This window comes from Lemur catta, chromosome 3, assembly GCF_020740605.2.
Source record: "Lemur catta isolate mLemCat1 chromosome 3, mLemCat1.pri, whole genome shotgun sequence".
NCBI classification, from domain to species: Eukaryota; Metazoa; Chordata; class Mammalia; order Primates; family Lemuridae; genus Lemur; species Lemur catta.
Window position 1 is genome coordinate 121,588,918 of NC_059130.1, and position 1,125,779 is coordinate 122,714,696.

A 1,125,779-nucleotide genomic window follows, 5' to 3' on the forward strand; every position below is an offset into this window, starting at 1 on the left:
TTTGTGTGCTGCTTCCCTCCCTCACCTTCTGCCCATCCCCAGGCAATCTGTCTCAAGAATTTTGGGTCTCTCTTTCCCTTGATTTAAAAAAATCATTTATCACATAATTATGTACCCTAAAACTATGTTATTGAGTTTTGATTGTTTTGGGGCTTTAGGCAAATGGTATTGTGCTGTACGTGAGACTTCTGTGACTTGCTTGAATCACTCAAAATTATATTTATAAGACTCATTTATGTTGTGTCATTATTTTGTGTGTAGCTTGAGTGCATTTATTTTGACTGCTATCTAATTTTGCAAATATACCATTATTTATCAATCTATTTTCTACCAAGGGACATCGGGGTTGTTTTTAGGTGTTTTGCAATCCCGTGCAAGAGTGTCTCTGGGGAAAGTTTCCAGAAGTAGAATTGCTGGGTCTTAAGGCATGTGGATGCTCAACTTTACAAGCTGGTGCCAATATCAGGACATGCTAAGTTATGCAGAAATAATAAATGACTCCCCAACTCTTAATGGATTATAACAAAACAACAAAAATGCATTTCTTACTGTCGTGACATGCCAGTTGCAGGCTGGCTGTGACTCTGCCTCCTGTTATTTCACTCTGGGATTTAGGTGGAGGGGGTGCTTCTACTTGGAACATTGGCTGTCTTGTGGCAAAGAGATATCTGTCGCTTCTGTTCACATTTAGGTGGTTTGACTCTAACCTTTAGAGCAAGTCATGCAGCCAACGCAGGTATTAATAGGACAGAAAAGTATAATCTTGACACAGGGAGGGGCAGAAAATATTTCTGAACAGGAGTCTACCTCAGTGCCAAATTGCTTTTCAAAGTGGTTGTCCTAATGTAGGCTCCTGTCAGTCCTACAAGTGTCCTAAGTGCCTTATAAGGTATCCCATTGACCCACATACCTGCTGCCCTCTGGTATTCTCAGACTCCCTTAATTCTGCCAGTCTGGTGGGTGTAAAATGGCATCTCACTGTGGTCTTATTTTGCATTTCCTTGTTTACTAATAAGTATCTTGTCACATCTTTATATATCATTTGTGTTTCTCTTTTTATAAAATGCTGGCTTGTGCTTTTTTTGCCCATTTAAAAAGATTTAGTTGTCTCTTAGACAACTAAATTTAGAAGCTCTTTATATATTCTGGATCATAATCTTTGGTCAGTTACGCGTTATAAATATCTCCTTTGTAATTTGATTTTCTCTTTTTAATGGTGTCTGTCTTTCCGGTAATAAGCAAAAAGTTCTTCATTTAATTTGGTTACATTTAGAACTCCTTTCTCATATGGTTAACATTTTGAGAGGGGGGCTGGTTAAAGAAATCTTTTTCTGCCCCAATATCACAAAGATATTGGCTCACGTTTTATTCCAAAAGTTTTCAGTTTTGTCTTTCATATTTAAGTCTAGCCTATCAGGAATTGATTTTTGTGTGTGGTGGAAGGTCAAGGTCTGATTCCGTGTTTTGTGTGTGGATAGACACCGGCCCCAGCACCATTTGTTTAATGCTTCGTGTTTTCCCCGTGGATCTGCAACCCCGCTCTGCCATCCACCAAGCTTCCGTACAGCCCTGGGTCTGCGTCACGCTCTCTCTCCCGTTCCCCTGTCCGTTTGTCCATCCTGTGCCAATACCACACTGTCCTTTCTTGCAATGGCTGTGTAACAGCCCCTGACAACCTGGAGGACACCCTCCTCCACCTTCTTTCTCTACATCAGGAATGTCTTGGCTATTGTTGGTCCTTCGTTCTTTGATATAAATGTTAGAATCTAAATTCCCAAAGATTTTGATTAGAATTTCATTAAACCTATAGTTCAATCTAGAGAGAGCTGACATGTTTACAAAATTGAGTTAATGTACATAAGGGCCTAGAACAGTGCCTGCCACACAGCACGCCCTGTATGTGCGAGTGCACATGGTGTGCCGGCTCCTCCCATCCATGCCAATGGCGCTGCATTCCTCCCCTTAGTCAAAACTCCTTTAATGCCTTTCTATAAAGTTTATAAAGCTTCTCCAGAAATTATTTGTACATCTTTTTTTGATTTATGTCTACATACGTTGCTTTATTGTTGCTTTTTAAATGGTTTAGTTTATTGCTGGAGTATAGAGATATAGTTTATTTGTTATATTGGATTATAGTTAGTTTCTCGGCTAAACTTTCCTATTATTTCTAATTACATGTATGTAGCTTTTTTGGATTTTCTATATAGACAGTCACATTATTTGCAATAATAATACTTTCTTCCTTTTCTAGTGCTTTATTTTTTGCGTTTGACTTACTACTTGGCTTATTACTGATAGGACCTCCAATCCAATGGGATAGTCTGTTTTTTCCTTTTTCTTTTTTTCTTTCTTTCTTTTTTAATTTTTTATTTGGAGATAGGGTCTCTCTTTGTCACCCAGGCTGGAGTCCAGTGACCTGACCACAGCTCACAGCAGCCTCGAACTCCTGGGCTTGAGTGATCCTCCCACCTCTCCTCCCAAGTAGCTGGGACTACAGGTGTGTATCACCATGCTCAGCTAATTTTTTTATTTTTTGTAGAGACAGAGGCTCACTATGTTGCGCAGACTGGTCTCGAACTTCTAGCCTTGAGCCATCCTCCCACTTCGACCTCTCAAAGTGCTGAGATTACAGGTGTGAGCCACCACACCTGGCCTGCTGCCCTGTTTGTTTCTTTTATGGGAATCCTTTTAGTTTTTTTATACATATTTTTATACATATGTTTGATCATGTCAAGGAAGTTCTCTTTTATTCCTAGTTATGAAGAAGGGTTGTTTTTATTTTTTAATCATGAATTGGTATTGAACTTTATCAAATACTTTTCTGGAAAAAAAAAACAGCATTTGATTGCAGATGACTCAGCTGCTGGTTTTATTGTCTTTGATTTAAAAGTTGGGTCCAAACTTGAGCAATATTTCAAGAAAATTTTGCCTGAAAGAAATTTAATGCATTAATAGGTATTCATTTTTCTCTCCTCTTTACAGGATATATTTTCTTATGCTTTGGTATGTGATACATGTTCAGAAAATATTTGGAGTTTTAATTTGAATAGATGAAGTGCCTTCATTTGGCTTTTTCTTTACTATGTTGATAGGAGTTTGTTGTTATAGCAAAAGGTGAAGGTAATACTTATGGAGGATCTTTTTAACTTTCCAAGAAATAAATTAAAACACTCCTCCTGAGAGTAAGAAAGGGCAACATCACTTCTACAGAACAAGGACATTTCAGATTTGATTTGAGCACATGACCTACTGTGAATGGCTCATGCGAGGTCTCTGGGTGGAACTGTCTGATAATTTGGGAGCCTGAGCAGGAAGCTTCAGGCAAGAGTCCTTGCAACTGCGTATTCCGGCAAGAACAAGAGAGCAGTCACTGATGGTCCAAGCCTCCTAAAATAGGAGGCAAAGCAAAGTCAGGGAGATTACCTGGGCCATTTCAGGAGCAGGGCTAGGTTGGTCTTTCCAAACCATGATGCCACAAATTCTAAAGTGATTTCACTCTTGGCTGTGGGCACATCGTGTTTAATTATCAGTCCCACATACAGAAAGGGACTGGTCATGCCCCACCAGCTTAGGGCATCGGGGATAACTCAACTGGCTTCTCATTTGTCCCGGATTATAAACACAGAAAATCATAGTTTATCCTGGTTATCTGATGGAGGCCGTGTTCATTACACAGACTATGATATTTTATCATGGTATATTTTGGTATAATATGCAAAAGTTATAAATGAAAAACACAGGAACTTGGAGTATGAGTCATTTTCCCCCCTTAATGATGACTAATAAAGAAAGAAACTTGAGACAGAATAAAATGATCATCCCCTTCTAAATTTAATTTAGGAAGTCCAACAATCAGGTTTAATGGAAATAAATGCAAGTTTTTATGATCCAAATAAAGTAACATATTTAGGGATATACAAATTGGAAATAGTGTTTTTGTTTCATTTTCTGAGACAGAGTCTTGCTGTGTCTCCCAGGCTGGAGTGCAGCGGCATCATCATAGCTCACCACATCCTCCGACTCCTGGGCTCAGGTGAACCTCCTGCCTCAGCCTCCCAAGTAGCTGAGACTACAGGTGCACACCACCACACACCACACCAGGCTAATTTTTCTATGTTTTGCAGAGATGGGGTCTCACTCTTGCTCAGGCTGGTCTGGAACTCCTGGTCTCAATGAGTCCTTTCGCCTCAACCTCCCAAAGTGCTAGGATTACAGGCGTGAGCCACTGCACCTGGCCTGGAAATAGTTTTCTAGATGCTTAAAAACAAGCTTAGGTTATTTCTGAAACAAATTTTGATTTTCTTCTTAGTGGAAGATATCTCTCTGATGGAAACTTTTGATATGAGGGGCGTATTGCTACAGAAGTGGGCGTCTTCCTCCTCTGCAGACAGATGTTTCCACCGTGGGTGGGAGGTGCCCATGAGCCACAGCCGGGCAGTGCATGTACGGTCTGTGTGTGGAGGGGCTCGGAGAGTGATCATTGCCCATGTGTTTTGAAAAGGATTCAATCATAAAACACAGATCTAGCATGTTCACAGAAAAAAAACATAGGAAAAAAGATAGCTTATTTTTAAAAACTTTGCATAACTCTTGCAACATCAAATCATAAAGGCTAATCATAAAATAAGGTGACATTCTTTGTAAACAATGGAAACTTAGACTTTAATGCCAAAGGATGTGAAAGATTTAGAGTTTGGATTTCTTTTGCTCCCAACAATTGACTTATCAGTCACATAAACCCAAATGCTATTTTTATATCCATATGGGTTCAGATAGCTGTATTTCAAATTAATTAAACCATCAAAGCCTTTGAAACAATATGTGTTTTCCAAACTCGTTGGAAAGGCTGGTTCTGACAAATTCACTGAAGGAGCAGACTATGAAATGTAAATGACCCTTCATTGAACTAGCGTCTGTCGAGGTGTCTGCGTCACACCAGGGACACGTAAGGACACAGGCACAACGATGAAAACCCAGTTCCCACCCGAGGACTTTCAGTCGAGGGGCCTGACGAGTCCGACTTGATAAGAGCCACATCAGGACACAAACGGAGCTCAGAGGACTCTGCATTCAGCACGGCGCCACCAAGGACCTACTGTGCGCCGGGAACAGCCGGCCCTCCTGGAGCTCACCGGCTGGAAGGAGGCAGCTGGGCCCGGGGAGCCCCTGTGCTTGGCCAGAGACCCAGGCTAGAGGGGGCGGGGGGGGGGGGAGCGCCCAGCCCAGGCAGTGTGTTTCCCAGAAGGAGCCCAGGGCCCAGCAAAGGGGGCGAGGGTTGGGACTGGGGTCGAGGAGAAAGGAAGGGAGGGCAGGCTGCGCAGGGACGGAGAGCCAGAGTTTATAAGTTAACTTAAGAAACTTGGATTTTGACCTGTGGGCGCTGGGGAGCCAGCGAAGGGATTGATGGGATTTGCATTTAAGAACCGTCTCCCTAGGCGGGGCGCGGTGGCTCACACCTGTAATCCTAGCCCTCTGGGAGGCCGATGCGGGTGGATCGCTCGAGGTCAGGAGTTCGAGACCAGCCTGAGCAAGAGCGAGACCCCGTCTCTACTAAAAATAGAAAGAAATTATCTGGCCAACTGAAATATATATATAGAAAAAATTAGCCGGGCATGGTGGCGCATGCCTGTAGTCCCAGCTACTCGGGAGGCTGAGGCAGTAGGATCGCTTAAGCCCAGGAGTTTGAGGTTGCTGTGAGCTAGGCTGACGCCACTGCACTCTAGCCCGGGCAACAAAGCGAGACTCTGTCTCAAAAAAAAAAAAAAAAAAAAAAAAAAAAAGAACCATCTCCCTGGCTGCATGGGGACACAGAGAGGGGAGAGCTGGTCCAGGGACAGCTCTGGACTCTGTGATGCCCCGGCGGAGGGCACATGAGGTCACAGGAAGAGCCAGAGGGACACCTGAGCAGCTGGTTCCACAAGAGGAGGGGGCAGAGGAAAGTGGCATCGCAGGGGCCCAGGACAGGGTCACTGGAACCCAGCAGATGAGAAGAGAGGTGGGACAAAGGCCACCAAAGGCCAGAGAGGGGACAAGAAAACGTCCACTGGTTCAGCAATAAGGTTGTCTTGTCACCTTGTCGCCATTTCAGACGGGTGTTGACCATGAAAGTCAGACTGCTGTGGGCCCAGGAGCACATGGCGGGTGACAGAATGGTGACAGCAAGCAGACTAGATACTGAGAGAAAGGTAGAATGAGGATTGGGGCCACAGGGGTCTTGGGGCAGGATAAAGGAGAGTCGCCTAGTTAAATCTGAACTATGAACGAACGAAGAATAATTTTTCTGTATAAATATGCTCCATGCAATATTTGGGACATGCTTTTATTAAAACTTTTCTGTGTTTATCTGAAATTCAAATTTAACCGGGCATCCTGTACTATTATTTGCTAAATTTGACAAAGCCAATTAAAGGGAATCTTTGGTTCTCTTAAGTGGAGAGACCTGAGCGAGGCTGAATGCAGACGTTAAAGAGAGAGAGTCCCGCTCTGGGGCCACGGGCCTCAGCGCAGGGCAGGGCCAGCACCAAAGTCTCCAGGTTAATAGGAGGCCGGGGCCAGACGAAAGCAGGTGCTGATGGGCTCCTGGCTTGATGAGGGAAGGAGAAGCTGCCAGAAGGTTCTCTGGGATCCTGTGCGGTGTGGGGGGATGGGGGGAGCAGGAGGATCGGAGGATAAAGGACCGGCTGAGCGGAGGCCGGGAGAAGCTCGCTCATTCCAGGTGAGGCCCTCACCCCCCAGGTGCGGCTGCACAGCTCTGCATGTTCCCAGAGGGCTCAGAAGAGGCAGCGCAGGCCGGGGCTGGGGTTTTCCAGGAGGGTGTGACAGAAGGTCATGGGACAGGGAAGTTGGAGCTATCAGTGAGAACGTGGCAAAAGGATTCCAAGCACAGACGTTCACACATTAACTACGTACTCATTATAAGGGCCATTTTAATACACCATTCAGTCTTTCTGAAGACAAGGCTCATGGGTTCACAAAAACACTTCACAAACCGCAGGGTGACAGCTGGCACCAGCAGAGGCACCTAGCAACAGCCTTCTTTGGGGGATGAGTATTCCAAGGAGGAAACAGTGGCAAAATTGCCAGCTTCTGTTGCAGACATCCTGTAGGGGCAGGTTTCAGCTGAAATGCGCTTCCTCCCTCCCGTGCCCCCAGCCACCCTCCCCTGGGCCCCATCTACAGAACAAGAGCCATAGGCAGCCTTTGATCCCAGAAAATGGCCTTGACCCTGACAAAGACTGGGTTACACAGACTGTTGTATACGTTATATCCTGGAGAGAATTCAAGTAACCAGACACTCTCGTCTTGACTGACATGATGTCGTGAATTAATTTATCGGTTTATTGTCTGCCTCCCAGACTAGGATGTCGGCTTCTGAGCAGGAGTTTTCTCTGACTCTCTGCTGCACCCCCAATCCCTGGAAAATGCCAGTAGCTGTGGATTGAATGAGTGAACGAATGGGATCAAGAAGGCATACTGGTAGCCACCCAATTACAGCATGTGTGGCAAGAAAATATTTCTGCAACATGAACTCTATTCAGTTATTATAAGATTTTACCAAGTTCTCTTCTACGTTACCCAGTGAGGGAAGACAAGGTTGGATGAGCTGTCACTCGTTACGCAGAGCTTTAAGATTTATAGTGTTTTATTTTCTTCCGGCTTTGGTAATGACTGCTGGTTACACCAGAGAGAGGGACTGGCAAGAAGGGTGAACATGCCATAAGTGTTATTTTCCACTGTGGGGTTAGGAGGGGGCTAGGCAAAGATTTTATCTGCCATCTGGGGAGCACACTATTACTGTTGTTCCTACCTTGCTTCTGTTTAGAACATCTGAGACCAGGATGGAATTTTTTTTTGTTTTTTTAGACAGGATCTCACTCTGTCACCCGGCTAGGGTGCAGTGGCATCATCATAGCTCACTGCAACCTCCAGCTCCTGGGTTCAAGCAATTCTCCTGCCTCAGCCTCCCAAGTAGCTGGGACTACAGGTGCACACCATCATGCTTGGCTAATTTTTCCATTTTTTGTAGAGACGGGGTGTCAATCTTGCTCAGGCTGGTCTTGAACTGCTGACCTCAAGCAATCCTCCCACCTTGGTCTCCCAAAGTGCTAGGATTACAGGTGTGAGTCTGGCCTGGGATGGAATTTCAGTCTCTGCTCTTGGTGTTGGCAATCTCCTTTAGAATATGAACAAAAGTTTTCTGAAAAGGAATTAGGAGGAAAGAGACTTTATTCCAGTGAGCAGTTAGCAAACCGAGGAGACCCAGCATCTGATGTAAAATGAAGGTGCAAGGTGCATTCCAGAGAACAAAGGGAGGGTTTGGGTTTTATGGAGGGAGTTCCCACCCAGGTTGAATCAGGTCTGTTTATGCAAATGAAGAATTGGACCTTGCTTGGTTTCAAGTGGTTGACACAGCTGCGCCCTGACTGGCTGAGGCACTGAGCTCTGGTTTGTTCGTTCAGGTGAGCTCAGAAAGTCCCGAGGTTAAAAAGGCGCAGGGGGCCGGGCGCGGTGGCTCACGCCTGTAATCCTAGCACTCTGGGAGGCCGAGGCGGGCGGATCGTTCGAGCTCAGGGGTTCGAGACCAGCCTGAGCAAGAGCGAGACCCCTGTCTCTACTAAAAAAAACAGAAAGAAATTAGCTGAACAACTAAAAATATGTAGAAAAAATTAGCCGGGCACATGCCTGTAGTCCCAGCTACTCGGGAGGCTGAGTCAGGAGGATCACTTGAGCCCAGGAGTTTGAGGTTGCTGTGAGCTAGGCTGACGCCACGGCACTCTAGCCCGGGTGACAGAGAGAGACTCTATTTCAAATAAATAAATAAAAAGGTGCAGGTTTTCTGGGAACTCAGAGTACATGTGTGACCCCTGGTCAGCAAGTGGCTGCTTGACTTTATTTTAAATTTAGGCCTAGTTAGCCACTTGGGATCCACCTTGAAGGAATGGCTCTTTCGGGTCCACACTTGATCATGGAAATAGACGATTTGACCGCAGTGAGGAAGAGATGGCTTAACCTGTCAAACACAGGCAAAAGGAGATGGCATTCGCCCAGCACATGCCAGCACACTGCAGAAACCCCGGATTACACTTTTTCGAGATTTCTTTTCACTACTGTTACTTATCAAAGGTCTACGACAAGCCAGAATCCTTCGAAAATGCTTTCATCTGATACACTTAAATAAACAGTTTTGAGTCAGGGGTAAGTTCCTGGGTCTTGGACCCAGTTTGAGGTTGGATTACCACCGCCCCTCAATAGACACGGGTCTGCCGGTGCCTTGATTTTGTACTTCCCAGGCCCCAGAACCGTGAGAAATAAATTTCTGCTGCTTACGAGCCACGTGGTTGACAGCATTTTGTTACAGCAGCCTGAGGAAACCATGACAACATCCTCATCTGCTTGACAAAATCTTGCTCCTCCTTAAACATCTGCTGACGCAGCCTCCTGTGTGAGTCTGGCCTCGAGCCACAGCACCGACTTCCCTCCAGAGTCCTCCCCTGGCGGCACCTCCTGTGGTCTGCATGTCCCCAAGTCCCCCTGCCTTATCTGGCCGGAGAGCCCTGAGACCAGGACCGTGGTCCACTCAGGTCTGATTCTTCAATGCCTAGACTAGTACCTGGTACACAGTAGGCACTTCATAACTGCTTCTTAAATATTCTGAATGTCTCCTTTAAAACAGAGGGAAAAACCTTACATTTTATCTTAAGGAACACTACAGGGGAAGAAAAATATTTCCCTGATAAACTTTGGTTATTTGTTTAAATTACCAGAAGTTTTCTGCTATGGAATTAGTAAATTCTCAACTATGTGCAACACAGAAAGGGGTAGCATGGTAAGAACCCGAGTAACTTATATGTGGTTTATAAATTTGACCTAGGAAGGCATTTGATCAAGCAGATTACTTTTCTAATGAAATTCCTTTGCCCTATACCATTCTCTGCATACTCCAGTGCAGTTACAGAAGAAAAGAACAAGTCCAGGTCAGCCTGGGATTTACAGTGTGCCCCATCCAATCCATGTACTGAGTATTTAGAGTCACAGGCACTGAAAAGGTTTAACTTCCAGATTTTTAAATATCTCAGTCACAACATCGTTTAGCATAATTGGTAGAAGTTGCTTTCAAACTGTTGCCCCCCTGCCAGAGACTGACTTGAGTGATGCCCCTGTTTGGGCAAGGCTGATCCAGCTCCAAACTCTGTCCAGGTAACTTAACTTCTCTCTCTCTCCCCTCCCCCCCATCTCTCTTTCCTTTTTTTCTTTTCTTTTTCTTTTTTTGAGACGGAGTCTCTCTCTGTTGCCCGGGCTAGAGTGAGTGCCATGGCCTCAGCTTAGCGCACAGCAACCTCAAACTCCTGGGCTCAAGCAATCCTCCTGCCTCAGCCTCCCAAGTAGCTGGGACTACAGGCATGTACCACCATGCCCGGCTAATTTTTCTATATATATTTTTAGCTGTCCATATAATTTCTTTCCATTTTTAGTAGAGAGGGGGTCTCGCTCTTGCTCAGGCTGGTCTCAAACTCCTGAGCTCAAACAATCTGCCCGCCTCGGCCTCCCAGAGTGCTAGGATTACAGGCGTGAGCCACCGTGCCTGGCCTCTTTTTTCTTTTCTTTTTGAGACAAGGTCTTGCTCTGTTGCCTGGGCTTGAGCTCAGTGGCAAGATCATAGCTCACAGCAACCTCAAACTCCTGGGCTCAAGGGATCTGCCTGCCTCAGCCTTCCAAGTAGCTGGGACTACAGGTGTGTACAACCATACACAGCTAATTCTTCTATTTTTTTTAGAGATGGGGTCTCACTATGCTGCCCAGGCTGGTCTCAAACTCCTGACTTCAATTGATCCTCCCACCTCGGCCTCCCAAAGTGCTAGGATTACAGTGTGGGCCACCATACCCGGCCCAGGACACTACTCTCTGCTTACCTTGGGCACTCCTGGCTTTCTATAATTGTGCTCTATGTGTACTTTTCTTTCTGTGTAGCCTAATTTCTTGAAACCCAGAAGATAAAGCCCTGCCGCCTTCATAAACTTGCAATAATTATCTTACCTGTATCCACAAAGGCTAATCATGATCTTATATGTCTCTCTGATTGTAATCAAGGCATGTTTATAGATATTGGGTAGATATTTTCCTCTATCAGGGCTTCATTAGGAGCTCCATGGCCCCTAAGCTAACTGGTGTTACATGTTGTAACATCCACCCTGGACGTTCCTCCTGTCGCACATGTTCATGGTGTTGGTGTTGGCGTGGTATTGGGATTGATGTTGGTGTTGGGTTCACAGTGTTGGTATCGCTCTACAGTTTTCCGCCAGCCTGTGCTCAGGACAGGTAAGTTTGAAGCATTTCTGTGTGCAAGTAATAAAGGGGGTGGTAGAAAGAAGAGTCAAGGGGAAAAATCTAGAATGATCTTATAAGTGTCTTTGTTTTTTCCAGCTGTGTCATGAAGTGACGTAAACAGTGAAGAGAGTCGCCAGTTCCTGCTTTGGAGGCCTCTGGCTGTATCGGCACAGGAGGGGTGTGTGCTTCAGATTCGGATCCAGGTAAAACCAGCACTTTGCAGGGACATGGGAAGGAACGTTTAGAAAAACTGACTATTCCTATGTCAGTACTTTGTCTAACTTACTCCACTTACCGGGCAACACTGCTTTACACATTTTATGAGAATAGAAAGTGCCCCTACTGCATAAATACCCTGCATAATGCACTTCTCTGAATTGCATGGTGGTTAGAAGGTACTCACTGGCTAAACAGAAGCCTGAAGACGGAAAGCCAAAACTATATTTTTGCAGCAGTTGGTTACTCAAAACAGGAGCAGAGTTTTGTGTGCTCTTGATAAGATCCCACCCTCTGAGTGTGCAGCCTGCAGGGCTCCCTGTGCAGCCACCAGACACCCGCACCCCACCAGACACGGGCCACTCATCAGCACAACATGCCTGAAGAAAGGGGCTACGTGTGAAACCCATCACCCGCCTTCCACCAGGAAACCCTCCGCCCCGACCTCCACAGGCCCTGCCTCCCTGCTGACCTCGGAACCACCAGAAAATAAGACACAGCTCGCCAAGGAAGAGATATGACTTAAACACGTGGGAAAGATGCTCATTCCACCCCGGGAAGAGTGCTGCAGTCTCTGGGCGAAGGCCATGGCCGTGTACTTGTAGAATTCCCGTCTCCCTCAGGAGGCCGCGGTCTTTTTCTCTTATGGCTTCAACTGATTGGATGAGGCCCACCCACATTATGGAGGACAATCTGCTTTACTCAAAGTCTACTGATTTACTTATTTTTTTCTTTTTGAGACAGAGTCTCACTCTGTTGCCTGGGCTAGAGTGCCGTGGTGTCAGCCCAGCTCACAGCAACCTCAGACTCCTGGGCTCAAGTGATCCTCCTGCCTCAGCCTCCCAGGTAGCTGGGACTGCAGGCATGCGCCACCATGCCCGGCTAGTTTCTTTTTTCTATATATTTTTAGTTTTCCAGCTAATTTCTTTCTATTTTTAGTAGAGATGGGGTCTCGCTCTTGCTCTAACTCCTGACCTTGAGAGATCCTCCTGCCTGGGCCTCCCAGAGTGCTAAGATTGCAGGCGTGAACCACCATGCCTGGCCCAAAGTCTACTGATTTAAAAATTTTTTTTATTGCTACATAATAGATAAACCTATTTTCAGGGTGCATGTGATAATTTAATACATTCATATAACTTGTAGAGATCAAATCAGTGTAATTGGAATATTCACCACAAAGTCTACTGATTTAAATGTTAATCATGTATAAAAAAATACTTTCGTAGCAACATCAAGACTAGTATTTGATAAAAACTGGGTACCATAGCCTAGCGAAGGTGGGACGTAAAATTAACCAACACAAAGGTATTTAATTGTGTTAGCAATGTTTATTTTGTAAGCTGGGTGGTGGATATGCAGGTATTCATCAAATTGCCCTTTAAACCCTTTTTGTATGTCTCATTAATACATTAACACTGCATAATACATAAATATTTAAAAGTAATAAATAGCAATAATCAGAATGTATTCTGAAATCAAAGTACCGCAGTAAAAACAAATCAACTATACATGTCTTTGCTTTATACATTAGACATATTAGATGCCAGGTATAAAATAAAAATGTGTATTTGAATCATAAAAAATTAAATTATAATGAAATCAGTGAAAAAGTTTGTAATATGAATTTAGAAATAAATCCATTCTAAGATCTAAATTTTAAAAATCACAAAACTCTAAAATTCTAACTTTAGCAGTTGGGGGCAACAAATTTCTTTCACCTAACCCTCGTGTGAAAGGTACATCAGATGAGTAATGAAACATATCAAGTTCTTTTTGCAATCCAGATCTGGAGTACTAGCCAAGTAGAAGCAAGGTATCAGTTTGTTTGGAGCCCTTTTGGTTCTTGGATATCAGGAAAGATTAAACCTGCCCCTTCCTTCCCCCATCCCTCCCTCCCTCTCTCCTTTTCTTTCTCTTGCTATCACTGAGCATGACACCTAAGTGTAAATATCTGACAGGCACATGTGGGCATTTACTCTTGCAACATTTGATGCGCTGGCAGGAACGAAACCCTCCGCCACGAGAGGGCAGTGAACACCACCAGTGTGCAGGCCTCTCTCGGGGGACCACAGGGACCGCGCTGGCAGGAAAGGAGCCCAGAGATCATCTAACTCACACCTCTCCTTCTGGGCATGGGCAGGGGCTGGCTAACCCGCGCCTACCTGAGATCCTGGTGCTCACAGCCAGAGTCTGTTGTCCTCAAAGGTTATCTTGCCCCCAAATTAAACAAACAGGAGCTACCTTATTAGGGATGCCCTTGTCCCACACCTCAGTAGTCTAATAATGATGTGCAACTCGCCAAAAGAAAGAAAATGCTCATGGATGGGAAATGAAATTATAGAAAAGGCAACACCAACAACCGAGGCTGTTTTTAGGCACATAGGACATGATGTTCATGGAAATGATTTTCAGCGTCATTACCAGAATGGTACAATTGTCAGGACTTCCCTTGACCTCCACCTTGCCCTGGAGAACCACCCGTTCCCTGTTAGAGCCAGTTGGCTGCAGCCCTTGAAAGAGACGGCAGTCCTGCCCAGAACCAGAGAGACCAGAGACGGTTTCTAGCTTTCATAGGAAAAAACAGCGCAGAGGTAAATATTGGTTCCATCAGGACAAAACTCTCCATAAAGGAGTCAGGTGTGCCTATGCCCACAGGGAGGCAATAGAGACAGCCCTGGGCTCAAAGGCTCTGCCCCGTCCCAGACGCTGGGTCGGACCAGGGGGGAGCTGCTGCCTCCACAGCCCTCTCTGCCTTCCACCCTGGTGCCACCAGTGCCCAGTCCAGGCCGGCTCCCCGCTGCGACCGGCCACTCTCCCTTCCTCGTTTGTCACCCTCTCTCTCTCACCCACTCTCTCTGGTATCACAGGATTTATTCCTGTTCCTTGAACCCACTAAACTCCTTCCTGCCTTAGGACATTTCAGTCTGCTGTTCCTTCTGCCTAGAATGCTTTTCCCCACAGACCTAACGCCCAAGCTCGGACTCACAGCTTCAGTGATCTCCTGGCCCCGTCCGCAGGGATCCTCACAGACATCTCAAACCCAGGGTGTTCCAAACCGGTTGAGGTTTTTGCTTTGGGTTTGATGGTGCTGGATTGAACCTGGCTTCTCCATTACGATGGCTGAATAGTTCCTTAATCGCTCTGCTTCCTCATTTGTAAAATGAAGGCAATAGCACCTACATCAGAGGCTTTTTGTGAGGATTAAATGAGTGTGTGTGTGTGTGTGTGTGTGTGTGTCTGTGTGTGTGTATGTGTGTAAGGCAAGCAGCACAGTGCATCCAAGTTATTGATTCTAAAACAAGCCTGCACTTGTCTTCCCTTCGCTGGGACTGTCCTGTGAATTTTCTCCAAGAGTTAAAGGCAATGGATGAAGAAGAGCACTTTAGACATGTTCAGTTTAGGCCTAATTTTATTAATAACAGATGCAGTTATCTATTTCATTAATAACTACTAACAGGTGCAGTTATTTATTAATAACTGGTGTATTTTCCTTATGCACAAAGCAGATGAAGAACATACAAGTTAAGCACCTGGCCAGTTATAAAGAAACAAAAAGGAATAGAGGCAAAAATAGAAAAAAACCCCAAAAAACCAAATATCAGATTAAAACCAGCTTCCAGGCCCGGCGCGTGCTCTGGAGCCGGAGTGCCGGAGCTTAACCCTGCTCAGATCCCCTCTTGCTCGGAGACTTGGGCCTGTTCCTCCACCTCTCTGTGCCTGGTGTCCCCAGCTATGGGAGGAGATGAGAATGGTACTGACCAACGTCATGGGGCTGTCGCAAGGATGACACAAGTTGACGCTTGTATAGAGCTCGGTAAGTAATGAGAGCTGGATGCGACTTTATCAAACATAGAATTTTAACATTCTCAGAATGTAAAAACAAAGGGATAGGAACTACCAAATTCAAGTCAATTCATCTGGCCTTGAGCAGGCTTCCGTGTCTTTCTTGTGTTAATGACTCCAGACCAACATTTGCCTCCAAGCTGCATGTGACTTGTTCTGAGCACACTGGCAGAAGGGCCTTTGAGTCGCCACAGCCCCTGAGCTAAGAAATAAGAGAAGTGCAAGCCCAGAGAGACCAGTCCGTGGCAAGAGTTCAAACATCTGAATCTATTTTGGCTAGCCATAGAGTGACTAAGCAAGAGTTTAGGGGGCAGGGAGCCCCCCTGTTGGCTGGAGAGAGCCCAGCATGGCAGCCAGACCTAAATTTTATCTCTGGCTCTGCCTCTGACTCACTCTACAGTTTTTAGACAGAGAAGAATCTATCATTTCCCAGCTGCAGCAGAGGAGTGAATAATTCTGTGGGTTTTTTCCCTTCCATTCAAGGTGAAGGATGACAGGACAGTCATATTTCAGTGGGTTGTAAGTTAATATAAAAACCTGCCACAAAATAGACTTCTATCCTAAGTAACTGTGGGTGAGTGTGTGCCCAACGGGGACAGGCTTGAGCACAGTGTTGGGTTGGGGACACCCACTTCCCTCCCTGCCACTGTGCCTTCCAGGACCAGCATCAAACCAGGCACAGAGGTGGCTGAGCCAGTCACTATTCAGCTCGTGGTCACAGACCTCTCCCGAGATGTTTGTCCTCCCATGTGGCACTGCTGTTGGGGTCCGTGCAGTGTCACCACCTGTATTTGCAAAAATGGTATTTCTGGAAGTATTTAACTCCCTAGGACTTATATTTCTGTTCCTGCTATGAGCCAGTGCACTGTCTTCAGGGACTGCAGTCTTGACAAACTATCCAAAAGAGTGAAAAAGTGATTAAACAGCCATAGTATAAGCATTCACTATCATGCACTTATCAATTTATTCAGCCTACAAAAATTACTAAGCTCATCCTGCAGGGAGCTAGGAGCACGAAGATAAACAAGCCTCTGCTCCGAGATTTCACAAGGACTAAATCAAATATGGAAGGTGGAATAATGGCCCCCAAAGGTGTCCACGTCTTAAGCCGCAGAACCTGTGCATGGTTTACATGGCAAAAGGGACTTCACAGCTGGGATTAAGTTAAGGCTCTTGAGGCGAGAGATTTGCCTGGATCATCCAGGTGGGCCCAGTGTAGTCACAAGGGTGCTTTTAGGTGAAAGAAGGACGCAGGAGAGCCAGCATCAGAGTCAGGGACAGACTTGAAGATGCTGCACTGCCGGCTTTGAAGATGGAAGCCTCTAGAAGCCAGAAAAGGGAAGGAAATGGGTTCTCCCCTGGGGCCTCCAGAAGGCATGAAGCCCTGCCGGCCTCCTCGATTTTAGCCCGTAGACCCATTTCAGACTTCTGACTCCAGGACGGTCAGAGAGTAAGTTCGTGTTGTTTCAAGCCACCAGGCCTGTGGCAATTTGTTACAGCAGCAGCAGGGAACTCATATGCCGCCAGTGACAACAGCGTGACGAGAGGTGTGCTCGGGACATTGACGAGAGCCCGCTGCAGAGTGAGGCCAGGCTCACAGAGGCCACGGCCCCTGCAGAGCGCTGGCATGCGTGTACATGTGGATACTGTCACCACAATCCAGACTGCGACATATCCACCCGCTGCAAGGCTTCCCGGGCAGCTTTGAAGTTCACCCCTCTACCCCCCATCCCCAAGCAACCACTGACCTGCTTGCTGTCACTGCAGATGAGCCTGAATTTTCTAGAATTTTACGTAAATGGAACAATATAGTATGAACTCTTTTTTTAAAATCTGGCTTCTTTCTTTTTAAACTTTTAATTATTATTTTTAATTGACAAAAATTGTACATCTTTATGGTATACCATGTGAAGTTTTGAAACGTATATATATATTGTGGAATGGCTGAATCAAGCTAATTAAAACATGAATAACCTATACCTTTTTTTTTTTTGTGGAGAGAACACTTAAAATCTACTCTCTGGGCAATCTTCAAGTATATAATACGTTGTTTTTAATTATAGTCACCATGCTGTAGAATAGATATCTAGAACTTATTTCTCCTCTCTGACACTTTGTATCCTCTCACTAACATCTTCCCGAGCCCCAGCCCCAGCCCCAGGTGCTGGTGACCACCACGCTCCTCTCTGCTTCTGTGATTGCTCTTCCTGGTGCCTTTTGCCACTGTAATGATTCAGAGATTCGTCCATGTTGTGTGTATCAATAGTTCACTCCTTTTTACGGCTGGATGACATTCCGTTGTATCACCGTGTGTTTGCCCATTCACTTGTTAATAGGCATTTGGGTTGTTTCCAGTTTTTGGCTATTACAAATAAAGCTGGTATGTGGCCAAGCACGGTGGCTCACACCTGTAATCCTAGCACTCTGGGAGGCCGAGGCGGGAGGATCGCTCGAGCTCAGGAGTTCGAGACTAGCCTGAGCAAGAGCGAGACCCCGTCTCTACTAAAAATAGAAAAGTTAGCCAGGCAACTTGGCGAGAGCCTGTAGGAGGCCAAGGCAAGAGGGTCAGTTGCTTGAGCTCAGGAGTTTGAGGTTGCAGTGAGCTACAGTGATGCCACTGCACTCTAGCCAGGGGACAAACAAGACTCTGTCTTGAAAAAAAAAAAAAAGGCCAGTATGAACAAGTGTACGCAAGTCTTTGTGTGAATGTAGGTTTTCTTTTGTCTTGAGTAAATAACTAAGAGTAGAATGGTTAGGTCAATGATAGGCAAAAGTATAACTTTTAAAGAAATATATACTATGATTTTTTCCTTATATAATCCATCGTTTACTCTTAACAATATATCGTGAGCATCTTTCTATGTCAATATCTAATTTACCTCATCATTTTAATGCTGCTAGAAACATCTTTGAAAATGCGTTTTTGCACACCTCCCGACTGTTTCCTTAGGAGTGTATTCCTTGAACTGGAACTGCCACACTAAAGATGATCTACATCTCTGGAGTGGAGACAGCACTGCGAAGGGAGAAGGAGTGAGGAGAAGGGTACAGACGTTTTCCGGGAAAGGCTACACTACTGACCTTATTACTGAATGAATCCTGGCTTTAAAAGAGAGCAGTGACTCACAGCTGACGCATCCGAGGTTGAGCCTGGACCCCGGGGGAACAGCAGGTCCTGATGGGGTAGGATGGGGGTGGAGGCAGAGCCAGTCTGAGGGAGGAGGACAAGGAAGGCAAAGTGCTCTTTTGGAATTGCTGCATTTCAAAGGAAAGTGCCATTTACATGAACATGAACATGTGGCTGGAACCACAGTCTGGGTGGATGGGGGATTAGAGAGACAGATGTGGAATTCAACTTAAAGGTAAAAGTTAAAGGGAAACTTTAAATGTGGCCCAACAAAGAAATGGAAGACTCCAAGAGTTGGTTTGTTTTGGTTCACTTGGTGGCAAGAAGTGTTTAACATTTGGAGCACTTTTCCTAGTCTGATCCTCTAAAATCTTAGACCACTTAGGCAAGAGCCAGGGCAAGACTTCTTAACAGCTTGGACAAGCGCACTTTAGTCTTTGGAAAGAGTGGGCTGCCGCTCCTGAGGTAGGTCATTTTTGCCTTTGAGCCTAACAGAAATTTAATCCTATAAAACATTGATCTAAGTGGCTTCATTAAAAAAAAGTCACTGAAGAACATCCCAAGTTCACTTCTAATCTGCTTTAAATTCCAGGTGTTTTTTTAAATAATGCATTTATTGCTGCAAATAAAGATTTTAACCACAAATCTTGATGTTATGTGTGATTACGCTAATTATTAGGAAGTAGAACTTCGTCCTTCTGCTGCTGTGATCTCTGCTTTAGCCTCCAGATGGTAAACAAGTGCCTGAGTCCGGATGTGAGGCTGGGGTTCCTGTGGGTACCCGTACCCTGCTGCAGAGAGAGACGCTATAGGGTGTTCCCTGCAGGGAGGACCACTGCAGGCTCTCCAAATGCAAAAGGTAACTCCAGCAGCTTAATTCCATAATGGACCCTCTTAAGAACAGTACAAAACAGCCTGATAATTTTCATGATACTGTCATAATCACGACAAAATCCCACCACCTGCCAACTGGCAGTAAAGAACAGGAAAAACACATAAAGAAAGAAATACATCCTGGCTACAGGAATGGCCAGATTTGAGCCTCCCCCCACCCGCCCCCACTAATTATTTTCTGGCCAAAAGCAAAACAAAACAAAATCCGTGGAAGAGCAACTGTGTAATGTAATGCTGACCAGAGAATTGAAGCAGAAAGCGAGCGCAGGATTGAGGGCAGGAAAAATTATGCTCTGCGGTAATGCCAAGGTCTTGGAGAGTGAATTCATTATTTGGCAACTGCTACTAGCTCTTTTGTGGGCGATGGGTTTCTCTTCCACCTGGCAGAACCTGCTCCCCTAAGCTCATCCGGAAGCTGCCTTTTAATGAAAAAATGTCACTACAACGGCTACTGATTCCGCTCCATCTTTAAGAAAGCAAGTACTATCCATTAAAAATAATTTGTCATAGTTGCAGATGTGGATTATTTAAAATCAACGCTAGTTTGACCGATACAATATTTTAAGGATCCCCAACCGTGTTGAATAGGGCTATATAGAAATGGTAAAATCTTTTCTTTGACCCGATTTGATAAATATTAATACTTTGTGCCACCTGGGGCAAAACTGCCACCTGTTCCCTCAGTCCGGCCCGACAGGGGTGTGGAGCCAGCAATGCCGAAGGCAGGAAAGGGCTCTAAGGTCTCTTGCGGAGACTCGAGTGGGCGGGAAGCTCTTTGTGTCAGACCCTCCGACTCAAAGTCCCCGCACGGGGGTAGAGCGCAGGTCTGCAGGGGGACTTACACGTGCGTATTTGGGGTACCTTATACTTCGGAACAGGTGCGCTGTAGGTCACCTGCGATGGGCCAGAGAGACAAGTCCCTTGATCCCAGGGAGGAGCAAGAAACAGGGCCCCGCCCAGGCCCCACCCACCCTGGGCTCCGGACACCCCCCCCCCCACCACCCCCGCCCCGACGTCCTGGCCCAGGAAGCCCCTCCTTGCCCCGCCTGGCCGCGCCCCTCTCGGCTTCCCCACCCCGCTCCTCCTGGCCCCGCCCCCACGCTCCCTGGGGCCCCGCCCCTCGCCACGCCCCACTCCCCCGCCCAGCCTGGGCCCGCCCCTCTTACCTGCGCCCGCCCCTCTTACCTGCGCCACGCCCTCTCGCCGAATCAAGCCGCGCTCACCTTGCCAGGCCCCGCGCGGCTGTGGTCTCAGCTCGCCCGGCCGCGTCCCGCGCCCGGTCCAGGCCTGTAGAAGCCGCGGCAGGGCGTCCGCGGAGGACGCTGCCGGAGGCGGCCTCGCAAATCCCGAGTCGCCCTTGCTTCCCCTGCCCCTGAGGTCACCCTGCGCCGGGGCCATCTCCTGTCCTTCCATGTTCTCGGCGAGGCTGGAGCGAATCCTGCACTTGGGCTGCCGGTGTCCGTCCACCTCCCAGACCCAGGGGCCCAACCCAGGTGCTAGTTAGCAAAGCGCTTGACAAAGTGGACTGTGGACACGTGGTTACTACCGAGGACGTGGACATCCCGACAAGGAAGAAACAAGAAAGGAAAATTTACCTTTGGGCAACTTTCTAAGATGTTCCCTTTCTAAATGAGGATAATGTGCAACCTAATAAAAGTTGTAGATGGATGGTTGATGGGTAGATGAGTAGGTGGATGGATGGATGGATGAGTGCATGAATGGATGGATGGATGGGTGGGTGGATGAATGGTGGAAAACTGGGTGGATGGATTGTGGATGATGTGTGAGTGGGTGGGAGGATGGATGGAACTACTCTTAATTGTCTTTTGGAAGAATGGCCTCGGAAATGAACCCACTGAAATCTTCTACTAGAAAAGACCATTCTTCCAAAAGACAATTTTGACATACTGATTTCTTTTCCTTTGAATAAATACTCAATAGTGACATTGCAAGATCAATGTAGTTCTAATTTTAGTTTTTTGAGAAACGACCATACTGTTTTCCATAATGGCTGTACTACTTTACATTCCTACCAACAGTGTATAAGAATTACGTTTTCTCTTGATTCTCACCGGCATTTGTTATTTTTTTGTCTTTTTGGTAATTTTAACTGGGGGAAAGTATTTCACTGTTATTTTGATTTGCATTTCCCTGATGATTAGTGAGGTTGGGCATTTTTTCATATACCTATTGACCATTTGTACATCTTCTTCAAGAAATGTCTATTCATATCATTTGCCCATTTTTAAATGGGATTACTTGGTGTTTTACTGTTGAGTTGTTTGGGTTCCTTGTATACTCTGGATATTAGTCCTTTCTCGGATGAATAGTTTGCAAATATTTTCTCCAGTTCTACAGGTTTTCTCTTCATTCTGTTTATTGTTTCCTTTGCTGTACAGAAACGTTTAAGTTTAGTATAGTCCCATTTGTCTATTTTTGTTTTTGTTGCCTATACTTTTGAGGTCTTAGCCATAAAGTCTTTGCCTAGACCAATATCCTGAAATGTTTCCCCTATGTTTTCTTCTAGTATTTTTTTAGTTTGAGGATTTACATTTAAGTCTTTAATCCATTTTGAATTGATCTTATATATGGTGAGAGATAGGGATCTAGTTCTTCTACATATAGATATACACTTTTCCCAGCACCATTTATTGAAGAGGATGTTCTCTACCCAATGTATGTTCTTAGTGCCTTTGTGAAAAATCAGTTGGCTATAAATATGTGATTTATTTCTGGGCTCTCTATTCTGTTCCATTGGTCTATATGTCTGTTTTTACCCAATACTATATAGTTTTAGTTACTAGCTTTGTAGGATATTTTAAAGCCCAGTAATAAGATGCTCCAGCTTTGTTCTTTTTGCTCAGTATTTCTTTGGCTATTTGGGGTCTTTTGTGGTTAGGGTTAGGGTTAAAACCTAGCCAGTCTATAGCTTTTTTTTTTTTTTTTAAGAGATGAGGGCTCACTATGTTGCCCAGTCTGGACTCAAACTCCTGGGCTCAAGTGATCCTTCTGCCTCAGCCTCCCACGTAGCTAAGATTACAGGCAGATGCCACCATGCCCAACTCTATCTTTTAAGTTGTGAATTTAATCCATTTACACTCTAGGGTATTATTAATAGGTGAGAACTTATTTCTTTCATTCTGTTAATTGTTTTCTGGTTGATTTGCATGTTCTTTGTTCCTTTCTCTCTCTCTCTCTTATTGTTTATCATTGTACCTTGGTGATTTTCTGTAGTGCTAATTTTTGAATCCTTTCTCTTTCTCATTTGTTTGTCTACTCCACCAGTGAGTTCTATACTTTTGTGTGTTTTCATAATGGTAGATATAATCCTTTCATTTCCAGATGTAGGATTCCCTTGTACATTTCTGGTCTAATGGTGATAAATTTCCTCAATGTTTGCTTGTCTAGGAAAGACTTTATTTCTCCTTCAATTTTTAAGGATAGCTGTGCTGGGTGTAGTAATCTTGGCTTGTAGGTTTTTTCTCCAGCATTTTGAACGTATCATCTCATTCTCTCCTGGCCTGTAAGGTTTCTGCTGAGAAATCTGTTGCTAGTCTAATGGGAATTCTCTTATTTGTGACTTAACACTTTTGCTCTTTCTAGAATTTTTTCTTCATCTTTGACTTTTGCAAGTTTGATTGTAATGTGTTTTGGAGAACACCTTTTGGGTTGTGTCTATTTGAGGATTTCTGAGATTCCTGTATCTGGATGTCTGTATCTCTTGCAAGACTTGGGAATTTTTCAGCTATTATTAGGTTTTCTATGCTTTTGGTCATCTATTCTCCTCTGCAACACCCAAAATTTGAATATTTGGTCACTCTATGGTGTCCCATAGGATTTTCTTTTTAATGCTTTTTTCTTTTTCTTTTCTTTCTTTTTTTTTTTTTTTTTGGTCTGTCTGGGTTATTTCAAAAGACCCGTGTTAAAGTTCAGAATTTTTTTCTTCTGCTTGATCTAGTCTATTGTGGAAGCTCTCAATTGTATTTTTTATTTCATTCATTGAATTCTTTAGTTCTAGAATTTCTATTTGGTTATTTTTGAAATCTATTTCTTTGTTGAATTTCTTATTCAGGTCATGAATTGTTTCTCTGATTTCTTTATATTGTTTATCTGTGTTTTCTTGTATCTCAGTGAGCTTCTTTAATATCATAATTTTGAATTATTTTTCAGGCATTTCATAGATTTCTTTTTCATTGGAATCTGTTGCTGGAGAATTATGGTGTTCCTTTGGAGATGTCATGTTTCCTCGCTTTTTCATGTTTTTTGTGTCCTTACATTGATATGCACACATTTGGTATAACAGTCACTTCTTCCAATATTATGGATTGGCTTTTATAGGGAAAGACTTTTTCCTATAGATGCATCTATAGTATTGGTTAGGTATGGCACTTTGGCTTTGATTCTGAGTGGGTGCAGTAGTGTAGTCGCCATATGATTTCTTCAGCTGTAATCAGTTTTTGTGTGGCTTAGGCTGTGATTGTTAGTGGAGGCTTTGGTGAGGCTTTGCTGGGGACAGAGATGCCAGGCAAGCTGGTCCTCAGGCACCAGTGGTGGTGGCAGGCTGGGTGTGCCAGTCCTTAGGCCCCTGGGCAGTGGTAGCAGGCTTGTGCAGGCCAGTCTTTGGGCCTCCAGATGGCTTGGTCAGGTGCCACCTTCAGTAGCAGTTGGTTAGCCAACCCTTAGGCCCTTAGGCAGCCCATATGGGTGCCAGTCTTAGTGGTGGAAGGCTGGGCAGGCTCATCCTCAGGCCCCCAGAAAGTGTGTGCAAGTGCTGGTGGCAGGTTGAGCAAATCAGTCCCCAGGCTCTGGATGACATGCATGGGTGCTGGTGGCAGCACACAGGGCAGGCTGACCCCCAGGCCTCTGGACAATGCACATGGGCACTGATGGGGGTGGTGCCAGGTGGCGGGGCAATGGTGCACATAGGTACAGGCTAGGGTGGGTGGGGTGGGTTGGTCCCCAGGCCCCTGGACTGTATGCTCAGGTGTCAGCAGTGGTAGAAGTGAGAGGGCAGGCCTGTCCTCAGGCCCCCAGATGGTGTACCTGGGCACCAGTGATGGGCATGGTGGAACAAGCCTGTTTTCAGGTCCCCCTCACGGTACACATGTGGACCAGCAGCTGTGGGCATGGAGAGTTCATCTCCAGGCCCCTGAATGGTGTGCTCATGTCCCAGCAGCAGTGGTGGGTAGGGTGGGCCTGTCCTCAGGTCCCCGATGGTATGTGTGAGTGCCAGCTGGGGGAAGGGGGCTGGGTCAATCCTCCAGCCCCTGGACAATGTGCCCAGGTGTTTGTGGTGATGGTGGGTGGGGAGGACTTATAAAGGACCACGCCCAGGCAGGGTGGTCCCAGGTGCGTGTGCAGGTGCGTATGCAGGTGCGTGGCGGCCCTGGTTCTTGCCACAGTCCTTTCAGTGCAGCATCTGCACACTGAGACCACCTGCATGGATCACTGTCACCCGTGGTTTTATGGAATGAGTCAAAAAACCCAACTTTGTTTGGCTACAGGTGTGTTCCTGGTGGGTTTTGGCTAGAGGACAATGGAGAAGTAATGAAAATTAAATGATTTGAGCAGAAACTTCAATGTTCTGTGTTCTAGAAATTTGAGGAGAGAATCTCTGCCTCTGTCTTCACACCGGAGGACTCGAGTAAACCAAATTCTGATCCTGGCAAAGGCCTGTAAGAATCATAAAGAGAACTTTGGAAATCAAAGCTCAGTTACTGTTCCAGGGCACAGGAGGTTTTCTCCTCTGAAAAGCCAAATTCCCATGTGGATCAGGTGCCCTGATGCACTGTGCAGAATTTACCTATTTTGGTGGTTACACTGGAAACAGAATCACCACATCAAGGGCAGAGCCTGCTGCACCAGTCTGCTCGGGCTGCCGTAACAGAGGACCACAGACTGGGAGGCTTCAGGGACAGAAATTTAGTTTGCACAGTCCTAGAGGCTGGAAGTCCAAGATCAAGGTGTTCACAGGGTTGGGTCCTTCCAAGGCCTCTCTTGGGCATGGAGATGCCATCTTCTCCTTGTGTCTTGATGTAGTCTTCCCTCCATGCATGTCTGTGTCCTAATCTCCTCCTCTATGAGGATGCCAGTCATAGTGGATCAGGGCCCACCCTAGTGACCTCATTTTAATTTAATTGCTCTTTAAAGACCCTGTCTCCAAATACAGTCACATTGTGCGGTATTGGGGGTTGGGGTTTGAGAATATGAATTTGGGGGAGGCACAGCTCAGCCCCTAATGCCCACTTTCCATTACAGATGAGTTAAGGAGGGGAAATAAAAATAAAAACCAGTAAGTAAAATCACCCGGCTGGGTCGGTTCAGCTCAGTGTCTATTCTCCTCCCAGAACCGTCGTTTGCAGCACAACTCTGCTGGAGTTTTTCATTTCCTCTTAACGTCACACCCAGCTCCCAGCAGCAATTAATATTCTCTGTAACTAAAAGTGTCCTCTAATACCAGCGACGTGACGGAAACACTGGCTGCAGCCTTGCAGGCCTCATCCGGGTGACATGTGAGTCATTCCCTTGAACCTCTCCTAAATGCGCCTCCTGGGTAATTGGATGAATCCAATCAATAAATGGAGCGGATATTTATTTATGCGTCACCCTTCCTCTCCCGCGGGCTGTCCTCGGGCCGTGTGACGCATTCCCTGCTGGATCAGATCCAGACCCGGAATGTCGTTCCTTTGGCAGCTCGTTCTTTTTTTGGGAAGTGGCCTTCGAGGTCACAGGGACAGCGATGGACATTTCTGCTAGAAAAATGATGCCCGAAAGTTCAGCACCAGCCTGTGTGTGGCTGCCCCAAGGTCCCACAAGAACACGACATTTTCAAGACTGTTTTTCAAAGTGCTTTGCAAAAGCTAGGCCGGTGGAATAGCACTCTTGGCACCAGGAATGTGCTCACCCTGTTTAGGGCAGAGGGTGGGCAGAGCCGCGTGGTTCAGCTCCACAAAGTTGCTCCTCTCAGGCACCCCTGTTGTGGAGGGATCCCAAGCACCCAGGGACCACCCTAGAAAGGCATCGGTCACACACCTTCCACTTCCAGTGTGGTCAGAGTCATCGAGGGGTGTCAAATGCAGGAAACAAGCCAGCAGTACTCCCATCCCAGGCCCATCAAGGGCAGCCGCAGGACCTCGGGGAGCCGCAGTCATCTGAAAAGTGGGGACGTTGCTGCAGCTCTGCACCTGTCTCCTAGAGACACCGGGCATGTGCTGCCTCACTTAGCCTGTTCGGGCTTCTGTGACAGAATACCACAGAATAGGGGGCTTAAACAACAGACATTTACTTCTCACGGTTTTGGAGGCTGAGAAGTACAAGATCGAGGTGCCAGCAGGTTCGGTGTCTGGGGAGGGCTCTCTTCCTGGTTTGCAGACAGTGGCCTTCTTACTGCATCCTCACAGGGTTGGGATAGAGACTCCTGTGTCTCTTTCTCTTTTTTTAAGGGCCCTAATCCCATCAAGAGGGCCCCAACCTCATGACCTCGTCTACCTCTAGTCACCTCCCAAGGCCCCCTTCCAAATACCATCACACTGGGGATTAGGGCTTCAACATATGCATTGCTGGGGACACACTAGTCCATGGCACTGCCCTCAGTGCAGGGAGCCCTGGCACACCTTCGTAAGCATCGACACTATTGTTATTTTTCGCTTACAGAGAAAGTGCCAAGGCTACCTAGGTTGTCTGCTCCAAGCCACACCAGGAGGCAGGGCCGTGAGCCTTCTGACTCTCCCTGGGGAAGTCAGGCTTGTGGACTAGGGTGGGCCGTGTCTGCTGGGCTGGCTGGGCCCTTGCTGCCCCCAGAGTTCCCGGGGGGGGGTGTCCCCTCATCAGCTCATTTCCCTGATGTCCTTACTCTCCCTCCCTCCACGGGGCTGAGCACTTGCACGGGCCTCGAGAGACGTTGGTGGAAGGACTGTAAAATTGCCTCCTTGAGCCTGACGTGAACATCAGAACTCTGAGATTCAAGCACATCCTCCCGCGACGGGATGGGGCTTTCTCCACGGGCTTGGCTGAACACGTGCCCATGCGAGCCATTGCCCCATTTCCAATAAATCAGCAGAGGACATTGTCCTACGGACTCTGCTGTTAATGTGGAGACAATCCACTTCAGGGGAATGCTAACCCTGGAAGACACCTTCATTAGCAAAACTGTCACAGCATGGAACAGCACAGACAGGCTTTTTTGGGAGATGTACTGGCAGAATTTTGAATTTGTTTTCAGTTTGTGGGAGCCGTTGTGCAGGGAGAGGCAAAATTTTGAACATGTGAGTTACTTTGTGCTAATCCTCTTCTAAATAGTTATTTAGCCCCGCCAGGTCTGCTTCAACACAGCTGTGCTGTTAAGCAGCCGTGTCAGTTTGCTGCGGCTGCCATGACCAGGTGCTAAGCCTGGGTGGCTTAAACAGCAGAGATTTATTCTTTCACAGTTCTGGAGGCTGAAAGTCCAAGATCAAGGTGTCAGTTTCTCCCAAGGCCTCTCTCCTTGGCTTGAAGATGTTGGTTTCTCCCTCCTGTGGTCTTTCTTCTGCACGCACGTGTGTCCAAGGTCGCTCTGTGCGTCCAGATTCCCTTTTCTCATAAGGACACCGGGCACATTGGGTTAGGGCGCCCCCTGTTGGCCCCATTTCAACCTAATTACCTCTTCAGGACCCTACCTCCAAACGTCACATTCTGAGATCCCAGGGGTTAAAACTTCAACATATGAATTTGGGGGGAACACAATTAAGTCCAGGACACCAGCCAACACCTAATCGTGTTGAGTTCTCCCTGTTTGGGGGATCGCCCACCTTTTTGTGCAACTGGCATCAATGATGTGTTTTAAACTCATTTAATTGGATGGTCGGTGGCAGAGCCCTGGCCCCAGGTCGGTGCCATGGTCTGCCCTGGGGATGGGATGACATGTCAAATCCCCGGCAGGCACCAGGCACCGGCATCTCGCCCCGGGCAGAGGGGACAGGCGGGCACACAGCTTAGTAAGGGCTGTTCTTCCTTCGGGCTCCCCGAGGAGGGAGAAGGGAGAAGCCCAGAGGTGCCCTGGGCCGGGTCTTGGAAGCAGCCTGAGCCCCTCCCCGGCAGCAGGTGCTGACAGTGCTTCTTGTATGGCCTGCAGCACCGTGAGCCAAATAAAGCAGCCTCAGGATTCTTTCATCAACACTGAGCAGGGGGGTGATCCAGGCAGAGAGCTGCAGGGGACAGGTGCGGCCCCAGGCCACTGTAAGGGCTTTTCTCAGAGTGAAGAGGCCTTTTACTGTGAACCAACATTCTGACAATTGGCACCTGGGGGAATCCTTAAGTACCAAACCTACTTAAGCCAAAAAGAAGACAGCAAACAAAAAGCTCCCAGGGGCCTGTGCTTCCTACTCGCAAACCTGCCAGCTGATTAGCTGTTTCTGCCTTTTGCCCCCCGGGAACAGGGGCCCCTTCCTGCCGGACGGGGCAGGGTCAGGCACACAGGCACCAAGCCCGGCTGCTCGGGGCCAACTAGGCTCTGCCACCCACCAGCGCTGACTTGGGGCCTGCTGCGGGGGTTACTGTGAGGACGCCGCGTGCACAAGGTAACTCTGGTTATGCCGCCACTGGGACAACCCGGTGCTATTGCCCGTTCTGAGCCGTCCCTCTCCCGACCTGCGGCAGCCTCCAAGCTGCCCCACCTCCAGAAAGACTCGGCAGAAGAGTTGACTGCTCGTGGTCGCTGCCTCTTTCCCCCGTTTTCTTTCTTGAGCCCAGTCCAACCAGCCTTTCAACCCTCCATGCCACCAGCACTGCTCGTGCCAGGGCTGCTAGCACCCTCCGTGTCGCCAAGCGAAGTCCACAGGCACGCCCCGGCCTGCCGCCTGTGACAGGGTCCACCCTCCTCCTGGGAGCACCGCGCTCCTCTCACTGCTCCTTGGTTCTCCTCTGCCTCCCGCCCTCCTCAGTCCCTTAGCTGGACCCTCCACGGCTCCTCCTCGCGGGTCTCCTGGGCCCTCACCCTCCTCCCTTCTCTCCACACTCGGTCCTTTGGTGACTCGTGTGGCCTTGTGGTGTTAGAGCCGGTTCCCCTCGGCCCCGGGAACAGAAAGACAGTCACTGAGGCCGCAAAGGCAAAGGAGTTTTATTTACTAGCTCGAGCTAGGGTCCAGGTCCCAGAGCACCAACGCAGTGGTCTCTTTACGAACCAGGACCCCGCCCTGGGGTAAAAACAAAGCTTTTATACTTTTTTTTTTGCTGGAGTCTGTTGCTAGTTATTTCTGATAAGAGACTCTTTCCCAAGAGATTCCCTCCCAGGAGATTCTCTCCCCAAGGACACTCGCCCTGCACAGCCGGCCTCCCTATCAGGAAGCCACCTGCGGTGCGTTTGTTTTTTTTTCTTTTTTTTTTAACTGCATTTGAGCATGGTTTTAGCTCTTTATTGTAATCAAGCAATAAGCAAGCAAGCTTTGTGTACAGAAGCGGAATTTGGCTGTTAGCTAAGAGCAAAAAAACAAGTCACCATCAAACAAACTAAAATATTGTTTTAGTCCTACTCTACATTCCCCCCTTTTTCTTGTTCCTACGAGCATTCTTGCTCGTGCATGGGGTCTCCTATTTTATGAGCCTTTTATGTCCCTCATTTCTAAGCCCTGGTACTGCTGTCGTAAGACCAGTAATTGCAGGGCGCTGACTCGGTCTCTGACAAAGTTAACCAGCTTATTTAAAACACACGGTCTAAATGTGAGAATGCATAAGAGCACAAGCAAAGGCCCTGACAAGGTGGAGAGCAAAGTAGTCAGCCAAGGGGAGCTATTGAACCATGACTCAAACCATCCTTCTCTTTGTTCACGCTTCCGTTTTTGCTTTGTCAGTCCTTTCCTGACTTTAGCCATAGATTCCCTAACCACCCCAGTATGGTCTGCATAGAAGCAGCATTCTTCTCTCAGGGCTGCACATAGCCCCCCCCCCCCCCCCCCCCCCCGCCGTTGTATTATAGACTTTATGAGTTTCTAAGTTAGTGATCTCCCACGTGAGGTTACAAGGCACGTGGGGGTTAGAATTAGGATTAGTCACTGTTTTTTTATAAGGGTTATGAGTATAACAGTCACCACAGGCAATTTTAGTCTGTGTGTCGTTTTTATTGGTCCTGCTGCTGTCTGGTTGTTACGCGAGACAGTCTGGTCCTTGGTGGGTTTTCTGGATCCGCCGAGGCTCTCCACTGAACTTACTGCTGCTCCTGTTCGTCCTTGTCTGCAGGTCTCGCGTGGGAGTGGTGTATCCAGGCCGCCAGTCCGTCAACCTTTAGGGCAGTGGGGGTAACAAGGATGATCTGAAAAGGTCCCTTTCACCTGGGCTCCAGGGTTTTGCTATTATGTCACTTTACCCATATCCAATCTCCCAGCTGGTAGGGATGTCCGTCAGCCTTCTCTCCCTCCTGTCGGGTGGCCTGATAAATGGCTCGGAGGGCAGGCCAGATCTGGCTCTGAAGCCGTTGTAGGGCCTGTACAGCCTGCAGCACTTTCTTAGGGTTTTCAGGCAAAGCCTCAGATTTCATCTTTGGTATTACAGGTGGAGGAGCACTATATATAATCTCAAAGGGGGTTAGGCCTAGATGATAGGGGGTGTTCCGAGCTCGGAACAGGGTGAAGGGAAGGAGGGTCACCCAGTCTCCGCCAGTCTCTAGGACCAATTTAGTCAAAGTCTCCTTCAGGGTTTTGTTCATTCTTTCTACCTGCCCTGAGAAGGTATCTACCATGACCAGTAAGTATTTGTACCCATATTTTCCTGGTCTTACCTCTGTAAAATCTATTTCTTAAAACAACCCTGGTTGCCTCCCCCGTTCCCTGGTACCTGTATGGGTCCCTCTGACCTTTCCTGGCTGCATAACCTGGCAGACACGGCAGTTTTTGACAATGTCCTCCGCCGCCTTCTCTCGTGATTTAAATCTGAGTCGTGCCGTGGCCAGAAGCTGTAACATCTTTTTTTTTGCCAAGATGCGTTGTCTGGTGCAAGTGTCTTAGTAGGTGATTCCCTAAGGCCTCAGGGACTACCAGGCGATGTTCTCCGTCTTGGAACCAGCTGTCCTTGTTCGGCGTCGCCTATAGCTTTTCTGTGGCCCACCTTATGTCTGTGCTGGAATAGTCCGGTTCGGGGGGCATCTCTCCCATCCCAGGGGGCAGCAAGTTCAGATGCAAAACATCGGTTAGTACTGGCCCTTCCGCAGCCCTTTTTGCCTCAATGTCCGTGGCCCGGTTGCCCCTGGCCTCAAGGGAGTCCCCCCTCTGATGTCCCGGAGTATGGACTACAGCCACTGCCTTGGGTAGCAGGACGGCTTCTAGTAGCTGGAGTATCTCTGATTTGTGCTTAATCTCTCTGCCTTCAGCTGTAATGAAGCCCCTTTCTCTGTAGAGGGCTCCGTGTATATGCACTGTCCCGAAGGCATAGCGGCTGTCAGTATACACCGTCAGCCTCTTCCCCTGGGCCCGGCGAAGGGCTTCTGTCAATGCAACCAGTTCAGCCTTCTGGGCTGAAGTCCCCTGTGGAAGCCGCGTGGCCCAGATGAGCTTGCCTTTTTCATCAACTATGGCTGCCCCTGCGTACCTGTGTCCGTCCCGGACAAAACTGCTCCCATCCGTGAACCAGGTCAGGTCGCTGTTTGCGAGGGGGCGGTCTCGCAGATCACTCCGGGCCATCTGGGTCTCGGCCAGGATCTCAAGGCAGCTGTGTTCAGGCATTGTTGGCACCGGATCTGGCAGAAGCGTGGCTGGGTTCAGGATGGCAGGAGTCCGGAACTTGATGCGAGGGGTGTCCAATAGAAGTCCCTGACAGTGAGTCAGCCTCGCGTTTGTGATCCATCCTCCCAGCGGCTGTTTCAGGATCCCCTCTATGGCGTGAGGGGTGGTGATGTGCAGACGCTGGCCCAGGGTGAGCTTGTCGGCGTCTTTGACCAGCAAAGCAGTAGCTGCAATGATGCGCAGGCACGCCGGCCACCCTGCTGTTACCGGGTCCAACTTTTTGGACAGGTACGCTACCGGCCGCCTCCAAAGTCCTAGTGTCTGCGTAAGCACCCCCTTGGCTATTCCCTTTTTCTCATCTATAAACAGGTGGAACTCCTTTGTGAGGTCAGGGAGCGCCAAGGCTGGGGCCTCTAACATAGCTTTTTTTAGGGCCCGGAAGGCGTCTTCCATTTGCATAGTCCATTCCCATGTCTGGCCCACTTTACAGCCTTCATATAAGGGCCGAGCTTTTTCTGCAAAACCTGGGATCCAGAGACGGCAGTACCCTACTGACCCCAGGAATTCTCGCACTTCTTGACATGAAGTTGGGGTGGGAATCCCTAACACAGTCTGTTTCATTGCCTCAGTCAGCCATCGCTGGCCTCCTTTTATTTTATATCCTAGATAAGTGACTTCTTCTTTGCAGATCTGGGCCTTTTTAGCACTGGCCCGATATCCCCGTTCACTTAGCACCCTAAGCAGGTCCTTAGTGCCCTCCAAGCAGGTCTGTGGGGTTGGAGCAGCTAGTAGCAGATCATCTACATACTGCAGCAAAGTCACTTTTGGGTGGTTGGCACGGTATTCACCCAAATCATCATGAAGGGCCTCATTGAACAAGGTGGGTGAGTTCTTAAACCCTTGAGGCAGCCTTGTCCAGGTCAGTTGCCCCTGAATTCCCCTTTCCTCATCTTGCCATTCAAAGGCAAATATTTCCTGGCTGTGTGGGGCTATCGCCAAACTGAAGAAAGCATCCTTTAAATCCAGGACAGTGTACCAGGTTTGTGTCGGGGGAAGGGAGCTTAGCAGGGTATAAGGGCTGGGAACCGTAGGGTGGATGTCTAGGACCCGCGCGTTGACCTCCCTGAGGTCCTGCACAGGCCGATAATCCTTTCCACCCGGTTTCCTCACTGGCAACAACGGAGTGTTCCAAGCTGACTGGCACTTTTGGAGGATTCCAGCATCTAGAAGCCTTTGAATGTGGGGCGTTATGCCCGTCTTGGGCTCTTGGGGCATAGGATATTGCCTGACCCGGGCTGGTTCAGCTCCTGGTTTCAGTTCAATATAGAGAGGCGGCCGATGCTTTGCCCATCCTGCTCCCCCTGTCTCAGCCCAGGCTTCAGGAAACTCATGAAGCCAGTAGCTCATTTCCCCTTCCTGATTGATCTTCATGGGCTGATACAGTCTGTACTCGTCTGCCTGAGCCAAGGTCAGGATTTGAGTAACCCGGGGGCCACTGATAAGATTGCCCTTATTATCAGTTATTATTATTCCTTTTTCTTCAAAGTAGATACTGGCCCCTAATTTTGTGAGTATGTCTCTTCCTAATAATGGGGTGGGGCATTCTGGAATGACCATGAAAGCATGACTCACTTGCTCCGAGCTCAAATCTAACTTTCGTTGAGTGGTCCATTGGTAGGGCTTAGTTCCAGTCGCCCCCTGTACCCAGCTAGTCTTATTGGATAGTTCTCCAGTAGTTTTGGTAATCACCGAGTATTCTGCCCCTGTGTCCACCAGGAAGCTAACTGGGTTCCCCTCCACTTGCAAGGTTACCCTGGGCTCAGGGAGGGGCTCCGAACCCCATCTCCCCTATTCACTATCTTCTCCTTGCCCCGCTAGTAAGACTCTCTTAGGTGATGCTCTCCTCCCTGGGCCCCCCTTTTTCTTGGGACATTCTCTAGCCCAATGTCTATGCTCCTTGCAGTGGGCACACTGATCCTTGCCTAGTCTTTCCCTCCGGGGTTGTTCTTTGCCATCTGCCCCTGACTGTCCCCTTCCCATGGCTGCAAGTAGGATCTTAGCCATCTCCCTATTTGCCTTTCGTGCCTCACCCGCCTGGAACTTCCTATCTTCCAGTCTCATTTTTTCTAGCTTCTCTTCCGGCGTCTCCATATTGTTATAGACTTTTTTCCACTACTTCCAGCAGATCCCTCAAAGTTTTCTCTCCTAACCTCTCTATTTTCTGCTCCTTATGCCTAATGTCTGGGGCTGCCTGGTTAACAAAAGCTATCATTACTGTCGCCTTGCTCTCTTCTGCAGTAGGATCTATGGGAGTGTACTGTCTGAAAGCCTCCATAATCCTCTCTATATAAGCCGCTGGGCTCTCCTCGGGCCCCTGCCGAACATCCCCTACCTTAGCCAAATTGATCGGCTTTTGTGCCGCTGCCCGGAGACCAGCCATTAGAGTCTGGCCGTAGACCCGGAGACGCTCCCTACCTTCAGCCTCATTGTAGTCCCATGGCGGCCTTTCAAGGGGAAAGGTCTGATCGACGACTCGAGGGTTGATGGTAGGCCTGCCGTCCTCTCCAGGAACTAACTTTTGAGCCTCCCCCTGGATTCGCTCCCTCTCCTCCGTGGTAAAGAGAACCTTAAGTAACTGTTGGCAGTCGTCCCATGTGGGCTGATGAGTGAAAAGGACAGAATCTAAAAGGTTAATTAGATCTCTTGGATTATCAGGGAAATTCGCATTTTGAGATTTCCAATTATAAAGATCACTGGTGGAGAAGGGCCAGTACTGATGCGCCTGCTCCCCATCCACTCTCGGGGGTCCCACGGCCCTCAAGGGAAGCGCCCTCACTGGTTCAGGATCTGGAGTTCGTCCAGTCCGTTGTCTAGTGCCATACGCCGGACCCTCTGTCGGAGGTCCTGTTCCCTTTTGGGCTGCGGGAGCCGCAGGAGCCACCTGAGCCACTCTGGGATTATAGGGTGGGGGTGTATGCCACTCTAAATCTATTAAATCTGGATACAGGTTAGAGTCTGGCAGTACAGGCCCTGTGGGCTGAGGATCCTGTTCCCCACTCTTCCCCACCTCCTTGGTAACTAAGGCTTGTGTCTTCTCCCTTGATGCTGGCAGGAGGGCCCTTAGCCAAGGTGGCGGATCCTGGACCAAATCCTGCCAGACTGTACTATAGGGGACTTGGTCTGGATGGCCGTGATGGCCATAGACTATCCCTTTTACCTTTTCAATAATCTCAGCATCAAATGTTCCTTCCTGTGGCCATCCTACCCCGAAGGCCGGCCACTCTGTCTCACACAAGGTGATAAATTTCTTTTTCTTTACATCCAAGGAAAGGCTGTGTGCCCTTTCCTTAGCATCTTTGAAATGATCAATGAGGATAGACAGAGGTGTTGTCTGAGTCTGACCCATGCTCACAAGGGTATTGGGGAAGGGAGTCCACTCAGGTGTCCGCCTGGCTGCGTCCCGCGCGGGAACTTAGGCGCGTCTTGGCTAAGGTGTACCCGTATAGAGCCCGGGCCCGGTCACTCCTTTTTAGGGGAGTGAATCACTGTTATGCCGCACGACGTTGCCACAGAACCGCAGGTTAGGACCCACTCAGATTCCGTAGCCGTAGCCGTGGAACCTCATACAGTCACACTTCATTCACTCAGTCAGACAGACAGACTTTACCTCTTAGAAGGGAGGGTCGATCCAGAGCCACGCTAGGACCCCCACTACGACCCAGTAGAAGAATGTAAATGCACACTTCTGTGGAGTACTCCAAGACTGGGGTGTTACAGTGTATAGACCGACACCAAACACCAGGGCTAGTGAACAGAGGAGGAAGAGCTGCACCCAGAATACTGCACCTTCCAAGACCAGGCGCGTCATAGAAGCGAAAAAAACACACAGACGAGATGACAAAGTAACGACAACGGGGAACAAACAAAAGACAGAATGACAGACAGCGGCCCCGGACTTATCCCCGCTCGGGGGGGGGGGGGGGGGGGGAGGGGACCTCCCGCAACAGACAACTTAGCCGGCTACCGTTTGGATTCCTCATCAAACGGATCCACCTGGTTTCGCCTTTCCAAACACCGTTTCCACCGAGTGGCCCCGGACTTATCTCCCCTCTCGGGAGTGCCTCCCACTGACTGCCGAGTGGCCCCGGACTTATCTCCCCTCTCGGGAGTGCCTCCCACTGACTGCCGAGTGGCCCCGGACTTATCTCCCCTCTCGGGAGTGCCTCCCACTGACTGGAAACAAAAAGAAGCGAAACCAACCGTGGGGGTGTCGGACGTCTCCTGTCACTCCCGACCGGTGACCCACCAGCTCGTCCGCCTAAGTCTTCTGCCGGTCTCTTCCCAGGGCCCAATCACCTACACCGTATGGATTTCAAGAGTTCCAACTCCTCCTCGGCTCCGGATTCTGTTCCAAGGGCTTTGCGGATCCCGGACAAGCCCCCAAAATGTTAGAGCCGGTTCCCCTCGGCCCCGGGAACAGAAAGACAGTCACTGAGGCCGCAAAGGCAAAGGAGTTTTATTTACTAGCTCGAGCTAGGGTCCAGGTCCCAGAGCACCAACGCAGTGGTCTCTTTACGAACCAGGACCCCGCCCTGGGGTAAAAACAAAGCTTTTATACTTTTTTTTTTGCTGGAGTCTGTTGCTAGTTATTTCTGATAAGAGACTCTTTCCCAAGAGATTCCCTCCCAGGAGATTCTCTCCCCAAGGACACTCGCCCTGCACAGCCGGCCTCCCTATCAGGAAGCCACCTGCGGTGCGTTTGTTTTTTTTTCTTTTTTTTTTAACTGCATTTGAGCATGGTTTTAGCTCTTTATTGTAATCAAGCAATAAGCAAGCAAGCTTTGTGTACAGAAGCGGAATTTGGCTGTTAGCTAAGAGCAAAAAAACAAGTCACCATCAAACAAACTAAAACATTGTTTTAGTCCTACTCTACAGTGGCATTAAATGCCATCTGAGGATCCCAGATTTCTCCCGGACCTGCATCCACTCAGCTGCCTTCCTGACCTCTCCTCCAGGGCTCTAATGGCACCCCAAACCCCACACATCCAGACCAAATTCTCGGCCATCCCCTGCAAACCTGTTCCACCCACAACCTTCCACCATGTGGTTACGGGTAACGCCGCCCTCCCAGGTTCTCAGGCCAAGAACTGCAGAGTCGTCCTCGACGTTTCTCCCGTGTCCAGACACCAGCCACCCCTGCTGGCTCTTGCTTCAGAACAGATGCACAGTCTGGCCACTTTCACCACCCATCCCCACTGGCCTCTTGCCAGTCTCCAGACGGTGGTCTCTGCTTTCGCCCTGTCCCCTGTGCAGCCTCTTCGCCACACAGGGGCTGGAGTGAGCCTTTTGCAATGTAATTCAGATTGTGCCGCAATGTTGTTCAAAATGGGGCCATATTCTCTCGCCTCAAATCTAGAAGTCCTTTCAGTAGCCTTCAAGAGCTTATATGGCCATCCTTCTGCCGTCTTTCTTTCCTCCACTCCCACTGTTCTCCCCCTTAGTCACTCTGAACCATGTGGCCTCCCAGGTGTTCCTCCAGCTGGCATAGCACCATCCTACCCCAGGGCCTTTGCACTTGCTGTCCCTCCTGCCTGGAATGCTCTTTAGGATAGCCTCGTGGCTCTGTCCTCATTTCCTGCCAGTCTATGCTAAGTCCTTCCCTCCCATCACCCCCCGAGCATACTTAGTTTTCCATGGCATTTGTCACCACCTGACATGGTAAATGCTAACTCTATGAGGTTTTGTTCATTGTTCATTTGTTCCAGTGCCTCAGATACTACCTGGCACATGGCAGGTGCTCAGTAATGTTTGGACGGAGACTGAACAACACAACTCTACAGTTTAAAACTCTTTATGGTCTGCTTCTTGCTATCAAATGACAAGAATCCAAGTTCTGTAATGTGGCCCTGTGGTCGAGCGCCACCTATCTCTTTGTCTTATCTGGCCGTGTGCTGTGCAGACATGTGGGGCATGTGACTTCCACGGTTTACTGCCGTAGTGCAGTTGAAAAGTTAGGCATTCACTAAAACCACTTAAATTAAATGATTATCTGATATATAGATGCATAGAAAACTAAATCTAGAATTAATATAGATTGGATTAAAACTTTCGTGTAAATTGTCTGAGAGCCTATAACCTATGATTTTATGTTAACAAAAGTAAGAGTGAACCCTGACGACATCCGAAACAGTTCAGTGTCAGCTGAATATGAGCGTCCTGGTTCAGATATCCTAAACTCACGTGGACTCAAGTCTGCATTAAAACACGGCACGAGCTTTGCAGCATTCGAAGGACACGAGCATGTTCCTTATTGACCACCCAACATCGTGATAGGTATAGAAGCATCACTAAGCATTGAGTAGGCTTTAAACACTTAGCAAAGTCACTTGCTATCAATTTCTCTTCATGGAGTCCCCACCACCGAGGAGAGTCGATATAAACAGTATGTTCAAAAGATGCGGCCACTGTTACAAAAGCGTAAAGACAGCTGTGGGGGGCGGGAGCTTAGATCAGTTTCAAAGCAAAAACTGAAAAGTAGTTTGTGATTTTCGTGCTTATCCAACAGACACTGGTGCCCCAGGAGCAAAAGTCACTCAAAGATGAATGGTTTGCTTCTTCATGACATAGAAAAACACCCCTCTGTTTTAAAAAAGTGCTTTGCAGCTCCAGGAAACCCACCTTTCCAGGTGGTCGCTGTTCGTACATGCCCAGACACAAATGTGAAGCCATTAGAGGGGGCTGACACGCTCGGTACGTTTCTGGGACAAGGTGACACAGTCATTGATGGTCTGTTGAAGGGAAGAAGCTAATTTTCTTTTAAGCTTAAGCCTTTAGAAGTAACTTAATTAGGCCACGCTGTAAAACCATCACTAATAACTGTCAGAAGTAGCCCTGAGTCACCAGGGAATGACAGAGCTTGGCAAACAGCCTCTTGCACGGAGGAGAGTAGTCACCTCCTACCTCCCTCTGAGACTGTCCTCTGCCGTCAGAGACCCCACATCTCCCAGCCTGCGTCCTGCCCCCATCCTGGCAAGACCTCACCTCACGAGCGCTTTACATACACATACACACACGTAATGCACACAGACAGGCATACATATGTAAAAGAACATTTTAAGAAAAGGAAAAAAAAAACCCTGTACCCAAGCACAACTATTTTCAATTTTGTACAATAATATTACAGGCCAATGCCTGCCCACATTCCTTTTAGCAAACACCTGATACTCTGATTCTTTAATGTTATTCTATTTTCCAAGTTCCTATGTTCCTGTTGTTACTATTTCAGTGATTACTAAAATGCCATGCTGATACTAACTTACACACTTATTTTGGGGGCTTAGGCCCAAACTGGGTGCCTGTAGGTTGAATTATGGCTTCTGGTGTGTTTCGTTTGAAATACACCATAGTATCATAGTACTTTGTCTTCGTTTTTTTTTTTTTTTTTGAGACAGAGTCTCGCTGTGTTGCCCGGGCTAGAGTGAGTGCCATGGCGTCAGCCCAGCTCACAGCAACCTCAAACTCCTGGGCTCAAGCGATCCTACTGCCTCAGCCTCCCGAGTAGCTGGGACTACAGGCATGCGCCACCATGCCCGGCTAATATTTTCTATATATTTTTAGTTGTCCAGATAATTTCTTTCTATTTTTAGTAGAGATGGGTTCTCACTCAGGCTGGTCTCGAACTCCTGGGCTCGAGCGATCCACCTGCCTCGGCCTCCCAGAGGGCTAGGATTATAGGCGTGAGCCACCGCGCCCGGCCTGTCTTCATTTTTTAAAAATTTGAATTAGTTGCCAAAGGGTAACTCAGATTTCTAATATTGTAGCTTAACAATGAGTGGCTGCAGCCACCTCCAGCGAGGACACGGGTCTCCACCGTGCTGTGGTCCCACCACCGCTATTGTCACTCACCGAGCCTGCCTCGCTCACCCGCTTGTGTGATCGCCTCTGTGTTCCTAGGTGTGTTTGAGTTGCAGCCTTTGATTTTTGGTCTTCCCACTATAGATGAGGCTGCAGACGATTCCTTCAGGTGCATTTCTGAAGGCAGCTCACGGGCTGGGAATGCATTTGGCCCTTGCCATTTTGTTCTCCGCTGGGCTGTCCTGTGGGGCCACGAACTCTGTTTTGCAAACGGCTGCCCTCCGCCCCTCCCTGATGGCCCACACGCAGCCCTGTGGAGAGTTTTCCCTCCGGAGACGCAAGTGCCCGCAGTGTCCCATGAGGCCAAGTGTGGTATGGAACAGGTCGCCAGCCTCGAGCAGGGTCTGCCGTGCATTTGAACCTACCTTCACTATTTTAAGGGAAATAACTGGTTTCAAGTTTTAATCCACACATTGTCATTCTTCAGGGATGGCAGCCCCAAACACAACATGACAATCAATCAATCCATCTATCCACTCACAAGATTAAAAAAAGGAAACCAACATATTTCATGTCATGCTCTGCGTCACTTTCCGTGAGGACTCTTGAATCCACGACTCTCTGCCTTGGCTACTCAGCTCATATCTGACCCTTTTCTTAACTCATGATTTATTGCTGTAAGTTACTCTTTTTGCCAGATTTATAAATTTAACTCTTCTTTCTTTACATAATACCTACTTTGTACAACAGGCAACAAGACAGTAAATTTATTGTCTATGAATTACCTTGAAAAATTACATCAATGCAAAGTGATTGCCTTTTAGCTTCCATAGCCAATAAATTTATTTTATTTTTTCTGGAGAGGATGATGTGAGGTCATAGGATGGCATATATAATCGGTGATCACAGAATGAGAAGGAGCAAGTCGAAAGCTCCCTACAACAGAAGCCAGGAGGGAAGGCTTCTCTCTTACCAATCATGTATAAGCTGGCCTCCTGCTGTTTGCTTTTCATAGGATTCTTAACCCCTCTCTTATCTCTTCCCATCTCTGACTCCAGGGAAGTGCCCCTTCAGCTCTCAGGTAAGATGGATTTTTTTCCCCTTTTGTTAGTCTTAGAAGAGTCTTCACTGGTCTTAAATACAATGTTACAGATAAGAATGAAATTCTTGCTCAAGGGAGTCCTGTTACATCCATAGTCCCAGGTTTGAAAAGAATATTAAAGGATCCTTACTGTACATTTTAGATTTAGTAATGGATGCAGTTTTTTTCTCTAAAATGTGAAAGTAGAAGAGCAGAATTGCTTGTTTCATGTTGCCTCTGTAATTCAAACTTTGGTTTTGGTCAACACTTTTTTCCAGTTTAAAAAACTGCACTAAATTTAAAACATCATCACTTTTAGTTTTTATTTTAAATGAACTGGTGAATGTAGAATTGATTGTTCTAACTGTAGATTAATAATGTATTTATTTTATCTTATATTCAGTTAAAAAGTAATCATCTGATATGTGTTATATGAAACAAAAAAATGTTTGTTAAAAAATAAAAAAGCAACAAGCTGGAGCTAGGATGTCACAGATTTCCAAGCATATCTATTTTTTCCTTTGGTTAACGTCCACTCCGTGTAAGTCTAAGTTGGATGTAAAAAAATGTCAGCCAAGTAGGTAATTTTTTCCATGCTTGAGTATTAGCATCAAACTTAACTGGATTTAATTTTGTCTTTAATTTTGGGTACTTTTAGAATTTTTTTAAATTAAAACTTTTCTAAGCCATTGATTTTATAATATCTAGGCTCTAAAAGTTTATCCCAAGCAGCTCTGTGATGATTTTCAAGCACTTAGTCATTCACGCAGCACCAATCACTTCTATCGGCAGTCACCTTCGTGGTCAAAAACAGGCATCAACCTTACTGGGTCTCTGCTATTTATAAAGGAACAATGACAAATCACAAAACAAAATCAAGAATGAATACTCAGATATTACTGTCATCTTCAAAAACTCACATATAATAATTATAATGAAAAAGATGAAATGAGTGTAGCCCCTCACTCAAATTGTGAACAGGTGGCAGCTTACCTTATAATGTTTGCCAGATTTTTCATTCATTTGAAAATGAGCCTTTATGACATAAGCATTTATGTATGATTGAATTTCATAGATTTTCATCAATATTTTTTAGAAACACTGGGAATGTGGCCAGATGCCTTTATGGTTTTTTTATTGTCCTCCAATCAAGGTTGTAGCTTTTCGTAAGCCTGCAGCATGCAGTGTTGAGTGTGGCCTCCCGTCCTGACACCCACAGCGTCCAATTCCAACATAGCGGCACCTGGCCAACACCTATCCTGACACCCAGTCTCCACATACCACACCCACACGCATCTGGCACACACCATGCACCTACCATGCATCCTTTATGCCATTTAGCCGATCAAATTTTACATCGGAAATGCCACAGTCAAGTTCCTTAAAGATTATTTTGAAGCTGACTCTTTTCTAAGTATGATAATTGTATCTAAATTGCAAAGTCCTGCAAGTTAACCACCCTATTTGCTTTATAGGAGGAACATAAACAATCTTTCCCTTTCTTTTTCCTCGGACTCCAATTTCACCACCTAAATATCTGAAAGCACAAGACAGTAGGCAGCAGTAGGTTTTAGGGATCTGTGGCTCTGCTCAAAGGCAGTCGAGTGTCCTGGCAAGTCACGTGGGCAGTAGAGTTGGCACAAGGTCTTCGTCTCCTGCCGTCCTATCCTGCTGGCTTGCAGATTGGACTGTGGCATCTCCTCTTGTCTTTCAAAATACCCCTAGAGACAAATGATGAACTTGGCACTGGAAGTGTTTCTAGTATTCATCTCCCTGCCTCTGGTGCTCACCAAACACAACAGGAGCAGAAATGGCTAGTCGAGGACGGAGTAAACTACAGATCTATTTCTACCTGCAGCACCCCATGAAGACCCACGGCTAACGCTACAGGACCTGGAAAGAGCTTCCCTTCTGCAGGGGCTGCCAGGGACCCTGGGTGCTGGAAGAGGCGATGCTCCCAGGGAAGCAGGTAGAATTATTCTTGTGTTCATAGGTTGTCTGATTTTATTGCTACTGAATTTGCTCTCTAGCCTCAGCCACTAGATGAGGTGAAACCGTATTGTGGAACATAAAGACGAGCCACAGAAAGTAAATCAGTTACCAGCATGCTCCCTCCTGACCTTCCCTCTTCATTTTCTGTCCCCAGCAACCCCCTGAAACTGTCGTGCTCTGCTTGGGACCTCAGCGTTTTCTCTTTCACAGTGGATTTTATTGGGGCGGGGGGTTGGTTGGTGGTAATTATCCTAGTTTCTAACAAGTGCAATTTAAAATCCTGGTTTCTCACTTACTAAAATCTTAAATTACTCGATCTTTCTGTATTCCAATTTCTTAATCTGTGAATAGGAAAGATAAAACTGTCCACTTCATAGGGTTATTGTGATGAGCCAACAAGGACATGCAAGTAAGATGCTGAGCAAGTCACACAGAAAATAATCAGTGCAGTGTCGGCTTATTTTCTCCAAGAATGTGTTCCTCCAAGTGTCGACACAAATGCCCAGGACGTTCTGGAAACAAAATGGAGCCTTTTACTAGGCGTTGCATAATAGATAGGAGCTCATCTGCTGTATTTTTGATAAGCCCCTGAGCTGCTAAGTTACCCAGAATAACGCAGTGCCTTTTGTGAATTCCAGAGCTATGAACAAGAGCCTGCCTGTCTGCAGTGTGGAAAAAGATCAGAAATTAGATATAATTTGGCAATATTCTATTTTGTATGTTTTAAAACAAGCATGAAATACAAACAATAGATCTGGTGAATTGGTTTCAAAATTGTTTTCCAGGTTCTAGTACCAATGTTTTTAACCCAAGAGGAAATCTGAGAAAGGTAAGTGACTCTATTTATGAGAATTGGGTTTAAAAGGGTGAACATTCTACACTTGATTTTACAGGATCTTAAATTCACGAGGGGTGTTCTTGCTGGAAACCACACCTTAAAATAATTGGCCGGTGTTATTTCACAGCATTCATGTTTCCAAATTTGATGGATATAAAATCTGAGTGCAAGCAGAACTTACCCAGGGCCTGTTTTGGGTAAAAGTTGTCAAGAGTAGAAAAAAATAGATAAAGCCCATGCTCTCAAGTTTGTCATTCACTTGTGCATTTTTTTTTTTTTTGAGACAAAGTCTCACTCTGTCACCCCAGGTAGAGGGCAGTGGCATCATCATAGCTTGCCGCAACCTCACACTCTTGGGCTCAAGGGATCCTCCTGCCTCAGCCTCCAGAGTAGCTGGGACTACAGACATGTGCCACCACGCCTGGCTAATTTTCCTATTTTTAGTAGAGATGGGGTCTTACTCTTGCTTCGTGTGGTCTTTGACTCCTGAGCTCAAGGGATCCCGCTGGCTCAGCCTCCCAGAGTGCCAGGATTACAGAAAGGCTTGAGTGACCACGCTCAGCCTCACTTGATCATCTGAACATGAGGCCCACAGACGGGCTTTGCTCTCACTGGGGAGCTTGTGAGAAATGCAGAATCTCAGACCCCACCTAGGACCTATGGAATCAAAATCTGCAACTTAGGCTGGGTGCGGTGGCTCATGCCTGTAATCCCAGCACCCTGGGAGGCTGAGGTGGGTGGACTGTTTGAGCTCAGGAGTTTGAGACCAGCCTGAGCAAGAACGACACCCCATCTCTACTAAAAATAATAGAAAGAAATTATCTGGCCAACTAAAATATATATAGAAAAAATTAGCCGGGCATGGTGGCACATGTCTGTAGTCCCAGCTACTCGGGAGGCTGAGGCAGTAGGTTCGTTTAAGCCCAGGAGTTTGAGGTTGCTGTGAGCTAGGCTGATGCCACGGCACTCACTCTAGCCTGGGCAACAAAGCGAAACTCTGTCGTCACAAAAAAAAAAAAAAAAAAAAAATCTGCAACTTAGTAAGACCCCCCAAGTGACTCATATGCACATTAAAGACTGAAAAGCACTGCAATGTAACATCTGAATGGAAGAATGACATGCTCAAAATATGTGCAGTAGAGAGCAGAATTAGCAGGAAGACCGTACTAGGGAATGATGAATGATGAAATCAAATGGTTAGAAATGGTATGCAATTAATGTAAGACCTTCAATGCTAAAAGAATTCTTTGATCATTATCAACCCCCAGAAAACTCTACATTAGTGTTTCCTGAAGGGTCTCCTGCATGTGGCCGCCCTGTGAGCCAGTCCACAGGGCTGTGCGGGGGCAGCAGCCCTTCCCTGTCCCGGTGATTCTGTGTACCAGGAGCACCTTAAGGTCTCCCACGAAATCACGAGATAAAGAAAACTATTTAAATTTAAGTGAGTATTTCCTAACCATTTTGATCAGGGACATCTTTTTCGGTGCAATGCCCATGAATATTCTAGCAAAAACACACTTTGGAACACTAAATCTGGAGACGGCAAACACCACTGGAGGTCCCAGGTGGGATAAACTGCCAAGAAGGGGACCATGTGGCTTCTTCGTGGGGCTACTTAAAAGTTATCATTCAAATGTTTATGTTCTTCTCAATAGAAGGCTTGTGATTAAAGACTAAAATCTTAAGGGTGATTAGTGGGATGTACGCTTACTCTTTCATTCTAGAATAAAAAGAAAACAAAGGGTCAACTTTTAAAGAAGGTAGTTTCAAGACAAACAGAAATCTATTTTACACAGAGGGTAACAAATGCACAGCTCGTGTAACTGACAGATGATGTAAATAAAAGGCCAGTGAGTGCAACTCACGGCAATCCTGGGGCTCACCAGAGTGGACAGGCTCCAGCAGCCCCACCGAGCCGGGGACACGCTCCTGGCAATCACAGTCCAGAGAACAACAGAGCAAATGCTTTTTAACAGATTAGCTGCCATGGGAGTTGTATTTAACTCACAGCAGTTTTGAACCCTGGGCCTTGTGAAGCACATGTAACTCACGTCTCCTCACCTTGGGAGCTGCGACAACTATTTTCCAGTTGCATATAACTCATGCACAGAAAACAATAAAAAAATAACAAATTTTTCATTAAATTAGAAAGGATCCTTTTGTTTTCTAAGTTTTTATTCTCTTTTCATAATAAAACACCACGGCCCACGGAAAAATTTTTTTCTAGTGTGGCAGTCAATGTGTTAAAAGTCCAATGTCTTGACCAAAGATTCCTTTTTCTTATAGGACTCTTAATTGGTAACTTATCTGTTTTTTTTTTTTTTTTGATTGTTTTAGTTTCAGGCTTTCTCTGGACAAGACCCATTTAATATTTTCCTGAGTCATCTTTTGGCCAGAACCAGGAAAGAATACGAGAAACGTGGGACTCCTTCTGAATGCTTCTGGAAATACTGCGTCTGACGTGGAATGAATGTCTATTAGTTAACTCAGAAACACCTACCTTAGAAAATTAAAAATAAAAATGCTTGGTTTGAAAACAGTATGAAGAGAAACTAGGCAAACTATACCCTGTTCCTTATTATCTGGAAAATAAATCCTCTATGTTTTGCAATTATCATGAGTTATTATTTTCCCTATAAATTATCCTGAAAAACCTATAATTTTTCTTTCCTTCAATTTACCCTTAGAGAAATCTTTGAAAATTTAGAAGTAAAATAAATGAACAGAAATATACTAAGAAAAAGTTGTAATAGTTAAAATTATTAAACTATATATCATTTAAATAAACTACATTTTAGCTGTGATATCCTCCCAACCCTGAAAAAAAAAATGACATTATTTTTTAATAACAGATAGATACTACTAATATTTTAAAAAATTAGCATCTTAGCTTGCAAATCTCTTTAAATGAAGGGTGTCTAATGATGGAGAGTTGGGAACGGCCTGAATTCTCTTTAGTTTCTGACAGGGACGTTCATGTGCTCAGACTCTTTCTTAGCTGACCAAAGTACTGAACACTTGAAAACTTTAATCCTTTAATACTGAAATTTGTTTGATCTTGGTTTCTGTGAGATCACTTATACTAGGGAAAGGAGTGCAGTTCACTTATACTAGGGAAAAAGATCTTTATGTTTCTCATAGAAAGCTGAAGTGAGATTTAAAATAATTATGGAAAAATTAGCCTGCTTTATTAATTTTTAAAAACCACATGTGTGTGTAAATACTAATTTATAGTCCATGAATGCATCTATGTAAATGTAGCTTACACTATATATGTGTAGAATATACGGTGTGAACTCCCAAGAGCTGTGTGCGGCTGCTCACACAGAACCACGCACACAGAGAGCTAAAGTTTTACCGAGGAATGAGTGTCAGATCTACACCAGCCAAACAGCACTGTGCAACTTACCAACAAACGTCACACATCTCTCACAGAGCACAGGTTTGGTAAAGCTCCCTTTAAGCTTTCCAGAACAAACCTATAGGGAAAGACATTTTAAACTTGAAAAACGGATGCATAATCTCAGAAACGTGGACATTGAGTATAGCTATGATAAAGCTGTGTGGTATGTCTCCCAGGGTTGAAATTAAATTAATACCCACTCTCTAAAACAGAACTTGGGCACCACAAAACTATTTTACATTTTTAATACCAGACATACCTTAAAAGTGGACTTCCATTGTAGTGTAATTCTAGAATCTCTACTTTTTTAGTGATATTAGGCAATTATTCTTATAGATGGGGACTCTGGTGTCAGATTACTAGGTCCAAATCCCTACTGCCAACACAAAGTAGCTGTGAGTCTTTGACCAAGATATTTGACTCCCTGTGCCTCAGTTTCCATCTCTGTAAAATGAAGACAGTAACAATATTTCACGGCACAGTGAAATGATTAAATGAGATTATTCATGTAAGGCTCTTAGACTAATACCTGCCAGAACAGTATACACTCAATAGATACTTAGCTACTTTTCTTCTTGTTATTGTTATTACTGTTTTTGTTACAGAAAGGTGCAAACATTCAAAACTCTGTTGGCTTCAGGATCTTTTTCCTATTTTACTTTCTAGATTTTACTGCCACCAGTTATAGACTCTGTGAAACACAGGTCCACCCTACAAAATCTGTAAGAGTAATTTAGATAATGGAATTTTATAAAGTTGGGATTAAAATTAGTAAGTATTAAATACATGTACATATATTCAGGACTCAATAAATTCTTCACAGTACTAAAGTTAGGATTAAATAAGCCCATGAATTTGAAAATGAATGTATCTTTATCTTTCCCACAGGAGGAGCTCAGACACACTTGACAACGCAAACACAAGTGCAGATGGGAAAGGCAAAGTTAACTGAATGTAAGCACCCTTCAACAGATCATAAGAAATAGTTTTAAATGATATAAAATACATATTCAGGGCAAAGGCTTGTTGACACAGTGCAAGAAAATTTTTCAAGTTTTACATGTACACAGATTTATTGTTTTTACTTAAAAAGATACCCAATTAAAATATTAGTAATGATTAAAAAAAAGTAAATCCAGAGTTAATTATAAATTCAGATGAAACAAAATTTCAATTTGGATTAAATTTACCTTGTGAATTACCATGAAGTTTCACTTAATTGCAAAACTATTCATACAGCATCTTGTTTTTCATAAATCTTGACTTTTGACCCCCCAAAATACAGCTTTTTGGGTAACATTTATGTAAACACCGAAGCCTATAATATACATTTTTATTACCATTTTTTATAGTCATTAATACAAAAAGTTAATAAACTTGAACAAGAAAGTTTAAATCGGGCAAAGCCCCCCTGGGGGGCGGCAGTCATCACTGCTCATCCCCACCACTGCCCTCAGCAGCAGGAACCATCTCAAAGCTCACTAACTCATCTACTTACCAAAAGATGAGAATTTACAAACAGTTTTACAGATCTGTCTATGACAAGCACCAGTTTCAAATCAAGCCTAAATAATATGCACTCCATAAAATGTGTACTAAGGCAAAGAAATAAGCAAATTTAGAAAAAACAAATATCCAGGAACAATGGAAAAGAAGGGCTTGTGTTACTAGAAGATACAGCTTAAGATACACACACATGAATGCAGAGTGCTTGATAGCTACATATGTCATTTTTGATTTATGCAAATAAAAACTTTATTACTATAGAAGGTGATTGGTGGACAATGTACTAGATGGTTACTTTTTTTATCCAAATTTGATTTTCCACCAATACCAAAATTAAACTTGACCAACACACACAAAGGTTTCAGAAATCTTTTAACTATCAAGATGGAGTAGACAGAGTATGAGAATTCTCTATTTATAAAACAGGAATATTTGCATGGAACTGCTTAATGTTAGAAAATTCCAAGAAATGTCAAATGCAGCATTTGAGAATGGTTTTGACACCTTAAGACAGAATCACCATCCAGAAAGCCACTACCTTCTGAGCAGAGATCTGAGCTACAGGGAGAACTGGGGCCCAGCAGTCACCAAGGATAAGAAGTCCATTCTCCTCATTGTTATCAGGGTGCATTTATAAAAAGCTATAAAACTCAAAGGAGAAAGAAGTGCTTTCCTAGAAATAAACCAAAACAAAAAAAGAAAGAAAAATGTTAGTTTTGCAAAGTATATGAAGAAAAAAGGTTATGCTGTAACATTTTCTTGTATTTCCTTTCTGATCTGAATGAGCATGCATTTCGTATGTTATTTCAAGTCTGAGAAAGAATCACTGACTTCTCTAAAGAGCACCAGAGAGTGAAATGACTTACCAAGTGAACAACCACACACATCTTAGAGGACACAACTACAAATGGCTCAGAAAGCATTTATGGAGACTCTACAGTCCCCTGCAGGCTAGGATTACTGAGCTCCGCAACCATTTTCTCAGTGTGGAGTCCCAACACCACTTACCCCTAATTCAAGGGCAAACGAAAGGCAGTGGCAATCACACCTCTGGGTAGGGATGGAGAGACCTCTTTTGTGTAAACTGATTGGAAATAAAGAGTTAACTGCTAGTTTTGGTAAGACTGAACATTTAAACACATAAGTATATAAGAACAATATTAATTTTTACATAACTTCTAAAACATTTCACAATCATTATTTCAAAACCATTAAAAAGGGAAACACCATTAAGGAGCTCTTTTGTTTTAACATGGCACATGCATATGCTAATTTAAACTCTCCAAAGAATAAACTCATTGTAAACTGATCAACTAAGATAAGACTTTCAGAATTCAGTGAAAGGTGGAAAATCAAAAGGCAAGGCATCTATGTGAATAAAGACCAAAATTCAACGCCCAAAACCAGATGTTTCCAGATATACTAGTGAACAATATATTTTAATACGTGGTGAGAAAACTGGAATGTTTTATCTTAACTACAGAGGGGAAGCACCAACCTGTACACAGCCTGTATGAATGTATTAAATTGATAGAAATCACCATGGAAAGTACATGACCTATGCATAGGTGGGATTTCTTCAAGTTCTCTAACAGGAGAAAATGATTTATGTAACAGAATAAAATGAGGCTAAGGTTTGGGGGTCATTCTAGCTATACTTCTAATTTATTTTGGGTGACACCTGAAATAAAGTTTTGCCACACACATACCTCTTCAGAGGCCATCCAATCTCTTTAGAAGACAGCTAAACTAGAAAAAGAATCTAATTGACAGTTTTATACATCAAGAACAAAGAGAAATAAGATTCTATATACAATGTCTGCTTCAGAAAAATGATGTCTATTAAAAAATCAATAAGGAAAAACCTTAACATTCAATTATAACTTCATAGTCATTTAACAGTACAGGGTTTAAAGAGATAAACAAAAGGGCTATTTGTCCAACACGTCTCGGAAAGGGTGTGAAGGTACAGCTTCACAGCCACTCAGCCGCTGTCCTCTGCTGGATCCTGACCACAGGGCTCTGCGGCATCATCAACCGAACCTTTGTTTTCACAAGTGACACAGCCCTCCAAAAAAGAATGAGAGCAGGCAGGTTATTTGATGTTAGTGTCATCTGAAGAGTTTTTAAATCAGTAAAAGGTTAGCCAAGCAACATATGTCTAACTCTCCAACTTATCCGCGTCTGAAAATATCCATTATAGGTCATCCTTTATTATTAGAAGGTAAATGACAGTAATTGTTTAAATAGAGTCATGCGCCACATAACAATGTTTCCCTTAGCGATGGACTGCATATACAACAGGGGTCCCATGAGACTATCATACCGTATTTTTGTTGTGCCTTTTCTATGTTCAGATATGTTTAGACATACAAATACTTACCATTGTGTTAAAACTGACTACAGTATTCACAATCCCATGCTGTACGGGTTTGTAGACTTGCAGCAAAAGGCTGTACCATACAACCTAGGTGTAGAGTAGGCCATACCATCTAGGTTTGTATAAGTATACTTTATGATGCTCAATGACAAAACTGCCTAATGATGTATTTCTCAGAACCTATCTTCATTCTTAAGCAATGTATGACTATACTTTTGTTTATTTATTTATTTTACACAGGGTCTTGCTCTGTCGCTGGGCTTGCATGCAGTGGTGTCATCATAGTTCACTGCAGCCTCCAACTCCTGGGCTCAAGTGATACTTCTGCCTCAGCCTCCTGAGCAGCTGGGACTACAGGCGTGCACCACCATGCCTGGCTAATTTTTTTATTTTTTGTAGAGACAGTGTCTCGCTCTTGTCCAGGCTGGTCTCAAAGTCCTGGGCTGAAGCAATCGTCTTGCCTAGGACTCCCAAAGTGCTAGGATTACAGGCATGAGCCACTGTGCCCAGCCTGTACTTTTGTTTAAATTGCTTTGGGGCTCATTCTTCACAGACCCTTTTATTTAAAGACCAGAAAAACAACATTTAAAAAATTAAAGACATTTATAATAACCAGCCCAGCTCCTGCTTTTTGGTGAGATCTTATCTAACCATTCTTAAATGGCAGACACTCATTCTTTTCTTTGAAAATGGGGACAGGGGAGATATATTCTGAGAAGGTGGCAGAGCAGGAAGACCAGGAATCTGTCTCTGCACCTAGACAACAACTGCATTGACACAATCAGTCTGACGTAACTCTTTGGAACTCTGGAGCCTGTCTGAAGGCCTGCAACTTCCAGGAGAATGCTTAAATGGTAAACTGTGGTTGTTTGATTTGGGCCAATTTCAGCTTGTAGCACAGCAGCAACTACCCATTCCCTAGCTCTGGGGCAGGCACGTGTTCCGGGAGCAGTTTGCACACAGCTTATGGGAGTCAGCGTGGGCAATAAGGATCACGTCTTCCAAGAACGGGGGATCTGTGTTTTGACTGCTGACTGCTTGACTGCTTCTCATCTTGGAGGCACGGACACACAGGTGGCAGCCATTGTTGAAACCCCTCCCCCTACTGTTACAAGCTCCTTTCCCTCTAGCTGAAGCAACTTCTAGTGGATTTAAAGAGCCAGCAGCCTCCCTCCCCTCCATCATTTTTCTCTTTTTCTCCTTTGGAGAGTCAGATGTCTAAAGTCTAGGACATTCAAAAGCAACTACATCCATGGGGGAATTTAGAGAGTCACCATGCATGCCCAGGGAAAGGAGTAGACTTCAAAAGACCTGAGAAGACTTTTAAGTTTACACCTGCTAATCTCCAGCAAAGATACAGCCTATAATAGTAATAAAAAGGGAAAAACAGAAACAAAAATCAGCAAATCTGGGGGAAGAGGGAGAATATTATTTCTAAACTTATTAAATTATTAGATTCAAATGTCTAGTTTTCAACAACAAAAAAATCACAAGGCATACAAAGAAACAGAGAAGTGTAGCCTATTCAAAGGAAAAAGATAAACCAACACAAACACTCCCCAAGAAAGACCAGATAATAGACTTCCTAGACAAAGACTTTCAAACAACTGTCTTAAAGATGCTCTGAGAACTAAAGAAAGACATGGAGAAAAGTCAAAAAACCGTGTATGAACAAAATGGAAACATCAATAAAGAGAAAACTTAAAAAGAAACCAGAAAGAAATTTTGTAACTAAAAGTACAAAACTGAAATGAAAAATTCACTAGAGGCAGATTTGAGCATGCAGAAGAAAGAATCCATGAATGAAGATAAATCAACTGAAACTGTGAAGTCTGAGAAACAGAAAGAAAAAAGACTGAAGAAGTGAACAGAGCCTAGGGCACATGGGAGATACCATCAAGTGGACCAATGTAAGCTTGTGGGAGACCCAGAAGGAAAAGAAAAAGAGAAAGAGGCAGAGAGATTATTTGAAGAAATAATGGCCAAAAACTTTCCAAATTTGATAAAAGACAGAAATATAAACATCAAAGAAACTCAATCAACCCCAAGAAGGATGACTCAGACCCACACTGAGACACATTGTAATGAAATAGTCCAGGGCCAAAGACAGACAGAATCTTAAAAGCAGCAAGAAAGAAGCAAGTTGTCACATTCAAGGGATTTTTAATAACTGTGGTCCCCAACCCCTGGTCCCTGGCCAGTTACCAGTCCATGGCCTCTTAGGAAAAGGGCTGTGCATCACCGCCTGAGCTCTGTACCACACCCCATCACCCATGACACCCCACCCTCCCATCCCCAGTCCGTGGAAAAACTGTCTTCCATGAAACTGGTCCCTGGTGCCAAAGGTTGGGGATGGCTATTCAATAAGATTATCAGCAGATGTCTTAACAGAAACTTTAAAGGCCAGAAGATTGTGGGCCGATATATTCAAAGTGCTTAAAGAAAACAACTGTCAACCAAGAAGTCCTATATCTGGCAAAACTGTCCTTCAAAAGTGAAGGAGAAATTAAGACATTTGCAGATAAACAAGAGCTGAGAGAGTCTGACACCACTAGACCTGCCATGCAGGAAATGCTAAAGGTAGTCCTGTAGGTTCAAATGAAAGGACACTAGACAGCAATTTAACGCTGCAGGAAGAAATAAAGATCTTAGTAAAGGCAAACGCATGGCCATTATAAAAGCTGGTATTATCGTAATAATGATATGTAACTCCGCTTTCTGTTTTCTACATGATTTAAGAAACTAATGTATTCAAAGGAAACTACTAGTCTAAAAGTTAGTATTATTTTAACTTTGGTTTGTAATCCCACATTTTGCTTTCTATATAATTTAACAGATTAATGCATAAAATGATTAGTTTATGTTTTAGGACACACAATGTATAAAGATCTAATTTGGCAACATCAATAACTGAAAGGAGACGGGGATGGAGCTCTACAGAAGCGGGGTTTTTGTGTGTTATTGAGGTCAAGCTGGTATAAATTCAAATTGGTATGATATAATGTTAGAATGTTAAATGAAATCGCCATGGTTGTCATAAAGAAAATAGCTATGGAATATGTACACAAGGAAATGAGAAGGGAATTAAAGCATTTCACTTCAAAAAACCAACTAAACACAAAAGATGACAGTAGTGCAGGAAATGGGGGACAAAAACCCCATAAGGCACATAGAAAACACGTACAAAATGACACAAGCCCTCCTAATTACTTTAAATGTAAATGGTTACAATCTCCAATTAAAAGACAGATTAGCTGCATGGATTTTAGAAAGTACTATCTGCATCTATGCTGTTGACAAGAGTCTCACTTTAGATCTAGACACAAATAAGCTAAAAGGGGAAAGGACAGAAAAAGATATTAAGTGTAAAACGTAAGCAAAAGAGAGCAGGGGTGTTTACAAATAAGCCAGTAACAAAAAAACAAATCGTATGTGATTCTACTCATATGAGGTACCTAGAGTAGTCAAATTCATAAAGACAGAAAGTCGAATGGTGGTTGCAAGGGGCTGGGGAGAGGAACTGGGTATAGAGTTTCAGTCTTGCAAGATGAAGAGTTCGGGAGATGTATGGTGGTGACAGATGCACGATGTGAATGTACTTAATGCCACTGAAATGTATATTTAAAAACAGTTAAGAAGGTAAATTTTGTTACGTGTATTATACAATAAAAATGTGTTATTAAATCTTAACAAAGGGAAGGATTTCAATGACTTGCTTACTTCACAAGACTTACTATCATACTTTTTTGAACATCTACGTTTATTCTCTTGTTATAATTTTTAACCTGAATCTTCGCCTTCACATGTCTTGATACTTGTGGGAATAAAGGTCTCATGACTAGTACAACCATCACTGCCATCGCTACAGCTGCCACCACTGCTGGTTGGGACAACTGGTAAATCAAACTTTACTGTTCAGGTTATTTGCAAATGATCTCACTGGGGGAGACCTTGTAACAGCAAAAAAACCACTTGGGTCCCACGCAAATTACTGCTTGGTATGAATACCACCTCTGGTGTAAACCTTACATTTTGAATTTTAATTCTTTTCAAACACACACGCATATGTGAGATGCGTATCTCTTATGCCTCTCCTTCCTAGTCAATCATACATCAAAGCAAATGTCTTTACTCTTTTCTTTTTTTCTTTACATCCACTAGGACAGTTTCATGTCTTCATTGTCTCCAAACATTCCAACTGGTTAAAGAAACAAACCATTTGGAGGCAAAAAGACTTGTATTCAAAATCCAATGAACTGATAACCTTATACTAATTATTTAACATCTATATACCTTACTTTGTTGCTTATTGATAAAGCAGAAATAATAACATCTACCACAGAAGTAACTGTGAAGATTAAAATTTTCAGTGGGACCATGCGAAAACATTACCTGTATTAAGACCACCACCTGGCACAAAATACGTCACTATATGATGCTGTTATTACTGTGCTTACTTGGATGTCTATTTCTTGAGGGATACTCTGCCTTTGAAGCCAAGAATACACCTTGGCCAGTTCCTCCTTTTGCCCTTGAGAAAAGTGGGGCTGGTGCTGCCTCATGCTTTCTAGCTTTTCTAGGTCTTCTTTTAGTACAACTTCTTTAACCCTGAAAACAAACAAACAAAACCTTAATAGTCCTGAATAAGGCACAGGGGTCTTACCGTGTCATCTATGAAGAGCATTTCTTTTTGGTTAGTAATTACTATATAGCTCTTCTTAATATATAAGTTACACATTAAAAAACTAAATCATTTATCTGTCAAGTTGGTAAAGTAGACCTTTTTTGCTTGGTGGAAAATATCTGTATGTTTTAATGAGGTATGTAGAAGAAAGAGATTTCCCTTAGTTCTCCTTTCCCTTTAGTATGGGGAAAGAAAAAATCCACATCTAAAAAAGAAGTCCTCGTGCTCGTGCGCCGCCCTGGAAAGCACAGTCTCCTGTTTTCCTGTCTCATGATGGATGACCTTCGTTTAGTCTGGGTTGGAATGTCTGTGGCACTATCACCATAATCCTTGTTTTAAGAAACCATTTGTCATTTGACTTCAAATGAATGGATTTGGAAATACATTTCTCTAAGGGTATGTATAAAACATTTAAGAGTAATTTTTTATTCAAAAACACAAAAAATATAAAAAGTGGGTCTTCTAAAGTGCTTTCTTACCTCTCAGGTACCTGATAGGTCATTAGGATGCTCGCAGGTGTTTGCTGTATCATCCTCCAGACGGACTCTTCAGCTAAATTGGGAAATGTTTCTTTTTTCTGTACATCCTGAGATTGCTGCCCGTTTTGGGATATTTCAGAAGAATAATGGCTAGTAGCAAAGTACATGCTGCTGTCACTGCTTCCTATCAAAAATCAACAACAAATAATCAGAAAATACCTATCAGAGAGTGATTTGCCAAACTGGCTCTCATTCTTCAAAGACTCTGGCAACTAGTTGATAGTCTTCCTCACCACCCAGCCCAGCCATTATCCCAGGTAACTTCATCCTCCCTGGGGACAGCCTTCTAGGTCCTTGGTCTTCCCAAGATCTCTTTCCACTCTTCATGAGCCATCTACTCCCTACGCCACACATTGTTCCTTTATCATCACCCATAACTGTTCCACCTCCAAAACCACTCAACATCTCAGCGTCACTTTCTCATTTGCTTGTTCAAATTGTTTCCACTACAAATTTGTGACGGTGCCTTAGCACTTCTTCAGTTCCCTCATTATTCAGCTTGGAGCCCACAGTACATCAGTAACACACATTGCAATACCTTAGACTTCTTTTTCCCTCTGACTCTTCACAACTATCACAATGTCAACTCCAATAAAGCCAATTATTGATTTTGTTCTTACCTAAACCCAAATATTCAAACACATGGAGAAAGTCACACATAACAGAGCACATTGTTTCTACAAGATTCGTCATCATCAGCCTCAAAAGGATCATCAGAATGCCAGTAATGCTGCTACGGTTGGTTCTCTGGTCAGTGCACTAACCGACCCCCAGCAATGAGTACTTTCAACTTTTCCACTTCCTCCCCCAGTCTCATCTATTCTGTAGGGAAAAAAAAGCCACTGAAAGCAAGTTCACCACCTTCCTGACAGGAACATAGAAGATTAATCATACACGCACTTCCTCCTCACCTTTCTCCTGTCACAACAGAGAAGCCGCTCATGGCAAGGCCCACCCCTCGCTGGCTTCTGTGGAGGCTTACAGATCATTCCTTCTCTATCTTGCATTTGACCCTTCCAGGGCCTTCTCATTGACTTTCAAAGAATTAAAAACACAAAAAAAAAAGTGTCTAATTAAAAAAAAACTAAGTATATGGGTATATACTAAAAAAAAATTTCCTCATCAAAAAAACTCTTTAAAATAACAACAATGTTATTGTGGGGTTTATTACACGTGTTAAAATGTAGGACAAAAATACCACAAAACATAAGGGGGGAATGGAAGTACTCTGTTTTAAGGTTCTAATACATAAAGTGATATATTAGATATAATATTTGAAGGCAAATTGTGATAAGTAAAAGATACAAACTGTAAATCCTAGAGCAACAACTTTAAAAACAAGGCAAAATAAAAAAAAAAAAGAAGAGTTATGTCTAAGAAGCTGATACTAGAGAGAAACTGAACTCATAAAAAATATACAATTAACCCAAAAGGGAGAGGAGAGGAGGAACAAAAGGAAGGGGAGATGAGATAAACAGAAAATAAACAGCAAGACAGAAGATTTAATTTAAACCTAACCATATCAATAATCACATTAAATGGTCTAAACAAGCAGCCAACGAAAAGGCAGAGAGTGTTATATTTAAAAACAACACCCAACTATATGCTGGTTACAAGAAACTTACTTTAAATATAAAGACACAGATAAGTAAAATAAAAGGATGGAAAAAATATACCATGTAAACACTAACCGAAATAAAGCTGGACCGGATACACTGATATCAGACAAAGTAGATTTCAAAGGAAGGTATATTTCATGATAAAGGGATCAACTCATCAAGAGGATATGATAGTCTTAATTGTATATGCATCTAATAAAAGAGCTTCAAAATATGTGAAGCAAAAACTCATTGAACTGAGATAAAAATCCACATTTTGTCTATAAATAAGCCAGTCAACACATGATTGTACTATTTATAGACATTTTCCACCTTTTAGGGCTGAATATTTAAGAGCCCTATCATAATAAATAAAACAGATAGAAAATCAGTTAGCACGTAGAAGGCTGGATTGACATTATCAATCTTGATCTATTTTTTACATTTATAGAACAAATGACTCAATGACAGTAACATATATTTTTTTCAAGTGTACATAAAACACTTACCAAGACAGACTAAATTCCAGGCCATTATACGAATCTCAGTAAATTAAAAATAAAAAACAAAAAAATGTCCTCTGACTGTATTTAAATATCAATAAAATAAAAACATCTGGAAAATCTCCAAATATTAGGGAACACCTTTCCAAATAATCCATGGATCAAAGAAAAAAACACAAAGGAAATTAGAAATATTTTGGACTTAAAAACAAAATGAAGCATAACCTATCAAAATTTGAGAGATATAGCTAAAACAGTGCTTAGAACATTACATTTTTATACTGGGGGGGGGGAAGGTCTCAAATCAATGATCTAAGCTTCTGCCATAAGAAATGAGAACAAGTGTAATAAAATCCAAAGTAAACAGAAAAGAGGAACTAATAATAATTAGAGCATAAAATAATAAAATACAAAATCAAAAACAATAGGAAAAAACCCAGTGGAACCAAAAGTTGCTCCTTTGAGAAGTTATTAAAACTGATAAACATACAGTCAGACTGATCAGGAAAATATTACTAATATCAGCAATGACAGGAGACATTACTATAGATCTTACAGACATTAAAAGTATAAGGGAATATTATAAAAAACTTCATGCCAATAAATTCAACAAATTAGATGAAATAGACAAATTCCTGAAAAGATACAAACTATCAAAGATCACTCAATAAGAAACGGATAACCTGAATAAACCTATATCTATTAAAGAATTAAAATTTGTTGTTAAAATTCTTCCCACTGAGAAAACTCCAGGCCCATACAGATTCACTGGTGAATGCCACCAAATACATAAAGAAGAAATATCAACGCAATACAAACTCTTCCAGAAAACAGAAGAAGGAACAGTTCTCAACACATTTTTGGAGGCCAGCCTTACCCTGATACCAAAACCAAAGACATTATAGGAAAAGAAAGCAATGGACCAATATTCTGCACAACAGGTATAATAATCCAGAACAAAATATTGGGAAGGGAATCAGCAATATATAAAAAGGATGAAATAGCATGACCAAAGGCAAAGTTAATTTATGTAAAAATTAGTGTATAATAATTCATCATATTAATAGAATAAGGGAGAAAAATCAAATGGATTATCTCAATATATGCAGACAAAGCATCTCAGTAAACTAGCAATAGAAAGGAACTTCCTCAATCTGATAAAGGACACTCAAGGAAAACTTACATTTAACATCATATTTAATGGTGAAGCCCTGACTGCTCTCCCCTTAAGACTGTGAACAAGGCAAATATGTCTGTTTCGCTATTTCTATTCAATACTGCACTGGGGTTCTAGCCAATTCAATAAAGCAAGACAAATAAAGAAAGACACACAGGTGGAAAAGGAAGAAGTAAAACTATATTTGTGGACAATAAGACTATGTAGAAAAGTCCTACAGAATCTGTAAAGAGCAACTAAAATAATAAATGAGTTTAGCAAGACTGAGAAAAATTACAGACCTACAGGAATAGACAAATATACCATGTTTATGCATCGGAGGAGTCAGTATCACTAGGATGATAATTCTTCCCAAACTGATCTATAGATTCAATACAATTTCTACCAAACTTTTTTGTAGCAATTGAGAAACTCATTCCATAATTTATGTGGACAAAAGAACTAGAATATTCAAAATCATTTTGAAAAGAAGAATACAGCTGGAAGACTCACTTCATCAGATTTTAAGTCCTATCTGAAAGCTACATTACTCAAAAGAGTGTGGTATTAGCCTAAAGCTAGCCACACAGATCAATGGAACAGAAAAGAGAGTGCGGAAACAGACTCACACATATATATGGCTAATTTATTTTCAACAAGGTACCAAGGTTATTCAATGGGAGAAAGATTAATCCTTTGAACAAATGGGGCAAGAACAACTGCATATCTATATGCAAAGAGACCACATCAACCCTTACCTCACACCACCTACAAAAAGTAATTCAAAATGGATCACGGACCTAAACTATAAAAGCTAAACCTATAAAACTTCCAAGAAAAAACATAATCTTAGTGATTTTTGGTTAGGCAAAGATTTCTTAAAAATAACACAAAAAGCATGACCTATAAAAGAAAAATCAATAAGTTGAACTTCATCAAAATAAAAAAAAACATTTTCTCTTCAAAAGACACTTAATAAAATGAAAAGGCAAGCCACACACAGGGAGGAAATTTTTGTAAAACAAGTATTTGCCACAGGACTTGTATTCAGAATATATACAGAACACTTACTACTCAATTAGAAAACCAAAAACCAAATTTAAAAAAATGTGCAAGAGATTTTAACAGATACCACCAAAGACAACACATGGATGGCAAGTAAGTACATGAAAAGATACCCAACATCATTAGTCAATAAACAAATGTAAATTAAAACCACAATGAGGTATTATTACATACCCACTGGAATGGCTAAAATTAACATGATGGACAAGAGCCAGCACTGGCTAGGATATGTTTCAAATTGGAACTCATACATAGCTGATAGAAATGTAAAATGGTACCAGCACTTTGGAAAACAGTTTGGCAGCTTCTATAATAATAAAGTTAACTACACACTCACCACATGACCTAGCAATTTCATTTCTAAGTATTTACCCAAGGGAAATGAAACCATATATCCACAAAAAGCCTCATACTCAAATGTTCTTAATAGCATTATTCCTAATGGCCCCAAACGGACACCCAATAACCAACAACTGGTGAATGGCTGTCCGTACAATGTGATTCTGCTCAGCAACAAAAAGGGACAACCTGCTGCTACACACAACAGGGGTGGATCTCAACAGTACTATGCTAACAGAGAGTCCTAAGACAAAAGACTGCATATCGTTTGATTCAATTTATAAGAAATTATAGAAAAAGCAAAACTAAAGAATATCAGTGGCTGCCAGGAGCCAGAGGATCAGGGCAGGAACAGACTGCGAAAGGTCAAATAACTTTTTGGGGTGATGCTGGATGTTCTACGTGGTGACTGCAGTGGTGGTTACACTAAAGTATGTATCTATTGGAATTCTTGTTTTGTATATCTAAAATTGGTGAATTTTACTGTATGTAAATAAATAACCCCAGTACAGCTTACAAAGAGGAAAAAAAACTTATGGCATACACAGTGACAGAGCATCAACACAGTGATCGCCAAGCAACAGAGTTTGACAACTGGTAATCCTAACCCCCTACCTGATGCTGCAGAACCAGCTCCAGGTGGAGTCTCCTCGTGCAGTAACACCGTGGACAGCTCACTGGCAGCAGGACAACCGTTCTTATTCCCACTCTTGCCTGTAACACATTGCTAGAAAGTAAGGACATAAGAAAAGACACTTTAATTTTAGCGTATCTCAAACATCAAATTACAAAATACAATCATCCCCTTTTATCTGTCATTTTGCCTTCTGCAGTTTCAGTTACCCACCGTCAACTGTGGTCCAAAAATATTAAATAAAAATGTTGGAAATAAACAATTTGTAAGTTTTAAATTGTGCTCCGTGCTGAGTAGTGTGATGAAATCTCAAGCCATCCCATTCCATCCAGCCTGGCGTGGGCATCACCCCTTGTCCAGCGTCTCCACGCTGTGTATGCTCCCGTTAGTCCCTCAGCAGATCTGCCGTCCCAGTATCACAGTGCTTGTGTTCAAGCAATCGGATTTTACTTGACAGTGGCCCCAAAGCACAACAGTAGTGATGCTGGCAATTGGGATAAGCCAAAGAGAAGCCGTAAAGTGCTTCATTTAAGTGAAAGATGAGAGTTCTTGACATAATAAGGAAACGAAAAAAAAAATGTATGTTCAGGTTGTTAAGATCTTTCGTAAGAACAAATCCTCTATCCGTGAAACTGTGAACAATTAGCACACTAAATGTTCTATTTTGTTACTATTGTTAATTTCTTACTGTGCTTAATTTATAAATTAAACTTATCACAGGTATGCATGTATAGGAAAAAACATTCTGTACATATGGCTCTATGACATCCACCACATTGTCCACAGTTTCAGGCATCCACTGGGGGTCTTGGAAAGCATCTTCCACGGATACGAGGAGACGACTGTAACTGGCAGATCTTCAACTTCACATGTTAAACAGAATAAAATTTACATACATAACCGAGAAGTGAAAACTTTTCAGCCTGTCCCCATGAATGTGATCCAAGTTCTTTTCTACATAATATTAGATGTACTACTGTTTTCTGAGCACCTACTACAGTCCAGGCATCATACAAGTGTGAGCTTTAATTTTATTTGTCATTCAGCAAATATGTAGTTAACATTTTATACGTTCTAAGCCCTGTTCCAAACACTAGGAATGTAACAATGAATAAAACAAAGTTCCAGCTCTCCCAGAGCTTTTACAGCAGGGGGAGAATTACTATAAAAATACTACATCATTTAGTACTCAGGGAAAGCTATGCAGTAGTAATCTTTCCATGTTTCTAATGAGAAAAAACAAACAAACAAAAAAAGGTTAAATAACTTGTTTGAACTAATCCACCTAACTAGCAGGAGAGCTGGGATTTGGACCCGTGTGTTACTCCACAGCGCCCCCTTTGCTCACTGTGACATGCTGCCCTGCCTTGGATTTTAACCAGTGCACTAATACCAGGCTTTCACAAGTGAACATATTTTCTTGATTTGGATTATTAGACTTTGAACACCTGTTAAAGGGTATTATACCTTGAAGGGAAGACCAAAGAAAAACTTATGTAAATGTTCACACTCATCTTGGATTTTATACTTAAATACAATAATGTCAGTGTCCAAAGTTTAACCTGATAAATAAATCTGAGAATGCCATTTTAGATAAAGGGATGAAAAGTTAAAGGAAACTGACCAAAAAGTGTTTGTTTTTGAAAATGACATGTTTCAGTGTGAAACTATAAACTGCTTACTCTACTGATAACATAAGTGGCTTCATACACACCTGTTATCCTACAACCATGCACGAAAAAACACAATCCCTACGTTCATATTTTGTCAATCTGGCTTATTTCCGTCTTACCAGACCATAACCCCAGTTATAAGTAAGAAAATCCATTTTATAGGCAATGAACATACTTAAATTTAATACCTAGATATCAAACTTTAAATGGTGGAGGGAACCCAGTTCATATCGAAAGCCTTAAAGACAGCACTTTGGGAAAAACCTTACAAAGTATCTAAGAAACCAGAGCATAGGCCGGGCACGGTGGCTCACGCTTGTAATCCTAGCCCTCTGGGAGGCCGAGGCGGGTGGATCGCTCGAGGTCAGGAGTTCGAGACCAGCCTGAGCGAGACCCCGTCTCTACTGAAAATAGAAATAAATTATCTGGCCAACTAAAAATATATATAGAAAAAATTAGCTGGGCATGGTGGCGCATGCCTGTAGTCCCAGCTACTCGGGAGCCTGAGGCAGTAGGATCGCTTAAGCCCAGGAGTTTGAGGTTGCTGTGAGCTAGGCTGATGCCACGGCACTCACTCTAGCCTGGGCAACAAAGTGAGACTCTGTCTCAAAAAAAAAAAAAAAAAAAAAAGAAACCAGAGCATAGAAGATTCTTTCATTCCTGTTTTTCAAATGGAGTCAGGTAGGTATGCTTTGTGTTTACGCAGAATAAGGCTTACAGTCTCGACCACGGCAGCAGCGCACATCACTCACTCAGGCTGTCAACGCTGAGCTCCAGTGCAACCGCCTTAATTTTAACAAGATATTATATTTACTTTCTCACTTGTATGTTGAAAATTAGCATCACTTACATACTCAGCTTCTGGGCAGACATCTCTTTTCACGTGATCTGAAACTTCAGAAGATCTGGGCATCTCCTCCTGAAGTAAGTCCAGCTGCAACGGTGAGCTGCTCCTTGAGTTAATGAACGGGTACTCGCCACTGCGAGTCTCCCACTCTTCCTCAGCTCCCCTGGGGTTGGTGACTGAAGGTGGCGACTCCAAGTCTGGAGCCATTGCTGATGCTGAGGGTGCTATTTCAGAAGAGCCTGCTGCTCCCAAGAATGGATATGGAAATAGTGATGATGACAAGAGAGGACAGACAGCGGGTTCATGCAGGAAAATGGTCATAAAAGTGTCCAAGTAAGGAGAAGGGAATGCTGGAAGAGGCTGCAAGCCACCGGAGGGTGGCTCAGGCAGACACTCCAGGGCAGTTCCTGACGCTGCACATTCTCTTTCCAGAGAGGCCATGGCTGGGAGGGGAAAAGCTGGGATGAGATAAGGGGCCTGGCTGGGAATCATCACAGCAGACGGGAGTGCCAGGCCCGCGGCGTGAGGACATGAGGCAGTGGAAGGGCACCATGGCTGTGTGTGCCCAAGCGTGCCCCAGGCATGGGCACCGGAGCCAGCTTCAGAGCCGCTGCCGCCCAACGGCGCAGGCAGCTTCTTGCGCTTGTGCTTCCCTTTCTTGCAACCAGCTGACCTTGTCTGCCTGGAAGTAGAATCTCCTGAAAGGATAAACATGGAGGCATATTATGGAAAATTAAACCCAAAAAAGAGAACAATGTCATTCATAGGTAGTTATAAGAAGATTACAAGGGAATACACATTTGGCAATACTACCAGAATAGCAAAAAGTAGCTCCAAAAAGATGAACAAAATTCTGGACAAGAATAGTTGCTATAAAATAAACTTATTTCAGTATCTCTCAATCAGTTTCTTAGGAAAACCAGTTTCTCAGATCTAGGATCTAAAGAAAGATCCTAGATAAACTGTTGATATAAATAGCTTTATTTCAACATTTCTCAGTTTCTTACAAGTAGAACTCCTGTTGTCCACTGCTTATCTCCCAGTACTTACACGTGATTTGTAACAGCTACAGACGTGTTAATGGTACATACTTGAAAAAAACTTATCTACCTTGAACATAGGAATATTCAGCTTTGTTTCTGCTTTCTTGCTGAAGATAGGAGCTGTAGGGTGATGACAGGATCTTTTCCCGGAATTTGTCAACATAATTCTGTTCTTCCTTCTGGGTGTGGGCCGACAGAACGGCCTTCGTGAGCCCTACACTTCTGAACTCTTCCAAGGTCAAAGGAACCGGCTGCGTGTTTAGGGTCCAGGGCTCACATGCTAGGGTAGCATCCTCTGCTGAGGTGGAAGAAGATATATTTAATTTTAATTCTTATCAGTAATTTGTATTTATTTTTACTTTTAAAATTACCTTTCAATAAATTTTTACAAACATTATTATAACTACTGGAATATAAAAAATTTCATCAGTCTAGAACAGAAATTCTTATTTTTCTGTCTTTATATTCTTTGTACAAATGTATATACATTTTATGGAGTTGTAATAATCAGTATACACACATGTATTTATTTAAGTTTTGTTTTTATTGTAAACATTTTCTCTCTCCCTAAATTCTTCAAAATTGTTATTTTTGAATTTATTTTTAAATAGGTAACGTACTCCTGTGGTTCAAAAATCAAGTACTAAAAAGGTATTTAGTAAATGCTCCCCATCCCTGTCCACCATCTGCCTAGTTCTTATTCATTCTCCCCACAAGAAACTGTTTCTTCCATATATCCTTCCAGTTTCTTCACATATATATGAACAAATCAGACAGATTCTTATCTTCCTCCCTCAACCCTCTTGTGACCCAAAAGGCACAGGTGCAACTTAGCCTGCAATTTACTTTTTCAGTTAACAATATCCCTTGGAGAACTTTGTCAGTACACAGTTGTCTCATACTTTTGTACACTGCATGGGGTCCCATTTTATGTGTGTAACACAGTTTACTGAAGTAATCATCTGTGGATGGACTTTGGGTTGCTTCTTTTATACTTGTTTAGTTACATATTTATTTATTATTGATATATAATAGTTGTACATTTTATTTATTGTTGATATATAATGGTTATACGTATTTATGTATTGCTTCTAAAAATTACTTCCTCCAAGAGCAAGAGGCTGTGAAGAGCACTGTGGTGGGTTCCCGCACCCTCTGTTCCACCTCTGCCCTGCGGTGCAGCCGCCAGGTGGTATGGGTGGGTCTGTCCCCACCCCACTTCCAGAAGTGGGCTCTGCCTGGTCTAAATCAACACGGCACACAGAGGGCTTCCGTTTCTGGCCAAGACGGAGTAACAGGGATTGACTGAATTTACCTCCTGCCTGAAATGGCTAAAATAAAAACAGACAAAATACATGAAACGATAGGTTTCCAGGCACTGAACATCAAGTAATGAGGAGAGTGACCCCTGAGGACATGAAACAAATGAGGTGAGCCCTACGACTGCCCCAGCTTACTGCCTGGAGTTTCCAAGGCACAGGCTGGGGGACCCGGGTGGAGTCTGGTGACCTCCCTGAGTTGAAGAGACAGAGCTGCGAGTCTGCTGAAGCCACGGTGGCTGGAGTTTCCAGGAAAGAGTACTGGAAAGGAAAGAGCAGCACAGACAGAGAACTGAGAGCCAGCAACCCCCTGAGCATGTAGAAGAGCGCAAAAACCACCTGAAGGATCAGAGGGAAAAACAACGGAAGCTCACACAAGGTGGAGAAAAGTGCTTGTTCTCATCAGCTGGACTAGAAAATCTCGTAACTTATGTGGCGCTGGACACAGTACTCAGAAGAATCCTGCTTCAGTAGCAGAGAAAAATCAGCCCTAGACTATACCCTGCAGTGGTCCTGCCCAACAAATTTGAAAAGCAAGGCCTAAAAGTGTCAGTCTGTCTCCAGGTAACTTAACTGGGTCCCAGAATAAAGCTCAAGAACATTTACAGGTGCACAAAAATATGTAGCGCCATTCACAATGTCTGGCAGCCAGTCGAAACTCACCAGGCATGCCAAGAAGCGGGAAAATACAACCCCACAATGAGGAAAGAAGACACCGAGAAACTTATTAATACAATTCATATGGACAAAAGACCTCAAATATTCAAAACAATCTTGAAAAAGAACAAAGTTGGAGGATTTACACTACCTGATTTCAAAACCTACTATAAAGCTACATGAATCAAGAGCACAGTGGCATAGTCAAAAAAAGAGCTTTCCATACTGGGTGAGACCAAATTTGCACGGGCTGTGTCATGGACAGCTACATGCAGGCACAGGACTCTGAAGTGTTAGGAAAAGGTATACTAAAATATGTGCACGTGCTCCTGTCCTGAGGTGCTGGCTCAGCTCCAATAAACCGCTGGCTACTTCGAAACATCATCTAATCTCACAGCAGTTGTGTTGCCGGTCTTTCCCCACCAACCCACAGCCCCCCTCGTCAGCACCACGCTGTCCATCACTGGCTGCTGGGAGGACTTAGCGAGTTAACAGCTATGAAGAACTAAGAACAGGGAGCAGGACACACAAACAGCTCCATGCATAGTGGCTAGCAGGCCACTGAAGACTAGCAAAGATAAATTAGAGATAATCTGAAAACCCAATTTAACACATTTTCACCATTTCTTCATCTACCATAATTGTTATGAGCAATGAGAAAGAATAGGAGGCAGTAAAAAGGAATTTTTAAAAAAGGCATTAGATTAGAATAATTCACCAAGTAATTATGTTGTTAAATGGAGAGAGAGTTTTAAACATACTCTACTCATTGTTATCAGACCAATACAAAAATGTAAATGTATGTGTGATTGATTTAGTCACAACTGCAGTCAACACAGTTGAAATGCAGGTGAGTGAACACCTTCTCCAAAGTCAGTAACAAAGTGGCCTCACACAGTCCTGTCAGTAGCTGCATTAACAGTGGCCGACACTAACTGAGGGCTTACAACTGTGTACCTGTCAGGTACTGTTCTAAGTGCTTTATATGTGTCAAGTGATGTCGCTGACGAATAACATAAGAGAAATATAGTTCAAAATATGTAATAATACATAGCAACATTTCCTAAAATACTTGAACTGAATTAAAGAAAGGAGAAGACATTTATAATTTATTAGTTATAATGTTTCTCCTCACAGTGCAGGAGCTGGGTGCACTGTCACAGTGACAGGCAGGCGTGGTACCTGGCTCTGTGGGTGCGACATGGACGGCGGTGCTGCTGTAACTGCACTGGCTGACGCCCGAGCCCAGGCTCAGCGCCGCGGTGGACAAGGTCCGGGGCGCTCCTCCTTCAGCGCCTGTGGACCATTCATTTGCTGGCATTTCCGACTTAGGTATGGCTGGGATCTGAGAAACAGCTGGTGATGTAAGAGAAACTGACAGTCAAAAGAGAAATTCCCAACAGGAAATTCATATAAAAGATCCAAACAGTTCACAGAAGTTTATAAGTGACAAATTAAAGCTTGTTGGTCATAAAGAAGTAATATGAAAACAGGATTTTGTGATTACAGTAAAATAATTAAAGAGAAAAAAATTAAAGAGAAACAGAGAAAAGATGGATTCATAATTCTTTGCATCTCACACTGAAGGACACTCTTGTACCTTGCAATGCTTGGACATCGTCTGGCTTGAGGTTCTGTTTGTCGTCTTCTGAGGATGAAGAAGTTGTATTTGCACAGGATATACACTTTCTTTTAAAAGCTGGAATGTTGTAGCTCTTCAGGTACCTGCAACAACATAATTAGGCCATCTATTCTCACCCGTCCCTTAGCTGGGCCACCTCCTACCTCTCTGCTTTTCTCACACCATGTGGGTACTTTGTACTTTCTGCCCCGACCTTCCCTGCCTCAGTCACTGGACTGCAACATCTCTTTTACCATGGTCTTGAATAGATCTTTAAATCTCACACCATTTAACTCTGACAAGATTAGGTTTTGTCTTCTCAACTATACCACAGCTCCTTCAACAAAAGGGTGCATCTTCTAATTTTCTGCACCCTCCATAATGTTCGGTATATTATGAATTGTAGGTAGTCGGCACTCCATAAATATCTACTAATTTATAGTGAAAAATCAAGATAGAATAGCTATTAAAAATTCTACGAAGGCTCCATAGTGACAATGTATGCTTTTGGAAAAAACGAACATGTTATCAAGACTTGTGTCTCATACCTGATAACACTATCAATACAGTTTATCTGTTGATAGGATGGGCTGTGCTCATCTTTCTTCAAATCCTCACAAGACTCAGTACGTAGACTATTATTTTTCATTGTCTGGAAGGAAGAAAAGGCCTTCTGCTCATCTGAAAGAAAATGAAAGGTTGTGCAATTAAAAATATTTAGCAAGTAGTTAAGAACACATATTCAATAAACTTAAATCATGGTACTTTATGATATATACATTAATAGACTATTATACAGCTATTAAAATGAGCTTAGATCTAAGTGTACTGGTATAAAGATATCCACAACACTTAACAATATGAGTAAAATAAGGTGCAGAGCACGATACACATAGAATGGTTACATTTGTATTTTAAAAAATAAGGAGTGAAACAAATGCTTCAGGCAAAGATTATCAAACTGTAGGTGAAGGGTTGACAGGAACTTTCTAATGTTGAGCTGACACTACCCGTACAACTGGTCAATCCTGGCATTACTAGGAGTGGGATGAACACCACTGTGCACGTCTTACGTGGTGTAATGCAAGTACATAGCATTACCTGTGTCCAACAGAATTTTCTGTGATGACTGACAGAATTGTTCTTTATTTGTGCTGTCCACTATGGTAGTCACTAACACCATGTGTGCCTCATTAAGCACCGGAATATGGCTCCAGCAACTGAGGAACTAAAGGTTTAACTGAATTTGAGTTTAAATTGCCAAATTTGAATTTAAATTGCCAAACGTGGCAAATGGCCACCATAGTGGACAGCACAGGTTCAGAGACGAGAACAAAACCTCCAGGCCTGAGCACTGAATATCTTAACACATTAACTGCCATGTGAGTTGTATTTAACTCACACTAGTTTTGAGCCCAGGGCCTCGTGAAGTGTATGTAACTCACACGTCTCTTCACCTTGGGAGCCCTGTGAACTATTTTTCAAGTTGCATATAACTCACGCACAGAAAACCATAAAAAAAACACATTTTTCATTAAATTAGAAAGAATTGTTTTTTTCCCAAGTTTTTATTCTATTTTTGTAACACAATACCATGGCCCCAAGGAAAAAATTTTTTTCCTAGTGTGGTAGTCAATGTGTCCAAACTTCTGTAGAGGACACTGAGTCTGTAAAGAAGGCTGAAAAACAACAGCCAGAAAAGTAAGAGGGAATCCTGCAGGGTACAGTTTTATCTCAAAAAAGGAGCAACTGATTATGTCAAGTACAGTTGGCACGTTTTGCAAGAAGCATTAGACGCTGCTTTTGTTGATAAAGGTGACTTTTAGCTGGCTTGGAAGAGACTTCTCTATTTTTACAGGGTTATATGGAAAAATGACTGCATGAACTTTTACTCATTAACTTTTAGTTTTTGAAATAATTTTAGACTTGAAGAGTTGCAAAACTAGTCCAGAGAGTTCCCATATGCACCTCACCCAGCTTCCACTGAGGCTGACACCTTTATACCCATAATAAAATGACCAAAACTAAGAAATCAAGTATAATGCTATTAAATGAAATACAGACTTTATTTGGATTCTGTCACTTTACCATTAAAATGTCATTTTTCCATTCCAGGATCTCACATTGCATTTATTGCTCACGTCTCCTTTGTCTACTGCCACTTGTGGCAGTTCCTTAGTCTTTGCTTACCTTTCATGGTCTTGACATTTTTGAGGAGCACAGTGAGGACTTTAGTAGAATGTCTTCATTTGAGTTTCTCTGGTGTGTTTCTCATGGTTAGACTGAGGCTATGCATTTGGGGAAAGAAACCACAGAGGCGCAGGCCTGCTTAGTGCTTCATCCCAGCACATGTGAGGTTAACGTTTTGTTACCTTACCATTGGCTAAGGTGGTGTCTGTCAGGTTTCTCCTGTGTGAGGTCACTGTTTTACAATGTAATAAATAACGTAAACAATACATGCTTTGGAGGAATATTTTGAGATCATGCAAATATCCTGTTTCCCTTAAACTTTCACCTACTGGTTGCACAACAATGTAAATGTATTTAATGCCACTGAACTGTGTACACTTCAGTGGTTAAAATTGTAAATTTTATGTTATGTATATTTTATCACAATTAAAACAAAACCCTTTCATGTAATAATTTTAGCATTCATTGGAGGATATTCCCTGCAGCAATTATTACTGTGGAATTTTAATAGAAATTTTCTATTTTTCTCATTCTTCTACATTAATTAAACTTCTTCTTTAAAGAAGAGTTTCCCTTCTACCTCTTCCCCTTTTATTTATTTATTAATTTTTTCAGTATGGACTCATGAATATTTATTTCATTTGTTGGGTTATAATCCAATATTATCATTATTTATTTTTTTGCTCAAATTGCTCCAGTTTGGGCTGTTGGGAACTCTTTCAAGTTGTCTCCTGCTGACATGCCACCCTCACTTTTTTTTTTTTTTTTAGCACTTCTTTACTTTCTGGCCCTGATTCCTTTACTGAAAAAACATATTTGGAAACCAAGATTTGGGTGGTAGGTGTGCTCATTGCTAAATGTGTTCCAAGTTGTAGGTCCTCTCAATGGACAGGACAAGTAAACATGTGCCTGTATAGGAACCTTGTCTACCCATCCGTCCATCCACATATTAAACAAAAAGGCCAGAACTCGTACTGATACCTTCAAACGCCAATCTAGCACCACAAAGTTCATTCTGACGTTCCCCTTTTGGTGATCTATGACTTCTTTCTCTGACAGTGAGGAATCTGTTATCATTATCTATAATGTACTCACCAATTTGTTCAACCCTAGTATAAAGTAGCTCCCATATTCTGGTGGGAAACAATATACAGTGTTTGTTAATATTTTGTATTTAGCCCTAGGGTATACAATTAAAACACTGTTTTCCAAAGCTACTTGGCTCCTTTCTTCCCCATTCCCTTTTGTTTGTTTATACTATTCATTTGTAAATAGGTAAGATTAATTTGTAACGGGCTGCATATCATCTTGGGTTCTCTCTGCATTTTGGGGTAGGATGATGGGTTTTGGCAAATGCATAAAAGTTGTATATTCATCACCAAAAGAACATTTCCATCCTTTAAAAATTTCCCTACGGCTGCTCCTTTGTAGTCAATTCCTCTCCCACTGGTAAACACTGATCTGTTTTCTAGAAACAATGCTTTTCCAGAATGGAATTAGACAGTATGTAATCTTCTAGTTCTGCCTTTTTTCACTTAGAGCAAAATGTATTTAAGATTTATCTACACTGTTGCATGAATCAAGTTCATTCCTCTTCAAAGCTGAGTAGATTCCATTGTATTGATGTATCAAGTTTTATCTATTTACCTGCTGAATGACATCTAGGTTGTTTGCAGTGTTTGGTGAGTAAAAGTACAATAAATATTCACACTTTTATATTTTGAACATAAGTTATTGTGTGAACTTTTTATTTCACTTGGGTAAATAACTAAGAATGGAACTGCCAAGACGTGGTAAGACTATGTTTAACTTTATAGGAAACTGTCAAACCTTCCCACAGTGATTGTACAATTCCACATTACCAGCAATATGTGAGAGTTCCAGTTACTCTGCATCCTTGCCAACACTTGGTACTATCAGTTTTTTGAAAATTTATCCATTCTAATAGGTGTGTGGTGGTATCTCATGTGGTTTTAATTTCTTTTTGTCTAATGGCCAATGAGATTCAGCATCTTTTCATATGCTATTTGCTGTCTTTACAGCTTCTTTGGAAATGTTCAGATCTCGGCCATTTTTAATTGGGTTGTTTGTCTTATTATTTTTTGAGTGTTCTTTAATGTGTACTAGATTCAATTTCTTTATTGTGTATATAATTTTCAAATATTTTGTTTTTTCATTGTCTTATCAGTAACTTTCTTTCTTTTTTTTTTTTCTTTTTTTTTTTTTTTAAAAGACAGAGTCTCGCTCTGTTGCCTGGGCTAGAGTGCCATAGCATCCTCCTAGTTCACAGCAACCTCAAACTCCTGGGCTCAAGCAATCGTCCTGCCTCAGCCTCTCCCGAGTAGCTGGGACTACAGCATGTGCCACCATGCCCAGCTAATTTTTTCTATATATTTTTAGTTGGCCAGATAATTTCTTTTTATTTTTAGTAGAGACGGGGTCTTGTTCTTGCTCAGGCTGGTCCTGAACTCCTGACCTTGAGCGATCCTCCCGCCTTGGCCTCCCAGAGTGCTAGGATTACAGGTATGAGTCTACTCTGGCCTGTATTGTTTTTTTAGTGTGCATGGTTTCTGAAGAAATGTTTGTAATTCTTATCTTTGTTTCTCAGTATGTAGTCTTTTTCCCTTTGGCTGCCTGCAAGATTTTCTCTTTGGTTTTGTTTTCATCAGTTTGAATATAATATGCTCCCAGGTTTGGTTTTTGTATTGTATTTAACTTACTTGAATGTTCTTTGGATATGTAAAAATTCTTGGCCATCATTTCTTCAAATATTTCTTCTGAGATTCCAATTACACTTATGTTAGATTCTGTTTGTTTCAGTCTTCTTTCTCTGTTTCAGTCTGAGTAATTTTTGAAGCAGTCTATCTTCGAGTGCACCAATTCTTCCCTTGGTTGTATTCAGAGCCATCGAAGACATTTTTCATCTCTGGCATTTGTAACATTTCCATCTGATCTTTATCTGATGCTCCATTTCTACACTGCAATTACCCACCTGGTCTTGCATGCTGCCTACCTTGTCCATTAGCCTTTAATGTATTATTCATAATTATTTTAAGTTCCCTGTCAGACACTTCTAACTTCTGTGTCATATCTGAATCTTGTTCTGAGGACTGCTTCTGTCTCTTAAGAATTTTTTCTTTTTCTTGCCTTTTTTTATGCTTCATAATTTCTTGTTGAAAACTGAATAAATTGTGTAAGATGGTAGAGATCGGGCATGCCTTTCCTTCTCTTAGGCCAGTGTTTGAATTAATCTAATTAAGCTTTAGGCCAGGTTTGTGATTTGTTGTTGCTATGGTTTTATAGAATGTAATAGAGCTATCAATTTCCTCTAGCTATACTTGGTGCTTCAGGTAGTAGCTAGAATTTTTTGTTTTTTCTCTATATCTGCTCCACTGTTGGCTTTTGGTCTTCCTCTTGCACTGTGCCTTGGAGAGGGTCTATCTTTTGCAAATTCCGCAATTCAGTTAGCCAGTGCACGGTGATCCAGTGCCTGCATCTCGCTCCTCTCTTCAAGTGTGTCTTTCTCCTTAGATTTTGGGCCTGTTGGCTGCCCTGTAACCTCCGCACTCTGAAGCAATCTTATCCTGAACCAGTTCGTTTCATGGGTCATATCCTCTCACGTGTTCTATCACTCTTGACATGGAACATTCAATTTATCCTGATTTCCCCACTTATTTCTCTTGCAGTTGGCATCTGTTCATGTAGCCGAAGGGGCTTTACATATATCTTTTTCCTTGCCTTCCCATGTTAACTTTTAAAATCTCGCTTCTTATTCTATTTTAAAAGCATTACCTGCCCTTGTAAGACAGGTAAACATATGAACTTAAAATCTGACCTTGTTAGCTCTAGTACCCTATTTATAAAATGTGTATAAAATGACCAGTTAGCATTTTTCTTTCTCTTGGTATTTATCTCTACTCAATTTCTAACATTTAAATTGTAATATTTTTAAGTTCCATTTTCATTTCTCTTGAGTAAGGAGTACTAAAGACTTTCTAAAGTACTAAAGACTTTCAACTTGTAGGTCTCAAAATGTTAATAAAATCAAGACACCCAAGAAACATTAGTCCTCCAAAGTTATGCCAAAGGGCAACAGATCTTCCTTCTTCACCAAAGTCACATCCTATGTGTGCTACCAGAGCCAAATATAAGCATCTATCTAAGTAGTGGGAACGTTTCAGTTTCTAAAGTAGCTATGTAAGCAGAGTTACCTGTAGCTTAAATTTTACAAAACTGTGAATGATGGAATATTGCTGTCGACTTGAATAGCCTTCAAGAAACAGTACCAATGGTATTAGCAGATAAACTGTAGATGATGGGAATAATGCAGGAAGTGAGAAAGGAAGCTATTCTGAGATGAAATAGAGGTCAGAATGACAAACTGTGATACCAGCATGAGATCCCAGCTTAGGACAGCTGTGAGTAGGACTGACTGTACCAGACAATGAAGAAAACATTTAGAAATTTTAGCTTTAAGACCTCCCCAAAACTGTTCTCTGTCAGGACACAGAATAACGATATATAGCAAAAATGGTATTTAAGATAAATTCTTCTGCAGAGAGGAAATCTGGTGGTGTCAAGGGACAAAAAAAAAAAAAAAGCCATTATTCCTCCCTTGTGCCCTTACATGTAATAGCAGAAGAAACAAATGGAATGCTTAGCTTCCTATCAAGGCAAAAAGAAAAAACTAAAGGAAAGTATTTGCTACATGTGGACAGAGTCCTATGGGCTCTGCTGCAGTTTGAACATATGTGTTCCTCCAAAATTCATGTCAGAACTTAAACACCAATGAGACAGCATTAACAGGGCCTTTAGGAAGTGATTATGTCATGAGCTCATGATTGTCGACCTTATAAAAGGGCTGGAAGGAACTAGCTAAGTCCCATTTTTGCCTTTCCATCCCTTCTGTCACGTGAGGACACAGAGTTCACTCCCCCACCCCACTGAGGATGCGACGTTCAAGGCACCATCTTGGAAGCAAGAGACCTGGCCCTCACCAGACATCAGCACCCTGATCTTAGACTTCCCAGCCTCGAGAACTGTGAGAAATAAGTTTCTGTTGTTTATAAATTATCCAGTCTCAGGTGTTTTGTTATAGCAGCACAAACTAAGACAGGGTCCCAGTGACATCACCTACGGGAACAGCAGTTTGATTTTTTGTGGTGTAAATCATGTCAAGTACTGAAAAATATAGCTATTATTGACCTTAGACAGGAAATTTCACCCCTACTATATAAAATGCCTACATTTCAAAATGACAGACATAATTAATAACATTTAGGTATCCAAAATCCATCACAACTTTGAAAACCATCTTAACATTGAGGGAGAAAAATGAAGAGGAAGTTAGAACAGGAAATTAAAATGTCAATCTAATTTGATCTCTATATTACAGAACTTTCCTATGCTATATAACGTAGTTAGGTTAACTTTTCAAAATGATGCCAATTAATAGGACTGATCCAATTCTTCTGGAGTGCTCTTTACCTAGTATTTGAGAAAAGTAAACATCTATCAAGAAAAAGGCCAAAGTTTTTCATTCAATTTAGGTCATAAAATATTCTCCTCCATCCATTTGAAATGACAGAAAAGGATTATAATATGCTTTATTATTTGAAATGCATTCTAAAATTAACTCTTTTGGTTTATAGATAGCTCATATAAGGGGGGAAATCTATGAATTTGCTGATATTTTCAGAAAGGTTAAGTCTCCAGTGAAAGCATACTGGAACTACATTCTAACAGCATATGGCTTTCAGAACAGCACTTGCTGTGGCCGTTATTATCATCATTACTACTGTTATCTGGGCAAATAAAGGAACATGGAGAGCAGCAACACAAGCTCATGACTTCATGCTCATGGCTCATATATATGACGTCTAGGCAGAAGATGACAGCCCGTGGGAGACGACAGCCCGTGGGAGGAGATCCTTGGGGCTGCCCTGCTGACTCACCACCACCAAGCAGTTCTGTGTGTGTCCTCGTCACTGGCTTGACTGATGATCCGGTCATGGACTCAATGTACAGCTGCTGACCCAGATTCTTAATTTTGTTTACACTGGCATAGACCTGCTGCAAGGTCATCTTAGGAAAAGGAATGATAAAAATGTTTCAAAAATCATAAAAATGTGCATTGAAAGATACATAAGCAAAATAAACTTAATTTCTGGTTCTCCGGAGACATAATGACTAAAAGCACAGTAATCACTTTAATTCAGTTTCCCACTGTGCCAAGGTACACAGATACCAACAAACTTTCTTTTTACAGCCAGCTCTCCACCCAGAATGGATTACAATGTCCCTTATCAGATGAGGGCTTTAAGTCACGAACATACACTAAGACGTCGCCACATGCAGAACGCACACGCTGCAGAGAACGTGACGCCTGCACAAGAGCACAGCGCACAGCACACGCCACTCACCGGCTCCTTCCGCGTCTCCCCCGCGCAGTGCCCGCTGGCCTCACTGGAGGACGCCGCGCTGACCAGCTGCTCCTGCGAGCCGCTGCTCCCCAGGCTGCCGTAGCCGCTGGAAGCGCTCACGTGAACCGGCTGAGAGGACAGACAGGACCAAGTCCATGGTTACTGGCTATCTAAATGACGGCACTACCTACCTCAGAGCTGATCTAGAATCATCTGAAAATTAAGAGCAAAATTTCTGAAATCCTAAATTAAATGTGTATAGGTTAATGCTTTTAACCCTCATGCTGTCGTGAAGGGCATTCCTCTGTCATTTCAGTAATTCCCAAGGGCAAACACTTGTTTTCTAGTCTGGGTAGGTATTTCTGAGACAAATTTTTAAAAAGCCATAGTATAGTTAAACTCTAGCTCTTTACACCAAGTTTAGAAGAGAACAAATTACATATATACCACACTTTTTTCCAAGAACTTGATAGATGCTTCATGCACCCTAGAGATTTTATAGGAGACCTTTTGAAAACCACAGAGAACAGTTATTCTATGTGAGTTTTATTTACTACAAACTCATTGACTAAATCTCTAGTAGAAACCATCTTTGGTATTTCTTTTCAACAGGTAATTTTTCCTACTCCTACCTTATAATAGCTAGAGAAACTGAGACCTACCATCCCTCTCCTCCCACCTTCAAAATTGAAATTGTTTTAAAAAATATAGATGCCAAAACCCACAGGCTGAGCACACTGGTGGCATCTGGAATGCAAAAAGAACCCTCTCACATAGCAGCAACTTTTCTGTCCTATTGCTTACTGTGACTCGGTTTGCTCTCTTCAAATGAGTTCTCACAAAAATGTTCTGAGTATTTAACACAGAATAATGGACAAAAAATTAACAAAACTTAATTTAAAAACAAAAAGAGAAAGACAAAAATTTCAGAAATGTAGATGGTAAGGATTTCCATCTCCTTACAGTTTATTTTTGTGAAGTGACTTTACTAAGATTGAATGTCCAAACACGATTATGGGAATTTTGTATTTGCTTTTTTAAAATCTCACTTTACCTGTAAGAGAAGTTTGTGAATTTGTTGTTGTAATTCTGTTATGTCTTTGTCATTACTGTTCATCTTTTTTATTCTGGTAGCAAAAACATCTTCATTTAGTGGACTCCTACAAAATGCCAAGTGAAAGATTGAGTCAAACAACTTAAAATTCATTTGCAATGAAGTCTAAAGTGATTTTTAATATTCAAAGAATAAATCTATGCTTTTACAAAGCATCTGTGACTATAAATACAGAAAATATTAAGTTAAAATTCTATTCCTGCAAGTATAGAAAAATGCTAAGAAATAAATGAGATTAACAGGCTTCTTAAGTTTCTCTATAGCACTGATTTCCTGCAATTACTTCAGTAATACATATGTATAAATCTAAAATTAGTGACAGGTAACCTACCTAGTTACTAAAATATCTATGACAATCACTGGCTTCAAAATTTGACATTAACTGAGTAACCTACTGTGAGAATTTTAAGACCTAAAATTTGCCAAATAACATTTAATGTTTCATGGATCTGATCACCTTAAGCTATCTAAAAAAGATGATTCTGTGACCCACCCTAGTGGTGAAATTGTGGCTGTTACAATACCTTTAATCTTATTTATACTCAAATTCTAGAGCACTTTAAATCTATTCCCTGAAGACAGTAAATGACAGGCTAACAAAGAGGATCACAGAGAAGAAGCTGACATTTATTTAGGACCTTCTATGTGACAGGTCCTGCACTAGTTTTCACAATGTACAATGAGAAAAACTAACATTTTCAAAACGCTTACAATTCCAAGTGCTTTACAAGCATTATGGCCCTCATCGATTAAAATCCTTGCCCCGGTCGCCTAGCTGGAAAGGGTAAGTGAGTCCTCACAACAGCCCTCGCAAGTACGAATGAGCCCTGACATGGACAGTCAGAGGATTAGAGTCTGAGGAACATGCCCAAGTTCACGTAAGCAAGAAGTAGCAGAGTCAGGATCTGAACCCACATGTCTGACAGCAAAGCTGTGCTTTCCTTTTTCCATTATGCCAGCCAGCCAACTCTCACAGTTTGTCACGCAACTCAGCTGCATAAAAACAGAAACATTTTTCCAAAGGCAGAAATTATTATATATACACAAAAACCATAGGATGTTGGGAGTGCCATAAAAGTAGTGAGGAACAAGTCCACGTGGAGCCTACACACTCATCATGATGTTCCCCGTCACAGAGGAACAGCTGTCCCGTTCACCTTTACCTCATGGTAGGGGCCAGCATCAGTGGCAAACTACCTGAATACACTGCCTTATGCTACAATCTGACACACTTGCCTTTTATGGAATTGTTTTGTGGGGTGTCTGTCCCTCCCTGTTTCCCACCACCCTGTAAGCTCCACAGGTCAGGTTTTTTGTTTATTTTGTTCACTTCTGTAACTCTAGTACCTAGAACAGTGTCTGTCTGGTCCACAGTGAGCACCCACTAAATATCTGTTAAAAGAACAAATGAACAATCAGTGTGGGACTAAAAGTACATCTGGTTCCTAATATAAATACATCCTGCATGTTATGAGCTTGAAAATCTTTCAGAGATATTTGGATTTTGTTTTTTGAATGAAATTCTGAAACGGAAATAGAATAGATTGCTTTATACTGTGATACTTAGACATACTTAGTTGTGAAAATTTTTACAAAACTAAATTGTATATTTAATCACTAATTACATAAATTCAAAACTGATTAATCCACAGGTGACAGACAGTCTTCATCAAACAAGTGTCAAAAAAGCTCTGATGTATGATGCTGCTTCCTACGCGAGGGAACTGGGAGTGAGAAAGAAAACCTGGCTTCAGTCTTCACTTTCAACTTCTCCCCTAAGCGATCCCTGGGAACGTCACTCTACTTCACCGAGTATGGATTTTACCTGTAAAATGGGAGGTAACATTACCTGCAGGTCCTGACCTGTCTGCCCACAGTGGTGGGAAGAACCCAAAGAGACAGGGTGAGGGTTCCCTGCTACGCTCTCCCAGCCCCTTCATACTTCCACCGTCACGCTTCCCAAAGCTCTCGGCATACACCACAGCGCTGGTCTGACTGTGTCTCCCATTACAATGTCGGTTCCACGACGGTAAAGAGAGCATTCGTTTATTACCTCATCCTAAGGGTTTAGCACAATGCTTCACACAGAGTAGGCAACTTATAAACACTTATTGAGGGCATAAATGGATTCAAATTAACTTCATAAATATAATGGATAATTATTGTTTTATGAGAGATAGTAACACCTACTGAACCTTAAGTTCTTTCCCTGACTTAATCTTTGTTCTTGAGATGTAAATATTGTTGTAATTTTTAAAAATACTAAAAACACTCTGGTATGTCAGGTAACTTCATCTATATTTAATCAGGGAACTGCACAGACGACTTGGGAAACCTAGGACGCATCTCCAGCACTGACAGAGGCGGGGAGAGCAAACCAGTCCATCAGCCCCACATGGATGTCTCACGAGAGGAAATTCCTTGCTCTGGGGCTTCCCACATTCACACTAAGCAACCATCTGATTTTATCTTCACTTCCCAATAGGCTTCCCACTGGAGGAAAAAAGTCCTTTCTGATCACCACAAATAGCAATTACTTAGCAGTAATATTTCTCATTTTAACTATTAAATTAGTTTTCTAGCACAGATCAAGCCCATGAGTTAGGGTGGCAAGGAGGCCATTTCTTCCATTAAGGTTCTAGACCTGCTCTGTACAGAGGCCAAACCCTGGAGCACAAAGAGGTGAGAGCAAACTTGAGACTTTTTCTCACTGTGGATATGCATTATCTCTACTATAATATTATTAGTAACAGGTGATTAAGCAAGTCTTATTGGTATGGTAGAGCTACTGTTCTCAGTTTTATGCTTACGTATACAAAGCTGTACAAAAAGTTAGTATCAGTCTCAGCATCATACTAAAGAGTTAAGGGAAACCTCAAGGCCAGGTCGAAAGACCTATAGGTCAATTAAAAATGGACCCAAAAGTCAAGGGAGTAGGAGTAGGAGCATTTTAGGCTACTAGCAGTAGTGGGCCAAGTTGTTCTGTTTCACATGACTCTGTTAGGTGGCAGGTTAACAGCAAGCAAATGAGCTGGAGTTAGGCACACTAGACAAGAAGGATTAAAGAATCTAGTTTTTAAAAATAAAGATTTAATAAAATAGACACAATACATGGAATCTGAAGCAAAAGGCTGATATAAAAAGTTTTACATGCTCAATAAAGGGATCTTTAAAATAAAGAGAAAGCAAAAAAAGAAAAAACCCTCATCCATAGTTCCACTACACTAACACACACAAATCCAAAATTCACATTTTATTTCCTTTCAGTTTTCTCTTCCCTATTTCACAGTTTGTGTTTGTGTGTTTTAAAAATAATTATAATCATAGGTATAAATAATTTTATAGGCTGCTTTTTACATCTAATATGTCAAACACTTTCCCATGTTATCTCTGCAAAAATTTTTATTGACCAATTAAATAATATATCAAACAAATATTCTAGAGTTTACTTAATGATGGACATTTAAGTTAATTTAAGTCTGACATTATGATTTCTTTTAAGGCTCTTGGTGCACATTGCCAAACCATCCACCAAAAGCACTGGGGAAAAAAAAAAAAAAAATCCGTGCTTCATTTAGTTCATGTGTCAATTGATTCATGGGGGAGTCAATGAGCTAAGGAGTATTACTTGATAGAAGAGATTTTTTAAAAAATACAAAAACTGATTGACTTACGTTCGAACTTTATGCCGACCAATGATGAAAGAAACCTTCCGGCTCCAAGGGTTCACAAAGCTGGACCAACTGGAATCCAATATGATGTAATCTCCATTTTGAGTACGAAATCTAATGGGAGAATGTTCAAAGGGAGGATGGCCTGCATACTTCAAGACTATATAAAATAATAAGACCAAAACAGAATTTATTCAACACAGATATTGATTAGAAATGTCCTGTTTTAGTTATTTATTTGGAAACTTATGTTTAAATAGAAAACAATTGTACTAACAGTTTCAATACATGGTCTATCTGGTTAAAGGATAGGCTCTAATGAGAAATGAAAAGAAAAATTAGAACAAATCAATGGAAAAAAATTTCCCCTTATAAAGAAGTAGGTCCTTACCTTTTTGGTGTATGGCAACCATCAGAGAACGATCTTCTGGGTGCAAGTATGTTAAGATCGATGTTCCGATCAGGTCCTGAGGTAGATAACCCAGCAAAGGCACCGCTCTGGGATACAGAAGCACAACACAGCATGTTACGCTCATCAAGTAATTTTTATACTTTATATGCTTTTAAAAATACTTCTTTACTTAATTCTGAATATGAAAAAACTTTATGCAAAAGATGTTCATAATAGCATTTATTAGTATACATGCAACAAACAACCTAAGTGCTTATTCTGTGGGGAAATGGCTACGTAACCTAACAAATGCAGTCATCTGACATATTGCACCAAAATCATCTAGGGAGCTTGCTAAAAATCAGATTTGCAGGCTCATGGTAAATATACTAAAACAGAATCTCGGAGGTAAGAGCAGGGATATGTATTTCTAGCAAGTTCCTCAGAGGATTCTGATGCCCTCCATTATGCTGCCATTTAAAAAGTCTACAAAAATCACATCATAACACAGAAAGATGCTGATGATATTAAATGAATAAAGCAGGTTACAGATTCATACAGCATAATTAAAAGTACATAAAAACAATGTCCCCTAAAAGGGTGTCACAAATATACAACTAGTACACAGAAACATTTTCGGGATAAAAGTTCACAAGAAGCTTGTAATAAGACAAGGATGACTTAGAAAAAACTGACTTCATACACATTTTTTATGTGTAGAAATCCACAAATATTTTCTAATGCAATAGACTGAAGCTATTTTCAGCATTATCTTCAGGTAAATTTTCTCACTTTATACAGATTATATTATACAAAGTATATCACCAATTACTGTTTGGTTTCCAGGTAAATATTATTAAATAAACTCATTTTCAGATGTTAAAATTTTTTAAAAATCAAAATTAATACTTATTATAACTGTGCCCAAGTTTTTGATATTTTTGCTTTATACTTATGTGTCATATGGTGCATTGGTTCTGAGATTTTCAAATTTCATGAATAAGTACAATCTTAAAATAAACTTGGGGAAAAAATGGGAGATATAGATGTAGTGATATTGGTATTTACTTTTTCCAAATAAAGATTTTAAAAACAGCAACAAGCAATAACTACTACCACTATCCTGTAAGTAACAAAGACTACTTTAACATCAAAAAAAGTAGGAAAGATAAATTCTGAATAAAGAACAATCCTTTAAATTAAAAAAATTATCTCTACACCAAAAAAAGCCTATCCATTTTCTCCCCCATTTCAGATTAACCAAAATTTCATCATAAACTGATTTCAGAAGGACTTGTCAAGTGGAAATAACACTGGAATAAATGCTAGATGACTGGAATCTTGGTCTCACTTGGAGCACACCCAAATACTAATATACATTCCTGGCAAACTGGGTTCATTGTCCTCCTCTGCTAGAGTGCTGTGGCATCAGCCTAGCTCGCAGCAACCTCAAACTCCTAGGCACAAGCAATCCTTCTGCCTCAGCCTCCTGAGTAGCTGGGACTACAGGTGAGTACCATCATGCCTGGCTAATTTTTTCTATTTTTAGTAGTTCCCGGGTAATTTTTCTATTTTTTTTAAGTACAGATGGGGTCTTGCTCATGCTCAGGCTGGTTTCAAACTCCTGACCTCAAGCGATCCACCTGCCTTGGCCTCCCCGAGTGCTAAGAAAATGGAATAATTCTTGACCTACCTAAAGCATGCTGTTGTGAAATCAAAATGTTTACTCATAATTACTTTACAACACGTAATATATTTACACAACACAAATTCCGATGTAACTAACAAAAAACAAATAGGCAAATGGGTAGATTTCAGTTATATAATGTCTAAGTATGCAAATATAATGTAAGCTTTTTCATATTTTATTTTAAGAAACAAATTTCTTTTAGGCTTAAAGAAGTACTTACCTTTCATCTACTTCAAGAAAAACACACCCTGGGGTGTGTGTTGTGGTAAAAATTCTTTTATCCACTGGGATTCTAGGAGCTATGAAAAAACAGACATATCTAAAGGCAAATATCTAATTAATCATCCACTTAACTAACCACTTAACATATTAAAAAGGGAACAAAATCTCTACATAAAAATGGCAGAAATCTCCCTTAGGGGCCTAGCCCTCAAGCAGCCAAATCTACAGTTAAATGATAATTCTCACTACTAACTACATTTTAATTAGGTCAAAATGTGATGCCTACTAAAGTTAATTTTAAGCAGAGAAAGTCCGTACACACCGCAAAGCTAGTTTTCCCATCACAAGTGATCTAATCGTTAAAACTGGAGTAACTAAAAGGTTCAGTCCTATTTAGTGGTTGTATATAACTAAACGAACAAAAGAATGCAATGTTACTTAGTACTATATGGATGTTCTTTGTGTAATAAAATTGGTAGTCAGTTCTGTTCTAACACTTGCTTTGAAAATGCAGTGACGGATATATTAGGGAACAATTTGCACATAATGCCAATACCCATTTGCTTATGCACCATTTCATTGGCAAGAAACCCTAAGTGAACACACAGAACAGCATCCAGCTGAATGGAATCACTCAGGAATACAGAACAACACACACCTCAAACATGTGCCTGCCCAGTTCACCCCATGCTACGAGCTATGTTATAGTGTTTGTGTTTTTAATTATTTAATGTGTAAAACTGTGTTATCATTTTTGTTAGATTCTTGTCTTATTTTTAATGTGATATTAAGTTTTTGAGTATTATGCTCCTGAACCCATTTTCCCCATAAGCCCTGTGGTTTTTATTGTGCGATTTTTGCATAGGACGGTAATCTGTAGGAAACCACGTCACCTCACATCAGAACTGACGGTAATTTCAAGTAATACATGGAAGCTCCCTGCGTATTGATATATGAGCTTAGAAATGTAGTCCTGCTCATAGGACACATAAAATATACTTTTTACTCAGATAATTTTAAAATACTTCAAAAACATAAACTCATTCTTGTGGCCTGTGAAACAACTTCAGTGCTCTTATTTCACAGAAGGCTACACAGCGGGTCACCAACAGAGAAAGGACTAGAAGACTGTGTACTTGTCAACAAGACCTATGCTGAGACCATCAGGCCATGCTGTCCGTGAAGGAGATGATGGCACAAGAAGTCAAGGTCAGCAAACAGAGGCTTCAGAAAAAACCAGCTGAAAGTGCCGAAAGAGTTTAGGGGCTGAGCTGGAGACTCAGGCAGTCTTCTGTGTTCACGACTGCAGGAAACAGGCTTTCCCACGTTCCCTCCTGGCTGCTGACGTTGCTACGTGTCTGAAAGCAGACTGCCTGGCTTACCTTCGTAACCAGAGTGAATCTTTTCAGCCAGCGTGAGACAGCAAGGTTCCGGCTCTGGGTGGGCAGAGCTATGTACGTGAATCAAGTAGGGAATAATCCGGAATGGGGAGTAATATTTCTCTTGCTGTCTTCCGCCTGCCCCTCCACTGAAGAGATTAAAGACGATTAGTGCTGGTCCTGATGCATTCTATTAGCCCACTGCGAAATAAGCCTGGGAGAAATGTTTTTTTGGTAATTTCCGAGAGAAACATATCCAAATCTAAAATGTTTAAACCTGTTTGTTTTCAAAAAAAGGAAAATGTTAGCTTAAATTTCCAATACCCAAGGCAATTATACTCATTCATTATTCAACTAATAAGAGGTTTTCTAAAGAACCAGCTTAGATTCTGTGAGTATAAAAACAAATCTAGTCATTCCATGACTTCCCACCTCCATAACCCGAACACCCAGTCTGATTTTCCAATTCTGCTGTGAAGGGGGACAGGCCCAACTGTCTCATCTCACATGTCTAGATCAAGTGCTACAAAACAGAGAACTGGATCCCCTATGATCACATTGCCCACATGCGGCCAAGCACTCTGTCCGTGCTGGTGCCTGGCTGAGGAGGAAAGAAGAGGTGCGGACTGAAATCCAGCTCAGCAAGCCCTGGCCCTGGCACAGGATGGTGGGTTTCCAACCCTCATGAAGGGTCTCTTGGGAGGGGCGGTTCTGACTGATGCCTACAAAGACTTCCACCCTATGTGTCACTTCAGCTACCCAGGGGACATTTCTACCTGGAGACACCACTATCCCCTGGAAGTTAAAATGTCCTGAATTCATACTTTCCCACTTCTACCAATCATGCCTCTACTCTCCCACCAGCATTTAAAATCATGACCACTAATGCCAAGTGGGTCTTCAGTGCTGCCCAGAGATTCTTCTTCCCTTTTCTCTTCTCTTGTCAAACTCCAGTATCTCCTTCTACTTTTCCACCCTCAACTGCTGACTGCGCTTCCTATCTCACTGAGACAAGAGAATCATCTGGAAGTGAGCCTTCTCTCAGTACTGCCTACAAGCATCTGTACTTATCTTTTGGCTCCCTCTACCTCTATGAATGAATTTTCCAGGCTCATCCAGTCCATGGCTTCTAAATGCCACTGATATGATGACCGAAGTATCCGTCTCTAGCCTGGATGTCTCCCCTGAACTCCGGACTCTATACAGAGACTCAACTTAGATTTCTAATAGGTATCTCAAAGTTAATGCGTCTAAAACTAAGCACCACATTCTTCCCCTCCTCTCTAGGAAGGAGCATTTCCTACAGTTTCCTCCACCTCTATAAATGATAACTCCAGCCAAAGCCCTGGTGCCACCCTTGACTTCTCTTTTTATTTCACACCCCAAATCGAATCCATTAATAAATTCTGATAACTCTCTCTAAAAAAAAATCCAAACTATCCAGATATTTCTACCCCCACCACTGCCACCCGGGCCTGGGCCCTCCACCCTCACCTGCTCACCGTACAGCCTCCAGCTGCTCTCTGCTTCCCCTCCTGCCCGCCACAACACCTTCAACACAGCAGCCAACACAATCCTTTTATAACAGAAACTGTTTCCTTTCTGAAAAATGAACATTGCTTACCTCCCTCCACTGAAAATTCCTAGAAGCAATGGCAACACTGCAGCAATAACCATCCCTGCTATCCAGACTCAGTCTCCAAATAGTAATGCCATTTCCCACCACAAGGAACCAGGGATCCTTAGAGAAATGACTGACTCCAAGTCTGGGGTAAGAAACGTCTAAACTGAGCCTGGGATGTCCCATGCCTGAAACAAAGGAAGCTATCAAAGACCACGGAACAGTCTCAAAAGGGCACAGGAGCCGACCTAAAGGGATTCCTACTGGCCACAGGTGGGACAATTTGAGCATCACAAAGATTAATGAGAACTTTATGTTTTAGAATTACATTCTGAAATACTGACGGAGAAAATGATGTGAGATCTGAGATTTGCTTCAAAATAATTTGGGCAGGCGGAGTTGAGGAATTGGTGGTGGCTCAGATGACACCAGACTGGCCACGGGTTAAAGATATTAAAGCTGGATGATAAGAACATGTTGGTTCATTACAGTATTTTCTATACTTTTAAAAGTTTTGAAAATAAATAAGCAATTAACTTGAATAAAACATTTCATTCAGAAGTCAAAGCTCCCTGTGATTTGGTCCCTGCTTCCTCATCTTCTCCCATCCGCTCCTTCCTCTGCTCCGGCTCCTCCCACAGGCCAGGCACACTCCACCCCAGGACCTTTGCACTTGCTGTTCCCTCTGGCTGGAACACACTTTCTCAGATCCTTCCTAGCCCTCAGATCCTAGTGTGGCTCACTCCGTCACCTCCAGCTGTCTGGCTCCAATTAGGCTTCTTCAGAGGAGAGTTCACTGATCACCCTAAATACAAGACCAAGCTCTCCACTGCCCAGAAGTCTCTTCCTCTGCTTTATTGTCTATGCAGAATTTATTGCCAGCTGACTAATATATATTTGGGTATTTGTTTATTACTAGTCTCCTCCAGAATTTCAAGTACGTCAGACAAGAACTTTGTTTTGAATCTAGCACTGTAACAGTGCCTGCCTCAGAGAAAGCACTCTAAAACATTTACTGACATAAGAACACACACAGCACTTACTACAGGTATTGTTCTTAGATCTTCATAACTCATCTGGGAATGACCCAGTCAGTACTTCCTTGGGTTATCTCTCCCCAAGTATCCAGATACTGTTAGCTCAAGTCCCCCAATTCCATGGAGTATCAGAACAATCCATTACAAGAATGTTTCTCTTCTCTAAGTATCTAGAGCATTTCGTAACTTCAATACTAATATTGGCAATCATAATGTCATTCAAAAATACATTTTTATTATGAAAATAACATTAACATTATAGTAAATTTAGAAGAGAAAAAAAAAATCACTTATAAATCCTACCGGAAATCAACTACTGTTAAAATTTTGGTCTATTTTCTTCTAGTTCACAGTCTCTGGATCTTTTAAACCCTTCTAATAAATAGAAATATCTTGCTTTCCTTAAAGCTATTAAAAATTTCAAAAATTAATTTTAAATGTGACTGAAAAACAAAAAGAGCCCTAAACAATGGTCATTTTAAAGTATATTTCACATCTAGTGATTCTCATATGCCAGGGTTAAGAATTATCTTTCTGGTCTTTTTTTTTTTATTGCATTATTATTTAGTTTTCTTCTGAGTGAGTTTCTTCTCCTCAATCGAAATATAAACTCCTTGTGGCAAGAGCCAAGTCTTAGTTTTTGCACCTGCAACAGAACCTAGCTGAATACAAAAGAAAAAGCACTAAATAAAACCAGAGCACGATCCCCATTTCTGGCCTGCATCAGTGAGTGCAGGGCGTACTCACCGGATCCTGCAGAAGAAGGATTTCACAGGAGCATAGTCGTACTGTGACGGTGCTGGAAACAAAGGCAGACGTCAGTCGCTCTCACCGTGGCACTTCCTCAACAAAACAGCATTATGCTATTACTGAACAATGCCCCAGCTTTTTTTAAGAGAGAGGTCCTCGTAATCAAAATAGTACTCTCTTCCCTCATTGTGAGATCCAGACACATGCCAGTATTTTCCGAGGGCTTTGGATTGGAATAACCACCCTGAGGTAAAACAGTGAGACGGGTCTTTCCCCTACCACCTCCTGCAGAGCTTCTCCCTATTTCTGTAACTGCCCGTCCGTATTCATGGTCTCCAATGTCAATATAACGATCCTCTGGCACAAATGTTTTGGTGGTAATAGTCTATTTCACTGTAATAGTCTGGATATTTCTCAAAAATTGGGAATTTAGACTATTTTCACCTTTTAGCTATGTAAGTTTGTTCATTTATTTATTTTTTGAGACAGAGTCTGGTTCTGCTACTCTGGCTAGAGTGCCGTGGCCTCAGCATAGCTCACTGCAACCTCAAACTCCTGGGCTCAAGTGATCCTCTTGCCTCAGCCTCCAGAGTATGGGACTACAGCACCACCACCACTACCACCACTACTGCACACCACCACGCCAGGATGATTTTTTTTTATTTTTAGTAGAGATAGGGTCTCACTCTTGCTCAGGTTGGTCTCAAACTCCTGGCCTTAAGCTATCCTCGTGCCTCTGCCTCCCAAAGTTCTAGGATTACCATGTAAGCTACTGTGCCCAGGCAATATATAAGTTTAATTTTTTTCTCTTTAAATTCTTTCCTTGGATAAATTTCAAAAAGTGGGCCAAGTGTGGTGTGTCACACCTGTAATCCTAGCACTCTGGGAGGCCTGGTGTTTGAGACTAGCCTGAGTGACGCAGCAAGACCCTGTCTCTACAAAAAAATAAAAAACCAAAAATTAGCCAGCCTGTAGTCCCAACTACTTGGGAGACTGAGGCAGGAGGATTGCTTGAGCCCAGGAGTTTGAGGCTGCAGTGAGCTTTGATGATCCCACTGCACTCAAGACTGGGCAACAGGGCAAGATCCTGTCTCAAAAAAAAAAAAAAAAACTGCAAAAAGTTGTGCTCCTAAGTTAAATGATATGATTGTTTCTTGACTCTCAGCACGTACTGGTAAACTAATCTCCAGAAGATTGTGCCAATTTACAGTGTCATTAACCTTTTCTCATAACCCTCATGTCAATGGCTTGCATTTTATTGATTTTTGCATTATTTTTTGATTTTGGATCAATTTTATTGATTTATGAGGTAGTAATTCAGAAATGTTTAAATCTGCCTATCTTAGGGGCAAATGAGGGGGCCGAACCTTCTCCCACGTGTTTGCTGACTGTATGTGCTTCCTCTGCTTAGAGCTCCATGAATAGCATTTGGGCATTTGTTCACTGGAATGAAAAGTCCTCAGTTATAGGAAACATGAAAAGCTGTGAGATATTTAAAAATAATACACTGGCGGTAGCCTAAACAATGAGAGTCTTAAAGAACCACAATATTGAGTAAGTCCAGGTCTTTGTACATCTAAGGAAAGGATCATAGAAAAATCAGAAAATGCATCTACTGTAAATATGCTTACACCATTTATATATCACACCAGGCACCCAAACACCAACTGCACCCACTAGAAGTCCTGTCCTACCGGAAGCCAGAGCACGTGATCTAAGATCTAGACCTGAGCCCATGATGCATTTCAACAACTAGGCTGTAAACATGTAAATTCTTCTTGTTTCTGGAAATGTGCTCTTAAGAAGGTCAGATCCTTCTGAGAGGTTTGTATGGCACCGTTAAGTAGAAATATGTTCTAATGCAGGACCAAACGCTGAGGACAGCTGAGTACACAGCTTTCTAGGTCTTCTTAACGTTTTATGAGCTTAAAGGAGGGGACGGAAGGAGGGAACACGGACGCAGCCTAGAAAGGGGGTGGAGCTAGCCAACTGCTCTCAATTAGTTTGAATCCTTGAGCATTTATAAAGCAAAAGTATAATATGAAGATTCCACTACATACACATCATATCTTTATGGCATAAATTTTGAGGTCCAAATGAACAATTTCAGGGCATATTAAATTTTACACGGAAGGGAAGTATCATAGCAATCAGCAGAGACAAAAAGGCTGAAAAGACTCGGGCGATGTTGAGGGAAAGAGACCTAGGGAAATGTGAAAGACGTGGCAAACGGCATTCTGTGTCCTGTTCACAGCTGTACCCCAGCATCTGGAGTAGCTCTTGGCTCATGGTGATTGCTGAGTAAATGTTAATGGAACGAACAGATGATTAATGAAAGCAAAGGAAAAAAATGGACAATTAAAGGTTGAAACATGTACTTACGGAAGAGAACGACAAATGAAATATTTCTGAAAGACGGGAAAAGGAGATGAGGGAGCTAGAAGCAAGCAAGGACAACAGGCATGTTTTCTGGAGCTTAAGTAAAAGCATTCAAAAAGGATAGAAAAACAAGCATGCAAGACTATTCTTCATCAGACCAAGTACTGGACTGAAAAGTCAAAAAAGGTATATATAGAGTTACTACTGAAGTGTACACTTAAAAATGATTAAGATGGTAAATTTTATGTGTTTTACTTTGCCACAACAAAAAAAATCATAAAATTTTTAAGAATTAGAGAAAAGGGCTTGAAATCAAAAAGGTGGCTGATACATACAAAGTTCTTTAGGGGACACTTCACAAAGAGTATGAAATAATAAAACGTGACTTTAAAAAGAAATAATAAAGATCACACAATGGTTGAGCACAGTGGCTCACGCCTGTAATCCTATCACTCTGGGAGGCCAAGGCGGGAGGATTGCTTAAGCTCAGGAGTTCAAGATCAGCCTGAGCAAGAGTGAGACCCCGTCTCTACTAAAAAGAGAAAAAATTAGCCGGGTGTGGCGGTGCACACCTGTAGTCCCAGCTACTAGGGAGGCTGAGGCAAGAGGATTTCTTGAGCCCAGGAGTTTGAGGTTGCAATGAGCTGTGATGATGCTACTGCACTCTACCCAGGGTGACAGAGTGAGACTCTGTCTCAAAAAAAAAAAAAAAAATTAAGATCACACACAAATGAAAGTCATAAAGAAAACTGTGAATAGATATCCCTGGTTCAAGAAAACAAGCATTCCAGAAGAAAAACAAAGTAATGAGATTCATAAACTTTTAGGGGCAAGAAAAACTGGAAAAGGGAGCTAACCATCAGAACTTTATCTCTAAGTAAAATCCATTATACAAAGAAATCATCAAGTCAATGTGGGAAGGAAAACATTTAATTCTATTAACTTAAAGGAAACAGAGCCTTCATAGCAATTAAACTGCTATACAGCATTAACTGCTAACCAAATCATTTTATGATGTACTATCTATGAAACTAACTTGACTAAAGGAAAACAAATGTATTCTGACTTCTTAAAAAAAGAAATGAGAAAAACTATATAGTTTGCATGGTCTAAATAATACGTTAATTTCTGTACTATCTCTGAAAGAACGAAACTGATCCTGAGGAAGCAGCATAAAGATCTGAACACTGGTCCTGTTACCTCTTTGGGTCCAGCTGTTCCAAAAGGGGAGCTGAGCTCGGGCAGTGTGCATGTAGAACACCCGCACGTCTTGAGGGGCAAGCAGGTCAACAAAGTGAGAGGACTCCAGCCAATCTTTCTTATAATTCAGGATCAAAGTAGCCTGTTCAGAAATGTGCACTAACCTTCCAGACAGAAATGAAAACACTGCCACAAAGGTATCCTATGGAAACATTTAAAATAAATGCAAACATTGAGATACTTACTATCAATATTTCCTGAAAGGTAAATTTCTTCTAGATTTCTACCACGATCAATAGCTTAACACACACATGCACATCCTACCAAGGCAATAGAATTCCTCCAACATGCTTCTTAAATATTATCAAACCTGCATTTTACCCTCTGAAGGTTTGATTTCTATGTCAAATATATACCAGCTCGTTCTATGCAGACTAAACATACATGAAGTACATAAATTTCTGATTCCTTTTGGTTTGCAAACTGTGCCTCACACCGATAGGGACTGCCTTCTCTTCACCAACACAGATTCTATCTATGCTTTAAGACCAAGCTCAAGATTCACCTACCTCCTTTACGAAGCTGTCCTTGACAAACCTCATTACATAAGAATCACTGCTCTAATTTCTTCCATTAGACATAAGTATAACTTATTTAGTGTAATCAGCATTGTTTGTGTTTGTCAGCAATGAATGGCATATTTTCCACTTTAGCTTTATCTTAAAGATCTTAAAGGACAAATGTTCTCTTAAACTTAAAAAAAAAAAAATCTCTGTAGCACTTACTATAGTACTATGCACACACCAATCTGTTAAATAAGCACTATTATAATACTACGGATAGCTCATGTTCCGATATTATAAAATCTTTATGTTGAGTTCTAAACATAAGTAATCTCCACCACATCAACAAAACATGAGGCTTAATTATTCTGTCAACAAGAAGAGATTCAAAAAAGATATACTAAAAGTCTCTTCCAAAATTTTACAAAAAATGACAGCATCTCAACTCACCTGTTCTATAAAATCCAGTTGTTACAACTTGAAGTAGTAGATATTGGAACTAAGAATGATATAAATAGAAATTAACAATTCGGAGATTAGAATAAAATGCAGAAATTACTCTGCGGTGTTATTTTTTTCTCTCAGTTCAAGAGAACTCAGGAATGCTAAGGAGCGAGAAACACCTCATAACCAAAGTTAAGTGAACACACACAGCACACACAATGCGCTGCTTTCCGTCTTTAGGCGTTTTCTCTGGCAAGGGCAGGTGAAACTACACAGTGCCTCTTTACTAAAGTTTCTCTGTTCTTGACCTCAAATTGTGATTTTTAAAATTTTTAGTTATTATTTTTAAAAACCTACATCTAGAGAAGGTCCTTAGGAAAAATCACCCAGGTTGATATGGCAAAATTCATGAACTCTTACTGTGTTTTTGGAAGTGTGTTCTGAAGCAATAGTGGCCAGCTCCTCAAGACTGTACATGGTCACATCTGCCTGAGGTGCTCCGTTTTGACTGAGAATCTGGAAAAACTCACTGTTTGCTAAGAAACACAGGGAAACAAACAGGTATTCCAGTGACAACAATATCTTTAGGAAATAATTTTATCACTCTCAAGCTGGATTTTTTAGGAGGAGAATACCTCAGTGTGTCTACCTAAAAACCAGATCATTTTCTGCATTTACCTAAAATACTAACAGTTGTGCAAACTTAAGATTCTGAATTGTATGAATTCTGCATGTTCTACATCACAAGGACCAACATATATTTAAGGTACTAAAACAAATTACTGAAACAAAAAATTGCAAATACACACATACAATTTTTTTGGCAGAAGCATTACTCCAGCATTCAGGAGCTACATATCATATACGAAGCATAGAGGTTTGTGCTAAAGAGGATATGACTTTATGAAATCCTTTGAAAAGAAAACTCAAAGAGAAAAAATGTTTAAAACTGTTCATTTTTAATTTGGTAAATTCCTGATGTATCACATGACTACATTTTAAAAGTATGTGTATGACGGAGAAAGGTAACTGTATTTTGTCAAATGTATTTATGTATTTTTTCCCCTAACATCCACAGAAAACAATGTTCCTTTAAAAAGCTAGCCTTCAAAATGTGCTTACGCCAAATTCTATTCTCTTGCAGCAAATCAGCAAAATATTGCATAGTTATTAAGCTGTTCCACAAATAAGGTTTTCCTGGTCTTTCAAATGTGAAAAATTAAGACACTAATGGAATCAGCGTAGATCTACTCATCTTACATAAAGCACCATGAAAAACTACAAGTATTTCTGTGACTAAAACCCCACTGACCATTCCTCTGTCGCATGTGACTACCACTGCACTTGTAGGATGGGATTTTTCTCCAGCTCATTTACCTTGCACACTGTGTACACAGCGAAGGGCATAGTTGAGGGCATCTAGAGTGCTTGGCTTACTGTGTCTCTCTGATGGGAAATATTTCTTCATTTCTTGGACAACCATTATAAGTTCTTCAGAAACTCTATTTCGATCTTGCTGTTCACTGGAACGTAAACAATTCTAAAATCACAACAGCAATGACAATCACAGCCAACATTGATGGTATGTAAACTGCACCTGCGTGCCAGGCAACTTTCTAAGCGCTCTATGTGCATCCATGCATTTAGTTCGCAAGTTATACCTCTTTTCTTACAAGTAGGGAACCCAAGGCAAAGAAATTGGCACATTTCCCACTTTCTTTCTCTTCTTCCCACTGGAACCCCAACTCAGCTAACTTTAACCACTTTTCATCTCGTTCTGGTACTCTTTGGTGATTTTCTTCAGTGTCCCAGATCATCTCATCCTAAGTTGCCCAAGTTTCCCCCTACACTTTTCCCTGGCCCTGAAAGCAAAAGAATAAGAAGACTTAAAGCCTCCTTTTCCTTCTCCTGCCCCAGTGAAGGACAACAAACACCCTGGGTTGTGGAAATGAAGCCGGAGTGTCACCTGTTGCTGCTCTCCACGTATTTCCTCTGCAGCTGGAACTTGGGGCTCCACATCTCAGATTCTCCACCCAGAGCCTCTTCATGGGCCACCAGTCGCCTGGGGTCAGGAGACTTCCCGCCGAGCATCTCCAAATCTTCACAGGGGTCCATGTTCCGCTGGGCAGCCCTCAGTCCGTGGCTGGCTTCTCCCTCACTTTGCAATCAGCGACAGACCCGGATTTCTCATTTCGGTCCATGCCATCGCGTAAGAGAACGGGCAGTCAACACAAGCCAGCAATTACTGGCCCACGTTCACCTTAGAGGGGCTCTTCTCCCCAGCATTTCCATAAAGCCTCCTGAGATTTCTCCGTTCCTGGGAGTCCAGCCTGGGGAGAGGAGACAAAGGGACAAGAAACAAATGAAACGGCCAACTCGACGCCCGAAACCGGGCTGGCTGCGGCTCCCCGGCGCGCGGCCCTGGGCCGGGTCCTCACGCGGGACACAACTTTGCCCCCGCCGGCTCAGGAAAGTCGGCGTGCGCCGGCAAACCCGGCCCGGGCACGGGGGCAGCTCGGGAGAGCAACGTTCCGGCGGATTCCGGGCGGAGGGCAGGACTCGAGGCGCCCCGGGCCACGCGCGGGTCCCCAAGCCTCCCGCCCTCGCCCCGCACCCACCGGCCCCCGCCACCCGCGGCCCCGCGCGCAGCCGCCCGCCCCGCCGGGCCGCGCCGCGCGCAGTCCCGAGGCCCGCCGCGTGCCCCCACGCGCCGCGTGCCCCCGCCCCGCCCCGGGCCGCGCGATTGGCCACCCGGCGGGCTCGGCGGGCCCCCATTGGCCCCGGGGCGGGGCCCACGCCGGGGCGCCCCGGGTTACATAACCCAAGGCGACGGGGCGGCGGCGAGGGCCCCCGGAGCGCGTTACATAACGCGCGGGTCGGGCCGAGGACGGCGCCGGGCCAATCCCGGCAGGCGGAGTGAGGGCAGGGGGCGGAGCGGCCCTGAGGAGGCGCCGGGCTGGGCCGCGCGAGTCGAGTGCCCGGTCTCGTGCGCGGCGCCGGGGACGGGGCCGCTGGAGCCAGAGCCGCAGAGACAGGGCGCCGGAGCTGCCAGTCACGAGGGGGCGGGACCTTGGAGGCGGGGCGGGTGCGGCTCCACGTGAGAGGCGAGGCGAGGCGAGGCGAGGCGAGGCGGGGCGGGGCGAGGCGAGGCGGGGCGGGGCGAGGCGGGGCGAGGCGGGGCGAGGCGGGGCGAGGCGGGGCGGGGCGGGGCGGGGCGGGGCGGGGCGGGGGCGCGCGGGGGGACGAGGGGCCCGGGGCAGCTGCTGGCTCTGGCTGCCGGGAGGAGACCGGGGAAGAGCCCTGGGCGGGAGCGGGCAGGCGGAACAAGGCGCTGGCCCTCGAAGTGCTCTGGGCGTGTACTTGGGCTCTGTCGTTTTCGTCTTTCCTAACCTCGCGCTCTCTCCAAGGAATGGGCTTGAGGAACCGGGCTGTATGAAATCCAACTCGATTTTCAGACAGCGGTATTTAAACACTTCTCTATTCCTAAAATTACAGATTCATTTGGCAACGGGAGGAAGATAAGTGTATGTAAAAGATACTCCGTTTCGGAAAAGGAAAAACCACCAGTCTGAAAGCTCATTTGAGATTGTGTCTCACCTCATAGGAAATGAAAGATACAGTGCAGAGCTCCGCCCCTCTGTGCTGCCCCGTACGTCAAAAATATTCGGTATTTGTTGAGTAAATGAAAAAGGAACCGTATGTAACGGAACCGCGGAAAAGTGAAAGTGGGCGATTGTTTATATTCTGTCCTGGATAAACCACCTTATCCATAGTCCAGATTGCATCTCTTGCCTCCAAAGCTGTTTTGTCAAATTGTACTCATTCAGCGAATATTTGAGTGCATATCTCAGCAGGGATGATAGTAATACCTGGGGATAGAATGGTGGATAAAAGTCCCTGCCACCTAGGGAGTCTAAATTTTATTAAAGACATACAAACGACCCCACATAAAGTAAGTTCAGAAAGCCTAATGTGCGGTGTAGAATATGAAACAAGCTAATGAAATGAAGTGTGACTGGGACAGAGGTGTCTAGGGTGAAGGAGGCAAAAGCGGCATTAGCCAGGTGACCAGGGAAGGCCCTTGAGAAGGCAAAGTTAAACCGAGTGATGAGGGGCCTGCCACAGGGGTGGGGAAGTGTATCCAACAGAGTAGAACAGCACTTGCAGTGGCCCTGAAGAGAAGAAAGTTTGTTGTTGAGAAAAGGAAACAAACAGTTCTGGTCTGTTTCTCCCTGTGCTTCCTTGCCTGTTTTAATTCATACCTGCACACTGCTCTTTAAGCAGCATACCCTGATGTTGTGTCTTGTACACAAGTCTCTGAGAGGACAACAGCTGTCCTTTGGCAGTACACTCTGCCTGGAGATAGAGAGGGTGGGAGAGTGGGCTGAGATGAAGTCAAAGTTAGGAAGGGCAGTATCACCATGGAGCTTGAAATTAGGGAAAGGGGTTTTGGATTTTTCTGTTATAAACATAGATGTCTACTTCCTCCCATATTGTTTCCTAGGGGGTCACAGTGTAAGAGTGGAAGTGTATTTATGGGGAAAAAAGATAATACAGAATCAAAACGAGAGCCATGTATTTAGAGATGTTCCTCACCCATCCAAACTTAACCTGTCCCATGTAGGCAGCTATCTAGTCTACCATGTGCAGGGCCAGCTCTGCACATCACTTTCAAAAGACTATACATTTAAGAAAGTCAAAAGCCAAATCCTGAACATTTTGGTGATCATGTGAAAGCCAGTTTCCTGTTCATCTCCTATATGGTAAAGCACTTTTCACAAAGGGAGTGTTTTGCCTCTATTCACTTGGGTATGGGGAAGTGCTGGGTACTAGAAAATGGAATACCTGGGGAGGGGACTAGAGAGAAAGGAGAAGAGAAAGTGTAGTTTGGGGGCTTATAAGGGAGAGGAAGGGGAAGCAGCAAGGAATGACATTTTTAGGACTTGGACCAGGCACAACTATTCCTCTACAAGAAACACAGGGGCCAGAATCATGTTTATAAACACTTTATTCAGGTCATTATAGTGGGCAAGTTCCCAGCTAAATGCACAGATATAAGCGAGGTATTCCTGGGTTAATGCAGGAGCCAGTGGGTTACATGGGACTGAGCATTGAGGCCAAGGAGAGAGCACCAAGGTTTCAGAGTCAGACTTGGCCAGAGACCCTGTGCTGAGGGTGGGCTAATGTCCCGACACTGACAGCTGCTTTCTCCTCACAGCTGGGCATACTGCAAGGCATGTCTTCAACATTACATCATTTCAGTGATGTCAGGGGAACAGATACCAGAGAAATAGAACCTGTGTCCTGGTGCATCTAAGCTGTTGTTGCTTTGTAATAGCATGTGAACAAGAATTTTAGAATTTTCTACTAACTGGGCCACAGAGCAGTAAAATCTGTGTTTCTCCCTCAGTGCCTCCTTGCCTGTTTTCATTCATACCTGAGCTCCCATCTTTAAGCCACATGCCCTGATGCTGAAAGTCTCATGCAGACAAACTCTCAGATGACCACACCTATTCCAAAGCAGCATCCTGTGCAGACAGTTTATGACAATGAAGAAAATGTCTCTGGTTAGCTATTCTCTGTGAAAAGAGTCATCCTCCCCTGACCAATCCCTAACTGCAAGCATAATTTATAAGACTGATTTAGGAAGTAGAATATGAGTAAAAATAGGCAACAAACTCCAAAAAGCTATAGTCTATGAAGACTGGGCAGACAATGATCAAGTTCACAGACGATCTTACTTGAAGGCTACAAAATTGTTGCTCACATAATTACGAGAAACACATTGGAGTCTACAGCTGATAATCTGCAAACTGCTGGGTAAAACTCTTTGTCTGTAGCTATGAGGCAGTCAGAGTCTAGCTCAAACCTTCTCTATCCTGTCATGAAAAATGACAAATCAGAAGGGAAGTTGCATCATCTACAACATTTCAAAGGCAAGAAAGATCTGTCAAGATGTATAAAGTTCACACACAATATTACAATTTTAATTCCAAAAGGCACCTTGAGTTCGATTTGGCACTTTTCTGAATTTATCTGTTGGGCACAGACTTAACAATATTTTATCAGTATTTAACTTTTTGGCAAAATTGAAACTTTGGTCATAGCCATAGCTCTAAAAAACTTTTTTTTTTTTTTTTTTGAGACAGAGTCTCGCTTTGTTGCCCGGGCTAGAGTGAGTGCCGTGGCGTCAGCCTAGTTCACAGCAACCTCAAACTCCTGGGCTTAAACGATCCTACTGCCTCAGCCTCCCGAGTAGCTGGGACTACAGGCATGCGCCACCATACCCGGCTAATTTTTTATATATATATATATATATATATACATATATATATTAGTTGGCCAGATAATTTTTCTATTTTTTTTTTTTTTAGTAGAGACGGGGTCTCGCTCTTGCTCAGGCTGGTCTCGAACTCCTGAGCTCAAGCAATCCACCCGCCTCGGCCTCCCAGAGTGTTAGGATTACAGGCGTGAGCCACCGCGCCTGGCCTAAAAAACTTTTTAAAAGGGTTATTGTTTCTGATTACAACAGTATTTTTAGCAAGTGATACAAAACAACAAGAAAGTAAACATCTTCATATTTAATGTAAGAGCAAAAACTCTTTACCAGCATCTTGTTTTAAGTATAGCGAAAAAGTCAGTAGTGCTTACAAAAACATAGAGGATTCTCTTAAAGGGAATCAGAAAAATATCAAAATAAGGCACAGCCTGTTACTGTCACAGATTTGCGTTAGGCAGTAGTGCAGTAGTGTTCTTTCTGTTAGGCAGTAGTGTTCTTTCTGGAAGGCACAAGTTGGAAATCTAATTACCCAGGGGTTTAAAATGTGGTTCCGAAGACAATGCCGTATGACAAGGATAACTAACTTGGCACAAATTCTCTTAACTGGGATCAATGGCATTTAATTAGTGACAATATTACATCTAGATTATAGTACTCTGGAACTTAAGAAGTCCTCTTCTTCAGCCCATATGTAAATCTGTAAAGGCACTGTGCAAAACGTGGATGGGGCTGGCCATTACTTCTAATGTGGAGTGTGTATTAAAAAACAAAGGCACATCTCCTAGAAATTGAACTTTACATTAACTAACAAAAAAATAAACACTTTAGATAAAACAGTAGGTAAGCTTGATAATATAGCAGGTTCTAAGTCAAAAGTCTTGAAGAGGTTTCTTGAACAGCAGGCTTGAGTTTCACTGGTTCTTCATGAAGAGACACTCCACACTAACAAGCAGGCGAGATGCAAAAAACAGGGAAAACAGCTGTTTAGTCTCTCAGTGCAAATCCAGAATGAACACTGAATGCTACAGTCTAAATGTGAACAGTAATTTGATTTGGCTGATTTCCTATTAGCGGCTTCTCTATATTTTATAGAGGGCAACAGGAGAGCAGAGTCAGAAGAAAGGATCCAACTAGCTGTACATTCTTGTTAAATAGGAAACATCTATTACTAACATCAGCCTATCAACGAAAGGAAGTCATGTTTCTCTAAATAGTTCCCATACACTGCATTACTTTGCTCTAATATTATATATAATAATAGTTGTATTTGTGTGTGTATATATATGTGCATATATACACTTTATTTATATAATTATTATTTTTATTATTATATGCCAGGTACCATCCTAAGCACTTTTTATATATTAACCAGATTTGTCCTTACAACAAACCAACATGGTGGGTCCTTTTATTGTCCCCATTTTACAAATGAAGAAACTGAGGTCCAGAAATATTAATTGCTTGTCCAAGGCCACAGCTGGATGGTGGTGGAACCAGCATGGATCATGGGTAGTCCATGCTTTTAACTACTATACTACATAAAAGGAAATATATGATAAAAATATAATCAGAGAAAGGAACTGTTGGTCAGTGGAAATGACTAAATTTCCTCTAACCCCAAAGGATTAAAGTTTATGTCAGAAATTTTAGACCTTTGGTTCCTGTACCCATGTAACAACAACAAAAAAAAATGAAAGACATTTTAGACTTATACAAAACTCAAGTATTTAAAACATTTACTAAAGAAAAGTAAAACCCTTGGAACAAACTGACATTTCTGAGAGAACCTTTAGTCTGAGCTCCTGTACATGCAATATTCTGTGAACACAGAGAAGCCTTTTCCAATGAGTTTAGAACAGGTTAACTCACCGATGATGATGATGATGATAGTAATCAGAACACTAATCCCTATTGCCCACATCTGTAACAAAACATATGTCCGTTTCACATTTCAAAAATAGAGATAATGTGCTTATGAAGAGTATCATATAATGTTATTCTAGTCACTGAAAGAAAAATTAAGGTGCATTACAATCTGGAATAATTGATAATTTCTAAAGCCTAAATTTAATGATCTCAGTTAAGGCCTGACGGTTACTTATCTGCTTTTTAAAAGACGTTAAAATGATTTGTGATCTCTAGGTAGGCATTTGTGTGTGTATCCAAGTTTTCCACATAAGGAAGGGCTAGTAAGTTTGCCCTGTGTCTGCAAGTGTCACTTCTAAACAAGGCAGAGAGCAGGGTACATTCGAGATTCAATCATAGCACATTTAATTGCTAACTGTATAAAATCTGCTTAGGGCCGTGCTCCTTGTGTGGGTGCTTTCTACTCTTCTATTGAGCACACTGTGACTTTCTAGCATTTCTTTCCCCTGATCTTGAAGCCATTCATAGAACTACATGGAAAGTGACCAGCAATTCCAGCCCTCTCCTGTCAATCTGTGTTCAGGACCCTGCTGGGATGGACGATGGGGAGGGGGCTAATGCCTGTGATCAGTTTTGGACATTCCTGCTCTACGTGCTTCTTAAATCAGCCACAGAACATGGAGGATTCCTAGGAAAGGGTACGTAGTCAGTGTTTCAGATTCACAGGCAACCGGAACTTCCATGTGTGGGAAGTCAAACCCACCTCCCAGATTCATGGAAGTCCAATATTTGTAGACTCTGTTGAAACTCTAAGAATGGAGATGGGGACTTAATATACAGGCCAGTAAAACAGAATTACCTTGCAATTCTTCCACCAATATTTTCTCTTCAACTTGGCAGCACTTGTTTCAAATTGAGAAGCTCCTGCCTGCAGTGCATCTGCACGGTCATCTAACTCGGAGAGCTTCTGGTCTCTCTCTAACACCTTATCCACGTTGACTCTCATTATGTCCACCACCTGAACGAATGTGAGCACAGCAAGTTACCCATAACAGAACAGAAGAACAAAGATTCCAAATAAAATCTACTGGCACGTTTTTTCAGGTCCACACTTTATTGATTTGAGCCAAATTTTCATTAAAAAAATTAAAAGTCCACCCTTTTGTGACAAAAACACTCAGCAAACTAAGGATAGAAGGGAACTTCCTTAATATGATAAAGGGCATTTGTGGGAAAACCCACGACTAATATCATGATGGGGGAAGACTGAAAGCTTTACCCCTAAGATCAGGAACAAAACAAGGATGCCCTCTTTTACTACTGCTCCTCAACATTGTACGGGAAGTTCTGGCCAGAGCAATTAGTCAAGAAAAAGAAAAGGCATCTAAATTGGAAAAGAATAAACCAATCTCTACGTGCAGATGGTTCTATATAGAAAAATCTCAAAGAAGCCACAAAAAACTTCTAGAGCTAATAAATTCAGCAAAATTATAGGGTACAAGATCAACATACATAAATCAGTTGTTTCTGTATACTAGCAATGAACAATCTGAAAAGGAAATTAAGGAAACAATTGTATTTACAAAGGCATCTAGAAGAATAAAATACCTAGAAATAAATTTACCTAAGAAGGTGAAAAACTTGCACATACAAAACATTGCTGAAAGAAATGAAAGACCTAAATGGGAAGACATCTCATGTTCATACACTGGAAGACCTAACATCGCTGAAGTGGCAGTACTCCCCAAAGCAACGCACAGATTCAAAGCAATCTCTATCAAACTTCCAATGGCTTTTTTTTCCAGAAAGGTAAAGGCCAATCGTCAAATTCATGTGGGATTGCAAGGGGTCCCAAATAGCCAAAACAATATTCAAAATGAAAAACAAAGTTAGAGGGCTCAGATGTCCCCATTTCAAAACTACTACAATAATCAAGACTCTGTGGCACTGGCATATGGACATACAGACTAATGGAATAGAATTGAGAGTCCAGAAATCAACCCAAACATCTATGGCCAATTGATTTTTTGACAAGGGTGCTGTTTCCAATGAGGGAAAGAAGTCTTTTTAAAAAATTGTGCTGGGACAACTGAATAGCCACATGCAAAAGAATGAAGTTGGACCCTTATCTTACCATCTATACAAAAATTAACTCAAAATGGATCAATAACCTAAATGTAAGAGCTAAAACTATTAAAACTCTTAGAAGAAAACATAAGGATAAATCTTTGGATTTAGCCACCACAGATTCTTAGATTTGATACCAAAAGTAAGAGCAACAAAAGAAAAAAACAGATAAACGAAACTTCATAAAAATTAAAAACTTTTCTGCATCAAAGGATATTATCAAGAATGTAAAAGATAACCCACAGAATGGGAGAAAATATCTGTAAATCACATATGTGGTAAAGAAAGGTTTACTATCCAGAATACATTAAAAAAACCCAACTCTTACAAGTCAACAAAACGACAACCCAATTAAAAAATGGGCAAAGGACTTGAACAGACATTTCTTCAAAGAAGATATACAAATGGCCAATAAGCACATGAAAATATGCTTAAAAATCACTAATCATTACAGAAATGCAAATCAAAAGCACAATGAGATACCACTTCATGCTTGCTGGATGACTATAACAAAAAAAAGGAAAACAATTGCTGGCAAGGATGTGGAGAAACAGAAACCCTTGGATACTGCTGGTGGGAATATGAAATAGTACAGCCACTATGGAAAACAATTTGACACTTCCTCAAAAAGCTAAACATAGAATTACCACAATCAAGCAATGCTACTCCTAGGTATAAACTCAAAAGAAATAAAAACCCATGTCTAAACAAAATCTTGTAAGTGAATGTTTATAGCAGCATTATTCCTAATAGCTGAAAGGTGAAACAACTCAAATATCATTAACAGATGAGTGAATCAACAAACTGTCATATACACATAAAATGGAATAATACTCAGTCATAAAAGAAACAAGGTACTGATACATGCTACAACTTGGATGAATGTCAAAAACATCATTCTAAGTGAAAGAAGCCAGACACAAAAGGTCACATGTTGTATGATTCCTTTTATATGATATACCCAGAATAGGCAAATCCATAGACACAGAAAGCTGAGCAGAGTTACTGGAAATGGGAGAATGAGGGAAGAGGAAGTGATCAACCAATGGGATCAGGGTGTTATTCTGGGATGATAAAATTTTGAAACTAGAAAGAGGTAATGGTTGTACAACATTGTGAATATACTAAATACCACCAAATTGTACACTTTAAAATGGTTAATTGTATGTTATGTGACTTTCACCTCAATTAAAAAACTCCTGAGAATTACTTCGATTATTAATAAAAAATATCCAATTCGATTTTGTAAGTAAACAAAAGTTTCAGGCAGGACAGAATTAGAATGAGTTTCTAACTATGAAAATCTGAAATTTTCAGGACTAAGTTCATGAACAAAACCATCAGATCAAAACATTCTTATGTGATTTAACAACAGTGTATAACCTTTTTTTGAGACAAGGTCTTGCTCTGTTGCCCAGGCTGCAGTGCAATGGCCTGATCACAGCTCACTGCAGTCTCAAACTCCTAGGCTCAAGCCATCCTCCTGCCTCAGCCTCCTGAGTAGCTGGAACCATAGGTGTGCACCGTTGCCCCTGGCTAATTTTTTTAAGTTTTTGTAGAGATGGGGTCTTGTCACGTCTCAAACTCCTGGCCTCAATGATCCTCCCACCTCAGCATGAGCCACCATGCCTGGTCCTAACATAACTTTAAACTCTGTTTTTTAAGGCAGCTAAATGCAGAAAGACCAAGATTATTTTTGTTGGACAGAGACAACTTTTAGGGATATGGAAATACTAGTCTGAATTTCTCAATATTCAGTTATAGTTCTGCATGTACAGAGCAGAATAAAAGATGCTGTGAAGATCCTCTAGCTCAAGGATTCTACAAACATAGATTTGCTGGGCTAGCACAGTTTGCCAGTATCTGCCTTCTGTGTGTCAATGGGCAACTGTCAGTGATGAATTCCACAGAGGCTTGTTCAGGCCCAGTAACTAGTAAGTAAGGCTGCAGGACAAAGCATTTTGATAAAAAGTCTGATCATAAGAATTGGTTCTGGCTTGAGCAATCTAGAGACCTAATACTTAAAAAATTTTTATTACTCTATTCTATAAAGTGGTTCTTGGGGAATGTTCTCAGAGAGGGGTGTTTGTGTTTTAGGTATGTGATTCCATCACAGGAAAATAAGCATGAAGCCTGGAGAGTCTGACTTCTGCTTTTAGGTCAGGGCTTCCAGAACAACAGGGAGCAAATTTCTGTTACAATTAAGATACAGTCAAAATTTACTTCACATCCACACTTTTATGATACTTTTTCTAAACAGAAGTATTTCCATAGTGCTCTCACATTTGTTTCAAATTCACATTTTCAACATTTCAGAACAATACCTCATCTACTTGATTTTGAGTCTGTTGAAGTCTTCGACTGCTGCCAGCGGCAGCACTTGAACCTGCAGGTGCACCTGTAGACCTGAAACATGTAAAGGCAGGAGCATGAGTAAATTATGACCCCAAATACATTTTTGTAAATATAATGATGTTATTCCAGGACTCTCAGTGTTAATAATCTCTTACATCAGAACTAAAGCAAAAAACCCAAACAATCAAAAAACAACAAAAAAAGCTATCCTTCCTAAAGTAATGAACAAAGGATCTAAAGGCATTTCTTCTAATTACTCTACAATTTCCAAGATTGTCCCAGTGTTAAAGTGACCAGGGTCTAAAGTGAAGGTATAATAGGATCTACTTTGTATCACTGAAGTACGTGATATTAAGATAAGTGACCTCTACTTTCCATTTTTTTTTTTACTTGTTTTAAGGCACACACCTGCTTTAACACACTCAGTACACTCTCCTGATCTTTTCACTGTGGCAAGAACTGTTTTCACAATTATGAACAATTACAGAATGTCCTTTTTCCAATATGGAGAAATAGATTTATTTATAGAAACAGAGTCAGGAAAACTGGGATGCAGGGACAGGGATGGTGTGAGTGGGAAAGATGAGTTGAAGCAATAATCCCTCTTTCAGAAAGGTACTCGTCTTTTAAAATCTTCATCGAAGGCTTTATTTCTCCCCATGCAGATCTATCTTAACCACTCTGGCCTGAGGTCTTTATTGCCCCCATTGCTTGGTTGGTATCACTTTGTTTTTTCAGTTGTACATAAAGTCTTGCCTCCCTAACAGATCCCAGGCTCTTGGGCCTTAGAATTGTCTTCTCTGTATCCAAGGCAGCACGTAGCATGTGCCTGGCTGCACAACAGACACTGATTCTTTGATTGCAAAGTGAGTCCTTTCACAACTACCATGTGTCAACGACCAGGGATACAGCAGATCAGATTGCTGCCCTCACAGAGTTTAGTGTCTCATAGATTAGTAAGGACCACCGCCCTGATGCTAGGCCCTTTCCATGTATTTTTCTCATTTAATCCTCATAACTCTTTGAGGGCGATACTATAATAATGTTAGCCCCCATTTTACAGATGACCAAAGTAAGGTTTAAAAGTCAACACAGTTGGCTGTAGTGGAGCCTGTGTTTAGATCAGGTCCTGTTTAATCTCAGGGATCTAGATCTTAACCACTGTGATCTACTGGCACAACAGCCTTAGCGGGAACATTCGCTGCTAGGAGAAACCCGTAGTTTCCCTGTGGATGAGCAATAAGCAGGCTGGAGGAGAAAGAGGGTCCTGTGACAACAACAATTAGCATTCTCTGAGTGTTACCACCGGAAACACCGGTTTCAAGGGCCACAACAAGTGTGCTTTCGCTTAGAAGAGAGCGAAGGCCCATGGCTAAGTTATCTCCCCAGGTGCAGCCGCTCCTAGTTGGTCAAGGAGCACTTCAGCCCTCAGCGGCCTTGCTACAGGGCCGAGGTCCTTCCTCTTGCAACTTCTGGAGCCCAGCGCAGCACCGGGCCGAGAGTGGGCGCCCCGGGACAAGCGCAGTCGTCATCGCTCCTCTTAGGGACCTCGGGGACCCAGGGGAGAAACAGCGAGGCGCCGGGGGCGCGAAGGGAGGCAGCTTGCTTCCTCCGGGAAGGCCCTCGCCGCCGCGCCCTTCGCCCGTTCAGCGTGTGCCCGACGGCTGGGGAGCGTTCCGGAACGCACGGCGGCGCCGCGGCCCGTCCGCAGCCCGCACCCTGGGGCCGCCGCCCACCCCCAGGCCTCGGGATCCCAGCGCGGCCTCGGCCGGCGACGACCGGGCCGTGGTTGTGCCGGCGCCTCCGGGGCCTAAAGCCGCCCCATGTCGTATCGCCTCACTCACATTTTGGCGGCGACAGCTGCGAGGGTCCGCAGAGCTGCGCAGCAGGGACCGAGGCCGGGAACTGGGCGGGACGGCGCAGGGCTAGTGACGTCACCGGCTGGGGCCGGGCGGAAGTGGGTGGGGCCCCGGGCGAGGCCTCCAGGAAGTTGTGTTGCATTAGGCACGGGAAAGGACTGTTAGGGTAAGTGAGGGTGGGGACCGTTTCTCTGGCCGTGACAATATTAGAGACAGTTTATTTGCGTCTTTTTAATGTCCCAGATTAGCCTAATGGTCCCCGGGGGCACCACGTTTTTCCAAGAATGTTAAAATGAAGGAAGCCCATTTGAGGTATTTGTCACAGGCTTGGGGTGGCGGAGGTTCCCCCGCCTCACGTTTTCATTGGTGACACAAATATTTGTTGTTGCACAGACGATATTATAATATGCTTATGGGAACCTTGACATTAGGAACTATACTTTCTTCATTTCTGTATTTTCAGGCCCTAGCACAGAGTAAGGTCCTCAACTTTTGGTCGAATGAAGGGAAGCACAAGTCTGAATACAGTGAGTTACTTTGTAATGCATTTGTTACTGAAATATTTCCACTAACAAAGACAGTCTCCTACATTAAAAAAACAAAACTCTAATAGAATAATTGGCAGATTAGGTGAGAAGTGAAAAATGAAATATGGTACTTAAATACTGAGCTGCCTTTTCCAATTCTAAGTAGAATAATTTGAAAAGGGAAATGTTGCTGTATATTAGGATAAAGAGTGTCACAGAAGCGGTGGGATTTGAGTAATAGTTAGAGATGAACAAACACCATGAACAGAGATAGCAGTGGAAACGGAAACGGAGGTGTGTGCACAGGCCAACCTTAGTGAAAACAAGACTGAATAATGAGTGAGGATAAACAAGCAAAAAAAAAAAAAAAGTCATTTAAAGGCAGTGGGTTCTAGAAACCACTGAGGACTCACGGAGTTGGGAGATCCATGATGCAAACTTTAACAGTAGCACTGAGATGGATTAAAAGAGGGACATAAGGAGAGGCTATGCAGTGAAAAGGAATGGAACAATGACGACAGAATGCCCGGAAAGGAGGATGATGGTGGTAGTCTGCTGGAAAATGCCTTTTAGAAAACTTCAGAGGGTTTTAACTGAAAAGGTGAATCTAGGTTAGTATCTTTATCTTTCCCATAACTCCAGTGCCTTATACAAATAATTGACGTGTTCAGAGGTGCCTGAGAGACAGGTGAAAAACAAGTGCGGTAGGAACAGTGGCTCTAAGAAATTTTTTTTTTCAAGGACTTATTTTAAACAATGTAATAACTCAATGTCAAAATACTGTATCTGGATCAGAAAGAAATACTTGCAATTGTTTTATATAGCTTGAAACGTGCTCATCACCTTGGATTTCAATATCAGGTCAAGTTAAAGCAAAACACATACATAGTATGGGGAAATTTTCTTCATTTTTAATTTACAGCAGAAAGAATATAAAGCATTCAGAAAACATTTTCCATATTTTAAGGGCAATTCAAAACATTTTGCATGGTTTCCAGCAGCTGAGTTCTTCAACAGATCCATTGATTCAATGATGCTTTACATGCACAATTACAAAAATAAAACTTACAAAAAAGAAGACATCTAGACTAGTTTTACATGCAAGTCTCAGGGACCCCCCATTGGGCGCCAACTACTGTGTGGAACTGCCATAAGCGACCGTGCAGCCAGAGAGGGGTTCGTGTTATTGTCTTTATTTCGTTCACACAGTACAGCTGATTTTGAATGGGTAACAAGAATAGCAATTAAATCTTCAGGAGATAGAATAAGATTAGCTATTAATTTTATAATGAAATCCTACTCCTGGCACTTGGGAATTCAGATTATCCAAGAAAGCTGCGCTTACCTATCATCTTTTATTCAAAATTAAGATTCACAACCAAGAAAAAGCGGTCAGAAATGCTTTGTTTCAGTGGAAGTGCATTTTTACCTCACCTAGGATTCACAATTGTACTGGTAGGTTACACTGGTGGCAGGTTTTGAACCTACTTCCTATCCCTTCCATAAGAACCCTCCTAATTCTATGTAAGTCTCTATCTTCTGGAGTTTCCTAACTTATTCAGCTAATGTAGCATGTGAAACATTTAAAAAAATAAATGTGAGGGTTAAAGCAAATCCACTGAGGTCATTACTCTGGTCAAAAGGTCATTATTTGTACCATAATAAATGGAATAAACATATCTAAAATTCAGTATTAATATAGGATGTTCTGAAAGAGCTGGCTTTCACATTCTGTTCCCATTTATGAATGCAATTGTGTGTTCATAAATTACTCAGTGTCCTCCTATAGGTCAAATTGTGTAAAATAATAGGTATTTGGGGGACTGCAACAGCTGCAACATAACCCACACATTTAAAAACAAAATTGAGTCAGGTCAGTTTACAAATGTACAGGTGGCTACTAGCTGTGGGGCTGTCACTGTTGTCAAAGCTGATCACAAGCAGAAAGACATATACTGTACAGTAATTCGAGGTTGGCAGTGAAAGGAAGTAATTAAAAAACAAGTACAATTATAGAAAAGGCACCAAGAGCACTGACCCCAGTTTTTACCACAATCTTTTTGTATCTACCTTCCTTCCAAAGACACCAGTTTAAAAGCTTATTTGTGAATATTTTTAGGCTTCACAACAAGCCTTGAGTTTTAACTCACAGTTGGCAGCCAGAACCAAGAAAAAAAAAATCTCAGCTTCACACCAACTGATCCTCAAACTTAACCTGGGAGTTTTAAACTGGCATCAGCAAATGCAAACTTTATTCTCTCAATTTAACATTAGTAGTTTAATTTTTAAAAACATCAGATTTCTTTGGCTCCTCATTATGTGGAAATAGTAATACACCATGACATCCCTACAAGACCAGTCTGACTCGTTTTCATTTTTAGTTATTTTTTGTGCAATTTTTATTACGTTTTCTGATTTCCAGCAGGAGATATGGAAACGTGACATTTTTCTACTTTTCATACTATTTCTTTTGTCAGGTTTTGATCATTCTAAGTGTTCTTTGTTGGAGTGAGTGGATGGTGTTAAGCTACATACTGATTCATCTTATGATTACCTGTTTTGCAAAAGTAACTTAATTTTCTTAAGCAATATTAGCATTCACATTACTTGGCACCATTGGCAAAAAAATTTTAAATAAAATAAACTAAACTCCTGGTAGCCAAAATTAAATGTAAACATATCCTTTTTTTTTTTAAGTAATGTTACTCTGCCTTTTTTCCTAAGTCTAAATACAGTAGCTCTTTTTTTTGCAGTTTAGTCATGCTTTAGCAAAATGTTCTTCTAAAGAACATTTAAAATAAAGTACTCTTATAGTGAAATAAAGTTTTTTTTGTTTCATTTTACAGACCATAGCCACTAATGCTTTGCTTTTGTTCATTTCTTCTTGAGTTCATGCACATATCTCTTTGTTTTAATATATACAATATATACAAACAGTACATCCACATTTTTCTCGCTCATTCAGACAAAACTATACAAATAATTTTATCTTGCCATGTTATTGACCTTTGTGAATAAAATATTTAGCAATTAATATAATCCCTTTCAAATATTTTCTCACTTTTCATTTCTACCTTCTATATATACACAAAAACTGCTCCGTTTGGATGAGATATAGCCAAAAACATGGAATTTACTGGCCAGAACGCAGCACCACACTGATCATTTAGGTGGCAAATGTCCAGGCAAGGTTTATGATTCCTTAGAATTACTACAATTTCCAAGGTTACTAAAAAAAGGCTACATGCTTTACCAATTCTTAAGTAATTTCTCATTGCACATGAAAGTAAGGCAAAAAAATTAAAGTGCTGAACATGAAAAAGGGGACAAGATGATTACTATCCTCGCAGGTTCTTGGGAGGTGGTGGGGACAAGAAAATAAATTTAAACTCTGTAAGCTGTTTCTCATTATTTCCCATGCATTACCCGTTTACCACACACCCGCCCCTCTGCAAATTTCCACAAGACATTAAAAACCTGCAGATTTTAAAAGTTGCATTAAGTGTGCTGTAGAGATTAAAACAAACAAACAAACAAACAAACAAACAAAAATAAACAGTGAAGGAAATGAGAACACACGGACCCAATATAGATTTGTATGATCTAAGCCCTCCACTGAGAATCAATCCCAAAGATTCAGCTTCTTGGAAATAACCGACAGGTGCAGACACAGCATTCTTTTTTGTTGCTAGTATATCCCCACCTTTTCTTATCTATATTTTTGGTATAAATATTTGTACAGTTCCACACGATGTTTGAATACAGCCCTATATGAGAAGGAAATGACTTCTTCCTAAGAAGAAGCCTCTTTCAATTCCTCCTGGTGTCTTGTTTTCCCATGATCCAACAGAAGATTGAGTTCCAAGATGTCTTGCTGATCAAATTAAAAGTTGTCCATGAAAGTGCAAATGCAATGACCAAAACATTCCTGTTAAAATCCTGCAGCTGATCTCCCCAAAACTGCAGAGGGATTGTGTGTGTGTGTGTGTGTGTGTGTGTATGTGTGTGTGCGCGTGTGTGTTGTTGTTGCATGTCTCTGCTAAAAACAGAAATGAAAACAGTCTGAAAAGCAATGTCACATTGCTAAGGGATGCTGCTGTATGTCTTCAAGTTCCTTGGCCTTTTTCAATTCTTTCACTCTGGAAGAGAAACAAAACAAAACACCAGGCGATAACTATATAGTGAAACTGTCACAAAATAAAGGAAAAGGGTATTACCATTCCCTCTGAAATGAAAAGCCAAAACAAAAACTCTTTTGAGGATTGATGTCAAAAGAAACTCCTGTGAAATTGCTGGGGAAAATATTCAAAGAGAGGACATGATCCTTCTTAAGGTGATTAAAAAAATTCTAAACTTTGCTCTACATCAAGTGCTCTAAGAACAAAACAAAACTGAAGTCTAATGTATTAAATCAAGTGTGACAATAACATGTTCATCTTAGAAAAATTTAACGCTTCAAATGAACTTCTTTTTAGGCTGGTGGACAAACACTAATGCCTTATAATCCTATGTGATGTAAATTACACAGCTTTTAATATATTTAGGATCAAACTATTGCTTTGCTCCTAGACTCAAGATTCTTAGGTATCTTGAATCTGATCATACATCTGCAAAACTCTACTATTTCACTCATGTATTGTGTGGTCTGATTTTCATAATCCCTTACTTTCCTCCCATTCCACACTGTAACTTTAAAAGACATCCAGGCTCCTCCCCCAGTGCTCCCAGATGGACAGCAGCAGGGTACAATACCAATAAGGTACTTTGCTGTATTTATCAAACATATTGTAGTAAGCAAATTTAAATGAAATTGTTATAGACTGAGTCATGGAAAGTTCACATCAGTAAATTATTTATTATCACTGCCAATCTATATTTTTTAACATAAAAATTTGCCTCTTTTTTGAAGATGACTTTTTTGAATATGATGTAGATGGGGTGCCAGGCTGTCAGCTACAAGAATTTTTCTCTGTATTGACAAATAATTATGAGCTTGCCTTAATAGCAAAATGATCAAATGCAAGTTAGTGAACACCATATAAGTCATAGTTTGTAGTACTTTATACCACATCATAACATTTGGTATAACAAAATGGGTGTGAGAGGCTGCTTTTAGCCACAGAGAAGCAGTGGTTTCCCAGGACACCTATACTCTACCTCAACAGCGTGACAAGGAAAAGTCTGATTTGTTATGGGCCTATACAAAGGTCAATAATTTCAAATATAGTTTTCTGGATCTCTAAGAGTAAGGTGTCTCCTTTTATCTTAAGTTATACCAGTAAATTAAAACTTTAAAACAAATGCTAGTTTACTTTCTAAACAGATTCTTGGTAACACTAAAGAAGGAAGAAAACATTTTGAAGAAAACAGTAGTAAGTTATTGCTACATTATATAGGCTGGGAGTCAATGGAATGGCACATATACTACAATAGTGATTTAAGAGAGCAATTATATTTACCACCGCCAAGCAGAATCATGTCTGAGTATTCTGCAAAGTTGACATAATCTCTTCAAAGAGAAGATGCTCTTTTTCAGAAAAAAAGCTTTATCATTTTATCATCATTAACACTAAAAAGAATTATAATATTTGAAAACTTTCATAATTTTCTTATTTACTTACTATAACGCCAAGCCCAGCTTGGTCCTAGTGTGACTTTCTACAAATGACAGTGATAAACAGTGTATTTCCAAAACTGTTGACTCCTTTCTTAATAGGTGCATTTAGAATACACTGCTGTGTTCATAGGTAGATCCAGATATTAGTTTTAAATTTTATAATCAAGTATACCATGGATTATTAAATTTCAGGGCAATTTGGGTCATATTACAGTATAGAATTGTGCATGATTATAGGTCCCTAATTTTGGACATGCATACTTGATAAATAAATGGCTTTTTAAAAATTGAAACATGCCATAGTCTGTGTTCAATTTTTAAACATGCAATGTCTAAACTAACATCCCTTTGGCTGGAAAATGCAAGGCATGCACTGATGCCAACTTTACTTCCAGACATGCAATATCTGTACTTGTGCAGACCTATTTGCTGAGTTACTGCAAAATGTGCATGCCACTTCAAATATTACATTTCATTTCTGCACTAGCACAGAACTCATTCACAAATATGCAACAGTGACTCCATCACTGATGAGATTTCTAGAATTTGAGGAATTCTGAACTCAAAATCTGATAGCATAAACACAAAGATATCCATTCACAATTTTTCTGGAGTAAACAGGAATGCCTTAACAATATTAAGTTCATCATTGAGATGAAATAAAAGGGAGATTGAATTATAAGCCAGAAATGTTTAATGTAGTTTCATACCAAAGAGTCTGTAATCAGCTGGCCAGGGTAGGTATAACTTAAAACATTTTTAGTTAAAATGGTCACATTTGTTTTTGCAGGTTTTTTCAGTTTCTTTCAGAACTCATTAAAAAGTTAACTAAGTTTTCATAAGGTTTTAAAGTTACCATGTAAATACTCTGTTATGAAATTAGTGATGGCCTCGCAGACCGCTAAGGAGAGATGCATGTCCACACATAATGCTACATAGGAAAAATGAGAACATTTATAATTTTCAGATATATTTTTTTAGGCTTTCATAACTCCTGAGTTAAAGTGGAGAATTTAGTTCTTAGTTTCATGATGAAGTTACCAAAGTATAGTAGCATTATAAACGACATCAAAATGACTTAGATGGCACAGACTTTTTTTTTTTTAATAGAAAGTCATTAAAGAAGGAATTAGGAAAAAAGGAAGAAAAAGGAAAAAAGTAAGAGAACACGTTACATTCCAATAGCTATACAGGTTACTAATATTTGTTACCTTATATAGTCCTCACAACACTGCCATTACCTCCAGTTTGTAAGAGCCTGAGATTTACAGGAATTAACTGACCTGCCGCAAATCATATAGTTAATAAATGACAGCAGGGATTTGAACTCAGGTTTGTCTGACTTCAAAGCCTATAATTTCAACACTTCACTCCCCTGCCTCTAATAATATCTCTTAGAATAACAGAAATTTTTAAACAAGCCAATTCTTATTTTATTGGTTTTTCTAAAAGACCTCATTAAAAAACATGCATTTGGAAAATTTCCATGGTATGAAAAAAATTGACAATTATATTTTCTCAATTCTAAGATGTCATCTTTTATAAGATAAATTTTATTACAGTGTTTTGGGGGGGAAACACCTCCACATAAAATATACTTATCAATTTTACAACACGATTAGATTTAGAATCCTAAAATGTGAAAAGAATGTAAGGATCAAAGAGCATTCTTAGCCTCGTTCTCCAAGTGTGTGATTTATAGACCATGTTGACGTTAACTTACCTCTGAAAGTGTACATGAAATTGAGAGGCTTTTACGATCTGCCCTACTGAAATCATTCATGGAGCTTTACCTTGAGGGTAGATGATTAGGATGTGATATGGTACCTAATTTTTATATTGTTTTAAATCAAATGTCAATTGGATAAAGTAATGTTTGAATGTTATATTATCTCCAAAGAAACAGGAAACAATTTATAGCACTGAAGTGGTTTAGAATAACATGTGATTTACTAGAATTTCTAACATATTTTAAAAAATAGGTGTTTCAAACTAGAGTGTTTCCAATAGTTAAAAAGAAATTGAAGTTGCCTTGTTATCAGTCAAGGACATGAATAATCACTAAAATGCAGATATTAACTAAAAATTAATCTTTACCAATAAGAAGACTACTCAGTAAAAGTTTAACCGTTATTATCTCTGGGTGATTCTCCTTGCCTATTTGTATTTCCAAAATTTGCTATGAGCGTGTGTTTCTTTTGTAACAATAATTATTCCCGCTTGTTAGTCTTTAAAAGAAAAAAACTTGCTAGATGTTTTTCTATGCATCTGTTCCTACTCATCTCACAAATGCTGCATTCACATGACATGAAAACAACTGCACTTACTTCCAAATTCCATTACACAGAAGACAGGCAAAGCAGTCTTCCTCGAGATCATAAAGACAATATAGGATAGAAACTATAGCTTCTATAGGTGCAAGGCTATTGCTACCCTAAGGAGAGCTGCATGACCACATTTCTGAATCTCCTCCTATCAGTAACCTGGAAAGTACCCACATTCCTAGCTTGGAGTTACAGTAATTAGGATAGCAAGACTTTGACCTGTGACCATTCAACTATTAAAATTAAAAGATAATCCAAGGATTTCCCCAAGCATTCTAGGCTGAAAATAATCACCACTTTGGGATACTGTTGCAGTCTCAACCTCCTCCCCCACCCCCTCCAAAAAAGTTGCATCATAATGTACCGAAGTGATGTAGTAAGCAACAGCACTGAAAGCCAGCAAAAGCCCACAGGGTTTATTTCCGTCAGACGTCCAATGATAACTTATGGATAAATGAGGTAGCCCTGCTTCAGAAACTCATAGCAAACAATGGCTCCATGGGTAAAGCGTACGGCGAAGCTGCTTCATTACATCTACTCAGTAACGCTCAGCCAGAGAAATGTTTCATGAGTCAGTGGATTCCGGCAGGTATATTCTCGCAATGCTGGACGTCAAAACATACAGGGCAGCCAGACATGGCTTTCTGATTAGTTACCTGTTGCTCTGAGAGCTGCAATAGCTTGTGGGGAATTTAGGAAAAGAGAGCTCTTGCCATTTTCCAGAAATCTCATTTGGGTTGCAAAACAAAAAAGACAGAGAGGCCCAATAAGAATGACACAGAGCATGTTGTCTGCAATTTAACACACACCACTGTGTTCCAAAAATATTCATTTCCTAAAAGAGGCAAGTGAGACAAAATTACTTTGGAGATTTAAAATACATCCATGATGACACATCCCACATTCATTTTTTACTCAATAAATAGATTGGGCCACTTGGAACTATACACCTCAAGTCAAATTTAACTAAAGAAGTTGAATAGAGACAACTGTTTACTCTTCTCAAACAGTATACTTCCAGGCATTGTTAGAGAACTGTCCCTTGGATAAAAGTGTAAATAACAAAGCAGAAAGTGTAACATAACCTCCAGAACCTGCTAATGCCCCACTGAGGGTATTTCACAGGGCTGCACCCACAAGCACACGGCAGAGCTGCTTTGCTGAAATCACTACTTACCTAAATGACTGGCAGCTTCTGGCAAAGTGTTTAGAAATACTCAAATACAGAGAAAAATCTATTGTTTAAAATTTTGTGACCAAAAAGTGTATTTCTTCTTCCTTCAATTATGGTTCTTTTATTCCAGTATAATAGCTGCACCCACCTTTATTGAACATAGGTGACTAGGCCAGCAATTTATAAGAAATAGGTTATTTAAATACCAGAATTCCTACTGCTTATAACAATACCTGCAGTTACTGTTATAGTTTATAAAGCACTCTCACAGAAATATTATCTCATATAGAGAAAGGAGGAATTTGTCTAGGAATTGCTTTTCAGAGAGTGGTCTCTCTCATCTATGGGAACACATTCTACTACCCACAAAAAATAATCTTAAAGAGAGACATGAAAACCATTTTTTATTTTAAAAAATGGGGAGGGGAAGGCATTTTTTAGGCCAAGTCTCAATACCTTGAGTTAATCTGTTAAGTAATAAATTGTATTTGCTCTTTCCTTTACATATGAGGTATCTTGGTTTTTCTGCTATGAAACTGAATAGCATCCTGTTAGATATACTCAAAATCCAACTGGAAAGTAGTATTTTCAGCATGTAAACTTTAAAAGTTTCTTAAACCTTATAAACCCTTCAGTCATTTGCTGAAATTAGTATATAACACCTAAATTAACTGAGAAATAATTAAAACCGTTTATTTAAATATCTCTCTGCGTATAACAAAAGTTCTTTCCTAAATACAGTTATTGTGTCCAAGACGAAAAAAATCCCTGATGGTATCAAGAATTTGGCAACTCCATTTTAAGTTATTGGACAAATTAGAAGCTAAGCCTGAAGGAAAGACTGAAAAAAATGAGCTGGATTCAGTGAAGAATATTTGGTGCTTTCTATTAGCCTTCTGCAAGCAAAGACTACAAATTCAGCACACCAGTGATACTTTCTGATTGCTGTGCTACTGGAATTAGCCTACTGTGTTTTAATTCTGATGAGTGACATAGCCTAGCTTTTTAGATATCCTTCTGCTCCGCTAACCTAGGAGTCTGGGTTAATAATAATGTTTTACAAACACCATTCCATAAAGTTTAATTCTTTAAGTTTTCAAATATTTTTCAATATGTAAACCTTCAATGTCTTAAATATGGTATACTTTATAAATTAACAAAATAAATATATTATCTTCTTTGACATAAATTCCAGGAACATAAATCCTCCTCAGAGAATGCTCTGCCCCCCCCCCCCAGTAATTTCAACTTGGGGACTGTTAGAGGGAGTGCCACTGTGACTTCTTTGATAGAAGAAAGAGGGAGAGAAGATCGTACTGGTAATTACAAAAAGATATATATGCACATATACATATATATGCTATTTCTCAATTCACAGAGTTAGGTAAGTATTACCATGATAGAAGGAAACTGAAAGCTTCTCAGCTCCTATCTCTCAAACTCCCTTAAGACTGTGTGAGGCATAAGGGGTGTTATGAAATTCCAACTTTCCATGCATGAGTAGGAGTTTTAGGAGTTCACAATAGAATGCAGCAGGCACTAAAGAAATTAAGGTAGGGATTCTGGCTGGCATTAGAAAGCACCTTTAGAAAATGTACTCTTAAAAATGATCATTAACATACCAGAAACTAACAAGCTTCAAAAGTGCATAAGCAACCACTTCTAATAACATGTTGGTTTCTCGCAGCAGGCTGTATTAATTGCATATAACATGCAAGATACAACAACTTTTAGTTAAATTGAATACCAGGGCATGCATCTGTTCTCTCAGAGGTTTTTTTTTTTTTTTTTTAATGGAAAGAAATATCTATATATGTAGAGGGCGAGAAAGAATAGAAAGAGAAATGGCAACTTTAGTCCTTTTTCTCTTACATTTCAAACAGACATCCCTGAGCCAGCTCAACCATATGAGACCTGAAATATTTTAATTGTGAATAAATGCCTAAATCTAAAGAGGATTAACTAGTTAAGTTTACAAATGAATGTAACTTCTTTTTAAAAAAAAAAAAAGCCAACAAATTTCTCTTTCAGTGACTGCTCATAGTTTTAAATAGGAAAGATTTAAATCTTCTATAGGGATAAGGTCACTATTTAGGAAGAACTTATAAAAACTCAATTCTCCTATCATCAAGCTGGCAAACGACAGCCTGTGGGCCAAATCCAGTCCATTGCCTACTTGTGTAAATAAAGTTTTATTAAAACATAGCCAAAACCATTCCTTTCTGTGTTGTCCATGGCTGCTTTCACACTGCAATGGAAGCACTGAGTAGCTGGGACAGACTGCATGGCCCACAAGGCCTAACGCAGTTGTTATCATCTGGCCTTTCAAGGAAACGTTTGGCAACCTCTGGCTTAAAATATAACGAATAAACATTAGCATCAACATAAGTCTAGTTAAATGGGAAATGATATCTCCAGAAACTTTAAAGTTTTAAGAGTTTTTGAATTATGACCTTTTCTCAGAAATCTAAATAATCAGTGTAAGGTTAAGAGGGGGTGTTGAATACAGCTGACAGCCATAACTCCCATGTTATATTTTAAATTCATCTTAAGACTATATATAAGAAAAATATTGTCAAATCAATCTAAATTCAAGTCTGAGTTTGGTGAATTCTATTCCTGGCTTTTTAAAAACAGTTTTCTGACACTAAATCTCTTATGATAACTTGAAGTGTGTTACAGTTGCATCTGGCAGAGACTTTTGCCTCTTGCACATGCTTACAAATTGGTATCATATTCTAGAATCTCAGGGACACCTGGTTCAGTATAGTTTCTTTAAAATAGAAATTTTATTGGAATATCCACTCTTAACTACAATATAGAACATAGAGATTTAAGATACTTTATACCACATTTTCTTTATTCAGTATTACCATTAAATGCTAGAAGTCTGGTGCACTCATTATTTTATAATGAATGTCCTGGGTGGGTTCTGAAAGGGCAGCTTGGTGTACTGACTTACCTCACAGCACTAAGGAAGGAGAGATTTAGGAAATGAAACTACGGGAGCATAATAGGGAAACAGTAATTCTAAACAAGAAATAGATTAGTTTATTTTTTAAAAGCCTAGTACCACCACCTAGCGAGTTCGTCTTGCTTTAGAAATTTTGACAAAGCAGTTGAGAAAATTTCATGTGGCAAATAATTTTAATCACAAAAAACACTTGATTAATATTTTCTTATAATGCAGCCTTATTTAGATTTTTTTTAATACTGAAGCCTTCCTCCACCACATTCTCAGCATGCCCTGCAGTGGTTGCAGAAGGTCCCTCCCTTTTACTTACTCATGCATTTGTACATCTACTGTATGTGACTGCTCTCCTGTTGTATAAAACAGCAGTGTTAGTAATTAGGGTTAGTTTTTATTTTATTTTATTTCATTCAAAATGGATGTGAAACTTACTGGCATACCTAGGCTGCAGCCCCATGCAAGCAAGCAAAAAGCAAAATATTGAAAATGGAAGATAAAGATAAACTGGCTAGCAGGCAGCTAAACTCACCCTTTTGTACAGCCTATGGTCCACCAGGGGGCTTTAGACAGTAAAACAATACCAAAGAGCTATTAGCATACGAGGGTCACAACAGAAATCTTATAAATAGCTTTATTTCAACAAAAAAGAGTATAAAGTGGTTTCTTTTTTGGAAAGAAAGAAAAGGAGAGTGATGGTGGGGTATGTGAAATGAGCAGGTAGAAAATTCACCAATTTATTTTTAAGTCTTAAAAAGCTGGGGTCTTATGACTTAGCAATGGGACACTTCTTACTGATTCCTGCAGCCTCTACCTACCTACTTTTTTGAGAAGGTGTCATATGAGGTTTTCTATTTTAGTATAGATATTAATGTTTCTAAGGAACAATAAACATGACAGTTTCTCTTAAGATAACATTAAATAACCTAGAATGAAAACAGGATTACACATATCCTAGGGAAAATATGAGTTTAAAACAAACTTCCACAATAGATTTGAAGGATTTCCTCAAGTTCCTAATTGAATATATTAATTGAATATATAGGAATGGGAAGTGAATACTGATCCTATACAGTCAGTATACCAAGGTTATTAAAATTTGCCCACATATTTTCCTAATATCAGAACTATTAATATAAATGGCCAAGAAAAGGGCCAATAAAGGTCTTTATTTCATTCCAAAGAATGCACAGAAATTTAGAGCATATAATCTGATGTATCCTTCATAATGAACCTTTGTTAGCCTTATGAGGTCACTACTAGTTAAAATATAAACCTAACAAACGTAAAATTCTTCATGAAATTTTTCTCTACCAGTTTACAAAAAGAGAACTCTAAAAACAAGAATGAAAGGATTCCTTTGTTCAGCCTACTCTGAGGCAGCCTTTAATGAATTTATGTTTGATTTATATCTCATTCTCTCAACTCACCCAATGTAAACATAGGGTACAGTTTTGGCAAAAATAAACGGGAAATGAATGTAGGATTTCTTACTGTTTTGCTCATAATCACCAAGGTTGTATTACCTGTACATTTACTCAAAGTTTGAGGATAAGACTAGAAGAAATAAGGGAAAAAGTATAGCACAATTGAACTTGTGGACATTCTGCTTTGTTTCAAATGACCCAAAGAAGAGCAATGTTAAGGTAATTTTCTTGAAAATAAAATCTGTCTAGAAAGTACTAACCACAGTGTCATGAAAGCGGAGGTGCCCATGTGATTCAGCTCTAAATGGCCCAAGTCTATTGCTTCCAGGGCTACATGGAGTCTTCCTGGGTTTTTCATTTTGCAGGTAGAAGAGGAAAGGGGAAGAAGGGACTGGGAACAGATGTGAGAGTGTAAGGAAAAGGGCCTAGGTGAGTCCTTGGTATTTTCACCGAATGAAGGAAATCGGCTGCTCTAATTTGTTCCTGAGTGCCCTGATGCTAAGTAAAAGGTTTGCCTGAGTAATAAAGAAAAGAGACTGAGTTTGGTAAGGCTTACAGAATTAATTTCATTATGTTATAGCCATACCCATTATTTTGATGCATTTCCTAATCGGAGGACTTCCTATTTCCATTCTGATATTGGTGTCACATGTGTTAGCTCTCACAGGGGACAGCTGCATCGCTGCACGGTGGTGGGCACGCGCTGCTGAGCCGTATGTGGTGAGTGTGTGTTAGCTTCTTTCACAGCACTGCAGCTAGAGAAAACCCTCCAGCCTGGCGCATGCTCTTTTTAACATGTTTATTATTGTTAGTATAGTGGCTGTGCATGTTTCCTTCTATGGGCATGGAAATGAATTCTTTTATAAATTTAAGTAAAAGTCCAAGTTCAACCCTATTGAGTCTCAAAGGCAAAATATTTTCAAAGCTAACAATCAGATGGTTATAGGAGTAAGAAAAACTAAAGTGAAACCTCTGAAGAATAAAATTAAAGATGAATACTAGGGCTTTTGGTACTATTAAACAGGAGGAGGAAATAAGATATTAAAGAGACTTTCAAAGTTTGGTACTATAAACTGCACAGCTCCCGATACACAGAGAAACAACAAAACCACATGGAAGGTCATCTAAACACAGCCCAGAGGCCCCTGTTACAGATGTCAGATTGGAATATTAACCTAAATAAAGAAAACAAAACACTTTTCATCAGTCCCCCAAAATCTAAGTAAAGAACCTAGTCTTCATAAACAAAGCTCAAATTAAGTAAACAAAGAGAAATTCCTCTAGCTTAGCTCCCTGAGAAGATGCTCCGTCCAGAGAATTGCTGGGGTCACAGGACCCCATATCCTTCTAACTGAAAATGCACCTGTGATCTCAGATCTTTCTTTTCCTGCACAGGTTCATTCCAGTAATTTCTCCTGTTCCTCTTCACAGACTCGGTTTAGTTGGTAATTTAATAGAGCATGTTAGCTATTACATATCCAGCAGAGGGCACCAGCTATTTAGTGGAAATTCTACATCAGCAAACTTAGATGGAATTAATGGTTTCCTTTCCTTTCCCTGAGAACAGAAACTCTTTATTTTCTCTTTGGATATAAGTTAGCATAGTAAGGGATTACAGCGAAGAACATTTGGCAATGTGGCATATAAATAACAGGTGAAAGAGAAATTTAGAATTAAAAGCTACTCCAACTAAGTTGTCCTCACACCCAAATTAAAACAGAAAAACACTGGCATGAATCTCCATTGTTCAACATACACAGCCTAGTCTGAAAGGGTTACCAAAGTTCCAACAGTCACAATTTATCCCTAGTTAATGAGCTCTATTATCTTATTGTAATTTAGGACATTTGCCCTGATTATTTTCTGGGGGGATTAGCTTTACCTGGGAGTTAGTGAGTGGTAAGGTTGTTTTATTATTCCTGATAGTAAAATGTATAGATGAGGATTAATGTACCTGTGGCGACAGCGGCGTAGAAACCTCATTATTTTTCGAGCAGCTTGGTCCTGCTTTTTGGTTAGCAAACTGCTCCTGAAAAAGCCAGAATAGTATTGTCACAAGAAGGGTACTGTAAAGCCTACTGTGCAGAAGTTGAAAGCTGGACAGTGATGACAGAGGACTTCGAATTAAGCAGCTCCTGTAGCAAATCCAGTGGCATAAGAGTCTGTTGCCTTCAGAAGGTGAAAGATTCATAGTATTAAGTCTGGACATTGTTGGAAGAGAATGGATGGGGTGTATGAAATGTAAGCACTTCTCCCTAGCTTTACGGGAGACATTATAAAGATTGGAAATAAGATGTCCCATAAATATTCTTTCATAACTCTGCATAAGCTCATTATGTGGAAAAAGTCACTCTGGCATCCGACAGGCATCCTTGGTCCAGAAGATGATTCACCTGAGTTTGATACTTTCCTTGGGCTATTGTCTTCTAAATTTTGTCATCAATGTATTTTACTTTGCTAAATGTTTTCATTACACTCTTTAAAATAGAATAGCTTGACCCTAATTACTCTTCCAAGGTCTCACATGTAGTAACTCTACCACGTTAACTACTATAATAGAGTGACATCTTTTTGAGTAGAAACTTTGGTCATTCCAGTAATTTCCAAATTTTAATTTTAAGCTGAAATGGGGTGCTGTCATTAAAATAAGTGAGTGGGAGGTACAAAGAAGGAGCTAAATAGTAGAAATTAGACTTATAGCACAGGCATGACTATAAAGTCACCACACCTAGGAAGTTCTGAAAAAAAGTAACTGCAAATGCATTAGCGTCTACACAGACCCTAAAGGTCAGCATACGGCAATTCTTTCAACTGAGTCAGAGTTCTCTTCCTTAAATAGCTTTACCTCCGTGAATCTTCTCAACCCACCTGAGTTTCTGTTGTACAATTACAGCTGTTCGGCGAGCCTGCCGTCTTTTGCCACATTTCTTATAACTCCGATAATACTTCTGGATCAGCACAGCAGCCCGTCGGCTCTGCTGAAATTTTTTTTGTTCATAATAACTTCGGAATTTGCTCTGGATAAGGATGGCAGCCTGTGTCATCTTTTTATAAAGTGCATACTGCAGGGGAAACAAGAATAAGCAAAACAGTAACAACAGGAGCCAACAAGTTCATGTGTCCTTCGAGCTTACGGGGGAAGGGAAGAAGAGAGACCACTTCCCCCTTTAGTATTACATTCTCTGTTTTAGGTTTAATCACAAAAGAGGCAAATTAGGAATCTTTGCACCTACCTTTAAAAAATGTAAAATATTACTTTAAGGGTTGCCTTCAGATAATACATTGCTTTATATGTGCTTTTCCCCCAAAATAACAAAATATTTTGCCCTTCTTGAAAAAAAATTTTAATAGCAATAAACTTAGACATTTGAGTTTAAAAACACTTAGGAAGTAAAATTCTAAGTGTTTAAGATTAATATTTACTATCCAATTTTAAAACATTTTAAATCTTTTTTATGGTTCCCAATTCTTATCATAAACAAAACTACTTAACAGTCAGCACCTAATTCCTAACTATCATTCCACATGACAAGTTTCTGACTGAGTTGCAAGGTCCCAAATACAAGGCTTATCATGAAACGCTGACACCTTTAAGCCACTTTAACCTGTAAAAGATTAACACTCGTAAGACCCACACAGTGGTGAAGCAATGAAACCGGAAGGTTGTCACAGAGTTGGGGACTGCTCAGGAGGACCCAATGCCAGCAGCCCCCTACCCAGCCTGCTGCAGAGCTATGAAAGTAAGGAATGAAGTCACAGGAGAACAGATTCTCTTCCACATCAGTTTCTCGGCACTAAAACTACAGCACTCCCCATGGTTTAAAAATGCTATGTCCAAATTTCTAATGAAGTGGAATATGACTCTTGGGACAAGAAGTCACAATGAAGCCCTTTGCTTGCAAAAAGGCAACTTACCATTGCAAGGAAAAAAGATTCCTCAGAAAATCCCTGTATATGCCTAACTCTATCTCTGGATGTATGAGGTGGAATGAGGGAGGGAAACTGACTTCTCACAGTGTCCAAGAAACAGGACTGTTCTGCAAGAACCTTCTCTAGTCTTATCTGACCTGCTTTCTATTCTCACTGGTCTGAAAGTCTCTCAAGACAAGAACACTGTATCCTACAGAGCTTCTGTGGTTTTCATCATCTCGACCTGTACGCACTGCATATTCAGACCCACTGGGCCACAGTGAAGCACATCGTGAAAAAGGGATATTTACTTGGTGGCCACTGGGCTCACAGTAATTGGCTTGGGTGCATGACACTAGCCAAGAAAATGTCCAATTATTATTAATGTCAAAACCCACTCCAACTGCATAACCACGTGGTCCCCAGAGGATGGATGCACTGTGGTTAGGTGGCCTGGCAAGGGGAGCATGTTTGTTTCATGACCGTGCCATCTGAATGGCCCCTCCCTGTGGTTGGTGATGGGTGTGAAGTTTGTGACTCTGGTGGAATGGTTTGTGAGAGGACTTGGGTGTATCATTACCTTCAAGGCTATCCATGTCAGCTTGGGGGAGAAACAGAGAATACAAGATTAATGTTAGATTGCTGAATATAATGAAATTAAAAACCAGAATCAATAAAACTCCCAACCAAAAAAAAAAAAAAGCAACCTGGCTATCTTAATGCCTTCCGTTTTCCAAGGTATTCGCTTTATAATTGTCAATAATTCAAAAAATAATGACTTCCGTCTTCCTAGCTGTAGACAACATATCTTTGGGAGGGGATTTTTTAAAAAAACAAACTCATATTTTGGAATAAATACCTGTTGTAACCACAGACTTGAGACCTGGGTTCTGTGTATCACTGTGCTCATATGAAGCCTGCTCTCCCAGCAGAAGCCAGTATGGTTCCCTGCTGCAGAGCTACAGGTACTGTGGTGTCAGCGTTTGCACAATAAACCTTCATTTTCTGGGATCGTGAACTCAACTGGCTATAAACTGATCTCTTCATCCCCATCCCCACCAATAACAGGGCTTAATCCTAGAGAAACTTGAGAAAATGGCAACCCATATCAGAAATCGAAGCAAGCCCTAGATCATGACAAGGGAACATAATCCCAAATTTCTATGTAACTATTATACATCTTAGCATTTATTATTCTGTAAATTAAAATTTGAAACTGCTTAAAGCACAACCTAACAAAAAGTTGAAGAGTCTGCTGACAAGACTGAATGTTATCATACAAACCAGTCAAGACTCAATTAGGCAATTTTAAATATTTTAAAACCACCGTGATGATTAGAAAGATCTAGTATTTACTTAATTTCTCTGAGCCTCAGCTTCTTCATCTGTGAAACGGAAATAAAACTGTTTACTTCAAATAATTGTAAGGCGTAAATGAGATGCCGTGCCTAAAAGATCTAGTACATACGAGCTGCTCAACAAACAGTAGGTCCCTTTCCCATCTGACTAGTTATTTAACACTATGAGTTGTTTTGGAAACAATAACACTGCATGAAAGAATACTTAGGTATTCTTCTCGCACTTCTTAACTAAGGAATGAAAAAGTAGTTAAAATACCCTGAGCTTAAGATTTTCAAAGATTTTTACAATTCTTCATTTTAAAATGGGTAAGAAGAAGCTGAAAGGTAAATGACCAATGATTACATAACTTATATAATTCAATGTCAAAGGTAATGGGTAGCATTTTCTTTCTCCAATTTCTTTATATCAGACCCATATCTCTAATAGGTGATAATACTAAAAGGTCAAAAATTTGAACCACAAAGATTCTTTTGTGGCACAAGTTTAACTGCAGATGGTTTTGTTTGTTTTCCTCTTTTGTTTGTTTTGTTTTTTGTTTTTTGAGAGACAGAGTCTCAATTATGTGGCCCAGGCTGGACTTGAACTTCTGGGCTCAAGCAATCCTCCTGCCTCAGCCTCTTGAATAGCTTCCTCTGGTTTTTAATCAAGGCAATTTGAATTCTTTGTGATGAGGTACTGAATATGGTGCTCTGTAGCCAAACTGCACATCGGAATCCTCAGTGGCCTGGTGTGGCTTGGGCGAAGCCCATTTTCCTTCTGTGGCACAGAACTGTGGTTTACCTGCTTATATTTTCTGTAACAACGCTGAATGACAGCAGCAGCTACTTCTTGCTGTTCCCGCAAGGGTCGTCCCTTAAGAATAAAGTGAAGGAAAGAAAAATAAGTAATGATTTTATATAAGAAATGTCAGCTTTCTTAAAACTGAAATGGAATTACTACTCATTTAATGCAACTTTTTCAGAACTGAGACTCTAGGGTTACCAAAATACATGGCTAATTAACTAAAATATAAATTAGGAAAAAATGAATTTATAGAATAAATCTCCAATTATTCTTATTTCTAAATAAACCATGATATTTGAATGTTAGGCTTAAGAAATATCCACTTTAAAAGTATTTAACAAATTAGGTATTGTACTATTTGTCTTGCCAGATTTCAACTGTCTTAAGATTAACACCAAGCACTTTACTTTTATATCAATGATTAATGGCTTTTAACACCTTTTTTGGGGGTAGGGAGGTCGAAAACTTCTCTGAGAATCTCCATTAAGGCTATGGATCCTCTCTCCACCAAAAACCTACGTGGGAAGGCTTTTCCGTGTAATTTCAGGAGTTCAGGGGCTGCCCACAGTCAGTGACCAGGCCTCTAGGTGGAAATTCCTGCTCTAGGTCATCAATTCCTTGTGGCAGAGGTGTCGACTTGCTTTACGTTAACTAAATAATAGACATCCACTATCATTACCTACAATGAGTTGAGATGGTGCCATCGCACTACTGATAGTTTTATTTTGCTAAAGCTTCTGAAAATTATTAATAATTTAATGTGATATAACTAATAATTTTAAATAAAAATTTTATAAACTCATGAAACTGCCTTTTAAGAGACTAGAATCATAAAAAGATGCTGCTACTCAGGACAGCAAGGTGGAATAGAAGAATCAGCACTGTTCATGCCAGGACAGCCTCATTCCTGCCCTGGTCTAACCACGGACAGAGGCACTTGTCCCAGACAGTTGATTCTCTGTGCCTCAGATAACTGAAGAGACCACACTTTCTAAATTGTTCTATGAAGGTGCTTTAGGAACTCTGCAAACATTTGATTCTAATTTCATTTTTAACTGTTTAAAAAATGGTCTGGGATAATGGAAAAGTTCTGGAAATGTAGAGTAGTGATAGTTGCACATTGTGAATGTACTTAATGCCCCTGAATTATATGCTTAAAATGGCTAAAACGGCAAATTTTATGTTATGAATATTTTACAATAAAAAAACTTTCACAAAGCAAATATACACACAGATGTCTTATATACTGAATGTTAATAAACTGGAGACTTCCAAAAAAATTCTGTAAATTCAGAGGAAAAAAAGAAATAGTGTATGTTTTAGTTTGAATGATTCTTTCATCTGTGCTCCCTGATCTTAAGAACGTCACACCAAGATTCTGTTCTATGGTACCTTGTATTTCCGGAAAGCTGTCTGGACAAGCCTGGCAGCTTCGTAGAGCTCTCTCTGCTCATGGTCAGACAGAGTCAGCTGAGCAAACTCATTCTCGACCTTCTCACTGCTAGAGGCGCTCAGGAATTCTGACCAATCTGCTGCTGAGGGCAGGTTAGGTTTCTCGAAAGCTATTTCACTGACGGGAGAGCCTACAGGGCTCAAGCTGGTATTAGAAGAAGGGGTGAGAGGCTCATTATATGCACTTCTGAAACAGGAGAACAGGGAGAGAGAGAGATGAATGACTGATTTGCACAATCCATCACATTAATTAATGAGACGAGATGGTATCTACCAGAGGCTGCTGTGGGTGATTAAGAATACGCCTTCATTCAGTTAGGTAAGTTGCTAAACATACTCAGTACTTTAATTGTCCTTCAATTAAATAAATTCATACTCAGCATCTATTATGAGTTTGGTACTGTGCTAAATACTAAACCCACTAAGTATGCTAACCTGCCCTTGTGAAACTTCAATCGAATTGGGGCAAAACATGATGATACATTATCTTACAGGCTCTGATATCGGGAAGAAAATAACATGAGAGGTAAGGACACGAGCTGGGGCTTGTAAGCAGAATGGGACCCATCGCGGTGCTTTCTTCCTTCCTTGGCAGCATTCACCAAATACAATCAGCCTCCCCTGCCTCCAGTTACATCCAGGAATTTGTCCTGGGTAGTGACCCCCAGAATTTCACTGACCTGATCTGGGCAGCATTTGGCAAACGATCCGCATCAGCTAGATAACTGGCCAGCCAGCTCATTGTACTGCTAATGGTGGTAGGCCCTGTCCTTTCCAATCCTGAGGCCTCCATGGGCACAAAATTCTCCTGCTTGATTCGCTCAGGTGTGGCTTCAATAATGTGCTCTGCCAAGGTCATCATGTTCACCTGGAATCAAAAGTTCACAGAACACTCAGGTTAGAAAGGAAACTTAGAAGTTGTCCATGTCTTCTTCCCCTCCCCGACACTGGAAAGAAACAAATGGTGTGGGGGCAGGCTTACACCACAATCCAATGCACTCGAATATCACTTTAAGGTTGTAACACAATTCATCCAAATATGCTGAGAGCCTGAGACCTTATTATCTCCAAATCGTGGTTTGGCCAAAAACCTTTAGTCAAGCCTTAGAGAATTCTGGCTTGTGCCTAATCTCTACTCTCAGTTAGGACCAACCAATTCATGATATCATGACTGGGCAGTTCTAGAGTAAGTTGTAACAAAATGTGGTGACATTATTAGTTGCCCAACCAGTATCCACCTGCCCCCTTTTGCCTTGCCTAGAGAACCTGTCTTATAAGGCAGCAATGAGACAACCCCCAGAGGACAGATCATGCCTGATCTAAGCCAATGGTGACAACCCTTTTCTCGATTTCTTACCTTCTGTGCACTCAAAGGAAGGTAAGTGACCCACTTCCAGACAATAAAACTGAGCAGAAGTCTGCCAGGAGGCTTTTGGGCCAAGCTTTTACTTTTTTGACAAAAAGGTATCAATGCACCTGGCACATCCCCTTCCTCTCTTATTCCTGCCTCAACTACAGACAAGATTGCACAGCCATACATAAAGCAACAAGCATGAAGAGGAAAGCCAAAAAGAACAGAAAACTAGAAAAGAAACCCTCGGTCCCTGATGGGATCACTGAGCAAATGAACCTCTGAACTGCCTGTCATGTGAAAACAATAAATCATTCTGCATTAACCCAGTGCAGTTAGGTTGCTGGTACTTGCACTGAAAACACATTCCTAACAGATACAATTAAGAATCCTCAAAACTGATCTGAATTAAGATATTTTTAATCAGAATCAGAGATATGACCTCATTTCAAAAAATTTCCTTGCATATCTCTTAAAAACAGTAATTGAAAGACAGCAGTTTAGGTCTTTCAGTGAATCAAAAATGTTCTGAAAGGAGCTATACAAAGGCGACCAAATGCAACATGAATGAACCTCGAAAACATTACGCTAAGTGAAAGAAGCCAGGCACAGAAGACTATGTATTATATGATTCCATTTGTATGAAATGTCTAAAAAAAGCAAAACTCGGGATAGAAATCAGATCAGTGGTTGGCTAGAGCAGGGGAAGGAGTGGAGACGGACCACAGATGAGCACAGGGGACTCCTGGGTGATGGAAGTGTTCTAAAAGGGACTGTGGCAACGGTTCCACAGTGTATAAATTTACCAAAGCTCATCACATGGAGCACTTAAAATTGGTGAACTTTATAGTATGTAAATTATACCTCAATAAAGCTGTTAACAATGCTTATCTTGGATAACTTTCTAAATCTTCATCAAAGAATAATTATTTTTTATAATAGGAATAAAAAGAAAAAAATTTAAGGATAAAATATTGCAGTTTTTCTTCTCCTTCTATGTTGGCTCTCTTGATTTGTGACTCAAACCACAGGAAATCCTGCCTTTATTCTTTTTCCATGAAGGTACTCAAATATTTTATTAAAAGCAAAGTGGAATTTCTGAAGCCTGAGGGTTATCATTCCATAGTCACTCCCCCAAATCCTTCTCTATTTTATAAACATGTATTGATGTGAGGACAATTTAATAAGTGCAATACTCTAGAATACCAAGTAGCTCATTTTTTTATTGCGATGGCTGCAAAAGGCAATGAAATTTAAATGACTTTAAAGCAAGTAACATTCTCAGCACCTGGACCTAAAAAATCACATCATTCACTTCTGAATTTCTTGGATTGTGGTCAGAAAAGATAGCCTTTAAATGTGTAGCTTTGGGTTTTTACTGAAATTCTCTTTGTGTCCTAGTATATGAGCAATTTTCATAAATTTGTCTTAGGTATCTGGAAAGAACAATTATGTATGTTGTTGCTGTGTGTATTAATTACATATATCTATATAATTACATATAATATCACATGTTAAATATATCATATATATTAAATACATATTAAATCAAGCTTTCTAATTGTATTATTCATATTTTTTATATCCTTTTCACATCTACTTGATCTGACAAATTCTGAGACAGGTGTGTGAGTGTCACACTATGATTATAGTTCCACATTTCTTTGTATTTACTGGTTTTTGCTTTAATATTTAGAGGTGATGTTGCTAGGTACACAACAGTTTGTAACTGTCATATCTTCTTGATAAATTAGATATAATTTGCCTATCTTTTTTCTTTTTATATTCATTTGTCCCTTCTAGCTTTACTCATCACTTTGTTTTTCATTCTTTCTGATTCATTTTACTCTAAGAGTTGTGTCTGTTACAAGCAGCATATCATATATTTTGCTTCCTTTTTTACTGAATTCAAGAATCTGATTTTTAATAGAATTATTACTTATGACTTGAGACACGTTTGAAAATATTCCTACAATATTATGTTCTCTGTTTATTATTTTTATTGTTGTTTTTTCCTTTGTCATCCTTGAACTTTTTCCAAATGGGCCAAATTTTTTTTCTCCCCATTCAATGACTTATAAATTCTGTTTTCACTCTATTATACTAATTTGACATTTTTAACTAGTATATTTCATCCTACACAGTACTTATCTATCTATATCATGAGTGGAACAAAATCTATTATCCCCCTGAACAAGAGAGCTGCTTTAATACACTTTTACTGTCTTCATTTTACTACCTCCCTGGTTTTGTTAAAATAATTTAGAATTTTAGTACTAGGTTACTGTTAAACATTATTCTTCTTCTCTTTAAAAAAAATCCCTTCCTAAAACTTGCCTTTTACATACAACCACACTATCAATGATTATTCAGACATCAGTTTTAATGATCAGATTGTTCACTTCTCCAAGAACTCTGTCTTGCCATTTCTTAAATTATTTCATTATTTTTAATTGCTATTGTTTCATTTGGCTAAAATACTTCTTTAGACTGATACTTTTTTCATAGATATGTGCTCTTAATTTGTTTTGGGTTATATCAATGGGAAGCTGGAAAGAGAGGAAGTCAAACGTAGGTTTTTAGGTTGCTCTTTTGGTTCTTGCCTATATATTTTAATTAACAGCATTTGCTTAATAGCCTAATGTTGAGTTTGCTTCAGTATGTATTCTCTTAGTCTATGATAAGTTGAGTGCCCTAAAAGGATTTTGGATTTTCTAGATTTATTATAAGGGCAGTCAATTATCAGACTTAGGGATATTTCATTGCATCTCATGGAGCCTCATGCCATATATGCCCTTTCCAGTGGCTAGATGATGGCTATGTTGATCAATGTCACACAGATGATTCAAAATCTATCCACAGGCTTTCTGTTCCAGCTATTTTTAGGGCCTTGACTCTAACTAGTACTTAAAACAATGATGTCAGTCAACATGAATGCCAAGAGGAAGCAGACAACTTCATGTATGGTGGTGGGTGAGTTCTGAGGACCTGGTGCAAAGGGGGGAGGCCCTGTTCACGGTGCCTGACTCACTGAGTGACAATGTGGGCCCAAGGAAAAAAGATGCTCCAACACCTCATGCACAAAACCAGACTTCTAATCCTTCCCTGGGGAGAAAATGACATGACCTTCAGAAATGGGCCATGAGGATCGAGGCAACTCTGATGCGCCGGCAGCCTCTTCGGGCTTACCTTGCCACCGCTCACCTGGATGTCATCCATGGGCTGTGAGCACTCTTCGTTTTCTGCACTATCACGGTAGGCCCCCATCTCTGTGTTCACCACCTCTCTGTTAGCCATCATCAGGACACTCATTGGTTCCCGTGGACGCACCTGTGAAGGTGCTGCATCCTTTCCTACACTGGTCCCCTTCGGATTTCCAGTCACCTGTACTGTAGACACACCAATGTAAAGATCTTTGGCATTCCACTTTCCTACAGGCTGAGATCCAGAGGCTTGGAATCCTGCAGTCTCTGGAGTGGGAGGGGAGAGTTCCCGGCTGTAGTCCCTCACTCCTTCACTGGGGCTGACTGTCTCAGGGACAGGCTGCTTAGAACTAGGGCTTTGCTTCCTGATATTTGGCTGTTCCAGACTCAGTGCAGTGGAAAGCAGCTTCTCCTGCCTTGCCTGGAAGTACTCAGGGTTCAATTTATGCTTTTTGGGAGCCGGATAATCTTTGTGGCTCTCACTGCTGTAGTAATTAGAGGGTTCAGACCGAGGTCTTCTCAGCTCTGAAAAGTACAGTAGAAAGGATAGTCAGGACAGGTGATAAAATTAGGAATCCTAAAATATTAATACTTTCTCTATGCCTGAGAGACACAAAGTGCAAAGCCGGAACTCAAGACATGTCCCTAATATTTAAATATTCCCCAGCAGCATATATTGTGTTCAGATAGTCCTTCAGAAATTTGTATTTCTTGCATGAACATAGAAATTTTGCTGCTTTTTATATTTTTGGGGGGTGGGGCACTAGGCATTCTTAAAGGAAAATCGGAAACATTAAAAAATATATCTTAAATGTTTGTGAATATCTTCTGGACTTTTCTGAGGGCAGCCGCAGAAAGCAAATGGGAGCTCTGTCAAGTTCTGAGATGTAATAATTTTGGATTTTTACCTGGATTGGTGCTTGCAATGACAGTGACTCCTTTGGGTATTTCTGGAGAGTTAATGGCTTCGCTGTGCCACTGCGCCATCCAGCTGTCTGTAGCAGGCTCCTCACTTGGAGGACAGTGGATTCTGGGGTTCTGTCCCAGCTGAGCCTGCTCATCTCTCTGCAGGTGCTCCAGACATTCTGCTAATTTCACATGACCCCTTGACCTGGCAATTCCCAAAGGCAGTCTTCCCAGAGAGTCGGGAATGGAGATGGCCCGGCGGTCCCACTTGTACAGCACGACAGCAGCTTCCAAGTGCCCTAGGGCACACGCCCACATCTAAAAGGCAGGAAGACAAAGCAAGCTTTCTCAACAAGAGATTAAAACCATATTTTACACTTGCCATTGCTGCCAGCTGATGACCTCAACCTCGATGGCAAGCTCAGTGGGGCCACAAAACATTACCATTGCAAAGTATCTCTGACAACTGCAGAAGCCAGACGGGAAAAACGGTTAGGGGACTAAGTGAACCTATTCCTTACCAGAGGAGTACAGGAGAAGTGGTCCACATTCAAGGGGTCAACTTCCAGTTCCAAGTCGATGCTATCTGCATGCTTTGTGCTGCAAGAGAAAGCACCGGAAATTACCACACTATTAATCAACGTTAAAAGGAAAGATCAGAATATCATAAAACCCCATAAGGAGGAAACCCAACTGGGCATCTAACATCCCTGATGTAAAGAAATAGAGTCTCAGATTTCTAGGGTAGTCTGGACTCTCTGTTTGGCTAAGAGTTCAAAAGAAATAAAAGTCCAACATTAAGTTAGTACCACGCTCAGTATTTCTTGGGCAGAAGCACATAAGAATCCCTTGGCAACTGTCCTTGGAGAAGGCCCTTTGCTCACAGGCTATACTGCTTACTGAATGGCCAGATTTCTCTCCACTGGTGGAAATGCTCAAGAAGAATGTGCACGGTGATGAACGAGGACGACCCCAAGTCATCTGTGCCGCAGCCTTACCGCCACTTGATGAGGGTCTGGATCAGGGTGGCGTAACCCTGGGCGGCAGCCAGGTGTAAGAGGGTCATTCCACGGAACGTCTTTGAGTGGATCAAGTGCTTGGACTTTGCCCAGCAGGCTCGGCTCATCATCTTCTCACACACAACCACCACGCGACTCTCGAAGCAGCTCCCCAAGGTCCCGGTCCCAGAAGCACACTACCACGGAAAAGTACATTTAGACCTCAGGACTCAAGGCCCCCTACCAAGTTGGCATTTTGACGTTGGGGACACAAATGCTTTAGGATTAGCAACTCAAAATGGAAAATCACTGAAAATCAAGAACCATCATGAAACAGAGAAGAGCATGTGCTTAGTTTCGGCTCAGCAGCGATGCTCCAAAGTCGTGGTGCAACGTCATTTCCCCCAACTCCAAGAACACAGAGATTATCTGTTATGGCTGACACTCTGATTATGACCTTCATGCTGACTCGTGTCAGGGAAAGTGTCTAATGCTTAAAAAAAAAAAAAGTGGCTCTAGCTTCCCAGTTGAAATAAACATTGCAGGCGGAAAACTGTTGTGACCAAGCAAAGCAGAGTGGCTCTCCTAGTGTCTCCGGCTGGGGATCTGTGGATCTTTGCCTTGTTTGCTGCTTCTGGAGAATTAAGTCACTGAGATGTGGATTTTTTTTCCCCTAAAGAAACGCTTAAAAGTATCTGGTTAATAATCCAGTCCTTCGCATAAAGTAAAAAGGATGCTGGGGAAAGCATCAGAGATCTTGAGCGTTATTAATAACAATAAAGGGTATAGGAAAGAGAAATTCATGAATTTTAACCACATGGCTTTCTTCCTGTTAATTGGTTGTAATGGAAGAAAAATAAATCAAAGTTAGTAACCTCAACAATTTATGAGTCTCTGTGATAGCTGTTTTATGTTTAACACTCCCCCAAATAAATGGCACTTCTAGCCTAATTCACATTTCTGGTGTTATTTTAAAAGATAATAATTTTTTGGCAATAAACTCCATAAATTTCAACTACTATACAAATACTGTTGCTCCCCATGGCTTTGAATCTTTAAATCTGGGCAAAAATGCCTCCAGTAATAAAAGGCAGATGATGGACGTAATGTCATCCTCATCAGAGCTATGAAAAGGCCTCCATGGAGCACAGCTGGGTGACGCCAACGTGCCAACCGGGCCTTGACTCACAGGGCCCCACAGAGCCATTCTGCACGCACCAAACAGGCACGGAACTCACCGGAGAGTGAACGAAGAAGGAATTTTCTTGTATTAAACAAAAATAGTCACGTCTCTATCATACATGGCAGACACAGACTTTTATTGAAGCCAATTTAAATTGATGAAAGAAAATGCAACAGCAGTTAATATGGGACAAGATTTTAACAGGCAAGGTGCCGAATGGTTGAGCTTTAAAATGACATTACATACCATTCCCTTCATGCAACCTTTGTTGGTGAAAGAAAAGGCATTTTATGGGGATCTCTTATTTTACCCATAAGGTGTATTAAACAGTGATTACTTCTTTTATAAAACTTAGTAGTGTTGGGTGGAAAAGAGGCCTGTCTTAGCCTTAGTGACATTTTACTGTGTGCCAAGTCTTTTCCATTGATTTCTGAAGACAGGGGAGAAATAAGAAGAAAATTCGAGGAGAAAGGAGGTTATTTTTTTGGGTGTGGTATACTATGCTTTGTTTCCATCTATCGTTATTATTAAAAATATTACTAACTCTTGATATTTGAGGTTTTTAGGCAACAACTCAGTAGTGGAGGTGAGAAATACTACCAACTTGTTTAAATTTATCTCTGGGGTCTCTGGTAAAATAGTTTCTGCCTGGGAGACTTTGCCAAAATGAACTTCTCTAAGGCCTCAAGGCCAATGGGACGCTGAGACAGTATCTGGTAATTTCCCTGTACTTGGGAATATGATACATTCTTCATAGAATTCATGAAAAAGCATGTGAAAGATGCTATAATGTATAAAGTCGTTCTACACTGCATAATTACATGAACTGTTTCTCTGGGCCCTTTTCATATTGACCTTATGAGTTTATAAAAGGCTTATGAATTACTGAATTCAATTATGTTTTATACCTATACTTAAGATAGGGATAAAATACAAAGTAGGGAGATTCTAATTTAATTCTGAGCCCTAGCAGATCTGAGTCACCATCTGGCCTCTATTTTTCTAATCGGATGCCCTCAACTGCCACTGCCAGGTAACAGCGGTGAATTCTGAGATAAGTAAAAATGATTTAAAGATTAGGGCGGCACACAAGTGAGAAGCTCCACATTCCAGGGCTTCTTTCATATTGCACAGGTTGTAACACCGAGAAGCACAGGTACTCTGAAGTACTCCCTGGGCGTTCTGCCCAAACCCAGGGGGCAGTTTGGCAGCAGAGAAGGGACTGTGACCCACTGCCTCACCGATCTGTGAGACGCTGGACAAAACGGCATGATCACCAGCACAGACTCCCACCTGGGCTTGACTGCCGCCGTTCCCGCCGCCACTGCCACCGCCACTGCTGCCTCCTCCGCTCGCCTGTCTGTGCTGCTGGGACCCGGTCATCTCAGCCATCCTCCTTTCCATCTGCTCCAGTCGCTCCAGGATGGACATCCTGAACTGGTTATCTAGGGCAGAGCGGGAGTAAGAGTGAGGTTGTGTTCTGGAAGAAACGCAGCTAACATGTGGCCCATCCAAGCTTGCAGAAGGGGCATCCAAAGACTCTCAGTAACGTCACCAAATCAGAGAGGTCTGTCAAGCCAGACTTCTCCAGCACAGCAGCGAGTCACATCTCACACAAGACGGTAGCATCTACAGCAGCCCAAAGTTCTCAGATAAAGGAATAGTAAACCCTTTTTATCAAAGATCCAGGTTTCAGGTTCCTGCCACCCCATTTCTTTGTCAAATTCCCCAATGGACCTTGACACGAGATCTGGTGGAGGGGCCCCTAGAGCAAACACATGAAATGAATACAATTTAATTTAAGTTAGTAGAAGAAAGCAATCACTGCAGGAAAGGAGGATATATTACACAAACCGAAAAACGTAGTACCTGTTTTACCCAAACCCTGTTTTTACAAAAACAAAATAAAACAAAACAAAAAACATAAATTTTACTTCCTAACCCAGGGTTTAGCTTTTATAATTCATTTTAGGATTAGTATCATTCACTGCCTGAGACCCTTACACATTTCTTTTAACACGTCTCAACCAGAGACAAACACAAAGAAGTGCTTTGAAACAACAGGACATTACTGCTGGAGCTAGGACTAACTGAAAGGAAGAGATCTGTGATTCCGCACCACGTCACTAAGGTAAGAACCTACGTGTCCCACACTCACACGTTGCACACACATTAGAGTTAGGTGACCTGTGTGTAAATAAGAGGAGCTAAAACCATTATTAAAATCATTAGCACCTATACCCATTTAACAAATTTTAATGAATACTATGCCAGATAGAATTATGCCAGATAATTAATAGCAAATAGGAGAGAAAAGGCATCTTCCTGCTCTAGTACAGTCAGGTCAGGATGAGAGGGCAGGATAATGTGATGAGGGGTGGAATTTAATAAGTCAGAGAAGGTGACACTTGGGTTTATCCAAAATGACAGACATGCCAACAACCGGGGCAAGGTAACAGCAAATGCAAAGGCCCTGAGGCAGGACATTTAAGGAGAAGGGAAGGAATAGCGGGAGGAGCCGGTGCTGGAGAGGTGGGCGGGCACCAGACAGTGAACAGTTGTTAAGAACCCTGACTCTGCCATATAATAGTTACATAACTCTAACTTTGAGCGAAGCCTTTGGGGCCTCAGTTTCCCCACCTCTTAAATGGGGATGGTAATTATACTTACCTCAGAGAGCTGTTAAAAATATAGTAAGTTCTAGGTAAACATGCTAGCCATCTTCATCATCATCTTCAGATGAATTAAATGTCTGTAGAAACTGACTGAATAGCTGTGACAACATATTTCTCCTCGAACTGTGAAGGGCATAACTATTTTCAAGTACAGTCATCCAAATCACAAAAAGGAGTAACCCAGGAAGGAAATGCATCATCAGCATTCCTTGCCACCCTGACTGCAAATCTCGGGACCAGGGAGCCAGGCTGCCGGATTCCACACCAGAGAAACAAGGGGCGGAGCCAACACAGAGCACTTCCTACACGCCAGGCACCTCTGCGTCACTTTACAGGCATTGGCTCATTTACTCTTCACAACAGTCACGTGAGGCCGGGGCTGTTATCATTCTCCTTTTACAGATGAGAAAACTGAGGCATCCGGAGATAATGCATCTGTTTGGCTCTGGGACTGGGAGTTTAGCCACACATGATAAGAGGAAGGAAAGGTTCTGGAAACAGCAGATACACAAGCGTCAGAAATCTCAGCTCTCGTAAAAGGACAGTAAATACCCACTCAAAAGGAGAATTTTCAGTACTGACTTAATATCAAATTGATTTTACTCTACTAAACCACAGAAGAGCAAGACTGCTTTTCAGGAATCCTGATATTATTTTCTAAAAAGCTCTTTCCAGGAACGGCATTAAAAGAAAAATCCTTCCTCTCTCAAAGTGAAAAATGACGCCTTTGTTCCAATTTCACACATACAGATGGGTAGATATGGACAAGCTGGGAGATCCCACCCCCAAGTGTCTTCCTCAGTGGCAGTCCCCAGCACGGAGATAACTGAATAAATGCTGTACGAGGCTTCTCCTGTGACCACTCATGGAAGATACAAGATGACTACAGAGGTGGCACAAGCGTCCTTACTCCAGACTCCACGCCTCTCCAATGGAAACCTGGACCCTTGCAGAGCGCAGGACTCCTGCATTGGAAGCCAGCGGCAGAACAAGAATTTTACTCTTCAGTTAGAGTTCAATTCAAAGTAGCACGGTAGTCACCCTTTGGGAAATATTTATAAACTCTCCCTGCTTATTCCCGGTGGTGCTAAGCCAGGCGGGCACTGGTCTCTGAACCTACTCAGAGACACTCATGAGTTCCATTGAAACACCTTGGCTTAGCTGTGAACCTCCACTGCTACCGGACGAATATGTTTTCTGTAATCCTACAAATCTCATGTCTGTTAAATGAGTTTTCAGTATCCATCCATTTCACGTGTGTCAGAGCACTCTGGAGCCAGTGGCCAAGATGAACATCCCATGGCGGGCGAAGGGGCAGGAGAGCACAGAGGCAGCCGCCTGCCGCCCGCCTCGCCCCGCCCGGTGGAGGCGGCTTTGTTGTGACAGTGCTGCAGTGCGGTCTGTGAGCCAGCTGTCCCCACCCATCCCCCACCAGGTACAGCCACTGCAGAAACAGACTCCCTGACATCACTGAGCCAGGCCCCAGCCGTGGTATCACCAGGTCAAAACACTCCAAGCCCCACACCAACTCTGTGCTTGCCACAGAGATTTTTGGCTTTTGTTCCCTGACTGCATTCCCTGCTGCTACACAGTGAGCTCTGGCATGATATTAAGCTACTCCGAGAAGCACTTCACAAAAATACCCAGAAGCAATTATTTGCCTCTTGACAAAATCATATCATGCGCAACAGCATGTCTGAGCCTCTCAATCCCAAAAGGGGAAAGGAGTGATTGTTAAAATAAGAAACCATCTCAAATGGAAATGGCTGAGCCGGCATCCCAGGGAGTGCAGGTCTGTTGCACTGTGCTGACCAAGAATCAGAGACTTTCTGATCACATTTCCTTGCCTGGGCGCAGGGCCAGGGCATAGCTCCTGGGTTTAGTGAGACTTACTCGGTTGTATGGATAAAATGATGGTCTTCACATCTCCATTACTAGAAAGTCAAAAGCAATACCTTTATTCTTGTTTTGGTTTTATAGCTATATTATGATCATTAAAACACTGTAAAATACTTGGCAAATTCAGAGCTATGTATTGCTTTAATTGTATACTGTGTGACTATGTCATAAAGGGAATATAATTACTTAGACACAAAAAAAAATTCTGATTACGTTTGAGTAAAAAAGTACATTTTAAAGATTCACTTATTCATGCACAAATATTTACTGAGCACCTACTATGTACCAAGGATTTGGGAGTGCCTACAACAATAGTGAAAATATCCTTGCCCTCTTTTGTTGACCAACAAATAATTTCTGCAGTCTGAATGACCTTGAAGTTTTAAGTTAACACAGAGGGGAGTGGGAGAGAGAAAATAATGTGTAGATTTAGAGGACTGATGACTCTGGTCTTGGTTGTCACTCGTGATGTTTCACACAAAGCCAACAGTGACTCGGCTTCCAAGTCAGATGTCCTCAAGATAGTTTAAGTGAAGCAACTGAACTACTACATCACGAGAACTGCTCTACACAGAGAGTAAGTCAAGAACCCATGAGGCCCAGAGTTGGTTATAGGCCCGACTGAGGCGGCTCAAAAGGTCCCAGCAGAGAAAGCTGGCTGCTCTAGCTCTGCCTCCTGCCTGGCCGTTCTTAGATTTTCGTTCTTATCCAGAAGTCTTAGGCTATATCCGTCTCACCAAAAGAACAAGCTACCGCCTCATCACAAAAAGACACTCCATGTTCACCGCAGTGAGTGAACTCTGGGCAAGGGTACAGACGAGAGATGCACGGGGGGGTCTGTTCCTGGTGACACGTGCTGGCCTCCCATTGAATACGTGAGGGTGACAAATGTGCAGGCCAGACACCGACACCAACCATCCTAAGCATTTTTCCTGAGAAAACAAAAACTTAAGTATTTTTACACATACATATTAATGCTTTGGTAAAAAATAATATAATGAGCCATCTAGTAAGAGCTCTCTAGGTGTCAATGTAAAGTTCACAAAACGTAGTTGCCATGACAACCCTAGCTTCACATGTTAAAATGATAGAACTAAAAGGCGGTAAACACACACACAGTTTATCTACTGGGGAGGCTTGTATATACAAACATTAGACTCAGAACTGCACTGAGCTGTCAGTCATAACCTCCCCACGGAAGCTATCAACTTTCTGAAGGATGAGCAGAGCAGAACAGGCAAAGGCAAAACCAAAAAAAATATTTGATTGGCAAGAAAGTATCCCATTCTTATTTTGGGGTGAGATTCTCAGCCCAAAGGCACACCCCCACCCCATAAGGCACATGGTAACCCCTAGATCTAAAGACTAAGCCAAGGTGAGGTCTGAATGACGTGTCACTCCCTGCTGTGGGCTGCACGCTGCCCTGGTCAGAGGCTTCTGCTCATCCCAGTAACTATTCCTCCAGGTCAGTCGTCCTCCAACTTTAGGAGGGCTTCTTAAAACAGACTGCTGGGCCCTATTCCAATGGTTTTTGATCCAGTAGGTCTGGGTAAGGCCCAGGAAGTTGCATTTTTTTTTTTTTTTGAGACAGGGTCTTATTCCAGCACCCCAGCTAGAGTGCAGTGGCATCATCACAGCTCACTGCAACGTCACACTCCTGGGCGCAAGCGATCCTCCTGCCTCAGCCTCCCGGCAGCTGGGACTACAGGTGTGCTCTATAACACTCAGCCAATTTTTCTATTTTTTGTAGAGATGGGTTCTCGCTATGTTGCTCAACCTGGTCTTGACAGCTGGCCTCAAGTGATCCTCCTGCCTCGGCCTCCCAGAGTGCTGGGATTACAGACATGAGCTACCACGCCTGGCCCAGAAGTTGCATTTCTAACAAGTTCTCAGGTGATGCTGACGCTTCTGATGCGAGGCCACATCTCAGAAGCACTGCTCTAAGATCCCGGCCTGCTCCCATGGTGAAAGAATGACTCTTCTCTCCTCTACCCAAGTGCTTGTCGAAGAATGATCCAAGAACCACCTGCTCCAATAAAAGCACAGAGTCCCACTCAACCTGGACACACGAGACATTACCTTGTGTAAATCACACCAGGGCCGTCCACACAAGCTCTGTCAACACGACCTGGGATGCACATTTCCTCTCAAGCACACAGCCAATTCAGATCTGTAATGCTTTAAAACCCACCCACCTGCACTGCTCTCTGCACCTACTCAAGCACTACTCTGCTGTTCCCACCTCTTTATTGTCTTTCTCTTTACTCAGCTAAGTGGGATATCATCCCCGGTAACTGTCATTGCCCCTTGTGGTTCTCCAAAGCAGTCTATTTTCCTGCATGGTCCCAGAGAATGAGTCGGGTTACTTTCAACTACTATGCAGTAGTTCCTTCCCACCACCTTCAAGACATGCACATACATGTACCTATACCCCAGACAAAAAGCAAACAATTCTGATGGCTTTTGCAGCAACAGTCTGGCTCATGACTCATTCAAAGCTTCTCTTCGTGACCCTCTTCTACCTGTTCCCCCCTTCTGTGGAAGTGGCATTTTTAGACGGGGCAGCTATGACATAGTGAGAAGAACACTGGAGCAGAGATAAGAGCTCTAGATTTAATGCTGTTACTGTGTGACTCACATCTCAATTTTCTCATCTGTAAAATGGGGATATGAGTATCTATCTTATTGTACCTATAGGGGCATTTTTTTCTTAATTTTTTAAAAGTTTTTGGATAATTTTAGATTTACAAATAAGTTGCAAAGATGGCAGAGTTCCTATATACCCTTCACCCAGTTTCCCTTAATATTAGCATCTTACATATCCATGGCACGTGTGTCAAAACTAAGACTCCAACATTGGCATATTATGGTTATTAACTAAATTAAAGGCTTGAATCAGATTGTACCACTTTTTCCATTAACATACTTTTTCTGTCCCAGGATCCAACCCAGGATCCCATACTGCATTTAGTTTTTAAGTTTCCTTAGTCCGCTCTGATCTGTGACAGTTTTTCAGTCTTCCCTCAATTTTATGACTTTTGAAAGACACAGTAAGGTATTCTGCAGATGTCCCTCAGTTTAGGTTTGCCTGTGTTTTCTAATGGTTAGACTGGGTTATGGGGTTTTAGGAAGAACATCACAGAGTTAGAGAGTCCTGCTCATCACATAACACCACAGGGTACACGGTGATGTACTGGTCACTTTAACCTTGATCACTTGGTTAAGGCAGTGTCTCCTAGATTTCTCTACTGTGAAGTTACTATTTTCCTTTCTCCATTCTTTTTTTCTTCCATTCTTTGGAAGAAGTCACCATGTCCAGCCCCTCAAGAAGAGGGGAAGCTCCATCTCATAGATGAGGGAATATCTACATATATTACCTGGAGTTCTCCTGTAAGGAAGATCTATCTTCCTCTATTTATTATTTAGTCAATCACTTATATCAGTATGGAATCATGTATATATATGTTAAACTCTGGGTCATAATCTAATACTACGTCATTTAGTTTGTTGCTCCAACTGTTCCAGCTTTGGCCATCAGGAGCTCTTTCAGGCTGGCTCTTGTATCCCTCTGACATGCCCTCATCCTTTGTTCTTTTTTGAGCACTTCCTAACTTTCTGACATTACAAGATGCTCCAGGTTCATCTCTTATTTGCCCTGTTCCAGCACTAGCATTGACAATTTCTCTAAGAAATAAAGCCCCAGTTCCTTTTATTAGAGAATGGTATTTAGAAACCCAGATCTGGGTGCAGAGTGTACTCACTGGGGTTGGGCATCACAGTTGCTGGGCCCTGTCAATGGACAGAGCCGGGAAATAACATGTACAACCACCCACGTATGCACATGTATCTGTAGTTCTTTCTGTACCCAGCTGTATGTATATGAAAATAACCATGAGTTCACACTGATGTCTCTGACTCTAGTACAGCACTGCAGTGTTCATTCTAGCCTTCTATGGGCATTTTAAACATAGATATAATGATGATGATGAAATGAAAAGTACTGTGTACTACCTAGATATAATAAACCAATATATGAAATGCTGAAACGAAACCCTATTGATGCATTAAACTATGAAAAAAGAAACCTATAGGTTTAACTTCTGTATCTCAAAAGTATAAGTATAGGGTATAGTATAGTATTAAATAGTATATTCAACTACCTTGTTATACTCCAGTTCTTGTTATTAGAAAACATATTATCATAGAATATATAAGTATTTATGTATTAGAAAATATAAGTATAAAGAAAAAAATACTCATAATCCTAGAATAGCTTTGAGTATTACAAAGATCAAGAAGAAGACAGAAAAACATTTCCAACCAATAGCTGACACAAGAGTCAAGGAATGTTTAGCTGGGGCTTCGCATTTCCTTTTCTTTTGCTGGGTCTGCCCCATTCCAGCCTCTCTGTTAGGGCTGTTATGCAAAGTGTCACACAGCACAGTCCTGGGGCATCTTTTCATCTCTCTTTGACAGGGATTCCTAACCTTCAAAGGGACTCACTTAAAAATGTCCCAAATTAATATTCAGTTAAATGTTCAAAATTCCTAAACAATATCAAAGTTTTGAAGACAGAGAAAATTTCATGAAACCAGACACCCACAGTATGTTCTAAGTTTAGGAAGGCTGGGATCTGCTGCTGTAAAAGTGGAGAATCCCGAGCGTCTGGGCATCTGCTGTGAGTAAGAAAGTGTCTGTGCCAGGAAATCAACGACTAGCCAGACTTCTCCGGCTCTCAGCACCCAGCTGCACCTACTGCTTCCTGTAGATTTCATACAACTCACTTGCAGTCTTGGAACCTAATTCATTTTCATTGAGCAATGCAACATGAGGCAGTTTGTGGCATTATATAATTTATTTTAAAAGCAAATTAAATCCCTCCCCTTGGAACTACAAAATAAAATTTAACTCTTTGCTGTGACACAGAATCTCTACCAACCATCCCAGGCTACATTTGTAGGGTTCTCCAAACCCACAAGGAATTTCATAATACTTACCGCTCAGCCTTTGCTAATGCTAACCTCTCCCCATGTCCACCTGGTGAACTTATTCCTCAGAGTGTGGCTGACACATTACTTAACATTGTTAATAATAATAGCAGGCACTCAACATCTACAGTCAGCCAGACACTCTGCATATATTATTTCTAACCCTCAAATTAACTCTGAAAAAGATTTTCCTTTTCATTTTACAGATGAGGAAGCTGAGGCTCGGACAATATGTTAGCTACCCAAGGGCATGCCACTTGCGAGTCTCAGGGCAGAGATGTGAGCACAGGTTCCACTCCAGATCTATGTTCTTTCCACTATACCCGGTAAGCCTTCCACGTCTCGCCCTGTGTCCTAACAGTACCTGGCAAATGAACGTGTAGCTATTTTCCTCGGTGTCATTCCTACTAGAGGCTAGACCGTGCAATTTTTGAAAGCAAGGACCTTGTCTTGTATCCCTGGCATCATCAGCGCTCATAGAAAGGAATATTATTCTCTCTTTTAAGCTTCCGGAAGCCAATTTATTGATGCGGCTATCCAGACGCTGGGGCAAGACCTCTGAGCAACCTGTGCCAACCACAGTGGAGTCCAGTGGCTAATATGTAACTCGCAGTTTTATCACCTGGTCTAGTCATGAGAGTGGTCAAAATGATCAGAACCCAATGGCGCTGACGCGGAAAGCAGGGGAGAAGCTCTGAGTTTACCTGGCTGGCTGCAGTCTCCTTCCGGCTCAGGTGAGGGGATCGTGCAGCTACAGTGTGCTGGTGTGAGACTCTGGCAGCAAAGCTGAGGAACCGTCTGACCTCTGCACAGACACAAACTGGAATTTCCCAGCAATGTCACTGTTCTTGAGCCACTGAGCTCCACATGAAAAATACTGCTCCCTTCACTGAATGTCTTGAGGTTAGGTATAAAAAATATATAAAAAAAATACTGCTCCCTATCGTTTTTTAGAGAGTCCTCTTTCCACCAGGGAAATGGAATATTTGGGATACAAATGACTGGCAGCACACCTTAATGACAGGAGTGTCTCTAATTAGTTACAAGGTGTAACAAGTCAGTCAGGTTACGTTGTTGCATAAACATGAAATTTAATATGCTAAACAAAAGAAATATTTTCTAGAAAAGCCTAGGAAAGTGTGCATGGGTTTGAATGCCTACAAATCAGCTAACGAATATCTGCCAACATGAGAACTTGTCATTACAATTGCTTGAGCTGATCCACTTCAGGTCTTGTTGCCAGAGTAGAATAAAAAGTTTTGCCTTGGCAGGTAAATGAATGAAGAAGCAATCATCAAATACCATCTGCTATTTTAAAACGCGTTATTTGTAGCTCAAGTGCACATGTGCCCTCCTGTTGCTATTTGGACTGGGAATGAGAGGCCATCTCTCATTCCATTTACAGCCCTTGGCTCCACTGGCAGGAAGAGCTGATGAGGCAAAAGGAGGCATGACGTGAACTATTTCTGTAGGGAACTGTAATTGCTGCTTAGGAAGTCTCCTAAATTTTTTAGGAAGCTTAGAAAATGAAGTCACTTAATTCCCTCCCAGAATAAATGGGGCCACTAGAGTATATGAAGCTTCTCCTCCCCAGCAAGCCATTTAAGATGTCCAAGTGCAGAGGAAAGGGTAAGGGCCGGACGAAGATAAGGCACAAGCTGTACCACTCTGATTTTCCAAAGCAACGGCTAAATTTAGCCTTAGAAAAAACTGCCATACTCCACTTTTTAAAAACTCTCCAACTCCATGTACCAAAACACTAGAAATGGAAATCAGTAATTCTTCTTAGGCTTTCTTCATTTGCAGTGATTTTGAATTGATATTTCTTCTTCTTGGTCTTTGTTTCGCATATTCAAAAAGTCAGGGTCTTAGACATGTCTAGAAAAACCATGTAGGATTTTCATTTTCATTAAAAAATGGCGGCATCACGTTTGCTGCTAAAATAACTAACAACACTCAGGAGACAAAATGTTACAAGGTCAAAAAAGCAAATTTACAATAATTTCTCACTTGAAATCTTTCAATACCGGAGCTAGAAATGCACTGGAACAAAATCTCAAGTCCATTCTCCAAGAACACTAAGGCTCGGTGGACACGTGAGGGGCTCGGCCACGTCACAGTGCAGCACCAGGCAGACAGGAGCACCCACGTCATGCAGGAGCCAGCTCTGCTGTCCATAAAATCACAAATCCAACTGGAGCTAAAGGCGGGAAAACTGCAGCTAATTAGCGCGAGTACAAAAGAGACTAGGAGCTCCGACACAGATCCTGTACCTACCTTTACACAGTTTACAAAAGAGTAGAACACCTTAAGTTTGCTAACTTTTCAAAAAGCAACAGATTGGGGGGACACTGCCTCAATAGTTTCAGTGCACAGTGACAGTTAAGAAATATTTTGAACATGAATCGAGACATTCTGAAGTAGTAACAGTGAAATGAATGCAGAAGAATAGAGAAAGCATATTACCACTGAGACTAACGAACTCTTCAAATGAAAAAGTGCCGTACTGAGACCCAGAGACAACAATCCAATCGGGACATGAAGATGCGGTTTGAATGGCTTGTACAAAGGAACATGGAAAATGAAAATCCTGACACCTACGATCTGCAAAGACTGAAACTACGAAATGCACAGGAATTGTCAGGAGGCACGAATACATTAATTAAGCACCGGCTGGTTGTTCTGTGGTGCCCAGCATTGTCAAAAAACGACTTAAAATCCTTTGGGAGTTACTAGGAAGCATCGGGGCCAGAATAGATCCATTCCACACCTGTCTACTGGACGCCCACTGCTAGCTGGGACCGTGCTAAGGCGATGAACTAGAAAAATCAAGTTGTTGGCTACCAGGCATACAAAGCCCAAATAAGATATGAGCCTTTGTTTCAAGAAACTCAGTCTAACATAAAAGAGGAATCGTGTTAGTTGTGTGAGGCCGGTGACGATGTTCACCCTGGTCACTGGTACATTCCTGAGGCCGGGCAGAAGGCCTGGCACATACAGCCCCTCAATAAATATTTGCTGAATAAATGATTTCATGTATTTGAAATATTAAATGTGACAGGGTGCAGGATGCTGTATAGAATGAAATATTTGTTTCCATTGGTCATTTCTGTGATATGCTTTTTTTTTTTCCAGCCAAGTTATTAAAAGCAGTTTCTTCATGGCCACTTTTTACCTAATCCTCTCCAATACATCAGGGCCTGGACAGCTGAAAACAAACAACAAACAAAACACCTCACTGAGACAAGCACATAATGATGCTTTCACCTGGTAGTTTTCACCTTAGAAGCAGTGCCCCACCACAAGTGAGGGCAGAGACGAGGGAAAAAGTCAAAAACTCAATTAAAAAGAAACAACCTGCTACTAAGATGTGTTAGCTGGTACCTGGGGAAAAGCTGTATTACAGAACAATCCTAGCTGCTTCGAGCTTCTACGCTTCCAGTCATAACAGATGGCATTTGCCCTGAGACGCTGGCGGTTTTCAATGACTGAGAAACCGTGAGCTAGGGTTCTAGTTGGAAGAGTCCTTCTCTAGTTATTTTTTTTAATTTTCCAATTTATTTCTTTAAACTTGGCATATAAAATTTATGTATTTATTGTATGCGTGATGTTCTGAAGTATATATACACCATAGAATGGTCAAATCTAGCTAATGAACAAACGCATTACCTCACATAGTTATCATGTTCATTGTGAGAACACTTACACACTCTTAGCATTTTTCAAGAATACACTATATTGTGACTTACCATAGCTTATGACAGTCTGCTGTACAACAGACCTCTTGAACAGACCTCCTGTCTAACTGTAAATAGATATTCTTTGACCAATATCTCCCCAACCTCCCCTCCCCCCTCCCCCACGCCTCCAGTAACAAATTCTTTGAGATCAACTTTTTTAGATTCCACATGAGTGAGATCATGTGGTATCTGTCGTTCCGTGCCTGGCTTATTTCACTTAACATAATGTCCTCCAGATTGATCTATGTTGTCACCAATGGCAGGATTTCATTCTTTTTTTACGGCTGAATAGTACTCCATTGTGTATCTGCACCACATCTTCCTCACCCATTCATCTGTCGATGGGACACTTAACTGCTCCCCCATCTTGGCTACTGTGAACCGTGCTGCAGTACACATGCGAGTGTAGGTATCTCTTTGCCATCCTAAGTTCATTTCCTCTGGACACACGCCGAGTGGTGGGACTGCTAGGTCTCCTCTGGCTGTTTCAGACTCATCCCACACACACTATGCAGAGGCCTGCTGTCGGCAAGGCTTTGCTCCCAGAGCTCACTGGAGGGCTGCCATCCGCACGGGCGGTCCCAACTGTCTCGCCAAGTTGTGAGAGAGTTAAAGCCTAAGATGTTTCAAAAGTAAGTATTTTTTAAAACAATGGATTCTACATAGAAAGACTTCCACTCCAGATTTCAAAAATACATTATTTTTCCGTAATGCTATAAAGTATTTTAAACATCTGGAATAAATATACGTGAAGAACTCCTTTCCAAGTTAGAAAATGGAAATGTATGTATTTTAAAAGAAACAGTCGCATTCTTTAAAATACTGGACATAGGATAGATAAAATAGGTCCTAACAGAATTGCTTGACAATACTATTTTATAACTCATCATAAGCCTTTCCGACAAATAGTAGAGAATAAATATTTTTTTAAAAAATTCAATATGCCACTTTAAACATTTTATTCAGAAATGAAATATTTCTTTAAGGGAACCACCAGAGGTTTAGAAAATTTGCAGTCATTAAGCTCCTTTCTAGTAGTGTCAGGACCCCTGAGAGGATGACTTTGTTTCCTGGCTCCACGTGCCACATCAGAGCACACCAAGGACTGCCTTCCCTTGTCTGTGAGACACTCACTTCCACACTTGGAGTTTGGGAGGAGGTAACTCAAGTGCTACATCGCCCTCAGCACCCTACCCCTATACCAGAGTAATCTTCCAATTTTGCAAATTCCAAATCAGTGAAGCCTGAACGAATATACACATTACTGAGGGCAGCATTAAAACAGCCCATGGATTAGGCAGAAAAGCTAAAAACTTCTAGTGTTTTTCATTAAAGGGGATGCAGCTTGGCTTCACACAGCCGCAGGGGTTGGCCTGTCCTGCTATCCTCACGGAAGCCCCCAGATGGGCTTCTTCAATCATCCCATTCAGAGTGTGGTTCCTCTAAGGGGTTAGAACAGTTAATAACAGAACAAAAGGTTAATACCCAACTCAAAGGGCAGCAGGCGCTATCCCTGGGAAGCCTCTCTCACAGATCCCAACACATCAAAACTCCTGTCTCCTTTTCTCCCTTCTTCCTCCCTTTTCCCAACCTTCCTTCCCGGTCCCAATCCATTCCCCCTCAGCCTCTATTTCCCTCCCTGCCCTCGTGTAACTGGTAACAACCCTGGACCCAGGTATGTCTGTTTTAGGTGGCTGCTGCAAATACTCGTGACCTTATGATTAGGTAAAATCAAGACTCGTGAAACAAAAGAAAGCTCAAATAAAACTATCATAAAGAAAACACATACTAAACCCTCCAAAACAGTGAAATGTGAGTCCCAAATTTGGCTGAACTTAGTAAAGCAAAAAGGAGAGGCTGTCAGTTTCAAGATCACAACATGTCAGTTGCTTTGGATAGCATGACTTTTCCTGGTATAAGATCTGAAAGAAATTTCTCCCATATGTCCTAATAAGGAGGATGCTGCGATTTAACGGACTTCAACATCTTTGCAGTAAAAACAATACTGGGTTTCAAATGGCCGCTTATTGCTGTTTAGTATTAAGGAAAAACAAAGCAGCACTTCATGAAAGCAACTCAGCAAAGGTCCAGGGTGGTCCAGCTTCACAGCTCTCTGATGATTTAAGTCAGTGGTAAATTAGACTATTCAGAGGAATACATGTCTGTTATTTACCGCCTACTCTTTACTGAACAGTATTTTAGGATCCTGATTTTTAAATCTAAAGGTAGATGAGTTTAATGTTTTAAATTTCTTGCAGGTAAAGCTTTCTATAGTTATTTGGTTTTAAGTTGTTTATCACTAAGTCACTCTCAACTGATTTCTCTTCTGCAAGTCAGTGGCCCTTCCCTTTTGAAAAGTCTCTTTACTGGAATGAAACAGCGTGGTGGTTTTTTTTTTCTTCTGTATTTAGGAAGGAATGTAAAAGTTTGGCAAAAAGGCAGTGTTCTGCATAAGTAATTTCTTTCCAAAATTCTTGGTGCAAACAGAGTAGCTGCCAATTTTTTAATCTATTCAACAATAAACACAAACATCCAGTGAGCAGTCAGTCCTGTTTACGACTTGGCGTCTTCCGTGTGCTGAACCCCAGAGAGGCTGCTTGAGCACTGAGCAACATCCCTGTGCTGATAATAAAATGTACGAGAGAAGAGAGATTTAAGAGAAACTGGACTTCCCTTCTTAGAAAATAACCCATAATAATGATTCTTACCCTTTGAGCTCACAGGCTGACAACGATAAAAGCTCTGAATCCTCTAGAAAAACACCTACCTAAAAAAATCTTGCATTCAATTTCTGGGGACTCACAGAATCGTGGGAAGTCCCCCGAGTCCGGGCTGGGAACTATTTCGTGAGGATGGTTGACTGAAGCACTTCCAAATGTTTCTACGGAACATTTTCCATGAGATGTTGATCAGTGGGCCATAAAAACAAAATGTTGTATCAAAGATGTTTTGGAAATCCTAGGTGAAACACACTAACTCATTAACATGAGGCTTTTCTGAACCTTAATATGCTAACTACGCTGTCAACTGCTGACAGACAGCTCACAGTAGGTGTATTTCCTAAATGTCTCTGAACCTTCTTTTCATGTGGGGAATTCTTATAAGCATTTCCTGTAACTAACGCTCCCGCAGAAGAGTCTGGGAACTAAAACTACTCCTAAAGGTATCTTTTTGATATAGACAGTCTCTGAGTCAGGAAATTCTCAGTCCACACTCTTCCTCTGCCTCTTCTCATGAGGTCAGGTGCTACTGCAGCCTAACACAGACCCCAGCAGAGCTTCGTGCATTAATGAATGGTGTTTGTCACCCAGGAACTAGCATGGGAAACCGTCTGCCCCAATACCTGTTCCGACCGCCTGCTTTCTTCCACCGCAGGGAGACGCCATCCTGGCTCTCACTGCTCAGCGCCAGTCAATTCCACTTCAGACAACCCCAGACAGACACGATCACCTCTGTCACCTACGTTCTCTTTTCCCTTTCATTGTTCTAACTCTTCAACACACCGCAGAAAGATCTCTCTCACGCTGTCTTTTCTTTGTTCTATTTGGGAATAAAAATAAAATTGTAATCATAATGGACAATAATATTAGGGTTATGTTATCAACAAACTTAAATTACTCTCTCTGGCTTTATTCTAAAACATCAGAGAGCTAGACTTTGTATTTTTAGAGAACTATTTTCTTATTGATACATGGTATTTGTACATATTTATGGGGTATGTAGGGTATTTTGTTACGTGCATAGAGTGTGTAATGATCAAGTCAGAGTATTTAGGGTATCCATCATCACCTTGAGTATTCATCATTTCTATGTGTCGGGAACATTTCAAGTCCAGAAAACCATTTTGAGTTCTACCTTATGAATTAAGAATCTTTACTAAAAACATTTCCATTTACTGATGTTATTTCATATTTTTTTATTCAACCAACATCACTTAATATTTAAATGTGAGGTTCACTATTTCATTTGTTTTGCAACATTTAAGTGTATGTTACTATTGACATATTGTGCAGATTATATAGTTCAATTTTTTATAGTATGAACGTGATATATGTCTGCACACATTATTTTCATTGTTTTTCTCCTGCAAAAGCAGAGTATCTACTATGGGTTCAAAAAGGTTTTTGTTCTCAGGCTATCCTGGGAAACTGCCTAACATTTATTGCAATGTTTATTTGGGAAACATTATTCGATTGATTTATAAGCTTTTAGAATCATCAGTTTTAGGGCAGGCATTTCCTATCTTTTACATTATTAGATAAAACATCTTTCACATACACACAAAAAATGTCAGGGGTATTGATTCTGGCCAGAGTGGAATGAATGGTTTCTTTCACTAGAAAAGACAAAAAGATCTTTAAATAAATTCTTTGTTGATTAATCCAAACCACAGGGCGTAACAGTAGGTAACTGAATCACATTTCCTGAAAACAATTCTAGGGACTGTTAGTTAGCACCCACTTAAAGATTCACTAAAAGGGGAAGTGTTCTGGTTTTTCCTTCTCATTTAAAATAAGACCCTGAGAATAAAAACATGGATAAAGGCCTTATCATGAGTTTCTGTGGTTTCAGAATGGTGTTTTCTTTAGGAATATGACAGTCAAGTGTGAAGTACCAGTTCCTCCACAGGACGTCCCCAGCATGCCTCTCCCTTCCCTGAGATGGGGCACTTTGCTTCTCCTTCAGGGAGTGCAATGGACTGAATGCCTGTGTCTCCCCAGTTCATATGCGGAAATCCTAACCCCCATGGTAATGGTAATAGGAGCTGGGGCCTCTGGGAAGTGACTGGGTCATGAGGGTGAAGCCCTCATGAATGGGATTAGTGCCCTTATAAAAGAGAGCCCAGAGAGCAGTCTTGTCCTCTTCCCACCTTGTGAGGCTACAACGAGAAGCTGGAAGTCTGCAACCCAGAAGAGGGCCCTCACCATGCTGGCACCCTGATCTTGGACTTCCAGCCTCTTCTGTTGTTTACAGGCCACCTGTCTATGGCACTTTGCCACAGCAGCCCACACTAAGACAGGGATTATACCCAGTTTAGGAGGTGCTGACCCCGATTCTTGAGTCCAGGAGTGGGTATACGACAGTACTACCTTCCCTTACTCAAGTGATTGAACACATGACTCAAGTCAGGCCAATAACAGAACATTCCTGGAACTACCGGGAAAGAAGAGCTGTCTTCCCATAGACATTTGTTACTCTGGCAAAACCTGGTGCTTTGTGGGTCATCTTACTGCCACATCGGGAACCCCTGCATGAGAATAAAATCAACATAGAAGAGAGGAGAGCCAATAGAGGGATAGATTCCTAATGATATCACTTGAACATCTAGAACCAGCTATACCTGAAGATGACACTAAATCTGGACTCCCTAAGAGTCAATAAATTCCCTTTTACAGGTAAGCCAGTCTAAGTTAGAGTTCTGACTCTTGTACCTGAAAGAGAAGTCTAAAGTCAATCTATTAACTGGAATGTGGGCCCTTTTGCTAAATAAGTATTGGAAAAATTCTGCTTCTACTTACAAATAAAAAATGTTACTTAATATCATTAAATATACCTTATAGCTTACAAATGTCATTAGAATTTCTAATACATGGGATAAAGTACGACAGAAATAAACTGTCACGTTTATTTGAAACACTGATTCAGTGTTCATCATTCAAAGAAATCAGACGAGAAAACGTACACTGAACTCCAGCCTAGCGGGAGACCATCTGTTGTTGAATCATATACATACAGAAGTATCTTATCTCTTCCAGGCCTTAAGAGACTGCCAAATGCAGTGTCACAGTAACAGACACATCCCATAGAGGACAATCACTATAGAACACCGGAATTGAAAGACAACGTAGGAATTATCCAGTCCAGTGGTTTTCAACTTTTTTTGACTGTGGCCCACAGAAAGGAATAGGACCCAGTACCCACAATCACACATATATTTGAAATAAAAACTTCCCAAATTAATACTTACCCTTACTATGTGCAATGCAGTCTGATTTTTAAATCTGATGTTGACATCCCACATTGACTCCTGAACCATTAATAGGTTTGGAAAACAGGTAAGGGACTGAGATACAGAGATATAAAGGAAAGTTTCTCATTATTGAGTAGGAGAGATGACATAAATGCCCAGCACCCACCCTGCTGTATTATATGGAAGAAAACAGCTTCTACCTACACACATCCCTAGAATAGTAAGCTTCTGGCTAATCTTAAGAAATCTGGGAAGATAATTCAGGTGTCAGGCCTAGCTATTTTATACCAGTACAGTGTCCGAGATTTGCAGGGCTACCTCAAGATCACGTCATTGAAAACTCAAATCCACCAGCGACCTTGAACTGACCTGAACAGGAGAGCATATGGAGTTTGTGCCTAAATTACCAACAGAAAAGAATGAACTGAACACGCGAAGCAGGATCAGATTTGTTTTAGGATTGAAGAAACACACAGTCATTACATTCTTCTCACTCCATCCAACGAGTAGCATCTTGCTGTATAATCTCTTTCCAACTAACAGTATTTATGAAAAGCTCCAACTCCTAGATTTCATTATGCTAGACATAGTAGGGGAAGATATAATTTAGGTGCCACCCCCAAGCCCCAAAGAGCTGCTAATCTAATCTGGGAAATGAGAGGAAAGGCTTCATTAATGAGCGAAAACTTGAGTTAGGCTCGGAGAACAAAGAGGAAGGATTTACTACGGAGCGGAGCGAAGCGAGGGGCAAGGGTGAGCGCACCAGGCTGGCTGTGGTCTGAGTGGCTGGGGGCAGGTAGGCCGAAAGAGTGGGATTGGTTTTGGATGATGGTCAAAGTCAGGCAGAAGAAGAAAGGTGAAAAAAAATGAGAGAGAGAGAGACTGGTTAATTTTAGTAGCTGATAAATATTAGTTCAACATAATGGAGAAATTTATTGACATTATTTACCATACTTTCCATACTGCAGTTTATCATCAGCAGTTTAACTCCTATAAACATTTGCCCCTGGAGCAACTCCTGTGCTGTACCTTCTTCCAATTAATATTTAATTATTAGTTATCATTTGCTTAACAATGAATATACAGTTGGTGCTTTAAAAATGAGCTGACTGATCTCCCCATGTCCTATGTCTAAAGCTATGCCCTATTTTCAACGCTTGAAAGACAATATAAAATTAAGCAAATTATAGGTAGTACCATGACACTTTCAAAACTAAAATTCCAGTTAGTACAGGGAAGGAACTTTATTGAGATGAAGCATCAAACAAGATCATACTGGTACCACTCCCCCATTTTTTTAACCCACTATTTACAAAATATCATACCATGGTTTTTTTTTTTTTTTTTGAGACAGGGTGTCTCACTTTGTCACCCAGGCTGGGGTGCAGTGGCATGATCATAGCTCACTGCAGCCTCCAACTTCTGAGCTTCAAGTGATCTCTCACCTCAGCCTTCTGAGTAGCTGGGACTATAGGCACACGCCACCACACCTGGCTGATTTTTCAATTTTTTTTGTAGAGACTGAGTCTCACTATGTTGCCCAGGCTGGTCTTGAACTCCAGGCCTCAAGTGATCTTCTTTCCTCAGCCTCCCAGAGCGCTGGGTTTACAGGCCTGAGTCACCGCCCCCAGCTCCATACTGTAGTTTTAATGAGTCACTTGTTACACTTCTTTGGTGGGGGGGAGGAGAATAACATAATGATTTCCTGATGACAAAGGCATTTCCTTGTCTGCTGCATTATGCCAAATGTAGGTGTATCAGAGACTAGCAAAGAAAAGGTGAACACAGCACTTTGGAGCAATTCATTCAAGAGGAGAAGACTATAACTTAAGAGCGTCGTGATTTTGAGTGCCAATATCCTGAGATGAGGTGACAATATCCATTTGTGTCACCTAGTGGGCTACTAAGCTGATAAATGTTATATATGACTAATATTAACATGGTCTTATTAATATAATTCAGTACATCTCATCTGGACTTCTCCCATCCTCTCTCAACATTAACTGATGGCTGCTAGACCTTACATGGAATATAACAACATTCATTTTGTGTAGGGGATAAAACAAAATTAACCACACACTGTTTATTCTACAGTTGCCAGAAAACCTAGAATGCAGCGCATGGCCTACACCTAGAAAGTATATAAGCTTTTATAAAACGAATGTTCTTTACTAACTTCATTAGTATCCCCATTTCTCTTTCTTGTACCTTCACTTTCCTTTTGCCTAATCATTTCATCTATTTTTATTTTATCTTGCTGCATCATATAATCTGTACCTCGGTAAACTCCCTTAAATCACTTTTTGGAAAAAGGTGAGGTGTACACAAATAAACTATCTCACGCATGGCTGCCAAAAGATCTGGCAAAGGAATCCATAACTGAAATTAGCTCCCAAATATCAGGTTTATACACTGTGACAGGATGCACAGTTGTTATTTAATAACTAGGACTTGGCACCACTCTGAGAATCTCCTCCTTTTGAAAAGATCAATGGGAGACAAATATTAAACCACTTTAAATCAGAGAAAGCACAATGAATAGTTGGAAGAAGGGGTGTGAAGAAGGGGCAGGGTGGGAGAGAAAGAATAAAGGACTTCCAGGAAACCTCTGTACCAGCTAAAGGACTGTGCCAAGTTTAACGAAATGGTCTTTACTGAACTTTCGGTGTGATACCTAAAGATGTGTTTTACATAAGAGTATTAATAACTTTTCCTTAAACATTTTAAAAAGGTAGCCTACAAGCACAGTTCTGCAACTTCAGACGTTTCCGATAGCAATGATCAAAACATCAGAAAAATTATGATGGATCTCCAACGAAACTCCAGACATTTCCTGCACTGCTAGAAGACAGTGATCTTGAGCTGAGCAAGTGAATCTTAGCCTTTAATAAGAGCTTCAGACCTTTCACTCCGGGAAACTTTCAATGTCAACCAATTCTTTAACTTTACTATCTTTATCACATGAAGTAAAGAATTCTCAGTTCCACCTGTTAGCCATGCTCTGTACTCTAGAACAGTCCAACATGAGTATATTGCAGCAGTGACAGCTATTTTAGACAGAAGTCCCCGCTGAGTCCTAAAGAGAAGACTCAAGAAAAGCCTGAAATTACATGTCTGTGAGTATATCACAAAAGCAGAAGAGTTGATGAAAATCCTTAAATAATACAATGTTATTAATCACTGCATTAAATACTGTATTTCCACTTGGATTGTTCAGATTATAATCAGGATGACCTAGTCAAGATCCCTTAGGGATTCACAGCAGTCCCTTGCTTGTTTTCATTACTATGCTAAATTTACTTGGGAAATGCATATCCTGTAAGTAAATGAATGCTGTTTTCTAGAGCATTAACTATTAATACCCTCTAAATCTAATACAAAGAAAATGAGAAATACAAATTTATTTATTACTATCTAATTCTGGCCTTAATAACTATTTTCCTCTAAACACACCACAAAAAGTGCTACTACTGATTAATGTATTCCTGGTTGTCGGGTTCCTGGGCACTAGTTTCTATGATGCATCTTCTGCAGGGAAACTGTCTGAACAATTCCTTTAGGCAGTAAGAGAAAAAGACGGAGGTATAGCCAGGCATTTTACCCACACGTGACAAAACTTGGTGGGGGCACAATTTAGGAATGTCAGGGTTTGCCTCACTGGGGGAGAGGTGGAATGCATTCCACTAAACAAATGCACGAGGCGCCTCTGTAGTTATCCGAGGGCCCTTCTCCCGTTTTCTGAGTCTGCTTTCGTGATTAGATACTTCAAGTTGGCCAACAGAAATCAGAGCAAATAATAGTGGGCAAAATAGGAAATGAACTTTAACACCGTCGTCATTCCCTGGTGAGGCAGGCAACTGATTAAGAAGATAGTTTGCAAGAATATTATCATTTCAGAAATTTGTTCTGATATCTAATTTGTAAAGAAATCGGTTTTGATGTCTGCAGTGATCTATGGTGACTGAAGAAGTCTCAAACCCAAACACCATCAGTGCCACCCCTAAGGTTGTGCAACACCTAGACACCCAACCCTGAGCGATCCTAAAAAGCAAGAGGGCCACCCTGAGCATCTGCTCCCGCCCACCTGCGCGCGGCTGGAGGAAGCGAGGGCTACTGGCCTCTCCCGACACTGGTGTGCAGGTGAGCAAAGGTCTCAGGAAGTTCCTCCAAACCCCTGTCTTCACTTTCGGGATTGCACCCTACTCACGGAAGAATAAAGCGTCCACTTGCACCACTGGCCTGCAGGCAAAAGCAGTTGCGGCCGCCCGGTCCCAAGAGGCGCCCGCAGCGTAGCGCGGGGCTGTCCCCGCACCCCTCTGCGGTGAGGAGGGGCCACGGCAGGAATACACCCGCCAGTGGACCCGGCCCCCTGCGCGCACCCCGAGTCCCCGCAAGGCCCGCGCGTGCCCCGACGCCGCCCTGGCCCCGCCCGCGCGCCCCCGACATGCGCGCCCACACACCGTCGCTCCTACACATAAACACGCGCGCGCCCTCAGCCCGCTCCAGAAACACACCCCCGACACTCGAGCCCCGCACGCTCGCGCACGCACCTAGGACACTCCCTCCCCCGCGTGCTCCGCGGACACGCGTGTCGCACGCCCTCTCCACACACACGCCCCTGCCCCCACGCACCGCCCAACACACCTGTCCCGCACGCCCCCGCACACCCTTGGGCGCTCCAGAAACACGGCCCCGGTCCCCACCCACACTCCCCACTCGCTCGACCGACACGCGTGGCTCACACCCACTCCCACACGCACCCCTTCCCGCACGCCTCGCACCCGCGCTGCTCACACTCAACCCCGCTCACTCGCTCCAGAAACACGCCCCCCAAGCCCGGTCCCGCGCACCTAAACTCTCGCCCCCACGCGCGCCAGAAACGCGCGCGCTCCGCGGCCGCCCCGCACACGCGGTCGCCGCACACTCGTTCTGTAAACACGCCCGGCCCGCGCACGCCCTCCTGGCCCCGCGCCCCCACGCGCGCCCGGGACACGCGTGTCCGCACACCCACGCGCACTTGCCCTCGCGCCCCCGCCCCCCGGCACGCGTGCTCCCCACGCCCCCGCGCCGCCGGCCCCGCCCCCGCCCGCGCGCGCCCCCGCCGGCCGCCGCCCTCGTCCCGCACGCGCCCGGCCGCCTCGCCCCTCCGCCGCCGCACACTCACTGGGACTCGGTGAGCACGGCTGCCGCCCGGTCTGGCTCGCGCCGAGCCGCCTCTCCCTGCTCCTCCGCCCCGCCCGGCCCGGCCCCGAGCCCGCTCAGCTCCGCACGCCGCAGCTGGAACGACTCGCGGGGCTCCGGGTACCGCTGTCTCCCCGCCACTGCCCGAGTGTGCCGCCCGGGCCAATGGCGGGGCGCGGCGGTGAGCTCACCGGGCCCGGCCCCGCCCCCCAGGCCGCGCGCACCAATCGAGAGGTGCTACGTCACCCGGAGCCGGGCAGAAGCAGGTGTGGGGCGCCGAGCCGCTGGGCGCGGGGACTGCGCCGGAACTGCGCCCGAGCCGCGCGGCGCCGCGCTGGACGGCGGGGGCCCGGCAGGAGGGCGCGGGTGGAGCGCGGCCCCAGGGGCCCCACGCGCCAAGTCCGGGGGGCCGGGGCCCGTCCAGCCGCCGCCCCTGCGCCCCGCTCGCTCGCCCTCCCGCCGGGATAGGGGAGGCCGGCCAGGGTTCGCCGCGGTGCTCGAGGGCAGGTACAGCTCCGAGCCCGACGGCCGCGCCCGCTGCCCCGGCCGACGGCCCCAGGAGCCCTGCCCGAAGGCCCGCTCAGGCCGCGCGCTCCCTGCCCCGCTGAGCCGCCCGTCTCCTGGCGCCGTCGGGTCCGCCCGGGGCCCCACGTACCCTGGCTCGGCTGCCTGCGCGGCCCTGGCGCGCCCTGCGGCGGCGACGTCTGCAATGCAGCCGCGGGAGGAGCCGGCGCTGCGCAGCGAGCGGGGGAGAGCGGAAGGCTGGGCGGGAAGGAGGGGCGCGGGGTGCCGGGCGCGACGGCCCGAGGAGCCGGGGTAGCGCCCAGGAGCCGCGCGGGCACAGGACAGGGCAGGGCCGGGAGTGCGGAGAGGCCCGGGGCGTCGGCCAGGGTGGGGCAGAGGATGGCGCGGCAGGGACGGTGACAGGCGGCTCAGCTGGGAGTTCCAGGGCGCCCAAGGCTCCCCATTTGGGCGATGCAGCGCTCGACCTCCTTAGCCGGAGTTCAGGGGCCTGTGCTCACTCCTCGGGTCTAACCTCAGTGTCCAAAAGTTCTAGCTCCAGCTTTGCTCACTTGGATAGTTCTGCATAATATCCTGTCACCTCCTGCCACAATCCCAAATCACACCGCCATGAAGCCTCGCAGCTTCGGCTCTGAGCAGCCAGGCCATTTGGACACCACTACCTTTCTCCTTTCCCTGTATCATTCATAGCCCTACCGTTATGCAGTTGACACCCACCCACGGCCTTGCACATAGAAAGTGCCTGACCCACGCAGACTTGTAATGAGGCCACCTCTTTTTCCTTCATATTTTCAATAATTTTAAAATCGACTATGTCTTCTTTCTACTATCTGGGTTAAAAAGAGTCTGAAAGATGGAGATGGAGTCTCTTTTTTGACCCTACCCAAACACACATGAAAACCACCACAAAATTTTGCACAGCTCTTAAACCTGTACAACCAATAATGAATGGTTGGTTAGAGGCCAAGCAAAGGGCATCCCGGGAGGCTGGGCCCTATCCTGTGCCCACACCGCTGAGCCAGGGAAGCAAGCACGTGGTGTATGGCCTCACCTAGGGGCTGGTCACCAACTCTAAACCTGAGCAAGTCCATCTCCTGTTCCTAAGCCCACCCTGGCAAAGTCTGAACACCCAAACATATTTACAGGCCTGCTGAATCCTTGATATCCCCACCCCCATGTGCCTCTACCCCACGTCACCACACAGGACCCAGGCGGCTTCGCAACTCTGCTTATGCACCTCCTCCCCTTTACCCCCTAGGGGAACTCCTACCCATTCAGTAAGGTTCAGCCCAGACCTCACCACCCTCTATGGCTTTTCCTGATACTCTCAGAACTGAACGGTGAGCATCACTATGTATTGGTGCTGCAGCGTACTGTGAGTGGGTTCTGTTCATTCCCAGGGGAGGCAATGAAAGGGGAGTAGTCAAGGACACATGGGTTCTGGAAACAAACTGCCTGGGTTCAAAGTCAGATTCTGCCACTTGCTAGCTCTGTGCCCAGCTCTTCGTGTCTTCACATCTAAGGGGTAAGAATTAAATGAATGCATAGATGTGAAGTGCTTATACCAGTGCCTGGCACACTGTACATTCAAGGTAGCTGTTGTTGCCAACTTTGCTAAGTCAAGGTACCTTGGGGTGGTGAGCAGTGATTTGTGGCTTGGAGGGTGGGGCAGCTTTTGGGTTCTGGGTAATGTTGTGTTCTTGACCTGGGCACCAGTTTTAGTTTGTGAAAACCTTATGATATGTGGACTGGGCTGCATCCTTATGATATGTGGACTCTCCCATATGTATATCACACACTGATACCAAGTGTTTCTAAAAGTTAGTTGTTACTAGCTAAGAGAAAGAAAGCCCTACTCTCCTTGAGAACAGGGAAAAAGTCTAACGCACCCTGGCGGGGCTCATCGTAGTGCGCAGCTAATAGTTGCTGAGTTGCTTTGAATGGATTGTGAGCAACAGAGACCAGCCAGGGCGAACGTAAGGGCCAGCAGCTGCTTTTATGCTCTAAAGTGCCAGGCCTCTCCTGATGGTTGGGATCCAGGGTCAAGGTCAGGGACCTGGACCCCAGCTAAACAGAAGGAATCTCCAGTCCTCTCTCTCAGGTGGGGAAGTTCTTTTTCCTGTTTTTTTGTTTTTATTTTTAAGGGGCAGAGGCAGGATTCATCCCTTAGGATCCCAGTTGTCTGAGAAGGGGCCTCAAGGGAAGCCCCACGTCCACGGTGCAGGTGACACAGGTGAGGTCGTGGCCACTGGGGCACGAGAGGCACTGGTTTAGCCCTGCTGATTGGGTTGGGGCCTGCAGGTTGAACTTTCTTTTCAGACACCCTGAGGTGCCATTTCTACAGTGAGAATGTCCTCTTACTATTCTCATTCTCTCCTGGAAGGCCTGCCACTCAGTCTCCACTGCACCACAGGAGCAAGAGCCCTCCTTGAGCCTCGTGTGTGGCAAGACAGACAGATCTGGGGTGGGGTGATCTGGATGCTTCTGAAAAAAGCTCAGAGCTCTGACAGCATGCTAGAAGCGAGTGCCCACAGGTGGCTGGTCCTTGTGTTTGTGTTCTTTTATTCCAAGTTAGAAGATGAAAGGGTAAGGCATGCACGTGATACAAGGAAATTATTACATTAGGTTTTTATGAGCTTTGAGTGTACCTTGGTCGTTTTTAAAAGTAGAGAAAAATAAAACTTTACTCAGTTTTGAGTCCATTTGGCAGCACCCAGACCAAGTGCAATTTTTGTCCCTTAAAGCAGATACAGGGAGTTGTTATGTCAGCCCTAACCTTTGCTGACAGTCTCATGATGAACCATGGGGAAGACCCTGCTGCTGATGAGAAAGGAGGGAACTAGTTTGTTGGATGCCCATTTTCTGCTTGTCGTTGTTCAAGACACTCACATACACTGCTGCTAATACTCCTGCATGTAGGATATTGAATAGAGCTGCAGTCCATAGCGTTTTAGGAACTGGGCAGCACAGCAGGAGGTGAGCGGTGGGCAATGAGTGAAGCTTCATCTGTATTTACAGCTGCTCCCCATTGCTCCCATCACCACCTGAACTCCGTCCTCCTGTCAGAACAGAGGCGGCATTAGATGCTCATGGGAGCATGAACCCTACTGTAAACTGTGCATGCAGCGATCTAGGTTGTGGCTCCTTATGAGAATCCAATGCCTGATGATCTGAGGTGGAGCTGAGGTGGTGATGCTAGCACCGGGGAGCAGCTACAAATATAGATTATCATTAGCAGAGAGGTTTGACTGCACAGAGACCATCATAAATCAATTGCTCGCAGATTCATATCAAAACCCTATAAGTGAGTGGCAAGTGACCGCAGACTCATATCAAAACCCTATAAGTGAGTGGCAAGTGACAATGTAATAATAATAGAAATAAAGTGCACAATAAATGTAATGTGCTTGAATCATCCCCAAACTACCGCCTTCCTGATTCGTGGAAAAATTGTCTTCCATGAAACCTGTCCCTGGTGCCAAAAAAGTTGGGGACTGCTGGCATAGAGGATAAGACAAAGTCTTCAAGAAGTCATATAAATTGTCCAAAGCCACACAGCTAGTAAGCAGCAGATCTGGGTTTCAAGTTCCAAGCCTGTGCTCATTCTGCCCTACTCCAAGCACCTAAAAACTCTTACCATCAAGTAGGTACCATTTGTTTAAGGAAACTTCTACAAAGGAATTTTCTTACAATAATTAAAGTTTGTGATGCACAACAGAACGTCCAAATCAGCTGATTTCATTATATTTCAGTATACTCCAGGGAAATAATGTCATAATATTATACACTGAATATTTCTGGTTGTGATTTTTGGGTGTTTTTTTGCACGGCCCAAACCTTTTGAAGTTAGATGTGACCATGTGACCTTCTTTGACCAATGAAACATGAGTAAAAGTGACATGCATCATTACAGGTAGATGCTTTGAGAGCCAGTGACTTGCCCACCACATTCTTTCCTGAGTCCTGGCAACTGTGACAGCTTGTTTATGTGAAGAGGTAGCCTGTACTAGCCTAGGTCCCTAAGTGACCATGATGAACAGAGCCCTCCCTACCTACTGGCATTACACTTGTAGCGTAAGTGAGGAACTACTGAGATTGAATTGTTTGTTACTACAGCATAATCTGACCTCTCCTATCTGATAAGAAATCAGATATGTTTCTGCATATATCAACTTTCAAGAAAAAATAATTAAATAGGATTTTTCTCAAACTAAGGGACAACGTAAAAGTAACAGCAAGATGCATATGCAGTGTATCTTTAAAGCATAAAGAGGTAAAAACATATACTTAAAAACCACAGGTAAGGTGACAAGGCAATTCAATGGAGAAAGAATAGTCTTTTTAACAAATGGAACTGAGACAACTGGATATCCCCATCCAAAAGAATGAAGTTGGATCCTTACCTCACATTATATATAAAATTAACTCAAAGTGGATCAAAGACCTAAATATAAGAGCTAAAACTACAGAACTCTTAGAAAAAGAACATAGCAGTAAATCTTCAGGACCTTGAATTTGGAAATGGTTTCTTAAATCTGATATCAAAAGTACAAGCAACCAAAGAAAAAAATAGATACATTGGACTTTATCAAAATTTAAAACCTTTGTGGTTGTCAAAGGGCAACACCAAGAAGTGAAAAGATAATTCACTGAAAGGAAGAAAATATTTGCAAATCACATTTCTGATAAGGAACTTCTAGCTAGAATCCATAAAAAGAATTCTTACAACTCAAAAATAAAAAGCAAATAACCCAATTTAAAAAAATGGGCAAAGGATCTGAATAGACAATTCTCCAAAGAAGATATACAATGAGGACATGAAAAAATGCTCAACATCTAAGGAAAGCAAAGGAAATACAAATCAAAACCACAATGAGATACCCAGTGAGTGACTATAATCAAAAAGACCGACAATAGCAAGTGTTGGCAAAGATGTGGAACCAGTAGAGCCCTGATACGCTGCTGGTGGATACAAAATGTTGCAGCCACTTTGGAAAACAGTCTGGCAATTCCTCAAAAGGTTAATCATAGCATTAACATGTGACCCAGCAATTCTCCTAGGTATATATCCATGACAAATGGAAACAGATGTCCACACATATGGACACTTATTTGGTGATAAAAATGAATGAAGTACTGATACACGCTACAACCTGGATGAACCTTGACAACATCACGCTAAGGGACAGATGCCAGCTACGGTACCACATGCTGTGTGGTATCATTTATAGGAAATGTCCAGAACAGGCAAGTTTATAGAGACAGAAAGGAGATTAATAGTTGCCTGGGAGGTGGGGTGTGGTGCAGGAAGAGCTGGGGAGGAATGCAGAGTGGCTGTTACATACGGGGTTACAGGGATTTCTTTTTCGGGGGATGAAAATGTTCTAAAATTAGTTTGTGACAATAACTGCACAACCCTGTGAATATATTTAAAAACTTTGAATTGTACACTTTAAATAGGCAGATTGTACAGTCTGTTAATTATATTGCAATAAAGCTGTAAAACACACACGCACAAAGAAGAAGAGAAAGAGAATGAAGAAGTATAGAAAAGAAATCAACAGATTGAACTTGAGCAAAGACGACTGACCCACAGGTAAAGCTGGGCCCAGGTTCCTCCCTGCTCACCGAGCCTGTGTCCAGCCCTGTGTGGGGTACGGTGGCAGGTGGACAATCTGGATAGACAGGGCCCTGTCCTGTGGCCACTCAGTGAAGAGACCAGGCTGATGGGGGGATTGGGGCGGCCCTGAGTCACGTGACAGTGACTCGAGGGCAGGAGGAAGTCAGCAAGCAGGCTGTTTCTAACGGTGAGGTTTGTGAAAAAGCCAAGGGTGAGTCCCTCAGATCCTGCTGGCCATGACCACCTCCTTGCCAGCTGGGGATCCTGGAGAGAACAGCACCCTGAACTTGGGGTTCACCTTCCAGATCACAATGGTTGGCTGACTCAGGGGCACAGGGGAGCTTTGCTGAGAGCCTCCAACATCTCCAGCTGAGCTGCTAATGTCCTTGGGCAGGGCCCCAGGGCTGTCCAGGATGAGGGAGGTGCTGAGAGTGGGGCACAGGGTCCTGGCCTGGGGTGAGCAGCCTTGGCTCTGACTTCAGTTCCACCACAAACTAGCTGTGTGGCAGGCTCCTTTCCCTCCCTCTGCCTCAGTTTCCTCCTCTGTAAAATCAGGTTGGACCATAGCCTCAACATAATCCTTTTGAAATTCTCATTTAATCCAAATCCATTTTTACCACTGAAGGGACAGGTCTAAGGCCATGTAGAGGTGGTCACGGTGCATGTCCGGCATGACCTGACACGGCAGGCGCCCCTGTGCCTGGGCTGCAGGGGTCTGGATTTGAAATGATCCATCCCATGAATGCAGTTGCATGAGTGAACCCGGCCAACCCAAGACATCAAGAGAACTTATACATAAATTCCTGTCATTTCAAGCCACTGAGCTCTGGGTGGGTTGTCATGCAGCAATAGAAAACTGGCACAGTCAGTGACAGAGGGAACGGTGGGGAGGAAAGGCGTGTGCTACCAGGACACACCGAGATTCGTATCAGCATGGGAAAGGCTGTGAGCTCTAATCTGGAGGGAGGGAGAAATGCATTGGCCGTCAGCCTGAGAACCTGCAGGTTTCTCTTAATGGATGTGATGCAGAGAATCCGAAGCAGCTGGGTGAAGCCACCTGCAGCTCCTTCTCCCTGGTGGCTTATCTAGTCACATCCCCAACAACCGCCCCAGCCCCCAGTATGACATACATGTTGGATGATAAAATACATATCTATTATTTGTAGTAAAGTGGGGGGAAATGCAGGGACACCTCTGCTGTCGAGGAGCGGCCTAGTGCCAAGAGGCAGATCCTCCGAAATCGATTCAGCAGGTGGCAATGGGTGGTAACAAGGCACACAGTGGGCTTTAGTGTCTGAAGCCCGGAGTTTGAATCCCCAGCTGTGTGGCACAGGTCAAGTCACTGGACCCCTCTGAGATTCAGGTTCCTCCTCAGTACAATGGGGACAGAAACATCTCCTGGAAACAGGGGCAGGATGAAACTGGAAAGTGAATGTAAGTGGGTAGCCCAGGGCCTGCTGGGTGCTCGGTGAGGGCTAAGGGAATAGAATCAGGAATGTCATGATCACTTTGGGTCCTACTGTCTTTGTGATATGCTCCGGGGTCTTCTAGAGTGGCAAATCCTTTCCCACCACGGTTTACTTCCTATGCTGTTAAAGTAAGCTTGCCTTCCCGAGCACATGGTGGCTGTGTGAGGGAGCTGGCCGGGATGCCTTAGGCAGGGTCAGAAACCTCATACAGGTGGAGAAGAGGTGCCTAACTGAATCCTACTCTGTAGCCATTCAAGAGCAGCTGTGGCAAGAGTACCTAGACCCTGTGGCACCTGCCAGTTTAACTCATGAGTCCCACCCAGCCCAGCCTGTGCCTGCAGAATAACGTGAGCTCTTTCTTCTAAGCATGAATCCCCCACACTTCCTGCATCTCCTTACCTGGCCAGGGGCTCACAGATGCTCCTGTGCAGAGCTCGTAGGCTGCCACAGCCTCCTCTATGGCTCCCTGGCCAAGGCCACTCTTGTCAAATCAGGGCCCAACCTCCTCAATCTCCTGGAGAGGAGCTCAGGACACCCCAGTCCCGAGGTCCGACAAAGCAGCACAGGTGCCACGGGGCTACAGTTCTTTCCAGGGGGCAGGGAGACCCAGCTGAGCCTGCAGACAGGAAGCCGTGTGCGCTACAGCCCAGTGGAGCCACACTTGTGAATGGGCGTTTTAATCGGAAAGGTATACTCAAAAAATGCACTTAGTAAAGCTGCCATGGTGTGCTTTCTAACAAAGTACAGACCTTTTAAAAAATTTTTTAACATGGGGATCTGATGAAAGAGAAACGGGTGTGTTCTCCTGTGGGTGACAGTGGAGTCGACACTTATGGGGAAAACCACTTTGAAATCACCATCGTCACAGCTGCTGTCAGGCACCCTGAAAACGAGAGCTGGAAAGTTGCTCTTTTAGGGAAGCAACTAGCTACGACCTACGACCTACGTCTAATAAGTGCCAAGGTCACAGAGAGGAGTTACGCTGTGTTACCAAGAGGAAAAAGAACAATCAAAAAGGAAAGCCCAATTATGTGCAAGTGCATTTTGAATGACAACTGTCCCCTGTGCCTGGGGAGGCAGAGGTGACATATTTAGTTCAGGGAGAGTCGCACATACCTCAGGTGCTAAGTGACATTACTGAGAAAATAAAGTAGCTAAGGAAAAGCACAGCAGTGTTAGGCACACGAGTGCCCCCCACCCCCTGCTGGTCTCCCTTTGACTCCCTGGGTCACTCTTCCCCTGTGGCCCCACACGGGCGGCAGCGCACTGGCTCCAGGACCAATGATGTCCAGTCTGCCCCGCCCACCCGTGGCTGTGCTAGAGCAGCACTGCCCGTTTCCAAAGTGAGGTCCCCGCATTGCACTCTGTCTGCAGAGTGGAACAAGAAATGCAGCCCGACCCAACCATCCTCCTGGTTTGAACTCACTTTCAAGTGACTCTGAATAATGCAAGGGCCTCTCGACAAATATAAGATGAACACCCACTCCCTTTCTTACTGGGAATAAAAAAACGACAATGCCAGGGGAGGAATGATGTCTTTGGGTGCAACTGGGGGTCTCAGAGCTTCAGACTTCCTGCTGCACCCTCTGCTCTCTGCTCAGAGCTTGCTCTTTCCTGCTGCTTTCCAAAGGAGGGGTGCAAAGACTCATGAGAAATGCATCGGTCATTTCGAAGTCCCAGGCAGGGCACGAGGGGCTTCAGATGCATCAGGCCCACCCTCATGGGGCTGTGTCTGCAGCCTTCCTCAGCTGGCTCCATAGCACCTCGGTGTAGGACCTGTTCAGAGCTACACGCCCGCTTCTACTGGCTTCAGCTGTTCCCAGGTGACCCAGACCAGGCCTTCCGATGTCATAATAAACATCATCAAGCTTATAAAATTAGAGCATTGATGCATTTTTTATGTCTGAAGAATCACACTGAATTGTTAAGAAGATGGCTGCATGCCGCATCTCTTTTTCTTTTCCCTTAAAGGTGAATTATTGAGCAGGAATGCTCTCTCCCCAGGCCCCACCCCGGCCCAGAGAGCCCTGTCTGTGCACCATTTGCAAGGTCAGATCCATTCCCATCAGTGCTGGGGGAAGGAAGAGGAGCCCTGAGGGAGGAGGGCAGCCACAGAGCACACTGCTTCTAGGGCTTCCTTCAGGCTCCCAGCCCCCAGCGTAGGAGGGGGAGAGGAGAGAAGGGTAGGAGGGGGAAGAGGAGAGAGGGTGGGAGGGAGAGAGGGAGGGAGGGGGAGGCTCAAAATGGAGCTGTTCACAACCCTGCAGCAGAAATGGAGCCATCAGAACACTTGACTGAGAAAGAACATTGCTCCAGCCAGGGGTGCTGTCCGCGGGATGCAGACGGGAGGCAGGTTTGTTTCCAAAGCAGCATGGTCCATGGCACAGGTGAGTAATTTAAAGAGGTGATTGAAATAATACGTTAGAATAATGACCTTTAGCAGGCCCAGGCTCCTGGAATTTCTCATTTAATTTCACATTTAGGTGGACTGATCTGTAATTTAGTTAATTTCACATCTCCACCCAGGGGAACTTGAGCATTGCACAATATTCTCTGCAGAAGGCAAAGTATTCACCCAAACCATTTTTCATAATAAAATGTGTTCTTTGGCCCTAAAGAATTGCTGAATACCGCATAAGATCTGTGTAGGGGCAATGCTTTACAACCCTCCCCCGCCCCCACCTTGGATGCACACACCATTTCCTCCCTCAGTAAGGTACCAAAAAGAATCTGGTCTCTGGGGTGAGGAGCAAGGGGAGGCAGGGGAGGGGAGGTGGGGGCAGAGGAAGGCAAGATGCCATTCTGTGCAGGGAAGCATTTAACTTTGCCCAGAGTGGTCTGGCCTTTGTCCTCACCTTCTGGGAGGTAATCACGAATGCCACACCTGATCAGTGTCTTTCTTTGCCTGGGGGCTTTGGGTCACAGAATAGTCTAACATTATGATTTAGGGTAGGGGCTGGCCGTGCCATTGCCAGAAAGACCAACAACGTGATTCAGGGTGGGAGCTTTGGGCCACCTGGTATCAGCTGACGCCAAGGGCTGGAGACAGAGACCAGCCACTTGAGCAGGCAGTCACCCCTACATGATGGAGCCCAGGAAAAAGTTTGGACACTGAGGCTCCAGTGAGCTTCCCTGGTTGGCAATACTCTGTGAGCACTGTCACATAGCAGTGCCAGGAAAGTGACGCTATTCATGACTCCACGGGCAGAGGACAGTGGAAGTTCCATGTTTGGTAACTTCCTGGACCCTGCCCATGGCACTTCTTACCTTGGCTGATTTTAATCTGTACCCTTTTGATGTAATAAACAGTAACTGTGAATATGACAGCTTTCAGTGAGTTCTATGAGTCCTTCTAGCAAATTGTCAAATCTCTGGGTGGTCTTGGGGACCCCTGAACTTGCAGTTGGTGTCATAGTGAGGGTGGTTTTGCTTCCTCCTCCTAACTTTGCAGCTGGCTGCTTCTTGCCCATTCTTCCTGCACGTGAAGAGCAGCCCTAGGAACACATGTTGTAGTTGTCACACAGGCTCAGCCCCTGCCAAGTGCATTCCCCTCCTGATGGGGGAACACCTGGGCTCGGTCCAGCAGAGTGCCTCTCAGGTGACTGAGGCTCAGCAGGTGCCACCGGATGGCGGGTGGGTGCATGGGCTGCCTTCTACCAAGGCTGTTTATTCCGTAATAGCTATGACCCATTTGCGGGATGAGGTGCCTGCCCAAGAATGACCACCTGAGGCCACAGGTGCCAAAGGGGGTGAGTGCTGTGAGGGTCATGATCTGAAGCACCAGGCCTGGGGCCTGGCTGACCATTACTGCCACTGTCACAGCAGTATCTTTTGGTGCAGCAGGGTTCCATGGGGGTGTGTTGGGAAGGGAGGTTTCCATGGCCCCTGACCCTGCTGCCCACCCACTCATTCATTCATTCAGCAGGTTGAGATGGGACGGGGTTAGTTGATGGGGCAGTCAGAGAGGGTCAGAGGGGGCCCTCCGCCAGGGCCCACCCACCATGTGGGGACTTGCCAAGGACCTAGCTGGGAAGTCCCCTTCTTCTCTGAGGCCCAGAGATAGGTCTGAGCAGCTCAGGGAAGAGAACTGCCTTCCCTTTTCTAACTGCAGTGAGCCAAAGGGAGACTCTCTGTCCTCACGGGGTGGCCCCTTAAAAGTTCTGAAGGCAGCTTCACGGCAGGTTCCATGAAGCAGCTTGGAGTCAGGCTACGACATTCTTGTCTTGGGTCACTGAAGCTCGCCAGCGACAGGGAGACCACAGAGGGGGCAGTGGTGCCTGGCCAGTTCTGGACTCCCTCCCCGGCCGGGTTCTGATGCTGGGGAGGTCACAGGGCTGCTGCAGCCCTCAGGCAGTCAGCAGTGAGGACGATGCCACTGGGGCATGCGCCTGACCGTCCAGCCTTTGAAGAAACATTTAACGAGAACCTGCTGTGTCCCTGGCCCCCTGCATTGCAGTGTGAAGATAACGACGACAAAAGCTCTGGCCTCAGGACTCAGCAATGTTCCCACTCTTGTCAGTCTGACCCACACCCACTGACCGACTCCATCCGATGCCACCTCCGCGAGCACACTTCAGGCTTCTCCCTCCTGCCCATCTGCCCTCTGAGCTCCGGAGCCTACGTCCACTTGCTCTTCACATGGAAAAGCCCTGACACTCAGCCCCACTCATGGCTGGGCCTCCTTCCAGGTGAATGACGTGGAGCCCCGTGGAGAATCCATCCACAAGACCTATCGATGCCACCTCCTCAATGTCTCTGACTCTGTCCTCTCCTCAGAACCACCAAGTCCACCCTCGCCCCTAGCCTGGACGCTTCACTGTTCTACCACCACGTGGCCTGGCCCTCCCGCCATCCGTTCCCACGGCAGCTGAGCACTCTTCTTGAAAAGCAAACCTGGTCACGCCACTGCCTCTCAAACCCTCAACGCCTTCCCTCTCCTTGGGGACAGAGCCACACTCCTCAGCCTGGCGCACACAGCCCTGCCCGAGGGGCTCCGCTAGATGGTCAACTGGGAGAGCGCGAGGCCTCACGTGTCCTCCTTAATTTGTTCTGATTCTCAGCACTTGGCACAGTGCTGGCCCCTGGTGGGGACGCCGTTACCAGTTACTGTCAACAACCGGAGGGCAGGGCGCTCCGAGGCAGCACACCTAACCCAGGAGAAGCGGCTCAGAGGGAGACTCTGCTGTGGAGGTTGGGTGTGGACGACAGGGTGGGACCACCGTGGGCCACCTGCTCACTGTTGTGTTCGAGTGCCCTCATCTGCAGACCCCGTGGGTCGCTGGCAAGTCTGAGCGGGTCCGTGCAGGTAAAAACTTCATGGACAGGTCCTGGCAGGTGGGGAGCTTGGGTGTCAGCTGCTGCTACTCCTGGGAGGCAGCTCCGTGCCAGGAGGTGTTTTGCTAAAAGAGACAATCGCGGTGGCTCAGAGGTCGGCCAGCTCTTACATGTGACTTAAGACTAATCCATGCAGCTTGGTGCCACTGAAGTGATGCAGGGTGTCACCCAGTTCTTCTCAACACCCCAAATTGGGTGGGGTTGGGGCAGGGTTCCCTGCTCACACACGGGCACATCTCAGGATCTGGGAGGAGAAAAGACACTCGGGGGCTTCCACTGAGGGCTTCTGTGTCTGCCGATGCCAGAACTTGTCCTTCTGCATGCGGGGCTTGCAGCTGGGTCATTGCTCCCTCTTTCTTGTCGTGTGTATTCGGGGAAAGAGCATCAGCTCATTCAGCCAGGACACCAGAGGCAAAGAAGCCACAACCCACCATGTGGCCCAGGGCTTCCCCGCTCATTTCTCACCAGCCTTTGCGTCCAGGCTTCTGCGGGATGGAGCAGGCAGAGGAAGGGGGCGTACTGAGGTCTGGAGGGCTAGGGGTCTGGAGGTGGCTGCTGTCCTGATGCAGCAACAGCTTGGGTCAAGGAGCTGCTCTTCTTGGGTTCCTTCCAGAAGGACGAGGAGGTTGGACTCTGTGACAACCGAGTGTCCTGCAAGTTCTAACATCCTGTTTGTTTCTGTTGTATCCACTATTTCCACTCTGCCACTGACTTTTACAAATTCTCCCGTGACTCTTTATGCACCAAGGATGGGACATAGTACACATGCACATACCCAACCCTCAAACCAAGGACTTTGAGTTCACAACAAGTGGAAAGTGTCAGCAGATTACGACAGGGGTCTTCAGCCTGTCAAAGACTATTTTCAATGTCCTGGTGTCACAGAGGCAGGGGACAAGGTCACTGGGTTGCTGGAAGGGATCGGAAATGTATGTATTTTTAGGAGCTTTTAAAATGATGGGGCCTTGCTCTTGGCCCTAGTCAGAGGCTGAGTCCCGTGTGGAGCGGAGTTGGGTGGAGGGGTCTCCTCTCACCTCGAGTAGGAACTCGCTTCCTCCCAGAGGCCACACCAGCCGCCCCCCCCCCCCACCACCCTCTTCTCTTCCCTGCGGCAGACGTGCTGTGTTTCAGGGCCACTTCTCCCCACTGCAAGTAACAGACCGGCATCTCCATTCTTTTCCAGGGAGATGGATTCTGGAAGCCCGATCCCAAGAGGCCAGGGATGCCAGCCAAACACTGGCCTGGACCAGCCACATCCCCTGACTGGGCCGGTCTCTCTGGGCTCCCAGCTTGGCCAACAGGTCTTTCTTCCAGGTTGTGCTTTCTGGGGAACAGCTGACCCACGTCCAAACGATGTGGCAGAATGATGGGAGTCGATGTGGCTGATTTAGGGGCTGGGGTGTGATTGCCCACGCAGGCCCGCCAGGCCCATCCGCACGATTCCTGCCTCTCAGCGACAACCAGCCATTGGGACCTAGAGCCGACTCCACTGGGTCTGATATTTGCACACTGTTTGGGGATGAATCACAGTTTATTCCTGCTTTGGGGCTCACTGCCAGCCCCTGTCCCCGAAGAGGGAGTCTGTCTCTGGGAGAGCAGATGTCATGAGCCCAGGGGAGAGAGGTCACCTTCCTGAGCCCACAGACCTGTCATACGGTCAGTGAGACCAGTGTCAGGGGTGCAAGGCAGGAAAGGCAGTGGCGGGGCTTTTCCTCCTGCTGCACCGGGAGGGGATGGGGCAGAGGGAGGCACGAGGTCTCCCAGGCCAGCTCAGAGTTTGGGAGGCCCCTGCCCTCTCCTGTCCTGCCCCAGATCATGGACGGCTGTCGCTCTGAGCACACAGACAGGCTTAGCACTATCTTATCTGGATTTTTCAGCCACCCCTCTGAGTTCTTCAGACCCACGGAGCGCCCTCCTGCCTCCCACTGTCCTACTCCGATCCCCCCGCGTGGGACGCTCTTCCCCACTCTCTGCTTGGTGCTTTACGTGGCTGACGCGCCCTTTTTCTTGAAATGCCCTCTTCCCTCGGCCTCCTCGGAGCCACGTCCTCCTGCTCTTCCTTCTGTCTCGCAGCTGCCCCTCCTGAGCTTCTCTTGCAGCTCCTCTTCTGCGGGACCCCGACACCTGTGGCCCCCACTCTCCCTTGTCTACCTGCTTCCACGGAGCGATTGTGTTTGGACCTGTGACTTTAAATCCATCTATGAGCTTATGACTCCTTCCTGTCTTTCATTCTGGTCTCTCCTTGGCCTCCAGACCTTCAAACCTGACAGTGAACCTGGTGTCTCTAACAAGGCTATCAACCATAAGGCACCTAAAACCTAACTCTAGATCCTTCTCTCTCCCCAGACTTGCCGCTTCAAACTTCTCCATCTCGGGAGATGGCCACTGTCCCTCCAGTTGTGCCAGCCCCACATCCAGGCGTTACCAGTCATTTGTCCTCTCCTCATTCCCCATGTTCCAAGCATCAGCGGGACCCTTGACTTTAACCCCCCGTGTCCACCATGTCCCGCAGGATTCATTGCCGGCAGCCTCGTCACAGCCACTATCATCTCCTGCCTTAACTGATGCAAGAGCCTCTGCAGTAGTCTCCGTGCAAGTGGAGACACAACCATTTTCCACACAGCAGCTGGGTGTTCTTGAAAACACACACCTGAGCATGTTGACTCACCTGCCTACACATATACCTGGGCATATCAGCTCACCTGCTTAAACACACACCTGGCATGTCAACTCACCTGCTTAAACACACACCTGGGCATGTCAGCTCACCTGCTTAAACACACACCTGGACATGTCAACTCACTTGCTAAAACACATATATGGACATGTCAACTCATCTTAAACACACATCTGGGCATGTCAACTTACCTGTTTAAATACACACCTGGGCATGTCAACTCACTTGCTTAAACACACACCTGGATCTGTCAACTCACCTACTTAAACACATACCTGGGAATGTCAACTCACCTGCTGAAACACATATATGGACATGTCAACTCATCTTAAAAACACACCTGGGCATATCAACTCACCTGCTTAAACACACACCCGAGCATGGCAACTCATCTCCCATGGCTGCCACTGACCTAAGGATGAAATCCCCCTGCTCCTTCCCCTCCACCTCCCCTTACTCTCTTCTGGCCACGGTGGACTCTTCAGCGCCCCCAACAGGCCGGGCTCGTTCTCTCCCTGGGGACATTGTTCTTGCTATTCCTTCTGCCTGGAATGTTCTTCCCCTGATCATAGTTAGCACGGCTGGCTCCTTCTTGTCATTCATACCCCAGATTCAATATCACCTTTCCATAGAGGCCTCCTCTGACCCCTCGACCTAAAGTAGCCACCTGGTACCATCTCTCAGACCACTTGGCTTATGGTCCCTGCCTGGTACTTGTCACCATCTGATATTTTCCTTTGCAACTTGTCATCTTTCTCCCCCAGTAGAATATAAACTCTGAAGAATAAAGTCTCCCCAGACGCTAGACCAGTGCCTGGCACCCAGCAGATGCTTAGTACGTCTTAGTGTTGGACGATGGAAGAATGGACGCCCGGTGGAGAGAGGCCAGACAACTGGTTAGGACATGTGGGATTATCTGGGACTGAGAGGATGGAGAGATGTAGAGAATGTGAGAGAAATCCAGGAAAGAAAACACCAGGCTGTGCTAGGACGTGGGCAGGAGCGAGCAGGGGTCTCAGGGACGACTCCCGGGTTTCTGGGTGGGATTATCCACAGAGGTGGGGAATGCTGCAGGAGGGGCAGTGTTGGCAGAGGGTGGGTGGCCACAGAAGAACAGCTGGGAGTCCCGTTTGGGCTATGTTGGCTTGCCCAAGAGAAATCCGAGTCGAGCTGTCCTGTGGGCCGTGAGACGGCTGATCTGGATCTCAGTGGCCACAAAAGAGTGGCCACCACTGGACCTGCTAGTGAGGAAAGAGCCCTGGGTGGGCACAAGCCCTCAGGGAGAGTGGGCAGAGGGAGGGGAGAGTGGTGGCCATATGGACATTTACAGAACCTTCTGGAAGGAGGAGCTGGTGACAGAGACTGAGAAGGAGCAGTCCTGAGTTGGGGGAGACTGTGGAGTCACAGAGCCAGAGGGCTTCACCGCGGCAGGAGGCGGTAACAGGGTCAGAGGTGCTGGGAGTCCTCCAGTCAAGTGAGGACCAGACAAGGACATGCCGTGGCCCTGGCAAGAGCCAGGCGGGTCATGATGTGCGTGGCATGTGGATGGGGGAGGCCACTCTGTCCTGCTGCCCCCCAGCCATCCCTCGGCACCCACAGGAGGGCGTCCTCTGGGCAGCTCCTCCAGGGCGGGAGCTTGCCTGTCCCAAGTCGGTACTTTCCCAAGTCGGCGCCACTGTTCACACAGTAGAAGCTCAATAAACGTTGACTAGGCTGCACTTCCTGCTACACTCCTTGAAACATGCCACCTTGGATTACAGGGTTGTTAACTCCCTAAGGGACTGAAGAGCAGCCCCCAGAGACAGGGCTGTATCCCTTCTTACTGAATGTCCCAGATCTGGGGCAGAGGCCCGGGCAGGACCGCCCCTCAGGAGGCTTCTGGTGTTCCGCGGGGTCAGCCTTGTCTTCAGCAGGGCCTGAGGGCTGGGATCATGCCTGCTTATCTCCTAGACTCCCCCGGGGACAAGCCCAAAAGAGATGGCGTGTGCTGAGTTGAATAGTGTCCCTCGAATGTTCAGGTCTACCCAGAACCTCAGAATGTGACCTTATTTGGAAATAGGGCCTTTGTGATTAGTTAATTACAGGTGTACAGCGACTGACTGGTGTCTTTGTAAGAAGAGAAAACAGAGACACAGAGACACATGCTGAAGGAAGACGGTGGAGTGACAGCAGAGGCAGAGATTGGAGTTGACTGCCAGCAGCCACCAGAAGCGGCAAGAAAGAATGCTTCCCCAGGGCCTTGAGCGGGAGAATGGCTCTGTCGGGACCCTGATTTCAGACTTCCAGCCCCCACAGCTGAGAGAGGACACATTCCCGTTGTAAGGCCCCCAGGCAGTGGCAATCTGTACAACAGCCACAGGAGACGAAGGAAACGATCAGGGACAAGCTATTGACGATGACCACCAGAGGGTCTGAGCCTCCCACCTTCAAGCTGCAGAACGAGCCACCTGATCCCCAAGTGGCTGGGAAGCCAGGGCCCCCGGCGTTGCCCGAGCTCGAGCTCGGGGCCTCCTCCACAGCATCTGCTTTGCTTCCCGCCCTCACAGCCAGGACCAGGTGCAGAGGCTGCTTCCTTCGCCTCTGCAGAGGGGCCAAGCTTCCTCCTAGGTGTCATTCCTCCGCAGGACACCATCTGTGACTGCTGCAAGAAGGCTGGGTGAGGCCCACCCCCAGGGTGACCCACGCCTGGCCACACAAAGCAGCTCCACGCAGATCCATGTGGTGTGGCCCCAGCAGCAAACAGCAGGAAGCCACTTCCCCAGGAAGTATCTGAGCCAGGGCCCTCGGGACCTTGGGAATCCCAATAGCTAAGATGCTCCTGCCATTCTCACCCACCACGGAGCTAAGGAAAGCATGCCGACAGAGCACACGGACACCGCCCCCAATCTGTGACGACGTGGACCCCACACAGAACAAGGGAGACTGATTACAAGGAAGGACCCCGTGCTTTGGAGCAAGGCACCTACGTCAGTGCTTCGACTCCCCCAAAGTGCTCCCGGAGGAAGGTGAGGGGGAGCGGGGGCCCTCAGGCTTTGACTATGGGTGTAATTCCCCACAGCTCTCCGAAGTCAAAACAATTCACCACACTGTTTCACCTTAAAAATTTTTGTGCATTTTGTATTCTACTCCTAAAACAAACTGTATTTGTTTTAGCAAAATAATGATGTTTTAACAATGAAATTACTTAATGTTTGCCCCTCCCTCCTCCATCATCTGGGACAAGTGATGCCTTTAGAATTTGTCCTCAGTTTCTGCTTGGATCTGTGTCACATGTCATGCTGAGGGTGACAGGGAGGTGGGCTGGGTGGGTCTGGGGAGGGAGCCAGCCCAGGAGGGGCCGGCACAGGTGCACTCACCAGAATGCCCTGGAGTGTCACTAAGGGAGGAAGAAGCATCCAGAAGCCTCCTGGGGCCAGTGTCCCAGCTGGAATGGCCTCTCCTGCTGTCCCTGGACTGTACCACTGGTCACTAGGTCAGTGTGTGGTCTCCCAGCTCTGCAGGGTGGAGGCTGGTGCTAAAAACCAGCCTGCAAGGGAGAGGCCAGCAGGACCACAGCCACGTGCCAGGGACAGGCCCTCTTGCAGCTTAGGTGGCAGCTCAGAGGCGCTGACAGAGCTGGGGACCACCCCAGCTACACATCTCACACCTGTTATCCCACCTGATGGCCCGAAGGCCAAATCTTGCCTTTCTTTCTCTCTACTTTCTTATGCGGGAGTGAGACTCAGTCTTCCCAGACACCTAACCCAGAGCCAGGCTGCGCCATAAGTCAGAGGATAACCTCTCCTGGCCCTGGTGAGCTGGAGGGGCAGGCTGCCTGGGCACGTCCATCCTGCCCCAAGGCTTACACAGGAGCCAGGCCCGTGGATAATGAGGTCTGAGCTCCTAGTCCCTGCTCCTCCTTCTGCCTGAGATGGCAGGGTCCCTGCCCCACCCCTGAGGCCAGCAGGGGGCCTGGGCAGGAGACCAGCCCAGCCCAGGAAAGCCAAGCTGCAACCATGCCTCACTCCAATCCTTTCACCTGGGCAGGAGGCTCAGTGCCTGAGAAGCAATTGAAAATAGAGCCTAAGTATAAGCGGCTTAGTGGGGTTCTGAGAAGGGGGCCAGTGGGGTGGGGGTGGGGACAGGGGGATCCTCAATCTTCTCAACTTGGCCTTGGGGAGAATCAGATGCTGCAAGAAGAGAAAGAACAAGGCACACAGACACTCCACTCACCTTTTCTTCTAGGGACAGGGGTCACTTAAGGGTGTCTCAGTGCCCTTGACCAGGCGAGGGCCTGCCCCACCCCCTCAGCTGGCTCCAGGGCTGCAGTGCTGAACTGCCTGGGTTTATTCTCTTTGTGGTCCAGTGCCTGGAGTCCAATGGCCTGGAGTCAGGGCCCAGGAAATTTGCTCTGAATCTGTACCCTTGGGGAGTGGGTGAAAATGGCCTTCCCAGAGAGCCCTGGCCAAAGGCAGTGGCCTCTTCCCTACCCTCAGGCCCTGATGCCCCTCTTCCTAAGACACTCCTTCCACCCCTCTGAGCCTGGCTGACCAGGCTTCAGGTCTCACCAGAAGGGTCACTTCCTCTGTGAAGCCCTCCTGACTACTAGGCTGGATTAAGTTCATGTGTCCAGTCTGCACTCACTTAGGCATGCATTCTTACGTACTGCCGCCCACCGTGAGCCAGCCCCGTGCTAGGCAACCGGGTCTGGGCTAACAGGGCCTCTCCCCCTGCCCCCAGCTCACAGCAGGGGGCGGGGAGGAGGGCAGGCCCCCTAAGCGCTGCGGCTCCGGATTCCTGGCTCCCAAAGGCTCCGTCCCCTGCGGTGGCTGCGTCTCCTCCTCTCGCCTCCCCCCATCACTATGCTTGGTTTCCGCCGGGATAGCTGTGCCCCCGCTGAGATTTTGGGGACGTGGCGCCCCTGCGCCGCGGAACCCTCGGCGGGGACAATCGCCCTCCGCTGGGCGGGGCTGCGCAAACAAAAGCCGCGCCGCGGGGACAAAGACTGCGCCGGTTTTGCTGCCGCGCGCTGATTCGCAGCGCTACGGGTCCGTGCCCCTCACCCCTCGCCCGGCCTTTACAATGGCAAACAAATCCAGTTTTTAAGTCACATGAAAGCAAAAATTCTCTTCCCTAAACACGTGCCCCTTCCCGGGACGGCGGAGGGGACAAGGAGCGCACCCCGATGCAGCGGAGGGCCACGATGGGAGGGAAACACAGGCGCACACCCGGAATCAGCGGGGGACCGAGCCCGCGGTGCTCGTGGCCACGCGGCTCACTGGAGGGGGCGCTGTCCGGGCTTGGGCGCCGCGGATCCCCGCGCCCCCCGGCTCCCCGCAGTCCTGCTGCAGTGCGCGCCGCCCGCAGTTCCGCGAAGGGCACCCGCATTGCGGCTGCGCGCCAGGCGGGCGCGCGCGCGTGTGCTCACTCGTGTGTGCACGCGCCGCCCGGACGCCGCGCCCCAGTTTGCCGGGCGCCACACTCCCCTCGTCCCCGCCCCTCCCCCACTCCTCCCGCGCCACGGCGCGCACCTCTCCGCCCGCGAGCCCTGGGGAGCGGAGGGCTGGCCGGGGAGCCGCAGAGACGGGAGGGGACAGGAGAGGAGGGCTTACCACGGCTCGCTGCTGCGGCATCTGCCCCGACACATGATGCACTACCAGGCCACGGGGTTGGCTAGAGGCCCGGGGACCCCCGCTCTCCCAGCGCTGTGGCTGGGGTGCTGCCCTCCTCCCCCGTTAGTATTTCTCAGGCTGGTGAGAGGCTGGGAAAATGGTCCTTGGGTGCATAAGTCACTTGTGTTCATTTAGGGGAAAAGAAGAACCTGGGAAGCTCCACGCTTCTCCCTGGCCAGGTGGGGCCTGGCAGTTCCTCCGCCCCACCTCCCTTCCCCTTCGTTACTTGAAAGGACACCTGGCCAAGACCAAAGGGAAAAGGTCTTTCAGGAACTTGATCTGTTCTCTGCAGGGCACGTGAGCCGTGGTGGGTGGCAGGCTGGCCCGGTCCAATTCAGTAGGGCGCTCTGTGCTCCCAGCCCAAGCCACTGTGGAGCTAATGTTCCCCTAGTGTGCCCTGGCTGGGGCTGACACAAAACCAACATGGCTCAGACTCCCAGGTCTTGACAGGGGGTGGAGGGCGGCACTGCCACATCCCCAACTTCTGTCATCTCTCCTATGTATCCTGCAGGGGCAGGGGGGGCTTATTTCAACTTGGAGGCTGCAGAGGTCAGAGCTCAAAGTCCCAGGGGAGAGGACTGCGGGGAGCAGGTGCCCAGCTCGGTGGCAGGCCTGTCCCCGAGGGCCTGTGGGCCTGTGTTTGTCAAGAAGTAGTTATGGCTCTGCTTCCCCCTGGTCTCTATCACGGCATCCTCCCCTGCAGGTACCCTTTGGGGTACAGCTGACTCTCTGGGCTTCCAGGGGGGCCTGCAGGTGTTTCCTGTGCTCTGGGGCACTGCCTGGCTGTGACTTTGCTCTCTGAAAAGACTCCATCTTCCAGACGGGGTCCTATTTAGGCCCAGCATCCTTCGGTCCACCCTAGTGAGGCCGACAGGGGCACTCAGGGAGAGTCAGGGCTCTGCAGAGCTCTCTACTTCAGTCCCCATTTGTTCTGCAAAACTGAAACCGGATTTCCTAAACAGGAGCCCCTGGTCACACTGCCCTTCTCTGTTACATCCTGCTGGTCATCGTCACAGCTCCACCTGGCTCCAGCCTCGCCAGGGATGCTGCCAAGGACAGCACAGTGCTCCCAGGCAGCCACTGCCAGGGTGCAGAGCCTGCTGACCTAAAGCCATCTCTGGGAATATCTCCTGAGGGTTTACTGGCCAGGGCAGCTGCCGGCCACCCTCTCACCGCTGGGACAGGGGCTGGATAAGGCCAAGGTTTGCACACTGGGTGGTTCAGGACAGCTGTCCGGGGCATGTCCCTAGGCCAGACAACCTTCAGCAGCCGGCAGCAAGGGGCAGTCTGCGAAGTGAGATGGCGGCAGGGCTGCTGTGGGCGGGGGAGGGGTGCTTAGGGAACTGACCCCTGCAGGGGGCCCAGGCCCAGCTAAGCCAAGACCCCAACATCCAGGGCTGGTGAGGTCTCCGGCAGGGTGCTGCACAGACCGTCACCTCCGTGGCTGCCCTGATACTGGAGTCATGTACAACCGTCCCTCCCACCGCGTCTCCAGTGTAGATGGCAGCCTGGTTCAGCCCCTCAGGCCTTGGCCAGCGCAGGGGCCTCCCGAGGCATGCCCGGGTGTGCAAGGGCAGCCTCTGACCCTGGTGTCCCTGCCTGCCTTTGGCAGCTCTTCTCTGCAGAGCCCCTGGTGCCTGGGAGGGGTGGGGGCAGGGGAGCCGACACTCACAATCCCACGGACAAGGCCAGTGGCTCTCGGAGCCCCTTCCCCTCCGAGGCCAGCAGGTCTTGCCTGCTCCCTTGAACCCACTGGACTCCCTTGTCCTCCTCCCTCTGCCACAACCATGATCCTGGGCTTGTCTCAGGGGCTGTACAGGGCAGAGGTATAAGTACAAACGGCCAAGAAGCAGGCGTTTGAGGGCTTCCAGAAGCTTTGGCTAGTTAGCCCTAAAAGGCAGAAGCAGTCAACATGAAGTTCTGGTCGTCCAGGCCTCCAGATCCAAAAGTAGTAGCCCAGGCCTGAGCTGCCTCCCCAGCTTCTTCCAAAAGAGGCCTGGGGCGTGGCAATGGCCCCCAGGAAGTTTCTATGCTTCCAGGAAGCCCTGGAAACAGCCCTGGGGGGTGCACAGCAGGTAGTTGGACCTTGCTGCCTGGGATCTGCCACAGAGGGACCTCTTAAGCTCCCTGAGGGCTTGTTTGGCCAATCAGACCACCCAGCAGCAGGGACAGCCACAGGCTCAAGCTCACACACTTCATTCTGTCGCAGGGAGATGGAGACGAGGGTGGGGCCAGCCAATGGCCAGACACACGGCATGGTGGAGACCCAGCTGGCCCTCCTTCAGCAGACACCGCACCCCTCCCCGCCCCTTTCTTGGTGCTTACTCTTTTCTCACACCCTGTGCACAGGGTCCCCACGTGTCGCTTTCCCTCAGTGCCTACCAAGGTGACCCAAGCACTGTTCTTACCGTCCAGTGACAGCCAGTCGTGCTGGGAGGAAGGGAGCGTGGGCAGGGCCCGAGCTTTGTACTCAAACACCACTGAGTTGGAGATGATCTGGTTGTTGAAGGCAACTTGTAGGGTCACTAGACCAGTGTCATGGGCTGAAAGCAAGAGAAACAGAAGTCAGGCTGAGGGGTGGGAGGGTGGTGATCCTACAGCCTAGTGAACCACCACAAGGACCTCGAATGCCGCCTCCCCACTAACCTTGATCGGTTAATGTCCAACCCTCCCCAATCCCAGCCTGTGCCTGCTCATTGCTCAAGACCCAGATGCAATGCTGCTGCTTCTGGGAACCTTTTCCAGTCCCCCCACCCCCGGCTCAGCCAGGCACCCTGTCATTAATCCCATGCCTCTGTACTGTAACTGCCGTGTGCCCCTCTGCTCCCTGGTGAGGGCCGGGATGGGGCGTTCAGTGCAGACTGACTGAGCGAATGAATGAACACTCCTCCACCCCAGCCCATGGCTGGTTAACTTCTCCCCTCTTCTCATCCATCCTAGGTGGGTTCAGGTACGACATTTGCTTTGGACTTCTTTGTGCTTATATCTGTTTCACCTTTTTCTACGAGCTTGTCCTGACTCGGTGAAGGCGACATCCCGTGGATTTTTAGAAGTTCTTCCGATTCCTGGATGAAAGTAAGAGCTCCACCTCCCAGATGAAAGTAAGAGCTTTGGTTGTGCCTCTCTTTGTCTGGTCCCAGCCAGGGCGGGATGCTTTGGACCCAGTGGGTGCCGAGCCAGGGGTGCTGGGGCCAAGGTTGAACCTCCCTCCAGTGGCAGAGAGGAAGCTCTGGGAAGGCAGGGCTCTGTGGGTCTCAGCGGCTGCCGTGGCCCCTATGCAGGGCTCAGCCAATACCGTGCGTGCTGAATACCGAGAGCCGGTCTCACCATGAGCAAGAGGGAGCCAGCCACTGGGGGAAGCCTGCTTCAGTTCAGGCATTGAGGCTGCCACTCCCTGGTTCCCGTCGATATCCTGGGGGCTGTCCTTAGGCCCACAGAGGTGGCCCAGGGGGACGGTGGCTGTGCAGACTGCCCTGCCTCGCCAGGCCACATACCCTGGTAGACGTCAGGGTTATGTGCCCTCTGCCCTGCTTTTCCGGAACAGCAGATCCGGACACCCAGGGCCTTCCCAGTACAGATTTACAGGGAGGACACACACGGGGATCGCATTACTGTTTGGGCTCTTGGTTTTCAGAAGCTTACAGACTCGAGGACACTGTCCAAGTCAGCCGCTGCCTAGGACAGAGGAAAGCTGCAGCTTCCCTCTGCGGCCATCTGCTGCAGACCCCACCTCCGGTGGAAAACCAACTCATCTCCCAGCAGCCCCCGTCCATGCAGGTGTACGTAGTAACACAGCAGCCATCCTGCCATTGTCCCCAGAGCAGGCCTTTGGGGGTCACTGCCCAAGGGTGCGCAGGGCTTTTTCCCTTGTGCTTTCCACCCTGGCTCACCGCCTCAGCTCCACGTCACAGCCTGAACCAGCGGGCTCCATGGTGAAGTCACCTAGGACCTCGGAGGAGCCTGGGCAGGGCTCTCCAGCCAAGTTCAGAACCTCCCACAGCTCTGACAGCGTCCCCGGGCAGTTCTCCAAGCTTGTGGTCGCAGGCCTCCCTGGGGGATTCGCCTGGTTTACCAACAGGAAGGAAGGGCGGCCAGCGAGCGCACACCTCTCTGCACCCGTCAGCACTGGGCCTCTTCGCAGCGGGAGGCCAGCCCGGGGACGCTCACGGCTTCTCTGGGACTAGACGTCCCAGCTGCAGGGCCCTTCTCAGCTGCTGCTCCTCTTCCACTGCCTCCTGGCACTTGCACAGCCTGCTGGAATGGCGGCAGACTCCAGGCCATTCCTCCCTTCTCCAGAGAGACGGGGCAGAGGGGACCTATCGTGGTCTCCTGGGTCCCAGTCTAGCAGCCCAGCTCACCCAGGCCCATCACGCAGGAGGCTTCCTTGACTTATTCGCTCCAGCAGCGAGTCCTGCGTCCACAGTCTCTCTCCATCCCCACCGCTGCAACCCACGCTGCTGTCATCTATCCATTTATCGCCTAGACTCCCGCGCTAGCTTCCTGCTGAAGGCAGCGTCAGCACACCTGGGACCTGTTCCTGCTGGGACGGTGTCAGCGGCCATAGTCCCACACCCCTAAGGAAACCAGTGGGAGTGTGGTGCCCAAGGGAGCTCTCCTTAAGCCCAGAAAGATCATCCCTCTGTCCTCTCCCGGTGGCTTCTCTGCTTCTGTTCCTCCTCCCTGTGACCCGTTCTCCCACACGCCCAGAATCATCTTTTAAAGACATGATTTAGATGGAGCCACTCCCACAATGGCTTCCCATTGCAAGTAAGAGCAAACTGAACTCCTTTGATTTGGTTTTGGTCCTTGCCATCGCCTCCAACCTGACCATGTTCAACTCCCCTGACCCCGCTAACTGTCCTGCTGCCTGCGTGCGGCCTCCCCTTGCCGAACCTCTTCCTACCTCAGGGCCTTTGCACTTCTTTGCCCTCTACCTGGCCTGCGTGCTTTTCCTGCCTCTTCCCATGACTGGCTTTATCCCGTCACCCAGGACCCAGCCTGTGAGAGGCCTTCCCTCGTCAGTGTATGGAAGGAAGCTCCCTCTTCCCAAGCTGCTCCGTCTCATTGCCATGTTCTACCGTCGTGATCCAGCTCCACAGTTATCTTGCTTGTTTCCTCATTGTCTTCTGGCTCCCTGCAGCAGAATCTTTGCTCAAGTGCTGGGACAGGGTCTGTCTTGATCTTTCTGCCCAGTGCCAAGGTTACTGCCTGGCATGTTATCGCCACTCAATAACTATTTGTTGAATACACCGCTTCAAAACGCACACCTTCACCTCATTCTGCATTTCATCTTTTGCCTTTGGTGACCTGCTAGGCATCCAGGGTGGGGCTGTCTGGCCGGCAGAATCTCCTTGGTAGGTTCCTGTAGCTTCTTTGGAGCCCAGCTGCCTCCCTCTGTAGCGCTCCGCCTTAGCTCAGTGCCCTGACATGGTGGACTCCTTCCTGCACCTGCAGCGCCCCTGGAGTCTTGTAGAAGACAGATGCCATGCTTGTGTGTCTCATGCTGGCAGCCATGGTGTGGGAGCTGCCCAGGCAGGACCCTGCTCCCAGTCAGGGCCGAGACACCCCATCTGTTTTGCTTGGGCAGGTCAGCTGGGCCGGTGGGCAGCAGCTGTTCGTGCCGCCTGTGCTCCCTCCTCTGAGGCATTCCCAGCCCCGATGCAGCCGGCTGGTGCTCACAAGCCTCTGAGCTCTTCATTTTGGTGAGGCCAGTTTGGTTCTGGCTTCCAGTGCTCTTCCTTTCAGCTCAGCCCCAGATTCCCCTGGGGAGACCGAGAGCTGATGTCCCCAAGCAGCCTGCATTGTCTCCTGAGGCAGTGGTTGGTTTGTGTGACCTGCTCCTCCCTGGGCTGGGAGCTCCCCGGGACTAGGGCCCCAGCTAGGGGCTGGGTCTTATTCTTAGCTCCATTCCAGGCACCTACTCAGTGCAGAGCAAGCAGGGGCTGCTCTAGAACTATTTGGCAAATGAGGAAATGAATGAATGAATGAGTGAATACATAGAGTGCTGTGTTACAAAGCGACATGTTTCAATTTGGGCCTTAAAACAGAGACGTCCAAAGGAAACCCCTTTGCAGGGTTAGCTGTGAAACACTGGCACTCTAGCGGAGGGACCCCAGCTCTCAGTCTGCCTCGAGCCTGTGGCTTCTGGTTCCTGGGTCTGAGACTCACTGTGTCTAACACAATGAGCCCCAATGACTGGGCAGAGGCTCTGCCTGCCAGCTCTGGGACCAGAACTGCCTGCTGAGACCCCAACAGCTCTGGTACCTGCTCCACATCCCCCTTGGGAACCAAAGCTAAGGCCTCACTAATGGGACACTTTCACAAGCTGAGCATCTGAGCCAGGTGCTTCAGGAACCTTCTTTCACTTAATGCTGTCAACGTCTGGTAGGCAGTTTTCAAGATGTAGAAACTGAGGCCCAGAGAGGTCAACCACCGAGCTAAAGTCATATGGGTGGATTCTGGCTGATCCGGGATGCACCCAGGTGTGACTGACTCCAGCCCCAAGATTCTGTAGGTTCTGACCTGGGACATGGTCCAGAGTCACACACCGGCCAGTGCTCTTTTTTCGGAGGGGTCAGATAACTGAGGACAGGCCTGAACAGCCCTGCCCTGGGGCTTCAGCCAGGCAAGAACCAGGAACAGGAAATGGCATCTATTTTTAGGCCAGGCGAGCCCCATTCCAGCAGCAGGTGATGAGTGGTCTGTTTAATGCCATGCAGCCCTCTCCCCTAGCCCTGCGGGGCAGGGACTGCATTAGCCCTGCATAGCCCTGCACTGTGACAGGCTGACAGTGCCTGGCTTCTCGCTGGTTGTGCCCCAGGCCCAGCAGGGCTGCTGGGAGCCAAGGGGGCTGGGTTGGTCCTTTGGAGCCAGCCAGGCAGGGAGCGGGCAGGGCCAGCAGGGGTGGGGGCTCCCCTGGATGTTTGTGGTGAAGGAGGTGCTGGGGTCAAGAAGAGGCCTAGCACACGAGGCCAGCCCCTGGAGTTGGGATTCCTGCTCTGGGGGCTGCAAGGGGCGACTGACAGGGAGAAGGAAGAATGCTCTGTGTGAGCTCAGGAGCCCCAGGCTGGGCCCAGTTCAAGGGGCACAGATGGCTGGGCTAGCCAAGGTTCAGGTTGGCTAGGAGAACCCTGGGGCCTCTCAGCACTGGCCGGCTCTGCTCCTGCCTGGGGACCTCAGCTCCCACTTCTCTCCCCTGTGCCTGGCCTTCTCCATGGAGCATTCTCCTCTCCTTTGCATGCTCCCTGGCTTTGCATGACAGGGGTGGGTCCCTCTGCCCTCCACTGCCCCAGCCTCGTCTGTTTCTTCTGCTCATTGCTGGGGCCAGCTGGACAGGCTGTCCCCATGCTCTTGATGGGTGGCTAGCTCAGCCCAGGGGTCCTCCCGACACCAGCCCAGGGAGCAGAAAGCATGCACTTTAGAAACTCATTCATTCCTCTGCAAATATGCATCCTCCTCTGTGACATGCTGACATTTTGGTAGCCCTAGGGGTACAATGGTGACCAAAAAAGACACAGTCCCTGTCCTTATGAAGCGGACAGGCCAGAGGGGAGGTAGTGATGGCCAGAGGTCAAGGAGGAGTTGACTGGAGAGGGACACCAGGCCATGCTAAGTAGATAACAAGGAAGTGCTAGGGGAGGGGAGGGGGTTAGAGCCACAAGGGACAGCACAGAGGGACTGCTGGCTAGGTTTCTTGGGAAGGGGTCATTGAGCCTCCAAATTAGAAGCAAATTGTGTGCATGTGCCTTTTTCTGGGCACAGGGTAGGTGGCTTAATTAAAATTCTCAAAAGACTTTGTGCTTATTATTTTTAGTTTGACACCCCCTGACCCCCACTCCTCTGTTCACCCCTGTAAAGCTTTCTCCATCCCTCTACAACCTGCTGTGTGTCCCAAGGGGATGGAGCCTGCGGACTGCATCACCTGGGCTCTCCTGGCACTGGTTGGCTTGGGCCATGCAGGCACGGGCAGGAGGAGGAGGAGGCCTGCCTTGCTGCAGGGGTGGCTCTGGCTGCCGGAGCTCCTGTCCCAGCTCTTGCCAGCTCTAGTAATCCTTCAGGCTGAGGACAGCAACAGCTTCCTGCTGTGGCCATTCCTGAGTATATCACCTGGTTACCCTGCCCTAAATAGTGTCCTCGTCACACACTCTTCAAAATGCCAGTTGAATGTGCCTGTGCCCCTGTCTGATGGGGGCCCATGGGCCAGAAGAGATGACATTCTAATAACACTGTCTGGGACCTACTTCTTCACAGCTGAGGAAACTGAAGCCTAGAGCAATGACACAACTAGCTCAAGGTCACCCCAAGGCCGACTCTGAGTCCAGAGCTCCTCAGCCCCCACACCCGGCGGGGAGCAGCCGTCTCACCTGGGCAGTAGCAGCGCAGCACCCCGGGCTGAATCAAGGATGCAGGCACTGAGATCTGGTCGAACAGGCAGCTGTAGTTATTGCTGGCTTCTTGCCACGGGCCTGTGATGAGGACCTTCACTCCTCCCTGGAGGGCACAGAGAGAGGGACAGAGGTGGTGTGTGAGCCACTGAGGGAGGCAGCACAGGGAGGGCCCCTGTGGCCACACTGCTCAGATGGGGGTCTGCTCCCCTCCCCCACATGCTGGTCAAACACGCAGATTCCCAGGCCCTTGCCCCAGGGATTCTAGTAAGCCCAGACTTTGGAGAACCGCTGCTCCAGGGCTGAGCCAGGGCTGCTTCAGAACTAGCCGGGAAAAGAGGGGCTCACAGCTCCCCTCCCCCACCCGCGGGAAGCCCCAGCTGCCTTCCTCAGTTGGCAGACAGCATGGGGGCGGCAGCTCCGCCCTGACCCCCTCCTGCACAACTTGCACAGTTTTCAAACTGTTTCAGCCCACGATGCCCCTGGGAACCGGCCAGGTGGGAGCCCTGGAAGGAAGGGGAGGAAGGATACGAGACCTGCTGTCACTTGCTCTGGGACAGACTGAAGGAACTTTTGAAAACAGGTCTGGGCATCTGAGCGTCAGCCCAGGGAACAGAAGTTCTTGTGGGGACTTGAGGGGAGCCCCAGGAGCCCCAGGGTGTGGCAATGGCAAGGGAGGGGGTCAGAAAGGGGAGGCATGAGGAATTCTATTAGAACCCGAACCGCAGGGGAGAAGGGCCGGGCTGGAGAGGCTGAGACTGCCGGGAGTGTGGGGTCAGGGCTGGGGGTTGGGATGGAGTGGGGACTGGGCCTTGGGGCCACCTCTGTGCTGAGCCATCGAGGGCACGTGCTGTGTGCCACCGCGGGCCAGCAAGTCCGGCCCGCGTCCCACACGCGGACAAAGATTGTGCATCCTGGCTGGGCTCGAGGACCTTCCTAAGCTCCAGGGGGAAAGGACCCGGCCCCCAGGGACCCCCGAGGCGCCCGGGGGCAGGAGAGCATCAGGAGGCCCCGGCACTCCCCGACCTCCAGCTCAGCAGAGCACAGGGCGACCCACGCCCCGTGCCCGGGCTTCCTGTCCCGGCCGTGGTTCCCGCTTGGTGACTACTGAAAGGGCGCCTCCTCTCCCTCCGGCGGGTCGGAGGTGGACGATGCGTTCCAGGTCCCCTACTTACGGCGTGGCCGGGAACAGGGGCTGGTCCCTCAGAGTGCAGAGGGTGGGGGCGCTGGCCTCTCTGGCTGTCCTGGCTGACCTTGGGCGGACCCACCCCCGAGGCGCCATCCACCCCACCCCCAAGCCGGTAAACACCTTTGCCTGCGGGGGGGCGGCAGCGGCGCAGGTCGGCGGGAGGCCGCCACCTAGTGGCCAGGCTGGAGAAGGCGGGAGGCGCGCCTGGAGACCGGCGGCGGGGAGCGCGGACCCCCGGAGCCCCCTCCCCCCGAGCCCTCCCGCGGCTGCCGAGGCCGCTCATTCCCGCTCGGCCTCTCCGAGCCCCGGCCCAGCCCTGCCCCGGAGGGAAAGAGCTTGCCCCTGATTCTCCCCACGCTGTTCCTGGAACCCAGACCAGGCCGGGGGGGGGGTGGCCCGGGGCATCCTGGGGGGTAGGGGGGTGCGAGGAGATGTTTCCAGCGATGAGGTGGAAGTGGCTCCTACTTCCACCACTGACGGGCCTCTGCCAGGCTGGGCGCCGGTCCACCTGGGCTGGGATGGCTTTGGAGGGGTCACCTCACTGCTAGGCAACCAAAGCTTGGGGGCAGTGGAGACAGCTCAGGACCAGGAGCCAAAAGCAGGAGGTCTGCCCCTGCCCTCCAGTAGCTGTGGTGTCCTAAGGCAAGCGGCCCGACCTCTCTGGGTGGCATTTGATCTAGGGGCCCTTGTGGCCCTAGCATTCCTGGTTCTGGTACACTGCTCCATGGTGAGGTTTGGAGCTCCATGCTTGTGGGGGGGAGCAGTGCCAGGTGGACAGGTGGAGCTCAACTTTGGGATGTCTGGAAGCACCAGAAAGCCAGCTCAGGGCATCCTCCTCCCTGGATCCTGGGAAGTGGAAGAGCAGTGGCTTCAAAAGGCCACAGACAGTTACCATGTGAGGAAAAAGGGGAAAAAAAATAACCCCAATCAACAGCGGCTAGCGTGAAGCTGGGGCTGCTGTGGGGAACAAAGAACCGCAGAAATTACTGGAGAACATCAGGACCTTCTCCATGGAAACCGCTGCAGGACGGCTCAGCATCCATCAGTTCAGGGGATGGTTCCCATGGCAACGGCTCGCCTGACTGCACTGAATCGCTTGTGACGTGCTTGCCTGATGGCTTTAATTGCAGCCTCCTCTGCCTGCTGCGGCAGGAGTGTCAGTGCCCAGAGATGACGCAGGAGAGTGTGGGGGCGGGGAGGGAGCTCTAAATGCCATCTGAGGTCTCTATGCCCTGAGAGTCCAGATTTCTGATGCAGCCAGGACAGATGCTGCAGCATAGGCGCCTCTGGGGTGTGTGTGTGTGTGTGTGTGTGTGTGTGTGTGTGTGTGTGTGTTGGCAACCAGCTGCAGCAGCAGGTGAAGGGTGGACAGAGCACAGGAGAAATGCGAGCAGCCCACGGGAGGGAGGGACACTCAGAAGAGACAGCAAGATGGCCTGGCCACAGCATTCCTGTAGAACCATCCAGGTTTAGACCTGGGTGGGGGCGACCATTTAGCCTCACCCCATATTTGCAGACTGGGAAACAATGCCTGGGCCTTCATACCTGGCTGCAGAGTGCTCTCCAAGCTTGGCCAAGCCTGGCTAGAACAGGCTCCCTACGCAGGAGGCAGGCAGGCCGGACGAGGGGCAAACGGGGGGCTGGGAGGGGAGAGGAGCATCAGGGGAGAAGGTGCTCTTTCCTGCAGAACCAAGGCAGAGTGGCACCTGCTGTGGCCTGGGGACAGTGGCCTGGGCGGGAGAAGAGAGCAAGGGGGAAAGGGCAGGTCACTCTAAGGCCTCACTGTGCGATCACGTTGGGCCCCAAAAGGCCCAGCAGGCTGGCATCTGTGAATTTTGTAAATCAAATTGAATTAGAGCCGCTTTTGTTTCTGGGTAACTGGAAGGATCCAGAGCTTCTGGAAAACCAGAGTGGGACGCTCCCTCCACCAGGCCGCCAGGCTGCCATTGCTTTTCCTGTTCCTGGGCCGCCCTCTCGTGGTGAGCTGCTGAACTGAACTGACTTTCTCCAAGACAGTTCCAGGATCCACAGGCCGGTAAAGAGCGGAGAGAGCCAGGCCTGCCAAGGTCCCGCTGTGCCTGCCAGGCCCAAGGGGGCTGGAGTGCTGCCTGGGAGCCGGCCCAGGGACCTGCGCTCACGGGCCAGGGCCCCAGGGAGAGAGGGGGTCCTCCACCCACCTCCTAGCTCCTGCAAGACTTGGGCTCCAGGGAACCTCTAAGCACCCCAAGGACCAAATCTCGCAGGTCCTAGGATTTGGAGTGCTTCAAGGCCACCTCCTGTCAGCCATTTACGGATAGGGAAACTGAGGCCCAGACAATCAGGCCTCGAGGAGTCAGGACCAGAGGACAGCTCCGACTCCTGCTCCGACCTTCCGACGGCACACCAGTCCGGGCACGCCAGTCTGAGCCCACCGCCATCCCTTTGTTTGCTTTCTTAAGCCCTGTGGGCTTGATAGAGAGAAGACACCCAGCTGGCCTTTGTGGGGCTTGGGGAACTGTGGTGGACACTGTGACGATGCCACTGAGCTCAGTGCCACTGACAGGAGCAGGGGTCAGAAACAGGGTCATGCCGGGCCACACCGGGAGTAAGCCGGGCCTAGTCCCGCCAGCTCTAACTAAGGGGGGTGGGACCAAGCGGACTGAAGAGGCAGGCGCTGCGCTGAGCACTTTCCTCACTTAGTCCTCACCGCATGCCAAGGAGGGATTGTTGCTCCGATTCTAGAGACAGGAAAGGAAAGGCGACCTTGCCCGAGGTCACTGGGTAGTAAGTGTGGAGCCAGGATTTGAATCCAGACCTGCCAGGCCAACCCTCTGCTGCTAACCATGTACATCTGCAGCTTCCTCTTGGTTTTCCTAAACAGGCTGTGCACAGACAGTGCTCGGGCAGCAGCTGGTCTGTCTAGACACCTGCCTTAGTTCAGGCTCCTCCTGTCCCAAGGCTGGGCCACTACCTGGGCTGACGTAGAATCTGAGAACTGGCAGGCGGCCGGGGGTGGGGTGGGGCAGGGGGGGCATTTGTGCACAGATTTTCTTAACTCTGGCAGAAGGGGAGGAGGAAGCCCTCCCTGGGTGCTCTGCAGCAGCCCTCACCCTGGCTTCCAGGGATCGTGGCACTGGAACTGCGGCAGCCACGGGCAGCCACCTCCCAGGGTGCAAGTGTCCAATCAGGCCCCGAGGTAGACATGTTGCTTCCCGAGCACCTGGTGGACAGACTGGGGGGAGCGTCAGAGGGCACGTGTCCGTGAGCAGCAGTGGGACATTGAGGGCAAGTCCAGACCACTCTGTCCCCTTTCTGTGCTATTCTGCTCTAGACAAAAAGCAAAGATTCCTCCTTAAAAAACTTGTGCCCCTGCGGCAAGACATCCTGTTCTTTGGAGCAATGGTTCTCAAAGGAGGGGTCACAGGTTGGGCTGCCGCGTCATATGACACGCTCTGATTTTGCAGAGGGTCAGACTGACTTAAAAAGAATCTTAAGGGTGGCTTCAGACACTGCGCCCTATTCAGCGTTGATGAGAGGTTTTTGTTTGTTCCTGTTTGGCTTAGTGAAGCAGAACAAGAGCAGAGGATACGCATGATCTATGATTTTCAAATGTTTTTAGCAGGCCTAGGACCCATCTTTAAAAAAAAAACCAAAGCAAAGCAAAACACAGGTAGATTCTTAACACATAAGCCAAGAAATAGCAGACTGCTCTGGCTGGAGCTGCACTGGCAGGGGGACATTTGCCTCCAAGGACACCCTGACCTCAAAGCTCCTTGCTCCAGTGAAGTCTGAGAACCACCGCGTGAGAGCCGGAGGTATTCCAAGTGCCCTGGGGATGGAGGGACAGGAAAGCTTTGTCTTTATGGTCCAGAGCTTCACCCCAAGGGCAGCCGCATGCAGTGAGCTTCCCTGAGCTGCCTGACTGCACAGGGGCAGGTGACAGGAGTGGCAGCTGCTTACCTCTGGGTAAGACCACTCTGGGGAGTAGTCGGTCACCATGAACACCCGTCCACTCTGCTGCAGCATCCCCAGGGTGCCCTGGGCCGAGGCGGCCGAGACCACCTCCGCGACGTGCATGTAGGCCATGGTGCTGGCCCCGGCCTCCGCGCTGCTCAGCTGCAGGCTCCCCTGCTGGGGGCTGCAGCAGGGGATGCACATCTCCGCCTGGGTGAAGGGGGCGCGCGCCCCGTCTTCCGACTGCGAGAGCGCCGTGCTGTCCCCCGACACCAGCTGGTGCCCGTAGATGGTGCCGCTGCCCCCCTCCACAGAGATGAAGTCATTGATCAGGTCGGAGAACTGGTTGCTGAAGGAGATATCAAAGTGGTCCAGGCTGAGCTCCATGTTGGAGGCGTTGCCGAGGCTGGGCTGGGCCACCGGGTAGAGTCCCTGGACCACGTTGCTCGGGAGGATGGGGACACCAGCAGCACTGCGGATCACCCCGTTGGTCTCGGGCTGCAGGTAGTGCTCAGAGCTACAGGCCTGCAGCTCCCCAGACTTGAGGAGGACCTCGCCCCCTTCGGCTGCCTGCGAGGTCTCCATGGTGACCTCCCCCTCCGCCGTCATGGCCTGGAAGTTGGCCTGGAACTGCATGAGGTGGAGGGAGGAGGTGGACTCTATCCGCGTCTCCACGTGGCCACTGCAAGAGCTGGTCTGGGACGAGGCCTCCGTTTTCACCGTGGGCATCACAAAGGTGCCCCCAGAGTCACTCAGGCTGCTATGGGCGTTCTGCTCGAGGGGGAGGGGTTTGCTGGCGTCCTGCAGGAAGAAGCTCGGAGAAGGGGTCTGGTGGATGTGGGGGCTGTGGCCTGTCTGGCTGAAGCTGGACGTGTAGTCCTTGTTGGAGTCTATGGCACTGAAGTCCATCTGCTCCAGGGTGGTGCTGGGACTCAGGCCGCCACCCGATGGCAGGAGGCTGGAGCCGGCGGTCAGGGTGAGGGAGCTGGCCGCCGTGGCCGCCGCGGAGGAAGAGTACGCTTCTTTGGCCATCTGCTGCTCGAAAGAGGTGTCCTCAGTCTTAATCTCCTTGGTGAGGACGGTGGCGAAGCTGAAGCTCCTCTCCACCGGCGGCGAGTGCCGGATGTTGGTGTTGGCCATCTCGGCTTTCAGGCCTCCGCCCCCGTACGTCTGGCCCTGCTTTGGGTTATTGAGGAAACAGTCGGGGTCAAAGTTCATGGTGGTTTCGGGAATCTTCCGGCCACCGTCGAGGGTGGTGGAGAGGACCAACTCCTCAGACACGTTGGTGGGCAGCATCGACAGGCTTTCCGAGCTGCCCGTGGTGGGGAAGGCGAACTTGTGGCCGTCGGAGCTCACGGCCAGGACCAGGCCCTGAGAGGCGTCGGGGGAGAGGAGGTGGTGGTTGGGGCCGGCGGTGGGGGACATGGTGTACACAGCCTCGTTGGTGACCTCCGACATGAACACCGTGGCACTTTGGGACAAGCTCCCCATCACGGAGGCCACTGCCATGCTGGACACGCCAGTGACCACGGGGCTGTCCACCATGTCCGGGTCGCTGTTGAGCCCGCTGCTGATGGACACGGGGGAGCTCTGGGTGGTGTCGGGGACCTCCACCTGGTTGGTGGAGGAGACCTCGGTGCTGTTCTGGTGCAGCAGCACGGGCTTGGCCACCTTGCCATTCCTCTTCTCGCGGCCCGAGCCCTTGCTGTGGCTGTGCTCGTGCTTGCCCTCGGACACATCGTTGTGCTGCACCTCGGAGTGGCTCCCATACCCCCCTGTCCGTGGCTCAACCTTTGGCGAGATGATGCGGTGTTTGGCACTGTTACACTTGTGATGCACGCTGCTGCCCGCTCCTGCGGAGATCAGAGCACAGCACACACGCACCCACACGCCCACACGTGCACACGCACATGCACACGCAAACAGACAGTCAGAGCTGGGACTTCGGCGGCCCCTGCCTCTGAGCAGCTGGGGCCCCTAGCAAAGTCCAGCCCCCACCCTGTAGACACTCAGGGTCTCAGGCCTTCTTACTCCAAGCCCTGGGGCTCTTCTGTCCCCTATGTGACAATCCTTTAAAGATGAGGGGGGCTTTATCTTTGGTGCTCTTTTCCTGTAGGCATAGTAGTGTCCCAGCACGGGGGAGGTCAGGATGGAGAAGGTGGGGAGAATGCCACCATCCAGGAAAGTCCCCTCCACTGCCAGAGACAGACACCACTCACCTGGAAGGGCTCTTGCTGGCCAGAGGGGCTCAGCCCAGGGATGGTGGCCATGTCCCCCCATCCCCAACTTCCCACACCTATTCAGTGTTTCAGGAAGCCCCGTCCTTTAGATGCTCCGGTCGGGAGCCACCGTGGGGATGGAAGCCAGCGGTGGGTGGGGGTGGGGGTGGGGGTGGGGAGGACGCACTCTCTGGATCAGCTCTCAGGCCCCAGGGCCAAAGAGGGCTCCAAATCCCGCCCCAGAAGCAGAAAGATGTATGAGGCCAGGCCTGTTCTCAGCTCTCTGGGGGACAAGAGCCCTTGTAAGTCCTAAGCAAGAGCAAAGCCCCAATCCTCTCTGTTCAGAGGCAGGGAAGAGAAACCCTCAGCCGCTGAGCGTTTCTGAGCTCTGGAGAGTCCCTCCTGCAGCTGCGCTGGACCAGCAGGCCAGGACGGCTTTTCTCTCCCACTCCAGCTAATATTTTCATTCCATCTGATAAGGGTCACTTTGCTTTTGATAAAAGGGTGAATTCTCCCCGATCCTGTTACAGCCTCACCACCAAGATTCCTAAATGCATGAAGACTTCACAGAGAAGTGACACGACCCTCTAATGGAAATATCTAATTAAGGCAGCCAGGGGAGTGGAGAACGCACATTTCAAAGAGCAAACACCGTTATCAGAGAAATAGACACATTAGGACGGGGAGTGGGACGCTTTATGCTCTTGGAGGAGACAGAGGTGGAGAAAGAGTTGTGGTCCCATTGACTCAGGGCAGATCTCCCCGAACCCCCTGGGCCCAGGACCGGGGCTCCTGCTGCAGATGCCAAGGATGTAGGCCCCGGCGGGCCCCTGCGGTGGGCAGACAGAGGCCCCGGAGCCCCAAACCTCCTCACTCTCAACTCTGTCCCCCAGTTCTTGCCCCACTTCCTGGATGGAGCTGCCTCTCTGGAACTGCTCCCTCTGGCCCAGCCAGCTCTGCAGGGCAGGGCTCTGGGGAGGCCTACCTGTGTCTGTCCTGGTAGCTGCAGTGTTGCCCAGTTCCCTGATGACCCCCTCTTCCCTCTCTGGACATCATGGCCCCACCCGTGGAGAGAGCCACCCCCGCTGCCTGGCAGGGTCCCTTGTGCCCCGCGTGCCCCCAGGAGCCCCGCTCACCCAAGCTGCCGGTGCACAGGCAGTTGTGGGTCCGCGGCTGGGGCTTGGTCTGGTGGCTGTCGAGGATCTGCTGCACCAGCTGCTCCACCGAGAAGCCCGAGCTGCTGTTGCCGTTGCTGCAGGTCCACTTGATGCCGTGGACTGCGGAGAGAGCGGCGGAAGGGCCATTAGAGGCACAGGGCCGGGGTGGGACTCGGGCCCCCTCCCAGGGCAGCCCCTTCTCTGCTGGGAGGCCAACTCCAGGGGCAAACTGATGAGCACGAGGGCGGCCAGCCTGTCCCCCACCACCCCCGCCGAACCCTTCTTCCCATTAAGAGTTCCGGGCTCTTCCCCTGCCTCCTCCCTTTCCTTCCCCACCACTGTGCGGCCCCTGATGGCCTGCCTAGAGTTTTGCTTTTGTTTTCCCAAAGTCTGAATGCACAAGTGGCTCTTCCAAGGGTCCCAGAGTGGAGGAGAAGGGGCGCGAGGATGGAGTAGGAGAGTTGGGGGAGGCCGAGGGACCTCCCCAGGCTGCAAGCACCTCTTGGCTGCTCAGGGGATGGAGGTTGGTGGGTTCAGTGAGCAGGAAGGACCAGGCCCCCTCCCAGGAGTGTGTGTCGGGGAGGCCCCGCCCTGGGGGAGAAGGAGATGGGACTGAAGGGCCCCCATGTCCCCGATGGCAGGTGCCTCAGTGCCCAGTGCGGCTTGATGACCGGCCATCCAAAGGCCACCCTGGGGCTTCGGCTGCACCCCACATTGCCACAGTCCCTGGAGTTGGGGCGGGGGCCCAGAATGGGTGAGCTCCCCAGCTGCCAGGCAGGGTGGGGGCTGGAAGTCTAAGCCGCCTTGCCCCCCGCGTGTGTGGGCTGAGTTTCAAGCCCACTCTCTGCTGCCCTCCTTCCTCGGCTGGAGCAGACCTGGCTACCAGGTGGCTGAGCCCTGAGTCCAGCATGTGGCACAGTCCGGCCCTCCCTGGAGGCTCTGGCAGGCCGGCTCCAGAGGTGGTGAATCTGCAGCCCTGGGGAGGGATGTGCCCCTTGCAGGGGAGAGGAGCAGGGCACAGGGTCACAGGAGGGAGAGGCCGGCAGCTTTGCCAAGACAAGAAGAATTTTCTTCCTCCTTTGGCCAACGCGCCTCTCGCATGGACCCCAGGGGGAGAATGTTGACACTCGCAGCCCCTGTCCTGCTCCGTGAAGGTCACAGGGAGATAGTCTACATGGTGGGTAGGAGCTGGGTCGGATTCAGACCTGGATTTGGGTCCAGGTTTTGATCTTGCTGTGTAGATTTGGGCAAGTCACCTAGCCTGTCTGAGCCTCAGTTTCCTCGCCGGTAAAATGGGGATATAATAGTTCCCACCTCACTGGGTTGTCCAGGAGGAAACACGATCTACATGCCTGGTACTCTGCGTCCCCAACAAGCGGTGGCTGCTGTCATAAATGCTACTAGTGAGGATGCCATGATGGTGATGACTGCGACACCACACAGGCCATGCTGGCCCTGCCCTGGGGCTTGGCTGACATTATGGGGGCCGAACTTGGAAAAGGAAGCAGGAAGCCTCTTGCCGTGAAACCCCCAGATGGCTCAGCCCTGAAGTGCTGGGGACAGATCTCCATGGCAGCTGCGAGTCTCATGCCCCTGTTCCCCATCAGCACCTTTACTTACAACTCCAGTGGTTTGTCAACGGCAAGGACCCGTGTGTATGGGTCAGGATCCAGCGGGGACCCCCCAGGGTGCAGCTTCCCTCCTTGGCACATGCTGCCCACCTGGCCCTCCACTCCCCTCTGGAGTCTGCGGCGCCCAGCCCCCTGCACCTTCACCTGTCCCCAGGGAGGCCCAGATTCTGATGGGTCATCTAGAGGGGACGGGCAGAGCACAGTGGCGTCCCCCCGGAGCTTGCCAAGCTGCCTGTCCCGGGCTCCCTGGAGGATTCTCTGGCAGCCCAGGAGGCTCCCGCTGACTTGGGTTTACTCTTCTCCCTGGGCACCTTGTCCCCGGCAGTTGGAAGGGAAGCCCTAGGCCAGGGGTTTGTAAGCCTCATCATAGCTATAGGGCTCTTTTCTCAAATAAACCTCTACCTAGAAATCCAATATAAAAGACAGAACAGTAGACTTGGCCTGGTGGGGGCAGGGACACGGGTCACAGTCTCACTGGCCTGTCCCATGCCCAGACCCCTCCTTGACTAAGGACCTTTCCAAAAGCATTCTGCAGATGAGGAAACAGAGGCTAAGGGAGGAAGGTGACAGCCCATAGCCCACTCCAGGGGCCGCAGGGCAGGATTTGGGACTGTCGTCGGCACTGCTGCACATGCAGAGGCCCATCCCAGCTGTCTGTCCCCTACCCTGGCTGTGCCCGGGCTCCAGCTTGGAGATGCTGATGTCATTGGTCTGGAGTGGTGCCAGGTTTTTTTTTAATGCCATTAGGATGGGGAACACTCAGCTTTGTCCTAAGCCTAAACTCAGCAGGGACTGCAAGTCCAAGAGCGGAAACGCCTGCAGAGCTCAACATCAGAGCTGCTACCTCTGGGAACTCTCATCCAATGTCCACTGCAAAGCCAGGCCAGATGTTCCACAGGAAATCCCCCACCGAGTTTGAACTTGGCTCTCTGGGGAGATGAGCTGTTCTCAGGGCAGCCCCACCTCCGGCTTCTGGCCTTCTGGTCACATCCCGCTCAAGGGTCTTGGGTTTGGGGGCTGGTGGGCTTGCTAATCCCTTGACTGGCATTTACGATCAGGCCCCCTCTGCTCTGACAACTGTGGCTCAGGCCAGCTTTCTCCTCCAGCCCCTGGTGGGGGGAGGCAGCCGCATTCGCTCTGCCTCCTGCTCTCTTCCTTATGTTGTGAAGGTTATAAAATGAAGACCCAGTGAAGGGTGACAGATTGCGAGCAGAGAGTTTCTGGATGCTTAATGCAAATCACCTACTGTCTTGGCACATCCAATATGCAGATCGTCCCCTCCTGCTCTGGCGTGTGGGGTGGGGACAAGCCCCCTCCTCTGAGGTGGCGAGTTGTTAGTACCGAATATCAAATGCCATCAAGACGGCTTTTACCATGTCATGCTCTGCTTCCCGACACGTAATGAATCAGTGGGAAAGGAGCGCGCTTTATGAAAGGAAGGTTAATAAACACGTGCGGCGGCCCCTCCCCTCTGTGAAACAGTACAAGGGAAGCAGGGTGAACAGTACGCCGGAGCAGGTGACCTTCCGTGATGTGTAAGGTCATGGCATGTAAGGGAGGGGGTGCGGAACGAGGAAGAGGGATTCCCAGAAAGGTAACCTGGTAGCTCTGGGTCACATCTGTCCCCCAGTGGAGGGCACTGGACTCCTTGCTCCCAGGCTTGGGCGGTGGTCCCTGGCCTCAGGGGATGGAGAGGGACCCGTGTCCCCAGGAAGGCTGGGACAGAGGAAGTACTGGAGAGAGACAAGAGCAGGTGTGGTGGGGGAGAAGCTCGTCCCCAGCGTGGGCCTCCACAGGACGGGGCACCAGGATGGCCACCCTAGCCACTGGGCTCCTTCAAGGGCACCCTCTTGCAGCTGCCCTGAGGTCCACGGGCCTGGAGACAGGGCTGCCTGCAGTGCGGCCCGCCTGAAGACTGGTTTGCTGAACTGAGGCTGGGGGTGGCTGCTGCAGGAGCCCGGGGCCCACTCCAGCTCGGCCATGGCCGGTCGTACGAGATGTTTACCCTAATCACAACCCGCGGCAAGGCAGCAGCGCTTCCACTAATATGAATAATCAAAATGAAATCAATGACAACAGCATGTGGCCCAGGCTTTGGAGAGCATCTTCTGATGAACAATTTACCCAAGAGGCGGCCAACCGCGGGGAAGAGAGTAATTGAGATCTGGAGGAGAGGGCTGGGGAGGTGTGAGGGCCTCAGCCCCATGTGGGGCAGGCTGCCAGCCAAGGGCCTCTTGGGTTGTGGCTGTTCCATTCCAGGCCCCTGGGAAGAGCTGGTGGGGTTCGGCTAATCAGGCTAAGCCTGAGTCCAGGTAGAGGCCCCCTATTTTCTTCCATTATGAACTGAATTGTGTCCCGCTAAATTCATAGGTTGAAGCCTGATCCCCAATGTGACCGTATTGAAGGTAGGTCTTTAAGGAGGTAATTAAGGTTAAATGAGGTCATATGTGTGGGGCCCTAATCCAATAGGGCTGGTGTCCTTAAAAGGACAGGAGGAGACACCAGGGGTGCTTGTGCACAGAGAAAAGGCCACGTGAGGACACGGCGAGAAGGTGGCCACCAACAAGCCGGGAAGGGAGGCCTCCCCAGAAACCAACCTCAGAGTCACCTTGACCTTGGACTTCCAGCCTCTGGAACAGAACTTTCTGTTGTTTAAGCCACCCAGTCTGTAGTGTTGTAACGGCAATGTCTTCATCTGTTTTGTGCTATTACAGAGTACCGCAGACTGGGTAATTTATAATGAGCAGAGATCGACTGGCTCACGGTTCTAGAGACTGGGAAGTCCAAGATCAAGGTGCTGGCATCTGGCAAGGGCCTTCCTGCTGTGTCATCACCTGGTGGAAGGTCAAAGGAAAAGAACTCATTTTCGGGAACCCTTTTTATAGTGGCACTAATCTGTTCACAAGGGCAGAGCCCTCATGACCTAAACACCTCCTTTAGGCCCCAGATCCCAGCACAGCTGCACTGGGGAATAAATGTCAACATGAATTTTGGAAGCGACAGACATTTGAACCACAGCGGGAGGCCTGAGCAGACTACTGCACCCTGTGTGGGGGCTCCGGCCTCCCCCATGCCCAGGCTCCTTGGCTGGAGCCCTACAAACCCCTGAGAGAGATCCGCCCTCCCTGTGCACAGCACACGTGTGTGTGTGTGTGTGTGTGTGTGTGTGTGTACGTGCGTACAGTTCAAGAGGCTCTGACCCGAGGGGCTTGCCGGAACCCCTCCCTCCTCTAGAACTTTGGATCCCACCCTTCTTCCCAGCACAGCCCAGCTCCAGCCCTCACCTGGACCTACTGAGTCAGAAACCCTGGGGATGGGGCCCAGCATCCGCGTCCTAACAGGCCCTCCAGAGGGTTCAAATGCATGCTGAGATTTGAGAACCGCTGACGTAGCGACTACGGTAGGCTTCCTGCTACCCATTCCTGTCCCCACGGGAGGCGGCGTCTGAATCACCAGGGCAGGACTCGCCGGGCTGTGCACTGCTCGACCCCGTGCTTAGAACAATGTCTGGCACGCGGTAGGTGCTTAATAAAGGTCAGTCAAGTGAATAAATGAATGGACAATTTCTCAATCAATCATGCGCTCTCTAGCACCGTTTTCTTTGGTTGTATTGGTTAATTATTTCTCCCAGTCAGCTGGTAGCAGAGCTCCTGTGTCAGTAACAACAAAAGTAATGGTATTTGTTGGACACACACTATGTGCCAAGCACTGTGCAACCTTCTTTATATGTTGACTCCATTATAAAAAGAAATAGATGACATTAACACGCACCCCTGACTGAGCACTTGCTGTGGGCGGGGCTCTGGCTTCGTGCTCTTAGGGAGCCGTGGTCCCCACAGTGCGATCCCAGCGGCTATAGTCACCTGTGCAGTTAGAAATGCACCTCCCAGGCCCCACCCAGACCCTCTGAACCAGAAACCCTGGGGATGGGGCCGGCATCCAAGTCCTAACAGGTCCTCCAGGGGCTTCGAATATACGCTCGAGTTTGAGAACCGCTGGTATAAAGACCCCATCTTTAACCTTTCGGTGATCCTCTAGGGCAGAATGATGATCCCATTTTATTACTGGAAAGACTAAGACTCAGAAAAGTCTTGTAATTGCCCGAGGTCACACAGCTGGTAAGTCGGAGGTGGGGAGGGCTTGTAGATTCCAGCTCTTTCCACTGTGACCTGCCTGCCTGCGTCCCTCCCAGGTCCATCTTCCAGAGGTCAGGGAAGTCTGGATGGCTGATTCGATCAGCGGGCAGAGGAGAAAAGCTGCCCCGCCAGGAGGTGCAGGTTCACCGCCACGTGCAGCAAGAGGAGTCTGGTCTCCTGCAGCAGAACCCAGGCTGGGCCAAGTGCTGCCATCCAAGCTGGATGCCCACCCTCTGTCTCCTGCCCTCTCTGCCTACAGAGGGTGCTGGGCTGTCGCAGCAGGGCCAGGAGGTAGAGGCTCCGAAGTCCCTGGCTCTTCTCTTGTAATTTACCTCACTTAGGGGCCAGACCAGGTGGGCAGCCAGGCCCGAGTGAGCAGCTGCTCAGCGGGCCAAGCACCCCGGACCAGGGCAGAAGGAACTCTCCCCTCAGCCTCCAAGGGGAGGGCCTGACAAGGACCTGCTCTGGGGGAGCCCAGCGCAAGCAAGAGAGGGAGGGGAGGGGGCAGGAAATCCGGGGGGCAGGCCGCAAGGAGACCATGGCAGTGAGGCTTGAGGGGGCCCGTGGCAGCTCAGTGTCTGAACCCGGGCACTGCAGGTTCCTGCAGGTATGTCCTGGCCTCAGCCACGTGCAGCCCGGAGTGCCTGGGTAGGGGTGCATTTACGGGAAATTTCTATGAGAGACAAAGGAGCAGAAGAAAGGCTTCATCCTGCACAGCAAGGGGCTTCTGGGGGCAGCATTTTGCTCCAATACAGGGCCTCTTGGCTTGCATTTCCTGCCATTGGGGGTGAGGCAGGGGCAGGAAGGGGACCCACTGAGTGATAGACTTGGGGGTCAGGGGCAGCCTCCTCTTGGTTGTCTGTGGAAGCTGCAAACTTTCATTCCTGACGTGGTTCCCCGTGCACTGGTGGAGCTTTCCTGAAGGGCAGGGCAGACCTCTAAGCTCAATGCCCCCCAGCTGGCTACGTGTCATTCATGTCATTGTTCCCCGTAAAAGATAAATGGACGCCACACCCAAGAGTCTGAGTTGGTGGCATCCATGGGAGATCTGAGCAGGCCGGGGTGCAAAGCCCGAGATGATGCTTTTTGCTCTGAAAAGTCACGTCTGGAAGAGTTTGCAGAGGAATCGGACAAGGAGTCAGAAAGGAGAAGTCTGGAAGCTCCCTTGGCCCGCTGCGGCCCCAGGAGCGGGTGAGAGCCAGCCACCTGCCCCCTTTGCTCTGTGGGGCAGAAATTTCTGGAAGGATGACAGGGTAAGTCCGGCTGGAGCGTTGGTCACCACGGTAACAGCACAGGCAGCACCTGTTGGAATCGACATTTGGCCTTTCTTTGCGGGGGAAGAGATTTCTTAGTGCTGTGGTGAGCAAGTGACAAGTACAAGTGGCAGTGTCCTTGTCCAGAGGGCTGTGGGGGCCCTTTCCTCCCCCTCAGCCTGGTTCATCCTTTCCTCCCACCCAGGTATCCACCACCCAAGAGAGACCCATAACGAGGGTGACCATTTAACTTGTCAAACCGGGTCACCGTGGGAACGGAAAAGGGGTGGCGTGTCATCTGCCCAGGCAGTGGGAGGAGCAAGGATGTGCGGTCACCTTACTTATGAACCACGTGCGGGCCACAGGAGCAGCCACGCGCCCCCGGGGACAGCCTGGGCAGCCCTTTGGGTCCTTCCCAGTTGTTGACTCTAGGAGGCTGTCTCCATGGCGACAAGGTCAATGGGAAATGGCAGCTGGGTTGGTTTAATTTTCACTGTATTCTTGTTGACAGGAGTAAAGGCCCTGCTTCTGATTTCTTGGTTCAACTGGATGAAATTTTCATTAGATTTAACTTCTCATATCCAGACACCCACATACTATTCAATTTCCCGATCTCACCACTCAACTCTCATTCTCCTATTGGTCCTGAGGACAAAATCTGCAGAGATCTCATTTCGAGGAGCGCACAGGCTGAGCAGGGACGGACGGAGTGTGTGCTCACAGTGCGCGAGCTGCGGGGCGCATCCGTGTCCCTGAGGAGCTGGGATTGCTGGTTCTCCCTGTCGGGACATGGGGCAGCAAGGTTCCCCCTTCCACCAGGAGGCACAGGCTTCCTTCCAGCGTCACACATCCTCTGGGAGAAGGTGGAGGCCGAGGGCCGGGCAGACAGCCCAGGGGCTGAGAGCTTAACCTGGCGGTCTTCCTGCAGGTGGGGTGGGCCTCAGAGGTGAGGAGCCAGGAGAGGGCCGATTGCAGCCACCAGTGGCTCCAAGGCCAGGAGACACGGAGCACATGGGATGGGACACCACTCCCTTTGCCTCTGCACTTGGCCTCACCGGACATCCCTAAGGTGCTCAGTGACATAAAAAGTGGCGAGGATGTGGCATTTCAGAGCTGCCCTGAGGTTCTCAGAATACCCTCCTGATTGGCTAAGTGGCATTGTCACCAGGCTGGGAATTCTTCCCACCCTAGGAGCATGAACGTGCTAGGAGCTCTGATTGTCTAGCACTGTGAGAAAAGCGTTTGGCAGGGAGGGAAGAAGCTTCGATGGTTACTTCCACATCCAGGGGCCATGTGGCCCCTGGAATCCTGTTCTTTCGGGCCCTGCTCGGGGGCAGAGACAGCAGGGACTTGGGAGTGACCAGCAGTCTGTCCAGCCCCTCCAGGTCCCTTGGAAGGAGTGGCAGGGGACCAGTAGGATTCCGGACGCCTTCCGTCTTGTTTCTGGTGAGACTGCTCTGTGACCCTGGACTCAGGAGCCCCTTCGGGCTTCCAGAGGGCGGCAGCTCCATCTAGCTACTTCTCAGCCCCTAACTGCATGGCCCAGAGCCTTCAACTTTTAAAGAGAGGATGAAAATCTGGAGATCTAAATGTTGGCAACACATTCTAAATTTAACAAAACCTCTCCCTGGAGCTGAGCAGGGCTCAGAATCACCCTGGCTGGCAGTTGGGCCTGGGACGCAGGCTGGCCGCTGTGTCCCTAACACCAGCACAGAGGCAGCTCCACAAAAGTGGGGACTCCTGTAATAGCAGGGGGTGTGCAGCGCCGAAGCAGCCCTGAGCAGACAGGAGCAGGGAGAGATAGGAAATCAAAAGTCCTATTTCTCTTTCAGTCCTACTTGCGGGCCACATCAGCTCAATAAGACGTAGCCCAAGGGAGAAATGAACATTGTCGGCACAAACCTGGATCCCTGAGCAGGAAAAGGAGTCGCACCCAGCCCCCCCTCCTGGGATGCCCACTTGCTGCACCTGGAGATTCCAGGAACCCACCCTGCCTGCTCCTGTGCCGGCAGCTCCTACTGGAAAGGAAGAGCAAAATGCACGGGTAAATCTTCCCCGGTCCCCTCTGTGCTGTCCCCGCCTCCTCCTTGACTCCAGGTCTTCGGGGATGGGTGGGAGCAGGGCCTCTGCTCTTCAGGACAGAGCTGCCGTCTGGCCCTGGGCCCTCCATGGGGACATAGACGTGCTTCCTTCTGTGGGACTCCAGGATTTCTCATGAGTTAAAGTCAACAAGTGTTTGGCAAGATCCCACTGTTTGCTGGCACCAACAGCTCACCTGCAAACCAAGGAAACTTCTAGGCCAGTATTTCTTAACCCAGAGTCTATGGAAGGACCTCGTAGGGTCCTGGAATACCCAGAAATTACAAACCCAATTCTCTGTATGTGCTGGGGACAGTGTCCAGACTAGACTCAGCACCGCGTCCGATGCCTGCCTCCTGCCCACCCATGTGACTCCCAGAGAGGCCCCTGGGCCCTGGAAGCGGTTGGTCCTGCTCCCCAGCACCGGGCTGCTTGGATGGCCTCTCATTGGAGGTTGCTTTAGGCTGGGGTTCCTCAAGAAATATAGTCCTGGGGAGTCCAGCATGAGAACCTTGCTTGTTAAAAATCTCAGGTTCTTCCGCCCGTTCCAGACCTGTGGATCAGAATGTGTGGGGGGGTGCTCGGAGCCTGCCGCTGACATCCTCCCGGAGCTTCCTGGGGGAATCGCTGCTCCCGGCCAACGCTGAGCCAGCTGTCTCCGCCCAGGCGCTGCTGGGACTTGCAGATGCCGGGCACAACTGCAGTGGGCTCTGCCTGAGCCCTGGGACAGGGCAGTCCCAGGGGGAGGGGGTCCAGAGCCCCTCCTGACTTTCTGTCCTCACTTCTATCCTGAGAGTCTCACCTCAGAGGTAGGGAGTGTGGAAAATGCTTCTGAGCAAACACTGCAGGCCAGAAAGAAACCCTCAAACCCTTTCTCATGACAGAGCCCCTGGGCATGACACCCAGAGCTCCACGGGGGAAACGCCTTTGGAACTTTCTAGCCAGCTGTCCCTCCTTCCCGCACAGGCTCTGGCTGAGATCTAGACATACATCCTCCCAGTTAGGGGCGAAGCTCCCAGCCCCTCCATCTCGCCGCGAGCCAGGTGATGTCTGGGCAGGATAGACAGAGCTGGAGAGCAAAGGTGGGAACAGGTGCCTCTCCCCAGCGCCCTCTCCTGCTTGCTCCAGCCCGCATCAAGCCTCATACCTCCAGAATCATAAAGCAGGTCCCCGTCAGCCTCCCTTCACAGCTCAGACACCAGGTGCAGAGACAGGGGTGGGACAGTGACCCTCAGCCCCAGGCTCTCCACTGTGGGTGGGGAAGTCAGGTCCCCTGCAGCGCCCATCTCTGAGCCGGTCTGCTGCCACTGGCCACCAGGTGGCGCTAGTGGACCAGGAACGGTTCAGTGAGGCCGGGGAAGAAGAGAGCCTTTGTTGATTTTACTTCTTGATATTCTATAATCACCAGGATTACAATCTAAGCAAAAAAGCAAAACAAATAAACACAGCCCCCCTTACTGGATGTTTGGTCTTTGTCTGAAAAATTACGAGAAAACAAAAGATGCACTGAACATACAACCCTAGGCTCGGGTGTCAGCGTCGGGGAGTGTGTCCTGGCCGGGTGCAGGAAGGGGTGGAGGCTCTGTGGGCCTCAGACGAGGGCCAGCAGCTCCTGGGAGGCAGGTGCCTGCTAATTAGCCTGTTGGATTTCTCTGCCACTGCAGCCACTGCACAGCAATACGGGGTCCCCGTCTACAGCCACCCTGGCCTCTGCTAGGTCCTGGAACTTGTGGCATCTTGCAATACTGGCCTTCCAGGAACTCGGAGGATAGGGTGAGGCTCCTTCTCAGAGCCATGGGGGCCTGAGACCCTGGCTCCCAGCCACACCAACGGGCTGCAGATGAGTAATGATAGCCCCTCAAACCCCACACTCACCCTGGCCTCCACTCCACACTCACCGTGGCCTCTATCCCCACTCACCAGGGCCTCCACCCCCACTCACCATGGCCTCTCCCCCAACTTGCCAGGGCCTCCATCTCAACTCACTAGGCCCTCTATTTCAACTTGCCATGGCCTCCACCTCCAGCTCACTATTGCCTCCATCCCCACTCACCATGGCCTCCACTCCAACTCACTATGGCCTCCACCCTAACTCGTCATTGCCTCCATCCCCACTCACCATGGCCTCCATCCCCACTCACCATAGTCTCCACCCCCAACTCACCAGGGCCTCCACCCCCAACTCACCAGGGCCTCCACCCCAACTCACCATGGCCTCCACCTCAACTTGCCAGGGCCTCCATCCCAACTTTCCAGGGCCTCCACCTCCAAGTCACCATTGCCTCCGTCTGGACTCACCATGGCCTCCACCTCAGCTCACTATGGCCTCCACCTCAGCTCACCATGGCCTCCACCCCAACTCACTATGGCCTCCACCTCAACTCGCCATTGCCTCCATCTGCACTCACCATGGCTTCCATGCCACACTCACCATAGTCTCCACCCCCAACTCACCATGGCCTCCACCTCAGCTCAACTCGCCATTGCCTCCATCTCAAATCGCCAGGGCCTCCCCCACCCACAGTCAACCCCACCATAGAGGCGAGTTTGCCTTTGGAGAAAACGTGGGTAGGGGTGCTGGAAAAGTAAACATCCGCCTGTTGGGCTCACGTGTGTCCCCACACCCACGTGCCTCTATGTGGTGGGGGCTGCTGCGTGTGCATGCGTGTGCAAGCACAGGCTGGTGCGGGCGCAGGCGTGGGTGAGGCCTGGCCTGTGCTGGCTCCACAGGCAGGCCACCTGCTCTGCCCACCCAGTGCCGCTGAGGACACCTGACACAGATGCCTCAGGACTCTGAAGGGATGACGTGGGAGCTCTGGGGAAGGCAGTCAGAGTGGAGCCACACCCAGAGGCGGCTGGTGGAGGTGACACGTGATCTCTGGGGCCATCAGGGGCTGCAGGAAGGCCCAGGACTCGGTCAGAGGTGCAGGGCCTTCTGGCAGGCAGGGCACTCCTAGAGCAGCCTGCAGGTGGGGACAGTGGGCAAGATCGCCACTTGGGGAAGGGCTCTGAACACAGCCTAGAGGTCTTGCTCTCATCCCTCACTCCAGATGGTACGACCTCACTGACTGCTAGCTGTGAAATGGCTGGCGTGTTTGTCCCCTCCCGGGCTGCCAGGAGACGGGGCAGAGCAGAAAGCCACAGCACTCAGAGGGAGGGGGTCTGCTCCGTTCCAGGGGAACGGGCTCCCTCTGGCTCCCTGTAGGCTCGGCTGAGCCGAGGGTGGGAGGTCCAGGGCAGGGCAGTTTAGAACCACTGTGGTTCTGAGCAGCCAACGATCACCGGGCAAGTTTCCAGCCAGGCTGGCAGGACTGAGGCACAGAATGCTTCCTGGCAGGTCAGTCTTCTCCACTCAGAGTCTTCTCTGGGCGGCTGACCCGGGAAGAGGACCCCGCCGCCCAGCCCCTCGCTCACACTGCGGGAGCTTGCTGGGTGCCAAGCTGGTGTTCTCTCAGACCAGTTGCATTGGGCAGACTCCGGAATTTCCAGAGTGAGAAATACTGAACTTCGGATCATGTTCACTTGAGCTCTATGAACTACAGCCCTCAGACAGAGCCCCAGACAGTCATCCTCAGGCCTTGAACGCACAAGAGCAATTCTGCGCACTATCTGCCAGACAGCTGAAGCCTGCAGGGGCAGCCCAGGCTGAACCCGGCTCTACTCACATGTAGAACCTTATGCTCCAAAGTATGTTAGGTTGCAAATGCTTAGCAAAAAACTATGCTTTCCAGACCCCCTTGCGACTATGGGTGACCATATGACATGATTCTGGCTAATGACATATGAGTAGAAATTATGTGTGCAATTTCTGGGCCCTGTCTTTAAAGGGTAGAAGCTTGCCCTCAACTTTATTTTCTCCTCTTGCCACTGGTTGGGATGCAGTTGTGATGGCAGGAGCTGGAGCAGCCACCTTGGACTGCATAAAAGAGGACAACAAGCTAGGAAGGGCAGGGCAACCAGCTGGAGGGAGGCTGATCCCTGACACTGTGGGGTGGCCACATCAACCCTGAACTGCTATGTGAATAAGAAATAAGCCTCCATTTCATTTAAGCCACTGTTATTTTGCTCCTTGTCACAGCAGCAGAACCTATATTCTAACTACTACAGAAGGGATTACAAGAGACAGGGAGGATCTTTGGAAATACACTGGGAATTCCTATCAGACATCGTCATTTCTTTCTGTGTTTCTTATCTGCGGGGAGCATCCTGAGATTGCAGGTTGAAGGGAAGCCCCCTTCTGACCAGAGGGCACCGTTGCAAGAATCAGGATGGGATTCTCAGAATTGCTGTAGCTCGTGAGATTCCCGAGGCGTGAGAACAAGGCCCCCCTTGTCTCACGACAGGTGAGGTGAAGGCTGCGGATCAGAGTCCCCTTCACCACCGATAAGCACAACATTTTGATTAAACCACTGACAACTCTGCTGTAGGGCAGAGAAATTTGGAGACATCAGGAGATCAAACTGTGAAGTCTTTGAAGGAATGTGATTTATGTGAAAATGTGATGAAGCTAATGTGTTTGGCTGCAGTGCTGGGTGGCACACCTGATCTGGAACCAAATCGGATGCCTTCTTGGCACTCAGCACCTCTGCTTCCCCGAGCACGGTCAGCCGGTGCCCTGTGTGTGTCCCAGCCCGGTCGGCACTGAGAGCTTCTGTCGGAGCCGTGTTTCCAGGGCCGTGTCCGCAGCCGCGCCTCTGTGAGCACAGCCACGTGCACGCATGCACACGCCGGGTGATTGTGTGCTGCTCGGCTCCCCCATCCCCCTCCCCCCCGGGACACCGGAGAGCCAAGTGTTATTAGATTTATGGGGAGTTTGTTGTAGTTTTACATAATTTTCTTGAAGCACTGCAGATTTTTGAACAGGCGTTCGCAGTTCCCTCTGGTTACACGTCAGAGCCCGACTCAGGCCTGGTTTCCACTCCCTGGAGTTCAGGAGCCTGGTCGCCCGCCCCAGCCGGGAGGTGGCATTCCCGTGTGACAGACGGGCAGCTCCTGCACGGGGAAGGTGCCACGGAGAGTGGCAAAGATAGAAGGGCTGTCTGTGTGCGTTGAGAGGAATTTGAGGCCCGTCTCGAAAGGCTTCTCTTTCCCTGGGTGCCTCCTCTGGCTACCCCTGGCTAGCACGATCCCTGCAACTTTGTCACCCCCCCCCCCCCAGGCTGTGCGCTTAGGGCCTTTCACCTGCGAAGGGGCCTAATTTGCCAGGAATCTGACAGCACGAACTACTTCTAGTAACCTAAGAAGAAACAGATGACAGACCCAGAAAGGCCAGAAGGGCTGACCCTGAAGACGTGCTTTGGGCATGGACCCCCCTCTCTAACGGGGAACCCCGAGGAGTTGACGAGCTGCACAAGCACTTGGACTCTGGCTGCCCTTTCAAGGCAAACACCCCGTTTCGAACCCTCATCTGGAAGCACCAACTAAGCCCCAGAAGGAAGGCCCCGATCGCACCTCCCCTGGGAGGCTTCTCCAGGACGCCCCCGAACCACCTGGAGTGACTCTGCGGAAATGAGAGGGGGCAGCAGCCTGAGGCCCTGAGTCACCGCTGGGCGCAGCCCCCTGGAGCTGGCTGGAAGTGGTTGGCCTTGGTGCACAGACTGTTGGATTCCTTCTCTCACTTACAGCGGGGAGCTGGCCACACGGAGAGGTGGCCACAGAGCCAGGACGAATGCCCACCTCCTGACTCTCTAGCTCCGACTCTTTCTCCTGCCCTGGCCAGGTGGCATCAGGACCCACTGCTAGCAGAGCCATCGTGCCAGCCCAGCCCAGGCTCCGCTGCAGAGAAAGCGTGAGCGGGCCCAGCGTGGGCTGGGCTACCCCCGATGTCCAGTGCAAACCTGCACGGTTGATGCCTCCTACACACTGAGTCAGAAGGGGTGGGCAGGCGGTCTGACAGCAGGGCCCCTGGTGCCATTGCCCCAGGCCCCTGGCCCTCTGGCCTGGCCTGGGAAGAGGCTGCTGGGAGCCTCTGTCCGGTGCTCAGGCCCCCGGGGGGAGTGGGCTAAAGCTGGGCCCGTTCCTTTCCCACTCAGCCCGTCTGCATGCCCACCGCCGTGCAGCAAATGGAGAGACTCTTGGGGAGCTGGCGTCCTGTTTCCCACCTTGCTGGATGCTCTGCAGAGCCCTGGAGAGGCTCAGCGGCCCCTTCTGGGAGGCTGAGTTCGGTCTGAGGCCTCCCTGTGGGGACTCAGGAGGCCTGGGCGCCAGGGCTGTGAGAGCCCTGCTAGGGCCGTGTGCGCTGAGAGCTGAAGGCCGAGGGGGGTGGGCAGAGAAGTCGGGGGAGGTGGGGGAGAGCCAGGCAGAGGGCAGAGCGGTGCAGGCTCTGGTGGGGGAACCGCGAAAAGTGGAATACGCGTGAGTCCGTGCAGGGCGGAGGCTGGGGTGGGGGCCCAAGGTGAAGGGCTGCGTGCCAGGCTGAGTGGGGCACTCAGGTTCTAAGCAAGGAGGGTGTGCAGTCAGAGCTGCCCACTGCAGGTTTCCACTGCAGGTAGCCTTGTTCTGGGTGGTCCCTGGGCCACTGGGTTTGAGGTTCCGGGCAAGAGTGCCAAGGCCAGGCTGGCCTGAGCCTCCCCACGGGGCACTTGGCTCGGGAGGACGGCACGTGACGACACACAGTCTTGGGTCCAGCCTCTGAGCAGGCTGGGCTGTCGCCTACTGGGGGCTTCCCCCTTCCACACAGACCCCTTCATCCCTCCTGACCTCCCAACCTTGAGGCTGGGGCAAAGCCGTGAGCCTCAGTACCCAGGGGACTCTCAGGATTAGCTGGTCACTGCAGGTGCCCCGGCTTCAGCTTGCACCCTCCCAGGGACAGGACCTTCCCCCTGGCTGCCAAAAGGACATTTTAGTTCCTTCCCTGTATGTGGTGACAAACGGCTGCTTCTCCCCTCCAGCCCAGCCCCAAGGGGAGTACTGGGTGCAGTGACCCATTGTCCCACCCTCTCTGCAGGACAGGTCTTTGCCCTGAGCCTTAGTGATCAAGATTCCTGAGCCCCGTGGGCCCTGTGGCCGGCACTCGGCAGCCCCCAGGCTCTTCCCGGGTCCGGCAGCCCCGTGTTTGTTCTCCCCGAGCCCAGCTGTCCGGGGGCAGGAGAGGCCCGTGGAAACTAGGTACCGGCTGAGCCCCAGCTTCCTGACTCGCTTGGTGTTTTGCATTCAGAGATTTGCACCTGACAGATGCTCCAGAAAGCACCACTTTGCTGACAAAATGAAATCCAGCTCAATTACCATCATCCATTTGCCACCCAGCCTGGGAGCTGAGGCAGGTCCTGTGTCCAGCGGGCGGCGGCTGAGCCCAGAGCCAGCACAGACAGGCTGAGGCAGGGGAGGGCAGGTCTGGCCTGCCCCCCGCCCGTGTGTGGTGCCCCACTCTTGCCTCTGCCCCTTGCTTATGTTGCTCTGTGTCTCTGAACCTCACTTGCTGCATTGCCCGAGTGGGCCCGACATTTTGCACCCTGCTTGCTGTGTGGGGAGCTCCTGAGGCCCAAGCGGAGGCGGGAAGGGTGTGAACATTACAGAGTCAAGTTCACAGTGACACCATCATCTGAGCGAGGTGGGGCTCCACAGCCAGGTCCCCGAGGCCACGGAGCACCCTCCTGGCCCCACCTGGACGGCACCAGCCTGGTCCCCAGTGTGGGCGCCGGGCCGGCTGAGGCTACTCACACATGGGCTTCAGCTGCCCGATGAGCTCTTCCTTCGTCCATTTTGCCCACTCCTTCTTGTCGGTGTTGATGGAGCAGAGGATGGGCCCGCAGGGCTTGCCGCAGTCCTCGATGGCCGGCACGTTCAGGTAGTGCACCAGGACGATGTCGGGGTTCTGTGGGGAGAGCACAGGGACTGGCAGCATGAGGGTGGCACAGAGCCTGCCTTGGTCGGGCCCCCCCGGCTCCCCGGCAGGCGCAGGCACAGACGAGTCCCCTCGGCGCTGCTGACCCGGCGCCAAGGACTCTCTGCTGCGGGGGCTGCACTGCAGGATGTGAGCGGCTTTCCGGCCTCCACCCGCCGTTACAGCCCTGTCCCCTCCAGCTGTGACAACTGGAAAAGTCTTCCGACATGGCCCAATGTCCCCTGGGGCGCAAAATCACCTCCACTTGAGAACCGCTGTCCTACTCAGCAGCTGAAAGGTAACTGAGGGCCACAGACGTGAGGTCAAACTGTATCTCCAGCCCAGCGTCCCCACCTCGCACCAACAGCCACCCCTGGGGTCACTGGCCCCCTGCTTCATGCCGTACATGCATTTCCTCGTCACAGCTTGCCGGGTGTCCCTCACCCAGCCACCTCGTCTTTCCAAAGGGAAAAGAAGTTCCCGGAGCCGAAGGTGCCCTGCTTCTAAGGGCTGAGCCCCTCTACCCTTAAGCCTACGGGCTTCTCCCTGCGCAAGCAGCCCGCCATCCAGCACTTTCCGTCTACGCATCACCCAGGTGGCCTTCAGAATCCCTGGAACTCCCCCCGGAAGCCCGTTTGGAGCTTACCCTGGGAAGAACTCCCGGTCTGAGGACCTCCAGGGCCCAGTTTGTCTCAAAATGGTTTTATTTAAAAGAGTCGGCCTCTTGCCATCAGATTCCATTCAGAATATCCTCTGTCCCTTTCTGCCACCTGAGCTCTGACACTGACATGTCAAGGGGACTTCATGGGGCAATAGCTATGCTGTGATGCGCATGGGGTTTTCGGGAGCTTTCCTGTGGCTCCCAGAAAGCAGGACTGTTTATTTGGCCACGTCAGGCCTGATGACTCTGTTACAAAACAATCCTGTCACTTTATAGATGCATCTGGATCCACCCAGAAGAACCTGGCTTAACCCTTCAGAAGGTGTTTCTGGAAGCATTCTCTCCTTGCATCGTCCTAAGGAAACATGACGCCGTATTAAGAGGCTGCAGGGACCAGTGAGAAAAGGGGTGGGGGAGCCCCGTCCTGCGCTGCTCCCGGCGTGGGCAGGACCCCAGGCAGGAGGAAGCGTATCCAAAGCTGTTTTTTTGGATGTGTCAGAGCAAGAGTTGTAAATGAATATATGAATCAATCACACCGTTAATGGACAAAGACTCACGACACACCATGCCCAGTGCAAGAAAGTAGACTGGCATAATTTAAAAAGATTTTCAATAAGGGTGGAAACACGGTTTTTTTCCTGCCAACGCTCAGTTAACCAGGAAATTAAATCACCACGAGCAGGAGCCTCCTTGTTTGGCGGCTTTTCTGGATTGCGGTAATCACGCTCCTTAATAATAATGATAATCCCTGACATCGGCGCAGCACTTTATTCTCTTCCAAGCACTTTCCAGCCATTATCTCATTTGGTGCCCGTGCTGGCCGGGGAGGCCGGCGGGCAGGGCCGGGCGCGGCGCCCTCCGCACAATGAGGTCACGGCCGCACGCTGAGGTTGTGACTCGCCCCAAGCTATGTGCCTGGCGAGGGGCAGAGCCGAGCGCTACGGGGCTTCTGGCTCCAGACTCAGGTCCTGCCAGGACATCTGGTGGCCTCTTTGTGCTTGGCTCAAGTTCTTCGCCACCTCCCACTTCACTTTGTCCTGGCAATGTGCCCGACAAGTCCGTGGGTTGGGTAGCTCTGCTCTGCCCACGGCACAGACGGGCTAACAGAGGAGAGGTGGGGCAGTGCACCGAGTCCCAGCCCGGTGCCTCCCCACGCTGTGGCTCCCACGGGAGCCTGGGCCAGGCCGCCACCGTGCAGCTGCTGAGCAAGATGATCAAAGGGCTGTGGGGCTGCCTCTGATCTGGCCCCCAGAGCAGAGCCCTGCCGGCCGCAGGAGGGAGCCGGGATGTCAGAGGCCTGGGGGATGAAAGGGCTGCAGCTTCCTGCCCCACAGCCCTGCTGAGCGCAGCCTGGGCACCTGGGACTGGCTGCAGGAGGCCAGGGGAGCAAAGGCTGTCGCTCACCTCACCCCGCGAGGCTCCTAGCCCAGGAAGCCCCACTGTCTCCTGCAGGGCCCAGCCTCCATCTGCATCACCAGCTTCCACCTATTCTCTGAACACAGGCACCAGGATCTTTCCTCCTCCAGGAAGCCTTCCCTGATACCTCACCCTCTCCCTCTGCCATAGCAGGATGGTGGCTGGTTTCGTGTCTTAACTGTCCGTACATCTACTTTATTTCCTCAACCCCAGGAATAGTGCCCTGGAGATGCCACAGTGTCCAGCAATAACCGGTGCTCATTTCAGGTTTGTAGAATCGAATGAGGCTGAATTATGACCTCCTGTCCTCACCCCTCCCACACTTGTGTTCTGCTGACATCTGGCTTCAGTTTTCTGGGTCTACCAAGGGCAGGGAAGCCTTTCTGAACACGGAGCTGTTGCTAGGAGGCTAAGATACAAGGCTGGTTTTTAACCCTTTCTGGGTCTGAAGTCTCTGAGGCTCTGACAGAGGCTGTGGACACCCTACACTTATCCCCCTAAAACGCCCCAAGGCACATCAGCACTCCCTTCAGGGGTTCACAGATCAGTGGTCAGCAGACCCCACATCAGTAACTACTGACTTGGGGATGATAGATCCTCTCAACTCAGGCACGTGCCTGGCACAGAGGTCCCCTCCTGGGAGCCTCCACCCTAGGCCTTGCACTTCTTCGGTTGCTTTGGCACAGTGAGCAGGAAGTCCCAGGCCCTGGAGGGACTTGGGGATGGGTTTGGGATTAGGAGGCGCAGGAGTGGGCAGCCGCATGGCTTCCATCCCAGGGCTGGAGTTCCTGTCGCTGGAACTCTCGACTGGAATGTTAAGTAATGACTTCCTGGCTTGGGGCTGGTGTTAAGACACAGACTGATGGAGGTATTTTTGGAAATTTGGGGCACACATCACTTCCCGGCAACGTTGCGATTTTATTAATTAGCTGTACATTTTATTGGGTGTTTTTGGCAGAAAAATATATTTGCCTTAGAGTCCTAATGTATCAGTTTCATGGAGTGCTCATAACAATGTCAGAGGCCCCCCCCCCCCGCCCCCCCGGGCTCCCGATCCTTGATTCTGGACCACTGGGGCGCCAGGCTGCCTGCGACTTGCAGGGGCCACTCTCCTGTTTCTCTGGGTTCAGGGCCCAGGTCGGGCCTCCCGGGTTGGGAGAGGGTTTGAGAGCTTGTCGCGAGGCTCTCCCTGGGCTGCGGAATTGAGCCCCCGAATGTCCCAGAGGCCTGGTTAGTGTCAAAAGCCATGGGGAGGGAGCCTTCTGGGGTGGTCTGTGGCAGTGCTGGTGCTGGGGGAAGCCAAAGATAAGTAAAAGTCTCAGAGAAGTTCCGGAACCTTCTAGAAAGAGCTGTGGACTAGGAGATCCCACCCTCCCTCTCAGTGCCTCCAGCTTCTCACCCATAAACGGAGGCAGTGCCCCTGCCTCTCTCGCCGGCTGCTGTCGGGCCGGGCAGGGCCTCGGAAAGGGGCCACCTGGGCGGACGCAAGCCCTGCTGTTCTCAGTATCAGTTGCCGCCGAAACCGCACCAGACCAAAGCCTGATGTCATTCCCGAGGGAATGACCAGAGTGGAACTTCCAGTGGATGGTCACCCGCCTAAAACTCACGTTACCGCTGCCAGCCCAGTTTGCCCTGGTTCTCCTCTTGCTGTGCAGACGCCGTTCCTCTAGGGCCCTTCTCGCTCCACCCTTCCCCCACCTGCTCTCTGGCCCACTCGTCTCCCTCTGTCTCCTTGGGGACCTCACCCAGCACACCCCAGGGACTCCGGATTTCTCTCTCCAGCCCCACCTCTCTCTCTGCTCTGGCTCACCTGCCCGACTGGTCCCCCTGGAGGCCTCAAAATACCCACAGCTTCCGGGCAGGGCACGAGACCTCCGACGTCAGCTCCGCACACCTGGCCCATCTGGGGCTGCACGCAAGGGCGAAAGGCACGCGGGTCCCCCAGCAGCCCAGGCTGGAACTGGGCGTCCTCTGTCTTATTCCGTCCCTGCCCTCCACCCAGCCCACCACCACGTCCTGCCAGTTCTCTCCCCCGTGAGGCGGACCCGCCCATTCGGCCCCCACACCTGCCACCGCGGAGTCCAAGCCTCCACCTGCTCTCCCGCAGACGTCGGATTGCAGCCCCCCTCCCGGTCTCCCCTCTTGCACCCCCCCTCCCCCAGTTCATCCTTCAGACACCAGCGGCCGTGATCGGGCCATGCTGGCGAGGGCTCCTGGCACCAAGACAGCCCCCCTCATGGCAGCATCAAGGCCTGCAGGATAGACCTCAGGCCAGGAGTTGGGGCAGGAGGGACATGCAGAGTGGCGGAGGGAAGGAGGAAGGAGGGAGAGAGAGAAACAGACAAGAAAGGTGCAGCAGAGAGATGTGGGACATCCAAGCTAACAGCAGCCATGGGTGGGGGGCGGCGCAGACTTGGGGGGGTGCCAAGCTCTCCCCAGCCCTCAGTGAGCTCCCCACAGCTCCCGTGACCCCTGGTTTCTGAGGGAGGCACAGGGGGCAAGGCCCAGGGCAGAGCTGGAAACAAGTGCTCCCCCTTGGCCAGCACCTGATCTCACCGAGCCCAGGGTCCACTCTTCAGAGCTAGGGACACGGGGGCAACTGGCCTTAACCTCACGGGGAAGGAGGCGGGAGCAGGTGAAGTGCTCGGGTCGGGCCTGACCCCTGGCCAGCACTCTCCTTCAACACTGCCTGCTAAATGGTGTCCGGGAATGTGCTACCAGCATAGGATGGAGGTGGGGGAGGCCTTGCAGTCTGCAGAGGGAAGCCGGGCTGGGTGCCCCTGCGTGCTGAGCCCACCCCGGGGTTTACATAGCAGGCCCTGGAGTCGGCTGACGCTGCAGTGTGGGCTCTTCGCCAGAGACCTGCCGAGGGGGCCCAAGTCACCCAGAGCGGGAGCCTCGTGGAGCTCACGTTTTCCTCGTGGCCATTCCCGGGGCTGATTTGCTGGGCAGCAGGATGCAAGGTGGCGTCCCACAGCCTGGCCCTGACTCCTCTCCCTCCGCTGGGAAGGAGGAAGCCCAGAGCCAGCACCCCTTTCTGTGGAGTAAGCAGGCCGGCAATGCAAGAAGTGGTTAAAAATGCAAAAAGCTGTTGGTTTTGATAAAGAAAAATGCAGCTGCAACATCTGTTTGACTCTTGTTTGCAGCTTCATCAACGCTAAGTGGTCAATAAATCAGAGTGGCATGGCGTTCCGTTTCTTCTGGGGCTCAGTCATTAATCTCGTGCCAGTTCTCATGAAAAATGGAGGAGAGAGGCCGTGTGATAGTGAAAATGTATATATTACCCAGAAAGTCCTAATAGCATGTAATAGTGGCACACACCCCCCCACTTGCGCGGGGGCACGGGAAACGGGCTTGTGCGTGCCGGGGGGGAGGAGGGGCGCGAGCGAGAAATCAGCATGGTTTGCACCACGAGCCCATTCTATCATTGCATTTGTCATATTAGCGCCATTTATGCAGATTCTGAACGCCCCATAGCCCTATCTTCAGAGGCACAGCCTTCCCTGTACCTGGGTGCTTAATAAACAATGAGGGTAGGAGCCCATGAAACAGGAGTGCGGAGCAGGCAGGAGGAAGGGCAGGATTTATTGGGGAGTGAATAAATGATGACGGCAGGTGGCTCAGCGCTGTGGTGCCACTAGGCTGCAAGGCAGAGAAAAATCCTCTTGCCCGTGTCCCAGCTACCCTGGGCAGCTGGGCACCTGTCCTCTCTGCTCTGGATAAAGGCATGAGGTGGGGGTCGATGGTCCCACCAGAAAGGGGGCTGGTGTGGGGAGGGCTGAGCAGGCCTGAGGGCCTGGAGCTGAGGCCTGGGCAGGGTGGAGGGAGCTCTGCTCCCCGACAAGGGCCAGGGCGGGTTGGCACCTGCAGCCCAGGTCTCCTGGGATCTGCCGTCCCCTGGAGGCTGCTGCCTCCCTCTTAGTTCTCTCTTCCCTGCCACAGAGTGAAAAAGGCCCTCATGGCGCCAATGCATTGAGCTGCCGCACTGTGCTGCCGTGCCTGGCGTGTGCTGGGGGCTGCTCTGGGGCAGAAGCAGGCCCGCGCGCACAGCATGCAGCCCGCCCAGTGGGCACTTCTGCTTGCAAAGATGGCTTTCCGAGTGTCAGCTGCATGCTGTGCGCCACATCCAAGCCACATGTGTGTTTCCTCCTTTAGTCTCTTCAACACTGATGGACGCAGGTGCTATTGTTATCCCCATTCACAGAAAGGAGCGTGCGTTTGAGGGTGCTGAGATTCAAATCCAGCCCTGAGCTCAGAGCCTCTATCCCCACCCCACCCCTTTGCCACCCTGGGGCTCTGCAGGGCTCCTGGACACCCCGGGGGGGGGAGCTGCACACTCTGCCTCAGTGCCCTGGCGGCGGCAGCCCAGTGTCGGTGCCAGAGCTAGAACGGGCCCAGGCTGCCTGGCCGGGTCACCTGGGTGCAGGGAGCTGGTGGGAACAAGGATGGGGCTGGAAGACTCCTGTGCTGGTCTGGAAGCTCCTTGGGGTGGGACCAAGGATGCAGATGTCCCTGTCTCCACGTCGAGGGCACGCAGTAGTCAGGACACCCTCTGTGGTCAGGCAGGGGTGTGCGGGGGAACAGCCACGAGGAACGAGACCTGGAGCTGAGCACCCGGCAACTGGAGGCAGATCCAGGTCCTCAGAGTTGGGAGGTTAAAGGAGAAGCAAAAAGAGAAGGGAGGGAGTAGGAGCCAGGAGAGGGGCCCCGGTGCCCCCAGGAATAGGCAGGGCCAGTGGTCAGCAGGGCTCCTCCCGGGAGCAGGCCCTACATCAGTGCTGAGTGCCGGGATTCCCCCTCGCGGTCGGCGTGGCAAGACACACAGGAAACCTCCCTGTGTCCTCGCCAGCACTCAGCAGGGCCGGGGACTCCGAGCGATGACCAGCAGGAGGCCTGGAGGGCCCTGCGAGCGGAGCCCCCGCAGCCCCTTCTGACGGGCTGCCCTCATTAAGCGCGTGCACCGGCGGGAGGCTGGGCCGGCAGCCCTTCCCTGCTTTGGAGGGAGGCCGGGAGACTTAATTAGTTAATGTGGGTAAAGTGGTCTGAAGATGAAAAACCCTGGGTAATCGCTGAGTGCTGCTGCTGTTGTTATTACACAATTACCAGAATTTTCCAGTCATGGGAATATAGTTAAACAATTTCCACCTGGTGCGGGGTTGTGGGAACGACGCCGGCTCAGGCACTGTCTTGCTCTGCCTCCTCCAGCCTGGAGCCATGTGGGAAGGAGGCGCTAACAGTGGGGGACCGAGCCCAGCAGGGTGCTGGCACGTCCTCGACTCCCAGAGGACACTGAGGTTTCACCACCTCCCTGGGCAGATAAAGGTGCGTGGGCTTTGACAGGAGCCAGAGGATCCCAGCTGTCTGGACTTTCCAGAAGCCTCTGATACAGTTCTACTGAAAGGCCCCGAGAAGGTCCAGCCACTCTGGACGGACGTTGCTGGGAAGGACCTTCTATGGCGCAGCAAGACCTGGCTGCCCAACAGCACACGCTGGGTGGGGGCCAGGCCTCGCCTTATTTAAAATCGTTACAAATGAGCTGGGGGAAGAAATGTCCAATAAAATCTCCATGTTCGCAGAGGACACTAAACTTTTATGGGTAACGAAGGCTCTCAGAGGTCGTCCTGGTAGATAGAAGAGCGACAGATGGATCCCAGCGCAAGGCTCGGGAGAAGCGAGCCAGCTGCCCACGGAGGCCGGTGGGCCAAACCGCCATGGGCAGACCCGGGAGCCACGGGCCCAGAGCCGTGGGCAGAAAGGGCCCAGCCTGGAGACGGGGCCCAGCCTGCGGGCTGGGAAGGCAGCGGCAGCGGCTGTCTGGGTTGCAGACCTTGACCTGGAAGAGCGAGTGCTGGGGAAGGGAACATCGGCAGAGGAGATGCAGGCAGCCCTGGGAAACCGGAGACAAGGGCTTCTCTGTCCAGAGAGACAAGAGCAGAGAATGACTCAAGTCTCCTGGGTCAGAAAGGGGAGAAGCAGAAAGTGCTTTATCTCTGGATCCCCGAATGCTGAGAATAAGGGTTCCCCTCCCCCAGAGCCCAGGGAGGTAATTTTAGCACAATCACACTACACAGCAGGCAGCAAACGTATGAGATTCATTATTCCAAGGGAGACATGGGCTGAAAAATGTAGAGAGATTTTTCTAAAATGGGTGACATTAGTTCGCAGATGGCTGGTCCTGAGGCGTTACGGAAGGAGACCGGGATGTTGGGGTCATGTCTCTCTGGGACCCAAATCCAGGCAGTGCCATAACGTTTGGTGCCTCCCCAGGGTGGAACCCAGGGCTGGCAGTGTCAGCCGGGGTGCTCGGTGCCCACCCATCCATTTGTTACCTGCCAGGGACTTGTCAGGGACACAGGCTGCCTGTGCCCTGCAGTTGGCACAGCCCGAGCTTGGATGAGATTGTTGGTTTGTGTCCTGTTTGTCTCTCCTGCTCTCACCTTGAACTAATTTTTGATTTATTAGAGATCACTGTGAGAGTTGCTTCAAGCAGCCCTAAGATAAGAGGACAAGGGCCTGTTGCTGGGACACAGAGAACTCCTATAGGGAAAAGGTCCTGCCCAGGTGTGCCGCCCTGGCCCGGCAGACACCGAGGATGCTCGTGAGCAGTTCTTGGCGGGCAGCAGTCCCTCCTCCTCTGCCCTCCTCTCCCTGCCCAGGGAGATCCACAGCCCACATGGCCTCCTTCTCCCCAGCCTCAGAGAGGCCCTGCCTGTGGCTAGACTTGGCAATGTCCTCCCGGAAGGCTGGAAGCCAAGTCCACAGCACCCCCCATCTCTCCCACCCTCTACAAGGACGTGCACCCCAGTCCTGCTCCCATGGCCGCTGTGCCCGAGCAGAGCCCATTAGGCAGTGAGTCAACCCCATCAGATGACAATGGCACCACACAGTCATCGCAGCATCTCTAGAGTGACTGATGTGCTCCGGAGCTTTTCCTGTCCATCTGCTCCCTCCACAGCTCTGGAGGAAGTTGGGCTTGTGCCACCATCCCCCCTGGACTGAGAGGTGCCACATGATGTGCTCACGGCCACATGGCTAATGGGAAGGAGGGCTGGACCCAACTCCAGCACAAATGGTGTTCTTTTGATAAAAGTATCCAAATTTTCTTTAGCAAACCAGCCACCTGCCTCCCACTCAGTCCAGGGTGGAGCATGGGACTCAGGCTGGCCAGTCGGAGCCCTGCCTTCTCTGGGCCATGCTGATTGGCTCAGGGGTAGACTCGTGGCCCCTCCAGAGCCGATCAGAGCTAATCCTGGGACTTTGGCTGGAGCCACCAGGAGGCGGGGATACGCTTTCCTGCTGGACTTGAACCTGGGAGGATGAAACCTAGTGATCCTAGAAGCCATCTCTGGCCAGCACGTGGAGTCCAAGAAGGGAGCTGCCTGGAGGAGGCCGAGCTGAGGGAAGGAGACACTATGCCTCCATGCCATTCATTGAACCCCTGGATCCAGTCATGCCTGAAGCCAGAGCACCTCAAGACTTTTCAGGAACTTGAATCTCTAAATTTCCTTTTACCCTGAAGTCAGTTCAAGCTGAATTTTCTTTTGCATCAGCCAAGAACCCTAACTCCTAAAAAAATCACGTATTTTCTTTTTGCTAAGCCAGTAACTCTCTCCACTATATAATTCAGACTATCCTCTGGTTACAACTACCGCCACCCCTATGATTACTGAGAACTATCATTTCTTTAGTCTGGTGTATTCCAGGTGCCAGGTGCTAAGTACCTCACAAGACAGCTCGTTTAATCCTCACAACAACCCCATAAGGCAGGACAGATTCTGATCATCTCTACCTTACACACAAGAAATCTAAAGCATAAAGAATTAAGTAACCAGCCAAAGCCCACCCTGGAGCCCACATGGTTCCCATGCTGAAGAAGCAAAGTGGTTGACAGTGTGTGCTCTGGAGACCACTGTCTGGGTTCAATTCTGGGTTCCGCTCCTTCCTAACTGTGAGCTTTGGCAATCACATCGCTATGCCTCAGTTTCCTCACCTATAAAATAGAGAGAATAATAGCACATTTCCTGAGGTGGTGTGAAGATTAAGTGAGATAAAGCATTTGGAGAGCGCTTTACTCCTAAACAGTAAAGCTTCAAAACTGCCAGGCATCACTTGACTGACCTCTCGAACCAGTGTTACTTCATCTTGTGCTATTGCTACAGACAAAGTTTCCCTATGATCTTATAGAACTTATATGTGGAGCAAAACCAAGGGGACTCAGACATTGCTTATTTTGGAGGTATAATTCTTTAAGACAGGAGCCCATCTAGGCAAAGTGAAGAAATTCTTTTCAAACGTTGAGGAAGCGTCATTATGTCCAAGGGATGCTCAAGCCGTTGGAGGGATTTTGATGAGCGAAACACCAGCCATTCATGTCTAAGCATAAAAACAGGATCTCAGAGACAATTCTTGACTATCTTCCAAATGCTGGAAGAAAATAAAGCTATATTTCCTTGAGAAGTATTCTATAAGTCTCTATGAATTAAAGAGCTCACCACCCAACCCTGTCCTGCCCCATGGCCTGAATGTGTGGGAGTCCCCTGGGACCCTGGGACCATTTCTGGCCCTTGTCTGGATGGGACAGGCAGCAAGCACCTTGCCGGTCCTTCAGGAACTCCAGGCCATTCAAGCCCTTCTCTAGTGATTATTATTCACCTCCTGGATGCTTCATGTATTTTAATTTATGCATGAAAGATCTTCAAGGATCCTACAAATGATGAACCTCTTGGAACAGAAGATGATAAAGGTGGGGGAAACTTAGGGACCATCCAGGCCAACTTATCCGTCCCCTTCTATTTCCAGTTGGGACAACTGAGCCAGGAAGACTGTGACTTGCCCAGTGTCTCCCAGCAGACAGGGAAAGAGGACAGGGACCCCCTGCTGGCTTCCTACCTGTGCTCCCTTCCTGATGTTTCTGTCCATTCTGAAACTCATGATTGCACCCCCCTTGCTTCGCAGAAAGAATATGCAGAGGGGCAGAGCGGGCTGTCACACACCCCAAGTGACATTCAGAACAAGGCTGGCTTCCTGGCCAACGTGTTCCTGCACAGCTTTGAGGGTGAATCGGGTCCTGAGATCCCTGGTGGCTGGAAAGGGACCCTGAGCTCAGCTCAGAGCGTACCTTTCTGTTTAGCATCGTCCTGGCGGTGAGGCTGGCGGGGCAGGTTCTCTCAGCGGTGAAGTCTGAGAGGCTGGGACTGGGGTCCCCCTCCCCGTGCTCTGGGGGAGCACCCGGGAGCCCCTCCACTGAGTCCTGCCAAAGACCTAAGTCCCAAAGCTCTCTCCCTACTGACACACGGGCGGGCCGTGAAGGCAGACAGGGATGAGCCGTGCCCGGCCCATCAAGCATCTACAGGATTTTTATGCTCTGGCAACTGTAACGGTGAGATTCCAGCAATTGTTTTAGAGGAATCATGATTAAATTGGGCTGTATGTTTTTTTAATGTGTTCCGGGTTCCTCTTTAGTACCTTGGTAGGACGAGATAACGAGTAATCACGGAAGCAATTGTGGCCCTCAACAGTTTGTGTCTTGAAAGAGTAACTGGGGGTTAACAAAGCCACTGCAGGGCAAGGTTTGGATTAGAACGTACAGTTTTTCTTTTTGTTATTTTCTTTTTAAATCCCTCTTTATCTTCTTCCTTTCTCCAGTGGCTCCTGGAGCTCACTGATAACCTGTAAGCCTCCCTGGGTAACAGCGGCCGCTGTACTAATGACACAGGCAAATCCGGGCCGCCCCTCTGCAGAGCTGCCACGGCAGGCCTGCCCCCCCGCCCCCGCCCAGAGCCTGCGCCCTTGCAGGAAACACCAGTGTGTCCCCCCAAACCAGCGTTGCTCGACATCCTCAGCACCAACACTGACCCACATGCCGTCCTCGCCACCGCATCCTGAAACCACGCGCTGGAGCCAAGTCGCGAGGCTGCCCTGGGCCAGCCCACCGCAAACCCGACACCGCCTCCAGCTGTTCCCTCGCTGGGCAGATGCTGAAGACACCAGTGGGGTGGGCGTCTGTGGCCGGCAGGGGGCTGAGATCCCCACTCATCCCTCTTCAGAGGGTGACAGAAAGGCCTGGCTTCCTCCAGCTTCCTCCGGGCATCTCTAAGCTTCGTGCTTAGAGACCAAGACCCCTGTCAGCTGGCAGGGGCAGAACTGAGCCACGGAGTGGTCACGCGGCCTTCATGCTCAGGGCTCTCAAGTCTGAGGCGCTGCTGATGCCAGCAGAGAGACGCCTGAAGGGGTGAGGCTTCTCTCTCAGGCCCTGAGAGCCCCACCCCTGTCGGGCCCTCACTGCCTCACCCACACACCCTGGCGCCAGCATCCCGACTGGCCTCTAGTCTCTGAGCCGGGCGCTCCCATCTGACTTGCAGAGCTGTCTTCCCAAGCCCCGGCTCTGATGCCGTCTGCTGCTGACCTGCCATGGCTCCTCGTTTCCTGGGAATGCACCCCCACTCCTGATCCCGAAGGCCCCCGCGACCGCCCCAATCCACCTTCCATCGGCACCTCCCCTGCCCCGTGTCACGCAGCCTGCTCTGCCACCCGCTCTGCCTGCTCTGCCCCCACGGCCTGGGTTCCGCCCTCAGTCCACCTGCTTGTCAAGACCCAGCTCCAACACCACATTGTCCTTGGCGCTTCCCCTCGTCCTTCCCACCGAGAATGGCATTCTCCTTGGGACTTCCCAGCAGCCCTCTGTGCCACCCTCAGACAGTCCCGCCCCTCCCTGCTGGCCTCTGGAGCCCAGGAGCCCCGAGCTCAGAGTGTGTGTCAGAAGGAGAGTCATTCCCCCAGACGGTGACACGTGTTGGTTGAATCCATGGCTGGCTCAGTGGAGGGGCGCCCCAGGTGCTCCCCCAGAGCACAGGGAGGGGGACCCCAGTCTCAGCCTCTCAGACTTCCGGGCATCTGCCCCGCCAGCCCCACCCATCTGTCCTTGGGGGCAGTGAAGGGGAACACTCAGCCTGGACAGGCCACTAGGGGGTGCCCCTGTGCTGGGGGCTGGGTAGCAGCTGTGGATGAGAGTGAGTACATCTGCCACCATCCACCTGTCACCCTCTCCCTTCATCATTTCCGCCTTTGCTAGGGCAGAGTGAAGGACGCTACAAAGCCTTCCAGGGAACTTCTGCGTGGGAGCCTATTTGAGCCTTCATTTTAACTATTTTTCCTCTGCTTTCACCTGTGGGCACAGTGGTATACCGGGATGGTTTGTCCCAACTTCTCACACCAAGCCCCACTCCCCAGGGATCTTGCACTGAAACCACAGAAGACAGCAGACGGTCCCAGAAATCTCACAGCAGAGCTCTGGGTCGGCATTACCAACTGATCAGCGCCAGTATGAGGGACAAAACGCAGTCATCGTCTCTGCATGTGCACACACACGCACACACACGCACACACACACACACACGCACACACCCCTTAGCTGGGAGACCCACTGCTCTCTCTCCGTGTTTGTTTTTAGGTCTCACCACGGCTGCCTTAAAGCTGAGAAAACAGATGCCGGGCCGAGGGCCTTGGCACCAGCCCAGGGTAACTGGGACACCCATGTTTGCAAAGGAAGCATTTGTGAAGTGTGAAGAAATCAGAACAGCGCTGTTCAAAAACTGTGTTTAAATTTCACTCAAAATGTTCTATTTTGTGTTGGGGATAGAGTCCCTTTGGAAAAAACACTTGCTGGCATTTGCAAAGCGCCGTTGCTATGGAGCTGTTAAGAGACGTTAGCTACCCGGGGACGGCAATTAATTGTGGTGGTTGTAGGTAAATCAAACCAGCAGCTCCTTTGGAGAAAGCTGTTGGGAAAGGAGAAGGTAAAAGGCAAAGTTGAAAAAGTACTTCTGATTGAGGATTTCGGATGCCTTTCTGAGCGATTTCTTTGTGCCTCTCTTGCTATGCAGGGGAAGAGCACAGTGCGTGGAGCACATGAGAACACAGGCTGTCCCTGCAGGTAACTGAGAGCTCGGGGGCTCCCAGCTCGCCCACTCTCCAGCCGGGTCTTTTGGGGGGAGTCTCAGCCTCTCAGCGGAACAGTTTCCTCCTCTATAAAGCAGGAATAACCATGGTACTCACTTCATAGGGTATTAATTCATTCATTCATTCAGCAGATCTCTCTCAAGAACCATGACATGCCGGGGACTGGCCTAGGTCTGGGGTCTACTGTGAGCAAGAGTAAGTGGAGCACGGAAGAAACAAGCTACGAATATGTGAAGGAAAAAGAAGGTGACTCTGGATGGTGCAAGGTGCAATGAGCACAAATCATCGGCCGATGGGGGTGAGAGGTGAGGGTGGGGCGGAGTCGCCAGGAGCCTGGGGAAGGGCTCTGTGGACATGGCTGCATCTGCCAGGATAAGAAGCTGCTGTGGGGAGCTCTGGGGGAGAAGAGGGTACAGGCACAGGAACAGTGACGAAGCTCTTAGGACAGACTGGGGCCCACAGTGAACATTTAGGAAAAGGGCCACCCAAAGAGGGGGCACAGAGGTTGGCCTGGAGAGCCGAGAACGGGCTGGTCAGGGCCCGGTTCCACGGTGGCGCTCCGTCCACCAGCTCGCCCAGCATCGAGCCTGGCACCTGGCCCAGAGCCGGGCTAGGCAAACATTTGTTGACTACGTGGACCAGTCCAGGAACACTTGCATGTTGAATGAATCTCTATGTGGAACTGAAGACTCACTCTCCCCGTGGAAGGAAAACCTCCGCATTTTGAGATGGATCACCAGGAAAAGCCCATCCCAGCTGTCAGGATGAAACACAAGACTTTACGCATTAGGGAGAAAGTTACCAAAGTTTTAAGTTGTTTAAGGCTTATTCTGAAAGAACAATCTGTTTTGTTAGTTATTTGTTGAATGAAGGAATAAATGATGGAGTATAATTAAGTCAGCTGTTTTCAGTAGCAGATACTAATTTTGCAATTGAATAAAGATAGAAGGAGTATACCAATCTGTTATCTTGCTTGCAGCCAAATGATGGAAAGAACTTGGATCTGGAAGCAGCTCAAATCTCACCTGGGCCACTTGCAACACTGTGTGATCTTGGGCCAGTGACTTAACCTCTCTGGGCCTCACATCCCTCACTGGTAAAATGGGGATCCTCATGTCTGTCTACCTGACAGAGGACAAAGAGAGGGATAATGGAGGGCGCCCAACACAGTTCCCAGCAGGCAGTAGCCCCTCAGCCATTGATTAATGAATTAAGGAACAAACCAACCTCTGTCCCCCTCCCCACCGCCCTACAGCCCCCGTAGCTCCAAGGTCATGGACTGAAAGAGCAAGGTCAGATTTACTGTGCCTTTCTGTGTTTTGTTTTAGAGGTGGCTAACTCTCCATTGATAGCTGTTTCTGTAAAACTAAATGTTTGACATGACTACAATGTCACACGAGGTCACCCAGAGGAGACGCCTTGCTTTGTCCTTAGCATATTCTCTCTAGAGGCTTGGGGGAGCCAAGATGTGGCAGAGCTGAGTTGGTGCCTGGAATTGTGCAACCAACCCCGGCCAAGTGAGAATCAAAGTGACCTTCTCGGAAGCGATGGTCCGGGGTCAGGCCAGGAGCTGGCACCCCTGACCTGCTCAGGGTGGTACAGACCATTCCTCTTCCAGGATCTTCTGGAAGGGCTGGCACAGCACTCAGCATCCCCAGCCCCACTTTCTTTGTCATTGGCACATTCGCCCGACGGTGGAGAGGGTAGAGCTGTCACTGCCAGGCAGAGCACCTGACAGGGAATTAATTTCTGAGTTTCTTATTAACTTTGAGGAGGGTATCTCTCTCGAGCTGTGCTGCCAGGACAGGGTTCACCAGGGCTTCCAGCAATTTTAATATTGGAGGTTGGCACCAGTCTTGCCTCCGTCTCAAGCCGGCACTTGGCTTAGCAAATGTCTCAGGAGCAAATGGAAAATTCTTGGCATCTGAGACTGCAGCCCCATGTGAAAATTCTGCTGATGCTGACAGGTGACAGTGACAAGATATTCCGGCTGTGGACTGTCACCATGAAGTGGAAGGGCTTTGGAGCTCTTGGTGCCCACCACGGGCTGCGCTTGGACCAGCGGCCCCTCTCCTTGTGGCAGCTCCCTCTGGCCGCCACTCGCCCCGCTTGGCCCCTGCCCTGCTCTCTCCTGTTCGCCGGCCCAGTCAGGGCTCATTGCCTCTCAGGGACCTTTGCCTTTCTCCACCCCCTGCCCCGGCGCTTCCAGCATCGGACAGAACTTTGACGGATTCCATCCGCGCCTCTGACCTTCCCTGATTGTCCCTCTCTCTCCTGGCTCCACCTTCTCTGGCCCCATTCCCCCTCACCTGTCCTCCGGCTGCCTCTGACACCTCTTCTACCCTTCTCTTGTCAGAGGACGCCTTGGCTTGGTCTGAACTGGCAGGTTCAATTTCTCAAGCCAAACCTTTGAATCTCTCTGACCCACTATTGAATTGTCTTTGTTCCCGAGCTAAGAAGCAGCTCATCTCAGCCTGGCCAAGGTTCGCCTGAGGGCCTTGCCCTCTAAATCGTACCTTCTCTACTCGGTCCCAGACATTCCGTCCACCCTCTTCTCTCCTCCCTCCTTCCAGCCCACATTTATGGGATGCCACTCTGTGAGTGCTGGCGTGGATGCAGGGACGGCTAGACAAACGCTGACAGCCTCCCAGGGAGATACTCATGTCCAACAAGGCGGAGTGGAAAATACTCTTCTTTCTTTTTTTGCCAGAGGTAATGGAAAGTTCAGTGGGAGCAGGGAAGGAGGTGATGACTGGGCCTGTGTTCTCCACCTTCTAGTAACATCTGGTGGGTAAGCCATCCTCCTCTCTCCCCTCCCCCAGGGAGCAAGGCATCATGGGAATATCCTGGATGAACCTCAGGCTCAAACAAGGCTTCTCAACCTTGCAACGAGAGACACTGGGGCTGGATAGTTCTTTGCTGTGGGGCTGTGCTGCGCATTACAGGATGTTCAGCAGCATCACTTGCTAAACTAAAGACCAGCTGCATCCTCAAACGGTGACAACAAAACTGTCTCCAGACATTGCCACATGTCCCCTGGGGAGTAAAATCACCCTCATTTGAGAACCACTGGCTCAACAATGGCCCCAGGTCCTGTCCACTCTCTTGGTATCATATTGTTCAATGTTCAAGACTCCAAAAGGGATGGGGAAGAGTTACACTGTCCTTAGAGGGAAATTAAAAGGTCTGAAACTAGTTCTGGTCTGTTCTGGGTTCATTTTCTTGTTACTTTCGATTTTGTGCATATATATTTCTTTGAAAGTGTTCAGCATTTATTAGGAGCATTACTGGCTGGGTGCAGTGGCTCACACCTGTAATCCTAGCACTCTGGGAGGCCAAGGTGGGAGGATCGCTTGAATTCAGGAGTTCGAGATCAGCTTGAGCAAGAGCGAGACCCCATCTCTACTAAAAATAGAAAAAATTAGCTGGGTACTATGGTGAGCACCTGTAGTTCCAGCTACTGGGGAGGCTGAGGCAGGAAGATCATTTGAGCCCAGGAGTTGGAGGTTGCAGTGGGCTACAATGATGCCACTGCACTCTAGCTGGGGTGACAGAGACTTTATCTCAAAAAAAAGGGGTGTTACACATATTATGGTGGATGCTGCTACCTCATCTACACAGCATTTACTCCCCATCAGAGTCTATTCCTCCTCAGTGTCCTCTGAGGCTCAGGGGGAGGGGCAGGTAAGCCTGATTAGCCAAGTGCTCTCCCATCCCTCCTCTGGGATTATTCGGGAATGGGTGTATGATCCAGTTCTGATCAGGAGGTGAGAGAAGTGTGAGGGTTTTTTCACCGCTAGGAGCTGTAGGATATCCCTCTCTTCTTCCTTGCGGCACTGATCTGTGTCGTATGAATTGGGCTTGCTACAGTCATCTCGCTCCCAGCAGGACCACGAAGCCACCACTTACAATAGCAAAGAGTTGGTGACAGCGCCGAGCCCCTGAACTGACTAACCCTGCAGCCGGCGCTCCCTCCAGCTCTCCGTGCCGGGGATACAGGAACTTCTGCATTGCTCAAGCAATGGGGTGGGGTTTCTCTCCTTAGGGGCAGGAATATCTTGCCACGGCATCATTCTGCAGCAATAGTAAATGGCAGGGGAGAAGCCGGACTGTAGTTTTCCTCCTAGGACCCGGATCTCCACGTCCCTCTTCATGCTTTCTGTCTCATGCTGGGCACACTCTGAAGCCCCACAACCTCAGCTGCCTCTTTGGCTCTGGCCTCACTAGGATTTGTTGGAGATGCCAAATTTCTTGATCAAATTTGAACAAATCTATTATTTCTCTTCCCTATTTCTAATCTGGAATCAGGATAAGAAGAAAAAAAAAAAAACCATTTCCAGAAAGAACGGATGGCTCTACATTGAAACCCAAATAACATAACAGCTTTCAAACGGGCATTTGCAATTGGGCTGAGTTAACCTAATTCAATATCAAAGGAACAGGGAAGTTTTTAATTATCTCATTCTCATAATGGGAGAAGAAACTGGTTCCATGGGATGTAAACACCCTAAGCCACAAGGTTTTCATGTAAATTACAATGCTCAACTTGAGCTGACAAGGAGAGGGGACGTTTCTTCCTGTTTGATGGCGTTCCCTGATGTGTGGCCTTTTCCTAGAGTCATAAAAAAGCAGTAAATTAAGAAGGCACTGTAAAATATCATCAGAACCGGCTGGGATCAACCACAAGGAGCCAAATTCCCAGCCAAAGCCTTGACAAGGAGGGAGACATAAACAGCATAAAGCCAGGTTTGGGGGCAGAGGCTCCTGGCCAGGGGAAAGCAGACATCTTTTCTGAAGGTGCAGAGTTGCAGATCTGCACCTGCACACAAAGCAAGGTGCGAGGGGGCCACAGGATTGGGAAAAGAGGGCTGCCCACTCCTAGAAAAGGGTCCTCTCTGGTGGGGACCTGCTGTGGTACCAGAGTGGAATCTGCTCTGGCTTGGAAGGCAACCTAGGCTGCGATGTCCTCTTTCTATTGGCCACCCAGCTGACACTCTCTTGAGTCACAGGCCCGGAGGTGTGGAGATGGGAGAAGAGACAGTCCCTGTCCTCAAGCTCTGCAGGGGAAGAGAGATGACGTGCCAACCGCACAGTCTGATGTGATCAAAGTCAGCTGAGATGACAACAAGAGATGATACTAAGAACGATGGCCCCGTGGAGAAACGCCCAGGCTGCGTGGGAGCACCGCACCTCAGAAGCAGACGCAAGTCCATCTGGACAATCGGGGGCACCTACTGTGTGCACGGAGGGCTGAGTTCTTGCCCAACAATGCTGAGAAGAGCTATGTCCATCTGTGCGGGGCCTGGGCTGCAGGCTTTAAGTCGTGTCCTGGGTTGAATTCTCCTAAGAACCTTATTGTGATCAGCCCCACCTCAGAGCTGGGGAGACGGGCTTGGAGAAGTTAGGGAACCTGGTCTGGTCACCGTTTCATGTTAGAGGAGCCGGCACATGAGCCCAGAGCAAGCCTCTTTTGCCCTGCCCGGCCCAGCTCCGATGCTGGACATATGAATGGCTAAGACTCTTGACTCCATTCACTGGACTCTTTCACAATCAAAAAGATTTGGAACCCAAGAGCAAACTCCTCTGAGGAACACAAACCCTGGTCCTCTAGAAATAGTGCCATAGACCTTACGTGTATGTGTGTGGGGGGCTGGGATCAAAGTCCTCAAGGGGACCCTACCAGTGAGACATCTACCACCCCTGCTGTGTCCTCTCCTGAGGGTCCAAGTGTCTGATTAGCAGGGAAAGGTGCCACTCCAAGATGTGAGCACACCTGAGCCCTGAGGCTTTGGTTGCTTTGCTGAGACACTGGCCTGAGACACTGGGGCTAGACGACTGGGATCCTCCCGGGAATGTCCTCAAGCTCCCGAAGCTGTCCGATCCTTCCCTTGGCACCAGGAAGAATTGCCTCAAGCCATTGCAGGCAGAGGAGTGTCTACACTTTCAAAGTTTGCAAAGAAGGGGTTGATAAGCCCCTGAAGTTTTCCTCCCGATTCTCTGATGTGACACTTTTGTGCTCTGACATCTCGTCCCCTGTTGGAGTTGGAGAGGGGACCTGGCAGAAGAGTCCTCCTGACACTTAAACACAGATTTGAGAGACTCCTCAGCCACAACTGTGTCTGTCAGTCACCGTGATTCTGGGACGCAGCCCCAGCAGCTGCCTGGCTGGAGATGAAGGTCAGAGCTACCAAAGCAGCCTGTGGCCAGACCTGGCTCCTCCGTGGGCTCCTGGCAGTCACACTTTCCCTGTGGGAAGGGCTATTTATAGAACAGAAGGAGCATTCACAGCCATGCTCTACCCCACAAGCTCAACCCTCCATGTCTTAGAGGGAACACTTCACTGCAGGTGACACCTGTGCGATGGCAAGACTCACTTGGGAGACAGATTTATAATAAACAGCCTTATTTTATAGAGTCCCAAATATTTGCACAAAAATGAGCCCTTCGTATAACTTGCTCCATTTATCTCCCTGCTGTCACCAGGTGTATCCCTCTACTTTATTACTTTATCTTCCAGTTCCTCCAGCTTCCTCTCTACCTCTGTCTTCTCATTTCTACTGCAGTTGTTGCTCTGGGGGACCCTGTCTCCCCTCCCCTTCTGCCTGCTAGCACTCCACCCCCACCAACTCACACTGGGGACCCCTCCATTCCCTCCAGGATTCTAGGGAGCAAGAGGAATGTGTCACTGGAGAAGGGCCCCGTCCAAAAGCCCTTCCGTCACCTCCCCGCCCTTGGCTTCCATTTCAGCACTCTGGATAGCGCTCCCGGCGCTGTGGCTTTAACAGACTTGGCCTTGGCCTTGCAGGCCTGGGCTGACCCATTTGGAGCCTTTTCCAACACCTTCCCGTCCCATCTCTTAGTGTTTCTAACATTAGGACGTAAACCCTGAGTGGTTTCTAACCTCCACAACTACCCAAGACACAGACTTAACACCAGAGTGAATAGTGTATAAAAAAAGAAGCAATTTTAATTTCAAAGTTCTGCTGACATTCATCCAGCGCTCTCAAGGTTTATACAAACAGAATGTCTGCTTGAAATATCACTTTGAATTCCGTTTGTGCAATAGCACCTCTAACAGGCTGCTGTTTTGGTTTCTCTCAGCAATGTGAGCCTTTGTGTTTTAATATTCACAGGCACAAGGAACAAGGGAAATTATAGCTGGGGAAGCCCAGGCTCAGTTCTTCATCATCCAAGTTAAATTTGGCTGCATGGAGGAAAAACATCCTTTTAAAAGGGCGGTAAATGGGAATAATAATCTGTCACGTTTACAAAACACTGAGTATTTTCAAAGCCCTCTCACATTCATTATCTTGTTAGGTTTTCACAGCAATCCTGTTCAAAACATTCCACAAATAGCTGCTGCAGGGCTGGGTGTTACTGGCAGACTCGAGGAGGCTTCTTGGCAAATGGAGAAACTAAGGCCGAGGGAGGGTAAGTGACTGGCTCGAGGTCACTGCATGGTGGCCAAGTTGGGTGGGGCTGGCCACGGCCAGGAGGTGGCAATTCCAGCCACCCTGTTTAGCAGGCTGCCTCCACCCCTGTACCTCCCCCATGTCCCCAAAGTGACCTTTCATCTCTTCTTCCATGGCACACTTCCTTCTCTAGGGCAAGTGGCCTCAAGAACCCCTCACCGGGGCTTCTGCCCTTTTAGGAGAATTAAAGCCTGAAGCAAAAGGAGAGAATCCTTACAAGCAGCAATCATCTTTATCTGCCTAGCCTTGACTTTCTGCCAAGAAGCGAGCTGTACCCTCGACATGCCTTATTTCATTTGACCCCCTGAACAATTCCGAGAATGTTTTTAGTCCCATTTTACAGTTAAGAAAACTGGTGTTCAGAAGAGCGTAGCTAATCAGCGTTACAGCCATAGCCACACTCGAGCAGCCTGCTCCGGAGCCTGAGCTGCCTGTCACTATGCCATATATATCTTCCTGTTTGTGGCCAAGGACAGTTTGTAGCATCAGCCAGTGGGAGGACTGGGAGGGGCACGAGGCTGCTTTGCCTGTCTTGTCAGCGGGCAGGTTCTTTGCCTTCTGTGCGCTGCTCCTGGGATGGGGAACAGAGCGTTGTAGGTTCTGACATCTGGGGTCCTGGGGCTGCCCCTCTGCCTGGCATTGCTTTTGCCCCTTGGCATGGAAATCACTGGGCTGCATCCTGCGCATGGCCCAGGCATTCATACAAACTTGCAATCACTTCAGCGAACATGTTTTTGTATGGATGAATGAATGAGTGAGTGAGTGCGTGAATGAGGAAAAAGGTCTGACTCTGCAGGTGTGCAGAGTGGGGCTCCAGAGCAGAAAGACAGGAGCAGTCAGGAAATGTGTCACCTGCCCTGGCTCGAAGCCCTGGCTCTGGAGGGAGACCCCTGTAGCACCCCCAGCACGTCCTAGCTCCTGGTGGGCGAGGTTGAGCGGGTGCAGGCGGAGCCAGGGCTTTCAGGGGTCAAGGTGATGAGGAGGATGGGGGACTCGGGGTGGGGGCCGGGGGCGGCCGGGGCCCATCAGATAAGCCCAATTTGACGTTCATGGTCCAGCCTGGGCCGGGCAGGCTGCTGGCGGATTGTGCGGGCTCTGTCTCTGGGCGTGGTGTCATTTATAGGTTCTTGAAATTTGTTGCCTTTGATAACAGTGACGAGCCATAAACATCCCCAAGCGAGGAGTGTTAATAACACGGGAGGCATTTTTTAAGTGGTGGCTTTGGGGAGCCTTCAGTGTGTCAGCGCCAATGGGATGGCTGTTGTCACTGTCATATATCTGGGAAGTTATTCCGGGAAGGTCGCACAGTGACTCCGTTGTCATTACACACAAAATATTTCAATTTTCCAGAATAAAGTCGGTTCTGGCGTCAGTGAATCTTCATCTCTTCTCCTTTTATGTCCCCCTGTTTGTCTCTGGAGTCTGGTGTTGTGTGAGCAGGAGACGGACACAAACAGGGCTTAGGCTAGAACGGGAAGCTCCATGCCACAGTGGTGACAGGGAGGGACCCGGGGGTCCAGGGATGAGCCCCTGGGGCCCTTTAAGGGGACGGGGTGGATGGGCCAGTGCAGGGCTCTGAAAGGAGCCCCCAACCGCCCCTGATCCCCACCCACCCAGTCAAACCCTTCGCTGGACGTAGCCTGCACTTTCCTTTGCTCGGCCTTTGCTCACATCATCGTCTGTCCTGCCCAAATCCAGCCCCTCTCTGTCCACCCACCCCTCATGGGCCAGCCTGCCCCCGCCACCCATTGAGCTTCTCCGACTGAGAGCCCGTGCGGCCGGTGTGATTCATCTGGCACTTAATCACGAGCTTTCCCGGGCCACGGCTCCCACTCCTGGCTTCGCAGTGGGGCTTAAATCTTGTTCTATTTAACTTGTCCCCAATTTGTCACCACCTCCTCGTGGGCAAGGACCATGTCATAAACGCTCACGCAGGTCCTGAAGGGGCCGGCTGCGGCCCGGCGCCTCCACGCATCCTTTTCCTCGAGGCCTGGCCACCCCCCAACTGTTCCTCTCCGAACCTTCACTGCCCACGGACTGCCTGGCTGGGCCGGGCCTGCGTGTGCTTCTGATCATCCACCCGGCCCACACCCACCACTCAGGACCCTCCCCACTACTTGTCTGTCTGTCCCAGCACGGCGCCAGACACACAGCTAGTCTTGAATAAATGGCTGGATGAAGCGGCGGGGCTCAGTGGGGACCCTGTGCCTTCACTCTGCGTTTGGGTTCCACGGCAAACTGCCGACCACGTGGCCACGCATCAGTCTCTACGCACAGGCCCTGCTACGTTCGGATTCCACAGAGTCTCTGTCCTTGGGAAACACACAGCTTGCAGGGGGACAAGACTGGCCACATGGAGTGGCCCTTGGGGTGGAGAGGACCAGAGCACAGGGGCAGTGGGCATTCCTAGGGAGCGGGCACTTGCAGACGAGGGGGCTTGAGGCCCAGAATCTTTGCTTCCATGGGTCCCATGTATCAGGTCCACTGCCTTCTGCCCACCTGACCTTTTCTTTGAACCTGCAAAGGGCAGTCACGTCCCCTAGGGGCCCGGCGGACGGCCCCTGCTGTCTGATCCTGGCCTGGCTTGGAGTCCAGCCCCTGCCAGGTCCCCAGTCTCCCAAAACCCCAGCATGGCTGTGCCTGGCAGGCATCCCTCCACATAGCCTATGTGCCCTGCCTTTCTGGCCCAGTGGGCTCTGAGTGGGTTGGGCCAGCACCTTGCAGGCCAATGCAGGGAGATGGGCAAGGCACAAGGCAATGAGGAGCCCCAGGTGGCCCTGCTGGCTCAGCAATGGCACCCATGCGAGTGTCCAGTGTCTTTCTCCTCTAACCTGGCCTCTCCTGGACTCAGATGCTTTGGTCCAGACCCCTTGGCCAGGCACAGACCCAGGCTGTGCAGGTGAGGCAAGGAGGTACTTGCCTGGGCACCGGATTTAAGGGGGTGCCAAAAAACTGAGTAATGAAGATACTATTTTTTGCAATATTCTAACCAGGCCAGAGCAGCAGAGGTATTGGGGATTAACCCTCTAGTCCACTGCTCTAACTCTACAGAGAAGCCGAGCTGGTGGAAGTCACACGGCTACTTGCACGGAATTGGTGTTATTCCCGTTGTAGCCCCGTGTGCAATAACATCTGGAGATTCCTTTCATTTGAGCAATACTTGCTAAACACAAATTGGGTGCCAAGCCCTGTGAGCAGGAGCTGGGCAGGTCGCAGTGACGGAGTAGACCCTGCCGTTGCCTCAGGGAGCTGACGGTCGGGGGACAAGGGCAAGAACAGAAGCCACATACCCCAGCTCTTCCCCTGGAGCCCGTCTTTGAGGTCTTCCATTGCTGACCTGGCTGTGTGCACTTGCGAGGGCCTAGTGCTTGTCCACTGCTGCCGTGTGAGTGTGTAGATACACATGTGCGCACGTGTGCAAGGGTGTGTGTTTGTTCACGACCCCTCGCCGGACTGTGCACCCCAGGAAGGCGGGGCTGGTCTGTCCCCCTAAGCTTCTCCATCTCGGAATCTGGTTAAGAAACGTCCCCGAGAACCTGCTCACCAGGTGGAGGCTGAGGCTCCTTCCCGGGGCTGCACTTGCGGTCGGTTGAGCCGCGCACTGTGAGGAGACCTGGGGACCACCGGGCTCAGCTCTCATTTTACGGATGGGAACATGAAGGCCAGGAGAGGCGAGGTAATCACAGGAAATAATAATAATAGTATTGCGTTTGGACGCTTCCCACACGCCAGGAACCTCGGACCCTGGAGCACACTCGTGTTCACAGGCGTCCTGCGGCACAGCAGTCCCCACCTGGCTTTACAGACAGGAAGGGGCTCAGGAATGCAAAGCAACCCACTCAAGGTCACCCCGCCTGGCAGTGGCGGGGAAGGTTGGGATCTAGGGGATCTGACCAGGGGCTTGAGCTCCAACATCCTCAGCAAGGTCACCAGGACACGTGGTGACAGCGGGGACCCAGGAACACTGCTCCCCTCCCCAGTCAGTGCCGTGGCCTGGCTGGGGACCCGAGGGAGGGCCGGTGGGCCCTGGGCATCCCTGGAGTCTCTGGGGGCTTGGAGGCCAGGGCCCGGGCTCCCTTCCCGCAGCCGCTCTGCCGCCCGCTCTGAGGGGCTTTGATTTGCTGTTAACACCCAAAGTTGAGCAGAGGCTTATGAATCATTCATGAAGGTGCTCCAACGAGATCATTATTTTGAGTGTTGAGTGTCAGGAAAACAGCGTCTGACGGGTAAACATGATGTCTGATGACAGAACAGCCGATGGGATGACCCGGCAGCCAGGCACCTGCCACGCTGCTGGGAATTTTTAAACACTAAAAAAAAAAAAAAATCCAACCCCGGCTCAGGGAAGAGCCGGCCAACTCATCACATACCCCTGTCCGTGGCTGCCAGGGCAGGAGGCAAGGTGCAGGCAGTGGGGCTGTGGCAGGGGTGCAGGGGGGCAGAATGTCCTGGGAGCCCAGCGGCCCATTCGCTGCCAGGAAGTGACTCAGCACAGCCCCCAGCACAGCCCCAGCACAGTGGGGGCCCAGGCTGCACCAGGAGACTCCTCTCCAATCCCCAGCGCAGGCCTCTCAGTCCAGCAGCTTCTGCCCTAGCTTCCTCTTAGAATTTCCCAATAGAATGACCTTCTAGAAAAGGCCAGGGAGGGCCCAAGCTCCCATCATCCACCTTGGCCCATGCCAAGGGCCTGGCCTCCTTTTGGAGAGCTCCTGTTCCAGCCACAGAACGGATCCGTGGCTGGCCGAGGCCCCGGGGGCCTTCCGATGCCTCTGGCTGTGTCGAAGCCACTTTCTAATGGATGACAGTTCGTCGATAGCCTCACTACCTGCATTACTTAGGCAGAACAAGGTGAGCCCTGGCTGTACCCTTGAGCTCAGATCAAATTGCTGGCCAGCAGGGAAGCTACAAGCAGTCAGATTTTCTAAGGAGAAAGAGACAGCAAGGGGACTGACAGGCCAAAGGCGGTCCTGCCGGCAGGGTGGACATAGCTCCTTCCCTGCCACCAGCCTCTCATGGAGCCCCACTTCCCTTTCCAGGGGAGGAGGGACAGGCCCTTGTGTCATCCAGTCTTGGGCCCCAGCTTCTCTCTCAGGCCTTCTCTTGCTCCTTTGGGCCCTGGCTCTTAGTAGGGGAAGTGCCACAGACACATACCTGTCCCCAGAGGAGGGCCCTCTGGCCCTGGGCATGCTCCGGGAACCAGGTCCAGGAGGCTCCACCCTGGTTCTGCTCAGCCCACCCTGCAGGGATTTTCTGGAAACACTTCTGTGCCTCCCCCATCTACCATGTGCCTCAGCTCCGTCAGGTTCAGGCCTGTCGGGTTGTCACATGCTTTCTGGTTTTTTGCACATCAGCTTCCTCCAGTCCTGCTGAGAGGAGTGCCAGGGCCACATCGGAGAGCTCAGAGCAGAGGGCAGGAGTGCCTGGGTCTGCAGCCAGGAGACAGTCCCCACCCCACTGTGCATCAGCAGCACAGGCCAAGCATGGGTCCCCTGTAGGGCCACAGCCTGACCCAGCTGGGAAAGGGGCCCAACCACGGCAGCCCAGAGGTGGAAAGGCCCTCCAAGGTCCCCTCCAGCCAGCATAAGGACACCTTCTACCACACCCAGACGGTTCTTCTTCCTAAACACTTGCAGGGACAGGGGGCTTGCTCCCTCCCTCTCCAACATCCATTCCAACAATTTGGGTCATTACAAAGTTCTTTCTTAACCTGAGTCCAAATCTACTTCTTTAGAGAATCCGCCATGATTTTATTTTCTAGATTCACAGAGGATAGGATTCCCCTCTTTAGGATGTGATAGTCCTTCAAAGATTTGAAGAAAGATTCATGACACTCATCCATTCACACATTCATTGACCCATCTGTCTGTCCATCAACCCAACCCTCCATCCTCTCATTCATTCACTCACCCACTCACCCATCCACTGCTCATCCATTCATCCACTCATCAATCTAACCCCTCATCCACCCACTCACCCATCCATCTACTCATCCATTCATCAACTCATCCATCTACTCACCCAGTCATCTATCTACTGATCCACTCATCCACCCATGCACCCATCTGTCTGTCCATCCATCTGTCCACTCATCAACCCAGCCAACCGTCCATCCATCCATCTGTCTGTCCACCCATCCATTCATCCATCCATCCTTCTGTCTGTCCATCCATCCATCCATCCTCCCATCCATCTATCCATCCACCTATATCCATCCAAACATTTACCTATTATTTTCCCATCTATCTACACATCCATCATCCTATCCTACCCACTCAACCTCCTATCCCTCCACAGTTTCACTACCATCTACCTATCATCCTTCCATCCATCAACCCATCCACTTACTTATCTGATGGCTATCCATCCACCCACCCACATATCCTTCCATCCATTCACCCATCCACCCGTCCACATGCCCATCCTTCCTTCCATTTAGCTGTACCGAGGACCTGTTAAATGACAATACCACTCTGGGTAATGAAAGTTCCTGGCCTCAAGGCACTTACTCTCCCAGTGCTGAGGTAGCAGGTGACCAGAATCACATGGTACCCAGAGTGCTCACCTAGAGGAATGCAGACACTGTCGGAGGCTTCTGCAGCTCCACATGCCCACTCTCTTCCCCCAGTCATCCCAAGGACTCCAGACCCCTCCTCATCCTCATGACACATTTTCACCGATGGCTCCTGGTCTGGACACTGCCCTCTTCAAACTCAATGCCTACGGTTATGCTGGGCACTGTCTGGTGTGCACACAGTCCTCTCCCACCGGCAGTGGGCAGGCCAGGACTGAGGCCAGGAGGTTCTTATTCAGCTCGGAGGCCGGGCAGGGCAGTCTCTGCCAGGGTTTGAGGCTGGGGGTGGGAGCCATCCTCCCACGTCCCCATCCCCTGGAGAGGAGGACGTGCTCACGCTGTGAACATGAAACGCTTTCCTCCCAGCTCCTTCATAGATCATGTTGGTGCTTTTAGATGTACCAAAGAACATTTCAAATGAGTTGCTAGCAGGCTCAGTTGAGAAGTTCTTTTGGCCACTTAAAATCTCAGCCTCTCAACGTAAGGCACGCTGGCGGGGATTGTTCAGGAAAATCAAACGAAAGCAGATGCAGCAAGTTTCTGGTTATTTATCAGCCAAAAACACAGGCCACTTTTCATTACGCTGAGCCTCGAGAGAAGATGAAAGCAAGAGAATTGATCTGGACCTCCCGTGGGAGCATCGCACGTGGCTGGCAAACAAGTGCCATGTTATGGGAGCCATTTCCCAGCCTGTGTCATACCTGGATGGCAGCTGTGGGGTCTTGGGTCCTTCTCCAGCCACTCTTTTGACCTCTGGCATCCCTTTTGCTGCTTCCTGAGCGCCCACAGAGGCACCTGGCAGCCTCTGCCTGGCTGGAAGGGGCTGGGGGGCTGGGCCTTGGGGGGGGTCTTGCTTCAGGACCAGGGCCTGCCCAGTGTCCCCAGTGACTGCACTAGCCACTGTCCTCCCAGACCAACCAGGGTGACCTCCTTATTCTCTTCCCAGGGGCCTTGCTTGTGTCACATGACTCAGAGGGCACCAGGCTCCAAGGGGGGCTGACCCTTTGCTGACTCCTTCCCCCAAACGCCCGAGGGCAGGAGGTCGGGGTTGAGAGCAGACCCAGCAGGGCAGAGCCACAGGTCTGGGAGACCATGGTGCCGGCAGAGGGTGGCCAAGGGCACTTGGCCATCCCTCCCTGTGATGGTGAATTTTCTGTGTCAACTTGACTAGGCCAGGGAACCCACGTATTTGGTGAAATATCAGTCCAGCTGTTGCTGTGAAGGTCTTTTTCAGATGAGATGAATCAGTAGGTTTTGGGTAAGCAGATGCCCCCTGTATGTAATGTGAATGGGCCTCAATCAGTCAGTAGAAGGTCTTAAGAGAAAATGACTGAGGCTCCCCAGGGAAGGAGGAATTCTGCCAGCGAATGGCTGTCAGACCCGAGCTGCAGCATCGCCTCTTCCCTGGGTGCCCAGTCCGTCCTCCTGCTCTGCAGTTCAGACACGCCAGACCCACAGTCACGCGAGCCGATTCCTTAGAGTAAAGCTCCCTCTCTGTGCATATATCTGCACGTCCTGGTGGCTCTGCTTCTCCGGAGAACCTGACTGATACAGCCCCACCCAAGAAAGCCTCGCTCTCTTCCACCGACCCCATGGGATGTTCGGGGACTGCCCAGCTCCGGGCCAGGTTCTCTTTTCTTTCTGGTGCAGGTCTTGGGGCCAGAGTCAACAACCAACCAACCAGTCGATAATGAGAAAAAAATCACGGTGGTCCCTGCCACTTATTGAGCAAGTGTCTTATGCAGGACATCGTGCTAACACCTCACATGCATCATCTCACCCCGTCCTCATGCCCACCCCAGGAGGCAGGTGCCATCATCGCTCCCATTGGCAAGCAGGAGAAAAGGAAGCACCAAGAGGTCAAGCAACTTGCCCAAGGTCAAGTGCAGCTAGCAGCTGGTGGGGCCAAGACTTGAATCCAGCTTTGTCCGAGGCCCTTGTCCGCATACTGGGCTCTTGTCCTGGTGTTTACGGCGGAGCCTGGCAGAGCAGGTCGGTGGTGTCACCAGCAAGGAGCCAGTATCTGGGGGTGGCAGAGAGGATGCAGATGCCAACAGAGACCAATGCCTGGGGCTGAAGGAGGTGAAAAGTGGAGAGACGAGACCAAACCAGGCTGGGCTCTGTGTCCTCAGGCTCCTGGGGTCGCCAGGGGACACAGCTTGCCCCAGGAGCATCAGCTCTGCTCCTATGGGCAGTTACTGAATGCCTGTCACCTTGTCACTCTCTCCCACAGATAGAGACATGGGTGGGGGTAGGGGGACAAAATCTAAAATGCTGTGTCAACTTGAGTGATCCTCCCGCAGCTGGCTGCCCCTCATTGCTCCGAGAAAGGCAATGAAGCCAGGAGAACTAATAAAAGCAGGTGCCGTGGGCTTGATGGATCCGCAGTCCCGGCGGGTGAAGGCCATTCTGCCACAGAGGAAAATGGAAGACGGAGCGAAGCAGCCCAGGGAGCGAGTGACCCTGGGAAACCTGGCACCCACCGTTTGTCTGAGGAGTGGGTACTCGTCACAGCCCCGGGTGGTGTGGGGAGTGAGTCGTGGCCCCATGGATGGGGAGGTGGGCGTGTGAGCAGCGTGGGGGCTGGGGCAAGGCCGGGCAAATTTGGGGTCAAGGAGCCTCCAGCCCTGATAAGACTTGTCCCAAGTCCACCTGTATCTTCTGAGCTGATCCCTTGTCCCCGAGCTCCAGCTGCACCTAGCGTGGCACCCCCTTCCCTCCCATCCATGTGTATCCAGGCCCGTCACACACCCACCCCTGGGTGAGGACAGGTGAGCTGCTCCACCCCACGGTGCACTGAGCCTGTCACTCCCCAGGCCTCCTGCTCCCCGGCAGCGGCTCCCAGGCGCGGTCAGCTGTCCCCAGCACCCACCGCTGGGCTCTGCTTCTCCCACCCTCGCCTGCAGACAGCCTGGCCTTGTCACTATGGCAGTGGCCTCTCAGTGGCTTCCCTCCCATCTCCAGGGACAGAGGGGCAGGGAGGCTGTGACGCTGTGGGCTAACCTGCCGGGCGCCCCCAGAATCGGGGAGGAGGCTGAGGCTGCCACCCCAGGGCAGCCGGGCCTTCAGCCAGGGCTCACCTGAACACGACCTGTCTCTCCTCTGAAACAACACCTCTTTTGGCAGACATCTTGCCTCCCTGGAGTCTGACTGGAGGAAAGGGCTGGGGGTGGGGTGTCTGTGAGGAGAAGACCCTGCCAGGGCCCTGGATGCTGTGTGACTCTGAGCAGGGACTTGGCCTCTCTGAGCTCCCACTTCCTTAGCTGTGGAGGGTGATTGCTAAGGCCCCTCTGGCATAGACACTCCCTGACCTTGGAATCTCAGACCACACGATGGCCGCGCTGTGGAGGCAGGCTGGCCTCGCCAACTTCGCTGAGCCTCAGGATCACCTTGGAGCACCGCGGGGCCTGCGCCCCCAAACTCCAGGTAGCCCAGGGAACCTGCACACTTCGTAGGCACTGCAGGGGTGACGTGGGGCGAGGGCCCTCACTCCTCTGAGAATCGCCACAGCAAGGCCTGCACACCAGGCCCCCCACCCCACCTTGGGAACTGGGGACGCCACAGGCTCCTGGAGACGCCGTCCTGCGGCTGGGCTGGGAGGTGTGGCTGTGCAAAGCCACCAGGTACCTGAGATGCCCAGGTAGGGCGGGAAGCTCCCTTAAGACTGTGACACCCAGTTCCCTCCGAGCTCTGAGGCCTTGGGCAAGCTTCCTTCATTTCCCCAGCTCTGGGACGAGGCCAACCCTACTTAGCTTCTTACTAACCAGCCTGGGCCTCAGCCTCCCCGTCTCTAAAATGGGGAAGTCACATCACTGGTTTCACCTCCTAGGGTTGTTGTGAAGACAAAAATGACTTAATAACATCGAGTGTCTGGAGCCCTGCCTGGCCGCACGGGGATCCCGGGAAACGTCTGGGCTCCGTGACGCCGGAGGAGAACCAGCCTCCAGATCCAGCAGAGCCACGGGAGGAAACCGCTTCCCACCTTCTTCATTTAAAGAAGAACCAAATTAAGGCACCAAGTTTACACATTAATTTTGCTATAGATGGGAGAATTTAAACAGCTTTCTAAAAGGTATTTTTAAAAACTGCTTTTCAATGCTCCATTAAAAGGCTCTCTGCCTTGCCTTGGCGTCTCTGCAGCTGCCAAAAATACTATGAAAACTACTAAAATGCAGTCTACGTTGGCTCTGAAAGAGTTTGTCAACTTGCTTTACATGATCTGAAAACTGACGCCACGAGGTCTGGGACATAAGCATTCGTTTTGATCAACAGGACGCCCAGGGGCCTCCGGGAAGAGCACCGCTGGGATCAGGGATCCGCCCCGGATGCCGTGGACCCCCTTCCTGAAAGACTCGCTCCTCTGGGCTTACAGAGCCCTGAAATGTTGGGGTGTCCCAGGCTCAGTCCTGGGTCCCTCTCTTCTCTTCCTGCGTGATGCCACTCAGCCTTAACTCCTGCCTCAGGTCCTGACTTCACCCAATTCCAAACCTGAAGCGTCCACTGCCTGCTTGAGACATCGCCCCAGATGTCCACCAAGAACCTTGATGGCAATGTGGCCCGAGGGGAGCTTCTGATCCCCCCACCTGTTCCCTGCTGGGTCTCCTCTTCTGAGGACAAGGCGTCACCACCCACCCTGTTGTTCAAGCCCTGAATGCGTGGGTCACCCTGGAGTTCTCTCTGCCTTAACTTCATGTCCAAACTGTCTGTACATCTGTCAGCCTCCTTCTCTCCTCCCCCTGCTCTGCCCTGGTCGGCGAGGCCACCCTCTCTCGCCTGGACCTCGAGGGCCTTCCCCAGGCGGCCTCTTTACAAACATCCGTTTTGCCCATAGCGAGGGAGGGAGCTTTTAAAACATCAATCAGATCATGTCACTGACCTTCTTAAAATGCCCCCAAGGCCTCCCATGCACCTTGAATAAAGTCCCTGCTCTCTGCCAGTTCCCAGGCCTGCGAGGCCCCCTTGGCTCAGCAGCCCCGGCCCTCGATGGCTTTCTTTTCCCTTCCTCCCACCTCGGTGCCTTTGCATGGGCTAATCCCTCAGTCTGGAATGCTCTCCTTACAAGGTTCAGGCTGCTTCTGTGTCGTCTGTCACAGCTCAAATGCCTCCTCCTTGGAGAACCCTTTTCTGACTCTTGATCAGGAAAGACCACAGGCCTTACACGTATCTAGAATTTTCTTGTTTATTTGCTCATCTGCTTCTTCCTGTTGGGTCGCCAGCTCCATGAGAACAGGGACTCTGGGATCCCTAATCCCTGGAACTAGAACCATGCCCAGCACTCACTTTTCAACAAATGTGTCTTGATGAACGAGTCGATGGACCTGTCTGGGCGATCTGCCCGCCCACCTCCTGTGTATGAGACGCTCACAGCTGGTCTTGACTAGGGGAGCCCAGGCCTCCGCCGAGCCGCCTCTGCACGGCCTGGGGGAGACGCCATGGCCCAGTGTGGAGCAGATGCAGCAGCATCCAAAGGATCAGATGGCAGCTTGGCATGATGGCTTTTAGGACGTGGGCATCTGAAGCCCAGCCCTGTCACTTATGCGCTGTGAGACTTGGATAAGTTCCTTAGTTAACCTCTGAGCATCAGTTTGTCCCTCTGAACAGCGCTCCCTGCCCAGGGCCTTGTCAAGGTTTACACCTGTTATTGCATTTCCTGAGGTCACGGTGCCTGGCCCTGCCCTGAAGTTTAACAAAAGGCGGCAGCTCTTGTTCTTATTGCGATTATCCCGAGAGACGGCGGGTGGGAGGGGTGCGAACTCTTGGAGAATCCTCATTTCCAAGGAAAAGGCCCCAGGAGAGCCTGGTTGGCTTCAGTGCCACACTCTGTGCCCCACATTGAGGGCGCAGCCAAGCACGCTTCTGACCTGATCCCACACGGCATCCTCTGGACACCCAGCGCCTCCTCCTGCCCTGGTGGGCGGCTTGCGGGACAGCCAGGCCTTTCTCATGGCCCTGTGTCCTTAAGAGTCCCCTTTCTGGTCACCCAGAGGGTGTTGGCCCATTCCAACAGGACACTACTCATGTCTCATGCCAGGAGCTGTCACCAGTCGGTCGCTCACTGAACATTCGTCCTGTTCCTATCCGGAAGTGCGAGCTCACTCTGCTGCAGGTGGTGGGACCCAACGGGTCCCCAGCCCAGCGCAGGTGCTGCACGAGAGGCGCACGGGCAGGAGGGATGTGAACGGATGAAGACCCTGTCTGCGGCTCATCCTGCGAGCTAGGCGACAGAGGGTGGCGGCCAGGACAGCAGGGAAGGACGCTCCAAGCAGGGCTGCTGCGCTGAGACCAACCTTACAATAAAAGGGCATCCTCAGAAGACTGGGGAGGGGGTTATAGGCAGAGGGAGCTGCCGGGGCAGAAGCCTTGAGCTCGGCTTGCTTGCGGGAAGGCAAGTGAAGCCAGCGTGGCGGAGTGCGGCGGAGCAGGGGCAGAGAGATCCACAGTGCCACATGCGGGTAGGGGGACGCCGCGCTGTGCAGGGGTGTTCTGGCCAGAGCGGTGATCCAGAGTTTACCCTGAGAGCAGGGGTCAAGGGAGGGATTCTGGTGGCCTTTTGGACGCGAGGTCTCCCCTGTTACCAGGACCCCTTTCTTGCTATTTGATTTGCTTAACAATGAAGAACTGATTAGAAGTTTTAATTGTTTCTAGAAACTTTGAGGCCTTGGAGCAGTGTGCAAAGGCCTACTTTAAATGTTTTACAATAACGGTCTGTTAACACATTCCAGATTTAATTTATCCAAGAACTTGTTAAAATTCCCTATGTGCAGCCACAAAGGAATGCGTTTTTGAAGTCATTTACTTACCAATAAATTACAATGGTCTGAAATCATTAGCAGCAAAGTAAATTGTTTTAATTGATCTGAACTTCGTTCCGACCCGGGGACTCCGTTTCTGTGCAACTGCACTTTCTAAAGGCCTAAAATGACAAATTAATCTCTTTTGAATCCTGTCATCTTTGGATGGCGCTTTCTCCTAGAGACCAGGAAGGGGAAAGAATCTACGGTGGGAACAGTTTGCAGGCGGCCCGGGACCTGCACGGGAAGGTTTCGGTTTTAGGGGGTGTGGGGGGTGTCTTGTTCCAGGTTACTCTCTCCATTACAGGGAAGAGGCAAACCTCAGAGAACCAACCTGCGTTAATGTCTCTTTCTTGTCCTGGGTTGTGGTCACATGAGTTATAAGTACTTATTTGCTGGTTTCTATTAATGTATATTTCCTGCGTAAGAGCAATTGCAAAAGTAAAAATATATTTTAAAAGTCTTAGAGAGGCCTCACCTGGTGACCTTGATTCCCAGACTGCAGCTTGGGAAAGACCTGGAAGGTGTGCTCAGCAGTCAGCACCCTGAAAACTCCTCTCTCTGTACTGCTCCCCGCGAGGCCTGACACCCAGTGGCTGGTGGCTCTGGGGTGTGCAAAGGTGCTAGTCCCTGCGTAAGCAGGCCCACGACATGACTAGAGCTGTACTCTGGGACTCCTCCGGGTCCTCTCCCAAGTTAATGCTGCCTGGTTGAGGGGAGGGAGGAGGAGGAGAGCTGGGTTGGCTGGCAGCCAGCTGCCCACCCTGAGTGCGGCTAGTGGGCAGGAGCACCTCCGGCTGTAGCCCTCGTGAGCCACCCCCACAAGGTGCAGGCAGCAAGACCAGACTGTCCCAAATCATGGTTCTGCGTGCGGAGACGCCAGCCCAAGGGCCACTGCAAGGTCCCTGGGGCTCCCTCACCCTAGTTCTCCAGAGCTAGGATAACCTGGTTATATTGGGGGGGGGGTCAGCATCTGTCCAAACCACCCCAGCCCGTGTCCAAGGCTCTGCCCTCTCTGTCCTCATGCTCTGGAGTATGCTGCTCCTCCTGCCTGGAATCTTCCTTCTTCCTATCTCACTGCTTCCACATAAGAGGCTCAGGACCGGCCCTGGCCAGGGATGGTGTGGAGCAGCAGGGCCTTGGTGACTTGGGGCCGTATATTAAACCTCCCAGAGGTGGCTTGGTTTTCAGGCCAGTGGTGGTGGCTTACGCTCCACAGCCCCCCTCACCACTACCCCAGGGAGATGGGAACCCTGGGAACTCTGCACAGGCAAATGAGGATGTTGGGGTACAGGGTGGAGCCTTCCAGGACAAGGGTCCAAACTCAAGTTCTCATTTCCTGCCGAGCCGGGGTGTGTAAAGGGCTGGAAACTCCCATCCACACACAGCCCGGCCTTGTGCCGGCGGCAAGCAGGGAGCTGATCAAACAAGAGGGGGCCAGGGCCGGAGCCACGTGGCCAGGAGGGCGGCCGGGGTTGAGACTATCACAACAGTTTCTCTTCGCAGCATTGATGGAGGGGCCTCGGGAGGTAACTGTTAAATTTACAAGAGGAGGACAATTTACATCTCAGCAAACCCACCTCTTATTATCCCTGGAATAAAAGGAAAATCGCGGCAAGGGCTTTGGGGGTCTGTCCGGAGGTCTTGCCCAGCCTCCCGACTGTCAATACCACCTGAGCAGAGAATTTCCTTCCTGGAGTGCGAGCAAACCGTGCAGGATTTGCCTGCAGGCGCTGAGCAGGGAAGGAAGGGAGGACACCTGGGAGCTGGTGGAGAGCCGCTGTGGCCAGAACCGCTGGCCTGGACGAGGGACAGGCCCACGCCGCAAGCTGACAGGCCGAGCGCTGACTGCTCTCACCAAGGGTACCTGCCTCCCCCAGCTCCCCAAGCATCCCAAAGTCAACCTCTGCTCCTCAACTTGGAAATGAGATGCAAATGTTATAGGAGAATTGGCATGAGGACATCTGCCCCTACAGACTGAACAAATCTGGGGGCATGTGGGCAGCCCTGCCCGGGCAGGGTAGGGGCTGCAGAGCCACCAGGAAGAGGACACCACACACCCCTGCTTGGGGCCCCTCTCCCTGCGGGACATGGGGACAGGCGTGGGTCCCACCGGCTTCCACAGGCACGACGCCCGGCCCAGCGCCTGGCCGACTGCCCAGCTCTGCCAGGAGGAAGGGAAGGGACTGCAGCAGCCTGACCCCAGGGGCCCTCAAGAAACGGGAGCCTGGACCACAAGGCTCCTTCCCCAGGAGCGGGGAGCAAGATGCCACTGCAATGCCCCTCCCCAGCCAAGCCCTAATCTCCTGGAGGAAACAAATGTTAATGGGAAGCACTTAAAATGGAAAGGGAGTCTATTTCTCCTTAACTGTCTCTGGCTGCACAAAATTCTGAGAAGCGATTGAAGGTAAATTGCTTGGTTTTCAATTTTAAGCTGCACTTATCCAAGCACAATCAGTCTTCCCTGATCGTGGCAGAAAATAATAAGCGCCTGATGTGGGGTTGCCCTGGTGCCCAATAACACGGTGGGATCGCATCCCCATTTCATTACGGAAGACAGAGTGTGCCTTAAGCAAGTTTATTGATATGATAAATTGCCCTGTCACTTCCCTTCGGGTGAATCTCCTGCCCCGAGGCTGTTGGCTGGCTCCAGGTGCTGGCACCCAATGGCAGGGGGCAGCGGTCCATCTGGCCACACCTGCCAGGGGCCTGGTGGTGACCCTGGGGTTACCCTGCAGGGCAGGGACTGCATGGGTCACTGTGCTGTCATCGCCCTGGCCTGGAGCTGGGGGTGGCTGTGTTGCATGGGGCTGGAGAGTCCAAGGCCTGGGGTCTACCAGGCCTGGTTCCAACTCAGGCTCTGCTCCGTGACCTTGGGCATACCAACCGCTCAACATCCTCAACTGTACAGTGGAGGGGGGATGGCGGTGGCGAGGGTTAGACAAACTGGTGCATGCAAAGCTGCGAGTGCAGTGTGATTACGAAGCCTGCAGCCTCCTGGGCTCCCAGGGACTACCCCCACGCTTCGCAGCATCCTGGCCACTGGTGGGCTGGCCCAGTGATCACCCAGCACCGCAGAGGCTGCCACACGTATCCGAACAAGTGAATGAACACCCGAGCCAGGCACCAATGGGGAATTGAGACTGTTTCCCCAGAAGCTATGTGCTGTCTGGGCCGGGCAGGAGGGTTTTGGGGAGGTACCGGGTGTTTTCTGTTCCCTTCTAGGAAAAACCATTTTTCACCTCTAAGTCTGACCTTCCAGCTCTGCTCTTTCAGAGGCTTCTCTGCTCCCAGAGGCCCTTCCCTGGGGAGGGGGTGCTGCCCCCAGGTCCCTGCCAGCCTGGGAACGTGACCCGCAGACCCTGGGCCAGAGCAGCTGCAGGAGGACAGGTTCCCGCAGAAGCCGAGTGCTTGGGGGAGCCCAGGTGTCTCGAACCCATCTGAGGTTCTCATCTCTAAACACTTAATATGAAGATAAATGGATCTGAAAGGAGCATTTCCCCCTCAACCATGTAAACACGAAGCAGCAGACGGGCAAGTAACATTAGGCCTGACACGGGGAAGCTGCGAGGTATTACTCACCCTGATAAGTTTAATGTATAATTTAGAAACATATCATCAAAATGGGAAAAAAGGGAAGAACCTCTTAAATAACTCTGAAAGATATTCAGCTCTGAAATCACGGGCAGTTAGAGCCGAGGGTGCGCTGCAAACTGCAGAGTCGCCGCAGAGGCGCACCCCGCACTCCGAGTAATTGGATTTAGATGGATCTACGAGCTGCATGTTAGGGAGGAGAGATTCGCCCTCGCCAGAGGTGGGGAGCTGGGCGAGGGTGGGGGCTCTGCTGGTACAGCTGCCCGCAGGAGCCCTCTGGGTGGGGGACCCGCTCGCCCCGCAGGCCCTGAACTCTCCCTGCAGCTGGGTGGGTGCGGCTCCCCGGAGCCCTTTCAGCTGCCCTCCCCGACTCCTGCCACGGAGGCTCTTCCCTCTCACCTGGCCTGAGGTGGCAGTGGTGGGACGTGTGCAGACAGATTGACAGAGTGGCCTGGGGACAGGAGCAATTCCAGGGATTTATGCCCCTTGCCTCGTGGAGGAGCGGTGTTGGGTGCGGGTGGTATACAAGGTGGGCTGTGGTGGGGTCTGGGGACATCATAAAGCCCTTCCCTGGCATATCTGGGTGACTTTGGGTCCACAGCCCCTGTTGGGTGGTGCAACCTCTCCCCCAACAACAGGGTGGGGAACCCCAATCCACGCCGCCGTTGTGCTTCTCTGCCCCACCAGGCAGCACAGGTGTCGGGAGACCCAGGTCCCAGCTCAGCCACCACATGAGCCACATGACCCCCGCTCAGCTCTGGGCCCCTGAGCCCATGTTGCCTTCTCTGCCATGTCTCTGGGATGCGGATACCTCCCCCAGGTCCCAACCTCCGATGGCGTGAGGATCCAGAGGGACGCCTGGGGAGACGGTGCTGGCCTGGTGCGCCGAGCAGGGGCATCCTTCCTTCCTTTCCAGGGATTTCTGTCTTGCTGGGGAGCTGAGGCAGAGGAGTGCTGGGACGGGAGGGAGGCTGCAGGGCCACGGGCACTGGGGGGGCACCTTGGGGCAGGAGTTCACAGCCTGGCCACTGCTGCCATGCCTGGGCTTGTCCCTGGCTCTCGAGTAGTCAGCCACAGACAGGCCAAGGTGTTGCTGTGCTTTGAAAGCTCCAGGCGGTTTTAACGAGGCTCCAGGGTTCAGCACTGCTCAGCGGCCTTGCCCTTGCCCTGGCCCTTGCCCTGCAGGATGTGTGGGCTTTATCTCAGGTCCCTGGGGAGAGTCCAGATAAGGTACCTTTTCTGATAAGGGGGAGGACTGAGGAATTTGAACCAAGAACATTTCCCTAATTTCTGGGGTTTTATCTCCAGAGCATGTCCATAGCCACCTCTTGTCTGCTTAACTCAATCTGCCGACACCCCAGCTCACCCCGAGATGCAGCTGCAGGAAGGACCTGCCCATGTTTGTGGGCGCCCAGGTCCCCAAGGATGGACACAGCCGGCTGCCTGGCTGGAAGTGGGTGCCCCCATCCCCACTTCTCCAGATACCCTGTCCCCTCTGGTCCTGGGGGCCTTGTCTCCCTGGGAACTGCCCTTCCCAGATGTCCTGAGAATTTCTGGCACAGACTCCGCCTTGCCTGTGAGCTCTCCTGCCGAGCTGTCCCTGCAGCACTGGGAACAGCCCAGCTGGGGACTAGACACGCTTACACAACCGAACCCTGCACACAAGGGAGGAGTGGCCGGGAGGGGAGGTGTGGGCTGGCGCGGGCACAGGCCCCGAAGCAGGAAGCTGCAGGTGCTGCAGGGGTGGATAAGCCGTGTCCCCGGCTTGCCAGCCTCTGCCGCTGTCCTCTCGCATGAGCTCCCACCCAGGATGCACAAACTGGGGACCTCAAGTCCTGGCCATACCCCCGTCCCTTGAGGCCCTCTGCTGTCATCCTCCTGAACCCCATTCTGCGCCTGAAGCCAGCGTGATTCCACGTTCCTATTCCTCTGTGCTCACAGCGAAACCTCAAGCCCTGACAATGTCCGCAGGCTGGGCCCATCTGCTCCTGGTCACCTCTCCCGCTTCATTGCCTCCTTGTCCCCTCCTTGGGCACCTGCTTGGGGTGCTGGCCTCCTGGCTATTCCTCAAACATGCCACACTCACTTCTACCTCAGGGCCTTTGCACACGCTCTCCCCTTTGGCAGGATCGCTTGTCCCTGGGTATATTCACAGCCTGTTTCCTCACCTCACTCAGATCTTGCTCAGATGTCACCTCTGCAGGGGGCTCTTCCGGGCCACTCTATCTAAAACCCCCCAGTACTCCTTCCTTTACTCTGCTATGTTGTTGTTACGGCATTTATCACTATCTGAAATTATATTACAGACCCACAATCCAATTCCAAAATCCATAAAGCTCTGAAAACCAAAAGCTTGTTCATAACTCATTTGGTGGCAAAACGTGACGTGAACTGATGTGAGGCTATTTATAGTCTTGGTTCATCCCTGTTCGTGTGAATATTCATACCTTTTGCCATAGAAATATTAATGCATTTGATTATGGGGTGCTACTCCACACCCCGCTGGGGACGTTACATAATATATGGTCTGTGCACCACACTGCGTTTCTGAGATGCAAAGTCTGAATGCTCCAACCAGCTTCTAAGCCTCGGCACTAGTCTTGGCATTGCAGGGCAGAGATCTCCCTGCTGGGAGCTGCCGGGCACTGCACGACGTTTACACCGTACCGGCCTGCATCCACCAGATGCCAATAGCACCTTCCCCTGAGCTGTGACAGCCAGTAGTGTCTCCAGACGCTGCCAAATCACCTCCCGCTGAGGACCGCTGGCCTCACTACACCTGGCCTTAGGTGTTTCAAATAAGGGATTGTGGACGTCTCTCTGGTTATCTGTTCACTTACATGGACTGTACTCCATGGGGCAGAAATCCTGTCTGTTCCTTTCTCTGTGGTACCCTCCACATCTGGCGGTGGCTGCGGCGGAGTCGATACTTAATTCTGACGGTGTCTCCTTTGGCCAAAACTCTAGTCAGGCTCTCCTGAGGCCCCTGCATGGCTACATCCAAACACAGGCTTCCCTCTCTGTCCTTGTAGAATCCAGTTAGAGCACGAATCCTGTTGTCAGCTTAGCAGAAACCCCCACTCTTGGCGTCTGACCACTATGATATCTTATCACCCCAGCCTGCAAGTTAGTTTTGCCAGAAACCCTCATCCTTGGCCAGACTCTCAATTTCCATCTGCCGCCCCCCACCCTGCTCCTTGGTTATAAATCCCCACTTGTCCTCATAGGCACTGGGGCGGAGTCCAATCTCCCTCCACTGCAAGACCCTGTTGCAGCAGTCCTGGAACCTGTCGCCATGCGCCCCTGCAATCAAGAGTGCCTTACTGTATCTAACAAGCATCATGAAAAATTTTTTCTTTACCAATACATAATTGTTGCATAAAGAAATAAAGAATTACATGGTTCCTCTAGCAGGCACCTGGGGGTCCCTATCCCAAGGGCTGAGCATTCTTTGAACACCTTCCTCCCCTGAGCAGAGTTGTAGACACCCTGTCCCATCCTGGCTCATCTCCAGGATTGTGATAGCATCCCTAAGAGTTTGGGGCCCCAGGAAGCCACATGGCTGACCTCAGACTGCTGATCCCCAGAGCACGGACAACGGTCTGTGTCTACCTTTTGGGAGATGGTGCCTTATAAACGCTAGACTCTCATCACTGTACGGAGTCGAATTTCCCTTGATCTTCTTGTGCACATGGGAGGGACTCCTGGGTCAGGGTGGACTTGGAGAGGGACAGAGGTTCAGGTGACTGGGGTCCTTGAGAAACTCCAGGCTCTGGCGTTTGTCCTGGTAGAAGGTGCTCAGGGCAGATTACACGGTGGGAAGGTTACGGGTCCCACCCACATCTCCGACCAGTGACAGCCCAGCCTCTGCTGGCTCACTTCCAGTGGGGGGAGCTCACTCTCCCCTGGGGCAGCCTCGCCCCCAGAGGACAGCTCAAACAGTTAAGGAGCCCCTTCCCTCATTGAGCTAGAATCCTGTGGCCCCCACCCGCTGGCCCCAGCCTGCTCTCCAGAGCTCAGGGCATCCTTGGGCTCTGCCATTTCACACCCATGAAGGGTGGCCAATGTCCTTGGCTTTCCCAGGACAGTCCTGCTTTCAGTCTCAGCACCCCTTCCCCTCCCCAAGCACCTTCATCAGGGGCTTCTAGTTTGCTGTCTCCTCCCACGCATTCCCACACAATTTGGGACACTGGGGCACAGGGAGGGGATCCACTCCAGAAGAGGCCAGACCTCCTGCTCAAGGCAAGCCACGCCCCACCCGGGATGTGCCCAGTCCCCAGCCTGGACCCGTCCTAGCTGACTACCACTGGAAGGTTCTGGAGAGTGTGCACCCCAGGCCAAGGGGACCACCTAGAATCTGGGGGCAGACACGCAGGATATACTGAGCATGGAGAGGGTGGGAGCGGGTGAGGCCTGGGATGTAGCCATGGAGCTCACGGCAGAGGCTGCTGTTGTCCCCAGTGTCTGTTCCCTTCTGTTTCTCAGTGTCCAGTCTCCTGGGTACGCAGCAACCTGGACGGCTGTGTGACATTTCCCAGGTCCCATTGCAGCCAGGTGTGGCCATGTGGCTGAGCTCTGGCCAATGGGATGTAAGCAAAAGTGGTGTGTGCAAGTTCCAGGACATGTTCTTAAAGGCAGGACCTGTGCCTCTCTCCTTCCTGGTGGCTGGGATGCAGACACAATGGCTGGAGTTAGAGCAGCTACTTTGGATCGGCAGCTGTTGGAGTGGATGTTAGAGCAACAAGATAGAAGGAACCTGGGTCCCTGGAAACTGTGGAACCACCACACTAGCCCTTGACTGCCTCAGTTTACAGAGAGAGGTGAACCTTTATTTGTTGAGCCTCTGTTAGTTTCGGTTTTCTGCCACGTGCAAGTGAATGCAACCCCAACAAAAACTCCAGATCCCAGGCAGATCTCCTTGCTGGAGATAGTCACAAAGACTCATCCACGGCCACAGCCCAGGGTGCAGGGCAGGGGGTGGGTGAAGGTCAGGGCAGTGAGGTCCTTGAGTGGGGGTGGGAGGGGATTGAGGAGGTCCGGAGGCCACGTAAAGCCCTGAGCCCTTGCAAGGACAGAGAGCGCCCATCACATTGACAGGAGCCAACTCCTCTCTCTGAGCAGCTGCTGCCCGGGGCGATCGTTTATGGGAGCTGCTGGCTCCTAGCAGAGGAGGGCCCTGCTGTCCCTGGAGACAGGCTCCTAGGGCAGAGACCCCAACTTGCTGTTCCTGCTGCTGGCCTGCCGTGATGCGGAAGTTACAGAAGCTACAAATGCTGCCTTCGGTGCTCCAGGAGAGAGCATCCCCAGGAAGCTAACGGGCAGAGAGAGAGGAAGAGGGAGAGGGACCCTGCTGGCATGCCAGACTTGTCAACCCACCCTCACGGGCTGTGCGTCTTTGTTAACCCTACAACAACCATGCGAGAAACAGGGGAAGCATTCCTGCCCTCTTGTGACAGATGAGGAAACTGAGGCATGGCTTAACGGTGGTGCTCAAAGCCCCTCAGTACAGAGGTGGAAGCCAGAACTGAGCTGTTTGAACTCCAGAAACTGCTCCCTCCATTCCAGAAATCCCAGCGAGAGGATGCCTGCTCTCCCTATGGCCAGAGCTGCAAAGGCCTGGCCGAGGGGCCGCACAGGGCTGGCGCGGAGGCTTGTCCCTCAGGGCCTCGAGGCCCTCTCAGCCTGGCCCATCTCTGAGGGTTCGCTCACAGAGGGAAGGAGGGTGGCCCCGTGGGCAGCTCGCAGGCCTCGGGTCGGCCTCACCTCCTGATTTCTGACACCCAGCCGGGCCATTGTTTCTGTACTTTCTCCAAATTAAAAACTCATTGCTGCCCCTTCCTAGGTAAAAAGAGTTAATTTTCAATTCGAGTGCGTGGGAGGGTGTCCCCAGGGAACAGAGTAATGAAGCCGCTAGTGCTAGTTGCAAAACAAATAGATAAATCAATGTTTCAATTTTCTCCATGTGCGAGAGAACGGCCACTGTTGCTTAGCAATTCAGAGAACATTACCGTGGGCTCTTTCGAGGCAGCCATAAACGCCGTAAAAGTTGCTGGGGTTTGAGCCATATTAGGGCAAAAAGCAAACTTATGTTCTCAGGGTGCAGCTGGCTGGAGCCAGGGAAAGGGCCATTCCCAGGAGGTGCCCTTCAAACCCGTCCTCTCGCACACAGCACCCAGCGGGCAGAGGGTGAGACCCCCATGGACGGGCTGGCACTGGGGCGCCCGCAATGGCTTGGGGTTGGTTCTCACCATGCAGGTGCGGCTGCTCTGACCGACCTGGGCTGTCAGGGCACCCTGGAGGAAAAGGGGGTGCCTGCCTTGCATGGACTCAGAGACCCCAGCCCAGCCCAGCCCTGCCAGGGTGTCTCTAGCTTCAGTCCCGCGTACAGTGAACCTGCCAACCGCGCCATCAGGCCCTGCTCTCCCCATCCCACCCTTCCCGTAGCTCCCCAGCACCCTGGCACGGAATTATCAAAAGCCACACACTCTATGGCTGCACTTTATTAAGCTCTGCATTCGTCTCATTTTCTCAGCAACCTTGTGGGGGAATTTCTATTATCATCCCCATTTACAGATGAGAAAACAGAGGCCCGGTGAGGTTATGTGACTTTCCCAAGGTCACATGGTCAGCACAGGGTGTTTTGCACTGTATTTCACTGAGCACCCCATATATGGGGCTTATGATGGGCACAGGCTTGGGGAGATCTTGGCTGAGGAGAGGATACCCCGACCTCCAAAGCCAAAGAGTCAAATCTCAAGTTCACCTTCAACCAGCAGGAGGTGAAGCATGTGAGGGGTTTTGCACAGAGCTTGGCACAGTCAGGCCTCAGGGCCAGGTGCCCAGGGACATTTGGCCTGTGGGCCATGGTAGCCTTTGACGTCACCAAGAATAGTGGTATTGTCAGTCCCTGACACAACTGTCCCCAAAAAGTGGGAGGGTCTGCCACTCGTTAGTGGCTGCTGTATGTGTGGGTGTCCTACCTGCCACCTGCCCTCAGGAAAAGGACCATGTGTCTCTGAGGTCCCTGTAGTGTCTGCTATGCCCAAGGAGGGGCACGCTGCTTGTGTGATCTTGTCATGGCTCTCATCGGCCCCCTCACCTGTCTTCCCTTCCCTGTCCCGGGTGCCCCATACTCATAGGGCTCCCTTCTGGAAGGTTCCTCCCACCTCTCCACATGCCCCCACCCCCAGCAGCTCCCAAGGTCTGGGCCAGATGCTGGCCCTCCCCCAGGTAACCCCGCCAGCACCTTCGGGTTGGGGCCCCAACAGACAGAGCTCGGTGGAAGCTTCTCTGCTGCTGCCTCAGTTCACATGTCTGTCTGCTCTCGGTCTCTCCGGTCCAGGAATTCCCAGCCCCCAGCCCTGTGCCCGACCCGGATCGGAGGCCACACACCGATGTGCCAGCTGGTCAGGCAGGGCTTGGGTTCTGCTGAGCAGGTCCACCGCGCCGCCACTTCTCCCAGCAAATGCCACTCGGGTGCCATGGCCCAGACTCGAGAACTGCACCAGCCATGAAGCCAGTGGCCAGGGAGAAGGCCATATTTCTCCAGAGTGTAAGAAAGTGAACTTTGGAGGAAAATCAACTACAACTAAGATCTTGGCTCTGCCATCCTTGGAAACTGGCCTCCCTGGCCTCACTTTCCCCACCTACACAGTGGCAGGTGACACTGGTGCTTCAAGGTTCCCTGAGGTCATGCTGGGATGACCAGGGCTCTCCACTGATGCCACCACCGTGGTGCCTGTTGTTGCCGTGGTGTGGCTATGCTTTCTTTCCGGAAGCCTATCCTAGGCTGGCACGACTGCCCCAGGCCGGGCTAGGGATACTGACCATGCACTGGTCTGAGTGTCCAAAGACTTGGGCCAGATGTCCTGTTCCTGATGTGAGGAGTATGAGGCCGAAGGGCAGCCCAGGTACTACTAGAAAGTGCCCAATTCCCCCAGACACATCCCTCTCTGTTCTCAAGTCAGCCACCGCCCCTCCTCAGCCCCAGGTCTCCATCTGGCCTCTCGATGCAGGATATACCTTTCTGCCTGTCGCTCCTTCCATACACCTGCAGCTTCTGAAGGGCCAAGGGGGTCCTGGAGCAGGGGTGGTGGTGGGAGAGGCCCCCATGGGGACGGTCTGAAAGCCTTTGCCCCTGCTGCGGGTTGCATGTGTCCCCCAAAGTTCAGGTGTGGGAAACTTAACCCCCATGCCACAGTGGTGGGAGGTGTGTCCTAATGAGAGGTGATTAGGTCACGAGGGCTCTGCCCACAGGAATGGACTAATGTCATTGTGAGGAGAGTGGGTCTCTTGCTCTCTCTTGCCGTGTGATGCCTTCTGCCATGGGATGACGCAGCAGGAAGGCGTCACAGGATGTGGCCCCTCAATCTTGGACTTCCCAGAGCCGTAGACTACTTAGTCTGTGGCATTCTGTTAGCACACCGCAAAGCAGACTGAGACAGTCCTGCTCAGGGGGCTCGGCCAGCCCTCGCTGGGGGAATGGGAGCAACACGGGTGCACGTCAGTGAGGGCTGAGGGTAAGTGAACCGGCCTGTCCCCAGCGGTGTCCGTGGGACCCAGGTTCCACACCATCTGACCCCCGCCCTGTGGACAAGGAGCCTTCCTGAGACAGGTCCCTGCAGAGCTGCGGGATGGGAGGCACCTGGCTCTGTTCTTGCTGCTCCCGACAGCCTGGAGCACCCAGGACCCTGGTTTTCTCTTTGTGAAATGGGATGTCACAGAATTGTTGACACACATGACTCTGGAGCAGGCCACACCCCTATGTCTGACCCTCCAACAGGACCCAGAGCTGGGGGCATCTGGGCGTGACCACCTAGCTTCCCTTAGTGAACTTTCCTAGGCTGTGTTTCAAGAGAGATGTTAACAGGCGTGTGTAGGAAAAGAAAGAGTCACCAGGTCCTCTTGGAAACAAAGGTCCGCAGTCAAATGTGTTTGGGAAATAAACACGTTGTCTCCCTGAGTGGGGATTCACAGTGTGATGTTAGCATGTTAAAGGGTCTGGGGAAACCCGTCCAGCTTTGTTTTTTCCAGTGTTCCCCAGATTCGCCTGACTGCAGAACCCTGTTTTTGTGGGACAGCAAATAACAGCGACCTTGAAATATAGTTTTGGAAATGATGCTCTAGGCCAGGGATTGGCAAACTATGGCCCTGGGCCAAATCTGGCCCACCACCTGCTTTTGTAAATAAAGTTTTATTGGAACACAGCAGCCCATTCATTTATGCATCGTCTATGGTGGCTTTCATGCTACAGTGGCAGAGCTGAGGAGTTGATACAGAGACCACAAGGCAGAAAATTCATACTATCTAGCTCTTTAAGAAACAGTTTGCTGACACTTGCTTTAAACCAAGGCCTTATGGAACCATATTGAGGCAATGCAGGCTGGCGTGGGTGTAAAGAGTACCGACCCATTTTACCACCAGGAGCATCTGTGGTTAGGAAGGAAATCCGATGCTAAGGACAGGGCACCCCGTATTCCAAACAAAACCCTATTTCTGTGTCTGGATGGGACTCTCCTCCAGGAGGGCCCGTGAGTGAGAATGGTCAGAGCAGTAAAATCTCTGATGTGTCACAGCAGCCATTAGAGGGAACCGTGGTCTAGGTAGGGGACAAGGAGTAGGTGGCCCAGCCTCCCATGATGGGGGTTTCTCATCAAGGGTCGTCAATCTTAAAATAAATAAATAAACACAGCTGGGGGCAGTTTTCAGTGATGGTGCACCTTGCTCTACACCCCAGATGTGCTTCTGGAGACCACAGTCCTCGACAGGCACAGGTGACAGGGATCTGGGGACCATCCCCTCCAGGCCTCTGATCTGGGCAGTCAGCACCAGGGTTCAGGGAGAGGACCACGCTGGCCTGTTGATCCACAGTCCTGGGGCTGCTGTGCTCTCAGGACCCCATTAACTCACCCCCTTCTTCCCCTTCAGAGCCATAAGACAGATCCTTCTCAGCAACTGCCCAATATTTGCAACTGCTAATTCCCCGTCCTCTTACCTCCCTGCTCTGGTGGGTCCTACACACCTGCCAGGCAGTCCTCTCTACAATATGACTTTCCTGGCGTCACCCCCCGCCCCCAGGGATCATCGCTGGCTCTCTAGTTAGTGCTGCTTCTCTAAACTGCAGTGTCTGCTTCCAGCACTCTCCGTAACGCGGCACCTCAGTCCGTTCACACCTCAAGTGTGTTAGTCCACTCAGGCTGCTATAACAGAATATCATAGTCTGGGTGGTTTATGAACAATGGAAATTTATTTCTCACAGTTCTGAAGGCTGGAAAGTCCAAGATCAAGGCGCTGGCAGATTTGGTGTCTCATGAGAGCCCATTTCCTTCTCACTGTGTGCTCCCATGGTGGAAGGGGCGGGGGTCTCTCCGGGGCCTCCTTTACAAGGGCACTAATCTCATTCCTGCAGCTTCGCTCTCATGGCCTAACACCTCCCGAAGGCCCCGCCTCCTGACGCCATCCCACTCGGGGATGAGGATTTCAACACAGGAGTTTGGGGAGGGCACAAGCATTCAGTCCACACCACCAAGGCACTTAATATCCTCCCACCCGGTGCTGAGCTCCCTGCAGTGAGGCCCATCTGCCTGCTCTCACCCTGACCACCCCTCTGCCACCTCCCTCCCCACAGTCTCCAGGAGGCAGGAACTGGGCGGGCCCTTAGCAGTCACCGAGGACAGGTAGCCTTGTAGCCAATTTCCCTCTCCAAGATTCCCTTTAGCTTTCCTCTTCCCCAGGGGGCTTATCCAACAGGGATGCAGGTGCTGCTACTTAGCTGGTATGACAGGTAAGTGACAGGTGTGCCTCACCTTCCCCTGCCTATACCTGTGCAGACACTGCTAATCAGTGACAGCACTCTTTCCCCCGAGCCAGAACTCAGACCACCCCTTGATAAATGTTATTAAAAGGGGTGAACCCTGTTTCATGGTTTAGCTGGGGTGGAAACTGAGGCCTTGGGAGGGGAGGTGACTGACCCGAAGTCACATGGCCATGTGAGGCAGAGCCAGGCCTAGATGTCCTGTTCTCGTCCTGGCCCAGGGCTCTACACACGACAGGCCATCTGCAAGCTCCAGACCCATGTCTGTGAGTCGGGTCCTGCCTCAAACAAGCAGGAGACACTTTGCTCCACAGTAGCCCTGCTTCTGGGACGAGGTCTGACCCCTCCCTGCCTGTCTGTCTGGTGGCTGTGATTGTGGTACGCTAAAAACAGGGAGGCGCCCAGCCAGAAAGCCAGAGTCGGGGCAGTGCTGGGGAGAGGAGTTGGAGGCAGGGGCACAGCCCAGGCTACTGACTCAGGGCACCTTGGCCTTGACTCTCAGCTCATAGGCGCAGGAGGCTCAGCAAATAACAACCAGAAAGACGTCCACTGGCACTTACTGAGCACTTATCATTGGCCAGAAACAGCCCAGCACTCAACACAAGTTACTTCCTGTGCTCCTCACCACTGTCGAGGCAGCAATATTAGGCCATTTTACAGATGAGACCGCAAAGGCACAGAGAAGCAGGATCTTGCTGAGACAGAGGCAGGGAATGGGCAGGAAGCAGCAGCTCAGAGCTCAACATGCTGGGATTGGCGCTGTTATTGGTCTACACTGCACTCCTTGCCTGGCGAGGCCCTCGGGTGGGTCTGGGGCCTGTTTAATGAAACTGGCAGCCACACACCAAGTTGGCTGGCGTCGGGGGGAGCCTGGAGTGCTGGCCTCATCTCAGCCGACCTGACCCCTGGCCTCTCTCTGCCTGACCCCTGAGGCTCTAATGGCCTTCCCCAGGAAGGCAGAGGGCCGAGGGTGGGCTGGTCAGCCTGGCAGTGGACAGCGCTGCCCAGGGAGACCTGCCCGCATGGCATCAAGAGGGAGCTGAGTAAACAGCCCTCTCTCTGCGGAAAACGCCGCTGCTGATCCCGGAGTTAAAAATAGAGGCATATCGATCGGGAGCCTGTGCCCAGTGCAAGTTATCAGGGCTTCATTGGCAAAATGACTAGCCTGAGTCAGCCCCGCAGGTAATTTATTTTTCCACTCAGCTGGCCAGGGAGCGTCCCCCGCACATCCTGGGCTGTGCAAATGAGGCGCCACACGTTCCCCAGCACCACGGTGCTCCTGCCAGGGTGCCCCAGCCTGGGAGTGGGCAGTGGGGGGCAGCCTGTCCTTCCTGGCTTGGTCCAGACACTGCCCAGTTTCCCCAGTAACTAGTAACACCTGGCAATATCTGTGCGGAAGCACCAGCTTGCAGCCCCAGCCCACGGCTCAGGGCTCAGCATGGGGCTCCTGTCACTACCTGCACGGCCCCGCTGTTGGGGGGAGCCCCGAACCCTCTCTCCGCCCTGATATAATAGAAGTCAGACCTGGCGCCTGCCCTGGGTGGGCTTCAGGCTTCCTGGAGAGGATCCCAGGCCATGGGGATGAGTGAGGGGACCAGGCACTTGCTTATCTGCCAAAGACCTGGAACCATGTGGTTCCATGCCTTGCCGGGGGGTGCAGGTTCCCCCTCCATGTGGACCCCCTTTCAGGCTTCCTCTTCCCCAGGGCATCTCATCCATCCGCATGCAGGCGTCACCACTGAGCTGCCATATTGGGCTGAATAGTATCCTCACAAAATTCATGGCTACCTGGAAGCTCAGAATGTCACCTTATTTGGAAATAGGGCCTTTAAGATGTGGTCACGCTGCATTAGGGTGGTCCTAGATGCAACAGCTGGGAGATACCCAGACACACACAGCGGGAGAAGGCCTTGTGGAGACGCAGGCAGAGATTAAAGTGATCTAGCTGCAAGCCAAGTGGTGCCGGGGTCGGCCAGGAGCCACCAGAGGCTGAGAGAGGCTTGGCACACGCTCTCCCTCAGAGCCCCCGGAAGGACCCAACCCTGCCCAGACTTTGATCTTGGACTTCTGGCCTCCTGAACTGAGAGAATAAGTGACTGCTGTTTTTAAGCCACCCAGTCTGTTATGGCATTCCGGGGTCAATATACCCTTTGTAGAAATGCCACCAAGCCCACACCAGGATGGCAGGGAAGCCAAGGCAACCCTCCTCCCTCCTGGCTTGGAGTCGGAAGCACTGCAGCTGACAAGCAGATCACTTTCCAAAGCCTCCATTTCCTCCACCTAAAATGGGAACAATAATCCAACCCGCGGGTGGGCTATGTCCACCTGGGTGGAAGAGCTTTGTAAACTCCACGGTGCACCCAGCTGCGAGGGTGATGGGGGTTCTGGGGTGCAGGGCCCTGGTGCTCTGAGGGTTAAGCAGGTGCCTTGGCAGATGTTTCTCTCCAGTCTTCCAGATCCCCAGCGTGCTAACCCCACTCCTGTGTGCTGCTCCATTAGGTTTGCCCGGTGCAAGGACTTGAGCTCTGTCCAGGGGGCTAAGGCGCAGAACCAGAAACACGAATACAGCCTAAAATGAAGACATTGCTTCCTGGCAGAACATGGCCAGGAGGGAGGCAGTTGGCGAGTTCCCCTCCCCGTGTTTCCTCCCTCCACCCTCCCAGCCCCCAAGCGCTAGGTGCTCCAACCTCTCTAAAAGGGCCCTAACTCCTGTTACAATGTAAATGATCTACAGTGGAATGTGGGGACCCTCTCAGGGAGGCTGCATCTCACCAGGGATCTAAGCAGAAGCTGGGGAAAGAACCCCTGGTGAACTTCAGGATTGGGTCACAGGAAAGAGGTGGAGTGAGGGGCACCTGGCCCTGCAGGGAGCTTTGGGATTCACACAGTGCCCAGGGGAGTCCTGGTCCCCCATCTGAGGACTCAGTAGGATTAAGCAAGTTGGCCCCAAGTCCTCCCAGGATCCCTAATTACCAGAGCAAAAGCCATTTTACGTGGAAATACTGTCTTCAATAAGGCAGTGAAATGGACACATTATTTTAGAAACTTTTCCATTAAGAGTTTAAAAGGTTAGGCAGGGTAGTTTGCTGAGCGGGAAAACTCACTTCCTGAGTATTTCCTGACTGACAGGACCTGACCATGGCAGCTGGGATTGGGGCTGCAGGGACTGGGATCCAGGGTGGTATAATGGTGGTGATGATGGTGATGGTGATGATGGTGGTGACAATGATGATGGTGGTGGTGGTGGTGATGATGATGGAGATGATGGTGGTGATGACGGTGATGATGGTGGTGACGATGATGATGGTGGTGGTGGTGGTGATGATGATGGAGATGACAGTGGTGATGGTGGTGATGACGATGATGATGGTGGTGACGATGATGGTGGTGGTGGTGATGATGGTGATGACGATGATGGTGACAGTGATGGTGGTGATGATGGAATGACAATGGTGATGATGGTGGTGATGTGGTGCTGATGGTGGTGATGGTGGTGGTGGTGGTGATGATGATGATGGTGGTGGTGATGACAAACATTTGTTGATCACCTTTTATCCGTCAGGAAATACTCTAAGAGTTTGCCAACTCTCTTAATCCCTGCAATAACCCTGTTAGGTAGGTAGCAGTATTATCCCCATTTTACTGCTGTGGAAACAGACACTGAGAGTTTAGGGGATGTACCTGAGGCCACAGAGTTAGTGGTGGCAGAGCTCGGCTGTAATCCTGGCTTGTTTAGGACCAGAGTCCTCCCTCTTCACCTGCCAGTGGGTGGTGAGTGAGCCCAGGATAAAATACACAGCACAGGTGTGGACTCCATAGACTGCCCATCCAAGTCACCCAAGCGGCTTATGAAAATACAGATTCCAGAGCCACTGCCAGACTCTGAGGCCACGACGTGGGGATGCTCATTTTTCATAAGGTCCTGGGCTGACTCCAGTGCAGACAACCCAGGACCCTGGTGGGGAACTGCCGGGCAAATACCTCACCAGGAAGTCGGGCTGGCACAGGGATCGGGGGCCTACTAGCCTGTCTCCAAAGCACATGTCCCGTCCATCCACTGCTTTCCCTGTCATCAGCCACCACCTGTGCAAACGTCATCCCTGTCCTGCTGCAGCTGAGAGCTCGTGAATACTCCAACCTGTTCCCCATCACCGCTTCTGCCTGCCGTTCAGGCGTACATGTGTAACTGCGCATCTAGCATGGTGGCCCTCCTCTAGGTGGCCTTCCCTTGTCCTCTGGGCTCCCCGTGTGCGTGTCCTGCCTGCCCTGGTCCTCCTCACTACCACATCCCCTGTGGGTGTGACCGCCCTGCTCCTGGGAGGCGCGCGGCTCTCCTGACCCCAGGGTCTTCCCCGCTGTCCTTGGCTGCCTCCTTCTATTTTGTTAGGTCACTGGAAATGTCACCTCCACAGAGGGCCTTCTAGAGCCACACTCCTGGCAGTGGAGCCCATCTCCAAGTTATTGTGCACACTCACGGTCCCCCTCTGCGGGGTGCTTGCCCACTGGCCTCGTTTATGTACGTCGCAGCTGTGTGCTCAGTGCCCCCTGCTCCAGACTTTGCCCCAGGCTGGGCCACACGGGGGACCATGTGGAGTCCCTGCTTTCATGGATCTGCCACGCTCGCTGGTTTTCAGTACCCCCAGCGGCAGGTGAGGTCCATGAAGACTGGCCCATGTTTACACCCATGTGGGTGCAGAGGAGCACTTGGGGGTCCGTCAGGTGAACGACGGTGTGTGAAGTGCTCCCTGTACCAACTGTGAGGATTTGGGCCGTGGACTGGTCTTCTCGCCTCATGTGCCCCCAGGATCGAGCCCACCAGACACAGAAGAGCAGGTCTGGGCATCTCGTCCCTTGCACCTCGGGACATGAGGGGCCTGAAGCTGAGAGACTTACTAAGTGTGATGTAGCCCGAGAGGGACCCAGGGCCTTGGGCACACAAGGAGGCTGCTTGGCCCAGCTGGGTTGAGGTCTGGGCTTCACATTGGCTTTGACCAGGCCTGGGAAGCTGTGATGGTGAGATTTCCTTGCAGCTGTGGCCTCCTGTTTGTTATTTAGGCCCAGTTCTCTCTGCTTGTTGACAACCACAGGAGGGAGGGAGGCAAGATGGGGGCTGGTGGGAAGTTAGGCAGGGGCTGGGCCGGGGTCTCTTTGGTATTCTGCACAGTGCCTGGAACTCAGTGGGTGCTTAATAAATGTTTATTATGAGCAATAAAACGAATCTTATTTACACCAAGCATGTCTCCAAAGGCTGCTTTACATACTTAAAAATAACCATCATCTTTTCCAATATCCTCCAGAGATAGGGTCGACTCTTTGCAGTTTATACAAGGAGGGAAAGGCCCAGAGAGGGTCAGTGAGTTACTTAGAGTCACACAGGGACCCAGCCCAGTGTGCCCAGGCCCCTTGTCTCCAGGTTCTTAGGGAGCACAGGACACAGGAAGATCTCCCCTTCTTTCTAAAGTAGTTTCAAGGTGCTATGGACTGAATCATGTGCCCCCCACAAGATCCATACGTTGAAGCCCAGACACCCAATGTGACTGTATTTGAAGACAGAGCTTTTAGGAGGTAATTAAGGTTAAATGAAGTTCTCGGGCAGGGGCCCTAGTCCAATAGGGCTGGTGGACTTATAAGAAGAGGAAGGTCCTCTCTCTCTCTCTCTGCCGCATAAGGATGTGATGAGAAGGTGGCTGTCTGCAAGCCAGGAAGAGAGCCCTCACCAGACCCAGCCACGCCGCCATCCTGATCTCAGTCTGCTAGCCTCTAGAACTGTGAGAAAATAAATGTCTGTTTTCTTAGCCACCCAGTCTGCGGTGTTTTGTTATGGCAGCCTGTGCAGACTAAGACATAAGGGCAAGACAAACACGGTAAAACAGCCTCCAGATATACCCAGGAATTCCTTTCCCTGAGGAGCGCCATGGAGTGGCTGAGGCCTCCGGGCAGCCTCTCCCCAGCAGCAGGACATGGCTTTCCTGGGGTGTCACCCAGGTGGGGCCAGGAGAGTTCAAGGGAGATGTCGGGTCCCAACCAGGCTCTGCCAACCTGTCCCGCCCAGCCACCATTTGGTGTCCTTGCAGAGCTGGGACCCCCGGGGAAAGCCCAGCCCCTGATGTGGATGCACAACCCTGTCCTCTGCTCACAGCCTCATCCCTCTACCAGGTGGGCTGGAAGCCAGGTCATCCCGGGGGCCCAGCAGCCTGGGTCTGCTGCCCAAGCCTGGCTCCCCTGGGCCCTGACCGGCCCCCCGACCCTGGCTTAGGGTCTCCCCTCACTGCACCACAGTCTGCCTTGCCCCCTCCCCAGAGGCCCACAGGCCCTGAGGCAGCACTATCTCTCTGGGCCTCCCTGGGTGGATACGTGGGAAGGAGGAGGGACAGGAGATTCTGCCTCAGCCCCAGGGATCTTCTGGCAAACAGAGGGTGGGGGGTGGGGGCACACGCAGGCAGCACAGGGTGACCCACAGGCCTTCCCAGGGACCTCCTCTGGCTCCACAGCCTCTCTGCTCCCGACCATGTGTACCCCGTCTTCCTGATTGTCACCCTGTCCTCACTGACCTCTCAGACTCTCCCATCTGTGTCCCTTCCATTTTCTCTCCTCTATTTTCTCTCTCCCCCATTTCCTCCTTCTCCTGCCCTCATTTTTTCCACATCCCTCTTTTGTCCATTGTCTCTCGTTGCCACCTCCTTCAAGTTTCCTCCTGCCTCGGTCTCCATCTCCTTCCTGTCTTGCTCCCCCTCCTCCACCCCACGGGCCTCCCAGGGTCCCTCTGTCCCTCCCTCCCAAGCCCTCTCTCCACGCAGACTGGAGGGCAGAAGGGCTGGAGAGCTTCTCGACAACGGCTGTGTCTGGAGACCACAGGCATGCACACACCCATGCACGCACACACACGTGAACACACGTACCTGTGCACATGCACACACCACACAAGCACACACAAGTGAACACACATATGTGTGCACATGTACACACTCACACATGTACATGTGCACATGCACTCACACAAGCACACACACATGAACACACGTACATGTGCGCACACACAAGCACACACGTGAACACACGTACCTGTGCACATGCACACACCACACAAGCACACACAAGTGAACACACATACGTGTGCACATGTACACACTCACACAAGCGAACACATGTACATGTGCACATGCACTCACACAAGCACACAAACATGAACACACGTACATGCGCACACGCACACACACAAGCACACACATGAACATACGTACACGCGTGCACGCACACACAAGCACACACGTGAACACATGTACATGTGCACATGCACACAAGCACACACGAGTGAACACACGTACATGCCCACACTCACACATAAGTACACAAAATGAACACACGTACATGCACACACACACACAAGCACACACGTGAACACACGTACATGCGCACATGCACACAAGCACACACGGGTGAACACACGTACATGCCCCCCCACACACAAGCACACACGTGAACACATGTACATGCGCACACTCCTACAGCATGCACACACACGCACATACCCACACATGAACACACACTCTCAACTCCTGTTTGTTCCCTCTCACTTTTGGTTCCTGGAGCCATCCCAGGACACGGGGCGAAGGAGGCTGCTTTCCAACAGGGGTGGGGAGTTTAAAGAGCTTCTGAATAAACAAGCTCTCAACCACTTGCACGGTGAAGGCACCACCCTCAATAATTAATTTTCAGAGTTCACTGCAAACCGCAGAACGTAAAATCCCAAGCAGCTGTCCCTCCCACGGCCCCTTACAAATCACATCAGCAGCCATAATCCCGACAGGGCGCCATCTCCGGGAAGGGGAAGATTAGGGCTGAGTTAGCGTCTCCTCCCTTGGGGGCTGCCTGGCAGAAGAAGTGACGGGGGCCCTGCCCAGCAGCAGGAAGTGGAGGGTCTGGGAGGACCAGAGACCAGGAGGGGGACGCAGAGGGGAGGACATGGGACCGGCCATGGGGCTGGCTGTCCTGAGAACCCCTACAGGCCCATCGGCCAGAATACATTTCTGGAGAACAGGACTCAGCCTCTATTTGATTCTCATTTGAATTCTAAAGACCCCAAACCAAAAAGGCCCTCACAGATCACTCTTGTGACTCAACGCCTGGGTCTGAAAGTCCAACCTCACCCCACCCCCGCACGCTGCCCACCCCTTCCCTGCTTCCCCCTCTCCGCGGTGGGCACCACTGTGTCCACACGCTTCGCTCAGTTCTCTCTGGGTCTCCTTTCTGAAGTGCAGGACCGTGGGCAGGTTTTGGGTCTGCTTTGTTTGCAGCGCCGTACACAGTAGGCACACAATAAATATTTGCTGAGTGAGTTATGAGTCCCCACCTTACATAGTCACATAGCATTCAGCAAGTCCCCAATCTCTAGGACTCAGTTTCCCCAATGGGCATAACAAGATGTGCGGTCCCAGAATGCCGTGGCCGCCCCATGTGTCCGAGCGCTGTCACCATCCCGTAGGACTCAGACCGCATGGCCACGAGCAAATGCACTGGCTGCCGTCCAGTCTCAAGCTGAGCTCCCGGGTCCCGCTGTGCTGCAGGCCTCGGTCCTGTTTCCCCACACCAGGCTTCTCGAGGTGCAGCCGGGCTCCCCCAAGCAACCCCCACCCTGCCCCCCAGTTGGGCCAGGCTGAATGCAGGTGCATTTCCCACAGCTCCACAGATGACCCTGTGACAGCCTGGCAGGTACTTAGCATCCTGACTCAGAGGCCATCGCTCACTTGTCCCCACGTGGGAGAAAAAGCCCAGGGCAGAAAGGAGCTGGGGCTCCGGGATGGGAGGGGAGGACCTTGTCCTGATGCCTGGGGCTGCTCCAGGTGACAAGGACACTGCAGCTTGGGGCTGAGGTTGGTCACACTAGGGTGTCGGGGTGATGGGAATGTCCCAAAGGCCTCACAGGCTGTGGCAGGGGGCACCCAGAAAGCATTTCTGTGATGGGCCTCACATTCCCCGAATGAATCCGGATTCCAGGACCAGCTGGGTGGGTGGACGCCGCACTCCGGCTAAACAGAGCCCAGGAGGCCCTGGGGCACTCTGGAGCCGGAGCCGCCATTCCTGGGCTGCAGGTGAGAGGGTGGCAGGGTCAGAGGGCCAGCAGCCTGTCTCACTCATAGGTGGGCTCCAGGCGGTCCGGGAGGGTTAACGGCAGATGCGGAGAACACCAGACCCTTCTCCAAGCTTCTCTGTGCCAGCAGAGTCAGATAAGCCATCCGAGCCGAGTCGTACAACTCGGGTATCTCTTCAGACGGCCATGGTGACATTTCCGAAGAGGAGGAGATAACATTTCTGGGACGTGCAGGCATCGTGACAGTAGGTAGGACAGCCTGTCGGGGCTCAGGTGGCTGTCAAGGACAGCAGGGGAGCCACCCGCCAACCTGTGGGTGGATGCGGAGGGCCAGCACAAGTTTCAGCATCGGCGCAAACAAAGCTTAAATTACCTGAACTGCTGCGGCCTTCCCGGTCTGCAGCGACAAGCCGCTGATATCAAACTGAGTTATGCCTCTCAACTATGCAGGAAAGCTGAATTAAAGAGCTTAGTGCCTTTACATATTCAAACCAAGGCAAGGCACCATAAAACAGGCTGAGTAACAGTTGTCTAATGCGTATTCCTTAAACTTCCTGTCTTTGCTGCTACGATAGCAGATTTGGGAGGGGCGGGAGCTCTGGGTGCGGGGGCCTCGGGACAGAGCAGCTGGGACCTGCTTGTCTTGGCAGGGAGAGGCTGGCAGGGGGCAGGCATGTGTGGGCAGGGTGGCCTCTGGCCTGGCTTTTCCTGGGGCACAAAAGCTTCCTCTGAACACCATCTTCAAATCACCATCTTGGCCTCAACCTTTGATGGGGAGAAAGTGCAAAGAAAACCCCCTGTGCTCTCCCCAGAGCCTCTGCACCTGCTGCTCTGACCCAGAACACAGGACCAGGCAGATGAGGGAAGCAACGGAGCTGAGGACATTGGGTGGCTGGTGACAAATGCAGTGGAGGCGGCCCGAGGGTGCAGGCAGGCGTGAGGGCTTATTCTCTCCCCCATAAGCCATTTCCCCCTCCGGGAAGTAGCCTGGAGAGTCGTTCTAATGCTGTGGCCTGGGGGGGTGGAGAAGGAGGTGGGCTCTGACAGGCAGTGGCCCTGCATGCTGAGCCCAGGCCACCGTCCTATGGAGCCAGCACTGCCTGCGAGAGGGCCTATGCAAGCTGCCCCGCTGTCCCCCCCTTCCCCGTGAGCCAGCCTGCCCCTCGAGTTGTCAGGTGCAGTGTGCTGGTGCCCCTGTGTGTGCCCAGAAGGAGCTGGGAACCCCGTGCCCTCTGGGGCCACGTGACTCACAAGACGGGGCTCCTGCTCCCGCCCGCCTGGCCCATCCTGCTGCCCATGGCCTCTCTGCCTGTCCTTCTGTCCCTCCATCACCACAACTGGGCCTCTGGGGGCTCCTCTGAGAGTGCTGGCCTCAGCCTTGGTGGCTGAGCAGATGGCAGAGGGGCCGAGGTGACCACTAATCAGGTCCAGACGTGCTGGGAAAGCCAGGTGGGCCCCTCCCACCTCGGCTGGCCGGGAGCCGGGGAGCCCTTCGTTCACCACCCACCCAGCACCCCCTCAGCCGGCGCCTGGCTGTGCCTGGGATGCTGGCGCTGTTTGCGAGGCTCAGTGATGAGGATCCTGTAACAGAGGAAGTGCCATGCCAGGGTCACCCCTGAGCATGCAGGGCCAGGACTCCCAACACCCAGTCTGTCCTCTCAGCCTTCGTGAGTCACCTGCATTGAGAGTGACCTGCCCCCAGGCCTCCTGGATAAATCTTGGCTACAGTGAGGCTGACACCCCAGCTGTCCCACTGCCCCCAGGGCCCGGCTCCCAGCCTGCCCGCGCTCTCTCTCCCCCACCCAGCGGCCCACCTGAGTCCATTCTCTCCTGACACTCTTCGCCGACGGCGCCAAAGCAATCCTAGGTAGTCTCATCGGCCAGCTCACAGGTGACACTGGGTCTTAGGCCGGTTGAAATTCTATCAGCCCTGCGATCTTCAGACGTGGCCGCTGCCTGGTCCAGCCAGCCCTGCTGGTCCCGCACATCTGAAGGCCCTCAGGGCTGGTTTGGGAGGCCCGGACCTCACTCCTACCCTAGATGTGTCCTCTGGGCCTGATAGGGACATAGACTGTCCCGTCTTGTCCCTGGCTCATTTCACAGAGGAGGGAACTGAGGGTCAGGGACATCTTGTGCCTCAGGCCCCAGCTCTCTGGCCATGCTGCCAAGGTGACCTGCAGGCCACCGCTAGACTCTGCTTGGCCTCCTGCCCTGGGGCTCAGCACCTGTCTCAGGGGACCTGAGGGAACCCCAGGAGTGGTGGGGCCTGCAGAAGGGAGAGTGGGCAGGGGCCTTAGGGGACACAGGGAGTCGTGGCAAGACCCCACGCAGGTGCCACCGGGGCTCTCCCCCTCGTTCTCCCTTGGGAATGAGGGACGGGGGTGGGAACAACAGCCCCACGGAGGGCGGAGGGCGGAGGGAAGACCTGCCCTGCTGCCGCCGGACCTCAGATCCCCATTTAGATCCACCTTCAGCCTCCGCCTCGCCCCGGAGTCACGGATGGTTTTGGAGGGAGCGCGCATTTATTTTATTAATACAAAGAATCCCCCAGACAACAGAAAAATCATGTTTTCCCAAGAAGAGCAGAGAAGCAAGCTCTCATCCAAGGAACCAGACATATTCCAGAGACTTGCTGGGAAACTGACTTGTGCTTCTTTCTGGAATTCTCTTCCAGCCCAGGTCTAGGGTGGGGGGTGCTGACAGAGGGTCGGGGTACAGCGGGTCGGCCTCAACCGGGACGCTGACTCCTGGGGCTCAGCTCTGGACCCGGGGGCTGTCAGTGCTCCTGGGCCCCCAGTGACAGGGGCAGGCTCAGCGCCTGCGGACGTCGCAGACATCCTCCAGCGCAGACCCCCCACCCCGAAACTGGTCTGTGGCTTTAACAGGCCTTCTGCAGAGCAAGAGGCTTTGCTCCATGGGAAAATACGAAGCTGGCAGGCAGGCTCCCTGCCTCCCTCTGCTCCCTGATCCTTTAATCTGAGACTATTAAAACTTCATTCCACTCCTATTGGTAAACCATCAATCACCGTCACCAAGCAGCCCCTGGCTGTGAGAGCCTGGCGGGGGAGGGCAGCGGGAGGGCAGGGGTGGCTGCGGCCATCTGGGGCCTGGAGGTAGAAGGGATGGCCCGAGAGCCTCCCCTCCCTGGGCACAGCCACGGCTCCGGAGGGCTGTGTGCCCTTGAGAAGGACAGGGCTACAGGGCGGAGGGACAGGAGTCTGGCGGCCAGTGTCTCGGGTGCGTGGGAGGTTCCAGGGTGGGGAATGGCCCACGGCCCTGGGGGCACAGGGAGGGCTGCCACTCCAGGCCCTCTTGGTGGTGGCAGCAGTGCCCACGCCCGGCCTCCTGAGCCTGACAGCGCCATCAGCGCCAGCTGCCACCTCTGTCCTGGGCTGCCGACACTGTGGGTGACTTGGCCTTTCTCTCTGGGTGGCTCCTGCTTCCTTCCAGCTCAGACGCCGGCCCCGCTGCCCCTCCTCCCCTCCCCAGGTAACCCTGGCCAGCAGGCAGGAGGGACACTGTCCGAGACCTGGCCCTTTAAGGTTAACTTACGCAAAGGCGGCACCAGCTCAGTGCTTGCAGGATTATGGGTCTTTTTCTTAATTAAAAAAAATCCAATTAAATTAAGATATCAGAACCAAATAACGCTTGAGTCATTAGTGCGACTTTTATCTTAATGACTACAGCTGCCGAAATCCTTCTTTAATTCTGACGGCCTCCTGCCACGGCAGCGGGCGCAGGGGTTTTCGCGGAGAGGCTGGGTGCTGCAGACAGGGGCGGGGGCGACCTGGGAGCCCCTGCTTCTCCTCTGCACCCCAGGCCTGACAGAGATGGGGGCTCGCATGTGCCGGGGCGGGGGTGCAGGCACGTGGCTGGGTGTCCTCTCCCATCTCAGGGACTGTGCTCGCTGCCCATCAGCCCCGGCAGACTTAATCCACGCGGGCAACTTTGGAAGAAACAACAGTGGGTCCCTGAATATGTTTAAGAATTTTCTCCAGAGGAGGGGAGAGAGGCCCTCCCTCTTCACTCTGGACCCAGAGGAGCCGCTGTCTAAACCCTGCTGAGTGCCCTGGTTTAGACGGGTCGGGGGCTCCTGGGCCCACACTGAGGGGCTCCTGCCTTCCCTCCAGCCCCCCCTCCCTGTAACCCTGGTGACCCAATCCCCTCCTCCTTCCCTGTCCAGAGGGAAGCACCAGCCATCTCAGCATCAAATCTAGTCCCACCAGGAACAGAGGCAGCGGGCACAGCACATGCCCACGCAGCTGGAGGCGGAGCCGACTGGGGCGGGCAGAGCTCTGGGAAGCAGGAGATAAGAGTTTTCTGGGGCCCCTCGGGCTGAAGGGGATTTGGGTCACAGGGGTTGGCTGGGGGCAGACACAGAGCCAAGCGTGGAGGAATCCCAGCTATCACTTCACCCCAGGACGCTTCTGACAGACAGGCAGAGAGACCTGAGAACCCCCAGACTTGCAGGGCTGTGGGTGGGAACCGCTCAGAGCTGATCCAGTGCCCCCGCCCCACCTGCCCCGCTGCAGCCCAGTGGAGGCTCTCCCTGCCTTCCGCTCCGCTCCTCTCAGATGCCCTGAGACACAGAAGGCCCTGGCCGCACCCCGGACCCCGAATGCCTCCTGTTGGCCCCCCTGCCAGAACACCGTGAGGACCTGTAGCTGCAGACCCTGAGGCCTGAGACCCTGCTGCCCTGCATCTAGGCCAGAGTCTGGCATGCAGTAGGTGCTCAGTAAAGACATGGCAATTGGCTGATGGACTGGAGGAAGCCAGGGGAGAGATGGACCGAATCCTCCCGCTGAGCTCTACCGTCTTGCCATGAATGTGCATAATAATTTTTAAAGCAATGAAAATTGCATTTTTCACTACTTTTCTATTAAAAAATAAAGGCCTATAAAGAAAGAGGCTATGGAACATTCTGGGCCCTAGAATGTCACAGCTGGGGAACAGCTGGGAAAGCATCCAGCCCAGATCCTCACTGTTCAGCCGAGGAAGTGAAGGCTTGGGGAGGAGAGTGAGCTGGTCTGTGTGCCCGGTGGGGCTCTGGACCCCCCAATCTGGGCCCTTTTATGCCCGATTACATTACTGCTTTCAAACACGCAGAACCTGGCGGGGTCTAGGTCAAGGCTGCTTAGCGCCCAGGTCCTGGGGAACATCAGTGCTCGGACAGGTGCAGAGAGGAGAGGGCAGGCCCTGGTCCTGAATCAGGGGTATGGCTGGAAGGGAAAGGACAGGAGGAAGAGGAAACCCCTCTGTACTGGGATGAATAATGTCTGCCCCAAGTTCACGTCTACCCAGGACCTCAGCATGTGACCTTATTTGGAGATAGAATCTGTGCAGATCTCATTAATTAAATTAAGAAGAGGTCATACTGGATTAGGGTGGGCCCTAAATTCAACTTGATTGATGTCCTCATGAGAAGAAAAAAATGTGGAGACAGACTCAGAGATACACACGGAAGATATCATGTGACGATGAAGACAGAGATTAGAGTGATGCATCTGCAAGCCGAGGAGTGCCGAGGATGACAGGTTGTGGCCAGAAGCCAGGAGAGAGGCAAGGGGGGACCCTTCCCCAGAGAGTTCAGAGACAGTGTAGCCCCACCAACACCTGGCCTCAGACTTTCAGCCTCCAAGACTGTGGGACGATAAATGTCTTTGGTTTTGGGCCACCCAGTTTGTGGTCCTTTGTTACAGCAGCTTGAAGACACTAATACACCCCCCAGCCAGCATTCAGCAGTGGAGAAAGCCCCCTGCCCCCTCATCACCAGGGGGCCCTCGCACCCCACCCCTCAACCTGCCAGTGCTGGTTCTGTTGCCTGAAATCAAATGCTGGAGCCCAGGAGGTGGGTTTGGGCACAGCCGAGGCTCCTTGGGGCTGGGCCTGGATTGTGTTTCTAAGCGATCACAGCTGAGCGTGAGGGCAGTGAGGGAAGCACAGAGACACACTGGGGCTTTCCGGAAACACCAGCCTAGCCTGAAATCCTGGCCCCGTCCTCTCTAACTGTGAGAACTTGACGCCATTGAGGCTCCCAAGACCCTGTGCTGTGGTTTGAGTGTGTTCCCTGAAGTCCACGTGTTGAGAATGTGGATCCCAACGTGGTGGTGTGTGTGGGTGCGCTGATGGAAGCTGTTTGTGTCCTGGGTCCCATGCACTCAGGAATGGACCAATGTGGTCACTGTGGAAGTGGGTTTGTCATCTCAGGAGTGAGCTCCCCACCCTGCCCTGCATGTAGTCCATGTGATGCCTTCTGTCACATTATGACACAGCACAAAGGCCCTCACCAGGTGCCGGTGCCTTGATCTTGGACTTCCCAGCCTCCAGAACTGTGAGGAAATAAATTTCTGTTCTTTATAAATTGCCAGTCTCAGGTGCTCTGTTATAGCAGCACAAATGGCCGAAGATGCTCCACCTCTGCTTCTGAAGAATAGATGAACAAGAATATCTACCTCCCAGGGTCACCATGGGGGTTTTGCTAACCCTTCTGTGATATTCATGGAGTGCTGCCCAGAACCGTGCCCTGTGATCGATGCTCGGGAGGCCCTGCTGAGTGCTCGCTCTGGGGAGGCCCCTCTGGGTCTAAAACTCACCCCAGTGAGGCCCATGCAGTGAAGGCGGGCAGTCGGGGTCTCAGGGCTGCACGGGTGTGAGGAGGGGAGGGTGGCCCAGGCAGACGGATCAAGCACATTCTAGAATGTGCACGGGGCCAGTGTGTCTGGAGCATGGGGTGGGGACACATGGTTTGAGCTGGGTCCTGACAGCAGGAATGGCCACAGTGGTCTTCAATCTTAGAGCGGAGGTGAGGATTTTAACTGGCGAGTGTGTGTGTGCATGTGTGAGTGCACGCATGCATGTGTGTGTGTGTGAGTGCACACATGCATGTGTGTGTGTGCATGTGTGCACAGAAGAAATGATCAGATTGACATTTTTTTCCATTGTTGTCTGCTGTGCAAAGAAGAGTCTGGAAGGGCCACAGCATACTCAGGACAACCTTGGCAAGGTCTGGGGGAAGGTGTATGAGTCATGCTGTTTTATTTTCTGTATTTCTGATCCTTTGACATCCGTGGCCTTGCTGACCCTGGAGGCCCTCCCAGGGCTAGCCAATTCCTAGAGATAGTGGAGGACCTGCCTGGGAGCCCCTCTTTCATACCAACCCACCCAGAGTCCACACCCAGCACCTCCTCCAGCAGGGTCTCACCCCAGGGTCACCGTCACCCTCCCTGATCACCCCAGGGCCAGGTACCAGACAACTGGGGCAGCCCCTCTGCCCAGAGTTCGCAGGAATTACTCCCACTAGCCACCCAAGCCTGCTCAGCCTGCCTCGCTGCCCCTTCCTGCAGAAACCGCAATAAATGCTCTGCTCACATGTCCCCCTCGCACCCTCTGCTTCCCCGTGGGGCCCTGCGTGGCGAGGCCTGCCCTCCTCATGGCTCTGTGAGCACCACGCTTCCTTCCCCAAGGTGTCATCTGCTGACCTGTTGGCCTCACCACAGCTGAACAATAATAAAACCTACATTTGAAACAGAGGGACCCTGGCAGCTCAGACGGGGGTGGCAAGAGAGGGAGAAAGTGGCTTGTTTGGATTATTTAGGAGACACGGTGGACAGGCCTGGTGGTGAGTAGGAGGCGGAAAGTGGCAGAGGCGGGTGTGAAATGAATGACTCCTGGGCTTGAGGCCTAGTTTGGGGGACCACATGCTGGGTGCATGTCTGGGGTGCTGGCACAGATGAGGACACCGGGCTGCATGTGTGACTGAGCCCCCCAGGGAGGGAGTCAGATCTCAGAGACAGAAGGAGAAAGGGCCTTTCCAGACCCTCCGTGGGAGACAGGCCCTTCCTGCCTGCTGCCAGGAGCAGATGCCACCAGGCTCCTTGGGTTGGAGCTCCGAGTTTGTGGTTCTTAGGAGACCCAGGCCCTGGCCCGTCTGCCTGGGGAATGAGGGCAGAGTGGCCTCTGGAGAGTACAGAAGGAAAGAGAAGGAAGAGGAGAAGGGCCTGGTGGCCGCAGGCAGGGGAAGGCAGAGGAACCCTGGGCCCAGTGAGGGGAGGGAATGAGGGGCCATTTGCTTGGGCTCCAAGAAGATCTCATCCCAGCTGCCCCTGGTCCTACCCACATGCACCCCAAAATAAGCACTTTAAAAATGGAAACACGTGCTCCCTTCTGTTCTATAGAGGCTTCTGTCACTCAAAGCTGTCAGTTTTCTATGGTTCTAAATAAAGGAGCGTCTAGGGGCCCATAAATAGATTTCCAAAGCCACAGGGCAATCTGGCTCCCAGAATGGAATAGTCCCCATCCTGCCACGCCTCCCAGGGGCTGCCGAGGCACAGCCCTCTTGGCTGGAGGGCAACCCCGGCTGCTCTGGCTTCTTGGTATTTGGGAATATCTGGGAATATCCTAGAGGTTCACAGTTTACTGTGAGGTGCCAGCTTTCGCACATCATTACCCAGTGTTGACAGAGGCAGCTGATAACTCTGTGAGCCTTGTTCTCACCTCCATTAGCAGATTGCTTGGAAAAAAATCAGAAAAATTCAGCTCTCAGAGTTGGGCCCCCACCTTACCGCTCGGAAGTCAGCTGGGGTTTGTTTCTGCCCTAAAGAAATCTGGCTCCTGTTTTCGGGGTATGGAGCAAACCAAAGCAAGAGGTCCCAGGAGTTGGGGCAACCTCAGAAGGTCACTGAAGCACAAGTCCTGGGGGAGGAGGAAGACCCCAACCTGTGGTCAAAGGCAGATGCGGCAGAGAGGGTGGCAGGAACATGCTCGGTGTTGGCGTGAGGCTGCAAATGGCAGAAGCGGCAAAGGTCAGAGACAGCCAGGCTGAAGACAGTGACAGGAGGTGGTGAGAGCAGGGACAGCAAATTGCTTCCATCCTATTCACCAGCTTCTACTGACAGCTGACAGCTGTAGGGCCAGGCTGAGAAGGATTCTGAGCTGCCTGCAGGTTCAGCAGGAAAATGTGCTGCAATCCATTAGCAATGTCTGCCCTGGGCACTGTCGGGGAGGGTGGCAGCTGGTGGAGTTGTTATCCCTGAGTTTAAGGCAAGGGGCTCAGAGCTAAGATGAGGAAGAACAATGTCACCTTCCAGAGCATCCCTTTCATGTGACACCTGGGACGTGTGGCTGACGTGAAGGAGGTGACCTGAAGGAACTGCCCAGCTCTGTGTTTCGTTTGTTGTCTCTCATGACTTCCCGACCACGGAGGCCAGCGTGTCTGTCTGACTCACAGCTGTGCCGCCAGCACCGGGAACAGTGTCTGGCACATAACAGGCCCCTTGCACATCTGCCAAGTGACCGGCTGGTGGAGGGAGGGAGGGCGGGAGAGATGAAGGAGGAGGGACCACTTCTGGGGAAATGCCAAGCCAGGCCAGCAAGGGAGCGGAAGGGAGACTCCTACCCTTTCTTTATGCTGAGGTCACTTTCAGCTGCCACCACCCAGGGCGCCCTCAACATTCATTTCCCTCCTCCCCCTCCCTGCAGCGTGTGCTATCGTAGAGCCCAGACCCAGAATTCGAGAGTACAGAACCCAATACCGTATGCCACACCGGGAGAACCCGAGTACAAACTCCCCAGAGAAGGGGCAGGGGGCAGTCGAGTTGGCCTCGCAGTTTAGCACAGGGTGACAATCATTTCTGATTTTAACCCCCTGCATCATGATGCTAGGTCAGGCCTGTCTCACTCACGCCCGAGACAGCCCTGCAGAAAGTGACCTCCCTTCTTTCTCTGAGTCCCATGCCACGCTCTTGACTATACATGAGAATTTCTCATTGGAGCTACGAGACCCAGGGCTCCTGGCACTTTGCCCAGAGATGTCTGGGAAGCTGCCTTTCTCTTCCCTCGGGCTTAAACCAGGGAAGAAGTTTCTCTCAGCTTCTTTCAGCGCCTTCATCCAGGCCTTCAGGAAATATGTGCAGAGCCAGCTCTGAGCCACGCTCTGCTCACAGATTGGGGGCACCAGAGAGGGTCAGAGACCGAGCCCCGAGCTTCGCTTCTCTCTTGTGCTTTCAATCTTTTTGTCGACTACGCCATGAGCCCCTGCAGGGGAGACCCCTAGGGTCGCTGCTGCACTCCAGCCCCAGCACGCGGCAGCACCGGGCAAATTGCTGGGCCGGATGTGTGCGGTTTCTCTAAAGGGCTGATTCCTGCATGTCTCCTGCTCCCCTTCTGCCACAGGGCCCTGATTCACTCACTCACTCATTCATTCATTCATTCGAGACACTTCCTGCATTCCAGGCCCTGTTCTCACTACCAATGTTAGTGCAGCCCTTGGCCCTCTCTGGAAGCCGGTTAGACTGTGGCTGTTCCCAGTCCAGCAACCAGAGGCTCCTCTGTCCTCCCAAGCTGGAAGGGGAGGGTTTGCCACAAAGACTTCCCCACTCAGCTGTTTAGCATTAGCAGGGCAAGAGGGCCTCCATGCTGGCTCTGTGTTCATGGGACTGTCACCTCCTGGCTCACCTATGACTCTGTGGATGTCACTCTGTGCACACAGTTCTCACAGGGGCTGCGGCAGAGTCGTTGCCGGCTCTTGTCCATAACTCAACTCCCTGCCTTGCTGCATTGCATCACCGGAGAGCTGCGTGGGCTGTTCCAGAGCCCAGAGCCTTTGACTGGGAGGCAGGAGAGCCAGACCTCACCTGCTCTCTGTTAAACGATCAACCTCCTGGACACACGGGGGCAGTGGCACAGGGCCGATGGGGCTCAGAGCAGCTGGGCCTGGAAGGCCGGTGGGCCAGTTTCTGAACTTCCTCCCCCTTCCCTCCTGTCGGCCACTGCCCGGCTGCTGCCCTGCCCTGGGTACCAGGTGCATACACAGGAGTGTCCACCCAACACTGTTGCACAACCAGGGTCTGGCCAAGGCAGGCACAGCCACTGTTCCAAGTGCCCTTGGGAGAAAGGAGAAATGGAGCCATTGTTGCCTGACCTTTTGGTGGCTGCTCTGCATCACACTCTGCTGCACTTTGCGGAGGCTGAGCAGGGTCAGGGGTCAGGGGCCCTGTCCTGGGACTCAGGGATTCAGGGATGCTGCCGCATGAGATGTGGCAAGGACATTATTCTCTTGGCTCCAGAGTCAGGCTGGGGGTACAGAGGGACTGTGGCAGCCTTGGGAAGGCCACCTCCTCGGAGCTGGGTTAGTCCCTCTGGCCACCACCCCTGCTCTGTCAAAGGAGGCTGGGGTCTCTTGGGTTCAGACTGGGGTTGGAACCCCAGCTCCACCATCACCTGGCTGTGGGACCTGCGGCAAGTCACGGATCCTCTAGGAGCTGCTCTTTCCTTGCGGACATGCCTATTTCTAGGATTTTGGTGGGGACTAAATGAGAGGATGTTTTAAAGCACATAGCCTGGCGCCTAGCCTGGTCTCCATAGGGGTCCCGTCCTACATAACTGCGACAATCCCTGCATCTGTTCCAGCCAGTAATTTTGCAAGAATCCATTAAAATGAACTGGAGGTGAATCACGTCCCTCTGAAGGGAGATTCCCCATGGGGAGGGGGCGGAGAATTTGGGATCTATATGTGCTGCTGCTGGGCCTGGCAGAGAGCCCAGGTGGGAGAGGGCCGAGGTGGAAGGGCCCAGGTGGGAGGGCCCAGGTGGAAGGACCCAGGTGGGAGAGGGGCCAGGTGGGAGAGGGGCCCAGGTGGGAGAGGGCCAGGTGGGAGAGGGCCCAGGTGGGAGAGGGGCCCAGGTGGGAGAGGGCCAGATGGGAGAGAGCCAGGTGGGAGAGGGGCCAGATGGGAGAGGGCCAGGTGGGAGAGGGCCCAGGTGGGAGAGGGCCAGATGGGAGAGAGCCAAGTGGGAGAGGGCCCAGGTGGGAGAGGGGCCAGATGGGAGAGGGCCAGGTGGGAGAGGGCCCAGGTGGGAGAGGGCCCAGGTGGGAGAGGGGCCCAGGTGGGAGAGGGGCCAGGTGGGAGAGGGGCCAGGTGGGAGAGGGCCAGGTGGGAGAGGGCCCAGGTGGGAGAGGGCCAGGTGGGAGAGGGCCCAGGTGGGAGAGGGGCCAGGTGGGAGAGGGCCCAGGTGGGAGAGGGCCCAGGTGGGAGAGGGGCCAGGTGGGAGAGGGCCCAGGTGGGAGAGGGGCCAGGTGGGAGAGGGCCAGGTGGGAGAGGGGCCCAGGTGGGAGAGAGGCCAGGTGGGAGAGGGCCAGGTGGGAGAGGGCCCAGGTGGGAGAGGGGCCCAGGTGGGAGAGGGCCAGATGGGAGGGCCCAGGTGGGAGAGGGCCCAGGTGGGAGAGGGCCGAGGTGGGAGAGGGCCCAGGTGGGAGAGGGGCCCAGGTGGGAGAGAGGCCCAGGTGGGAGAGGGGCCCAGGTGGGAGAGGGCCCAGGTGGGAGAGGGGCCCAGGTGGGAGAGGGCCAGATGGGAGGGCCCAGGTGGGAGAGGGCCCAGGTGGGAGAGGGGCCAGGTGGGAGAGGGGCCCAGGTGGGAGAGGGCCAGGTGGGAGAGGGCCCAGGTGGGAGAGGGCCCAGGTGGGAGAGAGGCCAGGTGGGAGAGGGCCAGGTGGGAGAGGGCCCAGGTGGGAGAGGGGCCCAGGTGGGAGAGGGCCCAGGTGGGAGAGGGCCCAGGTGGGAGAGGCCCAGGTGGGAGAGGGTCCGGGTGGGACAGGGTCCGGGTGGGAGAGAGGCCCAGGTGGGGGAGGGGCCAAGTGGGAGAGGCCCAGGTGCCACAGGCCAGGGGTAGGTGCTGGGCACCCCCACTGAGAGCTCTCGAGCAGGGACACACTCCCTAGGTAGAAAGGAACAGAGGGGCCCCAGGCTAAACTCCCTCTCCAGGACCCCTAGGACCATCATTCGGTCCTTTCTCTCCCAGACCAGGGTCTCCAAAGAAGGGTCTGCACTTAATACCCATCCCCCATTAACCCTTTGCTTCTGGCTTCAGTTTCTCTTCCTAGCACTCTTTGGAAGCTGTAGATTCAAAGGTTTTTGAATCCAGAGTCACTGGGTTGGCTCAGTTCTCCCCTCCTGCCTCTGGGCACCCTCAGCCTCACCCCAGCCCCACCTAGAAAGTCACCCCTGCAATGTCTCCTCCAGATTCTCCTCCCTCCCCAAGCCTCCTTCCTTCCCTCTGTCAGATTCCTCCGTGTTCTCCTTTGGGGTCGGAGCCACTAACCTCTGTCTCTCCTGTTCTGCTCTCCATAGACACGGTGGCCCCTGAGACAGGGCCAGCCTCTTCCCACAACTCCTAGGACCCCCAGAGCACACCAGGTGCTCCCCCTGTCCTCTAGGAATGAAACTTGCTGACTCTGACTCTCACGTTCTTACTCTGAGCTTTTTCTTCTTCCCACAACCCGAACCACTTTCTGACATGCTAGAGTTATTTTTTGTTTTCTGTTTGTCCCTCCGGCCCAAAGGGGCCTTTGATTTATTCATTTATGAACCTCATGCATCACTCGAGAACACTGGCTAATTGATAGTAGGTCCTCAACAAATATTTGTGGGGTGGAAAGATTTAAGCCAAAGCTAGGCACACCCACAACTGGGTTTTATCCAAAGCACTTTTTCTACAACTGGACACTCTGAAAGCACCCCAGGGCACCTGGGAGGAAGTGAGTCATGCCTTTCTGACGCATTTGCTGACAGCCATCTGTGAAGCTCAGGCACCAATCTGGGGAATTAGGATGAGGGACGTGGGCAAGGGGCTGTTCGGTGGCAGGAAAAGGTCAAATACTGTCAGCTTCCTGCTGCCACCAGTGCCAATGCAGAAGAATATAAAATAGGACCCTGTGAGCCCTGAGTAGAAGTCATCTTCATTCTAATGGGCCTTGTTAGGGACTGTCCCAGTCTACAGAAGAGGGCAGGGGACCAGAAGGGAAGTGGCAAAGGATCTATTAGAAGCTGTAACTGTGTCCTTGACAAAGATGGTCGAGAACCACAGAGCAGACCCAGAACTGTGCTTTATTGGTACCTGATACATAGCATGACCACATGACCTGGTTGCCACCTGTTGCTCAGTGTAATTTTCAACTTTTGTTAATTATAACGGTTAATTATTATTTCTTTCTCAAATTTATATGGTCACTTGATTAGTATGAATGCTCACATTGACTATCCTTAAGTCATGAGTAGCATATGCCTGGCAGGGTGTTCCACACTGCCCATTCCTCTGTCCGTGGCAGACATTGCTGACGAGTCCCAGCACTCTTTCCCCTGAGCCTGAAGATGCCTTTGAAATCTTTCTTACAACACCATTAAGGGCATATTGCTGGGTGAGGAAGAGGTCCACATGGGAGGGTGCCCTTGCAAGCGGTGTCAGAGCCCAGGCAGGGTGAGGAGGGTGCCCACTTGGGGTAGTAGAGATGTGAGATTGATTGTGTATGGGAGCTTGATTAAACATGTAAGCATTTTTAAGGATAATAGGAGACGGTGTTCTTACTATATTGGAGAAGATAGTTAAACAACTAGGGAAAGAGAAAAAATGAGAATGAACTCTCTAGTGGTGTATTAGTTCACCATATCAGAGTGAACTGATGGTTTCAATATATCTACTTCTCTATGTAGAAATAAATACAGATGTAAATGTGTGTTGACACATATACATGTACACACACACACACACACACACACACACACACACACACACACAGTTTTTCCTTAGTATTCATGGGGGATTGGTTCTAGGACCTCCTGCGATACCAAAATCCATGGAGGATAAAGTCCCTGATATAAAATGGCATATCAGTTACCAACTCCAGTGTAACCCATGCACATCCTCCCGTATACTTTAAATCATCTCTAGATTACTTATAATACCTAATACCATGTAAATTCTATGTAAATAGTTGTTATACTATATTGTTTAGGGAATAATGACAAGGAAAAAAGTCTGTACATGTTCAGTACAGATACGATTTGTTTCCTTGAATATTTTTGATTCATAGTTGGTTGAATCCATGGATGCAAAACCCATGAACCATGAATATGGAGGGCTAACTGCATATTCATTTATACACACACACACACATACACACACACACACACACACACACACAATACATATATTCCCCAGCTCTAGCCACTGAGAGGGGCTTGGGAGCGGCAATATCCCAACAACAATGAGCACACCGGTGCCCAGATCTTGGCTTCTAAATACCACTTTCCAGTAAAAGAAATCAGGGTTCTCTGGATAAATGGTTGATACCAGGAAAGCATAAGATGTGCCTGGAACACCTTGTTCAGAAAGCAAAGAAATGCTCAGAGAATGATGGGCTTATATGAAATGACCCACAAGCCAGCTTGAATAGGTATCTGCCAACCAAATCTGAGACAATTTGAACATTGAAATAAATAACAATAGTAATGAATTATAATCCATTGAATAAAATAGGAAACTATGAGTCCATAAAGTTATAAATAAATAAATGAATAAACTAAAAGTTTGATGAACAATAGTATATTTACATAAAATGTCTTCCCACAAAATACTTACTATGAATAGAAAAAGAGTAACTTTACAGTGGAGAATCCTTGCAGATACCACTTTATTCAAGCGATCAAAGTGAATGCCACCAGCAACAAGTAAAATGGAAATCGTGGACCACCTGGTGGAGTTCAGCACCCTTTCTGTGAGATTCCTGCTAGAGACACACTGCCTGACTCTAATCCCAAGAGACATCAGACAAACCCAAACTGAGTGGCACTCAACAAAATTACTGATCTGTGATCTTCAAAAACATCAAGGTCACAAAAGTCAAGGACAGAATGAAGAACTGCAGACTGACGAACATGACTACTAAATGTAATAGTGATGCTGATGTTATTTATTTGGACAACGGGTGAAACTTAAGTGAAGACTGAGGATTAGGTGGTAATGAAGCTTCAGTGTTCGCTTCCTGACTGGAGAGTTTGGACATGGTTCTCTAGGAGAAAGTTCTTGTTAGTAAGAAAGAGGGTGATGGGGCATCAGGTTGGCTACTTTCAAACGGTTCAGAAAACAGTTTCTTTGAACTGTACTCTCAACTGTTTAGTAAGTTTGTGATTGTTTCAAAATTTAAGAAAAAAATGAAAGGGACAAGTAGAAATTCAAAGACAAAGTAAACAAATATAACTGTATAAGCAAGTCATGGTTCAAATAGAAAGCAATGTAAATGAGACACAATGACAACAATAATATATACATTTTGGTGTTTGCCATGGTCTGGATATGATTTATCTCCCACAAAAAACTCATGTTGAAATTTGATCCCCAATGTGTTGGTGTTGTGAGATGGGCCTAGTGAGTGGGAGGTGTCTGGACATGGGAGCAGAGCCCTATGACTAGATTAACACCCTCTGAGGAAGTAAGTTTTCACTCTTGTGGGAATGAATTAGTTCCTGAGGGAATGGGTTGTTAAAAAGGCTCTGGCTTCCTCGGTTTCTCTCTCTTGTTTCCTCTCTTTTTGCACACAGAGGATGCCTTTCCACTTCTCCCTGGGAGCTGAAGCAGCATGACACTCTCAACAGGTGCAGCTGCCCAGTCTTGAACCTTCCAGCCCCCAGAATCATAAGCCTTTTCTTTATAAATTACTCAGCCTTGAGTATTCTGTTATAGCAACACTAAATGGATCAAGACAGTGTTTAAAGGGTAAACTTTAGCTGTATGGAATATTCTATTTTTGTGGCAATTCTCAGGCTCAGCACAGCTGGGCACAAAGGAGACCACACACTGAAATCTTAATTTTCATGGGGATGAAAGGTGAGACCTGGTACAAAGTCCCTTGATTGTCAGAGATGTCCTGACTCCTCAACCCCGTGGGAAAGAATCTTCCACAACCAGGATTGGCTATATAATTTGTGGGGCTCAGGGCAAAATGAAAAAATGGATCTCTTGTTCAAAAATTATTAAGAATTTCGAGAATAAGGCAGCAGAGCATGAAACCAGGCTTGCTTCAATGTGACTGCACAGGCTGCACACCCAGAATCCAGCCCATTCCATGACATTTGCCACTGGCTATTGTTTTGAGAACTTGTCCTTCCGTAATACTCAGAGATGAGATGAACATTTATAGGGATGTTCATCAGAGTATTATGTATAATGCTGAACCCTGAAGCATCGCAAATGTCCAATAGCAGGGAGTAACTAAATAAATTATGGTATATCTATAATATGGAATATTATGTAGCCATTAAAAACCATGTTTTGAGGAACATTGAATGTCAGGGAAAATGCTGTTATGTAACAGTAAGTGAAAAAAATGCAAAACGGTAAACTGCACATCACATTACCAACTTTGTAAAAAAGAAAAATATCCATACACATGAGTATAGCAAAAAGCCTGGCAGGAAATATACCAAAATGAAAACAGGAGTTATTCCTGGGTGATAGGATTATGGGTGATTTTTATTATCCTTTTAATACTTTCCTGTATCTTATAAATGTTCTGCTATGAGCATATCTAATTTTTCTAATGAGAAAAATATTTTTATATATTTAAAAATAATGTATTCATTTGTTATAATGGGCCTGTTTGCCTTTGTAATTAAAAATTTTTAATTAAGAAAAAAGCAAAGTGAAAAAAAAGGCCACCCGTGACACCAATATTTATGGAAGGCATATCCTGCGTCTGGGTGTGACCCTCGGTTCTGAGGAACCAAGCAGTGAGAAGCAGATGGGGGCGTCTGATCCACGGGCTTCGCACCCTGTCGGTGGTCAGTGAGCAAAAGCGCAAGGCCGTGTGGTCATCGCCAAAGGCCTTTCAGGGATCTCTCCTGGGATCTGGCAAGATCCAGCACCTGCCAGTCGAGCCTGGAGGGTGGTCAGTCAGGTGAACACAGAAGGAACGACAGAACGCTGGGGTGGGGGCTGGGGTAACGTGCCTGTATAACTTCTGTGTGTTTCAGCAGTGCACGCTGGGGAAAATGTTTGTTAAACATATTACCCTTTAATAAACTATAACTTAAAAAGCAGAGGCAGGTTCTAAGTAATCAATACCACATTGTAATAATTTCAAGCAAACAGAGATTTATATTCCGTGCACCTTGGATGGCAATTACTTTATTCTTCTAATATACTTGTGAATGCTGCTTTATTTCCACTTAAACCAATTTGCTTTATTGACCAAATCAAACCCTGTGGCCATAATATCAACCCTCTCCCATCTTCTAACTTAGCAAATCCAGTTCCCATCGATAATTAGGACAACGGAGGTGATTTTTTTTCCTCAAAGCCAAGACAGCATTGACGAGATGTGTCGAGAGCCGTCATGTTCCTGTTATCCCTTCTCTGGGCTCAGGAAGGAATAGTCAGGGGCCCTGCCCATGTGGTGATGCTGGAGGTCACAAAGCAAATTCCAAAGACTCCAAATATGAGGTCGTGGTGGGAAGGAACGAGAAAGGGAGAGACGGAGGGAGCAGAGTGAGAGAAAGAAAGGAAGTGGGCTGGGAGAAGGGTGCACAATCTGGGCTACATCCAGCAGGGGCAGGGAGGAAGGTCACTCTGTCCTGCTCGGCACAGCCTCCAGGTCCTTTTCTGGCAAGAGCCAGTCTGCAGAGGGACCACGAACCCTCTGGTTCTTCAGGTCGATGCACCCAGGGCAGGTTGGAAGCAACTCACTGGGATGTGCTATTAGCTAAAGACCAATGATCTACTCCCCCCGCGTGGCGGGCAGGAACTTTATGCAACTAATCAACTAATTCATTCAACTTCAGAGAGGTAGGTCAAAGCCTCTATGTTTTAGTCAATTAATCAAGGACCAGAGTTTCACTTGGCTTTGGATCTCTGCGATAGTTTTCTTGACCTTTTTTTGACTATATAACTATCCCTCGGAAGCCTTTAACTTACTGCATTTTTCATCCTCAACCGGCCTGTGCGTTCCTGCCTGCACTCGGGAAGGGCCGGCAATTAGGCTTGTGCGTCCAGGTTGGTGTCCCTGAGAGGCAGCGGCAGGAGAGAGGCGCTAACCCAGCCGCGGTGCGGAGAGGAAGCTGCACAATGTCTCCGGCACCAATTCCCCACGCCCTGCACAGTGGGCCTCTCCTGAACTCACGGCCAGCCAGCTGACAGGTGCCTGCGAGCAGGACCGCTGCCCTCCCAGCTGTGTTCTTCCCAGCGGGGCCACTGTTCCGGGTGGCGGGGCGGTGGGATACCTGAGACGCTCAGCTAGGAGCTCAGGAATTTTATGGCATGACTTCGGGTTAGGGTGCTCTTCTGGTAACATCTGAGTCCCAGAATGAGGTCATTCTTACTAACCTCTGCCTGTACTCAAGTTCTAATGCTGGGCCCCAGCCTGGGCCCCCGAGACTGGAATTCCTCTGAGTCTTCCATCCCTCCATCTATTTCTCCATTCACTCATTCACTTAATTATTCATTGAATCCCAACTATATTCCAACACTGTCCCAGGTACCGGGCACATAATCGTGAACCAAACGCTGCTCTCGCAGTGGGGCCAGATCACATCCACAGACTCACAACATGCAGCAATAAGTACAATGTCAGGCACGTACAGAGCTCAGAGGGAGCCCAGGGGAGGGCATGGCTAACTTTCTGGAGGGTGAGGCTTCCTGGAGGAGGCAGCATCCCAGCTGGGCTCTGAAGGAGGAACATAAGTTTGCTGCGGGGCCCCTGCCATAGCAGAGGTGAGCCCAGCAGAGGGGGCTGCTTGCTCCCCTGCAGTGAATCTCAGCGCAAGGTCAACCTTCCACTGGGCCATCTAGTACTCCCCTGACATGTGACCTTGCCTATCAGGCACTTCTCACGTCTGCTCAGGGACCTTCCACGGTGGGGCTGCTAGTCTCTGGGCCCTGCCTCCCTGTGTCTGCCCTCATCATTCCTTGCCAGGATTTCTGTGAAACTGCAGAGGTGAGCAGACCCAGCTGTGCAGACACATGCATGTGTGAAGTAGGCCAATTACATGCAAGGACAACGGCATCTTAAGTGGAACTATTTTGACACTGCTCCACTTTGCACATTAAACATGGAGGAATCAGGCAGCTTATGCCATGCAGTGCACAACTCCAGGGGGCGCCATTCCCACAAACTGCGGTGTGGTATGCCCCCTGGAACGGTTCAGTGCAACGGCCCTGAGAAGACTATTCTTCACTCCCACAAAGAAATATGCTGTGTGCTTTCTCTTGAAACACATGGCCCACTTGCTCTATCTTTCATTTCCTACTTTTGAAAGAAACCTGGGTAGAGGGAAATATTTCTCTAAGAAAAACCACAGTGCAGGCACCATGAGAAATGGTAACAGCTCCTTGGCCTGAGCACTGGGGACACAGTACAGGCCCGTGTGGCCTGGGAAGCCAGATGGTCTCTGTCCTGTCTCGAGAGGCAAGTGGCTGTTCTTCAACTCCTGCCTGCTGCAGCCATGTGGGGATTTAGGCTAAGGAGGCTAGGACTTCTGACATTTTAAGAAATAAATTATAAGTCTGGGTTTTTGTGTGAAATTTCCAGATTTTCATATATATGTTGGTTCAAATTTGTATAAAACACCATGGAAGCCTTGAGGGCCCCATGTTTGCAGCCCCACCCTGGAGGGTGCAGGCTCTGTGCACTCGGAGGCTGTAATCTCCTGGAGGAGCTCTGAGCAAGGGCGAAGACCTCAGGGGGGACAAGGTGGGCTGGGACGCAGGATTCAGGTCCCTCCAATGGGGCTTGCCAGGAGGTGGCAGCAGTTCAGAGCTTGGGTACACTTTCTAGATGTTCAAAAGACTGGAGGCCAGGGAATCCCATCAATGTCAGAGCAGGAAGTCAGCTCACCCGCACTGACAGCTCCACACCGCCTGGTCTGAGCACAGCCTGGTGCAGCAACACTGGGGGAGGCCAGGAGCTCCACCCCTGTACCATAATCAGAGGCAGACTCAGTTTGTTGGGGTGTAAGGTTTATATAATTTAGGGGGCCTTGGTAAATAAAAAAAATACATAGAATACAAAATCAAGTGCAGGGTCCTAGGGAGAGCCTGTGTCAGTGGCATGCTGACATTGGCTTGCACGGACTCATGAGAGCCAATTATACATATTTCCTCCCAACTTTGCATCTGGTGACATCATGCTGGTACCTTGAAATTGGCCATGGTGGGATATTTACACCATGGAAGTTGGCAGATGCTACAAATTAGGCTATTTCCTCTAGAGAGCTGGTTGTTAGGCATTTACCAGTACATCGCTGTGTGTCCAAATGCAGGCCCCGAAGCTTCAGCTTCATTAGCTTTGCGGCAATTCTGCATCTGATTATAACACGTTTATTAGGCAGCGATCGTGAAGGACAGAGTGGGGGGAAAACCAACCTAGAGCAGTGACATCAGAGAAGGAGGAAGGGTTGTTTTCTGGAATAGAAGGAAACAGGAAAAGATCCTTCTGAGAGGAAGAGGTTTTCCCCTCTCAGTTTGAGCTGGGAATGAAAAAGAGAAAAAAGTCTTTCTTCTATCCCCAAAAGGCTAGACTGAACCTGGAGTTTCCTTTTGAAAAGTGCATGGTTTTGGGGCATTTGCTGAATAAAATCATCCCAAATTAAAATCTCATTTCTTTCAAGGGGCTGGAGAGTGTGTCTATTTGTCTGAGGCTAAAGGATTTAAATTCATTTTAAGGGAAGAGATTCATCAATGCAGACAGGCCGAGCAGCTTCCGGGGAGAACACTGCTCCAGCTCCTGCATCCCGACGGCCTTCAGCAGAGAGGCTCATCCTGGGGAAACTGGCCTTGCAGCTAGTGTGCCTGGGCCGTGTCCCCAGGGCTTGGCTCTTGGAAGGCAGCCTCGTGGGCTCAGCCTGGTCCCATTCCAGCTGGTGGAACCCGAGTGTGGGCTGGAGCATAGAAGCACAGCCCTGGTGTGCACGGAAGTCTGTGTAGAAGGGCTGCTAGGATTCCTGCCGCCGGGGCTGCGTGCCTGTTGCTACGGGAGGGGCCTCTCTGACCAAGTCGGCCCCCTCTGAGCCTGAAGGCGCTGCACGTGGCTGCTGGCCCCTCTCTGGAGGTGGCCGGTGGGTGGTTAGGGTTCAAAGCATGTTTCACGGTGGGGGGGGACCCATTTTGCTGACTGCCTGGGGCAGGAGCTCTGCTTGCTTGGACCTGCTGCCGACTGGCAAAGGGTCACAGCAAAAGTGTCCTTTTCAAAGATAGCCCTGACGCCCTGTCTGCTTAATCACGCTTCGCCCCATAAACCGTGGGGCAATGTGTCCCTCCTGGTTAGGCCATATGCCTGCCGCTGGCTGAGGGCGCGCGTGTCAGTGGTGGGGGAGGAGCCCGCCTGCTGCAGCTGCAGCTGCTGATGAATGTCACCCCCTGCCAGCCGGGCAACTGCGGCTGCTGCCCGTGTCTGGCTGGGTACTTGGGGAGGAGGGCCGGGGCCAGGGGGCTGCCAACCACACAGCTCCCTGGAGGAGGTAATGTCTGAGATGACAGAAGGACTGGGCCTGGGGTCGAGAGGGGGCGGGCAAGAGAGTTTTGGGGAGTGGGAAACACCAGAGCTGAGGCCTGGTGGCAATGAGACCCTGCCAGCAGGGGCCACTGGAAGTAGCCCAGGGGCTTTTGGGAGTGAGGGCTTCCTGCTGCAAGCAAAGCGGCAGCACCGTGGGATGGAGCAGAGAGGAGGCCTTGGTTGCTGCTGCTGTTTGGAAAGAGCACTGCAGAGGATGCCTGGAACCCCTGCCTGGTGTGAGCACCTGCCTGGGGCAAAGTGAGACCTGAAAGCTCTCCTGGAAAGAGCAGGGTGGGGAAGGACCCAGGCCAGCCCTGGCACCCCCCGACCCCCAACAGCCCTGCTTTCTTTCCAGAACGGGGGACCTTGGGCTAGAGCCCCTCTCAAGCCCTGCCCAGCTCCAGTAAAACTAGATCCTAATTCTGGGATCTCCAGTTGCTTTTGTAAGGACAGTTGCTTTTGTCTGATGGCCTCCGACAGAGTGAACCAGAGAGCAGAGAAACCAGAGCCCACAGCAAAGGCGGTGCCAGTGGCAGGGGTGCGGAGTGAACTCAGGGGCCGGAGCCTCCTTCCTCGCTGTCCTCTGATTTTGCCACAAAGCCCCTCCCCACTGCTTATCCCCAAAGTGCTGAGTCAGATGCAGTTACTTTTTAATGAAAGTGCAGTGCAATTTATTTTGCATGAGAATCTCCAACTATCTGCCCCCTTGGGAGGCAGACTGGGTGGGGAGGGTGGGTAGGCAGCTATGGGGTTTTATGAGCCCTGGAATTTCATACACAGAGCACCTGGTGGGGGGGTCTCCTCTGGGGGCCGGCAGGCATGCTTGGCCCACCTCTGCCTTCGTCAGCATTTAGTTTAATGCCACGAGGAGGCTGTTACAGCCTAAGTCTATAAATAAAGGATTTACAATTAAGGTTATTAGCATCAGGTGGAACCTAAACTCTGTAACCTCAAATTTCATGCACAGAAATAATCGTGTAGTGCATTTTGTTCTTATTTAAAAAAAAGAAAAGACCAGCACTCACCCACCCTGAGCTACCCTCGCTGAGACATGCGGCTTCCACACCTCGTGGCAGCGCCCAGGCTTCCTCTGGGGTGGAGCCTCTTTGAAAGATGCCCGTGGGTCTCAAAGAACCAGGGCCTGGCGGGGCTGCTGCCGCCTGGGGTCACGGGCTGTGGTCCAGGGCAGTGGCCATGGGAAGGGGTGACACTTGGCTGACTAACCTCCCAAGGATTTCACCAACTTGCAAGTGGCTACTCCCTCCTGGTGCTGCACCCAAGACAGTGAGACTGGGCCATCCCGGAGCCTGGATGTCCCAGAGAGCCTCAGGTTGTAACTTCAGAATAACGTCACAGAGCAGGTCCTGAGCCACCCATGTGAGGGCCAGCCTGCCCCTGCAAACCAGCGAGCTTTCTCGAAGAGAAGCCTGGCTGGGAGAACGAGGGGCTCGATCCTTGGGAACCACAGCTTCCCCAGCCCTGGAGGGGCTCTGGGCTTTCAGCAGACATCACCCTGGAGGGTGCAGGGGCCCTGCCAGGGGTGCTGACTTCAGAGGACACGTGCCGTCCATCAGAGCCCTGGTCACCACAGCCATCCAGCCACCCACTCACTGGAGTTCACTGCGTTCTTCCTGTGGACTCAGCCCCACCCTGGCGCGGCCTGGCAGCCTTGTGGTCTTAGTGGCCTGCGGGTGGTTGCCCGGGGGTGGCCTGTGGTCCCCACAGCCCAGCCACCTCCCGCCACTTGACTCCCCTTTCTTGGGTGGAATTCCCACCCCTCTCCTGCCCAGACCTCTCCTGCCCCAACCCCCGGCTTCTATTTCTTTTTGAAAATTGAGACAGAGTAGTTTGAAAAGGAGCAAGGCAAGCCTGCTTTACGCGTCCCCGAGGCAACCTCAAGGACGAGCCATACTCAGCGCTTTGGGCTGGCCTCTCTCTAAAGCAGAGGACTGCTAGTGGGACCCCAAACCAGCACAGCAGAAGCCCCCCAGACCCCAGCTCTGCCACCTGTGGGGTTGTGGGGTCACAGGTAGGAGGAGGAGTCCCCGCTGGGGACTCAGCTCCTCTCTGCCGTGACTGTCGACGGTCGCAACCCTGGGCAGCTGCTGGCAGTTTGCAGAGGAGGAAGGTGAAGGTGCAGGGCACTGGTTTAGGGGGGCAGGAGCAGGCCGTCCCACCCCATGGGGCCGTACCTCAGCTGGGCTCAGCTGCTTAGGAGGGTGGTGACTGCAACCTGTTTAAGGGGAAGTGGGTTTTGTATGAAATGTGACGCAAATGCGTCTGGACAATTACTACACCATCATAAGCGGCTTTTCCTCCTCGGGTCTGCGGCAAGCTCTCCCCATGTGGCAGAGAAGGCGCTGGGGTGTCAGGAAGATTTAATTCCTCCCTTTCTAAAATGAAAGCTTGCAGAGGGATGTTGATGCAAACTAAAAATAGCCCCACCGCCCCAGCCTCGGCCCCCAGCCAGCCTGGCTTTGCTGAACATTATGATGACTCTCACGTAAGGGAAAGACTAATGGATTTCTTCCTTGCGGCAATTAAAAAGTGATTTGTCACACCCCAAGATGTATGGCTTTGTATTGGCAGCTATGAGGCTGCGGGAGGGCGGGGAGAGGGACGGTGGGAGGGGCCTTAGGGGTGGAGCTTGGGGGGGGCCAAGGGGTCCCCTGGGGCTCCCTTGGAGCAGAGCAGTGCAAGGGCAGGGTTTGGGGTCAGGGGAAGGCTCCAGGCCCAGCGGGTTGGGCTTGGCCGTGTGGCCTCTGGAAGGCATGTTCCTGGCGTCAGGTCTGAACATTTCCTAATGCCTTGTCCAGTTGGAAAAGTCCAGGGGACCTGGGCCCAGTGCCCCCGGCCATCCACAGGGAGCAGAGTTTGGCTCAGATGCTTCCTCTGGGCGGGACTCCCCACCTCTGCCTTCCTTTTGGGGTTAACTTTGCTCCCCTCTCGGTGTCTCCTTTGGGGAGAGACCTGTTAGACTTCGAACCCTCTGCAGCCCCGGGCTCACTCACGCCCTGCAGGGTCTCCCCCTACTGCTGAGTTTGAGGGCAACACAGGCACAGGCAGGGGACCAACCCACCTCCCTCTCTGGGGTCAGCTGCCTGCAGGGCGGGTCTGCTGCCCACCTGGGTGGGACCCGGGGGAAGGGCCTGCCCTAAGGGAGGTCGGATGGAGCCAGGCACCAGGCAGGGCAGGTAAGTCCCTGAGTGATTCTGGGGCCTGGTAGGAAGACACCTGGGCATGTCCCCACTGCTGCCCCACACCTGGGCACAACAGCGCTGGCCGGAATAAAGCCAGGAGTTCATCCCAACCCCCTTACTCTTTTGTTTCTCTTAATAGGTCTGAAACTCAGGTGGGGAAAACAAGGGGCTAATTATTGAGCCCCTCCCCTCTGGGGTTCCGGATGAAAGCCCACCTTTCCCAAAGAGCCGCCCACCCGTCGTGCTGGCCCAAGGGGAGTCTCGTGTCCCCAGCTCCAGGGACTTTCGAGTCGGCTTCACCCTTTCCACACTCAGCATGTGCGGCCCTGCCGGCCTCTTTCCCCTTCTGTCCTGTCTCCAACACGGATGGATCATCCATCCGTTCACTCATTCCTCCTCCTAGGAGCAACTCGGCTCCCATCCTGCCACTTGCCTCGGGTGACTGGAGGCCAGCGCTCTGGTGACGAGACAAGGCCAGCCAAGCCCCGCGCTCTTGCAGGTTTCAGTACTCGATGGGGAAACACTTGTTGCCTGAGCGATGGGGTGTGAGTGGCAGTCTTGACTGCTCGGCCAGTGGGCACGAAGTTTCCCTCCACTGAGAGTGTGACGGCCACAGGGGAGGAGGGGCCTCCCGGAGACGCCCAGGGAGGCAGCTTCGTGCACAGGTGGCCCACGGCCCCTGGTGCTGCTGGAGCCACCTACTTACTGCCTTTTCCTTCCCTCATTTTGTCCCCTCAACCCCCGCTTCCTCCCACTGCTTTCATTTCTTCTATGGCATCAAACATCCAAAAGACGAGCTTTACTTGAAGCTTCAAGAATGCCAGCAGTTTGGGGCATTTTGTACAAGGATTTAAAAAAATTTCTCATCTGCTCAAAAGCCAACGTCCAGCCCAAGGGTTCTGGGGCTGCCCCAGATGGGCACAAAGAGAGGCGGGAGCAGGACGGCGTGACAGGCACACAGGTGACCCGCCCCATCAGGGTCCTGTGAGTCTCCGCTGCTCTAGGGACCACAGACCTGGCACGGAAGGGCTGCGTTTATCCTGCATCGCTGCTCTGAGAAGCCCTTTGCTTTTGGGCTGGCGTCCGCCGGCATTAGCTCATTTAACTGCCCTCGCGACCCTGTGGGGTGGGTGCTATGACTACTCAGCCCACTACAGGTGAAGGGTGTGAGTCCAGGGGGGCTGGAAAGCACACAGACTTTGGGACCTTGGTGGATTTGGAGTGACATCAGGCAGAAAAAGATGACTCATATCACCCTCTCACCCACTCTCCCTCCCTCCCTCCCTCCATTCCTTCCTGCCTTCCATCCTTCCTTCCTTCCATTCACCCACCCACACTGCCATCCTTCCATCTTTATGTTTATTGAACATATTAAGAGGTCACTGTGCTGGAGATAGTTTGGTGAATAAAAACCCAAATCCATGTTCTGGTCTATGGATACAGAGCTTATGTTTGGGAGGGGGTAACAGTGCACGTTTAATGAGTCCCTGCTGTGTGTCTGGCCAAGTGGCAGAGACTTGACTCAGACAGACCCGAGTTTGAATCCTGGTTTTGCCACTCATCAGCCGTGCAGCCCAGGGCAGCTCCCTTAACTCCTCAGACCCCCGGATCCTCCTCTATAACCCACCTCTGAGGGCTGCTGGGAGGATACCTGGGCTACAGTGGATGGTAGCATTTGTGAGGCTCCCTAGAGCGGCTTGATTTCCATAAATCACGGAAACAAATGCATGTCCCCAGCTGCTGGGGACCGACCAGAGTGCCACTCTGCCTTGAATCAATAGACTTAATATTTAATAATAATCTGCTGAAAGGCACTTTGGTCAGCTCAACGCACCAGTGCCACACTAATAACAAATTACTTCTTAAATTATTAGCCTCAGTTCCTTTCATGAAGCTCTGGCTAAGTTTGTAACGGGGAGGGAGAGGACAAGCTGGGGCCAGCAGCAGCCCCAGGCCAAGGTGGCTGTGCACAGGCTGTGGCCATGCATGCCTGTGTCCTCCCGTGGTGGCAGCCACAGACAGGCACAGGGGCCAGGCGTGGCTGCCGGGGCCCTGGAGAAGGGAGGGTGGCCAGGGCAGTGGGCTGAGCCACTGAGCCCACCTGGTGCAGGGGCGTCCACCTCTGCTGGGCCCGACAGACCCAATTCAGCTCCTGGCGGGCAGGAGGGGCGCACGTTGGGGGTGGGCATGGTCAGTAGACACACCTCCTGGGATGCCCACCTGTGCTTGGAACTTTATGTCTAGCCTGTGGTCATCATGTGACCATCCAGGACAACTTCCCTTCTGGGGTCATGCTTCATCCTGATCACAGTTGCAATTTATCAAATACCTACTAAGTGCTGGGCTTTATGTTATGCCATTTCCATTAAAAAAATCCAACAACATCTTTATGAGGGAGAGCTAATTTCCCCCATTTTCCAGATACAGATGTTAAGTTTCCTTGTCCAGGGTCAATAGCTTGGACCTAGCAGATCTGGGATTTACATCCAAGCCAATGGGGCCCACAGTGAACACCTTTAACCTTTAGATGGAGGAAGTATCACAGAGCAGCAGGGAGCATGAACACTGCACCTGACTACAATGCAAATCCTAGATCTATCACTCACTTGCTGTGTGACCTCAGGTAAGCTACTTAAGCTCTCTGTGCCCCGAGTTCCTCATCTGTGACAACAATGGTCCCTACCTCGAAGGGTTCTGTGTGGACTAAGTGAATGGACGGTGTCGGCACAGGGTGGGGGGGCAGGCCAGGAGGAGCTGTGACTGCCCTCTCTAGACGCCCAGGCACCAAGCACTCTGTCCACATCACTGCTGCACAGCTCATGAAGGGCAGAGAGGACAGAGGGCCCTGGCTCATGCAGAAGGAGGAGCAATGCAGACCACGCCCACCCCACACAGGGAAGAAAGTGGAGGCACGTCCAAGGTCACGGTGACCTTGAGCCCATCTCTGTCCCACTCCTCCCTGCCACGAAGCCGCACGAGTTGGCTCACTGGCCCACGCTACCCTGCTCCTCTCGACCCCGGGAGCCACCCTGGACTTCTGTGAGGTAGCTCAATCATTCCGTGGCTCTTGGAGGCTCCACATGCCCACAGGAGGGCTGTGGGATGGGCAGGACCTGGTGAAAACGCCCTGTTACCGGGTGGGAAGCTGAGGCTTCACGCAGTGGGCCAACTTCCCTGGGGCGTAGCAGCTAGTTACTGGCATGGGGGATGAGCCCTGTGCTGGGATTTCCACCCTGCCTTGGGGACTGGAAATTATGGAACATATTCTCACAGACATTGTCAGGTGCTGCAGGGCAGAAGGTGGCCCGTTCGTTCTGCATTCATTCATCCATCCATCCACCCCTCCACCCACCCAGCTCAGAGCTGTTTAGTTTCCTAAATGCAATTCTGGCTTCCTCACTGTCTGGGTGCAAGTTGCTTGGCCTCAGGATCCCCAGCTGTGGGTTGGGTGTGCCGCCGCCCTTCCCCGGACCACCCACTGTGAGGGCGCGAGGCCCAGCAGACGCTCACAGCAGAGTCGACACTAATCTACTCCGAGCTGAGTAACTCGGGCTCTTGGGAAAGAGGCCAGGTCTCTGGGGCCCTAGAAGAAACCCCTAGTTGTACTTTTCTTTAGAAAGAAAATTCTTTTTACCAAAACATTAGCTGTGGTTATCTGTAACAGGCCTTGACGCTATTTGAATTTAAAATGATTCCTGTCTACTCTATCTGTAGTTTCTAAGTTTTCATCAGTAAACGTGGATTACCAGCGTCATGACACAGATGACAACGGGGTGAGACGGTGACTCCCCCAGGCCGTTTTCCTTGAGGGCTGAGCCCTGAGTCTTTACTTTTGTGTTTTTTAATTGCCAAAAAGGAAATGCAAAAGCGTGGAAATGCTTGGGAACTAGGTCAGCTGCTATCCTACACCTACAGCGAGTGAGGCTCCACTTTCCCACCAGGCAGTGACAGTGAAAGGAGAGGGTGGGCTGTGCAGCTGCTAGTCTGGGGGGTGCTGCAGTGGGCATGGGCTTCCTGGCCCCAGGGCCCTCTCCCCCTCCCCACCTGCCGGAGCCGTCCTTGCTGTTCACCCCAAGCTCTGGCTGTTTTCAGGAGAAAGGGCTTGGGGCTGGGGGCGGGACAGCGCAGAGAAGCACAGGTGATCATGGGGGCTCTCAGGTACAGAGCCCTTTCCCCTTAGCCACCTGGGGGCACGAAGTCAGACCTGCTTCCTGGCTCTGGATCTTGGCAGCTTCTTCTAGTGGCTTCCAGGAGGAGGAAGTGCCTGGGCTGTACCCGATACCATGACGTTCTGGCCTCTTTTAAAGCCAAGTCAGCTGTGTTATGTTCCCTGCTACCCTCCATGTCCGGGCACCTCTCCACGGCCAGGCCACAGGCCCTTGACTCTGGTCCTCACTCCCTTAAGCTCTCCTGTCCTAGGAGCGGGTTTGGGCATCTCCAAGTCCCAGCAGGCTGACTGGGATGGCTTCTCTGTGCTTTGAGGCCAGAGGTTGGCCTGGGGCTGCCCATCTTCTAGGGCTGTCCTCCAGCTGAGGAAGACTCTCCAAGGGGGGATGGATCAACTAGGGGATGACAGCTGAGGGCCGAGACCAATACCATGTCACGGCTCACAGCATGGCTTGATTCAGATCCTGACCTGTCACTAACCGGCAGGTTAGGTCAATCTTTTGAGCCTCAGTTTTCTCCTCTGAAAATAGTGATGCCTCCCTCATGGGGTTGTGAGATTAAACAAGATAATCATACATAAAGCAGGCCACAGTGGCGGGAATCACTGGTGGCTTTGAGCTTCTCAAGATGCACAGATTCGGGCGGTCCTGGGGACCTTGCCCCTGGCATGGGTCCCAAACCTTCAGGTTTTCTGGATAGCAAAGTAGAGCAAATGGGGGACTCCTCTTGGCAAGTTAGGAATAGGGGAAAATTATCTCAACTTGATAAAAAGCATCCACAAAAACCCTACAGCTAACATGCATTGAAGGGCAAAAGACTGAACACTTTTCCCCTAGTTGAGAAATGGGCAGAGATGTCTGCCTGCACCACCCTTGCCCAACACAGCACAGGAAGTTCTCTGGCAACAAGGCAGGAGAAAGCAGTAAAAGGCATGCCGATCGGGCAGGAAGAAACACAACTGTCTCTGCAGATGACATTATTGCTTACATAGAAAATCCCAAGAAATCTACAAGAAAACAAAAATCTCCTAGAACCAATAAGTGAGTTCAGTAAAGTTACAGGATATAAGATCAACATGAAAAAATCCAATGCATTTCTGTATACTCATAATGAACGTGTGGGAACTGAAATTAAAAACACAATACCATTTACAGTAGCTCCAAGGAAAATGACATTTTTAAGTATAAACTTCACAAAACATGATGTACAGGATTTGTACGCGGAAAATTACAAAATGTTGATGCATGCAAATCAAGAGTCCTCATAAATGAAGAGACATACCTTGTTCATGGATTGGAAGGTGCAACACAGTGCAGACGTCAATGCTCTCCAAATTTATCTATGGGCTTAATGCAATTCCTATGAGAACTGCAGCAATATTTCTGATAGACATAGAAAATGTATCCCATAATTTATATGGAAAGACATAGGCCTTAGAATAGCTAAAGTAAGCTTGGCAAAGAAGAATAAAGTAGGAAGACTCCCTCCTCCTGACACTGAGGCTTTCTGTGAGCTACAGCAGTCAAGACAGTGTGATGATGTTGGAGGAGGAATAGACACATAGCTCAGTGGAACAGAACACCAAGCTCAGAAATAGCCCCACACCAACACACCCAGCTTATTTTGGACAAAGGTACAAAATCAATGAAATGGAAGAAGGCTGATCTTTTCAACAAAGGATGCTGGAGCAATTGGACATCCAGGGGTGCGGGGAGAGAAGGAACCTTGATTTAAACCTCATGCCTTATAAAAAAATGAACTAAGAATGGATTATGGGCTTAAATGTAAAATTATCAAACTTTTCAAAAAAAATGAAAGAGAAAACATTTGGGATCTAGAGCTAGGCAACTTGATGCTAAAAGCATGATCCATAAAGGGGAAGGTTGGAAAATTGAGCCTAATCAAAATTAAACACTTTTGTTTTGCCAAAGCTCACAGGGAGAGGATGAAAAGACAAGCCGCGTGCAGACTGGGATGGAATATCTGCAGACCACAACGGGTCTCGTACTGAACATATAATAAAGAACTCTCAAACTCAACAGTAAAAGCCATACAATTCAGTTACAAAATGGGAAAAGACACATACAGATATTTCACCAACGAGGATATAAGATAGCAAATCAACTCCTAAAAAGATGTTTAACATCATTAGCTTTAAAGAAATGTAAATGAAAACCATAATGAGACGTTACTACATACCTATCAGAATGCTCAAATAAAAAACAGTGACAACATCAAATGCTGGTGAGGATATGGAGAAACTGGGTCCCTCACACACTGAGAGTGGAAACGTGAGATGGTGCAGTCACTCTGGAAAACAGGTTGGCACTTTCTTGTAAAACTAAACATCCAATTACCACATGACCCAGAAATTGCACTCTCGGGTGTTTATCCCAGAAAAATAAAGACTATATTCACGTGAAAACCTGCATGTGATGTTCACAGCAGCTTCATTTGTTATAGCCCCAAAGTGGAAACACCCAGGTGTCCTCAGCGGGTGAATGGTTAAACAAACGGTGACACATCGATACCACGGAATACTCTCGGCGATACAAAGGCATGAACCAAGGACACACTCAATAGCTTGGAAGAATTTCCAACCAATATCTTGACTGTGGTGGTGGATACACAAACCTACATATGTGATAAAGTTGTATAGAACTAACACACACATGCACACACGTGCAAATAAATACAAGTAAAACTGGGAAAACTGAGTAAGGCTGGTGGATTCTGTCAACATTCTGGCTGAGATATTATTCTGGCGTTTTACAAAATGTCACCATTGGGGGACTGGGTGAAGGGTATATGGGGTCTCTGTATAATTTCTTACAAACTGCATATGAATCTACAGTTATCTCAATAACAATTTCAATTAAAAATGGGGGAACCGACAGGGATGTTGCCTTTTAATTTTGCCAAGTAAGTCATTAAAAAAACGATCACCCCATCGACCGTCATCATGCTTTCATAAAGGAAAGGACATTTTAAGTATAATAAAAGAAGGAAGGTCACAGTCTCAGAATAAAGGACGGCCCTTTTAAAATGAACATTTAGCTTATGAAAAGCTCACCACATTTTTCTTATTTTTCTCATTTCCCCAAGGACTGATAAGAGCTTCATCACAAGCTATGGAGGATTGAAGACCAGCGTTTGGGAGGCACTAACATTAAGTAGTGGTGAGTTAAATGTTACTTTTGGGAAGCTGGTGCGTGTGTGTGTCTGTCTGGAGGGGGTTTTGCAGTGTCTGGCGGTGCTCAGGAAGGCTGGTCTGGGGAGAGGCCGTGATGCTCTGGAAGGTACTATGGATACCCGGGGAGTGAGGGGTGGGAAGGTGCCAGGGCCACTCCTGGACTGGAGGGATGTGACACCGACATCCCATCCCCCATTCTGCAGCAAGACACAGGAGGCCGAGTGGCCCTCTGTGTCCTCAGCGTGGGAGCATGGGACAGCTGGGACTGTGAGCAGAGGGGCCACCCTCAGCAGCGAGTGCTCCCAGCAGGGTGACTAGTGGGGTGTCCCTGCTCCCCTGAAGTGGCTGTCCCAGCAATGCAGGCGGATCACGGGGGCCTGTGTGCTTCCCCTCGCTGCGGGAGAGACACTTCCTTTCAGCCAGACCCTTCCCGTGGCGGATCCACGTCTGCCCTGTGACACTCGTGACAGATGGAACTGATGCTGTGCCTTGCTGGCCCCACCTCCCTGCCAAGAAGCTGGCACTGAGGACTTCCGAGAGTGGCCTCACCCCAGGGCCTGGCCACGAACCCAATCACTCTCAGCCCCAAGTTGCTCCCTGGGGCCAGGAACTGGATTTTGCCCAGCCAGCTCCAGGACGGTGGTAGCAGAACTTTACAGAGGAGAGTCCCCGGCGGCAGAGGCCATTCGCTGTCAGCCTGCACCTGCTCGAGGTGTGCCGACAGACACCAGCCCTGCCAGATGCCATTTGGACACAGGGCAAGGCTTTGCTGGGACTTCCCTCGAGTGGACTGTCATTCGGCTGAGGGTCTGCACCAGCACCTCACTGTCCTCAGGTGGAATGAGGAGCACACAGAACGAGGGTGGCGGGGACCGAGGGGTCCGCAGTCGGCGTGGGGCCTGCTTCCTGCCTTCCTGTGTGAAACTGCCACAGTGCTTCTTCCTTGTCTTTGGAGCTGTGGCCCAGAGCCCCTGACCCCGACGGTGGAGCTGAGCGTGTCTCCTAAACAACAGTGTGTGTTGTTCGCCCGGCATTCACCCACTCACGCAGCACCTACCACGGCCCAGGCACGGGAGGGAACCCGCAGCACAGCGGCTACGAGCTCAGAGTCCGCAGCTAGCTGGTGGGTTCCAACCCAGCTCCACACCGACTAGCTGTTAGGCATAACCTCTCAGTGCCTCGGTTCCCTGATCTGTAAAGGAGAGATAACGGCCTGCCTCCCGGGCTTTTGAAAATCACATGCTTCGATGCAGGTACAGAGTTTAACACACGGCCCGAGAGAGCTAACTCTCAAATAAGGTCAGAAACAACCAAACACACGGCCTGCGCTAGACCCTCGGATACAGAGATGACAAGACATCATCCCAGCCCCAAAGAGCTGTACAGCCCGTTGGCATCCAATCGCGGCACAGGGTACAGTTCCTGCCCGGCAGAGTGGGAGATATCTGAAAGGCTCGTTCCTGGTTCAGCTGTGGAAGTTCTGATCCCATAGGAAGGTGGAGGGGCCCAGGACTCTGCATTTTTAATAAACCCTCAAGTGTTTCTGAAGCGGTGGTCCCCAGACCCCACAGGAGTCCCAGAGGGGCGGGCCCCGAGCGGGCCCAGAGCAGCCTCTTTTTTGGTTTTGAAGCATTTCTTGAAGAAGGAGGAGGAGGATGGCGTGGGGAGGAGGAAGAAATGGGCAGGGCAGGCAGGGGGTTGAGGCTGGGCCGTAATTCAAGAGCAAAGGCTGGAGATAAGTTGGGGGCTGGCAGGTGGAGGGGACAGGGAGCTCTGCTGGGGAGCTGCTTTTTCCTCTCACAGGACAAGGAACCTCTGAAGACTCTTGGGTAGGGGAGTGACATGAAGTGACGTGTTTCAGAAAGATCTCCATTCTGATGGCTGTGCACCGGGGACCAGCGCAGGATGGCCGACGTCCCGGAGACCAGCAGGGAGACGAAGACAACAGCCAAGGGCAGAGGTGAGAAAGATGGGGAGGGCAGTGGCCATGCAGAGAGAGGGGGAGGGACAAACTGCGGAATATGGAGGAGGAGAATGACAGGCTTTGAGACGTCCAGATGTGGGGGCACCTGTCAGGGAGAGAGGGGGCCCTGGAGCAGCAGGCAGGACAGCGGGTGGGACAGAGGTGAGCCCAGCATCACTCTCTGCCGCGTGAGGGCGTGTTCGGTAGGCCGCTGGACATGCAGGCCCGCAGCTGGTGGTGGGGGAGTGTCGAGACTGGATTTCGAGATTTGGGCATCACTGGCCCAGGCAGTGGGATGGCAGAGGTGGCTCAGGGAGGATGGGGACGAGGAGGGTCCCTGGCTAAGGAACATTCAAGAAAGATTCACAAAACCTGGTAGAAGCCCTGCCTCCAGCTCCAAGGATCCCTCCCGGGACTCCTGGGAGGGGCTTCCAGGCTTCCTCTTCCTGTGAGGGCTCCAGGTGAGTGGAGCTCGCTCTGCAAGAGGGCCCGGGCAGGTGGCCATGCTGGAGAGCCACCTGCAGAGGTGCCATGAGCAGGAGCTGCCCTTCGCCAGGCCTGGTGGAAGACCTCCCCCGCCCCCCACCTCTACTGGCCCCTGCCCACCGGCCAAGGCCCCAAGGAGCCAGGTGAGGGTCCTCCTCGCCAGCAAGGGGCTCCGCACCAGCATGAGGGCACCTCTGGCATGTCACCTGGTAAATGAGCTTCTGACGACTTGAGAAGACTTCTAATTAGAGCATCTGTTTATTATCTCAACTTTAATTGCATATTAACACTTTCTCTTCCTTTTCCCTTTCGTCTGGAGCAGGCTGTCTGTGGCGGCGGAGGGGGCAGGAAGGCGAGGAGATCTCCCTGGGGACTCCCTTCCTCTGCTCAGGAGGGCTCTGCTCCTGGCCAGGGCCTGGGCTCCCCCCTGGGCACTGGGGCTGGCAGGCTGCAGCCATCGCAAGCCATTTCTTCTGGGGCGAGTCACAGGGGCATTGCCAGGTTTGACCGAGAAGGGAGACTAGTCCTGGCCAGGCTCCTCCGCCCACAGGCTGGCGTCAAGCTCCTCACAGTTTTAGTTATGACATTTGTCTTCTAGAGAGGGAGGCAGTGAGTGACGGACACTTTCCTTTTCAGGAAGAGTGAACTGAATGGAGCTGTAGGACATGCGCTCCTCCCTGCTCCGGGTCAGCCTGGCCCTTCTGGAGCCGGTGCTGGGTGGGCCTAGGTCCCCCTCTCCTGAGTGCAGCGTGATGGTGACGGCCCAGGCTCCTGCCTGCCAGGCTGCTGGCCTCACGCTCTGTTCCTCGGCTGCCTCCTACGGTGGGGGGCATGTGTGACTCTCCCCCGGGCAGCTGCCCTGCAGGGGACTTTCAGGGCTCTGCAATCAGCCTTCACCTAAACAGACCCCCTACTCCTGCACCTCATCAGAGCTGAGACCCCAGCATTAGGGCTGTCACTCGGGCACCCAGTGAAGTTGGTGTGGGTGAGGGTTGGGCCCAGGCAGGAGGGGCCCATGGAGAGGGCAAAGGGCCACATCAGGAACGCGGGTCCAGCCACACCTCTGGAAGGGGCTTCCAGAAGTCCGGGAATCCAACTGCCAGCTTCATTTTACCAGGTTTTTACTTCAACTTGTGTCAGAAGGACAGTCACAACCAGCCCTGGGAATTGCTGCTAGGACCCTGCACCCCTGAGCTGTTCTTGCTAAACAGAACCTGGTTCTCCGGGACCACGGCCACATCCATTTCTCACGTCAGCCCTTGCCAGACACCACTTAGCTACGCAAATGCCCTCCCATCCCTGCTGGGAGAAGCTTCTCCACGCCTTTGGCTCTCAAGTCTCTGATGGCTCTGGCGGCTGCCTGAGCTTAGTAGCAATGGACTCAACCTCAGAGATGGCCCCGGGGCAGACCAGAGTCCAGGGCTCTCGAGCTGGGTGCGAGAGCAGCCTTCCGGGCCACCTTGGGTGACTGTCACCTCCCATGGCAGGAATTCTCTTTACAAGACCTTGGCTCAAACCTCTGCGTGGGCTCCCCTGTCTGAAAGCACACCTCCAGGACTGTGCTGATACCCTACTCTCTCTCTAGTGGGGGATGCCAAGACATGGTGCACGGAGCATGCGGTGGTTGCTCAAGGCACCCCTGACCTTGAAGGTTTAAGGACCAGCCCCAGAGAGTACCCCCTCTGCCAACCAGCTCAGCTGGAATCACCCACTGGGAATTTACCTAAGCCCTTCTTGAGCCGTCATATGCGTTTTACTTATTCCTCCCTTTGGAACACTAAGATTAAAAGAGATGATACACACTAAAGTGCTTTGTAAACTGGGAATTAGCACACAATGACTGTGCAGAAGAGGAGCTAACATTTAGCAGAACCTGCTAGATGCCAGGGTCTGTGCTGGGTCCTGTAGTCCCCACCATGACTCAGAACGGGGTTACTATACCCATTGCACAGGTGGGGGACAGCTTCAAGAAAATGAAAACATCTGGCCAAGGTCGCAGGTAGAAGTGGACTCAAGCTTTTTCTCCCATGAGGAAGAATTCCCCCAGTGACCCAGCAATCCCATCTCTAGGAGTTATTCCTAGGGCATAACCAGACCAACACAGAAGGGGTGATTAGAAGGATCCTGGTTATTAATGATGAAAAATTAGGACTAATCCAAACATGCAATGATCAGAGACTGGTTGGATAAATTATGGCATATTTGCAGAATGGGATATAAAGTAGCCACTAAAAAGGATCATGCAGATCTGCATTATTTAGCCCGAAAGATGCTCATGAGATGTTATTTGGTGAAAAAAGCAGATTACAAGATAGCTATGTGCCTAAAGAGAGCTTAGAAGTTCATACGCTAAAATGTTAAGAGTTATGATCTCTGGATGGTAGGATTTCATGTAATTTCTATTACCTCTTTTTTGTATGGTTAGATTTTTAAACACGGATTATAATTAGAAAATAACAGTAGAGCCATGGCCGCTTCACAAAGAGACCCCACAGAGGCCCCCACACGGTCTCTTCACTGGCAGACATGACTTCCTTCCACTTGTCTAAGAATACGCAACCTCTCCTTCAAGTGGGGAGCAGCTCTGGGACACTTGTGTGGCCCCTTGGGGTGGCAGAGCCTTGGTCCCTTCTCCTTTTCCATGTGGCATTTTCTGGATGGTTCCCTGGTATTCCTCCTTTCCTGGGTGAGGGAATGAGGAACATGGACCCTGAAGGGGCTGGGCAGGAAGGACCCTTGGGGACCCATCTGTCCACCTCTGCCGCTTCCTCAGCTGCTCTCCTGTCAGCCTGGCTCTCCGAAGGGTTGGCTCTGCGAGGCCGCACCAGCCTGGACCCTGGCCAGCGAGCTGCCTGGCTGCCACTGGCCGCCCCCACGGCCCCTGCCTCCTGCCAGCCCCCAATTCCACAGTGTGACGCCAACAGGAGGCTTCAGGACAGCAGAACAATTTAATTCCTATTACAGTATAAAAATTAATAACATTAAAATGTCATGATCATCCCACACTAATTAAGCATCTAATGAATAATTAGCTGTGGACACATCTGACATTTTTGGTCATTAATTTGAGCAAGTGTTTTAAGTTCCAAACAAAACCCCTCTGTGGTGGAGCCTGCGTCTCCGTGTTAAGCGGCAGAGACTCACAAAGCCAGCGCGTGTTCCTGCCCGTCCGGAGCTTTGCTGCTGGAGGCGGGAAGGGCCCGGGAAGGCTGACACGGAGCAGACCCTCTCTGGCTTGGGGAGCCCCACTGGGGAGGGCGTGAGGCACGGTAAAGGCTGATGCAAAGACTCAGGGCCACATGCACCGGAGCCCTGGGGTCCGAGCCACCAGGCTCCACAAAACGTCTGCATCGGCTGTTCCCACTCAGGCTGAAATCAGGCAAACTGCCCTTGTCTGGGACCCATGTCCCTCTGCCCAGTTGCCCTCTGGGCCTGTCTAGCATCTCAAGGAAGGGGACGAGCCCTGGGGTCCCAGCAGACCCTCAGATCCTGGAAGAGGTGAAACCAGGTCTGCCTGAGGCTTGGGCGCCCCTCAGTGGGAGGTGACGGGGTGGGGGGGGCAGTGCCTGGGAGCCACTGGAGCCTGGACTCTTCATTCGCTCCCTGGTGGCTCCCACGGGGCACGCGGGAGAAGTCACCCTGGCCAAGGGGCAGCCGCATCCTGGCAGGAGCCCCAGCCCAGGTTTAACCTCACCTGTGCCACCACCGCCACGTGACCACCGTGGACCGAGCCCTTGGGCAGGCGTTGTGCTCTGTGCTCCGTACTCACATATTTAAGCCCATGAGGACACAGGGCACAGGGAGGTTAAGTGACTCACCCGAAGTCGCATAGCTGGAAAGTGGCAGTGCCCAAATGAGAACCAGGCAATTTGGCACCACAGTCCGAGACCTGGACGCTGCTCCTGTGGCCTCTTTCTTCCTGACCTCTTCCAGGAACCCTCCCAAGGTCCCAAAGCAATGAACTGCCAGGGCCAGACAGAATCTGCCCGGGAGTGGTGCCAACAGGGGCCCCTGGGGATCATCCCAGGTGGAGGGAGGCCGCACGGCCAGTCTGGGCCCCCACAGCGGAGCAGGCGGCAACAAACATTGTGTTATTCTGGTTGTCCCTCCGGGACTGTCTGAATCTCAGCCATATCTCTCGGCCAGCCTGCTCTGCGGCTGATAGAGAGGGTGCCCCGGGCTGCAGCTCTGAGTGGACACTTGCACCAGGTCCCTGGCTGGCTGACCAGAAGAACCGGTCTCTGTTTGCAGCTCTGCCCACTTGGGCTACCTTGTAGCCTGGCACAGAGCTCTGTCTGTCTGTGTTTTCCAAATAAGCTGTTTCCGTGCAAAGGGTCTCCTCTTTCTTCCTGGGCAGATCTCACCCATCCTCCAAGGGTCTTCCCAGGAGGCCACGCTCCCCAGCCCCGAGTGTGCCCTCTGACACGTTCCCAGCGCTCCAGGCTGCCACAGCATACAGTAGGTGCTCAAGGGATGCTGACGCGATGTGGAGTCAGGACCCTCCCTCACTCACACACTTCCCTTCCCAGATGCCTGGTCCTGCGGGAGACCCTGGCTGGGGCATTGCTGTTTTGCCCGCGTTTGGGAAAGTGCTTTTGATTAGCTCCCTCTGGGGGCAGGAGACCCGGGCTGCCTGGGGTAGGGGGTCTAAGGGAATCCCCACCTCCCTCCCTCGCCTGGGGGGCTGGAAGCGGCTCCTAGGCAAGGGATCCCACCCAGGTGTGGGGGCCCCTCCTCTCTCCAGCGAGGAGCTCTCTTCACCCGGATGTTGTTACAGGTTGAGCTGTGTCCCCCCCACGCCCCTGCTGATTCATATGTTGAAGTCCCCACTACCTCAGAATGTCGCCTTATGTGGAAATAGGCCCACTGTGGATACAGTTAGTTAAGATGGGGTCGTACTGGAATAGGATGGGCCCTGATCAAGTACGACTGGTATCCTTATGGGAAGGGGACTCAGAGACATGGACACAGGAAGAATGTCACATGAACAAGAAGACGGAGGTCAGAGTGATCCTTCCATAAGACAAGGACTCACAAAGGATGCAGCGAACACCAGCAGCTAGGGGTGAGGCATGGAACCAACCCTGCAGCACCCTGAACTTGGACTTTTGGCCCCCAGAGTGGCAAGACAGTAAATTCTGTTGTTTGGCCTCCCCGTTCACATTGCTTTGCATGGCCCCAGGAAATGCACACAGGTGTCTGCAGGCTTCTTCAGCTTGAGAGTCCAGGTAGCTCTCCTGACCCTGCAGAGACACCATCACTGGCTGCAAGACCCCGCGAGTCAACCTGGAAGCTTCTTTCTCTCCTACATCCAAGGTGCCAGCAGACCCAGCGGCTCTGCCTCAGAATCCATCTAGGTCCCCGTCCATTCTCACCACCTCAGGGCCCCACTCTGGATGTCACCATCACCTCGCGTTTGGGATCACTGACAGCCACTCCCTGGCCGCCCCCTTCCACCTTCACACTACGGTCTCCCTCCAGTGCAGAGCGGGTGGGGTGGTGGGCAGAGCCACTGCAGTGCCTACGACCAGCGGGGGAAACAAGCATGTGTTCCTGCCAGCCACCGAGACTCTGAGGCTGTTTGTCATGCAGCAGTGTTGCAGCAAACCTGACTAAGTCACCGCCCCCCCCCCATTTGAAATTGCATCTTGTCCTCCCTCCTGGACACCCTCAACCTGCTCCTTCTCTTCCTTATCGGGCTCTGCTCTTTCTTTCCCAGAGCACTCATCCCCCCTACACAGCATGTAACTGATTATTATGTCTGTTGTTCAGGGACATGTCCTTGCTTGAGGGCAAGGCCTTGTCCGCTTTGTTCTCCGGCATATTCCAAACACCCAGAATGGTGACCGGCACAGAGCAGGTGCTCCATAAACATTTTTGAATGAATGAATGAATGAAAAGCACTCTCATGGGTTGATGGCTTGTGCTCATTTCCTCCTGGGCGGGGAGTCCCTGAGCAGCAGCTGGGGCAGAGTCAGGCAGCCCTAGGACGTGGCTCCGTTCATCCAGATAAGTCTGCCCTTCCCAAGTCTGGACCAGAAACTCCGGGAAGCTCAGAAGACACAGACACAACAAAGTGAGCTCCCTGCAGACCACGATGTCCTGTGGCTTGTGTTCTTGTCCCTGTGGTTCCCAGGGGAAGGTGTACAAGGTACTTCCTGTGCGAAGCAGAGTTTGGGGACCAGGAGGGCCGCTGGTCCAGTCTCTGCACGGGAAGTACCTGGCCAGGTTCCAGGGAAAGAGAAGGTCCAGGAAACCTCACCGACCTTTTGGGGTCTGGCAGCCAGAGCCGAGGTCAGGACACCCGGATCAGAACTGCAGAACTGTAGGTGGCTGACTTCCCTTCTGCCTGACCCCAGGATGCGGGACACCTGCAGTGGCTGGAAAAGTTCCCGGATGTTTCTTGTGATGGAGAAACAGCCACAGGTGCCTCTCAGGGACACTGGGCTCCCCAGAATCAGTTCCTTAGGGCTTAGTCCCTGGCTAGAGCTTTTGCCACAATGGTAAGGATAATTATCAATCCACAAACACTTATGTTCCTTAAAGACACCAAATGGTTTACATTCATTATTTCTTTTTCTCATAACACTTAATATATGGATATCTCTCTCCACGGCACCAGTGAGAAAATGGATACTCAAGGTCACAGAGCTACTCAGTCATCCCTCCAGGATTTGAACTCAGGGCTTCCTGATTTCAAGGTCTGAAGGTTCCCCCAGTGCCACCCTGTGTTATCCTGGGTTAACTGAAAGTTGATAAACCGACTAGGGAAGACGTCCTACGAAGCGGGAAAGGGTGTAGGTGTAGTCCCTGCCTGCAGGATGTTCAGCTGCCCGGGGAACAAGGGCCACGCACAGTAGCTGATCTGCCCAGCCCATCGCGGTGCCGAGCACCTGGCCATGGCATGGGTGTCTTGGGCACCCGCAGAGAATGTAAAGAGGGGAGACACTGAGCTCCCGAAGCCTTCTCGGGAGAAGCAGTGCTGAGTGGGATGAGGATTAGGACGGGCAGGGGGGCAAAGAGAAGCTGGCAAAGGCACAGCCACGGGGACCCCGAGCACAGCCCTTGAATAAAGGGAGGAATTACAGTGCCTGACTGTGACCCAGGACGCTTGGGAGGCAGAGAGGTGTCATGCCACAGGAGGACAAAGGTCCTGCTGTCCCCTGTCGGGTAAGCATAAGGGGGAATCTCGTTTTATGTGGCTTCTGGGAAGCCGGGCAAAAAGGCCACTTGTGTAAACCATACATTCTTGTCCCAAGAACTTAAAGGATCACTGAGAAGATTCTTGACCTCATTTCTGATACGTCACTGACGGATTCTGAAGCCCTCAGTGTTAAGTCCTCCCCCTTCTGGGCTCCCACCCAGGCTGGGCTCTGTTCGGCAGTTGGCCAGAGCTGCGGCTGTGTCCCCACGTCACCGTGGGAGGGCTGCACCGGGTCCTCCTGACCAGCGAGAAGGTGGCACTACCATTCTTCCCATGGGACAGGTGAGTTCCCAGGGCCCAGCAAGGTGCATCAGCACCAGCGGGTCTGGGAGGTGGCTGGGCCGCCAGGGGATCTCTGAGCAAACAGCCATCTGGGCTCTACCCCAGGCCAGTGCGACTGGAACTCCCAGGGGCAGCACCCAGGCACTGGCATTTTTTAAACAAACTCCTCAGGCCTAAGAACTGCTGCACTGTAAAGCTTCTACTTCCCCAAACTTTAATGAAAATGGGGCGTTATGTCAAGTCCTACGGTACCAAGTTTGGAGTCTCTTCCTAATGTGAAAATCAGTCTGTCATGTAACTGTCTGGTCGCCGGGTCGAGGCTTGCAGCAAGCGCCCCGCACGGCCTGGGAGGAGGTGTTTTTTGCAGGATGACTTAGGAATGACAGTCAGAGTTTGTGGCCCAGGAGACTCATTAAGAGGCGGGAGCTTTTCCCCTCCGTCACTGGCCTGTGAAAAAGTGACCTGGCCTCCCTGACTCATGAAAATCCTTAATGGGCAGCTGCGTGGACCGAGCGGCTCCCCTGGCTGGCAGGAGTGAGGCCCGATGTCCACATCCCCTCGTTCCAGGACGCGGAGCTGTCCTGCCCCAGCCTCTCGCTCTGCTGGACATCAGACCTGGAAGGAACCCAGCGCCGCGCACGGCACGGTCCAAACGTCAGGCCTCGGCGCATTTTTACGGCCGAGTTATAAACCTCTGAGAAATGGGGTTTATAATGGAAACTCTGACACCACCTAAAATATTGCAGCACTACGGGGTGCTCCCAGAGTACGGCTCTAATTTATAAACCACTCAGGGATGCTGGGCCATTTTGAAACTTATAGACAATAATCCAGAAATAGAGTAAACCAGGAAGGAAAAAATGGCACAAGTGTCCGTGGACTATAAAGTCTGCTGAGGCCGACAGTTCAGAAATCAAACCGGTGTCACAATGTTTGGTCTCTGTCCTGAATCCTGGTCCCCCCCTGCCCCGCCCCCAAGTGTTGCCCGGTCCTGGCGGAGGCGGGTGGCTCTGTCATCCGGCCCGAGCTGCTCTGTTCATCTTCCAGAGGTATTTTTAGCACGAGGTCTTGACAGAGGGGGAGAGGGGAAAAGCGCCGGGCGCTCGGTTTGATGTAACGGCTGCGTTTGTAAGAAGGTTCCAGTGCACTCTCGCTGAAATTGAGGAAGGTGGTGACGGAAGTGACTGTTCACGCACAGAGATGCCAGCTTCTCGCTAAGTGGCGATGGGAGGCGCCCGCCCTGCTCAGCCTCCCGGGGAAAGGCCTCACTCGCAGGGACCGGTCTCCCGCCCGGGGGACCCGCAGCAGCTGGGGGAGCTCCCGACAGACCAGGGAGGGACGCTCAGGCTTGCCCTGGCCACAGCCTTTAGCTCCAGGGCTCAGGCCATGGGCACTTTGCACATGTTTCCAGCCCTCCCCAGACCTTCTCATCAGCTGAGTGTGTCGCAGAGATCGGGAGGGGAAAGGCCCTGGAGGGTCTGTTGTGTTGATTTGGGCGGCAGGAGGAGGTGCTGGCACCTCCCTCCTCGAGGGCCAGGGCTGGGTGCCCGTCTTTCCGGCTTTCGCCCCTGTTCTGGGGCTCCTGCTCTCCCTCTGTCCCTTCCCTCTGTCCTGTCTGTCCCTCTGTCCATCCTGCTGACCTTCCCAACCTCCCTCCACTCTTCCCTCCAATCCTGCCCCACATTCGTCTCTCCCTCCTCCTTTCCTTCCCCCTCTCATTTATTCATCCCAATCAACAAACATTTTCTGAGCATTTGCCAGGAGCCAGGCTCAGTGCTGGGTGTGGGGACATGGAGGTGATCAGGGACCTCTGGCAGAGCAGGGGAGTCACACTGGCACATGCACACGTACGATAAAGTAGCATTTCCCACCCGTTTTAATCCAGGCCCCCTTGTGCCAAACTTTAACACCTCACAAGATTTTAAAATAACCATCATGACTAGCAGTTAGTCAAAGTAACAGGACTTTTGAGGAGACTTTATCACAGCGCACCAGCCCACACCCCAGCTTCCAGAGCCTCCTAAATACCTCTTCTGGTGGGGGTAGGGTGGAGGGGTCCCTCCCCACCACTGGCACTTACCGGCCGTGACAGGGGCTGCAGAGGGTCTGGGGGGCAGAGATCCTGGCCCTGCCATGCCTGGAGCATGAGCTCAGAGTCAGCCCCAGTCAAAGCCCAGCTCCACTTCGGGAGGGCTCTGGGCTCCAGCGTCCCCATCTGTAACTCGGCAACTACACTCATTCCTACCTCCTAAGGGTGCTGAGGAGACTGTGAGATAACAAGTAAAGGCTCAGCTCCTTGTCCAGAACACAGCTGAGCGCTCCACAAGCCTCTCTGCTATTATAGTGACGTGTTGAAGGAACAAGCGGGCATCGCAGAGAGAGGGTGCAGGGTGCTCAAAGGCCCTGGGGCAAGAACCAGCATTCAGTCAACAAACACATGTTGGACAGCTGCTGTGTGCCAGGCAGAGATGCTACTGTGTGACCAGCCGGGAAGACAACAAAAGCCCTTCCAGGGGTGAGGGCAGAGTCTTAGGAGGCTGGTGCAGGTGACAGGTGCTGCCCACTCAGAGCTTGGATTCCCTTAGTGAGGTGAGATCAAGGTTCTACTTCTCTCTGGATGTGGCCTGTGGGCCCCAAAGTTGCCAGCAGCCCCGGGGAGACCTCTGCGGACTGGGCCTCTGCCTCTTGGCTGCTTGGGGGCTGGTGTTTGCAGCTTCCCTCCACCCCCGCCTCCCTCCTCCCTGCACTCCCATCTTGCACGGCTCCTCGGAAAATGCAATTTGAGTCAAGCCACTTTCAATTACTGCGATGCACTGTTCTGAGCCCACGAGGTAATAACGGGCCTGTTTGCTCTCCTGGGAATGTTTGGGGTTTTCCAGGCGCCAGAGGAGAGAGGAAAAGGAAGTGAAGCTAAGTGCTGCTTGGAGCAGCGAGTGACTTCGATAGACCCCAGGGCCAGGCGTGGGCCCTTCCCTGTCCTGCAGGCTGCAGGCACCGTGCAGAGACCGCTCCCCAAAAGCAGAGCAACCAGGGTGGGGAGCACTGGCCTCAGCCCAGAGCCTGGAGAGCTTGAGAGCTGGGAGTGTGTAAGTGTATTCGAGAGGCAGTGAGTGAGTGTGAGTGTGTGAGCGTGTGAGTATGGGTTTGTGAGCGTGTGTGCACCTGTTGCATGGTGGTGTGGGCTCACCTGCCCTCCTCTGGGAACCTGGGACTCCGTCCCTGCCCCTCTCTCCCTTGCAGCATCTTGAAATATTTTCTTTGGTTTCTGGCATGTTTATTGCATTCCTGGTTCCTGCTCCAAACCCTGATGCTGAAGCCCAGTGTGACCAGCAAGGCCATGAGGGTGGGGGCCTCAGCTTGGCTTCCCTGTCTGTGATGCCCCCTCTGCCTTCCCCCCGGCCTGGGCTGTCTCTTCTCACCAGCACCACGTGTCCTGCTCCTCCGCTACAGGCCTGGAACTGTCTCCCGAGGCCAGCCCACTCGAGGCAGACCCTCCATAAACCCCCAGTCTGAGAATCGGGTGAGAAGGGCCTTCTTGGGGGGGGGGCAGGCAAGGCTGCGCAGGTGGAGTGGCCACATGCCAGGTGTGCCTGCCGGGCCCTCAGCCAGCGCTCGCTCCTACATCCCAGGGGCCCCTGAGCAGTGGGGCAGGATGCCTGGGTCCAGCCATGTGCCCCACCCCAAGAATGGTGTGAGGGCCTGGTGGGTGGGTCTGTCCCAGATTGAGTTGACCAGGAACAGCCGGGCTCTGCCTAGCAGGCTGCAGGGTCCCCCCTGTTACCCAAGGATGTCCCGAGGTTATCTGTCACTGCCTCTGTGCTGCCTCATTTGGGCTCCAGGTGGGCTATCTCCTAGCCCAGACCCCACTATGGGAGGGATACCTCCTCCTGTCCCCAGGGCACTGCCTGGCCCACAGAAGTGCAAGGACAGGTGGCCACAATGGGCTTGTCTGCACAGCCCGATTCCACGCCCCACAGTGTCTGGGCAAGTGTGTTTTCCTCTTATCACTTTCTTCAGTGGGCAGCTCTGGGGACCCGGAAAAGGGTGAGCTGGAGCTGGGGTGACATGCTCTGCCTGTCCTAGTGTCCCAGGACTGTTCCAGTTTTGCACTGTGTCTGCATCCTGGGAGACCCCTTGGTCAGGCCCCGAGAGGAACCCAGTGATCACAGTGTTCGCAGCAGCCCTTAGCAAGCGGGAGGCCCTGCCTGGCTGCCAGGGTGGGCGGGTGGTGCAGCTGCAGCCCGTCCTCCTGTGACCATGAGCCAAAGGACCCTGGAGCCCACGCAGGGCTTTCTCTCCTGCCTCTGGCCAGCTGGTGTGCGCGCACATGTGTGCATTTGGTTTCCAGGTGAGTATTATCACGCACGTGCCTATGAGGCACCTGTGTCCTTGTGCTGTGCGCCCCAGAGTCTTTATCTTGGAGTCAGCTGGCAGAGAGACCCGGATTTCTGAGGGAAACTGGAAGCTGCTGGACTGAGGGGCTCACACTCCCTGGGCTGGGAAGCATGTGTAGGTCCCCTCCCTCCCCGACATGAGCCTGTCTAGCTGGGTCCCTGGTGCCAAACGGAGGCAAAGCCCTGTGCCCAGGCCAAGCTGGATGCAGTCCCCACACCTGGGTGCCCAGGAGCTGCACCTGGGAGTTCCTCTGGGCCAAGAGAAACTGTAGACGGTGAGCTGTGGCCGCATGGCAGCAGAGCCAGGGAGGCCCCTCAGTCAGCCCGTGCCTGTCTCCCTGCAGTGAGGGTGCCCAGCAGCAGTTCTGAGCAGGGCACGGAGCCAGCCTGCCAGCCACAGCGCCCTAAGAACATGCCACCCGCACACAGAGGCCTTGGGACGGCAGTCATGGCCCTCTCCTGCCCAGAAGGCCCCTCTGGCTGCCCTCCGTGGTCAGGCAGCTTGCCTTGGCCCCCAGCTGCCTGGCCCCCAGCTCATCCTCCCTCCCAACCTTCACCCTCTGTGGTTTTGTCCCCTCAGATGCGAGTGAGGGACAGTGGAGGCCTCTCAAGGTTGAGGGGACGATCACACCTGCAGGGAACTCTGACGGGAGGTGTGGCCAGCAAGACCGAGTGTCACTGCGGGTTAGTGGGGGAGCTGCTCACCTGAGAGACGAGAGCTGCACTGCACCCAGATAGAAACAGGAGACTGCCGGGACAGAGCCAGGCAGTTTCCCCAGCTCCTGGGAAGGCCTCCAGGTGGCCTAGACTTGAGGGTTAGCTCACCGCCCAGCAGCTGACGACCCAGCCTGGCCATGCCCCAGGCCCTGGCTAAGTGCTCCCCCAGCGCGGCCCCGGGAGGGAGGCGTGCACACCACAGGTGCGTCAGTAGGCAAAGGACGGTTGAGTTCCTTGCTGGGGACACGTCTAGCTGGTAAACACTGGAGCTGATTGGGTCCAGGTCTGGGCCTCACCACAAACTGATCTTCCCCCTGGAAGCCAAGGGTGAGGGCAGTGACCTTTCCCTCCCCTTGGAGTGAAGGCGGCCGGCTGGGGACCAGGCCAAAGAGAGATCCGGGCCAACTCCACGGGCCTCTTCCTGGGCCAGCTGTATTTCTCCGTGACACAGGCTGCTCACTGCAAGGACAGCACTCTCTGCGTTGTGACCTGAAAGCCCTTTCGTAAGCACACCTTTGGCCGAACATTCTCCCAGCTCCATCTGCACCTTTTGTAAGCACAGGCCCGAGCAGGCAGGCCTGCCACGCCAGGGACCTTTGCTCTTGGTCCCCAGCCCTGCCCGTCCAGGTGCAGCAGAGCCCGCAGCACTTTTCTGATAACCTGGCGCTGTTCCACCAGGATGAAGGCCGGGGCTACTAGGGGATGGGCCTGGGTTTTCCTGGTGAGCCAGAGGGGCAACCAGCAGGCTCCTCCACCCCATGGGCCTCGCCATCCCTCCCACTTCAGCCTGCCACCCCTGACCTCACTGCCTGTGCCAGGCCCCAGCTAAGAGGCGAGAACAGAAAGGGGAATGGACATGGCACGTGCTCAGAGGGAGCTTAGCTTCTAGCATGCCTTCCCCTCCACGCCCGTCTGAGCCCAGCTGACCCAGGGGGTGCAGGGCAGGGGCTGCGGGGCAAGGGCCACGCCTCTCTTCAGCCCTCAGAGGGAAGCTCGTATCTGTGTGCTGAGCCAAGAGAAGTGTCAGAGGATAATCACTGAAAATTTATTACACTTCCCCCCACTAACCACAGTAAATTCATTTCTATTCCTTCACTGACTTCATGTCTTCATAGGCAGCGGGTTCCCGTCCAGGGCCCTCAGCTCATTACCAGGCCTGGATTCCCTGAGCTCCAGGGCCCTGGGGCTTAGCTTCTTCTTGAGGTCAAAGGCCAGAAGCTCCCACTCCCTGCCCTGGAGAAGCACTCTTGCCCCTCCCTGGGGAAGCAGAGAGCTGACTGCGATTTCCTGGGTTGGGGGAGGGTCCCTCCTCCCAGGGCTCCCTCACTAAAGAGGCCATTTGCAGACTGGAGCTGAGCTCCAGCCCAAGCCAGGGACCAAACAAACACTTGGAATGCGTAAGGAGATTCTGCTGAGCTGCCGGAGCCCATCAAATTTTTATTGAATGCATTTCCTCTGGAGAACTTGTGTACTAAATCCTGCCTAGGCTGTATTAGAGGAATAAAAATTCCACGCACAGACTTGACTGCAAATGTTCCTTCCTAGAGCAAAGGACACACATTCTCAAAAGCCACTTCTCTGCACAGAGGCTGGGCTTAGGCTGTCCTTGGCCAGGGACTGGAGGGATGTGCAGAATGAGGCCCCCAGAGGGTAGGGTGGGGGGAGACCACCCTGTGAATTCTAACCAGCCCCTTCCCAAGGCTTCTGTTGACCTTGGACCTGTCCTGGCAACCTGCAGTCGGCTCATTGCTGTGCCGTGTGTCCTATCTGAGAGCAGAAAACTGCCAGCCACCTTGCCGCAGCCTCCTCCCCGGGGAAGAGCTGAGACACTGGACCCTTTTGCTTCCCCCAGGCCCTCTGCAGACTCGGAGTCATGGGCTTGCTGCAAATGCCGGGGGCCCAGATGCCCTCGGCTGGAGGCCCTGAGGGCTCAGGGAAGACCTGCAGCCCCTGTGGAGCCCTGTGGAGCTGCAGGCAGCTGAGGCATTTGGGTCCAGCAGGGTCCACCCATCATATAATCCCCAAACTGACTCGTTCAGTACAAGCACCTGAAATGGACGAGAAAGCAGGAAGAGGCACAAAGAGAAAAACCCAGAGCAGAGGGGTTGCCAATTACATTTGAATCCCAGAGAGACAATAAATCAGCTATACAAGTATGTCCCAAATATAAAAAATTGTTGTTTATCCAAAACTCAAATGTAACTGGGCACCCAAAACTTCTATGTGCTAAATTTGGCAAGCCCGTACACTAGGCTCCAGGGTTTATTGCACAAACCATCCCTGTCCCCTTGTCCCACCGAGACCCATACCCCACCAGGCACAAGGCCAACGAGAGGCGTCTCTGGCGAGCCCTCTCTCTGCGGCGGGCTCTAGGAGATGGAAACCTGACACGCAGCCTGAGCAGGCTGGCAGCTGGGCGGCGCATCTGGCCCGGGGATCCTGGGACCCGGCGGTTGTTCCCCGGCCTGCCTTCACCCTGCCAGCCAGGACCCGGCCCACACGTCTAATTCATCTCAACAACAATCTGCCTCCTGCCCTTCCGGTAACTTTTCTCAGAGTGATGCCTGGCTCTGAAATTACTGCTGACTGGAAGGGCAGGGACGGGGGCGGCTTTCCAGGGAGATCCTCCCCGGAAGGTCTCGGAAGAATGCTCTGGAATCTGCTTACTCGGTGGCATCCTGTCTCTCAGGCCCTTTCCTGGCCCCCAGCAGTGGCCCATAAACACACAGGCATCAGGGACAAGCTGAGACACTTGTCACAGGTGGTAATAACCGGCTTTCCCGAAAGGCCTGTGGGAGGCAGCCCTGGGCCTGATGATCCCACCCCGATCCCCCGGGGACAGCTCTCGGTCTGGGCTGTCCTTCCCAGAGTCTCCCCCTAGGATCTCTCCTTCCAGTTAGGTCTGACCAGCGAGTATGAAGCCCTGGTGTTTACTGGGCCTGCAGAGGAGTCACCTAGACCTGCTGCTTTAACAGGTCAGTGGTAACATATCTGTTCCCTCCTCTCTGAAGCTAACTGCAGACCCCAAGGGAAAGGTAAGCAAACGCCAGCCCTGTCCTGGCTGGAGCCAGTGCACGCCCCTGACGTGGAGCCTGGGCTTTTGAAACTGGGCTACTAGGAGCAGGAAGGTGGCTGACAAGGGAGGGCCCTTGAGCAGAGGCTGCTGTAGGGAGAGGGCAGAGCCCCACACTCCTGCCCAGAGGAGCAGGGCCACATCCTCAGGACCAGTGTGCGTAGTGTGGGCACAGGAGCCTCCGCTTTGCACAGAAAGGTCTCCACATGGCACATGGGCTGGGCAGGAATCAGCCCTGTAGGGAGAATTAAATGCTAAACTACCACACATGCTCACACACAGCCTCAAACACACACCCACATACACATACATGCACACACTCATATACAAATGCACACACAGTCAATGCACACAGTCACGCACACACGCACCTACATTCACATATATGCATATACTCATATACATATGCATACATGCTCAATGCACACTGTTATGCACATGCATGCACACACTCATATACATATGCTCACAGGCTCAATGTACACTGTCATGCACACCCACATTCCCATATATGCACTCATATACATATGCACACATGCTCAATGCACAGTCATGCACACATGCACCCACATTCACATATATTCACACACTCATATACGTATGTACACACATTCAATGCATACACTCATGCACACATGCACACACATTCACATATATGCACACATATATATATGCACACACACTCAATGCACACTGTCATGCACACTAATGCACATAGTCATATACATATGCACACATGCTCAATGCACATTGTCATGCACACACATGCACACACTCATATACATATGCACACATGCTCAATGCAGTCATGCACACATACACACACTCCATACACACACATTCACATTCATATACATGCACACACATACATATGCACACACTCAGTGCACACACATTCACATACATGCAGACTCACACACACATGGCACACACATGTTCACACTCACATGTACACATACACACTCATATACATATATGTATGCACACGATCCCACATACACACATATACACATCCATGTACTCACAAATCCCCACTATCCTGCTGGTCATCACTGGGAAGAAAGAAGACATGTGCTTCCTCCCCCACTCCCACCCCAGCCTTCCACGAAGATGCCCCAGGAAGGACGGGACCATCCCAACATGTTCAGAAGAGGCCCCCACCCAAAGCACTGAGGGTCTTGAAGGGGACCCAGCTGACAAGGCCAGCCTTCCTGGTAACCGGGTCTCCTCTGTCTGCCTGGGCTGTGGGTAGGATTAGAATCGACTCACTTGGTAGAATTCTCTAGAGTGAAATGACCTCCCTCCCATTTGTGCCATGTTCCCCCCCTCCCCATTAAGGTGCATTCTTCTGCTCTCACAGGTGGGCACCACCATACTTCTCTCCTGTGCTCTGAGTGTGTGTGGTCGTCTCTCCAACCAGGTAAGTCCCTTAAGATGCAGTGCAATGGAAAAGGAAAGTGATAATGTTCATGAAAGTATTACAGGTAAGAATGGAAGGTGGACACATGTGATGTGAGAGATCACTGCTCTAGAATCACACCAAAAACATGCCGGATGAACCAACAAAAGGTGGTTTGTGGATACTGCACCTCATGCCAATAGCAAAGGACAGTACCGAGGGCTGTCATCCCTGTTCCCTAAACAGCTGTGACTTGTCCAGTGTTGCCTAATGAGCGAGGGGCTGGGCACATCCTTTCCTCCTGCTCAGATGGCAAGAGGTTCAGAGGATGGAGGGGGCTTGGCCCTTGGGTGGGCTGTTGACATGCGGGAGGTGGCCGGTTTCTAGCTTTAGGCCTCCTCAGGGACAGGCAGTGTCTCTGTTGGGCCACTATGGCGAAGGTGTGGGGAGTAGGGCCTCACGGGGCTCCATCTCCCCGTGTGTGGGGGGCCACTGGTAGCTTCTTCAGCCCGACAGGAGCCACTCAGCAAGTGGCCTCGGGAGAAGCTGCAGCCACTTTTCTTTCTGCTTATCTTGGGTGATAAATTTAATGTTCAGTGGAAACTGAGAGGACAGTGGCCATGGTGACCTTGGCTATTTGTCCCAGCCCTAGGTCCCCTGGGGGTAGAGCCTGGTTTGGCTTCTACACCTCTCTCCCCAGCCTGTGCCACCCGTGCATGGCCAAGGAAGGGCATGTGTTTCTGTGGACGCTCAGGATGGAGGCTGAGCTTCCTGACCGTGCAGTGACCGCAGCCCTAGGAGGTGGTGCTGAGCCGCAGGGGCCTCTCCCCGGCTGAGCTCGGGGCCAGCGAGCTCTCAGGAAACGCTGGAGGAGGCAGAGGGACGAATGACAGGACCTCCCAAGCACCTTCCTCTCAAGGGGACAACAGGACAGGGGCAAGGGATGCTCTTCTCTGTCCCTGCCTTTATTTCTGAAGCACCCACTTTTTAATTATAGCCAACACCAGCCAGGCAAGGCCAGTCTTAGACACTGTTGATTAATTCCCAGGGAGACGTTGCTGTGGCTGTGGCGGCTCAGCACGGTGGCTCACCCCGCGACCAGGGCTTCCAGCCGAAGCTGCAGCCAGTGGAGCCCACGTCTGCCCTGTCTGCTGCACGAGGATGTGGACACACACGTGCACACGCTGGCTGTGACAGGTTCGGGGATGCAGAGAGTACACATGGGTCTTGGCCCTGCCTGCATTCTCATCCTCTTGGGGGCTTATCCTGAACTGAATCCCTGCCTGCAGCCCAAGCGACCCCGGGAGAGTCATGAGCTTGTGTGTCCTGCACGCAGCCCCATCTCAGGGGGAGCTCACTACCGGCTCACACATCTCTCTCTCGCTCCTGCACTGCCTCCCACGTGTGGACACTTTTCAAGTACAAAGAAGCCCCCAGCCTATTCAGGCTGCCTGCGTGAGGCCGACCTCAGGCAAAGGCAGCCGGGGAGAGGACAGCCGTGCTCGGAGCCGTCCCTCCAGGCCCAGGTGGCCAGGTCTGCACAGCCTGCTCCCCACTGGCTCCTGGGGAAGCTCAGAGCTCTGGCCCAGGGCCAGGGGGGGAAGAGGAAGTGGTTCTCCAGTTCTGGGGGGAAAAAAGGAGCTTTCATCTACCTGAAATGAAATTATAGCCAAGAGCACTCTGAACAAGACCAAAATAGATAACTGGGACCAAGCAGCCCTGCTATAAATTCCCAGGATTTGCAGGCTTTCCTGGACTGGTTTATCCTTGAGAAGCCCTGGGAGTACTTCTGTTGGAACAAGATCTAGGGAACTCCAAGTTAAAGGGCACAGTCTTCCTGGTTAACAAAACCCTTGTTAGCAGAAATCGCCCTCCCAAATATGGGGAAAGGAATTGTCACTCCACGCCTGGCCTGGGCCCCATAGACACTTCAGAGAGGCTCCTTCTTTGCCTGGAGGGAGCTGAAGTGTTTAGGGTGTTGCTCCTGCCCCTGGAACACTAACAGGCTTTGCACCCCAGGAATGAGAGGACAGATGTCCAGCACCCTAACAACCCAACTCGGGCTCTGCGTGACGGGGCCAGGAGGCCTCAGGCCTGCCACGACCTGCAGGGTGGACACAGCCTGGATGTGGGCTGGTGGTAAGGGTGAATGGCTTCTGGGAATGGCCTTATCAGGCTCTCATATCATAAGGAATTTGTCACTTCCTGTCACCATCCTCACATATGTCCCCAGCTTGCTCCTCCCCATGAAGAATCCTGACACTGCTGCAGGAGCCAGATGACTCTCATCACGACAATTGATGAACAACAAGGCCCAAAGAGAAAAATTGCTAAGCAGTGGTTTGTACCTCGCTCCCTGGAATGCCCCAGATCTCCCGTCTCTCACGAACATGTGGGCTTGCCGTCTGGGTGGAAATAATTATCAGGCTGCTTAATTATTGATAAGCTTGCATCTCTTACTCCTTGGCAGCAACCGAACACAAGTCTGACGAGTTGGAGAGAGGATGTTCAAAGATTGGGGCTGTCATCTAGGGGTGACAGCATGGAGGTCAACGGAGGCTTGGGATCCTTTGCTCTGGCCAGGAAGCAGGAGTGGGGTTGGCCCGAGTCACCCACTGTCCTCAGCCCCCACGCCCAGGGCACAAGGAAGCAGGGCATGGCCACGTCCTCAGCCCTGGGGCAAAGTCAGCCTGCCCTCCTGGCCCCGGGCTTCTGTCTCCTCCTGACCTGTTGACCTATACATCCCCTGACCCCGACAGCCTCCCTGGAGTGCCCCCGCCATGGCCCAACTCCCCGGGCACTTTCAGAGCCCCTCCATCCCCTTCTGGCGGACGCCTGCAGCTAGGGAGATTGAATTCATTCATATTTCCAGGTGCTGTACATTCAGATGAGGTTCTTCTTCCGATCTCCTGCCCAGGAAAGGATAAATATTTCTGATCTATAGCAAATGTGTTTTCCTTTAGCTAACATCTTGGCAGGCAAGTATACTAATCTCTCAGGAAAATCTAGGGCCTGAATAGCAAGCAGATTTTTTTCCCCCTGAACAAATAAGAAATTCTGAGTTGCTTTTTTAATGTAGCCTTTTTTTTTTTTTTTTTTAAACAGCAGATCTGGAGAAAAATCACAGTCCATTAAATCTGCATCTCTTGAAAGAAAAACCCAGAAGGCCACCTCCCCATCAAAGGCAAAATGAACAGAGTTTGGAAGTGTGTTTAAAATGCATCAGGGGAGCAGCAGCCATCCCAAATTACCCCCGCTCAGCCCGAGGACGGCAGGGGCTCCCTCAGCCCTCCTGGGACGGGCAAGAGAGGCCAGCGGGTGGCCTGCACAGCCCGGGAGGTGGCAACGAGGAGCAAAGCCACACGACCCCACTGGCCCGTCCATTGCCACCAAGGCCTCAGCAGCATCCCACCCCCATAGGTGCCATGTGACCCCCAGGCTGAGCACACAGCACACTCACCAAGACCACGGAAGCCCCCAAACGTCCTCATTTCATAGCCCTTCACTTTATGACATCTATGGCCAGACTTGGGTCAGGAAGTGGTCCAGAGACATGTGTGGCCAGGGGACACACACACTGCTTTGAGGGAACCCCAAAGAAGGTGCCCTGGGTTCACAGAGAAGCCAATGTCCCTGCAAGGACAAACTCCTCTCCCCTCCCCTCCCCCAGCAGCACCCTGGGGGACAGAGGCTTTGCCTTTGAGGAATAAGAGAAAGGCCTGAGAAGGACCTAACGTGTGTGGATCAGCTGTTGCGTGCCAGGCACTGTGCTTGGCACTTTCCTGTGAGTGTGTATGTGTGTGTGTCTGTGTTTTCAGGTCCTCACAGCGATGCACAGAAGCTGATGTATCTCCCTTTTACTGCTGTGGAAAGTTCTGTCCACCCCACAGTGCTGCCTGCTGAGCGCCTGGGCTGGAGGCAGGAGGTGGGCCACGCTTGCTCATCGCACACACCTGAGCTGAGGGTCCAGGCCTGCAGAGTCAAGGCCAGCTCTTCTGAGCTTCTACAGAGCTCCCGCTAGGCCCTGCCCAGCCCCACCGCGGGCCCCACGCTGCCTTGCCTTCATCCCGTGCACGGGGAAGCTGTGCTTTCTGCCTCTTTCACTCTAAAAGGTGAGTCTGTGCCCCCTGCCCTACTCACACGGCACGGTGGGAAATACCCCTACCCAAGGGGACTTGCTCAGGACTTTCCGGCTGGGGTGGCCACAGTGTTCTCTTCGGGGAAGGCGCCCAGAGCCAAGTGGGTGCAAATCCCATCCCAGGCAGAGTCCCTACTCCAGGCGGAGCCAGGTGGTTGCCATGAGCCTCCCGTTCAGAAGCTCTGATCAGCGAGGCGACATTCCGACACGCACGATGTGGCTACCAAAACTTCCGGGTGAGCCGGCCTAAGCCGAGAACACAGATTCAACAACAGCATGGGTCTTTGTTTTGCCAGAACACCAAAGGCTCTGCAGAAGGGAGCCCATTAAGTCTGCATTTTCCATCATGGAACAAGTAAACAAACCCAGAGGAAGAGCTGCCCATCACTGAGCTGGCTTCCCGACAGGAAATGCTATGAGTGACTTAGTTTTTAAACATTATTATCCTCTTGAAAGCAAAAGATAAAGGACGCCTTGGAGCAGCCAAATTGCTTTGGCTCAAAAATCATTTTAAATACCATTTCCTTTAACAAGCCTACTGCCTGGGCAACGGATCAACACTATTCATTTTAACCTTAGTCAGTAGAAAAAAAATCACCCAAGTGCTTGTAATTATTTAGCTCTCTCCCTTCCTCCCCACCCAGGCTCGTTAGCTAATGACCAAAACAATGCACACCCACGGCCTATTTTAAACAATGGAACATTCGGTGGGACACGCAGAACACATCCGGAAGCATTTTCCCTCAGTCAACTCTAAACCCAAACCGGGGATTCAGGGTTATTTTCGGCCTTTTGCAGAAAGTGATGAAAACAGCATCCCTCCCACCCATTGTTTGTGTTTGTGGAAACACCAGGTTAGTGTGGGAGCTCACCTGGGCCACCGAGAAAGTCCCTGAGGAGCCTCATGAATGGGACAGATGGCAGAGGAGCAGGTCCACCTCCGCCCGGCTGCCAAGTGTGGGCCAGCTCAGGCTGAGGCGGGAGGGGACCCGGGATCTCTCAGGGCGCCATGCAGGCCAAAACGCCATAATGAAGCTTGAGGAGTTCAGATGTGCAGGTGGAACGTGTGCTACAGCCTCCCTTTTTGTTTCGGAAGGGGGAAAAGAGGAGTTTTCATTAGGTTATTTGCAAACAAACAAAGAAAATACAAATGTTCAAAGTAGATGACACAGAACAGAGACTGAGTGGGTGGAATAGAGCTGGAGTTGACCGGCTCTGCTTTGGTCGGGTTGAGAGACACAGCACGGAGGGAAATGCCTGCACCTCCCAAACCAGAAGGGGTTATGTCCTCAGCTTGGGGGCTCAAGGTCTCCCTGGGGAGGAGCATCCTGCCCAGGAGAGGGTGGCAGCTCCCGCCTTGAGCATCCAAGGAGGACATCTCCAAAGACCCAATTCAGGAAGTGGGTACTTAGTCCTCACAGCCAGGGCAGAAAACCCCCTGGGGCAGGCGGACCTTCCAGCACAGACTCCAGCAGGAAAACCACCATGCCAGTGCCAGGGCCTCCGGCCATACCAGCCACTTGCTGGCAGAGGGGCAGCTTTTGACACCACTCTTGGTAACGACGGTTTGGAGTTCACGGAGGGCTAACTGTTGTGTTCTGGGCAGATCGATCAATACCCGAAACAGTGACTGCACGTTCCTAACTGCATCTGTGATGGAAGTCAGTTCTCAGAATTGCCCAGAGTGATGCAAAACCAGGAAGCACAACGGGGGACTCTGGGCGTCGGATTGGTTGCCCAGTTGGTTCTGGGTTTGGGTGTGTTCACTCCCACCACACTCTGCAACGTCAACCAGAATGCCCGGGTCACCTCCAGAACAGAGAGCAGTCCCCTGAGGCACAGGCTGCTGGGGAGGACTTCACCTTCAGGACGCGTGGCGGGCGGGCTGGTGAGAGCTGATATCCAGGCATGTGCACATTCCCACTGGGACCCATGTGCCCTCCTGCAACCGCTGAAAGTCACCCCATCTGCTGAGCTGCCAGAAGTGAGCTGATGACGACAGCAGCCAGCCACCCCTCTGCTCAGGGGACCAGGCATGGAGGCGTGTGCAGGGACATGTCCCAGCCTCTTCTAGGTCACAGCATGCTGGCTAAAGGCCATTGGCATGGAACTGCCCTCTTGTCCAGGCTGGGAGAAGGGGATGAGGAGCTCCCTCTCCTGCAGCCTCGCAGGGTGGGGTGGGAGAGGCCAGGGTGCCCTGCGACGTGTGAATGTCTCTATTTACAAAATAGATACATTCGGGGTGATTCTTTGCTTTCCAAAGGACTGGCCACCAGGCCCCCTTGTGAGTGTGAGTCATTATTGCTGCCACCCACTCAGACTATGACCTCCCAAGGCCTGGCTCACACTTGTCCCCAGAGCCTGGCATGACGCCTGACCCCTCATACTATGCATTGATGCCTAACGAGTGAGCTCCTCCAGCACGCTGAGAACAAGATTCCGGAGCCCAGCGGGAGGCCTCACGGGCCCGTGTGGAACTGGGAACTGTGTGCGTGTTCTCCACGCGCAGCCTCTTTCTGAAGAGCTGCCTCAAATCAGCCATGCTGTGCCCTGACAGCTCGTTCCTTCCCCACAAAGACCCCGTGAGAGACCTCTCGGCTGTGAGTTTATTTGAGCTCTTCAGGGAGGTACCACAGAGTGCCCCACCTAGACGGCTGAGTCTTCAGTATCTGGAAACAGGGCACAGAAACCAATAGGTGTGTGCCCAGGGGATGGCAGGGATCGCTGCCCCTCTCCCAGGCTGGGCCACCCCTTCACCAAGGGGTTCTCCTGTGCACAGGGAGGCCAACAAGCCTGGCTGTTCCTGCAGGACAAGGCAGTGGGAGAGTCCCAGAGGGCCAAGGCAGGTTGGGGCAGGCCAGGGTGGCCCTGGTGGAGCCTGGAAACACATGAGAGGAGGAAGAAGAGGGAGTCGCAGCAGAAGAGGGAGGAGAGGAGAAGGCGGTGAACTTACACCACCAGACTGAGGCTGGGTGGGGAAGCTTAGTCGACTCTGGATCCAAATCTTCTTTTCTCACGTGAGGAAACTGAGGCCCAGAGAGGGCAAAGGAAGCCAGTATTTTCTGTGTGCCAAGAAGTCACACAGGCGATTTCACAAAATTTTTATAAGTTCCCTGGGAAGCAAGTCTCAAGAGATTCAGAAGCCTGCCCAAGGCCTTACGATTGGGTGACAAAAGAAAAATGTCTATGGTGGAAAACGGTGAGGAATCGCCATGTGGCTCGGGTGCTACTGTGTGGCATCCGGACCACAGACAGCCACTCTCCCTTGGGACAGCTGTCTCCTGACACTCAGGAGATGGGAAACAGCTCCCTGACATGACTCCTCACCATACACAACACAGGAAGACCAGTGTCCTGTGCACACCATGGGGGCACACGTGTATTGCACTACATCTCTGGCATGGGCGGGCAGAACACGGGCTGGTGCATGATGCATTGTTATTGGAGGAATGGACTAGTAATTGGCACACTCATTGCATGAGTCAACGAACAAACAAATGAATGAATGAATGAATGAAGACTCCCAGCCTAGAGCTTTAGGAAGGATAAAGCACATGCTGGGCTTTCTCCTATTGGCACGATTTTATTCCTCAAGTCCAGAGTTTTGAATAAAGCTATTTCTATGCCTGTTTAAAAGCCCTAAGTGTCCACTTGGGCCTAACACGGGAGAGGAGAGGTGCCCAAATGTGTCATCGAATCTCTATCACCAGGCATTCCCGAAGTCCCTTAGTCACCTGGACATAGTCCTCACCAGGCTGCAGCTGCAGCAACACTTCTAGGTGAGTTCTAAAAAGAGACAGAGGTTCTACAGGGCCACAGGGAGGCCCCCACCCTGGGGCATGGGCCAGCAGGCCCTATTTGGGACCATGACCTCTAACTCTTAAGTTTTCTGACCTTCGGGCTGTGAGGGTGGCCATGAAGAGCAGCCACTCTCGGCGATCTGACCACAACACAGACATGAGAGCTCCCTGGTTTGTGGACCGTGGAACCTACGTTCAACTGGGAAACATTTCCTGGTTTCTAGCACGGCATCTGCAGGAGAGGGTGTGGGGCAGTGTGGGGCAGGGTGAAGCAGAGGGCTGCTTAGGGAAACCACTGGGAGCTGGACTGCAGGCCAGAGGCCTAGGCCAGGCCCCACGGTGAGCCTGTTCAGATACCTTCTTTCCTTCTCCTGTCCTCTTCAGAGAGGAGGCACGACGGAGGGGCTTCCAGTGGCAGCACCTGGCTAAGGTGGCTGGCGCAGTGGAAGAGGCAGCAGACCCGGAGGCAGCCACAGGCGGCCCTGCCTGTGCTAGGGGTGGGCGAGAACACCCCAGAGGAGCCTCCCCCGGCAGCGCCTGGCTGGCCTCCGCTGTCTGCCACAAACACCTGACCTTCAGTCCTATTTTGCAAGGCCAGGCTGTGCTTTTGACCCTTCAGAAGCATTTTTCTGCACTCGTGAGGCCTGCGTGTGGCAGCCGTTTGGTGATTTGCTTGCTCCTCCGACCCGGCTTATTCAGGGGGAGGCAGGAGCAGGACACGGGCTTCGTGTTTGCCCTAGTGTCCACCTTCCTCACAGAAGCGGGCAGGGGGCCGTCAGTGTGGACAGAAAAGCCGGGCAACAATGTGAAGTCAGCAGAGGGGCTGTGGGAGAGCAGGTCTGGAGCCAGAGGAGCAGGGCTCGCGCTGTGACTGCCCCCAGAACCTGCAGGCCTTCTGCTCACATGTGCCCTCCCAGCCAGTTTCTGAGAACAGCGGGGCCTCAGTGGGACTAACAGTGTATCAAACTCTCCAAAGAGAAAACGGCTCCTTCTGTGGGGTGTGGTTGGCCTTCGAGGTGGCATTTATCTGGGCTCGATCTTTCCCTGCTAGTAGCTGGACACGGGGCCCTGCATGGCCGTGCCCCGCCACAGGCTCTGTGTCCCTCCTTGCAGAGGCATCAGAGCCCATGGGGCACTGGGGGTGGTAGAGTGCGTGTGTGTTTATATTTGTGTATACATGTATTATGCATGTATGTGTATGTATGTGCACTAATGTGTGATGTGTGTATGTATGTGTGTACCTGTGCATTATGCATGTGCACACATGTCTGCATGTATATTTTGTGTATGTATATATGTATGTATTTGTGTGCATGTGTAGGTATGTATATTATATCTGTGTTTCATATGCATATTATATGCATTACGTATGCATGAGTATATATATATCTTATATATGTGTGTGATGGGTGTGTTTGCATATGTGTGTATGTATAGATATATGTGTATGTGTGTGTGCATGTACATGTGCACATGTATGTATGTGTTGTGTGTAGGTGTATATACATGTATTGCGTATGTATGTATGCACGTGTGTATGTGCGTATAGGTGTATATATGTATATTGTGTGCACATGTGTGTGTAGGTGTGCATATGTGTATTGTGTGTGGGTGTGTGTGTGTATGAGTGATGGGATAGGCAGAAAGGTGTAGAAATAGGCCATATTGTCCTTCCTGACTCTACCCTCTCCCTGGGTGTCTGTGGTCCTGAGACCCAGGGAATGAAGCGGGGGACGATGTGGACTCCTTGGAGGGGTGGGGTGCCAGTGACCAGAGTCTGGACCCATCCCTGGCCACTGCAAGGCCCCCATCCTCTCAAGAACATACCTGTACTTTGGTCCAGCTACAGTGGGAGTGGAGGTGGAGCCCCAGGGAGGAGAGACTAGGCTCACCCAGATGGTAACTTTGACCAGCAAAATGGAACCAACCATAGCATCACCAACTTTGACCAGCAAAAGGGAACCAACCATAGCATCACCAGGACCCTGATGAAAGATCCCCTTTGGTCATCCCAAGCATGGGAGGGAGAGAGAGCCTAAGACTAGGCCACAGGTCTGGGGGAGCTGAGCCCAGCAGCTGCTGCAGGACAGTCAAGTGACTGACACAGGGGAACAGAGACCACCCTGGGAGTCAGGTCTCAGATGCCCAAGGCAGGCCCCATTCACCTCAAATCTCCATGGTGACAGACTACTCACTCGTCCCACTCCTCCCAGTGGAGACTCGAGAGGCAGACCCTGCCTTTCCTTCCCCAGGGAATGAGCATTATTAGTCTTGGGCAAGGGGTACGGAGGCCCACACAGGTCCCGTGAGGTTGGGCATATGCTGGAGCTGGCTCGCACTGGCTTAGGAGAGCTGCCTGCTAAAATGCTGCCGGCCAATGGACGTTGTGTGGGTAGCCTGAAGGCAGCTACAGTGGGAGTATTTACACCACAGAAAGTGGCAAACTGCCAATCAAGAATTCGTTTTTCCTGGAGAGCCAGCTAATTGTTAGGCATTTTGTGCCTTCCAGGACAAAATATTAACATCTGTGAAAATCTGCCATCCTGCAATCTGCCACACTAACCAAGGGGCAGGTGCATCTCTCTTTCTGAAAAAGGCAATTGTCATCCTAGACAACAGTTACACCTGAATATCCTTCCCGTAGCTGGGAAAGCATGATCCATTGCTGGTAGCACAATGACCTTTTACCTAATTAAGCTCCACTTGGGCCAGTGTTGTAAGCGTGCATTCTCTGATCACACACCAATAGTGGCGGCTGGGCTGTGTGCTGGGCTGGCCTGAGAAGCTGGCCTGGAACGCTAACCACGCGGTGCATTGCCCACAACTCTAGGTAGAGGGGCGTCCCAGAAAGAGCCTCAGCCTGGTGGTGAGGAAGTGGGGTTCAAGCCCATCCCTTCTGCCAGCTCGTTAGGTGCCCCGGGTAAGTCATTTTGCCTCCCCGGGTGACAGCCTTCCTACGCTGAGCAAGGGGCTAAGGTCCTGCTGGTGCCACCAACAAAGCTGAAACCTCCAAAATTGAGAGGGGTTGGCTTGGTGGGGGCGCAGTAACCGAGACTCGGTGTGGGAGCTCTTCTGGACCCCAGACTCCACCCAGTGGCTCAGAGCCCAGCAGGATCCCAGCCACTGAGGATCTGCCAGTGACGCTGACAAGACCAGCAGAGCCTCCCCAGTCCCAAACCCCAAGGGGGCTGGACCCCTGCTGCTGGGGCTCTCTGCCCGACGCTGCCCATACTACTTAACTTTCAGGCTGTGGCCTCGGCTGGAGCGGCGCCGTGCCCAGACCTTTCACCTCCCCTGGCTGCCACCAATGGCAGCTGCTTCCAGGAGGCAGGGAGCGGCGGCGCACAGCTGTCAGAGCATGTGGTGCCCGTCAGGAGGGTGGGGGGATGGGGCCTCCTTCCTCCGCCCGCCTAGGGCATTAGGAGTGACTGCCCTGACACCCCCTGAGAGACGGGTGCGATGGAGACAGAGGTGACACATGGCAGACTGCAGCTGCCTAATGCATGCACAGGGGGCCACGGCGTCCAGTCTCAGATGTCGGGGGATGCAGGGAGGGCATTGACTGGGGGGTGGGGGGCTGGGGTATGGCAACCAGGGGAGAGTTTGCTGGCCGAATTTTGAATCCCAGCCTTTTGGAGGCAGTAGGAGGTGCTGGATCCAGGTCTGGGCAGTTCTAGGGACGTTCCTGGAGTTCCGGGGCAGGCGCGTCCCATGGTGAATGTGGACCCAGGCTTAGCCAAGGTCTTGGGCTGTGAATGTCAGAAGCAGAGGCCTGGCGGGGCAGAGTGCGAGACTCTGGTGGCCGTCAGAGAGGGAAGGACCCAGCACTGGGCTCTGTGGGGCCCAGCTGGGAGCGGGCGGCCCTGCCAGGGTGATCATGTGGTTTGTAACAACATAGCAGTCAAGGTAATAGCAGCCACGGCTGCTCAGTGCCTGTGTCCAACTCTGTGCAAAGTGCTTTAAAAATCTCTTTGAATCCTTACAACTGCACCGCTCTGCGGGCAAGGAAACTGAGCCCCAGGTCATGAGTTAGTTAGCCCAAGTGACACGGCTCCATGTAGTTTTAGAACCCAGATCCGTGTGACTGCCAAGGCCCCGGTCTCTGCAGCTGCGTCAAAGAGGCCCTTCCAGGCCCTCCTTGGGTGCAGGCTCAGCCTCCCGGGACCGAGGCCAGCTTGGTAAGCCTGGTGAGCCCCTCACAAGGGAAGGTGGGTCCTGAGGTGGGCCCCCCCAAGACAGTTGCTCACCCGCCTCCCACACGGGATCTGGCTCAGGACGAGCCGGTGAGGGCCCTGGAACACCAATTCATGGCCTGCAAGTGCCTGGCTTTTCTCTCTTTTGCCTGGTCAGATCCAAAGTGACCTGGGGTCTGCAATATTTCAGCCCGCAAATAGGTGGGCACCTGCTACCTGTGAGGGGCTGGACTAGGCCTAGGCAGAGCCAAGGTGGGACTCCTGGGTCCCCCGGCTCCCTAGCCAAGGGTCAGGGACGGAACAAAAGTGACAGCAGGTCCTCTGCCCCAGTGGGGAGGGGGTCAGGAGGTGTTTGTGTTCAGACCACTAGAGGGGGAAGGGCAGGGGTCAGCCCACCCCAGGAGCAGCTCCTGGGTCCTGCCGTGCCCCTGGGCTGTGTGCTCCAGCTCTGTGTGCATCTGAGAAAACCTCGGACTTAGTAGGAGACTGCGGAAAGGTGAGGTTTCACTCCCCAGAGTCAGGTGAGTCTCTCCTTGTTCTGTATCCCAGTCCTGGGCCCCTGTCCCCGGGGTCAGCAAGATGCTGGCTGTCACCTCCCTCAGGAAGATGGGACCTCAGGGGCCTGAGGGAGAGGGCAAGTCCTGCAGCCGGTTCTCCTTACAAAAGGGGGAGAAGCTTGCTTCTTCCCAGTGGTCTCAGCTGCCATCTGGGAGCTCCAGCCCTTGTCTCTGCCCTTCCTCAGAGGGGAGGAAGAGCTCCCAGAGTTGAGGGTCCCCCTGCAGCCACCTCCCCTGCAGCCAGGCTCCCAGGCTGCCGTCTCTGGCTGTGGTGGCCCCTCGCAGCTGCCACGGGGCTGGCTCAGCCTCCTGTCTCGGAGCTCTGAAGCCCTCTCAGGCTATGAGTGCACCCAGATGGCCAGCATGGGCTCTGGCCCCCCGGGGTTCACACCACCCCAGTGGGCTCCTGGAGCACCTGTGTTGGGGACCTGAGCCCCAGAGTCACCCTCTCGCCAGCAGAGAAACCAAGAGCACAGAGAGGACAAAGTGGGACCCCACGGGAGCTCATTCCTAAGGAATTGGCAATGTTATCCTGAGAACTTGGTCTCTAAATTAAGAAATCTTTTAACAATTTGGGATCAACAGACATTTCTTCTCTGGATTCCTTCTCAATCCTCCAAGCTAAACTCACAGAGAATTCTCCTGCCTCATGTCCCCAGGGTAACCCTGTCTGGGCTTTCCAAAGACTCTCCGACGCCTTAGTTCTACCCGAGCTAAGTCCAATTTAAACTGCATTTCTAAAGAGCAAACCTTCCCCTCTTCAGGAGGGATGGAGGGAGGAGGGGACACAGTCGGGAGAGCCCGCCCATTCTGACATCTTTGCCAGGTTCTGAGTCTTGTACGTGTGGGACACAGCCAGGGCCTCGGCGGCACAGCTGTGGGGGAGGCAGGAGGAAGCCCAGGCGGTAATGACCTTGCCCTGCCCTCAGGAAGCCTACATCCCAGATGGGGTGGACCCCATTCGCACCTGTCCAACAACACGCACCTGTGTGTAGGCACGGTTCTAGGCCCTCGAGATGCAGCCATGAGCACAACGGATGATGTCCTCGCCCTCGTGGCGCTTACTTTTCAAGGATGGGGTTGGAGGCTGGGGGCTGGGGGTAGACAATGCACGAGAAACACAGTGGAGTTACAGCAACACGAGGAACGGCCAAACGCCATGCTGGGTGAAGGAAGCCTCACCCGAGCCCATACACTGTACGACTCCATTTATATAAAGCTCTAGAATAGGAAGCGTTAATCAATAGTGGAAAAATCAGAACAGTGCTAACCTCTGGGAGGTGGAGGTGGGGACTTCCCGGGAAGGGGCAAGTGGGAGCCTTTTAGGGTGAGGGTGATATTCTAAACCTTGATGTGGACTTGGGTTGTGATTAGTGGGTGCATTTATTGCAATTCATCAATTGGTATTTAACATTTATGCATTCAGTTGTTTCACTGTGTATACACGTTACCTCGAAAGCAAAAGAGGACCTGTACCTAAACATTGAACTTCGGTTAGGTGAGTGATGTGCGTGCAGAAGGACTTGGGGGCAAGTGTGCTGTGTCTGCCACTTACTTTGACATGAAGGAAAAATAAATAAGGTGGATTGCTGGACAGGTGACACAGAAGCGATAAAACAATATAATCAAAGGTTAATGGTAGAATCTGGGTGGGAGGTGTATGGGTACTTGTAAAATTCTCTCAGCTTTTCTGTATATCTTAAACATCTTGCTGTCAAATGGGGTGGGGGGCCAGAGGGGCTTGCCAGAGAGTGAGGGAACCTTAGATGGGGTGTCAGGCAGGCTTCAATGAGGACTGAGCCCTGCATCTTAGCATCAACCACAGGAGATCCAGGTCAGCCTCCAGACAGGAGGAGCACGTGCAAAGGCCCTGCGGCAGGACAGAGCTGGGCTCCTTGAGGAGCAGGAAGAAGCCGGCACAGCTGGAGAGTGCCCAGGGAGGTACAGGGCAGGGTACATGCCCCAAGAGGTTTAGCAAGGCAGAGGCCGTTGGGGACCTCCCTGAGAGTAAGGCTAAGTCCAGGCCCGGAAGAGAAGGAGAGCTGAAGGGGTAGGGGAGGGACAGAGGAAGTGAGCAAGGGCCAGGACACAACTTGTGTCTTCTGAGAACTGCTAGGCAGGGACGGAACATGGGCTGGAGGGAAGCTGAAACTGAGGGAGGTGTTTGGTGACATGGGGACTGATGGGGTGCCTTAGTGGTGGCAGACAAGAACAAGGTCAGGAGAGGGCAGAATTGCAGGGACAGCAAAGAAGGACACAGGCAAGACACTGGGGAAGGTGGGAGGTACCAGGTCCGGGGGCTTCTGGCTCAGGACGCCTGCCGGGCAGCGCCGAGTGGGAGGGTCCCCAGCACCAGTGCATCTCGCACTACAGGCCAAGGAGGCCCGGGGAGGGCACAGCCGGGCTCAGGGCTGCCTCTCCCGTGGGCCAGGTGGAAAGGGAGGGACAGCCCCACCAATACTCCCCACCACCAAGGGGACTTGCCCATCTGGAAAAGGAAAGCAGAAATCCTCCCAGGAGGTACTGCCCCTTTTGTGGGTGTTGGTGGGGACAGCAAGAAGTCTCCTTGAGGAACCCCTGATGCTAACTCCAGGGGGAGAGCAGGAGAACCGGGCGGGGGACATGAAGAGCAGTGATGCCTGTCTACAACCATGTGCACCTGTGTGCACCTGTCTGGCTAAAACCATCTGCCCTGAGTCTGGAGTGCCTGGTGTGTCTCACGTGAGAGTACCTGCATCCCGAGAGAAAACAAAATATTGACAATGCTAAACGCAGCGATGGCACCACACCACGGGACTTCCTTGTTGAACCAGAGTCTATGACATGCCCGTGTAAAGCAACGTCACCGGGAGGCCCGGACAAGCTGCCGTCCACACAAGGACTCGCTTCTTCCATTTCATGCTATCAAACTGCATCTGAATTTCATTCTTAGCCCTTTGAGTTCCTACAGAGGCAAAATAGAAAGTGCTTCCTCGAGGCAAACTTTTGTCTTTCGCTTTGGAAACCACAGTTTCCCCTTTGCAAAGAAGATTAGGATATTAAGGACAGAGTGTCAGCCAAAGATTACATGAAAAGGATAATTAACAAAAGCCCCACATTATAAGCCATCTAGAAGGGAAATTAAGCAGCTTTTGCACCCCCTCATCTTTGAGGGATGTTCTGTGGAGGAGAGCGGGAATCGCTGGCTTGATAAATAAAGATAGTAACCAAACTGTATCACCCATTGTTCTGCCTTTATATTAAAAGCAATTGCTTAGCCAAGCTGACAACACACACTGTGGAGGCATAAACCCCTCTGCAGACAGAAGGATTAAGAGACTGACAAGTTCTCGATAATAAGACTAATTAATAATTTCCATCTCTAAGGAACTACAGCTCCGGCAGCTTCATCCTTCCTCTGTCTTCCGGTCGTGTCCCCCAAGGGCTGGGGACAGAGGAGAGTTGGCAGGATAGATCGTGGTCCCTGTCACAGCAGGACAGGGTGCCCAGGGGACTTGGGGACAAATGGTCAGAACTCAGAGCTTCCATCTCACTTAACCATATGCCACATTCCTGCCTAAGACCACAGAACAAACTAGAGATGGGGTTTCTAATCACACGGTTGCATCGGGCAGACCTAGCATTTTGCCATTTGAAAGGTGGGCTGGATGGGACCACCTCCACCCACCACTGCCACACCCACCTGCCCAATCTCCTAGAGTGAAAGCCATCAGAACTATTCCTGGCAGGGCGGTGACAACTGCCACCCCTTCCCGGGGGCTGCTGTAAGCCAAGCATGACACTATGACCTTTGTGTGTCTTAGTTCAATTTGTCTTCCCAACGACCTCCGGAGGGAGGTGTTTTATTTTTATTTTACTGAAAAAGAAATAAGATTCAAAGAGGTTGATTCGTGGCCAGAGTCATGTGGCTGATAAAGGTGCAGCTGAATTCAAACCGTGGGCCCTGGTGGTCATGAGCAGGTAGCCAGGAGGAAGGACGCCCTGGGTCTCACCTGTATGCACCACCCGCCCCCCCCAGAGGGCTCTGGCAGCACAAACGCCTCGGCCCCACTGCAGGCCACAAGCAGCTGGGCCTGAGCACAGGAGAACCCCTGGGCTCCCTCCTGCACAGGACCCTCTGAAAACACCAACTGGATGTCCTCCTGTCCCCCTGTCCTCAGAGGAGGGGTGAAGTAAGGGAACAGGATGAGGGAATCTTCTGGAAAATGTCCCGTGACTTTCCTCTGAGAGGATAATGGCCATTTTGGGGGGACTGACATATTTTCTGGAGGCTTTAGGTAGGTACAGCGGTGGCCTTGGCATCGTAAATTGCAATCAAGCAAAGATGTCTAAGAAGGAAATACTATCCGCTCTGCCGTGCAGCCTTGGCAAGGGTCCTGAAATCTTAATGGAATTGAGCAATTTTTTGCATAGCACCGTAAATTCCTAGTGTCTACCTTATCTCCTCATCACGTTATTCAAGGGACATTAAATGGAGAAAGATGTGGAAGCTGCTAGTTGGAATAAACCTGGAACCAGGAGGCAGCTCGAGAATCATTCTGCCTGAAACAGGAGCTTCCTCCTCTAGCTCTTTCCCAAACTCGCCCCTTCCCCAGCTGCAAAAGGGCTTTGCCATTTACGAGTTGTCTGCTCGAGTCCCCCCAAGGAAAAGACTTCCAGATGGCTAATAAGACGGAACTTGGTTTTCATTATCCCTGGCCGGAAACCTTCTGGACTGAGTGGCTTCCTCCATGTCACCTGGCTGGCACTGCAGCCTGGGACACCAGTCCTGGTGGATTCTTCCAGGACAGCTGTGTGCCAGGTGTGCGGAACTGGAGCCCATGCAGCTGGGACCCCTCCCAAGCAGTCTTGTAAGCCCTACTGGCCCCTGAGTACCAGGCCCATGCCTGCCTCATGTCAGGAGGACATGGAAGAACATCCCCTCTCTGTTTCTTCCATCCTCCAACTTTGGGCTCACCTTCTCCTCCAGGAAGCCTCCCCTGACCACCCAGCCCATTCTGTGTCTCCTCCTCTGGGCTCATCACATTGACCAGCTGTAGGTACCACATACTAGGCTAGGGTTAGAAATGGCTTTGGTGCCACAGGGTCCTTCATCTGCTGCTCCACACAGGGGTCTGCTCCAAATGTGCAGGGCCTAGCCACTCCTGTCCCTGAGTTCAGCTGCCCCTTGGAGGGGAGTGGGCTGGCTCAGTGCCCCTGCCAAGGCCCACGTGCTCTAGAGAGCAGTCACGGTCAGCCCGGTGGTGACAGGCAAGGGTGAGGAATAAAGAGGCCTGGCATCAGACCCCGACCTCACAGGGATGCAAATGGCCAGGGGAGGGGAAACTCTGGGTTTGTGGCCAGGGACTGTCAAACTCCCTCTCGTCCCTCTTGGCATTGGGACCCGGCCCCTGTGAGGTCAGCACATCCAGGGTCTGCGAGCTCCTCTCCCCTCTGTACACTGCACACATGTGCCCCTTGGGCCTGGCTACCGTGGCCTACGAGCTCCCAAGGTCAGGGACCAGGCCTGTTTAAAGGGCTGGGCCAGAGCCCTGCCAGTCCTGTGTCTCTTGGGATCCCTTATTCTCCCTGACCCTCAGTTTCTTCTTCTGTAAAACATTGGGATGCTTTTGCCCCAGGCCTGATTCCCTCCCAGGCAGCTGTGGGAACCAAGAGACGTGAGACTCGCAGCTCCTGACCACGTTCAGTGGCCACCCCCAGCCAGCGCTGTGGTCTCCCGAGCCACGTGCAGTGGTGAGCAAGCGTAGGGAGGATCTCTGTTCCTGCCCACCCATACATGGCTTCGGCCACGTCCTCCACTCTTCATGGCCGAGGGCAACACACGGTGCTTGTAAGACCAAAGACACCAGGGCTGGACTGAACGCTTGGCTCTTACGATGTCACGTCTGCAGGACTGTCCCAGAGGATCTGGCAGGCCTGGGGTGCCTTCCCCTCCCCCCCACCCTTGGGCAACAACTTGCCTGCCTTCCTTGAACTGCGTGGGTGAAAACAGCCCCCTTTGGGGCAGGGAGCCAGCCTGGCAGCAGCACCTCCTGTTGCTCTAACCCCTGCGCACAGCCTCACTGCGTGCGAGCCCGGCGGACTCTCGGTAATGTATGGCCGCTGTTACAGGCCCACGCAGAGAGCAGGTTCCTTAATGCTTTATTTCCCAGCCACTTCTATTTTACCCTGATGAAACATAAAAATGGTTACTGAGCAAAAAGCCTCGGGTATTTTTTATGAAGCTATAATATTCTCCATTTTAAAAAAAGATTAAAAAAAAGGAGAAAGAAAGGAAAAGAAAGGATGTTGTGTTAAGCTATTTTACGCATCTTAGGGATCCCTGCCGGCGGAGAGTCCGCTCACCCCGAGTGGAGGCGTCCCCCCAAATAGGACCAGGCCGAAGGCCGGGGAGTGAGTGTGGACACGCTATTCCAGCTGTTGCGCTTGGGCTTCCAGGGCCTTCCTTGGCCTAGCTCACCACCACGGTGACCCTTCCTGAGGATGGTCCCAGGTGGGGCCACGAGTCCAGATGGAGTAGGGACATCACTGGGGCAGGCACTTGGGTTGCAGGAGAGCTGATCATTCTCCAAACAGATGTCAGATCTGTGTGGGGAGTGAGGACATTTGTTGCAAGGACAGTGCCACCATGGTGTGTCCTCTGCTCCCTCCTCTGTACAGGCTGCAAAGGTTGGCATGAAGAGAGGAAAGGCCACCTAGGTGCCCACTGGGGTCCTGTCTCACTCATGCTTTGGCGGGACTGTGTGGCCTGTCTCAGCCTTGCTGTGAGAGATGAGGGGGGCTGAGGGCTGGGGAGAGGAGGCACTGAAGCCTCCTGCAGGACATCAGGATGTCAGCTGACAGGTCTCCCTGAGCTGTCATTCATGGAGTGCTGGCCCTGTGCCAGGAATTTGAAAGGCCCTATAGTAATTTATATTTAATTCCCACAGCAGCCCTGTGCAGTCGATGCTATTATTATCCCCGTTGTACTGATGAGGAAACCAAGACTCGGAGAAACCAGATGAACTGCCCAGAGTCACACGTGGCGGGGGCGGGGGGTGGGTGACCCCACCCCCACTATTTTAAGAGTCTACACAGCATCCCAAACAGTGTGTGCACCTGCAGGCTCCGTCCTGCTTGAGGTGGTGACGCACCCCTGCACCCACTGTTTCTACGGGATCCAGGCCAGCAGAGGCTCCCAGACAGGCAGGACGCAGAGAGCACCCAGGTGAAGGGCCTGGCAGCTGTCCCGCTTTTGTGACCTGGGACAAGGTGTGCAGCCTCTCTGCTTCTCAAACGCTTCATCTATAAAAAGGGGTGATTAGGGCGCCTCTGTGGACAGGCAGCCAAGGGCAGTGACGGGTGGCCTTAGAGTCACACCTGGTCTGTCCCCATTGGCTGGGTGACTGTGGGACTTCTCAGAGCCTCAGTCTTTCCCCGGTGAAATGGGAGCGCGTGGTAGGGGTTCACTGCCAGCCAGGAGTCAGAGCCCAGAGGTGGCCGGCTGTGGTGCTCAGGGTGGCCTGGCAGAGCGAGGACCAAGCTCCTCAGACTCTGAATCCAGCGTCCCACCAGTGACTCAACTGCTCGGCCTCAGAGTGCAGGCTGCCCTGTGCCCGGCGTGCAGGGGTCCCCCCCGACCCAGGCTCCCCAAAGGCCAGGCTCTCTGTCTCCCCACAGCCACTCATGGCCAGTGGGACCGCCACAGTCTGGCCCTGGCACAGCCCCCAGGGTGGGCCGGGAAGGAGCCCCGGCTGCCTCCGCCCCAGCACGCGGGTCTTGCAGCCGAACAGCCCGGAGAAGGACGGCGATGGCAGACCCGGGGGACACACCGCCCGCTGAACTCCAGCACAGAAAACACTCGTTAAGCGTTTTAGAGGACAAGGGCAAAAAGAAAAACACTCTAGAAACAGAAATAGTTTCCAAACGCGCCATACAGAATCTGTGGGGAAGTCTGGCCTGAAAGGGGGGCTGTTCCCTGCTCGGGGGGTGTCAGGGGAGAATGTGGAAAAGGGGCCGGTGGCTGCAGAGACACCGTGTCAGACCCCGGGAGCAGAGGCCACAGGAGTCGGGAGGCTGGAGCCCTGCCTGCTCCTTCACTGACCGCCGGGCGGCCCTGGGCCTGGCCCTGCTCTCTCTGGGTCTCAGTGGCCCTTCTAGAAAATGCAGTGGCTCTGCTCAGGGGAGGCCGAGGGCCCTGCCAGCACGACACAGAGCGCCCAGTGATGCCCAGAGCGGCCTGAGGCCTGAGGTGCTGCCTGTGCAGGAGTGGCCCACTCTCTAGCACTGCCGAGCCGTCGGGCGGCCTCATGGGGTGCTCACCGGTCATGGCAATGCCCTCATGCAGCCGTGGGCTCAGTGGGCTCAGTAGCCTACGTTTCAGGGGCTTCTTGCTGTGCTCCTTGCTCACATCCTGATAGGATATTTGTTAGCAATGAAGAGCGGGAGGGAGGGAGGGAGGGAGAACTGGGCAGGGGAGAGGCAGAGACAGAGACTGGCACGAGGTAGTGCCCTCCCCTGAAAGCCCTGTGACTCAGAAACTCACAGCCCAGCTGCACAGAACCGTGGCCCTCCCTGACGCTGGCTCCTGCCCTGTCACGGCTGGGTCCCTCCCTCAGGGAGCCAACTGACTAGCTGGAGAGGAAAACCCAAGCCTCTGTAGGCAGACGTCCCCACTGTGCCACATGGCCTTTAGATGACATCAGCTGGAAGACCTTAGAGGGCAGGGTGGCAGTCATGGCAGGCTGGCAGGGGGTGGCCGCTGCGCTGAGGCTGCCACGGCAGGGTGGGGTGGCGGGGTGCTCCCTGGAGAAGCTCTCCTTCACTCCTTCCCTCCCTCCTTCCTCCAAGCCCCCGTCCTTTCTAGAAGCCTCATCTTTGCGGTGGGCTGAGGGGGCACGGCCAGCCCATCACCCCTTTCCGGCACCCTGTCGTGCTCAGAGGACCTCTGGCTCCTGGGCTGGCATCCTGGCCACCTCCCCTCTCTGCTCTCATGGTGGGCACGGCACAGACACCTTCACTCCCACCTAATCCTGTTTCTTGGGGATTGGTGTCAGAGACAAACCTGGGCCAATTTCCATCTGAGCCAGTATCTCACGGCTGCTTTCCCATTTAATATCAGAGGAATTAAACCTGGCCACGTCGTCATTATCCTGGTATTGTAATTAGCGCCAGAACAAATTGCCCTGAGCGGCACGGGCTGCCGCGTTAGCGCCCGGCTCCAAGCAGGACCTGCGTTGCATTATTTGCTTTGGCCTTAGCTCCGTAACCTCCTATTGCCCGCCCAGCGCAGACTGGGGGAGCAGGAGACCCCCACACCTGTGCGTGTCCCCTCGTCATCACCTGATCACAGAAACGAGAGTGAGGCTAGAGGGCACAGAGGAGGGGGCAGCAGTGACAGTGTCCCGGGTGTGGGCAGGGTGAGCGAAGAGGCCCCAGCCCAGCGGGGAGGAAACCTGGTCCTTGGGATGCGGCCTTTCGGGGGGCAGGACCCCTCTTCTCCTTGCCTGGCCCGGGAAATCAGGCAGGGGCAGCCGAATCTGAGGCATGTGGAGTGAGTGAGTGCAGTTTGGGAGGAGATGAGCTCAGACCTCCTGGTGGCTCAATGGTGTCTGATTTCAGGAAAGTAAATCCAGTGGAATTAAAAAGCCACGAGACGCGATGGGACGAGGGGAGGCAGGGGCAGGCCTGAGCGCGGGAGAACAGGCCTGGGGAGAAGGCTGCCTTCAGGAGCAGGTGGCAGGGCTGCTGGCAGGATGCCAGCTTCTGGGTGCTGCCTGGCAGCAGGGTGACAGCCGGGCCTGGAGAGAGAGCACGCCAAAGAGGTGTCCTGACTGGGGGGTATGAAAACCGAAAAGAAAAAGAGTCAAAACCAGGCCCAGGGGGTTGAGGCCCAGATGGGAGTTTACAGGGCTGCAGGCTGCCTGGGATAAATGGTGTTTCTCCAGAAGCCAGATTTGACCATGGGGACTCAGGGACGTGCTCTGAAGCTAGAACCCCACGCCATTCCTGCATCTGGTGGAAGAGAAAATCCTCTGCCAAATGGTGAAATGCCTTTGGGTAAATTCCTGTTAGCAAGATGGAAAGTATCGTCCCACAACCACGTTAAAACACCCCTTCACAAGGACACAGGTCTGAGCAAGTAGAAAGCAGGTGCTACCACATCACCCTCCAAGGGAGACAGTGCCAGGGAGACCGACAACAAGGCAAGGTGCCGGGGAAGCAGCGTCTTTGCCAATCAGCACGTCCCCGGACAGGCTTGAGCGTCATTCACTAATGAACTTGCTAAACCACAGACAGTTATTTCTGGAAACTGAGGGAAGACGGAAAGGGCTCGGGGGCTGGGCTGGGTGGAGCCCTTGGCTGCAGAGCCTTGTCTAGGCCGTCTCAGCCTCCACTCTGAGGCAGCTCTGGGCCTGCAGACACCATCCAGGCCAGTGGCCTCTCTGTGCTCTGTGCCGTGTGCAACCCTTCTCTCCCCGAACACACGCCGTGGAGTTGGGGGCTTGCTTTCCCATCTGCCGGGCCCCACCAACCACACCCCCCAGGTCAGAGAGATCCTCAAAGCACCCCGGCCCAGGGGGTTGCTAACTTGTGGGAGCCTGGTGGGAAAGGTCTCAGGCAGCAGTGCCTGAGCAGAGGCAGTAGGAAGAACTTGGGATGATGGTGCCAGGCCCACCGGGCATCGGTTCTACAAAGAGCAGCTGCACATTAGAGCACACACTTTGAAAAGGGCCCAGGTCCAGCCTGACTGCCTGGATCCCTCAGACCTTCCCTCCCATATGACAGCACCTTCCACTGGGTGAGACAGCTGGGCGATAACACCCAGTCGGCCAGACGCTGGGTGGGCCTCCGCTCGGACCCACCTGTGGCTCAGCACTGCTGTGCATAAGCCCCACGGACAGAGATCTGGGTGCCAGGCCATGCTGCCTCGAAAATGGCCAGCATTCCCAGCCACTACTTGTAGATCTCACAAATCGATTACCGAACTCCCTCCCGCAGAGCCACAGCTTCCTCCTCTTCCAACTGCTGTGCCTATCAGTCCGACCGCACCTGGCACGCCCCTGCAGGCATTTCCCTCACGTGCCTTGTGACTAACCCACGAGAGAAAACAAATTCGCAGCTTTCAGCCAACAGGCATGTCATGGTCACGGGCAGGATGCTCAGTTGTGTTTCTTATCCTCATCAAAAGGAAACTGAGGCATCTCAGAAGCTTGAATCGCCTACATTTATTTCTCATCGGGTGGGCGAGAGCTACCCCTGCCACCAGGCATCTCCCCTTCCTGGCACCTGACAACACCTGACCAGCCACCAGGCTGGGCTCAGCACACACAGCTGAAGTCTCTCTAGGAAGTTCACCAGGGCTCTCAGCCCGAAGCCGCGCAGGACCCCATGCCCCTCGGTGCCCTCCGCACACCCTTCCCGAGCACCGGTGACAAAAGAAGAATCCAGTCCCAGCCACCTACCTGAAGGAGCCAGTAGCACCTCCGGTGGAAGGTGGGGATGATGGAGGAATGGACATAGCAGCCGTACAAGCACTAGGGAGAGAGGAAAAACGAGAATCAGTTGGAAAGAGGGAAGGAAGGAAGGAAGGAAGACGGCGCAACAGAGAAGGAGCAAGAAGGGGCCACAGCTGCTGCCAGCAGCCCCGGGGACCAAGGCGCCTGTGTGTCCGGCCCCAGCTCCAAGACTAAGGTTCTGGGTCAGCACCTAAGAAGCACTATGGGGACATGCCAGCCAGCAGCAAACTCGGATGGCAGCTGGGGCCTTACACTCCTGGGGGCCACAGAGGCACCGAGAGCCCGGGACAGCCAAGGAGCAGGGAAATGCACACACATGCACGTTTGCCTGTAATTTTAGGGGCCAGAAGTTGCTCTGCAGTTCGTTCCTAGAGCCTAGGTTAAGACTCTTTGTGTACAGGGAAGGACTAAAGGTTACAGAATTGATCAAAACACACCAACACACACACGCTCCAGAACTTTCCTGGCCAGAGGGGAGCACCTAGGCCCAGCCGGGCAGCCTTGGCTGACATGAGCCCAAAGCTGTAGGGGACAGAGTGGGGTAGGGGTGGGGTGACACTTCTTAGGACTGCCCTCCAGAGCCTGAGAGACCCTTTTTGCACATCCCTGATTGTTCATTTTTGAATGACAGTGTATTCATATATATATTTTTAAGTATAAATGTGCATCTTTTGCAGATGGATTTGGTTTTGGAAAACAGCCAGAGGCAGGCTGCGGGATAAGGTGGGTGGGGATTCAACTGTCAGAAGGACGGTTCTCATGGGGCCCGTCACCCAGACGTGGTGGGTGGGGACCTCAGGGCCCACACATTTGTGAGGAAGGCCTCGCGGCTCTGCTTCTGGGGCGCTGCTGTGCACACTGAGCCCTGCGCTGTGGGGCAGGCTTGCGGGTGGGAGAACAATTGATCAGGCCCCTCTCGCAATCCAACTGGAGGCCTGAGTGGGAGGGCGGGGCCCGGCCCGGGTGGACCATCAGTTTGGAGAGAGAAGTCTCAGGGCATCCGATGATGGGGGCCCACACCAAAGCCAGGGCCAGAACCTTTTTCTTTTGGGGCCTTCAATTCCAGACTGGAATGATCTGACTTCCATCGGCGCCGGACTTGCCTTAGCTTGGTGGGCAGAGAGGGGAGGACGGGCCCACAGAGCCATGCAGGACGCCTGATGGGAAAAGGCCCCTGTTCACCTCTCCTAGCTCATGTCAATCCCACTGTCCTCCCCCATGCCCCAACACCCACTCTCCAGAGAGAAATGCCAGCAGTTCTGCATTTAAAGCTTTCTTTAGATATTATTTACACCCCCAAAAAGACCGAGTGCAATTTGGTTCGACTAGGAGTGTGTGTGAGCCCTGCCTGTCTGATTAACAGAGTTGAAAGAGAAATCATTTTGGACTATGGGACTCTGGCTGCAAGAAAATCAGATTTCAATATGTTAGAACTTTTACGGATTGCTGTCAGCTGGGACTTAAGCCCTGTATAAACCAAGCAAACAAAGCGGAAATTAATTTAAACGATTCCCTTGCAATTCTTGCCCACGAAATGTATTTATTATTAAGAAGGCAATATTCTTTCTTGACTTTTCTGGTTTCCAAGACACTGTTTTGTTGTTGTTGTTTTGGTTTTTTGATGACTCCCTCCTTGCCAAAGGAGACTCAAGTCTGGACGTTTCTGGAAGCGTTTGGTTGCCACAGACAAGCAACCCACCTGTGGCTCGAGTCAGGTCTTTTCCTTTGGAATTTGCACGCCCGCGGGCAGTGTCTCTGCTTTGACTCATGCAGTGAGCCGAAGGGAAGGAGACGGGATTCATCCAGAGATGTTTCTCTCGTCCTTTGAAACCAAAGGCTCCACCTGCTCTTTCCCTCGCTTTATTCCTCTTTATGCTTTGCAGCCACATTGCCTGTTCGTCTGTCCCATTCTCCGTCCACTGCCTTTTCTCGGACTCGGAAGGAACATGGTTGATTTTCACCACGGGTTCCCACCATCGTTTTCGCTGCCCGTCTGTCTTCAGGGCTCCGGCACCCTGGACCCCGCAGCCAGGAGTCGGCGAGAATTTACCAAGCCCCTACCCCGTCCCTTCTGTGAAAGTACGAAGGAAGGAGAAGGCACGGGCCTGCTTTCCCCGGAGCCATTCCCACCTCTCTCGCTGGCAAGCTGGCCTCCCCTGAACCGCCCAGAACAATCCCATAAGCAAAGTGGAGCTAAAGAGAAAAATCGTCGTTTCTGCATCAAGCCTCACGCATTCTAATCAGAGGAAGCCCGGGGACCTCGCTCAGAACCTAGTCCTCTGTTTTTAGATGTTCCTCTAGCCACCACGGTGATCCCACGTCTCTGGTCTCCTCCGATGAGAAGCGCAATTTCAGGAAGGCAGGTGGGGAGGCGAGTGTGGCTAGAGGCTGACCCCGGACAAGCGCAAATTGTGACAAATGGCACCAGGGGAGGAAAGGAAAAAGCTACATCAAGAGCCCCACGGACTAGAGAGGCCCAAGGACGTTGCACTCCTTCCCACACTGCCTTGCTCAGCACGCTGGGTTGCCCCTGTGGTTAATTTACCTGTCTGACTTCCCGGGCTGGGGGCCCCTGAGAGCAGGGAGCCTGCGACTTTTTGAATGAAAATGGCCCCATTCTCCCACCCTGGCAGCCCCAAGACACAGGTCTCTATAGCTTGGTGCAAGGAAGGACTCGGGGGATAGTCAGAGTGTAACTTTTGCTTGTGACACCCTGAAAGCTAAGGACTTCTAATACATACTAGAAAATGACCCTGAAAATCAGCTCTACATTTAGTCTTAAAGGGTCAAGCTTCAGTTTCAAGGAAAGGGGACTTGTGTGGAGTGGCTGGTCTGCTGTCCCTGCAGGGAAAGAGGCTTACAGTGATCCTCTCCCACTGAGGGGCTCACAGAGAGGTGGATCTTGCTTGTGGTGGGAGACATGGTTTAGAACTCAGAGGGTCCTTGTCCTTCCAGGCTGTAAAATGGGTACAATCCTAATACTTTCTTTTAGGGTGGCTGTGAGGGCTGAGAGCTGATGTGGCAACGGGATGCTTAGGACAGTCCCTGGATCCATGTGCAGCCACATCAGTTACTGCCACTGGAGCAGGTGGGGGAGGGGAGTCCGAGGAGGCTGCCAAGGCTTGAGCAGACAAGGCCCAGGGAAGAGAGTATGTCCAGTAGCAGGAAAAGCACACGGAGGAGGACAGGAGGGGGACAGAGGGTGGGCTAGGAACTATAAAAACGTGCAGATGGATTAGAGTATACAGTGCACAGGGGTGTTAAAAAGGGTCAGATCACAAAAGGTCACAGCAAGGAGGATGGCTTTACCCTGCAGCAGTATGGAACAAAGTGATATCATGACCACATTTGCATTTTTGGAAGCTCACTGTGGCAGCAGTATGACCAAGGGACAGGGGCCAAGGAAGACTGGGGCATGAGAACCCATCTGGAGGAGGTGGTCCTGTGAACCTGGGAGGCATGTTGGGGCTGGGATGGCAGCAGTGGCAGTAGGAACGGAGGGCAAAGAACACGTTTGCCAGGTGTAAGGATCCCACTCAGCTTTCTGGCTAGACAGGTGGGTACATAGTGGTCACATTCACTGGGACAGGATCCCCTGGGGGTGCAGCAGGCTGGAGGGGGAGGTTGATTTCAGATTTCCACTTGGTGACTTTGAGGAGCTCTAAGGCATCCAAGTGGAGACAGAGAGAGTGCAGCAAGCTGCAGAGATCTGGTGCTCGGGCTGGGCTGGAAACAGCCGCCTGGGCATCGTCAGTGTAGGGACGGTGTCAGAAGCCAACCAGGAGGCCAAGTGGCCCAGGAGCGGGTGGCACACTCAGGCTGGTTTCTGTAACGCGGAGCCTTTTCAGGCAGACGGAGCAGGTACGAACTTGCTGACACACAGAGCAGCCAGCCCTTCTCGGCGTGTGCACGACTGGCCTGCCTCCCGTGGGCCCCCCAGCCCTCTCCCCTTTCATTGCCCCACGGCCCTGCCCTGCCACCATCCCCACTTTGCAGTCCTTTCACTGGATTCCAGTCCACATGACAATGTCATTACCCAGCCAATTGGGGATTAATTGCACAATATTTCATGAGGCAGCGTATCAAATCCATTCCCTTCACCCACTAATCAAAAAAGCAATCAAGTTTGTCTGTAATGATTTGTGTTGTACAAACTCCTGGTGCCTTTTGATCAGATTCTTGGGGTCCCCTGGGGGCTCGCTGGATTGAGCTTTTCATCTGGGGCCATGACATGGTTGGAGAGAGAGCCACATCCTGGGGCTCATGGAGGAATCCACGTGTTTGTGAGTGTGAGTTGTATATGCAAGCACTTAGGGGGTGTGGGAATGTGTGTGTGGGTTCCCCTGTTTATGTGTATACAAAGAAAGAGAAAGTAGAAGCAATTAGACTGTTTGTTTTTTGAGACAGGCTTACTCTGTCACCCTCGTTAGAGTGCAGTGGTACCATCATAGCTCACTGCAACCTCACACTGCTGGGCTCAAGTGATCCTCCTGCCTCAGCCTCCCGAGCAGCTGGGACTATAGGCATGCACCACCCCATCTAGCTAATTTTTCTATTTTTAGTAAAAATGGGGTCTCACTCTTGATCAGGCTGGTCTCCAACTCCCGGTCTCAAGTGATCCTTCCGCCTAGGCCTCCCAGAGTGCTAGGATGACAGGCCTGAGCCACTAGATATTTATAGGAAACCCGAGAGAACTTCACCCTTCAGATGAAAGCAGCCTTCAGATTAGTTCCATTTGGGCAATTAAGGCCTGGCAGCTTCCCTTTAACATGGCAGTTGAGCGAAGAAGAATTTTTCTGTAAATACTCAAAATTGCCTTTATGGCACAATGGGTATTTTTTTTTTTTTTTTTTTTTAGTAGAAAAGAAAGCTGAAATTTCAGGGGAAACCAATAGCAAACAAGAGCTCCCTTCAGTTCAAAGGACATGCTTCGCACAAAGAAGGTGACGTCCCCAAAGGGAGCCTCGGCTACGGGGCTCCTCAAGTGGGTCTCTCCACAATGGCTGGGCTACCACGGGGCACCGGGAGCCAGAGACAGTCCATCAAGGCTTGACACCAATGGCCCCAGGGGCCAAAGAGGGGGTGCCCCGCTTTACTGGTGGGAGGTCAGGATACGGCCCAGCTCTCAGTGCCCTCTTCTGACGCGGCCAGTTCCCTCTCTCACTTTTTCTATCTCTGTTCCTCTGTCTCTCCCTCTCTGTCTCTCCCTCTCTGTCTCTGTATCTCTGTCTCTCTCTAGCTCTGTCTCTTCCTGTCTCTCCCTCTCTGTCTCTGACACACACACACACACACCCCCTCTAGCCCTTTCCTTCCACCTCCTGCTGCCCAGAAGAGGACCCGGCAACCTACCCAAGGCAGCCTGAGCACAGCGGGCTTAGGGCACGGTGCCCTAGAGAGCAGAGGGGCCGATGATCCTGGCCGGCCACGGCGCAGCCCCCCAGTGCCCCATTCAGGCTGACTCATGGGCCCCCAACCTCCAGGCTGTGCCTCTCGCCTGGACAGCCCCTGCTGCCTCTGCAGACCTGGCTCCAGCTCAGCTCCCTGCCAGGAGCCCTTCCCACCCGGTGGCCTGAGAGTCAGAGGGGGAGTGGGTGCCGTGGGGCAGTGGGGGAGGGGTACTACATGCACTGTCTTCATCATTCTGTTCTCACCCCTGCAGGTGGCTGCACCATCGCAGGGGCTGGCAGGTTTTCCGTCAAGGGCCAGACTGCAGAGACGTTCAGCTCTGGAGTCAGACGGCCTCGGCGGTCACTGCTCACCTCTGCCCTTGCGGGACCAGAGCAGCCTCCAGTGATGGGCAATGATGGATGTGGCCGTGTCCCAATAAAACTTTATCATAGACACAGATACTTGAATTTTACATGATTTTCACATAGCATGCATATCATTCTTCTTTTGATTTTTTTCAACTATTAAAAACATGTAAAAACTATTCTTACTTCACGGGCTATTCAAAAACAGGTAGTGGGCCAGATATGGGCCACCTGTCAGATTGGGAAAAGTATGAATTATATAGTCCTTTTTAAAGTTCCCCACCATGATTTTCACAAAGCAGGTGCTCAGTAAACTTTGCTTGATTTCCACACGATGTAGGTATCCAAGGAGGGCCAGAAAGGAGAGCAAGGCCCAGGCACATGGAAAACCACAGACTGCGTGTGCAACACACACACAAGGTGCTGAGCAAGTCTTCTGAATTGTACTTCGTTTAGGATGCTTGTTTCCTGGTCCTGAGTATGAGCAGGCAGGGCCCTCTTCCCTTGGAAGAGCAAGATGCCCTTGCAGCCTTGTCCTCCCAAGAGGTGGTCTCTCTGGGGAAGGCCTTTTCACACTGTTTTGGGGGGCCCACTGCCCACAGGAGGCAGGGAACCCCCAAAACCCAATGGCTTGCTGTTAATGTCCCATCCTGGGAAAGTGTGAGCCCAGTCTCTAATTTCATGGATGGCTGGAAAATCCATCCCTGGTGTTGCTTAACAGGTCTCTTTAAAGCTGTACTATCCAACTTGGTGGCCACTAGCCACATGTGGCCATTCAAGTTCAAATTTAAATGAAGTAAAATGAAATAAAATTAAAGCTTCCATTCCTCAGGCATGCGAGCCACATTTCAAGTGCTCAACAGCTGCATGTGGCCAGTGGCTACCATGTTGGACAGCACAGAATGTTCCACCAGCACAGAAAGTTCTACCGGACAGGCCTCCTCTAGAGAACACAAGCTAGGATCCAGTTCAGAGATGTGTGGCCAAGAGACTTGGAGCTTGGGACCCCAGGGGCCCAGATTTGGGGGAGTCAGGGCTCTAGGGAAAGAGGACCTAGAGACCTGGAATGTTTGAAGGTTGGCACTTATTCTACCTGTCCAGCCTGAATCAATCAGTGGGGATGTCCCAGAGCCTCTGTGCCTGCGAGGGAAACACTCGTCTCCCTAGCCCTCCCCTCTCTAGAACCTTCTCTAATGCAGGGATGACACCTGCTGGCTCCTCAGACTTGGGTGTTTACCAGCAAATCTACATCTATAATGCTCCCTTATGGGGGTCCCTCTGCTACCTCCTTAGCACACAGTCCTGCCCCAGCCCCGGCAGCCAGGCCACCAATGGTGGGGGTTGGGAGCTGGGTTAGGCTTGTTGTGGCGGCGACGCCACGGGGCTCCATGGGGCTCACCTCTCTCCCACTGAGCAGGCGACTGTTTACGCCAAGCCAGTCAGAGTGAACATAGATTTTTAGGTGCTTGGTTTATCTCCCTTGCTGGCGTCCAATGCACACAGTACAAAGACAAATAGTTTTTAAAATGTGTCATGGGTTTAAAGGTGAGGGAAGAAAAAGAAATCATAGAAGGGGAAGGAAAGCCCACCTGGAAGATAACGGTTTAACCCTGCCCTGGCGGGATGACTATGATGGGCAGGGGCGGTGGGTGAGAGGTAGCTGCACTCTCCCAGTGGTGCCCTGCGGGGCTGGGCCTTGGCTCAGATGCTCCAGGAAGAATGGAACTAGATGTCACGTGAGCAGGTTCTCACTGCAGCCCTGGGCCTGTCTTGATCCCTGGTCCTCCAGGCCCCCTGGCCTTGAAGCCAGCAAATAAGACCAGGTCAAGCAGCCCCGGTGCTGAGCACAAGGACCCAAGATGGGGATGCACAGCCCGGGCAGGGAAGAGGCCCTTCGTCATTCTGAAGGTCAGCAGAGTCACCTGGGAGGACGCAGCATTTGTGATGGCCAGGCAGACGACAGGTGGAACAGACCAGGCCAGGTGGACAAGGCAGGAATGCTGACCGGGGACTGGCCTGGGCTTGGGCGGCCCCTCCCCAATATTCTCATCCGAATCCTGCACACAGGAGGAAGCTGGGGGCTGAGCCCGCAACTCATGGGCTGCTCTGCAGAATCTTCCCCCGGGGACCCGTGATGAGCAGCTGGCAGATGGCCTGTGTTTGAAGCAAAGGCCTGTGATTTTATGCCCCTGCCCTTCTCCACTGGCCTGGACTCTGTGTCGAAGTAGAGTTCCAGGAAGGACTCTGGGTCACTCCGAGAACTGACGGGCCAAGTGCAGGCTCAGGGCTTGAACTCTGGCTCTAACCCCACCACCTCTGCCTGCCCTCGCCCTCCTCTCTCTCCATCTCTCATTTCGGTCCCCTCCCGCTACAGTGGGGCTGACATTATGTGGCAGCTGTGACCTGCCTGCTGTGACCCAAGAGGAAGGAAAGTCTCTCTCTTCCAGATTGGGATAACAGCACCAGGGAGGGACTCTGACCCACCTGGGCTGCGAGCCCAGCCCTGGGGACTGTCGGGGGCAGGAAGGCACCTGAGCGGTTCTCCCAGGGCCTCAGAGAGGGCCTGTCTGCAGGAGCAGGGGTTCGAGTGTCCTGGTGTCTACCACAGACAAAGTCACCAGGCTCCCAGAATGGGGTAAAATGCGGCTCCTTTCTTGTCAATTGCTTGACATCCCAGGAAGAAGTAGGGGCTCTTCAAAGAGTGAGTGGTAGTGAAATCCTTCCAGCACCTTCCAGATCTCCCTAAACCAGCTACAGCTGTAACAAGGCACAGAAGGAGGTACAAGCAGCCCCACTGCTCCCCAGGGTGCCCCAAAAGCCAAAACTTGGGAAGATCCTGCATGTGGACAAGCTGCAGACACAGTGCGGGGCTCCTCCCTCCTCGTTCTCAGGCTGCACAACTGCCCTGCATGGGGCATCGGCAGGGAAGATCAAGGCCCAGACAGGCTGAGCAATTTGTCCAAGGTCACACAGCCAGGAACAGGCAAAGAAGGATTCAAACCGAGCCTTGTCTGGCCCCAAAACCCTTGCTCCTTCCTGCCCAGCGAGCCACCCCTCAGAGCCTGGCCCAGACGCCCACACCGTGGGCTGACGGTCAGTCTTCCGCAGGACCCACCTTCATTGGAGACAGAGGGAGGAAGTACTGGGGCTGCTCCCGGACTGTCCTCGCTGAAGGATTTGGTTTGTATTAATCTAAGATTAGACCAAATGATTCAATTCGCATGCTGCCTGCAAAAGCACTGGGCCTCAGAACTTGTTAAATAGTGAATTGCTGTAAAATGAGTTTGCGCTAAATGGATTGCAGTCTGGTTCGGCCTCCAGGGCTGGGTGACAGCAGAGATTTGGAACATTAGATCATCATTGACCAGGGCTCTAGCCCGGCCCTTCTCCTAAGACAACAGGCAGTGGCATCTCCCAAAGCGGGTTGAGCTGTGGCCCTGCCACGCCAGGGCACAGAGGCCAGACAGCAAGGGGGCTGGCCTGGACCCCTCCAGCCCTGATGCCTTTGGGTGACGCAGGCAGGTGCCAGCCACAGCCCAGCCCAGGCTGCCCCAGTGGGACCAGAGTCTCCCCTGGCTACAGCCCTTGAGCACTGCAATTTCCTGGGGGACTGCTCTGGACAGGGGTGAGCAGGCTCCCAAAAATTCATTCTCCAGGGCTCCCCAGGAAAGTAGCTACCACTCAGCCTGGCCTGCTGGCCAGCCCTGCCCTTCCATCATGGTAAACAGGTCTTTTTGACAATTAATAACTGTGCTTGTTGCTGTAGACGACCCAAGAGGACAGGGAGGGTGGCCCTGCCGGGGACCTCTCTGCCATCCTTGAAGGAGGGGCAGTGTGGATCCCTCTACAGACACAGGGGCTGAGGTGTGTCAAGCTCAGATGTCAAGACCTTCCTTGGCCAAGGTCACAGGGGCACTTCAGAGCTAGAATCTGAACTCTGGTCCCTTAGCCTCCAAAGCCTCCAGGTCTTCAGCCTCATCTTCCTGGGGCAGAAGGCCTGGTACACACCCTGGAGGGACACATGGGACCAGGTGGCCCAGCCTGGCTGTGAAGATTGGGTGTCCAAGGTGGAGGAAATTTAGGAGCAGACAGAAACCAGTGGGGCCAGCAAAGTTTGCAAGGCTGGCAGCCCCTCTCTTTATCCCCCGTCCTCCCTAGTTGGGAAGTGTGTGAGGGACAGAGACAGGAGAATCAGGCAGTGCCAGGCAGGCCAGGGACACGTGCATGCTCCACCCCAGCCCCTGCAGAAAGTGCCTATGGACCCCCGGTCCCTGGAGACAGGAGAGACTCCTGGCACCTGCATCAGCAAGAGCTCAGAGGAAGGGGTGTACCCTGGGTAAGTAGGGACAGCCAAGGAGACCACCCAGGTAGGGACTCTGTAGGGAGGGAGGACAGGTGGGCTCTGGACGGGGGGAAGGAGGAGGCTCCCCCAGGTCTGGATTAGGTGCAGCAGTGAGAAACCCTGCAGGGGGGATCATGGAGAGAGCGATGCTGGTTCTCAAGCAGGAGCCTCCCCCAACCTCTCCAAAGAAAGTTCTAGATCACCTTTACAACACAGGCCCTTTCAGGGGCTGGGAGGGGACCTAAGAGGAAATATGAGCAGAGGCAAGAGTCAAGGGGAACAGCGAGCCCACCCAGAAAGGGACCGGGGGACATGCCAGTGCTGTCCCAGGGTCACTGCTAAGCATCGGCACCAATGAGCCGTCCCTAGGCTGGCACCTGTGCCTCTGCCCCGCCTGCCTCCCCTCACTCGGTGCCCCCCGGGAAACGTGGAGCACCTGCGGGAGAAACTCGTCTAAATAACACGGCCGCTGGCCTAATGACGACATGAGTGAGGAGGGCAATAAACATTAAATGAACTTTTAGATAAAAAGGTATAAAAATCATGTTTAAAGATATAAATAAAATCCCTGGAGCTTTATTGTTTCTGGGGGCTTCCAAGATTAATAAATTAATGGGCATAAAATGGAATAATAGCTAAAAATTGATAATAAGGTAAATTTAGATTTAGAGAGGGAGTTGATCCAAGTCATGAATCTCAAGTCAAGGCCAGGTTGTTCCCGCCAGCTCCGGCTCTCTCTGCTTGGGGTCAAGCCCAGGCACCTGGCTGCCCTCAGCTGGTTTTCCTGCCTCTCAGGACCCTCAGCTAGGCCAACATGGGCCCCTGCCACCCCCAGACTAGCCTGACAGCTTTGGGGGAACCTGGCAGCCTGGTCATTTGACCTGTACTGGCCCAGCCAAGCAGGTGTTGGAGACCAGTGTCCTTCGTGTCTCAGAAATCTGTCCTGACACATGGTCCCCCATAGGCCCGGATGAGGGACACTCTCTCTCTCTCTGCAATGGGAGTGCCAGGTAGCTTGGCTCTGCCGTCCTGCCACCAGCAGGAACCTGCCTCAGTGTGCACGTGTATATTTTTGTGCAGTTATCTCCCACCTGCAGGTTCTTGTTCTTTTAGCCTGTTTCACTATATCTGTGCTGTTTCTATCTCAAACACTTCCTAAACGTGCCGGGCATAAATAATACATAAAGTGAAATTTCCTTTCTCTCATCAAAGTGGCTGGAGCTGATCTCGAACATGGGTTACACCGAGATGGCCTGCCTTCCTCCTCCGCTCTCCCTTCCTCCCTTCCTCCACCCATCCTTCCTCCTTCTACCGCTAGGAAGCTCCTCCCTCCCTCTTCTACCAGGCGCCCCTGTTAGGTGCCGGGATTCTCACATGGACTCCCACAAGTAGCTCTGGTCTGGTGCCAACAGCCTGTTCGGCCGACTTTGTGCATTTCAGCCTGAGGGATGACCAAGGGTGACACTGAGCATCCTAAGAAGGCGGGGACTGCGCCCTCTGGCGCCCAGAGTCCTCACTGCCCTTTTTCTGACTCCTCCCCTCCTGCCTGGGAGCAGAGGCAGAGGGGGAGCCCACAAGTCCCCGCCCGGCCCCCCCCAGCCCCAGGGGCCATCCAGGGTGGCCTGGAGGGAGAAGTGCTGCCTGGAAATCAGCCTGCCTCCTCCCGCAGGCGGGCAGACACGGGCTGGGGCTGCCCAGAACTCCTGGCTGGGATGACGGCTCTGCTCCGGAGCCTGCTGGACTTCCCCTCCCCAGCCCGGCCCCTCCAGGCACTGCGACACCGCCAGGTAGCCTTCAACACACAGGCTGCAGCGTCGGGGAAGGAATTCTTTCTTAAAATAGGCAATGGGGTTTTGTTTATTAGGAAGGTGGAGGGAAACGCCAGGCCGAGTCTATGGCTATGTTAATGTGAAGCTGGGCTCCCTGCCAGGACATTAAGTGAAGTCGAATTCCTGAAACCAGCTTTAATCAGCAGATTTTTAAGGTTAGAATTACTCTCTCCTCTCCAAGGCTTGCCAAGGTTAATTCGGGCCTGAGCATGCAGAATTAATGGGCTGGACAGAGGGAATCGGCCTTTTCCCAATTTTTTCTCAAGTTCACGAAAACGTCTCTACAACAGAGAGGAGCCAGCAGGGCAGAGCCTTCTGGTGAGGGAGCACCCCAGGGTCAGGCCATCGATCCGGGAGCCGGTGTCAGAAACGCACACGAACAGAATCACACCAAGCCGTGGCTCCTGCCAAAGAGAGACTTGGGGACCAGCAACAGGTCTCATCCTAGGACGTGCTGAGCAGTTCCTCCCCGGGAACCAAAGTGCTTCACACACAACTGCCGCCCACTCCCACCTCGCTGCTCTGGGCGCCTGCAAGGGCCTGAGCACCCTTGCCCGGGAGGCTCTGACGGCACCTAGTAGGGGCAGGAACCTGAGCTGAATCGCTCAGTCTTGCTGAGCCTTGATTTCCTCATCTGTAGAATGGAAACAATAATGATAATAATAATAGTGACACTTAACTGCTACCAAGAGCAGTCTGGGTGGTTTAACAGGACGAACGGCTGTGCGCCTATGATCCTGGATCTCCATCCTGAAATACGGGGCATAAGGAACTCTGGCCCTCGCAGGAAGAGCTGCGGGAAGAGGCAACGTCCCCAGGGAGCTCTGTGCCCTCAGACCCAGCTGGCCAAGGCCTTGCTCAGTGCTGCTGTCCGGCAACAGCTTCAGGAGGAAAGAGTTGAATGGGGTACGGGGCCCTCCTCATCCGTCCTGATCAGGCAGGGACATCTGATCCCCAGTGGGAGGCTGGGGTCCCAGGGGAGGTGTGGGCATTGAGCCAGACCTGGGTTTGGAACTCGCCTGCAAGTCTTGGCAGCGCTAACGACTGGTGGTGAGAGACTCAGTCTCTCTGAATGTCAGCGTCCTCCTTAGCAGAAAGGGGGTGGAGATGACCCCAATCGTGCAGGTTTCCTGGGCGAAATGGCAGTATGTTTTCAGTGACGGGGATATAGGGGCTCTTCGGTAAACACAAGCCTCCTCAGTTTCCCTAGACTCAGGCACGACGTCATCTGCCCACCCACCTCGAGATTATTATATTCCCGACATCCCAGCTAGGTGAGGGCAGGCTGGCCTCTGGCCCTTCCTCTCTCCCCAGCTTCCTAGGGCAGGCAGGGCTGTTTTAAAATGATCAGCAGCTGCCCAGGACTCGGGAGCCCTGCCTGCTAAAATGCAGATAGAAAGGGGGAAAGAGCCAGAAACGCCCTCGGGGACACAGCTCTGAGGAGAGCAGGGCAGGCCGACTGGACCAGCCTGCTGGCCAGAGTGTGGCCCTCATGCCCGAGACACCTTTGTGCCAGCCTCCCACCTACCCCACCAGGAGTGTCCCTGCAGGGCCAGCCGCCCCCTAGGACTTGGGCCAGAGGGGAAAGGTCTGTTTGCCTTGGTGCCTGGGTTCCCAACGCGATGCCCAGAAGTAGTTCATCTATACGTAAAATGCTGAAAGGGCTGCCTTCCCTGTGGAAAGGCCCAGAAGTGTTGACAGCAGAGCTTCCTTTCTGGCTACTGGTTCCTGGACGTGGGTCCCAGGAGCATGGAGATCCAGTCACCTGGACAGGCCATTCATAGGAAGCCATCAGGCCCAGCCCTGGCTCTGCAGATAAGGGGGAGGTACAGGGTGGCAGTGGGGTGGGACCTGCCCAAGGCCATAGTCACCTCCATGTGGCTCACTCCACCACATGCTTTCTCAGTCAGCTTCCTCCATGAACCTCCCAGTCCAGGGAACCTGGGCCACCACAGGCATGATTTGTGCTTCAAGAACCAGGGCCAGCTCAAAGAAGCTGCCAGGGGCGTGAACTCACCGAAGTTACTCCTAGGAGACTGCCTGTCTCAGCAGACCACACCAGGACTTCCCAGGAGGCAGGGATCCCTGTTTCCTCAGAGCCCAGTAGCGCTGGCCAACTAGAAGGCTATTCAAAAACCTCTTTTGATCTTTGTAGAGAAAATGTGCCCATCCCTTAAAAAGTTAAACATAGAATGACCGTATGACCCAGCAATTCCACTTCTAGTTATGTACCCAAAAGAACTGAACACTGACTCACACAGTGTCTACAGCAGCACATGTCAGTCGTCAGAGGAACAGATAGACGTGTGGGCCATCCACACAACGGAATATTATTCATCTATCAGAAGGATCAAGTGCTGCCACAGGCTACAACACGGACGACCCTCAGAAACATCACACTAGCTGCAGAAGCCAGACACAAAGGGCCCCTATTACATGATCCAGCCCATACAAATACCCAGAATAGGTAAATCCATAGAGTCAGGATGCAGCTTGGTGGTTACCAGGGGAAGAGGTTAGGAGGAGAACGGGGGCATTGCTAACGGGGGGGGGGGGATTTCCTTTTGGGGTGGTGGAAACGTTTTGGAACTAGATAGTGGTGATGGTTGCACAACATTGTGAATGTACTTAATGCCGCCGAATTGCTTACTTTTAAAAGGTTAATTTTGTGTTACGTGAATTTGGCCTCAATTAAAACAAACAAAAAGATAATGTGGCCTAGGCACAGATGAGGGACAGGGACCCCCACCCCGCCCAGCCCCTGCAGAAGCTGCCTCAGCAGGCACGCACTCCCGGGGCAGACGGGGCCTGGGAAGAGTCAGGCCCGTCTGTGAGTCCACCTGTTCAGCTGACTTGAATTTGCTGAGCGCCTATTATGTACCAGGCTCCGTTCCAGGTGCTGGGATTCAATCGGGACCCGGAATCAGCAGGTTCTGACGCTGGGGCTCAGGTCTGGGGCGGGTGGTGAGAGCTGCCTTCCTCTGGGGTCCCCTCCATGGTCAGTCTCTGAGGGGGTCAGCTTCCTAGTGGGGCTGTCCTTCCCTCCTCACAGGTGGTTTCCACTCCGCTGAGCACCTGCACCCACGCGGGTCCCCGGGTCTGCACACCCGGCCTGGGGGAGCTGCTGAATAATGGCGTGTTGTTGGGACCCAGCCTGGGGGAAATCGGGAGAGCTGAGCGAACAGAGCGGAAGGGCCTTTCTGGGTGGGCTGGTGGTGACCTGTCCCTCCGCAGCCCTGTGGCCAAGGCTCTGCCTCAGCTCAGCCCCAGCCCCAGGCTGCCGCGGGGAGTGCGCACAGAGCCAGTTTGTTGAATGAAGAGGGAGCTCTCCCTCCCCATCTTCATGGGCTGCATGTTCACCTCCATCTCCCCAGCCTGCCACAGCACCCGGCGCACAGTGAATGTCTGGAAAAGCTCCTGAGGCCAACGACCAAATGAGGGAAGGTGGCTCAGCTTCTGTGAGCAGGGACGGAGCCAAGCTGACTCATCCCCCATTCCCGGGCAGAGTCAAGACCTTCCTCAGGCTGTGACAAGGCCCCCAACCCCCCGTGGGAAGGAGGTCCCTGCTCAGGGCAGAGCCTGGGAGCTGAGCCGCCCCGGGCCCTGGGCAGCTGCAGCTCTGCACACTGAACTGGAGCCCCAGAAACCCGCTTTTGAACCCCTCCCCGTAAGTTCTGAGCAGCTCCCCAGTGACAGGCACAGTCTGCAGATGAGGACATGCCAGTGGCTCTCAACTGGGCCAGGCACAGGGTGGCAGGACTGGCTCAGTGCTTTAATGGGGCAGGGCAGCAGGTTTGGGGACCTGGAGCCTAAGAACAATGGGAGTGGGGGCTTTGGGGGCTCGGCAATGCGTACTGAAGTCTGGCTGTGGATCCTACACCCGCCACAGCACTGCCCTGCCTGGCCTCTGTAACTGCACCTGCTCCTCCTGAGCCAGCGCCTTCACCGCCCGGGAAATAACAGATGGTCCTGCAGCCTCCAGGATGAGCCCCGGGGGTGCAGGCGGGGGCACCCTGCATTTAGCTGCTCCTCTGCCCCCCAGGAGGGGCCCTCACCCTTGGTCCTGCATTTCATCTGCCTTGTGATGGGTCTGTGGGCTCCAGAAAGAGAACACAGTATTTTAAAGTGTGTAATGACATGCAGGCTGCATGTGGTACAAATTTCCTGGATGTATAAAATGGGAAAGAAACAGGTTTTCTGTCGCCTGCAACTATTCGGCAGTGTTAAAATATGACTCGTTGGAATCCAATATGCTGCTAACCTGAGCAGGGCGGTATTGAATCTTGCAGGCAGAGAGGTGGGGTGGTGGGGCCCGCAGCCCCGGGCACCTGTGGGTAATTCAATCCCACCTGCCTCCAGTTCTGCATCTGGGCCCTCCCTCCCCCATCCCCTGCACCAGAGGTGGGCTGAGGTAGCAGGGGCTGCCTTCTCTCCTGCTGCCGCTCACAGCAGAAGTCCCTTGCTGACACCACACTTTCTGTGTTCTGGATGTTTTGAGGAAGACTACGCAAGTTGTCCCACTGGGCTGTGTCTCTGGGCACCGCTGCCTAAAGAAGTGTCCTCCTAGGCTGGCTGCTGGGAGGACCAAGAGTGAGGGTGGGTGCCCAACAAGCTTCAAGGAGGGAATTAACATGCCCACTGTATGGATGGCCCATCCAAGCTTTGGAGAGGCTCAGGACAGGGATTGAGACGCAGGGCTTGCTGGACTGTGGCCTCCAAGTTGGTGCCCAAGGTCCTTGTTGGTGCTGAAGGGATGAGGGGGCCACATCTGCACTGGGCTGGCCAGGGGGGCTTCACCCTTGGCCCCATCTTCCCAAGCAGGACACCATGCCTTAGGGTGAAATGATGGCAGGGCCAGAACTTGAACCCAGCCTCATTGCTCCCTCCTACCCCAAGCCACCTGCTCCCATTGTGGAGTGTGGCATCTGAGGCCTGTCTCCCCGGGGGCTGCTCTGGGCAAAGAGTCCAGCATATGGTTATCCCTACTTCCTGGGGGGTGATGTCTGAGGCCCTTGGAAAGGAATGACTCATGGGCTGTGGCTTCCAGCTCCCACCTGCTCTCAGCACCCCTGCCCACCACCTCAGGACCCCGTCTGCCCTGCCTAGGGGTCCTGGACTACTTCTGAGCAGAGTCAGGGACCCCATGTCAGAAAAATGCTGCTCGGCCGCCATGGGCACCATGTTGGGTACAGCTTCGGTTGAGAGCCCCAGCCCTACCTTGACAAGGGTCCTGGCCTGTGTCCCCTCTCAACATAGCCACACTTCCAGGGTCAGCCTCTTTGCTGCTGTTTTCCTTAAAAACATGTAAGCCACCATCTTTCCTACTCAGCAGTGGCTCCGTGCCACGGTCCTGCACCTCTAGACCCTGCCCTGGTCCCCACCCCATGGTGCCCAGATGGGCCATGTTGGTATCGATATTCACAACAGGTTATTGTCTGTGTTGAGAACCAGTTTGCTTCTGTACCTGGGAGGCTTTTCCCATCTGTGTGAGCAAAGCAGCCTGCACGGCTGCTGCGAAACAAGCAGGCAGCCCAGAGAGGGGCCGGCACGGTCTGAACGCTGTGTCCCCGCAGATCCACATGCTGCATCTTCACCCCCAAGGGGATGGTATTAGGAGGTGGGGGCTTTGGGGAATGACAAGGTCATGGGGACAGAGCCCTCAGGGATGGGATTAGCGCCCTTATAAAAGAGGACCGAGGGAGACCCCTCACCCCTTCCACCAGCTCCGTTCACAGTGACAAGGTGCCATCTGTGCACCGGGAAGGGGCCCTCACCAGACACTGGATCTGCCTGCACCTTGATCTTGGACTCCCTAGCCTCCAGAACTGTGCAAAATAAATTTCTGTGTTTTTATAAGCCACCCAGTTTATGCATTTTGTTACAGCAGCCCAATGGACTAAGACAGGCCGCACCCCGAAGGAGGGCTGGCCCCTGCCCAGTTCCCAGCCTGGGTGCAGAGCAGAGCGTCTCTGCAGAGGGCCCCGGCTGAGTCCCCGCCTGGAGGCCAGTTCTCTCCTGGCAGATGGTCCTTCCTCCGGACAGGCTCAGATGTGTTCCAGACCCACTGAAGCATAGATTTCCTGTTGGCCCAGGAGCCTAAGGTGGCACCACTTGCAGCAGGTGTCATTCGTCACGATTCTATGTGGAGAGCCTCCCCAAGCCTGTGCCTGCTGGTGGCGAGGGGAGCCCATCAGTCTGTGTGGCCCCAGCACTTGCCCAGGGAAGACAGGAGGCCTGGGCTTGGGCCCCTAGACCCCTTCTCCACTCGGCAAAGCCCCGGGCCTGGAGCCAGGGGGAGGAACAAGGGGTGGCAGAGGGGCATCTGCAATCTGTGGGGTGTTCACTGGGAGCCTGCTTCAGAGCATGGGCTCTGGGGCAGACTGACTGGGGTGTAAACCTGGAGTTACTATCGTGTAACTTTGGGCAAAGAGCTTAGCTTCTCTGCACACAAGAGTCTGACTATGAAAAGCAGAGAACAGGCTCTACCTTGCCCAGCAGTGAGTTGGGCCTGCAATGCAGGAGGTGGTCCCTCAAGCCCAGCATGGGGGCCCCTGTGGGGAGCACCAGCCCCACCCTTCTCCCAAGGAGGCAGGAGATGATGGGGTCCCTCCTCTCCAAGGGCTGCATTCAGGTTAGGGAGGTGAACAAGAGAACCCCCAGAAAGAGCCGGGAGGCCTGTGGCAATAGTAAGCCTGGTTGAGTCTTTGCTATTCACTGGGGGCTGCGCCCCAGGACCTGCCCCACATCCCTAGTGAGTGCCAGGGGAAGGTGACAGAACCAGGTCTCCACCCCCTAGCCTGGCCCTGTCCACCTGACCCACAAGGCCAGGATGGGCATTGAATGGCAGCTCCAAGGGGCAGGGCTGGGGACGGTCTGTGGGGAGCTTGAAGCCTGGGGTGAAGACAGAGGCCCAGTCTGGGGCTTGAGGGGTGATCCCCACCGCTGGGCTGTGATAGGGGCTCTGCTGCGGTGAGGCTGGGGGCTGAGGTGGGGGAGTCCAATGTGGGCGTGGCCCTGAGGCCTCCAGGGAAGATGCCGGGGGGAGCTGGGGGCTGGCCCTGCGGCCACTCAGATCCAGCGCTCAGCAGCTCCCCCCTCACCTGTGCCCCCCTCAAAGCCCCTCAGGCCAAAGGCAGACCCCCACCGTCGAGCTGACTTGATTCCTGCATTCCTCCTCCACCGGCTCCAGTGGTACCCGCGGCACATCCTGCAGTGCCCAGGACGGCACCTGCCACAAGGAATGACCTGGCCCAAATGTCAAGTCCCCCGCAGACCACAGTACTGTACCTGGGAGGTAGGAGAAATGGCAGGGGGACCCACCACAGGGCCTGCCCCAGAAAGCTGTATATACTCCACTTTGGTAGGCCCGATGCCCTCACAAGGCACAGCGGGGCCAAGTGCACGTTTCCCCAGAACCCCAGACACCCCTCCACGGCCCCTGCAGGGACTTCAAGGGCTGTCCAGCCCAGATGCTGGTCTGACGGAAGGTTCCTTTCACATTATCCCCTACACATGGCTCACACTGGGATGGCACAAGCCAAAAGGCCACCCCTTTGGCTGGAGAGGCTTCCTCACAGCCCTGCAGAAGTGCCGCCCCTGGAGTGGAGCCTGGCCCACATGGTGGGTCCTGCTCCCCCACGCACCGCGTCACGCCACGCGAGTCCCATCTGCTACTTCACCTCGGCAAGCCTGTGCTCACCCAGGCCCTCTCCGCGGCCAAGCGTGTGTCCCCGTCCTGGCCTCCCAGCCCCTCCTGTCGACGGGATTCCCTGCGCCGTGGGACGGGAGCCCCATTCTCACTCTTTCTGAGCCTTCATCAGGCCAAGCAGCTTTGTGATCAAATATTGTTATATTTACCTAAGGATCTGTTAGGAAGCAATTTTTGAGATGATGAATATTTAATGAAATATTTAAATATTTAATAAGAACTTTTTCAAACCTGACTTAATAATCCATGTCATAGGGAGAGGAAAGTGGGGGTCGTGTTTTAACATTTTCACTTCCTCTGGTAATCTTGGTGTTTGCTAGGCCTTTTTTTCTTTTTTTCCACAGCAGAGTTTTAATTATGCCCAATATTCCAGAGAGAAATTCTTTTCTCATTAAAACTTAACTCTTGCCAATAGCAAGGTGAGTGGGTGGGTGGAAGATGTATCAAGTGGAAACTGTTTGGAGCTGGGAGGGCCTGTTGGGATTGTCCACCCACTAGCCCGACTCCTTCGTTTTCCAGCTGAGGAAGGTGTGGCCTGGAGCCACGGCCTCGCCCAAGGTCGTACCAGGCATCTGTGGCCACACCTGTGGGACCTGGGTCTGGGACCCCCATGCTCTGGGAGCTCCAGTCATGATAGCATCCTGACCCCTAGAGTCTGCTCAAATCAAGGCTGACATCAGGTGACATCTCCCAGCCTCGATCCCTCCAGCCCTGGACATTCGTAGTAACAGCAGGTTGAGATTTTTATCACTCAGGAGGCGACCTTAGACCTTCCTGAAAGTCTTCAAACCGAGTGCCAGAGTCTCCTAACATGAGGGTAGATATGACTGAAGGCCAGGTGTGTCCCTGGCCTGTCCTGAGTGTCCTCACCTTCTCTCCAGCTCCTCCAGTGTCAGGTGGCCTTGGGCCCCCAGTCTAGGGCTCACCTAAGTCCTCCCACTATGGAGGGGACACAGGACAGCTCCCCCTCCCTCCAGGCTGAGCCCCTCCCCCGTCCAGGGTCACCTCAGGTGGTTTTGCTCTGCCCAGCTGCTCACACCCTGCTGGCCACCCCAGCACCAGCCTCCCAGCACCCCCTGTGGCAGTGGGGGGCCCTGGGCTGAGCAGCCCCTCAGACCTGGCTCCATCCACAACCCCATGGGCCTTCCCTTCCTCACCAGCTCTGCCTCTGCCCTTGCCTCTGCCCTCGCCTCCTCAGTCTCCCCTCGTAGCAGCAAGATCTCCACCCATCTCTGCTTGCACCATCCCGGGAGGTCTTGTTCTCTTTCCCACGCCTTTCCCTCGCACTTCTCAGCCCTTTCTCTGGTCTTGTTCATCGATATTTCCCTCCATCCCCATCAGTCCAGTCCACACCAAGCTACTCCGCATTCCCAGTAAGTTCAGGGTTCCTTCAAACTCCCCAAAGGCATCTCTCCCACCTCCCACCCGATGCACAGAAGTAATCACTCCCCCCTCTGTGCCACGGCGTTAGCCGGAACGTGCTTCTATGATAGCATGTTTTATTCAGTGTCATCGGCTGTTTCTTGTCTGTCTCCCCTGCTAGGCTGCAAATTTTACAAGGAGTAAGGAACATGTCACACTCATTTCTGAATTCTCATGGGCCTGGCAGAGTTTTTGGGATTATAGTAGATGCTTAGTTGTTTGCTGAATGAATCTTTGAACCTCTATGTCTTTGCATGTTTTTCTTTGTTTTTGGAGGGTTGGGGGAGAGGCGGGTTACTATGCCCGGTGAACTTGCTTTCATCCTTCCTGGTGCTGCTCAAACACCTAATTCTGACCCTAACCCTAACAATCTCCTCTCATCCAGCCCTAATTTCCCCAGGAAGAAGTAGATGTCCCTTCCCTGGTGCCCCATAACCCTCTGCTCAGTCCACCATCACAGCAGGGTCAAGACCTCGCTGCAGCTCCAGGATCTACTTCCCAGTTTCTTCCCTCCCTAAGCTGGGCCATCTTTAGCGTATCTGCCTCCGGCCCAGCCCAGTGCCCGGGGAAGGAGCGGAGTGGCACACAGAACCTTGAGCTGGGCAGAGCGCTTTGTAGCAATGCAGTGCAGCCTGACCTGCCTCCTCCCCGCATTCCCTGACATCTGTCAAGCTGGCACCAGCCCATTATGTTGCAGAAGCTACTGTGGCCAGAGAAACCCAGGCTGAGCTGCCAGACACTGGGCAGTCCATGGTGCTGGGCACAGAGTAGGTCCACAAAAACTACTTGAGACAATCTTGGGTCCCAGGGCAAAGGTTGTCTGTCACTGGGGTGCTTGGGTACAGCTCTGAGGCCACACTCCAGGGGAAGGACATGACAGATGAAGAACTGACATTTTTAAGACGGTAAGTCTTTTAATAAGGAGTCTTTAAATATTTAGCAAAACAGTGGAAGAGGCCAATTCAGCCAGGAGTGATAGTTTTAATCTCACTGAGCACCAGCGGGTTTCCTCCAAGTGAGGGAAGCGGCTTCTCTCTGCTCCCGCCCCACCCTCCCATCCTCGGGGAACCCTCCCAGTCTCTTCTGGAGGCTGGAGGAGGGGGCTAGAGGAGGCTGAGCTCACCGACCGATCACAACATCTGGGCCCAGCAAGACTGAGAACGGCGTTTCCTAGACCTATGTCCAGGCAGAGGCCTGGGTGGGAGGCTGGGTCTTCTCCTTCCAGCCTGCTCGGCTGGGCGCCCCCTGCTTGGGATACTGGGAGGTCAAGAGGTAAAAATAAAGAGAAAAGAGAGTGCAGAGACCTGAGGGATCCTGTGTGGAAGCCCCGTTCTCCCTTTTCCCTCAATTCCCACATCTGTAAAACCCAGCTCTGGCCTTGGCCCATCCAGAAAGCCCCCCAGCCCTTGCTCTGGGCTTCCTTCTACCCCGACACTAACCCCAGGGCATTGGATCATCCATTTCCATGTCCCACTCAACGCTGCTGGAAGGCAGGGCTGGGTCCCAGTGCCAAGCAGGAGCTCAATAAATGTTAGTAGTTTTTGTGCTGGGGTGGCCCCCTTGCCAGTCTCCAGAGAACACTGATTTAGGTGCCCAGGGCTGGGTGGGTTGCTACCCTACCTGCTCTCTCCCGGCAGGGCCGTCACCATCTCTATGTGCTTCCAAGGCCACATTAACTCAACAAGTATTTGCTGGGACCTGCCGTGTGCCAGGCCCTCAGCTGGGCTAAGCACACAATGGGGTCCAGAGCAGACCTGGTCCCTGCCTCAAGGGACCTACACCCCATGGAAGTGGGGAAACAGGTGTCAGGCAGATTGTCACACACTTACAAGACATGAATCCCATGTGTGACTGGGCTGTGAAGTCTGCAGGGCTGTCACTGGGTCTTTGACCTGGGCGGGAAGCAGTACGCTCGGGCTGGGAGTGGCAGTTCTGTCGGAGTGAATGAGCTCAGTAAGTCAGGAAGACAGTGGGGGGACCACAGGCAGGAAGAAGTATACAAAGACCAGGGACAGGAGGGACATCCATGTGGCTGGGTCTAGAAGGCCAACAGAGAATGTGGCACCTGGGAAGGTAGGGTGCTGGCACCTCTTCGTAGCCCTTGAGTCGTGTGTCTGGGGGCAGGGACAACCCTCGTCTTACTCCTTGCCCAGCTCTCGACACTGGTACAGCACAGGCGTATCACAGAGGCTCAGTAAATATTTGCAGAATAGATACAAAGTGCCTCACAGACCGTAGCTCACTTAGTCTTAACAACAACCTATTGAGATAAGTATTGTTAACATCCACATTTCACTGGCGAGAAAATGAAGGCTCTGGGAGGTTGAGAACCTTAGCCAAGTCACATACTGAGTAAACCGTGGAGGCGGGATTTGAACCCAGGGCTGATCTGGGTTCAAACCTACATTCTCATCTGGTGTGCAATCTTGCTTGGGCGTCTTTCCAGGCAGGTTTCCTTCTCTCTGTCGGAGCTGCTGCTACCACCTGCGTGAACACGGCCCAGCCATTGGTATGCAAACCTGCGTGCGTGCGCTCCACACAGGCAGCCTGCTCATCTATGCATATTTCTTTATTAAAATGGGGATACTTTAATCTCAGTCTAATTTTGCCTTTAGGGAAGCTCTGTCCCCAGGCTGCCTGCAGCTAAAGCCCTCAGGAAGCGGGCGCCTACTTGTGATTCAGGCCGTCACATCGATCTGTCAACACGTTTGTCTCCTGTATCTGCCATCTCTTATTTATAATCCCGCTCAGATTAATGAATGACAGTAGTTCTCATCACAGGAAATTTGATTAATCAATTTAAGTGCTTAATCACCACAGCCTTGTTGAGAGCTGAACATAAGGGATCTCGCTTTGATGCAGATGAATTTCAGAAAGAAGTGGGAGAGTAGAAACAAAGTAGTCAGCACTTCTCCTTGAAAACACAAGGGTTGAGAACAGCTCCGGGGGATTTCTAGGAGGGTCCCCAGAAGCCAGAGGTTGAGGCTTTGAGAGAGGACTGATGGAATCCTCAGGTAGGGAGCAGACCTCGGCAACTTCCGGAATCGAGGCCTCCCTTTGGCCTTGGTTCTGCTCAGAGTCTGAGCTTCGCTTTGGCGCGACGAGGAGAGCAGGTGGGCAGTGCAGGAGAAGTGGGCGTGACCCAGCCACACCGCAGAGCCTCTGGACGGGGTGGACTTGCTCTTTGTGCCACGAGCAGACAGCAAGAGCTCAGGGCTGTTTCCCACCAGCTGCCCCCTTAGGCCACAAACTCACTCTACCTTCCAGCCTCAGCCCAAGGTGCTGACTCTACCCGCAAAGCTGTCCCTTCCTGAAAGCTAATCTACCAGCTCGGGCCTGCCTCTCCCAGGTAGCTGATTTAGACTATATCCTCCCCTTTTCCCGGCTCCTATGGTTCCTGACGCGCGTGCGGCCGGCCTTGGCCACTGAGTGTTCACATCTCTTAACTCTCATCTCCTCCACCACGCAGACAGCTCTGAGACTGGTCTGAAATTGCCCTCTATCCCTCAGGAGTGGCCCAGCACGGGGCTGTGCATACAGTAGGCACTTAACATAATAGCAGCAGCTTTTACTTTCTCAAGGCAACAAGAAATGAGCATTCGCTGGCAGTTTTTCAGCAGGGCGTCAGGAGTGCATGCCCCTGGGGACGTGTCACGGGTGCATGCCCCTGGGGACGTGTCACGGGTGCATGCCCCTGGGGACGTGTCACGGGTGCATGCCCCTGGGGACGTGTCACGGGTGCATGCCCCTGGGGACGTGTCAGGATGCTGGGAGTGGGGGGCGGTTTGGACAAACATGCTCAATATTACACTGTGTTTCATTTTTTGAACCTATTATTATGAATTACAAACAACAGAATAGAAAACTCAACAAAAATTGTGACTGATGGAGGAACTCAGCTCACGGAAGACGGGTGCTCAGGGGTGGGTGGGCTGAGGGCCCACTGGGTGAGTCTGAGATGTTCATCCAAAGGTGATGGCATCCAACCAGGGTTCTGAGGACCCACAAGACCAGTAAACCCAAGAGAGAACCAGCTTCTGAAAGCCGCTGGGAGGGCAAAATGTGGGAGGCTGAAGCTCCCACTTTCCAAATGTTTATTGGGCATCTACTACGTGTGGACTATGTTTATTGTCACTTTAATCCCAAAGCAGCTTCACGAAGTAACCATCACAACCACCATCTCAGGAGACTGAGGTGCGTAGAGGCGATGCCACTGGCCCTGAGCCACGGAGAGCGCGGGAGAGGAGGGCAGTGGGCTGGCTGTCCTTCTGCTGCGCCCGGCCAGCGAGCTCCCAGAAGACAGGACCAGATGCCCTGCTCCCACCAGGGACAACACCCTCACCTGCTGCTCTCTCCAAGGAAAACAAATGTCTACGTCTGACAGGTAAAAAGGAGCATGCCTCATGCTGTTTGCAGTAGCTGCTGTACAGAGAAAGGCTAATTTTGGAAACAGACTGATAAAAAATATATCCACGCTGAACGGCTCAATCAATCAGACACTCTAGATGCAGATTCACTGGTGCCGTGGGCCTCCCTCCCAGCCGCAGTGTGGCGCTGGCCAGGCCTCCCTCCCACTGGAGCTGACTCGGCTCTGCCCCGGGGACCTCTGCCCCAATCCCAGTGTCCCCAGGCCCCAGGAGATGCAGGGGAGGAGGCTGGCACCTGCCCGCTGATGAATCCGGAGGTGGCTGTGGAGACTCAGACTGAAGCCGTGTTGGTTCCCTGGCCGCGAAGTGAAAACCTCTCTCCCCCAGGTGCTGGGCACAGAGCCCGAGTCTCCTGAGCCACAGGCTGATGCCCAGGTACTCGGGGCACATGCGAAAGCCCGGCAGGTGCCCGCCAGTGCTGCCTGCTTTCTGAGAGCTTCCTCCCTCCCTCACCACTGAGACAGGCCTGCTGGGCCTGCGCAATTCTGGAGACGATTCTGTGAAGGGACCTCAGAGTTCTCAGGGCCTCCTCGTTTTACAAATGAGGAAGCCAAGGTTCCAGATGCAGCACACGTGGGCCGGGCACTCCACACCTCGGAAAGCCCCCTGGAAGGCTGGGCTCGGCTCTCTCCCTCCCTTCGTTCTCTCCCCACACCAGGGGGACTCGAAGCCCCTCACCCTGGAGGCTGCCCGCTCATGTTCCCGCCTGCTCATGTCTCGGGGAAGTTCTAGGTGAAGACCAGGAGGCGAGGCCTCCTCTGAGGGCCTGCACGCGGGAGGCTCTGCAGATGCCCGAGCCCGTGAAGCATCGGCACAGAGGGTCTGCGTGGGGAGCCGCCCGGGCCTGCGTGGGGGTGAGCGGGAAGGGACACTGACGTGCGGGAATCCGGCGCTAGACCGAGGAGATGTGCCTCACTGCATGGCCCATTTAGCCTGTACCAGTGGGGTGGCCAGGGAGGCTTCATCTCTCACTGCGCAGTTTCCAGGGAGGGGCCAGAATCCAGACAAGGAGGAACTGTCACAGCCAACGACGATCCAATGTGGCCAAGGGGACACGGGCCTGCCCACTCCGGAAGCGGTCAGTGGCAGTGTGGACACAGGCAGAAAGCAGCATGCCAGGGAGGGGAGAGTTTCTCCCTGGTCCTGGCCAGTGAGGGTGGGGCCAGACCCAGGCTGCACCCCCACAGGAGAGCGGCAGGGCCTGGACGAGCCTCGACCCCGGGAGGCGGGGGCTCTGGGCCTGCAGCCCCACTGACCACCTGCCTGCAGCCAGGAGCTGCCCCCTCATGGTGACTTTCCCTCTGAGCACAGCACTGGGCCCTGCCCCTGGTGCCCGCCTATGGTGGGAGGAGACGAAGCTGCCCCCTCCAGGTGGGCCTTGTGCCCAGCGCTCTCAGAGGCCGACATTCCAGCCTCACGGAGACGCTGAGTGAGGCAGGCCCTGGATTTCACAGATGGAGAAGGTGAGGCAGAGAGCTGGCCAGAGCTTTTCCTCATGTCAAACCATCTTCGTGACAGCTGGGCAGGCCACCCAGGTGCCACAGGACAGTTCTTTCTACTCCACCAGGACCTTGGCGGCCCCTTGAGTTCTAAAAGCTGTCTGACTGGGGCGGGGGACACTCTGCCTGCTCCTGCCTGCCCTGGCCCTCAGAGGCGACCGGCAGAGGAAGCAGCAGGGTGGGGCACAGACGAAGTGCAGCAGAGAAGGGAGAGAAACTGCGAGCCAGGGGCCTGGCTGCCTCCCGGACAGCCTTCCGCAGCTCCGGGGACAGATGACCCCTCCTTCTGGGTCACTGGAACAGGCCTCTGTGTGAGGACAGAGACTCTCAGCCAAGCCCAGGCCTCTGGGGGGCCTCTGTCTCTCCAGCAATGGTTGCCCCAAGTGACCAAGACGCACTTCAAGTCACACCTGTCCCTCATGCCCAGCCCTGCTCACTCATCACTCCAGCTTCTTCCAGAAAGGTTTGAAAGACTCCAAAGGAAGCTCTGGCTTTCTAGAACAAAGTCATCTACCAGGACTCCATCATCTGAAGACCCCTTGGATGGTGTCTTTCTGCCCCTGTCCCCTATCTCAGAGCCTTTACCTGCCCGGGCCCTGCCCACCTGCCTGGGGTGGCCCCACGGGCCTCGGCTCAGCTGGGAGCTGGCACCTCCTCTGTCTCCGCCTTCACCTCTGTCCCTCTCGCAGTTCTTCAAACACCCCTCACTCGGTTTCGGTTCACACGTCAGGCTCTTGGCAAGGCCTCTGTTCCCTGTCACATTAGCTTATTGGTAGCTCTCGTCCCCAATTAAGAGTTTCTTTTATATTCGCTGACCTGTTTGGTGTCTGACTTCCCCCTAGTGAGCAAGGCCCGGGTGGGAAAACCTTGACCGTGGTGCAGCCTGCCGTACGCAAGTGCTGGATGGCGCCGCACGGAGTAGGTGCCGAGAATGCTGGAATGATCACGTGAGCAAGCCTGCTGGCCCCAGCACGCACCCTGCAGTGTCCCCTGGGGATGCGGAGCCCCCAGTCGGGGCCCTCACGCCAGTCCAAGGCTGTGTCCTTCCCTTCAGACCCTGGGACGGAGGCTTCCTAGGGGATGGATTTGCTGCTTTGCTTAAAAGTCGGTGGTCCCTGTTATGGGCTGAATTTGTCCCCTCACACTCTTGCTGGAGTGCTAACTCCCAGTGCCTCACAACGAGGCCCACTTGCAAATGCAGTCACTGCAGGTATAATGAGTTAACAGGAGCTCATGCTGGAGTAGGGTGGGCCCTGATCCAACGTGACCGGTGTCCTTATAAAAAATGGACATTTGAAGACAGACACATGGACTGGGAGTGCCAAGTAAAGGTGGCGGCAGAGATCTGGTGATGCTTCCACAAGCGAAAGAACTCCCAGCGGGCCAGCAGCCAGCAGAGGCTAAGGGAGGGCCTGAGACCACTTCTCCCTCACAGCCCTCGGAAGGAACTGGACTTCAGCCTCCAGAACTGTGAGACAATACGTTCCTGTGGTTTAGGCCACCCCGTCTGTGGTGCTTTGTCATGGCAGCCCGAGCCGACTAATACGTCCCTTCATGCGGGTGAGATGCTACCCACAGGCTGCAGCCAGGGGGGCCGGGCCGGCCGGCTGGGCTGCCAGAGACTTGCTTCAGGTGTCCTGCGGCCTGGTGGGCTGTGAGGCCTCGCCTGCCTCCTGCAACTGCCTGTTCCCCTTTTTTCTCTGGTCCCACCTGGCCAAGCCTGCCAGCTGTGCCCCCAGGGGCTGGGACTATGGGACTGGGAGAGACCTTCCTACAAGGCAGATGTGTGTCCTGTCACTTCCCCCCTGGACATAGGCTTTGCCCACAGGTCAGGATCCACCTGCTGCTGTGCCTGCACCCTCGGCCTCCAGCCGGGCTGCCCTCTGCATCCCATAGCTGCACCGCAGGGCCCTCAGCGGTCTACCCCCAGAGACCCCACCCCAGTGCCATCCTGGCTTCCAACGATGGAGGATTGCAAGTTAATAAGAACCAGCCCTGGCAGTAATTAGCCCTTTTAGATGCTGCACGCCTGGGAGGGGTAGTCCAGGAATCAGCCTTCAGGGGCCCCAGCACCCTAGAGGCGGGAGCTGGGGTGAAGGGCCAGGCCTCCAACCTCACCCTGCTCCTCCCACCCTGGCCTCCGACAAGCCCTGCGATCTACAGGCAGAGGGAGGCCCAGAAGCTCTGCTGGGCCCAGGAGGCAGAATTTTAGAACTTCTCCAATCTATAGGAATCAGAGCAAATTCCTCCAAGTGGGGCTGGGAAGCAATGCTAAACTGCTCTGTGCTAGAACCAGCCTGGAAGCCAGGGCTGCATCCAGTCCCAAGGAGAGGGACCCATAGCACTCAGATGTCTCCCAGCTTCAGACACCCCTCCTCCTGTCAGCATCTTCTCCCCCTGCCCCTCCTGGCCGCCTCTCGCCTCCCAGACTGCTTGGAGAGCTCCGTGGCAGCCCTGGGCCTGGGGCGAGGGCAGAGACTGTTCTCCAATCAGTATTCACATCAGGCTGCAGCGTGAGCTGCCACAGGCAGAGTCTACTGGATAAATAATGGGCTGAGAAAGCCCAGGCCCCCTCTCCTGCTTGCAAATCGGGCTGGTTCTCTGCCGCAGGCGCAGGGTGGTGCCACGGGGAGTTTCCCGGCTTCCTCCTCTACTCATGGGGCACCTCTCGTAGCTGAGAATCTTCTGCAGGGTCCGGCACAGCCAGGACCCAGGTTCAGAAGCTGTGAGCACAAGGCTGTCCAGACCCCACCAGAGGCAAGGGCGAGGGAGGAGGGGTGCAGTCCCCTGAGCCAGGCCCTCTGCACGGGCCACCCCGAGCCCAGGCAGGTCAGCCCATGGCAGCATGACTTTGTGTCCCCAAGAGCAGGCCCCGCAAACAGCTGCCCCCACACTGCACTAGGCTGAGAGCCCTGGAGAGACAGAGCCCACTGCAGGCTGTTTGCCTCAGGGCTATGGAAGGGTTGATGACTCTGCCCTTGGAAAACCAGAAGGTTCTGTTTCAAAACATCAATAGCAGCGGGGCAAGGGCCCAGCCAGGGCAAGGGTCCCACGGGGAGAGGCACTGGAGTCCCAAACTTGGAATTCTGGAGCTTTGGAAGTCTCGGCTTCAGAATTCTGGGACCCTGGCCTGAGCTCATGCCTGACAGAGCAGGGATGAAGCAGGTGCAGGGCCTGGTCTCTTCACTGGACTGTGAATCAGCAGGGACAGGCACACTGCTGCAGTCTGAATGTGTCCCCTCCAGAATTCAGGTGTCACCAGTGTGACAGTATCAAGAGGTGGGGTCATTTTTAATTTTTTTTTAAGGCAAGCATGAAAATGAGGTTTATTGAGGAGAGAAAGGATTACAGGGCAAGAGCAAGATACAGGTTTACAGAGCATGGTACATATGCCACGGATGACGACTGGGCCCATTGTCACAGCAAACGGAGCGCAAAAGGAAGGGTCGATGCTTCCCTACCCCGTGCGCTGCATGAGGAGGGCTGAGCCCGCACCACTGACTTTGGGGCTGAGAGGGGGGCTGCACACTGTCCCGGACAAGTGAGCCTCCCTTTCCTGCACATCCCAGATGCTGACACAGGGACAGTCAAGACAGGGAACATTCCCATCACAAGGATCCCTCCTGTTGCCCTGTTTAGCCATACTTCCTTCCCTCCAGCCCACCCCCTTCTTAACCCCTTATCCCCCGGCGGCCTCTAATCTGCTCTCCATGCCTATAATTCTGCCATCTCAACAGTATTATCTAAATGGGCTCATGCGGTCTGCAGCCTGTGGGGACTGGCTGTTTTCACTCAGCAATATTCTCTGGAGAGTCCCCCAGGTGGTTGCAGACATCAGTGGTGCACCCCTTTTTCCTTCCATCAATGAGTCACGTGGCTCAGGTGATAGGAACCAAGTACCCCTTGGCTGTGGGACCCAGGGTCCAGCCATGACCAGTGGTCGGAGGGAGGCTGCCTGCACCCTTCTGAGGAGCCGATTTCGCCAAGGCTGGGGCCTGCTGGGTCTGGAGACCCCTCTGGGGCTGGCGCTGTACACTAAGCGAGGGAGGCCCTGGCTGGGCCCCGCTGCCTGCCGCCCACTGCTACCCATCTCCCCAGCTGGGCTCAGCCTGAGCACTGCCTGCGACAGCGAAATAAACAAGGACATAAATAATTCTCTCCTGGTGGAGCTGAAGGCAGAAGTCCCTGGATAGAGATAACAGGAGACAGGGCCACAAGGGGGACAGCACAAAGGCATCTACTGCACGGGAAGGAACCAGTGCCCTTCCGAGGGCCAGCACGGCGCCAAAGGGCTAATGCTGCTCCAGGCCTGGACTGAGGCAGAGCACCGGCCCTGGCCCCTCACCAACTCCGCCCAGCTGTGACCCTGCCAGGAGCATCCTCTCCAGATGGAGCCCCGACTTTTCAGGTCACGCTGTCTCCTCTCGCTCATCCCCTGCAGCATGGAGAGTGGTCTTCCTGCCTCCACGTCCCTGGCCCTCCCAGGCCACGCTCCTCCCATCCCCGCGGATCCTCCAGATCACGTGAAATGCCCACAGAAAGCCCTCCCAGGCTGAGCTCCCTGGGACACCCATTTGTAGTTAGACTTGGGTTCAAGTCCTGACTTCAATACTTCCTGACTGGGTGGCCTTGGGGAGGTCACCTTCCCTCTCTGGGCCTGGGACTTGTCTGTAGAAGGCTGATGTCATGTGTGGCTCACAAGGTTGGGTGAGGGTTAAAAGAGGGAGTGTGGGCATTCCTGGTACCTGGCACACACAGGACAAACCAGTTTTCACGCTCCAACTTTCCCCGGGTCCCCTGGTTTCTACACCGCTCAGCCCGGGTTCCGGCCTGCTTTGCAAGGGTTTTCCAATCTCTCCCCAGGTTTAGGTCGTATTCTCCAGAACTGACTGCAGGCTTCGTGAGGCCCAGGGTTGCCTTTGCCTGGTTCAGGGCTTAGGTTTCCCTGATGCCATCTATGTCAGCAAAATACCTGAGTGCCGCTTCATGCTGGGCACCAGCCACCATCCCGCCACTGGAGGGGGCTGGGTGGCCAACACACAGTCTCTGGCTCCTGGCGTCTCAGAGTCTGGTAGGGTGAACGGCACCCACACGACATGTGCTAAGGGCCCCTGAGCAGATGACTCGGGGCTTTGGAGATTGGGAGTGGGGACAGAAGGAGGAGAGGGTGTCTCCAGGGGCTTAGGTGTCGGAAGAGGTTTACAGAGTTGGATCTCCACGGTCAGGAGGGACTAAAGCAGTTCGAGGAAAGGGCTCACTGGGCAGGGGAGGTGCTCAGCAAGGGTGCGGGGGCAAGAATTCACCTAAGGGGTCCACCTGAGAGGTGCCATGGCAGGAGGAAGCAGACGCCACCAGCAGGCTTAACTGCCTGGCACCCACCCAAAGCGGCCGTCCATTCAGGGAGAGCAGTTGGGAATGCCCCCTCCCTCCATCTGCAAAGCGGGGCTGCCTGGTGTGGAGCCTAGTCCATTGCAGACTGGTCTTCCCAGCAGGCAGGGCCTGGGCCCGCCATGGAGCTGGAGCTAGAGGCACAGTGGGTCACCCAGAGGACGTGACTGGATCCTCTGGGGTGGGATCAGCTGTGATGACCACCTGGAGGCAGCCAGGCTTAGTCAGAGGCTGTGGTCAAGCTTCTCGGGGACTCAGCTGCTGTTGGGTCCCGAAGGAGACACCTCTGGGTTCTCAGAATGGCCCAGGGCAAGGAGACCTCAGGGCTGTTGGAATTGTTTGCTCTCAAAGGGCTGAGCAGGTATCTCCGAGTCGGCAGCAAGCTGCTCTCCTCGAATCCCCATAAAGTGTCCTGCATTTCCACTAACTCATTGATCCACGTGCTTTCCCAGGCCTGAAGATTTCTTAACTGTCATCACAAGGTTAGAAGAATTGTGAGTTGGAAAACTATGCAGCATATTAAAGTCAGGCTGAAATATTGCCACAATACAGAGAAATATTTTATATTTATTCTCTTTTAGAAATTGTTATAAAGGGAATATAATGAGAATGTTGCAAACGAGTGGAATATTTTCTTCTAACCTGACAATAAAAATATGTCAAAGGGATGTGTGAAACTCTAATAGGAAACACAATGGGCCTTGGAAGTGCAGGGATTTAGCAAAGATTTTACTTGGTGCCTTTACTGGCACACAGGGCAGAAACAGGCTTCTAGAGAAAGCTTCCCTGTGGGCGGACGCTCAGAGGATGGGAGGGGAGGGGAAATCGCGTTCTATGTGCCAGATCAGGGCCTGGCACTGCTCAGATGGCAGAGAGGGTTGCACAGACCTAAAGGCGCGGAGCCTCGCTGGGCCTCAAAAGGGAGAAACATACCACCAGCCTCATCACCTTCATCCCCACCATCCTCATCATTGTTACCATCAGCAGCAGCAGATTTACCATCATCATCATCACCATCACTGATATCATCACCATCATAATCATCATCACCATCACCATTGTGCTAATTGTTTCCATATGTGGAGCACTTACAATGTGCTGTGCACTATGCTACATTTCAAACTCACAATAACCATGTGAGCTACTCTTATGTTTATCAGATATGAAAACTGATGTTCAAAGAGGTTTTGAACTTACTCAAGGACATACACCCTACAGGTGGTGGCGCTTAAATTGAAACCCAGGTCACTATAGCTGCAACATCCTGACAACACTATGTTTCAAATGAAAGAGCCTTTCATGGAATGTGCAAGCCCTCCAACAAAGCTCAGGATGGTGAGGATCTTCTCCCTTAAAGGCTTTTGTGCTGGGTGTATCATCTCAGCCTATGTATACACACACATATACACACATACACGTATATACACACACATATACATGCATACATGTATATACACACATATACATGCATACATACATACACACATGTGTACAACACAGAGAGATACACACATGTACACACAATATACCACATATATGCATATACACATATACATAATACAATATATACACATATGTGCATACATAGATACACACATGTACATACAAAAATATACATATATAAACATATACATACACACATATAAGCATATATACATACATACATATACACAAATATATACATATACATACGCATGCATATATACACACACATATAAACACATATACATAAATATACAAACACACACACATATACATACATACACGCATATACATGCACACATATGCACCCATACATACATATACACACATAGATATAGATAACACATAGATAATACATAGATAGATACATATAGATAATACATAAACATATACACATATATGTATGTGCATACATATATACATACACACATACACATGCATATATACATACATATATAAATACACATACATACATATATACACATACACACATGCATATACACACAGACATACATACACACATACACATACATATACAGAGACACATATGCATACAGATATACATAGACATATACACATGCATACATATATACACATACACTCATACATACACATAGACACACACATACACACAACGGGCTGGGATGACATGGCATCATCATCACTGTCAGCAGACCAGAGAAGATTCCATTTGATAAACACCCCCTGAGCCCCTACAACGAACCCTGCACCGTGGCCAGCTGGAGGAGTCAAACACACAGAGACAACCAGCTCTGTGACAAACACTCAAAGGCCAGGCAACACAAGGCCTGGGAAAAAGAAATCATTCTGATTCGGCACAGGGGTGGTGGGGTGGGGTAGCCTTTTGGGAAAAGGAAGCTCTTGAACATAGCTTTAAAGGACTGATACAATTTTACCAGATGGGTAAGGGAAAGGGGACAGCATACCTGCGGAGCAGACAGTGCAGAAAAGCAGAGACAGCCAAGAGTTTCAGGCGACTTCAGGGTAGGACCCCTGGGAGGATGGGTGGGGGCCACTGTTGAGAGGTGAGGCTGGGCCTCCTCGGCAGAGAGCCCTACCTGTAATCCACACGGGGAGGCTTTGGACTTGACTCTACGTGCCCTGGAGAGCCACCCAAGGCCACTGAGCAGGGCAGGGTCATGAGGCCCACACAGTCCCTGATTTGTAGATCGGCCCTCAGCAGAGTCCCAGAGGCGGCACAGTGTGCCTCCCTGGGGCTTCTGTCTCCTCCCTCTTTCTGAGCGCCCCACCCAAAGAGCCCACTAATATAGCACATGGTTACTGAGCAGCCCCTCCACGCTGGGCGCTGCTCCAGGCATGGGAACAGCACGCTAGCCTGGGGCGTCTGCCCTCTAGAAATCTACCTGCCAGTGTACAAGAGACGACGCTTCCAGCCAGTCTGCCCTGACTGCCTGACCGGGACCCCGCTCCAGTCTGTCTTCCCAACAGCACCGATGTCCCCACAACTCTCCAGGGTCTGATGGGTGCTGATGGCCTCCCTGCTCGCCCTCCCTCCAGACACTACATCTGCATGCTGGCCAGAACCTTCCAGAGACATGATGTTTTCCATGGACACCAACTCCAGTGTTGACTGTTTCCTGCCCCCTTCCATGGCAGGCTGGGAGGGAAGGCTGTGCAGGTGTGGGGGGGCGCTCCAGTTCCTAGCTCATCTCTGTAATCCCCGAGTAGGGCAGCCTCAAAAAGAAGGGATGAGGGGCAAGGGGGCTGCCGAATATTCTGGAACCCAGAGCTCATCATACCTCAGGGATGATCCCAGAGGACCTGCAAGGCCCGAGGGGCCAAATGCCCAGCAGCAACCCGCTCCCCCAAAGTATTCACCTGGGACGGTAACTCTTCCTTGGGCTGAGGAGCGTGTGCAGAGGGCTGGGCAGGCCATCCCTGCAGAGGCTTTCTCAAATTGACATTCAATTTCCCATCGCTAAAAATATTTCTGAAGCCAAGCCACTCAGGATTATAAAAGAGACTAGAGATTGAAAATTAAATACATATGCACTCAATGTTGGGAAGGATTTGACCTTCAAAACTTCCTTTCAGTGAATTACCAAATAAAATACTATTTATACAGCTTAAAGCAAATTATTGTGTAGCTCTGTACTAAATATTCACACTCCAATTTAGACTCTGCCGACCTTCCCGGGGCTTGGCTGTGCTGGCAGGAACGGCAGTCAGAGGGTGTTTGAGAAGGTCTTTCTGAACCCATTGCCGTAGAAATACCAAGTTTGGATCACTCATGATCAACTTATAAATATTACATTCATGTTCCCCAAACCCAAATAGCTGAGCATTAATCTCTTAAGATTAGTGACTAAATGTGCTGGAATTCACAATACACAAATAGAAACAGAGCTTTTCTGACATTTGTGGCCACTTAGGAAACAGCCTAAAGGTCAATATCATCCTGGTATTAATTTTTTTATCAAAGAAGGCCAAGCACATTTTTAGGGTTGTAGTAAACAGCCCTTCTTGGCTCAGACACCCCCTGTCCCCCCACTGCTGGAGCCTCACTTGTCCTTGAGGATGGGGACACCACCTCTCCAAGCCTTTAAGTCACTGCCCTGCTTCTAGAAGATTCATCTAAGACAACTTAAGAGGGGATGACACCTGAGAATGTTGAGTAAGGAAAACACGATTCTAAATGCCACTGCTGAGCAAAAAGGCCTTACTGGTGCCCTGATAAATTACTAAAAACACAGGCTAGATTTAAGGACCAAATTTAATCTCAAGCTGCCTCCCAGGAGGACAACGGTTCAGGTCTTTTTAACTCTGATTTTGCAATTCTACAAAAGCCCTTATTTATAACTCACATGCCAGCTAATACCCTGAAACTAAGCACAAAAATGATCCAATTCAGAACTCCCACTTCCCCAAATCTCAGATTTTTCCTCCCCAAATGTGGTGAATGAAGGCTCTTTCTCTCCCTCTCCCCACCCCCTCCCCCTGCTGTTTTGCAGAGTTGTCACCAGGCCCCAATTACAGAAGCTCTGAGCCAGGCTGATTAATTATGGATTTTCCAAACCTTGAAGCTTTCACTAAAGTTAATCTTTTAAATGATCTCCATGTAAATCAGGCCTTGCTCAGCCCGGTCCAGGCCCTCTGCTGTATCTAACGGATAGTATCAATTGCACCGATGCAGTTATTCAGCAGATAATGGGCTGCAGTTAGAAGCCCCAGGTTGGCAGTTTTGGGGGCAGATCGTCCCTGCTGGCCTTTTATCAGCAGCTAGGACAAGAGTCAATGCCACCCCCAGCCAGCCTGCCCCTTCCTGGCCCCATGTCCCCAGACGAGCACCCAGGGAGACCCTGAGGGGCTATAGAAATGCTGTTGAAAATGCCCTGAGCTTCCATCTGCAGGACTGCCTCTGCGCCCTGGCCACCTGCATGTGTAGTTAGAGTAAGACCTGGGGCAGGTGCCCTCGCCTTTTTGAACTTTTAATGTCAGGCTAGAAAAGTAACCCGCTCAGGACTGCTCAGGCATGGGGAGGATGCTGAGGCTGGGGGAAGGAGGGAGGGACCCTGCAGATGCCAAGAGCCCCCTGCCCTGCCACTTTGCCCAACGCTTCAGCTCACCCCAGGTCTTGAGGATGTGACAATGCTCACAGTCACTGCAGCCTCCTGTCTCAGCACCTGGTGCCATGCCTCGCACAAACCGAGCACTCGGTAAGTAAATTCATGGTGAATGAATGAAAGCACAAATCTCAGCCATCGGTGATTGGCCCAGTGGCTGTGGGGGACTGGGGAGGACTGAGGAGGCTGGAGCCACACTGTGGTCCCTCTCGCTGTAGAGTAAGACCAGAGTCCAAAGTGCAATGGAGACCCTGGGGCCCCCAGCTAGGAAGTGAGCAGGTGGAACGGAGCACTCCCTGCTTGTCTGCCTTGGCGGTAGAGTGAAACGGGCAGTCCTGCCAACCCCGAGGGATGCCCTCGGGCACACGGTGGGCGCTAGCCACGTCTGGATGGTATGTTGTTGTGGAGAGAGGCTCCCGGCCTCCCTGACTCTCCTCTGATGGCAAGAAGCTCCTGGCTCTGTGGACACCCTGACCCACAGCCCCCCACCCGGCAGCCCTGTTCACATTCCGCCTTCATCTGCAAGAGCCAAAGGGCTTGTCCCTTCGCACCAAGACACAGCCACAGAAGCTGGCCTTGCAGCACCCACCCCACACAAGCTCCTCAGAGGACTGTCCTCCTGTCCCTGGCTGGACTCACAGACGATGACTGACCTGGGGTAGGGGACAGACAGGACCTTTTTCCCCAGGGTCTAGGTGGTACCTGAGTACCCACACTGCCAATGAGACTGCGCTGCCCTCCCTCAAGACACCCCAAAAGACCCACCAGTAGCACCTCCTCCGTCTCCCCGGAGCCCCTTCCCAGAGCAGGAGGACTTCCCCGCACCCGTGGATCAAAGCCTCTTGGCCTGGGTCTGTGGACCCTTTGAGACCCCACAGACACGTGTCGTGAGCTGATGTGTATTTTGTTTGTTTTTATGCTTTCCCCTGGGGCCTAGGTTCTTAGCTTTGGTCCAATTCTCAAACACATTCAAGTTCTCCTCAAAGTAAACAAGCAGTGTTCTAAGGTCTAAGGGCACAGATTCGATTTCCTGAGCTCTCCTGGAAGCGACTTTGAAACCAAGTCCACTCTGCCTCCCTTCCCTCCCTATGCAGGGACGCCCCTTTCTTCTTGTCCCAAACCCAACTAGAACACAGCATTCTGGGAAGGATGCTTACTGCCATGCACAAATCTGCACATTGCTGTTTTCAGAGGAGAGTGGTTTATCAGGCTTGGGACAGCTTCCCCACCGCAAGTCCCAGACTGTGTTGAACTTGGCCAAGTACCCATCTTGCCTTATCAAGCTGCAACACGATACCTTCGGGCCACACTTTCCTGGTCTCTGAAAACACCTCCCAGGAGCCTGGGCATGACTCGACTTTAGCTGGAGACTCAGCGGAAGGAAGTAGAAGGTTTAACCCATGAGGAAGTGTCACCAATGTTGGGGCCTGTTGTCTTCCCTGCAACCCACAGGCTGCACCGACAGGCTCAGCTTCGGGCCAGGCCACGGCTGCCCACCTTGCTTCCCTGCGGCAAGTGGGCAGGGAGTCCCCATGCAGAGCCCCCCAAGCGGGCCAAGCCCCACCCCACCTCCACCCCTCCTGGTCTTCCCAGCACAGACAAAAGAGGAAGATTGCTTCATGGGAGACCCTCACCATGACACACGATGCAAAATGACGTTTCTAAGATCTGGCAGAGAATAAGAAAAATCAAAGCAATTTAATTTGTAGAGCAGAGGAAATGGGGTGGGGGAGGGGTTTTAATTTAGTTTCTTTTTTAACATGTCTGTTGATATTTATATGATAAATGACTTCAAAATGTTTTTAGTTGATACAAGAGAGAAGCAGCTGCCTGTGCACAGAGGCTGCATCTGAGGGGCAGCTTCCTTACAGGTAGGAAAGAGACGCCCAGCAGAAGGCGCCCCGACCACACAGCCCAAGTGGGGCTGATGACAAAAGGTACGTGCAGGTGCGTGCATCTGTTCTCAGGTGCCCGCGGAGCACCTACTGAGGGTGTAGGGGTTTCAGCCCCAGAAAGGTGCAACGTGTTGCTGGGGCAGACAGCGAGCTTTCCAAACAAATTATAGTGCTCCCTGAAGCTGGAAGGAGGAGGGGACATTTGGGCAAAGTCTTGAAGGATGAATAGGAGTTCGCCTGGTTGATAAATGTTTGAAGAGCATTCAAAGTCCCTTTCCTTCTTACCCCCATTACTCTCGTCCCATACCCCACTCTGTTTTTCTCCAGGGCACTTTTCTCTTGCTTGTTGTATGTTTATTTGTCTAGTGAATGAATAAATAAAGAGTGTGTGCAAAATCCTGGAAGCACCCAACACCTGGCCATGTGACACTGCCCCCCCCATTATCATGGCCAACCCAGTAACAGCCCTATGAGGTGGGCAAGGAATGTTGTGGCCCATTTTATGGGTAAGGAAACTGAGGCAGAGAGGTTCAACAGTTTGGCCATTGTGGAATTCACGTTAGTTCATGACAAAAGCAGGATATAAAAATGAACATGAAGTACCATCTCACCAAAGTAGAGTAATATCAAATAGATACAGAATGAGGGAAATATCCCCAAATGTCAACAGGTGCTGGTCCAGGAGAGTGAGGGTGGGGTCATTTTCCTTCTCTTTAAAATATTAATACTTCCAGGTGATTTTCAACCAAGCATGCCCCTCCAGGAGAGGCTGCCTCACCCTGGGGTTCTTCTCCCCAAGACTCTGACTCCTGTTGCATCTTCATAAGCCTTACTGGTAATAATTAGCTCCCAATCGAGATTAATAGAGAAAATATTTTCAAAACACTTAGACATGCATTTCCATTAATCTATGCTTTGAAAACGAGTCTTGTAGGGCAACCTGTGAAAGGTGTTCGTCGCAGGTTCAGACACAGATCCATGGAAGGTTTGCAGAGGGCCACCCACACCCACAGGCCAGCCTCTGAGAGCCAAAGGGAAGTCTGTCCTCAACCTGGTGCTTGCAGATGCAGTGGCCCTGGGCTGGCTGGGCCAATGTGGGGGGCTGTGGGTGCTGCAGGGAGTCCCATGCCCGGGCAACATGTGCCAGCCCCATGTTGGAAGCTGCCTGGAGAGTGGGTGAGTGTGGGGGCCCCAGGGTCCGACAGACAGTGTTGACAGCCAGTGTTGTGAGCTGCTGGCCTTGGTCTTAACCTCTCTGACCCCTACTTTCTCAACCTATAAAAGAAGGATATTAAAATATTCATTTTTTATATTTGCAGTCTACTGTCTAAAAGACGTACCTTCATCATGGTATCCCATCCCTTGCCAGGCTGCTGTGACAGGCGGCAGAGCCCCCGTGCAGAGGGGGTCCAGCCGTCTGTGCTGTAAGCCACCTTTGGCCCATGATGTGCCCTTTCCTGGCATATCCTCCCACCTGTCCTTGGAGACCCAGCTGTCTCCTCCAGGGCGGCTTCCCCGGCCCTAAAGCGCCTGCTCACCTGCCCCCAGCGGGAGTATTCCCTGGCCCTCTTGGAAGCCACGGCCTTTCTTCTGGTCTCTTCTTGCATGTCTTATTGTCTCCCTTCAACATCTAGCACGTGTACACATGCCCGCAGCAGCCCTTTGAAACTGAGCATCCTGAAAACAGCGACCACACCTGAGGGTACGACCCACGGCACATGCCCCGGCACAGACAAGGGCTCGGTCAATCCCGTCGAGCTCCCATTCTGCGCTCAGAGACTCGCCCGCCAGCCGGCACCTGCTCTACGCATTTTTATGCTCCATGGTTTCCAGTATGTGGCCCTTTGCTCCCCGGCTGATGGGAGATGGAATGTTCCGAAGGCCCGTGTGCTCATCCGTCCACACAGTCACTGCGCACTCACAGAGCAACCTCGTGTGCCGTGGGAGACACAATGGACAGCAAAGCTCACGGTGGAGGAGGCGTCCTGCGCTGAGGGAGACCTGCCTGGTTGAGCCTCTCATGCCCCCTGTGGCAGGTGCTGCGCCATGAGTCCCCTCCATCTGTTGACACAGGTGCCCAACCCAGGGAGAAGAGCCCGCCTGCCTCGCTGGCCTCACCTTCCCACTCTCCACCCAGGGACCCCGCCTGAGACCATCGACGAGGTGGTAGCAATGAGCACCGGCACGCAAAGCCCCTCTGTGTGCCGGCCACCATTCTGATGACGTCGCATCAACTAATCCTCACGAAGCCCAAGAAGGGAGCTGCCATTACCTCCAGTTCACAGCACTGGAAACAGGCCCAGAGAAGTTCAGTAACTCGTCCAGTGACCCCACTAGTAAGTCACAGAGTGCCCAGCTAGTCCCCAGGCTTAGCCACTCCACATCTTCTACTTAAAAATATTCAGCCAACACGTACTGAAGGCTTGGGGCACCCAGTTCCTATTCAAGGGGTGCTGGGAGTGCCCTGGGGGAAGGCCGGAAGGACACAAGAGCCAGGACACAGAAGGGCAATGAGCTGGTTTTCTCAGGTCAGGGGATGCTTGAGACTTTATCCCCAGGGAGGCCTGCCCTGAGCAGAGCCCCGTGGCCTGCGGCAAATCGCAAGACCCCAGAGCGCTTGCAGCTCGGGCCTCAGGGTGCTCCTGGCGTGAATCCAGGCGGACGCTCAGAACAGGGATCCAGCCGGGCCCTGCCTGCCTGGCTGAGCACCCTCAGCAGAGGCCTTGCAGCACAGATGGATTTGTACTTGAACGCCTCCGACTGCTTCTCCACCAGCTTGGAGGCTCAAGGAATATGCCGATTTTGGCTCAGGGCATTGCTAATATTTGGACTGTGAGGTTCTGTAGCAGACTGAGCATGGCGCAGAGACTTGTCGACAGAGCAAGGCATATCCCAGCTCTGTGGAGAAGCTGGCGGGCGCTTGGGGGAAATCTGCAAGCCAGGGCGTGTGGCCTGTTCATTCACTCATTCCCTCATTAGACACTGTTTCCTGAGCGCCCCCAGGGGCCAGGCACTGTCGTGGGCACTGAGGATACAGGAGCAAATACACGCAGCCCCGGGGGGCTGCACTGTGGTGAAGAGACAGTAACAACCGGGGAAACACAAGGTGTTGCAGGTGGCAAGAAACACAAAGCAGAAAAATAAGGCAAGGCAGAGGGGAGGGCTGGGCAGGAGTCAGGAGAGGCCTTTCCCCAGGGTGACAACCTGGGCACACGAGGAGAGAAGAGGGGAGTGAGCCGGGTGTCCCAGGTGGGCGGACGAGGCCGTGTGAAGGCCCGAGGTGTGGATGGCGCAGGGTCAGGAGCAGGGCACAGTGCAGAGGCCCTGCAGGCATGAGGAAGGGTGGGGTCCTTGCTCTGAGTAAGTTGCCAAGCCCCCTAGAGACTTCTGAGCAGAGAAGGGACCTGAGCTGATGGCTTCCATGTCACAAATAGAGCCCAGAGGGCCAACAGCGGAAACACGCAGCTACTGGGACAATGGGACACAGGGGATGGGAGAGTGGGCCAGTGTGAGGACATCGCAGGGTAGAGAGGAGTGGTGAGTGACGACCCCGAGGGAAGAGCTGACGGATTTGTGGGTGGCTTGGAGCTGGAGAGGAAGAGCGGGTGGGGCCAAGGATGATACTGGTGTTTTGGGCCGAAGGGCTGGAAGGTGAGAGCCGTCATTTCCCGATGCAGGGAAGACTGCAAGGAGTTGGGAGGCGGGTGTGTGAGCCACGAGAAGTTTGCTGTGTGTCGGGGCTGGGGGCTGAGAATACATGGAGGCGTCTATGTCTAGACTTCAAGGGCACCGGCCAGGCCATGGTATCTATTTGGGAGGCATCAGCTTGAACGTGCCTTGTGGTACTCAGAACCTTGAGGCTGGATGGGCTTACCTGGAGTGCGTGTGCAGGGGGTGAGGCGGTCCAGGAGGGAGCCCAGGGACTCCAGTTTTCACAAGGCCAGATGACTGGGCGAACCAAGCCACAGAAACAAAGGAGGGGTGGCCAGCAAGGCAGGAGGACAATGGGAGGCTGTGAGCTCTTAGAAACCAAGTCCAACCCCATCTCACATTGCCTGCAGCCCTCCAGGTGGCTGATTGCACCTGCATTCCCAAAACATCACTTTAGGCATATGGAGGTGCCAGCAACGGAGTTTGTAATCCCAGCAACAGAGTTTGTAATCCAAGGGAGGTGGGAGCTCTTGCAGAGTTTTGAGCAGGGCAGTCACTTGACCCAGCTGCATTTGCAAACTGCTCTGGTCTGGCTGTAGCAACAGCAGGGGCCAGGGAGGAGGCTGCTGCAGGGCCCAGGCAGCACAGAAGGGAAGCAACAACAGGGCGCACTGCCAGGGGAAGAGGCGGGCAGGAGAGGAGTCAGGGTGACCCAAGGTGCGTGGCCAGACAGCCTGTAAGGACAGAGTTGCCACTGCCTGAGAGGGGAGGGCTGTGGGTGAAGTGGGATTGGGTCAGGGGAGAGCTGAGGGGGTTCAGCTTTGGACACGTGACATTTGAGACATTTATTAGACAGCCAAGCCGAGGTGTGGAGTAGACAGTGGGATGAGCAAATGTGAAATTCTGCAAAAAGGTCTGGGCGGGTGATAGACATTTGGGGACACCGGCACAGAGGTGGCATTTCAGGACACAGGGCTGGAGATCACCAGGAAGTGGGCTCTGGATGCTCCGCCATGAAGCGTGGGGAGAAGGATCCTGAAGTAGAAGAACCCGAGAGGTAGGAGGAAGGCTGGGAGAAGGTGTCCAGGGAGCCAAGGCGGGGCAGCAAATCAAGAAGAGGGGGTGATCAACTACGCCCAGGCTGCCCAGGCTGCTTGGAAATGACCAGGGGGAGGGGCCTGCTGTTGGCATGGAGGAAGGGCCTGGTCTTCAGACTTGTTTTCCTAAGTCATGCCAGAATGCTGGCTTTATTCCATCACCATCACCGACTCATTCATTCATTCAAGCATATTTGTTGAAACCTAACACGGTTCGCTCTCTGCACCAGCACCTCCTCCCAAAGAGGAGCGAGATCAGCTGCCATGGGGGATGCCTCAGCCTTCCAAGTCGTCATTTCAAAAACAGAAACAAAGGGTCCCTTCCAGTTGGCATTGCTTTAGCCCTTTAATTTAATTTGATTCTAATTCACTAAAGACCAGTGATTCTCATAAAGTCAGCAAGCTGCCTCCATTGAGAAGGGACGGACGCCCAGCACAGAAGAGGCATGCGTGACCAGACACACGCAGGCAGCAGGGGTGGGGACTGGGAGATGTGGAAATACCCCTGCACCAATCTGGGACTCGACCTAGTCACTGCATCAAAGAGAAAGCCTGTGCCCATGCACCGGGACAGAGAGGACCTCAAGTCTGAAATGACTGAAATTGCCCCTGCTGTCCCCGGGACTGATGTGGCCCCTTCCAAACGGCGACTGATCACAATTACTTCACCAGTAAGGAGTGTGGAGGTACATTCTGAACCAGCGGCTTCTTATCCCAAGGAACAGAGCAGGATGGCTGCCCGGAAAACCAGGCTGACTGGCAGAAATAGAATATACTATGGAATCTATTTGCTTCTATAAAAAAGACACTAAAACACACACACGCACACATACACGCCCACCCTCCATGCACGCTAGGCTTCTGAAACTCCTCCAGGGCACTGGGAAAATTCTCTTTCCAATCAAGTATGTGACACAACTAGCAAAGGTGTCTCAGCAGAGTGTTGCGCTTGGGTCCGGATGCCCTGGGTGTACGTGGCATCTGTGTTTCGATGGCATTAAGACGCTGCAGCTTCAAGGCTCTGTATTTATAGCCCCGCCACATGGGCTGTGGAGGCGTCATCAAGTGGTCTCCACTCAAGGACTCTCAGGCCATGAGCTCTCCAGCCCGAGCTGGGACGAGTCCGTCCCGAAGGCTGCAGGCTCTGGTCATAAATATTCACCAGGCCTCCTCTCCTCCTTGGGTGATGTCGTCTATTTTTGCAAAGAGTTATTGTTTTTACGGTTTGACGGTTGCTGAGTCAGGGATTTAGCCTGTTCAAACCCAAAGCCATCGGACAGGCTCGAGTGTCACTCTGCACCCCACGTGGGCTCCTGACTGTAGGCAGTTGGGGTCTCGGCTGTCCGGAGGGTGATGGCTGAGACCCTCACTCAGCTGCAATCAGGAGACTGTCTTCTGCCGCAGGCCCTGGGCCACAGGTCAGAGGGTTTTCCCGGGGTCACACCCAGGGTCTTTAGTTCTCTCTTCCCCACACCATCTCTGGTTCCCCGGCCCAGGCTGTCCCGGAGTGACAACCCCCAGTCCTGCCTTTTCCACTTCCGCCTTACCCAAGTTCACCCACTGACGGCTCACTTTAAAATCAATCGTCATGTAGCCTCACTGCTTTCCTTCAAGGAGGAAAGAGCAATGAGACAAAGCCTCAAGCCACATCCTCTGCTCTTTGTCTGAAACACAAAGCTTCTAGTCACTGTCCCCTTCAAAGCTCCTTGTCTTGCGGCAGCGGCTGAGAGCTGACAACGGGCAGCTGGCTCCTTCCTGCTCGGCAGCTCGCCTGGCAGAGCCAGGCCTCAGCTCTCCCGTCAGCAGGGAAGGTTCCCTGCGCTCGACACCTTGTGAAATGATGTATCTGATACCAAAGAACTTGAGTGTCACCCACTGAGGTGCCTCGGAGAGAAACCTGGTGTGAGGAGTGAGGTGTTTCTCTCTGAGAAGAAAAAATTAATCTATTCTGCATTTGAAAGCCAAGCAAGCTGTCCTGGTCTCTTGTCCTGGACAAAATACTCAACTTCTGCCATGGACTAGCCGGTGACCTTGGGCAGGTTGCTTTGCCTCTCTGAGCTCCTGTTTCCTCTGGTGCAGATGGAGGCCACCCCCACCCCAAGGACAGCTGGGAGGGTTCAGCACAGCCATGTGGGAAGTGCTGAGCACTGTGCCTAGGACAGGTGACAGGCACAAAGTGTCAGCTGTGCCCCGGGAAGCCCTTGGGAGCCTGCAAGGAGAGGGCCTGGGCAGGGAGGTCCTCACGCGGGGCCTTTCCCTCAAAGGGGCCTGGTGGGGCCTGGGCTTCGTTTCCCATGGCCGGGTTCCCTACCAGCTGGGGGCTAAGGGACCAGGAAGTAAGCTGGCGGCTGGAGGGGCAGGGCTGAAGGCCTTTCCTGCAGGACAGAAAGCCAGCTCTGAGGGAGGCCGGCGTCTCCAGACATCTTGGGCATCCAGGGGCCCTCCTCCCTCGAGGCGGCAGGATTCGGGCAAGCAGGCTGCCGGTCTTCCCTCATCCCTCACTCAGTCCCTCTGTCTCTCCACCTGGGATCGCCAGGAGATGAAGAGCAAAATCGGGCAGATGGCCCCATCTCTCCTCCCCACTGTGGCTCACTGCTGGGAGACTCACTGGGCACATGGCCTCTTCTCCAGGCGGTCGACACTGTGACTTGGAGAGAGGGCCCCGGGCAGGTCTCGAAGGAGCCCTGAACTGTTGTCTGCTGAGAGTCAGGGAGGCTGGGACCAGAGGAGTGACCCCAGGGCAGGCTCTGGCCTCTGTGCTTCAGGGTGGGCTTGCGCAGGGAGCAGGTCAGGGAGGCTGGGACAGGTGGTGGGCTGGGCACAAAGCACCCAGGGGCTGTGGAGGGCGGCACGTGAGTGGGAGGGGGAGCCCTGGCCCCAAGCCAATGAGCACCAGATTTGGAGCCTCAGTTTCCCTATCTGCCAAATCAGAGAGTTGGTCTAGATGATGGCTCGTCCTCCAAGCTCTTATGCTGGCCTGGGAGGCGTGCTGTGGAGGCCACCTGCCGCCAGGGCTTCCTGTAGGTATCAGTGTCCAGAAGACGATGGCTGCACATACCCACCTGGGTCTGTCACCAGAGGCGAGAGCTGCCTGTGGGTCAGCGGGGAGACTCCGGCAAGGGCAGAGGTGCTGCTCAGGCGGCAGCTGTTGAAGCTGCTCACAAAAGGCTCAGCGGTTCCACCTCTTATTCAACGGACATTCCGAGCAGCCGTCCTAGGCCAAGCCCTGTGCTGGGCACGCGGGTGCAGAGCTAAACCGCACGTGCTACGGCTCTGTTCTCAGGCATCTCCAGGCCTGGGCCAGGGCCCCTGGTCTCTGATTTCCCTCTGAGCCACTTGCGACCACCCGGCTGGGCCACAGGGCCACTGTGAGTGCTGCCCTCAGATGGCCTCCTGGACAGGGCAGGCAGGACGGACAGAGGGGATTCCAAGTGTCACCCACAAGTGGCAAGTCCCTGGCCTGGGTGCCAGGCCTGCTGCTGACCTTTCGCCAAGTCAGGACCTTCAGCCCACTCTCTGCTGGCCTCAGTGTTTGTGAAGAGCTCCTGGCTCCTCTATGGACAAACACGTTCTCCCCTGGGGGCTGGGAGAACCTGCGAGGCAGCCCAAGGCAAAAAAATGGGATGAAATATGCAAAGGCCTTTGCTCCCTCCCTTCCTGGGAGGCCATCCCCAGGCCCACAGTGCCCTACGATGCCTCGATTACCCAGACCCACACCTGGGCCTCGGCCTTATGAAACCAAGTACAGCCAGCGTGTTGGGTGGAGACACATGCAATGGCTCGGGGCAAACTGAAGAATGACTTTTGTTCTTAAAGCCAGGAGGGGTAATGCCCCCAACAACCACCCACGCCCTTTGCATCTGTGGACGGGGAAGAGGCTGACACAGGCTGACACGTGCTGAGGAGGGAGGAAGGAAGAGCTGGGACCCCTGAGTCCCCAGAGCCCAGCCTCCAACAGCAAGCCTCACCTCTCCCCGCAGTGAGTAGGAGGGACAAGAGGTATCACGTTTAACCCACCCCACCTTAACGGTATTTTCACTTCAGCTCAACTGTGTATCTCATGGTTATACTAAAAACACCTTTATCTTATGCTGATCATTAACTGAGGAGGCGGCATGCTCCAGATGAGTTCTACTAAAGACCTGAAATCACTTATATCAATTTCGTTGTTCTACAGAGACTTTCTCAAAATGTGTTTTAAATTGTTTTCCAGCTGCCTCCAAGGAAGCGAGGCCTGCTCTGCTGTCCCTGAAGGAAGGGTCTGGGGGCTGAGGGTGGCCCCTAGTGTCTCAGAGCTTGGCCTCCTGCAGGGGACTCTCAGCAAGACTCCTGGGAGAGCAGGGCCAGGGGCGTGACATCGAGCCTGCAGTGCACACTAAGGACGGGGTCCCTGAGAATCCTGCGCCTGACCGTGCAACACGGACAACGCACCCCCCACGACTCAGAAGCCCACGTCCCCAGCCAGCTTTGTGGCTGGCAGCAGCCTCATGGGCACAACACAGGAGGGCGGGCTCTGCCTGAAGGGGCTCACCGTCTTTCTGGGGACACCCGAGGGTCACTAGCAGCAGGGCACATCAGAAACCCTGATGTATGGGGACTTGTGCATGCAGAGAGGGGTGTTGGGGCTGCAGGAGACGTGAGGGCGAAGCCAACTCTGGGAGCAGGAGCAAGCCCCACAGGGGTCGCTATGCCCGGGCTGCGGCTGGGCAAGGCTGCAGGTGGCGCAGGGAGCAGGGAAAAGAAAACAGAGGTCAGAACTGTGACATCACATAAAGCAGAATTCAGGACAAAAAGCAGAAAATGAGGCAAAAAAGATACTTTGTGATGTTAAGGAGCAATTTCCAGTGAAGATTTAACTGTCAGGGACCAAATAAACAAAGAGCAAGTTTAAGACAATAGAAATTAAGGAAAATGTGTGGAAAAATAGAAACACACTAACGACGGGAGACTTTAATCCCCTTTCTCAGTCCAAGCTAAAGGAGACAAAAATGTCTTAGGATATAACAGACCTAATAAGATAAGTTATAATTGATAAATAGAAAAATAACAAGTGCATGTTCCCTGTGACCCAGCAAACCCATTTCCGGAACTTATCCTACAGACACACTTGCTGAGTACAAAATGACCTATGCACACAATTACTGCCCTCAGTAAAGTCTGTCATAGCAATAACAAATTACGGTGTATTTGTCCACACAGTGGAATATGATGTAGTATTAGAAGGAATGAAAGAAGGAAAAAAAGAACAAGGAAGTTCTCTACAACTATGGAAAACATTTTCTGGGACATTTCATCAAACGGCAAAAGCAAAGGTCCCTAATTCTGAACAAATGGGCAGGATGCGCAGAAAGGAAAGCATGAATATACGCTCTCATTTGCACAAAGACGCACCCAGATAACACAAAAGAAATCAGTACAAGTACTCAATGTCATACCTCTTCTTGCAATATCATTTTGAGTTTTGAACCGTGTGAGTGTGTGAATGTGGTAGGCGGAACAACGGCGATCCTGGAACCTGCGAATATGTTGTTACCTTTCGTGGCAAAAGGGACTTTGCAGATGCGATTAGAGAGTCAAGGGCCCTGAGACAGGAGAGTAGCCTGGATTGCCCAGGCGGGTCCGATATAATCCCAGGCACAGTTAGAAGTGGAGACCCTTCCCCGGAGGTGTCCAGAGGAACACGTGACTACAGAAGAAGGGTGGGAGAAGAGTGACGTTGCTGGCTTTACAGACGGGGAAAGGGCCACAAATCAAGGAGAGTGGGTGGCCCCAGAAGCTGGAAAAGGCAAGGAAATGGATTCTTTCCCAGAGCCTCCGGAAAGGGACGCAGCCCTGTCTACAGCTTGATTTTGGCCCAGTGAGACCTGTGAGATAATAATTTGTGGTGTTTTAAGTCACTAAGTTTTTGGTAGTTAGTTACAGCAGCCATTGAAGACTAATACAATTACTGATTTTTTTAAAATTACACTGAAAACATCAATGACGTTTTGTGGCTTGTTCCACTGGTCTGACTTGGACATTGTTTATGGCAGGAGCAAAGCTGAGTAGGTACACAGCTTGCTGACATATCTTTGCCTCCCCGTCCAGGAAGGACAGGCCGAGTGTGAGGGGTCTGGATGCTCCAGCTAGGAGCTGCCCTGGGTGGGACACAGGCCGTGAGAACCATCTCGTCCCAGTGGCTGTTTTCAAAGCCCGGGACTACACGGCAAATGGAGCCAGCATCAATCCTGATGACTCCTGTCATTAGGTAGCCTGTGCCCTGGGGCAGCCATCCTCACCTCGAGGCCAATCCTTGCCTCTCTGTACCTGTTTCTTCACATGTAAAATGAATAATCCTAGTATGTCCCTCGGGAGATTGCGGTGAGGATTCACTGAGAACCGTCACAAGCGTCGGAAACAGAGACCAGCATGTGGAAACTCTCACTAACTTCTTCCCATGCAAATCAGCCAGGTTCTAGGATGGTCCCAGTCTGCAGTGCCGACCCTGCAGTCACGAGGCTGGTGGGTGTCCTTGGCCACGGAGGGTGTTCCCAGCGCTCACCTGTCTGCCTGTAGTACCACCAAAGCGCCATGCTGTTTCCCAACCCCATGCTCCTGTTGTCCCTCTGCCATTTCCCCTTCTTCCCACCCACCACCCCTCAACACCTGAATGGCTCCTACTCATTCTTGAAGGCCTAGTGTCACCTTCTCCAGGAAGCCTTCCCAATATTTTCCTCTCTCCTATCCTCACTACATACGCCTGGAGAGATCTCTCTCGCTGGACTCACACACACAGTGTTACTTATATTTTCGTGTCTGTCTTCCTTGCTAGGCCATGAGCTGCTTGGGGGTTAATATTATTTCCTATTCATCTTAGTATCCCAAATACCTAGCATAGTTCCTGGCACATAACACATGGTCATTCATTCATTTATTCAGCAAATACTCTATAAGCACTTACTCTGTGCTGGGACTGTTTTGTGAATGAAAGCATAATAAATGGATGCCTGTCCTACCTGCCTTACCCCTGCTGTGGAAAATGCTTTGAGAACATTTCCTCCTCTCAGCAGGGATGCTGTTTGAGAGAGAGAGAGAGAACACTCAGGAGGTTAATGTAATATATCCTGGGTTTTACTTGTCTTTCAGTTTCAAAAACATCTTCTGTGTTCCCCAGCTCTCCACCAGCTTCTGCCCGCCACCTCTGCTTGCCAAAGCCCCTTCTCATTCTACCTGCTTATGTTCATTGTCAAACCTGGACTGAAGCCCCTCCCAAGCCAAGTGCAAACCACAAAGAAAGGAAGAGAAGGAGAAGCTGGAGACCCTGAGCAGTGTGGCTGCACTCAGCATTTGTTACACCCCGACCATGACTGGGGCAGCTAATGGGCCCTATGGCAGGCCACAGAAATGAGTTAGGTTCCCTCCTAATCCCCACAGTTTGAGGGACAAGAGCAACGTCCAACAGGAGAGAGTGCTACCTATCATGGATTCAGGGAGATTGATAGGTGCCAGGTGATGTCATGCAGCAGAAGAAGGCAAGGAAGGAAGGCTCAAGCTGTGTCTTCCAGATGGGCAAACGAGAACAGTAAGGGGAGAAGGTGCTTTTGGGTTGGGGGATAAGTAGGCAAAACAAGGGAAGCCCAGGAGTCTTCTGAGGCTATGTGAGAGGTGGTAGGAGGCAGCTGGATCCCTGCAGAGCATGAGCAGCTGTCTCCTGACTCATCCGTCCACCCACCTACATCTACTTTCCCCAACATGCAAATGATAATAACACCTGGAGTAGGAGAAAAAGGAAACAACTAGGTCTCAACCACGTCAAACTATTCATGTCAGAGTGCTGACGCCTTTGCTGTCTTAGTCACTCATCTTTAACATTCCTGGGAGCAATAAAAGAGCAGGTGGTTCAATCCTTCTTTTACAGAGAGGAAAACTACAGCAAGAGAGGCTGATGACTCACTTCTTCAAGGTGACTCAGAATAATGAATACTGGGGCCATAACCCAGTAACCCAGTTCCCAGACCTTGCTCCTGCTGCCAAGAAGAGAGTTGGGTGTGGGGGAGGGTTGGGAGGAGTAGGGTTGGATATAGGGCCCAAAAGACCTAAGCTCAGGTCAACATACAGCAATCAAAACTCAATTTCTTTTCTATATGACAGCAATGTAAAATTGGAAATGGAAAAGAATTATTATTTATGATAGCAAAAAATGTATAAAAATTAAGAATAAATCCAACAAAATATGTATAATGTCTGTGTAGTGAAAATTACAAAGCACTGATGAAAGAAATCAAGGAAGACATAAATAAATGGAGAGACATACCATGTTGATTATTTGGAAGACTCAATAGTTATAAAATGTTAATTTTCTCAAACTGATCTATAGATTTAATGCAGTTCCAACCAAAATCCCAACAGAGTTTTTTTTTTTTAAGAAATCAACAAACTAATTCTAAAATTTATAAAGAAAGGCAAAGGAGGAATAATTGCCAAAATAATTTTGAAAAAGAAGGGAGTTGGAAGACTCACACTGCCTGATTTTAAGACTTACTATAACATTACAGTAATAATGGCTATAACATTACAGTAATTATACTATAACATTACAGTAATAATACAGCATAGAATTGGCAAAGGGGTATATATCAATAAAATAGAGTACAGAAATAGAATCACAAATATATGGTCAATTGATTTTCAACAAAAGTGCAAAGGCAATTCATTGGAGAAAGGATAGCCATTTCAATAAATGGTGCTGGAAAATTGGATGTCCATATGTTAAAAAGAAAAATAACCTCAATCTATGCCTTGCACCCTATGCAAATATTAATGTATAATAGATCATAGATATAATATAAAACCTAAAACTATACAACTAGAAAAATCATAGAAAATCTTTGAGTTAGCCAAAGGTTGCTTAGTATCACACCAAAAGCACAATTCATAAAGGAACAAATTCATAAATTTGACTTCATCAAAATAAAAATATCTATTCTTTTAAAAAACACTGTTAAGAGAATAAAATGAGAATAAGATGGTAAGCTATGGACTGGGAGAGAATATTTGCAAGTCACCTACATGATAAATGACTTATATCTAGAATATATAATGCACTCTCAAAATGCTCCATTGCCACATGAGCCAGCCTGGTGCCCCACCCCCAGACGAACAGTGTCCAAGATGGCAGACCAGCTGCACAAACTCTGACAGCCTAGGTCACAAGATACTCACAGGTGTTGCTAATATTGACAATAGTTGAAGAAACTTCACAGAGATTACACTACTGTGCCTACCTCAAACTAAAACCCATGTACTCTACCTAACCAACAGTCTAGGATACATCTGAGGGTGAAAGTCTTTCCCTATGAAAGCTACTCTATAAAAATCAGAAGAGGTAACTGTTCCATTAGATGCACGGATATCAATGTAGGTACACAAGAAATGTGAAAAAATTTGGAAACATCATGCCACAAAAGAAATATAATACTTCTCCAATAACTGACCACAAAGAAATGGAAATTTATAAATTTCCTGAAAAGGAATTCAAAATCATGATCTTGAGGAAACTCAGTGAGATACAAGAGAACACATGTAGATAGATAATTCAATGAAATCAAGAAAAAAATTTATGATATGAATAAGAAACTCAACAAAGAGATAGATATCATTAAGAAAAGAAACCAAACACAAATCTTGGAGCTGAAGAATTCAATGAATGAAATAAAAAATTCTATTGAACGCTTCAACGGTAGACTAGATCAAGCAGAAGAAAGAATTTCTGAACTTAAAAACATGTCTTTTGAAATAACACAGAGGAAATAAAATAAAAAATAAAAAAGACCGACCAAATAAATCTTCTGGCACACCATTAAGTGAACAAGTATCTGCATTGTGGAGTTCCCAGGCGGATCAGAGATGGATAAAGGCACAGAAATCTTATTTAACAAAATAATCACTGAAAACTTTCCAAGTTGTGGTAGAAATATGGATATCGAGATCCATGAAGCTCAAAGGACCTCAAACAGAGGATCCAAAGAGTTTCTCTTCAAGGCACATGATAATTAAAATGTCAAAAATCAAAGACAAAGAGAGAATTTTTAGAAGAGCAAGAGAAATGCTCAAATCAAACATAAGAATTGGTCTATCATTACACTAGTCCACATTAGAATATCAGCAGATTTCTCAGCAGAAATCTTGTGGGCCAAGAGAGAATGGGATGATATATCCAAAGCACTGAAAGAAAAAAAAAACTACTAGCCTACAATACTATATCGACAAAACTACCCTTCAGAAATGAAGGAGATATAAAGTCTTTCCCAGACAAGGAAAAGCTGGGGGTATTCATCACCACTAGACCAACCTTACAAGAAATACTTAAGGAAGTGTTTCACCTGGAAGTGAAAGGACAATAATTACTATCTAGAAAACATATGAAAGTATAATCTCACTGGGTGAGGCAAATTTGCTATAATTCAGAATATTACATTACTGTAATGGTGATACATAATCTTTCAAATCTCTGGTATGAAAGTTAAAAATCAAATTGGTCAATAATAACTATGGCTATAATAAGTTGCTCAGGAATACATGATATAAAAAGATGCAAATTAAGCAACAACATTATAAATATAAAAGGGTAAAAGTACAGACTATTAGTATGCAACCAAAGTTAAGTTATTATCAGCTTAAAATAGTCTATTATAAGATTTTTTAATGTAAACCCCATAGTAACCACAAATAAAAAATTACAGCTATACAAAGGAGAAAGAGAAATGAATCAAAGGTCATTGCTACAGAAAATTACCAAACCACAAAGGTAAACAATAAAAGAGGAAGAAAGAAAGAAACAGTGTACAAAATTACCAGGAAACAATCCACAAGATGGCAGGAGTAAGTCCTTATCTACCAATAATATCCTTAAAAGTAACTGGATTAAGTTCCCCAATTAAAAGACATAATGTGGCTGAATGGATGAAAAAACAAAACCCAATTATATGCTGCATACAAGAGAGTCACTTCACCTATAAGGACACCCATAGACTGAAAGTGAAAGAATGGAAAATGATATTCCATTCAAATGGAAGCCAAGAGACAACAGGAGTAGCTATACTTAGATAAAATAGACTTTAAGTCAAAAACTATGAAGAGACAAAGAAGGTCATTATATAAATGATAAAGAGGTCAATTAAGCAAGAGGATATAACAACTGTAAATATGAATGCATCCAACATCAAAGCACTCAAATATATAAAGCAAATATTATTAGATCTAAAAGGAGAGATAGAATGCAATACAATAATAATAGGGGACTCCAACACACAACCCCCATGTTAAGCAATAAACAGATCATCCAGACATAAAATCAACAAAGAAATATTAAATTTACACTACACCCTAGACCAAATGGACCCAATAGATATTCACAGAACATTTCACCCAACAGCTACAGAATACACATTCTTCTCAACAGCACATGGAACTTTCTCCAGGATAGCTAATACATTTGGCCACCAAACAAGTCTCAACAAATTTTTAAAAATCAAAATCATACTAAGTATCTTTTCTGACCACAATGGAATAAAGCTAGAAATCAATAATAGGAAGAACTTTGAAAACCATACAAATACCTGGAAAATAAACAATATACTCCTGAACAATCACTAGGTAAATTAAAAAATTAAAAGGAAATTAATAATTTCTTGAGACAAATGAAAATGTAAACACACCATGCCAAAATCTATGGAGATACAGCAAAAGTAGTTTTAAGAGGAAAGTCTATATAGCAGGAAATGCCTACATCAAAAAAGTAGAGCGATCTTAAGTAAACAATCTAACATCACACCTAAAGGAACTAGAAAAACAAGAACAAACTGAAACCAAAAATTAGTATATGGGAAGAAATAATAAAGATCAGAGCAGAAATAAACAAAATAGAGGCTAAAAAATACAAAAGATGAACAAAACAAATAGTTGGTTTTTGAAGAGATAAAATTGACAAACCTTTAGCTAGACTTAGAAAAAAAAAAGACTCAAAATCAGAGATGAAAAAGGAGACATTATGACTGATACCACAGAAATACAAATGATTATAAGAGACTATTATGAACAACTATATGCCAAAAAATTAGAAAACTTAGAGGGAATGGATAAATTCCTAGACACATACAACCTACCAAAATTGAATCATGAAGAGACAGAAAACCTGAATAAGTCAGTAATGAGACTAAATCAGTAATAAAATGTCTCCCATCAAAGAAAAGCCTAGGACCTAATCGCTTCACTGCTGAATTTGACTAAACACTTAAAGAAGAACTAATACCAATTCTTTCTAAACTATTCCAAAATACTGAAGAAGAGGGACTTCTTCCAAACTCATTCTATAAGTCCAGCATTACCCTGATACCAAAACCAGACAAGGACACACACAAAAAAGAAAACTACAGGCCAATCTCCATGATGAACAGAGATGCAAAAATCCTCAAGAATATGCTAGCAAACTGAATTCAACACCACTTTAAAAAGATAATCATTCCCCATGATCAAGTATGATTCATCCTGGGGCTGCAAGGATGGTTTAACATATGCAAATCAATAAACATGACACATCACATTAAAAGAATCAAGGGCAAAAAAACATATAATCATTTTAGTGGACACAGAAAAAGCATTTGATAAAATTCAACATCCCTTTACTAGTAAAAAAAAAAAAAGAAAAACTCTCAACATAATAAAAAAGTCACATAGGACAACCCCACAGTTAACATTATACTGATCTGGGAAAAGTTGAATGCTTTTCCTCTAACACTTGGAATAAGACAAAGATGCTCACTACACCACTTTTATTCAGCATAGTACCAGAAGTCCTATCCAGAACAATTAGGCAAGAGGAAAAAATAAAGGGCATCCAAATTGGAAGGGAGGAAGTCAAATTGTCCCTTGTCTTAGTTCACTTATGTTGCTATAAAGGAATACCTGAGGCTGGGTAATTTATAAAGAAAAGAGGTTTATTTGGTTCATAGTTCTGCAGGCTGTATAAGAGCATGGCCCTGGAATCTGCATCTAGTGAGGGCCTCAAGATGTCTCCATTTATGGCAGAAGGCAAAGGGAGCCAGTGTATGCAGAGATCACATGGCAAGAGAAGAAGTGGGGGCTGGGAGGTGTCAGGTTCATTTTAACAACCAGTTGTGAGAACTCAGAGTGAGAACTCACTTGTTACCACAAGGACAGGTCATGAGGGATCCACCTCCATGACCCAAACACTTCCCTTTGGGCCTTTCCTCCAACATTGGAGACCAAATTTCAACATGAGGTTTGAAGAGGCAAATATCCAAAGCATTGCATCCCTGTTTGCAGATGACATGATCTTATGGCATGTCTATACACCAATGGCAATAATCTATCTGAAAAAGAAATCAAGAAAGCAACCTCATTTACAATAGCTACAAAAATAATATACCTAGTAATAAATTTAACCAAGGAGGTGAAAGGTCTCTACAATAAAAATGATAAAACATAGCTGAGCATGGCAGCTCATGCCTGTAACCCTAGCACTTCAGGAGGCTGAGGTGGGAGGCCAAGAGTTTGAGATCAGCCTGGGCAACATAGTGAGACCCTGTCTCTACAAAAAATAATCATAAAAAAATTTAGCCAGGCATGGTGGTATGTGCCTGTAGTCCTAGCTACTCGGGAGGCTGAGCCAGGAGGATCACTTGAGCCCAGGAGTTTAAGGTTGCAGTGAGCTATGATGATACCACTATACTCTAGCCCAGGTGACAGAGCAAGACCCCATCTCAGCAACACCAAAAACAACAGCAACAACAACAAAATATTGATAAAAGAAATTGAAAAGGACACAAATAAATGAAAAGATATCCTGTGTTCATGTACTGGAAGAATTAATATTGTTAAAATGTCCATACTACCCAAAGTGACCTACAGATTCAATGCAATCTCTTATCAAAATATGAATAACATTGTTCATAGAAATAGAGAAAACAATCTGAAAATTCATATGGAATCACAGAAGTCTCCAAATAATCAAAGAATTTGGAGCAAAAAAAGGAGCTTGAGGCATCACATTACCTAACTTCAAACTACACTACAAAGTTGTAGCAACCAAACAGCATGGTACTAGCATAAAAACAGACACATAGACCAATAAAACAGAATAGAGAACACAAATAAATCCACATGCTTACAGCCAACTGATTTTCAACAGAGGAACCAAAAATACACATTGGGGAAAGGACAGTCTCTTTAATAAATGGAGCTGGGAAAAATGTACAGCCACATATAGAAGAATGAAACTAGACCCCTATCTCTTACCATATACCCAAATCAGCTCAAACTGGATTAAAGACTTAAATGTAAGACTTGAAACAATAAAACTACTAGAAGAAAACATAGGGGAAATGCTTTATGATATTGAGCTGGGCAAATATTTTATAGATAAGACCTCAAAAACAAAATAGACCAATGGGATTACATCAAATTAAAACCTTCTGCACAGCAAAGGAAACAATCAACAGAGTGAAGAGAGAACCTACAGAATGGGAGAAAACATTTGCAAACCACGTGTCTGGCAAGATTTTAATATCCAGAATATATAAGGAATTCAAACAATTGAATAGCAAACAATAACCCAAATAATTCAATTAAAAATAGGCAAAAGACTTGAACAGACATTTCTCAAAAGAAGATATACAAATGGTCAATGAGTATATATGGTTAACATCACTAATCATCAGGGAAATGCAAGTCAAAACCAAAACCACCTCACCCCAACTAGAATGGCTGTTACCAAAAACAAAAAAAATAACAAATGCTAGTGTGGATATGAAGAAGGGGTAACTCTTATACATTGTTGGGTGGAATGTAAATTAGTGCAGCCATTATGGAAAACAGTTTGGATGCTCCTCAAAAAATTAAAAATAGAACTATTATATGATCCAGCAATCCCACTACTGGGAATACATCCAAAGGAAATGAAATTATTATGTGGAAGAGACATCCGCACTCTCATGTTTATTGCAGCACTGTTTACAATAGCCAAGATGTAGATTTAACCTAAGTGTCCACCAATGGATGAATGGATGAAGAAAATGTGGTACATAAACAGAATGGAATACTGTTCAGCCATAAAAAAGAATGAAATCCTGTTATTTGTGGCAACCTGGATGAACCTAGAGGACATTATGTTAAGTGAAATAAGCCAGGCACAGAAAGGCAAATACTCATGATCTCATTCACATGTGGAATTGAAAACAGTTGATCTCAGAGAAGCAGAGAGTGGAATCGTGGTTACCAGATGCTGGGTAGGTAGGGGAAGATGAAGAAGGGTTGGTTAGATAGAAGGAATACGTTCTAGTGTTTGAAGGCACAGGCACGTGACTGTGGGTAACGATACTGTATGGTATATTTCAAAATAGTTCGAAGAGAGATTTCGAATGTTCTCACCACAAACAAGTGATAAAGGTATGACTTAGTCTCTCTGGGCAGCAGCTTCCTAATCTATAAAAAGGGGATGATAATAAAACGTACACACTTTGAGGGATCAGCTGAAGATCTGCAGGCACACACTGTGTAAAGGGTCACAGGAAACATCCAAATACTCAGACAGTGATTAACTTTCCCCAGCCCCAAGGAACCAGCTGGACACACCACCCTGCCCCTCCGACCAAGGCAAGACCTCCCACCCGTGAGAAAGTGCAGAAATGACCATCTTGAGAGAAATGGCAAAACAGGGCCAGGCCCCACTGGGCACACGCTGGGCAGCGAGGTGACACTGCCCTGGCATACCGGGCAGTGCTAAGATGCCACCCAGGCCTGGGCAGAGGTGCCCAACTACACCACTCGATGCTACCAGGGCTAGACAGGCCACTTGTTCCCTACAGGAACATGTGAAGCAGATTTGCTCTTTTTCTTTATAGAGGGCATTTGCACCCCCTACTCTTTCTTGGATGTGGAGTGCTTACCATAGGGTGGGTCCCCTGCCAGGACCTTGTCACAGCAACCCTGCTAACGCAGGCACTGTTAGCATCCCCACTGTATACAGGAGGTAACTGAGGCCCAGAGAGGAGGTCCCAGGGCCACATTCTGGGACCAGCACTTGCAGCTGGTTCTGTGGACCACCTCTGGGCACATCAGACAAGTGACAGCATCCATCACGTGGGTCCAGATGGAGCTCCGAGGGGAGGCTGGTCTGCAGCCCGGAGCCAGGGTGCCCACCTGGAATGAGCCCAAGGACAGTAGGTCTCTGAACTGTGCCAAATGCTTGGAGGGAGCAGGCACATGTGGCAGGTTGTGTCAGTCCCTGGCTCTGACCCCTCAAAGCCTGATGCTGCATAGCTCAAGAGATGGAGGTCTGGCAGCTTCTGGAGGCGCAGGGCCCGGTGGAGTTTCTCCAGGGTCCTCAGAGATGGGGATGTGGCTGGCAGGAGTGTGAAGGGACCCGCCCTGCACCAACCCTCAGGCTCTTGGCTCTGCTCCAGACCTGGGCTCCTGTGCCCAGAGCCACACCACAGGTAAGCGGCAGGCACGGAGTCACTAACTCAGGGCTGCAGGCCAGGCAACAGATAGGGCTACAAATGTTGTCATGGAGCACTAAAACAGGGGAGGGTGACAAATAGTGGCCAAGTGCAAACTAGTTGTCCAGACTGGAGAGGCCAACCTTCCTGAAGCTGTTGGACCCAGCTGCAGCCTCAGCTGGCCCGACCCCGACCACCCCATGTCTGGGCTCACTATCCTGCCTCCCCCAACTCAGGAAGCCTCCAAGTTTCTCCCTCCTGGGTCCCTCCCTCCCTTGGCCTCACCCCACGCCTCCAGGAACCCTGTGCTCAGATGCCATCCTTTCCTATTTAGAGGGGCTTTTGTCACCTCCAGAGAAACAAGCTTTTCCACCCTGGTTTTCACACCCTACACCCTATGAAAGGTAAGATAAATTACTCCCCCAACCTGCCCCCATGTGTCCCACCAGCTGCTCAGACAAGTGTGAGAAGACCTTCCTTTTTGTCTGGCTCATCCAGGACTGAGGGTCCTCTGTCCCCTCTCCCTGCAGCACAGCAGCCTGGGCTGGGCACCCAAGGGCAGCTGGCATGGGGTGACCACCGAGAAGGAGGGGGTCACACACACAGGGGCCACAACCACAGAAACAGCAGCACCCGTTAAAGCTCAACATTTCCTATGTGTCATTTCACTTCATTCTCGCAATGACTCTCTGAGAAAGGACTACTATCCCCATTTTCCAGACGAAAAAAATTGATCCTTCCAGTGATGATTTGCCCAAGGCTAGGGACAGGGCTGGCATATGAACCCAAGGCCCTCCAAGACCGCAAGTCCCAAAGAAAGCCCCTTTTCCCACCTGCAGGGGAGGGGGCAGCCACAGCGGGAGAGATGGGGGTGGATTCTGAAGCCTCCCCACAATACACAGCTCCAGCAACCAGAAAGGGCTTTCTAAACATTGTCTGCAAAAAGCCAAGTGAGGGGAAGGGAGGAGGAGAGCAATCCGAGTGAAGATCAATTGTGTTGCAGACAATGTGGCAAGAAGACGGATCTCGCTGGAAATTCCTTCTGACTGGACTCTGCCAGGATCAGGGTATTTTTCATTCCAAGATTAAGCAAAATCCTTTTCCGTCATAACCTCCTACCCATCTGTGTCCAGTCTCCCACTATCATTTTTATATCATGCACATTTTAAAATCTATTTTGCAGCAAGCTCTCTCTGTGTGTTAGTCGAAGCGAACCTGCCTCCAGCTTTCAGAAGAGCAAGGGAAGCGCAGGAGGCCTCTGGAAGCACATGGCTGGGGGACCTCGGGCTGGGACGCAGCGGGAGGGTGACAGGGGATCAGGCAGCTGGGACCCCGCCTGCTGGCAGGGCAGCTGCAGCCGTGGAGCTCAGTGCCCCCACGGCCTGTCTTGGACGGACACAGAGAACAGATGGGAGACGAGAATTAAAAGTTCTTAATTAGGGATTGCATTTGGGACGTGAAGGGCAAGGGGAAATTAGGATTATGAGGTCTCCTGGCGGCAGGGGGGGGGGGGACTGTGTGGATGGTGACGCTGCTGTAACTGCAGAGAGAAGCCAGTCGTTTGGTGGCGGAGGTTGGTGGGGGAGTGTTTGTCGGAGGGGAGGTGAGAGGCTCAAGGCTGAGCATGTTCAGTGAGCGGCGACAGCACACAGGTGAAGGGGCCCAACCTGGAGAAACCGACCTGCGGGGGAGAAGGCTCGGGGGTGGACTGAAGCTGTGGGAAGGCATGAGATCCACCCAGGGACAGAATCCCGGGAGCCTGGAAGAGAAGAAAGCCAAGGGCAGGATTCCAGGGGACTGGCTTCCAGGAGAAGCCAACAAAGAAGATTGGGAACCAAAAGTTTCGGTGGATAAGAGGGACCGAGAAGTAGCATCACAGAAACCATGGCAACGGGGGGGCTCCAGGAGGGAGTGGGCAGCAGCACTGAGAGTGGCAGGAAGGACACCACGGTGAATCTGAAGTCCCTGGACCTGGCAGCAGGGATTTCTCAGAGCAGTTTCAGGGGCCTGTGTGGGTGTCAGGAGGGAAGGAAGGAGCCAAGTTATCAGGCAAAGTATTTTTCATGCATTATCCTGCCGACTTCTTAACCCTGTGACACAGGAATTACTGCCACTTGCGTTTTACTGAGGAGTAACTGGCAGCAGGTGGGAGGCAGGAAGGGTGGCCTGGGCCTCCAGCCCCACCTGCCCACGGTCAGGGTGCGCGCTCCCCTCAGGAGGAAGGGAGGTGTCGCTGAGCAGGGAGACGCTCTTGGAGACTTTTGGAGAACAGAGAAGGCCAGGAAGAGCCACCATGGGGAAAGGAACGTACCAGAGGGAGGTGAGAGGCTCCACAAAGCAGTGCCTAGGACCCTGCCCCAGCTGGAAACTGAGCCCCTGGGCAGGGCTGACACCACCACCAACCCACCACCCACCCTCAGAGGGATGACACAGTCACTGCAGCCTCCCCGAGGGCAGCACCTGTGACCGGATCTCCCGGACGTTGCGCCCTTCCCGGTGCTGTGCAGCTCAGCTGGGTGAAGCGGCAGCTCGTGGCCAGGTCAGGGCACTGCGGGACGTCCACACGGATGGCTAACTGAGCCCTGCGTCTTGGGCCTGTGGGTTGACTCAAAACCATATCCTTGGCACAAATGTGGACAATACAGTGCAAACTTGTCCCAGATGGAAAGACAGGTTCAAATCACAGCTTTTCTGACAACAGATAACCTTCCAGTGGGCTGGAGCCATGCACACGCGTCTCTGCTTGACAGTGGTCACCGGGAAGCCAGAGTTCCCTAGGGGGTCAATGCCTTTAACCCCCAGGGGGAGCAGAGGCGCATAGTGGGGCCAGGGCAGGCGTCTGTGGCACCCTGAGTGTGGGGGGCACAACACGATGCTGGGGTACTCAGAGGCCTGCACGACCCAGAACCACGTCGTGAGCAAATGCCCGAACGCGGGAGGAAGCTCAAAGCTGCACTGACAGAGCAGAACCCCCAGTGAGGCTCCGGGCCAGTCACACAGTCAGAGGCACCTGGAGCTGGCAGGGCTGGATGTGGTGGGATGGCTGGTGGGGCTGGGGACAGAGCTGAGCCTTATGGGGAGGAGGAGAGGTCACCCCAAGGTCACTTTGGAAACCAGGGAGCATCATACTGGGCCAAGCACTCTGGGGCGACATTTCCCAGGGCCTCTGAGGCCTCAGCCCCAGTTTTCTCCTGGACTTTGCTGTTCTTCTTGGGGCGGCTTGCCGGGATATGGAGCAGCCTCTCAGGCCCTTGCCCGGGCTGTCGGTTCCCTCACTCCAAGCACTGTCCTGTGCGCAGGAAACACAAATGTCCCAAACATCCCAGCAGACATGCTACTCAAACAGCAAGGCGGAAACAAACATATCTAAGTTGAAACGTAAAACGCCAAAAGCAAATGTCCAAGCAGCTTTATTTGTTCTGGAAATATGGCTCGCTGCTGTCCAGCAACAATCAAGTTAGCAAAGAGACAAGTAGGATGGGTGGGTGGTGGTCCCAACAGACACCCCCCTGGTGCAGGGCTGCCTCCCACAGAGACGTCCTGCCCTGGGAGCCCGAGCTCAGGAGCTCACACGGGAGCGGACAGGGCTGGGGGTCCTGGGCCCTCCCCACCCAGACCTGGCCGAACAATCTCTGAGCAGTGACGCTGTCTGGTGGGGAGAGAGAAGCCATCAGTGGCTCAAGAGGTGGTCAGACGTGTCCCCGGACCCTTTCGATCCCGTGCTGACTCAGGGTCCCCGCCAGAAGCTGATCCCAAAGCTGCGGCCCTGCCTTCCGGATCAGCAACCACGCTGCACACCGGGTCACATGCTGAGGTGATTTACGGAATTTTGCGGTCTGTGATTTAACACAACTAGTCTTGACTATCTCTATTCTAATTAAATTAACAAAAATTTAAGAGTGACAAAATGGCAAAGATTTACTGACTTATCTAATGTGTGCCCTTGCTGCTTAGATGGGCACAAACGTCTTTTAACTTTGAATGAAATGAAGGGAAACACCAGGCATTTGATCTACTTGTTTGCCAAAAAAATTAGCCATGGGTTCAGAGAAGGCTCTCCAAGGCCCACACGCTCACTCGTATCGATCGTCGCACACAGTGCGGGGCCTGCAGGGCCGTGTACTGCGAGGAGCAGACCCGGGCACGCAGAATCAGCATCCAGGCGGGGTCTGCAGCCATGAGGGCCCTGGCCGGCTCACGGGCTTTTCCTGCCCCAGTCCAGCTTCCCCTGAGAGCCAGACTGGAAACCAAGCCACCCAAGCCACGGCGTAAATGCAGCCACTTTCAAACCTCGGGGAGAAGCAACCGGTACAAACTGTGTCGCAGGGGGTGCTTCCGGAATGGAGCCACCAGCCACCTTTCACTCTGTGGCTCTTTATCCCACACCGCCTGCAGAGAAGCCCTCCCACGGAGGTTTTCTGCAAGGGAAGCCACAGCTTTCCCAGGGGGAGTTTCGCACTGGGAGCTGGGGGAGGGGGCTGCAGCAGACCAGCCCGGCCCTACGCTTCAGTGGGGACGGAGTTCCACGCCCTCCTCTGCAGCCCAGACCCCTGGTGCTGCGCCATCACATGTACGCCACCCTGTGGTGACCTTTGCACTTCTTTGCTCCTGCTCTGTGGGAAGAATGCAGGCCGATTTTCTGTTCCTTTCTGCACACCCAGCACCAAGGGTGGTGGTTGGCACATGGTGGGGACTCAATAATCTTCCATGGTCATCATCATCATTATCCTTCTCACCATCATCATCCTCATCATCTTCAACATCATCATCATCAGCATCTTCAATATCATCATCATCATCACCATTAGCTCTATCATCACATTATTGTCATCAATGTCATCCTCATCCTCACCTTCAACATCATCAACTTCATCCTCATCCTCATTATCTTCATCATCCTCCTCCTCATCATCAACTTCATCTTCACCATCACTATCACCTCTGTCATCACCATTATTATCATTAACGTCATCCTCATCATCTTCAACATCATCCTTCTCCTCCTCCTCAACTTCATCATAATCACCCTCATCCTCTTTAACCTCAGCAGCAGCACTACCACCATTGTCATCATCATCACCACCGTCATCATAATCCTGAGCTAGCACTTCCCTTAGGCTTACTGTGTGCCGTGTGTGCTTCTCTGTGCTCTATATGTGGCAATTCCCTTCAGTGGCCTCAGCAACCCTATGAAGTAGGTATCCTATCCTTGTTTTACAGGTGAGACGACTGAGGCACATAGAAGTTAGCCTGTCTCATCCAAGATTAGTTACTGGGCAGACAGAACCAGGATTTTAACCAATTTGAATCTGCCTGGCTCCGGAGTCTGTATTCTAGTTCACTGCACCACACATATGCTGCATGAGTGAGAAAGAGTAAATGAATAAAGAGCATCTTAGTAAGTACGTGCGTGAATATGCAATGGGTGTCAAAGAGCCTTAGGGAATAAAGAATGCTTTTCCCACTGTTTACATTGGCCATAATGTCTGTCTTGGCCGTCCCCCTTCCTTTTCTATGGCAAAGATCTTAGTGTGTCAGTGATGTAGGAGGCCCTGCAGGGTTGGGACCCACATTCCCCTGGCACTGTGTTATTTCAGCTGTGCCATTTACAAGTAAGCATGTCCTTGTTTTGTGATTATGGGATTATCTTCCCCCTCAGAACACAATGCTAAGCTGCATGCAAGCATGGAGATGGCCTGGTTTTGTTCACCATCATATTCCCAGTGTTTAGCACAGTGCCCGGCACACACAGGTTGCTCAGTAAATAGATACCGATTATACAAATAAATGAACTACTAGCTAAAAAGAAAGCGTTTCCCCCAAACTTCTTAAACTTAACCCTTATAAGGTATAGGGAGGGATATCTATCTATCTATGCTAATAAACCACTGCAACAAAGAGGCATGTACCTAATGTTTAGTGTCAAATGTTGTCCTTTTATTCTTGCCACCTGCAGGAGCGTGTATCAATGTGTGGAGAGACAAAAGAACACTGGGTTTCCCATCAGAAGGCTCTGAGTCTCAGTCTTTGAGAGGCCAGCCTCTCTATAGCAGGAGCAAGAACACCTACCACACTGGGTTTTTACGGAATTCAAATGTGGCAAGGTGTGTAAACCAAAGTATGATATAAATTACTTGGTTTAGCAACTCCCCATGCCTAGCAAGGAGCCTGGTCTCAGACAGACTATGCCTGTCGTGGGGAAAGATGACAACTGTTTCCAACTCTTGAGCCCTTATGTACTTCTGGCACTAAACTAAGCATTGCAGAGCGATGAGCTCATATAATCTTCACAACAGCCCCACCAAGGACCAGCATTTACTTGATTTTATAGATAAAGGAATGATATCCAGAAGACAGATCCTAACTCACCCAAAGCAAACAACTAGCTTTGCATATAGGTCTCTGTGGCAGAGATGACTCTCTGTTCCCCTTTACCTATTCTCTTCTTCCTGAAGTATAGAACTCCCAAATTTAGCTGGGCACATGGACACTCAGAGTGAAGACTACATTTCCCATCTTCTTCTGCAGTTAGATGTGGCTGTAATTGTGTTGTGCCCGGTGAAATATAGGCAGAAGTGTTGTCCTCCCCTTTCCTGCTAGCTGGGATACAGACACTATGGCTTGAACTCAAGCAGCCATTTAGTGCAATGAGGTGTAGGCTGTGTATTGAGGATAGTGGTGCTGCACTATGGGAGGCTGGGACTCTGATGAGCCACCAGCTGTCACGCCGGCCCTTAATCCTCTAACCAATCTTTTCAAAGGCAGAGAAACCAAATTATCCTGTTTACACCACTGCTATTATGGGATATTTAGTCACCTGCAGCTGAGCCTATCTTACTTAATACAGTCTGTCTGGCTCCAGAGCAGGTTTTCCTAACCACTTTCTTTAGAAAGCAGCTTATCTCTGTCATCCTTCCAAGACCTTAGGACATTATAATGAAGCTTTTGGCACAGGGTCTAGCTCAGAGCGAATGCTCAATAAATGCAAACTAGACACTGTTCTTCTCACTGTTCTGTGGCTACTGCTGCTGCTGTTTGCAAACATGTGTCACCATGACAGCTTTGCTTAGTGATCCAGAATGATCAGATCAACTAGGTGGCCCAGGCAAGCCATTTTCATAGAGCTCAAAGTGCCCACCCCCGCCCAGCATCAGAAGGGAGGATTGTTATTTAGGCTCCAGAAAGAGTCTTCAAACCATTCGTACCAATCCTGCATTTATGCCAGAGTCTTACTTGGTGATGATGGAATTAGCCTCTAAGGAGGAAGAATTGTTTCAGCTCAGCGGCCCAGCTGGAAGGGTGGCCAGGAATAGTGAAATCTCATCCAACCGGACAACCTTTCTAAGGATGCCCAAGGAGAAGGACATGCCAGGCAAATGGACAGTCACTTTCTGCGCTTGCAGGAAAACTAACCCAATGGTCTCTTAGGAAATCCTTTCTCAAGAGCCAGATTTGCATATAAATAATGGACATGTCAAAACATATGATGTCTGGATTTGGTATTCACCCTAAGAATTGAATGCACAATTTGTAATAATTTCCTCAAATTCTGGAGATCTTCCTGCAGACCCTGTCTTCAGCACTGGCATTGGGCAATTAATTAAATTGCCATTATCTTTCACAAAGTGATGACTGCTGATTAAGAATTGCCCTTTCTGCACTGCTCATTCGGTGGTCGTATTTCTGCCTGGCCACACAGACCCGTCAAGTCTCTGCTACACGGCACAAGGCAGACACATGCAGACAGGCTTTGTCGGCTCACTGATGGTGTCCAGTTTGGAAAATGAAAACACAAGGAAACACTTCCTCAGGAGGGGGAGTGCGGAGAGGCAGTCAGGGTGCCCAAGAGAGCAAAGGGAGGAGTTGGATCCCCTCTCAATCCTGCCTGCTAGTTCAGGCAGCCACTGCCTTTGCCTTCTAGGGAGCTGTGCTGGGTGAGAGGCTCAGATGAGCTCCAGAACGCCCGATGAGAACCCAACAGGAAGACGATCTGTACACAGAGAAAGCGCTTTGTTTTACAGTTTCCTGGGCATGGACACCAGCAGCCTTTTCTGCCAGCAGTTCGAAATACGACACATTGGTGTTTTTTCCAGGCTCCCTGAATTTAAATTACATCACCAAAGAAGAAACTTCCCGAAGGAAATGAATCTCTGCAGATAATGATCCCTCACGATGGATTTCAAATTGTAATAAAAATATAACTTGAATGTTAAAGGTGAATTTCAATTAAGGATTCCATCACATATTTTGCTCCAGACCACAATAAAAAAACTTATTTCACTGCCAACAGCAAGTCTCCTGCGACATCTCTTTGAAAACCAACTATTTTTGAAAGCCAAGTTAGAAAAACACATGTGCTCTAGGGTATAAAGAAAGCGGCATTGTGTATAAAATGTAATACTGAGAGGTAGATCTTAGTATATTGACATTATAAAAACCGGGTAGCAATGGGAAATAATATTTTTACAAAGGTGGCAAACATAAATGCCAAACCTGCAGGCAAATTTATAGACTCCATCATGCACTGTGGCATTTCACCACCAGGTGCTAAAGAAAGCCAGATGAGGAGGGTGCTGCAGGTGCCACCCTGAGGCATGCCAGCCGCTCTCAGAACGCCTGGCAAGTCAGAGACCACTGGGGGCCCGGGTGTGAGGGCGCCTCAGGGAGCCGGGCGGGATGTGAGCTCAGGAATAAAGTCCCCCCGAGGAAGTCAGGTCTGGACCACTGGGCTCCCGCTTTGAACGCCTGCTGAGAGCACGGGCCTTCCCCTGCAGGTTAATGCTGACTCGGCATCAGATTTTTTTTGTTTTTTTGTAAATTTGAATTAAAGTAAAATTCACATAGCATCAAATTCACTATGTTAAAGTGTATAGTTCAGTGGATTTTAGGATATGCTCAGAGTTGTGCAACCATCACCACTATCTAGTTCCAAAACATTCTCACCATCCTAAAAAGAAAGCCAGTTCTCATTAAGCAGCCCCGCCCCATTGTCCCCTGCCCCGGCACCCTGCAGCCACCCATCTGGTTTAGGTCTCTGTGGATTTGCCTGTCCTGGGAATTTCCTGTGAGTGGCATCAGACAGGCCTTTGTGGCTGGCTCCTTTCACTCAGCACCCTGCTCCCCCTGCTGCACTGCGTATGAGCACTTCACTCCCTCTTGTGGGTGAATGTCGTTCCATTATATATATGGGCCACGTGTTTGTCTATTCTTCAGTGAAAGGACATTGGGTTGCTTCTACCTTTTGGCTACTCTGATGATTTAATGTGGTTTCTTTCCCTCTCTGAAGTTGGGATCTCTCTGGCAGAGCACAGGGCATTAGCTGCTTATAAGGCCATCAAGTTTTCCCAGCTGTAGGGTGACAGGAATAGGAGATGCGACTGTGCATAGGTCAATTGCCTTCTCGGTATTCCACACCCTGCCCTGTCCCCATTAGGTAACACTCACGAAAGGGGAGAAGTTCCTCTAACACCATCTCCCAGGGTAGACTCAGATGTCTGTAAGCCAGGGGTTGGCAAATTTGTTCTGTAAAAGGTCTTTTCTGTACATATTTTTGGTTTTGTAGGCAGTACAGTCTCTGGGGCACCCTCTTGATTCTGTCATTGTTCCTCAAAAGCCACACAGTATGTAAACAAAATGGCATGTTCCAGTAAAGTTCCAATAAAACTTTATTTACAGACGGCACACTGGATTTGGTCCATGGCCATGGTTTGTCAGACCTTGGTCTAAACTAATCATGTCCTCCTGGCCACAAGGATTGGTTTAGGGTGGTCAGATGACCTAACCTGATCCAGAATGAAGCCCAGGACTTTTTACTCAACAGTTGGGAAAAGAGGTTGTCTCTTCTTTTGGACAGTGGTGTGTGTGTCTGTGAGGCCTGAAATGCCTACAAGCCATTTTACTAACAGGATGGAAGACAGCCCAAGGGTAAGGAGCACCGAGGAGGAGGGGGAAGCACAGAGAGCGTGGAGAGAATCACAGGAGAACGGGACCAGATCCTTGATCAAACCATGCCTGAAGTCCCCCCAGCTCTGGACTTTTCACAGCTGCCCTTACACATTGATTACCTGTCTATCTCCTGTTGTGAGGGGGTTAGTAATAAGCGCATTCCCAGTGCCTTGTACTTTCTAAGTCCTCAGTGAATATTTGCTGAATGAATGGACTCCTGGAGATTGTCAGGTCTCTCCTGGAACAGGGAGGTACAGGAGGTGGTGAGTGAACCAGAGGAGCTCACACTCCCTCAGGCACTCAGTCAGGCTTCCTGTGAGCTAGGATTGGGGTTGGGGCTTGCCTGAGTGCTGTCCGGCCACGGCAGAGCCCTCTTCAGAAGGGACTCACAATGGGGGTCCAGCACTTTCAGACTGATCTGAATCTGTGACCTCATCCATTACAGCCTTCAGACAAGGGCTGAAGATAGAGCAGCCCCAAGGGAGCAGCACCCAAGTGAGAGGAGGTTTTGTCCACATGGGCAGGGGCTGGGGGCAAATGGTAACCAACGCAGGGCAGATGGTACCCCTGGCTTCCATCTTCAGGAAAAGAGGCGCCTGAGTCAGGACAGGGGAAGATGCTCATAGTCAGACAGACCAGGTTCAAGTCCAGCTCCATCGTTCCCCAGGTTCATAACCTGGGCTGCAATTTTTCTCTCTTCTGGCCTCCAGTAGGAAGTGGGTATGCAAACACACACCTCCTAGGAGGGCAGTATCGTCAAGGAATAAGGAGGGAAGGAAACGAAGTGTAGCTGCTGTTAACCCCTTCTGCCCCATGAGCTCATTGCACAGAATGACCAGGCCACTCGGGCACACTGCTGGACTCTAAATTAGCCACCGCCTATGCCCTGTCATCATCAATGTCCCAAGGTATTGGGCCAGGGTCACCAAGATGACAGCACTCCCTGGCTCAGGCCCATGTGAGGTGGCAGACCCACTCTCCCCTCTGCCCCCTCCCCCTGCAGCTAGCCATAATAGCTTCTTTTTTGTAGCTGAGGACCAAATACAACAATGCATGTTTCCCATTTAGATGACCCCAAGCAGGCAGGCAGATGTCAACACCAGCCAAGCACCCAGGACCAGCCAGAGCAGAGCCACGTGCTGTCCAGTCACACCTGGACCCATCTAGTTGGTGGAGGTAGTGAAAATAAATAAATTTATAACCAAATAAATAAAGAGCTGCTCTCTTACTATTCATACGTCTGCAATTTGAAACATTTCTAGGCCGAGGTGGCAAGGATGCTGTAAGTAAACAAGACCCAAGGGAGCCTTTAGGTGGCCTTGAAATATTTATTCGGCTTCCCCATTAGCATTTTAAGAGCGAGGACTCAGTGGCTCTTGGTCGGAGTGGGCTGGGGATGAGGCAGCTGGGAGACCCCTGGGGAGGGCTGCCCACCCCATAGGGAAGGCCCACCTGCCCCAGCCCACTGCATCCTACCCTACCTGGTACCCCTCTCTGCACCACTTCCCTCCACCCTGTCTTTGCTGACAAAGGGTGGCTCAGGGGAAGCTGACTCCATAAAGCTCTAATACTTGCGTTAATCGATGGAAAAGCCATTATGGTAGGAAACATCTGATTCTCAAATTCACAAACAAACCTGAGTCTCATGTCACTTGACTGGAATGGAGGCCCCAATATTTACTGCCATCGTCCAACCTGGGTAGCCATGGGGACACAGGTCCCCGAATTGGTGGAGCCTGGCCCGGGTCGGGGTAAGGTCCAGCCCACTGCGACTCTGGATAGGAAGGTGGGTTCAGGGGCCTTAACGCCTGGCCCCTCACCTGCTGCTCCTGTGGCTGGCGTGTTTTCCATTCTTTGCCAGACACGCTATGTGCATCCACCTCAGTCCCCCAGTGGCCACCAGGGAGCTCCTGAGGTCAGGTTGCCATAGCAACAATTACTCTTCGAAAGAGGATTTTGCTTCTGCCTGGTGAGGTGACCCAAGGGCCCCACTGGAGTCACTGGGGTGTGGCTGACTGTGGGGCAGAGGGCATCAGGGTGGGCACAGGGCTGGGTTGGGTAATCCCTTGCTAGTTGGTTGGAGACTCAGGATAAAGGCCCTGCTTGCACGGGCGTCCTTTCTCCCATAAGCTCTTCTCAGCTCTCCCAACACCCCTCCAATGGAAATGACCCAGGCTGCAAACTTATTCATTGTTTGCTTCCAGAACCTTCCAGGAAAACATAGCTCTACCAAGGAGTTACCTCCCTGCAATCACCCTGCAAGAGAGCTGGGGTGGGTGCTGGGAAGAATGGAAACAGTGTTTTACCTTTGGTCTGCCCCGCTGGGCTGGAGGCTCTCTGCTGGTTATCTTAGTGTGAATAGTGGCCCCGTGGCTGTGGGACACCCAGAGAGTCCCTGAAGCTTTTGCTTCCATCCCGTGACTCTCAGGCGTCCTGGCACATGGTCAGGTGTGAGGACTCATTGCTCAGGGCCCCTCCCCCCATTCCCCGCATTCGGCTCCTTGTAAAGGTCAGACTAGGAGCCTTTCCACCAGCAGGTGTGGAATCGCTACAGCCATTATTCTGCTCCAAGGAAGGCCAGAAGACTTCTCAAACCGTCTTCCCTTCCACCCAAGCGAGGCTGAGATGGAGCAAATTGCATCTGTGTTCCGGAGAAGCAGCTCTGCAGCATTTTTTTGCCATTGTCGGTGGCCCCCTCCTGCTCTCTCATACCTGCGTCCTCTGCAGGCAGTGGGCTGGGCTCTTTTCCCGTCTGCCCTAGGACTGCAACAATTCCCTTTTGTGTCGCTGTGAAAGTTCTTCCATTTCCAGTTTGAGGCTATTACTCTTATTTCCCCTCTCTCAGCAGTCTGTGAATTTTCTAATATGGAGAAAACAAGAGCAGGCACGCAAACACGCTCGCAACTTTGCCCGTCCCCGAGTTGTGGTATGGAATAAAGGCTCTATTAGAATCTCGTCTCTGCGTGGGAAGGTGCGGTTTGGAGGAGACTCGCGCTGTCTGTGCTGAGACGGGCGGTTTTCCATTAGGGGCTGGGCTGCTTCCTGGGCAATCTGTCAATGACACGCGCTAACTCCGGGCTTGCGCTGGAGGCTGCGGTTGCCAGCGGGGCCGGGAGGCTCTGCAGCCTTTTCCCCGGGCAGGGGCCGCCGGTCAGGACCCTCCTTGCTGTTCTTGACTTTGCCAAGCTCAGAGCAGCCAGTCGTCCCTGTTCATCCCATCCGTGGGAGCGTTCTTTATTACCCAAGGAAATTGAGGATGTCCAATAGTGAGGGAGGAATAAATCATTGTTCTCAGCTAAATGGAGTAGTGCAGATCTGCTGAAAATGCTGCCTTTTATCAACAGTGCAAATAATGAAGATTCCATGCGCTGAGAACAATGAAATGAGCCACTGCACTATTGATGGGGTATTTGTACAACTCTGTGAGTTATGTTTCAAAACCAGGCTCTATTAAAGATGCAGAACCCTTTTCAGAAGCAAAAAGACTAATATTGCTCTCCAAATAATTTATAAGTTTCCCCACAAGGCAAAAAAGCAAAGTCGTCTGGAAGCAGGCGATCGTTTCAGGTTTCCTGTTGTCTGTCAGTGCCTCTGCTCCGCGGGGCTCACACCGAGTCTCGGCGCAGCCCTCTCCCACCCGCAGTGCGGAGGGAGGGCCACAGCCCAGGGAACAGAGGGGTGGCGGGTGGAGGCGGAGCGTCCACACCTGCCTGTGCGCAGTGTCCAGGCCTGGGCCCCACTTCAGCCCATTGCAGCCATGGCGGCACCACGGGGTGCTGGGAGAACTGACATCCACTGGGAATCAAAGCCTGTGTTTTACAAAACTCTTATGTACGCCAGAACTTTGGCAGTGGTTCTCACGCCCAGCAATTTTGCAGCCACCCTGCCCCTTGGGGACATTTGCCTAAGTCTGAAGACATGCTTGGTAGTCACCACTGGCAGCAAGGGGGTGCTGCTGGGTAGAAATACTCCAGAAAGTGGGAGTCAGGGACGTTGCTAGCCAGCCCACCACGCACAGGACAGCCCCCCACAGCAAAGAATGGTCTGGTCCAGAACTCTGGCCTGGAGTCACTGTTTCATTTCCCCCTCCAGTTCTGAGGCTCCTGCTGGCTAAGTGCGGGGGAGGAGGGACCTGGCAAGAAGCCACGGAGCCTCCACCTGCGACACCAGGCTGGTTACAGAGCTCTGAGTGAAGGTGCCGCAGAAGCACCGCCACGTTAGCCCAGGGCCACTTCAGGGGGCCTTCCCCCCGCCCCGGGGGTGCAGCCCTGTGAAAGCAAGAAGCCTGTAGGGTGGTGGCTAAGAGGGGGGCTCCTGGTGATTGTTTTGGGTTCAGACACAGGTCTTGCCGCTGCCTTGCTCTCCAACCAGAACGTCTACACAAGCCTGACTAATCTCTCTGCGCTCCATTCCGGTGCAACGGGGGTAATAAGCGCACACCTGCCTCCCAGGCTGCCGTGGGTATTAGATGAGCTCTCCACGCGAAGCACTTACGGCAGCGCCGGCACGTGGCTCGATAACTGGAGGCTATTATAATTAGTAACACTGACGATGATGAAGTTGATTGAGAAATGCAGGGACGTGCTCATGTGTAAGGCTAAGTCAGAACATGAGATGCCGGATCGCGCGCCTGTTACATCTGCAGCTCCTCAGGGACGAGCCTGCAACACACCCGGACCAGGAAAGACGTGCGACTCTATCAGATGGTGGGTTAGGGTATAGACTCGTGGATGTTTTTTAGCTTTGGAAAAGAAATTACATGCTAGTGTAACTAAAAAAACAAACAGCATAAACACATAGCAGGACTCTTCACAAACAAATCACCAACATTTCCGTCTTACTGGGATCTGTGTTTATTTGCAGCAAACAGGTCTATGCTCTCCCCAAGGAGCCTGCGGTGGCCTCACCAAGTACAGGGGGAGGCAGCTTCTGAAGGGGAGGAAGCCAGCGAGGGGCAGGGACTGGCCCTGGCAGGAGTTAAGATGAAGGGACTCTGGGGAGGGGTTTTAGGCAGAAGGGTGGTCGGCCTGGGCAGACCCTGGCTCTTCTCAAAGCCATGGGCCCAAACCACCCAACCAGCAACAGAAGCTTCAGGAACAGGTCAGCGCAGGGGCGGCCAATAAAGAAGAGGGGCCACGCTCAGCCCAGGCCTTCCCCAGGCGGGGTCTGGACTCCAGGAGGGTCTTGTCCCATCTCAGCACTGGCTAGTTCTATGGTCTGAGAAAGACACAAAACCTTCCTAGATCTCAGATGTCAGCAGATGTCAGGAGTCCACCCCTAACCCACTCCCCAGTCGTGACAACAAAAAATGTCCCTGGGGAGGGCAAAATCATGCCCCCCTCCCGTGGAGAACCACTGAACTGGAGCATCTCTAGGACGTCTTCAGCCCTCAAACTTGAAGATCATGGAAACAGATTCGTATTTCCAATGAATGTCGGAGATGCAAAGCAGATTTCTGTAGGTCACTGCTTTGCCAACAGAGGCAGGGCCTGCTCCCGAAAACTCTCAGACTGTTTTGAGCCACAGAAACTCCTGAGCAGATCTGGTGAGGATGACCAAGAAACATCAAAGATAGGGCGATTAAACACGCAGTGTTAGAAAATGCCGTACCCAAGGACTTCGGGCAGAGATAACAGGCTCTGGAAAATCCCGTTAGGTGGGAAGGACAGTTCGATGTCAAAGATGCACGTGAGAGTCAGAATATATTTTTAACAAAATGTAGGAATGGAAAATTTGCACTGTTCCTCAGTTGATATATTAATTTATATGGCACGTGCTTCTAAAAATATATGAGTAAACACATTCATAAATAGCAGGAAACCCAACAAAGCCGAGAATTAAAACCCCTCCCTGGCCACACTTTTCTTTCTCACTTAGCAATATATTAATCCTTGAACAATAACACATGTCAGTAAATAACAGTCTGTGGAACATGAAATGTTAAAATCATTCTCAGTAATGCGTGTCTTCCCTCGAAACCGACCTGGGCCATGATGGATTATTTTCCTCCATTTCTGGATGTGCATGTTTCTTACGTCTATTTTAAAACCCCTGGGTTCAAATGTACCTTATTACATTTTAAAGTCTTTGGGTTGTGGCAGAAAGATGTTCTGCGCTATAAAACATAGAGCATAGTTGGGGGTTGATGGGTTTGCTTCTATTTTCTACCCCACAAAACGCTTTCTAAATGCCATTAAAATTTAGCATACACCATAATAACCAAGCTGCATTTGTTCCATGTTTAAGTCAATTGACTCCTGAGTTTTATTTCTTCATATACATCAAATCAAATAAAGTTGTTGCTGCGGCTGGAGGTGAGAACATGGATGCCACTGCCGCGTAGACGGGTCCCGCGTGGAGGGCTGGCTGGGTGTGGGAGAAGCTGTGGGACGGGGGAGCAGTTTTGCTGCTGTGGGTCTGGGAAAGAGAAGTGCCACGATGTAGGTGAGGGGCCCAGGGCCTGCGGCACGGACTGATGTCACCAGTGGGCTGAGGCAGCGGCTGAAGTGACTCCAGCCCAGATGAGACGAGCCTGTCAGGGAATAAGCTCGAATTTGGTTCCTAGACGCTCTCCTAAGTAGCACTGTGTGGAATAAAGAATGAACTGTATCCAAAGAGAGGTCTGGCCTTTGCCCTGGGCTCCTGGGGGGTGATCCCTAAGACAAGAGTGTCTCTGCTTGGAGCTTTGGGCCTATCAGAGAGTCTGATGATGTGATAACTCTTGTGTGTTTTAACTCTTGTGGTGCCAGCTTGACCTTGGCAGGGGCCGGAGACCAGAGGCAGACATGTGGGTGCTGACCAGGCCTGCATGTGAGCCCCAGCAAAGACCAGGCACCAGAGCCTGGTGAGCTCCCCGTTGGCAGCGCTGTCACACACTGCTGCCTGCAACTCCACACAGAGGGGACCATGGGAAGTCTCGCACCCAGAACTCTCCTGGACTCACCCACACGTCTCTTCCCTCAGCTGATCTTAGTCTGTGGACTTTTACTGTAATAAACCACAACTGTGAATATGGTAATATTCCACAACTGTGAATATGACAGATTTCGGTGAGTTCTGTGAGTCCTTCTAGCGAATTACCAAACCTGAGGGTAGTCTCGGCAACCCCTGAACTTGGTGTCAGAAGTGAGGGTGGTCTTGTGGATGGTCCCCTGACTCTTACACCAATCAGGGAGCCCCAAGTTCAAGTCTGAACTCTGTTCTCCCCCTAACTAGGTAGGAAAGCCCATGCAGGTTGTTCAACCTTTCTGACCTTCAGGCACCTCATCTACATGACTGGCAAGTAGTGATAGACAACCCGCCTGCAGACAGAGACTGGACCAGCTACCCTGCTTCCAACCATGATGAGCATGACGAACGGGAGTCCCCCCTCTGCTTCTGGGCCCGTGTGGGGGTCTAGTTCAGACACTTCTTACTGAGGACACCATCCTACCTTCTCCAGGCCCCTCGATGGGGACAGAGAAGGGCAGGAAGCAACCCACACACCCCGGGACCCGCCTACGCCCTCCACACCTGTGCCTCTGCACACTCTCCTCTCTGGTCTGGGGCAACATGTCAGCTTTAACTGAACCCCAAGAAAACAGAGGCAGAAGGAGAGGAAGTGGAGGTACATCATGTTAAAATGCAGCGTGACAATCACGGTGTCATAGGTAGTTCAGAAAACGTAGTGATCGCAGTGAGGCTTTGGAGTGGGACTGCCCAGGGCTCGAGTCCAGGCTCTGTGGATGACTGACTGGACAGCTCTGGGCAGGCATCCGTCTCCCTTCACTGTCATCCCGCCATCTAACAAAAGTGCGTGGAACAAGGTACCACGTCAGGTGCTGAGGCCACAGCAGCATGCAAGATAGAAACAGAGTCACGGCTCAGGGAGAAGGTGGGTAAGTAAAGAAGAAAGACAGTACAGGTGACAAGTGCCACCCCCAGGGGCAGACAGCAGGAGAGCACACAGCAGGAGCCCCTGGCATAGCTGCAGCAGAGGTCTGGGGAGGCTCCACCACCCATAACCTCACTTTGCTCATCCACACCTGGGCAATAGGGCTGCTTCATGTGCCAGCTGTCCACACCCAATGGGACCATGAGTGCCAAGTGTCTGCCCTGGGTCTGGGACGGGCAAGTGCTCACTGAATGGCGTCTATCGTGGTATTAGCACCAAGGCCATAGGCTTGGGCTGCTTACTCTTGTAATGGCCCAGAAGTAGGGGAAATAGCAGGAGGGTGCTCACAGACTCGGTTTGGACCCACATCCCGGGCATCAGATCTCCTGGTATTTCTCCAAAGGAGCCATCTCGGCCACTGCCCAGAGCCAGGTGCAGGCTGAGGACACAAGAGCTGGAGTCAGCCGCAAGGTGCTTGGCAATGCCAGCTGAGCGGCCTCACCACAGGAACGTGCAACTACCCTGATGTGCTATGACAGGAAGGAAGCACAAATAAACATAATAAATCTGGCGGAATAGCCGTGATGATGTAGAATCCGAGCAGAGCTGGGGACGGGGCAGTTGGGTCTCCTTTATGTCAAGGGAGCTTACAGCTCTTTCGTTTTACCTGGGGCTCTGTTCTTTACAGCAAATTGGACCTTTCGCTCTGAAAGAAATAATTACTCTCCGAGGAGAAGAGAGCTGGTCATGAATGCTGATATGACACACAATGTCACCTTGCCAGTCAAAAGAGGCTCCAACTCCTCAGCTTGGGTCCCGTCCAACTCCCCGTCTCTTTCTCATAATGGAGGTCACCTCTCTATAGAATTTGTTGATGATCTCCAAAATGACAAGTTAGAAAGCGCCTGTCAGCAGGATATTTTTCTAAGAGGGAAGAATGGCAAAGGGATGAAGGCAGCAGAAGCCACAGGGCGAGGAGAAGGGAAGGGGCCCAGAGACTGAGCCAAAGGTCAGGTTTTGCATAACCAGAAGCCAGGGTGACTGTGAAGTTCCATCCAAAATTAACTTCTGGAACCAGTGACCCAGACGGATAGGCCAAATCAGAAATGGGCTGCTCTCCCTTGTCCGTTTCAGGGACAGAACCCGCAGAGGGAGCTCGGGAAGCCGGCAGCTGAGCCGGAGGGTCACTGCAGTCTCACGTCAACGCGCAAGGCTGGTGCTGGCACTCTCTGCTGCTCGGGGTCCAAGAGCCTTCACTTCAGATGAGTACACTTAGATGCTGACTTGCCTGGGGAAATAAAAATATCCACAGCCGTGCCACTGAAGACACATCGGTGGGGTGGGCAGAGCTGAATGTTATCATTAGCTCTCTGCAAGAAGAGAGCATCTACTTCATCTGCTGCAAGTCGTCTGCGGAGCAGGGAAATATTGGCCCTGGTGGTTGTAAATAATTCCATTTGCTGAGAGTCCAGGGAAGAATTCTAGCCACGTGCACACTCAACCGGTGCCTATGTGGGGCCACAGCGCTATTCTGAGCTTTCTCCAAGGCAAACCACTGCGTTGGAGGAGCAGTCTCTGGAGAGGAAGGAGGAAGGGGGAAGCTTCCCCTCCAGGCTCCCACCAGCCTCGGACAAGGTGGCTCCTTCCTCCAGATATAACCCCGTCACCGACCACCACCCCGCAGGTCGCGGCCCACAGCCTCTCTCTCACTGGCTGACCGCCAGGGACTTTGTTTCCACGTGGAAAGCCACCCTGAGGTGTAGCTTGGTGGAACTAGGCGAGAGGAAAGCAGGCAAGCTAGGTATAGGCTACGGTATAGGCTTGGCATGGGGACAGAGATGTGCCGAGCACATCGCCTGTGCCCTTAAGGGGTTTGCCGAGAAAACTCCCCAAGTCACTCGCCTTCTGGGTGCTGATGTGAATTCGATATCCATCCGACAAATATTTTCTGAGCTCCACGTGCCGGCAGCTGTGCCAAGGACACTAGGTTCACAGAGAACAAGCAGAGTCCCAGAGAAGGAGGGAGGACAGAGTCACCAGGTGACATTCATGGCACGGTGGGCTGAGCACGTGACAGTGCCCAGTGAGCCCTGTGGGTGTGGAGGACACTCGCAGGTACGGACTCAGATCCAGGAAGCTGGGAACTGTGCAAGGCTGAGCGGCCTCTGGACAAGGACAGGCTTTTGCCCACAGGCGGCGCTTTCCGCCCACCCACTGCCAGCTCCCCTGGTTCCACCAATCACTGGAAAAGCCGAATTCTGCACCGTATGTGCAGCTTTCCCAGAATTGTCTTCCTGGAGAATAAACCCAGAGCCGAAGTCTCAAACCAGCGGAAACAGGAGCTGCCTGTTTGGGCCAGAACTGCAACTAGAGTCTTACGAAGCACCCAGGCTGGAGGGAGAGAAGGGGACCCTCCTCACCCAGGGGGTCCCAAGAGGAGACCCACTAGCCCCACCCCTGCAGGGCTGCCCTGCCCGCCAGTGTGCCCAGGCAGGCCCACACCCAGGCAGAGAAGACGCTTGGCTGCACACTTATACTTTTAGAAGCATAAAAAAATAGGTCTGAGATTATTTTTTTAATACGAACAGGAGGTTTTAATCAGAACAAGAGAGAGGAATTCCTTCCCAGTAATAGCCCAGTAATAGCACTTCCTGAAGTAATGAGATTTCAGTATTCAACAATAAAATGTGATCTATTTAGGATTCAAGGAAATAAAACTCTAGAGATAATTTTAGGGTGATTTTCTGATGCCTGAATTGGTGTTACAAGTTCAGACCATTAAGCCCATCCGTGGGGCGGCAGCCAAGTGCTTGCTGCTGAAGGCCCCCTCCACGGACGGCCGCCTTCCCCACGGCCCCCAGGGATCACGGAGCCCAGCCTCCAGGTCCAGAGTGAGGTTGGCTGGATGTCATGACTGCTCCCTGGGACTGGGCTCCTGAGAAGGTCATGTGAGGAGCAGCTTGGCCCCAGGGTCACCTCCCCATCCTTCCTCATCAGCCACACTTAGCTGCAGTCGTCCACCACAGACACCTACCACCGCCCACCGCTGCCACATCCCCCTCACTGGACTGATTGGAAAAAGCAGTTTGACAGGTGGCTCATTCATTCATTCAATAAATATATACTGAGCACCTGCTTTGTGCCACAGATTCTGACAGATTCTAGAAGCACTGCGTGCAATGTTTCTACTAGGCTTATCTAAGCACCACAGATGGGGACCCAATCTTTGCAGCCCCACAGCCCCATGACACATCGGGACAGCCTCTCCCACGGCCCAGAGAACATCCTGCTCCTCCTTTATGTCTCATCTTCAACGTCCCTTCCTCCACTCCCCATGTCTGCTGCGGCAGCCTCCTTCATGCCTGCCTTGTAGCAGGAAGCTGCAGTGACCACCGTGCACTCGTCTGATAGACAAGAAACCCAGGAAGGCAGGGACACACCGTGCCGGTCTTGCTCTCTGCGGTGTCCCCAGGATGTTGCCCAGCACCTGCATAGAGTCAGCACTAGATAAGCATTTGGTTACGAATGAATGAAGTGACTCTGGCATCATTCCATGATGGGGAGCACTGGCTAGGGAGACCAGAGTTTCAAGATTCACGTGGTAAACCTTGGGAAAGGCACTGACTTTTCTGAACCCCGGCTCCTTTCTGTAAGCCGGTGGACTAGATAAGCATTTTGGTTTTTCTGGCGTTAGCCTTTAGTGACGTTACGGTTCTGTGACTCTCCACTGGGCATCTGTCCCCAGGTGCATCCCTGTGATGCTCTGGCTTGCTGTACCTTTGGGGGGGGGCTAGCAAGGTAGAGCAGCTTTAGGGAGAGCACATCTACAACAGCTCATTGGAGACACACCCCACCCTAGCTGGCTGACTGTAGTGCTGCCACGCTCCACACTCACAGAGTCCCTGCTGGGGCCAGCCCGGCCGCTCACAGCCAAGAGGAGACACACACCAGGGCTCCTCCCTCCCACACTTGGTGGGCCAAAAATAGACCTGCTAATCACAGGGTTTAAATCCTTCTGAGGGTCCCAGAGGCAACCGCATAGCCGATTGTTCCGACGTCACCCATCCTGTGAAATATCACTCACTAGCAGGAACCAAACCACCTGATTTGCAAACTGCCGTATCCTGAAAGCCAGAAGACAGTGTAAAAGGAAGGATTAAGTGAAGTTCAGCTGACGGATGATGTTCTACAAAAGGTCACCCCCAGATCATTCCTCCATTCATTATTTATTAACAACCTCTGAGACACGAGCGTTACATCAAATGTCCAGCATGGAGAAGATGATAAAGTAATATTTTATAGCTGGAGGCCTCTTAAAGGTGTTAACAAAAAGCTTACAAAGTGATTTCAATGCGTTACAAAATAATTTATTAAGAATTCACTGCAGCTGAACATTAAAAGAGATATTAATCACTAAGTAAAATGGATGCAAGAAAAACAGCCCAGCCCCTGTCTGTGAATGATACAATGAGTGAGTGCCATGTTCCCGTTGATTTAGCACTTGGGTCAGACAAGGGCACGGTACGTACTACTCACTTCTCACACATTTCAAACTTGGCATAATGTCCCCTTTAAAACAATTCCTCAAAATCTTTCTCCTTCTATAGAGAGCCTTCCTTAGCTAGGTGGGTTGGCAAAAACAGTCATGTCTGACTAATTGTCTTTGTCCCATACCCACCAGCTCTACCCAAGTCCATCAACTCTATCTAAGTCCACTAACTCTACCCAAATCCACTAACTCTATCCAAGTTCACCAACTCTACCCAAATCCACTAACTCTACCCAAGTCTACCAGCTCTACCCAAATCCACTAACCCTACCCAAGTACACCAACTCTACTCAAGTCCACCAACTCTACCTAAGTCCACCACCTCTACCCAAGTTTACTAACTCTATCCAAGCTCACCAACTCTACCCAAGTCCACCAATTCTACCCATGGCTACCATCTCTACCATGGCTACCAGCTCTACCCAAGTCCACCAGTTCTACCCAAGTCCACCAACTCTACCCAAGCCCACCAATTCTGCCCAAGTCCACTAACTCCACCCAAGCCCACCAACTCTACCCAATTCTATTAACTCTATCCAAGTCCATCAATTCTACCCAATTCAACTAAGTCTACCAACTCTACCCAAGTCCACCAACTACCAAAGTCTACCAACTCTACCCAAATCTACTAACTCTACCCAAGTCCCCTAATTCCACCCAAGTCCACCAACTCTACCCGAGTCTACTAACTCTACCATGCCCACAATTAATAAAAGAAATGCTAACAAGACAGAATAAGCATAAGTTACAAAGTAATGTGACTAGGATGTGAAGCAGGTAGGGGACATGTGTTATGCCTTTGTGAGGACACTGGGTCATTTTCACATAGGTGTGACTATTGCAAATAGGCCTCCTGGCCCTGCCCAAATACAGACAAAAGTTTCAGGTTTGGTTTTCTAAGACATATGGATTATGGCCTCTGCATTTGAAGATGATTAAACTCCTAGAGTATAGCTATCAGAGATTCTTCCCCAAAGAAAAGCAAAGACAGAGGGAAGCCCCAGAGATTGAGGAATCAAGTGAGAGATGCAGAAAGAGAGGAGAGGGAATTGAGAATCAAAGATGATTAATATACATGGACCCGGCTTGGAGGAAACTTGTGTAACTTGCTAAGCAGATGAGGTGGGGTGATCCCCACCAATGGAGTTTTGACCCCAAATCCTATTAACTAGTAGCAAGCCCTCTCTTGCATAAGAAATTGATTGCTATGCATAAAAGTTTAATGTACCCCTAACCTTCCAGGTTAATATTTATTGCATGAAATGAGATTCACCTTGACTTTTTAAAAAGTCAAACTGTGGGAAAGTTGCTTAGGCAACTAGGTACATAGGAACCTGTATTCCGGTTTCTTCTACACAATAAACAAGGAGAATCACAGAAATCCTTGATAGGAGAGCACGTTGTTCCTCAGCCATCCCAGGCTTGTCCAGCCTTCCCTCTTAGCCGGCTCTGACTCACCTGTCAGGACGATTACCTCTATAAAGACTATCTCCTAGTAAGTTTACATTCTAAGATATGGGGGGTTAAGACTTCAACAGATGAATTTTGGGGGACACAACTCAACCACTAACAGCTAGGAAAAGGGGGTACACACCCTATTAACATGGGAACCGGGACTCAACACGGAGGCCACAATCCCCCTGCTTGAAGCCTCTCTGCTTGACTCCTCGTTCCATGAGTCTGGGGACCAAATCTGTCCCTTCCCCCTCTGTATCCCCAATACTGGGGATGGGCCTGGCCCGAGCCAAGAGCTCAGTAGATACCTGTTGAACAAATAAGTGAATATATGTTCAGAGAGAACTGAGGACTCATCGTTCCATCCAGTGATGACAGCGTGTTATGATGAAGGGTCACAAATTCTAAGCAAATATGGTATCACTTCTATTTTGCTGTCAAAGGCAACCCTTTGGCCAGGCTGACAGGCAGCAACTGGAATGCCAAACCGTGCTTCTATTACTAAGTCCTCTCATGAGTGGTATTCCTTCCCCAGGAAGAAACATCCAGAACAATTCGCTAACACCCACAGCCCCACCTTCCAGGGGCAAATCCCATTAACAGTGGCTGGTGTACCAGCCACCTGGGAACTTCAGCTGAGCATGGACAGATTTATGTGCTGCAGAAAACGACCCTATTAAGTCCAGCAGTAAACTCCCTTCATCCCAGCCGCCATGTGCCCTGACTGCCAAGTGGGTGCAGACAGAGCTGGGGGAGAGAAGGCAGCAGGCGTGTCAGGAGAGGGATGGCTTCTTGTTTTCAACATACCTTCTTCCCTGCCACAAATCACCACACTTGAGTGGGCCAACACTGCTGGACCACTCTGCCAGGCCGGGCGAGGACAAGGCTGAGGGGAACGGGACAGAGAGAAACAGCCTCAGGGGCACATAGTCTGGGGGAAAACGCACAAAGGCAGCGAGCACCTGCCATGCTCCCGGCACAGTGGGGGCACACTGTGGTGAGTCGTCTGTAACCTCATCTGACCCCAGATCAGTCCTAGAATGTGGGTGGTGTCATCCCTCTCTTACAAACAGAAAACTGAGCTTTGGAGATGTTAAGTCACTTGACTGCGGTCACATGCTGGTGAACAGAAAACCTGGGATTTGAACCTGGTTCACAGGAATGCAAAGACCGGCTTCTCAGACCCACACTTCACCACCTCAGTGCAGGGGTCCTGTGGGGACACACCTGTGGCAGGAATCGCCTCCCAAACCTGGCTGGTGGTGAGTCCCAGCTCCAACGTTAACAGGGTGCACCCCTCTTTTCCTAGCTGTGACGGGTTGAGTTGTGTCCTCCGACATTCATATGTTGAAGTCTTAATCCCCAGTATCTCAGAATGTAAACTTATTAGGAGATAGAGTCTTTATAGAGGTAATCAAGTTAAAACAAGGCCTTAGGGTAGACCCTAATCCGATATGACTGTGTCCTTATAAAAGGGAGATTCGGACACGGACACACACGCAGGGAGAATGCCGTGTGAAGGTGAAGAGAGAAGACAGACAGGGTGATGCTTCTATAAGCCAAGGAACGCCAGAGCTCGGCCGCACACACCAGCAGCTGGGGCAGCAGCTTGGCACAGATCCCCCCCAGCTCTCGGAAGGTACCAACCCTTTACCTCGATCTTAGACTTTCACCCTCCAGGATGAGACAGTGAATTTCTCCTGTCTAAGCCACTCAGTTTGTGATACTTGTTATGGCAGCCCTAGCAAACTAACCCACTAGCTCCGAAAACCTCCACACAGGCCCTGTTCAAAGGAAGGGGTGAGTTTTTTCTCCCCTGCTTATCATGCAAACACCCACGGCTTCCCTTTCAGAGCTTGTATTCCAAGAACACAGGCTGCAGGAGCGCCCCCTCTAAGGAAGCCACCACCTTTGGGCATGGTTCACCGGCCCATTTGCAGACTGCCACTCCTCTACAAATAACAATGGTCAAACATGTTTCTTGCCACGAAAGAGCTAATAAAAATTGCAAAAGGAGAGCGGGAAGGGAGAAATGAATTCTAAGCAAAGGCTTCAACAACAGGTGCCATGGAGCTGGGCTGTGCGTTGAAGGATGAGGAGGACTCTGTGAGTCGGTGGGGGCTGGGGGACAGTTGCCTGGGTCTGCTGTAGCCTGGCTGATTGGACCCAACATGGGGCCAGCAGAAAACCAGAGGGTGGGTGGTCTCCAGCCTCTTCCAGAGCACAACTTGGCGAGGCCAGCAATTGCCTTCTCTGTCCTGGGAAAGGGGCCATCCAACTGCCCGGCTCTTCTGTGAAGCCTGGGACCCACTGTGGCCTCAGCATGCCTACCTCAGGCCTTCCACGGCCCCTGCATGTGGCACAGGGATGGGGAAAGGGTGGCTGCCCACTGACCCCTGGTGCCCCCAGAGTCTCATTGGAAAGGGGCCGCCTGGCATGCACTACTGATAACAGGACTGCACAGCCAGAGCAAGAGGAAACAAGACCATGGAGAACCCTCCTGCTGTCCCCTGGAGCCCTCCAGACACACGTGGGCCTGCTCCACCCCAAGCTCTGTAGCCAGGGCAAGCCTCCTAGAACTTTCTAGAAGGGAGGTTTCCACTTCCCAGGGTGCCTTGTGGGTTGTTGAAGGGTGAGATTTCACAGCCAAAGCCACCAGGCTCAGGACCCCCGGGGACTGCAGCTCCTCTGCTTCCTTCTCAACTGTCTCTTCGGCATCAAAGCCAAGCCCCTCGGCATGGGGCTGAGGAGACAGAGCCGGGGCGACCTGCCTGTCCATAAACAACACGTTTCACAGCAAGGAGCTCTGGTAACAAGACCCTGAGGCCTCATTTGGTCTGGAAACAGCAGTACTTCCCCTGACCACACGCCTGGCCAGTCACATGAGGGTGGCTGGCTGACACGAGAGGGAGGCTGCAAATCACTTTCTCTTGAAGGAGGAGGAAGGAAAATACATCTATATTCAGCATCTCAGATTTATTCGTGCAGGCTCACCGAGGTAGCCGAGCCTGAAGAGGTGGGTCTGAGCTCCATGATGAAGGAGCGGTGAGGCAGCGCCGGCCAGGCTGGGGTGGCACCAGGGCAGGCAGGGGCCCCCGGGCCTCCCGGAGGAAGGATGAAAACTCTGCACCACCCGTGGCCCCAGCACAGCCTGCCTCGGGTGCTGGCTACCTAGGCATGCCTATATCAATAAAAAATACAAACAGTGTAAAAAGTCATGAAGCAGAGATGAGTTTATTACTAATTATCAGAAGCTTGACGTGCTCTGACTTCTCATAAAATAAATGAAGTCCATTTTTAATGTCTGCTCCCGTGACTTCTAGATAATAGGCGAATTTACTTCAAGGTCACATCTCATTTATCAAGCTAAGGTTTGTAGCTATGGATTCAGAAAAGCACCCGAAGAGCCCACCTCCCCGGCACCAGTAAGCAAAAACACAAGGGCCTGGGCTTTGTGCCACACCCTTGTGACCACTGACCATGGCCTTTCCAATTAACCCCTTTACTGCCAAACGGAAGGACTCAGAGGAGCCTAGACAAGTGTTCTCCTTGGTCACCAGCCCTCCAAAGAGCTGGGCTTGGACCTTCATTTTGAAAATGAGCCCACAGATCCCCTAACCCCACCCCCAGCACACGAACAGGTCCTGGGCACAGCACAGGAAACATGGCGCCCTGTCTGCAGCCGTCCAAAGAGCCGCTGAGGGTGAAGACGGCCTTCCAGGGAGGACAGTGGTCTCCCATCTCACTCTGGGTGGGGAGGGACCCTGGGGGCAGGGACTCCAGACTCCAGCACCTGGCACCCTGCTCAGACGCTGAATGCAAATCCTTCCCAAGGACTTCCCCAAACCGAACAGAGCATGCTGCATAAAAAGCTCCAGAAGCACCAGCTCACAAGACTCTGAGGAGGAAAAACATACACTGATGAGGACATTTGCCTATTTAAAAACAATAAAAACAAAAACAAACAAACCAAAACTCCTTCTATAGCTTTTAAGGGCCCTTTAAATAAAGGAGGAAATTTTAGGATGGCTTAGAGAGACCCATTCAGACTCATTCCTCTAAGCCTCCTCTGGACCCTCTCATGTTTGTTGGATGAGAGAATGACCACCCCTACGAGAGCAAATCATTACCCCCACTTTACAAACAAGGACATGGAGGCTCAGAGAAGTTAGGTGATTTGCCCAAGGGTGCCCAGCAGCAAGGCAACTCAGCTCCTCCCCTCCCTGCCTGTCCACCACCTCACTCTCTCCTGTGCCAAAAAGGACAAGGCTGGGAAGGGAGGCTGGGTTTGGGGCTCTCAGCAACTTCTGCTCCCTGCAGTGTTGGAGGAAGAAGACTTGAAGGAAGGAAAGGGAGCATGGAGGACCCCCAGATGCATCCTCTGCCCACTAGCTGGGTGCCCCATGAGACTGGATAACATCACAGGGGCCTTGGTTTCATCCTCAAATTCCCTGAGCCAAGAAGTGCACCAAAGCACCAGGAGGGTCTGTGCATGTCAATATCCACCACCTGAGCCCAGAGATGCCAGGATGAATGGACTCCAGGGAGCCTCTGCTCCAACTAGGCACTGGTGGGAAAGCCACGTGAGGAAGGAAGAGGGGAACGGAGCTGCAGAGACAGAGAGATGTGGTGCCGAGTGTGGAAAATCACAGCAACAGCTGGCGTGAACCAAGGCTCACTCGGGGCTCAGGGCTTTGCAGACGTCTCATCAAATCCTCACCAACCTCCAGAGGCAGGTGCTGCACTGGCCTGATCACAGAGAGGGAAGCCACGGCCCAGAGGAATTGAGTCATTTGTCATTGGTCAGTCAGTAAAGGAAGAGGCAGGATCTGAACTTGTGTCTAAATGACTCTAAGGGCCCAGTTCTTAACCAACGTTCTGCCATTTCCCTACAAAAGCAGCCACCAGGAATGGGGCAGACTGGGCATCTACAGAGCTGAGCCCTGGTGTGCTGGAGGGACGCCCAGGACAGGCAGCCTGCTGACGGCCATAGGTTAGGGACACCACATTCACCCACATTTGGGGATTTGAGGGGGAGGTGGTAGCAGTCACTCACACATATTTCCAGATTTCCCTGAACCTGTCATGGGCTCCACTGAACTCCAGGAGGAAGAAGCTCTGAGGATCTGGGAAAACATCTTTCAAAAGGCAGGTCTCACTCAAGATCACCCGATGTGGCTTGAACTTTAGGATGGGGCTAAAACAGTATCAGCAAAAGCCCAGTGCCAGTCTGGAACACTCCACAGTGCGTGCTCAGATGTGGTGCACGGCAGCACCTGGCCTGTCTGCCAAGGGCATCTGGGCCCTGGCCCAAAGCCTCTATGGAGGCCCCAGGAAGTGCCTTGGAGGGTGTACCCAACCTCTTCATAGGCAAGTCCACCCAGGATAACGGCACAGGGAGGTTGGGGCTCTCCTAGTTGTGCAAGAACACCTCCAACCAAAGAAACAAGTCTGCTGAAGCCAGGGGCACCGGACGCTGTGCCCACCCCTCCCACACCTGGCGATCATCCTGCCCACAGCAGCCCTGATGCAGAGTTGCCGTTATTGCAGCAGACTCTGCTCAAGCTCTTGCCAGCCTTCCAGATGGTGGGTGAACCTTTCTGTCCCCCAGCTGTGCACAGTGATACCACACCCAGATCCTCCAGAGGGAGAGGAGGGGACAATGGAGCTAGCCATGCAAAATCTGTAGCAAGAGTATTCTAGGCAGAGGGAAGAGCACGTACAAAGGCCCTGGGGTGTGACCAGATGTGGCAACCCTGGGGACCAGCAAAGAGGCCAGGCTGGCTGGAGCCAAGGGGGCAGGAGGGAGCCTATGGGAGGTGAGGCTGGAGTGCAGGGTTGACCAGGTAGGGCCGCGGGGCCATGGGCAAGAGTTTGGATTTTAGTCTAGCTGTAATAGCAGCCACTGGAGCGTGCTAAGGAGGGAATTATTAGGATCTGATGCATGTATTTATAGAATCACTCTGATGCTGAGTGGAGGATGGATTGCCAGAGAATCAACAGAGGGCTCTGCAGCTGAGGTGGAAAGTAGCAGGTGGGCCTGAGCTATATTTTGGGGATGGAGCTGCCCAGGTTGGCAGAGTGATTAAATGAGGAAGAACAGGAAAGGCAGAAATTCAGGATGACTCCATGGCTTTTAGAGGAAATGGACGGATGGGTGGATGGATGGAGAAGATTTGGAAGGATTATGTTTGGTGGGGGTTTAGAAAGAGCTCAGGTTCACTTGTATTAAGTCTGGGAGGCCAACTGGACACCCAGAAGGAGACGAGGAGTAGGTGCTGGATACAGGAATCTGGGGTTTGGGAGAGAAGTCAGAGTTAGAGATATGATAAACTGGGGGGTGATCAGCATAGAGGTGGCATTTGGTACCTAATGTGCATAATGGGTCAGGCACCAAGAGCAGATGCCATCCCTGTCCTCACATAATTTAGTGTGTGATTATGATCTCTGTGCTACAGATGAGGAGACTGGGCCTTCAAGAGATGAGGTAATTTGACTCGGCAAAGCCCACAGGTGACCTGGGCTGCCTGCCAAGGTTTCTGACCACCGAGTTCTCTGTCTTCATCCCCTTACTGGATGGTAGAGGGTGGTGACTTCTAAGTGTCTCATACAGCACCCAGAACCTACAGATGCTCCATGGACATCTGGGGACATCTCAATTAACTGCATTAATCCCCGGGGGTGGAGGAGGGTCACTCTGGACCTCCCTGTCTGACCCTCAGTGAGGCTGGTTCACTTGAGGGAGAAGAGATTTTCATACCAGATTCTAGAGTCATGGGTTAAGCTAGGGAGGAGGTGGAATTTTCCTTCAATCAGAGGTCCCCCTGCAGGGGCTTATGCAGGAGTGGGGGCTGCTGAACTGAGGCCAGGAAGCCCAGAAGACATGTGGCTTGTTACAATTTATTTTAAAAACTCATTTCTTGTGAAGGGGACCATGGGTGGGTGGGCTGCCTGGGAGTCTGCCCTAGAGGGCACCTTCAGAGACAACCCCACACTCAGGCCTGGAGCTCAGACAGAGTCATCAACTCGGCCACTCTGTCTCCGTTAATGACCCGGCAAGATGCGAGCATCCAGGGGCTTTTGTGCAGACAGCAGGACAAAAACACGTGGTGAAATCCAGAGCCCATCTGTCTCGTGGAGGCCACAGCCTGAGGAATCTTCCCCAGACATGCCCGTGATCAGACCTCCAGGACGACAAAAGTAACGCCCATCCCCCAAAGGGAGCTGGTGAGCCCAGGGTCACAGTCGTCGGAGAGAAAGACCTAGACTGACATGGTCACCACTCAAAACCCTTTCTCTCTCCCGCTCCTGCTTTTCCTTCTCCCTTGCCCCTGTTCTCTTCTTCCTCCCTCTCTCCTCCCTTCCTGTCTCTCTCCCTGTTTCTTTCTGTCCTTCCTTCCCTTTCTCCTGGGACCCCAGCCCATCCGCGCACGGTGAGCAGCCACTCGTCTCATCCGCACTGACTCTTGTCTCTGCTGCCCCGGACCTGGCGCTTTCCTGATGGTTTCAATTTTCTGCTCTCTGCGTCCCTGTTTTATGGTAGTTGCATTAAAAGTGGGAACACATCACTTTGTTCTCTTTTGTATGAAAACTCCTTCTTACTTGTGTGTGCTCTCAGCGCTGCCTTCCTCTTGGTCAGAGGCTCATGATTTGGTAGTAATAATGCTCTGTTTATACTTGCCATAAATGTCAGGCCCAAATAATATACTGCAATCGTATCTTATCCTGCAACGCAGGGATTTACGCAGAGCTCCAAGTGCAGCGCTAAAAGGCTTCCCAAATGACTCTCGCTCCTCAAAGTCCCTCTGACTGGTCTCACCTTGACCGGACAGGTAGACAAAAGGGGCCGATGCCCTGGACAGAAAACAGAATGTGTTTCTCCAGTCTCCATGTCTGAGTTCATCACTCCACGAGTCCTGCCTCCTGGGGAACCTGGGCTCAGGGCACAGCCCCGGTCAGAGCCCTGTGTGTGCTCAGTCATTGACCTGAGGTCCCTGCTGCTGTTTCGATGGAAGGAGGACTTTTCTGGATGCTGGGACTTGCTCCCTCCTTGGCCAGCGACCTGCGAGTCCTGGAGGTGCCATGGCCCTTTCTAACAGAGCAGGCTCATCTATCTTGTCTGCACTTGGGCCAGGTTAGGAGCCTGGAGGCATTTCAGGCCATTCCTGCTCAAGCTCCCACCTGATGTTTCTAGCTCCCGAGTGCCTGGTGCTGCACTAGGATCAGAAGGCAGAATGGTTCAGCAGCACTGCACAGCCTCCAAATGAAAGCAATTCCTCAGACCCCAGTATCTGTGCCTGGGGAAAGCATGAAGCCACTTGGATTCTTTACCTGCAGAAATGCTAACTTGGGCAGGTGGCCCTGTCTGGGTCAAGTCCTAGGGGTCACACTGCCCAACCCCCATCATTCCCAGGTTTCTTATGAGCCTGAGGTCTGCCACCACAAAAATGCTCAAGAGGGACCTCAGAGTGCCAAAGTGGGCGTGAACCCCCCGCACAGTGGGCCTGGAGGACCCATGAGCAGCCACTGTGGCAGAGGAGTGCCCCTTCGGGAAGCCCCGGCAGCTTGGGCCACATATAGGGACCACACGCTGCAAGGCAGAGTCACAGCTATAACCAGCAGCGCTCCCTCCTCTTCACCCCGAGGCCATAAAAAGGGCCCTGCCAGAAGCCAGAGGGATGGAGACCTAAATCCAGGAAGTACTGTCTTGTGTACAACGTGTGTGTGTGGTACACACACACAGGTACCCAGATGTTCGTACGTGCATGCCCACACATCGTTATGATTTCCTTTATTTAAAAATACCCCACAAATTGTATACCAACAGTTTAATGTGAAGTTAGTTAGAAGTCCTAGGAGATAGATTTTGGCTCAGTATAAAGAAAAAAAAAATGAAATTTTCTAACACATCTTCCCAGAAAAGGAACAGGCTGCACAAGCAACTCATCACAGGAGGTTTTCAAAGGCCAGACAGCTGCTTCCACCAGCGATGGCACAGAGCCAAAGAGACTACACTTTTTCCACCTTAAATCCTTTCTGGACTAGAGAGGGCAAAATTAACAAAATAAAAGCTAACACGCAGGTCTCATCAGAGTCTGCGATGGTGGGATTGTGTCCCTGGGGGGCTCGGGCACCTGGAGGGTCTCAGAGACCATCTGCAAAGCAGCATCTCTGTGCAGCTCCTTCTCCTGAGCTGGGCTCTAGGACACAGAGCGAGTCTGGCACCCAACGTTCCTGCCGACGTGGGGTGCTTAGCCTGGGGTATGCAGGCAGGAGATGTGGGGGTGGGTGCTGGGATAGAGGGGAGAGCAGGGGGCACATGGGAGAAAGCATCCCTCCCAGGGGGCTGGGTTAGGGTCTCACAAAGAGACCCCAGCCCAGCCGGAGATCCATGGGTGAGACACTGGGAAAGGTGTCCCCCTGCTCCTTGCACTGAAGTTAGACCCCAGTGGGAGCCCAAACTGAGACCCCACCCCACTTCCATTCAAGCAGAAGGGCCCCTTGTACTCACAGGGGCTTACTCGGGAGTGGCGGTTGCTGGGCTGAGGCACGAGGCTTACCAGGGCTTACTTTGAACATGAGTTCTAGATGCATCTCGTTTCAGTATTGTTATGGGGTGTCGAAGTTCTAACCCCCCGTACCTACAAATGTGACCTTATTTGGAAATCAGGTCTTTGCTGATGACCAAATTAAGATGAGGTCATTAGAGGGGGCCCTAATCCAACACAGCTATCCTTATCAAAAGGGAAATGTGTACACAGAGATAGACATGCACAGAGGGAGGACGACGTGAGGACACAGAAAGAAGACAGCCATGTAGGTGGCAGGGAACGTCTGAGGCTCCCAGAGCTGAGAGAGGACCATGGAACAGATTGTCCCCACAGCCTCAGCAGGAACCAGCCTTGCCGACAGCCTGATGTCAGACTTCTAGCCTCTGGAATTGTGCAACAATAAATTTCTATTATTTAAGCCAGCCAGTGAATGGTCATTTGCTGTGCAGCCCCAGAAAACTAAAACAAGTACCAGCATCACAAGCAAACCAGCCTGATTCTGTCATCATTCTTTAGTTTGCAGAAAGAGAAACTGAGGCAACCCAGGCAGTATGAAGGCCTTTCCCAAGTTACTCACGATGATTTAGAGATGCATGGTGTGGGCTTTGAAATCAAAACTACTTGGGTTCAGATCCTACTGCGCCACTTACCTCTGTGGGCCTTGAGCAAGTATTTAACCCCTCTGAATTCAAAAACCGGGATGATAACAGCATGTCCTTCATGGGACCACTGTACAGATTACAAAGGAGTGTGTGTGTAAAGCTATAGCATGGTGCATGGCACATAATAGTTGGCCAGTCATTCAGATTCAAAAAGAACAAATCTAATCTAGCATCGAGACAGTGCCTGACACAAAGCAGGACCCCCAACATCCATTGGACCCCTGGTAAGGTGGTCTCGCTGCGCTTCTGGGCATTGGAGACCTTGCTTATGGCCCGTCTGACTCTCTCCAAGCAGGACCGTGAGCAGCTCCACCCACGGAGGAGGAGGGACCCTGTGATACAAGGCCCGCGCCAGAATACCTTTGAGACGGGCAGGGGTGCAGTGACCAATCACGTGGGGCCTCCAGACGCAGCTGGGAAGGTTGGCTCCCCCAGACAAGGCAGTTCTGTGGAGAATTACACTTGCCCGGGAAAGGCTGCTTCTGGGCCTGGGAGAATTTGGTGTGTTACGGGCTCAGTTGTGTCCCCGCAAAATGTACATGTTGAAGTCCTAACCTCAGCACATCAGAGTGTGACTGTATTTGGAGACAGGGTCTTTAAAGAGGTAATTAAGGTAAAATGAGGTGATTAGGGTGGGCCCTAATCCAAGCTGACTGGTGTCCTTCTAAGAAGAACAGATGGGGACATAGGTACACACAGACCACGTGCCGATGCAGGGGAAGACGGTCTGCAAGCCCAGGAGAGAGGCCTCAGGAGAGCCACCCCTGCCGACACCTTGATCTCACACTTCCGTCCTCCAGAACTGTGAAGAAATACATGTGTAGCGTCAGCTTCCCAGTCTGTGGCGCTCTAGGGCAGCCCCAAGCAAGCGATACAGCGTGGCGGCTGGACAGAGGGCTCACACCAGTGCCGGACAGGTCCGGGGATGGAGAGGGATGAGCAGACAGGCAGAGTGCGTTTTCCTCTTAGATCCTCAGAAAGAGGCTGGGGGGGACGTCGGGGCTGGCGCTCGTCAGGCAGTAATTAACGGTGGCGGGAGAGTCCCCTCGTCGGATGCTTTGAGATACTGCACAAGTCTCCATTTTGCTGACTTTGGAGAAAAGAATGGCAATAAATAAATGTAAAGCACACTGGCGATGGTGTGAAATGATGCTTCATCTAATTATCACTCTTCCGCGGTGTCGTTAACATGCACTCGAGGAGAATGGTAATGACTTCTACGTTTATGTCACAGCTCGGATTTGCCGTCTTAAGCCCACAGCACAGGGAGCAGTATTCCCCGGGATGGAATCTCTCGCAGACAAAGGGCAGGAATTCAGGCCTAGGGAAGAAGAAACGACTCGCTGCTGCTGAATGGAAAGCAGTGCAGTGGTCACACACAGGACTGCAGGAAACCCGCAGGCCCGGAGGTCGGGAAATGCGGAGTGGGGACTCTGACGGGCACCTGAGCGGTGCTGCTGGGAGCTCCTTCCTTAACCACAGATGTCCTTCTCAGCCTAATGAGGGTCACGATACAGTGAACGTGGGCGGCTTCATCTTTCTTTGGTGCTTAATGGACTGTGGCATCCCCAAAACCTGCCATTCTGAACCTAAGGGGAGAATAGAATCTAAGGGTGGATTGAAGCTGGAACACCCCCTGCGGTGGCTTTTTCTCCAGGTTCCTATTATCTGTTTCTCTCTCCTCTCAAACTGGAATAAAACGGAAAGTACTTCTGTTAACTGACAATTTGACAACTCCACTTATTTGGGTCCCAGCCCCTGGCAGTTCTCCTGTAGGGACCATGCTGTCACCCTGTGTCCTTGCAGACATCCTAACCTCTACCTGGTTTCTGCCACATTCTCGCCTCTTCTAAAGGTGGGCAGAGGTGGCTACCCTCAGTGCCACAGCTCCGTCCAGCTGTCTGGACCGAGAGTGGGCCCACAGCCCCAGGACAGCCAATCAGCCAGTGGGCCTGGAGGTGTTACCAGTGGTGACATGAGCAGTAAGATTTCCTTGCTTAGGACTCAGACTGGGAAATAGGAAAGAGGGAAGCAATTAACAGAAGAAAAGGGAGCAGAGAAGTCGCTGAGATGGAGGCTGGAGAACTGACTGACACGAGCCCACAGGGAATCGAGGCAAGGAGTGAGGAAGCAGGGAAAAGGGACACACCAGGGAGAGGTGGCGGCTGTGGGCAGAGAGAGGACAGAGAAGCAGGTGCACAAAGCAGAGGCAGAGATGCTGAGGGACCCACGAGACACGCTGTGCAGCGAGCATAGCCCCTGGCCGGTCCCTCTGCAGGGCTGCCTCTGTCCCACGGTCTCGCCATGAGGCCCAGCCTTCCACTGACTTGCCAGACCACACTCCTCCTGAGGTCAGCGGTGGCCCCCAAAAGATACCTCCATATCCTGACCCTCAGAACCTATGAGTGTGACCTTATTTATAAGGTCTTTGTGGATGTGATTAAGGATTGAGATGAGATCACACTGGCTTAGGGTGGCCCTGACTCCAGTGAGAGTGTCCTTACAAGAGACAGAGACAGAGACAGAGACAGGGAGCAACACCGTCGTGTGAAGATGGAGGCAAGACTGGGGTGACGTCTAGACGCCAAGGAACGCCAGGCTTGCTGGCAGCCACCGGCAGCTGGAGAGGGGCCCAGGACAGAGTCTCCCTCAGAGCTTCCAGAAGGAACCAATGCTGCTGACACCTTGCTTTTGGACTTCTAGTGTCCAGAGCCACAAGAGAATGAATCTCCATTGTTTTAAACCACCCAGCTTGTGGTAATTTGTTACAAAAACCAGTACAGGTGATCTGAGCAAGTCTTAGCTCCTCACAACCAAGGAGAGAACTTTTAAAAACCCAAACCAAAGGCTGTGACCCAGGGGCTTGGTGTGTCCAGGCTCTGGACCTGCTGGGGCACCCATTCGCTCTGTGGCCTTGGGCTGGTCAGCCCCTTTCTGGAGAAAATGAGGGCTGAGCCCACAAGCCCCTTCCAGATGGAACAGTCTGGGCCTCACTGTAGATTCCTACAGAAAAGGTGAAATGAGGACAGGCCAGGGAGGTAGGACCCAAATCCTAAACTCTCTGAGAACCATCCGCCCCTCTCCTCCCTGAGGAATATTTCTCATGCACAGCATTGGGGAGGAGGCCATGAGTAAGTCCTGCCATAAATAGCTCAGAACCTCTTTGCCATCTATGGCTCCCAGAGTTTGCAGAGGAGAGTGTGGATCTTTCAGAGGCTGTCCCCAAACAGCTGAGCTGGACAGGACGGGTCACCCTGCAGAGTCAGAGGATGAACGCATCAGTGCTGTCTGCCAGGTGCACTTTGCACTTCACTCAGTGACAGCTGATGAGTGTGGCCAGGACACTCTGCTCTCAGCTGCAAAGTTCAGTCCCAGAGGGCACCCAAGAAACCCAGGGGTAGGGAGCCCAGCCTCCTGGGATGAATGGGTCTGGGTCTCTGCCAGAGGTGCCACCTGCCTGCAGACCTGGCACGTGTGGAAAGCCCAAGCAGCCCCTTCAAATCTCAGGAGCTCTGAGAAGGCCGCCCCCTGCCAGGCCCAAGCAGGGTGGAGGGTGCCCATCCTCCCAGAATTGAGCCCATCTCCATTCCAGAGGCCTGAGCTTAACATCCTAGTCCCTTTCCTGCAAAGTCCATTTTAGAAATATTTTAGCTTTTCAAAACAAGACTGGATTGGTATAATCCTTAACGGAAGAAATCTTATTGGCTGAGAGCATCTTTTCACACCAGCCCAGGTAACACCCCCTAGGCTGGCCTGGTGATTTTAAACAATGTGGAGGTAGATTATGATCTTTTAAATCACTTAAGATCAGTGAAGAAGCCAGCCCTCATCTGCTCACATTTTAGGCTAATTCTGGGGCCTGTCTGGCTCCAGTTCCACACCTGCAGCAAGAGGCAGCTCAGAGCCATCCAATACCAACCTCCACCATAGACCCTGAGACAACTAGAAAGAGGGGGGTTCGAGGGACTGTCCAGGCCACTGAGTACTCCTTCCATTCTAAAGAGAAGTAACCTGAGGATCAGAGAGAGAGAAACCTGCCCAAGGCCACATAGCAAGGCATTGGTGAACTGGGACCAGAACCCAGGACTCCAGGGCTCTTTCCTCTTCTTAGTTCACAGCTTCCAGGAAAATATGTTCTGACCCTTGGATAAGATGGACTAACTCTCCCCAGGGGCTTTCAAACCCTCACATTAACTTCACTAAACTCGAGCCCCACCCAATGCAACCAGCCCTCCTTCAGCTTAACTCCGGAATGCAGGGTGCTTCCCTGCTCCCCTGCTCCCCAAAACACCTCCTCACGATCCAGCAGTCCTGACATTTCTCAGAGTCCCAGGGAGCTCTCTCCCTTCATCTTCCCACAGATGTGGTGAGATTCTTCCCATGTGTTTGGGTCAGGAAGGCAGGTAAGTCAGTGTCAATATTTTAGCCAGAGTGACTATGGCCATTGCTTTAAAAGTCATCCTAGTGACTCCCAGGCATTAACCACGGATCATGTGCCAGGCCCTGGACATCAGGACTGCATGTAACCTTCCCCACTGGGCTGTATGGGGCGGGTATGGGTTGTGGGCTCAAGCAGCCAGCACTTCCCAGGACGGGAACACCCAAGAGTCAGAGATGTGGAAAGTGATCCCAGGGTCTAAGAACAACCTTCCTGTGGATATGACAAGGTCTCACCCAAATCACTCTTAACAGCTCCCTGGAGTACAAATAAAAGGGCTGTGGGGATGAGCCCACCATGGTGGATGTGTCAGAGATACAGGCAGATCATAGGGAGGGAGCTAGGAATACTGGCTGTCCCCAAACGGATTAAACAACAACAACAAATGAAATCAACTTCGGATAGATTCACAATTCAAACATCAACATCAGACTTTAAAACTTTTAGAAAAAATGTGCTGAGTATCCTTCTGAGGGTGAGATAGAGAAGGCTAGAAAATAAAACATCAATAAATTTGACGATATTAAAAGTAGAACCATTCACTAAAAGATACCTTAAAGAAACCGAAAAACTACAAACTGAAAAAGAAAAGATATTTGTAGCATATAAAAGGAAGGAAGGAAGGATTAGTATCAAGAAAACATAAATAATTTTACAACAAGAAAGAGACAAACAACCAGATAGAAAGACACTCAGGCAGGAAAGAGGAGAAGGTGGCCAAGGCCCGCAGGAAGCGGTGCCCGCCTCACTCACAGTCAGGGAAATGCAAACGACCAGGGCCAGATCTCCTTTCACCCCCCCCTCAACTGACAGCAGTCAGGGAGTCTGACATGTGCAGGGAGTGGGGATTTCAGAAATCACTTATGCATGGGTGGTGAGACTATAAATTGGCGACCACTTTGGAAGACAACATGAGTTATCTTGTAAAGATGAATACTCACGTGTCTTAGGGGACCCAGGAACGATAACTGCTTTTGCGGCACCTCCTACCAAGAGGTAAAATCCAGTTCCCCTGCCCTTGAATCTAGGCTGGCCCGGGGGGACTTGTTTCACCAACAAAGTGTGACGGGAGTGACGTTCTGAGACTTCCAGGTTGGACAATAAGACGCCCTGTAGCTTCCACCAGGTGTCTTGGAAAACTCACTCTGGGAGCCCGGAGCTGCTGTGCTGGGAGAGACCCGGTGAGGAAGCCTGTGTGGAAAGGTCTTAGACACCAGGGCGAGGGAGAGGGGCCAGCAGTCCAGCCCCCAGCCATGCAAGTCATCCCAGCCGAGGTCCCGGGTACAGTACAGCAAAGAAGACTCATCCCCTGAGCCCCGCCAGCAACGCTTATGACTGGTTGTGGGAGGTCGTGTGTTTCACAGCAGTAGGTAACCCAAATGCCCTACACCTGCACTCCTAGGAGACACACAGACCCAGAGACCTATTCTGGGCAGTGCTGTTCATAAGAACAGAAAGCTAGAAACAACTTAACTTCCACAGGCAGGATAGGAGTGAAGAGAATTGTGGTAGACACCCACGGAGGAATATTACACAGCTGTGAAAACGAATGAACCGTAGCTACATGCCGACAACATAAATGAGTCTCGGGGCATCATGTTGAATGCCAAAAGCTAATCCAGGAAGACCACATAGGGTACAAGACATATGTGGTAAAGTGCAAAAACAGGCAAAACCAAATAACGTACTATTTAGGGACACAGTGTGAGTGGTAAGACTGAAACAATAGGCGAGGGGACAGAGCACAAGTTTGGGATTGTGATTAACTCTGGGAGCTGGGAGGGTGACAGGGGGGCATGAGACAGGAGCTTGGGCAGGAGCAGCTGATTGGAAACGCTCTAGTTCGTGGATTGGCCCCTGGGTCCAGGCATCCCTTGTCATGATGCTTAAACACTCTAAAGTAAACAATAATAGTGTGTCAGGAAGGAAAGGCTATAATTAATCTAATTACTCTAATTCTTCGTTTTGAAAACAAACCCCTGACTGGACAGATAAGCAAGGCTCCAGCCTACATGGCGGCAGTGGGGTGGCCAAGATGGCCAGGTAGGGCCTCTGGCTTTGGACGGTAGAGCTGATGCTGGCATCCACCACCCCGTGTGCCCCGCACCCGGCAACCCAGGAGAGCTGGGGCACAGGAAACCCCCCACCACGGAAGGCAGCCTCCACCTCCACGTCCCCAAGCCACTCGGAGTCACTGAGCCTTGTGTTTTATTTCACAATTGTGTGCCTACCACTTAACACGAAAGATATTACTTATAAAAGATGATTCCTGAAAGGAAAGTTTGGGGTTTTATTATACCTCTGGGCTAGATTGGACTATCTTTGAAGAAATAAGGTTGTACCCTTTTCATTTCCTATCCACAGGACAATATTTTAGCAGCGCACAGGGTCAGGGAGAAGGCGTGAGGGCCGGCGCTGTGCGATGCGCGGCCGCAGAACCGGCGCCCACAGAGCGAGGAGAGCACGTGTCTCGGGCCTTAATAGGAGCCAGGAGACCCGCTTCTGATTGATGGTCGTAGGGAAAGTGGGAAATGCCTCTCGAAGGACAGGCGTGGAGTTGCAGAAAACAGGCGGGGAGGTGGACAGTCTGCCCACTGGCCACCCAGGGCCCTTGGCTCTAGGGTGGCTCTGTCTTCAGCTCCCTGAGTTTCTGGTCACAGCTCTCCGGTGCCCTGCTGGGAGACTCGGACAAGGCCTTCCCTTCTCTTCCCTCTTCCCCAATCTCCCCTTATTTTCAATATTAGGTTTGAATTACTTGCTCCCTAATGTGGCTCCAGCCCTGTGTCCTGGGATTCTAGGTGTTACAGGATTTTAAGAAATTTGGACCATTCTTCAAGGATTACCGTGGGCACCCTGTCATGACCATGGGGTCACTTCTTCCCATCCTAGACTCCTGGGCCCTCCAGCCCCACCTCTGCCCATAGCCCCAGCCCCACTCCCCCCGGCACAGCCTGAGCAGGTTACAAATTGATTCCCATACAGGTGACTGTTTAGCAGGGAAAGGACTTGAATCCTGCTGTCCTGCCCCCAAGATGGTCACTAGGGCAGTCCTGAAGCTGCAAAAGGGGTTGCCAGCTGGGTAAGGAGGTTGGTGGAGGGGGCTGCCTCCCACCCCGGGAAGCCCAGAGGACCCTGGGCTCTGCCTAGGCCTTGCTGCCTCTGGACAGGACGTGGAGCCTGGCGCTCTTCTGAGGTCAGCTGGCTGCAACATCCCACTCTCCACCCTGGGCCATCTGAGACCTGGGGCACTCCCAGAGGCAGCCCCCGTGGGCAGACTTAGAGGATTTCACACCCATTTTTTCTGATGAAGAAACCGCTGAGTGCCTCAGCTTCCTCCTGTGCAGAATAGAGTTGCTGATAGCCCCTACCTCCCAGGGTTAGTGTGAAGGTTCACTGAGATGCTGCACGCAAAGCAGCTCCCAGGGCAGAGCAAGCCAGCAGGCAGGGCAGGCTCACAGCCACGGGGGTTATCGACGCTGGTATCTGCTTTTGAGCACGAGGGACCCTGGTGGGAGGAAGCAAAGGCCGCACAGCCTGGCCTGCCTCTGTTTGCCCCTGCAGCTTCCCACGAGGCCAGCCCCGGACCCCTTCTGAAATTTAATCCTCACTTATCCTGTGGATGCTGAGACAGTCACGATTTTGAGTCTGTGCCGAGAGAAAGCACTGGACCCCGGCCAAACTGCCGGGCCCGGGCTGTCTGAAGGTAATGCACACACAGATGATGTTTACGGCAGAACAATCATGCAGACATTAGGCTGGTGGCAGCCACGGGAAGCCCAGGCTGGCTGGGGTCGCCACCACCTCCCGGCTGGGCAAATGCCAGCTGGGGCTGCTGTCATCGTCATTTGCAGGGAAGCCAGCTCCGAACTGGGCGACAGCTCTATTCAGAGCTCTAACAAGAGAACTCAGCTTGTCCTTCCTTACCAAAAACAATCTCCCACCTACTTTGTTTGCTCCTAGATATCAAAGAGAGTAGAAATACTTCTGTTTCACTGGACATGATGACAGCTGCACCCACCTCCTGGAGGGTACCCCGTTTTGCTCAGGAGACACAGGCTGGTCACCTGCTTCTGCAGGTGGGAAGAGAGAGGTGTCTCTGCTTCTCTTCCTCATGGCCCTCCGGTCCCCCAAACATGCCTCCACATGGTCCCCACACCCTGGGAACCAGCTCTCTTCCCAACTCTTTCCACTGCAAAGCTGCAGGCCCTGTACAGCTAAAAGGCAGCTCCACGCACAGCAGCCATGATCCAGAGCTCAGGGTGCAAGCTGCCCAGCACCCTATAGGGACAATTTGATCGCAGAGACCCTTTGTGGTCAAAGAGCCAGTGTCTCCAGAGAGCATGGTGGGCTGCCGGCAAGGCTGAGTCCCGGCTTGGCCTAAGAAGGAAGGCCTTCCAGTGTGAAAAGCACCCTGGCCAGCTGTCCAGGACACTCCCTGCATGTTTTTTTTACCATGGCATTCACTACAGTGGTTTGTAGTCTATGTATGGGTTTGATCAGGTGTGAGCTCCTCGAGAGCTGAGACTGTGCCCTGGCTGCCACTGAATTCCTGTGGCCTAATTCATAGTTTAGCACAGAGCAGGTCCTGAGGACAAATGTGTGAATTAGGCAGTGCATGGATGCATGGATGGATGGATGGATGGATACGTGGATGGGTGAATGGATGGATGGATGGATAAGTGTGTGGGTGGGTGGGTGGATGGATGGGTGGGTAGATGGATGGATACATGGATGGGGGGGTAGGTGGATGGACGGAAGGAAGGAAGGAAGGAAGGCAGGCAGGCTAGGTAGAAGGATGGCTTACAGCACATTAGCTGCCCATGGGAGAAAGCAGCCATCCAGGAAATGGCTAATTCCTGGGCCCTCCTAACCTTGGGCTCTCTGCAGAGACAGGTCTATGTGTGCCAGGGCTGCTCCTTGGGTGGATCCAGCCTGGTGGAGCACTTCCGATGCCTTCTCCTGGACGAGCACGGGGAAGGCAGGAAGTATCAAGCCTCCCTGAAGTGCCCCTCCTCCGGGGAATCTTTCCAGAGAAAACGACAAGCAGAGCGAGGACTGGCAAACTACAACTGTAACTACAACTGTGGCCAAATCCAGCCCACTGCCTGCATTTGTAAATAAAATTTTATGGGAATACAGCCGCATCCATTTGTTTACATATTGTCTACGGCTGCTTTTGTGCTATAACAGCAAAGTTGAGTAGTTGCAACACAGACCATATGGCCGGCAAAATCTAAAATATTTACTAACAGGTCCTTATGGAAAAAGTTTGCTGGTTACTAGGAGAGAGTGTTGTTGGGGGCCCTGTCATTGGCCATGGGGCCTGGGTCAGGCCCTGAATGTCTGTTTCTCACCAGGTCTGCTGGAGAAAAGTTAGAACATAAGGACGCCTAGAATAGAACAGAGTGAGACGATCCACGTGAAGGTGCTTTGGCAGGGAAGGGAAAGCTCACAATGGCCACGTGAGCAGGACAGTGGGGAGGGGCAGGCCTGGGTGTGCATCTCAACCTGCCACCTCTTTGAGACTCCTCTTAAAAATGATGACAGTAATTCCTACCCAATTTCATTTCTTGGAGAGGGCTTCCCTGACCACTGCATCTGAAACAGTCCCCCCTCGCCTTGCTCCATCATTTTTTTCTTTAAATAGTTTTATCGAGATATAGTTCACATAGCATACCATTCTCCCATTTAAAGCATACAATTGAGTAGTTTTTAGTATATTCACAGAGTTGTGCAATCATCACAATAAATTTTAGAATATTTTACAATTATTTTTAAGTTATTTAAAAAAATATACACAACATAAAACTCACCATTTTAACCATCGTTAAGTGTACCCTTCAGGGGCAGTGAGCACAACCACACTGCTGTGCAATCGTCCTCCCCATGGTGGCTCCATTCTTTTGCTCAACTTTATTTTTTTTTTTCATGGCACATGCATCTACTTGAAAGTTGCTGATGTTTTAGTTGCTGACTGAATATCTTTCCCATGTGAACTCCATGAGGGCAGGACTTTGTCTTGTCCTCACTGTTTATCTCTAACAGTTGGCAGGTGCGCAGTGAATATTTGAATAAGCGAATGAACAATGAGTTGATGTGCTGAGTTCATTCTTGTGCCCATGGCGGACTGTACGGGAAGGCTTAGCCATACTCCTGGTGCACAGTCTGTGCACAGTTAAAGGCAATGGCACCAAACCCAATGGAATCGGAGCAATGAAGGAGCCCTGGCTCCTGTGAGCAGTCCTCGTCCCTCCTTACCCAGCGTGACTCTGTAAGTAGCATTGCCATTTGTGTGCACGCGTTTCCATGAGAGGAAATCCTCCTATGGAGGAAATCCTTCCTTCTGGGACCTAACAGAGGGCTGGGTGCTGGGTAGATACCTCAGAGGGAAGGTGACTGAGATGTCAAGAGCAGAACCCCCAAAATCTGGAGGAGGAAGTGACACCTCCATCCCTGTTTTAGTCAGGGTTCTCCAGCAAAACAGAACCAATAGGGTATATCCATGTACACACACACACACACACACACACACACGCACACACACACACACACACGTACATATACAGAGAGAGAGAGAGAGAGAGATTTATTTTAAGGAATTGGCTCACATGATTGATTGTGGGGACTGACATATCCCAAATTTGTAGGGCAGACAGGCAGCCTGGAAATACAGGTAAGAGTTGATGTTGTAGTCTTGGGTCTGAATTCTGCAGGGCAGCAGGCTGGAAACTCAGGCAGTGTTTCTAGGCTGCATCTGGAGGCAGAATTGCTTCTTCTTCAGGGAAACTTAGTCTTTGCTCTCAAGACCTTTAGCTGATTGGTGGGCCCCAACACATCATGGAAGGTCATCTGCTTTGCTCTAGTTCTACTGATTTAAATGTTAATCACACTTACAAAATACCAGTCATAGAAATATCTAGATTGGTGTTTGACCAAAATCTGGGCACCATGGCCTGGTCAAATTGACATATGAAATGAACCACCACAATTCCCACCACAGACGTCCTCTCCCAACCTTGCAAATTGTTTTTTATCTCCCTGCAAAGGAAGATGACAATGTGGAAGTTTGGATGGACACAGGTCCTTAGTGCCTATCCTTGTCACAAGGTGGCAGGCATTGATCAAGTGGCGCTAAGCCAGGCCTCCTGGAACCACTGGGTGACTATGGACTCACCAACATTCTGCTCAGTCATCTGTCATCATCTGCATATACAACTCCCCCAGAGAGGTCAAATCATTAGGAATTATATTCAAGCCATTTATTGGTTGTTGCTTCTGTGGCCTCAGAAATGTAAGCCCAACAGAAACAATGGCTTCTGAACCCTGCCACCTCCCTTTCTCTCTTCCTGGATGGGACCTAGGAGCTATTGCCCAAAGGGAAATGGAGAGGAAGCCTCGGGCTTTGGGTTCCTTGGGGCATATGCGGGTACTGGGGAGGACAGGAGGGAGGAAGAGAGAAGGGCATGTGGAACAGGCCCAGTGCTGAGCTCTGGAAGGGATGTTCCCAGCCATCCTGTCCTCCTCAGGACATGAAACAAGTAAATGTGTAAATAAATCAAGGTACCCACCGGGCACCTCATCCTGGCCTTGCTGAGTTCAGTCTCTCTGCCTTACATTTTGCATCAGACCTTTTGAACCTTTTCAACATTCCCAACTAGTTTATGCAATAAACCCTGTGCCCTCTTCTCTCTGCTAAGTGTCCTCACCCCACCCCCCAATCACATATGCACATTCTCAGGAGGAAAGACGTGATAGAAGGGTGGTGATAGAAGCTGGCCACAGGGCCAGAGCCCAGGAACCCTGCTCCATCCTTGAAAGACAGCCAAGAGAAGCTCCTTCTACAAGCCGGTGCTTCTTGTTCACCCCGAGTCAGTTAGGGCAACTCTGGGCTGCATGGATGGCCCGTCTGAGTGGCCGGGCCTCTGGGTCCTGATGAACACACTACGCTCTGCACGGCCCCCGGCTGCCTGCCAGTAGAGCTACTCATCCCAACTCAGGGCTTCCCTGGGGCCAGCTGGGCTCACTCCCCCAAGACTGCAGCCCCCCAAGGACTGCGGTCCCTCAAGTACTGCAGCCCCCCCAAGTACTGCAGCCCCCCAAGTATTACAGCCCCCCCCCAGTACTGCAGCCTAACGCCTAGTCCAGGTGGGCAACGGCCAGGCAGATAGTGGGAGTGGCCACTCCAGGAGACCAATTCGGGCCTTTGTTTTCTGTTCTGGTGGGATAATGAATGAAAAATAAAATCCCAGATGCTGAGCAAAGGGCTCCTTCTCGGGCAGGAAGGCCCCACTATAGGAGTCTATGAGCCAGTGGTTACATTTTAATTAGTTTGGTAAATAATGATGCCCCTGGGACACCCAATCTGCCTTACAGGCTCCCTTCCCCACCACCAATAGATTAATCTTATTTAACCACATTTTACTTATTACCCAAATACCCAAACCCGTGTTCTGTGTTTCAGCTACCAAGGCTGCAGAGGTCTTTTTTTTTCCCCCTCAACGTTATCTATAAACACATCTACCTCTACGGACTGGCAAAATTCCTGCACTGTAAGTCAGCCGGGCAGGTTCCACCCAGGAGGACACACACACACGAGTGCGATTTGCCCCTCCTTTCTGAACGTAAATCCTGGCCTGGCCCTTCCTCTGTGTGAAAGCCCAGCCTTGGTTTCTCTCCCCAGTGTGTTGTATATGGCTCTCAGGTGCAGGGCTGTCCTTCTATTCAAAGCACCAGGCAGCCGAAGCCAGAGCTCCGGCTCAAGGGCATCACGCAGGGAGGCTGGTGACGTGCAGAGCCGGAAGCGCTCAGCTGCTCTGACGGGCGTCTCCGGGGCTGTGGACGTCCCAAGGTACTGACAGGTGGCTGCTGGGTAAACTGTCATCTGACCTGTATATTTGTTTTGATAAATGCACCGATAGGAACGTGCTGCCTATAAATTTCAGTCCTCGGGAAAGAAAGAGTCCTTTCCTTCCCAAAGATGCCGTTACTCCATGGCATTGCTCGTGTCCTCAGCTTTGCAAGGCAAAGCAGGACTACAGTAAGAATCTGAGCTCTAACTCATTTAGAACTTAATGGGAACTTGCACAGAAAAATCCAAATAAAATCCCAGAAGAGTCTGACTTGCCCAAGCTGCAGCGTTGGTCCCTCGTGTTGTGGGCGCCAGACGATCCTCCTCCTCCGTAGTATATGGGTCCAGTCAAATCACGGCAGGCCTGTCTCAGAGCCTGGATTTGGTTTAAAAAATGGTTTGTCCTAAAGGGAGTTGTACGGGCTTCAGCAAGCAGATTCATCAGTTTAAATTGTCTGCGGAGTGCAAAATGAGAGCTTCCTCCTAAGTCATGCCATGACACGTCCTAGTTAGGAAGGGAGCTTCCCGCACTCCAGATGCCAGGTGATAAGAATTACTGATGCGTTGCTTTCAAAGCAGTTGGTTTTATGGCTTGGCAGAGCTGGCTTTCAGATTCTGCTGGGCTTCATTTGCATACCGAATGACAGCCTAGGAAAAGGCGACCCGAAGGCCTCAGACACCGTCAGCCCCTTCCATCTCTGCTGCCAGTTACAGGTCATTTTAAACTAACATCTGGTGAGTGTATTTTTAAACCGCATCTGTAGCTTTAATTAGGGATCTCCCGGGAATGTCAGGGGAGGAACAAGGGAGACATCCCCAGGGAAAGATTGAAACATTGGCAGTTGCACTGATGCAAAGCCCCAAAAGCTGCCTTGGCCCAATTTTATGACACTGTATGATCAACCACGATAGGGAAGTCCTTTGCACAAGAGGATTTTAATATTAGCTACATGCTGGGATAAGCAAAAATTCTGTTTCCACACCCATAAGAACCTATTGCCTCCAGAAAGTAGCTTCTCTGCCCCAAGATCCAAGTGGGATTTCCCCTCACGCAGCCACAGAAACCAAAACTGTCCCTCAAAGCTGCCAAGGAGTTGAGATCACCATAGGACTCTCCTGACAAGAGTACCTGTGACAAAGCAGCAGTCAAAGGCTTCTCTGCCCTGCTAGGGAGTTGATTTTTCTCCCCTTTCTTTTCCATAAGGACAATTCTGGAATGATACCTCATTAAATGAAACAGATTTTAATACTTTCTGCGTAGACCAACGAGACTTAATATTCTTCTTACACATGTTCATTTCTTTCAGCAATGTTTGAGATCTAAAGTACTATTTTAAAATTCTGTAAATTCTCACAGACATATATTTAAAACCCAAAAAGAAATAGCCTGCCCTCTCCCTCACGCTGCCTGGCTGAACAGCAAGCTTCGCTCACACTGGCCGGGGCCCGCTGGGAGCACAGGGCCCGGCAGCCCAGGGAGGGGCGGCCACGCTGCTTGGCGGTCTCCATCGCCCCCTTCCTTGATAAATGTAAGTAATAAAACAAATTTCCTCCATTTCACTGGAATGCCCATTAAAATGTAAACACACAGAGAGGATTTTGAGTATGCTACAAAAATGCTTTATTCAAGAGACTGCAAAAGGCAAAGCAAATCTAAAGTTGGTTTTTAAACCTAGTACAGCGTATGTAAATATGTCAGGCTCCATGTTCCTAAGAGGGACGCAGAAAGTGCACGTGTGTATCGGCAAATCTGCAACATGGTGTCAAGACCCTTGTAAAAATGCAGGCTCGGCCTCTTCCTTTTACAAGTCGTCTCCCTGGATCAAGACCCTGATGCCTGTGGCTGCACGTGGCAGGAGCCCAGGACATTTCTCACTGACAAAACGTAGGCCCTCTGCTGGGAAATCTCCCAGTGACGAGGGACTTTCACAGAAGAAAGAAGGGCACATGCTGTCCACACCCTTCTCCACATGTGACGTGGTACAAAGGAACACCTGTGCGATCGTCATCGTTTGGCGTGGAGTCCAATGTTGGAACAGACTCATCCAAGCATCTCTTCCTCACTGGCAGGAACAAGTGGGTGTCAATTTCCACAACCCACCAGTATCTATCTGAAGCCCAGGCTCAAAGAGGGAAGCTTGTTGTCACCCCTTAGAGTTGACTTCTGACATGTTTGCCATCCCTGTCTGAACACTGCAAAGCAGGGTGCCATCGTCAAGGGTGCTGTCATCAGTTCGGCTCCTAAATGCTGACTAATCACTGAGTGACCTGCTGCCAGGATTATGGAGGATTCCTGTCACTCCTGCCCTCTGGAATGGGTGCAGGGGGAAATGGCTGAGAAACGCCAGGTAAGGTCCTCACATGGAAGTCTCCTTGTTCCTCCAATTCGCCGTAAGCTCACAGTCCTTGAAAAAGGTGGCCATGGAGTACGTTTATGTTGTCAACTTGCCAAACACAGTGTCGGCTTTCCCCGCAACTCTCTGCAGGGAAACCCCAAGGGGGTTACAAGCCTACTAATAGGTATTGTGTGTGTGTGTCTAAGGATTTGCGTGTATTTCCAGAATCTGTGAGCATATTCTTTATTTTTACTGCCTGCTTTGCTTAGAGTGCAGACAGCACTAAGACCATTGGCAGCCTCCTAAATTATAGATTGGCTCTCCAAGTGCACTGTGTCACTCATTAGCTACATCATCCCGCAGCTCTGCACAACAATAAATTAAGTAACACAATAGCTGCGGGAAAATTAGGTGAATAATTCTCACATTAAACTAAAAAGTTTTGGATGCCTTTGATTTCTTCCAGGCTGCTCCTAAGACAATGCAGCACCATGAATAGACAACAGACAGGACTCTAAATTCCAAGGGTGCAGTTCTTCAGAGCGAGTTAGGTGTGGTTTACATTAAAAATAGAACAGGCTCCCGCAAACAGACTGGTATTTATATAGAATGTTGCGACAACTGTCATTTTACATTAGTCAGAGAAATCCCACAGGACCAGTATAAGTATTAAATGTGGCAATTTTTTTTGTTTACCGACAAAACATAATAAAAAGAACACAGCCTCCTGGATGACATTCTGGGTGATTTTTTCTCCTCTTTCCCTGAAGTCATTCATAAAATAAACATGTGTTCCCAGTCCTCACTGGCCTTCTTTATAAGAGTCTCCTGACACTGAACTAGGAGTGACGGGCAGAGCGGGTCCCCCAGAGACCCCACGCCAGCAGCTCCCACGCCAGGCCTAGCCGCCCTCTGGCCGCATTTCTGTTTGTGGCCCAAACAGCAATCATAAGACACCATCCCAGAGTCTTTCTTGAACAGTGTAACAAGGATGGAGTTGCATGTTTTTGGCAGGGACATTTATATTGTAGGAAAAGCCAATCTTTCTGCACAAATGGTTGGGCATCAAAGTCATGAATCCCAAACACCTTGTGACAGGCTTCTTGCTGCCAAAATATGGAGATCTTGAAAGCTCTCCGTGGAATCACCCATGCAAGGAAAAGGAGGAAGATTAGGTGCTCAAATAGAGTCACCAGACCTTTATGGCCACCTCCCCTTGCCCCCATCCATTGCAGGTGAGAAGGTCAAAGAGACAGACGACCAAGAGAAACTGCTGACCCTAGCATGAAGTCACCTCTGGTCTGTGCTGGGCACATGGTTCTGGCCAGTGCTCCCTCTGGTCAGCTCTCCGGGAGACACCAAGGGCACAGGTTCTCAAAGCGTGGTCTAGGGATTCCACACCACCCTCACAATGACGCCAAGATGCGATCTGCCTTGAGTGTGCAGCAGTGTTTTCCAGAGGCTACTGGACGTGATGACATTGCTCCAGCAGCTCATGGAACGTGCCATGCTTTTGTATCCCTGCATTTTAAATTGTCCTTGGTTTTAACTCAAACACAGTGAATATTGATAGATGTAACCACATACTCGAAAGCCTTTTGAGATCCACCTTCATTTTTAGGAGTATGAAGGGGTCCTGAGACCTGTCTGAGGACTGCTGCTGCATTAGGGGGCACCTGGCTGAACTGACAATGGCCCCACTGTTCATTCTCCTTTGAAACTGTGGCAAGGGAGACCTTACTACGTTTTACCTCTAATCCCTGAGCTGGATACAAACCCAGCCTCCCAAACCCCTGTGATGTGGCCTCAGCCTGACTCCAGTGGCTGCTTGTTGGAATGACAAAGAGGCCACCCCTGCCTCTTCCCTCCCATATCTGGCTGATGGGATAATCACAGCTCCTGCTGGCCAGCCTCTCTGTCATAGCCAGTCCTACATTAAAAAGAGAGAATAAACATAGAAACCCATCTTGGCATTTAACACTTGTCTTTTCTCTTGTAACTCACAGCCAAGTAGTACAAATAAATATGATTGAGTAATTGCTTGCTATTTTCCAGTATGTAGTCACTTGTCCTGAGCAATGTCTTTGTTTAGAATTCAGGTATATGTGACTGGAGTCATCTTAAATTTGCAACGGATGATCCAATTCAATGAGACAAAACACCCTGATCCCATTGGGGCTCACTTGTGGCTCACACAGGTATACTGGTTCCTCATTTCTGGTCTCAACTCACATCTGGGTCCAGAAGAACCCTCAGAAATGGGTTCATGCCTCATCTCCCAGCCAAGCGGAGGATGCTAAAGGAGCTTCAGGTGAGGAGGGACAACAGACTTGCCTCTTCTCCAGCGTTAGCTGCACTGTCAGGCCTCCTCCTGCCAGCATGGTCAGGGCAAAAGCACTGGGCTGAGTCCTGTGACTACTGGTCATGTGGCTATGAGCTGGCCATTCAGTGTCTTAGACCCTCTGTCATTTCACTGTACTGTATTTCTACTTCTGAAAGTTGCTATTTGGAGTAAAGGAGATGTCACACGTGGAGACTTGGCTTTGTGCCTGGCAAACGGTTGGTGCTCAGGACACGCAAGTTTCTCTCCTTCCCTTCCTAGCAGTAAAGGCTCAAAGCTGAACCCCATGACCAGCAGTCCTTTCTCCACGTCTGCTGCCTGCCCAGAAGCCAGAAGAGGAAGCGTGGGGGAAGAAGAGACCAGAGGGCTAGGACGCCAGGAAATCCATCTGTGGCAATTGCTACCTCTGAGCATGGGTCTGCAGGGGAATAAGGGAGACAGATACTTCTTATTGCATAGCCTTTTGAATTGTGTGTATTTTTAACAAGTGGATGTGTATTTCCATAATAATAAAAAAGGAAAACCCATCTTTGTGTTGTGATGATCATAATGAAATGGAACTTCATTGTCTATAAAAGTGATATTTTTGCAAGCCTTGGTTCTAAGTTCATTTTAGACTTTTGGAAAATCTTTCCACTAATGAAAAAGATGTTAAATGAAGAGAAATAATGATTAATTATGAAGATAACTACAATGTCCTAATTGTTAAAAATATTAAATTTAATTATTTAGAAAACATTTAGTCACAGTTTATGTTCATCTAGGGAAGGAGATTTTATAACCGTAATATAATTAGAAATTACATTAAGTTACTGATTTAGAATTCAGGATTTTTTTTCAAGATGTTATTTCAACTTCTTTGAGTTAATACCTCTATGACCTAGAGTAAAAGAAAGATAATCACACTCTTTGGATTTTTAAGGGCAGATTTAGGAAGGATGAAGATGCATTAAGTGGAGTTAAGGCATTTTGATTTTATCTCTGGTACAGCTTTTGGAGCACAAGGTCATAAGGAAAAAATCAACAAGCACCAAAGGAAACAACCCTCCATAAATGAGAACCGGCACAGACAAAAAAGTTAAGAATCAGATCTGTAAGGACTCTGATACTAGAAATGTCAAAAACAGAATATAAAATTAGTTTTTAAAATCCATTTAAAGAAACAAAAGGGGGAAATAAGGTATGACGAATGAAAAAGAAAATCTCAAAACTAACTAGGCAGATTTGGGGGGGAAGGTAAATAGAACTTCTAGAAATAAAAAATGCAGTAATTAAAATTTTAAAGCTCAATGTGAAGAAAATATTACATATTCAGAGAGAGAGTTGGTGAATTGAAAGGTAAATAAAAAGATATTACTAAGAAAGCCAATACAGAGAGAAAATGTTGGAAAATATGAAATAGCGGTAAAGATGTGGAACGCAGATACAATACAGATGATCTGAATTCAAGAAGGAGAGAAAAGTAGGGCAGCGGCAATAACCGAGTTCGTCTGAGAATTTTTAGAACTTCTGAATGACAACTAGCCACCTAATTTAAAAATCTCAATGAATCCCAGTCAGGAAAAGCAAAAACAAATTCTCACCTACTACACAATAGTGAAAATGAAGAACACAAAATTAGAGAGACAATCTCAACAGCAGTCAGAAAAAGAGAAATGACAATTAGAGTGACAGCAGATTTCTCAACTGCAACAGTAAGTCTCAGGAGATATTGGACTAATATTTTCAAGTGCTGAGAGAAAACAAACAACCCAAACTGTCAAACTAAAATCGTATATCCAGGAAAACAATCTTTCAAGAATGAGGATGAAATAAAGATATTTTCAGCAACAAAACAAAACCTGAGAGCGTTCACGTCCACCAAGACTCCACGAAGGGAGCTTCTCAAGGATATACTTCAGGAAGAGGCAAAATGATCCCAGAAGAAAGGTATGAGGTGTATGAATGAATGGTAAGAACGAAAGTGGTAGAATTAAGAGAAAATGTAAGTATTCCCTCCTTCCGTGGATAAGTTGTACTTCTTCCCGCCTATGCAAAAACATGCCTTCAGCAGCTTCCCCCTCTGTCTCCCAACGCTATCAACATCCCACTCTCTACCCCCTTACATGCAAACATGTCAATTATTTCTTCTATCTTAAAAAAAACCTCTTCTCCCAAAGTTTCCAACAGTACCACCTCATTCCTTTGCTTTCCTTTGCAGTTATCCCTAAAAACAGTCGTCTTTACTTTCTGTCTCTAATTTCTTTCCTCTTCATCTCTTTAACCAACTCCAAATAGACTTTCACCCCCAACTGCCCACCAAAGTTACTCTTATCAGAGACCTCATCATTGCTGAGTCAATGGCCAGTTCTCAAATGTGACCTGGAGAAGGAATTTCATCTGCTCCTCCTTGATATGACTTTGTCACTTGGCTGTCAGAATGCCCCTCTCCTCAGGGTTCCTCCCTGCCTCAGGGTTATGTCCTCCTGCACCTTACCTCTCCCCGACCCAGTGCTCTTTCGTACTCACTTCCTCATTGTATCCTGGGGCCTCCACAACAAAGTACCATAAACTGGGAGGATTTATAACAACAGAAATGTATTCTCTCACGATTCTGGAGGTTGTAAGTCCGAAATCAAGGTGTCAGCAGGGCCATGTTCTCTCTGAAGTCTCTAAGGGAGGATCCTTCCTTGTCTCTTCTTTCTGGTGTTTGCTGGCAACCCTTGGTATTCCTAGGCTTGGGCTGCATCACTCCACTTTTTGCCGTTGTCACTTTATGTCCTCCCCTGAGCATCTGTGTCCAAATTTCCCTCTTCTCAAAAGCACTCCAGACATATTGGATTTAGGGCTTATTCTAATCTAGTATGACCTCACCTTAACTTGATTACATCTACAAAGACCCTATTTCTAAATAAGGTCACCTTCGCAGGCACTGGGACTTAAGACTTGAATATATCTTTTGGGAAGACACAATTCAACCCATTACACTCATCCAATCTCATGATTTGAAATACCCCCTCTGTGTTGATGACATACACATTTATATTTCCAGCTCTGGCTTTTCTCCCCAGCACCTAAAAAACTGCTCTCCATGAAGCTAGTGGAGCTAAAGCTTCCAGGCCTCTCTTGTATCTGATTTTTATGTAATTTTTCATTTTTTTCATTAAAGAAGGCCCTCAAAATTATGTAAGTTTCAGGCCCACAAAACCTGGATCTGCCTTTGAAACCCCAGACTTGGGTATCCAGCTGCCTATCTGAATTTTGAAACATCTCAAATTCAGTGTGTCCAAAACAGAACTCCCATTCTTCCCCCCAAACCTGCTCCTCCTACGGCTTCCCCATCTCAGTTGATGCCCACCCTACTTTTCTAGGTGCTCAGGACAAAAACCCTCAAAACCCTGACTCTACCCCATATCTGACCCATCAAGAAATCTGTGCCGAGTACCAGACCCCTTCTCACCATCCACCTGGCTACACCCTGTTGCAAGTCCCTACCACCTGCTGCCTGGGTTGCTACATTAGCCTCCTAACTGGCCCGTGTCAACCCTTCCTCTGCCCAGTCTGTTATCAACACAACAGTGAGAGGGAGCCTGCCCCTATGGCTCTTGGGGCAGAAGCCAAAGCCCTCACAATAAATAGCCCCCAAGGCCATCCCCCCACTCTGTGATCTCACACCCTCACTCACTCACCCAGCCTCACTGGTCCCCTTGCTTTCTTTGAATATGCCAAGCATGCACCCACCTTGAGACTCTGCACAGGCTGTCCCTCCACCCAGATATTCCTCCTCCAGGTGGACATGACTCCCTTCCTCACTCCCTCCAGCCTTCATTCAAATCTCAGTCCCTTGCTGAGGGTGCAGGCCCTGAGCATCCCGCAGAAAACTGCAATTTGCTTTCCTAGCCTCCCTGTCCTGTTCTACCTTCGCCTCATAGTAATTACCCTTTTCTAACAACCTACATAATTTACTCTTGGATTATGTTTATTGCTTACAGTCTGTCACCCCTAGCTAAAACGTAAATTCTGTGAAGGTGTGGGACCTGTTAAAAAAGGAATCTTGCTATATGCTATTTAAACCTGGCATAGCTAAAAGATAAGGAAATGAAATGTTTAAAGTAAAAGTGTGAAAAAAGAAAATACCAAATACTAATCAAAAGAAAGCAAATAAAATAGATTTTAAGGCTAAAAGCAATCGTAGAGATAAAGATGATCTATTTCTGCATATTGATGAAATATTCAATTCAAGAGGAAGATACAACTCTAAACTGTTATACATGCAATAATATAGCCATAAAATATTTAAAACAACACAGAACAAAAATTGAAGGAGAAACGGACAGAGCCATCATCACACTGGCACATTTTAATATACATGTCTTAGTACTTGGTAGATTAAATAGAAAATAAAGGAAAAAATATAAAAGATTTGAATGGCACAATTAATAAATTTGGCCTAATATACAGGGCATTGCACTACATAGCATACACTCTTTTCAAGCACACATGGAACACATTCTAGCCCATAAATCAGGTCTCAGCAAATTGGAGAGCAACAGTATCTCACAAAACACAATCTCTAATCACAGGGCAATTAGGATGGAAATTCATAATGAATGTGTCACCTCTTCATTTGACAAGTATTTATTGAGGAACTACTAAGTGCTCACGTTAGTGTTATGCACTAAGGCTACAGCAATGAATAAAAGAAGACAATCACCCCTGCTTTCAAAGAACGTATGTTCTAGTGAGGTAGTTCCAGTGCTCCAGTGGGAGGGGGAAAAACAAAGAACTAGAAAACATAGTACAAAAGTCCCAGGCTGGTGGTAGGGAGTGCTGAGAAAGTGCAGTTTAAACTGGGTGGTGGGGTTGCCTTCCAGCACAGGTGAATAGGGAGTGTGGGAAGCAACAGCGTGGATACCTGGAGGAAGACTTTTCTAGATAGAATATAATGGAAATTTTCTCCTCCCCACATATTTGGAAACTTTAAAACATTCTGAACAAGCCATGAATCTCACAGAAGAAATAAAGGGGAAAATTAGAAAATATTTTGAACTGAGTGACAACAGAAATGCTAATGATCAAAACTTGTGTATACACCTAAAATACTTTAAGGGAAAAAATTATATACTTTAAGGTTTTTTTCTTTCAAAAAAGAAGGAATTAAAAATAATGAGTTAAGTAAAAGAAAAAATAAAAGAGTAAACACAAATGAAAAAAATTGAATCAACACAAAGAAAGTAGGAAGAAAGAGAGAAACACAAGAGCTGAAATTCAAGCACACAAGAGAGGGGATCAATAAAGTCAAAGTTGATTCTTTGAAAAGCCTGATATTGACAAACCTTTAGCGATTTTTATCAAGAAGAAAAGAGGGAGAGTGCAATTAAACAATACTAGGAACAAAACAGACACATAAATACAGATGAAACAAAGATTAAAAAGATAAGAGAATGTTATAAACACCTTTACGCCAACTAGTTTGAAAACTTAGGTGAAATGGCAAATTACTAGAAAAATGCAAACAACCAAACGTGAGGCAAAAAAAAGCAAGTGGCTGGAGCATTTTACAACCACACCAGCAGAACCTGAGGGTTCCGGTTAGGATGACGGGACTGGATGGCTATTGCCACTGATGCTCGGCCGCATGGTGGGCAAACAAATGCCCATAGGCAGCCATCTGTTTTTATCAATAAAGTTTTGTTAGGACACAGTCACATCTACCCAGGCAGAGCTGAGCACCTGCAACAGAGAGCATATGGCCAGAAAGCTAAAATGTTTACCCTCTGTCCCTTTAAGAAAACTGACCCCTGCTTTACAGAAAAAATAATAAACAGCTGAGGGCAAATAATAGACAATGGAAAGCCAAGTGTGAAAGCCAGTGATCCTTTGGCTGCAGGGCCAAGGAAGCCCAGGAGCAACCCTAGGATCTAACGGACAAGTAGCTCAAAGGCAAATAACAATGTGGGTTTGTTTTGCCAAGGTCAGGATCTGGTTGGGAAAATTGGTAACCCAGACACATGGGATGGAGACATCTGGGCAAATACCCCCAAAGATTTTGGGTGCCCAAGAGCACTCTGGATCTTCCAAGCCTGCAGAAGTGCACACTCCCCCAACCCCCAATAACGGCTAGCATATCCCTGTTCTGGAAAACAGTGCAGAGGCCTCTCCCCTACAAGGTAACTGGTGCCTCAACTCAAGATATGTTCTCACTTTCCCTGCTAAACACTGGGCCTGTAACTAGGGTTCACAGTAGCACAACCCAGTGGGAGATGTGCTGGGGCAGCTAAGGGAGGAAGGGACTACACCCCAAGGAGCTGCAAGTCCTAGCCAGCATGCACTTCCAGGAAGGAGGAAGGACAGATTCTGAGGGCAATAGGTCAAGGGGGCCTGGCCATAAAATTGGGTAGTGAAGAGGCACTCTCCTGAGATCTAGATCTAGCACTATGGCAAGGACCCCTGGGCATGGTGTGAACTCTCTACTGGGATGACTCCCAAAATATGTAAAAAGAGAAGCTGAAATGCCAGAAATGCCCTGGCAGATGGCAGAGGAAGTGATTGAAGAGCCCAGGGAACTGTGCAGGCTAGAATGGATCTGCTACGTGTGGCCAGAACACCTGCGGATGAGTGTGTTCCATGGGAAAGACCAGAGGGCACACTGTTTTCTAACATCATGGGAATGTGCCGGTGAGACGGGCCCAGGACTGTTAAAAAGTTCAGCGGTGGTTCCCCCTTGGAGGCCAGGGCTGGGGGGCTGAGAGAAGGAGAGGCTGCGGGCAGGGGCTGGCTAAGAGCAATGGATGATAGGACAATCGGACTAGCAGTAGAGGCTTGTGCTTAACCACCAGAAGTCAGGGCTCACGATTATTGAAACAAGTGAGCAGCAAGGTCAAAGTGGCAGCCAAAGACCTGCCAAGAGTTACAGAGATTATTAGCATGCGTAGTAAGATGGATGGGCAGCTGGCGAACGTGTTCAGGAGAAATCAAGGCTGTATGCCTAGGAGGCTGAGGGCAGTCACCCCAATCAAGAGTCACAATCCCTACCCAATCTCAGGATCCAAGTCAGTTTTTAGAAATGGAACTCACTGGAAGAGATGGCCAGGTGCCCAAGAAAAAGGACCCTGCAATCCTATAGCAGGTATACACAATGAGATAATTTCCTCGTTCCTTCCCCAAAGGGTTTACTGCCATTTATTTGTGTACTGGGGAAAACCCAGGTATTTTGAGAACTGTTGGACACAGAGTCTAAATTGATTTGAGACTCAGAGACACCCAAAATATCACTGTGGTCCCCCTGTTAAAGCAGGAACCTGGTAACAAATGGAGTCCTACCCAAAGTCCACTTTAATGGGTCCACTGGCTCTGTGGATCCACTGGTGGTCATTTCCTCTGTTCTCAAATGTGTAATTGGGATTAACCTCCTTGGCAGTTGGTGCAGCCCCACGTGGGGTCCTTGGTCTGTGAGGGACAAGGGGAGAAGGGCAAGTAGAAGTCTCTGAAATTACCTCTTTCATCACGCTGGCTAAGATAGCAAACAAAAACTGTCACATCCCAGGGGGAGAGTGACAAGGAGTGCCACCCTTAAGGATCTAAAGGAAGCGGGGGGGGGGGGGGGCCTCGTCATGTCTACACTTAATTCGCCAGTGTAGCCCCCCAGGGAGCAGATGGGTCCTGAAGGATGGTGTAGACTACTGCAAGCACGACTGAGCAGCAACCCTGACCACTCCCCTCAGCCAGGTGTCTTTTCTAGAGCAGATGGTTGCAGCCTCAAGTACATCGCAAACTGTGACTGACTTGATGACTGTGGTCTTTTCTATCTCAATCAGAAAAAGTTTTCATTTACATGGAACAGATAACAATATTTATTTACCACAAACAACAAAAACTCTGAGCAAAGTGGAAAGACAACTTCCTCAATCTCATACAGAGTACATACCACAACTTTATAGTGAGTATCATAATTAGAGGTGAATTATTGAAAGTTTTCCTCCTGAGATCCGGAGCCGGTCAAGGATGCCTACAATTACCATTTCTATTCAATATTGGGTTGGTGATCCTAGCCAGTGTAATACAACAAGAAAAAGAAATCAAAGGCATAACGATCAGAAAGGACAGAATAAAACTTCCATTATTTGCAGATGACATGATGTTATATATAGAAGATACACAGGACTCTATAGATAAGCTATTAGACTGAATAAATAAATTTAACAAGGATACTGGATACAAGGTCAACACACGAAAATGAATTGAGCTTCTCTATATTAGCAGCCATAGAGCACAAAATGAAATTTTTAGAATACCAGAAAAAGATTTAGTATTGAGTCAAAAATGTCAACTCCTTGAGAATAAATCTAACAAAAGACGCATAAAACTTCACCCTTTGTTTTAAGCTCATTGGGGGCAAGGAGCTTATTTTTCTCACTGTTGAGTCTTCCCAGCACCTGGAACACCCCTAGCACATGATAGGTGCTCAGTACATATTTGCTGAATGAGTGAATGAACAAATGCATTGTTATTAATATACTGATGCCCTCTGTGTTTTCCCTCCTTACTACCTAACTCCCCCTTCCTTCAGACCTCCATGTAAATGTCACTTCCCTCCCCCTGCACCTTTCCTTTGAAGTGCCCCACAGTTGTACGTAAGCAATTAATCATGCAGCTGACCATTCAGTATCTACCTTCTCTGCTAGACTGTGGACTCCATGCGGGCAGGAAATGCACCTGGTATAGGGAGTTTTCCCAGAATATTCTCTGGCTGACTGACTGAATGAATCAACATTGCCTGCAACTCCGCAAGCTCTCGGAGACTCTTCAGCTGTCGTTTCCACTTGTCCGACACACATGACTTCATGCTGCCTTCACATCTTCATAGTTTCCCTGCAGGGTGCACCTTGGCTTGTCACCATTCATTCATTCATTCATTCAAATGTATCCTGAGGCACCTGCTCGTTCCAGGCACTGTCCTAGGGTCCCGGGATCTAACACTGAATGAGATACGTGGCACCTGAAAGCCAGCGTCATTGGTGCTGATGGGGCCTTTGCACAGCAGTGAGAAAGATCCTCTTGTCTGGCTGCGAGAAGAAGGGTTCTCTCTCTTAACAACATTTTATGTAAATCCCCCAGAATAGCTGAAGAAAAGCATTCCTTCTCTCCTTGCCCCCCCAACACTCCTTGCCCATGGAATTCTAATTCGGTATCTCTCTCGGCTGAGTGGTCAACCAAGGAACCCGGTTAATACAGTCAAAGCTCGTACTAGATGTGATTCGTTGAATACCAAAATGGAAGAGAAAAATCAATAATACTTAGCTCTGGTCACATTACATTTTTCTTTAACCGAGGTAAGTGTCTCTCATAAATATCCCCCCCCAAAATAGTTATGAAACTCACTGGTCTCTGCCCCCCACTCCCTGTTAAGTTGCCCTGTGCTATAATTTATTCATGATATACCAGGCGACCATCCAGGAGGGACTCCCAGCCAGCCTGTCACTGACCAAGTCCACCAACTTTATGGGCTGATCTAATGCATGAAATGCAGAAAAACCCATGCTGTCTGGTGCTGCCCCGTGCTTGCCTGTGTTTGGATAACTAGGGACGAGGTGCAATTTCTGCCTTATTTGGAGCCATGAGGGTGCCAGGTGTGGGGCCTCCCTGGAGCTGCATGGGCACACTGGGCTCTGACACCAACCTTGCAATCATTTTTCCTTTTCTCCCCTTTCTGTCAATCGTGCTAGCTCCACATACCTGCCCACTTTCCCAGGGCACCCTTAGGGTACTGGTGGCAGGAAGGGCCTCTATGAGCAAAGCAATGACATGTCCCCATAGCTTTGAGAGGATCAAGAAATGTGCCCTAGGCAGGACAGGGACAGAGAAAATGAATAATATTTTGCTCCAGTCACATTATGTTGATCTTTAACCAACATAAATGTCTCTTGTAAACATCCCCCCAAAGGGCTGTGAAACTCACTGCCCTCTGCCCGAGTTAAGTTGCCTGGCGCTGCCTTCCATTCAGGATACACCTGCGGGCCTTTGCCGCCGACTCTACCTGCTGTGTTTGGAGAGATCAAGTACAACCGAGAGAGCACTGACGGAGAGTCGTTCCCAGCTCATTTTATAATCCCTTTGATGGGGCCTTCTGTTTAGCACCATGAGCAAGCCTATAAACAGTGTCCACTGAGACAGGCACTGTTCTATGGGCTGCACGAGTATCAATTCACCAAACGCGCACAGCGATACTGTCATCATTCCCTTTTTGCAGATGAGGACAGGGAGATACAGAGAGGTTGAATGACTACCTCAAGGTCACACAGATTGATCTTAGATTATTCATTCTTTCAGCAGACACAGCTAACCTAAGCAGCTCCGAGTTTGCAGGCCCTCAGCTAAGCAATGGGGGAGATCAGAGTCAAGTTAGCTCTCACGGGGCCACACACCTCCTTGGGGACCCGCCTGGGCCTCCTGCAGTTATCCTGTTGTCCCTTCCTTCCCGGTGCCCCTGGCAAAGGAGCACCTTCCCCTCACACAGTACCGGCCCCTGGGAAGGGCTGTGCTCCCCCAGCAGGTGCCTGTTCAGTTCCAGGAACAGGGTCCACGTCTTGGTTGTTTGTTTCTCCACTACCTCCTCACCCCCAAGGAAAGGACAGGACGTGCCACAAAGCTGGGTGCTCTTTCGCTCCCCCCAGCTGTCCCACACGCTGCAGCACTCCCAGTTGCATGGGGAAAACCCTAACTCACCCTCGGGTGTCAGCTCAAAAGCCACCTCCTCCGAGAATCTCCCTTGTCCTCCAAGAGGCCTCAGATCATCTTCCTCTCTTCCCCTGGCACGTACATCCTTCCCTACTGCAGTTACCTCATCAGTTGCTAGTGGGTGTCTGTCTCCTCCCCAGATTGGAGCTCCTTGAAAACAAGAGGCCAGGCCTTTCATTTTTGCATCCCCCAGCCTAGCAGAATGCCTGGTGCAGAAACATCCACAAATAAATGAATGAACAGAATTGTTATGAATACTAGAGGTAACAGTAAAGTCAAGCATCAACAATAGATGCCATCAATTGAGTACTTGCCATGTGTCAGGTGTTATGCTGAGTACTTCACATGTATTATTTCATTTAATCTTTAAAGTATCTGCACTGAGTTGAATAGTGTCCCTCCAAAATCCATGTTCACTCAGAACTTCAAATGTGGCCTTATTTAGAAATAGGGTCCTTGCAGATGTAATGAGTTAAGATGAGGTCATCTTGGATTAGGGTGGGCATTAAATCCAATGACTGCTGTCATTGTAAGAAGGTAACGTGAAGACACAGGGAAGAGTAGATGACTTGAAGACAGAAAACACATGTGGAGAACACCAGATTGGAGTGATGCGTCTACAGGGCAAGCAACACCAGGGACTGCCGGCAGCCACCAGAAGCCGGGAGAGGCAAGGAAGGACCTTCCCCTAGAGCCTTCAGAAAGAGCATGGCCTGCCGACACTAGGATTTTGTATTTCTGGCCTCCAGAACTGTGAGACAATAATTTCTGTTGTTTCAGGCCAGCCAGTTTATGGCCTTTGTTAAGGCAGCCTCAAGAGATAAAAACAGAGTCCTGAGGAACAGAACACCCACATCTGGCATTTATTAAGATTCAGAAAAGTTTAGAGAATTGTCCATGCTGATCCAATTAATAAGTAATTAACCAGGGTCAAAGCCCAGACCTGGCTGCTTCCCAAGCCCTAATCTGAGCTGCTGACCCAGTCTACACTGGGGGAAGGAAGTGGAGAAGGCAACCGCCTTCCTGCCTGGTCTCTAGGTCTCAAATCCTTTGCCTAGAAAAGAAAACACCAAACCAAATTCTGCCTCTCCCACAAAAGGGCCCAGGCCAAGTCCTTTACAGCCAGACAATTTTCTCCAGCTGCCAACAGAGACAATGTGTCTGCAGCTCCAAGCCTGAACACCTCTCCAGCAGCACAAGGTCCTACGGCAGGTGCGAAGATTCAACATGAACCCCGGCCCCAGCGCTGCTCGGTAAGTCGGCAGCTGCCAATTGCTTTCCGGGAGAAGGAGCAATGAGAGCGAACCTCCAAGCATGTTCTCATTCACTCTCTGTTCTCTGACACCCATCACTGACCCTGGAGTCCAAAATCCCTTCAACACCCTCACGCCTGCTCTCTCTTTCTCTGAATCTAATCATCCTTCTTGTCAATGTCTCAAGGTCACATCTGCCCTTCAGCCAGAGAGGGTCCCAGGATGATTAAAACTTCGGGATTCTCTTTGGGACTTGGAAGGAGAGTTAGGTTTGCTGGTGGTCAGTGGCTGTTACTGCCAGATCTCAGATGGACAGCAAAATACTTTCAGGCCTCTAGGGGTGCACTTGAAGCTGAGCTCCATAAACATAGACATGGGGGTAGAGGAGTTATATCCCTGGGGGGAAATCTGTAACTGTCAGAAATGTGAAAGATCTGTCAATAGCGCATGGAATCAGCCACCACAATTGTGAAACCAAAGTCACGATTCTGTGTGTTTCATGGTGATTTAAAAGCACAGCTATCTTCCTTTCTCACAGATCCCTTTTCTCTCCCTTCGCAGTCTATTCCCTCACTCGGTTGAGAATAATTAGGAGCCATCACTTAAGGACATGCGGGTTCCATGATGAACAGAATCAATAATGCCTGGGTAGGAAATGGCAGTTGAGGACCATGGACAGCACCGTGGGTGCACAGGGCATCGAGTGCAGAATCAGGCCCTCTGAGAAGAATGAGTTGGCGTGGAACACAAACTGACTCTCCAGCCACAAGGACACACCTGGGAGCACCCGAAAGCCCAAACCCTGAGGCCCCCATTGCAAGGTCCCCCCAGGCCCCTTCCCTGCCTGGCACTGGGAGCTGTGTCCACCAGCACTGCCGTCCCCTCCAGAGCTGTGGGGAAGGCTTCGGCTGAAGGACTCTGCCTCTGAGTACTCGAACAGCTGCCCTGTACCTACAGAGGAACAGATTCCGGGGGCTCCGGACTGGAGAACAGCGCCATGTGATAAAGAAACTGGAAGGCAGACTTCACATCTGTGTGAGAACTTTCCAGAAACTCCATTTGTCCAGCCTGGGAATGAGCTTCCTGTCCTTACAAATCACCTCTCAGGAATATTGGGGTTATTTGCGTACCCTGCCTGGGCTGGGAATTAAGGTCTCTGATGCAAAAATGCCTTTAAAACATGTAACTCTGGAATCAAGTGGCCCCTCTGTGCCTCCAATAGCTCCCCTGTGCCCACACCCTGCTTCCTCACTGCCTTCCGAGGACGACTGATGGCTGTAGCTAAGCAGCCCGCCTTCCCAACTGTCATCCTGCTTTTTCACAGGACTGTCCCCCCTACACACTTCTTTCCTAGCACAATGGGTTAAAATTATAAAGAACATTACAAAGACATCTAAGATTATTGAGGGCAACTTGATAATATGTATCATTTTAAAAATAAACCTACCCAAATTCTGCCTTTAATATGGTGGAGTAAATATGATGTTACCCTCTTTTCCTCTAGGAAATCAGCCCCCCAATACTAAGGAGAACAAGAGAAATGCCAGCCCTAGTTTTAATGTCCAGAAAGTATCTCTAATCTCTTTTAACAGTGTCTGGAGAAAGGCTGACCAAGGCAGTAAAGGTCTAGTAGGGTTCTAGGAAGATCCCTAACGAGGATGTCTACAGCTACAGGTCTCAGGCAAAGCCCACAGAGTGTAGTTCATCAAAGCAGAGAGCATGTGCCCTGAGGCACAAAACCAACAAGCTTGTGTTTGGAACAACAGAAACAGGATTCATAAACTGGCAGCAGGGAACTGCCAGGCCTCACAGGCTAGTGCAGAGAGCTGGGCGTGGGAGAGGGTCTGAGAAGAGGGTCAGAGTAGAGACACTGAATTGGTAGCATCCCTGCAGCTACAGATTTGTGTTGGCCAGGGTGAGGTCAAGATTCACAGACAGTCACAGCTCTGTGTCTAAGGACCTTTGTGATTCAGGGGAAATTCGCAGGAGCCGGAAACCCTACCCTGTATCATCCTCCCTAGGAAACTTCTTCAAATAGCAGATGGGGGGTGGGGGTGGGGTGGAAATCCACTTCACTGAAAGACTAGGAATAACAGGAAAGGAACAGAATCTAATGAATATAAAATTACAGAAAAAAGTAGGAACAAAATAGAAATAAATGGATGAAGAACATTAACAAGAAAAATGCCATGGAGCCATTAAAAATTGTTGGCCAAACATTACTATAAATTTAAAAAAATAATGAAACAAATGCCCCTTTAAAACAAAAACTCAAAGCAGAGATACAAAACCACTCAGGAAAACTACAAAATCGCATCAAAGGGGAATAAAACATGAGTTGGCAGAGCTCAGGAAGGAAGTAGAAGAAAAACCAAACTAAAGCCATCAAAGACAGGAAGGCCACACTGGACGCTGCCCATAGGACAGCAGACAGCGGAGCCTACTGAAGGAGAGGGAGGGGCAGAGCGGAGGGTGCCGGGAAAGAGAGAGAAGGGACATGGATTGGTTCTGTCCTGGGAAAGGCAGGATGGGCAACCCAAATGAAGCTGTAAAACCCGGACAGGGGCTGGAGCAGCCATTTGAGGACTCGGAGAAGTGCCCAGGAGCAGCAGATCGGGGAAGAAGTTCAGAATTCAAAGTACCACTGAACAGCCATGAGCTCCCTATTTTTCCCTCATCCCTGAGCCTGGACTCAAGGCAGCCTGCACTGGGAACGGGACACAAGAGAGAGCTCCAGAAGTCTCTGGTTGCAGCTTGAGGAGCAAGAAAGAGGCCCCCAAACAAAGAGTGGAAGAAATTGCCAATTTTCCCTTTCTTTTTAAAAGTGTTTTTTCTGTTCACTTGCACTATAGGCCCCAGGCAATCCTGTGGTGGTGATGGCAGTGACAGTGGGGCTCACAGGTGCCTAAAATCATGGGAGCAGGGAAACTGCAAAGACCTGTAGTCCCTAGAGGGTGAGGCAAACCCCTGTTGCTTTTTGTTTTCTTCTCCCTACCTACTGCTGTGGCTTCAGATAGGGACACAGTAATGGGATCTGCACAACACAGCAAGGTAACTAAAATCCCAGCTTTATGGCCAAATGACTGAAAAAGAGAGGCCCAAGGAGATGGTGGAGAGAAAGAATCTCATAAAGCTGTGTATGAACTCTTGGGCTCACCTACAAGCTGTACGTGGGCGGACCTGATCCTAACAGCAAAGCCAAAGCCTTTGATAACTGGACTATGAGACAGGCTGCCACCCATGTCCAGACGGCCAGCCGGTAGAGCACATGCAGGACAGCTCCTGATAGGACAACAGAAGGCTCGGAAAGCAGAACTAATATTGAAATCACAGACCACAGAAGGCTGGCTGAAACTTGCAGCCTGACCCCAACTGGGTTGATTACCTACTAAAACAAATATATCAACATTCTCCTTCAGATTTAAATAAGACCTAGAGTCTCATAATATTCAAAATGCACAAAATACAACTCAAATCTGGCAGGCATAATAAGAACTAGAAAAAAATCTCAACTTTTACAGAAATAGATATATAAATGGTGGAATTATCCGGCGAAGACTTAAAAGCATCTATTATAAAAATGTCCCAAAAAGCAAAGGTAAACACTTTAAAACAAATGGAAAGATGGAATCTTTCAGAAAATAAATAGAGAATATAACAAAAAACCAAATGGAAATTTTAGAACTGAAAATTACCATAACCCAAACAAAAAACTCACTGGGTGGGCTAAATAGCAAAATAGAAATACAGGGGAAAAAAGTGAGCCTGAGGCTAGAACAATAGAAATTATGCAATCTGAACAACAGAGAGAAAAATGATTTAAAAAAATGAACAGAGCCTCAGGGAACTGTGGGACAATATTAAAAAGTCTAATATCTGTATTATTGGAGTCTTGGAAGAAAGATGAAAAGGGTGTGGCACAGAAAAAATATTTAACAATTGATGTCCCAAATTTGGCAAAAGACATAAACCTATAGATTTAAAGGCTTAGTGAACTCTAAGCAGGATAAATCTAAGCAATCCATAAGCAGACACATCTGAATCAAACTGATGAAAACTAAAATCAAAGAAAAAAAAATCTTAAAGCAGCCAGAGAAAAATGACACATTACTTCTATGGCAGAAGTCAGCAAACTATGGTCCATGTGCCAAATCTGGCTCACTGTCTGTTTTGGTAAATGAAGTTTTATTGGCACATAACCATAACCATTCCTTTACGCATTGCCTATGACTGTTTTAGTGATACAGTGGCAGAGTTAAGTAGTTGTGATACAGTCTGTATGGCCTGCAAAGCCCAAAATATTCACTATTTGGTCCTTCACAGAAAAAAAAAAAATTACTGACCCCTTTTATACGGGAACAATTATTTGAATACCTTCAGAGACCAGAAAAAATGAAAAAAACACTTTTTAAGTGATTAAAGAAAGAATTATCAACTCAGGATTCTCAATCCAGCAAAAATGTCCTACAGGAATGAAGGTGAAATAAAGACAATATGATATGAAAGAAAACTAAAAGAATTAGTTGCCAGTAATTGCTCTAAAAAATTCCTAAAAGAAGTTCTTCAGATGGAAGGTAAATTACATGTAAGAAGTAAATTTGGAATCTCAAGAAAGATGGAAGAGCAACACAACTAATAAACACCTACTCTCCCTTGAGTCCTTTAAGATACTTTCAATGATTGAAAGCAAAAATGATAACACTCTCTACTGGAGTTTTCAATGTATGTAGATATAATATATAAAATAACTGAAATATAAGGGATGGGGGAGAAAAATGATCTATATGGTGGTAAGGGTTCTACATTCCACTTAAAGTGCTAAATATTAATTCTAAGTACATTGTGAGAAGTTAAGAATATATTACAATCCATATAGCAACCACTAAAAACCATACAAGAGATATAGTCAAAAACATTACTATGAAATGGAATACTAAAAAATGTTCAAATAACACAAAAGGAGGCAGAAAAGAGAAAACAAAGGAAGAAAAACAGAAGAAACAGACAACAAACAACAAAACACTTCAATAATTACATTAAGTATAAGTTTTCTAAATGCAACAATTAAAAAAGAGATTGTCAGAATGAATAATAAAAAAATGACCCAACTATATGTTGTTTACTAAAAATTCATTTCAAATATAATGGTATTGGTAGGTTAAAAGTAAAAGAATGGAAAAAGATATATAAACAGTAAGAAAAAAGTTGAAGTGGGTATATTAATATCAGTCAAGATAGACTACATAGCAATGAAAATTACCAGGGTTAAAGAGAAATATTACATAATAATGAAAGGGTGAGACATAACAATCCTAAATGCATATGAACATAACAATAGTTTTCAAAATATATGAAGGAAAACTTAAAGAAATGAAGGGAAAAATAAACAAATCCAAAACTTCAATATCTCTCTCTCAGTAATAGATAGAATGAGTAGACAGAAAATCAAGGACATAGAAGAAGTCAATAACACCATCAACCAAGGGAATCTAATTATTATTTAGACAACACTCTAATATCAGAAGAATACACATTATTTTCAAGTGTACATGGAATATTCACCAAGATCCATATCTTAGGTCATAAAACACCTTCAGAGAGTTAAAAGAATTGAAATCATATAAAGCAAATTCCCTGATAATAATGGAATTAGTTGAGAAATCAATAACAGAAAAATAAGAGGAAACTCTCCAAATGCTTGAAGATTAAAAAGAGAACTCTTCTAAATAACCCACAGGTCAAAGAGAAAGACATAAGAGAAGTTAGAAAATGTTCTTAACTAATCAAACAATAAAATATAACATATCAAAATCTGTAGGATGCAGCCAAAGCAGTGCTTAGAGGGAAATTCATATCATTAAATGTTTACATTAGAAAAGAAGAAAAGTCTCAATCAATTAGATAGCCTCTTCTTTAAGAAAGTAGAAAAATAAGAGCAAATTAAGCCCAAAGCAAGCCAAAAGAAGGAGACAGTAAATATAAAAATGAATTGAAAATGGAATTGAAAACAGAAAAACAATAGAGAAAATTAATGAAATCAAAAACTGGTTTGCTGAAAAAGAAATAAAATTAATAATTCTATAGGAAGACTGACAAAGAAAAAAAAACTAATATCAGAAATGACAGAAGAGATATCAGACCCCACAGACATTAAAAAGATAATTAGGGAAAACAAAGAACAACTCTACATACATAAATGCAAAAACTTAAGTGAAATGACCAATCCTTGGAAACCACAAAATACCAAAACTTACCCAGATGAAATAGGTAACCTGAATAGTCCTATAACTATTAAATAAATTGAATTAGTCATTTAAAACTTTCTGAAAAAAAGAATTCTCTAGGACCAGGTGATTTCCCTGACAAATTTTATTAAACATTTAAAGAAGAAATAGTACTGATTCTACATAATCTCTTCCTGAAAACAGAAGAAGTGGGAACACTTCGCAACTTATGAGACCAGCATTACCTTAATACCAAAACCAAAGACAGTACAACTGTTAGGTAGATAGCTAGTATCTCCAGTTCTTCTAGGGACAAGGGTATCCTGCCTTGGTGCTGCCTCAAGCAATTGCCCTACCTGGGAAGGATAAGGGCAAGTTCTCTGTCTTGGTGTTGCCTCAGCTTTAATCCTATTCTGAGCAACTGCTACACCTGGAGAAGGAGGGTATGCCTTACCAATCTGGGAATTCCCAGCCCAGGCATAATAGGATTTGGAAAGTGACCTAGAGTAACCTAAGGCTAATTATCATGTCATTAGCTTAAATCTACATTGTGGTTCACCCCACAGCTGGGCTTTCAGAGAAGGAGCTCACATACGCAGATACAAACTTGAGAACACCTGTTAATCATTTGGTAACATCTCCCACCGAAAGCCCTTCTCCAGATCAGGCAAACAAAAAGAAACAACCTCAGGATTCCCAGAGAAATATTTAGTCAGTCAGTCAGTCAATCAGTGAGTCTGTCTGTCTCTCTCCACTCTTGGAGATAGACCTGTTTCATTTTACAATAAAAAGCTGCTCATGTGAAACTACTTCCTACTTGTGGTCACTCCATCACACTGGCCATGCTTATGGTTTTTTTCCAAGCAAGGAGTCAAAGAACTAGGATAACAGTCCCTCAAGAGGCTGGACCTGACACTTTGGTGTGTCTGGTCATTCTTTGGCCAAGAGTGCACCAAGAACCGAGAGCAGACTGCCACCCTGACACAACAGCAACAACAAAAACTACAAACCATTATCCCTCAGGAACACAGATACAGAAATCCTCAACGGAATATTAGGAAATCAAATTCAGCAACATACAAAAAGAATAATATATTATGACCAAATGGAATTTATCCCGGGAATGCAAAGCTGGTTCAATATCCAGAAGAAAAAAATACATGATTTATCAACTGATAAAGAGAATGCGTTCTACAAAATTCAACAGACATTGACAAAATAAGAAAAGGCTCAGTGAACTACAAATAAAAGGGAACTTTCTCAACCTGGGATGAAGGGCATCTACAAAAAACGCTACAACTAACATACTTAATGGTGAAAGACTGAGTGCTTTCCCCTAATATCAGGAGCAAGTCAAGAATGTCCACTCTCACAACTCCTATTAAGCATTGTGTGGAAATTCTACCCAGTACAATAGGACAAGAAAAAGAAACAAAAGGCATGTAAATTGGAAAAGAAGAAGTAAAACAGTCATTATTTTCAGACAACATAATTCCCTACATAGAAAATCCTAAGAAACTTACAGGAAAAAAACACTCCCAGAACTCAAGTGAGTTTAACAAGGTGATAGGATACATGATGAACACACAAAATTCAATTGTATTCTTACACACTAACAATAAATTATTGGAAGCCAAATTTTTTTAAAAATACCATTTAAAATAACTCCAAAAAATTGAAATACTTAGGTAAAAATCTAGCAAAACATATATAGCATTTGTATGCTGAAAACTACAAAATACTAATGAAAGAAATCAATAAAGACCCAAATAAATGAGAGATATAGTCATCCCTCGGTATCTGCAGAGGATTGGTTCTAGGAACTCCTGTGGCTATCAAAATCCACAGAGGCTCAAGTCCCATAGACAACCTGGCTGAGTATTTATGTATAACTTACGCACATCCTCCCATATACTTTAAATCATCTCTAGATTACGTATAATACCTCATATGCTGAAGATGCTATGTAAATAGTTGTTATGCTGTTTGTTTCTATTTTTATTATTTTTATTGTTGGATTTTTTCCCAAATATTTTTGATTGATTGTTGGTTGAATCCACTAATGTGGAACCCGTAGATACACAGGGTTGACTGTACTGTGGTCATGTATTAGAAGATTCCAACATAGTAAAGATTTCAAATTTTCCCCAAAGTTATCTACAGATATAACACGATACCAATAAAAATTTCAGCAGGATTCTTTTTTAGCTATAGACATGCTGATTCAAAATTTATGTTGAAAGGCAAAGGAACTAGAATAGCCAACACAATTTTACAAAAGAAAACTAAATTTAGGGAAATTAGAATGCCCAATTTTAAGATTTATATAATCCTACAATAATGAAGACAATGTGGCATTGGTGACCTGATAGACACATAGATTAATGGAACAAAATAGACATACCAGAAATAGACCCCACAAATATGGGCAATCGATTTTTGACAAAGGTGCAAAGGCACATTCAATGGAGAAAGGATAGTTTTTTTTTCAATAAGCGGTGTTAGGACACTAGGATATCTATATGCAAAAACAAAAACAAAAACAGAAACAAAAACCCTTCAACCTAAACCTCACACTTCATACAAAAATTAGCTCAAAATGGAGCATAGACCTAAGTATAACTTGTAAAATCATACAATTTTTAGAAGAAAACATAGGAGAAAATATTCACATACCGGAGTTAAGCAAAGATTTGCTAGACTTAACACAAAACCAGAATTCGTAATGATTGACAAATTGGACTCATCAACACTGTAAAACCTTTGTTCTATGAAAGCCACTCCAGATATGAAAAGACAAGTTACAGACCAATTAAAAATATTGGCGAATCACATATCTGACTCAACAGCAAAAAAACAACCCAATAAAAAATAGGCAAAAACTAGAATAGACACTTCACTTAAGAGAAGATAGAAATGAAAAATAAGCAAATGAAAAGTTGTTCAACATCATTAACCATTACCGAAATGCAAAGTAAAATCATAATGAGATGCCAGTATACTATACCTATTAGAATAGTCAAAGAAGAAAAAACACACACACACCCAAAACAGTAAGAATTTTTTGGCAGTTTCTTACAAAGTTAATCATATATTTACATAAAATGCAACAATCCCACTCCTAAGTATTTCCCCTGGAGAAATGGAAAACTGTTTACATGAAAATATCTATACAGATATTTGTAGAATACCTATTTAAAATCCCTTCAATCTTATTTATCTAGTGAAGGGATAAACCAAGCGTGGGGAACCTGTGGCCTTCTAGGTTGTTAAGTGCGGCCTTTTGACTGAATCCAAATTTTACAGAACAAATTCTTTTCTTTTTATTAATATATTTTTGTTCATCTTTTATATTTTTATTTTATTTTTTAAGTGAATGCATTTAAAATACCAAAGAATAAAATAAGTTTCAATTAAATATTAATAATCCTCCCAGATAGACCAGCATAATTAGAACATTAGTAAGCCCTAAGGGCTAAATTGACAGCTGCTAGGCTCATGACTTAGTTCTAACTTCCCTGCCTGACTGGCACCACTACTGCATGAGGCTGGTTGGCAGGAGTTTATGAGGGTCAAGTACATCAGTCTGTTAACAGCTTTTGACAATGGTGCCCTGTGTTTCTGTTTTCAGTGGAATTTGTGAATAGTTGCACAGCTTGACAATATTTTTTAATTCTGTCTGCTTAACAGCCCATCATGTCAAAGAAGACCAAGAGAATGCTGAAGGAAGAAAACAGATTTTTTAATGAGGATTGGGAATTGCAATTTTATCTTGTTTCTGCTAAAGATAAGATGATTTGCTTGCTTTGTGATACTGCAATATCAACAGTAAAGGAATTCAGTGCTCATCAGCATTGTAACACTCACAAGGACCATAAATATTTTAAATTAGAGGGAGAGGTGCGAAAGGTTGTATTGCAGAAATTAAAAGATGAAAAGCAAAAGCAAAGACAATTCTTTCAAGCAGCAATAAGATCTGGAAATAATGCCACTGAAGCAACTTATAAAGTAGCTTACATATTCAGGAACAAAGGGAAGCCATTCAGTAATGTAGAAATTGTAAAAGAATGCACTGTTGAAGTTGCAGGATGCTTAGACCTTGATAACATTTCAAAGTACAAACAACTGCCTCTTTCAAGGAGAACCATAACTGATCGGCATCAGGAATTAGCCTTTAACTTCACAGAACAACGTCATGCAATACTTCAAAAGGAAAATATATAGTATTCAATTGCTTTGGATGAATCAACTGATACTACTGACTCGGCGCAGGTTTTATACTTCATTCGGGTCATTAACAGAAGATTTTCTTTGCTAAGAAGAGTTACTCAGTTTGGGCACTCTTGCAAACAAAACACAGGGAATAGATATCTTCAACAACTTTCAAGATAAATGTAGTGAAGTTGGACTGAATTTGGCAAATTTAGTGAGTGTATTTACAGACAGTACACCTTCCATGACAGGAAAACATGAAGGGCTTATTGCACAGATTTAAAAGGTATTAACAGATCCAGATGCTCTCATGTCTCTTCATTGTATCTTGCATTAGCAGAATCTCTGTGCAAAAGCTACTATTTTAAGTGATACTGTGCCACAATTATAAGTATTTTTAACTATATTCATGCAAATGCAACACGGCATCATCAGTTTTGTAACATGGTAAAGTTGAACAATGAGGTATTCAGCATGGATTTGCCATTATCATTCTAAAGCCTGTTGGCTGTTGCAGGGACAGATGTTAGCCAAAATTTTATCTCTGTGAGAACAGATAGTTAAATTTTATGAAGAACAGAATCAGCCATGTGAATTACTGAAAGAATATTGAAAGAAGTTTTCTACAGGAATGCAGCAGTTCTGTGTGATATCATGTCAAATCAAAAAGACTTGAATATTTTTTTGCAAGGTTAAACTAAGTCTATGTATGATATGTGGCAAAAAAAAAAAATCCACGCTTTTCAGAAAAGGCTATCATTTTTTAAAACACTTCTTCTTTCAAAGGAAATTTCAGATGAACATTTTCCCCAGTTAGCAAAGGTCATTGATGAGCAGGATGATATATACAAATCATTTGAAGAATACCCAGCTATTATAGACCTCCTAATTGGATAATACAAGGAAAGTTTTACGGACTTTGAGAATCATGACATCACGCTGAAATTAGCATTTCAGCCTCACCTAGTTGGTATCACCAAGTCACCTAAAAAACTACAGATGGAATTGATTGAGCTCTCAGTAGAGGATATTTTAAAGTCATTGTTTGATCCTAAGAAAGATCCAATTGAAATATAGAAAAATGCAGTAGAATACCTGGTAGGTAGGGACCAGGAGGAAGGAGAAATGGGTGCGAAGGCAAGGCGAGGGAGATTGGGTAGAGATACTGCTGCCAGCCAATTATAGGCGGGTAAGAAAACCACAAACCAAAGATATGGCCCAACTGCAGAAACAAACACCTTGGGGCGTGCACACAGACAAGCTGGGAGCGGCCTTAGGTGAACTACCATTATTAACACAGTAAAAATCACTCCCACTAGTGCCATGATAGTTTACAAATGTCATGGCAACCCCTGGAAGTTACCCTATAAGGATAAGTTAAGGGAGGGTCCCCGGTTCCAGGACATCTCCACCCCTCTTCCCCGAATCAAAATGAATACTCCGCCCACCATTTAGCATATCGTAAGATGTAGACATAAAGGTGGAAATGTGTTAAAAACTCAGGGTCTTCTCCACTCTCGGGGATAGACCCATTCCCACTCCGGAACGTACTGTGCTTTAATAAATCTTGCTGTTTGGCTTGCTCATTCATTCCATCGACTCAGTACCTGTAAACAAGAACCAGGGAACACGACACAAACTCGAACCTGACATACCCACGCTTTCGGCAACATACCAGAGAAAAACACTTTCTTGCTTTTCAACCACTTATTGCTGCGAATCTACATTCTCCTACATAACCCAAATCAAGATGCCCTTAAGGTCACAAATGACTGATACCCATCTAGAGGATCCACTGAAACTGTGGACCTCCATGTTGCAACCAAATATTCAAATACTTTCCAACAAAAAGCAGATACAACAAAGTCATTAAAAGATCAGTTAACTTTAAAGTTAATAATTTTCATTTTTTAAAATTATTAAGTACCCAGTAGTTAGATTTTTTACAAAATAACATACATTTTTAAGTATATCTAATTGAAGTTTCTTGAACACAGCCTAATTTGATTACAGTTAAATCAATGTGGGGCCTTCCAACATGAAAAGTTTCCCCACCCCTGGGATAAACAAACTGCTGCATGCACACAGTGTAATATTACTCAGCAATAAAAAAAAGTAATGAACTACTGATCTGTGCAGCAACTTGGATGAACTGCAACAACATGGAGCTGAATGAAAGAACTGGTCTCAAGTTTCTACGTTGTATAATTCCATTTATAAGACATTTTCAAAAAGGCAAAACTATGGTGTTGGAGAACAGATCAGTGGTACCAGGTGGCAGGGTGGGGTAAGGGTGTGACTACAGAAAAATACCAACCAGAGTTTGGTGTTCTTCCTTTTTTATTTTGTTTTGTTTTTAGATCAGTACTCTAATTATAAAGTTCATTAAGGAAATACAGCAAAAGCAGCCAAGAACGGTCTGAAAAAGAGGAACAATAAAGGTGGGCTTCCTCTGTGAATATGAAAATGTACTATAAAACCACAATAAGTAAAAGTGTGGCAGTAAAGTGTGAAGAAACAGACAAATCATTGAAACAGAATGGACAGTCCAGAAGTAGATCCAAATACAATTAGAAATTTAGTATATAATAGAGAAGGTACCTGCCTACCAGCAGGAAAGGAAAGGTAGACTATTCAATAAATAGTTTGGGGATACATGAGCAGCTATCTGGAAAAGAAAAATAAAGTTGTATTCTGACCCTAACCTTTCTACCATAATCCATCTAAATCATTCCAAGATTTAAATTAAGAAAAAAATGAAAACAGTAAAGAACTAGAAAAAGTTTTCTTATAATTTTGGAGCAAGAAAAGGCCTCTCATAATACCATATACCTTGGAATTCATAAAAGACAGATAAATTCGACTACTTACAAATGTTTTTTAATGTCTAGAAAAAATATTCAAAAAACAAAATCAGGCTGGGCTTGGTGGCTCACTCTTGTAATCCTAGCATTCTGGGAGGCCGAGGCAGGAGGATCACTTGAGGCCAGGAGTTTGAGACCAGCCTGAACAAGAGCAAGACCCTGTCTCTACTTAAAATAAAACAGAAAGAGTTGTGGCGAGTGACCATAGTCCCAGCTACTCAGGAGGCTGAGGCAGGAGGATCCCTTGAGCCCAGAAGTTTGAGCTTGCAGTAAGCTATGATTATGCCATTGCACTGTACCTGGGTGACAGAGTAAGACTCTGTCTCAAAAAACAAAACAAAAAAAACAACAAAAAAACCCCACCAAAATCAAATTAAAAACTGAGAAATTATTTACAATGCATATCATAGAAAAATGGCTAATTTCTGTAATATATAAAAAGCCTCTCCCAATCAATAAGAAAAAGACTAAAATTTAATACAAAAATTTACAAATATCTGGATAGACAGCTCAAAGGAAAATAAATATGTTCAACCTCATTAATTAATAAGTTCATAGTAAAACTATAAGAACCATTTTATATGTCAGAACTGCCAAAATAAAAAAAAATTGATAACACAATGTTCTGGCAATGCCTGAGAAAACAGATAATTTCATATAGTGTTAGTTAGAAAGTAATTTAATTCAGCATCTATATAGGGCAATTTGTCAATATCTGTGAAAATAAAAAGTCACATGGTCCATAATCTAAACATTCCCCTTCAAGAATTTATTTTGTATAAATATTCACATGAGCATGAGCTCACAAATCTATATATAAAATAATTTTCAAATATAATTAAAATATTGTTTGTATAATAACAAAAGTCTGGAAACAACTATCTGTTAACAACAGAATGCTAATTAAATCAAACACTGTGCATTCATTCCATCTAATATCAGCTCCCATAAGGCCTTTTTTCAAATGGAGATAGAATATACACATTTAATGGAGATAGAATATACATAACATAAACTTTACCATCTTAACCATTTTTATGTGCACTATTCAGTGGCATTAAGGACATTCACATTGTTGTGCAACCATCACCACTCTCCACTTCCAGAACTTTTGATCATCTCAAACAGAAAGTCTGTGCCCATTAAGCAATAACTCTTCCTTCTCCCTCTTGCCAGCCCCTGGTAATCCCTATTCTAATCACGACCTCTATGAAGTTTCCTATTCTTAAATGCCTCCTAGAACTAGGAACATGCAACACTGTGTGCGTCCTTTTGTGTCTGGCTTCTCTCACTTAGCATGACGTTTGCAGGGTTCCTCCACGTTGCAGGGTGATTTCAAAGCTTTCACCTGCTGTTGTAACCGGAAAGTTTCTCTCCAGATTTCCACCGGGCACCTGACTCCATCAGCTCTGCTCTCCTTTCACCTCAGTAAGGCCTGGCCTGGCCAGGCCACTCCCCACTGCACCTTCTCTCTGCTTTGTTTTCCCCACTGACACTCAAAACCATTTGACATACTATATATTCTTGTTCTTACTATACACGCCCATTCTCTAGAATGCGTGTCACCCAGGGCTAGGACATCTCCAGACCTAGAACAACAGGTTCTAGTAGCTGCTCAGTAATACTTATTGGGTGAATGAAACAATGGAAACAATGTAACTATATCCAACCAAAGGGTAGGACAATACAATGGATTACCATGCAGCTGATAAAATGTACTGATTTTTATGACATAAATAATGTCCACAATATAGTTTTGGTTAAAAGTAACACAAGTAGAACAGCCCCGTTTCATAAAAACACATGCGTGTGTGGGGTATACGCATTGGATTTGGGGGGACTTTTACTCTCCACATAGTTTTATAAAGACAAGATGTTTCTGTTTTGGAGAAAATACAACGTCTCCGTAATTCAAACCTTGTGGTGTGAAGCCACACTCTTTAACAAGGAAGAGAGTGGTCTAGTCACTATCTCAGCCACAAGGCAGAGTACAGGAAGAAATCGAGTAATAACAACAGTGGTCATAATAATTAATATCTACTGAGTGCTTAATTTGTGCCAGACACCGCTCTAAATAAATGCTTTGCGTGTAACTCGTAAAATGCTCCCCACAGCAAGAGGAAGGTGCTGTCCCCAGTCACAGATGAGGAAACCAGGACACAGAGAGGTTGCAGAGTTTGTTCAAGGTCACCTCAGCCTCCTGCAGCACCTGGGTACCACCCTCCCCTCTGGCCCTCGTCACACCACACTGCCGTTACTGGGTAATTTATCCATCTCCCTCAACAGGCTCTGCATGACTTGGAAGGCTAATTTAGCCGTGGACTGCCAACCCCGCGCAGGTCTGAAACATGGACCACGTTCACCGAATCCATATGACCAACAAAGGAAAAGGTGCCATGCGGGGCAGCCCGCACTGGAAAAGCCTCCCAAGGGCTCCCCTCGAGATGAAAGGCTCTCAGGAGGGATTCTTGGGGGGGGGCTAGAGAAGGACAACAGGGCCTCTAACTGGGAAACAGGTGATGTCCCAGCTCCTTCTTGTTTACGGCATGTGCATGCAGAATTGCAAATCTTATAACTGCAGATATTATAGGTGCACATTTCATTACTCTCAGCATTGCGTATTTATAATTTAGCAGTGTGTAAAAATTTATAAAGGCACAACTAGTGGTTGGTTAATGACAGCTACTGTGGCAGCCCATATTCAGTGTATTTTTCATGTCACAGAAATCTGGCCTGGAACAGAATGCCACATGCATAAAACAGGTGATGAGAAGAGGGGAAGTGGGCTGGGGGCTTTACGACAAAACCGTTCCTAGACTCACAAAGGCTGTCCCTCCACTGTCAGTGAGAGGTGAGCTGCTCCAAAAAGGGGAGGCCAAGCCAGGTGCAGGCAGGGTGAGGAGCGTCTCCCCACCAGCAGATGCACGGAAGCCCAGTGCCAGCCCGGCTTCAAAGAGAAAAGCTTTCTGATGGAGAATAATTAAGGCGAGAGACCCCCAAGAGAAAGCAGTCGATGCTATTGCTGTATTGACAAATGCATAATTTTATCTTGGAAGAAGAAATCCCCTGCCTTTCCAAAAGTGAGTTCTAAAATAGCTGCCTTTCAAGGACCAGCATCCTAATCGAGTTTTTATTCATCAGTGGCTGCAGATGAGCCAGAGCAAGTCCTGGAAGTTTACCCCCGAAGCCACGGCTCTGGTCTCACAACTCATCAATTCCATGTGCTGGATGACAGGGGGCCGGGCCCAGGGGCCGGGGAAAGCCCACAGCCCATTCCGGAGCTCAGCACAGCTTGGCTCCGGGTGCGGCTGGGCAGGCGGAGGCCTCAGTGCTGCAGGAGGCCGAGGCGCTTGCTGGGCAGCAGGCCAGCAAGGCCTTGCAAAGGGGGCTACAGAGAAAGGTGCCTTTGCAGCAGATGTCCCAGGACCGCCCCCACTTCCCCCCAGCACCCATTGCTGCTGCCTAGTCTGCAGAGATGATGAGAGGAGGGCTTTGGCATCTCCTGTCCTGTCCATGCTGTGGGCAAGAGGTGAGGGACTTCCCTGAGATGTGGTACATCCACCGAAGTGAGGGTCGAGCAGAGCCCAATGTGCTGCCTCTAGACCTCGAGGACTCTCCCCAGGCCTGTCTGACGAACCCCTGTGGGCCGGGAAACCATCAGACCCCCTTAACTCCCCAAACACAAAGTCAAGGAATTTGATAACCAGAATCATCTATTTTCACTTAGTACAATTAAAGCAGATCCATATTTTTCCAAACCATCATCCTGAAAAAGTCAAACCACACTACAAATCAAAAACGAATAATTAAAACCTACACTTCTCACAATACCACAGGGTAAGGCAATTACAAGACACTTCTAATGAGCAATTTACGTAATTTAAAAAGTCAGACCCACAATATGCAAAGAACGCTTCAAATGAATTACTGCCGGGTGACTTGGGGCCCTTTGACCCTTGCGTCCGGCCCCTGCCCCTGCCAGCAGTCACTCCTCTATCATCCTCTCCTCATATTTCTGGGCTCTTGGATAACAGCCATGGAAGATTTTCTGCATAAGCTCAGACTGTGACTCATATTTAGAAAGCGCATTTAATGCCGACTTGCATAAAGGATGGTGGGTAATTGCTGCTAGAATCCAATGTGTGTGCTGTATCTCATCTATGATATGCAATTTAGAAGCTATATTCTAGTAAGAGAACTTTATGACTTGCTGTCATGATAAATAAAAGTTTATGGCATAATGGAATTAATATTTACTTTGAGTACAACACAGACTATTCAAATAAAGTTGCTCTGGAATCACTTTAAACCAGGAGAGTTAGAAAATGTCGCCAACCGACAACAGGACACTTCTTCTCACAGCCTGCCAATTATTCACATCTTTCAATTTTCTGGTTCAATCAATTTCTAGACAATTTTCTAGACAACTATTGTAGTTAAAAAGGTGGATGCTGGATGAGACATGTTAAACATGGAGCTGTGCAGCATGAGCAGGGGTGGGCCGGGAAGGGAAGAGCAGGGATGGGGGGGTAGGTGGCTCTGTGCCAGGGTCGGAGGGAGACCCTTGGATGGAGGAGATGTTTTCTGAGCCCCTCTAATGCAGCTGTTTTCAGGAGGACATTTGTGACTCATGGGACATTCAATTTGTTGCTTTACTGTGAAGGAAATTTTTTTAAAAAGAATGCTATCTCAAATCTAAATTACACAGTGGCCGCTTGATTCTAAAATAAATATACAGCAAGCAATTGTCCTACTTTATCCTAAATCATAATTACTTAAGGTGCAGAGAGCAGTTCCTCCAGATCTTGAATGAATCACAGTCAGGTTTACAGTAAAGCTAAGAGGGTTTAAGCTTTCAGGACCCCTCTGGTTGCAGGGACACCTGCTAGACGCCTAGGCCTAATTTTGTGTTGGTTATTTTGTGTCGCTTATTCTTATACAGGGCCCCAAATAAAACTGGGGTCTGCCCCAATCAAACTTACATTTCACAGCAAAATGGGACAAACCAGTAAGAGAGGTGGGAAACCGCATCCCAGCGTGGGCTTCCAACACTCCCCCTTGCTCTCCCCGTGTGTTGACTGGGTGTGCATCTCTGTGTGGGCTTGGGGTGGTGCTGCTTGATGGGGCCAGGGAGCAGATGGAGGTGGAAGGCTTTACTGGAAGGTTCCAGGAGCACAGGGGCCAGCGTCTGGCTCAGGGGAGCCACCGGCTCAGGGCAAGGTTGGAAGCTCTCCCAGTCTGAGTCATGCAGCTGCAGGAGGCAAATTGCCCAGACTATAAACAAGTGGGAGAATTCCAGAGAAAGCATGGATTAGTGGGGTGGACCTGACTGCCCCCAACCCCCGCTTAGCTCACACTGAGTCACGCACAGGCAGGCTTGCATGCGATAAGGGGAGAAACCACTGACAAAGCCGTCTGCAGGGCCAAGGTGAAGCGCTCGCTCAGGTGATTTCAATAACATTCTCAGATTTACCAAGTGCCTCTCACATAAAGAAATCAAGTCATTGTTTTAGACACTGTTTTACTATGAAGAAATGATATCTTAATGACCAATCCATAAAAACACAGGAAGTTGTGGGCAGGGAACGTGGGTCTCTTCACCCCCAGCCCATATTCCAAAGTGGGATATTCAGAGATTTTGAGTTTTCAGGAACAGTCCCTGAGAAGGGAAGACACTTGCTTAAGGTCACACAGCATGTCAGTGGGGAGGCAAGGTGCAAACCAAGGACGTTTGACTCCATCACTTCAGCCCCCCAGGTGAAGCCAGTGGCCACCTTAGTCATCACTGTGGAAGGAAACAGGTGTGAGCCCAGAACCCGGACTCCGGTTGGCAAAGCAGAAGGGAAGGAGGTTGAAATGCTGACTCCCAGGGCTCCTCTGTCTTGAACACTTTGGTGACCTCTGTCTGAGCTCATTAGGGACAGACTCACTCATGCATCTGAAATGGTCCCTGAGTGTATTCCTGGGGCCCTGGGTCAGGGATCTGGGGGCTCCAGAACCTAACATGATACCTGACATGTCTTAAGTACTCAATAAATTTTGCTGGTAAACAATTTAGTAAGTGTCTATTACAGAACATATTGATAAATACTCAAATGATTCCCCAGATAAGAGTGATGAAATTCTAATACACAACAGATTTTCGTAACCCCGGGACCTTTAGGAAAAAAACTCTAGGATTCCCCCTGCAGCAAGTGACCAGAACTCCGCTCCTGTATGCGGTGGAAATGCACCTGTGTGGACACACTGCCAGGAGGGAGGGCAGCATGTGCCAGGTCAGACAGAGTTAAAGGTCCCATTTTTATTAATGGTTCACAGCCAGAAAAAAGACAACCAACATCCCTCAGAGCAGGAAATACATTCCTGGGGACCTCAGGGAGCCTGGCAGTCCCCATCAGTGACTTTTCTGGAGCAGAAAAGTATCTTTGACATAAAAAAGATGGGGAACCATCCAGCAAATAAGCACCCTGGGGGCACCTTGCATCTCTGGGGAAGGCTACAGTGGAAATTCAGCCCCCACTGCTGCACCCAGGGACCCCCGCCTTGTTTCTCTGGTTCTCATCCTGCACCTCCCACAGGAAGTCACCCTCATATTCAGCCCTGTAGCGTGTTGTCCAAGGGCTTCCCATTGGATCTTCCCTGAGAATCCTTCCCCAGGAGTCCCCTACACGTACCAGCCTAAAAATGCAACCAAAAAGTCTTTACAATGGTCTTCGTTCATCTCAGATTACAAAGTGTTTGACTTGATTTTATTCCAACCAGAAGGACTGCCCCATGTTACACTACAAACATATAGAACTGTCGCTGACAAGGGCAATGAGCTGGTATATGAAATGTGAAGAAACAGTAAACATTAAACCACAGCGACATTAATTCCAGCCACAATGAAGTGACTAGTAGCGGACTTGCCCTCCCACTATAAACAACCATCAAACTAGACAAAAATATCTAAGGCCACTGTTTTCAGGCATTGGACAACAGGAAGTTCAGGACTGTGATCCTGCCAGAAAGAAAACATAAAAGGTGAGCCCACGTTTGCCCAGCTTTCCGGCCTGTTACAGAGGGGGCTGAGGCACAGAACCCTTCATGATTGGAGAAGGCAAAGATCAGAGTTGGGCTGCCAAAGCAGCTAGAATTTGCTCTGGAAAGAAGGATGCTGTGCAGAAGGAAGGCCCTAGAAGTCTGCTTGCAGGTTCCCTGTGGGTACTTCCTTGAGGGCAGAGCTGCCCATATGCAGGGCAAGACTCTATAGTTGCTACAGGACCGAAAGCTAAGCAGTGGTACTGGAGGTCAGGCAGGGCTGGGGGATCTTCAAATTCTGCCAAGCCAGACTGGAGGAACCCTGCTGAGTATCTAGGGCACTCATTTCCAGAAAGGCCAGGCCTTAGGAGCAGGGGCCATGCCCTAGAGTAAGGGCCAGAGCCTAGGACTAAGGGCAAAATCAAAATAGATTAACCCTAACAGATATTCAAACCAAGGTTTTCCAGACCAAGAGGACCTGCCAGTAATTAACCTACCTGCCAGAACAAAACTCAACATTCTTTATGGAAAACAATATAATCCAGGCCCCCTACAACATATCTTCTAAAATAGCTACAATAGAGATATGCCATGTTCATGGACTGAAATTGGTCTAAAGATTTAACAATTAAAATCAAAAAGAAATTTTTCCTTTTTTTTAGAGGGGAGAAATTTTGTTTGCAAAATTAGGACCTTTCTGAATATACAGTTTTGCAGCTTTCTCTTTCCATTCAATCCTCTATCTACTCTCAGTCATCCTCTTACCAGGAATTTGGCACAGACAACCACTTCCTCCTTCTTGGAACCTCCTCTTCACTTGTTTTCTGGGTCACCATGCTTTCCTGGTTTTCCTTCTGCCTCTTGTGGCCCACATCTCCATTTCCTTTGCTGGATCTCCCTTTTCTTCCAGACTGTTCAATGTTTTAGGCACCACGAGGCCTCAGTCCTTGGCTGTCTTCTATCCTTTATACTTTTTCTCTTGGTGGCCGTCTGTGACTGATGACGACAAAAGTCTACATCCCTGGTCTGACCACTCCCCTGAGCTACAGACTTGTATATTCTTGGCTACTCAACACATACTCCTGGATGTCACGCTTAACATGGCCAAAACAGAATGCCCGATTTTCTCCCCAGATCTGCTCCTCTCCTATCATTCTCAGTCTTGGGTAAGAGTGCAACCATCCACCCAGTTTCTTAGGTCCCCAACCTCAGAATCATCTTTAATGTCTTTCTTTCCCCTATTCCCACATCCAGGTTATCAACAGGTTCTAGCAACAATCTCTTCAAAATGCATCCCAACTTGGTTCACTCCTCCCCACCTCCACTGCTGCTGAAGTCATTGAGCTGCCATCTTCTCTTGCCGGGAAGACTCTGCAGACAATGTATGAGACTAACAGGCAGAGCGATGGTCCACTGTGGTGGTTAGGAGCACAGGCACCGGAGCCAAGCAGCTTGAGGTCACGCCTGGCCCTGACACTCACTAGTTGTATAAACTTGGGCAAAACATTTAACTCTCTGTGCCTCAGTTTCCATCTGTAAAGTGGGGTTCCTAATAGCACCCACATCACTCCAAAGAGTGTCACAAAAGACTGTGAGCAGAGGGTCCTAGCAGGCTCACTCTTTCTGACTCTTCTCACTTGCTGACCCTGATGACACAGGCTGCCATGCTGTGTTCCATGAAGAGGCCCACATGGCAAGGACCCAAGGGTGGCATTCAGCCAACAGCTAGAACTGAAGCTCCCAGTCCAACAGCTCATGGGAAACTGAATCCTCCCAACAACTACATGAGTGAGTTTGGAAGAGGATCATGAGCTAGTTGAACTTTGAGATTACCACAGCCCTGGCCAGCACCTTTTTAGCAGCCTTGTAAGAGACCCTGAGCTGGAAGGCACAGATGAGCCAGGCCTGATCCCCAGCCTGCAGAAATGTTAGATAACAAATGTGCATTGTTTTAAGCTGCCATGTTTGGGGGTAATTTGCTATACAGAGACAGATAACTAACACACCCTGCTTTACTTTCTTTGTGGCACTGGTCACCTCCTGAGCTTGTATCTGCCTGTTGTCAGTCCGCAGGTAAGCTACATGAGGGCATGGATTCTGTCTGTCTATTCATCTCTGAATCTCTAGGAATTAGAACCACGCCACAGCAAGCACTCAATAAATATTTGTTGAACGAATGAATAAATTTCACATAGCGGGCCTTTTCCCGTGTAGCCATGTGATATTGAAATGATGAACACCTGGAAGTAATTTGGAATACACTTGTTAATCCACACTCCCAGAGTCACACCATCACCAACTGTCCAATCAGCCAGCTTGTATTCCCTGAACCCTTAGCACATGTCTAGAACTCTGCTAAGTGCCACCAAATAGGCCCAAAGCAAACACACAGCAAACGCTCCCTCGAGGAGTTACAAACTAGTTGAAGAGGAAAAGGTCAGCTCATGAAAATGAGGAGAGGGGTTTAGTTCTCACCTCGGGGCGCTGATGGAAAGATCACAGACGGAGATGCAGTGTAAGATACGGGGCCAGAATGGGTCCCTTGGTCACACTAAGCACATGCATGTGCTCTGCTAGGCCCATGCCCAGCACTGTGCACGTGCTGTCCCATTTAAACCTCCAGGCCTGGAGAGGCAGGTACCATGACAGTCCCTATTTTACAGATCAGAAAACCAAAGCCAAGAAGAGTTAAAGAACTGCCCAGGTCACATGATAAGTAAAGGACAGAAGTGGCATTTGAACACCTGAGGTCTGACTGCAAGCCAGGGCACCTGCCCTATGCAAGGATTGGCCTGGCGGCAGAAAGGAGGCAGCAGATTCCTTCTGGGGCTTGACAGGGTAGGCGAGGAGGAGAGTCAACACCAAAATGAGCTTGGAGACCAAGCACAGAGGGGCGTCGTGGGGCAAGCAGAAGAGGACCAGGGAGAGTTGAACTGATGAACACTGTGACCAAGGGCGGTGGCCTCGGAGGCCATTTGGTGATGGGCCCAAGGAGTTTTGCTGCCCACCTGCAGGCTCAGAGGCACCGCCTGACTTGCAGTCTCCAAGAGTGACAGTCTTATCTTTAACCAAGTTCATAAGGCGCAGGATAAAATCACAATGCCCATTCATTAATGTCTAACAAGAAATCACTATTCCAGGGACCAGAAAGTTGTGCGATTTAGAGCTTTCTCTCTGGGAAGCCAAAGGAAGACAAGATGGGTGGTTTGTACGCTTAAGGCTTTGGGCAGACAGGGCTGGTCTCACCCAGGAGCGTGTCCAAGCAGGCTGCTGGCTGAGAGCATTTGTCCCCTGCACACTGCTGCCCTGAGCCTCTCCCTTGTCCCGTGGACACCTTCCACCCGATGCAGTCCAGCATCCAGTGAGAGGCTCCATCCTTTTAGGGTGTCCACACATCTCTATAGTTTTGTAATACTCAACTGTTGAATTTCCCTCCCTGCCAGGTCTAGGGAGAGGCTCACCACACAGAGCCCCCATATACTGACCTTCAGCAAGTGTTAAACAGTGCAAACCCCCAGAGGGGTCAGACCCTGACTAAACAGGACAGCCTCATCCACAAACCCCATGGAGGGAGGGAAACTTCCCCCTCCTTGAACCTTCCTCCTGCTGCCCCTGCCTGGGCTGATCACCCCAATCCTCTGCACTTCTAGGGTGAGCTTGTTCTGGGGTGACTGTCTCCTGTGGGCACCAGGATCAACTGATGCCTTCTGCACAGAAATGAGGAAAGCCTGGATTACTCTGGGGTTGGGAAGCAACTGTGCCTCCCCTGGGAAGGAGCCTGCCGGTGATATCTGTGCAAGCTTTAACAGGTGGGAGCGCGAGGCTGCTAGCGTGGGGCAGAAAAAGGATTACAAAAGCCAAATGCTCACTACTGCAAAATCTCCTCCAACAGGCTCCAAAGAGGCCCCAAAGGGCATTCCCAGTTTTCAGAGAAAAGCGAGGGCCACAGCAGAGCTGGCAACCCTGGGCAGCCATCAGGGGTGGCAATGTTGCAAGAGGCACCCCCAGGGGACTCCCAATAACTTGAAGTGTTATCTGGGGTAATTCATGTCTAGACTCCCGCCTGAGAGTCCTAAGTGGGGTGCAATCTAGTTTCACCCCCTTCAGTGTTACTGAAATACCACATATTTCACTTGTAACATTTGAAGACAGACCCCAAATTATAAAAACTAGTAATAAATACATTTCCCAGTGGACGGCAGGAAAGCAAATGACAAACAAAACCAGGAGTGCATGCACATGGCTCACAGAGCAATCCGGGCCTTCGCCCCCTAGCTCTGTCTGCTCCATAAATTGGCTCATCTAGACTTTTGTCTTTGCTGACAAACGACCAAATGCGCTTTGCTCACACTGAGTGCCAGAGAAATGCCAGCCCCGTAATGGCGTCCAGGTGCAGGAAGGAACGATTCTCTTGGGCCAGTGGCCACAGCCTGTGCCATCCCTTGCCACAGAGGGCCTCTGGCAGCTCCTGGAGGTGGGGGCCTCTCTCGCCACTGGGACAAGCTGTGCCTGTGCTTCCCATCCTTTACCAGCTCCCCTGCTTCTCAGGGCCAACCCCCTCCCCCTGCCCTCTGCACTGGAAAGTAGCAGACAGACGGGAGGCAGCAGGAAAATTCTCATGGAAATTAGCATGGGCTCTAGGACCCCCAGCCACCCTGCATGGAGTTGGAGGCCCCCAGGGAACTTGCTGCACCTTGGGGCGGCTCTTCCCAGGAATATCAGGAGAATGGGGCCCAGATTTGCTTTCCAAGAGAGCAATGCCCAGTCTGCCTGGGAGGTGGTGCTGGGGTGGAGGGCGAGTGCTCTGCGGGAATTCCACTGCCTAATCGCTAGAGCAACCCTGCAGAGAACACCTGGCTCTGGACCAGCAGGGAGCTGAGCACAAGAAGGGCAACTGTGTCAACCATGTCAAGAAGTGGCCGAGTTTCCTTAGAGTTGTGGGTGGGTACAGAGTCGCACACAAACGTATGCAAGGTCGCAGGACCCCTGATGGAAAATGGGGAGAAACAGAGCAGCCTTTGATGATTTGAAGGGCTGGGAAGAGGTTTCTTCAGGAGGAATTTAATCCGTGATCAATTCAGAAATTTAAGCCAGAGCCGAGTTTGAGCTTCTCTCCTGAGTACTGAGGATTGGGAATTCAGCATCCGGGCTGACATTCCTAAGAAAAAAAGCAGGACCGGTATGTATCATCTTTCAGGAAATAATTAAGTCTTCAGAATGAACGCCGAGGCTGGAGAGTGAAGGTTAGGTGGTTTTAATGCCACATCCAGCCTCTCCGGAGTGTTCAAGCAATTCCCATAAAGATCCACAAGAGACACACATATTCACCGAAGCTGAAATACAAGGTGGCTTCAAGAAAACACAGAATATTGGCTCTGCCTGCTAAATAAGTTCTTGCAAAGAACTTTTTTTTCATTTTGAAACTGCCAGGACGTGAGAGCAGTTCAGAACTGATCCCCAGAGAAGGCTCTGTCCAATAAGCCTCCCTCCAGCTCACATCCCAAGAAGCCATGGAACAAGCCAGCGCTTCAGCAATTCAATCTCCATATATTTTATTTTTAAAATATTTCATTTTTGGCCACCAGTCCTTAGATCTCCAATTTGATTTGGTTTCTATAAATGGATTTTTCATAGTGTAGGTGGAAAGTATATTTAATTTCAAATTTCTGCAAACTAAAATATTCAATATAAACGTCAGAGTATGTTTGCGCCATGCATCCTCCCCACGAAGCACACGCCAGCTTTGAGACGGGCACGCGCACCGTGGAGAGCCTTCTCAGCTGCTTCCATTTACAGAGCCCAGTCAAAACAGCGGGGGAAGCTGGCATCTGGTTTTCTTCCCTGCACCACTTCCTGTTTCCAGACAGTTGTTGGAAAGAGGAATGCACCCCTAGAGTTCCAGCTAAGAAGCCAAATGTGGGCGACAACCAAAAATGTCTGAGGGCAATGCCGCCAATGGAATGCAGCCAGGCTGGCCGCCCGGTTCACACCAGCCAGCCAGTTCTGGGCTAAGCTCTCTGTCCTTTCACTTCTGCCAGCATAGACAAGTGAAGGCATAAAGCCCAGTGCAGGCTGGAGCTGCGGTATCAGCCTCCTGAGTTCAGGCAGCTGAAGTAACCCCAGAAAGTATCACTCCAGCAGCAGCTGATTCATTGCTAGGGCCCAGAGGACAAACTGACCATCTGTTAGGTGCGGTAGGGAGAGTACTCATAGAGGAATAGTCAGCCAACTGAAAACAGGCACTGGGTGCTTAACATACACCATCTCTGAACAACTCCAAGAATTATGCATTGAAACTCCATTTCAGATGAAGACACTGAGGTTCAGAGAGGGCCACTGTTTCACAACTACTCCATGGCAGAACCAGGTTGGGCTGACTCCACTGGCAGGGTTCTCCCTACCATCAGGGATGGCATTCTGCCTGTGAGGCACAAGTCTACAGAGAGCTCCCGCCCTGGCATGATGGATGATCCTGGCAGAGCCCAGCCTCTCCCACCAAGTCTCTGCCTGGCTTTGACCTCAGCTTTCCCAGCCTCTGCGCAGTGTATGTCATGGAGTGAAGGCCCATCCAGGCAGCCCACCCATCAGCCCATCACTGAGCACCTTCCAGGGTCCCAGCAGACTCAGAAGAGGCACAGGAACATGGGCTTGGGAGCACATATCATCCCACATAAAAGACACTGCACTCCACACCTGGAAGCCGGGGTCACTTCCCACCCTGCCATTGAGAGCTGAGCAATCCCGTGAGAACCATGTCACCCACAGTCCCCATTCCCTCATCTGCAAAATGGAGGAAGTTCCAAAACAGTAAAGTCAAAAGCAACCTAAGACTTATTGGCAGAAGCATAAACTAAAACAAATGTCAGGGGCTTTCCCGCTATTGGGAGCGTCGTCCTATGGCTCTCATCTCCCAGAGATGGTGACTGAGAGCCACTGTGCTCACTGTCGTAACGTGAGAATGAAGATGAGGATGATGACAATGACAATAACAAAACGAGAAGAATTTATACCCACAGCAAGTAAAGAACGGCTGAAGATAGCAGTCTGTTTATGTGTGCAGGAGGTGTTAAAATTGTGTCCCAAAGCGAGCAGGAAGATTAAGGCAGTAAGTGCATGGTTGTAGCAGTTTTGATGCCTGGCAGGGGCCCAGAGGTGTGGAGCCCCCTCCCCAGGTGGGAAGGCAGGTGAAGTACAGTAACACCCACTGCTCCACCTGGGGCTCTCTTTCTGAATCGAAACTGGAGGTGAGGCACTGCTTCTAATGAAGGTGGGGCAATGACAAGGGATGAGAACACAGTTTTTAATCACCCAAGTATGACAGAGGAGGAAACCTCCATGCCAAGGGAAAGCACTTCCAACAGCACCCCCCACCCCCCACCTCTGCCAGGCCACGTCCACACAACACTGCCTAACTGTTGCCTTTATAATGATTCTAATGAAAATGTCATACATTTCGTGACAATTAGACACTTCTTGTTATTTCCAAATGTAACCCACACGTTCCCCACTGTATCGGTCTCCTAGGACTTCCGTACCAATTACCTACAAACTGGGTGGCTTAAAACAGCAGAAATGTATTGTCCCACAGTCCTGCGTGCTCGAAGTCTGGGGTCCACGTGCTGGTAAGACCATGCTCTCCCCCGAGGCTCTAGGAGAGGACCCTGCCTTGCCTCCTCTAGCTTCTGGTGTAGTGGCAATCCTAGATGTCCCTCAGCCTGCAGCACATCATTCCCACCTGTCTCTGTCCTCGCATGGTCTCTCTGTGCCTGCTCTGTGTCTGTGTGTCTTGTCCAAATTTCCCTTTTCTTATAAGGACACCAGTCATTAGATCAGGGTCCACCCTAATCCAGAATGGGCTCATCTAAATATGATTAGTTAGATCTGCATAGACCTGTTTCCAAAGAAGGGCACATTACGAGGTTCTGGGTAGACAAGACTTTGTGGGGGATACTATTCAGCCCGGTGCACCCACAATCACCACGAAGGCTGGAGGTATAGGTAGGAGCATCCCACTCCGCAGAGGAGGAAACTGGGCCCCACTGCTGTTTCCCGCCTGCCTCAGAGGAAAGGTTGTTCCTTCTCTCTGAGGTCAACCCCACTCTCCATTCAACCCCTGGCACTCTGGCTTCTGCACATCACCTGTGCTTCCCACAGGCACCAATAACCTCTTAGTCACTCTTCCCTTCCGACCGTCTTCCCCCGTGAGCTTCTGTTGCTGACAACACAAGTAACCAACTCTTCCCCCTCAACTTCCAATTTGCACTTGGCCTTCCTGCCTCAGCACATTGCCCTTCCCTGGGTCTCCACTTGCCGCCCCTTCTCTCCCATGCCCGTGACCCCAATCTCTCTACCGACTTCATGGACCACATCATAGCTACTCCATTCAACCAGCGTTCACTAAGTATCTACTATAGGTTAAGGACAATGCAGAGATGCACATCTGACATTGATTCTTAAAGTCTAGTCGAGCGGATAAATTAAATAACCATAATGCAAGGTAAAATAGAGGTAAAGTACTCTGGGGACAAAAAGCAAGCCCTGCCTGTTAGGAAACCACGCTAGACTGCAAGCTCTCTGTGTGGGAATGAGCAGTGTCATGTATTCCTGTCTCCCCACAGTGCCTGGTGTGCAAAATGCTAGGTGTGTGAGCTTCAGAGTCACACATTCCTATTCCTGAATCCTGGCTCTGATGCTCATGGAGAGTCAGGTAGTGTCTCTGTACTTCAAGTTCCTCATACATAATAGGGGTGGCACTGGCACCTAGTCCGCGGGGTTCTCTAGAAATTAAGTGAGATAATATACACATTAGTAGAAACTAGCTAGATGTTCACCAATGTCATTTTCTCTTCCTGGACAAAGAAAGACTACCTTTCCCCGGCCACCCTCCAGTTAGATTGGCCATGTGACTGAGTTCTGGCCAATGAAATGAGGGTAAAATTGAGGTATGTAACTTCCAGGCCTGGCCCCTATAACATCTTCACTCTACTCCCTGTCCTCAGGGCTGCGAAATAAAGACTCTAGGAGCCATGCCATGGAGGGAGCTGAGATCCTTGAGTCACTACCTGGAGGAGAGCCACTCCGGACAACCCCTACCAGGGTTGTCATGTGAGTAATAAACATGAATGGATTAAGTCACTGGCATTGCAGCATTTCTCTATTTCCACAGCACGGCCTAGCCTAACCTACCCAATACAGCACATAGAAATATTAGCTATGATGATGAAGAAGGTGAAGAAGGAAAGGGAGAAAGAGGGAGGACCTTGATCAGAACAGCCCAACTCAGTCCCAAGAGCAGCTCTGTACGCATGAGTTAGAAATATCATGAGACCATGATGCTTAGAGTCTTTCCTCTCAGATGACGAATGTCCTACACTGTCACAGTGAGACGACACCCAATTTGAGTCCTGAAACAAATGCACAGTGATGACCGTATTCAACCCAGGTCACGCTGCCGTGCGTTCTGCAGACACGAGAGTGCCCGGGGGTGCTGGCCCCCTCCCCAGTTGTCCTCCACACTCATGCTGCTCCTGACAGCCACAACCTCAGTCCCTGGCACCGCCCTCGCTCCACCCCCTTGCCAGGTGTTTCTGCATACCAATAACTTAGCTTTTCCTCATTCTCTGATCTCCCTCCAAAAGGTGCAGTTTCCCTGGGCAGGCCAATCTCCTCTAGATCAAATCAGATTTAGTTAATTTATCCTGATGGAGTAAATCTCACAGTGATCATCACAAAGATTTCTGACACCTATAGAAACAGGAATAGCAGCTCCAGCTTCTATTTATCAAGGGCCAATTTGATGAAGGGCCTTGAGCTAAACTCTCCATACACAATCTGGAGTCCTTAGAGCCCCTCTGTCCTTACTTACAGAGGAGGAAACTGAGGCTCAGGAAGGTTAATTAACTTGTCTGAGGTCTCACTACTCAGAAATGTGGAGCTGGGACTTTCACTCAGCCTCAAGACCTCCCCAAGTCTCTAACCTGTTGACCATCGGGCAGGAATATTTAGGGCCATTTAAGAGCCTTCCCAATCTGAGCCTAACATACTTTGAAACATGACACCCTGTGCTCTAGCCCAGTGGCTCCAAATATATCCACCTCTCGTAGAAGTTTTGGCTGCCCAAATGCAGCACTGACATGAGGAGTCCGTTCATTAACCTGAGTCATGCATATATCTGCCCAACAAACTTCTCAGACAAAGACAGCATCGTGACCACCCTGAACATAGAAGATTCCAGCCTGGGGAGGAGAGATTGGACGCCGTGGCCACAGATACACTTATTACAGAAGATCTCTGGTGGGCTTCTGAAATGCTGCAAAGAGCTGAAGACCCCCCCCATGTATGTCTTCCAGTACCACTTGTAGACCCCAGATCTCAAATCACTGCGCTGCAGCTCTAATGTATATGGCACACCCTAGCAACCCTGCCCCTCCACTCATGCCATCAGCTTTGCCAGATGCCCATCTCTGCCTGACCTGCTCCTTCCCCCCCTTCAAGGCTCTGATCACACGCTAATCTCCCTGTGAGATCTTGCCTCCTGCCCCCCACCAGAAGGCCCACCTACCCCCTTAGCACTCAGGCTGTGGGCAGAAGGCTCCAGTGGCACAGTGGTGGACACACCTGAATTGAGCACTTTAGAGAAAGCAAGCTAGAGGAGCAGGTCTCTTTCCTGGCCCTTATACTGTAGAAAGAGGACACATGTGGCCTGTGAATTGGTAGCAGATTTAGAAATGTATGTGGTCACCTGTGTCATGAACCTCCTGCTGGTTCCAGGTTTTGCACTGTGGGATCTCAGCCATCGTGGGGCTTGGAAAAAGTGATGCCAAATCATAATGGTTGCTGGGTGCACCGGTGTCATTATGGGGCTGTCCAACCCTCTCAAGGACCCTAGTGTCACCTGAAAAGGAGGCCACGTGAATTTCTGGTTTAGTATAAAGAGATGGGGCCAATCCGGGAGTTAGCTGGTTCATCCCTTTATGTGATATTTAGGTTAGGGAGTTCTGTTGTGCCAACATCTTTAAAATAGCTCAGTTATATACCGTAAAATCTGTGGTCTGCATTCCAGAAGGGGAAAAAAAAGCAGCCTTGAGCATCTGTTCAGAGGAGCTGCCGTCAGATAGGCAAGGCACTGGTAGCTCGAGAGGACCACTGACGCTCCTTGGTGCTCAAGTCAGTAACACCAAAGGCTAGAATGTTCCCACAGAGGCAACGCCACGGCCAGGGTCAGCCTGCACATCACAGGGCTTCCCAAATGCGTATCGGAATAACCCACCACAGAACGTAGCGTGAAACACAGCCTTGGCCAGAAAGTTGATCCAGCACTTTCCCTTCTGGGATGTAATGACCTGACAAGGATTCTCTCCATCTTCTTTCAAATTAAAAGGAAGCAGGCCGGGCTCAGTGGCTCACACCTGTAATCCTAGCACTCTGGGAGGCCGAGGCGGCCGGATCGTTTGAGCTCAGGAGTTCGAGACCAGCCTGAGTAAGAGCGAGACACCGTCTCTCCTAAAAATAGAAAGAAGTTAGCTGGACAACTAAAAATATATAGAAAAATATGTAGAAAAAATTAGCCGGGCATGGTGGCACATGCCTGTAGTCCCAGCTACTTGGGAGGCTGAGGCAGAAGGATTGCTTGGGCCCAGGAGTTTGAGGTTGCTGTGAGCTAGGCTGACGCCACGACACTCTAGCCTGGGCAGAGTGAGACTCTGTCTCAAAAAAAAAAGGAAGCAAAGAACAGGAAATGGGCTGATCCATTTTCTCATGGAGGTGAACTGCCTAGAAAATCTGTCTGCTGGGTCTCTCTCTCCAATCAGGCTGAACATCTCCTCTCTCTGAGCATGGCACTGTTGGGGCCACCTGGCTGAAGGGAGCCTTGGGATGGCCAGCCACCAGAGACCACCAAGGACCCTGTGGGAGAGCCATGTAGGAGCAATGGGTTTCCAAGAGGGCTGCTTGAGTTGTCTTCTCCCCACACGGGACTGGAAGGCTGAGAGCTCCCTCCCGGTTCCTTTCCTCCTTGCAAAGTTCTTCATGCTCTCTAGGAAGGAGGACCCGACACCAGGGAGAAGTGCCTGTCAGTGAGGCCAGGAAGTACTGTTGAGCTAAGTCCTGAAGAGAGCATTAATGAGGTGAAGAGGGGAGGAAAGTGTTCCAGGCAGAAGCAGAACATGTGCAAAGGCCCTGTGGTTGGTGGGCACGTGCTGAGCACAAGGAACTGAAGGAGCCAGGGCAGCATGGCAATGACAAAGTGCCCAGCATGAGATGCAACCAGAGGACAACAGCAGTAGCTGGTGTTAACAGAGGACTTACTCTTATTATAATTCATGTGTCTCTCACTGCAATCTCTATTTTATAGATAACAGCAGCAAAATGACAACAGCAGCAAATACTGAAATATCATTTCTATGTGCCAGGGCTGATCTAAGGGCACTGTCTGTGATTGACTCACCTAATCCTCACAGAAGATGAGAAAACTGGAGACAAGAGAATGCACATGAGATGCACGAGATGCCACAGCCAGGAGGAGGAGGCATCGGGAATCCACTTGGGTAGTTGGCTCCAGATCCCCAGTTCCTAAGCAGGCAGCTATATAGTCATCCTCAGAACCAAGCAAGGAGTGATGGGATGTGCACCTTGGAAGGACCCCTCTGCTGCAGGATGGAGAATGGAATGGGGGCAAGTAGACCACATAGACGGCTGTTATAGTCCAGGTGGCGGTAGCTTGGACAAGTGTGATGGCCGAGGGGACGGAGGGAAAGGGATGGATCTTCCAGCTTCTAGAGGTAAAGGGGTTGAAGTTTATTTGGATGAGTGTCTGATGGAGAAGGACATGTCAGGAAGTAGTCTCAGGCTTGTGACTTGCACAACTGAGTGCATGGGGCTTCCTTTCACTGAAGTGGAGACATTTGAAGACGAAAGTCGTGGTTTTGGTTTGGAACTGCTGAGTGTAAGGGGAGATATCAAGTGGTAGACATTTGACATCTGCCATGGGATGAGCGGTTGACTGTCCTATCAGGAGCTCAGAGAAGAGGTCTGGGATGGAAACAGGGAAGTGCGAGTCACCTGTGTGTAGGTGCTTATGAAGCACGGATGAGACGGGGCCTTAGAGAAAGTGGAGCGTAGGAAGAGAAGAAGGTCTTGTGCAAACTTCAGAAGGGCCATAGCCCAGAACAACACACATCCACCCCAAGTCAGAATCACGTAAGAGAAACCACATATGATATAAAGCCGAAGAGTGAATGGCTTGGGTGGTCGTGTGTATGGTGCATCTTGTGTGGAGGTTGGGGAAGGGGAATACGCAAAAACCTCGGCAGCAGTGACTTCAGTGGATGGGCTGACAGATGATATGTTTTCTTATTCATTCTTCTGTGTGCTTATATAATCATTTATTCAATAAATATGTGTAGAGGACCATGATTTATTTAACTAGTTTCTTATTGTCGGAGAGTTAGGTTGTTCCAAATTCCCACTATTATCAATACTGCTGTAATGAGCATCATCGGATGTGAATCTTGTGGACATTTTGTCATATTTTTGTCCTGCTCAAAAACTACAGCTGTTCCTGATGGCCCAAGGCAACGGATCCAAATCCCCCTGTCCCTCAGTGTTGTCTAAATGCTGACGACACCTCCCGTCTGTCCCGGGTCAATTTCCCTCACTCACTGCAGGTTCCCCAAGGATGGGCAGCCACACCTTCCTTTCCAGCACATCCTTATTCATGCAGCCTTTGTGTGGAGTTGGCCTAGAGCTGCAGACCTAGAAGGAGTGGCAGGAGGTCACCAAGACCCAGATTTCTAGACTGAGGATGCCAAGGAAAAGGGGTGTCAAGAAAGAGGATGAGATGAGCTGTCATTGAATGCTACCGAGAAATCCCTCTGAGATGAGGAATGGAACCACCCAAGCAGTTGAGTTGAGCGGAGTCACTGGTCACTGTTGGCCCCGTGGTTTTGTTCTTCCAGATTCAGGAGCAGTTATCAGAGCAGTGAGAGCTGCAGGGGATGGGAAGGGCTTTATGGAGGAGTGAGAAGGCTAGATGTGGGCGCAGGGGCAAGAACATGAGGGATGTGTGGAGTCCATTCTCGGAGCCACTGGAGAAGCAGCAAAATGCTATCTCGGGAGACAGCAGGATCTTTGGGAAAGCATGCTCAGTCGCCATCTGGAGCTCCTCCCTAGTGTGCTGGCGTGTCTTTAACACAATCTTTGCATCAGAGAATCCATAGGAAATGAGCCCCCTTAAAACTCTCTTTCTGTAAGACAATGGAGCGATCATCTCCCTCGATTGCTGGATGGGCCCTCGGGCTCCTCTCTGCTCCTAGACTGTCCTTAGGAGAAGCAGAGCCTCCTCAGGGTGACACAGGGAGCCCAGGAGTGGAGAAATGCTGATTCCTGTCACAACTGGCAAGGACCAGGGATTGGTTCTCCCCTGTTTCCAGAGTAGGAATTTGAATTTAAAATCACACACTCTCTCTCTCTCTCTCTCTCACATACACACACACACACACACACACACACTTCTTTCCTCCTTCCATAAATAACAACAACAAAAAGAAACACATGAATTTTGAAGATTTTTGCAATGATAATTTAAAAACCACTTAATACTCCATGAAATTCAAGCTGGTAAATTGAATGGACAGTGATATTAAAATATTTCATTAGATGCTTTTTATGCCAAATTAAGCTGCTGCAATTATATTGATATTCATAGTCTGCATTAATCCAAAACTATTTTAATACTTTTTCTAATTTAGCACGCTTAATTTTTTCATTTAAGAACACACACATTTTCAAGTTTTGATTGTTTTCCTACTTTGATGTTTTGACTTCTCCTTGCCTGAATATTTAATTCCCAAGGAATTTGTATTCAAGGGGATGGAATACAATTTTTTAGGACATTTACCTACCTGGGACTAAGATTTTACCCTTGTTTCTATCACAGCTTTTCCCCACGTGGCAGACCAAGCCTTTGGCATATCAACTGTAGAGCACCTCAATTTATTAAATATGTACCTACAACCTTGAAGCCCACAACGCCAGAGGCCCATTTTTAAAATAGATTCTTGAATTGGTTTACAAGATTAATATTCTGCCCAGTTACAAAGGAAAACAGTTACAAGTCTATGTTTTTTTTACTGAACTAATGTATTTGACATAATCTCTGCTAGCTGTAGGGGACTAGACCTAGAGGGGACCTGTGTTCAGGGAAAGAAATGGCTGATCGGATGAGTAAAAAGAGTGTCTCCGTGTTTGCCAGCATTCATAATTTTTCTGCAGAAAGTTCATCAATGGAATCATGAATTCTGTGTTTGTAAAGAATTTGGCTCTTTAAGTCAAAACAAATGTGTCACATTTTGGAATCTTGTTTACGAAATATTTGTTTTTGCTTTTCAGCACTTTTCTCCTAATTTGGCTTTAATAAAAAAAAAGTGTACAAGTTACAGTGCCAATTTCTTTCTCCAAGATGCACCACGCCATTGTAGTATCAATTACTACAACAATTTCTATCCATCCAGACACTAATGTCATTAGTCCATGGAGAACCTTTTGAAATAATTTACATAGAAACTGCCTTTACATGCTAAATGAAAAATGTGCAGCTATAGTCAATGGAATTTGAATTACAATTCCACCACATGCGGATTGGTTTCATTTGTGCTATTTATTAAACAGGAAGAAGGTGATGCAGCCAATTACAAAGCGATTACCTGAACAGTTACTGCAAACCTGGGCCACATGGCAATCATAATGCTGCCTCCCCAAGAAGAGCTTGCCCTTCACGGCTCTTCTGGATGTCCACATGGCGCCCTGAGCCTACCCTTAGTGTCCTGTCACCATCACACTCAGCAGCGTGCAGCCAGGGCTAAGGTGCTTCTGCAGAAACCTGAAAGTCATAGACCTTTGCTAACCCCATGGATTTCACGCTGGGACTCGGTGGGAAGCCTCACCACGTAAGTAGGGAGTTTGGGAATCATTCCAGCTCCCCTCAAATGAGCCAGGGGGAAGCTGACTAGATGAGTTCTTCAGTGTTCATTCACTCCCTGGTGGGCACAATTCAGAAAACCAGAGGGCTTCTGGCTGGCTGGTGAGCCCGGCGGAGTGGAGGAGATGAGTGTGAGTTCAGGAGCCCCCATGCCCAGGTGGGTAAGGAGCTCAGATATGTATCAGGCTAGGAAGACCATAGTTGCTGGGTTTTTTGTTTTTTAAAGGCCAAACATTTCTGACCTTTGCAGGAATAAAGGCATCCAAAGAGGGCTGAGCAGCCTGTCTGTATGCTGCAAGGTTTTTCCAGCAACTGGCAGGCTCCTTCCCTGGTACAATCCACTCCCTTCCCCCAAGCCTGGCTGGCAAGGAAAGCATCCCTCTCCCTGTTGTCCCTTCCAGCCCTGGGGACTAGGGGGACTCCAGGATACTAAGGATCCCTCTCGACAAGTCCTTCCTGTCTGGCGTAGGGGAGACTGCAGCTCGGGCTTCCTCTCATTCCAGGGCACAGACGCAGGGAGAACGGCTCTCGGCTCTCGGAGTCCTGCTTTTGCCTTGATTCAGGGCATTTTAGCATTTTGGCTCATCAGATCCCAAAGCCCCACACGGTGGGCTTTGGAAGTACCAAAAACAGATGCTGGAAGAGAGAGCTTGGCCCATGGCAAGACGAAGTGTGGGGTTGGAGGCCAGGAGGTTATCTCTGCAGAAACCTGACCATTTTGTTTATGGTGTTCTAACAACGCTCAGCCGCGCAGAGCAGCTGCTCTGCATACCAAGCTGCTTGACATTCTGCCGAGAAGGTGGCTGCGGCTCCGGAAGGATGACTTGTGTGACATTGACAGCTTGCGGGGCTGCCAGTCCCTTGGCTTCTCTGCTCCAAGACCCGAGCCATCTGTAGCTTCTCACTTCTTAAGCCTGAGGCCCAGAATGTGAGGACAGGGAGAGGAAACTAACCAAAAAGAAAAAAAAAGGAGACAAAAAACATAACCAGAGCCACCTGTTTTAACCAGGGAAAGGGGAAGTCCCTCCTACTTGAGTCTGCATCCCACCCCAGGTCACCTTCTGGACAGCAGCCTAAGTGAGGAGTTTACAACAATCAGAGGATGACACTCCCCTCCTTACAGCCTTCCACAGGCCCCATTGTTCTCACTGCCTTCCAAATGCCCTCACACAGCCCAGGGGACTACGCAAGTTCACACCCACACTGCCCCCTCAGGCTCTACACTCCAAGGGTACTAACTGGCCTTGTTCCTTCCCTCCAGCACACCACCCCTCCTTGTGCCCCAGGGCCTTTGCCTATGCCCTCCCCATTGCCCTCGCTTCCCCCAACTAACTGACAATCACAGTGAAACGCCACTTCTTCAGATCTGCCCTCTGGGATCCCCAGATTAGATCAGAGCCTCCTGCTCTAAGATCCTATAATTCCTGCACTTTTCCTTTATGGCAGTGAATCATATTTAATAGTTCTTTCATACAACTGGGTGATAAAAATTATGTCTCCTCTGCCAGACCGGAAGCTCCATGAGGGCTGGGACCTCGTCTGAGTAGCTCCCCACTGTCTCCTCTCTTGGTCTTCAGAAGCGGCTCAACAAATACTTCTAGAACGAATGAACTCCAAACAAGGAAATTAGGAAAAGAAAGACAAGCTAACGTCGAAAATCCATGATTGGAGTTAGAGAAGGAGCCTGAGCTTGGACATTAGGATGCCTTACATTTGAGTCATGGGTCTGTGATGAGCCAAGCAGCCTTGGCAATAATTTAACCTCTCTGAGCCTTGGTTTCTCATTGGTGAAACATTGCAGGATGGTTGTAAAATTAAGATGATGCATGAAAAGCACTTTTTGTAATAAATGGTAGCTTCCATTATTATTATTTTGTTCTTCTTGTTACTGTTAAATGGCTGAATGGCAGGTTGGAAAACTTCTCAACACAAAAACTCCAGGAACACACTGAAAGTGAGTCCACAGTTTCTTTCTGTGAGCGAGACAAGTGCATTACACACACAGCCCTCGTGATATAGTACAAATCATTTTTGCTAAACAATAGGCTCCTCCCATCATTAAGGGAGTAAGGCTAGGCACCAAGTGTATGCCCTGCCCTGTGCCCAGCCCTGTGGGGTGAGGCACTTTTGTTAAGCAGCAGGACTCCTCAAAAATTACTGGTGCAGTTAATAAATTAACACAATCTTTCTGAAGGATGATCTGGTCATTTGCATCCAATTTTTAAGTGACTATACCCTTTAACACAGCACTACTATTTCATTTCTAGGAATAAACCCAAGGAAACAACTGGTCAAGTATAAAAAGCCTGGATCATAGTAAGTCCTCAAATAAATACTTGTTGAAGGATTACTGAATAAAGACAAAGATCTTACTCGGTGTGATTTCTAATAGCAAAATGTCCGATGGCAGTGGACAGGTTAACTATATGGTATCACACAGAGCCTTTAGAAAAGATGTAAATCACTTAATATGGAATAAAGTAAAAAATACAAAATAATGTTCATGACATGACCCTCCATTTTAGTAAAACATGTGTGTATGTGTGTGCATGTGAAAGCATGCGGAAGGATGTACACCATGGCCATTTGATCAATGGGATGTGGGTGGATTTACCGTCTTCCTCACCTTTCTGTATTATCTGGATTCTTTTTTACAATGAATATATATTCACCTTGAAACCATAAAAAAGGGAAAAGCGATTTTATTTTGAGGAGAAGATAGAGAGGAGATGATATACAATCTCTGCCGTGGAGGGCCTTCTTGGGAAACTTAGTCTATTTATATATAAGGCAATTGAAGAATGAGAATGAGACAAGGATGACTCTCTCTCTCTCTCATACACACACACACAGATATACACACTCACACACTGACACCCATACACATAGACACACACACACACACACACACACACACACACACACACTCCATTGTTAGGGAAGATTAATTTAGTTCTCTAGTCTGGCATCTCCATCAGCAGTGCATGAGGGTTCCAATTTCTTCACATACTTGGCAACACTTGTGATTATCCTTCTTTTTTATTATAGCCATCCTAGTGGATGTGACATAGTATACCATGGTGGGTTTGATTTCTCTGATGATAAATGATGGTGTGAAACATTTTTTCATGTGTTTATTGCCCATTTATACATCTTCTTTGGGGAAATACCTACTCAAATTATTTGTAAATTTTTGATTGAGTTATTTTTCTTTTTATTAAGTTGTAAGAGGTCTTTCTTTATATATTCTAGATACAACTACTTTTTCAGATATATTTTTGCAAAATTTTTCTACCATACTGTAGGTTGCCTTTTCACTTTCTTGATGGCATCTTTTGAAGCATAAAAGCTTTTAATTTCAATGAGGTCTAATTCATCAATCTTCTCTTTAATCACCTGTGTTTTTGGTGTCATACTAAAAAATCATTTCCCAATCTAAGGTTACTACAATTTATTTCTGTTATCTTCCATGACTTTTATAGTTTTAGCTGTTAAATTTAGGTCAATAACCTACTTTGAGTTAATTTTTGTGTGTGGTGTGAGGCATGGGTCCAATTTCTTCTTTTGCATATTGCCCTAGAACAATTTTCTGAAAAGACTATTCTATCACAATTAAATTATCTTGGCCTCTTTGTTAAAAATGAATTGACCATAAATGTTAAGGTTTGTTTCTGGACTCTCAATTTTATTCCATTCATGTATATGTCTATTCTTTTGCCAGTACCTTACTGTCTTGATGACTATAGTTTTATAGTAAGTTTTGTATTTGAGAAATATCAGTCCTCCAACTCTATTTTTTTAAAGACTGTTTTAACTATTCCAGCTGCCTTGCATTTCTGTATGAATTTTAGATTCAGCTTGTCAATTTTGTTTAAAAAGCCAGCTGAGATTTTGATGAGGATTCCAGTGAATTTATAGATCAATTGGGGGACTATTGACATCTTAACAATATTAAGTATTGTGACCCACCAGCATGGCATGTCTTTGCATTTATTTAGATCTTATTTAATTCTTTCAAAAATGTTTCTGTAGTTTTCAGTTCACAGGTCTTATACTTCTTTTTTAAGATTTTCTCCCCAAGTATTTTACTCTTCTGAATACTATTACTTATAACTGGAATTATTTTCTTGATTTTCAAATTGTTTGTTGTTAGTATATAGAGATATGATTGAAGTGTCCCCCCCCTTTCTATTTTCTGGAATAGTTTGTGAATATTTTGTATTAACTATTCTTTAAATGTTTGGCAGAATCCACTAGTAAATCTATCTGACCCTTGGCTTTTCTTTGTCAGAAGACTTTAAACTTAGTATCTCTCTTGGTTTTAGGTCTATTCAGATACTCTATTTCTTCTTAAGTCAATTTCAGTAATTGTATCTTTCCAGCATTTTGTCCATTTCATCTAAGTGTCTAATTTGTTGGCATATAGTTATTCATAATATTCCTTTTATAATCCTTTTATTTCTATAAGGTCGTAGTGATGTCCCCACTTTCATTCCTGAGTTTAGTCACTTGCATCTTCCATCTGTCTAATTATCTATCTCCTTTTGTCAGTCCGGTTAATGATCATTTGTCAATTTTGTTATCATTTGAAAGAATCAACTTTTGGCTTCATTGATTTTCTCTATTCTTTTCCATTTTCTATTTTATTTATTTCCACTCTGATCTTTATTATTTCCTTCTGTATTCATCTGCTCAGGATGCAATAATGTACTGTGTTATGATTAGATTAGATGGCTTAAACAACAGAAGTTTATTTTCTCACTGTTCTGGAGGCTAAAAATCCATGATCAAGATGCCAACAAATTTGGTTTCTGGTGAGGGTTCTCTTCCTGCCTTGTAGATGGCCACCTACTTGTCATGTCCTCACATGGCCTTTCCTAGATGTGTGTTCACAGAGAGAGAAAGTGAGCTCTCTGACGTCTCTTCTTAAAAGTACACTAATTCTATTGGATTGGGGCCCCACCCATGTTACCTTATTTAACATTAATTACTTCCTTAGAGGCAACATCTTCAAATGGGGCTTATGTATTCAGTATAAAAATTTTGGGTACACAAACATCTAGTCCATAATGCCTTCCTTTGGCCCATATTGGATTTAGTTTTCTTTTTTTGATTTCCTGTGGTAGAAGGTTAGGTTATTGCTTTAGATATTTTTTCTTTTTTGATATAGACATGAAGAGCTATAACTCTTCCATAAGTTTTGGCCAATTATATTTTCAAGAAAAATTTTAAAAACAAGAAGTAAAGTATCTTACATTTACCACATATTTACCATTTCTAGTGCTCTCATTCCTTTGTTTAAATATGAATTTTCACCCTGTAACATTTTCTTCCAGCCTGAGGAACTTCCTTTAATACATCTTTATAGGTCTGCTAGCAAAAAATTCTCTTATTTATTGTCTAAAATGTCTTTATTTTATCTTCACTCTTGAAGAATATGTTCACTGAATATAGAATTCTAGGGTGAGTTCTTTTTTCCTTTGAGCAATTTAAAGATGTTGCACTTTCTTCTAGTTTGCAATGTTTGTGATGAGAAATCAGTGGTAATTCTTACCTTTGTCATGAGTTTTTTTTTCCTCTGCCTAATTAAAAGATGTTCTCTTTGTTGCCGCTTTTCAACAATTTGATTATATTTCTTGGTGTTCTTTTCTTGGTATTTCTCCTTCTTTGTGTTAAAGGTCATTGAGCTTCTACAATCTGTGACTTTATGGTTTTCATCAAATTTGAAAAAATCTTGAGCATGATTTCTTCAAATACTTTTCTGCCACCTGCCCACCATGATCTGGGCCTCCAGTTATATGTATGTTGGATCAATTGATATTGTTCCCTAGTACATGCAGACTCTGTTATTTTCCCCCTATCCTTTCTTCTTTGGGTGCTTCAGTTTGACTAGGTCCTATTGCTTCATCTTCAGATTCACTGGTTTTTATTTCTACTGTATCTTATCTGATATTAATCCCATTGTGATAGCCAGATGCTAAAATGGCCCTCGATGAAATATATCTCTGGGCATTTAACCCCTTGTGTAATCCCAACCTGCTGATTGAGGGCATATTGATAACTTGCTTCTAACCAACAGGATACATCAAAAATGACGGGATACTACTTCTGTGATTAGATTACAAAAGACTGTGGCTTCCGTCTTGCTAGCAGACTCTCCCTACAGTCTTTTTGGCTTGCACACTTTGATGAAGCAAGCTGCTGTGTTGGAGAGGCCCATACAGCAAGGTAATGAAGGTGTGGCTAACAGCCAGGTGAGAACTAAAGCCCAACATCTGTCAAGGAACTGAATTCTTACAACACCCAAGAAAACTTAGAAGCAGATCCTCCTCAGCTGAGCCTTCAGATGAGACCTCAGCCCTGGCCAACATCTTGATTTCAGCCTTGTGGAAGACCCTGACACAGAGGACCCAGCTAAGCCACGTCTGGGTTCCTGACTCTCAGAAACTGTGAGATAATAAACGTGTTATTTTCAGCTGCTAAGTTTGTGATAATTTGTTACATATCAATAGATGACTGGTAAAATTTTCACTTTAGATATTGTATTTTCTAATTATAAAAGTTCTATTTGGTTCTTTTTATAAATTATCATTCTTGCCTCACTCTGTTCATCTTCTCCTTTAAGTAATTGAGGACATTTATAATAGCTGTTTTAAGGTCCTTATGGTCTAATTCCATATCTATGTTATTTTGGGCTCTGTTCTGCTAACAGATTTTTCTCCTGGATTTAGGCCATATGTTCCTGTTTCTTTATGTGTTTAGTAACTTTTTATTGGACGCAGGGCATTGTGAATGATATATTGTTGAGGGTGGATTTTGTTATCTTTAAAGGATGCTGAATTTTGTTTTGTCAGACACATTCATTACTTGCAGATCAGCTTGCTCTTGTGGGTTTGTTTATATGCTGTGTTGGGGTATGTCTATAGTAGTCTTTACACCAGCAAGAGCTTAGCCCTATTACTAAGGTATGATCCTTCTGGGGTTGCTGTTGAATACCCAGATATTCATTAACATCTCTTCACACAGGCTGGTCTGAATTTGAACATCTCCCAGTTCTGTGTGAGCTCTGAGAATTTTTAGCTTACAGCTCCCAGTTGCTATTTTTTGGCCAGCCACATGGAGCTTCACCTTATGCATATGCAGCTTAGTATTTAGCCAAACACTCAAGGGCACCTCCTAGGCAGATTTCTGGACCTCTTTCTCTGCTAACTTCCCTTCTCCTCTGTACTCTCCAGCACTCTGCCCTATAAATTCCAGTTGCCTGGCCTTCTCAAATTCCAGTCTCCATCTCCCCAGCTCCACTAGACTGCCGCGCTCTGCTTGTGCATGTCCCCTCCCCACGCTACCATCTGGAAACTGCCTCCAGCCAGAAAGCCAGGGCTCCCTCGCTTATGTCCTCCTCTCAGCACAGTCCTGTGCTGCCTGTTGTCTAACATCTGATAACAGTTGTTTCATATATTTATCTAGTGTTCTTGTTGGTTTGGGTATATGGTAAGTTCACTACCAGTTACTGTGTCATGGCCCCAGAGGCCTTTGGGCATTTTTAGAGATGGACAAGAGGGAATGAGATTAGCACTTAGTTCCACCCCTCGTGTTTTTAAGCTTTGTGCAGACACTCTGCTGGCTTCCTCCTTGAGGAAGGGCAGAGGAATCCTCATGAGAAACACTCCTCACCTGCTGTGTCTTGGCCCCAAGATCCCAAACCTTCATTAGCAGCATGCATGACAACCAATCCCTTTGCCTTCCCAGCAAATAGCTTGTCAGTGTGACAAAACCTATCAGAAAGCCCCTCAGTCTACCATGCATTTGTTTATTCTGTAAGTTGCATCAGATTTCCCAGGTACAGAGGGATGTGATCATAATTTCTGAACTAAGACCCGTGGTCTCATCGTAGGTCTGGATATTTGAACTTGGAATGGTCTTGGGAAACTCGTGTGTCTCAGGAAACCTCATGTGTCTCAGGTATCTGGCACACAGATAGCCTCTGGCTACAAGGTCTCTATTTGTCACCTAATAGAGGCACAATCCCCAGGGGATCTCCAATCTAGCTGATATGCAGAATCGATCACCCAGGAAGCTTCTGAAAAATTACAAATGCCCAGGTCCCACTGCAGATCTGCTGAAGGGGAACCTTAGCATTCCAAGGTGACGCCTATGCACAGCCAGAGAGCATTCTGTCTTCTGGTATCTTATGCCAAAGAACTTAGGGACATGAAAGCTAAAGAGTTCACAGAAATGCCAGTGTCTTGTAAGCCATCCAGAATCAGTCCCAGGGGACACGAAGGTGACTCAACTCCAAGAAAGGAAAAGACTGAGCTGTCTCTGAATCATGGTACTTTTAAATAGGAAGGAAACTTGGAGAATGTCCTGGCCAACCACTTCCTCTCCATGGCACAGATGAGGAAACCAACATGCAGAGGTGTAAGGGACACATCCAGCATCTCTCGGCCAAGGATGGAGTTACCACCCAGAAATTTTCCCTGCTAGGATTCCATCAGTGGCTTCCCCTGACCCTTGGAACAGAATCCAAAATCCACAGCTAAGCTTCTGCACTACCCAGGCCCTGCCCCTCTACCCCACCCTCCCCTTGTCCACTGCTCCAGGCCTACTAGTCCCTTTCTGTCAGTGGAACAACCAAGGTCCTTCCAGCCTTCGGGCATCAAGCTGTCCTGTCCCCAGAAGGCCCTGCCCAGTTCTTCACAGCAACAGCCCCTCCTTCTTCAGTCACAGGTGGAATGCTCCTGCCTCAGTGGGCTGTCCTGGACCACCGAAGGCCAGTGCATGGCTGTTATTCTCCGTCTGGGCACGAGCCTTGTGCATCACCTCCCAGCACATCTCTCAGGGGGTCCTGAGGGACTTACTGCTCACCTCTGTCCTGTCTGCTCCCCACCATCAAGTAGGGAGCTTTGAGAGGGCAGGGAGCATGTGTTTTGTGCATCACTGCATCCCCAATGCCAAGCAAAGTGTCTGGCACATCGTGGACTTATAACCCTGTTTCTTCAGTGAATGGAAGAATGGAAGAATTAAATAATCTCAACTGACAAATGGCAGAAATCCGTTTGTCTTTAACCTCCCAAGTGCTACTAGGGCAAAGGCTCTGGGGTCCCAGGCTGTACCTGTGGTGAGCCCTGCTGGCATTGGGTCACACTCTGGACACAGTGATGTCCAACGTCCAGGCACCCTGGCACATGGCCAGGTCCAGGTTTGCCCACAACTGAACCATGTTCACCGTTGCCTCCTCCCACCAGTGCACCCCAGCTCTGCAGATCTGCCTCAGGGCAGGCCTGTTCTCTTGCCTTTCTACTAGATCTGCATAAGGGATGAAGGAGAATTTAGGATTCACCAGTTTCCACTCTGAAACAACCTGGGAGCAGGGCTCCTCCATCCACAGGCAAAGGCTTTAATATTTAAGCTAGAAGCAACAGCCAAGCACTGCCGAGGGAACAGAGCTCAATTTCCTTATATCATGTTGTTCTCCCGTGTGCCCTTCAAATCTCCAACCAAACCTTCAAACAAGACCTACCCTTTTCACTGCGTCAAATCCTAAGTCTCTGATTATAAGTCAGAGCCCACTGCAGGACAGGCAGGAGAACAGAATCAGAGTCTGAATCATGGGCACGATTAAGAGTGATCTGGGTCTCCAGCCTCGTCATTAGTCTAGTGCAGGCCCGGGCTGAACAATGGAAGTGTAATAAAGCCACATTGAAATTTTTCTACCAGCAACAGTAGAGAGGTAAAAAATGAATGGGCAAAACAAATTTTAACAAAATATTTTATTTAGCCAATATATTTAAAATATTATTTCAGCATGTAATCAATAAAAATATTAATGGGCTATTTAACACGCCTTTTTTTCATACTGTCTTTGAAATACAGTGTGGATCTTACACTTACAGCACTTGGACAAGCCCCCTTCCAAGTGCTCGATGGCCATGTGTGGCTCGTGGCTACTGGCTGGGACAGCGCTGGAAGAGGCCGATTGCTGGGGAGCTGACCCTGAGGTGGGAAGAGGCACCAGGGCACCTGAACTGAGGCTGCCTGAGAGCTGCAGCAGCAGAGAGACAAAAAGGAGGCATGGGAAAGCCTGCTCCCTGGTCCCTGAAGCCCCTTCCCACTCCTGCAGGTGCTGGTGTCTGCAGAAGAAGCTGAGACTGCTGCCCAGAGCTCTCTCTTGTTTCTTGGATTCATTCACTTGTATTTATTTGGCTTTTTACAAACAAAAGTCAAACTTAATACATTCTATTCATCATAAGCAAAGGGCAGTACTCCTAAGGGGATCTGTCCAACAGATGTTCTTTCTGTAAATAAATAAAAAGGTGACTGCGTAGGAAAGGAAAATTATACTGAACTGAAATCTGGGATATTTTCCCCTCTTTCAGATCCATAAGCCAAAATATTGCTAAAGCTTTTTATAAACAAAGATAATGAGTTGTATAATTTATGTAAATTAACTAATGCTGCTGCATTTTCTAGAAGTAACATAAACTGCATTATTTATTTGATGTGCTTTTTGGAGTAAAAAAGAATTATAATTGGATATCACAGCTAACAGGTTTCTCCCATTGTTTTCTTATTGGTGTTTGTAGTTTTGAATATAAAACATGAAATCGCTGAGGGTACTACATGTGAGCACTCTCCTTTTGCACGCATGAAAATGAGGATGACCTTTTTAAAAAGCAGGCGTCTGACCAGCGCCCTTGACCACAACTTCTGTGCCAGAAGGAAATTGCACCTGCCAGGTACCATGGCTTAGTCAGCAGGCGCTGGTTGTTTTCAAATAGTATGGGGTACTAGCTGATCAGCTGACTTTATTTTCACCCTAATGTTTTCCTATCTTCACAACTCAAAGTTGGGTCGGTGGTGTTAGCTGCGTCAGCCTCACTGGGGACCTGCTAAAAGGCAGCAGCCCAGGCCCCACCCAGACCAACCGAGTCAGAATCCCCAGCAGACTTGTATGCACATTAAAGCTTTAGAAACACTTTTCTGCATCATTTGCGGTGAGGGCCCAGCCCCTTCCTGGACCCCTCTCAGAGGAGACAGCTAGAGCCGCACACAGGAAAGGCATTCGGCTGGGTCCCCCAAGTTCATCTGTTCCCAGCTCACAGCATCAACCCATGTTTCCCCTCACATTTAACATCTATTGAAATGAACAATACATAATCTTGCACTGCAATTCTTAATATTATCATATTAGGAGCATTAAAAATGCAAGAAAGGATAATTAAGCAAAATAAATTAAACAAGGATCTTAAAATACACAGCCTTGGAAATACTTTTACTGCCTAAATGCTTGCTAACATCTGTTGGCCTCGATCAAGCTTGCTATCCTTTTCTGATATTCAAAGCACAAAATATGGTAAAATGCCAAATGTAAATAGCTCTGATTCGTAAACTTGTTTATGCAACCAAAGATGGCCCTAAAGTGGAAGAAGGAACTCTATGGAAAGCTCATTGATCTTCGGGCTTTCAAATATTGGCTTCCCTACACACACCCCCTCCAGAAACAAGGTGTATTCACTCAAACCAGGGGTGAGGAACAACAAAACAAAAACATTTCAGACCGAAAAGGAATGGAGGGTAATTTACTGAATTTATTTCATCTCATCTCCCTTAATCATGTAAAAACAAAACCCCAAAATGTTCTACATTCTGGTTTGTGTCCAACACAATGTGCAAACTAATTGAGTGTAAAAAGCGTTGCTTTGCATTATATCAGTTAAAGTAAGTGTAACAATTGCTCTTCCTACCCCCGAGCTCTGTTTCATTTCTGTTTTTGTTATAATTCAGTCCATTCACAATATGTCATTGCAAACACTATTTGCAAAAGAAAGTATAAAAAACAGATTCTTTATTTCTTAGTGCATTTATTTTCATTTCCCCTTCTCAGCCTCTCCACATTTATACCATTGCTTCCATCTGGAGGGCTTAAAAAAAGTTATAGACGAAGTTACTATACATAATGAAGTGCACACTCATCTGGTATTTAGCCTGAGAATTTTATTGCCAGGTGTTGTGAAAGGAAAAAAAATATATGGCCAAAGTACTGTGTTGCATCTCGTTTCCAAACATTTCATATCATGTCTGAAATTATTCATTAATTTGAGAGGGCAGCTACTTTGATAAGGTTTACTTAACCGCCTTCCAGGAAAAGGCAAATGTGATTAGTCCTGCAACTGGAACGTGGCTGCTGGCTCCCAGCCTCACTGCCAATGTCAGAGGGGCCCTGGCAACTCGAGCGTCTGCTCAGTCTCGGGTAGGAACCACCACCCTCCACTGGGCACCATAAGGTCTAAGTATCAGCCCTGTGAATGTGCATCCAGTCATTTGGGAAACACAAACCTCGTACCTACTGTGCTAGGTGCCGGCGAGATAGAAGCACACCAAGCGAACAACAAGGAGATGGTATCACCTTCCACGGGGACATCCCTTCAAGGGGGGGCTACAAGAGTGTCACATAAAGAAGAAGTGAATTTGATGAGAACAGAACAACCAGAAAACACCAAGGGAGCCTCACTCTGTCCACCTTTAGGCAGAGGCTACAGTTCAAGACTCTTTCAACTATTTCACAGCAATTGAAGAATTAAAGGTCAGTGGGAAAACTCACTTCCATGTGGACTGATTAGTCTGGTGGAAAGCCAGGCAGATTCTGTATGTAAGAAATAACTGCTGATACTCTTTTGGGAAAGCAAACTTAATATGGCATCATATTGACAATTAGGTCTAATTCCATGTGTAAAAGTACATAACAAAATGAGGGGTTTAAGTAAGACATCCACGTGAGGGCATCACACCACATAAAAGGATTAAGCTTCACTTCAGCTGTGCTGCACAGGGACGAGCGAGGAATCTGGGGGGAAATAAGGAGTCCTGGGGTTTCCCAATTTAGTTTCCCACAGTCTCCTGCAGAAAAGATCACAGTGTTTAACAGCTGTCTAATATTTTGGAAAGAAAAACAAGTCTTGGAGTATTTTGAGACTCATGTTATCAGACAACATTGATACCTTGACAATGTTGCTGTGAGGCTGTGAGCTTGTCATCATTGCTGAATGTCACCTGGGAGCTCCACCTGTGTTGTCTGTCCTGAAGTGGTGGCTGGGCGGCCACACGGGGGATGCCGTCAGCAGCCTACCACTAAGCCCTCCCAGCTCCACGTTATTTGAGAATGCGATCAGCCCAGAGCCGGCGAAGCAGAGCATCCTTCTGCCGTCCTGGGTCCAGTCGCCACTCACTGGGTGAGCTGTGCAGCCCTGATGGTGTCTGCAAGAATTGGTTCAGGGAAACATCCTACATCTTTCTGAGCTGATGTCACCTCCAGCGCAGTTCTGAGATCTAGCAATCATCTGTAGTCTCCTTAAAGACTTAAACAAAATTTTCTAAGGAAATTTCAGGCAAAAGGGACCACAAATACACTATCCTGGTCTCCACTAGCATCTTGGGTGAGATTTTAGCATTAAAAGTTAGAAATGGTAAAACACGGAGATTAAAGAACTAGGAACACCCTACACTAAGGGATAAAAAAAATCATCATCTGTGAGTGACGGATGTAAGGAACCAATGGGAGGAAAAAGCCCACAGCCACTTGCTATGGAATTTATGTTTCGGTAAGTGAAAGATTAGGATTCTCACATAGAGGAGAAGTTATTGATACGTGTGTTCCCTTAAGGAAGGCTTCCCAAGAGGCTCATTCTGGGTTTAATAATAATCCATATTCTTCCTCTGAAATGGCAAACCGAATCTTTGATTTCCTTATCACCACTGCAGATACATGAATCATTAAGCTGCAAACCAGCAGGGCTTCAGTTTATCACACACCACCTAGAATATTTAATAAAATAAATTCTAAATAATCAATTCATGAAGAGTCCACATTTCTTACGTTTTTGTAATAAATGTCTACCTCTCGCATCCATCATAAACTGTATGTAAATTGTGGCAGAAAAGATGAAAGAGAACCTCTCCAGTTTTCTTGTGCTGTCATGTAAATACTTAAACATGGACAAACAACATCTGTGCCCTCCCATCGGTCACTATTTGAGGGGGACTTTGTTACATCCAACACTCACAGGCTTCTTTGAAAGCACTTGAAGCCAGAGATGTAGGCAGCTTGCCTACCTTCTATGACAGCCTAGTCTTTTAACCCTCCTGGTCTCAGCAACGCTATAAGCTCAGCTGTCCCACTGGACAAGGGAGTCCAGAGTGCACCAGTGAGACAGACCTGCCTGCCCTCTCTGCAATGCCATGGAGCAGTGACCTGAGCTCACAGGAGAAACAGAGCACTTCCCAGCTCCTTCAAATTGCCCTTTGTAAGACACATTGCCTAACTTTTCAGGCTGAGAATAACTTAGGATGTGACAAATAAGCTTATGCTATGTGGAAGTATTACCACTAAAAATAAAGAAAAAGAAGAAATCCTAACCTCACCAGGTATGTTGTTAATGGAAATATTAATTTGTTGCAGAACTAGAAGCTGAGTGAGAGCAGCACCCAGCTGCGAACGTATCAGGACATACCAGCGGTCAGAACAAAACCCTTCAAAGCGTCTGTTCCAAGTTCTTGATCATCCCCTACAAACTCATATTGGTTCCCATGGCACCCTACTCCTTCTAGAAATTGCTGCCATAATCCAGAACAGAGCTGGGCAAGCCACATCTATGGTCTAAATCTGGCCCATGGCTTGTTTTTGTAAATAAAGATTTATTGGAACACTATTGTCTATTGTTGCCTTCATGCTATAATGGCAGAGATGAATTGTACAATGGCAGAGATGACTGTTCAGATAAGTCTGGCTCGCAAAACTGAAAATATTTACTGTCTAGCCCTTTACAAAAAAAGTTCATTCATTCATTCAAAATCTGGTTATGGGCACCAAATGTACCTGATACCAGGTACCATGCCAACCACCAGGTTATCACAGCGAACAGACGGGCAAGTTTCCTGTTCAGAGGAGCTAAAGAACTGCAGGAACAGGACTATGTCACCTGGACAGCAGAGGCTGAGGGAACTGTTCAGTCATCACCAGTTGGTGTATTCTGATTCCGGAAACTGGATACTCTCTACCATTCACTGCCAAGGGCAGAATAAAGAATAACAAGCTCAAACTACATAATCAGAGATTTCAGTTAGATATTTTTTAAAGGTACCAGAAGTCAAGTAGTAAATTGCCAGACCAACTGGTGAAATTTTCCTTTGGACTTTTTTCTTAAGATAAAAAAAAAAAACCAAACAAATGAATTATTAATAAAAAAAAAAAAAAAAAACATCTGCCTAGGGGTGAGGCACTGAGGCAAGACCCTGCTGGAGACGAGAGGATGGCGTGTGTCTATACTTTCTGAATTAAGGTGCATACGAATGACGTGGGGATCATACCAAAGCAGACCCTGAGCCAGGAGATCTCTGGCAGCCTGAGGCTCTGCGCTCCTGGCACGCTCCCCGGCGGTGCCAGCCCTGCTGAGCCGTGGACCACACAGAGAGGAGCAGGGAGCAATGTGACCGATACCGTTTTTGTGCTGGTCTCAGGGGTTGCCTGAGTGGGACGTGAGTCTTTTGCAACAGGAAGGAAAGGCACACCCTGAAGGCACCACACTACACAGTGCTGGAATAAGAAGTGCAAAGAGGAAATGGAAGGTCATTTCATCTGTCCAGAAGAAAAAACTTGGGAATCGGAGAGGTGCTCTCTCACGAAACCCTCTGCTTTCTATCGTCGGTTCTGGCCTTGAGTGGAGGAAGGGCAGGCACAGGGGTGCTCGGCAGCCAGAAACCCAGGCAACTGCGTGGCAGGACACATGAGGCCGCAGCCAGCTGCCATCCAAGCAACCTCGACCACAGTAGCCATGTGAACAGCTTGTTCCCTCCTTTAATTTGCTCAGTAACATTTCTCTCTCCTTCTGGTAGCAAAAAAGCCCTTCACCTGCCCCTCTATCATCCCCATGTTTTGGATGCAGTGTGGGAAGCAGACAGAGTGACGTGGGCCTAATTTGTTTGCAAACCATACACCTTCCCTCTGCTGGTGACTAATTCATGCCAACTAAAGTGTGTTGGGTGAGACTCTCCTAGGACAAGGCTGGAGGGAGATGCGCGCCAGCTGATCCTGAATTGCCCCCCAAGGACACAAGTCACAGTCGCCAATGACAAGCGTAAACGTCCCCAGCAATATCAGAAAATCGAAAGAGGCAGAGAAGATCAATGTTTCACGATTTAGCCAAGTGATTGCTAGAGATATTCTTTACCCAACGCAAACACCGTGTCTGGTCATTTACCGAGGGGAAAAATATATGCCATGGTCTTAAAATGTATCCCCAGCTTCTGGATGAGGCTGTACATTATGCTTACAAATACCCAGGTTGTGTGGCCCGGGTAACACCTAATTCTGTGCCTGCTGTATGCTGGGTCCAAACAGAGAATGGCCCTGGGTGAGTTTTGACAGTGGTATTCAAGGGCTTACAATGTAATTGAATATGCTAAAATTTCCATTCATGTCCTCCTGGGCTAATGTGCAATGATGTTAAGGGACTGTTATGATAATAATTAAATACACGTTCAGCATACCAAGTTGATATTCTGCTGCTCTACCTTCATCAGGGAGTTTCTAGCTTAATAAGGCTCGAATCGAGTTTAAAAAAGGAAATTACAAAGTATTGTACATAAAATTGCCATCCATCAGAGTTATAAGGAAGGCAGAAACTACAATCATGTTTTCTTCAAAATCTCCCTGGCACATCTTGTACTAACAAGCTTCTCCCCAAACACCACTGGCAGAAGGCCTGCATTTCTCGAGGTAGCAGCCTCTAAAGGTACCACACCTGGGCGTCTGAAAGTCCTAGACTTTTGGAATTTGACAAACACTCAGCACTCACTTTTCAGAAGGAGAAAGAAGGTCCCCAGCTCTGGAGGCACTTGAGTTTGCTGGCAAACTTCCAGGAGTGCTTCTCTCCTAACAATAGCCAGAGTTCTTCCTGCTTGTCGCGGGTCCTGAGTCAATAATGTGTCTGGAGATAAACCAACTCACTTACTCACATCTTCAATGAAACCAATACCCAAAGCAGACCAATCTCTGTCTGCAGAGACTCAAAGGACACTGCTCTACTGCTTGGAGAGTTGTCAGATAAAATACACAATGCCCAGCAAAGTGTGAGTTCCAGATAAACAACAGACTATATTTTACTATAGACATACTTGTACTAAAAATTATTCACTGTTTATCTGAAATTCACATTTAACTGGGTGTCTTGTATTCTCCCAACACACATACTAAGTCTGGCAACATACAACCTGGCCTGTGTAGCGAGAGCGCACAAAGACCCTCACCACAAGACTGAGTCTATCCTAGAAGCTCCAGAGCTACAGTCTGAGGACACAGGGAACTGCTCAGTTCATGCTGGGAGCAGATAAACAGCTTGTTACTCCGAGTGGAGACTCACGTGGGAATACAAAAGGCTCCAAAAGCCCTTGAATCAAATCATACCTAAGGAGTAATAGCAAACCTGCTATTACACAGGGTATTCGGGGGATTTGGGGACCAACTCCCAACCACCTAAGTGGACAGCAAGGCAACTTCTGTGTCATCTTACAGTCCCTGGGTAGAATAAGGATAATAACAGTATTCACCTTATAGGCCAAGTAACTGAAGGAGATGATACACATAAAATGATGATACAGGACCAGATATTCAGTAAAAGTTGAAGTCAATGATGCTGTCATTATCGTTGCTATTGTTATTTGGCTGTAGTTAGGGAAGAGGCAGTCTTAAGAAAATGCAATAAGACGACCGAATATTTGTGCCACCCTAAAATTTATATGTCGAAAACTAACCCCCAAGGTGATAGAATTAGGAGACGGGGCCTTTGGCAAGTGATTAGGTCGTAAGGGTGGAGCCCTTCTGAATGGGATTGGTGCCCTTATAAAAGGGACCCCGGGGAGCCCCTCGCTCCTTCCTCCGTGTGAGGACAGAGAGAGAAGACAGCTGTCTGGAAACCAGGAAACAGGCCCTCACCAGAATCTGCCTGTGCCTTGATCCTGCACTTCCCAGCCTCCAGAACTGTGACAAATAAATTTCTGTTGTTTAAGTCACCCAGTATGCGGCATTTTGTTACAGCAACACAAACAGACTGAGGCAGAAAGAGAAGCAAAACCACCACCCCAGCAGGGACACGTGGGCAGATAGGGCTGCTATTGCTACTTCAAAACATAGCTGCCTTAATGTTATTTATTAGTTAAAATTTTAATTATATGAGTTGGGTAGGGACATGTCACCAGAGATGGTAACTAATTAGAAATTACGGAAAGACTATGGCTTTGAGCTTCTGAACTGATTCTACCAAAACACATCCAGGTAACAGGAAATTAAAAGTTTTAACTTGTTAGCAAACTAGCAGAATGATGCACAAAAACTTGGATGATTAAAAGTTAGCGGAGAGTCCTGGGAGATTCTCCAAGGGGCCACTGAGCAGACTGTCTCCCTCCACTGGAGACGGCCATGAGACATCAGCACCGGAAGCCAGGCAGGAGACACGGCTGCATTTGAAACTGATGACCTGGGTTCAAGTCCCAAATGAATCGCAGTGTTGGGGTGAGGCTCACACGAATGGCAACCACAGAAGCATTTAGATTTGGCGGGTCCCACTGCCCAGAGCAAGGTCTCGTGGGGTAGACTGACCCCAGCCCCACCCTCAAAAAGGAGAGAGCAAGTTCCTTCAAACACTTGAAAACCTTAATCAAAAAGTCGGTAATTTTAACAATTACCATATCATATTGAAATGACCAGTTTTGTTTCAAACATGGTGCCACATTTTATTTCTTCTTTATATCCTGTGCTTAACAGGTTACCTTGAGACCAGACACGGGCTTTGTAGTCATTAGAAAATCCTAAATATTCAATGTATCTTTTTAGAACTGGACGAAGCTGATCTAAAGTCAAAGTGGACGCTTCCTTGAGAACGGCATGGCCAGAGCGCTGTGAAAAGAAGGGGAGGAAATCACCATTTTGGGCAGGAGAAGCCCAAGGAGACACCCTGGGAGAGTCGGAAGGGCCAAGGCTGAGACAATCTGGACCCAGACCTGGGAAAACACAGGTTCTGAACCAGGAATGCTCTGCGTGTGGACTGGTGGGTGCACGGTGAGTCGGGGGGTGGGGGCAGGGGAAATGGGTAAAATAATATGTCCACAGACCAAAGACACATAATTGCTTAATAAGAGCACAAAATGCATATTCTATGTAAAAGGAGCAGTGGCCAGTCGGGCTTGTTTGACCCTCTGTGAGCTTCTGCCAACTTGCTTCCTCCTTACCTGTTTATTGCTGTTTTCCAAACCTGATTTGGGCACCATACATCTTTGTGGCTGGCTATTTAAAATATTTTCCATCAGCTGCAAGCAAGATACCAATTTATCTTATGGCTGCAAGTAGAGCTGAAATGATCTGGCATTGCCACCAGGCAGACAGTTATTTCATGCCCTGTTAATTCCTAATGCAGTAACTACAATATCATTCCTACTTTTAAAAGAGGTGCCTCTTTTTTTTTAAATACGTGGCCTGAGTGCCCAAATAAAGAACATCACTTCTAATGAGGCCGAGTCCCAAAACATAACCTCATTACCCCCACTGCCATGCTAATGCCAGGCTTCTAGCTTTAAGGCAGTTAATCAAGAAGTCAAAGAAACTCTTCAGTCTTTTGAGGCAACACAAACAGGTTAGCAGAACCAAACTTTCTCTTCATGTCTGAAAACTACAATCCGAGGTGATGGGCTGGCAATTCTGCCCAAAGGTGGTCCAGGCCAGAGGGTTCCTTCCCCATGGAACAGGTCCAGTGTGGAGGGCTCTCTTTGTGCATGCAACCACGACTGAGCCAGTGGCCTCTGTGCCATGATCACCCATTGGTCCCAAAGGCAGAATGTCCCCAGCAAGTCATGTCTTACAATCAGAGCAGAGAGCGCCCCATCCCCAGGAGGCAAGTATCTGGTCTAGACAGGGCTGGGAGAAAATACTGACATGTCACAATTGTGGATACCTGTTGCATTAGCTATTTTTCAATAGATTCTATCATTGCTCATTGATCTTTCCCATCCCTTCCATGTTACCTGTCTTAGCTCCCCTTCCTGCACATTCCACATGGGCCTTATAATTCTTCTGTCGCAGCCCTCGAAACCCTGAATCCTAGTTGCATGCTTGATTTTCCGTCTCCCCGTTAGATTAGGCACCACGTGTTCTTTCCATCACTGCATCCTCAATACTTATCACAGCGCTGTTGGATAGGATGCACCCAACGACTGGAGGATGAATGAAGGGTTTGTGCTGAATAAATAACATGCTGACCTTATCTGAAAAATCTACAGATTCCACCCAAGCATCCAGGAGCAATGTAAGGGGAAAAACTTACACTTTGGAACAAAGCAGATCTGGGCCCAAGTCCCAGCTCTGCCATTGATTTGTGCCATGATATGGGGCAAGAGAAATCCTGTCTGAGGCTCAATCTCATGATCTATATATGGATATAATGTACTTTGCATGGACATTTTTATAGGGTTAAATGAGGTGGTATAGCTGGTACATAAGAGATTTGTAAGCCTACGACTGTCCCTATACCAAGCGTGTGGCTCCCATCTGTTCTGGGAACCCAGCCATGAAGAAATGGGGTAGGTGGAGAGCCAAGAGCTGGCCTGAGACCTCCAGCACTCTCAGGAGAGAGCTGTGAACAGTGGACCCAGGACAGCCCTGCAAGCTTCCAGGCCAGAGAAAAGTGCCACGGACTTGGAAGAAATTCTTCCAGTGTGGCCCAGATAACAGCATCACAACCACAGCAGTGGTGGTTCTGGAGGTGTGATGATGCTTCACATATGGCTCTTTGCTTTGCTCTCAGGGACTCCCCCACCCCCAAAGTCCCTCCAGCCTGCCAGGCAGCATAAATCTGCATGGGTTGCAGGACCAACTTCAGACCTGCTGAGATTTCATCTCATGAAACGTTGACATTGTAACCACCTTCTTTTTCCTTCCTGCCAACCTTTGTCATCCCTGGAAACCTTATCGAGCTAGCTTCTCCTTGGCTTACAGACAAGACAACTAATCACGGACCTAACAGCTCGTCAGCTTCAAATGTGGCTGCCTCCACCCTGTTTCTGGCTGAGAAAATCAATGTGCCTTTGAGTTGCTGTGTGTACAAAGGGCCCCAGCCTCTGAGAACAAAAGAAGCTAGACTGCCGAGCAGTTCCACAAACAGGGCTGGAAGTTTTCCTGGCCTGAGGGAAGGCTTATAGCAAGTGATATGCTAAACGGTAGATCCAAATATCTTTATCAAGCCCCTGAACTGAGGAAACCAGTCGGTAGAAAAATCATAGTTCCAGGATCCTGTGCAGGACTGTCGGCCCTACCCAGCAGAAGAGGTAGCTGGCTGGTGCCATGCCTGGCGTCATGTAGGTCTTAAGTAGATGGGAACTGCCTGATCAAATTCACTGAAGGACAAAGCAGAGTCCACACTCGGAAGTCCCCTCCTTCTGTGCAACACCAAGCCCCATGTATATCCACACTGCAATTTCCCGGGGGGAAAGGACCACCCACCCATTGTCCCAGAGCATACCCACTGGGCTTCCCAGCCCCAGTCCAGATCAGAGCTAACGCAGGAGAAACACTGGTGAGATGTGGGGGTTGATCTTGCCTGAAAAGCTCTTCTTCGGGGCTACTGAAAAATCCATGTTCATGGTAGACCATTCAGAGCAAAAGACTCCCATTAACATAAGAAGGGGTTCATCTCTACTAATAATTAAGAAAAACTCAAATTGAAATAGAACGGGGAACCATCTTTCATCCATCCATCAATGTGCAAGAGGGTGTGGGAGAAATGGTAATTTCCAGTTCTAGTGGGCATGTAATTAGCACAGTCACTTAGGAACACTTTGGCAAGATCCAGTAAAACTTAAAATACTCAGATCTTACAACCCAGCAATTCCAGACTGCATATGTGCACAAGAAGACTCGTGTAAGAATGCTTTTTGACACATTGTCTACAATGCTGAAAAACTGGACAGAATCTAAAAGTTCACCAATCGGGGATTGGCCCAAGTGTCTATACAGTGGATACTATAAAAGAGATGAAGAGAATCTCAATATTGACACAGATACAGCTCAGACCACAATGCTAAGTGGAAAAAGCAAGCCACAAAGCAATGTGTAAATTGCACATGCACACACACACACATACACACACTCTTTATCCTACCCAATTTGAAGAGCTCAGCTTGGAAGCATCTCTGATCATTCTGACCCACTCTGAACTCCCAGGACGCTTATCCTAAAAGCTCAGACCTCTATACATCTCAGCACTGTTAATGACCTTCATGAATGGACACGGCTGTCTCCTCAATGGACCATGCACCAGTGGGGCAGAGAACGTTGCCCCTGCTCTCTCCAGAGACACTGCAGGCCTTGCACAGAGTAGGTGCGCGGTCAGTATCTGCTGACTGACTCAGCGGGACAACTCCCTGAGCTCACGGGAGAGGCCACCACACAACACGTCAGGTCAGGTGGCCGCTCTCCCCAAGAACCTGATACAAACCTCCTCCCATCGCCCCCTGCCCAGGCTTCCCCTCACCTGCCCATCCATTCCCATTGCCCACGTCATACCTGGAAGTCACAGAAGCCCCTCGCCAGCCCACACTTCTCCTGCCCCCACACTGTGAGGGCACAGACTGTCGTCTGCAAGTGTGAGTGCCACAAATAAGTCCAAACATAAATATGGCCCCAAAATAGCCATAAATCACTCTGATTCCATCTGGTGACAATTCTAATTTATAACATGAGGGAAGAAAATGAGCACCGGAGCTTTTTTCCCCTGGGCTCCTCAGCTGCTGCTGAGGAAGAATTCCTCCCCGCTGCTACTCGCCGGCAGAAGTTCCTGATTTACGTATCACTAAAGATGAAATACGCCGGGGCCGCGGGCGCGGGGGCTGTCTGCCCTGGTTTCAGCATGAGTTCCCGCAGCCCTGTCAGTGCCAGTGGGAGCAGCCCCCCGTTCTCAGGGCCACCAAGTGCCACCTCACTTTCTCCCCCTTCCTCCACTGTGGGAGATGAGGGTCCCCGGGGAAGAGCACAGCTCGGGCCCCCTCAGCTCCCTGTGACAGTGACTAATATATTTGCACTCTCACTGGTCACAGCCCTAGAGGTGGGTCCAGAGCAGCATGCGTGGGATAATCTGCATTTTAATGTTCCGCGCCGTCAATTAAACCATGCTGTGCAAACACTGAGCACAGGAGAGTGTAGGGAACTGGAATTTCTTGGATCAGGGCTTTTCTTTGTGCATCATCATAAAGCATTGTTATATTAGGTGCAGAAAAAACCATATAAAGCAAAAGTTATCTCTCTCTTTGGGGTAATATAATAAAAGCCATCTGATGCTATTTTTAACAGCCATAAGAAGCACATGATTAACACAGAAAAAGTCATAATGACAAAGTGCGTCACAAAAAGCGTCAGCGTGGAAGGGCAAGCCATTGAACTCAAGTGGGTTTATGGGCACAGCTATCCATCCTGGCACACTAGCGACTCAACACACCAACAGACGCCAGGACACCTCTCTCTGACCGCGCTGACATACCAGGTGGATTCCCGGGGGGCTTCTCAGCTCCTGGCCCAAAGCAGCACTTGCCACACTCCTGGGGGAAGATCCTTCCCAAGTCAGTAGGAAACGCAGAGAAGTGAGTGCTCACTAACTACCAGGCCAAGAATTCACCACATTCACCGCAATTCATGCCCTCTCCCTCTGTGGCTATGACACATGGCCCTCAAACCGTGGGAAACAGAATGAGGGAATTTCTCCAGGGCTGCCCAAGGTTGAGAGCCTGTGGGGGTCAGAAGGCAGTAAGGAGACCAGACTGTACCCAGTCTTCACCTGAGGACCAAAACCCAGACTTTGCCGAAGATCCCAAGATGTTTCCACAGCACCCTAACCCTGCAGGATCACACACAGCTGTGGTCCCCTCTAGAGAGCCTTAACCTCTGCTAAGGTTGAAACGCCCAGTGTTGTTGTCAGTGGAGGGAGTGAAGCCAGGCCCTGGGGGCAAGGGATCACCAGCTCAGCAGAGGCAGGCAGGCCCCTCGTCTCTGACACCTTGCAAATTTCAGTGCCTGGGAGGCTCTTCCATGATAAATACCACAAATGATTCCACAGGAACCTGGCAGATCCCCACCCGCACACCCAGGACCCCCTAGAAACAGGAGTGCTTTAGTTCAATCCAGTTTCCCCAAAAACTTCAATGGAGACTCTAAAGGGTGAGAAGGTAGAAAAACAAAGCAAAAACCAGGGTCTTGACAAACAAAATTTCTTTTGACAGCAGTGGCTGGCGCGACTTACACCAAAGCATCTCCACCCTGCGCTGCACCAAAATGACGTTTGTGGGACAGGAGAACCTTTCCACCCCTTACCTCCACTCCCTGGACCTTGAGTTTCATGTGGTCCTCTCGGGTCGTTTTCCCGTCTTTCCTCTTTTTCCAGCAGTACCCATCTTTCCTGTATTTCACTTTCTTCCTGTTGTAGAGGATCATTGAGCCATTCTGTGGTCTGGAAACAACAAATGGTTAAGTTACCAAGAGAACCAAGCAGAAGAAAAATTTATGAAGAAAGATATTGTCGACCAGTAAAAGTCTCTACAGAAAAGCAATATTCCACGTTTGTTGGAACATAATTTTTCACCTTTTATTGCAGCTCCCTGGATTAACCATGTTTTATGGCCAGCCAAAATTTGCTTTGGATTTGGCACCTAATGAATTAAATGTGTCAATGATAGGCTTAAAAAACATTCCCTCAGTAATAACCACAAACTAATCAGGATATACGATGCGGGGGCCCGAGCTCTGCACTCAAAAGTAAGCAAAACAGAGACAGAAAGCAAAAAGGGCCGGGGGTGTCGTGGCAGCCTGCAATATCTTATCTCTTGTAGAAGGATTTTCTACACATCTTTTAATCCATCACCCAACATTAGGAAATAAATAAGTTTAACGCAGACGCTAGATGACTATGTTAAGAACAGACCAATGGCAGAGCTAGTCAGCGAGGCCAAATGCTCTTGATTCATTGCCTGCATTTAGATTACTGTTAGATACGAAAGAGCACCCCAGTCTTGCTTCTCAAGCAAGCTAAGTACCTGATTCTTTCCCATTTGGGGCTTCAGCTGTCGGAGGTCTCAGATACTGCCAGGTAAATTCATCTATTCAGTCCACAACCACGAGAAAATAGTTGCCGCTTACTAAATGCTAAGAGTAAGACGGCCATTCTTGTGATGTTTAAAAAGAACAACAACAACAACAAAAAGAACCTTGAATTTTCCAAAAAGAAAACATGCATCAACCAGAGACAGCAGTGGATTATTGCGTGCATATCTGCAGTTGCAGGGGTGACATATTTGGGTTTGGAAGCTCCAAGGAGAGAAAGGGCAGCCAAGGCCAAGTGCTTCCACAATAAAGTTTCAGCAGGTGTGGGCAGATCCAACCTCCAAGGAAGACTCCCCTAAAAGCTAGCAGCACCCCACCCTGGCACAGGAGAAAGAATGCCAATGATTCTGTGCTCCATGAGGTTAGCACAGGCCAGCCATCGCACTCGCAGCGAAGGTGAGAGAAATCTTTACACAAATAAAGCGAATGAAGTGGCTTTTTCAGCACGTTGGCTAGCATGTCTCTCTGCCACAGCAGAGGCGAGGAATGGTAAATCAGTCACCCCCCGGGGACTGGGGTGAGACCTCCAGCCCCTTTCTTTGCTGCTTCCTTTAAACAATGGGCCATTTCACAATCGGGCACAGAACATCGGGCTATTGATGGCTTACTATTCCATTGTCTGCAGGGAAAAAAAATTACGCCAGGGTGACTGCAGCTAATTGTAGTTCCCACCCAGCCTGACTTGTCATTCAGTGGCAATATGATGACTAAACAGCAATTCCATTGGAAATTATAGACTTTCACCAGCGACTCCCAACACTTCATTGTTTCCCGATCAGGGTGCAATTGGTTTGTGTCAGTATTGGTTTTCTCCCTAAGTCTGTATCAGCTAAAACAATCAGGAAGCGGCTCCACACGCTTGTCACAATGCTGTCACCTGATGGTATCTGTCTTGTGCCTACAAGTCTGAATTGAAAACCTTACAATTTGCTTCCATTTCTAGATGGATGTGGGCTTGCATGTGGGGCCAACCATGCCAGCCTCTTTCCACTTCAGCCCTGCGCTAGATTCGTGTCCCTAATTTCAGAGTGCTGTGAGCCCTCCTGTGCCCTGAAAGGCCCATCAGAAGGCCCTTGAAGTCACCTGCTATGCTTGGGGTCCCTGCCTAAGGAATAAGCAAAGGAATATGTCTAATCAAATAGATAGGCTCTGCTTGGAATGAAGTCCCCCACAAGGGTGTTGCAGGGATGGCTGGTCACAGAAATCTCAACCACTAAAGAAGACCCAGCATTGATCCAGCCCACCTGCTCATGAGCTAAGTCATAGATTGTGATTTGCTCCACCCCTCACCCTTCCTAAACATGGTCAATACACTTCAGCAGTGTCTTCAGGCCAACTGCCCCCAAACTGCAAGTGGTATGACCCAGGTCAAGAGGGGACTCCCCAGCACACTGTCACGTACACAGTTAGAATCACAACTGCACCCACCCAAGGAAACCACCTTCTTAGTGATACACCCTTGGACATCCTGAGAATGGCTTTGTCATCTGGCACTTTAAGCAGGACACAATTGCACAAGGAACTTAAGTGTCCAACTTAAATGGCCTTAATAAATGGAATCATCATTTTAACTTGTAATAACGAGCAACCTAATAGTGCTTAATCCACCAATCTGATTTTATTAGAACTAGCTTCTTCTCTGAATGATGGAGGAAGGTCCTTGCCACAGCTCAGGGGCCTAAGGACAGCAAAGGAAAAAGGAGATGAGTTGCAGAAGGGCCCACATGCCCCATGAGGCGAAGAAAATGAGGCTGCACACCCATCCCAGAATAGGATCAAGAGCAAGTCGGAGCTGGTGGGAAGGGATCCAAGGAAGGAGGGAAATAGGTGCTGATCTGGGGGTAATGAGAAATGGCCGAGGCCACAGGGGGCCAGTTGGGGGGGGGCTCTAACAAACTTCTTGACAGCATGAAAGGTAGCACCCACCTAAGAAGAGTAGAGAAATGGGAGTGGAGCTGCAGACAGAGAGGCTACTGTGGACCACCTGGAGGAGCATGGGAGCCATGCAACTTGATACTGCCACCAACTCCCAGTTAGGGACCACTCACTGTGTGCCTGGTGCTGGTGGGGCACGTCACATGCATATCTATAGCTATGGCTGTTATCTTTATAGATATCTATTATCTATATTATTTTACATTGTCATACCAACCCCATGAGGTAGGTATTATTATCATTCCCGACATATAATCAAACCTAATAGCCAAAAAATGTCTGAGCAGGATACACTCGCAGTCAGTCTGACTCCAGAGCCACCCCAAGGCTGTAGGGTTAGCACAGACTGCAGGGCCAGTCTGGGTTTGAATCCCAGTTCTTCCCTACTAGCTGGGTGAGCATTGCTGCCCTGAAGGCACCCCTCACGCAGTGGACAGGGATTTGGGGGGCAAATTCCAGGCTTCTCCACCCCATGGTTGGGGTCACTCTTGGTGCTCTTTATGGTCTCTCAGAATTGCCCTCTGGTAGTGAGCTCCAGCTGCCCACAGTAGTCACTTGCTGGGGCAGAGAGGGGAGATAGCACTCTATTTCCTCCTTTTCCTCTTTCGCTTCCACACTCCAACTGGTGTTTCCTGGGGTTGCTTCTCAGATAAACTGCACTCGAATCTGCATCTCAGGAACTCCTTCTGGGAGAAGTTGAACTCAGGCTGACAGTCTAAGAAAGCCTCGGGGAAACCTTCCAAGACTTCCATTGCAACAGTGCAGAGGAATATCAAGGAAAAAATGTGGACAACAGGGGGCTTCATTCTCACTATGGAGCCTTCTAGCCAGCCACTCAGTCCTTTTATCTAAGAGACTAATAGCTGGCAAAACCAGTAATGTCCAGTGCAACACGGTAAAAAGATCATGGAATCAATGGAAGCCTACTACAAATTATAACAGTAAAGAAACAGGTATATAATTAAGATACAACCTGTTGATTAGATAGATAGATAAACAGGTACATAAACAGATGGAATGATAGAAGACCCAGAGAAAAAGAAAATTAAATACCTAGGCATAAATTTAACACAAAATTCTCAAAATCTAAAAAGAAAAACTATAAAAATCATCTAAAACAGCAGTCCCCAACATTTTTGGCACCAGGGACTGGTTTCACAGAAGACAATTTTTCCACCGACTGGGGACTGGAGGGGGGATGGTTTCAGGATGATTCAAACACATCACATTTATTGTGCAGTCAGACCTCTCAGCTAATGATAATCTGAATTTGCAGCTGCTCCCCAGCGCTAGCATCACCGCCTCAGCTCCACCTCAGACCATTAGGCATTAGATTCTCAGAAGGAGCCACAACCTAGATCCCTCGTATGCACAGTTTATAGTAGGGTTCACGCTTCTATGAGAATCTAATGCAGCCGCTTATCTGACAGGAGGTGGAGCTTATGCAGTGATGTGAGCGATGGGGAGCAGCTGTAAGTACAGATGAAGCTTTGCTCGTCTGCTCGCCCACCACTCACTGCTCACCTCCTGCTGTGCAGCCCAGTTCCTAACAGGCCACGGACCAGTACCAGTCTGAGGCCAAGAGATTGGGGACTACAGTTCCAAAAGACACAAAAGTAGGCTTTGATACATGCAAAAACATAACATGTCTTGCTTAGGAAGAGTTAAGATCACAAAAATGTCAATCTTCCCAAAGTTAATTCATAAATCTGATGTAACGACAATGAGAATACACCAGGGTTTTTATTCTAGATCTAGAAAATTTTATTATAATGTTTATCTCAAAGGAAAAAACACTAAGAATAGCCAGATAAACCCCAAAAAAGAAGACAAAGGTGTATGGGCTAGTCCTACCAGCTACTAACACATATTATAAAATCTCTATTTTTAAAAAAGTATGGAATCAACACATGAATAAATAGCCAAGCCAATGGAACAGGATAGAATATCCAGAAATATTCTCACTTACATTTACAAATATAATATGCACAATAAAGGCAGTATCTCAAGTCAGTAGGGGAGGGGATCAACTTTTTAACAAGTGAAATTGGAATAACTAGATAGGCACATGGAAAAAGAAAACATTGGATCTATCCCTCACATCCTATAGCAGCATCAATTCCAAATGGACCAGAGAGACTTCAATGGAGTAAATAAAATCATACATACATACTCTAGAAGAAAATATAGGTGAATTTCTCTATAACCTGAAAGTAGAAAAAAACTTCCCTAACCATGATTCACCATCCAGCAACAATATGTGAAAGATGGATACATCTGATTACATAAAAGTAAAACTGCCAGAGTGTTTTCCAAAGTGTCTGCACCATTTTCCATTCCCACTAGAAATGTATGAGGGTTCCAATTTCTCCACATTCTCCACAACATTTGCCATTGTCTATCTTTTGGATTACAGCCATCCTAGTGGATGTGTAATGGTTTTAATTTGCATTTCCCTAATGACTAATGATGTTGAGCATCTTTTCATGTCCTTATTAGCCATTCATATAATTTCGTTGGTGAAAGGCCTATTTGAATCTTTTGCCCATTTTTAATTGAGTTGTCTGTCTTCTTATTTTTGAGCTGTAATAGCACTTTGCACATACTCTGGATACAAGTCTCTTATCAGATATGTGATTTGCAAATACTTTCTCCCAGTCCATAACTTGTCTTCTCTTTTGCTTAACAGTTTCTTTGAAAGAGCAGAAGTTTTTAATTTTGGTAAATTCCAATATATTAATTTTTTTCTTTTATGAATAGTGCTTTTAGGGTCATGTCTAAGAATTTTTTTGCCTAATCCAAGTCACCAAAATCTCTGATGTTTTCTTCTAAGAGTTTTATATTTTTAGCTCTTATATTTAGGTCTGTGATGCATTTTGAGCTAGTTTTTGTGTACAGAATGAGATAAGGATCTCAGTTGATTTTTAGTATTTGGATATCAAATTATCCCAGCACCATTTTGTTTGTTTGTTTGTTTTTAAAAAGGCTATTCTTCCCTCTTCCCCTCCCTTTGAATTGTTTTTGCAACTTTGTTGAAAATAAATTGACCATAGACATACTCTGGACTTCATATTCTGTTCCATCATCTGTCCTTATGTTAACACTACACTGACTTGATTGCTGCAGTTTTATAGTAAGTTTTGAATTAAGTAATTCAAAAGGGATTATAAGTTCTCCAACTCTATTCTTATTTTTCAAAAATTTTTTTGGCTAAGTCTTTTGTATTTCCATATACATTTTAGGATTAGCTTGACAATTTCAGTGGGGGGGAAGCCTACTGGGACTGTGACAGGAGTTGCATTGAATCTGTAAATAAATTTTGAGAGAACTGCCATCTTAATATTGAGTTTTCCAATCACTTCCAATTGCAGAACATGGAATGTCTCTCCATCTATGTAAATCTTTAATTTCTCTCAGTAAGACTTTGTAGTTTTCAATGTATGGGTTTTATACTTTGTAAATTAAATTTATCCTAAGTACTTTATTCTTTTTGATGCTATTGTGAATGGAATTGTTTCCTTAATTTCACTTTTTGATTGTTCATTTGTACTATATAGAAATACAACTGACTTTTGTAATTGATCTTATATCCTGTGATCCTTGCTAAGCTCATTTATTAGTTTTAGTAAATTTTTCTATAGGTTCTTTAGGATTTTGACACACATAATTAAGTCACCTTTGAATAAAGATAGTTCACTTTCTCCTTTTTATTGTGAATGCCTTTATTTCTTTTTCTTGCTTTATTACACTGGCTAGAATCTCCAGTACAAGGTTGAATAGAAGTGATAAGAATAAAAACCTTGCCTTGTTCCTGATTTTAGGGGAAAAAGCATTCAGTCTTTCACCATTAAGTATTGTTAGCTGTATCAAAGACTTAGGATAATAGGAAAAGGACTCAGAAATCAACTTGAAGAGGCTCCCACTGACCAAAGATGTGTCAATCTAAGTATCGATAAGAATAATAACTACAATAGACTGAAATACATTAAGTTTGTTTAAATCCATGAGTTCATAATAATCCTAAAATAGACAAACAAAAAACTAATTGCTCATTATTGGAGGATGCTAGTGGCTCAACATGCTATATGAAAAACTGGAGGGAAAAAAAGGAGTGGGCAAAGGGAGAACTAGGCATTTATCCTACTTTGCTTGGACAAACTGTTCTTTTTAATTACCAAATAAGAGGAGAGAGGACTTTCTCTATAAAAGAACTCCAGGCAATAAATGAAGAAGAAATGAGAGAATTAATTGTAAACCCTAATGAATTAGTGGATCTGGGCATGGATCATCAGTGGTGGTTGACATCACCAAAAAGAGACAACCAGATAGTGTGTGTCCCCTGCTGTGATTAGAATGTCCCCAAAGTTCATGTGTTAGAAACTTAATCTCCAGTGCAACAGTGTTGGGAGTGTGTCCTAATTAGAGGAGATTAGGCCATGAGGACTCGGCCTCATGAACAGATCAATGACATCATTGCGGGAGTGGGTTAGCTATGGCAGGAGTGGCTTTGTTATAAAGTGAGTTCGGCCCCCTCTTGATCTCTTTTTCTTGCCCTCTCTTGTCCTTCTGCCTTCTGCCATGAGACGGCACAGCAAGAAGGCCCTCCCCAGGTACCATGTTCTTGGACTTCCCAGCCTCCAGAACTATGAGCCAAACAAACTCGTATTGTTTATAAATTACTCAGTCTGTGGTATTCCATTATAGCAACACACATGGACTAAGGCATTCCCTGGTGGAAGTACATTTTGCTGCTGCCAAAAAAATTTAAAAATTGACCTTGAAACTATTCAGACTTCTTGATCTAAACTCCACTTTACACGATCCACAGAGTGCATGGGAACATGGCAAAGGACACCATGGAATATAGTCAGCAAAATTCAGACTATGGAAAACTCTACAGAACAAATGACCTGGCTTCTCTAACCAGCTCTGAGAAAGAATGAGTGGGAAAGCGAGAGAAAAAGAGCAGGAGAGTGCTGGAATGGGAACACATAGATTAAAAGAGACAAAGAAATATATCAACCAATTGCAATGTGTAGACCTTACTAAGGATACTGACTAAGCCAAACAAACTGCAAAAAATGGCATTTTCACTTGGTAAGTGGGCTAAAAAAAAAAGACAGCATTGTGAAACAATTAGAATTTTGAACAGTGACTTTAGATATTTAGAATTATTATTCATTTTTAAGAACAGTCATTGCAGTACAGAAGCATTTTTTAAAAGAGACCTTATCTTTTAGAGATATATACTGACATATTTACTGATGAAATTATACAATGTCTGAGACAGGCTTCAAAATAATGTCGGGGGAGGGATAAGGGTGTGTGGATGAAACAAGACTGGCCAGGTGTTGACCTTAGTTAAAAGTGGATGATAAGTATATGGAAGCTCATTATGCTAGTCTGTCTACATTTGTATATGTTTGGAATTTTCCATAATAAAAGGGTCTTAAAAAGAAGGCAATCATGGGATTTGGAGTGAGATCTAGGTTACATCTTAAATCTTGGCTCAGCTCCTTATGAGCTGTGTGACCTTGAACAAGTTACTTGGTCTCTCTGTTGTAGTAGACATAAGGTATGCAAGATGCCCCACTCGCTGCCCAGCACACAGTGCATATTCCTCACAACTAATAACGATAACAGACTCAGGCCCTGTCTGGAGCATTCCCCCTGCAGGGAGCTGAGAGAGTAATGAGAGGACTGAGGAAGTAACGAAATGGTGCGTTGCAGGGTGCAGCTGGGAAACACAACCAGGTGGGGGGCCGGCCCCAAACATGCAAGGCCCACATACTCATCCATCACATTAGGGCGTGATATATTTTTCAAATTAGGTAGATATGAGAAAATTGATAATTGAAGATCAGAGGGGTGGCAAGTTCTTAAGAGGTTTTGCATGTGGATATCAGGAATTTATGGAGCAACTGGGGGTTGAATCCAAGACTGGGTTAATCCTGCAAAATGAATAGTGCAGACACTCCATCCAGTGTCTAGCTCTAGAAATCAATGTACCCCAAACAGGTCTGGTTCACAGACCCTCCTCCTAAAACTCCCACTTCCTCTGTCACTATCTGATCACTTCCAGGACCTCACAACCAGCAGTTTTGTCTGTGCAGACAACTGAGACCCAGCCTGCCATTCCAGCAATCTGGGGACTTACAGGGGAACCATTCTCTTGTCAGCCCATTCCACTAGCTCTGGCTGGATGCAGCAGACTTTGTGCAGTAAGCTCTGCTCAGCTTGACTAGCTATTGTGCCACTGAATTCATAAGATCTGTTACTTGCAGCATCCCTTTAAGAACAGATGATGTCCTTGTTCCTAGTGGGACTCTGTGAACAGTATCTGCATGGCTTCTAAACGCAAACATCTCCAAAGAATTCTCCTTTTTTTAGCCAGAACCCAAACCCTGGGGCGTCTCTGCCATTTCATTCCATTGCCTTTGGTCCTACCCCTCCTGCCTCAAGGCTCACAGAGGGGCCTGGCTAGAGGACAATGCAGTTCCTGCAGTTCCAACTGCCTCCCAGCCATGACCCCAAATGTAAAACAGGCCCCGTGTTAAGGCACAGACTACAGTGTCCTAGAGGAGTGGATGCTATTCCTGGGGCCAGCACTAAATCTCCCTTCCAGTGGGCAGCTAGAAAATGAGAAATGCCAAACTTAATTGCGGATTACGTATTTTATGTACCTCCACCTTTCTTTCCAATCTTTCCAATGCGGAATGGCCTGATTTAAATATACAATTAGAGGTACGTGGCCTGGACCAAAATGTCAGTAACAACCATGACAACTGCTACAACAAGAAGAGCTTCTATTTATTGAGACTTTCCCATGTGCCAGAGGCAGAGTAGAACCCTTTACACTCATTTTTCATTCTAATTCCACAGTAGCTTCAGTAGGTGAGTATTGTTATTCTCATTTTACAGGTAAGAAGACCTGGAGCACAGAGAAGGGAGGTAACTTTCCCAAGATCACACAGCTGGTAAGGACAAAACCAGGGAATTGCCCCACTGCACCCCTTCCTGATGTCTTGCTACAAATCCCTGGCACGTCTCAGCCACCCTTCCCCCTCTTTAGTAGCAACAAATCAAGGCACTTTCGGGCCTGCGGGAACCACCACAGCAGAGCATTCAAATAAAGGCAGGACAGTCTGAGACTGATTTAAATTGTTCCTGTAGTTCTTCTTTTTGTTGCAAGGGGAGGAAAAAGTCTGGTAAAGGAATTTCTCCCCTGCTTATCTCCCTCTCACACAAACCCAGCGAGAGTGGTAATTGATGGCTCTGCACAGCGAGGCTGAAAGAACGCCAAACGGAACCCCAAGATGCCATGGCGACAACCCAAATCTTACGGACAGGGGCTGGCTTATTACCTTTCAACCTGGCTCCTTCTGACTTGTTTATAGGGTCATGAGATTAGGGAGAGGAGCAAGAAAGCCGGCCACGCGCCCCCCAGCCGGGCCACTCTAAGCTATTTATGGAATGACAGGGAGGAAAGGGCTGTCAGGCCCAGCCTGGGCTGCAATCTGCCAGATATGAAAACCAATTGCTTTTCATAATAAATTCCAGCTGGAACCATAGAAATAATAAGGACAGGGAGAAGGTAACACCAATTTGCGTTATTTGATTAGCTCCTTCTTGGGCGGTCCAACCCTGGCTTCTTTTCATTAAAATAAGGGCAAATTGAAAATCGTAAAAGAGGCTTTCTTATCAGAGAGCAAACGACTGGGTAGATTCATAGGACTAAAAGCCCCCCATAAGCCACGAGACACCCACGATTTCGCCTGCTCTTGCTGTTTTAGATGAGCAGGTCCCAAGAAGCCGGTACTCCCAACGAGCTTCATTTGAGGACTTCTCAGTGCGTGTTTTCATTTTTCTGAATAAAAGCAGAGACAGCCAACAGCACCACCCCGCAGCTAGCGCTTTAGGTAGTCAATCTCATTTCATCCTCACTATAACCCCGTGAGGAAGGCAAACCCTGCACAGCCCAGCAGGAGGAAAACCTCCCAGGTCGGGTGCACTCAGATTCTCATCTCTAAGGGCCAAGGTGTCTTTGTGGGGAATTGAAAACAGGATGAGAGGTAGCTGGGGCTTCCAGAACTCAGAGGCAGAAGTTAATTTGTATTTCCCAAGGATCATTAAATTGCAGGCTGTACCCACAGTTCTGTATATAAATTGTCACTGGAGGTCACTGACACGAAAAGGCTACCCACTCAGGGCAAGGGTGATGACCAGGAAGCACCCCAGAGCAAGTCTGGAGGACACATTAGTGGCTCCTAGACCTTCCAGGGGCTCTGCTTGAAATGCTATCATGATATTCAGGGAGTTATTCAGTTAATGTTTATTGAGCAGCTATTATGGGCCAGGCATGTGCATAGGGTGCTCTAGGTACTGTGGCCCTGCCTCTGTATAGCCTGCAGTCCAGTGAGGCAGGAAGAACGCTGACTCTCAGAGGGCCGCCCTGGGCAGGCCCTGGAGCTGGAGGAGGGGAGGGACCTACAGGAGACAGAGAAAGAGTGGATTCACTAACAGCTGGCAGCTACAGGACTGCTCCCAGGACGTGGCATCCGGGCTGAAGCTCAGGCCAAGGCACGGGCACAGACAGCTGAATCCCCAGGAAAGAGCTTCTGGTAGAGAAAGCAACAAGGTCCATGGCCTGAGGAATACACTTGGCATGTGGCTGGCAAGCAGAGGGTGAGGGCCCGGGCAGAAGATGGGGCCAGAGAGCCACCAGGCCCAAGCGATGTGGGCTCTTGAACGAGGGTGGCTTTTACTCTAAGTGTGATGAAAGACACAAATTAACCAGGATCCAGCTGAATTAAGGGCAATGAAGGAAAAGTGAGGACTCTGTATTTTAACACAAGTGCGGCAGAAAACGTAGGACAACAAAAACTAACAGTGTAAATGCAACTCTCTCTGGTAAGTGCGATGAAGAGAAAGCATGGGGTATGTGGGGGCACATGACAGAGAGCTGTGTCTGGACTGGGCAGAGGGCTCTGTCCCCCACACCCCTAGGAAATGATGTTGGGCTGAGATGACGAGAGTGAAAGTCAGACACAAGGAACGCGGCAGCTGCCTTCCAGACAGCGGGGATGGCACATCCCAGGGGCCAGATCGTGGGGATCTGCAAGTCCTCGGAGAATTCTGAACTTCACTTTCATGAGGTTGGGAAGCCTCTGCAGCTTTTTAAACAGAGAAGTGAGATAATCATTTAGACTTGGCATGCCTGGCTTGTTTTTCTGCCTCCTCTACCTGCCTAACTTGTAAACAGCAAACACTCCATAAATGCTTATCAACTGAGTGAATTAGTCAAGAAACCTGGTGGCTTTTCTTAAAAACAAAAAAATAAAAATCACCAGTTACATTTAAAGCCTTTGGTCAATGATGAGGCAAACAAAAAATGGGGTTTAGGAACAGTGAGAATGAAGGTATCACCTTTCTTTGGATTTAAGACTATTGTCAAGAAAGAGGCCCTTCTAGCTCTTGCTGCTTGCTGCAGCCTGGGTGACAGGGGCCTGAGACTAACGCAGCAACAGGAGCATCACTCCAATGCCACCCAGCGTCTGGCCCACGTTCAAACCCACCAAGTCTCATCTGGCCAGAGCACGCGCCTCCTACATGGAGCCTGGCACTGCCATGGCCCCTCACTTGTCACATTCCAGCACCGATATTTTATTAATAATCCAATGTAAATCTGAGAGAAAATTAATGTGTCATCTCCTAGCAGGAAGGACTAAACATCTCAATGTGACGGTCTGTTAGAGTTGTCATTTATCATTAGCATGCAATTCAACGCAAGCTTCCCACATTCTGGTGGGAGCTTTCGAGACAATGAATCTCTGGGAATTAGCTTCTGGTCCAATTATTCCTGTTTTCCCCCCACCTACCTAAGAGATAAATTCTGTCTCGTTGGGAGGGGGAAAAAAAGAAGAAAAGAGGGAGGAGGGAGTTTGCTATTCTCCTTCCTGGTTGAAATCAATTTTTCTCAAGGAGACAAGGCAATATTCATTTTGTGAGCAGGGAATAAGGCTATACGCTAAAGGCCGATAAATGGAGCTGTTCTGATGAAAACTTCCTCAAATCAAATGTAGGGGAACCTCTTAATGGGCTTTGTTCTTCTTTTCCATAATCCACAACTATTAAGAGAAAGGTGGGCAGAGAGGAGATCCCGCCAGGGGACGGCCACGTAAACATCAGACAGGGTCATTTTCCAGGTGGGTCCAGAGAGGTCACTGCAGACAGTGGTCTGCCCTCCTCTCAGCACGTTTCCTACGGACCCCCAGATGCCAGGCGGCACCGTGGGCAGTGGGAACACAGTGCTACGCAGACCAGCATGCCCCGGTCCTCAGGGAGCTTATCGTCTAGCAAGGAAATAGGCCAATAAACAAATAAACTAATAAAAACACATGAGTGCTATGAAGAAAATAACCCAAGATAGGAATTCTGTGCCTACAAATAGAATTGTTTTGTCTAGTAACTTTTTTTTTTTTTATCTTTAGTGCAAAACATAAAAACGCACTCTGATATAAATCACGCTTCTGGTTCCCAGGCAAACAGGACAGTTGGGATGAACCGGCAGACACCAGTGTCTCCCGGCTGGTGGCAAGTGCTGTGTACTGGGGAGCCCAGGGCCAGCCCTGCCCAGGCTGACCCCCCGCCTGGCACAGGCATTCCCATGCCCACGGGTGTCCGGGGTGCCTTGGCTCAGCCACCGTGAGTGGAATTCCAGGTGACCATCCCTGCACCTGCAGCCTAACCACATGGTGTCCCCTAGCATGGCATCAACTCCAGCCCAGCAGGCCAGGGACAAGGGGCTGGAGGGCCCTGTGTCAGGAAAGTGCCCTCAGACCTGGAGTCCTCCAGCAGGCCCTGCCCCACCCGCTGGGCCCACCCCTGGGGGATAAGGAAACCCGTCTCATTGGGGATGGTGTCTCCCCATGACCACGGGCCCCTGCCGGGCCCTCCCCTGACATCACATGCGTCCCCATCATGACACTTGGCAGGCTGAGCTGTCTCTGCCCTTGTAGTCTCCGTGAGGGCAGAGATCATGCCTGCTCCATTTAGACTACAAGGAGCCTCTCCTTTAATCTGTACACCCCATTAGGTAGGTTCTATTGACCCTGTTTTACAGAAGAAACCACATCTCAGAGGCTGAGCGATGACTCGAAGTCGCAGCTGCTGAGTGGGGCCTGGATCTAGCCCAGGCCTGCCTGCTGCTGAGGGGAGCTGTCATTGCTGCTCCCGCCCCCACCTCATCACTTTAGAGTCACATGTCAGAGCTTGATGGAAAATCTCATGCACACACACTTTAGCCAAGCACATGCCCAGTGCTGGGGTTGCACCAGGCCCAAGATATGCACCCTCCACCCAGTCCGGCTGGCTTCCTCCACTCTCTCCTGCCACCCTTCCTCTCGGACCTCCCCTAGACGGCTTTTGGCTATTTCCAAACTTCAAACCCACCATCAGAGGGCAAGGATCTTGCCTGGGCAGATCCCCACAGGCCACTCGTCCTGCCCAGGGAGGGCATCCACGGGGGCTCTCAATGTGCAGACTGACTGCACCCCGAGTTGGGAGCCCCCTTGCCATGAGACCAAATCTTCCTCCTTCCTCACGCAGGTACCTCGGGATACAGGGATGGCTCTCATTCTGCCTGCCACAGCCCAGGCACCCAGAAGTCCCTCTGTACAGTGGCATCCACCCGCGGTGGGCATGGAGCCAAGTCATTGGCTCAGGGTAGAGACCTCCGGAAAGGAAACCCACCGTGCGCACAACAGATCCTGCGTCTCCCCACCTGGCGTGGCTCCCAGGGGCTGTGGGGTGAGTGCAGAGAGCATCTCGCTGCCCTTCGCCTGGGCCGAGAAATGGTGACTCTCTCCCAGGTCTCTCAGGTGTGGACTCCCAAGCCGAAGGGCCTGAGTGATAACCCCCACCCACGACGAGGACCTGCAGCCTCCACCTCCTTCTCTGCTGAACGAGGATTGTCTCCCACACCTGAGATGTCAGTCCTGCCAACAGAACAAGCGGATGGCTGTTGGTGCAGATGGAGGCTGGGGGGCAGAGAGGTTCAGGGGTGCTCCAGAGGGCAGGAGGTAAGCCGAGAAGGAGCTTTTCCATGAGGAAAGGCCAGCCTGGGGAGGGCTGCAGGGAAATCCGGGTCACCCAGAGCAGGAGCCCACGGGCCAGTCGGGGCAGGACGCAGAAGCCAAGCAGCTTCCAGAGCCCACAGCAAGGGGTGGCGGGGGAGACAGCGCAGGCCCAGAGCTGGGAGCCGCTAGTTTCTCTTTTCCCTTCTCTCCCATCCTCCTCCTCGACCTGACCCCCATCCCCAGAGCCCCTCTAGTGGGGAGCTGCCTTTTGATTTTCAGTAGGGCTCTGGCAGTCAGAGCCAAAAGTCCAGCTGTGAGCCAGGAAGTTGCTGCTGTTTCCATCTGGAGCTTTGGGGCCACATGGGGAGCCAGACCAGGTGCAGGGGACGCACCAGGACCTCTCTCTGGGCACCCGGACCCAGCTGCTCAGGAGCAGTGTCCCCGATGGTCCTGAGGCTTGGCCTGCACTTACAGCACCCATGGGAGTCCCCCACCAGGGCCTCCAAGGGCCCAGCCAGCATCTCAAAACCCCTCAAAGAAATATTTGGACGAGAGTAACAGTGAACACCAGGCCCCACATTTTATCAACGGCCATCTGTGACGTGGAGGACTACAGGGGTCCATTTTCTTCTTTTTACCTATCTGTATTTCACCTTTTCTATAATGAACACACATTGTTTTATAATAAGAAAAAAAGGAAAACTCTTTGCCTCTGAAAAGTTGAATTCTTAGGGACTCTGACACCAATCCCCTGCCCTCCGTGCCAGGCTCACTCCCTCCAGGGCCTGTTCCTCCCCTCTCCCCCTCCCCTCCCCTCCTCTAACCTGCCCACTCAGCTGCGCTGGGCACCTGCACACCTGCCCAGTCCACTGTCCTCATGGTCTAGCTCCCAAGTGCATCAATTCACGCTTTCCCAGCTCCTTGAGAACAGGGGCCACCATTTACACATCTCCACCGACATGTGAAAGCCCAACAGCGCCAGGGAGAGGCCATATGTGAGGACCATGGCCCAGCACGGAGGTGCCACACCGTCCTGATGGAAGCGGGGTGCAGCGGACAGGCCCCAGCGCCCTCTTGGCCCCTCTGCTCTCCCTCCTCTGCCCCAGGACCTGCCCGCCCTGGGCCAGCCTCACCACCTCCTCCCAGCTCTGTGGCTGTCCTCTGGGCTCCCCCAACCTGCTCCAGGCCCCACACGTACCTGCCCTGTGAAGGGGATTCCCTGGGCTGCATGCAAAGTCCTCTGTCGGGGCTCAGCTCCTCTGCTGCCTTTTCCCACATGTCCTTAAGCCCCCCTGACCCAGCACCTCTGCCCCCGTCATCAGCACGACCTGCCTCAGGCCTCACTGTCCCTGTTCATGCTATCCCAGAGTGCCCCCAAAATGCAGCTGAGAATCATGAATCAAAATCTAAACTCCTGCTCAGTTCTTCAAGGCCAATCTCAAATGCTGCCACCACCACGGCCCTCTCTCCCCTCCCCGTGGGGCCCTCCCTGCACATGCGCTTGTTTTATTACAGTTAGCACCACGTCTGCCTCCCCAGAAGGCTGGAAACACCCAGACAGAAGCCATATCCCTCTATCTTGGGGACACCAGAAGAGTGTCTTAGGTCTCCAGAAGTCTCTCTAGTGGGTTCCTAATGGGCGCTGGGAACAAAGGTGACCTGTACTGGCCTCCTCAAAGTAAGAACTCCCAAGAACTCCCATGTACTGAGCACTAGGTACATGCTGAGACCTGTGCTGAGGGCTTACACGCATGAGCCCGTCTGACTCTTTCAATGACCCTGAGCAGTGGGTGACACTGTCATTCCTCTTCACAGGCAAAGTCCACATGGCAACCACGGTGACACCAGGGTCCAAGGTAGGGAGGTTTGATTCCAGGCATGACTTGACCACTGTCCTATGCTACCTTCTGAGGAAGATGGTTAGGATGTGCACAGAGACTCAAATGCCAACCAGACCATCTGAGTGCTAGGAATGGGTCTAGCCCAGTTCACTTCCCACCAGAGGAGGCTTTCTGGGTAGTGTAAATATCCCCCCAAGTCAAATGTGCATATTACCAAGATGGAAACGCACAGTCCAGACTTTCCAAAGAGCTCTCAGCACCACTCAGGCTTTGCAGGGCTGCGCCGCCGTGGCCACTGGTCTCTGGCTTTCACCAAGTGTAACCTGAATGGTGCCGAAGGTGTTTTGGCCAACAGAGACCTCTATGCCTCCTCGTAAATCCAAGCCCTGTGGTCAAGCTGCCGTCATGTTCCCCTGATTATGTTACTGCAGTATTAATAAGGCTGATTAATGCAACCAATTCCTTCTAAATTGTCACATAAAAATTTGGTAAATGTCAGACATCTCATTTCATAGAAAGCGATGTTTTACTGCCAGGGGAACCAGGTGGGTGAGAGGATGAGCACAAAAGCCCAGTGGTGACATTAGGCAGGTGGAAGGGGAAAAGCTCCCCTGGCCCAGGGCTCCTACCTTGGACCCCCTTCCCTGGCCATTGGCAGCCACCCTCAGAGTCCACTGTGTGCAGGACACTGGGCAAGGATTCCTGGGGCAGGGGGCAGGGGCAGGCTTAGAAGGAAACAGCACTTCTTGTCCTCCTGCGTCTGCAGTCTTATTGGAGCAAGAGAGACCACCGGGTTTTCTCAGTTACTGGTCACTCCTCACATGCCCCTTGTCGTAAAGGATTATTATCCCCATTTTAGGAAACCCAGACAGCTTCCAGGAACATTGGCCCACACATGAACAAGTTAACATCTACAGAGCAAATTAGTGTCATGTAAACTGCTTATTACAGGATGGGGATTGGTCCCACCAATCTTGGGGGACAGGGGCATGGGGATACCCAGAGTGACATTCACCACAGCCTAGTTTATGAGAGGAAAAGTGTGGAAACCACCTAAAAATTGCTTCCATTAATTGCTTTGGCAAATAAATCACAGCATATTGATATAATGGAATAGTCCACAATTGTTAGAAAAAGATGTGCATATCTATATTTGTTGACATGGAAGAGTTCTATGATTTGGAAAAAAAACAAATTGCAAAATAACATGTATGGTAAGATCTCATTTCTGTGAAATTACTTGTACACCCAGTACCTATCTATCTACACATACGTGTGGAAGAGCTAGATGGATGTTCTCTAAAATATCAATCCTGGCTAAGCCTGTGGCATGGGACTTCAGGGGGTTTGTGGATTTTTTTGGTTTTTGTTATATCTTTCCGTGTGGTAAGAATGTTCTTCGCTGAGCATGTACTATCTTTGTGAAAGAAGAAAATGTTAATTTAAATAAAATTAAAGGAGAGGGATTACTGACTTAACTCACGAAGCATTTACGGAGTACCCACTCAGTGCCTAATCGTACCGACACGAAGGTGAATGAAACCCAGTTGCTGTCAACCCTGCTGGCACCTCCTACTGGGGTGCCGATCTTGCCACTGCGGACAGGTGGCTGCACCCTCCCAAGGGCTCTCAGAACACCCCCATCCCCACCCCAGAAATGGAAGCTCCAAGCTCCAGAACTCCAGTGCCTTAGATGAATAATTCCCACTGCTAGTCGGAGAAAAAGCTCCCAAGGATATTGCTGGTTGGGCTGATGATAGAGGAGGGGTCTTTGTGGGACAGTAAAAGAGCTCTGACACTCAGTGAGAATTTGCACCAGTCTGTGGGGCCCCTGGCCAGCTGGCACCCTACAGCTCCTTCCTGACACTTCCAGACTCTCCTTCAACCTCCTCGCAGCCCAGGAGAAACTGGACTGTGGGTGTTGAGAGGCTTCCTGCTGTCCGCTGGCTGGTGATGAGGACACAGCTCACATGCACCAAGGTCATCATGCGCGGCCGTGCAGGGTGGCAGCGAGGGAAGTGGAGCGGCTGCGAGGCCGGGCCCTGGGCAATGAGCGGGGGGAGGCACATCCACCAAACACTCCCAAGGGGCCTTGGTCAGGGCCTCGCTGACCCTCAAGCCTTGCCCTTGACAACCAGTGACATCAGGGGGGGAGGCTCCGTCCCTCTACACTTGCACCTGCTTACAGAGATGATGGGGTCCCACTGGAGTGGGGACAAGAGGGCTCGTGAGTGTTGCGTTCCTGTCCAAAAGGATGATGATGTTTAAAAATAAAACCAGGACACAGTGGCTCTCCTAAAAAACAAAATACCCTTAATTTTAGCAAGTGGAAAATAGTTTTAGAAAACCATTTCTGATCTTGGATCTCACTGTGAGCGCGAGCACAACCTGACCAGACTTGGCCAGTGCCTGGTTTTTCCTCCTCCTTTCGGGTGGAAGCTGTGCCGTCCCACCGCGGTGCCCCTGCCAACTGGGACGAGGGCCTGCAGGCCAGTGCAAATTTAGGCCATCCAGCGGACAGCTCACCACATGCCTTGGCCACTGGTTTCCAGCCTGACCTTGAGCGGCTGTGACATGTCTAACAAGCCCGCAGTCTCTCTTGCAGTCAAATGAGGCTGACAAGACCTAATGCCACCACCTTGCAGGACGTCAGCCTCCCTCACCAGGGGTGGTCAACAGTGAGCACTCTGGCTTCCTGTGAAGGTGCTGCAAAAGCCCCAGTGCCATATAGTACACACGGTGCGGGTTCATGGTAGTGATTGTGATTGTTCTGTGCTTATAACCCCAGAAGCTCTCTGCTCATCTGGGCTGATAAAGTAATTCAGGAATTTCCACCCTACCCTCTGACAACTGCACTGAAGATGGATGATACCTTCGTTACATTTGCCATAGACCTAAATGAAAACCTGAGATCTAACAAATAAATTTAAATACATCTAATAACATAAAATTTGAGATTAAAAGAAAGCTGGCTTTCATATTCATGAACCATGTGAAAACTCAAATGAGCTCTTCTAAGCTCCTTATTCGTGGGGAGTCAGAGATTTAACATGTGCTGGGAAGACTTCTTAGCAAACACAGGCTGGCGAAGGCAGTTCATCATGAGTTCACTGGACCAGCATTCACGAACTACACTTTGCATTGCTACTCCCTTTGCACATTCATCCCTCTTCGTAACCCCGGCAACCCATGTGAATGGCAGGCACTCGGTCCGACCACCTGGTGGTGATGCTGGTCTTCTAAGGCCCTAAAAGGCACAATCCCTGGCCTCAAGTTCCTTGTACCTGCCAAGGAGGTAAGAGTCACTTCCTCCACGAAGCTTTCCTGACCCCAAGGACCATGTTTGGTGACCCCGCTATGCATTTCCCAAGCAGTCCTTCCTTCCCCCGCCTAGTACCCACCCCCCAACGCACACTCTCACACACGCTCACAGATTCTCACACACTCATACACTCACACACTCTCACGCACTCTCCCATATTCTCACATTCTCACACACTCATATACACTCTCACTCTCTCACACATTCACACAATCTCACATTCTCACACACACACACTCACACACACACACTCATACACACTCTCACACACTCTCTCATACACACTCATATTCTCACACTCATACACACACACTCTTACATACTCTCACAAACTCAGGCACATTTTCACACCCACACACTCACACACACACATTCACACTCTCACACACACCTGCACACACTGTCACACACTCGCACAGACTCATGCACACTTTCACACTCACACATTCTCACACACTCACACTCTCACACACACTCACACTCTCATATTCACACACCCTCTCATACACACTCATTCTCACACACTCTCATGCACACACACTCTTACTCTCACAAACTCAGGCACATTTTCACACTCACACACTCTCATACACACACACTCTTACATACTCTCACAAACTCAGGCACATTTTCACACCCACACACTCACACACACACAATTCACACTCTCACACATACCTGCACACACTGTCACACACTCTCTCACAGACTCATGCACACTTTCACACTCACACATTCTCACACACTCACACTCTCACACACACTCACACTCTCATATTCACACACCCTCACACACACCCTCTCATACACACTCATTCTCACACACTCTCATGCACACACACTCTTACTCTCACAAACTCAGGCACATTTTCACACTCACACACTCTCACACATCCACACACACCATCACACACACTCTCACTCATGCACGCTTTCACACTCACACACTCTCACACACTCTCACACACTCACACACTCTCACACACCCACCCAATAGTCACACACTGTCACACACACAGTCTCTCACACACACTCCACACCCGGTTTCACAGTCTCTGTCCTCTCCGGGACTGTGAGCTTGGGGAGGACACAGACGCAACCTGCTTTGCTCGCCACAGCCAGGCATGTGCTACAGGAAACGTCCGATACAGCCCTGGCTGAATGAGCAAGAAACGCACCCTGGGCGGGGGATAAGCAGACAGGTAAGGAACAGCAAGGTAAAGGCCTGGGGGGTGGCCCACGAGTTGATGTACTGAGGGGCGGGCAGCGAGGCAAGCTTGGGAAAGGGATCAGAAGAAAGGGGCTGGAGAACTTATGGAAGGTTAAGGTCTTGGCAGGGGGAGGTGACATTTCCTGATCACGTATCCTGTGCCACACCGTGTGCTGGGCGTCTCCTGAGCCTTGCATCGGGTCCTCACAACCACACTTGAGGCAGGTATTACACCCACATAGAGGAGGAGATGCGGCTCAGCTGGGTGAGCCTGCACAGTTGCAGAGCTGGCAGGTGGAGAAGCCAGGCTTGGGGACCAAGCTGGGCTGACACAAGCTCCCTCCACGACAGCAGGGAAACCAATGGGCATTTCCTGGCCCAGCATCGGACTGTGGCCACAGAGAAAGAGAAGCGCACTCTGTGAGGCATCTCTGCGAGGAAGGACGTTGCCAGCATGGCAGCTGCACCCCTTAGAACAAAGAGCCAGGGGTCGGGGCTCTCTGGGGAGGGCCCAGGATGTATGATCCCCTCTGGTCCACCCGGGCACAACCACTGCTTCACGGGGTGACATGGAGTCGGGGAGGGGACACTTCCCTAAATCATATCTTATTCTGAAATTGACAGAGTCAGGCAAGAGGGAGAGAGAAAGGGAGGAAGAGAGCGTGAGGCAGAGCAGACTATGTGTTCTGTGAGGACCAAACCTCTGCTTCCCCCGAAATGCACTGAGACATAAAGCACAGGTCTGCACAGCCAGCAGGGCACACGGAGCCAGCCCAGGTGATGCAGCATCTCCCGGGATGAGCACAGAAAAAGACAGCCTCACCAGGTCCCCCAGCCCGTCTGGCACAACACGCATGGGATTTTCTCAAAAGCATCATCTATTTAGCTGATGGTCCTAAAGTGTTTCATTTAGGTGGAAGTCATGCTTGGTCCATTTCCCAGATCTAACTGACACTATAAGAAGCCTGCACAACGTGTCTGGCAGCAAAGCAGTTCAATAACCCATCACCTCCAGTCAGAGGCCTGCCACCCCCTACTTGAAAAGCAGACAGTCCAGACGACTCGTGGAAGGCAGGGTCACTGCTGCCTCCCAGCCCAGGATTACAGGAAGTCTGTGTGTGTGTGTGTGTGTGTGTGTGTGTGTGTGTGTACGTGCGCGGGCCTGCACACACACGCACATGCACTTTGAGGGAAGGCATGAGGTAACCATGGGGCACAAGGCAGTCACTATCCTCCCCGACCATGGGGTAAAACTTTCCAATTCCTTTACCTTATTTAATCCTCCCACTGGGACAGGAATCATTATCCCCAAACTACTTCTGAGAACACCAAAGCTTAGCAGGTTCACGCGGCCCTGAACCCCCAGCCAGTGAGTAGCAGAGCTGAGCTTCTAACCCAGACCTATCTGAATCCAAAGCCCAGGCTCTCAACTGCGACCCCAGTGTCTCTCTGTCCCATGGACCTGGAGAGGTGTTTCACAATAGGTTCACAGGTCTGCCTGGCACCATAAAAACGTGGTTGGATGACAGCTTAGTAAGCTCAGGCTGCCATAAAAAAGTACCATGGACTGGGTGGCTTAAACCACAGACATTTATTTCTCATAGGTCTGTAGGCTGGAAGTCTGAGATCAAGCTGCCAGCTGATTCAGTTTCCAGTGAGGGCCTGCTTCCTGGCTTACAGACGGCCGCCTTCTTGCTGTGTAATCACAAGGTGAAGAGAGACAGTTCTAGCCTCTTCCTCTTCTTATAAGGACACTAATCCCATCACAGGCCCCACCCTTATGACATCATCTAATCCTACTTACCTCCCAAAGGCCCCATCTCCAAATACCAATACACTGGGGATTAGGGTTTCAGCATATGCATTTTGGGGATGAGGACACAAATATTCGGTCCACAGCAGACGGTGAGTCTCTTCCTGATACAGACACACACACACACAAACGCACAGCAGCCACTATATCACACTCACCTCTGGCAACAGAATGGCAATGCTCCCTCCAATATGCCACAACAGTAAAAGCCTCATTGAGTCCAATCTCATAAATGCAGAAACTGAGAACTTGCCAATATTCAGCTGAAGCATCTATGAAAAGGGGCTGGATGAACAGATTAATAGTGCAAATAAGCTTGCAGGGGAGGTACTTAACCTTCATAAGAGAGCATACCTTTTCAAGCATGTCCTCAAGATTCCTTTGTGTACAATTAACATGAAAAGACTCTGTTAATAACAGGCTTGATTTACTATTGTACTTGAAATGGATATAACTACACCAAATCTCTTAAAATGCCATGCAAGGGTCTTCCAGGTAGACGAGGTAATGGTGGCCACAAAAATCCAGATCTCCCAATCCATCTTCCAAAAACTACACAGATCAACAAGAAGGACAAATAAAACCACACATAGCCTTCAACTTTAGCATGACTAGAAGAAGGAGACGCTATAAACGTCAAATTACTTATGAGCAGAAAAATAAACACCACTCTCCAGTGAAGCTCTTTCTTGACTCCCCACCCAAAACCTTCGTAAAAAGCAAGAGGGTCGGACAAGTCCACAAGCCTCATGAAACAGACTGGAAGGCTTAGGATTAAATTAACGTTACCCGAAGCATGAGACAGTACATCCTAAGTGAGAAAATACTAAAAATGAACCCAGATAGACCAGAACATGGACTTAAGGAGATGTGAAGGTGGCCGTGGGCTCCATTCGGAAAGTGCGCAGGGAAGGGAGAGAAAAGTGAGAGGTGAGCATCTAGAATCCCGAAAAACAAAAATAATGAAATAAATCAAGGACACACAACTCCTCCTCCCATCCCCTTCCCCAAAAGCCAACTGTAATGAAACTGCAGTATGCTGCACTGACAGAAGAGGGAGCTCTTGAACTAGAAATCACATAAACCACACACCACGGCAAAGAATGCAGTCCCTATCCATAGGAGACTACTAAAAGAAGAAAAACGAAATGAGTATTCAAATAGTTCAGCCAATGGAAATCACCCAAAAAATACAACCATAAAGTGGGTGGGACTGTAACATAACACGACAAACTGAATTAAAAATCTCAAAGAAGCATTTGAAAAGTATCCTCACAGCCTGCAAATGAAAAGATCAAATAATGTACAAGGGCAAGAGGTCTAGATGGCCGTCAGCCTTCCACAAACAACCCACAAAGCAGAACAAGGATGAGCAGCATTTCATGAAACTCAAAGACTTTATATCCAGGGAAGCAGACTCTCAGAATCAGAGCTACAGAAAAGAAGTTTTACACATGTAAAAACTGAGAGAATAATGCACACATGAGCCCTTCTTAAAGAATCTTGGAGATAATGGGACTGCTTGGCAAATGGACTTGTGGGGAACATTTAATATATTTAATAACAGACCTAAATTAAATGTGTGAATAAAGGTAGGAGATTAATACACTGATGATGTATATTTTCTCAACTACAAAATGATTGAAAACAGAAGAGGGAAAGACAAAATCAGAATAAGCTTGATGATGGCCGTATAAGCAATAGGTGAGAGCCGGGAGATTCCATTAACAAAAATGAACCAAAAAGTAAAAGTTAATAGGGACTAAAGGAATTTTTAAAGGTAATAAGTACAAAGGTAACCATGAGAATAAAAATGTAAATATCTTATATATCAAATGAAATTAAGTAATAAGTAAAGAAAATGCATCATGTGGCAAAACAAGTACAACAAATGGGACATAAAACACATAGTACTTATTACATAAAATATTATGAGAATGTATATCAATCACATAAATATTGGACATATAAATAAACGTGAATGGGCTTAACTTACCTATGAAAATAAAATATTTAAAATTTGGCTGAAAAAGCAAGATCCAATCATACATTGTTTACAAGAGGCATACATTTAAAAAGATTCAGAAAGGCTAAAAATAAAGGGATGGCAAAAATATACAAGGCAAAGGGAAATAATGACAAAACAAGTATCGCAATCTTGATATCAAAGTAGAATAAGTGGAATTCAAGAAAAAAAGAGCACTAAATGTGACAAACGGACACTAGTCTAATGCTAAAAATAATCACATTTCACAATGAAAATATAATAGTAATGAATATCAATGCACCAAACAAGACTCACTACTTTTATTAGTAGAAGTTGTAGGAAAATGAAAGGAAATACAGATGGAAACACACTAATAAAAGTATCTTTACCGCACCACTTTCAGCACAAAAGAGATCAGGTAGACAAAACAAGTAAGGATGCAGAAGCCCTAAACAACATCATCATTTGACAGATCAAATAAATGTGTCATACTTAATGGTTTTCTCCTTGAATTTTCTGATATTAGAGAACATATCTTTTAAGTGCACATACAATATCCACAAAAATTGATCATGTGTTAGATGACAAATAATCAATAAATTTCACAAAATAGAAACATTACAAAGAAGTATTTTCTGGTCACAGAATCATAAACTTTGAAATCAGTACTTTGAAAACTACTTTGGCAGATTCTTTGGCAACTGAACATGTAACTACATACAACCCAGCAATTGTACTCCTAGATATTTATCCCAAAGAAACAAAAATTTATGATCACACAAAAACCTGTACACAAATGTGTATAACAGTTTTATATGTAATAGTCAAAAGCTGGGAACACCCAGATGTCCTTCAACAGGTAAAAGGCTAAACGAACTGTGCTACATCCATACCATGGAACACTACTCAGCAATAAAAGAGAATAAACTATTAATACATACAACAATCTGGATGAATCACCGAGAATTATGTGAGTGAAAGTAGCCAATCCCAAAAGGTAATTTACTACATGATTCCATTTACATAGCATTTCTGAAATGATAAAAATTATAGAAGTGGAGCACAGACTAATGAGTGTAAAGGGTTAAAGAGGGTGTAGGGGTAGGGAGGTAGTGGGTGTGCCTAAGAGGACAACAGAAGGGATCCCTGTGGTGATGGACATTTTCTGTGTCTTAATTGTCCCAATGTCAAATATGCCAGTCATGACACTGTACTACAGCTTTCAAGATGTTACCACTGAGAAAAATTGTTCAAAGGGTACATGGATCTCTCTGTATCATTTTTACAATTACACACGAATCAATAATTTTCTCAAAATAGAAATTTTAATTTTTTAAAACACAGCAATGTACAAAGGAATATTTATGGTAGCTCCCTTTCGTATAAGAAAAAAAGGAGTAAATAAGGAAATATACATGTACCTGTTTATCGTAGCAAAGAAACTCAAGACAGATTTAAAAATATCAATGAGATTGGTTATCTACCTAGGGAGTGACAGAAGCAAGGACACTTCTCTGGGTCACAGTGACACTAGCTTTTTTGCATAATTTTATATTTGTAAACATGTTATTGTTTTCCATACTAATAAAAAAAATCAATAAGGATGGGGAAGGACCCTAGAATCAAATGCAAACAAAACCCAAAAGCACATAATTGTATTTTATTTCCAAGAATAATGTAACCAGAGTATTTGTGTGGGTCAATTTCTGGGTTATCTATTCTGTTCCATTGGTCTGTGTGTCTATTCCTTGGCTATTACCACATGTTCTTGATAAGTGTATGTATATTTGTCACCTAACACACGATCAATTTTTGTGGACATTCTATGTGCACTTTAAGAGAAGGTGTGTTCTCTAATATCCGAGAATTAAAGGAGAAAAGAATTAAATATGACACATTTATTTGATTTGTCAAATTGATTGATTATGTTGTTTAGGGCTTCTGCAACCTTACTTATATTTTGTCTACCTGATCTCTTTTGTGCTGTAAGTGGTATGGTAAAGATGCTTTTATTAGTGTGTTTCCATCTATATTTCATTTCCTACAATTTCTACTAATAAAGGTAGTGAGTCTTATTTGGTGTATTGATATTCATTACTGTTATATTTTCATTGTGAAATGTGATTTTTTTTAGCATTAAACTTGTGTCTGTTACATTTAATGCTTTTTTCCTTTGAATTCAACTGATTTTTGGCATAGTATTTCAACTATATGCCCTCAGACTAAAGTCAGAAAGTGCTATAAATAAATTTTGAACACTAGTTAGTAGGATTGTTTCAGTGGTATGCATTAACCCTTATTTAACTGCTTTATATGCATTTTAGCATTTATACACAAATAAGTGTATTCAGGAAAGTTGCTCCTTCTTGGAGAAAGAAGTGCCAGATATGGAAAGATGAAAGACTACAGTGAACCCTGTGCTGTTGGACTAGAGCTGGTATCATGAGTATATGGGTTTTACAAACACATATCCATGAACATGTACGTATAGAAATAAATGTAGATATACATGTATTTGTGTATTTATGAGCATATACTCACACATATACTTCTTGACTTTTTCTATTGAGAGAGAAGGACTAGACACAATGACATACCAGCAGCAAGGAACACAGTTGGAATCCAGAAACCATCCTTTACTGAAAGGAGCCAGGTCACCCTAGAGATAGAGCTAATCACAGGGTCGGTGCAAGGGATATATAAGGCAACCTTGGGACATTTTGTTGGGCCAGAAAGGAAGGCAGTGCTCATGGAATGATGGGAGAAATGAATGACCAATGCAATCAACACCATGGATGAATCTTTAAAATCACTATCCATGAAATCATCCTTACAAAAAAGAATGCATACTGTACATGCTCCATTTAGATGAAGTGCTACAACAGACAAAACTAACCTATTGTGGAACAAAATAAGGATAGTGTTTGCTGCTGAAGAAGGTAGGGACAATGACTTAGTGAAAAGGGACATGAAGGACTTTCTGGGGTGGCCACAATGTTCTATGACTTGACAGGAGTTTGAGTCCCACTAGTTCATGCACTGCTCAAAGCTCATCAGATGGTGCACGTAGTATTGGTACATCACACTGTATGTAAACTTTACCTAATAAAAGAGCTGTATAAACAAATATTAAACTTTAGACAATGGCATGCCTGCCAAAGTGTCTGAGGATGAGGTGTACCGACATCTACAACTTACTTCGAAATGCAATTAGAAAACAAGATGAATCACTGGATGGATAGGTGGATGGATCTGTGACAAAGCAAGAATGGTAAAACATTAATTAAAGAACCAATGGGATAGGTATATGGGTGTTTGCCGAAAACAAATCTGGTAATGTTCTGTATGTTTGCAGTTTTTAATAATAAAATGTTGTGAAAAATGTCACGGATATTTGTCCAAAGGATGCAGTAACCAAACTGAATGTAACTTAGCCAACATAATTTAGTCAATTTAACCCATTTAACTAAAATAGGAACCCATGAGCCCACATGGGTACAAATAAACAAACGAGCAAATAAATGTAAGAAAGCAAAAGCTCTTCAATATAGTATAAAGTACTAAACAATAAATAAATAAATAAATAAATAAATAAATAAATAAATAAATAAATAAATAAATTACCACCTGGCAAACATAACAATTGATTCAGACAAGAATTATCTATGGATGCTAAAACAAGTGGGTAAAAGATTAATGAAAAACAAGATATTTATACAGACCTAAACCGTCTCCCCACAAAATGCTAGTTCATTACAAACGGGAAAAACAGTAACTTTACACTGGAGAAACCTAGCAGATACCTTCTTAACCAATGATCAAACTTACCGACTCCAGGGATGGGACAGCCGTACCAGGTACCTGCTAGTATGACGCACTTCTCTGAGAGGGACCCAACATCACTTCTGTGGTTTTCCTGACAAACATGCACAGCCTGAATCCAGTCATGAGGCAGCACCTGACAAACCCAAACTGAAGGACATTCTACAAAATAACTGGCCTGTACACTTCAAAAATGTCAAGGTCATGAAAGACAAAGAGAGTCTGAAGAACTGTTCCAGGTTAATGGAGATTAAAGAGACATGGATGTTAAATACAATGTGAGATCTTGGACTGAATCCTAGAACCAATTATTATTATTACTATTATTATTATTACATTTAGCTCTACTATTACATTATTAGGACATTATTGCTCTATTATTACGTTATTGGGATACTATTACATTATTGGGCTTATAGATTAGATAATGCTATCGCACCACTGCTTTTTTTCCCTGATTTTGATCATTGTACTGGGTTATGCAAGAAAATGTCCTGGTTTTAGGATTCAGGTATCTAGGGTTAATGGGACATCATGTCTGAAATTTGCTTTCAAATGGTTCAGGTCAGTGGACACACACACAGAGAATGATAAAGCAAATATGATGAAATGTTAACAATTGGGGAATCTGGGTGAAGAGAGTATGGGATTTCTTTGTTCTAGTCCTACAACTTTTCTGAAATTTTGAAATTATTTTAAAATAAAAAGTTTCTAAACTATAAAACAAAAAATGCTATATAATGTCAAAACTCTCCAATTTTAAATAGTCTTTCCTTGTCCAAAATGGGGAGGGTTTGAAATGTCTACTGTGGCCATTTGACACTACTGGAGAGATAACAACATTCAAGGCATGAATTGGAAGCTGACCAACCAGGGTAACCTGTAGAGTAGATAGGCAATGCTCTTGAGTTGAAGAGGGAGGTTGTTTCATACATTACTCTGGCCAATTCCAACAGATTGTTGCTGACAGAGCTGTGGGTTCTCTCAAAGAGAGTGCCAAGGAACAGACCTGACAGCTGCCTCCCCCTCCCAGTTCTGGAATCACCATCAAAGATGCAATTAATAATCCAAGGGCAAGACTCCTCTTTCTCACACAGCCTTGGATATGAATCAACCCCAAAGTGTTAATAGATCAACAGTTATCTCTAATACCAAATACAATTTGCATTTGAGATGACATCTGCAATATTTCAAAAGCCAAAGTCTAAAACAACAAACTTGGCAGTTTTTCTGAGTAGCAATTAACACAGTGACTAATCCTATCAAAGAGACAGTAATTGGCATGGAGACATCCTTCTCACACCAACAGCAGGTTGAAAAACTTAATCCTAACCTCTTTTTAACAGCATAGACTCTAGAGCATCTCTGCTCATCAAGGAAACTAATGCAATTATTAAGGACAAGGGTAATTACCCTACAGCTTCAACAAAAAAATAGAAGCGTTTGAACAGCAGCTCCATAGGAGAAGGATGGGGGCTTAAATCATGGTTGAAGGCTATTTCTGTGTCATGGCTAGACCAGGGCTAGGCTATGGTACCTCCACGGCCCTGCCCAGGGCAGAGAGTCAACCACAGCCCCATGCCAGCCAGCTCTGCCCAGCAATGGCCAGTCTTCCCATGCAAAATTCCCATGGACATGACGTGGGAAATGTTTAACACACCTCGTCAACATCACTGGAACCCACTATGTTTACTCTTGGTGCACTTAGTCAGATTACTCTCTACAAGTAGGATGCCTTTCCCCAGAATCTGTCTAAAGTCTACGCATCCTTTAAGGCTCAGCTCCAATTCTAAGGAGCAATCCCAAACCACTCCACCCCATTGCTCAGTGAGCAATCTAAGCACCTCTCCTCTGAGCCACAAGAGTAAAACACAGAGGTGCGCATGTTGCCTCGTTGCTTCATGTGTACTGGCTCGATTTGCACCCTCCACAGAACCACGTGGTTTTCAAGAGTCAAGACCCCACCCTATGCAGCCTTCTCATCACCTGGAACAGGGGTAGACAAATGTGTAAAGTTCTGGCAACAACTGCACAAGCTCTCAGATACTCAGGGAAAACCAATACTCCACAGGGTAAAGGGAGAAACAGGCCCTTTGCGTGTATGTACATTTGAGCTGACCAGATAATTGCAGAACTTTCAGTGAAGTTGATGATGTATATTTTCCAAATGAATGAATGACTGCACAAATAAACAAACAAAAGAATAAACCAACTATCATGAGCCTGGACCAATTTGCTTAGTATGTTAGCAAGTGGACCTGGTAAGGTTAAGGCTATGGACAAGAGTTTGCACAAGCCAGCTCTCAAAAAGTACTGCTTGGCATAAGCCCAGTCTCTACCCACAATGCTGCCCAGCTGCTTCGAGGGTGTGCTGTTGGCCACTGGAGGACCAAGCATGGAGAGAGAGGCTTCCAACTCCAAGGGATTGTTATCCTTACATAAAACAGATGAGCTGACACTTTATTCAGCAAGGAAACCTCTTATCCATATGCTTTGACCAAATCTTAGTCATACCCTGGGTTTGGGCAGGCAGCAGAATGAGGGAATTGCTAATGGAGGAAATGCCTGGGCCTGGGGTGAGTGGTCAGTTAGCTTTGAGAATCCCAGTACAGGTAGCAGAGCCCCTAACACCAAAGGAAGGGAAGAGCTCTGATCTCAGGAAGACTGGAGAGATGAAGGCCGGTCTCAGATCCTGGAGGTGCCAGGAGCTCATAACAGAGCCCAGCATGGGGAGAAACACAGAGCCATGAGAAACAGGGAGAGGCACCCAGTGTCAGGTCACAACTGGACCAGCCACTGGTCTCATGACACAGGATCCTGAAATTTGTCTCCTTAGAACAAGAGTTTAAGTTGTCAATGATTTTGTAGGTTGGAAAAATAGAGTGAATTTTTTTTTAGATGGTGTATACATTTTCACTAGATGAATTTAGCCTGTTTAAAACAAGAAGAAAAAATTCAATGACTGCTTTTCCTCCTAAATTTGTAATATAATATGCAGGAAGAGATGTGCTCTTTTCTTTTCACATGCATTTTATGTAGACCTTTCTGTCAGCATCTGCATCCAGACACCTGACGCCCCCAGTGGGTGTCATCGATGTTAGCCAGTGGTAGCTTCTAATGTAAATGTGTCTCCTCTTCCAATTGCGGGAAAGCCCCCTGAGGGTGGGAACTGGGTCTTATTCCACATTAAACCCTGTACAGAGCCTAAAAAATGTCAGGTACAAGATGTTACTCAGCAAATGCTGATTTTTGCTAACTACCTAACAGTTATAAATGCCAATAAGTCGGCAAAGAAATTCCTCTAGGAGGCCTCTCCCAAGGCTGAACATTCTTCATCCAATCAAGGGTATATTTAATTTTTATGGAAGTGGAGGATGTGAAAGAGGCATCATAGTTCCCAATTCCTAGCGGCAGCCAACTATTTCTGAATGAGAGGAAGGCACTTTGAGGAACAGATAATGGAGGCATGTAACCTACAGAAACCATGTCTCTGTGGAAAAATTCATTTGGGTCAGAATTTAGAAACCAAGAACTTAAGAACAGTCATTAAAAACCATTCTCTGTACCATTTGCTGTCCCTCAGACTGACAAAATTTAAACATTGACAATAGCTATTGTTGACAAAAATGTGAAGCAACAGAGACTCACACATTATAGAAGGGAGTGAGAATGGATATAACTCCTTTGGAAAACTACTTGACAATTTCAACAAATAGTAAACAATGTAAATTTCCAATATGAATAGATAAATATTAAAGACATTACATGTACTCAAACAACGAAATAGTACATGGCAATGAAAATAAATAAACTAGAACTATGGGCATCCACAAAGATGAATCTAGTGAAAAATATACCCAAAAAAAACACATTTATAACTCAAACACATAATAAAAGAATTCAGTAAAGTAACAGAATTATAAAACTGACATTCAGAAATCAATACCATAAAGAAAATCCCATTTATAATAGCAACAACAAAGATAAACTATTTAGGAATAAATTTAGTGAGGTATGCATAAAACCTGTATGAGAAAACTTTAAAAAAACTAATACTTAACATAAAAGTATTCTTGAACAAATGGAAAGACATAAATTGTTCTTGGATGAGACAATGCAACATCATAAGGATGCTAGTTCTCCCTAAGTTAATTTATAAATTTAAAGCAATTTTATGGAGCTAGACAAATTTGATACTATAGTTCATGTGGAAAAATAAACCTTCAAGAATAGCCAGGAAAACAATGAGAAAGAAAAGCTCAATGGGAATATAAGCCCCACCAGATATTAAAAATACTACAAAGCCTCCATAATTAGAAGTGTGCCACTGGTGTACGGAGAAGGGGAGAGAGGAAGAAGTCCAGATATAGACCCAACTACATTTGTAAATTTAGTATATGATAAGAGTGGCCTCTCAAGTCACTGGAGCAAGGAGGGGCTTTTTAATAAATGTTGTTGGGACAACTACCTAACAATATGGAGAAAGGAAAAACTAGATCCACATCTCACACCAAACACAAGAATAAATTCCAAATGGATCAAAGATGTAAATGTAAAAGAAAAAATGAAACCATACAAGTACTAGAAGAAAATGTGGATGAATTCTTTTTTGACCTGAGTGTAGGGAAATGTTTTCTTACTATGACTTAACAATATAGATGCAGTAAAAGATGATGAATATGACTATACAGAAATAAAAACTTTTTGCACAGGAGATACATCTTAGATTCAAAGATACAAAAGATTGAAAATAAAAGGATGAAAAAATATATAATGCAAACAGCAACCATAAGAAAGTCAAAATAGACTAAAATAAAGAATATTACTAGAGATAAGGATATTTTCATAACAATAAAAGGGTCAATCCATCAAGAAGATACACAATTATAAATACACATGCATCTAATAACAGAGCACCAAAGTACATGAAGAAAAAAACTGACAGAAATGAAGGTAGAGATAGACAATTCAACAATAGTATTTGGAGATTTCAATACTACACTTTCAATAATGGATAGAACAACTAGATTGAATATTGACAAGAAAGTAGAAGACCTGAACAATACTATAAACCAACAAACTAACATATATTTCTAGAACACTCCACGCAACAACAGTATATACATTCTTCTCAAGGGTACATGGAACATTAACCAGGATGGGCCATATTCAAGGACATAAAACACCCTCAACAAATTTAAAGGGATAGAAATAATACAAAGTATGTTCTTCAATCACGATGAAAAAAAATTTGAAATCAATAGCAGAAAAAAATCGAATAAACTTACAAATGTGTATAAATTAAACAACACACTCCCAAATAATCAATGTATCAAAGAAAAAATCAAATGGAAAATCAGAAATCACATCAAGATAAATGAATGTGACAACACAACATACCAAAACTTATGGTATGTAGCAAAAACTCTCCTCTCAAAAAATGTAAAAGGAGCTTAAAGGGAAATAGATAGGGGGAAGTGAGTAAGAGAAGAAAAATCTCAAATTAATAACTTAATTTTCCACCTTAACACTGGAAAAAAAGAGCAAACTAACCCTAAAGCAAGCAGAATGAAGGAAATAATAAACATTACAGTGGAAATTAATGACATCAGAATAGAAAAACAGTAGAGAAAACTGATGAAACAAAAAGTTGATTCTTTGAAAAGATCAACAAAATTGACAAATCTTTAGATTGAACAAGAAAAAAATTCAAATTGTTAGAGCCAGAAATGAAGGCAGGGACATTAATACAAATCTTATAGAAATAAGTATAATTACAAAGGAATATCTGAACAATTGTACACCAACAAATTAAATAACTTAGATGAAATGGACAAATTACTAAAAAGATACAAACTACTAAAACTGACTGAAGAAGAAACAGATGATCTGAATACACCTATAACAAGTGAAAAGATTGAATTAGCAATTTTAAAAAAACTACCTACCAAAAAAAAAAAAAAAAATCCCAGGCCCAGATGGCTTCACTACTGAATTCTATAAAACATGTAAAGAATAAATAATGTGAATTCTTCACAAACTCTTCCAAACATATAACAGGAGAGAACACTTCCCAACTCACTTTATGAAACCAGTATTACTTTGATACCAAAACCAGACAAAAACATTACAAGAAAAGAAAAGAATACACCAATTCCTCTTATGAACATAAATAAAAAAAATCCTCAAAGAATACTGGCAAACTGAATCTAGCAACATGTAAAAAGAATTATACCACCACCAAGTGAGAATTACTCTAGGAATTGAAGGTTGTTTCAACATCTGAAAATCAACTAAGTAATATTAATACATTACATCAATCAATAGACTAAGAAACCAAAAGTCACATAATTGTCTCAATAGACACAGAAAAAGCATTTGACAAAATCCAGCACGCTTTTATAATAAAAACATTCAACTAGAAGAAAACTTCCTCAACTTGATAAAGGGCACTTACAAAAAGCCCACAGCTAACACCATATTTAATGGTAAAACATTGGCTGGTTTCCTCCTATATCAGGAACGAGACAAGAATGTCCACTCTTACCACTTCTATTCAACATTGTACTGCAGTTCTAGCCAGGGCAACTAGGCAAGAAAAAGAGGCATTCAGATTAGAAAGGAAGAAATAAAACTAACTCTATTCACAGATGAGATGATCTTTTATGTAGAAAATCCTAAGGAATCCACTAAAAAAAACTATGAGAACTAATAAATGAGTTCAGCAAGGTTGCAGGATAAAAGATCAATATATAAAAATCAATTGTATTTTATACACTTTCAATGAATAATCTGAAAATGAAATTAAGAAAACAATTCCATTCACAATTGCATCAAAAATAATAAAATACTTTGGAATTATTTTAGCAACAGAAGTGCAAAACTTATACTGTGAAAACTACAAAACGTTGTTGAAACAAATTAAAGAAGACCTAAATTACTAGAAAAACATCAATGTTCATGGATCTGAAAACTAAGCATTGTTAAGATGACAGTACTCTCCAAACTCCTCTACTGTTTTAACACAATCCCTATCAGAATTCCAGCTGACTTCTTTGTAGATATTGTCAAGCTGATTCTAAAATTTATACAGAATTGTAAGAGACACAGAATAGCCAAAACAATACTTTAAAAAGAACAAAGTAAGAGTACTCACACTTCCTGAATTCAAAATTTACTACAAAACAATGGTAGTAATCAAGACAGTGTGGTACTAACACAAAGATAGACATATACTCTATTCTATTCTATTCTATTCTATCAACAGAATAGAATTGAGAGTCCAAAAACAAACCTATACATACATCATCAATTGATTTTGAAAAAAAATAAAATAGCAACTCTAAAGTAGAGAAACCTGGTAGGCACCACCTTAATCAAGTGATCGGTTAACATCAGCCAGCACTGGGCCGACAGGCAGCAGGAACCTCCCAATGTGAAGGACCAGGAAAGACACAACCTCCCTTCTGTGGCATTTCGGACAACACTGTGTAACCTGATCTAACCGCAAGGAAACATCAGACACACCAGAACTGAGGGACATTCTACAAAATATCAGGCTTGTACTCGTCAAAAATGTCAAATTCAAGAAAGAAAAAGAAAGACTGCGGAACTGTTCCAGTTTAAGGGACTAAAGAGAAATGACAAGTAATGCAAAACATGATCCTGGATTGAATCCTGGACCAAAACCCCAAATCCATTTGTTTTTCTTTTGCTATAAAGAACATTGGTGGGATAATCATTGAAATTTCTATAAGTTTTAAGGATTAAATAATAATGGTATTGCATCCATGTTAATTTCCTGACTTTAATGTTTGCACTGTGGCTACGTACAAGAATGTCCTTGGTTTTAAGAAACATATAGTGAAATATTCAAAGATAAGGAGCATCATGTCTTCAAAGTATTCTCCAATGTTTCCGAAGAAAGCTAAAATGTTACATATGTGCACTATTTCATATAGATTAATATATATACACACACATAGAGAGAGACAGAGAGAAAGAATCAGAGAGACAGAATAATTAAGCTGATATAGTAAAATGTGAACAACTATGAAATCTGGTGAACTATACACAAATGATACCTGTACTATTTTTTGAAATTTTCAACTCTCTGAAATTGTTTCAAATAAAAAAATTTTAATTTAAAAAAGCATGTTTGCAGTATGTTATTTATATAAAGCATATGAAAAAAATTATTCACATATATATACATAGCAAAGGTATAGAAACATCTGTGATAGTGGTTACCTCTGGGAGGAATGCAGCGGGTGTGCAATAACTGTGTTTTATTTCTCAAGCTGGTGGTGGGTATGAGGCTATCCATTTTATTATTATTTATACTTTCGTATATCTAAAATATTGCATAATAAAATTTTAAATAAAAACAAAGCCACTCCTCTCCCCTCACCCATCCACCATCCTCCTCTCCTCCCACACTGCAGGATTATACAAAGCAGCGAGCTCCTTTGGCCGCAGGTATGTTTCAGCAGCATTGAGAACTTTTCACTGCACACAGGGACAGATTCCCTGGAGAAGGGGACCAAGGAGAGATGTCCTGTGGCTGAGGGCACCAAGAGCACGTAGCTGCCCTTGGTGGGAAGGAAGGAGTCCAGGCAGTGGCTGGTGCTCTGGGGAGCCCAGGGGACAGATGGCTTCCCGGCTGGGGGTTATGGGGGGAGGCAGCGTGGGGCTCCTGCTGCTGCCTGGGGACGTGGTCATTCCCGGGGCTGCAGAGCCACCAGGCATCTCCCCTCCCAGAAGCAGGGCTGGCACCACTGCCTTGCACGGACTGTGAGTAAGAAAAGAAGTGGCCTGCCTGACTCACAGCTGGCCCCCTGCCTTGGATCAGGTGCCCCCTGACTACCACTTGCTTCCCAGAGGGCTGAGGTGGGGGGGTGGCACTCTCCAGGTAGGATGCCCAGGGGGCAGAGCTGGCAGTGCTGAGTTCGAACCCCAGGCCCAGGGCAGGTGTGAAGAGCAGGCACGCACTGCCCTCTGAGCACCACAGTGAGTGGGAGCGTCAGTAAGTGAGGAAAGCTCCATCCTTCAGCAGAGACGGAGAGAGCACCCACTCTGTGCCATGCGGCAAAATGGGGGCAAAAACTGACAAAACCCTCTGTCCTCCTGGAGTGGTGGAAGAGACAACAAACAAGACAAACAAGCAAATGCACAGTATGTCACTGGCGGTGAGTGCTCTAGAGGGAAAAAGAGGTCAGGGAAGGCGGTATGAGTTCGAGATTGGGGTGCCATTTCAGCAGAGTGTCAGGGAGGCCTGGCCAGAAAGGGGACTTTGAGCAAAGACGAAGGGATGGGAGCAGCTCTGGGGGTCGGGAAGACAGTCCCAAGCAGAGGCAACAGCAAGGAGAGGTCCCCCAGGTGGAAGCCTGCAACTTGCCTCTTGGTGGATCCCCGGAGAAGCCAGCATGGCCCATGGGGTGTGAATGATGGAAACACCCTCTAGAAACCAGACCAGAGAGGTATTGGGGTTTACTCAGGTGATGTCAGGAGCACCCAGGGCTTCTGAGCAAAGGACTGATGTGAAAGGGACAATTCCTGAAGCCTTCCCAAGCATTTGCAGCAGCCACGGTCCATGGAGGACACTGGGGCACAGACAGGTCAGTGCCCACCTCTGCAGGCAGGCTCCTCCTCTACTGCTCACACCTGTGCTTCTAGGAAAAGTCACATCAGGACCAGCGAGAGGCAAGTGGGGTGCCCAAGGCGCAAATTGTAAGGGTTCTCCTCTCAAGGGGCCCCAAAAGCAGGATCAGCTCTGCTAAGCTGGGCCATGGGGGAGGTTCATGCACTTGAACTATTCTCCCTTTTATGCAAGAGAAAAGCAAGCGTAGAAACTGGATTCCTGGGTTGGGGGCACCCCAGTAGCCTAGAATTTACTGAGATGACAGGCCTTGGCCTGCTGTCGACTGGAATGTCTTCAGCGTCCTGAAAGGGGCACAGCCTGGATTTGAAGACCACCCTACAACCCTCCAGCCAGGTGACCCTGGGCAAGATTTCCAACCTCTCAGAGTCTGTCTTCTCAACTATTCAAATGGAGTAAAAAATGTCCCTGTCATTGGGAGAATCCCACAAGACCCGAGTGGCTAAACAGGGCCGGCAGAGGGGCCAATACCTCAAGTGTCCTTTCCTTCCTCTCTCTTCACCTCATCCAAGAACATCCCATGTTCTAGTTCCTGAAAAGGAGACCAGTCATCTCTCAGGTCCAGGGGAGCTGTGAGCCTCTGGCTCTTCAAGAAATGATACCAGGTCCTGGCAACGAGAAATGTCCGTGTCTAACAGGACATCTCTGAACCCTGCGCAGCTGAGGGAACATCTCCTCATCATTGGAAACTCTGTGAACTTCCTACAACCTGTCTGGCCACAGCTATTCCCCTGTCCTCCCCAGCCATGTCTAGCCAGCGCTTGGGACCCGTCCTGCTCCTCCCTGAGGTGACCTCAGCATCTCCTGGCCTCTGGGGCCCCTGTGTCCTCTCACCCGGCCTGTGTTCATGGGCAGCGTCAGATTTCTCCGAGGGGTCACAGCTTAATCTTCCCATGAAATTTACACTTCTGGAGCTCAATAACCACAGATATCTTCTAATTTTTCTGTATTCTCCAAGGCATAGGGCACAATGACAGACTACCAGTATGTGTGTAATAAGTACTTGTGAACTTAAGATCATAAAATATATATTCATTTAAAAATTTTAATTATAAAAAATGACCAAAATTTGATAAAGAAACTTCTGCCTCATGTACCAAATTTCAACTTTTTCTACAAACACATTTTTGTTATGGACTTTGCAAGGAACCAAACAATTAATGCCTTTTCATTACAATTGAGGACTGAAACTGGAATATTAAAATTGCCATTCAGTGGAATGTGCATGAAATGCCGAAAGTCTCCTGGTGAATAACTCCTGGTTACAATGACATGCTATAGACTTAAATCTTACTCCTAGACATGAAAAAAAGCAGTTAAATCAACTTTGTCCATTTAAATATCATTTTAAGATATCTAGAACCCATCTCTTTATTGCTCAACAACCCTTAGCAATTTCTTTTGCCCTCATTTATTTCTGGTTCCCAAGGGAATCCTGTCTGATTTATTGGAAATTAGTTCTTACAGCTAGTAAATGCTTTAAACTGTTTTCATATAAATCACTCCAAAATCTGCTAGTGCACGGAAGCCCATTTAGAGGGATTTCCTCCAGCCAGGCCGGGCTCCGCCACACCTTCGCTCCTGCTAACAGGCATGTTTGTTCACCAATCAAGATCTCCGTGGGAACAGGCTGCTAGGTCTCTGAAGAACACTCTCCTAATCAGATCCCCTTATCCTGACATTTGTAGTCAATGATTGGCTATCTATAAACACGCCAGCAAGCCAGCTTCCTTGTGTGATCAGAGCTATCTCTGGACCAGCGAGGTACGTGGATGAACGTGAGTACCACGAAGGAGGGAAGGACATTACATTCCCAATAGGCACTACCTGCTTGTACGCACCCGCCTCAGTCAGGACAGGTCAGACACGGAGCCATAGCAGAAAGGTCTATTTCTCACACAGGCCTCGTGCCTCCATACAGCCAGAACACAAAAAGAATGTGGCGGATGATGCTCAGACACTGACAGTCTGTGCCTTGAAGTGGCACATGTCATTTCCACTCTCACTTCACAGGCCAGAGCATGTGACACAGTCACCCCAAAGATGAAAAGGTGTGAAGAAGTGGAAGCCACCCTGGGCCTGGAAGGAGAACAGCACAAATGGCCATTTGGCTGCCCAATCCTTCTCTTGCATACGCCGGACAGCAGCAAACCTCAACCACTGCTGGGCTGCGTTAGCTGATTGGTTTGTGTGTTGGCATGTTTGTTTTACCATAGCACCAGAAACCTTCTACCTAGCCAGCAGGCATCTTCCTACTCTGAAAAGTTTGACAGTTTGCCACAGTTCAGCCCATGAGATGCCCACTGTACTCTTCATAGAAATCAATCTCAGAAACAAATGGTTGTTATCTAGACATCTAGTAGGAATAGAAAGAGAGCTCTTCAAATTGACAAAGGAGCAGGAACGAGGGAGGGGGCCTCAGAGGCATGAGTAGAAAATAAAAATCACAGAATTCTAAGCCTCTTAGCAAAAGAGACCGAGCCAAACATCTCTCTTAGCCTCGAGCTGCTTCCCAGGCACGGGGAGGGCGGGGGCAGTCTGGGGACTGCATGGCCTGCTGCTCTCCTCGCCGGGCTCCAGGCAAGTGAAATACCAGCCCTTTCCTTGGCCTCTCCCTTTCAGCTCCTCACAAATAAAGTGCTACTTCCAGGAGAAATCCTCCAAGCATTTCTGTAAAACAGCAGGATGTAATGCTCGCCACAATAACAAATCTATGTAAAAGATCATCTGCAGAAATCATTTCTAAGTGAGGTATCTTTCAAAGGCAAAAATGATCTATACGCTGAAAGACAGTGCTCATATATCTTTTGGAGAAATGATAGGACCCTATTCACTGATTTAAAGAACAGCACCGTAAAAAAGTTCCACATATAAATATTTAAATATAGTTTATTATACTCAATACCTGTCCAAATATATCTTCCGTATAGATCTCCAACTGCACTCACAGCTGTGGACTCTAAGAATACTGGGCAAGCATAAAAAAGAGCAACTAGAAAACTTTGCCATGTTTTCGGAAGACAGCACCGTCTTTAAAACCAACTTACCAAAAAAGTGGCTATATTGTAATCAGATATTGAGGAGGGAAGGGCATTGTGAAGGGAAGGAATTTAGTAAAAGTGTTTTTTACTTGTTCTCATGTCTTGTTTCTAAAGACCACATTTCATGGGCTAAAAATGCTTCATATTAATAGGTACAATTCTGTTTTTAATAGGTATTCTTTAAATTTAGGTCACACATATGCATATGGATATATATAATGCTTCTGTTCATGTGTGTCTATCTACATATCAATGAGCTGTGATGCTAAGGGCATGAAAGATATTGAACAAAATATAGGTTACCATTGTTCTGTTGCTGTCTTCAAGAGCCCTGTCATTTCAGCCTCAGGGATTGTGGAAATCTAACAACTAGTGGCAGCTTCAGACCATCAGCCTCTTCTGTAAAATCTACCTGAACACTTGAAGCATCCAGAAAAGATAATTTTTCAAACCTCATATTCTCTTTCTGTCGGGTTCTTTTTTTTTATTTTTTTAAATTTATTTTTATTTTTTTTATTTCAACTTATTATGGGGGTACAAAAGTTCAGGTTATATATATTGCCCATGTCCTGCCCATCCCCCTGAGTCAGAGCTTCAAACATGTCCATTCCCCAGACAGTGCACCTGGCACTCACCATGTAGTTATACCTCTATCCCCTCCCCCCACCCCCCCACCTCCCCGAGTCAGCACCTTCAAGCATGACCATTCCCCAGACGGTGCGCAATGCACTCATCATGTAGGCATACACCCATCCCCTCCCCCCACCCCCTGCCTCAGTCTGATATCCAATTGGTATCATTCCCAAATGTGCATTTAGGTGATGATCAGGGAAACCAATTTTCTGGTGAGTACATGTGATGCTTGTTTTTCCATTCTTGGGATACTTCACTTAATATAATGGGTTCCAACTCTCTCCAGGAGAATCAAAGAGATGTCATATCACTGTTATTTCTTATAGCTGAGTAATACTCCATGGTATACATATACCACAATTTACTAATCTGTTCGTGAATTGATGGGCATTTGGGTTTTTTCCACATCTTTGCAATTGTGAATTGTGCTGCTATAAACATTCGGGTACAGGTGTCTTTGTCACAGAATGACTTTTGTTCCTTTGGGTAGATGCCCAATAATGGGATTGCTGGATCAAATGGTAGGTCTACTTGAATCTGTTTAAGGTAGCTCCATAATGCTTTCCACAGGGGTTGGACTAGTTTGCAGTCCCACCAGCAGTGTATGAGTGTTCCTGTCTCTCCGCATATCAAAAAGACAGAAAACTTACAAATAGACAACCTAATGAATAGACTCAAAGAGCTGGAGAAAGAAGAACAGACCGACCCCAAACCCAGCAGAAGGTGAGAAATTATTAAGATCAAATCAGAATTCAATGAAAAGGACAACAAAAATACCATAAGAGAAATTAATAAAACAAAAAGTTGGTTCTTTGAAAAGATAAACAAAATAGATACACCTCTGGCTAGACTAACCAAGAGCAGAAAAGAAAAGTCTCTAATAACCTCCATCAGGAACATGAAAGGAGAAATCACAACTGATGCCACAGAGATACACGATATCATCTATGAATTCTACAAGAATCTTTATGCACACAAATTGGAAAATGTGGAGGAAATGGACAAATTTTTAGAAACACATAGCCTTCCCAAGCTCAATCAGGAAGAAATAGAATTCCTGAATAGACCAATATCAAGAACTGAAATCGAAACAGCAATAAAAAACCTTCCCAAAAAGAAAAGCCCTGCTCCAGATGGGTTCACACCCGAATTTTACCACACATACAAAGAACTGGTGCCCATCCTACATAAACTATTCTCCAATATCGAGAAGGATGGAATTCTCCCCAACACGTTTTACCAAGCCAACATAACATTGATACCAAAACCAGGAAAGGATGCAACAAAAAAAGAAAACCACAGACCAATTTCTCTTATGAATATAGATGCAAAAATTCTCAATAAAATCCTAGCAAATCCTATCCAAGTGCTTATCAAAAAAATAATCCATCATGACCAAGTGGGCTTCATCCCAGAGATGCAGGGGTGGTTCAACATACGTTGAGTTCTTATAGACATCTAGGCATCTGAAGTGCTTGTATTCCATCAAGTGGGGCTTCATGCAGGAAATCCACTGCCTGGGCTCTCTGCACTTGGGATCAGACACTGGAATCTTTCACACCCCCTAGCATGTGTGACCTGAGCTTCCATGCCCCTCTCCTTGGGTGGACATGCACGGGTGGAATAATTCTGTGTCCCCAGGGTCTGTGTCCTTCATCTCCCTGTTGCTGTCCCTTCTCCTACAATCCTGTGCTCTCTCCATCAGCTAAAGCTCAGTGGACCCTATCTACAGTCATCAGAAATATCAACAGTTCTTGAGAAACATACAATTGGGCTGCAGTCACCTACTTAAGTACCATAAATTCCACAAGGCATTTATTTGGCTTTCATGGCAGACTTGGGACTTGGAAAATGACACTAGAGAGCAAATGACTATTCTTAAAAGACCAGCAGAAGACACTGGTCTCCTCAAAGAGTGTTGGCACCTGTGGGGGTCAGTCCCCTGGTATGAAGCCCCTGCCCAGTACCCCCTGGGTACGAGCTTTCTGCATAATGAAACCAAGGAGTGACTCAGCAAGGACCCTCAGAGCATGACTTAGAACTTCAACCTAAAGTGTGCCCAAGGTAGATTACCCTCAAATTCTCCTTCTCTCCTTCTCCCTCTAGGAATTCTGCATTTGCTCTTTACTCCTGGGGTCAGATCCTAGCCCTGCCATTGACTCGCAATGTGACTTCTGGAAAGTCACATATCCCCACTAAGACTAGCTTTTTCATCTGTAAAACAGGAGTCATACATCTCACTTTGCAGGGTCGTGAAGAGGCTGTACTACCCAGCACCACGCTGGCAGGCAGTGAGCACCCAGCACCTGGTCCTGCCCATCATCCTCACTGCTCTGGCAGGTGGCTCTTGGCTCAATGGCTGGCAATGGCCACGAGCACAGATGGTTCCATATGAGTTGCCTCCAGCCTCAGGTTCCAGCTCTAACTCAAGGATTCCCAGATTCGGGATCCCATGTGCTCCTTTCCACAGTGATGAGGTTTCCCTTCTCACATTGGGATTTGACCATAAAGGACTGGTGTGTTCCTTGATGAGAAAACACAAAGGGCCCTGAAGGTTACAGCTGCCAGTGATGAACAAGCGGTGCTATCCCAGCCAAAGACCAAGTGCCACGGCCCTCAGCCAGGCCAGACACCCACACAGCACAGACTCAGCTGCCAGAGCTTGTCAAACCTTGGCCTCCAAGTGGAGAAAGATGCAGAGGAAGGGGCTGGCTGCTAACACTTGCAAGCCAACATCACTGTCAGTGTTTTAGAGACCTGATCCTGAAGCCTCAACCAGAAGATCCAAAGAGCCAAGAGTGTAGTAGCTGAGGAGACAGACAAATGCATATTAGCATGTGATCATCCAAATAATGTACCTCAGATTTTCTAATAGCTCCTAACAAAAGATGACACTATTCCCTGACCAGCACTTCCCCCCTAATGAGCTAAAGCTGATGGTGGACATCAACCCATTTCACAGATGGGATGTTGAGGCCCAGAGACAGGAACATGTGTCTAGTGACACAGTGGGTTCCAGGGTTCTCAGACTGTGAGCCCAGCTCCCTTGATGCCAGCTGTTCTGTACTGCCCTTCTCACTGCAGGAAGAGAATGTTCTAGGAGAAATAACGCAGGGCCTAATGTCTCCCCAGGAAGCTTATTCCTGGAGCTTGCAAACACGCAGTGCAGAAACCGGCAATGACAAAGCGTTCCCTTGCCAGCCTTCGCATTTGTTCCCACCACTCTGTCCTCATCCCTCATGCCTCGCAGCTGTACCAGATGTGGAGAAAATTACATGTTCCCTGAAACTTAATGACCAAATTTAAAGCAATTTTGAACTAATCAGGATTCTGTTAAGCTGATTTTATTAATTTAACAGTTTTAAGAGTTTAACAAAATGATGCACTTAGAAATCTTTGTTGTGGAATCTGTTCATTTAGGTGCAGAAAAGATGATGCCACCCAAGAGATCCTACTTCAAAGAAAAGGAAGATTTGTAGAGTAACTAAATAACACTTCTCAAAAATGCACTGTTATTGATAACACGGTGCGTGATGGGATACCATACCACCGTTTGGGCTGTTAGGAACAATTTATACACAGTGCTTATGCAGAGATAAATTAATAAGCAACTTATATCCAGAATTAGAGAATTCAACAGTAACTTTAGAATAATCTGTTGTTTCCATGCACATCTAGGATTCAGAACAAAGCTATGAGGTGTTCTACCCAGTAATTCTTTTTATTTAAAATAGAAATACAGAACCGTTCATTTTTGACAGAGACTGCTGGCAAGCTCCTGGCACTCCTCCCATGTCCAAGAGCTCTCATAAACAAAGCCATGCTCAAATTAAGCCAAACAAACAAACAAAAGGCCAGATCCTAATGGTCCTTGAATCTTCCAATCACAGTCTGCAGTATCTCATTATTTTAAAAAATAAATTGGAAGTTAAAATCCATATTCTAAAAAATTACCAGTGTATCCATCTGGAAGAAAGAAGTCTTGCCATTAAAGAACTAAATATATGCCGCTCACTGGCTGTGTGACTTTAGGTGAGTAACTGCACCTCTCTGAGCTTATTTCATTCTGTGTAAAACATAGACAACCTCTTTCATACTGTAGTGTGCTGGGTAAATGAGTTATTTAAAGTGCTTAGCATGGAGCCTGCCTCCCAGTGAGCATTTGAACAATACCATTATCATTACCATTATGTGTATCTAAAATGTATTGGTACCATGACTGAGGGTTTGTGTTTCAGGCTTATTATATTTGTTTTTTTTTTTCTTTCTATTTTTTTAAATTACAAAAGTAATACATTTCTTGTTTAAAAAAAACACTCAATTGGAAATATAACAAGTAAAAATTGAAATTCTACTCCCCTACTGGCCTCAAATAGTTCCTTTCTCAGAAGTAATCACAGTCAGCAACCTCATGTATATTTTTCCAGAGTTTTCTGTGTGTTTAAACAGGTATATATGTAGATATATGTGTGTGTATATATATATACGTGCATATATGTATAACATATATATTATGTACAAATATATAAGAATATTTATATTACATATAAAGTGCATCTTTAGAAACATTATCTATAAAACATACTCACATATGTCTATTCACATATGTGGTTTTTAATATGTTATTCTTTGGCTTGCTTTTTTCACTTACTGTGTCACAGACCTCATTCAGTTCTAGCACACACAGATATAACTCCTTATTCATTGCTGTGTGGCATTTCATTGCTGCATGATACATTACTTAGCCTTTCCCTTCCTGATGGACATTCAAGTTTTCTCTAGTGCTTCCCTGTTTAAAATCACACAGAAAGGACTTTGTGTACAACTCTGTGCACAAGGTGACAATAATTAAGTAAGGCTGAGGGAGAGGGTGAAGCCAAGGAGAAGATGGGAGTCACAACAGAGAACGGATGTGTGATGGTTTGATACCACTTCACACATACTAGCATGGCTGTTATTGAAAAAAAAAAATACCAAATGTTGGCTGGGATGTGGAGAAACTGCAACCCTGTGCATTGCTGGTAGGAATGGAAAACAGTGAGCTGCCGTAAATGGTATGGCCATTCCTGAAGAAATTAAACAGAATTACCATATGATCCAGCAATTCCACTTTTGGTTATGTACCCAAAAGAAATGAAAGCAAGGACTTGAAAAACATTTGTGTACACTAATCTTCATAGCTCGGTTGTTCACAATAGCCAAAAGGCAAAAACAACACAGATGTCCATCAACAGATGAACAGATAAACAAAATAAGGAACACAATGGAACAGTATTCAGCTTGAAAAAGGAAGGAAATTTTGACACATGCTACAACACAGATGAACTTTGAAGACATCGTGACAAGTGAAATAAGTTGGACATAAAAGGACAAATGCTGTATGATTCCGCTTATAGGAGGTACCCTGAGTAGTCATCACAGAGACAGGAAGTGTAACGATGGTTACCAGGGCTGGGGGAGGGGCAGCGGGGAGTTATTTTTTAATGAGTGCAGAATTTCAGTTTGAGAAAATAAAACATTCTGCCGGTGGAGAGTAGTTATGTTTGTACAACTGTGTGAGTGTATTTAATGTCACTGAATCATACACTTGAAAATGGTTAAAATAGTAAATGTTATGTATATTTTACCACGATTTTCTTTTAAAAGTGTAATGGCTCGTTTCAGGCCCACCCCAAACGTCCCTGCATGAAAGGAGCTGCCTCCAAGAAGCAGCTCCCGAAGAGCTCAATCGAAACAGCTGCGTGGAAATGCAGGCCCTGTCCTCAGCATGTCACACTCTGATGGGTTGAGGGGGACAGGTAAAAAAGATCATCAGTGAAAATGAAAATGCAAAAATACTGCAGGCTGAGACAAGGGGCATGGGCTTTACTGAAACCCAGAGGGCAGGCAAACCCATGTTCCTTATTCTCTATAATTTTATGTATGTTAAAAATATATAATTCTTAAAATATAATTTTTAAACTGGAAATTGCCACGAAACTTTATTCAGGAAGTCTAGAATGCCTAGGTTCCCAGCTGTTTAGATTTTATTATCTGGTTTTAAAAATTTTAATGGGGAGACAAATATAGGATTGACAACTAAGGACATTAAAAAAAAACTGCCATCTGCTTTCAATATAATTTCATAAAAGAAGGTGTATTTTATGTTAGAAAATGAGCTTGGACATAAAAGATAGTTTTTCCCAAGAAAGAGCAGTTGGCAATCCTTCCCAATGAGTATTCGGACACCACACTGTCCCCACTAGACCAGTGAAAACTCCACAGGCTTGTATTGCTCAGGATTCCTGAATCTGGAACTGCCCCCCAAGCCCACATTCCTCACCTGCAAACACAGAGTCAGTTTTAATTTCAGCTCAAATACCCCGGCACTCCTCCTGCCCTGCGCCCTGGCCGACCTCCCACATGGTCAGGGCAGTGGCCAGCATCGCCCCACTCGTGTCCTACACTCTCTCTTCACGGGGGGGCACGCCCAGCCCTTCTGCCAGGCCAAGTGAGTGTCAACTGCTCAGGGTGACCGAATTGCCCCTCACCAGGAAGACTCTGAACCTCTCCAGGGAGACTCCAGACTACACCTCACTCTGAATTACAGTCACCAGAAGACTCCAGAATTTCACTCCACCAGGAAACATCGGTCCCCTAAACTACGGCGTTCATTCCCTGAGGAAGCTGGCTTATTGCAAAGAATAGGGCTGGCACATCGTTTTCAACAAATGATTTTAATGAGTGAATAAATTAAATAATGAATGAATGAAGCTCACTCTAAAGGAGGTCCATCAAGAGCTTCCCCACCCCTCACCCCCGCCAAACAGAAAAAAATGAAGCATAAATGGGAACTACCAACTTGCAGTCACAGCACAGGTGGGTGTCAGAGCTGGTGAGAACCCAGGTCACCTGACTCTCAGCTCAGGGCTCTTGCCATAAATGAGGCTGCCACCCATCATGTCCCAGTGAGAAAGGGATGCCTCCAACAGGTCAGCTCAGAGCCAGCATCATACACACCCTCAAGCCATCACCGTGCTGATAATCAAAGCTGACACTCCATTGGTAATTCCTGTGTCCAAATCCCAGCATTGGCACTTACATGTATCATCTAATGTAATCACTAACACTACTAAGAAGGATATTATATTAGCTGCCTTTTAATAGATTTTTCTTTTGAAACACTTTAAGACATAGAAAATTTGCAAAAAATAGTATAAATAATTCCTGTATATCCTTCATTCAGATTCCCCACATGTTACTATATACCTCATTTGCTTCCTTAACCCTTCTCTCTGTCTCTCTCTCTTTCTCCCTCCCTCCTCCCTCCAGACATACACACACAAATATACCCCCCCACACACATCATTTCTGGACTGTTTGAGAGTAAGCTGAAGCCACAAAACCCCTTTGCCTATTCATTGTATATTTCCTAAAAAGCAGAACATTAACATCAATATAAAACTATCATCTAATCTGCAGACCTTCAAATTTCACCAATTGTCCTATAATGTCCTTTAGAGCAAAAGAAAAGAACACAAACATGTCAGGTCCAGGATCCAACCCAGCATCACACTAACATCCAGTTTTTGTGTCACTTAAGTTTTCTTTAATCTGGAACAGTTCCTCAGTATTTTTTTCTTTCATGACCTTGACATTTTTCTTAGAGTACAGGCCAATTATTTTGTAGCCACCCTCGGTTTAGATTTGTCTGATGTTTCCTCCTAATTAGATTCCGGTTGTACGTTTGGGCAAGACCACCACAGAAACGACGCCGTGTCCTCGGTGCTTCATACCGGAGCCACCCGATAACTACTTGTCCCAGCACTGATGGTGTTAACTTTGATCCCTTGATTCAGGTAGTGTCGACCATATTCCTTCATTGTAAAACTGTAATTTCACCTTTGAAATTAAGAATTTTGTGGGGAGATATGTTGGGATTATGTAAATTCCTTCTACATTGTCAATCTACTACAATGAACCAGTTTTCCTTCTTCCCCACTTATTTATGTTAATTCTGATGCTCAGTTGTTCCAGATCTGACCAGTGGGAGCCTGGCCCTTGTGTCTTTCACCACACCTCCTTGATTCTTAGAGCCCTTCCTTACTTTCTGGTCCAAATTGATCCAGGCTCATTTGTACTTTCTCTGCCCCAACCCTGGAACTAGCCATATCTCCAGAGATCCCTGGTACCTTTTAGTGGAAAAGTTATTTAGGAAACAAGCTCTGGGTGCCAGGTTTGCTACTGGGATGCCATTGCTTCAGGCTCTCTCAGCAGACAGAGCTACATCAATAGCTGCGTATACATTTCTAGACCTCTCCCCGCTTGTGGGGGTGTGTGTGTTCATACTGACACCTCCCATTCCAATCCAACACCACCCATCGAGGGCCGGCTTCCACCTATCCATACGTGTAACTCCCTTCACTAATTTGGAGAAAAATGGTTTCGTGACTCACAGGACATTTACGTACTTCTTCAATCTTGAATGTAAAGAGTAATATCTCAGTTGCTAATCCACACCACTTGAAAAAACAAATCTTTGAGTAGCCATACCATTACTTTACAGTTGTTTTTGTTATTAGCCTTAGAGTGTATGGTCCAAACCCTGAGTCCAAAAGTTACTGGGGGGGGGCTGCCCCCAGCTGTCAGCAGGGCTTATTTTCCATTTGAAATACAGCTGTTTTCGTTTGTTTCTGTTTTTAATCTACATTGGGCTTTGCTCTATCCCTTGATGCTTTTTCTTGAGTTGTGAAATATTGACATGATTGTTAATGTCCACAGGACACAAACAGGTACACTCAGAGAAATCTCACTCTCTACCCTTTCCACCCTGTTCCCAGCCACCCCCATCAGTTATCAACCTCATGCGATTCTAATTCACCCTTCCTATATTTCTTTTTTACTAAAGTACACAGATATGTGCACATTTTCTTCTTTTACTTTCTTTATTACACAAAAGTAGCCTACTAAAGATGTCCTTTTAACAGCTTTAAGTATAATTTTGTGCATGTGTTTTAAATTTTTTAAAATCTTTTTCTTCTTTTTTTTTTGAGACAGAGTCTTGCTCTGTTGCCGGGGCTAGAGTGCCGTAGCATCAGCCTAGCTCACAGCAACCTCAAACTCCTGGGCCCAGGCGATTCTCCTGCCTCAGCCTCTCTAGTAGCTGGGACTACAGGTGTGTGCCACTACGCCCAGCTAGTTTTTTCTATTTTTAGTTGTCTGGCTAATTTCTTTTTATTTTTTTTTAGTAGAGACCTTAAGCAATCCTCCCGCCTCGGCCTCCCAGAATGCTAGGATTACAGGCATGAGCCACCATGCCCAGACAAAGTACAATTTTTATACCATGAAATTTACTATCAGGGTATAGTCTGATGAGTTTTCATAAAAGCATATAATGGACAACTATTGCCACCATCACCCCAAGTTTCCTCATGCTCATCTGCATTCCATGCCACCCCATGCCCCCATAAAGATGCTCTTCTGTATGTCACCTTTGTCACTTAACCAGTACATCCTGGCATTCAACCCTGGTCAGTTCACAGAGACCTTCCTCTTGTTTTTTCACTGTTGCATAGTACTCTGTTGTGCTAGGACTGTGCGTTATGTACCAACAGTCATTCAACTACTCCACTGTGTTTGGATATTTAAGTTGTTTCCAATATTTTTGAATTACAAACAATTCTGCAATTAATTATCTTGTGTATGGATATTTTCATATGTTTGAAGTATATCTTCAGAGTTAATTCCTAGAAGTGGGTTTTTTTGGGTCAAAATGTAAAGGCATAGGTGGTTGTGATAAATATTGCCAAATTTCCCTTCAAAAGGGTTGTACCCATTTGCATTCCCACCAGCAATGTATGAGATTGCCTGCCTCCTCACAGCCTTGCTTTTTAATTTTTGCCAACCCAACAGGTGAAAAATGATATCTCAGAGTCATTTTCATTTGCATTTCTCTAATTATGAGTGAAGATGAACATCTTTTCATACATTTAAAGGCCCTTTGTATATCCTTGATGTGAATTATCTTTCATATCTTCTGCCCATTTTTTCTATTAAGGTCTCCCTTCCTTAGCTGTAATAGTTCTTCATATATCAGGGATATTTTAACCCTTTACATCTGTGTTGCAAATATTTTTTCCCACAAAGTCATTTGCATTTTGACTGTATTTATGATAGGGTTTTTTTGGTCACGTCAAAGGTGTTTAGTTTTATGTACTCAGACTCACCAGTCTTGACTTCTACTACATATGGATTTTGACTCATAGTTAGAAAATCTTTCCCTACACCCATGTTATAGAAAAATTCACCCATGTTTTCTTCTAGTACTTTTATGATTTCATTTTTTATATTTAGATCTCAGATCCATTTGGAGTTTATTCTTGTGTATGAATTAATTTTATCTTCTTCCTAAGAGCTGCCTGATTGTTCCAGCATAATATATTGAAAAGTCAATCTCCGCCCCAGTGATTTGAGATGCCACCTTGCCATATACTAAATTTCTGTGTGTACTTGGGTCTATTTCAGGACTTACTATTCAACTCTACTGCTATTTTGACTATTCATGCATACCATACTATTTTAATTATAGAGAATTTAAAGTTCATTTTAATGTCTGGTAGAGCTATTCCCCTTAGTAGCTTTTAATTTTCAGGGTGATCATGGTTGTTGCATGTTTATTTGTTTTTTTAATATGAACTTAAGTATCAGTTGTCTAGCTCCACAAAAAAGCTTATTGGTATTTTCACTGGGATTGTGTTAAAATCATAAATTAACTTGGGACTGGCTTTTTTATGATGTTTAGTCAACCAGTCCAAGATCAGAGGATATCTTTCTGTTTGTTCAAGACTACCTTTGTGTCTTTTAAAGGTGTTTAAAGGTTTTCCTTTTACGGGCTTTGCCCATATCTTGCTAAGTTTATTCCTAAGTATTTTATCTCCTTTGTTGCTATTGTGTCCTACAACTTGTTCTTATTTGTGTATAAGAAAGCTATTGATTTCTGTATGCTAATTTTTTATCCTGCTACCTTAATGAGTTCTTTTTTTAATTTACTTTTGTTATTTGATTCCCTAGGGTTTTCCCAGTATACTATCATATCATGTACAAATTGAGATAGTTTTGATTTTTATTTTCTAGCACTCAAGCCACTAACTGATTTCTCTTATCTAATTCCTAATATCTACAGTACAGTTGTGGGATAGTAGTAGAAATAATGAATATCCTTGCCTTGTTCCTGATCTTAGTGGAAATGCCTCTAGTGTTTTCCCATCAAATAAGATCCTGACTTCAGGATTCAGGCACATAAAATATTTTATCACATTAAAAAAGTACCCATCCATTCATATTTTCTTACATGATACATCAGACACAGGTATTGAATTGTTTCAAAGGCTTTTCAGCATATATGGAGAAAACCATATGACTTTTTTCCTTAGATCTATTAATATGGTATATTATATTAATGGATTTCCTCATGTTGAACCAACCTTGCATTCCTAGGGAAAAAACACCATTTGATTATGATGCATTAATTTCTTAATGTGGTATTGGATTTGGTTTATGAATAATTTGTTTAGTACTTTTACTTCACTATTTATAAGTGATATTGTTCTGCAATTTCATTTTTGTACTTGCCTTTTCAGATTCAGGTTTCAATGTAATAATTATTTTCAAAAAAGAATTAAAATGTATTCCCTTATTTTCAATACTCTGAAACAATTCATAAAGAATGGAAAATATCTGGTCTTTGTAAGTTTGATAAAAGTCCCTGGTGAAACCATCTAGGTTGGGTACATTTTTCTTGGGTAGTTCCTTTGTGACTTTTTCTAGATTTTTTATGGAAATTGGTATATTTAGGCTTCCTATATAAAATTGGTACGACATTTTGCTAGGTTTTCATATTTATTTTTATAGGTCTACAAAATAATATCCTAAGATTTTTTCAATTTCTTCTGTTTCAATGGTTATATCTCCCTTGTCATTTCTTATTTCATATATTAATATTTGTGCTTTCTCCATTTATTAGTAGCCAGTGTTTTGTCCATTTGTTAATGTTTTGAAATACTAGATTTGGGGGTTAATTAGACCTACTGTTTCTATTCTCTACCTTACTGTTTTCTGTTTTTATTATTACTTGTGCTTTCTTTTGTTTTACTTTGTGTTACTTTTCCTAGCTTTTGGGCTAAAAATTTAGTTCATTTCTTTTCTTTTTGTTTTTTGTTTTTACTGGTAGAAGTGTTTAGGGATGTGAACTTTCCTCTGATCACTGCTTTACATGTATCTCATAAATTCTGGCAGGTAGTGTTTCCATTAGGATTATTTCTTTTTGTTTTTTAATTGCCTTTCCCCATTTCATCTAAGAATTAATGGAAGGGGTTTTACATTTCCAGATGATAGTGTCTTTTTGTCTTTGTTAATAATGTCCAATTTTAGTGCATTGTAATCAGAGAGTATTGTTTGTAATGTTTCTACTTTATAGAACCTACTGAAGTTCTCTTTTTTACCTAATATATGATAAATTTTTGTAAATGTTCTATGTGCACTTGAGAAGTTATATTCTATATTATTGTAGCATAAATACATACATATATACATGTACCTTTACCTTATCTTGTTATGTTTTTGCCCACTTGATCTGCCTTGTGCTGAGTGTGATATGTTAAAATCTCCCATTATTAGTGTGTTTTTATCTAAGTCTCCTAGTTCCTTTTGTATTTTCTGCTTTATAAAAGTGTTCCCTGTGTAATTTCATGCATAGATATTCATAATTGCTATGTAAATATTTTGAATTGCTACTGGCCCCCTTTTTTCCTGAATGTGTTAATTGAGCACCTGCTATGGGCAAGGCACGATCCATAGCATCCTTTGTCCTTTCACGCACTTGGGAGCAGTGGCCACAGAGGGTCACAGGGATGCTTTGCCTTGGTCATGAAGACACCCTGGGGCTCCGGTACAGGTGCTCCTCACTGAGGGCACCAATTGCTCCAGAAACTATTCACAGATCCGGGGCTGTTCCCGTTCACTCAGCCGGCATCCTGGACAGCTCCTCCACAGCCACTAGCAAGCAACTTACTGCTGCCGAAAATGGGCGCTTCCAATCCAATCGTGTTTTTAAAAGATTAACACAACAAAGACCCAGGGAAATCCTGGGTTCTGGCTTCGGACGCCATGCAGTGTTCAGCTGCGTTAGGGCACACTGGCAAAGGGGCGGAGGAGGGCCGCGTTGGCACCTCCAGGACAGCCGGGAGCTCTCCGACTCCCCCACAGCCCCCTTTCCCGCTCCCAGCCCACCGGGAGACAGCGCCTTCTGCAGGAAGGGCAAGGTGGACAGGCACCCTCTCTGGGCATAGCGAGCATTTCGGAACCAAGGCCTGCAGCCCGGCTAAGAGTCACATCAGGATGTAACATGCAGAGCACCAGCCGGACGTCACTGCCTGCAGGGCAGGGCCGGCCCAGGTGCACAGGGAGGCGCGAGGCTAGTTCGCGCCCAGCGCACGCGGCCCGAGGTAAAGTCTCCCACCTGAGCGCAAACGCCGGCCTTGGCCTTCATTCGGCAGGCAACTAACAGCCACGGGAGACACAAATCAAGGCAGGGACACAAACAGGAGATAACCTCTCACAAACCTTTCCAGTAGCAGCGGAGACGCAGCCCGGCGGGGACTGGGGTCCTTTCCTGCGGCCGGGGCACAGAGGGGAGCAAGAGCTCCTGGAACGAGAACAGACCCTGTTCTCTGGACGTGTTCAAGCCTTCTCCTCAGAGGGAACGTCTCAGGAAAAGAGGCGTGTGGATGCGAAGGCGGGGCCTCGGTGTGGGGGAGGGGTCTGGGTATGTAGGAGGGGCCTCAGTATGGGGGAGGAGCCTGGGTGTGGGGGAGGAGCCTGGGCGTGGGGGAGGGGCCTGGGCATGTGGGAGGAGCCTCAGTGTGTGGGAGGGGCCTTGGTGCGGGAACCTTAGGGTGTGGGAGGAGCCTCGGTGTGGGGGGCCTGGACATGCGGGAAGGGCCCGGGTGTGGGGGAGGGGCCTCAGTGTATGGGGGCCTTGGTGTGTGGGAGGGGCCTGGGTGTGTGGGAGGGGCCTGGAGCACCTAGCTTAGCCTTGGCCCACCCCAGCTACCCGGTTGTGCAGATGCTGACCAACGTGTTTTCCTCTTCGTCCTGGGCACATTTCTAAACTGTATTTTCCATCCCCTCTGCAGTCAGGCTGTGCGGCTCACTCTGCCCAACAGACAGTGGCTTGCTGCTTCCAGGCCAGGCCCACAGCTATGTCTTCCCTGGGACCCCCGTCAAAGGCCTGCCCGAGAGGGCACAGCCAGTGGGTGGCCTGACCACTGCTATGAGTCACACTTTTGTCACTGTACTATACTGCCTCCCAGTTCATCTACTGTTCTAAAAATGTCTTGGTTAAATACATGGTAAAATCCATCCAGCAGCGCTTCTAACGCCCTCGGTCTGTCTGTGGCCATCGCTGATCCCAGCCAATGAGGAAAAGGCACTAATGAGCTAGCAGGTCAGAAGCAGCTGAGCGGGAGCGAGAATGTCTGGCCTCAAGGAGCAGCTGGACTCCAGCATCTATAGGCCTTGACTCTGAGGGACACCCTACACGTGACCCTGTGGGCAAGGACAAAAGCTCATTCCCTTGGACGAGGCCCCTCCCTCTGTGAGGCCGCCAAGTGGAAGGAGTTGGCAGCCTGCCTGCCACCCCCGTTCCCCAGCCACCCAGGGCTTCTTAGTCCCCACAGAGCTCCAAATGCCCTGAATTTGGGTTTTTCTTCCCTTCGGTTTTGCCTCTGCACCCACCCTCCTGCCGGGGCAGAAAGATCCACCTGCAGTGCCAAGTGCCCCTCACTTTAAGACAGTCCTTGCTGCAAAACTCAGATCTGGCAAAGGCAGCAGGGCGGCTCATCACATGACCCAAGATCCCATCATCTCCATGTGAACGAGAGACATCCAGCCCCAGCCCACCCCATTTCCAAAGAGGAGGAACCTGAGGTCAGAATGGAAAAAGCAGGGCACACACACCCAAGGCCAGGCCCTCCCCAGGGAGCAGCTTTCCTGACACATTTCAGGGTTTGCCTAGAGATCATCTGGGGAAGTGTGGGGAATGACTGATAAGATCAATGACAGTGAAAATTACTTATCTGTGAACTCACAGTGTTCCTTGGCGGGAAGGAGCTTTCCAGAAACCCCGCCGGCATTCAGCAGAACCTGCCAGTCCAGGACCTGCAATGGCCAGGGGCTCAAGGGACTGTGCCTGCTCCCCTCAGCTGTCTGCTGCCCAGAGGGTGGGAAGGAGAAGACCCTGGCCAGAAACTGGGCTTTGCACAAAGGCGGTGTTCCATCCACTTGGAGTCCCACTCAGTGAAGAGCCAACCCCAGGACACACCCCACTTCCAGTGGCTGGGGGTGGCTACAGGGTTTTGACCTCAGGGTTAGCTGGGCAGTCACCTGCCCCTCCCAACACCTGCCCACCATGCAGCTCCTGCACTCGGCTGTCAAGAAGAAAAGCACATTTTGGAAAATGCTGGGATTCCGTACTTTAGTTCTGATTACGGCTTAGTACAACACATAGAGCATTTGGCGGGGTGCCTTTCTGCTGAATGTATGAACATTTTAATGGAATTGTGTTATCATGCGAGCGTGTGGCCAACTGTTCAAACAAGATACTCTATCTGGCTTTCTTGAAGAGCTAAGCAGGTTGTGGGAGAACAGAAAACAGAAGAACAGAATGCCAGTATCAGACATTTTTGCACAGAAAGAATATTTCTATTGTTTTATTGTTGTACGTCCATCTTCGTCATGCATTCCATGGCACTGAGACTGCCAGCAGCACCATGGCTGATGTCAACGACCCTGTTTGTTGTCCTTCCCAGAGTGTCCACAGGGTCAGGAGACAACCCCTGGACACCTGTAAGTGCCTGGTGTGTGCCTGGGCCCTGCGGGCCACAGAGCCTGTCCCTCGCACTCTCACTCTCTCTTACGCACACCAGGAAAACTTACGGAATTCTTTTCTAAGTTGTTAATTTTCGAAATCATTTCTAACATAGTTTAGAGAAGAACTTCACATTAATCCTGGGGAAAGACCCACAGCCGCTTGCTTGAAGAGGACTGGGAGGGCTCCTCTGGCCCGCCCGGGCTTGGCACTGACGATTCCCAGCTTTTCCCACCCTCCCAGGGAGCAGCTCTAACTCGTCCCAGTGCCCAGAGCGCAGGGCCCAGCCTTCCTCCTGCCTGCCCAGGGCCTCTCCCGGCCGGGGAAAGCCAGACTCCTCAGACTGGGGCCAAAGGTCTTCTCCCCATCTGCCCTGAATGTGGCTTTCTTGTCACCCCTCAGAAGCAGCCCCCAAGCCTCTGGCCAGGTGTCCTCAGTAGGCTCGTGGGTGAACAGCACCCTCCTCACACCACTGGTCTCAGCCCCCGTCTCATGGCTTCACCCCTTCTGGAATCTTCCAGTCACACAGGCGCTGTCTGGGTTACCTCTTCCCTCATCCAAGGCACTTGTAAACAGTGACTTTTTGAAAAAGGGCCTTGTGTATTTTTATGTACCCAAGATTTATAGAAATAATTAAGAAATTTGATTACAATTCCGTGGTGGCTGTTTACTTGGAGAACAAACCTTTTCCGTGAACACTTCCTCACTCTGACTAATGCACTTGCGTTTCTTTTTATTTTTAAAGCATAAATTTTCCTTGTTGATAGTGACTATGTATAGCGGTTGCAGCTGGGGCTGTTTTTACTAAGTTTCTAATCTAATAAGTTCTGCAGAAGAATAATACAACCATTTTCACGGCCTGACAGGGCTGCTCCTGCAGGGGATGGAGCCCGCAGAGCCTTCTCCGCGCTGCTCCCTACGGGCTATTTGTCCTCAGGACAGGTGGGAGGTGTGGGGAGGAGCAGAGTAGCTCAAGTTTGAACTGATTCGGGGTTTGAGGGTCACAGTAACAAGGAAAGGTACTCAGGCATTTTGAAGGGTGGGGGTGGGAAACCTCGGAGACCAAGGTAACCACAGTGAAGGCTGTGGTTTCACTGAGTTCCTCTGGTCCTGCTGGGCCCTTCTGGGTCCCACTAAGTTCTGCTGGGGTCCACTGGGCCATGCTGAGTTCTGCGGGGTTTTGCGGGTTTTATAGGAAGGAAAGCCTACCTTTGTGTTCCTCCCTACACCTCCCACTGGTCCCCATTTTGGAGAATGTGCCTCAGGCCACAGGACTGAGAAGAGGTGAAGCTGGTGCTCAAACACAGACAGGTAGACTCTCAGACGGACAGAGGGCAGCAAAATGCTTCTGCCTCCTCTGAGGATGACACAGCTGAAGGGGACACAAGGGAGGCAATGTCCACAGCTCTTGATCTGGGCCTTGCCCCTGCGCCCCTGCACGGGCTGTCACCAGCCACACTTTGGCACGGGATGGATGGACAGAGCTGGCCTGTCCTCCCCGAGGCACCAGGGAGGGAATCTAATTTTAGCTCTCAGAGCCTAAAATTGCTGGTGCAGAGATCATTAAACACTTGGCTGCTCCAAACCTAGGGGATCGCAGACAGAGAGTCTGCAAAGACCCGCTGGGAGAGGAGCTGGTGCATTTGCGTCACTGTCCCTCACACCTCACTGCCCAGGGCCCCGGGGATGCCAGCCGCTCACGGGCGCAGGCCCAGGAAGCAAATGTCCTTCTTGCTGCCGAGTACAAGTGTCCTCCTGTCTCCCCAGGGAAGACCTGGCAAGAATGAGAACATCAGGCTGGCTGGGAGGTGCAGCTGCCTGGTGAGGCAGTTGTTTAAAGATAAGTAGAGTGCTCAGGCTGGGCCTCCCTCACCAGACGTGGGCACAGGAATCGGCTCTCTGTGCCTATCAGCTCCCTCCACACCCTGCTGCCTTGCTGACCACCATGGCAATGCCACGGCGAAAAACAAAATGTTGACAGTGGGGCTGAAGGGGAGGAAAGAAAAACTGGGATAGGGATGGGGAATGCCCCAAACGTCCAGGGGAGGAATGGGCAAGCAAGACGCGCCCATCTGCACAGGGACTGTCATTCCACTGCAAAAGGGTGAAGCACTGGCACCTGCTACGATGTGGATGAACCTCAAAATCTTATGCTATGTGAAAGAAGGAAGGCACATAAAGTCACACGTTGTGTGATTCCATTTGTATGAAAGATCCAGAATAGGCAAATCCGTGGACACAGAAAGTAGATTAGCAGCTGCCAGGAGCTGGGGCAATGGACGGTGTGTTGGGGGGCAGTGGGGAGCGACTGCCAGAAAGGTAGAGGGTTTTACTTTGGGCTGATGAAAGTGTTTTGGAACTAGGTAGGGGTGGTTGCACAACACTATGAATGTACTAAATGCCACTCAATTAATTGTATACTTTCAAATGGTTAATTTTATGTGATGTGAATTTTGCCTCAATTAAAAAAATGCCTTAAAGGATGGTTTTGGTGGTGGGAGGAGGAATAATTCATGGAAAGGAGTTCCTCAAGGCAGAGACTACTTCAGTGCAATGGATACTTGCTGCTCACTGGCTCAGGGTCAGCCCCGTGATCCCAGACGAGGCAGAAGGAGAAACAAACAGCCGTAATAGGAGAGGACCTTTGAGCAGAGCTTGAAAGAGAAAAAGCTACCAGTGGACAAAGGCCCAAGAAAAACGAGGAGTTAAAGGCATTTGGGCAGAGGAACAGCACGGGCATAGCCAATGGAGCCCTAAACGTGTGGAGCCATGTTTCCGCATTAACACAACTGAATGTTTTCTTAACAGCCCACTGCTGCTGAAAATGACAAATGTGACTCCAGTCTTTCCTGAACCAGCCACTGGATGAATGGAACAAGGAACAAGCTGTATTTTCCCCTAAGTTCCAGGAGAACAGGTTGGAAACAAATTTATCAGGAAGTGAAGTGGTCAATCAAGGAAAGCTTTGACGGAAAGACAAGGAGAAACTGACAAATGCACCACTACAGGGGGAGATTTTTAGCATACCTCTCTCAGTAATGCAGCGATCAAACAAAAACCAGAATCAGTAATGATAAAGAAAATTAGAGTGACACATTAACAAGCTTGATTCAACAAACACATTTAGAACACTGTACCCACTAAATGGAGAATATTCCGTGTTCTGTATTTGCTGGAACCAATACTGAGTCTCAAAAATTTCGAAAGTGCTAGCATCATACAGATCATGACATCCAAATAACAATGAAGTGAACTAGAAAGCTATTAAATTATAAATTAGAAACAAAAAAAGATTCTAGAAGAAACCTGTATGTTTGGAAATAAAGAAATCAGTTTTAAGCAACTCAAAAAAGAAATCACAATGGAAGTTATGAAATATTTTGAACTGAAGGACAATTGAAATACTACATGTTAAAACATGGAACACAGCTAAAACATATTTAGAGAGAAATTTGTTACTTTAAATGTTTACATGGAAAAGAGAGAAAGCTAAAAATTGATGAGCCAATCTTCCAACTAAAGACATTAGAAGGAAAGTAGAATAAACTCAAAGAACATAGGAGATAAACATAAAGAAGAAATCCATGAAACAGAAAACAAATATGACATAAATATGACCAATAAAGTCAAAAGATGGTTCTTTGAAAAGAACAATACAATTGACAAAATTCTGATGAAAAAAGGATAATATTAGGAGTGAAAAGAGAAACTTCAAAGTTTAAAAAGTTATTGAGACAATAACTTAGGTCAAGGAGAACACTGCCTTGACCTAATAAAGAATTCATATTATACTAACAAAATAAACAAACAAACAAAAACCCCTACAGCAAACATCCCTATTAACCATGAAACATTAGCAGAGTCTCCTGTATTATCAGACATGAGACAAGAGTTCCTATTATCATATCAGGACAATAAATTGGAAGTTTAAATGAAATGGACAAATTCCAAGAAAATAAATTTATCAAAATTGTCTTAAGAAAATCCAGAAACCCAACTATTCTTGTAAAAACACACACAAAAAATGGAAACAGGCGATAAAAATACCAGGCCCAGATGGTAGTAACATTTAAATAATTCTAGTAAATATTCAGGTAAAAAATAATCCCAATCTTACACAAATCATTCCAGAGAATAATTATTCCACAGCCTCAAAGTCATGTCCGATACCAAGCCTGACAAGAATGTCATGAGAAAAGATACACAGAGGCCAATATGCATCAGGAGCATAGACATGAAATTCCCAAGCAAAATCTTAGAGCACTAAATCCAGCAATGTATAAAAACAATAATACATCCTGAATATGTTGGGTTTATCCTAGGATTACAGAGTTATATTAACATTATAAAATAAATATAACTCATGATACTAACAGATTATAGGAGAAAAACTATATGATAATTCTTAATGGGAGCATTAAAAGTATTCAATAATATTAAACATCCATTTGTGATAAAAAATAATTCTTAGCAAACTAGGAATAGGAGAACATTTCCTTGACCTAATAAAGAATTTATATTATACTATTAATAACAAAATAAAACAAACAAAACCCCTACAGCAAACATCACTATTGACCATCAGCCATGAGACAAGAGTTTCTACTACCATTTCTACTCAACAAGTTCTAGTCTGCACAGCGATGTAAGAACAAGAAATAAAAGCTGTAAGGTTTGAAAAGCAAAGAAGAACACTCTCGGTATTCACAGACAATGTGATTATCTATGAAGAACTCAAAGAACTTAGAGGCAAAGTATTAAATTAAAAGATTTTACCAAAGTGGCTAGATATAAGGTCAACATACAAAAAATAAATTAATTTCTATATGACAGCAATAAGCAGAAAATATAATTAAAAAGATACCACTTATAATTACAATTTAAAAATCTAATTTCTACAAATAAATTCTTAGGATTTATCCTATGAATACATTTATGAGTAAAACATAAAACTTTATGGAAATATATTAAAGATGGCCTAAATATATGCAGAGGTATACCATGTTCAAAGATGGAAGGCTCAGTCTCATGAAAACATCAATTCTCACCAAAGTGGTAAATAGATTAATATAATTCCAATCAAAATCTCCACAGGAACTTGACAAAATTGACAAGATTATCTTCCATAAAGTTCATGGACAGCAAAGGCCAAGAAGAATTAAACTGAAGAACGTAAGTTACATATTAATATAAAGTGTGGGGGTGTAGAAAGTGATCTACCACTTATTAAGACTTATTTAAAAGCTGTGTAAATAACAGCAATTAAGATGATGATTTGCTGAGATAAGAATAGACAACTGACCACTGTAATGATAAGATAAGAAGCCGTGAAACACACCTACACACATAAGACAACCTGAGAGAAGACAGAAGTCATATAGGGAAGTTAACATGTGCAGATCACTGGAAAGCGATGACCCATTCAATAAATGGTGTGGGGACACCTGGTTTTCAACATGGGGGAAAAAATGAGAATTTTCCCACACAAAATGAATTCCAGATAGATTAAAACTGAAATGTGAAAGCCAAACTCCTAAAACTTTTAGAATATTTTTGGTTTAGGATATAGAAAAATTTATTAAACAAGAACAAAAAGTACTAACCAAAAAAATAAGATTAATAAAATTAACCTGCATCAAAATTAATAATTTCTACCTGCCAAAGACACTATTAAGAATATTTTCTTAAAAGTGTCAAAATATATAAGACATTTGTAATACAGACTGCTGACACAAGATCAGTATCTAGAAAATACAGAGAATGCCTGCAAATCAAAGCTGTGCCCATCAAGTCATGAGTAGATCAAGAAAATGTGGTACATATATACCATGGAGTACCACTCAGCCATAAATAGGAATAAAATAATGTCATTTGCAGCAATGTGGATCCTCATCCTAAGTGAAGTGTCTCAGGAATGAAAAAACAAACAGCACAAGTAGTCAGTAATATTTGGGAGCTAAACAATGGGCACATGCGGGCACAAAGAGATGAAAAGGACAAAAGGTAACCAAGAAGAGGGGGTGGGAGGAGGATGAGGGGTAAAAACTATCGGGTACAATGAACACTATTATGGTGACGGGCACACTGAACCTTCAACTTAAGTATTATACAAGGTATCCTTCCTAATATTTTGAATAAAAAAAAGAATCCCTGCTAATCGATCAATAACTAAAAGACAAACAGTCTAATGGGGAAGGGGGAATGGACAAAGGAAAAGAACAGGTAATTCAGGAAGAAGACACCCAAATGGCCAATAATCCCATGTGAGAAGCAGCTCAACCTGGCTGGTAGCAAGGACAGTAGATGTTAAGATAGTACTGAGATATTTCCCAATCTTCAGATGGGCAAAAAGTTTGAAGTCCATGATGAGATGTGAAGAAAGGGGAACTATCACACACTGGGAGTTGGAAGCATAAAGCAATCCTATCATTTTGGAGAATAATTTGACACTTGCTCAAGATGCATGCACTCTATCACCAAGCAGTTCCACTTTAGGAACATGAGAGTATCTAAATAAACACACCCCTTTGAAAAACAGTAGCACATAAATATCAGTGCAATAAAATTTCATACAGCAGTTAAAATATGTCAACTAGAAATATATATATGTCTTGTGATGATATATTTATATATGTGTCTACATATAAGATAGACGATACGTATCATATACACACATACATCAGTAAGGATAACACTTAAGCACAATGTCGCAAGAGGATATTGGATGGTCTCATTTATATAAAGTTTTATAATCTGTAAAACAATGCTATGTATTGTTAATGAATTCATTAATATGCAATAAAAACATAAAAAATAAAAAATACACTGGAATGAAAAATATACATGAGAATGAAACACACCATTCATGAGGACAGGAGGGAGGGAAGTTGGATCAATATGTCTAAGTGCACATTATGTTTTATTTCTTTTTTAAAACATCAAATTAAATGGGGCAAAGGATGAGATTTGATAAAGCCGGGTGTTAGGCAAACAGGTATACATTGTATTATTTTCTGTACTTGTCCGTAGGTATCGTACTATGAAGTAAATAATCCATTTAAATAAAGATCTCCAATCACTAGTTTATACATTGATGACTTTTATCCATCCTAGGGTAATTTTGTAATCTTTACCAGTTTTAAGTGATTTGGCCAACTCTGATTTAGTTTTCTTTTTAAAAATAGATATTTCTTTTTAGCCAGTGATGGGTACTGTATTATTGTCATACTTTCAACACTTTTTGACTATATTGTACCTAAGCAGCTTTTTCAAACACTTTCTCATAAGGAAAAGTGACAGCTCCAAAAGGGACGAAGGGATGAGCTTTTTCATGTAGGATACTCCTACAAAGAACAATGCTGTTATAGACGGTTTTGCCATTGAAACGGGAAACAAAAAAGGCATAGTTGTCTGCATCATTTCTCTTGGTTTTCCAATAACCACACTGCCCTAAATACTACCCCACAAATAGAGAGGGCTCTTCTCTTAGTTCGATTAATCATCCTTTACAAAGGTGAAATAAACCTTACTGGCTGAGATGCTGCAAAAACAAGGAACAAATAATTTGAATTTTCAAACGATCTGTTCATTTCTATTTCTCCCTGGCTTCCGAAGGTGCAAGTGTGAGTTCAGCACTCCCTGTGAGATCTGACCTGATGCCCAGCTCCGCAGCGACAGGACGGGCCAGTCCTGGGCACAGACAGAGACCCCAAGACTCTGGCTGCCACGTGTTGCAAGGCGCCACAGCTTCAGAATTAATAAAGCACCAGGCCGAGTGAGGGATGCCAGCCCAAACACAGGCCATGCTGGCATCAGCTGCCTGCCTGTCAAACCCCTAGCATCCTCTAGAATCCTCAGATTAAATAAATATTTGGCAAAGGGCTGCTGGCAAAAATGATAATAAATTCAACTCAATTCCCACCACAAACTGGCAAACTCCTTCAACAACCCAATCCAATCTGTCTGCCTCAACTTCCAAATAGCTAGTAATGGGGCCAGCTGGGGCCTGTGGGATCCCAGCAGCTCTAAGTCATATCTTACGCCTTGTTATTTACTAAAACTTGTGAGATAAAATGGAGGGCGGACTTGACTTCTACTCTAGGGTCGGGAGGAGAAGGAGCTCAAGCAGTGGGGAAGGCAGAAGCCTTCGACTCATGTACCCTTCTCCCAGGAACCCCACTAGCTGCTGTCCTTGCACTGTAACGGCATCGTAGGAAGACGCCCATTCTCTCACCCATTCAGCAAATGTTACTGAGCACATACTAGGTGCTAAGAGCTGTGCCAGGAGCTGCAGAGGCAGCAGCGAGTACAAACGACCTGCTCCCGGTAACACAGCGTGCACAGTCTGGGCCGGGGGCAGCTCCGCCATACTCACCGTGGAGCCTCGTGGGGACATGGCAGGCGCTGACGGCACAGATGGGGACTTCTTACTCAGGCATTATTTCCCCGGCAGCCTGTTCCCGCTGCCCTCCCAAATCCTTCGACTGTGTCCCTTTGGGTCTCGCAGACGACCATCAACAGCCCATCCTCAACCTGCTTTGCGGTCTGGCCCAGACCAAACCCGCCAGTTCCCAAGGACCCTGTCCCCCTGGGCCCTCCCAAATGCCACTTTTCCTCCCACACCCCAAGTATCACAGAGCCTGGGGGTAAAGTTGGTGCCCTCCTGGTTCCCTAGTACTGATGCCAAAGTATTTTTCCTACTTCCTCCTTCAAAACTCCCTGAAGCTGGTGCCATTCCGCCCACTGCCTGTCCCTCCCCAACCACTGTCGCCCCCAGACTCCAGTAGGCAGGTGCGGTGGGGGGCGGGAAGGGAGGGAGGGAGGGCAGCGCTGTCTCCACTCCTGCATCCAGACCACGAAACGGAGCAGCGTTTCTGGGACGTCCCGGCCGCTCTGCCCATGGGGCCCAGGACAGACAGCTCATGAGCGGAGACCCACCTCCGTTCCCTGTAAGCCGCTCGGCCACACTCCGGGATGACCAGGCCACACCTTCTCCCGCCTAAATATCCAGCCTCACCGGATGGTGCCTTGGTGTGACATCTCCCTGAGGAAGCGGCGTGGTGGGTCGCAGAGGAACTCAGGCTCCCCCTCCACGGCCCACGTCCTTCCTGCAGCGCTGCCTGCCTGCGCCTGCCGTCTTCCCCTCATGGGAGAGAACTGTCCCTGCTCCTCTCCAAGGCCACTGTCCCCCTGGCCTCTGCGTCTGTCCCCTCACTCCCTCAGGGACTTTTCTCCAGCAACCATCCATTCTCCCCTGAATTATCGGCTTCTGCCTCTCTAATGGTGAGTTCCATCAGAATTTAAGCATACTCTGGCCCCTCCGTCTTAGGAAATCGTCCTGAGTTCACACCCATTGTAGGAGGCACCTGTGTCTCCGGCCTCCTCACAGCCAAGTTTATGAAGGAGTTCCGCTATGACTGCTTACTGTCCTCTCTCCCTCAACTCTGTGAATGTACTAAAACCCATCAAATTGTACACTTTAAATGGCATTGTGAATTATGTCTCGCTGTAGCACCCTCTTGGTTAAAACCCTCAATAAAATCCAAACTTCTTACTGTTAGGTTTGTTCCAGGTGGGAACCCAAAAAGTATGTACAGGACAGAATGTGGTTAATGCAAAACTTAGGTTTGTAAAACAATAGCCGCAGGAGTCTGGGGAGTCCCCGGACTTAGTAGATCTAACAGACAGCTGCAGCCGGCATTCCTCCCCCTCCCTCCCTGATAGAGATGAAGGCAATCCCTCCCTAGCTCTCCCGATAAGGACGATGCCAGAGCAGAAGGAAGGATGTGACTGGGCAAAGGGGTTGTAGGAGTTGGTTGTTTGAAGAAGAATTTACTACAAACAGCTGTTCTGCCCACCATCCTCTGCCATACACGAACTGCATGTAGGAGGAAGCAATTCTTCACCTGCCAGTTTGGCCCAGGAACAAAGAACTGAACAGGGCTGGTGGGAGGGGGTCGGCTATCCCCGTTTATAAAAACCCTCACTACACCCCCTTCTGTGCTGACTCTCTTTTCAGACTCAGCCCACCTGCACCCGGGTGAATAAACCAGCCATGTTGCTCCCACATAGCCTGTGTGTGAAATATGTCCTTTGGGTCATTCAACCTTTCACTTACTGTGACCTATGAGACTATGCACGGCCTTGCTCCAGTCGCCACTGGGACCTGACACCTCCCTGCTTTCTCCTGTTCCCGCCACATTCCAGAAATCCCAGCCTGCTTTCCATTCCTTTATCATATCAAGAAACCGCCCTCATGGCATTTTGCATGCTCCTTCTGTCTGGCCTTCCTTCCCTCGGACCTTTGCATGGCTGGTTTCTTCAGCCTGAATGTCACCAGGGGTATGGTGTGTGATGTGGCCGACACAGAGAAACATACATGGTAAACTTTACACTGTGTCACCTCGTCCCATTTTCTTCATGCTCTTGCACTATCGGGACCTGTCGGATCAATTGCTCACCCCTTAGTGGCTGTCTTCCCCGGTGGCTGTCAGCTCCCTGAGCACAGAACCTCACCTGTCTGTGCCAGCACTCTGTCCCCAGTGCCCAGGTGGAGCGGGCCCTCAACACGTATCCTTTGCATGACGGGAGGAAGGAGATCAGAGAAGGCCTCCCAGGACGTGACAGCTAAGATGAGCCCTGGAGGATGAGTAGGAGCTACCGTGGGGAAAGGAGTGGCGAAGGAGGGTCACCTGGAGAGAGACAAGGACTCAGCAGGGGAAGGGTGCACAGTGGTCAGAGCACCTGAGAGGCAGAAAGGAGGGAGGGAGGAGAGGTCAGGCCAGGCCAGGCGCTGCCTTGTGGGCCAAATTCAGCAGTTTAGATCTTGTTCAAGAGTAGCAGAAAGGCACTGAAATGTCTTCAGGAGAATATCATGATTAGAATTGCGATCTAGAGAATGAATTGAAAGAGGGCAAGAGAGGGAACAGGGAGAAGAGGAAGAGGCCTTTGCAGAAACTCAGGAAAGAGATAATGGAACCCTGCACTAGGACAGGCGGAAAAGGATGGAGAGAGAATTTAACTCCAGGTATTCAGGGATGGAGTTGATACAAGTGGTGACTGATTGGGCATGGGAGCTGAGGGACAGGGGAACTCAAATGACAGGGCCATGTGCTGAGAGAGAGCCCAGGAGCAGCACATTTTGGGGGAGGGGGAATGCGCATGGAGTACCCAGGTGGAGGTGTCCAGCAGTCACAGGGGTCACTCCTCCAAAATTCGGTCCTGCCTAGGCTATATGAAGAGTAGGATGTCATCACTGAAACCAACACCATAAAGGGAGATGAAATTTCTCAAGGAAAGTTTTTAACGTAAGGAAAGCAGAGAGCCTTGGACTGAATCTCGAGGGTCCATATATTTCAGGGTGAGCCTAGGGAATGGGAGCTTGCAGAGATGAGCGGGAAGGTGGGTCAGGGAGACAGCGGAGAACCAGTGCACCGTCCTGGGGCCAAGGGAAGAGTCTGTCTCAGGAACAGAACATGGCTCAGGGCATCCAGTCAGTGCTGCCAAGACATCTGGAGACACAAGGACGGAGCAACACCCAACGGCAGCCAGGAGGTCGCTGGTGGGGGCCCTTTCAGGGGTGAGTGGAGACGCCCACCGCAAGACAATTTCAAGACATTTGGGGGTGGGGAGTGAGAGCTAAGTTACAGATACAGAAAGGAGGTATGACGGGGAGAGTTGGGTCATTAAGAATAACAGCTAATGGGTCATAGTTACTGAATTGCACTGTGGGCCAGGCACCACCTGACCTTCCCAGAGCTGTGATGAAGTAGGCACAGAGAGGCGAGGCGGTCCCTGCCATCCATCCAGAGGGTAGACAGGAGAGGATGGTGGGGTCCAGAGCTCAGGGAGTGGAGAACAGATGGGCCACCCTCATCTTTCCAAGGCAGAGCCAGCGGGAGGGGCACACAAGGAGGGGTGTGGCTGGGGACAATCTGGCTTCCTGTCTTCTGTTTTGGTTGGAGAAGTAGAAAGTGACAGTTAGGAGGGAAGGTGACTGGATTTGAGGTTTGCGTTATCAGAGTTTGAATAAATTGAGCTGTACTCATTTATATGTTTGTCCACTTACATTTAAAAACAAGCATACCGAAGATACCCATCACTTTGAATTTTTGCAACCAAATAAAGTCAAATTCCCCTGAACTCCAGCTCACCCTGGGTATGAAAGGCAGCCCCTTCTAGAGGGGCTACCAAAAAGCCTATTAAAACCAGAACTGCCCTACCTCTAAGACCTCATTATTTCCTTTAAAAAAATCTTCCGAGCCTTATGATTTTTTAAAAATTTTTATTATGTAATACTTAATACATACAAAGATATACGTTCTGTATATGTAAATTACAAAGTTTAAATGAAAAAGATTCACTAACCCACCCCCACCTCACCCCTCAACTTGGGAACTAGAACATTCCACACAAGGCCACTGGGGGCACTTCTTTGAGCCCCACCCACAGCAAGGCTGACCCAAGGGCAGCCACTATCCTGATCCTTGTGCTTATAATTCCCACATTTTTACCAGATATGTATGAATCTAGATATGTATGATATCTAGCTATGTATGAACCTAGTTTTACCAGATATGTATGAATCCATGAAAGGCATATTGCTTAGTTTTCCTCCAAAATTGTATTGTGAAAACTATCAAACATACAGAAAAGCTAAAAGAATTTTATGGAAAAAACACTTGTTCCCATGCCCTAGATTCTACAACTAACATTTCGCTTTATTTGCTCTGTCTTATAACTTCCATCCAGCCACCCTTCTATGCATTCATTCATCCATTGTATTCTTTGATGCTTTTCCAAGTAAATCCCAGATACTAGTACACTTCTGCAGACATAATATTAACTAAAGTTAATCCAAAGGTTAATTAATATTTGTTTGTAGCGTTTTTGTGGGGGGTGTTGAGGTAAAATTTACAGAGTGAAATCCACAGATTTCAAATGCATCGTGGGGATGAATTTTGACGAATGCACATTCCTGTGTAACTCAAGCATCTGTCAAGGTATAAGACGTAGTAAAAACCCAAAAAAGTTATTTCATATCCACTCCCAGCAAATTACAGACACCACCACCCACAACAGAGACAACCATTGTTAGGATTGTTTTGTGCCATAGATTAGTTTTGCCTAATCTAGAAGTTCACATAAATGAAACATATAATATGTACTCTTTGGTGTCTGGCATTGTGCACTCAGCGTGCTGTTTCTGAGATTCCCCCACCTGTGGCATGTGGCAGTCATTGGTTTCTTTTCATTGCTGAGTAGTATTCCATGGAATGACTGTGTGTACCCATTCACCTGTTGGTAAATACCTGAGTTGCTTCCTGTTTTCAGTTATTATGAGTAAAACTACCAATAACATTCTTATACACGTCTTTTTGTGAACATATGTTTTCATTTCTCTTGGTAAATGTCCAAGACAGGAATTGCTGGGTCATAGGGTAGATACATTATATATTCAGTTGAATTATATGAACCTGCCAGATATTTTTCCAAATTGTTTATACTATTTCACATCCCATTCAGAATGTATGATGCTTCCTGTTGTTCCCCAACTTTGCCAACTTTTGGCATCCTCAGTCTTTTCACATTTTAGCCAGTAGGGTGGGTTTGTCCTGTATCTTATTGTTATAATTTGCATTTCCCTGTGCTGCAGATGTTTGATAGTTACCTTTGATCAGATTAAGAAAGGGCCCTTCTATTCTTAACTTGCTAAAAGTTTTTGTTATTAATTTTTATGTTAAATGCTGTGAAATACTTTTTATGCATTCAAATTCTTTCTGACCCATGATTTCTTGGGGACAGGGACACTCTGAGAATTTGGGGTTTTGTTTTGTTTTGTTTCAGACACCACACTAACTGAGGAGGAGAATTTTAGTTTTAAAAGCCTCTCTCTTACAGTTTCTGCGGGTCCATAATCCACTTGTGTTAATAAGTGTAACCAGGAAGGAGGAGGATGAGGGTGGCAGTGGTGGTCTTATCAAGAAAGGAGTGGTGCAAGCAACAAGGACAATACGTCAATAAAGTATTACAATATGAATTGATCCATTAATCTGAAACCATGAATGACCTGCTTGCCATAAAATTAAACATCAGCCCTAGAACAGTCAGAAGGACAGAAGTTACGTTTGGCGCAGATACTTCTGAAATCGTCTTGGTCTTGGTGTGAAGAAAGCTCAGTCAGGTTTAGCAAAGTTGGAGGCAGTTTGTGAAAAAATACCTTGCACTACCTTGTATTCCCCATAGCACCTTGCAAACAAGGTGGGTGCCCTGTGATATCTACGAAGAGTCAGCGTATTCAAAGGGAGCTTATGCTGAAGCGGATTTGGTTCAGACATCACCCCCCCCCATTGAGAAGCCCTCTCCAGTCTGCGCAGGCCAGCCAGGCACCTGTCCCCCTGGTCCCACATAGGTGTTTCTGTCCCTGTTCTGCCTGTATCCCATTAACTCTAGCCATGCATGTGTCTGCCCCCTCCGCTAGACTGCTGGCTCCTTGAAGACCGAGACCACGTCCTGTTTATCTTCATATCTCCTTTTTGGCACAGAGCTGGCCCTAGAAGAGGCCCTACTCCCAGGGTCAATCCATTCATCTTCTGACTCCAGAAATGGTACCCCTGAACTATGTAAGTGGCGGACCCTGGCATTTCTGATATGGTTTGGATGTTTTGCCCCTCCAAATCTCATGTTGAAATTCGATCCCTAGTGGTGGAGGTGGGGCCTGGTGGGGAGCAGATCCCTCATGAATGGCTTGGTGTCCTCCTGAGATAATGAGTGAGCCCTTGCTTTCTTAGTTCATGTGAGAGCCGCTGCCTAAAGGAGCCTGGCGCCACCTCGTCCCACTCTGGCTCCTTCTCTCGCCATGTGACACGCCTGCCCCTCTTCGCCTTCTGCCTTGATTGAAGCTCCCTGACGCCCTCACCAGAGTCAGATGCTGGCATGATGCTTGTGTAGCCTGCAGAACTATGAGCCAAATCAACCTCCTTTCTTTATAAATTACCTAGTCTCGGGTGAACCATTATAGCAACGCAAAACAGAGTAACACACTCTCCCTGCATCTCCCTCTGCTCTCTCCTCCACGGGCTTCGCAAAGTAGCCGTCATAACCCGACCTAACTGTACGATGATGCTACAGAGAAAACAAGGGCTCATCACAGGCACCAGAATGTCCGGGGCCTCCTCATCTCCTACCTCTCCACCCCCAGGTGCATTGAACACTGAGAGCCCCAAGCGAGGGCTTGCTGTGCCCAGATCAGAGAGGAAGCCAGGGTAGATTCATAACCAGAGCCCAGGCCTGCTGGTTCCTACCTCCTTCAGTCTTTGTCCCATGCCACTACGCAGCCTTTTAATGGCACGTCTGTTGCCATCCATGAAATGCTCCCAAGACCCAGAATGCCTCCAATCTCACAAGGGACCCCACACAGAAAGCAGACAATGAAGGTCAAGAACCTGCAATGCTCTCGTGCAGGAGGCAACCTCTGGGGGGCTCCATCCTTCCTGCTCCCCAGATCACATCATACTGACTGTGCAGGGGGAGGAAGAGAAGACGGGTACGGCTCACTCACCATCATCCACCCTTTTCCCTCCCTGCCCGGTCCCCAGACCTTCCTCCTTGCACACTCTGTCTCCTTTGGTTTGTGTTATTTCTTCAGAGGGTCACCTACAGTGCAGCAAGAAACGGTCTCACTCCCTGGTGCAGGTGAGCAGGGAGTCATCACTATTTCCATCATTGCTGGCAGGTGGAGGCGGATTATCCCTTTGGCAGCTAATGCAGTTTGGAAACCTCTCCTCTTCCCCCTAAATAATGCTTGTAAACGAGAACCTCAATCTGGACAGTAGGTGTGTGCCTTCCACACAGTGGCCTAAAATGCTTCCAACTCAATTTTTAATTTTTTTTCCTTATACCAAGTGACAAAAGATCACCCCGCCCCTGACATCAATATTCAGTCTTACATAGCAACCAAGTTTCCTAAGTCACAGGGACTCTCTGTCTTTTTCATGAATACAAAATCTTTCCATTAAAGGTCTACCTTTTTTTTTTTTTTTGCATTCCAAACACTGCAAGAGACAGAAGAGGGTTCAAGACATTCATTATGCATCTCTCACAATGCTTCCCACGGCAGAAGTCTGATAAACTACCCCGATTCAATATCCTCGCATCCCGCCTAACTTGCTTCAAGTGTCTATGAAATGACCTCGAGGCTCTTGCAGTTTCTGCTGCTGATGCAGTATGCAGATTTTACAAACAAGATTTAGCTTCACAGCTGGTTTTCAGAACAGCTTAGAGTCAAAGATTCAAAATACAGAACACGGTGAGTGGGTTCTTATCAAAATGTCAAAATCGATTTTGCCAGAAAACCTTGGCCTGAAACATCTGTGAAAGGTTAGGGTCGAGCACCACTCCCTCTGGTTCATACAGATGCCAAGTTAATCAGGGCAAATGAAACACGACAGAGTCACAGGAGGCTCCCGGGTCCTCCCCGAGCCCACCCACCCTGGCTCCCAAGGCCGACGGGGTGGGGACAGAACAGCAGCTGGGGACTCAGCAAGAGCAAAGCGTCCCCCCCTCGTCCCCAGGCAGGGGCTTGGCGTCCCCAGAGCAGGAGCTGGACACAGCTGCCCTTGGCAACTTTCTCCTTTTCCCAGCAGGGCTCAGAGGTGGCCTCCACACAAGAGGAGGAAGAAAGTGAGAATGCCCCCAAAAATCCAAATGAAAGCCTCTGGTCACACCCTCCCGGCGGGCACCATTATCTGTCACAAAATAAAACTGGAGCAGGAGCCCGAGGCCGGGGCTGTCGCCGTTTGCCGCCCTGCGCCTTCCCTGGAGGGCTGCGTCCAGACGCAGGGACTGTGTGGAAGGAGAGCTCGGAGCCATCACAGGGAGGAAGGAAGCGGTGACGGCCCAGGAGACGCAGGAATTACAGCGAGAGCTGGGACAAAGGGCTCCGGGCCGCGCCCAGACGGGCTTCAGATGGCCGGGGCTGCGATGGCGTCATCGGCGTCCTCCCCTGCAGGGCGCAGGCTTGCGCTGAGGTCAGAGCTAATGGCTGGGTCTAATTTTTTTCATTTCAGACGGAACCATAACACTATTCCGACCTAATACGTTTATTACTGTGATCCTCAACCGGGCAGTATTAAAACTTGCGAAAGTGACTTTGCAAATTACCAAACAGTCACCAAGCTAATGAAGCAGGACTTTTAAAGTGACTGAGAAATAATTTCTATATTATAAAGACAGCAATCTGTGAAGGGAGATCTGGTTTAAAAAAAAACACATTATAACGTATAATGGAAAATGTTAATCTGTGGTGAATCCAATCAGAGCCAGCTGAAGAGAAAAACAAGGACAAGCGGAAATACAAATGCCGGGTGTGTACTTGAGCCCTGGGGAGGAAACTTCTGGGAAAGAGGTTCTCTCCTGGCCTCCCGTGGTCACCAAGCGCTGACTGCAGCCTGACACACACTCTGCTGCGAGACCCGCCCCAAAGCCATTTCCCCTGGAGGAGACTCTACTGAGAGAGCCCCAGGGGTCCCCATCTCCCCAATCCCTGGGAAAAGCCCTTGGCCATGACCAGGAATTGGCTGTGGCTTCCAGACTCTCGTTGTTGTGTGGCTTAGATGCTCTGCCAAGAGGAAGAAGCACACATCTGGGATGACGGCTGTATTCTGAGATCTGGCTCCAGGCAATGAAAGGAGGGACATGGCCTGCCCCGATGGGGTCGCCAGGGGAACCCCCCACACACACCCCCAAGGGACGGACGGCCTTGCCAGGTGATCCAGGGCTGCCGGTGCCCACCGCAAAGAGGAGCTGTGAACGGGAAAGGGAGCGGGCACCCAGGCCTGCCTCCGTGCTAATGAGGAATCACGCGTCAGTTAATTAGGCTCGGGCGCTGCCTTTCAGAAGCAGCTCTCTCCATAATGAAAATACTTTAGAAGGTGCCACATCAAAGCACAGTGCAGAATAAAGCCAAGGAGACAGCCACGAACGCCAGCGCTGGCCAAGGGAGAGGAGGCCCATGTTTCTTGTTAGCATTTGTCAGCAAGCACCGTGTGCTACTTAGTGAACCGAATCCTCCTTTATGCAAAAGCGTTTTTCTTATTCTTGGCCCAGTGGTTTCAACGGGTGCTCCCCCCAGCAGATTTCAAATCCTATTATACAGTAAACATCTGTGGCATTAATTTTCGCCCTGTAAACAAACGCAGGCAGCTGCAGCAGATCATTTGATGAGTCAATCAATGTATGAGCAGCGTTTGCGCCTGCTTTCTTTACTTGGGCAAAATGAAATGGTGCTTTCCGGGGCTGTCTGCAGCCCCAGCCAGCAGTGAAAATATGGGAAGAGAAACAAACTTCCCACTTTTATGTCCAACTGGAACCCAGGTCCTTTCTCTCAGGACACCCAGAAGGAATGACCACGACACAAGCACACAGGCTCCGTGTCCTGCCCTTTTGCACATTCCAATATTAGACCCTAACCATGCTGAGAATCTGTATCTTTGCATTGTGCAGAGCTGTGGTTCTCAGCAGATGGGGCGATTCTGCCCCCATGGAAATTGTTTGATGTCTAGGCCCAAATTTGGTAGTCACAGCTGGAGGGCGGGGGTGCTGGCATCTAGTGAGTAGAGGCCAGCAATGCTGCTAAACACCCTTCAATGCACAGGACAGCTCCACAGCAAGGGATTATCCGGCCCAGAATGTGCAGAGCACCCCTATTGGGAAGCCCAGGGGCAGAGACATTTGTATCTTGGTGGAAATACATCTTTCCTCCCTGACATGACTTGTCCCCTACCGTGGAGGAAGCAGGAGTTTTGCTTGGTCACACCACGTGGCTCCGTGACTTCCCCTCTCCCTTCTTCCAGCTGGAGAGGCATTTCTGTTCTTGCTTCATTGACCACGCCCAGCCTGTCACATGGGCCTCGTGTCTACCTGCCCTGCCTGGGCTACCTGCAAAGCCAGGCCAGGGCCTCCCAGGCAGGACGGCAGCAGTGAGGGTCTGGGTGGGCCGCACCCACCTGACTCCTCACAAACCTTGGGCAGTGCTTGGAGTCTGGGAAGAGGGATCAGCGAGGGACTGGACACTGCAGGACTGCAGTCCAGCTGGCAGAGTCTAATGCCACCATTCCCTCGTTGGACTTGAATGTCTCTGAGGCTCAGTTTCCCTGTTCGAATCCTGGGCAATCGCTCCCCCGGCAGCGAAAAAAACTATACAAATGTTCCCCTGGAACTATAATCCCCCGAGGACAGCCAGGAAGGAAGGACTGCTGCTATTTCGGGAATCGTTATCAGGATTTTTATTGCCACAAGATTGCTTGTCCCCACAGGCACATATTTCTCCACAACTGTCTTCCCAGCATCCCCTCCCCCAGGGCACCGCTACCCCTGGCCTGGCTCTGACCTTCTGGCCACTGCCCAGGCCCGAGTAATTCCGGGAACTTGGCTGGACCTGCCGGGTCCCCCAGAGCTCAGAAACAGCCATCCTTGGAGAGCGGAGCACCCAGTGGCTTGTCCCCTGTTCCCAGTGTGTGTCAAGGACGAGTGAGGAATCCAGCCCAACTGTTCAGACCCAAATGAGAAATAACTCGCATCACCAACACTCTGCCTTCATGGAAATCAACTCACTGGATCCTCCAGCAGCGCGGGAGGTGGGCATGATTATCACAGGCCCAGAAGGTAAAATAACTGACCCACACCACATGGCTGTTCAGAAACCAAACATCGGCCTGAGCTGAAGTTGGCATTTCTGCAACTCTGGGATGTGGAGGGAAAATCATTTCCTCTGCTACATTTGACAGCAATAGAGGGACAGTAAATGAGCAAAGTCCCTTTGGCAGGAGGCCCCCAGGAGCCTGCAGGGCCAGGCTCTTTGAAGTTCCAGCTTGTGAGCCCCTGTTCACCCTGCCATGAGTATTTCTGCTGCTCAGAAGCCAAAGCCAATGTGCTCAGACACAAAATCCTCCCCTTCAGGGAGGAGACCCCTTCCAAGCACAGAAGAGAGACCTCCGGGCCCCCAGCTCCCTGCAGGGAAAACCGTCCTCTCCACGTAGCAGAGCTTGGCTGGGGGGTGGGAAGAAGGGATCCCTCCCCTTTCCCGGGGGAGCTCCCACCCCAGTCTCTAGGTGGCCGGAGGGGAGGGCATCCTGTGGTGGTACCAGGCCATGTCCCCTCTACCCTGGACCTCAGAAAAGTGTCCACAGGGCAGGAAGGTCCCACTGCACTGGGCAAACATCCTCCCACGGCAGACAACAAGGCAGCGGAAATCTGCAGCCTTCTCTGTGCTCGGCCCTGAGCAGACGCTGGGCACCTGGGGCCACAGCCGAGCTGGGCAGAGGAGCAGGTAAGCAGAGTCCAACAGCGGGTGGGCGGAGGGTAATGTTGCCCACTGGTGGCTGGTGCTCTGCTGGTGCCACCCTCCCAGTCTGCTGGAGAGCCGTGTCCACACAGCCCACAGAACACCCTCTGCCACCACACTCGGTGCCACCAGAGGTCCCCTGATAAGGGATGGAGGGAGGAGCTAGAGCCTGGGGGGCACACTGGACTTCTGGGCGTCCCAGGACTGAATGGGCAGGCTGGCTGCACCTAAACTGGAAGAGGAGAGCCCGGGCGAGAGGGGCAAAGCTGGGGTTGGCCCCTCTCCTCCTCTGATGAGTAAAGACACCAGCGCGGCAAGTCAGCAGGACAGAGATTTGGAGCAAAAGCAGCCTTCTAGATCCTTCTTAGAAGCCCGGCCAAGGGAAAAGAGGGAGCAGGGAGCATGCGTGTGTGTGTGTGTGTGTGTGTGTGTGTGTGTGTCTGTGTGAGCATGTAGTGTGTGTATGTGGGGGGGTGTGTATGTAGTGTGTAGTGTGCATGTGTATGTATGTGTTGAGTGTACGTGTGTGGGGTGGCTGGTGTGTGTGTGTATGAATTTGTGGGGTGTGGTGGGTAGTATGTGTGTATATGTGTGTATGTGTTGAGTGTGGGGGGGTGTATGTATATGTGTGTCTGTGTGTGGTGTGGAGGTGTATGTGTGTGAGGTGTACATATGGGGGTGTATGTGTGTGTGGCATGTGTATGTGTGTCAGTGTGTGTGTGGTGTGTGTGTGTCAGTGTGTGTGTGGTGTGTATGTGTGTGTCAGTGTGTGTTTTTCAGTACGTGTGCTTGTATATGTCTGTGTGTATGTGAATGTGTATGTGGGGGGTGTGTGTGCTGTGTATGTAGGTATGTCAGTGTGTATGTGTGGTGTATATATGTGTCTCTGTGTTTGTGTGTGTGATGTGTTTGCATGTGTGTGTGCATATGAGTGGTGTGTATATATGTGTGTCAGTGTGTGTGCATGTGTTTGTATGTGCGGTGTGTTTTTGTGTGCGAGTGTGGCTGGTGTACGTGTACATGAGAGAGACCCCCATATGCTACACCCTTCTTTCCCCTCCCCTCTGATTTTCCTTGTCACCCCCTTGTAGCCAGTCCAAGTGCTGCAGTGAGGACCCAGCTCCAGGCCACGGGCAGGTCTTGGCCCCGATGGTTGGCACTGGGGCCCCTGCTCTGCGCCGCCTCCCAGGGGAGCCATCAGGACGTGGCAGGTGTCAGGGGTGGCCCGCTGGCGGAGGCGTCCACACGGCGCAGAATTCCATCCGCCCGGGTCTCAGCAAAGCGCTGAAACAGATATCTCCAGACAAGGCTCTTGACGGGAAGCATCATCGCCTTTCTTAATTGAAAGATAACCTCCCTACGTGTTCTTATCTCATCCCTGCTTTCACACGTGCCTCTCGCCCCTTCAGGATCTGTGAAAATTAACTCTGCTTTCCCGAGGCCCTGGTGGATCTACACAAGCCAGGAGGGAGGATGGCCTGGAAGTGGCTCGGGCTGAGAGGCCTGCCACGCTCCTGCCACGTTCCCGCCTCGTGGGCGCTGCGGGCAGGTTGGGGCCCCATCCCCACACCTGGAGTAACCAGCCGCCCAGGCCCCTAGGGGTGGGGAACTGGGGTGAAATACTCAACTGGGCCTTTATAAACATCTCACTGAAAGAAAATGATGCAATGAAAGCGCTGGGCACTCGGTGCGGGCCATGTACCCAGGGAGAGTTCGGTAAACAGAAGCCGTTATTCACCCACGTGCCAACCTAGACGGTTCAGACATCTCTGCTGTGCAGATGACAGGGCTGAGGTGTGGGAATATTGGGAAACTGGCCCAAGGTCACGCAGGTCATAAACAGTGGCACAGGGATTTGAACCCAAGACTACATTATTCCAAAACTCTTTCTGTTCACTGCAAGACCCCCTCGAGCCACTTTGCATTTCCCTCAGGAGCAGCCTGTGCCCGCGCTCACCCGGAGACTCGCCCCTCCAGCCGGGCGCTGTTAGGAAACGCACTCACTGGGAGCCGAGCGTGGGCCTCTGAGGACACACAGGTGACTGCGATTGTCTGGGCCCCCATGAGCTCACAGACTCATGGGCTGCTGTTGCTTTGTGCTTTGGGGCCGACTCTGGCTCCTGCAGTGACCCAGCCCAGGGTCACCAGGTGCTGTGCTGCCATTTTCCGGTGCCCTTGCCTTCTGGGAGACAGCCGCTCCGGGGACAGTTACTTGGGCTCAGCTCCACCGTGTCCCCAAACCACCCTCCTTCCAAGCCCCCTGGTGTCGCTGGTACTTCCCACCCCTATTTCCATTTTCTCTCCTAAGTCACAGAGCAGGCTCTGTTCCTCCTGTATTAAAAGCCCAATTTTCCCTGCACTATTAAACACATTTCTTCAAAGACAGAACCTCACACTGAATTAAACCCACTTTTGAAGTCTTCAGTAGTTTCCATAACCACGGTAGATGAATAAGCCGGCAGCCCACTAAACCCTTACTTAATGCGAGATGAAGAGGAACCTGGGGTCCAGGAAGCCGGGGAGGAGCAGCCGGGAAGCTGCTCTCCCAGCCGGGGTCCCCGGGAGATGGGCCGGAGCGCTGAGGGGTGGTCTCAGCAGAGGGGAGGCAGCTCTGGCTCTGGGGGTGGATGTGGATTTTTAGGAGACCCATGTTGATTTTGAGGAGGGCCCTGGACAAAGGACTCACTCTGCCCCTCATCCCCTGAAAGATCCAGGCTGTGCCGCTGAACCTCGCTCTCATTACGTCCCCCAGAGCCGAGTGGTAGTGAAAAGGGACAATGAGAATCTGAGTTTAAGTCCGGCTTCAGCCACCTAAGGGCTGCAAGACTCGAGCAGGTCACTTGACCTTCGTCATCTCTGTGTCTCCATTTGCAAAACGGGACAAATGAGCAAGTGCCACCTCACCAGTTTGTGGTGGGACAAGTGACCAACTTAACAGTTGAATTCTTAGAGCTGTTCAAATTAGACGGAACAGTCTCCATTGCTCTACTTTGAATGATAAAGTACTCATTGGAGAAGACACATCAGCTGAACTGACCTCAATCAAAACTAGCTGGGGATGCTTTAGAGACCACCAGACAGGACAAGCAAAAGAAGGGAAATAAAATTGACACGGTTGTAGTAATTACTCTGAGCAGTGTGACCTCACAGTCGCAGGTTCTGATATCTCTATAAACAAGCCTTGTAAAGAGCTCTTGAAACAAGGGCAAGTCCTTACAATACCGAGATCACAGATACGTACGAGGCAAATTTTTAATACCCTGCACAGTGTTACATGTATCAGTCCTTGTGGCACGGTGCTGAATTGTGTCCCCCCAAAGTTTATGCTGAAGCCCTCGTGCCCAGTGTCACTGTTTTTGGAGAAACGGATTTGATGTTGTAATTAAGGTTAAATGAGGTCATAAGGGTGGGGTCCTAATCAAATAGAATTGGTGGCCTTACAAGAAGAAAAAGAGAGAGAGCCAGAAATCTCTGTCTCTCTTTCTTTCTCCACATACACACAGTTAGAAAAGACCGTGTGAGGACACAGTGAGAAGGTGGCCGTTATAAGCCAGAAAGAGAGTCCTTACAGAACCTGGCCACGCTGGCATCCAGACTTTGGATTTCCAGCCTCCAGAAATGCAAGAAAAAAATCTCTGTTGCTTAAGCCTCCAGTCTGTGGTATTTCATTGGGGCAGCCCAAGCCGACTAAGGCAGACGGTATTAAAATGTCTAGTGCAGCCTCATACCTAGATCCAAAATGCGGTTTATCTCAAACAGAGAAGTAAAGATGTCCCTGGGTTTGATGACATGCAGAGTGGCTTCACTGATGACAGGACGGATATGAAGAATTTCAATAAAAACTACTTTATGGAATGTAAGAATGGAAAAAAGCCACATTTCTACAGATACTTATTTATATACATATGACTTTATATGTGTTCATACAACTAAATTAGTACAAATATTATAAGTTGACATTTAACTACTATATCTCAAGCTCTAAAAGTCAACATTTTCAAGTGGACCAAAAATACTTTTTATCCCATCATTAGGAAAGGGGGCATTTGCCTTATAGCTGAATTTTTCTGTGATGACTCCTTGGTAAAGGGTGAGAAGATTGGATGAAATGACACCCAGAGCATCCTGAATCCTCTGGGAAAAGACCCTCGGTGACATCCGTAGACGTGTGTTGCAAAGGAGCTCCTGCCCATGGGAAATCCCACACCACCTAGAATAATCCCACCAGGAAAACCAGCTCCCCCCAGAGACAGGAGAAAGCCACCGTTGACACTTAGGAGTTTGTTTAGATGTGTAATATGTAATTAATTTTGGTTTCACACATCTTGAGTGGCTCCAAACAAGCTAACTCTGGAACATTCTAAAGTGTCTCAAGGAAGGTTTTTGCCTCTTATAGTGACTAATACTCAAGGATGGGACTGATACTCAACATACGTAATAACGGATTAGAATGGAGACCACCACCTGTGCACTGTCTGACTGTTAGCCCAGGAGCCCGAGGGCTGGGCTCTCGGAGCGTGCCTGAGTCTTGGTTCACCCCACCTTGCTGCTGACACCCCTCCCCCCACCACAGGAGCCAGCACCCCACACCCTCCTCTGCATGCTGCTCTGCCTGCCTCTTCCCCTACAGCCTCTGGAGGGGCCAGCACTTATTCCAGTAGCCTGTCTTCCCTCTGGGGTCACCTGGAGGGAAAGAAGTCTAGATTCATGTTCCCCAAAGTTGACCTCAGATTGGAGAAACTGAGACCAGTTCAAGCATGAAAACACCAAATCAGGATCAATGCGTGTGGCTTGAAAGTTCCTGGGAAAGACAGCGGGTCCAGGCTTCACTTTGCAAGGAAGGCACATGTCTTAGTCCATTGTGTTGCTATAAGGGAATACCTGAAGCTGGGTAATTTATAAAGAAAAGAGGTTTATTTGGCTCACGGTTCTTCAGGCTGTACAAGAAGCACGGTCCGGGCATCTGCTTCTGGTGAGGGCCCCAGGATGCTTCCACTCAAAGGTGAAGGGGAGCCGCGTGTGCAGAGATCACATGGCAAGAGAGGGAGCAAGAGAGAGGGGGCAGGTGCCAGGCTCTCTGTAAGAACCAGCTCTTGCAGGAACTAGCAGAGGGAGAACTCATGAGAACCTGCTTATTACTGCAAGGACGGCACCAAGCTGTTCCTGAGGGATGCACCCCCATGACCCAAACACCTCCCACCTGGCCCCACCTCCAACACTGGGGATCAAATATCAACACAAGGTTTCCGAAGACAAACATCCAAACTATAGTAGCACCTGACGCCCAGAGAAGGGGCATCACCTGCCTGTAATCACTGACCCAGGGGCCAAGCTGGGTGGGGTCCTTTCCCCATCACTGCATTCCTGGACCACAGCTTCCAAATAGCATCATCACAACCATGTTCCACACAGGAAAGAAAGTGGCATTTCTTGCTACAGGGTGTGGATGGTACTTCCTGCTTAGTAAGGTTGAGAGAAAGCAGAGGGGCTGCTGGAAACCGAAAGGTACTTTGATGTCCAAGGAGGCCCTCTTTGGCCAGTCATTCTGCCTGCAGCCTGGGAAGGTGCTCGCAGCAGAGCTGGGCTCTCTAAGATTGCAGGGGGCAGTTGGGCACTCGTCCCAGCAAAGTGACAGAGGGGAGCAAGGAAAAGCCAAATCCAAGCAGCTTAGCCTTGGCCCTTCCTACCAGAGGAGGCTGGGGTGGGACGAGAGCAGCCAAGCTATTGGGACGAGCAGGGAAGTCAAGCCCCAACTCTGCCGCGTGTGCTCAGACAGTCTCTTCTCGACCAGGACCCTTTTTTCTGGTCTGCAAAAATCGGGACATTGAATGAAGTGAGCCCTAAGTTCCCATCCACGTCTGACGACCGGGCAATAGGTCTTCTGGGCTGTGTAAGGAACTGCTCGTTTCCCTTCCTTCCAGAAGGGTCCTTAAGAGGGCCTACCAGGATCTGATTATAACTAGAATAATAAAATATTCATAATCTCAATAACAGCCAATATTTATTTAGTGCTTGCTGTGTGCCAGGCTCTAGGACAAGTACATTATAAGAGCTGATCTCATTTAAAAAGCAACACTGAGTGTGTTGACAGCCGTTGATTAGCTACAGCCAGAGCCAGCCTTGGGGGACCCCAGCGCCCCACGAGCCCTTCTGAACCTTTTCTCCTCCATGAGCGCCATTTCCTGGGCACCGATATCCAACATGGTTGTAATCTTCCAGGAAGGCTCTCCAGACGTTAGCGGTAAGGACGGCTCCACAACTGGTGGGTCCTCCCAGCCTCCAGTCATTTATATTTTAACAGAGAACAAATCTCTGATTAAAGAGAGAACATTCTCAGGGGGAAAATTCAGACGTTAGAAAGTTAATAAGAAAGGTATTTGGGGGAATATGAGCAAAGTGTCCTTCCAGGGCTCCTGACCTGCCAACTGTGAGAGCAGACACTTTCTAAAGCCAAGCCAGGAAGAGCCCTGGGCAGGTGTCATCTCCCCACCTTTGCAAAGTGCTATTAGCTCTTGATTTCTGGAACAGGCTACATGAGGTTAGATGGTGTGACCAGCCCAAGGCCCCGCAACCTGGACAGCAGCACATAACACGAGGAGCTGCCCTTTGCCCTAGCGAGGGACCGAGCCCAGCTGAAGAGCCACAAAAATTAATATTTAATTGAAAAGTTATTTCCTGCATAAACATCCCCAAAGGTTCATAGAACAGTCATGCTACTTCATCTTCTAGTCAGTAAATTTCAAGAAAGAGAAGGAAAGGTAGCAGAGAGTGGGATGGTTCGACTTTAAGGTACATTTTTAATTAAAAGAAAAAGATCAGAGCTGAGATGCGGCATCATAAAGCAGATAATTTTACAGCTGGATGGTCTCCCTCTGATGTACTTGAAAACATTTTCAAGCGACATAAAGTTTAACATACCGGTACATCTGCCTACCCACTAGGTTCCACATGGAATTTAAAATTTAATTATATTAAAGCTTTGTTACAGTGTGCATTGCAAGCACGCTAACCAAGTGGAACTTTAACAAAATCTCTACAGATAGCTTTTTTTTTCTTTTGAACTTAATTTTGTAGAACTCAGAGCTGAATTTGACAAACAGTTGATGATTCTGTCCAAAGTGTTTACTGCTTACATAACAAACCACTTGAGACTCAGTTATTTATTCTCCCGGGTGAATTCTCACGAGTTTATCTTCTCCTTGCCTTCTCATTGCTAAAGCAGAAAAGCAGCCAAAGAAATCAAGTAGTTGGAGAGCTGGGCTTGACCTTTCTGAAGTCCTGTACAGGTTTGAGGGAGTGGGCGGGGAAAGTTGGTTATTTCAGAGAGTTTTTGCTACTAATTTTATGTGCAAATGAAAGTACTACTTGGCCAGGCGTGGTGGCTCACGCCTGTAATCCTAGCACTCTGGGAGGCCGAGGCGGGTGGATCGCTCGAGGTCAGGAGTTAGAGACCAGCCTGAGCAAGAGCGAGACCCCGTCTCTACTAAAAATAGAAAGAAATTATCTGGCCAACTAAAAATCTATATAGAAAAAATTAGCCGGGCATGGTGGCGCATGCCTGTAGTCCCAGCTACTCGGGAGGCTGAGGCAGTAGGATCACTTAAGCCCAGGAGTCTGAGGTTGCTGTGAGCTAGGCTGATGCCACGGCACTCATTCTAGCCTGGGCAACAAAGCGACACTCTGTCTCAAAAAAAAAAAAAAAAAGAAAGAAAGTACTACTTTCTCGGCAGGGCAGGGGGAAGTTGCCATATTAATCTATTAACCACAGGTTGGATGTTTTCTGCAATTAATATGCAACCAGCTCCTATAGGAAGAAAAAATTCTATGCAGACCTGGTTCTCCATACGAGAAGGACAAAGTTGGACTTGAGACGGACTCAGGCAGCCCTGGTGTGAATCCTGATTCTGCCACCAACTAGCTGTGTATTGGTGATCAAACTACTTCACCTCTCTGAGCCTGTTCTACAAAATGGAAGTCATAATATTAATACTATCTAATTCATACAAAAGCGTTAGAAAATTAAAGAAGATAAAGTATTTAAGCACAGAGTAAGCATTCTGTAAACAGTATCTGTCATTTTTATTGTTGTTATTGTTGCTGCTGTTGGCTCTTTGTGAAATGCCAATGCTACACCATGGCTGAACAAGCCAGCAACTTTCCCTGATGGACTAAAATAAGAAAGCTCATGCCAGCCAGGAAACCTGCACGATTTGAATCATGAAGCACTGTGAAGTGTTGCTTTGGGAAAAAAATAGAAGAGAAGCTAATCTTTTCATTTTTCCACTTATCCATCCATCTGTCCAACAAGCATCTACTGAGCCCACAACTATGGAAGACACAAACCTACAAAAGACACACACTTCCCAGTCCCCAAGGAATTTGTAATCCAATAAATCAAATAAATAAGTCACAATGCTACAGGCAAAAAGGAGGCAAGAGAAGACTAATGTAAAAAAGTTCCATGAAGGTTGTGAAGAGGGAAACGTCACTCAGAGAATCGAGGCTTCCAGGGAGGGGCTTTTAAATTGGGAGCTTAACAAGCAGGACGTGCCGTGAAGGGAGGGAGGACGGGGCAAAACAGAATCCCTCCCGGGGTCTCTGAAGATCCAGAGGCACCAGCATGGAAAGGTCTTCAGTGCATTTTTAAGTGAAAAAAAGGTGAGCTATATAGTGCAGAACAAGATACCATTCTTTAAATGTGTGTGTATATTTTATCTGCACAGAGAGATGATGGACACAAAATTGTCCACAGGGGTATACGACAGTGGAGTGCATGATGGGAAGAAGTAGGGCTGGGAGAAAACGTGGAAGTGACAATATTTTGCTTCTTATTCTGCATGTCTGTAAAGTTTGATGTTTTCAAAAATAGCATAGATTATTTTATAATTATTGTAAATCACAAAAAATGTATATTTAAATTTTAAATGATTTCTTTTTCAGTTATCATATTACATTCCTAAAATTTAAATTAATACTAAAGGAGGGCAAGGGATTTTTATGTCTATTAATCAAGGACATGAGCTAAAATGTATCCATTCTCAAAAAATATACTATGTCCCTACAACAAATTGGACACCATTCAAGGCACCAGGGAACATAGCAGCGAACCAAAGAGTGAGCATGTCTGCCCCTCATATCCTAGCAGGGGAGACGGACAATGGCAAATGTGCGGCCGGGCGGTAGGAGAGGAAAGAGAACAAGAGAAGGGATGGGGGTGCTGTTTTATATAGGGTGGTGGAGGAGAACCTCCTTGAGAAGGTGACACTTGAGGAAATTCCTGAAGGAAATGAGGGAGGGAGTCATAAGGAGATGGGGAAAGAGCGCTCCAAGCAAGGAAACGGGAAGTGCAAAGGCCCTGAGGCAGGAGTGCAGTGTGTTTAAGCCACATGGCTGGAGGAGCAGGCAAGCGGGAGATGAGGTCACAAAGGTGGCAAGAGTCCAATCCAGCAGGATTGTGTAGACTCCGTGTAAAACAGGAGCTGGTGGAAGCTTTTGAGCAAAGGGGTAGCCTGATTGGATGTGAGCGTCAAAAGGAAACCCTCAAAGAGGGCTCTGATGGTAGGTAGTCCAGGATAGAGGGGAGGGGGATAGACTACAGTGAAAGCAGCAAAGCTTTTGAATTCAGTCCATGGGTTCTGGATCTATTTTGAAGGTAGAGCCAACAGGATTTGCTGACGGATTAAGTAAGGAAAGAGAAGAAAGAAACAACAGTTGAGGATGACTCCCAGGCCCTGGGGCAGGTTGGAGTTGCCTTTTTTTTTTTTTTTTTTTTTTTGATACAGAGTCTTGCTCGGTTGCTGCAGGTAGAGTGCAGTGGCATCATCATAGCTCACAGCAACCTCAAGCTCCTGGGTTCCAGCAATCCTCCTGCCTCAGCTTCCCGAGTAGCTGGGACTACAGGCATGTGCCACTCTGCCCAGCTAATTTTTCTATTTTTTGTAGAGATGGGGTCTTGCTATTGCCCAGGCTGGCCTTGAACTCCTGGCCTCAAGTGATCCTCCCGCCCCGGCCTCCCAGAGTGCTAGGATTACAGGCGTGAGCCATAGCACCCAGCTGGAGTTGACGTTTTCTGAGACAGGAAAGACCGGGGTGTGAGCAGTTTAGGAGGTGATGAGCTGGAAGTCTTGTTCTGGACGGTTAAGTCCGAGATGCCTACCTGACATTCACATGGGTAGATGTGTGTGAAGTTCAGAGGAAGGTCAGGGCTGGAATCACAAACTTGAGGCTGTCAGCATACAGACCGTGGGTGAAGTTGGGGGCCTGGAGGTCCGCAGGAGCATTTGGGTGGAGAAATAGAGACCAGATGACAAGCCCTGAGGCCCGCCAGCCCTGAGGTGCTGGGAAGACTGAGAAGGAGCCGTCCCTGCAGCAAAGAGCAGGCTCACCAGGAAGAGGTGACCGGTCACAGCAAACGCTACCCGTAGGCCCTCAAGGTGAGGACGCAGACACACCCACTGCATCTGGTGTCCTTAACAAGAGCTCTAGTGGTGGGGAGAAGAAGACAGAAGCCTGACTGCGCTTCAGAGAGAACCGCAGGAGACAGCCGGAGGCCGGGACGATGGTAGCACGACCATGCCAGCCGCTCTGCTGCAGAGGCACGGAGAGACTCGGGCATGGCTGTGAGGACAGGGGACACTACAGACGGGAGATGAGTGACAGGAATGCTGATGGGAAGGACCCAATAGAGAGGAAAAATGTGAGGTTGATCGAGAGAGAGGGCATAAGTGCAGAGCGACAGCCTGAGAAGGCGAGGAGGAGTGGGACGCGGCACACAGCGGGGGGCCGGGGACACAGACAGGCCATCGCGGAGCAGGAGGCCGCACGGTGTAGACACAGGCAGGCGGGTAGACGTGCTGGCGGGGGTGGACAGAAACTCCCTTCTGACCCCTTCAGTTCCCTCAGGGAAATGAGGAGCAGGGCTGCGAGCTGAGAGTGAGGAGGGGGATGAGGTGCGGGTTGAGAGAGGAGATGGCGTGACATGGTCAGAAACAGCTGTGAGCAGAGTAACACAGGGACTCCGGGTACCACTAGGGCCTGGGAGAGGAATCCTAAATTCGACATGAGACCAGTTAGCGCAGGTTGGCATAGGTGTCTAGGTACCGCTAGCCACGCTGGGCTACACAGACACAAGCCTTCAGAAGGTAAAAGGTTGGATTTAAACAGACATGGGGTTCGGCCAGGCAAGTACCGCGGAAGTGTGCTGGCCTTGGTATACGCAAGAAATAATCTTTTATTGGGTTAAGCAACTTGGGGTTGGTTTGTAACAGCAGAGAATGTGAGATACTGTAACTAATGGTCCCGGGATTTGAAAGGATCTCTATGTGGATGTTAAAAAACCATCAGGTATTATGACAGGTATAGAGCCAGAAAGAGACAGTGACCCAGGAATCTTCGAGGAATGTGAGGGAGCAACTCAGGGAACCTGTAGCAATTGCAGTAAGAAAAGATGTTGGAGCCCGAGGCGGGGCTGACGGCGGGGCGACCATCCAAGCTGCTCTGCTGCAGAGGCAGGGGGAGCGACGGGCACGGTTCAGGGAACCCTGGATGCGTGACCATCAAAAGAGAAGGCGGGTTTTCAGGGAGGATGGGATGACAACAGGCAACCACGGTCTCGGAGCAAAACTGAGGCATGACCAGTTTTGAGGCAGACTCCGCACTGCCCCAGGTCCAGCACATGGCAGAGGAAACACCACACTTGAGAGGGCCAGATGGGAGTGGTGGCCCCAGGAAAGGACAGGGTCAGGTAGAGCAGCTCACTCTGTTCTCCAAGTTTCTTAGCTCAGAACTCCTTTACTCCCTTGAAAATTAACGAGGACTTCTCTGTCAGCCATGAGGGAGTGACAGGACCGGATGTGCCCTCCCACCTTAACGAACTTTTCTAAAAGGACAAAATACATAAAACAAGTTTTCCACACGCTGACAGTGCAGGACAGTGATGCCCGTGAGAAACATCAATAGAATTAAAAGGTGGCTTCTTCAGAAGATCAATAAAATTGATAAACCTCTAGACGAACTGATCAGGAAAAAAGAGAAAAGACGCAAATTACCAGTATCAGGAATGAGGACGAGTAAGTACATCACTACAGGTCCTGCAGACAGTGAGTGTGTAATAAGGGAATATTATGAAAAGATTTTTAGCAATAAATTTGCTAATGGACAATTCCTTCAAATAGACCAGGTATCAAGCTCATTCATAAAGACACTGATAACCTAAATAGACCTTTACCTATTAAAGAAATTAAATGTGTAGTTAAAAACTTGTCCACAAAGACAACGTCAGGCCCAGAAAACTGGTATTTCACTGATGAATACTACCAAAGTTTTAAAGAAAAAAACAATACCAGTTAACACAAACTCTTCCAGAATGTAGGAGAGAAGGGGATATTTCCCCACTAATTTTATGATCTAGCATTACTCTGATACTAAAACCAGACAAAGATAATATTTAAAAAAGCTGTAGACCAATATTCCTCAAACGTACACGTTAAAACTTTTAAAATATGAGCAAATCAAATCCAGCTATATATAAAAGTAATACTACATCACCGCCAAGTAAAAGGTTGGTTTAAAATTTAAAAATCAATTAAGGTAATTTACCATATTAACAAACAAAAAGAGAAAAATCGTATGATTATCTCAGTATATATAGAAAAAGCATTTCACAAAATCCAACATCCATTCACGATAAAAACTCACAGCAGACATCCAGGTAAGGTCTACGGTCTAGCTGATAGTTTTGTGCCAATGCCAATTTCCTGGTTGAATAATATCCTATAGCTACATAATATGTTATCATCGAGAGGAAGTTGGATAAAGGGTACAAAGAAGCTCTTTGTACTATTTTTACTTCTTATAACTATATCAAAATTAAAAATCAATTTCCTTCTCCCCTCAAAATAATATCAGCAAATAGAAGAGAATTTCCTAAACCTGATAAAAGGCATCTATGAAAAACCCATAGTTAGCATCACACTTAATGGTAGAAGACTGAATGTTTTCCCCCTAATATCAGGAATGAGGCCAGGATTTACACTTCACCGTGTCTTTTCTGTATTGTACTGGAGGTTCTAGCCAGTACAGTAAGTCAAGAAAAAGAAACAAAGGCATACAGTTCAGAAAGGGGAAATTAAAACACTATTTATTCATAGATGACATGATTGTTTAGGCAGAAAATCCTATTTAATCAACTAATAAGTTACTAGAAGTAGTAAGTAAGTTTAGCAAGTTTTCAGGATGTAAGATTAATGTACAAAAATCAATTGTGTTTCTATATACTGGCATCAACAATGGAAAATTGAAAATTTTCAAATGCTTTTTATAATAATACCAAAAAATTAAATATTAAATACTTAGGGATAAATTTGACCAAAAGATATACAAACCTGTATGTTGAACTATAAAACACTACTAAACAATTTTAATAAATAGAGACATATACCATGTTCATAGAAAGGACAATTTAATATTAAGATGTCAATTTTCCCCAAAATCATCTACATATTAAATGTAATCCTAATCAAAATCCTATCAGGCTATTTGTAGAAATTGATAAGCTGATTCTAAAATTTCTAAAATGTATATGGAAATGAAAATGACTTAGAAAAGCCAATATAATTGTGAAAATGAATAAAATTGGAATATTTACACTACCTGATTTCAAGACATCTTGTAAAGCTACATTCTAATGAAGTCTGGTATTGGCATCAATATAGACATATAGAAAAATGGAACAGATAGACAGTTTAGAAAAAGACTCACACATATATAGCCAGTTGGTTTTTAGTGAAGGGGCCAGGGCAATTCAATGGGACAAGGACCATCATTTCAACAAATAGTGCCAGAAGCAATAGCAAAAGAAGAAAAAAGAACCTTGACCCTTACCTCACACCACACACAGAACTAACTTGAAATCATAATAGACCTAACTATAAGAGACAAACTATTAAACTTTTAGACTTTGTTTAAACATAGGAGAAAATCTTAATGATCCTGAGTTAGACAAAGATTTCTCTTTTTTTAGATTTTTAGAAATATGGCACAAAAAGCATGAACCATAAAAGAAACAATTAACAAATTTTACTTCATCAAAATTTGTAACTTTTTCTCTTTAAATGACCCTGTTTCAAAAAATGAAGAGCCAAGTAAAAGAGTAAGAGAAAATATTCATAAAATGTAAGTCCAACAAAGAATTCATATCTAGAACATACAAAAACCTTTCATAACTCAATAATAGGAACACAACAAAAATGTTTAAATAGGCAAAATATTTGAATACACACATTGTCATAGAAGATACATGGATGGCCAACAGGTAAATAGTTGAAAAGGTTATCAGCATGATCCGTCACTAGGGAGACAACTACACATATACTAAATTAGCTAAACTTTTAAAAAATAAATAAACTGACCATACCAAGGGTTAGCAAGGATGTGGAGCAACCGGAACTCTCAGACACTGCTGGTGAGAATGGAAAATGATACAGCCACTTAGGAAGACAGTTTGGTGATTTCTTAAAAAGTTAAACATACGCTTATTATACAACCCAAGCACTCCACTTCTAGGTATTGTACTCAAAATAAATAAAAGTGTGTGTCCACAGAAAGATCTGTACATGTATGTTCACAGCAATTTTGTGTGTCATAATTAAAAGTTTGAAACAAACTTATGCATCAACAGGTGAATAGATAGAAAAAAGTGCAGTCTATCTAAACAATGGAATACTACTCTGCAATAAAAAGATAAGAATTTTTGACAGATGCAATATCACAGATGAATCTCAAAATAATTATGCTGAGTAATTATCTAAAAGAGTGCATACTGTGTGATACCATTTATATAACATTCTAGAAGATGCACACTCATCTACAGTGACAGAGAACAAACACATGGTTGTCTAGAGATGGAAGAAGAGTAAGATGCTGATTTATAAAAGCGTGGAAAGAAACTTTGGGGTGATGAATATGTTCATTACATTGACTGTGGCAGTGGTTTCCTGTCTGTATACATATGTCAGAACTCATTAAATTGTATACTTTAAATATGTACAGGTGTTGTGCATAAATTACATGTCAATAACACTATAAATGAATCTATTGAGTAAGCCCTATTATTATCCCCACTTCACAGATACAGATACTGAGGCAAAAAGAATTAAGTCTATTGCCCAAAGTAAAAGCCTCAAACAGCTAGGATTTCAGTGGCAGACTCTCTGATGCCAGGGACAAGACTCTTGGTCACAGAACTCTGCCCCTTCCCTCAAAGGTGACTGTTCACAGTGCTCTTCCAAAGCAATCAGCCCTGGAGCGAAGGCAGACCCAGAGGACAAGGAGAGAGGACAGCACCCTGGCTTGAGCGTTCTCAACAACCTTTCTCAGGAAGGCTCAAGTCCTGCCCCTGTCTGTACCAAGATCTGGTGGAAAGAACCCAGGCGTTCCAGAAGCCAGATGCACATAACTTCATGGCAAGCACTGCCACACACCAACTGCTGGAACCCAGGCAAGTGACCATATTTTCTTCATCTTTAAAAATGGAGCTAATCTTTTGTATTTTGCAAGATTCCTATAAAAATGAGAAGGTGAAATACAAATTCCTTACTGTGGCTAAAAGGCCCAACATGATCTGATTTCATCTGCCTTTCTGAGACCACCTCACACTGCACCCTGCAGACCAACACCCCTGACCACTCTAACCTACCTCAGGGCCTTTGCACAAGCTCTTGGATTTGCCTAAGATGTTTTTTAACACATTTTTTCTCACTCTTCCTGTTCCTTAAGGTCTTAGCTAAATGCCACCTCATAAGAGAAGCCTTCTCTGATCACTTGTGTTGGGGGGGCTCCAAGGTCACTCCCAGGTTTGGTGATTCACTAGGACTGATAGGACCCAGCACATGGGCATACTTGGGGCTAAGATTTATTACAGCAAGAGGATACAGGGCAAAATCAGCCAAGAGACAGGGCACATGGGGTGAAGTCCAGGGGTCCTCTCCCAGTGGAGTCACACAGGATGCTCTTAATTCCTCTAGTAACAGGTTGTGACAACACTCACCAAGTGTCGTCTGCCAGGGAGGATCAATGAGACTCAGCATTCAGGGGTTTATTGGAAACTGGTGATGTAGGTAGGTGCTTAGCACACACCAAAGTTCCAGATGCCAAGAAGGAAAGCCAGTGTCAGCATAAACCACATTGTGTAGGCACAGTGAGCCACTCTTACCGTTTAGTGCAAGTTTCATGTCAGAATAGAGAACTGTTTACCAGTCAAGTTCACAGCCACAGACTAATGTTGCAAGCAGGCCTTTCTTTCTAAGGATAGGCCCAAGGGCTGTCTGAAGATAACCAACAGGTCTGCTAGGTTTACTTTCTCCACACCACTAGACTAGACTAGGTCCCCTTGCATGTTTCTTGTGTAGCCTCTGTCCCACCTAGGATTCCTGAGTCATGCATTAACTGTTTGCATAATCATTTGTTAACATCTGTCTCCCTTCTAGACTCTAAGTTCCCTAGGGGCAGGTGTGGTGCCTCCTTGGCACAGAGTTAAAGTTTAATAAGTATGTGCTGGGTGAACAAATGATGAATGAAGGATGAATGAATGAAGGGAAAGACTAAAGCGGCGGGCACGTACTCAACACCAGCACGTGGCAGCGCTATTCCGATTACTGCCTGAGTCCTGAACCTCCCTGAGCACTGGAAACACCGACGGCCCGAGTGCAGAGGTCAGCCAGCCTGCAGCAGCGTGGGTGGAGGCAGCCTGGGAGCTCTAAGACACCCGGTCAAAAGTCCCAGCAAGAAGGGTGAAGTTCCAGGAGTGCGAGCAAAGCCCCTGGGCGCAACAGTTGAAGGCTTCCCCTCTCAGATTCTGAAGGAACAGCTTCTAGCTTAGCAAAAAGAAAAAAGAAAACAAGCCCCAAACCCCCTCTGGCCTTCCCTTCACCCCTGGAGCCAGAGCACTCAGGAAAAGCGGATAGTCTGGGAATTCCCCTGACGTCGTGTCCAGCTGCTGGGGCAGCCCCGCGTCTGCAGGCTCAGCCACCAGTGTCCCCAGACCGCCCAGCCTCAAAGGCACAGCAGAAGAGAAGAGCGCGGACAGATGGAGGAATTTCAAAACAGGTGCTGCAAGTTATGCATCAGTTGGCTCTTCATCTATTGGGCAAAACAAAATTTTTAAAGTATACTAAGTTCTAAGGATTACTCAGTTATTTTAATACAGCCAGATATTGCACGATCAATACGAATCCTTGTATTTTTAACGTAAATCATTATTCAAAATATGTCACTGCCCAATCAATATAAACGTTAAAACTTATCAATATTTAAATTTTTCCAATTGACATCTTATCATTCTATCCAGGAAAGAGCCTGGCAGATCACAAAATCCATTATTTAAACTTTCAAGTTTGTAGAGTTCAGAATTAAACACCACTCTGTGTCATTAGCTGCCTGCACAGTGGCTCGTGGCGGATCAAACTGGGGAGGGGGTAGAAGGGGTGGATGGGGAACCCTGCACCAAGCCCACCCAGTCTGGGGTGTGCTCTGAGACCGGCAGGCACTGGTCTAGTGTCTGTGCAGTCCTGGGCTTTGCGGCTTTGAGGCTCTGGGTAGGGCGGGTGGAGAACAGGGACCCCTGGGGCCTCTGCCTCATGACCTGGCTTCAGGCCAAAGCCCAAATCCCTCAAGTTGGGTGATATATGAGACCCTCTAAGACCTGCTCCCTCCCCCTTCAAGCCCCCTCTAACCCCTCCCAGGGCCCTGTCACCCCAGCCCAGCATTCCTGCCTCTAGACCTTTGCAAAATTGTTTCCCTCCTGAAATGCCCTTTTCCCTTCCCGCCTTCCCATCAGTCTGGCTCATTCCTCCTCCTTGGAACCTCTGCTTACTTGTCACTTACTCCAGGAAGTGTTTCCTTAAGCATCTATGGATGGGTAAGTGGCCACCATGTATGCCACCCACCCTGAACTCTGTGCTGGCCTTAAACATAGGGTCCACCTGGCTGTGTCACAATCACTCTGGGCTTCTGTGTTGCAGGAACTGGTCCTACCCACTCTCATCCCCTCATCACCCAGCATGGCGCCTGGGACACAGGAGGGACTCAGGCAACACCTGATAAATGAATGAATGAAGGAACCATCAGCCCCCTTTGGACCATGGGGCTTTCTAGTGTCCCCAAGGCTGATGTGGAGAAGAGTGACCTGGGGGAGGGTGGTCAGAAATTGATTCCCCACTTGGCTCAGCGTTCTCCACGGGTGCCCTCCCCCATCTTAACATGGCCTCGAAGCAAAGGAACTGCTTCCTGGGGACTCAGGGGGTCAGGGGTGGCTTGGGGTGGAGAATGGAAGACAGAGGGGACTTTCCACTTGTTACAGATCGAACATTCAGTCTGACAGAAGTGGGCTCAGGGCTCCCTGAGTGCTCACAGATAGAGGACAGCACTGGGAGCAGATTTAAGGGGACCAGGAAACTCAGCCCCCGAAATCTCCTCCCCTTTCCCTTCCTGACTCCCACTGCTCTAGGCTTACACCAATAAAAAGTTATTTCTTTAGCAATTGGAAACCTTTCTTCTCTAAGAGTTCATCACTAAATTGCACAAAAGCTGGGAAGGCAGACGTTAAATCTTCTCGGATAACAACATCATTCACTCCATACACACCCACGAAGTCCCGTCTTGTTGCCAGCACCATGCTTCACTGTGGGGACTCAAGAATGAGACCCGGAGCCCCAAACTTCAGGGAATCTGCTTAATACTTACAGATGGCAAAGCCAGAAAAATCAGTGAACGGGTCCATTGGGTGTCCCCCATCTAAAACACAAAGTATTGAATAACACGTCACCCCTCACTCTAAGGACTTTGCAGGGAAGCAAGGGGCAGAGAGAGAATAAATGTCTATCGAACGAGTTACCCAGGTGCCATCCACATGCCACATAAACTTCCCTGACAGAGGAAGAGCAGCTGAATTGGACTGCGAATGTGGAGAAAGGCATCCACGAGGGGGGACATTTGATCCAGGCCCAGAGGCTGAACTGAACGTTCCAGGCAGGGAATCTGCTCCAGCAAGAGGGACCAAGTGCACGCAGGGAGGGGGCTGAGACCGTGGCTAGTTCCATTGGCTTCAGGGCAAGCATGCGACAAAGGACAGGTGCCTGGGAGAGAGGGCATCCATCCCAGGCGGAGGGAGAGAGCACAGAAAGCAACCAGGCCCCAGACCATGTTGCCAAGTGCAGACTCCAGAGCCTGCTCTGGGCTCTCCCGCTCAATGGAGTCACCTGCCAGGACCCAGATGACAAATGCAAAGGATGACAAGGCACCTGGCAGGCCACCTGGAGACAGGGCAATAGCTGTGAGGTGGGATGTCTGTGCCCCAGGGCCACCCCCATCTCTGGCCAAGGCGCATCCCTGCAGATGAGAAGCCGTGAGGTAACCGGGGCTGGACATTCTCACGGCTCAGTTCACCCCCTTGGGCTGACCCGATGAGATGCTTTCCCAGCAAAGCTCACTGCCACCTCCCCCAGCTGCCCTTGCATCTGGACGAAACCCCACAGGCCTCTCCCACTGCAAGGCCTATGTTCTCTTAGTGCCACCAAAGGGACTCAGCAGTGAATGTGCTAGACCCAGAAGGAGGGAGGCTGGGGAGGAGAGTGCCACTAAGGAGAATTTGGGGGCTGTGGGAGTGACAGCAGGACTCTCCCGACAAGTTGGGGCCAGAGGAGGTACCCCAAGGAAGGAATTGGGAGTGAGGATGGTCGGCTGAGCCGAGGTCCTGCCCAGGCTGGAGCCCCGGCTGATCCGGAGCAGAGGGGACGGCACGTGGGCCTGGGCAAAGGCAGGCTGTGGGGAAGGCTCAGCCCAGCCCAGCAAGGGCAGTGAGCGAGTATGGAGGGCTGGGACACACAGCACCCACGGCACCCACTGTGGGGTGAACGGTGTCCCCCAAAAGGTGCTGGAGTCCCACCCCAGTACATGTGCCTGAGACATTTGGAAATAGGATCTTTGCAAATAACCAAGTTAAGATGAGTCATTAGGGTGGCCCTAATCCAAGATGACTGGCGTCCTCATGAAAAGGGGCAAGTGGACAGAGAGACAGACACGTTCCCAGGGAAGACGCATCCGCATGCCCCGGAGCACGCAGGGCCACCAGAGCTCGGCCAGGCAAGAACCGGACTCTCCTCCTCAGGCCACGGAGGGAACCAGACTTCTGGCCTCCAGAACTGTGAGACAAGTTGCTATTGTTGAAGCCGCCAGGTGAGGAACCTCCTCATGGGAGCCCCGGGAAACTCATGAGGGTCCACCCACCACGAAGGCTGGTGCGGCAGACGGGAGCCACGTGTTCCGCCCCTGCAGGCCACGTCTGGGGACTCGAATTTCATCCCAGAAGAGCTGGAAGCCCACAGGGCTTTGACAGAAAAGTGACACGTGGACAGACCTGCACTTGTACAGAAGCACCGTGGCTCCTGAGGGGAGCATGGGGGGCCGGGGTCAGGGCCACAGGACGAAAGAGCGGCTGGGCAGCGCAGGGGCAGGCGCGGTGGGGGGCAGCAGGGGGGTGCAGGCCAAAGAGGGGTGCGGGAGCAGGTCTGGGGACCCCGCACTCCAGCAGCCTCTGAGCCCCATCCTGCAGGAGAAACCCCGAGCTTCTCCCGGCCTCTATCTGCAGACACTTGCACGGGAAACAAGGGGAACTCCGAGCCCTGCAGTGGGGGAAGCTACCCAATGGCTCACCAGTGGGCAGGAGGAAGCCCAGCACTCCCCGCCCTCTCCGCACGTGTCAACTGCCCTGTGGCCCCGACCCCAGCCCCCCATTCTCCCCTCAGGAGCCATGGCACTTCTGTACAAGTGCAGGTCTGTCCACATGTCACTTTTCTGTCAAAGCCACGCTCCCACACAGATTCTGCAGGGCCTTGGAGTCAAATGTCCCCCAGAGCGTGCGCTGGCCTCCAGGCACTCCCCTGCCAGTCTGCACCCCTCTTCTTCCATTCGACCCCATGAGCTGTTGCCGTTTCCTCCTACAGACCCCGAGCTGGGGGTGGGGACTGTGTCTCGCTCACCCCGGGCGCCTGTGGCTGAAGCCAGCACGTCCCAGTAAACCTCAAGGGCAGGGAGCAAGAGGCAGACAGGGAGGACAGGGAAAGTGGGAGCAGCTCCTGGCTTCTAGAAGGAAGAAGGAGGCAAGAGTGGAGGGAGGAAGACAAGGAATTAAACTCCTTTAGGGAAAGAGGGGGGAGCATCCGCTTCCCCTCGGCCACTCTGAGAGCCCAGAACGCTCCGTGGCTTTCCCCTGAAGTGGCCTCGAGAGCTCTCTGCCCTGCAGGCCGCCATTTCCAAGGGCCCCTCCCTGGAGCGATGGGGAGCCCGGGAGTGACTGATGAGCCGCAGGAGCCTGAGGAGAAGGTGACATCAGAGAGGGAACAACAGGCAGAAGCAGTGCCTTCCCTAGCGCCCAGCCTCTCACCCCGACAGCCCCACAAGACTCGGGACAGGGTCACCCCCAAGAGCGACCTGGCCTTCACCCCGCAGCTCTCCCCCCTCCCCTGAGGGCCACCCGCCAGCCTCAGTGCCAACAACCAAGTATAGCGAAGCCCCCCCGAGAGTGCTGCCAGCCCCCCATCAGGGGCTGCGGACCTCCATCCCAGCGAGCAGAACGGAGGAGCAGGACAGCGCCTTGTTCCTCTTTCTAGAGACCCCTCGGGACTGAGCTGACCTAACCTCCCAGTAACCCCGCAGGGACACATCCACCAGCACTTCTGAGACGCCAGGGAAAAGTGAATTAGTGGCCAATTATCAAGGCTCTCCTGTTAGGTGTGTTTCCACCTATGAACTACACCCGTGACTGTAGGAATTCTCCAGCTCTTTTATAACTGACCATTTCTTTGGGAGAATATACGGTTGTTCTCTAGCAACCAGAACATTCCATTTACTGGAACATCTAATTGCTGACCATGTTAGAGCTTAATTTAACCCAGCTCATTCACCTACTGCATATCAGAAATCGTGGCTTATTTTTTATGACTCTCTACAGCACCTATCAGAATGCCCTACTGTGCCCCCACTGGGGTCTTTAAATTACACACATAACTCATGTTCTTTTCCATTTAAACCCAACCCTAGGCTGGCCCCGGTGCAAAGCCAGGGTGACTCAGGGGCACAGGACCGCACAGAGATCTTGGCTTCCTACTGTGCTCAATTCTCCAGTCACTGTGCTGGACTCAGCTGCTCTTGGAAGATTTTTTTTTCTCCAATTGCGGGCACCAGGCCCTTAGGAGGCTGCCTGGATTCTCGAAACCACTGGCAGAATTGCTGGGTTTTCTCAGCTGCCAAAAGCGAGAGCTTCTGCAAAGCAACGCTTGCCCTTGACACCTCTCCTGGAAGCAGATTCACTTTCTTTGAAAGATAATTTTATGAAATGTGTAATATTGTATCTCATACATTAATCAAAAGTGTGGCTTTCAGACTTTAATTCTATCCCTGGTAACAGCAGAGATGTAGCAAACCACGGAAACTGTATCACCTAAGAGCAGACCAAATAAACCTGGCCCACGAGGAGGATCTCAAACTATCACCGAATTGGGTCTTTTCTACTCCACAAAGGGAGGCAGCAAGGCCTGAGCATGGGCTTTGGGGTCCACGGCGGACAGACCTCAAGATTTCCCCAGCGATCCCCACCTCCTGGTGCTCACACGCTTGCAGAACCTCCTGCCCTTGAGCGGAGAGGAATGTGTGCTTTGCTTCTAGCCCACAGAACACGACCAAGGTGATGGGACGGTCCTGCTGTGACTTGTTTACACAGGCTGTAACTTCTGTGCTGCCAGCAGACTCTCCCGCTGGCTCTGATGACACAAGCAGCCGTCCTGGAGGAGCCCACACATCCAGGAACTAGGGGCGTCCCCCACCAATAGCCAGTGGGAACCAAGGCCCCCTGTCCAACAGCCTGTGAGGAACTGAATCCTGCCAATGACCACGTGAGTTTCGAAGCACATCCCGCCTCAGTTGAGCTCTCCTGGGCCACAGCCACAGCTGACTCCTCCACTGTGGCCTCCTGAGAGGCCTTGAAACAGGGGACACAGCTAAGCGGGGCTTGGATTCCTGACCCACAGAAACCGGCAGAGAATAAGTGTGTGTTGTTTTAAGCCACTCAGTGTGTGATAATTTGTTACGCAGCAACAGATGACTAATAACAAGTCACAGGGCTCCGAGTTCCAGTCCTCAGTCCACCCTTTACTGTCTCTGTGCTCTTGAGCTACTTACTCAGTATTGTTAAGCCTCAGTTTCCTCATCTGCAAAGTGGTGACAATAATCATAATCATACCTGTCTCAGGGGGTGGTTGTGGGGATAACACGAGACAATTGGTCCAGAGGGTTGAGCATTCTCCAGCTCAGCTGCTCCCAATTAGGTTTCCCTCGGCGAGGTAAGCCCTAACGCACCTGCAAGCCAATACGGTAAGAAACCAAACTCTCTCCTTGCATCAGAATGGTACCAGCGGCCGGACACCGTGGCTCATGCCTGCCTATAATCCTAGCACTTTGGGAGGCTGAAGCGGGAGGATAGCTTGAGCCCAGGAGTTTGAGACCAGCCTAGGCAATATAATGAGACCTCATCTTTACAAAAATTTTTTTAAAAAATTAGCTGGGCATAGGAGCGCATGCCTGTAGTCCCAGCTATTTAGGAGGCTGAGGCAGGAGGATCATGTGAGCCCAGAAGTTTAAGATTGCAGTGAGCTATGATGACACCACTGCACTGTAGCCCAGATGACAGAGTGAGACCCTGTCTCAAAAAAAAAAAAAAAAAAATGGTACTAGCTATGCACCGTCCTTGGAAAAACTGAGAAAAAGCCACACATCTTTTTCTGTATGGCTTAATGCTCTTATGGAAACCCAGGTAAGAAAGGCTGCAAGTAAGTGCCCAGATAATGGTAGCCTCATCCTTTATTACTGTTGTATATTACATCAGCTGGCCTGATTCTCTGGAGAAAACGTCTGATCTGGCATCGAGGGGCCTCTCCTAAGCCCCTTCCTTATGCTACAGAAACAGCTACCTAGTCCACCCACCAATTAGCCCGTAGACAGATCCCAGAGTAATTTAACAACAATAGTATTTCTTGCCAATAACAAGCATTTTTCTTGTACAGTTTGGGCTTAGAGGTTCATCCATGTTAACTCTCCAAAACTCAGATTCGGCAGGACAGATATAAAAATCACACCCCGGGCCGTTAACTGCCATCCTTCCCAGGGATTCTGTTGGCTTTGGAAGGAAGGGGGGCCAGGGAGGCGAAGGGCCCTTGTGGTGCGTGTCTCTCATGGTCTGTGCTCTGGGCTCAGGCACGTTTGCATCTGAGGGGCTGCGCCTGCCCCCCTGCACCCGGGTTCCTCTGGGTCCCGGCTCAGACAACAGCTGGACCAAAAGGTGGGGTTTCAGCAGTGCCGCAGTGGCTCTTGATTGGTTTTGGGGAGAGATTGCACCAAAGGAGTCATTTTAATGAAACAGATCAAGTGCTAGCAAGTCTTCAGAGAAAACAGAAAGCACTTAATCCTTTAATTTCTGAAATTTGAACTGACATCGGGGATCCTTGAAGGGCTCCGTGAAGGAAGGCGATTCCTGCTCTCCAGACCCCGGGCTGTGCGCACACTGCACGGGTATCTGGGAAACACAGAAGTTACTGGCTTAGCAAATTATTTCTCATTCCACACAAAGATAAACTCTGTTCATTACACATGCCACACTCTGCTCTTCGGCATGAAAATCAGCTTCTGAAGTCAGCTCATCTGACAAACACGGCTTGTTATACAAACAGGTCTGCACTCGGGGCATCTGAATGGCAGCCCCCGTTATGTTCCATTCCCTTCAATCAAGGTCTCCTGCTCAGTCCCCGACACACAAGCAGTCCTGGTGCCACGAATCCACATTCCCCACTTATGATGTTCAGTACGTGTTTGCAAAAGCAAACGAGGTGCTATTTATCCAACACACTGAGACACACATTTTTTAACAATGGAAAATTTCAAACAATGTGTAAAAACACAGTCATCAACGTTTCTGACTCCAAAAACCCTTTTGAGTAGAATCAAAAGCATCGAAGCTCGGACAAAGAAGGATGCCAAGGATCTGAAGTCTCATTCTGACCAGGCTACTCTTGGCACTCTCTACTCCAGGAGCATCTCGTTCAGTCAGCACCCTCGGGTGACAGCAAGGACAGTGGAGGGATCTAGAAAATATTTTCCCAAAGACAGTTGTAGCCATCAGCAGAGACAACCAGAGGTGTAGGAGGATTTGAGCGACGGATGCTCTGAGACCTGAAACGCCCAAGTGAGTCAGCCGGTAGCCCAGGCTTGGAGGTAATGAAGCCTTTGTAAGCCAACACCTTGGCTGGAAATGCTGATTAAATTAGTCAGCCAAAGGCCTAGTGAGTCCCTAAGGGGCTGGGACACAGAGCAGAGCAGTTTTGTAGGAAGAACAAAAAGCCAGGGAAGTTCAAGGGCCCTCTGAGCCGCAGGCCTGGTGAAGACAGCAGAGGAGTGGCAGGAAAGGCCTGGGGGGACAAAAGAGGGGGTGTTGGCTCGGCTGCCACCCCAAGACTCAGGGACTATAAACATAAGGGAAGAGGAGCCGGCTGCTGAATGAAGATAAATTGGGGCTGAAATACACTGACTTTTAAGTACAGTAGAAGTTCTCCTACCTGGCCTTCCTGCCTCAACCACAGGTGGGGAACCCGCAGCCTCCAGGCCACATGTGGCCTCCAGATCCCCAAGTGCAGCCCTCGACCAAATCCAGACCTCACAGAACAAGAAATCTGAATTTAGTCAAAAGGCCGCATGCAGCCCCAGGGCTGTGAGTTCCCCACGAAGCCAGACCCCTGAGGCCCATCCCTCCCCTGCCCAGCAACAGGGGTGTCAGGCAGCCACGTGTGAGAGTCAACTCCAGAGTGCTCCTGAGAGCCAGGGAGCAGAGCCGGTTGGTAAATTTTCAGGGGGGTTTTGAGCCAAGTTAGGCTGTTTAACCATTGGTAACTTGAAATCAGCTGTGGCAGGAGTGTTTACACCACGGAAATCGGCACACGCCACGTGTCAGCAATGCTTCTCCCCCACTGCTGAGCGTCCCCTGGCACATGCAGCACAAGCAGCAGGGACTCTCGGGGCTGCTGTGCACGTCTCGCTCTGTCAGCTGAGTGTATTTGTGTCCCGAGAGTTCAGTTATGTTTATTTCCAAACCTGTTTGTGCTGGCTGTACTGTTTATTATAATTTCATAAATAAATTAAACAGTATATACGATAACGAAACATGAGTATAGAAAGAAAGATAGCCGTCGTTTCTATGAAAACTAAGTCAAATACATAGAAAGACTCAATAATAGTGAGTTGCTTAAAGAATGCTGTCAAATTACAGGGGACTGATTTAAGTATAAAATATCAGGGAGGGTCATAAAACTCTAGAAGGATTCTGTCCTCTGATTGCCTCACAAGCGTCCGAAAGTTCCCCCTCCACTTTGAAGAAATCTAAATTAGAAGTTGTAGGTAAGGAATTATAAGGTGACCGGAGAAAAAAAAGCCAGAACTCACCCACAAACCGCAGGCCCACAGTAAGGAAAACCAACAAAACCTGGCCCTACGCCAAAAGACTGGTAAGTCAATACCCACTTGTGTTTAAGGTTTTAAGTTAAAATTCTTAACCTATGTGCCTATAATTATTATGATTCTCTACTTTAAGTGATTTTTTAAAATTAATTGATTAATGACTCAACCTAGCTGGGTCGGTGGTCAGGCACTGGTGTCATCTGCCCCGAGGGGACGGCTGGAGGCCTGGGAGGAGAAGGCCAGGAGCACAGACGGGGGAAGCAGCAGAGGTCACAGGGAAAGAGGGCTGCGGAGGCAGGAGGCTGTGATGGTTGACCTTCTGCGTTACTTTGACTGGGCCCCGGGGTGCTCCTGGGACGGTCAAGCGTGATTCTGCGTGTGCCTGTGAGGTGTTCTGGATGTGAAGTGGTGGACTGCGTGAAGCGCATGGCCCTCGTGGTGCAGGTGGGCACATTACTCGAGGCCTGAATAGAACAAACAAGCTGCCCCTCCTGTGCGTAAGTGGGATTCCTCCTTCTCTACTGCCTTGAGCAGGGACTTCGGTCCCAAAGTCAGACTGAGACATTGCCTCTTCTTGAGTCTTAAGTCTGCCAGTTTTCAGCCTAGAACTTACACCATCAGCTCTCCTGGTTCTTGGGCTTCCAGACTCACCACCAGCTCTCCCAGCCTCTACCGTGCTGAGTGCAGATCCTGGGATTTGCCGACCTCCACGATCACGTGAGCCAATTTCTTATAATACATCTCTTTGTATACTTTGTATACGTATATGTGCATACACGTGCAAACACACACACACACACACACACACACACACACACACACACACACACACCCCACATTAGCTCTGTTTCTCTGGAGAACCACGACTAACATAGAGGCCATCTGGGATGCAGCGGTGGAGCCTCCCCTCCCGGCTTGTGTCACCATGGTCTGGGTCTCTGCGGCCCCCACTAGACGTGAACTCTGAGGGCAGATCAGAGCCTTGGCATGTGCTAGGCGCTCCACAGAAACAGCGAAAGAGGACTTTGGTAAAGGGTCAGTCCGTCAAGGGGCTGAGGACAGAGGGAGGTCCCCACACTGGGCACAGCAGCGGGTTACATCGGTGGTGGGAGGAGCTGTAAGGAGCAAGGATGAGCCTAGAAGAATCAGACACAGGGGCTGCGAACTGATGGGGAGAAAGGCCACCACACAGGCCACGGTTTCCTGGGGTTATTTCTCTGTTTTACCCTCCCAGACAGTCTTGGAACAAAAGCACAGAGAGAGAGACTGCGACGTCAAAGTGCCCTCACTTGTGCCGGGCGTCTGGATGCACAAGCGCTCGCTTCCCTCTGTCTGTTTCATTTCTGAAGCATAAAATATATGGCTAAAGTGAGAGAATATCATTAAAGGTTAATTATGAGAAACTTAAAGGTTATTTTTGCATATCTCACCTCTTGGACAAAAGCCGCTTCCTCATTACCATGTTAGAATATAAATTAATCTGCAAAGCATTTCAAATGCCACAAACTCTTTAACTTTATTATGATGTTAAATACCATGAATAAATACGCGCTTCCCCGGGCTATCTGTGGAGGGTGGTCTTGCCTGAGACCCTCCTTCCGTCTCTGTGTTCCTGGATGCTCTGACCTGAAGCCGCTCTGGCTCCAAATCCTTTTCTCTAGGCCACGGACTCAAGTACAGACCACTCCTTTCCCAGGGGGCTGCATCTGGCCCCTCCATCCGAGTGTCTCTTCTCCCCTCCAGGCCTATCTGGCTACAGGGGCTGCATAGGCACAAGGCCAAGGGCACACACAAGGGAAGCCCAACCCACGCCCATATGCTGGTGTTCAGCCCACGCCAGCCACGATCCTCTGGCCCCAGGAGCTGTCTGGGTCCCCAGCCTCCTGTTGATCCAGCCTCTGTCTGTGGCTTCTGACAGAAAAGGATGATTCTGGCCTTAATAAAGTTAGACTGGGTTTCACTGAATAATTTATCTGCACACGTTGCATTTCAGAAAGTTGCTGTTTCTTGTGCTGATGCTACGCTTTCCTGGGGTGAACCAGAAGGCCAGTGTGCAACGACCGGAAGAGACAGGGCCAGTGTACCCAAAAGGGGGATGTGAAGCTTCCAGGCAAGGCTTCCACACTTGGGGCAATGGGAGGAGCATGAGAAAAATGTGCCAACACATCCAACAGGGCAGCCCCAAAAAGCAAGAGGCCCAAACCCAAAGCGCCTCCATCCAGTGCAAGGAAGTGAGGTCTGGAAAGTGGAAGAAATAAACAAATGGCCCCTGTGACCAAAGCACTGTCCTGTCTCCTGAGCTTTACAGGAGAGGAGTGGACAGAGAGCCCAGGAGACCTGGGCCCACAAGAAACACGAGCCAAACAGCACAGCTCAGCTCTGTGTGACAATGCCCTTGCCCTTGTGTGTCAAGAACAAGACTGAGCAGGAGGCTGTTGGCCCCAAAATGTGCTGCCACAAAGGGGGAGAGACAGAAGAGGGGGAGGAGCATGCCCCAAAGCTTCTCAAAAGCAGCCCACACCTGCTGGGCATCCGTGGAGAGAAGGATCCGGAACCCAAAGGGAGGCTCAATCCAGAGTCAGACCTGGGGTTAGTGTTCATCTCTGCCTATTACAAACTGTGTAACCTTGGCAGGCCATTTATTTCTTCATCTTTTGTCTGCAAAATGAGGAATAATAATCTCAATCTTCAGCAGTTAGGGTGGGGACAAACACAGCCAGCCTGGCCAGACTCTTTGAGCAGCGTGAGAGAACTAATCAAAAGATGGACATCATTAAAGTTATCTACAGGAATCTTGGGAGACAAAGGAGAAGGTCAGCCCATGCCTCCAAGGGACAGACAGTCCCACATCCTAGCGGGAAGAGAATGGGTTCGAATGAAGCCAGAAGTGAGAGATGGCCAAAGAAGACAGCCCAGCAGCCAACAGCTCTTTGTGGTGGCCTGCAACCAATGCACCTGCTGCTGAATCGTACAAACGCCCCAGCAACCCACACAGCCCCCCATGTGGGCTCCAGGTAAGGGGTTAATAAGATACAAACCCCCACTTCCCAACAGGGAGATGCCAACACACGGACTGCAAACAAAGATATGTGACCATCATAGTAACCACGACCATCTATGAGTTGCACTCCTGTGCTGCATATTCATATTATCTCATTTAGTCTTTACAACAGCCCTGGGAGATAAGTATTCATAAGCCCATTTTATAGGGGACAAAACTGGAGTCCAGAGAGATGGCATGACTTGTCCACTGTTCATCCGTTACCATGGTCCAACACCACTGTCTTAACTCACAGCTGGCAGAATTAAGGTGGGTCCAGGCCTGTCTGTCTCCAAATCCCACACTCTTAAAATCACACTAGACTGCCTGCTCGGGAAAGCTCTCAGAGGTTTTGTTCTTGATAGAAATTTCCGTAAAACCAGGAACAATGAAGCCAGGGCAATGGTAGATATGGGAGGCAGAATAACGGCCCCCCAAAGATATCCATGTCCTAATCCCTGGAACCTGTGAATTAAGATTGGTAACCAGGGGACCCTGAGACAGGGAGATGACTCTGGATTACCCAGCTGGGCCCAAAGTAACCACAGGGTCATTAACAGTGGAAGAGGGAGGCAGGAGGGGAGGTCGGAGACAGAGTCCAGGAGATGCTACGCTGCTGGCTCTAAGGAGGAGGAAGGGGCCGTGAGCCAAGGGATGTGGGCGGCCTCTCCCAGCGGAAAAGACAAGGGAACAGACTCCCCACTAGAGCCCTAGAGCCCCCAGAGGGGATGTGCCCACACTGACACCTTGATTTTAGCCCAGTGAGAGCTGTGTTGCACATCTAACATACAGAACCATAAGATGATGACTTTGAGTCATTTTAAACCATCAATTTCTCCGTGATTTGTTGCAGAGACAATAGGAAAGCACTGTGGTAGGGATGCATTTGGGACTAGGAGTCATGCTGAGTCCCCTAGGCTGGGTGGCCCTGGGGTCGTTTTCTGCTGCTGTGGGAACAGGGTCAACCAAAAGGGATCGGATCATCCCTCAGATCAGAGGACGAGCCAGCTTCCTTGAAAAGGCAGGATTCCGACCCAACTTCTAAGAACACGCGTTCATCTGCCTCTAAGTAAGCAGCAGCTGTCTGTGAAAATGACACTGTCCTCCCAGGTTGCTGATTAAATATTACAAGAGGAGCACCCACTCTCCCCTGCAGCAGGGCTGCATAATTCATAGCGGACTCATTTGAAGGAAACGGCAGAAGGCAAGGAGCCGAACTGGGTCAGGCCAGCCCGGCCTGTGCGAGTGATTCAGCTATTAGGTCATTTTAAAACAAAAGGGGTGAGCTGTTGCAAGGATTAATCATTGGCTTCTCGACTCTCCTGAAGCACAGTGGCAAAAAATCATTGCAAATTGATGTCTATTAAACTGCCTCTGAACATTGCAGCCCTTTGGGAAAAGAAACTTTTAAGAAAGGCTGGTAATTCTAACGGGTTGGGATAGAGGGTTACATGGCCCCAAAAATGTGCTCAGCTCTTTGTTGACAGGATGCCCCCAGCAGCTACTGGAAGCGAGGACGGGGTGGTATCAAGGTTGCAGAAACAAATTAAGCCATCACCTGGAGCCCAGGGGCACGATCCAGGAAGGAACAGGATGAGTCACTTGCAAGTCAGATAAATTGAATGCAGAAACACCGCTGGCCACCTCAAACTCATTTCCACAGTGACCTATGCTCCCTTTCCAGCCCACCTTAAGCAGGAGAGTCACTGAGGCCAAACCTGCCCCAGAAGGAACCAAACAGCAGATGTGGGGCTAAGCCCACCCCACCAACAAAAAGGCCAGGCCAAGCCCACTCCATGCTGGGCTTCAGGCCCCACAGACTGCCCAGCCACGCTCCCCTCTGAATCGCCCCATCTGGAGACTGGGTATTGTCTGAGAAGGGAAGGGCTGGGCTGCAGAACCGGGACCCCCAGTCCCCGCACCTAAGGAGTCAGCTTCCCCACTCAGAGCAACGGGAGGACCGTTCGCCCGCCCTGACTGTAACGTCTGGGTTGCTGGTCTGTGGCGCCAGAACCACAGAATGTCTCTTTCTAGATCACTCAGGGCAGCAAGTGGATTTCGACACAAGCTCTGTCTCTGATCAACGAGCGGCAGCCAACCGAAACAAGAGCTGTGTTAGGAAGGATTCCGAGGCTGAATCCAGCTCACAGAAAAACTGTGTTGTGGGTAGTGATGTCTGCCCTGGGCACAGATGGATCATGTGTAGTTTCCATCCCTGAATCCAATCCAGCCATTGTAAGGAGAAGAAAACTCAGTCCCAGAAAGGCAAAAACACTTTACCCAGCATCACCCAGACAGTGCGTGATGATGCCTGATTAGCTTCTGGGTCCAGGCCTGTTCTACGTGTGCTTCACCCCTTTAATCAGTACATGCAATACACACGCAATGCATGACGTGCTAGGCCCCCAGTGAACCTGCTCCTGGAATTCACACCCTCGTCTGATCCCCATCCACATTTCCATGTGAGCCGGACCTAGTGGCTCATGTCTAAGAAACAGACTGCAGCAAAAGTGACACGATGTCACTTGTGAGATTCATTTGCAAAAAGACTCTAGCTTCTTCGGTCTTGCTCACCCTCTCCTGGTCTCCTGTCAACTGGCCCTGATGAAGCAAAGCAGGCCGCCACGTTGGAGAGGCCCACCTGGCAGGGGCTGAGGGCGGCCTCTGGCCAACAGCCCACGAGGAGCTGAATCCTCCCATGGCCACGAGAGTGAGCTTGGGAGTGGATCCTGCCTCAGTGGAGTCTCCAGCTGAGCCTGCGGCCCCAGCTGACACCTTGACTGCAGTCCTGGGAGAGACCTTGAGGCCGAGGACCCAGCTAAGCTGTCCCGGACTCTTGACCCACAGATAGGGTGAAATGATAAATATTTGGTATTTATCTAAGTTTTGAGGCAATTGGTTACATAGCATAGATAACTAATACAGTGGTCAATAAATATTTGTTGGATGAATAAATAAGTTTGGGGCTGTTAGCTTGGCTTCCTGTGCACCGGTCTGACTCTCTTGAGACCCCCTCCTGTTTAAAACACTCTCCTCTGTGGCACAGTGTGACATGGACTCTCCATGTTTTCTCTCCTCTTTCCTCTCTTGAACCCTGTTTATCCCGCAGATTGGTGAGTTGTTTCTCATCGTCAAGAATGACATGAGACTTCAGGCCATCCTTCTGCACAACTGCAAAAAGTGGAATTGGGGAACGACAGGGCTGTGTGTGCACAGGGCCCAGGCCCCTCTGGGGCTGCCGTTCCGATGGATTCCTGGTGAGATGATCACAATAAATGCACCAATCACACTATGTCCTAAGTGTTTAACACGCCTCACTCATTTACTCCTCGCACCCATAAGTACTATTATTATTCCCATTATACAGATGAGGAAACTGAGGCACAGGGGGCCAGTAGCTTGCTGCTAATAAATAGCAGGACTGGGTTTCAAATCCAGAGCCAGGCTCTCGGCCATCACACACTGTGGGTGAATTCTTTCCGTTGACTTTCGGCTCCTTAGCAGGTTTCTTGACTGTAGCACTATCGACATTGGGGCAGGAAGATTCTTTGATGCGAGGGACTGTCCTGAGCACCATAGAGGGTCACCAGTGTCAATGGCCTCTACCCACTGGATGCCAGTAGCAGGTCCCTCCTACCGCAACCCCTATGACGTCTCCAGACATCATCAACTGTCAAATGTCCCAGGGGGTGGGGGGAAGAGGTCATCCCAATGACCCATCAGGGTGACCTTGAAACACTTCCATTCACAGTCCCAGGAGCTTCAGGGGTGCAGACGGACAGACGTAGACATGTATGGGCTGCAGTCCCAGCTCGGGCAGGCCCTCTTGTCCCCCAGCACCTTCCTGGACACTTCCTAGCCACGTCGAGCCCTGGAGGGAAGCCCTGCAGCAGGAGGGGCAGGTCCTGGGGAGTCAGCTCTGCCTCGTCCAGCCCCGGCCAGGCTCCAGCAGAGGGGACACAGAAAAGACACCCCAGCAGCACCCTCCCCTTCGGGAAGCCCTCTGGTGGGATGCTCGGCTTTCACTCCATCTGCTGGCCCGCCACGGCCTCTGGACCCTTGTAATCGTTTATGCCACTTAATCTGCTCTCTGTGTGGCTTAAGGATGAGAACAGTCGGAGTGCTGTCCCTCCCGTCCCTCATCAGGGCACACTGTCCCCCAACCAAAGTTCACGGCTTTCTGACTGAAATTCACCCTTACAAATGTTGCTGTGCTGGTTTTCCCAATGAAATCAATTGAATCCAATCGATCTTGGCCCCATTGTGCATTCCTCCTACAGCTCCGTGCACGGGCGCTTGCGAGTGCGCACACATGCACGCACGCCAGGCTCCACTGCGTGTGTCTGGGACTTGCTCCCCAGTTATCTCAGTTATGCGTGACTTGTCTCTCCAATTAGATTAGGGGCCATGTTTTCTGCTGCCTTTGTAACCCCGCAGTGCCTCCTACAAACCTACGCATGCAGCAGGCACTCCATAAAGGCTTGTTGATGAATGCTAGACATTACAGAATTACATTTCAAGGCCCTGTCTCCCCACCCCACCTGCCACCCGTGATGACACAGGCTGTCCCTGGTGGTTTCTGCAACATCTCCCCGGAGACAGCCACTTCAATCTGCACATGAGTGATAGCATCTCATCCTCCAAATTAACGAGACCGCTATCCCAAACCAGATCTAATCCTGGTACCTCCCTGAGTCACACCAGAAAGTCAAGATATTAAGCCATCTGTCTGTTGGAAGCCACTTTCCAAGCCAATTAGGGATAATTTTAGGAGAGCAGGTTCATGAGATGCAACATCAAATGCTCTCCTCTGAAATGAAGGCTTACTGTAGGATCAACTTCCTCAGAGCAAACAAGTTTCACTGGAAAATTATAATGAACACTTGGTGATACAGAGAAACACTGTTCCGCGGAGTTATAAATACTCCCCAGTGCTCCACTACTCGGGGGTGGTTAAAAATTATTTTAAAGCACTAAGAAAGACAGTGAAATTGAGAAAAGCACTGAAATGTGAGAAAGACAGACCTGGGCTCCGGTCCCAACTTCTGTGGCTAATTAGCTGAGTGACCTTGGGCAGGGAACATAATCTCTGGGTCTCGGACTCCTTATCCATGAGCAGAGGAAGCGGCGGGACAGGGGACAGAGGGCTACACATGAAACGTGGCTCACTCCTGGTCTCTCTCTCTCTCTCCCTCTCTCTGTCTCTTTCTCCCTCCATCCCTCCTCTTCCTCCTTCTCTCTGTCTCCTTTCCTCTCCTCCTCCTTCCCCCACCATTCTCTCTCACTCTCTCTCCCCCTTGCTCTCTCTCCCCCTGCCCTCCCCACCTCAGCGTATCCCTGGGCATTACCGACTTTGCAGGGCTGTTAAGAGGATTGAGATGCCAGATTTGAAGGGGCTTTGCAAATTATAAGCAGCCTACGAGGTACTAAGAAACCTTCAGCACGGCTCTCTGGGTCTGTGCTATAAGCAGTTTTACAAATTATCACAAACCAGATCTAGAAGATATCAGATAGCCAGAAAACACAAATAAAAAACTAAACTGTAGTTAACCCTTGACTGAGAGCATTAATACATGGGAAATCATTGCACACGCCTCCTAAACCTCCATGGGGAAACCCAGATATTTTAACAGCGACATCGACGCACACTCACTTATCATTCTTTTACCAGGATGTATACCCGTGTCACATCTGGTTTGGGCTAATGTTAACTCGTGTTGCAAAAATCCTGAACAAACAATAAACGGCTCAAAGCAACAGCCTGACGCTCAGTGCGGGGAAGAAAGGGGCCCCGTGAGTGTCTTGGTGCCCTTCTCGGGGAAGTCCCCCCAGACTCAGGCGTTTCCGAAACTGACGGCAACGTTACTTCTGCAAACTCAGGCACTTTTCCAGATGATGAGCCCTAACTTTCTGGCGGGGGGTAAACTCACAAAGCAATGACCTTAACTTAGTAAATTAATTCCAAAGCACAATTGTTTTCAATCTTCATTTAAAATCAGCCTTCACTAATCTAGATTTAATGACATAGGAAATGGAAATTCCCTTAATAAAATAAGTTATGAATATTTATCATCCCATTTTACCTGAAAATTGAATAATTCATCAATTAACTTTACTATTAATTATTTAATGCAAAATTAATAAACTGCAAAACTCGTATGTATCCTTGCAGACCCTGTGGCACTGGGTAAGGACACTAAGCACCAGAGGAGTGGCATGACTACGGGAACCCCAGGCGTACACCGCGGGGACCTACGGGTGAAGGCTGGAGTTTTCTCTAAGGAGCAAAACCAAGCCACTTACTCAGAAAGTGAAGGGAGAGATTTTTTTCTCAGCTAGGAATTCTGCACCACAGCCAAGAAAGAACTCAAGTTTAGCAATTATTTCTAGATAATAATTCTCCCACGCATTCTCTCTGCTCTCCCTCCCCAGCATCATCATTGGCTACATTTTCCTAAGATGTATGTGGGCCAGCGATGTGACGTGACCACGGCCAGCAAGGCCCCTCACCCCTGGAGGCCACTTCCTCCCCGGAAGCCTTGGTCACACCCAGTTTGAAGAGGAGGGACTGAGCACGCAGAGATGGGAGTAGGAGTAAGTTCAAAAGGGAACAGAAGGCGACCGGATGATGGGACGGGCGGGTATGACATCAGCCAGATGCTGAACAACTGGCATTCGAGGGGAACCCAAGCTTGGCACTCTGAGCCACTGAGCCCCCAAGTCCCCCAGCGCAGCCCAACTCACTGAGTTCTTCTGGTCAGACCCCACTGCGCCTTCTGGGGTGTCTGGGAGGACAAGGGTACCTTCAGGTGGGCAGTGTCTCAGTCTTCCCATCAGTAAAATGGGCGTCTACAGAGGCAAAGTGAGAGCGCCTGGGTTCTTTCTACTCCCACTCTGGAACTTCATTCTCCATCCCCAGGGCAACCAGGGCGAGGGTGTTAATATCTACTCACTTAATTGCCCTATTCCAAAGCCTCCGCTAGGAAGCCCCACTCCATGCAGCATTATCCTCAAATCCTTAACCTTGTCTCTCCAGCCCTCCCTAACCCCACCTGCCTCCTTTTCCACCCCTTGGGCTCATTGCTCTCCCCCTCTCAGCACCTCCTGCTGCAAGGACTTTCTGTCTATTCTCACACTCCTCTGACACCTTCTTGCCTCAGATACGCTCGGGTCACCATGGCCCCGGATAATGTGCATGCACATGTGTACATGCACACGTGTGTGCATCAGGTCTCCCCAGCGCTCAGCCCCCCAGGAAGGCCTCCCGCCCTTCCCGCCAACCCTGCCTCGCTAGAGGGGCAGCCTTGCCCTGCACATGTCCCTGTGGCTCTCATCCAAAGCACAGTTCTTATAAATTCTCTGTCCTGTTCACCACTACGTCCCAAGGCCCAGCACGGTGCCTGGCACATGGTAAATAATCAAAAAGTATTCACTGAATAAACAGAGGCACAGACGCCAACCAACCACCGCAAGACGGTGACGATTTGGTGTCATGCAGTTCAGGAATGACAAGCTCACTCCGGCCCCGGGAGAGGACAGCACCCCTTCCTCAAACAGAGCTCCGCCATCCAGCTCAGAGGGCAGCATCCCCCAACGTTGGTGGACTGAATTAATTATCATGAGCCCGTGACCATGGGTGACAATGGAGACAGGAGGACTGTGGATTTTTTTGGTGTGAAAATACTCGGAAATGGCATGTTTCACGGTGCAGGCTGTGCTCCTGGGGAGAAGCAAAAGCGTCTCGTCTGTTTCCACTCCGCCGCCGCTGCGCTAAGTTTGCTCCTTCCGCGATGGCATTGCCTGTCTCTGCACCTTCCCCCAACCTGGCGGGGGCTCACCTCCCTGACGCCTCGGCCTGGGCACCAGCTGCCATCTTCCACACAAACTCAGTCCCACCATGGCCAAAGTCCTGTGCCTGGCAGGATGCCAAAACAGGAAAGAAAATCCCTGATTAGGAATTCCTGCGGACCACCGGCAGGGGACTGACGGGACGCCGCAAAGGGAGCCCAGAAACGCCTCGGCGAGGTCCCGCGTCCTTGGTATGGCCAGGACCCTCCTGTCCTGAATGCGGCTGCCCAGCCTGGGCTTCGGCTCCCTCTTCTCCCCCCGCCCCCGCGTCACCTCCAACTCAACAGCTTAATTAACAATACGTTCCCTACTGGGTGAGGTCAGGGATGGCCAGCACAGAAAAATAATTTTTTTCTTTTAGGAGAAATTTTCCTCTCCCCAAAAATGTTTGTCTTATTAAAACATAGAAGGAACAGAAGGAAATTTTTCTTAGAAATATTTTCTTACAAGACAACAGTGACCATTACAGGAAGGTGTGGGGGCATCGTGTATTAGTGCATGTGCGTATATGTGTATGTTTATAAGGATGTATGTGCATAAGGGTGTATTGTGCATTGTGTGTTTCTGTGCTGTGTGCATGTATGTATTGTGTGTTGTATATTTGTGTATGCATCTATATGTGTGTGTCTACATGTGGGTGTAAGTGTGGGTGTTGTGTGCATATGTATATGCATGTATCGTGTGTGTGCATCTGTGTCTGTATGTGCCTGAGCATGTGCATATGTGTGTACGTGACTACATGTGGGCATGTGTGCTGTGTATGTATGTACCTGTGTATGTATGAATGTAAACACACACACCCCACACAAAGCAAAAGCTCATGTGGAAGTGGGATGTGCAGTGGAGCTGGAGAATCAGAAAAGATTTCCTTCCTTTGTTTTGGTTTATTTTGAATTTTTTTTAGCAAGCTCCATAATAAAGGACCGTGGAAAATCTAAGAATAGCAAAGACAGTAACATCTTCCAGTCAAACAGAACAGGGGGACAGTTCTGGCCCAGAGCACCCGGATGAGTCGGTGATGACTCATTACGCAGAAACGTATGAATTGCAGAAAGTCGTGTATTCCGAGAACATGCCTCCCCACCTTGCAGCGCCACAAGCATGCGGGCACTCCCTTTCCCTGCAGCAAGCAACGATTTATTAGATCAGAATTGATCCAGAGGAAACACCACAGATGCCAGTCCAGGCCGTTACAGAAATACCAGACAATCCCAATTTTCCAGATCCAGGAGAGGGGGGTGAAGATCTAAGAATAAACTGGTAGGTGGCAGAAACAAAAAGAAAGTACCGTAGATGGCCCCTGACAGGGCATGCAAATGCCTATCGATCTGTGTGAGCACAGTGCCAGTGAGCTTTTTCATTCTCAGAAATATTAATCACTGCCAGGTCGTCCTTCTTGGAAATGCCAGCAGGCATCGCCCTGGGTGAGCAGTTTCCAGTGGGGGTGCCCCAGCACCCCAATGCGCATCACAGGAACCCTGACATGAAGCCACCTGCCACATTAGACTCTTATCCTGATATAATCTAAGGAAGACACATTCACAACCTTGTAAAGATAAAAGGCATCAAGATGCCATAGTCAGGGGACAGCCATGGCATAGTAGATGGCCCTGGCAGCCCCCAGGACCCCTGGAATTCTGCTCAGGGAGAGGCCACACCACACCCCTTGTCCCAGTGCCAGGAGAGGCTCTGAACTAGGGTTGGTGCACTAAAGACTGTGAGAGGGGCCAGCATCCGGGGCTTAGCGTGGGCTGGGCCGCACGCCTGTGTCCTCGCACGCCTGCGTCCTCGCACACCAGGCATGTGCACATGTCAGCAAAGGGGTTTCTTTAGCCCTGAGCAGTTGTTCATGTAGAAACCTCAAAAAACTGCCTTTTGAGGCATTTCTTTCTGCAGACTGAAAAAGAGAAGGAAAAAAAAAGCAAGAGAGTGAAAGAGCAAGTTAGACGGAGAGTGAGCATGAGATAAGAGGAAAGAGAGAGAGGAAGAGAAAACTAGGGGAGCAGCCCCACTCGGGACGACTCCAGTGGAGGCCAGCGAGGAAGGGAGGGTGCCGGTGCAGAAGGAGATTAAGTGCCGATCGTCCCAGCCAATGACAGTAAAGGAACAGAAACGAGTATAATCCCACAAGGATAAAGCCAAGGGGAATGGAGACAAGCGTGGATAAGAAATGTTAACACGTTCTGGAGAGAGGGGAAGCAGATGCAGGGTTGGTAACGGACAGAGCAGAACATGGGAAGTGAAAACCCAGGTGCCGTGGAGGGGAGACCAGAAACATGAGCTGATTGGCCTGCGGAGCCCAGAAAGATTCGTGAATTGGAAGCAGCAGGTGTCACAGAAGGCAGAGTAGGGATGTCGTGGGAGGCAGGGAGGGCTTGCAGGTCTGTGTAGCGAGCAGTCGACCCTCCCAGGGTCCTATATCTACCCTGAGCAGCCAGGCAACCCCCACCTGGCCTCTGCCCCACCGGAGACAAGTTGATTCTCTGGAGAAAGGGAGTCTGGGAAGACTCTGGACTTGGAAACAGCAGAAGAGAAGCAAGAAGCAGGACATAAACGGGAGAATTAGGACAGAGCTCTCACCCCAAATGGTGACTTTCCCAGCCCCTTGCCCTGCCTGGTTCCAGACCACTGGCAGCCACGCCAGCTCACAGCAGGCAGAGCGCTGGTGGATCCTTCTCGGGAGAACACAAGTGGCGCCAGAGGAAAGATCTAGAGAGGCTGAATCTCAGAGTTCCTCAGCCAGAAGCTGGCTGCCTCCGTGAAGGAGCTCCAGCCCCAGGTAAGGAAGAGCCAGGCAGCCGGCACAGCAAGAGCGCTAAGTCCCCACTTAGCATACGAGGAAGTCGGAAGATAATGTCTAAAATTGACAAATCAAGAAAGAGCAGAGTAAACATCTTCAGAGATCCGGAGGTAAATATCAGAACCCAAAGAGTGGAAGGTGGCCACCCCTGGGAAGCAGATTGAGCTGTAGGGGAGAGGATTCTAGCTTTTTTGCAAGCTTTTTAGGACCATTTGACATATTAAGCTGTGGGCAGGTATATTTTTTGTAAAAATTACAATATTAAGAGAAAGTGGGGAGCAGCAGCCAGGGCTGGCAGCTGTCTGCCTCAGGGAGAAACTGAAGACAGGAACACCGATGCCTCCCTCCCGCTGCCTTGGGGAGGCCCGGGACTGGCACTCGGGGCTCCCCCAAGCGAGGAGGGTGCGATGAAGGCTGACTCCAGCTCTCACACCAGGGACAGGAGCACACGGCCACATGGCCAGCGCTGCCACTTCAGTAAGCGGCAAAGCACAGCTGAGGACACACGAGGCTCACCTGTCCTGTGATCACAAGCCCAGTCTGTGCGACATTCTCCCCACCGGGCACCGAGGGGATGTGGGGGGTGGCCTCCGTGGGCTCCTCCCGCTTTCACATTTTGTATTCTGTGATTAACTCAGACAAAGACAGAAGAACTGGAATACGGGGCAGACCTACATCCACACGGAGGCTAGGGACCCCCCACAACTGTCGAGACACCACCAGACACTTTATCAGGACCCAGGTCACAGCTCCTTCCCTGCCTCGTCCCGGAAATGTATAAAAACTCCGTGACAGGTGCTTTCCGGGTCGGTCCTCAGGCAGCCCGGGCTCCCCATGGGTTCGGACAGACACGGCACCCGCAAACGCCTTCACGCCACAGTTGCTCTTTGGTTAATGATGACACAGTTTGGACTTGGTCAAGGATTTGTTGAATACATTACGCAAATGCTGAAGTGCATGTAACATGACACATCGTTATGTTAATTTGAGAGCAGGTCCCCAATTCAGCATAATGCAAAGGTTACCACGTTGAAATGATTGCTGACCCAGTTTATTTTTTCTTTACCGTGCTCCAGTGCAGAGTCCCTGAAATGATCTGAGTAAAGACTGCCAGACTGCCCTCCGCCAGCCTTGGGCACCAACAGCACCCCTGCACACGTGCACGACCACCAGTGCATCCCTGCACACACGCACGCACACGCAAACACGGGAGCATCCTCCCACCCGCCACCCTGCCCAACTGAGCACCTGAGAAAAGGGCTCCAGAAGCAACTCTGAGAATTTTTTTTAATTGTGGTAAAATATATGTAACATAAAATTAACCATTTTAACCATTTTTAAGTACATCATTCCGTGGCCTTAAGTACATTCACATTGTTGTGCAGCCATCACCACCACCTCCAGAAGCCTTTTCATCTTCCCCGCCTGAAACTCTGGCCCCGTTAAACACCATCCCCACCGTTCTCCCTCCCCCGGCCCCTGGCGCCCACCACTCTACTTTCTGTCTCTGAGTTCGACTGTTCGAGATACCTCATGCATGCAGAATCGTGTAATATCTGTCCTCTTGTGTCTGGCTTATTTCACTTGGCATAACATCTTCAAGCTTCATCCATGTTGTGGCAGGTGTCAGAATTTCATTCCTCTTTAGTTCTGGGAATTTTTTAATCATCCAAACGGTATCTCCATATTATTTTTGCAATTCTGTTCTGGTCACTCATGTAGCCTCACCAGGAATGGGGGCTTTCTTAGAAAAGTCCTGTAACTATCTGTCCCAAGGAGCAAATGCCTCCAAGGTGGCCAACAGGTCACTTCCCTGGGGCCACACAGGAGCCAGTCTGGGCCTGAGAAAATTGGCTTTCTAGGTAGAGCCTTCTGTGCAGACTGGCATTACTCTGGGACCCCAAGGGCTCTCTAGGACAGGGGACCCCACTGGCTGTGGAGTCTGGGCCCTGGTGCTCCTGCCTCCTGGGCAAGCGTGCTGCTCTACGACGGATCCGCACTCTCTGACATCAGATCTACGGCCTCCTCTGCCATAGGCTGATAAGAGACAGCCTGACCTTGTTCTTGGGGAACTCACATCTCACTGGGGAGGAAACACTCGCTTATGACGGCTGAACTGCCAGACAACGGACGGGCAAGCGTGCAGGTGTGGACGCTGGGAGGGAAGGGGCTTGCCTGGCCGGCACGTGCGGGGAGGGCTCCCAGGATCGGGCTGGATACGAGGGCATTTGAGGTGAGGTTGATGGCCTCGTGAAGGCCAAAGTGGGGGACAAGGAAAATGTGTTGAGACAGCAGTCAGCAGCCCCCTAACGGCAGCAGGCACCTGGAGGTGGGCAAAGAAAATAAATTGAGAAGGTGGGTTGAGATGCAACAACAACCTTGAATACAGCACTGGAGAGTTTGGACTTCAACTCACAGGACGTCTCTAAGGCTTTCAAGTAGAATAATGATGTAATAAAAGGAATATTCCAGGAAAACCACTGGGAAGAGGAGTTCAGTTTAGAGAGGGAAGCGTAGCAGGAGCTATTTAAATAATCCAAGCACAATAAAGGTGATGAGGACTGAACCGGCTGAACCGAGGGGAAAAACCCAGGAAAATAAGGATGTGAATTACAGTTTGAAACACTGGCAGAATTAGTGGCTAATTAGATTCCAGGGACAAAAGAGAAAGAGGAGCCCCAGGGAGGACAGGGTCTAAGGCTTGGCATCTTTACAAATGAGGTGGCTCTTCTGAGAACCAGAGAAGTCGGAAGATGGAACCGGAGTGGGAGTTGGGGAGGAGGGAGAGGGAAGGTGAGGAGCTGAGATAATAACACAGCATCCGGTGCCAAGGGGGAGGCGCAGCCTTGGAAGGATCCGCAGACTTCACAGTCAGACCATGGAGTCAGGGAATCCCAGGAAGGAGGACCAACGCCTGTGCCCACCCACCACGGGGGGCAGGGGACATCCAGGCACGAGAAGAAGCATCGGATGGATGGTGGGGCAGTCTCTGGCCAAGTCACTCGAGTCCCAGAGCTCACTTTTTCCTCTTTTCTTTCCAGACCTCTCCTCCTACGTGGCTGTTTTACTGCTTATTGACCAAAAAAGCATTTAGTGCTCATTATAGGAAAATTCTATTCCTAGACCTGTAGTGCTTCAATGTTAAGGTGCTATCTACATCCATCTAATTAATTAATTAGATAATTAATAACATTTTCCAGCCTCCTTCTAACCACTATAAACAGGATTCCCAGGAAGGAAATGCCTTCGCTTCGATCTTGAGCACCGAGCGTCCCCGGCTTCCAGGGAAGGTTGCACGTTTCCCAGGGGAGGAGAAATAAATTATCGGGATTGCTAACTTGCGCAGTCGCCTGCCATCCGGTGAAGGGGCCTGCTCCCTCGGGCAGTGTGCAGTTCTCCGCACCGCCCGTGGCTGGGGGGCTCACTCCAGTTGGGGGGGGGGGCGCCCTGCTGGCATGCCTGGGCCATGTGCCAACAGAGGACGCCTTTGCCTGGCGCCTGGGTCTCCCGGTGGGGTCAGAATTGGTGGTGACAGGAGACGGAGAGGGAAGGGGGGCGGGGGGGATGTTTTTCTCCGGCTCCCTTGGAGTCTCCACACTCTGGGCAGCAGAGGCGCAAAAAGCAGAGGTTACAGGCTCTGCAGTAGGGTCATCCTGGGTTCAAATTCGGTTCTAACGCTGACTCATTGGGCAACTCCGCGAGGACGCGCACCCTGGTTGCCTGGCGGAGTGATCCTGCAGATTGAAAAACACAGCGCCCAGCCCATGGGAGGCGCTCGAGAACAGCACTGGGTCCGACCCTGGAACTAGATCTGCAAGAAAAACTAAAGTGGAGAGAAGCCAGATCTCGTCCTTCGAACACTCAGACGCACCTCCCACCCTGCCCCTCCGCATTCCGTGAGTGCACACTGCACAGCACGACCACCCTGTGCAGGGCACTGGGGCCCCCGTGAACGAGCTCAGCCGAAACTCCCTCTCTCCTCTTGCTACTTACACACTTTAGGGGCTCAGATAATGAACAAAGAAATTAAACAAAGAAACAGTGAAAGACAGTGTGTGTCAGAACAACCCAGAGAAACATAAACAAGAAAGGAGGAAAGGAGGTTTGGCTGGATGGTGGGGAGGGGGGCATATCTTTAAATTGTGTGGTTAGGGAAGACCTCACAGAGAAAGGGACAATCAATCGAGGTCTAGAGGCAGAGCTGAAAGAACACTCTAGACAGAGGAAGGACACTCTTCATCCCCAGATTCCAAATTCACCTGGCTGGGTGGGGAGTGTGGAGCTCCCTAGGGTCTCCAAATGGTATTATGGTAGTGCTGAGCACACAGCAAGTGCCAAATAAAGACGTCCTGAAGGGTGACTTTTCAAACTGCAGGTCCCGGTTGCTGATAGTACAATACGGGCTGTTTGAACATTCAGCGTTCAGCCCTTCCGCATGGCCGCCGCCCCCGCGGCCCCCGGCCCTGGGAGCCCGCTTGTAGCGCGTCTCATTATTAAACAGGTGAGCAGGGCTCCCGGGGCCGTCTCTGTAATTAGGGCAGGATCTGAGCAAGGGCTCTATTTATAACCCCCGGCCATCAGCAAGCCGCGGAGACTAGCGGTGGATCCCTCTGCGGCTCCCATACCAACATCTATATGTGAACTGATTACAACAATTAATTTAATAGGGATTCCTCCACACAAACAATGTATCATTTTATTAGGAAACTCTATAAATGTCAGTGGTGCAATTCATTTTTATTAATTTTCTAAAATGAAATTAGCAGTGGCGGCGGCGGCGGCGGCAAACAGAAGTTGTATTGCCTTCTCATTCAGCAGAGTATTGGTGTCATTAATTCCTTAATACCAGGGAGGCCAGTTTGTCTGAACTCAGCAGTTAACTGCACCAATTAATTTCAATACAAGAGCTGGGGGTGGGGGGTGGGGGATCCAAACTCAACTCAACAACTAATTTAGGAAGGTCCTTGAACAACCACAGCAACTTTTCCTCCTCCTGGGACAAGAAGCTTTCAAGTGTAAACACGGAGTAGATATTACAATACTAATAGGAAATCTTCTGTCTTAACCCTCAGCTTGTAGGAAAAAATTCGTCCTTCCAAAGCCTGGATAAATTTTGCCAGGTGCGTGCTGAAGTCAAATCCTCCAGCAGGCTGGGGGACTGCCCCTATAGACAAGAGGAACAGTGACACCCAACACAGACCCTCGCAGCTCGAGAGCAGGACCACAGGCAGTATCACGCTCAATCTCTCAATGGCCCAGTGGGGACGGGCCCAACATCACCTCCATTCTCTACACAAAGAAGAAAAAGTGGAGCTTTTAAAGGAGCTCAGATGACCTTCCTACAGTCACAAAGCCACTGAGTGACAGAGCCAGGGGTCACACCTGAATTTGTCCATATCTGAAACCCACACTCCTTCCTCTCCCAGGCACGCCCCCTGTGCCTCGGGGTGAAAAGTCTCTTCCTTCTATTTATACTCCAGAAAGTCAAGTGAGTCAGGCATGACCATGAGTGACATTCACTTTTCAATTGAAACCCAAATTCCAAAGGCCCAAACACCAGGTAACCCCCCCCCACCCCCGCTCCGTGTGGTTGAAGGGTGGCCGGAACACAGCACGTGGCTGCACATCTGAAATCAGGTGCCTGGCCCGGGACGTGTTCCGGAGAATCTCCCTCTCCAGCTAAAGAGAAGCTCTTCTCCTTCCACTTACATTCAAGGAGTGTTTCACCAGGAGTGAAGGGCACGGGAGAGGCTGGCAGCTGCTTAAGACGAGAGCCGCCGCTGGGAGTCAGGAAATAGTGCAGAGACAGAAATCACACGAGCCCCCTTCTCCCCCAGAAAACCAGGGCAGTGGTTCTCCAAGTGAGGTCTCAGACCAGCTGCATCCCGTCACCTGGGAACTTGTTTGAAATAACAAATTCTCGGGCCCCACCAGACCTACTGCATCGGACACTCTGGAGTGGGACCTGGTGATGTGTGTTTTAATGAGCCTCCAGCCGACCCTGACGTCCTAGGAAAGACGCCCCTGAGGAAATGAGAGGGGAGCCGGCCAGGCTTCCCACGGTGTGTGATCTGCCGTCCTCACCAAATAACAGATTGTGTCACCTACCACTGGCTCTCTGCTCCCCGCTCCCACCCCACACTGGGAAAGGACGTCTTTCCCAGCCCCGTTCTTAGCGGGCTCGGCCATGGGACTTGCTTTGGCCAATGGATTTGCCAGCAGGTGTGACATATGAAGCCACATCCAAACAAGGGTTTAATTGCACCTGCTTCGATTGCCTTGGGCTTTTAAGCCCCTGCCCTCCCCATGAGCATCAGAGGTCCCAGACAGAGGGGCTTCCTCAGCGTGGGTGCTAGGACAAAACGATGCATGAAGCAGTCCCTGCCCCAACCCAAAGCCACAGCCAACACACAGACCCATGAGCAAGAAATGGAAATTTGTTGTTTTAAGTCACTAAGTTTGGGAGATGTTTCTTACATAGCATTATCACAGCAAAAGCTGACTGATATAAACCATTTGATTTTATAACAAAGGAAACTGTGGCCCCAGCAGGCTGAGGAGTTGAGAACGCCTGCAGAGGGAATCTCCTTCCAGTCTCAGCTTCGAGGTAAATCGAAGCCCCCTGGGGGTGGGATTCACGATACCTAATCTCTCTTTCCTCAACATCCTCTAACCTCCTGCAAGATGGAAAATTTTACCTTCATCTAAAAGATCAAAGCCTAGTGAAGTAATATTTTTAAATACTTTCTAGCATGAGAAAATGTTCTTAAGGATCAGACCCTCTGTCCTCCATGGCTAAGAAAGGATGAACAGGTTAGGCTGATGGCTAAGGGCACAGAGGATGAGCCCCAACCCCTTTCCCTGGTGCCAGATGACAAACCTGGGGACTTCGGTGCTTCTGTCCAAATTGAAACAGACTGGGCTTCCACTTCTCCAATTCAAGCCCGCCATCCAGGCATCGTGTAAGACACACTGCAGCTAACACCCCTCTCCCTCGTAAACACCTGGCCCTGTCACCACTAATAGAAAAGTTGCAGCAATTGGAAGAGAGTGGCCACGTATCTCCACAGCTCTAGAATGTAACGTACCAAAAATAAAAACTTAGAGTTGGGGATAAAGGAAGAGGCTGCCTTTAAAATCCACCCTAAATCCCAATGTCACCATTCTTCACAAAATAATAACATCCCTCGAGCTGGCAGAACACAGGTAGGCTATATTTTCACCAATTCCCTCTACTCCCAAGTGGTAAGAGAAGTTAAATGTTTGTGGCAGTTAGTAGGTTCAAGGACATCCACTGCATAATAACCTGCAAACTTAGCCACTGCTTCTGATTTGGGGTGATCTTAACACCAATCAAGAATAACTTCCAGTTTGTAAAGCATGTTGAGATAAAAATGGGCAGTGAAGCTAGTTTCTCTTTTTAAAAAGCATGTTTCCAGAGAACACTAGTGGCAGGTGAGCACTTTCCCAAAATAAACTCCCCTGCTACTCCTGCCTGCCAAGGCTTCACGCACCGGCTGAAGGATCCAGCCGCAGCCACCAGGTTAAAGTTCCAGCTGGCAGGATGGAAGCCGCGCCGTCTCTCACCCATCTGATTGCATTCCTGCCACAGTCTTAGATCAGTGAATGAGACCTCAATGTCACAAGCCATCAAGCACAACATGGCATTTTCAACTTGTTGCTCATGAAGTGACTGGCCAAATCAGGTAATCAATGAAAATCAATCCACTTACTGTACATATTTGAAAAACTGCAAGATCTGGGACATTACCTTGTCTTAGGGGAGGTGGTTAGCCATTCTTCGTGTTTCTCAAATGTTATTAAATAAGCTGCAATTTCCTGAAACAGAAGAATAAAAAGATAATAGCAACAATTAGCTCACGTTGGATCCTGAGAAGTAAGAACGTTTTTCTTGTTTCCCAGCTGCTGTTTCCCTTTGTGGGGCTGGAACTCCTTCTCTGTTAGAAAAACACTTGACTTGGACTCTGGTTCTATTTTGATTTTTTAAGTCCTTTCCATTCAACCTGCCATACACAACCGTCAAAGCGCTGGGTCTCAAAGAAGGAGTCGGTGGCAAAAACAAAAATATTTCTCTGTGGGAGGAAAACATCAGACACCATTTCGGACTCTAAGTGGCATTAATTTGAAGGCAGGAAAAACACATGCCAACAACAGGCCTCCACTTATGCAAGGTCACTACTGGAAAGTTCTGTCTGTCTTTTTCTGAAGCTGGATGAATCTTTCATCGTTGTCACAAGAGATGTCGTATTCTCAGCTTGATTCCCAACTCCCTGAGCCAAATCACACATAGATTAAAAAGAAAAGAAAAGATAAAGCCATATTCCAGAGAGAGAGAGGGAGGGAAGTTAACCTTTCCCATCGCTGATAACTTAATCTATTGAGCAGTGCTTTAGAAAGAAGAGCACTGTCAGCAGAGTTCAAGGCAAAGATGAAGAAAATGTGGGCACCTGAAGGTAAATTAAATATTTATAAACACAACAACATCACTGCAGATAGAATTACTGATTTATTAATAATTTCCATAAAAAGCCAGCGGGTGACATCAACATAAGTCATTGCTGCGGCTCTGAGGGCTGATATGCCCCATTACTTCCCGCTCTGAACGGATCTGCTAACATGGAATTGGCAGGGACGGCAAGTTAAATTAAGGTTGGACTAGCACACATTTCCCTTGATCCTGGTGACGATACGACACGGAGCTGCTGCCCGTGACTATCAGGAAAGCGCAGAGAGGAGGCCTTGGGCTCAGCTGTCTCCGCGGCCAGGCTGCCCAGGGGCCCCCCGTAGCGGAGCAGCCCATCCGCCCAGAGGCCGGCAGCGTGATGGAGCTGACACCTGTGACCAGAGACGCTAAACTTGGCCCTGAGGAACAGGAAGAGACTACCACCAGAACCAGGCAAGCTGAACACGTTAGCGGAGAAAATACCCCCCACGCCATGCAGTGTGCGGGCTCCAAGTCCTCACAGAATCGCAGGGACTGGCCACAGCCACGGTGTAGCCAAGGCCAGGGACTGAGGGCCTGAGCCCCTCAGCCCAGAAGCCTGGACCTTCCTCCGAGAACCTGGGAAGCAGAGACCCACGGCAAAAACAGAGTCACTTCATGGTCCAGGTTGCTATCGTTGACAGCAGCTGAAGAAACCATAAAATACGCAGCTGACCGCCCAGCGCATTGTTCACTCATCCCTGAGCCTTTTCGCATTTTATTTCCTCTCCTTAGAAAAATCTTTCCCTAAGGTCACTGTAGGCCACGCGGCCGCCTCCTTTGGCTGGCCCTCCCCCGCCATTCACGACAGTGGGAGGTACGCCCACGACAGGGGCTCCGGCACCTCCCTCAGGCTTTGTCACTCGGCATGCTAACTGCCTGTTGCTTGGGTAACATCTCCTGCCCGACCCCCAGCAGCGGTAAGGAATACGTCATCACTGATGGAGCCCCAGGACGCTGCCAAGTCCTGGGGCACGCAGGGAGCACCTGATCAATGTTTGCTGCACAGGTGGCTGGAGGAATGGCTGGATGGGTGGCGGAGAGGTGGGAGGGAGGGAGGGAGAGCAGGCATCACAGAAATAAACATGCCTGCATAAGCGAATGTGTGTGTGTGTACGTGTTTATTACTGCAGGTAGTTGATGCAAGAGCTTAAAAGCAGCAAAATGCAGCAGTTCCTGGTTAGCACCTTGCCAGTCACCTAACTCCATGTCACTGCAGGAAGGCGACATAGGATCACGGTGAGGAGCACATGCACGGGAAGAAAACAGACCTGCCTTTGGGCACCAGCTCTGCCACTTACTAGCTGTCTCGTCTTGAACATATTACTTAATCTGTCTAGACCCGTTTCCTGTGAGACTGGCATAGTGTCACCTCACGGGGCAGTCATAAGGAACAATAATTCTTAATACACTGGCTGTCAACAGCATGCTACCATTGTTATCATTATAAGGTCGACAGGGTGTGAGCCACGTGTCTAGAGGCCCCTGATAAGTCTGCAGATGCCAAAATGGCCCAGGACAGAGGTTGCCACCCCTGCCGGACTCACCATCGTCTCTCCCCCACCTCACAGCACCACACGCCCACACTTGCTGACAGCGAACAGCAACATCGGAGTGACCATGCAGGGCTGTTGGAGTCAGTCCTTCCAGGTACCTCTTTGTTCCCATTTGGTTCCACAGAGCACTGAGATCAGACGGTGGCTGGAGTCAGTAGGTGGAGGTACTGACCACTCGGTATGCGTCACCCCATGTGCTTGCACACCAGGAGACTCAGCATCCGGGGACCAGGCTGTGCCACCCGGGGAACACCCAGGGCCATGCCCTCGCCCAGGATCATGCTGAGAGAGACCCAGAGGATGGAGACATGGTGCATCCCAGCCACCTCTAGATTTGTTACTCTGTTCCAAAGACCCAGACATGCAAAGACGACCTTCATGAACATCCTCAGCCAGCACTTGCCCCAACCTGGCGAGGCTCCTACTGCCACTGTCCTGGGCTACTTATTGCACTCGATATTTACAAATACCTACTGGGTCCTACTATGCTCCACTCAGTGAACAGACCACTAGGAAGCCTGCGGTTAAAGAACCCACAGTTGAGCAGTGGGTAGTCACACGTCGACACAACAGCGCAGAGTAACTGCTGTCACAGGGTCGGCTGTGCAGTCAGCTCTGTAGCCAAACTCCGGGGCTCACCTTGTGTCTAATGAGCTGCCGTGCAAGTGAGCAGAGACTCCCAGACATGACATATACATGACAAAGAACAAAAAAACCCACAGAGTATTAGGCGCTAAATGGTATGGGGCAATGTAAAAACCACCAAAATCCAGAGTGATCTTGGGGGGAAGACGGTCTTCATCACCTGCATCATTGTTGCCATCAATGCCACCAGGGCTAACATTATTGGAGTGCACACCAGGGCCAGGTACTGCCCTAGGACTTTATGTGGGAAAATCTTATTTAATCTTCATAACAACCTATGAAGTAAAAGACTACACCCATTTCACAGGTGGGGAAACTGAGGCACAGAGCCGTTAAGTGACTTGCCCAAGGTTACACAGCCCATACCTGTAGAATTGGAACCCAGACCCATGCAGAATGGTTCCAGAACAGCCACGATGTGCTTGGATGGAGAAGAAAAAAGAAAACCTGTGTCAAGTTGGGTTTTCCCAGCCCAGGCTGACAGCCTCCTGCTCCCCCTGACCCAGAGTCACTTCCCGGCCCCACTTCCCTTCAGTGGACCAGGAGGAGTCCAGGCTGAGCCTCCTTCAGCAAGACTCTCTTCTTCCAGCAGGATCAACCTCATTTCCACCCCAAAACCCTAGTCCAATTCACAAGATCATCTACTTCAGTGACAGGAAAAGTCTCTTGTCTCCATGGAACCCTTTGCTTAAAACATCTTCCAGGCAGATGAAAACGACAGGGAGAAAGGGAGATGCTCCAGGTGAAGAGGGGATGGGGTTGTGAAAAGAAGGAATTTTAGCCCAGCTGTCTGGCCTCCCCCTCCTCTCCTGGAGCTCCACAAATCTAGGACCCCAAGTAAGGCAGGCGAAAACACAGGTCTGGTCTATCTCGTTTGTACAGAAGAGGAAACTGAGGCAGGAGAAGGAAAAGGACTTGCCCAAGGTCGGCCTGTCTGTGGCTGACCCCCAGCGCATGCACGTTCTTCCCCTGCTCCCTGGCTCTCAAGTCCCTCAGACTCAGGTCCAGCTCAGGCAAGAGGAGCGTGTGCCCAGCAGGAGCAAGAACAGGGCTCACGTCCGCAGCAGCCTTGCTCACGGAAGCTCAAAGGTGGAAGCACCCCAAGTGCCCATCGGTGGAAGAATGAGTGGGAAAAACGCAGCACATTCATGCAGTAAAACGCAACTCACCTACCAAAAGGAACGAAGTGCTGACACATGCTACTACGTGGACAGACCTGAAGACACGGTGCCAAGTGAAAGAAGCCAGTCACTAATGGCCACATGTTGTGTGATGTCATGTATAGGAAATGTCTAGAATAGGCAAAGCCATAAAGACAGAATGCAGGTTAGTGGTTGCCAAGGTCTGGGGAAAGAGGAGAATGAGAATTTCCTTCCGGGGTGATGAAAATGTCCTGAACCAGATTGTGGTGATGGTTGTACAACATTGTGAACCTACTAACTGCCAGTAATGGTCCATTTTCTGTTATGTGTGTTTTACCACAATAAAAATAAAAAGGAGATGAAGAAGGGAGAGCATAGACACCATCCAGATGTGGCACTGGGATGAGGGTCGTGCCAGCCCTCCCCACCTACGCAGACAGACCCTGAACCCACAAAGGGCCGCGCTTGCTCGCCCGCCGGCCTCCCCGCCTCCTGGCCCCTCAGCTCCCTTCTCTTCCTGCCTCCTAAAGACCACACGGATGCCGAGAAAAATGACTCCACTGTCAAGATGAAGAAAGTCGCTGCAGGCTCCAAAGCAAAGACTGTCCAGCTTGCAGATTTTAAATGTTTAGTTTGTCCTTTGGACGTTCAAATAGAAAAACTGCCGCCAAGGTATGACGTCTGTGTGTGGCAGGGACTCGGGAGAACAAACCGTGGCAGAATCCCACGGGTCCCTTAGTACCTGCTCAGCATCAGACTGGGTCCCTGCAGAGGCGGGCCCTTCCCCCGCACTGACCAAACCACATCAGGAAGGGCAGGGTGGGCAGGACGGAGGGCAGCGGGCTGCGGTTGGCTTCACTGCCCGGCTACACACCGCACTGTCACACGTCCATCTCCACCACCCAAAGGCATGTGGTCACCCACCATCCGGTCGCGTGCTCTGCCTCTGATGGAGGACTGCAGAGCCCATGTCAGTGGCCAGCCCGTTGGGGGCCAGCTAGGATCAAGGGTCACCACAGAGGCCACCCCACTGGGACTGGCAGGTGAACATGCATCGCTGCCCTTGCCACCTCAGTGCCCTGTTCACAGCCCAGCCCCTCTGTCTTCCTGCTGTCTCCCTCCATGGTGAACTCCAGCTTCTGGAGCCTTCTCAGCAATGGCTGCACCACTCCTGGACTCCTAGCACACAGTGCTTTCTGGTGCTAGGTCTATGTGTCTGGTGGTTCTCCCTTCCCGGTTTTGCAGTAGCCAGGGAGGGCCTGAGTCTCAGTCCCCACATCACTGTAGAGCCCCACATGGTTCTTGTATCTGAAGATGACTATTGACACAGCAGAGAGTGAAACAGAAGAATGCAAAGTTCTCTGCTAAAGGATATCAACACGAGAGCCCAAGTCTGAGCCCCCCCTTGCAGCAAGTGGGAGGGACCCAGGGTGTGGACAGACAGAGCTGCGGTTGCCATCAAGGCTCGATGCCCTGTGTGAGAGGTTCTGCAGAAATGTTCTCCTAAGTGCTCCTCGTTCAGAAAGGCAGCACACGGCCAACCAGTTAGCACTACAGCCTCCCTGTCCAGTGGAATTAGAACCTGAGCCACAAATGCAAACCACCTGTGTCATTTTTAAATTTCTAGAAGCTACATTTTTTAAAAAGGTAAAAAGAAATAGGAGAAATTAATTTTAATAGTATTTTATATTTTAATCTAATATATACTATATGATAATATATCATATATAGTATGACTTCATTAATTTTTTAAAGAGCATTCATGAGCTATCCCATATTCCTCTCCATACTAACTTTTCTAAATCCATGCCTATTTTCCACGGACAGCCCCTCTCAGTTGGGTTCAGCCATATTTCAAGCACACAATGACACCTGCGGCCGCCATATTCGACTGCAATATGCCTTATGGAGCTAAAGGTGGCTACCATGCTGAGCCCTCTGCGTCCCCAGGGGCTGCCTTAGAGCCCCAGGGGTGAAGTAAGCTGCTGCCACAGCACACGTTTCTGGGGAGACCAGGGCTCCCTGGCCCACCGGCCCACCGCAGATGGAGGAGCCGTGCCCCCGCCGGGGTGCATGGAGGCTGCCGTCTGTGGGGAGTGGGCCACGTGATCCCCAGAGGGGCTGAACTCCCCTCAACGTCTCAGCCCCAGCTCTCTGCTGCTCCCATTCCCTCCCCGGAAGGAGCTCCCGCCACAGGCTGCGCTTTATCTCAACCCCTTAAACTAGTCCAGCCCAGAGAAATCGGCTCCGCTCCCACACCTTCCCCTGCAACAGCCCAACAGGAAAAGGACAGGAGTCCCTCCCAGGTCTCCCGGACAGTCCAGTCTCAATCTGTCTTCAAGACACAGGTTCAATGTCAGGGACGGAGAAAGGTTTTTAGTGCTATTGTAACAAATTACAAAAACAAACAACAAATATACATATAAATGTATATAAATTATATATAATGTATAAATATATGTATGTTTTGTTCTTTATTCTCTCCAGTAGAAGTAATAAAAATATGCCTACAGTCTACATAATCTTAGATGTATTTTGCACACAAAAACATGGATTTTCAACCAAGAGATAATTTTTTTAAAGTTTGGTTTTTATGAGAGTTTTGCACAAGGGTTTTATCTGTAAGGGACCAAAGCTAAGGGGGAAAAAAAAAAGAAAAAAAGCCAAGGCTCCCCTAGCAGCTGGCCCCAGCATCTGCTAGAGCCACAAAATGCAATTATATTACTCCCAAACGAGAAGTAAAAATATCTTGTTTCCAATACTCTTGGTTTTAAGACTCATACTTAATGTCCTCGGGGTATTTCAATGGTGCCAGATCTCTGTGTTATGTACTTTATTAGGGATGTGTGAATGTCATATTAATGACTTCTAACCAACATGTTTACAGTGAAAGCAAATTTTCCCAGAATCCACCACTCACTGCACTTTACAAAAAATAAGTGGCCTTAATTTAAATAAATAAGCATGCCGTACCCCCTCCTGGTGGCATCTCTCACCTGCTCTCTCCGGGGCACTCCACGCATAAGCTGGTAGGTCTCTCCCTCCATGATAATATTCCAGCCCTGTGTCTAATAGTATGATGCTCCTGTCCCTGCCCACGAATGCACCTCCCTCGCTGGCCAAGCCAATGCCCTGCACAGGATGTTCTGAGTCCCCACCCACAGGTCAAAACCAACACCCCAAATCACACTTCCAAAATGACCAGCTCTTATTATAAACAATGAGCACACAGAATAATGGTTTATATATTTTCTATTTGCATAGGGTGTAACACAGCTCTACTCTGGTAATTTATGACAGCAGTGGTGGTGAAGATCTCAGGGCTCCAAGGGTGTCTGGAGGACTTTCTACAAAATGGTAAATAGCAGTTCAGAATAAATCCCTATAGCCTGGACTTCTGAAATAAAGCCTGGTCGGTTGGCTGTCTGTTATTTAGACATGGTGAAGCATCCTACGACCATAGAAGTGCCAATCAGTGAAGAAACAAGAGCCACCACAGAAACATTCAGAGAGAGATTCAGTAAAGAAGCAGCTCACCCAGGCTGCCATTCATTTGTCCACTCACTGGTTCAATCATTCAATGAATTATTGAACATCTGCAATATGCCAGGCACTATACGAGGCCCTAACGATACAAAGACTTTTTTTTTTTTTTTGGAGACAGAGTCTCACTCTGTTGCCCAGGCTAGAGTGAGTGCCGTGGTGTCAGCCTAGCTCACCAGCAACCTCAGACTCCTGGGCTCAAGCAATCCTCCTGCCTCAGCCTCCTGAGTAGCTAGGACTACAGGTATGCACCACCACGCCCAGCTATTTTTTTCTATTTTTAGTAAAGATAGGGTCTCACTCTTGCTGAGGCTGGTCTTGAACTCCTGAGCTCAAGCAGTCCTCTCACCTCGGCCTCCCACAGTGCTAGCATTACAGGCATGAGCCACTGTGCCCGGCCAATACTAAGACTTATGAGTAATGGCCCTTGGAAATATAGCTGGGAGACAGACAGGGCTGCAGGGCCTTAGAGTCCAGCGCGGTTGTGTCAAGTGCAAAACAGACAATGAGCACCGAATTGTAGCACGGATGAAGTGTTCATGCTGAGAAGAGAAGGAAAAGTTGCACCAAAGCACTAACATTCCAACTGGGTCTTGAAGAGTGAGTAGGAGGTTGCCAGGTAGACAAGCAGTCAAGGCATTAGGGAACAGCACGTGCAAAAGAAGGAAAGTGGGGCAGCAGATGTGTTCAGGGAAATCTGAGTAATATGAAGGAGCCAGAATCTGCAGGGCATGGACAAGAATGGCAGAACCCAAAGCTGGAACGGTGGGGAGGCTCCAAACTGGGGAGGGATTAAAGTGCCAGGCAAGTGGGGTTTTATCTACAGGAGCCAGGGGAGTCAGGGAAGGGAGTTAAACAGCAGGGAGACACAAAAAGAGCTGTGCTTTAGAAATGTCACTCTGATGGTGGCCTGGAGGAGAGGGGACCACTGACTAGAGACAAGGATTACAGCCCAGGACAGAGGCAATGACAACCTGCACTATGGCAGTGGGAATTGGGGAAATGTAACCAAGCTGGATGTTTTCAAAACAGAAATAAATGGGGCTTGGAAATCAACTGGCTGGAGCAAACAAAGGACAGGAGGCAGTAAGGACACCTCGGAAGCAAAGGTCACAAACTGGCAGCCCAGCGGCTGAACCACCCAGAGATGTGCTTGCTTGGTCCACGTGGCATTTTCCCCAGGTGGTTCATTTGCCAAGGTTTAAAGATTGGGAGATGGGTATTTCTAGCTTCTCTCAAAAAATAAGCTTTGGTGGCTCTGGGCCCATATTCCTGCAGAGCATCCAGTGGTTGGAACTGCCTGTTGAATGGGCCTGAGCTCTCAGGTGACCACCACCTGCACCTGGCTGGCTCTCCTCACTGATAGCTGCTTGGACTTATAGGCACTTGATTTTAGAGCTCTACTCTGATACTTATGGCATTGGCAACTAGGTGGATTGTAAGGTCATGAACCAATATAGGCTATCCAGAAAGAAATACATTTTAGAAGATAGAACAATAGATTTTAGAAGAGCGTAATGTTAACCAGAACACTCATTGTCCCTAATACAGTGACATCTGCTAATTAAGCTGTCCCTTAATACAATGAGCCAATATTGCCCCAAGTTCTATTTCAATATTGTTCCATTTGTCAATTTATTATTATCTCTGAGCTCCAATTTCACCCTTCTTTGTCCTGCTTTGTGATACTGAAGCTGGACCCTGCACACATTTCTCCTTGGCTGGCTTAGCAGAATGTTAAGCTTCGTCAATAGAGAGCAACGAAGTGACCCTGCAAGATGACAGTGCAACCAGACACATCTCTTCTGGTTTCTGACATCTAATATTACCATTATCATTGTTATTATTATAATCATCAGTATTATTTGGAGCAAGAGCCCAGTGGCCACACAGGTGAGGTCCAGCTACATCCTCAGGACACCGTCCTTCACTGGCAGCTGCTTTAGACCAGCTCTGTTGCACTCAGAAAATTCAAGCAACAATAAGCCACTTCTACAGACCAACGTCACCCCACGCCCTTTGGCAGGCAGCGTGCTCCTTTGGCAGCCACGTGCTCCTTTGGCAGCCACGTGCTTTCTGAAGAGGTCTGAATTTCAGCCAATGGGGCAAGGGGACTTCTAGTCCTTAGTTTATGTAATGTCTACTCTTCCTCAGCCTAGAGGCACCAGCTGCTGCTTGGCATCTGATACTTTTGGGAACCCTTAGAATTCTTTTATCCCTTACAGTAGTCAACCACCTAGCAACCCTTTATATTAACTTTTCTCTGTTCAAATAACCAAACGTGGCTTCTGTCTCTGACTGGATCCCGCTGATAGAAGAGTCAGCCATAGCCCTGAGGATATCTACAGTCCCACTGATGTGTCATCCTAGAAGACCCACAAAAAAGTACAGGGGAAATGAAAAAAATACCTTAAAAGAAAGCAGCATATATTTGGGGGAAACATCCAAATAACCCCAGTGAGGACTTTATAGCAAGTTTCCTAGATGCCAGCCAGACAGCAGTTTGAAAGGCACTGGGGCAATGTGTGTCCTACACTTTAGTTTGTGATAAGATCTGAGTCTGCTTATTTTGAGAGACAAAAATCATTTCTTTTAGAATATAAAACTTTACTCCATCTCCCTTTGGCTATTTAGGGCATGTTAACTGACATCTTTGTGCCTCAGTTTCCTCACCTGAAATAAGGGATAACACAATTGCATTAAACAGGGTAATATATGTAGACTCATGGCACACATTAGATCACTGGGTTAAAACTTATTTTGAATCAGCTTCATTGAGGTATAATTTGCATACACTAAAATGCACCATATTTTAAATGTACAGTTCAGTGAATGTTAACAAACACATTATGTATCTATTACAACATTCAAGATATAAAACATTTCCAGGACCATGTAATGACAAATTCACCCAATATAGAATTCTAGGCTGACAGGTTTTTCCCCCGCTTTCAGCGCTCAAGAGATTTCATTCCACTATCTTCTGGCTTACATAGTTTCTGATGAGAAGTCTGCAGAAATTCTTATCTTTGTCCTCTGTAACTTTTCTTCTCCCCTACCCCCCACCCCATGTTGGCTGACTTTAAGGTTTTCTCTTTATCAGTAATTTGAAGTAATTTAATTATAGTGTGTGTGCCTTTCTGTAATTTTTTTCATATTTATCTTGCTTGGGGTGTGTTGAACTTCTTGGATCAGTGATTTTATAGTTTTCATCAAAGTTGGAAAACTGTCAGCTATTATATCTTTAAATACAGAGTGCTAGACTTTGCTCTGGCAGGGATTTAAATTACTTGTAGATCAGCCTGATCCCCTCAAGGCTTATTGTAAATCTTTGTAAAGGTATGCTGCTGCCTCTAGACTGAGAAAGAGCAGACATTACACAAACTAAGGACTAGAAGTCCCCCCTTGCCCCACTGGCTGAAATTCAGACCTCTTTAAAGAGCATATGTCTGCCAAAGTACTTTTTAACCCTAGAAGTGTTTTTGACCTACTATTACTGTTTTGTCCTTCTGGGGTCTCTACGGGATGTCCCAATTATTCAGGGAAGACTCTCCAATATGGCTGGTCAGAATGGGAACATCTCCAAATCCTGTATGAGTTCTGTGAATTTTTCACCTTACAACCCCTAGGTGCATTTTGCCCAGTCCTGTGGGGTTTCACCTTACACATCAAAGGTGTAGTATCCAACAGGATATTCCAGCAGAGCCATGTAGGTTTCTGGAGCACTTTCTCTTCAAGGCCCTCTCCTCTGTGATATTCTGCCCTGCAAATTTGGCCATCTCAACCTCTTCAAACTCTGATATCTGGCTCCTCAACTCAGCAAAATCACTGTACTCTTCTTGGGACATCTCTCTGAAACCAGTCTTAAAATACCTCCAAGCAGAAATGCAAAGTGGCTAGAGGGTTTACAATCTTCTCTCAGTATCCACAGCCCTACCCTGGCTATCATCTAGCATCTGAAAATATTTGTTTCATGTATTTTGTCCAGTTTTATAATTATTTATAGCAAGAGGACAAATCTGGTCCCAGTTACCCCATCACGGCCAGCAGCAAAAGTCTTACCACAGATTTTTAGATTTTTGTTTCATTCTTTGAGAGGTTAGTAATCTTTGGATGAAGGACCTAGCCAGCCCAAGAAACAAAGTTAAAACTTTGAGGGTGTCACTATTGTCTCAGAGAAAGGCTACCCCAAGTCCTGTGGGGATCCAGGCTTTCTCAAATACCAAAAAGTGGGAGGGAGGGATAGCATCTGGGGATAACTCAATACTGATTCTGCTTTCTTAACAGCACCCACCCCTCACCTCTGCCCCCAGATGAAGGTGTAGGCTTGCTGATCTGACAGGTTCAGTTCAAGAATCAGAAGAGCCTAAAAGAGCACAGATTGTTGTTATAAGTCCTTCCAGAATAGTGAAAGAAACCTGAATATAAAACAGAAGTAGTGTTGGGAGAATTTGGCTTCTTCTCCAACCTTGGCAGGATTCTCTCTGCACAGAAAGTGTCACTGACAGCCACACACTGCCAACTCTCATTAAGAACTAGGGACAAGGGATAAGCTATGCAAAAATATCCTGCATCCACTTGGTCTTGTAGCTGACTCCTTTTGAGATAAATTCTGAATCCCCAGCTAAATAAATCAGGAATTTATATCAGGTTATGTGTGTGTGTCTCTGTGTATGTGTGTGTGTTCTCTTCCCACCAATAAATAATCTCACTCACACCGCTGAAAAGCTCAACTAACACCCCAGCTCTAACACAAACCACTATAGCCCTTTGGAAATGGGTGGTCTTCAGTCATTCAAAGAGGTCAGAAAATGCTTTGGACATAGACAAAAGCTGTGGTGCCTACAGAGACAGAGCAGAGGTGGACATTCTGCCTCTCTCCGGGCCCTTCCAGCCTCCAAGCAAAGCGGAGCCACGTAACACTGAGCAACCACATTTCCTTGCAGAACAAACACCAACACTCGTCCTAACTCCTTCTCCACTGCAAATCCAATAAAACGAATAAAAACAGAAGCAAGCCATCTTAAAATTAACACATCCAAGATACAAGCAGAAACCATTGATCAAAACCTCCTATCTTCCCTCACAGCCGACAGCTCCAGAGAAGCCCTAACACCCCATAATGGAATCCCATTATCTGCAAAAGAAACTCGTCCCAGAGGAGAGTCACAAACAAAGAGAGAATCAAAGGAGGTTAGCAAAGGGGGAGACGCCACCACTCGCCTCTGCTCCCACAGAAAGGGCACAACCGTCAAGCTGAGGGAGCCATTAGAACTGCAAGGAAGAGGCACTTTCTACAAGTTACAAAAGTGAGAATGAAATTAAGGCAGAGTCCGGGGAGGAAGGGGAGTCTCAGAGCCTGTTTCTTTCCATCTGTGTAAAAGCAAAACAGAAGCTGGTTTCACGTAGGGAGAAAATAGGGTCAACAAATATCTTTCCTTAAATTCTAGAACTGCCTGCATTTGGAAAACACAGGGATTTTAGCTAAAGTAGGGAGCAAGTAAGATTCATTAGCAAATGCCTGAAATCCTTAATTCACACTTCAAACAAACAAGTTAATGGTGTAGCTAACAGAGTGTGACTTGATTATAGGCCACTGGTGGCCATTAATAGATGAAAGGTGTTTGGATTTCAATAGCGTTTGAATTTCATAACCCACCATCATAAGAGAAGTTCAGCTTCGTCACCACCTCTATTTGCTAACACCTGTGATCATGAATCCCACGTGATAAATGAGCACCCCAGCTTTGAGCTTTCGGAAATTGAAGAGTAAACAGAAGGAGAATTCATGAATTTTATAGAGGTAATTGTTCTGCCCTGCTTTGAAGAGGAGTAGAGTTTGGTCTCAGAAGACCTTAACATACGTATGAACACAGCCTTCCTAGCTGACACACAGCTCAGAAGGCCCACTGCTCTGCTGCTCCGGCAGGGATCCCTTTGGGAAAGCAGAATGGGACCAGGCTCCAACTCTCAGATATTATCGATCAATCATGCTGATGCCCCATGTCCAAAGACACAAGCCTAGGTCCATATGAGGACTTAATTGCAACTAAAAACTGACCCTTCACAAGCCTATATCAGCCTTCCCTTTGACCAGGTGGGCCCTATCTTCAGAATCTCAGGCTCCATTAGAAGGAAAAAAAGGGATCTGCTTCCTCTTCTCATGCTTCTTGATAACATCAAGCAGCAAGAGGAGGGATAAGAGGCCCAAAAGCATCACACTGCATCACCTGAAGAGCAGGATAGGCTGCAGGGAGAAAAAAAAAAAACACAATCAATCAAATATATCTTCCTGAGAACCTTGTGATGCGATGATGCACATAATGTCAAAACTATAAAAAGGGAGCTTGCTTTTCAAAAGGTTACAACAGAGCAATATCAAGAGGAGGAGGACTAAATTGGTCTTTTTTCCCAGTCATCTAAAAAAGAAAGAGATTCCAATAAAGGGAGGCCCTACCTGTGCAATGCAATGACAGTCTACAAAGTCTGTCCCAGTGGATCTGCAGCCAGCCACACGCTCAGGGAGGAGGCTTCATGCAATGTCCTCATCTGTGAAGCTCCACTAACTCCTTGGAGATCTGGGTCAAGCATTGGGGCAATATAAGGCCTGGAGAAGACCCAGACCTCCTCTCCAAGAAGCTTACCGTCTGGGAGGACTGGGCACCTAAATTAGAGAGTGACGCAGGACTTTGAGACCACTAAGATCAAAGGTGGGCTGTGGGAAGTTCAAGAAGAGCACAGGCTGGAGAATTCAGAAGGAAGAACGAAAACATGACAGCAGGGAAAGCAGAGAGGGGAGTCACTTAGAAGGGAAGAGAAGAGGGGGGTTGCTGTCCTTGGTCCTGAACCAACACTGTGGGCCAGGGCAGCAATTTCTTACTGCATGTATTAATAGTAACCTACAGTGAGTCCCGAAATCAATTTAAGCTGGAAATTGGTATTAAATTTAATTGAATGGAATGAGTGGAGGAGTGTGGAAAATATTAGAGTGCACCACAGACGGTAGTGTTTTCTGAAACTTCTGTTCAGATATTTCACCACAGATGACTATGCATTTGTGTGTTCTGGGTCATAGCATGAAATATATTTCTGGCTGTGTTTGCCAAGGACAAAGGGTTGGAAAATCACTGCTCCAGGGCACAGGTTTTCCTCTCCATCCTGAGGCACTGAAGATTTCTGACCCTATCCCCAGGAATCCTGGCCAAAGTTTCAACCAAGAGGCAGTGGTTAGGAGAGAACACGGGACACAAATTGAGAGAAACGGAGAACCACAACCACGAAGAGATTGTGAAGGAGGGGGATGGGGAGAGACTTTCGTTGTTTTTACAACACAGTTGCCAAAATTTGGGGGCGGGGGCGGGTTTCCTGAAAAGTGGAGGCAGGAAGCACATCTCCAACCTCTGCTCCCGGCTCTAGAGGGTTTCAAGAAGGCGGCAACTTCGTGCTCACCCACCAAAGCCCTCACACGATGGCGACACTGGCTGTTAAGGACGCCATTCCCCTCGTCCTCTGGTCCCCACACTCAGTGAAGGGTTCAAACCCACATTAAAAGCTTTAACTGTAAACTGGGAATGATGATTGTACCTACATAAGAAGGTGGTTATGAGGGTTACATAAGTCAATTTACTAAAACAGGGCCTGAGACACAGTAAGCGTTGCATGAAAGGGTTACCTAGTACTCCCCTTTCACTCGGAGGTCAGCTCAGATGGAAAATCTAAAGATCCCACCTTACACAGCCATCGCCAACACTTACAAAGAATTTAATGCTCATGGTAGCAACACCGAGGAGAAAAAGCAAGACACAAAGCTATAGGATGCATCATCTCAAATACGTTTTTACAGAGTTCATAAAAATATTGGAAGAAAACTTACCAAAATGTTAACAGCAGTTGGATTTGGGTATGAGGCGTTAGATAAAATACATTTTTGTACATTTTCTTCTATTTTCCAATTTTTCTACAATTAGTATATGTTTTTATAATTAGGGAGAAAAATCACACTTCAAAGACTCTAACTCAAAGTCAAAATGGCTTTAATCTTGAATGTGCCGTCCCGCAAGGCAGCAGGAAAAGCAAACGTGGGGACGGGGAAGGCAGCATGTTCCACGTACACAGTCAGATGAATGAGCCGCGCTTAGCAGGAATAGGGCGTTTCCGACTTTCTGATCTTTCCGTGACACTTCACAAATGCAGAAAATGGGGGATTTACCCAAAGTTTTGATTCACTTCCCATCCCAAGAGGGCAGAGTAACAGAGACTATCTTAAACCACCCAGGATCAGACACGCCATCTCAGATCCTCCCAACCTCACCTCAGTCACGAAGGACCGGTAGTTGTTCTGGCAGATGCTTTTCTAAGCCCTTACTATGTATCAAACACTGAGTTTCCAACAACATCTCAGTTTGATCTTCCCAATGACTAGGATATCGGTATTGTCAGTGTCCCCATCTTACAGATCAGGAAAGTGAGAACTTTTAAAGTTAACTAACTTTACCATTCTATTCCTATGCTCCCCCTCAAAGCAAACTTCCTGTACGGTGTCTACACTGGCTGCCTCCAAGTTCTCTCCTTCCATTCTCTCCCAAGCCCGTCCCTACCAGGTTGCTACCCCACCTTCCATTAAGATGGCTGTTGTCAAGGTCACCAATGACTTCCCCATGGCCAAAGCCAAGGGCAAACTCTTAGCCTTCGTTTTGCTGGCCCCGTCAGCATCTTTTGATATCCGCCACCCTCCCTGTCTAAACGCTGTCTTCGCTTGGCCTCTAACGCTCTCTGCTCTGTCTCTCGGTCTTCTACTCCTCGGGCTGATGTTTCTCAGTTTCTCTGCCAACTCCTCGTCCTCCTGCCCTCTAATCACTGCACTGTCCCCAGAGCTCCGCCCTGACCTCCTGCTCCATCTCCACTCCCTCCCCAGTCACCTCATCCAGACTCACCACGGTAAACATCATCTCTACCCTGACCGCTCCAAAATTACCGTTTTCACGTCTCGCACGGGAACCCCCCATCACGCTCCCCATCCCACTGCCCCCCAAACGCAGCCTGCCCACAACCTGTCCCGTCTCCATAGATGACAGCTCCACCCTGCCAGTGGCTCCAGCCACACATCTGACAGTCATCCTCATTTCCTCTACTTCTGAAACATTAAAAGAAAATCTGCTCACTCTACCTTCAAAAAGGCCAAAATCCAACACTTCCCCCACCTTCGTTGCTGCCCCCTTGGTTCAAGCCACCAGCACCTCTCACCTGGATGACTGCAATGGCCCCCTGTCTACACTCTTGCTCCCTCATACCAGCTGGGGGAGTCCTTTACAATGGCTCCCATCTTACCCACAGTGAAAGACCAAGGTCCTCATGATGGCTTGCCAGTCCTGTTTGATCTGTCCCCACCATTTCTCTGAACTATTCCTCACCAACCTGCTCCAGCCACACTGTCCCCTGTGTGAACAGACAGCACGCTCCTGCCCCAGGTACTTTGCACACGCAGTTCCCCGTGCGTACAAGAGACCCTGCTCTCAGAATGCACTTGGCTCACGTCCTCACTTCCTTGGGGTCTTCCCTCAGGTGCCCCCTTATGGGTAAGGCCTTCCCTAATCACTGTGTAAAGCAGCAACATCCCGACACTCCCCTGGCCTTCACCCACTTTCTTTTTTCTCCACAGCCTATATTCCCACCTGACGTTCTGCAATGTGCTATGCATTTTGCTAAACTATTGTAGATCGCCCCCTCTCTGTTCCTCACCAAATCCCCACCCCAGAATGCAGAGATTTTTTTCCATTTTGATCACTGCCATATCTCCAGCCCCTAGAACAGCCCCACGTTCAATAAATATTGAATGACAAATGAATGAGTGAATGAACAAATAAGCCTGTTCAAAGTTATCCAATAAATTCTGGTGCCAGGTTTCAGACCTAGGACATGTACCTCCAGAGCTCACACACCTTGAATCCACACTACCCTGCCTCTGGCTGCCAAGACCTCGAAAGTCACAAATACCCAACCAGCATGCAGCCAGGGAGGAAGCCAGTGTGAGCTAATGGAACCAAATATTTGAAATAAGAGGTTTGTATTGGAAAACTGAGGACACACGGTCATGACTATAATGCCACGTGTCATTTAGCTCAGCTCAGATAGGTCCAATGTTAAGAGTGGTCACAGAGTGATTTTCATATAAAGCAGACTGCACACAGTCCCAGGAAGCATGGAACAAGAATTTGCCCTTGACCCCAAGAAGGTTCAGAAGATACAATGCAGATAGACTAGCACAAATCCATCTTCACCACTGGAGAAATCGCTCAAAACCTGGACCCCACCAACAGAGCTACTAGCCTCTGCTTCATCCCTCAAAGACAGCTTGGACATGCAGGGTGCTGTGGCTCATGCCTATAATCCTAGCACTTTGGGAGGTCAAGGCAGGAGAATCGCTTGAGGCCAGGAGTTCAAGACCAGCCTGGGCAATAGCGAGATCCCATCTCTACAAAAAATAAAAAATCAGCCGGGCATGGTGGTACATGCTTGTAGTCCCAGCTACTTGGAAGGCTGAGGCAGGAAGGTCGCTTGAGCCCAGGAGTTGGAGGTCGCAGTGAGTTATGACGATGCCACTGCACTCCAGCCTGGGCAACAGAACGAGATCTTGTCTCCAAAAAAGGAACGATAGCTTGGACAAACACCTCCGTCCTCTCTGTTCATTTTGATAACAGTCCCCCTGGCAGGAGGGCGCGGGTATTTTCGGCACATTATGGCCCAAATCCTTTGTTTTAATTGGCCCCAGGCATTTCCACTTTTAGAGTCTCCTTCACTTATTTGGTTTAAAAAAGTCAATCTCTGAATGATCCAATAGGAGCCCAGAGAATAGATAAGATAGTGCGACTAATCTATAACATTTGTGTTTAATGGTTAGATATTAATTGGCTTTTTTAAAGTGTGTAAATCGGTCCATTTTCAGTCTTTGTAATCTGTTCATTCTCATTAATGAAGGAGCAATACTCATCAACAGCTTTGCACCACACATCACCTTGTAAAACTACAGTCCGTTTATGTAAAAAAATAAAATAGATTTATCACGATTTGAAATACAGAAAGTCATTAAAATAATAATTAAAAACACAACTACAAGCACAATAAAAGTTCCATGATAATAAACCACATTTTAATGTATATTAATTCCCCTAATGATTTACTCTATACATCTTACAGGGTCAAATCAATGTCTGTACCAAAAAAAAAATTCAATTAAATTCTATTCACTGTATCTTTCAAGTGAGTCTATTGTTTGCTTTTGTCTCCTATCGGGCCATTTGTCAGTTGTTCTAGCTCAAGATTACAAATAGAAGGGACACGGCCCCATCAAGGTCAGAAGAAACACGTCCAAATCCTACCCAATCCACCTTCGCCGTCTCCTGTTCATTTGTCATTTATGACCTTGTTCCAGGAGGGCAGGTGGGGGCGAGGGGGTGGAGGGTGGCACACGCCAGCGTACTCCTGAGCAAACCGCTGGCCTGCAGGGCCTGACCCGCCCTCTCTCGCAGGCTCGGCCAGCCCGTGCACCTCCGTGCGAAGCCCAAGTGAGCCCCCACAAAGAACAAGCTCAGAATGTCCCTGTTTAAACTTCCTCTTGCCCCAAAACACACACCAAGTCAGTCCCTCCCTTCCAAAGCTCCCTCCCCTGAGTGTTCAGAGCCTGAAAAGCACCCCTGCTGCCCAGGCCCCTGCACCAAAGCCGGAGACTTACCAAGTCTTCACCTTGCCTGAGTGATTTTCCTAGACTTAAAACACACACACAGAGACGGTTTCTCTGCTTGGAAGATATTGACAGCTAGCGACAGTTTGATGAGCTGGAGAGCTGCCTGGTAGAGGTGGTTGGGGAGCATTCTCCCCCCGGTCCCCTCCCACAATCCACACTGCCCAGCGATGCCTTGGAACCAGCACGAACACGGGTTCCGGGCCAGGCCTGGGTCTGAGTTCATGGGCAACCTGCGGTCCTCTGCTGGACCACGCCAGGTGCTGGTGACCACTGGGGGCAGGAGGTATTGCCATGTGTGTCGGAGACAGGGTGGTGCTCCGAGGGCATTGGTTGTGCAAAGCTGAAGGCGCTTTAGAATTGGAAAGAAATGACCCCAGCGCCTCACGACACAGAGCGGGAAGCCAACAGCGACCACCAGCATCGCGCCCATCATTCACGTGAGGAAAAACAGTCACTGAATGAAAAATGGCTTACTTCGGGACCCAACATGAATTAGTGACGAAGCCGAAATATAACTAGAAGTGGCTACTGAATATTCATGCTCTTTGTGAATTGCCGTGTCTGGAAGGTGCAGTACAATATTCGCGTCTCCTTCCTGGCCCCTTCGCAGCTGTGATGTCGGCCCGGCGCCCTCTCGAGACGGCCCCTCTCCCTGAGCTGTGCGGATCCCGCTGTTCCCCTTCCTGTGGACAGCCCGGTCCCACCTCTCGGAAGAGCCCTTCCCCCTCCAGAGAGCAAAGGGCACATCCCTCCAGCGGAGCTGCTGCCCCTGAGGGCCAAGCGCATCCCCCTCGGAAGAGGGTGAAGGAGCAGGAACGGGAGACGAGGCAATGAGCAGGAAGCACGGGGTTCTCATTAACCAAGACGGCCTCACGCTGGTGCCGGGCTTTATAAGTCTCAGCTGCGCAATGCTTTCTAAAATATCGGTGCAATTTGCGCCTGTGGTTAATACTGTTTAATTTTATTTTGTACTGTGTAATATTTTCCCAAGATGGGCCTAGGCTAGGCCTTGAGTCTCAGCTCCAGACTTAGCTGACTTGGCAAATTAGCCCAGTGAGACAGCCACACGCAAGTCCCTTCTGCCAGCCCCTCTCCTGGCCCCTGGCCCCACGCAGTTCTCAGAGACACAGCACCCCCAGAAGCTGCTGCCCAGTCTCTCCTGTTCTGCCCCCTCACAGGCACCCGCCACCCACGGCCCACCCTGCAAAGAAGGAGACAGACCTGGTGGTCCCTGGGGACGGACACCCCAGACAGTCCACTGACCAAAGATCTGCCCTACTGGCTGGCCCTAGGTCCGATTCATGTGTTTATTCCTTCAACCACTGTTTATTGCCTAATTACTCCGTGCCAGGCCATCTGAATCCAATTTTTGCTTTGGAAAATATAGTCACTGTGATCCCAGTGGAAGGAGCCAAGACTCCAAAAAAGAAATTGCATTTTCTAATCTCGGTTCCACCACTTACAGGCTGCGTGACCCTGGGCAAGTCGCTTAACATCCTGGGGTCTCATTTCTGTCCTCAGAGGATCTCAGTAAGGGTGAGGTGAGATGAAGCATCTAATGCCTGCTGTATGGAGTGTGGCATACAGGCAGTGCTCAATAATGAACACTGCTCCTCCATGGCTAACGAGGACTGCCTTCGGGTTAAGGGAACTGTCACAGAATGAAGATGTCGCCTGAAATGGGAAGGCATCCACAGGACATGGGGGCCTACGGGGTGGAAGGCATGACAGGTGGGTGTCTGAAACCTGCCTTTCCTGCCCGACAGCTCTGCAGGGCCCAGCCGCAGCCAGCTGCCCCCGCCTGGGGTTCTCCAGCAAGCAAAGCAGCAGCAACAGGGAGGAGACCGTCTTCCTCCTTCACTGTCAATTATCTGCACGAAAACACGTCAATAAATCCGCTCGGCCAAAACACCCCATAAACGCTAGTATGTAAAAAGAAAGAGAAAGATTTTCATGCCCAGCATGTTAAGAAATGTGAAGGTGACTCACGGTCCCAGGGCAGGGCCCCTGCTCGGGAGAGACCCACCGGCAGGCTGACGGGCCGCGAGCCGGCTTGGTCTGATGTTTGGCGGCCATGAATTTTTCCGAATCCCAATAAAGTGCCTTTTACTTTATTTGCCCAGATCATTTATAAATGGATTTTTCAATAAAAAACAGAGCTCGGGACGCATGATGGATTTTCTCCGGCACCCCGCTCGGAGCACATTCACTCCCACCGCCGTCTGCCTGGCCCGACAGTGCATGCCTTGATCAGTCCATCCTCTTCGGGCCATAGATTGGCTTTCAATAATTTCTCAGAAGCCCACGGGTAGTCACTAAATTTAAACTTCTGTCCTAAAAACTCAAATTCAACTCAATAAGCACTTATTGATATCCTACTATACGCAAGACATTAGGCTAGGTGCTGTGCTGGAGGGAGGCGGTGAGAGAGAAAATCAAAGCATCTTGCGGTTTAGAAAAGAATATATTGTGCACAAAACTGGGCACAACTCAAGGAACCTAGGCAAGGCTAAAGAACGAACATTCCTGTACGTGAACATAAGAGCAAAGAGTACTTTGCTCTCAGTTAAGGTACTTTGGGCCACAAAATTACAGAAAATCCAACCTAAAGTACCTTAAAGAAGAAGGAAAATATATTATCTCACGTCGCAAGAGGTCTGGAGGAAGGGTTGATATCACTGGGTTCCTTCTCTTGGCTTGGCCATGCCGTGACCTTGGGCCGTGCCCGCGGCTGCAGGGTGGTGACAGCGGTCTCCTAAAGCAATCACGCTTTCCAAAGTCCAGGAGACAGAAACGTGACACCCCTTTTTAAGAGCTAGGAGATTCCTACCCATCTCATTGGCAGGAACTGAGTTTCAGGCCACCTCTCAACCAACTGCTGGCATGATAGGCTTGGATGGATCTAGGTTGACTGGGGCTGGGACTGAGACCAGCCGGAAGAATCTGGCCACTGACACCTGAACACAATCGAGGTCCTGCTGGCAAGAAATAAGAGGGGGAACGTTCTTGGGTGAACTGTCAAAAGTTGCCCCTGCCTGGAGAAACTGATACTCTCAGAAGATGTCCTGAGTTTAACTAGCAAAACACATACACAACGAATGTGTTCTTTGCTGTATCCTTTGCAAGGAGCACAGTGTGGGCATGTAGCAGACACTCAAATAGCAGTTGAAGGAGTGAATGAATGAATGGATCCTGGAATTAAACTGAGAGACAGTCTTGGAATAGACTCGAGGACATTCAAACCCCACCTCGGGTCTCAAAGAAGCAGGACAAGAAGACGGCTAATTTGGCATGAAAGAACCTAATTGGTTGTCTCGAAGCCGGTTTAAAGAAAGACAACAACCAAAGATAAGGAACTTCCCAAAAAGTCAAAGGCTGGCACTGTTTGTCCAGCCCTGTCCAGGGAAGAGAGACTCTGAGTACAAGGGACATGAATTTCCAGTCCCAGGAGAAGCCTTCATCCCTGGGGAGCAGAGACACCCCTCCCTCTTTCCACGCTGTGGAGGTTCCGGCCCTGCCAACAGCCTCCATCCTTGGCTCCACGTCCCTGCACCCCAGCCGCCGTCTGAGGAGCCAGTGCTTTGGGTGAGGGGTGCCCTGTGCAGGGGCTGGAGCCTTCCAATCCCGAGGGAGAAACACCCTCTGCCTAGTTAGCTTAAGCGTCTCTCGTGCTGACCAGAAGTCATCTTCTTACAAATCAGACGTTACTCTGGGTTGAGCCAGTGATAATCCATCGCCATAACAAACGTCCCACCTTGATCTCAACGAACAATGTTAGACTCTGGGACTTCGCTTTAACAGCAAATACAATCACTTGGGTAAAGGACAAGGATATGTTCCTCTGAACACAGGATATTTACTAGATGAAAATTTAGCCCAGCCAGGAAGTATAACTTTCCTTCTCTAATTTTACCTATTACCCAGGTGAAGTCCAGCCCTGATATGCACCCTGAGACACCGAGGGCCAGCACAGCCATCTGGGACGCTGACTGCTATGTGTCACAGATGTTAGCATCAAGACTTCTGAAAGGATCCAACTCTTTACCTGAGTAGACAAATGGACACTTAATGTTTGCTCTTCCTTTAGGCAAGTGTTCAGCTTCAACCTCCTGCCTCCTCAGTCTGATACAGCAAGTTCTACCCAATCCATCCAGAACATGGAAAGCACGTGAGCCATTCCATTTTTAGAGGTTCTGGTGCTCTGTACTGAAAGTAAACGTGTTTATCTTGAAACTAGTAAAATCTGACCTACAGGTATCTAAGTTAGTGTTGATCAGAGACAGAAAAATCTGTCTTCTTTAACTGACACACCCTACTTATCAGTAACATAGCTACCCAGGGTGGCTCACGGCCAGCCCACCTAAGATGCGACGCTGAGAGTGGACAAGTCCTAAGCACTGTGCAAGGCGACCAGCTGAAGCCCCAGGAGCCTGGGCTTGGTGAGGCATCGTCCCAGGGCTGGGGTGTGGGGGAGGGAGCCGCTGGGAAGAAAGGGACGATTTGTGGCGCAGCAAAGAGCAAGGGAAAGAGAGATCCCTGTGGGGCGGGGAGCTCAGAAAAGAGGGGCTGGACCGGAAGCAAGCTTTTAGGGCATGAACAGGTATAAGGTCAAGGCCAGGTGGCCCCAGGTCAGCCCTGCAGGACTCATTCCTCTGCCTTGCGCTTGTTCAAGATGCCCAGTGCTCAGATGCTCCCCTCGAGCGCTGCTGGCACAGTCAAGGTCGAGCCGGTGCTGTGTCCGGCTCCATTGCCTCCTACCCCATCTAAACACTGCTGACTCTTTCGAAATGCAGAGGTGGGGGCATGGACATTGATAAACATGCCTTAAAGCCCACCTGGCTCCTTGAAAGAAAAAAATACCTCACCAGGTTGGAAGAGAAAACTTATTTCCCTGGTTGGTCTTTTCTGCAATCAGCTATTTTGACTCAGGGCTTCTGCCCCTCCACTGGCCCATCTCCCATTTCTGGATTCTACCAGTCAGTTGACGTGGACTCCAACAACCTGTCTCCTCTACCTTCCCTCCTACTGCCATGGAATCCGCATCCCACCTGCTGCAAGTCGCGCCCCTGCAACTGGGCTCCAGAGCCCACCTTCCCGCCCCTTCTCCAAGACCCCACTCCTAAAGTTTTCTCTCTTCATTGCCGATCAGACTTAATTTCTCTCCCTTCCTCCTCCAGCCCTCTCTCTGTTGGTTCATTCCCATCCCCTCCCCTTTCGTGTCCTCCACACCTGCTACGAAACTCTCCCCCCCCCCCCCCCGGGCTCTCTTCACCTCTAGGTCACTGAGTCCAGTGACACCTTTCTCTCATCCCAGCTTCTCAGTGGCCTTCACAGCGTTGGCCAAGCCCTCGGGGAGACACACAGACCTGCTGTCCTCCTGCGGCTCCCGGCCCTGCTGCTCCGCTCCGTCACCACCTCCCCCACCTCCCGCCTGCCACAGTCTGAGCCCCGCCAGGTGCTGCCCTTGGCCTCTTCGCTCTGCTCGGTGCACCTCACCTCGTGGCCATCCCGTCTGGTCCATGGCTACAAGCACCAGCTATTTGCTGATGACTCACAAACTGACACGGCCAGCCTAGGCCCCTTCTCTGAGCTCCCGACCCGGCGCCCACATGCCTGCCTGGCCTCTCCATCTGGCTGTACAGTAAACATCTCACACTGGACACGCCAGCAGGGAGGTTTTATTTGCCTCCTCAAACCTGTTTCTCCCCAGGCTTCTCCTTCTCAGTAGACTGCACCACACTCAAGTTGAAAACCCACAAATTCTGTTGCTTTCACTCCGGGCTGTCCACACCTCCATCTCCCCTGCCGGACTCGGATCTACGTGGCTGCCACTCACCTGGATGGTGGCAGGAGTCGCCCAGCCAGCCCCTGGCCAGAAGGACCTTGGAGTCCATTCAGGGCACTCCCCGGGCCCCTACGGCTCCAACCACACCTGATGGGGCCCCCGTCCCCACTCTGCCCTCTGGTGCCCCCTCGCTCTGCCACCTCTGTGCTCTGGCCTCAGGGCCTTCCCCAGTCCTGGGCCACATTCAGCTCTTCCCCGTCTCTTTGCCATGGCCCTTCCCAAGTGCCACTTCCTCTGCCGCCTGGACCTCCTGCAGGGAAGTTCTCCCGGCTATTTACTGACTGAACTGTGTCCCTCCCAGCCCCCATGTGATAGTATTTGGAGACAGGGTCTTTGGGATGTAATTAGGGTTAGGTGAGGTCACAAGAGTGGGGCTCTCGTGACCATATTAGTGGCTTTACAAGGAGAGAGAGAGAGAGCGCGCGAGCACGTGCTAACTGAACGAGAAGGCAGCCATGTCCTTAACAAAAGGGCTCCCACCAAGGATCAAATCTGCCAGCACCTGGATCTTGGACTTTCCAACCTCCAGAACAGCGAGAAATAAATGTCAATTGTTAAGCCATCCAGCCTATGGCATTTTGTTATGGCAGCCCCAAGCAGAGTAGTACACTGGATTTATTTTTCTCACTCCCTCAATAAAATATAAGCTACAGGAGGCAGCAAATGTCTCGACTTATCCACCACTGTGCTCCCAGTGCTGGCAGGAGGCCTGTCAGACGACAGGTGCCCAAAAGAACTGTGGTTGTTGCACTTGCTCCCGCTTTGTAGCTACAACTTGCTGTGTTTTACGAGAAGAAAATGCCTAATACTCCAAGTCCAAACGTCCAAGGGCAAATGGTAGAGCCAGGGAAGGTATTTCGGGTCCAAAATAGTTTTAAGACCGAAAGGGGTGGGGGGAGACACAGTGATGTTTCTTAAGAAGAAATCTTTCATTTCAGAGCTGGAAGGTTCCGCCCCGCCTCCCATCTGCGATGCAGCCACACCAGCCTTCCTCGAGTGTGCTCCACGGAACGGCCCCTCCACAGAGGCTCTGCCAAAATAAAGGGCACAGGGATGGGGGTGCCCATGGCCAAACCAGCGAGCAGAACGTTCCAGATCACACTGCGCTCGAGGAGGCAGCCCAGAATCATGTCTGAGCATCATGACGGCAGAGTCATCCTTTAACTGTCTTTCCACCAGCAGTTCTAGAGCAGATGTGACCTGCTGTTCAGGGTAAAATCGTGCTCCCCACAAAGACATGCTCAAGCCCTAACTCTGGTACCTGTCAACGTGACCTTATTTGGAACCAGGGCCTTTGCAGATGTAATCTGGTTAAGACGAGGTCATCCTTGCATCAGGGAAAGCGCTAATCCAATGACTGGTGTCCTTACAAGAAGGAAGACACGTGAGGACAGGGACACACGGGGAGGAAGCCATGTGAAGACAGAGCCAGAGACAGGAGGGAAGCAGCTGCAAGCCGAGAAGCACCAAGAGTCAACGGCCACCGCCAGACGCTAGGAAGAGGCAAGGAGGGACCCTCCCCAGAGTCTCAGAGGAAGCTTGGCCCTTCCAGCGCCTTGACTCTGAACGTCTAGCCTCCGCACCTATGAGAGAATAAATTCCTGTTGGTCAAAGCCACTTGCGTGTAGTGCTTTGTTGTGGCAGCCATAGGAAGTGAACAGCCCACAACCGTCAGAACAAAGACGCCGGGTCTTCAGTATCCACCGCACACCTGGCGGGGCGCCGGCCCTGGGGCAGGGTGGCCACACGGCGGAGGCTCTCCTTGGAAGCCCTCAGCCACCTTCTCACCACCTCTGCCTGGCCCACGGCGACCAGCCACCTTCTTTGCACAGGCTGGGCAACGCTGGCCCCATATCTGGGTGGACCGTTCCATGTTGAATATGCTGTGTTAGTCTTGCCTCATTTTCTCTTCTCTTTCCTCAGTTTTTGCACCAAAAATGTTTAAGTTAACTGCCTGTATTATATATGTGTTTATAATTTGCCCTAAATCTATAATTCATTACACAAATATTTATTGAGCATCAGCTATGTTTCAGGAACCTAAATCCACTCCGGAACAAGGTGAAATGTAAATCCATATCTATGTTTGAAAAACATAATGGGACTGTATAAACTGTCCCAAAGTAAAACCTACTCACTCCTCACAGTCTTTGGCACTGTGGCATGACACTCCAACCCTGCCTTATCTGAGTCCTGCTTTTCCTTCCAGCTCCTTCTGCCAGCACCACCCTCTGTTCAGCTCCCACTCCCCAGCTCTGTCCCCTCTCCTTCCCACCCTACCCCCTGCCCTGTCACCACCTCATCAAAACCACCGCCCTCTTCCCTGCCCTGGTGCCTTTGCACAGCCCGTTTCCTCTGTTTATAGTGGCCTTCCTCCTGCTCCCGCCTGGTCTGTAAGATGAGCTCATACTTGAAATTTGGCCTAATCTTGACCTCCTCCAAAAAGCCTTCCTCCACACCCCTCCCATCCACATGCCCCCCAGCACGCAGGACATGCACAGTATTTAACACCTGGTCTGGCACAGACGCAGCCACTCAGAACGGACGCAGGCAAGAGCAGTGGGGTGTCAGGGAGCTCGGGCGGCCCCGTCACCAACAGAAGTGTGTCGGTGGGTTAACAACACGTGCGCACCGGCGGCCGGCAGCCCCTCGATACACACTGTGGGGACGCGTGGGACCTTCCCCAGGGCAGGACCCGGGCTCACTCGGTGCCTGGCACCACGCCTGGCGCGAAGGAGGTGCTGGAAGAACATGTGTCGAGCTGAACCAAACTCCTTCAGGCAAAGACAGAATGGAAAGACCAAGGATTTTCCCCGCCTGCCACAGCCGTTCGGGGAGCCAAATAAAACCTGTTCCTGGACAGTCTGTTTGCTCAGATGGTGAGTCTGTCAGATTTCGCAGCTTCGGCGACCTCATGAAGCTCTGACCTGAAAATAAATTGAGAGGGAATAAAAAAAGAAGGAGGAAGAACAAGAGAAAATGATCTGCTCCTCCCGAGGCCGTTGCTTTGGCAAGCACACTCCAGTCGGTTCCAAAAAACAAAGGGAAATCTTCACTGTGTCAGAAAAACCGACATAAATCTCCAACAACTCTTCTTTCCTGGCAACGCTTTGCGTGCTCCTGGGAAATTGGAACCCGATTCTCGAACAATTTCAGTGCAGAAGGCTCGTCTTGTGTTATACAACAGGCCACAAAACTTTCCATAGTCTGAGGAGAACGTGCTGCTCCAGGTGGGACGTGGAGTCACGAGGCCACGGCCACTTGCAACGCACCCGCCACCCGCAGCCCTGGGCCCGGCACCCCTTGGTGGTCTGAAGACAAGTGTATGGGTAGAAAAGCGACCACCCTAAAAAGACCCCTCCAACATGAAGAAAGACCCCTGTTGTGAACTAAACCATAACCCCCAATGTTCTCATGTTGAAGCCCTGACCCCCAGAACCTCAGCATGTGACTGCGTTTGGAGATACGTCTTTAAAGAGATGATCAAGTTAAAATGCGGTTAGCAGAGTGGGCCCTAATCCAACAGGACGGGTGTCCTTGGACACACAGAGAAGCACCAGGGAAAGGCACACGTAGAGGGACGACCACATGAGGACACAGCAAGAAGGTAGCCGTCGGCAAGCCGAGGAGAGAGGCCTCAGGAGAAACCAACCCTGCTGACACCTTGACCTTGGACTTGCAGCCTCCGGAGCGGCGACAAAATGAGTTTCTGTTATTTAAGCCCCCCAGTCCGTGGTACTTTGTCACGGCAGCCCTAGCAAACTAATATGGCCTCTTAGAAGGGACTTTGCCAATCTTAAGGCTCCCATCATGCAAATGATGCATGCCAGACTTGTGGGTGCTGCGGTTATGCACACAGAAGTCACACCCTGAATGCTGTGGGCCCCGAGCCTGGTCTGGGGGCAGCTGTGGTTGCTGCACAGATGGGGGCTGATGACTGAGGTTCAACCCACGAGACCTGGGCCTCGGGTTGCTCTTCTCCAAAACAGAGGTGATAATAGCACCCGCTTCTTAGCGTTTTGTGAGATTCAGATCTGATTATATCTTCAAAGCACTGAGATACGTGCCCGGCACAATAAAAAGTTCAATTAATACCACCCATTATGCTCTGTTTTCAATCCTTCCTCAACATGCATGGTTCCACCCCGAGTGCTGCGGGCAGAGGAGCGGGAGGAAGTGCCCTTAAGAACAGAAAAGAGGAAAAGAAGCCGTCCTGTGAACGAGACTCGGGAAACAAGGGTAGCAGGACGTGCTCATGCCGTAAGATTTCTGATGCTCCTCTAACTTCCCCGGATCTGTCACCACCCTTCCCACCCTGCCATCTACCTGACAGATAAATGCTTTCACTGAGTCACATTCTTCAGTCTGTGGAGTCAGTAGGAAGCAGGGAGTCTGAAGTCCTTCTCCCAAACCTGTCTGGAGAGACAGAAATGTCTAGGAATAGGATGAGCAGTGGCAGCCTGAGATGGGAGAGGAAGGCTGCGGGGGACCCTGGTGAGTCCGGGGGGATGAAACGGAAAGCCAGGAATGCTGAACCCCCAGGGCCCAGTGAGGAGCCAAAGCATGTAGCTCACCAGCCCAAACTCAATGTCACCCCGTCCCTGGATCTCTCATTGGTGCCTGGAAGGACGCAGCCTACAGAGCCACAGACATGGCTGAGAACTCACAGCAGGAAGGAAAGAGGAGGAGTGTGGGGGTGGGGTGGGAGTGGGTCTGTGTCTCCACCATTTGCTGGACTAGCTCCAGCCATCAGAAGTTATCCACTTTCTCAGAAATGTTTTTCATCCTTCTATGGGGCCAGGATGACATCTAGAATACGCTAGTGTAGGGAGAGGAGGGGATTTTAATAAGCCCTGGCCTCTGTGCTTAGACCTTAGAACTTGGGCAAATCTGTCAATCTGGACGTCACCTCTGGAAAGAAGAGCCCAGTGGCCAGTGGATTCTGCTGTGCCCAGAACTCCGATGTCCCATAGGGACACCCCCATCTTTCTAGTCACTGAACATCACTTGTTCATCCTTTGCTGACTCATTCATCCCGTGAGCGTCTGCTGGGCATCACTCTGCACAGAGGAACCCTATGGGCACCTGCCCCAGCCTTTCCTGCCACAGCACCTGCTCCACAGCAGTGAACTTCATCCAGTGTCCACCAGCCTGGGAACAAGGGCTCCAGGTGGGACTCCCCAGTGGTCCACGAACAAAGTGCCTCGATGTCTTTCTTCACTTTTTCCCCAAAAGAGATCAGGCCTGGAACAGAAATGTGAAAACCAAGGCTATTCCTGGCCAAGGAACACATCCTGAGCGTAAAACAAACCCACAAGGCCAGGAACTCTGTCTCTCAGCCCCAGAGGGTGGATGGGAAGCCAAACCGTCCAGGGAGAACCTGGACGGGATGTTATGGGTCCGTCATGATGCTGGGGTCTGGGGACAGGGCCCCCAGCAGCCCAAAGCTGATGTCAGCAGGGCCACGTCCGTCTGGCCTGAGGGGGGAGGAGAGTAGGGGACAAGTCTCCCTCCCTCGTTCCCTCGTTACTGCTGGGAATGACCTGCCAAGGCTGTGCTCTGTGTCCCTTCCCTACCTCTGGGACAGAAACCTGCCCTATTCCCCCATGTTGTGCTGCAACAAAACGGCCTGGCCTGGCTTGGCGTCCAGGACCTGGGGGTCCAAGGAAGAGGCTGTCCCCAGAGAGTGAATCTCCTTCCCAGCTCTGTCTCTGACAACCAGCGGCCCGTTCCAGCTCAGAAGGGAAGGAATTATGACCAAGGTGGAGGTCTCATGGCTGGAGCAAACCACAGCTATTCCTGGGCCACGGGACTCACTACGCTAAGACTTCACCTGTGTTTCAATCCAGATATTGTCAGGACTAGCTGCCAAGGAGGTTTAAAGGCCTCACATGAGCATAAACAAAACGCCAGCGCTGCAGACCACCCGACCTGGACGTCTCCAGCCCCAGGACAGGATCGCAGCCTCTCGGAGTCGGCATAGTCAGCTGGGCCGCTGGACATCTTCCTGGACACTAAGGAGGCCCCAACACTTTGGTCTTTTCTCTGGGAGGATCAGGATGCAGCCTGAACAGACTGTGACCTCAACCGTAGCAAGAGCCACTCCACTACCCTGGGAATTGGCCAAGCCTGACACACAGAGGTGTCGTAAAATCCACTTTAGATCCCTGTTAAAAAAATCTGTAAAGTTGGCTTTTTAAAAACACTTTGTTCTGGCTGCGATACAAACTCTTTCCAAGATCGTTCCCCAAGACTACTCTTGCACACTTGCAGGGTGCTGGGGAGCTGGGACCAGAGCTCACAGTGTGCATGTCCGTTTCCGAGCTGAGAAACCCACAGGCAAAACTGGAGATTGCACTCGGCTTCCACACAGGTGAACTTCCAGAAGGATCTTGGATTGCAAAGACAAAGAAAGGAGCCTGGTCCCCCTCTCAGGCGTGGTTGGCAGGAGAATAGCAGAGAGCCCAAGGTCAGTCTCTCTCGATCTCATCCCCTCCTGAGAGGGGGCAGCCCTAAGCCACGGTGATGGAGGGAGAAAAGAGCAAGGTTAAGGGAAGACTGGAACAGACCCAGAGAACCACGCAAGCTGGGGACGTAGACACTGGGTCTGTAACACAGTCTTCTGATTGTCCTCTCTCTGGAAGCCCCCAGAGGGGAGACTGGCCCTCGCAGTCCCTCCAGCTTTGGGGGGGAAGGACACGATCTACCTGTGTCTAGTCTCTAGTCACCTGGCCTGACTCCCCCGAAACAGCCCAGGCTTCCAGACCTTCCCAAGCTGCTCCTGGCAGAGCAGGCCCCGCCTGCCGCCTGCCGGAGCCCTCTTGTACCCTACCCCCAGTCCTTTTTGGCACCTGCTGGGTGCACAGCCTGCTGCTCTGCTGCTCGAGTCCCCGGGGGGTCTGCTCTCCCCTCAGACTCTCAGCTCCTCCCATGAGGGCAGAGACCAAGTCACCGTCTCTGTGTCCCCAGTACCAAAGACAGGGCACTCTGTAAACACTGGTCAAATTCATCCATCAGTGAGTCCCTACATCTGGCATTCTGCACCATTTGTCTTATGTCACTGTTGCAACAAAGTACATTTTTTGTTTTTAAAAACAAGAAGAGCTGGAAAAGAAATTACTCCAAAACGCCTGTCGGGTGACTGTCTGGCGCAGGCCTGCCAGGTCGGGGCAGGAGCCCTTCCCACCTGCCCGCAGTGTGCTCTAATTGCAGGTTCAGTTGCTTGAGTGGTTAAAAATAAATTATTGAAAACATAAATTTAAATATTCAAAAGCACCATGGTAACATCAAAAGAGGTCATAAAACCGTGTGTGTGTGTGAAATGTGATTTTCTTGGCTGACTCCAGGTGAGGAGTAATCCTAGAAAAGTGTAGCCTGAGTCCCCTGAGCTGTCACTCCCAGCCTCTGGCCCCAGGGACCAGCCTGTGTCCTGCTGGCTGCTGGCTGGCCTGCCACCCTTGCTGAAGCACGTGAGAAGTCCAGGACCCCCAGAGCGGCAACGTCACAGAAACTCCCGGTGAGAGAAGGGCTCCCCAGAGAGGCAGCTCTGACCAAAAATTGTTCTCCAGGGAGCTTGCTTAGCCCTGAAATCCTCCCGACCAGGACTCGTGGCAGAGAGGAAAGAACATGGTCTGGGCCCTGAGTGTGCGTGGGCAGGCCAACCCCGGGTATAACAGCGCGAGCCAATGGGCTGGGCCCGCGGGTGGGAGACAGGGGCCGTCCCACCGTGACGCTGCTGCAGCCTCCAGGTGAGGACCGAGCCACCTAGATAAGGTGTCTCAGGACACAGGAGGTCCGCCTCAAGGACAGGTCTCTATCCAGGCCATGGTCACCTGCCATGGCATCTGGCACAGAAGGGGCACCACAAATGTTCACTGATGAAACAAATACGAACAGAAAACAACAGCCACTAAAATGTGCACCGTGCATAGAGTCAGAAAGTGCCTTCGCCTGCGTCCTTCCATTTGTTCTGCAGGACAGCCTCGTTTCACGCAGGAGGGAGTGGGGGCTCCGGACGCTCCATCACGCCGGAGCCACTGAGAGGCAGAGCTGGACCAGCCCCGGCTGAGGCGCTGTGCACAGAGTCCTAACAATATTGCAGAGGGGCGTCTCTGGCTCTCAACTCTGAGGCTTTGCTTAAGATAATAAGAAAGAATAAGAATAAGAGAATACTAATACCATGTGCTGTCACACATCTCATTTAATCTAATAACTGAACGAGCAAGGTGCCACCACCATCCCCATCTGCAGATGAGAACAGGAGGGCCAGAGAGGCTGCCGTCCTGGGCCCACACAGCTAGGAGTGGCCGTGCCGTAGCTCAAGCCCAGGCCAGCCTGACTCCAAAGCCCAGGCGTCGCCTGCCCTGCTGGGCCGCCTCCCGGCTGGGACTCTCCAGCCAGCCCTTCGCCACAGGGAACCACACTGGGGCTCGTCCAGCTCTTCGGACACTGCGGCCCTGGCTCAGCCCATCTTTAAGAGGAGAGACGTTGCCACGGGGCCCCATAAGTTGCCTCTGACAAACCACACAAAAATGAAACAGGAAAAAACAAAGAATTACAAAAGATGAACATGCACAGGCTGTGCACTGGCAGGAGCAAACCCTAAATCATCCATCAGTGCTGCCAACGGTTCTCAGCTCTTAACAAAGAAACCAAGACATGCAGAGGCGGCCCGGCAGCCCCCCTCCTTCCTTCCTCCAGGCGGGGGGACGTGAGCTGTCCCACAGGGAGCTGTCCCACACAGGGAAGCCATCATTCCCCACATCCCAGCTAACCCTGGGTGAGAACAGCCCCTTTGCGTCTCGCAGCAGGAGATCCAGGGGCCACCTCAGGAGTCACAGTGATGGCGTCAGGGGCAGGGCCAGCGGTGGTGAAGGCGGTGGTCTGTGATGGGTGACGGGACCACCCAGGGACGTGCCACCACAGCCAAGGCAGTAACAGGGCAGCAGGGAAGAGGTCCCCAAGGCAGGCGAGGACAGAGGCTTGGGGGAAACCAAGATGGCAGTGAGGGCAAAACCTGAGGCGAGGCCAGAGTGGCCGACGAAGAGGAGATAGCACCAGGGATGCTGTTGTGAAGGGACGTCTCTCGCCAGGATGACTCGGGCTTGCAGGCAGCATTCATTCACTCATTCATTCATTCACTCCAGAAACAGGCATTGAGCCACCAACCCCATGCCAGGCCCTACGGTAGGCTGCCTTGAGCTCAAAGGGGCCACCTATTAGAATGAATGTGACACAGAAGGGGCATCCTCTGTGTCCGGAATGTTCTGCGTCTGTCCCAGCAAACAGGGATGCTTCCTCAGGAAGGACATTCTGTCAAAGAGCAAACAGCAGCCGAGTCCCCAAGCTTGTCACCAGCCCCCCCAAGCCCCCAGGCTGGGGCACCTGAGGCAAGGCCCTCGTCAGGGCCTGGCTGGCAAGGACCCGCGGGAAGACCCTGCACACGCTTCAGGCAGTGAGAAGCGAACGGCCGAGCGGAGCCAGAGGCCTCGGTTCCGATCCAGCCCTACCCAGCAGCCCCACGCAGGCTCCAGGATTTAGCAGGAAATGAGTTCAGAAGTGTCTGTCTGGGACAGGAGCTGCAATAACCCGCTGACTTCTCCCAGGGGCCGACAGTCACCGTGTCACCAGAGATCCCGAGACAGCCGCCGTCTGCCAACAGCACGTGGCCATCTCCCACCAGCTCACTGTGCTCCGAATGAACTCAGAAATTGCCTGCCTGAATTCTGAGATGTTCAGCTCTAAGATGTGGGATGTGGGCACTGAGAGGGAACCATCAGACCCGAGGTGCTGCATCGCCCTTGGGCGAAGCTCTCCCGGCAGCGCGTTCGGTGCTGAGATTGTTCGTGCACCTGAGGAGTGTGGGCACCTCGCCCCAGCCCTCCCCAGGCAAGACCAAAACACAAAGGGGCTGGCTTGGGGGCCAGAGCCTTGCTACACATCCAAACCCAATTTACACCCCAGAAATGGGCAGCACAGCTACTGTCCCTGTCCTGGGGACACACCCCACAGAGGGTCATGCCTCCGACACTGTGCACCCTCCAGCCACCCTCCAGGTGCCCAGCTCCACAAGTACATCACTGTCCTTGAAGGAGCCCCCTCTTCTCTGTCCTGCCCCCCCTCCACAGGACTAGAAATTCATGGAGGCCAAGGGCGTCTTTGGGCTCTTCCCCTCCCCCATCACACTCCCTCCTCCACCCCCCCAGCCCCACCACTGCCCCCACAAACCGACTTATCTATTACCAAGTTCCTCACATGAGACATACACACCGAACTTTTCTGTCTGGGTGACGCACGTACGTCACATTCAAATAGCCTGGTGTTGCCGAGACAGACGTCTCCACCAGGCACTGCCAGGTGGCATCTGCAGAAGGCTGATGTCCATCCCGAGGCCGCAGCGGTAAACCCCACAGCCCCTCACCCCCGTGATGTGTTTGGTGCAGCCAAGGCCTGTTTGAGGGTCTGTGTCTGAGCCACACCCCAGTCAGGACGTGGCATGGCAGGAGAGTGGACACCACAGCCCAAGGGGCTCAGGGTCAGGCTTCCCACCCCCACCCCGGGCCAGTGCAGACAGACGCCATCTCTGGAGCGTTCCAGGGTCCTCCTGCCCTGTCTCCCCAGGAGAGTGAGACAGGGAGGCTCTGGTGCTACCCCTGTCCCTCGACCACCATGCAGGGCCAGGGCCTGGTCCCTGAGCATCGGCCTGAGTCCTCCACGGCCCTGCTGGTCACCTCTCTGGCCTCCTGTCCTGGCTGTTCCTCACATGCTCCAGGTACAGTCCCGCCTCATGGTGCTGGACTTGCCGTCCTTTCCTGGGGGAATGTCCGTTTCCAGACGTCCACTTGGTTCCTTCCGTCCCCTTCCCAGGCTTTGCCCAAACATCGCCTGCGGTGGCCTTCGCTGGCTGCGCCCCACCCCCACCCCTCCTTTCCTTTCCCCCCAGGCATGTTCCACCCTAGAAAACACCCACGTTTGCCAGTCATCCCGTCTCCTCCCACCAGAATCTGGGCCCCACAAGCCAGAGACTTTCGATTGCTCTAACCACGAGTCCCCAGCGGCCAGGACAGTGCCTGGCAAACGGTAAACGCTTGGAAAAGCATCCAAACTTTTAATTGTTTCTTTGAAAACAAGAGACACAAAATCAAATGGAATGCATCAATACATGTGGCAGAATCAGTCAGGTTTTCCCAGAGTCGGGCTCCACAGGAGGGTGGGTGACAGGTGAGCTGCCAGATGACAGGTGACCACGGGCTACCACTCCACTCCTGCCTCAGGGTCTGCCCAGGGAATGTCTCAGCCTCTGGCTCGTGGCGCCCAGGCCTTTCCGCCCAGGCAGTTTCCTCCGTGTATTTTCCATGTTGATCCCAGCTGGATCTTCAGCGTAGGCCGACACCTCAGAGCCCCCATTCCGTCAGGGTGTGACCCCAGACGGGAAATGGGCTGGGCTCGCCGTCCCGGGAACGGCTCATGTTTGGTCCCCCAGTTAATTAACTGACGGGCACTTTCCTCGTGTACAACGTCAGGGAGCTAATGGTTAAAATGAAGCCGTGCATCGTACTCTCCTAAGTCAGCCCGGGTCTAGGGAGATTCGGCCTATCTGTGACTTTAATTTTAAACTAATGCCTAAAGCTCGAGGAGATTTGCAACACAGGTTGCTGGATCATCGTAGAGGCTTGAAAGTCCTGCGAACAATTTCGAACGCACCTGGGGAGGCCTCGTCACGAAGCTCAGCGCCAAGCAGTCATCCCCTCTGAGGAGTCCGCGTGGGCCTGGCGCAGCACCTGTCCTGCAGCACCTGCAGCTCCAGACACCTGGTGCGGCGGGAGCCAATGTCCCAACGTCCCAACGTCCGCGCTGTGCGCCGCGGCTCCTGAGCGGCAGAGGCAGCCGCCCACGTCTGACGCGAGGCCAGCAGAGCGGAGAGGGACAGACAGCATCACCGCGGTGAGAGGTGGCGCAGAGGCGAGTGGCGGGAGAGGCCAGGACGCCGAGGAACGCGGGATCTCTCAGAGCTCCAACGGGACAGCCGCCCACTCGGTTCGCGCTGCGGGACGTCCCCAGGCCAAGGCTGCCGGGAGCAAAGCCCACCCCGCAGCCGCACCAGACTCGCCCCTCTCCCAAGAAAACCCATTCCTGAAACTCTTAACTTACTTATTCCATCAAAAATCAAACTTAATTGTATTTTGTTTTTCAAATGGCTCCCACTGTGACTATCTATTAATAGCTAGTGTTTGTCTCACTCTAGTAATTACCTGGACTTTCCAATTGCGGCGGTTTATTTTACCTTGGAGTGACTCTTTTTTCTTTTTTTTTTCACACTCAAAAATTTCTCCTTGTCACAATAATTAATAGGTTCTATTCCTAAAGCAATTATATTCAAAGCATCTTAATAAAGCACAGCTCTGGGCACCGTCCAGAGAAAGAGCAAGTCTGGATCCCCGCTAGGCCAGGAAGCCTCCACCCTGTCCCCCAAAAAATTCTGTGTCCTAGGCCCCCCGATGGGACGCACGACTGTGACCAGGGGCTTTCCCTGCTCTCGGGATGACTCAGCTAGGAGTTCACCAATCAGTTGGAGGGCAGTATGAAAAAGGTCCTAAAATCTCTTCTTTGTCAACAAAAACTATAATAGAAAAAGTCACTTGGCAATAGAAACTCAAGTTTACGCAGAATCCACCCCGAGTCACAGAGCTCTGTTTCCAGCGAGGCATGAAACTCGGGTGGGCAACACCCAAGCATGTCTCCTGTTCGGCTGACGCCCCCCCATCATCACCCACAAGTGGAGAATTTGCACTGTCAGCTTCACTACCCAATCCTGGGAAGCTCCAGGGACGACGTAAGAAACCCAGCCAGCAGAGAAAATGAGGCTGCAAAGAGCTTGGAAACGCACAACCTCTTTGAGGACACAGGCCACTTAATGACAACTTCCAGGATCACTCAGAGCCTCAGGACACCTGGCAGGAGAAGAGGAGGGGAAGGAGGAGACTGGTGGGGAGAAGGGAGCAAGGGAAGCAGAAGTGAGCAGGGGTGGAGCGGCAAAGAGGAAATGTAAATCCACCTGGGAGTGAGAGATGTCACCCTCCAGGCCTTGCTGGTGCTGCAGCCTCACCTGGAGCTCCCTTTCCCCTTCGGCACCTGAGAAACCCTGAGTCCTGGTGGAAGACGGTGCTCAGATGTAACCGTTTCTGTGGAGCACGCCCCTTCTCACCAAAGGGAGAGTTTGATTCCCTTGAACGTTTAGTGGGAACAAGAAGTTATACACAGTAACAGTAACAGTCAACCCTAACATTTAGCTGGCTAAAAACAGGAAAGTCTGTTTCTGGTGCACAGCGTACACCCACTGCACATTGTCAGGGAGGGGACTCTGCTCCGCGTGGTCACTCAGGGATCCAGGCTGACGGAGCCTCCACCTCCACACGAGCAGCCGTGATTGCTGAGGCAAGGGAAGGGCACATCACAAACCACATACTGGCCCTTATAGCTTCTGCCCAAATGACACACGTGTCACTTTTGCTCACACAGCATCAGCCAAAGCCACTGGTACACCCACCCCTCACTTCAAAGCAGGCAGGGAAGTGCAGTCCCACCATGGGCCCCAGGAGGAAATACAGAAATATAAATGATCAGCACTATCTCCCACGCCTGCTCCGGGCCAGCAGCTGTGGTGCGCACTGCTCCACAACAGCATTTCACACTAGGCTTTATAGTTCATCCTTATAACAAGCTGGAAGAAAGGCCTGTACTTGCATTTTTACAGAGGAGGAAACCAAGGCTCAAAGAAGTTAAATATATTTATTAGGGTCAGACATCCACTAAGTAAGAAGAACAAACTGGTCCTATGAGTCCAAAACTCACACTCCTGCCCTTATTCCACACTCATTCCTAAATGGAGTTAGTCGCCTTCTCCTCTCCCCCGCTGTCCCTCCCACTAGATTGTGAGTTCTGCAAGGGAGCAGTGTCTTCTTTGCCTGGACATCCGTGTCAGGCACTCAGAAATGTCTGCAGAGTGAGAGCATCAGTTCCATCCCAGGGACGCATGCTCAGCCCTTCCCGTGAGCGCCTCAGAGCCCTCCTCCCCGATTCCAACCTCGGGAACCAGGGACAGCTCTCCTGCACAGTCACTCGCCTCTGTAAGCTGGGAGACCATTTGGGAGTTCTCAGGGGACTCGAGGTTCTGGTGTCCTGGCCTCCCGCTGCTCCGGAACAAGCTCAGACTCAAATGCGCCAGCCAGGAAAGTCTGGGATGTTGTAAACAAATGCCCTCCAAGTTTTTATCAGTGTGGGCTTAACCACATTGGCTGCCAGCTTATTAAATAAAGTAAATTAGGTCTCAATTATTTGCTTGTACACCAGGCAGGAAAAATGAAATTTTCAATTTAAAAGTAATATTGCTATTAATATGCAGAAGCGGATCTGAAATTGGACTTTCTGTGCACTTCTGCTGAGAGAGGTCAGAGATGAGAGATTCTCTTGAAGGGGCCTCTTCCCCAGTGGGTGCAGGAGCCCCAGGCCCTCTCAGAGAAGCTGGGTTTGGGATGCCTGGAAAGGCAGTGTGGGGAGGAACAGCAGCACCTAAACCATTAATTTAATCTTCTCTTTTATCTTCCTCAGGTGTAAGCACCACATCCCTGCCAAGCGCCCTGATTAACACTGCCTTTCAGTATCGAAAATCTAAATTGGGCACATTCAAGGCGTCTGAATTTACATTTTTTAATGGAAAGGGAGAACTGGTATCAGGGAAGGATGTGCTTAACTCCAAGCCCTTATCAGCCACACAATCCAAGAGCAGATATTGGAGGACGTCTTCAAAGAGGAAACTCTAAATCTACTCATGTGGTTTATTCAGGCTCAATCGCACAATGTGCTCTAAAAGCCAATTTCATATCTGGAAAGAAGCAGGATTCAGTAGCATTATTCACCTTCCAGGGCCCCCCTTACAGAACCCCTTTTTGCTTAAGGGCATCTACAATAAGCATATAATGGTTCTGATGGAATAAAAATAGTCTTGTAGATGTAGATATATTTAAAAGTTGAAAGAGTCGGAGGTTGGCCTGGGTGGGGGAGGGCTACTCGATGACTAGTCACACACACGTGCTGGGGTACTTGGTGCGGATGGTGACCAGCTGTTTGCTATTTCAGCTGAGGACAAAATGAGCAGGAAGATGTTTCCAGCTACCAGAAAAGGGATCAGACAGGCAGGTGTGGCTAGTGACCAGGGAGCAGGGCAGGGGAGGAACCCTTCTCAGAAAGTGAGCCTTATGCCTGGAGGTGACATGTCACAGTGGCTGAAGGGCACAGGCTTTGGTGTTCTGCCACCTTTCAGCTGGGTGACCTGAAGCAAGTCATCTTTTAAACTCTCTGAACTTCTGTTTTGCATCTAAAACATGGGGATAATGTTATTACTGGCTTGCTGGGGTCCCCAGGAGGATTTAAAAAGACAAGCGCATAAGACGTTTGCTTGGTGTCTGGCACATAGTGCAAAACAGGACATCTGTGCGGAGTGTTCAGGTACACAGTAGACTCTGAAGGTCCCCTCGTGCACAAGTCATCACCAGTTGGAGAGATTTATTCACTGGGCTTATAAAGATGGCTGCTTCCCGAGAAGCCTAGAAAACCTTCACATGTGTGGGTTTGGGTTTGGGGTGGGTTGTTTTTTTTTTTTTTAATCAAAATGGCAGGATGTCATAGGGAGAGGAGATGAGGCTGGCAGACAGGAATGGGGAAGAAAAACTCGGGGGGAGGAGGAGGGATGGGAGGGGAAGCCGAGCAGGGGTGGGGGACGTCGCACCAGGGTGCAGGAGGATGACATGCAGGGACAAGCTCCCTCTCCGAGGCAAGGGAGGCGCTGACACCTCGGAAGGTCGCCCGAAGAGGGGCGGGCCTGGCTTCCTGTCTCCGGCTCACTCGGGCTCCAAATGCCAGGTCCTCAAGGTCGGGGAGGACGGCTCCTCTTTCAGCACTGCCATAGCGTCCGCACGCTGGAGGCCCGATCACCCATCTGCTAATCACGCGTGTGCCTTCCCAGCCTCACGTCCTGTGGGGCTGCCGGAGCCCCCGGAGTTCGTGCTGTCAGTCACAGCCGGAGGCACACGACACACGTCAGGGTCCCCAGCAGCCCTTCCCTGCATCTCTCTGGGTCTCCCTGCTTCCTGGCCAGTCAGGGAAAGACCCTGTGGCCAGTCCCAGTGGTGCATGCACAGGCCCAGCGGCTGCAGCCACACGGTCCGTGCTGCTGGAGTGCCTGCTCTGCAGCCCAGCGGTGCTCCGTGTGTGAGTGTGTGTGCATGTGTGACACCTCCGCAGAGACAGCCGAGGGAAACTGCCACTGAAGGCGGATGGCAGCATCATCCCCTGTAGATCACTGCTCCTGACCTCTCCGCTGGCAGCCCAAATGGGCCCCTAGAGGACCCAGGTACTGCATTCACCCTCCCTGCGACCCATATATCCTCCAAATGTTCCCCGTGAGGAATGCAAGCACCTGCATCCAGATCCGCCCTCTCCCCTCCTGCCCAGCCCCTCGCAGAGATCGCAGGCATCTCTAATTCCACTGTGTTTGGCAACTCGGGGATTTAGAGCTAGAAGAGAAACCAGTGCGTGAAAAGTCTCACAGAAGCTCTAGCCAGAGGGCCTGAGTACTTGATTAATGCAAGCCCACCAAACCGCCCCCTCAGAGCCCTAAAGTTCTGCAAGCCACCCACCAAAGCTGGGACAAACATTCAGGAGCCACTGCTAATGACGGCAGGCGCTTCTTACTCCCTGCTGAGAAGCACCAACGTGCAGGGAAGGCAATGTTCTCCACCATTCTCCCCTGGTGACAATACCTCGGTGGCTGACATCCCCAAGCATTGGCCAGGACCTGAGCACTCTGCTCCTAAGCACCTGACATCGTGCGTCATCTCATTTCAACACCAAACAGCTCTAGGTGGACGGTACTATTACTGACCCCATGTGACAGAGGGGGTTATACATACACACAGAGACATGCACACACACAGAAAGGTACGGTGGGCAAGCCAAACCTCAGACAGCCTACCCACGATTGCTGCCAGAAGTAGGCTGCGAGCATATGCAGCCAAGGGCGTGTGTTGGGTGGAGACAGGCAGGAGAGCCTCTGCACCTGGGCGTGGGCCCCTGACGCACCCACCCCACGTGAGGACAAGCCTGCCCAGGGGCCTGTGCCAGGGGCCTGGGGAGTCAAAGTTTCCCTAAGAGGCCGCCTTCCTAGGCCGCTTTGCAGCTGGGTGGACCTTCCACAAGTGAGAAGAAAGCCAGGCCTGCAGGTCCAGCCCTGGAGCATACTGAAGCACACCCCAGCCACCTAGGAAATTTGGGGGGATTTTGCTCGGTTTCGGTTTGTTTTCTTGAGACAACCACCAACTTAACACTCTCTGCAACACCTGCTTTCTACCTTATTACAGTGACCTCTGGTGGTCAAGAATCAGACATTGCATGGCCAAATTAGAATTAAATTTTGCTTAATTTAAAGCAACTCTAAGTAACAAATGCCTTGAGGTCCTTTCAGAGGTTCCAAGAAGAGCAGAAGAGTCGGAATCTACTGCCAGCCCCACTGAAGGTACGAGGCTGGCTGTCACCTGACCCTGAGTACAGCCCCACCAGGGCTTCTCAGATGACGCTTCCAGTGCAAATGCCAAAGCCTCTGAGCTCCAACCTGGGCAAGGTCTCAGTCGCTGCTCCCCCCCCCCCAGCTGGTGGCATCTCAATGCCAGGCTTAGAGGGCACAGGCTCAGGGAGATTTTTCAGAAAAGCTTCCACCCTGCCAGGGGACCTGCTATGAGCTCAGGGGGAGGGAGGGTTTCTAGAAGGCTTGCGATCTCAGCACCGCCACCAGCCCTGCTCCAGCTGCTCCGGGGCTGAACGGGGAGGCGGGGAAACTGCACTCTTTCCCCGCCGGAATCACGTCTCAGCCAACAGAAGGTCGGCCAGAAACAAGAGGGGGAAACAGGGCTTCTGCCCACACTCCTTGGTACACCTGGTCCCCCGGCCAAGGTGCAGGGGTAGCCCAGGTAAGGGGTGCGACAAGGCAAGAGAAGAAGCTTTTGCTTTAGGAGTTATTTTGAAGGAAGAAGGATAAAATCCCAGGGGACATAACATAAATATCCATGTAGCCCTAAGCCAGGTCAGTGGGAGCCTAGGGGTGGAAGTGGGGACCCTTCCGCAGGAAACACAGCTGAGCAGGGTCTCCTGTGGGGTGGAAGGGGGGGTGTACAGAACACAGCCCACCGCCAGCTGGGAACAGTGAAGCTTGGCTCAGGCAACAGTCTATCACCCCAACCCCAGACCACCCCAGCCATTCCACACAGGTGCTTTTCAACCCTAAAACCTCTCCAGAGAAAGGGATCCAACAACCTCAGCAACACCTATTCTAGTAGCTTCTAGAAGCTTCCAGTTCAGAGCATCCAGAAGTTAATCCTCCCACATGTTATTGCTACCTCTTGGTCTGTCCATGGTTTATAGGCTTCGGTCAAACCCCCAAACACTTATGACAGATTGTCCTGCAGTCCCTGCAGGTATCAGCTAGGATAGGCTGGGCCTCATTGTTTCGAATATGGAGACAGGCTGGTTTGCTATCCTGGTATTCTTTGGAATTCAAAATGGATGTAGAATATCAATATTGTCTCAATTTTCCTTTATCTACGAGGAGACGTCAGCAAACCTTTCTGCCAAGGATTGTACAAGGATCATTAAAAGGAAAATGTCCATGGTAATTGTGCCTTTATGCATATTTCTTCACTCCAATATTCTATAACATAATAATGTTTCACATTTCTACAGAACTGTCTTTTCAGCATGTTTTCGCATTATGCTTAATTTCGTAAGAGTTTCTCAGCCCCACATAACGACACAGTTCAATGCAAAATCAGATATAAATCTAGCTTAAGAGACTCTCAACAGGAATTTCATTTAAAACTGTAAATGTTAAAAGATTCTGGCTCTGATTTATGTTATGTTGTGTGTGTGTTTCAAAGAGAGAGCTTAACTGGCCCTCTTAGACAATAGATGCCTGAGACATCGCAGCAGCCACACCCCCGGTCCCCGCAGGTCTGAGGGACTGTCTCTCTGCCCCCATGCAGAGGAAGCCAAGAGAGCAAAGCCGGGGACAGAGCTCCAGCTCCAGGCCATCTGGGGCCTCGTGTGGGAAATGAACAAAGGGTATCTGACACCACTGCCTGTGTGGCGCAGAGGCAAGTCTTAGGGAAGAATTTTGCAGCCTCTCATCTCCCTGCCCCTGCAAAACGCTTGGGCACAAGGGCCCTCCATGTCCTGCTCCCACTCGCAAAAAGTCCTTGGTCGGGATCACAATCTGCATTGTACCAGCTGTAGTCACGACGCTCCACCTGTCAAGGTAAAGCGATAGCCCAACGCCTGCTCACGGGCACACCTGGGAGACGGGCAGGCTGACAGCGCCCAGAGCTCTTTGGGAAGAAGCAGGCCGATGCCTTCAGGTGCTGCGAACTGTGAATTCCTGATGGAATTAATGAATGTGGAGGAGGCATTCATCCATTGTCTAAGCACATTTAAGACAATTTTAAAATGCGGATTATTTACATACTAGGCTCTAATGACTCCGAAGCAACCATTACAGTCCGTCATGTAAAGCCATACCCAGGCAATTTTATTGCAGCCTATTGCACGAATGCCATGTTTAGACAACTTATAATACACAAATTATTTACATCATGAAAACATCTCTGTGGCCCTGGCATTATGCTATCAAGAGACAACACAGCAGCAGTAGATTAAATTGAAATATGCCGGCTGCTTCTGAAACTTTCAACTTTATTCCAAAATGCTAAAAGCCAAAAAAATTCACAGTTAGCATATCTAAAATTTCACTTGAAAGGTGGAGCTGTTGTGAATTGCAACCCAAAAAAAAGAAAAGTCACCACTTTGCAATTGTAAAATCCATTTATTTAAAGAAGATTGAGGTATCCAAGCCTTCTGATAGCACTTAACATATTTTAAAATATGCAGTGCAAAGCTCTAAAAGTTCCTAAATTCCTCCATAAAAAAAAAAAAAATGTTTTGCCACTCCACCCAACTCCAAGCAGAATCTGTAGGGTACACGCCCCCAGAAAAAAGGCAATTGAAAAGACTTGTCTATATCTTTCCAGGAAAGTAAATTATATGTAGGACTGTACTCACACCCCCACTCCCCTATAGGTTACCCATTTTCTTCCCACACTCCACAGCCTACAGAAATGAAGAGAAAATTATCAAGTGGGTTTAAGCGCTTGGATACCTAATTGCAACAAATCTAAGAGCCTCATCTTTCTGCCTTTTAGAACTTTGGTTTCAGACTTTAAAGCTATTCCCATTAACCAAGTTGACACATGCCAATTAGCTTCGAGCATTTCACAGAATAAAACGCCCCTTGAGATAAATCACCCTCATACCTACATGTCTTCTAAATATCTCCATTTGTTTTTCAATATTTCATTAAAATGAGGCTCTTACATGTTGGTCCAGATGTGAAAGGCACATCTGCAATTAATTTTAATTCCGAGTCCTCATACCAAGATATCAGAAAGGACCCCAGACTTAATTAGGGACAACACAAGTGTCTCTAATCAGAAGAGGACCCCATGTCTGTCCTCTTGGCTGCATGAAATGCAGGGGTTACTTGGGCATTTTGTACCTTTACAACGGAAGCAAAGCTTTCTGTAACTACATTTGATGATGATGATGATGATAGTGAAGAATAACATGGAGGAGGAAGAGCAGGAGGAGGGGGAAGGTGGTGGCCACAACGCCACACCTCAATGATATATTAAACAGTGTCATTCCCAAAGAAGAACATACAGCATGCGGTTCAGTAACCCTGTTCCTCACAGATTACCACCAGAAGTGGTTTACCATGACCCTTGTAGACCTGCTTATAGAGACATCTTTGCTTTTATACAAATGGGTAAATACAATATCTGTCTTATTATGAACACTAATTTTTCAGAAGAATGCAAACAAATAGTGAACTCTAATGAATGGTAAGCCTGCATGTTGGAATATTGGGGGGGAAGTATATTGATGTCTACAACCTTCTCTAAAATGAATCAAAATATCAAGATAGATGGATGAATAGAAGAATGGATATTGAAAAAGTGAGTAGAATGAAATGGTAACTGCAGAAGCTACTTGGGGAGTATATGGTTTCATTGCAAATTCTTTCAACTTTATCATATGTTTGACATATTCAAATTAAAATGGCAAAAACTAACTTTTTCACTTAATAACATGGCACTGCTCTCTTCCCAAGTCAATGGGTGCAAATTACTTTGTCCTTTTTAACAGCTGCACAAGATTCCACTTTATGGGTGCACCACGATGTGTTGAACTGTGCCCTGTTGATGACCATTGAGGTTCCTTTGCAATGACAAGCAATGCCACAGTGAATATCCAGGTAACGTATCTTTGAACACTCAATTTAGCATTTCTGTAGGATAAATTTCTAACATGGATTTGTTGACTTAAAGAGAATACACACTTTTACTTTTGATATATAATAACAGTTAACATCTCCTGCAAATTCACTCTGTGCAGACACTGCTCTGAGCACTTTTCACATATTATCTCATGCACCGAAAGAACTTAATTTAGTAGGTATTAATGTAGCCTCATTTTATATTTGAGGAAACTGAGGCACAGAGAGATTAAATAACGTGCCCAAGTTCTTACAGCCAGAAAGTGGCAATCTGACTCCAGAGCTGATCATTTTAACCATCGTGCTTACATGTTATGGTCAAGAAGATCAAATCGATATATATCCCTACCAACAATGTTGGCGATTCACTGTTTCCCCAAGCTGTGTTGTTTTTAAATTTATCCAAAACTTAAAGAAAACACCATCCATTTTCCCAAATACTACGAAGACCGATGTGAAGAACGCAGCACGCAGAGAAAGCCGCACAGAATAGGGCGAGGCAGGGAATGAATGCCTTGTTAATTCCAGCAAGGGCACAGGGGAAAACTAATGTTCTGCCTCAACGTGGGATTCTCTCCCTGCCCGGCTGACTGCCTCTGCAGCACGTACCCTCTCCGCACTCTGCAGCAATGCTGGCAGGTAAACATTCCTACGAAACTCTCAAACTTCTATTTTTAAACTCTATAAATCCCCAGCCCATCTTCCCAGATGCATTAATGCAATCTCAAGCATTCTACCTCCATTTTTCTTTATCAGACAGCTGCAAGTAAAAAGGACTAAACAAATGAGTAAGTGTATCGTCTCTCTTTCCATCATCTACTCAATTAATTCAAGTAAATCTTTAGACAATGCTTGATGTGTCAGTGGGATATTATTATCAACAACCTCAAAAGGTTCTTTTGTTTTATTACCTAAAACATTATAAATGATCCCATTATAAAACCGATTAAGAAGTCTTTCTATAGCAGGCTATAGTACCAGCCCCGAACATCCAAGGCCTCACTGAAGCACAGCCTCCACGCAATTAGCTTCAAAGGCAAGGAGGCTGCAGCCACCAGAAAGAGCCCTCTGCAAACAGCAGGGCATCAGCCCAGCCCGAGCTCATGACACAGCGCTACAGTAATAATACCTAATAACGCCACTGCATTATTGTTGCTGTGGCAACAAAAACAATGTAATTGATAGAGCTGGCTCACTTAGCAGAAACATAAAAAACTATGCCAGAAAAACAGGTTTGTTTGGAAGAACTGAAGGAGAAATAGCAACAGAATAACTTCCAATGGCAAGCTAATCACCTCAGACGTTAGCAGAATGGAAAAAGCATAGACCTTGAACCCGAAAGCCCAAGGTCCCAGTGATGACTTCATACCTGACTAACTGCGTGGCACGGGCAAGGTATCGACACTTAACATTCCTGAATGCTAATAGTCTCAGCTGTGGAATAGGATCATAAGTCCTACTTCACAGGTGATAAAAAGGCTGCATGTGGAACTAGGTAACGTCGCTGGTCGGCTGCGGTCTCCTCGCAATGGCAGCTGCTGGCGCCATGAGGACAACGGGCGGGCTCGCCAACTGGCATTCACTTAGCAGTTTTCACGTGGAACTAAGAACCTATCATGTGTTCACACGTGGTTTTCTTTTTCTGTATTTCTCCATGAGGATGATGAGGAGGAAAGAGTTCAAGCTTTCAAAAACCATATAAAATAATGTAATAAAAACCTACATGCCAACCATATTTTCCAGTCATAATATTTCACTAGATATCACCAGATTTATTTTTTTTGAAATAAAAAAGCGGCGTGACATATGTAGCTGGAGCTCCTGGGTACCTGGCCCATTTCATTCCCCGCCTTCCCTCTCAGAGGTAGCCACGATCTTCCATTTAGTTTTTATTTACCGCCTATATAGGTACCCATAAACAACATATATTTTTTATATTTTAAGTTTATATAAATGGTACCATACATTTTTTGCAACTTGTTTTTTTCCACTCAGTTTTGATCTTTATACATAAGATAAACATAGCTTTAGCTTATTCATTTTAACTGCTATATACTATATCTCACCATGTAAATATATAATACAATTTATTTGCCCATTCTTCTACTGATGAACATTTAAATCAATTTCCAAATTTCTATTAGTGTAACAATGCTACAAAGAACATTCTTGTATCTATCTCTGTGCAGAGCTATAAGGGTGCCCGGAGGACAGCAGCTCTCAAAGCGGGGTTTGCAGACTCTTGGGGTATCCCCAAAACCCTTCTGGGAGACAGCTAGGTCAAAACCATTTTTGTAAAATACTAAGAAGTGGGCCGGGCACCGCAGCTCAACACCTGTAATCCTAGCACTCTGGGAGGCTGAAGCAGGAGGATTGCTTGAGGTCAGGAGTTCAAGACCTGAGCAAGAGCAAGACCCTCTCTCTACCTAAAAAAAAAAAAATTAACCAGGCGTGGTGTTGTGTGCCTGTAGTCCCAGCTACTTGTGAGTCCCAGCTACTTGTGAGGCCAAGATGCTTGAGCCCAGGAGTTTGAGGTTGTAGTGAACTATGATGACGCCACTGCACTCTACCCAGGGCAATATAGCGAGATCCTGCCTCAAAAAAAAAAAAAAAATACTATGCAGTGATTTGCCTTTTTCCCCATTTTGACATTTGCACTGCTGGAGCAAAAGCAACAGTGGGAAAAACCGCTGGGATCTCAGCACAAGTAAAGGCAGCAGCAACCAACTGTACCAGCAGTCGTGTGTTATCCATCGCTATGCACTTACAGAAACACACACACGGAAACCGATCACATCTTTTCATTATCTGTGTGACAAAGCAGAAGTATACATAAAGCACTGAATGTGATTGTTGTCTTTTTTTTTTTTTTTTTTGGAGACAGAGTCAGTCTTGCTCTGTTGCCCAGGCTAGAGTGAGTGCCGTGGCGTCAGCCTAGCTCACAGCAACCTCAAACTCCTGGGCTCAAGCAATCCTCCTGCCTCAGTCTCCCAAGTAGCTGGGACTACAGGCATGTGCCACCATGCCCGGCTAATTTTTTCTATTTTAGTTGTTTGGCTAATTTCTTTATATTTTTAGTAGAGACGGGGGTCTCACTCTTGTTCAACCTGGTCTCGAACTCCTGACCTTGAGCAATCCTCACGCCTCAGCCTCCCAGAGTGCTAGTGATTATTGTCTTGAAGAAAACACTTGCATGACTGAGTCGCAAGCTAAAGCAGCCACTTTTTTCATGGAATGTCACTGTTATTTGAAAGAACAACTGATTGAAAAAAAAAAAAAGCCCTGGTTATTTAGACTTCCATATTTGGCAGGACTTCTGCTTCGGGCCAAGATGGAGGGAGGGGGGCTGGATGGACCCTCCTGCTTGGAACACCTAAAAAACTGCACACCACATAGGAAACATCAGTTCTCTAGACACTGGACAGCAGCCCATGAAGGTCATGATCCTTGAGATACAAGAAATAAACAAGCTCAGCCCTGTGACTGCCCCAGCTTTCTTTCTAGAGAAAGGTTCCAGACCACAGCACAGGAAGGGGAACCCAGACCCAGCAACCTCCCTGAGTTGAGAAGAAACTAGGAATCTACAGAGGCCAAGGCAGCTGGAGATCATCGGCAGAGAGTACTAGAAAAAGATTCCCAGAGAACTCAGGAGCTATGCAGAGCATCCCCTTCAAGTGTTCGAATACGCGTGGACCAGTGCAGGTGCAGCAGAAAACTATCTGAGTTCATGTAATGAACAACCCGACAGGATTAAGGAGAACAATCTTTGAAGAGCCACTCATACTTGGACCTAGAATAGTGTGTTTCCACCAACAAGAGTAAAAAAAACTGCATAATATACAGGGCACAGGATATAGAGTACTCAGCACAGTTTTACCTCAGTAGTGGGGAAAAATTAGCCCTAAATTCAGTAATGCTCTGGACCCACTTAACAAAGCAGTAAAGCAAGATCTGAAAGGATTAAACTGATTCCAAATAATGTAGCCACATTCTAGAACAAAGCTCAAGATTATTTATAGGAATAAAAATCTATACAATACCCAACATGGTAAATTCATAATGTCCCAGGTCAAAAAGAAAATTTCCAGGCATGCAAAGAAGAAAATACGACTGATGACTGATAATGAGAAGAAAAATCAATCAGAAGCAAACTAGAAATTACACGATGACAAAATTAGCAGATAAGAAAATTGAACATGGTAAGAAGAGATATGGAAGAATTAAACAGACCCAAATAAAACTTCTAGAGATGAAAACTTCAATGAAAATCTAAGATGCAACCTAAGGTGAATAACACATTGGATGGAATTAACAGAAAAAGACATCACAAAAGAAAATATTAGTAAGCTCAAAGACAGCAATAGAAACTATCCAAACTGAAGCACAGAAAAAAGAAAAAAAATCTCAGTGACAACTTCAAGCAGTCTAATATACACATAAAGTTCCCAACAGAGGGGAAAGGACAGAAAAAAATGAAACAATAATGGCCAAGATTTATAAATTTATAAAAACTGTAAATGCACAGATCCAAGAAGCTCAATGAGCCCCAAGCACAAGAAACATAAGAAAACTACACCAAGGCACATCATAATCAACATATTTAAATCCAAAGACAAAAAGAAAATCTAAAAAGCAGCCACAGGGAAAGGGCATGTTTGTGTACAGAGAAACGAAGATATGTATAACTGCAGAATTATCAGAAATTACGTAGGTAAGCCAGAAGACATAGAGCAACTTCTTTGAAGTACTGCAAGAAAAAAAAAAGTGTAAATCGAGAATTCCCTACACATTAAAAAATATATTTCAGAAATAAAGATTTTTTTCATAGATACAAAAGCTAAAGGAATTCATCAACAGCAGACATACACTATGTGAAATGTTAAGGGAAGTCGTTCAGGCAAAAAGGAAATAATACCAGGTGGAAACCTGGAGCTACACAAAGAAATGAAGAGCAGTGAAAAATGGTAACCATGTGGGTATATATAGACTTTTAATGATTTAAATCTCTTTAAAAGATAATCAACTACTTAAAGCAAAAATAATAACAATGAACTGTGGGGTTTATAACATATCTACAAGTAAGATGTATGAGAAGAATAAAGAAAGGATATGAAGGGAGAAACAGAAGTATGCTATAATAAGATACTTACACTATACATGAGCTATATATAGTGTATATATCTTACCCTATACATGAAGTGGTATAATATCACCCAAAAATTGACTGTGATAAGTTAAAGCTGTATACTAAAAACTCTGAAATAACAGGGTTATAGCTAATAAACCAACAAAGGAGATAAAATGGAATCATTAAAACAAGAAAACCTCTCAGTTAATCCAAAAGAGGGCAAAAAAAGAGAAAAAAGAAATAACAGATGACAAAAACAGAAAACAGAAACCTAACCATATTGATAATCACATTAAATGTAAATGGTCTAAATACTTCAAATAAAAGACAGATTTCAAGATTGGATTAGAAAGCAAACCCCATCTATATGCTACCTATAAGAAGCCCACAAAGTAAGTTAAAACTAAAAGGATTGGAAGAAGATATACCATGCCGACACTAATAAAAATAAATTGGGAGTGGCTATGTTAATATCACACAAAGTAGATTTCATAACAAAAAATACTATCAGGGATAAAGAGGATCATTTTATAATGATAGAGGAGTCCATTAATCAAGAGGACATAACAGTCATCAATGTTTATGAAACAAATAAGAGAGCTTCAACATATGTGAAGCAAAAACTGATAGAAAGACAAGATGAAATAGACAAAACTACAATTGTAGTTAGAGATTTCCACATCCCTCCCTTAATAATTGATAAAAACAAGTAGATATTAAAAAAGTGAGGATGGAGAAGACTTGAACACCACTATCAACCAACTTGATCTAGTTGACATTTATAGAACATTCCAGCTAACAACAGCAGAATACACATTCTTTTCAAGTGCACACATTTACCAACATGGATCATATTTTGAGCCATTAAATGTCTCAATAAATTTAAAAGAATTCACGCAAAAAAGGAATTCACATACAGAGTATGTTCTCTGACCATAATGGAATTAAATTAGAAATTAATAACAGGTATTTGGCAGATATTTTTTCAAAAATGAACATAGTAAGTAAGACTATCACTTCAACAATATTTGTTGCCAATGATAAATTTTCAGTTTTTAAGTAAAAATTAGAATTTGGGAAAACTTGTATTCATCACTGCGAACTTGACAACTTGTAAAATTTAAAGACTTTTCTGAGAACTTTGGTAATAATATTAACAAAGGTAATTTTTTTGGTATTATATAATGAAATGTGTCAACATAAAGATCTGCATAACTCACCGAGCCAGTATTTTCAAAATGACCAATGTGACTTTACAAAACTATGACAGGGTAAAAGATCTTTCCAAATATCCATATTAAAAGATGGTCTCCCCTCAAAAAGATAGGCTGATGGGTTTTTAATGTAACAGGGCACAAAAAAAATTCACTGATATGGTTTCAGATTCCACATTGCAACTAACCTCTAAGAAAGTACCACTTTTGGGGTTGTGGTATAGTATCAAAGAGGAATATTCACAACTCTCTGAAATGGCTATTAAAATACCACTTCCTTTACTAATTACACATCTGTGTGAAGCTAAATTTCTTCATTTATTTCAACATATCAAAACAGACTGAAGGCAGAAGCACATATGAGAATCCAATTGTCTTTCATTAAGCCAAACACTAAAGAAATCTGCAAAAATGTAAAATGTTACTCTTCTCACTAAATTTTGTTTTGCTTTGAAAAACATAGTTATTTTTCATTAAACGATCTGCTGTTTATGTTAACATGAAATGAGTTTGTTACTGTTATTTTAATGAGTTAATACATACTTTTAATAATTTTTCAGTTTTAATTTCTAATGCAGTAAATATTATAGCTATAACTCATAAAACAGAAGATCTTTGGGTCTTCAATAACTTTTAAAAGTATAAAGAGGTCTTGAGACCAAAAAGTTCAAGAAACATTGCTCTAGAGAAGTTGAATCGTCAACTACCACAGTCATAGTCTATGCAAAAAAAGGAGGTATTTCTTGATATTTGCAAACTCACTAGAATCCAAGGTAAGTAACAGACTGTTCAATGACTAATGAGTTCATAGAGCCCTTGATTTTATAGTAACAATAATGATGATGACTGTAACAGTAATAAAAGCTCCCATGTATTAATTATGCCCTTACTATATGTCAAGTGTCATACTCAAACTAAAATCCTTGTTACCCTCCAACGACTCTATACAATTAACACTATTCACATATTATGGATAAAGAAACTGAAGTTCACAGAGGTTAAATCAGTTGTCCTAGAGGGTGAGGGAATCAGGATTTGAATCCAGATCTGTTTGATTACAAACCAATAACACCTCCTGCTTTCAAATTTCTCTGAAACTGCCATGTCATTCTGTCTTTTCACTCTGCTACATTTTCCTTCTTAGTACTTGTCTGACAACATATCACATGGCATTTGTGTATTGTCTCTCTGCCCCCTTAGAATGTAGACACCATGGGTGCAGAGATTTTTGTTTATTCACCTCTGACAGCCCAGACACTTACCGAGCACAGGCAGAATACCGTGCAATGCCCTGGGGAGGCAAACAGGCAAGAGGAAAGACCTCAGACAGAGCTGTGGGTACACAGAACGACTCATGATGATACCAGCATTCCTCTCGGAGCCGGGTGGGGCCTGCCGAGGGACAAGTGCTCCAGGGAGTCCAGAGCCCCGCATGGTGGCCAAGAGCAGGATGATCAGAGAAACACCAGGAAACAGGATAACCTTGAAAGTAGGACTTAAATTCATGGACAGCAGCAAGGAGGACATTGAGGAAGTCAAGTCGTAGTTTCAGCGAGCGGCCAGGGACCTGACTAAAGAAGACACTTGTGCTGGGGACAGCCTCAGAAGTTGGAGGAACCCAGCGACGGAGTGTGTTTGGCAGTTATCATTCACTCATGCTGTGACTCCGGGCTGTAGGTTCACTCTGACCACCAGATCTACCACCCAGAGACTCACTGGCACTAACACCTGTGCTCTACAAGTAAGACAATGCGATACTTGACAGCTGTTGCACTGCTTGCTGGTCCACATTATGTACTTTTTCTCCTGGGCTTAGTTTCTATCATAAACTTGGACCCAGAAAAGTGTCAGGAAGAAATATACTAAAGAGTATCTCTGGTTGGCAGTAAATGCACATCTAGGCATCACTACTGAAGGGAACAAATAACAATTCGAAGGGTCTCTGTCTCCATGCCCAACCTCCCTAACTATCTGGGACAGATGGCTGCAGCCCACGTTAAAGACTCGCTAGAATCTCCCTCCGCGCCCACTGCCAGGCTAAATCCATCCCACGTTCTTCCAGCTTCACACCTGGGGCCCTGCCAGTTTTTCCCTCTGCCCATCAACACAGATACCCCAGCCACGTTCCCATCTTCTGAAATCTGGCTCAGACTTCCTATAGACCAGGTTCAAATACTGCCAGCCGGGGAGTCACCACATCTGCCACCAAAAACACTAAGCTGCCTGAGTACACTGAAAATACAGACCCCAGGGAGGCTCGCGATTTAAAGAACAGATAAGAAAATGTAATCTGGCATGTATTGATCTCTAGGTCATTAAAATATATAACTAAGGTCCAGTTTGTCCCTTCCCCCAGGTCCAATGGGCCTCTCAGGAGTTGTGCTTCTGGGCTCCGACCTTAATTGTAGATATTTAAATGCAGTACATGCATTGCTATCGATCCTCAAAGCAGTCTTCTAACGCTGATATTCATGATATCACCATGAACCTCAGCAGCTAGTGAGCGACGTGGGCATATCCAGACACAAACGAAGACATCTTTTGTTTTCTCACTTTATCCCCAGAGGTGAGAAAGATAATGTTGTGGCATTGACCCTTTTCAACGGTTTTCTACCCTTTTCTTGAGCCCTAAGAGGACGAAAATTCCTGAAGCACTAATTTCAACCATGGGTCAAACAAATCCCAGGGCCAGGAGTCCACCCCAGGCCTGACTCTGCCACCTCTCAAGAAAAGCCACCACGTGAGGACAAGACTCTTTTGAGAAGAAACAGTACAGCGGCTGGAATAAGCTCGTGCCAGACGAGGTGGACAGCTTCAGTCCTCCCAGCCCTGAGTTTCTGGGTCAAGAGTTAGAGAAACTCCCCCGACCCCCACACAGCCTTTATTTTCTTATTATTGGAAACCACCCACAAAGGTCTCCAAAACCTTTTGAAATGAATTTTATCCTCTTAGCTTATATCCAAGTGCTGGCAAGGGGAGCCACAGAGAGCAGGAAACCTAGACCTGCTCTTGGAGTCGTTTCACTTCTGCACCCGGCCTCCCACCCCCACAATCCACGCACCTGAGTCACACCGGGGGCCGTGCCACAGGTGCTGCCCAGGTAGACATATGGGAGTACCGAGATTAAGTCCAAGAACCCTAACAGGCCTGAGCAGCAGTGCACAACCCGGCCCCTTGCTAGACTCGCTTCTCTCTGCCTGATGCTTGTTGTGCCCCACCTAGCTTGTGCCCCACCCGCTAGGGCGGCACATTTCACTGCCCGCCTTTGCTCATGCGGCCCCCTGCTCACCTGCTCTTGGTCAAACCTTAATCACTCTGTAGATTCAGCTCAGACATTACTTCTCCAGGAAGCCTTCCCAAACCACAATCCCCCTCTTCCCACCCTCCATCCCCAAAGCGGGCAAGTAGCGGCCATCTGTGCCCTGATCAAGTCTCTGCCCCTTCACCAGTCCGGTTCATTGAACTCTTCAGTTCGGGTCTCTGCCTCCCCCACACCCCGGGAGCACCTTAAAGGCAGAGGCAACGTGTGAGTGATTTAGTTGTCTCTCCAGCACCTGGCCCAGGGCCTGGCACAGAGCCACACTCAAATTCCATATACTGCCCCACTCCTCAACCACCCCCACCCCCGTAAGGCAGGAGGGGCCGACGAGACGGACCCCAGAAACAGGTGGACTCATTGCAAACCATACATCCTACGGCTCCCTCCAAGGCCCTGCAGCCTTTTAATTTAACAGACCCCAGCTATTCGCCTGTGCACCCTGGAGATTTGACCATCCCTCTTCTCTGCAGTACAACTTCATGGCCAGGGCCCCCAGGCTGCCAGGCCCTGCAGCATTGACTCCCACAGGGGAAAAATCATTGCATTCACATCAGCCACCGCGGCAATAGGTCAGGCTTCCAGAAGCCTCCCCCAAACGCTGATTAATGGGCAGGAGCAGCTCTTGCGCATCTCATTACACACATAGCTGCAATGAAACCATCTTTGCTTTACAGTTTTGTGCAGGACATAAAAGTGGGAAATATCCCAGCCTTCAGAGGGAACAGGCTATGAATATTGAAGCAGCCCTGGGTTATTAATCCAGCGCCATTAGTCTTAGGGAGTCACCCCAGCACTGACCCCCTAGAAAGAAATCTCTCTTGCTGTCCATTTCTCATTTCAGATTATCCATATAGCCACCATACCTACCACCTATGAATTATTTGATATTTTGGAGAGGAAAGTAAACAATATAAAAAATCAGCAGAACTTAGGGGATCTATAAATTCTTACCAAGTTATTTTCAGAGTGAGGAAAGTTGATTCATATGGCACTTTCCTTCCCAAGACTAATTTAGTTTGCTTTTTTCTCTTATTAATAGGAGGTAAGCACCCTGGAAAGATCACCTTTTCATTCTTGGCAGCGCCCGTCAAGAGGATCCCAGATCCATGGCCCATGTTTGAAGGTTTATTCCAGAAAGGTGCTCACGGAACAGACACAGCAGCACTGGCAGCACATCAGGTGAGCAATACTTCAAAACACTGGGGTCAGAGACACACAGGTGCTTTGGTTTTTGGAGGACGGCATCACATCGCTAGTGCACACTGACTGAACAACCAACAGGATCATATTTTCCCTGTTGATTCCCTTAGGAGGGCATATTAAAATACAGAAAGCAGCCCCCATCTTGCATTTTCCTCACTTCATATTTATCCAAATGTATGAACTCTTACTGCAGTTGTTTTCTTGGTGGTTTTTTAAAATATCTCTTTATCTCCGATGCTCACTAGTTTCACCCTGAAGTATCCACATGTGGGTTTTTGCCTTTATTTATTCCACTTGGTTTTCCACATTCATTTTCAGTAGGGGGTTCATGTCTGTCCTTATTCTTTCCGCCAGCTTCCTTTCTAGGATGTCTGCCTCTGTTCTCCCTTAGTCTTCTGAGACTCCCATTAGGTATGTGTTGGACCTTCACGTCCATATTTTCCACCTTTACTTCCCTGAGCTACGCTTGGATAGTCTCTCGGGGCGATCTTGCAGGTAGATGACTCTTTCTTCTGCAGAGTGTCTGCTCCTTTTCTTAATCCCACCTATTAGGAGGCTTTCAGTGTCTTGTTTTGGTTTTAGTTTCAAATATTATATACTTTCATTTCTAGAATAACTGATTCTTTTCAAAACTGCCTGTTTCTTCCCATTATCTCCTATTCGAGTCTTATGGATTTTATTTCTTATTTTGTCTTTTCAAATATTTCACACATATTTGGTCTAATGGCCTTTTCAGATTGCTTTACTATCTACAGTTCCTGAGACAGGAATTCTCCTTTCAGAACATTTGTTGATTGTATCTTGTGGTGGTGGATTTTCTTGTTTGCTTTATAATTCTTGTCTAAGAGCTTATCTACATTGGGATTTTTTTTCCATGTGACTTTCACAGGTGCCCCATGTTGAGGAACCCTCCCCCGCAGGACAGTTCTACACTGACATCTGACAAAGCCTTATGGGTCCCACTAGTTCTGGACCAACTTTCATGTTAAGTTCTCAGTGCAGAGTTTCTGCCCACATGGAGAGTGAGGGTCTGGTCTCACATCTACACACAGTTTAGGCCTGGCACCCCTCTTTCTTGCAGGAAACTCCTATGAGCTACAGCCTGGGGGGCATGGAGTCTTCAGGGCATACCAGATTCCTAAGCCAACAGGAGGAACTTTCCTAATTTTTATTGACAGAAAAGATAGTCCCTTCTTGCTCCCACTTTTCTTCAAGAAACCTAGTTCCAGTTCCCTAGGCCCTGTGAAACCCCAGCCCCTAGGGCACTTACTGTGGAAACTCCAATAGGGCCACTCAGCTTCAACTCTGAATTTCATCTTTGTTTCTAGCACCTAGAAATCTCCCAGTCTCACCTTTGAATTCAACTATGTTTTTGCTGCTGTTATAACTAATCCAACATGTCTATGGGTTTAGAGTGAGGGAAGGCAGATTCCCACATATGCATAGTTGGCATCTTGATTGGAAGTTCTGCTATAGTCCCCCTCCCCAACCCGAGGAAATTTTACTCTTGCCTAATATTCACCAAGAACACACCAAACTGTAGACATAGCTGATCCTCCTGCAAATACCTCAGGCATATGGCCAATAAATACCATTCAATCAGATAGAAAAAAGACAACGACAAAAAAAGTCAGACGTTGCCAAGGCAATTTTGCTCGGATAGTCCAAAAACTTGGAAACCAATACCTGATCAAATTTGACTTCTTTTAAAAAGAGGCTGCTTTATGTCACCCTAAACTAATGAGGGAGGCCAAACCAAGAGGAACTCCCTCCCCTAACATCCTCTTGTTGCATAGCCCGCCCATGCCATACTGGCCCCGCCCAACATTCATGCCAGGGTCATTCCACACCATTTCCATTCACCTCTCTCAACAGCCAGCCAAAGTCCCTCCCCTGGCACCGATGGTGCCTGCTGGGAATGCAGAAGAGGCACAGAGAGACAAAAGGCAACCGCAGTGGCAGGAGAAGTGAAGACCACCTTCTCTTCAGGCTCAAACCCAATCTCAAGGGCAGGTGACAAGCAATTTCCCACACACTCTCTGCTGTTCCCAAGTGGCATTCCTGTCCCGTCCCACAACGAGTGCTAGGGAAGTCACCCTCCAGAGACCCGAGTGTGAAGCAGAACTCTGCAACTGGCCGGCTGTGTGGCCTTGGGCAGGTCACTTCATCTCCCACCTCTGAGTCTCTGGGGACAAGCACAAGAGTTATTTTGCAGCCTTGCCGTACAGATTAAAAGCGCTCACCGAACGGCAGCAGTTGTTGATGCTGTTAATAATGATCTCAAAGTGCCCAAACCCCAGAAATAAATTGCCCTTTGCTAGATCTCGGTCTGCCCTATTGTACAGGGAATCAGAATACAGGCTTTCCTAAAAGTTAAATATCCAAAAACATGTTCTCATTGCTTTCCTTCACGAAATAGGTGTGGGTTATAAAGATACCTTTATGAAGGTAGAACTGACATACAATAAACTGCATGTATTTAAGCTATACACCAGCTAAGTTTGGGAATACGTACACACCTGCGAAACCATCACCACAATTAGGACAGAGAATGTACCTGTCACTTCCAACTGTCCCTCTGCCCCTTTGCCTGCCACCTCCTGCCCCAGCTAAGTCGGTCCAATGAGTGGTTGTGATTATAATTTAAAAACTGAGTAAGAAAGAAGGAAAGAGAGAGGTGGATAAAGAGAAGAGTAAACAGAGAGAAAGCAGGACAGCTTGTGTCTGATGGCCGCATTTCAGCCTGGAGAGACGGGGAGGCAGAGAAACACGACGTGCACGACAGAACCGAGGGACAGAGGGAAGCAGAAGCAATCAGTGCACGTCCGTCCCTTCCCCGTGGGCTGGAGAAGGCACCCACTGTTTCCGGTGGCCCCAGACGCCCTGCTCAGGTGCAGGCTCCAGCCCAGCAGGGACCCCCTGCCTTCATGCTCCATCGCACCGCCCCATTTTTCACTGTCAAGGCCCTGCCAGACCACAATTCATCACGGCCACATTCAGAACCACCCATGTAAATGTGGAGTGATTCCACTTGGCAAGGGCTTGACTGCCCTGAAGGGAGTTTCTCAAAGCACCTCTGACACCTGCAGTCCTCTGGTTGGCTGTGTCAGCCATGAAGGCATCTGGGTGGGTCCCTGGACTTACCCCTCCCCCCAGCACAAATAGGGGCTAAAAGCAGGGAGTGCCCAGGCCTTGGTGGCCCACAGCTCTGCAGGACGCGGTGGTCATGGCCTGAGCCTGCAATCAGAAGGGGTCTCTGCTGGTGCGAGGACAGGTGAGGGCTGCATAGCTGCCCAGTGGGGACAATTGGGAGATCACCTGTCTCTGTGCCACAGCCTGGTGAGAGCAAGCCCCTGTTCAGGTCCCCACAGGGGAGGAAGACCCCAGCTGCTTCCACCTCTAGCCCTGGTGTCTGGCTCTTATCACCATGCTGCCCCTGTCACAGCTCAAGGCCACGCCCACAATTTGCAGACCCAGCTCTAGCCCCCACCATCATGACAGACACAGGAGAATCCTACAGGGACCCTCGCAGGGCCCAACCGCTAAGCCATGGGTATGGGCTGGGGGGAAATTATTTGTCTGCTTATCTGTTTATTGCCTGTATAGTCATGAGTGGCTTAATGACAGGGATACGTCCTGAGAAATGCCTCGTAAGGTGATTTCATTGTTGTATGAACATCACAGTGTGAACCTACACAAGCCTAGACGGTACAGCCTACTACACACCCAGGTATATGGTGTAGCCCGTTGCTCTCAGGCTACAAACCTGTATAACACATTACTGTACTGAATCTTGTGGGTAACTATAACACAACGGTAAGTATTTGTGTAGCTGAACATATCTAAACATAGAAAAGGTACTGTATCACAGTAAAGACATGATGTTATACAAAATGTGGCACATAACACCATGGAGTACTACTCAGCCATGAAAAAGAATGACTTCATGTCTTTTGCAGCAATCTAGGTGAAACTGGAGACCATTATCCTAAGTGAAGTATCTCAGGAATGGAAAAACCACCACCACATGTACTCTCTAATAATTTGGAATTAATTGATGGGCACACAGGGGCACAGAGAGAAGTAAAAATCATTGGAAATCAAGAAGAGGGGGAGGGGAAGGGGTAAAAACCTACGTAACAGGTACAAGGAACAATATTCAGGTGCTGGGCACACCTATAGCCCTGACGAAAGCATTATGAAAGCTATCCATGTAACAAAAACATTTGTATCCCCTTAATATTTTGAAATTAAAAAGTAATTTTAAAAAATATGGTGTTATAATCTTATGGGACCACTGTCGTACATGCAGCCAGTCATTGACCAAATGTCTTTTTGCAGCACATAACTGTATACGCTCTGGAATATCCTTTTAGCCCTAATTGGCTCCAATTCACACTCCTGATTATAGAATGAATTTCTTCAGGACTCAAAACAGAATTGCCTGTTACAAGAGATGGAAGGTTTTCCGCAGGAAATATTGACGAATGTGCCATCCCGGCCCTCCTGGAAAAACAGACAGCCTGGTCACGCTGGCATCTGCTTCAGGGCACCCCCAAAGAGCCCCTAAACAGGACGCCATCGACGCCTGCCGTTCTGAGGCTTGAGCCCAACTTATTTCTAGAATCACAAACACTGCACTTGGGGAAGAGGAGGAGAGGGAGCTGCTGGCTTCCAAGACTGTATCGCAGAAAACTGTTTCTACAAGAGCTGGACTTAAGGCGAGTGTGGGTGGAGCCGGGTAGGGGAGCCAGCACAGCCGCTGGGCTTCGGTAGGCATCCGTTTCTGCAGCAAACAGTTTGATTTCAGGGTCAAAGGCCAGGGGCTCACAGTGTATCCATGCTCTTGCTTTCTCTGTGGAAATGTTTACCGTGTCTGCACAGCAGCAGAACAAAGAGACTCGGCTTATGGTTTTATTACTCATGTAGCTGATTTCTCATACTCTGATGGCTCTAGAGCATCTCTGACGGTGGAACGTTTTCCCCTCTGGGAAGCTGAGAGGGTATCTGGTGCCCCAAGCCCGAGTTCTGCTAAGAGGGCCCCCTCTGTGACTTCATTCCTCATGTCAGGGCTTTGTCACTCCTGCCCCCTGCCACCCACCAGGAGCTGTCCCCACCTGAGAGTTTCCTCTCCACACGGGGGATCTTGTTGAATCTACATGCACAGCCTAAAATCCCTCCCCACCCAGTCTCACCCCTGTGGGAGGCCGAGCCAGCCAAAGAGCACCCTGTTGTTCAGAGGGAATCATTTCCAAATATCCCCAGCACAACTTTACAGTCACCATTCAAGTTGACAATAAAGGCTGGGACCATGAAGACCCTTTTAGAGGTTGCCCAGGCAACTCCTCAGCTTGCCGGCCAGAGACCCCCACGCGTCCTGGGGAACACTGAGTTGAAGCCACAAAAAATGGCAAGTCAGTGGTTCTGAAGCATTTCGGGAATGTGGACACCTTGCCACGGTGACATAGAAAGCCTGCAGTTGTCCACTCTTCCCACCAAGGCCCCCGGCCAGGACGCAGGACACAGACCCAGAGTGGGAGTGGACCCTCTGCGGCCAGAAGGGCATCGCCTTTGGTCTGGTCAGGCTCCAGAGGGGACGTTGCTGACACTTCCCAGCCCCAGATCGCCCTGCTGAGTGCCCAGGCGGCTGCGCAGAGACGAGAGAGAGGGCCCGGGTCGGCCTGCAGAGTGGTCCAGGCCGGAGGCTGTCCCGGCTGGGAGGGGAGAGTAGCTGCACTAAACCGAGAAACGACTCCAGGAACAGCTCCGATCCCAACAAGGGGACACGAATCTTCCCTCACATCAACACGCTCTGTGCACGGGGAGGAAGGGGGACTCCTATCTGCGACTGAGACCGTCTTGTCAGCTACTGAAAGGCGTCTGCAGAAGCAGCCCTTTCCTGAGTTCTTACTGCTGGCCCTGGTGTAACCGGAGCTGTAGCCGAAGCTGTAGCTTCGGCACGGGTCCGGGGACAGAGGACTTGGAGGGACAGGAAATGTCTGTAAAATCACCGTGGGGTTCTCCGGATGGGGAAAAGAGGGTCTCATGTGACTCCATCCATGCCCTATTCTTTCTGGGGTAAAGATGATAGCAAAATGGTGGTGCCCGCCTCAGGGCAAGCCCGCTGGAGACAAAAGGCGTCCACACCCTTCCATCCTGAGCACCGTTCTCTGCCAGGGGGTCCAACACTTCACTGGGTCTCCATCCGTTGTCCCTACGACTCCTTTCCTGGTAAACCCATTTGAGACCATTAACAAGTTTGTTCGGCAGAGTTGCTTTCTGACCCAGGAGTCGAGAGATGGGTCCTGAGCCCCAACCCCACCCACCCTCTGGGGTGGACCTGGACAAGTCCCTTGGCCACTCAGAGCCGGAGGGGACCGATCCAGGCAGTCTGTGCAGAGATTGTGGAAACTGTCAAGGTGGAACGAAGGCAAGGTGCTCCTCTGGGCAGGCGTGCCCATGGAGGATGCTCCTGGGACCGAGGCCTCTGGCCTGGAGACAGTCGCAGGAAGGGCCCGGTGGCACCAGTTCCACACCAAACTCCTTTTGGAGAACCAGCCAGTGAGGCCCTGACGCTCCACTGTTGCTGGGGGCAACGGGAACAGTGTACGAGGCAGCCAGGGACGGGCTCAGGCGCCACCCACACCAACCCAGGTTCCCGGCACTCAGTCATTCAATCCCAAACAGGTTCACCAGTAGGAGACCAACTAGCATCTGGTGATCCCAGGAAAGGAGGCAGAAGAGAAAAGAACGAGACAGGGCCATGAAAACGAGACCTATTCTTTCCCTCTCTGCTCTTCATTTAAAGAGTAAATATAAAGACATCGGGCAGTATTTCTCTTTCCTACAAACACCAGAACTCAGCATTTCCAATTCCTACAAACACTAAAAGTCTCAAGTTTGAAACTGATACTCAGTAGGCCTTCATAAACACTTGCGGAAAGAGCATGTGCACTAATAAGTAAGGAACTTAAATTTAACAAGGAAGGAAAACTAGCTCATTAGAAAATCCTTCCCGTTTGTGTTTGTTTATAGCTGTAGGGGTGCATGAGTTGAGATCACCCAGCCACAAAACCATGTTGTTTCAGAGCTTGACAAGACCACAGACATCATCTGTTTCAGCATCATCATTTAACAGATATGTACAAAATAAATAAAGAAAAAAGACCAGAGAGGGGAAGCAACTTAAGCAAAGTCACACAGCTGGTGTACAAAATAAATAAAGAAAGAAGACCAGAGAGGGGAAGCAACTTAAGCAAAGTCACACAGCTGGTGTACAAAATAAATAAAGAAAGAAGACCAGAGAGAGGAAGTAACTTAAGCAAAGTCACACAGCTGGGACCAGCAATGTGGCTGTGGTGACTCCCAGTCTGGAGCCCATTTCACCCTGTTGCTGTGCCTGGAGGTGCAGAGGGCGAAACCACTCAGACTTGGGCTTGTCCAGCCCCTTCCTGGCCCACTGCGTTTCTCTTCTGCACGAGAGTTGTCAAAGACAACCCACAGGGGCGTAAGAAACGGGCGCACATGCAGATCCTGTGACACGGCTGGGGAAGGTGGGAGGGGAGACAGGTAGAAAGAAACCCTGTCTCTCCTACGAACAGAATACAGGGGGCGATTAACTATTTTTATTTCAGGAAATTGAGGGTTATGTTTATTAGAGATTTTTAAGGATATAGGAAACACCCAAGTTCTATGAAATTAATTTCACCTTCCTGTCGCTCGCTGTGGTTTGTTCATTCATCCGTCCGACAGCTGAGTGCCTACAGTTTGCAGAGCACTTGAAAGGTTATAAAAATGAATCACACACTGACCCTGCCTCCCTGCATCTAGCGACATAGGCCATGCATAAAATAAGGCAAAATTCAGCAAGAGAAGGTGCAGATAAATATTATGGGAATGGATTCGCACCCAGCCACTGGAAGGAACAAGCTACTGACACACGCAGCAGCTGGGATGAACGGCAAAGGCGTCCGGCTGAGTGGAAGAAGCCTCCATAGGACATTCTCAAAAAGATCAAACCACAGCGACAGAGAAGAGATCAGTGACTTCGGGGGGCTGGGCTGGGGCAGGAGTTGACCACAGCACTGCTGTGTTCCCTGCTGGGGTTAAACGTCAAAGCACTGCATACCCCCCAAAATCTTGATTTTACTCTGTGATCACTTAAAAAACAAAATTTTAAAAATCAAAAAAAAGTCAACACTATGTGCATTCAGAGGAAGGGCAGGCTAAGTCCAGCTGCGGCCCCACCGGAAGACATCCCACCAGACCCTGAAGGCAGACAGGCCGGGGACAAGGGAACAGGGGAACATTCCGGGCAGAGAGAAGGAGCCGTGCAGAGGCGGAAGGCAGGAATGCGTTGCAGACGCTGGAAGGCCGGCTCTGTCCCACCCAGCGAGGGATGCAGTCGGAGGAGCAGGGAAGACGCAGCGGGAAATCCAGTTATTAGCACATCACGTTCAACTGTCCCCACTCGGTCCCACAGCACGCGTGTCATGCTGTGAGGACCATGCAGCTCACCAGGAGGCAGATGAGGATCGCTTTGAAGATTAGAAATCTTGACAACCCCTCGGTGCTGGTCCAGCCAGCAAACCCAGAACCGCTCGGGAATGGAAACTTACAAATCCCTGGCATCTGTTCTGAGAAGGAAGCTATCCTGTAATTTTCAAAATGTCTTGACTTGGAATAATAGGATCAGAGGCTCTGAGAGCTGGAAGAAAATTTACAGATCATTTAGCTCGCGGATTTTGAGTCAGGGAGCCTTTAGGAAGATGAAAAAGGCTCCATACTCTTCCTCCAGAAAAAGACAAGCTGAGGCCCAATGATGCAAACGACATTCTTCCTAAATTCCCTGACACCCGCCCCCGAGACACTGGGGGTCTCAGACTGTCCGCAGGGCCCAGATCAAGATTCCCGGACACAAGCCCAAAGGGTGGCTCGGAATGTGGAACCTCTAGACACCCACCTCGGCTCCTCCCACCTCCACCTCCTACGAGGAGCCTGGTCGTCACCCCAGAGAGAAGAGGCTCTTGTAGAGACCGAGTCCAACACTGAGGTATCAGAGGTCATGCAAGACTTGGCGGCAAGGGACAGTGCTCACACACGGTGTTGCTGCCTTGAAGCAGAAGCCGGGCTCTTTCTCCCTACCCTGGGCTGGGCTTCAGTTACAGAAAGGCCTCCTGTCCCTGCAGCCAGTGACCTTGTCACTGCCCTGTCCAGCAGGGCAGGCTGGTGCCGGGAGCAGAAACAAGTTCCCGTTTCCAGTGGGCGTCGGGATTCCCGGGAGCAGAGCTGTCTCTAGCTGGCTCCCAGTGGGCCAAAGTTCCAGCCCCCTCAGGCCTCTGGGCTATTTATAGCCTCACACCCCAAACACACACTGTTGTTTGCAGCTTTGCAAGGCCTAACCCAAGGCTCTTCTCAATCCGTATTTCCACATGTGCAGGCCTGGGGCAGGTGAGAGACTGCCGCCTGCCTCGCCATGGGGTTTGAGGAGCAAGAGCCCAACAGGGCCACCGAGCCCAGGCCTCGGTTTCCCCCCGGGACCTGGCCTTCCGAGGCACACCTGCCCCACTCACGCGCCGCCCTCCCAACCCGCGCTCGGCAGGCTCCCATCTCCCACACGGACCGGGCTATTTTAAGAACTGTATTTTTAGGACAAGCAAATGTGCTGGGTTCCCACGTTCCAAGATCATGGCCTCGCCTCTGGCAGCAGCTCCACTGCCAAGCCTCCCTGTCTCTGCCGTTGGAGGAAGCTCCCAGCCAGCTGCTCGTGGTTGGAGCTTTAAAGAAAAGGGGTCTCAAGGAGAGGGCGCTTTCTGGGGTGGTTCAGAGCCTGGCAGCGCAGAGGCAGGACATGAAGCCGCTGGAAGTTGAGAATGGCAGACACCTCCCTGCCTTCACCACCAAGAACATGACATTGAACCAGCAGATGGCACAGGGCCCTGTCCACACCCGGCAGGGGGGGTGTTCAGTGTGAGTCCCACGCCCCAAAGTTCAACTCCTAGCTCCATCCCTGAACACCTCTGCCGCCTGCAGCCAGGAACAGAACACCCCTGAGCACACTTTGCTCACCTGGCGCTGAGGACTAGCAGACCGGCTCTGGCTGCCAGGAAGGAAAGACGAAAGAAGGACAAAGGCAGCGGCCTGGAGAGCTGGTGGGAGGGGCCTGGTGCCGGGAGGTGCAGTGCAAGGGTGGGGAGAAACAGGTGCATTTTCAAGGTGGAGCCAACAGGGTTTGTTGATGGACTTAGTATGTGCAGACAGAGAGAGAGGGAGGGAGAGGGGACTCAGAGATGGTCCCCAGGCTTTCGCCCTGAGACACTAGCAGGAGGAAGAAGATCAGATTTGGGGAGAAATTACAGGCCCTCAGGCTCCACGCCTGTGGGCACCTGGAGGTGCCAGAGGGGCTGGACGCAAGGCTGGCACTCTGAAGGCAAGGCCGGGCCGTGGGCACGTGACAAGCAGGTATCCTCAGAGACGCGAGTCTGAGCACAGTGGTAGACGGAGGGCATCCAAGGACAGGGCCGGGGAGGCCACAGGATGTAGCGTGGGGCAGATGAGGTGCAGGCAAAGGAAACTGAGGAGCAGCCCCAGGGCGAGAAAAGGAAGGGGTGTGAGGTGACAGCGGGGCAGCAAGAGAACAAGTGCCTCAGGGACAGTAGTGGTCACCATGGAGATCACCAAGCAGAGGGTGAGGGCTAAGTGGTGCCACGGATGTCGTGCTGGCTCGAGGACAGCAGTGTTGGTGGCGTGCTGGGTGACAGCCTGAGTGTGGAGGGTCCACAGGAGACCAGGCAGTCGGTCGGAGCTGCGAGTAGTGACCACTGTCTCGGGGAGTCTCGCTGTGGGTGAGGAGAGGAGTGGCCAGAGCCCGGGGTGGCCAGAGAGGGTGTTTAAGGGGGGCGAGATGGCGGCAGGTCCGCGTGCTGATGGGAGGATCCGGGGCAGAGAGAAAGGCGGGTGCCGGGCAGGCAGGAGGCAGCATCCAGCGCCACAGCGGACACAGCCGGGCCTCCTGGTGACCAGAGGGCGGCGGCAGACCTGGCAGGAGGAGTCTGAGGAGGTTCTCTTTCCATTATCTCTACCTTGCAAGGCCGACAGCTGGGAGAGAGGGCGGCAGAAGCATTGGGGCTTGAGAGAGGGAGAAGGCACCTTAGAGTCCCCTTGAGAGTGGGACATCAGCTTGCAAGTGTCCCCTGGCCGCACGGGAGGTGCTCCGTTTGGGCCAGGAGCAGAGCGAGAGCTGGGATTGACCAGGGTGTGGCTTCCCCCGAGTACCGTGAAGTGGGACAGGCCAGGGAGCTCCGAGGACTGGGGAGAGGTGCTCATGGCACCGGGGGCTCCGTAGTCCCAGGGGGACTTGGAGAAGTGGGCTGGAGAGACAGGATGTGGTATCTGGAGGTGGGATGTTTGCAGATTCGGAATCCGGAGGGGCTGTAACTCCTGGGAATGATGAGGTCACAGTCAACATATGTTAATAAGCGGCTCCACCCACCAGCCTCTGAGCTGAGCACTGGGGACACACCAGGGCCAGGTGGGTGGCATCTCCCCCTTGAACAGCTTACACTCTAGTGGGGGAAGTGGACCCAAAAGGAAAGGAACAAATAACAAAGCACCTATAAACTGTGAAAAACGTCATGAAGGAAACAAAGGAGGATGCGAGAGGAACTGGGGAGGGTGCTCAGGGGTTGCCTCTCGGCGGCCGGTGTCGGGGTGAGGCCTGGAGGATGAGGAGGGACGACCTGTGCTGGAATACGGAGGGAAGGTCAAAGTCCAGCCCTCCTCTGCTTCGGGGTAGCGAGGATGGGAAAGCGCAGGTGTGGTGCCAGACAGACGGGAAGGGGCTTGCAGGCCACGCTGGGGGCCACGAAGCTTCTTCCAAGGGCATCGGGGAGCATCCGAAGAGGTTCTCAAAGTGAAGGAACACGATCCAAACTAGAACATCCGGTCGCTCCTCCAGCCATAACATGGAGAGGACCCGCCACAGCCTGCGGTGGCTTCGTCCTGACGTGACCGTGCCAGGACAGGGACCAGTAAGCAGACTCCCATACGACAGTGGCTGCCAAACCAGCAGGCGTCCGTAGAGACAGCTGCTGGGATGTTTGGGGCTGGAGTGTTCACCCCAACAATCAGGACTGGACAGTGGCAGCCACCCTGGGCGGGGTGCGGGTGTCCACAGGGCACGGGGTGCAGCCGCTGCTTATTTGGTCGGCCTGACCGGGTCACAGGTACCAGATAAGAGCTTTTCCTGTTGCGCACCCCACCCCGAAGGAGGCTGAGTACAAGAAGCTGTTAGTAAGAAATCTCACTACTCAGAAACGTGCAAAAGGGGAGGCTGGTGGGTGTGGGTGGGGAGCAAATGGTAACAGCTGACGTGCAAAGAGCATCTATTCCGTGCCAGGCCCTGTTCCACGAGCCTTCCACGTGGCATCTCCTGGACTCTCGGCATCTCCTCCATTTTACAGATAAGGACACGTCGCACAGCTGGTGAGCAGTGGAGCTGAGATTTGAACCCAGGTCTTTCCAACTCCAAAGTCCATCAGCCAAACAACTGCGATAATGAAAACAAGAAAGCAGGGAAACTGTTTCCAAAAAGGGTCTCCTGGCATCTCAGAACTGACCCAACCTGGGAGCAGCCAGAGACGTCTCCTGGTGAAATTGACGCCTGAGCCCACGGCCCAAGGTCACCGAGCACAGCCAAGCTCAGACGAAGTGGGGTGAGAGCGCTGGACGCAGAGGAAGGAGCCAGGCCCTAGAGCTGGCACCCCCTGGCGTGTCTTCATCCAGGGCCCCTCCCTTCTCTAGGCTGAAGCTTCCCCGGGATCCGGGGAGCCCTCCCGGGACAGTGTCCTGCAGGCCAGTGGTTCTCGGTTATACCTGAGGTCTACCCCGGGGACAAATCCAAATAGAGGAGGGGGAAGAAGGAGAGGGGGAGAGGAGTAGGAAGGGGAGGGGAAGAGGAGGAGGAGGAGAAGGAGAAACCCAAAACCCTAGCAAGTGCTTGAACCTGACAATGAAAAGGGGTTGGCGAGTGCCCCGGGAACGGCTCTTCTCTGTCCACACTGGCCAGCTCCTGCACCTCGAGTGGACAGTGTTCTCAAGTCCACACACAAGGCCTGGAGGCTCAGGAAGGGAGCCCTTAGGAAAGGCCTTCGGGGCCAGGCTAGAGCCCAAGGATGAGGACAGCAGGAACAACAGAGCCCCCAGGCTGCGGTGACAGAGGCCCCAGGGCCCTGGGCAAAAAGCAGGACGAAACCCACAGCTTCATAAGTCAAAGGGGACCCAGAGGCTCTGCACAAACCAGCTTATTGGCGACATGTGTCTCAGCTGAGAGGCAAACTCCTGAGTCCAGCCTGGACGGGGGCTCTAGGCTCCACGCAGCACGGGGACAGGTGCGGCCTGGCTCACACTCGCCCCTGAGCTGCCCGGAGCCGCAGGTTTCCATGAAGCGCCTGCAGCATGAAGCCACCCCCTTCTGAGGCTGCAGTGACAATCTCCACAGGCTACTGCAACACAGGCGCCCAGCAGCAAAACATGACCGCAGCTGGGCAGCACAGATGCGTAGAAAGCAAAAACATAGACGGGGTCGGAGGGGGTCACTAAAGCACAGAGAGGCGCGTGCAGGGGCTGTCCTTGGGCCACGGAGCTGGACCCTGGTCTTGGAGCCACACAGCCCCAAGAGGATGCAGACCAGGGTTTCCTGCTTGTGCATCCACAGGGGAGCCTGTGTCCCTGCCCTCACCCTCAAGTCCTGGCAGCCATTCTAATCCCAGCCCCCAGAACCCCCAGCAGCACCCTACATCCCCTGCACATTGGAGCTGATGGAGCCCGAGGAGTCCCTGGTCCAAGCCTGATTGTTCTGAGGCGCAAACAGGCCCCGAGAGGGATGGGACAGGCTGAGGCCCTCCAGGTTCCCTCCCAGCCCTGAGCTCCTGTGGGCAGAGGGCGAAGGGTGCTCCTCCCTCCAGGTCCCGCAGGCTGGCTGTGCGGTGGCAGTGAGGGGGAGGAGGGCGCCAGAGCCTGCCCAGGGCTCCCGCCCAGGCGAGTGTTCCTTCCCCACCAGGAGTCGGCAGGAAGCCTGAGACTCTGCTCCCTCAGTTTCTTCTCCAGCACCGAACCATGGCGTTTATCCTCAGGTCCCCGAAACCATATAAATTAGGTTAAATATTTCATTCACTAAACAGCCCGGATAGCTATGGATCCTACTGTAAGTGAGCAGAAAGTTAATTCTTTCTGCACTTACTCAATAATATAAAATAATCATCTCGAATGAATATTTTACAGTTTGCATTTATTAGCAATCCAATACTTTTCAGAGCCACTCATAAGGGGTCCTAACGACTTACAAAATTTAAACAATCAAGATGAAGCCATTAACTTGTAAAAGCTCTACTGATCGGCGAAGATGCCCGGGTTAGAACATGCCCCCCAGCCCCCAGTGGGCGCTTCGTGGAGGGCGCTTCGTGGAGGACGCTCGAGGCTCAGCTGCCGGGACCCTCGCCCTGGCCGGACCCGGCTCCTCCCCTGCTCTGGGACCCGAGACAGGCCAGTCTCCCCCTGCCCTACGCAGAGCCACACTCATTCCTGGCCTGTCTGGATTCTCCTACCTGGTATCCTGTTCATATCAATTAAAACAACAAACACGCCACAGAACCATCTAGCACATTCTCTGTGCCAGCCATGCGTCCACTGTCAAGGCTGTTCACACCTTTGTTCATCTTTCGCTGCTTCCTCGGATTGCTGCAAACACTGTTTCTCTCTTTACTCACCCTGTGGTTCCCCGCTATTCCTGTGTATGGTTCTATGAGAATCTCATCGGCATAAATCAGAGGCCCAGAGAGAACACAAAGCCTCCAGAGTGCCCAGAACAGCGCTGGCCACAAAGCTGGCCCTCCCTCGCCTCCCTGCACTCTAAGACCTGTGTCCGAGAGAAGCACACAGAGGTAGGGCCCCAGGCCTTCCTCCTCAAATCTCTCCTCCCCCCTTCCTGAATAAGGACGGGGCACCCGCCTGCGCCCCCTCCCAGCACGGGCTGTGTGTGCTAATTTCATGGTGCGCCATTTCCCAGCCTTGCAGACTCCAGGTGCACTGTAGGTCAATGCAACTCACCACCACGGGTGCCCACCTCGTGCCCAGGCCTGGAGGGGTGGGAGCAAACGGAACCAGCCGCTGGCTCTGTCCTGTGGAGTCTGTAACCAGGCTGGGGGGAGGTGGTGCAGGGCAGCACAGGCAGGCTGGGGACGTGCTGCACGAGGCAGAAGCAAGGTGTTTTAGGGGCCTTTCAGGGGGCAGGGCCCAGCCACCTCTCAGAGGCGAGGAGAGCTAAGGCAGGAGGTAAACTGAGCCCAGCCATTAGGGCCATGAGAGGCATCCTAAGGGGTTTTGACTATTTCCTGTGGGGAATGGGAATACCCTTGGGGGCTTGAAGCAAGGGAAGGACCTAGTGTGATGTTCCATCTCCCCCTAGACCGGCTCAGGTTCCGGTGCTCACAGCCCCAGCAAGCCCCCCATTTTCACGTCCCCACTTCCCAAGCTCCCCGTCAGGCCTCAGCTTTCACTCAGAGATGAGAATCCAAAACACTCCCACACTCTATGCCACCTTGATGGCAGGGACCGTCTCCTGGTTAATGTCCCTTATGTAAGATCCTATCCGGTGATTTCCTTAAGGATTCGGCAGCAGAGTGTCCCTCTTCTCCGAGGTGGTGTTTCCTCCCAAACTGCCATGTACCTGTCGTCTTCCCCTCCTGCCCTGATTCCAGGACGTCTGTAGCTAAACTGAAAGTCTATTATGTCACATTATTAATATTACTATTAATAGTTGTTAATGATATTGTTTTCTTATTGTTTACTTCTCTGGCAGCCTTGTTGAGAAAGTGTATTTATTATAGGCTATCATAAATCCTTCCTGGAAGCAAACAGAGTGTAAATACAAAGTAAATAAATAAGTCCTCCAACCAGGAAAAAAGAACCCTAAAATGTAGACAACATCTCAAAAGTTTGATTTCCTAAAGAGGTTGAAGGAGAAATCATAGAATGTGAGCGTGGGAGACAGAAGCCCAAGGAATCGTGCGGCTCAGAGACAGGCTCCTGCCCTCAAAGGCTCTGGGTGGGGGAGAGTGGTGACTCGTCCGGTGGCAACAGTCCCCCGGGACAGAGGGACGGAGCTCGGTCATGGCTAAGGCAGCCTGAGGGACAACTCGCAGAGCTCAGCACTGTGGAGAAGGTCATTTTCATCTCACCCCGCCTCAACCGTGTTCTCAGCTGGCCTTAGGGAGTGAGTTTCATCTCAGCTACATCATTTTCCTTATAATTAATAAGATCATTTCCTATTCCTGGGCCTCAGGGTTATTCTGAAAAGACTGCAGGGTTGTTTGGTTTTTTTCCCACCAAATAAACAATAAAAGCAATAAATCCTGCCACCCCTCCACTCAATGGGATCTCTAGGACTAATGCCACAGCCCAGTAAAATACCTCCACTTGTTTTTTTCTTCTTTCTGCTTTTCTGTACTTTCTAAATTTTCTATGATAAGCATATATTAGTTTACGATGGGAAAAAGTAGACTCTATTCTTAAAAATCTCTTTGCCTGCCAGATCTTACTAGCCGGGATTTTAAGGACAGAGGTAAGAGAATCTGAAGATATCCCGTTGCCCAAGACAAAATGAGAATTAAATCTGGAAATTTTCCAAACTCAAATACTATCAGCACGTCTACAAAGCCATTCCCAGTTTCCTCCAAGTCTGGCTACGCCAGAAGCACAGCGACTGGCACCTCCCCACCCCCTTCCCCTTTCTTCCAAGTGCCCCAGGCCCAGCTGTGGTCCCAACTCAACCTTCCCTCAAAATCCCTGCCCCGGTCAGGCTGCAGCAGACAGAGCACCTGTCTGGAAACCCAGCCTGGGTGTAATGTGATGGCCCGAAAGCCTGACTCCAAGGTTGGCATCTAAGAATGTCCCAGGTGAGATAAAGGAGATGTGCAAATGTTTACCGTTGCCCACTAGGTAGACAGGTGCTCATCACAGCCCTCTTGCAACTTCTCTGCAGGTTTAAAACTTTTTCAAACTAAAAAAATTGGGGAAAAAAAAACCAGACAAAACTATAGTGTTAGAAGTCAGGATAGTGGCTGTCTTTGAGAAAGACTGGGGGTAATGATTTAGGGAGGGCTTTGGAGGCGCGGCACATTATATTCTTGAATTAAATGGTTTTCATACTTTCAAGGATCTGCATGTTTTAATTTGGTATACTTTATATATTTATGTGGGTGTATATATATGTGTGTGTGTGTATATATATGTGTATATGTTTTATTTCACAATAAACAGACATAAAAGAAAAAAAAGCAAGCAGAACACCCAGTTCTGGGCAGGCTCCATGGGATCATGAGAACATTCTAGCAATAGGATGGGACCAGCTGAGCTCTGCCCAGCTGACTGGCCAAGCCCCCCGGGTCAACATTCCGGAAGCCAGTCCAGGGCAGCTGCTCCCCTCCTGACCCAATTGCGGGTTCCAGACCCAGGTTCTCCAGCTGGGGTCCTCGCTGCCTCATATGAAAGTCCAAATGCAAGTGATATTAAACCCCCATTTTTGAAAAAAAAAACCAACACGGTTGGCCTCCCTGCTCTTTGGCAATTATTCTCCCTTCAAATAGACAATTTTTCACCATTAACTGGAGGACGGAACTTTCGTTTATAAGGTGATCCATCTAGAAAATAATGTGGTGTCCACCATAATTCCCATTTCCTAAGCATGTTGGGCAATTTTTTATTTCAAGGAAAGCATGGGAAATCATTTTCGGTAACCGAACATATTCTTGTGCTCAAATAATCTCCAAACAGCTTACATTGTAAAGTGGAATTATACCTTTGAGAGGCACAGCACAGCCTGGCCCCTTAGGGGAGTTAATTTTCAAAATAAAAATAACAATGATGAATAATCTCTAGTGTGATGTGTGTTGACAGGCTCTGACTCACCTATCAGCTTCTAGGGCTTCTATTCCCTCCTAGGGCACAAGCCAGATACTTCTGTAGAGTTGGAGATTTCCTGTTACAAAGATTTCCTATGACAACACGGGTTCGTTCTTGCTGGTATATGAAAACCATTACTCTTTCTAATGGAAACAATAACTTCTGAACAAAGTACCTATGTGGCCTCCCATGATCGCCAACCTACCTGCATGAGTGATTACTTAAAACCAAAGAAACTTGAGAGATTATCTTTTATTTAGTTTTGTTGCTCCAGCCCACAATGCTAAAGCCCAGAAGCTCCTTCGCTATAGGAACGTCCTGAAAAGATCTGGGATTCCATCAACCTCTCCTCGAGTAGCCAGTCCAACCCCGACTGTTCTCACGTGAACCATCTACTTAACCAGGTACCTGTGCTCAAGGGATCAATCCCAGCCTGGCACCCCTCTGCCACCAGACGCGACTCTGGACTGCATTACTCTATGTTGACAGCATAACCAAAGCACACAACCCATTGTAATACCAACCTTTGCAAAATGCAACTAGGATAACAAACCTGCTAACCTGAAGCCACATCCAGAAACTGGAAAGGGAGGTATCACTGTTCTAAATACGTCTGCCCTTTTTTTCTTTAGTTAGGCCAGTGGTTTATAACCAGGGCAACATGCCTCCCCACGGGGCATTTGGCAACGTCTGGAGACATTTATTACTGTCACAGCTGGGTAGGGGGTGTCCCTGGCATCCAGGGTGTAGAGGCCAGGGGTGCTGCTAAACATCCTACTATGCACAGGACGACTCTTACCACCAGGAATTATCCAGACCAATATGCGAACAGTGCTGAGGTTGAGAAACCCTGAGTTAGATCACCAGCAATTTACCACCGTTTTTACCACGTGTCTTCAAGGAGTCGCAGAGACTTGTACATTTTGTCCACTGTACTTAGGAAGAAGCTGTGGCCTCTGGGAACCTGGTCTACATTGTCAAGAGTGAGTCACGTCAAACCACCACATCTCTTTTGAGAGAACCTGCATTCTGCAGATTGCGGTGGCTCTAGAATTCTCTCCCGTTATCCTTGTAAATTAGATGAAGCCATATGGGCTGGATGTAAGCACAACCAGGGAGACTCACTGTTCGTTGGGTAACCAAACTTGCACAGTGTGGAATAATAGATCCAAGTCACCCCAGATATGTGTGCCAGAGGCTGTGCCCTCCGCCCTGTCCTGTGGGATGTTTCTATCAGTGGCTTGAATAAAGTCATGGGAGGTATTCTTGAGATCCGTGAGTAACGACACAGAGAGAGATGCTGATATTCTAGCAGGTGAGACACAATTTAAGCAGCCCTGAATGGGTTTAGGATAGAATGAACCAGCAGTAACAGGTAGCCTGAGGTTTCTTTATGGCTTTCCAAGCACTTTCACACCGTGCTGTTGTATTTGGTCATCATCCCCAGGCAGGTATGTGGGCGGGTCTCCGACTCCCAGCTGCGTCCTCGCATACCCCACCTTGCTGAGGGGCGTACAAGAGTCCGCACCTAGGCTCAAAACACCTCCTGGTTGGAGTAGAGCTCAGGGGACAGAGTGTCTGAAAAAGGATTTTAGCTGGGTGCAAAGTCAAAAGGCATTACTTGGTTGCATTAATCAAGGATAGTGTCAAGAAAAAGGAAGGTGGCAAAGCCATTCCTCTCTGCTCCGATCAGAAGCCACATTTGTGGTTGATGTTCAGTTCCGGCCACCACATCTAAAATCGGCACTGACAACACGAGGTCACTCACAAGAGGACGACTCAGGTGGTGAAGAACATCTGTGTGCTGGGAAGGCGCCCACAGCGGCCGTCTTCAGTAGCAGAAGTGCTCTCTGGACGACACGAATCCACAGAATTCTCTGTGGTCCCAGACGACAGAAGCAGGACTAATGTATATTCGGGGGGAATAATTTAGGCTCAGCAGAAATGAGAACTTCCTGACCACTCATACCGCTCAGCAATAGCGGGTCACCGTGTGAAGCGGTGGCCTCTCAGCCCTGACGTGGTTCGCGCACAGGGACGGGATTCAGAGGTGGGCTCTTGACCGCCTCATTTGTTCACAAATATGTATTGAGAGCATTGTCCTGGAGAGACGGCAGTGAACAAAAAGACAAAATCCCGTCCCCACGGAGTTTAGAGAGTCGGCCACTGGGAAGGGGCAGGAAGCAGGGCCAAGACGGGGGCTCTGACGATAATTAAGAACTTGTCGTCAGATTTTCTCCCATCGCTACGACTCCAATTCAGGTCCTTAAAACTTAAAGAAATTAGAAATGTAACAACCACCGTAAATATGCAAGCATACAACCAAAAGAAAGCGTGGGACTTTTCCTACCAGCCCGGGATCTGGGCTTCTTACATGAGTCATCAATGAGTCAAATATAAGATAACCTGAGATCAGTGGACCTGTCACCTCTAAAGTCCCTTCCTGCTCAGAGACGCTGGGATTCTATAAAAACATGTCTGTGGCTTCCCACAATGTCTCTTTCTGAAACAGATCTGACCATTTTAAAACATAAGCTGCCCATTAAAATTCACCAGAAGCTCCTTAGCCAAAAAGAGGAGCAGGAATTGAGGGAGGTTAACTGGTAAGGGTAGGAACGTGGAAAGTGAATGTGAAAGTAAACGTGTGTAGCAAATGGGTCAAGAACACCAGAGGCCGGAGACAGGAGAAGACACATAATCCCGAGCCTCAGACTCGCATGGGCAGAGGCCCCTACCCGCATCCTCTGCTCCTATCGGGATTGTGACCCCATAAGCTGACCCCTCCACAGGATCTGGGGAGACTGCCAGTCTGTGCTGCCACCTGTTCTCCAGGTCTCTCCCCATAGCACATGCTCCCCAAGTCATCCCCGTTCTGCCGCTGCAACTTCCCACCCCCAGTGGCCATTTCAGATCTACTCCCCCACCCTGTGGCCTACAGGAGACAGAGGTAGCGATCAAGACAGTGAGCGGACACAGGCTATGGCTTCTCCACGCTTGGAGATGCCCCCGAACAAGAGGAAGCTCGATGGGGAGAAACCATGAGAAGCTTCCGGGGAAAAGAAAGATGTCTGGGCCCCATGCACGGGTTTGCAGAATGAGAGATGGAAGAGGAGCCAGCTCAAAAGCAAGCAGCCTGCCAGGAAGTGCTCTAGTGGCCCTGAGCGGTCATTTCGCATCCTGTCCCCAGAGCAAGGGCAGCAAAGGCACAGAGGCACCAGCCCCTCACCCAGTGCCAGCAGTGGCAGGACCTGGTGACATGGGGAGGCTGTGACAATGGTACCTAGCAGTGGGGTGGACCCTGAGCACCCCGCCCTCTTGCTCTACCCCATGGGGCCGGGACACCACAGTAAAGTCTGGCAGCTCTTAGAAAAGAGCCTGGGGGGCCAGGCTGGCCGGGGTGCTGGCGGAAGGGGAGAGCAGACTAAAATCGGACGTGATCAAGCTGATTCTATCCTCCACATTCTCCACCTTGGGTGGCACTCCCCTCCCCCTTCTCTAAAACATGCCAGAAAGAGCACAGGGGAGGGTCCGGGCCCTCCCCAGCCCCAAGCCCACGCTACCATCCAGGGTAGCTGCAGCTCACAGGGACAAATAACAAGACATCCGAGGAGCACAACCGCTCTGAGAGAAAGACAATAAGCACCCTATTTCTATAAAGGAAGCAGATTAATAGACAAAAAGGAACAAGAATTCAAAGTAAGCAGCTATCCTCAAAGAGATAGGGAAAGATACTGGGCATACAAAGTAGGAGCATGAGTCCTAAGGCAGAACCAGCCGGAAACACGGGGTATGAAAAACACAACTGCTTTGCTTGATGGGTACAGAGTTTCAGTTCAGGAAAATCAGAAACTTCCTGAGACGGATGGTGGTGATGGTTGTACAACAATGGGAATGTACTTAATGCCACGGAACTGTACACTTAAAATGCTTGAAGTGGCAAATTTTGTGTTACATATATATTTTACCACAATACAAAAAATATGGAAATGAATGAATAAATGAATATTTAAATAATGCCATGATGTAAAGACCCTAATGTTGTTTCTTGCACTGAGATGTCCAATAAAAGGAAGGTTTTTTAGAAAGAAACATAATAGGTAAAATAAATAAAAACTATAATATAATCATTGATTCATTTAGCAAATATTTATTAACCGTGCATTACATGTCAGACGCTATAGCAAGATACTGGGGACAAAAAGTGCTGCCTTCATGGCCCTTACATCTGGCGAGAGCAACAGAAAATAAATAAAATGTAGGGTACACCACATGGCTCCACGCAGAAGGGAAAGCGGGGAGTGGGGGGAATTCTAAATGGAACGGTGAAGACAGGTGTCACCAGGGAGGGGTCCTGGGAGTCCAGGCTTCTTGTGGTGGCAGAGGGACACGTGGTGCCCAGGGAGCCAAAGTATCACAGGCCAAGAGTACACTGGGCTCCAGGGCTCCCTCTGGATGCAGACGAGGGGAGAAGGCTTATCATACTTTATTCCTAAAAGAAAGCACTCAATAAACAGCCAACGAATAATCTAATGAGATTAAGATCGCATCGGGGAATTTACCAGAATGCATCAAGAAAGCATAAAGAGATGGAAACTGCCTTTAAAATAAATGAATAAGTGAAAGGAAATATGGAAAACAGAGGATGTATCAACATCCACGTAACAGGAGGCCCAGCAGGACGGAGCCATGAATGGAGGAGGAAACAAATGAAGAACCAATAGCCAAGATTTCCCAGGATTAAAGAGAGACGTAAAACCTGAAACTGAGGGTGTGCAGGGAGCCCATGAATAGATAAGACAGAGGGCATTACATGCTTCTGAAAGGAACAATAACTCAAGAAGATACAACGATCATGAAAAGATATGCCGCTAAGAATTTGGCCTCAAAAAATGCAGAGTAACACCTGACAGAACTACAAAAAAAAAATAGATAAATCAAGAGATTTGGTTGGAGACTCGAACACGTCCCTCCAGAAATTGATGGCTCATGCACACAGAAAGCAAAAAACAAAGATGAAGAGATTTATTAAGGTTGAACTAGTAAATACATGGAGATTTCACCTAACAGAGAACTCACATCCTTTCTGAGCACACGTAGAACATTCACAAAAATTAAACATGCACTGGACCATAAAGGAAGCTTTGGTAAATGCCAAAGAATCAGCATCACACAAACCATGTTTATGACCACAGTATAATTAAATTTAAAATTATTAACAAAAGGATCACTTGCAAATCCAAAATATCTGGGAACTAAAAAACATTCAACTGATACTTGTAAAAGGAAAAATCACATAGAAAATTTTTAAATACTTAGAACACAGTAAAATCAGTATATTTCAAAATTGATGGGATATATGGAATTCTCCTTCCAATAATGGAGGAATAGCTCATATTGGACCAACCTCCCAATATTTAAAATATCTCTTTAAAAATCTGAAGATGCAAGAGAGAGACCAAAAGCAGGCAGAAATTGGTGGAATTTGGACACTAGAAAGAAGGTATTGGGACTAAGTTTCTGAGGATTTTTTTTAATAGCTTTTTGCCTGAGGCAGGCTTGAGTAAGTGTCATGGAACAGCAAATACTCAGATAGAAAAGTGAAGTCTTACTTGTAGAATCAGAGGAGAGTCTAGGGTAACCACAGCAGCTAGAAAATGAAAGAGGAGCTCCCAAAAAGGAGATAGTCACGGAGGGAGAGCTCCAAAGTCTGTGTATAAACTCTGCCCACATCTCTGGCTAATCCCTGAATTATGTATGCATGGAACAGACTCCACACAGCCCACCTAAGGCTGTAAGACCTAGACAGTGATTTCTGCTGCTGCCCAACTCAAGAGAGACAGAGTTTAGAGTTTGAATTCAGCAAAGTTAAGTATCTGCTGAAACAACAACTCAATATTATTCAGAATAGTATAACAGAATCCCAAGTCTCTGCAATAGATCCTTCACACGGTCTAGAATAAAATTCCAAATTACAAGATATACAAGCAGAAAAATGCAACACGTACTCAAGAGAAAAGGCAATCCACAGAGACTGACTCTGAGATGACACAAATGTTTGTATTAAGCATGTCTTTGTATTCTGATATTTTGACCTCTTGGGGCCTTGCTGACACTAGAAGGGCTGCCCCTCCCAGGATGAGCTAACTCCTAGAGATAGGAAACAACACCCCTTTCACATTAAAACCACCAAGCTGAAGCCCATACCCCAACCATCTCCTTCATTGGGCTCTCACCAGACTCACACTCCCAGCCACTATTCCTCTGCCCTAATCACCCCAGGGCAGGGTATGAGACAAGAGACAGCCCCTTCCCCACCCCCCCCCACCCCACCCCCGGCTCAGAGCCCAGTGAAATTATACAAGCTAGCCAATCCTGTGGCTGTTTACCTAGCCTCGCCCTTCTCACAAAAACCACAGTAAAGGCTCTTATCCACATTTTCCCCTTGCCCCTCTGCCTCCTGACCAACCCTGGTGCTTCCCCTGTGCCCAGCATAGCCTAATATTGTCCCTTCCTCCTGGGAACTGTAAGGAACAGACTATCTTTTTAATGGCGATCATCTCCTGAAATTTGGTCTCACCATATTTGAATAATAATGACTTGTATTTTAAAACCATGTTGAAATTAGAAAACAAAGATTTTAACGGGTCTAGAATAACTATGGAAAATATCCTTGTAATGAATGAATAGATAAGTCAACTCAGCAGAGAGACAGAAAGAATTTATAAAAATGAAATTCTGAAACTAAAAAAATATTTGAAATATATTCACTGGATTGACAATGACAGAAGAGTTAGTAAATGTGAAGATTGGATAAATTTCTGTTGATTTATCTCAGTGATTCTCAAGTGGAGGTGATTTTGTCCTCCAGGGGACATTGGAAATGTCTGGAAACATTTTTGGTTGTCACAACTGGGGGGCTATGCTACTGGCATTTAATGGTAGAGGTCAAGGATGCTACTAAATACCCTACAATGCATAAGAAACACTTCCCACACACAATGAATAATGATGTGGCCCAAAATGTCAATAGTGCTGGGATTGATAAATCCTGATCTATCAGAAAAATGGAAAAATGTTTGAAAAAAGTTAACATGCCTCAATGATTTGTAAATAATAACAATAATAATATGAAGTCAAATATATATATAACTGAAGTCCCAGAGGAAGAGAATGAGAATAGTGCAGAAAATGGCCAAAATTTTCCCAAATTTGTTGAAAGACATAGATTTCAGAATCACAAAACTCAGCAAACCCCAAACAAAATAAAGATTAAAAAACAAACAAACAAAATATCTAGGCACATCACAGTCAAAATGAATAATGTCAAAGATAAAGGGAAAATCCTGAAAGCAGTCACAAACAACACATTATATAAGGGGAATAACCAAAAAAATGCTACACAACTTCTTTTCAAAAACAAGAGGTCAGAAGAGAGGAAAACATCATCTTTAATGTGCTAAAAGGAAAAAACACTGTCCATCCAGAATTCTATACCCAATAAAAATATTTACAAATAATGAAGGCAAAATAAAGACATATTGAGAAAAATAAAATATAAGAAAATTCACCACCAGCAAATCTTCCCTGTGAAAAAATTAAATGAAATTCTTCACACTGAAGGAAAATGATACAATGGGACCTCTGATTTCAGGAAGGAACACAGATACTTCAAAACGTGGTTGATTATAAAAGATATCATTTCCCTTACTTTCATAAAATATATGTGACTGTTTAAAGCAAAAAAAGAAAAATGCACTAAGGGATTTATAATATATATAGATGTAATACATATGACAAGTATAGCATGAAGGAGTAGAGGTGAATTAAACTATATAGTTGCAAGATTATTATATTAATAATTTACATGAAGTGGTACAAATATTAAGTATACATAGACTGTGAAAAGTTAAAACTATATATTATACTCACTAGTGTGACCACCAAAAAAATGCAAAACATGCAAAGAAGCACTGCTAAAAAACAAGTGGACAAATTAAAATAAAATTCTTTTAAAACATTCAATCTTTTAAAACAGCAATGAAAAACAGATGAGACAAACAGAAAATATATATCAACATGGTAGATCTAAATCCAACCCTATCAATAATTATATTAAATGTAAACACACTAAACACTCTAATTAAAAAGCAGAGACTGTCAGAATGTATGAAAAAATCAAGACGAAACTATATGCTGTCTACAAGAAACATATTTTAAAGGAAGTAATGGATGAAAAAAGATACACCATGTAAAACCATAACCATAAGAAGGCTAGAGTAGCTATATAAAGTAGACTTCAAGACAAATAGTGTTACCAGACATAGAGACATTTCATAATGATAAATGGGGCAATTAGTCAGGGAGGCATTACAATCATAAATGTGCATGTGCCTAATAACAAGGCTTCAAATGACAAGAAGCAAAAATTGACAGAAGTAAAGAGAGAAATAGATAAATTCATTATCTTAACTGGGGGTTTTAACAATAGTGTAAAAAAATATCATAAAATGCCTAGGAATAAGTTTAACAAAAGATAAGCAAACTCTCTACACTGAACTATAAAACACTGCTGTGGGAAATTAAAGACCTAAATAAATGGAGAGATATACCATCTTTGTGGATTGGAAGACTCAATATTTTAAGTGATCTATATCTCTCTAAGGGATCTATATCTTTAACACCATCCCAGTGAAAATACCTGCAGGATTTTTAATAGAAATTGACAAGTTGATTCTAAAATTTATATGGAAATGTAAAGCAAGTAGAATATAGAATAACCAAATCCATTTTGAAAAATAACAAAATTGGCCTGACTTCAAGATGTATTATAAAGCTACAGTAATCAAAACAGTGAGGTACTAGCATAAGGACAGACAACTAGATTAGTGGAAAAGAATAGAGCCCACAATAGACACACCTTTGTCAATTAATTTCAAGCAAAGGTGCCAAAGCAATCCAATGGGGAAAGAAAAGTCTTTTTAGCAAATGGTGCTAAACAACTTGAGATCAGTATAGATAATAACAAGGTTGTCTCCTACCTTACACCACACACAAAATTAATTTGAGATGAATAATAGATCTACATATAGAAGTTAACACTAAAAGCTTCCAGAAGAAAACATAGGAGAATATCTTTGCAACAAGGGAGTATGCAAAGATTCCTTAGACAGAACATGGAAAGCAATAACCATAAAAGGGAAAAAAGTGATAAATTAAACTTCATCAAAATTAAACACTTCTGCTCATGAAAAGACACCATTATAAAAAGAGAAAATATTTGTGAAACATACAGCTAACAAAGAACTGTATCTAGATTATATTAAGCACTCCGACAAGCTAACAAGAAGAAAATCCAAAATATTTAATGGGCAAAAGATTGGAAGGGACAATGACAAAGGAAGATATATGAATGACTAATAAGTACATGAAAAATCATTAGTCATCAGGGAAATGTAAGTTGAAACCACAATGAGATCCACTATACACCCATCAGAATGGCTAAAATTAAAAAGAGTGACAACACTAAATGTCAGTTAGTATGCAGAGCAACTGGAACCCTCATACATTGCTGGTAGAAATGACACAATTGCTTTAGGGGAAAAAAAGTCTGGCAGTTTCTTTTAAAAGAAACAAAATATAGCACCCAACAATTCTCTCCTAGGCATTTACCCAAAAGAAATAAAAACACACATCCCCAAAAAAGATTTGTACAAAATATTCACAGCAGTTTTATTCATAATAGTCAAAAACTGGAAACCTACCAGATGTCCATGAATGAATGGATAAACAAACTATGGTACATTCATACAATGGAATACTACTCTCAATAAAAAAAAAGAAAACTACTGATACAACAACATAAATGAATCTCAAAAACACGCTGAACGAAGGAAGCCTTCCCATACATATTATATGAATTCATTTATACAAAGTTCTAGAACTGGCAAAAATAATTTATGGTGAAAAAAAAATCAGAATGGTGGTTGCCCAGGGTAGGGGAGTATTGACTGAGAAGAGACAAAAGGGAACCTTTTAGGGTAATAGAAATGTTCTGTGTCTTAATAGGAGTTGGAGTTACATGGGTGGATGTATTTGCCAAAACTCATCCTATGGTGCACTGAAGGTTCTGCATTTCACTGTCAAGCACACAGGTGTCCCTATGTCATCCTTGTCTTCAGCTTGAAATACTCATGATGGAAAAACAAATCTTGAGCAAGATCAAAGAGTAGAACTAAAGGAAATACTATATAGGTTACAAAGGACTAGAGTTTCATGGCTATTATTTACCTTAAAAAGTAAACGAACAGTTCATAATATGCATGCTGGAATATTTAGGCTACATTAAATATTATATTTCAATTTATCATGAAATGTACCAAACTAAGATGGACTGATGATACATGGATTAATATGTGGTAAAGCAAATACAACAAATGTTAAATGGAGATATATAAGTATATATAACTGTACAATTCTTTCAACCCTCCTTTATGTTTGAAATATTTCAATATAATGTTGGAGGGAGACAAAAACACATGGTGGGACACAGTGAAAGCAATATTTCAACGGAATTTTATAGTTTGCACTTAACAGAAAACAAGAAAGAGTAGAAATACATGAACTTGGGCTGAAGACTGCTGGAGGCCTACCCATATCCACTCTCCGTCCCTCCTAAACAACACGCTCCAGCGTTACGTGGGCAGGAAGCAGCTGAGTGAGGACCTGTGCCTCCCAGCCTCTCTGCAGACAGAGTGGGCCAACGAGATGTCAGCAGAAGTGCTGGGAGCACGTTCAAGCTCACAAAGGGGCAGACAAGAGCCAGAAGGGTCCACTCTGTCCCCTTCTTGCCTGGAATCCATAGGCCGTGTTGCCACTCGACTCCAGCAATCTCCTAGCTCTGACCCAGCGCTGTTTCCCTCTATTCCGCAAGCCCAAGGCCAACCCACCAAGTTCATGGGGCAGTAAATGACAACAAAAGAAATCAAAAGAATGTTTGGAAAAATCTAGGTGGCAGAAGTGTTTAAACCAAACCAATGATGTGACTTTCCAGAGTCAGCATTCCAGTACATGCCCCAACAGTGACCTGGGGAGAGACAGCTCTCTTTAGAGCCGAGAGCATCCACCCAAATGAAGAGGTTTACTGCCTCACTTAGGAGCACTAACAGAGCAGATACCTTGAACCGTGGGTTCTCATAAATCTTGTTTGGGGGAAAAAAAAAAACTTTCAATTCCCACTGGAAATATGCAAAACAGCCTCCACACTGTAAATCTTCCTTTTCAGTTCTAAAAAGATAAGTTGGACCTATTAACCTTCCATGTTATTTTCAACTTCATTATTTGAGCTGACACGACAAGAGAGCAGTCACGGCTCTCTCTGGCAGAGCGCACGTAAATCGCTTTCTCAAAGGAAATTACTTCTCTGGCCTGAATGTTATTAATCTAAATTCCCCGTTAGTCAAATTGTTGCCCATAATAAATATGGAACAGGTTGTGATACTTATCGAGTGTGGCACTCTGTAGATGCCCATCCGTTCCTAGCCCCCTTCTGTGGCGCTGTTCCCTTGGAAGAGGCCGGTCCCCAATGGTTCCCTCTGACGGTTCACCTGAGCCTTGCAACCTGGTTCTGCTCCGGCCTACCCAAGGCACCTCCACCCTGTCCTGTCCCCTGTCCCTCCTGCCTTATCAAATGGGAAAGTAGCTCCTGGCCTAGTGGAACTCTTCCCATGGCTTCCCCCTTGGAGCGACATCTTTCCAAGAAAACTCCTAGGAGCAGGGCTGAGTCATCACTGCCTCGGATTAGCTCAGCCCAGAGCTACAAAGACCAGGTGCCCCCAGTCCTTCCGGCAGCCTGCCAGATTATTCACTGGCTGGTGCCAGGGTTATGGGTTAAACTCTTTACAATCCCATTTAAGACACATTTGGTTTGGCACCAAAACCCTTAAAGGTCACACTGTTTTCAGAACCTGGGGAGGGGGATGGAGTTTGCTAATTTGCAGGTGGCCCAACCCTACCACTCACACGGCCTCAAGGAACTCTTCACATAAGGATGCTGGTTTCCGACAAGGCAACCTTGAAGATGGAGGAAACTGCTGCCCTGACGCCGGGGTGGGGAGTACAAAAGGCTTTTTCTGTTTCTACTGGGGTTCTTTCCAGGGTAATTACAAGAAGTTTAGAATCCATTCGGGGACTTGTAGTTCATTAAATGAATTTCCATCTGTGTATCCACCACCTAAGAAGTATCGCTTTGTACAATACTCTGGTTTTTATTGTATATAAGTCAGATTGTTAATTTGCAGCACGCAGCACTGAAAGGATCATTTCAACGGCGCCTGATTATGCAAAATGAAACTGGGTTTTCATTAGGTCTGCCTCCTGCACTCCTTAACACTTGATGGGGTGCCAGGATGCCGGATGGAGGCCTGTGCAGCGCAAGGAAGCCCAGCACCAGTTTCTGGAGCCCCCCGGGCCCCCTTCCCCGCAGGGCCGTCCGGCACACCCCACCTCCCCAGCCTGCCGGGGGCCCTCTCCAAGCCCCGGCCGGCAGATTCACTCCCATATGCCTTTGCTGCACAGCCAGTGGCAGCCACCAGGAGAACTCTGACATGGAAATGGAACTGGTGCACGATTAGCTTCTAGATTCCAAGCATGTCCTGGGTCTATTGATTTTATTTAAGGGATAATGTTCCCAGGGAGGTGGGGTGGGAAGCAGACCAGCTCCTGCTGCTGAGCCCTCCAGAGTTCCTGGAGGAGATCAAAGATCACAGACGCCAGCTCTGCCTGCAGGTGATTCTCACCCAGGGACCAGGAGGCTGGGGTGGGCAGAACGTGGCACAGGCTGGGCATGGAGCGGGAAGGAAGTAGTGACGGGGGAAAAAGAGGAATCTGGATTCCTGGGACCAAGAGCAAAGCAGCCCTTTCCACACCGACCTGCAGGATTTGGTCCTGTGCCTCCTCATTATGTGCAATAGCAATGAGCATTTGCAGGACACAGAGGACAGAAGGGACAGCGAGGGGCTTTGTAAACGCACCCCCATCTGCCCACAACCTAATTGTTTGTTCTGGTGGGACTTACATTCTTCCAGCTCATTGCCCTGAGGGCCAGGTCACCTGCCCAAACGTCTTCAGTGGTCCTCAACCCAGTTGGACACTAGAATCATTTGAGAAGCTTTTAAATAATACCAATGTCTGAGCCCCACCCAAGGCCATTTAAAACAGCATCTGAGGGTGGGCCCTGGCACGTCACTAGTTTTTAAAAGTTGCCCCAGGTGATGTGCAGACAGGCCTGAAAACCCCTGAGTTAGATCGCTTTGAAAAGTTGACCAAAATACTCGGCCAAAGTCAGGGACACACAAGTGAGCACAGGGCCAGGCTGGCCCAGGGGCCCCACACGCCATCGGGGCCCCATATGCATCACAAAAGCTTCCCTAGAGCCAGTTCATAGAATATTGGCCCCTGAGTCACCAAGGGGCGTCTCCCCAAAAGCAAGCAGCAGGGGTGCTTCGTCAGGAAGAGTGGGCTGAAAACTCACCCACTGCTCCGAAGGCTGGGGAGGGTTTCCCTGCATGAACTCACATCCACAGCGCTCTTCTGACCCACTTGATGCCGGGTACCGATGACCACCAGGAACCACCTTCTTGGAATCCCAGGACTTGCAGACACTTCCAGGAGGCATCCCAGACTGATGGGGTCACCAGAAGATGGCACTTCTCCTCGTGCCCCTGCACTCATGCTCTCTGTATAGACCATGACGACTGCTTCCTCCACATTCCCTCTTCTTCAACTGCAAACCCCTCCAGGGCAGGCGCCACAGCATCTAATTCAGCCTCTCCCAGGACAAGGCTCTGCACATGGGCAGCCAGTTCACCCGGATCCTGACCAGAGGGTCCACTTCCCTCTCTCTGCCCAGCAAGCCGTCCCCAAAACTCCCTCGGTCACAGCTTGGATGCTGCCCCCTGCCTCGCTGGGGGCAGAACACCACTTGACTCCTCCTGCTAGAGAGATCTAATCTTTGCTCCAAACCACCATCTTTTGATGCCGAGGGATGCCACACCCCACCTGGCCACTCAGGTACCCAAGCAGGGAAGGTCTCGGGGAAGAGGACGCCATGCCGGTGTGAGGTGTGACAGTGGACAGGTGGAGCCCGGGGCTGGTCTCTCCATCCTCCGATCCACCTGCAGGTGCCAACCAGGGAAATGCAGGGAAAGACCACAGAGGGCAACCAGGAGGACTGTCCCCAGGAGTGACCTCTTAAAAGTCTTAAAGTGCAAGTCTGTGTTTCTGGAATGTTCTGTGTCTGAAGGAAACAGGTCAGCCCAGAAAGAGTTAATCCTCCCACAGTCAGAGGTTAGAAGACGAAGCTCCTGCCCATGCACAGAGGTGCAGAAAGCATTCCAAGCGTAATAAATCTACGAGTGCAGAAGGCCTCTCTCCTCATTTGTTAGTCAGCGATGTGTGAAAATGTTAATGAAGGGAGTTATAATCTATGAGAATCCCACTATTAAAATGTAGTTCACGTCTGAAGGCTTCTGCTTACACACAGCCCACCGTACATCAATCCTCCCCGCGTACTGCTAATAATAGACGTAATTGCCTCACTCTGTCTAGCCACCTTCACCCTGGCAATTCTAAGATTTGCTACAACTGTTATTGTAGAAATTATTTTCATGCTATTAACTTTGAGTTTTATTATATGTGTTCTTAAAAGAAAATAAATGCAGAGAGATTGTAAGTGTATATCGGGTCCCCGATGAAAGTATTTTTTAAAATATAACATAATGACAAAAAGCACTGAAGTAGGGTGATATAATGGTTCCTTCCCTTATTGAAACCTAAATTAGATTCTGCATTGTAAAAGTGCATAAAGGGGTTTCTTTCTTTTCGTGGAAAAAATTTCTGTTCTGAGAATGGCAGTATGTTTGTTCGTTGCCTGTTGCAGAACCAGACTGGGGAGAAGAGCAGAGATCGAGGAGCTGAGATGCCAGCTCCTCCCGCTCCACTGCGGGCGTCTGACCGGCGGGGGCGGCTCTCTTGGGCAAACCCAGGGAGCCTTTACTGAGGGGCCACGGTAGCTGCTGCTGCAGTTCCTTCCCCAAACCAGCCCGGCCCAGCTCTGCAAGTCAGCCCCGCACCCCCGGCGCTCCTGGCTCCAGATGGGCAGGTTTCCCAGCTTGCAGCGTGGGGGACAGCCTCACGGTCGGCGCAGGCTTCCAGGCCTGGGACCCAACAGGCACTGGGCCAGGTGGTCATCAAATGGGATGTAAGAACTTCAGCCAAAATGGGAAATAAGACCCACAGAGCAGTCTACATGAAACTGGAGCATTAGATAGAAGGACGCCTTTCTCTGGGAAGTGACCCCACACGCATCACAGCAGCGTCCTCCAGCAGTCCAAATGTGTGACCCTGGCCCCCTGGCAGTAGATGGCACCAAGCTGTCTTCCCCAGGAATGTGGCAGGGCCTGAAGGCCTGCAAGTCATTTGTTCAGTGGCTGACCTGAACCCAGCCATCAGCTGGGGACAATGACCCTGTGCCAGTGCAGAAGATGCAGAGAGTCCAGACGGTCTTCTGGCCCCTGCTCCAAGTCCCACCTGAAGTCTACTTTCCGGTGAGACATTCTGCACCCTCACAATAAGCTCCCTTTTTTCTCCTCAAGCTGGCTTGAGCTGTTTTCTGTAACCTGTGGCCAAAAGAGTCAGAATAGAGCTGCCTAATGTAGAACGAGCCTAGGACATTTTGAAATATCTAGTCAATTTTCACGGAATGCCCCCATAGTGCCTGGGATTGTGATCTGCCCACCCACCCGGCCATCTGCCAACCCACCACCCACCCACTCATCCATCCAACCATCCATCTATCCAATAATAGGTTTACTTATTGAGTGCCTACCACGTACCAGGCATCGGGCTACAGCAATGAACAAATTAGTTCTAGAACATGCCTTCATGATGCTTTTTGGATAAGATAAATATGAAATAAAACAAACAAAACACTAAAATACATAAAGGCCATGTGTGGTAAGTATTGCAAAGGAAAAGCATGGAGTGTGATGACAGATTGTGACGGGGTGCCTGGTAGGTTTGGGGGTGAGAGTTAAGCCGAGACTTACCAACAGGCGGAGGGAGGTGGAGGGAATGTGGCGGATGGGAGGGTGGGCAGAGCAGAGGGGGCTACACGGGACTTAGAAACTAGCTCTTTCTGAAAACAAATCCGTTTTCTAAGACCACAGTGTCAAGACAGGACAAGTTTCCAGGAATGCAGGCTTCCCCACACACACTCTCGGATTCTTTCGGGAATTCACATTTGGACAACCTGCCCTAGGGGAGAATAACACAGGATAAAGACAGCAATCGGGACCCACGATCTGGAATGCTCTGTAGGACCTGGGGACTGTTCCCAAACCCCAGGCGGAGCTTTGGAGCGTGAACCATCAACGTAAGCTTTCACAGGGCCGCCTCATAGCCCACCACGCCACCCACCCCTGCCAGAAAGGACTCCAAAGTCGTCTAGTCCAATAATGCCCCCTCCACCCTCCACCTCAGGGAGCATGACAGGAAGCCCACAAGCAAGACCAACGGTCCCGGTCCCACCAAGCCCTGTGAGTTTGGGCTACTGAGGCAGGGGCCATCCTGTTCCTGCCCCCCCCATGGCCAGCACCTCACCGGGGCCCCTGCGCACAGAGAGCTGAGTGAGGATCCCGCAGAATAAGGACAAAGACGGCTGGGAGGAGTCCTGTGGAGGAGCCCAGAGCCCCGCTCTGCCACCCCCTCGGGGACAGGCAGCTGGAGCCCTGGGCCCTGCTGCCTGTGACTTTGAGGAAGGACATGGGGTCATGAGAGGAGTACTTGAGACACAGGAAGTGAATACGGGGCTCTTGGGGGTGAAATGCAGGTGGAAACACGTGTTCCCAGGGCTGTGGCACCACCCACGCCGGGAGCCTGCTGGGGGCCCCCACCCCACTTCCGCACGTGCCAGCAGCACGAGGCCCCTCTCCAAGCCCTCGTTCCCCAAGCTGACCGGATTCCTGGTCGCCTGAGGCCAGTGGGAAGAGGGAAACATTGCATAGCACCTGCTGGAATCAACCGCGGAAGGGGGACACGGGCATCATCCTCAGCCCTGGAGCCCCGTCCCCCCTCAGGGCCGTTCCTGTCAGGCTTCCAGACACTGACATCTGCACACTTAGAACACTTGCAGAGGGTGGTCTCCACAGAGTCGCCGGGACAACTAGGTGGGAAAACAGCGCGTGCGCCAGGCTGAGTCAGGAAGCCCTGGCTTCTAACGCTGTGCGGCCATCGCAATGTTTCAGTATTTAAAAACATAGAAAAGCATCTGTCACCTAAGGCGAGAAAACTTACTTTATACCTTAAATGCATTAAATGCAAAAAATTATACATTAAATGAAAAAGTAGGGTACAGAATTGTACAGAGTGAGAATTCAGCTATGTCAAAATACATAAAAATCTATAAATTGGTAAAAATTGGGAGCAACTGCCATCTTCTTCTGAGTACATTTTGAACTTTTCAAAACGTTTCTTCAAGGAGCATGTGTTACCATGAGACCTGGCCACATCCTTTACTAGAAATTCTAAAATCCAAAAAGGTCCAGGAATCCAAAGTTGTTTTCTTAAATTTGGTATCTTTTGGTGGCAAAACTTAATCTGAACTGACATACGTTCTTGTCCTTATTTGTCCCACTTATGTGGATTTTGACACGTTTCACTGTGGAAACATCACTGTGTTTGCTTATAGGGTGTGCACTCCATCGCTCGGCTGAAATCCAGAGAATTCCGGATTCTGCAACACAACTGACCCCAAGGGTCAGATAAGGGAACCACACACCCAGTGATGGCAGAAGAGGCCCAAGGTTTTAGGCTCGGTCTCGTGCCCACTAGGACTGGCTGTGTGACCTGACACAAGCCACAGCCCTCTGGGACCTCGATTCCTGGATCTGCACCATGGAGGATGAAGATCTCTATGTCTCTCCTGGATCTGTCGCTGCACCGGCTCGTGACTCTTGGTGCTACAGCCGTCAGCACAGAGACCCTAACTGGGACCCAGTGCCTTCAGCTCAGCTAATGCCTCCTCCACCCTTGGCTGCCCGGGGAGAGGAGGCCCAGGCCTACGGAAGGAGGGGGAGGATTCTGGATGTCGGGTGGAAGAGGAATGGTAAGTGCCCATTGGGCAAGACAGCACCTGCCCTTGACCCCGCCCCAACAGGCGGCCGCCATGGGCCATGGACGAGCTGTCAGCACTGCTGCACGTGAGAAAGGACTCGCAGCGCTCCAGCGAGTGTTTCCAGCAGGACTCAGCCGTAAGGGGTGCTGCCTCTGCACCCCTTCTCTGGAAGAAGTGCCCAAGGGAGTAAGGTTCCAATGGTGGGACTTTAAGGACTTAAATGACAGAGGGACAGGTGGGGAGCGTTCTTCTGTGTCCCACAGTTCACAGCACTAAGATGCGCCCTTCTTCCTGTGCACATAGGGCGCTGGGCCCTCCGACAGCCATGGCGAGCAGGGAACCTCAGTGAGGGGACGTAGACCATGTCCCACGCCAGGGGTCCTCTCCCCCAACTACCCCACCACCACCACAGCTTTGTGATTTTTAATTTTCTTCTAATTTTAGGATTGTAGCAGCGTTCTAAGAACCCCTCTAAGTGTTTTAGGGAGATGGTAATGGTCCTACACTAAAATAATTCAACCAACACTATAATTTTAGTGCCACCATCAAAATGAAATAATGGCTGTTTACTATGTTACACCTTTCAAATGACCTTCATTTGAATACAAATTGTGGCTTGAAATTCTAAAAGCTGCTCAACTCCAGAAGGCTGCAAAATGCAGGAACTCAGTGAGGGCTGCTCCTCCCAGAGCCTCCTCCCCATAGCGCACAGTTTAAATGGATCTTTCTCTGGAGCTGCTGGAGACCCATTTAGCGCCTTGATGCAGAATTGAATGGCCCTGACTGGGCAAAACAGGCCCAGGAGCTGGAGGAGGCAGCAGCCGCCTGCGGAGCAGGTGAGGAGAACATTACCTAGGAAGCCCCACTGTGCTGGAAACCAGGGAGCAGGGAGCAGAGAGAATTCAGGAAACTTCCTCCGAGGGGACAGGGGACAGCCACACCTGGTCCACCCACCATCTCTCACCTCCGTTTTCAACAGCATCCTGGGGCCCTCCAAGCTCCCTCCTCCAGCCACACCAACGACTCACTGAGGGTCCTGAACCTCACCCGTGCTTTGTCCCCTCTGTGTCTGTGCCCAGACGCCCACTCTGCCCGGTGTGAAAGGGAGGGGGCTCCCCAGGCCAGCGCCCACTGGTCCCCAAGCATTTGCTGACTGGCATGGAGTTGGAGAGGGATGGCAGGCCGTGTACGGGTGAAGGAGGTGTCCTTTCTATGTGCACCCAGGAGCCCCAGGGTAGGAGTGTGTCTTACTCAGCTTTGTATCTCAAATGCCCAGCCCTCAATTAATGTTTAAATCTCATCTCTGGTGCACCTGTAGTCCCAGCTACTCAGGAGGCTGAGGCAGGAGGATCACTTGAGCCCAGGAGGTGGAGGTTGCAGTGAGCTATGATAATGCCACTGCACTTCAGCCTGGGTGACAGAGCTAGACCCTGTCTCAAAAAAAAAAGAGAGAGAGAGGAAAGAAAGAAAAGAAATAAATATCCACAAGTTTCCTAGACTCACTGGTAGAGTAAGTCCATCCTATCTAAAACATGCTATAACTATTACTAATTTCTGTTTACACCCAAATGAAAACTTTTTAGGAATCCAGGCTCCGCTTTAAATATGTGACTTAGGGTGAGCACATGACCTCTCTAAACCTTAGTTTCCACATCTGTAAAGTTGTAATAATAAACAGCCTATGCAGTAGCCTGTTGTGAAGAGTAAATGATATGATATGCACAAAAAAGCTTAACCCAGTGCTCGGCGCCAATATAACCCGACTGGGTTATGAGTACGCAGCACGTGCTGTGTTTACTGCTGTGTTGTGCCTCTGTAGACGCCACTCCGGCTGCCCGCCTTGTTCTCTAAGGTTCCCTGCAGGCTGCGGGTTCCAACAGCAGGGCCCGACTCACATTACCTCTCTCCCATCCAATGCTCCTGCTCCTTGCCTGGCTTGGGTCTGGAATATTCATCCAGCCTTCCGGGAGCGCTTGGCTCCTGCCCCCCAGAAAGCCCTCCTGGACCATCCTGCCTGTCTCACCTCCCTGGGCAACCACTCACTCAGTGTCCATCACAGATGCTCCACTGTCCCAAGGGCCTGGCTTTGGGTGGATCTGCTCTCTCTCAAGGGCAGCTTCCTCAATGAAGGAGCCTTTGCCTCCCAAGTCTTCCCTCCGGAGCCCAACGGAACTCTGCACCTGCCAACTCTCCCAAGGGCAAGGTGCAGGGGGAGACGCTCTCTCCCCTTCTCATCAGCTGCCGCACGACTCTCGGCCCAGGCCCCGGGCTCCTGGGCCAGAAACGCCAGATCTCTCTCCCTGGCCCCCACACATGTGACAGGAGGTCCCGCTGGCGAGTTCTCCTCAACACCTCCCGCGTTCATGCTTCTCTGGCTGTTGCTGGTCCTGACCTTCATGGCCTCCCTCCGAGAAGCCCAAGGACTCCCAGCGGGTCTCTGCCTCCAGACGCTCTCCTTCGTTTTATCCTGCAGTCAGATTGATCTTCCTAAAACCGCAACTTGAGTAGCTCAAGGTCCTGCTCAAACAGCTTCACTTTAGGCATCCTGGTGCCTCACCTGAGTTTGCCCTGAAGATGCTCTGATCTCTGCCCACAGCACAGAGCACCACCCAGAAAGAGAAAGGGAGGCAGCACGTACACACGCCACAGCCACAGGCACGAACCTGGGAGGCATGATGCTAAGTGCAAGAAAGGCCACGCACTGCACGATCCCGTTCCTAGGAAATGTCCAGAACAGGTAACGCCATAGAGACAGACAGCAGATTGGGGGCTGCCAGGGCTGGGGGGAAATGGGATGGTTGGGGTGACAGCTAAGGAGTGTGTGGTTTCTTTCTAGGGTGATTGAAATGTAGTGATGGTTCCACAACTCTGTGAATATACTAAAACCACTGAATTGTGTGCTTTAAACGAGGGAATCGTACTGTATGAGATTATATCTCGAGGAAGCTGTTATTATGCTCCAGGCAGGCTCAGCCTCCTCCTCTCCTGCCACACTCGCCAGCAGCCTGGACGGCTTCCTGTCATTCCACGTGACCTGCCCAAGGGATGCCCATCTTTCAGGGCTTAGCTTCCCAAACTCCTGGAGCCTCAGCTGTTCATCCCGGCATTCCACAAATGGTGACTGTGCACCTACCATTCCTACTGGGACTCAAGAGCAAACAGCCTGCAGCCCCTGCCCCCGAAGAGCCCACCGCCTAATGAGAAACAAACAAACAATGACAGCAGCAAATGAAAAAGCAAGTGGAAGGACAGCAGGCGTGGTGGTGCTAACTGTACCACTGCCGGCCCTTAACGGGACTGTTCAGGGTTTACTCTTATTCCTTTTGGAAAGTCCTGAGCCCAGGGGCAGGGACAGGTGCGCTACCTCTCCCTTTACCCTGAAGCTCACAGTGTTTGCGGGGTTGGAGAGAGTGTGGAATTGGCGTCCAGCTCTGCCACCGATGGTGTGACTCCGGGCAGGCCCTTGCTTTCTGCCCTGCAGCGTCCTCCCGTGGAAAACAGAGATGGCACCTCCTTCGGGAGGAGACCTGTGTTTGCAAGGTGATTTATTGAGAATTTAAATCAGCAGGATCATCTGTCAAAAAATTAACTTGTACCTTACAGACTCATCAGAAATGAAAGAAAGTTCCTTTCCCCTTGTCCCAGGAAGACAGCAAGCCTTTCGTGTATTCCAGCAAATACTTGGTATTTTTGTTATTCACCCCTTCGGGGGAGACAATAACTCTCTTAAGGTTGGAGCAGGAAGGAGAAGTGGCCTGGCTGCCCTGAAGGGGGATTCCCTGACTGAGGTCCTTGCACTTCCTGGGTCTCTAAGCTGACCCCTAAGACGGGGAGAAGCCTCGTGCCGGGGGAACTGGCTCTTCCGTGCTCTGGAGAAGACAAAGGTAGCGGGTCTCGGGGGCAGGGACCTGAACTTGATCAGGTGCAGCAACGCTGAGGTAGCAGAGCCTCAGAAGGGGTGTGGAGGCCCGAGGGGACCAGGCACTAAATGCTATGGCTTTGCCACCTAGCCAAGGCTCATGGTGGCCCTGCTTGGCAAGGAGTGGAGCCACCAGAGGAGCCACCCAACCTCCAATGGCCTCTGCTGGCCTCTGCAGAGTTGGGCAAGAGAATTCCTCCAGAAGCACAGGAGCTGCCACACACAGAGGGGTCTCTGAGGTACTCTTAAGTCCCAAGGTTCTTGCATAACCTGGAGGGGGGAGCCACAAGAACTCCAAATTTGGGACCAACCTCTAATCGTGGGAGATGGGGCCCTGAACTGGATTTAATTTGATTTAAACAAAGAAATGTAACCTTCCCTGCACTCCCGGCATCTTGGAATGATTCCAGCCTGACATTTAGGGGAATTCTCTGAGATGATTAATTCATATCTGCCTCACTGGCCAAGTACAATTCCTGGACTTGGAGACAACTGATGTGTTATTTTTTGAGACAATGACCAGAGCATTGGGTCAGAGAGAAAAGTGTGGTCTCTCAAAAGTTCTTTCTGCTTGGGGGATCCCAGGAAAGGAAGAAAAGAATGAGTTTAAAAAGATCCTGGAAAATATTTCAAAACCCTGAGACAGACAGACATAGCGCAGACAATAGAATGTTCCAGAAAAACAGGCTAGGAACAGCCGAGTGGAGACCCTATTATAAACGAATGAAAAAGAGCCTTGCCACTTTTAAAGCATTGTCCCAATAAAAGACACGTTGCTCAATAAAAACTACTGACTGATAACACTGATAACCTTCGAAGATTAAGCCAGTCCTGAGGATAGCCTGTGGCTGGGGACCCTTTGGCAGGGGTCCTAGGGACACGTCCTTTTCAGTTGCCAGGGCTTAAGCAGGTGGCTGTGACTCTCAATGGGAGAACCTCTTCCAAAAACAAATAGGTTTTAGACGGCAAAAGGCAGGGCTCTAAACCCACAGGAGACAGACGGAGAAAAGCTTTCCAATTTGCCGTGTCTCAGAGATCGCCGCCTGAGCCATGAGCAAACTAATCTGCAAGACGCAGAGCTTCTTTGCCAAATTTAAGCCTTCTGAGCCCCGTTCCAAAGTGCCAGGAAACCACAGTCTTGCATAGAGGATCCTCCAGGACGTGCAGCAGAGGAAAGGAGTCGGCTTCCCCAAAACCCCGCTCTGGGCAGCCTCCCTGCCCCCGGCCGGCTGGCTACCAGCTGGCATTCGCAGGGAGCAGGCAGGAGGCTGGATAAGCCTCACCTTCCCATCCCCCTGGCCCCCACCCAACTCCCCAGTTCACAGAAAGCCCTTTGCTCCGGGACAGAACCAAACATTGTGATCATTTGTATCAATCCCTCAGCTTGTTCAAGAAAAATTGCTTGTCTACAATTGCAGGCCACCATGCTGTGTGCCACCCCATTTGGAGTTTATTTTACATTAAATCTCCAAGCCAGAGACCCTCCAGTTGGTCTGCGTAAAGCAGAGTTATTGGTCCAAGTGTTTTTAAAAATAGATGCAACTCTAGACCCCAAGAAACTGAAGGGATATTATGGGAATACACAAATGTATTGTTTTGTTACCATATGAAAAATCGGATTCTCCGACTACAATTTTCTCCTCCTGCTCCTGGGCTCCTCCCTCTCCTTGTTCCTCACCTGAGATGCTGCTGCGGCTCCTGGCACCGAGAACAACATATATCACAGACCAGAACAGCACAGACCAAGCTCCCCGGTCCTGAGCTGCTCCACGCACGCACCGTGCGGGGCCTCATAAGCTCCTGCTTCCGGCCATTCTAAGCCGAATTTTAAGTAATGCGAACCCCACAAAAGATCACCCATGGCTTCAGGCTGGATTTGAGGATCACATTTCACTACAGGCCTCCCAGGAAAACTGATCCTGACACAGGAAGTTCTTTTTGGCACTGAGATTTGGAAATGTGAAAGCCCCTTCCCTGCTCTCGGGAAGGGCCTCCCACCAGCCACTGTAGAAGTGAGAGGAGGTGGCGCCTTCATTCCATCTCATGGCCACAAGCCCAGCCACCGGACCAAAGTTGCCACAGTCTGGGATCTCAAAGAGATATTGCCACTCTCCTGTTCATTGCAGCACTATACGTAACAGCCAAAACATGGAAACAACCTAAATGTCCACCAATAGATAATGGATAAAAACAATGTGGTATATGCATACAGTGGAATATTATCCAGCCTTAAAAAAGAAGGAAATCCCGCAATATGTGACCACATGGATGAACCCTGAGGACATTATGCCACATGGAATAAGCCAGTCACCTAGAGACAAATACTGCATGATTCTACTTACAGGAAGTATCTAAAATAGTCAAACTCACAGAATCAAAGAATAGAATGGGAGTTGCCAGGGCTTGGGGGGAAGGGGAAGTGGGGAGTTGTTGGTCAAAGTGTATAAAATTTCAATGATGCAAGATGAATCAGTTCTACAGATCTGCTATATAACATTGTGCCTACAGATAACACTACTGATTGTACACTTAAAATTCTGTTAAGAAGGTAAAGCTCACATTTACGGTTCTTATCAAAATAATAATAATAGTAAAAGAACAAATTAGGTTGGGGGTGTGTTTGGATACAGAGAGTAAAGTCCACCCCCAACCCCAGCCCAGAAGCACAAGCAGAATTCAGCCTTCAGCCCCTTTAATCAGCACTTCCTGGCCAATTGCCAGTCCCCCAGAGAGCCAGACAGGACTTCTCCTCAGAATGTAAGCTCAGTGAGGGCAGGGACCATGTTGCCTGGTCGGCCACCCTGATGCCCAGAAAGACTATCCCGGTACACAGCAGGTGCTCATAGAAGCAGATGGAAGGAGTAAGGGCTAACTGTAGATACATGTGAAAGTGCTTAGTAAGGTGGGTCCTTTCTCCAGGTGCAAGGAAAGTAAAAATTCAAATGCTTATCGAATGTCAAATCAGTATTAATTTACTCAAAGGCCCGAGTAAACGTCTTAACCGAGGTTTGTCTTTATTAAAGACAAACAGCCAGGTGTGTCACCAAGAGTACACATAGGACTTCCTTTAAGTTGCTTATTATTCTTCCCTGCAATTTACATATGGCTTACAATCTGTGGACATCACAGAAGATAAGTAAGTTCTCTCACCGCTGGAGTAACAGAACAGTTACCTCCTTCTCTGCACAAGCACCTGCCTGCCTTAGGAAATCTTCTCAATGCAGTGCTGCTTGTTGGAAGACAAGAGGCAAGGGAGACCTCTGACCAAGCTCTCCTTCTGGAGCCTTCAATCTCTACCTCCTGCCCTTCTCTCTCCCCACACCACCAAGTTACGAGGGCCTGTCCGCTGTCCCTGCAAGCCCTGCCCTGACGCACACCCCGCCAAGATGATCCATCTCATGCTCATGACCTGTCCAGAACACGAGCAGCCCCCAGCCCCTGTCTCTGGGTCATCTCCTGTTTTTTTATCAAGGCTAAAGGTCAGCAGGGGAAGAGCCAATGCTAACGGCAGAATGTGCCAAGTCGCACCTGGGTTAGCAGTGATAATGCCCTTGCTCAGACCCTGGGGCAGCCACGGACAAGCCGCTTGATTCTCCAAGACAGCTCTGTCCTTTCTTTTCTTTCCTTTCTCCTTCCGAGAGCAGGAATCCATCCTGACCACTTACCTGGCAACGATGGAGGCTGGTCATGCGGGTTCTTGTCCTGGACACAGACACCATTAGCCTGCACTAAACCGCCTCTAACACAACAAAGATTTAAAAGGCATTAACTGCCTTTGAATAAAAGGCCTGCCTGTGGATCTGTTCTTCAGTTAGAGACCTACCTAGAAAGCACTTTTGCCACGGAGCAGCTTAAAAGACAACATAAAATTAGTAGCAAGGGTGGGGGTGGTTAAAAAAAAAAAAAAGAAAGAAAAGAAAAGCTCTTCCACTGACGGGCTTGCAAACTGTTTGGGATGTTACAATCTCGGGATTTCTATTTAGTCTTAGTCCTCATTAAAGTTGCAGCAGAATGACACGGATACAATTGTGGCGTCTGCTATTTGATTACCTTTTTATAAATGTAGTGCCACAAAGAAGAGATTTCGACACTCCAGCAAAAGAGGCGTTGCTATAAATACTCCCACTCCCAGACACCTACGTGTAATTACTCATCAAGAGCCAGGAGCGCGCGGAAGGAGAGGGCCATTGTGTGCTCCTCCTCAGCAGGAACTTCTTGTGCTCGCTGACACTCCCAGGACCGCAGTCCAGCCAGCAGCTGGGTGACAGAGCCAGGACACTCTGGAAAGGAACGGGGCTTCCAAGCCCTCGGGAGGCGGGAAGGCCCGAGCTGCGGAGCCTTCCCTCCCAACGCCCAGGGAGTGAAGTTCAGAACCAGGCTGATGGGCCAGCCAGGTCCAGGGAAGGAAAACGTGGAAATGGGCACAGAGCCAGCCACGGTCCCTGCAGACACTGCCTGCTGGCCCCAGGGCACACCCAGCTTGGCCATTCTCCAGGGGTAGGTGGGTCACTTCTGCTCAGAAGCCACTGTGACCAGTGAGGCTTCAGACTCACTGTATTCTCCGGGCCTCACGAAAGTCACCGGGCCAGGCCCTTGGAGTGACGCCCTCCAAGCCAAGCGTCTCTGGCCTGGCAAGAACCCTCATCACCTCTTCACCAAAGCTGGTCTCTGCCCAGCCTCCACTCCTGCTGCACCCCACTTCCTGCCACCATATCCCACCTCCTGGAATGCTGTTTCCACACACTCTTCAGCTCCAACTCATATGGAGAATGCTTATGGCGTGTCAGGCGAGAAAAGCAGGACATAAGGTCCTATGCACATTAGGATTACAAATACATCAAATATATGCATAGGCACAAGAAAAGAGGCATGGAAGATATGCTGAAATGACTGCTTGAGAGTGGGAGAAAAATGGAAATTTTTTCTTTTCGTGTCCCTAAATTTCTGGAAGATTATTATATATTTTTATAACAAAAATAAAAAAAATTCATAATTTAAAGTAATCTTACAGAGATAGAGAACACATTTTCCAGAGATAGTTGATGAGGGTCAGAGATGGAGGGAGGGAGAGAGAGGGCAGGCTGGCTGCAAAGGGCTCACAGAGGACTCTTGTGGAGATGGCACAGTGGTTACATGCATCCGCACACGTGACATGAAATGACACAGAGCTATACACATGCATCGCACTGACGCCAGCGTCCTGGCCGTGATGCTGCACTGCAGTTAGGTAAGACGGAGGCACTGGGGACACTGGACAAAGAAAACATGGGGCCTCTCTCTACTGTCTTTGCAACTGCCTGTAATTTTATAATGATTTCCAAATAAAAAGTTTAAACTAGATCTAATTACGCTCTATACCTAATGCTGAGGAATGAGGATGAAGTCTAAACTGTGGGCCTAAACTGGCTTTGAAGGCCAATAAACACCCATCCAGTATTTGTTTTTTAAACACAAAAAGACTCAGAGCACACACTTTCCCATGTTTTTTTAGCCCCCAAAGAAATCGAAAGATAGGTACCCACATACAGATGGGGACACTGAGCTAGAACCAACCTGTGGTCCGAGGTCTGCAGGCAAACGCTCGTCTCACCTGGGCACCGCCATCTCCATTACGTCCTCTGGCCCCTCCCGGCCTAAAGCAGGTGTGACTATCCTCCCACCAGGTCCTGGGGGAAGTGGCAGCGCAGCCACTGGGGCCCAGGACTCCTCCCCAACCTGGCCGCTCACTTCCACGGTGCCCCCAACCCCATTCTGGCTCCACTTGGGTCACAGGCATCTGCTGCTGCCTCCACAAACCACAGACACCGCCTCCTTCCTGCCCGGACTCCACGTTCAGGGCCTTCACCTGCATCCTGTTCAGAAGGTGCCGAATTTAGCACAGCTGGGGCTGACCAGACAAAGTGCACTTTGCAGTATATGAAGCAGCTGGCGTAGCCCTCACCGCAAACGCCCACGGAGGCCGCGCAAGGTCTCCCCGTGTATCTCAGGGGCCATTCTGGCCCCATTGGTCCACTCACCACACCGGGAGCTTTCTAAGGCAAGATTGGCCCCTCTCCCTGTCGGGAAAAAGTCCAGACCCCTTAAATGTCCCTCAGTTTGGCAAGACAGACAAGCCCTTGGAGACAGACCCCCGTCTGACTCTGCAGCCCACCTGCCCCTGCCTCTCCCCTCTCGTTCCAGCGATTTGCAGCCCCCTAGTCACACTCTGCATTCTCTCCTCAAAGCATTTGTACATTCTGTTCCCTTTGCCTAGCATGCTCTTCCCTGCATCCCACTCGCACCTCCACTCTCATCTATCTGTCTCCTTTTGCCAGGGCCTCTCCAATGCATCTGTCAGGTCCATACTGAGCACTTCTTCCGGGAGTCGTCCCTGCCCCCCAGGCCTGGCTCTAGGCCCTGGACAGGCACTCCAGTGACCCCCTGCTTCCGCTGCAAGCGCTGGTCGTATCGTTAGTACTGCCTGCTTGTCTCTCCCACCCCAGCGTCAGCTCCATGAGGACAAGGACCATATGCACTGCCCAGCACAGCATCTGGCACGCAGTAGGCACACAGTAAATATTTGTCAGATTAATGAATTTCAGAAGAAGAAGCTGACTTGACTTCCTGAGGCCACATTTGCCGGCGGGAGCTGGGATGAGAGCTCAGGCATCTCCACCCTGGGGGCTAGGATCTTTCCAGCTTAACCAAGGGTGCGGAGAAGGGCAGGGGTCATCCTCCCGCCTTAATTTCTGATCTTGTCCCAGCACAGACAGAGCAAGGGGTGAGCCAGAAGGCACCCAGCCGGCTCTCTGCAGAATGTCTCTGGGTGATGGAGAACACACCCTGGGCCACATGAGGAGCAGTTTTCTCAGCCCACGAGGGGGGCAGCCGACTGCTCCCGAGGTGCCATCTGGGGCAGGGAGGAGCCGCTGGAATGCCGGGCCCATGATTCTGGAGCAGAGGGACTGGTCTCTGCAGCAAAGGGAACAAGCTGCCAAATGCTTCAGGCTCAGTTTGGCAATTTATCGATGTTCTTCGAGTTAATGCATTATTATTAGTTTGCATATTTATAATGTGCCCTCTAGTTATTAACGGTGATATAATGCCAACTGAGAAAACCAAGAGACCTCAGAAATATTTACATAGCAGCATAATTAAGACTAAAAGCTGAGTCACTCAGAGATCCTAGTGATTTTCTGGGAAAGAAAAAAATAGGACATTCTGACTTCTCGCCCACCCTAAATCTCAGCCAGGAGGAAGCCCAGTGTGCCTCCCCCAGGAAGACCCCCAATCTTCCATAGGACACGGCCCATCTATGAAGTGCATAATTACTGCCCCTCCTCAGCAGACTCAGTCCACACCTTCAAACCACACAGCACAGCCAGAGGCAGGAACACGCAGCCACCAATCTGAGCTGCCCTAGAGCCCTCAACGACATTGGCATCCCCCAGGGAACCCTCAAGCATAGAGGCTGGAGGCCCCCTGCAAGATGGAGAAAGCTCTCCGAATGGCAAGCAGCAAGGCCCATCCCAGGATCCCAGCATCAGCGCTGGTGTCGGCCCCGAGGCCAGGCCATGGTGAAGCTCCGGCACCGGCTCCGTGTCTGCCAGAGGAAAGGCAGTTCCACCCCCTCCCTCACATTCCCTCCGCTTCTCCCCTCAATCCGGACCCCGACACTCCAGCAGAAAACCCCAGGGGGGTCCAACAGGCTCAATCATGATTTTTTTCACAAGTACCTTTTAAAATAAAAAAGGAAATACATTTTAAAAGTGTTTGGGGAGAATCAACTGTTAAATACATAAATAGAATCCATCCATGCAGCGGAATATTATTCAGCCATGAAAAGGAGGTTCTGACACATGCTACAACGTGGGTGAGCCTGGAAAACATTATGCTAAGTGAAAGAAGCCGGGGCAAAAGGACAAATATTGCGTGATTCCATCTATATGAAATGTCCTGAGGGGCAACTCCGTAAAAACAGAAGGCAGATCCGTGGTCGTTTAGGGCTGGGGAGGGTGAGGGGGTTGGGGTGATGGCTAAGGGGTGAGTTTCTCTTGAGGGTGATGAAAATGTTCTACAATTGACCGTGGCTATGGTTGCACAATTCTGTGCATATACTAAAAGCCATTGAATTGTACACTTAAAATGGGTGAATTTTAAAAAGTATTTGATAGAAATTCCTGTTACTGCTGGTATGGGGCTTGAATCTTGAGTGACAGTCTTGCCTAGGTCAGCCTGCAGCAGGCACTTAGTCAATGTATAGCCCTGCAAAGCCTAGCCCCTTCCTCTCTCCCAAGGGCGCCCCTCCTCACCTCCCAGGGCCCCCACTCCCAAAGCTCTAGTTTGCTACTGACACAGGAAGCTGCCTCGACAAGTCCCGGAAAGATCCCAAGACAGAAAATCTACATTCCACAGGACACAACAAGCAGTAACTAATGCCAGACACGCGGCATCTAGCTTGCAATAAATGTCATCCTGTTTGGCTTCTGAAAGGGTCTCTGATATGCAGTTAATGCCGCATTCAGGTTCCATCCAGCCTCCATCACGAGCGATATGCAAATGCGGCTTTTGTCACAACCGGCACTAACTCTAATAACTCCCAAAGTGAAAATGTTCCCATAAAAACCACCATAAAAAGTCCCTTATTTTATTGCCAGCTAAGTTTTCTTTACTTGTTGTCAGGACTTTCTTCTCACTGTTGATTAGCTAACAGGCGGCACATCATTTTTTTTTCCTTTAGAGAAACCAGGGCACACAATCACCAACCTGTCCCCTCCTTCCATCTGGAGCATGCCTTGCTTCAGCTGCCACCACTGCCCAGCCCCCTCTGAGCCAGGGGGGCTTATAAACCACGTTTACCGTCCCCGATGGGCAGCCGAAATGCATTACCTTTAGTCAGCTGGTTGCACTTTCTGGTCAAATGGGAACATAAAAACCAGCCTTATTTATAACAACAGAATGCCTCTGCTCCTCAGGTTAGAGCTGCCTGTGTGACACACATACACACACTCATGCACATGTGCAGACGCACAAGCACACACCGGTACACACAGACACACCCAAGCATGCCCATGTGCACACACATGCAAGCACTCTGAGATCCTCGGAGGAGGGCCTCAAAGCCCCTCCAACACAAGATAGCTCTTTCCCAGGTGACCGGCCTCCCCTGCCCCAGCTCTCGCAGAAGAAACATGGAGGACAGTCCCTGCTTCAGCCCACAAGGGCCCACAGGCCCGCAACTGACTCTTCTCTGCATGGAACCTCCTGGTCCTCCTCCCAGAGAATTCCTGGTGGCATTCCACAAGCAACACACAAACTGTTGTCCCCCAAGAAGCCCCTTGGAGAGGAGAATCCAGCCACCCCTCTAAGCACTTCTAAGGAACAAAAGAGAAACAATGTCTGCAGGAGTTTCTTTCTTTTTTTTTTTTTTTTTTTGAGACAGAATCTCACTCTGTTGCCCAGACTAGAGTGCCGTGGTGTCAGCCTAGCTCACAGCAACCTCAAACTCCTGGGCTCAAGCAATCCTCCTGCCTCAGCCTCCTGAGTAGCTGGGACTACAGGCATGTGCCACCATGCCTGGCTAATTTTTTTTGTATATATATTTTTAGTTGTCCATACAATTTCTTTCTGTTTTCAGTAAAGACGGGGTCTCACTCTTGCTCAGGCTGGTCTCGAACTCCTGAACTCAAACGATCCACCCACCTCAGCCTCCCAGAGTGCTAGGATTATAGGCGTGAGCCACCTCGCCTGGCCTGCAAGAGTTTCTTACAAAAATATACAAAGGAATGAATCAGTCACCTTTCTATTTGTGACCATTAGCCTGTGGGGGCACAAGAATAAGAAATTGTAGCCCCTTAGTATAAAGTGTCCATGTGGACCCACGGAGTGGCCACTACCAGGAGCATGCCTTCTCCAACACAGGAGGGAGGCAGCCATGGCATTTTCTACCCAAGCAACAAAGACTGGTCTCCAGAAGAAATCCAAGACATAAGGACAACCATTCTCCCAGGCTCCATGACGTCCTCTAGGTTGATGCAGACAGGACACCCAGACCAGCCATCATGCTGTGCCCCTACCCAGAGCACCCAGGAGCCTGCGCCCCTACCCAGACATCCAGGAGGCTGCCCCCCTACCCAGACGTCCAGGGGGCTGCCCCCCTACCCAGACGTCCAGGGGGCTGCCCCCCTACCCAGACGTCCAGGGGGCTGCCCCTCTACCCAGACGTCCAGGGGGCTGCCCCTCTACCCAGACGTCCAGGGGGCTGCCCCCCTACACAGACGTCCAGGGGGCTGCCCCCCTACACAGACGTCCAGGGGGCTGCCCCCACTCCCACAGTCGGGCTAAACTCTAGTAGCCTCAGGAATGAAGCAGGCACCCCAGCCTTTAGGAGGAACCTCTGTCCCCACGGGGACAAAGGGAAGAAAACTGAAGGCCCTCTTTCCCACTCAGCGGTCAGGGGTCAGGGGTGACCGCTCTCAGGAGCGGGGTCAGGGCACAACCGTCCCCTCCCCCGCCCGTGGGGCAACGCAGCCGGCCCCGTCCGGCTTGGGGAGGGGTCCCGGGTTCAGGCAGCGCCTTGCCCCACTCTCCTGGAAGCTCGGATTCCTTTATTTGGGGTTTTAAAGGTCACATTCTCCGTCAGCGGAAACATTCCACGTGACGCTTCTGAGACAGGCTCCCTTCAGAGGCATTTAATCCAAGAACAGGCCCCCTCTGAAGAAAAGGGTTTATAGGTCACGGCTCAGGCGGCCCCTAAATCACGGTCGCTCCTGCGGGGGCGCCGGCGGGGGGCGGGGGCGGGGCCGCGGAGGGAGCGGGAAGAGGGGGCGGGGCCTCGGGGGGAGGGGCGGAGAGGGCGGGGCCCGGGTGGGAAGAGAGGCGGACCCAAAGAGGATGGGCCGGCAGGGCGGGGCCAAAAGGAGGCTGGGGCGGGGCCAGAGGGGCGGGGCCATGGGGGAAGGCGGGGCAAACGACAGCGAGCCCAGAAGGGGAGGGGCGGGCCAAGGGGGAGGGCCTGGAAGGGAGGGAAGCATCAAAAGGGAGGGAAGGGGCGGGGCCACCGGAAAGGGGAGGGGCCTGGCGGGGAGGGCGGGACGTACAGAATGGGCGTAGGGGCTGGGCGGGAAGGGGCAGGCGCCCTCCTCCACCCACCATCTCCTCGCCGCGGACCACCAGGGGCGCCCACCCCACCGCCGGGCAAGCTGACCTTGGCGGGGCGCGGTGAGGCGGCCGCAGAGGAGGGCTGGGGATGGCCGGGCGTCCCAGCTGCGCAGACTGGGGAGGCAGCAGGACCCTGCCTGTGCCCGCCACGTGTCCGAGGCTCAGGGCATCTGTGTGTCATGAACAAGTCAAGGAGCCCGGGCAGGGGCATGAAGGCGGTGAGGCCAGCAAGCCCCGAGGCTCCGCGGTCGCCCAGGGCAGCACCGAGGGGGGCACATTGGTCTGGGCCACCTTAGCGGGCGGCGGGGAGAGCCAGCTGAGGCTGGGGGGTGCTTGGATTTGACAGCGGGCAAAATGATTGTAGACACAGACTGGCGCAAGGGAGAGACGCACAGCCGCCCTCCCTCCCTCCCTTCCCTGGAAAAGGGGCCTCAGTGCAAGAACTTCTGGGAAAGGTCCATTCTGCCCACCCTACCGGGGACACCCAGCCAGACCCCACCTTCTCCTATTTTAGAGGCTGGGTGCTGGTCCAGTGAGACAGAATCAATCTAACCCTCGTTGGCACCCCAGTTTTCAAACGTCCAAGCTGGGCTGGCTCCCTGGTATTCATGGGCTTGGATCAATTCAATCAATCCCCTCAAAATGTTAAAAACCTAAAAAAGGTCACTGCCAGTGAATATTCCTTTCAGAAGCAACACCCTCTCCCCCCTCAAGCTCCAGAACTAAGTGTCAAGGAAACATGACTGAGAGCCCTGGGCTCTCAAGCCCCCTCATCCCCTGCAGCCACTGGCCAGGGTGAACACAGGGCTGACGGAGCTCCTGGAGAGCAGGGACACAGCACCAGGCGGGCAGCACACCCTCTTGCCCGCCCAGCCTCCCAGTCTCACAGCAGCACGATTCACTGCACAGTCGTGATGGTGACATCTGAACCGGGAGAGATGTGACATGCAGAGCTCGTCCCAGCAAGACTGTCCTCAGTTCCTGCCACTAGGTCCCTCTGGCCTTCCCAAAGCTCCTCCTTCCAGTGTGCTCACTCTGCAAGCTACTCATATCCTCATAATAGAATCCTTTTTGCTTAATTTAGCCAAAGTGGGTTTCTGTGGCTTACAACAAAGGAACCTTAACTGCATCAGAGTCCAAGTACTTTTTCCAAACCTTCCTAAATTCAGACAAGTCAGGGGGAAAAAGAAAAGTGAAATGAGAATTAATTCCAGAAACTCCGCTAGTAAGAATCACTATCTATAACAGGAATGGGCTTATCTACAAAATCACTTCAAGCAGATGTTTCCATGCCAGACTACCACTTACCAGCTGTGTGATATTGAGAAGTTACACAACTTCTCTGAGTCTCGATTTCCTCGCCTGTAACATGGAGATAATTACAGAACTAACGGATCTCGCAGGGTTGTTACAAAGGCTAATGCATTCATGTATGACCAGCACACACAGTAAGAGGTCTGTATGTGTTTGGTACATGACATCAAATCAAATCACCGTTGATCCTTCATTTCCTCTGACGTCATTACTGAGCATCCACTGCACGCACAGCACTGTCCCGGGCTCAACGACACAAAGGCAGAGTGGACTCTGCCCTCGAGAAGTCACTGTCTAGCTGGAGAGACGGACTTGTAAACACATAAATCCGAGTCCGATGTGATAAGACTATTCTAGAGGTACCAACAGAGTGCTGTGGGAGCGCAGAGGAGGAGTGATTAATTTTGCTTCGGGCAGTGGGGAGTCTTTGCAGAGGAGGTGACATTTGAGCTGGACTTTGAAAGATGAGCTCTCCACAGAACTAAATCTGGACCCAGTGCCAAAAGAGTCAGCCTCGAAAATCAATCCAGCCACCCGGAGGGGGAGCAGTGGGCCGCAGGCTGCCTTCCCAAAGACTCCCTGTCCTGGAGGACACTCAGCTCCCCCCGGCCATAGGTGCCCAGACCCTCCTAGGAGCTGGACTAGGTCTCTGTTTACGACTTGGCCTCATTTTCCACCATCTGGCCCCATCCACTCGCCTCCAGCTTAAGAGCTCTCTGCTCCAGGCAAACTCCCCTTTAATGCAACTTGCACTTTCTTCCTCCAAGAATAAAAGTAATCACAATTGCTTTTAAATTACATCCTACCTTTATAGAGGGCTTTATAGATTTCAAGAAAAAAATATATAGAATAACATTCAAGGTCAGAGCTTAATCCCAGCTCTGCTGCCAACTACCTGCTGACCTGGGGCTGGTTATTTAATTTCTCAATATCTTCATCTGTAAAATGGAGTAACAGGTTTGCTATGGGGATGGCATGATTAATAGACGTGAAGTTTTTAGAACAGTATCTGGTAAATAGTGGGCCCTTGGGGAGTTCTGGCGCCTTCATGTGTCTTTTCTCCCACCCTGGGTCTCTTCTATGGCCAGCAGACCTAAGCTACTCTGGGATTAATGCGGGGGATTTGCAGGAAGACAGACCTGGATTTGAATCCTGGCTCAACTATGGGCTTACTACGTGACTTCAGGCAAGCAACTTAACCTCCTCTAGGAAAGTGGGACAGTCAGGGCTGCCTCACAGACTGTAGAGATGATTCCTAAGATAGTCGTGCCACGTGATTAGTACCTACCATGCGAAACACACTCAGTAAACATTAGCGATTTTTATTAACAGGAAATACTTTCCCAGCACCTGACTTTTCTATGCCTCATGTCCTTGGCGAGGCTGTGACCTCCTCTGCAGCTGGGCACGAATCTCGCTGGCACTTATATCCCTGCCCTGCCCCGCACAGGACCCAGACGTCAGTAGGCACCTGGGAAACACTCGCTGGCCATCTGATTGTTGCTCTGAGTGAGTGGCTTCATCCAGCCTGGGACAGAGGGGTGAGCAGTGGTGCCCAATCCTGCTGCTTCCTGAAGACCCCCTCACAGTGTCCCCATGTCCTGTGGGGGACCTCACCGGCCCCAACCCCCCACATGCGTGCACTCATCTCCCCTTCGCACTATCTGAACTACTTGTTCAGAGAGGACTGTAGTCATCGTTTCCTCCCAGAACACACTGTGTACAAATCCGTGATTTCCCCTGGATATCTATATAATGTTTTTCAACACAAACTGAACCGAAGGATGAACATGTTTTCAGGACTCTCTGTAGAATTGCTGATGTTATTTTTGAATTGTTGGCAGCAAGGACTTCACCAAAATACTCAAGGTCAAGAGACCAGCATGGTTCTAGGCAATCTGTACCTCTTAAAACAGTGACAAATATGTTATTTAATTTTAATGAGCTTTTTTGCATCTCAAATCTAATTACAGCATTATCAAGTACTGCTTTGAACTGCAGGTGGCTTCTCATTACGTGTGCAAAGCCTGCCACGAGCATTTTTCGTGAATACTAATAACTGCTTAATTTTACTATCCGATTAAAAAAAATAAAAACTTTCAGCAACTTATAAGGCTGGGCTTTATAAAGCATCTGTGGAGGCTAAGCCACACAGCAACGCGCTTAATTAAAAAAAATAAATACTGTATGTGGCCACCCTCGAGGATGACAGCTCAGAGCTTCAGAGGGGCGGTGAACTCGGGCTGGGAGGAGATCCGCTCCATGCGCGTCTGGGAGGCTCTGTTTTATTGCAGGCTTATTGCATCACATTCAAATTTCCCAATTTGCTTGCAGTTCAGGGAGAACGGTTCCGTCAACAGATTTTCTGGGTGACAGACTTCAGTAATAGGCCTGGAACTGGAGGTCCCTCGGGACGAGCTCTAGAAATCTGTTGTGTGGACAGATCCAGGGAGTTGCCTGCAAATCATCACAAAGCTGTCCAAGAGGAGACCCCGGCTGCCTCCTGGCCAGGCTGGGGTAGGAGAGTGTAGGCAGCCGGCAGGTCCACAGCTGCGGGTGGGGCACTCTGCAGCCCCAGAATAGTGAAAGTTGTCAAAACCCATGGCCTGGACTCCCTGCCAGTGCCTCTGTGCAACGTCTGGAGCTTGTGTGCCGGCCATTCACTCCGGACATGGTTAAGGTGGCAGCTTGCTGATTTGCACCTCCTCCAGGGAGGGGCTCTGGGAAAGGCTGGCACTAGCACCAGGTCCTCCGCGAGGGAAAGGTTCCCACCTGTAGTTTTCACTCAGGAAGATTCCCACAGTCTGTGAACGTGGGGTACATCTGCTCCTGGGTTTTTTTCACGCAAGTTCATATCCGATCTCTGACTGGAAGTTCCTGGGAAGCCCAAGTGACATCTGAGGCACAGGCTGTCCCCTGCGTGGACAGGCCATGCTATTGGTCCAGGCTTCTCTCTCTGATTTCCTACAGGACCAGCTCAGCTTCCCTTCCTCACGTCTGATCCCTGCCTGTGCCCTGCTCAGAGGGTACAGAGGACAAGCTGGCCCAAGGCCCTGCTCTCTACCCGCCTGAGGTAGGCAGAGGAATGGCCCCCTATCGCTCTCCAGGTCATAACCCTCAGAACCTGAGAATTACATGGCAAAAGGGAATGAAGATTGCAGATGCAATTAAGGTAGCTAATCAGCTGACCTTGAGATGGGAAGATTACTCAGATACGCCCCATGTAATCACACAAATCCTTAAAAATAAAAGAGAAAGAAGAGACAGAAGAGAAATGATGCAGGGGTCAGAGAAATACGATGTGAAAGGGACTCCAGCCGCTATCACACCTCGAAGGTGGAGGAAGGGGCCACCAATGAAGGCACACAGGTGGCCTCCGGAAGCTGGAAAAGCCAAGGAAATGGATTCTGCCACGGAGTCCAGAACGGAACACAGCCCTGTCGACACCGTGATCCACGCCCAGTGAGACCCACGACAGACTTCTGACTTCGGAGCTGTAAGATAACAAATTCGTGTTGTTTTAAGCCACCAAGGAGTCGGTGGTAATATGAGATCGCAGCAATAGGAAGTGAGTACGCTGCTAATAGCTGATCTGGAGGCAGATGGCAGGGCCTCCCGTGACAGCTTCACCAGTCACATTGCCAACCATATGCAGAGTGGGTGGGGTAAAAACACTCTGTAACAACCTACCAGCCGCATCCTTCTCCTTGGAGTGTGGTGTGCAAGCTTCTCTCCCAAAGAGCAAACCTGAAGCCTCCTCCATGGTCCCCCACTGCATCGTGTGGTTCCCAGGGCCCAGACCCACATCCAAGGGGCCGGATTGTGTTGTTTGGAGAGTTGTTAAGCGTAAGAACTGCAGCCCTTGCCAGACTGGGAGGACTGCAGAGGCTCCCCTGGGCCCCCACCAAGGCCGAGCTCTCCTGGCCACTGCTGACCAATCGATCCCACCCAGGCTGGTCTCTCGCCACTCGCTGGCCATACCTCCACAGGGGGCTCGGACAAGGCCACACCTCAAGGCAGAGAGTATCCCTGGTGTCAGCTTGTCAAACGGGTGCTCTGCGCCCACGGTCCCCGACAGAGGGAGTTAATGGGCCAACGCTGAGCCCTTTGTTTTTATAAGAGAACAAGTGGTTTATGACAAAGAACAAAGTTTCCTTCTTTAGGAGGCCATCCTGGTGCTCCTCTCCAAGCCCATTAAGCCTGGTTATCTCTTACACAGCATAGCCACACAGGTACCGCTGCCGCCGACAAGTTCATTTAAGAGAATTTATAGCCTAATTGTGCAGCTGTTGCCTTCTGAGTCAGTTTTAAGAGATTGTTACACAAGCAGTGTCATAATTTAGTCATGTTTTCATCTCACAACTATACTGTAATTACTGTTGTTAACAGCGAATGGTAAACAAGAGAGGGTAGAGGACCAGCCAGAGTGAGCGCTAACAAACCGTAGACCCAGCAGGGGCAGAGGGAGGGACACCCTTGGAAAGCCCATGCAAGCCCGTCAGCCGCGAGGTTGACCGTGAACTTCGAGCATGTGGTATGCTCCTGAGTATTCACCTGGTGGAGGCAAGTGGGGGGACACTGTCGGCCTCCAAAATTCCTCCTAGAGACTGGGGCACGGAGAGGAGGTCAAGGCCTCCCCCCAGCCAGAGGCCCTGGCCTGCTGGTTTGCCTCTGCTTCCACAGACAGCTGCCGGGGCCAGGATGTGGCAGAACCATGGATGGTTCTGGACTCGGAGTGGGCAGCCCCAGGCAACGTGCACGGAACTGAGCAGACGCTCGGTACTTATCTGCTCCGCGGAAAGGACCAGCTTTGGCTCCCAAAATCAGGCTGTGCTGCAGCACCTCCCCAAGCAGAAGATACTGGAAAACCCAGCTGCACAGGAGTGGAAGGAAACCTCAGGAGCAGCCCTGAACCTCGCCTCCCCTGGTGCACGGCTGTCCTCCCTGCCGTCACCTGGAGGGTTATTGATTTGCACAGAAAGACCCAGTGGAGAAAATCCCTCCAAGTGCCTTGACTCTTCTGCCACTGGCCGCAGTGCAGGATGGAGCTCAGGGGCACAGTCCCAGCAGCCAACCCCCACCCGATCCCCATGGCTTCTTTCTCCACAGGCAACAAAATGGGGACCCCACCCCCGTGCCCGGTCAGAGCTCAGTACCAGGCACGGGGTGAGGGACTGGGGACAGAGACGTGGCTCCAGGCAGGGTCCTCAGGAGAAGCCTAGTCCCACTCAGCAATCCCAGCAACAAGAGTAGAAGTCCTGGTACCACCACGCACCTGGCAGGTTCTCAGCCTGGAGGCGTTCTTGTTCTCCCCAGTTTCTAGAGAAGGTGGGTAACGTGTCCAGGGCCAGGTGGCCAGGACTCCACCCAGATCTAACTGACCCGAGGCCCTGGCTCTACACCCTGGGTGCTGTCCCCTGTGGACAAGCAGCAACCCCCCTGCCTGACCGCTTCTCACTCTGAGCCGCTGCAGCCCCTGACATGCTAAGCGACAGGTGCCTCTGGCCCTAGGGCAGGAGGGGTGGAGGGGACCAGGAGAGGTGGTGAGAGTGCAGTGGCTGCCAGCCTGGTACCTGGTGTCATCATGGCCATCATTACTGTCTCCCCAAGGGAGCCCCCATCCCTGCTCCCCCAACCTCCCGCCCAGCCCATCCGAAGCCCCGGTCGGGATTAGCTGGAGCTGATTAGGGAAAGGTCGGATGCTCTTCAGAACACGGCAGCTAACGAGGCCGGAAGACCCATTTCCAGACTGCCGGAGCCGCGGAGAAAAATTGAAGGTGTGGAGACAACAATCAATAAACACGAGGCTGTTCTAACGGAGGAGAATAAAGACTATGAAGTGAAATGAAATTGAAACGGTGACCTGAGAAACAGGCACACGCTGGGAAAGGTCGGGTGGTCTCGAGAAGAGGAGGACTAGGCCGCCGAGGAGGCTGCGCCCAGCCTGCCGAGCTGAGGAGTCCGTCCTGGCCCGGGCGAGAGGAGGGCGGGCGGTGTCCATCCGTGGACGTGGCAGAGCTCCAGCTGGCCCGGGCACGCTCAGGAACAAGCGCCTGCCTGGACTGTCCCCACTCCCAGCTGCCCAGGGTCCAGGCTGGGCTTCTAAAGGGGTTCATGGTCTTCAAGGGCTTGGTCTTTACAGCCAGCCTGCTCCCAGCTCAAAGCCTGTCTCCTGTGTGGCCTTGGGCAAGTGGCTTAACCTCTCTGAGTTTCTTGCTGTCTCACTGATAGAGTACCAGGTACAAGCCTGGCTCTTTTTAGTCTGCAAAGCAAAACTCAGACTTCAAGATCTAACAAAATAATGATGTGCAGTTTGGGGTTTGAGAGGTGGCCTAGGAGATCCACTTTGGACAATGAAATATTGGGACTGGTGGGACAGACGGGGCAGTGCCACGGTTTGTGATGATAAATGGAAGAGTTATGGTTATGAGGATAAATAAACTGGGGCCTCCCCTGCCCACACCCGGACGTGGCCTTGAGCAGCAGGAGCGTCTGACTGGCACGGGGCTCTCCTGTGGGAGAAACCCCTCAAACCCTACAAGGGTCTGGGGCCTGAGACCAGCCCGCGCCCCCCACAGGGCACCCGGCCCTCCTGCACACTGCTCCGTCAGCAAGCGACCAGCCAGGGGTGTCATTAAGAAAGCCAGGACATGGGACCAGCTCTCCCCGGCTGGCTGAGGAAAGCTTTTCATGAAATGATGAGAAAATGGACAAGTCCCAGACAGCCTGCGTTGCTGACTAGGGAGGTCAAGGGTCAAGCCTTGGCAGCATCACCCCCCAGGCAGGGGGCCTGAGCCTCCCCCTGCAAGGGCCCAACCGCCCCCACGCTGCCCCCGGGTGGGGGCAATACCGGGAGCCCCAGCAAGCCTCAGCCCCGGAACCCCAAACCCCTCGCCGCTGAAGGACCGGCTGCTCCTGCACACGCTAACCCGTAACTCCGTGGACTTTCACATCATCGCCGGGTTTTTATGCCAGTGTAATGCTCAGCCATTTTATGTAGGATTATGTGCTGTATGTACCAAAAAGATCATAAAAAAAAAAAAAAGAAAAAAATTGAATGAACATTGTTTTTAAAAGGCCCTTAAAAAGCTATAAAGTGCAGTGACTTTCATACCCTTGGGTTTTTCCATCTCGTATTAGCGAGTTCCTCAATCAAAGCAGACTCTGGGCACGAGGAGGTGACAAGGAGGTAAGGAAAGTGGATTCCAAGGTCAGGGAGACGGGAAATTCCGGAGCAGCCCGGCTCCCTGCGGCGCGGGCCGCGGTCCTGAGCCGGCCCTCCGCGAGCAAGGCGGCCAGCGCGGGGCGGCCTTGTTGCCGGCTCTCCCCGCGGGAGGTCTCAGCCTCCAGGTGTGACGCCGAGAAGCCCCGCCGCGGCTGCGAGGGCACGGCCGGAGCGAGGGGACGCGCGCGGAGTGAAGGACAGTGACCACTGCGGTCTTGGCCACCGTCCCGAGGTGGGATCCCGGCCCAGACCCGTCCTTCCAGGCCTCCGCACGGCTCACAAGGGCCAGAGACACGCGTGGCGAAGGGAGGATGCTCTCCACGGTTTCTAGAATCTGCTCTCTCTCTCAGACTGGGCTGGGTTCCACAAATGGCAAATATGCTGAATCCCTCGAAGCCAAAACAGTGATATAGACAGAAAATGCCGGGACAGCCGCAGGACGGGCTATTAGGCAAACATTAAAAATTATGTTTGCAAAGAATATTTAATGACTAGGGGAAATGTTCTCAATATGGTGTTAAATGGAAAAGTAGGCTACAAAAAATAAGATCCTAATGTTACGGAACTAAACAAAGCAAACACACACCTAAGTGTACAGAAAGGAGCTAGAACGGAATAAACCCCAAGGTCAACGATGGTGGCCTCTGGGTGGTAAGATCTGGGGGTGATCCCTGTTTTCCTCTTAATTCCTTTCTGTGTGTTCCAGATTTCCTGCTGAATAACTGTTTTTGCAATTGGAAATATGTTAAAATATAGTAAATATTTAAATACTGTTTCTTCCCAAAGAAAACTCTTCTCTATGTTATGCCATTTGATGCATCTAAACCACCCAATGTTGTTTTTCTTTTCTCTACAACTATCACCACCGAGTCAGCGGTGGGGCGCAGACAGCAGGCCGACAGAGGGGGGACCCACGGGCACAGGCTGGATGGGCTGCTGGGCCCAGGAAGGCTCTGGAGCCTGGACTCCTCCGGTGAGCCACAGCCCAGCTGGAGAGGAGGAGGGATAACGGTCCCCACCAGGGCCCCACACTGGAACCCCAGGAGGAGACTAAGGTCTCCCCAGTGTCTGTGCTGGGCTGGAGCTTTATAGAAAGTATCTCTTTTTGTCTTCCCAAGAGTCCCAGGGGGTAAGGACGCTTATCATAACCCCTGTTTACAGAGAAGAAAACTGAGACATTCGTTCCTTCAACAGGAATCTCTTGCATCCAGTATGCCCAGGCCTCTACCATGGACTTTCCATTCATTATCCCATTTAATCCTCACCGTATCTTCTGAGATAGGGAATAATTCCCAAATTTTAGAGACGAGACAGCTAAGACTCAGAGAGGTTAAGTGACTCACCTAAAATCACACAGCTGGTCAGATATAAACCTAGGATTTAATAAAGGAAGAAAGGCAGGAAGGAGGGAGGGAAGTAGGGAGAAAGGAATCCCATCTGGCCCAGGTCCCACACCTGCGGCCTCCCCAGCAGGCAACCGTCAGACTCCTCTTTTCACTGCCACCCCATCCACGCCACTGTTTGACCCCACAAAACCTGTCTTGGGCCCTGCGGGGATTTCTGACCCCAAATCAGCAACAGAAAGGTTGTCCGCAACTCCCAGCCCAAAACTACAAGGAAAAGCAAAATGAAGTCAGTTCTGCAGCCTCCTCCTTCCACTCGAGGCGGAGGCCGGGCCCCCGGCCCAGCCTCTCCACCAGCAGAGACGGCACAGATGCCCTGCAGGAGCCCCGCTCAAGCCACACACAGGGGACAGCCCTGCTTGTGGACAGCCCATGACAGGGACCCCCGGCCCAGGGCACCCAGCCTTACAGCTCCCTTGTCCTACTTCTCGCCAGCTGTGGTGGCCATTAGTGCTATGACCTTTTCTCCCTCTTTTGTGGCACGTGGCAGGAGTGCCCCTCCCTGCGGTTGGGCCAGGGGCTGCAAAGGAGCACATCCTTCTGGCTGGAATGGTCACTAGCGAGTTCAAGGCCCTCCCGGGCTCCCCTTCCCTCTGGTACAGGGACCAACAATGCCCCACCAGCCAGCCCCTCAGTGGCCGCGATGAGCCTAGCCCCCACCCCCTGCAGTGAACAGTGAAAAATCACCCTCTGCTGTTCTAACCCCCTGAGGTTTGGGGTGCTGTTTCCTGTAGTCTATTGTGATGCGCAGTGGGGAGGAAGCCCAGGCACAGAAGCACTTGGGTTCTTTCCGCGCCATTCCGAGTCCCAGAGCCCTCAGCCCTGGATGCCAAGGGGATACTCCACTGTCTGTAATTCGAACATATAACAAAAGAATGTCCCCTTCAAGATAGGAGGCTGCCAAGATGTTGCAGGAGCCAACAGCCTGCAAAGCCCCAGGCTCCTCTTAGCTCAGGCTCACGCGCAAGGCCATGTGGGGCGGTTTGGGAGGAGAAGGCCACCCCTTTCCCTGACGCCTTGGCCTCCTGTTGGCCCAGCCAGCACTGTCCCCTGCCCCTGGACAGACGAGGCCCCTGCTCAGCATCTAAGAGGCAACGAATGGCCGGTGGTTGGACCAAGAGCCAGACAGCAGAGAGAAAGGCCCAAGGATTTATCTGTCCTTGGGTGCCTGGCACCCGCATGGGGCCTGGGGTCAGCCACACATGGATCCCGTCTGGCTCTGCCACATTTGGCCATGTGGCCTTGGCAGAGTAAGCCACCCAGCTGAGTCTCCCTCCGTCTCCTTCATATTAAACGGGGACAATGCTAGCACCTCTGCGGCTGGTGGTGAGGACCAGTGAGACGATGCCACAGCTGGGCCTGGTGCCCTGCAGGCAGTTGATCCAGGCCACTGCCCGTCCCTCTGGTGCATCCCTGTGTGTAGCTTTGGGATGATTCCAAGGTTCAGTGCCATCTTTCGAAAAATGAACTTGTTGGACAAGGTAAGCTTTAAGATGAGAAGACTGAGGCTCAAATATACTAACTAATTTGCCCCATGTCACACGGAGAGCAAGTTGCGAGGGGTCTGACTCCAACATCCAGGTTCTGTCCACTGGGATCTGGGTCTTCAGGCAGTGAGGCCTGCAGGCGGCTGCATCGGCCCATTTCCTCACCAGCAGCCTTCCTACAGCACTTCATGACTTGATCAACTCTCTGTCCCTGCCTCTGGGAAGCTGCGTACTCTTGGAGGAAGATGCCAGCTCTTGGGGTGGAACAGGAAAGGCAAGTCACAAAGAGGCCGGCGGCATCTTGCCAGGACTCTCACCCACAGCATCAACCACGAGGTCTGTACAAAGGGTCTGTACCTGCACACGTCTGCCCCCAGTGGCACCCAAGTGGAGTCCCTGTGATGTCAGCAGAAGAGGCCACAGTTCCCAGGTGGGGTCCCAGCAGTTAAAAGACCCCTAGGCCCCTTGGGTACCACCCTCCTTCCCTGGCCGCACTTCCCCCAGGAGCACCCAGGCATGGGGGCTGAAATAGGAACGATTTCGCCTATTTCAATTAATCGTCGGTTCTAAAGATAAAATCTCGGAGTGGATTAGTCACAAGGACTGGATTAGTCAGACTTATCTTGGAAGAGGCAGGAGCTTGCATGAACAGGTCTTTGCCTCGGCAGATGGTCTTCCCTGCTTTTCCCTGGAAGATTATTCTGCCTCTCAAGGCAGCAGTTGAACCCAAGTGGGGGATGACATGATGAGGGGACACACGTCAGGAAGCAGCAGCACCTGCCAGGGCTGGCCTTGTGGGAATTGCTCTTTTTCCATCTTTGTCTCCCTTTAATAAATTTCCGTAATCATCTCGGGCCTCATGGTGCCTGAGCAGGAAGAATCTGGGGTCGAATGCCTGGGTTTGGAAGGAGACCCCACAACGTATGACTGCGTGCATGGAGCGCTTTACTTAACCGCACTAAGCATCAATTTTCTGAGCAGTAGCAAGAGGATAATAATGTTGAGTGAGGGTTGAGCGACACATTGTACATAAACTGTCCAGCATAGTGCCAGGCATATGGAAGATGTTCAGCCCACACGATGTCCCACCCAGTCCCCACTGTGCCAACATTTCCTGAAGGCCAGGCAAGTCACTCAGCCTCTCTGGATACCAGTTACTCATTAGTGAAATGCAGACATGTCCTATCTGACATGGTTGCTGAGAGGATGAAAAGAGGTACCAGGTGACAAAGCCCTCAGTGGAAGGTACCAGTGTCGTAGTGTCCACCTTGCTCTTACCTACACACGCACATGGTGGAAGCATCCAGCCCCCCAGAGAGGAGCTTAGTGCTGCCAACGAGACTTTCAGAGCTTGACATTCAACCCTCTACATGCCATCAGTCAAGCTGGCTGGTATCCTCACCCAGAGTCCCCACCATAATAGGAACGGCTCAGCTGGGAAGAAGGCATTCCAAAAAGGAGACTATACGTAGCAGTTCTGGGCTGGCCTCAGAACTCTACAGCTGTATGTCCTTGGACAACTTAAATAACCTCTCTAAACCTCAGTCTACCTGTCTGTAAAATGGGACTAGAAATGGTAATTACTGAGTTGATATGAGGATTAATTTAGACTAATTTACTCCTTCCATTCAACATTGCACTGGAGGCTCTAGCTGGGGCAATTAGGGAAGAAAAAGAAATAAAAGGCATCCAGATTGGAAAGAAAGAATTAAAACTGTCTCAACTCACAGATGAAATGATCTTACATATAGAAAATCCTAAGGAATCCACAAAAACACTATTAAAACTAATAAAGAAGTTCAGCAAGGCTGCAGGACATAGGACCAGTAGACAAAAAATCAATTGCATTTCTATACATTTGCAATGAAAAATTCTGAAAATGAAAATTAAAAAATAATTCTATTTGTAATAGCATCAAAAGGATTAAACACTTAGGAAATTTTAACAAAAGAAGTGCAAAACTGCTACTCTGAAAACTATTGTTGAAAGAAATTTAAAAAGATCTAAATGGAAATACATCCCATGTTTACAATTTATTACAAATAATAAACAATCTGGAAACAAGATTTCAAACAATCTCGTAAAAGCAAAACAAAGTTTGGGGACTCACACTTCCCAATTTCAAAACTTGCTACAAAGCCAGAGTGATCGTGACAGTGCAATTCTGACATCAGGATAGACACAGAGATCCCCGGAATAGAACAGAGGTCCAGAAATAAACCCTCACACCTATGGTCAACTGATTTACAAAAAGCGTGCCAAGACAATTCAAGGAGGAAAGAATCGTCTTTTCAACAAATGGTCCTGGGGCAACTGGACATTACACGCAGAAGAAAGGAGCTGGATCCATATACGAAAATTAACTCAAAGTAAATCGAAGGCCTAAATGTAAGAGCTAAAGCTATGCAACTCTTAGACAACAACACAGAAGTAAATCTTATTACCTTGGATTAGGCAATAGTTTCTTAGTTATGACACCAAAAGCACAAACAACAGAAGAAAAAATAAACTGAACATCATCATAGCGTAAAACTTTTGCACTTCAAAAGACGCCAACAAGAAAGTGAAAAACAACCTATAGAACAAGACAAAATATTTGCAAATGGTCTATTTGATAAAAGACTTATATCTATAATATAAAGAACTCTTACAACTCAAGGATAAAAAGACAAGTAACTCAATTTAAAAATGGGTAAGGATCTAATAGACATTTCTATGAAGAAGAAGATACACAGATACACATGAAAAGATATTCAACATCATTAATCATCAGGGAAATGCAAATCAAAACCACAGTGAGATACCACCCCATACCCAATAGGATGGCTATAACCAAGAAGAAATATATTAACAATAATACTGGTGAGGATGTGGAGAAATTGGAACTGTGCACAGGCAGCGGGAATTTAAGTGGTGCAGCAACGTTGCGAAACCGTCTGCCAGTTCCTCACGAGGTTAAACATACGAGTCACCGTATGATCCAGCAATTCCACTCATAGGTACATACCCACGAGAATTGAAAACATGTGCCCACAAAAGGGACTGTGCAAGCTTGGTCATAGAAGTATGATTCATAATAGCCAAAAACTAGAAACAAATCAAGTGTCCATGACTGACGAATGGATAAATGAAACATAGTATATCCGTACGACAGAATGTTACCTAGCAACAAAAAGGAATGAAGCACTGATACATGATACACATGATGAACCTTGAAAACACCACATAAGTTAAAGAAAGCAGTCACAAAAGACCATATATTACGTGATTCCATTTATATGAAATGTCCAGAATAGGCAAATCTACACAGACAGAAAATTCCCAAGTGGTTTCCTAGGATTGGGGAGATTAGGGAGTGCCAGCTAAAGGATATAGAGTTTCTTCTGGGGGTTATAAAAATATTGAAAAATTGTTTGTGCTGATGGCTGCACAATTCCATGAATACACTAAACCCATTTATTTGCACATCTTAATGGGTGACTATGTTGTATGAATTATAGCACACTAAAGCTATTACCCAAAAAGATTCATTTATTCATTCAACAAGTATTTACCGAGCACCTATTATGTACCAAGTACTGCTCTAGGTGCACAGGATACATCAACAAACGAAAAAGACAAGATCTCTGCCCTCTAGGAGTAGCAGACAGATGACAAACATAATAAAAAAGTAAATTATGGCTGGGAGCTGTGGCTCACACCTGTAATCCTAGCACTCTGAGAGGCCAAGGTGGGAGGATTGCTTGAGGCCAGGAGTTCGAAACCAGCCTGAGCAAGAGCAAGACCCCATCTCTACTAAAAAAAAAATAAAAAAATTAGCCAGGCACGGTGGTGTGTGCCTGTAGTCCCTGCCACTCGGGAGGCTGAGGCAGGAGGATCACTTTAGCCCAGGAGTTTGAGGTTGCTGTGACCTACAATGATGCCACTGCATTCTACCTGGGGCAACAGAGTGAGACTGTCTCAAAAAAATTTTTTTAAAGTAAATTATGCACAGATGCTCCTCAACTTACGACGGGGTTGCACCCTAATGAACCCATAAGTTGAAAATAAGTTGAAAATGCATTTAACACACCTCACCTATTGAACAGAATAGCTTAGCCGAGCCTGTCTTAAACATGCTCAGAACACTTAAATCAGCCTACAGTTGGGAAAAGATCAAACTCCAAAATTCAAAATATGGTTTCCCCTGCATGTGTATCACTTTCATCATCGTAAAGTCGAAAAACCGTAAATCAAACCATCACAGGTCGGGGGCCATTTGCCATACGTGAGGAGGTGACGAATGCAATTTTAAAAACGAGGACACAGTCAAGAGTGTCTGAGGTGCAGAGGAGGGCATGGCACGATGTCAGACAGGGTGACGGGGCAGGTGGTGGCATCACCGGGGCAAAGGCTTGAGGGAGGTGGGGGGGCCAGGGAGCTCTGGGAAGGGCGTCCCGGCAGGGGGGCGGGAGAACCGCCTGTGCGTGAGCCGCGAGGCAGGAGGGCACCTGTCCTCTGGGCAGAGCGGGGAGCCCATGCGGCCGCAGGAGGGCAAGCGGGTGGGGTGTCCGGGTCTGGGGTGCCCAGGAGGAGGGCCTGGGCTGCTCCCCTGGGGGACGGAAGGCCGTGGCCGGGCAGAGGACGGTCGTGGGCCGACCTGTTGGCACAGCAAGCGCTGTGTGTTCGCACACCCGCGTCAGTCAGCGCTGCTCCCCGCAGCCAAGCGCGGAGCAAGCTGGGTGTCCGTGCACAGACGAAGGGCGAACACGACGGGGACCATTCGTACAGCGGAATGTTACTCAGCCTTCAACACAACGAAATTCTGCCACATGTGCAACCTTGAAGACACTGTGCCAAGTGAAATCCGCCAGACACACGAGGACAAGTACTGTGTGGTTCCCTCACGCGACGTACTTGGAGCAGTCACATTCACAGAGGCAGAAAGCAGCACGGTGGCTCCGGGGGCTGGGGGACAGACTGGGGGACAGGAGCGTGGGAGTTAGCGTTGAACGGGGACAGGGTTTCAGTTAGGGAAGATGAAGAGTTCTAGAGATGATGGATGGTGGTGACGATAGCACAACAATGTGAACGTACTTGATGCCACTAAGTCGGACATTTAAAACAGTTAAAATTTTATGTGTATTTTACCACAATGAAAAATAAAAGCATGAAAGGAAGGGAGGGACTCGCTCTGGTGGCCGTGCTGAGAGGAGGCTGGGGGAGGCAAGGGCGGAGCTGGGACTGCGTTGGAGCTGCGGAGTGCCACCTGCTTCTGGCACGGGACAGGTTGCACATCCACCCGCCGAAGTCCAGAGCCACCAGCGCGACGCCCCTGGCGCCCTCCCCTCTGCCACGGGGACCGACATTGCTGCAGACTGTGGTGGCCCCACGGAGACAGAGGGAGAGAAGGGACCACGGCTGGGCCCTGAGGAGACTGAGGGAGGGAGGAAAACTGGGACCCGTGGCGTCCCGACACCAGGTGAAGACTGTCCTGGGAGGAGGGAGGGAGGTGCATGTTAAACGCTGCTGACGTGTCCCATGAGATGAGGAATGAGAACCAGCCACTGCACCAGCCACAGGCAGGTCACTGGTGACCCCGAGCAGCGATAACACCTGCAGCACCTTGCCCGGCACGTCGAATGCCCTCCATAGAAATCGCTGGATGCTGAAAGAGGGGGTCCCCCCATTAGCACACTCGTTCTGGGGGTCCCCCGCAAAGCACCTTCTCGTGCCCTACCCGGGCAGAGCAGGCTGCCCAGGGGCCGCTCTGAGTCAGCCACAGGCTGAAGTCCCTGCCACCCACACGCAGAGTCTGCCCACCACGGCTGGCCACGCTGGCTTCACCGGGGGTGCAGGGCCGCCCAGACTCCCAGGCCCCTAGGGACGGGCCTGGGCGCAGTGCGGCTCCCCAGCCAGCCCAGCCCCGGCTCTGCCAGCCACGCAAACAGCCCACGGTTTTAACTCTGGGGTTCACCCGCCAGCCCAGTGATGAAGAATATTTTATAAAATTGCAATATTGTACAAAATTGCTAAGTATATATATAAGGCTAATGTCATTGTAATATTAAAATACTAAATTCATTTATATATTTTTATTTAAATTGCTGGGGCAACTTGCTGTAGCTGATTAAAAATTCTGAACAGGGTGTATTGTACGGGCCAATTATGAAACAGGGTGTAAGCGCTGTGAACAGCACCTGGAATGTGCAGAAAACCATTTGTAAAATGAGATTTCTTTAAAAAAAAAAAAAAAGGTGAAAAAAGAGAATCAGCGCCCAGACAGAGCAGGCTCGCATGAAGCCCAGGAAGCCACCGAGAGAGGCAGCCCCGGAGGCCGACGCTGTGGGTGAGGCTGTCCCAGGACACAGCACGGCCCCAGCCCGCCCCCGGCCCTGCCACTCGAGCAAGGCCTGTGTCTGTCCTCTGTCCCTGGCATGTGTCCCCTGGTTTTCATGCTTTCAGTGGCTGCATTTATCACAACCTCTCCTTCTGGAGTCCTGGAAGAGAGCCCAGGCTGTGGCTGGAGAGGATCTACCGGCTTCTAGCCCATCCCAGGCACTGGCTGGCCGGGCACAGGAGCAGAACCAGAGGGGGCACACCTGTACTGAGGTCCCCCACAGACCCCTCCGGGGCACCTGACCACTTCCTGCCTCTCTGCCCAAGCCCATTCCCCAGCAGGGGCTCAGTCGGCCCGCAGGGCTGTCCAGAAGTGCTGGCTGCTAATGCCCTGGGAGCGCCCCTCAGCCCTTGAGGGACAGGAGCTTCCTCACCCCCAGGGGGACATTCTGTGGTGTGCCGCACTGTTGCTGGGGCCCACAGTGCTAACCCTGCTCATAACCACAGGGCTTGCTGACCCCTCCTGACTCGCTTTCCAGGATCACCTCCCAAACGGGCTACTTGCACCCAAATCTGAGCCTCAGGGTTGGAGCCACATGCAGGTATCAAGTCCCTGCACTCTAGTCACAGTCTCCTCACTGCTGCATGGACACCCGAGTTTCTGACCTCTGAGGACTTGGGTGCGGGAAGAGCTGCTGCAGAGCGGGGGAAGGCGTGGGATCCAAGACAGCTGGGGGCTGGTGGCAGTCTTTCTCTTGCAGACACTATGGTCTCCCAATGGCATCTTATGACTTCAAGTGTGGCTGGACCTGGTGCCCTGTGCACAACTGAAGTTGACTGAGGAGTCACTGCAGGAGCCCCACATACAGCTGTGAGAGCTTTGGGGGGGCTCTAATGTACCCAGAAAGGCAGCAGCGTAGGATGGAGGGACACCAGGGCTCGGGGTCGGGCAAGCCTCAGCCCCGTCCCCGTGCTGCACTTCCTGGCTGCATGGGGCCCTCGGCAGTAAGAGGAGACTGGTCAGGCCTGCCCTTCAGGGTCACATCTACCCCTCAGCGTCACGCCTACCTGTCAGGGTCAGGCCTACCTGCCAGGCTGCTCCACAGAGTCCACAAGGACGGGAGCCAGTGCCGAGCCTGGCGGTGGCAGGTGAAGAAGTAGACGATGGTGATGAAGGAGACAGTGGCAGTGATAGTATTTGCAGACTGGACACCTGCCATGCAGCCTGCTCAGACCTCCCTAAACTCCAAGGGCTACGGTAACCCCCAGCACCCCAAGGCCCCCGGCTTCCCCCGCGTCTGGAGTCCCTGCATCGTTGCTCATGTTGGACTCGGGGCTCCCCGGAAGGCACATGTCTTTTATGCTGAATGATCCCCGGCAGGGACTCTGTGATAGTTCATGTTATGTGTCAACGTGACGGGATACCAGGGTACCCGGATATTTGGCTCGACATTATTTCTGAGGGTGTCTGTGGGAGTGCTTCCAAACGAGATCAGCCTTTGAATGGATGCCCTGAGTCAGGCGGGCTGCCTCCCAACGCACGAGCATCATCCAGTCCACCGAGGGTGTGAGCAGGGCAGCAAGGTGGAAGGAGGCAGAGTTCTCCCTCTGCCTGACCGCGGAGCTGGGACCTCGGCCTTCTTCCCTCACACCGAGACTTACACCGTCCGTGCTCCTTCGAACTCAGACTGGAACCACGCCCGGGTCTCCAGCTTGCAGACGGCAGATCATGGGACTTCTCGGCCTCCATAATCACATGAGCCCATTCCTTGCAAATCGCAGATGTCATACACATACATATATCTCCTATTGGTTCTGTTTCTCTAGCGGATCCTGGCCTCCCTAAACTCCACCCCAGCCTCTGGCTGAGCTGTTACAGGCCCCACACAGACGCAAGGGGAGGACTCAACACACTTCTGCTCTGCACCAACGTGCTTGGTGCTGGCCACATGGCCAAAGTGAGCTGTCCCTGCCCTTGAGGAGCTCACAGGCCAGTGGAGGAGACACTCAGTCATTCATTCATTCACCCGGGAAGTATCTGCTCGTGTGTGCTCCGTGCTGGGCGCTCTCCTACTTGCTTGGGGGCCTGGCACGAACAGACAGATGAGGTCCCTGCTCTCGCAGAGCTTGCACTAAAGCAGGGAGACAGGCGCTAAGCCGAAACTTCAGAGGGGATGGGCGCCGTGATGGAAACACAGCCCTGTGCTGTGATGAAGGGTGACCAGGATCACCTGGGTCAGGGCAGGCAGGGAAGGCTTCTCTGCGGTGAGACATGAGTAGAAAGAAGGACCTGTGTGTTGTGTCCAACCCTGGAGAATAAGCAGGTCCTGGGCAGCAGAGGGTGGCAGGGAGGAACTGTCACACGGGGACCCAGGCTGAGCAGGAGCCCTGCCCCCAGAGACAGAGGGGCCAGGCGGCTGCCCCAGGAGGACGGGCTAAAGCCACTTTCTGGTGCATCAGGTGGCTCTGGGTCCTGAGCCGAAAGCCCGTGGGCGGAGCTGGTGGCCCCAGAGCCTGTGCACACATCACCATGGCGACTCCCTTCTACTGGAAAACAATTGTGTTTATTTTCTTTTCTACATTCTGGACTGAGGCCATATGATAATTACAAAACGCACACCCCATAATGTGTTCTAAACTGTCTCTGCATAGTATGTGGTTTTGGAATAATACATAAAATGCTTAATAAAAATTAATGTAAAAAGGAGAGTCATCAACCTCACTTGGAAATAAAATCAGTATTAATTTCTTTGCCCACAGTCACCCTGATGAGCTAGTGATGCCGCATCCATCTCCTTGACCTCTGATGCAATCCACTTGGGGGATGCCTGTTCCCCTGGCGACAACCTCAAATCCGACGGCCCCAGGGTCTCACAACAATGCATGCGTGGGAGGCACAGTCCCACAGGTCATGGCAACTCCTGAGTTTTCCCAGGCCACGTCCGTGCCGGGTCCCAGTGCGAGGGCTATGCCTGGCGTAGGGCAGACATGTAACAAGCATCTGCTGAAAGCTGCTCTTTGAGAGACTCAGACCTGTCAGGCCCAAACATCCTGAGAACTGGCATAAACCCCAAGATGTGCTGTGAGTATAGAGCTGCAGGACAGCAGGGGAGAAAGTGACATGTTCCCATCCTATGGTGATCACAGCCCTGTCATGTGTCCAGGCAGCTCAGCCCGGAGGCATGAAGACACAATACTGGTCAGCCTACACTGCAGTCAAGCACCAAACCCAGAGCCCATATGGGCCCCTTGGGGCCAGGGGAGCTCATGAAAGGACAGAAATACAAAGGCCAGGCTTCCTGGAGGCTGTGCAGCCAAGACAGAGGGGTCAGAGCGCAGGCCTCTTGGGCCAGTCCCACCAGCTCCAACATACCACGTAAAAACAAGGCAACACCATCAGGACAAACACACAATAGGGACAGGGCCATGCTGCTGATGGCACAGCATAGGAGACCTGGGAGGACTGCATGGTTGAGTTACCCCCAAGGCCAGCCGGCCAAGCCCCATTCCCTCCCAGACACCTGGTCCCTGCCCTGCTGCAAAGGTCCCAGGGCTGCCAGGATGGGGCAAAGCCTGGCACCCCCACCATGAGCTCCCAAGTGCCAGGACCAGCACATCCTGAGCCTGCTCCCTCCTCCCTGGCAGCCCTCCCCCCGCACCTGCCAGCCTTTCTCTCTGCAGCCCAGTTCCCGGGCGGATGGGGTGCCTCTCCTCCTCTCTGCCAGACACACAGGAAAGGAAATCCCCAAGGGCCGGTCTTCAAACTCAAAATTGTTGACAGGCTCAAACATTTTTCTTGACAAAAGCACAGAGTTGACTTTCCCTTCCTTCCTTTATCCTACAAAAATATTTAAATACTATATATATTCAAAGTCCCTAAGTGAAAAGGTCTGATTAAAAGAGTGGGCTCCAAGGCCTGGCCTCAAGTCCTAGTTCTCTCACTTACTTAAGCCTCTATTTTCTCATCTATAAAATAGACAGAATAATATCTGCCCCACGAGATTAAAGGAGATGACCAATTTAAGTGATTTATCCAAGGGTCTGGTACGTAATAAGTAATATATAAATTATTAAGTGAGGTGGTAGTGATGGTGGTGGTGATGACCATAGTGGTGGTGATGGTGGCGGTGATGATGATGATGATGATGATGGTGGTGATGATGGTGATGATGATGGTGGTGATGATGGTAATAGTGATAATCATGACAATGAAATCCTCTCTCTGGTTTATAAGCAAATTCTGATCAATACATCAAAAAGCTTGGTAGCTTAAAGAGCTCTGGTCACAGCCCAAATGCACAAGCCAGAGCTCTCTTTCCTCCCCCAAGTCTCAGGTCCTGCAGGCTCAGCAGATGCGATCCTGAACCCTTATTCATCAAAGAGAAGGTCAGGGAAATGAGCCCCTCCCTGAGTTAGCTCACAGTCACAGAAACCTCACCCCCTCCCGCCCCCATCCACAAGCATGCGCCTCTGGCCACTGTCAGAAACACTCAGCATCATCTCCTGTCCCTAAGTCCTAACTGCTCAGCCCGTTACTGTATTTTACTCTCAGTGGAAATTCCATCACTTTGTACTAAACCTCACCATATACAAAACATCGAGTGGCTTCTCCTGATAAGAAGAGATACGGCAGGAAAATTGCCACATTAGATACTGCCTATTATCTGGGGCTATTTTTGTTGAAAACGACACATCATAGGCATGAACTAATGGCACAGACTCCCACGAGCCAAGCCAGAGTCCCCGCAGACTTCACTCCGAGAAATCTGATGCCCTCCACCAAAGTCAGAGTGCCGCTGCTCCGTCCCAGGGTTTCATTTTCCAGAAGGTTTTCACAGAAGACAAACAGGATGGCAACTCTGTGGGGTCATCCTCTAGGCTCAGGCTCATCATCACCCCAAACAGTCAGACCGCTGACGGCCATAAGTTACAAGAACACAGTGGCTTCCTGGGAACCCGGAGTCCGAGGCTCCAGTTCCAGATCTGCTCCCTTCTGAGCCCCTGAGCCCACCCCTCTGGACTCTGTGGGGTCCCCCTGTGGTGAAGCAGCCAGTCCAGCCAGGGGCTCTCTGGGGATCCCTCCATTCTGAGATGCAACTGCCAGTGATTTCCGTGCCTACAGCAGAAACGTGAGCAGCCACCGTCAGCAGGCACTTTTCAATCCAGGAAGGAAAATCATTCATTTTGGCTCAGAAAGGCCACAGAAAAGTTTACTTTTTGCAAATGTTTTCTTTACAAAAGCCAAATCCCAGCGCTGATGTGATGCGGGGTGGATTAGACAATTAAAGCAGGCGCACGGAATACAAATCTGCATTTGTTCAGCTGGGGCTGGAGGAGATCGCCATTTCCTTCCTCCCACAAGTCAATTTACTCAGAGAGCAGCCTTCTCTCCAGATAAGCACATTGACTTTAAAATAAAGTGTGTGCCAACAGCTGCAGCCCTGCGACTGGAGCAGACAGAGATGTGGCACTGAATGATAATTAAATATATTTTCATCATCCGTCATTTTTTTGCTGCAGGTGCCAGGGTAATAAATCTGGACTCGCCTCTTTTGTCAGCTGGCAGTGAACACATTTTAACGTGAAATCTCCTGGGAGGAATTAAGAGTCACTTGGCCTTGTAAAGGAGAAAGGGTTTTACTTCCAAACTGCCAAGTGGGGAGCTCACAGCTGATTGGTTTCATAATACTTTATTATTTGACAATATATATGCCTTGGGTTGTATTTCAGAATACCACACCTACGGGGTAACCAGTGCTCCGAGAGATTTGTCATCAAATTATAGAATAAAAACTTAACTTGGGAAGATTTTCACCACTATTTCTTTTTATGAATCCCAAATTTAATGTATTATTGACTAGGTATTTTCCGATATTTTCAAACTTTTCCTGCATTCTTTAAATTCCCCAATAGCCATTTTTTCCCCTTATAACACACTGCAGGGGAATCTGTGGCCTTTGCTGCCTGTAGCCCGAGTTAAGTGCTTTCGATTGGCCTAAGGAGTTTGGTTGACTTTTTATTTTGACAGTTTAACAGCTCCTTCTCCCCAGGGGCAGCCTCCAGCGAGTCCTCAGAAAAGCTACTGAAATGGCAGGTCGCAGCTTCCTCGGAGCCTTCCCTTCCTCTCCAACGACACGTCCTCTGCAAAACACCTTCGCTGAAGAGCAGGTCTGGGTAAAACTCAAGGGGAGCAGAGGAGGGGACGTGGGGCGGTGGGGTTGGTGAAGGGAGGTGAGGCCCTGCCCGGGCGCTTCAGGCAGCTCCTGCCGCCCCAAGCCACCCCTGGAAGGAGGTGAGGGAGTCCCCAGCACACATCACAGCCAGCAGCACACAGACACATGCGGCTAGACCGAGCGGGGCCAGGATAACCAAGTTTCTTCTCTTTCCTCTTCAAAGGAATGTTCTGGGAAGGAAATCCCTCCCACACTGCCCTCACCCAGCCTCCCAGGGGGCCCACTCGCCAACGTCTGTAGAACCTCAAACACTAACACTAAAAGCAGGTGACATGGCGCAGACTAAAGCAGGAGGGCTCCACGCACACTTCTTCCAAAGCAGAACTGTTCCTTTGGCCTCGGCCGAGGACCAGGGCAATGGTAACGTCCACAAGCATGTCTAAGTTTTTCTGGTCCCCATCCTCAGATGGGTCCTGGGCCCAGCCAGACAAATCACGTCCTGAAACCCTAAGGTCCACGCAAGTGTCTCTGAAAATGCCTCATTAAATATTGGTGACCTCGCTCTCCACCGGCCACGGGCACCGTCTACTCAGTCACTCATCTGGTCCCACACCCACCCAGGGTGGGGGAACACCAGGGGGCACTGCTCCAGGAGAGACCATCCACAGAGAACACGATGTGAGGTCAATCCCGATCAAAATCCCAGCAGGCTTTGTTGGAGAAACTGACGTGCCAATGCCAAAATCCAAACGGACGTGCAAAGGGCCCAGAGTAGCCAAAACAACGTGAGAGAGAACAAAGGTGCAGAGCCAGCACTGCCTGCATTCAGAGGGGTTTCGAGATTTGCCATAAGGCTACAATAGTCAAGACAGTATGGTTTGGCTTAAAGACAGACAACCAGACCAATGAAACAGAACAGCGAGTCCAGAAATAGATCCTCATATATATGGACAGATGACTTTTTACAAAGGGGCAAAATGCAATTCAGTGGAGAAAGAGGAGTGTTTTCAACAAATGGTGCTGGAATAACTGGATGTCTACATGCAAAAAAAAGAAAGATGAACTTCAATCCATACTTCACACCATATGCAAAAATTAACTCAAAATGGATTATAGACCTAAGTTTAAAATCTATAAAACTTTGAGAAGAAAGCAGAGGAGAAAATATTTGGGACTTTGAGTCTAAGATTGCTTAGACAGAGGGCGTGGTGGCAAGCACCTGTAGTCCCAGCCACTCGGGAGGCTGAGGCAGGAGTTGGAGGCTTCAGTGAGCTCTGATCGTACCTGAGAATAGCCACTGCGCTCCAGCCAGGGCAACAGAGAAATACCCTGTCTCTAAAAAGGGGGAAAAAAGATTGCTCAGATACAACATCAAGAGCATGATTCATAAAAACAAACTGATAAAGTGGACATCATCAAAATTCACTTTTGTTCTTCAACAGATACTGTTAAGAGGATGAAAGGACAAGTCACAGACTGGATGAAAATCTTTGCAAAGCATATGTCTGATAAAGGACTTATCTAGAATATATATATAAAGAACTCTCAATACTCAATAAGAACATAAATAACCCAATTTTTAAAAATGAACAAAGGATACGAACAGACGCTTCACTGAAGAAGATACATGGGTAGTAAATAAGTGCACGCGAATATGCTCAGCATCATTAGTTATCAGGAAAATACCAATTAAACCCATACAAAATACTGTCAATACCACACACCATTTGGAATGGCTAAAATTAAAATGATGGGCCGTACAAAGGGCTGGCGAGGTTGTGGAGAACTGGGAGTCTGGTCCCCCAGTGAGCAGCGTGTCAGTTTCCATCTGGTGCAGCCATCCCACTCCTAGGTGTTTACCCCGTGAAAAGAAAGCACACGTCCATACAAAGACTTGCACACAAATGTTCATGGCGGCTTTATTTGTGAAAGTCAAAAACTGGAAACAACTCAGATGTCCATCAGCAGCAGGTAAACAGACAAACTGTCCCATGTCTTGCAGCAGAACACCACTCAGCAATAAAAAGAAATGAGTTACAGATACACACAACATGGATAAGTCTCAAAATAGCTATCCTGAAAGAGGCCAGACCAAAAAAAGAGTCCATACTGTATGACTCCATTTATAGAAAACTCTAGAAAATGCAAACTAACCTATACTGACAGAAAGCAGAGTAGTGGTTTCCTGGGGAGGGTGGCGGGGAGGGCTTGGAGGAAGGGGTCACCAAGGGGCTCAAGGACACTTCTGGGGGTGACGGATATGTCCGTTATCTTGACCTGGTGATGGTGATGCCAAAACTCACCACGTTGTACATTTTAAATACATGCAGTTTATTACATGTCAATTATGCCTCAACAAAGCTGTTTTTAGAAAAAGACTACGATGTGAATGGTGGCCCCCTGAGGTTGTGCGAGGAGGCTCCAGGGTGCACAGGTACTACACGAGCCCAGGAACCGGTGGTGGAAAAGCCGGCTTTGGAATTCAAAAACATCGCTTTCCATTCAGGCACTCATTCATTCATTCATTCAGAAAATGCAGTACCAAGTCCTGAGGGTACAAAGATACGCTTTCTCTCCTGAAAGAAACTAGAGCAAGAACCCTGACTGGTGACTGTGCCAATTGTTCCACACCTTGGCCATAAACGCGCACGCCTGCAGGCTGTGGGTGTGTGGACAGGGCCAGGCGGCCCAGCTGGCTGAGCTCGGGCAAATGACACGAACAGCTTGTGCCTCAACTTCCTCATCTGTAAAGTTAGGATAATCATCATATCCACCTCATAGGGTTGTTATGATTTAAAAAATTAACATCTGTGTGATTCTCAGAAAAATGCCTGACACTTCAGAAGCACTCATGAGTGTGTGCCACAGTTAGTACCATAATTATCACCACTTTCATCACTAAACTACCTGCAGAGACACACATCCAGACACAAAGGGTCGTCTTCAGGTGCTCAGATAAGTGCCTCTGACTCTATTTGCCCTCCTGTACGTTCTTATTCTTCCTCACTGAACATGTCTTGCCTCTGAAAATTAAAACTGTGAGTAAATAAAAATGTCCAAATGAACAAACAAGCTTCAGTATTTACTTACCCGCACCCCGGCACATTCTAAGGGCAGTTCCCTGGGGGTGCAGCCCACGCCCTCTCTTCCCCAGCTAAGCAGACCTCCTAGCATCTCCCCACAACAGCGCAGATTGGGACCACACACCTGCACAGGTTAACAGGCCGAGGTGTGAATAGGGGTTTCTCCTGCCCCATTCCTTATAGCCTTTCATTCTAACTAGACCAAGGGCACCTACGCCCCAGGGAAGTGCTGTTAGGGAACCAGAGAACAAAAGAATCAAAGCCAAGGCCTTAGAATTTCAAAAGCCAAGGCCCAGGTGTGTGCAGAAGAGAGGCAAGGGAAGCCAAGGCCAGCGAGGGCGGGCGCTTGCTGCCCAGAGCCAGGCTGGGGAGAGCAAGGACCCAGACACCACCTGCGCCGCACCTGGAGATGGGTGAGCTGAGACCTCCAGAGAGAATGATGCTCTGGAGCAGCGGCTGAGCCTTGCTCCTTTAGTGGAGCTGATGGGCATTTGCCTTGAGCCCTAGGGACTAGAGATGGCTGCTGGGGGCTGGGGACAGCCAAATGGTCCCCTGCCGGGGGAACTTTTAGTTGGCTGAGAAAACCCAGAATTAAATGAGATTGTGTTTCTGAAACCTGGTGGAATGGAGGATTAAAATGGAAATTAAAATCAGTTATAACAGGTGGAGAAGGCTCCGTGTCGAGTGCCCGAGTTGCGGGCTGTGGGTTCCTGCAACACACTCACAGTCACTACCAGTCAACCCTGCTCATGTTCCAGCGTGTCACAGCGTACCAGGCCCCACGGCATAGAATGGAAGAGGACCTGGATCCTAGTGGGGACAGGTGAGTCGGCAGTGATGACCAAGAGCAAGGGGGGCCATCTGGGCAAAACTTGGAAGTTCCTAAGATCAACACGGGCACTTGAAGCAGAAGGAATATCACAAGCAAAGGCAACTTAGCCTAAAACATGGTTTTCCTCACCAGGAGCTAACAACTTAGTGAAGCAGACAGATGTCACAAGAACAGTATCAAGAAGGTATTGAAGCTGTTAGTTCTGCCGAGGGCAAATGTGGTGTCGCCCAAGTATGCACACACAGAAGGTCTTCAGTCCTCCTGCCTCAGCCTCCCTAGTAGCTGGGACTACAGGTGTGCACCACCATGCCCGGCTAATTTTTTTCTTTTATTTTTGTAGAGACGAGGTCTCACTATGTTGCCCAGGCTGGTCAAACTCCTGGCCTCAGGCAATCCTCCTGCCTCAGGCTCCCAAGTAGCTGGATCTATAGGCAGGAGTCACTGTGCCTGGCAACATTTTCAACAGTGCTAAGTGTATTCCGTTGAAAGAACTGTACTTTATTCTGAGATTATGTCCTTCCAACTTTTCTTTTATGAAACATTGATAATATATGGTAGCTGGAATTTTTCTAAGTCTTACTTGGCAGAATTAAAAGTTGCTGGCCTTACAAGTCTTTTCAATTTAAAAAAGAGAGCGCACCGCTCTGTGAAAGCCCCACTCCTGGAGACATACTTATCGGCTACCTAGGATGGGCCAGGCACGGGGCTAAATGTTGAGACAGCAAACAACGTGGATGCAGAGACAATGTGATCTCTGCCTGCACAACAAGGCTTGTATTTAAAGGGCCAAGAGGAAAAAGAAGAGCTGGGGGCCTCCTTTAGACAGGGTCTCTGGGCTGGCCTGCTTAAGTAGTAACATTTAAAGTGAGCTGGGGCCAGCCACGGGAGAGGCTGAAGACAGAGGGCTCCAGGGAAGGGGAATGGCAAGTGCAAAGGTCCTGAGGTGCAAATGAGCTGGATGAGATCTTGGAACTCACAGGTCAGAAAGGGAGGGAGAGTGAAGCAGCAGGCGTCTGGAAGGGCAGGTGGGGGCCTGTCTGGGAATAAGGCAGCCAGGGGCGTCCTCCCTGGGAGAGAGTTAAGGTGGCAAAGACAGCTGGGAGAGAAGGGAGAGAGGGGAGGTGTGCGGGACTGCAACAGCAGAGGCACCTGCTTCATACGAGACAGCTCTGCCCACCTGCGTTCACAATCAGCCCGTACCCAAGGCACAGGCACCTGCTGAACAAAAAGAACACCTGGCTCTCTCTCTGATCTTGTCGGACTCCCTGTCCTGCAAATCTAGTAGTTTGGGAGCTCGCTGCCCTTTGAAGCAATGATTGCAGTACTTCAGGCAGAGGGCACGTACCCACCGAAAGGACAAAGGGAGTTCTCCACTCCGAATGGCAAGAGTGATTTCTACTAGCATCAGCAGCATGGCCACAGACTTGAAAGCGCTTTGTTGGAAGGGAGGGTTTTCTGAATCCATATCCTGGAGGATTCAGATCACCAAGTTCTTCTACACATGAAGATGTCGCTTCCGCCCCCAGTGGCTAGGTCACCAAGCTGATGTTCCAGGCAGGATGAGAAAAGGACGCAGAGGAGGGAAGAATGTGCAGCCCGCCCTCCCATCCTGAGAGATCGAGGGAGGGCTGGGAGGGAGGAAGAAGGCAGGACAGCTGGATCCTTGTCATCTCCTCTCTCCTGCGTCCCCCAGGTGGGTGTGTAGGAGTCTGAGAGCCCGAGGGCTAGTGATCTGCTTCCTGGGTCACAGGGCGAGGGGGAGCCACAGGTCTTCAGGAACATGGTTCCCCAACTGCACCAAGGCCCCCTGGGAAGCCTCAGCTCACAGGAAACCTGCAGGGTATTTAAGCTTTTGAGGGAAACAAGCAGAACTTCATGTCGGACACTGCTGGAAATACCAGCTTGGGGCAGTTTACAGTTTCACCATTAGATCATCCTACACCCCTTTTGAGGATGTCATGCGATCGTAAAGCTGAGTTTTCAATGGTTGCTGAGATAAAAAGCAAGAACTTTGCAAAAATCAATATGGACCAGGAAATGAGGGTGGTGGTGTCTAATCTGATTCCAGGGCTTAAAAAGCTGTCAGTGCCCGACCAGCACATATATCCCATCAGTGAGTAATTTGGTTATTTAAGAATGACATTTAAAAAACTATGTGTATTATATTTTCAAACAGCTATTAAGTTGTTATGACACAAATATTTATTAAGGTGTTTGTATCTACTTAATAAACAGATATTTATTTTGGCCTAGGGACATTGTGAAAAAAAAATCACTGAGGCATTTGGATTGCCAAGAACCAAGAAAGATTTGGGACTTCTGCTCTGGGGGAAAGTTGGCCCAAGGCCCCTCCCCACATGCAGCAGGTAGACAGACATAATGTCCTGAGTGACTTTTTTCATGCTCCTCATGACCCTCTTTGCCTAGTGGATTCAATCAGCTCATACGTGACAGCACGGAACACGCCGGGACAGAGCAAGTGCTCACTGAGTGACCGTGGTGGCTGTGGTGCTGGTATTTTAGAGGGGAGGGTGGAGTGGTCCATGTGTGTGCTCTGCCCCCACTGCCCCGGGGCAGCTCAACACCCTGTGGCCTGCAGACTCGTGACTTGGCGAGGGGAGGCTGAAAGGCCGAGGCCTCCGATGACCAGGATGGAGACTTGGAAAGCCAAGAAGATGAGCAGTAGGACTGGGCTCCACCTTTGGGTGCTGGGACTCCCCCCAAAAATTCTGGATGGGGCTGGTAGCTCCCAGGGCTCAGTACTCCAGCCTCTCTGTAGCAGGGACCCAAGGGGTCCCCAGGAGTGGCCGGAGTGCAGAGGCCCTCTCCCCCAGCTACCACCAGGTCACAAGGACACACTCCTCCCCGTACCAAGGTGCAGAGGGGAGCAGGGCTGGGGACCCTCGGAAAGATTGAACATCAACTCAAAACGGAGTGGCCCTGAGGGGCTACTGCAAGCATTTAATTAAACTCACCGGAGTGGACCTAAAATTTAGGACCCCAAGCCTTTCCTTCCTGAAAGACCAGGCCACTTAGAGAGAGAAGTGGCATTTTCTTTGCAGGTGGGGGCGTAGTGTGAGTACACATGTGACCCCAGGACACATAGGCGAGGCGTCAGACACAGGAGGGAGGCCAGAGGCCAGGGGCCCAGCAAGGGATTCAGGGACAGAGGAGGCATGAGCCCCATGGTCCTGCTCCACCTGGGGGCAGGGAATGGAAGGGGCAGGCTCAGAATGAGCCTCCCCAAGTCCCCAGGCTCCAGGAGCCCACCTTCCGTGGGCCCCACCACCCTGCCCAGCAGGCAAGGCTGGCCGAGAGCGGGGCCCAGTCCTCAGCAGTGGCCACTCTTCAAGGCTCACAGTCCAGATACCGTTGTCAGCACCGCCCCGTGAAGGGCCCAGCGCGGCCAGGCTGGCATTTGCAGTCGCAGCACAGTGCCCGCCACACCCAAGAAAGCGACACAGATGTCACATGGAAAAGACGCCCAGAGAAATCAGACCAAAAGGCAAACCTGGGCTGCCAGAGTTCATCAAAATCACTATTTGCAAGATTTCTATCTGCCCTACTTGACGCGTTTCAATCCCGAGGTGCCAGGTCCCCGGTGTAGTAATGGGAAGGGTGTTCATAGGCACTCCGGCTGCCAGTAAGACGCAAAAACTTAGCTCACATTTTTTAAAGTTTATAAATAGCCTCGGAAAAGAAGCTGGAACACGCTTCTTAGTAAATACAGCTGACCCATTTTCCTCATTCTTCACCAGGAATAAAGCGACTGTTACCACGGAAAGTACAGAAGAGTCTAAATATATATTTCCTCCTCACAGGGACCCAGATCAGAAAATCGGAGTCGACACTCAGTAGGTGAGAGAGGGAGAAGCCAGGCCGGGGTAGGGGCAGCCCCTGGTCACCTCCCCGCGCCCGAGGGGATGAAAGCCGCAGGGCCCGCGCCCGGCCCGGGGGTGGACAGGGCCCACCGACTCGGCCCCTGCCGCACTGCCCAAGGCCAGCTCAGCGCGCCTTCCAGGCCTGAGCCCCTCCCGGCAGCTTGGTTTTTCTCCATCCGGCCTTTGTTTTCCCGTCTGTCTCCCCAGCCAGAAAGTGAGCTCCGGGAGATCAGGGATTTTTCCCTTCTGCACACTGTTTTCACCCAGGCCCTGGAATGGTGCCTGGCCTGTGGCAGCCACACGATAAATATTCATCAAATGAACCAAATCGTGACCGTGTGGCCAGGCCCGGCGCAGCCTGGTTCCGTAACAGTCTGTTACTGATTCTAGGTGAGCTTCCATTTTCTTTTATGAACATACCCAGGCAGCCCCTTCACTGGGAAGCTGTGACTTCCATACCCTGGGGAACTGTTTCTGCCCCTCCTCTTGGTAAGAGCTGTGATGTAAAACAATTATCCACCAAACCAGGTCCACAGGATTCAGAGAGAAAACTACCCTCTTGGCGGTCCCATGGGGAAGGTGAGGGTGTCTGTTTGCTGCTCTGTCCCTGGCACCCAGAAGTGTGCCTGGCACGTGACAGATGCTTCATCTCTCTCCGTGAACGGGAGGATCTGAACGGCCCAGAGGCACATCCCGGCACAGGTCCCGCTCACCGGCTCCCTGTCGGCCTCAGAGACCGGCGCTGGGCTTTGTCCAGGGCTGGCGGCAGCCCACCTCCCTCGAAGAGCCGTCCTGACTCCCTCTCTCAGAAGGAGCTGAGGGCCGGGCAGAAATGCAAAGGCCCCTGTACTCGATTTTCCCAGGGAACCTCAGGAAATGCAGAGAAGGGGCAGGTGAGACTGGCAGGGCCAGATCTGGAGGACCTCCTGGAGATGGCTTGTCACTCCAAGGGCAACAAGAAGGCACTGAAGGACGGCAAGCTGAGGCTGCAAAGGACCAAACTCTCCAGGTTGTCTGCCACCAGAGGGGGACATGGGGTCAGCAAGCCTGGGGCAGAGACCCAGGGAAGCTCAAGGAGGCTTTATGCTGGCGCTGAGAGGCTGAGAGGAGTGAACTGGCAGGTGGGGAGGCCTGGGCCGCCGCGGAGCAGGCCGCTGGGCCAGACCCAAGGGGAGGGCACACCACCACCAAGGCCTGGTTTTCACCGACTAGGACACCGGAGACTGGCATGGACTCCCACTCTTCCCCTTCCCCAGCCGACCCCAAATACCCACCAGCTCACCGCCACAGGAGACCACACACGCAGCTGCCCTCTTCCTGCATGCAAGACCCTCCCAGCCCCGCTACCTCCCATTCACACCTGTGGACCCTGAACAGGCCAGGCTTCCGGTGGGGGCACAGGGAGGGCTGGCAGCAGGGGGACAGGGGCTGGGCCGTGTGGTTGCGGGATGCTCTAGGATTCTTCACCTTCCCAAGAATCCTTACGATAAACCCCTATAACCAGGAAACACGAGTGTGTCTCTGTCCCCTAGGACTGAAAGCAGCTAGCCCACCAGCCCACAGCCCGGAAGAGGGATTTTAAAAGGGCCAGTGCTCGCCCATTCCCGTCCTTGGGTCCCGACGGGGTGGGGTGGGGACGAGCAGACCGGATCCCGGGTACCTCGAGAGTGCAGACTTGGGCCCCTCAAGCATCCACACACCACCGCGGCCACCACTGGGTCTCGCTGCACCAGCCACTGCCCTGCACACAGCAAGCGCTCAGCAAGGGCTGAAGCCTGCCTTCTGCCTTCTTACAAAGAGTGCTTGGAATGCTGAGTCGATGCTGTATTTCTGAAGTCTCTGTTCTTTTATTGGTTATTTCTCTAAATTGACTTTAATTCATCATCTCTGCTATGATCATAAAAGAGCTTAATTGATACTTATTTGATGGAATCTACCTTATTCATGAAATTTATTACTTCACACAAGTGCAAGCAGGGACAAGGAGGCGGAGCTTGCCACCATCACCGAGAGCAGCCTCCTCATCCTCCAGCACACTCCTTCCTGGAACACTTAAGGAAGGCGGGGTGCCGGGGAGGACAGGGGCATGGGGGGGCTGTTCCAAGATCCCAGCACTTCAAATTAAAATTTGGCTGTCCCAGGGGAGCTTTGGATTTAGCCTATTGGATCCACATGGTGGTTTTAAAAGATGTTTGCGAGTCCTCTGGCATGCTTCCCACCAAGAAGTGGAGTCGGATTCCCTTCCCCTTGAATACAGGCTGGCCTTAATGGCCCACTTGTAACTAACAGAACTTGGCGGAAGTGACACCGTGTGACTCTCAAGCCGATTCGTCCAGGCACCCACCACAGTCTCCTCCTTGCTTTCTCGGGACATGCGCTGGGGCCCCTCGTGATAAGTCTGGCTGTTCTGAGAAGCTGCCAGGATGGAGACCACACAGGGGAGTCCCCAAATGTTTGCATCTTCCCAGACTCACTGAGAGTGAGGAGCCTTGAAGATGGCTCGGGCCGGCCACCGTCTGGCTGCAACAGCACCGAGAGCCACGGGTGGGGGGGGGGGGGGGCCATGCAGCCTGCCGCCGGGACCACGCCAGGTGCGAACCATAAACAGCTGCTGTTCCTCACCAGAAGTAGCTGGAACAGCGCGAGCCTCACTGGCCTCGGGGCCCTGGCCAGGCCCTTCCCTCGGCCCCTCCCTTTGCTCATCCGAAACAACAGGCTTAGGACCCAGGAACAGATTTTTGCGAGTCTTTGACAAAATGAGAGAAATAAGGAAAAAAGGTGGGTAAAACAGGTACAATGGACCAAATCCTTCATAAAGCTAAATTTATTCCATTGAAGAAATAGTCTTTACCTTGAAATTATGGCCCTCTTATATTGCTGGTTAAAATATTCTGCCCTTTGTGAAACGGTGACACAGGAGCTGGCAGTTGGCCTCTCATGGCCTCACTTGGTCAAATAAGAAGTTGGCCTGTCAGGCCGGGCGCGGTGGCTCACGCCTGTAATCCTAGCACTCTGGGAGGCCAAGGCAGGGGGATCGCTCGAGGCCAGGAGTTCAAGAAGTTGGCCTGTGTCAGCCCCACAAACGTTTCTGCAATTGGGCTGGCCTGGGATGTCCAGTCTGGGAACAGCTGGACACATGGTCTCAGATCACTTCCACATCCAACAGGCCATCATTTATTAAATTCCGTATAGAAAGGGGTATCTACCTCTTAAAATATACTCTACAAAACCCTGCCCTGGCTTGTCAGCTCTGCTTTAAAACAGCCCCCTGGTCATGGGCACACAGACCCTTCCAGCGGAGGCTGCATCTCCTGCCCGGGGGCCTCGTCATGCCTGCCCTGCCTCTGGCGCCCACTCCTGTTGGATCCAGCAGGGCTGCCAGACCCCCGAGTGGATGGGGCGGTTACGGCTCAAACAAAAAGAATTCCTTCAAACCCCAGCAAAAAACGCCTTGTTCCCTAAGCCACGTGCCTCCTCCAGCCAGCATCTGGCCCTGTCCAAGGCAGGGCGGCTCACCACAGAGAGAAACACACAAACCTCCGGAAAAAGGTGTCAGCAGATCTGCACTTTCCAAAAACAGAGTGTTTTCAGGTCACAAAACAGAAAGACGCCAGCCAAAAAACGCTGTGGACTTCAATTCTAAAATGGTAAAGAGGCCTTCAAATGTTTAGCTCCGGGCTCGCTGTGTCTGCCTCATATCTCTGTGGCCTGCGGTGGCTTTGGAGTGGCTACACCCTCAAATCTGAGGCCATGACAGCGGCCCACATGGCTAGGCCAGGTTCAGACCCTCCTTTCTTCTCTGCATCTAATGGCAGGAAGCCATTGAGAGGGTGCCAATCCCTCTGGCCACGGGACGACAGGCCAGGGTAACGCAGCGGGTGGGGAGTACTGAACCGCGTGTTTCCTAACTCCCGCGGCTTCGTCCACCAAAAAGTACCAAGGAGCCAGGCGCCCTCGCTTCGTCCAGCTCCTGCTGCGGGCAGAGATGATGTGTGCGATGCCCCAGGCCTGAGGCCCACTGGGGAGGGTCCAGGGTCCTCGGGAGCGGCTGTTGGGGGGACAGGCTGTGCTGACGGCTTCCCATTGCCAGATAAATACCGTTCTGAAGCCACAGTATTTCTCAAGCACAAATAGTACAGTAAAGCCAAGACATTTATATGCAATTGGGAGACATTTATCCTGTGACAACATTCTATTCCAATGACTTTTCTATTACCGCCAATGATTAATGATGTAAATTCTGTCACTTGGGATGATGGATGCAGGGCAGCCAAGGGGCCTTTGCATAGATTACCCAAACTCTGGCTTCTCATTGGCTCCCAGGACAAATGTGGTCTGTGCTTCAGTCAAGCATAAATGTAAAGTTCTTTTAGATTAAAAAAATATTATTCTTCAGTACTCTCCAGAAGCAGCTGATCTAGGACTGGGTGAAAGGTTTCTCCTCCTCAAATGCATTTTTCCTCTCTAGTGTCAGGGCTGCTGACATGCACCCCATTTAGGAGTAACTGCGTAATTCTTCCCACACAGAGCCGGGGAGGCCACCACCACTGGGGCCACACAAGGAAAGTTAGAGACAAGTGAGCAAGGCCCAGGGGCTTGGGACCTCAGGACCTCTGGGTGCTGGGCCTACCTCGGCTCACCCAGCTGAGGTCCCAGGCAAACCAGATGCCTCCTGCCTCTCCACCTTGGCCCCGTGGTCCAGCTACCTGGAACCTCCTCCCCCATGACCTGGGATCTCCACCTGCTGGAATACTGTCCTTTGTTCAAAGTACCCACGAGGGCACGCAGATGTGCCCCTGTGATACTGCTCTGTGGCTCTGCCTCTGCCCTTCCCTCCAGCGCTGTGTCTTTCCTGGGCCCCCTTGGGCTCCAACCCTACACTCTCACCGTGGTGCCTCTATCTACTCCCAGGGCTTAAACTGCTGATGACGCCCGAATCTGCATTTCCCAGGCCCTCGTTGGTTCTGAGTTCCATAAATCCTACTCTGCGACCACATGTGGCTTACTCATGGCGGCCTCCAACTCAACTGTCCTCGTGGCAGTGGATGCTGTCCCCCCCCCCCAGATTGCCGAGATGGAGACCTTGGAGTTGCCCTTGACTCCTCTCCTGCCCTCACCCTCAGTGTCTGATTGATGAGCACATCCCACAGATTCCTTTACTTAACAGTCTCTTGAATCTGTCACTTCTCTCCAGCTCCACTGCCACAGTCTGGGCCAACTGTCACCTAGATTAACAACCGTTCTCCTTGCATCCAGTCTTGCCACCGGCCTTCTTCTCCAAGTCACAGATGTCTGCTGGCCCCCAGTGCCCTCCTGGGCACTGTGTATGACCCACCATGGCTTAGCAGGCCCCGGCACAGAGCTCCTGCCTCACCCCCGCTGGCCACACTGCACTCCCTGGACGTCCTCCTGTTTCTTGAACATGTCATGCTGTCTCTGGGTGCCGCAACTCCCCCTGCCTGGAACAATCTTCCTCTCCCCAGCCCCTTTCTCCTGGCTAACTCCCACTCCTCCTCCAGGTCTCAGCTTAGACGCCACTTGCTCAGAGAAGTCTTCTCTGACCCCCCACACACAGACCACAGGGGCTTTGCTTTGGGCTCCCAGAATGGCCTGTAATTCTCCCCTCACACCTCTCAAGACGTCTCTGCCTCCCCGACAGGGGACGCTCAAGGTGAGCTTGGGATCCGCATGGGTCTTGCTCATCACACGTACAGCCTGGCACCTGCCGTGGCACCTGCACAGAACAGCATGTCCACTACCTATTTGCTCAGTGGGTGAACAAAGTAGAGAACTAACCTTTCCCCACCCCTTCCTAGCAGGCCAACTCCTTGAAGCCCAGAACTGTGACCAGCTCACCCCAGGACTCCTGGGGAGCCGCCATGGGTCTCGCATGGAGCTAGAGCAGGTGTCCAGAACATGTTTATGGAGAAACTAGGAAAGAAAAAAATTCCTGATATAAAAACACATGGAACCTACAGGAAATCAGTGGCCCCTCCTCAAGGCAAAATCTTAAAAGTTTAAAGAAGGAGAGAGAACTGATGTGTGAAGTGCGCAGCGAACATGCAGGCCTGTAAATCAAGCAGCCGCAAATGCCAGGAGAGCGGCTGGGACTCCGGGGCGGGGCGGGCCTTACAGGAACCCAGCATGGCCGCTCCTGGGCCTGGATTCCTGGCACTCCTGACTCCATTTGGCCATCTCTCTCCACATCCTTTCTTGGAAAACGGATGCTCCTTCTACTCTGTGTCGCCTGGGAAGCACCCCGGGCTCTGTGCTGACAGGTTGGGGAGCTGGATCCGGTCCATGCAGGGTGAGACCCGGAGGTCTCTGTGGTACTAGGGATTCCCAGCCGGTGGCAGGAGAAAGCAAAGAGGAAGAACACAGAGACATCACATGCCCCAGCTCCCTTCCCGTCCCCTTCTCTGGCAGCCTGGCTGTCTCCGAGGTGCCTGGGCCGAGAACAGGAGGGCAGGAATGGGCCTCGCGGGCAGCCCTGGGGACCTGGGGGCTCCACTGCCCATTCCAAGTGCCATGTACCCACCAGAGAGCAACCAGGGCAAAAAACCCAAAGGCACAGACACTAGGGCATCCATCCTTAGTGCTGGAGTCTAAGAGCAACTGCTGGTGGGGTCAGACTTTGTTTAAAGATGGAGGTTTGGGGAGAAGTCACCAGGGCCATCCTGTCTGCAAGCCCATCAGAGGGGGCTTGGGCAGCAGCAGGGCTCGGTTCTTATCTTGCTTAGAGGCCACGAGCACTACTGACTCCATCTTCCTCACCACGCCAAGTGGCCACAGCTGCTGCTTCCTCCATGATTCTCCTCCTGCTCCCAGGCTCTACCTCATGGCTCTGCCTCATGGCTCCATCCCCTGCAGGCCCAAGTGACGAGTCCTCACTGCATGGGACGCTTCTCCAGTGGTCTTGTCCTTTTAGACTACTTCAGCCACCCTCCCTCCACCTTCAAGCAGCACTGGTCTCCACCGTCTCAAACACCAGCGTTCACTCGGCACTACTGAAATCCTTCCCACTGGCTTCTCTTCTCCCCAGGAAACTTCTCAAACTACAGCCTGATTAATGCCCCCAAACCAGGAGGCTGGGCAGGAAAAGAATTAAAGCCCACGTCCCCAAGAGGACAGGACAGGGAAATTACAAAATGCAGAAACTCAGAGTACTTACAAAATTACCAGATTTCTTGGCTGAGTGAATGCACATACCCAGCTACAAAAATTATTTTCCAAGTTTGGCTTTTAGGTTCCTAAAGTGAAAAAATCTAATCTTTGAAACCTTCATAAATATATGCTTTTCTTTTTTAACAAAAACTACTTAAATGAATCCACTTTTGCCTGACAAAGTAGAGGAATCCAAAGCTTCTGGATTTTAAAAGCTTCCATTAAAGCGGCTTTTCTTTTTTCAAAAAATAATGAATTGAAAAATAAATCAGAAGGCTTAATTAAGCCTGAGGCCAATACGAGACAGCCAGGGCAAAGCTTCCTGACAAGCCTACGAAGCCAGAGCAGGGCTGAATCTTCTGCTTTGCTTATTTCTGAAGCAGCCCCGGCCAAAGGCATCCCTTTGAATTCCACAGAATTAGAATTCAGCCGTGTTTTTTTCAGGCAGTACAGTATGTCTTCATTGGTGCTACAGCAGGCCCATAAATTAAGATAAAAAGCTGGTGAGATAGAAGCAAGAACGTGTTTCTGGGGAGGGGAGAGAAAGCAGCGGCACAATGCCCCGGAGTCTGCCAGCTCCCAGTATCTCCCTGGCTGACTGGAGCTCCCCATTTCCTCAGACCTGCTAAACTGAAAGCAATCAACTTTTGCAAGCCAGGCCTGAGCCAACCATGCACATGTGCCACCCCTCCCCATGGGTCTGCCTGAGAACAGGCTCTGCAAATGGGCAGACAGCCCCCCACAGAGCCTACCCACTGGTCACAGGCCACAGTAAATGGCTGTAGTGTGGCCACTAGCTAGGGCAGTCTGTAGCTGTATGTGTGTGAATTTGCTTCATCTTGTACATATTCATTTATTTGAAAACCCTATGTAGCATCTGTTAAATATATCAGCTACTATCCTAGCAGTGAACAAGTCAGCAATGGGGCCTAACCTTTTGCAACCTACATTCATGTGGGGAAGACACGTATCAAATGGATCATCTCAGAAATAATTAGCTGGTTATGACATTGTGATTATGCCCAGTGTCCCAAAGGCAGTATGAGATGATGTAAGCAAAGAACCTGGCCCTCATGCAGCCTCTTTGCCCCTTTCTCAGGATGCTGACAGGAATCCTGCACTCTGGGCAAAAAAGGGCTACTCATTTGCCTCCAAATTCATCCTTGCCTGCTCCCATGCCTGTACTCTGCTGTCCCTTCTACCAGGAAGGCCCCCCGCCCCCACTACCTTTGAAACATCCTACTCTGCCTGAAAAAGCCAATCCTATGCTACCCCTTTTGTGATGCCCCCAGTGATCCCCTCCCCCGACAACCTTTGTCCTCTGTACTGTGCTCCACACTATCTCTGGCACTGAGCACAGAGCTGGGTATGGCAGTTTGAGGGGGTCAAACAGAAATGCTCATCCATGAAGCAAGATACTCAGGAAAAGAAGAGATCAGAATCTAGGGCAGGAAGAAGTTTCTTGGTGGAAGCTTCCAGAAGTCATTGATCTGAGTCCATGCAGAAGAAAGCTTCACAAAGAGGGAAGCATGGCAAGGTACCCCAGGCAGGGTCCTAGGGGGAACAAAAGCTCCCAGGGCTCAAGCAGGGCACTGACCATCGGGGCAGAATGCCCCCATTACCAGGACAGCTCTGGGGGGAGACTGCCCGACAAGGCTTGAGGGCCAGGGAAGCCCAGAGGCAGGCAGACCCAGAAAGTTTCCGCAGACTCCTCAGCAGAGCTCTGAACAACCTGATGGGAGAGGCTGGCTGTGTGGAACAGCACACACTGGTGACAGCACGCAGGTGGAGTGGCTAACTCAACCTCCCCAAGCATCCAGCCAGTGGGACTGGGAGCCAAGCAGCGGCAGCCAGCGCAAAGACAAGGGCCTGGATCTAAAGCCCAATGAGAGAAACCAGCCCCTAAAATACGACCCTTTCCTCCACCTCCTTTTGTTCCCACAAGCGTTTACCCATATGATGAGGAAGGACAGCACTGAGGCACCCTTACAGAGGTGGGGAAACTGAAGCATAGCGCGTTGATGATGGCCTGGGGAGACCAAGTCGTAGCCAGGGCCGGAGGGCTGGGAGGGTAGCCCAGCACAGCAGTTCCGTGCATGAGCACCGGAGTTCAAATCCTGCCTGTGAATGACCAGCTGGGAGCCAGAGACTGCCACATAACCTCGCCACGCCCAAGCTTCCTCCCCTGCAAAGTGGGCACAGACATGCCTCCCCACCTGCCACCTGGGTGGATCAGTGACAGGCACGTGCTGAGCTCCCAGCCTGAGCTCTGTCTGGGGCGGCTATGACAGTGCAGCCCCTGTGAGCTGGGGCAAAGCCTTCTGCTGAGGGAGGCAGGGGTGGGGCATGAGGGACTGGGGAGGTGTCACCAGCCCTGAGGACAGGCTGTTGGGAGGGCCAAACAAAATTATCCTCCCCTGCCTCTCCCTGAGCCAGTCACCAAGCAGAGAGTATGAACTTCTACACCACGGCATCAAAAATACCAAGGTTATTTTGAAAAGTACTATGAAATGTTAATTCCCTGGGGCTCTTCATGTAAAGATAGACTAAAATGGAGAGGAGAGAGTAGCCCCTGGAGACTAACAGGAAGAGGCACTTTAATATTTCATTAGTGTCCCATTAGCAAGACAACACACATTTTCACACTTGGTGACTTCTTGGGAATAATTTCTCATTCAGAAACAAACGGGGGGCCACTGCTGCTTACCCCACTGGCCTGCTAAGCATCCTGAAGCAGCCAGCTGGAAAGAACTTGACCTTCAGGGTTACAGCTATTCAAGCCAAAGAACTCCATTGTGCAAAACTTCCCAGGGAGGCTCCTACGAAACCTGTTAATCCGGGGGTCAAGAGCCACGCGAGAGCTGGAAAAGGAGCCTTTCTGTGCCTCTTAAGCCAGGCTCACAGGGTCCCCCCAGGCCTGTGGCGACAGAGCCACCCACCAAGTAGGGGATCCTAAAACCTCCACCTCTCAGCTACAGCCTGAAGAGAAGTGGGGGGGGGGGAGGAGATGGACGCAAGATAAAGGAGGGAGGGAGAGCAGGGACTGGGGAGACAAAGGGAGCTGTCCTTGGCTATCACTGCGCAGATCACTGTCACATTCATTTGCTCAGCAGATATCTACCAAGCCCTTAGTGTGTGCCAGGAATGTGCCCAGCACCGGCCGGCAGGGAGCCCGCAGACAGCAAAGGCGGCACAGGAGGGAATCCCTGAGCTGCTGGTTTCCGCTTCCCAGCAGACCCAGGTGGTTGTCAGCGGCCCCATTCTGCAGATGAGGAGTGCAGGCTTCTCAGCGGTGCCTGCGGCCACAGGCAGGGCCGTGGGGAAGGGAGAGAGATGCAGGGCCATGGGGAAAGGGGAGTGGGGGCGGGTTCTGCCCTCAAGCAGGAGGCCTCCCCACCCCCGTGTGGGACAAAACACGCACAAAGACACTGTGCACAGGGCTTTGTTTCCTGGTTTCATGTTTTGTCACCAATATCTCAGTCTCCACCGAGACAATTACTGACAGGCAGGAGGAAGACCGCTCAGTGCCTTCTCCCTGTCCCCCACAAGGGCACAGGGAAGTCAAAGGAAATGACAATGGGCTGAGCCCTCTCAGCTCAACAGGCCTCCTTCATGCAAGTGGCCTGTGGGGCCCCAAGCCCTCCGAGCACCACCTCACAGAGCCAGCCTGCAGTTCCCCAGCAGCTCCCGGTCCTGAGCTAAAGTCCTCACCACGTCCACGCAGCAGAGGGCACCTGGCCTCCAGGGACGCCCTCCCCAATTCCCTCTAATTTGGTCTATTAATTTAAAACAAAGGAAGCTAGCCAGGAGTGGTAGGCACAGGGGATGCCTGAGAGGATATAATTAATGCAGCTGCTCCAAACGGAAGGCAACACCTTGTCTCCTCATTAGCAGATGTGCTGCAATTTAGGATGACATCCTGGAGGACAGCAGTGGGGCCACACGCTCCCTTTCAGGTCCATGCCTGGCCCACCAATTCGATTTCCTCACTGTTGAGCAGCTATGAACACAGCACTCCCAGCAGAAGGTTCCAAGCTGCCGAAGCCCAGCGGCAGGCTCTGGTAGCTCAAGGACCAGGCCCAAAGCGCCTCAGTCCAGTAAGCTTGGTTCCAGATACAGACTGCTAGGTAACTAGAGAACACACCTTGTCTTTTAAACGTTTCCTCATTACATATTCAACATGGGTTGCTGACCCTGTTTGCTGTGCTCTGTAAACAGAAAAGTCACAAGATGGACTGTGAGGACATGATGACTTTCCCCAACAGTGACATGTTGGAGGGACTCAAGGTATGCAGAGAACCGCTTTCCCACAGCCCAAGCACACATCAAGTTATATTAGCATTCTCCCTTCAAGAAATAAGAAGAGTATTTTCCCTTAAAAAAAAAAAACAAAACTGAGCTGGTTTTATCTTGTGAGCTTCCACTATAGCTGACACATTTCTGTAGAGTTAACCCTGAAAAGTTATGTTCCGGCCTGGCTAAAAAGAGGTGTGGGGTCACCCAGGTGACTCTGTACCCATGTAGAAGCTGGAAGAAATTAGGATAAAAAGAAAAAAAAGTTGCTATACTGGCGTTTTGAGATTACAGCTCTTCCTTTCCACCCGCAGGGCACCTAGGTAAAGCCCATGCCGCTTTGGGATCATCTGAGTTGTGAACCTTAGTCATGACCAGCAGAAGAGAGAGAAACAAAGTGCCCCTTGGATCCCTGAGCAGCCACCCAGGCCCTACAACAGGTGCCACTGCCTCAGCATATCAGCTCCAAGAGGGCACAGGGGGCCTGGCCTGGACTCGAGGACACAGTCAATATGCAGATAAAGCCAAAAGCCGGAAAGGACTGCGCACATCCCACGATGGCACATTGTGAGAAAGGCCAATTGATTCTGGGGATTGGGGAGCTGGACAAGGTTGGCTGCTCCAGAGAGTCTGATACAGGCTGGGCTGCCCTCGAGGCAACCAGCTGAAGCAAACACACAAGTAGGAAACCCTCCTTGGCTTTGGGTTAACTCCAGAGGGGAGGAAGCCAAAGTCACTACCATCCCTCCTTGGAGCTGAGCCTGAAAGACGAGACCCAGATAGTTCCGTCAGGAGAGGTTTTCACAAGCCTTTTTGTGCACACAGATGAATTGTAGCTGGGTCATCTTCAAGATCACAGAATCAGCCCAAGGCAGCAGGTGAATGAACCCAGGCCTCCCTGTGATGGGGCTGCCTCCTGCGGGCCACTTCACCTGCTCCAGTTAGGCCCACGCTGCAAACTGACAGGCAGGACCCCTCCTCACCAGCCCTTTAGAAGACTAGAGCTGCTACACCCCTACAAATCCCACACAGCTGGACCTCTGCCAGGTATAACCCCACTCCCAGCTGTGTCTACCAGCCCAAGGGTCTGCTCTAAGCCCCTCAGGGTGGAGACCCATTCATCTGAGAACTGCGCCCCTCTTAGAGAGACCCCACAGCCCAGCAGCCCCGAGACAGGCCTTTTCTGGCCATGAATTTCCAGATTATGTCTGCTCCCAACCTGCATCGAGGGTCAGCGGCATTTGTCATTTTAGGGCATTCCCAAGAATGAAACAACTATGATTTAGCTTAGAACATCCATAGGCTTCTTTTCAAAGTGCAGCTGGACAGTTAGACAAAACTGACCATTCACATGTATTCTGAATTAATTCAGAAATACCCTATCCAAATATTAGGTATTATTATTAGGTCGTATTAGGTGGCTGTGTGTGCCCTTTCATCTACATTATTCAAAATCCCAAGGATTCTCCAGCCCACATCTAACACTTCAGATGAATAAAGCAAATAAATTGAGTTTTCTCTTAGAGGGCAGGAAATCCTTGTTTTCCTGGAGTAAAAGAGAATGTGGCAAGTCAGCCTGCTTAATCCTACCTGTCTCCATTGAAAAAATAAAAAAAGGATTATGATACAAAATGACCTGGATGCTTGCGGTTATTATTGTACTTTACCGTGTTATTCTTTGATTCGATGCTTTTTAATTAAATTTAAATTGATTGAGCAGTTTCAGCAATGACTTCTCAATACTCATGTGTGATTCTGAAGATGCCAGAATCTGCAAATTAACATTGCTCATTCACCTGTCAATAACAACTCCTGGTGAAAAACGTGGAGAACTGCACATTCAGGAGCCCTAGCAAAGACTGTCCCACTGAGCAGCTGCAGGGAGGGCAACGCAAGGGCACGCGGCACAGACTGGCACCTCGCTCTGGAGTTGTAACCACCCCCTCTCTTGGTTATATCTCACAATGCCACACCCCCAGTGCCTCGCTCGTGAAGAGGCGTCTGTCAAAGTTGAATCAAGTGTATTTTTTAAAAATTTATGTCCATTTTCCCAACTCTCCACCTCAAGAAAACGAAATGAACAAGGACTACAGCTCGAGACTACAAACCCCGACGGCACCAGGCCTAGAGAAGGCAACAGAGCCCCTTTCCTAAGAGCCTCCAACTGACGGGGGACGGTCAGGACGTGATCAAGTTGCCAATTCACTGACATAAAGACTTTTTCTTGCGAAAAGTATGCTAAACTTTTGCTTTAAACATGCTTCTTGAATATTTGGGCTTAACACTTGCAGTGAGCAGCAAACAGCGTTTCCAGAGCCAAGAGGAAAGCAGCTCTGGGCAGAGGGCAGGGTGGGGGAAGGAGGCGAGAGCCCCAGCCGGCTGGCCTGCTTACCACAGGGACACGGGGCACCCACTCTGGGCAGGCACGACAGGCCTGGGGCCACAGTCCTGACCCGAGAGTAAGAGCCTCTTCCTCATGTTGCTTAGCATCCTGCAGAGGAGACAAAGATGTAAGACAATGCCCAGGAGCGCTGAGTGCCTGGAAGAAAGTAAAGCAGGCAGAGAGGGATCAGGGTGGGCTCTTCCGAAAGGGGGATGAGGGAAGATGTGGCTCTGAGCAGAGTTGATGTGAGGGCACAGCGGAGACCTGTCCAGAGTCCCCGGCAGAAGGACGGCAACTAACTTGGCACGTCTGGGAAGAGCAAGTGACTTGTATGGTCCCAGCAAGCAAGAAGAAAGTGACAGGACACGAGGTTGGAGAGGCAGCCGGGTGCCAGACCAGCGGGGCCGGCAGGGCAGGGGAGGATCTTGGCAGCCTGACGGGCAGCCAGGAAGGAGCGGGAGGCAGGGTCTGAGGACCGCGCTGGCGCCCTGGTCGGGCAGGAACAGAAGGGCTGGACAGGAAGGGCCCTGCTGAGGGCTGATGTGCCAGTCACCAGGCACGTGCCCGAGACAGTCCTGGGGGTGACTGAAGGCACTCGTCCTGCACCAGAGGTGGCTCTGGCCCCTGGGGTGGCCACGCTTACTTCCCGGAAGGCTGACCCTGTACCTGCTGTTTGACTCACAGAACCCTCAGGCTCACTGGGAAGGGAATGTCAACCCAGGGGACAGTAGTCTTGCTGTCTGGCAGGAGTCACATGAGCCCCTGAGAGGTGCCCTGGCTTATTAAAGGTCAGAGTGGCAGTTTGGACAAAACCCAGAACTCCTCGGTTGCCTCTAGCATGCCTCGCTTGGGAAGTGTTCCTGAATCAAGCTGCAGCCACCCCCTCCGCCACTTTAAAATCCAGAAATATGGGAACTTGGGGGCTGGGACAGGAGGGGGCGCCAGGGACGGTGGCTGCTGAGGTTGCAAGTTAGTTTGCTCTGTCTCCTTACAGCAAAGTTCCTAGAGGTCAGGGACTGTGTCCCTCCATCCATCCCAGAGCCCAGATGTCTGGCGACTCAGCAAACAGTGAATGTTGATGATCCAGCTCAGGCTCCGGGACATCCTATAACTCTTGCTGCTTCTCCAACTCAAGGACACAGTGGAAACCACACACCGGATTTTTAGAAAGCAAACAAACTGGAAAGCAATTAGAACAGACAAATCACAAATATTTAAATATGGAGACCTTCCCCTTAAACATCATCTGTCTACTCTGAAGATGGATCTCAATTTCTTCTTCAGACCCAGAGTCCCTGCGAGAGAACAAAGGTTGTGTCGTGGGGTGGGGGTGGGAGTCACAACAGCTTCTCCTCAGCTGCCCACAGTGTTTTGGGCAGTAAGTTTAGTAAACTTAGCTAAAATGCATATTTTGATTTACTGAAGAAACTTGAACTGGCCCCAGGCAAATAATAACTGTATGAGAGTATTTCATTTAGCACCGTCCTCTTTCACTCCCTTTAGGGAAAAGACTGCTGCACTCAGAACCGAGGGGGAGTGAAATTAAACAAAAAATATATTCGAATAACAGCCAGAGCGGGGAAGGGAGGCACAAATTTCTGAGCCAACTTCTAAACTCATGTTGCTCCAATTTGCCCTTGAAACAATTTCACTTTGCCTTCTGTTGTTTAAACAGTAATTTAATATTAAAGGCATCATCAATTAAAGGTGCCCAGTGCCACCGCTCCCATGGCCGAGGTCCCTGGCACACCTTCCGCCCTCCCTGCAGCACCTGCCGCCACCTCCTTTTCCGTGTCAGTGGGGTAGAGCCAGTCTAGGAGGGAGCTTTTCTCTTTAAGGCCAGAAGAGGGGCCACTGCCCACCGCCCTGCCAGTGACGGAGGAGGCACAGAGCCTTCTTGCCATCTCTAACCAGCCTCAGTAGCCCAGGCAGAGCAAACGCACTGGGCTGTGCACTGGAAGACACGTTCCTTCATTAGGTGTTTGGCACCTCCGTCTCCTTGGAGAGCCCATTAAGCGGGGGTTTCGCCTTCGTCCTCCCTCTCCCCAGAAGAGGAAGATCCTGGGAGAATGAACCACTAGGATCATTTTGATATGACATGAGAGAGGGAATCCCTCGTCTTAGTATCACACACTGGAAAGCCCCCAGATCATACAGTGGTCCCTCCCAGCTTGTCAGATAAGATCATGGGCGGCTTGGGAGGGCTCAGGATCCCAGGAAGGTGCCGGGCTCCTGTGGCCAGAGCCTAGACGTTCACACGGGCAACATCAGCTCTGCCTCCAGCAGCAGAAGCCTTTCCAGGAGGACTCCACGGCTTCAACCAGGCTCCACCACCAGGAACTACGCTCTTCAGCAACACTGTACTGAGCACCTTCTGAGTACAGGGCCCTCTGTCTGGCCCCAGAGAATGCAAGTGAGAGATCCAGGCACTATCCCCAAGGAGCTCAGTGTGTAGACACATGCACAAATTATTAATAAAGAGAGATGCAAAATACCATGCAAACCCAAAGCAGGGAATAAATCATTCTGCTGGGGGAGAAGATGCAGATAATACAGAGAGGAGAGAGAATTTAACTGAAACTTGAACGTGCCCCCTTCACCCAAGTGCAGAAGGAACCAGGGTCAGGGTCAGGGTCAGGGTCAGGGTTAGGGACAAAGGGTTTCATTGTCATTCTAAGGAGCTGAAGCTTGATGCTGCTGGTGCAGGTTGGGGGGTTGGCTAATTGAAGGCAGAAGAAGAACTGTAGAGAGAGGAGGGACAAGGCAGGAAGACCCAGGAATAGTTCAGGGGGTCTCCAGGGCCCAAGCTGGGGCAGTGGTGGGGGAGATGGAGAAGAACAGCGAGAACATAGAGTTCACAGAATCTACAGATCTCCACTCACTCACTCCAGGGAGAGCTGAAGGGCATCAGAAGACCTGGAGTTGTTAGCCTGGGCCACTGGCCTCAAAGGACATCCTGAACCAGACAAAGAACCTGTTGCAGAAAAAAATGATGAGTTTGGCTTTGGACTCTCACAGTGAGTTGGAAGTGCTCAGCATGCAATAGGAAGTAAAGGCTTGAAATTCAGGAGAGAGTGACTCAAGACACAGATGTGGGTGTCATTGGTGGATAAATAGAAATTTAAACCATCAGAAGAGAAACAGTCCAGAGTGCTCTTAGTAAGAGAAAAGAAGGCCAAGGATAAAAACCTCAGGAGCAGCCATCCCAAAGGGTGGCCAGGGAAGCAGCAGGGATTGGGTAGTGAGGCAGAAGCATGGTGTCCCAGAGCTGAAGGACGATTAATATCAACAAATGCCAGAGAGAAGCCAGGAAAAGGAGGGCTGAAAACAGGCCATAGGATTTAGTAATTAAGCGTTCTCAGTGATTTCTAAAATGAGAAGTATCTACTGAATGGGGTGGGGAGGCAGATGCCCAACTTCTATGGTTAAGGAAAGAATGGGAAGGGGATGGAAAGAGAAACTGCACATGAAATGAGAACAGCACATTTGTGAGCAGAGAGGAGAGAGTGCAAGATAGAGCAAACATCTACATGTGCAGTTTGAACTCAGGAGAGAAGGATAAACTGCAGATAATTCAGGAATCATCAGCAGAATGGTGGGGGAAGCCTTGCCCAGGGATGACGCTGGCCATGGAGAGAGCAGAGAGAAAGGACAGACCAGCAAGAACAGTGATGTCTACAGGGAGCCAGAGCAAGGGCTCTCTTCCAATCCTTTGTCCCCACAGCTCCTTCCCCCCCACCCATTCAGCTTGATCCATAATGCTGAATTCCAGCCACATTAGTTTCTAGAAGGAATTGCCCCTTAACATTAGGCATATAGAAAGTCTTCAAATTCTTTGCAACACTGAGGTTATACAAGTGGTGATCTGGTAAACAAAGGCAGATCCTGTATGAGTTAAGAGTCAGAAACGTGAGTTACATACCTGTTCTTTTGACATTCTGAAGCACTGAGCCATGTCCAACAGCTCAATCGGAAAGTGAGCCTTTCCTCTGGCCTCAGTAGAATACTGGGTAATGCCAACAAGATGTACCACATAGAAACTCGGGTTACGCAAAATGCACGAAATGACTAATAGAATGAACAATTAAACAACTTAGGAATCAATACAACATCTATGAAAGTGGGTTTTAAAGATTTTTTTTATAATTAACATACAATAAAATGTATAGATCTTAATCTGTTGGATGGGTTTTAACAATTGTATACACATGTAATCACCACCCAAAACAGGATTTAGTACAGTTCCATCATCCCAAAGCTTCCTTGCCTCTTCCCAGTCAATTCCCCTCTCTACTCTCAAGAAACCACTTTCCATCACCAGAGTGGTTTCCTCTGCTCCTGGACTGTACCTGAACACACTCCTGTGGCACAGACTCCTAAACGTACACACACAGGATGCTCCCCTTTGCTCTTCAGCTCCATCCTCATGGCTGTGACTGCAGTTCATTCTCTAGTATTACTCAGTAGTATTCCACTATAATGATTTGTGTGTTTATTTTTCAGTTCATGGATATTTGGGCTGTTTCCAGTTTGGGGCTTCACATAAACATTCTTATACAAGTCCTTGTGCGAACATTTTCATTTCTCTAAGGTAAATACTTAAGAGTGGAATTGCTGGATTATAGTGTAGACGTACATTTAATTTCAGGGGAAAAAAAAAGTCCTGCCAAACAGGTCTCCAAAAAGGTTGTACTAATACACCTGCCAGCAATGTATGAGTTGCAGTTGTTCCATAATCTCACCAACATTTGATGTTGGTGGTCTTTTTTATTGTAGCCATTCTAACAGATGGTATCTCATTGTGGTTTTACTTTGTATTTCCCTAATGAGTGAAGATGTTGAATGCCTTTTCCACGTTTTTGGCCATTCGCATACGTTCTTTTGTGAAGCACAGATCCATACATTTTGACTAATATATACAGTAATGTAACTACAACTATTAATACAACCAACATACAGAAAATTTCCATCATCCCAAAAAGTACCCCTTGTGCCCTTTTCGTGTCAACCCAATCCCACCCCGTCCATAGCACCCAACTTATCTACTTTCTTTTCATATCGTTTTGCCTTTTCCAGAATGTAATATAGATGGAACCAGGCAGTAAGCAGCATTTCAGTCTGTCTTCTTTCACAGAACATAATGAGATTCATCCACACTTTGTCAGCTCATTCCTTTTTACTGCTGAGTAGTATTCCAATGAAGTTGTTTATTCATGCACCAGTTGAATGGCATTTGGGCTGTTTTCAGCTTTTGGAGATGATGAGTAAAGCCACTATAAACATTCAAATGCAAATTTTTGTATGAATGTAACTTCTTATTCTCTTAGGTAAATACCTAGAAGTGGGATTGCTGGCTCATACTGTAAGTGCAGACTTAAAAGATTTTAAGTGTGTATTTAAACTATCAAAGTCATTTCCAAAGTGGCTGTACCATTTTTGCATTCCTACAAGCAAAGTATGAGAGTTTCAGTTGCTCCACATGTTCACTAGCACTTGGGATTGTCTGGGTTTTTTGTTTTTGTCTTGTTTTGAAGACATTCAATTGGGTTCAGTTGAAAGTAAAGAAAAATAGTAAAAGAAAAAAAAAAAAGACATTCTAAGTGTGTGCCAGTATTCACTGTGGTTTTTAGTTTCATTTCCCTGATGACTAATGAGGTAGAACATCTTTCATGTGCTAAGTTGCCATCTTTATATCTTAAGATGTCTATTCAAATCTCTTGCCCATGTTTAAAATGAGTTTTCATATTACTGAGTTTTAAAAGTTCTTCATATATTCTGAATTCAAGCCCTTTATTAAGACACATATTTTGCAAAGGTTCCTCCTAGTCTATGGCTTGTCTTCTAATTGTCTAAACAGTATCTTCTGAAGAACAGAATTGCCAAAATTTATTAAGTCTGATATCCATTTTTTCTCTTATCAGTTGTGCTTTTGCTTGCCCTACCTAAGAAATTGTTGCCTAACCCCAGGTCTAAAAACCTTTCTCCCGTGTTTTCTTCTAGAAGTCTTATAGTTTTAGAATCTGATCTTAGGTCTATGATCCACTTTGAGATAATTTTTGTATACAACTCAGGGTATGGGCTGAGGCTCATGTTTTTGCATGTGGACATCCAGACCTGCCATTACAATTTGCTGAAATGACTCTCCTTCCTCCGTCGAGTTGCCTTTGCACCTCTGTCAAAAGTCAATTGAGCATGTATGTGTGCGTCTATTTCTGGACTCTCTATTCTGTTCCATTGATCTGTGGGTCTATCCTTTTGCATTACCACACTCTCTTGATTACTGTAGCTTTATCAGAAGCCTTGAAATCAGGCAATGCAATCTTCTAGCTTTGTTCTTTTTCAAAATGGATTTGATTTTTCCAGATATTTAGTATTTCCATATAAACTTTACAAGCAGTTTGTCTAAGTTTTGACTAGGATGGCACTGAACTCATACATCAACTTAGGGAAAATAGATATCTTAACAATATTGTGTCCTTCAATATGTAGTATATCCCTCCATTTATATAGATCTTCTCTAATTTCTCTCAGCAATGTTTTGTAGTTCTCAGTGTAGAAGTCGTACACATTTCCTTAGTTTTATTCTAAGGTATTTGATGTTTTTGAAGCTATAATAAATGGTATTGATTTTTTAATTTCATCTTCCAATTGTTTGTTGCTAATATATAGAAATACAATTGATCTTATACCTTATAGCCTTGCTGAATTCACTTATTCTCATAGGTTTTCAAAAATAAATTCCACAAGGTTTTTCATAATCATGTTGTTTGTAAATAAAGGTTAAATTCTGGAGTTAGATTAATTTGACTGTCTGAAACTCCAAAAGTTGGTGCTTTTCAATGATTAGAAAGTGTCCAAAATTCCAGGGGAGAAAACTTAGAGAAAATTCACTTTAATTGCCTAAGATGAGATGACAAAATTTTGACCTCAGAGTTTCATTTCCTTTTCTTATCAGATTAACACACTGTCTTACAAGGGATGACAGAAAGCTGTCGGACTGCACAGCAATGGGATGGCATCGTCAACCAACTCTGGTGGCTACCGTAACTTAGACACAGTTTCAAGCAATTCCCTCCACGCACCACCTTCCTCCTGTGCACTGTGGTGGTGGCAGCAAGCCCGACCAAGCGCCAGGCAATGAAGCAGCAGATGTTACAGTGTATTTCTACGCTCTATCATCTGGATATTTACCATAAGCTTCTAGTAATATGATCCCTTTCGGCCTGGTAAACAAACTTTGGATTTCACATGTGACTTCTCAATTTCATCTTTTAAACAGCTCCGGGGAGTGGGGCTGTTGATAGCACTTTTCCCACCGGCACAGAGGCACAGGAAAAGGTTTCAATTACAGGTAACCAACTATCCAACAGTAACATGCACACAACAGAGTTGGAAATGGAAAAACCAAAGACTCTTGTTTAACAGGGAGGTAACACCAAGTTCATTAAGTTTATGGTTCAATTACTGAAGTACAGAGAAACGAGGAAACAAATCAACTGATGAAAGATTTGGTAAGGGCTTGAGTTTAAAATGTATTTCTGCCACCATTTGATTTTTTTCCATCCTGCAACCTTATATAATTTGACTAAGATCCTTAGACACATCTATAGTATCAACTCCTAGGATTTGCTGAAGTTAATTACTGCCTCCATCACAAAAGTGAAGCAATTATTTATCACAGTCGTGTTTTTGTTCAGTAGTTTAGATACAACGTCTTTATTATGAGGTAGTAAAACTATATGTGTGTATGTGTATTATATATATAATTTTTTATTTTTTTAGGTTTTTTTTTTAGAACAGACACTAACACTGGAGAGAGAGAGTGAGAGAGAGAGGGAGATATAATTTTTTTCACTGAAATAACTCTCAAGCACTCCACTGCCATTCCATCAAATGCAAGGCAAGTGATTGCTGAGTTCCCAATTATGTTCAACCTTAAATCACACTGTTTGGTCTGATTGTATATCCAGCCCTACAGGCAGTTGTGCAAAGGCATATATTTGGCAAGCTTTCAAACCACGGCAACAAAACATGTGCTGAAGAAAATGATTCAAAATATTAAGAAAGCAGTCATTTATTTTGGAAAGGCTGTTCACGTGAGACAATAAGCTGCTTCCCAGAATAGGCTCCATCCATCAGGAAAACACCATACCCCAGCACACGCTGGCTGGAGTCTGCCTCTCAGCCGTCGCACGCGGTGACGATTATTTATCATCCACAGCGCACCAAAGATGGATGCACAGGCCAGGCACGTTCCATGATGGTGCAGAGCTGCCCAGGGCCGCTAACCCTCCCTACACTGGAGAAGCATCCATGGTACAGATGACCTCACACACCCTGGAGACCTACCTGGTTTTCCCTACAGATCCACACAAGAGCTCACTGTGGGCACGTGGGCACACGAAGATGGTGGCAGACAGGGGCACCTTAGCACTAGGTCTAGATCATCCACTTCTCCCTTGAAAGAAATCATAGTTCAAATAAAACAAACCAGGGGCTCCACATCAACCAAGTACCTGTTTGGGGTCTGCTACATGGTGAGAGACTAGAGGTCCTTCCAGGAATCAGGCTAGCTGGGCCTGCTGAGCTGAGCCAGCTAAAGCCAAGGAGACTCCATTTGAGATGGGCCTTAGGAAAACCCTTTTCCATGCCTTTCCTGAACATCCCCCGAAAGTATCTGTACCGCTGTGAGGGCCCAACTCACAAGCCAATTCCACCAGGATAACTGCTCCCACTTACCGGCCCATTCTCCCACCCTCTATGAACTTTAACTTGTCTGTCTGAAAGACAGAATTCACATCTCCTTCCATCACTCTACCTGAGGAAAGGGCAACAGAAGGACCCGGTAAGGTGGACATAATAGTTTTATCTAAATCATGACACTAAAATTTTAACATGTATTTAAGTTCTTCAACCAACTTTAAGAAACACTTAAGGAGCCAACCAAATGACCAAGACAAATGTGAAACTGCAGTTTGTCAACCGAACCTCTGGAATCTCAGCTGTCCTAGGATAACAATTTTAGATTCATAAGGTTTTTCAGATACCACTAAACACAGCATCTGCAAAGCAGAGGGAAAGTTACAGACTGACTGGTAGTTAGCCAGAAATTTCTGCAAATATCTTAGCCATGAAAAGACAGGCTGGAAAAGAAAACCAAGCCATTTGTGGGCAGGAAATCATTCTGGCTCTATTAAGGCTGGGAAAAGGGAAACGAAGAATAGTAAGTGGGTAGTTTTCCCTTGCTAACATTCAAGGTCAGTTAAACACAACTAGTATGTTCATCTAGGACTGCCAATCTCACTTTTTCAGGTTCAGAGGGCCCTGTTTCATTTTCAAACAAATAATAACTACCACATACTGAATGTGTGTGACACACAGTGTCAAGTGCACTGCACACAATAACTTCTAATAATCTATGTGGGAAAATCACTGCCCTTCAAATGCTAACCAGGATTACTGACCACCAGTAGCCAGGCAGGTATAGGAATATGTTTAAAACATTCAGTTGAGTAAACTACCAAATTAAATTCAAAAGCAATTAACCAAGGGGTCAAATCAGAAAAGTAGTACAATCTGGTGGCATGTGGTAGATGGTTGATGGTTTCTCAGAGTGTTAATTTTGTTTGTTTGTTTGTTTTGAGGCAGAGTCTCACTCTGTTGCTCACGGCTAGAATGCCGTGGCGTCAGCCTAGCTCACAGCAACCTCAAACTCCTGGGCTTAAGCAATCCTCCTGTCTCAGCCTCCCAAGTAGCTGTGACTACAGGTACTCGCCACCACATCTGGCTTATTTTTTCTATTTTTAGTAGAGATGGGGTCTTCTTGCTCAGGCTGGTCTTGAACTCCTGACCTCAAGCAATCCTTCTGCCTCAGCTCCCAGAGTGCTAGGATTCCAGACATGAGCCATCGCACCTGGCCTGAGTGTTACTCTTACGAGAAAAATGGGTTCCAGTAAAAACAAGCTTACTGAGTTTGCACTAACTAGCGCACCAATGACTGATGTGGACTCCCAACTCTTCCCCCCACTCCCAGCTGACCCTAAACACATAGCAGCTCACCAGTTTGTCACCATGGGAAAACAGCCTGCTATAGCTGCCCACTTCTTGCATATAAGACCCTTCACAAGTTGATCAAAACCCATTTTCCAGCCCCATCTACCCACCTTCATTTCATCTTGATGCTGAACAGGCCAGGCCCTTTCCTGACTCTGCCTGTGCTCATCCTGTTCCAGCTGTTCCAACTGGACGTGTTCTCTAGTCAGGCAAGTGGGGAACAAGGCAGAGTCAAAGCGCCTTGGCTTGGGTGGCAGTAGGCTCTGATCAAACCTGAGAAGGGAGAGATTCTCTTAAACCTAGTCCAATGAATTGATGCTCACTGAAAAGCAACTCAAATCCTCCAGCTCCAGGGCTTTATCCCTAGGTCTCAGTTCTAAGAAGGTCCATTTCACTATAAAGTAACTGAGAAGTTACTGTTTTTACTAGCGCAACCCAACCACTGCAACAACGCCCTGGTAAAGACAGCAACCAGCAGACAGGTCTTTTGAGTGTCACAGCTCAGTCCCCAACTAGCATATTCAAGACCAAAGTAAACGCTTAAACACACTGCTTGGAGTTGCATAATATATTTGAGACTCAGTGAGTTGTAAGTGTGATTCTTTTCTTCCCTAAGGAAGTTGAACGCAAAGTTCAATTAACTACTTCAGAGTACCTCAGCCAACTTTCTAGGTATCAGTATCCTTACCACATTTTCCTCCTAAAAATCTGGATGCTACCAGGAGGAAACCCAATGAGGCTAAAAGTAGCTAACCAAAATTTAGGTTTCTACAAATATCTCTATCTTAACAGATTTGTTTCCTAACCCCAAAATGAACACTGAAAACAGAAAGTGTCCCTGTCAGACAGATGCCACAGATGAAATCACAGAAGATCAGATCTGGCTCTCAAGTTGGGTGCGAGTTCAAATTCAGTCGTTGGCAAAGGGAGGCAATGCTGTTGCACTGGCCCCAGCAAGGAGGCAGACCACCACTGGCGAGCTCCTTCTACGGACCAAGAACACTAGGAATATCACCTGTCCATCTCATCTGGGGGAGCTGTGAGACCACTTTCATGTTCTTCTTGGGACACAGGCTGATTCTGTTTAAGTACAGCCATTCTCTGAATCCCCAAATTTCAACTTTCAAACCTAAAAGGCCAGATTTAGAGCAGTGGTTTGCAAATGCTTCCAAAAAACAGAGGGAGATGTTAACAAGGACTTCAGGTCCACCTTCTAGGCAGCCAGTTCCGCCAGGTGAGCGCTTTCCATGGGCACTAGTGGTCTTCAGAGCTCCTCTCCCATATTCATGTAATCATGACTATCTGTGCTCAGACATGCACTTCTAGCTGCTGGGAACACAGCTGAGGAGGAAACAGACAAGGTCCCTGCCCTCAAGGAGCCAGTAGGGTGGGAAGGAGCTAAGGGGAAAAAAAGAAGAAAAAGACAAGAGAGTAATAAATGCTACGAAAAAACAAAACTGCCACATGGTAGAGTGATATCTTCTATCTGTCATCAGGCCATCTGGGGAGAATCTCTCTGAGGAGACCACACCTACAGTGAGATCTGAATGGCACAAAGGAGCCAGCATACAAAGATGGGGGGAGGGGAGAGTGTCCCAGGTAAAGGAAACAGCTAATGCAAAAAAGAATCACACTTGGTGTCTTCCAGGTATGGGAAGGGCCAATGTTCCTGGAAGGAAGGGTAAATGGTGGGAAATGAGAGAGAAAGTAAGGGCCAGATCACTCAGGCTGACTTCTGGAGTACACTCCAATTGGATGGAAAGTCACTTAGGGTTTAAGCAAGCTAGTGACCTAATCCTATTTACATTTTTAATAGGTTACCCTAGCCCCTGCATAGAGGATATATTGCAAGGGGAACAAGACTAGAAGCAGGGAGTCCAAAGAGGAAAATGTGACAGATGTCCAAGCAAAGAAAAGGAGGGTGGCTGGGACTAGGTGGTACCGGTGGAGATTAGGCAATGCGGATGTATCTTAGAAGGAGAATAAAAGAACTTACAGAAGAATGAGATGTTTGGGAGGAAAAAAAGGAGCACAGTCAAGGATACTCCTGAGCTTCTGGCTTGAACTACTGATAAATTGGTGTAAGTCAACCCCAGTCTTCATTTTCCCAAAATTCTTCCATGCTCTTTTCACCAACATTGAACTTCAACCCTCACCAGACATCTTTTAACAGTTGACAGAGAAAAACTGCACCCTGTCCAAAATAGCAAGGCAGATTTAACTGTTAATACTTACAATCATGCTTCAGAATGAAAGGTTGGTAAGTTCTGGCCTACATGTCCACTTGGCGTCTGTCTGTAAGAAGTCTGCCTGAGCCGCTCTCAGCCGGCAGTGACCTTGCCCTCCCTACTGGAAAGTCTGTTTCCTGGCTTTGCAAAGACCCTCCATCTGAAGCAGCTGCTCACAGAGCATTTTCAGCTTCCTTTTACCAGGCTTTAAAAAAACAGATACTTTTTCTACCCTGAGTTTGTCACCATTTAAAATGTTGTGCTAGTTAGCAGTAATTATGTAAATGCAAGCCACCATTTCTATTTTTAAAAGGAAACCCCATTTAGCATTCTTATATCCTGAAATGTTTAAAATAGCTAGTCCAGTGATGTTTTCACTTTATTCAAAGTGTTTGTGTAGATTTAAATACAGGTTCAGCAGAAACCAAAGCTAGTCAAACATTCACTTTCTATTAAACATCTAAATCAGAAGATTAAAAAAACTATTTTACATTTAACAGAAAGAAGCCGTCAAATCAGCACAGCAGCAGCTTCACTGCATTTACTGCCAAGCAGGGCTGATGTCTGAGAGGTAATCAATTCAGGAAGGGAGGGATGGATTTCTTTAAACTCTTCAAAAAGGGAAAAATACATTTAAGCAAATCTTTTAATTATAGTATCTTCCAAAGAACCTACAAAGCCTTTATTCTTTCCAAACCTAATGCTTTTTAAAGGCAGCTTTTGCCCCTTAATTCCACATGAAATATTCAGTATAGCATAATTAAATTTTATTCCATGCTATTTTTACGGGGTTCACAGAAATAGAGGGTGGCATCATCTTTAAAACAAACTTCCCAGCAACTTCACTTTCACAGTGAATCGCTGGTTCTCAAAACTGAACTAAAAATGCAAAACCTACTCCAAATGTCTACTGCAGTTCAGGGTGGATGGGTGGCTATAAAAAGAGAGGCTCATTCATATGTCACGCCCAACCTTCAAATAAACAATTGCCCCAATTGTCTGTGTACTTAATTGTGCTTGCCATAAGGAACCTCCAAGCACAGATCTTCAGTTTCTACATTTAAATACTGGAGGCTGTGTTATTTTTTAGTGTGACTCTATCTTGCGGGTAAAGAAAAGAGAGAGGGAAACTGTCCATCTATGGCTGAAAGAAATTAGTAATTTGAATAAACATTGGGATAACTGGATCATCTATGTATGTGGGGAGTAGGCTTAATGTTTTTGGACATTTACATAAACTATACAACCAAAATCTTAACCTCTGTTCCAGTCAAGGTCAGTAAACTACAAATGCACACAAACACCTCTCTCTCTCAGACTGGCAACACAGATTATAGTCTAATACTAAAAGAAAGGGGAGTGTTAACAGTCCCTCAAGTGGTCCACAGTGAAGTTCACCATCCAACGGAGCCAAGAATGAGTCTCACCCTCCAAGGATCAGCAGTCCCTGATGGGATGGAAGCCTGTGACAACACACAACGTGCATGAGAGCCTAAAATCTTCATTTTGAATTCTGCAAACCTATCAACAGGGACAATCTCATATCAATGGCTACCCAGCCTCTCATTCCAGCCAGACCGTCCCATTTGTTTTATAACGTCCCATTTGTTTTATAACGTCCTAAAAGCATCACACCTGAAGAGAGCAACCAAACAACAACAAAGATTTTTATCACATGGCACCTGAGACTGGTTGAGAAGGCAGGCACGCACCCACCCACGCAGAAAAGGCCAGCAGAGAGGTACTCCGGTAGGGCTCCCCGATTCCTAGGTGCCAGGCTAAAGCAGACAAAGCTTAAAAAAACCACAATGGCTCTTTAATGAGGCTGTTAGGACTTCAAAAGATTAAGACATATCTTAATTCACACATTTGCCTTTGGCTTTGTAATGTAGATTCAACTCTGTTATTGATTAAAAACACCCACCAAATACACTGAAGTGGTCAATAAGACTTAAAAGTCTGGGACTAGATGCCACTACAGCCACCAGCACATGGCTCCTCCGAACATGTTTTCAGAAAGGTTACCTGAGATGCTGTTAGAAATGCAAACCTAACCAAAAAAGAGACAAACAAAGCAGGGCATGTGACAACAAAATTTAATTTTTATACCACAGAAACAGGTAGTGGAATTTATATAAAAGCATCTACCCCCACCATATTTGCAAAAAAAAAAAAAATTGCGTGGGAGACTCATTTCTGTTTTTGGATTGGATTTCAAGGTTTCAATAAGACATTCTGCTAGCTTCTCAAGAACCTGGCCCATTTATCACTTTTTCAAACTACATCATCTTCTCATTCAAATATCTCAGTGGCTCTTGTAAAAATATGTCACACATGCCTCTCCTGTCAAGGTTTATCTCTAGCACAGTATGTAACCCACAGATCGCAAACAAGATGACGCCTCACAGAAGAGGCCAGTTACCCTGAGCCTGCTAACGGTGCCCACACAGAGCAGGGCACAAGCTGAACCACCGGCCTGCCCAGTCCAGGGTTTCCTCTAAAAGGCACAGTATGGTGACATCTTGTTAATTCAAGCCCAACAATGCTGATTTCATAGTACTCAGTACAGATCTGGGCTGAAATGAACTAGGGAAGTTGTCTATCAAGTATTAATTATTATGCATATGAATGGCATAAATAAGGTTGTTGAGGTAGAGTTTAGCCACTTTAAAAGGAGAACAAGAGCATTTGCAAAGACTTCTGATTGCAGGAGTGCTATGGGCAGGCCTGGTCGGGAGGTCCTCACGACTGTCTGTAGAATGACTCTCCGGGACTCGGACTCTAACTACTGCCATGTAGTCTCTACCAGGTCACTCCTTGGCCTCCCTTGCTTCATATGGGTTCACAAAATTGGAGGGAACAAGTCTCCCTGCTGGTCTCTCAGGGTTCCTAAGAAACCAAATGAGATGTTGTCTGTGGTATCATTTTCTTAAACTGCTAAAGTTAATAAAATATGAGTTGCTACTATTTTTCCATATAATAATATTATGTATTAAAACTAGCCAGTGGATTTTATTAATAATTGGGAAGTTCAGTAAGTTTTTATTTCTAAAGATAAGAAACTTTTAGGGGGCTATTATTTTTTAAGATGCAGGTGATTCTACCTTGACTTAAATTGTAATTGCATGAGAAGTAGCTATGAGATGGCAAAAGTGCCTAATTGAAATACTAATGTAAACTGACTACCTCGTCATTCCTTAGGTTGCACAGCTCATTAACTGCGTGAAGATGGAAACAATGTAGGTGTTAAGATCCTGGGAAATCACAGGTGGCTATTCTAATGCCAAATGGTCACAAACAAGAACAAGGGAAAAACAGAAGGATGGTCTGGAAGCAAATGCCACATCCACAGTGGAATTTAAGGAGTCAAGGCAAATGTTTCAGTCTTAGCAAAGTGCTAAATACACAAACCAAACTTGATCCAAGTTCACAGGGATCGTACATGAAAAGTTACCAGGAAAACTCAACAGTATAAAAGTGCAGCTTGCACAAGAAACAAGGTGAAGAATATATAGTATAGGTACTCAGGACTATCTTTGCAACTTTGCTGTAAATATGAAATTATTCTGAAATAAAGTTTATTTTAATAACCTTTTAAATGAAAAAGGGGGGAGGGCTTGCCTTCAAGGAAGAGAAGGAAACATGTCTTTAGTAGCAGTCTGCACAGGTCAGTTTCTCAGGACTCTTATTAGACATATCATTTCATCTTCACAACTGTCTCTAAACATAGGTTTGAAACATAGGTTAGAAATCATTCCTGTTTCACAGCTAAAGAAACATGTAAAAGACAAAATGACTTTACCAGGGTCCCACAACTTTTCAGAAGTGGAGGTGGGATTCAGTTCCTGGTCTGCCTGATCCTAAAGTCCAAGAATAACAAAATCTGGCCAAGGGGCCTACCTGGCAAAGATGGGCTGCCATCCAGGGAATACCAAAAGGGAAAACAAACACCCATCAAAGACTAATCCACCAGAAAGGCTCCCACAAGCTGTGCCAGTGAATCACCAAAAGTCATCACAGAGGGAGGCTCCTTCCTTAATCCAGGAAGTGACATGGTCTCCCTTGAAAAGGCGAGTTAAGAGATGCAGCTAAAAATGGATGTCCTGGTTCCTCATGGGAAATGTTAATGTTAGTATACCTCTTACAGCAAGTCTACTTTGAACATTCTCTCACCCAGAATTTCACTAAGTTGCTGGAGGAGATTCGTAGTAAGGCTGTGATGGAGTCACCTCCAGGGCCATGGCTTCATGGAGTAGGAAACTGACAAGCACCAAACACAAGAAAAAACATAAAATTACAGATGGGCATAAACCAACTACCATGGGACTTTTCAAAACCTACCAAAAACAGAAGCTATAAGAACCAAGTACCTAGTGGCTCCTCGTTAGAAGAGTCCTGGTCTGTCCCTCTCTGCCTGAGGTTCCCCATATGCCACCAGAGGGCACTAATTTGTGGAATGTCACACAGTTTAAACTGCAGGAATGTTCAATGAAAACCAGATTTCAAATCAATGAAGTGCTAAGTATGTAGTTTTGACAGTGCATTAGTATTTGTTGGTTACAAATTCCAATTTAATTCCATAAAACTTAAAGGTACATGCATGTAGCAAGATATACTAAAAACAATGTTATCAAATCTTCAGATTTATGAAAATAACATAAAATAAAACTAAGAACGACACATTTGCCCCTGCACCTTGGTCACAGGGGCTGTCATCTGGATAGCCTGTCCCACCATCATTTACATGTACACAATGTAAGAGCACCAAGAAAAACATTGTGGTTTCTTCTTTGCTTTAAAAAGCCACTCTTCATTAAATTAGAAGTGGACATTCACCATAATAAAATTATAGTGCAGTTTATTAAGCATGATTAAAACATGATTTAATCTTTCATACTAGAATCCTTGTAAGACTGCTATTTGTAAATAGCAAATATTATATTTATGAGTGATCACGTCTTAGGTTGCTATTCTAAGCACATTACACTTATTTAATACTCAAAACATCCCTCTGAGAGGCTTAAAATTCCATTTTAGTAAAAAGTTCAACCTTGTATTAACATTTCTTGAATACAATCAAGAATTTTTCTTTACATTTGTATCCTCTGCTGCTGATTTATTCGTCCACAAAACTATAAATACAGATTTGTGAGTTCTGCCTCATTAACCACAGTTTGCAATTATTTCTTCACTCCAGAATTCACACTTCTTATACTTTCATGGGAGTATAAGATTATATAATCAAAATAATACAGCAGTAAGTTTAATGAAAAATGTATTATGCCTGGAAAGGATTTTTGGTTTTGCTTTGCTTTGTGGTACATAAAAATCTGGCCTTTGCTTTTCACACTCTATTTAAAAGGAATTGAGGCATATTTACTGATTTGATTAAAAAAATTATTACTTATTAATGTGAAATAAAATTCAAGTTCAAGTGGACCTTTTTTTTTCTTGATTTTAGTTGATTTCCTCCAGTGTGCAATAAATAACCAAAGTTTACACTGAAATGAACAAAATCTGACAAATAAAATACACTATACCTACAAATAAGTTTGACTTCTTTAAACAATTCGTCACAAGTTAGAGCTACAAATAAACTCACCTTGAGATAACAGCCTACATCACAGGATACTGTCTCCTTGGTTTTGTTTTTATTCTTTGCTATGGGGGGAAAAACCCTCCTCAAATGTTTTCAAGAACAATACTGGTACTCTGGCCTATGCCAACACACAAAGAATAAAGATGGAGTAACTATGGCATGTGTGAAGGTAATCTGGAACAAAAGTACTTCTGTCAGTATTATCTAAATAACTGCCTCGAAGTTCCCTCTGTATCTTTGTTAATGCCCACTTGATCTAGAAAATATTTTGATTTATCTTATTTATTTAATGCCAAAATTTATTATTTTAAATTATTAATTAAGGAAACTTAAGTATTTGCCTATTATCCCCCTACTTTTATTTCTCAATGTTTCTTTCTAGACTCTTGGGAGGTATCTTGTTATTAAAGTACCCCAGAGACATGACTCATGTTTCCCCTGCGTCTATGTCTTCTACTTCTTCAGGAGACATGCATACCATAACACATAACACATTTACAATTCATAATTCCAAAGTCCTGATATGCTCCAGCTTCTCACTGCACCCTGCACTAGGCCATCAGTTACTTCAACCACAACAAAAGTTTTGTACTTACTCCCAAATTGTCACTGCTTTATCATTTGAAAAGGTATATACAAAAGGCAAGTTAAAGTGAAAACATTCAGAAAGGATGCAATGCTAGTGACCCATGCATTCAATCGACAGCATTTATTTAGACTGCACCGTGCCAGGCACTGTCCTATGCACTGGAGATATACAGGGTTAGATAACATAGGCCCTGCTCTCATGGAGCTTCCATTCTGCAGTAGACAGGTGGTCATCAACAGGAAAATGTATCACCGCTGGGGTAAGTGCCAGTAAGAAAGGTAAGCTTGCTGAGGGGACAGAGGGTGGCATCACAGGTGGTCATGGAGGCCTCTGGACCTGGTGGCGTGTGGACAGAGGCCTGCTCCCCAGGGCTGGTCAGGCCGCAGAGCTGCTTCACTGTAACGCCGGATGAGGCAAGGGTAGGTCATTCTAATCTGCTTCATGTTTAGTGACATTCGGTTCAAATTAATTTGGGGTTTTGAGAACAATTAACTCACTAATAGAATTGTCTCGAAGCCAGATATGGGACTGGCAGGATGGTAAAGCTCCCCCTACGAATCCTGCCAGCTTTCACTCCAATGTGTCAGCCCTCACAGCTCCAGCTCTGTGGATCCCTCTTCTTGCTGCGCCCATGAACAAGTGTGTGGTGAGAGCCTGAAATAAACAGGTGTAAAATGGGTCAAAACCATCGCTTCTATTTCTGTTTTTAACTGAAGAAAATTTGCCCCATTTCCAGAGGCAGAAAGAGAAGGAGACATCTGGGTAAAGGCAAACTAAAGTATCTATTAAATACATATATATGTATTCATATGTACATGTATATATTTAGCCCACACACACCCTATACACATGTATATATACCCACACACATCGGACTTCTTCCCCTATGATAACTCGAAACTGGGTCTTGCACAATTGGCTTTTTTGCAATCATTACAGCACAACTTTCATTGGATTATAAATTGCATCTTTAAGAGGCCACAAAACTTTTTTAAAGGATCAAATTAAAAATTGAAAGTTCAAAAATGATCAAGATTCAGATTCAATTAACACTAATTTTAGAAGAATTTTTTTTACTTACTATGCATATTCGGCAAACTACTTAAGTTTTTGTTTTGTTTTTTTCTAACATAGCATCCCAGGGGAGTCATTATGTACAATCAGCTCTCTAATTCAGATTAACATGTCTAAGTACATATTGATATAACAGAACACAATGCTTCAAGAGGCTCCCCTGGTAGACACTATTTGTTGAAGCATAGGACTAAGAAGGTGGACTACTTAAAATCAATTCCTAGCACTTCCAATTGTTACTTCCTAGGCCAGTTTCCTAGGTTAGGACAATACAATATTTCAAAAGGGATACTGCAGGTTGCATGAGTAAAAGGACTAACACTTCCTAATTAATGTAAGATTCTAACAAGCCTCAGGCAACTTCTACAATGGCCCTTTAAATGACCAAAATGCACACTGATGCAGAAAGGGAAGCCTCAGAAGATCTGTTCTTTCATTTCCCTCCCCTCGCTCAGGTACTATTGTGGGGGAAGAGTCAAAAAGGGAGTGATTTTAGGTAAAACCCTGAACACTATGCTTATGAGTCTTACAGGGCAAGCTGGGAGCATGTGTGGGACAGAGTGGATGCTATAATATCTCATTTGTTTCCCCAATGTGGGACTGATTTCCAACCAAACCTCAAATCAACTGAATATAAGCATGACTGTTTAATTCCAGCGGATCCAGATAAGTAAAAAAGGACCACCACATTTAGGCACGTGTCCAATGTTCAGAGGCCACTTTCACAAGCCTATAATATGGTACTAAAAAGGGCATGTCGTAAAAAGAAAAGAGCTGTGGGCTTCTTTCAAAGTACTCATGACATTTATGGCCTATTTCCCTAGGAGCAATTCAATTAAATAATTAATTAAGATACAAAAACAACAAACTGAAGATTTCAAAGTGATCAAATGTAAATTACATTTTTTTTTTTTTTTTTTTACAAAAAATATGAGCACCTCTGGAATCAGACAGCAGCTTCTGACTTGTTTTCCATTGCTCTTTGGACATTTGTTTCTGCTACCAAAATTTTAGACCTGTACAAACAAAAACAGTATTTATTCTTCTCTTCCTCCAAAGCAGTTATTAAGTTTACCTTTTTGGCTTGAAGGTACCTTACCCCACCTCACGTCCCCCATCCATCCACCCATAACCACATGCAGATGCTAGGCTGCGAGCTAGAGAAACAAAAACAAGGGAGGCCCAGCACCTGGCCCCACGGAGCTCCCAGTTTAGTGGATTAAAGACATCTATGAAGATAAATTACAATATGCTGTGGCAAAGGCCCTCAGAGGGACATGGGAAGCAGTGCCCAGGATAAGAGTGAACCAAGGCACAGGCTGTGCTGAACATAGCCCAAGAAAGGGTGCAGGGAGGAGTGACATCTGGGCTGGACTTCAGAATCTGCCTGCCAAATCAAGCAGAAGTGGGGAGGAAGGGCTGGAGTAGAGAAACAGCAAGTGGGAAGGATCAGAAGCATGAAGTGCCCACACACTGAGGGAGGCCAGGAGGCAGATGACATGCAGGTGGGTGGGGGCATGTGGTCCTTGATCAGGAAGGAATGGGGGTTTGGTATTCCTCTACTTTCACCTCATCTATATCCAGAGGTGGGAGCTTCAGGTTAATGAATACTTTATTAGTAGAGACAAATCCAAAAGACCATAAATAGAACCACCAGAGCGGGGACATGCATGTGGACTCTGTACCCAGAGAACAAGCGTGGGCAAGTGCTTGCCTACTGCAGACCACTCGGCCTGGTCAAGGCTATGCTGGCTAAAGCTTAAGTTTCAGCAATAAATTTCTGAAAGAATAAATAAATTACAAATGTCATACTTTAGATTTTTTGAGCATTCTAGTGAGCTAGGTCTAAATAAAAAAAAAATTAAAAAATATCAGAATACTCACTGTCCTAGTCTCCTATACTTTACACATTGACCTTCACTTTCAAAATAACTAGAATTTTCTGTGTGTTGAATTAATTACACTAACAATGCCTTTAAAAAGCTAATATTTCTTAAAAAGCGAATACTTCCATAACATGTGTTATAATTTACAAGTGGCATCATAAAATAGCTTTTCTTTTGTTGGGATATATTCCAGTCCATTCGTCATAAAGATTTATGTGTGAAGGGGTGACTTTGTAAGCAAAACACCATTTAGTGGGGAGAAAAACCTCAAAACAAGCTGCAATAAAGCCATTAATGTTCTTTTAATTTCTTGCTTAATTTCCAGTTCTTGGTATCCATACACTTTCCCATCAGATGGAAACATTTTAATTAGAATAAAGAGTGTTTAAGAAAACTTATGTAATGAGTAAGCTTTCATTATTACTAAATGGTAGTTACTGAGCTTTCTTTCATGTGAATACAATGATGCAGGAAGGAGAACATTTTATTTAAAAGAGAGTAAAATAACACAGTGACAAACCAGATTCTCTATGAGGCTCTCAGAAGATCAGGAAAGTCTGGACACTGACAAGCTATAGACTATTCAGATCCCTCACTCCTGAGACTTTAGCTACTACAAAATGAATAAGTAATTACTCCTTCAACATACAAAGCAGCCAAGAATATGGGGTTCACAAGCACATGGCTCAAAATGGGCTTGTCTTCCTAAATATTGGGACTTGTAGGATTTTTTCGGTTAATTTGCGACTTTTTTGGTTAATCTTAATACTGCAGGAAACAAACTAAAGGGAACTGAAAGTAAATTTAAACCTAATAAAGGTATAGAATTGAGGTATACATTTACCTTCTCCTTGGGGCACATATGAACAGCATGCATTATCAGTACAGAAAGTAGTAAGAGTATGTGTGTTGCTGAGATGTTCCCGGTCTGCTCTTTCAAAATATTTTACGTTTTCCTGGCCTATGAGGCTAAAAAGTATCTTTCTGAAATCATTATCAAGTTTCATTAATCTTTAAAAACACATCGATGGATTGAAGCCAAACAAATATATGTATATACACATATATACATACAGAGATAGAGTGAGAGTGAGTTAAATTCTCTGCATTGGTAAAAGACTCACCACATCTGCCCTTTCAAAAGGTTAGCCGAGGGGTAGGCAGATTTTGTATGTTATTGCCTGTATCACGTGGGACTATTTCAAACCTACTGAATGTCGGCTTCTGCTGGGATTCAAATACATTTAGGACTGTTAAGTATAACTAACAGCATTTGAGGAATTTGAAGATTATGCCTAAATCAAAACAGATATCTAAAGACCTGCCAAAATAAAAATAAAAAACTAAAGGATATTTTTTTTTCTGGCAAAAAAAAAAAATTGGCTGTAATGACTTGCTTACATTTGGGTTAATATTTTCAACAGTGACTCAATGAAAGGACTTCTGCATGAAAATAAAAACCCAACCAAAAAGCTGCCCCTTGCAGAAGATTCTGTCAAAATTATGAGTTTGTGTTCTGATATTTTACTGTGACTCAGAAATCTTGTCCGGAAAACCCACAATTTCAGGAGATACCACTTGGACTTAAAATGAAGCAAAAGCAATCCCTCAGAATCTCACAGATGTTTTGAGAAGTGGGACAAGATCATAGTCAAGAAATGCTTGCTTGGTGGGTCGCAGGTTACAGTAGTGACCACTGAAGCACCCACCTTCTGCTAACCACCACGGCCTCCCCGCCTCCTCTGCAAGCCCACTCCCTCATAAGGAGTCTTAAGTTTTTTCAGATCCACACAGACAATCCCTCATACATCCTGGCCTCTCCATTCCTTGACCCACTTACCCTCTGATAACCTCAGACTACACTCCATGGCCATCATGGCTGTCTAGTACGGCAGCCATGAGCCACATGCAGCCACTAAGCACCTGAAATGTGCCTAGTCCAAACGAGGATGTGCTGGAAGTATAAAATACAACTTCAAAAGACTTCGTGCCAAAAATGTATAACATCTCAATGATTTCTATATTGATTATACATTCACATAACTTAGATATTAGGTTAAATAAAATATACTACTAAAATTTCACTTGTTTCTTTTTACTTTTTAAAAATATGGCTACTAGAACATTAAAAAATTGCACATGTTGCTCACCTGACATTGCTATTGGACAGTACTGCCTTAGACCTTGATATAACCCTAACTGCACCCCTCCACGCTATTAATTTCAAGCACCCCACTCTTTGACTACCCCAATTCTAAAAATTCCAGGATCCTACTCCTTGAATCCACTGACCCCACAAATTCTTACTACCCTCAGCTCTTCATGCCTCTCTTTTGCTCCTTCCTTTGTGGCTTAGACTACATGCTCTATCATCACATCGACTCTTCTGCACAATGCTCAGCTCCCTTACTCCTCCCTCCACTGTACTTGCCTGGCAAAATCCTAATCCCAGGTTAAATCCAACTCCCTGCTCTCTGCCAGCCTGCACTTAGGCTGCAGAAAATGTAACTCCTTTAAAGCACCAGCTCCACTTTCTGTCCTCCCGCTTTCACTTGAACCAGCTGTAACTGGGCTTCTATCCCCACCATTTCACTCATACAGCTCTTATCAAAGTCACCAATGATCTCCATGCTGCCAGATCCACAGTGAATCCTCAGGCTGTGTCTTGCTGTGAAACACATGCTTCTAGGACACTCCTCTCCTGTTTTCCTTCTCTGGTTGAAGGAAAACCTTCTCATTCTCCTTTGCTTCCTTTTCTTCCCCCTTTCCCCCTTAACGTTGGGTGCCCCAGGGCTCCATGTTTGGACTTCTTTCTCATACATTCCCTACAGGACTTCACCCAGTCCCATAGTTTGAAGAACCCATGTGCTGAAAACACTCAAAAATTTAGCTCCAGCCTTGGCCTCCCTCTGAGTTACAGATTCAAACACATGACTGCCTATTCAACACTTGACATTGTAACCCATGTCCAAAACACAACTCCTGTATTCTCCTCACCCATCCTCCCCAGCCTGCTGCTCCCAGGGTCTTCCCAATCTCAGTACAGGGGAAATTGCATTTTTCCAGTTACTCAGTGCAAAACCACTGCCACCATCCCTGACTCTACTCTTCCTGTTTCAATATATTCTGTTCTTCCTTCGAAACATACTCATATCTGACCACTTCTTACTACCCTGGTCCAAGCCACCGTCAGCTCTTGCAACACCTCCTCACTGGTCCTCCAGTTCTATCCCTATCCCCCAAACCAAGGATCAGCAAAATTTTTCTGTAAAGGGCCAAACAGTAAATATTTCCGCCTCTGCAGGCCATATGATCTCTGTTACAACTACTCAACTTGGCTGCTGCAGCTCAAAAGCAGCCTCAGACAATACACAAATGAATGAGTATGGCTCTATTCCAATAAAATGGGAACTGAAGTAGAGACTGAAATTTGAATTTCATTTAATTTTCACGTGACACAAAATGTTATTCATTTTTTTCTCAACCATTCGAAAATGTAAAATGCCTTCTTAACTTGCTGGCTATCCAGAAACAGGTGGCAGGCCGGAGCTGGCCTGTGGGCCGTGGTCTGCTGACCCCGCCCTAGACTATTCTCTGCACTACATTTGAAGTGATCTTTTTCATTGTGTCTTTTTCCAGCTCAAAAATTCCCAGATGGCTTTCCTTCCCATTCAGTACATCAGAAGACTGTACCCCGACCTGCAAGACCCCACAGGATACTGCCCCTGCCGCCTCGCCTCCTGCTTCTTCACCACACTCATGGTGCAGCGACACTGGCTCCTTGCCACCCTCCGGATTTCCCCTATGCTATCGCCAAACCTGCACCTACCTTGGGGCCTTTGCTTTTGCTGCTCCCTCTGCTTGCTGCTCAGAACTCCCACTCCAAATATCTACATGGTTCACTACCTTGCTTCCTTCAGATCACCTTATGAGAGACACCTGCTCAAGGCACGCTAACTAAAACAGTGTGCGCATGCACACACACAGACATCCAGGAACCCTTTACCCTGTTCACCTTGCTTCATTGTTCTTCATCACACTTGCTATCACTGACGCTGATTTCCTTATTTAGACATAAAGTTTTTTAACAGAGAAATAAAATAGTGTTGTGTATATGAACATGAAACCTGGAGTTAGAATACCTGGGTTGGAATGCCACCAGCACCACTCATGAGCTGTGTGACACTGAGTAAGTTAACTTCTCCGTATCTGTTTTCTCATCTGTGAAATGGGGGTAATAATAGCACTTACTTCCTCAAAGTGTTCTGAAGAGTGAATGAGTTAATAAATGCAATTGGCATGTATAAGCACTCGATTGCTGTTACTTATTTATTTTTGTTTGTTTATTGCCCCTCTCCCCCAATCAGAAAATAAGCTCTTCAAGCGGAATGGCATGGTTTTGTTTACTGCTTTATTCCAGATGCCTACGATAGTACGTAATACTAGGCATTCAATAAATATTTATTGAACAAATGAAGAAATACTTGAATTTAAGTTACTCTGGGGTGAACAGAGCACACCACCCCCACTCCCATCATCACACAGATATCAAGTAGGGCAAAACCTTTTTTAAAACCCACTACAGAAAGAGAAATAAAAAGCCTACCATTCCAGGTAGGTTTGCTGATGTTTCTCCTCTCTATGGAAAAACAAGTCTATGTTCCATCTTGAAGCAAGGTATAACTGCCCCTCTGAGTAACAGTAGTTTCACTTCATGAGTAAGAAGCCTCCTACAATCTAAAATTGTGTTGTATACTCAAAGGTTGCATGTTCAGGTCTTAAACCAAATTAGAGAAGAAATAGATTTCATAGTCAGGTTCAAATTCCGCATGTTAAATGTCAACTTAATACCTAGTAGCACAATTCTGGTCTTAGAATATTTTCTGAACACAACCACAAAAGACTGTTTATTCAAAGTTGCTTACATTTAATTGACTTCTTCTAAAATCAAAGAACATCTCACTAAATAACAGAAGTCTTCCCCAAGCCAGAAGGTGATGGACACATTTCCATCCACCTGTGAGACACAAAGTTCACTCACAGAGCATCACAGAGCTCTTATGTGGGTTTGGCATGTCCCCTTATGCTTACACATACATATTTCTCCTAGGGTGACTGAGTTTTGATTTATAGATGATAGTAAGGTAAGTTAAAATACTTTCAGGCTCTACCATTTTATGACACAGTCTTTTAACATGAAGATGCTTATATGCAACCCAGTGTAATGTGGGCTTTTTTTAAAGTAGAGGCTCTACTGCCTTTGAAAGAAGCACAGGGATGGAGTAAGGTCACCCACCGTTCAGCAAAGTAGAAAACTACTCTCCTAACCTCTAAACTAAAACACTTCACTCTGATAAAAGAAATCAACATCTTCAGTACTGGCTCTACCAGGTAGAAAATGAATTAGTGAGATGTAGGTGGCAAAAACATACCTGTATCAACTAGTATGTAATTCGGTTGCCCAACTGCCTATCTGCACTGAGTGCCTGAAAATTGTGTGCATGGCTAAGTAAAGGATTATGAAGAAGGATAAGAAACTGGGGGTTAAGAAACGGGTGAATTCCAAGAGGTCAAGGAGAACTACTGAGGGCCTCACCACCTACCCACCTCCCTGCACTGCTCCAGCTTCCTGCTGATGCTGATGCAACCAGAACAAAAGTCTGGGGTTCATGGGGGGAAGAGCTCCCTAAGAAGTGGTTAAGATCTGAGATAAGGCATCTCTCTCACCCCCCAGGAGATGTTTTTTTTAAATTCTGCACTTCATTGACCATTAAGATCACCGTGACACGGCAGAGAAGACCTGAATGAGACAGGTAGACACAAGTCACATCTCAATTGTACATTGCTTTACGGTGGCAAAACCTGAAAAATCAGGATAGTGCTCTACTTTAATACTGTATTTAGCTGATGATCCTAAATAACACTTTGTCAGCTTTTGTGATCTAGCACAAAACCACATGCCCTTTGATCTACCAGCTGGGCTGTGGTAATGCCCTTGACTTGAGGCTTAAAAGCTTTGGTTGGGATATAACTTTGATGCATTGTCTTTCATTTCAAAGTGCAGTGATTATCCCTGGATCTGGCATCACACACAATGCTACCAAAATTAGATGATGGTTAGTAAATAAGACTGCCTATCCCCTTTGGTGCACCACCATGAATGCTGCTACTCTCAGCTTTGCTTGTTTGCAAGATCGAAAAGCCACGGCTGTTTGGTTTACAGGATGCAGGGATAAGAACCATCTGTCTGGTCTGGTATTTCTTTAATTAAAACTTTAATTACAGATATATCTCTGCACAGATACGTGCAATCTATCAGCTCCTGTTCTTAATTACCTGGGCTAATGAGAAATGAAAAGAGAGTTAATGTTTGCTGAGAGTCTACTATGTGCATGAACTTGTGTCAGGTGCGTCAAGGTGAACCAGAGCAGGTAAACGTAATCCAGAGCCAAACCTTAACTGAGAGTGTCAACCTTCTCTTCTACCAGTCCTCTCCCCACTATTACAAAAAAGTTACAGTCAGTTAGGTTTCTCCTTTGGAAAAATGAAGGGCCAAGAGGAGCAAAATACACAAAAGGATCCACACAGAAGACAGAAGAAGGTTTTGGATATTCAAACCTGAATAACAGAAGTTTTGTGGCTGGTATACATGATAGTCTACACCATGTGGAATATTTCTGAACTCACCTAAAGATGTGTGTGGAAAGTAGAAAACCTAGTCTAAACCCTATGATTCTGAGGTGTGTCACACAGCACCATGGTACCCACAGCCATGGTTGCCCAGGGAAATAATAACCACAAATGAGAACAAACTGGAGACGTTTTCCGTTATTTCCTCCTGACTGTACAGCAATTTTGTTGCCGACTTCTCCTTCATTAACTCCCTTTCTGGCTAGAGCAGATTTTCATTGAGGAATGACAAAAATATCTTTCCCCATACCTTCACCGTGTGTTTCTTAGTCTACTCAAAAGCTTCAAGCAGGGTCATACGCCATCAGAACAGACTCCAGACGCCTAAGGCAGCCTGTTCGGTGGTGCCGAGGCCAACCTGACGGCATCTAGGGCACACAAAGCTTCCCGGACTCCACACTGAGGAGGGTCTCTCCACCTGCCTTCAAGTTCGCCCTAACCTTGTACCATTTGTTTCCATGGTGGGCTGGGGGGAGGAATGCAGAAGGAGGATGCTCTATTTCTCCAGTATTTCTAGGGGCCGACAGTTAACCGCAGGAGCTATCTTGTCACCTTGGCTCGGCCCTCTCCACCCCAGCATGCACTCAGTTAAGGTGACAGAGGAGAAGGCGGCAAGTCTGGACTGGCAGTGGGCATCGAAGAAGTACCTTCCCCTCTCAGGAGTGGGTTCCTCATCACAAAAAACAAGGAGTCTAGCCCAGATGACCTCGGACCTTCCCACTCTAAAAACTATGCAGCAAATATCCTAAAAGCCTGATATATGGTGGCCACTAGAATGGTCCAAGTCCGTCCTATTGCCCAACATTCTGTACTGGTCCTAGGCTGAAGCCTGGTGTTTCTCAATCTATCTAGATTCATGATGCTAAATTAGCTAAGATTTTCAAGATAAACCACTCAACCTAGGGTAGATGATCACAAACAAAATCTGACAATTTTCTGGCCAATGAGAGGGTAGTGCCTACTGCTCTGAAAGACAGATACTAAGACAAATTAAGAAATGTTCATTTGAACACCTACTATGTGCTAGGCACCTGGAGGACTTCAAATACTTTACAGTCTGATGACAGATACATCTGGTAGACTGGTGGAAGAAAGAAAAAACACAGGAGGAGAAACTATGGAGGAGGAGACAAGAGGAAAAAAAGGAATGGAAAAATAAATGCATAAAAGGAGAAAAAAGAAAAGCAAACAAGAATGAGAAAGCAAGCATGGCTCTCCTTCCTTTGACTCTGTGACTAGGTTCAAGCCTGGTTTCTGAGGTGGTCAGATGTGTACCGCAGAGGACTGTACTCTACAGATTGGGTGGCTGGGACTTTTCCCACAGAAAGGTGCTGATTATTGTCAGCTACACGACTAAACTGGCCCACAAAGACCCATTTTAACTTACAATGTACCCAACTATAGAATAAATAGCACTGGCCCACTGTGCCTAGAGGCACAGATCGGTATGTGCACAAATTATTCACCTGTTTTGTTTTCTTGTTAATAAAATAAACTTCCTGTATCTCTAAACCTATCGATCAATAATTCTCTGCTGGAACAAGATCAGAGTCTTGGGGTGCAGGTGTTAAAAAAACATCCATGTTTTTTAAAAACTGTACAAGTGATTCTGGATGTGCAGCCAGGGTTGAAGAAGCCACTGCTATAGAGTCCCACATACATGAGTCCTACATACAGTACCACATATGTGACAGAGCCTTCCTGGTAATGGCGGTACTGGACTGTTGGAGCCAGCTGCGTTGCATAAGGCCTTCCAAAATTAGGGTGCTTTTATGTTAAAAGGCCTGATGGCTGAGGAATGATAGGGCATACAGCTGAGGTCCCTGCAACCAAAATGGCAGAAGTGTTTCTTGTGAGTGGTTCAGCCAGGTTCACAGCTCAATGCAGGGTGGCAGTGCCATGAGAGGCATGGCACCTGGATCTAAGTGCCACTTCTGCAATTTACTAGGATAGGAGCCTGGGAGAGTTTATTTAACCTTTCTGAGCATTGGCATTCACATGTGCAAAATAGGCTTACCACACCACGTACCTCCTAGATAAATGTGAATGACTTTTATCTATTTCCCAGCAAGGAAAGCACTGGGATGAGTATGTGGCAAGTATTCTTACACACACAGGGCAAGCAGGAACATCCCTTCCCCCAGCTCTGCTTAAGAGGACACTGGCGCCTCACACAGCTAGGTAAAATCTCTACACAGTTCAACACTCTGACTCCTTCAAAGCTAGTTAGATAGCTTACCAAGGGTAAAAGAGAGCAAACAAGGCTAACTAGGTACAAGATGGGTCTCTCCCTCAGCTCTTTCCTTGCACCTCCACAGCCAAAAATAGCTAAAACAAAAGAACCTTTCTACAAAGTGCTGAGGAGCTCTTCATGATCTAAACTAAAAAGTCCAGATTTAAATTTACACACCTGAATTTGCATCTGTTTTAGAGGTGCTTAATTACCATAAAATATTCAGTTCCCCTCTCTCTAAGCCACCAAGGGTCTCTAAGTCAATGTTAGAAGAAAAACGGGGGGAATTTTAAAAAGTATAATTTTCTATAAAGCATAAGCCCCCCAACACAAGGGATTTTTCCGTGTGTGCAGGATCAGCCACACTCCATGGCAGGTGTTGCTCTAAGTACTTTGCATACATCAATTCGGCTAAAACTCACCACGATCCTTTGAATGGGTACTATTATTATCAGACCCAATTTAAAGAGGGGGAAACTCAGGCACAGAGAAAGTAGGTAATTTGTTGTAGTCAGACCACTTACAAGAGGCCAAGGCGGGATTCGAACAAGGCAGCCTGGCTCCAGAGCCCTGGCACCAGCAGGTTCACTACCACTACCTCTCAGCTCAGCCATAATCTGAGGTTCAGTTTCATAAGCACCTTTCTTCCCAGTTCCCAGTGTGTTTGTCATACAGTGTTTCATTTATCTTCCCACCCTAAAAAGCAAGTAGGAGACATACAATATCTACAATTCACAGAGGATAAAACATAAGTAGCACCAATGAAATGTTTTACCAGTTCCTGTGTTTTAAGCCAAAAAACTAATTTTGCTGTTTTCACACCAAAACGAAAGTCTTTTGCAGTCTTTGTTTATTTCAGTTGTGTGACTACCCTTAACAGATGACAACGACATATCCAAAGACCTTGCTGGTCCAAAGCAGGTTTTCTGACTCTCAGAAGACAACGGATCATGCTTATATAAATAAAATCCATGTGGCTTACAACCTACTAGAAAGTACTCAATACTAATCAAAGCTGAAATGCTCATTGAAAATAAGTGTAAATGTGTCCATGTATTAGCTCTCTTAGAAAAATTAGGTTGTCTTAAAATGTATTAAGCAGAAAATCTTACAGAAAATCTAACTGATATAATTGCAAAATAAAATAGGATAATAAAAACATTTCTGCACCTATTAATGGCTCTTCAGCTCCTACTGGACTTATGAATAAAGTACTGTCTACCTCACAAGTAGATGGGGGCCTCTGGGGAGTAGATTCTGTGAACAGGGAGTGTGACTCTCCTGGGGACCTCCAGGGGTTGGCTGCTACAGAGCTGCTTGAGCAAGAGGAGTGGAGCCGATAAGCAGTCACAGTCCCTTGCAGGCCTGTGATTCTACACACCATCCACTGAGTCATACACCACTCCTTTAGTGCTGGAAGAACATGGTATCAAAGAAAGAAATAAAGGACATACTTAAGGCAAAAAAAAAAAGTCTTTGTGGATCTGGAAAACATTCCAGTACAAATGTTTCAGAAAAAAAAAAAGCACCTTAAAATACAAGGTTCAGCAAGTAAGTTGCTCCCAACTACTGGGATATTTATAATCACAGGGGCTTTATAATCACTGGATATTTTACCTATTTGGATTTCTCAGCTCTGATATTTTGCAATTCTGTGAAAAGAAAAAATACTCAACAAGCCAAAGGCAGCTTTCCAGGTATGTAAGTAAAATGGGCAAAAACAAGCTTGGGAGCCTGAGCAACTGTTCACAAGAGTTCTGATCACCAGTGAACAGCTAACCACGACTAATTTTAATTTGTGGTTCTAATGAATGATATAAACTTTTATAGGTATCAACAAAGCTCAGAGAGGACTTAAATCCATTTCAGTGCTCATTTAGCAGCTTCAGCTGTGTGCAATTAAAACATCAGCATTAAATGTTAGAGAATAAAATAATGAGACACTTAAAAAGTAATCTGCTTCAGTGGGCCATGCTGAGAGAATTCACATTTTTTTTTTTTTTTTAAGAACATGATTTCTTAGGAATGTCTTGCCAGTTCAAAGAATTAACTCAAGTTTGATTTTTGTTTTTTGATTCTGGTTTGTTTTGCTTTTAAGAATTTTCTGGAAAGAGGAATATAATTAAAAAATGCATTGTTTGGAAAACAGTCATAAAACAGCATATGGCATAAATCAATCTAGCATATAGACCACCAGAACTGCGTGACCAGGTTTCATCAGAGATAAAAGTACATCTTTGGTCATGTTAAAATTGCTTATTCTTAACTTATGCCTCAAAGAAATAAAATACTAAAGGAGGGGGAAAGGTGAATTTTGGTAATGAGACAACTTTGTATTCTTCTAGCCTTTAAATGAAATTAAAATTAAGTCTAAGCTTTTTCCTCCTAATAATATTTCACAATATAAAATATAATCTGAGGAAGTAGAATGTGGCAACTGAGAGTGATAAATTCAAGTTGCTGCAATTTTGGAAAGAAAGAAAAATTACTCTGCAAAGGAAGGGGTACGTGGTGACAGTGAGGGGGTGTATGTGTGAGGGTAAGGGGTAGTGGTTTGGAGGTAGAGAAGGTGTGGGTATTCTGGGTGTGTGTGAGTTATATATAAACACCAATTTAATTCAGCTTTTGCAAAACATGAATAGAAAAGGAAATATACTGCATGGGGAAATGCACTCATTAAACTTAAATTTTAAAAGGATGAAAACACAGATTACACTTTATTTTAAAAACTGAAATGAATTTTAATACAGAAAATGAAGACAGCATTTTGCAAATTTATCACTCAAAGGGGGTATCTCTATTTGAGGAAATCAGCGTGTTACACTTTGAGAGATGAAATGTTACAGTTTGTACACCAAAATTAAAAAATGAAATTAAATTAAAAAATGAAATGGTTACCAAGGTAATGCAGGTCAGGGGATCAAAGGTGAAGGGTCACACATTATTAAAAAGAAATCCAAAAGGACGGCTGCATCATGATCTCTGCAAAACAAAGGAGCTCCAGTAAGTAAAACTAATATCTCTGAGAATTTAAAATCAAGCTCTTGAAAAGAAGACTCCACTGTAATTGAACACGGTCATTCCTGATGCCGTGCAGAGCCATTTTTATTTAGGTACAAAACCACATTTTAATTACCTGTTACCAACAAAATTTTTGCAAAAACTTAACCATTCAATCATATTAAAACCCAAAATATTTCCAATTTAAAGTGACTAGAAAGTACTGTTATTTTCATTTGACCCCACAACCTGTTTTCTGGAAATGACAGTATTTGATAAGTTGCCAACATATCAGAAATCTAATTTGGTCACAGCATGGTAAGTTTTTTTCCCTCTCCTCAAGGAATGAGTTCCAAAATTGAGTTTTTGCAAATTTGTTTCATTTGAAGTAGCTGCATAAAATTTCCATTATTGGAACATTTAGTATAACAATGTTCTAGAAGACAGCAATAAAGTGATACATGATAAAATAAATTGTGTAACTATATCTATTAAGATCTGTTCTCACATTCAACTTTCACTGCACAGGGGGGAAAAAGACATTTTAAGCAGAAATAACTTGCTAGTTCTACTGGAATTACACAGAACTAATAGAGGCTTAACACAAGGACAAGGGGGAAAAGTATCTGACCGGCTTCATTTCTTCAACAAATATTATTTACTCACTGTTCCCATTAACAAACTAGTTTATGTTTTTAAAAAGGATAAAAAGAGCTACAGTTTTGTTTTGAAACATGAAGCTACCACCTAAATCATGAGAAACTTAACTTCACAGCAATAGTAAGCACAATTAACAGTTATAGTAAACAATTTCAATATTCATTTCACTAGTAAATAAAATGAGTAGTATCATAATATATATCTTTAGAGCCTGATCTCTGAAAACTTAGCAGGCTATGTTCTTTGATTTCAGGATCCAAATTCCTCAGTGCTTACTGGACAGCAGAGTCTAAAAAGCAATGTCAATAATGGCCTGAGAACATAACCAGCCAAAAGAACTTAGTTACCATTCTCTTTATGAGAGTCCCTGTTGCCATTTCCACTTCCATTCTCCCACTCAGCTGCACCCCACAGAATCTAACATTTGAGTTAACCTTGTTAAAATCAAACTCCAAAAATACTTACATATTAAAATATAGACAACTGTCCAAAAGGACTTTATTAAAAGAAACAGGATATTCTTTCAAGTAGCTTATGGCAATCGATAAATAAACAAACTATTTAAAAGTCAGGTTTTTGTTCCTTCTGATTAGGTTTTGTCAAAATAACTTGCAGAGCTTCATGCACTGGATACAAGTGTATTAGTGCCTTAAGGCCACATTTCTAAAAACACAGTATCTTTTTTTAAGTTGCATAGCTACTGAAAAGTAAACTAGCATTTCATTTCTCTGGAATGCTCATCTCACATAAAGTCTGCCACATATGTGTTTGTTGCTGGGAGGCATGCAAGCAATTCTGAACACTATAGAAGGAATCAATACCACATCTAAACAATGCATATGTTGTTCTAGTAGCATCATTATTTAGACTATTTCAGCATGTTTGCAACAAAAGGCTAGAAGCCAGCAGTGTAATACTAGTCAAGTTTTGTTTCCCCAAAATATTTTGTACTGAAAAGGAGAAAGGATAGCCCTATTCAGATCAAATATCTCTATGTACCTCCTTCATTACCAAAACATGGATTTACTAAATAACAATCTATTCATGACAATAAGATGTTAAAGTACTTGTACATACTTTTTAAAAATCTTCTAAATCATTTTTAAAATTCACCAACTCACAAAAAACGTTACCTCAAATTTTCTACCAGCTCAAGCCCTGCCAAAAGGTTCTGGCACCAGACTGCTTGAACACGGTGTATCTCCAAGCAGTCAGAAACTAATTTATGAGTACGTGAATATTACAACAGACCAAATTCCCACAAACAATTCCATGGGGATGAAGTCAATTTCCCCACCTAAATACTTAAAGATTCTGACAAAATGACTTTGAATGAAATTGTGCCAAAACAACAACCAAAGATTAAAAAAAAAAAATCTATGGAGGATTTTAGCTAATTTTTTTTTGAGTTTGCTATTTGGAGAAGGGAAGGTAAAGGCTACTAGGAGTTTACCATGTCTCTCATAATCATGGAAACTGGAATATAATTTGACAAGTAAAAGAAGGTTAGAAGCCAACAAGGGGCAATGCAACCCTAGGGAGCGGCTGATTCCACTTTAACAGCGACAATGAAAACCTCATCCAATCCGTTTGCTGAGGCAGGTATGTGGAATATACAGACATTTCCCACAGAAACGATGCTGTAAACTGCAATTATAGTTGATGCCTGTCTATTTAACCTGAAAACTGTTAAAGTGACAATTCCGCTCTGAATTCTTAGAGGTTACTGGGCCTGAATAGCTTTTCCCCCATCAAAGAAGTGGCCCGAGTTTTAACATTGGCTACGAAGCTTTCTCTTTGGAACCTCTTGCCTCTTGGCCTCGCTCCTAGGCCAGACAGCAGTGTTTCGGGACCAAAATGACCCATCTTCCTTTCTCCTCCTGAAGCCTCCCTTTTCTTCAATAAGGCCCCTAGTCACCTAATGACTGTGACTGGACAGAATTAATATACCAGTGCATGAACAGACTGAGGGGTTTTCATTAACAAATACATCCCCAACTGGTTGAAGTGCAGGGTATTTTTACATCAAAGGGTACAGAGGCTAGTCCACCTCAGGTAGACTTGTGTAACTAGTCAGGAAATGCTCAAAGATCCTAACCAACCCCCAAAACTTTATGAGTTTTACATACATGCTATCCTTAATCTAAAACTGGCAAACTACTCTACACTACCATCTTGTGAGTTATATGACTGAAAGAAGAGACACCAAGTTTCACAAGACCATCAGTCATCAGAGTTCTGACAAAGAATATTTTTCCAGGGAAATTCTCAACTCATATTAAGCTCTAACTATCTGGACAACATTTTATAGGGATACCTTTACCAACAAACTCAATTTGTACTCTATGTTAAAAGCCTTTTTCCTCCCAACCAGGAGCAGCATTTATAAGCACAGGGAACTGGTTCACTTCTCAACTAAACAGAGCAAAGAACATCATGTCTAATAAGGTTAAGTCCTGACAGAAATGCTGCCATTTTCACCTCAAGCATATTACTTTCAAAGCAAAGTACATGGAAGAACTGAAAAGAAATGAAAAATAAAGAGCCAAGAAAATTCAGAGTCAGAGAAGCTAGCAGATAGTTGAAGAAACCTATTAAAATAAAACTCTATACATTTTACTAACTCTTTACCAATTGCTATTAACATTATATATAATACTTTCTATAGCAGAAACTAACCTCAGCAAGTGCATTCTACGATTGAAAAGAAATACCCAGCTGATTACAGTGATGGGGCAAAATGTATTACTTTTAATCTATAAATATAAATAAATAAATCACCAGCATGCCATTCAATAAAAGACAATTCCCCACAATAAAATGCACTTGAGCTAAGTATACCCTCCAGTTAAGTAGGGATTATATTTTTATTACCATTTAATCTTAGAATTCATGTTAGTTTTTTCAGCAGTGGAAATTCCATCTATTGAAAAACCAAAAAGAAGTTAAGCATTTGATTTTCATGTCTGTGGCTCACCTGTGAGTGGCTGGGCAGGAGCCATCCTTCCTTCCCCACCCCACCCCATCGCACCCCCAACACTCATGGATCTGCACCCCACTGTTCCAACCTGTCTGAAAACATAGTTCCTGTCAAACTTTTCCAAGATGGTCTGTTCTGTTTCTCAAAACTTTCTATAAATAATATAGCAAACTATACCTACAAACATATTATTTCCAGTATACTCCTCAAAAATAAAAGCTAAAACTACAAACTAAATACTTTTTTACCTAGTACTTTATCCCCAATAATGTAATTTTTACCACCCTAATAAAGTCAAAGATTTCACCAAAGGACGAGGAAAGTGGGAAGAAGGAACTGCAAAAGACATAAGGAAACTTTTGAGAGTGATGAATGTGCTCATTATCGTAGTGGTGTATACATATGTAGACTTATGAAGTGTACACAAGAATGTGCAATTGATTGTATGCCAATTATACCTCAATAATGCTGTTTAAGAATGGTGGGTGGGGAGCACAAGACAGAGGCACTGCCCTTTCACTGCATGCTCTGAGTACACAGCCATGCTGTGGCCACCCACACAGAGGAAGCTGAGAGGTCATGGGGAAGCCAACTGGAGCTGCCATCCCTGAGCTGCTTGCTGTCTTGTTACGTGAGACAATAAAAGAATCCTCATTGTTTATGAATAAAGAGATACATAATAAATGAACACATACATGTTATATTTAAAACTTGATATTGATTATTAATTTTCATATTAGCTACAAACCTGAAATTGTGATATTTTCTAAATGGAAAATCAGGCCACAGTCTGACATAGTTTCTCTAAGAAGAGACTATTTGAAATCAGTTTTAGACATTCTCCTAACTTTGCAAATGGTATGCTAATTCACAAAATATACTTCAATTTGTTCTTCAGACTGACCTACTGCATTCACATTGAGCCAACCTTGTCATAGCCAAGACCCACTTCTTTTGAGTGCTACCCCACTAGCGGAAAAGGATAATAGAATATAAACCAAATTCCCCCCAAATATAAATTTATAGAAAATAAAGCAAAGGGAGACAAATTTGCCCACTGTTAATTTTATTTCCATATTATTTGTTTTCAGACTTAGTAGGTGTGCACAAGAGTGCTTACTTTAATTTTTCTCCTGGCTTCCTGCAGGACGGTGTAACACTCTGGCATTTCCCATTTCCTCTATTGACTGATTCTCAGACTTCAAACTGAATAAAAATCTAAACCCCATTACGTGCAAAAATAGTTTCCCAAATCCTGCCCCTAAGAGATTACAATTTAGGACACCAAGGAAGTGGCTAAAGAATCTGCATTTCTGGTAGCTCCCCAGGTGAGTCTGATCAGAAGTCCACTGTCCTCACTTTAAGAAACACTCCCCTGGTGGGCCCCACCCCACCCTCCAGCCCCCCACGCATGCACTTACCCCAGGTAGGCACCAAGTCACTATGTCAATGCAGCTAAAATCTAAATTAAGAAACAAAGTCAAGCTGATAACAGCTAAAAATGGTCCTCCCTCCCAAGACTATTAAAAATTTTTAAATGCTAATAGATGTCTAAAAAGACTTCAAAATGCAAAAGAATAAAGCTACACTGAAAGGTGGGGTGGCTATACAGAATATAAGTAGTCCTTTCTGCTTTCTAGGCTTTAAAAATCACACCACGTACTTGAACCTGGGTTCAAGTAATAGCCCTATCACTTACTACTTCTGTGAACATGAACAAATTATTTAATTTTTCAACCAAGTCTCACTTTCTTCATTTACAACATGAAAATAATAACATCCCTACCTCATAGAGTTGCTGTGAGAACTAACAAAAATAATTGATGTAAACTGCTTAGCCCAGCACTCAGGCCCTAAAAAGCAATAATTATTAGCTCTGTGCTTACTATGATGATGATGTTGATCATCTTACATTCCTTTTCTTATCTGATTCTTTCCACAACTTAAAAGGAAGACACTGCTGTCCCCATTTTTACAGATAGGTAAAAGTTAAGCTCAAGACTGTAGATCTCAAAAATGGCAGAGCTAGAACTCAAACTAGATCTGTCCAACCTCACAACACAAACTGGCCCCAACAGGCTCACAGGCACTCCTAGCCCACAATCTGCAGGGGGCCTGGCACACCAAGACTCCGGACAGGTATCTGGTTAATGAGAGAATGAACTGCCTGGCTAGATGGGGCCCTGAGCGTAGCAGAAAATGAACACACACACACTTCTAGGTCCACTATTGTACCTATCACAGCATCTTACACAATGAATTTAAAAGGATACATGTGGGATTTAAATCAGTGAATTAAGAGAAATAAATTCAAGAACTTATTTGCACACTTGCATGCTAACAATGAAAAGCATTTGTTTTCCATTCAGAAAATAAAATTCACCATTCAACAAATACTTATCCAGCACCTACTCTGCAGCAGGCTCAGCACAGGTAACAGGGATACACAGTAAACCGCAGAGGAAGGTCCCAGCCTTGTCTATGTTAGTGACTGAGGCACAATACTGACACAAAACAAGTAACTCCAAGCATCCTGAGTACAGCAAGGCAGTGTGGAATACTGTGGAAATACATGGAAGGCTACCTCATGGCCCCTGAAAGGGGGGTGGGGAGATTCCCCTGGGGAAATAACACTGAAATGACATGTGAGCTGAGATGTGAAGGAAAACAAGGTGGAGGGTGACCATTATTCCAAGCATGCTGAAGGGACACAGGGGCAAGGCACCAGTGGCTGAAATGAAGGACAAGGCAGGAGGGGCTTGGCAGCAGGCTAGAGAGGGGACAAAGACACGCTTACATGGGCCACACAGACTTCGCTGAGATGGTATCTCAAGTACTACAGGAAGTCATTCAAAGGCTTGAGAACAAGAGCCCATAACACAGCTGGCATTTTTCAAACACCACTGGGGTAGAGACTGGGTGGGAGGAGACAAGGATATAAGCAGGGACATGAGTTGAGATTTCCCACAGCAGTCTGGGCACAGACAATTTGGCTTGGACTGGAGTGGTGGCTGTACTGAGTGATTTGGACAGAATGGAAATTTATTTGGCAAAAAGAACTGGTAGGAATTGGTTTGGTTTCAATACAGATTAAAAGAAGGGGAAAGTATCAAAAATCACCTCTAAGGGGAAAAAAATAGTCACTTTACAGTAAAGAAATCTGACAAATACTACCTCACCCAGGTGATCAAAGTTAACATCATCAGTAATAAGTCATGTTGACAGCAGATACCCCGGATATGATGTGATGAAAGTAGCACTTTACCTGGGTGGTCTTTCTTCCCCAAAACCTGTAACCCCCGTCTAATCATGAGAAAAACGGCAGACAAACCCAAATCAAATGACACTGTATAATATAAAATACCCAACCTGTTAAGGTCAACAAAATACAAGGAAAATCTGAGAAACTGTCAGTGTGACAGAGCCTAAGAAGGCGTGACAGCTGGATGTAATGCAGTATCCCAAATGGGATCCTGGAAAAGAAAAGGGCATTAGGGGAAAACTAAGGAAACCTGAATGAAGTGCGGAGTCCAGTTTATAATAATGTATCAATATTGTTCACTGGTTGTGACAGACACACCATAGCAAATGTTAACGGGAAACTGGGTGAGGATTACACGGGACTCTCTCAGTGTAGCTATCTCATTTGTGTAATGTTCTTGCAACTTTCCTATAACTCTAAAACTATCCTAAATTTAAAGTTTATTTTAAAACTGACCCCAGAATTTGACTCGAGCACCTGAGAGGCTAACGTGCCCTTCACTGAGACAAGGGACACAGAGAAGACCTCTAAGGTCTATTTCACACATGTGAGGCAGGAATGCCCATCAGCTACTCCAGCAGAGACACGGTGGGGGGCAGCTCCGGGGGCGGGGGTGGGGAGGTTCAGCAGAGAGACCTGATCTTAAGAAACAAAGGTAGGAGCCAGAGCAAACTGAAACTATGGAAGTGGGCAGGGCCACCTACTACGGTAAGAACGGGTTATCAGGAAGAGAAAAGCTCAAATGCATTAATGGATGGGGAGGTGGGGGCAATGGGGAGATCTACGTCAAAGGGTACAAAATTCTAGGAAATTTAATGTACAGCATGGTGACTACAGTTAATAACACTGTACTGTTTATTTGAAATTTGCTAAGAAGGCAGATCTTAAGTGTCCTCACCCCCACCCCCCTACTCATACCCCACACACGCGCACAGTAATTATGTGTGATGAAGGATGTATTGTACTAATCGTTACACTATGTATATGTGTATCAAATAACCACGTTGTATGCTTTGAATTTATATAATTTTTGTCAATTATATTTCAATAAAGCTGAGGGAAAATTTTTGTCATTCCCTTCAAAATATGATTTATATTCTTGTCATTCTATGCCTTATTTTTCCCAAAGAAAATATTTATCTTGTTCATGTAAAAGATGAGACTATTAGATTTAATCTCTTTGATTCTCTTCTTTCCAAAAAAATAAAAGAAGAGAAGGGGCTCCTCAGTCTAATTCCTGGCAATATCCACATTTAATGGTCACAGAAGGAAGAAGGTGTAGAGTCAAGCCCTGGGGAAATTCCACCTTTAAGTACTGGCTAGATGAGACCAAGAAAGGAACTATCTATCAAGTGGGAGAAAAAACAGGGGCATTCACCATCCTAGGAGCTAAGGAGGAAAGGCATGGTCGAACCTTCTGAATATGTCTGAGAAATCATACAACAGTCACCTAAAAATGCTCCTTACACTTAACAACTTTGAGGTCACTGGTGACCTAAGAAAAGAAGGTTCAGTGGACAAAGGAAGGTAAATTCAAATTGCAGTGGTTGAATAGGAGGTGAAAAAAATGGGGGGGGGGGGGGAACCTCAAGAAGTCTGGTGCTCAGATTTGTACACCCATGTTCATAGTGGCATTATTCAAAATATCCAAAGGTTGAAGCCACTCAAGTGTCCACTGATGGATGAAAGAGTTAACAAAATGTCATCTATACATAATGAAATATTATTCAGCCTTAAAAAGGAAGGAAATTCTGACACTTGGTACAACATGGATGAACCCTGAGGACAATAGGCTAAATGAAATAGGCCAGTCACCAAAAAAGACAACTACTGTATGACTCTACTTTACGAGGTACCTAGAACAGTCCAATTCATGGAGACAGACAGTAGAATCGTGGGTGCCAGGGGCCGGGGGAATGGGGAGTTATTGTTTAATGGGTACAAAGCTTCAGTTTTACAAGATGAAAAGAGTTCTAGAGATGAACGGTGCTGACAGTTGCACAACAATGTGAATGTACTTAACGCCACTGAACCGTACAGCTAAAAATGGTTAAGACAATAAATTTTACATTATGTATATTTTACCACAATTAAATTTTTTAAAAAAGCCTGGCTCTCTGAATACTAAATCCCTATCAAGCTATAATGCTCTACAATGAAAAAATTGTAAAGCTGGAGTGCACCAGCCTAGAGCAGCACTTCCCAAACACTTCTCTAATGAAGTCCAGTACACGGCAAATGGGTTACAGGTGTGGAGCTCCGCATTCCCTGCGAGGGGAACGTGGCCACCCAACCCTCTCACCAGTCGCTTGTGACCTCAAGGATTCTCATCCATTCACCAATAGGTCCTACAAATATTTTTATATTTGATGTATTCTAAGATATGAGATAGGCTGGGAAGAAATAGGTAAATAAATGTTACAGATTATTTCAATTTCCTCTCTAGTGGTAAGAAAAGTTGCTTTAATTAGTTTTCTTTATCAACCCAAAACTTTGGTTGCCAAAGGAGAAAAGAGATTGTGATCTCAACTTACTGAAACTAGTAGCAATAACCATTCAGACAAGCAAATCATCTCTACTATAATGTCACACTCCACTTTCGCTAAATTTTTAAGAACAGAATAGGAGCAATAGTTTTCTCTTTACAATATGTTAGAATGACAAAAATTAAAACAGTGTATAAGGAAAGAACTAAACAATATGGTCACGATGTAGGCACAAAATAACAGATCAATGAATGGAAGGAGTTCACATAAAAAACTATACATTTGTGGAAATTTAGCACACGGTAATGGCCACATTTCAAATCATTAGAAAAGGATCAATGACTCAATAATAAGCATCTACTTGAGAGAAAAATAAAATTAGAGTGCTACCTCACCCCACCCACATACAAAAAAAATTTTAGCTATATTTTTAAAAAATCTAAAGATAAAAGTTCAAAACAAAGAAGAAAATCTAGAAAGAATACTTATTTATTGGTATGAGGAAGATTTTCCTAAGATTTACGCTATCAAGGCCAGAAAGATTCAAAGTTTGAGTGCATGACTCATAGGACTGACATAAGATGCAACAAGTTAAAACTAAGACTGAAATATAGACGACTAATAGGAGAAAATTTACACATACATATTTTTTAAAGAAAAACTCATAGAAATCAGAAAGAAAAAGGATGAGGAATCTACTAGAAAAAAAGAGCAAAAGACGGAGAACAATTCAGAGTAAGTAACATATCCAGAAAAGTAACATAAATGGTCCAAACCTGTTAAACTGTAGGAATATACAAAAAAATGCAAAATAAAAAAAGAAGTAAGTTTTTCACCATAGGACTGAGAAAGATTTAAAAGACTAATAACACCTACTGTTGGTGAGGGTTTGGGGAAATGAACACTCTCGTATTTGGCCACTGAAGAGTCCAAATTGGTACAACATTTCTAAAGGGCATGTGGCAAATGTTCACACTCTGACAAGCACATCCATCCTAGAATATAACTGGAGAAGTTTGCAAAAATATGACAACAAAGATGTTAAGTACATCTTTTATTACAAGAGCAAAAAATATGGAGACAATCAATAGGGATTGGCTGAAAACTTTTTATGGCACATCTAAGCTAGGCATTTATGCACATGCACACCCACATACATGCACTGCCATGAAAAATGTCATGAGAAGAAAAAATGGTTAGGAAAGAGGTATACATGATTCCTCTGGCATGTGTGTACTCACACATATATACATAAATATAGTACACACATGATTTACATATGCATTTGTAAAGTCCAAAGAAGGACATAAATCAATTTGCTCATGTGGTTATCTCCTACGATGTACAATTTTAGGAAAAAGTCAGTTTTTAATCTCTACCTCCTATGTTGTTAGCAAAGTATATTTTATGTACTTTTATAATAAAAATATAATAAAGTGATTCTATGGGAGGGGATTAGACAACCTATGTCAAAAAGGACAGTGATTTTATATGCTCCCTTTTCCTCATTAGTATGTGAAGTCATTCAAATACAAGGGTACAGATATTTGTCCAGCTATGACAGAATGGTCTTTTTTTTTTTTTTTTTTGACACAGAGTCTCGCTCTGTTGCCCGGGCTAGAGTGAGTGCCGTGGCATCAGCCTGGCTCACAGCAACCTCAGACTCCTGGGCTTAAGCGATCCTACTGCCTCAGCCTCCCGAGTAGCTGGGACTACAGGCATGAGCCACCATGCCCGGCTAATTTTTTGTATATATATTTTTAGTTGGCCAGATAATTTCTTTCTATTTTTAGTAGAGACGGGGTCTCACTCTTGCTCAGGCTGGTCTCGAACTCCTGACCTCGAGCGATCCACCCGCCTCAGCCTCCCAGAGCTAGGATTACAGGCGTGAGCCACCGCGCCCGGCCGACAGAATGGTCTTAAAACATCTATCCCATTCTTTCAGACAAAGCAATGCCCTATACTGAGCAGGCAGAAGAAGTCAGATCTTCTTGAGCTATGGCAAAGTTATATATGGCACTGGAATCCTTAAGTAAAAAACAAAATATTCAGCAAATGAAGGACAATCTTCTCGCATGCCTAAATTAAAAGGAGCAATGGCCCGTCCATACGATCTTAAGCAGACAACGAGACCATCATGAGGCTGCACTTTGCAAAGGTCCATGAAAACACTCACTACAGGATCAGCCCAACTGATCAATCGAAAGAGTAAACGCAAGGAATATAAACCTTAAATTTAATATATAGCCACTGCAGTTTACATCCAGTTAAACTAGTTTCTTTAATTGGCATAAAACAATGACAACACACACACAAACATAAACACACACAGAGCATTCGAAGGCAGGATAATACTGAGAGCAAGACAGGTTGTAATAGAACTTCAATATACAAACCAATGTACAATATACAATCCCAATTTGATTTTAAAATTACTAGAAACAGTCACCTTTCAATTGGGAAATGCCCCTAAGGATAAATAGATCTGTAAAGTACATTAATATGTCCGAGCAACATACAGTAGACAAAACTAATGCCATGAAACAAAGCTAACACAAAGAATTCAAAATAAAACTGAACAGTTAAATCCTGTAAAAGCAAATATAAATGTAATTTGAATTGGACATATCAGCACTAACATCCCTAACATGATGTCTTAATTCACAACTGGCCTCATTTTCTTTCCTTAGTATTCTACAATCATTCCTTCCTATTCCTAGGATCCTGTATCATTAATTCATTCACACAATTCTTTACTAAGCACTTACTATGTGCCAAGCACCATTCTAAATTCTGGAGATATAGCAGTGAGTGAAACAAAACTCTCTGTCCTGGAGTATCATGCACCCTAGTGGCACTGAATCCATCAGTGCCGTATAAAATTACATCCCCCTGCTTGCCCCCACCTCAGCACTCCTGGATCTCCCCATTAATAGGCTCTATTTTTTTCTTTTTATTAATAAAACACACTCAGCACAGTATTCTGTTTCTTTTCAGTCTCTCCCTTTACAACATAAGCTCCCTGAAGACAGGGATGTTTTCCACAGACAGTATATCACAAGAGCTTAAAATTCTGTCTATCATACAGACATTCAAATATTTAATGGGCTAACAAATGCCCTCTCTTCCTCCATGGTCTGTGTCTCCCTCCCAAAGGAAGTCACTCACATTTACCCCATCTATAAAATAAAACAATGTCTTCTGTCCTATAACCCTACTCTAGTCTTCTACTTCCTAGCTTCTTTGAAGAACTTGCAGAATTGCACCAGTCCACACCAACTATTTCCAATTCTTCACTTTCTAGTCACCACTGTAACTGATTTGGTTCCAGTGGTTTGGCTGCCAAAGCTTTCTTCATCTGCAATCCAAGTTTCTTTTACTTTTTGAATTGAACAAGTAATTCATATTCACTACAAAAGTACACAGAAAACAGCATCACATTCCACGTAATGATGTCAGCCAGACACCTGGGAGCCACTCTCAGCATCTCGCTCTTCCTCCCAGCCCACCCAGTCAATCCATTACCAAACCCATCCACTTATCTACAGCTCCACTACTGCCGCCTTAGTGCCACCTCCACCACTGGATTCCTGCAAATGCACCCAGTGGTCTCGCAACTTCCATTCTTGTCTCCAATCCACTGACCACTCAGCACTTCACGTGATGGCTGTAAAAGGCAAATCAGTCCATGACTCCCCTACTTCAACCCTCTATCATGGGCACCCCTTCACTAGGACATTCCACTTCCTAAGGTGGCCTAAGGCTGTGTGCGACGTGGCCCCTGCTGTAGCCTCTTCTGCCACTCTCTACCTTCCCCTACCCTCTACCCACCCCTGCTTCTCACTTCAGTTGTGTCCAGCTCTTCCCCACTGTAAAGCCTGCCCACAAGCTTCCCCTCTGTCTAGATCATTCTCCTCTGATTTCGCCTCTCACCAAGCTAATTCCTCCTCATCACTTATGTCATAAAAATATCACCACCTAAGAGAAGCCTTCCCTGACTTCCCATCTAAAGCAGAATCTCCTCTCTTGTAGCGGCCTGCATTTTTCCTTCATAACCCTTCCTGTCACTGTGTAAATATGTACCTATTCTTATGATTATCTGCTTTCCCTTTGAAGGCAAGACTGTGTCTTAATCACACATACATACACACACATGCCAAGGACTGGAACAGTACCTGGCACAAAGGAAGAGCTCAACTGACCAACTGAATGGTGGACTGTCCTACCAGTTCATATACTCTGCAAAAGGAAGTTCAATGTCTGTACACTCTTACGTATCTAGTGACAAACACATAAATAAATTTATTGAATAAATACTGAATGATACCAAGAGGGGGAGGGGAGAATCACCAAAATCCCGTTTGCCAGGGAGGAAAGAAAGCACTGGTATCATCATGGCATCTTGATATACACAGCCTTCCAGACTTTTCTAGAGTAATGTGTGTTATTCTATAGCATCCAGATCCTGCAACCCAGGGGCTTCTCCAGCATCCAGCTCCTACAGCGCCCGCAGCGTCCCCTGCCTCTGGAGACTGTAGTACACAGCAGCCAGCAGCTCCTCCCAGCATCCAGCTTCAGTGGCTTTGTAGCAAGATGCCTCCAGTAAGACATCTCCCCATGGAGAGCTTTTGTGTAGAGCCCTAGAGAGTGACTTCTGGCACATTCCAGAGAGTGGATTTCCATTAAGTTCCATCAGCATGACAGCCAAGCAACTTCTCTGCCATGCAGTAAAGCAGAGCCCTGCCCTCTGGATGAGGTCTAGATCTCAGTCCTGGGGGAAGGGGCCTCTTGTTTGCGGGCTCTGTCTCAGCTCTAGGTGCAGCATCTGCTCCATGTATCTGCCATTCTCATATTCTTCACTTTTTACTAACCTAGTCAATCTCTCACTACTTCGATTTCCTGCTATAATTATTTTTTCACATTAAACTTTTCCTTCAATTTACTGGTTTATCTCTCCTGATTGGATCCAGACTGATACAGATTTAGAATTAATTTGTGAGTGACTGTTGTTCGTATATAAAATTGCAATTGTGTCCAGAGTCACCTTGAATCTTGCAACCTTGCTTTTTTATTATTAAGTTATAAAAAGACATTTTTGGATTTCCTACATATACAATCATGTCATCTACAAAATCACGATCTGTCTTTCCTTTCTGATCCTATTACTTTTTATTTTTCTTGTCTTACTAAACTAGGTAGGACCTCCAGCAAAGTAAGAAGCAGAAATGTTAACAGTGAAAATAACTTATCTCTTTCCCAGTCTCAAGAGGAAAACTTTCAACATTTCACCAGTAAACATGTTTGCTATAAGATTTTTCTAAGTAACCTTTATCAACTCAAGGAAGTTGTCTTTTATTATGTGTTAAGATATTTCACTTTGAATGAGTGTTGAATTTTGTCAAAGACAATTTTTGCATCTACTGACATTATCACATTATTTTTCTGCTTTACTTTATTTGGTGATCTACACTGATCAATTTTTCAAATATTAAACCTATCTGTATAATAAGTCTGATATTGTAGATTTAGTCTTCTGAAATTTGTCAAGACTCGCTTTATAGAATAGCAATTTTGATAAATGTTCCCTGTGCACGTGAAAAAAATGTATAATCTATAGTTACTGGGTGCAGTGCTATATTTTTTCATATTTCATTATATTCCATATTTCATTTTGAATATTTCCTATTGTCAATACACAGTCATTCCTTGCTTAACAACAGGAATACGCATCCTAAAAAATGCATCGTCAGGTGATTTTGTCATTGTGGGAACATCATAGACTGCACTTACACAAACCTAGATGGTATAGCCTACTACATTCCTAGGCTATGTGGTACAGGCTACTGCTAGTAGGCTACAAACCTGCAGCAGTCCCCAGCCTTTGTGGCACCAGGGATTGGTTTCATGGAAGAGAATTTCTCCATGGAAATGATGGAGGGGGGGATGATTTCGGGATGATTCAAATGGATTACATTTATTGTGTACTTTATTTCAATTATTATTACACTGTAATATATAATGAAATAATTACACAACTCACCATAATGCAGAATCAGTGGGAGCCCTGAACTTGTTTTCCTGCAACTAGACGGTTCCATCTGGGGGTGATGGGAGACAGTGACACCCGAAGTGTGTTGCTTATGTCCAGTCTACTCCGTAATCTTGTTTTGGTGGCTGTCACTGCAGAAAACCCTGCTTCACAAAGATAGGACGTTGGAAATGGAAGCAGGCTTTTTGGGGCTTTTGTGGCAACCTCACGATATTCGGCCTTGACTTTAATCCAGAACATATGGAGATTTGAAGTTGTCTCAAACGTACTTTTAAGGCTGATGACATCTGCGATTCAAGCAGTTCATCCTCTTCTAGCACAGACAAAGTCGATTCACGCAGCTTATTTGCAAATAAGTTGCGGATCCATTCCTTCCCAGTTCAGGGGTCTTTTGTGGTTAGGAGGTAATACTCAAACTCTTGAAAGCTGAGATAGGTGATCATGCACTAGCTGGGAGAAAGAAGGCCCTGGCCCGGTCTCTTTCAAAATCTCTGCTAATGTTTGAAACCTGTCAAAAATCCCAATTGTTCACTCATCACCCCCATAATTCCAGTTTAGCTTTGAAGGCAGCCACTTTATCTGCCAACTTGAACACAGTTGTCATTCTCCCCTGAAGTAACAGAGTGAGTTCGTTGAGCACGTTGCATATGTCACACAAGTAAGCAAGTTTTGCAACCCATTCTGTGTCACTGAAATGTGGTGACTGTTTTTCTAAAAGAAATCTCTGGAGCAGCTCTCGTAACCCAAAGACTCTGGCCAGTGACCTACCTTCACAGCAGACCATCTCACTTCTGTGTATGAGAGAAGACGTGTGTGCTCTGCGTCCGTCTCCTCACAGAGCTGCGTGAATGGACGTGAGTTAAGGGCATGTACTGTAATGTGGTTGATAATTTTAATCCCATCCTGCAAAACATTGTTTAGTTCAGGTGACATCTTTTTGGCTAGCCAGCATTTCTCTATGGATGACATGGTGTGTAGACTCACATTCGGAAGTGACCTCCTTGACCTGAGTAGTGAAACCAGAAAGCTGTCCAGTCATGGCAGCTCCTCCGTCCGTGCATATGTGAACACAAAATGACCAATTCAGTTTTCCTGATATGTAACCATTCAAAGACTTGAATAGTTCTGCAGCCGTAGTGTTGGTTGGCAACAAAAGTGCACATAACATATCCTCATGCACATCCTCCTGAAAAATATATCACACAAAAACATGCATTGCTGCCTTGTTGTCAACATCAGCAGACTCGTCAACCTGGATTGTGTACCACACTGACTCATTAAGCCTCTCTAACAATTGTGCCTCAGTATCCTCTGCTATTTCATCAATTCATCTAGTTACAGTGGTAGCCAAAGGAGGAACGCATGCCACCCTTTGTACTGCAGCCTCTCCTAAAAGTTCACGGCAAATGTCCTCAGCAGCAGACAGGATCAACTCTTCACCAACAGTAAAGGGCTTCTTGGCTTTAGCAATGCAGTTAGCCACTATCAGTGATGCTCTCAGTGCAGACACATTTGATCAAGGGGTGGCCCTCAATAATTGCTTCTGTTCTTTGTGTTCACATTTTTTTCTTTTGAAAAACTCCAAAGGCTTGTCTTTTAATGCAGGGTGCTCGGTCTCCATGTGGCAAAGCACTTTTGAAGCATTTATGGCTTCGTTGGATAGCCAGTTGCCACATACTATACAAAGTGGGCTTGGAGAATGTTAATCACCTGTTGCAATGAACCTGTAATTTAAGTGGGACTCTTGGTATTTTCTTTTAAATGCAGCTTTCATTTTGTTGGCAGTCTGAGAGTCTTCTGCTGTCTCATCATTTGGTCTGTCCCCCTTTTCAAAAAAGCTCTCTAGCAATGTTTGGTTTTTTACTCATTTTTGCTAGGGTTGGCTTGTAAGCTTACCAACATTGTGACTGAGGCAAGTGTGCAGTGCAGGAAAGAGGCGCAGATGGAAGTGGTAAATGAAATAATGGGCAGGCCACACACAGACTAAAATGTGTCAGATTCTGACTTAAAGCCTGCCACCAGATGCAGCTTAACTGTCACTTGCCACTTACTGATAGGGTTTTGATATGCATCTGCAAGTAACTGATTTATTATGGTCTCTGTGCAGTCAAACCTCTCTGCTAATGATAATCTATATTTGCAGCTGCTCCCCAGCGCTAGCATCACCCCCTCAGCTCCACCTGAGATCTGAGATCATCAGGCATTAGATTCTCATAAGGAGCATGCAACCTTGATCCCTTGAGTCAGCAGTTTACAGCAGGGTTCTCGCTCCTATGAGAATCTAATGCCACCGCTGATCTGACAAGAGGCAGAGCTCAGGCGGTGATCAAGCAATGGGGAGCGGCTATAAATACAAATGAAGCTTCACTTGCTCACCCACCTTCTCACCTCCTGCTGTACAGCCCAGAATCTAACAGGCCACTGACCTGTACCTGTCCGCAACCTCAGAGTTGAGGACCACAGATGGAGAAAATGGATTAGAAGGTAGCTGGAAGTCTGGCTGAGGAATCCGAATGAGAGTTATTAATTAAGACCTGTTTTTAGGCATTGCCAGTAGAGACGGATCTGACTTGGGAGCTAGAGTCGACTGGATTTAATGTGGCTACTAAGATGTAATGGCTGTGACAAGAGAAAAGAAGCCAAACTCTGTAAAATAATTTAAAGAGGTTTATTCTGAGCCAAGTTTGAGGACCATGGCCCAGAGCCTCACCTGAGAAGCCTCAAGCAAGTGGACTCACTGTGGTTGGGTTACAGTTTGATTTTATACTTTTCAGGGAGACAGGAATTACACATAAAATCGTAAATCAACACATGGAAGGCATACATTGATCTGGCATGAAAAGGTGGGACATCTCAAAACAGGGGTTTACAGGTTATAGGTGGGTTTAAAGATTCTTTGATTTGTTATTGGTTAAAGCAGGCATGGGGAGCCTTTTCATGTTGGAAGGCCATATTAATTTAGCTGTAATCAAATAGGCTCCATTTAAGAAATTTCAACTAGATATACTTAAAAATATACATTATTATTTAAGAATCTAACTACTACATACTTAACAATTTCAAAAAATGAAAACTATTTCTTAATTTTAAAGTTAACTAACCTTTTAATGACTTTGTTTTGTCTGCTTTTTGTTGGAAAATATCTGAATATTTGGTTGCAGCATGGAGGTCCGCAGTTTCAGCTGATCCTCTAGATCAGACATCTGTGACCTTAAGGGCATCTTAATTTGGGTTAGGTAGAAGAATGCAGATTCACAGCAATAAGCAGTTGAAAAGCAAGAAAGCATTTTTCAGGCATGTTGCCAAAGGTGTGGGTATTCTATTGCATTTTTCCGTATTTCAACTGGATCTTTCTTAGCATCAGTGACTTTAAAATGTCATCTATTGAGAGCTCAAAATCAATTCCACCTGTAGTTTTTTAGGTGCCTTGGTGATATCAACTAGGTGAGGCTGAAATGCTAATTTGATATCATGATTCTCAAAGTTAGTGAAACTTTCATTGTATTCTCCAATTAATAGGTCCGTAACAGCTGCACATTCTTCAAATGATTTGCATATATCATCCTGCTCATCAATGACCTTTGCTAACTGGGGAAAATATTCATCCAAAATTTCCTTTGGAAGAAATGCTTTGAAAAATGATAGCTTTTTTCTAGATGCTTATATTTTTTGCCACATACCATATATAGATTTAGTTTTACCTTGCAAAGAAATATTCAAGTTGTTTTGATTTTACACGGTATCACACAGACATGCTGCATTCCTATAGAAATCTTTTAATAATTCACATTGTTGATTCTGTTCTTCATAAAATTTAACCATCTGTTCTCACAAAGATAAAATTCTGGCTAAGACCTGTCCCTGTGATAGCCAACACTCTTTAGAAAGATACTGGCAAATCCACACTAAATACCTAATCTTTCAACCTTAGCATGTTACAAAACTGACAGTGCTGTGTTGCATCTGCATGAATACAGTTGTTGCAAAGTGTCACTTAAAATAGTAGCTTTAGCACAGAGATTGCGCTGATGCAACATACAATGAAAAGAAATGAGAGCATCTGGATCTGTTAATTAATTTTTTTATCTGTGCAATAAACCCTTCATGTTTTCCTGTCATGGAAGGAGCACCATCTGTACATACACTAACTAAATTTACCAAATTCAGTTGAACTTCACGACATTTATCTTGAAAGTTGTTGAAGATATCTATTCCCCATGTTCTGTTCCCAAGAGTGCCCAAAACGAGTGAACTCTGTAGCAAAGAAAATCTTCTGCTATGACCTGAATGAAGTATAAAACCTGTGCCAAGTCAGTAGTATCAGTTGATTCATCCAAAGTAACTGAATAATATAATACATTGTCCTTTTGAAGTACTGCATGAAGTTGTTCTGTGAAGGCTAATTCATGCTGCTAATCATGCTCTTTCAAAGAGGCAGTCGTCTGTACTTTCAAATATTATCAGGGTCTAAGCATCCTGCAACTTCGACACTGTATTCTTTTACAATTTCTACATCACTGAATAGCTTCCCTTTGTTCCTGAGTATGTAAGCTACTTTATAAGTTGCTTCAGTGGCATTATTTCTAGGTCTTGTTGCTGCTGGAAAGAATTATCTGTGCTTTTGCTCTTCATCTTTTAATTTCTGCAGTGCAACCTTCATGCTTCTCCCTCTAATTTAAAATATTTGTGGTCCTTATGAGTGTTATAACGCTGGTGAGCAGTGAATTTCTTTGATGTTGATATTGCAGTGTCACAAAGCAAGCAAATCATCTTATCTTTAGCAGAAACAAGATAATACTGCAATTCCCAGTCTTCATTAAAAAGTCTGTTTTCTTCCTTCAGCTTCTCTTGGTTTTCTTTGACATCATGGGCTGTTAAGCAGACAGAATTAAAAAATACTGTCGAGCTGTGCAACTATTCACAAATTCCACTGCAAACACAAACACAGTGCACTGTTGTAAAAAGCTGATAAAAGAGTGGCACACTCAACCCCCATAACCTCTGGCCAACCAGCCAGCCTCATGTGGTAGTGGCACTAGTTAGGCGGGGGAAATTAGAACTAAATCATGAGCGTAGCAACTGCCAATTTAGCCCTTATAGCCTACTAATGTTCTAATTATGCCAGTCAATCTGGGAGGATTATTTAATTGAAACTTATTTTATTCTTTGGTATTTTAAATACGTTCATTTAAAAAATAAAATAAAAATATAAAAGACCGAACAAACATGTATTAACAAAAATAAAAGGATTTGTTCTGTAAAATTTGCATTCAGTCAAAAGACAGCATTTAAGGACCTAGAAGGCCACATGTGGCCTTAAGGCTGCAGGTTTCTCACCTCTGGGTTAAAGAAATGAAGGTTTGTCTAAAGGGTTGGAATGTTTTAAATTAAGATAAGGAAGTCTATAAATCACAGAAAAGCCACAGGGGCCATATAACCACACTCAAGTGATTTGTTATATAAATTGAGGACCTGCAGGTGTGGTTTCAGCTTTGTTTTGTATAGTGTTAAGCCTGTTCATGAGTTACAAAGAATATCTCCCAGAAGAGAAAGAGGCATGATGAAGCATGTCTGACCTCCCTTCTCATAGCCAGCAACTCAGTTTTAGGGTACCCCTTGGCCAACAGGGTGTCCATTCAGTCAGCTGCGGGGGAAGCACTTAAGATTTTGTTTTAGTTCACAGCTATCATGATTTTCCTCTACCATCTTTAGGTTTAGTACTTGGGGGCCTATTACAAAAGACAGATTAGCAAGAGAAAAGATAGATTTAAAAAAAAATAGAGTCTCACTAGAGGGCTGGAGTGCAATGGTGTGATCATAGCTCACTGCAGCCTTGAATTCATGGGCTCAAGTGATCCTCCTGCCTCAGCCTCCTAAGTAACTGGGACTATAGGCACATGTCACCACACCTATCTATTTAAAAAATTTTTTTGTAGAGACAGGGTCTCCCTATGCTGTGCAGGCTGGTTTCAACCTCCTGGCTTCAAGGCAGATTCTCTCACCTTGGCCTCCCAAAGTTAGGGGATTACAGTCAGGAGCCACTGTGCCAATCCAAAAGACAGATTTTTAATCATGCAGGTGGCTTAGGGGAATTCACAAAGAAATGTGACTGAAAGGAGCCCTCAGAATTTGGGGCTTATATACTATCTTAATATGTGCAGAGTAGAGAAAAAAAGGCCACTTATGGGAAAACAGATAACAGTTTGGAAAGATAAAATAGCCCTTAGGAGAACAGACAGGAGATAAATAGTTTTGTGACATTGTTTCTTTGAATGTGGTTTGTTTGGGTGTCTTCTCACCTCAGAAGATTAGAGTTGCTCCTATGGGGGAAGATTTAAGACAATTGAGTTCTTTTGGGAGGCTCTGTTTTTAGTCAGATAAGGGGTTTCACAAACTCAATGCCTTTAGCTGAAAATAATTTTTACGCCACAGTGCCTTATTTTGAATCTCTTCATGGGGAAGGAGACCAAGATTCTGGCTTGAGCAATGGTGATACTGTAGATAATGAAATAGTCTGTTTCAAGAGGTGTTGAATTTGTATTTGTGTGGTTGAGCTTAGAACCCCTGCGGAACATAGAGAAATCTTAGAAAGCCGTTGGAAATAATCTGGGACCTCAAGAGAGAACTGGAAAATAAGAGAGTGGATAGAGGAAACAGAAAGGAAATTGAGCTTATAAAGGAGACTAAAAAGGAATAGTGGATGATGAGAACAGGGAGCATTACAGAAAAGAGGGGAGGACAAGGCAGCAAGGAGAATGAGCAGTAGAGATCAGCAGCGCCAGGTTGCAGAGTAAAATTACATGTGTTAAGAAAATATTTTTTTCATTTAGTATTGTAACTGGCTCCATGAACAAACTTCAAGGATCTCTATTTTTTTTTTTTATCATCTCCTCCCTTAACTATTTAATACTTGGCTTTTTGAGTTGTTTCCCAGAAATGATGGATTTTCTGCAAGACAAGGGAGTTGAGGTTCTGAAGGCCCCTGGCAGACTTCCTGCCAGAGCTCACCATCCCCCTCGACCTGCCCCAAGGCACATGGCCCCTCCTTAAAAAGCCCCGCCCCCCCCCATCTCCATTAGTGGGAGAGAGGATTTGAGGCAGTTTCTCCTGTTCTCCCTTCTCCCATTCTCCCAATAAGATGTCTGGCGTATTAAAAATTCCTTTCTTCCTTGGTAATCCCCATTGTCTCAATAATTGGATCTTTGTTGACAAGCAACTGTACCTAGACCTAAACCCCCCTGCAGTTTCGACAGCAGTAAAGGTACTATTTTGAGGAGGAAATGGAAGGCTGTTTACTTAAAAGGAATGGCTCAAATGGCTTAGCACATAAAAAATACTAGGTTAGGTTCCTACTTCATACCTTATGCCAAAATAAATCCAAAAATTAAACATAAAAATTGTAAATGACAAAAACACTAGAAGAAAATATGGGTCTGTATTTACACAGTATTGAGGTGGAAGGGGGGGGGGCCATTCTAATCATAACACCAAAATCAGAAAGAAAAGGCTGATAAATTTGCATTTAAAATCATCTTTTTGTGCTAAAAATGCCAGAAAATTAAACTGTAAATGGCGAACTGGAAGAAGTATTTGCCATATATTTGACAGAAGTTTAACGTCCTTAATGTATAAAAGATCTATCAATAAAATGAGTAACCGGAGATTTCTGGTTAAGCAGTACTCACTGAAGACATCTTTATCTTCACTGCCTTCTAAAAGTTTGATAAGATGACAGGAAGGAATCACAAAGGTATAAATTCACAAAGAAAAAATGGGAGTGGGGAAAACATCTGTTTTTTTAATGCTTGACTAAATGGTTCTCTCCTGATGAGAACAAGTATAAATGATAGATAAAATTCAAAACAAAATTTCTGTGAAGGTAACGGAGAGTTAACAAATAGAGAAGACTTGTGGGTCTAAGATCTCAGAGAGTAGGGAAGCTCAAAGACGTGACGCCAGCATTTGCTGTGGCTTCTGTCCTAGGAATCTGCTGATTAAAGAAGAGGCAGGCAAATGAGATGCTGGAAAGCAGAACAGGGTTTTTGATGGACTCGGGGCTGGCAGATGGGGGACAAACACTGGAGTTTGGCACAGGTCAGGTCTGAAGGGCCCGGGAACACTCCTCAGGCTTTGAGTAGGGGACCCAAAGGCCTGTGTCCTTGAGGTAGTAGTTCCTCATTAGCTCTGAAGTCCAGCTTCAGGCCCACTCAACCCTTGACTGGATCAAGGTGATTCTGACAGAAGCAAATGTAAATCCTTTCTGGAAGAAGATAACTTCACCCAGAGCCTCAGATTATCTCTATTTGTTTACAATGTCTGGCACTCAGAAACCACTCAGATTTAAGACAATTTGAAAACTAAGAGAAACAAAATATGGAAGAAGATCCACAAGGATCCAGATAATGAAGTTATTAGAAAAGGATAATGTATATAGCATGCTTAAGGAAATAAGAGATAAGATTAAGAATCAGGCCGGGCGCGGTGGCTCACGCCTGTAATCCTAGCACTCTGGGAGGCCGAGGCAGGTGGATCGCTCGAGGTCAGGAGTTCGAGACCAGCCTGAGCAAGAGTGATACCCTGTCTCTACTAAAAATAGAAAGAAATTATCTGGCCAACTGAAAATATATATAGAAAAAATTAGCCGGGCATGGTGGCGCATGCCTGTAGTTCCAGCTACTTGGGAGGCTGAGGCAGTAGGATCGCTTAAGCCCAGGAGTTTGAGGTTGCTATGAGCTAGGCTGACGCCACGGCACTCACTCTAGCTGGGCAACAGAGTGAGACTCTGTCTCAAAAAAAAAAAAAAAAAAAAACAGAAAGAATCAGTTGACTGGGTGGAATGGCTGATGCCTGTAATCCTTACTCTACGGGAGGCCAAGGTGGGAGGATCATTTGAGGCTAGGAGTTCAAGACCAGCCTGGGCAACACCGTGAGAAATATCTCTACAAAAAATTTAAAAATTACCCCAGTGTGGTTGTGCGCCTGTAGTCCCAGACACTCGGGAAGATCACTTAAGCCCAGGAGTTCAAGGCTGCAGTGAGCTATGATCATGCTACTGCATTTCAGCCTGGTGACAGAGCAAGACACTGTCTCAAGGGGGAAAAAAAAAAAAAAGAATCAGGAAACTGGAATAACAAAAACCTTGCCCAGAACAATACAACCAAACATAAATTTTAAAATTAAAGGACTACAACTGAAATTAAGATGCCAATTCTTGGGTTTAGCAGTAGACTACCAGAAGTAATAAAACTTAATACCCAGAAGGAATTACAGAAAGAAAAATGGACCAAAAATACATAAAAGAGGGTAAGAGACATAATGAAATTCAGTGGAAAGGACTAACCAATGTGTAATTGAAATCCCAATAGGAAAAGAAGGAGGAATGGTACAGAAGTATTTGGAGAGATGATGGCTGAGAATTGCTCATAACAGACAAAAGCATGAAATTACAGATTCAGGTAATACTATAGACCCCAAAGTGGGTAGACAAATTCAAATAAAATCACACTGAAACATAAGGTTACTGAAAACCTAAGATAAAGAGAAAAATCTTAAAAATAGCCACAGAAAGATTACATACTACATTCATAAGAAGAATAAGGCTGACAGCTAATTTCTCAACATATGCATTAGGTAGCGCATCATCGTCAGAAGACACTGGAATGGTATTTTCAAAATGTAAAAAAGAAGGTAAACCGACAAATTAGAATTTTATACCCAGCAAAAATATCTTTCAAAAGTGAGAACAAAATGATCACCCTTTTTAGATCAATTAAAATGGAAAGAATATAAAAGAAAAAAATTGTTTCTTCTATACTCAAAAAACTTCTGACACATGTTGGGAGTTTTCCCACACCAATCAATTCTCCAGTTCTCTGTGAACATCGACTGGAATATTCTACAATTTAACTCAGTTTGGGCACTCAGAGTTAGGGCATACCACACAGATTAAGGGCTCCGTCCCACAAGACTGCCCCTCAGATGCCACTTGCAAGCCCAGCTGTACTTCTTACTGACCAGCTGTATATCAGGGATACTATAACCCCTTTTCAGGTTCAGTTATTTGGTAGATTTTCTCACAAAACTCGGAAACGTTTATTTAGGTTTACTGGTTTATTATAATATAAAGGATACAAGTCAGGAATAGCCAAATGGAAGAGATGCATAGGGCATGGTACGGGCAGGGAGAAGCTCGGAACTTCCATGACTTCGCCAGGTCTTCACCCTCCCAGCACCTCCACGTATTCACCAACCCAGAAGCTGTCTGTACTCTGTTGTTCTGAGTTTTTATGGAGGCTCCATTATAGAGGTATGACTGATTAAATTATTGGCCACTGATAGTTGACCTCAATCTCTGGTTTCCCTCCCCTCCCTGAAGGTCATGGGGTGGATAAGGCTGAGAGCTCCAACCCTCTAATCATGGGGTCAGTTGCTTTGGTAACCAGCCCCCAGCCTCTAGGAGTCACCTCATTAGCATAAACTCTGGTATGGTTAAAAGGTGCTTATGAATAATAAATGATGCTCCTATCACTCAGGAAATTCTAAGGTTTCAGGGGCTCTGTGCCAGGAACATGAAATGAAGACCAAATACGTATTTCTTATTATATCACAGTATCACAGAATTAATCACACCAGACCTGTACTATAGGGAGTAATAATAAAGATTTTTCTTTCAGCAGAAGAGAAATAATCCTGGATGGCAGCTTTAAGATACAGGAAAAAGTGAAGACCAAAGAAAGGGGAAATAAGATGGTAAATGTAAACAAACATTGTTTTATAAAACAATTATTAGTGGTTTACAATATATAGAGAATTTAAAAATATAACAGCATATAAGTTGTGGAGATGTAAATAGAGTTAGTGTTCTACGGTCTTTGTATTGACCAGAAGTGATAAAGATATTAATTTACTTGAGATTTTGATAAGTCAAGAATGTAATTTGTAATCTCTGGATATTCACTAAAAAAAATAGCAAAAGAGTATATAACTACCAAATTAATAGAGGGGAAATATGGAATAGTAGCACGAGCAGCAGTAAAATTTGATTAATCTAAATGTAGGCAAGAAGACTGAAAAAACCCCACAAAACAGAGAGCACGTGGGATAACAGAAAGTAAACAGTAAGGTGTTAGGTTTAAACACAGTTTATTAGTAATTATATTAAATACAAATGAACTAAAATTTCTAAATAAAACACAAAGATTGAGAGTAAATGAAAACACAAAGCAAATCACACCTCTATACTGCTTCCAAGGAAGCAGAAAACTTGAAAATAAAATGGTGGAAAAAGATATATTACTCAAACTAACCAAAAGAAAACTGGTATACTTTTATTAATAAAGTAGACTTTAGGGTAGAGATCATTACTTGAGATAATAAGATACATTTCATAATGGTAAAATATTCAATTCACCAGTAAGTCACAACAGTTCTACATGTACCTAAAAACATCATCTCAAAATACACGAAGCAAAAATTGACAAAAGTAACAACTGACAAACCTGAAAATTTTAATACACCATTTTTAATTGATAGAGTAAACAAAGAATCAGTAAGGACATAGATTTCAGTAATACAATTAACAAATTTGACCTAATTGATATCTCAGTAGGTTTATCGGTAGATTAGACACAGTGAGAGATAAAACTAATATAGTCCTTCACTGCAAGGATAGACCACATATATGACAGTGGTCTCATAAGATTATAATGGAGCTAAAAAGTTCCTATCACATAGGGATGCCCTAACATAACACAATGCATTATCTTTTCAATGTTTAGATACACAAATACTTGCCATGGTGTTACAGTTGATGAAACAGCAGAGGATACTGAGGCACAATTGTTAGAGAGGATTAATGAGTCACTATGGTACCCAATCCAAGTTCACAAGTCTACTGATGCTTGTTTTGTGTGATACATTTTTCAAGAGGATGTGTATGAGGATATGTTATGTGCACTTTTGTTGCCAACCAACACTACGGCTGCAGAACTATTCAAGTCTTTGAATGGTTACATATCAGGAAAACTGAATTGGTCATTTTGTGTTCACATATGCACGACGGAGGAGCTGCCATGACTGGACAGCTTTCTGGTTTCACTACTCAGGTCAAGGAGGTCACTTCCGAATGTGAGTCTACACACTATGTCATCCATAGAGAAATGCTGACAAGCCAAAAAATGTCACCTGAACTAAACAATGTTTTGCAGGATGGGATTAAAATTATCAACCACATTACAGTACATGCCCTTAACTCACGTCCATTCACGCAACTCTGTGAGGAGATGGACGCAGAGCACACATATCCTCCGAACACAGAGCACCTCCAGCCTGGAAAGCTTTCTTGCCGATTCTCTTTATCTGCTTAGCAAACTCCTAATCATCTTTTAATATATAGCTTTGGTGTCCTTTTTTTTCAAATATCTAACATTCATATGCTCAAGCGGACTTCATCACTGCCTCCTTTGTGCCTCAAATTCTTCTTGCACACACATACTTTATAAGTCCATTATACCCCTTATTATACCATATTGCAGTCACTTTTTATGGCTATCTTCCCTCCAAGACCATGGCCACCTTTTATTTACTTAAAGGTGAGTTCTTCCGGGAGGCTCTGTAAATAGACTTAGGACGAGCATGTCCTTAACCAAACTCTAGTCAGACTCCTCTGAATCCTCTTCTCAACTAGGCTTCAACAACAAGAACCCTGCCAACACAGTTTAGTTATACTGATGAGGCTTTATTATTATAAATTTAACTCATGTGGAAATAACCTATATGTGGGCTCCTTTTAGTTAAAAAGTTAAATCATCTCACCCAAAAACACATTCTATTATATGGTCTATACTAAAAAAAAAGCTAGAAGTTAACATAACTACAGCAAAAAAAATTTCTAGTCTTTGCATACAAATGATACAGAATACTCTTTGTTTTTGAACTTTTACAAAAACCTTTATATCCATGTCCTAATATGGTACAACTACAGCCCCAGGCAGGAAAGCTGCACATCTTGATTTCAGCAATTGCTTCCTCATTACAAAGAGAATAAAGAATCATAACAAACATTCAAAGGAAAAGTGGCTCCATGTAAATGAGAGTAGATAAAGGGCATTTTCCAAGTTTTAGATGATAAGAATGTTCTGATATTCCAGATTATCAAAACAGATTTGATATGAAAGTTAAGGAATCTGTAAAATCTACTTTTATGTACAAAGAAATCTTAATTCAAATTTTAAAATCAAATATATACAGTGAAAAGTGATAGAAATATCCTACTAGCCTATTTTCAAAGCTTACCCAGGGACCTGTCAGGAGACCTGGACATCTGCTGTTAACAGATCATAGTACCCTCTAGCTTTCCAAAGAATAGCGGTTTGTAGTAACACAGATACAACCTGATAAGAAGCAATTACTATCCGGAAACTTCCAGATCTCAAGAAGTAGCACTTACTTCGCCCATGTTAACATCTGCTGATCATTAAAAAACTAGAAAATGAAGACTGTGTCTTATTCAGCTCCCACAACTTCATAAACTGCACTGATCGCACTGTCTACCACCACTTGTCTATGAATTCATGTCCTTTTTGTCTTCTCTATAACATATACTTACAGAAGACTGCATGAAATAAAGCAAACATTTGTGGAACTACCACCCATAACAAGGAAAACAGTTTTCTAACACCTGGAAGATTCCTTTTCACAATCCCTCCTCTCCTCATCCTCTCTCCCAAAGGTACACTATCATGACTTTTGTACTAATTATCTCCTTGCTTTTCTTTAGAGCTTTCAACCTGTGGCAGTTTTGTTTAAATGACAGCTTTATGAGATATAATTCACATGCCATAAAGTCCACCCATTTAAAGAGTATTTTTTAGTGTATTCACAGAGTTGTGCAACCATCACTATAGCAGTTTTCAACACCGCCTATTTGTTTAAGCTGGAATTTCCCAGGATTCCCTCCCCTGAATTTGCACAAGATTTAAAAGGCAAAAAGTAGAACAGCCACCACTTTCTGCAGGTCAGGGGTGGGGGTGGTGACAGATAGAAACAGAGATGCCAGAGGGTTCCCACTTGTCCACATGCTGATTCTTTCACAACTAGCTTTTTTCTCCAACTGCTGGCCTTCCTAAACAACAGAAGCTGCCAGCCTACCACCAGGTGCTGGGTGGCAGACCTACAGGAGTGGTTGCTACACAGAGGCAGCAACCTCTCAAGACTTTTTCATCAGATTGCCGTTACGGTCCCACAACAGCAGCTGCTCATGTCTGGCTTCTAAGTACCACCCCCCCCCCCCCCCCCCCCCGCCCAAGTCCTGACTCAGCCACATGCAGGTGCTTTAGGAGAGGTGCTTCAGGGACTCTCTTCTCTGATCTCTGATCCTGTAACTCCTCCTCTGGACCGTTATTCTTCCAGCTTCTCCCACAGTTGTGTATGGTCTTACTCCTATAATAAATAAACATCTTATTCCATAATACTCACAGTGGTTCTGCCTTCCTAACTGAATCCTGATTGATGCACACTAGTTATTTATGTGTCCCTAAACAAAATCTTAGTACTCTTTTCAAACTTTGGAAAAACAGAATCAGACACTACATATTTTGTGAAATTTTTCCATGATGTTGTATGTAGCTATATTTTGCTCATTTCTTACTGCTGTTTAATAATCTATATTATACCACATACCATCTTAATGAACTTATTGAAATATTACATACAAACAAAAAAGAATACAAATCATAAATGTATTTGTATATGTGTATATGTACATGTATCACACTCATGATCAAGAAATAGAACATTAGCGGCACCCCAGAAGCCCTGTTAATACATTCTCCCTATTTGCCAAAGGTAATTACTTCTCCTAATGTCCAACATCATAAATTAATTTTGTCTTTTTCCAAACTTGTTTTGAACTTGTATACAGAACTTGTACAGGATATATACTAAGTGTGTGTTTTTCTCTCAGCGTTGTGAGAGTTAGTTATTTCTTGAATATAGCATTAGCTTATTAGTTTTCATGGCTGTACAGTCTGCTGGGAATATACACGAGGAGGAGAACTGCTGAGATGTGTGGTGTTGTGTATCTTCCACTCTGACAGATAATTCTGGTTTTCCAAAGTGTTTAAACCAATGTAGATTTCCATCAGCAGTACATGAAAGTTCGCACTGCTCTGCTCCTTGCTAACACCTGAAGTTGTCTTTTTTATTTAGCCATTAAGATGTATAAGGGCATCTTGCTGTGGTTTTCCTTTATACTGCCCTGATGACAAATGAGGCGGAGCCCCTTTCCCTATGTTTATCGACCATCTGTTAAGTGTCTGTTCAAGTCTCTTGCTCATTTTACTATTGCATTATCTGTCTTCTGTTCACTGACTTGTAGGAATTCTTAAAATATTCTGAATATAGGCCTGTGTTGTCCAACCTCACTCTATGACTTGACTTTTCATTCACATAATGGTTTCTTTTGATAAATAGAAGTTTTTAAAATACAATCCAATGTATCAACCTTTTCCTTTATAGTTTGTGCTTTTTGCATCTTATTTACTATTTATTCACTACACATATCAATGCTGGACAAGTGATGTTCTGTAATGTGTTGTGTTAGGTGCTGTACTAGTTAACTCCTTGAATCCTCTAACCTATCCTTAAAAGTAAGTGTAGCTACCCTGAAGCCACAGAGTGCTAGAGGTGCACTGAACAGGAGAAGCTACAGATCCAGCAACAGACTCTCACAACCTTAGTCCTATCCACTAAGTGGTGTGCTCTGGCGTAAGAATGCAGAGCACTCCTACTAACAGTGCTCTCACAACCACACCTAATCCTTACCCACATAACATGCACATACATATAACGTGTTATCCACAGGTGTAGAACATACACATACATCTAGACATGACATGCACATAACATTTATCTACACACTTATAACATTTCTGATCCACAATTCAAAAATTAAAGAAGTGAAGCTAAAGATTAAATTGTATTTCCAATGCAATCTCATGAAATAGTGAAAAGATACAAGCCTAAACCATTAAGACTGGTATCAATTTATAGAAAATCACAACCAGATAATTAAATGGTACAAATGAATAATATAAAAAAATTGAACAGTAAGAGAACTATAAATCAATACATGCACTAAAAGAAAAACAATAATATTGGATAGTTAGAAAGCAAAGTGAGATTAACTACCATGACTTATTTGTGAAATATTTTTTAAATCATACTAAAGTTATTGTCATGTGGAATTATGTCAATGTCAGAAAGGAGAAATATAGTCAAAGAAGTCTGGAAATGTACACCGAGGATGGTTAGCATTACTCTCATACTAATAAGACTATCCTCAAGGAAAAAATTATGAGAGACCATTAACAGCCAATCCCTACTCCAAGAACTCCCTTTTTCAGGTTTGAGCTAACTAAGCTCTTCAACATTTTTCTGGATCTTTCCCTGACTAAGCCAACAACATAAAGTTTTCTAACAAGTGAAATTTCTCAGAAACTGATCTTATAAAATATGACAGTATCTTTCCAAACTGGATGATCACTTACCAGGAATGCTCACTGTCATAGTGTTTTGGGACTGGATGGGCAATGGAATGGACATCTACGAACCTTAAGGTATAGACAGAGAATAGTAGCTAATTGATGGAGATAGTCTACGGGAAGAAAAGAAGAAAAAATAATTTCCACATGTTACAAATAGATGCTTCATCATATTAAGATGAAATATTCAGAGAGGAAAAAAGTATAAAAGAGGCCACAGGAAAAACAGAAACGGATAACCTGTGCCCTCACAGATACCAAGCTTTGAGTGTTATGCACTGCTTAAGAGTTTTAATCCAAATTCCGAAGTGTCAGTTGATTCAGATGATCTGCTTTCTAACAATGGAATTTAATAACATTTAATAACATCCACTTGTCTATTCAAAACAGGATTTCCTTTTTCTTACTTTTAACCACAATTTATTTAATTACAATGAATACTTCTTCCAAAAGCAGTCAACAGAGTAAAGGAAATGGTTCTCAATCCTGGCTGCACTAAGGATCTCCTAGGGAAGTTTTTAAAATCCCAAGCATGGGCTTACCCCAGAGACTCGAGTCGAATGGGTCTGTGGCAGGGCCCCAGCCCTGACTCTACCATGCAGCCAGGCTGAGCACCACCAATACACACAAAAAGCACTGACTGAACTAGGAGCAGGACAAGGACTGGTTTCTCTGAGCCTCCCAGTGAGGGTGTTTTTTCCATTTTGTGCAGCACCACAGCACACTAACTAAGACACCCACTCATTTCTTAAGACCCTTTCAGGCCAGCACCTCTGCCATTTGTGAGCCACTGGTCCAGGAACGAACAGGTCTACACTAACTTGGTCTCCCACCTCCCTGGGGGCCAGCTTCCTCCACTACAGTTTTGGTGGGGACTAGAGCTGCAATGTTCTGACCTTGCTTCCTCATACCAGGGTTCCCAGGGCTCACTATGGTAGCTGCCATCAGAGGAAACAAGAAGCCCAACAGGCAGGGTTTGGCCCTACTCCCTGGCTTCAACCATAGCATCTCCACATTTAACTGTTTTACAGATTTTGGTTCCCCATGAGATTGTTTGAAAAAATGGTTCAATTGCTATTTTAAAAAATGTTTAAATTGCCAGACTTCCCAGTTCAAAAATACTAATACTCAATTGAGAAACATGTAGTTCCAAACTGCAAGGTCCTGTTCTTGTTCATCCTGATTCTAACCGCAGCACTTGGCAAACATCTTGTAAATGTTTGTTGAAGAAAAAGAAGGAATGAGAAGAAATTTGATTAAGAAAGTTGTTTTCTCTCCCCTTGTTTCAATGGACCACCAGGTAAACTCCTTATACATCTTTCGTGGCTGCATTTGTTAAGAGGAGACTCAGATTCTGTCTGTTACGTGCAGCTTGGCACATTGTGACAAAAAGGCATTTTGTCTGTGAGGCATTTCTCTGAAGAGGTATGGGGAAATCCTGTTTCTTCCTTTAAGGACACTTACAAGTATAGGGAAGGATACTCCAAGCACGGGTGGAGTGAGAGTGGGGTAGGCATAGATCCCAGCCTCCTTTGTAAACCCCTCCCCTTGAGTGTGAGCAGCACCTATGAGTTGATTCTAACCAACAGAATACAACAAAGTGATGGGTTTTATGTGATCACATGATATAAGATGGTAACACCCTACTTGGTAGGACTCTCTCTCCTCTGCTGGCTTTGATGAAGCCAAGGAGCCATACTAGGAAGGCACAAACAAGTAAGAAGGAGCTAAGAACAGTCTTAGCTGATAACAACAAGAAACTAAGGCCTTCAGTCTGACACAGTTCACAAGACCAACAACCACATTAGCTAGGAAGAGGATCCTCTCCCAAAATCGAGCCTTCAGATGAGAACCCAGTCCTGGCCTACACCTTGACTATAGCTTTGTGAGACCTTTAGCAGAGGAACCAGCTACACCACGAGTGCATTCCAGGCCCAGAAAAACAGATAATAAATGTATGCTGTTTAAAGCTGCTAAATTGATGGTAATATGGTTAATCCTGTGTGTAGCAAAAGATGGAGATGGTACGTTCAATGTCCTGCAGCGGTAAAGACAAGCCGCATGTGAAGAACTGAAGAACAGCGTGCTGAAGCACAGCAAAGGGGGAATGAAGTGCCTGCAACCAGGCAGGCCGTGGGTGAGGGGGCCAGACTGAACACAGATTTGCTGGCCATGTTCATGTTCAGACTTATATCCAGAAAACAGTAAAAAAGAAACTGAAGAGTATAAAGATCGGTAATAACATGACTTGATTCACATCTTACAATTTTTAAAAGATCTCTGGCTGCTATGGGAGAGAGGAGGTCCAGAGTAAAAACAAGGCTCTTGTAGATGTCCAGGTGAGAGGTGGTGACAATGACCATGGAGAGAAGTGGAGGGATGAAACTGTGAAGGCAGAACGGCGATCCATGAACGTGGATCATAAATGAAACACATGCTTATTTCACTAACTTCCAATTGAAATATAGTCTCTTGTTTAACTATAAACACAGGCAATAAACCTCAGCAATGCAGGCTGTACCTATGACTTTTAAATCCCAATTTTTTATCCCAATTATCAGTGCTGTGATATGAAATATTTCTATTCATCACTATTTCAAATTTATGACAGTTACAGGCCCACCACTAGATCTTATTATTTAAGAACATTAAAGAAGCATATATATTACATCACAAATCTGTATTTTATTACAATTTTGATAACTGCATTTCAGTAGTTGGTTTCCTCTGTGATCCAGTACATGATTTAAGACGTGATTCTGAGAAAGTATCCATAGGCTTCTTCACTTAACTCTAAAAGGGCCCTGGAACCAAGAAATGCCATGATAGAAAGAGCAGAAGAAAGCTCAAGAAGGTTGGTGCTGCACTTGATCTTGGAGAGAGATGAAAATAAGGATCACTATAGGGGCAGCAGATTGGGGAAAGAGAGCTCAGTTTTGAACTGAATCCTTTACATATGAGGTACCTAGAAAGCATCAGAGTCAGTGTCTAAGGAAAAGTCGGGGCTTAATTAGGGACACAGAGATGGTATTTTAAGCTATCAGGAGATGAAATTACTTAGTGTGTTTGTGAAAAGAGAAGCTACAGGGCAGAAGCCCCCAGGGACTTCACCCTTAAAGCTGGATTGAGATGGAAGATCCTGACTAAGGAGATTGAAAGGAGGTAGCCCAAGACACAGGAGGAACACTAGAAGAGGACATTAACCTGGAGACGAAGAACGTGTCTTGGGAGAGGAGAAGGGGAGACTATGCTAAAAAAGTTGTTAAGAGGCTGAGGAAGTGGACAAAGAGTCCACTGAGTCTGGCAATTCGTATATTTTTGGAAAACTTGACGGGCAGCTTCCACAAAATAGAGGGGAGTGGACAGAGCAGCTGAAGAATAACTGGGAAATGAAGAAGTAGAGGAAATGTGTGGATTACTTTTTTGGGAAGTTTTGATGTTAAGAGGATATTTACATGGGGCTACTGATAGGGAGGGAACATGGGGTGGATCAGGAGGTGTCTGTCTTATGTTGCACAATGAGTATAACCAGAGGATCTCTGCACGCTGATCTGAACAATGTGGTGGACACAGAGGCACTGCTGATGCAGAATGCAAGGTGGTTACCAGACTGAAGCCCACGAGAGAAGGCTAGGGTCCAAAGTGCACATGAGCAGGCTGGCCTTTGGCAGGGGAGAGAGGACACACTTATAGTCTGGTGGTGAGTAGATCTGGAGCTCCCATTGTCTTCTATTTTCTAAACATGAAGCACATTTATCAGTTCAAGGTGGGGTATAGTAAAGGGCTGGTCTAGCTTGAAGAAGGCAGAAAGCATGAAATCCTTGTGCAGAATCAGAATAGGCTTATTTGGTGGAAGATCCTAGAAGACTGTGGATAATGATAATTGTCCACTTGAGGCTGGCAATCAAGAATTCACAGAAACTGCCAGGTGCTGTGGCTCGCACCTATAATCCCAGCTACTCAGGAGGCTGAGGTGGTGGATTGCTTAACACCAAGAGTTCAAGACCAGCCTGGGCAACATAGTGAGACCTTGTCTCTAAAAATAAATAAATAAATAAATAAGAAAACTTAGGTGTGGTGGATGTCTGTAGTCCCAGCTACTTGGGAGGCTGAGGTAGGAGGATCCTTGAGCCTAGGAGCTCGAGGCTGCAATGAGCTATGACCACAACACTGCCCTCCAACCTGGACAACACAGAGAGACCTTGTCTCTTTTAAAAAACAAAATAAAATAAAAATGTGTGTGTGTGTGTGTGTGTGTGTGTGTGTGTGTGTGTGTGTATAAATCCTTAGAGAGCTAACAGTCAGCTTTGTTATCTTGTTATTTCTCCAGCAATAGAGCTGCTTGGGTGCAGGCACAGAGAAGCCAGGAAGACAGGCTTCATTTGGGATCAGGATTTGTCCAGCTGGGGATGACAGGAGGAGAGGGGACAGGAAAGTTGAAGGCATTTGCAAGAGAGTGGATATGAACTGTGAACTCTGCAATTGAAGCTAGATAAGAAAAGAAGTGATGAAAAGAGGGACTCCTGTCCTGGAGGTGGAGGTTCAAGGAAGCCCTCTCCGAGGAGCAGCAGGAGGAGTTAGTAAGCTACTGGCAAGTGAAGTGAGGGGGTAACTGTGGGTAGAGAAAGGAGCTATGCCAACAGCAGGAAATACTGCTCAACCCCGACAGCTACCCGCAACCATTAGGTAGACAGAGCTCCAACAGCAAGCTGGTTAGATTATCCAAGAGCCCCAAGAGGGGAGTACATGGCATCAACTGTATGCCTTGCCACCAGGGAGATGACAGCCTAGGATGGCCCTATTAACTGTGAGATGGGTCCACTAGAAAGCAAGCCACATGGCAGAGACCTCTGTGTGGTTCACACTATATTCTCCAGAGCCTAGTGTTCAATAAGAACTATGGAGTGAATAGATGTCATTAAAACAGAATGAAATAGAGAAAGAAACTGAGGCAGGACTACAACTTAGCAGGTAGGGGGAAAAGAAGGGAAACGTAGGAGAGGTGGTTACCAGTGGGAAAGGAAAGGAGAGGTCCACAGCTCTGAGCTGCATGGAGGAAGCCCCTCCACCATAGCACTGAGACAGGGTCAGACCACAGCTGGTCCAGGCTCCCCGAGGAATAAACGGTAGTTCTACTGACTTCAAAGATTTGGTGAGCCACCCATGGAACGATGACAGCATCTGACAGGGTGCTGTGGGGCCCTGAAGTGGCTGCTGACAAGGATCCTGTCTACTGAACTAGGGGCAAGTGTGGGAGCCACCAATACATCCTGCTTCCTATTTTATTATAAAATAATCATATTAATTCTATCTTCACATGCCTCCATCTCTGTAAACCACTTCTGGTTTCACTCCAGGTTCTTCATCCAGATAACCTATTCCAGCAGACACTGTACTCATGCCCCTTCTTTACAGGCTCTTCCCCAAACAACTGCTATACATTCCATCTCCCATTTCATTCTCTGAGAGCTGTTCTCTGTGCTTTTCCTTTGTAATTCTAGCCACAATTTACTTTCCTTCACAGCAAACCTTCCACCAAGAATCATGAAGACTTGCAGCCACCATGCCCTCACCTCTTTTGTTCTTTGACCCACTCCAATTGGGCCTCTGTGCCAACAGTCCACTGAAAGCACTCAAGGTTACACAGAGGCTCCCAGTGGTCAAATCCAACGGTGCCTTCTCCATCCTCATTTTACTCAATTTCCGAGTAACCTCTGATGCCCTCTGATAGGAAGAATAGTGACCCCCAAAGAAATCCACATCCTAATCCCCAGGGCCTGTAAATTTGTTAGGTTACAAAGGAAAGGGGAATTTAGGTTGCTAATCAGCAGCCCTTAAAATAGGGACAGTATCCTAGATTATCCAGGTGGACTCAATGTAATTATTAATAAAAGGGTTCTTAAAAGTGGAAGGAGGGGGTAGGAGAGGTCAGAATCAGAAATGACAAGATGATGCAAACAGGGTCACAGAGACTCTATGCTGCTGCTTTGGGATGGCGGAAGGAGCCAGAAGCCAAGGAGTATGAGCAGCCTCTCGAAGGGGGAACAGGCAAGGAAGACCCTTCCCTAGAGCCTCCAGAAAAGGATACAGCCATGTCAACACTCTGAGTATAGCCCAGTGAAACCCGTGCTAGATGCCTGACCTATAGAACCATTAAGAAATTTGTGTTATTTTAAGCCACTAACTTTGTCATAATTTGTTGCAGCAGCAAACAAAAAACTCATACACTCTCTTTTTAAACACATTTTTCTCTCAGCTTCTCTCTCCCAACTGCCTGGTTCACCACTACTTTCCTGGTTCCTGCAGCGTCCTGTGCTGGCTCCTCCTCTCTACTCAGGGATTAGTCTCCCCTCCTCCATCTATCTTCTGTACCCAGGGTGATCTCACCCAGTCTATGGCTTTAAATGCCATCTATGCACTGACTGCTCTCCAATTTTGATCTCCAGACAGGAACCCTCGCCAGATTTCTGGACAGCTGCCTATTCGACATCACCACTCCAGTGTCTAACAAACACCTCACAATTAGAGTCATCCTCAACCCTATCCTCTCCTCCTTCAGTTTTCCTGGCCAATGATGGACACCAGCATCAATGCAGTAGCTGAGGCCATAAACTAGAAATCACTCTTAATTTCTCCTTTTGTTTATCCTACATCCAATCCCATAAGCCCTGACAGCTCCACCTCCAAAGTACATCCACTTCCTACCCCCTCCACTGCCAGTATCATCTCTTACCAAGATCACTAATTACTGCAACAGTCTCCTAACTGGTCTCTTTGCTTCCGCTGACAGACACAGAGCAGCCAGAGAAAGCCTTTAAAAGTAAAGCTCCATATTATGTCATACACTGCTGATAGCTCACCCTCCAATGTCTTCCCATTGCCCTTAATATCAAATCCCCAATCTTTATGCCTATGGGCACTACAAGATCTAGCCCCTGCCAACCACACCTAGCTCATCTCCCAGATGCCCTCTCTACTCCAACCAACAATGTCTTTTTCATTGTTCCTCAAACAAGCACATTCCTGCCTCAGGGACTATTCTTCCCCCAGATCCCCAAGCAGCTGGATTTCTTTTGTCATTTGGATCTCAGTTCAAACATCACTTCCTAAGAAAGGCCTTTCCTAACAAATCCACCAAAGTGTTCACACCTCAGTATCCTGTTTTATTTTCTTCTTAGCACTCCCTGAAATTCTCACATTATTTGTCTGCATATGTCTTCCCCTCTAAACTATAAGCTCCATGACAACAGGACTTTGTCTGTCTGATATCCTCAGTGTCTCCAACCAGTGCCTGGAACATACTAAGGCCCTCAAAAATATTGCTGAATGCAGAAATGATGGCATGAAATAAAACGGAATTAATATGCCGTCAAAAATGATGCTATGGATCACTGTCAGGACTAACATATAGATTCCATATTAAGAGAAAAGCCTGGTTACAAAACTGCATGTATATTAAACCTATTCTGGGTTAATAAATTTTAAAAATATAAGCCCACACCAGCACAGAAAAATGTCTGAAGAGGCACATATCAGAAAGTCAACTGCTGATTTCTGGTGGCAGGATTCTGGGTGGTTCAGCCATCTATCCAAGCTGTACTCTGTGGACCAGCAGGTGGAGAAGAGCACCTGCCTTTTCCTGGGCTTCGTGTTCCCACCTGGCAAGAGCTCCTCCATAGGGGATGACTTGGCTTCCTGCCTCACCCCCACCCACTTCTTAGGTGGGAGTGACTTACCCGACTGCTGAGCCTGAGATGAAGAACTGGGTATGCCCACCTCGATCCTTCCCACCGTGGTTCTGGGAATCTGCCTGCACACAGGGAGCACACATTCTGCTCCTCTCCTCTGCATCACAAGTTTTTTAGGAGTAGCTGCCATGGATGTGTTTGGTACTACCAGTGACTATTACTAACCCAGAATGTCTAATTCAGCACCGAAGTATTAGCAGCCTACTTGAGTACCAGACTAAATGATATTTGTTGATGGAGACTTCATTCATTCATTCATTCAATAAACAGTCCTGAGCATGCACAATGTGCTAAGCCCTGTTCTATGCTTGGGATCCATCACTGAGCAGAGCAGACAAAGATCCCTGCCCACCTAGAACTTACAGCCTAGCAGGGGCAGCCAGATGAAACACAGTAAGAAGATGTAATTTATACGGTACACTAGATGATGATAAATGCTAATTCCAAAACACTTATGTCTCACTATCCTCACTTATGAAAAAAAATACATAATCACCACACAGCAGGTTTTCCGAATTGCCTGAAGAATGGATTGTTAAAAATTACTGGAAATTGCTTAAATACAAAATTTTGATTAATAATAATTAAAGCATTTAACAAAAATGATTATTAAATAAAACAGAGTCAAGAAGTCTAAATTTTGTTCAACAGTATGAAAATAAAATAAAATTTTAAAATGCACATTAACAACTGTCTTCTGATAGCAGGAAAGGGGTGTGTGTCACTACACAGCTTAAAGATGTGTCAGGAAAAATGAGAAATGACTGTATACACAGACCTCAATTGTATAGATCCTGCTTAATTTCAAGCTATTTCAATGTACCCTTTCTCAGAAATAGGAAGCAGATGGCATTGTCCCATTCTTTAAACTTTCTTAACTTTTAAAAAGGTAAATACACGTAAGTGTCTTTCCCCCTTCTTTTTCTGAAAAATGTCCCTTTGCAGCCTCTTCTAAGAAACGATCTTCTACCAGGTACCCCGCCCCCCCGCCAGCTTCTCTGAACAGCCCCCTCCCTCACACATAGCACCAGGAGGGGATCCCTCCATGCTTTATCCTTGACCTCCTGACTTCCCCTCTTCCGCCAGTGCTACAATCAGGGAGTTCTTCAAAAGGGAACTCCTTCAGGGTATGAGCTACACATGGAATTATGGTCTCTCTTTTCTCAGAAGGTTTGGCCTAGGTTCCAGTGTTACTTGTTCCAGCCCCTCTGATCACATGCTTCTCCTCTGACTTTAGGCCACAGGTGCTTTTCCTTGTTTCTTACACATGGGAACCTTCTTTTTCCCTCATAAACTCCTTTTGAATCACCATAAAATGAACTCAGGGCTAAATGAAGCCTGCCTCAGTATTCCACGTCTGTTCAACCACAGACGCTCCACCTGCACAAGTGCACCTGCATGCACAACATATGCGCTCACATGCACACACGCTCACTTGCACCCTGCTTAACCTTGTCCAACTCCCCAGAGCTGAAGGTTCTCCCAGGTTCCTCCTTTCTCACCACATGTAAATTCCAGATTTTTTCTATTATATATTTATTTCAACTCTACATCCTTCATCAGACCAGGGAACAAACTACTACAGAAAACCTCATGAAAGCCACACATCCGGCTTATAATATTCTCCCTTACAGAGAAAACACTCTCCCAAAAACATATTTATATTTCATCACACTCACCCCAGCCCATCTGTGGTTTCTCATCCATCTAGAAAGGATTTCTGTTTTGTTTTTTCACTTGATTTTCTAACTTTCTAAAAGCACTAAAACTGAAAGCTTAGGTTATTTTTCAGGAACTTCTTTTAAAACCTTCACCTGAACTTCATAATTATCAAGATAACAGAATTTATCATGGGAAACATTTGGTAGGTAGTACTTGAAAAGACTGGAAGGTGGGTAGGCAGGTAGGTAGGTAAGCAGGTGGATTATGACATTCAGCTTTAGGGCTCTGCTGTTTTCAGCTACTTGAGCCAAATGGAGATGGAGAAGAAAGGGGAGGTTGGCTATCTTTCATGCCACCTCTTCAGAAACGACAGAAAAAATTAAAATATGCCTCAATATACCCCCACCATTGCCACTCATACTTTGAAAGGGCTTCCTATATATCAAGACATTAACAGATACTTTAAATTGCCTTCCATGACTTTTAGGTATTTACTAGCTAAAGACATGAGAAAAAGACTCTAGAAAGCCCAACTGTATCCTATGTAGTCAAAGTACACCAAAAAATGCCTGAGTGGGAAGTGGGGAGAGCACAGCTGAGCCTAAAGTCCATGGGAGCTGATCAGATTACACTTCTGGGAGTCTAAAATTCTTCATCTACGTGGGTTTCTCCTGGGTACTTGTTATAGACACATATTCTCAGGCCCCACCCACGACTTGAGCAGAAACTCTGGGGATGGAGCCCAGCAATCTGTGTTTGAACAAGCCCTCTGGGCAATTCTGACTCTAGCTCAAGCCTGAAATTCAGGAAGCTAAAGAATGCCAACCTCTCCATATAGCCTTCCCTTTTCCATCTTAGCCGACCTTCCAACAGGGCTCAGCTTCTACTTTACAGTAGTCACCACAACCCAAAGTCTCCCATCATTACTGAAAGAGTTGGGTATTTTATCCCCACGAAACCCATCAATAAGCTGCACAGTACTCCACTCAAGCACTCTTTATCCAATTTAGAAAAACATGGGCCCCAACTGGATCTTTACTTACAACTTAACATTTTTTAAAAGCAGTTTTAGAAAACAACACAACAGGTTACGATCTAAACAAAAAGACAAACTGTCTGAATTTCAACTCCAGTACTAGACAGTATGGGGACTTGGAAAAGATACCAAAGAACCTCAAGCTCCCCTGAAAAGATGCTGCCCACTCTTAACCCTAAGTGTGCTGACCCCAGCAATTTCAGAAGGCTGTTGGGGTGATGAAAATGGTCTGGAATTAGGTAGTGGTGATGGCTGCACAACTCTGTGGAGATACTAAAAATCACTGAACTGTACAACTTAAAATAAAAATAAGTAAAAGGATGATTAACAGTAAAAAAATAATAATAATTAAATAAAAACTTCCAACCTGGACCAAATCACCCTGTAAGGTCCTGCACTCCCAAAAAAACCTCCGAAAGTAACAATAATCTTTAAAGACAAAGGTCACTAAGCACCACTACCTGAGACCCAAAAGAGGCCACTGAGCAGGTAAGTGTCTTCCCTAACACTCAGCTCATTAGCGGCAGAGCAAAGACTAGAACCTGCTTTTCTGAAGCCAGTTCCATATCCTTTCCAAGACAGTAGTGGTTCTCTATTTAGGCTCTGTGGAATATTATCAGGGGTCCATGGGTTCATAATAAATTTTTAATTTCACATCTTAATTTAATTTATAATCTAAAAAAGTAATACCTATAACAAATATTCTAATATACAAATTCATTACTAAAGTTTGTGATTTGTGATTACATTTGCCTTAGTATCCGTGTCATTTCAATTATTCTTGGTTTAACGAGAAAAACCAGAAGTGAATTTAAGACTAGACATATTTGTACCAAAGCCTAACCATAGTCTTATAGAAACGCTTGCTGTGCAAAAAAAGTTTGTCAGTGTGGAATAATTGCAGGATACAAGACAGTATCACGTGAAAATCAAAAGAATCTGCTTTAAAAAAGTCAGTACGATATTCACGTTGCAAGAGACAATTTAGTTTTGGCAAACATCATCCATCGCACTTAACTAACCCTGTTACTATAAATTTTTAGGTTTGCAGTTTCTTTTTATGTAATGTATGTATCTGAGTTTTATATTTGCATAAGAACTCCAAAAACTAAGACATTTATATTGACTTTTTTGATTTTACATATTCCATTCATTCAATAAATATTTATTGAACACTGACTATGGCCAGGTATTCTTCTAAGTGCTATATATTCAAGTATTACAATAAAATATTTTAGGTTGAAACTGGGGTAGGTCAATAGGAATTTTCTTCCTTTAAAGAGAACTTTCTTTAACATCTTATTCAACTTTTATACACATTGCTCTACTCTGCAGGTGTGATTTACTTCTCTTACAGTTCCCTCAGGGCCAAACCTGACTGTACTCTCTTCATCTGTCTTCCCCTCCCCAGTGTAGGACATCTTGCCCCAGCTTTTCAATGTACCCAATCTGCTTCTGCTACTTCTGGTACTAAACTCTGTACCTGACACCTGATCCTCAAACCTGTGCTTACTTGGATTTTGGTATCCATTTATCTTACATCATACTACTAAGATGAACAGAGAAATTATATTTAATCCAATTGCTATAAAATCGTCACATCAAATTGGAAACGTAGTACCATATAGTGTGTTCAAAAATCAAATGGTATCACTCTTAAAACTCAGCTCTCTGTATTATTGTTCACATCTGCATTTCCATACTTGCAATTTAATCAGAAAGGCCCTGCCTGGACACAAAATAATCTGGGACCATTCAAACCACTAGCACTGCCAAAGCTAAACAAGACAAAGCCCTATTTCAGGGTTAAATAACTTTCTAAGTCATCAAAGCTGAAACAGCCCTCTTGCCTTTATGATTAGAGGACTTGTGCTTTTCAGCTAAGCTCACCTTTAGGAAGATTGAAGAGTTCTAAATGATCCCCCAAAAATGTAGGTCTATATTTCACAGAGATAACATAAATACACACTCACAAAACCAATCCTTGAAAAATTACAGCCCTAATTCTAAAACGTATAAAGTTATACAAAGAAAAAAACTGAAAACACGAAGAACATTCAAGATTGTATACCTACACAAAGAAAGAAAAAAAAAAGGTAAGGTGGCTTGTTGTTAAAACAAAATAACTGAAATGAAATATAATTTAGTAATTCTTACAGTCTTAAAGTCCATTTTTCTTACCTAAAAAGTTGGAAAAAAATAAAAAAGGATACAGACTTTAAAAGGGTAATTCTCTTCCTACAAAAAGCATTATGGCCATGCATGGTGGCTCATGCCTATAATCCCAGCACGTTGGGAGGCCAAGGTAGAAGGATCACTTGAGGCCAGATGTTCAAGACGAGCCTGGGCAACACAGCAAAACCCTATCTCCACAAAAAAAATTTAAAAAATAATCTGCGCACGGTGACATGCACCTGTAATCCCAGCTACCTAGGCAGCTCAGGTTGGAGGATCATTTAAGCCCAGGAGTTTGAGGCTGCAGTGAGCTATGACTGCCACTGCACTCCAGCCTGAGCAACAGAGCAAGACCCTATCTCCACAAAAAAGAAAAAAAAAAAAAGCATTACAATTATATTCAGAGTTTGTTTTTTTTCTCCAGGCCCTTGGGTATGGCTTAGATTCTATCCATCTATACTGCTATCTAGGCCAGGCACGGTGGCTCATGCCTCTAATCCCAGCACTCTGGGAGGCCGAGGCAGGAGGATCGCTCGAGGTCAGGAGTTCAAGACCAGCCTGAGCAAGAGCGAGACCCCATCTCTACTAAAACTAGAAAGAAATGATCTGGACAGCTAAAAATATATATAGAAAAAAAATTAGCTGGGCATGATGGCACATGCCTGTAGTCCGAGCTACTCGGGAGGCTGAGGCAGAAGGATTACTTGAACCCAGGAGTTTGAGGTTGCTGTGAGCTAGGCTGATGCCACAGCACTCTACCCCGGGCAACAGAGCGAGATTCTGTCTTAAAAAACAAACAAACAAACAAACAAAATATACTGCTATCTACATAAGACATTTTTACCATTAAAAAATGCATTTAATATGAAACTGTAAAGCTACCACCAACTAAAAACATTTGATGCAACTTTAAGGATCAGTACAAACTAGAATTCTGTTTTGTTTGATTACTCTAGAGAAACCATATTACAGGAAAAACAAACAAAAGCAAGAACATTAATAGTTCAAAAATAGCACACAAAAGTGATTTGAACATATTTAGGGAGAACATTTTCATTACAAAAGGTTCACGGTGCTGCATTAGTTTGGATTTGGAAGAATGCCATTTGAAATCTAGACCCAGAGACCAGGGAATGCAGTAGTTGTATTTTAAGTCAAACAGCTAATTAATGACTAAACAAAAGAAATTTCAGTCTGGACAACATATATGGAGTACTAATATGTGTAATTATGAAGTAGTCATTTGTGCAATCAGAAAGTTGCATTAGCATAATTATTTCTGGCTCTGGGCCTTAAAAATATTAACTTAAAATGCAGAAACCTTATAATAGTTCACCTAATGAAGATGAGAATACCAAACTGATTATGAAACAAGAGTTGGTTCTTTAATGAATGTGCTCTGGTTTAATATATTCTTTCTCCCCTGCCCCTGAATATAAAAATTTATCAGACCTAACCCTCAAGTTACACATAGGTACAAAATTTCTACTCTTAATATGTTTTCTTCATTATTCAGAACCAACATACTCATATTCATTATTAAGAATCAAAACTAGTCTCCTAAGAGATCAGTGTTTAATACTTAAAAAAAAATCATGCAAAAATACATTAAGTTTACTATAACACCTAAAAATGCACATGAATAAAGAAGTCAAACAAGTCTATAAAACAAAAGGATAAGAAGTAACCAAATAGCTCCAAGATCTTGGAAAAGTCAATTTGAAATTGTTCTTTAGGACAGAACAGGAGGGAATTTGGGCCCCAAAGTTGGGCTGCAGGGGCTGAACTCCCCAGTCCCTCACCTTCCAGCTGTCTGACTCCAGCTACATTATTTAACATCTCCATGGCTCAGGTTTCCTCATCTATAACATGAGGACAATCAAATAACCTACCTTAGGATTAATTCAAAGACTAAATGTGATTATTCATGTAAAGGATGCAATAATGCCTAGCATACAATAGATGTTCAATAATTGTTAGCTTCCATAATTGCTGTCATCACTTTCATTTCCTTTGTCATCTTCAGGACTTGGGGAACGGTATTTGTGGTTGAGAAAGCATAATCTAAAATTGATTTGTTTTTTAGATACAACATTTAATTTATTTATTTTGCAATTGCAAATAACATCCAAAAAGGACAGGAGATTTTATATATTCCAATGGGTTAGAAAAGGTTAAAAGTAGCTTAACTAAGCCCAAGGACCATCTTCTTATAATCTTCCTTTTGGTGACTTTCAGTTTCACTAAACATCTCCATATGAACCCACAATACTAATCCTACATTAACTCTTTTTAAGTCAAACTACACTATGGAATAGATTTTCTAAGTACACTAGTGTGGTTCAGATTTACAGGGTCTTTGATTAAAAGCCTAGACAACAAACAATAGAAGGGAAGTTCCTAAGAATTAGTAAGCAACATAGAAGAAATTAAGCTCAGAGGCAGGGCCTATCAAGTGTGCTATCTTGATCAAATTATTTAATCACTTTCTATCTACACTCCCTTACCTCTAAAAGGAAATATTATCCATCTTGCAATATTACTATAAGGCTTAGAAATAAGTACCCAGTCACTATTAAAGAACAGGTGCTCAGTAAGTGGCAGGTTTTGAACGGATACAATCTCATTCTCCTTCTCTCAACACACACAGATACAGTAGAAAAGTTGGGTTTCTTCAAATAACCACAAATATTTAAAGACAAGAATTCCTTAAAAGTACAGAGGAGTCACATTATACCCAGGAATTCAACTGTACACACTAAGCAGAGAGAGAGAGAGGAGAGAAAGAGCAAGATAGAGAAAACATGGAAAAAGCAAAGTATGACAGCTGATATTTCATATGGGCAGCTCCGGTCACAAGTCCTCCTTCGTGAACATGTGCTGTACAGAGAGTGAGACAGAAAACACAAATCTACTGTGCTCTCAACTGCGTGCCTCTTCCAGTGTCAGCCCCTAAAGTGGCATCTAAGAAATGTAGTTTTTGTACAACACAGCTTCTGAATACAGGCCAAATACTTCAAGTGGTCCTCGACCAAAACATACAAATTCATTCCAACTTTGGAAGGAAAATGGGCTCTCAGTAAGGACAGTATGACCAAACTTTACTTTATGAGTGAGCCAAGTTATTTCACAGGCAATTTTGACAAAGCATGATTTTGCCTTACGTAAGACCACAAAACCGCAGTGAGAAACAAGTCCACTGAACTACATGTCCTTCAGGTTAATGTGAACACTGAAGGACGGCAAGCTGAAGAACATGGGAAAATGCCAATACCCAACAAGATCAAAGAAGTGCTTTAATAACAGTACTATTTTGTTCCTCCTATTATCCAAGTCAGTTTAAAAAAAGAAAAAAGAACAATGACAGGTCATCACCATATAACTCTGCAGAATTAAGAACTCCTAACAGAAGGCTTCTGCTATCACACTTAACATTTCCCCATTTTTCCTAAAGCCAAAAAATAAAGAAACAAGGAAAAAAGCCAAGGTCCTCTACACAGAAACATGGGTCAACCTCTGAATTCAGTTCTCTCGTAGGAGTTTTTGTCAGTGTTGAGCTGAGAAGGTACTGAAAGAACCACCAATCACAGGGAAAGGGTGCTGCATGGCTCTGCCCTGTCAGCTGTGGCACCTCCTGCTGCCTCCATCCTTGGCAACATACATTCTCCTACCTATGTTTTCAGCAATAGTGACAGCCTGAACAAAGCAATCCACATTCTTTCATCTAGATCCCCAATTTTACATGTCACCAGTCAGAGAAAGGGATGCATTTCCCTCTATAACTTAGACCACAGCAACCTGTGGTCTCCAAGAGAGTATGTGTACTGGGGTCCTGGAAGAAAACACAGAACAACTTCTCATTTTTTTCTTTTAGTCTCATCCTCTATAAAAATTCTTTATTGGGTTCTTTATAATGTATATAATATATTAGCAAAAAGGAACATGTAAATAATTTAGAGGTAAATAAATACGTGAAAGTTGAAGGGCTGTGATCAAAAGTTTCAAAAGTTTTGAAGCTACTGATCTAAACAATCTACGACTAAATTCCTGACACTGCTACATCCAGCTTTATAAGGCTCTGGAGGCCACTGTTTTTAACTCACTAAGCAATTTCTGCTTTCAAGTATAATGTCAAATCACAATTACATTGCCAACTTTATATGACATTTCATATTGAAAAAATACATATCTATTATGTGTTTTGTTACATTTATAAATAACAACGTGGTATCAAATCTATGTTTCAGGGAATACTAAGAAATATACTGAGTTTTTAAATAATTCATAACCTAGGTCTGACCTACTAAATGGCTTCCAAACTATACTATTTTGTTGTTAGAGTAATGATCCATAATTAAGACTAATTTTCAGCATATTTACTTAGTGTTCATGTCTAAGATGTCTGAAATAACCGGTTAAAGCAACAGTCCTCTCAACTAGCTAAGGTTTGTTAAAACAAAACAATTCTGAGGGGAAAATATAACTTACAGAAATGATCAAAATATACACACCTTAAAAGAATTTTAAAATCAGTTGAGATAAGGTAACAAAGCTACAAGGTTCTAATAAGTATCTAAATCTAACCTGTGGTAAATAAAGAGACCTTCATCCACATAGCCTCCCGCAACTCAAAACAAAAGCATTCTCAATCAAGAATAGTTAGCACAAAAGAATCTTTCAAAAATAGGGCTCAACAGGCAGCAGGGGTAGGATGCTATGTTTACCTTAACTTGGAAGTAAATGTTGAACCAACAACACAAATGGATTTAGACCAACTTGCAAAACCAGCAACCCCAGCCATTTGAATTAAAGGACTATAATTCCCAAATTGATGGAGATACACCAAATTCTCATCACCACACTAAATGGGTATTACCCTAAATTGAAATATTCAGATTTCACAGCAAAAAAGATGACAAAGTAATCCACTCCTAATATTAAGACTCCCAGATTAAAATTTACCAAAAAGGAAAACATCCAAGAAGATAAACTTTTCTTCATTCTACTTCATCAATCTATTTGCTAATTGGATGCCAAATATATAATCTATTAATACTATACAACCTTCATTCTTAATAAAAATCTATCATTAACCAAACTTTCTTCAGACAGGACTAAAAGCTGTTTTGCTCGTAAGAAGCCTGCCCTTTCCAATGCTACACAAACTTCGTATTGTCAAGACACTACACGTTCTGTGGAACATTGGAGCTGTATATTTATTAATTCATGACTACATACGAATTAATGTTTAACTGACATGCAGGCAGAGTTAACCAAATGCGAGACACCAAAACACAAGAAAATACAAATACAGAAACTCATGCTACCTGAGTTAAGTCAGCGTGCACATTTTATGTTTTTCAACTCAAGCCAAGCAGATCAGAGACAGATCAAGAAACATGTTGGTTGGTTTCTGTCAAATCCAGATTAAATAGTCTCATTTACAATTTCCTAGTTCAATACTTTAAATTTAGAGTTAATATAAAGTAGTACTCCGCAAATGACCTAACAAGTTTGCCCTTAAAATAATTATACCCCTAAAAAGAGAAATTTATCTACCTCATTAGTGTTCCAACGGTGCCTCTCTTTTGGTAAACTTGAACATTTCGGCAGACATTCAAGCAGCTTTTTCGGTAAAAAGATTTTTACATGACTACTATTGCTGTTCCCGTGATCATCTATAAAGAAGAAAACAATAAATTCAGAGACAATAATAGAGAAAAATCTTTTATGTACACTGGCAAGGTCAGAAATAGCAGCTCAGTTTAGTCAATGTGAGACCAAGAACATCAGAAGGCCCCTCTACTCCTCTTAGGTAAAAACACTCATTTACACACTTATCAGATAGATGGCAGCAGGAATCTAGTCAAGAGGTTCTGAAATAGAATCAGGCTTTTGCTCCATGACAAGCAAGTAGACAGGGAAAATCCCAGCAGCTGCCCATCACCAGAACATTACTTTTAAAGGTTCTTTCCCCACATTTCCATGAAGCACATAAAAATTGCAAAATTATTTAACTTCACAAAACCCAGAAACTGCTTATTAACCAGCTGAAAAACTTTTAGGTAAGGAGAATTATAATAATATATGACTATTTTATTCATAAACTAATACTACCTCATCCCCTAGAATACAAATGAGATTTATCCTTTCAAAAGCAAATCACAAATCTTATTAATATAACGGATTTAAACCTACAGTTAACAACCCAGGTAATAGAGAAGCTGGCCTTTCTAGCCTGAATCTAGAAACATATCATCTTAATTAATTTGATTTACATACACATATCTATAAAATTAATGTATTTCATCAAACTGTAACTCTCCTAAATGAATTAGAGAAAAATTAATTACTTTAAGACTAGATGGTATGTCTGACTACCTAATAATCAGTCTACCTGATGCTTTCCAGAAGAGATAATTTCCTTTATATAAAATTTTTCATTCGTTTACTTACATATCACTTATTTCACTCTTCTAACAAAGTTCCTTTGTCTAGCTCAGAATTTCTTGCCAGTTTTGACAATATTTAGGTCAAAGTTTCAAATTACTTTTTTTTTAATGCTAAATAAAATCCCCAATATCCAAAGGGTACAATGCATAACTGGGTACTAAGGCACAACACATTAAAACATGAAAGACTGATTTGTTCCAGTAAGTCATAGTTGAAACAACTTTTCCTGATTATTATCAATAAAGTATAATAAAAACAATGAACTCAAAGTCAAGAGTCCAAGATTCTGGCCCAGTTCTGCTACTTTCTAATTGTGTGACCTTGGGTAAGTTACTTAATATTTTCAGTTTTCCCAAATCAAGATTAGATGATTTCTAGTTTTCCTCCAGGTACAAATCCCTATAAAATTTACTATCATTAAATAACTTAATATCCCTTAATGGGCCCTATTAAGCAATCTTATATAAGTGTTAGTTAATAATATTAAAAGTGAAATATACAACAATATATTTTTCCAGTTATTTACTGTAATTTTTTTTTAGCATACTCTATTTTTTTAACGTGGGAAAAACACAAAAGAATAAAAAATATTTTCTAAGGTCACAAAATCCTCTCCAAACGATTTTCATCTGATTAACACATTTCTTCTCAAGTCTCAAGGAAAAGATCTTAAAAGAAAAATATTGGGCATAGAAATAAAGTCTAAAGAAATTTACTACATCATATAGAAATATTTTATAGGGATGAACTTAAGAGAGTTTTAGCGTACTAAATCTTTTTTGGTCCATGAACTACATAACCAATTGAATTATAATACCCATCCTGTATTTCTATAAGCCACATAAAAATTTGAAAACTAACTGCTTTTAAGAATCCCAAATTTTAATTTAGTAACAAAAAAGATTAAAGTTTTTAAAAAATCTTGCTATGAAACCAAAAGGAAAATGTTCAATTAAAAGAAAGTTCATAGAAAGTTCTGTATTAATTATGTACTATAAAACCTTTGTAATTTTATGCATTTATGCATGCTCCCTGCACTTCATCCTCCCAAGGGAGGTACCATGGGCCATAAAACTTTAAAGCAGAGAATACCAAATCACATGAGCCTTTACCTCCCTTCTCTCTTCCCCTAAAGTGGTTTTATTCTCATTTTTTAAAATCCCTCATGATGTGTATGATTCTGAAAATAGAGGTGAAATTCTAAAATCTATATTCAATTCAAATATCCAAGATTTACAGGGTATCTTTTATGAAAATAGCACTATGCTAGTTGCTCAATCGATGGGCTCCCTCTCAATTGTACGTGAATAGTTGTATGTCTGGAGAAAGCTATTTGTTTAGAGTGTAATTCTGAACACTTATGAAAAGAATATTAAACCCCCAGCTACTAGTGCTGTTTGTGATCACAATCTGACGTTTTCTGTCCTTTTAGCCTCTTTGAGAAACCCAGCTGCCCTGTAGTATATAATGTGTGTGTGTGTGTGTGTGTTTAGTATACAGGGACTCTTCTCAACAGCACAATTAACTGCTCAGTTTTCCACTCTGATACCAAATCAGGCAGCAGTAAATGGGCCCAAAGGCTTTTCAAGAGGAACAGGAGAAGGGCTGTGTAAGCACCATCTCAATCCAGTTTCTAAATATCGCACTCTACCAGGAGGCGCAGCCAGAGGTTCAAAAGGAACAGGAATACCACCAGCCAACGGGATCCCCCTTAATCAGTTTTTAGCTGTGTCAGTTCCAGAATTTTAGGTTCATGCTGAATATAAACTGGATGTTTTTAAGAAACATAACAATGGGTAAATTTTCCCAGCATGCATTATGAAGACAGCAATTTTAATACTGGGCAAAGACTTATTAGTAACTCAGGCAAAATCTTAAAACTCTTATTTTCAAATTTCAGTGTTTCCAGTAGAAATATGATAAAGAGTAACTTTGCTTTCACACTGGAAAAGAACTATTCACATGGCTATACTGCATAAAAATGTGTTTTAATGTTTTTAGAATAAGTACAAATAATAAATTAATTAAATGCATGTGTCAGTTTTTAAATCCTAATAAGAATATCCTGAGTTAACAACAAAATTAAGGTATACACTGGTTTCAACTGCATCTCAGTATTCAATCCAAATAGTTAAACTCTGACACTGCAAAATGGGAGTGTCAACCAAATGACAGTAAAACATTTCATTATCATTATCTAACAAAATATGCACATATGATATATGACTTTACAAAATAATTTTCTAACCTACTTCACAATAAAAAAAAAATAACTAGTGAAGCTCTTAAAATTGACAGATGATTCACTTGGCTGACAGCTATAATTCTAGAGAATGAACCATCCTTTCTAGTCAACCTTCAAATATTTTCCAAACGGTAATTTTAGAGGCACAGTATAATTTAGCTAAAATTTTCTAAAGTGCACAAAAATGCTCATTCACTTAGTGAATTAGGCTAAAAGTAGAATTCTTATTTTCATGTTTTGTTTCTAAAAATTGAGGTTCACATTGCCAAATCCTTTATTTAAATCCAAAGAAATGTATTTGATCTTTTCCTTGGAATACTCTGTGACTTCTGCCAGGTAAACTGTAACTATATTAACTCTAACCTAGAAATGATACATCCATTTTATTTTGATTCATAATTAATAAAAGTAATTTTGGCTCTATGAATAATGACAAACACTGTTATTCAATCAAGTTGATTATGATTAATCTCTCAACCTCTAGACCAAACTGTTCAAAATAAGTTGGTGTAACAGTATATCAAATTGCTAAATCTTATTGGGTATATATTTGATCAACAACTTGGAGTGGTAAAATTAAAAGGAAGCTCTACAATTTTCTGTTTAGCTCTAATTATTATGTGCTTAGATTTAATTAGTAGGCTAGGAACTGATTCAGGAAAACATAAACATGTATTGTTATATTCAAGTTAGCACAGTGCTCACAGCAGCAAATATTGCCGTTACTAACCTAAGACCTTCAAATCACTATACATCCAAAATAAGTATTAATTAAGCACCAACTATGTGCCAAGCATTGATCTGATTTTGCATTATTCTTTTCCAAAGAAAGTCCCAAAATGATTTAAACTCAGTTTAATTCCAAAAGATTTTTAAAAGGTTAAAAAAAACACCAAAAAATAATAGCTTCTTAAGTAGAAAAACATAATTAGTTTTGCTATTTAGTAACCCTTTTCCTTTTCTTAGAGTAGTATGATCACCAAATCTTACTCCTTCTATTTTTAGGTGGCCTAGATTTACTCTTTTCCTATCAATCATATTACCAAATCTCTGGTTCAGGTTTAGGTCGTCTCATAACTAAGGTTCAACAAACTTCTGTTTATCTGCATTTACATTTTCAATCTAAAAATATGTGGGTGGGGGTAGATAAAGTGGGGCATGGAAGCCCTGCAATCCGTCACTTCAATTTGGGTGTCCAGGCATCCTCTCCTGTTTTATTTCAATCAATTCCAACTTGAGCTATGCGTGATCAAGTAAATCTAACTTCCATTATTTATCAGGGGTAAACATTGTGGGACTCTACTCTAAATGAGGCACCCAGAAAGGATTTTACATTGCCCTCTTCTCATTTAATTCTCACAATAAAACATAAGGGCTTAATTAACCCCATTTTACAGATGAGGGAACCTGAGGTTCACATTAATTTGCCCAGTGTCCACAGCTTCTGAGTGGCTCAGTTGGGATTCAAACATGACCTGTGACTTTTCCCACAATACCACACAGCTCCTACTCTAAGTTATCTGGTGTTGGACACTAGAATTATAGAATTGTTATATCAATATCAAACATTTGCAGAGTGCTTTCAATTTTCCATATGATTAAATCTTTTGACTTTTTAATCCCCACAGAAACTTTATGAGGAAAGCATTCTTTTTACTCCCCTAGAAGGATTAAGTAACTCATCTAAGATCACACAGCAGTTAAATGCAGAACCCAGGTCTCCTGAGTCCTGGCCAAAAGCTGTTCCCACTGCACTAGATGACGGAATGACTCTCACTGCCAAGCCCACCCCTTCCTGTAAGTCAAAAGCTTTTTCAAATCCTACCTTCTATAGGTGGCACGGTGTTGAGAACACAGTAGGTGCTAGTTCCGCAGAATACACTTTGGGAAACGCTCTAAGGAAACAGAAAATAAAATGTAAAACTAATCTTTGAAAGAGATATATTCTGGCTCTTCTGTGATATTCCTGCCAAAGATGCAAAACCTGAATCTAATCATGAGGAAACATCAGACAAATCCAAATTGAGGAACATTCCGCAAAATGGCCTGCAATCCTCAAAAGTGTCAAGGTCATGAAAGTCAAAAAGGACTGAGAACTGTTCTGTGTTAAGAGACAATGGAGAGACAACCAATTGGGACCCAAGGTTCTGATAAGACATTTTTCTACAAATGTCACCGCGGGGTAAGCTGGCAAACTGGAATGGTATTGGAGGACTGCAGGGTAGGAATGTCTCCATGTTAACTTCCTGATTTTGATTACTGTATAGTGGTTATGGAGGAGAATGTTCTTAATTGTAGGAAATACATGATACAGCATTTGAAAGTGATGGAACACATCAGCAACTTATTCTTAAATGGTTCAAGGAAAAGGGTCTTTTCACTGCAGGCTTAAGGTTGTTTGAAAACTTCTGTGTGTGTGAAAAAAGATCTATGCTGGTGAACATTCACTACTTGTGAAATTTCTTTTAGTGGGAAGCATATGTGCTGTACATAGAGTGAATTTTTCCTAAGAAGAAGCAATGTCACATTCATTTTGCAGCTCAGTCAACATCAACGACATTATTAACCATTTTCCAGTAATAGGCCCAACACCCAATACATCCAAAAAAATCTTCTGATGTCAACTCTTAGTGTGGCAGGTGGAGTAAGGGGAAAATTGGAAGACAAGGTCTCTGGCTCTCAGCCTGCTTCACTCAGACAAAATTAAAGTTTTCTTATAAAATCCTAAACAATAGTAACTAAAAAGAAGAAAAAATTTCTCAAAATCTTACCAATTATTTTTAGTCCTATCACTATATTTTTTGTTTGGCTGCAGTATTACATAAAATTTTAGATTATTCATCCTGCATTATAAACCATATATTTATATACTTAGAAAACCAAAGATAGTTTACAAGTTCAACAACCAACCTCAACATATTATATTTAAAATATAAAGCACTCAGTTCTACTACTTACTAGCTGTCCTTAAGCAACTATTGAACCTCTCTGATTACCTCTTTAGAAAAAGGAGAGGATTTTTTTTCTGCTATTTCACAGGGAAGGTAGGCGAATTAAATGGGATAATACAGACCAAACTGCTTTAAACTCAAAAGTGCCATGCAAATATAAAATGCTATTGTTACTACAGTTAATAAGAATAATCTTTAACAATGTTAACACTTTCTAAGAACAAACTAAGGACTGCCTGAATTTTTCATGCCAAAAAGAGTGTTGAAATCTGACTAAACTTGACTTCCATGAATTTTTAATTTTCCTCTCCCTATCCATGACCAAGTGCTTCAGAAGCCAAATTATTTTCAGGGTCCACATAAGTCTTTCTCTATAATCTGACTCTTAGCTACCAGGATGACCTTCAGCCCCTTAATTTTTCTTTTCTGTTTCTTGTACTAAAACTGTTACTGTCCCTCTCCTATTTGATATAATCAATAGCAGTTAACTATGGTAACATCTGTGGTGACATCCATGTCCAAGCATTCTCCCTATAAGCTATGGACTAACCTCAGAATTCACGTATCCTTTGGAAAATTCAACGTTAGTTTCTACCCTTGACTGTGGGCACTGAATTACAGCACATTATGCAAAGTGGCTGATATAAAAGTCAGCAGTACTCTGACTTCCTGTAACGTCTGCAAGAGTCGCCAGCAACAGCCTACTGATTACATGAATGCAGCATCCATCTCATTTTAATGTAGTTTCTGAATTGAAACTTGAAATTTTATCATGTTAAAAATAATATCATTTTCTGGCTTCCTATTATCAAAAAAAGACAGCATAAGATTACTACTTTTCAAGACATCTTAACAATGGTCTTAAGTCAAAAGTTTTCAAAAATCACTAATCAATGGGACACACTAATGATGAATGGCTTCATAAAAAAAGATTTTCTGAGACAGCATCTCGCTCTGTTGTCCAGGCTGGAATGCAGAATGCAGTGGTGTGATCATAGCTCACTGCAGTCTTGAATCCTAGGCTCAAGTGATCCACCTGTCTCAACCTCCCAAGTAGCTGGGACTATAGGCACATGCCACCACGTCTAGTTAATTTTTTTATTTTTTTAGAGACAGGGGTCTTGCTATATTGCCCAGGCTGGTCTCAAACTCCTGGCTTCAAGCGATCCTCCCGCCTCAGCCTCAACCTCCTGAGTAGCTGAGATTACAGGCGCAAACCACCAGGCCTGGCTAGTCTGATGATAAGTGAATTAGTGAAAAAATATTCCAAATAACAAGTAGGAAGAATTAAGCACTAAAAATATACATAACAGAAATGTTATGGACAAATACCAATCATGCTTTCTCCACAGCACTGCCATAATAAACAAAGTCTTAATAGTTAATTTAACTAGGAAAGAAGTTCACATAAATTGAGAGTGAAATCAAACAAGTCATTCTATCCTTAAAAACTATAGGTTCTCAACGCAAATAAGCCAAAGCACAAGAAAACATACATGATGAGAAATGGCTTCCTTGTATTAGATACTCCCATGCCACACACTGAGTGAGGAACTTTCACAGACCACTCATTGTTTTGATCTCTCTAGATACCTGTCTGCAATACTGAGGAGGCTCTGCAACCAAGCGGGGAAAGCCAGTCTGAGCAGCTGCAGAGTCCAAGTGGTCGTATCTCAGCTCCACCACTTACTGCTGAGAAGCCTCTCTGTCCACAGGACAGCACGGCAGAATGGAAAAGCACAAGCTTTCAAGTCAGACAGATTTGGGTTCAAGTCCTCCTTTAGTGGCAAGTCTAAAGTACTCTCCTGGCTGACTCTTCACTTCAACTGAGACCCCTCAACCTTCAGGAAGCCTCTCGCCCACAGGGTTAGGCAGCCCTGCTGGTGCCGTTACAGAAGCCTGTGCTTCCCTCCCCCAGAACACATCCCTCTTTACTGCAGCTCCTTCCATTTGTTCTACAAACATTAAAGGAACACCTAACATGTGCCAAACACTGTTCAAGGAGCTGGGACACAGCAGTGAACGAGACAGACAAGGGTCCTGCCCTCCTGGAGGTACATTCTAGTGGGGGGAAAGCAAAATGGTATATATTCCAATAGGGATAACTGCTATAAAGGAAATAAAATATAGTGATGCATTACTGTAAAACTCAGTAGGATTTTTTTTCATTGTTTCTGAATGTATAACTATGGTAAAGAGAATATCTGATAATCAAGAAACCTGGATTTCATCCTTAACCTAATCAATGATTCTCAGCCTTAGCCAGTCCATCTAGGGAGATCTAAAAAATAATCAGGCCCAGGGTGCCATCCTAACCAATTAAGTCAGAATGTCTGGGGATGGGACCCAGGCATCAGTGTTTTTTTAAAGGTCCCCAAGTGGTCCCAAGATATATCCAAGGTTGGGAACCACTGAAATACCAACAGTTGTATGACTCTGGGCAACTCTCTGACTTTCCCGGTTTTCCCAAGAATCAAATGGGAGGTTGACCTTGAGCAGGGCTTCTCCAACTGTAATGTACACATGGGTCATCTTAGAATCTTGTTTCACACATTGACTGCCATGTGAGTTGTATTTAACTCAAGCTAGTTTTGAGGGCCTCATGAAGCAAAACCCTGCAGTTGGTTAGTGAAAATCTTACTTGCTGATGTTCTTATTGTTATATTTAATATTGACAATTCTAAAAATGTGGATTGTGCTGCATATAACTTACACACAGAAAACAGTAAAAAATAACAAATTAGAAAGGATCATTTTGTTTTAATAAAACACTGTGGCCCCGGGGCAAAAAAATTTTTTTTCCAGCGTGGCAGTCAATGTGTTAAACATAAGTTCTGGCTCACAGGTCTGAGATTCTGCCTCTACCAAGTCCCCAGGTGATGCTGATGCTGTGATTCACAACCACACCTCGAGTACCAGGAACCAGATGATCAACCTAAAAAGATGAGGAATCAGATAAATGATCTAAAAAAGATTCTTCCAGTCCTAACATTCCTCAACTGTATAATTCCTTGAATTCCTAATAGACTAAAAATGTACTTTTCTCTGTTAATATGTACTACAATACAAAATCATACCAGAATATGAAGGCAAGATAATTAAAAGAAACTATAGGGATAGCTACTCTGTTAACCACAGTGCCCAGGGTCTGACAGAAGTACCCAAGAGGAGAGATGCAGAACTCTACAATATATTCAAAAAGTATGCTATCTAGTTAAGGAGACAATACTTAAAAATAAAAGTAATGAAAAGATAATATATGACTTAAAAGCTAAGATGAGCGGCAGATGGTAGCAGTGCAGAATTTCAGTAACTATCTGGGGTACGAAGCAGAAGCTCTTTGAAGGCATGGACTGCGTTTCATCCATCTTGTCTCTCTTCAGAGAACCTAGCTCAGGATGTTACACACAGGCATATAAATCTATTATATACAAGTATATATAATATACACACACAGTTTGGATGATGGACTAATGAAACAAAATGCTATATAATAAGTGATTATAGGCTTTGGAACAGAAAAGTTACATAATGAAAACTGTATTTACAGTTCTTTGAAATAAGGACTGAGAATGTTTAAGTCTCCACAGAGTACCTTTAAAACTGAGGCTTCACATAGCTTATTAAATCAAAGATGAAGAGAGGCCACACTGAGCACAATAAACAATTGTACCAATTACAACGGATACATTAAAAATTTTTTGTCACTTATTCTATCATGACTTAAGTTGATTCTTGAAATTCATTGGTCAGTACATACAACATTACATATAAATAAAAAAAGTAAAGCAGAGTCTAATTTTTAGCACCTTTACTAAACTCACCAGTCCTACCTAGCATTCTAGACATCAGGCCCAGATTAGTTAGGGAGACTAACTCACAGAGCACACTGTATAACGGCTCAAACACTATAAATTTTACTTCCTGCTTGTGTAAAATCCAAAACAGGTGTTCCTGGTGGGCAGACAGCTCTCCTCCAAGCAGTGGCTCTGGTGCCTGTCGCCAGCTCTCCTTCCAACTCACAGCGGAAGACTTCCTAGGTTACTAGACCCAGAGGGTTTTAGGGGCCAGGCCTGGAAGCGGCACACTTCTCTGCTATCACTCCACTGGCTAGAATTTGGCCACAACTACAAGGCGGCTCGGATACACCAGAAGAGGAACCGAGTTTCATGATCAGCTAGCATCTCTGCCACAATATTGTCTGTATATTGCTTTTTTTTTTTTTTTTTTTTTTTTGAGACAGAGTGTCACTTTGTTGCCCGGGCTAGAGTGAGTGCCGTGGCATCAGCCTAGCTCACAGCAACCTCAGACTCCTGGGCTTAAGCGATCCTACTGCCTCAGCCTCCCTAGTAGCTGGGACTACAGGCATGAGCCACCATGCCCGGCTAATGTTTTTTGTATATATATTTTTTAGTTGGCCAGATAATTTCTTTCTATTTTTAGTAGAGACGGGGTCTCACTCTTGCTCAGGCTGGTCTCGAACTCCTGACCTCGAGCGATCCACCCGCCTCGGCCTCCCAGAGCTAGGATTACAGGCGTGAGCCACCGCGCCCGGCTGTATATTGCTTTTTAATTACAGAATAGTCACTCCTTTCAGAAACATTTTCTGCTAACCTACAACTCCACTTTTAATCCCTAAGGCCATTCAGCATCTAAAACCAATCTAGTAGTTTTCCTTCTCCAATAAATCTTTTTCTAACATATTCAAAATCAGATTGTATCAAGTGCGTCCTTGAAGGGATGTCTGGTTTGTTCATCCCAGTATTCCAGTACTTAATACAATGTCTAGCACATAATAGAAGCTCAAATATTTGTAGAATTCATAAATGAATGACATTCCCAAAGGTTCATGGGAAGGAAAGAGTGGTCCCTTCTCTTGCCCCGGTGATGGTGATGGGATTTACTAAAGGCCTTCTGTGTTTTTTAAGCACCTCTCTCCCTCTACTAACACCACTGAGTTGCCACCTATCCTCTGGTCCCCTGGACAACTGTTCTGATTTGCTGTGACTTGGTGCTGTAGCCACAAGACAGAAGCAAAGGACCAAACAGGAAGACATCCTAGATAAGGCCTCTCTGTCAAGCAATGTTGTGGATATTTTTTGAGAAAGAACCCTATCTCTTAATTCATCCAAGAAATCAAGCAACACAACAAAAGCTACTTTAGACCCACTGAGAACTAAGACAGTTGGGGGGAATATTCAGCAGTTTTCACGGATATCAACAAAGCTAAACTACAATTGTGGGCTAAAGCTCAAGCCTGCTAAATAAAAAAGAACACAGGGTCTGTCAAAAGACATGCTTTGGAGACACTCCGTAAAATTGGGTTAATGGTCTTAAGAGACTGATAAACCAACATACACCCCTAAACACAAGTAATTTTATCCTTTTTCTGAACCACAAAAAGTTAGAAAAAAATTATGTGGTACAGTACAAAAATATTTTGTGCTCACATATTACCTCTTCTCAAAAAGTTTAAAATATGCCATTAAGTGCTACTATAATAACCCTCACAACACTCCTATGGGATAGAGACAAAATTAAAGTATACACTCAAGTTAAAAGCAAAAAGTCTGGTAGTAGCCAGCTTCCTACTCCTGGGGCAGGCTAAATAAAAAAATGAACCGGTAACCTCTAAGGTAATTGGGGCACAAACCATTTTAGGCTCTCAAATTGAGTTCAACACCTAGAATTGAGTTCAAAAGCAAACAAGCAGCTAGAACAGACCGCAAAACAGTTGAAGTTCTAAGAAGCTTACACAGGAACTAACACAATATATCAAACCTGATTTATGGCCTGAGAAATCAGATTAATTGATTCATTATTACCAGAGATTCATGTAAAGCGTATTTAAAGTGATTTCACAATTTAAAAAAAAAATTATTCTTTCTAGATATGAATCACACAGTATCATTAGAATTTTCATAAATTTAATTTGGCTAGGAAACCAGTATACTCAGCAGTCTGAAAATAATCAAAGAGAATTTATTAAATGTCTACATTTGTAGAAATAGATTCCAGCAGAACACATTCAGGAAAAAAACAGTATGAAACTTAAAATTACATTGTTTTAGTAGAACTTATTGCTACTAGTATTAATAATATTTTTAACTCCTCAGAGATACAACACTGCAAAACAGCAACAAAATCAACCCAACAAACTAGGCATCCTATTCGATATGAACATTCAACAAGCATTTTTATATACAAAATCTTGTTTTGATCCTAAAAGGTAGCAAAGCAGACAGTAAGCCCACTGTAGAAAAGGAGACACCAAGGCTCAGGTGCAGGCACTTGGCCAAGGCTGCAGGCTGGGGAGGAGCAGAGCTAGCAGCAGACTAGGTTTCCCTCCACAGCCTGTGCTGTTTCCACAGGAACACAGGGCTCTCTCCCTAATAATGCAGCAATGCTCCTCCACAAAGAAATAAGACAAAAGTTTGGCAGAAAAGTAAACAAGTTGTTCTGACAGAAAGCTAAAGCAAATGTACATACTGAGGAAAAGCAAGAAACACCCAGCTGTTTGGCTGGGAGGTAGACAAGCTAAAGCAAAGGAGAGCAGAACTGAATGCTACCACGTACATGGATCTTACCTAAAGAAAATCTTCCATGCTTCTCAAACGTTTTTTGGCCCATGAACCACAGGCCACCCACCAACTATCACTACTTTGCTACTGCCCAAAAAATTAAAACTTCATCAGAACTAAACGGGAGAATGACAATGTTTCTCCTAACAGAGCAATGAGGCATACGCCAAGAAAATGGCAGCCGTGGCCCCCGGATGGAGTCAGCTATTTGGGAACCTCACCTAATCAGACACAGTTGGAACTAGGAAGGAAGCCAAGACACACTCTGAAGGCCAAAAGAGACATTTACGAAGTCCATGCACAAAAGCTCACATACTTTACTGCAAGAAGAGGCTTTCCGATCCATATTCCTAGCTTGATTACTATTAAACTATTCACAATTCTAATAAGCTTAATTATCAGGTTGCCAAGCCCAGAGAAAATCAGAAGCAACAAATCTGAGGGAGGAAAAGACAGATTAAAAGCTGACATACAAGCAGAAGCAAAAGAGTGACAAGGGACAGCAAGGACAGACTGTTTTTGAAACAAAAATGACACAGGGACTTCAAAGGTGCAGGAGTTTGGGGTCATTTATCCTAAAAGCAAATACTCTAAGGCTCTAAAACAAAACAAAACAAAAAATCACAGTATAAAATAAAGCCCAGTTTAATAACTTATGTACAATATAATGAACCAAAGTTAATAAGGAAAATGTAAGTTCCACATATAAGTTCTATTCAACATAGGGAAAAGTAATACAGTTTAATGCCATTTGTTTGCATATCACTTTACAGTCGATAAAATACTGCCATATAAATTACTGCAGTGGATCCTCAACAAAATCATAAGGTAAGCAGGATACCTCCAAGAATTTGCTGGTAATAATTCTATTTTAGCAAGGCAGATGGGTTTACCAATGGTGATTACAATACAGTATGTTAATTTGTCTAACAGGAGAGAGTACATAGAAAGGCACCTGCCCCTTGTCAAGGGATGAAGAGGGAGGGCACAGAAGGCTTCCCGAGAAGGGTCACCACATGTCTGTGTCTTAACCTTCACCTGGAACTTCTTCACTTCCAAAACTCTGAAAGATCCCAATCTTTCCACCTGCATCCTGCAGGGCCTCTATCTGAAGAACTGTTCTACTGCCTTCCAGCCCATCCTCCCTGCCTACTGTAGAGGACAGAGTTTATGACAGCCCTCTCATGATCCCCACCTCCTGATGTTAACACCTTTGTGTAACCCCTCCCCTTGAGTGTGGGCTGAACCTAGTGACTAATCAGCAGAATATGGCAAAGGTGATGGGCTGTCACTTCGTGATTGGGCCATACAGATTCCGACTTATGTCTTGCTAGCAGCCGCTCCCTCCCTGGCTCTGATGGAGAAAACTGCCCTCCTAGAGAGGTCCAGGGCAGGAACTGAGGGCAGCCTCTGGCCAACAGGCTCTGAGCTCTCAGTCCAAGAGCCCACAAAGAAGTGAGTCCTTCAAACAACCACAGGAGCCGGAAAGCAGATCCTTCCTCAGCTGCAGCTTCTGATGAGAGCTCAGCCCTGGCCAGCACCTCGACTGCAGCTCGGGGCGGCGTACAGGAGCAGCAGGCCCAGCCAGCTCTACCTGAATGCCTGACTCACAGAAACTGCAAGATCATACACTGGGCTGTCTGAAGCTGCTAAATTTGTGATAATTTGTTACAGCAGTAATACATAACTAATAAATCCACAGCCCAACAGGCCACTGATTTCTTTTCTCAACTTGGACTTGAGCAATCATTTCACCATCACTTCTACCAGTATTCTGCATATACCACCAAATCCCTGAAAGAATCATCTATGCTATCTCTTTCATTCTCTCAACTCAGCATCAGACTGACAATACCAGTACCTTTTCCGTGGTCCTCTGGCTATTCAAACTCTGCAACATTACAGTGGACCACCTCCTTTCAACTCTCTGCACTAAGTGTCCCTCCATTTATATTCCGTTTGTTCCATTACCTCTCTGAACATTCTTTCTCAGCCTCTACTGGTCCTCTCCCCTCTGGTGACACTGGATGTAAGCACTCACCACACTTCTGCCCTCAAGTCCCTTCTCCTCTCCCCTGGCAATCTCACTCACTATTATGACTTCTAATTCTTTTGAACAAATTCAACCTAGAGGCACTGTTCTGGACAGAGTGACTTAGTAATGAGTGAGACAAACAAGGTCCCTGCTTTCATGAAGATTCTACTCCACCAGAGGCTGTGTGGGTGCATCTGTGCTTGCCCCACCAGATCTACTCACCGCCCTTCTTCTCCGTGCCCTGTGCCCAGGAGGCTGACCTCTATGGACTCCATCACCAGGGCTCCCTTGCCCTCTGGAAGCCCAATGAAGGAAAAAAACACAGAGTGATATGAATGACTCCCTAATCTTTAACCCACATTTCCAATGTCATGCTGTATATGCACATTCTAAGGCTACCCAATGACATCTAAACAGAGCAATATCTTTGAATCTATTCTCCCCAAAACGTCTCTCTCCTGTATTCCCTATGTCAGTCTGGCCTCACCAAACTCTCAGTTGTGGTTCAAAATCTGGAAGTCACCTTCCCACAAGGCACACATTCAGTCACAGAACTGTCTCTCTCTCACACACATACACACACCCCTCAGCCTCACTAGCTCTTTCCTCAACCCAGTGCTGTAGACAACTCTTTGCAAGAGTGATTTCCTCCCAACTCTAGTCCTTCCTATTTGCTCATTCATTTACTCATTCATTCAACCAACAAGCATTTACTAAGCCCAGGTACTGAAGCCTCTGACCTCTAAAAATGTACATTTAACTGAGGGAGAAAGAGAAGTAAACAAGCAACTCCAATACGAACTAAAATGTGTCATGACTGGAAAAACCATAGAGTGCTCTGGTGCACACAGGAAGAGCACCCAATCAAACCTGGAAAAGAGGCAAGGTCAAGAAGGCTTCTTGGACAAGTCTCGTTTAAGCTGAAACCCAGAGGACAGGGAGAGTCAGCAAGAGCGTATGTGTCTGTGTTCTGAAGGAAGGCGCACCTTCTAAGTCAAGACAACAGCAATATGCAAGGCCTAAACCCATGAGGAAGCATGGGACCCCGGCACAATCAGAATCTAAAAAATTTAACATGACTGTAGGGTAGAGAGGATGCTGGAGAGGTAAGCAGGTGGCCCATATCAACATCTTACAGGAGAATCAACTTTAACCAATCAATTCCACTCCTCTGGTTTAAAAAAAAAAAAAAACAACTCTAAAAGCCACTTCCAGAGCAGAGAATAAAATCCACACTCCCCAGTCTAACTTTCCAAGCCCCTAACAACCTGACCCCTACCTACTTCCCAAGGCTCATCTACCCATATGCACCAAGAATTCCAGCCACTCCCTGTACTCTCCTGACTCTATGCCTTTGCTCCATTTCCTCTGCTTGAAATTTCTCCTCCAACCACCATGTGTGCCTGTCAGTGATTTCAGATCAAATTCTACTTCCTCCCAGAAGCCTTCCCAGTCCCTCCAAGTGCCTCAGTACAGCATCACGACCTGCCTTCAATCAGTTACATCCACACCTGCTCCCCAACAGACTGCGTTCCTGACAGGCTTCTGAGGTACATATGAACTGAAATAATCCTAATTTCAAAGACTAGGAAAAATGTTCAGAGAAATATTCATTTTACCACTACTGCATTTCTAAGTGGCCAACAATGGAAACTCACATAGAAATAATTATTTTTAAATTATCAATCAATCAAAAGCCTAGATTCAATCAAAGCCTATCAATCAATCAAAGCCTATCAATCAAAAGCCTGTCAATCAATCAAAGCCTATCAATCAATCAAAGCCTATCAATCAATCAAAGCGTATCAATCAATCAAAAGCCTAGATTTCTGTATGTTTTCACATAAGTATCTCTAAATAAAAATGGCTATATAAGTTTAAAAAACAATACGTAAACAAGCTCAGAAAAATCAAGTTACTTTCCTATTGACAAGGCACTTAAGAGGCAGAGTGAAGACCATAGCCAAGTCTTCAGATACTCTTTCCCAGACGTTATAAACAGCCAGAATATAACCAGAGTATCCCACATATCTCACTAACCAGCTCATCCAGTTACTTGGAACTTTTCCCCCTAATTCTTCCCACAATTAACTCCCATTTTCTTCCAGAGCTCTGCTCAAGAATCCTCCCCCAACCTCTCAGATTAGTCAAACCCCTTTATGACACGCTGTACTTGCCTGCACACCACTGAGTCCCAGATGTAATTTCCCACATGGCATCTTGATTGAAGTCCTCTCCCCCTTAGCTACATGAGGACAGGAACTGGGTCTATCCTTCCCTGTGCCTGGCATAGATAGGCACTTAATTATTTGTTGAGTAAATGAACTGACTTAAAAGTGTAACAATAACTGATGTTCACATGGCCTCTGCAGAACAAGATCCTAAAATATCTTCTGACACCTCCAAAAATAATAACAATTCTATAAATTTCAATGTCACAATGTTATATTAATAGTAATATATTCTAACTCCTTGATAATTAAACATTCATGTATGTAATCTGCTAATTCTCTATTAACAAGATATGTGTTAACCGGAATACCACATTTTTCCTAAACATGCAAGACATCAGCAAACTTTCACATCAAAAGAACATATACTACAAGAAGCCAACCTGCAGGCTATACAGAATAGCTATTTGCTCTCTTGGAACCTGAAAAGTCCAATCCAGTCTAAAAGTGATTTACAGTATTTCACCAAGGCAGCCTACTGTATTAATAAATTACAAGAATAGTATGTTTTTAAGGCAAGATGTTTGGGTGCTTAGTTAACCAGGAGTTCCTAAACATATAGCAGATCCATAAAACAGATTTAAACCCCCTAAATAGATCCATACATTTAAGATAATCCCTATTATATTCCTGTTGCCTTTTTTGTAGAAACTGACAAGCTGATCCTAATATTCATATGGAAATGCAAGGGACCCAGAATAGCCAAAACAATCTTGAAAAAGAAGAACAGAGGTGGAAGACTAACAGTTCCTGATTTCAAAACTTACTACAAAGTCAAGACGGGGTGGTGTTGGCATAAAGACAGACATACAAGATCAATGGAATAGAATCAAGACTCCAAAAATAAACCCACACATTTACAGTCAATAGATTTTCAACAAAGGGGAAGAAATGAGGAAAGAATGGTCTTTTCAACAAATGGTGCTGGGACAACTGGATATCCACATGCAAAAGAATACCACTGGAAGCCTACCTCACACCACATACACAAAGTAACTCAGATTAATCAAACAACTAAATGTAAAAGCTAAAAAAATAAAACTCTTAGAAGAAAACATAGGTATAAATCTCATGATCTTGGATTAGACAATGGTTTCTAAACATAAGTGACAAAAGAAAAAAATCAGATAGATGGGACTTAATCAAATTTAAAACTTCTGTGCTTCAAAGGACACTGTCAAGAACATGAAAAGACAACCCACACAATGGGAGAAAAATCATATATCATATATTTCAAATCATATATCTAATAAAGGATTGATATCCAGAATACATAAAGAACTCCTACAACAGAACAGCAAAAAACAATTGACTCAATTCAAAAAGGGGGAGGATTTGAATAGACATTTCTCCAAAGCAGACATACAAATGGCCAGTAAGCATATAAACAGATGTCCAACATCATTAGTCATTAGGGAAATGCAAATCAAGTCACAATGATATACCACCTACCATCCACAAGAATGGATATAATAAAAAAGATAGACACTAACAAGTGGAGCAAGGACGTGGAGAAAAAGGAACCTTCATACATTGCTGGTGGAAATGTAATATGATGTAGCTGCTTTGGAAAACAATTTGGCAGTTCCTCAAAAAGTTGAAGAGTTAACATATGACATAGCAACTTCACTCCTAAGTACTACCCAAGAGAACTGAAAACACAAGTACACATAAAAAACTTGTACCAAACGTTCATAGCAGCATTTTTCTTGACAGCCAAAAGGTGGAATAATTCAAATGTCCATCAATTAGTGAATGAGTAAACAAAATGTGGTATATCCATCCATACATTAGAATATTATTCAGCCATAAAAGGAATGATACATGCTACAACATGGATGAACCTTGAAAACATTATACTAAGGGAAATAAGCCAGTCACAAAAGGACAAATACTATATGATTCTATTTATGTGAAATGTCCAGAACAGGCAAATCCATGAAAGAAAGAAAGTAGGTTAGTAATTGTCTAGGGCTGGGAGACAGCAGGAATTTGGAGTGATGAAAGTTGTGGAATTAGTGGTTACAGTTGCACAACCTTGTAAATATACCAAAAAAAACCACTGAATTATATATTTTTAAATAGTGAATTTTATGGTATGTGAATTACATCTTAATAAGGCTATTATTAAAAAGGAATCAAATCCCTTTAACTACTAAAAGTATTTTGATGGTTATATTTCTTTAAAAAATTGTATACTTTCCTCTTTTGTTAAGCAGAACATACCCAAGCATTGCTTTTCTGAATACACTCAAGGTCATCACTATGAAACATCAATTACTAAATCCAGAGAATTCAATGGTGTGCAGGCTGTTAGCCCTTTACATAGTACCTCCAAACTAATGTTCTTTCACAGTCTTCCACCTGTCTTCTGTAATTCTGTTTCCTCCTGCTACCATGAGAAATCAAGAAAAACAAGAGATTAGAGTCAGGAAGGAAACTAAGGAAAAGCCAAGTGAGTGTGCATACAGGTAGCCATATACGCTTAAACAGGGGCTGTTTTCTGTTTTCTTCCCCCCATACCCACTTTAGCTAAAGGCAACATCTCCCTTTCTTACTAAGGATGCACATCTCCAACCTTTTATATTTATTGGTCCAAAATAAGGGGAAAAGGGAGAAAACCCACCCAAATAAGTGAACTGTGGAAGACCTTAGATGGTACTGACATTCCCCCAAATAGCCTCATTCTACCAGAGAACACTCAGAGGGCAAGACTGCACAGACCATAGCATTCCAGGGTGTCCTGCTTCACCACTGTTCAAAGCACAAGCTTTGGGATGGTTACTACCCACCACTGACTTATTCCACGCACACCCAGGCTCACTGACTAAGGACACTTAAGCCTCCTATCTGAAAAGTTTAATCACTATAGCAACTGAATATAAGAAACCCATTTAGGAGTCAATATCCCTTCTTTTACACTGATGGAGACAGAGTTGGGTGACAGGACCCCCTGCTACACTCCCCTTCTCACACAATCTCCTCCCACCCCAAGATCCTCTAAATGATCAGCAGGCCACTGGATCCCAACCAACCTTCTTCCATCACCGACCAGACCGGGGTGAACACCTAGCCTATGGAAACAAAGTGACTTGGCTGAGAGGAGTCCAGTCAGATCCTCAGTCTTGAGTATTTAAATATAGAGACAGGAGTCAGATGACGGTGAGGGAACTAGAGTCAGAACATGCAGAAGCCACGACCAGGGCCACGGCAAGCCACAACTGTACGCAACTCAAGCACAGAAGCTACATGTGAGTGGAGAAAGCCCAGCTGCGAGGAGAAAACAGAAGGGTGCAGAGAGAAGGAACAACACAGATGGGATCCCAGCTCCGGCGGAGAGGGGTCTCCAGAGAGGACATCTACTCCAGACTGTCCAGGTCTAGTTCCTACTGTCCAGCTGCACTTCAGTTTCTGTCCTGGGAGGTTGAGACCGCTTTTACTCTTCTTAGACTAAAACTGCCTTCACTTGGCCTGAGTGGCTTGTGATCTTTGCAATCAAAAGTGCTCTAATCTAAAGTAGGACCTTCTTACCTTCCCTGACATCACCCTCTATTTCCTAGTGTCCACTAAGAACCTCAGACTTTTCTGAATAAGCTAGCCAATCCTCTTTACAAATACAAATATTGCAAAGATTAATATCTCACCTAAAAATCACTTTCTGTATAAATGAACCTCAGGGCCTGATTGCCATCATTTATTTATTTATCTATTTTGTGTGTGTGATTTTGACAGTTTATTTAAAATAAAACCTCTCGCCTTGGGGTAACGAAAATATTGCCATATATTTACTGTTAGGACTTTATTAATACTTGTCTCATTAAGCTTCAAATCCATTTGGAATTTTTATTTTTTAATTGTAAAAAATACATAGTATAAAATTTACCAATTTACCATTTTACCCCTTTTCAAGTATAAAATTTAGTGGCATTAAGTACATTCACATTGTTGTGTACCACCACTAACCATTGCTTATGTTTAGAAGCATTCTGAAAATCATGCTTTTTAATTTTCATTAAACAAACGCTCTGTCTCTATTCCTTCATCAAATGACAAGGGCAAGGAACCTCATCAGAGGCAACACTGTGGTAGGATGGTGAAGAAGGCAGCAAAGAGCATCCGCAACAACTTGGAGCAGCACCAGAACAGCTAAATCCATCCTCAGTTCCTCCAGACATGGCCACAGAGGCTAAAGAGACTAAAAATATTTGAAGAGGACAGATAAAGGATATTCAGCCCAGTTAGAGAGGTCACCACTGGTAACATATCTGCATCACAAGACACTCACACACGCAGCAATGGGTCATATTTAGAATCATCAAATTCAGTATGGAAGGACTGATGTTCCTTCCCTCCCAGAATCCCTGGAATAAATCTCTGGGCCCTGAATTTGGTCAAGTAATCTGTGATCAATTTCTGGAGGACCCCTAGGAAGAAAGACAAGTACTTCAAAAATGTTGAGTACCACTCACCACTTTTCTTCTTGTTAGAGCTTTCTTTTTAGCACAACAGCCTCTATCAATAAAACTAAATGAAGACGAAGCCTCCATCAAAGCTTTGTCAAAGCAAATGATTCAGCCAGCACATTTCATAATGGCATAAATGGAAAAGATAAGGCAGGGAATGTTTACAATAACACCTGGAGCTTTAACTTGCCCCTCAGTATCTTTAAATATGAAAGCAACTTTCAAAAACTAAATTATGTTCAAGGCCTCTCCATGCCTACAGTAGCTCAGAAAGTATGTCCAAGTGAAGAACATATATGATCAATTATAGTGGACTCACACAACTCCCCAATCCACATGAGTTTCTTAATAGGGAGAGTCTTTATTTACTGAATTAGTGGCAATTGATACATTTTAATAACATTTATATTAATCAACTCCAGAAAATACAACTAAATGAATATAAATACTACCCTAAACATAAAAAAGTCTGAGATTAGCAGACACTTTTTCATCTGTAATCATATATTATTTAAGACTATTTTCCAAAACTATGAACTCTCCTCCATGTCTGAATTAAAGACCTCAAATTTGTCATGGGGATAATTATGAACTTTTGTGTTGTGCATCTTTTTTAATAACCTTACATTTTTTAAAGTAAACACTCGCAATTTGTTAAAGAGACAGACCTAAAAAACTAAGCCCTCTACGTACACCAGAAAGGAGGCACCTCAGTGACTGTAGTTCAAATTCTGCCTACATGGCTTGAGCCAACATATTAATTCTTGACCTAGAGCAAGTACCTCAGAAGGAACGATATAGTTATAGAGAATAGCTGAACACCAGCAAGGCAAGATATGAAGCGAAATTCCACATATCCAACTTCATTTTCCTATACAGTAGTTTCCCCTTCATCTGCAGTTTCAGTTACTGGCGATCAAGTGCAGTCTGAAAATGGGTTGAGTATGGTACAATTAGATAATATGAGAGAGAAAAAGAGGCCATATTCACACAACTTTTATTATAGTATATTGTTGTAATTGTTCTATTTTATTAGTAGTAGTTGTTAATCTCTTACTGTGCCTACTTTTTAAATTAATCTTTATCATCAGTATGCATGTACTGGGTAAGAAAAAAACATATTGTATATAGGGTCCAATACCATCTGCAGTTTCAGGCATCCACTGGGAATTCTAGAACTTATCTCCCAAGGATAAAGGGGGACAACCAAAATCACAGGACAGAATGGGAAGGAACTTCAGAGGTCATCACCAGGACAACTCTTCACCTAACATCAATCCCCTCAAAATTACTACCAACTAACTTTTACATGAGAACTGAGGTCTTCAAAAAGCAAGATGAGAAGCTGTGCTAGAATCATGAGTGATGAATGAAGAAGTTCTATCTGGTAAAAAGAAAACATGTGGTGGCCAAGGAAGAAAGAAACTGGTAGCTCTTGGCCTGCCTAAGTGGCAGCAAGGACAGTAAACAATGCCCTTCTAGCTGGGGCCCTTGGTCCCATTGGCTAGTGTTCCTAGCTATTGAAACAAAAGAGTATCAGCTGGGAATTGAAGTAGGCTTGTTGTAAAAAGCCATTTAGGAAACCTAAAGGCTTCATGGCCAGCGGACTACCCTATCACTGTTTGGTTCAGGGTGATACAAAAATGATTATGCAGTCACTACAGCCAACACTCCAAACATTTTGAAATCTAATAACCACAGTCCACTTTTCATAAATCTTACAATGGTACATGGTTTTGATAATTGGGGACTTTTTACAGAGACCCTGTACCATTAAATATTCTTTTCTTCAATATTACAAAGAGATTCTTTTCTAGAAATCATATTTAAATAATATGAAAACAATTTAGTTCTTAAGGAAAACAATAAATATCATTTAAGTTATCTTCAAATGCTTACTCATGGTCTATTTGCCTTTTACTTTTTCCTAGTTCATCTACTTAAAGGAGAAAGCTAGCTAAAGACCATTCATCTGTTACCCATGAGACAATCAGTTCAACCTAAAGAAACACAAAGCTCTAGTTTGATTTAAGGATGGGAGAAGACAATATCTGTAAGTTGTCATGAGGTTTAAAAAGTCACTTCAAAAGTAAGTCTGGTTATCAATCAAAGTGGTTACAGCTCAAATCATCCACTCTAACCATAAATTATAACTGAGCTAAAATGGTGATTCCTAAATATAACACATTTTATTTCTAAGTGTTTCTTGGCAATTAAATATCCAGAAAGTCAGCAATCCCCCAACAAAGCAGAGAAAATGAACTTTTTTACAGCTCACCATTCATCAACTACAGGAGACTTGAAAGATGCCACAGGCCAGAGGCTCAGCCTCAAACTTCGCCCTTCAGAGGAAAACTCCAAATAAGATTTCTCCCAGAGCTACTCTCATGCAGCACTAAATCACAGGCAGTGACCTCCTGGAGGAGACACTGGAGTCCACACCGACATGAGTGTACCAATCTAGAGGAGATGAAACCTAACTCTAATGCAAGGGATGCCCTACTAGTTCCATGATAATAACGATAACATCTTAAAACTATAAGTACCACACAATGAAGTTATTGAAAATATGTCAAGAGCAACAAAATGCTCAAAAAAAAAATCTAAGTTCATTCCAAAAGTAATTTGAGTAAAACAATTTAATCTCCAGGCCTAACCTCTCTGAAATAAAGTAGAATCCTCCAATTTAGTCAAATTATAAAAGAAATGCTACTTTATAACAAAGGAGCCATAGCATAGCACTCTGACTTCCTGCAAGAACAAAAATTTTGTGTCAATATGTTCACAACACAGTTCAATCCACAAAATCATGAGATAATTAAACTGGCTGTTTTTAGATTTCAATCTGTTTGGCCAGAAACCTTATCCAAACTGCACTGATGCAAATCAGCATAAGCAACTATAGCACTATCGAAATAACTCCAGTATCTTATCTTTTGTTTCACTTTTTATCGTTGATTTATGGGCTGACTGATGGTAAACTGATTTGTGCAGGTGCCAGAAGTCAGCTCAGGAATACAAAACAAGAAAAGAAATTTAGAAGAATCAAATTCATGAATGAAAATGCTGATGTCATAGTTCAGTCCCCAGTAGAGTTTAGAGTAGTATGTGAAGAAACAGTCTTATCTTTTGGAGTGCTAAAACACCAAAATCATTTGGTGAAAAAGATAAAAGAAAAATCCCTTCTTTGCCTCAGGACGAGGGGAGGGGAGAAAAAAACAGAGAAAAGCTATATTAACAACCTCTTCCATAGACCAAAAGTGAAAAATACACAACATACATGGCACAAACAAGCATAACCTCTAAACCACAGAACTGCTTCATATTATTGTTAGAAGTAATATTTTTAAAGATATGGTTAGTTGTGTCTCTAAATAAGTAGGACATAGTCCCCAAGCCAACTTTAAATTTTTCTCCCACCACGTGGTCTATCTTTCAAAAAAAAAAAGTGCCTAATGCAGCTACATAGTTTTATTTCTCCACTGAAAACTACCTGGTATTGCCATATCATACCTGAGTTTAAGTAATTCTGAATATAACAGGGTGGAATTCAGTGACCAGAAGCAAGCTACTGGAATTTTTATGGGAGGGAGGAAAAAATGCCTTTATCTAATGATGTAATATAAACTAATAAAAAAGAGATTATAAAATTTTTATTTACTTAGAACTATTAAAAGCAGCTAGTCGTGTGGATTGTTCACATTTTTCATTTCTTGGCAGAACTGAAAATACAACTAGTAATACAAACTTCTGTAAAGTTTAGACACAATTTACTAAAATCCTTTTATTCAGGACACTTAAGTAACTGATTCCTAGATTTCTAATGTTTCCCAGGAAATTTAAGATTATTACATTCTTAGAAAATAATAGTGACCCTCACATCCTTGGTAACCTCTCCAAAGCACAAAACTACAAGGACATTCTCTCTTCTTTGTCATTCATATGGCTTAAAATAGCCATTCACCCAAAATGGATTTTTTTTAATTTAACCAATAAACAATTTTGACAATAAACATTTTAAAAAGCTCTTATTAAGTTAAAATGCAAACATGCCAGTTGTATCTGTAAATCTAAAACGTTAAAAGAGATCATCTCACATTTCTGCCACAAATATCTTTGATAGAACATCACTACCCCCTTGTGGATTTGCAATAAAAAAATCCTTATCTTGAATCCTCACTTTTGAAATGTTTCATTCTGCTGAACTTCCACCAAAGTTCATATTTTCTTCACTAAGAAAGGTTATTTTATTTCAATTACTTTTTTAAACGAGGAAAACACCACAACATTTTTTAAAAAAATCAATCCCATCAACCTATCCGTTTTCTAAACGTTTCCATTTTGGGGAGCATTCTTTATACAATACATATATGTATCGATTTCAAAATAATAACCACGTCAACATTCCATTTTTTCTTAGAATATCTGAATTTGTACTTCCAATCATCACTTTGAGATTATTTTTAATCATAAATGGGTAATTTTTTCACTACCGCATCTTTTTTCTTCCTATCTGATAATTTCATACTTTGTCCCAATTTCTTATTATCACTCCCAAATGGTTTGACATCCAAGTGCCCAGAAAACTAACGGGACACATACATCCTCAGAAATGACTTTTCAGAAAAGGATTAAAAACCAAATCTAAGCTTTAAAAAGATTAATTCTTGATTGTATTAATATACCTTCAGAAATGACTCCTGGCAATTTAAATCAACCCAGATGAAGGAAAAAAAGATAATACCTGTTTTTCAAAACTCGTACAATGAAAAGCTTTCCCTTTTCTTTTGCTTTTTTTTTTTAGTTGAAGGAGTACCTCTAGTTGTATCTGCTTATCATTCTATTTATTTAAACACAAAGATACATCTTGTTGAATATACACTGTAAAAAACGATTAAACATAGACTTAAATACCTGGTTTATCTCTTAAACACTAGATTTAGCTGCAAGTATAAATCATCAGAACAATAACATACAGGCTACATGGAGACAGTCAGTCATAACTGGCTGTACTGTCATGACTGGAAGTTAGCTCCCCATTTTCTTAGAGATGATGAACAGAAAGGTAGGGACATAGTAATTTACTACTGTCAGTATTCACTACAATGGCGAGGTGGAACTAAGGAAAAAAATAATCCACTTTGCAAGTGACTAAATACTTATTTACTAATCACACCTTGTGATAAATGGTAAGGATAAAATGCAAGAGAGACTGCAAAGTCTGTTGAATAAATGAATGCTGTTATGTCCCAAAAGGCTTTTCACATGTCAACCCCATTGAGATTACACATCCAAAAAGTACCAGTTATGCACCTGTCCAAAGCTAGTGACTGAACTATGGAGAGCAAAAACAATCAGAGTTAGCCTTCATAAGGTTTTGCTTTGGGGGAGATTTTGTTGTTACAGTTGTTTTGGGATTTAGGGGGCAGGAAGGGGAGACATGGAGACAGCTATTTCAGATGGCATGAGGGAGTGAGGTTAGAGAATAATGCCACTTAATTAGTCTCCAGCCATGAACATGTTTAAAACTGTTAAGAACACAGTCCCAAACATTTCTTTCAAGGCATGTTACTTTGTGCACATGTAACTATAAAACTATACCTCAGGGAGCAGAGTGATGAATACAGCCCCAAACTAGCACAGCTCCCTCAAAGTTACCCTCTACTAAAAGACTCAGAGAGGGATATATTACATGATTTAAGAGTCCTGGCTAAATTTGGAAGAAAAAAAATGCACTTTTCCAAATGAATAAAGGACTCGTAAAGAAACCATACAACTATGTCAAGAATGAGTAAAACACTGGGGGTGAATGTGGAAGAACCATTTAAAAAATCTCTCTGGTCCTTCCATCTTACACTATGTCAATCAGTTGAAAGTAAATGAACAATACTCTAAAAGAAGAGTAAAAGGGGAAATAATGTGGCTGACACTTGGCCTCCCTTTGCAGTGAGGTACATAATATTTCTTTTTAAGCCCAGGGTAATGAGGGAAAAAAAAAAAAAAAAAATGCTCAGGAAGCATTACCAGTCTTTACACAAGGAGGCCCATGACCTTCTACAAGCAACGGCGTTCAAAGCAGAAAGATGCATTACAATCTTAGAAATATACAGCCAACATACTGATGGCAAAAAAAAAACCACCCTTTTCTTTGCCCCACCATGTGAAAAATCAGGACCTGCTCTCCCCTGTCAATATATACAGAGAAACACTTTCATTACAAATACTTGACAATCATCACGGGATAGCAGACCATCTATATGTTTACAAGTCCCTCTTCCTAATGACAGAATAGTAACATGGCTTAATCACAGGACTGATAAATGGTACCACACATGGCACAAAATCACAAAATAAAAGGATCTGATAGTGTCTGATCAAACTATGTTTTGAACCTGATTAGGTATTTAAAAAAAAGAAAAGAATGATTACACACTACCATCTGGAAAACAAAATGAATGAATGTGCGCTCTCATTAAAGTTACATTGGCAAAGAAGTAGAGCAAGAACACATCTCACTCTCACTCTCAAACACACCAAACACTAAAGACAGTACTATATATAACAGGCAAAGGAGCATTAAGAGAGGACCCCACACCTCATTGTAAATGAAAGTTCCAAATGAAATAATATGTTTATTGGCTATGCCCAAAGACAGAAAGAAGCTGGCTAAACACAGCAAAAATAAATTTCCAAAATCCTTCATAGGGAAGCCCAGAAGCCTGAAGGATCCAGTGTTTCTCCCAGAGATGCTATCTAGTTACAGATACTATCACCACTTGCCTTGTGGCTTAAATCCCATTCCATCCACCTATCCTTAGGGAAACAAGTAGTAACAATGCCTTGTGCTACAGGACAAAAGGGATGGTGGGCATCCCCTTTTTACTGAGAGATAGGCTACAAATACAGGAGATCTACAAATACTTTTTTATAATAATGATAACAAGGGCAATAAAGAAACCTCTTTATGTGGGCAAGGGCAAAAAAATAGAGGGAAAAGCTAAAGAAAATAAAGGGAGGTAGGATTTAAGTCACCTAGAACTGTGGTCCCCAACTCCTGGGCTGTGGACCAAAGCTGGTCCATGGCCTGTGAGGGAACGGGCCGCAGAGCTCCACTGCCCCCCTTTCCTCCCCCATGTCTGTAGAAAAATTGTCTTCTATGAAACTTAGGAAATAGGTGGCCACACAGCAGAAGATAAGCATCTGGCAGGATGGCAGGAGAGTGAGCGAAGTTTCATCTGTATCTACAGCCACTCCCCATCGCTGGCATCACCACCTGAGCCCTGCCTCCCCTCCCCACCACTCCACCCGTCCGTGGAAAAATTGTCTTCCATGAAACTGGTCCCTGGTGCCAAAAAAGGTTGAGGACTGTTGATCTAAAACATCAAAAAAAGGACATGGTAAGTGATTCTAGAAGATACAGAACATTTCAGAAAATGATCTGTATGATGGAAATGCAAAAGAAAGTACATACCACCTGTCACCGTGAAAAATATTCAGTCACATAGTCACACTATCTGGTATAATATGGAATAACATGAACCATACTAGGTAATCAGAAGAGAAAAACATTTTTCTACAATTTCCTTATATAAAGGATACATTTGATTTTAGATTTTATGTTCTATACAATACCTAGTATAATGCTGCTGTTCAAATGTTAAATAAGCATTTCAACCAATCATATATCTTAATGACCTAAAAGTTATGCCTAGACAATCAGATTGAGGAAGGCTGACTTTACTTTTTTCTAAACACACACACACACACACACACACACACACACACACACACAGAGTCTGGAGAAAGCTGCTGAATGCCTCTCCAGTCCGGAGAAAGCTGCTGAATGCCTCTCCAGTCCACCCTCCACCCTCTTCACCACCCCTACTCCTATGGGGAGGAGGGAAAGAATCTCAACAGGACAGTACACTCATAGAGTATATTTTTGTAAAAGTACAATCCAAAAAACTAAAATTCAGAAAAAATTTTCCTTACAAGACCAATAAAAGACAAATATTAAGATATACTGAAATGTGATTCATATGAAAAGGCTAATAATATCCAATATGGTCTCAAGCAAAGTTACATCACCCCCACAGACCCTTACACAAAATAGAAGCTCAGTAAATGTCTCCTGAATGAATGATTTCAGTAATGGGAATATAAATATAAAAATGACTTCTCCTCAAAAGGGCAAATTCAAAGGCCCCACAAAAGAGGCAACTGGCACAACTATAAGGCAAAAGGAAGAGAACAAGAGAATCACCTTCTACTGCTTTTCCCATAAAGTCAGAAAGAAGTACAACTGCACACAAAGAAGTATCTACCCCACACAGGAAACAAGGAATGGCTCAAAGAGGACAGTGGGGAAAAAAATTTCAAGCCATACGATGGACTACCTCAAAATCAGTCAGAAAGAATTAAAAACCCACTGGCACACATGGGCTGACACCCAGCATAAACAGGAAACTAAACTAATATTACCTGACTCTAAAGAATAGGCTATTTCAGGGGGAAAACCTAAAACTGCCAGGGCCTAAAAACTAAAGAAATAGAAAAACGCAGCTGAGCAGGATACATAAATACGTCTCAAAGAGCAAAAATAAGAGCAACACTACTATTTTGAAAAAGAAAAGCTGACCCGATCTGACCTTGAGTGGAGGTTGTTGTGTACATGTCAACATTTTGAACCCACCGAACAATGAGATAGAGAAACCCAACATTTCTCAGAAGCAGGATTAGCAAGGTCTTCAAGAACACAAGGGAAGAGAGGTCACCCAACCTTGTCCAAAAAACTAGGAGTTACGAGGTGAAGTGGAGGAAATAGTGATACTCTAACAGAAAGCCAAAGTGTAAAAAAGTAGATAGGAGAACCCTTCTAGACTGCCTAACTGCAAAAGGCACAATCCCATTAAACCCAAGGAGCCTAACTTTAGATAATAACCTCAAGTGTGTTCCTCTGACCAACCTCTACCACTTTGTTTCCCCTGCCCCTTGCACAGAGCAACCTGTTCAGCAGGGAAAATTCCAAAAGCTGTTAGGGGCATGGAGAAGGGAAGGAAGAGCCACCGGGAAACGAGATGACTCCACTGGGTCTATGCCAACATATACAGCAGCTATTCAACTCTTACCCCCTAAAAATACACAATCCCATCAAGCTGGCTACAGATACAGACAGCATAAAAAACAGCATAAAAAACTGTTACAACCAAAAAATAGAAAATGAGGTCAAAATCTCTACTTTCTGACAATGGGTATTGGGCCCACTGAACAACTCAGTATTAACTGAAAGGCAAAGTCCAGAAGTCAAAGCCCAGTGCAGGCCAACCCTCCGGATAACCACTTCTCCTCACTCAGTAAATCAAGGTGGAGAGAGCCTCCTTGCCAGAAAAATGCTTAAAGGCCCAAATGCTCAGAGCCGGACAGAGCTTGTTGTAGAGGACAAAATTCAAGGCTAAGCCTGTCAAAAAGTAACACTTCCCTGCTGAGTGACAGCAGCTAGCAACCATTTCAAGTTTTGGGAAGGAAGAAGGGGAGGAGGGAGACCCCAGGAGGCAAAGCACCTAACTAGAGCTCACAGGGCTCAAATTACTCCCCTGCCCAAGAGAAATGAACCTGAAGAATATCACCTCCCACCCACTTGTATAGTGTCAAGGGTCTTTCTAAAGGTACCTCTGGCTAATTTCACAACTTCTCTCAATTATTTAAATAGCCAAAATAAAAGAGGAACATATTTATGACTGTTCATTCCTAGTTCTATCACAGAAAAACATATTCTTCTTACCCATCTCCTATCATTTGCCCAAAACACATGAAATTTCTTTCCCTACACTGCAGTTATGAAACCAAGATAAGAACTTTTCACCCTATGCAGAATCAAGCAGAGAGTATCACCCTTAAATTCAGAATGCCAAAGTTGCCATTCGTATGGCAGGCACTCTATTCAGGGATTTCGTAGGCATGCAAGGATGTCATTCTGCTTATTCAGTACAGGCAAACGACAAACGAAAGGGTGGTCAGAACTGGTCATTTATCAATGACTCTTCTAAGCCTGAAGAGTTACCAACAACAATAATATATATCTGTACTCTGACACATAAAGGTCCCCAATACACCCAAAATGTAGAGCTAGTCATCTAACTTTTCTAACTTTCTGTATACTGTATAGGTAATAGATGTGATTTCATCTAAAAACACATACCATGTGTGTATGTAAACGAATGCATACATCATCGTCATAATCTGTTTCACCAAAACAAAACCAGAAGAGCAAAAAATAGAAAGCATTCAAATGTCCCCTTCATGCTCCAAAGACATGTTTGGATCCCACAGGAGACAGCACCAGAACCAAAAGAAGGTTCTAGTACAAGGAAGACACAAGCAACCTCTTCCAGAACAGCACGTGGGCAACATGGGTGTCTACACTCCCTTTCTGAATGGAAAGGCATATGGCTTCTCCTTACCCAGCCAACATGAATACCATCTGAGAAAACTAGAAAAACTCAAGGGAACAGGCTCACTGAACATGGCTGACTGGGAAACGGAAGCCATGAAGAGGAGAGGAGTTCTCTCAAAAAAGAATTGGTAAGTTTATTTCCAGGGAATGATCAAGGACTCTTTGAGTGTGAGATGGGCTAAGTCTGGTTCTCACTGCACAGAAGACGATAAATAAAAAACCAAAAAACAAGGGCATATGGCCCTTTTCCCAAAGGGGTAGTGTCAACTGGCGAAAGCTGCCCCCTGCTAAGACGCGAGAGTCAACCGGAAGCAAAAATATACCCTTGCTTTCCTCAGACACAGAAGAAATTACTGTGGCCCGTTTCTGCTCAAGTACTAGGCACAATGGAAGCTCTGCCCTACATCTTATTGGGGCGCCCACCCTCACCCAGACAACCAACTCCGAGGAGAGAGAACGTGTCAGGTAGCTAGACAAATGGGGAAAGGAGCACTGGAATGCCCAGTTTTTTCCATAAGAAAAAGAGGGCAACTCAAAGGGTATTCAGGAAATGAGCTCACCCTAACCCAGGAAAGTGTGCAGAGAGTGTACATTAATCTGGAAGAAGTGTCTGCTTTCCTATTTAGAAATGACTTCAGAGCTGCACAGGCCCCCACTATCCACTGAATGAGGAAACAAGAATATAGACAGCCGAGTCCCCTTGTCCTGGCAAAAAGGGTCAATAGACAGTGTGCAGAGGCCCCAAAAGATTCCAAAGAAGATGAGGGACCAGATGGACCCCTGTGCCAAGGAAGGATCGGGGTCACGGAAGGTAAAGGGCAAGGGAGTGTGGAGATCCTCACTTGCCATAGAAACGGAGACCCCACCCTCCTGGCTGTGAGGGTGCAAGGGCAAGAGTAGGATGTGAACGACGGCGAGGGGCGGGGATGCTGCGCAGGCCCCCTTCCCTTCCCGGGAGGCGAGGGGGAGGGGTCACACGAGGCCCTTCGGCCGAGGGACGCTCAGCAGGCGGGGGTCCCCCTGGTGGGGAGAAGCACGAGGACCCCAGCCTGCTCGGGAGGTGCCCACAGGGCTGGAGCGGGTGCTGGAGAGAGTATGTCTGGCCCTGCCCGCCCGAGAGCAGGGGACGGCAAGGGCTGAGCGCTGGCCGCTACCGCCCGACGGGGACCGGCCCGGAGCAGTGGGGCGCAGGGCCAGGGGGGCCCGAGGCGGATAAACTTTCCGCCCCGCGGCCCCCACCCTGGCCCTGGCGCGGGGGGCGCGGGCCGGGGGCGGGGGCCGCGCCGCGGGCTCCGGAGCGGCGGGGATGCCCAGTCCGGGTGGGGGAGGCGCCGGCCCTCCGCCGGCTCCTCCTCCTCGCTGGGCCCGGCCCCCGCCCCGCGCGCCCCCCGCCCCCTCCAGCCCCAGCCCGCCCCCGGGGGTGGGGTGTGGGGCGCCGCGCTCCGCCGGCCCCGCGAGTCACCTCAGGACTCGGCCGCGCTCCGCCCCCCCCACCCCGCCGGCCCCCTCCCCGGCCGGGGCGCCCGCCCGCCCACCCGCCGCGCCCCCGCGCTCCCGCCCGGCGCCGCCGATGCCCGGGATGTCCGGCGGGGCCGAGTCCCGCCGCCCGCCGCGCCGCCCCCCGGCCCCTCGCGCTCCGGCTCTTACCTTCCGGCTTGTTTTCGGCAGCCATTTCCCCTCCGCGCGCCACATCCTCCTCCTCCTCGCGACCGGGACCCCGAGCGCGCGCCTCGTACCGCCGCCGCCGCCGGCCCAGCCACCCCGCCGCCGCCGCGCACCCGCCCTGGCCCCGCCCCGCGGCCCACGCACAGCGCCCGTTGGGCCGCTCCGCTGCCACTCATCGCACCCGCCACCAATCGCCCCGCACCAGGGGTCTCACTACTCTCCGGGAGGAGCGTCCTATTCATCCGGCCCATTGGCTGGTCACCACCCAACGGACTGAAAAGATTGGTCAAGAATCAACGCCCCCTCCCCACCCCCTCCCAGGAAAGCCCGCCTTCCTGACCTAAACAAAGCTTCCCAGTGGCCAGAGCCCGAAAGAACTGTCCAATCAGAACAGGGCCGACACGGAATATTTCCTCGAGGCCGAGACGTGCCGTTTTGATTGGGCGTCACTACAGTGTTTCCCAGGCCGTCCAGGCCAATCAAAGGGGGTTCCCGGAACTCGGGAGCGGCGGAGGGAAGCCCCGCCCCTGAGCGTGACCGTCATGAGGAAAGCGCTCGCTCATTGGCGCGCTGGGGCTTTTCCCGCGTGCTCCCGGGGCTGAAGGACGTTCCCGGGGAAGCCGCTGCCGGCGCGTGGGGTCCCGGTGGCTGAGGAGGACGCGCTGGGATCTCCAGGATCCCGCAGCCTGACGTCGCCGGCGCGGACCGGGGTCCGGGGGCCCTTGGCGCTGAGGTCCACTGGGGCGCCGCGCTCCGGAGCCCATCGGCCCTGGAGTCCGGGCGGCGCTGCCGGCCGTGGGGGAGGGGCGCGCGCCTCCCGCCGGGCCCGCCCCGCCCCTCCCGCGGCCCCGGCGCCCCGCCCCCTCTGCCCGCGGCGCCGCGTCCCCACGGTCGGTGGCGCGGCCTGCCTGCGCCCGCCTCCAGCACCCCGCCCGTGGAGTGCTCCGCTGTCCCCTTTTCTAGCGGCTTAAAATACTGAAACTTTATTTTGGTCACGTTGCCCATGTGACCCGCGGAGCCGATGACTCATAAATGCCTGTCCCAGGATGAGGCCCCTGAACAAAATCCTAGAGAAATGCTCAACCTCGGCGCGCCTGGTTGGAGGACGAGGCAAACCAAGTTTTCTTGCCTTCAATCCTGGGCTTCAATTCGTAGCTTGTCCCAATAAATATTCCTGCGTCCTCTGCACTCATGCTGTGTTCGGGAATTGTCCTCTGCGAAATGGGGAGCCAGCTAGGTTTCAGGCGGGGAAAGATCCTAGAAACAGAAGGGATAGAGAGTGGCAGCTTTGGTGGAAAGTCGTCGACTTGTAGTGGGCTCGCGCGCACTGTACAGAGAAGCCCCCAGCCAGGCAGGTGACGGTGTGCCTCGCTCACGATGAGATAGCCCGCTGTCCAGAGAAATTCAGAATTCTGCACGTGGGCAGGTGATACCGGAAACAAAGGAGGGGGCTGGAATCTCAAAGTAAAAGAAAAAAAAAAAGGAAGAAAAGTTGAATGGAAAGCAGAGCTCCAGCCCCTCAATGTGGTTTTGTATGGTTTGCAGTGAGAACATTTCATTTTTCTGCATTTTATTTCTCCTTTTGCGACTGTTGGTGACAACTAGCAGAATCAGTGAAAAGTCCCCGTTGAAGTGTTTTGGCATTAAGATTGACTGTCAAAGTGAATTTTGTGCCAATCTTAACAGCATGTGTTCTTTTTCTGGTCTTCGCAAGTGAGAATTTCTTAGGTTTTCCAGAAGTGAAGATGTCCCAAAAGAATGTTTTGTATTATATACTCATTCTTCAACAAACTTTAATTTTATGAGCCTCAAAAATTGCAAAATTTTAACAACTGGGGAACAATATTTTATCGATTAGCATTCTTAATAGCACCTATGTTGACGATTTGTGTGGTGAAACGGATTCTTAAAAGTGCTAGTGGCATTGTAAATTAGTATAACCCTTTCGAAAAGCAATTTTACAGTATGTATTAAAAGCCATAAAAATGTCTGCATCTTTTGACCCAGTAATCTTACTTCTGGGAATCTATTCTGAGGAAATAACACTAAATGCCAAAAAAGCTGTATGTGTGAAGGTGTTCTTCACAAGATCACTGTATTTATTACAACAAAAAATTAGAAGCATCCTAAATGTGCTAGTGTTGGATATTTAATAATTAAATTGTGTTATATTTACACAATTGAACATTATGCTGGTCAGACATCAGAAACAGAAAGAATATCTTACGCATTGCTGGGGGGGCAGTATTCAAAATTATGGTGTTATTTATAATATATAGTGTGATGATAGGTATAAAAAACTGCATTTTCAAAAAAATCTGATATAAAATACACCCAAGAAATGACATTTGGGGGATTATGTGTAGTTTTCTTGTCTCTTATTTTGTATGATACAGCCATGATATAACGATGTTGCTTTTATAATTAAAATGCAACCTTAAATTAAAAATATTTTTTCCAGTGCCTACTATGAACCAGACACTGTATTAGATCCCAAGAATATAAATATGAATGGAGTGTCTTCCTTCAGGGGGCCACAGCCTACCAAGATTAACAAACATAAGCAAGAGCAGGACAGGTGCAATGGAAACGTAGAAGATAATGAACATCACCTGGACCTCAGGAGCACATCACCATCACCATTGAAATCACCTTAGACTCAGGGCAGTACACCAATTTTCAAAGTGCACCAGTGGAGGAGGGAGGTGTCCCCAAGACTTTCAGGGGACCCAGAAGGTCACAACTATTTTTGTAGTAATGCTATGTCAGTCTCTTACATGTATGCAGTAGAGTTTTCCAGAAGATACATGATATGTGATCTCCCAACAGACTGCATGCAGAAGCAGATAGGGAGGTCTAGTATTAAGTCAGATACTAAAGAGATTGCAAAACTATAGAACACCACCGCTCTTATCATTAATTTGTTTTGGAAAATATAAAAATACAATTTCTGTTAACATGTAATGGATTTATTATCCCTTTCAGTAGGGAATATTTTATAAATTTCTCAGTGTTAATTTCAAATACAGCACGTAATTGTAGATAAGCTAACACACATCAACAAAAGTTCTTTGGAGTCTTTTATTTTTAAATATATAAAGGGATCCTGAGACCAAAGAGTTTGAGAGCTACTGGGCTAGAGAAGGAGATGTTTGGGGGGCTGGTTGGCGGGTGTTTGTTTTACTTGCTTGGGAGGGCACCAAGAGATGAGTTTAAGTAATGGAAGCACCCTAAGTTGCTAAATGAGCCCATTTAGAGCAGAGAGCAGTTGGAAGATACATTCGCCGCACCATTCTGAGTCCTTGCCCATCTGGGCCCTAATGATAAAGGAAAGAATGTTACTGTCCAGAAACAGAACTTATAAGGTAAATAACGGGAATATTACATTATTACTCTTTCACTGCAAAAATATTTGCAAAAGAACCTTCTTTCCTGGTCAGCTTTCTGAAGTAAAGTGGCTGTTTATTATCACTGGTGATGACAATAATGTGCTTCCCTAAATTGGAAGTTACTGGAGCTTCCATATTACTGGATTGGGAGAGGAAAGCATGGACTGAACCCATTTCAGAAGCTTAAACACTCCTAAAAGAGAAGCTCAGGACACCAAGCTCATTTTCACTCAGCACAGGACAGGAAAGAAACAAATTGTTCTATCTATTGTTCTATCTACACCTTCTTTAGCCTCAAAGGGGCTACATGGTTAAAAGTGGAATATCCAAAATTTCTGCTTCCAAAAAGTTTCTCCCCTTACCTTTCCTTTAATTATTCTTTGTAAATTTTGAGATAAGAAGACTTGCATGCAGTTGTAAGAAATAATACAGATAGATGCCATGTTTCCTGGCCTTTTCCAGGTAGAACATAAGGAAGACTTGTGGGCTTCTTTGGAACCACCATTTCACCACATAGTGCCTGTTTTCCTATCCTGCAAACAAACAGTCATCTTTCCTCTTCTCTGCACCCACCCACATCCATTTAGCAATTATGTCAGACACTGTAATCTCACAATGTCTACTATCAGATGAGTGTAAAGACTTCTCAGATACCCCAAATACAATGAGATATTTGGGCCCAGTGGGCCTGGATTTCAGTTTGTTTGAAATGTAATTAGAACATGGAAGGCCTGATTTCTGCCCCAGGAATCTGTTGAAATTTTGAAATGAATCAGTATTTTCATTTGTTCAATATTTACTTTACTGACAGTAGGTCCAAGGACCAGCCACACCACTTCTGACAGTTTTGTTTTCCTTTTAGCAATTAAAACCTAGAACAGAACATTATCCTTCATCATTGGTTTCAAGAGACATTATTTAAACAATAGTTATAATCATAAAATTTCCCACATCGCCCAGCTATTGCATAAAACACACCCGAATGCACTTGCTCTCCAGGGACCCTCCTTGGAGTTATATCAAAATGCCTTTGATGGAATATATCTCACCTTCCTATGCTACTTTAGGAATCAATCCAGTTTTTTCCGTACTTTCTCTTTAAAACTGGAGTCTTCCCACTCTCTCTTGAGCCTTCTGGTATTACAGCCTCAGTTTTTATTGAATTTGGACCCAGGACCAAAGAAATGGTTTCTTTTCTAAAGAAGGAAAAGGTTACAGAGATCAGGCCTTGCTGGTTTGAATTGGCACACATGCAAAGAGCTTCATAACTTCCAATGTCAACAGTTTTAGGACACCAGAATCCCACATCTGCTTCCTAAGACCCAGAAAACTGTCAGTGGAGCCCCCAAAATCTCCCTATAGGAACGGCTTGGAGGCAGCAATCTGATTGAGGAAGGGGGCAAGGGGACTTGAGCACCTGCACGGGAAACTCCACCTGCACTTGCGTTGTCTGTTTCTTTGGGTGGTTCCAGGCAGGCAGCTGACTGAGATCGTGCGGGTGCTCGGTCACCCCTGGACGATGCTTACGGCTGGTGGGATCATTTGGAGGGCTCATAAGTTTTGTTTTGTTTGTTTTCTTATTTGCTCAACGCTTTCAAATCTAGTTTTTTCAACTCTCAGTCTCCCAAGGAAACGTTGTTTAGTTGTTGAAATCAAAACACCTGACAGGGAAAGCCGCCGGTATATCACGCTGTCGTCACTGGCAGTCACTGAGGAGCATCGGAGAAAACCAGACCACAACCATCTATGGGAGTAAAGAAAAAGAGTGTGGGTGCAGAGGCATTTAATTGTCACTAAGCTTTCCATTTTTCAAACAGGAAAAGAAATTTACTTTTCTTTAAGTATTAAGCTATGAGATATTATGTAGCTGTTAAAAAGATGGAGGTGAATCAATGTGTACTGCTATGGAAAGATCTTCAGCTTAAATATTTAACTGAAAAAAAGTAAGGCACAGAGCATAACATATGCTATTCTCATGTATATATAAAAAACAGATATAAGGTTTACTGCATATATAGATATTCTTTATATACAGAAAAGGTTTCTGGAAGAATAACAAGAAATTTAACTATTGCCTATGGTTACCTTTGAGGATGGGGCAGAAAAAAATTAAGGCTTACTCATTTGATATGGTCTAAATATTTTAACATACGCATACATTCAACAAATACTTATTGGGTGTGTACAACATCCAAGATAGTGGTTCTAGGTGCTGTGGATACAGCAGTGAACAAAACGGACAAAAACCCCCTGCCCTCATGGAGCGGACAAGGAAGGAGAGACAGTTGATAAACAGATATATGATTGAAGGTTAGATAATGATAAATGCTCAAAGAAAAATAAGAAAAATAAAGTCATGTGAGAAGGTAGGATGATGACTTTAGAGGGAGAGGGTCGGGGAAGTCCTCCCTGAGATCTGAAGGAAGTGGGAACAACCCATGCAGTTATGGTGGGGCTGAAGAACATTCTAGGCAGAGGAAACAGCAAATACAAAGGCCCTGAGGCAAATGCACAGTGGGTATAGTGTAGGAACTACAATGAAACCATGTGGAAAGAGTGCTGAGATGTAAATCCAGGGAGGAATCTAAGGCCAGACTGCACAGGACCTCCGACTCTATGGTGAAATCGTTGGATTTTATTCTGAGGGTGCTGGGAAGCCAATGGAAGGTATTGAGAAGGAAGCGTTATCTTGCAAAAGGATCGCCATGCCACAATGTGGAGAACAGACCTCGGGCAGGCAGAGAGACTAGTTAGGAGATCATTGCAAACATCAAGACTTGGTGGTATCTTAGATGAGGGGTATTAGTTTCCTGTGGCTGCTGTAACAAATTACATTAGTGGCTTAAAACTACAGAAATGTATTCTCTTACAGTTCTCAAGGCTAGAAGTCCAAAATCAGTTTCACTGGGCCAAATGAAGAGGTTGGCAGGGCCATACTCCCTCCGGAGGCTCTGGGGAGAATCCATTCCTTTCCTCTTCCAACTTCTAGTGGCTGCCGGCATTCCTTGGCTTGTAGCCACATCACTCCAGTCTCCAAGGCTAGCACCTTCAAACCTCTCTCTGCTCTGTCTTCACGTTGCTCTCTCTCTTCTGTCTGTGTCAAATCGCCATCTTCAACTCTCTGATGAACATAGCATTTAGGGTCCACTCAGATAATCTGGAATAATCTCCCCCTTCTCAAAATCCTTAATCAAATCACCAAAGTCCCTTTTTCCAAATAAGATAACATTTACAGGTTCCAGGGATTAGGACTTGACATCTTTGGGGGGGCCATTACTCAGCCTACCACACAAGTGGTTAGCAAATTTTTTCAGTAAAGGACCAGACAGTAAATACTTTAAGCTTTGTGTCAGAGACTCTGTGATCTCTTTCACAGCTACTCCACTCTGCCATTGCAGCACGAAAGCAACCATGATGATATGTAAACAGATGGGCATGCCTGTGTTCCAATAAAACCTTATTCACCAAACACGTGGTAGGTCTTAGACTGAGGTGTTGGTCTTAAGTAGATGGATTTAGGATATAGGTTGGAAGTAGATTGCTCAGGTTTTGCTGAAGGATTGAATGTGAGGTATAATAGAAAGAAATGCATTTGGGCCAAGGTTTGACTCAGGATTTTAGCCTAAGCAATAGAGTTAAAGGTGTTGCATTTAAAGACTGAGAGAGGAGCAGAGTTAGGAGAGGGTGGAAATCCAGAATTCCACTTGGGACATGCTAATTCTGAAATGCCTGTTAGATATCCAAGGCAGGCTATTAGGAAGGCAACTGAATATGTGCATCTGAGGCACAGAGAGGTTATGGCTAGAGATACAAATTTGAGAGTAATCAGCATTCAATGGTATCTAAAACCATGAGCCTGGGTAAAATTTCCTAGGGGAGGGAATATAATTCACTTTTACTCAATCATAATTTTCAAAACAATAAAATCATCACTCTCTGACAAACATAAAGTGAAAATGTATCAAGAATTTTCTTCAGTTCATTAGTTAATGAGGAAACCAGTAAGATGTTGAAACCAGTTCAAAGCAGAATTTGAAGAACAGAGGTATATTTATAGGCAAGCAAGAATGCTTACTACTGCAAAACTGGTTAACGTCCTATAGGGCAATAAAGTATCACGTTTGAGATTATCCTTTCTATAGGGCAAAAATCAGTTGCATCCATGGGCAAGAATCATCTGCATTACTTTCTGTTTTATATTTCTGCTTAATCTATAGAAAACCAGTTAAAGGTATTCACCACTATAGAATCAGATCCTCCCCAGAGGCTCTGCGAGGCACTTTGCTGAAAGGACAGCCAGTCATCTCTTGCTCATTCCCAAGTCTCACACAATTTTTCCTGACATCATCATTCAGCATCTATTGGACACCTTCTAAGTGACAGGCACCACTCTGTGCCACTAAAGTAGACATCACAGAATAAAACACAGATCCTGCTCTCTTGGTGCTTCCATTCTAGGGGGGGTGCTGATAAACGTCATAAATAAAGTCCCTTTATAGTATGTGAAGGCCATAAGTGGTATGGAAAAAATAAAACTAGAGCAGGTTAAAGGTACCAGGAGAGCCAGTGTTGGAGACATGTAATTTCAAATAGGAATGATCAGTGTAGACGTCTTAAGAAATTGACCTCTGAACCAGACTCAAAGGTAAGGGAGTTAGCCATGCGGACATCTGACAGAAGATTGTTAAAATATAAAATGAGTTTAGAATTTTTATAAGAAGGTTAAATTTTTTTAACTGGTGAAGGAAAAACAGGTAAGCAGAAAAATCTGAATCATAGATTGAGTCAAAACAGTTTGTTTTCCTGCCTGCAACGTGTTCTTTCAAGACCGAAGCACACTGTGATGCTGCCAGTATGAGATAAATGTTAAATCTGAATAATTTTAACAAAGCTGATCTTTTCACCCTTTCAGAATGAAAATTGGCTCTTCTTTTTTATTGGAGGAGACGCCCATCTGCCTTGCTATTCCACCCACAAAGAATCAGGCTGCCTGTGTGACAATACTTGAAGGAAAAATTAAAATTTTAGTAGTAAATAGCAATTCAAAAATAGGTTTCTTGAAAGAGAATTTCCTAGTTAATGAAAATGCTGCACTTGAGTAGGCCTGGGACTCCTAGTCTGATTTCTAAAACCCTAGTGTAGTAAATGTATGAAAATGAAGTTTTGTTTCTCTGCTCTTTATTTGGGAGGGGAAGGGGAGAGTTGGGATTATTTCCATTTTAATTCAAACTGTGGAAAGCGTAGCCTTAAGACTTGTGTAAAGATTTCTCAAAGCATAATTTTCTTCAGTGACAAAAGATTTTTCTTTTCCTTCTTGTCAAACATAATCACTCACAGATAAAGTCAATTTGCTCTTTTGCCTTCATGTTGGGCTATTTCCTTTTGCCAGCTGACTCCCGTTTTCTAGGGCAGGTTGGAATTAATCATTCAGCACCCTGAGATTTTTCAAGCCAGCCAGGGCTGAGGATTAGAAACAACAAGAGCCACCGTTCACCCTCGAACAAAAGACTTGACAAGAAGTGGGTTGTAGACCACCTTAGAAAGAACAGTTTGGGAAATTTTACTAAATAGCCCAATCTCGATTTTCCAAATCTGGAAAACCTTGTTCCTTGGTCACCCTAACTAGAAGTCTTTTGTGCTAATTTATTCCGGAAGTGGTGTCTGTTTCTTCCTTCCCCAAGAGACCTCACCATCCAGCCTGAGCACAATTCATTGTCTTATCTCTGAATCCCCTTGGGCCTCCCAGGAGCTTCACTGGAAAACCCCAGGCCCTCCCCTGCACTTTTGTTCCAGCAGCTCTAAGCCCTGAGTGTAGATTCTCCATTGATTCTCCATCCAGCATCGTCAAGTGACCTGAAACGCCATGTTCTTTCTGCCAGGGTGGTGTCTTAATTGGCCACTTCTGCAGAGCCGAGCTGGGTCTGCCTGTGCTCTGGAAAAAAAAAAAACAGGCCACTTGCCCTACTCAGTCTGGAGGTTCAAGACCAAAAGACAGAATATGGTCCCCAGTGCAAACACAGGAGCTGCAGGCTGGGACCAGCCAGCAGTTTTAGGCAGGCCAGCCAGGGTGCTAGAACAAATGTCAAGGGATATTTGCTGCAAAGAGGCTCCAGAAATAATGTAAAATTGTTCTGTCCTTTTAAAAATGGAAAATGCCTTGGCAGGGTGATATATTATTTGCCTGGCTGCATTTTCTCTCTGTCTCCGTCAAGGCTTGAAAAGTACTGGCACTTCTGCCTTTTCAAGCAGAGCTTGGTGTAACTGGACCACATCTAATGCCTGTACGATGCAAATGAAGATGGAAACTGTTGTTTCCTTTGATGTGTGTGACTAAATGCTCAAAGGGGATATTTTCTTTTCGATCCTCCAGTGGATAGAGCCTCTTTAAAAATACCTGTTGGCTCCCTCTTCCCATTGGCAACTGAAGTAATCCCTGCGCTGGCGGTGGAGGCTGGGCATGGCCGTGATGAATGCCTTTCCCTGGGAAGAATACCCTCTCCGTGTTTGCGATGATTGTTAAAGTTCTGGAGGGAATTAAGAAGCGTGAAAGGCACGTTAATGATGGGTATCTGCAATGAGCCGCTCAGGCTTGCCTGAAAAAGTCCAGAGAGCACATTCTGAGAGCAGAGTCAGGAGGCAGATGAGTCATGGCCGGGATTCACGGGGGCTCCAGCTCTTTCTGGCACCCAGTAGCCTATAGGGCCTGGGAAGCTGCCCCGCATCCATGTTGACCATTCGGTCCCTGCCAAAAGGGGAGACGACATGTATCACGCTGGTGAAATCTAAGCTCTTGTCTGAATCTGGGTGGTCTCTGGAAATACACACGCCAGGCAATCAATAGCTCTGAGCCCTGTCACAGCCTCCAAGTCGGCTCTGCTGGACGCCTGGGACCACCTCCATAATGAAGAGAGGCCTGATGATAATCCACCTCCCTTTTTCTTGAATGTCCGCACTAAACAAGGCAATCTACAAGAGCAGCTTATATCTAAAAGCAAGAAAACAAAACAAAAAAATACATTTGGAACCATCTATAAATCATAATTTGGGTCGTTAATTTATTTTTAGTGTATCTTCTATTTCCTTTTTTCTTGATAAATGCTTGCAGTGTCTCACTTGGGAGGGACTCTGGGGGGCCAAGTCACTTTGGAGGTCAGATATTAGATGGTAGCTCCATGACAACAGGGACTTTGTCACAGTCACTGCTGTGTGCCTGGTGCGTAGATAGGATAAGCACACCACAGTGTGCAATAAATACTGAATGAACCAATGAATGAAGGCCCAGTCCAGTCCTACCCAAAGGAACCAGACTGCTGTGGTGGCAGGTGGTTCTTCCAGAAGAGACTTAAAGGTAGCCCTTGGATGGATACTGTATCAGTTTGCTGTGGCTGCCATAACAAAATACCACAGATTGGGGAGCTTAAAAAGAAGAAATTTATTTTCTCACAGTCCTAGAGGCTGAAGGTCTAAGATCAATGTGCCACAGAGAGATTGGGTTTTTTTGTTTGTTTGTTTGTTTGTTTGGGTTTTTTTTTTTTTTTGGTGGGGGGAGAGGTTGGTTGGTTGGTTGGTTGGCTTTTTTTGAGACAGGGTCTTGCTCTGCCACCTAATGCTTGAGTGCAGTGGCGTCACCATAGCTCACCGAAACCTCAAACTCCTGGGCTTGAGTGATCCTCCTGCCTCAGCTTCCCCAGTAGCTGGGACTATAGGCATATGCCACCACACCTGGCTAATTTTTTATTTTTTGTAGAGATGGGGGTCTCGCTATGTAGCCCAGGCTGGTCTTGAACTACTGGCCTCAACTGATTCTCCTACCTCAGCCTCCCAAAGTGCTGAGATTACAGGCACCCGCCACGTTTGATTTTTAAAACAAAAGAGCATGTGTTCCATTTCCTGCTGTATCAGTGAAGGCTACATTTTCCGGGTCTTTCATCCCACACTTGGCCAAACATGTCAAGCAAGTATCCTTTGCATGTAAACCCTGCTGTGCTGCAGTTTGTCTTTTAAGATCCTGGGTTTCTGTCTTCTTTTGTTTGCACATATGGTCATGGCATATCTGAATCTGTATCCTAAGAGGCAGTGAGAGAACTTATCAGGACAGAGCAGTGCTGGGTGCCCTCCTGGTTGCATTCTTACAGGTTATGTCACCCGGGGCAGGTCACTTGATATCAGTCAGCTTCATCTTTAGAAAGGGCTAATAATTCCTGCCCACACTTCCTCACAATATCACTGGGATAATCTCACAAGGTCATGTGTCTATCCTTCTTAAACAAGGGTGTGTGTACCTGCAGAGGTGAATACAGCTCAGGATAAACAAGGTGCATCTGCCTGGAGCATCTGTTTAAAATGTGATTTTTATATTAAAATAAGCACAAATGCATTAGGAAGCAGAATGGAAAGTTGGCAGGAAATGCAAATAAAACTGAAGATTTCAAATTAACTGTGTCCTTGCTGCAATCTGTGTGCCCCTGCCATCCCTGATACTTTGGTAGAACAGTTCCAGCAATGCTGGTTATGCCTATGAAGATGTATGAGGCTGCTCTCCATGTACTGATATGGAACAATTGCCAAGATATATTACAAAGTAGAAAAAAAAAAAATCCAGGCACAGAACCAGGTGTTACCATTTGTTTTAGAAAAAAGCAGAGGAGGGGGGATATTTATAAATCCTTGTGAATGCGGAGCATACTTGTGAGTGATACAGAACTGTAACAGGAGTCATCTCTGAGTTAAAAAGGAAGGGCAGGGGGCACATTGAGACAGGAGTAAGAAGACTTCTCACCTCAAACCCTTCTGTACTATTTGATTTTTTTTTAATACACATGTACTATTTTCAAAAATGTCATTTTTAAAAGCAGCAGTTCTGTTGTTAAAATTATCATTATTCACATGATAGTTATCTTCTGAAAAATACAAAATATTGACCAATAATTATTAAATATTTTGATCCAATAATGCATAGTAATTGAGTAATTGTGAAATTAAAATTTTAAATTTCTTCTCTCCATAGCATCTAAGAATTATTTCTCTACTGTTTCTACTCATCATGTCTAGAAAAAATATATATCAGATCTCATATCCTGTAATATTCTCCCTACAAATAATATTTATTCATAAAAGTTTGGCTCTAAGACAAACAAAATCATATTAATTTCTTTGGTAGAAGTCTACATCACATGCATGTAGAACACAGACATTGGCATTAATATTACGTGATTGTGAATGAATAATGGCATGAAACACATGCAGTCCACTCATTCACTCATATATTAAGCAAGTGTTAATTGGATGTCTTCTCTGACACTAAGCAGTATGCTTAGACCTGTTAATATAGAAGTAAATAAAAATTAAAAGGAAAAAGGTTTGTCCCTGTCCGCATACATTCTATTCCAGTGATAGAAACAGGGACGGAAATGTATAATTACAATGCAGAGTGAGAAATTCAGAGTCTGAAATAGCCAGTGGATGTTTGTGAGGGACAGGGGTGGGGTGTGGTGAAACACATGGCCTTTGGAGTGGGGTGGACTTGGTTTGAGTCTGGTTCCAAAGTTGCTGCTGATGTGACCTTGAGCAAGGTACTTCTTGAAGAATCTGTTTCCTCAATGGCTACATGGGATTAATACTAGAACCTACATCTTAGAGTTGGTGAATGTGTCGAACGGTTAAAAACGAAGAGTGAATGACAAAGTGCTTGTATACCACTCATCCCAGTGCCTAACACAAATATTAGGTTTTTTAGATATTTTTTAAGTTCTGTTTGTAGTGAATAGTTGGACATACAAGTCCAGAGCCCAGGAAAAGGGTCTGGATGGGGGAATGGATTTGAGAATCCCCCCCATTCAAGTGGGAGGTGAACTCAGGATATCAATGAAATTACAACAGACAAAGTGGGAGTATGGGATATACGATGAGTACATGGAGGGAGGGACCTCGGATGCAGCCCTGGGTGATGCTACTTTTGGTGAGGTGGTTGGATACTGACAAGAAAAAATAAACCAACCAACAACAAACCAGAAAAATAGACAAGAAAACTGGGAGAGTGTGGAGGAAAGAGGGGAAGGTGTTTTGAGAAGGAAGAGTCTGTACAGTCAAATGCCACAGAAAATTCACGATAGAGCCCCTTCATTCCCAGTAGGATGATTGTTATCAAAAAAAGAAACAGCAAAGCATAGCGCGTGTCGGCAAGGACATAGAGAAAGTGAACCCTTGCTCGTTGCCGGCGGGAATGTTCAGCCGCTGTGAAGGGCAGTGTGGCGGTTCTTCCACACGTTACACACAGACTCACCCTAGGATCCGGCAATCCCACTTCTGGGCATATGCCCAAAATAACTGAAAGCAGAAACTTGAACAGATACTTGTATACTCATGTTCATAATAGCATTATTCCTAATAACCAAAAGGTGGAAGCATCCTGTCCCTCAATGAATGAATGGATAAATAAAATGTGGTATATCCATGCAAAGTAATACTTAATGCTATGCAAAGGAATGACATTCTGACATATGCTACCGCCTGGCTGAACCTTGAGTACAGTATGTTGAGTGAAATATGCCAGTCACAATAGGACAAATACTGTGTGATTCTAATTACAGGAGGTAGCTGGAGTGGCCAGATTCATAGAGACAGAGAACAGGATGGTGGTTGATGAGGGCTGGGAAGAGGAGAGGAGAGGGAGTTGGTGTTTAATGAGTTTCCATTTGGGAATCTGAGAACGTTCTGGAGAAGGATGTGGCAATGGCTGAACATCCATGTGGATGTACTTAACACCACCAAACTGTATACTTAAAGGTGGTTAAATGGTAAATTTTACGTTATGTGTACTTTACCACAATTTTTTAAAAAAAATCAAGTTCGAGGACACATGTGAATCCAACCTGGGAGTTACCAGGAATTTTGATGAGCACAAAAGGGCAGAAGCCCAACTGCAGCGGGCACAGAAGGACTGAGAGGTGAGGAAGTAGTGTGGGTGGCTCTGCAGGACAAGGTGAGAAAGGTGGCACAGGAGGTGGGGGGGGACCCAGGGGTCCTCTTGGTTCTGTTATAGGTTGAAGGGAAGGAGGTTTTAATTGGGTGTTTGCTTTATGTTTCGGACTAAAAGGTTTTGCCTCTCATTACAATTGCAATTATTTGCTCTCACTTGGTTTCTTTCCTTCTTTAAGAGAAACAGACACTAGGCATTCAGTGATGGGAAAACTCTTATTTCATTACCTTACAATAGGGAGGCAGCAGAGCATGAACAGAACTTCCTGAATTCCCCCGACCTTTAGACTCACCACAAGCTCCTGATAAAAATGGAGATTCCAGGCCTCTGGGCCAAATCTACTGGGTCAGCGTCCCCAGGCAATGGGCCTGGAGACCCTCCACTGTAACCAGTGCCCAGGTGAATCTTAGGATTAAGCCAGGCTGAGAGCCCCAGGTGGAGTGGCTGGGAGACCAGCCTCTGCAGACAGAAGGAGCTGGGTTCAAATCCTGCCTCCCAGCATTCCATGGCCTCATGTGAATTATTTGACTTCTTTGAGCCTTGGTTTTGACATCAGTAAAATGAAGAAGTCCTACTTCAGAGGTCATCATGTAGATTAAATGAGATAATATATGTTAAAGCGCCAGGCATAGGGTCTGGCATGCATTAAATGCACAATAATTATTGAATATATTTATAATATACATTCCATCCTTTGGAGCTGGGTTACTGTGATCATCAGCCACACATAGATAGTAGGGACAATGGAAACTCAGAGTACAAGAAATATTGCCGGCCAGGCGTGGTGGCTCACACCTGTAATCCTAGCACTCTGGGAGGCCAAGGCAGGTGGATCACTTGAGCTCAGGAGTTCGAGACCAGCCTGAGTAAGAGCGAGACCCCATCTCTTTAATAATAAATAAATAATACAAATACAAATACAAATTTAAAAGCAGTACAGCATAACAACTATTTACCTAGCATTTACATTGTATTAGGTTTTACAGGTAAACTAGAAATGATTTAAAGTATACAGGAAGATATTTGTAGGTTATATGTAAATACTACACCATTTTATATAAAGGACTTGAGCATCCTTGGATGCTGGTACCCAAGGGTTGTCCTGGAACCAGTCCCCTGAGGCTGCATGTCAGAGAGCAGTAAGTGCTATGAGGAAAAAAAAAATAAGGCAGGAAAAGAGAATGAGGAGGGCAAGCATGAGGGCTGAGACAAAAACTTCAAAAAGGGGCTCAGGAAAGGCAAGCTCAGCTGAGACTTGAGCAAAGAGAGGAAGAAGCTGCTGGGCCTGGGAGGGAGGAGCAGCCCGGGCAGAGGGAAGAGCCAGTGCAAAGGCCCTGGGGCTTACCCAAGGATCGGAGGAAGAGCAGGGAGGCTACACTAGGGAGCCAGGTGAGCAAAGGAGAAGGTAGGGGACGGTGTGCAAGGAGAGCCGATGAGGTGGGGCTCTGCTGGCATGGGAGGACTTCAGCTGGCATTCTGAGAGCAACGGGAAGCCACAGGAGAGGTAGGAGTGACATGATCTGACACGTGACCTGGGGTCATCGATCTGGCCACAGTGTGGAGAACAGGCAGGTGCAGGAGGGAGGTGGGTAGCGAGGGGGAAAGCGAGGAGACTAGCCACAGAGCGGCTGCCTAATCCAGGCAAGAGGTGACGGTGGCCAGCCCAGAGGGAGGTCAGTGAGGTGACAAGGAGTCAGAGTCTGAACTGATTTTGAAGGAGAGCGGTTGGGATTTGCTGGCAGATTGGATGTGGAGCTTGAGAGAAAGAGAAGAATCAAGACTGATTCCAAGAAGGGGAAGCACGTTCGTGCGGGAAGATTAAACTTGCCACTGAATGGTGGTATCGCACGGTCCCCTGGGCCAGCGCTCTCCCTGGGCGACCTGACTGCTCCCAACCCTGTTCTTTCTTCACTCAGGAGGAAACGTGGACTTGGAGTTTCTCCACTAGGTTACAAGGCTCATAGTCAAGCGTTTACTTTCCACTTATTCTGCCATTGATACATCAGGAATAAACTTGCTGAATGCTAATAATCTGCTTGCCCAAGGTGCTGGGATCACAGGCAAGAGCCACCATGCCCCGCCCAATCCTGTCATTTTAGGATTATCGGAGTCAATGTCAGTGTGGCTTAGGTGCCACAAGGAGAGAGTGAAGAGGTGATTTCAGTTGCTGTTAAATGTGGACGGTTCTGTAAATACATGTCTACCTTCAGAATATTGAGAAATCGGATGTGTCAGCAATGGGGGTGTCTGTGAGCAATGTGTACCTTTTCTGGTGGGCTATGCCTCTAGATCAGCAGTTCATAAAGTGGGATTTATTGCATCAGCATCATCTGGGAACTTGTTAGAAATGCAGATTCTGAGGCCCCACTCCAGCCCCACTGCATGGGACGTGTCTGGAGAAGAGCCCGGCAAGCTGTGTCCCAGAAAGCCCCCCAGGTGACTCAGCTGCACGCTTCAGTGGGAGCGTCGCCACTCCAGAGTATCAGCTCCTCCTTTGATCTTGACCTTTGAGAAGGGTAAACACTAGAATGGGTAGGAAGGGACCTTTTCTTGTACCTTTGCCTTCTAGGCACCCTAACCAGAGCTTTGTGAATTTAAACATTGGCTATGCTTATTTAAAATGCACACATAGAAACAGAGGGCGTCACATCCAAGCATTTCAATACCAGCATTCCACCCGTGACACACACACACACACACACACACACACACACACACACACACGTCCAGTTGCTCTGGCAAGCGTAACACAACCAGATGACTTACACAATTTCTAATGGTTAGAACGTCAATATTGAAACCCTTTTCCTCCTGTACAAAGTTTCTCTGCAGAGGAAAACAGCGGCAAAGATGCCAAGTGTTGTTGTGTTTAGTCAAATACAAGGCTCACTTTTCCAATGTTTGTGTGACGGAGATAAAACCAACTGTTCCTTTGGCGTGGCATCTTCTAATGTATCAACGATTCTTTCCAAATAGGATACAGGGAAAACCATTCTAAAAGCTAGCCGACCTTACCATTTGAAATGCATAAAAACTCAGTCCCTTTTCTCTTGGGTGATAAAAGTTTGAGTCCGTACAGCAGGCCGCTGTATCCTCAGTGAGATGCTGCCAAGCCTACCAAGGGCATGTTCAGAAACACATGGAAGAAGCCCTTCTTACAATTCCGCAGTCTGGTGGCCCATCCATCTCCTGTGACTGTCTCGCCATCCGTTGATGTGTTCTCTCGAGTTGAAGGAAAAACGGTGCTGGCCAGGAATTTCATATGAGCAGCGGATGCTGAGTCAGCATTGACTTAGCATATAATATTTTCTTACAGGCTCAGTGAGACGGGTCGCCAGGTTGTTTCCCACCTTCCGGAGCTGGAAACCCTGGATGGGACAGAGAAATTGCCTGTCCTGAGGAGCACAGGACGTCTGTGTCAAGGGCAGGGAGAGAATTCCCTCATTTTCCACAACACTCCTCTGAGGCCACTCACTCTGGTCGAAAATAGCCCGAGTCACAATGACAGGGAAGGGGAGGAGGAGGCCTCTGCCGGAGCTCTCCCGCGGGGATAAACTGAGTCTGTGCCTGGACCCAGGGCGGGGAGGGGCGGCTCGCACACAAAGAGGAAAGAGAGTCTGCCCACGTGGAGGGGGCCGCCTGCTGGGCCACCCAGAGCCTAACTCAGCGCAACACTCTCCCCCCAGCACCCCCCCCAGCAGTGGGCTTGGGGCGCCTAACGCCAGAGCTGGAGCTGGGGGAGGAGGCGAGGCAGCCAGGGCACAGCATCTCCAGAGACGCCCACCCTCGGGTGCCCACCCTGCACGTGCACAGCCCTGAGAGTGAGCTCCTCCGCACAGCCTGCACCCTCCCCGTCTCCAGGCCTCCCCAAAGACATAATTAAATGTTACAGAAGATTCTTTAACAAGGTCTGGGATCTCGTGCCATGAGGATGACAACAGGCTGAAGCCACTACCGAGCCTAATTCTACAAACCATCGCGTCGTCAGCAGTAAATTGTGCAAGAGGGAAAAGCAAATAGGAGAGGGAATTGGAGGGACTTTGTTTCCAAACTCCTACTTGGCCATCAGTATCATGGTATCAGCAGAAACTCCTCCGCTTCCTTCGCTAGCTGTTTCTGGCATTACCTTGCAATTTGGGAACATCCTACAAAGGGCACTGGACCAATTGCCTCTGCCAATGCTACATGGTGGCATTGGGCAAGTCAGGCTGCTTCTGTGAGCTTTTCTTTCCTCATCTAAAAATGGGCACCGTACCCACTGTGGCAGGTCATGTGTTGTTATGAAAATCGGAGAATACCTACCTGTGAAAGTTCCTTTGAGAACATGAGATACACTAGAGGTGGAGGCATAGCAGTGGCTATTTGCCTTTGTCATTTACAGTTCTGCAGCAGCTCTTTGGTCAGTCATTTTCACTTTAAACTGCAGTACCCTCATTTGAGTTTGTAGGAATTAAGAAAGCAAGCCCTCGTGCCTTAAATGGAGACACACAAAACACATACTATTTATTTTTTCTATATTATTTCCTGCTTGTGTCTACAAAGCCTATTTAACTCATGCCAAAGTAATGCAACTAGACTGCCTTCATACTGGGCTCTAAGAGCAAGTAGGAAATGCAGGCTTCATATACATTAACATCTGAGTAAATGGTAGATCCAACTCATAAACAACTCCTGGGCAGGCCTGAGGATAGAGCGCCATGACACGCTCGCAATGCACGGGGAGAAATGCTTTCCAAATTCCAAACACTCATCTCCATTCATTTAGCTGCCTTCATTCATTCGCTGACCTCCCAAAATCCTCTAAGGATTTTGCCGGGTATTAGGCGTAGAAAAGGAACTGCACGCTGCACTCCAGAGAGGAAGACCAAAGGGCAATGTCTGTCCTAAGTGCTGAGGAGGACAGAGGAGAGGGTGTCTCCGTGGGGGGATGTTGGGAGCGTTTGGCCATGATGGGCCTTGAAGGCTGGATGGGGCATCAATATCCCACAGCATTACAGTTGCTTCTAGATCAGTTGTCCCATCTTTACTCATTCATTGACCCCACAAATACTGGCGTTTCTATACCAGCGCAGACACCGTTCTTGGCACTGGGCAAATGAAGGGCAGAGACAAGGTCCTCCTGTTACAGGAGCTTATATCCTGGTGGAGAAGGCAAACAATAAAAAAATAAACAAATTAAAAAGTAAGAAGGATGGTTTCCTATGTGATGGGTACTCTGAAGTCAACAACGCTGGGAAATGAGATAGAGAACAGTGGCGGAGATGCTGTTTTAGCTAGAGCTGCGGGAAGACTAGAGGGAAGAGCATATCGGGCACAGGGAACAGCCTGTACAATGGCCCTGAGGAGGCAATGAGCTTGGTCTGAGGAGCCAATATGACCACCAGACAGGGAAGAAAGATGTCAGAACTCAAGGTAACTTGTTGGCTCTGATGGGAGTTTGGGTTTTAGTATAAATGTAGTAGAAACCCACTTTGTGGGAATTTTCACCAGGGGACTCATAGGATCTAAACTTTGTGAGAGCCAGGACTCTGTTTCTTAATACTTTCCAACCATTTATTGAATTGAATTGAATTTTACCCACTATGCCAAGAATTAGCCGTATGAACCTTGGCCAAATCCCTCCACAGACAACTGTCCCACAGAGTGTGCACTTAGTAGGCGTCAGCCCAGTATTTGTGGGATGGAGACCTTTGGTTGCCTCTCTGTGAGGGGCAGGCAGAAGAGGATTCCTTTCAGCTCTGGCATCTGCATGAGTCTGTGACCTCAAACTGCTAAAATGGGCGTAGAGTTATCCAAGCTTCTCCCAGTGTTTGGTTCCAACTGGATTATTATAGCTCATTTCTCTCCAGAATGACCCAAACCCCTCCCTGGACTTCCAGCCACAAAGAGGAAATTAACAGTAACATAAAAAGTTAAGAAGGTGAGAACATTATCGCTCTTGTCAACAATAAAATCTGCTGCTGATCTTCAGTTGTGAAGACGGGCACATCTATTATTCATAGAATACAGATTGTTAAATATTAAATACTTGAGCCTGGGATAGTGTGAGGGTGAAACCAGGAGTGTGAACTTGTCAAAATCATAAAAATGGTAACTCTTTGCAAGGATGAAGTGCACCTACATTTATTATCCCTTTTATTGCACTATAAATTAAGGGGGGAAACCCATGATGTGTCAATTTCAAGTTCTAAGTGACAGGCGTCATTATTGGGACGGCATCTGTCTATACTTAACTCCGCTTTGCAAACAGTTACTAGCCCACTTGCCTAGAACTATTAACTATTTCAGCTGGGAAAGTGGCAACAGAAAAGGCTTTTTTCCTTATTTACCCTGTGAGGGAAAGGCAGGCAAGTCAAGCACTTTATGAGCTGGTAATTCTTCTTGTAGTTACGTGCACATTTGTCCTAAGGTTGGGGCTGATGAAGGCCAAAATACTTCTTGAAAAATCTTAAAAGTTGCGTGATGACAAACGTCTTAATTTTTGTATGATTTTGACATCCCTCAATTTATCCTAATTTATTTCTGGCCTGAGTTTTTCATGCAAGTTTAAAAACTTGAACCACTACCACTTGCTTCAGAATATGAAGTGAGACACCAGGAGATCTGTCACCTTGCCTCTAAGGGCTCATAGATGTAAGAGCTTGATTTCTTGATTTACTGCTCATAATAAAATGATTTTCCTCTCTTCTTACAAAGAAGATTTGCACATCCAATTTGTTTTCCTTTCTTAAAAAATGTGTTGAATTAAGCCAAAATATTTCCAACGAAGCACCTGATTCAAGTACAAACTCTGCCTGTTAGAGTAGGCAGCCTTATGTTCAATAAGTGCTCGTTGGGGATTATGCGTTAAATTATCTCCCTGAAAAACTTGTTGATATTTGGATTAATTTTAATGTTAAAGAAGTAAATCTTTGGCCGGTCGCGGTGGCTCACGCCTGTAATCCTAGCACTCTGGGAGGCCGAGGCGGGTGGATCGTTTGAGCTCAGGAGTTGGAGACCAGCCTGAGCAAGAGTGAGACCCCGTCTCTACTAAAAATAGAAAGAAATTAGCCAAACAACTAAAATATATACAAAAAAATTAGCCGGGCATGGTGGTGTGTGCCTGTAGTCCCAGCTACTCGGGAAGCTGAGGCAGTAGGATCACCTGAGCCCAGGAGTTTGAGGTTGCTGTGAGCTAGGCTGACGCCACAGCACTCTAGCCCAGGGAACAGAGTGAGACTCTGTCTCACAAAAAAAAAAAAAAAAAAGAAGTAAATCCTTAACATTTCCATTTTAGGTAGAGAAGAAAAACTACAACTTAATTGTATAACAGTTTTAACCTTGATTATCCATTTTTCTAATTGAACCCTGTACAATGATATTAAATTTAAAAATTAATCTAGCCTGCAGGATGGATAATTAGTCAAAACCAGAGGAAAGTCAGAAGAAATTAACAGTGAAATCAATTCCTTAATTTTATGCCCCACCTCCTTCTCCTAGGCATTTTGAGGCACAATATGAATTCATTGCCTTCTTTTAAGTTCTACTGAAGTTTTATTCTGGGAAGATCTAAACTATTCCTTTTAGAGGTGGGAAAACTGAGGCAAAGCAAAGTTCCGTAATGATAGGAGGAAAAATCAGAAGAAGAAATGATATAGAAAGAGACTAACTAGGAAAGCTGGAAAAGCCAGAGCTCAGAGGAGCTGAGACAACCTGGCCAAAGGAGAGAGTAAGGTCCAGGGGTTAGAGGTGGCACAGGAAGAATTTCATTCAAAAAGCTGCTGGGAATCCAACGAGTGACCATCCATCCAGTCTGGAGCAGGAAGGCAGAGAGTTCCCAGAGGAAGATCACTGGTGAAAAGAGAGATTTGATGGAATAGATGGAATAATAGAAAGTTTGAAACATAACTGAGAATAGGATTAAGGCAAGTCATGCAAGAATAAAAATATTAAGTAAAAGAAAGGCAATCAGACACTCCAGGAAAAACTACAAAAAGTATACAAGAAATAATGGTCCCAAAATGAAGCAAACAAAAATGCATCGTAATGTTAAGCAATTAACGGAGAATAAAAATTTTTTATATATTTGGGAAAATGGCACAGAGCTCACTATCAGGCTGGGCAATGAACACTCTCCTAAGGATGTCATTATAATGGGAAGCCATTCATTCGTTTTGTTTTGTTTATTTAGAGATGAGGGTCTCACCATGTTGCCCAGGCTGGACTCAAACTCCTGGGCTCAAGCTATCCTCTTGCCTCAGCCTCCTGAGTAGCTGGGACTACAGATGCATGTCACTATGCCCAGCTCCATTGCTTTTTGACTTTTAAAGTCAAGCTGCAGACATAACCCCCTAAACCTGGTTGTGTCAGCAGGACAGAATGTAAATGTTACCAATCTTGACATCATTAAAGTGGAGCTGATAGATGTCATGATAAGCAAGGAAGGAGGAAAAAATAGGGTGTAAATATCCTTATCTGACAAAGTGGGAGATCAAATTAAATTGTGGATAGTTGATATATAAAAAATCAAAATACAAGCCTATTGCCCAGGCTTGGTGGCTCATGCCTATAATCCCAGCACTTTGGGAGACAAAGGTGGGAGGATCACTTGAGGCTAGGAGTTCAAGACCAGCCTGGGCATTATAGCAAGACCCTGTCTCTAAAAAATAAATAGCAAGGCATGGTGGTATGCACCTGCAGTCCCAGCTACTTGGGAGGGTGGCTGAGGCAGGAGGGTCACTTGAGCCCAGGAGTTGGAGATTATGGTGAGCTATGATCAATGGTCACACCTCTGCACTCCAGCCTGGGCAACAGAGTGAGACCCTGTCTCTAAAAAAAAAAAAAAAGAAGAAGCTAGAAAAGTAACTGATAGAAGAATTTAAGTACTATAATAATATAAATGTCAAATCTTGAGAGAAGAGGGAAAACTCAAGAAGAAATAGAAAGTGTGAATGGACCTATAACAAGAGATTGAATTAGTAACCAAAAAACTCCATGCCCCCCCCCACACACAAAAGCCCAGGCCCAGAATTCACTAGTGAATTCTACCAAATGTTTAAAGAAGAATTAACACTGATCCTTCACAAACTCTGCCAAAACATAAAGCAGGAAGACAGAATACTTCCCAACTCACTCTGTAAGACCAGTATTTCCTGGTACCAAAACCAGACAAATTCATCACAAGAAAGTCACATACCAATATCCCTAATGAATATAGATGAAAAAAATCCTCAACAAAATACTAGCAAATCGAATCCAGCAATACTAGCAAATACTAACAATAGCAGCAAATCAAATACTAGCAAATCAAATCTATATAAAAAGGATTATATGACCAAGTGGGATTCATTCCAGGAATGCAACGTTGGTTTAACATATGAAAATCAATCAACATCATACACCATATTAATAGAATAAAGGACAAAACCACATAATCATCTCAACAGATCCAGAAAAAGCATTTTGACAAAATCCAACACCTTTTGATATTAGCAGCAACTCAACAAACTGGGAATGGAAGGGAACTCCATCAAAGGCCATCTATGAAAAACCCATAGTTAACATCGTATTTAATGGTGAAAGACTGAATACTTTCCACTAAAATCAGGAGTAACACAAAGACATTTACTCTTACTGATTCTATTCAACATTGTACTGGAGGTTCTAGCCAGGGCAATTAGGCAAAAAAAAAGGCATCTAAACTATAAAACAAGAAATAAAACTATCTCTATCTGCAGATTACGTGATTTTACATGTAGACAATGCTAAGGAACACACACACACACAAATATTAGAACTAATAAACAACAACAACAAGCCTGCAGGATATAAAATCAATATACAAAAATCCACTGTATGTCTATCCACCAGTAATGAACAATTCCATTTACAACAGCATCAAAAACTGAAAACTATAAAATATTATTGAAAGAAAGAAGATCTAAATCAATCAATTCCACCTTCATGGATTGCAAGACTTAATATTGTTAAGGTGGCAACTCCCCAAACTGGTCCACAGATTCAACACAGATTCAACAACCCCTATCAGAGACCTACATGTGAGAGCTAAGACTGAAAAATCTTAGAAAAGAACAGGAGTAAGTAATCTTTATGACCTGAGATTAGGCAATAATGTCTTAGATATATAACGAAAAGCATGAGTGACAAAAGAAAAAATAGAGAAATTGAACTTCAAAATTTAAAACTTTGTTGATTCAAAGGATACCATCAAGAAAGTTAAAAGACGACCCATAGAATGAGGGAAAATATGTGCAAATCATATATGATAAGGTCTGGTACCCAGAATATATAAAGAACACTTACAACTCAACAGTAAACATGCACTCCAATTTAAAAATGGACAAAAAACTTATATGGCTATTTTCCAAAGAAAAATTATAAATGATGAATAAATGAAAAGATGCTCAAAATCATTAATGATTAGGGAAATGCAAACCAAAACCACAGCCAGATACCGCTTCACATCCACGAAGATGGCTGTAAGAGAAAAGACAGACAAATAACCAGTGTTGATGAGGACGTGGAGAATTTAGTGGCTGCCAGAGGTTGAGAGGCAGGAAGAAGGCAGAGTCATTGCTAACCCAGAGGGGGTTTCCTTTTTGCAGGGACAAAAATGTTCTGGTTTCAGAGAATGGTGCACTCTGGATTTAGAGATGGTTGCACAACTTTGTGAATGCGCATACTGAAAACCCATGAATCGCGTGCTTTAACAGAGTGAGTTTTATGGCATGTGAATTATATCTCAATAGAGCAGTGATAAAAATAAAAAGAGAAGGCGGCCAAGAGAAAGAAGGGGTTATGTGAGCTAAATCTTCATCTTCCTATTTAGGGGTCAAAAGATAGGGTCCAAAATTGATAAAAACATGTAACATAGCGCAGCAGAGGAAATTCCAGAAGAATTAAAGCAAGAAACAGTTTAAGTAGCTTTTAGGGAGGCAGTTGGAATGAGAAAGCCCCTTTTCAACATTATTATCTCTTTTCTACTTTTTGGGGTGTGTGTGTGTGTGTGTGTGTGTGTGTGTGTTCCTTTGATATAAAGTAAAAAAAAAAATTCTTAAAAATGCAAGCATTTTTTCAAAGCTCCTAGAGACTGAGGCCAGGAAAAGGGAAGCTTTGGAAGGTACTCATGCGACAGTGAGGAGCTTCTGACCAAGCCTCTTCCAGGAAACCGTCCGCACAGTGAAACCTCGTCTCTGCCCCACACAGGCTGCTGCTCCTCGCTGCCCCTCCTGCTGTGGCCAGATGACCCTGTCTGGGCTTGAGCAAGGGTAATGACTGATACAGATTTTTTTCCCAACCAGCTGAGAGATCGGAGAGTGACACTGTCAAAAACGGAACGGTGAAAAGAAGTAACTGTAAAATTAATTAAGTGTCCTGCACTCAAAAACGCAGCAAGACTGGAATGAGAACAAGGCCAAGGCTTAAACAGTCAGCACTCAACTTTCATATATCTCTTTAGTGTCCCCCCCTAGTGTGCCAAGAAATCAGGGGTTCATGCTGTCATCGGTATCACCACCCCCACCCTTGGCCTCTATCGCTTTAATTCCAAACCACTCCTCTCCTGACTTGAATCCGTTGCGTAGCTAACACACAGCTCAGCTCTCCGTTTGATCCAGAGCTCAGAAAATTACAAAAACGAAAAACCAGAAAACCTATACAGTGTACAAGGCAATTTTGTCCCGGATCTTTCCCTCCGAGTCATGAACATAATAGATTTGACTTTTTATGTCGTCGTGTGCCCCCCTAAGAAGCATAAAAGAAAGGTTACGCTGGCAAGCAGCTAGAAAGGAGTTTAATTAATCCCAAAGTGTGCGCCTCATTTGGAAAGTGCATCACAAAAGAATCCCGTGTTTACTGAACTAGATCCTTAAGGCTATTATCCCTCCACCAATGGTGAGATTTTTCCGGGGAGCCTCATCCCGTGCGGGTTGGAAGGCATTGCCGTTAACACCGAGACGCACACAGGGAACCACGACGGAAGATGCTGAGGGTGCGGGAACTTTCCCCGTGGCAGAGGGAACCGGTGTCCCGGTGTCTGTGGGAAGATGTGCAAACCCTATTCCTGTGCATTTCTTCCCTCTCCTGGGGGAGGGGGGCGCGCAGCCGGCTTTCCCCAGACTGTTCCCATGGGGGGCCAAGGGTAGCCCTGCATTTGGCACGCTCCTAGTCTCCTATCCACTTTTTTAAAATCAGATGCTTCCCTACCTTAGCACATGCACTAGGACTAATCAGAAACTGTAATAGTTGCCTGAAAGAAAAAAAAAAACAAAACTCAGTTGTGCTTTAATTTAGTGTTACCTTTATCAATTAGATGAGTGACTAAAAAGAAAAGCTTAGGCCACACCACTGTGGATGATCCTAATTGAAGACATTAGGCTAAGGGAAATCAGCCAGTCACAAAAGGACACATAGTGCATGATTATGTAGAGTAGTCAAATTTACAGAGATAGTGGAAAGCTGCTTGCCAGGGGCTAAAGCGGAGGGGTGGGGAGGCAGAGTTTAATGGGTACAGAGTTTGGGCTGTGCAAGATGAAGAGTTCTGGAGATGGATGGTGGTGGTGGTTGCACAACAGTGTGAATATATACTTAGTGCCACTGAACTGCACACTTAAACGTGGTTAAAACGGTAAATTCTAAGATATGTGCATTTTACCACAATTTTTAAAAATAAATTGATTAAGAAAAAAAAGCTTAGGGCTTATTCTGTTAAAACATATGCGGCATTCAGCATTATGCAGCTTCCAGAGACAGCTTAGCAGCCCAGGGCAGGGGTTCCTCGGTGGGCATCTGAGGGCAAGCCCGGACTCTTCTGGAGGCTGGGAGGGAGGAAACGTCTCCTGCTCATGAGTAATGACTGTGGTTTTCTGGCAAACATTAAGGAGGAAGGAACTAAAAATACTTATTGGCCACTCTGCCAAAACTCCACAGTGCTCAGAACGTACCAGGCCAACATGTTGAAGCACTTTCAGAGTGAGAGGGATCTGCCTAGACACCAAGGTCAAAGTCATTTCACGCCTTCCCCTTTGCCTCTTGCAGAGGCTGGTGCACGGGAGAGGGACTGAGTGCCCAGCACAGCTCCAGAGAGCTGTCCACCCAGGAGAGAAGCAGCAGCAAGAGGAACTGGCTGGGCCCCCAGGCATGCTGGCCACAGAGACGCCTCCCCCACCCAGCTGCAGGGCCCAGGCGAGCACTGCCAGGCGGGGCCTCTTCTGCTGCCAGTTCAAAGACGCTAAGACAGAAAGATCAGTATAGACATTTCCCTAATGCTTTCTCTCAAGCTGCAGGAATCCAAGCCCGAGACACCTGCAGAGGGCGTGGGAGAGAGGGAGAAATAGGTGTGGTGAGAAGGTGGCCCAGATGGAGTATGGTCTTTGAGACCCACGCTTCTGAAACTTTACTGTGCATGTGAATCACCAGGGATCTGGTTAAAACGCAGGTTCTGATTCAGCAGATCTGGGGTGGAGCCGAGACCCTGCGCGTCTAACCGGTGCCAGGCGTGCCGGTGCTGCTGGCCCACTGACCACACTTTGAGAAACAAAACAAAACCCCCACCAGGCACAGAAGGCAAATAGGGATGGAGGCTGGGTGTTGGCAGTGAGTGACTCAGGTGTGGCGAGGCCCTGGTTTGGGGAGAGCGGGCATTTACCGTGCGAGTCAGCATTGGAGCCGACAGCTGATGACTTTGTATGAGCCAGTGTGGAAGAATGTTACTCAGCTTGGGCCCTTCCGGGGACCCCAGGTGGGTCTGGGGAATACAGGGAGACAACCACTGGGGAAAGTGTGTGGCTGCAGAAAGGGTACATGCTGACCCAAATGGGTAAGCTCGGACTCTGACGCACCTGGATGCAATCCCAGGTGTTTCACGTGAACCACACCATCTTGGGCAAGTCATTCTGAGCCTCGGTTTCTTTATTTATAAAGTGAGCCTACAAATGGTTTCTGTGATAGGTGGAACAACGGCCTCCCAAAGACGTACGTGTCCGAATTCCCAGAACCTGTGAATATGTTACCTTCCGTGGCAAAAGGATCTTTACAGATGTGATTAAATGAAAGATCTTAAATTGGGGAGAGTCTCCCAGATTATCCGATAGGTCCGAGGTAATCACAAGAGTCCTTACGAGAGCCAGGCAGGAGGGTCAGGTCAGAGACACAGACGTGATGACCAAAGCAGAGGTCAGAGAGCGATCGGAAGGCGCAGCAGTGCCGGCTGTGAAGAGGAAGGCACCGCAAGCCGAGGAGCGCAGGCAGCCTCAGGAGCCGAAGGGCAAGGAGACAGCTGCTCCTGCAGAGCCTCCAGGAGCACAGCCCTGCCAACCCCTTAATTTTAGTCCAGTAAGACATATTTCCTCCGTAACTGTCAGGTAATAAATTTCTGTTGTTTCAGGCCACTCAGTTTGCGACAGCAGTGGTAGGAAACGGAACGCACTCTCCCACAGGGTGGTTGCAAAGACGAATGAAACAGCGCCTGTGCACAGCTCCCTGCACGACTGTTAGCAGGGACACGCACGCTTTATTCCTGTCCTGAGCACAGGTGCAGCTCTCTCAGGTGGCAGCCCCCACCCTCACCTGGCGCCAGGAGCCGTGAAGGTTACTCAGACATTGCTCATCACTAAATGATGACTGTGGACTTGAGGAGTCCACGCCCTTCAGATGACTCTCAGGTCAGACAGTCCTCATGGAGGAGGGGGGGAGGAGGAGTCCCCAAAGTGAAGATCAAGAACCACTTGAGGCCAGGTGCAGTGGCTCACACCTGTAATCCTAGCACTCTGGGAGGCCGAGGCGGGTGGATCCTTTGAGCTCAGGAGTTCGAGACCAGCCTGAGCAAGAGCAAGACCCCATATCTACTAAAAATAGAAGGAAATGATTTGGAAAGCTAAAAATGTATATATATAAAAAAAAATTAGCCGGGCATGGTGGCGCATGCCTGTAGTCCCAGCTACTTGGGAGGCTGAGGCAGGAGGATTGCTTAAGCCCAGGAGTTTGAGGTTGCTGTGAGCTAGGCTGATGCCACGGCACTCACTCTAGCCCGGGCAACAAAGCAAGACTCTGTCTCAAAAAAAAAAAAAAAAAAAGAACCACTTGAAATACAAAGGGGACATTCGTCCTGGGCATTCCAACCAGCGCCATGCACTTTCCTTTAGGAGAACTAAAGTCCACTTTTTAAAAAATCTCTAAGCCTGCACAACTTAACAAAGAAATGGCATTTTAGGGGTGAAGGCGAAAGAGTATAAAATGGGATGATCTGCAGCCACGGTCTCGGGTTGATTCGGACGGAACAGACATGGGACGGAGCCCCCCATGAAGTGGGTGGTAACAGAGGCTGGGGTTGCTCGGTCCTCATGGTGACTGAGATCCGCTGGGCTCCCGGCTCCCCACACCTGGCCCTGGGCCAGGACATAATGTATCATAACTACAGAGTCAGTTATTCAAATTATGATCATTGCAGGAACCATTTTTTATGAGAAAATAAATTTTAAATAATAGCATTTTAAACTTTTTACGGTTACATTTGTCATGTGACCTGGGACAAGGTATATTTTTGCACTAAAATGGGACACATTAATTATCTCCAAAGTAACGCTCACTCAGTAACAATATCAGCAGGATGAAAGGACAGGCTGAATCAGACAGCCATTCTTTACACCTGAGACACGTGAGCCCACATTCGATGGGGACACACACACACACACACACACACGAAGGATGAAGGTAGGACAATTGGGCCCGTGGGGCTAAAGTACGTCCCTGAAAGGGAGAGGAAGGTTCCAAACAGAGTTTAATTCAGGCCCAGCAAACATGGTGCGTATGTGTATGTGTGTGTGTGTGTGTGTGTGTGTGTGTGTGTGTGTGTGTGCCGCACGCAAGCATGTGTTTGCTTTACTCATTTGTTTAGCCATTAATTAGTTAAACTTCCCAAAACTTCTGGAAATGAAAAAGAAACTTGGATCAATAATGAATTCTCTACCTAGCTCCCCACGTTCCCCTGGGAACACAAAGGGGCTGGGCTGACCTGCTGTTGTGTATGGGAGGGCAGCAGACAATTGGATCCTATGAATGGGAGGTTTCCTGGCAGGAAGACCCCTGACACTAGACACAGGAGGCTCACATAGTATCTTTTGTCCCTGGGGAGAAGGACAAGAGGCTTACAAATAACATTTTATGTAGTGCTTCACAGTTTACACACTCCTTTTCTATACATTCTGTCACCTGCCCAGGACTATCTATATAATTTGTAGGGACTGGTGCAAAATGAAAATGCAGGTCCCTAGTTAAAAAGCATTAGGAATTTTAACAGAGCACAGCATTAAGCCAAGCGCAGGGCCCTCTGTGACTGCCCAGGCTGCCCACCTGCCATGCCCACAGAGCCCCCCCGCCCCGATCTCCACCCATCCCAACCCCAACGCCCCACCATGCTCTCAGCTGCAAGTTACAACAGCCCAACAAAAACTGGCTTAAACGATCAAGAAATCTACTGGATCACATGACTGGAGGTCAAGTGAAAGGACAGGCTTCAGGACCTTGCTAACCCAAGCTCAGTTTCCCTGCCAAGCTCTGGGTTCTGCCCCCTTGGGCTGGTGATGTCATCCGTGGGGCAGAAGCAAGAATGGTGGCAGCAGCTCTGGGCTCTACCACCTGTGCACAGCAAGGTCCCTGAGAAAATACTGAACTGATGTATAAACCCATCTCTGCACCAATCCCTGCCATACAGAACCAACCTTGGATTCTTTGACCAAGAACAAGCAAGGGGAGGGGGTGGAAGTACCTCGACTGGCTTCAGCAGCCCCCTCCCCACCCAGCTGAGGCCAACCCCTGCACACGTTGCTGCTATGCAAGGGAGAGTGTTGTGGACACAACTCTAAATTACAACCCCCAAGCCCCGCCCACAGCCTTTGGTGAATCTGTCTGAGGGTAGCCATGTTTTGTAGCACATGACATTGACCCCTAGCTGTACAGGATTGGTCCACGGGCACCCTGACCCGGGACAGCCAGTCTGTGGCTATGCATTGCCCCAATATAGAAGGATGAGCTGGACCAACCAGATTCTTGCCTGGGGCATGTAAAGGAAGAAACTTCAAGCGGGCTGAGAGAATGGGACAGTTACTGCTGAGAGTTGACATTTAAACATTGCAGCTCAGAAGGCCTTGCACAACTGAAGTCATAAGGGAGAACTGTGGATCAGCCCAATCTGTAGAGTAAAGACATAGACTTACAGGTGAGATGCAGGGCAGAGGGCAGGGGATGGGAGGACCAGAGTGAAGCCCACAAACTCCTGCTCCTGAGGTCCCTGGGGCAGCCCTGGATCCGGAACAGTCCCTGCTGCTGCTGTAATTCTTCAGTCTGCATGTGTGGCTCTTCCTGGGCTCCTGCGCCCAGCGTCTCCCTCTTCACCCCCGGGCTCCCATTCTTTGAATGTTTTTTTCCTTTTATGACCAGAAGAGTTTTGTTTTAAATCAGGATCTTAGGTTTAATTGCACTTTTCAGCTGAGTAAGAGGAGAGAAATACAAGAAAATAGCCATTCATTCATTCAACACATACTGAGAACTCCCTGTGCCCTGGGCCACTCCACCAGGCTGTGGGGATACGATGACGAACTGGAATCCACAGGAGCATCAGGGAAGAGAGAAGTCAAACAGGTAAACAAGCAATTACACTGCAATGAGATGAGCACGAGAGGAAGAGGAAGGAAACGATTGAGAGTCCCCAAACCCCAGCAACCTCAGAGCTAAGTGCCTCCAAAGCGCAAACCACGCTGGAAATTTATGCTTTGAGTTGAAGATGAGATGCAAATGTTTGATAATACACAAGCATATGGCAAATTTATTTCAGTTCCCTTCCCCATTGCTTCCCCTGGATCTGTAACCCTTCCACCTCTGTTAAAAAGACTTAAAAACAAGGTTTATCCTAAGAGTTTTGCACAGATTAATTCTTATGCTGGGTAAAGCCCACAAAAGTGCAGCTTCCAGTTACTGAGAACTGTGATAACAAAAGCAATATCCGTGGTAACTGATCAGAAACATAGGAAATCTATGGTGAAACTCTGATGAAAAAGATAATCAGACTAGATGATACTGACTTAAGCATCTAGTTATGGAATCGTATGAGGAAAAGAATGACAGCTTCAGAAAGAACCAGGGGGCCCGTATTTCAACATAACATCCATTCACGACAAGATTCCAAGGGAACTGCCTTTTTCTCTGAAAATAGCCAGGGATCTAAGATCCGAAATCTGTGTGTTGGCAGGTTGTGGGGTGAGGAGGGGCATGGGGAATGAGGAAGACCCTGCATATTTCGATGGGGAAGATTTAGCTACACTTTCCTGATTCACTTATCTCAGGGGCATTCAACAACTCCACTGCAGATCCACAGACTGATAGCGGATATTGAAAGGCTAGTTTAAGAAAGCCATAAACTCCCACGGTGGGGAAACTTCTTGCCAGACCTCTGAAGCCAAAAAGGTCCAAGGCAATTTGCTCCAAACTTTTAGCTTAATTCTCAGAGACAGGAAAGACATACGTCCATGTGCAAGACCCCAGCAAAGGCCTGGGGTGTGATGCCTTGGCAATTAGCCTCCGACCCAGCGAGCTTTCTGCTCTTGGAATGTCTGATGTGGCCTGGAGAGTAACCTGCAACCGAGACACGGACGGAGAGGACTTGGTGTCCAGGCCTCCCTCTGTCTACTCGGGTCTCTGTACTGAAAACTCGACATAATTATACACCTTCCCTTCTTTGCCTTGTTGGGACCTTGCTAACATGCACGATGTGCTGTTAACTAACTTCTGAAAGAAACAGCACTGCTTACATCATAAAGGCTGACATTTAATTTTCATATAACAATAGAGAAAATCAAGCTGGTGAAGAGAGACCTAAGGTCAGCTGAAGGAAAGAGGAATTGATTTCTTCATGAAACCATTGTGCAACAAACCCCTGGCCAGATGTGACCTGGCAAATGTCCACATGTGCATCAGAGAATCCAAACTGTCGTCTTTTCCTACTTAGAAAACAGATTAATAACGTGGCAAGCGGTGATTACATTAACTGCGTAGCAGCTGCCGATCTGATGAATTGCAGCGGGCAGGAGTATATGCAAGTTACATTTTCGGAGTCAATGACTTTTGATAATTGAGTTTATCCCTAGCAATGAGTACAGTTCTAGGAAATCTAGATAAAAGCGTTACAGGCTTTGTTTGCTTAAGTGTTTCCTGAGCAAGGACCATTAGCTTCGTATGACTTTTTGGACATTTTGTTGTCGTTACATCCAGGATAGAACTTCCATGTTGTCCAGCCTCACTGCCACCCCACAGAACCTGTTTTTAAACAATATATGGAAAAACAAGCAAATCACACCAGAAAGTCAGACAGCTCTGCTTAGTGGGTGGGGGCAGGAGGGGCTGATGCTGCCCCCCTCTAATTACACACAGCAGCCCCTGAGGAAGAGCCCTAAGGGGCACAGTCTCAAAACCACTGCACAATCCACACTTTACCTCCGTGTCCCTTTCCTGATTAAGAAAACATGACTGAAGCTTCAGGGAGGAGCTGGACTTGGGCTGGCCTTGGTTTGGCTCTGCACGGGGAAAGGAGTGTGAAAGCTGCCCAGGAAGAGAACACACTAAAGGCAAAGGGTGTTTGGGTGGTGAGGAGCCTAGGAGTCGACCAGATTGGGGGACAGAGGGCTGCAACTTGGGGGAAGAAGACAGGTCAGGGACATGGGTTGGAACAAGGACATAGAGGGTCTTGAATATCAAGCTAAGAGACTGGCCTTGGTCCTGAGTCCCTGGGCTCTGCGAATTGTGTTTGTTTGCTGGGGCTGCCATACGAAGTGCCACAGGCAGGGCGGCCTAAGCAATACAGTCCTGGAGGCCAGAAGTCTGAGATCAGGGTGCAGGCAGGGCTGGTGTCCCCTGAGGCTTCTCTCCTTGGCTGTAGATGGCATCTCTCCCTGTGTCCCTCTGTGCATGTCTGTGTCCTGAGCTCCTCTTCTAAGGACACCAGTCACATTGGATTAGGGCCCACCCTCATGACCTCATTTTAACTTAATTACTCTGGAAAGACTCTATCTCCAAATATAGCCACATTTTGGCCAGGCGCAGTAGCCCACGCCTGTAATCCTAGCACTCCGAAAGGCCGAGGTAGGAGGATCACTCAAGGACAGGAGTTCGAAACCAGCCTGAGCAAGAGCAAGACCCCACCTAAAACAATAGAAAGAAGTTAGCTGGACAACTAAAAATATATAGAAAAAATTAGCCAGGCATGGTGGCGAATGCCTGTAGTCCCAGCTACTCGGGAGGCTGAGGCAGAAGGATCGCTTGAGCCCAGGAGTTTGAGGTTGCTGTGAGCTAGGTAGATGCCATGGCACTCTAGCCCGGGCAACAGAGAGAGATTCTGTCTCAAAAAAATATATATATATAGCCACATTCTGAGATACTGAGGGTTAGGATTCATATGAATTTATGTAAATTTTGGGAGCCATAACATTGAGATTCATATTACATATCCATGTTATATGTTATAGAATATATGTTACGTTATATTTATGTTATCATATATTATATAATATATATTTGTTATAATATAAATATTACATAGATTTTTAAATCATCTGTCAATAGTGCAAAATAAATTTGGTTGACTCCAAGCACAGTGTGGAAGTGGAGGCTCGGGAACGGGGGGCAGTGTGGAGATGGCGTGGCTGTGACACTGTAAAATAGCACACGTGCAACAAGCCGAGAGCAACAAAGGGTAGTTGTAATTCAATGCTGGCTGGGATGGTGCAATCCACAAGTACCACAGGAGCTCAGGGAAGAGAGAGAAACCAGTGCAGAGGGCAAGAAGTGGGGATGGGGGCCCGGTGAGGGGTTGTAGGGAGGAGAATTGGGGAGCGGGCTACATTAATCAAGGTGGGGCGCAGAACCACAGGCAGACGTTGTAGCTGGAGCTCAGGTTTGCAAACCTCTCTGCGTAAGGTCTAGATGGGACTGCATTGCTGGGGTCTTGTCACCCAAACTCATTAGTTTAGGAAGCCGCTGCTCAGAGCGCGATATTTATGTATGCAGGACTCTTCCTTGTATCTTAATTGATCTTGAAGAATGCCCAGACACAAGGCTGAGAACCCCAATAGCAGGAAGCACACATTTTGATTCGGTGACTTGATTTTTTGCATTGGAACCTTGCTGGAATACACCAAGCAACCAACCCCTTCCTGCCTCCAAAGCCCTCTCAGGCACTCACAAACAGGAGCCCCCGACGGGGGACAAAGGAGGGGCACTTGACATCTGCCATCGTGTATGTGGCTGTGTGCGTTTCAATGGGACTGACTTTTTTAAACTTATTTTTAGACAAGCTCAAATAACAATCTAGAAAAGCCAGACTCCAGAGAACAATGAGAAAATGTAGAGAAGCCAAATATAAAAATACTGGCACATGCAAAAAAATAAAATAAAATAAAAAAGTCAATTCACTTCCACAGATTACAACTGGAAAATTCCCAGAGGGACGAGTAGATTTTTGGAAGAGAAAAAGAGATTATATTTTATGGGAAGAGATACAATAACCATTCTCTTCCCATAAAACAAGTGATGGAAGATTGTCTCTGCTCCATAGATATACACTGCACATTTTCGGGATAATACTAACAGGAAATCAATAGGATCTTTTATATGTGAAAAGACATTATCTCTCCGGACGGCCGGCACAGCTAATCGGGCTACAGACGATCTTCACAAAAACTTGCCACTCACCATTAATCTTGGCCCTGGGACAATAAGTAGCCTGTGAATCCAGATCTTTGTTTATTTTCAAATTATCCTTATTATTTATTTATTTTCGCGGGGAGATAATCATGTTGAAAGCATCATCCTTCATTAGAGCCACGGAGCCTCCAGATGACTCCCCATGACAAGTGTCTCCCCGGTGGGCCAGATGCTCTCGGAAAGCCCTGCCCCCCCCCAAGTCCACTCTGCGTGATAGCCACACCATTAGCCACCAGGAGCTTTATCAGGGCATAATTTGACAACTACGACAGGCTTGGCAGGATTTATTGGATCTCCTGGTTTTTGCCTTCATTGATCTGAAATAGAACCAAAGTTAATATTAGCAAAAACCACTTTGCGCTGGGGTCATTTTTCCATGAAAGATTTTGGCGACCAGTGGCTTTGAACATTTATTATAACTAGTGTTTTTGGCCAACGCTAGGTCACAAGTCTCGTGATATCCAAAAGACTAAATATTCTGGCCTCTCCTCCCATAGGAGGATCTAACCACTGTCCTGGTAAAAAAAAAAAAAAAAAAACTCTTATTTTTCTGAGAAACTAACTTAATCATCACAGAGTACAGAGCCCATTGGTATTGAGTTTGGATTTAGCCCTGGCTCTGCCCCGGTATCACTTTGCTTGGGCTGCCATAAAAAATACCAAAAACTGAGTGGCTTTAAACAACAGAAATTCATTACCTCATAGTTCTGGAGCCCAGAAATCTAAAATCCAGGTGTCCTCTGGGCCACCTTTTCCTGAGGGCACTAGGGGAGGATCCTTCCTTGCCTGTCCAGTCTCTGCGGTGGCCCTGGCGCCCCCTGGCTTGTGGCTGCATCATGACTCCTGTCAGGGGACCATCCCCTCCCGTTGGCTTTCCTCTGTGTGGGTCTGTGTCCAGATTTCCCCTTTTCATAAGGACACCAGTCAGATTGGATTAGGGCCCACCCCAATGACTTCATTTTAATTCAATTACTTTAAAGGTCCTATCTCCAAACACAGTCACATTATAAGGTTCTGGGGGTCAGACTTGACTTCCACGTAGGAATCTGGGGGAGACCCAATGCAACCCACAATAGCCCTCAAAAAACTTACCTCGTATTAAATGCAGACTAGATAACTCCTGATACAATTAGGTTACATCCGGGCTTCTCAACCTCAGCGCAGCTGACATTCTGTCTGGGTAATTTTTTGGTATGGGGTAGAGGGCTGTCCTGCGCATTATATGGGGTATTTAGCAGGATCTCTGGCCGCAACCCGATAGATGCCAGTAGCTCCTGGCCTCAGGCTGGTGAAAACAAAAAAAGGCCTCCATTTATTGCAAAATGGCCCCTGAGGGGGCGGAAAATGGCCCCTGGTTGAGAACCACTGAGTTAAATGAAACGTAGGCCAACCTTACAGAAGCGTGACAGCAGGTCAAACACGCGGAAAGAGGTTAAGGTGGACACACATCAGTCGAAGAATGTTTCCAAAAAGTGATTGATCCCGAGTAATTCCCTGCATGTCTGGATTCCCGCATTCATTAAACAAATATTTATTAAGCGCCAAGTTTATTAATATACGTCAGGCGCTGATGTGGGCACTTAGGAAAAGCAGAGAACAAACGAGATTTTTAACCATCGTACATTTTAGCAGGGAAGATTGAGGATAAACAAGAGAAATAAAACGTGCAGTATGCTAGAGAGAAAACACCAAAGCAAGGAGGGTAGGAAGCGTTGAGAGGAAGCTGGAATTTTTCACAGTGGCCTGGGGAGGGCTCGGAGATAGGCACTGAGATACGGGTGCGGACCTGAGAAGGCGGGGCGTCGAGTCATTTTAGATTTGGGGGGATGAGTGTCACAGACAGAGGGAACAACAAGGTCAAAGGCCTTGAGGCAGGGACATGCCTGGGGTGTCTGAAGAACATGAGGAGACCTGTGTGGCAGGAGCAGCAGGGACAACAGGGAGAGAGTGGGAGATAAAGTTGGCGAGGGAGGGGTGGAAGGCGGATAATGGAGGGCTTGTGGGTACCCCCAGTGACATGGGAAACCAACGCAGCTGTGTGTGGGGACTTTGCATTTAGCAGGATCCCCCGAAGGAGGATGGGCAAGAGCAGAAGTTCAGTACGTGTCTATTATTATATCTGAGAGAGAAACAGTGACTCTCGGACTAGCACCATGGGTGGCCTGCGACGTGCTGGGACCCTGGACGCATGTGTTTGAAGGTGGAGCCAACGAGATCTGCTTGTGCTAAACATGGGCTCTGAGAGAGAGGGGAGGTCTTAGGCTTCAGCAAATGGAAAGATTAGGTTGCTATTGATTGAGAGGAGAAGTCAGCAGAAGGAGCAGGTTTGGAGGGATCATCAGAAGGTTCGTTGTTTAATTGTGGTAAAATATATAATGCATAACATAAAATTTATCATTTTAACCATGTTCAAGAGTACAGTTCTGTGGCAGTTAGTACAGTCACATTATTGTGCAACCATCCACCTCCAGAACTGGGGCGTCAGTCCAAGAGCACTTCAACACTGCCATCCACGGCGGAGCTGGGAACAGGCTGGCCTACACTTAGGGTTACCAGATGTCCCTCTTTTGCAGGGGTTGACCAGATGATACCTATTGTCCTTGTATAATTAATAGTGGCTCTCTCACTCTGAAAAGCATTCTATTCTGGGTGGTAATATGGTCACCCCCCCTACTCTGAAGTAAGAACAGCCAGGTGGCATCTCTTGTAAAGCAAGGACGCAGAGCTTCAGCAACTCAGAGCCTCTACCTGGGCTCCTCCACCAGATGCACATCTCAGTTACTTGGAATCAGACAGAGGATTGGTTAAGGTCTGATTCTGCCAATGCCTAAATTGCCTTGGAGAAGTCCACGCACATCAATAGCTATGTCCTTGGTACTTCTGGGAAGCAGATGCAAAGTCATGGTCAGGAGGGAAGGCCCATAGTCTTGGGTCTACTTTCCTCTTCTGCTCACCGGTTCTGATACACAAACTAAACAAATGATGAGTCTGGGTTGGTAGTCTTTGGCTGTGGTATCTCCCACTAGAATTTCCATCTCACCCACAGTCTACCCTGTGGGACCATCTGCTCATTTACAGCAAGTCTCTCCTCACCTGTTGACATTCACATGCACATGCCAAAATTACGAGAAAGCCTAAAGAATGAGAGACATGAAGATCTGGGCTGTCCCTGGGTCGCTCCACACTTCATTAGCCAGGAAGGTTGGAACCGGGTAGAAAACCAAGGAGTTATGGCTGCACACACCAACATCCCCTGTGACATGAGCAGAATGAATGGAACTCCATGGCAGGCAAAAACAACAGCCCTTGTTTAATTCTGAAGTTTACATGCACGTTGGCACCATTCTAGCCCAACCTTTTGTTTCCATGGAAACCATTTATGATGCCACAAAAACGAGGATTCTGACCAGAGTGAGAAAAGAGTAGCAGCAAGGTAAACTACCTTTCAGACAAGCTTCAGGTAGAGGGAGGAACAGGGGGAAAAAACCAAAAACAAACCAAGGAGCCCTACCCACAGCTATTGCAGAATGATGCTCTTACAATTCCCTGGGGTGAATGCCTGTGGCCCAAGCAGAGCCACTCACCCCAGAGTTAATTCTGATGGTCCGACTGGCTGCATGACCCTTCCAAAAACTGCATTACCTTTCTGTTTTCTTTTATTAAGAAAAAAACTGTGTTCTTCAGTCAAGGGGGAAGGGCTCTCTGCTATAGCTCAAACATGGAAAGGCACAGGGCGAGGGAGCAGAAGTCTACCCCCCACCCCAGTATTAGTTCTGTGAGGCTGCTAGAACAAGTACCACAAACTTGGTGGCTTAAAACAACAGAAATGTATGTCCTCATATTTCTGGAGGCCAGAAGTCCAAAATCTGGGTGTCAGCAGATCCGATCCTTCCTGGTGGCTCCTTGGCTGGCGGCTGCATCGCTCCGGTCTCTGCCTCTGTCTTCACATGGCCTTCACCCCTGCGCCACTGTGACTCCAATCTCCCTCTCCCTTCTTCTTATAAGGACACCTGTCATTGGATTTTGAGTCCACCCTAAATCCAGAAGGATCTCATCTCCAGAACCTTAATCACATCTGCAAAGACCCTTTTTCCAAATAAGGTCACTTTCCGAGCTTCTGGGAGTTAGGACATGGACATATCTTCTGGGAGCCACTATTCAACCCACTACACCCACATAACAGGAGACTGTGTCCTGGCAACTGCAAAAATTCACATTCTGAGCGCCAAATGAGCGACCCTGTGGGTCTTGATGCTTTGGCCAATTTCAGAGGAACGGCAGGAGCAATTCCTATCATTCCAAGACCTGGGCACAGCAGGGAATCTGGGGCGTTGCCATGGTGATTCCAAACCTTAAAACTTTTGTCCTTTTGTGGCGTTTGCAAGGAACTAGTTACTTGAACCTCATATGAAAGGCATGAATCCAATAGGTGAGCTGTCGCTGGCATATGCTCAGCACCTGAGAACTCCCCTGTGCCTTCACTGACGCAGCAGTATCCATCGTGTTCTTGGGATTTTCCCCAAACGACCAGCATGCTAGGCTTAGCAACAACCTTAAACTTAAACATACTCACATGTTTGGGAGTGAGTAGGACAGAAGAGTCAGAAGGGGAAAGACAGGCTCCAATACTTACCATGCTCTACAACTCCAGTACAGAAGAGATTTTGAAGACACTTGCCCCCCCCACCAGATGCTGTTGTTAACAGGACAGTAAATGAAAAGCCCCTGTATGAACAGTTTGTCGCGATTAATGTGACTCTACCAGGCAGATAACTAGTTACAAGGAGCTGGCAGAGGGCCAGGCAGCAGGGGAAAGCCTGTTTCCTCAGGAAACTTAACAAACTTGGAGAAGCCCTGGCTTTTGTTGACCCTGTCTGGGATCTTCATGCAGGTGAGCACGTGAAAGTGAAAGTGCATCAGAGTTTCGGCCTGGACAGGATTTTGGCTAAAGGTTCTGTGAGTGATTTCCTTCTTTGAGAAGTAAAGGCCCGTGTGACTTTCCTCTTGTTAACACATCCATCACCTTCCAGATTCCGCGTCCTGCGTTGAGTAGCGTGCTGGGGCCTCGTGTAGCACGCTGGGGCCTGAACACATGGTCTGACTTTGCAGTCATGGCACTGAGCCCCTGAGAACCTACCAAAAAGGAGCATGTGGAGGAAAAGTCTGTCCTTCTCAGTGATATTTCACAGCAGAAACGGCGTTTTCCCCTCTAATACTTACAAAGCAGGATCACGGCTGAACAATGAAAGGTCAGGACTAGGAAAGCAAAGCCAACGGGGTATGTTGACTCCATGTTATCCCTATGGATGGAGGTCATGCATTTTTTAAAAGAACCAGAAAATCAAACACATTGTCCACAAAATATAAAAATAGCCCCATCTCTGGGCAAGCAGGTGCTGCAGGTGCCATTTTCCTGGAACCTTCCCCCTCTCTATTCTAAACCTCCAAGTGCAGTTTTCTTTGCACACTTCTGTTCATTGGGACCACAAGTCTGCCCTCTGCTGGTTAAGGGACATTGGAGCCTTAGTACAACTGGGAAGGGACCCAACGTTACGGCCCCTTAACCAGCTTCTTTCTCATGGATGTGGTGATGTACTTGCCTCCTAACTCACGGACATTTTATCTTGGAGTCAGAGATGTCGAGTGGGCTATATAACATCCTCTGCCTTGGTGGGTCATAGATGACATCCACACACCACATATGCCAGGAAATTATAAAATCAAGCTGTTGTCATCACACATATGGCAAAAAATTCCCTGAAACATCATCCCATAAATTAATCCAAAAGTCAAAAAATAAATAAATAAACCAAATAAACATAAAAGCAGTAATTAAAAGAATCAAACCTGAGCCTGAATCCTGGTTTCTCTATTTCCTAGCTCCACCAGCTGGGACAAGTACTTAACTTCTCTAAATTCCAGTCTTCTTAACTGTAAAGTGAGACTATTCACAATTACATCAGAGAACTGCTGAAGGATTAAATGAGACCATTCACCAGGTAGCACAGTGCCTGGCACATAGGAAACATTCTTTAAATGCCAGCCTAAATATTTCTCTTTTTTATTTCATTTTATTCTAGAAACTAGAAAATTGTGCTCAGAGTGGATGCAGTAGGAAAAGCCGATGTTGGAATAGAAAAGTGGGCATTGAGATCCTTGTGGTTCGTGGACAACTTGGTCTCTAGCGGTTCTCAATCAGGGGCAATTTTGCCACCCAGGTGATTTTTAGAAATGTCTGGAAACATTTGTGGTTGTCACAACTGGGGAGTGGTGCAGCTGGAATCTAGCAGGTGGAGGCCAGGATGCTGCTAATTACCCTTGGTGCGTAAGTCGGCTCCCACAACGAGGGCTCATCCAAGCCCCAAATGTAAGTGGCGCCGAGGTTGGAAACCCTGCTCCGGCCTCACTAGAAGTGTCTTAGCCTTAACACCGAAGAACTAAGGCCTTGGCCAGCCTCTGTATACAACTGAAGCTGTGCTTCCCTAAAGTTGAAAATTCACTCAGAAACACCAGCTCCAAGCATTGTGTGGCAGGTGTGGCACTAAGCGGTGGTGACTTGGCTGCGTTCTGGAACTTCCATCCCTGCCTAACCAATAGCATTCCTGCTTATAGCTTAGCTTTCTAGATGACAGTAAGGAAAGGAACAAAGTCTCTAGCTTCAAAAGTCACCCAAAGTCAAGAGGTCAAGTCTCCCAGTACATATATTTCTTAATTTTAATTTTAATTTAATTTTCTTTTAGAGACAGACGCTTGCTCTGTCACCCAGGCTGGAGTGCAGTGTCACGATCACAGCTCACTGCTATAACCTCAAACTCCTAAGCTCAAGCGATCCTTCTGCCTTGGCCTCCCAAAGTGCTAGGATTACAGGTATATGCCACCATGCCTGCCTATTTTTTTAAATTTTTAATTGTAATGAAATACACAGAAGATAAAATTTAGCATATTAACCATGTTCAAGCATACAGTTAAGTAATGTTACATACATTTGCATTGTTGTGCAACCAATCTCCAGACCTCTTTTCATCTTGCAAATCTGTATTAAACAATAACTCCTTCGTTTCCCACCCCCTGCCCCCAGGACTCCTAATTTTTTGGAAGATAAAATACTCATGTAAGAATATAAATGTATTTATTACCATTGATCCACAGGCTTAAACATGGGAAAGATGGTAAATTCTATATATATATTTTTTTTACCTCAATAAAAAAATTTTTAAAAGAACATTCCTTTCCCCCTTTGACTATCCCAAGTCCATTTAAATTTGCCTTTAAATTCCCAGGTTAACTCCCTTTATGCAAAAAAAAAAGAAAAAACTCACGTAAAAACAAAACAAAACACAAACCAGTCAACAAACAAGAATCCCAGAAGTTTTTAAGTTGGCATTTAATTTAAAAGGAACCATTTCCTCAAATCTGACCTGACTCTGCAGTCAAAGCAGGTCCCCACTCACGCACCACCTGTGACAAAGCCACCTTCACGGTCTCTTCTCAAGATTCCCACCAGACATGGAACGGAGAGGGGCAGTGCTACAGTCTGAACGCTTGTGCCTCCCGAAGTTCATCTACTGCAGTCGTAGCCCCCCCAAGTGGTCGAGGTGGGGCCTTTGGGAGGTGCCTAGGTCGTAAGGGTGCAGCCCGATGAATGGGATTAGTGCCTTGTAAAAAGAGACTCCAGAGAGGTCCCTCACCCCTTCTGCCATATAAAGGCACAGCAAGAAGATGGACATGAGCCAAGAAGAGGGTCCTCACTAGATACCAGATCTGCCGAGGCCTTGATCTTGGACTTTGCAGTCTCCAGAACAGCAAGAAATAAATGTGTGTTTAAGCCATCCAGTCTATGGTATTTTGTTATGGCAGCCCAAGCAGACCAAGACAGGAGTCTTACCAAATGGCAGAGCCATGTGCTTCTTGAGCTCAGGGACACTGTGGAGAGGGCTGGTCTACCCCAATTCAGGAGGACAGACTTAGGCTTTCCTTGCCAATGGTTCTGATCCTGAGGTCCTTGGTACTCAAAGCTGAACTCTGTCCCTCTGCCCAGCAGTGGATGAAAACGTCTTCTGGCCTCTCCACTTCCATCAGCTTTTGTTTCCAGCTCTTTCTCTCCTCTCAGTTTAGCATACGGTAGTCCCCCTTTATCCACCTTATCTGCAGGGGATACATTCCAAAATCCCCGGTGGATGCCTGAAACCTCAGATAGTATGGAATCCTACAGGTTCTGCTTTTTCCTATCCATTCATATGTATGATAAAGTTTCATTTGTAAGTTAGGCACAGTAAGAGATTAACAGCAATAGGTAATAATAAAATAGAACAATTATAACAATATGTCAGCATCACTACTCTTGGGCTTATTAAATAAAATAAGGGTTACCTGAACACAAGCACTGGTACTGTAACAGTCGATCTGCTAACCAAGACGGCTACTAAACAACTAGCAGGCGGGCAGCGCCCAGAGCATGGACACACCAGTAAAAAGGACAACTCATGTCCCAGGTGGGACAAAGACGGACAGCATGAGATTACATCATGATACTCATAATGGTGTGCAATTTACAAATTATTTATTTCTGGAATTTTCTATTTAATATTTTCGAACCACAGTTGACAGAGGGTAACTAATATCTCAGAAAGCGAAACCATGGGTGCGGGAGAGGATTGCTGTACATTAAATACACGCCTCCAGGCGCACACCTGCAGCATGTATTGCATGCCAGGCATGCAGCGCTGTTGGAAATATAAACACAAAATATTTACATCACTTCTCTTAAGGAACTTACAGTCTAACAGAGGAAATCAATTTCTTTCTTTTATTTTTACACAGGGCCTTGCTCTGTTGCCTGGGCTAGAGTGCAGTGGCATCATCACAGCTCACTGCAGGCTCCAAGTCCCAGGCACAAACGATTCTCCTGCCTCACCGCGGGAGCCACCTCCTGGAGGCTGGGACTACAGGCGTGTGCCACCACACCCAGCCACCAGATATAAATTTCTAAATGATGGAAATTTGCAAGTGGAATATAAGTGGCACAAATGGATAAGTGGCATAACATTATGCTGTACAAAGGGACTTTCATTATACCTGATTAAACACATGCAGCTTATATTTGCTCCCACCAGAAATCCCAATAAAATGATAATTTTAAAATTAATCAAGTATAAATGCATACGGACAAAATAAATGGAAGAAGAGATGACATTAGAAAAAAGGTACCAACACAATTTTGGAAGACGTAAAATGGAGGGACCCAAGCCACCTGGAAAGTGGCTGGTTTATGCTGCAGGGACCCAGGAGTGGGTCGGGAACGGGAGGCTGGGCGGGGCTGTTGATAGTCTATATGAAGAACAATTAAGAACCCCAAATCTCCTTCCCCAGTCTACCTGGCCAAGCAACTACATCACCCCTACTCCTACAGAAAGGTTATTAACTGGTCGGGCTCAACGAAAGACTTTGGAGTCTACACATCAGAGCATAGCTAGACACCACATGTTGTAGCCAATATGGGAACTGTGTGAACATCTGAGCACTGAAACGCTATTCCCAGCCCCTTTCCCTGCAGGGATTTTACCTGCCCCAGGCAGGAGAAAGGAGGACTCCTCTCTGGGTAAACTGATTCACCGAAGAGTGAAAAATCTACAGGTCTTACATCTGGGGGACCCTACCTGATGACTCTCCGAGAGGCTCACCAAAAATAGCTTTGAACATGACATGGAGCTCCTGTGAATAGACAGCCAAGGATCCCCAGAGCACTGAGGGAGGCCCCCCCACAAATACACAGACCAAAACAAACAGGAAAAAAAAACCAGATTATTTTTAGAAATGGAAACAATTACGGAGTAGAATAAAACTTAAATACATCCTTGGAGATATGAGAGAACATCTTGCATCCATGAAACTCTTTTTTTTTTTTTTTTTTTTTTTTTTTTTTTTTTTTTTTTTTTTTTTTTTTTTTTTTTTTGAGACAGAGTGTCACTCTGTTGCCCGGGCTAGAGTGAGTGCCGTGGCGTCAGCCTAGCTCACAGCAACCTCAAACTCCTGGGCTTAAGCGATCCTACTGCCTCAGCCTCCCGAGTTGCTGGGACTACAGGCATGTGCCACCATGCCCGGCTAATTTTTTTTTCTATATATATATTTTTAGCTGTCCATATAGTTTCTTTCTATTTTTTTTAGTAGAGACGGGGTCTCGTTCTTGCTCAGGCTGGTCTCGAACTCCTGAGCTCACACAATCCGCCCGCCTCGGCCTCCCAAGTGCTAGGATTACAGGCTTGAGCCACCGCGCCCGGCCATGAAACTCTTTAAAGAAAAAAAAAAAAGAACAATCAGAGAATAAGAAAGAGCTCTGGAAAATTAAAAAATATAATATAATTGCAGAAATTTTAAAAAATCAATGAAAGGATCGGGCAATATAGTTGAGATCCCCAACAAAAAAAACTAAAAAGTCAAAAGAAGGGAAATAAAAAAAAGAACAACATTAGAGAATCAGTCCAGGAGGTCTGACATCTCAATAAACGGAGTTCCAGTAAGAAAGGACAAAGAACACCAGTGGAATTAAGTTATCAAACAATCAGATACAAACAGGGAAGATGCAGGCTTGGGACAGACTATATGATCATTTTCCCAAAAGTGACAGACACAAGTTTTCTGGTTAAAAGAGCCCTCTAAGTGCACAGCACAATAAATTGTAGAAGACCCATACAAGGTATACCACATGGAATTTCAGAATACCAGGAATAAAAACAATATCTCCAAAGGGAAAAAAATAAGAGAGTTATAAAGCCTAGAACAGAATCAGTCTTATTGCTAACAATATTGGGAAGCTGAAAATAATATAATAACACCTTCAAAAATCTGAGGAAGTTTTTTTTCTTAATCTAGACTTTAATATCCAGCCAAACTATCTACCTATTAATCTATCTATCTATCAAATATAAAGGTAGCATAAGGACATCCAAGTTCTCAAAAAACTGTGGGACAATTTTCTCTATTAAAACAATGAAATAAAACAAACAACAATAAAAAAAGAAACATGACATTCAGGAAACAAGAGTGCCAATACTAGAGAAAGGAAAAGTGTTGCCCTACAGTGACGGTGTAGGGAAGATGCAGGATTGGAGCAGGCTGTATGATTCCATATATAAAATTCTAGAAAATGCAAACTAATTTATAATAATAGTGGATCAGTGGTTGCCTGGAGATGGGGGTGAAGAAGAGAAATAGACTATAAGGCAGCATGAGGAAACCTTTGGGTGTGATGGAAATACTTATTATTTTAATTATCATAATGGATTCATGTGTGTATACATGTATCAAAACTCATAAAATTGTTCACTTTAAAGATATGCATTTTATTGCACCTGTGATAGTTATCAGAATCAAAATAAAGTCACTAATGTTTATTTATTTTTATTTATTTATTTATTTATTTTGAGACAGAGTCTCATTCTCTTGCCTGGGCCAGAGTGCTGTGGCATCAGCCTAGCTCACAGCAACCTCAAACTCCTGGGCTCAAGTGATCCTCCTGCCTCAGCCTCCCAAATAGCTGGGACTACAGCCATGTGCCACCATGCCCAGCTAATATTTTCTATTTTTAGTTGTTTCACTAATTTCTTTCTATTTTTAGTAGAGACGGGGGTCTCGCTCTTGCTCAGGCTATTCTCGAACTGCTGAGCTCAAGCAATCCTCCTGCCTCAGCCTCCCAAAGTGCTAGGATTACAGGCGTGAGCCACTGCCCCCGGCCACTAATGTTTAAAAAAAAAAAAAAAAACCAAAACCATGACAAATAGAGCCAGGGAAGGCCAAGAAGAAAGGGTTCTCACACTTGTATGCCTGGCGGCAAAAACTGTCACAAAAGACTGCAAAACCACAACCTTGCACAAAGGCCATCACAACCTTACACAAAAAATACTTCTCCTAGGACATCTCCCCAGCAACTGCCTGTCCAACCTTGGACTGGTGTCACCCTTGTTATTGATCTTTGTAGCCAAGGATAATTATTTCAAATCATTCACGTAATCCTCCTCATTTTTTCATTTAAAAACTTCCGTCTTCCTTCACCTCCCTGAATACACACACAGTTTACTATGGCATGCACATTCCCACTGCAATGCTCTCTTCCCAAATAAATACGTTTTTCTTTTAGAGCTGCGGTCCCCAACCCCTCCAGGGGCCAAGGACTGGTATTGGCCTGTGGCCTGTTGGGAACAGGGCCGCATGGCAGGAGGTGAGCAGGGGCAAGTGACTGAAGCCTCACCTGTATTTACAGCCGCTCCCATCACTCCCATCCCTCCACCCCCACCCCATCCGTGGAAAATTTGTCTTCCAAGAAACCAGTCCCTGATGCCAAAAAGGTTGGGGACTGATGTTAGAGAGTCTCTGTTTGCTACTTAGGTTGGCCCGCCTTACCTACACCAATAAAGCAGGAAAAGGTTTCTGCAGAACTAGAGAATTACAGAAGGGGAAGATTGGTCAGAGGGAACTCTCCACGAAGAAGCTGTAGAGATAAAAAGAAGGAAGACACAAGAGAGAGAAGAAAAAGTTTACTTGATCCGCTGAGGTCTAAGATGTTTTACTGGAATCCCAAAGAGAGAAGAAGGAATCATTTCACAGTCACAACAGGAGGCTAAAGGAAGTGAAACGATTTCGCAGAAGTGCCGGAAAACAAACTAATCGCCAAAGTAAATTTCTCTACCGGGAGAAAATATCCTTTATTAATGGAAGCAAGAGAAAGGCATTCTTAGATAAGCAAAAGCCGAGAGAGTTCTCCAAAACTAGGCCCCACTCAAGGAAATGCCACAGGGTGTTTTTTAGGCTGAAAGTCAGTGGCCCTAATGGAGGCTCAGAGATGCAGCCAAGGATGACAGACAAAGACAGGCAAGGAGCGTTCCAGGAACTAGCAGGGTCTTTCTTCTGGCTAGAACCAAACATCCATGAAGGAGAGTCAGAGTCCACAAGGCTGAAAGACATGTGAACCCAGATCACCAAGGCTCCTAAATGCCAGGCAGGAGGAAAAGGAAAGAGGGACAGGTCCAGGGAAACAGCGGAGAGAGGGACAAAGCGCAGTAGTCCAGAACAGAGAAGTTATAACAAAGGAGAAGGTGGGTGATATCATTAAATATTGCTTAGTCCACATAGACGGCATGTAAACAAATGCTACTAGATTTGGAGCTCAAGAAGTCACAGGCAACTTTGAGAAGGTGGCCTTCATGAAGCGGTGGGCATGAGCTCCGCGTGGCACAGAATTCAAGCGTGAGCAGTAGAGGAAGCAGAAGCATAGGTGCTTCCACTTGGAAGTCTAACAGAGACCTTGCTCTACTCCAGAACCAAACTCTTGGTTACTCCCCTCCGGAGCCTGCCTCTTCCCTAGTCTTCCTCAGCTCGTAAATGGCCTTACTACATAGCAGCTCAAGCCGAAATATGGGAGTAGCCACTGATTCTTCTCTTTCTTTTGTCCCCCAGGCCCAATCCATCAGAAATGCCTGTTGAATCCAGTCCCATGTGTAGTCTATGTCTGACCATCCCCATTGCTCCCAGCTTAGTCCAAGTCCAAGGCCACCAGCGTCTCTTCCTGCAAACAAAGCAATGACCTCTAAGGGAGTAGCAGTGATGGAATGCTTCCGTTCTTGCTCCCTTAACCCAATCTCCCTGGAGTGATCTTTCGGGGGAAAAAATCAGACCATGTCACTTCCCTGCTTAAAATCCTTCAATGCTCCCCATTGTGACCAGAACAAAATTTAAATTTCTGACCATGGCCTTTAAGGCCCTCGGTGGCCCTGCCCTGGTTTGGCTCCTCTCGCCCCTTGTCCTATGCCCTGCCCCCTTCCTCAGCCTCTGCCCTCTGGCTCTTTCCCCATCCTGCACACAACGCTGTTTCTGCCTCAGAGCCGTTGCCCCAGAAGGTTCTTCTCCCAGGTCTTGCAAAGCTGGGTCCCGTCATTCGGTTCACAGTGACCTCCTGGGGTAGATCTTACCTGAACAAACAACGTGCAGTAACTTTGCTCACCTCAGCTGCTCTACCGCCACATCGCTGTGCTGTATTTTATCACAGCACTGACCTCTGAAATCTCCTCGTGTAGTAACTAACCTGCTTGTCTGCGCCCTGACCCCACTGGAGTGTTAATCCCACCAGCACAGAACTTATTTCCCTCGTGGGAACTGCTGAGACCCCAGTGCCCACTCCTGGACTCGGTCTCCAAACTTAAAGATGAGCGGAGTAAACACTGCGGGGGGTGGGGGGGGTGGAAATGCACAGGGCATTAACAAGAGACAGAAGTAAAACTGCCAAGCAACACTGTGGTCCAGTCGAAGTCAGAGGGTGTGAACTTTGTGCTTTCCCAGACTTTCTCCAGCTACTCCTGACAGCCTGGGAGGAGTGTGGAAGCGTAGTCCACAGAGACAAACCGGATTTGGACAGAGCCAAAGGGCAAAGGGCTATGATACTGCTGAATGGCTGAGAAAGCAGACTGGAACGGGATCCAGCTGGGTCCCTCTAACGGCGCTGATGCACGCGGGTGGATTCATACATAGGACCAAGGACCTAAAGTCCAAAACAGCAGGGAAAACCAGTCCCACAGGCACAATGCAAGATGTCACTGCAGGTAAAATGCCGAGTGGGCTGAGACCCTCAGCAGGGGCGACCCCTCAGCCTCTCTGGGAGGCTGTCTCAGCAGAGACAGGTGCGGCTCTTCCTCTGGGTATCTTGACCCTTCTGCAATGATCACCTTGGCTAAAGTGACTAGGCACTAAATGCTCAGGGAGCAGATGATATCGAGAAAATTTAATCCTTGAGTGGCTTCAAATTCTCCCGTCTTTCCTTTAGCTAAGGATTCTTCCCCATCTCCTCTAACAGGGTTATCAGTGCTCACGAGGGAACGCAGGAACGGGCTATGAATGGCAAGCAAGCACTAAATCCCAGTCTGGACTCAGTGACAATGGCATAATAAAAAGATTATAGGTAATTTTTCCTCCTGAATTATAGAGAAGGGGTGTGGATTCAGCTCAGCTGTCGAAGGGGTGGGGACAGGCTGCCCACCACTCTTCTCAGGACTATTACTCAGGAAAGGGGGGAAGGACTGAAGGGACTCTGCTTGGGGCTGCAAATAAAAATACAGGATGCCCAGGTACATTGAATTTCATATAAACAACAAATAGTTATTCGTATATGTATATGCTCCCATGGAATATTAGTGTAATTATACTAGAAAATTATTCATTACTTACCTAAAATTCAAATGTAGCTGGGCATCCTGTATTTAATCTGACAATCCCACCTCCAGTACATGCTAGAAGGCAGGGCCCAGCACTGAGTCGAGCCATTAAACAAAGAAACTTTCCTGTGCTGGAAGCCAAAATGTCTTGGGGTCATTCTGAATATGAATAATGGTGAAGATAAATGTCCTCATGTTTACAATTTAAAGATGAAAGAATTCAATAACAGTTGCATATATGTATATATTATATATAACAAATGCATACATAAAATATGTACACACGTACATATAGTTATATATTACATACATATATTAGGTTTTGCTTTACAGCTAAGTTACAAATTGCTTTGTGGTTTTACGCAATAAAAAGAAAACAAAAGTGCAAGATGTGAGTTAAAGTGGCTGAGTTTTGTCAGTTGCTCTGGCATGAGTTGTGGGATGTGTGTTTTTAACTCATAAATTTGCACTGATCCCAGTACCCATGATTTTGCCCACCACAGATTAGGGTTTTGGAGGGGAGATGTGAGCAAGCCGGCCTCTGAAGCAAACCTATTCCTGAGGCCTGTGGTGTGTATCTAAGTCAGCTTTCCATTTATCACAACCACTTTCCAAGTAGCCATAATATAAAATCTCGTGGGCCCAAAAGAAGATAGACACAGAGCATCCCTGAGTCACTATTTATTTTGTTTGAGTGGTGATAAAAACCAGGTCATTCTCAACCACAGAAACACAGACCTGGGCGTATTGAAACATATGTTATGTTCCATTTATATAATTCGTAGAGGCTGTGTTTTCCAAAGCAGAGGAGGGATGGCAAGAACTCCTCTACCCAAGTGAGCATTATGGCCCAATTAATGTCTACAAACCTAAGGAAAAAAGAAATGTCTCAACATTGCAGTTTCTTTCCCCCAGCCTCTCTGTATGAAATTCTTAAAGACCAGCCAATGTCAGCATGCAGTTTAGCTCTAATCACAGCTCTGCAAAGGAGAAAAAAGAGAAGCCCATAAAAATTCCTTAAGAGCTGATGGACCATGGAAGCTGTTGAGGGGAAGCCTCACGCAACTAAAGAAATAGCCCTTAATTTACAACCTGGCTGTCAGTTCCAGACGGGCACAACATTCCTGAACAATCCGTCTCAGCACACCTAAGCGTCTCGTGCCAAAAGATACTAAGAGGACAGGGCAACTTGGAAGAAACGATACATGGGCCCAGATGGTGCACATCTGGCTAAAAATTACGAAGAGAATGAAATCAACTTCTCAAATCCACATACAGCTGTTTGGAGCTTCCCAGGAGACCTGCTTATGAAGGGCAACAGGGATGGTTCTGGACTGCTGGTTAGTAAAGGAACAACAAAGGTTCCTGAGAGTTGGTACTGGGCAGCAAGAACCTAACAAGTGGCAACAGTATGGGCTGCTGCCCATCTTCTCTTGGCAGTGGCACCATTTCAAAGTCATTTAAATTATTTAGATTATTTTAACCAAGACATCTTTAATAATGCACCAAACAGCAGGCACCAGGTTGAAATCAATTAGACTCCACTGCTAAGTCATAACAAAGAAATCTACAGGAGAATGGCTCAGGGGTAGGCGCCGTAGGTACACACGCCTGTCAGAGACAATTATATTAGGAACCAAAGGAGGGAGTATTGCCTCGTCATTTAGGCAGCAGAAAAGATGGACAGGTGCCCCTAAATTTAGGGCAATGATAAATAAGGTGAGGAAGGCCCCTTGTCGGGGTGGTAAGGCTTCAGGGTGGCCAACGGTAAAGGCAATGGGGAGAGGAACAAATCTCATTTTGCAGGTTTTCTGTGCAAACAAAAGTTAGCAAGTGGGGCCAAGGAGAGCCTCCCGCCGGCAGGGCTCTGGTGATCGGGTGGGGACGTCTGGGCTCTGGATGCGCCCTGCACCGGGGAGCACCGCGCGCTTCTTCCCCATATCCGACTTTAAAGTTTCCCTTCCTAGTTCAGGAAAGGCCCTAGGGTTGGATCTCGGGCCCGGGTGCGCAGCCTCGCCGCGAGCGGGCCCGTGGGCAGCACGTGGAGGGCCCAGCGTGGCCACCCCTCGCGCTGCCACCCGCCCGGACCATCCAGACGCCGCGTGCCGGCTTCAGCCGCGCGGGGGCGCACCGCGCAGGCGCGCTCCTGCAGGGGGCGAGCGGCTCCGGGCCGCCAGGGGCCGCTGTGGCGCAGCCGGGCCGGGCCGCATCGCCCGGCTGCGGATCGCCGGGCCCTCTTGGGCACGGCCTTGCCGGTTTGGCGGGGTGAAAGGTTGCGAAGATGGCGACGGCCTTGAGCGAGGAGGAGCTGGACAATGAAGACTATTACTCGTTGCTGAACGTGCGCAGGGAGGTGAGGCCTGCGGCGGGACGCCGTCGGGGCTGAGGCCAGGCCAGATCAGTCGGGAGGGCTGGGCTGGGGGCGACGGCCCCGCCCCCGCCACAGGCCGCCCGGGCCGGCTGGAGAGGCCGCGTGACCCCGCCGACGTGCACGCCCGCTGGCCAACGGAGCCGTCCCCGCCGCCCGGACCCTCCCGCCGTGGGTGCCGGGGTCGGCCTCTGCTCCTGCTCTCGGCGGCCGGTGCGCCGCGTGCGCTCTGTCCAGGCAGGGCCAGAGGTCCCCACACCCACAGGAGGAAACAGGGGCCCCCAGGAGGCTACCCGAGTGGGGTTCCCAGTCCCCCGGAACCCGGTACTGCGGTCGGCTCACATAGCCGCCCTGGCTGAGGGCCTGTGTCATCGCTTGCGGTCAGCACGATGGCAAACTGAGTCTTGGGTACCAAGGTCACGGCTACTAGGGAACTTCCCCAAAACTCTGTCCAGTCCCCGAGCCTTTCGTGGGGACGTCCTGCTCTGAAGTGAGTCTAGCCCCAGAGGCACGCGTCTCCTACCTGTATTCATTCCCCTGAGCTGCTGTCCAGAAATGTAAGGTAGAGCCTTCAAGACATACAGCCTCTACTCGGAGGCCGCAGACTGGGAAGAAGTCCTAGGCCAAGAAAGAAATGGTGCCCTCACAATGGCTTCGGCATTCATACTAAGTGTTTGTACCTTGTTTCCTCACCGAATAAAGATAATGCGCGAGAGTCTCACCGACGTAGTCTGGCACGCAGCAGGGCCCCCGTGCATTTCCTGCCTTGATAACTAGTCTGGAGTTGAGATCGGTATGAAGGTCAGGAAGGCTTCCAGGGTCAGGTCATAAAGTGGATCGTTTATCTGCTGGGTCCAGACTTTTCAGCCCTGCCAGAGAATCTCTAATTCCATCTCTCAGGTTTTCCAGGGGTGATCGAAGATATCCTAGTTTGTCTATCCTAAGCAAAGCTGGTCCAGTGTATGTTGTCAGTAAATATTGGTCTGTATGGTGTTAATTGTAACTATTAATAGCATTCTTTTGAGTGCTTACTTTGTGCAGGGCTGCCGTACTGAATGAACACTTTATGTTGTTGGTTAATTCTCATGACAGCCGTTAAGGTAGGTGTGATAGTCCTCGATTGATAGTTGAAGAAACTGTAGAGAGATTAAGTAACTTCTCTAAAGTCACACCACTAGAGTGCAAAAGCCTGAGCAGTCTGACTCTGGAGCCCAGACTCTTGAGCTCTATGCTGTTCTGCTACCTTACCTTACCAGTCCTCCGACTGCAAAGTTGCTGGTTCTGGTACTATATCCTTGGGCTCCCCACATAAGAATCTCACAAATGTATGAGTCGTTATACCATGAAAACATCCATTGAAATATTTTGGGGAATAGGAGATCTTGTTAGGCAGCTATAGGGCATGTGGGGGATCTTGTTCTCAGTTTGTAACTAATCAACCATGAGGCTTTGGGCAAATCACTTCTTTACCCTTCAGTCAGTCTTTTTCCCTTTGAATGAAGATGTCTGGCTAGTTGTTGTTTTGGGGTTTTTTTGTTTTTTTAATTTTTTAAGAGACAGACTTTGCTCAGTCACCCAGGCTGGAGTGCAGTGGCCCACTCATAGCTCACTGCAGCCTCAAACTCCTGGGCTCAAGTGATCCTCCCACCCCAGCCTCCTGAGTAGCTGGGACTATAGGCAAGTGCCACCACACCTGTCTAATTTTGTTTTTAAATTTTTTGTAAAGACATGGTCTTACTCTGTTGCCCAGGCCGGTCTCAAACTCCTGTTCTCAAGCAGTCCTCCTGCCTCGGCCTTCCAAAGTGCTGGGATTACAGGCATGAGCTACCACGCCCAGCCTGGCTAGTTGTTTAAGTTTTTTCCAGTTCTTGGAAGCCAAACAGTAAGTGAAGCCAGTCTTTCTGAAATCAGCCTTTCTTATTGCTCATTTATAGTTAGTCTGGGTTATCAGGAATTGAGCAGCCATTTATCAGGCTTACTGAACTTTAGGCAGCTGCAGATCGAAAAGATCTAGAAGAATAGGCATAGCCGAAGTCCTAGGTAAACATTTGTCAAAAATATACCTTGAAACTGCTTGAATTTTAGGGGCTGTCATTGGTATTGGACTTGTGGATAGAAGCCAAAGAAATATTTCTTTTGAAAAATTTTTACTTTTCCCAGTAAGTCAAGGCACTTCTGTATTTATGGGCTACAGGTTAAATCTTTATGAAATATACCGTCTTGCTTAAATCATTTTGTGTTGCCTTTGTCAACAAACTCTGTTCAATATCGTCATCAGGTGTGGTATGCCCATTTCCTGTCCCAGGATTCCACTAGCAGCTCTGAAGGTGATGTCTGGACTTGGTATTTACTAGAACTTTTTTGTGTGTGAAATCAAACCTGAAGTTGAAATAACATGATTTAGTTGGAGGAAAAAGTAGAAGTAATCATAATTCCTGCACGTGTGGTTGGAAGAATACATTAATACCTGTTTATGTGTTTGCTATCAGTTCTAGAGCTAGCTTCCATTTAATTATAACTGTGAGAGGCAAAGTGCTCTTTCCACTGGTACCTCAAAGACTCTTCAAAAGAGTATCTTCAGAACTCTCAATGTTCAGTAGAGTTCAGAGAGTTTTCCTTAGATATCTCAAATGGAGGCTGGGCACAGGGGCTCACACCTGTAATCCCAGTGCTTTGGGAGGCTGAAATAGGAAAATCACTTGAGACCAGCCTGGGCAATGTAGTGAGACCCCATCTCTACAAAAAATTTAAAAATTACCTGGGCATGGTGGTGTACACCTGTAGTCCTAGCTGCTTGGAAGACTGAGGTGGGAGGATAGCTTAAGCCCAGGAGTTTGAGGTTACAGTGAGTTATGATCCAGCCACTATGCTCCAGCCTGGGCAACACAGCTACCCTGTCTCAGAAAAGAAAAAGAAAAGAAATCTGCAATGGAAGCAACTTAAGATAAACCCAGGGGATTCTACTTTAAACTTGTAAACATAATAGGATTATACAATTGGAGTGATGTAGAAATGTCAAAAATCAGCTTAAGAATCTCCCTTCTAAGGTTTTAAACTTTAAAATATACCCTTAAATTTGTACTCAAGAAAATGAAGTGGGAAGCTAGACAGGACCACCAAATTCTGCTGTAAACAAGACTCGTGATCTTTAATGATTCCGTTTCTCTAGTGTTCTAGATTTCTTGTTTACAGAGCAGAGCCGTCATCTGCCCTACCTGCCTCACACTGAGGGGAGGGAGTAATTAATTTATCATTAACCGGGCACACGGAAACCAGGTTGGCTTTCTGGTTTAGCGTTGTTAGGTGCATTATGTGGTACCTAGAATCTAACTCATCTGAGATTTCCAGGATGATTTTCTAAAATTTATTTGGAGAAAGGATTGCTTACCAGTACATCAGAGTTAAATTTTCCTGATTCTCACACTTTTTATGGAAATTTTAATTGACACTTTAAAACCTAATTTATTCCTAAATAATTGACTCTGGTTCCTAGTTTATCAATATCCTGTTTCCTTTGAAAGAATTTCATTTTTACAGCATGTCATTCAGCAGTGTTTATAAATGTTAGGTAAAAAATGAAGTTGTTAATAAATAAAAGTTTTGTTCCTATAGTCCATGTATGGATGTCAGGGATCTGGAGTCTTCATCTTTCAAGAGCAGCCATAAAACCACAAGTCCAAAAGTATCAACTACCAATAAAACGTTTTCCCCAAGTCCCCGCATTTTAATTCCTTCCCTGGAATGAAGCCAGTTGTCTGGGTTTCTTGGGCTACAGGTTACAGCCACAGAGTGAGAGTAAACATTTGAGTTTGGACTGCAGATGGGAAGAAAAGGCTAGAGCAGTAGAGGAAGGTCCACTGGTCAGTCTCAGGATTGACCTAGGGTCAAAGTCACCCACGAAAGAGGAGGCAGCAGACTGCCTTCCCCAGCAACCAGGACAACTCTGCTGTCTGCTGAAATTGAGTTGTAAAAGGTTCAGCTGAGCCAGGTGCACACGCAGAGCCCTGAAGCAGTGAGACATGTCTGTTGGTTCCTTGTTTGCTTATCTACCCTCGTGGTGGGCAGTTAATTTAGTTTTAATGAGGGAAATAAAGATGGGTCTGAGAAGGTCAGTTCCTTCAATGAGTTTCCCATCTCTATGCTGTATTCAAAGTTTGATATTCATAACAATGACCCCTGTTAAATGTGTCCCTTGGGCACATAGGGTTCAGCCTTGGTTGCCCAAAACAGGACTTAAGCAGATGACCACATTCCTTAGGGTGTCTCATAAGCCAAGAAGCTGAGGAACCGGAATTTCAGCCCACGCTGACTGTCACTTGGGTGATCTTGAACAAGTCATTTAATCTGTCAGAGCCTCTGCTTGCTGGCAGAATGGAGGCAACAGCACTTCATAGTTACTGAGAGGATAGAGGGACGCCTCTGTAGGGCTTCGCACCCAGAAAGTCCTGTATTCAAATCCCACTTTTCACTCCTGTGGGAGTTTTATGCCTCTAGGCTAGTAGTTTAACCTTTCTGCTCCTTGTTTTCTTTACTGGGGAAATGTGGGTAACAGATAATAATGTCCTGAGCATTTGCTTGCCACGGGCCAGGATGACGTGTGACTATCTGGTAAGGATATATAGAAAGTGACTGATAGAAGTAAGTATTCAGTTAATACGTACTGTTATTTTCTTGGATTTTGATAAGTATGAAGTTTTGCTTATGTAAAAGAGACATACATATACATGGAAAGCCTTTGTATGCTTCATCCTGGCTAAATTTGCTGTTCATCTGTTGTCTTACTAAAAAACATAGTACCAGAATTTATGCTAAGCATTAGTTTATGAATTCCTGAAGTTTTCTTTACTCTTCCTGTTCAAAATGCTGAGTTTATTTTCTTCAGAGGACAGTTATCTATGAGAACTGTGCTTCCTGCAGAGTTGACTTGGGGGTTGGGGCTTCCTTGACATTGGGGCTAAGCATGGGAGTAGGATGCGAGCTCAGGGGCAATCCAGCAAAGGGGTGTCTGGGGTAAAGGCAGAATAGGACCCAAGATACAGTTGTGGGCTCTCAACTCTGAAGGGGCCTGCAAATGTGGGTGGGCAGTGGGTTGTTGCGAAGCTGCGTGTGTGTGGGGAAGGAGAGGTGAGGATGCCCAGCCAGTTCCAGTGTCATCTTATAAGGTAGTCAGCAAACAACGTGAGGTTAGATTTGAAAATGTGTTTCTTTAATGAACTGTAAGCCAGTTATTACCTTTCTGCTTTGGGCATTTCAAACAATTGCTTCTTGAAATTTTAATGCTCTAGTTTTGCATTATCTACCAAAATACCTTTTTTTTCTTCCTTAAAAAGAATTTAATTGAAAGCTTTTGTATTTGCTGTGAGTTTATTAATAAAACAATGGAAAAGAAAATCCAGGACATGAGAGCAGCAGGTTTTGCCTGGCTATAGGATTTTAGTGTTTGCTTTTATTAAACTTTCATTTTAATTTATTTATACCCTGCCTTGTTCAGGAAAGGATATAAGAAAACTAACCTGAATAAACAAAATAAAATAGCCCACATTTTTTAAAGGGGGCACACATGTTTTAAAAAGAAGACCATTGGGAATATTGCTGCATCATCACCGCTGATGTGGCGCATACATTATACAGATCCCACTGCCTGGAAGAAGCTTGTAGCCTGGAGTGAAGCCTCCTCCAAGACAGAGCCTGATGGCTCGATGCCTGTTTGGCTCACAGACTGTCAGAACCACTTGTGCATGTTCTGCCTGTTATGAGTGTACAATATTCCACCCTTAGTTTGCAGAAGCCAGAAAACTCTTCAGCAGTAAAATGCCAGGCCAGTAGGGATCAAACACTTTGAGAAGTCTGCATGAGTGGGCTGGATATAACAGATGGACATGGACAAGGAAAACATAAGGTCAGGTTTTAGGGAAAAATAAGCCAAATTCTTGATGTGAAGATAGGATCTGAGCCATCAATTCTGACAAAAGTTCAAAAGGAACTCTGGAGCTTGTTTCTAGAGACTCTGGCCTCTTTATGTACTATATTGTGCCTCATGAGCACCAAAAGAATGCATGGATATGACCAGGAAGAGGAATGAAAACAAAGTTGTGCAATGATAGGAAAATATTTCCTAAGCCCTTGGAATGGTCTCATCAGGAATCAGAATTTCTGCTCCTTTGGCCCATTTCTGTTATTTCTGCAGAGATACAAGTTGGAGGATATGATTCCCCCTCTGCCCTGTAAACCTTAAAGGTGATGTGCCTCCTGCCTGTTTTTAGTATTTGGGATTCTGTGGTTACTGATTGTCCGATCTTTTTTTTCAAATTTATATTGCCATCTTGGCATATTGTGTTCTGTGAGTTTTATGAGTTTTTCCTTAACTCTAGGTTAAGTAGAGCTCAAGGTGAAGTAGAACTTACTAAGTTTCAAAGGTTATTCCTAGTTGTGGAAACTTGGAATTGTTTGATCAGTTTCCTGTTGAGCTCTTGTGACTCATTTATGCTTTGGTTACTTCAAAATGAAAAGTCCTAAAATGGCTGTAGGGGGCAGATTTCCAAAATCATGTGAAATGTAGTGTGTGCACCTGACCTGTGGTAGAACGCAGGGGTGTTAGAGAAGGACAGCTGAAACCACTTAGCCTGCACCTTGCATGATTAAGCGCTAATGAGCATTTGTTGCTGGTGATTTGAAACGGCTGGAGACCGTGGTGGAGGCTTGGAAAGACGTCTTTGTGAAAACAGTGGCTTTAAAGAACTCAGCCTCTGGAGTCAGGTCTGAGTTTGACTTTTTCTTTTTTCTTTTTCCCTTCTCCAGACAGAGTCTTGCTCTGTCATCCAGGTAGAGTGCAGTGGCATCATCATAGCTCACTGCAACCTCAAACTCCTGGGCTCCATCAATCCTCCTTCCTCAACCCCACAAGCAGCTGAGACTACAGGCACGTGCCACCGTGCCTGGCTAATTTTTCTATTTTTTTGTAGAGATCGGGTCTCGCTTGTGCTCAGGCTGGTCTCAAACTCCTGGGCTCAAGCGATCCTCCCACCTCAGCCTCCTAGAGTGCTAGGATTATAGGCATGAGCCACTGCACACAGCCTGGATTTTTGTCTGTAAAATGGGGATTCTCATACCACCCTCAAGACATTTTGTGAGTATTAAAGAGGAAATGTCAGTGGAATTATTTGTTAGCTATAAATCTATACAGATGTGTTTGTGAGACCATTGACAATGTGAAGTCTCCTTTGGCTTCTGTGATGTTCTTGGTCTTCATTTTTCTCTTTGCCTGTTGCTCGTTCTCTGTCCTCCTTAGAGAGTCATTTCCCAAGGTTTAGTCCTCGCCTCCTTGCCTCTTGCTTTTCAGCCCTGCATCTCTGTCTGCCTTCCGGACGTTATGCCGACGTGCTTAAATTCATTTCCTCCTCTCTTGACTACCTCCCAATTTCCCCCAATGCATACAGTCGAGCCTAAAGCCTGGAATGTTCTTTGATGCTTCATCTCTATTTAGCATTCCGTACAGAGCTAAATCATACTTTTAGTTGTCCCATAGAACTCTCAGATTCTGATCCCTTCATTTCTGTTTCAACTTCTACGCTGCTGGCCAGCCCCCATAATCCCTGAATTTCTGCTGCAGTTTCCTTCAAGTCTCTCTTGTTTTGGTTTTTGTCTGTTTTAGTCCAGCTGTACCAAATTAAGATTAACAAACAGTACTAGGTACATTATTTCTCTACCCAGAAACATTGTATGGCCTCCTCTTATTTCTTGGGTAAGGGTGAAACTCTGTCTCTATTTTTAAAGCCCCTTATACATTAGATGTTTTATGTACTTTCTGTCTACTCAGTGGTGACGTTCTGCCTTCTCTCACTGCAAAGGAAGCCCCAGGTGCTCAGGGAATGTGAGGTTCACCATTACATCCCCTGCACAGTGCCAGGCACATAACAGGTACTTGACAATGTTTGCTGAGAATGAGCAGCTGGGTGGATGTCCAAATTAGCTTCTTGCCTACTCCCTGCCACTTATGCGCCTTTACTCTTGCCAGTTTAGTCAGTGTTCTGTCTTTCTGTCCCCAGCACCAGCCTCTTTCCTCAGGGTATTTTCCCCTGAATTGCCTCGGCCCGTCTTGGACACCCAAAGCAAATCAAAATCCACCTTTTGTGTTCCCATTTATGTCTCACTGCCCTGAACTTATTTCTGCACCATTAATATTAGCATTTCTGTTTTATATTATTTAGTTAAATCCATGTGTATTTTTAGGGGTTTCTAGAAGGGGGAAACCCCACATCTATTTGTAATCTTCTTGAGGGCAGGGACCATATTGTATTTCTTTTGTATCTCTAGTGGTTCCTAAAGCCAGCTGACATTCAGTGAACTTACTGATTGAAGTGCTGAGTATTTGCTAATGCTGTATTCACCTTGTCTAGGTACATTTTACTTTATGAACTACCTGTATTCTTGAGGAATCCATTGCAGTTTGGGCAAACAAATTATTCTAGAGGAATTTATTATTGGAAGGAATGTATTAGTTATCAGTTAAATTTTCGCTTATGAAAATTGTTTGAAGTCAGGCACAAAAGGCAGATCAAATTCAAACACACGCCTTTGTGCTCAGGCCCCAGAGCAAGGGAAGCCTGTGGAGACTCGGTCCAAGACTGTGGATGTCGTGCTAGAATGTGCAACAGCGGCTTTTGCCTTGCTGGGCTTGTCCTTTTCATCTGGCAGAAATTGATTGTCTTCCTCTTGTGTTTCTTCGTTGCAGTGGGAAAAGGTTGCCTGTTTACCATCTTGTGCACTAGCACCCTTAATGTTTGTAAAAGAAACTAAGTTTCAGATGGATCAGATATACTTTTATATAGTTTTTGTGTGTGTGTCAGTTAAATAGAGCTGAATTTTTACAGTAAATATAGGTTAGTCTCACTTTAAATCGTATTTTACTTGAAATGTTCCTTACAAAGATTGGTCAGACAGAATGAGTTAGTATGGTCTACACCATGCTTGATGCTGTAGGATGATTCCATCTCCACTGCTGGGGTCTGTTGCTGTTTGAGGATGAATTCTGTGGACGGGAGCTTATTTCCAGGTCTTTCAAAGCTGTTCCACATGTAAATGGAAAGGGAAGAGGGCTGTTTTGAGCAGTAAAAATGGCATCAGAATATGGTGAGGCTGTATGTGAGTGGGGTTTTATCATGTGGAGCTTCAGGCTGCATAGTTGGAATCTTTACAAAATGAAGTAGAAAATTTTTTACCAAGTCCAGTTATATGGTTGCTTTTTAAATCACTTGATAGGTGAATGGCTTAGTGTCTTAGTGTAATCAATGTCTACTAAATGACAACAAATAATATGTGACACCTTTTTCCTCCGTGCTCTTACTCAGCAGAAAGCACCCATTGCTATCTTGGTGTTAATTAGCTCTGAAGTCTGCTTTTTCCTTTAAAGCATATGAGCACCAACCATCATACAAAATTACAGGTTTTTATTAGCTGATGCGGTTTATGTCAGATTATTGTGGAACATATGGACAATAATGAGCCTTCAGTTGTAATCAGGCAAACTTCCCAAAATCCAATAGAATGTAGTTTGTGGAGACTTAGTCCTGAAATTCAGTAATATACATACAGCTTGGAAGTTTGAGTTTGACATTATAGGCTTCAGTAACGACAAGCCTCATGGCTTTAGTATTCTCAAAGTGAATGTAAGTATGAGGTATTATTAAGTCATTACTTGTGTGCTCTATTCAGTCTTCAAAGTATCATCATCACGGTAGGTATGAGTGCAGTACACCAAACCAAAGGCTCTTCACTTGCCTGGCACAGCTGGTACTTACTGCACTTCTTGGTCCCCTAGCGGTTGAGTGAGGCCGTGTGACTAGTTGTAACCACTGGTATGAGTGGAAGTGATGTGTGTCACTTCCAGGCTCAAGCATCTAAATGCCAGTGTGAGCAAGAGGGTCTCATACTCTTCCCTCTGCCTTGGTGATTGACAGTGGTTCCAAAGGGTGACTGCTCTGTCAGCTGGGACCTGAGGACACTGCCAAGCAGAGTACTAGCCGACCTGAGATGGACATGTAAAGTGAGGGAGAAATAAACTTTTGGCATCTTTGGATTGTTTGTAACCACAGAATCATCTAGCCCAGCAGTTCCAAAGCTTTTTGGTGCCAGGACCCTTTTACATTCTTAAATTATTGAGGATCTCAAGGAGCTTTTGTTTATGTGGATTATAGCTATCCAGATTTAATTATAAGAGAAATTAAAACTGAGTAATTGATAAAATATTGCTGTAAAGCAAGACAAGTACTTCTTGTATTTTAGTTTAGGCACAAGGAAAACATAAGGATTTCAGAATAACTATATTGGACAGTAATGAGGTCACAGATACACAGATGTCCTATCAGGTATAACCAAAGGTAATAAGAACACTGCAAAAGAACTGAGAGTTAATTGGATTCATCTCTGAAAACTCTGGTATTTATACCCTAAAACTGCACCTTAGAAATTTCTGGAAAACATAAGACACACACACACACACACACACACACTCCATTAACCATTGGAACAATGGTATCACCTCATGTAGCCTCAAGAAGATCCCACTGTACACTCATGAGAGAATGAGAGTGAGAAAGGAAAATAGCAGTTTAGTATTATTATAAAAATAGTTTTGACCTGTGGATCCCCTGAAAGGGTCTTGGGGATCCCTGGAGTGCCCAGACCACACTTACGAACCATTGATCTAGCCTATCCTGACCAATGCGGTCACGGGGCAGACATACTAATACACCTCACACATATTAGCTTACTTTGTTAAATGAAGATGGAAAATCAAAGCAGAGTGGCAGTGTACTCTTAGAATATGTGCTATCAGGTTGATTCCAGAGATGGTCTCCATCACTAGAATTTATAGTTGGAAAGGTTAGCAATTTCATCAATTCTTAATAATTTAGGGGAAGCAAGCATGATGAAATTGGAGTCAGGAGACTTCTAAGCACGACATCACAGCAGAAATCAGAAGAGACAGTTGATAAATTTGACTCTGTAAAGATGAGACGTGTTTGTTAAAGGAACAAAAGTAAAACCTAAAAAGTATCATGAAAGACTAAAAAATTTGCAAGATGTTTATTTGTTAAGAGGTTCACATTTCTAACGTACGTAAGGAACTCTTAGAAATCAAAAAGATGAATATACTAATAGGAAAACAATACAAAGGAAATGAATAGATTATTTCATAAAAGAAATCTAAAATACAAATAAATATATGGACAAATGTTTGCCTTCACTAGTAAACAAATGCAAATTAAAAGAAGATATTTCTTTTTTTTTTTTTTTTGGCCTACCATATTGACAAAGTTTTGGGGTTTTTTTAATGATAATACTCAGTGCTGATGAGAGTGCTGCAGCCTGCTCAGCCAGGAGACAGGAGGTTTATTCTCTGGAGAAATTAGACCAGAGGGTCCTTAGAGCCTGGACAGTAGACACAAGAGAGGGCAGGAGTGGGGTGCCCTAAACAAAAACGTGAAGAAATAGAAGTTTATGCCCTGTAGGTGAGACTTAAGCTTTTTCCATTTGTTATCTGGGCTCTTCCTGAAAAAACTAACCTTTCAAAGAGAGAAGACCACCAAATGAGACTTCTGGGTCTCCTCCCAGGCATTTTAACAGAGAAGCCCACCAGATGAGAAGGCCTATTTACACATATAGAGGTACGACACAGCTTCATTTTTCACATTTCTATGTGTCTGTCACTAGTTCTTCTCCAACTTCTCAATAGACTTCTAATATTCCTCTTAATACAAATATATCAAGTAGTCCATCAATTCCATTTTTTTCCTGGGGCATTTCTTCCGGAAGTCTCTACATTATTTTGGTTGCTAGGCCTGCTAAACGAACATCACTATAGGATTTCCCATCACCATCTTCCTGGGACTCTTTTCCAGGGTTGGTCTCCTCTTTTCTGTATCCTATACCTTTTTCTTTCTTGGTTTTCTTTATTTTGGTGGAGTTCAGCCTCTAGTAGTTTCCCTTATAAAGGTTGGTTGAGAGAGAAAATTTTTTAAACTTTGTGTATCTCAAAATATTCTTATATTTTGCCTTTAGATTTTATAAATAGTTGGCTGAGTATAGAATTCTAGATTTCAATTTCTCTACATCCTGGCCAACACTTGTTATTTTCCGTTTTGTTTTGTTGTTTGATAGTAGGCATCCTGATGAGTGTGAGGTGGCACCTTGTGGTTTTGATTTGTATTTCCCCGATGATTAGTGATACTGAACCTCATTTTGTGTGCTTACTGACCATCTGTATGTCTTCTCTGGAGAAATGTCTGTTAAAAGCCTTTGCCTGTTTTTGAATTGGGTTTGCTTTTCTGTTGTTGAGTTTTAGGAACTCTCTATTCTAGATATTAATCTCTTATCAGATATATTTGCAAATATTTTCTCCCATTTCATGGGTTGCCTTTTTACTTTGTTGATATTGTCCTTTGATGCACAAAAGTTTTTAATTTTCATGAAGTCTAATTTTTTTGTCTTGTTTTGTTTTCTTTTGTTTTTGAGACAGAGTCTTGCTTTGTTGCCCAGGCTAGAGTGAGTGCCGTGGCATCAGCCTAGCTCACAGCAACCTCAAACTCCTGGGCTCAAGCGATCCTACTGCCTCAGCCTCCCGAGTAGCTGGGACTACAGGCATGCGCCACCATGCCTGGCTAATTTTTTCTATATATATTTTAGTTGGCCAGATAATTTCTTTCTATTTTTAGTAGAGACAGGGTCTCGCTCTTGCTCAGGCTGGTCTCAAACTCCTGAGCTGAAACAATCCCGCCTCGGCCTCCCAGAGTGCTAGGATTACAGGCGTGAGCCACTGCGCCCGGCCTAATTTGTTTTTTTTTTCTTTTGTTGCCTGTGCCTTTGTTGTCATATCTAAGAATCATGGCCAAATCCAATGTCATAAAGCTTTTCTCCTATGTTTTTTTCTGAGAATTTTATTGTTTAGCTCTTATGTTTAGGTCTTTGATCCATTTTGAGTTAATTTTTTTGTATGTTCTTAGGTAACTTCATTCTTTTACATGTGGACATCTAGTTTTCCAGAAAGTATTTGTTGAAAAGACTGCCCTTTCCCCATTGAATGGTCTTGTCATTCTTGTCAAAAATCATTTGACTATATATGCAAGAAATATGACTATATATGACTTATTTCTGGGGTCTGTATTTCATTGGTCTGTATATCTATCTTTATGCCAGTACCACACTGTTTTGATTACCATAGCTTTATAGTAAGTTTTTGCAGTAAGATAGTGTGAGTTCTCCAACTTAGTTCTTTTTCAAGATTGTTTTGGCTTTTCAGGGGCCCCCTTGAAATTTCATATGAGTTTGAGGATCAGCTTTTCCATTCCTACAAAAAACAGCATTTGGATTTTGATAGGGATTGTATTGAATCTGTAGATTTTTTTGGGTAGTGTTGACAATTTAATATTAGATCTTCCAATCCATGAACATAGGATGTGTTTCCATTTATTTATGTCTTCTTTAATTTCTTTCAGCAGTGTTTTGTAGTTTTCATTGTACAAGTCTTTTACCTCCTTGGTTAAGTTAATTCCTACGTATTTTATTCTGTTTTTGATGCTATTGTAGATGGGACTATTTTCTTAACTTCCTTTTCAGATGCTTCATTGTTAGCATATAGAAATGCAACTTGTTTTTGTGTGTTGACTTTGTGTCCTGCTACTTTGCTGAATTTGTTTTTTAGTTCTAACAGGTTTTTTTGTGGATTTTCTAGGGACATATAAGATTGTATCATCTGAGAGCAGATAATTTTACTTCATCCTTTCCAATTTGAATGCTTTTATTTTTCTTGCCTAATTGCTCTGGCTAGAACTTCCTACTGAAAGTTGAATAGATGTGGCAAAAGCAGACATCCATACCTTGTTCCTGATGTTAGAGGAAAAGTTTTTCAGTCTTTTACCATTGAATATGGTATTCACTGTGAGTTTTTCATATTAAATTGAGGTAGTTTCCTTTGATTCCTAGTTTGTTGAGTGTTTTTATTATGAAAGGATGTTGGGTTCTGCCAGATGCTTTTTCTGTATCAATTGAGATGATCATGTGGGGTCCCCCACTTCATTATGTTAATATGGTATATTATGTTAATTTATTTTCATATGTTGGACTAGCCTCACATTCCAGGAATAAATCCCACTTGGTCATGGTGAATATTCCTTTTAATATTCTGCTGAATTTGGTTGCTGGTGTTTTCTTGAGGATTTTTGCATCATTGTCCATAAAGTTTGCTGGTCTGTGGTTTTCTCGCGGTGTCTTTGTTTGGCAATGGTGTCAGGGTGATACTGGCCTCATAGAATGAGTTTGGAAGTGTCCCCTCCTCTTCAGTTTTTTGGAAAAATTTGAGAATAATCAGTGTTAGTTTTTTAAATATTTGGTAGCAATCACCAATGAAGCCATGAAGTCAAGGGTTTTCTTTGTTAGGAGGTTTTTGATTACTGATTCAATCTCTTTACTAGTTATAGGCCTATTCAGATTTTCTATTTCTTCATGATTCAGTCTTGGGAGGTAGTTTGTTCTTTTTCTAGTTTTGTTTTTTTAATTAATTAATTTATTTATTTGTGAGACAGGGTCTCAGTCCAGTCTGTCACCCAGACTGAAGTGCAGTGGCTTACATGCAGCCTTGAACTCCTAGGCTCAAATGATCTTCCTGTCTTAGCCTCCTGAGTAGATAGGATACAGGTGTGTGCCACCAAGCCCAGCTAATTTTTAAATTTTTTGTAGAGATGGGGTACTGCTGTGTTGCCCAGGCTGGTCTCCAACTCTTGGCCTCAAGTAGTTCTCCTACCTTGGCCTCCCAAAGCACTGGGATTACAGGTGTGAGCCACTGTGCCTGGCCAGTTATTGATTTTAGATCTTTCTTATGTTTTAATGTAGGCATTTACAGCTATAAATTTCACCCTTAGCACTGCTTTTGCTTCATCCCGTAAGTTTTGGTATGTTGTATTTTCGTTCTCATTTGTGTCTAAGTATCTTCCTGTTTTGCTTGTGATTTCTTTTTTGATCCATTGGTTGTTTAAGAGTGTATTGTTTAATTTCCACAGATTTGTGAATTTTCCAGTTTTCCTTCTATTACTGATTTTTAACTTCATTCTGTTATGTAGTAGAAGATATTTTGTATGATGACAGTCTTTTAAAATCTATTGAGACTTAATTTGTAGCCCAACATATAGTCTATCCTATGAAAATATAACTAGATGATTGAGATGATGAAACTTTATAGACAAAGCAGGATATGTCCCTTAATTTTATTGTAGAATTTTAGAAATAAGTATGCAACTTTAGGTATCATTCTTAATATCTCGTTACATTTTGAAATTATGTCCGTTTTTTTTATGATAGCGAAAGAGGTTATCATTTATGAAATATCGAACCAGTAACCTTAGCTCTTCAGTTATGATGAAAGGCCCAATTTAACTTTTTATTGAATATAACATTTATTAAAAATGAAACTTCTCATTTCCATTACTTAATCAATAGCATATTAAGCCATTTATTAATATGATTAAAGAAAGTCTTGCAGACTACATATTCTACTCTCTTGTCGTCTAATTTAATTTTAATAACCAAGAAATAGCATTCTAACCTAGAGTCAGTCAAATCTGTCTAATCTTGTGCTTGTAACTTTTACACGATACAGGAAAGATTAATTAAAATTTGCAGAAGGAAAATAATTATTAGTATTGGCTGTTTAAGAAAGAACCAAGACTCTTTTACATTGTCACTTAAGTGAAATTACCTGGAGAAGATACATTCTATTTTCCCACTATTTACTATTATTTATGTTTAAAACACTGGAGTTTGGTATAGGTGGTATATTGGTAAGTGCAGCAAGTAATGCATTGCATAATTACAGTTGACAGGGAGAAAACTCTAGCACGAATAAGAAAAAAGAGAAAATGCTGAGATGCAAATATTGAGGCCCATCTCTTCTAGGGAGTTCTGTATTGTTGAAATAGAATATATGTACTGAAAAATGGTCATCTCATAAGCACACAGATCAGTGAATTTTCACAAACAGCACTACTTTATGAATGAATGTTCCTGTTATCCTTGCACCAGGAGGTGCTCTCTCTCTGAATTGTTCTAGTTTCAGTATTCATACTGCCAAAGGGACATTGAAATTGAATTGTGATGATAATAATAGCTAAAGTGGTTACATTCCTACTGTGTGCAAGGCATTGCTAAGCATTCCTACTTGTAGTATCTCAATTATGCCTTACAGTACCTCAGAGAGAGGCATTATTGTCCACAGTTTTCAAATGAGGAAATAAAGGTTTTAAAAAAGCTATGATTTGTACATTTTTGCTGCGTGTTGGGCACTGTGTGAAGCACTTTATAGTCACTATCTCATTCATTCTCACGCCATCCCTGGGAGGTGTTGCTCTCCCCATTTATAGGCAAGAAAACCGAAGGTCAGAAAGCTCACTTGCCCAGAGCCACAAAGCTGGGAAGTGCAGAGCCGGCATCCAGACACAGGTCATTTGACTCCACAACCTGCATTCTTAACCACCAAAGTGGAAGGTTGGTGTGTGACCACAGAGCGAACCACATGGATACCCACGTGGAGAGAAGGGAGGAAGGCAGTCAGTTGTTCAATAGTGCAGTTCCCAAAAGGCTCACCAAAGAGCAGGTGGAAGCAAGAGATAATCAGTCGAGTGGGGCAGAAGTCTACCTAATTCTTGGAGGCAAAGGGGATGGATGCACAGTCAGCAAGATCCGTGACCCTTTCCTGATGGAGTAGTTAGTGGAAAGCTTCAAGGAGCTCCTGATTTAAAAAGCAGTTCAAGCAGAGGTGCCTCTGTCCACACATGCAGGAAGCTCTCTGTGGCCTGGTTTAAAGGATGGCTAAGGGGCTCAGGTCTGCTGTTTCTTTTCTGAATAACAGGATCACGTCAGCTTAGACTGGGGAGGCTCTTGGAGGTCATCATCCGCACAAGCTCTTGCTCCCAGAGGAGGCTGGGGTGGGCATCGGGAGAGGTGACGAGCGGGACCTGAGGGTAGACAGGCCCCACAATGTGACCACAGGCCATTCTCCTCTGCCTGTCCTTCCAGTCACGTTTACTATCTTCCTAGAGCTTCTGGTAAACTTGCACAGATTTCCTGGTTTCTAGCATCTGAATAACTTAATCCTGTAGAAAATATTTAAATTTCATGCCAAAAGTTATTACTGAAGTAAAGTTTTACCTTTTTTCTTGGTGGAAAAAAAAAAAAAAAACCATTAGTCCTGGAATTGAAAGATACTGAAAAACTGTGGAGATTATAGAGAAATATAGAGTAACGTTTTCCTTGGTGATCTTGGTCCCTGGACTAATTGCGTCTCTCTGACCTCTTTCCTTGATTCATGTTCCAGGAGCTGATCCTAGAGCACCATCAATCCTTAGCGTCCTCTCTGGGGACCTGGGCCCATTCTACTCCCCTGGCATGTCATCAGTGACCCAGAAATGTGCCTCAGCTGTCAAAATGGTGGGGTTGCCTCCCAAAGTAAAGTGTTTTTTACTTAACATACCATTTGGATAGAGCTGCCCATTCAACATCACCTCTGATAGACCAAAATGGTCTCTAAACTCAAACATGATACTTCCCAAAACCAGACCTGAGGGGCCAGCCAAGTAGACCACACCGTGTTCCTAGGGCCTCTGAGGGCCTGTTTCCAAGAACTTCTTGGTGGCTGTAAGGCAGGCGAAGGAGAATGTAGATTTTTACCATTGCTCCTCCTCCCTCCTTTCTGTGCAGTTGAAATACACCTGGAGCTCATTCTGCTCTTTGTGTCATCTGTGCTATTAGTATGGTGCATTTTTCCCCTTCAATTTGGCTACTTAGGAGAATTGGAGAGTTTATGTGTTGGGAAGGAGCTTTTGGTGTTAGGAGTTGGGGAGAGGGTTGGTTACTATAGGTTAGTGAAGCATTTTTGCCACTTTCTATGCTGCCTGGTTGAATTAGAGTTGCATGTTGGCCTTATTTTATTGGTCTTGGATTTTCAAGGATTCATATTCATTAAGTCATTAAATGGATGTCATTTCTTTCTAATGGTATATGTAGCTTTTCTCTTCCTGAACCTAGTCTCTGTTGAGAGGGCCTTGGCATGATATACTTCGAATAGCTTAGGTTAAAGAGTTAGTGGGTCTCTGTGACATTTTAGTTTCAGCTCAGAGCACACTGAGCCAATCTAGAGACAGAAGCTTTTGCTCCATCTGATAGCATTTCCCAGCAAAACACAGTCACTATCGATGTGCATAATTGATCACTTTGAAACTGTGAAAAAAAGAAGCCTTATTGAGGTAATAAGGCATAACTTCATTATATCCTGTATGTAGAGCACAGGCATGTTGGAATGTGGCTGATGGTTCCCATTTCAAGGCTGATTCTGATAATGATAATGTTTAAGTAGCATTGATTGTTCACTAATTGAATTTTGCTTTCTTTAGGCTTCTTCTGAAGAGCTAAAAGCTGCCTACCGGAGGCTGTGTATGCTTTACCATCCGGACAAGCACAGAGACCCAGAGCTCAAATCACAAGCGGAACGACTATTTAACCTTGTCCACCAGGCTTATGAAGGTCAGTGCAGGGCTTGGCTCCTTGGAAACATCCTGGTAGCAGATATTCGATTTTTAAGAGACTTGATTTGTAGAGGATAGAAAAAGCGAGTCCTTAGAGGTGTATAAAAGAGGTAGTTAGTTTAGTACTTTTTACTGACAGGGTCCTTTGAAAGAGTAGTATTTTGCTTTGGAAATCAATATGTGTCTAGTAAGTAGAAAACAAGAGTCCAGGCGAAGTGATAGACCTGAGTCTCAGCTGCAGGGGATACTAGAGCTTTACACCCTTTACCAGTTTTCTTCTAAAGGGAGCTCTTAGAGGTAAAAGGCTGATCGTTACAGGCAAGCTTTCTTTGTTCTCTTTTTTGTGAGGAGATACAAGGACGTTTTTTTCCCATCTGAAAGTGATTTTATTGGTTCTGTAGCATTCAGTTAAACAAAGGTTCTAACAAAAGAAAGAAAATGTTAAGAAGGCTAGTAGGAAACAGAACCAAGCAATTTACATTTTTATACTTACATATATAGCAGAAAGAAAATTTTGTGATGTATTTGTTTATAAGATACTAAAGTCGCTAATGAGTGCTAAATTTCTGTTTGAGATGATGAAAAGTTCTGGAAATAGATAATGATGATGGTTATACAACATTGTAAATGTATTTAAATGCTATTGAATTATATACTTTAAATGGTTAAAATCGTAAATTTTCTGCAATTAAAACATTAAAAATAAATCATTCTTAAGATACATAAAGTAAAATAAGCTATGTATTCCAGAACCATTTGATTTGTTCTTTAGACAGACCAAAAATTAGGTACTAATGTGTTTCTTTACAAAATCATAGAGATGTGTCACTGTAGACATAATAACTTATAGTTTATTTCACTTTATGGTATTATCAAAAAGTTAGATTTTAATGACCAGTAAAAATCAGGCTGTAGTGCCTGATAAATGTGTGCAGTTGGTGTTGTATTATTACCACATTTAACTCTGTTCAAACCAACTATATGGTGGTCATCACCAAAGCCTGTTCCTTTTATTGTATTCTGTTGACTAAAAAGCTGCATTAATTTTCCTGTTGTTTAAATTATCCACATAGCTTGCTTGTATTGTTTTGGAAATTTGGGAAGTTAACAGAAAAACCCTACCAGTGCTTGTGAAAATGCTACAACAGCAGACACAGCCTCCTCGAGTTTAGCCTAAAAGGAGACTAAAGTAAAATAGTGAATAAATAATCCCTAATTAAATCCTAGAGATTAACTCCAGAAGTCTGGCTCCCACATTTTTCCAGTGGTCAGCATTTCTTTCTTTCCCCATTAGATTTGAATATGGATAGAATCATTTACATCACTTTTTAATTAGGCCTAAAAATGTGTAGGAACTCTCAGGGGAGAAGGGATGCCAAAGTCTTGACAGAAGTTGGTAGAGAGAGGAGGAAAATAACGACCCTTGGCTTCCCTGCTGATGTTCAAGTGCAGTTTGGGTGTTGTTTGAATAGCTCTCACCCTTACTGAGAAATCTTTTTCTGATGTACTTTCAGTGAGGTAGTTGACAACATTGTGAGAGGTGTTTGTGTTTTAAAATGATTTACAAACAGCTGAGCATGATGGCCCATCCCTATAATCCCAGCTACTTGGGAGGCTGAGGCAGGAGGATCACTTGAGGCCAGGAGTTTGAATCTAGCCTAGGCAACATAGCAAGACCCTGTCTCTAAAAGGAAAGAAAGAAGAAAAAAAATAATTTACAAATAAAGAGGAGAGGTGTACAAAAATATGTAGATTGTCTTTTGAATTAATAAAACTCTGTAGAATAAATAATAAATCATATTTTTCTAGTATCAGATCTTGTCTCTAGTTTTACATTAAGCTTCTTTAGAAACTGGAATCAACTCTTTCAAGCTTTTATGCTTTTATACACTGTGGCGGGAACTTAACAAATTATTTTATTAATAAATTCAACTGTCCTTCAATGATATAAGAGCTAGTGCAGCTTCCTACATGATGTACCTTGTGCACCTTATACCTACCTCTGCCTTACAGTTAAGAGTAGCTTAGACACTGAAATGATCTGATTTTTCTTCTTCATAGCCACCTTTAAACACATCTTAGGCTGGATCAGAAAAGCAATTAGCGGCCCGGCGAGGTGGCTCACACCTGTAATCCTAGCACTCTTGGGAGGCTGAGGCGGGTGGATTGCTCAAGGTCAGGAGTTCGAGACCAGCCTCAGCAAGAGTGAGACCCCGTCTCTACTAAAAAAAAAATAGAAAGAAATTATCTGGCCAACTAAAATATATATATAGAAAAAATTAGCCGGGCATGGTGGCACATGCCTGTAGTCCCAGCTATTGGGGAGGCTGAGGCAGTAGGATAGCTTAAGCCCAGGAGTTTGAGGTTGTTGTGAGCTAGGCTGACGCCATGGCACTCACTCTAGCCTGGGCAACACAGCGAGACTCTGTCTCAAAAAAACAAAAAAAAAAAGAAAAGCAATTAGCAGTATAGACACACAGGAAATGAAGAGGGTCTCTAAGAAGATTGTGATTGAACAGAGAGAACAAGAGACAGACTTAACCTAATGACGCTGTTGTCAGTATTTTCAGAAAGGACTGAAAGGTAGATTTTGTACTTTGTAAACATGTTTGGTTTTTAATTTGCAGTGCTTAGTGACCCCCAAACCAGGGCCATCTATGATATATATGGGAAGAGAGGACTGGAAATGGAAGGATGGGAGGTAAGAAAAATTGCGTGTCTGGTGTCCCAGAAAAGTCATTAAACAACCCGCAAAACCCTGCAATCTGTGATCATGTCTTTGAGAATATTTGAAGACATTAGAGTCCGCTTCCTTGCCTTGTGTTATAGTTTTAGAGGTTGAGTTCTAGACTTGGCTTTGCCGCTTTGAACTCTGTGAACTTGGGCAAGTCAGTTGTCTGACTTGTCCTTATTTCCCTAATCTGTCAAGTGAAAAGGAGGAGGCAGGACTATACTAGTAATTTTTAACCCAGGAATGGGGTGGGAGTAGGTGGGGCAGGGCGTGGGTGGGAGATTTCTTCAAGGGGCCAATTCTGCTCCACAGTGCTGTGCCCCTCCCTCCACCTTGATTACGAGTAGTGGTGTTCAGGAAACGCTTCCTTCCGTGTGCTGCTGGGGATGTGTTATGCATGTCGATGCTTCAGGGAATGTGTGAGGGAAATGTGTCAGGCGTGTGAACAAAATGGAAGCAGAGAAAAGTTGAGAGCTGCTAGATTACGTTGTCTATAATGACCTTTCTGGTTCTAAGGTACTATAACATTAGAACGTTGTCAAATATGAGGGAAACAAAATATGTAGCAAGTATCTATGAAATAGGTTGCCTTGGACAGCCATGCTGTGTAAGAACAATCACTAAAATTCAGATAATTTGTTTTCTTTCACTCCACCACTGACTAGCAGCAGAGCTGTGGGCAAGTCATTGGGCTCTTGGTGCCTCCATGTTATTATCTGAAAAATGAATATGAAAATTAGTTCTAAAACTCTAAATTGCTACAGGAATATATAGGAATTAAAGAAACTTGGTTCTGATGCCCAAGAAGTTTTGGTTGTCTGTTAATAACATTGAATTGACTCTCAGTGAGTTACTATTTTCATCATTTAAGATTTCCCTTGAAGTTCTTTTGGTGTTTCACCTCAAGCATGTGTGCTGACTCTTCCAATTCTAGCATGAAAACCTTCTGAAGGCCTTCAGATAAGGAGTGGAAGAGAAGCAAAATACGGCTCAATTCCTCCTTTCCACTGCTTTATATTGGTGGCTTGTGGGCCATGTTCCACCTATAGCCATGTTTTGAGTACCCCACACCATGGATTGTAGTTGCTGACATTTAAAACTTGGGAGGTTTTGCATGAAAATCTGGTTGAAACATGGGAAGATCTGGTAACACTGGATCTGAGGAGCCCCTGCCCTTTTTTTTTTTTTTTGAGACAGAGTCTCATTTTGTTGCCTGGGCTAGAGTGAATGCCGTGGCGTCAGCCCAGCTCACAGCAACCTCGAACTCCTGGGTTTAAGTGATCCTACTGCCTCAGCCTCCCGAGTAGCTGGAACTACAGGCATGCGCCACCATGCCCGGCTAATTTTTTCTATATATATTTTTAGTTGTCCAGATAATTTTTTTATTTCTATTTTTAGTAGAGATGGGGTCTCACTCAGGCTGGTCTCGAACTCCTGACCTCCAGTGATCCACCCACCTCGGCCTCCCAGAGGGCTAGGATTACAAGCATGAGCCACCGTGCCCGGCCGCCCCTGCCCTTTAGACTGAGCTGGGCTGACCAGGCCTTCCCAGTCCCCACCACGCCCTGTCGCATCACATCTGGCCCTTCACTCATGCACATGCCCCTCCTGGCTCCAGTAGGCAGCGGGTCTGTGGTCTCTGGCTTGGTGGAAGTAGCAGTGCTTCCTATCACGGAACAGCGTTACTAGTTCATTATAGCTAAATGCTGTCTAAAAGCTTAGGATTTTCTCGTCCAGAAAGGAAAATAGATCCTGTTGTAGTAATTCAATTTCTCCACATACTTTATGTACCACTTTCAAGCTCCCTTGTTTTTTAAAGATGTGGGTGGGTTACAATTTTTAAGGCAGCTGTTGGGGTCACTAAGACGCTGTAGGACCCCATTACATATTCCCACTGCAGTCTGGTTGTTAGTTCCCAACAGCAGCATCCCGACTCTAACGGGCCGTGGGGTCTTCCCATCACCAAACCAGATCACCTGCCCATTAGAAACAAAGCCAAACCACGCACACAGTAGTGACTATAAAAAATATGTAGACATCTTTTCTTACCACTGAGTTTAAGCTAAATAAATAAATAAATAAAAATATATAGCTATCTCATCACCAGAAAATGGAGATATATATATATATATATATATATATAGACAGTTGCAGGTAGTGAATGGATAAACTTTATTTTTTTTAGTAAACTACTTTAAGGAAAATAGGTTCTCATGGATCAGAGTTGGCTTTTTTTTTCATATTGATACTGAGCTTTCATTGCAAGATAAAATGCCTTCAAGGAGGACTCAATGAAGGTACCTCCCCAGATACTTACTCAGAGATGTGTTAGTGCTTAACATACAATAGGAACGTTGAGCCCGTAGTTCATGCTGTACAGGAAAGTCTCATGAACTTAAGCGCATTTTATAGAGCTGGCATCGTCATTCCTTCAAGGAATCCCTACAGCTGGCTGGATTGTTTCAGGTGAGGATTCTCCCACTGAAGTAACAGCTTTCACTGCAGGGAGGAAGCTGTGTTCCCTTCCTGCTGTTGCTAGGATTTTTAGACTATTAAACTTGTCAATTGCTGAAGGGTATCCATTTAGTACATATTTATTAGGCTACACATATGGGTAGTCAGTGAAGAGTGAAGGGCACTGTTAATACCCTGAGTGTCTGAGATGCCTTTAATCCAGAGATCTCAAAGTCCTCTGCAGACATACAAATCACTCCCACCCCAGCAATACTATCACCCCATCTTATAGGCGGACACTGGAGATGAAATCAGAGCTTCTTTAGATTGCTCAAATATTGGTCCTGTTTTCAGTCATTAGGTAAGTTTTGTCTTTTTTTTTTTTTTTTTTTAGCCTTCAAGATACTTTGTCATCCCTGGGATGATTCCCACCTTACAAAACCAGCCATTTTAGTTCTTGAAGTTTGTTAGCAGTATTCACATGGATGCCCACGTTGAAAAACGAAATGGGTCTTTGCCTGAGAATAGCGAAAATCCGGCTTTGTACTGTGAATGCTTTGACAGTACTGAGTCTGGTAATTGGCTGGCAAGTGGATGGAAACCACATAACTCAGATCTCCTACAGATACCACTTTTGGATGTTAGTGTACACTTAGAATTGCATGCTTTAGCCTGGATCCTCCGCAGTTTAGTTTTGTCTGTAATCCTTTATATCATCCATATTTCATTTTTCCTTATCTCTTTGACATCAGTCTTAGAGTATTTGAGAAAGTCAACCAAGATTATGAAAAACTAGGAAAGACTTAGAACTGTCACAGAGCAGAGGAAGCTAAGGAGACGTGACTAAAGGCAGTGTGGTATCTTGGATTGGACCTGGAACAGAAAAAAGATGTTAGTGGAAAAACTAGTGAATTCTGAAAAGTCTGGGTTTAATTAACAGAAGTGTACTAATACTGGTTTCTTGGATTTGACTGATGTTTCATTGTTATGGAGGATGTTCACATTAGGGCAAGCTGGGTGTAGGGCATACTAGAACTTTCTGTACTATCTTTGCAACTTTTCTAAAGTTCTAAATAATTTTCTAAAATTATTCCAAAATAAAAAGTTGACTAGCTAGAATCATAGAATTTTCAAGCCGAACAACACCTTGGGAATGGTGTAGTTTAACCCTCCTCATTTTATAGCAGGAAAACTGAAGCTTAGGGAGGTGAAGTGACTTGCCCAAGGTCTCCCAGGTTAGTGGTCATGTCAGAGGCACAGAGGCTAGGTGTCTGTCCTCTTTCCGTTATGCCACCCAGCTTTTGGAGATCTCCTTTATCCTGTCTTTGATAAAGTCAGTCTTCTGGCTGGCACAGGGATAGACCTAGTTGGTGGATGGTCCAGGTGAACAATACAGTTGTATAGATTCATGAGTTGCATGTGATACACTCTGTTCATGAAAAACATTGGAAACGTCTGGTATTTACCAACTGTAATGCAGCTTGGGATGCTGTGTTCCCAGATGCTTCTATCTGAGGGTTGCTGAGATGGAAAAGAGCAGCTCATACTGGTTTAATCCTGTTCCACTCCCCAGTGTCAGGTACTCTGTTTAAAGAAAGATATAAATAATCCAGGCTGGCAGAGGCCTGTGGGAGCTGAGAATGAGAATGCCCTGCCCAGCTGAGTGTCTTTCCCGCTCCAGAGGAGCCAGCAAGTTGACTTTGCAGTTAGCTCTGATTATGCACCAACTGTTTACAAAACTTGTGTAAAGTATGTCTAGATATGGAATGATCTGGCACCTTTGGATTATTTGCCTCTATAGCTATCACAGAGTGTAGCAACGAGGAAGTAATCTGCAGCTATTACTCAGTCCGCAAAGATTAAACAGCTAGAATTCCTGAAAACAAATTTTTTTCTGCTGTAGTTTCTTTGGAGCCTGACACTTCCAGTTTTTTTATTTTCTGCAGGGTTTGAGTCTAAGATTTCAATTCCCAGGATCTTACAGATCTGTTTCTGAAAAAAATAGTAGTATATGGGCATATTCATGGTCTGTTTATATCACTGGTTAAAGTTATAGCTATTCAGACTTTAATCTGCATTTTTAAAACTAGCATCCTGTTAAAAAGAATACTGGATTATGAAATCTTTCCAGGTTAGAACTACCTCCTTAATGTGGGTCGTGTTCAGACTCAGAGTCTCACACCTGGGCCTTGTCCTTGAAGATGGGTTGCTTAGGTCACCATTGGCAGGGGCCAGATAAGTTGTGATTTCACAATTTTTAAAGTATTTTAAATCCTTTATTCTGGATTTCAAAGTAAAATAGAATAGTTGATTACCTACATTTTCCGGAAGCTCTTTTATTTTTGTTTTCATTTGATGAAAGGAGAGGCTGATAATAGATTGAGAAGATGATGAAAACTTGAAAAACTGGTTCTTGTTTCTGTGCAGGCCAAGAAGGGTAGTCTTAGGAAGTGAGAGTACGTGAATAGGTACACATGCCCTTGGTGCTTCTGACTGGGCAGGGTGAACTTGCCTTATCTGTTAAATAGAAGAACGTGTTATGTTTTCGTGAGGTCACACAGCAATCACTGTCCATTGCCATTTGGGACTTTCAGTTTGTTCTTGGATGATTTTAACAATCTCCCTATTTAAAAGCTTCCTTTAAAAGAACCATGTCCCCCCTTATAGTAATTACTGATTTATATTGGTTTAGTAGAGGATAAAATGTTTACCTTATTTTTTTCTGTTTGCCTCCTGAAAGTAGTGAACAAATTTCTCAGGTTTTTTTGGATAGGCTAGTTTTGTATTTATTTTTCTGTATTGTTGAAAAATAAAATCAAGTTGCACAAAGCCTGTAATATGATCTTATTTTTATTTTAAAAAATATATATATATATACATACAAACTTGTATACATACACATGCATAGAAGATTTTTAGGAAAAGACAAAAAATGTTAACCTATGAGAAGAGGGAATGTGAGTAAAGGGAGGAGTCTTGTACTTTTTACTTCACATCCTTCTGTGCTATTGATTTTTTTTGCTGTAAGTATGTATTTTTTTAAATAATTTTTAAAACTTGGAATTTCCAAGATAGCTTTTTCTTATATTCCCCCCTTTTCAGATAATCTCTGAGCAGCATCTCAAGGCTTATGTGTATTTCTCCCACTGACACAGGGAATATGCCTCCCGCGCCCCCCATTCCATCTGATGACTTTGGTTATCATAGACAGAAAAACAGTGATTGTTTTTTCTGTCCCGCTTCCATGCTCTGTTTCTCACAGGTGCATAACATTTTGTGGCCATCAACAGGACCCTTAGCGATCATGCAGTGCAGTTTTCTCTTTTACAGATGGAAGGCCAGGCAGCCTTTCCTTTCTCATGTTTGTTTCACCTCTTTGCAGTCTCAACCAGATAGTCTTCCTTGCATGCTGAGCTAAGAAAGGCTAAATTGGAATGCCTTATTTTCTCAGATTTTATATCATTTTGCATCCCTGAGTTTAATGCGGTCCACTGTTGGGTGCCTGAGTATTGTTATTCTAGTGTGTAACTGACATCCTTCCTTCCAAGGTTCATATCCTGTTGAAGGAGGAAGATTCCCATGGTTCTAAAATCCCTAGACCTGACAGCTGAGATCCTTTGGTCCCAGAAGCTCAGAAGGAATCTCCAGTGCTTGCCCCAGCACACTAGGGAGAGCTGGCGTGCCTTCATTGTGATATTTAATGTTTGTTATCTGTGACTCATTAGGAAATCTTAACTATGAGATACAAGGTGAAGGGTTTTTTTGTAAGATTTCTGCAGCCTTAGAGATAAGTTACTAAAATAACGAATAGAATGTTCAAGTCACTCTGGAGAGCCAGGGGAAAGCTGGTCATTCCTTGGGAATGACCAGGCGGGTGGCAGAGCCCTCCCCTCACTGAGGGCTGGGGCTGTCTGATGAAAAAACTCATTGCAGTTCTTCCCTTGATGACTCTTAGGGTCCTGGGAGAGGGCACAGCAGAACCGCAGGCAACATATACACATCAGAATTGATTTCTTAAAGGTATGTTTTCCTCACTTCCTGGGTCCTCACTTGCCTTCTGGTCTTGACCCTGCTGGTAGGTTGTGGAAAGGAGGAGAACCCCAGCTGAAATTCGAGAGGAGTTTGAGCGGCTGCAGAGAGAGAGGGAAGAGAGGAGACTACAGCAGAGAACCAATCCCAAGGTAAGCCGGGGCCAAGTTTAATGAGGACACGTTGAAAGGCCTTCATCACCAGAAGCCCAGTCTAAAATAATTAGGTGCTGGTGGATTAAAGTAATAACGTACAAAGCTGGGTGGGACAAAATTTTGCTTACACTGTATTACCTCCAGTGGTATCTTTCTGGAAAGCTAGGCCCTGGTAGCTGTCAGCAAGGCTGCTGCTGGTGACCAGGAGACAAGTGTTTGGAACCATATTGAGAGAAGACAAAACCAATCCCCTGGTTTACCCAGAAGCCAGGGGGATTTCCCAGGCAGAAACACGGGCTAGTTCTCTAAGGCCTTTTCTTCCAACTATGGTCCCCACGTCCTTGACACCGAAAATGAGTTAGAGGACGGTGTCAGGGAAAAGACAGCCAGCTAACTGCTTAAGCATTTAGGCAACAGAATTCCCTGCTCACCAGTTAGAATACGGAGAGCCAAATAATGCAATGTTTGGGGCTTTTCCGGATTGTCACACAGAGCCCCTTGCTCTTATCACCCCATGGAACTGTGCTGTGAACACCAGGCACCAGGCTCTTTCAACAGCCATAAGGTGGTTCTGAAGTTTGAGTCATTTAACCCAGTGACACCATTGAGCCAGAGTTACTTTTCAGTCCTGTGTGCGATATCTTTTTCCTTCGGTTTTCTGGGGAGATTGTTTTGAGCGTGTGTTCCAGCCCTAGGGCAAATAGGGTGTCTTGGTCAATCTGAGATGCCAGTCGTGCTAGGTGACTGAATGTGGGCCAGTGTACTGTTCAACTGTTTAATAAGTGGGCTCAGCGGACAGGTTCTATCAGTGTGGCCAGGATGGCCAGGCAGACAGCCTGTGTCTGTCACAGTAAGGAGCTGGCACCGCCCCACCCCCACTCTTCCACCATGATCTGTGTCAACTCCGTGGCGTTGTTAGAGAGGGGCAGCCATATAAAGTAATAAGCATTATTATTTTTCTTTATTTTTTTCTTTAAATCTTCTAAAGAAAAAGGACAGATGCTAGCTTAAACTGGGAAGCATGATAAGATAAACCTCTGACCGAATATATTCTAGAAAGCAGATTTTTTTAAAGACCCCTACAGCATTTAAGGACCATGTATTCAGAACAGGCCCATCTGTATGAATCTGACATTTCAAAGTATGTTTGAAAATGCCAACACCTCCGCTCCCATCTGCCCACTCTCTTCTTCAACAGGTGTTGCCTTCAGCAGTGCAGAGTTATCCTTTGGTCAGATGGAGGTAGAGAATCGAAACATTGGATTAACTGAGTCAGAGAATTTGAGATAATTGGGAGGGTTGAAAATCTGTAAGGTGCCTTAAGCTGTGCGAGTGATTCCCGCCCAGGTCTCCTGGCTGGGTGCTCAGGGCAGTGCCCTGGGGGAGGTCTGGCCTGGAAGGTCATTGCTGGCACACGGGGATGAGGATGGGGAGGTGGGGCAGGGCCTGGCAGGAGCAGGCTGTTCCTTTGGCGTATTGCTGTTCTGGCTGGAGTCTCGCTGCATTCAGAGCAGTGAAAGGGAAAGAACCTCACGGTCATCCTGAGCCTGTGTCCTCTGATCACATCAGCCATCTGGGTGTGTGCGGCAGTTGCTCGCTGGGGTCTGTGCAAGTGTATTATATTTATGGGCCATGTTTCTGTGGAACGTGGGAGCGCAGCTGTGACCATTTCATACAAGCGTGCAAGTTATTTTAAAATTTCCAGTAGTTTGCTACTTCCGTAAACTGCTTCCAGATAAATAAAACATTTTCTAACCAGAAATATCGAGTAATAACTAGATGTTGGCCATGCAGCATTTTGAGGAGAGGATTCAAGCTGGATCTTTCATTCCATTTCGAAGGGGTTTTTTGTTTGTTTTTCAAGATGAGCAGAAAGGTTTGGAACATCCTTATCCTAAGAAGGAAGAGGTGATCTCCTCTTTTAAGACCATAGCGAGTGACATGTCATGAGTTGTTCTTAAACAAAAAAACCACAGGGAGGAGGACACATGTGACATACGTAGAGACCAGCCTGTCAGTGGGACTCTCTCAAAGGACAACAGTCTTTAGGGGATTCCTGGGCTGTATACCGTCGGTGATGCTGCCTCCTGAAACTTGAAAATGGTTATTTCTCTCCATTTTCATCAGTAGAAGTGTGTTACATAGGGTTTCTCCAGTAGGGTGTATCTACCAAGCAAAAGGCAGTGGGCAGAAGCATCGGTTAGAAATAACGACTGGCACAAGGAAGCAGGACATAGAGTAGACTGTCTCGTTTTCTCATTTGTAAAATGAGAGCATCTGTCCTGACCACCATGCCAGATTATTAAAAGATTGAAAACCCATGAAATAGGTATTAATTTTTTTTATTTTTTATTTAATTTTTGAGACAGAGTCTTGCTCTGTTGCCCAGCCTAGAGGGCAGTGGCGTCAGCCTAGCTCACAGCAACTTCTGCTATAGAAAGGCAAAGTGGTACTAATACCAAGGTGAGGTTTAGACCTTAATCTTGTTTCGGTGTTTCATTCGGCACTGAGCAGGAAATTCTTGGCTCAGTCAGGCAGTTCCTTTGGCCATGGTGGTTGGGTTTGGGTGGGGTCTGTCAGTTCCCTTGACCATCTTCTGGGGCCAGTCCCGGTGCTGTTTGCCATGTGGCTGCTGCCTATGATTCTCGACTTGTGTGAATGTGCTGTGGAAAGCACTGTGAAGCCCAGAAGGAAACAAGTGGAATCCCCAGCTCTAGGGTGTGTGCACTTTGCATCCTGGTGCTAGCTGATAGGACACACTCAGCTACATGCACATGCATGAACACACATAGACACACACACACACACACACACACACACACACACACACACGCACGCACGCACGCACGCGCGCGCTATGCACTGAAGGCAGTATGCACTGAAGGCAGTATGGTAAAGCCTTGGACTTGGAATCAAGAGCCCTAGATCCAGGCTGAGATTCCACCATCCGGTCTGTGCCCTCAGTGAAGTCCCTTCTCCAGCCTTAGCCCGGTTTCTCCCTGTGTAGAATGGGAGGTTTGCCACAAGGCCCACTGCCTAAGGTCAAGTCCCCCACATTCCTTGGTTCTAATTCCCTCTGTTTTCTGACTTTGTTTTGCCTCATGGAAATAAATTCCTCTGCCTGTATTTTCTGCTGGAAAACACCAAGCTCAGGTTATTGGGGTCCCTGTGTCTCCAGGGCCCTCCACATTGAGCCAGTATTGGAGAGGAATCTGTGGCTGGGCAGTCAGGACCTTTGTGAAACTGGAATTGGACCACCCTGGCCATCCTCCTGCCATCTTTGGATTTCTTTTATTTATGTAATCCATTCTACATTTCTTGCCCTTAGAGACTGAGATCATATAATGGAGTTGTTCTCTGCTGTCTTCACTTCATATTGATTATTTTAATTCCTTTCTTTTTTTAATACCCATAACTGTTATCTTTCTATGAATGGCAACCACTTTGAGCACCTTTATTAATAGAAAAGACTACGTGATCTCAGGCAGCTCATCAGACTTCGTTACTGCCTTCTTCATGAACTTGTTTAGATCCCATGTAGATGGAGCAGAGGATTAAGTTGAGATTGTTTGGAGGGAGGTCGACTGTCTGTGAAGGCATATGTTGTTTTATTTTTTTGATACTGTTACAGAATAGTTTCATGGAGATTATTGCATTGTTTCCAGACCATTCCATTCTTTTGCTATTACAGAGGTAATATAAACTTCTTGGCAAGACCCCCTTTCTAATTTAGAAAGGCTCCATTATCAGTGTGGTTCATGTAATAGCTGAGAAACGCAATTCAGCTGTATCAGAAAAAAATTTTAAATGATGTATCAGGGAAGGGATATAACTATAGAAATTTCTAAATCTCAAAATGTTTTTATAAAGATATATGAGTACATTACTCAATTATTTTTAAAGGACTTTTTTTTTAATTTTTGGTCGCCATGGCTAGTGATTACAGCCATCAGAATGAGCCTGTGGTTTTTTAACTTCAGTGTGTTCTGTGGAAATGATTCTGATGTCATAAAACTGACTCAGCTTGGCTGACAGCATAATAGAGCAGAAGAAAAGCTGTTTGCACCCATATGTTTGTTGTGCTCAACGGCAGGAAGAGGCAATTTACCTTATGCAGAAATGGGCTGCTGTTGAAATTTGAGAAATTGAGAAGCTGTCATATAAGGAGAAGGGACAAAAGCCTGGTTAATCAAGTCTGGGAAAGTGCTGTGATACAAAACAGGGCCTTTGGAGGAGAGACATGGTCTTGGCTATGTACGTAGAAGACACAGAGGGGATCAAACATAAAAAGCTGTTTGTCTTTAAGTATTAGTTGGAGGGCTGTTCCACCATCCCGTCAGCATAATCACTTATAAAGAAGCTTTGAGCATTAGAATGCTGTTTACACAGGGGAAGTGTGCAGTTGGGTGGGAGTGGCGAGTAGTGGTCGGCCCAGAATTGCTCCTAGCAACCCTGGGAAGTTTGAGTTTGGTCCTCCATAAAATTGGAGAATACAGGTTCTCGCTTTCATTTTGGAGAAAGTGATTCTGCAGAAACAGTCATCACAGGAGACATCTTAGGTTCATCAGTTACAAAAATAGGCAAATTTCACATTGCCTGTTGTCCCGTTTTGGTGAAATTTTCACTTAGTAAAGAGTTACTATTGAGATTGCAATTGGCAGAAATTTCTCATTTTATCCTTATGGCCAGGTACATAATTCAGCATGTGTAGTGATGGACATGTTGATTTGATTGTGATGATCATTACACGGTGTACACATGTATCGAATCACCACTTTGTACACTTTGAACATATACAATCTTTGTCAATTAAATATCTTAAAATTTTAAAAAGATTTGAAACCCCCCCCAAAATAAAAATAAACAACTGATTCTACTCAAAAGAGGGCTAATGAATAACTTGGTAAGAAGCTTTTCATGGTGGGACAGCGGCTCCAACTCATCATACACAATTTCTGAGTGATGTCAGTGAAGATGTATTTATCACATTCACAGGTGACCCGAGGCTGAAGGAGAGAACTAAGATTCTAAGAGAGCCCAGTGAGCCAGGGTGAAGGGGTTAAACTACAAAATAAAATTTAACAGGGATAAATGTGCTAGCTAAGAAGATGGAGAGATGTAGAAAATGGTTGTCTTTAACTGACTCACTGGCTTAATATTAGCAATATTGTGGGTTGGGGGTGGGTAAAGATGGTTGATTTATTCACAACGTAATTTAAATTGGTTGCCTATAATGTGCCAGGCACTGTTAGAAATGTGGACATTTAACAGAAAATAGAACACATAAAACCTAACCCTGTTGTGAAACTTAGCATTCTAGTTGAGAGACAGATAATATGCAATAAATACAATACACCAATTACATATTAGCAGGTGATAAATGCTGTGGGGCTAATAGAGTGAGGGAGGGAAGGGTTGCCATTTTAAATCAGTGGTCAGGCCTCAGGGAGGAAGTGACACTGGCGCAGGGATGAGAAAGAGATGAGTCAGTGTGGCCATAGGGAGGGGTGTTCCAGATGGAGGGGAGGCTCAGCACAAAGGGGGGGGGTCTGGTATGTCCCAGGAATAGCAAAGGGGAGGGAACAGTGATGGAGGGAATGAGTAGTTGAAGTCAGAGGTTCATCCTCCATTTACCTGTGTGAAGTAGGGACTAGGCTTAGTGTGTGAGCCAGTGTAGGAGCGGACCCCAGGCTGGGTGGGTAGTGCTTCCTCCTGGGCTGGATTCCAGTGGATTAGGAATGGCTGGGGCCACTGCTGACATCTTATGACCAGAGAAGAAGGGGCTGGGCCTGGTCTCTTCTGTTCCAGGCCTTGTCTGTGAGTAGTGATGTCATTTGGTTATGTTAGGTCCTCCTGAGCGAGAAGGAGGTAAGGCCTATGGATCTAAAAACTCTACTAATTTAAAAATATGCCTATAAAGACCTTTTTTGAGATAATAATAGTTTTTAAGTAGCTTCTAGTTTTGAAATCCTTAAGGTGTGGAAAATTTTTTTTCTCTTTTTTATTGGTTAAAATGATATGTGTAAATGGTTTGGAACAGGGGTAGGGAACCTTTTCATGTTGGAAGGCCATGTTAATTTAGCTGTAATCAAATAAGGCCACATTCAAGAAACTTTGATTAGATATACTTTAAAATGTACAGTATGTTGTAAAAATCTAACTGCTGTGTATTTAATTTCAAAAAATGAAAACCATTTGTTAATATTAACTAACCTAAAGTTAACTAAAGGTTTGATGACTTTGTTGTATCTTTTTGTTGGAAAGCATTTGAATATTTGGTTGCAGCATGGAGGTCCGTAGTTTCAGCTGATCTTCTAGATGGGTATCAGTCATTTGTGACCTTAAGGATGTCTTGATTTGGGTTAGGTAGGAGAATGTAGATGCACAGCAATAAGTGGTCAAAAAGCGAGAAAGCCTTTTTTGGGCATGTTGCCGAAGGTGTGGGTATTCTGCATTTTTCCATATTTCAATGGGATCTTTCTTAGCATCAGACAATGACTATAAAATGTTATCCACTGATAACTCAATCAGTTCCATCTGTAGTTCTTGAGGTGCTTTGGTGATACCAACTAGGTGAGGCTGAAAGGCTAATTTGAGTGTGATGTCATGATTCTCAAAGTCAGTGAACCTTTCATTGTATATACTCCAATTAATAGGTCTATAGCGGCTGCACATTCTTCAAATGATTCTCATATATCATCCTGCTCATCAGTGACCTTTGCTAACTGGGGAAAATGTTTATCCAAAATTTCCTTTGGAAGAAGTGTTTTGAAAAAAGATAGCTTTTATGAAATGCTTGGATTTTTTGCCACATACCATATATAGACTTAGTTTTACCTTGTGAAGAAATATTCATTTTGATTTTATAAGATATCACACAGAAATGCTGCATTCCTATAGAAATCTCCTTTCAATAATTCACATTGCTGATTCTGTTCTTCATAAAATTTAATTATCTGTTCTTTTCTATTCTCTCAGAGATAAAATTTTGGCTGGCACCTGTCCCTGCAATAGCTAACGCCCTTTAGAATGATAAGGCAAATCGACACTGAATACCTCATTGTTCGTCTTCAGCATGTTATGAAACTGAGGATGCCATGTTGCACTTGCATTAATGTAGTTAACAATATTTATAACTTGTTGCAAAGTGTTACTTAAAATAGTAGCTTTAGCACAGAAATTGTGCTGATGCAACATACAATGAAAAGAAATGAGAGCATCTGGATATCTGTTAATGTTTTTTACCTGTGCAGCAAACCCTTCATGTTTTCCTGTCATGGAAGGTGCACCATCTGTACATACACTCACTAAATTTACCAAATTCAGTTGAATTTATCTTGAAAGTTGTTGAAGATATCTATTCCTTGTGTTCTGTTCACAAGAGTGCCCAAAGCAAGTAACTCTTTGTAGCAAAGAAAATCTTCTGTTATGACCAGAATGCAGTATAAAACCTTCACCAAGTCAGTAGTTTCAGTTTTCCTTTTGAAGTATTGCATGAAGTTGTTCTGTGAAGCTGATGGCTAATTCACGCTGCCAATCAGTTATGGTTCTCCTTGAAAGAGGCAGTGGTTTGTACTTTGAAACATTATCAAGGTCTAAGCATTCTACAACTTTGACAATGCATTCTTTCACAATTTCTACCTCACTGAATGGCTTCCCTTTTTTCCTGACTATATAAGGTACTTTATAAGTTCCTTCAGGGGCATTATTTCAAGGTCTTATTGCTGCTGGAAAGAATTGTCTTTGCTTTTGCTTTTCATCTTCTAATTTCTGCAGTACAACCTTCATGCCTCTCCCTCTAATTTAAAATATTTGTGATCCTTATGAGTGTTATAAAACTGATGAACAGTGAATTTCTTTAATGTTGATATGCAGTGTCACAAAGCAAGTAAATCATCTTTTTGTGTGTGTGTGTGTGTGTATGTATGTGTGTGTGTGTGTGTGTGTGTGATGGGATTCGAACCCACATAAATCATCTTATCTTTAGCAGAAACAAGATAATATTGCAATTCTCATTCCTCATTAACAGGCTGTTTTCTTCCTTCAGCATTCTCTTGGTCTTTTTTGACATCAAGGGCTGTTAAGCAGACAGAATTAAAAAATACTGTCGAGCTGTGCAGCTATTCACAAATTCCACTTCAAACAGAAACACAGTGCATCACTGTCAAAAACTGTTAACAGACCCTCATAAACTCCTGCCAACCAGCCTCATGCGGTAGTGGCTCCAGTCAGGTAGGGGAAGTTAGAACTAAATCATGAGCGTAGCAACTGTCAGTTTAGCCCTATGGCTTACTAACGTTCTACTTGTGCCAGTCAGTCTGGGAGGATTATTTCATTGAACCTTATTTTATTCTTTGGTATTTTAAATACATTTGTTCTAAAAATAAAAAGATAGGAGATGAAGAAAAATGTATTAATAAAAATAAAACGATCTGTAAAATTTGGATTCAGTCAAAAGGCTGCACTTAAGCACCTAGAAGGCCACATGTTCCCCACTCTGGTTTGGAAAGTATAATTGATACTAGACTTATAAAGAAAAAGCCTGCTGCCTGTCCCCTCGCACTCCTGACTCCAGTTCCCTAGAGGCAGCCACTCCTACCTCTTGGCTCTTTCTTCTGGCATTTATTCAGTATTTCTAAGTCACATGTTGCAGTGTTGTCTCTTAGTTCTTTCAGTTTTAGTGATTAACACTGACCTCCCTCACACCCGTCATCGTAGCACTTTGGGAGGCTGAGGCCAGAGGATTGCTTGAGGTCAGGAGTTTGAGATCCGCCTGGGCTACATAGTGGCTGAGACTTCGTCTATACCAAAAATAGAAAAATTAGCTTTAGCTGGGTGTGGTGGTGTGCATCTGTGTCCCAGCTACATGGGAGGCTGAGACAGTAGGACTCCTGAGCCTAGGAGTTTGAAGTTGCATTGAGCTGTGGTGGTGCTACTGCACTCCAGCCTGGGCGACAGAGTGAGACCCTGTCTCAAAAGAGCAACCCATATTGACCTCTAGCCAGAGAAGATAAGCATATACTGTAGCTGCCCAACACAGCACGTATTTTCAGTCTACCCAGTATAGTTACAACAAAAAGATATTCTTTGGGGGTTAAATTAATATTCACTGTATAAATTATTGTTACCATGTAAATACCCAGTTGAGCCTGATAGTATCCCATGATTACCTGGACTGACTTAACACTTTTCCCTCCATGGCATTAGTAATTGTCTCCTTTGGTTCTTTTGATTAGTTTTCTTTCTTTCCTTTCTTTTCTATAAATCTATCACAAATTTATCTCCAAACTCTGTCAGAGCTGAAACTTTGCTCTCAGTGTCAGTTTCATCAGACATCTCAGGCACTGTATCACTCATTTTGATCTTGGTGGCACGGCCCGGGAGCCTCTGGACCCTGCTTTCTGGGCCTGCTACATGACTGTGGCCTCAGAATTCCGTCCCCCACGCCCAGCTTCCTCAGAACGCCCTTCTGTTCACTCATCCAACTTTCATTGAGTGCCACCCACATAGAGGCATTTTCAGTCACTGAGACACACGGACCAAAACAGCCCCTTCTTTTGTGGCGCTTAATTCCCTCCAGGCAGATCCTTGGCTGGCTCACCTACCCTCTACCCTCACCTACCTCCTTATTTGGTTTACTCCTTTCTGTGGGGAAACATCCTCCAGTAGCTTCTTTAGAAAAGATGCATAGAAGGCAAATACCTTTTTCCTTTTTATTTCTACTTTATTGTCTTTTAAAAGAAAAAATATATATATACATATATATACATTAGTACACATATACATACAAAGTACTATGTATAGCACATAAACCATGTAACAGTAAGGAACACCTAGGACCCACCTGACCCAGGAACGAGAGCGTTACTCATAGTTTCATCTGCTTCCCTGTGCGTCCCCTGTTGTCTCCTTGACAAAAGGAAACACTGCTCTAAAATGGGTATCTTTCTGTTGTTTTTAAAACTTTGTCACAAATGGATGTTTGCTTAAGCAGTAAGTTTTTTCATTTTTATGGTTTTGAGCTTTATTTATAGAAATGGTCCATGCTATCTGTATTCTCCTGGCACTTGCTTTCTCCCCACTTCTCAGACTCTTGCAGAATTCTGTGTTTCATGATGCTGTGGCACATTGATTTTCATTCCTGTATTCCATTGTATGAGTGTATCACAATTTATCCATTCCTCTGCCATTGGCTATTTAGATAGTTTCCAAGGTTTTGCTGTTACGAACATTGCTACTGTGAACATTCTTGTGCATATCTCCATGTGCAAGACTGTCTGCAGTGTGTGTATGTGTATGCATTTGTGTATATGCACTCTGAGGAGACAGGAAAAAAATCAAACTCAGTTTCTCCTACACACTCACTCAGCAATCAACACAGAAGATTTCTGTGACCAAATATGTGGGTTTTCCCCCACGCACCAAGCCAGCAGTCAGTTCTGCAGTGGACAACAGCTGCTTTCGTCTAATTCAGTGCAGCTCTGACAGTGTCTACCTGGAGATAGTGTCACATCCCACAGGGTGAGGACTCAGTCCCCAAGACTGTTCCCCACTCCCACCCCACTTCCAATGCCAGGTTGTTTTATCTGTGCTATTGACCAACTGGCTATAAATTGGGGTTTTTACAACCCCTTCCTTGGGCTTGATTAATTTACTAGAGTGGCTCAGAGAAACACTTAGCGTTTACTGGTTTATTATAAAGGATCCCGTTGAGCACCAGACAAAAAGATGATTAAGGCAAGGTATGTGGAAGGGGTATGAAGCTTCCCTACCCTTCCCAGGCACGCCACCCTCCAGGAACCTCCCTCCGCACATGTTCAGCTATCTGGAAGCTCTCCAAACCATGTCCTTTTGGGCTTTTATGGAGACTTTGCTACGTAGTCATGATTGATTAAATTATTAGGCATTGGTGATTAGCTTAACCTTTAGCCCATCTCCCCTCTCGGATGTTGGGGGGTGGGGCTGAAAGTCCCAACTCTCTAATCCTGCCTTGATCTTAGTGGTGACCAGCCCCCATCCAGAAGCTGCCTAGGGGGCTGCCAGCCACCAGTAATTCCCTGGCATAGAAAAAGACACTTATCACTCGCAGGTTCCAGGATTTTAAAAATTGTATGCCAGGAGATGGGGGTGAAGACCAAGTATATTAATATATTTCACAGTATCACATGCACATACCCCACACACACTTAGATGTGACATTGCTTTGTCACAGGATATGCTAATGTTCACCTGTGAAAGATGTTGCCAGATTGTTGTCCACAGGTAAAGTGTTGGGTGTGGTTGGGCGTGGTGGCTCAGGCCTGTAATACTAGCACTCTGGGAGGCCGAGCTGGGAGGATTGCTTGAGCCCAGGAGTTTGAGGTTGCTGTGAGCTAGGCTGACGCCACGGCACTCTAGCCTGACAACAGAGCAAGACTGTCTCAAAAAAAAAAATGTTGACTCTGCATGATTCACATGTCTTGATTGTATCTTTGTAAACCAAACTCCGTAAAATAATTTAAAATTTATTCTGAGCCAAATATGAGTGACTAGTGGTCAGGGGAACATAGTCTTAAGAAGTCCTGAGAAAATGTGCCCGAGAAGAGCAGGTTACAATTCGGTTTTATACATTTTAGGGAGGTAGGAATTGCTGGTATTATAAAATCATAAATCTGTACACAGAAGGTATACATTGTTTTGGCCTGAAAAAGCAGGACGTGAGGGAGTGGAGCTTACAGGTTATAGATGAGTTCAAAGAGTCTTTGATTTGTAATTGGTTAAAGAAATAAGTTTTGTCTAAAGACTTAGAGTCGGTAGAAAGGAATGCTTTAGTTAAGGTAAAGGGGTCTACTAATCCAAGAGCAAGCCACAATATATTCAGAGTGATCTACTAAGCAAATTGATGGCCTGCAGCTGTGACTTAACCTTTGCCTTGGCTGGCCTTAGGTCCTGTTAATAACTTACTATCTTATTGTCACAAAGTGTCTGTTTTGTCAGTCATATGACCTCTGTTTTAACATTAATGCTGGTCAGTTGTATTTAAACTCCTAAAAGGAGAGGATATAATGAGAAGTGTCTGACCTCCCTTTCTTTCATGGCCAGGAACTCGGTTTTAAGATTTTTCTGGGATCCTCTTGGCCAAGAGGGGGTCTGTTCAGTCAGTTGGGGCTTAGGACTTTTAGAGTATAAAGCATGTATCTTTATATTTTTTTATAATGTGTGTGTGTGTGTGTAGGTAGACATAGACTTTTTATAAAATGTGTCTTTAACTTTATACTTTTTGTAAAATGTATCTTTAATATTGGGAATGGCTGATTTTTGTCTGTTTCAGACCTAAAAAGAAAATGATGGTTTTATGTAATTTGACTGGCTATAAAATTTCAGTTTGAAAATCCTTTTTCCTCTGGATTTGGAAGACCTTGTGCCATTTTGTCTTCTAGCTTCCAGGGCTGCTGTTGAGGAGACTGTTCTGAATCCTTGTCCACACATATAAACTTTTTTTTCCTCTTCGGAAATTCTTGACATCTTTTTCTCTAGACATCTGAAATGCCACAAGGGCACACCTTGTGTGAATTTTCTTATTTGTCGCATTTAGTGGTCCTTTTCTACCTGGAGTTTGAGTTCTTTAGTCCTGAGAAGTTTTCTCATATAGTTTCCTTTCTATTCTTCCTTTTCTCTCTAGATTCCTTTTATTCAAATGTTGGACCTTTGGGGCTAATCATTTAATTTTCTTATAATTTTCTCTCCATTTTACGTATTTTTCATTTAGTTCTACTTTTTTTTTTTTGAGATTTTTTTTTTCTAGGTTACTTTCCAACCTTTCTGTTGATGTAAAAAATGATTGCTATTGTACTTTTCATTTCTAAGAGCCTTATTATTCTCTAATTCAGCGGTCCCCAACCCTTTTGGCACCAGGGACTGATTTCATGGAAGACAGTTTTTCCACAGACTGGGGCAGGAGCAGGGAGGGGGCTGGTTTCAGGATGACTCAAGCACATCACATTACTGTGCAGTCAGACCTCTCTGCTAATGATGATCTGTATTTGCAGCTGCTCCCCAGCGCTAGCATCACCGCCTCAGCTCCACCTCAGACCATCAGGCATTAGATTCTCATAAGGAGTCACAGTCTAGACCCCTCCTGCTGTGTGGCCCAGTTCCTGTCCTAACAGGCCATGGACTGGTGTTGGTCCGTGGGACCGCAGCTCTAATTCATGGGAAGGTGCAGGGCAGGGCTTTGGTACTTGTGCTCTAGACGGCGCCATCACCTCAGTACATTCTGTTGGACGAAAGCAAGTCTCAGGACTAGTTCAGAGTCCGGGCCAGGACTCTCCAAGGGTGTGAATACCCACAGGCATGATTCCTTGGATTCTAACTGCCACACGGTGTCAGTGCTATTTTTCTGAAGAATATATTTCCCGTATCTTTTTTTCCTTTCATAAATTTGCCTACCATCTTGATGAAAGTTGCATTTATATTCAGTAAATTTGAAATTTTTAACACATTTAATTGACTCTTCTTTGTATATTATATTATTCTTAATTCAGAAAATACTCTCTCAATTCTAAATTTCTCCATTTTAGAACATATAAATATCTTGGCCCAAGCATTTTCACAGGTATTGTCTTTTTCAACTCCATTCAGGATAGTTTTCTTTGACTGATTTTTTTTTTTTTTTTTTTTTTTTTTGAGACAGAGTCTCACTCTGTTGCCCGGGTTGGAGTGAGTGCCGTGGTGTCAGCCTAGCTCACAGCAACCTCGAACTCCTGGGCTTAAGAGATCCTACTGCCTCAGCCTCCCAAGTAGCTGGGACTACAGGCATGGGCCACCATGCCCAGCTAATTTTTTTTTTTTTTTATATATAGTTGGCCAGATCATTTCTTTCTGTTTTTAGTAGAGTCGGGGTCTCACTCTTGCTCAGGCTGGTCTCGAACTCCTGACCTTGAGCGATCCACCCACCTCGGCCTCCCAGAGTGCTAGGATTTACAGGCGTGAGCCACCGCGCCCGGCCTTGACTAATTTTTTTATACATTGTCTTTATTCATGATCTTTTGAATATTTCATCAAATTTAGATGCTATAGGCCCTGCACGGTGGCTCACACCTGTAATCCTAGCACTCCGGGAGGCCGAAGCAGGAGGATCGCTTGGGCTCAGAAGTTCGAAGTAAGATCTCATCTCTACTAAAGAAAAGAAAAGAAAAATTAGCCAGAGTGGCACATGCCCATAGTCCCAGCTACTCAGAAAGCTGAGGCAGGAGGATCACTTGAGCCCAGGAGTTTGAGGTTTCAGTGAGTTATGATGACACCACTTCACTCCAGCCAGGGCAACAGCAAGACTCTGTCTCAAAAAAAAAAAAAAAATAGATGCTATAAAACTGTATGCCTTTTCAGTTCCATTCCAAGACAGAATATAAATTTAGCCAATTAAACATGACAGCTCCACCAAAAGATTCTTACCAGAGATAAGATATTCAAAATGCCACTATAGAATTTTAAAATTATATCTTATAAAGTGTTTGAGCACTTATTTGTTCAGTTTTTTCTTCCTAAATAGACCAATTTCATAGTATTCTTGGTTACAAGCTTTATTTTCAGTGATTGCAATTTCTTAAATATTTTCAAAGCTGTGGGGGTTTTTGTGCTTTTTTAAAAAGGGATTTCTACAAAGGCTTAAATATTCTGAATACACATTTGTTAACTTACTGTTGTGCTGCAGATACTTGTATTCAGAATCAGTGTCATCACAAAAATGTGTTGGTTCTTTTACTCTGTGACTGTTCAAAAATATTTGTAAATTTTGACAACTGCAGCTCCATTTTCCATGGGTAGACTTATCACAGCTCCGTTTGACACAATTATGCATTACGTGTGTACTACAGCTAATTCTAAGAATCTTTTTGCTCCATTGGTTTCTTGATTCAATAAGAATATATTTTACCATGACACTGTACTCCCCCAAATTGGTGTTTGAGTATCACCACACACACAAAAAAAATACTTTTACATTCATCGTGGAACTTTTCAGCTGAGCTTATGGTAGCATTTATAATGTCAGGTGTTTCACTCCAACAGACATCAAGTGATTATTAGGGTTAATGGGTTTTCTATGTGAAGCAGCTGATAGAAAGCTAGCATCATTAGCAGTTGTGAAGTTGTGCTAATAGGACAGCCACCACAGGACAGCTCACATTACAGTTTGCATTACAAACCTTGGAAAGGAAAAGTTAGTGAAATTAACATAGAGGAACTGCCATTTGATCTAAACAAAAAGTCATTTTTTACAGAGTTATATGCTGCTACAGCGTCACTTTTGGGGCAGTCTTAAAAGAACAACTCACTATTGAAGATGGTGCTGGTGCTTCTTCAGCAGATCTGAGACTTTTGGTTTTCAGTTAGCACTTTGGATGGTCAACATGGAAAAACATTTCATACAACTTAAAAATTCATCAACTTTCTGGGAAAACAGAACTTCAGTACTAATTTTTTTGATTAAACATACACTATTTTTAACCTTATCACCACCTGAAGAGTTTATTGAAGAAGAAAGCATTACCAAACAACAAGAAAAACCTGTAGGTTTATATCAAGGGTTGCCAAATTCGAGCCTGTTTTTGTATGGCCTGTGCATTAAGAATGGTTTTTGCGTTTTTAAATGGTAAAAAAAAAAAAATCAAAACTCCTGATTTCTGTCACTCAATAGACGACAAAAACACTGTGGCAAGGGTGTTCGGAGTGCTCTCTGCTAGGTTCTGCAGCAGAATGGGCCCACCTGGTTTCCCACGCTTTTCTTTTCTTTTCTTTTTCTTTTTTTTTTAGAGACAGAGTCTCACTCTTGTTGCCCAGGCTGGAATGCCATGGCATGATCATAGCTCACTGCAGCCTCAAACTCCTGGGCTCAAGTGGTCCGCTTGCCTCAGCTTCCTGAGTAGCTGGGACTACAGGTGCATACCATGACACCTGGCTAATTTTTCTATTTTTTGTAGAGATAGGGTCTTGCTCTTGCTCAGGCTGGTCTTGAACTCCTGACCTCAAGCACTCTTGCTGCCTCAGCCTGCCAGAGTGTTAGGATTACAGGCGTGAGCCACCATGCCCAGCCCCACATTTTCCTATACACCTAGAGTTTCCTACAGATATGGCTGACAGCCTCATACATCCCACAGGCAAGGCACTGGCCGCCTGACTACCTGATATGCCAAAGGAGCAGCAGCATCCGATACTTTTCCCACCACCATCTGAAACTAGAAGGAGTTAGCTATGCCTACTCGTTATATCAGTGAGCACCATGCATGCCCTCTGAGACAGGGAGGTGCTGCTTATATCTCATCTGCAAAGAGATGGGAGAAGAGTAGTGGATTATCACTGGTCATCTCCTGAAGTCACCATGCATCTCACACACCATTAGATGAGACCTCAGCAGCTGCTAGAAGTACAAAGTGAAGGTCTATTTGCAAAACCCCGCTCTGGCATAGAAATGTAAATCTGGGCTATTTGCTAAGAAACAGCAGGATCAAGCTGGTGTTATTCAAGATAAACTCTGGAGACCACCCACATACCACCCTCTCTAAACTCCTCACCTGCCATTGCCCTCTCTGCTCCAGCCCAGCAGCCACGTTGCACCTCCACAGGATGCCCACCAGGGCTACCTCTCATTTCTGTTGCATGTCCCCTACTCAGGGATGCCATTCTTGACCGTTTAAAATTAAAACACTCCCTCCCAAGGTGCTTTTCAGATGATAGAATGTCCTGTGTCTTGATTTCGGAGGTGGTTTCACAAGTGTATACATCTGTCAAAACTCATTGAATCGTGAACTTCAAATGGGTGCAGTTTATATTATTATACATAAATTAAACCTCAATAAGTTGTTTTTTAAAATGGGCTGCAAACAATTTAATAAAAATGTGTGTGTGGTCATATTTTTATACGTTGGATTAAGATATTAGGTTATTATGTATGAAATATCCGATTTCCTTATGTATTACATTTGACAGTTGATATCTCTAACATTTCACTTTGACACTTTCTGTTTTATCTTTATTGTGAAGGTATAGCCTCAGTCTTTCAAACACACATTTTGGCTTGTGATTGTCTTTCAAAAAATTTTTAGAGCAATTTTTGTGAAACCATGGATAAGTCAAAAATTTGTGTTATTTTCTAATATGAGTTCTGTCCTGGAACCAGTGCAGCACAGACAGCTCGAAATATCAATGAAGTGTTTGGGAAGGATGTGACTAATGAGCACACAGTACGATGGTTTGAGAAGTTCCATTGGTCCTGGTTATTTTAATCTTGAAAAGGAGCCACGTGGGCGACCTGAGACCAAAGTGGATAATGATGAGCTGAAAGCTGTAGTCGAAGAGAATCCATCTCAACCTACATCTGAATTAGCAGCAAGGTTTGACGTTACTATTGCAACAATATTAGACCATTTGAAACAAATTGGCAAGGTAAAGAAACTGCATAGATGGGTTCCACATGAATTAAACGAGCATCAGAAGAGAAAGCATCTCGAAGCTTGCCTTTCTTTGCTGTTATAACATAAAGGCAAACCATTTCTACACTGTATTGTTGCATGTGATGAAAAATGGATTCTTTTTGACAGTCGCAAGCATTCAGCATAATGGCTGGGTAAAGATGAAGTGCCGAATACCAAATATTCATCAGAAAAAGCTACTGCCATTTGTTTGGTGGTCCTGCGCTGGTATTATCCACTACAGCTTCATGAAACCTGATCAATCAATTGTCTACTGCACCCAATTGGAGGAAATGAGGAGGATGCTTGCGACTAAGCAGATTGGTCAACAGAGACAGGCCAATCCTCTTGTGAGACAACACTTGACCACTTGTCACACAAACAACATTGCTCAAACTACAGCAGCTGGACTTGGAAACTCTGTTATCTACCGTATTCACCAGACCTTGCATCAACTGACTACCACTTCTTCCAGGCTTTGGACCACTTCTTGCAAGGAAAAATACTCAATTCTCAACAAGCTGTGGAAAACGCCTTTTGGGTTTTCATCGCCACTCACTCTCCAGGCTTCTTCACTCCTGGCATAAACAAGCTACCGTTAAGATGGCAAAACTGGGCCGGGCACAGTGGCTCACGCCTGTAATCCTAGCACTCTGGGAGGCCGAGGCGGGCAGATTGTTTGAGCTCAGGAGTTTGAGACCAGCCTGAGCAAGAGCGAGACCCCATCTCTACTAAAAATAGAAAAGAAATTATACAGACAGCTAAAAACATATATAGAGAGAGAAAAAATTAGCCGGGCATGCTGGTACATGCCTGTAGTCCCAGCTACTTGGGAGGCATAGGCAGTAGGATCGCTTGAGCCCAGGAGTTTGAGGTTGCTGTGAGCTAGGCTGACGCCACAGCACTTTAGCCCGGGCAACAGAGAGAGACTCTGTCTCAAAAAAAAAAAAAAAAGATGGCAAAACTGTGCCAATAGTTTAGGCACATACTTTGATTAATTGTACTGCTTCTTGTTTAAGATATAATAAACAAAACTTTTGATTCTAAATCGGACATTTGATATTTAATGACCTAATATATGCCTATTTTGAAAGTTATGACTTTAAAAAAAAAAAAAGAAAGTTATGACTTTAAACCAGAATAATAAACATTGATTTTTCTGAGTAAGGAGGATTTTTTATCAGTCAGCAAAATTTTAGCTTAGAATTTCTTGAGAATATGGTATTTTGTTTCTCATAACTTAATTCTCAAATATTAGAAGGTGGAGCAATTTTAGGTCTCCCATTTGTTCATAATTTGTGCTTTATCTTTGATGGTATTTTTATGTTTTAAAGAGTTTTAGGGTAGTTTTTGATGTAAGAGTGTTTAGAGAAAAATGTTTAATCCATGTAGCTAGTTTCTAGGTTGTTTTATGCATTCATGGGTCTTATTTGGTCTCTGAAAATCAAATTGTATAGATCTTTTATTCATACCAACACTTTTGTCTTTGGCATGCTGTTCTTCTGCAGATGTGCAGACTGGTCCTCCTAGTCAAATGATGCTTTGTGGCTCTGGAAGTCTGGTGCTCTGCAGTTTTTGGTTTAAACTGTGACATTCATGCTTTGTGGGCTTCATGGTGGAGTGTGCTACCTAAACCCAGTGTACCGTGGAGTCAGATAACTTGAGCTAACTGTTGAAATGTAGCATTGTCTCTTGTTCCACAATCACCACCCTTCATGCTGACTGCTTCTTTTCTGCCCCAGGGAACGATCAGCGTTGGAGTAGATGCCACTGACCTTTTTGATCGCTATGATGAGGAGTATGAAGATGTATCCGGAAGTGGCTTTCCACAGATTGAAATTAATAAAATGCACATATCCCAGTCCATTGAGGTAAAGCACACAGACACCTCTCCGAGTACAGCAAGGGCTCGAGTTAATGAGGCGCAACACAGCAAGCATCTGGAATGAGAGTCTGCTTAGGGTTTTTCTCATCTTTATTTATGAAAGGATGCAATTAGCAGTTTAAAAAAAAAAAAAGAAAAGAAAAGAGCTCCAGTTACAGCCTTGTGCATTACTGCTTTGCTGGCAAATTAGCCAGCATGAGTGTGGGGCTGAGGGTGCTTAGCTTCCAAGGTCTCAGGTCTTTCCAGTTAGTTCATGGTCTGAGAGAGGTCCAAAGCATAGGTCATGGTGATTTTAGGAGAGAAAGCAGACCTCCATGGATAATGCTAACAACCGGTTTTAATTTCAAGGTACACTTTATTAGGTGCAGCTCTGCACCCCAAGACTTGGGGTGAAGAAAATGTCACCTTTCTGCCCACTCTGCCGATGTGACAAAGTCAGGCCATTCTCTGTGAGGGTTGTAGTAGGTCTCTGCCTCCTCAGCTCATTTATTCTCAAATGCATCAGCCAACAACATGGAGGTCCTAACTAAGGGAAGCTTGCCCCTTCTTGGAGCTACCAGAGTCAGTTAATACAGCCACGGGAAGGTCTTCAGTCCCTTCTAGAACCCTGGTGGCAAGCATGGACTGGAGAGGCCCAGACATCCCACAGTGGGAAGGCACTTAGGGAAGGTGCTGTGCCAGCCGATTTCACTGGTACACTAAGAACCCAGCATTTAGCCCTGTGTTTCCCCCTGGTGTTGTGAAATTTGGTCATTAAAGCTTTTGAAAAACATATTATCTTCATGGCTACATGCAGTCCAAATAACAGAGTGAGAGAAAAGTAGTTGAGATAATTGCACATCCCTGTGTACTTCTTTTTTTGTTTGTTTGTTGTTTTGTTTTGTTTTGTTTGAAACAGAGTCTCGCTTTGTTGCCCAGGCTAGAATGAGTGCCGTGGCGTCAGCCTAGCTCACAGCAACCTCAGACTCCTCGGCTTGAGCGATCCTCCTGCCTCAGCCTCCCGAGTAGCTGGGACTACAGGCATGCGCCACCATGCCCGGCTAATTTTTTTTCTATATAGATTTTTAGTTGGCCCTATAATTTCTTTCTATTTTTAGTAGAGACGGGGTCTTGCTCTTGCTCAGGCTGGTCTCGAACTCCTGACCTCAAGCAATCCACCCGCCTCGGCCTCCCAGAGTGCTAGGATTACAGGCGTGAGCCACCGCGCCCGGCCCTTTTTTTGTTTTTTTTTGAGGGGTTTTTTTGAGACAGAGTCTCACTCTGTTGCCCGGGCTAGAGTGCCGTGGTGTCAGCCTAGCTCATAACAACCTCAAACTCCTAGGCTCAAGCAATCCTTCTGCCTCAGCCTCCCAAGTAGCTGGGACTACAGGCATGCGCCACCATGCCCGGCTAATTTTTTCTGTATGTTTTCAGTTGTCAGGTTAATTTCTTTCTCTATTTTTAGTAGAGACAGGGTCTCGCTCTTGCTCAGGCTGGTCTTGAACTCCTGACCTCGAGCAATCCTCCCGCCTTGGCCTCCCAGAGTGCTAGGATTACAGGCGTGAGCCACCGAGCCCAACCCCCTGTGTACTTCTGAACTGCAGTCATTTGCACCTTTGGCCTTGTTCTTACAATGAATTCATTAGACTGCTTTCACCGGCGCTTCCTATCGCTTTGACTCATTTATTACCAGCAAGTATCATTTCCTAGGCACCCTTGACAGCTACAGACACAGCCATCCTCTCTGGAAGCCTCTCGACCCAGAACGGGAATGGAGGGGGCTCCATTAACTTTGCACTCAGACGAGTCACTTCTGCAAAGGGATGGGGAGAGGTAAGAATGATGATTTGGCTGGGTTGTGTTGTCCATGCAGAGCCTTATTTCTGAACATTTACACTCTAAAAACTAACCCTCAAACTGACCCAGAGTTGGCCCCATTCTTGTGTAACAGGGTACCAAGTGTCAAACTTCCATAAGTTGACTGGCCACAGAAGAAAAATATGTCTCATTTCTAAGGAATCCTTTCAGTCTTCTAACAGCTGAAAATTAGGATAAAAAACAAGATTTCCTTTGAGATGCCAACTTCCAGAAATCCAACCTCTAGAAACTCAGCATCTTTGTTCCCTTTTTTGAGCAAAAGCCTGTGAGCTAACGCTTTTCCTGCACAATGCAGAAGGCAGGTGGCTTGCTTCAGTGCTCTGGTCCACTGATGGGTGGTCACTTACCAGCCACTTCTGCTGAGCAAATTGAGCTGCATCAAATTAACATTGAAGAGTTCCCTTGAAAGTCACCCAGACTGGTAAATGAGGCAGCTAGAATCGGCTGCAACTTCCCAGGCCATGCGAGTGTGGAAATGCTGGTGGGCTTTAACATCAGACCCCCCGAGAATCATCTCCAGTCACCGGTGATACCTCCAGAGCAGAATGGAAATGCAAAGGCATTGCCTGCGTGGTGGGGCTAGGGAGGCACCTGACCGCAGCAGAGCTCTGCAGATGGGGCTCTGCTGCGGGGAGGGGTGGGGAGCCTAAGTCAGGAAGTTGAGTATCAGAGGCTAGCAGCTTTTTCTTTGAGGGGCCCATTTCTGAAACATGCGCCACTGAAACCTGGGCTTCTTTGAGTCGGCGGCAACAGACATCTCCATTTGGCAAAGGTTAAAATGAGATATTAAGAATCTTCCATCCCCTTCTTTTAAAGCCCTGGCAACGAGTATTGAATTAAATGAAGAAATCATAACTAGAGATGCATACCTGAGCCTGGGGTGCTGCTACGAGATAAAAATGCCACTAATACTTTCTTTTTCCTTTCCTAACAGTTGGAATTTGGAGCTGGAGACCTACAGGGGCCTTTATTTGGCCTCAAGCTGTTCCGCAATCTCACACCAAGATGGTAAATATAAGAGATAGATCCTCTTTGGTGGTCTTTGTTAGTTTAGGAGACTAGAACTGTGTATCCTTTTTATCACAGTCACTGGTGCTATCTTGTCTGTCCTGCAAGGTTACTGAGCATGTCGGGCAGTTGCCATGCTGGCACGAAGCCCAGACAGTGTGTGGGTGGGGAGAAGCACCGGATTGCAGGGGCCCTGATCCTTGTCCCAGCCTCAGCTAGGCTTCGCCCTCCATGGTGTGCACTTTCCCCACCTGTGCCACGAGGCGATGTCTGCAAAGTGCCTTCACAGGGAAGTTAGTTAGCGGGCTGAAATACTTAAGGACTTGTGGATCATTTCTTTATCCCAGAGGATGTCAGACTGCCCAGTTATGAGGTCAGTTGACATATGCCAGACATGCCCAGCCTCTGCCTCCTGTCATCTCTGCTGCTGCTGTGATGTCACACTCCTAGAACTATACATTCCTGTCCCTTCTAGAATGACATTAGTGTCCTTATTTCCCATATGGTGTGGGCTGGGTTGTCTCTGTGAGCTCAGATAATAGAATTGGGTGGAAAGTAAAGAAAATCTCTTTTCTCTGGAAGGAAGATACAGCTGAAGGAGTCCTGGAATGGGGTACATGTGTGATAAGAAAGTTATTACACTTGTGATGGGACGCATATCTGCATGCTTGCTGGGCTCTGCAGGGTACAACCCAGTCCCTGCCCGCCAGTCTGGTCATTCAGTGCACAGGGCATGGGGCAGGGAGTACAGGCAAGTTCACAGGTCAGTCTGACCCAGGGAGAGTGAGGGACGAGTGCACGGGACCAGGAGGACTCGGCCTGTGGGGCGGGTGGAGGCCTCAGCCAAAGCGGTGCCTCCAGGCAGAGCATGAAGATGGAAAGGGGCTCGGGTCGTGCCACCATTGGGGATCACCTGGGTACCGCTCTCAAATGTCTAAGGGGACAGGGATTCGTACTTCTAACCAGACTGTCAGGTGATACAGTGTATCGTGTGTATACACGTCAGTATTGTCCTGACCTTGTTTGCTTAGAACTGTCACCTCAGATGCTGGTTAGAAGCTGAATCAAGTCCTCTGAGGAGCCTGGGAATCCTAACGTCAGACAAGTTCTGGAGACACTTAGTTGAGGAAAACCTTCCGGCCATTTTCTGGTAGAGCCCGAGCGTCTGTTCACTGGGTCTAGGGTCTCGGGCTGGCTGGTCATCCACTTGTTACAGGTTTGGAGATTGAATTTTGTTGTAGTACCCAGAGTTTATTAGACTTGAGAGTGCAGATTTACAGGCGAAGATACTGACTGGTCTGTAGAAGGCAGTGCCAGTTCGTCCCTGTGCAGCGCCCAGACCAGCTACGCGTGCCTGCTGTTCAGGACTCCCTGATCCTTGGCTCACGTTACAGGCCTCCCTCCATTTACGGTGGTGTAGCGTCCTGATAAGCCATCATAAGTCAGAAATATATTGAGTCGCAAATGCATTTAATGCTCTGATAAACCTTTCATGATGTCAAAAAATAAGAAGTGGAACCATCAATCATTACGTGGGGACCGTCTGTATTTGTGAGTCCAAACTGCACTTGAAAGGCTACTCCTGGGAGCTGGGTGTGGTGGCTCACGCCCATAATCCCAGCCACTCAGGAGGCCGAAGCAGCAGGATCACTTGAGCCCAGGAGTGTAAGACCAGCCTGGGTGACATAGTAAGACCCCATCTCTTTTTATAAAAAGGTTGCTTGTTTGTGGAATCAGATTGACAAAGGCAGACAGGTGTGTGGCCGATCCCCCCCGCCCAGCGTCTGCCCCGCTCCTTTCTCCGCCAGAGTCTCTGTTTCTCTAGGACAGCGCTGGACCAAATGCTCCGTCTCCCTGGCGAAACAAGGATCCCGTCTTACTTTGATTCTTTCAAATTACACTCTGTGACTTCTCTTAGAATTCTAGGGGTAGCTTTTTCTGTCTCTCCTCCCTGCTTGCTCCCTGACTCCAGTGTGACTTGAGTGTGGAATAAATGGAGAAAATGTTGGGTCGGGGCCCTGTGGAGAGTGGGGAGTTATTCATTCGTTGACCTTGGGAAGCTACTGGAAATGAGTAAAGGAGTGATCAGGATAAGAGTTATGTTTATTGTTGTTTTAATGACAAAAGCATCACCTCTGGAGTTTAGAAAGGAGAGAAAGAAACTAATCTTGGGCAATCATGTGAGTGCTGGTGTTTTTACTAGAGAAAGCAGCTGTTTATTCACCTTGCAACACCTTGGATGAAGTTCTGTGAGTTCCTTTGTTAGTGAAATGAAATACCCCTCTTTAACCAGAAGATGGGGCTGGACTCCCTTGGAAACAAGCCGCAGAGGCCCTTCCTGGAACCGGTTTCCTGTGCTCGCTTTGCTGATAGCTTCAGTCTGTAGTACACACTGTGGATGTACATCAGAGCCACATGGGCGGTTTTCTAAAATTACACTGATGCCTGGGCCCCTGCCCAGGAATTCTGATTTAATTGGTCTGGGGAGTGCGCTCGGTAAGTGGTTCCCAAACTCTGCTGCACATTTGAATCTTCTGGGAGACTTTTCAGCCAATACCAAAGCAATCAGAATGCCTGGGGGAGGAGCCAGCCGTCAGTGTTGTTTTTAGATCAGCCAGGTGAGTCTACTGTGCGCCAAAGCTTGGGAACCACTGCCCTGGGCTACCTCATTTGCACACCCAGGTGATTCTGACTTGCCGAGGACTGCCTCTACTGGCAGATGTCCAGGTGCCCCTGTGGTCTTAGTTAAAGTCGGAGTGGATGTGGGGTGGATCTCCTGGGAGGATTGCTGGAAGGATCTGCCCATTGCCCTTCCTCTTCCTCGTATGGGTGGAGGCCTGGTCTCCTGCCTTTCCTTGCTGGCTGCTGGCCCAGGAATTCGTAGATGTGATAGTGAGCAAGATCCTGGCCTAGCAGAGAGAAGGTGACAAAGAACAGCTGAGAGCAGGTGCCATCCAGGACCCTTTCTCTCTCTGTGTCCCCCCAGCTTTGTGACGACAAACTGTGCTCTGCAGTTTTCATCCCGTGGAATCCGGCCTGGCCTTACCACTGTCCTAGCTCGGAACCTGGACAAGAACACCGTGGGCTACCTGCAGTGGCGGTGGGGTATCCAGTCGGCCATGAACACTAGCATCGTCCGGGACACTAAAACCAGCCACTTCACTGTGGCCCTGCAGGTGAGCCAAGGAGCTGCCATCTCCCGAGGACAGAGCTCCAGGCACTCAGTCAGGTGCCCTGCTCGGGTCTAAGTACCCGTGGAGGCCTGAGGGGCAGGCCCTGGTTGCCCACACTCAGGAGTGATCTGTTGGAAGCCTCACAGAGCATTGAGATAATGTTCTTAGGCACCCAAGGGAGCTGTGTCTGGATTATCCTAAAGCAAAATGACATTTTAACATCTGGTGGGAGAAGCCCACAGAATTCAGGTGGGAGCACTGGTTGGCAAATGAAGCCCTAAAGCAGAGTCATGCACTCAGATGCCACCCTGGCCAGGCAGTGAGTAAAGGAGGCCAGGCAAGGGCTGGTGAATGAGAGGCCACGCCTCAAAGGCCACTCTCACCAACTGCTGCCCCTGGGAGCACAGGCTCAGTGTTGCCAGAGTTTTTATTTTTTGTGAGAAGCTAAAAAACCGGGTTTTTATGTGCAATCTCCCAGTTTTTAAATACTGGCTACTAGGAAATTTTCACACACTTTGTGCAGCTGCCATATAGTGGCCGCTGCCTTAAAGGCCTGCAGGTAAATGCCCAGAGCTGGTGGGCAGCTGGCTGGGCACCCCCCAGCCTGCCCACAGAGTTGCACATACGTGTACCCTCTGTCTCCTCAGCTGGGGATCCCTCACTCCTTTGCACTGATCAGCTATCAGCACAAGTTCCAGGATGACGATCAGACTCGCGTGAAAGGATCCCTCAAGTAAGTGCTGGCCTGGCTAACACTCAGGCCTGCTGGTCTGCGTGGGTGCTTCCCATGGGGAGCGGTCGGCATAAGGCGCCCGCTCACATGAATGTCTTCGTGTGTGTGTGTGGCGTTTCTTGAGAGCCTCCTGTGGGGACGCTGTGGGGATTGAACACTGCAGTCCCAGCCCTTGAGGAATTCGAGAGTCAAATGGAAGAACTGGACCGTGGATGTCCCAGCTTTGTTCTGTCAATGACCAAGGGCACTGAACATGAATCTGTTCCCTGTGGGTGGTAGGGATGGGACGGGGACCCGGTCTCTTCTCAAGTGGACAGCTGCCCTTGGGGTGGCGAATGAGAAGGACAGAGGTGGTGACTGCAGTCTGCTCCCTGCAGGGCAGGCTTCTTCGGGACGGTGGTGGAGTACGGAGCCGAGAGGAAGATCTCCAGGCACAGCGTTCTGGGTGCAGCTGTCAGCGTTGGAGTCCCACAGGGTGTTTCCCTCAAAGTCAAGTAAGTTGAGCTCGGATCTTTCCAGCCAAAGAATGTCTGGCAGCTTCACTCAGCTAGGCTGAACTAAGTTAAGGGTGAAATGGCCTTTGCTTTGTAATTTTGTCCTCAGAGATACAGTTGCTTCTATCTTTGGTGCCTAAGCAAATGTCAAGGAATAGAAATCCAGTATTGAGTCAGTGAAGTCTGAAGCTCTGCCCCTCAGCCATGCACCGGCCCTCCCTGATGTCACTGGATGGTGGCCGGGGCAGCCCACACCTCAAGACACAGCATCAGTTCATGCCTCACCCCAGAGGGTTTCCATCCGCACACACCCTTGCTCCCCCCACTCCGTGTGGGCTCACTGCCCTCCTGTCTCCTTAGTTCTTCAAAAGACTTGCCTGTATTCACTCGCGTTCATTTCATTTCTCTCTGATCCCACTTGAGTCAGGCTCTCTTGCCCAGCCCTCTCCAGAAACGGCCTTTCTCAGGCATCAGTGGGGCGCCCTCCCTCGCATGTCAGATCAGAGGGTTTTTTTTTTTTTTTCTTTTTTCCTTTTTAAGAGACAGGGCTGGAGTGCAGTGGCCTGATCATAGCTCACTTCAACCTCCAACTCCTAGGCTCAAAGCTCCTGCCTCAGCTTCTCAAGTACCTGGGACTACAGGCGCGCACCACTGTGCCCAGCTAATTTTTTATTTTTTGTAGAGATGGGGTCTTACTGTGTTGCCCTGGGGGGGTCTCAAACTCCTGGGCTCAAGCAATCCTCCTTCCTCAGCCTCCTGAGTAGCTAGGACTACAGGTGCATGCCATGACACCTGGCTAATTTTTTTATTTTTTGCAGAGGCGGGGTCTCGCTGTGTTGCTCAGGCTGGTCTTGAACTCCTGGCCTCAAGTGATCCTCCTGCCTCGGCCTCTCAAAGGGCTGGGATTACAGGCATGAGCCACTGTGCCTGGCCCTTCGTTTAGCTTTTTAAAGTTGAACCTAGGCTGGGCGCAGTGGCTCATGCCTGTGATCCTAGCACTCTGGGAGGCCGAGGTGGGTGGATCGCTTGAGGTCAGGAGTTTGAGACCAGCCTGAACAAAAGTGAGACCCCGTCTCTACTAAAAAATAAAAAGAAATTAGCTGGACAACTAAAAATATATAGAAAAAATTAGCCGGGCATGGTGGCGCATGCCTGTAGTCCCAGCTTACTTGGGAGGCTGAGGCAGAAGGATTGCTTGAGCCCAGGAGTTTGAGGTTGCTGTGAGCTAGGCTGACGCCACAGCACTCTAGCCAGGGTGACAGAGCGGGACTCTGCCCCCAAGAAAAATAAAATAAAATTGAACCTTAGGTTATTAATTTGATGTCTTCCTTTCTAATATAAACATTCAAGTCTATAAATTTCCCTTTATCCCATAAATTTTGATATGTTGTATTTTTATTATTCAACTATTCAAACTATTTTCCAGTTCTACTTTCAGAAATATATTGCTTCATTTGCAAATATGTAGGTTTTTTCTAAATATCTGATTATTACTGATTTCTAATTTAATTTCATTTTGGTCAGAAAACATATTCTGTATGATTCTAGTCTTTTTGAATATATTGAGACTTGTTTCATGGCCCAACATATAATTGATCTTGGTGAATATGCCATGTGCAATTGAAAAGAATATTCTACAGTTGTTAGAGGTAGTGTTCTTTAAATACCAATTAGATCAAGATGATTGACAGCATTGTTCAGAATTTTTATGACTTTTCTGATTCTTGGGGAATTGGTCTCTAAGTTGCTGAGAGAAGACTGTTAACATCTCCAGCTGTGACTGTGGGATTGTCTGTTTGTCCCTTTGTTAATTTCTGCTTATTTTGAAGTTCTGTTATTAGATACATACATTTTTATTATTGTATCTTCCTGATGTGTTGACCTTCTTATTATAAAATGTCCCTCTTTATTTCTAATAGTAGACTTTTTCTTGAAGTCTACTTTATCTGATATTTGTATAGCTACTCTAATGTTCTTACGCTGTTTATATCATTTGTCTTTTTATGTCCCTTTACATTTGGTCTACACCGTGTTTGTATTTGGCCGTCTCCTGCGCAGCATGTAGTCGGGTCTTGCTTTTCCATTCATACAATCTTTTACTTTTTAATTGGCAAGTGTCATAATGGTTAATGTTACTATTAGTACAGTTGGATTTATGCCTGCCAATTTTATCATTTGTTTTCCATTTGTCCCTTCTGATTTTTGTTCCTCTAACCCTCTTCTTCTGCCTTCTTTTTATATTAGTTGAATATTTTTAGTATTTCTTTTTAATTTATCTGTTGGCATTTTAGTGATACCTTTTGCATTTTTTTTTAAGTTACAGTAGGGATTACAATACACATTACTAACCTTTCATAGTCTATTTCAAGCTAATACTGTATTACATATAAAATGAAAGAACCTCAAAAACTTCTAGGTCAGTTTTCCTTCTCCCCATGTCCTAAAAATATGTTTCCTTCTGGTGTTAGTTTCTTTGGCCCGAAGAACTTTCTTTAGCTTTCTTATAGCTGTAAGTCTGCCAGTGATGTCCTCTTAGTAATCTTTAACTGGAAAATGTCTCATTTTTCCCTTATTCTGCTTTTATTTTTGTTCATTTATTATATTTTATCTACATACATTTTATAAATATATATAATTATATATATGGTTTTTTGGGGTTTTGGTTTTTTTTTTAAAGAGACAGGGTTTTATTTACTCTGTCACCCAGGCTGGAGTGCAGTGGCCCAATCATAGCTCACTGCAACCCTGAGCTCTTGGGCTCAAGCAGTCCTCCCACCTCAGCCTCCTGAGTAGCTAGGACTACAGGGGTGTGCACCACCACACCCAGCTAATTTTTTTATGGTTTGCAGAGACACAGAGTCTAGTGATGTTGCCCAGGCTGGTCTCGAACTCCTGGCCTCATGCAATCCTCCTGCCTAGGCGTCCCAAAGTGCTGGGATTATAGGCATGAACCACTGCAACTGGCCTCTTTTTCATTCTTTACAAGCATATTTTCATATATGTCTTCGAATATAGTTCAAATGGCTACTTAAAATCCTTATCCACTAATTCCAACATCTAGATCATCTGGGATTGGCCTCTGTTTATTTTTCTCATGTATGTATATATGTGTGTGTGTGGACGCAGGCATGTGTGTATGTATAGAAAGGAGTTTATATTACATACTGAGTATTATGAATGATACATTGTAGAATGTATGGTAGAAACTGTATTCTTTTGTTTCTCAAAAAAGTATTGATTTTTCATTTTAGAAGACAGTTAATTTGGCTGAACTCAGACTGCAGACTCTGACTCACCTGTGGTGGCAGCAACCAGAAACCTCAGTAGAATGATTTTAGCCTTAGCTAGGCCACTTGACAGATCAGGGGTCAGCTGGAGATTTGCGCCACATTCATATACACAGTTTGGTGCTCTGCATCTCTGGCTTTCTTTATGGGGGACTGTTCTCCTTTCTAGCTGCTATGGTTATCCCAAACTCTGAGCTCTGGTTCTTCGATCTAATATGACTACAAGTGTCTTTCCAAGTTTTAGCCAGCCCAGATGGTACTGACTGAGATTTAGTCTCAGGCTAAAAGCTGTTAAAAAAAAAAAAAATCTAGGAAACTTGCCAGTCCCGTTCCATTCTTCTAAGTTGCAGCCCTCCTCCTTCAGTATCTGCTGCCTTGTAGCATCTCTTCAGTACCATAAAGCCTTTGTGGCCTGTATGTGGCCCAGAGTTCACAGACTGGTCCAGTAGAAGCTACTCAGGCATTACTGGAAGCAGAACCTCCGTAACTTGCTAACTTTTGAATTCTTCACAAACTTATTTCAAACACGTCAGTTAAGGATTGAGATATGATTCTGTCTCCAGGATACCTGGAAGAGTGTCCATTCCCGCCTTCTAGGGCTTCTGACCTAATGCAACCATAGGGGACGTTTACTGTGGCAAAGCATTACTTTGTTGTATCGCCCTCTGACCTTGAGGTCAGAGTGAGGACAGTTCTTCTGTCACATGTGTCAAATCCAGCAGCCAAACTTTAGAATAGGGAACTGGCAAAGGGGAGTGGATTATGAAACAAGCAGACTTCTGGGCTCCCGTTAACTTGTGTTCGGTGGATCTGAGCGAGATTTTCCTGTGACTGACTCCCCTGTTACTCTTTCCTGGGAAACCTAACTCGTCCTGGGTGCTCTGTGTTTTCCCCGCCCAGGTTAAACAGGGCCAGTCAGACGTACTTCTTCCCCGTCCATCTGACGGATCAGCTCCTGCCCAGCGCCGTGTTCTACGCCACCGTCGGGCCTCTCGTGGTCTACTTTGCTATGCACCGTCTGATCATCAAACCATACCTCAGGGCTCAAAAAGAGAAGTGAGTTTATGACGTGTCATGGGAATGTCACTAAACCCTGTGCTTCAGTGTCCTCGTCTTTAAAATGGAAATAATAACAGAATCTACCCTGTAGGGTTATTAGGAAAATTAAATTAATTGATACATGTAAAGTGCTTAGTGTAGTGTCTGGGCCATGCAGAGTACTCAGTGAATGTTAACTGTGTTTTCACCATCAGTAGTAGGACCGATGTCATCCCTTCATCTGTCATTCCTGCTTTCAGAAAGGACTAGAGTTGGTTTATAAAATTGTTAAGACTCTAAAACCATGACCCCAAGAATTAAAAACTTTTCCTTTTTCTCATTCTAATCATTTCCTTCCTGGCCCTAAGTTTCGGAGGAATGAGTTCTGGGTTCTTATATAAGAGACATGCATTAACTATAGTCTTGGAAGTCACAGAAATGCAATTTATTTTGCAGTTTCCTATAATCTACTGGAGTATGACATTAAATCTAAACTCTTAGTGAGAACATCTCTACAGAAATCTGGGGGGTGGTTTAGGTTTGTTACTTATAATGATCTGATTTAATAAAGCATTGCACTTGGAGAGTCTCAGAGAAAGGAGGAAAACATCTTTCTCTAGGCTCTTCTAGCGTTTGAATTACTATAATTCAGGGTCCTAATTTCCCCAGAGGCTTGAGGCTTGGAACAGAGAAGGTACTGGGTCCAGTCTTCTGATGGGACAGGTGTGTGCTGACCCAGGTCCCTCTACTTTGCTGTAGGAAAGTGTATCTATGTGTCTAAAGTTGTATTCATTTTTCCTATCACTGAAAGTGTCATTTAATAATCCCAGAAGGCTGGTGGAATCTCCTGAGATTCTTTCAGGTGGGGTCTTCTTTCCAGTGGGTGATCTGTGGGCTCCAGTGAGGAGGGGAGGCAGAGCCATCCGGGGACAAAATGAGAGCTGCAGGCCTGTGACTAGCACACTTGCCTGAGACTGTCTTGGAAATATTTTTTAAAGTTTTAGAACTAGAAATCCAGTAAGATCACAGACTGTTTGCTGGGCTCAGGTCCAGACAAGGGGCTCTGCTGGGCGCACTGCTGGGCAACACCAGGCTAACGTGTGGACTGTGTTCTTCTTGCGCAAGGGAATTGGAGAAGCAAAGGGAAAGTGCCGCTACCGACATTCTGCAGAAGAAGCAGGAGGCGGAAGCCGCTGTGAGTGCTCCGTCAGCGCCGCCCTGCCAGGCCTCCACCCCTCTTGGCCTCTGAGAATCGTCCTGCTGCTCGTGCGGGACACAGGACACAGTGAATGCTCCTGTCTGTCCTCATGCTGGGGCTGTGTGGGAACACACTTCACACCCTGCGTGCTGGTTTTGGGGGCCTTAGGTTTTAGGCTTTTCTTCCTCAACGGCTTCATTCACCATTTTAGTCTTCATATTGTTTCCAGGACGCAAGGCTGGGAACTTCAGTCCCTGTCCTAAAGATTACACACAGTTACCCTCAGCATATGATATAACAAGGGTTTTGAAAAGTGGTAGGTATTGTCCTCTGTTTTTGCCTTTTACGGACCATGAGGGAACAGAGACGTCCTGGATAAATGGCAGGCACACTGTCCCTGTGGTCTGAAGGGCCGAAATGCATGTGCAGCCCCCCGGGCAGGCGGCCCGCAGTGTGCCCTGGGCTGTGTGTGCAGCCCGGCCAGCATGCGCCCATCTGAGGGTCAGTACAGCTCTGCCTGGCGGAACGGTGCCATGGGAGAGCGCTGGTCCTTTCTCAAGGGGAGCTGGGGTCCAGCTGCTTGTGTGAAATCTCTCTATTTTTAAATGCTGACAATGTATTCAGTATGACTGTATTGGGTCGATGAAGCCTACCCACCTATTCACGATCCCTAGAAGGGGAAGTGAGAGGCTCTTGCTCCCACTGGGGTCACAGGTGGGGCTCGTGGCATTTCAGGTATGTCTTCACCTGCTGACCCCGAGCTGCCTACTCTGGGACTAAGGGTTTCAAAGCAAGCCAGTTGGGGAGCCAAGTTCTTGAGGTGTCCTGCTCTCGCCCTTACCCTGAGCAGGTGTGTTGGCGTGGACAAGGGCTGCATGTCTGCGGCCCTCTGAGCAGGTGGAACAAACCCTCTGGGGACCTAACAGTGGTCACCCTCATTCTTTGGCAGGTTCGGTTGATGCAGGAATCTGTCCGAAGGATAATCGAGGCAGAGGAGTCCAGAATGGGTGAGAAGGCGTGTCCTCTCGGGGGCCAGGGTGGGCGCTGGGGGCCTGCGGCTGCTCAGGGCACATGCCTGCCGCTGCCCTGACCGAGCCCGTCCGCAGGGCTCATCATCGTGAACGCCTGGTACGGGAAGTTCGTCAACGACAAGAGCAAGAAAAACGAGAAGGCGAAGGTGATCGACGTGACTGTGCCCCTGCAGTGCCTGGTGAAGGACTCGAAGCTCATCCTCACAGAGGCCTCCAAGGTACCACACGCCAGCCGCCACGTGCCACGTGCTCGCTCGCAAGATCCAGACAGAAAGAGGCAGCTTGGGGTGTAGGTTCAGGCTGACAGAGACAGTCGCGGCCCCTTGCCATGGAATCTTTCATGTTGCCAACACGCAGACGGTATCCACACCGGAGCCATTCAGTCCATCCATGCATCCATCCACCCACTCAACAAGTCTTTACTGAGCCCCTGCCATGTGCCGGCACAGCACAGACAGAACGCGCGTCTGCCTTCATGGCATCGGCATTCTATTTGTTTTTGCCTTGTTCCAGAAAGAGCATGAGGTCATTTGTAACATATGTAAGTCTCACCTCTGGAGCCTGGGCGTGGACTGTCCAGAATTAACATGCAGGTTAGCTGAGGCCAAAGAACTCCTGACTCCTAAAGACGTCGTCCAGCGTCTCTGTCTCAGCAGGGCATCTGTGAAGACAGGGGTCTGTTTACCGTGAGGAAGGGGCCGCTATTGAGAGGCACGTCTAGGAGTACACAGGCAACTTTTTTAGATTCTCATTTCTTTTTCTTCAAGCTCCAAAGTTTGCATCTTCCACGCTGTACCCGAGGTGGTAGTAGGGAGGAGTTCGTGCTGGGTTTCGAACTGTCTTTAGAGTAACAATCTTTTGGTTGCAGGCTGGGCTTCCTGGGTTTTATGACCCGTGTGTGGGTGAAGAGAAGAACCTGAAAGTGCTTTATCAGTTCCGAGGTGTTCTGCATCAGGTGATGGTGCTGGACAGTGAGGCCCTTCGGATACCAAAGCAGTGTGAGTAGCTGCCCCTTTGCAGTCACCTGCCATGGGCACCTGCTGGGGGCAGAGACATTGAAGTGGCTGCTCAGCATGTGGGCTGATGACCACCATCCCTCGGTTGTCACCTGGGATTAGGGAGGTCAACTGGCTGGGCTTCCTGTCTCGCTCAGAGCCCATGATTTGTGCCCTGAGGAGGGGACTTTAGCCTTCATGGTGGAATTAGAGTGAGCTGTTGGCTTGGCCACTCCAGCTTTGCTGGCTGGGCAGGAAAGCAAACCTCCATGTTCCAGAAGCAGCTGATTCTGCGCAGTGTGTGCTCTGGGGCCCAGACAGCTGCTGGTCCATCGGATGACTGCTGCACCCCTCAAGTATTAATAGAAAGGAGTGTGGAAACAGTCACCTTCTGATGGCCTGTGTCTGTCTTGTCTTTTACAGCTCACAGGATCGACACAGATGGATAAACTGCTTGAGAACCAGATTTTTAAAAGGCTGCAAAAAATCTTGTCCTGGGAGTCTACAAATTTGGAAGCAGGGAGAAAACCCAGACATCAGATGTTTTTATTTTCTATTATTCCTATAAAAGGTGATACCATATCAATTATGTGAAAGAACACACAGACACCTCAGCTTTTGTAGGTGCTGTGGGTAGGACCGAGGCAGCCCCACCCTGGACCAGACCACAGCATGGCCCATGGCTGTGTTCCCAAGGATCATGTTCCTGGAGGCACGTGCCCTGGCCCCCGACTCTCCTAGGTCCCCCCCAGGGTCTTCAGCATGTGTGCTGACTGCAGCCACCGCTGGTTGTCGGTCCTGTCTGGGGGTCTTTGTGGCACACCCTGCCCCACACCTGGGACTGTGAACTCCTAACATCACAGTGACGGGGGGAAACAAACACAAAGGCAGGCAGGCGCTCTCACATGCCACGGCCTCCGGATCAAGGGAACATGTGTCTGGTCGACTTCCCAGAAACCACCTTTTTCTGCTGAAATATTACCAAGTCAATCTGGAAAGGACTGTGGGTTTATAAAACTGCTTTCTATCTGAGAACAAACGGGTTTGGAAAATTAGTCTTTTTTCCCCGCTCCCAGAGCTTTTCAAATCATTCCACCAGCCCCTGGCTAGGGACAGTTTGGTGTAACTCCTGGTCCCTGGGCCCATCCCCGTCATGGGTTGCTTCCTGTATCCCTGTGGGAAAACACCCGGCTGCCAGCGCATGTGAGCTGACCTGCGTCCCTCCATCCCTGCCCCACCAGGCACAGCCTGGTCCACCTGTGCCCACCGCCTCCAGAGCACAGTGCTGGGATGAGAAGTTCGCAGGGACAGGCCAAGCATTAGGTCAGGGGAGCGACAAGACCAGGGGTCCGACACGCCAAACCGAAGTGTGGACACCAGCGCTGGCCTGCAGCGCCCAGCAGGTGGCACTGCTGCTCCCCACTCCTGGCGGGGCCCACCCCTGCACACGGGGACTCCTTTTGGGGCTGTCTTTGCTCCAGGAGCCTCTCTGTACCTGCCCACTCTGGATGCACAATGTCGTGGGCGTCAGCAGACCCCTACCATAAGCAGTTACCTGAAGAGCTGAGGCCTGTCGCCTGGGTCCTGGAAGTGGCAGTGGTCACTCGCTCTTGCGGACACCTCCCAGCAGGTGCTACAAGGCCAGTGGCCACAACAGTTGGCCCTGGGGGTGACGGCTGCTCTGGCCTCCAGCTGCCCTGAACTATTGCTAACACCAGGCTTCACCCCCTGGCACTGGTATAATAGCCAACAACCTCCTCCTTCCAGTTTCTAACAGCAGTTCAGGTGGTCCAATTCTGTAATAATTTATCATCTCCATCTTAAAAGAAAGTTTCTCCGACTGCCCCACTGACCGCGGGCCGCGCAGTACCTACCGTGTTGCATGAGCCGACTCTGGATGCGGCCTGGGCACCCTCTGCTGCAGGCGGTTCTTTTGGGCACCAATGTCTCTGTTGCGTTCGAAGTTGTACGGAAGGCACTATCTTACCACAATAAACCTTTCCTGAAAGCCGAGGATAGTATTTTTCGGTTTATCTGTGTGTTCTGCCACAGCACCCGAGCAGCTGGGACACAGGCACACACCACCGCGCCCGGCCTGCGGGTTCAGTTTTAGGAGGGAGCAAAGGGAGTGCCCCTCCCTGGAGGCCTCTCTCCGTCCTCTGTTCTTCACTGGTCAACCCCATGTAGACGATGAGGCTCAACTTGAAGCTGTGGTTCCATTTTCTGTGTTAAACATTTGCTAAGAAATAGCACCCAAAGTAAAGAAATCAATCAGGATTTTTAGTTTCTCTTTCTTAACAAAAAGCACAATTTTTTTTGGTAGTCCCACCCCACCCACTCTAACAGGAAATAGGCAGGCAGTCTTGGGAGCAGGGAAACAGCAGAAGAGAAAACTCTGAATGAAGGAGGACGTACCACAGTACAGAAAGACACTTTATTATGTCTGTTGCTCACTCAGGCCAGGAGAGGAGCTGCTCCTTAGAACAGAGGCCGCTCTTGCCGTCTTGAGCCAGTCTTGAGCCAGCTGTCCGGGCTGACGGAGGGGACCCACTCGCCCTGCCGCAGAGTCAGCCACCGCTCCCTCAGGGACGCGCAGCGCTGACTGCGTGTGCCGGAGGGACGGCAGTCCAGAAGCCGGCCTCAGACTGCCCTTCTCTTACCACAGGAGGACTAAGCTCGTCACGCCCAGGGATCCCTGCCTCAGGCCTCTCAACGTCACAGCAGTGTTCGGGCTCTTCACCAGCTAGCTTGGCTACTGTCTCAATCCCGTGTCCAGCAAGCTCGCTGCCAGGGCTCTCCATGTCGGCAGCAGACAGAAATACCCACAGCCAGAGCCCCAAACCCAACGCCTGGCCCCGGGGCTACTGCTGCCCCCACGACCCAGAACCTGTCGGGCTCAGCTCCGCTGCTCTGGCCGAGGCCTGGCCTGGGGTCCCCGCTGCCCCGCTCTGTGGGCGCGGAGGCGGCTGGACATCCTCCGCATCGCCATCCTCTGGGCCTTCAGGCGCCTCCGGAGCTTGTCGTTTTCCTTCAGAGTGAGGAAGAGTTTTTTTTTCAGGGCATCTAAGTCTAAAAGGGCGTAGCTGTGGTCAGACGGCTGCCTGGGGGGCGGCCTTCTCAGCCCTGTGAGGCTGCCCGGCCGCCCCGGAGCCTCTGCTGTTTCCGGTCTGTGCGGCAACACCTGAGGACAGAGGGGAGTGAGAGCTGACAGCTGCCCAAAGGCAAAAGCCACTATGGGGCGGTGGGAGGCACAGCACCAACCCTGCGCGGCAGGACTGGCTTCCTGCTCTTCTGAAATCCAAGTATGCCCAAATCACGGGGGTCAATTTTACTGGGAAGCTCAGAAATTAAGACTCCATACCCTGCTCGTGGCGGTTCTCATGTGGCAGGTTCTTTGGGCACCAGTTTCCACTGTGTCTGGAGCAATCATCTCGGGCTGAGACTGACCCACCACGTGCTGCCTTCGTACCCAACCCCACGTCTTACCTGCTTTGTGGGGCCTTCGGTATTAGGGGGCAGCTGAAGCTCTTCAAGTGCGGTGTCCATGTTTCTCCCTAGGCTGTGCTCCTCAGCCCCTGCCTCAGGGAGGACCTGGGGACAGCAGGGTGCAATCAGGCAGGTGGTGGCTGCAGACACGGGATCCACCCCAGCTGTTCCCTGTCCATCCCGAGTAATCCCTTCACGCCATCTGGGGAGGTGGCTACAGCCAGGGGACCAGCTCCCGGGTCTGCAGCAGCCTAAACAGCCATCTTCTCCCTACTACACACTGGAACGGGAGCCGCAAGAAACCAGGCACGAGCCTCACTATCAACGGGGATTTCTACAATATTGCAAAGAAGGCAGGAAGCCTAAGAGCTTGGGCCTCCCCTTGCTAGGAAAACGGCAGAGCCCGGCAGGCCTTGCCGGGCAGATGCTACCTGCTCTGTTTCCACCCACAGCAGGATGTCAACATCCAGGTGAACGGGACCTGACGCACCTTTTCTTTCTGCGAGTTGGCATTTCCTCTCTCGCCAGCAGGGTCTGTGTTCTCCCTCACCAGCTGCAAGAGACACACACGAGCGGATGCAGACGGCTGCATGGCCGCTTGCTCGGGAGGACAAGAAGAGCTGCGGACCCCAAGATCCCTCACAGCCAGGCGCAAGCCTCAGTCCCCTCACAGTCCCCACGCTCAGCCCAGTGTCTGCCATGTCTAAGAAGCGTTTGTTCAATTAAACTGACCAGAGGCCCGGCCCGGCTCACGCCACCTACTTGGTGTTCTCCTCCAAAGATGTTCCCAAATCATGGTCAGTGGCCCCTGAGAAGGTCCCTATCAAGCCAGAGACCTAATTCATGCATGTCACCCCAGGGCTGGCATCCTTCCTCAATAAATGTTTGTCCTAGGAGTGACAGCACGTGGCAGAACACTCATCTCACCCTTGGCACCACCAGTGCAGAGCCCCTAGTCCCCAGGCCTGCCAGGTGTGGTGACCTTAGAGCAGACCCTGCCTGAGCCGAAAGGGGCCACAATCAGCTTCTCCTACCAGCCTGGCAGCAGAAGCACGAAGGACTACGACTGCAGATGTCCCCAACCCCAGTTGCTAAACCATAACCTTATTTCAGGAACAAACATTTTACACAAATATGTGAAAGGGACTAAACTGTACCCCATTTATTAACAAACATGCACCCACTTTGTGCCAGGCGACGCGCTGGTTGGACATACAGCAGGGAAACGAAGTCCCGGCCCTCGTGGAGCTTACATTCAAGGGAGGAGACCGAAACCTGAAGGAAAAGTGAAGCGGAGCAGGTGCTAGAAGACCAAGGGGCGGGAGGGCCAGCAGGGTGCAGGGGAGGGCCTTCCTGGAGGACTTAGGAGCAGGGACAGCAGCTATGGCCACCTGGGGCACGTTTGCCAACACGCATCCGCCACGCTAGCCCTGCAGTCTGGCTCCCCGTTTCCACCCTTCCACTCTGGGCTCCCTTCCCTCAATGAAATCAGGGAGCACAGGTACCTGCTGGCCTCATGCTTGTCCCACCCCTGCTTTGCCTTCCTGTTGCAGCGGGTGCATCCCGTGCACCCACACTCGGATTCAACAGAGTCCCTCCTCGTGGCTTCAGCATCCAGCTGTCCGTGAGCTCTCTCCTAAGCCAAACCCGCACACCCTGCCCCCACCCAGATGTGTCCACCTCAGTATCCCGTGGGTATATCAAATCCACACATATGGGACCGAACTCCCCAGGGGGCCAACCACACTCGCCAGGGGCTCAGCGAGCTCCGCCTCCCTGACCACCCCAGCCTGCCAGGTCTGCAGAGTCCGTCCACATGTCCACCTGCCTCCTCCCTGCATCCCACCTTCAGCTGAGGCCGCGACTACACTCAGCTAGGACACAGCTTCCAACCAAGGCACTCTCTGCCTGTGGCCAGACGGAGCCTTCCAAAGCCACAATCCTCCCACTGCCATGGACTGAATGTTTATGTCCCCCCAAAACTGCCATGTTGACACTCATGGCCCCCAACATGATGGTGCTAGGAGGTGAGGCCTTTTGGAGGTAACTAGGTCATGAGAGTGGAGCCCTCCTGGTGGGATTCGTGACTGCAGGAGAAGACACGGGAGAGCACCTGCCCCCCACTCTGCTGTCCGCCCCCTGCAAACCCAGAAGGGGGCCCTGACCAGAACCAGCATCGGGTGACCCTCCAGCCTGGATCAGTACTGTTCCTGAACGGGCCCAAATCTCTTCCACCGCAAGCCTATGCCCACTGTCCCCAGCTCTCCCTCCACCACTGCCCTGGCAACATCCTTCAGTTCTCCCGACCCAGCTGTCTGCCTTCACCAGTCAGCACAGGCCCAGCAGCAGGCGGCAGGACCTAAGTGACAGTGGTGCCCACTGCCAAGCCCTGACTGGCTGCTTGGACACAGAGCACTGCCTCTGAATGCAATACTGAGCCTGCTGGTCTCGAGCCCACGGGAGACCCAGTCGGCAAAACAGAGAGGACCGAGCTCCTGGCACATGTGCCAGCCGGCTTCTTCAACAGCATCCTGGTATGGAGCATGACTTATTTTTAAAGTGGCATTAAATTAGGACTTCTCTTAAAGCAAAGGTCATGGCCAGCAGGGACACAGGGCTCTGGACCACAGAGGCTTGACAATGCTGCTTTCACTGTAATTCTTGGCCTCCACTTTGCCTGCAAATGTCACCACCTCCCCCTCCCCACCCCAACTGTTCGGTGGATTGTGCGGACTGGATCTGCAAAGACAAAAAGGCAGCCTCATGTCCCTACCTGCGTGGGGTCCTGAAAGGCAAACACCGTGGGTACGGCGTTGTGCTTCAGGTTCTTGCGGTTCCCAAAGGCACTGAAGCACTCAGGCTTGAAGTGTTCAGAGCAGATGACCGTGTGCTGCTTGGGCTTGAAGTTGCCCCGGCCAATGTTCAGCACCCATTCCTTCAGCAGCTCCGGGCGGCTGAATGGGAACCTATGGGCCGAGGCAGGAACGTGAGAGATCCAGCAAAACTGAATTCCGCACTTCAGATCTCGTAGAATTTCCACACCACCATAGAGTATTTCACTGGGCAGCTCTGGAAATTCAGTACTTTGTTAAATCACATCGAATTTCTGGAAGCTTCTGTCATGGCGATTTAACAGCATCCTTAATAGGAAACCTGAGACCATGAACATGACCCATGTGCCCAAGTTAGCTGTTTTTGAAGCTCCATTTGCCAGGAGCCTTCATTCATTGCTTCAGGAGCCTGCCACGTGCAGGGCCGGTTCTTGGCGCTGGTATGTGAGAGTGAATAAGAAAGTCCCCACTCTCAAGGACCCTACCTCCTAGAAAGGGATGATGGCTGGTAAACCATGAGAGGGCGGAGCTGGATGCATTCTGAAAGCCGTGCAGCAAGGTTTGCCTGTGGACCATGGAATAGAGAAGGAAGGAGGTTTGTGTTTCAGGTGGTAGTGGCTATAGAAGGAGCAGGTTAGGGGATCAGAAGTTTGTTTTGTATGTTAGGTGTTAAATTTGAGGTGCTTTTTAGATTGTCTATGGGCTGGAGTGGCAGGTGGGCACACGTGTCTGGAGATGTCAATGTGGGATGGACCCTGCATAACCCATAAACCTGGATGAGATTGGTGCCCTCGGTGGCAAGCTTGTATGGGGACCATGACTAGGCCATGGCCCACACCCCAAGTGCTCCAACACCTGTGACAAAGGAAGAGGGCAAAGAAGTGTCCTATAGGCAAAGTGGGAAAAGCAATCCAGGGGTCAATGATCAGTTGTGTCAAATGCTACAGAGGCCGACTATGATGAGGACAGACCCCTGGATCTGGCATCATAAGGCTCACTGGTGACTGGACATTGCTCTTTTGTGGGAGCTGTGGGAATGGCTTCAAGAGAGTACAGGAGACAACCCCATCCCCAGGTACATACCCAGCAGAAACAGGTGGATGCATGCACCAGAAGACAAGTCCCAGCAAGGCTGTCCAGGACAGTGTGGCTGTCACAGCCAAAAAATAGGGCCACTCAAATTCGCTTCAATTGTAAAACAGATAAATTCCGGTATATGCATTTTTTTTTTTTTTTTTTTGAGACAGAGTCTCACTCTGTTACCTGGGCTAGAGTGCCATGGCGTCAGCCTAGCTCACAGCAACCTCAAATTCCTGGGCTCAAGCAATCCTCCTGCCTCAGCCTCCCAAGTAGTTGGGACCACAGGCATGTGACACCACGCCCGGCTAATTTTTTCTATATAATGTTTTTTAGCTATCCCTATAATTTCTTTCTATTTTTAGTAGAGACGGGGTCTCGCTCTTGCTCAGGCTGGTCTTGAACTCCTGAGCTCAAACAACCCGCCCACCTCGACCTCCCAGAGTGCTAGGATTACAGGCGTGAGCCACCGCGCCCGGCCCGGCATATGCATTTAACGGAGCACTATGCAGTGATCAAATGGAATGAACTGCGGGCCACTCTGATAGAAGGCAGCCCACAGCTCTCCGTGGGGAGGCGGGAGAAGGTGGTCTCGGTGCGGGGTCTCCGGGGGCTGGTAACGTTCTAATTCAATGGTGCTCACTTGGTGAAAACTCGTTGGGCTGGGTACTTATGATCTGTTCATTTTTATGCATGTTATACTTCAATCAAAGCATTTATTACAAAACAGAGTGTCATGGGGAGGGGGAGAGGGAATGGGAACAACGAGCTCAAGCCACCCTGAGGAGCTGTGCTGTTAAGGGGGCAGAGAAACCTTGGAGAAAGTGTGCAACATTCCCCTGTGCGCCGGAGGGCGAGGACGCGCTCTGCTGGGCAGGGCGGCAGACTGGGCGCGCTGGGGAAGGCGAGGGCGGACTCCGAAGTCTCCACCATCTCCCACGCCCCCGCCAAGTCCCTTCCCCACCGCCCTGACACCGACACCCCTGGAGGGTTCTCCTTCCTCCACTGCAGCCGCCCCAGGTTCTCCCTTCACGACATGACGCACGGCGCGGTTTTTGCAGGGCGCCAGCACGCCGCAAGGCCGACCACCGCCCCACGGCGCATTCCTCCCGCCGAGCACCTGCGACGTTCCCGGCCGCGGCTGGGAACGCGGGAGGAGACGCCAGCCGGGCCATACACGCCCAAACCCCAAAGTCATTCCAGAAAGCCGTGCGGCCGCGGGCCGGCTGCTCCGCCGCTGTCCCCGAGGCCAGGCCAAGGCGGCGCTGGCCTCGTGGGCCCAGGACCCCTGCCCGTCCCGCGGGCCCGGCGGCCGCACGTCCTCGGGCCTCCCCAGCGTCCCCGCTCTGCGCGCCGAGGCCGCCGAGCTCCTCCGGGGGCCCCAGGTCCGGGCCTCCCGCGCCCCCGGCGCCCCCGGCGCCCCCGCCTCTCACCGGTGGAAGGTGAGCTGCTTCCTGCGGCTGTTGTAGCGGTTGCAGCACTGCCGGGCCGCGCACGACTTCGGCATCTCCAGGCCAGGCCCGGTGCCCCTAACAAAGATGGCGGCGGCGGCGCCCGCAAGCCGCGCAGGCGGGGCGGGGCCGGGGCGGGGCGCCGAGAGCGGGAGGCGGGCCTGGCCTGGCTCCAGGGCGCGCTCACCGGAGGTCCCCGCGACTGGCGTCGCCCCAGGGTCGGGTGGGCCCTGGGCGCCACGTCGAGGGGTGGTCGCGGCCCCAACTCAAGCCCGAAGCCCAACCCCCAAGCTTGGGCCGGTGCAAGTCTCACCTCGATTCGCTACAGCCAGTCGCCCGTCACCTTGCTTTGACCCTCCGCCCCCCACGCAAGACACGCCACCAATAGCTTTGGACCCCTGGAAACCAAGAAGACCCAACCCCCACTTTAGTCAGTATTAAGGCCTCGAGAGGTGTTAATAAGCAGGTTTTGGCTCCTCTGATGTCGCTGGAGGAGGGTCTAGCTGGCCACCATTGGTCTCAGATAAGAGGCCAGTAGAGGATCAGCCACTGGGAACCCCAAGAGCAGATGGGCAAAGTGAGCACCGGAGGGGACAGTCCCATCCCGGGCTCCCAGCGCCTCGGAGGCTGCAGCCTCACAAAGCAGGCGCACCACGCGCCAGGGTTTAAGCAGCTAATCCAGAATTTGACAAAGAAACTGAAAGCTATTCATGTCTACTCATACTATAGTTTGTTTCTGAAGAATTCACTAGAAAAGTATTTTAAGAGCCCTGGGCATTATTCAGTTTGCTAAACACAAACTCAGACTTTTTAACTTCCCAGAGTCCTCAGGTGATCATAGTTTAGGGAGGTGATGAGGGGAGGAGAAACACAATTGTCCTTCAGCGCAGAACACAAGCACCTGAAGCTAGACATGAACCTCAAAGTAGCAATATATTTATTTACAAAATATACAGTTTCACAGAAACAGCTTCGCTTTATACACATAAACTTTAAAATTACACAGAACCATGTAAACGATGTTAAGTGTCTGGCCTGGCCAAAGCCCATGGGAGGGGCCTACTTTGGGGGTAACATCTTTCCCTCCCTTCATTAGCCACCAACCAGGAGCCCCTGGATGGGTCATGCCTAATTTGCATATAGAAACTGATTGCAGCTGCCCAGTTCAATCTAACACAAAAACCAAGGTGTCTGACTTTTTAAGACACCACCCACAGGGATCTGTTAAAAGAACAAAAATGCAATCAAGGAAACAGAAATGGCGGTGAGTATCAAACGCATTCCAGAGGCATCAAACCTTCAGCACATGTAACAATTGCCAGGTCCACTCTAAAATCGGTCATATTCTTCACATGCACTTTAAAAATCTTGTGGAGTTTTTTAAAAAAGAAGAAAAACACTTTGAAACTTTGGTTATTGTCATGGTGAAGACACTGGACAGGCATTGTCACGGGGCAGATCTTTGGCAAATTCCTCTCCGCCTTGTCCTGGATGTCTGCCCTAGTCAGAGCCAGATAACTGTCTGGAGAGAAGATTGTTTCTAAACCAGCTTACTATTTTCTCTACAGAACAACATCTCCCTTGGGAAGCTTCACAATAAACTAGGTTTCAGAAACTTTCTCTCTACCTGTATGTTAATACAAGCAACAGAGTATTTTTAAAAAAATAAGACAGTTGACTGGACAAGCGTGAAAGATACTAGGACAAAACATGGGCTCTGAATAGCCAAATTATGGTTCAAACCCCTTGTTCCTTCAGTGAGAACGTGGAAAGTGTGCCTGGTGGCCCCGCACAAAGGTGCCACATGAAGGGGAAGCCCCTGGCAGGGATCCCACAGGCCCATCCTGCTGCAAATAAACATGACTAACTTGGGCATTCTTCCCTTTCCATGCCTTACGAGAAACAATGCTTATGAAAACATACCCATCAATTTACAAAACATGTTTGAGAACAAGAACTTGAACTGCTAAAAACCAATTATCAATTTTGGAGAAAGCTGAAGCCCTCCTCTCCTCCCAGCCCCAGAACCACCAGTGTCCTGGGGTACAAGGCCCTTGCACAGAGTTCTGCAGGGGCTTCTGGTGCAAACGCCCTGGTTTCTCCAGAGTTGGCCCTCACAAGGGCCTCCCCAGTTCAGGATGCCAGTGGAGATCTAAGGAGCTCCGCCACAGTTCAATGCTATATTCCTGAAGGCCTCTGTTACCCTATCACTCACTCACCAACGTAAACCAAAAAAAGGACTCAAGTCTCAACCTTGCCCTGTGGAACCAGCAGGCCAGCCTGTGTAAAGGGCATACTAAAACCCACGCATAAACAGAGGCCTTCCTCCCACTTTTCCTTTACCATTAATTCAGAGGAACACCATTTGGGTCCCAGTGATTGCCTGTCTTTTATGATTCTACCAGAGTAAGGTGAGGGGAAGAGACGAGGAATGAACCTAAATGCCCCCACACACGGAACCCGCTAGCCTAGGCCTCACCCCAACACCTCACACACCACCTGGAAAAGGGCACTCAGCAAGGAATCGGCCAGTACTTTTGGCTGTATCGTGCAAAAAGACAGGTTTTTTTACATCGTGCAAAACAGAAAACTGAGTAATGAACACGGGCCACCTCAACCCACCAACCAACCCCCTTGCCACAGAGAAGTGGCCACACTGTCCCTTTTAACAAACAGAAGGAAACCTAAGAACCACGAGGTAGCCTGCCACCGCATGGCTCCTCTCAGAGTGAGGCCAGAGGGCTCCTTTGGATGACAGCCCACTAGGGCAGCTCTGATGGGTGCTGTACAGACACTTTTGGTAAAAGACTTAACACACAAGAAAAAACTTACACATATGGCTGTTCATTAACAGGCCGGGGAAACCGAACAACTCCTCTCCCCAACACAGTGGAAGCAGGAATAACAGCTAAGCACTTGTTCCAGTCGGCAGGAACTTGTTAACAATGATAGCAAAAACTCACAACTACCATGTACCCTCATTTTCAGCTGAACCAAACCCACTGCACTTAGGTGTTTAGTCCACCTCCACTGCAGAGAACACAGCTCTGGCAGCAGCTTTGGCCAACGAAGATTTTATTCGGTCACTATGTACAGTTTCTACCTTGGACAGCCTGTCCTTTTGCTTAGGCACCTGAATGGCAGGGATCTGCCCGCACCAGAGCGGAGAGTTCTGTGCTCAACTAACAGAGGGGCCAGAAAGCCCACCGTCCCTTCGGATTCCTCGCGGCAGCCTCCTCGCCCACCAGCAGTCAGTCCAGAAACAGCTTCCGGGAGCCCATGCGGGAGCGGTTGGAGCGGCGGATGTCAAACTTGGAGTCCCGGCACTTTTGGCAGACAAACACTTCTGGAACGTTGGATTTCCGGATTTTTGCACAGGAGAGGTGAATCCAGGTGTGACACTCATTACACTCAATCATGGGGCGGCCCGCAAACGGCTTCATGCAGAAGCAGGTGACAAGGTCCCAGGAATCATCATCTGGAAGGAAAGAAACACATGAGGATGGAAAATAACTTTCAGCCCCTCTCCACCAGGAAGCTGCGCATCCAACAAGGAGAGTGTCGATGAGACCTGTTACTCCACTAACAAAAATGCTTTCAATGTCACTTAACGATACTTCTCTCTGAAAAATGCAGAAAATGCACAAAAGGCACTGAAGTGTGGGGCGACCAGCTATTAACCAGGAGACGCTTACTTATGGGCCACATGGCTCTCTCTAGCAGCGTTGACCCCTTCCTGAGACCCTCGGTACATATCCACCTTCCTGCACTTTCCTGCTCCCTGGAGATGGTGGGGCACTCTGCTGCCACAATCCATGGAAGGGACCCGACCCTCTGCCCCAGAGAGATGAGCACTTAAAATAACCTCTCTTCTAACCACCAGCAAACAAGTGGGTCCTTCAGGGACACTTACCTGAGTCCACCATTATGTCCTCATCATTGCCAGTGCTGTCCTCGTCTCGGAACACCACCTGCTTTCCCTGCCGGACGATAGTCCGTTTGCCTTCAGTTTTTATTTCTTTGACCTGATCAGGTGACACCGTGGCACAAGATCCACTCGAGGGTGTGTCGGAGTCCCAGCCTGAGCAGGGGTCGCTGGGGGCCTGGGGAATATCCTGCAAGGTGGGACTCGTGGGGGTCTCCCCGTACGGATCAGCAGCGTCTAGCTTCAGCAAGCCACCCCTGTACCCGTCCTTCTCGGGCACGTCGCTATCCCTTCGCTTCCTCTTCTTCTTCTTCTTCAGCTTGTCCGTCTTCTTTCTGTCCAGCAGGAAGTTGCTGGGCTTGGCTCGCTGCAACAGAGTGGGCTGCAGGTGGCTAAAGCAGCGGTCAGAGACTGGCAAGGGCACCGAGGACGCAATGTCGGTGAAACCAGTGTCCCAGCTGTCACTGTCGATGGTGCCAGAGGTGCTGTTGGCAGGGCTGGGGCTGCTCCTCAAAGGGAGTTCCTACAAGGATGGAGGCAGAGGTGGCAGGTTCTGATTATTGAGACCAGCCCTTGGCAGAGCAACCCCGGCCCTCCCCCAGCCAGGGCACGCCTCCAGCGATGTGTTCGCACAGCCCTGGGCTGCTCAGTTCTCAGAGAAACAGCAGCATCATTACTTGTTTAATATGACGCCACAACAGGCGAAAATACCTTCCCTTGCTGAACCCTCAGCCAGGAAATCAGCCAACATTCAACAGGCATCTGTGGAAAAGACACGACAGACGCCCTCTCATGTCCTCTTACCTCTCCCTGATTGTAAAATCTCTCCTTCCGTTTGCCTTCCCAAGAGATATATATTTTTAATTAACTGAATTTAAATTAGCTTTGAGAATTTCCTGACACTTTTAAAAAACTGGAGACATCCCAAAATATTGCAAAATCAAAGCAGGTAATTACTGCCCCAAAGCAGTGAGCTGAACTCTATGGCTCCTTCAGATCATTCGAGCACGTTACCTTCAAATAGTGGAACGCAGCTTCGTACAAGGCAAGCGTTATCCACCGTGTGGCAAGTGGAAATAATAAACCAGTGCTGGGATTTGGAATCCTAGAAATTCTGGATTCTTTTACTTTTAGCTTAATCCAATATGAACAAGTCTTCTGACACTGGGGCCCCACACCAGCTCTGCCCAGTCTGCCCTCTCTCAGCAGGGAAAATGGAAAACTCTTCTCCTGTGTGGCTTCTAACCACGAGTCCCTGAAGGCTTCGGTGTGTGGTCCTCACAGCAACCAGGAGGCTGCCAGAGAGGCAGGGTGTGCACCCCTTGTCCACATATCTCCTTGAACCCTAAGCTCTACCACTAATTAGCTGGTGACCTAGAACAAGGCAGTTCCCTCGATGCACCTCAGTGTCCTCATCTTTAAGCTGGGAATAAAAAATAGTCCCTACCTCATAGCAATATAAGGGCCAAGAACAAGGTCTGGACATAACAAACACTCAGCAATTATTGGCCATTAATAACAGCAAGCAGATGTCAAAGGCAATATTTACAAATAAATTCTAAAAGTTTATCAAGCCATTTCTAGACAAGCCTGCAGTTTCTATTGCAGTTTTAGGAACCAACTCCCTGGCTGATCTGTTCCCAAGAAACAGTTCTGCGGGACCACTGCCTGAAGTCCTCCCAAGCAACACCTTCCACATCCACAGCCCCACTGTCTGTTCAGGCACCCAGGGCCTGCAGAGAGGGCGCCTGGCCTGACTGCCCCACAAGGAAGGTCTCCAACGCTCAGAAGATTACCTCCTTCGGATAAGGGATGTATCCAGCATAGGCCAAGACAAAGGTGCAGAATTTGTTGAAGTCCTCCACAGTCCTGCGCCTCTTGTAACTGGGGGAGTATTCCTGTTACCAGGGGAGAAAAGAGAGTATGTTTGAAGGAGACACTTCTGTATGGAATCACAGAAACAAAACAAAGCAAGCTGGAGCTTTTATCGTCCACCACTCAAAAAACTGTTAGATTTACAGACAGTCTAGAAACAAGATAAGGTAAGTTCAGGTCAAGAAATAACACCACTTTCAGAAAGTTGAAAGAGGAGTATTAAGATTTTTATGCCAAGAATGCTGGGAAACTGGCTGGGAGATAAAAGCTGGTACAAAAGTCTATTTCTTAGCACTCATGTGGCATTTTCTGACCTTATCTGTTAGTCTCTGCAGGCCTATCAGGAGCTCTAATAACTAGTTTTTTTGCTAAATTTTTCCATTTTGAATATAAACGGCTGCTACAGCTGTAAGTAAAGTATTTTAAGCGATTTCAAAAATCACTCACGTCTCTCAGAAGATTAATCTTCCTTAGGACCTGGGAGGGACCCAGGAGCTGAATCCCAATTGACCCCCGCCCAGCCAGGGTGGCCTTAGGGTCCCCTCCGCTCCTCCAACAGTCGGGGTGCCATGCACCCAAACGTTTCCTAACTCAGAGAATATCTAGAAGAATTCCTGCCAGCTTTAGCTGCACATTTAAGATGCAATACTAGAGATTTCTGCTTGTGAGTCCCTCCCTCATTCAATCTAGGAACACCCATAACAAGAAGGGATTTTCTCCTAGGAGCCTACAATGGGAAAAAGAGCCCTTATTTGCTTCCAGGCAAAACAGCTGTGCTTTATTACTGTTTATTCGACCGGCAAGTTTACGGAGACTCCCTTTGAGCACTTTTATCACTCCGCACACTCCCCATCCCTACCTAGGTGCTCAGCTAATCTTCCCAGAGCCTGGGGCCCAGGGCCCCGCTAGGTGCAAGCCTGCGGGGAAATGCAGGAGCAGGGCGAGCAGGGCACCTGGGCCCTCCCGTCCCGCAGAGGCCGCGGAGAGCCGCGAGGCACAGGCGTGTGGCCCACAGGTTTTATTCCAGAATCCACTTTTTAAAAGAATTTTCTCAACTTGGTTCTGGCAAACCACATACCCTCGATCCCCTCAGACCCCGAAGGCCGCTCAGTAAGTCAGCTGAGGCAAACGCAGCGCGGTGCCCGGGCGTTTCCCGCATGTGCGAGATGCGGCGCCCAGCCCGGGAAACGCCGGCCGGCCGGGGTGGGAGGGCCGAAGCCCCGGTGCTCAAACTCCGGGGAGAACTTTTATTTCGGCGGGGACCGTGCAGAAGCGGGTTGGGAGCCGGGACACACGGCGGAAGGCGGCGGCGCCCTCCAGCCCAGCGGGCGGCGACACGGCGCGGGGTCTGCTGTGGGGGCCGCGCCACCCCCACCCCGCCCGCCAGGCCGCCTTCAGGGAAAGCAGATGGCGGTACGGCCCCCTCCCCGCGCTCCTGCGGAAGCCGCCCCCCGCCGGCACTCGGCCCGGAAGGTGCGGGGCCCATCCCGCAGGGATGTAGGAGGGGGCGCCGGGCAGAATTTGGGGATCCCGGGGCGGCTCCCCGAAGCCACCGGGGCGCAACGAGATGCGCGAGAGCCCGGCGCCGCCTCCCCTCCCCCACCCGCCCGCCCGCGGTGGCCGGACCCGCACCCGAAACCCTGGCAAGCCTCCGCGGGGGGAGGGGACCGCGGGGCCGCCGCGGGGGGACGGCCGGGAGTACCGAGGGCCGATCCCCGGAAGGAGGGGGAGTGAGTAGTCGGGGCGGAGCGAACAGAGCCCGCGGGCGGGGGCCGGGGGGGGGGGGCGGAGGCCCCGCAGGGGGCGGCGAGCTCGCCTGGGGATGGTTGGGGGTTGGGGGTCGACCAGGCCCGAGTTTCTGGAAGGGATGGGGACCCCTAAGGACGCGGCCCCCGAGCACCGGGGGCGGCGGGGACCGACCGGGCCTCGCGCGGAGTCAGGGGGCGGGGCGCGGGCCGCCGGGCCCGGGGGATTAGGGGAGCAGCGGGGGCTGCGCTGAGCCGAGTCCGGTCTGAGGGGGCCTCGAGCCCCCGGGAGGGGGGAGGGGGGAGGGGAACTCCTCCGAGAAGAGCGCGAGCGCGAAGCGGGAGGCGGCTTGGACGGCGTCCCCGGGCGGGGACGGAGTAAGCAGGCCGGCGGGGAGGGGCTGGGGGCGCCGACAGGTCCGGGGCTACCCGAGGCCGGAGAGGAGCGTCCCGGGGGAGAGGGGTGGGCGCAGCGGCCCTGAGGAAAGGGCGCGGGGAGGACGCGGACGTCCGGGAAAGGGACACTGAGGCGCGGGCCCGAGCAGGGGGCGGGGGTGGGGCTCCCGGGGGGGCGACGAGGGAAAGCTGGGGGAGCGGGAAGGCGGCACTCGGGGAGGCTAGGGGTCCGGATTCCCGGAGAGCGCAAGATCACGGCTGAGGGGGTCGGGGGCGATCCGGACGCAGCTCTCACTCACCTCCGGGTGGAAGGCGGCGGCGCAGGAGTCGGAGTCCATGTTCCGGGCGGGGGGCGGCGGCTGCGGGAGTGCAGGGGCCGAGATGCGGCCGCGGCGCCGCTCTGGGCTGGGGGCTCCGACGGCTGCGTAAGGCGAGGGCGGACCGGGGAGGGGTCGCCCCGGCCGAAGGTGATGAGGGGCTCGGCGTGTCGCGTCCCGGGCTCTGTGCTCCCGGACTGGCGGCTCCACAGCCGAGCAGAGTGGGCGACGCAGCTCCCGCGGCGGGAGAGGCGGGAGAGTCGCTGCGGGGGGCGGCGGCGGCGAGCGGGAACCCGACCGGCTCCCCGACCTGACGCCCAGTTCGGCTCGTGTCTCGGGAGGGAGGGCGGGAGAGCCGCGGGGGCTGTCGGGAAATGTAGTTCGGCGGCATCTGGAAGGCGGGGGTCGCGGGGGCGTGGCGCGAGCCGGGCGCAGAGCATTGTGGGGGTCGTAGTCGCGGCCTCGCCAGAGCGGCGCACAAAGGCCACCATGAGGACTCCAGCTCCCATGGGGCTCCGCGCGGCGGCGGCCGGTGTGCGGGGGCGGTGTCCTCCGGGCTCGAGGCCGCTCTAGCGTGGGTGGGGTGGGGGCTCGCGCCGGCCTGGCCGCTGGGGGGAGGGGCGGCGCGGGCGGTTGCGCCTGGGTCTCCGCCGGCGGGGTTGGCCGGGCCGGCGGGGGCGGGGCTGACGGCCTGGTTCGCGAAGGGCAGTGGCGGCGGCTGGCACCTCCTCTTTCTCCTCTCGCGCTTGGGGTTTGCACCCCTTTGTGGGGCGGGGGTCCCCGGGGCCGGGCGGGAGTGGGGGGCTGGGGCGGGGCGCTGACGTCGCCTGGGCTGGGCGGAGCGAGTTTGTTTCCGCCGCTGCGGGTGTCCTGGTCGGCTGGTGCCGGCTGCGAGTGTCCGCGGACAGCCGGCCGATACCCTCAGGCCTGGGGTTGGACGAGGCTGTCTCTCGTGGTGTCTCCTGGATTCGCTTTTGGGTGCCGGGTTAGTGCATTAAAAAAAAAAACAACTCGATACCAGCGTTGTCAATGTCTTAAAGAGGTTTGCCTTAAATTCGTTGTTTTCGCCTTCGCTTGACCTTGAGAATCCCCCCCCCACGCCCCCCGGCCCGTTTTCTCACTTTACATCCTGAAAATATTCTTCATAGGATTACAACGGTGGAGGGTGAGGTGAAAACATGGTATGCGATATTTGGTATCGACATTTACATTCACCTTGTTTATTGATACTTAATTGACCACTGGCAGTGTTTAAATGCCAGACCACCAAGTATTTTCCAACTTCATGTTGAAGGTTGACTCTGAATACTTCGTTGACTGCCCTGATGAAATTACCAAAAGGCTGCCTAGTGTTCTTTAACATTTTTAATAACCATATGAAAGGAAAAAATGTATATACAAAATGCAGATGATTCAATAACGTATTTGGTAGCTTCAAAGACAAACTGTTAAAAGGCAGTGACAAATTTTTTTATTTAAATCAGAAAACAGACTCTTGGACTTACTGGAATGATGAGGTTATGTGACAGAATGCTACATTAGTTGGCTATTACTATTTCAGTGGTTAAGATAATTCTGATGAAAACATTTAGAGTGGTTAACGGAGTTTATCTTAGAAAATGTTTCTCTGAGCCTCAGTTTCCTAAACTACAAAATTTTTAGTTAGTGCCTGGCTTAATAAATGCTAGTTTACCGTTATGGTGGTTCTCGTATTATTTCTACAATATTGAAGCCCATTGGAGGGCTCCCCAGAGGTGATAAACTGAGGTGCTTTACGAGGTAAAACATAAATTCCTAAGAGAAAAACAGAAACATTTTGGACTTGGGCTGTCAATATTATATTAACAGTTTCTTACAGAATTGTCAAATTCAAATGATATAGCCACGGATTTGGAATGTTCCCTGATCACTGTGGCCAAAGCAAATATCCTGAGGTTAGCCAGTGCTACCCAGGGTCAGATTCACCAGGAGCAACTTGTTGTACCTGAATAAAAAAGAGCTAAGAAGGATATTATCTTATTGGTAGTTTAAGAATGTAAATACCAAAAAGAATTATTACTATAGTTGAACCACAAATGAAAGGAGCGAATTTTTTTACACCTGGTCATTATTCCCTATGGTAAATTTTTCATATAATAAACATTAAATCCTTTCCCACACACAGATTAAGAAACTGATTCTCAAACTTCAAATGAATTAAAGAACCTGCTTAGAATAATAATGGACTTGTTGGAAAACTAAGCCTAAAATTCAGGGACCTATATTGCACCACTAAGTCACACTAAGGAAGGAAAATCCCAAACTTGGGTTGTGTCATGTGACAGATTTTCAGACCAAGTGATAACTCTTCCTCAGAGTGGGTATTCAATAGATATTTCTGGGATATGTCCTCAGTAAACAGTAATCTTAGTACATAGGTCTGATCAGTACCTTCCTGCCACTCCAGTGAAAGAGAAAACTTCATGCAGAAAGGACTTTTTTTGTGTCTCCTTCAATTTGCGTTAGAAATTTAGACATTAATGTTTACCATCTCTTCCCTAATCTCAAAAAAAGGACTAAAGCCATGCGCAGTGGCAGTATCATAGCCAATGAGGTCTATCTGAGGCGCACAATTATTGCTAATTGAAAACTTTTCCCAATACTTAAAGTTGGCATTGGCAATTTTTGATGGTCCCTGTGGAGACTGAACCAAAAAAAATAAAAAAAAGACTATAACACCAGTAGTTGACCTAAACTAAACTCAATAGCATAAAATGTAGCTGTGGGTTGATAAAGTTGATTTTCTCTATATGGTAGGCTAAGGTTTGTTCATTATCTTGTTTATTTTTCAGGTGTACTGTCCTACTCCTTGGGCTCTAGGGAGTGAATCGTGAATTCTTTGATTCATTCAAGAGCATTAGCCACAGTAGCCAGATTCGTCTGGTGTCTATAATTCTTTAGTTTCTGGTTAAAAAAAAAAATTATACCTGCTACTGAATGCTAATTCTCAGATGATTACAGTTGCTTAGGAGAGGTGGAAAAAAGCCAACATTAGCACAGGTTGTGACAAGTTAAAAATACTAAGAATACCATGATTTCCCAGTAAGTAACTTGAGAATGTAGTTATTTTAATTGAGTTACCAAATATAGCTTCACCTTCCTAAATCTCACTGGCTACACTGCATTCATTTAGGGGCACATTCGGGTAAAGCTTTCTGCTTCCCATTTTAACTCTTTGCTCTTGAGTGTGGGTGTGAACATAACCAAAGGTTTATTTTTTCCAGAACAATTTTCTGATGTTTCAGCTTTTTGTTCAGCTTAATAGTATATTCTCATGAATTCTTCCCACCCTCTGTCTTTTTCCTTGCTCGGTTCCATTTCCAGGAGATGGAAAAAAATGAAAATTGTATTGTTTTCAACTTTTGGTACCTTGACTACTGTATGAATATATGTGTATGAATAATTTGAAAACATTAATCTCTAGACCATATATTGTCAGATTTTCACATAGTGAGGAATATGGTTTACGCATAGAAGAATCAAATGGGTTTCTTATATTATGGTTCACACAAGTAGAATATAAAGGTAATAGCTAACACTATGTTTAAAATGTTTTTACTTACAATTTTTTTTTTTTTTTTTTTTTTCAAACAGAGTCTCACTCTGTTGCCAGGGCTAGAGTGCTGGGGCATCAGCCTAGCTCACAGCAACCTCAAACTCGGGCTCAAGCCATCCTCCTGCCTCAGTCTCCTGAGTAGCTGGGACTACAGGCGCATGCCACCACACCCAGCCAATTTTTTCTATTTGTAGTAGAGATGGGGTCTGGCTCTTGCTCAGGCTGGTCTGGAACTCCTGGCCTCAAACAATCCTCCTGCCTTGGCCTCCCAGAGGTTAGGATCACAGGCGTGAGCCACCATGCCTGGCCTCACTTACAATATCTCTTTTACATATATAAATGCATTTAATAAATAGAGAATACTGTAACACTCATTAAAGAAAAACTTTTATATATAGTAAGTAAATTACAAGCCACACTTTAGGAGGCCCAGAATCAGAAAAAATCAGGGTGGTAGCCGAGCACAGTGGCTTGAACCTGCAGTCCCAGCTACTGAGCCCAGGAGGAGTTCAAGGCTACAGTGAGCCATATCGGGCCACTGCCCTCCAGCCTAGGAGACAAGGAGACCCTGCCTCTAAAAAGAACAAATAAGAAAAAGAAAAAAAATCAGGGTGTGTAATAGGGAAAAAGGCACAATCATGGTGTTTACAACTAATTGATCACACCTAGTTACAGATTCCTTTGTTCCTTCTCCACTCCCACTGGTTCACTTGATCAGCCTCAAAAATCAAAAAATAAGGCACAATCATTTCCGACTCCATAAATACTAAGGTATGAGTTCCTAAATATTCTCACAGAAAAAAAAAAAGAGGCTAATAGCTTAGCAGTTTTTAAAATGATCTCAAATACCTTTTGCTCAATATGCCCAAAATTAGAATTTAAATATCAAAATCAAGTAGTTTAAATTTTTGGAATTAAATAGTACCATTATAGGCTGGGTGTGGTGGCTTCATGCCTGTAATCCCAGCATTTTGGAAGGCTGAGGTGGGAGGATTGCTTGAGGCTGGGAGTTTGAGGCTGAAGCGAGCTCTCATGATGCCACGGCACTCCAGCGTGGGCAACACAGTAAGAACCTGTCTCTAAAAAAATAAATAAATAAATAGAACCATTATTTGTTAAATCACATGATCACATTAAATCACATTATCTTAAACAAGTTACTTAGGCAAAGAGCATTTTCATTATTTTAGACTAAACTTCTAAAACGTTTATGACTGAAGTTTATAAATACAAACATTTCTCCATAAACTACTACTCATTTGGCAGAGTTAACATCATCCTCACCAAACAATAATGTTTCCACCACACCACTGTGTTGGATGATAATGGAAGAGTTTAAATCACCTTCATTAATACAGTTAGCTGATTATATAGATGGCATTGTCATACTGCGATCAATGAGTTTCTCACATTCTAATTTTGAACTCATGAGATTGACAAGGAAAAAGAGGAATTAAATAGCATGCCTGGGTTAGTAGGTTATTTTAAATTCCAGACACAGCTGATAGGTCTAAATCCGTTCCCTTCTTTTCTAGCCACATTCCTTTAATTGACTTAACTATATATACACATGGTCTCAAATGCTTGCTTGTTAGGTCCAGGATATCAATAATACTTTTCTCAAGAACTGAAATTTTAATTTTATTTTGAACTTATTTTAATACACAGGTTTTGTATGTTGAATACAGAAAGAAAATGCATGCAAGCAAAAACAAAATGAACCTGATCACCTAGAAAAAATGTTAACTTCACAATTTTTTTCTAGGCATATGAACACATACAACAAATTGGGTAATCCGATTGATTTTTCACTTAACACTATAGTGTGAACATCTTCCTATTTCAATAAATACCTACACCATCATTCTTCAAGGCTACATAGTAAGGCTGAAACGTCATGCTTAAATAACCCCCTGGTTAGGAATACAAAAAAACCTACTCAATTCTCAACTGCAGAAACATTATAGATTTAATCGCTGGATTTTCACAAGGTGGATGAGCTGACCCTGAGGGACTATAGTTTTTTTTCCCTACAAACATCCCACTTCCTGGCTACTCAGACTTTCTTGTCACAAAGCCTGTGCAAGTAAGCTATTGGCCAGGCTCCTGGGCCAAGGAATGCTGCCGCTGCTGTTAATAGCTGTGCGAACAGTCCTTCTATGGGCAACAGGCTACCCGCCTGGGTACCTGAATGTTTTCTTACTTGGGCCTGCGCTTCCCATGCCGACCCTGAAATCTAGACCAGATGCATTCTCGGAGCAAGACGACGTGAAATTCTCAAGTAGAAGAGAAAGCCCACAGTTCTCATTTCGGAGAGGGAATAAAAACAAAATGTCTTCTCCAAAGGCTGTGCCGATCTAGCTAGAACCGAGGAATGACAGCCAAGTCCCAGTGTACCTGGCCTGCCCTGGGACCCACGTGGGCGGGCGCCTTCATCAGGAATACCTTTATAAAGACACCCCCCCCCCGGGCTCCCCTCTGTAAAACAGGACTGAAGGTGAAATTGGGGTCTTCTTTAAAACTAAGCAAAGTGTAACTTAAAGAAAAAATGGCTTCCAAGTGAGGGGTCTTTTTCTATAGTTAGGTTGAAAGTGGTACTGTTATCTGTTGGAAAGAAAGTGAGGGAGATTCCTTCCTTTTTCCAATATGGCACAAGGGACTGTCACTTTGCTGAATGCCCTCATCTCCTAGTGTTTTAGGCAGTCCACCGTCTGACCTTCAGCTGACACTCTCCGCACCCTAGTACCCATCTCACGGAACAGGAAATCCTGCTCCAGGAAGGCCAGGGTGCCCCCAGCAGGCCGGCCCCCCTGGGCGGGCAGCTCTGGAGCCCAAAGTGGCCTCTCTGACTCGGAAACTAAAACTATGCCTCCCAAGCAGGCAAAAGTTAATGCCTGTGTTGTGGAGTTTGAAACTCCTGCAGGAACCGCGGAACTGATCCTGGAATCTGGCTCAGTGTCACTCATGAATGCGCCAGGAAAAAAACGTCACCGAAAAACCTCATACTTGTTCGTGCTTTGGTCTTTGAATTGTAAAAATCTTATCGCTTGAATCTCTCCCGTGATGGGGTTATCTAGCAACCCTAGGAAGGAGTGGAACTCAACAACAAAAACAAAGCCTTCCTACCAAGCTGCCCAGGGGCTCCGGGGCTCCAGCAGTGGGGAAGCCAGGCGCGAAAGCGGTGGCTTGGGTTTAGGGCGCCGCGCTGCCTCGCCCGGGTTTTGTTCGGTAGCCGGGCCCGGGAGGGTCGCGGGCAGGCCCTGGAGGCCCCCGGGCCCGCGCGCGGCGTCGCCTCCCTCGGAACTGGCACTTGTCACCCGCCATCCCCTCTCAAGCGTCAGCGGGAGGCGGCAGGAAGCCCGGGAAGGGCGGAGTGAGGGAGCGAGGCGCTGGCGGCGGTGACTCAGCCGGGAGAGCCCGGGGCGGGCGGCCCACGCGGGGGAGGCCGGCCCGCGCGCCAGGCCCGGAAGGGTTAAGTGGGCGGCACCCGCCCCGCCCAGGCCCGCCCCCCGGAGGCCGCGGGGCCCAGCCGTATTTATAGCGACGATGCCGGGCGCGCAGCGTCTCTCCGCAGGCCACGGCCGCGGCGTCCCAGAGCCCCGCAGTCCAGGCGCCATGGAGCGGCCGGCTCCCCTGGCCGTGCTGCCTTTCTCGGACCCTGCGCACGCCCTAAGCCTGTTGCGTGGCCTGAGCCAGCTCCGCGCCGAGCGCAAGTTCCTGGACGTGACCCTGGAGGCGGCGGGCGGGCGTGACTTCCCCGCGCACCGCGCAGTGCTGGCGGCCGCCAGCCCCTACTTCCGCGCCATGTTCGCGGGGCAGCTGCGCGAGAGCCGCGCCGAGCGGGTGCGCCTGCACGGAGTGCCGCCCGACATGCTGCAGCTGCTGCTCGACTTCAGCTACACCGGCCGCGTGGCGGTGAGCGGCGACAACGCCGAGCCGCTGCTGCGCGCCGCCGACCTGCTGCAGTTCCCGGCCGTGAAGGAGGCATGCGGCGCCTTCCTGCAGCAGCAGCTCGACCTGGCCAACTGCCTGGACATGCAGGACTTCGCCGAGGCCTTCAGCTGCGCGGGGCTGGCGAGCGCGGCGCAGCGCTTCATACTGCGCCACGTGGGCGAGCTGGGCGCCGAGCAGCTGGAGCGGCTGCCGCTGGCGCGCCTGCTGCGCTACCTGCGCGACGACGGGCTGTGCGTGCCCAAGGAGGAGGCCGCCTACCAGCTGGCACTGCGCTGGGTCCGGGCCGACCCGCCGCGCCGCGCCGCGCACTGGCCGCAGCTGCTCGAGGCCGTGCGCCTGCCCTTCGTGCGCCGCTTCTACCTGTTGGCACACGTCGAGGCCGAGCCGCTGGTGGCGCGCTGCCCGCCCTGCCTGCGCCTGCTGCGCGAGGCGCGCGACTTCCAGGCGGCGCGCTACGACCGCCACGACCGCGGGCCCTGTCCCCGCATGCGCCCGCGCCCCTCCACGGGCCTCGCCGAGATCCTCGTGCTCGTGGGCGGCTGCGACCAGGACTGCGACGAACTGGTCACTGTCGACTGCTACAACCCTCAGACGGGCCAGTGGCGCTACCTGGCCGAATTCCCCGACCACCTGGGCGGGGGCTACAGCATCGTGGCGCTGGGCAATGACATCTACGTGACAGGTGAGTGGGCTGGGGGCCAGTCAGAGGGACCCCCTCCCAGGGCTCTCTGGGGTTGGCCTGCTCTGCCCCTGGGGGAGCCCACCTGCCCCTGGGAGAAAAAGGACCTGGAATCCGAGTGCCGCTCCTGAGCCCAAGCTGCGAAATGGGTAACTATGCTTGCTGGGATGATACTTTCAACCTTGAAGAAAGACCCCTTGTGTGAGCGGGGACAGGTAGCTGCTTGTGGGTCTCTGCCCCGTGAGGCTGGGCCTGCCAGGCTGAGCCAACTCCTTGCCCCGCAGGTGCCTCCCCCCATATGGTTGAAAGGCACTGGGACGTTCAGCCCGCACAATGGGCGCTTTCTTTTTCTCCTTAAGGAATCCAGGACTGGGTGGGAGGCTGACGCCTGGTGAGGCATCCCTTCCCCATAGGGGATTTCTCCCTTCCTGCTGGGCCCTGAGGCTCCTGACTCACTGTTTGTCACCGCTGACAAGGTTCTCTTGGACTTGCACCTAGGCTCTGTGCTGTGGTCACATGGCGTTTAGGCTGAGCTAGCCAGCAACTGTAAACATGGTCACATGTTCAGAGATTTTCTTCCAGTTACTTGGCCCAAACCCCAAAACACTGCCAAGTCATGGTGGGCGGGTCCCAGCCTGCCTGATTCTTCAGCTTCTCCTACATTTTTTATTAAAGATGAATCTCGGTTCAAACATGAGGCTGCCTCCTTCCCAAGGGTGCGGAGGGGCTGTCTTTGTGACTGCTATATAAGGAAAGAATTGGCCAGGCAGGCATTGGAGGTTTTGTTATCAGGCAAGGAGCTAGGGATGGGTTATCACAGCCACTGTGCCCTGCCAGGCACATTTGGGACAAAGCCCACTTTGTGACATGCTCCAGCGTTCCATTGGGGCTCTGACCTGACAAGGGGGACACATCCCAGCCCAGGGGAATCCTTGGCCCTCTGGCCACAGCTTCCTTGGCCTGGTCCGAGTCCAGTACCTCGAGGTTGTCCCCTTGTTGGTTGTGGACTGTCATCTTCGTCCCCCCTGCCGTGCCCCAAGTCTGGCCAGTGACTTTGAGCAAAGAACTCCTTCCCAGAACTGGCCAGACTCGCCCCACTTCCTGCACACCCTTCCATAAATGTCATAGCTGAGCAGTTAATCCTTTGGGTTTAGGCAGGTGGCTGGGTCATTCCATCCAGCTGCCTGTAGGGAATTTCATGGGGGCGAGAAAGCCGGCTTCAGCTGCCTTCTACACAGTTCTGCTTTGGGAGGGAGGCCGGCACAGTGACTTTATAAGAGCTTTGTTATAGAATGTCATGTCTGCTCCATCCTGTGGCGCCAGCCTCAGAGGCCAAGGAGTGCAGCCCCAGAATTCCTGGGGTCCCTCACGCCATGGGGATTCTGATATCCTTAATAGATGTAGTATGATTTATGATTATAGCCAGTACCTTTTTTTATTTTTTTGCTTTTTATTGAAATAAAAATACAAGTATATATATCACATTTGTACAGCTTGATGAATTTTTGCAAACAAAACACACCTTTTTGTTGTTGTTGTTTTGAGACAGAGTCTCACTTTGTTGCCCAGGCTAGAATGAGTGCCAGGGCGTCAGCCTAGCTCACAGCAACCTCAAACTCCTGGGCTTAAGCAATCCTACTGCCTCAGGCTCCTGAGTTGCTGGGACTACAGGCATGCGCGGCTAATATTTTCTATATATTTTTAGTTGTCCAGCTAATTTCTTTTTATTTTTAGTAGAGACGAGGTCTCGCTCTTGCTCAGGCTGGTTTCGAACTCCTGGCCTTGAGTGATCCTCCCACCTCAGCCTCCCAGAGTGCTAGGATTACAGACGTGAACCACCGCGCCTGGCCCAAAACATACCTTGTAACCTGTACCAAAGTCAAGAGCTAGAGGCCCAGAAGTGCCCTGTAGCATTGTGTTAGGTCTCTTGCTTACAGAAGTGGATTGCTCTCATCTTGTCCTGGCACAACCTTGGTTCGAGGGTGCCCAGGAAGCCTAGGATTTGGTGAAGTGCCTGTGCACCCCACCCACATGCCTGTGGCTCCCCAGGAGAGCTGCCCCTGAGGCCTGATGCTCTGGCCCAGTTGAGATGTCTGTGTGTGGGAGGGTCCAGATGGAGGCTGCGCCAGGGCCTTTGCTGGGCCGGCAGAGGTGGCCACAGTCACCTTGCTGGCGGTGGTCAATGTGTTCATTGCCTCAGCCCCAGCATGGAGCTTCTGGCCTGGGCTTTAGGGGGAAAGGACGTGAGTTTAGGGAGAGGCCCTCGCAGAAGTTCAGGAAGACATGGCAGGTGACTCACCTGAGTGGGCTGACAGTCTGCCCATTGTGCATCCTGGCAGGTGGGTCCGATGGCTCCCGGCTCTATGACTGCGTGTGGAGGTACAACTCCAGTGTGAACGAGTGGACGGAGGTGGCACCCATGCTGAAGGCCCGCGAGTACCACAGCTCCTCTGTGCTGGACGGACTGCTGTACGTGGTGGCCGCTGACAGCACGGAGCGCTATGACCACACCACCGACTCCTGGGAGGCCCTGCAGCCCATGGCCTACCCCATGGACAACTGCTCCACCACCGCCTGCCGTGGCCGGCTCTATGCCATCGGCTCCCTGGCCGGCAAGGAGACCATGGTGATGCAGTGCTACGACCCCGACACCGACCTATGGTCACTGGTGGACTGTGGCCAGCTCCCCCCTTGGTCCTTCGCCCCCAAGACCGTGACTCTGAATGGACTCATGTACTTCGTCAGGTGAGTCCCCGGTGCCTGGTCCGCTCTGTGTTTGGCATTTCTCACCAGGCCCAGTGCTAAGGATGTCAGCACTGTTCTCCCCACTTCACGGATGAGGAAACTGAGGCCAAGCTGGGATCAGGGGCTGGGACTTTCTGACCCCAAGTATGCTTGTTCCACCCCTTTTTTCAGAGCAGTTCTGGGTTTTCTTAGTCGAACCATCCCAAGAGTGATGGAGTTATGTTCTTTCAGGAAAAGGGCTTAGCTGCGTCCTGTCAGTGTGGAGCAGAGACAGGCAGACAGTGGGTCACTGTGTCTGCTGGTCTTGTGGCCTGTCTGTCACAGCCAGATGCCCGTCCTGACTGGGCAGTAAGCATCCAGGAGGGGCCAGGAGCCCTGTGCGTGCTGCACAGTATTGTGCACCTGTTCATGGCTGCTGCTCCCTCCCTGGCCTAGAACCTACCTTGAAGCTACAGGACCAGGAGGGAAGGGGAAGGAATGGATGATTGACAGTCCTCTCTGTGCCCTTCTGGCCTGGGCTTTTTTTCCCCCAGGGTACAAGCGCTTTGGTTACATAAATTGCCTTTGCAGCCCCCGACTAGTCTGGGGCTTTGACCTGGGAGCCTTAGAGGGTGTGTGCTCTGTCTAAGCAGCGCTGGCCTTTGTCTGCCCCAGCCCCAGACAAGAGGCTCCTCCCCAAGTTGCTTGTCACCCAAGTGGCTGTGGGGGAGGCCATATTATCATATGCCAGGAACCAACTGTTCTGAGAAAGCCCTGGAATCTCGGCCAGCTCTGGTCCCATTAGAAGACATCCTCTGACCCTTCACCCAGCTCTTCCTAAGTTGTGGAGGTGTCTTCAAAGAGGGGGTGGAGATGGCTATAAATACAACCTATCAGAGTGCCAGAACCTTCACTGCAGCCCCAGCAGGCCGTGGTTCCAGGCCAAGTGCTTTTGAGACTGCCCCCCACCCCAGCAGCATGTGCCCAAGGGCAGTCGCCAGCTTGGAAGCATTTGGGGACCCCCACACCCCTTTTAGCCTTCACGTGTGGCGGGGAGGAGGGAGTGCTCTGGAAAGGTTTGTTCTACCAGTGTGACCTGAGGGGAAGGAGAAGGTCCTGGGAGCGGGGGCAGGGCCTGGGCGCTGCCCTGTGTGTGCACTTCGGCTCTTCAGGAGCCACACAGCCCCCTGCCTGGAATGCCACCTATTTTGAGTGGCTCCCAGATCAGCTGTCCTCAGGGAGGCTACCTGTGCTGGGTGGGGGCCACAGTCCCAGCGTCCTCCTTGTCACCAGTGGAGGGACTGCTGTCGTGGGCCTCCTGCCCTGTCTTGGTTTTGCACAGGCGGCCCCTGGCCCGGGCGCAGAGCCCGCAGAGGAGGGGTGGGGCGCGCTGTCCCGCCCGGCCGCTCCACCTGCGGCCTGCGTGTCTGCTGGGAAAGCGGGCAGGGGCAGCCCCTCCAGTATTTAATGATCCAGCCACAAACTGTAAAACGGGTTTTGCACTTTGAAATAATTGCGGGAGGCGGGAATCAAGACGAATAACATTTCACAACACGAAGTTATGTGAGATTCAGAGTTCTGTGCCCACGAATGAAGTTTTGTGGGAATGTGCCAGCCTCTTCGTGTCGAGTACTCCTCCGGTCCACGAAGCCTAAATTACTCACTGTCTGGCCCTTTTGCTGCCCCCGGTCCCATGATCATCATTATGTCTGTTACTTTTTTTTTCTTCTAGTATCTTTGCTTTTCAAGGCTGTGTCTTTGAGCCTTTCACTGTAGGGGTGTGGAGGGTGGCGAACGAGGCTGAAGGATCTTGATCCCAAAGTGAAGGGCGTTGCTGGGTCTTCATTCCTGTAACTGGACTTAGCCTGCCAGGCACCAGGGACACAGCAGTGAATGGGACAGGGTTGGGGACTCACAGTGATGTTGGGGACAGTGGCAAGGAGTGGTCCAGGGCACATGGCTTGAAAAGGTGGCTCAGGTCAAAATCAGGAGGAGGAGCAGGAGGCTGGGGTAGGGTGGGTGGTTTGAAGCCTGAGGTGGGAAGGAACGTGGTCCCGCGAGATCTGCAGGGAGCCACTGTGGCCACAGGGGCAGGTGCTAGCGGGTGGCAGGTGCTGACAGGCTTCAGGCACCCGGGATTGCGACCTTTAGGTCTGGGAAGTGAGGCTGGGTTCTGGCCTTGGAGCCTGGAATAGACCCCTGAGAGCAAGGGAGCTGCCCCAGGATCAGAAAACCCAGGTCAAAGGAGGTGGGCCTTGAGGGCTGTCATCTCCAGCCTAACAGCCCAGGGGGCTTCCTCCTTGCTCTGACCAGCCGTCCTCCCCTCCGCAGGGATGACTCCGCCGAGGTGGACGTGTATAACCCAGTGAAGAATGAGTGGGACAAGATCCCATCTATGAATCAGGTAAATTTGCAGACACGCAAGTGTCGGAAGCGCACGCTATGTCTTGTTTTTGCAACCAAAGTGTCCTCGTGAGTGTTTGGGACCCACAGCTGTGGTGGGCGAGGCCCGTGGGGAGCTCTCTCCAGTGTCACCTTAATCAGTAGAAGACTTTTGCACTTGAGGCTTGCCGAGATACACAGACGTTAAATAGGAGCCAGGATCACACAGCTTAGGGAGCTGTATTTATTGAGCACCTATTATGAGCCAGACAGCAGAAGGAGGCGAGGGAGCTGGCCAGTCACCTGGGAAGTGTCCCACAGCGGGACAGCAAGTACAAAGGCCCTGGGGCAGAGGGTCCTGGTGTGTTCTGTGGGATGACCCCAGCAGCCCAGTGTGGCTGCAGCAGAGGGAATGAGATCAGGCAGGAGTCTTTGGGGACTGACCTTAGGATTACATTTATTGAGCACCTACTGTGTGCTCTGAACAGGATCTCCCCTTTTCTGCTTGTTGAGAAGAGAGGCCCTGGGCCTGGCAGTATGACAGGGTGGGGACAGTCAGTGGCGTTTGGCCACAGGGGCAATCTCATTAGCCCCAGATACACATCCGCACCTGCCCACAGCCTTGTTTTCTGTCTTTTAACATTCCCAAACCTACTCTAGTGATAGCTGATGACACGCTGTACAGCACAGCTGAACATTCTTATGATTAGGAGATATAACTTTATATTTCCCCACTGTACTCATTGTGGCAAATTTGGGAAAGATGGAGGTACCGGCCTGTGGCTGAGAGCCCAGGCTTTGGGCGAGTCCCAGCTCTGCCACTGTCAGCCCCAGGTGGAGAGGACAGTAGTGCCCACTCCAGAGGGCCGTTGCAGAGGTTCCAAGGGTGACATAAGGAAGTTCTGGGCATGGCCTGCACATAGGGGGACCCCATGGGTGGCCACCCTGACCACCATAGGATAGGGTCACTTGTCAGACCCAGCCAGGCCTGGCAACTGACTCCTGGGCAAGCCCCCTATTCTCTCAGTTCAGGTGTTGGGAGGACATTGATGTGTCTTCTGTCTCCAGGGAGTGCCAGGGCTGCCCTCTGGCCGGGGACTGACTAGGCATGCCTTGTCTCCCACTGGTCCCCGGGCTGGGCTGCTGGCCCCTACTCACCTGTCCCCTTGGCCTACAGGTGCACGTGGGGGGCAGCCTCGCTGTCCTGGGAGGGAAGCTGTATGTCTCTGGGGGATACGACAATACATTTGAACTCTCGGACGTGGTGGAGGCGTATGACCCAGAGACTCGGGCGTGGAGCGTGGTGGGGCGGCTCCCGGAGCCCACCTTCTGGCACGGCAGCGTCAGCATCTTCCGCCAGTTCATGCCCCAGACCTTCTCGGGCGGGCGCGGCTTCGAGCTGGACAGTGGCAATGACATAGACACAGGCCGACACCGGCCACCGCAGAACCCAGAGGAGCTGCACTAGCCCCGGCCTGGCCCAATGAGGGCCTCAGTGCAGGTAACCATCACCTCCACAGAGACAGTGACCCCTCCCTCATGCACGAGCACAGGCTCTGGGGTGGCTGAGCGAGCCCTAGGATCCATCGCCTGGATGGTTCCTGTGCTTTTGGAGCCTGAGTCACAGTTGCTGGGGCCAGAGCCGGTTGTGAATGCCCTCCTCAGTTGAGGAGGAGCCACCTCGCTGCCAGCACGTGTTTCTGGGTCCCAGAGGTCACCCCCAGCCTGCAGATCCCCAGCTCACTCATGCAACGCACACCCTCCTGCTGCTGCCACCTGCACCTACTTGCTCCCACCTTGGGAGAGGAAGACAACGTGGGGGTGACGAGTGAAGGGGAGGGGGCCTTCCATGAGGCACTGAGAATGGTCTGGAGCATCGCTGGTCGGCAGACATTGGTCGGCTGCAGCCCTGTGTCCGGTGCCAGGTGTCCCAGTGAGCCAGCTCTCCAGACAGAGTGGGGATCTTTCCTGTCTCCAGAGGACATGCCGTGGCAGATGCTGCATCTGTCCTGCTAGTGTGTCCTCACTGGCTTGGACACTTCCACTGAGCCTTCACCCCAGGCTGATGAAGGAAAGAGGGTGGAAGCCTGTGTTGCAAAGCCATAGCTCCTTCCTGGGAGGGCCCATGGGTCGTCATTGATCCTCAGCCCAGCAAACAGCTGCAGGCGCCGAGCTCCAGAGTAGAGTCCTGTTGCTTCCAAAGGAGCCCTGGGCAGGGCTGGCCCTGGTGGTTGGTTCCAAGGTTTGACATGCTTGCAGTTTAACCATTAAAAGAGAGAAAAGGGAGCTAGAAACAGGGTCAGCTTTGTTTGATTTCCAAGTCCACAAAGTACCATTGCCAAAGCCACTGCAGGAGGTGCTCCAGGGAAGTGCCACAGCATGGGGAGCCCTGGTTTTCTCAGAAGCAAGAGGTTCCCATGGATTGGGTGATTTGGGCCCCTCAAGGTACCTGTAGTACACTGCATGAATTTGTCCTTCCTTCTCTTTTTAGAGAAGAGGATGTTTAGGCTGCCTTTCCTCATTAGAGAAAACGAAAGCAAATGTTTATTAAGTTGCCTTTTCTTAGTAAACTAACTTGTAGAGATGTGCTCTCACCAGGAAAAACATAGCTTTAGCACCATCACGTAACAAGTTGCACTTAAAACCCTTTCACCAGCCAGATGGCATGGTTGCCTTAATTTCTCCCAGGACACCGGGCAGGGCTGCAGGTGGCCCTGCCTTGCCCCTGCGAGCTCCTGAAGAGCCCCCAGTACGCTGCCACGCACTGTGGGTCTTGTCTTGTCCCAGAGCCCCCAGCTGGCGCAGTCACAGCCCATAGCAGCCCTTCCCTTGTTGGGTCTTCACGCATCGGTCATGACCAAGCAGCTGCTGTGCACCAGGCACTGGCGGGGAGGACAGTGGGACAGCACTGTCCCGGCCTGCTCAGGCCCAGCTGTGGTTCCCACGGGCCACGTGGAAACGTGCAGCAGGCTGCTTAGGGCCAGGCGCCCCTCTGGCCTCGGTCCTTGCTTTATGCCTGGGGCCTTTTCCTGGGTGCCAGCAAGCAGGGCCCAGCTTGCCTGCTCTGTCCTTTGTTCCCTTGGGCCTCCTAGTCTGAGCATGGTCCCCTGCCCCTGCCAGCCCTAGAATCCCCTCCCACTGCCTCACTTAGCTTCCTAAGGGGCTGCTGAGCCCCCTGAGAGGTGGTTCTTGCTCTCCGGGATGATTTGTCTCCTGTTAGCAGCAGAGGGTGGCAGGGCACTGCACTGGGTGCCAGAGAAAACATGCCCTGTCTGGTCTGTAATGACCACTGTCACAGCATCCCAGGGGAGGCTGGGCTGGGAGGCCTTGATCCTGTGAAAGTGCTCCGGGTTCCTGCTCCTTTTGCTGCTCTGCCATGGCCAGCAGCACTCAGTGAGGGCTTTGGTGTGGGCCAGTGCAGGAGAGATGGGCTTGCCTCTGTGCCCCCGTCCTGCGTCTTGCTCCTCACACTGCCCAGGTCTCCAGCAGGACCCCGTGTCTTCTGGCTGAAGAGGTGAAGGATGTAGAAGAGCAGGCGCTAGCCCGAGCCCAGTGGGTCCCTCCAGCTGGGGATCCAGGATCAGGCCTCCTCTGCCCTCACTCCCCTTTGTGTGGGTTCTGGGCTGTAATGTCCCCACCACCTGAGGGCGTCCTTACACTGACTTCAGGACAGATGCTGGGCTGCCTGGGGACAGGACTGTCCCCATGTTACACATATAGAACTTTCATCTGTCTACAAATTAAATTATGAAGATTCATTATTTAATACTGATCTACTATAATGTATTCTGTATTTATATGACTTCAGAGACTCCTGTGATAAAGGACGCCCTCCCCGAAGTGTCCAGCGTCTGGTCCCGCCCCAGAGGATAGGGCAGGTGTGTGTATTTATTTTTGTCTACTCTGTGGGCTTACTTGTCTGGAATCCTGCTTAATGTCTTAGGATGCCTTCAATACTTTTTCAAATAAAGATATTTCCTATATATCTGGTGTCACTGCTTTTGCCCTCCTGGTGCTGTGTCCTCTGGGAATTCTTTGGGCAGAGGGCAGATGTCTGAGGAGTGGGGAGCAGCACAGAGGGTCCCTGTATGTAGCAGAAGGGGACAGTTTGGTGAGAACAGGGCACATGCTGAAGGTCTGAGGAGTCTGCCATTTACAAAGGCCTCCAGGCGCCTTTCCCATTTCAGATCCTTATACGAAGAGGCCTGGACATTGCCTCCCCTGCCTGTTCCTGGCTTCAGTCCCGTTGGTTGGTGCTCTGCCCAATGCCTGGCTCCTTCAGCCTCCCTCCCTAGGCCATAGTGCAGGGGGGCGTGAGACTCCCACCTGTGGCGGGATGAGTCTTGGACCTGGGAGGTGGAGCCCTTAAATGAAGGAGGACCCCAAGCCAGGCTGCGAGTCCACACTAGGAATCAAGCTTGGGACAGTGTTCACATCTGCAGAGCCCGTCTGAACCTGAAGAGAGCCCTTCCTCTGGGCTGGGAAGGGGAGCAAAATTTTGAGGCTAGTTTGCATTTTTAAATTATTCTCTTTTTTTATGTTCTTAAGACTTTATAAATTAAGAGATAGTGTTTGCCTTTGCAATACCCTTCCCAAAACAGATCAAAAGCAGCTCACGACCTACGTAGGGGAGTCAGTCCGAAACCTGGGTGTCAGTTCCTACGCTTGAGTCCTGTCTTTACCTCTGAGCTCCCAACGGTCCAGGAATAAAAGGAGAACTATAGGTAGATAGCTTCTGGGACTAAAACAGGAGAAACTTTTCCCTAACCCCCAACTCTAGCAGGAATTTGGCAGGGGGCAGTGTCCCGGGAGTCCTGGCCCTGTGTTACTGGGGTCATAACCATCATCACCAATGATCCAGAACTAACTGTGGGTGGGGCAGTTTTTAAATGTCTCCATACATTCTTTCAGACCCCTCCCATCAAGTGGTGGGAGAGGTCTACGTCCCCTCCCCTTGAATCAGGGGAGTGACTTTTGGTGACTACCTCAACCAACAGGGTATGGCAGAGGTGACACCACATGATTTAAGGGCTGCGTCATAAAAAGGCCTTGGCAGGACGCAGTGGTTCATACCTATAATCCTAACACTCTGGGAGGCCGAGGTGGGAGGATCACTTGAGCTCAGGAGTTTGAGAACAGCCTGAGCAAGAGCAAGACCCTGTCTCTACTAAAAATAAAAAAATTAGCCAGGTGTGGTGGTACACACCTGTAGTCCCAGCTACTTGGGAGGCTGAGGCAGGAGGATTCCCTTGAACCCAGGAGTTTGAGGTTGCAGTGAGCTATGATGATGCCACGGCACTCTAGCCTGGGTGACAGAGTGAGACTCTGTCTCAAACAAAAAGGCCTTGCAGCTTTGACCTGCTTTGGGGACATGTGCTCTTGGAACCCAGCCACTATGCTGTGCAGAAGCCCAGGCAGCCCAAGGAGAGGCCCCAGGGCCCCAGCCCACAGCCAGCACCAACTTGCCAGGCACGTGAGTGAGCCATCTTGAGATGCAGATTCCTCAGCCCCCAGATAAGTTTTGGGGTGCTTTATTATCTACTCACAGGTAATGTAATCCTTGCCTATGAAGCATGTACTAATTCCATTAAAAGATGAAAGAAATGAAGCAGCTAGTACCTTGCACAGTCACAGAACTACAAATAAAGGAGTTAGGAAGAAATTTAAACACAGGCTATGTGCTCTAGGACCCACGTGCTTTTCCTCCATGACACGTAGCACCCCATGGCTGTCGAACCCAGCGATCACCAAGGTATCTCACCATTCAAGGCCTGGCCTCACCTACACCCCAGGTCACCTTGACATGCAGACCAGGCTAGGTCCTCCCAACGGAAGGGTTCCCTCTGTGGGCATGCCCGCACCCAGAGCTTGCTTAGCCATGAGCCCTCCTCAGGCACCCAGGCGAGCTCCGGGTGGGTAGTTGCGCTACTAACCGGGCCTGAGTCTTGACTCTGGCCAGCAAGGCCATCATCGTGGGCCCTGGCCACCCTGCTTTGACTCCCGAAGCTGAGTAATGCATTCTGCTCCCACTAGCTGGCATCCCGCTGAGCTCTGAGAGGAACACCACTGCTCTACTGGCCAGTGCTCCCAGTGCTAAAAGCCAGGAAGAATGAGGAACAGAGCATAGATGTAAAGAAAGGCCAGGCCACAGACTTGGCCCCCAAACCTGCCGCGCCTGAGTCTCGCTCAGCTGAGGTCTCCTGGTGAGTGGGCAGGCCGCACTCCATCCTGGGGCACAGTGGAAGGCAGCACTCCGCTGGAGTCAGCTCTGTGGCTCCAGGGTACTGGGGAATGGACAGCTGGACAGAGTGAAATAAGTGAGTCCAAAGCCACATGGTTTATTGGGGGCCAAGTGGGCTCGATTGGGCAGGGTGGGCTACGTGTCACAGTCCTCAGGGACGGCAGCCGTGATGATGAGCGAGGGCTCCAGGACGCCCGGGCTAGTGAAGCTGTCCTCCGCACACAGTCTCTGGCTGGGGAGCTGGGAGGCCAGGCCACTCTGGGCCAGAGACTCCACAATGACCTCAGCCGAGCCCACCTCCAGCTCTGCAGGTGGCTGAAGCGCCACCACCACCATCTTCTCGTCCTCAATGACCAGGTTTCGGAGCTTGCGCTGCCGTGGGTTGTAGTTCTCCACCCGATCGTGGATCTCCATGTGTCTCCGCAAGTGGGCCTAGGGGGAAGGGGGAGCTCAGGACGGGCGAGAGCCTGAGGGAGGAAAGGGGGCCGGGCCAGCCCTACCTGCCGCGTGAACTTGTAGCCGCACTCCGTGCACTCGAATTTCCTCACGCCCTTGTGCCGTCTGACGTGCACGCGCAACTGCTCCACAGCTGCAGGAACGGAGCACCACCAGCGTTAGGGGAGGTGGGAGCTCCACGGGGATGGCCCCGAGATGAGTCCAGGAGCCCAGAGCCCTCACAGAAACGGGGCAGGAGGCTAGGACAGAGGCAGCAAGGAGGTGGCCAAGCAGTCAGCAGGGGTTTCTTTCTTTCCACTGTCCTTGGGGCCAATTACAACTGCTGCCCAGGCCCTGCCAGTGCCACCCCAGGGTTGCTGCCGCACAGGACGCCCCCCACCCTGGCAAAGCAGCTCCACTCTCATCTCTTCAGGGCACAGAGGAGGAAAGAGATTCACTGGCAAGAAGGTTCTGCTGCTGAGAACGAGCGTTTGAAAGCCACTGTTGCACCCACCTCCTTCCCAAAGACCCTCCACTCAGGTCAGTGGGAAACGGAGATGGCCCAGCCCTCGGCTTCCCCCAGGGCTTGTCCAGGTACCTTTGAAGGTCTTGCCACAGATCTGGCAGAAGTGGGGCCGGCCCTCCTGGTGACGGCTGGCCACGTGCCTCAGCAGGGGCCCCTTCTCTGTGAAGCGCTGCTCGCAGAACTCGCAACTGAAGGGCCTCTCACCCGTGTGAGTGCGGTTGTGCTTGTCCAGGCTGGCTGCGGGGACAAGGTGGGGGCTTAGCTGCTGGCTTCAGTCTCGGGACAGGAAGGGGACAGGCACGCCTCACCTTGGGTGCGGAAGGTCTTGCCACAGAGGTGGCACTGGAAGGGCTTCTCGCCCGTGTGCGTGCGCAGGTGCATGTTGAGATTGGCCTTCTGGGTGAAGGCGTGGCTGCAGAACTCGCAGACATGTGGCCTCTCATTCCTGTTCGGGCAGGGACATGGACAGAGGCCATCAACAAGGGAACTGGCCCCCTTCACTCTGCTACAGCTGGGAGCGTGACTGGCAAGGAGGGCCTGGGCAGTACCAGGCAAGGGCACCACCTCCACCCCCAGAGCAGAAGGGAGCTCTATGGAGTGGGAGGCACAGGAAACTAAGAACATGCCCCCAGGAGGTACAGAGCCTTGTTTTAGCCCAAAATCCCATCCCCCAGTCGCTCTGCCTGGCCAACTCTTGCTCAACCCTAAGGTATCCCCACCCCAGAAAGGCTGCAGGCCTAGATTCAGGGTGGAAGACCACACTCATCTGTGTAACTGTCAGCAAACTCTGCCTTCCCGGCCAGCTGCTGGCCTGGGCTGGGGGAGGACGGCTGACCCACACCTGTGCTTGGCTTTGATGTGCATCTGCAGGCCATTGCGGCTCGAGGCCCGGTGCCCACACTCCTCGCACACAAACAGCTTCTCCCCACGGTGCTTGAACGCCTCGTGCAGCTGCAGCTCCGTACGGGACAGAAAGCACTTGGCACAGGTGGGGCACTGCAGGGCAGACAGGTCGGGCAGAGGGGCCAAGGCCAGGGTGAGGGCAGGGCTGCCTGGGAGCCCCACAGGCCCCCAGTACCCCGGAACAGCAGAAAGCACACAGCCTCCTGCCCACTCTTGCTCATGCCAGCATCCGAGTGTGCCTGGCCCAGCCCTGCCTGCCACTTACTGCATGGGGCTTGGGGGCTCCGTGTAGCTTGATCATGTGGCTCTGCAAGTCCTTCTTCTGCATGAACTGCTGGGAGCAGGAGGAACACTGAAAAATAGGCCCACAGTCACCTCCAGGGCAGCCTGCACCAATGGAGCCACCCATCCCCATGCTGTCGGGTGGGAGGGTGAAGGCAGGACCCAGGTGAGGTACAAAGAGGTTCCCTGATCTGGAATGAAGGGTGGCACCAGGGGAGCCCCCAGTGCCATGGCCAGAGGGGTATTAAGCCTGCCCTCTACGGAAAGAAACCAGCGCCCAGTAAGGACCCTGGAGGTGAAACTGCAGCCAGTGGCCCCACCCACAGACACAGGGCGATGCGGGAAAGCACCTTGAAGGATATCAAGGAGGCGGTGCCTGACACCACCCCAGGTAAAGGGCTCAGCAGGAGGGATCCTGGGCCTGCCCTCCCCTGCCCCCTGCCCTGGGACAAGCTGAGCCTGACCTTGTAGGGCATCTCCCCCGTGTGGGAGACCATGTGCACCCGCAGCTCCATCCTCCGACGGAACGTCTCCTGGCACACGGAGCATGTGAAGACCTGGCAGTGTGAGGGGCAAGCAGGGCCGGCGTCAGGGCCTCTGCCTGTGGCGGCAGGAATTCCACTCGCTGCTGGGAAGAGTCTGCCTGGGGGGACGCTCAGGTGGGAGAGGGTAACACGTAACCTGCCTGCCCTGACTGTCACTGAGTGCTGCAAACCCACTACACACCAGGCCCTTCTCGGGGCCCAGACACGCTGGAGGCAGGGACCAAGTGGCCTCATACACGGTCCCTGGCCCCAGCTGCCAGCGACAGGCCTCTAGGAAGAGAAGGGCAAGGTTTAGCTGGGCCCCACGCATGGGCCAGCAGTGGGTGGGGGCAGCGGCCAGGAGGCCTTTCCCAGCAGCCACCCGCCGCTGAGGTTCCCCTTCTCCAAAGCGCATGGTAGATCTAAAGTGCCTCCCCAGAGTCCCTCCTGCACTTATCCCTTCCACCCTTAGAACCTGTGTCCCCACCTGTACCAAGGTGTGGACTCGATTATATCTAAGGACCCTGCAGCTCTCTTAAGCGTACAGTCCCCCTCTGAGACAGTCTCCTGGGGGCCCTTCCCAGATGGCACCAAGACAGAGGCCAGCGTGCCCCTGCCCACAAGTACCTGGGCCAGCTCCCAAGTACCTGTTCGGAGCGGTTCATGCAATTCCGGGCTTCATGCTCCAGGAGGTTCTCCTTCCGAAAGTAACACTTCCCACATTTGGGACACTCAAAGGGTTTCTCCCCAGTGTGTTTCCTGCCAGGAGAAGCCACATGCGGTGTGGGGGCTGAGAGGATTTCCCGGCTCTCCCTCACCTTGGGCCCCCTCTGGCCCCCGAGGCTGACGGTGCCTGCTGCACAGCACGGGGGAAAGAGGTGTCCTGAGGCCAGCTCATGGCTCCCCACGTGGGCACAGTCAGACCCTGGCTGGTGAAGGTGCAAGGACAAGCCCAGAAACCACCTCCAGCAGAGACTCTGCAAGGGAGAGTGCCATGGCCACCCCATGCAGCAAGAAGGGACATCCAGAGCCAGGCTCCCAAGAGGCCACCACGGAGCTGACTGGCAAAGGAGCTGACGGGGAGGCCTGGCCAGCCCACTGAAGGCAAAAACAATCCCTGGGGCCTGACTACCTGGAGAAACAACTCAGTCTTCCCAGAGCTTCAAAAGTGTGACCAGAGCTGACCACCTCACCTCGCTCCGCTGCTACCACCTAGTGTGGCAACGACATCTCCTGGGCTGCCACAGGAGCTGCCCACCCGTCTCCCTGCTCCTTGCCTGCCTCCCTGACTGGTTTCAGCTGCCAGCAGCAGCCAGCGAGACCCTTTAAACAGAAGTCAGGCGTCAGCACCTCTTGGCTCACAGCCCTCCAGTGCTACCCAATTCAGAGAAAAGAGCCAGGAGGTGCCTTTTCATTCCCAAGGTGTCCTACCAGGCCCCACCAGGTCAGGCACGCACCTCCTTGCTGTCCGTCAACCCACCAGGCTCATTGCTACCCCACAGCCCTCACCCCCAGTCACCCATTTGGTCACCTTCCTCACCTCCTTTGAGTCATTGCTCAAATCTCACCATCTCAGCAAGCCCCCCCCAGACCACTGTTATTTAAAATTGCAACCTGACCCCACCTGAACCCCCCCAACCCCTGGGCCTCCTCTACTTTTTCTTTTTCCACAGCACTTCTCACCTTCTATCACACACAAATTTACTTATTGTCTGTCATCTGCATGGCCCTGCATAAGCTCCACAAGGGACCATTGTTTTGTTCACTGATATATCCTGAGTGCCCACAAGAGTCTTATCAGCTGCCTCACAGTTTGTTGAACAAATGAACTAAATGAACCAACCTCAGCCCGTGTGCAGCACTGCGAGAGCTCTTAGGACCAGCCAGAAGCCAAGCACTGCTCTCTTCCTCTCGTCACTGCACCAGTTGTCCTCATCCGCCATCAAAATCACCTCATGAAGTCATCACTCCCCTCCCCTCCCAGTTCTCAGGGCCAATCCAGCAACCTGAAGCCCAAGGTCAGGACTGGAGAAGTGTGAGCACCTGAGTCTCACCCTGGCAGTGTCCAGGCAGGACAGCGACTGCCCCACAGTTCCCCATACACTGCGATTACCCAAAGAGTCCACTGGCAGCAGCTGCCACAGAGCAAAGTGCGCAGGTATAGCAACCTGGTTTCACCCCCAGCTCCAATTCCAGGTGATCACTGGTGGCTTCCTTGAATGTCACAGTGAGAAAAGATTTGTGGCCTCATTAGGCTTGGCAGGAAAGTGCCCTGTGATGGGATTAGTGATGTCTTGGCTGGAGAGTGATAGGACTGGAAGGCATGTCGCCTACCTGCCATCCCCACAGACCTTGCAGGGACACTGGAGCAGCACTTTCCAAGAGAACTCTCTGTGCTGATGGGAATGTTCTATGCTACACAGTCCAATTCAGTAGCCAGGAGCCATGTGGCTCCTGAGCACTTGAGATATGGCTAGTGTGTCTAAGGACCTAAATTTTTTATTTAATTTTAATTACTAATACCTAAGGTTAGGCCTCAGCGCCTGCACAGGGTCCACAGGCTTCTCTCCTCCTGTTGGTAGGAACCAGCCGGAGGGCAAGGTCCACAGTGGGTGGAACCTATTGACAAGGTGTCCACAAACCCATCTCCAGCCAGAGGACTCACAGCAGCAGGGGGAGGAAGAATCCCACCCAAAACTATGTTCTCACTCCCTGATGACCAGAACTGTGCCAATGCCAGGCACCAAGTGGGAAGCACAGGATCCCTCCCCCAACGTGGAAATGGCAGACAGGAAGAGAAAATAGAAAAACAGAACGTTTACCTGTTGTGAACTTTAAGATAATATTTGCTGAGGAACTTTTTATGACATGTGGGGCATTCAACCGGCACCGCTGTACCTTTTCTGTTCTCAGTGGGCTCAGCTGCTAGGGAACCTGCGCTCAGGGCTGGCTCAGTAGCACAGGGCTTGCTGATTACTTTTGACTTCCTCCTGGTCAGCACAGCCTCAGGCTCAGAAATGTAATCGCCATCCCCGTCGTCCTCCACTTGAACCACCACTTCCCACTAGGGCAGAAGACGCAGCAGGAGGGGGTGGGGTCACCAAATTAATCAGCAGAGGTTGTGGGGACTCAGCTCCAGTTCTATCCCAACCCCTAACCCAAACAAGTCCCTTCATCAGGGACTGTTCCCTTCAGGAGCCCAGGGCAGATAGCATCTGCACCTTGCATTTGGAGACAAGTGGCTCTGTTTATGGGGAACGGGAAGCCTGGCTGCATTTCACTGGCCTGGGGAAACACCTGTAGTCCTGATGCTGCCTTCTCCACTCCTAGGAAACTGGCACCCATATGGACAGCTACAACCAGTAGAAAGCTCAGCCTGAGGTCACCAGCTTTCTTGGTTTGGAGAAAGCCTATTCCAAACCCACATAACAGAAATTCTTCGTTGGGGTCCAGATTACCCCAAAAAAGTGTCGATCTTTTCCCCCTACTCTTATTTCCCCAGTTCCAGCACCTTGGGCACAGCACAGTACCTCATTACTCCCGCCCTGCAGCTGCCCCCCTTCAGCATTGAAGGGCCTTGGGGGCACTTTGCAGTCCTCAGGCTCCTTGTCCTCTGGGGAGCAAGGCTTCAGAGCCTGTTTGAGTTTCCCACGAAGGAAGGAGGGACTCTCACTCTGAGCAGGGGGACAGAGCTGGGTCCTCTGGGGGCTGTGACTGCCTCTGGGCTCCTGATCCCTGGAGACTAGACCCAGAGTCCTGGAAACTTCCTCTTCCTCCAAGCCTTCTGGCTCTTTGAGGTGGCTGTTCACCTCCTGGCAAGCAGGTTTCCCCAGCACACTCTGGCTACCTGGTGCCTGTCCCATTGAGGTTTTGGGCTTGAAGCTCTGGCACAGCTCCACAGCCTCAGGCACTCGCAACTCCCTGGCTGCCAGGAGCACCTGATCCCGGTTCCCCGAGGTGAGGGCGAGGTGACCAGTGTAGAAAAAGTCCAACAAGAGGCCAAATATCTCAGCGAAGCCAGCAGGGAGGACAACACTACCCCCTGAACCATCCCCGTAGAGACTCTGGAAGAAGTGGCTGCAGCAGGCAAGGACACTCCAGTGTGCCTTGAATACCAGGCCCCCCACGTCCAGGGTAGCGTCGCAGTACTGGCCCTTCTCCCGCTGCTTGTTGAGCTCCTGCAGAACCCTCACACTGTGCTGGACGAAGGAGCCGTCCATGATCAGAAGAGCAGGAAGGCAGCAGTGACACCCTGGCCAGCCCAACCGAGGGTATGCAACAGAAAGCCCCTGGATTTGAAAAGAAAGGGGAAGTTGGACTAATATCAGAACGAGGGCTTAGATCAAGGTTAGAGGGTGCACGCGGAGAAGAGGAATAGGCTGACAGCCTCCGGGGAGGGGGGCGGGGGCCATATTGGATTGGCCAGAGAGGGGCGGGGGCGCAGGCGGACTAGCTGGGAGACGGGGCATGGCTGGAGATAGGGTCGCGAAGAGGGGCTGGTGGGAGGAATCAAAGTTTGGGAAAAGGAGGCAGGGCATGTGCGCGAACTGAAGACCGTGGACGGGGGAGGGCGGCGCACGCGGACAGGTGAGCGGAGCCCACGCCGCGCCCACAGGTCCCGAGCCGCCGGGCGGAAGGCAGCCGCGGCCACGCTGCTATCAGCGACCACGACGGCCCGCAGCCGCTCCCTCCCTCGCGCCGCACCCTCCTCACCCGGGCTGGTCCTCCCTGCACCGGCCCCACCGGCCCCGCGCTCCGTCACCTCCACAGCCCACAAAACAACTGCCCTGTCCGTGCGTGCCCGGCCTACCCTGCGGAGACACCACCGCCGCCACGCCGGACGTGACGTAAGGGCGCGCCGGCCAGGCGGGCGCCTTGGTCGCGTAGGGCTTCTAGCTCCAACCCGGGGGGGCGGGACACTTCCGAGAACGGCCAATGGGATGCAGGGGAGGGCGGGCCCAGGCCCAATGCTCTCGGCGCTGGACCCGCCCCCCGGAGTTGCCCAGCAACGCCAAGCTGGGCGTCCGCCTTTGCTGGGCTTCCGGCTCACACTTGAAGAGGCGACACCGCCCCCTCCCCAGACCGGAAGCGCAGCCGAGACGCAGACTCGCATTTCGCCTGTTTATTGGCAGCCCGGAGTCTGAGTCGGCTTCTCCTGTGCGCTCAGACATCCCGACCCAAGACCAAGGAGTCCAAAGGCCTCCCGGACACCCCAGGCCCACGCTCCTGCTCGACCTTCGACCCTCAGGCCACGGAAGGCTTACAGTCCTGCCCGCCCCGCTCGGCCCCGCAGGACCCCACTGGTCGGGTGAAGCCGCGACGCCTCGTGTAGTCCTGGATGGAGGCCTGGAAGTGCTCTGTGCTGTTGAGGTCTGGGCGGCAGAGGATCACATAGCACTTGGGGAGGAAATAGCCACTGAAGCCGCTGCTCAGGCTGCTTAGCGCGGCCAGCATATTGACAGCGGGCAGGTACTTGCCCTGATAGACGCTGGCCACGGTGAAGAAGGCGATCCAGGACACGAAGTTGAGGAGCAGGCAGAAGGTGACACTTTTGGCCTCGTTATAGTTCTCTGGCAGGTCCTTCCCCAGGTAGCTGCAGGCAAAGGCGCTGACCGAGAGGAGGCCATTGTAGGCGAAGGCCAGCACGAAGCCCAGTGAGTTGAACTCTGTGCACTCAAGCATCACCAGCTGGGGGAAGCGCCGGTATTCTCTGGTGGGCAGTGGGGTCCACACCGCAAGCCAAGTTAGACAGATAAGCAGCTGCGTCATTGAGCTGATCAGCACAAACAGGCCAGCACCATGGTTTTGGACCCAGGCACGTTGGAACATGGGTAGCTTGGTGGAAAACTTGAAGATGATGACCAGTTGGAAGGAGCGAACTGTCAGGCAGGACAGGAAGATGGCAAAACCAAGGGCAAAGAGGGCCTGGCGCAGCAAGCATGTGGGCAGCGTGGGCTCCCCAAAGAAGCCATAGAGGCTGCAGCTACCTGCTGCCAGGGAGCCCAGCATGAGGAAGCACAGCTGGCCCCCAGCTGACCTCACCACAGGGGTGTCTAGGTGCCAGGCAAACAGGCCAGCAGTCCCAACGAGCAGCAGCAGCAATAGCGAATTAGCTGCCAGCAACACCCAAGAGATAGGCTCATGCCAAGTCAAACACACCACGGTGCGTGGGAAGCAGGTCTGGCTTCCCTCAGGTGCCCACTCTTCTTTCCCACAAGGCTGGCAGCTGTAGAGGTCTGAAAGGGAAGGCAGAGAAGGTTCCTGAGAGTTGGTAAGAGGGAGTTTGTGCAGGCCTGCAAGATGCTGGGAGAGCTGTACCATGGCAGCTAGGCTCTGCTGGCCATAGCAGGGGCAGGAGGGTGGGTAGCCAGCAGGGAGGCCTGAGGCCAAGCGTTTCCTCAAAATGTCTGTGTTAATTACAGACTCTGGAGACATACGCCTGAGTTCTATATGGCTCACAATCCCTGCAGGGGTTGGCAAACCAAGAGGTCCCTAGCAAGGGCCTTGCCCTGGTAGTTCTGCCCACATACTATACCATTAGCTATGATCCGATGGGAGCCAGCCCTAAAGGAAGGGAATTTTCATGTTTCCCTCCAGCACTTCCACTAACCAAATCCTCCTTCCTGAGCTGCAGCTCTGTGGTTTCTTGAGTCCTGACTCACTCAATGAGGACAGAAGAAATGCATCCCCATCCCCACAGGGATAGTAAAAGGAAAGAAGGTGGCCCCAGGAGTCCAGCTCTAGGCTGAGCCCTTAGCTACATAATTTGCTCTCTGATCTTGACTTTGCACCCTGGATGGGACATCCTGGTTTTTTAGCTTGTTTTGTTTTGGTTTTTGCTGCAAATGTGCTAGTGTCTACATCCAGGCCAAGCTGTTCAAGGAGCTAGCTGTCTTTGGCCTGGGCAATAGAAGGGACAACTAGGACAAGAGGGTACAAAGGGAAAAGTAGCTACATTCACTTGGAGAAAAAGGTTGAATTCAGGATAAGATTGGATCTGTAAAAGTTGTGATGGGAGCTCTCTAATAAAGGACGCACCTTGGTCTAAAGCTATCTTGTCGGTTTGTTGTTTCTTCTTGATTAGAACTCAGTCTGATGGCAGGTGTCCTCCACCTTGTACCTAATTGGCAGCCCGTGACTAGGGCCCAGGTTCTAGTGCTGGGTGTGTGCACATGGGGGACAAGGGAGGTCCTTCCATCTACCATGTGGTCCCCAGGGTGCTGGGTAGCCCACCCACTCACTTGTTCACTCACCACTCTTGTTGAGGAAGGTCCCAGCCTCGCAGGGAACACACTCAAAGCAACAGTGCTGGAAACCCACAACCACATGCTGGTGCCCTTCAAGACAGTCGCTGGAGCACACAGACTTAGGCACCTGTAAGAAGCCACAGGTGTTCTGCAACCACACAGAGGGGCCCACCTCAAACGGCAGCTCACATGTGGAACAGAAAACAGAATCTCTGTGCACCTGCCCTCAGGGCTCACCCCCAGGGCAGAGCCCCTGGTCATGTAAACCAACGCCGCACTGGGTGTCTGTGTGCTAGTACCTTCCCTGCTTCCTTGGCAGGGCTGGATAGAGCGATGTCAGCCTGACACCTGGCATCGCCCTCCTGCTCTGTGCATGCTGTGCCAGCATCACCCCAGGCTCCAGGCTGCCCATGAGGCAGTCACCTGGTGAGAGGTCACATCACCATTACCTGGTTGTCCTTCTGGTGCCACTGAATTTTGCTCTCATTTATGTCCAGCTGAACTGGAGACCATGTGAAGGAGCCGACGAACGTGAAGGTCCAGTTGGGCCCACTCCAGTCCCAGGCAATTATGGAATAGCCACTGAAGGAGCTCCCATTGTCATTAAATGTCACAGTGTCCTCATGTAGAAGGAAATTCACCTTGGGGATCTGCTCCAGAAGCTGAAACAAACATATCATGAAGCCATGGTAGACCACACAAACCCAGATGGCCCAGGAAGCCAGTGCCTGAGGCCTTCTTAGGCTTCTATCCTGGGTGGTTTCAGCCCACCCAGAAGGTCTAGTCCCTTCCTCACAGCCCCCTCCCCTCCTTGGAAGCCCCTTGAGCCTCCAACCAGCCTGCTGAGAGGAGGCCTCTGACAAAGGACTCCTTACAGACATTTTTAGCCCTAGATCTTGTCCCTTGACACTTCCAAGGCATGGTGGGTGGTTGAGAGAAGGCAAGGTTCAGAGATGAGACCCTGGCACTTAGGCTAGAGAGTGCCCACTCTGCTTGTCTAAGGATTGGCTGTTCTCCCTGACACAGGGTTCCCAGGGCTATGTTCTCTTACCTGCCAAGGGCGGACTCGGCCCCTGGAACAGGCTCCAGAGGTGCAGCCCAGGAGCTGGTGGAGGCCATGGGCCACAGTGTACACTGCCCGATATGTGTTGTAGGCAGAACTCATGGAGAAGGCTGCGAGCCTGGGCATCGAGTGTGGCGTGAAAGCTTGGCACTCTCTGCAGAGCTGATTGCTGCTGCACCAGGAGCCATTGGTGCAAGGCCTGGGAGCCCTCTTGTCCACCCAGGCATAGGCCTCTTCATACTCCTCCAGGCCAGGGACAAACCTCTGCTGGATGGCCACACCCAGCACCGTCCCGATGCCCTGGATCCCAGGAACCCCAGTGATGTGTCTGGAGATGGCCCAGGCTTCTGAGGCGATCCACACCTTGCCGGTCAGGTTGGCCAGCACCACAGACTCGAAGAACACCCTGGCTGACTCCCGGTTGGAGAAGACAACCACAACAGTGGTCCTGGCCTGGGCCAGGTGGCGCATGATGCTCTGCATCTTCTCATCACCCACCCGGGCAGAGAAGGGCACCAAGTCCTTGAAGGCAATGCAGATGCCCTGCTTGGTGGCCTTGTCGTTCAGTGCCTGCACTGCCGGCTCCCCGTAGTCACCTTCACTGCCGATCAGTGAGATCCAGACCCACCCGAACTTTTTCAACAGCCGCAGCATGGTCTCCACCTGGTGCTTGTCACTGGGGACGGTGCGCAGAAAAGAGGGATATTTCCGCTTCATGCCAAGTGTCATGCTGCTGGCCGAGTAGCTGATCTGTGTGTTGGGGGGGGGCATTCAGCAAGTTCAGTGGCATCAACCTCAACTGAAAGCCCCCCAGTGCCTGGCCCTGTGCTGTGTGGGAATACAGGGGGGACAGAGATCAGGAGAGCAGTGCTCAACATGCAGACTGACAAATTACATACAAAGAACCACAAGGCTCCACCGGGGGTTCCTGGGGGAGGAGTGGGAACTCCTACTTGTCCCCAGTGGACAGGGGGGAGGGACACACATTCTAAGCAAAGGGAACAAAGCAGCAAGCGTACAGTGAAATAGTATGGTGTGTTTAGGGAACTTCAGGGACTTCTGCTCAGCGGGAGGCCCTTTGTGAGAAGGGGAGCACAGGTGGGACAGGGCAGAAGGCTTAAACTCTCAAGCTAAAGGGCTTAGTCTTTGTCCTGTAGGCCACGGGGAGCCCCCAAGGGTGTCCACAGAGGGGTGACATGTTCAGACTGGAGTTTTAGAAGTATATCTCTGACTTCAGTGAAGAACTTGTTAGGAAAGGTTCAAGATGAGTCAGGGAGAACTCATGGGAAGCTGATGGAATAATCTGGCTGGGAGATGACACTGGTCTGAATTCAAGCTGCAGCAGTGGAGAAGAGGTGGGGGATGGACTTGACATTGAGAAGGAAGAAGGAAAGGCCACAATAAGGGACTACAGGTGGGACAGGCAGGACTGCTGGGGTTCTGGTCTGGCTCCAGGTGCGGGATGCAGGAAGAGAAGACTCTTGTGTCGTTTGTGGGGTAAGGTCAACTTGGGGCCTGCTGGGTCCATGAAGTGGTGTGTCTCATCGGGGCCTGCCCAGGACTGGGGAGGAGAGGAGGGCGGCTTCTCAGGGGCAGCAGGGCAGGAGGACTCTCCACACTGAAAGTGGAAGACGTAGGGGGCACAGGCACTGAGGAAAGAGTGTCGTAGCAGGAGTGGTGGAAGAAGTCACCAAGAAGTCATGTAAGATAAAGAAGGGCTGAAAAGCACTCCTTAGATGTGGAGATCGAGAAGGTGCGAGAACAAGAGTGGTGAGGGCAGAATTGGGGCAGGCCAGGAGCAGATGGGAAGGGAGAGGCAAGTGATGGAAAGGGCAGGGAGGGCATGCAGGGCCGTTACAGGCCAGGAGGGGCAGGCCCAAGGGACAGGACAGGCATATGCACAGGGACAGGACAAAGGAACACCCCCCACTTCTGAGTGAAGGGAAGAAAGGAAGGAAGGCAGGTGGAGCATGTGGGCGGGAGGTGAAAGGTGTTTCGTTGTTAACAAAGGAGAAGGAACCTCGGCTGGAGCGGGAGGGGAGGGCAGTGGTGTGCAGCTGCAGGGCAGTAGTTCCAAAGGAGAATGGGTTTCCCACGAGGTGGGGGCAGGGAGATCTGGAACCAGCCCTTGGAGAGGAAGGAAGGCTGGGCAGGGACCATGCTGGGCAGGGACCTCTGCAATGCGACTAAAGAGCTTTCACTGCCCAAGAAATCCAGGGGCAAGACTAGCTTTGAGGAGACAGCAGCTCTTGCCCACCCTCCCCAGCCCATGCTGGATTTGCCAGGAGGGAGATGGGCAAATCTCTGAGGCTCCAGCTTACCACGGGCACAAGGTAAGGGCTCAGCAGGGCAGCAGTGGTGGCAACACGGTTGGAGTCTTCAGGCCCAATCACCGCCACAACCTTGGGCACATAGTCGAGAAAGTTTCCCTGGATCTCTATGTGGTGTGTCCCTGGCACAGAGAGCACTCTCAGCGTGGCATACACATTGGCAGACTCCGAGCACACGTCGTACAGCTCATACCCTAGGGTGACATTGGGCAGCAGGGCCGTGGAGTTGTTTATCTCCTCAATGGCAAACCGCATGGTCTGGAAGTGGTGGTAGCCGTGGCCATTGAAGCTGCCGGGCCTGTGGGGAGAGCCGAGAGCTGAGAAGGATGAGGCCCCAGTGATATCCCTGGTCCCCTAGACTCCCAGGCTTTGGGGGTAGAAAGGAACCTCTGAGGTCATCTGTCCAGTCCCCTACAACCATGATCTCAACGTGGGCCCTGAAGCACACACACAGTTCCAGTAGGTGTTAACAGGCCTTGGGAGGTGGGAACAAGCTGGAGAAATGCCACATGCCCCCCCACCCTTGGAGAAGCATCGTAGCATCAAAAGGCTTACGAAGTTCTGAAGCAGAGAAGCCTGCTGTGTTAGTCAGGGTTCTACAGAGAAACAGAATCAATGGCATGTATGTAGAGTCAGAGAGGTTTATTTTAAGGAATTGGCTCTCAACAATTATGGGGGGGGGTGGCACGTCCAAAATTTACAGAGCAGGCCAGCAGGCTGGACATTCTGACAGGAGATGATGTTATGGGCTTAAGGCCGAGGGCGATCTGGAGGCAGAATTCCCTCCTTTTCCAGGGACCTCAGCCTTTTAAGGTTTTCAACTGACTGGAGGAAGCCCACCACGTTATGGAGGGGCATCTGGTTAATCAGTCCATTGATCTAAAAGTTAATCGCATCTAGAAAAAACCTTCATGGCAACACCTAGACTAGTGTTTGACCAAACAGCCCTGGGAACCATAGCCTAGACAAGACGACACATAAGGCTGGACATGGTGGCTCACGCCTGTAATCTTAGTACTTTGGGAGGCCAAGGCAGGCAGGAGGATCACTTGAGGCCAGGAGTTCGAGATCAGCCTAGGTAACATAGGGAGACCCTGTCTCAAGAAAAAAAAAAGAGAGAAAGAAAAATTAGCCGGACATAATGGCATGCACCTGTAGTCCCAGCTACTAAGGAGGCTGAGGCAGGAGAATCACTTGATCCCAGGAGTTGGAGGTTACAGTGAGCTATGATGATGCCACTGCATTCTACCCAGGTGACAGAGTGAGACCTTGTCTCAAAAAAATTTAAAAAGAGAATTTGACCACAACATCTGCTTAACCTTGTTTAACTAGTGCTTCTTGGCAGGACACCTACGAATGTGTTGAGGGCCTGTGTGCCTCATTGCCCCTACTTTGGGAACTTCTGTCTGGAACCCAACAGGGACATGCTGGTGACATGATTCTGCCCTGCTCAAAGAACGTGCTAAGCCGGGTGCCGTGGTATGCACCTGTAGTCCCAGCTACTCAGGAGACTAAGGCAGGAGGATCATCTGAGCCCAGGAGTTTGAGAGCAGCCTGGGCAATATAGTGAGACCCTTTCTCAAAAAAAAAAAAAAAGACTGTTCAGACTGTTCATCACTTCTGTCACTTCTGTCCCCTCAGTCTCTCAGAGGAGGCTTAGTGCCGCCTGTAGGAGACAGTCCTCCAGCTATCTAAATCCAGTTTGCCTGTCTTCCTCCCCTCCTGCCCCACCCAACTTCTCTTCCCAGGCTCCTATCTGCAGCTCTTTGGGCAGGTCCTCATATGCCAGGATTTCCAGAATCTTCCTCTTGGGCCAACCGTTGGTTATGCTTCATGTGTAGGTCAACTTGCAGCTAAGCCCTGACAGCATTCTTGAGCCTCCAGACCTGTGACTTACTTGCACAGTCTGCAGTCAACTATCTTCTTTAAAAAAAAGGAGACCAAGTGCAGTGGCTCACACCTATAACCCCAGCACTTTGGAAAGCCAAGGTGGGAGGATAACTTGAGCCCAGGTGTTTGAAATTAGCCTGGGCAACATAGTGAGACCCCCATCTCTAGAAAAAAAAATTAGCCCAGTCTGGTAGTGTGTGCCTGTAGTCTTAGCTACTTGGGAGGATCATTTGAGTCCAGGAGTTCTAGGCTGCAGTGAGCTATGATAGCACAACTGCACTCCATCCTGGGCGACAGAGCAAGGCTCTGTCTCAAAAAAAAAAAAAATTAAAAAAAAGCAGTAGTTTCACTCTACCTAGATCATTGACTTCTTGAAGGCACCAACATATTTATCTTTGCTAAACTCCTGAAGCATCTACTGGTTTGTGTCATGTGTCTCCCCTTCCCACCTGCCATCTGGGAGACTAAGGAGTTTTGAACTCGGGTAGGAGATGGAAGATGGAATGACCATCCTTGCTTAATCCTTGCCATCCAGTTATGGTACAAAGCCAGGAGATGACTTGAACGGAGTTACAATACAACACATTCTAACAGCAAGGACAGAATAACGTATTGCAAAGTGGAAACTGGCAGAAATGTCTGGGAAGGTCTAGCCGGCACTTGAAAGTGGTGACTGGATTAACTGGGGGCAGTTCAGGTGGCAAGGACAGAGGCACAGATGGCAAGGCCCTGCTGAGGAGGGCCGGCAGAGGGGCTACGTGGCCACAGGTCCCACTAAGTGATGGTTCTGCTGACCCTGCACTCACCTGTCACACAGGGTCACCTCAGGTCTGCGTTGCACCTGCAGACATTCAGCATGGAGAGGGAACAGGCCTGCAAGGAGGTAATCCCCAGGGAGGCTGAAGTCGGGAGAGGACTCGGTGTTGTGGCAGCTGTAAGCCCAGCAGCAGGAAATGCAAAGTTGCAGGCCAACCAGGTGAGCTGTCTGGAGCAACATGCTGGCCACACACACAGCCCAGCGTCCAGCATGGCCGAGCCGAGCGCTCTGAGGAGGCCGTTGCTTAAATAGAATAAAAGGGAGCTGTCCAGACGCTTCGCAACTTCATGGCCCTGGAAGGGCTGTTTGCTTCCGGGCCTGTGGTCCCACTCAGGAACTGGGCAGGGCAAAGGCACGGATGCAAACCAGGTGGCACCGAATGACCCTTCCTCTGGACGGTTGTGGGTTCCATCCTTGCTCTGGCGCCTGTGGCTTCACCTGGCTCAGAAAGGGAGCCCTGGCATGCTGGGGGGAGGGGGGAGGCTGGGACACAACTACCCTTGGCCCTTGAGGGAGTCTGTGTAGGCAGTTACTGTTAGGGAGCTGTGGGTTTTAGAACTGTTTACCTGGGCCTCAGTTTACCGAATGTGACATGGCTTTGAGTTGCCCCCCCATCCCTACCCCCCAGTCTTCAGTTTTCTGGAACTGAAATCTGAGCGAATCATCATAGTTTCACCTTGTTACACAGGGTTGCTCCCATCAGCCCGAAGACAAATCCATGCAAACCGAAGGTATGCAAATAGACCGGTTTTGCTTAAAATGCCAACCCTGGAGCTTTTTCTGCAGGGGAAAAAAATCCCAGGTGGATTTCCGGAGAGGCGGACCCGGGGCTGGGCCCAGGGTGTCTGGCTTTCTCTCTGAAACCAGTCCGGGGGGAGCTTTTGCATAATGTAAATGGGGCCCTCGTTGGGAGAGCAGAGCGCACCCCCAGGCCGGCTGGGGCCTCCCAGCGCGCTGCCGGAAACCGCCGGCAGAGGGCGCCAGCGGCTCCAAGACCGCTCCTTTCAGCGGCTTGGCGGACTGCGGGGCGGACGACGGGATCTCGCGAGATTCTCGCGCGACTTCCGCCGGCGGACCAGCATGGCGGACTCGCTGCAGCAGCACAAACGGGGTCCCTGCCGCTCCACATGGCTACGGGCCCGCAAGGCCCGGCCCCAGCTCGTCCTCAGCCGTAGGCCCCGCCGCCGGCTCAAGCACCTACGCTGGTGCGCCCGGCGGCGCCTGCGGCGGCGGCTGTTGCAAGCCCAGGCGGCTGGCGCGGACTGGAGAGATGTCGCTTGCCAGGTGTCGCACACGGATGAAGCCCGGAGGCCCAAGACCGCGGCCCCTAACCCACCCCCCAGCGCGACCCCGACCCCGGTCGCGGCCCCCTCCCGGCCTTGCTCTGCGCTTCTCCCCATCCCTCCCGTGCGGCCGGTGGGCCCGGGCCGCGCGTTGCTTCTGCTGCCAGTCCAGCAGGTGGGTCGCGCCAGCGGGAGCCCCTGGTGGATAGAGCGGGGTGGAGACGCAGCCCCAGGGAGTTACAGTGTAGGAGAAGACTGTGGTCCCTCTGGACCTGTTCTCTGGCTGCAAGTCAGATTCAAGTCTGTGCGTCGTTGCGGTGGTAACTAGGTTCCCCCTGAGCAGCAAGGTAACGGGTCCCGTGCCACTGGGTCCTTAGGCGTTCAGAGCTGAAAGGGTTTTTAATAGTAAATATAATGATAGGTTGCAATTATTAGGAACTTAGAAATGGCAAGCTGTAAGGATTCTAAGTGTTTTAGGTGTATGAAACCATATAATACTCCCAGCTCTCTTACACGTTTACAGAGGAGACAGGTTACATAACTTGCCAGAAGTTCTACAGTAGAGGCAGAACTAGGAGTCGAAATCAGGCAGCCTAATTCAGCACCCTTATTCCTCACATATGCTCTGGTAGGGGAGATCCCCCCTCTAACGCTGAAGGGAAGTGAAAACCCAGGAAGGGGAGAGATTTGGCAAGCAGTGGCCCTTTGTAAGATGGGATGATTGAACCATGAGGAGACAGCAGAGCTGAGTTCGTGGGACCCTCCTGTTCTTCATGTGTTAGTATTCACTGGGCTCTCTCTAGCTGCCATGGGGCATGATCTTCCATTAAAAATATAAAGTACATGATGGTCACGTAGTACAGTGTAATCTGTTACTTAGAAATCGGCTGCCTTTTGATATGTGAGTAGCAAGTTAAGATTTTAGAATTTTTCAGTCATTAGTAACAGGATCTATAATGTTATGTCTTCCTTTGTTTTTTTCTTTTCCTGCTAGGGTTTCACTTTTAGTGGGATCTGCCGTGTGACTTGCCTCTATGGCCAGGTGCAGGTGTTTGGTTTTAACATCAGCCAAGGCCAACCTGCCCAAGATGTCTTCTCTACCTATACCCACTCCCACCTGACTATCAATGCAGTTCGTTACTCGATGCCTGAGAAAAGCAAGAAGGAGATCAAAAGGGAAGCCCGGACTTTGCTCAAATCTCACCTTAACCTGGGTAATGAAAAGAACTGAGTAATTTATTGAGGGCTGACTATGACTATCGTAAGGCTAAAAATATTTAGATGCGTGTTATGGTTTAGACATTGCACTAAGCACTTTATTTAAACCCTTAGAAGGAAGCACCACATGTACTCACCATCAAATTGGTTTCACTGATCATCACCTAAGAGCACATTTAGGAATAACATTAATGGGGTGTCGGGCAGATGTGGGGGGTGGGAGGGGATGGGTGTATACATACATAATGAGTGCGATGGGCACTGTCTAGGGGATGGACACACTTGAAGCTCTGATTCGGGAGCAGTGGGGGGCCAAGGGCAATATACATAACCTAAACTTTTGTACCCCCATAGTATGCTGAAATAAAAAATAATTAAATTAAAAAAAAGATTTCAGAAGGATCTTGAGAATGAAAATACTATTGTTTTCACCATATTACAGACATAATTGTCTAAGGCCACTAAGTTAGTATGTGGCAAACCCAGCCAGGTGTGTTCCTATTATACAATATGGCCCCCTGAGAAAGGCTCTCAAACATAATTCCTACTCTCAAAAAGTTTAGTTTGGACCAAGAGATGATAGACCTAAAGGGCATAGAATTTAGTGCCGTTACTACTTCTAAGGTGGTTCATTTTTCTCTTTTCAGATGACAGATGTTGGTCGATGCAGAATTTTTCTCCTTTGTGTTCTATTGTGTTGCTAGAACATCTGAAAACTTCCACTGTAAAGTTCATAACCAGCTATCCAGGTTTATCCTACATTTTTACACAAGAGGTAGAACAAGTTTTCATTCTTTTTTTTTTTATTTTTTTTCCTCCTCCTCCGAACCAGTTTTCATTCAGAGTTTTGCTAATTACTTGCACCAAAACAGTCATATCAAGTGATTGTGTAGGACGCTGTCTTGGAGGATCAGTCTGTCCTGTTAGTGCTGTAGCTCCTACAGTGTAATGCATGTGTACGGTAAATAGGGACAAAAGGGATGTCGTGAAACATGTCTGTCCTCCCCCTCTTCAGTTTCATTCCCCAGTAAACGCCATCATTTCATATGGTAGTTGGTTAATTGCCTTTTGGGTTTTTAATGGTTATCTTTATAATCTCAATTTATTAACTTGAGACAGTATAAATTTTCTCTACGTGAATGAATAGTTTAAATTAGTTTAAATGTGCTTACACTTTCTTGCATCTTTTTCTTTCCTCACCTCTAAATTTTTTCTGGCTATATTATTCACTTTCTAAAGTCAGGCTCTATTACTGTCATTACCTCCCATGAGCCAGAAGGTTGAGTCTAACCTACAGGATTAGTGGACGGACTGGATATGTGAGGTGTGAGGAAGAATCAAGGAATAACACCAAGATTCCTGGCCTAACCATTTAGGTGCATGGAGTTGCCATTACCTGAGATGGGGGCACTGCAGGAGCAAGTTTAACTATGTTAACTTTGAGGTGCCTGTTAGACATCCGGTTGGAGCTGTCAAGGGGGCAGTTTAATACGTGAGTCTGGAGTTCTGAGGAGAGGTTGGAGATGTAAACAAGGGAGCATTTAGTAGAGAGGACACCCAAGGCCCCAGGGTGGGATAATAATGCTGAGGGAGTTGATAATAGAAACAAGAGGGTTCAAGGTCTGAGCACTGGGACACTCCAAGAGGAGGTCTAGGCAAAGAAGAGGGAGCAGCAGAGGAGCCTGAGAAGGATTGGTCATTGGTGTTAGAGAAGAACCAGGTGTGTGGTGTCCTGGAGGTCAGAAAGGCTTTATTTGTTTGTTTATTTATTTTTAGAGACAGGGTCTTGCTCTGTCACCCAGGCTGGAGTACAGCCATCATAGCTCACCGCAGCCTTGAACTCCTGGGCTTAAGTGTTCCTCCTGCTGCAGCCTCCCAAGTAGCTGGGACTACAGGTGTGCACCGCCATGCCTAGCTAATTTTTTAAAAAATTTTTTGTAGAGACAAGGTCTTGCTATGTCCCTAGGCTGGTGTCCTAGGCTCAAGCGATCCCCAGCCTCCATTTCCCAAAGCTTTGGGATTACAGGCATGAGCCACTGTGCCCAGCCAGGAAGTCTTTAAAGGATACTTAAGTGAACAGCTGTGGTAAGTTCTGCTCATGGTCAGATGAGTGCTGAGAAAGGAGCGTTGGCTGTAGAAGCAGGTCTGGAGGAGTGTGATTCAGCAGACTGCTGGGGGCCTAGTCTGAGGAACGAGGTCAAGAGCCTGGGGGGAGAGGGATGCAAGGATTTTGGTAGTAAAGATATTGCTCTTGTAGAGTTTAGCTGTAAAGGGAGGGAAAGAAATGAAGCAGTAGTTGGGGGGTAGGTGTGATCAAGAGAGTTTTGTATTTTGTTATGAAGAGTGAAAAAAACAACATGGTTGAACACAGCAGGTGGGAGTGCTCCAGAGGACAGGGAGAACTGGTGGTGCCCTGGAGAGGGGAGAAGATGGCCGAGCTGTGTCAGTGAGGTGACCACGAGGGGTGGGTCTGTTCTGTGCTGTGTAGGCTGGGAGCGCTGGCAGTTCAGAGGAGAGGGCCAGAGGCAGGCAGTTCTGTTTCCTGCTGCACCGGAGAGATGGAGTCGGGGCCCTCACTGCACGAGACGGTAGGTGGAGTTGGGGGTTTGAAGTGAGAGGAGAGGTATGAAGTGAGAGCAGGACGACCAGTGGACTACTGCGTTTACATTTTAACCTGCGGATCAGGGCCACTGACGGGGAAACGGAATTGGGTGTTACCGAGCCTTTGCTGCTTGAAAGTGAATGTTCCAAATGCCGCGGATCAGGCACGTTCATTTTTCATTCATCTTCAGCTTTGTTTTTCTAGGACTTCCTAAACCACTCACTGTTGTTTCTATTCCTTATGTTCTTTCTTGGGTAACTTCCCTCCCCACCCCAGCCCCGATGTGTCAGTACATTCTGGAGTTATTTTTTCATGTAAAGCAGATGGCAAACTTTTGATTTTCTCATTTTATAAAATGTTCATATTTTGCCCTCAGTAATTGGTAGTTGAGCAGAGTGTAGAACTGTAAGGTTAAAAGAATTTTTCCTCAAAACTTTGAAGGCCTTGCTCCTCTCATAGAGTTGCGAGCTACTCTAGAAGCCAGTGTTGCTGACAGGAGGTCTCCCACCAGGCTGCTTATCATTCCTTTTGTGGTACCTTTCTTCTCAGCGTTGCTGAATTGCACGAGGATGTGTGCGTGGTGGCCCTTCCTTCCCCCTCTTCTGCATGGTCAGTTTATTCCATCTGAGGCTCACTTGTTTCACCTGGGGCTGCTCTTCTATTCTGTGGGTTGCTTTCCCCATGGTTTCCTGATACTTCTGCCCTTGGACTTCGCAGACCTGTCTTCCACATCCTTTCAGCTCTGTTTGCATATGTTCTTTGTCTTTTGCTTTATATTTTTGGAGATCGTCTTGACTTTATTTCAGATCGCCAACCTGTTCTATGGTTTGGGCCTTCTCTTGAGTTTTTCTTATGGCAATCCTGCATTACCATGCATTTTCTTTTTCTCTGGAGTTTCCTGCAGAGGTGACAGCAGCTTGGGAGTAAGCATAAGCTGTGAAAACAGAGACAAGGACAACTTTAGGAATAGAGTTTACGAGACTTGCTGATGGGTTGGGTTCTTGGGGGGTGAGAGAAAGGAAAAGATCAAATTTATCTTTTGTACCTCACAACTCTGTAAGACTTAGTTACTTTAGAATTGAAGAAGAAAATATGTATTATTTTCACCTTTCCTTAAAATTTAAACTGTTAATTTCAGAGTCCAACTTTCCAGATTAATACTGAAGGTTTAGCCTTGAAGTCTGTTGGCATCAAAAGAGAGAAGAAAAAAAAAGGCCTTCTTTTATCAAAGAGTGCCCTTTCCACACTGGAAGAGTTAGTCAATGTTTCTTGTGGTAAGTAAGATGCATTGACAAATCTGAATGTTTTTCCACCAAAATCTCAGAGGATTACTACTCAGAATCCTACAGAAGATGGCTAATTTTTGGGACCAATGTTTGTTTCACCTCCAGAAGAAGTAGATGGCTGCCCTATCATTCTAGTTTGTGGATCTCAGGATGTTGGAAAGTCAACATTTAATAGATACCTGATCAACCAGTTGTTAAATAGGTAAGAGTACTTTTATTATGGTTTTGACATATTGCTAGATTTTTTGGCATGAAATGAGGTTTTTGATTTAAGAAACTTGGTGGGAATGCATCTGGGCTTTAGGTGGAAATTGTACACAGCTCTGTGTGTAACCTGCTCAGCTGTGTGTAAAACTGCTGTTCTTCACTGGCCTGCTTTCGAACGTGGTGACAAAGCACTAGGGCAGAGTGACTGCCTCGCCTGTGGGCAAGCTTGCAAGAAGAGACACTTGGTTTCAGAATCTGTATTTGTCCAGATGCTGTTTCTGAATCCAGAGATTCAGAGTAGGGATAAGTTCTGTTGTGTTTTAAAATAAAAGTATTAGGAAGGACCAAGTTGTATCCGTGTAGCGAATGGAAGATGACCATACTTGCACCATTTTCTCTTGACATTTTTTTAAATGCCAGTTGTCATCTTTGTAGCTTTCCACCGAAACTATACTCAGTGCATTATGCCTGTGTATGGCATGAGATCTTCACCATCTGATTTATGCTTTCTACAGAGTAAAACTAGTTAGGATTTTCTTTTTTCTTTCTTAAAAATTTACAGTGTTTCCTGTGTTGACTATTTGGAATGTGATCTGGGACAGACAGAATTTACTCCTCCTGGTTGTATTTCTTTACTTAATGTTACAGAACCAATTCTGGGTATGTATTATATATTTCTCAAATGTCTAGTTTTTATGAAATTCACAAGTACTGATGTTTACAAAAAACTCAAAAGAATATAAAATATTAAAAGTGAATGTGCTCCTACCAAATTCATGTTCTTTCCATAACTACTCCTCTAACCTCCAAAAAAAACTATGGTACTCTCTAGGAAATGAGATTCCTGTTCTTTTTGTTTTATGTAAATAAGAAACACACCCTCTCCTGATATTAACATCTTATGTACAACTATCTATACCAAGAAATTAACATTGAATCAATGCTATGTAACCAATTTACAGATTTTTTTTTTTTTTTTTTTGAGACAGGGTCTCTCTGTCACCCAGGGCTAGAGTGCAGTGGTGTCATCATAGCTCACAGCAAACCTCAAACTCCTGGGCTCAAGCAATCCTCCTGCCTCAGCCTCCTGAGTAGCTGGGACTACAAGCACATGCCACCACACTCAGCTAATTTATCTATTTTTTGTAGAGAGTGGGTCTCACTATGTTGCTCAGGCTGTTCTCAAACTCCTGGCCTCAAGCAGTGCTCCCGCATCAGCCTCCCAGAGTGCTAGAATTACAGGCGTGAGCCACCAGGCCCAGCCCAATCTACAAAACAGATTTTACTCAAAATTCACCTGTTGTCCTAGTGTCCTTTTTCTGGTTCAGAGTCTAACCTGGAATTCCACATTGTTTTTTCTTAATGATAAAATTTACATAACGTGATATTTATCAGTTTAGTCATTCATATGTGTACAATTCAGTAGCATTAAATATATTCACAATGTTTATAACCGTCAACACTATCTATATCCAAAACTTTTTTATCATCCCAATATCAAATGTATTCATTAAACAATAACTTCCCTCTGTCCCCTTCCCGGGTGACCTCTATTTTACTTTCTGTCCCGATGAACTTGGCTATTCTCATATAAGTGGAATTATACAATACTTATCCTTCTTTGTCTGGCTTATTTCACTCAGCATAATGTTTTCTAGGTCCATTCTTATTGTAACACATGTCAAAATTTCGTTTTATGGCTCAATATTATTCCATTGTATGTATATATTACATTTTGTTGAACCATTCAACTGTTGATGGACACTTGGGTTGTTTCTACGTTTTGGCTGCTGTGAATAATGGTGCCATCAACATGGGTAGACAAATAGCTCCTCCAGACCTTGCTTTCAGTTCTTTCAGGTACATACCGAGGAGTGGAATTGCTAGGTCAGATGGTAGTTCTACGTTTAATGTTTTGAGAAACTGCCAAAATGTTTTTCACAGTAGTTGTCCTGTTTTATATTCCCAGCAGCAATACATGAGGGTTCTAGTTTCTCCGTATCCTCACTGATGCTGTTATTTTGTTTATAGCTGTCCTAGTAAGTGTGAAGTAATATCTTATTTTGGCTTTGATTTACATTCCTGTAATGACTAATGATGTTGAGCTTGTGCTATTGGATATTTGTGTATCTTCTTTGGAGAAATGTCCTGTTCAAGTCCTTGAACATTGCTCATTTATGAATTGGGTTGGTTGAGTCTAGGAGTTCTTTGTATATTCTAGATATTAATCCCATATCAGATAAATAATCTACAATTACTTTCTCCCGTTCCTGTAGGTTATCTTTTTGCTTTCTTGATAGTATTCTTTGATGTATGAAAGTTCTTTATTTTGATGGAGTTTAGTTTATTTTTTCATTTGTTGCATGTGCTTTTGGTGTTGTATCCATGAAATCATTGCCAAATCCAGTGTCATGAAGGTTTTTGCTAATATTTTCTTCTAAGAGCTTTATAGTCTTAACTCTTAAGTTAGGTCTTTGATCTATTTTGAATTAGCTTTTATGTATGGTATAAGGAACGGGTCCAACGTCATTCTTCTGCATGTGGATATCCAGTTTTCCCAGCATCGTTTGTTGAAGACTGTCCTCGTTCCCATTGAATGGTGTTTGTACCCTTCTGGAAAATCATTTGACCATATGTATGAAAGGTTATTTTGGGGCTCTATATTCTGTTCGATTGGGCTACATGTCTGTTCTTCTGCCGATACCATACTTTTCTTTTGATGTTTTTTTGGGGGGGGGTGGAGATAGGGTCTTGCTCTGTTACCTGGATTACTGTGTAGTTGGTGTCATTGTAGCATCCTGCAACCTCAAACTTCTGGGCTGAAGGAATCCTCCTGTCTCAGCCTCCTGAGTGGCTGGGACTGTAGGCATTCATCACTACGTCACTGTCACTATGTCTGGCTAACTTTTTCTTTTTTGTAGAGATGGTGTCTTGTAGAGATGTTGCTCAGGATGGTCTTGAATTCCTGGCCTCAGGCAATCCTCCTGCCTTGAACTCCCAAAGTGCTGGGATTACAGTAGTGAGCCACCGTGCCCAGCCAATGTCGTTGCTGTTACTACACTAACTTACTTGCCCAGTATTCCTGTATATAACCAGCCTCTCAGTCTGCTGGCTCCCAGACCCACCTGCTCCGGAGCCTTCCACCTCCTCAGCCCTGGCTGCCCCTGCCTAGGCCCCACAGCCCTGCTGACCGTGGCTAACCCATAGCCCCATCCTTTTTTGAGCACTATTGGGCAAAACAAGATGTTCCAGGATAATCTTTTACTTTCCTTTCCATAACCTTGGAATGAATTATTTCTCCAAAAAGCCCTAGTTTTTTCAGTGGAGAATGATAGTTGAAAACCAGGGTCTTGGTACTAGATTTGTTCATTGCCTCTGGCATGTCATTGTTTATAGGTCCTCTCGGTGGATGCAGCTAGAATATATGTGTGTTTAAACCATATGCACCATATGTGTGTGTGCATATGTGCATGTACACGTATCTTTTCTATCGATTTATTGTTATAAAAGCCAGGACTTTATGACTATCATTCTGATTCTAGCCTAACCCCCAAGGGTTCATTCTGGTTAGCCTCACCCTGTTCCGTATTTGGAAGTTCCTTCTCTGGTGGCAAGAAGCCTGGCTGTGATGATTGGCAATATGTTCACATATTTGCTCAGTGCCTCTGTTCAGTCTCCCAACTACACAGGCCAGGCCGGTCCCTCTGCTGCTGGCCCCCTGGATCCCTGGCCTTATTGGTCCCAACTGTGAAGAGAGCCTTGCTGGCTGAATTCCCAGCTCTAGTGACAGTGGCCATGCTGCTGATTGAATCTCTGTCCCAGGTGGCCTGGCACCAACCACACTGACCAGGGGCCACACTCTGCTGACCTTCTTGCCACACAGTCCTGATCACTGGCCTGCTGATGGCGCTGGACCTGGTCCTATGGAACTGCTCAACTGACTCCCTGTCCCCAACCAGAGCAGACAGGAAGTGGCTTGGGCTGGGCAGACCAGTGTGGCAATCGGGAGCGCACACTCTGGAGCCAGGCCGCCTGTGCTCAGGCGAGGCTTGACATTTACTCTCTGACTGTGTTCAAGTTAATGTCTTTCTCAATTTGCTCATCTGTAAAAATAGGGATAATACTACTTCCCTCATAGAGCTTTTTTTAATGAAAATTAGAGACTATGTGAAATACCACGTGAAGAACCTATAACAGAGTCAGTGCTATATTCCAACAGGTGATGCTCTGGCTACGAATTGTCCTTTCACTGGGATGTGAGCTCTTTAAGGGTGGGGGTGTTTGTCTTGTTCACAAATATATACCAAGTATCTGGGCCAAACCCAACACGTTGTAGGTGCTCAGTAAGTGTTTGTTGAACGAATGGCCATCAGGACATAATTGGGATTAGCTGTGTGTGTCAGTGAGCATGTGATTTTGTTAAGTTGAAAGCTCGGGTTTCCAAAACTGCAAGTACAGCTATTCCTATTGGTGGGATGGTCTCAGATTGCCTAAGGACCTTTGTCGGCGATGATGGCTGAAACAAACCCTCACTACCTGTAGCAGTCAGAAATTGATTACTCTTGTCTTTATCTTCATAGGACCACCTTTCTCCCACCAGAGGACACCGCAGAAGATGGTGTATTATGGGAAAACTTCTTGTAAAAACGACTATGAAAATTACATTGAGATAATAAAATATGTGTTCAGCTCTTACAAGAGAGAGTCTCCTCTCATCATCAACACAATGGGCTGGGTGTTAGGTAAGGCTGCACCTCTGCAGGCGGAGGACGGGCAGCGTGAGCACACTCTTGGCTCCCAGGCATTCGTGCTGAAGCCCAGTTTTTAAGAGATGCCTTCTTATTGGTTGTTTCTTTGTCTTAGAACAACTGTACTCATTTCTTGTAGGAATGTATCATTGTTCTTTAGTGCATCAACTGTGCTAATGTCATCTCCTTCCTCACAGATGAAGGGCTTTTGCTTCTCATTGATCTGATCCGATTGCTGTCTCCCAGCCACGTCGTTCAGTTCAGTTCTGCCCACAGTAAATACATGCCAACCCTCACCCCGGGCTATGTAGATGACAAGGATGGCTTGTACACAAAAAGCAAGTCCAAGATAAGAAATCAAGGCTTCAAACTTGCAGAATTTGCAGAGAATTTGGAATTTGCTGATGAAGAAAAAGAGAGTCTGGTTGTGTTTACTGGACATAAACTAATGCGCGTTCATTCGGAGTTTGCATTCAGAATAACTCCAAGAAATAGGTAAAGAAACCATCTTTTGGCTTTCCTTCAGTTGAACAAGGCATTCTGTTGTCAATTCCTTAAAAGTACTAAGTCCTCTAAAATTTTTCAAATCTGCTACATCTATACATTTACAAAGGAGAATCAGCTGTGTTTTGAACTGTCATTTTCCCAGTGGAAATATCCAGTAGTGTTCTCCAGGTCTGGTGACCAAGAGCTCTGACTTAAAGGAGAGTATTTATACTTCCTGGTTTTTTAGCTGGGGGTCTGCCAAGGCAAGACCCACAGATGCTAGGGTAGGGGTGTCTCAAAGCCAAGCCTAGCGCTGGGCGTGGATATAATCTCCATTTTCTGAGTGGAAGGTGGTAATGGCAGGTCAAATCGCTACTTACCTCGTTGTGATTTACTTTGCAGAGAATTACATAACAAAATTCTTCGAGATCTGGCTGTGCTAGGTTACCTTGGCCAGCTGCAGCCCCCGGTGCCAAAGCCACTCAGTCCTTTACATGGTCTGACACCCTATCAGGTAATCTGAACTTGTGGGAGAAATTTTCTTCATTTTGTTTACTTGACACAAACTTCTGTGGCTTTCTCTGTGCTGGGCACTCTTCTAACCACTTTATAACTCGTCGCTCATTTGATCCTCAGAACAATCCTATGATGAAGGTTGTGTAATTATCCCTATTTTCCAGAGAAACTAAGGTGCAGAGAGCCTAAGGGATCCCGCACAAGTGGCCAGGCTGGGACCCAGACCCAGGCGGTCCCACTCCAGCGTCCCTGCTCTGGAGCGTAGCTCTGTGCTTGGTGCAAATGTTCCACCTAATCCCAGTGGCTACTCCAGCACTTCTTTTTACTGGCTGTATGTGACTCAGTTTCTCATCTTTGGAACGGTATAATTCCCATCCCAAAATACTTGGCAAAAAAGAAATTAAAAAAGGAAAAAAAAAAAAACAGGGGTAATACCACCCTCATAGAATGACTGTACGGATTCAGGGAGTGTTCACAGCGGCACCTGGCACCCAGAGAGCACTGTCAAAGTGTTCAGTATTACTATTGTCCGAAGTAGATTCTAGGCCAGGCGCCGTGGCTCATGCCTGTAATCCTAGCACTACGGGAAGCAGGAGCAGTGCTTGAGTTCAGGAGTTCAAGACCACCCTGGGCAAGAGCAAGACCCCATCTCTACAAAAAATAGAAAAATTAGCTGGGTGCAGTGGTGCGTGCCTATAGTCCCAGCTACTTGGGAGGCAGAAGCAGGAGGATCGCTTGAGCCCAGGAGTTTGAGGTTGCAGTGAGTTATGATGATGCCACTGCACTCTACCCTGGGCAACAGAGCAAGACCCTGTCTCAAAAAAAAAAAAAAAAAAAGATTCCAACAGCAGAACATTTGCAACTTAGAATCCAGGTTGCTGAGAATTCTTTAGGATTTGGGGTGATGAAAAAACAAAAACAGTGACAGGTAGCATTTCCTAAATGTTTATTCTGTGAGTACTCTGTTCTAAGCCTGTGTTAACACCTTTACTCACAGTGGTCCTGTTATTATCCCCATTTTATAGATGATCTAATGTTAAAACCAAGGCAGGGACTCAGAGTCAGCTTGGCCAGAATGGCACTGTTGAAAGCTGGGGCTGGAACTGGAGCCCAGGCAGCCCAACTCTGTACAGCCCATCTGGTTTTGAGCGCTCGCCCTGGCCTGGCACTCTGCCAAGCACTTCCCATGGACGGGCTTAGTGATCTGTGAGGGGGATGCTGTGACATTCCTCATTTACTGCTTTGAAAACAGCACAGTCGGGGAGGCACTTGCCTAGCGGTGGACCTGGACGGCAGGGCGGGGTCTCCCAGATGTGACGGCCAGATGGGCCCCACTGGAGAGTCTAAGGCGGTTTGTTTAATTGGGATTTTGCTTTACAGCATCATTTGTTTGCTGGGAGATGCTCTGTAAGAACTTAAAATTTATCTGCGAGTAATTTAAGCTGCCCTTTGTTGTTTCATATTTATTTATTTATTTTATTTCATTTTATTTATTTATTTTTTTTGTTCTGTCACTTGGGCTAGAGTGCTGAGGTGCCCAGCCCCTCATGTTTATTTTTAACATCTAAATTAATATGTATCACAAAATACTTTTCTACTTTGAAAATTTGGAATTACCTGAAAAGTTGTAACTTAGTATGTTTGAGCTCAGGATTTCGAGACCAGCCTGAGCAAGAGCAAGACCCTGTCTCTACTAAAAATAGAAAGAAATTATAGGGACAGCTAAAAATACATATATAGAAAAATTAGCTGGGCATGATGGCACATGCCTGTGGTCCCAGCTCCTCGGGAGGCTGAGGCAGGAGGATCACTTGAGCCCAGGAGTTTGAGGCTGCTGTGAGCTAGGCTGATGCCGCGGCACTCTAGCCTGTGCAACAGAGTGAGACTCTGTCACAAAAAAAAAAAAATTATAACTTAGTAATTTATCTTGTGTTCCAGGAATTTTGATCCATTTTCCTTAATTCATTGTATTACACTAAGAAATGAATAGAGGCCTTTTCTCAGTGAATTGGTTTTTACTTTCTTATATCAGGAAACTCTCAGTGAGTGGGGTTTCACAGGGACTCAGCTGGAAGTCTCTCTCTACTTAATTTTATTTAATTTTTTAAAAAGATTTTATCTTTTAGTGCTGGCTGGAGTGCAGCTGCTGTTCATGGGAGCAATCATAGCACACTGCAGCCTCCGAAGCTTGGCCTCAAGTGATTTTCCTGTGTAACTAACTGGACTAAAGGCGTGCACCACCGCGCCCAGCTCTTGCTCTGCTTTGACTCATTTAGGACATCCCTAACCTTTTTCCTTTTTTTTAAAGAGACAAGGTCTCCCTGTACCGTCCCTGAGTACAGACGCATCTCTTTAGATGAGAAAGTTGCAGGCATTTGGTTTAAAATTCTAGCACATGTTGCTGGTATACAAGAAAGTTGTGGGCTGGGTGCAGTGGCTCACGCCTGTAATCCCAGCACTCTGGAAGACTGAGGCAGGAGGATCGCTTCAAGCCAGGAGTTCAAGATCAGCCTGGACAACATAGGAGACCTCATCTCTACAAAAAATTTAAAAAATTAGCTAGGTGTGCTAGTATAGGCCTATAGTCTCAGCTACTCAGGAGGCTGAGGCAGGAGTTTGGCTTGAGCCTAGGAGTTCAAGGCTACAGTGAACTGTGATGGTGCCACTGTACTCCAGCCTGGATGACAGAGCAAGACCTTGTCCCAAAAATACAAGAAAAAAGAAATTTGTGTACGTTTCTTAGGGTCTGTGTATTAATGCAGTACAACCATAACCAAATACCGGTTAGTGTTTTTATTCTTTATAGATGCCTTAGGTAGATGGTTTGGAAGCCCTAGCTTTAGATAGCTGGCTACTCAACTTGTAAAACTTAAAAGTAATCTTTCAAAGTAGAAATTAATAGAGGGAGATGCTGATTTATCTTCCAGGTCCCCTTCAATGCAGTCGCACTCAGGATTACCCACTCCGACGTCGCCCCTACCCACATCCTGTACGCTGTCAATGCCAGCTGGGTTGGACTTTGCAAGATCCTGGATGACGTCAGAGGGTACACAAATGGGCCGATCCTGCTTGCCCAGACTCCTATCTGTGACTGTTTGGGATTTGGTGAGTCTGAGAGGAAAACATGCCCATGAACCTACTGAAATGGATCCCCGTCCAAGACCAGCCGTGGATGACTGGTCTTGACCTTGTAGCTCTCTCTTAGCTGGAGAGGTCAGAGAGGTCCTCACTCTTCTATACCGCCTGCCTCAGGGGTTGGAGGCCAGGAAGGAAGCAGCCCTTTCTCTGCCTCCTGCCAGCTCCTCTAAATCTAGGATTCCTGAGGGCCCATCCTGGTCCTCTTCTCATTTGACACCTTTCCCCAGGGCTGTCACGTGCACTGCTGGGCTTTCAATCTTTGTCTTTACGCTGGCTCTTCCATGGTATCCCTCTAGCACAACCGTGCATCTGCCTTCCAAATCCAGGTTCTGGTGGACCCCTCCACTTGGGGGTCTCCTTGGCATCTGAAACACACTTCCAAAGCTGAGGCTCTCTCCTCCCACCCCACTACCCCTTCCTTTCCCCGGGTCTGTGCAGAGTCCCTTGGGAGATTGACTCAAGCTCAGGTTGAACCCCAGCTCCTCCTTGGCATCCCCTCACCTTCATTTGCCACTTTCAGCCCATGAGCAGGACTGGTGGCTTCTGTTTTCAAAATACGTCAGATTGTCCACCTCTTGTCACCATGCCAGTTAGCCATCGGCATTTCCACACTGGGCCACTGGGGAAGCTGCTTGATTGGATCCTCCACTTCCACCCCTCAAGTCACGAGTGACCGGAACACAGACCCAGTTTGTGCCAGAGGCTGGCACTTCCCATCACTAGGATCTGGGATCTGGAGCAGGGCTCAAAGCGCCCAGAAGGATTAGGTCCCTGCCTGCTTCACCAACCCTGGCTCCCCAAGGTCCATAAATGACAGTATGTAGTTTTGAAAGGGTGTTGGAACTAAGTAACCCCAAAGTAACAAAATTCTTAATTAAGTGCGCGTTTCAGGTTTGTGCAACACTGTGCTTCTCAAAAGCATTTCCACAGAAACTGTCACTTCAGACAGACCATAAAGAAGGAATGGTGACGGGGAAAGATGGCATCATCATCGTTGTGCTTCTCCATGATGGCTTTTCTCTTTGACCTGTGCACCCCTTAATTAAATCTACCTCGGCCTTTTGCATGTAACACACTTCTGTTCCTCACAGCTGAACAAAGGGACGGTACAAAAAGTCTTTGAATTTTCAAGTACTCCATCTCTTGGTTTTCTTATATTTTCCAAGCAAAACAGTTGAAATTGAAACTTATTTTCAAAGCCATTCCGCAGTTTCTATGGTAGTGAGGTTTACTGTCTTCTGGAAAGGGTGATCTTTGTGTTGTCTTGTAGGCATCTGTAGGGGCATTGACATGGAGAAGCGGCTGTACCACATCCTCACCCCTGTGCCCCCAGAAGAGCTAAGAACTGTGAATTGTCTGCTTGTTGGAGCTGTTTCCATTCCACACTGTGTCTTCAAGAACCAGGTAAGCCTGACCCAGGCACAGCCCTGGAGGGAGCCCGGCCGGGTCCACAGGAAGCGAGGAGCTGCAGTAGGCTGAGAGTCACAGGAACAAGGCTACCTGTCTGGGAAACCTGTGCTTCGTTATGGATCCTCAATGAGGCAAGACAGTGTCAGGGTGGCCTCTAGGGCCCAAGACGGTGCATTGCCGTCACTTGGGGTCCAGAGCCCTGTGGCAGAGCCATTACCATGGGAGGAGGTTGTGTTGGAGAGAGTGGAGGTGCCTCCCCAGGATTACCCCTCCCAAGGACAGTCTTCAGACACACCCCTGTCTGGGGCTTGCTGGCCAAGGGTGTCTGTGTGGCCCCCAGTGACAGCCACAGGGGCTGCCAGTGGGCTGGGGGCAGTGGGTGTTCCTGCCATTCTCACCTGCTTGTTGCACATACTGAGACAGAGGCACACACCACACGCACTTGCTCTGATGCTGTGTGATGAGTGTGTGGAACTGAGCCAGACAGAAAGGCACAGGCACGGTTACGGGGCCAGTTGCTCCATGGGGGGCCTGTGAGGGAAGGGATCAAATGCCTGATGAGAGCAAGAGGTCCTCTGGCTCTCACTCTAACACTGTCTTCCGGGTGAGAAATAAAACACCATATACTCTTCCAGGCTCTATCTAGAGCATTTCCATGCATTCTGTGTTTCCATTTCAGCGTGGGCTCGAAGGGACGATACCTTACATCACAACAGATTACAATTTTAAACTTCCTGGAGCGTCAGAGAAGGTTGGAGCAAGAGAACCTGAGGAAAGACGTAGAGGGAAACTACACCCAAAATCTAAGCTCTATCGAAAATGAACTGTTTTTATTGAGAAAAGACACTTTTCTACCAGGAAGCTTTATCTCAAGCCTGACAACAAGAGACTTGAAGGGGTTTTGTGGCCGTGAATGGTGCTCTTATGTAGCAAGAGTGTTCAGTGTAACTTGTGTGATAGTTTCAAGTTTCTCTTTTAAAGCTACATGAGCCAGAATTTTCCCTATTCTTCTGCATGGTTGCTCACACTTGCTGTCTGGTGTGTTTTCTAAAGGGATTTAATGCAGCAGGGGAAGTTTGTATGCCATTAAAAACGGAATACAGTTGTCCTCCAAAAGTTCTTCAAGGTCCTGGTTATTGGAATCAGGATAAAAATAGGGAAACTGGGGCCACAAAAATATACCACGAAGGAAGGAGGAAGGCTGACCGGCGGGGTCTCGAGCATGGCAGACGTGGAGGCTGGCCTCGCTCTCACCTGAGCCACGTGCACACTGAGGGGCCCACGAGGGTGGGCACAGCCCTGGGTGGTCGTTCTTACTTCTGTTCACTTGATGCAGTTGTGTTTGGTCCCTCACATTCAATCAAGGTTTAATAGATAAAAGTTTGGGTTCAGGAGTCCTTCATTTTTTTTTAAATCCTGTGGTGTTGTGCTGAGGAAATTGCTTTCAAATCTGGACAGCCTCTTCAGGGGGCTTTTTAGAAGTTGATGTGTCCTAATTGACTTCTTATCTGAGGCCAAAGACAAAACCGTGGGGCAGAGCTGTTTGGAAGAAGGACCGTCAGGCCAGCTCTCATGCAAAGCCTGGGTGTTGCCTGTGGGTAGCTGGACCTGAACTTGAACATGGGCAGCGCTGTGCCATTGAGAGCTCCGTGCCGGGGCCAGGGGCGGAGATGCTGCTGCTCTTCATGCTCTCCGTGGTGCTCGGGATTCTTTATCCTCTCGTGTTGGACGTGGTTTTTGTAAACAAGGATGATGGGCCAGGTCATGTCATTTCTGTGTGTGAGACAGTGGCATATTTGTCGAGGCAGCGTTTCAGACTGGTGTGACGGCTGTACCGCGGAAATCCAGCTTCCCAGTATGATCATGTGGAAAGGCTGTCACTGGGATGTGTGGGTCTTCACTTTTGTGTTCATTGAACTGTTGTCACTGATGTTATTGTCCCGAGTATGTTGTGGTGGCTCCTCAGCAAAGGACTTAAGCGCAGGAACCCTTGTCACCATGGTTAGTTTTGATACTCTACAAGACCAGTGAGTCTAACTTCTTAGTTACCTCTTGCTTATGTCTAAATTTAGCTTTTTTGTGTCATGTTTTACTATTGTGGCCTTGCAGGGAATTATAAGACTCTTCCCCCCTCAGCTTTTTGCCGCTTTCCCCTATTCCTGTGTCTTTACGGCAATACCCACTGTAGGTCATTAGCAGCAAGTCTCTGGGAGAATGAGATTATAGTGGTGCCCTATAATTTGCATTTTCATCAAATCCAGGTTTGCCTTTAACGTTTAAATGCCGGCCTTTAAGGATGTCATGTCTCTCTCTCCAGTCCTCATCAGTAAAGGAAAAACCATCGCCCCTAGAGGGAGCTGTCAGCCATCTGTTAGGTGGCTGTCCTGGGGCTGTAGTGGCCGGGGAAGCCAGGAGGCCGCACAGGGCTTTGGCCAGGGGATTCCGAGATCCTGGAGAATTGGCTCTGGTCAGCCCCAGGCCGTGCCTGGTCAGACCTGCTACAGCGCCATCCACCCTGGGTGTCCATCCATTCGATTATCGATGCCAGTGGCTTTAAGGGTATTCAAAGAAAGGAGGAAATTATATTTTTTGTCCTTTCTGCAGTCTGTTATGGTTCGGAATACGTAGTAAGGAGTTCTCCATTGGAGTTATTTATTTATTTGTTTGTCACTCTGTTGCCCAGGCTTGGATTGTAGTGGCGAGATTGTAGCTCACTGCAGCCTCAAACTCCTGGGCCAAGCGATCCTCCCACCTCAGTCTCCCCTGTGGCTGGGACTACAGGTGCACACACCACCATACCCAGCTAATTCTTCAAAATTTTTGCAGAGACAGAGTCTCACTATGTTGCCCAGGCTGGTCTTGAGCTCCTGGCCTCAAGTGATCCTTCTGCCTCAGCCTCCCAGAGTTCTGGGATTACAGGCGTGAGCCACTGTGCCCAGCCTCCATTGGAGTTATTCTTTACAAAAACTCATAATCATTTTCTGTGTGTGATTTCTAAAGTAGTACATGCTTATTTTAAGAAAATTACAGAAATATATAACTTAGGAAATGAAAACCCTTAGTTGTCAATTTTTGTGGTTCTTTAAAATTCGTTCTTTTAAAGAGATCCATTCAGAGGAAAAACATATGAAAATTAGCTTTGCATATTCTAGGATTTGTTTTATTTCATAAACTAGTTCTTTTTTCCCTATCCTACTGTTGGGCCCTCTCAGAAGCTGGAATCCCTGTATCCTCTGCAACCAGAGGATACAGGTTGGAGACTGAAGATTCAAGAAAGGAGAGAAGGATATTTGAAGAAGCTTTTCAGGTGCCTCAGACTATGCTTTTTGAGTGCCTACGTGGACGGGGCTTGCTGGAGAAGGTGAGGACCTGGGCTGACCCGGGGAGCCCGTTACCTCCACTGACCCCTTTGATGGACAGACACCTGGGTTTCTGCCTGCCAGGTGTGAGGACCAAACAGTATGGGTAAGGGGTTCCTTTTTTTCGGCCAAGTGCGGTGGCTCACGCCTGTAATCTTAGCACTTGGGAGGCCGAGGCGGACGGATCGTTTGAGCTCAGGAGTTCGAGACCAGCCTGAGCAAGAGCGAGACCTCATCTCTACTAAAAAAATAGAAAGAAATTAGCTAGACAACTAAAAATATATAGAAAAAATTAACCGGGCATGGTGGCACATGCCTGTAGTCCCAGCTACTCGGAAGACTGAGGCAAGAGGATTGCTTGAGCCCAGGAGTTTGAGGTTGCTGTGAGCTAGGCTGATGCCACAGCACTCTAACCCGGGCAACACAGTGAAACTCCGTCTCACAAAAAAGAAGAGGGGGGGTTCCTTTTTTTGTACCAGATGGTGATTTTTTTTTAATTGTGTAATTGATAGGGTTTTTTTTTTTTAATGTTTGGATGGCAATATAGTGGTTAAGGTAGCAGGTTTTGATGTTAGTGCTCTGAGTTCGAATCTTGGCTCTGCTGTTTGCCTAGCAGTGTAACTTTGAGGGAGGTAGTTAACCTGAGCCTGTTTCCTTCTTTGAAGACGTGGTAATTGTTCTTCCCTCAGCGTTCCCGGGTGAGGAGTAAGGGAGGCCATGGCCATAAGAGTCTTCTGCAGGTAGAAAATGGTCAGTGAGTTTTAGTACGTGGCCTCGGATTTGACTGGCAACTCGTGGAAGGCAGCACCAAGATTGCATTCCTCACCGTCGTGCTGGAGTGACACAGAAATGAAACGCTGGACTCCACAGCTACTCTTCCTGCCTCCAGGCAGGTTCACCTTAAAATTGCTCTTGCTGCCCAGACCTGTGGTCCCCGGGCCCTGGGGAAGCAGGTTGCATGGCCACCATTGGTAACGCGTTCATGGAAATTTTCATAAACCCCCAATCTTTGCTGTAAAAATTGTAATAACAGCTCTCGTGTGTAGAAAACGATCTTGCAGTCCAGCACACAGACAACGCTGTGAATACTGTCTAAGGCTACCTTGCCCGGTGTTTTTCTACGTGTGTGTTTTATAAAACTGGTGTCCTGCTGTGTGATTTCTATCCGGCTCTTTTAACATATGAACCACTGTATCATTAAATATTTTTGAGAATATGAATTTAATTGTTTAATTTCATTATCTAGACCATTTTATTCTAGGAGATTACTTAAATGCTTAGGAGAAATTATGGCAAAAAAAAACATTAGAAAGGAAAAAAAATTGAAAGGAGGGTAGTGAAATCTGGGTGCTGGAGCGGGAAGCACTTAGGAGGCTCCAGCAGATGCCTGTGTTTTATTTTCATTTTGCCGTTGGGTGCAGTGAGAGTTTAATTTTCCTGTCTCGCCCCATTTGTAAGTTAAGAGAGGTGCTGTAGCCTCTCTGGACTGTCTTTGAGAGAGTATTTGACCGAAACAGGTTTTGCTCCCAGAAGAGTTCACATTCTAAAAAAGCAAAAGCCCCTTTGGGGTCCGTGCGGGTAACTGCCCCCCAGCAGCAAGGGCTCATGAGGCCCCTTGGTCATCCTGCTCCCCGCTGGGTTGGGCCTGGCAGAAAGAACCAGACTTGGCCAACAAGCCCAGCCTAAACAGTGGCTAAAATAAATATGGGGGCCATCTGTGCGGTGGGGGGAACGCCCACGTGATGTTCAGGGCCTCTTAAAAGACCCCGCTAAGTTAAGTATTCCCGAGGCGTTGCCAGGAAAAGAGTGGGCTGGGGGTGGGGTCTGGAAGGCACAGCTGGTGGAGGGGCGGCAGGTCTGATCTGGCAGTGCCAGGAGCTGAGTAAGCAAAGTCTTGGGAATCAGCAAATAGAGCTGAGCTGGGCAGACAAGTGCTAGGCTGGGAAGCCAAGCGTTGCCATGGTAACTGGCCCTGAGGCCGCTGTGGCGTTCAGGCAGACTGGCTTGGGTTTTTCGAATGCTTTTTTTGCTTGGTCTCTGGGCTGTGACCAGCTTGTCTCTGCCTGGCCGGAGGAAGTCTCTGTACTCCCAGGCCTTCCTCCTGGCCAAGGAGTCCAGCAG

The 1,125,779-nt window shown here is 47.8% G+C and overlaps 11 protein-coding genes, 1 long non-coding RNA gene and 1 pseudogene across 22 annotated transcripts; 6 read left to right on the top strand and 7 right to left on the bottom strand.

Annotated features, from left to right (window-relative positions):
- The first annotated feature begins 40,875 nt into the window (after window positions 1-40,875).
- On the top strand, window positions 40,876-46,316 carry UTS2 (urotensin 2). Its single transcript, XM_045546240.1, has 4 exons — window positions 40,876-41,026; window positions 42,885-42,995; window positions 43,804-43,847; window positions 46,194-46,316. The coding sequence occupies exons 1-4, from the start codon at window positions 40,924-40,926 to the stop codon at window positions 46,314-46,316; spliced, it is 381 nt and encodes a 126-aa protein (XP_045402196.1). The 5' UTR covers window positions 40,876-40,923.
- Window positions 41,575-96,474, bottom strand: PER3 (period circadian regulator 3). 3 transcript variants are annotated; one of them, XR_006733950.1, is made up of 24 exons: window positions 95,863-96,474; window positions 95,274-95,419; window positions 94,317-94,432; window positions 92,890-93,091; window positions 89,308-89,359; window positions 85,906-86,051; window positions 84,522-84,600; window positions 82,612-82,718; window positions 82,224-82,380; window positions 78,490-78,595; window positions 77,436-77,564; window positions 76,968-77,097; window positions 69,372-69,504; window positions 68,803-68,927; window positions 68,385-68,558; window positions 65,294-65,524; window positions 64,187-64,881; window positions 61,645-61,756; window positions 56,309-56,492; window positions 55,603-55,753; window positions 49,304-49,438; window positions 47,519-47,703; window positions 47,266-47,335; window positions 41,575-43,530 (listed from the first exon to the last, which is right to left on the bottom strand). XR_006733950.1 is itself a non-coding variant. In XM_045546238.1 (21 exons), the coding sequence occupies exons 1-21, from the start codon at window positions 96,009-96,011 to the stop codon at window positions 50,750-50,752; spliced, it is 3,405 nt and encodes a 1,134-aa protein (XP_045402194.1). In that variant the 5' UTR covers window positions 96,012-96,474; the 3' UTR covers window positions 50,176-50,749. The 3 variants fall into 3 exon arrangements, 2 of the variants coding, with proteins under 2 accessions (XP_045402194.1, XP_045402193.1); XM_045546238.1 differs by lacking the exons at window positions 41,575-43,530; window positions 47,266-47,335; window positions 47,519-47,703; window positions 49,304-49,438 and adding an exon at window positions 50,176-50,833 and having other exon boundaries at window positions 65,294-65,521; XM_045546237.1 differs by lacking the exons at window positions 41,575-43,530; window positions 47,266-47,335; window positions 47,519-47,703; window positions 49,304-49,438 and adding an exon at window positions 50,176-50,833.
- Window positions 96,475-100,462: 3,988 nt separating this feature from the next.
- On the bottom strand, window positions 100,463-108,452 carry VAMP3 (vesicle associated membrane protein 3). Its single transcript, XM_045546241.1, has 5 exons — window positions 108,369-108,452; window positions 106,494-106,575; window positions 102,902-103,060; window positions 102,046-102,097; window positions 100,463-101,118 (listed from the first exon to the last, which is right to left on the bottom strand). Coding segments are annotated over exons 1-5 (315 nt in total). The 5' UTR covers window positions 108,371-108,452; the 3' UTR covers window positions 100,463-101,098.
- Window positions 108,453-108,508: 56 nt separating this feature from the next.
- On the top strand, window positions 108,509-119,145 carry LOC123634536. The gene is made up of 3 exons (XR_006733951.1): window positions 108,509-108,549; window positions 108,847-108,910; window positions 118,767-119,145. It is a non-coding gene; the product is annotated as an uncharacterized LOC123634536 (long non-coding RNA).
- On the bottom strand, window positions 109,800-935,181 carry CAMTA1 (calmodulin binding transcription activator 1). 6 transcript variants are annotated; one of them, XM_045546242.1, is made up of 24 exons: window positions 934,930-935,041; window positions 918,313-918,419; window positions 906,394-906,463; window positions 901,430-901,548; window positions 663,679-663,746; window positions 537,300-537,435; window positions 351,986-352,057; window positions 216,935-217,088; window positions 200,156-200,296; window positions 196,807-198,653; window positions 191,658-191,784; window positions 185,703-185,837; window positions 138,861-139,012; window positions 136,385-136,581; window positions 135,908-135,986; window positions 135,389-135,704; window positions 134,482-135,005; window positions 130,607-130,794; window positions 129,867-130,113; window positions 128,472-128,543; window positions 126,910-126,930; window positions 125,289-125,482; window positions 124,375-124,449; window positions 121,436-121,556 (listed from the first exon to the last, which is right to left on the bottom strand). In XM_045546242.1, the coding sequence occupies exons 1-24, from the start codon at window positions 934,952-934,954 to the stop codon at window positions 121,505-121,507; spliced, it is 5,118 nt and encodes a 1,705-aa protein (XP_045402198.1). In that variant the 5' UTR covers window positions 934,955-935,041; the 3' UTR covers window positions 121,436-121,504. The 6 variants fall into 6 exon arrangements, with proteins under 6 accessions (XP_045402199.1, XP_045402200.1, XP_045402202.1 ...); XM_045546243.1 differs by lacking the exons at window positions 126,910-126,930; window positions 918,313-918,419 and adding an exon at window positions 109,800-113,049 and having other exon boundaries at window positions 121,526-121,556; window positions 934,930-935,181; XM_045546244.1 differs by lacking the exons at window positions 121,436-121,556; window positions 185,703-185,837; window positions 191,658-191,784; ... (8 more) ...; window positions 918,313-918,419; window positions 934,930-935,041 and adding exons at window positions 109,800-113,049; window positions 162,005-162,152.
- A 53,217-nt stretch (window positions 935,182-988,398) lies between these two features.
- On the top strand, window positions 988,399-1,052,723 carry DNAJC11 (DnaJ heat shock protein family (Hsp40) member C11). The gene is made up of 16 exons (XM_045546249.1): window positions 988,399-988,611; window positions 1,007,064-1,007,193; window positions 1,009,823-1,009,896; window positions 1,016,460-1,016,561; window positions 1,035,754-1,035,882; window positions 1,037,586-1,037,708; window positions 1,038,688-1,038,761; window positions 1,041,748-1,041,937; window positions 1,042,582-1,042,667; window positions 1,043,045-1,043,161; window positions 1,047,349-1,047,504; window positions 1,048,612-1,048,681; window positions 1,049,634-1,049,691; window positions 1,049,791-1,049,933; window positions 1,050,584-1,050,713; window positions 1,051,134-1,052,723. The coding sequence occupies exons 1-16, from the start codon at window positions 988,540-988,542 to the stop codon at window positions 1,051,157-1,051,159; spliced, it is 1,680 nt and encodes a 559-aa protein (XP_045402205.1). The 5' UTR covers window positions 988,399-988,539; the 3' UTR covers window positions 1,051,160-1,052,723.
- Window positions 1,052,724-1,053,125: 402 nt separating this feature from the next.
- On the bottom strand, window positions 1,053,126-1,059,655 carry THAP3 (THAP domain containing 3). The gene is made up of 5 exons (XM_045546250.1): window positions 1,059,538-1,059,655; window positions 1,056,970-1,057,162; window positions 1,054,687-1,054,749; window positions 1,054,197-1,054,301; window positions 1,053,126-1,053,891 (listed from the first exon to the last, which is right to left on the bottom strand). Exons 1-5 carry the CDS (start codon window positions 1,059,609-1,059,611, stop codon window positions 1,053,607-1,053,609), a joined length of 720 nt encoding a protein of 239 aa, XP_045402206.1. The 5' UTR covers window positions 1,059,612-1,059,655; the 3' UTR covers window positions 1,053,126-1,053,606.
- An 814-nt stretch (window positions 1,059,656-1,060,469) lies between these two features.
- On the bottom strand, window positions 1,060,470-1,068,183 carry PHF13 (PHD finger protein 13). The gene is made up of 4 exons (XM_045546251.1): window positions 1,067,796-1,068,183; window positions 1,065,277-1,065,378; window positions 1,063,469-1,064,003; window positions 1,060,470-1,063,033 (listed from the first exon to the last, which is right to left on the bottom strand). Exons 1-4 carry the CDS (start codon window positions 1,067,832-1,067,834, stop codon window positions 1,062,807-1,062,809), a joined length of 903 nt encoding a protein of 300 aa, XP_045402207.1. The 5' UTR covers window positions 1,067,835-1,068,183; the 3' UTR covers window positions 1,060,470-1,062,806.
- Window positions 1,068,184-1,070,372: 2,189 nt separating this feature from the next.
- On the top strand, window positions 1,070,373-1,070,496 carry LOC123636109 (annotated as a pseudogene).
- Window positions 1,070,497-1,074,945: 4,449 nt separating this feature from the next.
- Window positions 1,074,946-1,085,130, top strand: KLHL21 (kelch like family member 21). 2 transcript variants are annotated; one of them, XM_045546253.1, is made up of 5 exons: window positions 1,074,946-1,076,044; window positions 1,078,381-1,078,786; window positions 1,081,097-1,081,169; window positions 1,082,325-1,082,648; window positions 1,084,956-1,085,130. In XM_045546253.1, exons 1-4 carry the CDS (start codon window positions 1,074,955-1,074,957, stop codon window positions 1,082,613-1,082,615), a joined length of 1,860 nt encoding a protein of 619 aa, XP_045402209.1. In that variant the 5' UTR covers window positions 1,074,946-1,074,954; the 3' UTR covers window positions 1,082,616-1,082,648; window positions 1,084,956-1,085,130. The 2 variants fall into 2 exon arrangements, with proteins under 2 accessions (XP_045402209.1, XP_045402208.1); XM_045546252.1 differs by having other exon boundaries at window positions 1,082,325-1,085,130.
- A 2,335-nt stretch (window positions 1,085,131-1,087,465) lies between these two features.
- Window positions 1,087,466-1,094,914, bottom strand: ZBTB48 (zinc finger and BTB domain containing 48). Of its 2 annotated transcripts, none has more exons than XM_045546254.1 (11): window positions 1,094,772-1,094,914; window positions 1,093,589-1,094,347; window positions 1,092,881-1,093,122; window positions 1,090,706-1,090,817; window positions 1,089,999-1,090,091; window positions 1,089,518-1,089,604; window positions 1,089,191-1,089,345; window positions 1,088,658-1,088,794; window positions 1,088,422-1,088,586; window positions 1,087,889-1,087,977; window positions 1,087,466-1,087,820 (listed from the first exon to the last, which is right to left on the bottom strand). In XM_045546254.1, the coding sequence occupies exons 2-11, from the start codon at window positions 1,094,276-1,094,278 to the stop codon at window positions 1,087,524-1,087,526; spliced, it is 2,067 nt and encodes a 688-aa protein (XP_045402210.1). In that variant the 5' UTR covers window positions 1,094,279-1,094,347; window positions 1,094,772-1,094,914; the 3' UTR covers window positions 1,087,466-1,087,523. The 2 variants fall into 2 exon arrangements, with proteins under 2 accessions (XP_045402210.1, XP_045402211.1); XM_045546255.1 differs by having other exon boundaries at window positions 1,094,869-1,094,913.
- A 252-nt stretch (window positions 1,094,915-1,095,166) lies between these two features.
- On the bottom strand, window positions 1,095,167-1,103,686 carry TAS1R1 (taste 1 receptor member 1). 2 transcript variants are annotated; one of them, XM_045546257.1, is made up of 6 exons: window positions 1,103,395-1,103,686; window positions 1,100,690-1,100,996; window positions 1,098,357-1,099,118; window positions 1,097,755-1,097,967; window positions 1,097,312-1,097,432; window positions 1,095,167-1,096,294 (listed from the first exon to the last, which is right to left on the bottom strand). In XM_045546257.1, the coding sequence occupies exons 1-6, from the start codon at window positions 1,103,583-1,103,585 to the stop codon at window positions 1,095,303-1,095,305; spliced, it is 2,586 nt and encodes an 861-aa protein (XP_045402213.1). In that variant the 5' UTR covers window positions 1,103,586-1,103,686; the 3' UTR covers window positions 1,095,167-1,095,302. The 2 variants fall into 2 exon arrangements, with proteins under 2 accessions (XP_045402213.1, XP_045402214.1); XM_045546258.1 differs by lacking the exon at window positions 1,098,357-1,099,118 and having other exon boundaries at window positions 1,103,395-1,103,657.
- Window positions 1,103,687-1,104,396: 710 nt separating this feature from the next.
- On the top strand, window positions 1,104,397-1,121,295 carry NOL9 (nucleolar protein 9). Its single transcript, XM_045546273.1, has 12 exons — window positions 1,104,397-1,104,863; window positions 1,105,683-1,105,902; window positions 1,106,554-1,106,681; window positions 1,109,647-1,109,782; window positions 1,109,900-1,109,996; window positions 1,110,564-1,110,661; window positions 1,114,582-1,114,743; window positions 1,114,947-1,115,244; window positions 1,115,638-1,115,749; window positions 1,118,679-1,118,856; window positions 1,120,160-1,120,293; window positions 1,120,979-1,121,295. The coding sequence occupies exons 1-12, from the start codon at window positions 1,104,486-1,104,488 to the stop codon at window positions 1,121,120-1,121,122; spliced, it is 2,085 nt and encodes a 694-aa protein (XP_045402229.1). The 5' UTR covers window positions 1,104,397-1,104,485; the 3' UTR covers window positions 1,121,123-1,121,295.
- Window positions 1,121,296-1,125,779: the final 4,484 nt, after the last annotated feature.

What these genes read in the sequence shown, in the direction of transcription:
- VAMP3 (XM_045546241.1), bottom strand. An exon ending in CTCAAAATCAAGTAGATGAG is followed by an intron (nt 103,061 to 106,493) that starts GTATTGTTCTGA and finishes ACATTCGTTCAG; the next exon opens with GTGGTGGACATAATGAGAGT. An exon ending in TATCATCATCATCATCATCG is followed by an intron (nt 101,119 to 102,045) that starts GTGAGTTAACCT and finishes CCTGCTTGTTAG; the next exon opens with TGTGGAGTGTCTCTTCATGA.
- PHF13 (XM_045546251.1), bottom strand. Translation starts at nt 1,067,834, where the DNA reads ATGGACTCCGACTCCTGCGCCGCCGCCTTCCACCCGGAG. An exon ending in CCGCCGCCTTCCACCCGGAG is followed by an intron (nt 1,065,379 to 1,067,795) that starts GTGAGTGAGAGC and finishes CCCTGGTAACAG; the next exon opens with GAATACTCCCCCAGTTACAA. An exon ending in GGACATAATGGTGGACTCAG is followed by an intron (nt 1,063,034 to 1,063,468) that starts GTAAGTGTCCCT and finishes CTTTCCTTCCAG; the next exon opens with ATGATGATTCCTGGGACCTT.
- UTS2 (XM_045546240.1), top strand. Translation starts at nt 40,924, where the DNA reads ATGTATAAGCTGGCCTCCTGCTGTTTGCTTTTCATAGGATTCTTAACC. An exon ending in AGTGCCCCTTCAGCTCTCAG is followed by an intron (nt 41,027 to 42,884) that starts GTAAGATGGATT and finishes TTCTACCTGCAG; the next exon opens with CACCCCATGAAGACCCACGG. An exon ending in CAAGAGGAAATCTGAGAAAG is followed by an intron (nt 43,848 to 46,193) that starts GTAAGTGACTCT and finishes TGATTGTTTTAG; the next exon opens with TTTCAGGCTTTCTCTGGACA.
- THAP3 (XM_045546250.1), bottom strand. Translation starts at nt 1,059,611, where the DNA reads ATGCCGAAGTCGTGCGCGGCCCGGCAGTGCTGCAACCGCTACAACAGC. An exon ending in AAGCAGCTCACCTTCCACCG is followed by an intron (nt 1,057,163 to 1,059,537) that starts GTGAGAGGCGGG and finishes CTCGGCCCATAG; the next exon opens with GTTCCCATTCAGCCGCCCGG. An exon ending in CCTTTCAGGACCCCACGCAG is followed by an intron (nt 1,054,750 to 1,056,969) that starts GTAGGGACATGA and finishes TGTCTCTTGCAG; the next exon opens with CTGGTGAGGGAGAACACAGA.
- NOL9 (XM_045546273.1), top strand. Translation starts at nt 1,104,486, where the DNA reads ATGGCGGACTCGCTGCAGCAGCACAAACGGGGTCCCTGCCGCTCCACA. An exon ending in CACAATGGGCTGGGTGTTAG is followed by an intron (nt 1,114,744 to 1,114,946) that starts GTAAGGCTGCAC and finishes CCTTCCTCACAG; the next exon opens with ATGAAGGGCTTTTGCTTCTC. An exon ending in CTGTGACTGTTTGGGATTTG is followed by an intron (nt 1,118,857 to 1,120,159) that starts GTGAGTCTGAGA and finishes GTTGTCTTGTAG; the next exon opens with GCATCTGTAGGGGCATTGAC.
- TAS1R1 (XM_045546257.1), bottom strand. Translation starts at nt 1,103,585, where the DNA reads ATGTTGCTCCAGACAGCTCACCTGGTTGGCCTGCAACTTTGCATTTCC. An exon ending in GAGGTGACCCTGTGTGACAG is followed by an intron (nt 1,100,997 to 1,103,394) that starts GTGAGTGCAGGG and finishes CTCTCCCCACAG; the next exon opens with GCCCGGCAGCTTCAATGGCC. An exon ending in GGCACCAGAAGGACAACCAG is followed by an intron (nt 1,097,433 to 1,097,754) that starts GTAATGGTGATG and finishes GGCTTCTTACAG; the next exon opens with GTGCCTAAGTCTGTGTGCTC.
- KLHL21 (XM_045546252.1), top strand. Translation starts at nt 1,074,955, where the DNA reads ATGCCGGGCGCGCAGCGTCTCTCCGCAGGCCACGGCCGCGGCGTCCCA. An exon ending in CAATGACATCTACGTGACAG is followed by an intron (nt 1,076,045 to 1,078,380) that starts GTGAGTGGGCTG and finishes GCATCCTGGCAG; the next exon opens with GTGGGTCCGATGGCTCCCGG. An exon ending in GGACTCATGTACTTCGTCAG is followed by an intron (nt 1,078,787 to 1,081,096) that starts GTGAGTCCCCGG and finishes TCCCCTCCGCAG; the next exon opens with GGATGACTCCGCCGAGGTGG.
- DNAJC11 (XM_045546249.1), top strand. Translation starts at nt 988,540, where the DNA reads ATGGCGACGGCCTTGAGCGAGGAGGAGCTGGACAATGAAGACTATTAC. An exon ending in ACTTCACTGTGGCCCTGCAG is followed by an intron (nt 1,041,938 to 1,042,581) that starts GTGAGCCAAGGA and finishes CTGTCTCCTCAG; the next exon opens with CTGGGGATCCCTCACTCCTT. An exon ending in GGCAGAGGAGTCCAGAATGG is followed by an intron (nt 1,049,692 to 1,049,790) that starts GTGAGAAGGCGT and finishes GCCCGTCCGCAG; the next exon opens with GGCTCATCATCGTGAACGCC.
- CAMTA1 (XM_045546242.1), bottom strand. Translation starts at nt 934,954, where the DNA reads ATGGCTGCCGAAAACAAGCCGGAAG. An exon ending in TGCCGAAAACAAGCCGGAAG is followed by an intron (nt 918,420 to 934,929) that starts GTAAGAGCCGGA and finishes TATCTATGCCAG; the next exon opens with GCACAGGGAAGGATAGACCC. An exon ending in TGACATGGATAGCCTTGAAG is followed by an intron (nt 125,483 to 126,909) that starts GTAATGATACAC and finishes TTTCCCCTGCAG; the next exon opens with TATGCACTTTATAAAAAGAT.
- ZBTB48 (XM_045546254.1), bottom strand. Translation starts at nt 1,094,278, where the DNA reads ATGGACGGCTCCTTCGTCCAGCACAGTGTGAGGGTTCTGCAGGAGCTC. An exon ending in GAGCCCCCAAGCCCCATGCA is followed by an intron (nt 1,089,346 to 1,089,517) that starts GTAAGTGGCAGG and finishes TCTGCCCTGCAG; the next exon opens with TGCCCCACCTGTGCCAAGTG. An exon ending in CAAGACCTTCCGCACCCAAG is followed by an intron (nt 1,088,587 to 1,088,657) that starts GTGAGGCGTGCC and finishes TTGTCCCCGCAG; the next exon opens with CCAGCCTGGACAAGCACAAC.
- PER3 (XM_045546237.1), bottom strand. Translation starts at nt 96,011, where the DNA reads ATGGACCCCTGTGAAGATTTGGAGATGCTCGGCGGGAAGTCTCCTGAC. An exon ending in GGTCGGCATAAAGTTCGAAC is followed by an intron (nt 78,596 to 82,223) that starts GTAAGTCAATCA and finishes GGCATTTTGTAG; the next exon opens with GAGTCCACTAAATGAAGATG. An exon ending in TTCACAAACTTCTCTTACAG is followed by an intron (nt 77,565 to 78,489) that starts GTAAAGTGAGAT and finishes CTGTCCTCTCAG; the next exon opens with CCGGTTCACGTGAGCGCTTC.